General features: G+C 44.5%; 1 protein-coding gene across 2 annotated transcripts; it reads left to right on the top strand.

Moving 5' to 3' along the window:
* The first annotated feature begins 306198 nt into the window (after positions 1-306198).
* On the top strand, positions 306199-1119531 carry GRIN3A (glutamate ionotropic receptor NMDA type subunit 3A). 2 transcript variants are annotated; one of them, XM_075316157.1, is made up of 10 exons: positions 306199-306272; positions 307140-308462; positions 658944-659548; positions 674279-675326; positions 816361-816506; positions 877214-877329; positions 1026445-1026596; positions 1064019-1064183; positions 1069529-1069602; positions 1118636-1119531. In XM_075316157.1, exons 2-10 carry the CDS (start codon positions 307521-307523, stop codon positions 1118967-1118969), a joined length of 3582 nt encoding a protein of 1193 aa, XP_075172272.1. In that variant the 5' UTR covers positions 306199-306272; positions 307140-307520; the 3' UTR covers positions 1118970-1119531. The 2 variants fall into 2 exon arrangements, with proteins under 2 accessions (XP_075172272.1, XP_075172275.1); XM_075316160.1 differs by lacking the exon at positions 306199-306272 and adding an exon at positions 306487-306507.
* The last annotated feature ends 33902 nt before the right edge of the window (positions 1119532-1153433 follow it).

The following is a 1153433-nucleotide window of genomic DNA, read 5'->3' as shown; positions in this document are numbered from 1 at the left end:
TGCTTGTGCCTAGCAGGCACACATCTCAGCTGTGAACATCAGCTGAGATGTGTGCCGATCGCAGCAGGATTCTGCCGGCAGACCGCGGGCAGTAACGTTATGACCGCAGGGACGTAATTTTACGGCCCGCGGTCGTTAAGGGGTTAATGGATAAATATAATCTCCTAACACCTATATATCTGAAAGTATTCTCATTTTGTAGTATTTTTTTCCACAACTGCTTAAAACTTTTGCACAAAACCGAGGAGTGCAAATAAAGAATGGTGATTTTTTTTTAAAACCAAAAACCAGAGCCGCAGCAACAAATAACCACAGGGTATGTACATAAGCAGTGCAGACCTCAGAGAAAAAGAAACCCTGTTAAAAATTAACTTTTAACGATTAAGTTAAAAGGTAAAAAAAAAATAAATAAAGAGACAAAAAATTGGATTAAAATTTTAACCACTGGGCTGGGGAAAGAGCTCTCCTTTCCTTATGCCTATATGTGTCATTTTACTTGATGGTAAGAAGATTTTAACATTCGGCTGGGTGAAACGCGTAGGAAAGAGCTCCCCTGTCCTTATGCCTATAAGTGTCGTTTTACTTGATGGTAAGAAGATTTTAACATTCAATAAAGGAACCATTATTTTATCTCCTGGAGACGCTGAAAATTCTTTCTACTTTTGCCTTCTAAAATTTGAACCACGGTACCACAATAATTCAGGGGGCAGCAACAGTAAGATACTTTTACTTTGTTAATAATAAATAAGATAACACGCTAGGTAAGTTACAAAGAGATACACAAATAACACATATAATTCAATCATAACTATCAGGTTGAGGGGAATTAATTACCCCGTCCAAACACTAGGTATTTAAAGGGAAATAACCCTGATGAGTCCTAGATGCCCCTACCTAGCAATGGAAGGGGTGACACCGTAACTGTTTTGGGTGCCCCCATTCACCGTAGGGAAGCCCTAGACCAACCCTACAGTGACCCTGTCCAAATTGTAGCACCTATCACCAGAAGTAAAACAAGTCAAATTAACTTATCTGAGTCATTTTTCATTCCCATAGCGTCTTGACACGTTTCTCTCCAGTTTCCAATACACCAGGGATGGTCTAGGATTTTTTATTCCGCAAAAAATTAAACCAAAATCTTGGCACATTAAAACACATTTAATAAACATGCCTTTATATATTTGTTTTTAAGACACTTAGCTTTTTCTTCCCAAAACATACCCTTCTCTATGTTCAGATTTTCTCCGGCATATAATTATCTACAAAATTCAAGAAAAATATCTGAACAAATTGTGACAAAAAAAATGCTGTAAAAAAAAAAAGCCCGTAAAATTGATTTTATAAAATTGGTTTCAAAATACAAAAAAAGTTGGGTAAAAAATTATCTAAAATACATGACTCCCAGTGGTTGTAAAAATTCACTTACAAAGATATACCGTATTTTTCGCTTTATAAGACGCACCTGATTATAAGATGCACCCCCAAATTTGGTGAAGGAAAAGAGAATTTTTTTTTTTTAATGTTAAATGAGGTCCATCTTATAATGCCAGTGTCCCTCTAACAGATCATATAGGTTATATGTCCCTCATAGCCCCCCATCCTAAAATTAGCCCCCCTAATCTGGATATAGCCCCCTTATATTGAATATAGCCCCCTTGTGATGCCCCATGTTCCCCTGTGCTGCCCATGGCCCCTATAGATCGCACAAGTCCCCCTGTGTTAGATATCGCCCCCATAGTGCTGCCCATGGCCCCTATATAGATCGCACAAGTCCCCTTGTGTTAGATATCGCCCCCATAGTGCTGCCCATTGCCCATATATAGATCGCACAAGTCCCCCTGTGTTAGATATCGCCCCCATGGTGCTTCCCATGGCCCCTATATAGATCACACAAGTCCCCCTGTGTTAGATATCGCCCCCATGGTGCTGCCCATGGCCCCTATAGATCTCACAAGTCCCCCTGTGTTAGATATCGCCCCCAGGCTGCTGCCCATTGTAAAATAAAACACTCTTTCCTTACCTCCTGCAGCGCTGATCTCCCTTCTGTCTCCCTCCGTGCTTCTCTTCCTCCACTTCCTGGTTCTTGGTGCCGGTCATGTGATCGGCACAGCAGACTGAGATCTCTGCGTGCCTGATCACAGTGGAAGCAGGGACACCGGGGAGAAACGCTGGAGGGGGTAAGTAAAGCTTTTTTATTTTAGAATGAGTAGCAGCATGGGGGCCATATTTAACACAGGGGGGGGGCATGTGCCATCACAGGGGGTTCAGGGACATATAATATGCACCGCTCCCCCAGCCCGTCACTGTGGTGCGATTTCAGCACCACTGGAGATGGACAGCGGCTGTGCATATTATATGAGCGGGAGCAGGAGATCAAAGGCTGCAGCCCGCAGCGTTCACTTGCCCCCAGCAGCGCCCCCACCTCCCCTGGACCCTGCAGTGTATATATATATATATATATATATATAAATATATATATATATACCCCCCCGTATATTCGGCTTATAAGACGCACCCCCTACTTTCCCCCAAAATTTGGGGGAACAAAAGTGCGTCTTATAAAGCGAAAAATACGGTAATTATTTTTCTGTCAAGAAAGAACTTTCAATGAGACACCAAATATTTAGCTACATCTGAATACATTTATTTTGCATCCTGTCGAAAAGATCATTGATTTCTGTTTTCCCTCGTCACTTGATTCAACATTTTATGATTTATACGCACAATAGAACAATTTATATTTCATTCCAGCTTCACAAGTATTTTGTCTATTTACAACATTATCTATTAATTGAAAAATTAACTTGTCTTAGTCTTTAAAATTTCGAAATATTAAAATACTTCACTTTTCATTTGCAGGTTACTATAAACAAAGTGTGAAGGTTTAAGATAAAGCAAAGAGTAATCCAGAATTTCTATAGTGTCTATAATTTTTACCATATGATACAGTTAAAATATATCTTTGTACCATGTTAGTCAGTAGAGATAAAAAAGTTTGTTTAAAAGAAGTGAATCAGTGGTTGATACCTTTTAATGGCTAACTGAAAAGATGGTAATAATAGCAAGCTTACAAGACTACGCCCATCTCTTCATCAGGCTTAGTATAACACAAAATTTCATATATGTATATGTATCTGAAATATGTGACTCTTCAGATTTTGTGTTATACTAAGGCCTGTTTCATACGTCAGTGATTCTGGTACGTTTGTGCTTTTTTTTCTACGTACCAGAATCACTGACATACGCAGACCCATTATAATCAATGGGTCTGCGCACACATCAGTGATTTTTCACTGAATGTGTCTCTGTGTGGCATACCCGCGTGTCCGTGATTGCCGCACGGAGACATGTCTATTTTTTTCTGGCATCACTTATGTCCCATGGACCACGCAGTGGTGTGATCCGTGAAACACGTGCCAGAAAAAAACGTGCATATAAAATAAAAATCATTTTTACTCACCCGGCTTCAGCCGCGCTCTCTGCAGCCTGTTCTGCCTGCTGCTTCTGAGCCAGCTCATTATTGTCGTGCATATTCATGAATGCACGACACAGCCAACCTGGAAGCCGCTGCTGCGGGGGTCAGTGCTGGCCGGATGCTGCACCGCGGGAGCGTTCAGCACCATGGAGAGCGGGAGCGGGCACAGTTGAGTTAATCTCTATGTGCAATCACGGACCATGGAGAACGTAGCCCGGATTGCACATAGACAACCCACGTGTGCCGTGAATCACGGCACACGGAGGGACATGTACGTGTTTTACAGGTCAGTGAAGAACGTCTGTGTTTTTCACTGACGTGTGAAACGGACCTAAAGCTGATGAAGAGACTTGAGTAGTCTGGAAAGCTTGCTATTATTACCATCTTTTCAGTTAGCCATTAAAAGGTATCAACCACTGAGGACTCTCAGTTCTTTTAAACAAACTTTTTTTATCACAATATGATAGACTTTTACGGTGTCTTTTTTAACTTTTAGTTTTGTTTATTGCAATGTGAAAAAAAAATAATGTTAATATTAAAGCTGCTTTGTCATTTGAATTTTGAATTCAAAAACAGTTACTTTGTATCTCATTTTCTGTTTATATATACATTTAACTCATTTAATTTGTGCTCAATGTACTGATTAATACTTTCCTAAAAGAAAATGATTCTGTGTATTGTAGAAATAATGATGTTCATGTTTACAGTGTGTCGGTAAAGGTTTTCTTAAAACAAAATATTATTTAGAGCAATATCATTCTTTTTTATTTTTCTTTAGTAATGATCGAGCATGCTTGCCACTACTCGATACTGAATCTAGTATCATGGTGTTTGGTACGATCATTACTTGATTGAGCATCGCAGGTGCTCAAGTGTCATGCACGAGTTCCCGCCCCAGGTGCAGAAGGTTTACTAAAGAAAGGACAATAAGTAGCCCTGAAAAGGACTTTAGTTTTAATGGTGCAGCAGCCATATACAATTACTGCAATATCATTTCACTGCTTTTATGACTGCTCTAATGTCAGCTCATCCTCCTACAACAACACTCCTTGACCTGATTCCACAGGGTCCAGTGTAAGGATAGTAAGTTTAGGAGTAATATTTTAGGATTAGAGGCATGTAGGCAAGGTTAATTGTCTTACATTCTTAATATATTTACACTGCTGCAGCCTAAAAACGAAGTTTCCTTTTCAGGGCTTCCTACTTTCCTGTCGTTAGTAAAACAACTGCTACCTGCATTCAGTATAGGGATAGCTTTTGGAGGAGGGATAATTTAGGATTACAGGCATATAGGCAAGGTTTATTACTAGTGATGAGCGAGTATGCTTGTTACTTCTCGGTACTCGCACAAGTATCACTGTACTCGGGCTACTCGGCGGGGACCGAGTAATCTCACGATACTCGTGCTGTACTCGTGGTCTTCATCCCTGCATGTTGGCGCTCTTTTGAGAGCCAGCCCTCATGCAGGGATTGGCTGGCAGACCACTGCAATGCCACAGCCCTGTTAGTTGTTGAATTGCAGTGATTGGCCGGCCTGCACAGCATGACCGAGCCTTTATACCGGCGGGTGCGCTGTGCTTTGCACACAGCCATCTAGACAGTCAGTGCAGGGAGAGTGTTGCTGCTTCAGGGAAAGGTTTGCGGCCCTTTATAGTTATTTCCATAGCAGGGCTGCAAACAGTGTGACCAGAAGTCCTTCTCAGGACTATTATAGTTGTATACAGGCAGGCAGGGTATAGCCAGGTCGGAGTACAGTAGCAGAGTCCTTCTCAGGACTATTGTTGCTGAATACAGGCAGGGTATAGCCAGGTCAGAATACAGGCTAGTGACCAGAAGAGTCCTTGTCAGGACTATTGTAGCAGTATACAGGCAGGCAGGCAGGCAGGGTATATAGCCATTCCTAGTGGTGACCGTATACCAGCCTTCATCATATCTGGGGCTGGTGTACACAGTCTAAAACAGTCCAGATAGTGTCAGACTTCTCAGTAATTGTTGCTCCTGAAAACCTGTTAGGGTCTTAGTGCGTCCGTGCTTGCATTTAAAAACCGCACGTGTGTGCCTGTCGGTGGCAGCGTACAGGTGCACGTTTTGCACAAACTATTATATAATGCACAAGTCTAGTGTATAATACACGTCAGTCAGCAGTGTCTGATAGTGTCAGACTTCTCAGTAATTGTCGCTCCTAAAAACCTGTTAGGTTCTTAGTGCGTCCGTGCTTGCATTTAAAAACCGCACGTGTGTGCCTGTCGGTGGCAGCGTACAGGTGCACTTGTGTGCTTTTGCACAAACTTGGATATAACGCACAAGTCTAGTGAATACACGTCAGCACAGCATTGCAAAATGCGCAAGGGCGTTGGCAACGAACAAGGAAGTGGACGTGATGGTGGTGCAGGCAGAGGCCGAGGTCGTGGGCAAGCTCTAATTTCGCCACAACAAAGGGCCACATCTACTCGCTCGCACGTCCTGTCCCAAATTCTTGGGGACCGCAGCAGTACACCGCTCTTGAACCAAGACCAGTGTCAACAGGTTAGTAGTGGGATAGCGGATAATGCTTCCAGTCAGATTGGCACCACCACAAACACTCTGTCTTCCACACGGTCAAGTGTCAGTAGCCGTGATACTGCACCGCACATTTCAGAGCCTGATCCTCCTTCCTACCACAAGGCTGAGTACTTGTCCTTGGACATTACTGATCCCACACTTGGACACTTGGAAGAGCTGTTCATGTTTCCATTCGCACATTCTGGCCTCTCGCCAGCTCATGTTGAAGTGGGTCATGAGGAGATCGTATGTACAGATGCCCAAATATTTGAGCAGCCACATTCTCACGAAGTTGGCAACGTGTCTCAACAAGGGGTGGACGATGATGAGATACAATTGTCAGGAAGTCAGGAGGAGGAGCAGGGTGCGGAAGAGGAAGACGACGTGGTGGATGATCCAGGAACTAACCCAACCTGGCAGGAGGATATGCAGAGCGAGGACAGCAGTGCACAGGGGGAGGGAGGCGTAGCATTCCAACAGGCAGTAAGAAGCAGGGTGGTGGCTCCAGGCAGAAGTCAGGCAACCGGTCCCCGGAACAACAACATGACACAAGGTGCCTGTACAAATGTTAGGTCTTCCCGAGTCTGGCAGTTTTTTAAGTTGGCTCCAGATGATTCTAAAAAGGCCATTTGCAACACCTGCCGTGCCAGCATCAGCAGGGGTACCAAAACTAGCAGCCTGACCACCACCAGCATGATCAGGCACATGTCAGCCAAGCACCCGACTTTGTGGGAAGTACAACAGAGTCGAGGAGCAGTGCTTGCTGATGTCACTGCTACGTCTTCGCTTGTTGTGCATGCAAGCCAATCCCCTGTCCATGCTGCCTGCGAACAAGCCTCCTCCGGTCCTGCACCTGCAGTTGCCTACGCAGAAATAACACCATCATCAAGCACGTCCTTGTCCCAGCGCAGTGTTCAGTTATCCATTCAGCAAACCTTTGAACGCAGGCGCAAATACACTGCCAACGCCCCACATGCCACACATCTAAATGCTAACATTTCGCGACTGCTTGCGCTGGAAATGTTGCCTTTTAGGCTGGTGGAGACAGAAGCATTCCGCGACCTGATGGCGGCAGCTGTCCCACGTTACTCGGTCCCCAGCCGCCACTATTTCTCACGGTTTGCCGTCCCCGCATTGCATAACCACGTGTCACAAAACATCACACGTGCCCTGAACAACGCTGTTTCACCCAAAGTCCACCTAACCACAGACACGTGGACAAGTGCTTGTGGGCAAGGCCGCTACATCTCGTTGACGGCACACTGGGTTAATATTGTGGAAGCTGGGACCCAGTCTAAGTGAGGGACGGAACACGTCCTTCCCACACGAAGGTTTGCAGGCCCTACCTCAGTCAGGGTTTCACCCACACTCTACAGCTCTGGAATGTCATGCTCTTCAGCCTCCTCCTCCTCCTGCGCATCCTCATCCACTTTACCCTCCACACCAGTCCCAAGCTGGAAGCACTGCAGCACTGCCTCGGCGAAGCGGCAACAGGCTGTGCTGAAACTAATCTGCATAGGAGACAAACCCCACAATGCAGAAGAGGTGTGGACAGCTCTGAAAAATCAGGCAGATCACTGGCTCACACCTCTGAACCTAAAGCCAGGAAAGGTCGTGTGTGACAATGGCCGGAACCTGGTGGCGGCTTTGAGGCAAGGCCAGCTGACACATGTTCCTTGCGTGGCCCATGTGCTCAACCTCGTGGTTCAGCGGTTTCTAAAGTCATACCCAGAGCTGTCTGATCTGCTGGTAAAAGTTCGCCGCCTGTCTGCACATTTTCGAAAGTCACCTACTGCTTCAGCCGGCCTTGCCGGCTTTCAGCGCCGTTTGCATCTTCCGGCTCACAGACTAGTGTGTGATGTCCCCACGCGTTGGAATTCAACTCTGCACATGTTGGTTAGGATATGTGAGCAGAAGAGGGCAGTTGTTGAGTACCTGCATCACCTAAGCCGTCGGGAAATGGGTCAAACTCTACACATAACACCTGAGGAGTGGAGATGGATGTCCGACCTATGTACCATCCTCCAAAACTTTGAGGACTCCACCAAGATGGTGAGTGGTGATTATGTCATTATTAGCGTCACCATACCGCTTCTCTGCCTTCTAAAACGGTCTCTGCTCAAAAACAAACATGATGCATTGCACGCGGAACGCGATGAGTTGGAGCAAGAAACAGTAGTGGGTGTCGGTGATAACACACAGCCCAGCCTTGTCTCATCACAACGTGCAGTGGAGGACTATGACGAGGAGGAGGATGAAGACATGGAGCAACTCTCCGGCCAAATTGAGGATATGACATGCACACCAGTCATATCCTCGGTTCAGCGTGGCTGGCCAGAGGACAGGGTAGATGAGGAGGAGGAGGAGGAGGAGGACAGCATGTTCAGTCATCGTGTTGGTCAGGATACTGAAGTACTGTCTGTTAAGAGTCTGGCGCACATGGCTGACTTTATGGTAAGCTGCCTGTCTCGTGACCCTCGCGTTAAGAACATCTTGGCCGACAATCATTACTGGTTGGTAACACTTTTAGACCCACGCTACAAGGAGAACTTTATGTCTCTTATTCCCGAGGTGGAGAGGTCAGCCAAAATGCAGCAGTTCCGGAAGGCCATAGTCACGGGAGTAGGCAAAGCATTCCCCTCACAAAACGCTAGCGGCATAGGTCAGGAATCAGTGGACAACCAAGGCGTATAGCCGAGAGGGGCACAAGTCCAATCCGCCAGAGGTAGGGGAACAATCTTTAAGATGTGGGACAGTTTTCTCAGCCCCTCACGTACCACAGCCCCTGAGGTGTGGGGTAGTGCCACAAGAAATCCTAAGTTTGCCCAGATGCTCAAGGAGTACCTTGCAGATCGAACAACTGTACTCCGACATTCCTCTGTGCCTTACAATTATTGGGTATCCAAGGTGGACACGTGGCATGAATTGGCTCTCTACGCCTTGGAAGTCCTGGCCTGCCCTGCCGCTAGCGTTTTGTCAGAGCGTGTTTTTAGTGCCGCAGGTGGAATCATTACAGATAAACGCACCTGCCTGTCAACTGAAAATGCTGACAGGCTGACTCTGATCAAGATGAACAAGGGTTGGATTGAGCCAGACTTCACCACACCACCAGCAAATGAGAGTGGAATTTAAAGTTTGTAACGGGAATTTGCCATGTACCTTCACTCACCCCTGGGTACACACTTCTGGACTTTGGATAATCGCTGGACTGCTCCTCCTTCTCCTCATGCGCCACCATGATGACCGTTACAATAGTTAGGCCTTTGTTTCAGGTATACCCCCAGTGGTAAATTTTTTCGCCCATTCTTTCAGAATGGACATTACAATGACAGGAGACCCACTCCTTTGCAATGGGAACAATGTTTTGAGGCCCTCATGCACGTCTCTATCCAGGGACAATGTGGAGCCTCCCAATTTTTGGCTGCCCTGCCTAAGGGCTATACTACAATAGACCCACTTCCTGACAATGGACACTTCAGGTTTACAGGCCCTCATGCACGTCTCTATCCAGGGACAATGTGGAGCCTCCCAATTTTTGCCTGCCCTGCCTAAGGGCTATACTACAATAGACCCACTTCCTGACAATGGACACTTCAGGTTTACAGGCCCTCATGCACGTCTCTATCCAGGGACAATGTGGAGCCTCCCAATTTTTGGCTGCCCTGCCTAAGGGCTATACTACAATAGACCCACTTCCTGACAATGGACACTTCAGGTTTACAGGCCCTCATGCACGTCTCTATCCAGGGACAATGTGGAGCATCCCAAGTTTTGGCTGCCCTGCCTAAGGGCTATACTACAATAGACCCACTTCCTCAAAATGGGCACATTAAACTCAAGAGGCCTTCATGTACATCTCTTCTCAGGGACATCGAAGTGCCACACAATGTTTTCACGTAAAATCTTTCATGTAATCTCCAAAAGTAACATACACCAGCCCTATCTCACTATTGGGTATGTGCCCTTAACATTTCCGCCATGAAAATTCATTTTGGTGTCATTTTGTAAGGTTTTCTGGTGAGTTTGTAAAAATGGCGTAAAACGCGGACAAAATTGTTCACAGCTGTGACTTTTGAGTGATAAATGCTTCAAGGGGTCTTCCCCATGCTGTTGCCATGTCATTTGAGCACTCTTCTGAGACTTTTGTGACATTTTTAGGGTTTCTACATGCTGCCGGGGGTCATTTCATAAAAATACTCGGGTCTCCCATAGGATATCATTGGGCTCGGTGCTCGGGCCGAGTACACGAGTATCTTGGGATGCTCGGCCCGAGCCTCGAGCACCCGAGCTTTTTAGTACTCGCTCATCACTATTTATTACCTTAAAGTCCTTCTATACTTATACTGCTACTGCAACCTAAAAATAAAAAATATTTTCAGGGCTACATACTATCCCTTCTTTAGTAAAACCACTGCAACCTGTATTTAGTGTTGGGATAGCTTGTGGAGGAGAAATAGGTTAGAATTTGAGGCACTTAGGCAGAGTTTATTGCCTTACAGTCCTTCTACACTTAGGCGGGCTTTGCACACTACGACATCGCAGGCCGATGCTGCGATGCCGAGTGCGATAGTGCCCGCCCCCGTCGCAGCAGCGATATGTGGTGATAGCTGGCGTAGCGAAAGTTATCGCTACGCCAGCTTCACACACACACTCACCTGCCGTGCGACGTCCCTATGGCCGGCGACCCGCCTCCTTGTTAAGGGGGCGGGTCGTGCGGCGTCACTGCGACGTCACACGGCAGGCGGCCAATCAGAGCGGAGGGGCGGAGATGAGCAGGATGTAAACATCCCGCCCACCTCCTTCCTTCCACATATCCTACGGAAGCCGCAGTGAGGCCGGTAGGAGACGTTCCTCGCTCCTGCGACTTCACACACAGCGATGTGTGCTGCCGCAGGAGCGAGGAACAACATCGGACCATTGCGTCAGCGTAATTATGGATTACGCCGACGCTGTACCGATGATACGATTACGACGCTTTTGCGCTCGTTAATCGTATCATCCAGCCTTTACACACTGCGATGTCGCCTGCGATGCCGGAAGTGCGTCATTTTCAATTTGACCCCACCGACATCGCACCTGCGATGTCGCAGTGTGCAAAGTGCCCCTTACACTGCTGCTACAACCTAAAACTAAAGCTCTTTTTAGAACTAAATATTTTCTTTTCCCTATTAACACTAGAAGTCCCAGAGAGGGGTCATTTAACATTTCTACCTTTAGAACCCAGAGAGCTTGAAATTTCTGGAACTTCTAGTGTTAATAGCAGAATATTTGCAGACATATGTTTTAGCTACCTTATTAAAATGTATCTACTTAATTAAAATGTGTTTATGTGCTGCTGACAATACATGCAGAAGCTGAGGCCATGAGCTTAGTGATATTATGCCTGCTGCAGGAGCACAAACAACACACTCATCTACGAGACCTAGCTTCCTATACAACTTTGCAGGGGGCATGGAACACCACTGTTGAGGGAAGAACAGTGCAAACAATTGGTCAGTTGGATGGCAGATAATGATTCCAGTAAGTTCACTAGTACCACCCTTTCTTCCACATGATCCAGTCTCACAAGCCAAGATTCTTGACCACCTGTCATTGCACATTTGCAAGGACTGTCAGCAACCACTAACCATTTTTTGTTCCAGTGCAGCGTTCAGCTATCCCTACCCTGTACCTTGGAAATAAAACATGAATACACCGCCACCCACTCACAGTCCCAAACATTAAACAGGCAAATTTCCAGACTGCTTGCCTTGGAAATGTTGCTACTAAGGCTTGGTGAAACTTTTTGGCTTTCTGCAGCCTCATGGCAACAGCCATCCCTCAATACTACTTCCCTAGTCACCACTATTTTTCCCAGTGTGCCATCCCCACCTTACACCAGCACCTATACCCTGACCAATGCAGTTAGTAAGATGTTTCAATTAAAGACCGACATGTCAACAAGTGCTTTGTGGCAAGGGACACTAAATTCCTCTGATGGCACACTAGGTGAACCTAACAGAGTCCCAGACTGAGTCAAAACCTGGGACGGCACATGTGCTACTGACGCTGAGGATTACAGGACCTAGTTCCATTAGGGTTTCCTCTACCTTCTACGCTAGTTTTTGCACAACCTCCTCCAACTCATCCTCCATCTCCAAATTTTAAACTCAAAGCATGTCATCCATAGCAATCACAAGTTGGAAGAACTGCAGCATTACCTCAGTGAACCAGAAACAGGCTCTGCAAAACTTAATTTGTTTAGGTGACAAAGAGCATACCGAAGCAGAGTTGTTGAAATCTGGAATAGACGAGGCAGTTCTGTGGCTCTCGCCGGTGAACCTACAACCAATACAACCACGCATGGTCATGTGTGATAATGGCCATAACCTGGTGGCGTCTCTAAAGCTTGGCAAGCTCCCATATATAGCATTTCTGGCCAACATGCTCAACTTAAAGGTTCAGCAGTTTCTGAAAACCTACCTCATCTACTTGTGACGGTTTGCCGTATGTCTGCCAATTCTGCAAGTTAGTAACAGCTGCTGCCAGTGTGAAAGTACTGAGGCAGCGCGTGCAAGTGCCTGCTCAATGACTAGTGTGCCCGTGTGCTGAAATTCCACATTACACATGATGGCATACCAAAAGGAGGTGGAGGAGGAACAGGAGATTGTTGCTTGTGCTACAGAAAGTACTACTCAACCAAGCTTCATTCCATGTATTCAGCGTGGATAGGCAAAAGAGGAGGAGGAGGAGGAGGAGATGAAGAGTTGTTCTCTTGGGGAGGACAAAGAAGTCTTGTATGTTGGGAGTCTGGTACACATGATGGCTGACTTTATGTCCTGCTAACTTTCCCGTGAACCCCATGTTATATGAATTTTGGTCAACACTGATTATTGCTGGTTCACCCTTCTTGATCCATGCAATCAGAACTTTCTATCTCTCCTTCATGCGTAGAGAGGGTAGTAAAATGGTGGAAGACCAGAAGGCCCCAGTCAATCAATTATTACAAAAATTTGTATCTGACAATGCTGGTTGTAGAGGTCAAAGCTTCTTGGGCAACCAAGGAGAAGACACAAGGGAGACCCAGACGAACACTATTAAAGTCTGTGACAGTTTCATCACACCCTACCAGCGCCCAGGTCCTGATGCGCGGGGTAGTCTGAAAAGGAAGGCAAAGTGTTGGAAGATGGTGAAGGAGTACCTAGCTGACTGTAATAGTGTCCTCCATGATTATTTTTTGTGGTACAACTATTGGGTATTAAATTTGGACATGTGGCATGAATTGTCACTCTATGCCCTGAAGGTGCTAACCTGCCCTGCCTCTAGGGGTTTGCCATAGCAGAATTAAGGTGCCACCGGGGGCATAATATATGATATTCGCATTCGCCTGTTGTCATGTCCCCACCGAAGTCTGCTCCTGTGACTTCTGCTCCGATCACCAGGTGACGCCGTGTTCCCGCCATGGATAGTGCTGGTGATGGGAGAGGAGTCGGTGCCCGTGGCTCTGCTGGGCGCAGGCTCTGCTCATCCACTAGGCTGTGTTTCCCTGGAACCTGCAGTACCAGTGGCTAACTGTAGGTGGCGTGTGTCTTCCAGCTGAAGTTGCCATCATTCACTTGCAGCCAATTGGAAGACACCACACCCTTCTTATTCCCCCTCCTGTCAGCTGACCACTGCCAGAGATAGTTCTATTCCTGGCTCCTGTGTTATTTTTATAGTGATTCCTGTGTGCTGAACTCTGATTGTTTCCTGACTACCTCTCCTGCCTGCTGTTTATGTACCTCGCTGCCGAATACGGATTCGACCACTGCTTGTTTTCTGATTACGTGCTTGCCTGCCGATTCTGTCCTTGTTCTGCAATTCCTGGTTTGACCCTGCCTGATGACTACTCTCTCGGACTGCAGCCTTCCACAGGTAGTGATCTCCAGGGCCCTGTGTAATTTCAAATCCCTGTATAGGAGTTAAAGGGTTTCAGTGTTCTGGGGGTCCTGCTTGGTGAGTGGCTTCCCTCTAGCCTGTCCATTACAGCCTGTCTGAGTCTGTGGATCCAGGCAGGTGTTACATATGTTAACTGAAAATGCTGTCCGCATGACTGTTATCAAAATGAACAAGGCCTGGAATGCCCATTATTTTCAGCACCACCAGATGAGAGAAGCAGAACCTAAAATTAATTCAAATGATCTCTTTTTTTCAGGTGTATTCCCATGAACAGCATCACCCAAAAAAGTGTATATGGTTCATATTTTCTTATTTTTTTGTCCTCCTTCTTCACCATATTAACGGTTATCAGCTGGCCTTTGATCTTTTTTAAGGGAATCATCAGGTGACCTTTGCTTCAAAATTTTAGGAGGTCATCAAGTGGCCCTTACTCCAAATTTTAAGAGGGTAAACAGTTATTCCTCAGTCAAAATCTTTAGAGGTTCACAAGGTGGCCCTCTCCAAATCTTTTGAGGGTCATCAGTAGAGAAGAGCAATGTTCGAATCGAACCGTTCGCCAATTTCAAATTCGAGTGGTTTTGGGTGGTGTTCAAGTCGTTCGACGAACTCGAACGATTTGCTTCGTGTTCGACCGTTCGAGTTACCGATCACCAAAAGCGTGGATTTTCACAGTAAGGCTATGTGCACACGTTGTGTATTTGCATGTGTCCTGCTTCCCCAGCACAATTCCTCTCTCTTTCCTACTCACTGATCACCGGCGCTGCACAGCTGTCACAAAGCTCCGGCGGCTTTTCCTCTTTTGAAAATGGCTGCCGCTTATTATTCAATCTGGTATTCCCTGCTTTTCCCGCCCACCAGCACCCATGATTGGTTGCAGTCAGACACACCCCCACGTTGAGTGACAACTGTATCACTGCAACCAATCACAGCCGCCGGTGGGCGGGTCTATATCGTGCAGTAAAATAAATAAATAGTAAAAACAAAAACCTGCGGTCCCCCCCACTTTTAACATGAGCCAAGATAAAGCCACATGGCTGGAGGCTGGAATTGTCAGGATGGGGAGCTCCACGTTATTGGTAACCCACACCCTAACAATATCAGCCAGCAGCCACCCGGAATTGCCGCATCCATTAGATGCGACAGCCCCGGGACTCTACCTGGCTCATCCCAAATTGCACTGGTGCGGTGGCAATCGGGGTAATAATCTTAGGTTAATCATGACAGGCGTCTCCCCGAGATACCTTCCATGATTAACCTGTAAGTTAAAGAAAATAAACACACAACGAAAAATCCTTTATTTGGAATAAAAGACAAAAAAAACCCCCTTTTTTACCACTTTAATCCCCAAACAGTCATCCAGGTCCGAAGTAATCCACACGACGCTTTTAGCTCTGCTACATGATGCTGACAGGGAGCGCCATAGAACACGAGCGCTCTGTGTCCTCTCCACGCCGCAACTGAAGTGAGCCGCGCTGTCACCGGAGACTTCACTCAGGTAGTGCCTGCGTGTCTCTCTCTCTTCTCTCCCTCTTCTCTCTTCTCTCTCTTCTCTCTCTCTTCTCTATCTCCCCTCTCTCTCCCCCTCCTCTCTCTCTCCTCTCTCTTCTCTCTCTCTCCTCTCTCCTCTCTCTTCTCTCTCCCCTCTCTCTCCTCTCTCTTCTCTCTCTTCTCTCTCTCCTCTTTCTCTCCTCTCTCTCCTCTCTCTCTTCTCTCTCCTCTCTCTCCTCTCCCCTCTCCTGCCTCTCCTCTCTCTTCTCTCTCTACTCTCTCTTCTCTCTCTTCTCTCTCTCCTAACTCTCTCATCTCTCTCCTCTCTCTTCTCTCTCTTCTCTCTCTTCTCTCGCCCTTCTCTCCTCTCTCTCTTCTCGCTCTCAGACCTGGCGATGATCAGCTGACACTATAAGTCGAGCGGTGAGGCCGGCTTTTTACCGCCTGGCCAGCTAAACTATTAGCTGATGCTGTCGGACAGGAGTTTGCACAGAGGTGTGAATTTTTGGCACTGATGCATCAGCTGATTGTATTAACGGCTTTTATACGATCAGCTGCGGTGTCATGTGATTGGCCCTTGAACCTGACACATCATCTGATCGCTTTGCCTTCCAGCAAACCGATCAGATGATATTGGATCCGGATTGGACGGCTACGGGACCCTTGACCTAGGATTACTGCGAAGAGGGGTTATTTATTTCAATAAAGATGGAGTCACTAATTGTGTTGTGTTTTATTTCTATTAAAAATATTTTTCTGTGTGTTGTGTTTTTTATTATCTGTACTAGAAATTCATGATGGCCTTGTCTAATATTGGCATGACACCATGAATTTCGGGCTTAGGGCAAGTTGATAACATACAGCTAGCCCTAACCCCATTATTACCCAGCAAGCCACCCGGGCAGCTGGAAGAGTTGGATACAGCGCCAGAAGATGCCGTTTCTATGATGGTGCTATTTTTTGGGGCGGCTGTGGACTGCAATTCGCAGCAGGGGTGCCCAGAAAGCTTGGGCACCCTGCGCTGTGGATTACAATCCCCAGCTGCCTAGTTGTACCTGGCTGTACACAAAAATGTGATGAAGCCCAAGACATTTTTTTTAAATTATTTAATGAAATTCGTGAAATAATTCAAAAAAAGGGTTTCCCTATATTTTTGGTTCCCAGTCGGGTACAAATAGGCAGCTGGGGCTTTGGGGCAGCCCGTAGCTGCCTGCTGTACCTGGCTAGCATACAAAAATATGGCGAAGCCCACGTAATTTTTTTGGGGGGCAAAGAACTCCTGCATACAGTCCTGGATGGAGTATGCTGAGCCTTGTAGTTCTGAAACTGCAGTCTGCTGTCTGTCTGTATGGAGGAGAACAGACAGCACCTGTAGAACTACAAGGCTCAGCATCCTCCATCCAGGACTGTATGCTGGAGGGAGAGACAGGAGGAGCAGAACTGCAAGGCTCAGCATACTTCATCCACTAGTGTATGCAGGAGAGCAGACAGCAGCTGCATAACTACAAGGCTCAGCATGCTGCATCCAGGACGGTAGGCTGTAGGGAGAGACAGGGGGAGCAGAACTACAAGGCTCAGCATGCTCCATTCTTTAGTGTATGCAGGAGAGGAGACAGCAGCTGCAGAACTACAAGGTTCAGCATGCTGCATCCAGGACTGTATGCTGGAGGGAGAGACAGGGGGAGCAGAACTTAAAAGGCTCAGCATGCTCCATTCACTAGTGTATGCAGGAGAGCAGGCAGCAGCTGCAGAACTACAAGGCTCAGCATACTCCATCCAGGACTATATGCAGGAGTTTTTTGACCACCAAAAAAAATGACATGGGCTTCGCCATATTTTTGTATGCTAGCCAGGTACAGCAGGCAGGTATGGCTGCCCCCAACCCCCACCTGCCTTCTTGTACCCGGCTGGGAACTAAAAATATAGAGAAGACCTTTTTTTTACTTATTTCATGAATTTGATGAAATAATAAAAAAAAAACGACATGGGCTTCGCCCCATTTTTGTGTCCAGCCAGGTACACCTAGGCAGCTGGGGATTGGAATCCGCAGCACAGGTTGGCCCGAGCTTTCTGGGCCCCTCTGCTGAGAATTTGTTACGGGGGGCTGTCTGATAATAACCTAAAGGAGTATCAGACAGTCAGGGTCCACCGTGCAAAGACTCTGCTGCAGACTATGGCAGAGTGCAATACCTCTGTTAACTCACAGAAGGATATAATAAGTAAGTAAAGCAATTCCTCCCTTACTTGGAGGGTGTGTGAAATGATCTCTGTTAATAATCACAGAGACAAAGGCAATGTGTGTGAAATGGCACCTACCTAGGTCCGCTCTTCTAGTTGTGCAAAAGAGACGAACAGCAGCGTAAGCCGCACAAAGCTCCTACCTGCGTTCGCTCCACTAGTGTGCGAGGACACGAACCACTAGATATGGCACCTGCCTAGGTCCGCTCTTCTAGTGGTGCAAAAGAGACGAACAGCAGCGTAAGCCGCACAAAGCTCCTACCTCTGTTCGCTCCCCTAGTGTGCGAGGATACGAACAACTGCCAGACGCAGTATAAGGAACGTTACCCTAGCGGCAACGTCCACCTACGAGTCGAACCACAAGGCCCAGCCAGACCATGTGCCTCAGGCACCTGCCTATGTCCGCTCCCCTAAGAGGTAAGGATACGGACAGCAGCCGAAGCAGTAAGGTATAAGAACGCTACCCTGCCGGTAGCGCTCACCTAGCATAGACAGAGGAATGCCTAGAGAAACGCGCACAGAGCGTCTACTCTTATGCATGAAACAAGAGGACTAAGCGCCATGCGGCGTGTGTCAGGGTCTTATATAAACTCTGTGCCTCATCCAAGATGGAGGACACCAGAGCCAATCCGCTGCCAGAACGACAGGAGTGACGTCATGCTGGCCTATCACCGAGCAAGGCGTCACAAGCACATGACCAGCGACCAATCAGCATAGAAGGTGTCAGAGACATGTGACCTCGTGTCAGCGATGATGTCACCCGCACATGTGCAATGGCTCTAAGATAGGACTTAGTCTCCGGCGCTCGCACATGTGCAGTAGCAAGAAATCTGGACTTAGTCTCCAGCGCTCGCACATGTGCAGTAGCAAGAAATCTGGACATAGTCTCCAGTGCTCGCAGCAACCGTACAGTACCTCCCCCTCAAGGGCCCCCCTCCCGGCAACGCAGGTAATCGGCAACTAAGTCGGGAGCATGGACAGCCTCCTCAGGCTCCCAAGAGCGATGTTCCGGGCCGTAACCCTCCCAATCTATCAAGAAGAACCTGCACCCTCTAACCATCTTAGAACCAACTATGGCTCGTACCTCATAGCTAGAGCGAGAGGAATCAGAGGCAGGAGAGTGCACTTCACGAGCGTGAGGTAAAATAGCCAGCTTTAGCAGTGAGACATGGAATTTGTCATGAATCCTAAGATGGACGGGTAACTTCAATTGGTAGACTACAGGATTTACCTGTCGAAGAACCTCATAAGGACCCAGGAAGCGAGGAGCAAATTTGACAGAGCTCACTCTAAGTCTCACGTGTTTTGCAGAGAGCCACACAAAGTCCCCTGGAGAAAAGACAGGAGCCGGGCGACGAAACCGATCGGACACCGTCTTCATACGGTCCTGAGCTGCTTGGATCGACTCTTGAGTCCGATCCCAAGCCTCTCTGGCATTAGTTGCCCAGTCGGCCACAAGAGGAGGAGGTGCAGCAGCGGGAAACGGTACCGGTACCCTAGGGTGTTGCCCATTATTGAGTACAAACGGTGTCTGCCCAGTGGCCTCAGCCAGCGAATTGTTAAGGGCAAATTCTGCCCAGGGTAGGAGGGAGGACCAGTTATCGTGGTTCTCAGCAACAAAGTGTCGAAGGTATATAATCATAGATTGATTGGTACGCTCAACCAAACCATTGGTCTCCGGATGGTATGCCGAAGAGAGATTCAACTCAATTTGCAGAAGGCTACAAAGATCTTACCAGAAACTGGAAGAAAATTGCGGGCCTCTATCACAAATGATACGATCTGGCATCCCGTGAAGCCTAAAGACATGCTTGAGGAATAGTTTGGCTAGTACCCTGGAAGATGGGATTCTCGATAACGGTACGAGATGAACCATCTGGGAGAAATGGTCCGTAATGACCCACACAAATCTATGTCCCTGTGAACATGGAAGATCACCCACAAAGTCCATGCCTACCACCTCCCATGTTCTACCTGGCACTGGTAAAGGATGCAAGAGCCCAGCCGGTCTCTGCCGTAATGGACGGTTGCGAGCACACGAGTAGCAGGAACCGACATATCTCTTGACGTGGCTGGCTAAGTGTGGCCACCAATACCACCTCTCCAGTAACTCTCGTTTCCGCCTAATACCAAAATGCCCACCCACCTTTGAGGTGTGGGCCCATGACAGTATATCATTTTGTCGATCAGGCGGAACAAAGGTCTTGCCCGGTGGGATTTGGTCTAACGTCACAGGGGAGAGCGTACGAAAAACCCTGGAGGGAAGGATAAGACGAGGTTCGTCAATCTCTTCCTGGGTAGAAAGCATAGAGCGAGACAGGGCGTCTGCCTTGTTATTCTTACTCCCAGACAGATAGTTGATGGAGAAGTGAAAGCGGGAGAAAAACAAGGACCAGCGGGCTTGGCGAGGATTCAGACGCTGAGCGGTTTGTAAGTACATCAGATTCTTATGGTCTGTATAGACCTGGAAAGGATGTTTCGCTCCTTCCAGCAAGTGACGCCACTCCTCCAAGGCTAATCTCAAGGCGAGCAGTTCCCTATCCCCAATGGTATAGTTTCTCTCTGCCGGTGAAAAGGTTTTAGCAAAGAAGAAACACGGCCTTTTTCTACCTGCACCGTTCTTTTGATACAAGACCGCACCAGCACCCACTGAAGAGGCATCAACCTCTAAGAGGAAGGGCTTACTCTCATCGGGTCTTTGAAGAACGGGAGCAGTTGAAAAGTGTCTTTTTACTGCCTCAAAAGCCTGAGATGTTTCAGTAGACCAAGCTTTGGGATTAGCACCTTTCTTAGTCAAGGCCACCAAAGGGGCCACCAAAGTAGAAAAATGGGGTATGAACTGCCTGTAATAATTTATGAATCCTAAGAAGCGTTGCACCGCCTTCAAGGAATGAGGTTCGGACCATTGCAGGACAGCAGAGAGCTTCGCAGGATCCATAGCCAGGCCCTCTTGTGAGATAATGTAACCCAAAAAAGGCAATGAGGACTGCTCGAATACACATTTCTCGAGTTTAGCAAACAATGAGTGCTCCCTTAAACGGGAAAGGACACGAACGACATCCTGACGATGAGTCTCCAGATCAGGAGAAAAAATCAGAATGTCGTCCAGATACACCACTACTGAAGATAACAGTAAATCCCTGAACACATCGTTTACGAAGTCCTGAAATACTGCGGGTGCATTACATAACCCAAAAGGCATGACGAGGTATTCATAGTGACCGTCTCAGGTGTTAAAAGCAGTCTTCCATTCGTCACCCTTTCGAATTCGTACCAAGTTATACGCACCCCGCAGATCCAACTTCGTAAAAACTTGAGCTCCTCTCAGTCTGTCAAAGAGCTCCGAAATTAAAGGTAATGGGTATTTGTTCTTTATTGTGATTGCGTTGAGACCCCTGTAATCTATGTAGGGACGCAAATCACCCTCTTTCTTCCGAACAAAGAAAAACCCAGCTCCCGTGGGAGAGACAGACTTACGAATGAACCCCTTCTCTAAACTCTCTCTTATATAGGTCGACATGGTCTCTGACTCAGGTATCGACAGGGGGTAAACCCTGCCTTTAGGTGGAACCGAACCCGGGATAAGGTCTATGGCACAGTCATACGGCCAATGGGGTGGAAGAACCTCAGCACCCTGTTTGGAGAACACGTCAGCGAAATCCAGATAGGGTGTAGGTATGGGAGAGAGATCAGTAGATGCAACCGCAATGACCTTAGGTGGTAAGGGAAGACATCGGGACTGACATTTCGAACCCCAACTAATAATGCTGTCAGACTCCCAGTCAATGTGAGGAGCATGAGTACGAAGCCATGGGAGACCCAGAAGGACGTCGTCTATACCCTCAGGCAAAACAAGAAAAGAAATCTCCTCTATGTGATCCTGAGACAGGGAAAGGCGCAAGGGAACTGTCCTCAATGTAATGGAGTCAGACAACATAGTTCCATTAACAACACGGACAGGAATAGGTGCCTCTAACATGATAGAGGGAATATTGTGTCCCTTTACAAATCCTGAGGACACAAAAGTCCCGTCAGCTCCGGAATCCACAAAAGCCATAATAGGCCATGTATTCTCAGATAACGAGAGCTGACCTGGGATACAACACTTAGAGGGTGCAGAAGACGTCTCTAGTAACCCCCCTCTAATGGTTACTAGGCCAGGGAGTTTCCCTGACGACTACGACACTTGTTGGCATAGTGCCCAGCCTGACGACATACGTAACATATAGGAGGACCAGACTTGCGTAGTCTGGAAGACGTATGACCTAACTCCATAGGAGTGGGAGATGTTTCAGATGCTGAGGAAGATGGTAGTGGACCCTCAACAACTGGAATAGCCCGATGCTTAGGGCGTGAGGAAGAGACCTCGATTCTACGTTCCTTATGGCGTACATCGATCCTCGTTGCTACTGTGATCAAGTCCTCCAGAGAAGCAGGGACCTCACGAGTAGCAAGAGCATCCTTGACATAGCCTGCCAACCCTCTCCAGAAGATAGGAATCAACACCTTCTCTGGCCAATCTAGTTCTGCCAAAAGAGTTCGAAAAGCAATGGCATAAGAACTAGTGGATAACGAACCCTGAGATAGATCTAACAGTCTCAGAGCCGCATAATGGGTAACCTGCGGACCAATGAATACCGCCTTAAGAGCATCAAGAAAGTCTTGATGTCTCAGAGTAACCACATCAGAGCGCTCCCATAGGGGAGTCGCCCATTCTAAGGCTTTGTCCTGAAGTAAGGAGATGCTAAAGCCTACTCTGGACCTCTCCGTAGAGAAGCGAGAAGAGTTGACCTCTAGTTGTATCTGACATTGACTAATGAAACCACGACATGATCTGGCATCGCCAGAATATCTGTTTGGCAGAGCAAGTCGAGGATCATGTGCAGATGTCACCATGGTCTGAGGTTTATCCTCTATACTCTTGAGCCGTGACTCAAGTACTTGTATGTAACGGTGTAACTGCTGATATTCTGCCATAACTGCCAGACCCTTGGCTCAGTCCTAATGTTACAGGGGGCTGTCTGATAATAACCTAAAGGAGTATCAGACAGTCAGGGTCCACCGTGCAAAGACTCTGCTGCAGACTATGGCAGAGTGCAATACCTCTGTTAACTCACAGAAGGATATAATAAGTAAGTAAAGCAATTCCTCCCTTACTTGGAGGGTGTGTGGAATGATCTCTGTTAATAATCACAGAGACAAAGGCAATGTGTGTGAAATGGCACCTACCTAGGTCCGCTCTTCTAGTTGTGCAAAAGAGACGAACAGCAGCGTAAGCCGCACACAGCTCCTACCTCTGTTCGCTCCCCTAGTGTGCGAGGATACGAACAACTGCCAGACGCAGTATAAGGAACGTTACCCTAGCGGTAACGTCCACCTACGAGTCGAACCACAAGGCCCAGCCAGACCATGTGCCTCAGGCACCTGTCTATGTCCGCTCCCCTAAGAGGTAAGGATACGGACAGCAGCCGAAGCTGTAAGGTATAAGAACGCTACCCTGACGGTAGCGCTCACTTAGCATAGACAGAGGAATGCCTAGAGGAACGCGCACAGAGCGTCTACTCTTATGCATGAACCAAGAGGACTGAGCGCCATGCGGCGTGTGTCAGGGTCTTATATAGACTCTGTGCCTCATCCAAGATGGAGGACACCAGAGCCAATACGCTGTCAGAACGACAGGAGTGACGTCATGCTGGCCTATCACCGAGCAAGGCGTCACAAGCACATGACCAGCGACCAATCGGCATAGAAGGTGTCAGAGACATGTGACCTCGTGTCAGCGATGATGTCACCCGCACATGTGCAATGGCTCCAAGATAGGACTTAGTCTCCGGCGCTCGCACATGTGCAGTAGCAAGAAATCTGGACTTAGTCTCCAGCGCTCGCACATGTGCAGTAGCAAGAAATCTGGACTTAGTCTCCAGCGCTCGCACATGTGCAGTAGCAAGAAATCTGGACATAGTCTCCAGTGCTCGCAGCAACCGTAACAGGATTGCAGTCCACAGCCGCCCCAGAAAATGGCGCTTTCATAGAAGCGCCATCATCTGGCGCTGTATCCAACTCTACCAGCAGCCCTGAAGCCGGGTGGCTTGCTGGGTATTAAAGGAGTACTAGTAGCTTTGTTTTCTTAGCTAGCATTAAGCCAAGTCAGGCAAGTTTGACCTGGCCATTAAGAATCTGCAATAAAGGGTTAAAAAAAAGATACCACACAGAGAAAAAATACTTCAATAGAAATAAATACACAGACACACTTAGAGACTCCATGTTTATTACTCCCTCTCACCCCTCCCCGATCCTGGTCTTCTGTATTCTTTCTCATTCAACTCATGGAGCTCTGCTACATCAGACAGCACTGCATGGGAGAAAGACGCTGCTGCTCCCGTGCAGTCTAATCACTCAGTGAGTGAGCAGAGGCTGCGGGTTGTAAGCGGTGACGTCACCGCTGCCACCGTTGCAATAGTAATATGACAGGCGGGTTACTATAGCAACAGTGATCTCCGATCACCTGATTCCCGGTGCCGCTATTCACTGGCTGTGGTATCCAGTCCCTGCATGTGGGCTGACTCTGTAAAGAGCGCCGACATGCAGGAACGTAGAGCCAAACATGTGCCCAAACATCTCGTCGGTACACGGAGATGCTCAAATGAGCACCGCATACCGGAGAGATGCACTGACAGGACCTAGCATGACGTCTAGCCATGTGACCAGTCTGTAGCCAATGAGACAATAGACACGTGACACATGCTATGACGACATCACGGAAGGTCCTATCAACAGTGCTGGTTACCGGGAGGGCGCAGCGATGATCGGAAGGAAAAGTGGTGGGAGACAGAGTCTGCAAGACGCATCGTGGGGACCTGTAAGTATAATGGCAATGTTTATTAACTGTATGTGTACCTGTATAATGTGTTTGTATTAGTTTGTGTTTACCTGCCATTTTTTTCAATGGAGTTCGAAGTTGTTCGTCGAATGTTTATCGAACGTTCGCCGAACACACTCGCCGGTCGACGAACCGAACCGAACTCTAGCACTAGGGGGTGGCACATCTCTAATCATCAGACAGCACTCACTCAAAATTTTTAAAAGGGTCTTCAGTTGGCATATGCTCCAAATTTTAAGAGAGCCATCCATCAGGCGGCACTTGCGCCAAAATTTTAGTCATCAGGCAGTACTTTTTTTTCAAATTTTAATAAGGTAAACAGGTGGCCCTCGGTCAAAATCTTTAGATGGTCATCAGGTTTCCCGTGCTCCAAATATTTTGATAGTCATCAGGGTGCCTTCACTCACAATTTTTGGATGGTCATCAGGCAGTCACTGCTCCAAATTTATAGGGACATCAGGCGGTTTTTGCTCCAAATTATTTTGGGTTATCAGGCAGTCCTTTTTCCAAATATTCAGAGGGTCATCAGGTGGCCCTTGCTTTAAATTTTTAGAGGAACATCAGGCAGACCCTGCTCTAAATGTTTTGAAAAATGTCAGGTGGGCCTCTCTTCAAATTTTTAGAGGGTGCTCAGGCAGGAACTTGCAAATTTTATGAGGGTACACAGGTGACCCTCAGTCAAAATCTTTTGAGGGTCATCAGATGGCCCTCATTCACAATTTTAGAGGATCATCAGGTGGCCCTTGCTCCTAATTTTTAGTAGGTCATCAGCCGACACTTGTTCAAAATATTTAGAAGGTCATCAGGTGGCCTTTGCTCCAAATTGTTGAAGGGTCATAAGGTGGCCCTTGCTCCAAATTCTTAGAGGGTACACATGTGGCCCTCTGGCAAAATCTTTAGGGTCATCAGGCAGCCCTCACTCAAAATTGATAGAGCGTTATCAAGTGGCTAATGCTTCAAATTTTTGGAAGATCATTAGGCGGTGCTTGAGATAAATTTTTAGTGGATCAACAGGCAGCTTTTCTTCATATTTTAAGAGGGTAAACAGGCAGTCCTTTTCCCAAAATCTTTAGAGGGTCATCAGGCGACCCATGCTCCAAATCTTTTGAGGGTCAACAGGTAGCTCTCGCTCAAAACTTTTAGAAGGTTGTCACACGGGTCTATGCTTCAAATTTTAAGGACGTCATCTGGCAGTCCTTGCTCCAAAGTTTTGAGGGTCATCAGGTTGACTTTGCTCCAAGATTTTAGAGGGTTATCACGTGTACATCACTCCAAATTTAAAGAGGGTAATTAGGCGGCAGTTAATACAAATAATTTGAGGGTCATCAGATGGCCCTCACTCAGAGTTTTAGAGAGTCAACAGTTGACCTTTGCCCCAAATTTTTAGAGAATGATCAGGAGGCACTCAATCTAAATTTTAATAAACAGGATGCCCTTGGTCAAAATCTTTAGAGGGTCATCAGGCGAACATCTCACCAAATCTTTTGAGGATCATCAGACAGCTCCATCTCCAAATTTTTGGAGGGTCATCAGGTGGCCCTTGCTCCAAATTTTTAGTGAGTCTTCAGGGGGCCCTTGTTCTAAATATTTAGAAGGTCATCAGGTGGTCTTTGCTCCAAATTGTTGAAGGGTCATCAGGTGGCTCTTTCTCTAACTTCTTGAAGGGTAAGCAGGGAGCCCTCACTCCCCTTTTTTAGAGGCTAATCAGGCATATCTCACACCAAATATAAAGAGGGTAATCAGGTGGTAATCTAATATATAAAGATGAGTGTGTGTATGTATGTATGTGTGTATGTCTGCTAAAGGAATTCGCACTGTCGCATGTACAATCATGAAATGCACAGACACTCCATTTGACTCAGTGAATGTCATAGACTATGTTTCGAGGGAAAATTGTAACCCCACACTTTACAGTTATTCGCCAAAAAACCTGCCTCCATTAAAGTCAATGGAGCTGGGAGCCACAGTGCAGCCAGAACTTCAAAAGGATGTGCAGCCACGCCCTTAAATGGAATGTTGGTGTGTCACATTGCAGACAGGGAAAGAGACAGACAGAGACAGACAGAAACAGACAGGGAAAGAGACAGGGAAAGAGGCAGGGAAAGAGACAGGGAAAGAGAGAAAGAGACAGACAGAAAAAGAGGCAGACAGGGAAAGAGACAGATGACAGGAAAAGAGACAGACAGAGACAAACAGACAAAGAGACAGACACAGGCAAAGAGATAGACAGGGAAAGAGACAGAGACAGACAGGGAAAGAGACAGAGACAGACAGGGAAAGAGTTAGAGAGACAGGGAAAGAGATAGAGATACAGACAGGAAAAAAGACAGATAGACAGAGACAGACAGGGAAAGAGACAGACAGACAAGGAAAGAGACAGACAAAGAATGAGAGACAGACAGAAAAAGAGACAGAAGTGGACAGACAGGGAAAGGGACAGACATGGAAAGATACAGACAGACAGAGACAGGCAGAGACAGACAGACAAAGAAACAGACAGACACTGATAGACACAGACAAAAAGACACAGACAAAAAGACAGACAGGAGAAGACTGGGAAAGAGACAGACAGGGAAAGAGACAGACAGACAGACAGACAGAGAAAGAGACAGATAAAGAGACAGACAGTCTTAGACAGACAGACAAACAGGTAGAGAGAGATAGACAGGGAAGGAGACAGACAGACAAAGAGACAGAGAGAGAGACAGAGAGAGACAGACAGACACAGATAGATAGACAGAGAGACAGACAGACAGAAATGGAGACTGGGAGAAAAACAGAGAGACAGTTACTATCCCGGGCAATGCCGGGTGCTACAGCTAGTCAATACATATTTTTGAGGGTCATCAGGCATGCCTCACTTAAATTTTTTAGAGGGTCATAATGCGGCCATCGCTCTTATTTTTAGAGGGTGTGTATGATGTCCTCCTTCATAATTTTTTCAGGATGTGTATGAGGCCTACCTCTACTATTTTCTTATATGAAGATGTACACATCCCCACAATAAAGGGGGAAGATAAAAAGAATTAAATATATAAACATGCATGATCACCTTTAAATATAAGAATCAAAAAACAAAAAGGAAGAAGGGGGAGGGCAGTTACATAGGAAAAGACCAAGGAAAAGGGGGAAGAGATGAAAGAAAGGGTGAATAAAGTAGGCAATGGAGAGGGGGAAGGGTGCAAAGGAGAAAATAGAAGAGAAAAAAGCAAGGGAAAAACAAATGAAAAAAGAAAGGTAAAGAAAATTAAGGAAGGAAATAGAGGGTACATATAAAGGCAAGTTGTTGAGTGGAAATACAAAGATCATCTTATCTTGTAAGGCAATGGAAAGAACAGTTTCAAATACTATATAAAATAATAAAGAATTGTAAGGAATCCTGACTATAAGGAGAAAAAAAGGCATCATGTATGAAGGCTATTTCTGTTTGAGCAATATATTGTGTTCCAAAAGGACCATCAACAATACTCTGGATGTAGCTTGGCATTTCAATTTTAAAAATTAAGAGGGCATGAGTGACAGAATTAGGACTTTTGCTCCCATACCCTTGCCAGTATAGACAAGGCACAACTTGGAGACCTATAGCTGAGTCACAGTTTTTGTGACACAGTAGCGATCCCGTTAGTGATATTGTTATGTGTGACATGTGTGACACCTACCAGCGATCAAGCCCCTGTTGTGAGATCTCTAGTCATTGCAGAATAGTCCAGGCCATTTTCTTCAAAGGCGATGTCCTGCTGGGCAGGACACATTGCTGTGCTTGACACTGTGTGACAGGGTCACAGTGACTGCTGAGATCGTTATACAGGTCATTACTGCGACCTGTATTGTTCCTGCATCGCTGGTAAGATCTGACTGTGTGACATCTCACCTGCGACCTCCCAGCGACTTACCTGTGATCCCTATCAGGTCGCATCGTTTTCTGGATCGCTGTAGGTCGTTGTGTGTGACTGGGCCTTTAGATTTCCACTGTAAAGCATGTTTGTTGTGCATGAGTCATTGTTTATAACGTTGGCAGATAACGAAAGTGGGTCATCCTTTGTTGTTTTAAAAAGCCCAGGCTAAGCAACCCTTCCTGCAAATTGCAGACTCATGACCGCTGCTGGCCCCAGCCAGAATTGTGGCTGAGGATCCAGTGTTTCTCAAGGTTGTATCACTAGGTGTTTGCATTGGAATTGCCAATGTAACCTCCTAGTCTTCCTCCTTCTCCTTCTCATCTGCTGAGCTACTCAGCTGCATCCTTCTGTGTTCACAAGTGGCATACACAACTTTGTCACGGTCTATGTTTTCCGACTCCTCCTTTTTCTGACCTGACATCACAGAACAGTACACATGTGCCTCAGGTATCTGAGTCTCATCATCACCTCCACCCTCGTGGGTTAACGTCAATTGACGAGGTTCGGGATCCTGCTCAGACGCTACTTCATCCAGGCCAAACCCAACTGACAAAGATTTTGGGCATCGGCATAGATGCTTTCTTCCTTTTGAGTCTGTGTATCTTTAGTGCCATCCTCTGTTGCTCATGGTATAGAATGTGCGAACACCTTTGCAAACTCACCCATATGTGGTTCACCACAGTCAGTGGAGAGTCGTGACTAAGGTGGAAACAAGTACAATTAGGGTGCCCCTTCTGTGTAATGACCTGTGTGTGACGTCAAGGTGCCAGAAGAGGAGGAGAGGCCACTTGATGCAGCGCTTGCTATCTACTCTAGCACATGCTGTTTATCAGTCTCATTTCGAAGTTGAAACGATATGCGGCTATCAAATCTAGTGGAGTAGGCTGTCCAGTATCAGAAATTGTTCTAATTTCTCTTGGGATAGGATGAGCCGGTGTTTGCTCACTATAGCATTGACTAATATTAGAACATCCCATACGAACACCTGAAGCACCCCGCCCAGTCACCCTTCCAGTACAACCTCATTGTGATTTACCACTCATGGTTAATGTACATTTCCCCTTTCTAACACAACCCTACGCCCACACCTGTAAGACACCCGACACAAAAGATAAATTATTTATTTCTTGCTAGAGATGGCAATATTGGGAAGGCAATGAAAAGTACCCACAACTACAAATGTGGTTCAATGCATAATTTGAAGCAGACACTGAAAGGTGCCAATATCTATTTAGCTAGCTCATTAGCAAATTTTGAGCAGGCACGGATAACTAACAATAGCTAGAAATGTGTTGCACTGGCTAATTTGGAGCAGGCAGTAATAAGTAGTAATACCTATAAATTTAGGCAACTGTGTAATTTGGAGCAGGCAGTGAAAAGTGCTAAGACCTATTTTGTTAGTTCACTAGCAAATTTACAGCAGGAAGTACTAACTAACAATACCTAGAAATGTAAGAAAAAAACTTAAAAAATAGAAGCTTGGAACGAGGCGCTGCAGACTAATAAAACCAAGATTTAATTCTAAAAAAACTGGACAAGAAAAATTAGATAGACAGTGACTCAATTTGTAATTTGGAGCAGGCACTCAAAAGCGTCTATGATTTATTTTTGCTCATTGTATATTATGCAGTCACTGGGTATTTAATCATATTGTCAGGAGCTCTTTACATGCTAAGAATTTTTTTTCTAATTATTATCTACCTTTATCCTTATAGCTGGAAATGGAGTATCCTCTTTATACATATCTTGCACTGTCAATGCATATTTATTCATTGGGTGTACCCTGTTTGGATTAATTTGTGAAACACTTTGTGTCCTTACATGAATTTTTGGTTTATAAAGTATAATTTGCTGTTTTAGTATTTTAAAGAATTTTAAATAAAAGATAGTTTTAATTATCAACAAATTTGTTACTTCTATTCTCGGCCAGCATGCTGTAAAGGAATCAAATCTCACCTGCATTTACTAGAAGTACAGTAGATGGTGCCAGTCGTGGTAGTGCGATCAACTCCCATATTCCTGGCTGTGATGTTTAATATGTTTTTTTTTTCTCACCATTCCTTTCCATGTTATTGCTATTTTTTCTTTTACCAACACTATAATTAACTTTTGACAATCTATTCAGCCACAGTTATTCAAGCCTTGCCAAATATGAAGTAATAAGAAATATGCATATTCATGCAAGCAGAAAAATGGGTCAGGAGGCCTCAAAATAGTTGTGGCATATAGGTTCAAAAACAGACTTCGACAATGTTGAATATCTACATATTTATTTTTCATTTCTATTTTTTCAGTAACATTTAACCCCTTTTTCAAAAATGATAAATTAAGAAATGCTAGTTAGGTTTGTGACTAAAACATCAGCACCTGCAAATATGCAATGCATTGATGTGGCATGTACGAATGAACACTGAGTGCACAATTATTTGGCAATTTGTATTTTGATGATTCATTTTTTTATTTTTGAACAACTACCATGTTGTTGGTCAATCCAAAAGGCTAATAAACTTGACACCTGAATTTAAGAATGTAAAAGTGAATTTGTTGTCCTTCTTTAGAGAAGACCTATGTGTACAGTATTTGGCAACTATTACTGTGCATAATTGTTGTGCATGTAACTGAAAATGTACATTTTCCCATCTCAACTGTTTATTTTCATCTGTTAATTAAATCTTTTGAGGGTCATCAGTAGAGAAAAGCTATGTTCGAATCGAACAGTTCGCCAATTTCAAATTCGAGTGATTTTGGGCGGTGTTCGAGTCGTTCGACGAACTCGAACGATTTGCTTCAGGTTCGGCAGTTCGAGTTACCGTTCGATAACGGGTCGATCACCAAAAGCGCGGCTTTTCACAGTAAGGCTATGTGCGCATGTTGTGTATTTGCATGCGTCCTGTGTCCCCAGCACAATCCCTCTCTCTTTCCTACTCACCGATCATGGGCGCCTCGCTGCACGGCTGTTACAAATCTCCGGAGGCTTTTATTCTTTTGAAAATGGCTGCCGCTTCATTATTCAATCAGGTATTCCCTGCTTTCCCCGCCCACCGGCACCCATGATTGGTTCCAGTCAGACATGCCCCCATGATGAGTGACAGCTGTCTCACTGCAACCAATCACAGCCGCCGGCGGGTGGGTCTATATCGTACAGTAAAATAAATTAATTAATAATAATAAAAAAAAACAAACCTGCGGTTCCTCCCAATTTTGATACCAACCAAGATATAGCCACACGGCTGGAGGCTGGTATTGTCAGGATGGGGAGCGCCACGTTATGGGGAGCCCAGCACCCTAACTATATAAGCCAGCAGTTGCCCGGAATTGCCGCATCCATTAGATGCAGCAGTCCCGGGACTCTACCCAGCTCATCCAGAATTGCCCTGGTGCGGTAGCAATCGGGGTAATAAGGGGTTAATCATGGCAGGCGTCTCCCCGAGATACCTTCCATGATTAACCTGTAAGTGAAAGTAAATAAACACACACAATGAAAAATCCTTTATTAGGAATAAAAGACAAAAAAAAAAACCTCATTAACCTCTTTAGTAATCCCCAAACAGCAATCCAGGTCCGAAGTAACCCACACGACACTTTCAGCTCTGCTATATGAAGATGACAAGGAGCACCGTAGAACACAAGCGCTCTGTGTCCTCTCCACGCAGCACCTGAAGGGAGCTGCGCTGTCACCGGAGACTTCACTCTGCAATGCAGAGGTCAACACTACCAAATCTTCCTATGCTTCTAATTAGAGGCAATGGCTCAATTGATAGAGCTACTGCCTAAGGAGCATTAGTTCACGAGATCAAGTCCTGGCCGCCCCGGTAAAGAATTTAATTCATTTTTAAATTATAATTATAATTTAACTTAACTTAATTATGCACTAAGGGGAGGAGATGGACATCAGCTGTGAGCCGCGGGACACACCTCTAAAATCGGAGCAGTTCACGGAATGAGGCTGCATTGCTCTCTCCTCTCTTTCTCTCTCTTCTCTCTCTTTCTCTTTTTCTCTCTCTTTCTCTCTCTTTTTATCTCTTTATCTCATTTTCTCTCTGTCTCTTGTTCTCTCTTTCTCCCTCTCTCTTTTTCTCTCTTTCTCCCTCTCTCTCTCTCTTTTTCTCTTTCTCCCCCCTCTCTCTCTTTTTCTCTCTCTCTCTTTTTTTTTACTTTCTTTTTCTCTCTTTCTCCTTCTCTCTCTCTCTCTTTTTCTCTCTCTCTTTTTCCATCTCTCTCTCTCTCTCCTTTTTGTAGATGAATAATCCACTTCTGGATTCTCAAGTGCAAAACAGAGGTCAAGATTACCAAATCTGCCTATGCTTTTCATTAGAGGCAGTGGCTCAATGGTTAGAGCTACTGCCTAAGGAGAATTAGTTTACGAGTTTGTGTCCCGGCCGACCTGGTAAAATTTTAAATTATAATTATTATTTATTTATAATTATAATTTAATTTAATTATGCACTGAGGGGAGGAGCCACGGGACACACCTCTAAAACAGGAGCAGTTCACAGAATGAGGCTGCATTGCTCTCTCCTCTCTCTCTTCTCTCTCTCTTCTCCTCGTCTCTCTCTTCTCTCTCCCCCTCTCTCTCCACCTATCTCTCTCCCCCTCTCTCTCCCCCTCTCTCTTCTCTCTCTCCCCTCTCTCTTCTCTCTCTCTCCTCTCTCTCTTCTCTCTCCTCTCTCTCTTCTCTTTTCTCTCTCTTCTCTCTCTCAGACCTGGTGATGATCAGCTGATGCGGTCACCTAACGGAATCAGCTGACACTATAAGTCGAGAGGTGAGGCCGACTTTTTACCGCCCAGCCGGCTAAACTATCAACTGCTGCTGTCAGACAGGAGTCTGCACAGAAGTGTGTTTTTTTTTGCACTGATGCATCAGCTGATTGTATAAAAGCCGTTTATACAATCAGCTGCTGTGTCATATGATTCAGGCCCTTGGACCTGACATATCATCGGAACGCATTGCCTTCCAGCAAACCGATCAGATCATATTGGATCCGGATTGCATGGCACGGGACCCTTGACCCAGGATTACTGCGGAGGGGGATTCTTTATTTCAATAAAGATGGAGTCACTAATTGAGTTGTGTTTTATTTCTAATAAAAAAAACACAACACACCATTTTTTTTTATCTGTACTAGAAATTCATTGTGGCCATGTCTAATATTGGCGTGACACCATGAATTTCGGACTTAAGCTGGTGTCACACATAACGACGACGACAACGACGTCGCTGCTACGTCACCATTTTCTGTGACGTTGCAGCGACGTCCCGTCGCTGTCGCTGTGTGTGACATCCAGCAACGACCTGGCCCCTGCTGTGAGGTCGCCGGTCGTTGCTGAATGTCCAGCTTCATTTTTTGGTCGTCACTCTCCCGCTGTGACACACACATCGCTGTGTGTGACAGCGAGAGAGCGACGAAATGAAGCGATCAGGAGCCGGCACTGGCAGCTGCGGTAAGCTGTAACCAGCGTAAACATCGGGTAACCAAGGGAAGACCTTTCCCTGGTTACCCGATGTTTACGCTGGTTACCAGCCTTCGCTCTTGCTGCCAGTGCCGGCTCCTGCACTGTGACATGTGGCTGCAGTACGCATCGGGTAATTAACCCGATGTGTGCTGCAGGAGAGCAAGGAGCCAGCGCTAAGCGCGGCTCCCTGCTCTCTGAACTGTGACATGTAGCTGCAGCACACATCGGGTTAATTAACCCGATGTGTGCTGCAGGAGAGCAAGGAGCCAGCGCTAAGCGCGGCTCCCTGCTCTCTGAACATGTAGCACAGCGACCTTATGATCGCTGCTTCTGCTGTGTTTGACAGCTAAGCAGCGATCATAACAGCGACTTACAAGGTCGCTGTTACGTCACCGAAAATGGTGACGTAACAGCGACGTCGTTGTCGCTGTCGTTTAGTGTGACACCAGCTTTAGGGTCAGTTGATAATACAGTGCCTACAAGTAGTATTCAACCCCCTGCAGATTTAGCAGGTTTGATAAGATGCAAATAAGTTAGAGCCTGCAAACTTCAAACAAGAGCAGGATTTATTAACAGATGCGTAAATCTTACAAACCAACAAGTTATGTTGCTCAGTTAAATTTTAGGAAATTTTCAACATAAAAGTGTGGGTCAATTATTATTCAATCCCTAGGTTTAATATTTTGTGGAATAACCCTTGTTTGTGTTAGAGAAGCCATTTTGTATCTTTTTCGAAGTTCATTATATTCTTGCTCGTATGGGCATTTGATCAGTTATGCAATCAGTTATGCAATCAGTTATGCAATCTTGGAATGAGTAATTGATGTTCTATTTCACATCTGCTATTTGCTATGATTATCATTAAGGCCCTAGAATTGTTTATACGGTCATCTTGACATATGCAGCTTGTTTGACAAGGTTTGATTGATTACATCTCTTGAAACGCTTTTGATTACATATCTCTTTGGCCTTGAAATATTAATCCTTTCCTTATGTGATGATATCATGCTTATATCCCAAAATGACTATATTTGGTATAATCTAAAGTTGTATAATCATATCACATGTCTCATATTGCGTAATCAGCTTGAAAGGTATAAGAAACCTTCAGATTCAATAAAGGGGCAGAGCTATTTGATTCACTATAGACTTGTGTCTGTCTTGGTGTTTTTAGCTTGCTTTCACAACCGGCCGGTCCGTCCCTGCTACCTGAGAGGAAACAAAAGCCCGGCTTTAACATTTGCAATCTCCAGGTAGGCCGTGCTATCCATCTTCCCATGGATGCGGACCAGATGGCCAGGCCCCTTGGCTGAGAAACAGCCCCACAACATGATGCTGCCACCACCATGCTTGACTGTAGGGATGGTATTATTGGGGTCGTATGCAGTGCCATCCAGTCTCCAAATGTCACGTATGTGGTTGGCACCAAAGATCTCGATCTTGGTCTCATCAGACCAGAGAACCTTGAACCAGTCTGTCTCAGAGTCCTCCAAGTGATCATGAGCAAACTGTAGACGAGCCTTGACATGACGCTTTGAAAGTAAAGGTACCTTACGGGCTCGTCTAGAACGGAGACCATTGTGGTGGAGTACGTTACTTATGGTATTGACTGAAACCAATGTCCCCACTACCATCAGATCTTCCCGGAGCTCCTTCCTTGTTGTCCTTGGGTTAGCCTTGACTCTTCGGACAAGCCTGGCCTCGGCACAGGTGGAAACTTTCAAAGGCTGTCCAGGCCGTGGAAGGCTAACAGTAGTTCCATAAGCCTTCCACTTCCGGATGATGCTCCTAACAGTGGAGACAGGTAGGCCCAACTCTTTGGAAAGGGTTTTGTACCCCTTGCCAGCCTTGTGACCCTCCACGATCTTGTCTCTGATGGCCTTGGAATGCTCCTTTGTCTTTCCCATGTTGACCAAGTATGAGTGCTGTTCACAAGTTTGGGAAGGGTCTTAATTAGTCAGAAAAGGCTGGAAAAAGAGATAATTAATCCAAACATGTGAAGCGCATTGTTCTTTGTGCCTGAAATACTTCTTAATACTTTAGGGGAACCAAACCGAATTCTGGTGGTTTGAGGGGTTGAATAATAAATGACCCTCTGAATAAACTTTTCACAATTTAAAAAAAAAAGAAATAACATTCTTTTTTGCTGCAGTGCATTTCACACTTCCAGGCTGATCTACAGTCTAAATGACACAATGTCAAGTTAATTCCGAATGTGTAAACCTGCTAAATCTGCAGGGGGTTGAATACTACTTGTAGGCACTGTATACAGCTAGCCATAACCCCATTATTACCCAGTGAGTCACCCGTCACCAGGGCAGCTGGAAGAGTTGCATACAGCTCCAGAAGATGGCGCTTCTATGAGGGCGCCATTTTTTGGGGCGGCTGCGGACTGCAATTCGCAGCAGGGGTGCCCAGAAAGCTTGTGCACCCTGTGCTGCGTATTACAATCCTCAGCTGCCTAGTTGTACCTGGCTGGACACAAAACTTGTGCGAAACCCACGTCATTTTCTTTTTAATTATTTCATGAAATTCATGAAGAAATTAAAAAAAAAGGGCTTCCATATATTTTTGGTTCCCAGCCGGGTACAAATAGGCAGCTGGGGCTTGGGGGCAGCCCGTAGGTGCCTGCTGTACCTGGCTAGCATACAAAAACATGGTGAAGCCCACGTAATTTTTGGGGGGGGCAAAAAACTCCTGCATACAGTCTTGGATGGAGTATGCTGAGCCTTGTAGTTCTGCAGCTGCTATCTGCTGTCTGTCTGTATGGAGGAGAGCAGACAGCAGCTGCAGAACTACAAAGCTCAGCCTTCTTCATCCAGGACTGTATGCTGGAGGGAGAGACAGGGGGAGCAGAACTACAAGGGTCAGCATGCTCCATCCTCTAGATTGGAATACCAGCACAGGTTGGCCCGAGCTTTCTGGGCCCCTCTGCTGCAAATTGCAGTCTGCAGCCGCCCCATAAAATGGCGCTTTCATAGAAGCGGCATAATCTGGCGCTGTATTTAACTTTTCCAGCAGCCCTGAAGCCGGGTGGCTCGCTGGGTAATAATGGGTTTATACTAGCTTTGTTTTACTAGCTAGTATTAAGCCAGAGATTCTTAATGTCAGGCAAGTTTGACCCGGCCATTAAGAATCTCCAATAAAGGGTTTAAAAAAAAAAAAAGACACCACACAGAGAAAAAATACTTTAATAGAAATAAATGCACAGACACATTAGAGACTCCATGTTTATTACTCCCTCTCAACCCTCCACGATCCTGGTCTTCTGTCTTCTTTCTCTTTCAACTCATGCAGCTCTGCTACATCAGACAGCACTGCAAGGGAGGAAGACGCTGCTGCTCCCGTGCAGTCTAATCACTCAGTGAGTGAGCAGAGGCTGCGGGCTGTAAGCGGTGACGTCACTGCTGACAGGCAGGTTACTATAGCAATGGTGATCTCCGTTATTCACCGGCTGTGGCATCCAGTCCTTGAATGTGGGCTGATTGTAAAGCGCGCCGACATGCATGGACGGTGAGTCGACCATGTGCCAGAGCATCTCGCCGGTACACGGAGATGTTCAAACGAACACCGCGTACCGTAGAGATGCACTGACAGGACCTAGCATGACGCCTAGCCATGTGACCAGTCTGTAGCCAATGAGATAATAGACACGTGATTGGTCACATGCTATTTTGACTTCCAAAATGGATTACAGGAGAGTTTTTTTTCTTTACAATAAATTGGTGAAAGAGGGAATGTTTTGGGGAGTGTTTTTTCAAATATTTTTTTTTTGTGTTCTATTTTTTTTTCTACTTTTATTACTGACAGTTGGTGATGTCAATGGTATCTGATAGATGCCATGACATCACCTACTGCTGGGCTTGATGTTGTCACGCTTCCCAGCTCCCGTGCCATGCTCCCCGGCTCCCCTGCCATGCTCCTCGGCTCCCCTGCCACGCTCCCCGGCTCCCCTGCCATGCTTCCCCGCTCCCATGTCATGCTCCGCTGCTCCCGTGCCATGCTTCCTGGTCCCCCGCTCCACAGCCTCCATGCTCCCTCACCTGCGTCCTCCAGGCAACCCGGTCCCCGCTCCCGGCGCCCGTCGGCAACGCTGAGCCAGCCCGGCACTCCTGCCTCCTGTGCACCGCTTCCTGCTCTGGCTTCTGGCACCCGGGCCTCGCGCATGCGCATTAGGGCGCGCGCGCGGTCATTGACCCTCTCTTAAAGGGCCAGCGTCCTCCAACAGGATATTGAAGAATCAGGTACAGGGTATATAGGGGGTTCCTTTCCAAGTGGGCGGGGCCTGTTCTTCGTGTTTGCTAAGCGAGGAGTCAGGTCCCCCTGTGCCTTGGCCCGTACTCACCTATCTCTGTTGTAGAGCCGCTCCTGTCTCGTCAACCGGTCCTGACGGTTCCAGAACTCCGAACGGTGACTGTCCGCCATCTCATCAGTCCCTACCGTCTCCGATCCCTGGATATGTGTGGTGACCGACCTCCCCGCTCAGCTGGTTCCGGATTCTGCCTGACATCATCCTGGCCTCCAAACCTTAGCTCCGTCATCCGGACTACCTTCAGAGACTCCGTGGTCCCAGGGACTTCTACACTCCACTCCTCTGAACGGACTGTCCTGCTACCCGTAGTGCTCCGGCTCCCGGGCACCTTGCCCTCGGTGGGGTGCTCAGTCCAGTAGATCCACCTCCTGGGCCTACCCGTCATCCTGGTCCTAACAGTAAGAACAGGCCATGGATCCCGCCAAAGCACTAGCGTCCCAGCTGGCCGGATTGCCGCAGGAACTCGGACGACAACGCGAGACCCAATCCCGCATGCTAGCCTTCATGACCTCAGTGGACACCCATCTGAATACGCTGCAAGCAACAGCCATGTCCCTGGCATCACAGTCCATGTCCACAGCTCCCATGGCAGCTTCCCCGGAAGCCTCTAAACTCCGCTTGGCCTCTCCACCCCAGTATGCCAGAGATCCTAAGACCTGCAGAGGATTCTTGAACCAGTGCTCCCTCCACTTTAAGCTGCTTCCGCATCTGTTTGCCTCCGATCAAGCCAAGGTGGCGTTTGTGATGTCCAATCTAAAGGGTGAGTCACTGGCCTTGATGAACCCCTTGTGGGAGAAGGAGGACCCTGTAACTACCAACATCCAGGAGTTCCTGCAGGCGTTTAGAACCACCTTTGATGAACCCGGACGTGCCGCCGCGTCCGCCTCATCACTCCTCAGGCTACGTCAGGGGACCTTGACGGTTGGTCAATATGCCATCCGCTTACGCACCTTGGCCTCTGAATTAGGGTGGAACAATGAGGCCCTAACCGCCGCCTTCTGGGAAGGACTCTCCGGTCATATTAAGGACGAGCTGGCCGGCCGCGATGTTCCTTCCACCCTGGATGCTCTGATCGCACTAGCCACCCGCGTGGACCTCCGATTTCAGGAACGATCCAAAGAGGTGTCCCGCGAGAGACGTCCGATACGGGATTCCTCTCCTCCGCAGAAGCCCGCTGTACTTCAGTCGGCGTCGTCTGGTGTCTCTGTCCACGAGCCCATGCAGATTGACTGTTTGCGGCAGTCCGAACAACGCTGAGCAGAACGGCTCGCCAAGGGCCTCTGCTTCTACTGCGGAGAGGGCACACACCTGCTACGTAGAGAGGCCGGGAAACTCCAAAGCCTAGGGTTGGTAGGAGAGGCCACCCTAGGTACTGGGACTCTCTCAGACCCGGTTATGTGGACTGTTCAAGTGACAGCGGGAGAGACGCGGTTCACGGCGGAGGCGTACCTCGATTCCGGGGCAGCAGGCAATTTCATCCAGCAGGCCATGGTGGACAAGTACCAGGTGCCTGTTACTCCACTCGACAAACCCCTCGTGATTGCCTCTGTAGACGGGAGACCCCTCTCTGACACCATCTCTTGGATCACCAAGCCTGTAGTACTACATATTGGTGCCCTGCACACCGAGAAAATCACTCTCTACGTCCTCTCGCACATGTCTCATCAAATCCTGCTGGGACTCCCCTGGTTACGAACACACGAACCGTCGGTCAGCTGGCGTGCTGGCGAAATTACTCGATGGGGTCCCTCTTGCCACGAGAACTGCCTGAAGTCCATACAGCCCATCCGACAACCTCTGGTCCCGGAGTCCCTACCAGGACTGCCTTCGGCCTATTGGTCCTTCGCGGACGTCTTTGATAAAAAAGAGTCAGAGGTACTGCCGCCACATCGTCCTTACGACTGTGCCATCGACCTACTCCCGGGAACCACACCACCTTGAGGACAGATATATCCTTTGTCTTCTGCTGAAACAAGGGCCATGTCTGCCTACATCACTGAGAACCTGGCAAGGGGATTCATCCAGAGATCCTCCTCTCCTGCTGGAGCAGGCTTCTTCTTCGTTAAGAAGAAAGAGGGCGACCTGCACCCCTGCATTGACTACCGGGGATTGAATCAAATCACCGTAAAGAATAAATACCCCCTGCCGCTCATCCCCGAATTGTTTGATCGGCTTAGAGGAACTCGTTTGTTTACCAAGTTGGATCTTCATGGTGCCTACAACCTGGTCCGCATCCGCTCTGGGGACGAATGGAAGACCGCATTTAACACTCGCGATGGGCATTAAGAGTATTGTGTGATGCCCTTCGGCCTGTGTAACGCACCGGCAGTCTTTCAAGAACTAGTGAATGACTTGTTCCGGGACCTTCTCTATGTCTGTGTGGTGGTATATTTGGATGACATCCTGGTCTTCTCTCCGGACCTCCAGACCCACAGAGAGAACGTGCAGCTGGTACTACAAAGGCTTAGAGAGAATCGCCTGTATGCAAAGTACGAAAAGTGTGTCTTCGAGCAGTCTTCTCTTCCCTTCCTGGGTTACGTAATCTCCGATACCGACCTGCAGATGGACCCGGAGAAGGTCTCTTCCATTCTCAACTGGCCCCCTCCTTCCGGACTGAAGGCAATTCAACGTTTTCTTGGCTTTGCGAACTATTACCGTTAGTTCATCCCTCACTTCTCTGCCCTGACTGCGCCTCTCTCTGCCTTGACCAAGAAGGGGGCTAATCCGAAGGACTGGTCACCTGTGGCCGACGCCGCGTTTGGCTCCCTGAAGCGGGCATTTGCTTCCTCTCCTGTGCTCCACCGTCCTGAGTTAAACCGACAGTTCACCTTGGAGGTGGATGCCTCCTCCTCTGGGGCCGGGGCAGTGCTCATGCAGAAGTCCTCCACCGGGAAGATGGTCACTTGCGATTTCTTCTCCAAGAGCTTCTCAGCGCCTGATCGCAACTACACCATCGGTGACCGAGAGCTATTAGCAGTCAAACTGACTCTGGAGGAATGGCGCTACCTTCTGGAGGGAGCAGTGTATCCCGTGATCATTTACATGGACCACAAGAACCTGGAATACCTGCGGTCTGCTCAGCGACTGAACCCACGACAAGCCAGGTGGTCCTTGTTCTTTGCCAGGTTCGATTTTCAGCTCCATTTTCAGCCCGCGGATAAGAATGTGCGAGCAGATGCCTTGTCCAGGTCATTCGTGCCCATGGAACAGGAGGAGGATACATCCCAGCCCATCATCTGCCCAAGTAAAGTCATTCCGGTGGCTCCTGTCTCTCTGGCCCAGATACCACCCGGGAAGACCTATGTCTCTGAAACTGACAGACAAAAAGTCTTGCACTGGGGCCATGCCTTGAAAATAGCCGGCCATGCTGGTCAGAAGAGAACATGGAGTACAATTGTACATCGCTATTGGTGGCCATCCCTTCGCACATACGTCGCGTCTTTGTCTCAGCCTGCTCCTCTTGTGCCCGGAACAAGACGACCAAACACCTGCCATATGGTTGTCTTCTGCAGCTGCCAATTCCCTCCGTTCCGTGGCAACACATTGCAATGGACTTTATTACAGACTTGCCCTTGTCCTCCGGACACATGGCCATGTGGGTCGTGGTGGACCGTTTCTCCAAAATGGCTCATTTCGTCCCTATGGCTGGACTGCCCTCTGCCCAGGAGCTCGCTGACGCCTACATACAGCACATCTTCCGGTTGCATGGCTTTCCCTCACACATTGTGTCCGACAGAGGAACTCAGTTTACCTCGCGCTTCTGGAGGGCTCTCTGCAAACATCTGGGAGTGGCTCTGGACTTTTCTTCGGCCTACCATCCTCAGTCGAATGGCCAAGTGGAATGAGTCAATCAGATCCTGACCTCCTTCTTGCGTCACTATGTTAACACCCATCACGACGATTGGTCCACGCTCCTTCCTTGGGCTGAATTCTCCCATAACCATCACGTCAGTGAGTCCTCCTCCAGCTCTCCCTTCCATGTCGTTTACGGACTTCAGCCTTCTGTCCCATTACCTGTATCTTCTTCCTCGGATGTTCCTGCTGCTGATACCGTAGTCCGTGACTTTTCAACAATTTGGGACTCTGTCAAGACGTCCCTTGGACGCGCTTCCCTGCGGATGAAGAGACATGCGGACAAGAGGCGTCTGGATCCTCCGTGTTTCTCTCCAGGAGATCTGGTCTGGCTTGCTTCCAAATATTGTCCGATTGAAGCTACCATCGTACAAGCTGGGTCCTCGCTACATCGGGCCGTTTAAAGTCATCGGCAAGATCAATGAGGTCTCCTACAAGCTGCAGCTCCCGGCCACGATGAGGATACCCAACTCCTTCCACGTCTCCCTGCTCAAGCCGGTTGTCCTTGGTCCCTTCTCTGCTGATGCCAGTTCTGCTCCTCCTCCTATTGCTGACGATGACATCTATGCAGTAAGGGATATCGTGGCCATAAAGACCGTGCGGGGCGGCCGACAGTTCTTCCTGGTGGACAGGGCTGGGTATGGTCCTGGGAACCCCGGGAGAATGTGGGTACTCCCCTGATACGTGACTTCCTGTCCCGGTTGCGGGGAGGGGGCGTGGGGGAGGGGGTACTGTCACGCTCCCCAGCTCCCGTGCTATGCTCCCCGGCTCCCCTGCCATGCTCCCCGGCTCCCCTGCCATGCTCCCCAGCTTCCCTGCCATGCTTCCCCGCTCCCATGTCACGCGCCACCGCTCCCGTGCCATGCTTCCCGGTCCCCCGCTCCACAGACTCCATGCTCCCTCACCTGCATCCTCCAGGCAACCCGGTCCCCGCTCCCGGCGCCTGTCGGCAACGCTGAGCCAGCCCGGCACTCCTGCCTCCTGTGCACCGCTTCCTGCTCTGGCTTCTGTCACTTGGGCCTCGTGCATGCGCATTAGGGCGCGCGCGCGGTCCTTGACCCTCTCTAAAAGGGCCAGCGTTCTCCAACAGGATATTGAAGAATCAGGTACAGGGTATATAGGGGGTTCCTTTCCAAGTGGGCGGGGCCTCTTCTTCGTGTTTGCTAAGCTAGGAGTCAGGTCTCCCTGTGCCTTGTCCCGTACTCACCTATCTCTCTTGTAGAGCCGCTCCTGTCTCGCCAACCAGTCCTGACGGTTCCAGAACTCCGAACGGTGACTGTCCGCCATCTCATCAGTCCCTACCGTCTCCGATCCCTGGATCCGTGTGGTGACCGACCTCCCCGCTCAGCTGGTTCCGGATTCTGCCTGACATCATCCCGGCCTCCGAACCTGAGCTCCATCACCCGGAGTACCTTCAGAGACTCCGTGGTCCCAGGGACTTCTACACTCCACTCCTCTGAACGGACTGTCCTGCTACCCGTAGTGCTCCGGCTACCGGGCACCTTGCCCTCGGTGGGGTGCTCAGTCCAGTGGATCCACCTCCTGGGCCTAGCCGTCATCCTGGTCCTAACAGATGTCAGGTGACATTACACATCTGGTATCAACCCCATTTATTACCCCGTTTGCCACTGCATCAGGGCAACAGGATGAGCTGGGGTGAAGCGCCAGGATTGGTGCATCTAATGGATGCACCACTTCTGGGGCGGCTGCGGCCTGCTATTTTTAGGCTGGGAGGGCCAATAACTATGGACCTTCCCACCCTGAGAATACCAGACCAGAGCTGTCCGCTTTACCTTGGCTGGTGAACCAATTTGGAGGGAACCCCATTTTTATTTATTTATAAATAATTATAAAAAAGAGCCTGGGGCCCCTCCAAATTTGATCTCCAACAATGGTAAAGCTGCCAGCTATGGTCAACAGGCTGCAGCCATCTGCCTTACCCTAGCTGGTTATCAAAAATAAGGGGGATCCCAAAGCGCTTTTTTAAATTATTTTTTTTTTTGGCTAAATACATTTCTAGGCACCCAATAGTGCCACATGAAAGTCACTAAAGAGTGCCAGCTTAGAATATGCAGGGAGGTGGGACATTATATATGTGTTTGACATCGGTCTGCCTGTCTATCTATCTATCTATCCATCTATCCTTTTTTATCTATCTATCCATTATCTGTCTATCTATCTATCCATTATCTATCTGTCTATCTATCCCTCTATCTATCCATTATCTATCTATCCCTCTATCTATCCCTCTATCTATCCATTATCTATCTGTCTCTCTATCTATCTATCTATCTATCCATTATCTATCTCTCTCTATCTATATAACTAACTATCCCACTATCCATCTATTATCCATTAATCTATCTATGTATCCCTCTATCTATCCATCTATCTATCCGATAGATAGATAGATAGATAGATAGATAGATAGATAGATAATGGATAGATAGATAGATGGATAGAAAGATAGATAGATAATGGATAGATAGATAGCTGGATAGATGGATAGATAGATAGTGTTACGGGGGGCTGTCTGATAATAACCTAAAGGAGTATCAGACAGTCAGGGTCCACCGTGCAAAGACTTTGCTGCAGACTATGGCAGAGTGCAATACCTCTGTTAACTCACAGAAGGATATAATAAGTAAGTAAAGCAATTCCTCCCTTACTTGGAGGGTGTGTGGAATGATCTCTGTTAATAATCACAGAGACAAAGGCAATGTGTGCGAAATGGCACCTACCTAGGTCCGCTCTTCTAGTGGTGCAAAAGAGATGAACAGCAGCGTAAGCCGCACAAAGCTCCTACCTCTGTTCGCTCCCCTAGTGTGCGAGGACACGAACCACTAGATATGGCACCTGCCTAGGTACGCTCTTCTAGTGGTGCAAAAGAGACGAACAGCAGCGTAAGCCGCACAAAGCTCCTACCTCTTTTCGCTCCCCTAGTGTGCGAGGATACGAACAACTGCCAGACGCAGTATAAGGAACGTTACCCTAGCGGCAACATCCACCTGCGAGTCGAATCACAAGGCCCAGCCAGACCATGTGCCTCAGGCACCTGCCTATGTTTGCTCCCCTAAGAGGTAAGGATACGGACAGCAGCCGAAGCTGTAAGGTATAAGGAATAACGTTTGGAACTCCATTCTATGTCTGAACTGGGTGCAAAAAACCTAAAAAACATCACTATGGGGAGATTATCTCCCCATAGTAAGGTATAAGAACGCTACCCTGCCGGTAGCGCTCACCTAGCATAGACAAAGGAATGCCTAGAGGAACGCGCACAGAGCGTCTACTCTTATGCATGAACCAAGAGGACTGAGCGCCATGCGGCGTGTGTCAGGGTCTTATATAGACTCTGTGCCTCATCCAAGATGGAGGACACCAGAGCCAATCCGCTGCCAGAACGACAGGAGTGACGTCATGCTGGCCTATCACCGAGCAAGGCGTCACAAGCACATGACCAGCGACCAATCGGCATAGAAGGTGTCAGAGACATGTGACCTCGTGTCAGCGATGATGTCACCCGCACATGTGCAATGGCTCCAAGATAGGACTTAGTCTCCGGCGCTCGCACATGTGCAGTAGCAAGAAATCTTGACTTAGTCTCCAGCGCTCGCACATGTGCAGTAGCAAGAAATCTGGACTTAGTCTCCAGCGCTCGCACATGTGCAGTAGCAAGAAATCTGGACATAGTCTTCAGTGCTCGTAGCAACCGTAACAGATAGATAGATAGATAGATAGATAGATAGATAGATAGATAGATAGATAGATAGATAGATAGATATAGGGGCGTGTCTGACTGCAACCAAATCACAGACACCAGGATTGCTGGTGGGCAGGAAAGCAGTTAATTTGTGATGAGCAGCACAGGAAGTGAAGGAGAGTCGTAGAGTTGTCAGAGCAGTATGACATCTGCCCCGGTGATCAGTGTGTATGAAGGGCTTGCTCCTACCCCTTTGCACCATATTTGAAATGTATTTTTGGAAACACGGTGTTTGTGGGAAACCAAACCAAATGCCAAGTTTTAAGTGTAATGCTCGTGTTTGCCAAGCCCGAATGAACAAGCTCAGGCTCATATCGAACCTGAGTTTGGTGAGTCTTTATTGAACAGGTTTGCTCATCTCTAATCATAGGTAAGCCAGAAATATTATACTTTAGGTCACAACGGCCTTCTATGACTGATGTAATCATTGCATTGTGTAAAACGTGGTGGGTATGTTTTAGCAATTTATACTAATCAAATCACAAATTATTCCAATTTTCTGGGACCTGCAAACTTCAAAAAATTAAATCAAATTCCATTAATGTCAAATTTATTTGAATTGATTTGATCATCTCTTGACTGAATTCCAAATAACATCTGTTTAAAAACTTTTCTGAAAAAAGATTATCTCTAAAAATGAGAAAATTATATTCAGAAAGAAAATATAAATAACATGCAATCAAAGCTCTGCTTTCTATGCAATAGACTTAAGCCCCAATATACACATTGGACGACTGGTGGCCTAACGATTATTCAGCCAACAGCTATCTTTCCCAAATCCTTCATGTATAGGATCTCTCAGATTAGCTGATCACTCCTGTGTTCTCTATGATAGAGCCAGTGTCAGACTCTTGTAGTGGCTTAAAATAAAATGCATTGGCCATTGGAAGTCCAACATGTTAAATCTTTATATTTCCTAACATCATCTGTCTGGTACAAATCGAGAGGCATTGAACTGCTGGCCAATCCAATGTCACACAAAAGTTTTTACAAACATTGCCGACAGTCATTGTGGTGGCATGATCTGTTCAGACTACAAACTCTGACACTCCACTTAATAACTACACTGATGTCTGTGATCAGCACAGGCAGACTTGGAGGTCGACCAACAGATTGGTAGTTCATAGGCAGGCTAACAAGAATTAATCTCTGCTGGTATGCTTGTCAGTCTCCTTGGATCACATGTTGTGTGGAAGCCAGTCACATCTGCTCCCCTCCAATAAATGCTGGCTAGATCCTTCCTTCTATGCCAGCTATAGTTATTTTAGCTGGTCTCATGAGGTGTTGTGATGCAGACTAACTGGTGGTTGTAGTACTTGTTGCTGTGTGTGGTTGTGGAGTTAACCATTGTTGTCTTTGTGTTACAAGCTTCTTGCTCTTGCTTTTCTCTTGAGTCTTTCATTCTTTGTTCCTGTGAGTTTGCAGTGTGTCAGAGGGTTGTTTTTCCCTTACCTGTCTTTATCTGTGTTTCCATCGACTCCTACTCCTTACTTCAACAGTAGGAGCAAGGAATAAGATTAGTTCTGGGCAGGAGGATAGCCCGGCGCGTGATTCATGCATTTCCCTCATTAGTGGTTACCCTGAGGTTAGAGATAACCTAGGGACCCCTAGCATAAGGGACAGCATAGGAGCTCCATTCCCTCACTTTCCTGCAGTCGCATTGTGACATCCAATCAAAGTTTATGGGATTTACCAAACTATAGTCTGATGGGTATGGGGGTCTTTAATGCACGCTGTCTAAACAAAGCACTTTGTTCTTCACATAGAAATGATAAGACAATTTTTCTGAACAAACTTTATCTTAATCTCCAAAGCAGTTGCTGACATTTTACATATTTTCATTTTTTACTTCACTGTGTATAATAAGTGAATATCAATACATCGTGGAAACAAGCACGCTGTTTACATGTTATGTCTGTTTTTATTGTTATAAACACTATTCTGTTGTTAACCTCGATCACATGCTGTTTTTCACTTCCAAAGAAGAGCACAACACAAAGCGTCATTTCTACAAACACACTATATGAATGCAAATGAAGTTATCTAGAATATCTTACTGTGTACCATACGGATGCAGATGATAACTTGTAAGCTCAGCTGAAATTCTTCATGCCTTTATGTTTGTCTTCAGACATTTTTCATTTCTCATACTGCACTTGATGGATTGGGCAGCTGGTAGAAGCAGAACAGCACTTCAGGTAGTAAAATAGGTAAACCTCAACAATATCTGACAAGCTGAAAGAGCATAAAATATATGGCAAGTTTAAGCAGAAATTTGTTTTCAAATGTGTCACCTAAACATGGAAATAGAATGAAGGAAAACTAAATAATATCTATCTATATATATATATATATATATATATATATATATAGTTTCATAGTTTTTAAGGTTGAAGGGAGACTCTAAGTCCATCTAGTTCAACCCGTAGCCTGACATATATATAAATATATATATATATATATATATATATATATATATATATATATATATATACATATATATATATATATATATATATATATATATATATATATTTAGTGCCTACAAGTAAAATTCAACCCCCTGCAGATTTAGCAGGTTTGATAAGATGCAAATAAGCTAGAGCCTGCAAACTTCAAACAAGAGCAGGATTTATTAACAGATGCATAAATCTTACACACCAACAAGTTATGTTGCTCAGTTAAATTTTAATAAATTTTCAACATAAAAGTGTGGGTCAATTATTATTCAACCCCTAGGTTTAATATTTTGTGGAATAACCCTTGTTTGCAATAACAGCTAATAATCGTCTTTTATAAGACCTGATCAGGCCGGCACAGGTCTCTGGAGTTATCTTGGCCCACTCCTACATGCAGATCTTCTCCAAGTTATCTAAGTTCTTTGGGTGTCTCATGTGGACTTTAATCTTGAGCTCCTTCCACAAGTTTTCAATTGGGTTAAGGTCAGGAGACTGACTAGGCCACTGCAACACCTTGATTTTTTCCCTCTGGAACCAGGCCTTGGTTTTCTTGCCTGTGTGCTTTGGGTCGTTGTCTTGTTGGAAGATGAAATGACGACCCATCTTAAAATCCTTGATGGAGGAGCGGAGGTTCTTGGCCAAAATCTCCAGGTAGGCCGTGCTATCCATCTTCCCATGGATGCGGACCAGATGGCCAGGCCCCTTGGCTGAGAAACAGCCCCACAGCATGATGCTGCCACCACCATGCTTGACTGTAGCTATTCTTGGGGTCGTATGCAGTGCCATCCAGTCTCCAAACGTCACGTGTGTGGTTGGCACCAAAGATCTCGATCTTGGTCTCATCAGACCAGAGAACCTTGAACCAGTCTGTCTCAGAGTCCTCCAAGTGATCATGAGCAAATTGTAGACGATCCTTGACATGACGCTTTGAAAGTAAAGGTACCTTACGGGCTCGTCTGGAACGGAGACCAGTGCGGTGGAATACGTTACTTATGTTATTGACTGAAACCAATGTCCCCACTGCCATGAGATCTTCCCGGAGCTCCTTCCTTGTTGTCCTTGGGTTAGCCTTGACTCTTCGGACAAGCCTGGCCTTGGCACGGGTGGAAACTTTCAAAGGCTGTCCAGGCCGTGGAAGGCTAACAGTAGTTCTATAAGCCTTCCACTTCCGGATGATGCTCCCAACAGTGGAGACAGGTAGGCCCAACTCCTTGGAAAGGGTTTTGTACCCCTTGCCAGCCTTGTGACCCTCCACGATCTTGTCTCTTATGGCCTTGGAATGCTCCTTTGTCTTTCCCATGTTGACCAAGTATGAGTGCTGTTCACAAGTTTGGGGAGGGTCTTAATTAGTCAGAAAAGGCTGGAAAAAGAGATAATTAATCCAAGCATGTGAAGCTCATTGTTCTTTGTGCCTGAAATACTTCTTAATACTTTAGGGGAACCAAACAAAATTCTGGTGGTTTGAGGGGTTGAATAATAAATGACCCTCTGAATAAACGTTTCACAATTTAAAAAAAAATAAAAATAACATATATATATATATATATATATATCACATATATCACTGCAAAATAATATTTATTCACTTACAGTATTTAGCACCATTAATCTCACATTGCTTTACATACATCAGAAGCATTATCCCCATCAGTATGTCTTTGGAGTGTGGGAGGGAACCCATTCAAACATGTGGAAAACAAACAAGCTCCTTGCAGATGTTGTCCTTCGTGAGATTTGAACCCAGGACAGCAGTGTAGAAAGGGTGCAGTACTAACCACTGAGCCACCATGTTGCTTATGTTAGATTACTTACAAAAATAGGAGAGTCAATAATTTGTTTTATCAATTACCATAATGCATAGTGAATAAAAATAGAAAAGTCAAAATCAAAATAATATTCGCTGAGACGACTCTTTGTCTTCAAAGTAGCATAATTTAAATTCTTCGTGGTACAATTGAACTAAGCCGGGGACTTTGTAGGATTATAGTTAGTTGAATGAGTAATCAATTATACCAACAGATGATAATGATAATCTTTTTCATATGTAGAATGAAACACATTCATTAACTTAAACAGCCATGAAGGACACTTTAAACTGGGTAAGGAGCAGCCAAACTCTGCTACAAAGGTGAGGATGTAGAGGACAGGTTCATGGCAAAGGTCATACAGTAAGATTGAGCACAGCAACAAGACATAGGGTATTTAAACTATATCAGAAAGGTTTCTTCTAGGCAAATATTTCAATGCAGACTAAGGTTTCAAGCCTGCTTGTTGTAGCTGTTATGAAGTCAGTATTTTTTGTAATAGCAAGATATTATCACTTGAAGGCTAGTAAACCTGCTGCCATGTAGTCTTATTTGTTCATGTGTAGGGGGGTCAAGACTATGTCACCCCCTTGCAGAAGTAGCCGACACACAGAAAGGTTTCTCAGATGTATTAAATTGTAATGTGTGTTTTGTAGATGGCCAGCAGGTAGCAGTGTGGCTGATTGATGGCATCCTGGCACCTAGAGTATAGTGTATAAATAGGGCAGGATGCAGAAGGAAGCTAGGAGAGTCCCCAGTAGGAGAAAGCCATAACAAGCCGATATATTTTTTTGATTAACTATCCTAAGGGTCTGTGACATCGGACATGCGGGGTCCTGCTCTTGAGAGGAGTGTTGGAACTGCATCCCCAGAAGAGGAGTTGAGTCTGGTTGGTCGGGGTGGTGTCCGTTCTTTCCTGGATTGAAAACCCAACGAAATCCCCTGCGAGACCAAAGGTCAGGGGGCTCTTAAAGGAGAAGAGTAGGTCCTGGCCAAAAGCACAGACGGAGGAGTGCTTTTGCAATAGGCCTCTATGATAGCATCAGCAAAATCCCTGTGGGTGGGATGGAGTGGCTAAGGACTTTTTTTATCTGCTCGTGCAGTCAGGGCCGCCATCAGGGCATTACTACTGTGGCTGGTATAGGGGGCCCGGTGAAGAGATGGGGCCCGGCCAGGCCCGGGGTAAATACTTATATTTAGCCTCATGCAGGACGGGCCCCTTCTCTTCACCAGGCCCCAGTCACAGCAGCAGCAGCAGCAGCAGAGGGGCCCTACAGTGTCGCTTCACTACCAGATATGACTAATTTGCAGGTGAAGGGGCGGAGCATGCAAATTAGCCATGCTGTAGTGGAGGCAGGGTCAGTGTAGCAAAGCAGGGCACGTCATCGCTGGGCCATGCAGCAGGAGGTGAGGACATCACTCTGAGACCTTATTACACTCCTGCAACAGCGGCTGAGGTGGCAAGGATGCGGCAGCCAGCGGGACAGGTAAGCGCTGTGAGCTGAAGATTTGCTGATCTCTGCCTGGGGACCGCGCTGATCTCTGCCGGGGGAGATGCTGATCTCTGCCAGGGGCGGATGCTGATCTCTGCCCAGGGCCCGTGCTGATCTCTGCCAGGGGAGGGCGCTGATCTCTTCCCGAGGCAGGGCTGATCTCTGCCAGGGGGGACGCTGATCTCTGCCCGGGGCCCGTGCTGATCTCTGCGGGGGGGGGACCCAGATCCCTGCCCGGGGTCCACGCTGATCTCTGCCCGGGGCCCACGCTGAATTCTGCCCGGGGCCTGCGCTGATCTCTGCCTGGGGCCCGCGCTGATCTCTGCTGAAGGGGAGGGAGGCACTGATCTCTGCCCGCCAACCCCAGCCCCTGTCTTGCTTCAGCTAGATCAGGAGTGGGGAACCTCTGGCCTGTGGTCTCCTGGCCTCTCTGCTGTGAGCCTCCTGGCCTCTCTGCTGTGAGCCTCCCTCTGCTGTGAGCCTCCTGCCTCTCTGCTTTGAGCCTCCCGCCTCTCTGCTTTGAGCCTCCCGCCTCTCTGCTTTGAGCCTCCCGCCTCTCTGCTTTGAGCCTCCCGCCTCTCTGCTGTGAGCCTCCCGCCTCTCTTCTGTGAGCCTCCCACCTCTCTGCTGTGAGCCTCCTGGTCTTTCTGCTGTGAGCCTCCTGGTCTCTCTGCTGTGAGCCTCCTGGCCTCTCTGCTGTGAGCCTCCTGGCCTCTCTGCTGTGAGCCTCCTGCCTCCCGTTGCTGTGTACCACCCTTCCTCCAGTGCTGTCTGTGCTCCCTCAGTCCTGCTCATGTCTCCAGTCCTGTTTTTGCCCCTCTAGTGTTGTCCGTGCCACCGCCAGTACTGTTCGAGCCCCAGCCCCTCCTGTGATGTGTATATGCCCCCAGTCCCTCCTGTGATGTGTATATGCCCCCAGTCCCTCCTGTGATGTATATACAGTGCCTTGCAAAAGTATTTGCACCCCTTTAATTTTTCAACCTCTTTCCACATTTCAGGCTTCAAACACAAAGATAAAAAAATTACATTTTATGGTGAAGAATCAACAACAAGTGGGGCACAATTGTGAAGTTGAACGATATTTATTGCTTTTTTTAATTTTTTGTAAAAAATAATAAACTGAAAATTGGAGTGTGCAATATTATTCATCCTCTTTACTTTCAATGCAGCAAACTCACTCCAGAAGTTCATTGAGGATCTCTGAATAATCCAATGTTATCCTAAATGACTGATGCTGATAAATATAATCCAACTGTGTGTAATCAAGTCTCCGTATAAATGCACCTGCTCTGTGATAGTCTCAGGGTTCTGTTTAAAGCACAGAGAGCATCATGAAGACCAAGGAACACAACAGGCAGGTCCATGATACTGTTGTGGAGAGGTTTTCCACAACTTTAAACATCCCAAGGAGCACTGTGCAAGCGATCATATTGAAATGGAAGGAGTATCATACCACTGCAAATCTATCTCTAGCCAATGGGTTGTTTGATCAAACATCAAAGGGAAATTAGCAATTATGAAGTACTGAATTCTCCAATTAAAATTTAACCTTTATTATTAAATTCATTAAAAGGTCCTCAACCAATAAAACCAGACAAACAATACATATAAAGTTTGGCCCCTCCAAACAAGGAGACACGTGTAGGCCAATAATTCAGCTATTACCGCTATAGTGACTGAAAATTATCTCACCAGATGACTAGATGCTTATCAACATCAAGGTCCAAAAAAGGATTAATCTCACCAATTAATTCAAATTCTGATTGGTTCAGACCATCTCATGGCAGAACCTTATAAGTAAAGGATATACCTCCCGACGCGTTTCATTCTGAAAGAACTCTTCAGGGGAGCTTAAGAATGCATTCCGGGTCTCATAAAATCAAGAGCCCGTTATATCCAATAGGCATGCTGAAAAACATACAAAATTGCATACAGAACAGCAATAAGCGTCAGTATGTCAGCTAATTTACATAATCACATATAGAAAAACTCACCAGTGGACCCAGACTCATCACAGAGTCATATACACGGTGAATCCAAATCAGGTCCCATACAACATGGACCCAGCACCTGATCATGCTGAAACAAACATAATGATGGAAGTGAGTGCCAGCATGTCTGGAGGATTCTTTATAACGCATGTCTGCAGAAAGTTAACTCACCATGTGGCAGGAGCGGTCGTGCTTCTTGCTCTGTCAAAAGAGCCACCGCTGACTGCCAGACTTTTAAATGCTCCCACACTGCAGGAGCATCTGACGCTATTTCCGCCTACCCGGTCACATGATCGCAGCCGGGTATCAGCGTCATGATGGTAAGCTGCAGAATTGTATCCGCCCAGCCGGTCACAAGACCGCGGCCGGGTGATTCGCGTCATAATGTTTACATCGTTACTGGGGTGACGGACACTCTGTAGGAGCGTCTGATGCTATTTCCGCCTAACTGGTCACATGATCGCGGCCGGGTGTCAGCGTTATGATGGTAAGCTGCAATAGCATACAGAATTGTATCCGCCCAGCCGGTCATATGACCACGGCCGGGTGATTCACGTCATAATGTTTACATGGTTACTAGGGTGACGGACACCGTCCTCACTCCCATGCACCATGTGACACCATATCATACTGCCGGGGTCGGATACATCAAATATCACAGACACAGCACAGAACGCAACAGCGTTCTTTCTTTGCTATCGCTGCAAACAACATCATAAAATAATCCTCCTCCTTCAGGTGACTATTAGATAGCCTGCAAAAAGTATTGTTTGTGCCCAATTACAAACTTATAAAATATAACCTGTGTATGGAACACTATTACCCCTGAAGAGAGTGGGTTTAACCAATAGTTTCACAGGTTATTAGGTGACTGCATACTGTATATCCACAGATAATAGCCATATCACCACAACCACTAAGACACACTTGTGGAGAGCAATAGCCCCACATAAGAAGCATGTCACCCATATGTTATGGCAGTTTAATATCAATTCAAAACAACAATATCAATCTCAAGGGGTCAGTTTACAAAGAACTCAAAAGTATAAATCACTCATTAACAGTAGCTACTGATAAGGTGTCATGGGCACTGAAATGTCACCCCTCCAGGCATCGACCATATCAAATCCCCCTGCAGAATGGAACCCACGAGGGAGGATAAGAGAGAAAAAAGAGATCCACCACCAAAGGTGGGGGGGTTGGTGGGACTATATCCTTTCCCTAAACCTATTTACTACTCATGTCTGGCCCTACCTATCATGTGGGGGTCGGCGCCATAATAAAGGACGGTGTATAGGCGCCCCCGCTCGGCCGACGTCTTACCCTCCTAACTATAATTCAACTCCAACACCACTAGAGAAAGGGTGCAAAGGATAGTTCTTCATTCAAGCCCTTTGGATGGAGTGTCTTCAACCAATAAATCCATCTGGATTCCTGCTGTAATAGTCTCTTATCCCAGTCTCCTCCCCTTGGTGAAGGTTTGACATGATCGATGCCCTGAAAATGCCAAAACAGTATGATCTCCATTGTGTATGTTATTAATGTGCCTTGCTAGTTGTGTATCATTGCCTAGTCTGATATCCCTCAGATGTTCTCCAATTCGTCGTCTTAGCTCCCTACGAGTCTTACCTACATATTCAAGATGACATATACAGGTCGCCTTATAGATTACACCACGCGTTTTACAGTTTATGAAGGACCTAATATCATATTCCTTCCCGGTGACCTGACTGAGAAATTTATTTCCAACCATGATAGAGCCACAGGCAACACATCTACTACACCTGTAGCATCCCTTCAATGTTGGGACGGCCTCAAAATGTTTTTTTGGGGCCAGATAACTGTGGACCAGCCGGTCCTTCAGTGACTTTGCTCTCCTGTAGGTGATAGATGGTCCATCAGCAATCAAACCACCTATATCACCATCCATTTTTAGAATACGCCAGTATTTTACAAGGATATTTCCCACATCATCTGCCCCATTATCAAAGGTTGTTATAAATCTCATCACTTACTTGTCATCATCCCTCGTCGATCTTTTTTGAGGATATAAGAGGTCTGTTCTTTTAACCTTCTTAATATCGGCAGCCGCTTTTCTAATCACCTGTCTCGGATACCCTCTTTCTAAAAATCTTCTCTCAAGATCCTCAGACTGATTTTTGAAGTGCACCTCATCAGAGCAGTTTCTCCGAATTCTAGAGAACTGCCCTTTTGGAATGCCTTTCTTCAGACTCAGTGGATGATTGCTTTCCCATTTTAGCAGCGAATTCGTTGCAGTGGGCTTACGGAAAGTACTCGTTGTAAAAGTACCCTCTTAGTCTTTCTCAATCAGTAAGTCCAGAAAAGATAGTCTGGACCTATTCATCTCAAAAGTGAAGAAGAGGCCCAGGTTATTGTTGTTCAAATCGTCCATGAACCTCCTCAATTCAACTTCACTGCCCTTCCACACCATAAAGATATCATCAATGAATCTGTACCAGATTCCGATGTGTTCATTAACAGACTCACGGTCTTCTCTGAAGACCACCGTTTCCTCCCACCAGTCCAGGAGCAAGTTTGCGTACGACGGGGCACAGGGGCTCCCCATCGCTGTGCCCCTGAGCTGGTGGAAGGTGTGGCCATCAAAGGAAAAAATATTATGTGTCAGGCAGAATTTGAGGATATCCAGGACAAAGCGAGTATGTTCTTCACATTGTATTCCCCTGCCTTTGAGAAAATATTGAGCTGCCATCAATCCAAGGTCATGACGTATGGATGAATATAGAGATTCGACATCAATACGAACGAGGAATACTTCCTCCTCAAAGGTAAGTCCTTCCAATTTTCTCAATAGGTCAGTCGTATCTGACAAGTAGGAGTCCAATCCTAAGACAAATGGCTTTAAGATATCATCCAGATAAACCCCTAGGTTTTGTGTCAAATTGTTAACCCCAGATATTATGGGTCTACCTTTTAGGGGATCAACACCCTTATGGAGTTTCGGCAAACTATAAAATGTGGCCATCATTGGATGCTTTGGAAAGAGGAAATCAAACTCGGACTTACTTATCAAGTTTTTTTCAAAGGCTGTTTGAAGAATCAATTTCAACTCCTTTGAATACTGTTGTGATGGATTGGACCTCAATTTAGCATAACCGCTTTGGTCCCCTAGGATATTATAACACATCTCAGTGTATTTCTCTCGATCCATCACAACAGTATTCCCCCCCTTGTCAGATTGCTTGATAACAATATCCATTGCTTTTCCCAAAGTGTCAAGGCTCCTCATCTCCTCCTTAGTCAAATTAAACATTACTCTATGATTGGGTTTTAACTCTTACAACTCATGCGAGACCAGATTACAGAATACGTCAATTGCACTGAGGTCATTCTGAATCGGTGGCATCTTGGTACTCTTTAATTTGAGATCTGTAAAGGGACCATAGCCAGTCAAATCAGGCCCCATCACATCCAAACTAAATAAGAGCCTGACATCCTCAAGTATATCATCTTGAATTCCCAAATCAGCACAAGTCTTTTTATTGTCTTTAATGAAGTATTTCTTCCACTTCAATTTCCTAATGAAGAGATTTAGATCCTTGACACTTTCAAAGCCATTATAATCAGACGTTGGCACAAAAGAAAGACCCTTACCCAAAACACTCAATTCAGCAGTCGTTAGTACCCTACTTGAAAGGTTCACTATTTGTTGAGATCTGGAGGGTTTTGATACCCCCCTCGATTTGTTCGATTCCTGAGGAAATATTCCCTTGGTTTTAAAAAAATGGCTATTCTGATAGGGTTGATTAAATCTGCCCCTTCCAAAATTCTTCTTCCTTCTACCTCTTGTTCCCATGTTCCTACTTTCCGAGTCAGATATATCAGTGTCTGTTGTAGAACAATCTGTCTCACTAGGTTTTACAAAGCGTGGTGGGGCAAAATTATAAATCTTATTTTCCCACCACCATCTCTTTTTTCTCTCTTATCCTCCCTCGTGGGTTCCATTCTGCAGGGGGATTTGATATGGTTGATGCCTGGAGGGGTGACATTTCAGTGCCCTTGACACCTTATCAGTAGCTACTGTTAATGAGTGATTTATACTTTTGAGTTCTCCCTCCACATGGTGAGTTAACTTTCTGCAGACATGCGTTATAAAGAATCCTCCAGACATGCTGGCACTCACTTCCATCATTATGTTTGTTTCAGCATGATCAGGTGCTGGGTCCATGTTGTATGGGACCTGATTTGGATTCACCGTGTATATGACTCTGTGATGAGTCTGGGTCCACTGGTGAGATTTTCTATATGTGATTATGTAAATTAGCTGACATACTGACGCTTATTGCTGTTCTGTATGCAATTTTGTATGTTTTTCAGCATGCCTATTGGATATAACGGGCTCTTGATTTTATGAGACCCGGAATGGATTCTTAAGCTCCCCTGAAGAGTTCTTTCAGAATGAAACGCGTCGGGAGGTATATCCTTTACTTATAAGGTTCTGCCATGAGATGGTCTGAACCAATCAGAATTTGAATTAATTGGTGAGATTAATCCAATTATTTTTTGGACCTTGATGTTGATAAGCATCTAGTCATCTGGTGAGATAATTTTCAGTCACTATAGCGGTAATAGCTGAATTATTGGCCTACACGTGTCTCCTTGTTTGGAGGGGCCAAACTTTATATGTATTGTTTGTCTGGTTTTATTGGTTGAGGACCTTTTAATGAATTTAATAATAAAGGTTAAATTTTAATTGGAGAATTCGGTACTTCATAATTACCACTGCAAATCTACCAAAACCCAGCCGTCCATCCAAACTTTCATCTCAAACAAGGAGTAGACTGATCAGAGATGCAGCCAAGAAGCCCATGATCACTCTGGATGAACTGCAGCGATATTCAACTGAGGTGGGAGAGTCCGTCCATAGGACAACAATCAGTCGTACACTGCACAAATCTGGCCTTTATGGAAGAGTGGGAGGAAAAAAGCCATTTCCCAAAGATATCCATAAAAAGTGTTGTTTAAAGTTTGCCACAAGCCACCTGGGAGACACACCAAACATGTGGAAGAAGGTGCTCTTGTCAGATGAAGCCAAAATCAAACTATTTGGGCACAATGCCAAACGATATGTTTGGTGTAAAAGCAACACAGCTCATCACCCTGAGCACACCATCCCCACTGTCAAACATGGTGGCAGCATCATAGTTTGGGCCTGATTTTCTTCAGCGGGGACAGGGAAGATGGTTAATTGATGGGAAAATGGATGGAGCCAAATTCAGGATCATTCTTGAGTCTGGGACGGAGATTTGTCTTCCAACAAGACACTGATCCCAAACATAAAGCAAAATGTACAATAGAATGATTCCCAAATAAACGTATCCAGGTGTTAGAATGGCCAAGTCCCAGTCCAGACCTGAATCCAATAGAGAATCTGTGGGAAAAGCTGAAAACTGCTGTTCACAAACACTCTCTATCCAACCTCACTCAGCTCCAGCTGTTTACAAAGGAAGAATGGGCGAGAATTTCAGTCTCTCCATGTGCAAAACTGATAGACACATACCCCAAGCGACTGCAGCTGTAATCACAGCAAAAGGTGGCACAACAAAGTATTAATTTACAGGGGATGAATAATATTGCACTCCCCACTTTTCAGTTATTTATTTTTTATAAAAAGTTTAAAATAAACAATAAATTTTGTTCAACTTCACAATTGTGTCTACTTGTTGATTCTTCACCAGAGCATTAACATTTTTATCTTTATGTTTTAAGCCTCAAATGTGAGAAAAGGTTGAAAAAAAATCAAGGGGGCTGAATACTTTTGCAAGGCACTGTATATACTAGAATGTGCCCAGGAGGGGGATGTATATAGCAGGAGGGGCCCAGGATGAGACATATATACCTAAACGGGGACATATATTTCAGGAAGGATGGGGATATATATAAATATAAATATATATATATATATATATATATATATATATATATATATATATATATACTAGAAGGTGGATTGATTCTACGCATCGGGTATTCTAGAATTTATGAATTGTGTAGTTCATGTATGATTTTTGTTATATATATATATATAGATGTTGTTGTGTGTACTTACCAAGTGTTTGTGTAGGGCGCTGTACATGTTCTGAGTGTTGTCTGGGTGTGATGGGGGTTGAGAGCGGTGTTGTTTGTGTGTTGCGTTGTTTGTGGAGCGCTGTGTGTCTGTAGCGTTGTGTGTGTGTTGCACGGTTTGTGTGTGTGTGGTGTGTTTTGGGGGGAGGTATGTTTTGTGCAATGTGTGTGTTGTGCGGTATGTGCATATATTTGTGTGTGCAGTGTTGTCTGTGTGTGTGGGTGTCTGTGTAGGGCAGTTGTTTGTGGTTCCCAGTGTGTGTGTGTGGTGTGTTGTGCAGTGCGCGCGCGCGTGTGTGTGTTGGGGGGAGGTGTGCACTTCCCATCGTGCTCCATCCCCCATGCAGCGCACTCCCCATCGTGCTCCATCCCCCATGCAGCGCACTCCCCATCGTGCTCCATCCCCTATGCTGCGCACCCATCGTGCTCCATCTCCCATCCTTTGCACTCCCAAACGTTCTCCATCCGCCATGCAGCGCACTCCCCATCGTGCTCCATCCCCCATGCTGCGCACTCCCAAACATGCTCCATCCGCCATGCTGCGCACACCCCATCGTGCTCCATCTCCCATGCTGCGCACTCCCAAACGTGCTCCATCCGCCATGCTGCGCACTCCCAAACGTGCTCCATCCGCCATGCTGCGCACTCCCAAACGTGCTCCATCCGCCATACTCCGCACTCCCATCGTGCTCCATCCCCCATGCAGCGCACTGCCCATCGTGCTCCATCCCCTATGCTGCGCACCCCCCATCGTGCTCCATCTCCCATGCTGCGCACTCCCAAACGTGCTCCATCCGCCATGCTGCGCACTCCCAAACGTGGTCCATCCGCCATGCTGCGCACTCCCAAACGTGCTCCATCCGCCATACTCCGCACTCCCCATCGTGCTGCATCCCCCATGCTGCGCACTCCCAAACGTGCTTCATCCGCCATGCTGCGCACTCCCAAACATGCTCCATCCCCTATGCTGCGCACCCCCCATCGTGCTCCATCTCCCATCCTGCGCACTCCCAAACGTGCTCCATCCGCCATGCTGCGCACTCCCAAACGTGCTCCATCCGCCATGCTGCGCACTACCAAATGTGCTCCATCCGCCATGCTGCGCACTCCCAAACGTGCTTCATCCGCCATGCTGCGCACTCCCAAACGTGCTCCATCCGCCATGCTGCGCACTCCCAAACGTGCTCCATCCGCCATGCTGCGCACTCCCAAACGTGCTCCATCCGCCATGCTGCGCACTCCCAAACGTGCTCCATCCGCCATACTGCGCACTCCCAAACGTGCATCAGCCTCTCTACCCGCAGCATCAGCCTCTCTGCCCGCAGCATCAGCCTCTCTCCTCCCAGCATCAGCCTCTCTGCCCGCAGCATCAGCCTCTCTGTCCCCAGCATCAGCCTCTCTGTCCCCAGCATCAGCCTCTCTGTCCCCAGCATCAGCCTCTCTCCCCGCAGCATCAGCCTCTCTGTCCCCAGCATCAGCCTCTCTGTCCCCAGCATCAGCCTCTCTGTCCCCAGCATCAGCCTCTCTCCCCGCAGCATCAGCCTCTCTGTCCCCAGCATCAGCCTCTCTGTCTCCAGCATCAGCCTCTCTCCCCGCAGCATCAGCCTCTCTGTCCCCAGCATCAGCCTCTCTGTCCCCAGCATCAGCCTCTCTCCCCGCAGCATCAGCCTCTTTGTCCCCAGCATCAGCCTCTCTGTCCCCAGCATCAGCCTCTCTCCCCGCAGCATCAGCCTCTTTGTCCCCAGCATCAGCCTCTCTGTCCCCAGCATCAGCCTCTCTGTCCCCAGCATCAGCCTCTCTGTCCCCAGCATCAGCCTCTCTGTCCCCAGCATCAGCCTCTCTCATCCCAGCATCAGCCTCTCTGTCCCCAGCATCAGCCTCTCTGTCCCCAGCATCAGCCTCTCTGTCCCCAGCATCAGCCTCTCTGTCCCCAGCATCAGCCTCTCTCATCCCAGCATCAGCCTCTCTCATCCCAGCATCAGCCTGTCTGTCCCCAGCATCAGCCTCTCTGTCTCCAGCATCAGCCTCTCTCATCCCAGCATCAGCCTCTCTGTCCCCAGCATCAGCCTCCCCATCCCAGCCTTCCCCAGGATCAGCCTCCTCCAGCACGCCATGCTCCTCTGCCGACACTCACAGATCCGATCGCATACACTCACACACACCCGATCACATACACTCACACACACCAGATCGCATACACTTACACACACCCGATCGCATACACTCACACACACCCGATCGCAGACACTCACGCACACACACATTGACGATATTGCACATACGCGCTCATACTCACAACATCTGGAGATACCACATGCTTCTGGCCATGTGATCCTTCGGCAGGTCCTGGAAGGTCACAACAGCACAGTATTGAGGCCGAGAAGCAAGCGATATCGCCGGATGCTGTGAGTATGTGGATGCGATGTGATGTATGTGTGAGGTGTGTGTGAGAGTGAGTGTGAGCCGGTGTACACTGGTAACTATGATACACATCGGGTAACCAAGGGACCTTAGTTACCCGATGTGTATAATGGTTACCAGCGTTCACGGCCTCCGTCAAGATCCCAGCATCGCAAGGTTATGTCTGGCGCTGCTGGGATCCTGACGGAGCCGGTGTAGAAGCAAGCGATATCCCAGGATGTTGTGAGTGTGTGGATGTGATGTGTGAGGTGTGTGTGAGAGTGAGTGTGATCTGATGTGTGTGTGTGTACTCACCTGGGAATCGGAGCTCCGTGTCAGTTGGGCCAGAGCGAGCGTGCATTGCGTGAGGGGGGCGGGGCCTGCAGAGAGCCGGGGCGAGAGGCCAATCCGTGTGAGGGGCGGGGCCATGGCGAGCCCAGCGGCCAATCAGCTTTGTGTCACCGTAAGGACACAATTTTGGAGCATGACAGACAGACAGACAGACAGACAGAATAAGGCAATTATATATATAAATATATTACACGTTTTTCCAAGAGGGGCAGTGAAACTGTAGGAGGTTTGATGGGTGGAGGCGGAGCTGGGGTGGAGCCTGGGCGGAGTCCGAAGAGGGCCCTAAAATTTTGCCAGTATGGGGCCCTGAAATTCCTAGTGGCAGCCCTGCATGCAGTGTGACTTCAGACAGCGGAGTGAGGGGCTTAGCATTATCCGAAGGAGCTCAGGTGCCAGGAAAGCGGTCGGCTGGTAAATTCTATTATGGAACGAAGTCTGGAGGGAACCCCATCTGGGTCAGAGGAGGTGCCCGTGGTATGCGAGATGAAGGTTTCACTGTAAAGAATTCAAATAAAGTTCCGCTGTTTGAAGAAAGTCTGATTTGTTGTCTCAGTGGATGCATGGACTATGGCGAAAGCATCTGTGCAATGGAGTAGTGACCGGGAGGCAAGGGGTTACCAAACGGCTGCACTGCGGCCTGGCAACCCCTGCACACACGACTACTACTGCCTCATCCCCCCCACACATGAACTCTGTATGTCCCTGCCCCATCACTAATTAGCAGCTTACTGCCTATGCACAGAGTACACAGAAAGCTGTCAATGATTGCTGAGAGATTAGCATTGCAAGTACTGTTAGATCTGTATCCAATAAAACAGTCATTTTATTAATGCTACAACATTCTGTCTATGATGTCCACATTTGTACAATAAGGGTCCCAGCTCCCATTTTATGCTACTTTCAGATAGGATAGTAAAAAATCTAATGGCAGATTCCCTATAAATAAGGATATAGAAAAATATTAGGTTTTTTTAAAAAGTGAAACAAACTTTTTATGTAAAATGCTTTGATTTTTTTTCTTTTACTTGCTGATTTGATCCACTGGGTATGTGGGAGTTTTTTTATGTAAGTGAAATTATAACATCAAATTAACTTATCATAATAATTCAAAAATGAATGCTAATTAGAGGCCTTTTACCTATTATATATATGGATTTTTATAAGTGTATTGTTAAAATACAGTATAAATTGTTCTTGTAGTTTCTTAGCAAAGAGAAACTGATTTGCATCACCATGAGAAATATTTGAAACATGAAAAATAATGACTTACCTGGTAAAAGCTTTATTCAGACTAAAGTTTACACTATGTAAATCATGCAATATTTTATTCTAAGCTTTACAAATGAGCTTTGCTGTTAAGGATGGAAATAAACCTATACAAATTATACTAAACTTATATTCATGCGGTGTAGCGAAGACATTTGTGCATATTTGAATAGTGACAGAAAAGTACTAATTTTGCTTTGTACTGGAAATGGTATCATTACTTGCATTTTAATGGTATCAAAGCATAAATATATGCACATAAACTATATAACAGCTGTCAGAGTTCATCTGGACATTTTAACCTTGTGTGATCACTTTCCTTAAAATAAAATTTTTTGGGCCTGATTAACCAAGCTTTCCACTACATTTGTGGTGCAAAAGCTTTGAAAAAGTACAAAATTTAATGATTATTAGTATTTTCATGCCAATTTCTCATGTCCGATAAAATGGGTGGAGCTGGGTTGGGTGGGGTGCAGCAGAGGAGGAATTCCACAGCTTTTCTAATTCATGATGAGCTGTTGCATTTCATAAGCCAGAAATCTCCCACCAGTACCTGTTCTGCACCGGCAAAATAGACAGTTAGCAAGCTGCCTGTAGGTTCTTAAGCCCATAATAAACAAAAAAAATAGTCAAGGACATCCATTTACCATATTTTGTGGACTATAAGACAAAATATAGTGTCTTTATATAGTGTTTTTGTGGGGGGGGTGCATCTTATAGTCTGGAACTACAGTGGCAGAGGAACGTGGACACAGGAGGCAGGATCAGTCTGGAGCAACAGCTGGGTTTAATACCTGTGTCCACTGTTAAAGTTAATGAATAGTCATTGTTCTTCCTGCTGATAATCCCACCCACCTTTCTCCACTGCAGCCAATGCCAAGAGGGGGTTGGGATTATGGGCATGGGGAGCAGTAAATGTTCCTTTTCTTTAATATCAGGTGTTTATCCCAGTCAGCTGCTTCCTGTAGTAGCTGTTGCGATTCTGCGTCTGCTATTAAAGAAAATGAATATTCACTTCTCCCCATGCTCATAATCGTGGGTGTGGCGAGCAGTGAATATTAATTTTGGATCAGCCAGCAGCTGATAGCCACGTGACTGAGGTCGCATTGATGTCATGCATTGCCCTGCTTACAGGCTGAAAACAGTTGCCATCATCACAAGAGGACACCATTCACCGAGGGAGAAGAGGAAAGGTGAGCATAATAATTTCTTTTTTTGTGTGTTCAGCATAACAGAAGGCATATCTACCAGGATGGGATAATGATGGGGGACATATATATCAGGATGAGGAACAGAAGTAACATTATGGGGATGATATATACCAGGATGGCAGGATGGGCACATGATGTGGAACTTATATACCAGGAGGAAGGACATATGTACCAAGATGTGGATTATACATACCAGGATGGAGACATATGTACAAGGATTGGGATAATATATACAAGGATGGGGGACATATGTAACAGGATGAGGATCATATATAACAAGAGTGACATATATATCAGAAGTGGGGACTTACAGTATATAGCTAGATGGTACCTATGATGTGAAGCATTAGAATAGAATTAGAGGACATTACTGCCATATCAGTGTCAGAAAAAGATCCCCCATAACACTGCTTCATGACTACAATTCTTACTTACATTTTTTTTCCTGTTTTCTTCCTCTAAAACATAGGTGTGATGCACCCACCAGAGCCGTGGGGTGACTCGTTATCGGGCCACGGTTCTGGCTCTGGGACATCGCGGTGGCAAGGCCCTGTTCCGTGACCCCAGTGGTGTCATTTAAATATAAAGGGGATGATGATAGTTTATTCGTGATGCCACCTGTGGTATGCGGCAAGTTAGGTGCCGCCGCTGCGGGATGGGGGCCTCTGGTGCAGGTGGTGACGCAGCTTGATTGGTATAGCTCTCAAATTCCACTAGTTTAGGGATGTACATACAATAATCATAAACTCTATCTAAAACTTAACATTTATTCTTAATTTGATTCTAAAAGGTATGTTACCACAATTATGTGAATAGGTGATTATGTGCACGGAAGAGAGAGGGAAATAATCCCTACAATATCCACTCCCTACTGTGCTCTACCTAGCCATGGAGGTTTGCACCCTAAAGATACGTAATGGCGCCCACACTCCTCGACGACTGTCCCTGCTATGACCCTATGAGTCCCTAGCCAAAAAGATAAAGTGCAGTGCATATAACTAAAGTGCAGTGCAAACCATAAAGTGATATTGTGCCAGGATGAAGCTCACAATCAACCTCTAAAGATAAGAGGCCGCAAAACTTTCTCAATAAATTCTCAATTATAGCAGGGATGTAAAACTTAGCTTATGCTGCCTCAACGCGTTTCCCCATTTCATGGTTCATCAGGAGGCTGATATCCATCTATTGTGGTATGATAAGCCTGTGGCAGTCAGGATGCTGCCAGATACACATGATGCTAAGGGGGGGGGGGCACCAGGTGATTAATTTCCCTTATAACCCCTCAGGTGTCCTCCAACTCCAGGTGCTAGCCAATAAGCATTAAGGTTTCTAATTACCTTATTCGCTGTCCCCATGTATCCGGTTGCCGTTCCTCCATCAGTCCCACAATGGTGCATGCGTTCACTTCCGCGTTCCACACTGGAATGCACGCGAGCACCGCCACGGCCACGTCACTGTGCTCCAAGGGGATGATCCCAGGACGCACGCAGACATGGCATCCCCACTCCACCCCCAGGTTAGATGGGTCCCGCATTCACTTCTGCGTTCCTCATAGGAACGCACGCGCGTCCTGCCCCCATGACGTGGGGCCACGTCAGGCGTGCGTTCCAGGGGGCGGGTCCCAAGGTCAACCAGGCGCGACGTCACCTAGTCCACCCAAAGTCTGTGAGGATCCGAGATGCATGCTAAAGCGGCCGGTCAGTATGATAACCTTATACTTCCGCGTTCCACAGTGGAACGCATACCTCTGACACTTCTGTGTTGTTCATAACCGTGCATTGATTATTCAAACAGTCTACACACCTATAACCCAAACATGTCAAAGCGGCCGGGCAGTATAATAACCTTATTACTTCTGCGTTCCACAGTGGAACGCATATTTCTGACACCTCTGTGTTGTACATAACCGTGCATTGATTATTCTAACGGTCTACACACATATAACCATATAACCCACACATATAACGATATATAACAGTGTAAGCAGGAGGTGTCATTATGACTCGTCCCATAGAGTAGAGCTGGGCCCCAGGGCAGATGGGAGTAGTAGTAGTAGTCTATGATGGCAGGGCCTGCAAGGCAGGTGAATAACGGAGCGACACAGGGATGCAGTCTCAAGGTTTTTACTCATGGGCTCCAACCGATCCTGGGTAGTTCAGAGGTCAAGTCCAGTGCACCTTTCTCAAGTGTCCCTTCCCTGGTCCTCTTCCTGCGTTTGCTTCTACATCCTGTCTTGTACCCTTGCTCACTGAACCCTTTGCCAGTGCCTGTGGACCCTGTTGGGTGGCATGAAGCTCTATCTCTTGGTCCTTTAGGGTCACCTTCCAGTGATTTCATGTGTGGATGTGGCTTTGGTGCTTGCAGTTACCTCGGCCGCTGGTTTTACTAGTGGAGTACGTAGGTTCTTCTTCTCTAGCAGTCCCCGTGTTGCAACCAAGTCCTTCCACCCATAGAGTATATGTGGAACAAGGCCACGTGAGGATGTTGCACTTCATGTGGTCTCTAGAACCCCTTCCGTTTGTGCCCAGGCCAAGTTGTACCAGATCCAGGCCACGGGTCTTTGCTTCGACACTGCTCCTCTGCTCTTTCCTTCTCTCTCTACACTCCACTACTGTATGTTTCCACTCAACAAACTCCACCCCCGGTCTGGCTTCGGGTATAATCACGCCCTTACCATGACTGGTGAAGTGTTGATGAGTGAGAATGTTGTGCTTTTGTGTGAATCGGTGGTGACCTCCTTCATATGCAGGATGGAATACCATACTTCTGGATGAGGTTCAGTACCTCTGTGGTGACTGAAGCCTCAGGGGAGCCACAGGTGCATCTTATGGTCCGGTGGATTTTAGGCTATGTGTGCACATTGAGTATTTAAAACACATAGCAAAATGAGCACTGTACTTCTCAATTTTCATTGATAAATCTGCACCAAACCTGCATTAAATAAATGCATCAAAAGCACACTGTGGCTCACAGTCTTATAATCCAAAAATTATGGTAACTCAGACTGTTTACCTCACAAAATAGGCATGTTGCCTACAATTTTTGGGCACATCTGTGAAATTTCTGGTCATTATTTTTATTTCTAATTTTGTACCGTGCTATGCACCTGGTTCTGACCTGGTTACCTGATTACTCATGTAGGCCGCACCACTGGCCAACCACTAACCTAAAGCCTGCTTTACACCTTACAATTAGGTATGCGATCTCGTATGCGATGCGACACGCCCAGGTCGCATATGCAATCTAATGAGATTGCACATTGGTCGTTCATTTGCTGTCACACGAGCGTTAGTAGTATATGTTAAATTGATCAATTTTGTGTGCGATCCTTTAGATCATGTGTTCTGTGACGTATGCATTGGGCACCCTTTTTTTTTTTTTAATTTATTGACTTGCCAAGCGTGTGTAATGTGTAGGGGTGCGTTTTTACTATGTCATCTGCCGTTCAGCTCTGCTACATGGCCGCTGACAGCAGACACAGACAGCCATGTAGCAGCGGTGAATGGCAGATGACAGCAGACACAGACAGAGCCGCACTGTCAGAATGAACTCGGGTGAACCTCACCCGACTTCATGGTCATGCTGCGGCTCTGTCTGTGTCGCGTCCTGATTAGCGGTCACCAGTGAAGGACTCACCGGTGACCGCCAAACTCCTGAGTAAGTGAATTGAGCAGCCCTCTCTCATATACTCACCGATCCCCGATCCCCGGCGCTGCACGGCATTCACACTGCTCCGGCGGCTTTTACTGTTTTGAAAAAGCTGGCCGCCCATTAAACAATCTCCTATTCCCTGCTTTCCCCGCCCACCGGCGCCTATGATTGGTTACAGTGAGACACGCCCCCACGCTGAGTGACAGGTGTCACACTGCACCCAATCACAGCAGCCGGTGGGCGTGTCTATACTGTGTAGTGAAATAAATAATTAAATAATTAAAAAAAACGGCGTGCAGTCCCCCCCAATTTTAATACCAGCCAGATAAAGCCATACGGCTGAAGGCTGGTATTCTCAGGATGGGGAGCTCCACGTTATGGGGAGCCCCCCAGCCTAACAATATCAGCCAACAGCCGCCCAGAATTGCCGCATACATTATATGCGGCAGTTCTGGGACTGTACCCGGCTCTTCCCGATTTGCCCTGGTGCCGTTGGCAAATCGGGGTAATAAGGAGTTATTGGCAGCCCATAGCTGCCAATAAGTCCTAGATTAATCATGTCAGGCGTCTATGAGACACCCTCCATGATTAATCTATAAATTACAGTAAATAAACACACACGGCCGAAAAATTTTTTTATTGGAAATAAAAAACACACACACATTCCCTGGTTCACCACTTTAATCAGCCCCAAAAAGCCCTCCTTGTCCGGCGTAATCCAGGATGATGCAGCGTCGCATCCAGCGCTGCTGCATGGAGGTGACCGGAGCTGCAGCACACACAGCCGCTCCGGTCACCTCCACGCAGGTAATGAAGACAGCCGCGCGATCAGCTGAGCTGTCACTGAGGTTACCCGCTGTCACTGGATCCAGCGGTGGCCGCGGGTAACCTCAGTGACAGATCAGCTGATCGCGCTACTCACCGCTGCTCCGGTCAGCTCCAGTCAGCAACTGAGGTGAGTAGCGCGATCAGCTGATCTGTCACTGAGGTTACCCGCGGCCACCGCTGGATCCAGTGACAGCGGGTAACCTCAGTGACAGCTCAGCTGATCGCGCGCCAGTCTTCATTACCTGCGTGGAGGTGACCGGAGCGGCTGTGTGTGCTGCAGCTCCGGTTACCTCCATGCAGCAGCGCTGGATGCGACGCTGCATCATCCTGGATTACGCCGGACAAGGAGGGCTTTTTGGGGCTGATTAAAGTGGTGAACCAGGGAATGTGTGTGTGTTTTTTATTTCCAATAAAAAAAATTTTCGGCCGTGTGTGTTTATTTACTGTAACTTACAGATTAATCATGGAGGGTGTCTCATAGACGCCTGACATGATTAATCTAGGACTTATTGGCAGCTATGGGCTGCCAATAACTCCTTATTACCCCGATTTGCCAACGGCACCAGGGCAAATCGGGAAGAGCCGGGTACAGTCCCAGAACTGCCGCATATAATGTATGCGGCAATTCTGGGCGGCTGTTGGCTGATATTGTTAGGCTGGGGGGCTCCCCATAACGTGGAGCTCCCCATCCTGAGAATACCAGCCTTCAGCCGTATGGCTTTATCTGGCTGGTTTTAAAATTGGGGAGGACCGCATGCCGTTTTTTTTAATTATTTAATTATTTATTTCACTACACAGTATAGACACGCCCACCGGCTGCTGTGATTGGGTGCAGTGTGACACCTGTCACTCAGCGTGGGGGGCGTGTCTCACTGTAACCAATCATAGGTGCCGGTGGGCGGGGTAAGCAGGGAATAGGAGATTGTTTAATGGGCGGCCGGCTTTTTCAAAACAGTAAAAGCCGCCGGAGCAGTGTGAATGCCGTGCAGTGCCGGGGATCGGGGATCGGTGAGTATATGAGAGAGGGGGTAAGAGGGATAGACTGACATGGACAGAGAGTGAGGGACAGAGATAGTGACGGACTGACAGAGATTACTGAATGACAGACATTGTGAGGCGCTTCAGAACGCAGCTTTTCAGCTGCGCTCTGAAGCAGACCTTTTTTAATCTGCGGTGCAGAGCGCACACCTGCGCACATAGCATCAGACATCAAAATCGTATGAGGGATGTCACACGTTACAATTGACTAGTTTCGTACTACTAAACGTCCAATGTATGAGGAATAAACGACGTGTATGCGATCACCGTATTTTCGTTCAATATCGATCGCATGTAGGTTTCACACACAAATACATCACGAACGATGCCGGATGTGCGTCACTTACAACTTGACCCCGACGACGGATTGAAAGATTTATTGAAGTGTGTAAAGCAGGCTTAAGCCCCGGGGCCCATTTGTAAGTTTAGATCCTTGTAAAGGAGTTAAAGGTGAAGGCCTTGGCAATCCCTAGGACCTGATATAAGGGGAGCTTGCACTAAGTCTTTCAGTTGTAGGCATTTTTGGAATTGCCAGGTGACCCCTGATAGAGCCACATAACGATACTTATGCATCTTTTCTGTAAACTTGCTTTTGTGCTGGCTCTGCCTCTGGCATTTTTTTTGTGGTTTAAACCTTTAGTGAGCAGATTCCATGTGGCAGTGATGCGCCCACGGGGTCTGGGGTTACCCGTTACCGGGCCACGGTTCAGCTTCTGGGACGCCGTGGTGGCCTGGCTTGGTTCCGTGACCCCGGCGGTGTCAATAAAGATGGGGTCGGGGATGATGGGAGTAGTTGTTCATGATGCCACATGTGGTGTGCTGCCAGTTATCAGCTGCCGCTGCGGGAAGTCTCTCGCTTCTGGGGCAGGTGGTAATGCAGCTTGGGTTTGCAGCTCTCCAAAGGTAGAGTAGTCACCTATGGTGCAGGGGCGCTATGATGGAAACGCCGGCAATGATGGAACAACACAGAGGGTGCAGTTCAAGTTCTTTATTCACTGAAGTCACTGCCTTTGGACTGCCAGACTCTGCTGTGATGGGCTCCAGCCAATCCCAGATAGTTTGGAGGTCAAGGCCAGTGTTTCCTTCTGTGTGTCCTTTCTAATGGTCTTCCCTCCACCCAAGCTCCTGGGCTGTGGAATAGGTCATGGATGCCTGCAGCACTTCCCGCTGCCTGGTGCTGACTTATGTGTGAGATGGCTCCTAACTTCCCCTGCAGGTGCCTCGCCTCCAGGGTTGCTGAACTAGTGGGCAAGAGGTCCCATACCTCATGATGGCTACCACCGGCACCTACCCTAGCCCAGGTGTCAGTGACAGAGCTCCCGTGTTATGTGTTGTATGTATTGTGGTGGTTTACTGGTGATGACCTCCTTTGTATCCAAGATGAATACTGCACCTCGGGTGCGGTTCAGTACCCCGTGGCGCCTGAAGCTGCAGGGGTGCCACAGAAGCCTCTCAAAGAATGAGTGTTACTTCTTTAACCTTTTCCCGGCTTTTGAATCCTGAAGCATTTAAAAAAGTTACAAAAGATGGAACATTTGCATAGAAAGTCGTTTTTACATTGCTGTGCATGATGTCAACTCTTTGTAGCATTTTTTTCATGCTTTGCAGGTATGTTCCAGGGTTCCAGGTGGAATTCCCCTGCATAACCCACTGTGTGCACATACAATAGGTTGATAAGTTTTCTTATCATTACAACAGGATAACAATGAGAGGTACTGTGATCACACCACTCACACTAGATGATGGTTACAGCTCACCTACCTCCTTCTGCAGCACCTCACACTTCTTAATCCCAACACATTTAAGATTCATAGGTCACAAAAATGAATATGCATTTCATGGAATTTTATTGATATGCTATGTTCAGATGTATGTTCATTGCAGTGTGAGGAAGCAGAATCTATGAAAAAAAGGCATCAAGTGTATGGATCATTTATGCCAGCATAAAAATGAACACAACTGGCAGCACATTGTCCCATGTAAATAAGGCTAATGATAACACAATGCTGTGTGGGGACAGAATGACTGTATTAACGATGGTAACAATCCCATCAGTATTTGGCAGCCAGCATAAACAGTCCAGTAAATGAGCCTCGATTGACTTGTAAATGGATCATTTAGATGAATCTTTAATTTTCATCTCCAAGCAATTCTGATAATCCTTGCTGCATATTGCTCATCTAGCCCCACTGAGGATGTAGCTCTGTGTGTAACAATTGTTTACCTAGATAAAGAAGGTATTTGCAATACTTTCCACCTGGTCAACCCTACTATTTATTTGTCTCTTTTTAAGTAAAACATAAGCAAAATATTTGACGGGATTTTTTTTAATCTGAAAAATTACCCGGCAATTCAAATATCTTGTGCTGATTTTACATATTCACACATGGTGGCAATTTCTTGCCTGTTGATGGTGTTTGTTGGGCTGCTTTCACACATCCGGTTTTGGCAGTGCGGATCAATCCGGCTCAAAAACCTATGCAACGGATGCGGCGAAAAAAACGGATCCGTTGCATAAGTTTTTCCATGCAGCCCATCCATTTTTTGATGGATGCGGCTTGATACTGAGCATGTGCAGTGCAAAAAACAGCATCCGGATGCGGTTTTTGCCGCAGGACACCGCATCCGGCGTCCATAGGCTTGCATTGTTAATCTCGCTGGATCCATCGCGATGCGTTTTTTTTGCCGCACAAAAAAACGTGCCAGGCAACGTTCCATCCGGCCGCCGTATGGGCTAAATATGCCAGAAAAAACGGACGCAACGCAAGGCCATGCGGCGCAATACGGCGCTAATGCAAGTCTATGCAGAAAAAACGCAACCAGCGGAAAAAAAAACGGTTGCTTTTTTTCTGCAAAGCGCCTTATTGTGCCGCTCAGCAAAAACCGGATGTGTGAAAGCAGCCTTAGCATTTTTACTATAGGTGCACAAATGTTTATAGCTACAAGCATAGGTCCTAAGAAAATGGTAAAATGCCAATGTATAAGGTTAATGCCAAAAGTGCATAACATACTGTGGGTATTGGTGTGTTTTTTTGTTTTTTTTTTATAACATCGTTCACACTGTTTAAATCTGCGGTGTCGCTAAGGCTATATTTATCATCTAGTTTTCAGTGTAAGTATACGTATATTTTCCTGCCGATAATATAGAGAGAAGTCATGTCTGTTATATTTAGAACAACAATAGTAATTATTACCTTGCGTTTTTTTCTTCACTTTTATGTGTTTATATCTGTATAGGAATATGTTAGCATCGTAGATAGTTTTTGTTTTCCACCCATATGGTGCGGTTATCTAGAGTTATCTATCATCGTTTTATCTATATTTAGGAATCATGTGATCTAGCATATACAACCGAGCATAATTAGGTTATACATAGAGTGGTGGCGTTCTTTTTAGGCGCTCTTAGAGTTAAATGCACTATTTTGGATGGTTCTTCTCAGATGTTGCTCATCAATGTAATTGCATTTTTCCTTCTACCTGTTCCCTCCCCCTTTTTTTGTTATTTAAGTTCACTTTGATTTTATGTTTGTTATGGTTACGACTAAGGAAGACTCATCTGAAACGCGTCAACCGCGTCCCCATGTCTGTATGTGTAATGGATTTTAATTAGCACTAATAAATGGGATTTTAATGATGGATATTTTCCCTGAATGAAAACGTTTTTTGTTGCCGGATTCCACCCCCTTTTCTAAAAGTTCTCCAGCCTTTGTTTTCCGTGCACCATCTGGCTTCTTCCATGGATGGACATTTATACTGAGTGGTGAGCTGTATAATCTTGTTTATTGTGAGTACTGAAAGAATTCAGACCCCTTTAAATTTTTCACTGTTTGTTTCATTGCAGCCATTTAGTAAATTTAAAAAAGTTCATCTTCACAGAAAACAACAGAAGTGTAGAAATTTTTGCGAATTTATTAACAAGAAAAACTGAAATATCACATGGTCATAAGTATTCAGACCCGTTGCTCAGAAATGAGTACAATTACCCTTGAGCTAGTACAGGCATGAGTCTTCTTGGGAATAATTATTTCACACCTGGATTTGGTGGATCCTCTGCCATTCCTCCTTGCATATCTTCTGAACCAACAGTTCAGACTATCCTTCCTTCATGTTTAAGTACAGTGTGTGTGATATTTTGTTTACCCTTGTCTGTGCCTATTTGTTGGGTTTTAGTTACTGGGCTTCCGGGCCACTCCCAGGGTGGGGGGACTAGTATCAGGGCTTGGACAGGAGACAGGGTCGCGCTGGGGGCTTAAACCTGACTACCATTGAGCCTACATTCGAGATAAGGGACAGCATAGGGGCCCTAGTCTAAGGATCAGCCTACGAGTCCCTGTTTTATCTGTACATACCCTGTGACATTCTTCTTCCTCCACCTCTGCTAGGGCCTCCACCTGTGCCCTCAACTTCTTCCTTAATGTAACACGCACTCCAAGAGTGCAGAGAGAATCCCCCCACCTCTGTACAGCTTAGTTTAGGGCTCAATGCAATAAAGCAGTGCTGAAATTATTATGCATTGTAGAAGCAGAAGACTTGTGGGGCGCTATACAGGCTGAGTTTGATAAATGACTGTCTTCTCTGAATTTGTGCAATAATGCTGCAAACCTGAGCCACATCACACATAAGCCTTGCATGGCTCATGTCCTCAACCTTGTTGTCCAGAAATTTCTAGCCCACTATCCTGGCCTACCTGGCTGCGCTGATGCAGAAGGCATGCTTGCTGGGTGCTGATTTCTGTTGTTCGCACGATTTGGCTAATTGACTTTCAATTCTGCAAAGGTCTTTCAGCCTACCGGTTAATCAGTTGATATGCGATGTGCTTACATGGTGGAATTCCACTGTGCACATGTTACAGTCACTGTGGCAGCAGCAAGCCCTGGTGCACTATACCATGGGGCATAGCCTGGGAGTACAAAGTGCAGATGTGGTGCAAATTACTATTAAGGAGTGGGCACAGATGAAGGACCTCTGCACCCTCCTGCACAATTTCAAAATGGCTACAAAGTTGATTAGCACTGACAATGCCATCATCAGCTTCACTATTTCACTCATCTACATGCTGGAGCACACTTTGAATTGTCTGCAGGAGGAAGTGGTGGCACCAGAGGAAGAAGAGGAAGCAAAGTAGGATGAGGTAGGGATACTATTTTCTGTAAGGTCCACACAGTCGTTGCACAGGTGGGTGTCACAGGAGGTTAGAGTCCATCGTTCGAGGCGGACTCATGGTATTAGACAAACTGGTAGTGAAGGAGCAGGAGCCGAGGAACAAATAGAGGAGGAAGAGGTGATAGGCGCAGAAAACTCAGGAGATAAAGAAGATCTTGATCCCATCTCTTTTGTGCATGGTTGGTGGGAAGGAATGGAGGAGGCAAGCTTGAGCATTACTCCGCCAACAACACAACATGGACTTGGACCTCATAGAAGTGTCTGACACATGAGCACCTTCTTGTTGCCCTATTTGCACCATGATGTCCATATTGCTAGCATTAGAAATAGTGCTAACTATTTGGTTGCCACTCTGTTAGATCCACTGATGCAAGAGTAAATTTTAGCAAGATGCTTCCACCCTCGGAAAGGGATAATTGGATCCTGGAGTATCGAAACAAGCTTGTAGACCATCTTAACAGTAGTTTTCCACAAGACAGAAGTGAGGCACACAGTGTGCATTGCAGTTCTAGAATTGCAACTATGGGAACATCACGTCGTTGATGCAGAAGCATTAGTAGCAGCAGCAGCTCAAGTAGCTGAAGCAATTTCTATGAGGTTTGGCACATATTTTTTAGACTATTGCATACACCAGCAAAACAGAGTGGAAGTCTGACATATAGTGAATAACTGGAGAGGATGGTGCAGGAGTATCTAGAGCTCAATATTGATGCCATAAGGGGGATATGGACCCTTTTGCATTTTGGTCTTTAAAAAATGGAAGTGTGAGCTAACCAGTCATCCATTGAAAGTTGTGGCCTGTCTGGGAACCAGCGTTTTCTCAAAACGTGCTTTTAGCACTGCTGGTGCTGTATTTATGTATTAGCGCATTGCTGTCCCCTAAAAGTGTACACTGCCTAATTTTCATAAAGATGAAAATGTCGGGAATGTCCAATGACTTTGCCGGCCCAGTCCTTGACTGTGCAGACTAGACGATGGTATAGTGCCAGGGCTCTGGCAGCAAGAGGTCTACACCTGCTGGTCATCTTGCTCTCTCTGGTGAAGGTAGAAATGTTGGACAATTTGTAGTCTGTGCCAATTGTTGCCACTTATACTGTTACTTGACCTTAATTTTTGGGAATGGGAAGGCTCCAAGTAGAGTCTCCAAATTGTCTTTTTTCATAGAGCCAGGGTTCGGGTGCAAGAGGACTACACCTATCTATCATCTTGCTGTTTGGCAAAAGTAGTGTTTGTTCGGCAAAGCTCGGCAAACAGAACTTTGAAAGGTTCGCTCAGCTCTAATTGCAAATCTCTGGGCTTAATGCCAGCTGTCAATTCCCAGCTGTCAATCCCAAAAGTATTACCCCAATTTCCACTGCACCAGGGCAATCGGGAAGAGCCAGTCAATGCATCAGAATTTAAGCATGTAATGGAGCGCCAATTCTGGGGCTGCTGCGGGATTCTATTTTTAGCTGAGAAGGGCCTAATAGACATGAGCCTTCCCAGCCTGATTATACCATCACTCCTGCTTTACCGTTGCTTGTCATCACAAACAGAGAGGCCCCAATACTGTTTTTAATATTATTGAAATACATAATTTTTAATAATGGCATGGGATACCCTCCATTTTTGTTAACCAGTCAAGGTAAAGCAAAGAGCTGAGGGCTGCATCCTACAGCTGTCTGCTTTACTTGCGCTGGTTATCAAAAATAGGGGGGACCACACACTATTTTTTTATTTATTCCTTAACCACATTTGTTTGTACATCGATTGTCTTTCTTTTACTCCCAGATTACTTCTTTTTGCAGCCCTCTATGCCCTTACTATGACGATATAACAGCCATTTTTTAACCACCAAAGATCAGGTCAAATCCGGGTCCCAAACTTAACTTTTAACTAGAGTCCGGCCAAACCTGACGAACCCGAACATCCACGGGTCCACTCATCTCTAGTTAGTATGATTACAGTGATAACATAAATATAGATTTTTTTTATGTTTTGCCACTTTTACACAAAAGAAACAAATTTATAGAAAAAGTATTGTTTTTGCAATGCTGTATTCTGAGAGCCATAGCTTTTTTATTTTTTGCCACGTTTTATTTTATTTTTCGTGTGTTTACTGTAGGGGTTAAATAGTGTTACAGCTTTATAGACCATGTCACTCTGGATGTGGCGGTACAACATATGTGTACATTATGAGTTTATTTTTGTTTTTACATAAATATTCTTATTTACTGTTGTAATAACTTATGTTCTTCATTTTGTGGGGGGTTGTTTTTTTTTTTTAAATTTTGCAATTTGTTTCTTAACTTTTTCAAATTTTTAATTAGTCCCTTTTTGGGACTATAACTTTTATTTTTCTGATCACTGCTCTCATGCATTGTAATATACATGTATTGCAATTCATGAGACCTGCCAGATTACACTGACAGATTCACTGTTAGACCCTGCCTATGAGTGGGTCTAACAGGCCTTCATACCTTGCACACCAGGAGGTCATTGTTTGACCTTTGGGTGCCATGTAACCATCAGCTCCCCATGATTTCATTGATGCCGTGCCAGTGGGGGTGAGGGAGGGAGCCCTTTCCCTCCCACAATCTTCTAAATGCCGCAATCACTTTCAATCGAGAAATCTAAAGGGTTTATCAGCCAAGGATGGCATAAACTCCTGCCATAACTGTTTCTGCAGGAGCTCAAATCGCAGCTAAGCCGAGCTCCTGTGCTAATCATGTGGGGAAGTGTTGATATTTCTGCACCTCTGCCAAAATCATTTTGTGATCGGTCAGTCATAGCGATCGAAGAGTAGGGATCTCTGAAATGGGTCTCATTATCTTGCCATGATGGTCAGCTGTCAGTGACCAGTTTTGGCACAGAGCTATCACTGTGTGTTTTACACAGTGATAGTTCAATTACATGATGTCTAAACCAACGTAATGATATGGGAACCGACACATGCTCATAACGTGCTATAGATGTCATTTATCATTAAGGACTTAAACTGCCTCCATATTTTTATCAAATCTTGTATCATGCCCAAAGCAGAGGGTGTACACTATAGAGATTGATTCCAGCCACATTAATATTTCAATGACAAGCTAAGCGTCAATGCAGTTCAAAATGCAGTTCACTTTCTAAAGAAGGGCAGGTGATCATAAATGTTCCAATGGCAGACCACACATAGTCTAAATGGACTTGACAAATATAGTTTTAAGCTCCTTTTTATATGTATATGCTGAAGCAGTTGTGGGAAAAGCCTATATAATCCCGCAACAATCTAGATTATCTGTTTTTTCCTCTAGAGCTAACACAGGAAATCAATTTATCCCTGTAACACATCAATGCATGATCATATTTGATTTCCTAATCACCTAACCATCCTACAATTTTGGTCATGTGATGGTGTGATATTGTGGATTGTGTATCATTTTGTGTAGGTTCGTATTTTAGGAGCCTTGCTCCATTCATTCTGTGTATTCCTTGTCTTGTCTGCAGGTTAATGAGCTTAGGTCAGTTACCATTTGCTTGCCTTGTCTGTACATTGTCCTGTTTGGAGGTTAATCCCCTCCTGTCGAGTTTTTGTCCCTAAGGTCTTGAAATCCACCCAACCTCTCTGATTACCTGGGGGATTATTCAGTTTGGCTGGGAAGGACAAGAGACAAGCAGGAAGATTGATCCTCTGGGGGAGAAGCTGCAGCTACAGGCAGCACCCCGAAGAGAGCTTGAGAAACCCCGATTTCCCTGGAAAAGGATTGTGTCTCATCCCCGGGATATTTATTCCATTATTGGACTACTTTACTCTCTGTGTGGTGGATTATTTAATTATCTACAAAACAATGCACAGCAATAGGGAATGAAATGAAAGGAAATACAGCAGGTCCGAGTACAATCATTAGTATACAGACTGATAAAGCTGAAGATATAAAATTTAATAGTAGATATCAGGGTACACAAAACATCCGTTCACAAGAAAAAGGTAAATCAAAATTTAATAAGAAAAAATAGTATAATAATCACCCTTAGTGAAAAATTATGCCGAAAATGGCAACCAAATAATAATACGGTGATTAAAAATTAAAACAATGATGAGTGCATCCAGATAAGTAACTTAAACAATATAAATTGTCAATTGTTTTGTAGATAATTTTTCATGAATTTAATAATTTTAGTATTTTCCAATAAAGATTATATTTATGCATCAAGTTCTGAGTAGTTCTTATGTATTTTTACTTCATGACCTATAAGTGTGGTATGAGTCAAGTTATTGGGCTGACCACTTGCTATCATGTTGACCCTGATTGAAAACTACACATCAATTTAGACATTAAAACTATAAAGAAATGCTTGAAAAAGGTTAAAAAAAATGATGCCAATAATGATAGTTCAAAGAGTGAGACCTCTTGCCACTCTGTGTCACATAACTTACTCTGCCTGGGAGATAATGGTAAAGAAAGCTAATTGCTTTTTATGCTGCTAATTGGCTAATCTATATATGTTTGCTATTACGATTGGTAATTACTGTACTTGACTCTTATTGTGAAGAAGAGTACATTATCTGTTGTTTTTCCTGAATAAATTAGAGGATTTCTGTAACTTTGTTACAGAATTTGGGCCCCTAATAAATGAAGGTAAAGTGTCTTGCTGCAACCCAAATTTAGTTTCATAAAAGTTAAGCTGGCAATAAAAATACTGCTGGCTGCTGAAGCCTCTTCTTTTTCGTTTGTGTAACATCCTACAAGCATAGTTTTATAGGGTTATGGAGCTTTTTTAAGGATAGAAAGGATTTAAACAACAATAAAAAAACAGGTAACAAAAATGCATACTTTTTTAATACAGTATTTGAATTTGACAACTGTACACAAATATAATGTAGGCTGTTGAATAGGGTTGATCAAATCCATCAAAATCCAGAACCTGCGGATCCCTGTCGGATTAAACAAAAAATCTGGATCCACTCCGGATTCCGGTGCCCATATAAGTCTATGGGGACCAGAATCCGGAGATCAAAAACATTTGTGAAGGGGACAGGGGGGTAGGAGGGCACGCGGTGTACTCACCCGAGGCTGTGTCATGGCTTCACACTCCGTGGTGTACTCACCCAAGGCTTTGTCATGGCTGCACATTCCTTCTGGGTCATGCTTTTCCTTTCCGGAGCTGACAATTCAATAGTCAATGTTTTGCCCGCTCACCGGCGCGTGTAATTGGTTGCAACTAGATGTGCCCCCACCCTGAGTGGCAGCGTGTCAGCTGACTGCAACCAATCACAGGTGGCAGGACGGCCGGTGGGCATGAAAAGCAGCGCAAGGTCTGTGGATCAGTATAGTGAACGTGCATGTCTTTCAGAAACACATGCACGTTCCTGTCAGAAGTGTGCAGCTGTGCCAGTGATGCACTGTCAGACTCGTACAAGTCTGACATGACATCAGCCGGCATGGCCTGCCGTGCTCTGAGCATGAGCGTGCATGTACCTAGAAACACATGCACACTCCTGTCAGATGTGTGTTCAGCTGTGCCGGTGATGCACTGTCAGACTGATAAAAGTCTGACATGACATCAGCCGGCACAGCCTGCACTCTCTGAACATGCGCGTGCATGTACACAGAAATGCATGCATGTTCCTGTCAGAAGTGTGTGCTGCTGTGTCGGTGATGTGGTCCTTTTTTATTATTATTATTGAAATAAATAATTAAAAAAAACAACGTGCGGTCCCCCCTAATTTTGATACCCAGCCAAGATAATGCCGGCTGGATGCTAGTAGTCTCAGCCCGCAGCCGCGAGGATCCGGTCTTTTACCATTCGGATCCGCTCAGCCCTACTGTTGCAGTATTTTTATACCTTGTTACTATGTTCTGGTATTTCTTTTTATATGGTGATTTTTTTGGGTAGGGAGAATAATTTTGCTTAAACTAAAAATCTGAAAACAAATTATTATAATAAAGGCTCTTTTAAATGCCCATATAAATCAAACTGGTACTCTCCGATTTTTATCACATAGCACACTGAGCCATATTATTCAATGTGGCAGTGCAGATAACAATTTTTTTTAACTGACATACTCTGTCAAAGAAAAAAATCACAACATGCTGCATTTTGACCCTTAAAGCTGACAAGACTCACCCATTTAAGTCTATGGGTGCGAAAAAAAATTGCATGCTAAAGTATGGCATCCAAATTTTATGGATACATTACAATTCTGTAACATAGGAATCTGCAAATGGTCATGTAAATGAGTAATTGCTGCCACTGTAAAAAATGGTCACAGAAAAAAACTCACTAAAAAAAGGCCATTAGCCAACAGGTCAAACAGCAAGTGCACTCGCAGGATGCAGCTGGCCCCCTATGATAAAGGTGGGGGAAACACAGGTGCAGAATACCGATGAGACAACCACTCACAACCTATCATAATGTCCATACCATTAGATCAGGTGGGCTACCAGCACTATATAAGTGCCTCAACACACAGGAAATACACCCCAAAGGACCTAGCTGCATCCTGGTAAAAATTGTGCAATAAAAAAAAAATGATCAAACCAAAAAAGTCCCAGTGACCAAACACCAATAAACAAGGTAGTAGGGAGGACCACTGGTAAAGTGAAGACCAAAAACAAGTTCTTAATGGAATACAAAATAATTTTATTTAGAATATGTGTGACATAAGGACAGACAGTGATGGCGACCCAGATGGAAAAATTCGCCAGACACAGAATTGCACAAACACCACCCGCTGATGTTATAGGGCTGCTAGACACAAAAGGGTTAATGTAAAAAACCCATTAGCCAGAGAAAGGGTAGATAGGGTACTGTATAATGGACTAATTGTTGTCACCCAAGTGTTTCTCACCCTATGTAGGCAAAAAAACATGTCACAATTGAACATATTAAAGGAAATACCTTGAGACATGTTGAGGAAGTGCTAGCAGGCAAGGCAGGTGGCGGTGGGCGGGGCCTCAATGTGCGTTTCACCGAGCGTGGCTTTGTCAGGAGGCCTCGCCCACCGCCACCTGCCTTGCCTGCTAGCACTTCCTCAACATGTCTCAAGGTATTTCCTTTAATATGTTCAATTGGTGACATTTTTTTTGCCTACATAGGGAGAGAAAGACTTGGGTGACTACAATTAGTCCATTATACAATACATTATCGCCCCATTTTCTGACTAATGGGTTTTTTGCATTAACCCTTTTGTGTCTAGCAGCCCTATAACATCAGCGGGTGGTGTTTGTGCAATTCTGTGTCTGGCGATTTTTCCATCTGGGAAGTTGTAGGTTTCCAAAAAAAAATGATATTAAATAATAAAGTGAGGTATTGGTCCATATTTTGGCTGGGTTATGAGCTTACATATTTTGGCCAAAATATGGACCAATGACTCTTTCTATTATTTAATATAATTTTATATCATTTTTCTTTATTGCACAGTTATCTGCAGGATGCAGCAAGGCCCTTTGGGGTGTCTGTCCTGTGTGTTGAGGCACTTAAATAGTGCTGGGCAGTCTGCTTAACTAATAGTATGGGTGTCATCAATAGGCTGTAGCCAGACACATCCAGCCAGTGCATCACACATACCTGTGTGACTGGCGCCCAATGGAAATCCCATCTGTGTGCAGTTTTAATATCAGCAACCACCCCCTTCATGATATGGTAGGCTGTGAGTGGTTGCCTCATCGTTATTCTGCACCTGTGTTGCCCCCACTTTTATCATGAAGGCCGGCTGCATCCTGAGAGTGAGTTTGCTGTTTGACCTGTTGGCTAATGGCTGTTTTTGGTGAGTTTTTTTCTGTGACTTCTTTTGAATTTACAGTTAGGTCCAGAAATATTTGGACAGTGACACCAGTTTTGTTATTTTAGCTGTTTACAAAAACATGTTCAGAAATACAATTATATATATAATATAGGCTGAAAGTGCACACTCCCAGCTGCAATATGAGAGTTTTCACATCCAAATCGGAGAAAGGGTTTAGGAATCATAGCTCTGTAATGCATAGCCTCCTCTTTTTCAAGGGACCAAAAGTAATTGGACAAGGAACTCTAAGGGCTGCAATTAACTCTGAAGGCGTCTCCCTCGTTAACCTGTAATCAATGAAGTAGTTAAAAGGTCTGGGGTTGATTACAGGTGTGTGGTTTTGCATTTGGAAGCTGTTGCTGTGACCAGACAACATGCGGTCTAAGGAACTCTCAACTGAGGTGAAGCAGAACATCCTGAGGCTGAAAAAAAAGAAAAAATCCATCAGAGAGATAGCAGACATGCTTGGAGTAGCAAAATCAACAGTCGGGTACATTCTGAAAAAAAGGAATTGACTGGTGAGCTTGGGAACTCAAAAAGGCCTGGGCGTCCACGGATGACAACAGTGGTGGATGATCGCCGCATACTTTCTTTGGTGAAGAAGAACCCGTTCACAACATCAACTGAAGTCCAGAACACTCTCAGTGAAGTAGGTGTATCTGTCTCTAAGTCAACAGTAAAGAGAAGACTCCATGAAAGTAAATACAAAGGGTTCACATCTAGATGCAAACCATTCATCAATTCCAAAAATAGACAGGCCAGAGTTAAATTTGCTGAAAAACACCTCATGAAGCCAGCTCAGTTCTGGAAAAGTATTCTATGGACAGATGAGACAAAGATCAACCTGTACCAGAATGATGGGAAGAAAAAAGTTTGGAGAAGAAAGGGAACGGCACATGATCCAAGGCACACCACATCCTCTGTAAAACATGGTGGAGGCAACGTGATGGCATGGGCATGCATGGCTTTCAATGGCACTGGGTCACTTGTGTTTATTGATGAGATAACAGCAGACAAGAGTAGCCGGATGAATTCTGAAGTGTACCGGGATATACTTTCAGCCCAGATTCAGCCAAATGCCGCAAAGTTGATCGGACGGCGCTTCATAGTACAGATGGACAATGACCCCAAGCATACAGCCAAAGCTACCCAGGAGTTCATGAGTGCAAAAAAGTGGAACATTCTGCAATGGCCAAGTCAATCACCAGATCTTAACCCAATTGAGCATGCATTTCACTTGCTCAAATCCAGACTTAAGACGGAAAGACCCACAAACAAGCAAGACCTGAAGGTTGTGGCTGTAAAGGCCTGGCAAAGCATTAAGAAGGAGGAAACCCAGCGTTTGGTGATGTCCATGGGTTCCAGACTTAAGGCAGTGATTGCCTCCAAAGGATTCGCAACAAAATATTGAAAATAAACATTTTTTTTAGGGTTTGGTTTATTTGTCCAATTACTTTTGACCTCCTAAAATGTGGAGTGTTTGTAAAGAAATGTGTACAATTCCTACAATTTCTATCAGATATTTTTGTTCAAACCTTCAAATTAAACGTTACAATGTGCACTTGAATTCTGTTGTAGAGGTTTCATTTCAAATCCAATGTGGTGGCATGCAGAGCCCAACTCGCGAAAATTGTGTTACTGTCCAAATATTTCTGGACCTAACTGTATGTCTTTTTCTGTGAATCATCCTACTGTAAAAAATGGATTGAATACTGACAGCACACAGATTGCACACGGATGACAAGTGAGAAGAACATTTCCAGACTTTTCTGTCATGAGACTATACAACAAAGTCAAGACATTTAATTATGCTGTTTTGGCACTCATGACTAATTTAATTAGATACACATAAAAATACAAGCCACACCAATAATATAGGGTGGAGCCAATCCCCACCATTAATACGGGAAGGCTGTTAAACTTTTTAGCGGTTACGTAAACCCTGACTCCTATTTCTTGTAAATTCTATATTTTTCACGGATTTGCTAATATTAGTAAATGGTAGTTAAATTTTTTTCTAGAAACAAATAAAAGATCGCACTATTGTCCAAAACACACAGAAAACCTGCCAGTTAGCTAATTTACACAATAGGGGCAAAAATGCTGCATAAATTCTACAATATCAATAACTGACCAAAAGCTCAATGTGAGAATGTAGCCTTAGTGATGAAGCCAATTTTAAGATTTGTGATCAATCTTTATTTTTTAATTCGGGCATTTGGAACTTTATGTAGTAATAACTTTGCAATGCTTCCATACGTCCAGTTGATTAGTTAATTAAGAGACACATTGTACTCTATGTTAGTGGTAATTTTAGGTCAATGACTAGAGATGAGCGAACCTATTCAATAAAGGCTTCCCAAACTCAGGTTCGGTAAAAGCCTGAGCTTGTTTATTTGGGCTCGGCAAACACGAGCATTACACTTATAAGTTGGCGTTCGGCTCAGTTTTTCATGAACACCACATTTTCAAAAATACATTTGAAATCCAGCGCAAAGGGGCTTTATACTTACTCGGGGAGGCTGTCACACTGCTTCCACAGCCTCTCATTTTTCTTATTAGGCTCATACATATTCACTGCTTCCGCACTCACTGGCATCTGTGATTGGTTGCCATCAAATGCGTCCCCATGCTGAGTGACAGCTGTCTGACTGCAACCAATCACAAATGCCGGTGGGTGGGTCTATATTGTACAGCAAATTAAATGAATAAATAATTTTAAAAAAATGGCTCGTGTCCCTTTAATTTTGATACCCAGCCAAGATAAAGCCCCACAGCTGGGGGCTGGTATTTTCAGACTGGGAAAGCCTATGGCTATTAGGCTCTCCACAGCCTAAAAATATCACCCAGCAGCTGCCCGGAATTGTTGAATCCGTTAGATGTTCTGTTCTGGAACTTTATCCAGCTCTTTCCAATTGCCCTGGTGCGGTGGCAATTGGGGTAATAAGGAGTTAATGTCAGGCCCCAGCTGACACTAAGCTCTAGATTAATAATGGCAGGTGACTATGAGACATCTCCATCATTAATCTGTAAGTGAAAACAAATAAATAAAAACATCTGAAAAATCCTTTACGTGAAATAAAATCCAAAATAGGCCCCTCTTTCACAAGTTTATTTACCCCAAAAAGACCCCTCCAGGTCTGTCGTAATCAACATGAGGTCCAACAACGCTTCCAGCACTACTACATCTGATAATCACAGCGAGCAGCCATAGAACAAGACTACCCACTGTGAGGTTCAGGCCATGATTGAAGTGAGACACACAATCAGCGGTGACGTCACTCAGGTGATTTGCCATCACAGGTGGAGACACCAGCTGTGGCCGTGGCTAACCTGAGTGATGTTACCGCTGATTGCGTGGCTCACTTCAGTTGTAGCCTGAACCTCACAGCAGGCAGTCATGCTCTATGGCTGCTCACTAAGATTTTCTGATGTAACAGATGCATTGTGGTAAATTCCAGTAGCTGGAAGGACCTTTCATGTGATCGGCTTGGTTAGTGGGTGTGGTGATGTTTCCTCTCATCCACTTTAATTATGCAAGGGGAGCTTGGCCCCCCACACACCTCCATCTGGGGGATCTTACCCCCAGAACCCCGCTTCTATTATAATCAACTCCATGCCCATGTGGACTTGTAAAAATTATGTTGCTTCCTTGTATCAGCTATGTTGGCAGAGGTCCCACCCCTTCTGGTGACATGGGCATGACATCAACAAAGATTCTTCTAGCCACTGGGATTTATACGTTACCGTAGCAAATGTAGTAGTCGCGGACTCGGAAGCAACAGCATCGCCGTAAAACAGCATCGCCAGAGACATGTGAATATCCAGCAGTGTGTCCAGCAGTGTGTGTGTGCAGTGATATCATAAGGTCATCAGAGTATTTTTTAGCTGCAATTTTTTTCATTTTTACAGGGTGTAATGGGAAAAATAGTAGTCTAAAACGTATTCTGCAATTTCTCCTAAATCAGCAACATCCAATATCTCATAAATAACTGCTTATGGGTGCTCAGGTGGGAAAGAATGCTATATTGCATTTGGAGCTTGGCTCATTACAGTGATTGGCTAAGTCAAGGGTTCTGTCTTAATTGTGTGTTTTTTGAAAATAATACATGGTAGGCGTGATGCGAGCCCACTGCAGAGAACTCAGGATAAAGGTGAACTGAGCCTTATTTTAATTTTCGGGAAGCTGAATGAACAAATAAACTGCAGTGCAAAAAACGTTTTTATTTTTGTGCCTTTTTTCATGCTCTATAAGTGATGAAACAGATTTGTTTTCTGAGTCCGCACCGGAATAGAAGCTAAACAGATTACAAAATGACTCCATCTGCCTTCTTACAAAGAGTGCCTTAGTCAAGGGTTTTGTCTGAATCGTGTTTTTTGGGAACCTACAAGGAAGCCGTGATGCAAGCTCTCAGAGGAAAGCATAGGATAAAAGTGAACTGATCCTTTTTCCGATTTTTGGGGGAGGCAGAATAAATAAATAAACAGCAGTACAATTTTTGTGTGTGTCTGTGTGTGTGTGTGTGTTTCCATGCAGTATAAGTGACTAGTTGTGTATTCTTTGGGTCAGTACAATTACAATGATACCAGATTTGTATCCTTTTTTTTAAAGTTTTTACACTGAAAATGGTTTTTTTTATAAAAAATTTTTCATCATTTGTTGAGAGTTACAAGCTTTTTTTGGCAAACAGCTGTTTGAGGGCTTATTTTTTGCAGGATGACTTGAAGATTATTCTTGTACAATTTTGGGACACAACATTTTTTGATCGCTTTTAATACAGATTAGATGCAGAATGAAAAATAACAAGCATTTAAATTATTAATATTTTTATTTTTTTGGCACTGTTCATAGTCTTTTAAAAGTGATAAGATCAATTTGTTCTTTGGGTCAGTACAATTATAACAAAACCAACATTATAGTGTTGCTATTTTTGCATGCTAAAAACAATATTTTAGAAAGATTAATTTGTTCTTGAGTCACCATGTTCTGAGAGCTGTAAGTTTTTTTTATTTTTTTTCAAAATAGTTATATTAAGGCATATTTTTTTGCATGACAATTTTGTATTTTCATTTCTAACATTTACATATGACTTTTTGATCCTTTTTATTCAATTATTTATTTAATGCAATGAATCCTTATTCAAGTCAGTTTGATGAAAAAGTTTTACTTTTTGTGTTTTTTATAAACATTTTTTAAGATATTCACTCAGCAGTATAAATAACTTAACCCCTTCAATGCACTAGATATTGCAGACCCACTCATCCTACAAAAATCTAAGATTCTATGTGCCTTAAACTAAAAATTGTCTTTAACTTGAGGATTTGTGAAACACATTGGGTATCTTAAAAGCCAGATGAGGTTTCAGGCAAAAATTTGTAAGGTTAAGGACCTTAAATATTTAATAAGTACCAATAAATCTGGGATCCAGGTTGGCAGAAGGGATCTTCAGCATGTTATTTTTTTTACAACAAAACCTTGTCCCCAACTTCAAAGCTTGTGTAGTCAGAACATCTCTTAGGAGAAACTGAGATCTATTTTTTCCAGAACACTATTTAAGTGCACGATATGATTACCAAATATCTTACTTAAGGTTTGAGATTTAAGCAACTCAGACAGAGGCACAAAATGAATGTTTACTGAAGCTGAAAAACCACCACTCAGATAAGTCTTCCTTTAGGACGGTGGGAGATCAGTAATAAAGTACATAGAAAGGTGGCTCCATGGACACCTAGTTGCCTTTAGGGACTGTAGCAAACCAGCAAGATGAATTCGGGGCATCTTAGCATGGGAACAAGATTCACAAGGTATTCACAAGGGAGCATGTATTCCCTTCAGTCTTTAACTATGGTTGGCCACCAAAATATCTTGGTTACCAGTCGGATAATATTGTTAATACCAGGTTGACCTGCAAGCACATAATTATGAATAGAATTCTGAATAGATTGGGTAAACCACTGGATATGGCTTAAGCCAAATTCCCAGAGAAAGGCACATATCTGTCTTGACACTCAGGGTTCCAGCATACTATATCCCTCTAGTGCCAGTCAATGATGGATTATTCTACGTAAGCCAGGTATGCCCAAAGTCACAGCTGCGGAGAGGATTTCAAGAACAAAAAAAATGATGCAGATTCAGAGTATAAAGCTCCCAGAAACAGGGATACCTCCTTAGGGATATACAGTACTTCCCAGCACCCTAGGTGAGAGATGTATAATTGATATCAGTAACTTTCATGGGAATACATAATTTAAGTAAGGGTAAGCTCAGATCCTTTGCCACCTTGGAATCAACAAAATTTGCTGCAGAACAATAATAAATAAAAACCTCAAGTTTCCCAGATTTTCTAGATAAGACAAGGATAAACAGCAATAATTTTGCAGAATTATAGAGTAATACATGTGCAGCTAGGTGGACATCCCTGGATTCCCCTAGTTACTGATGTTTCTCTGGTGGCAGTTGTCTTGGGCAGGGATGCATGTGATGCCCAGTCTCTCCACAGTTGTTACCAATAACCAGCCTCTATTATTTTATCCCTTGTAGTTGATGGAAGAGAGTTAATGCAGTCTGCATGTGATCATCAGTAAGGGTAATAGGTACTCAAGGCTTAGCTGGAGGCGTAAAGTTAGACATTTGTTCCTGTCTGCATTTGCACAACCTCCAATCCAGAAGGATTACAAAGAACATGGCCTTATCAATAAAGTAGGGAAAAAGGAACTAAACTAACATGTCTTTGAATTGGTCATAGAGTCCAGAGCAAAACTGATGGCTTAGGGCCTTGTCCACCAAGCGCTAAAACATAGTCATGCTCAGCAAGACATTGCCTCTGACGGAGAACAGTTAATTTACTTTCAGCAAAAGCTACTTGGTCTAGGCTAGGTCATCATACAGAAGTCCTAATGCCTCAAAAAAACAGGTCTACAGTGTAGAGTTCTGGGTTGTCAAGGGTTAGGGAGAAGGCCAAAACCTGGGGGGGGGGAGTCACTCTACAGTAGTGATATGATGGTCCCACACACTGGCTCTCAAAATCAGACACATTTAGGCAGAGACTGAAGTACAGTTGACCACTTTCCTTAAACAAAAAAATACAGTCATCTTAAAATCAGACAGGCAGGTTTACTTTGGGCTCAAAATATGTAAGGGGAGGTTAAGGAGTGGATTGGGCCTGAGCAGTTTCTTGATGTTGAAAATCCTCCACAAGATTCTGGACATACTGGACCAGGTCTTGCATTTTATCCTAAATGTCTTGGAGGGGATATATAATTTGGTGGTCTATGTACAATGTAATGCCTGTCAGAAGTGGGGCCTAAATCAACTACCTCAGACAAATGTGGCACAAGTCACTCCATATAGCAAGTACCAAAAGAAACCCATCCTTTACCCTTCAACCCCTGCACACGAATTTGGTCTTATAATGGGGTTCACTGGATCACTTCTATGTAAGAGTGCAAGAGCAAACCAGGGCAAGAGAATGGTTTGGTAGCTAGGTCAAAACCAAAAGGGCAGAGAAGGTACAGTATTGACAGGAAAAATATTTTTTAAAAAAATGAGGTTAAAACACTATACAAGAGCAGATTACGCAGACCTTAACCAGAGGAGAAAAAAGGTATATTTGGAAGCTGCCAGAATACTGCTTTCGTAGGGTGTGGTGCTGAAGCAAGGGGATGATAATTCGAACTGGATGGCTCACACACTCATACTTTCAGACTGAACGGCACTGGAGGACTCAGCCAACCTTACGTAGTGGGTAGGCAGAATGTATGCCATCCAGGTTCTCACATATCTGTTATCACCAGTGCCACTAGCAGACTGAATACAGCGGGGAATGGGGTCAGAATCATAAACTGCAGAGGTACGTCCTGGTGGCAATGTGACACATGATGCCAACCACACATTTCCTGGCTGTATACTGCATTTAACAGTGCTATACTGCTGCTGCTGTGGCTTCCCTTGTCTGCCCCAATATATTTTTATAGCATGTGGCTTCTACTACTGCCATTAGATGCCCATTCTTACAGTGTCTGCTTCATTTGTCTAGTGTGTTGTATGGATCTATTGTGTTGCTGTTGTGACACATACTCTATTGAGTGTACAAAAACATGGAACTGCTCCCATAATAGGGCTAATTTTAAAAAAAAAACCCTTGTTGAAAAATCATTGCTTCTTTACATTGAAAACAGCTAGCCTGTTCGTGCTTTTAATCAAATTGATAATTTTTGGATGACTTCATAAAAAAACCTTTGTAATTGTGTAATTATTTTGACAAAAGCAAACCTGTTAAGAGTGGATTTTTTTAGTTCTTGTCACGACTTCTTCACTTTATAAACAGCTACCATTTCCTTTAGCTCTTGATTCTCCCCAACATGAATCATTTTTACTCCTACCCTTGTGAAAATTTGTCATCTAATTCTATTTGCACATACTGTTTATAAACATCAGCAAAGCTAGTATCTGCCCCCCAAAATGGAAAATTGTGGGACTGTTTTTAAAATTTAACTAGAGATGAGCGGACCCGTGGAAGTTTGGGTAGCTGAGTTACATAAGCTGTAGAGCCCTGCACATGAAGTAAGAGCATTGGCTATATCAGAAGAATTATACTACATTTCTAATTGGAGGCAATTGCTAATATGATTAATATTATTCTACCTATTACATATTGGGATAGTATCTTGGAGATGGGAATAACCCCTTTAGAAAGCCTAAAATGTCTGTACCATATGTATGTACCCTTTGCTTATTTATATGCATTATGCTTTTAATTGGTTACAGCAGAGTATATGTTTAAATTATTTTCATGTTTGGTGTTTTATGTCTTATGGCCAGTGTGAGCATGAGCTTACAAGCTGCATGTACATCAACTTGTACTACGGCTCACTTTTTTGTTTTATTGTAGTCTCTTGTACTCAGTGCAAACAGGGTGCGGCCCCCTTCTCAGTGACCTGGGTATTTCATCTAGTGCTTCCTATGCCTGTGTGCCAATAGTCTGGACCCAGCCACTCTCTGCCCTTATTCAGACTGATGTCTGTTGACACATGGTGGGGTTTAATATTAGAGAGTGTAGGTACTGTTCCGATAGGGTACACCTTGTCATGGTGGGATGGCTTTACACTTTTTTGATCCAAAACAGTGTTTACTAAGTCACTTATGTTCATTTATATGCATTATGCTTTTAATGAATTACAGCAGGGTATATGTTTATATTATTTTCATATTTCTTTTTTATCAGGAGAATTATACTTCATTTCTAATCTCAGGTTATTTCTAATATTATTAATATTATTACACCTATTACATATTGAGATAGGATCTTGGAGATGGGAACACCCCTTTAAGTAGCCTAAAATCTCTGATACTGCAGTGTGTTTTTAAATATGCTATTCATTATCATTGGTTACAATTCATTTTCACCCTAGCCAGATAGCTTGCGATCACATGGACACTAATTAAGCTGTGTCTTTGTTAAAGAGCCCAAAATGGGTTCCAGCCGGTAGTAGGAGACCTCGTGTACTGTATACACGTCTCTTCCAGGCAATTATAGGCTTTAAGGTGCAAATCAAATTGTTTGACAAAATTCAACGAAGCTGGCAACTTCAAATTTCAAAAGCTTTGCTCATCACTAAGGACAACTCAATTAAAATTTAGCTTTATTGCTTGTACTGTATTAATCCCCCAGAAATATTTTTTTCCAAACCAAAGAAAAAAAACAATTTTAGAAAACCCTATAAAAATGTCACAAATCTATAATTTGTGTTTTCTATTTAATCTAACTAGCTTTTACTAGCTTTTCAATTTTAATACATAATTTCAAGTATCAATTGCAAACTGAGTTCTTTTATCATTTTCTTTAAAAGTATTTTCCTTTCCTGACAGGAAACATGAATATGAACAAAAGATACTCTTTGCTTGTTCAATTTTAAATCCCTATGATTTATGAATAATTTGCAGCCATGAATAATGTATCTAAATATAAAGTATACAGGGTCAGTAAAGGACAAAGTAATCAGCCAGATTCTCCGGACCATCAAATGAACACCTAAAAACCATATCCTTTTCACTTGATGCATAAGTAGTGAGTAACAGATGCTCCAAAAAATTATCTATGGATTTCATGCAGTGCAGGCACTTAACTGAGAATCTGAAAAATAACATAATCATTTATACAGTTGTGTTACAGTATTTATTATTAATCAAAGACCATATGAAAGGCAATGCTGGAAATCTGCAATAATTGTGGCATCCTAGGCAAATGGAGCTGACAAATTGGTACTGAAATATACATTTTCACAAGAGTATTGCCTAATATGCTTTAGCTGTATCAGAGCTTTAATTACGGATGAATTAAAGTTAATAGTATAACTTTTGTATATACATTATATTTAAATGAAAAATATAAATGATTTATTTTGTTAAATTTTATGGGATGTTAATTACACAGCATAGTTGAAAATCTTAAAAAATATTTTTAAAAGTTAAAAAATATGTGAAAGGTTAAAAATGACATTCAAATTTGTTTGTGAATCACATTACTGTTATTGAAAGAAAAATCCATAATGGTCACAGAAGTAACTTGGATCTGACAAAAGTAATAATAAATGAAAAGGAACAAATGAAAGTCAAATATTGCTATTCAACCATGCTTCTACAGAACTTTTTAAAAAATAAAGCTCATGAAACAGCTCATGTAACAAAAGGGACATGTTAAATCAATGTGTATCAACTAATTAGCATCACAGGTGTCTAATAATCAGTCAGTGTATATAGGCTATAGATACTCACTCTGCTGTTTGGTAACATGGTGTGTACCACACTCAACATGGACCAGAGAAATTAAAGGAAAGAGTTGTTTTAGCAGATTAGAAAGAAAATTATAGACAAGCTTATTAAAGGTAAAGGTTATAAGACCAACGCTAAGCAGCTTGATCTTCCTGTGACTACAGTTGCACAAATTATTCAGAAATATAAGATCCATGGGACTGTAGCCAACCTCCCTGGACATGGCCACAGGAGGAAAATTCACAAATCAAAGAGATGGATAATACGAATGGTTAACAAAGGGGCCAGAAAAACTTGTAAAGAGATTAAAGGTCAACGTCAAGCTCAAGGAACATCAGTGTCAGATCACACCATCCATCATTGCTTCAGCCAAAGTGGACTTCATAGGAAATAACCAAGGAGGACACCATTGTTGAAAAAAGATCATAAAAAAGCCAGACTGGAATTTGCCAAACTACTTGTTCACAAGCCACAAAGCTGGGAGAATGTCCTATGGACAGATGAGACAAATATGGAAATTTTTGGCAAGGCACATCAGCTTTATGTTCACAGACAGAAAAATGAAGCATATCAAGAAAAGAACACTGTCCTTACTGTGAAACATGGAGGAGGCTCTGTTATGTTCTGGGGCTGCTTTGCTGCATCTGGCACAGGGTTTCTTGTATCTGTACAGGGTACAATGAAATCTCAAGACTATAAAGGGATTCTAGAGAGAAATATGCTGCCCAGTGACAGAAAGATTGGTCTCAGTCGCAGGTCATGGGTCTTGCAACAGAATAATGACCCAAAACACATGGCTAAAAACACCCAAGAATGATTAAGAGGAAAACATTGGACTATTCCAGCGGTCTCAAACACGCGGCCCGCGGGCCGCATGCAGCCCCTCAGGCTGCTTTGTGTGGCCCCCAGGCCCGTGCCCCTGTTCCCTATCGCGGCAGGTGCAGGGGCCACAGCCAGTGTCTGCACTTTATGTGAGATGAATGTTTTGCTGGCGCTGAGCTCTCGCGCCGGCAATACCATCATCTGACATAAATCACTGACAGTGGCTACGGCCTCTGCACCGTCCACGATAGTGAACAGGGGCACAGGCCTGGGGGCCGCACGAAGCAGAGGTGAGGCAGCCGAGGTAGCGCGGGACAGGTGAGAAGAATGGTGTATTTTTAATTGTGTGTGTGTGTATGAAGGATGGCACATTAACCGCTTAGTGACCTATGACGTACTGGGTATGTCATGGCTCCCTGGCACTTAAAGACCCATGACATACCCAGTACATCATGGCTTTGCAAATACCTTAGATTCGGGGAGGAGGGGACCTCTGCCTGACCTCAGGAGGGGTGGTGTCTCCTCCCCGGACCTACGGAGGCTGTGATTGGCTGATCGGCATTCGTCAGCCAATCACAGCCACTGAAATGTTTCAGCCATTGAAAATGGCTGAAACATTGAAATCCAGCCATGGTCAGTGCAGCTGTAGCATTGATTATTGGCTGGAGCTGGGTGACCTCAGTTTCACCCTCCCCCAGCTCTGATTGGAGAGACTGGCCTTGTGACCGATCTGTCCAATCACTGTGGATCTGCGGCCGGAGACCGCCCCCTCAGCTTCACTCCGGAGTCTGTGGAAGGTGAGGGGAGCAATCGGTAAGTTATAGTCACTGTCCCCCCATTACTACAGGATGGGGATAAGGTTGGGGACGTTACTATAGGATTGGGACATTACAAGGATTGGCACAATACTATTGGATGGGGACATTATTACTATAGAATGGGGACAAGATGAGCACATTACTATAGGATGGGGATAAGGTGAGCACATTACTATAGGATGGGGACTAGGATGGGCACAGTACTACAGGATAGGGACATTACTACAAGGGGACAAGGATGAGAAACCTTACTATAGAATAGGGATAATGCTGGGGACATTACTATAGGATGGGGACAAGGTTGGCACATTACTATAGGATGGGCACATTACTATAGAATGGGGACATTACTATATGATGGGACAGTACTATAGGATGGGGACATTGCAACAAGGGGACAAGGATGGGGAACATTACTATAAGATGGGGACAAGGATGGACACATTACTATAGATTGGGGACATTACTATAGGATGGGGACAAGGATGAACATATTAGTACAGAATGGGCACATTACTATAGGATGGGGACATTACTGTAGAATGGGAACATTATTATAGGATGGGACAGTACTATAGGATGGGGACATTGCTACAAGGGGACAAGGATGGGGAACATTACTATACTATACTATAGATTGGGGACATTACTATAGGATGGGGACAAAGATGAACACATTAGTACAGGATGGGCACATTACGATAAGATGGGGACAAGGCTGGGGACATTACTATAGGATGGGGATAAGGATGAGCACATTACTATAACATGGAAACAAGGATGAGGCACATTACTACAAGATGGGGACAAGGATGGGGAACCTTACTTTAGGATGGGGACAAGGATGAGCACATTACTGAAGGATGGGGACTAGGATGGGGCACAATACTACAAGGGGACAAGGATGGGCACTTTACAACAAGATGGGGAACATTACTAAAAGATGTTGGTCAAAATTTCTATATAGTGCTAATTGTAAGACTATTAGTTACAAGAAAGGAATAAAATGTAAAAAAAATTATATATATATTTTTTTATATTTAAACAAAGAATGTGCACGTTTGCTATAATAAACAAGTAAAAATGTTCAAAATCAGTGATCCAAAGTTGTGTAAAAAATAAATGATTATATATGGTACCAATAAAAATATCACTTTGTCCTGCAAAGAATGCGGCCCCCCAAATTATTTGTTTTCCTCTGTGCGGTCCATACACCCAGCCGAGTTTGAGACCCCTGGAGTATTCTGAAGTGGCCTTCTATGCACCCTGACCTAAATCCTATTGAGAACTTTGAAAAGAGCTGAAACATGCTGTCTGGAAAAGACAACCTTCAAACACGAGACAACCGGAGTGGGCAAAAATACTTGTTGAGAGGTGCAGATGTCTCATTGACAGTATAGAAATTGTTTGATTGCAATGATGGCCTGAAAAATTTGTGCAACAAAATATTAAGTTAGGGGTACCATTATTTCTGTCCAGGCCTATTTCATGAGTTTTATATTTTAAAAAATTGTATGGAAGCATGATTGAAAAGCAATGTCTGACTTTCATTTGTTCATTTTCATAGATGTTCTTATTTATCATTACTTTTCTCAGATTCAAGTTATTTCTGTGACCATTGTGGGTTTTTCTTTCATTAAACGAGGGGTACAACAATGACCGTGTGTGTATATATTACCTTTCATCCGTTGTCACCTGTCCGATGTCACAATTCCTTCTGGCTCTAATCACTTTTCAAGAGTGATTAGGAGCTTTCAAAGCTTCAGAAATTGCCATAAGTTTTCTCATTTGTACAATATTAATGAATTCCTGAAAACACAATCTGTTAGGTTATGTGCGCACAGTGCATTTTTGCGCGTTTTTTGGTTGCGTTTTTGGGCTCAAAACTGCATGACTTTGCTTCCCCAGCAAAGTCTATGAGTTTTCATTTTTGCTGTCCGCACAAAACTTTTTTTTTTTAAAGCTGCATCTTTGAGCTTAAAAAAAAATTGACATGTCAATTCTTTCCTGCGTTTTTCAGCGTTTTTCCCCCTTGCAATGCATTGGAAAAATGCAGAAAAATGCAGAGATCAAAAACGCAGCCAAAAGCGCCCCAAAACGCGGTAAAAACGCATGCGTTTTTACCGGTGCGTTTTTTTGTGCGTTTTTGCCGCTGGTGGGTTTTTGTGCGTTTCTAGCGGCCAAAAATGCACAAAAATGCAGCATCAAAAAAACGCAGCGTGCACACATAGCCTTAGAGGGATGTGAGGACTGGAATTAGGAAACACTACTTTGGAGTGATCTATGTGTATACTAAGGGTAAGTTCACACACTGCGTTTTCTTGACGCCGCACAAAAACGCTCCAGCGGCAAAAAAAAGCATCAGAAAACGCATGTGTTTTTTTTGCGTGTTGGTGCATTTTTTGCTGCGTTTTGCTGCATTTTTGCTCACTGCGTTTTTATGCGTTTTTTTGAGTGAACAATGCCATTAAAGATTGTTGAAAAAAAAATGTCTGGTGTCATTTCCTACTTCAATATGTTCTTCATTCTCCACTAGTGTATGTATGCAGGAGAGCAGACAGATGCACAACTACAAGGTTCAGCATGCTGCATCCAGGACTATTTGCTCGAGGGAGAGGCAAGGGGAGCAGAACTACAAGGCTCAGCATACTCCATCCACTAGTGTATACAGGAGAGCAGACAGCAGCTGCAGAACTACAAGGCTAAGCATGCTCCATCCAGGACTGTATGCTGGAGGGAGAGGCAGGGGGAGCAGAACTACAAGGCTCAGCATGCTCCATCCACTAGTGTATGCAGGAGAGCAGACAGCTGCAGCAGAACTACAAGGCACAGCATGCTCCATCCACTAGTGTATGCCGGAGAACAGACAGCAGCTGCAGAACTAGAAGGCTCAGCATACTCCATCCAGGACGGTTTGCAGGACATGGGCTTCACCATATTTTTGCATGCAAGCCAGGTACAGCAGGCAGGTACGGGCTGCCCCCAACCCCCAGCTGCCTATTTGTACCCGGCTGGGAATTAAAAATTTAGGGAATCACTTTTTTTTTAATTATTTCATGAATTTCATGAAATAATTAAAAAAAATGATGTGAGCTTCACCCAATTTTTTAGTCCAGCCAGGTACAATTAGGCAGCTGGGGATTGGAATCTGCAGTGCAGGGTGCCCAAGCTTTCTGGGCACCCCCGCTGCAAATTGCAGTCTGCAGCTGCCCCATAAAATGGCGCTTTCATAGAAGTGCCATCTTCTGGCGCTGTATCTAACTCTTCCAGCTGCCCAGATGCCGGGTGGCTCGCTGGGTAATAATGAGGTTAGGGCTAGCTGTATATTATCAACTGGCCCTAAGCCCGAAAATCATGGTGTCATGCCAATATTAGACATGGCCACCATGAATTTCTAGTAAAGTTAAAAAAAACACAACACACAGAAAAATATTTTTATTAGAAATAAAACACAACACAATTAGTGACTTCATATTTATTGAAATAAAGAACCCCCTCCTCCGCAGTAATCCTAGGTCAAGGGTCCCGCGCCATCCAATCTGGATCCAATGTCATCTGATCGGTTTGCTGGAAGGCAAAGCAATCAGATGATGTGTCAGGTTCAAGGATGTGAATCACATCACACATCAGCTGATTGTATAAACACCGTTTATACAATCAGCTGATGCATCAGTGCAAAAAAACCCAACTACTCATGTCTGTGCTGACTCCCGTCTGATGCAGGAGCCAGCTGTAATCAGCTGATGAAGTCTCCTGACGGCATCAGCTGATACTTTAAGCCGGTGGGGCGGTAAAAAGCTAGCATCACCTTTGCACTTATACGATCAGCTGATGTGTCAGGTGACCGCATCAGTTGATCACCGCCAGGTTCTGCCGCTCTTGGATGTGCCCGGGAGTCTGCACACAGCCGGAGCATGGGTGGCGATATCGGGAGAGGAGCTATGAGCGGATATGTCGGGAGTCTGCAGACAGGTGAGCATGACATTTTTTTTTCTACTGTTCACTTTTGATTTTGCAGCTGCTTCCACCTCCCGTCCGGACATTACGCAGGATTGGAGCGGACACGGAATGGGAGGTGGAAGCAGCAGTGGTGGTACCGGCAGGTTTCACGCTTCTGTGTTTACCAACACAAGGAATCCTCTTCCTGTACATGTCACTTTACTACCCACCCCTTGCATTTATGGCTGCGTTTTTAGTCATAGAAACGCACTAAAACGCAGCTATATTTGCAATTTGCGTTTTTCATTGCGTTTTTCAATATCTCATTGAACTGAATAGGTGGAAAACGCAGTGAAAAACACAAAAATAATTGACATGCTGCATTTTTGTGGGCACCACAAAAACGCAGTTAAAAAAAAACGCTGTGTGCAGACAGCAAAAATGAAAACTCATAGACTTTGCTGGGGAAGCAAAGTCATGCAGTTTTCTGAACAAAAACACACCCGAAAAAATCCCCAAAAACACCGCGAAAAATACACTGTGCACACTTAGCCTAAATGTCTATAAATAGCAAATTTGATTTGTATCAAATTATGAATCCATTTTACTTGCCAAAATTCAAGCAAATCTACTAAATTTGAATTTCATCAGATTCGCTCATCTCTAACAATTAATCAATTTAATTATATGCAACAAGGTGTTTTTTAATCAGTCAGTTTTTCCCCGACAACATCATATTTCACAAATAACATGCCACTGTATATTGTAGTAACAAAAATATACTTTTACCTATGACTCTTAAACTGTTTTTCTTGGCATAATGTGCTGTATGTTAGTGTTTAACCCTTTCACTTCCGGTCGATGTTTCTGTCTCTCGTTTTTTGGTGGTTTTTTTGCTCGCCTTCTTCCAAGAGCCATAGCTTTTTTAGTTTTCCATCAATCTCTCCTTATGAGAGCTTGTTTTTTTGCAGGATGAATTGTACTTTTTAAATGAAACCATAAGTTTTACCTTATAGCGTACTGGAAAGCGGCACAAAATTGCAAAAAACGTGCGATTGCATGATGGTTTCTAAGATATTGTATTCACTGTGTTAATTATATGGTAAAGCTAAGGTATTGTTGTGATACCTAACGATGGTACAAGTTCGTTGACACCAAACATGTTTAGGTTTACTTTTATCTAAGGGCTTTAAAAAATCAAAAATAAAAAAAAAAGGTGGTACACTTTTTGCCCCATTTTCTATGACTCATAGCTTTTTCATTTTTAGGGATCTATGGCTCAGTGATGGCTTATTTTTTGCATCTTGAGCTGACGTTTTTAACGATACCTGTTTTACGCAGATGCTACATTTTGATCACCTGTTATTGCATTTTGCGCAAAATTTGTGACAACTAAAAAATGTAATTTTGGCATTTGGATTTTTTTTGCTGCTACTCTGTTTACCAATCAGAATTAATTGGGCATTTGTAAACCAATATGATACTAAATATGTGTATATTTTTATTTTTTAACTCTTTCATTTTCAATGGGGCGAAAGTGGGGTGATTTTAAGTTTTAGGTTTTTCTATTTTTTTAATTTTTAAAACTTTTTTTTACTTTTTTTTGTTTTACTAGTCCCCCAGGAGACTAAACGGATCAGCAGTCTGATCGCTCATTTATTTCTGTTGATCACAGCTACACAGCTGTGATCACCAGAAGCACTCACTTCTTGTCACTGGCAGTAGCCGACTGGGTGAAACAGGAAGTCATGTGAGCTACAGTAGTCATCACATGACCCTGTGCTACCATGACAACCATCGGCTCACAGTGATCATTTTACTGTGACGCCGATGGAGCCGAGTGAGTAAAGATTTACCGCTGTGGGGATTTAAATTGCTCTGTCATATTTTGACAGCGCCATTTAAGGGGTTAACAGGCATGGGTGAGGCACACATGTCAGCTGTACAAATCAGCTGACATGTGCTCAGATCCCCGCCAGCTGCCGGCAGCAGCCGATGGGGATTACACTATGACCGCTTAGGACATAATTTTACTGCCTGCGGTCGTTAAGGTAAATATATAGGTTTTGTGTTTATTTCTGTTGTTTGCCAAAATTTAGAAAACATTTGGAAAAAATATCAATTTTGAAAATCTTTGTTATGTCATATGCTAAAATTAAAAGCAAAGCCACAGATATAAGAACTAAACTTCCCCCCAAAAATCAAAATTTAACATAGCATAAAAGAGCAGTAATATTTACTTACCCAGGTTACAACAACTAATTCACAAGCAGGATGTAGCAGACCCTTTGATAAAGGTGGAGGCAACAAAGGTGTAAAATATTGATGAAATAACCACTCTCAACCTACTAAATCATGGAGAGAGTGATTGCTTAGTAATTGAGTTGTGCATTTATAGGGTGTTGTTCACACAAAAGGGAGTGCAGTGTCTGGCTTACAGTTCATTCGTGACTCCCATACTATTAGATTATGTGGGCTGCCCAGCGCTTTATAAGTGCACCATACCAGTACAGACACCCTAGGTTAAAAGGTTCAAATAGCTTTTTTTCTCACTTTTTTTAAATTTAATTTGTGAATAAGATAATGCCACTCTTCTAAGGGACATATAAGGTAGTAATTAAGACCCTGATTCCAGCACGGATTCTCTTATATGGTGATGCAGATCTCATTAAATCATTTTCATTGCACTTTGAGCTAAGGCTGGAGTCCTCTCAAGGAAATGCACACTTTGCTTACATGAGTCCTTAATATTCATGAGCAGTGGGCTATCCTCGCTCCCCAGTCTCATATTGTCGGCTTACTCGTTATGCATATTATAGACTGAAAGCTGTTACACAGAAGTGAGAAGACTGGGTTAAGCTACACCTCATAAATATAGAGAATCCAGCCTTGGCCTCTACGTAGCAAAAAATCATCAATAATAGGAAAACTACTCGATGAGTGACAAAGGTCTATGCCACTCTTTTTTTTGCATAGTCATCAATGCTACAATTGACTAATTATTTGCAATGCATAATTTCTAATTTTTCAGGTTCATTCTCTTATTCTTCATCAATTATATAGTTTTATTATGACATAATGCCAAAAGTTAATAGTAAACTTCATCTTCCTGAGAGAGTAAAAATGAATAGAGTTTTAGACTCACTTATGTTTTTGCATCTGCCAAAATTCAATTAACTGTAAAAAATATGCATCTGTAAAACTGAACTGTTCCCTTTTATATCATTGTTAAAATCTTGAGAACTTATGCAAATGCATCTTTGCAGTAAAACTATAATGTCAATTCGGTCCAGTGCTTTCTCGATTTCTGTATCACTAAAATATCTTCTTTTTAAGAAATATACACTTTGAAGTCATACACAGAGCTTTCCAACACAGATGGATCTCTGACAAGACATGGTTGTTTATGTGACCTTAATGCTTGTCTGCAACACATCCAAATATAACATCTGTTCACTAAAGAACGGAGGATAACATTCACTAATAATCTGGTGCTTTTCGGGTTTCCAACAACACATCATACATCCATAAGGAAATGCTAGAATATTTTGGTTTATTTGACACAATAAAAAAACAAGTTATATTATGTCTTATATGCAAAATATATAACATTATTATGGCTTATAACTCAACTATCTATCTATTCATCTATCTATCTATCTATCTGTCTATCTATCTATCTATCCATTATCTATCTATTTTCCAAGAGCAAACAGAGATAGGAGATCCATAAATATATAGGGAAAGGTTAAAGCATACATTATATGTGTACATGACACTTACACTACTTAAAGGAAATCTATCAACAGGTTTTTGTTATGTAAGCTAAAGACAGCATGCTGCAAGGGTTTACACAGATAATTCAGGGATGCCTGTATTGTCAAGGTCCAATCTCTGGTTAATTTGCTATGTTGGTTTAAGCAGTACTTGGCTACAAAGTCAAGCCCCCGCCAGTCCAGCGCACCCCCTCCTCTGATTGACACCTAACTATCAATGTACAATCTTTATAGAGAGCCTGGTGTGGGCGAGACAGCTCAATCAGCTCTGCTAGATGGCTACATCTAAAAGTCTTATTGTATCCAAACAGCTGCACCTAGCAATCTAAGTGATACATCTTTGGACTCAGGGTCTCTTTGCCTACATCATGCTTCTTTCACATGAGGCAGCAAAAATCTCCTGGCAGATTCCCTTTAACATTGAAAATGTAACATTAAGAAGAAAAAGATAGGGAATTATAGAAATCAAAAGATCAATAAACATGTTAATAATGCATAAACTGTAAAAATATAGAAATACATTTTTCAAAATATCTCATCTCTAGCTATGATACATTTTTGTTGAAAGGGTGGTTCATTTTTTTAAAAACAGAAAAAAAATGCAAGAAAATTTTAAGGTTTTGCAAGTGTTTTACCAACCATATATAACAATCGTACATGTTACAACAAAACTGCTGGCCGTTAAAAATTACTCTTTATGTATGTACTTACTTAGCAACATAGTTTTGGGGGGGTTACATATTTTTGTGTTAAGCTGGGGAATTTAAAACATGTATATATTTAAAAATAGTTTTTTAAAAAGTTAACGTTTTGGCCAAACTATTGTACTAGTACAATTTTACAAGTGTTCCCAACACAAAAATGTTTCTCACTCTCCCCCATTTAAAAGTGAATCTCAATAAATTAGAATATCATCAAAAAGTGAACTTATTTCAGCAATTCAATACAAAAAGGGAAATGCATATCTAATATATAAAGCTCAGTGTATGTATGTATGTATGTATGTGTGTGTGTGTGTGTGTGTGTGTGTGTTTATGTTTGTATATCCGCTAAAGGAATCTGCACCGTCGCATTTACAATCACGAAATTTTGCAGAGACGCCTCATGTGACCCAGGCAACGTTGTAGACTATGTTTTGACAGGAAAATGTAACTCCGTTCTTTACAGTTACTCTCCAAAAAACATGCCTCCATTAAACTAAATGGAGCCTGGAACTACTGGTTTTAATAGCAGCTGTGATTGGTTGCTATAGAAAAAAAATACATTGTTAGTATAAGAAGCTTATGTGTGAGGTAATATGATGTCGGTGGGGAAACGGATAGAGAAAAAAAGAGACAGAGAGAGACAGAGACACAGACAGAGAGAGAGACAGACAGGGAAAGAGACAGAGAGATAGAGACAGACAGAGAGACAGATGGTGAAAGAGACAGACAGAGACAGATGGTAAAAGAGACAGACAGAGACAGACGGTAAAAGAGACAGACAGAGACAGATGGGGAAAGAGACAGACAGAGACAGATGGGGAAAGAGACAGACAGACGGTAAAAGAGACAGATGGGGAAAGAGACAGACAGGGACAGAGACAGATGGGGAAAGAGACAGACAAGGAAAGAGACAGATGGGAAAAGAGACAGACGGCGAAAGAGACAGACCTAGAAAGAGGCAGACCTGAAAAGAGACAGACCCGAAGACACACAGACCGGGAAAGAAACACATGGGGAAAGAGACAGACTGGGAAAGAGACAGACGGGGAAAGAGACAGACGGGGAAAAAGACAGATGGGGAAAGAGACAGATGGGGAGAGAGACAGACAAGGAAAGAGACAGACTGGGAAAGAGACAGACCAGAAAAGAAACAGACGGGGCAAGAGACAGACGGTGAAAAAGAGAGACAGACAGACACAGAGATAGAGAGAGACACAGAGATAGAGGGAGACAGACAGAAACAGAGAGATAGAGAGACAGACACAGAGACAGAGATAGAGACAGATAGACTGATACAAAAACAGAGAGATAGAAACAGACAAACAGAGACCTAGAAACAGACAAGGAAATAGACATAGACAGACAGCAACACAGAGACAGAGACTGGGAGAGAGATAGCGAAACAGTTACTATCCCGGGCGATGCCCGGGTACTACAGCTAGTATTATATAGAGTCATTACACACAGAGTGATCTATTTCAAGTGTTTATTTCTGTTGATGTTGATGATTATGGCTTACAGCCAATGAAGTATGTATTGTATTTACAGTAAATTGACTCAATATCCTCCCTTAGATAAATATGGTGAAATACGGTGAGAGTTGGCCCGGCTATTAAGGCTATAGTCACAAGTTGAATTTTTGCCTTGGTTTTTTTCAGTGTTTTTTCTTGAGTTTTTTGCAAATTAAAAGCTGATTTTTACAGTACTGGCAAAATCTAGATTTCATACAGCTAATGCAGATTGTTTGGTTTTCCTGACTGCAATGGAAAACTGCTACATTCAATTGCAGTCACAGCTAGTTGTTCCCATGTACCCTCTGTGTGAACTATCAACTGTGATCGCAGACGGACTGCTGGACTGCTCTGCCAATGTGCCATGCAATCTGGCAGTACGGCAATACAGCAGTTAGTTCATTTGAGGTCACAACTGGTGATTCCCACTGTACTCACTGTGTGAGTGGCCAATGTGTCAGCAGTTGAATTCGCTGCTGAACTGTCGCTCTGCTCTGCCACTCTGCCACACAATTCGACAGTCTAGCAGTTCAGCAGCGAGTTCAAGTGTGGTCACAGTTGGCAGCTCATACAAGTAGTACCATGGGAACCAAAAGCTGTGACCTCAGATGAACTCACTGCTGAATTGCAGGACTGTCGGATTGCGTAACACAACAGCAGAGCAGTGTGATACCTTGGGAGTCCCCAGATGTGAACTATAATTGCCTGACTGACATCACTGTTTCTCACAGCCAAAGGCTCCACTGCTGTCCCCAGTGTATACTTGAGGCTATGCACATGGAAGCCTCTGGATGTAGCAGAGCCAAGAATCATCATGGGACATCATTGTGGATTACATTGGTCCTGTGGGTGTGTTTTGGGGGTTAATAAATGGGTAAGGGAGGGTGTCTGCTTTTTATTTCAAATATAGGATTTTATTGTTTGTTTGCATTTATTACTTTTGACTGCCAAGATTTGTAATGGGGTGACTAATAAACACCTCCCCATTACTCACCTAGGGAATGATAGCAGCAGTGAATTTTGACAAATAACAGCTATAATCAACCACATATATTATCCTGATTGCCACCACACTAGGGCAATCGGGATGGGCTGAGTAAAGCACAAGATTGGTGCATCTAATATGATGAATAACTTATTAGGCGGCTGTGGGCTTGTATATTTAGGCTGGAAAGGGTCAAACACTATTCCAACCTGATAATACTGATGCACTTCACTGCAGACCTTCGCATGCTCATGTTCAAGTATATTATATAGTATTTTAGATGTGTGGTGCATGTCTTTTTCTCCAGCTATGTAGTTACTAGAGATGAGCGAACCGGTCGCGGTTCGTCTCGAGGTCGATTCGCCGAATGGAGGTCCCATTCGAGTTCGGTTTGTCGAACGTTCGACGAACCGAACTCGAACTGCATAGGAAACAATGGCAGGCAATCACAAACACATAAAAACACCTAGAAAACACCCTGAAAGGTGTCCAAAAGGTGACAATCAACTCACAACACAACACAAACACATGGGAAAGTGACAAGGACATATACTCATGCGAAAACAAAAGAGCTGGACAAGGAAAAAGAGGAGGAGACACAGATATATGAATATATGCAAGGAAAGATCGATGCCATTACTGTGCAACTTGAGCCCTGCTCATTTTAAGCTTCCAATCTGGATAAATTGCCTGAGCTTGCCACGTACGCCTTGGGGATCTCGTCGTGTCCTGCAGCCAGCGTTCTCTCGGAACCTGTCTTCAGTGCTGCTGGGGGTCTGCTGGCAGATAAGCACACGTGTCTGTCCACTGACAATGTGGACATGGCTCTCAGAGGACTTTTCTTCCCCTGGGTCAGCCAGGGGAGGCGAAAGGCACGCGTATTTTTAAGAGTGCTTCATGCAAAGCATCTTTTTCTTTTTCAAAAGGGGGGTCAACTGATGCCAGTCAAGTGGGGTGTGTGTGGCCCAATTAGTGGCAATGAGGGAAACTGTGGTTAGAGTCCCCTTGCTGTGTTTCTAAAAGAACCAAGATGAACAAGTCATGGCTCTCAGAGGACTTTTCTTCCCCTGGGTCATCCAGGGGATGGGAAAGGCACGCATATTTTTGAGAGTGCTTCATGCAAAGCATCTTTTTCTTTTTCAAAAGGGGGGTCAACTGATGCCAGTGAAGTGGGGTGTGTGTGGCCCAATTAGTGGCAACGAGGAAGACTGTGGTTGAAGTCCCCTCGCTGTGTTTCTAAAAGAACCAAGATGAACAAGTCATGGCTCTCAGAGGACTTTTCTTCCTCTGGGTCAGCCAGGGGAGGCGAAAGGCACGCGTATTTTTGAAAGTGCTTCATGCAAAGCATCTTTTTCTTTTTCAAAAGAGGGGTCAACTGATGCCAGTCAAGTGGGGTGTATGTGGCCCAATTAATGGCAACGAGGGAGACTGTGGTTGGAGTCCCCTCGCTGTGTTTTACATGATTTTCGAAGGGCGTGACATGCCTAAGAGGTTGAGTTTCATCATCTGCAACTTGTTGGCAACAGAAAGGCTGCCTTTACATCCTTTTGAGACCGAGGATTTTCAAGACCTTATGCCCATTGCAGTGCCTCAAGAGCCGATGGCCAGTCTTCACTCCTTCTCCAAGAAAGGCGTGCCCGCGCTACCACAGCAGGTCGCACACAACCTCACCGATTCCTTGAGAAACTCTGTGTGTGACAGGGTGCATTTCACCACAGATACATGGACCAGTAAGCATGGACAGGAGAGTTACATGTTGATGACTGGGCACTGGGTAACTATGGTGAGAGATGGAGAAGGGTTTGCTGTACAAGTCTTGCCGTCCACACAACTTGTGTGTCAATCCTTCATCTGTATGTACAAGTTCCTCCACTGCTTCTGCCTCCTTAACCTCGTGTGGGTCCTCCACCTCGGCCCAAACCCTGTGTGGTCAGGCCACCCGCGTTGTAACTGCGCCCAAGGAATCCCACACACCTCCTTACTATGCTGGCAGCAGAGCTCAAGGCCATCAGGCGGTCAAATGTTTACTTTGAAATGTAGGGGAAATGTGAGACACCGCTGAGGAATTGTGGACGGTTAGCTCTGGAGAGTGAGACCGAGTTTCATCAATGGTTGTCTCCACTCAACCAGCAGCCAGGGAAGGTCGGGTGCGACAATGATGCAAACCAGTCTGCGACCCTTCTTCAGGGCAATGTGGCACATGTGCCTTGTATGGCTAACGTGTTGAACCTGGTTGTCCAGCAATTTTTAAAACACTATCCCGGCCTACATGGCCTTCTGCAGAGGGCACGGTGTAACGCCTGCCTGGATCGACACACTCAGATGGGCTGTAAAGGAAAGGCTAGAGGCAAGCCACTCACCAAGCTGGACACCCAGAACCCTGAAACCCTTTAACCCTTATACAGTGATTTGGAATTACACCGGGCCCAAGTTGATCAATACCTGTGGAAGGCTGCAGTTCCAGAGAATAGTAGTCATGCAGGGTCAAAAACATTAATTGAGGAAGAGGAACAGAATGGGATGGCCAGGACTTAATCAGAAAACAAGCAGAGGTGAAATGCGGATCGGCCAACGAGGTACATAAACAGCAAGCAGGAAAAGTAGTTAGGTAACAAGCACACAAACTCATAAAACTGAACTGGGGGTAACAGTAACAAGAGGTTCATAGCTTTGTCTGGCAGTGGTCTGCAGACAGGAGGGGCCTAAAAAAGGGTGTGGTGTCTTCCCATTGGTTGTAGCTGAATGATGGTACTTCATCTGTGAGATACCCACCACTTACATTCAGCCTGTGGTTCTGTATCTGTCAAGGTAACGCAACCCAGTGGGTGACCATAACCTGCGTCCACCTGCACCGCAGGCATCGACTCCTTTCCCATCATCAGCACTATGCACGAAAGGAACACGTTGTCACCTGGCGACCGGAGTACAAATTGATTGAGTGGACTACGTTGGTGACTTAACAGCCGTGTGCGGCAATGATGCAAACCTGTCTGCGGCCCTTCGTCAGGGCAATGTGACACACGTGCCTTGTATGGCTCACGTGTTGAATCTGATTCTCCAGCAATTTTTAAAATACCATCCCGGCCTACATGGCCTTGTGCAGCGGGCACTCTGCTATGTGCTCACTTTCATCCTTCGCACCCAGCAGCTCAACAACTTTCATCGCTCCTGAAGTCTTAGGGTCTGGCAGTTAAACGCCGGAAATGCGATGTTCCGACACGCAGGAATTGGAATCTGCACATGTTGCAGTGTCTGTGGCAGCACCGCAGAGCCCTGCTGAAATACGGTATGACGTATACCCTGGGCTAACTTGATCCAGAGGTGGTGCAGATCACGCTGCTGGAGTGGTGTCAGATCAAGGACCTATGCACCCTTCTACACAGTTTACAAATGTCGACGAAGATGTTTAGCACTGGCGATGCCATTCTCAGCGTGACAATTCTGGTCATCTACAAGATGGAGCACACTGTAAGCATTATTCGGAGTCAGGTGTTGGTCCAAGAGGAAGGGGAGGAAGTACAGGAGGAGTCATATGCAGAAGGGATAATAAGATCTACAAGGTCCAGACGGTGAGCGGCACCTAGGCGGCAGTCAAGGGACGGTGGGGGAGAGGGATTAACAAGGGCGCATAGTATCTGCAAAAATTGTTGAGGAAGGTGCAGGAGCCCATGAAGAAATGGAGGACGAACTTGCGATGGGCATGGAAGACTCAGCAGATGAGTGAGAGCTTGCTCACATTTCGGTTGTGCGAGGTTGGGGGGAGAGGGCAGAGGAAGGAGGCACGATTCTCACCTCTCTTCCACCAACAAACCAAGGACTTGGTCCTCCTGGATGCACAAGACACATGAGCGCCTTCTTGCTGCACTACCTACAACATGACCCTCGGATTGTACGAATTCGAAGTAATGCTAACTACTGGGTTGCCACACTGTTAGATCCTCGGTACAAGACCAAATTTGGCTTAATAGGTCCAGCCATAGAAAGGGACGCACGTATACAGGAGTATCTGCAGAAGGTGGTACGGATTCTTAGATCTGCTTTTATCAGTAAACACCAGTGCTGCACAGAGTGACTCTCAACGCTTTGTCATGGATAGGAGGAAATGGTCTTTTACTTGTCCACATCTGAGGGACCGAGGGCTGGCTGCTGTGCTGAGACGGCATTGAGTACGGTGTCCCTGAAGAGTTGCACTTTTGGTCATATACCAAATGAGTTGAATAAGGACAGATGCTGGTGGAAAGGGGAACAGGTGTGTTGGAAAGGGGAAAAAAGTTTTTGTCCGTGGGTTTGTTGGTTAAGCAAAAGTAACATTTGATGAAGAAACACCATCTGTTACGGTGGGACTGGCAGATTTGGATAAGGTGGTATATACTATGTTTCCGCTATATAATGAAAATTAATAAGAAAAGAAAGAGAAAGGTATATATCCCCATCAGCAGTCAATGTCCACCGTGCTCCCAGATTGAAAAGGAGAGGTTGGCAACTGGAAGGTTAGGTGGAGGATACAAAGTTGTGTGGCTATGAAACTAATAGTTGCCTGAACCGAGTTAGACGCCACTCGGATCTTGAGAGTGGGAGCCCTGTTAGCGTCACAGGGTCCACATGCCCACCCAGCCCAGGAACTCCCTGTTAACATCACAGGGGCCATTCAGTACGCTGACCGTGTGCATTGGGGCCACACCTGTGGACAGCAGGCGCATCAGCAGCAGCAGGCCTGTTAATGCCACTGGGCTGCACAAGCAGGACTTGTAGGACAGGAGCTGGTCTTAACCGTTCTGCGTTACCAACTGTGGTGGCGGCCTGCATCGACGCCCTATCCCTGCCTACCTCTGGCCTAAAGCCGCAATGGGTTCAACACATGGAGGTGTGCTACTTCGGAGCATAATAGAAGACTGCGCAACTCCTTGTTGGCTCCAGCCCGTTTTATAACCTGGGTCCGCCCCAAACCAGGGTGGACCACAATGCACCTCCTGGAGACAAAAGCAGAGTGACACATCATGAGTGGCATAACTAGAGTCCTATTTGGAACCGCAACTTCAATAATGACCTCATGGCTGCCACGACACAAACACCTCACCAGTCATCGTCTGACCATCAATAATGAGGTGACAAGTCATAGGGGCGGGCCTCTGCAAGCCATTTGGGAGTGGCCTGCCCACATCGTCAGGACACCTGATGCCCTGTGGTCTATATGGGCCCCCCACATCAGGGGCAGGGCCAAAGAGTTCATTACCGGACCTAGTCTCTGATGCAGTAAGTGCCTGAGCATGGTCAGTTGCATGAAATACAGTCTCTGAAAAAAGACTATCAGCTTTAGCATGGTGTCTAGGCACAAGAGAGGACTTAGACCCGTCACGGAATGCAAGTACCTGTGCAAAGAGGCTTTTTGCACTAAGTGTGGGAGCATGCGCTGCATCCCGAAATGAAGACTTAGCCTCAGGAATGGCACAGTCAGGCTGAGCATACTCACTAGGCGAAACACTGTAGTTAGGCTGCAGCTGGGGTAAATAGGCACATGCATGCGCACTAGCTGCCTCTCCACACTTACACGTGGAGGAGAAATTGCTCTTCGGGTGTGGAGTTGTAGATGCTGTCTATGAACAGAAGGAAAAGCTAAAGGAAGCCTCACTTTCAATCCCTCCGAATTATCAAATGCAGCAATGAATTCCCTGAGTTTGCTATAACATTAGCGTAGCAAAATGTGCATGAGGGTGTCATGTACAGGTGCTACAAATAGCTTGGCACCAGTGGGACAATAATGAAATACAACAGCCAGTTCTATGATGCCACTAAATGGCAGTATATTTTGCTATCATTATAGCTTATTAAAAACAGAGCAGGAGGGTGTCCTGCACAGGTGCTACAAATAGCTTGGCACCAGTGGGGCAACACTGAAGTCCAACAGCCACGTTTAGGATGCCACTAGGTTCACTCAGTGTTTGCTAGTATAATGGCTTAGTAACAATGAGTTTGAGTGTGCAATGAAAGCAGACATGCTGCAAATATCTTTGCACTAGTGGGACTATACAGAAGTCCAATAGCCACGTTTAGGATGCCACTAAGTTCACTCAGTGTTTGCTAGTATAATGGCTTAGTTGTAATGAGTTTGAGTGTGCAATGCAGGCAGACGTGCTGCAAATATCTTTGCACTAGTGGGACAATACAGAAGTCCAACAGCCACGTTTAGGATGCCACTAAGTTCACTCAGTGTTTGCTAGTATAATGGCTTAGTAACAATGAGTTTGAGTGTGCAATGCAGAAAGACGTGCTTCAAATATCTTTGCACTAGTGGGACTATACAGAAGTCCAACAGCCACGTTTAGGATGCCACTAAGTTCACTCAGTGTTTGCTAGTATAATGGCTTAGTTATAATGAGTTTGAGTGTGCAATGCAGGCAGACGTGCTGCAAATATCTTTGCACTAGTGGGACTATACAGAAGTCCAATAGCCACGTTTAGGATGCCACTAAGTTCACTCAGTGTTTGCTAGTATAATGGCTTAGTTATAATGAGTTTGAGTGTGCAATGCAGGCAGACGTGCTGCAAATATCTTTGCACTAGTGGGACTATACAGAAGTCCAATAGCCACGTTTAGGATGCCACTAAGTTCACTCAGTGTTTGCTAGTATAATGGCTTAGTAACAATGAGTTGGAGTGTGCAAAGGGCAGGAGGGTACAGTGGCAGGGTTGTGGGTCTCTGGGTAGAGGAGAGGAAGCCTACCTTTCTATCCCTCCTAATGGGGAAATGCAGCGAGGAAATCCCTGACGTTAGCTACACAGACGCTGTCATCTTGTGTAGCTGTTAAACTCTGTTTTAAACTCTGTCACCTATGGCTCTGACCCTGCTGGTATGAGCCCTTAAAAGGACTGATAGAATGTGCTATCCCTAAGCTGTCCAGCGCTGTGTATGGCGCGTATACAGCAGTATCAGCAATAGGAGCTGCGCCAGTGATGTCTGACACCAAGGACGCAGAAGGCAGATAATGGCGTGCTGGAGGAAAATGTCAGGTTTTATAATGCAGGGACATGTGACATGGACATCCTATCACACATGCCGTTGCTTCTCTGGCTAAAAGTCCACTTAGCTGTGTGTGTGTCTGGGATTGGCTGACATGCTGGCCCGCCCCACTACACGCGCGCGCTTAGGGAAGGAAGACAAGGAAAAAAAAAAACAAAATGGCGATTGCCATTATCCATACAGCAGTGATCTGAATGCGCTGTTCCCGCACACTATACACTGAAATGTCATAATAGTGTGAGTCACAGAGTGACTTACACTATTACAGCGGAAAGCCAGCTAGTAATTAGCTGTTTTTTTTGCTGCTAGAACCGTTCTCGAACGTATCTAGAACTATCGAGCTTTAGCAAAAAAGCTCGAGTTCTAGTTTGATCTAGAACAGCCCCCAAAATCACTCGAGCCACGAACTGGAGAACCTCGAACCGCGAACCGCGCTCAACTCTAGTTGTTACCTTTGCACTATGCCAATAACTATATTGGCCATACCATCTGCCTTCTTGACTGTTGTTTGTCTTTTACACCATTTTGCCATTTTGCTACCACCGCTGCCAATGCCCCATCCTCTGTTGGGCATATATTCCCTGTTCATCATGTCATCTATGCTATAGTACTGCTACATTTCAGGCTTACTTTGCTGGCTCTAAACTGAGTGGTATTTCCCTGCCTTATTTGTCATATTTTAAACTGTAGATTCTATAGCTGCTAAGTTTTCTACTGCTATTCCATACTGTTAACAGGCCTGTCATTGCTGGCCCTCACAGCTAGGCATCACTGTGCTTGCCCTTGCAGTACTGAGATTCCTAGCAAATCGATTTAGTGTAAATAGAATTTGTTGCTATAATTTCTCGAACTTGGTGAGTTCAGGTTTCACATGGTTTTCTAATTTCTAAACAACAGAATTAAACATTGTGTTGCTTTCTCATTAGGTTCTATTTTAACTAACTTTGAAAATTGAACATGTACAATAACTCCATTAACATCTAATTAATTTAATTTTAAATTAAATTATCCTTGCCTGACATTGAATAAAAGAATAATCTGATATTTTACTGACTTCAATTATGATATATTAATGAAAAAATTGTGAACAAAACAGTGGGCTTGTATAATGGAAATAATGTAAACGGTTAGCAATTGTATTTTAAATATATTAAGATATACAGTATTTGAAGACAATAATATTTTGGTTATTTTGTTTAACCTCATAAGAACTGAGCATTTTTTTTTGTTTTTGCTCTTTCCTTTTTTTCCTGAGAGTTTTAACTTTTTTTATTCCACTGACAAAAAAAGTGAGAGCTTTCTTTTTGTGGGACTAGTTGTACTTTCCAATAACACCATCCATTTTTCCATACAGTTTAATTGAGAATGAAAAAGGAATTCCAATTTAAAATGAAGTGAAATAGTGAAACAATTTCAATTTCACTATTGTTTTGGGGTTTTTTCTTTTTTCAGCTTTCATTCTACAGTTAAAATGACCTGGAAATATGATTTACCAGGTCAGTATCACTTGGACTATGCCAAACTTACGTAACTTGTTTTTTTTTTGTTTAAGCGGAGAAACAAAGTTTAGAAATTTGTAAATAAAAAAAGCTTGATTTGACATTTTCTAAAACACATAATATTTTTATTTTTTTGTTGATGAAGCATGTGTCACGCTCCCCGGGTCCCCTGTCACGCTCCCCGGGTCCCCTGTCACGCTCCCCGGCTCCTCTTCTATGCTCCCCGGCTCCCCTGCCTTGCTTACCGGCTCCCCTGCCGCGCTCCGCCGCTCCCGTGCCAGGCTTCCTGGTCCCCTGCTCCACAGCCTTCCTGCCCCATCGCCTGCGGTCCCAGGCAGCCCGGTCCCCGCTCCCGGCGTCCGATGGCAACCCAGCCCCAGCCCGGCTCTCCTGCTTCCTCCTCACCGCTCCCTCCTCTGGCTTCTGGCACCCGGGCCGCGCGCATGCGCATTAGGGCGCGCGCGCGGTCATTGACCCTCTCTTAAAGGGCCAGCGTCCACTGACAGGAAATTGAACACACAGGTACAGGGTATAAAGGGGTTTAATGTCCAAGTGGGCGGGGCCTGTTCTTCGTGTTTCCTAAGCTAGGAGTCAGGTCTCCTTGTGTCTCTATGATATACTTACATATCTCTCTTCTAGAGCCGCTCCTGCCTCGCCATCTGGTCCTGCCGATCCCCGAACCCCGAACGCTGACTATCTGCCATCTCGTCAGTCCGTACCATCTCTGATCCCTGTGGTGACCCGTCCTCTCGCTCCATCGGTTCCGGACTCTGCCTGACAACATTTTGGCCTCCGAACCTGAGCTCCGTCACACGGACTACCATCAGTGACTCCGTGGTCCCAGGGACTTCTCCATTCCACGCTTTTGCACGGACTGTCCTGCTACCCGTAGTGCTCGGCTACCGGACTCCTTGCCTTCATTAAGGTGTTCGGCCCAGTGGATCCACCTCCTGGGTCTGCCCGTCCACCTGGCCCTAACAGTAAGAACAGGCCATGGATCCCGCCGAAGCACTAGCGGCCTTGCAGGAGGAACTCACACGCCAGCGTGAGACCCAGACCCGCATGCTGAACTTTATGTCTTCTGTGGACGCCCGCCTGAACACGCTGCAAGCGTCGGTCACATCTTCGGCATCTCGAGCTTCCACTATACAATCCACGGCCACGGCTCCCATGGCAGCCTCCTCGGATGCTTCCAGACTTCGTTTGGCCTCACCACCCCGGTACGCCGGAGATCCCAAGACCTGCAGAGGTTTCATCAAACAATGCTCTCTCCATTTCAAGCTGCTGCCGCACCTTTTTGCCTCTGACCAAGCCAAGGTCGCGTTCATGATGTCCCATCTAGAGGGTGAGGCGCTGGCCTGGATGAACCCCTTGTGGGAGAAGGAGGATCCGGTGACCACAACATCCAGGAGTTCCTGCAGGCATTTCGTGGCACCTTTGACGTGCCCGGACGCGCCTCTGCGTCTGCCTCATCTCTCCTCAGGCTACGTCAGGGCACCATGACGGTGGGGCAGTATGCCATCCGTTTTCGCACCTTGGCTTCGGAACTCGGGTGGAATAATGAGGCTCTAACCGCCGCCTTCTGGGAAGGTCTCTCGGGTCGTATCAAGGATGAGCTGGCTGGTCGTGACGTGCCGTCCACCTTGGATGCCCTGATTGCCCTAGCGACTCGGGTGGATCTTCGTTTTCAGGAACGATCCAAAGAGGTGTCCCGTGAGAGACGTTCGATAAGGCATTCCTCTCCTCCGCAGAAGCCCGCCGTACTTCAGTCAACGTCATCTGGTGTCTCCGTCCACGAGCCCATGCAGATCGACCGTTTGCGGCAGTCTGAACAACGCCGAGCAGAACGACTCGCCAAGGGTCTCTGCTTCTACTGCGGAGAGGGCACACACCTTCTACGCTCCTGTCCAGAGAGGCCGGGAAACTCCAAAGCCTAGGGTTGGTAGGAGAGGCCACCCTAGGTGCTGGGATTCTCTCAGACCCGGTTACGTGGACTGTTCAAGTGACAACGGGAGAGACGCGGTTCACGGCCGAGGCGTACCTCGATTCCGGGGCAGCAGGCAATTTCATCCAGCAGGCCACGGTGGACAAGTACCAGGTGCCTGTTACTCCACTCGACAAACCCCTCGTGATTGCCTCTGTGGATGGGAGACCCCTCTCTGACACCATCTCGTGGATCACCAAGCCGGTGGAACTACGTATCGGTGCCCTGCACACCGAGAACATCGCTCTCTATGTCCTCCCACACATGTCTCATCGAATCTTGCTGGGACTCCCCTGGTTGCGGACACACGAACCCTCAGTCAGCTGGGGTACTGGTGAAATCACCCGATGGGGCTCCTCTTGCCACGAGAACTGTCTGAAGACCATACAACCCATCCGACGACCTCCGGTTCCAGAGTCCCTACCGGGACTGCCCTCGGCCTATTGGTCCTTCGCGGACGTCTTTGACAAAAAGGAGTCAGAGGTACTGCCGCCACATCGTCCTTACGATTGTGCCATCGACCTGCTCCCGGGAACTACACCACCTCGAGGACGGATATATCCGCTGTCTCCTGCCGAAACCAGAGCCATGTCTACCTACATCACAGAGAACCTGGCAAGGGGATTCATTCGGAGATCCTCCTCTCCTGCTGGAGCAGGCTTCTTCTTCGTTAAGAATAAAGAGGGCGATCTACGCCCATGCATTGACTACCGGGGATTAAACCAAATCACCGTGAAAAACAAATACCCCCTGCCGCTCATCCCCGAATTGTTTGATCGGCTTAGAGGAGCTCGTGTGTTTACCAAGTTGGATCTTCGGGGTGCCTACAACCTGGTCCGCATCCGCTCTGGGGACGAATGGAAGACCACGTTCAATACTCGCGATGGGCACTATGAATACTGTGTGATGCCCTTCGGCCTGTGTAACGCACCAGCAGTCTTTCAGGAATTGGTGAACGACGTGTTCCGGGACCTTCTCTACAGCTGTGTGGTGGTGTATCTTGATGACATCCTGGTCTTTTCTCCGGACCTCCAGACCCACAGAGAGAACGTGCAGCTGGTTCTACAAAGACTGAGGGAAAATCGTCTGTACGCCAAGTACGAGAAGTGTGTCTTTGAGCAGTCTTCTCTTCCCTTCCTGGGTTACGTAATCTCCGATACCGGACTGCAGATGGATCCGGAGAAGGTCTCTTCCATTCTCAACTGGCCCCCTCCTTCTGGACTGAAGGCAATCCAACGCTTTCTGGGATTCGCAAACTATTACCGTCAGTTCATCCCTCACTTCTCTGCTCTGACTGCACCTCTCTCCGCCTTGACCAAGAAGGGGGCTAATCCAAAGGACTGGTCACTTGCGGCCGACGCCGCGTTTGGCTCCCTGAAACAGGCATTTGCTTCTTCCCCTGTGCTCCACCGTCCGGAGTTAAACCGACAGTTCACCTTGGAGGTGGCTGCCTCCTCCTCGGGAGCCGGAGCAGTGCTCATGCAGAAATCCTCCTCCGGGAAGATGGTGACTTGCGGTTTCTTCTCCAAGAGCTTCTCAGCGCCTGAACGCAACTACACCATTGGTGACCGAGAACTATTGGCAGTCAAATTGGCTCTGGAGGAATGGCACTACCTTCTGGAGGGAGCAGTGTACCCCGTGATCATCTACACGGACCACAAGAACCTGGAATACCTGCGGTCCGCTCAGCGACTGAACCCACGGCAAGCCAGGTGGTCCTTGTTCTTTGCCAGGTTCGATTTCCAGCTCCATTTCCGACCTGCGGACAAAAACGTACGTGCAGATGCCTTGTCCAAGTCATTCATGCCCTTGGAGAAGGAGGAGGAGACATCCCAGCCCATCATCTGCCCAAGTAAAATCATTCCGGTGGCTCCTGTCACCCTGGCCCAGATACCGCCTGGGAAGACCTATGTCTCTGAGACTGACAGGCAAAAAGTGTTGCACTGGGGCCACGCCTCGAAAACAGCCGGCCATGCTGGTCAGAAGAAAACATGGAGTACGATTGTACGTCATTACTGGTGGCCATCCCTTCGTACGGACGTCACTTCTTTTGTCTCAGCCTGCTCCTCTTGTGCCAGGAACAAGACGCCCAAACATCTGCCTTATGGCCGTCTTCTGCCTCTGCCTATACCCTCAGTTCCGTGGCAACACATAGCAATGGACTTCATTACGGACTTGCCTCTGTCCTCCGGACACACAGTCATATGGGTCGTGGTGGATCGGTTCTCCAAAATGGCTCATTTTGTCCCTATGGCCGGACTGCCCTCAGCCCAGGAACTTGCTGACGCCTACATACAACACATCTTCCGGTTGCATGGCTGTCCATCACACATTGTGTCCGACAGAGGGACTCAGTTCACCTCCCGCTTCTGGAGGGCTCTCTGCAAACATCTAGGAGTGACTCTGGACTTTTCTTCAGCCTACCATCCTCAGTCGAATGGCCAAGTGGAACGAGTCAATCAGATCTTGACCTCCTTCTTACGTCACTACGTCAACGCCCATCATGACGACTGGTCCACGCTTCTTCCTTGGGATGAATTCTCCCATAACCACCACGTCAGTGAGTCCTCCTCCAGCTCTCCCTTCCATGTTGTTTACGGACTTCAGCCTTCCGTCCCATTGCCTGTATCCTCTTCATCGGATGTCCCTGCTGCTGATGCTGTAGTCCGTGACTTTGCAACTATTTGGGACTCTGTCAAGGCGGCCCTTGGACGTGCTTCCCTGCGGATGAAGAGACACGCAGACAAGAGGCGTCTGGATCCTCCGTGTTTCTCTCCAGGAGATCTGGTCTGGCTTGCTTCCAAGTACGTCCGATTGAAGCTGCCATCCTACAAGCTGGGTCCTCGCTACATCGGGCCGTTTAAGGTCATCAGCAAGATAAATGAGGTCTCCTACAAGCTGCAGCTCCCGGCCACGATGAGGATACCCAACTCCTTCCACGTCTCCCTGCTCAAGCCGGTTGTCCTTGGTCCCTTCTCTGCTGCTGCCAGTTCTGCTCCTCCTCCTATTGCAGATGATGACATTTATGCGGTAAGGGATATTGTGGCCATTAAAACCGTATGGGGCCGACAGTTCTTCCTGGTGGACTGGGCAGGGTATGGTCCTGAGGATAGGTCCTGGGAACCCCGGGAGAATGTGGGTACTCCCCTGATACGTGCCTTCCTGTCCCGGTTGCGGGGAGGGGGGCGTGGGGGAGGGGGTACTGTCACGCTCCCCGGGTCCCCTGTCACGCTCCCCGGGTCCCCTGTCACGCTCCCCGGCTCCTCTTCCATGCTCCCCGGCTCCCCTGCCTTGCTTACCGGCTCCCCTGCCGCGCTCCGCCGCTCCCGTGCCAGGCTTCCTGGTCCCCTGCTCCACAGCCTTCCTACCCCATCGCCTGCGGTCCCCAGGCAGCCCGGTCCCCGCTCCCGGCGTCCGATGGCAACCCAGCCCCAGCCCGGCTCTCCTGCTTCCTCCTCACCGCTCCCTCCTCTGGCTTCTGGCACCCGGGCCGCGCGCATGCGCATTAGGGCGCGCGCGCGGTCATTGACCCTCTCTTAAAGGGCCAGCGTCCACTGACAGGAAATTGAACACGCAGGTACAGGGTATAAAGGGGTTTAATGTCCAAGTGGGCGGGGCCTGTTCTTCGTGTTTCCTAAGCTAGGAATCAGGTCTCCTTGTGTCTCTATGATATACTTACATATCTCTCTTCTAGAGCCGCTCCTGCCTCGCCATCTGGTCCTGCCGATCCCCGAACCCCGAACGCTGACTATCTGCCATCTCGTCAGTCCGTACCATCTCTGATCCCTGTGGTGACCCGTCCCCTCGCTCCATCGGTTCCGGACTCTGCCTGACAACATCTTGGCCTCCGAACCTGAGCTCCGTCACACGGACTACCATCAGTGACTCCGTGGTCCCAGGGACTTCTCCATTCCACGCTTTTGCACGGACTGTCCTGCTACCCGTAGTGCTCGGCTACCGGACTCCTTGCCTTCATTAAGGTGTTCGGCCCAGTGGATCCACCTCCTGGGTCTGCCCGTCCACCTGGCCCTAACAGCAGCAATCAAACACATAGTCATAAACAAGTAATGGGGTCAAGAGCCTGTAAGTAACAGAGGTGTCAGATGGGAGAGACAGAATTAGGTTGGACCAGAATTAGGGAACCTATAACCAGTTTTGAGCAATGAACAAATGCCGCCACCTTTAACTGTTCCTTTGCTGCATTCCAAAAATGTGTCTATCAGCTCCTAACTTCTCTTGTATAACCCCAATAAATATAATTTGATATGCTCCATTGCTGTATGTAATTGAAGATGGTCCAATCTGACGGGTATCATTGCTGTGGCATATGTCCCTAATCTCTGCTGCTAATCGCTTGCTTCTGCTTTATCATAGAAGAGCCATCCTGCATCATTCACATAGTGAACAGAGATACTTACACAAACTTGCGCAGTCACACTCTGCTATTCCCTACTGCAGGCTCACTATAGAACATCACTGCACAAGCGTGGAATGACGTAATCAGAATGACATCGCAATTACATAGGTCGATGCTTGCAGATTGACTTTCTACGCTTTACCCACAATAAGGTAAAGCACAATGTGCCTATGCAGGCCTACAAGGGTACTGCACAAGCGCCAGATCTCGTTTCACTACATGAATGAGGCAGGATGCATAATCTATGTCAATCAAAGCAAGAGGATGCCGCACCGAGGACGCCAATCAGACTGGATCACAGTAGTTTACATACAGTGAGGGAACATATCAAATGTTTTTTTATAAGGTTAAACAGAGAGAGTCAGGATCTGACACACATGTTTGTGAACTAAAGCAAAGGACAATTAAAGATGAAGGATTTTGTTCACAGGTTCAAAAACTGTTAATAGATTACCTTTAATTTCTTGCATGGTGACCTGATGTTTTTGTTAATTCTATTTTGGGTATAAACAACAGTTTAATTGCTTTTTAATGCATTTTATGTGCAGTTCTGGAAACCAAAAACCTGCAATTCTGTCATTTCAATTTTTTTTCTCTTCACAGATTGGGTCAATTAATTTTATTTTTTCATAGGCGACAGTTTAAACCAGAAGTTTCTAAAAAGACACATATGCCTGTTTTTCTCATTATCTGACATGAAATTAGAATAAATCTTTCCTGTTTTATTTCAATTAGGAACCAAAATTATTTATATTTGCCACATGCCAGAATAATAAGAGAAAGAAAGAATGTTTTAAGGCTTAATGTTTTATTACTTCCTGCAAAATCAAAAGTTTACATACATTTCAATAGTATTTGGTACCATTGTCCTTAAACTTCATGACTATGGTCAAATGTTTTTAATAGCCTTACACAAGCTTCTAAGCAAGGTTGATAGGAATTTGAGCACATTCCCCCTGACAGAACAGGTGTAACTGAGCCATGTTTTGTAGGTTGCCTATTCAGCTTTGCCTATAAATTTTCAAAAGATTTGAGATCAGGGTTTTCTAATGGCCACTCCAAAACATTAACTTTGTTATTCTTAAGCCTCTGGGGATCCAATGTGTTTTTGGGAGCTTGGGCATAGGACCTCTGACCTGTACCACAATACCGGAGTCCCCCGATGATTCCTACACGATGAAACGCGTCGGGACAAGGCTAGGAACGGTATAGAGGTATTAAGTGAGGGTTAGCTGTGGTCTGACCTTGTTAGGGCAGAAGCTTGTGGGTGCCAGATAAAGTGAGTTTCCCTAGGGACATGTAGGGTCAGTAATAGAGTTGAGCGCGGTTCGTGGTTTGAGGTTCTCCAGTTCGCGGCTCGAGTGATTTTGGGGGCTGTTCTAGATAGAACTGGAACTCGAGCTTTTTGCTAAAGCTCGATAGTTCTAGATACGTTCGAGAACGGTTCTAGCAGCAAAAAGACCAGCTAATTACTAGCTGGCTTTCCGCTGTAATAGTGTAAGTCACTCTGTGACTCACAATATTATGAAATTTCAGTGTATAGTGTGCAGGAACAGCGCATTCAGATCACTGCTGTATGGATAATGGCGATCGCCATTTTTTTTTTTTCCTTGTCTTCCTTCCCTAAGCGCGCGCGTGAAGTGGGGCGGGCCAGCATGTCAGCCAATCCCAGACACACACACAGCTAAGTGGACTTTTAGCCAGAGAAGCAATGGCATGTGTGATAGGATGTCCATGTCACATGTCCCTGCATTATAAAAACGGACATTTTCCTCCAGCACGTCATTATCTGCCTTCTGCATCCTTGGTGTCAGTCATCACTGGCGCAGCTCCTATCTCCGATACTGCAGTGTACGCTCCATACACAGAGCTGTACAGAATAGGGATAGCACTTTCTATCAGTCCTTTTAAGGGCTAATACCAGCAGGGTCAGAGCCATAGGTGACAGGTCCGTGAAAAGAGAGTTTAACAGCAAACACTGAGTGAACTTAGTGGCTTCCTAAACGTGGCTATTGGACTTCTGTATTGTCCCACAAGTGCAAAGATATTTGCAGCACGTCTGCCTGCATTGCACACTCAAACTCATTGTTACTAAGCCATTATACTAGCAAACACTGAGTGAACTTAGTGGCATCCTAAACGTGGCTGTTGGACTTCTGTATTGTCCCACAAGTGCAAAGATATTTGCAGCACCTCTGCCTGCATTGCACACTCAAACTCATTGTTACTAAGCCATTATACTAGCAAACACTGAGTGAACTTAGTGGCATCCTAAACGTGGCTGTTGGACTTCTGTATTGTTCCACAAGTGCAAAGATATTTGCAGCACGTCTGCCTGCATTGCACACTCAAACTCATTGTTACTAAGCCATTATACTAGCAAACACTGAGTGAACTTAGTGGCATCCTAAACGTGGCTGTTGGACTTCTGTATTGTCCCACAAGTGCAAAGATATTTGTAGCACGTCTGCCTGCATTGCACACTCAAACTCATTGTTACTAAGCCATTATACTAGCAAACACTGAGTGAACTTAGTGGCATCCTAAACGTGGCTGTTGGACTCCTGTATTGTCCCACAAGTGCAAAGATATTTGCAGCACGTCTGCCTGCATTGCACACTCAAACTCATTGTTACTAAGCCATTATAATAGCAAACACTGAGTGAACTTAGTGGCATCCTAAACGTGGCTGTTGGACTTCTGTATTGTTCCACAAGTGCAAAGATATTTGCAGCACGTCTGCCTGCATTGCACACTCAAACTCATTGTTACTAAGCCATTATACTAGCAAACACTGAGTGAACTTAGTGGCATCCTAAACGTGGCTGTTGGACTTCTGTATTGTCCCACAAGTGCAAAGATATTTGCAGCACGTCTGCCTGCATTGCACACTCAAACTCATTGTTACTAAGCCATTATACTAGCAAACACTGAGTGAACTTAGTGGCATCCTAAACGTGGCTGTTGGACTTCTGTATTGTCCCACAAGTGCAAAGATATTTGCAGCACGTCTGCCTGCATTGCACACTCAAACTCATTGTTACTAAGCCATTATACTAGCAAACACTGAGTGAACTTAGTGGCATCCTAAACGTGGCTGTTGGACTTCTGTATTGTCCCACAAGTGCAAAGATATTTGCAGCACGTCTGCCTGCATTGCACACTCAAACTCATTGTTACTAAGCCATTATACTAGCAAACACTGAGTGAACTTAGTGGCATCCTAAACGTGGCTGTTGGACTTCTGTATTGTCCAACAAGTGCAAAGATATTTGCAGCACGTCTGCCTGCATTGCACACTCAAACTCATTGTTACTAAGCCATTATACTAGCAAACACTGAGTGAACTTAGTGGCATCCTAAACGTGGCTGTTGGACTTCTGTATTGTCCCACAAGTGCAAAGATATTTGCAGCACGTCTGCCTGCATTGCACACTCAAACTCATTGTTACTAAGCCATTATACTAGCAAACACTGAGTGAACTTAGTGGCATCCTAAACGTGGCTGTTGGACTTCTGTATTGTCCCACAAGTGCAAAGATATTTGCAGCACGTCTGCCTGCATTGCACACTCAAACTCATTGTTACTAAGCCATTATACTAGCAAACACTGAGTGAACTTAGTGGCATCCTAAACGTGGCTGTTGGACTTCTGTATTGTCCCACAAGTGCAAAGATATTTGCAGCACGTCTGCCTGCATTGCACACTCAAACTCATTGTTACTAAGCCATTATACTAGCAAACACTGAGTGAACTTAGTGGCATCCTAAACGTGGCTGTTGGACTTCTGTATTGTCCAACAAGTGCAAAGATATTTGCAGCACGTCTGCCTGCATTGCACACTCAAACTCATTGTTACTAAGCCATTATACTAGCAAACACTGAGTGAACTTAGTGGCATCCTAAACGTGGCTGTTGGACTTCTGTATTGTCCCACAAGTGCAAAGATATTTGCAGCACGTCTGCCTGCATTGCACACTCAAACTCATTGTTACTAAGCCATTATACTAGCAAACACTGAGTGAACTTAGTGGCATCCTAAACGTGGCTGTTGGACTTCTGTATTGTCCCACAAGTGCAAAGATATTTGCAGCACGTCTGCCTGCATTGCACACTCAAACTCATTGTTACTAAGCCATTATACTAGCAAACACTGAGTGAACTTAGTGGCATCCTAAACGTGGCTGTTGGACTTCTGTATTGTCCCACAAGTGCAAAGATATTTGCAGCACATCTGCCTGCATTGCACACTCAAACTCATTGTTACTAAGCCATTATACTAGCAAACACTGAGTGAACTTAGTGGCATCCTAAACGTGGCTGTTGGACTTCTGTATTGTCCCACAAGTGCAAAGATATTTGCAACACGTCTGCCTGCATTGCACACTCAAACTCTTTGTTACTAAGCCATTATACTAGCAAACACTGCTGCCAGTTTAAGGGCCGTAGTTGCATTGTCAGTGATAATTATTGTTGTTTATTCTGCTGTTAATAAAGATAGACCACCGCTGCAATCTACACCACCTCTCAATTTTTACTACCACATTTTAAGTGCACAATCTTGTCGCAATCAAAATGAGTGGCAAAATGACAGATGCTGGTGGAAAGGGTAAGAGGCGTGTTGGAAAAGGAAAAAAAGGGTTTGTCCGTGGGGAAGGTGGCAAAGCTCCATTAACATCTGCTGAAGATAGACCATCTTCCAGCAAAAGAAAGATGTCTACTACTTACCGTGGACAATCCGATGTGCTCCCTTTTTTACGGACACGAACAACTGGAACAAAGGTAGATGATGGCCAAAAAAGGAAAATGCTTGAATGGATCTCAAGTGGTCCAACAAGTGCCCTCTCCGCCACCTCAACTACCGCATCCAAAAAACACCAGTCCTCTGAGTTGTCATCCCAATCAAACTTGCTTTCTCCCAGCTCTGAAGTCTCCATCCGCCCTGCACAGTATGGTGGTACTGAGATGGCTGAGTCTGCAGAGCTGTTCAGTCACACTATAGCCTGGAAATCAGAGGTCTGCTCCCAAGCTACAGTGAGTACAGACCAGGAAATGGTCTGCAGTGATGCCCAGAACCTTTGTGACTCTGATTCAGGCCGTGATGACCAAGTTTCTGAGCATAATGTTGACCCTTTGTCACAAACTGTAACACCTGTGGTTATAGACAATGAGGAACATACTGATGACGATGAGACGCAGATACCAGATTGGGATGACAACTTAAATATTCGGTCAGGGCAAGAAGAGGCTCGGTCTGAGGGTGAGGGGAGTGCAAACACAACAATTGATGAGGAAGTTCTAGATCCCACCTACTGTCAACCCACAGTCAGGCACTCGAGGAGGTCAACAGAGGTGGTGGAGGAGGATGCAACTGATGATGAAGTTACCTTGCGCCTTCCTGGACAGAGTCAGAGTACTGGTAGCACGTCTACAACTGCATCCTCAGCCACCACTCTGCCTCTGAGCACTAGTCGGGGTGGATCAACAGGTCGCATGCCCTCTAAGCCTTGCCTAGCCTGGTGCTTTTTTGACATAGCAAAAGATCGCCCAAATTATGTGATCTGTAAAATTTGTCATGATTCTGTTAGTAGAGGTCAAAACCTCAGCAGTTTGACAACTTCTTCCATGAATCGTCACATGAATAAATATCATATGTCCCTAGGGGAAGCTCACCGTGCTACAATGCGGCCTAGCGGAGCGAACCATCCACCGCCTGCCCCTTCTAGTGAATCCGCGCGCTCTTCATCTTCTTGGACTGTGGGGACAGCTGTCACACCTGGTTTTTCACGCACAACTTCCACCACTGTAACCGCATCAGGCAGTTTGCTTGGTAGGTCGTCAGTTGGTTTGGAAGGGGAAACAAGTGCGTGTGTACAGCTCTCTCAGACATCGATAGCACCAATTTTGGATGAAGGCAACATCATGTCTCCACCTGCACTTTCCTCACAAACCTGCATTTTTCCAGGGACACCCTACTCAACACCGTCAACACACAGCAGCCAGATCTCTGTCCCTCAGATGTGGACAAATAAAAGGCCATTTCCTGCGACCCATGACAAAGCTAAGAGGTTGACTTTATCCTTCTGTATGCTCTTGGCTACCGAAATGCTGCCTTTCCGCCTGGTGGACACACAGGATTTTAGAGACCTTATGTCTGTCGCTGTGCCCCAGTACCAGATGCCCAGTCGCCACTACTTCTCTAAGAAAGGTGTGCCTGCGCTACACCAGCATGTCGCAAACAACATCACCGCTTCCTTGAGAAACTCTGTGAGTGAACGGGTGCATTTCACCACCGACACTTGGACCAGTAAGCATGGACAGGGACGTTACATGTCGCTGACTGGGCACTGGGTAGCTATGGTGATAGATGGTGAAGGGTCTGCTGCACAAGTCTTGTTGTCCCCACGACTTGTGTGTCAATCCTCTGTCTGTCTAAGTTCCTCCACTGCTTCTGCCTCCTCCACCTCATAAGGGTCCTCCACCTCCACCCCAAGCCTGCCTGGTCAGGCCACCAGCGTTCGCACTGCGCAGAAGGAATCACGCACCCCTCATTACTATGCTGGCAGCAGAGCGCAACGGCATCAGGCGGTCTTTAGCTTGACATGTCTTGGGAATAAGAGTCACACAGCTGAGGAGTTGTGGTCAGCTCTGCGGTCCGAGTTTAATAAATGGTTGTCTCCACTCAACCTGCAGCCTGGTAAGGCCGTGTGCGACAATGCTGCAAACCTGGGTGCGGCCCTTCGCCTTGGCAAGGTGACACACGTGCCTTGTATGGCTCACGTGTTGAACCTTGTTGTCCAGCAATTTTTAAACACACTATCCCGGCCTAGATGGCCTTCTGACCAGGGCACGAAAACTTTCTACTCACTTCCGCCGTTCAACCGCCACAGCTGAGCGACTTGCATCGCTCCAGAAGTCTTTCGGCCTGCTGGTTCATCGCCTGAAATGCGATGTGGCGACACGCTGGAATTCGACTCTCTACATGTTACAGCGACTGTGGCAGTACCGCTGAGCCCTGGTGCAATACGTCATGACGTATAGCCTGGGCCAACGATATGCAGAGGTGGGGCAGATCACCCTGATGGAGTGGTCTCAGATCAAGGACCTATGCACCCTTCTGCACAGTTTCGACATGGCGACGAATATGTTTAGCGCTGACAATGCCATTATCAGCATGACAATTCCAGTCATTTACATGCTGGAGCACACGCTAAACACTATTCGGAGTCAGGGGGTGGGACAACAGGAAGGGGAGGAACTACAGGAGGATTCATATGCGCAAGGGACAACAACATCACCAAGGTCCAGACGTTCATCATCCCCAACGCGGCAGGCATGGGACCATGGGGGACAGGGATCAACAAGGGCGCATGGTAGCAGGTGAAATGTTGAGGAAGGTGCAGGAGAACATGAAGAAATGGATGACGAACTGTCCATGGACATGGAAGACTCAGCGGATGAGGGAGATCTTGGTCAAATTTTAGTTGAAAGAGGTTGGGGGGAGATGTCAGAGGAAGAAAGAATGGTTAGCACCTCTATGCCACAAACACAGCGTGGACTTGGTCCGCATGGCTGCGCAAGACACATGAGCGCCTTCTTGCTGCACTACCTCCAACATGACCCTCGTATTGTCAAAATTAGAAGTGATGATGACTACTGGCTTGCCACACTATTAGATCACCGGTACAAGTCCAAATTTTGTGACATAATTCCAGCCATAGAAAGGGACGCACGTATGCAGGAGTATCAGCAGAAGCTGTTACTCGATCTTAGCTTGGCTTTTCCACCAAACAACCGTGCAGGTGCAGGAAGTGAATCTCCCAGTTGTAACTTGACAAACATGGGACGGCCTCGTCATCTTCAACAGTCTACCCGTACCAGTAGCACCGTATCTGGTGCTGGTAACAGCAATTTTATGTAATCTTTTCATAATTTTTTTAGACCGTCCTTTGCAAGGCCACCAGAGACAACAAGTCTGACACATAGTCAGCGGCTGGAGAGGATGATCCAGGAGTATCTCCAAATGAACATTGATGCCATGACTTTGCAAATGGAGCCTTGCTCATTTTGGGCTTCAAATCTTGAAAAATGGCCAAAGCTCTCCAGTTACGCCTTGGAGATTTTGTCGTGTCCTGCTGCCAGCGTTGTCTCTGAACGTGTCTTCATTGCTGATGGGTGTGTGCTGACAGATAAGCGCACGCGTCTGTCCAGTGACAATGTGGACAGACTAACGTTCATCAAAATGAACAAGTCATGGATCCACAAGGAATTTACTACCCCTGTGTCATCCTGGGGAGAGTAAATGCTTGTGGATTTGGAATGTGCTTGATGCAAATCAAAACATCCTGTTTGCAACTAGGGCCCAAGTGCTGCCACTGATGGGGTGTCTGTGGGGCCCAATTTTTGGAAAAAAGGGAGACTCCGCTTGGAGTAACCCTTGCTTGCTGTGTTTTTTAAAAGGAGCCAAGATGAACAAGTCATGGTTCAGCAAAGACTTTGCTACCTACCCCGGTGTCATGCTGGGGACGGTTAAGAATGGCGTATTTTTTAATGTGCTTGATGCAAATCTAGCTGTGAAGTGTACAACTGGGGCACAAGTACTGCCACTGAAGGGGTTAGTGTCTGTGTGGCCCAATTTTTGGAAAAAAGGGAGACTCCGCTTGGAGTAACCCTTGCTTACAGTGTTTTTAAAAAAGGAGCCAAGATGAACAGGGCTGGGATCAGGAAAGACTTTGCTACCTACCCCGGTGTCATCCTGGGGACGGTTAAGAATGGCGTATTTTTGAATGTGCTTGATGCAAATCTAGCTGTGAAGTGTACAACTGGGGCACAAGTGCTGCCACTGAAGGGGTGGGTGTGTATGTGGGGCCCAATTTTTGGAAAAAAGGGAGACTCCGCTTGGAGTCACCTTGCGATGTTTTACATGATTTTAGAAGGGCGTGCCATGCCTATATCTGTGTCTCCTCCTCTTTTTCCTTGTCCAGCTCTTTGGTTTTCGCATGAGTTTATGTCCTTGTCACTTTCCCATGTGTTTGTGTTGTGTTGTGAGTTGTTTGTCACCTTTTGGACACCTTTGAGGGTGTTTTCTAGGTGTTTTTATGTGTTTGTGAATGCCTGCCATTGTTTCCTATGCGGTTCAAACTCGGTTCGTCGAACGTTCGACGAACCGAACTCGAACGGGACCTCCGTTCGACGAACCGAACTCGAGCCAAACCACGACCGGTTCGCTCATCTCTAGTCAGTAACGACATGAAAATTGGAGGACCCACACAGAGGAAACCCTGATGCACCCCAAGCTACTTTACATGGGTGAGATTGTTTCAATTTATTCTCATCTATACCACACAATACTATACTGTCAGTCTCTCCTTTGAGGACCTGTATAGCATATTCTTTATTTATATTGAGTTTCTTATGATTATTTTTTTGTACTCACTATATGGACCACTGTCCTTTTGAGTGAAGTAATCTACTCAATTATTATTTGTGTTTTTTGTATTTTTTTGTTTAGTTTGTTATCTTTAGGCTCCTTGGTCACCATATTCCTAGTGTATGGTACCATCTGAGTTGTCAGTGTACTAAGGAGTTTTTGGTTACTTGTTACCTAATAATGTTTTTAATATATTAGGATTAAAAGTTATATTTTAGCCTCTTGAATTGCTTTTTACACTATTATTGCCAAGTGGCTTCCCTCTAACGAGGACTGCTGTTTTCTACCTAAAATTTATTCGGCCATTTATGGATCAAACACTTGTTGTGAATTTTGTTATTAAGTTCCTTGTTCGAGAACTGCAAGTTGTGCAAAAAGTACTGAAACATTGAACAAATGGACATGTGCATTCGAACGTTTAGAGAAGGTTACATTAAGTTCACCTAAAAAGGTCAGAGTGCCTTTCTTTTTGTGAGTAGTGTAGTTAAAAGTATCTCATTTTTTAATTTTTCTTTTTTATATTTTTCTTTACTTCATTTTCAAAGCCCTACCTTGACTATTATATTGTTTAAAGTATTCAAAACATTTTTTTAAAGCAGTCACATGGACCATAATGCAAATGTGATACAAAAGTGTTCATTGACTTCTACGGAAAGGTTATTTAGGTATGTTCTTTGATACCACTGTAGAGGGTAGGGAAGATGCGAGCTGTGACATCACCTATTGAGAATTACAAATACTGTGATTACTTTAAAGGCAGTTGTCTTTTGTTTGTTTTTTCTATATTTTTTTCTTTATAATAAACATCATGATTTTCAAGTATTCATTTATTCAGTTATTTTATTTTCACAGTTTTTTTGTTGATTTATATTTGTAACATGAACATGTATTTTTCTAGTGTTTTTATTTTTATATCAAGTCTGCTAACGTTTCTCTTTCCTCACTACATGGTTCAAACATACAACCTTTTCTCAGAAGAATACTTTTATCAGTAACGATCTATGCTTGTACTTCTTTAATAGGAAAACCACCTGTCAAACTTAAACTTCCATTCTGATCTCCATAGTTAAATACATTTTTCAAAAAATGTTTACATGGCGGTTCACTTACTTATAAGATGTTCAATATATGTACTATACGTAACAGTATATGTGTGTTATGAGTATTATGTCTCTGAGAATAGATTGTCTATATTTTCAATGTTTGGGACCAGTGACATCCGATGATTAAATGATGCAATACATAATTTATTTTTCCTTTATTACAAAAAAAGGACAAAAAGATTGCCAAGCTAACCAATGAGAAAATCAGGGTGCATTTTTACCTTTCTTATTTCTAATAAATATGAAAACACATTAATAAGTCCCAGTAATTTCCCTGGAGCCTTTCCGGACTCATGTGGTATTATGATCTGTTTGTCTAGTATATTGCAATCTAAGCTCTCAACCTATATTATGGCAACACCATAAATTTAAGGTCATACTTATAAAATCCATTGAAAATGAAAAGATTAAATCTAGGGATGATCGAGTACCAAAATATCCGCTTCGACGAATATCCGACCAATAGGTCGTCACTATTCGACTATTCGCGAATATTCGATGTGCAATGTAAGTGTATGGAAAACTTGAATAATTTCACGTTGAACCTAACGGCGAGCTCTGGTGACTGAGGAAAAGGCTGAAATAGATAGGAAAAGGCAGAAACAGTGTGGGTAAAGCCTGTAGAAGGTGCCTGACTGCACGTGTCTGCAAATTGGGATTCTGATCTGGCATATATATCCTTGGTCATATGCAAAGGATTGTTAAAAATCCACATTTGACTTTTAGGATTGCTACTTCCAATAGGCGGCGCTGCGCTAGAGTTTGTCTCCTTTGCTGGAGAGACAATTTTAATATTCCCCAGAGGGGCGTGGCAGCTATAAGTCCCCTTACTTTACTGGCAGCCAGACTGGCTTGCAAAGTCTCCTTAAGGAGAATAGTGTTCCCCCGTGGTCCCCACAAAGCTTCTCATGAGCCAGATCAGACACTCCATACTTTGCACTGACGAGGGGCAAGCACCCCGAAACACCGTGTCTGCAAATTGGGATTCTGATCTGGCTTATATATCCTAGGTCATATGCAAAGGATTGTTAAAAATCCACATTTGACTTTTAGGATCACTACTTCCAATAGGTGGCGCTTCGCTAGAGCTTGTCTCCTTTGCTGGAGAGACTATTTGCATTTCTGGTGTCTTGGAATAACGTGCTCAGAGCAGCACATGGCGTTTACGTAGTCGCCAGAACAGCTCTCAAACCAAAGTAATCGCTTTTTTGACAAACAGAAGGCAGGTCTTTTGGTCTCTCTCTCTGTCTGTCGGTTTCTCCCTCTTCCCCCCTCTCTCGTACTCACCGATCAGGCTTGTCCTGCTTTTGAAAATGCTGGCCGCTCATTATTACATCTTGCATTCTCTGCTTCCCCTGCCCGCTGGCGCCTATGATTGGTTGCATTCAGACGCGCTTCCACACTGAGTGACAGCTGTTTCACTGCAACCAATCAGAGCCGCCAGTGGGCGGTTAAATGTAGTGCAGTATTATTCCCCTCCATCTCTGCTTGCTTTCAGAGAGTTGAAACATTCCCGATCAGCGTTTTGAATACATTTTTGACAGTACAGTCCCACTCGGCTCTGCTACATCCCCATACAACATGGCTGGCTGCGAGACAGAGCTGTGCGATCAGAATGAACTCGGATAAACTTCACCCGATTTCATTGTCATAGCGCAGCTCTGTGTGTGTGCCGCGGCCTGAGTTGCGATCACAGGTGAAGGACTCACAGGTGACCGCAAATCCCCTGAGTGACTGAAGTGACTTGCATGATCAGCGGTGCCATCAATCAGGTGACCCGCGGCCTGCTGCAGTCCTCCACCTGAGACCGGTAGCCGCTGGTCACCTGAGTGACGTCATGTTACGGGGGGCTGTCTGATAATAAAACCTAAAGGAATGTCAGACAGTCAGGGTCCACCGTGCAAAGACTCTGCTACAGACTATGGCAGAGGATAAGGGGTATATAAGTGTGCCACTGTAAAAAATAATAGCACAAGTGCAGAGTGCAATACCTCTGTTAAACTCACAGAGGAATATAATTAGAAAATAAAGCAATTCCTCCCTTACTTGGAGGGTGTGTAAAATGGTCTCTGTTAAAGATCACAGAGACAAAAGCAGTGAGTGTGAAATGGCACCTACCTAGGTCCGTTCCTCTAGTGGTGCCAGGAGACGGACATTAGCGTAAGCCGCACAAAGCTCCTACTTGCATTCGCTCCACTTGTGTGCGAGGACACGAACCACTAGATATGGCACCTGCCTAGGTCCGCTCTTCTAGTGGTGCAAAAGAGACGGACAGCAGCATAAGCCGCACAAAGCTCCTACCTCTGTTCGCTCCACTAGTGTGCGAGGATACGAACAACTGCCAGACGCAGTATAAGGAACGTTACGCTAGTGGCAACGTCCACCTACGAGTAAAATCACAAGGCCCAGCCGGACCATGTGCCTCAGGCACCTGCCTATGTCCGCTCCACTAAGAGCTAAGGATACGGAGTGCAGCCGAAGCTGTAAGGTATAAGAATGCTACCCTACCGGTAGCGCTCACCTAACATAGACAGAGAGATGCCTAGAGGGATGTGCACAGGGCGTCTACCCTCATGCATGAACCAAGAGGACTGAGTGCCGGGCGGCGTGCGTCAGGGTCTTATATAGACTCTGTGCCTCATCCAAGATGGAGGACACCAGAGCCAATCCGCTGCCAGAATGACAGCAATGACGTCACACTGGCCTATCACCGAGCAAAGCGTCACAAGCACATGACCAGCGACCAATCGGCATAGAAGGTGTCAGAGACATGTGACCACGTGTCACAAGCACATGACCAGTGGCCAATCAGCTCAGAAGGTGTCAGAGATATGTGACCTCGTGTCAGCGATGATGTCACCCGCAAATGTGCAATGGCTCCAAGATAGGACTTAGTCTCCAGTGCTTGCACATGTGCAGTAGCAAGAAATCCGGACATAGTCTCCAGAGCCACAGCAACCGTAACAGTACCTCCCCCTCAAGGGCCCCCCTCCCGGCGACGCAGGTAATCGGCAACTAAGTCGGGAGCATGGACAGCCTCCTCAGGCTCCCAAGAGCGATGTTCCAGGCCATAGCCCTCCCAATCTATCAAGAAGAACCTGCGCCCTCTAACCATCTTAGAACCAACTATGGCTCGTACCTCATAGCTAGAGCGAGAGGAATCAGAGGCAGGAGAGTACACTTCACGAGCGTGAGGTAAAATAGCCGGCTTCAGCAGTAAAATATGGAATTTGTCATGGATCCTAAGATGGACGGGTAACTTCAATTGGTAGACTACAGGATTTACCTGTCGAAGAACCTCATAAGGACCCAGGAAGCGAGGAGCAAATTTGACAGAGCTCACTCTAAGTTTCACGTGTTTTGCAGAGAGTCGACTCTTGAGTCCGATCCCAAACCTCTCTGGCATTAGTTGCCCAGTCGGCCACAAGAGGAGAAGGTGCAGCAGCGGGAAACGATACCGGTACCCTAGGGTGTTGCCCATTATTGAGTACGAATGGTGTCTGCCCAGTGACCTCAGCCAGCGAATTGTTAAGGGCAAATTCTGCCCAGGGTAGGAGGGAGGACCAGTTATCGTGGTTCTCAGCAACAAAGTGTCGAAGGTATATAATCATGGATTGATTGGTACGCTCAACCAAACCATTGGTCTCCGGATGGTATGCCGAAGAGAGATTCAACTCAATTTGCAGAAGGCTACAAAGATCTCGCCAGAAACGGGAAGCAAATTGCGGGCCTCTATCACAAATGATACGATCTGGCATCCCGTGAAGCCTAAAGACATGCTTGAGGAATAGTTTCGCTAGTACCCTGGAAGACGGAATTCTCGATAACGGTATGAGATGAACCATCCGGGAGAAATGGTCCGTAATGACCCACACAAATCTATGTCCCTGTGAACACGGAAGATCACCCACAAAGTCCATGCCTACCACCTCCCATGGTCTATCTAGCACTGGTAAAGGATGCAAGAGCCCAGCCGGTCTCTGCCGTAATGGATGGTTGCGAACACACGAGTAGCAGGAACCGACATATCTCTTGACGTGGCTGGCTAAGTGTGGCCACCAATACCACCTCTCGAGTAACTCTCGTGTCCGCCTAATACCAAAATGCCCACCCACCTTTGAGGTGTGGGCCCACGACAGTATATCATTCTGTCGATCAGGCGGCACAAAGGTCTTGCCCAGTGGGATTTGGTCTAACGTTACAGGGGAGAGCGTATGAAAAACCCTGGAGGGAAGGATAAGTCGAGGTTCGTCAATCTCTTCCTGGTTAGAAACCATAGAGCGAGACAGAGCGTCTGCCTTGTTATTCTTACTCCCAGACAGATAGTTGATGGAGAAGTGAAAGCGGGAGAAAAACAAGGACCAGCGGGCTTGGCGAGGATTCAGACGCTGAGCGGTTTGTAAGTACGTCAGATTCTTATGGTCTGTATAGACCTGGAAAGGATGTTTCGCTCCTTCCAGCAAGTGACGCCACTCCTCCAAGGCTAATCTCAGGGCAAGCAGTTCCCTATCTCCAATGGCATAGTTTCTCTCTGCCGGTGAAAAGGTTTTAGCAAAGAAGAAACACGGCCTTTTTCTACCTGCACCGTTCTTTTGATACAAGACCGCACCAGCAACCACTGAAGAGGCATCAACCTCCAAGAGGAAGGGCTTATTCTTATCGGGTCTTTGAAGAACGGGAGCAGTTGAAAAGTGTCTTTTTACTGCCTCAAAAGCCTGGGATGTCTCAGTAGACCAGACTTTTGGATTAGCACCTTTCTTAGTCAAGGCCACCAAAGGGGCCACCAAAGTAGAGAAATGGGGTATGAACTGCCTGTAATAATTTATGAATCCTAAGAAGCGTTGCACCGCCTTCAAGGAATGAGGTTCGGACCATTCCAGGACAGCAGAGAGCTTCGCAGGATCCATAGCCAGACCCTCTTGTGAGATAATGTAGCCCAAAAAAGGCAAGGATGACTGCTCGAATACACATTTTTCGAGTTTAGCAAACAAAGAGTGCTCCCTTAAACGGGAAAGGACACGAACGACATCCTGACGATGAGTCTCCAGATCAGGAGAAAAAATCAGGATGTCGTCCAGATACACCACGACGGAGGATAACAGTAAATCCCTGAACACATCGTTTACGAAGTCCTGAAATACTGCGGGTGCATTACATAAACCAAAAGGCATGACGAGGTATTCATAGTGACGGTCTCAGGTGTTAAAAGCGGTCTTCCATTCGTCACCCTCTCGAATTTGTACCAAGTTATACGCACCCCGCAGATCCAACTTCGTAAAAACCTGAGCTCCCTCAGTCTGTCAAAGAGCTCCGAAATTAAAGGTAACGGGTATTTGTTCTTTATTGTGATTGCGTTGAGACCCCTGTAATCTATGCAGGGACGCAAATCACCCTCTTTTTTCCGAACAAAGAAAAACCCAGCTCCCGCGGGAGAGACAGACTTACGAATGAACCCCTTCTCTAAACTCTCTCTTATATAGGTCGACATGGCCTCTGACACAGGTATCGACAGGGGGTAAACCCTGCCCTTAGGTGGAACCGAACCTGGGATAAGGTCTATGGCACAGTCATACGGCCTATGGGGTGGAAGAACCTCAGCACCCTGTTTGGAGAACACGTCAGCGAAATCCAAATAGGGTGTAGGTATGGGAGAGAGATCAGTTGATGCAACTGCAACGACCTTAGGTGGTAAGGGAAGACATCGGGACTGACATTTCGAACCCCAACTAACAATGCTGTCGGACTCCCAGTCAATGTGATGAGCATGAGCCCGAAGCCATGGGAGACCCAGAAGGACGTCGTCTATACCTTCAGGGAAAACAAGAAAAGAAATCTCCTCTATGTGACCCTGAGGCAGGGAAAGGCGCAAGGGAACTGTCCTCAATGTAATGGAGTCAGACAACATAGTCCCATTAACAACACGGACAGGAATAGGCGCCTCTAACATGATAGAGGGAATATTGTGTCTCTTTACAAATCCTGAGGACACAAAAGTCCCGTCAGCTCCGGAATCCACAAATGCCATAATAGGCCATGTATTCTCAGAGAATGAGAGCTGACCTGGGATACTACACTTAGAGGGTGCAGAAGACGTCTCTTGTAGAGTTGAGCGCGGTTCGTGGTTCTCCAGTTCGCGGCTCGAGTGATTTTGGGGGCTGTTCTAGATCGAACTAGAACTCGAGCTTTTTTGCAAAAGCTCGATAGTTCTAGATACTTTCGAGAACGGTTCTAGCAGCAAAAAAACCAGCTAATTCCTAGATGGCTTTCCGCTGTAATAGTGTAACTCACTCTGTGACTCACACTATTATGACATTTCAGTGTATAGTGTGCGGGAACAGCGCATTCAGATCACTGCTGTATGTATAATGGCCATTTTTTTTTTTTTTCCCTTGTCTTCCTTCCCTAAGCACGCGCGTGTAGTGGGGAGGGCCAGCATGTCAGCCAATCCCAGACACACACACAGCTAAGTGGACTTTTAGCCAGAGAAGCAACGGCATGTGTGATAGCATGTCCATGTCACAAGTCCCTGCATTATAAAAACGAGTATCTGCCCGTCCGGACGCCATTATCTCTTCTGCGTCCTTGGTGTCAGACATCACTGGCGCAGCTCCTATCACCGATACAGCTGTATTACGCTCCATACACAGCGCTGGACAGCTTAGGGATAGCACTTTCTATCAGTCCTTTTAAGGGCTCATACCGGCAGGGTCAGAGCCATAGGTGACAGGTCCTGAAAACAGAGTTTAACAGCTACACAAGATGACAGCGTCTGTGTAGCTAAGGTCAGGGATTTCCTCGCTGCATTTCCCAATTAGGAGAGATAGAAAGGCAGGCTACCTTTCCTCTACCGAGAGACCCACAACCATGCCACTGTACCCTCCTGCCCTTTGCACACTCCAACTCAATGTTACTAAGCCATTATACTAGCAAACACTGAGTGAACTTAGTGGCATCCTAAACGTGGCTATTGGACTTCTGTATAGTCCCAGTAGTGCACAGATGTTTGCAGCACGTCTGCCTGCATTGCACACTCAAACTCATTGTTACTAAGCCATTATACTAGCAAACACTGAGTGAACTTAGTGGCATCCTAAACGTGGCTATTGGACTTCTGTATAGTCCCAGTAGTGCAAAGACATTTGCAGCACATCTGCCTGCATTGCACACTCAAACTCGTTGTTACTAAGCCATTATACTAGCAAACACTGAGTGAACCTAGTGGCATCCTTAACGTGGCTATTGGACTTCTGTATAGTCCCACTGGTGCAAAGATATTTGCAGCACGTCTGCCTGCATTGCACACTCAAACTCATTGTTACTAAACCATTATACTAGCAAACACTGAGTGAACCTAATGGCATCCTAAACGTGGCTATTGGACTTCTGTATAGTCCCACTAGTGCAAAGATATTTGCAGCACGTCTGCCTGCATTGCACACTCAAACTCATTGTTACTAAGCCATTATACTAGCAAACACTGAGTGAACCTAGTGGCATCCTAAACGTGGCTATTGGACTTCTGTATAGTCCCAGTAGTGCAAAGATATTTGCAGCACGTCTGCCTGCATTGCACACTCAAACTCATTATAACTCAGCCATTATACTAGCAAACACTGAGTGAACTTAGTGGCATCCTAAACGTGGCTATTGGACTTCTGTATAGTCCCAGTAGTGCAAAGATATTTGCAGCACATCTGCCTGCATTGCACACTCAAACGCGTTGTTACTAAGCCATTATACTAGCAAACACTAAGTGAACCTAGTGGCATCCTTAACGTGGCTATTGGACTTCTGTATAGTCCCACTAGTGCAAAGATATTTGCAGCACGTCTGCCTGCATTGCACACTCAAACTCATTGTTACTAAGCCATTATACTAGCAAACACTGAGTGAACCTAGTGGCATCCTAAACGTGGCTATTGGACTTCTGTATAGTCCCAGTAGTGCAAAGATATTTGCAGCACGTCTGCCTGCATTGCACACTCAAACTCATTGTTACTAAACCATTATACTAGCAAACACTGAGTGAAGATAGTGGCATCCTAAACGTGGCTATTGGACTTCTGTATAGTCCCACTAGTGCAAAAATATTTGCAGCATGTCTGCCTGCATTGCACACTCAAACTCATTGTTACTAAGCCATTATACTAGCAAACACTGAGTGAACCTAGTGGCATCCTAAACGTGGCTATTGGACTTCTGTATAGTCCCAGTAGTGCAAAGATATTTGCAGCACGTCTGCCTGCATTGCACACTCAAACTCATTATAACTAAGCCATTATACTAGCAAACACTGAGTGAACCTAGTGGCATCCTAAACATGGCTATTGGACTTCTGTATAGTCCCAGTAGTGCAAAGATATTTGCAGCACGTCTGCCTGCATTGCACACTCAAACTCATTATAACTAAGCCATTATACTAGCTAACACTGAATTACCTTAGTGGCATCCTAAACGTGGCTATTGGACTTCTGTATAGTCCCAGTAGTGCAAAGATATTTGCAGCACGTCTGCCTGCATTGCACACTCAAACTCATTGTTATTAAGCCATTATACTAGCAAACACTGAGTGAACCTAGTGGCATCCTAAACGTGGCTATGGGACTTCTGTATAGTCCCAGTAGTGCAAAGATATTTGCAGCAGGTCTGCCTGCTGGACCGCATCCAAAAAACACCAGTCCTCTGAGTTGTCATCCCAATCAAACTTGCTTTCTCCCAGCTCTGAAGTCTCCATCAGCCCTGCACAGTATGGTGGAACTGAGATGGCTGAGTCTGCAGAGCTGTTCAGTCACACTATAGCCTGGGAATCAGAGGTCTGCTCCCAAGCTACATTGAGTACAGACCAGGAAATGGTCTGATGTGATGCCCAGAACCTTTGTGACTCTGATTCAGGCCGTGAGGACCAAGTTTCTGAGCATAATGTTGACCCTTTGTCACAAACTGTAACACCTGTGGTTATAGACAATGAGGAACATACTGATGACGATGAGATGCAGATACCAGATTGGGATGACAACTTAAATATTCGGTCAGGGCAAGAAGAGGCTCTGTCTGAGGGGGAGGGGAGTGCAAACACAACAATTGATGATGAAGTTCTAGATCCCACCTACTGTCAACCCCCAGTCAGGCACTCGAGGAGGTCAACAGAGGTGGTGGAGGAGGATGCAACCGACGACGAAGTTACCTTGCGCCTTCCTGGACAGAGTCGGAGCACTGGTAGCACGTCTACAACTGCATCATCAGCCACCACTCTGCCTCTGAGCACTAGTCGGAGGAGCTCAGCAGGTCGCATGCCCTCTAAGCCTTGCCTAGCCTGGTCTTTTTTTGACATAGAAAAAGATCGTCCAAATTATGTGCTGCAATGCGGCCTAGCGGAGCGAACCATCCACGGCCTGCCCCTTCCAGTGCATCCACGCACTCTTCATCTTCTAGGACTGTGGGGACAGCTGTCACACCTGGTTTTCCACGCACAACTTCCACTACTGTAACCGCAACAGGCAGTTTGCTTTTTAGGTACAGCTCTCTCAGACATTGATAGCACCAACGTTGGATGAAGGCAACATCATGTCTCCGCCTGCACTTTCCTCACAAACCTGCATTTTTCCAGGGACACCCTACTCAACACCGTCTACACACAGCAGCCAGATCTCTGTCCCTCAGATGTGGTCAAATAAAAGGCCATTTCCTGCGACCCATGACAAAGCTAAGAGGTTGACTCTATCCTTCCGTAAGCTCTTGGCTAACGAAATGCTGCCTTTCCGCCTAGTGGACACACAGGATTTTAGAGACCTTATGTCTGTCGCTGTGCTCCAGTACCAGATGCCTAGTCGCCACTACTTCTCTAAGAAAGGTGTGCCCGCGCTACACCAGCATGTCGCACACAACATCACCGCTTCCTTGAGAAACTCTGTGTATGAACGGGTGCATTTCCCCACCGATCCTTGGACCAGTAAGCATGGACAGGGACGTTACATGTCGCTGACTGGGCACTGGGTAACTATGGTGATAGAGGGTGAAGGGATTGCTGCACAAGTCTTGCCCACGACTTGTGTGTCAATCCTCTGTCTGTCCAAGTTCCGCCACTGCTTCTGCCTCCTCCACCTCATCTTTGTCCTCCACCTCTGCCCCAAGCCTGCCTGGTCAGGCCACCAGCGTTCTCACTGCGCAGAAGGATTCATGCACCCCTCATTACTATGCTGGCAGCAGAGCGCAACGGCATCAGGCGGTCTTTAGCTTGACATGTCTTGGGAATAGGAGTCACACAGCTGAGGAGTTGTGGTCAGCTCTGCGGTCAGAGTTTAATAAATGGTTGTCTCCACTCAACCTGCAGCCTGGTAAGGCCATGTGCGACAATGCTGCAAACCTGGGTGCGGCCCTTCGCCTGGGCAAGGTGACACACGTGCCTTGTATGGCTCATGTGTTGAACCTTGTTGTCCTGCAATTTTTAACACACTATCCCGGCCTAGATGGCCTTCTGACCAGGGCACGAAAACTGTCTGCTCACTTCCGCCGTTCAACCGCCGCAGCTGAGCGACTTGCATCTCTCCAGAAGTCTTTCGGCCTGCTTGTTCATCGCCTGAAATGCGATGTGGCGACACGCTGGAATTCGACTCTCCACATGTTACAGCGACTGTGGCAGCACCGCCGAGCCCTGGTGCAATACGTCATGACGTATAGCCTGGGCCAACGAGATGCAGAGGTGGGGCAGATCACCCTGATGGAGTGGTCTCAGATCAAGGACCTATGCACCCTTCTGCACAGTTTCGACATGGCGACGAATATGTTTAGCGCTGACAATGCCATTATCAGCATGACAATTCTAGTCATTTACATGCTGCAGCACACGCTAAACACTATTCGGAGTCAGGGGGTGGGACAACAGGAAGGGGAGGAACTACAGGAGGATTCATATGCGCAAGGGACAACAACATCACCAAGGTCCAGACGTTCATCATCACCAACGCAGCAGGCATGGGACCATGGTGGACAGGGATCAACAAGGGCGCATAGTAGCAGGCGAAATGTTGAGGAAGGTGCAGGAGAACATGAAGAAATGGAGGACGAACTGTCCATGGACATGGAATACTCAGCAGATGAGGGAGACCTTGGTTAAATTTCAGTTGAAAAAGGTTGGGGGGAGATGTCAGAGGAAGAAAGAATGGGTAGCACCTCTATGCCACAAACACAGCGTGGACTTGGTCCGCATGGCTGCGCAAGACACATGAGTGCCTTCTTGTTGCACTACCTCCAACATGACCCTCGTATTGTCGAAATTAGAAGTGATGATGACTACATGATTGCCACACTATTAGATCCCCGGTACAAGTCCAAATTTTGTGACATAATTCCAGCCATAGAAAGGGACGCACGTATGCAGGAGTATCAGCAGAAGCTGTTACCCGATCTTAGCTCGGCTTTTTCACCAAACAACCGTGCAGGTGCAAGGAGTGAATCTCCCAGTTGTAACTTGACAAACATGGGACGGTCTCGTCATCTTCAACAGTCTACCCGTACCAGTAGGACTGTATCTGGTGCTGGTAACAGCAATTTTATGGAATCTTTTCATAATTTTTTTAGACCCTCCTTTGCAAGGCCACCAAAGACAACAAGTCTGACACAGGATGGAGAGGATGATACAGGAGTATCTCCAAATGAACATCGATGCCATGACATTGCAAATGGAGCCTTGCTCATTTTGGGCTTCAAATCTAGAAAAATGGCCAGAGCTCTCCAGTTACGCCTTGGAGATTTTGTCGTGTCCAGCTGCCAGCATTGTTTCTGAACGTCTCTTCAGTGCTGCTGGGTGTGTGCTGACAGATAAGCGCAAGCGTCTGTCCAGTGCCAATGTGGACAGACTAACGTTCATCAAAATGAACAAGTCATGGATTCACCAGGAATTTACTACCCCTGTGTCATCCTGGGGAGAGTAAATGCTTGTGGATTTGGAATGTGCTTGATGCAAATTTAGCTGTGAAGTGTACAACTGGGGCACAACTGCTGCCACTGAATGGGTGGGTGTGTGTGGGGCCCAATTTTTGGAAAAAAGGGAGACTCCGCTTGGAGTAACCCTTGCTTACATTGTTTTTAAAAGAAGCCAAGATGAACAGAGCTGGGATCAGGAAAGACTTTGCTACCTACCCCTGTGTCATCCTGGGGACGGTTAAGTATGGCGTATTTTTGAATGTGCTTGATGCAAATCTAGCTGTGAAGTGTACAACTGGGACACAACTGCTGCCACTGAAGGGGTGGGTGTGTGTAGGGCCCAATTTTTGGAAAAAAGGGAGACTCCGCTTGGAGTAACCCTTGCTTACATTGTTTTTAAAAGAAGCCAAGATGAACAAGTCATGGTTTAGCAAAGACTTTGCTACCTACCCCGGTGTCATCCTGGGGACGGTTAAGTATGGCGTATTTTTGAATGTGCTTGATGCAAATCTAGCTGTGAAGTGTACAACTAGGGCACAAGTGCTGCCACTGAATGGGTGGGTGTGTGTGGGGCCCAATTTTTGGAAAAAAGGGAGACTCCGCTTGGAGTAACCCTTGCTTACATTGTTTTTAAAAGAAGCCAAGATGAACAGAGCTGGGATCAGGAAAGATTTTGCTACTTACCACGGTGTCATCCTGGGGACGGTTAAGTATGGCGTATTTTTGAATGTGCTTGATGCAAATCTAGCTGTGAAGTGTACAACTGGGGCACAAGTGCTGCCACTGAAGGGGTGTCTGTGTGGCCCAATTTTTGGAAAAAAGGGAGACTCCGCTTGGAGTCACCTTGCGGTGTTTTACATGATTTTAGAAGGGCATGCCATGCCTATATCTGTGTCTCGTCCTCTTTTTCCTCGTAACGCTGTTTTGTTTTCACATGAGAATTTGTCCTTTTCACTTTCCCATGTGTTTGTGTTGTGTTGTGAGTTGTTTGTCACCTTTTGGACACCTTTGAGGGTGTTTTCTAGGTGTTTTTATGTGTTTGTGATTGCCTGCCATTGTTTCCTATGCAGTTCGAGTTCGGTTCGTCAAACGTTCGACGAACCGAACTCGAATGGGACCTCCGTTTGGCGAACCGACCTCGAGCCGAACCGCGACCGGTTCGCTCATCTCTAGTCTCTAGTAATCCCCCTCTAATGGTTACTAGGCCTGGGAGTTTCCCTGATGACTAGAAAACTTGTTGGCATAGTGCCCAGCCTGACGACATACGTAACATATAGGAGGACCAGACTTGCGTAGTCTGGAGGACGTATGACCTAACTCCATAGGAGTGGGAGATGTTTCAGATACTGAGGAAGATGGTAGTGGACCCTCAACAACTGGAATAGCCCGATGCTTAGGGCGTGAGGAAGAGACCTCGAGTCTACGTTCCCTATGGCGTACGTCGATCCTCGTTTCTACTGTGATCAAGTCCTCCAGAGAAGCAGGGACCTCACGAGTAGCAAGGGCATCCTTGACATAGCCTGCCAACCCTCTCCAGAAGATAGGAATCAACACCTTCTCTGACCAATCTAGTTCTGCCACCAGAGTTCTAAAAGCAATGGCATAAGAACTAGTGGATAATGAACCCTGAGATAGATCTAAGAGTCTCAGGGCCGCATCATGGGTAACCTGCGGACCCATGAATACCGCTTTAAGAGCATCAAGAAAGTCTTGATGTCTCAGAGTAACCACATCAGAGCGCTCCCATAAAAGAGTCGCCCATTCTAAGGCTTTGTCCTGAAGTAAGGAGATGATAAAGCCTACTCTGGACCTCTCCGTAGAGAAGCGAGAAGAGTTGACCTATAGGTGTATCTGACACTGACTAATGAAACCACGACATGATCTGGCATCGCCAGAATATCTGTTTGGCAGAGCAAGTCGAGGATCATGTGCAGATGTCACCATGGTCTGAGGTTTAACCTCTATACTCTTGAGCCGCGACTCAAGTACTTGTATGTAATGGTATAACTGCTGATATTCTGCCATAACTGCCAGACCCTTGGCTCAGTCCTAATGTTACGGGGGGCTGTCTGATAATAAAACCTAAAGGAATGTCAGACAGTCAGGGTCCACCGTGAAAAGACTCTGCTGCAGACTATGGCAGAGGATAAGGAGTATATAAGTGTGCCACTGTAAAAAATAATAGCACAAGTGCAGAGTGCAATACCTCTGTTAAACTCACAGAGGAATATAATTAGAAAATAAAGCAATTCCTCCCTTACTTGGAGGGTGTGTGGAATGGTCTCTGTTAAAGATCACAGACACAAAAGCAGTGAGTGTGAAATGGCACCTACCTAGGTCCATTCCTCTAGTGGTGCCAGGAGACGGACAGCAGCGTAAGCCGCACAAAGCTCCCACCTGCGTTCGCTCCACTTGTGTGCGAGGACATGAACCACTAGATATGGCACCTGCCTGGGTCCACTCTTCTAGTGGTGCAAAAGAGACGGACAGCAGCGTAAGCCGCACAAAGCTCCTACTAGAGATGAGCGAACCGGTCGCGGTTCGGCTCGAGTTCGGTTCGCCGAACGGGGGTCCCGTTCGAGTTCGGTTCGTCGAACGTTCGACGAACCAAACTCGAACCTATAGGCTATAATGGGAGGCAATCACAAACACATAAAAATGCATTATAAATGTACACAAACAGTTAATAAACATTGCCATAACACTTACCGGTCCCCGCGATCCCTTCTGCACTCTGTCTCCTGCCGCTATTCCATCCGATGATCGCTGAATGCTCCCGGTGACCGGCACTGCAGCAGTGAAGCAGGACCTATCGTGACGTCAAAATAGCCATGTGATCAGTCACGTGGCTATTATCTCATTGGCTACAGACTGGTCACATGACTATGACGCGTCATGTAGGACCTGCGAGTGCATCTCTCCGGTACACGGTGCACATATGTGTATCGCCGTGTACCGGCGACATGCTCTAGCACACGGTCGACTCCCCATTCCGTTAGGGACCGGCTGACACAGCCGGTCATTAACGGAGGTTGCCATAGCAACGCAGTTAGCGGTGACGTCACCGCTAACCGAGGCTCCGAGAGCACCGTTGCTATGGTAACGCGTCTATCAGCGTTACCGCTGGCAGCACTGATCACTCACGGAGTGAAGGCTGCACGCTGCTTCCCGATTGTAGTGAGGATTGTAGTGAGGATGGAGGTTCCTCAGCCCCAAGTGATGAGCTGGGTAAACTCATCCTCACTACAATCGTCACTACTACTACACTAGTGAGGATTGTAGTGAGGATGGAGGTTCCCCAGCCCCAAGTGATGAGCTGGGTAAACTCATCCTCACTACAATCGTCACTACTACTACACTAGTGAGGATTGTAGTGAGGATGAGGTTCCTCAGCCCCAAGTGATGAGCTGGGTAAACTCATCCTCACTACAATCGTCACTACTACTACACTAGAAAGAAAGAAGACAGAAGAGCAGGATCGTGGAGGGCTGACAGGGGGTAATAAAGATGGAGTCTCTAATGTGTCAGTGTATTTATTTCTATTAAAGTATTTTTTCTCTGTGTGGTGTTTTTTTTTAACCCTTTATTGGAGATTCTTAATGGCCGGGTCAAACATGCCTGACATTAAGAATCTCTGGCTTAATACTGGCTAGTAAAACAAAGCCAGTATTAACTTATGATTACCCAACAAGCCACCCGGCTCCAGGGCTGTTGGAAGAGTTGGATACAGCGCCAGATGATGGCGCTTCTATGAGAGCACCATTTTCTGGGACGGCTGCGGACTGAAATTCGCAGCAGAGGCGCCCAGAAACCTCGGGCTAACCTGTGCTGCGGATTCCAATCCCCAGCTGCCTAGTTGTACCCGGCTGGACACAAAAATGGGGCGAAGACCACGTCATTTGTTTTTTAATTATTTCATGAAATAAGTGAAATAATTAAAAAAAATGGGCTTCCCTATATTTTTGGTTCCCAGCCGGGTACAAATAGGCAACTGGGGGTTGGAGGCAGCCCGTGGCTGCCTGCTGTACCTGGCTAGCATACAAAAATATGGCGAAGCCCACATTATTTTTTTGGTGGGCAAAAAAATTCTGCATACAGTCCTGGATGGAGTATGCTGAGCCTTGTAGTTCTGCAGCTGCTGTCTGCTCTTCTTCATACAGACAGACAGCAGCTGCAGAACTACAAGGCTCAGCATACTCAATCCAGGACTGTATGCAGAAGTTTTTTGCCCCCTGAAAAAATTATGTGGGCTTCGCCATATTTTTGTATGCTAGCCAGGTACAGCAGGCAGGTACGGCTGCCCCCAACCCCCAGTTGCCTATTTGTACCCGGCTGGGAACCAAAAATAAAAGGAAGCCCTTTTTTTATTATTTCATGAATTTCATGAAATAATTAGAAAACAAATGACGTAGGCTTCGCCCCCTTTTTGTGTCCAGCCAGGTACAACTAGGCAGCTGGGGATTGGAATCCGCAGCACAGGTTGGCCTGAGCTTTCTGGGCCCCACTGCTGCGAATTGCAGTCTGCAGCCGCCTCAGAAAATGGCATTTTCATAGAAGCGCCATCTTCTGGCGCTGTAGCCAACTCTTCCAGCACCTGCCTGCTATACCTGGCTAGCATACAAAAATATGGCGAAGCTCACGTCCTTTTTTTGTAGTTTTTTGGCAAAAAAAATAAAAAATGCTTCCCTGGATTTTCCATTGCCAGTGAAGGTAACACCAAGCAGTGGGGGTTAGCAGCCAGTAGCTGTTTGGATTACCCTTACCTAGCAATACAAAAAATGCAGCGGGAGGCCATATATATTTTTTTTAATTATTTATTTAAATAACTAAAAACAAAATGGGCTTCCCTGTATTTTGATTGCTGGACATCACAGTGCTGTAAAAATAAATCTTTAAAAAAATGACGTAGCGGTCTGCGGTATTTTTGATTCTCAGCACAGATAAAGCAGACAGCTATGGGTTGCCACCCCAGTCTGCCTGCCGTTACCTTGGTTGGCAATCAAAATACAGGGAAGCCCATTAATTTTTTCTATTTAAAAAATAGTTAAAAAAAAAATGACGTTGGGTCCCCCCATTTTTGATAGCCAGCTAGGGTAAAGCAGACGGCTGTAGCCTGAAAACCACAGCTGGCAGCTTTACCGTGGTTGGGGATCCAATGTGGAGGTCCCCTCAGGCTCTTTTTTATAATTATTTTATAAATATTAATAATTACACAATAAAAGTAGGGTCCCCCCCAAATTGGATCACCAGCCAAGGTAAAGCGGACAGCTATGGTCTGGTATTCTCAGGGTGGGAAGGTCCATAGTTATTGGGCCTTCACAGCCTAAAAATAGCAGGCCGCAGGCACCCCAGACGTGGCGCATCCACTAGATGCGCCAATCCTGGCGCTTCACCCCAGCTCATCCTGTGCCCTGGTGCAGTGGCAAACGGGGTAATAAATCGGGTTGATACTAGCTGTAAAGTCACCTAAGATCAAGCCCAGCAGTTTGTGATGTCATGGCGTCTATTAGATACCCAACATCATAAACTGTCAGTACTAACAAAAAAAAAAAATCGACAAAAGAAATTTATTTGAAAAAACAGTCCCCAAAACATTTCCTATTTCACCAATTTATTGTAAGAAAAAAAATAAAGGGGTCCCACGACGACACAGGACCGTCTAGAATATGGGGGGGAGACACTCAGGGAACGTATCCCCCATTTTCTAGGAGTGCGGACCCTTCATGTGAGGAGTGTGGGTGCAATGAATCTGCACTCACTCTCCCCGGGTCCACAGCAGCAGAGTCCATATCATAATGGTTGCTACCAAAGCTGCAATGCCCTGCTCATGAGGTAAGGGCATGCCTAATCAGGAGAACTACTGTAGAGGAAGCTCTGCTCACTAGTATATAGGTGCTCAGAGGTAATAATAGATAAAATTAGTGAGTAGCCTCGGCACTCTAAATCTCCCAGACTAAGTCAGTAAGTCACAACGGATAGTAATGCAAAATCACTCTTTATTGGTCCGTATTAAGAAAAATTTTTTTTTCATAAGCATATATGTTTTTGTCCAAAACAAGTTACAAATGACGTTTCGGCCTGAACCTTCGTCAGATTGGACTTATCTGCATGTAATCATGAAAAATGACAATAATCAGTATCACATAAGAGTGAGAGAACAATAACATAAACTCGAACAATGTAGAGGTACAATTGGGATGCAGCAAAAAAATTGCAACACAGCAAGAAATGAAACACATGATACAAATGTCATAATACAGTACAAGGACAATATAGTAATGACAAATATGGGGTCAGAGTAGGCTTAGACAGCTCTGGTACGAAAGAGATGTCAATCATAAAGTAACATGTGCAGTAGGTGTAGAGCTACACTATGCATGGCAGAGCTAATGGGTAGACCGACCATAGAAAAAGAACAGAGAAAAAGTGGAGAAAAAGTGGAGAAAAAATGGAGAAGAAGTGGAGAAAAAGTGAAGAAAAAGTGGAGAAAAAGTGGAGAAAAAGTGGAGAAAAAGTGGAGAAAAAGTGGAGAAAAAAATGGAGAAAAAGTGGAGAAAAAGTGGAGAAAAAGTGGAGAAGTGAAGAAGTGGAGAAAAAGTGGAGAAAAAGTGGAGCAGCCTTTGGTGCCTTTCATGTGGCACTAAGGGGTGCTTAGCTTTGTAGTTAGCCAAAAAAATGAAAAAAAAATGACGTAGGGTTCCCCCTAGTTTTGTAGCCAGCTAGGGTAAAGCAGACGGCTGCAGCCTGCAGACCACATCTGGCAACCTCAACTTGGCTGGTAATCCAAAACTGAGGGCACTCCACGCTGTTATTTTAAATTAAATAAATAATTTAAAAAAAAAACACGTACGGGTCCCCCAAAATTGGATTACCAGCCAAGGTAAAGCAGACAGCTGAGGCCTGATATTCTCAGACTAGGGAGGTCCATGGTTATTGGACTCTCCCCAGCCTAAAAATAGCAGGCCGCAGCCGCCCCAGAAGTGGCGCATCCATTAGATGCGCCAATCCTGGTGCTTCGCCCCAGCTCATCCCGCGCCCTGGTGCGGTGGCAAACGGGGTAATATATGGGGTTAATACCAGATGTGTAATGTCACCTGGCATTAAGCCCTGGGGTTGGTGAGGTCAGGCGTCTATCAGATACCCACTGATGACTGCAGGGGATGACAAGTGCTGCTGTCAGCGAGGTACATTACCTGCGCTGATCTCCAGCACACTGACAGCCCCTGTCACTGAGTTCAATGACCGCCGCCTTCACAGCCAAGAATCGCGAGAGGCCCGTGACGTCACCGCTAGTCAGTCTCGGGTCGGAAGCGAGAGAAGGTGATGTGACAAGCGGCGGCCATGGAGGACAGTGACAGCGCTGAGGTCGGGATGGCGGGACTTCATCACCGCAGGCAGGGCCGGCTCCAGGTTTTTGTGGGCCCCGGGCGGAAGAGTCCCAGTGGGCCCCATAAACACGCAGACACACACACATACACAGATACATACACGTACATATACATATTTAAAGACAAACTCACAAAAATACATATAAACAGACAAATCTATACAGTCATATACACTGACATACATAGATACACATCATACATGCATACATACAGAGACACACACTGCTATGCTGCATACATACATACATACATACAGACACACACATACTGCTCTGCATGCATACATACATATAGACAGACACACACATACTGCTCTGCTGCATACATACATACAGACACACACACACACACTGCTCTGCTGCATACATACATACAGACAGACACGCATACTGCTCTGCTGCATACATACATGCATACATGCATACAGACAGACACGCATACTGCTCTTCTGCATACATACATACATACAGACAGACACGCATACTGCTCTGCATGCATACATACAGACACGCATACTGCTCTGCTGCATACATACATGCATACATACAGACACGCATACTGCTCTGCTGCATACATACATGCATACATACAGACAGACACACATACTGCTCTGCTGCATATATACATACATACATACAGACACGCATACTGCTCTGCTGCATATATACATACATACATACAGACACATATACTGCTCTGCTGCATACATACATGCATACATACAGACACGCATACTGCTCTGCTGCATATATACATACATACAGACACGCATACTGCTCTGCTGCATATATACATACATACAGACACGCATACTGCTCTGCTACATATATACATACATACAGACACGCATACTGCTCTGCTGCATATATACATACATACAGACACGCATACTGCTCTGCTGCATATATACATACATACAGACACGCATACTGCTCTGCTGCATATATACATACATATAGACACGCATACTGCTCTGCTGCATACATACATGCATACATACAGACACGCATACTGCTCTGCTGCATATATACATACATACAGACACGCATACTGCTCTGCTGCATACATACATGCATACATACAGACACGCATACTACTCTGCTACATATATACATACATACAGACACGCATACTGCTCTGCTGCATATATACATACAGACACGCATACTGCTCTGCTGCATATATACATACATACAGACACGCATACTGCTCTGCTGCATATATACATACATATAGACACGCATACTGCTCTGCTGCATGCATACATACAAACACACACCTTGCTCTGCGGGGCCCACACACGCGGCTCCGGGGGCCACACACACGGCTCTGCGGGGCCCACACACGCACGGGGGGACAGGGAGGGGCGGGGAGGGAGTGATGTCCCACATACTGATCAGGTCACAGTGCAGATGGGGCCCACACAGCGCTGGAGGGAAGCGCTGTGCTGGGGGTCGCTGGCTGCTGGTACTGTGACTCCTTCATCTGTGCGACCGAGCAGGACGCCGGGCGGTAGCTCCGCCCACAGATGATGCTCAATGCAGGAGAACACAGTGAGCCTTAAAGGGCCGGCAGCCACAGTTTCCAGTGCCAAGGACTGCTGCCCCCGGGCCGACCGCAGGTAAGCCGAGCGGGACCATGTGTGTGTGTGTGTGTGTGTGTGTACATGCCGCGGGCAGGAGGGGGCGGAGTGAGCTGAGCAGGGAAGTGTGGGCTTCCTGCACGTAACTAGGATAAACATCGGGTTACTAACCAACGCGCTTTGGTTGGATACCCGATGTTTATCTTGGTTACCAGCTTCTGGCAGGCTGCCAGCGATGGCTCCTGCACACTGTAGCTGTAAAAAGCCCTGCTTTTTGCTGCTAGAACCGTTCTCGAACGTATCTAGAACTATCGAGCTTTTGCAAAAAGCTCGAGTTCTAGTTCGATCTCGAACAGCCCCCAAAATCACTCGAGCCTAGAACTGGAGAACCTCGAACCTCGAACCGCGCTCAACTCTAGCTCCTACCTCTGTTCGCTCCCTTAGTGTGCGAGGATACAAACAACTGCCAGACGCAGTATAAGGAACGTTACCCTAGTGGCAACGTCCACCTACGAGTAGAATCACAAGGCCCAGCCGGACCATGTGCTTCAGGCACCTGCCTATGTCCGCTCCACTAAGAGGCAAGGATACGGAGTGCAGCCGAAGCTGTAAGGTATAAGAACGCTACCCTGCCGGTAACACTCACCTAACATAGACAGAGAGATGCCTAGAGGGACGTGCACAGGGCGTCTACCCTCATGCATGAACCATGAAGACTGAGCGCCGGGCGGCGTGCGTCAGGGTCTTATATAGACTCTGTGCCTCATCCAAGATGGAGGACACCAGAGCCAATCCGCTGCCAGAATGACAGCAATGACGTCACGCTGGCCTATCACCGAGCAAAGCGTCACAAGCACATGACCAGCGACCAATCGGCATAGAAAGTGTCAGAGACATGTGACCACGTGTCACAAGCACATGACCAGTGGCCAATCAGCTTAAAAGGTGTCAGAGACATGTGACCTTGTGTCAGCGATGATGTCACCCGCACATGTGCAATGGCTCCAAGATAGGACTTAGGGGCACTTTGCACACTGCGACATCGCAGGCCGATGCTGCGATGCCGAGTGCGATAGTGCCCGCCCCCGTCGCAGCAGCGATATGTGGTGATAGCTGGCATAGCGAAAATTATCGCTACGCCAGCTTCACACACACACTCACCTGCCGTGCGACGTCCCTGTGGCCGGCGACCCGCCTCCTTGTTAAGGGGGCGGGTCGTGCGGCGTCACTGCGACGTCACACGGCAGGCGGCCAATCCGAGCGGAGGGGCGGAGATGAGCAGGATGTAAACATCCTGCCCATCTCCTTCCTTCCGCATATCCTACGGAAGCCGCAGTGACGCCGGTAGGAGATGTTCCTCGCTCCTGCGGCTTCACACACAGCGATGTGTGCTGCCGCAGGAGCGAGGAACAACATTGGACCATCGCGTCGGCGTAATTATGAATTACGCCAACGCTGTACCGATGATACGATTACGACGCTTTTGCGCTCGTTAATCGTATCATCTAGGCTTTACACACTGCGATGTCGCATGCGATGCCGGATGTGCGTCACTTTCAATTTGACCCCACCAACATCGCACCTGCGATGTCGCAGTGTGCAAAGCCCGCCTTAGTCTCCAGCGCTTGCACATGTGCAGTAGCAAGAAATCCGGACATAGTCTCCAGAGCCACAGCAACCGTAACACATCACCACTGATTGTGCGGCTCACTTCAGTTGCTGCGTGGAGCTCACAGGAGCGGCGGTGCTTTACGGCCGCTCCTGTAAGTTTCATGTAGCAGAGCTGGATGCGTTGTGGGACCTCATGAGAATTACGTCGGACCTGGAGGGGTATTTGGGGATTTTAATAAAGTGGTGAAAGAGGGTGGGTTTTTTTGTTTTTTATTCCAAATAAAGTATTTTTTCGGGTCTATGTGTATTTTTACTTTCACTTACAGGTTTATCATTGGGAGTTTCTCATAGATGCCTGCCATGACAAACCTAGGACTTAGTGGCAATTATGGGCTGCCATTAACTCCTTATTACCCCGATTGCCACCTTACCACCGCACCAGGGCAATTGGGGATGAGCCGGGTAGAGTCATGGGACTGTCACATCTAACGGATGCGACAGTTCCTGGAGGCTGCTGGCTGATATTTTTAGGCTGGGGGGCTCCGCATCCTGAGAATACCAGCCTTCAGCTGTGTCGCTTTATCTTGGCTGGTATCAAAATTTGGGGGGACCGCACACCGTTATTTTAAAATTATTTATTTATTTATTTTGCTGCATTACATAGACCCGCCCATTGGCGGCTTTGATTGGTTGCAGTGAGACAGCTGTCACTCAGCGTGGGGGCATGTCTGACTGAAACCAATCATAAGCGCCGGTGAGCGGGGGAAGCAGGGAATACAAGATGGAATGATGAGCGGCCGGCATTTTCAAAAGCTGGAGATGCCGCCAGAGCAGTGTGACAGCTGTGCAGTGCCTCGCTGGTGATCGGTCAGTGATCGGTGAGTATGAGAGAGGGGGGAGAAGGAGAGATAGACAGATAGAGAGAGATAGAGACTGAAAGACCTGCATTTTGTTTGTCAAAAAACCAATTTATGGAGCTGCTGGCAGCTACTGGACGCTGTGTTCAGTCCTTACAAGGACTATTTATTAGTTGGATCTACGAACGCTCTCCCCACACATACAGTCTATCTACACCGGCAACTCCCTATGGCTGTGTGTTTACAAAATGGTAATTGGCTTATATAGCCCCTATGACGCTGTGCAACCAAGCCAATCACAGTAACACCACAACAAAGATGGCTGTGGTGTTAAGGCTACTTTACACACTGCGATATCGGTCCCGATATCGCTAGTGTGGGTACCCGCCCCCATCTGTTGTGCGACACGGGCATATCGCTGCCCGTGCCGCACAACATTGCCCAGAGCCGTCACACATACTTACCTGTCCGGCGACGTCGCTGTGACGGGCGAACCGCCTCCTCTCTAAGGGGGCGGTCCATGCGGCGTCACAGCGACGTCACTGAAACGTCACTGAACCGCCGCCCAATCGCAGCGGAGGGGCGGAGATGAGCGGGACGTAACATCCCGCCCACCTCCTTCCTTCCGCATAGCGGCCGGGAGGCAGGTAGGGAGAGCTTCCTCGCTCCTGCGGCGTCACACGCAGCGATGTGTGCTGCCGCAGGAACGAGGAACAACCTCGTTACTGCTGAAGTAACGATAATTGGGAATGGACCCCCGTGTCACCGATTAGCGATTTTTCACTGTTTTGCAACGATGCAAAATCGCTAATCGATGTCACACGCAACGGCATCGCTAATGCGGCCGGATGTGCGTCACGAATTCCGTGACCCCAACGACTCCGCATTAGCGATGTCGTAGCGTGTAAAGCCCGCTTTACTGTGAGGGCAAGCAAGTCAGATGTGTTCATTGGCTGGAAAACAGGCGCCAGGGAGTCAGAAATTAAAATGAAAGTATCAGAGAAGATGTTGTTTTATACGTCAAATACCGAATGGTGCGAATAGCCTGTTATCCGTTGAATACCGAATAGTGGTGAATACATTCGCTCATCCCTAATTAAAACCATTGCAATTTAAAATTAGGGGTTTTTTTAGTGATCTAATATATTTCATTAGAACTTAATTATCACTGGATAACATCTTTTATAGATGTTAGTTTTTTATATTTCTTGAATTTTCCATTTTTTTTGGGAATTTTAATTTCTTTGTACAAATATGTATTGCATATAAATATAGGGTTTCACACTTGTAACTAATATTTATGGTAAACACATAGTAAACACTAAAATGTATACTGACAAGCAGATTCTTGTCATGTCACTGTGTTGTTATTGTTTTACTCCTGGTGGTGGAATTTTTTTTTCTTCCTGTATACTATAAATTACAACCTGTTCTTACATTCCTTAATAGTTCAGTGTGTTATTAGGTTGATTTACAAGTGAATGGTTACTGATTTGACTTGATGAGCAGTCTTAAAGAAGATTTCCCAAGAAAAGAGAAACAGCATCATCCAGCTCAACGATAGAGGTCTCTCGGCAAAGAAAATTGGCAAACTGCATCATTTGAGTGCCATGTCAATTGGAAGAATACTGAATGAAGACCATTGATCCATTCAAAATCCAAGTGGTGGACATTCAGACAAAATATTGGAGTCAACAAGTATACTCATCACAAACGCTATCAATTCTGGAGTGAAAAACATAGCAGTGAAGGGGGCTTTTATGCTTCTTAATAGTGAAGTCACAGACATCCTTGAAAGACCTGTGTGAAGGACACTACACAAATTTGGATTTGTGTCGAGAAAAAAGGTAAAGAAACCTCAACTTAACTATTACCATACGAATTGTCAGCTCGAGTATGCAAAAAAGTATAAAATCTGGACAATAAATGGGTAATTTGGAGCTTAAGACAAAAGTCTATGGACAAGGCTTTGATGGGTGCAATTGAGTCTTGAAGAAACGAGGGAAAAAGGAGATAGTAGATTGAGAAATTTTATGTACTGTCTAGTTCAGTGGAGGTAGCCTGTTGATATGTGGTTAATTCAAAGCCAAAATTTTTGAATACTTGGCCAGTATTGATTGTGGACTCAATGGTGAGCTATATGGGAGAGACGTATAAGATGAGTTACTTCATACACTTCGTTACTATGGTTATGAAAAAGATGACATAGTGTTTCAGCAGGATAATGACCCGATGCGTACATCGAGATTGGTGAAGTAATAGTTCAATGACAATTTAGTAGAAGTTGGTCATCACAGTCCCCAGACCTCAACTGAATCGGACACGTGGATAGAGTTGAAAACAAAAGCTGTATGCATACCCAAGTGAGTCGACCAGTATGCATCAACATTGGGAATGTGTAGAAGAGACCTCGAATCAGATTCCGGTCGAGAGAGCCTTGAATCTGATAGAAACCATGCCAAGAAGCATTCAGGCAATGTTGAAAGCCAAGGGTGGATTTACAAAAAAACAATTAAGATTCAGATGAAACAAAACTGTAACAATGCAGTAACATGACAAGAATCTACTTAATTAATCATATGCTAAATAGTTTACAAGTCAAATTTATGTATGAGATAGTCAATTAAATGAAGATAATCTCACATTTGAATCTGTAGTAGATGGTGAGATAAGGAGCCTGACAGTAAAAAATGCAAAACATTGGTACCTTATTGCTTGTCAGTGTACTTTAAAATTGTGTTTGCATCATTTAACAATAGTTTTGATATTTGACATCTCTGATATACATGAGATTGTTTGAATCATACACACTAACTGGATTATATACAGAAATGCTGAAATAACAGTCCAGCTAACACACCGCCAGGTTCATGAATCACATAGTTTATATGTAGGAAGATAATCGGAAAAACATATTGCGCCAATGATCCATAACATCAATAAGAACTATTTAAATAATCCAAAATATGTGATCAAGACACGTGTAGAAATTTAATACATTTTGGATCACTTATGATCCTATTTCATAGAATGCAAAGATGAATATTGAAACTTAAAAAAAATACATTTTTCTAAAGTTAAACAGTTTTCTTCTTTATAGTGGTAAATATATATGATTCTTTTACTGTTTTCCAGGGCTATTTATCTGGCAAATTTAAAGTAGTTTGGAAAGTAGATTTAAAGCTTTGTTCTTCCATTATGAGATCATGCTTATTTAAATTAATTAAATCAAGAAATTATTTAGTTAAAAAATTGTAATGGAAAATATTTACTTCAATAGAAGAAAATAATCCTAAATTGTGATAAGATATTTTAAAGTAAAGTCTGATAAAAGCAGTGAAACAGAAACACATTACTCTGATTGCTAATTAAGCTTCCATTTTCATCAAGTGAAAATGACACATAATATTGATATGAAGTAGAAAATCTTTTTAGATTAATGAATAATTGATTTGAGATTATAGCTCAATGATCTTTTTCATTGTTCTTTTAATACCTAGAAAACTGGTTAACAAAATACCTATTGTTCATAGCAACCAATCAGAGCTTAGATTTTATTATTTTAATCTTCTCTAGATAAATTAAATCCTTATTTCAATTGGATCTATAAATACATAGTAATTGTGCAGCAATTTATATGCCAGATACCTTAAATTAGATAAGTATAGATTTATTTGCAATCTTTTTATAGTTCATAATACTTAACCACTTTGTGGCACTTTAGTCCCCCCCTTACCCTTCTAAGAGGCATTCATTTTTATTTTTCCATTACTGTGGCCATATTCATATAAGGGCTAGAGTTGAGCGCGGTTCGCGGTTCGAGGTTCTCCAGTTCTAGGCTCGAGTGATTTTGGGGGCTGTTCGAGATCGAACTAGAACTCGAGCTTTTTGCAAAAGCTCGATAGTTCTAGATACGTTCGAGAACGGTTCTAGCAGCAAAAAGCAGGGCTTTTTACAGCTACAGTGTGCAGGAGCCATCGCTGGCAGCCTGCCAGAAGCTGGTAACCAAGATAAACATCGGGTATCCAACCAAAGTGCTTTGGTTAGTAACCCGATGTTTATCCTAGTTACGTGCAGGAAGCCCACACTTCCCCTCTCAGCTCGCTCCGTCCCCTCCTGCCCGCGGCATGTACACATACACACACACACACACACACACACACACACACACGGTCCTGCTCGGCTTACCTGCGGTGATGAAGTCCCGCCATCCTGACCTCAGCGCTGTCACTGTCCTCCATGGCCGCCGCTTGTCACATCACCTCTCGCTTCCCACCCGAGACTGACTAGCGGTGACGTCACGGGCCTCTCGCGATACTTGGTGTGAAGGCGCCGGTCATTGAACTCAGTGACAGGGGCTGTCAGTGTGCTGGAGATCAGCGCAGGTAATGTACCTCGCTGACAGCAGCACTTGTCATGCCCTGCAGTGACCTGGGCTGACCCATTGATGTTAGCTCAGGTCACTGCATTGCTCTCCCAGCCAATGGGGAACATCCTGCTCTTCATTGACTGGGACAGTGTGGATCGTCATGGCAACCCCTTGGATTACACCAGACCTGGATTTGTTTTTCATTCTAATAAATTGATTAAAGAGGGAATGTTTTGGGGAGTGTTTTTTCAAATAAAAATGTGTTTGTCGTCTATTTTTTTTTATTACTGACTGGGTTGGTGATGTCGGGTATCTGATAGACGCCTGACCTCACCAACCCCAGGGCTTGATGCCAGGTGACATTACACATCTGGTATTAACCCCATATATTACCCCGTTTGCCACCGCACCAGGGCGCGGGATGAGCTGGGGTGAAGCACCAGGATTGGCGCATCTAATGGGTGCGCCACTTCTGGGGCGGCTGCGTCCTGGTATTTTTAGGCTGGGGAGAGTCCAATAACCATGGACCTCCCTAGTCTGAGAATATCAGGCCCCAGCTGTCTGCTTTACCTTGGCTGGTGATCCAATTTTGGGGGACCCCTACGTGTTTTTTTTTTAATTATTTATTTAATTTAAAATAACAGCGTGGGGTGCCCTCAGTTTTGGATTACCAGCCAAGGTGAGGTTGCCAGCTGTGGTCTGCAGGCTGCAGCCGTCTGCTTTACCCTAGCTGGCTACAAAACTAGGGGGAACCCTACGTCATTTTTTTTTTTTTATTTTTTTTGGCTAAATACAAAGCTAAGCACCCCTTAGTGCCACATGAAAGGCACCAAAGGGTGCTCCACTTTTTCTCCATTTTTTCTCCACTTTTTCTCCACTTTTTCTCCACTTTTTCTCCACTTTCTCTCCACTTTTTCTCCACTTTTTCTCCACTTTTTCTCCACTTTTTCTCCACTTTCTCTCCACTTTCTCTCCACTTTCTCTCCACTTTCTCTCCACTTGTTCTCCACTTTTTCTACATTTTTTTCTCCACTTTTTCTCCACTTTTTCTCCACTTTTTCTACATTTTTTCTCCATTTTTTCTCCACTTTTTCTCCACTTTTTCTCCACTTTTTCTCCACTTTTTCTCCACTTTTTCTCCATTTTTTCTCCACTTTTTCTCCACTTTTTCTCCACTTTTTCTCCATTTTTTCTCCACTTATTCTCCACGTTTTCTCCGTTCTTTTTCTATGGTCAGTCTACCCATTAGCTCTGCCATGCATACTGTAGCTCTACACCTACTGCACATGTTACTTTATGATTGACATCTCTTTCGTACCAGAGCTGTCTAAGCCTACTCTGACCCCATATTTGTCATTACTATATTGTCCTTGTACTGTATTATGACATTTGTATCATGTGTTTCATTTCTTGCTGTGTTGCAATTTTTTTGCTGCATCCCAATTGTACCTCTACATTGTTCGAGTTTATGTTATTGTTCTCTCACTCTTATGTGATACTGATTATTGTCATTTTTCATGATTACAAGCAGATAAGTCCAATCTGACGAAGGCTGAGGCCGAAACGTCATTTGTAACTTGTTTTGGACAAAAACATATATGCTTATGAAAAAATTTTTTTCTTAATACGGACCAATAAAGAGTGATTTTGCATTACTATCCGTTGTGACTTACTGACTTATTCTGGGAGATTTAGAGTGCCGAGGTTACTCACTCATTTTATCTATTATTACCTCTGAGCACCTATATACCAGTGAGCAGAGCTTCCTCTACAGTAGTTCTCCTGATTAGGCATGCCCTTACCTCATGAGCAGGGCATTGCAGCTTTGGTAGCAACCATTACGACATGGACTCTGCTGCTGTGGACCCGGGGAGAGTGAGTGCAGATTCATTGCACCCACACTCCTCACATGAAGGGTCCGCACTCCTAGAAAATGGGGGATACGTTCCCTGAGTGTCTCCCCCCCATATTCTAGACGGTCCAGAGTCGTCGTGGGACCCCTTTATTTTTTTTCTTACAATAAATTGGTGAAAGAGGAAATGTTTTGGGGACTGTTTTTTCAAATAAATTTCTTTTGTCGATTTTTTTTTTTTTGTTAGTACTGACAGTTTATGATGTTGGGTATCTAATAGACGCCATGACATCACAAACTGCTGGGCTTGATCTCAGGTGACTTTACAGCTAGTATCAACCCGATTTATTACCCTGTTTGCCACTGCACCAGGGCACGGGATGAGCTGGGGTGAAGCGCCAGGATTGGTGCATCTAGTGGATGCGCCACGTCTGGGGTGCCTGCGGCCTGCTATTTTTAGGCTGTGAAGGCCCAATAACTATGGACCTTCCCACCCTGATAATACCAGACCACAGCTGTCCGCTTTACCTTGGCTGGTGATCCAATTTGGGGGGGACCCTACTTTTATTGTGTAATTATTAATATTTATGAAATAATTATAAAAAAGAGCCTGAGGGGACCTCCATATTGGATCCCCAACCACGGTAAAGCTGCCAGCTGTGGTTTTCAGGCTACAGCCGTCTGCTTTACCCTAGCTGGCTATCAAAAATGGGGGGACCCAACGTCATTTTTTTTTTTAACTATTTTTTAAATAGAAAAAATTAATGGGCTTCCCTGTATTTTGATTGCCAACCAAGGTAACGGCAGGCAGATGGGGGTGGCAACCCATAGCTGTCTGCTTTATCTGCTGAGAATCAAAAATACCGCGGAGCGCTACGTCATTTTTTTAAAGATTTATTTTTACAGCACTGTGATGTCCAGCAATCAAAATACAGGGAAGCCCATTTTATTTTTAGTTATTTAAATAAATAATTAAAAAAAATATATATGGGCTCCCGCTGCATTTTTTGTATTGCTAGCTAAGGGTAATCCAAGCAGCTACTGGCTGCTAACCCCCACTGCTTGGTGTTACCTTCACTGGCAATGGAAAATCCAGGGAAGCATTTTTTATTTTTTTTGCCAAAAAACTACAAAAAAAAGGACGTGAGCTTCGCCATATTTTTGTATGCTAGCCAGGTATAGCAGGCAGGTGCTGGAAGAGTTGGATACAGCGCCAGAAGATGGCGCTTTTATGAAAGTGCCATTTTCTGAGGCGGCTGCAGACTGCAATTCGCAGCAGTGGGTCCCAGAAAGCTCAGGCCAACCTGTGCTGCAGATTCCTATCCCCAGCTGCCTAGTTGTACCTGGCTGGACACAAAAATGGGGCGAAGCCTACGTCATTTGTTTTCTAATTATTTCATGAAATTCATGAAATAATAAAAAAAGGGCTTCCCTTTATTTTTGGTTCCCAGCCGGGTACAAATAGGCAACTGGGGGTTGGGGGCAGCCGTACCTGTCTGCTGTACCTGGCTAGCATACAAAAATATGGCGAAGCCCACATAATTTTTTCAGGGGGCAAAAAACTTCTGCATACAGTCCTGGATGGAGTATGCTGAGCCTTGTAGTTCTGCAGCTGCTGTCTGTCTGTATGGAGAAGAGCAGACAGCAGCTGCAGAACTACAAGGCTCAGCATACTCCATCCAGGACTGTATGCAGAAGTTTTTTGCCCACCAAAAAAATGACGTGGGCTTTGCCATATTTTTGTATGCCAGCCAGGTACAGCAGGCAGCCACGGGCTGCCTCCAACCCCCAGTTGCCTATTTGTACCCGGCTGGGAACCAAAAATATAGGGAAGCCCATTTTTTTTTAATTATTTCACTTATTTCATGAAATAATTAAAAAACAAATGACGTGGGCTTCGCCCCATTTTTGTGTCCAGCCGGGTACAACTAGGCAGCTGGGGATTGGAATCCGCAGCACAGGTTAGCCCGAGGTTTCTGGGCGCCTCTGCTGCGGATTTCAGTCCACAGCCGTCCCAGAAAATGGCGCTCTCGTAGAAGCGCCATCATCTGGCGCTGTATCCAACTCTTCCAACAGCCCTGGAGCCGGGTGGCTTGTTGGGTAATCATGAGTTAATACTGGCTTTGTTTTACTAGCCAGTATTAAACCAGAGATTCTTAATGTCAGGCACGTTTGACCCGGCCATTAAGAATCTCCATTAAAGGGTTAAAAAAAAGACACCACACAGAGAAAAAATACTTTAATAGAAATAAATACACAGACACATTAGAGACTCCATCTTTATTACCCCCTGTCAGCCCTCCACGATCCTGCTCTTCTGTCTTCTTTCTTTCTAGTGTAGTAGTAGTGACGATTGTAGTGAGGATGAGGTTCACCAGCTCATCACTTGGGGCTGGGGAACCTCATCCTCAGTACAATCCTCACTAGTGTAGTAGTAGTGACGATTGTAGTGAGGATAAGGTTCACCAGCTCATCACTTGGGGCTGGGGAACCTCATCCTCACTACAATCCTCACTACAATCGGGAAGCAGCGTGCAGCCTTCACTCCGTGAGTGATCATTGCTGGCTGTCAGCGGTAACAGCGGTAACGCTGACAGACGCGTTACCATAGCAACGGTGCTCTCGGAGCTGCGGTTAGCGGTGACGTCACCGCTAATTGCGTTGCTATGGCAACGGTGATCTCCGTTAATGACCGGCTGTGTCAGCCGGTCCCTAACGGAACGGGGAGTCGACCGTGTGCTAGAGCATATCGCCGGTACACGGCGATACACATATGTGCACCGTGTACCGGAGAGATGCACTCGCAGGTCCTACATGACGCGTCATAGTCATGTGACCAGTCTGTAGCCAATGAGATAATAGCCACGTGACTGGTCACATGGCTATTTTGACGTCACGATAGGTCCTGCTTCTCTGCTGGTAGTGCCGTCACCGGGAGGATTCAGCGATCATCGGATGGAATAGCGGCAGGAGACAGAGTGCAGAAGGGATCACGAGGACCGGTAAGTGTTATGGCAATGTTTATTAACTGTTTGTGTACATTTATAATGCATTTTTATGTGTTTGTGATTGCCTCCCATTATAGCCTATTGGCTTGAGTTCGGTTCGTCGAACGTTCGACGAACCGAACTCGAACGGGACCCCCGTTCGGCGAACCGACCTCGAGCCGAACCGCGACTGGTTCGCTCATCTCTAATAAGGGCTTGTTTTTAGTGACAAATGTTGTAGCTTTCAAGATTTTAATGATTCTTTACATTTTACTATATTATGTCCTAAATACTAGGAGAAAATTTCTAAATTAAATAAAATTGTTAAAAGAAATACACCCAATTTTATTATTGTTGTAACAGCATACCAAAATAGATGAAATTATTTAACCCCTTAGTGACGGAGCTAATTTTCACCTTAATGACCAGACCAAATTTTGCAATTCTGACCATTGTCACTTCATGAGGTTATAACTCTGGAACGCTTCAACGGATCCTGTTGATTCTGAGATTGTTTTTTGTGACATACTGGACTTCATGCTTGTACCAAATTTTGGACAATATTTTTGTGCTTATTTATGAAAAAAATTGAATTTTGGCAAAAAATTTGAAAATGTAGCAATTTTCATCTTTGGAATTTTTCTACCGTTAAACCAGAGAGTTCTGTGACAAAAAATAGTTAATAAATAACATTTCCCACATCTCTACTTTACATCAGTGCAATTTTGGAAACAATTTTTTTTTGTTAGGAATTTAGAAGAGTTCAAAGTTCATCAGCAATTTCTCATTTTTACATCAAAATTTACAAAACCATTTTTCTAGGGACCACATCCCATTTGAAGTGACTTTGAGAGGCCTAGGTGACAGAAAATACCCAAAAGTGACACCATTCTAAAAACTGCACCCCAAAAGTACTCCTAACCACATTCAAAAAGTTTATTAACCCTTCAGGTGCTCCACAGGAACTAAAGCAATGTGGAATGAAAAAAAGGAAAAAATAAAATTTTACCTTAAAATGTTGCTCTAACCCAAATTTATTCACTTTTAGAAGAAATAACACAACAAAATGGACCCCAAAACTTGATAGCCACTTTCTTATGAACGCGCCGATACCCCACATGTGGTCAGAAACCTCTGTTTGGACAAATGGGAGGGCTTGGAACAGAAGGAGCAATATTTGAATTTTGTGAAGCAAATTTGGCTGAAATAGATTGCGGGCACCATGTTGCATTTACAGGTCCACTAAGGTACCTAAGCAGCAGAAACCCCTCTCAAGTGGCACCATTTTGGAAACTAGACCTCTCAAGACTTCTATTTAGGGGTATAGTGAGCATTTTGGACCAAAGGTACTTCACAAATTTTGATAACGTTACGTTGTCATATTGAAAATTTTAATTTTTTTCTCAAAAATGTTGCTTTAGCATCAATTTTTTCACTTTTCCAAGAGGTAATTCCAAAAGTTTGACCCCAATGTTTGTTACCCACTTTCTTTTGAGAACGGTGATACCTTACATATGGTCGGAAACCTTTGCTTGGACAAATGGGAGGGCTTGGAACAGAAAGAGCAATATTTGAATTTTGGAAAGGAAATTTGGCTGAAAAAGATGGCAGGCACCATGTCGCATTTGGAGGGCCCCTAAGGTACGTAAACAGCAGAAACCCCCCACAAGTGACCCCATTTTGGAAACTAGGCCCCTCAAGGAATTTAACTAGATGTTTGGTGAGTACCGTGAACCCCCAGATGCTTCACAGAATTTTATAACGTTGAGCCATGAAAATAAACAAATAAAATTTTACCACAAAATTGTTACTTCAACCAGGTAGCTTTTTTTTTCAAAAGGTAAAAAAGGAAAATAATCACCATGAAATTTATTGTGCAATTTTTCCTGAGTTTGGCGATACCTTATATGTTTTGGAAATCAACTGTTTGGGCACACGGCATGGCTCGCAAGGAAAGGAGTGCCATTTGACTGCAAAATTGGCTGGAATCAATAGCGGACGCCATGTTGCATTTGGAGAGCCCCTGAGGTGCCTATACAGTGAAGCTCCCCAACATGTGGCCACATTTTGGAAAATAGACCCCTCAAGGAATTTATCTAGATGTTTGTTTAGCACCCTGAACCCCCAGGTGCTTCACAGAAGTTTATAATGTTGAACTGTGAAAATAAAAAAAATACATTTTTACCGCAAAATTGTTACTTCAACCAGATAGCTTTTTCTTACAAGAGTAAAAGGAAAAAATTCGGCATAAAATGTATTGTGCAATTTCTCCTGAGTATGCTGATACCTTATGTGTGGTGGAAATCAAGTGTTTGGGTGCACGGCAGGGCACTGAAGAGAAGGAGTGCCATTTGACTACAAAATTGGCTGGAATCATTAGCGGACGCTATGTTGCATTTGGAAAGTCCCTAAAGTGCCTAAACAGTGGAAGTCCCCCACAAGTGACCCCATTCTGGACACAAGACACCTCAAGGCTTTTATCTAGGTGTATAGTGAGCATTTTGAATCCACGAGTACTTCACAGAATTTGCTAAGCTTAGGTCGCCATATTGAAATTTTTCATTTTTTTCACAAAAATGTTACTTTAGCATCAAATTTCTCACTTTTTCAAGAGGCAACAAAAAAAAGTGGACCCCACAGGTTGTTAACGAGAAATGGGGGGGAGAGCCAGCACTGCTTATGAGTGGCATGCAGCAATGAAAAAGTAAAAAGTGTAATATTCACAAATTCATTCCTACTGTAACAATTCAATGAGATTTTTGGCAAATAATTGATCAATGATTTGAGCCCCCCTGCCCCGTCACGGCAAATCTCTATAAGGGGGGTCCCTACACTATAGTTATAATATACAAACGTACCATAAGGTCTCGTGTAATGCGCAGGACCATATAGGAACATCACCTACCTGAGAAGTGTCAGAACCGCTCCCATGCTGCAAGGGCTGACAACTGCGAGTAGAAGGGCAGTCCAGGTGCCAGCGTGTGCGGCAGAACCACACACACCAGCACAATGTCAGAACTAGCCCCCACAGTGTCAGACCAGCAGACATGGATGAAGGGCGGAACAGCCCCAGGCAGGTGGTGCTTAAGTAATAATGCGTACCATAAGGTCTCGTGTAATGCGCAGGACCATATGCGCAGTTGTCAGCCCTTGCAGCATGGGAGTGGTTCTGACACTTCTCAGGTAGGTGATGTTCCTATGTGGTCCTGCGCATTATACGAGACCTTATGGTACGTTTGTATATTATAACTGTAGTGTAGGGACCCCCCTTATAGAGATTTGCCATGACGGGGCAGGGGGGCTCAAATCATTGATCAATTATTTGCCAAAAATCTCATTGAATTGTTACAGTAGGAATGAATTTGTGAATATTACACTTTTTACTTTTTCATTGCTGCATGCCACTCATAAGCAGTGCTGGCTCTCCCCCCCATTTCTCGTTTACTGGTCAGGTGGTTGACTGCCACCGTGCCGTGCACGCCCAGTGTGGTTTGCAAATTCCTTCTGTTGCCATCAAAATTTATGTTGGTGCCTGTTCACATACAGCCACCGCCTCCTGTTCCATAGGCATTATTACTTAAGCACCACCTGCCTGGGGCTGTTCCGCCCTTCATCCATGTCTGCTGGTCTGACACTGTGGGGGCTAGTTCTGACATTGTGCTGGTGTGTGTGGTTCTGCCCATCTACTCGCAGTTGTCAGCCCTTGCAGCATGGGAGCGGTTCTGACACTTCTCAGGTAGGTGATGTTCCTATGTGGTCCTGCGCATTATATGAGACCTTATGGTACGTTTGTATATTATAACTGTAGTCTGGGGACCCCCCTTATAGAGATTTGCCGTGACGGGGCAGGGGGGCTCAAATCATTGATCAATTATTTGCCAAAAATCTCATTGAATTGTTACAGTAGGAATGAATTTGTGAATATTACACTTTTTACTTTTTCATTGCTGCATGCCACTCATAAGCAGTGCTGGCTCTCCCCCCCCATTTCTCGCCCACAGGTTGTTGTCCACTTTCTTATGAGCGCAGGAATAACCCACATGTGGCCAAAACCTCTGTTTGGATAAATGGGAGGGCTTGGAATAGAAGGAACACCATTTGAATTTTGGAAAAGTTGAAATAAATTGCGTGCACATGTCACATTTTCAGGGCCTCTTGGGTACCTATACAGCAGAAACCCCCCAGAAGTGACCCCATTTTGGAAGCTGGACTCTCAAGGATTTTATTCAGGAGTATAGTAAGCATTTTGAATCCACAAGTACTTCACAAAAATGTTGCAGTAGCAACAAATTTCTCACTTTTAGGCTATGTGGCCATGATCCAGCGACACTGCGTCTAGTACACAGTATCAGCCCTCCTGCAGAGATGTGAGTGTTGTCCACGGGAGAACACAACTGCTTATGCCCACGATTTGGGTTCAGGCTGCTGTGGACTTTAGTTCTATTCTACCTGCAGAGTGCACTCTCGTCACCACAGCATAAATTGACATGCTGAGGCTCGGGAAGCCATGCCATAGGTTTATGCTGCGGAGAAAAGAAGCACAGTGGGCATAGGATTTCTAAAAATCCTTCCACTGTGCTTCTACTGCACAACACAGCATTATGGAAGCAGGGAAAACACTCTGCGCCTAAAACGCTGCAAACCCTGACTGTGGGCACACAACCTAAAATGCTACAATGGATGAATGGATAGATGTCAAACATGTATACAACGTCTCACCCCCTGCATATTCTAAGCTGGCGCCCTTTAGTACCTTTCATGTGGCACTAAAGGGAGAATAGCCTTGTATTTAGCCCCCCCCCCAAAAAAAATAATTAAAATAAATGACGTGGTGTCCCCCCTATTTTTGATTGCCAGCTAGGGTAAAGCAGACAGCTGTAGCCTGCAAACCACAGCTGACAGCTTCACCTTGGCTGGTGATCAATTTGGAGGGCTCCCCAAGCTGTTTTTTTTTTAATTATTTATAAATAAATAATCTTAAAAACCCCACAAACAAACGTGGGGTCCCCCCCAAATTAGGTCACCAAATCCGGTATTTGGTTGAGCTCCCGCAAGTCCAGGCATGACCATAATATACCATTCTTTTTTTTTTTACCAAGAAGAATCCAGCCGCAACTGACGATGAATATGTCCTTATGTGCCCCTACGCTAAACTCTCTGTAATGTACTCTTTGAGAGCTGATCTGTCAGGACCAGCCAAATTATAAAGTTTACACTTGGGAAATTTTTCCCCAGGGTCAACCTTATAGTTTAGTCTTAAGGCCTATAGGTCGGCATCTCCTGACTTCCTTTCTCTTAGAACATTTCAGTAAAGGTAAAACATGGCTAGATGGAGGAGCTTTGGACCAGAGGTGTAGAAAAAATAGATAGGATTTATTAATAATATTTATATTAACATTAATTCATGTTAATGTTTTTATTATTAATAAATCCTACTAGCCTAGCCATTTTGTATCTCTTTGGAAATCTTCTGTCCCTCTGCAAGTTGTAGTGGGGTGGCTGTGAGTGCGGCAAGGAATCCATTGGATTTTTTTCCATCTACTACCGGACCTGTATCACATGCCGGTGGAGTGTGTGCATCCCCATTCATGTTGGGTGATCGCGATGAGTACACCTCTGCTGTCCTTTAGCAGTGTGTGATTCCCCCTGCTCCCAGACAGCCGCTGTGTGTGATCCTCCCAGCTCCCCTGGTAATGATTATGCCCGGACATCTTGTTACCTGATGGCAGCTGCATCTGGAGAGCAGCATGTGAATTCCTTCTGTATCCAGGCAGCCGCTGCACCTGAATCTTCTTGGCTGCTGCAACCATGCTGTACGTCTCCACTACCTGGTGGCAGCTGTATCCAGTCTGCAGGCTGACTATCACACACAATTACTCGAGCTGTGCAGGGGTGCACAACCTTTCAGATGAGCTGTAGCACACTATATGTGTATTCATTTCACGGCAGATTCAAACAGGAGCGCTTCTCTCCCTCTTCTTTTTATTGTATTTCTCTTAGAACATGTCACAGAAATCAGAGAGAGGACCAGGAAGGCTATTGGTGACCGTTGAAATACAGATGCCCAAACAGTGGTCTTTACAAAATGTACTCCATTTAATTATCTCCTGAGTTTGACAATCTATGGTGGGGTCATGTAAAGCGGGCTTTACACACAATGACATTGCTAACGAGATGTCGTTGGGGTCACGGAATTCGTGACGCACATCCGGCCTCGTTAGCAACGTCATTGCGTGTGAAACGCAGGAACGACCGTTAACGATCAAAATTACTTCGTTGATCATTGATCGTTGACAAGTCGTTCCTTTCCCGAACATCATTGCTGTTGCAGGACACAGGTTGTTTGTTGTTCCTGCGGCAGCACACATCGCTATGTGTGACACCGCAGGAACGAGGAACATCACCGTACCTGTGGCCGCCCGCAATGAGGAAGGAAGGAGGTGGGCGGGATGTTCGGCCCGCTCATCTTCATCCCTCCGCTTCTATTGGGCGGCTGCTCAGTAACGCCACTGTGACGCTGAATGAACCGCCCCCTTAGAAAGGAGGCGGTTTGCCGGCCACAGCGACGTCACTAGGCAGGTAAGTATGTGTGACGGGTCCTAGCGATGTTGTGCGCCACTGGCAGCGATTTGCCCGTGATGTACAACCGACGGGGACGGGTGCTTTCATCAGTGACATCGCTAGCGATGTCGCTGTGTGTAAAGTGCCCTTAAGGTTAACTAGGGAAACCACAAAACCATTTGTGCAGGATGACCCCTTAGAGCATAACACGAAATCCGCTCAGAATGCAGTACCCCTATAAGGTGTTTCCGCCCCTATACACACTCTAAAAAATCCTCAGTAAGTTGTGAAGAATTAATGGCAATTAACTGAACCAGATTTGATAACACATTTAAATACAACCCTGTGAAACGAGCAAACTGTTCATCCATCATGTTTGCCCCAGAACTACTGTCTAAAAAAACAGCAATAGAAATGTATTGGCCCTCAACCTTAAGCCTGGCAGGTATTTAACTTTGAGACACCATTGAAGCGGATATACATAGACCCAGGTTCAAATCCTCTAAAAATCCTCGGTCTAGAAGATTTGTGACAGCTGTCTTTCCCTAGGCAACGAGGGGCATGCACTGATAAAGTGTCCCTTTTTGCCATAGAAAAAACAGACTTTTCCCCTTTGTAGTGGAGTGGAGGTTTCCCCCCATGTGATGTCCCTCTGAGCTCTGTGGACTTGGGTGAGGCCTCTGGTAATACAGATAAATAAACCCCCTCACCAGATGACTTGCATTCATGGGTCCCCTATGAAAATCATTGATCAATACGTATTACTAAGGATATGGCATACTCTATTCAAGGAGGGATCTCATGCATAACCAACAACTCCTTTACCTTCTCAGACAACTGCTGGAAAGTTGGCTTTCCAGCGCAGAGTCCTTCTATTGTGTGTCCATGAACAAGTGTCGGAATTCAGTGCAATAGTGCTCTGTCTTTCTGTGTTGTAATAAACAGATTTTAAACTCAGCTAAAGATGTTCTATCTGAATCATCACAGATGAGCTCAAGGGCTGAGAAAAACCTGTTAACAGTAAAAAATACAGGAGAATCAGAGGGAAAGGAAAAGGCTCAAGCTTGTGGGACACCCCTTGAAAGACACAATACTTCCAACCCGCTGTTCCTCATCACCAGAGGAGTACGTACGTAAATGGGAATAAAACTTGCAGTCTCTCTGAAAGTAGCAAAATCGCTGATCTCGAAAAACTTTCAAGGAGAGGCATCTTAGGCTCTGATAATCCAAAGACTGATTACAATGGTGTGGTAGACAGAACCTCCTGCTGTACTGTCCTCCTTAATTGAGCCACCTGAAGAGACAAGGTCTGCAATTGTTTCGCCAGTACAGAAATCGGGTTCATGCTGAAATATAGTGAAAGTGAGGCCAGCTATAATGTCACAATGTGACTGCAAGATAGCAAGGGACAGGGGGCTCCTATTTCGGCTTTCACTGATGCTAGAGCTACCCCTAGCCTCAGAGTTCCTTATAATAGTGAAAACGCCTGTGTCCCATTCTTGCTATTCTCCTTTTCAAATCTAATCTAATACCCATAGCAGGAAAGGACAGGGCAGGAGTGTGATGGTAAGCCCCCGTCACATTTAACGACTTTCCAGCGATCTCGACAACGATACTGTTATGTCAGCACCGGAGTCTGCTCCATCGATTTCGGCTCCGATCGCCTGACGACGCCATGTTCCTGCCATGGATGGTGCTCGTGATGGGAGAGCAGTTGATGCCAGTGGCGCCGGTGGGCACAGGCCTCGTTCATCCACTGGTCTGGGTTTCCTGGGGATCTGCAGTGCCACTGGCTGACTGTAGGTGGCGGGTGTCTCCCAGCTAAGGTACCATCATTCGTCTACAGCCTATGAGAAGACACCACACCCTTTTTAATGCCCCTCCTGTCTGCTGACCTCTGCCAGAGATAGTTCTGATAATTTTTTCTCCTATTTTGTCCTGTGATTTCATGTGCTGATTACCGCTTGTTTCCTGACTACCCTCCTGCCTGATGTTTTTGTACCTCACTGTCCGATCCAGTTTTGACCTCTGCTTGATTCTGATTACATCCTTGCCTGCCGATTCTGTCCCTGTTCCGCAATTCCTGGTTTGACCCTGCCTGACTACTACTCTCTCGGACTGCAGCCTTCCAGAGGTAGTGATCACCTTGGGCCCTGTGTAATTCCAAATCCCTGTATAGGGGTTAAAGGGTTTCAGGGTTCTGGGGGTCCTGCTTGGTGAGTGGCTTCCCTCTAGCCTGTCCATTACAGCCTGTCTGAGTCTGTGGATCCAGGCAGGCGTTACATTATCTCTGGCCCATCTAACACACACACACAAAGAAGAAAAAAAAATAGATTCTCTCCATACTGTGATAAATCAGGTGCACACCCTCTCTGGCCTTGTTCAAGGACTTGCACAGCAAGTGCAAGAGCTCAAGTCTGGTCAGGTTCAAGCCCCTGCAGCACCTACCTCAGCATGTCCAGAGTCCCGTCAACTTCAAGGGAGCAGATCATGTTGTGGAGCCAATCGCGGAGAGCCTGGATCTCAGAGGCAATCGCTTCCAAAGGAGCAGCACCACCTGAGTGGGCCCCAGGATACTCACTCAGGTGCTCAGGTACTCCCTGCAGACCCTATGAGGTTAATGTTACCTGTCCAATTGTCTCACCAGGGAAAATCTTTACGGCTGCAGGCCTTTATTGATTGTGGCTCTGCAGCTAATTTCATAGACACTATTGTAGCAAAAGAGCTAGGTTTGCCTTTGCTAAGATTGAATGCTCCCATTAGAATATGTGCTATTGATAGTACACCTCTCACCCCCCTGTGTGGTTAATTTTGTAACTCCAGAGATCTCCAGGCTTGTTGGTGCTCTCCATGTAGAAACTGTGTCATATTTTGTTCTTGAGAATCTGATGTCATCAGTGGTATTGGGCATGCCATGGCTGTGCAAACATTACCCGGTCATAGACTAGCACCAGGGTGAGATTGTGCGCTGGAGCACTGAATGTCAGGAGACGTGTATGTCTTTATCTATTAACCTAACTAGAGCTGAACCTGTCTTCATACTTCATGCATTCAGGGATTTTGCTGATGTGTTTTCTGTTTCTGGCTCTGAAACATTACCTCCGCACAGAGATTATGACTGCCCCATAGATTTGGTCCCTAATTCCCGACTCCCCAAGGGTAAAATGTATAATCTTACGCATCCGGAGTGTCAGGCCATGAAAAATTATATAGCAGACAGGGGTTAATCAGACCATCCAGGTCACCAGTCAGCGCTGGATTCTTTTTCGTTGATAAAAAAAGACGGTGGCCTCAGACCTTGTATTGACTACCTTGAACTGAATGCTATTACTGTAAAGAATCAGTACCCTCTGCCACTCATCCCCGATCTCTTTAACCAGCTCATAGGAGCCCGGTAGCTCACCGAGCTGGATCTCAGGGGTGCATATAACCTAATCCGCATCAGAGAAGGAGATGAGTGATGTAAAACTGTATTTAACACTCCAGAGGGACACTATGAGTACCTGGTAATGCCTTTTTGGTTAAGTAATGCGCCGACTGTCTTTCAGAACTTTGTCAATGATATTTTCAGAGATATCTGTGGTCAGTATGTGGTGATCTATCTGGATGACATTCTAATTTATTCTCCCGATGCTACGTCACATGTCCAACATGTTCGTACTGTGCTCCAAAGACTCAGGGAGAACTCCCTATTTGCTAAATACGAGAAATGTGTTTTTTTTGAGGCAATGTGAAATGTGAAAATGTGAATCTGAGCTAATCAAATTACGGAGAACCAGAGAAAACATTCAACACAACTTGAATAAACATGAACAACTTGCACTGATCAAATTGAAAGAAAATAATATCATTATTAAGGGCTCGGATAAAGGCGGTTCAATTGTGCTTGATGTTGGACTTTATGAAGAGGAATTGAACAGAATGCTCAAATAAGATTCCATAAACAAAAAAATTCCATATAATCCTAATAAAGAAGTTAAAACCTCCCTGTCTAAAATTTGGGAGGATGGTATACACCTGGGCATTATCACAGAGAAACAGAGTGAATACTTGAATCCTTCTTGTCCATCTACTCCGTTATTTCATGCACTACCGAAGACGCATAAGAACCGCTTCCCCCCTGAGTTTAGACCAATAGTATCTGGTATTGGTTTATTGACAGAACGATTGTCTGAATGGCTAGATATGCGATTGCAAGCTCTGGCTCAGGTTTCACCAAGTCACGTCCGTGGCACCAAACAAGTTTTAATTGTTTTTTCCAAGTTCATGTGGGAAGAAAATTATAGTTGGGTCACATGTGATATCTCTAGTCTTTACACATTCATACCACATGAATTGGCTCTTTTGGCACTCAAACAGCAGATGTCTAAGTATAGCAGCTACTCAGTTGACCTCCAGAATTATATTTTGGATGTCACATATTTTCTATTAAAGAACAATTTTTTCATTTTCATGAGTAGCTACTATATTTAGACACAGGGCTGTGCTATGGGTGCAAAATTCTCCCCTCTCTGGCAAATATTTTTTTGTCATGGTGGGAGGAGGGATACATTTTTACCACAGATAACCCCTTTTCACACAATATTGCGATTTTTTTTTTTTTTTTTTAAGGTACATCGATGATGTTCTTATTGTGTGGAAAGGTGGGATAAAGAACATCCAGGACTTTCTCTTTTACGTGAACAATAACCCATGCAATGTGAAGTTCACACATGAACATCAAAAAGAACAAATTACTTTTTGGATGTCACTTTTTCCTCTGATTTGGAATCTAAGACTGTGGCTTGTAGCTTGTACAGAAAATCCACGGCAGGGAATTCATTGTTACACACTAGCAGCTGCCACCCTCACCATGTGGTAAATAACATCCCCACTGGCGAGTTTATTCGGGCTAGGAGATGCTGCTAAGCTGACAATTTATATGATCGAGAATGTAATACAATCAGAAACAGATTCCTATGCCGTGGATATTCTGACAAAATTATTTCAAAAGCCAGAAACCAAGCTGATTCTAAGAATCGGGACCAGTATTTGGAAAATAAAATACATCCGATTCTTTCTAATCAATTTCCTATTGTTTTTTCTACCAAGTTCAGTACTTATTATTACCCAATTGTTAATATTATAAAGAAGTTCCTTCCTATTCTATGTACAGACGATGTAACTAAAACTATTCTTGACAGTGGGTTGAGATTTGTGCCAAAACGCATTCGCACAATAGCATCCACCATTTCCCCGAGTGATCCTACTGATCCCACCGGAGTGGACTCTCACAATTGGCTTTCCGTTGTAGGCTCATACAAGTGTGGACAAAAAGCATGTGGCCTATGTAAATATATGCCCAATGTAAAAAAAGTAGCTTCCAGCGTCACAAAAAAATGTATATAACATTAATTATTTTATTAATTGCGGGACTGCCCATGTTATTTATGTCATAACATGTAATTTGTGTAGTGGTCAGTATGTGGGTAGTACATGCCGCAGTTTGAGACGCAGGATCTCCGAACACTTGTATGATGCTGGTAATAGGAGCAGCAGAAGTCCATCCGGTGCATCACAACACTTTACTTCTATTCACGGGGGCAATACGGACAGCTGTCGAGTTAGTGCTATAGAAAAAATTGTTCTGCCACATCGGGGTGGTGATATAGTGAAAATCATGCATAAAAAAGAGGCAAAATGGATTTTTTTGTTAGAAACTAGAGCGCCTTTAGGTATGAATCTGAGAGATGAACTCAAAAATATTTATTAAAATATACATAGAGATTTTCCTTTGCAGTATAAATTGTATAGTATATCACTTCTCAGACTCAACCCTATTTATTGTCCCTATTGTCCCCACTGTCTCCACTACTTGTATATGCATGTATTTCATGCATATATGTTTATACACTTTATATGTTTATTTTTTCTTTCTATTCTAATTTGTTTAAATATTATATACGAGAAATATACATACATGTGGCGTTCAGATATTTTCATATGAAATTAATCTTTACTTGCAGCAGTCTTTCCGTGCAGATGTTTTTGATAGTTTGCCTCTTTTTTCATGTTTTTCATGTGTTTTTCATTGTGCTTTCATTGTTTTTCATTGTTCAATATTGAAAACCGCTTGCTGACCATTTATCGGACCTTTTCACCTATGTGATGTTATATCCTTTTTACACACCTTTTTCCTTTTAAATCTCCACTCTGCTTTGTAATATTATGGATTGGGACTAAGAGCAGTGAATGCTCGAAACGTGTACCATCTACCATACCCCTCATCTCCATGGGGATTTTTATGTTCAGGATGTGATTTTTCCATCACCTTTTTAATGCATATATAATAAAGAATATCTTTTACATTAATTGGATGTGGATGCTGGAATCTCCTTTCTCTGTTTGGAATCTTCAGCCGGCCGGCTTACCTTCCGTGCACCTGTCCTCTATTCAAGTCTCCATCAAATTGGGTGAGCTGAATTTCTTTTTCTCTTCAGTTATCAAACACACCGATGTATCCTGCCCAGCAGGACCTCGACGATCAAAAAATGGTCCAGACCATTCCAACACAACCAGCGATCTCATAGCAGGGAATAAATCCTAAACCGGAAATAGAGATCGATATTATATCCATAAATACAAATCCACCAAACTAGACTTATTACCCTACATTAAACTTGCATCTTAGTACTTATCAATCTAGGAAACAGATTTTTTTTTTTCAAAAGAGACATTTTTATTAGCATAATACAAAAAAACAATATAATTAACGCATGATTGAGATGGGAGTTAAAACACATAGTCACCAAACTAGACTTATTAAACTACATTAAACTTGCATCTTAGTACTTATTAATCAAAGAAACAGAACATTTTTTTGGAGGTGCTGGGTAGTGGGGTTCCACAGGTAGTGGTCATTATTATTATCCTGCTTCTGTCTCCTGGTAGTCCGGTACCCTTGGTTTTCACCTCTCCCTTCAGCATGGTAAGACTTGGTGATTGGGGTTGAATTGTTTTAACCATGGGTATTGTAATACATGGGGATCTTTGTACAATACTGTGACATGTTTTGGTTTTACCTTGTTTGTGTTACGTCACCGCCGGAGTCTGCTCCAGCGACTTCTGCTCCGATCGCCAAGCGACGCCATGTTCCTGCCGTAGATGGTGCTGGTGATGGGAGAGAAGTCGATGCCAGCAGCACCAGTGGGCGCAGGCTCCAATCATCCACTGGGCTGGGTTAGCTTGGGATCTGCAGTACCGCTGGCTGACTGTGGGTGGCATGTGTCTTCCAGCTGAAGTTGCCAGCGTTCAGCTACAGCCAATGGGAAGATACCACACCCTTCTTATTTCCCCTCCTGTCACATGATTACTGCCAGATATAGTTCTGATTTTCCTGGCTCCTGTTACATCCTATTCTGTTGGTGATTCCTGTGTTGACTTCTGCGTGTTTTGACTACTCTTCTGCCTACTGTTTTTGTACCTTGCTGCCCGACCCGGATCTGACCTCTGCTACGTTTGCTGACTACGTCACTGCCTGCCGATTCTGTCCCTGTTCCGCTATTCCTGGTTTGACCCTGCCTGACTACTACTCTCATCGGACTGCAGCTTTCCACAGGTAGTGATCTCCAGTTCCCTGTGTAATTCCAAATCCCTGTATAGGGGTTAAAGGGTTTCAGGGTTCTGGGGGTCCTTCTTGTTGAGTGGCTTCCCTCTAGCCTCCCCGTTACAGCCCATCTGAGTCTGTGGATCCAGGCAGGCGTTACATTATATCTGGCCCTCTAACCAGGAGAGGAAAAAAAAAATGGATTCTCTCCATGCTGTGCTAAATCAGGTGCACACCCTTTCTGGGCTTGTACATGGACTGAAACAGCAAGTGCAGGATCTCAGGTCTGCTCAGGTCCAAGCCCCCGCTGCAGTACCTACCTCAGCATGTTCAGAGTCCCGTCGACTGCAAGGGAGCAGATCACGTGGTGGAGTGCCTGGATCAGAGAGGCAATAATTTCCAAGGCAGCAGCACCACCTGAGCGGACCCCAGGATACCCGCTCAGGTGCCCAGGTACTTCCTGCAGACCCTATGAGGTTAATGTTACCTGTCTCATTGTCTCACCAGGGAAAATCTGTATGGCTGCAGGCCTTTGTTGATTGTGGCTCTGCTGCTAATTTTATAGACACTATTGTAGCAAAAGAGCTGGGTTTGACTTTGCTCAGGTTAAATGCACCTATTAGAATCTCTGCTATTGACAGTACACCCCTCACACAGGGTGTGGTTACTTTTGTAACTCCAGAGATCTCCATGCTTGTTGGTGCTCTGCATGTAGAATCTGTGTAATTTTTTGTTCTTCAGAATCTGATGTCAGCGGTGGTTTTGGGCATGCCTTGGCTGCGTAAACATAACCCGGTCATAGACTGGCACCAGGGTGAGATTGTGCGCTGGAGCCCTGAGTGTCAGGAGACGTGCATGTCTTTATCTGTGAACCTGACTAGAGCTGAACCTATCTTCATACCTCATGCATTAAGGGAATTTGCTGATGTGTTTTCTGTATCTGAATCTGAAAAATTACCTCCGCACAGAGATTATGACTGTCCCATAGATTTGGTCCCCAATTCCCGACTCCCCAAGGGTAAAATGTATAATCTTTCTGGTCCGGAGCATCAGGCCATGAAAGATTATATAGCAGACAGTCTGCAGAGAGGGTTCATCAGACCATCCAGGTCACCAGTCGGCGCTGGATTCTTTTTTGTTGATAAGAAAGATGGTGGCCTCAGACCTTGTATTGACTACCGTGAACTGAATGCTATTACTGTAAAGAATCAGTACCCTCTGCCACTCATCCCCGATCTGTTTAACCAGCTCATAGGAGCCCGGTGGTTCACCAAGCTGGATCTCAGGGGTGCATATAACCTCATCCGTATCAGAGAAGGTGATGAGTGGAAAACTGCTTTTAATACTCCAGAGGGACAATATGAGTATCTGGTAATGCCTTTTGGATTGAGCAATGCGCCGGCTGTGTTCCAGAACTTTGTAAATGACATTTTCAGAGATATTTGTGGTCAATATGTGGTGGTCTATCTGGATGATATCCTGATTTATTCTCCTGATGCTAAGTCACATGTCCAACATGTATGCACTGTACTCCAGAGACTCAGGGAGAATTCTCTATTTGCTAAATATGAGAAATGTGTTTTTTTGAGGCAGAGGTTAATTTCCTGGGTTATATATTGTCTGCAGAAGGCTTCCGCATGGATCCCTCTAAGCTTCAACCGATTAAGGAGTGGGTGCAACCTAAGTCTCTGAAAGCCTTGCAGGGTTTCCTTGGATTCGCTAATTATTATCGCAAATTCATTAAAGATTTTTCCAAAATTGCCAAACACCTCACCGATTTGACTAAAAAGGGGGCTGATGTGGTTAATTGGAAGCCAGAGGCGATCCATGCCTTCTCAAACTTAAAAGAATGTTTCTCCTCAGACCCGATTCTGGTTCAGCCTGACCTTATGCGTCCGTTTATTGTGGAAGTCGATGCATCCGAGGTTGGAGTGGGAGCGGTACTATCACAAGGTACTCCGTCTCTCACTCAGCTTCGTCCTTGTGCCTTCTTTTCCCGCAAGTTTTCTCCCACAGAGAGAAATTATGATATTGGTAATCGTGAGCTGTTGGCAATTAAATGGGCCTTCGAGGAATGGCGCCACTTCCTCGAAGGCGCCAAACATAAGGTCACAGTAATCACAGATCATAAGAACCTCACTTATCTGGAATCTGCTAAGAGACTCAATCCTAGGCAAGCTAGGTGGGCATTGTTCTTCTCCAGATTTGATTTTGTGGTAACATTCCGGCCCGGTACCAAGAACACCAGAGCTGATGCACTTTCCCGTAGCTTCTGTCCCTCTCAGTCTGAAAACTCTGAACCAGTGTATATTTTAGCTAAAGGCATTATTATGTCATCGGTTTCCTTAGATTTGATAGAAGAGGTCCATAATACCCAAGACCAAGTTCCTGAAACCACCCCTGTCCATAAACTGTTTGTCGCCCCCTCACTGCGCCTACGGGTACTCCAGGAATCCCACAATTCTGTTCTGGCAGGTCACCCTGGTATCGGCAATACCCTCCGATTAGTAACCAGGAATTTTTGGTGGCCAACCGTAGCGAAAGATTGTAAGGAATATGTACTGGCTTGTGAAACTTGTGCTCGAGCCAAGACACCCCGTACCCGCCCTGCCGTATTTCTCCAGTCCCTACCTACTCCGGTAAGCCCTTGGACACATCTCTCCATGGACTTCATCACTGACCTTCCACCCTCAGAAGGGAAGACTTGTATCTGGGTAGTAGTGGATAGATTCAGCAAACAGTGTCATTTTGTTCCTCTGTCTGGATTACCCAATTCTGAAACTCTTAGAAAGTTGTTTATTAGGCATATTGTGCGGTTACACGGGGTTCCGGAAAATATTGTTTTTGACCAAGGAACACAGTTCGTCTCAAAATTCTGGAGGGCGTTTTGTAAAAAGATCAATATAGAGCTATCTTTTTCATCTGCCTACCACCCAGAGACCAATGGTCAGACCGAACGTTCCAATCAAACCCTTGAACAATATCTCCGGTGTTATGTGTCTGACCGTCAGTCTGACTGGGTGGAATATCTGTCGCTAGCTGAGTTCGCTATCAATAATCGGTATCAGGAATCCATCAAGACTACCCCCTTTTTCTGCAATTTAGGGTTGCATCCACGTTTTGGTTCTTTTTCTTCTGCTGTGGTGGATACTCCTGAGGCTGACTCAACTGTGGACAAATTAAAGGCTATCTGGTCTGAGGTGAAAGAGAACCTGAAGAAGGCAAAGGTTGGTCAAGCCTCCTCTGCTAATAAGAGACGTTCCAAGGGCCCTAGCCTTGGAGTTGGGGAGAAGGTATGGTTATCCACACAGAATATTAAACTCAAGGTCCCTTCTGCTAAGTTGGGTCCGAGATTTATTGGACCTTACGAGATAATCGAGGTAATTAATCCCACAGCTTTCCGCCTGCAACTCCCCCCATCCTTCAAGATATCGAATGTGTTCCATAAGTCCCTCCTGAAGTTATATCGTGTCCCCATTCTCCCAGTCAGTGACCCTCCTCCTCCTGTTTTGGTGGAAGGTAACTTGGAGTATGAGGTACAGAGGATACTTGATTCCCGTATTGTCAGAGGGGCGGTACAGTATTTGGTGCATTGGAGGGGTTACGGCCCCGAGGAGAGGTCATGGGTCCCTGCGAGCGATGTTCATGCTAGGGCTCTGGTTCGACGGTTTCACCTCCAATTTCCTGGGAAGCCGAGTTTTGAGGGTCCGGAGGCCCCTCGTGGAGGGGGGGTACTGTTACGTCACCGCCGGAGTCTGCTCCAGCGACTTCTGCTCCGATCGCCAGGCGACGCCGTGTTCCTGCCGTAGATGGTGCTGGTGATGGGAGAGAAGTCGATGCCAGCAGCACCAGTGGGCGCAGGCTCCGATCATCCACTGGGCTGGGTTAGCTTGGGATCTGCAGTACCGCTGGCTGACTGTGGGTGGCATGTGTCTTCCAGCTGAAGTTGCCAGCGTTCAGCTACAGCCAATGGGAAGACACCACACCCTTCTTATGTCCCCTCCTGTCACATGATTACTGCCAGATATAGTTCTGATTTTCCTGGCTCCTGTTACATCCTATTCTGTTGGTGATTCCTGTGTTGACTTCTGCGTGTTTTGACTACTCTTCTGCCTACTGTTTTTGTACCTTGCTGCCCGACCCGGATCTGACCTCTGCTACGTTTGCTTACTACGTCACTGCCTGCCGATTCTGTCCCTGTTCCGCTATTCCTGGTTTGACCCTGCCTGACTACTACTCTCATCGGACTGCAGCTTTCCACAGGTAGTGATCTCCAGTTCCCTGTGTAATTCCAAATCCCTGTATAGGGGTTAAAGGGTTTCAGGGTTCTGGGGGTCCTACTTGGTGAGTGGCTTCCCTCTAGCCTCCCCATTACAGCCCATCTGAGTCTGTGGATCCAGGCAGGCGTTACAGTTTGACTACGTATTAGGCTGCATTGATGCTCCTTTATATGATTTTTAAAGTATTTGAGCAATTCAATGTTACCTTTCATGGTATATGCACTTTAATGGCACTGTCACTTGAATTTGAAACCCCATTGTTCTCATAAAGGCTTTTTTTAAAGACTGTGAGTTTGCTTATTGTTTCTGAGAATTTTTGTATTATACTGTATATTTGATTGTAAAATTCTCTTTTTTTGACTACTCCTATGTAACATTCTATTAACCACACTCCTCCAGGTTTTTTTGTCTGTGTTTTTAAGGGGTAATTTTTAGACTGTGTTTTTACTCCTATCTCAATCATGTGTTAATTATATTGTTTTTTTGTATTATGATAATAAAAATGTATATTTTTGAAAAAAAAAATCTGTTTTTTTGATTAATAAGTACTAAGATGCAAGTTTAATGGAGGTTAATAGATCTCACAGCAGGGGCGTGGTCGCTGTTATGTTATGTCAAATGTAGCGAGATCGCCGGCGAGGTCGTTGTTCCGTCACAGAATCTGTGACTCAGCAGCGATCTCGCTATGTGTGAAGGTACCTTAACACAGACAAAGCAATTATTTCATCAAAGGTATCAATGTAATCAGCATTACAGTGCCATTACATCCATGTCTTTACTTTATATTACAAAATCGTGCTGCCTGCTTTTCTTGTACACAACAAAGACAATTACATTCCTCCTCAACTGGATACATTTCTGCATCCTGCTATATTATACATTTTAAAAAAGGCTCTATCTGTACATAGCTTTTGAAAGAAAGACGTTTATTTACTAAATACATATTTTACAAGCCCATTGACGTCAGTGGAGGTGTATGTGTTTCTTTGGTTGGTCTTTCAGATTCTAAACATAGTACACTTCAGGGCTGCTGCCAACAACTTTATATAAAATGTGGTTAGCTGCAATTGTACATGTCTGCCTGGTGGATGAATGTCAACAAGTTTTAATAATAGAATTATATCAATAATCAAGTAAAGAATCCCTAGAAGCCATAAACACATATTGTTAGATTATGCATACTCTATATATAGTGAAACTTGCATTCAAAAAGCTTTGACATTTTAAAGCATTTTCTATTTGTATCGGTCCTGTTTAATAAGGCCCAATGGGACTAAGAAGGAAAAAAAGGAACCTTCATGGGACTGAAAAGAATATAAGAAGCCCTTGAAAATAAAAGAAAAAGGAAAGGAGCCTTCTATAAATCGGGAAAGAAGATGAGTGGCCTTAAAGTGAATCTAACTTTTTTTTAACCTAAAGTATTATATATGTAAGAAGTCGCAATTCTGGCCATTATATGATTTTTCACTGTTTTTTATTTTTTTGTTCAGAAATCACAAAGTCAGAGTAAATTATCAGTTAGTGAAGATAGATAAGAAATGGGCAAAAAGTGAAGGTTTATTTACTTCTAATAAGATATTTTAACATTTGCAAATCTTATGCACAGTTTGTTGAAACCACAGTGTAAATTTGAGAAGGTTTTGACAAATGATGACATCTTGCTATTAATTATTATATTCTATGGGGAGCCTGGTGGCTGGCTTAACAGCACAATTGCTAAGGTGCACTGGGGTAATGGATTGAAATCCCACCAAGGACAATATCTGCACAGAGTTTGTATGATCTCATTGTATTTTTGTGTTTCCAGGGACCTGTGGCATCCCTAAAGGTGGTGTCACACACAGCGACGACGACAACGACGTCGCTGCTACGTTAACATTTTCTGTGATGTAGCAGTGACGTCCCGTCACTGTCGCTGTGTGTGACATCCAGCCACGACCTGGCCCCTGCTGTGAGGTCGCCGGTCGTTGCTGAATGTCCTGCTTCATTTTTTGCTCGTTGCTCTCCCGCTGTGAAGCACACATCGCTGTGTGTGACAGTGAGAGAGCAATGAACTGAAGCGAGCAGGGAGCAGGAGCCGGCTTCTGGCAGCCTGCAGTAAGCTGTAACAAAGGTAAACATCGGGTAACCAAGGGAAGACCTTTCCTTGGTTACCCGATATTTACCTTCGTTACCAGCATCCGCCGCTCTCACGCTGCCAGTGCCAGATCCCTGCTCCCTGCATACGTAGCTGCAATTCCCTGCACTCCTAGCCGGATTACACATCGGGTAATTAACCCGATGTGTACTCTGGCTGGGAGTGCAAGGAGCCAGCGCTAAATGGTGTGCTCTCACCCTGCCAGTGCCGGCTCCCTGCTCCCTGCACACGTAGCTGGAGTACACATCAGGTAATTAACCCGATGTGTACTCTGGCTAGGAGTGCAGGGAACAGGGAGCCGGCACTGGCAGCGTGAGAGCGGTGGACGCTAGTAACTAAGGTAAATATCGGGTAACCAAGAGAAGTGCTTTCCTTGGTAACCCGATATTTACCTTAGTTACCAAGCGCAGCATTGCTTCCACGCATCGCTGCTGGCTGGGGGCTCGTCACTGGTCACTGGTGAGATCTGCCTGTTTGACAGCTCACCAGTGACCATGCAACGATGCAGCAGCGATCCTGATAAGGTCTTGTCATCCGTCGTGATCGCTGCTGCGTCGCTATGTGTGACCCCAGCTAAAGACATACTTGATAGGGAATTCAGATTCTAAGATCCACTAGGGATATTGATGACAATGTCTATAAAGTGCAAACAAAACATATTGTTTCTATATAAGCAAGTATTATAATAACATATAATAGTATGCAATAATGAGAGGGTACTCATCAGTTAAAAAACTTTCCTGTAATCCTTTCCAATAAAAACAGTGGATTGCAGTATAGCAGAGGAGGGATCCGGAGTAGTAATGACTGAGCACGAGCATGCTTGGGTGCTGATACTCATAACGAGCAGTCAGACCCTCAGATGGGCTTGACTCCTCTATTGAGTATTATGTAAGTCAATGGGATACTTGAGCATTTTGCCAGAAGATCTTCCAGAAAAATGCTCACGTTCACCATTCACTTCTTTTCCTCAGTACATGAGTTGTGCCCATCCAAGCATCCAACTGCTTATTACGAGCATCTGAGCATGGTAGTGCTCCCTCATCACTGATCTGGAAGCTAGAAGCAATGGCCGTTTCGCTTTACATGGTCTCTGAAGCTTCTGGGCTATTTGAAGTTTATGTGAAGTGAAACTGCCTTTGTCTCATGTCTTTTAATCCCTCCAATGCTGGGCTTTCTACTGTTTTTATTGTCATGATTACAAGAAAGTTATTTTTAGCAGTGAGTGCCCCCTCATTCTTGAGTATTTGTTATATATTATTATTATTATTATTATTATTATTATTATTATTACTTATCTAGAGCCAACATATTTTGTTTTTTGTTTTAGAGATATCTTTCCTGTCCACACTGTTTAAGATTTTTATCTGGTGAGTGACCTCTCATTCTTGAGTACTTGCGATATATTATTATTATTATTATTATTATTATTATTATTAATATTATTATTATTATTATTATGTTTTACATAGATCCATATTTTGTTTGCATTTTACAAATATTTTCTTCCCTGTCCCCACTGTGAAAGACTTTTAGCGGGTGAGTGCCCTCTCCTTCTTGAGTGCTTGTTATACATAGGGATGAGCGAATGTATTCACCACTATTCGGTATCCGATGGATAATAGGGTATTCGAGGTATTCGCTATCCGATGGCTAATATGGTACTTGCTTTGATACTTTCATTTTCATTTCTGACTTCCTGGCGCCTGTTTTCCAGCCAATGAACACATCTGATGTTGCTTGCCCTCACAGTAACACCACAGCCATCTTTGTAGTGGTGTTACTGTGATTGGCTTGGCCGCACAGCATCATAAGGGCTCTATAAGCCAGCAGCCATTTGGTGAATGCAGTGATATGGAGCTGGCGGTGGAAATAGACTGTATTGTGTGTGGGAGAGCATTCTTAGATCCATCTAATAAATAGTCCTTGTAAGGCTGAACACAGTGCCCAGTAGTTGCTAGCAGCTCCATAAATCACTTTTTTTACAAACAGAACGCAGGTCTTTTGGTCTCTCTCTTTGTCTGTCGGTTTCTCCCTCTCACCCCTCTCTCATACTCACCGATCACTGACTGATCACCTGCATGGCGCTACACAGCTGTCACACTGCTCCGGTGGCTTCTCCAGCTTTTGAAAATGCCGGCTGCTCATTATTCCATCTCGTATTCCCTGCTTCCCCCACTCACCGGCACGTATGATTGGTTGCATTCAGATGCGCCCCCATACTGAGTGACAGCTGTCTCACTGCAACCAATCACAGCCGCCGGTGGGTAGGTCTATGTAGTGCAGTAAATTAAATAAATAAATAATTTAAAAAAATGGCATGCGGTACCACCCAATTTTGATACCAGCCAAGATAAAGCCACACAGCTGAAGGCTGGCTCAGGATGGGGAGCCCCCCAGCCTAAAAATATCAGCCAACAGCAGCCCAGAATTTCCGCACCCATTAGATGCGACAGTCCTGGGACTCTACCTGGCTCACCCCGAATTGCCCTGGTGCGGTGGCAATTGGGATAATAAGTAAGGAGTTAATGGCAGCCCATAGCTGCCACTACGTATGTCCTAGGTTAGTCATGGCAGGTATCTATGAGACACCCCCAATGATTAACCTGTAAGTGAAAGTAAATAAACACATACACCTGAAAAAATCCTTTATTTGGAATACTGTAAAAGACAAAAAAAAATTCACCACTTTATTAAAATCCCCAAATACCCCTTCAGGTCCGGCATAATCCTCACGAGGTCCCATGACGCATCCAACTCTGCTATATGAAGCTGACAGGAGCGGCTGGGGAACACCGCCGCTCCTGTGAGCTCTATGTAGCAACTGAAGTGAGCCATGCTACCAGCAGTTACGTCACTCGGGTTACCCTTGGCCACCGCTCCCAGGTGGAGGACTTCAGCTGGCCGTGGGTAACCTGAGTGACGGCACCGCTAATCGCGTGGCTCACTTCAGTCACTCAGGGGATTTGCGGTCACCGGTGAGTCCTTCACCTGTGAGCGCAAATCAGGGCACGGCACACACACAGAGATGCGTGATGACAATGAAATTGGGTGAAATTCATCCAAGTTCATTCTGATCGTGCGGCTCAGTCTCGCTGCCAGCCATGCTCTATGCTGTGCTTGCTGTCAATAAATAGAAATATTCTCCATCATCTCTGCTTGCTGTCATTGAATGGAAAAAATCCCCAACATGTCTGCTTGCTGTCATTGAATAGAAACATTCCCCAACACGTCTGCCTACAGTCAGTGAATGGAAACATTCACCAACATGTCAGCTTGCTGTCAGTAACTGGAAACATTCCCCATCATCTCTGCTTGCTGTGAGTGAGTGGAAACATTCCCCATCACCTCTGCTTGCTGTCAGTGAATGGAAACATTCCCCACTATCTCTGCTTGTTGTCAGTGAGTGGCAACATTCCCGATCAGCGTTTTGGATGCATTTTTGACAGTGCGGTCCCACTCAGCTCTGCTACATTCCCATTCAACATTACTGGCTGTGAGACAGTGCCGCGCGATCAGAATGAACTCGGATGAATTTTACCTGACTTCATTGTCATCGTGCGGCTCTGTCTGTGTGCCGCGGTCTGATTTGCGATCACAGGTGAAGGACTCACTGGTAACCGCAAATCCCCTGAGTGACTGTAGTGAGCCGCGCAATCAGCGGTGCCGTCACTGAGGTGACCCGCGGCCGTTGCAGTCCTCCACAAGAGAGCTGTTACTGAGAGTAACCTGAGTGATGTCACCGCTGATAGCACGGCTCACTTCAGTTGCTGCGTGGAGCTGACAGAGAGCGGCGGTGTTCCACGGCCGCTCCTGTCAGCTTCATGTAGCAGAGCTGGATGTGTCGTGGGACCTCGTGAAGATTACGCCAGACCTGTGGGGTATTAGGGGATTTTAATAAAGTGGTGAAGGATGGTGGGGGTTTTTTGCCTTTTATTCCAAATAAAGAATTTTATCGGGTGTATGTGGTTATTTACTTTCACTTACAGGTTAATCATTGGGGGTGTCTCATAGACACCTGCCATGATTAACCTAGGACTTAATGGCAGCTATGGGCTGCCATTAACTCCTTATTACCTCGATTGCCACCGCACCAGGGCAATTCAGGATGAGCCGGGTAGAGTCCCGAGACTGTCGCATCTAATGGATGTGGCAATTCTGGGCGGCTGCTGGCTGATATTTTTAGGCTGGGGGGCTCCCCATAACGTGGGCTCCCCATCCTGAAAATACCAGCCTTCAGCCATGTGGCTTTATCTTGGCTGGTATCAAAATTTGGGGGGATTGCGCGCCGTTTTTTTTTAATTATTTATTTATTTATTTTACTGCACTACATAGACCTGCCCACTGGCAGCTGTGATTGGTTGCAGTGAGACAGCTGTCCCTTAGTGTGGAGGCGCAGTTTGGTGGGGAAGCAGTGAATACGAGAGGGAATAATAAGCGGCCGGCATTTTCAAAAGCAGGAGAAGCCGCCGGAGCAGTGTGACAGCTGTGCAGCGCCGCACCGGTGATCGGTCAGTGATCAGTGAGTATGAGAGAGAGGGAGGAGAGACCGACAGACAGACAGACCAAAAGACCTGCGTTCTGTTTGTCAAAAAAGCGATTATTTTGGTTTGAGAGCTGTTCTGGTGACTAAGAAAACGCCGCGTGCTGCTCTGAGCACGTTATTCCAAGATACCAGAAATGCAGTCAGGCACTTTCTACATGCTGTGCCCATACTGTTTCTGCCTTTTCCCATCCATTTCAGCCTTTCCCTCAGTTTCAACAGGTTACCGATAGGTCCAACATGAAATTATTCGAGTTTCCCATAGACTTACATTGCGCATCGAATCTTTCTTTCTCTGACTGCCCTCTCATTCTTGAGTACTTGCTATATATTATTATTATTATTATTATTATTATTATTATTATTATTATGCTTGTTTAAATAAAGCCAACATATTTTGTTTTTCATTTTACAGATATCATCTTCCCTGTCCCAACTGTGAAAGATTTTTATCTGATGAGTAACCTCTCATATTGATGTACTTGTTATATACTACACTGTGTGCAAAATTAGTAGGCAAGTTGAATTTTAGAAGATGTTTTATTATTGATCAACAACTATGTTGTCAATCAACCCAAAAGACTCATAAATATCAAAGCTTGATATTTTTTGGAAGATGGAATGGTTTTTTTTTTAGATTTAGCTATCTTAGGAGGATATCTGTTTGTGCAGGTAACTATTACTGTGCACAATTATTAGGCAACTTAATAAAAACCAAATATATTCCCATCTCCCTTGTTTATTTTCACCAGGTAAACCAATATAACTGCACAACATTTAGAAATAAACATTTCTGGCATGCAAAAACAAAACCCAAAAAAGTTAGTGACCAATATAGCCACCTTTCTTTCTGATGACACTCAACAGCCTACCATCCATAGATTCTGTCAGTTGCTTGATCTGTTTACAATCAACATTGCGTGCAGCAGCCACCACAGCCTCCCAGACAATGTTCCGAGAGGTGTACTGTTTGTCCTCCCTGTAGATCTCACATTTTATGAGGGACCACAGGTTCTCTATGGGGTTCAGATCAGGTTAACAAGGGGACCATGTCATTATTTTTTCATCTTTTAGACCTTTACTGGCCAGCCACGCTGTGGAGTAGTTGGATGCATGTGATTGAGCATTCTCTGCATGAAAATCATGTTTTTCTTGAACGATACTGACTTCTTCCTGTACCACTACTTGAAGAAGTTGTCTTGCAGAAACTGGCAGTAGGTCTGGGAGTTGAACTTCATTCCATCCTCAACCGTAAAAGGTCCCACAAGTTCATCTTTGATGATACCAGCCCAAGCCAGTACCCCACTTCAACCTTGCTGGCATCTGAGTCGGAGTGGAGCTCTCTGCGCTTTACTGATCCAGCCACTGGCCCATTCATCTGGCCCATCAAGAGTCACTCTCATTTCATCAGTCAATAAAACCTTTGAAAATCAGTCTTAAGATATTTCTTGACCCAGTCTTGACGTTTTATCTTATGTTTCTTGTTCAAAGGTGGTCGTTTTTCAGCCTTCCTTACCTTGGCCATGTCCCTGAGTATGGCACACCTTGTGCTTTTTGATAATCCAGTAACGTTGCAGCTCTGAAATATGGCCAAACTGGTGGCAAATGGCATCTTGGCAGCTTCACGCTTGATTTTCCTCAATTCATAGGCAGTTATTTTGCACCTTTCTTGCCCAACACGCTTCTTGCGACCTTGTTGGCTATTTGCCATGAAACACTTGATTGTTTGGTGATAATACTTCAAAAATTTGGCAATTTCAAGACTGCTGTATCCCTCTGCAAGACATCTCACAATTTTGGACTTTTCAGAGCCCGTCAAATCTCTCTTCTGACCCATTTTGCAAAAGGAAAGGAAGTTGCCTAATAATTAAGCACACCTTATATAGGGTGTTGATGTCATTACACCACACCCCTCCTCATTACAGAGATGCACATCACCTGATTTCCTTAATTGGTAGTTGGCTCTTAAGCCTATACAGCTTGGAGTAGGACAACATGTATAAAAATTATCATGTAATCCAAATACTCATTTGCCTAAAAATTCTGCACACATTGTATATGTTTTTTTATGATAGTTTATGCACCACTGTGTCTTTCTTCAATTAATTTACTTCATCCAGAACCATAAGCTCCCTTTGGATGATCAGTGACCATATGCCTTGACCTTTTCATTAATAATAATAATAATAATAATAATAATAATAATCACTTTCTGATAGATGGGGTATAACTTCTGAAGCCATCAACAATCCTGCAAACAGGGGCATGATGGACCCAAAAAATTAAATGTGCCCATAACTTCATTACTTTGCATGGCAACACACCTCATCCATTGTGAAGTTTTACTACACCGGATATTATTTAGTTAATTTTTAATTACAGTTTATAGTGAGACAGTGTATAGGAATTGATAGCCCTTCTATAATAAATTATGTGTTCTTGTTAAAGCAAACAACCTACATTCCAGTAAAATGTATGACTAAACTTCCAGCATGTTACTGCATTTATTCTGAAAGACGGAACATGGTGAAACGATAGGTTTACTGTAAATTCACCTGGGGCTATGTTTCATACTTGCTGCTTGCATTAAACAAATGGATAATCTACTCTTTGTAAGCCCAGGGCAATTTTCTTTGTTCTACCAGAACCAAGGAGAAATGGTTTATTGTGCAGAAATCCAGGTCATGGATGAAGTGATCTCATAGAAATATAATCATATTATTGATCTGAGAGAGATTCCAGACTTGTCTGTTACAGCAAATTTTACATTTTTCATACTGTAAAGTATTTACCAATGCTATATATCTAATAATTTATTTTTCGTCGTGCAAAGAAAGCAAATAAAAAATAACGTTCCAAGTAGTTTTTCTTGCCATCAAATGTTACTGTGATTGTATACAGACACATAAATATAATTTGTTTTGACTGTGCTTAGCAAAGTGTTACAAATGTGGAAAAGTGTCTAGATGTAAAACGAAAAGGACTATGTTTATTACACCTACGAGGTATTGCTAAAGACATTGACATCGCACAACAGATGTTTAACAAGTGCTAGTTTTGGGGATCTGTATGTAACAATCTTACACAGGCATAAAACATACAACTAAGTTTGTTTTCTGGCATGTATTTATTGTCAGTATCCATTTTGTTTTCTGTTGGCTGAAATATTTTTTTCTACAGAAGGAATTTATCAAGGCTTTTTTTTGCCAATTTTCATGATGACTTTGCACAAAGATATGCAAATTATACATATATTATTATATAGTGCATTGGAATGTGGACATCATTACCTATGCAAACATGGCTAAAACGGGATATATGAATTGGGTAAAAGTTGTATTCTTTACTCAAGTAGGGGGATAGTGTAAAAAAGTGGAAAAATAATTTGTAGCTTGAAATGAAATATCTAAAAATGCTACAAATGTCTTAAACATTGAGAAACACTTCCAGAGTCAAGACAAGGGTAGGTAGAGTTTGGCTTTGGCCTACGACACTACATTTGCCTTGCTGAAGGGAGCGCAGTTTAATCAGCCTAATATTGCTGAATGCCTATGGCTGTCTGGCACCTTACTCCTGTTGCAGGCATTCGTTACACTGACGGCTGAGGCACAGGCACTAAGGTGAATAGTGTCAGTGAGTCAGTAATAGTGATGGGTCCCTCCAGACTGCAAAAGTCCAGATCTGCACGGTTTGAACTGTATCCAGGTGTTGGTCCCGAGCTTGAACTCCAGTTGATGATCACGGCTTGACAACTTGGTAAAGGAAAAAAAAAAAGGAAAAATAAGAATATAGCAAGCATGCTCTACTTGAGTCTCCAGCGAGGCTGTAACTTCTTCAATGCCACTCTCTCCTCTTCTGGGGCCACTTAGTATTGCTCATCCATATTCCCTGCTTCACCTGCCCAACGGCAGTCCTGGCATCTGCGATTGGTTGCAGTCAGGGAAAACACTGCACACTCGTTTTTGATGGAAAAGTGAAAAAAAAATTATATTTTTGTCTTTTATTTTTTCAATGCTTGAAGGGAAAATAGATAGTGGAGGTGGAAGCCAGAACCCAAACAGTAGGATATGCGACCAAACAAAATGTTTCAACCAAGATGGCTTTGTTCACAGAGTCACTGGGAAAAGAAAATATATACACATGAGGGACAACCCATAGAATTACACTATCTAATAGATAAAGCTGAATGTGTGTGTGTATATCCAGGATTGGCATCTGCACCGTCGCAGCTACAGCCACAAAATTTTGCACACTCACACGTCTGGACCCCGAGAGCGTCATAGGCTATGTTGTGAGGCGAAATTTTAACTCCATGCATTCCAATTTACCAATCAATTTTGCCCCTATCTACATAATGGGGAAAAAGTGAAACGAAAAGTGTATCCGCACCGTCGCATTTACAATCACAAAATTTTACACAGACCCCTCATGTGACCCAGGGAACGTCGTAGACTATGTTTTGACAGGAAAATGTAACCCTTTAATGCTTTACAGTTACTCTCCAAAAACATGCTGTCATTAAAGTAAATGGAGCCTGGAACTACAGGTTATTTGTAGGAGCTGTGAGTGCCGTGGTTGCTATAGGAACAAAAGACATTCATAGTAATAGAAGCTTATATGTGAGGTAATAAGATGTCGGTGGGGAGATGGATAGAGAGAGACAGAGAGAGAAAGAGAGAGACAGACAGAGAGACAGACAGAGACAGACAGGGAAAGAGACAGAGAGATAGAGACAGACAGAGAAAAAGACAGACAGAGACAGACGGGGAAAGAGACAGACAGAGACAGACCTGGAAAGAGACAGATGGGGAAAGAGACAGACAGACATGCAGACAGGGACAGAGACAGGCAGACAGGGAAGGAGGAGACAGCAAGAGAGACAGACAAAGATAGATGGGGAAAGACACAGACCTTGATAAAGTCAGACGAGGAAAGAGACAGAGAAATAGAGACAGACAAATACAGGCAGACAGGGAAAGAGACAGACAGGAAAAGACACAGACAAAGAGACGGGGAGACAGACGGGGAAAGAGACAGACCTGGAAAGAGACAGATGTGGAAAGAAAAAGAGAGATAGAGACAGACAAAGAAAGAGACAGACAGAGACAGGCAGATGAGGAAAGAGACAGATGGAGAAAGAGACAGACGGGGAAAGAGACAGACGGGGAAAGAAACAGATGGGGAAAAAGACAGATAGAGACAGACGGGGAAAGAGACAGACAGGGAAAGAGACAGACGGTGAAAGAGACAGACGGGGAAAGAGGCAGACGAGGAAAGAGGCAGATGAGGAAAGAGGCAGATGAGGAAAGAGGCAGACGAGGAAAGAGGCAGACGAGGAAAGAGGCAGACGAGGAAAGAGGCAAGCCTGGAAAGAGACAGACCTGGAAAGAGACAGACGGGGAAAGAGACAGACAGAGACAGACGGGGAAAGTGACAGATCTGGAAAGAGACAGACGGAGCACATTACTTGGCCAATTTAGTTGAATCTGTGTGGAATAATTGTGGTGTTGAAATATATGTTGTGAAATGCTTCTATTAGCTTAGTTTTGCCTTTTAATAATTACATTTCTATCTATTTGTTTTGTGGTTTTTGTGTGCAGAATACATTTTTGTTAATACATTCTATTTTGTTAACAGCAGTTATTAACCCAGGCTAAGCCGGGTAGTACAGCTAGTATATAATATATACAAATAATAGAAAACATGGTACACAGTAGTAAAACACTAATGTCAGCAAATGGGCAGGAGTCTGGAAGTGGGAGCAGAGCCAAAACAAAAAACACACAGCAGAAAACAATAGGAATAAGTCCATATAAAAACTGCAGGGTAGTAAGATCCCAGTATAATGTCCATGGCCCAATCCAATACAATGCGCTATCATCATAGAAACTTTCGTGCAAAAGAAGTGACAGCAATAATGACCAATCCAGTATAAACTGACACAGAGGTTCAAATGGGGTCAGTATCAGGCTGACCAATATCAGTACAGTATATTCATACAGGAAAGAGGAGGTGGGGATAAGGTATGAGGAATAGGGATGGTAACAGACATGAAACTAGGATAATGATAATGCTACCTCTAATTGGTGCTTAAGTGAAGTATGTAAATAAAGAATTCACCATTGTAGATCCCTGTTGGGATAAGTGAAAAGTTAGAATCTTAATTCTGTCATGAGGCAGGCACGTAGGTGGTACAGTGGGAAAAGAAGTTTTATCTTACGCAGACCGTATGCTGACACTCCCGTGTCCTGGCTCTGTGAGTGTGGGCAAAAAACATTAAAAATGAGTGTGCAATTTTTTCCCTGACTATTGTGTGGGTTTAGGTACCCGACCACTAGCACCTCAGTTACGACCAGTGTGCACGCCATTTTTTTCAGTTGTGATTGGTTGCAGTCAGACTTGCCCTCAGCCTGTGTTACAGCATCTGACTACTTGCAATCACAGACTCTGTCTGCAACTCTATCATGGTATAAATATAAATAAACAAATTTGCATATGGTTCCCCCGTATCATCTTACCCAGCACAGATAAAGCATACGGCTACAGGCTGCAGCCTCAAGCCAAGTGCTTATCTTTGCTGGGTATCAAGCTAAAAGGAACCACATGCGGCTTTTTTTTCTGATGTTTAAACTATGTTAAAAAATGGCATGCAGTGCCTCCCAATTTTGATACCCACCCAAAATAATGCCCAATAGCTGGGGCTGATATTTTCAGGCTGGGGAGACCCATTCTTATTGGGCACCCATGCCTAATAATAGCAGCCTGCAGCCACCAAGGTTTGTCGCATTCATTAAATGTGACAGTCCCAAAACTTTACCCAGGAATTCCCAATTGCCTTGTTGTGGTGGCAATAGGGGTAATAAGGGGTTAATGTTTGCTACTAAGCCCTAGATTAGTAATGGGGAGAATCTATCAGACCCCCGCCCCTTTACTAATCTGTAAGTGAAAAGAAACAAACACACAAAAATCCTTTATTTGAAATAAGAGACAACCCCCATCCTCTTTTAGCCCTTTATTAACCCCAAAAATTCAAATGAAGGTCTGATGTAACAGACAAGAGGTCCCACAACGATCCCGACTCTGATGCATCTGAAGTGACAACGGCGGTCATAGAATATGACCACCCTCTGTTACTTCAGGCAGAGACTGAGCCTCAACGATCAGCGGTAATGTCACTCAGGTTAGTTGTGGTCACAGCTGAAGATTCCCACCAGCTTCCACCTGTGACCACAGGTAGCTTGACCTCAGGTGACTTCATTAAACTCAATGACCTGAGGTGAGGTTAAGTGCAATCACAAGTGGAGAACCGTGGAAACTTTCAGCTGTGACCGCAATTAAAATAAGAGATTACTGTCAAGTGGTTATTGGGCAGTAATGAATTGATGAATACATTAGCTAAATATCTTTTTTTTTTTTCAATTAATCCTCAGTAGCCATGCAATGTCACATTTTTAAATTTTTTCAATTTTTCATATGGCTACGGTAATTGTGTTTTTCATTTCTTTATGTATTATAGAGCAGTTATGCTTATTCATATTTCTTTGAATTTGATGTTCAGCCTTCACTTTATATAGATTGTGTATTTTTTAGCTGCCATCCTGTTCATATTTACAATGGTATTCCAGCAGTCTTTTTGATTGTTATGCAGTTTTTTCTGTCTGAGAACCCAGTACCGCCCTTCATCAATGTTTATTCAATTTCCTATATAGCCAGGTCCTTGGCTTTCCATACACAAGCAGGTTTCAGCCGCACATAGAGGTAACATTTGGTTGGGGACTCATACACACAAGCAGGTTTTAACCGCATATAGAGGTAACATTTGGTTAGGGACCCGATAAATAAGAGATTACCGTGAAGTGGTTATCGGGCAGTAATGAATTGATTAATTCATTAGCTAAATATCTCTTTTTTCAAATAATCCTCAGCAGTCATGCAATATCACATTTTTCAATTTTTTCAATTTTTCATATGGCTACCGTAATTGTATTTTTCATTCTTTATGTATTATAAAGCAGTTATGCTTATTCATATTTATCTGAATTTGGTGTGCAGCTTTCACTTTATATAGATTGTGTATTTTTTAGCTAGAACCCTGTTTATATTTACAATGGTGTTCCAGCAGTCTTTTTGATTGTGATGTGGATTACATCGGACATGGGTGTTTTGGGGTTAAAAAATTGGAGAAAGAGGTTTTTTTAAACAAAGGATTTTTCTCTGTGTTTTGTGTTTATTTCTTTTTTACTTGCAAGATTAATAATGAGGGGGTCTGATAGATTCCTCCCCATTACTAATCTAGGGCTTAGTGGCAACTGTGAGCTGTCATTAACTCCTTTTATTACCCCAATTGCTACTGCACCAGGGCAATTGTGATCAGCCAGGTAAAGTGCCGGGATTGTCACATCTAATGGATGTGATAACTCTAGTTGGCTGTAGGCTGCAAGTTTTTTACTGAGGGGCTATAACCATGGTCCTCTCCAGACTGAAATTACCAGCACGCAGTTGTCAGCTTTATCATGGCTGGGTATCAACATTGGGATGACTGCACGCTTCTTTACTAATTATTTATTCAAATAATTTTCAAAAAGCTACATGGGGTCCCTCTTATTTTGATTCACTGCCAAGATAATGCGCACAGCTGGGAACTGCAGCTTGTAGCCACATGCTTTCTCTGCTGGGTGTCATAATATGGGGGACCCTGCATCATTATTTCTATTTATTTATTTTTACACTCCATTAGGGAACCCAGACAGCTACTGTGAGAGCAGTCAAATAGAGATGCCAGCATGCTGGCAGTCTGATTGCAGCCAATCACAGACATTGGCAGAGAGGGTGGGAGGGGGAGGCAGTGCATATGTATGAGATCTAATGAACAGACCAAGAAGTAGTGTGACAGCCTGTCATGTGTAGCACCCCTGAAGCCATCAGGAGCTACAAGGTACTGCATTCTGTCAAAGATGCAGGGCCTACCTCCAGGGATCCAGAAGACCAGTGCAGGTAACACCAAAATACATATATAATCCCTGTTTTTTACATCCCCAAGGACTGGTGGTAGACTAGGGTAGGACCCAATGGATGGCCACCAAGGGGTGGAGCCGATGCAGTCCACTAGACGACAGCCAGGGAAGAGGGGTCAGACAGTCAGTAAGTGGAAGTGTGAGGAGACGGGCATAACAGTACTGACGGGAGAGTGTAGCGGTGACTTGTGGGCTAAGGCATGTGCTTGCTGCTGGAGTACCGCGGAGTACGTACTTCCACACCCAGAACCATAGCACCGACTGGGTGCAGAGGCCCCTAGGTCAGGCAAAAGCTCCAAGCAGACCTGATAAAATCTGCAAAGTTAGGGGACCATAACTGACCATAAAGTCCAGGGGCACCAGCAGTGACGGGAGAACCAGGGACCAGAACAAAACACCGACCCTACAGGGTTCAAACTGCCCGCTGTACGGATTAGAGACTGAAATACTACCAGGAGGGGACTCCCAGATGCTCCAAGCCATGGGGACACACCAACCAAAGACAGGTGCAGGGGAAAGAAGCCACCAGCTTACCACACTGGCACTGGGACTAAGGGGACCAGTGGTGAGGACCAGCCTTCTTTGAGTTGCCAGCCATGACAACATTGTGAGTAAAGAAACCAGTTACACTGCAATCCCTTGTGTGGCCTACCTTCTCTCCATGCCTAACTCCATCACCTAACCCCCTGCGGTCTGGCCCTACTTGCTGAGGGCCCAACATCCAGGCTGCCATTAACACCAGTCCCAGAGAGACTATGCATCGGTGGCTCCATCTACTTAGCCGCGACCCGCAAGTGGCGTCACGACAAAACCTTATCATTATTCTCCTGTACATAATCCCTTTCAAGCGACCTTCAGGGTCACGGAACCGGGCAACGGCCACCCAGTGAACTGTCTCCGTAAATATACGGCCCGGGACCGAGTACCCCTTAGCCCTGGGGTTAGTCACATGCAACAAGCTTGGTGAGCGCATTCAGACCAAGCGAAATCTGGACACCTGAAAAAATACAAACAACTGTACAACAGGTAGGAGGGAACACAACAACAATGGTGGACTCTAGCTCTATTGAGTGGGGGAGATGGACACCTCCTGCTCTCACCTGCCACTGACCTTACGCTCCTAACCAGGCCCTATACAGTCTCCTCAACTGTCACCAAACAGGAAACAGAGACCCTAAGGAAAACTCGGTAGTGGCCCTGACTAGTGCATTGGCTGGTGGCAGACGCTAGCTACCCCACTGCACTAATACACACAGGGGAAAGAAAGAAAAACAGGGGGTAAACAACCAAAAATGGAGAGGATACAATGTCTGGAAAGATCCACAGCACTTCCTTCCACCAAGGTGGCTTTCATACAAATGGCTTTGTATAATCAGCAAGGCTTGCTGGGACACCTAGCTATTTAGACCCAAGAGGGCATGGCTACAGAGCAGGTTCAGCTGACCAAAAGTATAGTAGAGCTGCAAACAGAAAAACTGACAGTAACTACTTGAAAACCAAAGGAAAGGAAACCACATTTAAATGCAGAAACCCATATTGAGATGAGGTGTTCCAGTCAAAAAGCTGTCAATCTCCAAAAACATGAAGACGAGTATGACACAGTCGTGGGGAATCCCAGTGTTGTTTTCATGCTTTAAGCCACATAATACTCTAACAATATTATTCCCAGAAACCAAATGTGTTTTAGAAAATCATCCAGGCATCTTCCTCATGCTGTTCCCATTCAGTTTCATCCCTTTTGCATCCATTTCAGCATTTCTACAGCCCTCGCAGACCGTCTTCTATGGTCCTCCTGAACATTATTCGAGTTTCTCATTCACTTGCATTCATCTTGTTATTCGTGACAAATATACAGGTAATAAAAATTATTTAGCTTAAATAATTTGAACCTAAATATTTCACTATTGGTTGCATCTCTAGTAAGGCTGTGAGAAGTGTTAAATGTTTAGCAGCAATATTTTGTTTTTTAAAACATTTTACAAAACCTGTTTCTTTAGGAAACTATTTAGATATAAAAGGACTTTGAGGGGCATATATATTGGAAACGCCTCCAAAGTATTACCATTATAAATTCCACACCCTCTATTTACTTTAAAAGTGCTAGGTATTTTTTATATATATATATATATTTTTTAATCCTTCAGGTGCTACACAGGAATTAATGCAAAGTCGAATGAACATTTTTTAAAAAAAAAATGTACATCTAAAATGTTCCTTTAGCCACAATTTTTTCACTCTTACACGAAATAACATAAAAATTTTACTGGAAATTTTTTTACCTAGTTTTTTCAGAATGCGCTCATACCTCAAATGTGGTAAGAAACCTCTGTTTGGACAAATGGAAGAGTAGGAGCACCATTTGAATTTTTTAAAACAATCTTGGTTGAAATAGATTGTGCGGACCATGTTGCATTTGCAGGGTTCCTAAGGTACCTAAACAGCAGAAACCACACAAAAGTGACCAATTTTGTAAACTAAACCCATCAAGGATTTTATCCAGTGGAATAGTCAGGATTGGGAACCCACATGTAATTCACAGAATTTAATATCATTGGGTCGTCATATTGAAAATTTTCACTTTTTACACAAAAATGTTGCTTTAGCCCCAAATTGCTAATTTTTCCAAAAGGTAACACAAAGGTCCAATTTTGACCCAACAGTTTGTCACCCACTTTCTTATGAGTGCGGTGATACCCTATATGTAATCAAAAAGTTCTGTTAGGACATTTAGAATCTAAGTTTCACTGTAATAGATTTTGCAGTGCCCCTGAGGTACTAAAACAGCAGAAGCCCTCCACAAAAGACCCAATTTTGTAAACTAGACCCATCAAGGAATTCATCCAGGGGTGTATTGAGCATGTTGAACTCATATATGCTTCACAGAACTTTTTACAATGTGGATGGTAAAACGAAAATTAGGATTTTTTTAAAGTTAAAATGTTGGTTTTATTCTGAAATTTGTAATTTTCACAGTGGATAAAATTGTTAGTTACACAAGGATTAAAAGATGAAACTGGACACCACAATTTATTGCTCAATTTTTCCAAAATGCGGTGATAACCTATATGTTGTCAGAAGCTGCTGTTTGGCCACATGGCAGGGCTCATGAGGAAAAAGCACTATTTGGTTTTGAAGAAGAGATCTTGGTAGAACAGTTTGTGGAGAACATTGCAGAGCCCCTAAGGTGCCATAAAGGCAGATAAACTCCAAAAGTGATTGCATTGTAGTAATTGCACCTCTCAGCTAAAATGACTGTTTTGTAATATCCAAGCCAAGCTTTTTTTGAGACCATTGCAAATAATAGCAAACAAGTGGCTATTCGCTGCAGTTTAGAACTCCTCACTCTAATGAGGCAGAAGGAGACACTTTGGACTCTGTTTGGCATCTGTTATGGTGGTATCCTTCTTTATAGACATGCACCGAACTGTAGTTGTCCATACCAGTGCGTCACACAGACCTCTAAAAATATGTCTAAAATGATGGGATACCACCAGGCCAGAACAGAAACCACACCGAGTCTAAAAGACTCCATCTGCCTTATTATAGTGAGTGATTCCATCAAAAGGTTTGTCTGATTTGCAGATTTTTAGATTTACATGGAAACACCGACATATGAGCTTAGCGAAGAGCACAGGATAAATGTGACATAAGGTGTACTCAGATTTTTGGGAGGTGGAATGAAAAAATAGACAGCAGTACAAGAATAGTTCTTATTTTTATTTGGCACTGATTAGTTCCAAAACCGATGCCTGTGGATGTCAGCTGACATATATTGCTATCACCAGTGGGATTTTCACTCATGGAGTGGCACTGTTCACCTATTCATTAACAAGTCCCTTAACAACAGCATTTTTATAATGTATTGCTAGTCATTAAGGGGTTAAGTAACCTCAGGATTGACATACCGAAAATACCGAAAATACTTAAGCACAGCGATGCTCAAGCAAGTGGTTAGCTTGCTTGAGCATCGTGGTTTACTTTTTGGTAAAGTCTGTGTTCGGTATGAACACAAAGTTTACTTTTCAGGTTCGCTCATCTCTATTGATGTAAAAGGGAGAGCTTAGATTAGAAAAGAGTTTGTACACTTGCACTCTTCAGTGACTTTCATGTACGATGATACCCCATATCTGGTGAAAAACTACTGCTTATGCGCACGGCAGGGATTGAAATTGAAGGAGCACAATTTGACTTTTGGAAAGCAAACTTGGTTGGTATAAATAGTGGACGCCATGTTGTATTTGCTGAGCCCCATACGGGGTCAGACTGGGGTTTCTGGGGCCCACCAGAGCAATTGACTCCAGGGGCCCACCCTAAAGCGATATGAAAATACCTGTTAGCCATTATCCCCAATATAGTGGAGCATCGACTGTGAAGCACAGGCGGCTCCTGCTACTGTGCACACACAATTATTGATGTCTAATTACAATAGTTTGCAGTAAGGGAGATCTTTGGTGAAAACAAGTTATCACCGATCCACAGGTTAGGTAGGTGATACCTTATTGAATTTATCTGGGGATGAGTCGGACATCAGCTCCACTTTCAAGGGGATAAAAGTTTCACGATCGGTGCTGGTCCCAGCAATCGGTCCCCACAATGAATAAGTTATCACTTATCCTTAGGCCACGTTCACACGTTCAGTATTTGGTCAGTATCTTACATCAGTAAATCTAAGCCAAAACTATGAGTGGGTTAAAAATGCAGAGGTGTTTCTATTATACTTTTCCTCTGATTTAACCACTCCTGGTTTTGGCTACAAATACTGAGGTAAAATACTGACCAAATACTCAACATGTGCACATGGCCTTAGAATAGGTGATTACTTAGCATATTTGCTACAGTGTAATAATCACAGGACAGGGAGGGGTTAAACATTCAAGTATTTAATCTCTACTGGAAATAATCTTCCCTTTATTGATAGAAAGAAAAAATGACCTCCAGACACAACACAATCCACTATACCAAGACCAATAATGCCATATACAAGGGAGAAATACCGCCACACCGTGACCAATAACATATTACCATCACACAGTACGCGAATACAGTCACATACAAGAGAGAAATACTGTCACACCTTAAACAGATCACATAATGACCGAATATTACCACATACAAGGGAGAAATACCTCAACATTATGACCAGGTCACATAAATGTCCAAATAATACCACATACAACAGAGAAATACCATCATACGGTGACCAAACCACATATTACCACCAAACAGTGCCAAATAATACTACAATAATGATCATGAAAAAAACCCACAATGCTAATAACACAAATATTACCATCAGTGCCATTATACACAGCTGTGTATATAGTGTCAGTGTACAGGTAATACAGTGATCACTAGTAACATTAATTAGTGACATTATACACAGGAGCGCTATACACAGTGCACAGTGTATAGTGTGTGGTTGCACATGTAATACACTGACTTACCAGTGACGTCTCAAGCTGAAGTTATTCATCTTCGTTTTTTCGCTTCATCTGACATTGACCGCCATCATTTTTTCCTGACATGTCGCAACATGTAGCCGATTACTCCCAAAGCACATTCCTCACTTTTCCCCAATTTCTACACCATGTCAAACTTTTGTTCCCCCATGGAAGACAGTATCCTCAAAATTAAATTATATTACAGCAGTAATAATGTCCCCTAATATGCCCCTACAGTACTTATCTCTACTATTTGCTACCATAAACCCATAATGTATGTTCCTGGTTCTGGCCCCATATAGTAATAATATCTCCCATCCTGGCCCCCTTTATTTAATAATATTCCCATCCTTGCTGCCTTTATTTGATAAAGTCTCCCATCCTGGGTCCCTGTGTTCCCTCAAATGATAGTTCATTCCTAAGGTGGGGAGACAGAAGCTGGTAGTGATTGGACGTGGAGCTCCTGTGATGTTACAATGTAATGTGAGCCACAAATTGTGATTACTGACAGCGCTGAAAAGGTGCCAGAACTAGAGGTGAATACAGGCTCTTTTATTTTAGCTGGGGGAAAGAAGGGGAATAAGAAGGGGTTGTTAATTGCTTCCTACACAAAATATTCACCCACCAAAATAGCCCCACAAAGTGCCCTTTTCCATAATGCCCCCCAAAACTTGCCCTTTCTATAATATCTCCCACATCGTCTCTGCATAAAGTCCCCTACACTCCTCATTATCCTAATTATACTATGCCGCCTTTCACAATCTCCTTCCTAATTGCCCCATCTTGTCTGACATTGCCCCATCCTGTCCCACATTGCCTCATCATATCCCACATTGCCCTATTCTGTCCCACATTGCCCTATCATGTCCCACATTGCCCTATCCTGTCCCAAATTCCCCCACCCTGTCCCACATTACCCTACCCTGTCCCACATTGCCCTATCCTGTCTCACATTGCCCTATCGTGTCCCACATTGCCCTATCATGTCCCACATTGCCTTATCCTGTCCCCAATTTCCCTATCCTGTTCCCACTGCCCAATAATGTCACATGTAAAGTGATACCGATTCTCCCCCACCACGGCCCCTACATCTAAACTGATTCTCCATATCATGTTCGGCTCCTCAGGAGTGTTTACCCAGTGCTTGTGTGTCCTCTTCTTCCATGCAGCCCCGGTGATGACAGTATGTTGGTGTGGTGCTGAGTTGCTCCTCTCCCTCAGTCAAAGCACCACATTGTTCAAATGTATGCGTGCCTGATAGACACGCATACATTTGAATATGAGTAGAGATGAGCGATGTTCGAGGCTCGAGGTTTGCCAATTTCATGTTCGAGTGATTTTGGGGGGTGTTCGAGACGTTCGACGAACTTGAGCTTTTTGCTAAAAGCTCGACAGTTCGAGTTACGTTCGAGAACAGTTCGAGCGCCAAAAACGTGGCTTTTCACAGTAAGGCTATGTGCACACGTTGCTGTCTGCATGCGTCCTGTGTCCCCAGCACAATCCCTCTCTCTTTCCTACTCACCGATCATGGGCGTCTCTCTGAAAATGGCAGCCGCTTCATTATTCAAGTAGTTATTCCGTGCTTTCCCCGCCCACCGGTGCGCATGTTGTGTATTTGCATGCGTCCTGCGTCCCCAGCACAATCCCTCTCTCTTTCCTACTCACCGATCATGGGCGCCTCGCTGCACGGCTGTTACAAATCTCCGGAGGCTTTTATTCTTTTGAAAATGGCTGCCGCTTCATTATTCAATCTGGTATTCTCTGCTTTCCCCACCCACCGGCACCCATGATTGGTTCCAGTCAGACACGCCCCCACGATTAGTGACAGCTGTCTCACTGCAACCAATCACAGCCGCTGGCGGGCAGGTCTATATTGTGCAGTAAAATAAATAAATAATAATAATAATAAAAAAAATGCGGTTCACCCATATTTGATACCAGCCAGGATAAGGCCACACGGCTGGAGGCTGGTATTGTCAGGACGGAGGGCGCCACATTATGGGGAGCCCATCACCCTAACAATATCACCCAGCAGATGCCCGGAATTGCCGCATCCATTAGATGCAACAGTCCTGCGGGACGCCACCCAGCTCATCCCGAATTGCCCTGGTGCGGTGGCAATCAGGGTAATAATGAGTTAATCATGCAAGGCGTCTCCGCGAGATACCTTCCATGATTAAACTGTAAGTGAAAGTAAAAAAACACACACAACGAAAAATCCTTTATTTGGAATCAAAGACAAAAAACACCTCATTTACCTCTTTATTAATCCCAAAACAACAATCCAGGTCCAAAGTAATCCACACGACACTGTCAGCTCTGCTACATGAAGATGCAGGGAGCGATCTGTGCCCTCTCCACGTCGCACCTGAACTGAACCGCGCTGTAATCTTAGACTTCAGTCTGCAATGCAGAAATCAAGATTACCAAATCTGCCTATGTTTTTCAGCAGAGCCAGTAGCTCAATGGTTAGAGCACTAATCTCAGAAGCAGTACTTCACAAGTTCTAGTCCCGGTAAAAAATTTAATATATTATAATTTTAAATTAGAATTATTTATTTATAAATATAATTTAACTTAATTTAATTATGCACTGAGGGGAGGAGCCAGACATCAGCTGTGAGCCACACCTCTAAAATCGAAGCAGTTCACGGAATGAGGCTGCATTGCTCTCTCTCTCTCTCTTTGTCTCTCTCAGTCTCTCAGTCTCAGTCTCTCTTAGTCTCTCACTCTTTTTCTTTCTCTCTCTCTTTTTCTCTCTCTCTTCTTCTCAGTCTCTCTTTTTCTCTTTTTCCCTCTCTTTCTCTCCTCTCCCCTCTCTCTCTTCTCTCTCTTTCTTCTCTTTCTCTCCTCTCTCTCTTTTCTCTCTCTCCTCTCTCTCGCTGTCTCTCTGAATCTCTCAGTCTCTCTCTCTGTCTCTCTCTCTCAGTCTCTCTCTTTCTCTCTCTCTCTCTGTCTCTCTCAGTCTCAGTCTCTCTCTCTTTTTCTCTCTCTCTTTTTCTCAGTCTCTCTTTTTCACTCTCCATCCCCTCTCTCCTCTCTCTCTTCTCTCTCTCTCCTCTCTCCCTTTTCTCTCCCTCCTCTCTCTCAGTCTCTCTCAGTATCTCAGTCTCTCTGAGTTTCTCAGTCTCTCTCTTTCCCTCAGTCTCTCTCTCTTTCATTCTCTCTCTTTGTCTCGCTCAGTCTCAGTCTTTCTCTTTCTCTCTCTCTCTCTTTTTCTCTCTCTTTTTTCTCAGTCTCTCTTTTTCCCTCTCTCTCTCCTCTCTCCTCACTTTTTCTCTCTCTCTTCTCTCTCTCCTCTCTCTTTTCTCTCTCCCTCTCCTCTCTCTCTTCTCTTTCTCTCTCTCAGTCTCTCTCAGTCTCTTTCTCTCAGTCTCTCAGTCTCTCTCTCTCAGTCTCTCTCTCTCTTTCTCTCTCTCTCTCTCTCTTTGTATCTCTCAGTCTCTCAGTCTCTTTCTCTCTTTTTCTCAGTCTCTCTTTTTTCTTTTTCCCTCTCTCTCCACTCTCTCTTCTCTCTCTCTCCCCTCTCTTCTCTCTCCTCTCTTTCTTCTCTCTCCTCTCTCTCCCTCTTTCTCTCCTCTCTCTCTTATCTCTCTTCTCTCTCCCTCTCTCTCTCTTCTCTCTCCTCTGTCTCCCTCTCTCTCTCTCTATTTTCTCTCTCTTTTTTCTCTCTCTTTTCTCTCTTTTTTCTCTCTCTTCTTTCTCTCTCTCTCTCTCTCAGACCTGGCAATGATCAGCTGATGCGGTCACCTGACGGAATCAGCTGACACTATAAGTCGAGCGGTGAGGCTGTTTTTTTTACAGCCCGGCCGTCTAAACTATCAGCTGATGCTATCGGACAGGAGTCTGCACAGAAGTGTGTAGTTTGTTTGGTTTTTTTTGCACTGATGCATCAGCTGATTCTATAAAAGCCGTTTATACAATCAGCTGCTGTGTCATGTGATTCAAGCCCTTGAACCTGACACATCATCTGATCGCTTTGCCTTCCAGGAAAACAATCATATGATATTGGATCCGGATTGGATGGTGCGGGACCCTTGACCCAGGATTACTGCGGAGAGGGTGTTCTTTATTTCAATAAAGATGGAGTCACTAATTATGTTGTGTTTTATTTCTAATAAAAATATTTTTCTGTGTGTTGAGTTTTTTTTATCTGTACTAAGAATTCATGGTGGCCATGTCTAATATTGGCGTGACACCATAAATTTCGGGCTTAGGGCCAGTTGATAATATACAGCTAGCCCTAACCCCATTATTACCCAGCGAGCCACCCATCACCAGGGCTGCTGAAGAGTTGGATACAGCGCCAGAAGATGGTGCTTCTAGGAAAGCGCTCTTTTCTGGGGCAGCTGCAAACTGCAATTCGCAGCAGGGGTGCCCAGAAAGCTTAGGCACCCTGAGCTGCGGATTCCAATCCCCAGCTGCCTAGTTGTACCTGGCTGGACACAAAAATTGGGCGAAGCCCACGTCATTTTTTTAAAAAATTATGTTATGAAATTCATGAAATAATTAAAAAAAAAAGGGCTTCCCTATATTTTTGGTTCCCAGCTAGGTACAAATAGGCAGCTGGGGGTTGGTGGCAGCCCGTAGCTGCCTGCTCTACCTGGCTAGTATACAAAAACATGGCGAAGCCCACGTAATTTTTGGGGGTGGCAAAAAACTCCTGCATACAGTCCTGGATGGAGTATGCTGTCTGTCTGTATGGAGGAGAGCAGACAGCAGCTGCAGAACTACAAGGCTCAGCATGCTCCATCCAGGACTGTATGCAGGAGTTTTTTGCCCTCCAAAAAAATGACGTGGGCTTTGCCATATTTTTGTATGCTAGCCAGGTACAGCAGGCAGGTACGGCTGCCCCCAACCCCCAGCTGCCTATTTGCACCTGGCTGGGAACTAAAAAATTAGGGAAGCCCTTTTTTTTAATTATTTCATGAGTTTCATGAAATAATTAAAAAAAAAATCGACATGAGCTTCGCCCCATTTTTGTGTCAAGCCAGGTTCAAATAGGCAGCTGGGGATTGGAATCCGCAGCACAGGTTAGCCCGAGCTTTATGGGCCCCTCTGCTGAGAATTGCAGTCTGCAGCCGCCCCAGAAAATGGTGCTTTCATAGAAGCGCCATCATCTGGCGCTGTATCCAACTTTTCCAGCTGCCCTGAAGCCGGGTGGCTCGCTGGATAATAAAGAGTTAATACTAGCTTTGTTTTACTAGTTAGTATTAAGCCAGAGATTCTTAATGTCAGGCAAGTTTGACCCGGCTATTAAGAATCTCCAATAAAGGGTTAAAAAAAAGACACCACACAGAGAAAAAATACTTTAATAAAAATAAATACACAGACACACTTAGAGACTCCATGTTTTTTACTCCCTGTCAGCCCTCCATGATCCATGGTCTTCTGTCTTCTTTCTCCTTCAACCCATGCAGCTCTGCTAAATCAGACAGTGCTGCATGGGAGGACCACGCTGCTGCTCCCCGTGCAGTCTATTCACTCAGTGAGAGTGAGCAGAGGCTGCAGGCTGTAAGCGGTGACGTCACCGCTGACAAGCGGGTTACCATAGCAACGGTGCTCCGATCACGTGATTCCCGATGCCGCTGCGGGCTGTAAGCGGTGACGTCACCGCTTACAGCCGGGTTGCTATAGCAACGGTGATCTCCGTTATTGACCGGCTGTGGCAGCCGGTGAATAACAAAATGGGGAAGCCGACTGTGTGCCAGAGCATTTTGCTGGTATACGGAGATGCTGGAACGATCACCGCGTACCGGAGAGATGCAATGACAGGACCTAGCATGATGTCATAGCCATGTGACCAGTCTGTAGCTGAGATAATAGACACGTGACTCGTCACATGCTTTTTTTGACGTCACGGAAGGTCTAATCATCAGTGCTGGTTACCGGGAGGACGCAGCGATTATCGGAAGGGAAAGCGGCAGGAGATAGAGTGCAAGACGCGTCGCGGGGACCTGTAAGTGTAATGGCAATGTTTATTAACTGTATGTGTACATTTGTAATGTGTTTTTATGTGTTTGTGTTTGCCTCCCATTGTTTTCAATGGGGTTCAAGAGATTCGTCGAATGGTTCGTCGAACCGAACTCAAACGGGGCCTCCGTTCGACGAACCGAACCGAACTCGAGCCTTCAGAGGCTTGCTCATCTCTAAATATGAGAGGCAAAGTCTCCAGGTCCTGCACGTACCTCAGTTTTTTGCAGGCCTCAGGACTACTGCAGTGAAAGGACCTTTGGTGAGTCACATGACTGTGATGTCACCACAGGTCATTATGCAACTGCGGAAACTGCAGAGATTGCACAGAATTTGTACGATTACTGCAGGTTATGATGGAAAGGTTGGTCCCCCAGAGTGTGGAGGCCCAGTCTTCCCACTCTAATGCTGGCCCTGAAAAATACCCCTGTCCAGCCCGCAGTAACAAGCCCACAGTACCCGCACAATAAAAAGCATGGGGGTCCACTGGGGACACATGTGCCTAAACTTTAGAAACCCCCCATAAATGATCTTATTTTGGAAAATGGACCCCTTACAGAATTTAACTAGATGTATAGTAAGTACCTTGAAATTGCAGGGGCTTCACAAAATTTTATAACATTTGACACAAAAAATTAAAAGTTAGATTTTTCCCCTCAAAATGTTGTTTTAGCCCCAAATTGTTCATTTTCACAAGGGTAATGAGAAAATGGATTATACAATTTGAAGTGCAATTTCACCTGTGTACACTGTTACTCCATATGTGATAACAAACTATTGTTTGGATGCATGACAGAGCTCTGAAGAAAAAGAGCACCATTCGAATTTTGGTGTGTAAACTTGGATTGGAATAGATAGATGCCATGTTGCATTTGTAGAACCCCTGATGTGCTTAAAATGTGGAATCCTCCCACAAGTAGCCCTCTTTTGGAAACTACATGTGCTGTGGAAATTATTTAGAGGTGTGGTGATCATTTTCAACTCACAGGTGCTTCACAGAATTTTAAAACTTTGCCCACTGAAAATGAAAAAGTATGTCATGGAAAAAATTATAAAAACCATGAGGCATATCTGTGGATAAGGGACATACATATCTATCCATGCTCTCTCACACTTAACACTTAAAGTTTTAATTATAAGTAGGGAGAAAGAAACGTATTTGAAGCTAACACCTTTTGCCAAGCCAGGAAATTGGAACGTAACGTGAAAGTCGGTTCAGAGGTAAACATGAATTGTGGGTTATATATGCGCAGAGGTGGGCACATACATTTACTATGCCAAAGCATTCATAGATCAAAGCAGCCTCTCAGACACTTACGCACTAGTGGAAAATTTTAAATATTGGGGTTAGCATAGGTTCTATAGTTATGGCAGGTAGATATTTGGGCCCATGATTACCAGAGGAAGAACATGAACATTTTTATATAATTGTGTGATAAGAGCATCAAACCCAAAGTAATATCTGCCAACCAGATGATATTAGTAATGTCATTTTCCCTATCTGTAAACAGGTAAAATCCTGATTGGAAAGTTGACATTAATATCTTCCATCTGGATCCTCCATAAGTCACCAGAGGTGAGGTGACTGGTGTTAATAACAGCTACACACCACATTTTTTGATTTTTGCAACACTAGGAGGATACATCGCTGTGTAGGGTTGTTCCATGTTGTCTTAAGGAGTACCTCCTCCATATATCTGAGCCATTTCAGTGACTCAAAGAAGAGGGGAGCCAGCACTGCTCATGAATGGCATGCAACAATGAAAAAATAAAAAGTATAAAATTCAGAAATTCATTCCTACTGTAACAATTCAATGAGATTTTTTACAAATTATTGATCAATGATTTGAGCACCCCTGCCCCGTCACGGCAAATCTGCCGTGACGGGGCAGGGGGGCTCAAATCATTGATCAATTATTTGCCAAAAATCTCATTGAATTGTTACACTAGGAATGAATTTGTGAATATTACACTTTTTACTTTCTCATTGTTGCATGCCACTCATAAGCAGTGCTGGCTCCCCTCCTTTTTTATTTCAGTGACTCAGGTGTATTACTTTTCTTTTATGTATCCCTTTTATTTTATGTGAGTGTCCCTATTTTGTATTGTATTTTTCAGTTTTGTAAAATCTTGTATATTTTTTATAAATACTGCTTACTCTTTTGGATTAAATATATCAAACTTAATACTGTAGGTTCGTTCCTCTTGCTCTTTAACAGGACACCAAGAAATCAAAGGTTACCTGTAATGGGTGTCAAATCTACCTGCATAAGTGATTGGTGGTGTCGGTTAACTTTTCTTGGGTTATTGTGGCGCTTGGCAGTGACTGTACCAAGCTGTATATATATTTATTCCATGAGATGGAACCGGTCATATACACTGGAGATCAAAATTAGAGAAAAATGTTTGATCCCTTGCTTTTATCAGGAATAATGTAATCTACATTGATGAACATTTGATGTTTTTTTGTATGGGGTACACCATGACACTAGAACAGTGTTTTACAAAAGACTCAAAGTTTATCAAGCTTTATTTTGGCCAAAACGTGATGATCATAATTAGAGAACAGCAATGACTGTAGCACAGATAAAGATTATAACTAAATTTTCTGAAGGTAACAACAGTCACCAATTAGTAGGAAGTGTACGGGACTTTGCTTTGAATGACTTCAGCACATCTGCGGCCACTGGGCATCACTAGTCTCTCACTCTGCTTTGGTGTGATTTTGGTGCACTCTTCTTCCAGTCTCTCCCACAGTTCTTTGACTGTCTTGGGTTTCTTGGCCATAGCTTTGTCACTAAGGATTTTCAAGAGATTTTCTATTTGTTTAGATCAGGACTCTGGGCTGGTTATTTCATTGTTTCAATGTTTTCTGTTTCAAGGAACTGCTTTACCCATTTTTCTGTGCGAGAAAATTGCTGGCTGATTGAACGATGAACGCAAGTAAGGAAACACTTATTGTTGAAGAAAGTTCTAATACACACTTGCATCCACTCTGTAATGCAGCTGTATGAGAGGTCCAACTTCAGCAGCAGAAAACATTCCACAAACCATGATACTTCCTCCACCACCTTTACTGACTTCTTCCTCCCTCTCCTAACCTTCCGAAACCCAATATTACCATTTCTGCGTGTGGCTCTACCGATCTCTCCTTCACTCCCCACATTTGTTCACTTGCTCTTTCTTGTCAATTCCACCTCAACAACATCTCTAGAATTTCATTTTCCTCTGCAACCGCTTCACTGATGCCTCTGCTCTTTGCCAGTCATTGCACTGGTTGCCTATCCGCTACAGAATTCAACATAAACTTATCACTCTCACTCACAAAGCTCTCCACGGTTCCGCACCACCCTACATCTCCTTCCTGATCTCTGTCTATCACCCCACCCGTGCCCTCCACTCTGCTAATGACCTAAGACTGACATCCTCAACAATTCGAACCTCGCACTCCCGTCTTCAAGATTTCTCACGAGCTGCGAGTATGCTCTGGAACACACTACCAAGAGCAATCCAATTAATTCCCAACATCCACACCTTTAAGCGGGCCCTAAAAACACATTTCTTTAGACTAGCCTATCACCTCACTGCCCTGATCTAATCTAGTCCCCTTCTACCCTTCATACCAAAAAAATGTACTTCCAATTCTTGTCCCCTGTGCCTGTATAAATTCTGGCCAATGATGGGTCCATGAGGCTGGTTTTGAGTACCCTATTAAATCGGTGGCTGGATCTTATATAACAAGCTTTTCTCCCCCCCATTCACGTTTTGTGCCTCCCCTATTTCCTCATAGACTGTAAGCTTACGAGCAGGGTCCTCACTCCTCCTGGTATCTTAATTTTGTTTTTTTGTATTGTCTCAAATTATCGGTACATGTCCCCTCTGAATTGTAAAGCGCTGCAGAATATATTGGAGCTATAGAAATAAAACTTTATTATTAAAAAAACTTTATTATTAACCCCTTCACCCCCGGCCACTAAAACACCCTAATGACCGGGCAATTTTTTGCAATTCTGACCAGTGTCACTTTGACAGGTTATATCTCTGGAACGCTTCAACGGATCCTGGTGATTCGGAGATTGTTTTTTCGTGACATATTGTACTTCATGTCAGTGGTAAATTTAGGCCAATATTTTTTGCATTTATTTGTGAACATTTAGCGAAACTTTTTAAAATTTCGCAATTTTCAAACTTTGAAAATTTATGCCCATAAATCTGAGAGATATGTCACACAAAATAGTTACTAAATAACATTTCCCACTTGTCTACTTTACATCAGTGCAATTTTCGAAACAAATTTTTTTTTCGTTAGGAAGTTAGAACGGGTCAAAGGTCATCAGCAATTTCTCATTTTTCCAACAAAATTTACAAAATAATTTTTTTTAGGGACCACATCACATTTGAAGTGACTTTGAGAGACCTAGGTGACAGGAAATACCCAAAAGTGACCCCATTCTAAAAACTGCACCCCTCACACTGCTCAAAACCACATCCAATAAGTTTATTAACCCTTTAGGTGCTTCACAGGAACCAAAGCAATGTGGAAGGAAAAAATGAAAATTTTACTTTTTAACACAAAAATGTTACTTTAGCCATAAAATTTTCATTTTTACAAGGGAGAAAAGAGAAAGTGCACAATACAATTTATTGTGCATGTTCTCCTGAGTACGCTGATACCCCATATGTGGTAAAAATCAATTGTTTGGGCGCACACAGAGCTCGGAAGGGAAGGAGCGCATTTGAATTTTTGAACGCAAAATTAGCTGCACTCTTTAGTGGACGCCAAGTCGGGTTTGAAGACCTTCTGAGGTGCCTAAACAATGGAGCTCCCCCACAAGTGACCCCATTTTGGAAACTAGAGCCCTCAAATAATTTTTCTAGATGTTTGGTGAGCACTTTGAACACCTGGGGGCTTCACAGAAGTTTATAGCGTTGAGCCATGAAAAGAAAAAAATTTTTTTTTACCACAAACCGGTTGCTTCAACTAGGTAGCTTTTTTTTCACAAGGGTAACAGGAAAAAATGCACCATAAAATGTATTGTGCATTTTCTCCTGAGTACGCAGATACCTAATATGTGGTGGAAATCAAATATTTGGACACACGGCAGTGCTCGGAAGGCAAGGAGCGCCATTTGAATTTTTGAGTGCAAAATTAGCTGCACCTGTTAGCGGACGCCATTCGGGTTTGAAGACCCCCTGAGGTGCCTAAACAATAGAGCTCCCCCACAAGTGACCCCATTTTGGAAACTAGAGCCCTCAAATAATTTTTCTAGATGTTTGGTGAGCACTTTGAACACCTGGGGGCTTCACAGAAGTTTATAGCGTTGAGCCGTGAAAAGAAAAAATAGTTTTTTTACCATAAAACAGTTGCTTCAACTAGGTAGCTTTTTTTTCACAAGGCTATCAGGAAAAAATGCACCATAAAATGTATTGTGCATTTTCTCCTGAGTACGCAGATACCTCATATGTGGTGGAAAGTAATTGTTTGGGCGCATGGCGGGGCTCAGAAGAGAAGGAGCGCCATTTGACAGCAAAATTGGTTGGAATCATTAACGGACGCCATGTCACGTTTGGAGACCCCCTATGGTGCCTAAACAGTAGAGCTCCCCCACAAGTGATCGCATTTTGGAAACTAGAGCCCTCAAATAATTTTTCTAGATGTTTGTTGAGCATTTTGAACACCTGGGGGCTTCACAGAAGTTTATAACGTTGAGCTGTGAAAAGAAATTTTTTTTTTTTTACCACAAAACGGTTGCTTCAACTAGGTAACTTTTTTTTTCACAAGGCTATCAGGAAAAAATGCACCAAAAAACGTATTGTGCAATTTTTCCTGAGTACGTAGATACCTCACATGTGGTTAAAAGTTATTGTTTGGGCAAATGGCGGGGCTCAGAAGAGAAGGAACGCCATTTGACTTTTCAAACACACAGACGCAGTGCACTGATCGGCCGCTGCAGGACGTACGGTCGGATGCGATAGAAAAAGTGTCAGGGATACGTAAAAAAAAAGTCACGCCAAAAATTGACCATGGATGCAGATCCGTTATGTGCATCCCTGATTAGCGCTCATCGGGACGCATGGACGGATGGGATACAAAAAGCGTTGCGGATACGGAAAAAAGTCACGCCAAAAATTGAGCAGGGATGCCGATCCGTTATGTGCATCCCTGATTAGCGCTCGGCGGGACGCACGGACGGATGCGATACAAAAAGCGTCGGGGATACGGAAAAAAAAGTCCCACCAAAAATTGAGCAGGGATGCAGATACGTTATCTGCATCCCTGATCAGCGTTTGGCGGGACGCACGGACGGATGCCATACAAAAAGCGTCGGGGATACGGAAAAAAAAAAGTCACACCAAAAATTGAGCAGGGATGCAGATACGTTATCTGCATCCCTGATCAGCGCTCAGCGGGACGCACGGAAGGATGAGGTGTAAAAATGGACAGGGGATACAGAAAAAAAAAAAAAGTTATACTCACAGTACCCAGAGGATCACTGACCAGAAGAGTTGCAGGAGGAACAGATGGCAGAGAGATGGACAGCTTTACAGGAGCAGCAGGCAGATCAGCAGAATGCCCAGGAAAGACCCAGCGATGGAGGCAGATGTGATCGGGCCGGTGAAGACAGGTAAGAGGACGTCGGGGGAGAGCAGAGGGGGGGAGAGCAGAGGGGGAGAGGGGGGGGGGTGAGAGCAGAGGGGGGGAGAGCAGAGGGGGAGGGGGGAGATCGGAGAGGGAGCTGCAGAAGCAGAATAGAGATAATGGGGGAGGCAATCAGATCGCGGGGGGTGCAGATCGGGATGTCGGGGGGGGAGCAGATCAGGATGTCGGGGGGGCAGATCGCAGGGGGGCACGGGCAGGGGCTAACACGGGAGCGCACAGGGGCACCACGGGAGCGCGCACGGGCTGCAAGGTGAGCACAGTACTCACGTGCAGCAGGAGCGGTGACCTCAGCTACGGCGGCAGCGGCAGCAGCAGCGGTGGCGTGGTACCACAAGTACCAGCCACTGCACGCTGCAGACATGTTGGGGGAGGGCTCGCAGGCCAGCACAGGCCTGGGGAGGGCGGCCACCGGCAGATCAGACCGCCCCACTGCACACTGATTGGAGCGATTGCACGTCATAGCACGATCGCTCCAATCAGTGCTGCAGGGGCTGGGGGCGACATGTTTGAGGTCCACCTATGATATGCTGCAGGAGCTGCGGCATCTCATAGCTGGATCTCACAGGATCGCACTAATTCGGGCATTATTTTTGCCGAAATTAGTGCGAACGATGTGGTTGGCGGTTCAGATTTGAACAGCCAATCACATCGATCGTCGATAGGGGGTGGCGATGCCGCCCCCCTGGGGTCAAGCAAAGGTCCCCTGCTGTAAGAAACAGCAGGGGATATCATTTGAAAGCCGTTGCTATGGCCACAGCAATCAAATGAAGTTTAGGCAGTAAAATTACATCCCTGGTCGTTAAGTCACATTAAAATAGGACGTAATTTTACTGCCCGCTGTTGTGAAGGGGTTAACACACGTTGGGTTCAGTCTTTCCCACGTTTGTTGATGAACATAATTAGTGATGAGCGAGTACTAAAAAGCTCGGGTGCTCGAAGCTCGGGCCGAGCCTCCCAAGATACTCGTGTACTCGGGCCGAGCAACGAGCCCAATGTTATCCTATGGGAGACCCGAGTATTTTTGTGAAATGACCCCCCGGCAGCATGGAGAAACCCTAAAAATGGCACAAAAGTCTCAGAAGAGTGCTCAAATGACATGGCAACAGCATGGGGAAGACCCCTTGAAGCATTTATCACTCAAAAGTCACAGCTGTGAACAATTTTGTCCGCGTTTTACGCCATTTTTACGGACTCACCAGAAAACCTTCCAAAATGACCCCAAAATGATTTTTCATGGCGGAAATGTTAAGGGCACATACCCAATAGTGAGATAGAGCTGGTGTATGTTACTTTTTGAGATTAATACATGAAAGATTTTACGTGAAAATATTGTGTGGCACTCCGATGTCCCTGAGAAGAGACGTACATGAAGGCCTCTTGAGTCTAATGTGCCCATTTTGAGGAAGTGAGTCTTTGTAGTATTTTCCTTTGCCAGGGCAGTCCAAAATTGTGAGGTTCACCAATGCCCCTGCATACAGACGTGCATGATGGCCTGTAAACCTGAAGTGCCCATTGTAAGGAAGTGGGTCTATTTCAGTATAGCCCTTTGCCAGGGCAGCCAAAAATTGGGAGGCTCCACATTGTCCCTGGATAGAGACGTGCATGATGGCCTGTAAACCTGAAGTGCCCATTGTAAGGAAGTGGGTCTATTTCAGTATAGCCCTTTGCCAGGGCAGCCAAAAATTGGGAGGCTCCACATTGTCCCTGGATAGAGACGTGCATGATGGCCTGTAAACCTGAAGTGCCCATTGTAAGGAAGTGGGTCTATTTCAGTATAGCCCTTTGCCAGGGCAGCCAAAAATTGGGAGGCTCCACATTGTCCCTGGATAGAGACGTGCATGATGGCCTGTAAACCTGAAGTGCCCATTGTAAGGAAGTGGGTCTATTTCAGTATAGCCCTTTGCCAGGGCAGCCAAAAATTGGGAGGCTCCACATTGTCCCTGGATAGAGACGTGCATGATGGCCTGTAAACCTGAAGTGCCCATTGTAAGGAAGTGGGTCTATTTCAGTATAGCCCTTTGCCAGGGCAGCCAAAAATTGGGAGGCTCCACATTGTCCCTGGATAGAGACGTGCATGATGGCCTGTAAACCTGAAGTGCCCATTGTAAGGAAGTGGGTCTATTTCAGTATAGCCCTTTGCCAGGGCAGCCAAAAATTGGGAGGCTCCACATTGTCCCTGGATAGAGACGTGCATGAGGGCCTGTAAACCTGAAGTGCCCATTGTAAGGAAGTGGGTCTATTTCAGTATAGCCCTTTGCCAGGGCAGCCAAAAATTGGGAGGCTCCACATTGTCCCTGGATAGAGACGTGCATGATGGCCTGTAAACCTGAAGTGCCCATTGTAAGGAAGTGGGTCTATTTCAGTATAGCCCTTTGCCAGGGCAGCCAAAAATTGGGAGGCTCCACATTGTCCCTGGATAGAGACGTGCATGATGGCCTGTAAACCTGAAGTGCCCATTGTAAGGAAGTGGGTCTATTTCAGTATAGCCCTTTGCCAGGGCAGCCAAAAATTGGGAGGCTCCACATTGTCCCTGGATAGAGACGTGCATGATAGCCTGTAAACCTGAAGTGCCCATTGTAAGGAAGTGGGTCTATTTCAGTATAGCCCTTTGCCAGGGCAGCCAAAAATTGGGAGGCTCCACATTGTCCCTGGATAGAGACGTGCATGAGGGCCTGTAAACCTGAAGTGCCCATTGTAAGGAAGTGGGTCTATTTCAGTATAGCCCTTTGCCAGGGCAGCCAAAAATTGGGAGGCTCCACATTGTCCCTGGATAGAGACGTGCATGATGGCTGTAAACCTGAAGTGCCCATTGTAAGGAAGTGGGTCTATTTCAGTATAGCCCTTTGCCAGGGCAGCCAAAAATTGGGAGGCTCCACATTGTCCCTGGATAGAGACGTGCATGAGGGCCTGTAAACCTGAAGTGCCCATTGTAAGGAAGTGGGTCTATTTCAGTATAGCCCTTTGCCAGGGCAGCCAAAAATTGGGAGGCTCCACATTGTCCCTGGATAGAGACGTGCATGAGGGCCTGTAAACCTGAAGTGCCCATTGTAAGGAAGTGGGTCTATTTCAGTATAGCCCTTTGCCAGGGCAGCCAAAAATTGGGAGGCTCCACATTGTCCCTGGATAGAGACGTGCATGAGGGCCTGTAAACCTGAAGTGCCCATTGTAAGGAAGTGGGTCTATTTCAGTATAGCCCTTAGGCAGGGCAGCCAAAAATTGGGAGGCTCCACGTTGTCCCTGGGTAGAGACGTGCATGAGGGCCTCAAAACATTAAGTGTCCATTTTAAGGAAGTGGGTCTATTTCAGTATAGCCCTTAGGCAGGGCAGCCAAAAATTGGGAGGCTCCACGTTTTCCCTGGGTAGAGACGTGCATGAGGGCCTCAAAACATTAAGTGTCCATTTTAAGGAAGTGGGTGTATTATAGTATAGCCCTTAGGCAGGGCAGCCAAAAATTGGGAGGCTCCATGTTGTCCCTGGGTAGAGACGTGCATGAGGGCCTCAAAACATTGTTCCCATTGCAAAGGAGCGGGTCTCCTGTCGTAATGTCCATTCTGCAAAGAATGGGCGAAAAAATTTACCACTGGGGGTATACCTGAAACAAAGGCCTAAGTATTGCAATTTGTAACGGTCATCATCATGGTGGCGCATGAGGAGAAGGAGGAGCAGTCCAGCGATTATCCAAAGTCCAGAAGTGTGTACCCATGGGTGAGTGGAGGTACATGGCAAACTTTAAATTCCGCTCTCATTTGCTGGTGGTGTGGTGAAGTCTGGCCCAATCCAACCCTTGTTCATCTTGATCAGAGTCAGCCTGTCAGCATTTTCAGTTGACAGGCGGGTGCGTTTATCTGTAATGATTCCACCTGCGGCACTAAAAACACGCTCTGACAAAATGCTAGCAGCAGGGCAGGCCAGGACTTCCAAGGCGTAGAGAGCCAATTCATGCCACGTGTCCAGCTTGGATACCCAATAATTGTAAGGCACAGAGGAATGTCGGAGTACAGTTGTTCGATCTGCAAGGTACTCCTTCAGCATCTGGGCAAACTTAGGATTTCTTGTGGCACTACCCCGCACCTCAGGGGCTGTGGTACGTGAGGGGCTGAGAAAACTGTCCCACATCTTAAAGACTGTTCCCCTACCTCTGGCGGATTGGACTTGTGCCTCTCTCGGCTGTACGCCTCGGTTGTCCACTGATTCCTGACCTATGCCGCTAGCGTTTTGTGAGGGGAATGCTTTGCCTACTTCCGTGAGTATGGCCTTCCGGAACTGCTGCATTTTGGTTGACCTCTCCTCCACGGGAATAAGAGACAAAAAGTTCTCCTTGTAGCGTGGGTCTAACAGTGTTACCAACCAGTAATGATTGTCGGCCAAGATGTTCTTAACGCGAGGGTCACGAGACAGGCAGCTTACCATAAAGTCAGCCATGTGCGCCAGACTCTTAACAGCCAGGACTTCAGTAGCCTGACCAACAAGATGACTGAACATGCTGTCCTCCTCCTCCTCCTCATCTACCCTGTCCTCTGGCCAGCCACGCTGAACCGAGGATATGACTGGTGTGCATGTCATATCCTCAATTTGGCCGGAGAGTTGCTCCATGTCTTCATCCTCCTCCTCGTCATAGTCTTCCACTGCACGTTGTGATGAGACGAGGCTGGGCTGTGTGTTATCACCCACACCCACTACTGTTTCTTGCTGCAACTCATCGCGCTCCGCCTGCAATGCATCATGTTTGTTTTTCAGCAGAGACCGTTTTAGAAGGCAGAGTAGCGGTATGGTGACGCTAATAATGGCGTCATCACCACTCACCATCTTGGTGGAGTCCTCAAAGTTTTGGAGGATGGTACATAGGTCTGACATCCATCTCCACTCCTCAGGTGTTATGTGTGGAGTTTGACCCATTTCCCGATGGCTTAGGTGATGCAGGTACTCAACAACTGCCCTCTTCTGCTCACATATCCTGACCAACATGTGCAGAGTTGAATTCCAACGCGTGGGGACATCACACACCAGTCTGTGAGCCGGAAGATGCAAACGGCGCTGAAAGCCGGCAAGGCCGGCTGAAGCAGTAGGTGACTTTCGAAAATGTGCAGACAGGCGGCGAACTTTTACCAGCAGATCAGACAGCTCTGGGTATGACTTTATAAACCGCTGAACCACGAGGTTGAGCACATGGGCCACGCATGGAACATGTGTCAGCTGGCCTCGCCTCAAAGCCGCCACCAGGTTCCGGCCATTGTCACACACGACCTTTCCTGGCTTTAGGTTCAGAGGTGTGAGCCAGTGATCTGCCTGCTGTTTCAGAGCTGTCCACAGCTCTTCTGCATTGTGGGGTTTGTCACCTATGCAGATTAGCTTCAGCACAGCCTGTTGCCGCTTCGCCGAGGCAGTGCTGCAGTGCTTCCAGCTTGTGACTGGTGTGGAGGGCACAGTGGATGAGGATGCGCAGTAGGAGGAGGAGGCTGAAGAGCATGACATTCCGGAGCTGTAGAGTGTGGGTGAAACACTGACTGAGGTAGGGCCTGCAAACCTTGGTGTGGGAAGGACGTGTTCCGTCCCTCGCTCAGACTGGGTCCCAGCTTCCACAATATTAACCCAGTGTGCCGTCAACGAGATGTAGCGGCCTTGCCCACAAGCACTTGTCCACGTGTCTGTGGTTAGGTGGACCTTGGGTGAAACAGCGTTGTTCAGGGCACGTGTGATGTTTTGTGACACGTGGTTATGCAACGCGGGGACGGCACACCGGGAGAAATAGTGGCGGCTGGGGACCGAGTAACGTGGGACAGCTGCCGCCATCAGGTCACGGAATGCTTCTGTCTCCACCAGCCTAAAAGGCAACATTTCCAGCGCAAGCAGTCGCGAAATGTTAGCATTTAGAACTGTGGCATGTGGGGTGTTGGCAGTGTATTTGCGCCTGCGTTCAAAGGTTTGCTGAATGGATAACTGAACGCTGCGCTGGGACAAGGACGTGCTTGATGATGGTGTTCTTTCTGCGTAGGCAACTGCAGGTGCAGGAGTGGAGGAGGCTTATTCGCAGGCAGCATGGACAGAGGATTGGCTCGCATGCACAACCAGCGAAGACGTAGCAGTGACATCAGCAAGCACTGCTCCTCGACTCTGTTGTACTTCCCACAAAGTCGGGTGCTTGGCTGACATGTGCCTGATCATGCTGGTGGTGGTCAGGCTGCTAGTTTTGGTACCCCTGCTGATGCTGGCACGGCAGGTGTTGCAAATGGCCTTTTTTGAATCATCTGGATCCAACTTAAAAAACTGCCAGACTCGGGAAGACCTAACATTTGTACAGGCACCTTGTGTCGTCGTGTTGTTCCGGGGAACGGTTGCCTGACTTCTGCCTGGGGCCACCACCCTGCTTCTTACTGCCTGTTGTGATGCTACGCCTCCCTCCCCCTGTGCATTGCTGTCCTCGCTCTGCATATCCTCCTGCCAGGTTGGGTCAGTTACTGGATCATCCACCACGTCGTCTTCCTCTTCCGCACCCTGCTCCTCCTCCTGACTTCCTGACAATTGTGTCTCATCATCGTCCACCACTTGTTGGGACACGTTGCCAACTTCGTGAGAACGTGGCTGCTCAAATATTTGGCTATCTGTACAGACGATCTCCTCATGACCCACTTCAATATGAGCTGGCGAGAGGCCAGAATGTGTGAATGGAAACGTGAACAGCTCTTCCGAGTGTCCAAGTGTGGGATCATTAATGTCCGAGGAGGACGTGTACTCAGCCTGGTGGTAGGAAGGAGGATCAGGTTCAGAAATGTGCGGTGCAGTATCACGGCTACTGACACTTGACCGTGTGGAAGACAGAGTGTTTGTGGTTGTGCCAATCTGACTGGAAGCATTATCCGCTATCCAACTAACAACCTGTTGACACTGGTCTTGGTTCAAGAGCGGTGTACTGCTGCGGTCCCCAAGAATTTGGGACAGGACGTGCGAGCGACTAGATGTGGCCCTTTGTTGTGGCGAAATTAGAGCTTGCCCACGACCTCGGCCTCTGCCTGCACCACCATCACGTCCACTTCCTTGTTCCTTGCCAATGCCCTTGCGCATTTTGCAATGCTGTGCACTGCTGACGTGTATATTCACTACTTGTGCGTTATATCAAAGTGTGTGGAAATTGCACACAAGTGCACCTGTACGCTGCCACCAACAGGCACACACGTGCGGTTTTAAAAACCAAGCACGGATGCAATAATAACCTAACAGGTTTTTTTGGGGAGCGACAATTACAGACAAGTCAGACACTATCTGGACTGTTTTACACTGTGTACACCAGCCCCAGATATGATGAAGGCTGGTATACGGTCACCACTACCCTGCCTGCCTGCCTTCCTGTATACTGGTACAATAGTCCTGACAAGGACTCTTTTGGTCACTAGCCTGTATTCAGACCTGGCTATACCCTGCCTGTATATAGCAACAATAATCCTGAGAAGGACTCTGCTACTGTACTCCGACCTGGCTATACCCTGCCTGCCTGTATACAACTAGAATAGTCCTGAGAAGGACTTTTGGTCACACTGTTTGCAGCCCTGCAACTGAAAAAGCTATAAAGGGCCGCAAAGCTTTCCCTGAATCAGCGACACTCTCCCTACACTGACTGTCTGAATAGCTGTGAGCAGAGCACAGCGCGCCGGCCGATATAAAGGCTCGGTCACGCTGTGCAGGCCGGCCAATCACTGCAATTCCACAACTAACAGGGCTGTGGCATTGCAGTGGTCTGCCAGCCAATCCCTGCATGAGGGCTGGCTCTCAAAAGAGCGCCAACATGCAGGGATGAAGACCACGAGTACAGCACGAGTATCGCGAGATTACTCGGTCCCCGCCGAGCAGCCCGAGTACAGCGATACTCGTGCGAGTACCGAGTAGTGACAAGCATGCTCGCTCATCACTAAACATAATGTTTCCCATCAGACTCAAATCAATTAAACTTGCTTTCATCACTAATATGAACTGTGGAATACGTCTCCTCTATCCACAGAACATGTTCCTCACCAAATTTGAGTCTATCCTTTTGATTCTTTCTGCTAATGAGAGGTTTGGTCACTGCAGAGTAAGCTTTCAGTCAAAATGCTCTTAAACGTCATGACACTGTATGACGAGACAAATCCATACCATGTTCAGTGCTGAACTGGCAAGAAATTCCAGCTGCAGTGTTGCAATGATTACCCATAGAGATTCTCCACATGCTAGGACCAATTCTTTTAAATCTCTTGTGGATAGGATTGATAGTGAAGTGTCAGTCTTTGCTGATGATACTAAACTATGTTGGATATTAAAAACAGACCTCGATAGTACAATATTACAAAAAGATCTGGATAAGATGTCAGAATGGGCAGATACTTGGCAAATGAGATTTAATGTTGATAAATGTAAAGTAATGCACCTAGGACGGAGTAATCCTATAGCTGCATAGACATTAAATGGAAGTAAACTAGGGACTACAGAACAGGAGAAGGACTTGGGTATTCTCATTACAAATAAGCTGAGCAGCAGCACTCAATGTCAAGCAGCAGCTGCTAAAGCAAACAAGATTTTAGGGTGTATAAAAAGAGATATTAGATCCCGGGATCCCAACGTATTGTTACCCCTCTATGAATCACTTGTAAGGCCACATCCAGAATATGGGATCCAGTTTTGGGCTCCACACTTTAAGAAGGACATACAGAAGTTAGAATCAGTTCAAAGGGAGGTAACTAGACTACTACAAGTAATGGAGGCCGCCCATATGATGACAGGTTGAAAAAAGTTAGATTTGTTTAGCTGAGAAAAAATATATTTCAGAGGATATTTCATTTATTTGTATAAATACATGTGTGGACAATATAAAGGACTGGCACATGACTTATTCCTTCCAAAGACAATACTAAGGACCAGGGGGCACTCACTGCGAGTGGAAGAAAAGCGTTTCTGACAGCTAAATAGGAAAGGGTTCTTTACAGTTAGAGCAGTCAGACTGTGGAATGCCAACCACAAGAGGTAGTAATGGCAAATACTATAACAGCTTTTAAAAAGGGCTGGATGATTTCCTCAGTACACACAACATTGTTGATTATAAGTGACTAAATGACAAAATGTATAATTGGTGGAGGAAGGTTGAACTAGATGGACCTAGGTCATTTGTTTGACCTATCTAACTATGTAACTATGTAACCTGCTGCCAGAGGGCTTCTGTCAGTTTGGAATGGCACACCTTTTTTGCAAGTCAGTGTAAACTGGAAACTTAGGCTGCCAGTTAAATAGGGTTTGTCAGATAATTAAGGAAAATAGCACCAGGTAGAAGTTTAACACTAATAATTTGCAGGTATCTAGAAGTGTTTTCTAATTTTGATCAGTGTTATTATACATTTATCTCATTTACCTTTTTATTATGGGGTTTTGAAAAAAATCAATTTAAGAAATAAACTTTAAATACTGATACTTTACTCATGTTAGGATTAGAGTTGAGCGCAGTTCGTGGTTCTCCAGTTCGCGGTTCGAGTGATTTTGGGGGCTGTTCTAGATCGAACTAGAACTCGAGCTTTTTGCTAAAAGCTTGATAGTTCTAGTTACGTTCGAGAACGGTTCTAGCAGCAAAAAGCCAAGCTAATTACTAGCTGGCTTTCCGCTGTAATAGTGTAAGTCACTCTGTGACTCACACTATTATGAAATTTCAGCGTATAGTGTGCGGGAACAGCGCGTTCAGATCACTGCTGCTGGGATAATGGCGATCGCCATTTTTTTTTCTATTCTTCCTTCCCTCCCTAAGTGCGCGTGTAGTGGGGCAGGCCAGCATGTCAGCCAATCCCAGACACACACACACAGCTAAGTGGACTTTTAGCCAGAGAAGCAACGGCATGTGTGATAGGATGTCCATGTCACATGCCCCTGCATTATAAAACCAGACATTTTCCTCCAGCACGCCATTATCTGCCTTCTGCGTCTGGGTGTCAGTCACCTCTCACGCAGCTCCTGTCGCCGATACTGCTGTGTACGCTCTACACACAGCGCTATACAGAATAGGGATAGAAGTTTCTTTCAGCCCTTCTAAGGGCTAAATACAGCAGGCTCAGAGCCATAGGTGACAGTCAGGTCCGTGGAAACCGTTGTTTAACAGCTACAGATAAGAGCGTCTGTGTAGCTAAGGTCACGGAGTTACTTGCTGCATTTCACCATTAGGAGGGATAGAAAGTGAGGCTTCCTTTCCTCTACACTGACCCAAAACCCGGCCACTGTACCCTCCTACCCTTTGCACACTCAAGCTCATTGTTACTTATCCATTATACTAGCAAACACTGAGGAAACTTAGTGGCATCCTAAAAGTGGCTGTTGGACTTCATTAGTGTCCCACTAGTGCAAAGATATTTGCAGCACCTCTGCATTGCACACTCAAGCTCATTGTTAATAAGCCATTATACTAGCAAACACTGAGGAAACAGTGGCATCCTAAAAAAGGCTGTTGGACTTCATTAGTGTCCCACTGGTGCAAACATATTTGCAGCACCTCTGCATTGCACACTCAAGCTCATTGTTACAAAGCCATTATAATACCAAACACTGAGGAAACGTAGTGGCGTCCTAAAAGTGGCTGTTGGACTTCATTAGTGTCCCACTAGTGCAAAGATATTTGCAGCACCTCTGCATTGCACAGTCAAGCTCATTGTTACAAAGCCATTATACTAGCAAACACTGAGGAAACTTAGTGGCATCCTAAAAGTGGCTGTTGGAATTTATTAGTGTCCCACTAGTGCAAAGATATTTGCAGCACCTCTGCATTGCACACTCGAGCTCATTGTTACAAAGCCATTATAATAGCAAACACTGAGGAAACTTAGTGGCATACAAAAAGTGGCTGTTGGACTTCATTAGTGTCCCACTGGTGCAAAGATATTTGCAGCACCTCTGCATTGCACACTCAAGCTCATTGTTACAAAGCCATTATAATACCAAACACTGAGGAAACTTAGTGGCATCCTAAAAGTGGCTGTTGGACTTCATTAGTGTCCCACTAGTGCAAAGATATTTGCAGAACCTCTGCATTGCACACTCAAGCTCATTTTTACTAAGCTATTATACTAGCAAACTGTGCTGCCATTTTAAGGGCCATAGTTTCATTGTCCGGGAAAGTTAATGTTGTTTATTCTGCTGTCAATAAAGGTAGACCACTGCTGCAATCTACATCACCTCTCAATTTTTACTACCACATTTAAAGTGGACAATCTTGTCGCTAGCAAAATGAGTGGCAAAATGACAGATGATGGTGGAAAGGGGAACAGGCGTGTTGGAAAAGGAAAATAAGTTTGTGTCCGTGGGGAAGGTGGCAAAGCTCCATTACCATCTGCTGAAGATAGACCATCTTCCAGCAAAAGTAAGATGTCTACTACTTTCCGTGGACAATTGGATGTGCTCCCTTTTTTAACGAACACGAACAACTGGAACAAAGGTAGATGTTGCCCAGAAAAAGAAAATCCTTGAATGGATCTCAAGTGGTCCAACAAGTGCCCTCTCCTTCACCTCAACTACTACATTCAAAAAACACCAGTCCTCTGAGTTGTCATCCCAATCACACTTGCTTTCTCCCAGCTCTCAAGTCTCTATCCGCCCTGCACAGTATGGTGGAACAGAGATGGCTGAGTCTGCAGAGCTGTTCAGTCACACTATAGCCTGGGAATCAGAGGTCTGCTCCCAAGCTACAGTGAGTACAGACCAGGAAATGGTCTGCAGTGATGCCCAGAACCTTTGTGACTCAGATTCAGGCCGTGATGACCAAGTTTCTGAGCATAATGTTGACCCTTATTCACAAAATGAAACACCTGTTGTAATAGACAATGAGGAACATACTGATGACGATGAGACGTAGATACCAGATTGGGATGACAACTTAAATATTCGTTCAGGGCAGGAAGAGGCTCGGTCTGAGTGGGAGGGGAGTGCAAACACAACCCTTGATGAGGAACTTCTAGATCCCACCTACTGTCAACCCACAGTCAGGCACTCGAGGAGGTCAACAGAGGCGGTGGAGGAGAATGCTACTGACGACGAAGTTACCTTGCGCCTTCCTTGACAGAGGAGGAGTACTGGTAGCACATCTACAACTGCATCCTCAGCCACCACTCTGCCTCTGAGCACTAGTCGGGGGGACTCAGCAGGTCGCATGCCCTCTAAGCCTTGCCTAGCCTGGTCCTTTTTTGACATAGCAAAAGATCGCACAAATCATGTGATATGTAAAGTTTGTCGTGATTCTGTTAGTAGTGGGCAAACTCTCAGCAGTTTGACAACTTCTTCCATGAATCGTCACATGAATAAATATCATATGTCCCAGTGGGATGCTCACCGTGCTGCAATGCGGCCTAGCGGAGCGGACCATCCACCACCTGCCCCTTCCAGTGCATCCGCGCGTTCTTCATCTTCTAGGACTGTGGGGACAGCTGTCACACCTGGTTTTCCACGCACAACTTCCACCACTGTAACGGCAACAGGCAGTTTGCTTGGTAGGTAGTCAGTTGGTTTGGAAGGGGAAACAAGTGCGTGTGTACAGCTCTCTCAGACATCGATAGCACCAACGTTGGATGAAGGCAACATCATGTCTACACCTGCACTTTCCTCACAAACCTGCATTTTTCCAGGGACACCCTACTCACCACCGTCTACACACATTCCTGTCCCTGAGATGTGGACAAATAAAGAAGGGAATTTTGTTACTTACCGTAAATTCCTTTTCTTCTAGCTCTTATTGGGAGACCCAGACGATTGGGGTATAGCTACTGCCCTCCGGAGGCCACACAAAGCACTACACTAAAAAGTGCAAGGCCCCTCCCCTTCTGGCTATACCCCCCCGTGGTATCACGGGTACTCCAGTTTTAGTGCCAAAGCAAGAAGGAGGAAGCCAATAACTGGTTTAAACAAATTAACTCCGAGAAACATCGGAGAACCGAAAAAACCGTTCAACATGAACAACATGTGTACCCGCAAACAACAAAAAAATCCCGAAGGACAACAGGGCGGGTGCTGGGTCTCCCAATAAGAGCTAGAAGAAAAGGAATTTATGGTAAGTAACAAAATTCCCTTCTTCTTCAGCGCTCTATTGGGAGACCCAGACGATTGGGACGTCCAAAAGCTGTCCCTGGGTGGGTAAAGAAATACCTCATGTTAGAGCTGCAAAAAAACAGCCCTCCCCTACGGGGATGTCACTGCCGCCTGCAGGACTCTTCTACCTAAGCTGGCATCCGCCGAAGCATAGGTATGCACCTGATAATGCTTGGTGAAAGTGTGCAGACTGGACCAGGTTGCTGCCTGGCACACCTGTTGAGCCGAAGCCTGGTGTCGTAATGCCCAGGACGCACCCACGGCTCTGGTTGAGTGGGCTTTTAGCCCTGAAGGAACCGGAAGCCCCGCAGAGCGGTAGGCCTCTAGAATTGGTTCTTTGATCCATCGAGCCAGGGTGGCTTTAGAAGCCTGCAATCCCTTGCGCGGACCAGCGACAAGGACAAAAAGAGCATCGGAACGGCGCATGGGCGCCGTTCGGGAAATGTAGATTCTGAGTGCTCTCACCAGATCTAGCAAACGTAAGTCCTTTTCATACCGGTGAACCGGATGAGGGTAAAAGGAAGGCAAGGATATATCCTGATTAAGATGAAACGAGGATACGACCTTAGGTAGAAACTCCGGAATGGGGCGCAGCACTACCTTGTCCTGGTGGAACACCAGGAAAGGAGCCTTGGATGACAAAGCTGCCAGCTCAGACACTCGCCGAAGCGATGTGATCGCGACAAGAAACGCCACTTTCTGTGACAGGCGAGAAAAGGAAACGTCCTTTAGAGGCTCGAAGGGCGGCTTTTGCAGAGCAACAAGTACTCTGTTCAGATCCCATGGATCTAACGGCCGCTTGTACGGGGGCACAATATGACAGACCCCCTGTAGGAACGTGCGCACCTTAGGAAGACGTGCTAGACGCTTCTGAAAAAACACCGACAGTGCCGAGACTTGCCCTTTAAGGGAGCTGAGCGACAAGCCCTTTTCCAACCCCGATTGCAGGAAGGAAAGAAAGGTGGGCAATGCAAATGGCCAAGGGGATACTCTCTGTGCAGAGCACCAAGATAAGAAAATCTTCCACGTTCTGTGGTAGATCTTAGCAGACGTTGACTTCCTAGCTTGTCTCATTGTGGCTACGACTCCTTGAGATAATCCTGCAGACGCTAGGATCCAGGACTCAATGGCCACACAGTCAGGTTCAGGGCCGCAGAATTCTGATGGAAAAACGGCCCTTGGGACAGTAAGTCTGGTCGGTCTGGCAGTGACCACGGTCGACCGACCGTGAGATGCCACAGATCCGGATACCACGATCTCCTCGGCCAGTCTGGGGCGACGAGTATGACGCGGCTGCAATCGGATCTGATCTTGCGTAACACTCTGGGCAAGAGTGCCAGAGGTGGAAAGACGTATGGGAGCCGGAACTGCGACCAATCTTGAACCAATGCGTCTGCCGCCAGAGCTCTTTGATCGCGCGACCTCGCCATGAATGCCGGGACCCTGTTGTTGTGCCGGGACGCCATTAGGTCGACGTCCGGCACTCCCCATCGGCGACAGATTTCCTGAAACACGTCCGGGTGAAGGGACCATTCCCCTGCGTCCATGCCCTGGCGACTGAGGAAGTCTGCTTCCCAGTTTTCTACGCCGGGGATGTGAACTGCGGATATGGTGGAGGCCGTGGCTTCCACCCACATCAGAATCCGCCGGACTTCCTGGAAGGCTTGCCGACTGCGTGTCCCCCCTTGGTGGTTGATGTATGCCACCGCTGTGGAGTTGTCCGACTGGATTCGGATCTGCTTTCCTTCCAGCCACTGCTGGAAGGCTAGTAGGGCAAGATACACTGCTCTGATTTCCAGAACATTGATCTGAAGGGTGGACTCCTGCGGAGTCCACGTCCCCTGAGCCCTGTGGTGGAGAAACACTGCTCCCCACCCTGACAGACTCGCATCTGTCGTGACCACTGCCCAGGATGGGGGCAGGAAGGATCTTCCCTGAGACAATGAGGTGGGAAGGAGCCACCATTGTAGAGAGTCCTTGGCCGTCTGGGAAAGAGAGACTTTCCTGTCCAGGGACGTTGACTTCCCGTCCCATTGGCGGAGAATGTCCCATTGAAGTGGACGCAGATGAAACTGCGCAAAGGGAACTGCTTCCATGGCTGCCACCATCTTCCCGAGGAAGTGCATGAGGCGCCGTAAGGGGTGCGACTGGCCCTGAAGGAGGGATTGCACCCCTGTCTGTAGTGACCGCTGCTTGTTCAGCGGAAGCTTCACTCTCGCTGCTCGAGTATGGAACTCCATGCCAAGATACGTTAGTGACTGTGTCGGAGACAGATTCGACTTTGGAAAGTTGATGATCCATCCGAACGTCTGTAGAGTCTCCAGTGTAGCATGTAGACTGAGTTGGCATGCCTCTTGAGAGGGTGCCTTGACAAGTAGATCGTCTAGGTAAGGGATCACCGAGTGTCCCTGAGAGTGCAAGACCGCTACCACTGCCGCCATGACCTTGGTGAAAACCCGTGGGGCTGTCGCCAGACCGAATGGCAGAGCTACGAACTGAAGATGTTCGTTTCCTATCACAAAACGTAGAAAACGTTGATGTTCTGTAGCAATTGGCACGTGGAGATAAGCATCTTTGATGTCTATTGAGGCAAGGAAGTCTCCTTGAGACATTGAGGCCACGACAGAGCGGAGGGTTTCCATCCGGAACCGCCTGGCGTGCACATGTTTGTTGAGCAGCTTTAGATCCAGAACAGGACGGAACGAGCCGTCCTTTTTTGGAACCACAAAGAGATTGGAATAAAACCCTCTCCCTTGTTCCTGAGGCGGTACAGGAACCACTACTCCTTCCGCTCTTAGGGAGATCTCCAAAGCCCCCTAGTCCAGGTCTCCCAGAGCCTTGCGTCCTTCCTCCAGCCAGACATGCATGTAATGGCTGCCGGCGTCCTGAGAGAGGAGGGGGGGCGGGCCCTGGGCGTTCCTGACTAAGAGCGGGAAGCCTGCTTCCCTCTGTGCCTAGTGAGAGGGCTGGAGCATGTAAATCAGGCTCCAGCCCTCGTCGCTGCCGTGAAACAGCGTCTCTCCCCTACCCTGATTGACAGGGTGGGGGCGGGAACGAATCGGAGCTGCCAGCGTCCTAGGCCGCAAAAGCCGGGGACTAGATTTATAAACGCCACCGCCGTAAAAGCGCGGTCGGCGTGTCCCCGGCGAACTAAAAGTCACAGCAGCGCCGCCGGTCCAGCGGGGGTCGGCGCTGCGTTCCCACAACACAGAAAAAAAGTCCCCCAGTTAAACTGTAGGAACACTAGCTCTAGCGTTACGGTCCCCGGCGCACTACAACACCCAGCCAGCCCGGAGTGTGTCTGTGCCTGCCGGGGACACAGAGTACCTGTATGATGCAGGGCCTTGTCCCTGATGGTACTCCTGCTCGGCATCCACCAGGTGCTATGGGTCTGTGGATGGAGCCCGGCGTCAGAGCTTTGAGGCCGGCAGGATCCCACTTCCACAGAGCCCTACAAGGGGATGTGGAAGGAAAACAGCATGTGGGGCTCCAGCCCCTGTACCAGCAATAGGTACCTCAACCTTACAACACCATCTACGGGTGAGAAGGGAGCATGCTGGGAACCCTATATGGGCCCTCTTTTCTTCCATCCGAAATAGTCAGCAGCTACTGCTGACTAAAATCTGTGGAGCTATGCATGGAATGTCTGACCTCCTTCGCACAAAGATTGAAAACTGGAGTACCCGTGATACCACGGGGGGGTATAGCCAGAAGGGGAGGGGCCTTGCACTTTTTAGTGTAGTGCTTTGTGTGGCCTCCGGAGGGCAGTAGCTATACCCCAATCGTCTGGGTCTCCCAATAGAGCGCTGAAGAAAGGCCATTTCCTGTGACCCATGACAAAGCTAAGAGGTTGACTTTATCCCTCTGTAAGCTCTTGGCTACCAAAATGCAGCCTTTCCGCCTGGTGGACACACAGGATTTTAGAGACCTTATGTCTGTCGCTGTGCCCCAGTACCAGATGCCCAGTCGCCACTACTTCTCTAAGAAAGGTGTATCTGCGCTACACCAGCATATCGCACACAACATCACCGCTTACTTGAAAAACTCTGTGTTTGAACGGGTGCTTTTCACCACCGATACTTGGACCAGTAAGCATGGACAGGGACATTACATGTTGCTGACTGGGCACTGGGAACCTATGGTGATAGATGGTGAAGGGTCTGCTGCACAAGTCTTGCCGTCCCCAAGACTTGTGTGTCAATCCTCTGTCTGTCCAAGTTCCCCCACTGCTTCTGCCTCCTCAACCTCATCTGGGTCCTCCACCTCCGCCCTAAGCCTGCCTGGTCAGGCCACCAGCGTTGTAACTGCGCAGAAGGAATCACGCACCCCTCATTACTATGCTGGCAGCAGAGCGCAACGGCATCAGGCGGTCTTTAGCTTTAAATGTCTTGGAAACAAGAATCACCCAGCGGCTGAGTTGTGGGCAGCTCTGGAGACTGAGTTTGGTAAATGGTTGTCTCCACTCAACCTGCAGCCTGGTAAGGCTGTGTGCGACAATGCTGCAAACCTGGATGCGGCCCTTCGCCTGGGCAAGGTGACACACGTGCCTTGTATGGCTCACATGTTGAACCTTGTTGTCCAGTAATTTTTAACACACTATCTTGGCCTAGATGGCCTTCTGAACAGGGCATGAAAACTGTCTGCTCACTTCCGCCGTTCAACCGCCGCAGCTGAGCGACTTGCATCGCTCCAGAAGTCTTTCGGCCTGCCGGTTCATCGCCTGAAATGCGATGTGCCGACACGCTGGAATTCGACTCTCCATATGTTACAGCGACTGTGGCAGCACCGCTGAACCCTGGTGCAATGCGTCATGATGTATAGCCTGGGCCAACGAGATGCAGAGGTGGGGCAGATCACCCTGATGGAGTGGTCTCAGATCAAGGACCTATGCATCCTTCTGCACAGTTTCGACATGGCGACGAATATGTTTAGCACTGACAATGCCATTATCAGCATAACAATTCCAGTCATTTACATGCTGGAGCACACGCTAAACACTATTCGGACTCAGGGGGTGGGACAACAGGAAGGGAAGGAACTACAGGAGGATTCATATGCGCAAGAGACAACAACATCACCAAGGTCTAGACGTTCATCATCACCAAGGCGGCAGGCATGGGACCATGGGGGACAGGGATCAACAAGGGCGCATGGTAGCAGGCGAAATGTTGAGGAAGGTGCAGGAGAACATGAAGAAATGGAGGACGAACTGTCCATGGACATGGAAAACTCAGCGGATGAGGGAGACCTTGGTCAAATTTCAGTTGAAAGAGGTTGGGGGGAGATGTCAGAGGAAGAAGGAACGGTTAGCACCTCTATGCCACAAACACAGCGTGGACTTGGTCCGCATGGCTGCGCCATAAACATGAGCGCCTTCTTGCTGCACTACCTCCAACATGACCCTCGTATTGTCAAAATTAGAAGTGATGATGAGTACTGGCTTGCCACACTATTAGATCCCCGGTACAAGTCCAAATTTTGTGACATAATTCCAGCCATAGAAAGGGACGCACGTATGCAGGAGTATCAGCAAAAGCTGTTACTCGGTCTTAACTTGGCTTTTCCTCCAAACACCTGTGGTGCACGGAGTGAATCTCCCAGTTGTAACTCGACAAACATGGGACAGTCTCGTCATCTTCAACAGTCTAACCGTACCAGCAGGACCGTATCTGGTGCTGGTAACAGCAATTTTATTGAATCTTTTCATAATTTTTTTAGACCACACTTTGCAAGGCCACCAGAGACAACAAGTCTGACACATAGTCAACGGCTGGAGAGGATGATACAGGAGTATCTCCAAATGAACATTGATGCCCTGACTTTGCAACTGGAGCCTTGCTCATTTTGGGCTTCAAATCTTGAAAAATGGCCAGAGCTCTCTATTTACACCTTGGAGATCTTGTCGTGTCCAGCTGCCAGCGTTGTCTCTGAACGTGTCTTCAGTGCTGCTGGGTGTGTGCTGACAGATAAGCGCACGCGTCTGTCCAGTGACAATGTGGACAGACTAACGTTCATCAAAATGAACAAGTCATGGATCCAGAAGGAATTTACTACCCCTTTGTCATCCTGGGGAGAGTAAATGCTTGTGGATTTGGAATGTGCTTGATGCAAATCTACCTGTGAAGTGTACAACTGGGGCACAAGTGCTGACACTGAAGGGGTGGGTGTCTGTGTGGCCCAATTTTTGGAAAAAAGGGAGACTCTGCTTGGAGTAACCCTTGCTTGCTGTGTTTTTAAAAAGGAGCCAAGATGAAGAAGTCATGTTTCAGCAAAGACCTTGCTACCTACCCCGGTGCCATCCTGGGGACAGTTAAGGATGGCGTATTTTTGAATGTGCTTGATGCAAATCTACCTGTAAAGTGTACAACTGGGGCACAAGTGCTGCCACTGAAGGGGTGGGTGTCTGTGTGGCCCAATTTTTGGAAAAAAGGGAGACTCCGCTTGGAGTAACCCTTGCTTGCTGTGTTTCTAAAAATGATCCAAGATGAACAGATCTGGGATCAGTAAAGACTTTGCTACCTACCCCAGTGTGATCCTGGGGACAGTTAAGGATGGCGTATTTTTGATTGTGCTTGATGCAAATCTACCCGTGAAGTGTACAACTGCGGCGCAAGTGCTGCCACTGAAGGAGTGGGTGTGTGGCCCAATTTTTGGAAAAAAGGGTGACTCCGCTTGGAGTAACCCTTGCTTACATTGTTTTTAAAAATGATCCAAGATGAACAGAGTTGGGATCAGGAAAGACTTAGCTACCTACCCCGATTTCATCCTGGGGACGGTTAAGTATGGCGTATTTTTGAATGTGCTTGATGCAAATCTAGCTGTGAAGTGTACAACTGGGGCACAAGTGCTGCCACTGAAGGGGTGGGTGTGTGTGTGTGGCCCAATTTTTGGAAAAAAGGGAGACTCCACTTAAAGTAACCCTTGCTTGCTGTGTTTTTTAAAAGGAGCCAAGATGAACAAGTTATGGTTCAGCAAAGACTTTGCTACCTACCTGTCACGCTCTCCGGGTCCCCTGCTCTGCTCCCCGGCTCACCTGCCACGCTCCCCGGCTTCCCTGCTTCGCTCCCCGGCTCCTCTGTCAGGCGTCCCCCGCTCCACGGTCTCCAGCCTCCATCGCCTGCGGCCCCAGGCGGCCCGGTCCCCGCTCCCGGCGCCCGTCGGCTAATCAGCCCCAGCCCGGCTCTCCTGCTTCCTGCTCTCCGCTCCCTGCCCTGGCTTCTGGCACCCGGGCCTCACGCATGCGCATTAGGGCGCGCGCGCGGTCATTGACCTTCTCTTAAAGGGCCAGCGTCCACTGACAGGAAATTGAACACACAGGTACAGGGTATAAAGGGGTTTAATGTCCAAGTGGGCGGGGCCTGTTCTTCGTTTTTCCTAAGCTAGGAGTCAGGTCTCCTTGTGTCTCTGCGATATACTTACCTATCTCTCTTCTAGAGCCGCTCCTGCCTCGCCATCCGGTCCTGCCGATTCCCGAACCCCGAACGCTGACCATCTGCCATCCCGTCAGTCCGTACCATCTCTGATCCCTGTGGTGATCCGTCCTCTCGCTCCATCGGTTCCGGACTCTTCCTGACAACATCTCGGCCTCCGAACCTGAGCTCCGTCACCTGGACTACCATCAGTGACTCCGTGGCCCCAGGGACTTCTCCATTCCACTCTTTTGCACGGACTGTCCTGCTACCCGTAGTGCTCCGGCTACCGGACCCCTTGCTTTCATTAAGGTGTTCGGCCCAGTGGATCCACCTCCTGGGTCTGCCCGTCCACCTGGCCCTAACACTACCCCGGTGTCATCCTGGGGACGGTTAAGTATGACGTATTTTTGAATGTGCTTGATGCAAATCTAGCTGTGAAGTGTACGACTAGGGCACAAGTGCTGCCACTGAAGGGGTGGGTGTCTGTGTGGCCCAATTTTTGTAAAAAAGGGAGACTCCGCTTTGAGTCACCGTGCGGTATTTTACATCATTTTAGAAGGGCATGCCAAGCCTATATCTGTGTCTCCTCCTCTTTTCATTGTCCAGATCTTTTGTTTTCGCATGAGTATATGTCCTTGTCACTTTCCCATGTGTTTGTGTTGTGTTGTGAGTTGTTTGTCACCTTTTGGACACCTTTGAGGGTGTTTTCTAGGTGTTTTTATGTGTTTGTGATTGCCTCCCATTGTTTCCTATGCGGTTCGAGTGGTTCGCCGAACCGAACGCGAACCAGACCCCGGTTCGGCGAACCGAACTCGAGCCGAACCACCACGACCGGTTCGCTCATCTCTAGTTAGGATATAATTACAGTGAACTAAATAATGACCTTAACATTTAGGAAATTGTGTCTTGCTCTCTAATTTTAATCTCCAGTATATATATATATATATATATATATATATATATATATATTTAATATATATAGATAGATAGATGGATAGATAATACTCTCACTATGAGCTTCCCACTAATCAGCTTAGTAGTACAAACAGCCGTGACCTTATATTTAATCATCAGTATATTGTGTAATTGTCCGGATGATAGGGGGTAGCAGATGCCTGTTCCTGACATTATGTTATTTTCCCAAAAAATGTTGTTTTACCCCCAAATCATTCAGGAGCGCTGTTTGAATTTTGGAGCACAAAAATGTCTGGAATATATTGCAGATGCTTTGTTGCATTGGAGAGCCGCAGAGGTCCTAAAACAGCAGAAAGCCCCTAAAAGTGAATTTTGGTCAGCATTAGTGCTTCACAGAATTTCATAATATTGGGCCATAAAACTGAAATATTATGGTTTTTTTCTACAAAGATGTTTCATTTTCGCAAGGGTAACAGGACAAAATGCACAGCAATGCTCCATGTGTGGTTAGAAACTAGTTTTCAGGCAGAGTGAAAAGCTCAGAAAGGGAGTAGCGCCATATTGGAGTGCCAATTTGACTGGAGTGGTTTGCAGGTGCCATGTCATATTGGCAGAGCCTCCGAGGTGTCAGAACAACAGAAGTGATCCCATTTTGCAAACTATCCAGAATGAAATTATCAGTGCAGTGAGCATATTGACACAACATATGCTTCACAAAATGTTTTATCATTGTGTTGTGAAGAAATATTAACCCCTCCAGCACATGGGCAATTTTCTGCTTTTCATTTTTGTTTTTTCCTCCCCTTCTTCTGAGAACCATAACTTTTTTATTTTTCAATATTGCCATATGAGGGCTTTTTTTTTTGTAGGACAAGTTTTTCTTTGATTGAAACCATTTGTTTTACTACAGATCGTGTACTGGAAAGTGGGAAAAAAAATTCCAAGTGCGCTGAAATTGCATAAAAGTGCAATTGTACAATTGTTTTGGGGATCTTTTATTTACCACGTTCAATATATGGTAAAACTGATGTCTCCATCTCATGCCTCACTAGTTCATAGATACCAAATGTGTACTTTAACTTTTATCTAAGTAAAAAAAAAATAGCACTTTTGTCACCATTTTCTGAGACGCGTAGTGTTTTCCTTTTCCGGGATCTGGGGATTGTAACAGCCTATTTTTGTGACTAGAGCTGGAGTTTTTAATTATACCATTTTTGTATAGATGCGCTGTTTTAATCGCCTGATTGTCATGATATTAGTTTTGCTCAGTCACCGCTGAGCCATGGCAGGTTCCTATCTACTAGGTACAGGTCCTGGGAGCGGTTAATTCCATTCTGCCTTGTTCCGGAGGGCAGGCCGCTATATCCTAGTGCTGCACCTCTGGAACATTGCCAGTAATAGTTTCTGCTTGGCAACGTGCATGTCTGGCTCTTGTGAGTGTACCTTGATCCGTCCTGTTTCCCTGCTACCTTGTCGTGACCTGAGTCCTTTTTGTTTCGTTTGTCTGTCCCTGTTCCCTGACTTCCCAATCCTGTCCGCAGCTGTCAGGGCCAGGTGGACGGGCAGACCCAGGAGGTGGATCCACTGGGCCGAACTCCTAGATGGTGGTAAGGGGTCCGGTAGCTGGAGCACTATAGGCAGCAGAACAGTCCGTGCACAGGAGTATAACGGAGAAGTCCCTGGGACTACGGAGTCACTGGTGGTAGTCCGGGTGACGCAGCTCAGGTTCGGAAGCCGAGAAGATGTCAGGCGGGGTCCGGAACCTTTGGAGCGAGATGACGGGTCACCGCAGGGATCCGAGATGGTACGGACTGTCAGGATGGCAGATGGACTGTGTTCGGGGTTCGGGATTCGGTCTGGACCGGATGGCGAGGCAGGCACGGCTCTACAAGAGAGATAGGTGAGTATATACACATATACACCAGGAGACCTGACTCCTAGCTTAAGAAACACGAAGATCAGGCCCCGCCCCCTTGGACATAAACCCCCTTTATACCCTGTACCTGTTTTGCATCATTTCCTGTTAATGGACGCTGGCCCTTTAAGAAAGGGTCAATGACCGCGCGCGCGCCCTAATGCGCATGCGCGCTGCCCGAGTGCCAGAAGCCAGAGCAGGAAGCTGCGAGGAGGAAGCAGCAGGGCCAGGATGGGGCTGTGAAGCCGACGGATGCCGGGTGCGGGGACCAGGACGCTGGGGACGCGCTGGCAAGGGGTGCTGGAGAGCGGGGAGCGTGACAGGTGAGCCGGGGGGCAGCACAGGGGACCCGGGGAGCGTGACAGTACCCCCCCCCCATGCCCCCCTCCCCGCAACCGGGACAGGAAGGCACGGATCAGCGGAGTACCCACATTCTCCCGGGGCTCCCAGGACCTATCCTCAGGACCATACCCTGCCCAGTCCACCAGGAAGAACTGTCGACCCCGTACGGTCTTCATGGCCACGATATCCCTTACCGCATAGATGTCGTCATCGGCAATAGGTGGAGGAGCCGAACTGGCAGCAGCGGAGAAGGGACCCAGGACAACCGGCTTGAGCAGGGAGACGTGGAATGAGTTGGGTATCCTCATCGTGGCCGGGAGCTGTAGCTTGTAGGAGACCTCATTGATCTTGTTGAGGACTTTAAACGGCCCGATGTAGCGAGGACCCAGCTTGTAGGATGGTATCTTCAATCGGACGTACTTGGATGCAAGCCAGACTAGATCACCAGGAGAGAAACACGGAGGGTCCAGACGTCTCTTGTCTGCGTGTCTTTTCATCCGCAGGGAAGCACGCCCAAGGGACGCCTTGACAGAGTCCCAAATGGTTGCAAAGTCACGGGCTACAGTATCAGCAGCAGGGACATCCGAAGAAGGGGATACAGGCAATGGGACGGAGGGCTGAAGTCCGTAAACGACATGGAAGGGAGAGCTGGAGTACGACTCACTGATGTGGTGGTTATGGGAGAATTCAGCCCAAGGAAGAAGCGTGGACCAGTCGTCGTGATGGGCGTTGACATAGTGACGTAATAAAGAGGTCAATATTTGGTTGACCCTCTCCACTTGGCCATTAGACTGAGGATGGTATGCAGATGAAAAGTCCAGAGTCACTCCCAGATGGTTGCAGAGAGCCCTCCAGAAGCGGGAGGTGAACTGAGTTCCTCTATCGGATACGATGTGAGATGGAAAGCCATGCAAGCGGAAGATGTGATGTATGTAGGCGTCCGCGAGTTCCTGAGCAGAGGGCAATCCAGCCATAGGGACGAAATGGGCCATTTTAGAGAATCGATCCACCACGACCCATATGACTGTGTGTCCGGAGGACAATGGCAAGTCTGTAATAAAGTCCATCGCTATGTGTTGCCACGGAACTGAAGGTATCGGCAGAGGCAGAAGACGGCCATATGGAAGGTGTTTGGGCGTCTTGTTCCTGGCACAAGAGGAGCAGGCAGAGACAAAAGCAGCGACGTCCGTGCGAAGGGATGGCCACCAGTAATGGCGTACAATCGCACCCCATGTTCTCTTCTGACCAGCATGACCGGCTGTTTTCGAGGCATGACCCCAGTGTAACACTTTTTGCCTGTCTGTCTCAGAAACATAGGTCTTCCCGGGCGGTATCTGGGCCAGGGTGACAGGGGCCACCGGAATGATTTTGCTAGGACAGATGATGGGTTGGGTAGTCTCCTCCTCCTGCTCTATGGGCATGAAAAACCTGGACAAGGCATCAGCGCGTACATTCTTGTCCGCGGGTCGGAAATGGAGCTGGAAATCAAACCTGGCAAAGAATAAGGACCACCTGGCTTGCCGTGGGTTCAGTCGCTGAGCAGACCGCAGGTATTCCAGGTTCTTGTGGTCCGTGTAAATGATAACGGGGTACACTGCTCCTTCCAGAAGGTAGCGCCATTCCTCCAGAGCCAGTTTGACTGCCAAGAGCTCTCGGTCACCGATGGTGTAGTTGCGTTCAGGCGCTGAGAAGCTCTTGGAGAAGAATCCGCAAGTCACCATCTTCCCGGAGGAGGATTTCTGCATGAGCACTGCTCCGGCTCCTGAGGAGGAGGCATCCACCTCCAAGGTGAACTGGCGGTTTAACTCCGGACGGTGAAGTACAGGAGAGGAGGCAAATGCCCGCTTCAGCGAGCCAAACGCGGCGTCGGCCGCAGGTGACCAGTCCTTTGGATTAGCCTCTTTCTTGGTCAAAGCGGAGAGAGGAGCAGTCAGAGCCGAGAAGTGAGGGATGAACTGGCGGTAGTAGTTGGCGAATCCCAGGAAACGTTGGATTGCCTTCAGTCCAGAAGGAGGAGGCCAGTTGAGAATGGAGGAGACCTTCTTTGGATCCATCTGCAGTCCGGTATCAGAGATGATGTACCCCAGGAAGGGGAGAGAAGACTGCTCAAAGACACACTTCTCATACTTCGCGTACAGACGATTCTCTCTCAGTCTTTGTAGAACCAGCTGCACGTTCTCTCTGTGGGTCTGGAGGTCCGGAGAGAAGACAAGGATGTCATCCAGATATACTACCACACAGACGTAAAGAAGGTCCCGGAAGACGTCGTTCACCAGTTCTTGAAAGACGGCTGGGGCGTTACACAGGCCGAAGGGCATCACGCAGTATTCATAGTGCCCATCGCGAGTGTTGAACGCGGTCTTCCATTCGTCCCCAGAGCGGATGCGGACCAGATTGTAAGCACCCCGAAGATCCAGCTTGGTGAAAACACGAGCTCCTCTAAGCCGGTCAAACAATTCAGGGATGAGCGGCAGAGGGTACTTGTTTTTTACGGTGATTTGATTCAAACCCCGGTAGTCTATGCATGGGCGTAAGTCGCCCTCTTTCTTCTTGACAAAGAAGAAACCTGCTCCAGCAGGAGAGGAGGATCTCCGGATGAATCCCCTTGCCAGGCTCTCTGTGATGTAAGTAGACATGGCCCTTGTTTCGGCTGGAGACAATGGATATATCCGTCCTCGAGGTGGTGTAGTTCCAGGGAGCAGGTCGATGGCACAATCGTAGGGACGATGTGGCGGAAGTACCTCGGATTCCTTTTTATCAAAGACGTCTGCAAAGGACCAATAGGCCGAGGGCAGCCCCGGTAGGTTCTCTGGAACCGGAGGTCGTCGGATGGGTTGTATGGTCTTCAGGCACTTCTCATGGCACGAAGAGCCCCATCGGGTGATTTCGCCAGTGCCCCAGCTGACTGATGGTTCGTGTGTCCGCAACCAGGGAAGTCCCAGCAGGATTTGATGGGACATGTGTGGGAGGACGTAGAGAGCGATGTTCTCGGTGTGCAGGGCACCGATACGCAGTTCCACCGGCTTGGTGATCCAGGAGATGGTGTCAGAGAGGGGTCTCCCATCCACAGAGGCAATCATGAGGGGCTTGTCAAGTGGAGTAACAGGCACCTGGTACTTGTCCACCGTGGCCTGCTGGATGAAATTGCCTGCTGCCCCGGAATCGAGGTATGCCTCAGCCGTGAACCGCGTCTCTCCCGTTGTCACTTGCACAGTCCATGTAACCGGGTCTGAGAGAGTCCCAGCACCTAGGGTGGCCTCTCCTACCAACCCTAGGCTTTGGAGTTTCCCGGCCTCTCAGGACAGGAGCGTAGCAGGTGTGTGTCCTCTCCGCAGTAAAAGCAGAGGCCCTTGGCGAGCCGCTCAGCTCTACGTTGTTCAGACTGCCGCACTCTGTCAATCTGCATGGGCTCGTGGACGGGGACCCCAGCTGTTGATGACTGAAGTACGGAGGGCTTCTGCGGAGGAGAGGAATGCCGTACCGGACGTCTCTCACGGGACACTTCCTTGGATCGCTCCTGAAAGCGGATGTCCACTCGAGTCGCTAGGGTAATCAGGGCATCCAGGGTGGTCGGTACGTCACGACCCGCCAGCTCATCTTTAATTCGCCCCGAGAGTCCTTCCCAGAAGGCGGCGGTTAAGGCCTCGTTGTTCCACCCGAGTTCCGAAGCCAAGGTGCGAAACCGGATTGCGTATTGGCCCACCGTCAGAGTCCCCTGACGCAACCGGAGAAGAGACGAAGCAGACGCGGAGGCGCGTCCGGGCTCATCAAAGGTGCCACGGAATGCCTGCAGGAAGTCCTGGATGTTCGTGGTCACAGGATTCCCCTTCTCCCACAAGGGGTTCATCCACGCCAGTGCCTCACCCTCTAGATGGGACATGATGAAGGCGACCTTGGCTTGATCAGAGGCAAACAAATGCGGCAGCTGCGTGAAATGGAGGGAGCATTGGTTTAAGAATCCCCTGCAGGTCTTGGGGTCTTCGGCGTACCGGGGTGGTGAGGCCAAACGAAGTCCGGAAGTATCTGACGAAGTCGCCACGGGAGCTGGAGCCATGGCTTGACTAGTGGAGGCCCGGGATGCTGAAGTCGTGACTGCCGCTTGTAGCGTGTTCAGGCGGGCGTCCACAGAAAACATAAATTGCAGCATGTGGGTCTGAGTCTCTCGCTGGCGTTGGAGTTCCTCCTGTACGGCTGCTAGTGCTGCAGCGGGATCCATGGCCTGATCTTACTGTCAGGGCCAGGTGGACGGGCAGACCCAGGAGGTGGATCCACTGGGCCGAACTCCTAGATGGTGGTAAGGGGTCCGGTAGCTGGAGCACTATAGGCAGCAGAACAGTCCGTGCACAGGAGTATAACGGAGAAGTCCCTGGGACTACGGAGTCACTGGTGGTAGTCCGGGTGACGCAGCTCAGGTTCGGAAGCCGAGAAGATGTCAGGCGGGGTCCGGAACCTTTGGAGCGAGATGACGGGTCACCGCAGGGATCCGAGATGGTACGGACTGTCAGGATGGCAGATGGACTGTGTTCGGGGTTCGGGATTCGGTCTGGACCGGATGGCGAGGCAGGCACGGCTCTACAAGAGAGATAGGTGAGTATATACACATATACACCAGGAGACCTGACTCCTAGCTTAAGAAACACGAAGATCAGGCCCCGCCCCCTTGGACATAAACCCCCTTTATACCCTGTACCTGTTTTGCATCATTTCCTGTTAACGGACGCTGGCCCTTTAAGAAAGGGTCAATGACCGCGCGCGCGCCCTAATGCGCATGCGCGCTGCCCGAGTGCCAGAAGCCAGAGCAGGAAGCTGCGAGGAGGAAGCAGCAGGGCCAGGATGGGGCTGTGAAGCCGACGGACGCCGGGTGCGGGGACCAGGACGCTGGGGACGCGCTGGCAAGGGGTGCTGGAGAGCGGGGAGCGTGACAGGTGAGCCGGGGGGCAGCACAGGGGACCCGGGGAGCGTGACAGCAGCCTTCCCCGTCCTTTCTGTCTTACCCCGGTTCCGACCTGTGGCTCTTCCTTCCTGTATTTACTCTGATCTCCCAGCTCTTACCTGTATTTTGACTCTTGACCTCGGCTCCAGTTCTCCCTCTTGTAGTCTATGTGACCTCTCGGTTCTGACCTCTTGGCTTACACCTGACTTCAATTTGCTATCTCATTTACTGTCGACGAGACCTCCTGTTGCAAACCCGGCTTGTTGACTACGCCTTCATACTCTAGTGGGCTTGTCTCCTAACTGGACACTGAAGCTGATTCTCCAGCTAGCTTCAGTGCTCCCATAGCATAACGTGACACTGATATTGCATTTTAAAGAAGTTTTGCGGTGCCCAAACAAATGTAAATTTTGGCGTTTGGAATTTTTTTCTTTCCACGCAGTCTACTGATATGATTATTGATTTTATATTTTGATAAATTGGGCATTTCTGAAAGCAACGATACCAAATCTGTGTATTTTTTTGACTTTTATTTTCAATGGGACGAAAGGGGACAGCAGGACTTACAGGGACACTCTTCTAATTCCTAAGGTTTTAAATCTCTCCATATCATGAGGCGATTCCTCTTGCTTTGAGACTCATTATATTCCACCCTTTTAGAGTCCTGCTACAACTTATTTATTCCTAGTATACTGCATACTTTTCCTACATCCAGGACCCATTCCTTACTAATTGATCCATCCATCTTAATACTACAGGGGTTTTCCCTTATATGTTAGGTAATTGTCCTTATTACAGATTTCCTGCGATTAATTTCAAGGACTCACCTCTGCCACCCACAAGATACTTATATTGTCCCTGTAATTCCTAACCTCATCAAAGATTTCCCACATTAGTGACATTTAGCAAGAATCCTTTGCATATATCCTCTGGCTTTATTGTTCTCTCCCACACCTCACCCCAGGCATTTACTTCTGGGTGTATAGTTATATTCCTTTGAATTATTGCAGTAGAATTTGCTGTGTTAATCCATCTGATGCTCCAGTTTGATAAAGGCCATCAAGGCCGAAATGTCACTTGAAGCAGACTATATGTTGTTTAGCACCCCTTTTTTGCATCAATAAAAAAAAAATAGAAAAAAGAAAAAACAACATTCTTGTGTTTCTTCATTTTTTTGGGGAATTATTTTGTGCCGGAGTTACTTTTTGTATACAGTTCTGTTTGTCTCCTGAGCACCTACTTGTTGATGCTGGGTCTCAACTAGTTTGGTCTTTTATGCTGATCAGACCAGCATCGCTTTGATCAGCAGAAATGATCATCTCTTTTGAGTGCAAGCACTCTGTCGGCTCTCATAAGAAGTGAGTCATGACAGCGTCAGGAGTTATCAGCTGACCCCGTGCTACCATAACAACATATTGGCGCCCTGTGGTCAAGTCATAGGGCTGCCAATGACTGCAGGGAATAGCGAGAATCCCTGCCGCGGCCTTTTAAATCATGCTGTCAGTGTTTGACAGTACGATCTAAAGGGTTAACAGGCGCAGGTGGATCTCCGATCCACTTGCACTTGTTAGCCACACATGTCTGCTGATCATATCAGCAGACATGTGTGGGGAATATTGCAGGCTTGCCGCTGGAGCCCACAGTAAATGGAGAGAAGCAACCAAGGATCTGCCTGTACGTTCTTGGTCGTAAAGGGCTTATTCATATTTTTTACCTCTAAAATGTTCTTTTAGCCTCACATTTTACATTTTCATGAAAAAAAAGGTAAAATTGACCACATAATTGTTGCACAATTTCTTGTGAATGTGATCCCGTATGTGAATCCCATATGTGACTATACAGTAGTTTTACCACATGGCAAGACACAGGCCAGAAGGTATGCTATTAGAGTCCCTAAGTGTCAGAAGAGCAGAAAACTCCCTCAAGTTTACTACATGGATGTTCTCTAATGAGGCAGCTGAGATACTGAAGACTCAGTAATTTCTGTACAGCGGTATCTGGCTCTTAAGATGGATGCTTAAAATATTTTACACCATAAAAATAATTTGATAGAAAAAGGAATGTTTTTGCATCGCTGTATTCAGAGAGCTATAGATTTATTTTTTTTGCTGATGGAGCTGTGTGGTGGCTTGTTTGTTGTGGGACAAGATGATGTTTTCAGCTATACCATTTTATTTACATTCATCTTATTGATCGCATTGCGTTCCCTTTATATTATGTTACCCAGCACGGAGACAGCATATGGCTACAGGCTGCAGCCGTGTGCTTTTCTTGGCTGTTTATCAAAATAAGAGAGACCGCATGCGGCTTTCTAAAAAGATTATTTAAATAAATAATTTAAAAGAAACTGAGTGCCGTTTCCCCAATGCAGACATATCAGCACCTAATCTGCACTTCCTGGCAGAAAACCATGCTAAGAGATGCAGATTTGGTGTTGAAAGTTTTAAACCATATTTTTCACCCAGTCTACACCTCTTGGCAAAAAATGTCATCATCATTGCATCAAAACCGCATGTTGGTTTGGTGCGTTTTTTGTTTTTTTTTTGCCAGGTGGTATATATTGGGCGCAGGAATGTGGTGCAGAGGGGAGGTCACTCACTTCAATGAGGTTACCTGGGGCTGTGACCACATATATCACAAAACCAAATTCAATACTTGCCAAGGTGAAAACTACAGAATAAAACTAATCAAAACAACACCTTATAAAAAATACTTTTATTAACAACTTAAAATGCAGTCATACAGTATATGAATACAATTCGATTACAAAAATTGTCCCGTGCATATGAAAAAATATCCAATCTAGTGAGAAACAGAGGTAATCAGGTTAATTAGTTTGATTTTAGATAATAACAATGGAGGGGACAGTGTGTCATCTAGATGTATCCTAAATTATCCCTTCCTAACAGCGGAGGACATCATAAATTGTTGGATATCCCCCGCTCCATGATGACTTGCCCTATTTAACCCTAGACTGCACTAGCTGGAACCATCACCATAATATTCCATGTGCTATAAAGAAATGACAGACAGGACAAACATATAGACACTAGACAAGTGCAGAATTGCGTTGGGATAAGCGAATTGAGGAGTGTACAGTAAAGACACCCTCTCTCGGTGACCTATCTAAAACAGATAGCAAGTTATTATGTATAATCCTATGGTTTATATAACAAATAGTAAATAGTAGGTTAAAAACTTGCAAAATATCTTTTGTACTGTTTATCTGTATCACAGTTCTGCACTTGTCTAGTGTCTATATGTTTGTCCTGTCTGTCACTTCTTTATAGCATATGGAATATTATGGTGATGGTTCCAGCTATATTATCTAAAAGTAAACTAAATAACCTGATTACCTCTGTACCCCACTAGATTGGATATTTTTTCATATGCACATGGCAATTTTTGTAATTGAATTTTAGTCATATACTGTATGACTGCATTTTAAGTAGTTAATAAAAGTATTTTTTACAAGGTGTTGTTTTGATCAGGTTTATTCTGTGACCACATGTAACCTGAGTGACGTCCCTGCTCAGTTTCTGCCTGAAGTTCCCAATGGGTGGTCATGTTCTATGCTCGTAATAAAGGTTAGGACCCTGCTTCAACTTATAGGTGCTCTGGAGAAAAAAATATAATCAAGAGAAGGAGAGAACTTAGGCGCAATACCCCAAATAATGTAAAGACGCAAAAAATTCATTTCAATCAAAATTCTTTTCTTTCACATTTAGAAGCAAAAGTGTCGCGGGCGGGGAGGACACCGTCGCTGCTGCGCTCTCGCTAACGCTCGGGTCCGGCGCTGTTGCGGCTGCTGCTGCTGCTCGGTGGCTCGACCAGTGGGCCGGATCCGGGGACTCGAGCGGCGCTCCTCGCCTGTGAGTGAAAGGGGTGGTTGGTTTGGGGGACTTAGTACGTGATGCCACCCACGGGTCGTGGTGAAGATAGGCACCACCGCTGCTGATGACGGGGATCCCGGGAGCGATGGAAGGAGCAGCTGGGATGTTGTTTTCCCCCTCCGTGGGTAAGGGTCGGTGGTATAGGGGCCCGGTGATGTTGTGACGGGGAGGCAGGGTTGGCGAGGTGCAGGGTTGCAGGGACAGCGCGGCGCGGTGCCGGATGGCACGGGTGTACTCACTCAGCAAGAAAGGTACAAAGTCCTCGGTAAACCAAACGGCTGGATGGATGGGTCCTGCAGCCGGCTGCAGTGTTTCTCCCCGGACAGGTGATGGCGGCTGTCTTTCCCTGCACCTTGATATTCTCCTTCTGACTACTATGGATTCCCAACGGTAGTTCGCTCCCCGATGTATGGGTACCGGAGGAGCCCGTTTGCCCGCAGGCGCTGGCCCTTGGGTCTCTAGCCTTAGGCGGTAGCTGTATACCCTCACGGTGTAGGCGGTTGCCTTCAATCAGGACTTTTGCTGTTGTGAAACCCCTGGGGTTCCAGTCACATTCAGATCTGACTATTGTGGGCGGCTCCAAGCCTGGTCGGGGTCCGATGGCCATGCCTGTGTGTGCTGGCTTCACTTCGCTCCCCGGTCGGTACCGGCGGGCCAACGCCTGACCCCGGTCCTACGGTTCCGTGTTGCTCCACCACTCCTGCAGACGGCCACCACCGCCTGCCAACCTTGCTGTCAGTGCCTGGGCCACAAACCCAGACACCCAAGTGCTTGCTCCTCTCACTTCAAACTCCAACACTAAACTCCTAACTGACACTTTTCCCGCCTCCAGGCCTGTGAACTCCTCGGTGGGTGGGGCAAACCGCTTGGCTCCTCCCACCTGGTGTGGACATCAGACACTGGAGGGAGGCAACAAGGATTTTTGTTTGGCTGGTGTCCCTGTCTAATGTGGGTGGGGGTGTTTGTATGTTATCTGTGACGACCTGGCTAGGCCAGGGCGCCACATTCCCCCTTGGTGAAATGCAGACCGTCCGCGGGCTGCCCGTCCATCACAGGTTTTATTTTTCTTTTAAAAAAACTGTAAAATATAAATAACATGTAAATATTTTCAAACATAAGCATTTTTGTTAGGACACTTGAACGTTGCACATATATAAAACAAAACCATTTTTAATAATAACGGACGGACGGACGGATGTCTTCCGCTCTCCCACCCAAGCAACCTAGCCCTGATGCTGCCCCTAAGAAGTGGGCAGCACCCCTTGACCCCAGGCCAGGTTCAGGCTGCCCGAGCAGGAACGGGTATAGTTACTCACACCCGGCTGTCATTTCAGGGGACCCCACGTCCTTGGGGGACCCCTGACCCCCGGAGGATGGCCACTGGTCCTGGTGGTGGCCGAGCCCCAGGCTGCTCTGCTGCAGGCCCTTCCTCCAATCTGCCTCTCCAGAGGTGGCACCAACGGAAAATCACCCCTCAACTTATTTACAAGCCCACAAGTTCGTGGGTGGCCTGCCAGTTCTCGGCCATGTCCATAAGTAGTCTCTCATGCAGGTGGTAAAACTCAGAAAGTCCCTCCCGGGAATACTTGCCGGCAATGGCCGTAATAATCACATGAACAATCAGATTAAGGTCACGGTTCATTAAAGTCATTCAATCAAACTGCTGAGGGTCCCAACGGGGTACAACTGCTTGCAACGGCGAACCGCTGCCATTACTGCTCACTTCCGTACTCCTCACCTGGCTCCAGGTGCAGAAGCACGGGTTCCAGCCCCTCCAGCGCACGGCAGGCGCGACGAGGAAGAGCTGCCCGGTATCCATTATTTCCGCTCCGAGGGATGTAAGTGGCCTCCATGTCATACAGGCCGAAGACTCCCTCCTCCTCCGAGACAGGCTCCGTGTCAGCCCCCAAGCCACTGTCATCTGACTCCAGGGAACTACTGGTGGGACTTGGCAGGCCGGTAACGGTTTTCAGCTGAGCCCAGACTTGTGGCTCCTCAGTGGCAACGCCCGACCCCGGTCCTACGGTTCTGCGTTGCTCCACCACTCCTGCAGACGGCCACCACCGTCTGCCAACCTTGCTGTCAGTGCCTGGGCCACAAACCCAGACACCCAAGTGCTTGCTCCTTTCACTTCAAACTCCAACACTAAACTCCTAACTGACACTTTTCCCGCTTCCAGGCCTGTGAACTCCTCGGTGGGTGGGGGTAACAGCTTGGCTCCGCCCCACCTGGTGTGGACATCAGACACTGGAGGGAGGCAACAAGGATTTTTGTTTGGCTGGTGTCCCTGTCTAATGTGGGTGGGGGTGTTTGTATGTTATCTGTGACGACCTGGCTAGGCCAGGGCGCCACAAAAGCATAATCAAAAGTCCACATGAGACGTTTCGACCAACTCGGTCTTTCTCAATCGGGACTTATCTGAACATAAGTAAGAGAACAAAAATCAGTACCATACATAATGAAACAATATATGTCATACAAGAAATAGGCATATTGTTTTGAGGAGAAAAACAAAACAAAAATTGAAAATACTAGTCTCCTAATTGTCGGAGGGGGCAGTGATATCTATCACTCATAGTGTTGCAATTACAGGTCAATGTATGGACACCGCATGTAACCAGTATTAATGAATTACCTTAATACGCAAGGCGGTGGTGAGTATGGAGTCAGAGATGCACCACAGTGAATTTCAAGAGAGGGTCCATTCTGAATAAATCAAACTACTATTTTACCTACCAACCAGAGGAATATATAGAAGTAATTAATTAATTATGGCTATACTGAGTGCGTAATGTGCATAGAAATTCTATTAGAAAGCACATGTCAAGTCCATAAGAAGTAATATGTTACTCAGAGGAGAAAAAGGGAAATACAACTTACTAATGTAAAAAAGAGGGGCCATCAATTACGTGTTAAAGTTAGGTGAAGGTCACGTTACGTGATCCGAATAGAATAAAATATGACCAAATACAGATGTCCTAATAGAGATAAATAAAGTCATTACCAAGTGTCAAAATCAGGGATTATACTTAATGTGGTCAAATGACATACCTGTAGGACAAGGAAAGAAGCCAAAGGACTATTAGAATAGAGGCCTAATGTCACCAAAATGGACAAGTATCATTAATAATGATGGTAGGGTAGGTAGTCTAATAAGGGAAAGGGAAAAATATGATAATTACCAATATGAAAGGTAACTAGTAACAGAGGTAGTTCAAATAACATACCAGTATTGATATATTCAGAACAGACCCTCTCTTGAAATTCACTGTGCTGCATCTCTGACTCCATACTCACCACTGCCTTGCGTATTAAGGTAATTCATTAATACTGTTTACATGGGATGTCCATACATTGACCTGTAATTGAAATACTATGAGTGATAATAATAATAATAATCTTTATTTCTATAGCGCCAACATATTCCGCAGCGCTTTACAATTCAGGAGGATCATATACAAACAAGTAACAGTTATAGAAATACAATATTTAGAGGGAAAAAAAAAAAGAAAAAAACACAACCCTGCTCGTGAGAGCTTACAATCTACAATGAGATGGGGGGAGGGGCAAGGTACAAGTGCTTATTTACAATGACAATCCAGCCATCTCACGGAAATGGGGGCTAGATAGTGGTTTCCTCGACTAGTGGGCCCGAGCCTTGAGATGCCTTTGGTTGCCATGGAGTTTGATGTGGAGTTATGTTGTGAGAAGTTGTAGAGGGACTATGTGAATTGAATCTGATTAGGGAGTGTGATAGGCCGCCCTATAAAGATGCGTCTTTAGGGTGCATCTGAAGCTGAGTAAGTTGTGATTTATCCCAACTTCTTGGGGTAGAGCGTTCCAGAGGGTTGGTGCTGCTCGGAAGAAGTCTTGGATCCGGGAGTGGAAGGTTCGAATTAGTGTGGATGTTAGTCGAAAGTCGCTTGCAGAGCATAGAGAACGGGTGGGGTGATAGACAGAGAGGAGGGTGGAGATGTAGGGGGGTGCCACACTGTGGAGAGCTTTGTGGGTGAGAACAAGCAGTTTGAATTGGATCCTGTGATATATGGGCAGCCAGTGCAATGACTAACAGAGAGCAGAGGCATCCGAGTAGCGGTTAGCCAGATAGGTGACCCTGGCTGCTGCATTAAGGATGGATTGTAGAGGAGAGAGTCTAGTTAGGGGGAGACCAATTAATAGAGAGTTACAGTAGTCAAGACGAGAGTGGATCAGGGCCACGGTGAGGATTTTTGGCGTTTCCATATTGAGAAAGGGGCGGATTCTAGATATGTTCTTGAGGTGCAAGTGGCAGGAGCGGGCAAGAGATTGTATGTGGGAGGTGAAGGAGAGATCTGTGTCAAGTATAACACCCAGACAGTGGGCCTGCTGCCTAGGACTTATCGTTGTGCCACACACAGAGAGGGAGCTGTCAGGTTTAGGAAGGTTGGAAGACTGAGTAAAAAGAAGAAGTTCAGTTTTGGAAAGGTTAAGTTTCAGATAGAGAGCAGACATGACATTGCAAACTGCAGTCAGGCAGTCACTGGTGTTCTGTAGTACAGCGGGGGTGAGCTCAGGGGATGAGGTGTATAGCTGTGTGTCATCAGCATAAAGATGGTACTGAAAGCCAAAACTGCTGATGGTCTGTCCAATTGGGGCAGTGTAGAGGGAGAAAAGAAGAGGGCCAAGGACTGAACCTTGAGGGACCCCAACAGTGAGAGGGAGAGGAGAAGATATGGAGCCGGCAAATGATACACTGAATGAACGGCCAGAAAGATAGGAAGAGAACCAGAAGAGCACAGTGTCCTTTAGGCCGATAGAATGGAGCTTAGAGAGAAGGAGACTGTGGTCAACAGTGTCGAAGGCAGCAGAAAGGTCAAGAAGAATAAGCAGAGAGTCGTCACTGTTATGTTTTGCTGTCAATAGGTCATTGATAGAGTGATAGATATCCCTGCCCCATCCGGCAATTAGGGGACTAGCAATTTTTGTTTTGTTTTCTCCTCAAAACAATATGCCTATTTCTTGTATGACATATATGGTTTAATTATGTATGTTACTAATTTTTGTTCTCTTACTTATGTTCAGATAAGTCCCGATTGAGGAAGACCGAGTTGGTCGAAACGTCTCATGTGGACTTTCGATTACGCTTTTGCTTCTAAATGTGAAATAAAAGAACAATTTTGATTGAAAATAATTTTTTGCGTCTTTACATTAGTAGTAGTAGTGTGCCGGAGTTCTCTCCTTCTCATGTTCTATGCTCGGGCGGAATACCTTCAGTAATGTAGTAGTGCCAGAACCGTCATGGGATCTCGTGTGGATTACGTTGGACCTAGGTGTTTTTGAGGTTAATAAAGGGGTGAAAGAGGGTGGTTTATTTTGCATTTTATTTCAAATAAAGGATTTTTTTGTTCGTGTTTATTTCTTTTCACTTACAGATTAGTAATGTGAGGTCTAATAGATGCCTCCCATTACTAATCTAGGGCTTAGTGGCAGCTGTGAGCTATCATTAACCCCTTATTATCCTGATTGCCACTGCACCAGGTCAATAAGGATGAGCTGGGTAAAGTTCCATTATTGTCGAATTTAATAGATGCAACAATCCTGGGCGGCTGCAGGATGCTATTTTTAAGCTAGTTGGCCCAATAAGGAAGGGTCTCCTCAGCCTGAGAATACCAGCCCCAGCTGTCGGACTTTATCATGGCTGGATATCAAAATGAAAAAAAAGCCAAATGTGGTCCCTCTTATTTTTATACACAGCTAAGATAAGTGCACGAATGGGGGTTGCAACCTGTAGCCATATGCTTTATCTGTGCTGGGTATCATAATATGGGGGGTCCCTACATCAATTTTGTTTATTAATTTAATTATTTTTACAGCAATATAGACATACACAGACAACATCTCTGATTGAAAGCAGACAGACACACTGTCTGACTGCAACCAATAAAATGTGGGGACTGCCTGTGGGCGGGGGAAGCAGTGCATGTGCATGAGTTTAATGAGTGGCCCCGGAAGTAGTGTCATAGCCGTGTGGCAACTGGTAAGTATGAAGTGCCTGCTCTAAATACTCTATACCTTCTACCACCATTTTTAAGCTCCTGATTTGGGTCTCCATAGACTTATATGGGAACCAGTGTCTGACTAGATATCTGATATCAATTCCAGGCCTGAACAGGGTATTATTTTAAATCCTGGGTATCTATGAGTCTGTCCATCACTATTGAAAAATTATTTATTTTTAAGGGCATAGACGGTTTATATAGAAAAAGCCAAGCAGTGGTCCAGGTATTTGCAACAAGTTTGTTATTTGTTAGATGAAAAACTAACTTTCTAATAAGCCTACAAAAAAAAAATCCATATTTTTGTGGGCAGCAACAGACTTTCTGTTTGGAAGGCAATGGATTTTTTTAATGAGCTGTCAAAAAATTATCCCTATTTTAGGACCTGCAACTGGTTTTAATTTGGAGAAATGAGAAAGCAATGGCTTTTTAACACATCATCTGAAAATGATCCTTTTTTATGGGAGCACCAACATGTTTCTTATTTTTAAGCTAAAGAAGCAATGGTTTCTTAAAAAGCTGTACTCTTCAACGGTAGGATCTGTTGGCCGAATATTGAGTCATAACTTAGGGGTACTTTGCACGTTACGACATCGCTACTGCGATATCGTCGGGGTCAAATTGAAAGTGACACACATCCGGCGCCGGTAATGACGTTGAAACGTGTAAAGCCTAGATGCACCGATAAACGATCGCAAAAGCGTCGAAAATCAGTGATCTGTGTAGCGTCGGTCATTTTCATAATGTCGCACCAATAGGAGATACAATGTTGTACCTCATTCCTGTGGCAGCACACATCGCTGTGTGTGAAGCCGCAGGAGCGAGGAACATCTCCTTACCTGCCTCCATTGGCTATGGGGAAGGAAGGAGGTGGGCAGGATGTTTACGTGCCGCCTGCCGCGTGACGTCGCTGTGACGCCGCATGACCCGCTCCCTTAGGAAGGAGGCGGGTTGCCAGCCAGAGCGACGTCGCAGGGCAGATAAGTGTGTGTGAAGCTGCCGTAGTGATAATGTTCGCTAAGCCATTAATTACAAGATATCGCATGTGCGACAGGGGCGGGTACTATCGCGCTCGGCATCGCTAGCCGATGCTAGCGATGTCGCAGCGTGCAAAGTACCCCTTAGACTCACTTAGAAGGGATATGGCCTTCTATGCAACACTTTGGAACAAAACAGTGCTACAATTTTGGTTCAAGTATCTGGCAAAAATTAAGATAATTAATGGGTAATGTGGAATTAGACAAGGAACTCTGACAATTAGACAGTTGTATGAAACATTGTGACCCACTACGCTGTTGTTTTTAAAGCCTGTCTAGTCTTTATTGGCCCAGCCTAGCAGTTACCATTACAAAATTCATTTAGAAACAATACCTGCCATAGTACCCATATTACAGGGAATGAAGTAGAATTAATATATGATTGTCCTAATCGTATACTGTATATATTATGTATGTGTGTATATATGTTTATATATATAATGTATATATGTGTAAACACCTGTGGAGAGATCTTAAAATTGCTGTTGGGAGAAGACAAATGTTACTGCCTATTTTTCGAATTTTGTGTGAAAATATGTCCAATTTGCCTTTTTTTCCTCTTTTTTTGTGTTGTTCCAATACACATAAAGGAAACAATAAATATTCTTCCAATAATGTTCTGAAGTAAATACTTAATTTTCTGGAACAATTTTAATAGGGTCAACACTCTAAGCCATGACTGTATAATTGCCGGACTGATACTCCATAAGTTCACCCGACAGCTCTCCCCTCATTTCTAGCCACAGTCTCCTGTAATTGCCAGTCACATTTGTCCTATTATTACCAGATACAGTCCTCCCATAATTACAAGCTACAGTTTCTTCATAATTGTCAGACACAGCCCTCCTGTATCTACCAGGCGTAGTTTTGCCATAATTGCCAGCCAGTCTTTCTGCAGTTTCTAGCCACAATTTCCCTACAATTGCCAACCAGTGCCTCCCATAATTGCTGACCAGTCTCCAACTTTCCTGCAAATGCCATGCAATGTCTCCATTACCACACCCCTAGAGCCCTTCTGTAATTTGTTGACTGAAACTGCCAGCCACATTCTCCTCATCATTGCAAGCTATAGGCTTCTATTAATTGACAACCATAGCCCCTCCATAATTGACAGCTACAGCCCACAATTCTCTACGTCCACCCCCATAAACATCTGTCCTGTAATTAATACCTTTCTGAAGTAAAACACAATGTTATATTTAGAAAATGAAGAAATGAAAAGATTAAATGCTAAAAAAAGCATAATTTTCTAACACAAATATCACAGACCATTCTTAGGCCTTGTGCCCACAGGGCGTTTTTCTAGCGGTTTTCATTGCTTTTTTTATCAATAAAAGCAAGGAAAAAGCATCCAAGCAAAGTCTATGAGAGTCGGGACTTGCTGTGCCCACGTTGCCTCTTTTTCAGTTGCTTTTTTTCTTGCTGAAAAAAGAAGCAACATGTCAATTGTTTTAGCGTTTTTTTCCTGCTTTTTTCCCCAATTGACTTCAATGGAGTAGGGAAAAAAGCAGGAAAAAACGCACGTGTAATGCCCATGTTGCTTTATATTTTATGCGTTTGGGCGTCCTTTGAGTCAGCAGCTATTTCCTTATCTCCCATTGTTTACCGCGACACCTCTGCAGGGACCCCCCGCTGACATCACAAGGTAAAGAGTTCATCCCAGCGGGTGATCTCCAGGAAATCCAACAGTAATCCTCCTGTATGAATTATATTCTCCTTGTGACATCCCCGAAATTGTACAGCAAGATGTCCCGGTAAACAATGCAGGGACCCCCGCTGAAGTCACAAGGTAAAAAGTTCATCCCAGCGGGGATCTCCAGGAATGCAGGAGGCATTCCTTGGTATTCCCCCTGCATGAATTGTATTCACCTTGTGACATCCCCGAACTTCTCTGCAGCGACATGTCGCGGTAAACAATGAAGGGACCCCCGTTGATGTCACAAGGTAAATAGTTCATCCCAGCAGGGGATCTCCAGGAAACCCCTGGGTATTCCTCCTTAATTAATTGTATTCACCTCCTGACATCCCCGGACGTCCCTGCAGAGAGATGTCGTGGTAAAACACTGCAAGAATACTGAATGCCTGGTGCACAGCCTATGCAACATAAATGCAGGGAACCCCCTCTGACGTCAAGGTGAACCCCGAAAAACCCCAGTGATTCTCCTGCATGAGCTGTGTTAACCTTGTGCCGTGCACCAGGCATTCAGTATTCTTGCGGTGTTTTATGACACCACTCTACAGGGAGGTCCGGGGATGTCAAAAGTTGAATACAGTTCATGTAGGAGGATCACCGGGGTTTCCTGGACATCCGCCGCTGGGATGAACTCTGCACCTTACTCATCTCTCTGCAGACTCCTGGATCTTGTCCGATTCGCTACAGGACCCGCCGGTAAGCAGCTGATTGTTTACGTCCAGCGGTGAAAAGCCTGCCGGCGTTTTAACAATCAGATGATGGATCAGCTGATCTTGCTGGATGTAAACGATCAGATGATGCTATCAGGTGACAGCATCAGCTGCTTACCAGAGGGTCCTGGAGCCCATGGGACTTTTAGACAATCAGCTGAAGTGTAATCTGATTCAGGTTCTTGAACCTGTGTCAGGTTCAAAGACCTGAATCCAATATCATCTAATCGGAAGGCAAACCAATCAGATCTGATCAGTTTGCCTTCTGATCAGATGATATTGGATCCAGATTGGACATCGCGGGACCCTCGAGCCAGGACTATGGCGGAGGGGGGTTCTTTAGTTCAATAAAGATGGAGTCACTAATTGTGTTGTGTTTTATTTCTAATAAAAAATACTTTTCTCTGTGTTGTGTTTTTTTTATCTTTACTACAAATTCATGGTGGCTATGTTTAATATTGGCGTGATACCATGAATTTCAGGCTTAGGGCCAGCTGAAAATACAAAGCTGGCCCTAACCCCATTATTACCCAGCGAGCCACCCAATACCAGGGCCACTGGAAGAGTTGAATACAGCGCCAGAAGATGGCGCTTCCTATGAACGCGCCATTTTCTGGGGCGGCTGCGGACTGCAATTTGCAGTGGGGGGGCCCAGAAAGCTTGGGCCACCCTGTGCTGTGGATTCCAGTCCCCAGCTGCCTAGTTGTACCTGGCTGGACACATACATTTGGCGAAGCCCATGTCGGTCTTTTTTTTTAATTATTTTATGAAATTCATGAAATAATTAAAGAAAGGGCTCCCCTATATTTTTGGTTCCCAGCTGGGTACAAATAGGCAGCTGGAGGTTGGGGGCAGCCCGTACCTGCCTGCTGTACCTGGCTGGCATACAAAAATATGGCGAAGCCCATGTCGATTTATTTTTTTTTAAATTCACTAAAAAAAAACTAAAACAAACACATAATCCAAAAGGGTTAGGGGTAAAAAAAATAAATGCGTAGGCTCCCGCTGCATTTTCTATTGCTAGCTAAGGGTAACCCAAATAGCTACTGGCTGCTAACCCCTACTGCTTGGTGTTACCTTCACTGGCAATGGAAAATCCAGGGAAGCAATATTTTCTTTAGGGTTTTTTTGCCAAAAAACTAAAAAAAATTACGTGGACTTCGCCCAATTTTTGTGTCCAGCCAGGTACAACCAGACAGCTAAGGACTGGAATGTGCAATGCAGAGTGTCCCAAGCTTTCTGGGCCCCCTGCTGCATACTGCAGTCTGCAGCTGCCCCAGAAAATGGAAAATGAATTGTATTCACCGAACTTCCCTGCAGAGACATGTGAGGGTAAACAATGCAGGGACCCCCGCTGACGTCACAAGGTGAATAGTTCATCCCAGCGGGGGATCTCCAGGAAAGCCCCCGGTAATTCACCATGCCCCCGCCACCATGCCGTGCACGCCCAGTGTGGTTTGCAAATTCCTTCTGTCGCCATCAAAATTCAGTTTGGTGCTTGTTCACACACAGCCACCGCCTCCTGCTCCAAGGCATCATTATTTAAACACCACCTGCCTGAACCTTGTTCCGCCCTCATCCATGTTTGCTGGTCTGGCACTGTGAGGGCCAGTCCTGACATTGTGCTGGTGTGTGTGGTTCTGCCACACACACTGGCACCTGGGCTGCCTTTATTCACGGTTGTCAGTCCTGGCAGCATGGGAGCGGTTCAGACATGTCTCGGGTAAGTGGTGTTTTCATATGGTCCTGCTCATTATATGAGACCTTATGGTACAATATTAATTTATAATATAGCATTAGGGACCCCCCTATAGAGATTTGCCGTGACGGGGCAGGGGGGCTCAAATCATTGATCAAACATTTGCAAAAAATCTCATTGAATTGTTACAGTAGGAATGAATTTGTGAATATTACACTTTTTATTTCTTCATTGTTGCATGCCATTCATAGGCAGTGCTGGCTCCCCTCCTTTTTTCGTTTACTAATTGTGTTGTGTTTTATTTCTAATAAAAAATATTTTTCTGTGTGTTGTGTTTTTTATTATCTTTACTAGAAATTCATGGTGGCTATGTCTAATATTGGCGTGACACCATGAATTTCAGGCTTAGGGCCTGCTGTTAATACAAAGCGTATTACGTTTTGGTTTTTTTTACTTATTTTATGAAATTCATGAAATAATTAAAAAGAAGGGCTTCCCTATATTTTTGGTTCCCAGCTAGGGTACAAATAGGCAGCTGGGGGTTGGGAGCAGCCCGTACCTGCCTGCTGTACCTGGCTGGCATACAAAAATATGGCGAAACCCATGTTGATTTTTTGGTTTTATTTTCTTTTTAAATTTATTTAAAAAAAATAAAAAAACAAACACATAACCCAAAAGGGTTAGGGGTAAAGAAAAAAATGCATAGGCTCCCGCTGCATTTTCAATTGCTAGCTAAGAGTAACACAAACAGCTACTAGCTGATAACCCTTACTGCTTGGTGTTACCTTCACTGGCAATGGAAAATCCAGGGAAGCCCTTTTTCCTTGAGTTTTTTTGCCAAAAATCTAAAAAAAATGACGTGGGCTTCGCCCAATTTTTGTGTACAGCCAGGTACAACCAGACAGCTAGGGATCTGGAATCTGCAGCTCAGAGTGGCCCAAGCTTTCTGGGCCCCCTGCTGAGTATTGCAGTCTGCAGCTGCCTCAGAAAATGGTGCTTTCATAGAAGTGCCATCTTTTGGCGCTATGTCCAACTCTCCCAGCGGACCTGGTGTCGGGTCGCACGCTGGGTAATAAGGGGTTAATACCAGCTTTGTTTTACCAGCTGGTATTAAGTCTGAGATTCTTAATGTCAGGCCAAGTTTGACCCAGCCATTTAGAATCTCCAATGAAGGGTTACACCACACAGAAAAAATACTTTATTAGAAATAAATACACAGACACAGTTAGGGACTCCATCTTTATTACTCCCTCTCACCCCTCCTCGATCCTGGTCTTCTGTCACCGATCTAGCTCTGCTATATCAGAAAGCATGGGGGAGGAAGAACGCTTCTGCTCCTCGTGCTGTCTAATCACTCAATGAGTGAGCAGAGACTGCGGGTTGGTAAGTAGTGACATCACCGCTGCCACCGTTGCCATAGTAACCTAATGAGCGAGTTACTATAGCAACAGTTATCTCTGAGTACCTGATTCCCGGCGCCGCTATTCACCTGCATGAGCTGGTGAATACCGGCGCCGGTAAACGATCTAATGGATCATCATTTTCCTGTCACTTTTATTCCAAAATGGAGATTGAAGAAAATGGGTTGAAGAAGGAAATGATATCAAAACACCTTTTTTTTCATACCCAACTTTAATGAGCTGAAACAAGCATTCAATAGTAACAAAAAAAGCATGAAAAGAAGCATGAAAAAAAGCAGGAAAAAAGCATGAAAGCATGAAAAAAAGCAGGAAAAAAAAGCATGAAAAGAAGCAAGAAAAAAAGCATTAAAGCATGAAAAGAAGCATGAAAAAAAGCATGAAAGCATGAAAAGAAGCACATAAAAAAGCAGCTTTTTCTGTCCTGAAAAAAAGCACCGTGGGCACATAGCCTAACAACTAATCACAAGCATTGCGTAGTACTGGAGTGCTGGGGTTAGTGTATAAAGCCGCTCCTTTCAATGATCTGAGCCACAACATTGATCAGGGACTCTTCGCTCAGCTGGACTCTTCTTAGAGCTGAAGAATTCCTGGGTGCTTTGTAAGTCTCAGTCTCTGGCTGGAGTCACATTAGCGAATGGTATCTGATGTGAGAGCATGTTAATGACCCTCAGCTCCCACTCTACAGCGAGCCTGAGCCAAGTGTCATTATACAGTGATCCAATCTTGTGATCGGATCACAGCTACAGAGAAGAGGGAGGGACTAATCTCTCCATCTCCTCCATTGCCTGTCTCTGTGTAAATCGCACTGTATGATGTCATCATTGCAGACCAATGACTCACATACACCCATAGATTTGTATGGATGCAAGTGACATGACTCTCGCAGACAATTACAGCATGCTGCAACTCGCAGATGTAAGCTGCTGTATTGTCTTAAATGGGGCCAAGAGCAATAAGAGATTTTTTCGCATTGCACTTGTGCGAGTTATAATCCAGTGTGATCCAACTCTTCATCCCCCTCTCTCTTTCTTATCACCAGGAGGATCTGGCTGAACAGCAGTATAGGCACCATGAGGATCAAGCTGAACTAATAGTCACCAAGAGAATCAGGCTGAAGAGAAGTATAGGCACCAGGATCAGGCTGAATAGAAGCATATGCACAAGAATGATTGGGCTCAACAGAAGTATAGGCACCAGGAAGAACAGGCTGAACAGAAGTACAGAAGTATAGGCTCCAGAAGGATCAGAATGATCAGGCTGAACAGAAATATAGACACTAGGAGGATCAGGCTAAACAGAAGTATAGGCACCATGAGGATCAGGCTAAACATATGTATAGGCTCCAAGAAGATCAGAAAGACCAGGCTGAACAGAAATATAGGCACCAAGATGATCAGGCTGAAGGGAAGTATAAGCACCAGGAGGATCAGGCTGAACAGATGTATAGGCTCCAGGAGAATCATAATAATCAGACTGATCAGAAATATAGCCACCAAGAGGATAAGGCTGAACAGAAGTATAGGCACCAGGGGGCCAGTAGGATCAGGCTGAACAGAAGAATAGGCACCAGGATGATCAGGCTGAAAATAATTTCAATGATCAGCTCACCAGGGATGTCCCCTGTGGAGTGCAGGAACTCCTTGTTCAGCTGGAAACGTTTAGAGCTGAAGAACTCCTAGGTGCCATCTGAACCTCAGTCTCTTTCTACTCTCTCTCTCATTTGGAGTTTCCGAAAAACTGCTCGGCTTCTCCAATTGTGCTCATTATTTGAGTCAAGCCCATCCGAGTATTCGACATGCTGGATTCGAGTAAAGAGCCCCCGAGCAATTCAGTGATTGCTCATCACTAATAATAAACTATAAACTAGTAGCAGCTAACTATCAATTATATACATCTCACATTCAGAACCAAGATGAAGCCTTATATATTTCATGCTAAAGACCTAATACATTTCATATAACTTCCTTAAAAGCAGATCATTAAAAAGCAAAAAAATACAACTAGGTGAGATTACAGTAAATTGTAAGAAATCAAATGACAACTGGTAGCGACATAGAACAAGAGAATTGTTTCATGTGCCACCTTGTGGTGAAATAGTGATATTACAGGCTGTGAGCTCTACAATAAAGATAGGAACACATTATGATATCTGGGAAAGAATGATATTTTCCAAATCTGTTTAATGATTGTTAGCTTTGTAGCTGAGCACACATTACTATATAGCTATGCTATACAGTCAGCACCTACCTCTAATAGCAATAATCAGAGTTAGCTCTATTCACTGCTGTTTAACCAAATGTCGCTTGTTGCTGTCAATCTGTCAGTAGCAATTAAATATTGAAATTGAGCGAGCACATTAAACATGGTGAGCTTCATAGGAGAAAATGTCACTTTATACTGCAAAATGTAAGTATTGCAGTGTAAAGTACAAATGGTCATATTATTGTAGGTTCAAATTCCCTAGGAGGACTAAAAATAAATGAATAAATAAATAAAAATATAGTTGGAATCACCCCCTTTCTAAAAACCAAAACAAAGAAAATAAACAAAACAATATATCTGGTATAACCATGTTAAAAAAAACCCTCATCAGTTATATGTAAATTTATTATTAAAATCAATACGGTAAATACTATAAAAGTAAAAAAAAAGAAAAAAAAACACAAGAAATTATACTTCTATTTCACTTCTGTCTTTATGATTCCAAGGAACCGCCGCCTATGGACTACAGTCTAATTCCTCCAGATGAGTCAGTATTTTGAATGGGAAAATGCATCAAGGTTGCAGGATTGTTGATAGCAATGTGGGGGTCTCTTTCATCATTGAAGGGACTGTTTGTTCTTTGATCAATGAGTTTTCTATATCATTGATAGCTATGAGGGGTCTCTCCCATTGAAGGGACCATATGTTGCTTTTTTATCTGAGCTCATTTACTCTAATAGCCTGCGCACATATGTCGTGTAGTCATCCGTTAGAGTAGATTCTGAAGGGTAGCCTCAAATCTAAAGATTACCATGGATTTCTGATCACAATGTGGTGCCCAGTGCCAGAAAGCTGATTTTGCATCCAGATCATGGGTCTTCAGGCAGGACAATGGGAACAAAGCACTGGAGAGTTCTGAAGTCTCAGCAATGAGTCCAGATATAAACCCCATTGAACATCTGTGGAGAGATCTTAGGGGCACTTTGCACACTACGACATCGCAGCTGCGATGTCGGTGGGCTCAAATCGAAAGTGATGCACATCCGGCGTCGCAGTCGATATCGTAGTGTGTAAATCCTTTATGATACGATTAAGGAGCGCAAAAACGTCCAAATCGTACCATCGGTGTAGCGTCGGTCATTTCCATAATTTCGGAAGGACCGATGTAACGATGTTGTTCCTCGCTCCTGCGGCAGCACACATCGCTGTGTGTGAAGCCACAGGAGCGAGGAATATCACTTTACCTGTGTCCTGCGGCTCACGCCGGCTATGCGGAAGGACGGAGGTGGGCGAAATGTTTACGTCCCGCTCATCTCCGCCCCTCTCCGCCCCTCCGCTTCTATTCGCCGCCTGCCATGTGACATCGCTATGATGCCGCACGACCCGCCCCCTTAATAAGGAGGCGGTTCGCCGGCCAGAGCGACGTCGCAGGGCAGGTGAGCGCATGTGAAGCTGCCGTAGCGATAATGTTCGCTACGGCAGCTATCACCATGATATCGCAGTTGCGACGGGGGCGGGGTCTATTGCGCTCGGCATCGCAAGCATAGGCTTGCGATGTCGTAGTGTGCAAAGTGCCCCTTACAATTGCTGTTGGAGAATGAACCCTTCAAATATGAGAGTCCTGGAGTAGTTTGCAAAAGAAGAGTGGCCCGAAATGCCAGTTGAGAGGTGTAAGAAGCTTGTTACTGATTATAGGAAGCGATTGATGGCAGTTATTTATTCCAAAGGGTTTGCAACCAAATATTAAATTGGGGGTGTCAACATTTGTCAGGCCTATTTTGGGGTTTTGTGTGAAATTATGTCCAATTTGCCTATTTTTTCCTCTTTTTTTTTGTGTTGTTCCAATACACAAAATGAAAATAAACAAGTGTATAGCAAAATATGTGATTACAATAATTTTCCGGGAGAAGTACTTTATTTTCTGGAACAATTTCAAGGACGCCAACACTTTCGACCATGACTGTGTGATATGTGATGTTTCAGCTTTCAAATATGAGCCTGGCTCAAGCAATGATAGACATGTTTAAATAAATAGTACAAGAGCCTGGAAAAGGCTCAAACACATTTGGATTAGATCTATATCTATTCTATTTTACCTATCTAACAAGCTAGACTACTCAACATTGAAATTACATCACCAAGAAGAAAAAGTAGAATTATGGAAATCACAGGATCAATAGACATGCTTATGATATGCAAATGATGAAAAAAATGGAAACAAAATTTTTAGAACATCTTCATTTATAAAGTCTTAAGTATGAGCATCACGCACAGTGATATTGAAGGTTTAATATCTCTCATCATGGCAGATGTTTGTGAACTTACAGGGCCTGTCGATAGGAAATTACTACCACGCGGACACCAAGCCAAGCTGTAGTGAAGTGCTGCCTTCAGAGAAGCTGGTGAAATATTTCCCTTAAACTACGAAAGAAATTTCTCTTTATCTGAACATGGTCTTAAAGATTTGCTTTTGAACCGCCCCGGGGCTCGGCCAGCCGCCGAGCCGCTCAGATCCGTGCTCGTCGGTGGGTGGCTCGAGCTCCTCACGGACCCGGGGGTCACGTCGCTCTGAAAGGGAGCTGCTGGCGCTACGTGAGGGGTGGTGTTCGGTGGAGAGGTCCACAGCCAGGGCCGTGGTTGTTTGGGGATTAAGTTCATGACGCCACCCACGAGTTGTGGTGAATAGATGGACACCACCACTGCCGTTGACTAGGCTCCCGGGGACGGTGTTGCGCAGCTTGGTGTTGACCCCTCCATGGGTAAGGAGAATGATGATCCCGGGGGCCCGAGGGAGGTGCTGAGGCGGGGGAATGGATGATGCGTGCTGGCATGTCGGTGCGGTGTGTGGCCCAAAGGCACTGTTGTACTCACTATTACAAACACACTGGAGTCTCTGGTAAACCAAACAAGATGGTGGATGGTGCCCGCAGCCAGCTGCGCTTTCCCCCTTTTAAGGTTGATGGTGTCCGTCTTTCCCCTGCACCTCACTTTTGTAGAAAATGATGACTCCTATGCCTGAGCAATGGTAGTCCGCTCCCCAGCCTGATGTATGCCAGTAGAGCCCGTGTGCCTGCAGACGCTGGCCCGTGGGATCTCGATGCCTGGGCGGTGGCTTTCTACCCCTATCGTTGGGCTGTTGTCTTCAGTCGGGTCCTAGGTGGGAAAGGGCCTAAAGTCCAGTCCTTTATCAGTTGATTCGACTCAGTCCAGTTGTTTCTGGGCCTCGTACTGGGTTTGAGTACCCCTCCTGGTGCTCCGGTTTCCAATCGGTTCCCCGGTTCGCTACCGGTGGGCCACCACCTGTCCCCGGTCCTTACGGTTCCACCGGCTGTAGTCCCAGCTCCTGCAGGCGGCCACCACCATCTGCCTCCTTGCCACCATAACAGGGCTACGACCCCGACACCGGTCAGTGTTAACGCTGCAAGCCTGACACCTAAGGTCTGCTGCACTTGAACTTGACTCTCCACTTCAACTCCCTCCTTAACTGACACTCCTGTTTGTTTCCTGTCTCAGGCTCTCTGGACTCCTAGGTGGGCATGGCCAACCACCTGCCTCCGCCCCCTGGTGTGACCATTGAACACTGATCGAGGTGACAAGGGTTTTGTAGGTTGGCTGCTGTCACCTTATTAAGGGGGAGGAAAGGTGTTTGTGTAAGGGCCTACCTGTGACAACCTGGCTAGTCCAGGGCGTCACATTCCCCCTTGGTTTAATGCAGACCATCTGCGGGCTGCCCGTCCACCACCGGTTTATTTTTCTGAACTGGAAAAACAAAAATAACATATTACAAGTATAATAACATATTTACAATCACAAAGGTTTCTGTTTCTTCCCTTGACGGGAGGCATATTCTTAAACATTGCAAACTTAAAACATTTTTTTTTATTTAATGGGGACAGGACCGGGTCCTTCTGTTACCCACCCAAACAAACCTAGCCTTGATGCTGCACCTAAGAAACGGGCAGCACCCCTTTTCCCCAGTCTAGGAACAGGCCCAGGTGTTGTTGAGAGAGGTGACAAGGGTTTTGTAGGTTGGCTCCTGTCACCGTATTAAGGGGAGGAGGAAAGGTGTTTGTGTAAGGGCCTACCTGTGACAACCTGGCTAGTCCAGGGCGTCACACATTGATGTCTCAAAAAAAAAAATCTCTTATTTGAGATCTGTAGGAAAGTGACCTGTTACCTGCAACCCCCTTGGAAAGTTCATTGCTTTTATGAGAGTGTATACTGTGTATTTATATGCATAGTGACAATAAGATTTGTAAGATCCCCATTTGTGTAGCTATTAGTGCAGTACTACCAGCCCCCATTAGATGTCACCGCTCCTGAGTTCCTGAATTGGAAGTGGAAGTTAGGTCACAGGTATAGTGACAAAGCTGAAGGAGTAAACTAAAGCAGCCATCCCACAGTGAAGGGGATAGAGTATAATGTATTTATTGATTTTAGAAAGTTCAGTTAGAGAGAAGAGTTAGGCGGGCTTTGCACACTACGACATCGCAGGTGCGATGTCGGTGGGGTCAAATTGAAAGTGACGCACATCCGGCATCGCATGCGACATCGCAGTGTGTAAATCCTAGATGATACGATTACCAAGCGCAAAAGCGTCGTAATCGCATCATCGGTGCAGCGTCGGCGTAATCCATAATTACGCTGATGCGATGGTCCGATGTTGTTCCTCGTTCCTGCGGCAGCACACATCGCTGTGTATGAAGCCGCAGGAGCGAGGAACATCTCCTACCGGCGTCACCGCGGCTTCCGTAGGTTATGCGGAAGGAAGGAGGTGGGCGGGATGTTTACATCCTGCTGATCTCCGCCCCTCCGCTCCTATTGGCCGCCTGCTGTGTGACGTCGCAGTGATGCCGCACGACCCGCCCCCTTAATAAAGAGGCGGGTCGCCGGCCAGAGCGACGGTCGCAGGGCAGGTGAGTGCATGTGAAGCCGGCGTAGCGATAATTTTCGCTGAGCCTGCTTTCACAAGATATTGTACCTGCGACGGGGGCAGGGACTATCGCGTGCGACATCGCAGCATCAGCCTGCGATGTCGCAGCGTGCAAAGTGCCCCTTAGAGTTCAGTGAGTAGTATGATGTGGATAACACCAAAATCAATAAAACCTCTAAAAACAATACAAAATCCCAGGCAAAACCCAAAGTGGTGTGCAAATTCTACATAAGGATACGTTTTGGAAGTTGAGCAGTAGGGGTGACGGTAGGTGATAGTCCATATGCGTCAGAGCATGATTAATCCACCAATCTTAGGGAGGCATACGTCTTAGGGAGGCATACGTCTTACCATCCTCTGACGCATTCATTACAGCGGCAGTGGAGAGACAATACCCCTCATGCTCCACATGGATCCGAAGTACCGATATCCCAGGCATGTTAGTGAGCGGAAGAGGGTCTAGACAGGAGGTCTAGAACCTGGGGATCCTCTTGGCCTGGCAGTTTGGCTCCATGAACCTCAAGGAGCTACTAACCAACGCTAAGTATCCCCTAACAAGGAGCAAATGTTTCCTACCTTTTTGACATCATTTGTATCAGGTTCCTGGACCTATGATGTGACGGGATGTTGTTATGTCTACACAGTTATGTCTACAAAGTTATGTCTACACTGTTATTTCTACAGTGCCTTGCGAAAGTATTCGGCCCCCTTGAAATTTTAAACCTTTTGCCACATTTCAGGCTTCAAACATAAAGATAAAAAAAAATTAAATTTTATGGTGAAGAATCAACAACAAGAGGGACACAATTGTGAAGTTGAACTAAATGTATTGCTTATTTTACACTTTTGTAAATAACAATAAACTGAAAAATGGGGCGTGCAATATTATTTGTCCCCTTTACTTTCAGTGCAGCAAACTCACTCCAGAAGTTCATTGAGAATCTCTGAAAGATCCAATGTTGTCCTAAATGACTGATGATGATAAATATAAGCCACCTGTGTGTTCTCTAGTCTCCATATAAATCCACCTGCTCTGTGATAAGTGTCAGTATTCTGTTTAAAGTGCAGGTAGCTTCATGAAGACCAAGGAACACAACAGGCATGTCCGTGATACTGTTGTGGAGAAGTTTAAAGCCGGATTTGGTTACAAAAAGATTTATACAGCTTTAAACATCCCAAGAATCACTGTGCAAGCGATCATATTGAAAAGGAAGGAGTATAATACCACTGCAAATCTACCAAGACTCGGCCATGCATCCAAACTTTAATTTCAAACAAGGAGAAGACTGATCAGAGATACAGCCGAGGCCCATGAACACTCATCCAGAACTGCAGAGATCTACAGCTGAGGTGGGAGAGTCTGTCCATAGGACAACAATCAGTCATACATTGCACAAATCTGGCCTTTATGGAAGAGTGGCAAGAAGAAAGCCATTTCTCAAAGATATCCATAAAGAGTGTTGTTTAAAGTTTGCCACAAGCCACCTGGGAGACACACAAAAAATGTGGAAGAAGGTGCCCTGGTCAGATGAAACCAAAATCGAACTATTTGGGCACAATGCCAAACGATATGTTTGGCATAAAAGCAACACAGCTCATCACCCTAAACACAACATCCCCACTGTCAAATATAGTAGTGACAGCATCATGGTTTGGGTCTGCTTTTCTTCAGCAGGGACAGGGAAGATGGTTAAAATTGATCGGAAGATGGAGGGAGCCAAATACAGGAACATTCTTGAAGAAAACCTGCAAAAGACCTGAGACTGGGACAGAAATTTGTCTTTCAACAAGACAATGATCCCAAACATAAAGCAAAATCTACAATGAAATGGTTCACAAATAAACATATCCAGGTGTTAGAATGGCCAAGTCAATGTCCAGACCTGAATCCAATCGAGAATCTGTGGACAGAGCTGAAAACTGCTGTTCACAAACGCTCTCCATCCAACCTCACTCAGCTTGAGCTGTTTGCAAAGGAAGAATGGGCAAGAATTTCAGTCTCTCGATGTGAAAAACTGATAGAGACATACCCCAAGCGACTTGCAGCTGTAATCACAGCAAAAGGTGGCGCTACAAAGTATTAACTTAAAGGGGCCGAATAATATTGCACGCCCAATTTTCAGTTTATTATTTTTTAAAAAAGTTTAAAATAAGCAATACATTTTGTTCAACTTCACAATTGTGTCCCACTTGTTGTTGATTCTTCACCATAAAATTATTTTTTTTTTTATCTTTATGTTTGAAGCCTGAAATGTGGGAAAAGGTTGAAAAATTCAAGGGGGCCAAAAACGTTCGCAAGGCACTGTATCTATATGCGTTACTGATTTTAGAGATTACATTTGCCTGATAGTGTGACTCTCTGGACTCTATGGGAGCCTGTAATTAATGCTAAATAACCCCTTGCAATAGCAATTGTTTCTACCTATAAACATCTGATAATATATAGGGTCCTTGGACCTGTGATAGTTTGGGACATTGTAATGTATACACATATCTAAGTTGATTGACTTATTTCCGACTGGTGAATGTGTTACATGAATGTATTTGCACCTCCACTTTATTGAGCTTTTGGTGGAGGGTATATATTTAGTGGCCGAGTAGGAAGTAACAGGGACAGCCGCCGAGGAATGGGGGCGCCAGAAAAATTAGAGTGACATTATCTCCATTGTCAGGCAGGAAAGAAGTGTAGGGTAAGGCCCATGCCTCCCTAAGATTGGTGGATTATCCATGCTCTGACTTATATGGACTATCACCTACTGTCACCCCTACTGCTTAATGTCCAAAACTTATCCTTGTGTAGAATTTGCACACCACTTTTGGTTTTGCCTGGGATGTTTTCTTGGGTTTTTATCTATATAATAAAGATGTATTGTTTTTAGAGGGTTTTTTTTGTTTTGGTGTTATGAACAAATACCTCTAGTCCTTTATCCATTATTGGTTTAAAGTATTGTGTGGAGAAGACGAAAAGACATAAGTAACAGGCAGAGAGAAGCAAGGGTGACCGTGACCGAATTGTAGCTTAAAGTTCCTTGGAGGAAAGTTGAGGGAGCAGAGAGTGCCCCCCTCATCAAAGAAGACTACTGCGAACAGTGTGGACAGTGGCAGGTTCAGCGTTGACTGCTGGTTACTGACACTGGGGTAATCGACTCGAGGAGTGATCCTGAAATAGTAGCATCACCGTGTAGGTTAGTCTAGCCACAGCGAGTCACATGGACCAGTGTAGTTGGATATCCAGGGGACAGCAAAGCACCAAACCCCCATCCTCCTTGGTAGCTGGTGTGAACTTGTCTACAACCATAATGGAAGAGTCAGTCTGTACTACAATGTTAAAGCCTTATGAGAAACCGAAATGTGAAACCTGTCGCAAGCAAAGTGAAATAGTGTTTGAAAAGTTTTACACGTATACTCGCAGTTTTTAACCGTTATGGACTCATCTTTATTAACGCTGGAAGCGGAGCCACCCAGTGTGAACAAAAAGATGAGAAACTAGCTGTGACCAAGAAGTACTGCTGCAACCAGGTAACACCTCCACACCCACTCAAACCCTCCTGTCTGTAGCAAACCAGGGCAAGGGAAGAAATGAAGCCCACGCCCATGACTACTGCTCCTGATCATGTTACAGATCAACACTAAGAAATCCTACTCTCCTGATTAGGTCTCACTTGGTGATCCCATAATTTAACTCTACAACTGCAGAAATACATACACATTCATCCCTGACATGTTTGAAGAGTCATTTTTCAACACAACACCAGAATTAATGTTGCCCATGCTACTGTCATCATCCTGCATAGCCTACACATGCTACCATGACTTGCAGCACCTCCAGACTGACTTGCCTGCCATCGAGCACATCTTCGACATAATTGGTCGACAATTACAAAAAGAACTGCCAGCAGCAAATCTTTATGATATGTGTGCTGAAGTGCATTTATATGGCAGACCATTCCTCAGACAACCATTAACACTAGAATAGTGATGAGCGAGCATGCTTGTCACTACTCGGTACTCGCACGAGTATCACTGTACTCGGGCTGCTCGGCGGGGACCGAGTAATCTCGCGATACTCGTGCTTTACTCGTGGTCTTCATTTCTGCATGTTGGCGCTCTTTTGAGAGCCAGCCCTCATGCAGGGATTGGCTGGCAGACCACTGCAATGCCACAGCCCTGTTAGTTGTGGAATTGCAGTGATTGGCCGGCCTGCACAGCGTCACCGAGCCTTTATATCGGCCGGCGCGCTGTGCTCTGCTCACAGCTATTCTGACAGTGAGTGTAGGGAGAGTGTCGCTGATTCAGGGAAAGCTTTGCGGCCCTTTATAGCTTTTTCAGTTGCAGGGCTGCAAACAGTGTGACCAAAAGTCCTTCTCAGGACTATTCTAGTTGTATACAGGCAGGCAGGGTATAGCCAGGTCGGAGTACAGTAGCAGAGTCCTTCTCAGGACTATTGTTGCTATATACAGGCAGGGTATAGCCAGGTCTGAATACAGGCTAGTGACCAAAAGAGTCCTTGTCAGGACTATTGTAGCAGTATACAGGCAGGCAGGCAGGCAGGGTAGTGGTGACCGTATACCAGCCTTCATATCTGGGGCTGGTGTACACAGTGTAAAACAGTCCAGATAGTGTCTGACTTGTCTGTACTGTAATTGTCGCTCCCCAAAAAAACCTGTTAGTAGGTTATTATTGCGTCCGTGCTTGGTTTTTAAAACCGCACGTGTGTGCCTGTTGGTGGCAGCGTACAGGTGCACTGGTGTGCGTTTACCAAACTATTATATAACGCACAAGTGTAGTGTATAATACACGTCAGTCAGCAGTGGCTGATAGTGTCAGAGTTCTTAATTTTTGCTCCTAAAACCTGTGTTAGGTTATTATTGCGTCCGTGCTTGGTTTTTAAAACCGCACGTGTGTGCCTGTTGGTGGCAGCGTACAGGTGCACTGGTGTGCGTTTACCAAACTATTATATAACGCACAAGTGTAGTGTATAATACACGTCAGTCAGCAGTGGCTGATAGTGTCAGAGTTCTTAATTTTTGCTGCTAAAACCTGTGTTAGGTTATTATTGCGTCCGTGCTTGGTTTTTAAAACCGCACGTGTGTGCCTGTTGGTGGCAGCGTACAGGTGCACTGGTGTGCGTTTACCAAACTATTATATAACGCACAAGTGTAGTGTATAATACACGTCAGTCAGCAGTGGCTGATAGTGTCAGAGTTCTTAATTTTTGCTCCTAAAACCTGTGTTAGGTTATTATTGCGTCCGTGCTTGGTTTTTAAAACCGCACGTGTGTGCCTGTTGGTGGCAGCGTACAGGTGCACTGGTGTGCGTTTACCAAACTATTATATAACGCACAAGTGTAGTGTATAATACACGTCAGTCAGCAGTGGCTGATAGTGTCAGAGTTCTTAATTTTTGCTCCTAAAACCTGTGTTAGGTTATTATTGCGTCCGTGCTTGGTTTTTAAAACCGCACGTGTGTGCCTGTTGGTGGCAGCGTACAGGTGCACTGGTGTGCGTTTACCAAACTATTATATAACGCACAAGTGTAGTGTATAATACACGTCAGTCAGCAGTGGCTGATAGTGTCAGAGTTCTTAATTTTTGCTCCTAAAACCTGTGTTAGGTTATTATTGCGTCCGTGCTTGGTTTTTAAAACCGCACGTGTGTGCCTGTTGGTGGCAGCGTACAGGTGCACTGGTGTGCGTTTACCAAACTATTATATAACGCACAAGTGTAGTGTATAATACACGTCAGTCAGCAGTGGCTGATAGTGTCAGAGTTCTTAATTTTTGCTCCTAAAACCTGTGTTAGGTTATTATTGCGTCCGTGCTTGGTTTTTAAAACCGCACGTGTGTGCCTGTTGGTGGCAGCGTACAGGTGCACTGGTGTGCGTTTACCAAACTATTATATAACGCACAAGTGTAGTGTATAATACACGTCAGTCAGCAGTGGCTGATAGTGTCAGAGTTCTTAATTTTTGCTCCTAAAACCTGTGTTAGGTTATTATTGCGTCCGTGCTTGGTTTTTAAAACCGCACGTGTGTGCCTGTTGGTGGCAGCGTACAGGTGCACTGGTGTGCAATTTCCAGAAACTTTGATATAACGCACAAGTAGTGAATATACACGTCAGCAGTGCACAGCATTGCAAAATGCGCAAGGGCATTGGCAAGGAACAAGGAAGTGGACGTGATGGTGGTGCAGGCAGAGGCCGAGGTCGTGGGCAAGCTCTAATTTCGCCACAACAAAGGGCCACATCTAGTCGCTCGCACGTCCTGTCCCAAATTCTTGGGGACCGCAGCAGTACACCGCTCTTGAACCAAGACCAGTGTCAACAGGTTGTTAGTTGGATAGCGGATAATGCTTCCAGTCAGATTGGCACCACCACAAACACTCTGTCTTCCACACGGTCAAGTGTCAGTAGCCGTGATACTGCACCGCACATTTCTGAACCTGATCCTCCTTCCTACCACCAGGCTGAGTACACGTCCTCCTCGGACATTAATGATCCCACACTTGGACACTCGGAAGAGCTGTTCACGTTTCCATTCACACATTCTGGCCTCTCGCCAGCTCATATTGAAGTGGGTCATGAGGAGATCGTCTGTACAGATAGCCAAATATTTGAGCAGCCACGTTCTCACGAAGTTGGCAACGTGTCTCAACAAGTGGTGGACGATGATGAGACACAATTGTCAGCAAGTCAGGAGGAGGAGCAGGGTGCGGAAGAGGAAGACGACGTGGTGGATGATCCAGTAACTGACCCAACCTGGCAGGAGGATATGCAGAGCGAGGACAGCAGTGCACAGGGGGAGGGAGGCGTAGCATCACAACAGGCAGTAAGAAGCAGGGTGGTGGTCCCAGGCAGAAGTCAGGCAACCGTTCCCCGTAACAACACGACGACACAAGGTGCCTGTACAAATGTTAGGTCTTCACGAGTCTGGCAGTTTTTTAAGTTGGATCCAGATGATTCAAAAAAGGCCATTTGCAACACCTGCCGTGCCAGCATCAGCAGGGGTACCAAAACTAGCAGCCTGACCACCACCAGCATGATCAGGCACATGTCAGCCAAGCACCCGACTTTGTGGGAAGTACAACAGAGTCGAGGAGCAGTGCTTGCTGATGTCACTGCTACGTCTTCGCTGGTTGTGCATGCGAGCCAATCCTCTGTCCATGCTGCCTGCGAACAAGCCTCCTCCACTCCTGCACCTGCAGTTGCCTACGCAGAAAGAACACCATCATCAAGCACGTCCTTGTCCCAGCGCAGCGTTCAGTTATCCATTCAGCAAACCTTTGAACGCAGGCGCAAATACACTGCCAACACCCCACATGCCACAGTTCTAAATGCTAACATTTCGCGACTGCTTGCGCTGGAAATGTTGCCTTTTAGGCTGGTGGAGACAGAAGCATTCCGTGACCTGATGGCGGCAGCTGTCCCACGTTACTCGGTCCCCAGCCGCCACTATTTCTCCCGGTGTGCCGTCCCCGCGTTGCATAACCACGTGTCACAAAACATCACACGTGCCCTGAACAACGCTGTTTCACCCAAAGTCCACCTAACCACAGACACGTGGACAAGTGCTTGTGGGCAAGGCCGCTACATCTCGTTGACGGCACACTGGGTTAATATTGTGGAAGCTGGGACCCAGTCTGAGCGAGGGACGGAACACGTCCTTCCCACACCAAGGTTTGCAGGCCCTACCTCAGTCAGTGTTTCACCCACACTCTACAGCTCCGGAATGTCATGCTCTTCAGCCTCCTCCTCCTCCTGCGCATCCTCATCCACTGTGCCCTCCACACCAGTCACAAGCTGGAAGCACTGCAGCACTGCCTCGGCGAAGCGGCAACAGGCTGTGCTGAAGCTAATCTGCATAGGTGACAAACCCCACAATGCAGAAGAGCTGTGGACAGCTCTGAAACAGCAGGCAGATCACTGGCTCACACCTCTGAACCTAAAGCCAGGAAAGGTCGTTTGTGACAATGGCCGGAACCTGGTGGCGGCTTTGAGGCGAGGCCAGCTGACACATGTTCCATGCGTGGCCCATGTGCTCAACCTCGTGGTTCAGCGGTTTATAAAGTCATACCCAGAGCTGTCTGATCTGCTGGTAAAAGTTCGCCGCCTGTCTGCACATTTTCGAAAGTCACCTACTGCTTCAGCCGGCCTTGCCGGCTTTCAGCGCCGTTTGCATCTTCCGGCTCACAGACTGGTGTGTGATGTCCCCACGCGTTGGAATTCAACTCTGCACATGTTGGTCAGGATATGTGAGCAGAAGAGGGCAGTTGTTGAGTACCTGCATCACCTAAGCCGTCGGGAAATGGGTCAAACTCCACACATAACACCTGAGGAGTGGAGATGGATGTCAGACCTATGTACCATCCTCCAAAACTTTGAGGACTCCACCAAGATGGTGAGTGGTGATGACGCCATTATTAGCGTCACCATACCGCTACTCTGCCTTCTAAAACGGTCCCTTTTGAAAAACAAACATGATGCATTGCAGGCGGAGCGCGATGAGTTGCAGCAAGAAACAGTAGTGGGTGTGGGTGATAACACACAGCCCAGCCTCGTCTCATCACAACGTGCAGTGGAGGACTATGACGAGGAGGAGGATGAAGACATGGAGCAACTCTCCGGCCAAATTGAGGATATGACATGCACACCAGTCATATCCTCGATTCAGCGTGGCTGGCCAGAGGACAGGGTAGATGAGGAGGAGGAGGAGGAGGAGGAGGAGGAGGACAGCATGTTCAGTCATCTTGTTGGTCAGGCTACTGAAGTCCTGGCTGTTAAGAGTCTGGCGCACATGGCTGACTTTATGGTAAGCTGCCTGTCTCGTGACCCTCGCGTTAAGAACATCTTGGCCGACAATCATTACTGGTTGGTAACACTGTTAGACCCACGCTACAAGGAGAACTTTTTGTCTCTTATTCCCGTGGATGAGAGGTCAACCAAAATGCAGCAGTTTCGGAAGGCCATACTCACGGAAGTAGGCAAAGCATTCCCCTCACAAAACGCTAGCGGCATAGGTCAGGAATCAGTGGACAACCGAGGCGTACAGCCGAGAGAGGCACAAGTCCAATCCGCCAGAGGTAGGGGAACAGTCTTTAAGATGTGGGACAGTTTTCTCAGCCCCTCACGTACCACAGCCCCTGAGGTGCGGGGTAGTGCCACAAGAAATCCTAAGTTTGCCCAGATGCTGAAGGAGTACCTTGCAGATCGAACAACTGTACTCCGACATTCCTCTGTGCCTTACAATTATTGGGTATCCAAGCTGGACACGTGGCATGAATTGGCTCTCTACGCCTTGGAAGTCCTGGCCTGCCCTGCTGCTAGCGTTTTGTCAGAGCGTGTTTTTAGTGCCGCAGGTGGAATCATTACAGATAAACGCACCCGCCTGTCAACTGAAAATGCTGACAGGCTGACTCTGATAAAGATGAACAAGGGTTGGATTGGGCCAGACTTCACCACACCACCAGCAAATGAGAGCGGAATTTAAAGTTTGCCATGTACCTCCACTCACCCATGGGTACACTTCTCGACTTTGGATAATCGCTGGACTGCTCCTCCTTCTCCTCATGCGCCATCATGATGACCGTTACAATAGTTAGGTCTTTGTTTCAGGTATACCCCCAGTGGTAAATTTTTTCGCCCATTCTTTGCAGAATGGACATTACAACGACAGGAGACCCGCTCCTTTGCAATGGGAACAATGTTTTGAGGCCCTCATGCACGTCTCTACCCAGGGACAACGTGTAGCCTCCCAATTTTTGGCTGCCCTGCCTAAGGGCTATACTGAAATACACCCACTTCCTTAAAATGGACACTTAATGTTTTGAGGCCCTCATGCACGTCTCTACCCAGGGACAATGTGGAGCCTCCCAATTTTTGGCTGCCCTGGCAAAGGGCTATACTGAAATAGACCCACTTCCTTACAATGGGCACTTCAGGTTTAAAGGCCATCATGCACGTCTCTACCCAGGGACAATGTGGAGCCTCCCAATTTTTGGCTGCCCTGCCTAAGGGCTATACTATAATACACCCACTTCCTGACAATGGACACTTAATGTTTTGAGGCCCTCATGCACGTCTCTACCCAGGGACAATGTGGAGCCTCCCAATTTTTGGCTGCCCTGGCAAAGGGCTATACTGAAATAGACCCACTTCCTTACAATGGGCACTTCAGGTTTAAAGGCCATCATGCACGTCTCTACCCAGGGACAATGTGGAGCCTCCCAATTTTTGGCTGCCCTGCCTAAGGGCTATACTGAAATACACCCACTTCCTTAAAATGGACACTTAATGTTTTGAGGCCCTCATGCACGTCTCTACCCAGGGACAATGTGGAGCCTCCCAATTTTTGGCTGCCCTGGCAAAGGGCTATACTGAAATAGACCCACTTCCTTACAATGGGCACTTCAGGTTTAAAGGCCATCATGCACGTCTCTATCCAGGGACAATGTGGAGCCTCCCAATTTTTGGCTGCCCTGCCTAAGGGCTATACTGAAATACACCCACTTCCTTAAAATGGACACTTAATGTTTTGAGGCCCTCATGCACGTCTCTACCCAGGGACAATGTGGAGCCTCCCAATTTTTGGCTGCCCTGGCAAAGGGCTATACTGAAATAGACCCACTTCCTTACAATGGGCACTTCAGGTTTAAAGGCCATCATGCACGTCTCTATCCAGGGACAATGTGGAGCCTCCCAATTTTTGGCTGCCCTGCCTAAGGGCTATACTGAAATACACCCACTTCCTTAAAATGGACACTTAATGTTTTGAGGCCCTCATGCACGTCTCTACCCAGGGACAATGTGGAGCCTCCCAATTTTTGGCTGCCCTGGCAAAGGGCTATACTGAAATAGACCCACTTCCTTACAATGGGCACTTCAGGTTTAAAGGCCATCATGCACGTCTCTACCCAGGGACAATGTGGAGCCTCCCAATTTTTGGCTGCCCTGCCTAAGGGCTATACTATAATACACCCACTTCCTGACAATGGACACTTAATGTTTTGAGGCCCTCATGCACGTCTGTATGCAGGGGCATTGGTGAACCTCACAATTTAGGACTGCCCTGGCAAAGGAAAATACTACAAAGACTCACTTCCTCAAAATGGGCACATTAGACTCAAGAGGCCTTCATGTACGTCTCTTCTCAGGGACATCGGAGTGCCACACAATGTTTTCACGTAAAATCTTTCATGTATTGATCTCAAAAAGTAACATACACCAGATCTATCTCACTATTGGGTATGTGCCCTTAACATTTCCGCCATGAAAAATCATTTTGGGGTCATTTTGGAAGGTTTTCTGGTGAGTCCGTAAAAATGGCGTAAAACGCGGACAAAATTGTTCACAGCTGTGACTTTTGAGTGATAAATGCTTCAAGGGGTCTTCCCCATGCTGTTGCCATGTCATTTGAGCACTCTTCTGAGACTTTTGTGACATTTTTAGGGTTTCTCCATGCTGCCGGGAGGTCATTTCACAAAAATACTCGGGTCTCCCATAGGATAACATTGGGCTCGTTGCTCGGGCCGAGTACACGAGTATCTTGGGAGGCTCGGCCCGAGCTTCGAGCACCCGAGCTTTTTAGTACTCGCTCATCACTACACTAGAACTATCACATGTTTCATGATACCTATAACTACCACTAGGGGTGATCTTGACCCTTATTCAAAAGTACTGACTCTGGAGTAAAAAATAACTATTTTTGCAAATAAATTAAAGAACATTAATTTTTGCTTATCAGGAACAGTGTTGAGATCAAGTACAGCAGTTTAAATGGATTTTGCTTTTACATGCTTGTGCTATCCGGTATCCAACAGTTAACACAAACAGCACTTTTTTCCACTTTCCCAATTAATATTTTCACTAAAGGTGAAAATTGGTGCTTATTTCCATGTCAAAGAGTACAACATTTTGGCTTGGTTTCTGAGTCAAGCTTTTCCCACTTGAGAAAGGCTCAGAATCACAGCCAAAACATTTTACACTTTGGCATGGAAAAAACACCAAGTTTCAACTTTAGTTACTGACAGTGCTGCTAACTTTGGGATTTTATACTTTGGAGTTAGTGGCGCAACCAGAGTTTGATGGTCCCTGGTGCAAAGTTTGGACCTGCTCCCCCCCCCCCCATAACCGAACATCGACACTCAGGGTACAGGATAATGACGCCGACACTCAGGGTAAGGGATAATTATGCTGACACTCAGGATATGGGATGGTGTCGCTGACACTTAGCTCATTCCCTCAGCACCCATGTTTCCCATGATCTGAAATCCCTCTATCAGCACCCAGCTTTCTTCTGTTCTGATATTCATCTTGTCCTTGGCATGCACCATCCTGATGCTCTGATATACAACTTTCCCTCAGAACCCAGCTTTCCCATGATATCAGAGCATGGGAAAGTTGGGTGCTGAGGGAAAGATGTACAGCAGAGCATGGGAAAGCTGGTTGCTGAGGAAAAGAGCCTCTTTCCTTCAGCAAAAAACTTTCCCATCCCATGCTTTTATCTTTGACCCTCATTTATAGCTCTCCAAATAATATAACGGCCCCCATAAAGCCTTTCATATAGTATAATGGATCCCACATAACCATTCATGTATTGTAATGCACCTCCCATAGTCATCGATGTATAAGATAGCCCTCCAGTTGTTATAATGCACCTCCCATAGTCCTCCATGTATTATAATTCACGCCATAGTCTTCCATATATTATCAGAATAAGGAGCCAGCACAAATTCTAAACTGTACTTATTAATAAATGGACATTTTTGGCAAAATATTGCAAAACTTTGAGCTACCCCGCCACTCCACGGCAAATCTCAAGGGGCAGTCCTACACTAATATTTTATTTATCTGAAGGGTGCCATGCGGCCTCACACATTAAAAGCAGGACTATTTAAAACAGCACCTACCTGATGCTTTGCAATCCCGTACCTGTGACTGACATCACAGCTGTGGGCGGGACAGGCCCAGGCAAGTGCTGCCTGAATTAAATAGCCTGTGGACAGGGCTGATGGCTGTGTGTGAACAGTCACCACTTGCCAAAAACCAGACAGCTAGAATGACCAAAAAAGGGTGCACGGCTTGGTGGGGGCTAACCACTTGCCAATGAAAAAATCAGAATAAGGAGCCAGCACAAATTCTAAACTGTACTTATTAATAAATGGAGATTTTTGGCAAAATATTGCAATACTTGCCTGGGCCTGTCCCGCCCACAGCTGTGATGTCAGTCACAGGTACGGGATTGCAAAGCATCAGGTAGGTGCTGTTTTAAATAGTCCTGCTTTTAATGTGTGAGGCCGCATGGCACCCTTTAGATAAATAAAATATTAGTGTAGGACTGCCCCTTGAGATTTGCCGTGGAGTGGCGGGGTAGCTCAAAGTATTGCAATATTTTGCCAAAAATCTCCATTTATTAATAAGTACAGTTTAGAATTTGTGCTGGCTCCTTATTCTGATTTTTTCATTGACAGGTGGTTAGCCCCCACCAAGCCGTGCACCCTTTTTTGGTCATTCTAGCTGTCTTATTTTTGGCAAGTGGTGACTGTTCACACACAGCCATCAGCACTGTCCACAGGCTATTTAATTCAAGCAGCACTTGCCTGGGCCTGTCCCGCCCACAGCTGTGATGTCAGTCACAGGTACGGGATTGCAAAGCATCAGGTAGGTGCTGTTTTAAATAGTCCTGCTTTTAATGTGTGAGGTCGCATGGCACCCTTCAGATAAATAAAATATTAGTGTTGGACTGCCCCTTGAGAATTGCCGTGAAGTGGCGGGGTAGCTCAAAGTATTGCAATATTTTGCCAAAAGTCTCCATTTATTAATAAGTACAGTTTAGAATTTGTGCTGGCTCCTTATTCTGATTCTTCCATATATTATACTGCACCCCATAGTTCTCTGTATATTATACTGCACCCCCATAGTCCTCCATATATTATTGTGCACCCCCCTAATCATTCATATATTATAATGCATCCCATAGTCCTCCATGTATTATAATGCACCCCCATATTCCATGTGTAAGGTGTCCTTCATGTTGTATTATTAGCCCACACACTGTTTAATGCACACTCATAGGCCTCCATATAGTATAATGCAGCCCCATAGTCCTCATATATTATAATGCAGCCCAATAGTCCTCCGTGTATTATAATGCATCCCCATAATCCTCCATGTTTTATAATGTAGCCCCATAGTCCATGTCCATGTATAAGGTGTCCTTCATATTGTATTATGCAGTCCCCATATTGTTTAATGCACCCCCATAGACCTCTTTCCACCGTGTACTCACTGATTTAAAAAATAAATAAACAAGTCCTCACCTCTCCTCATTTCCCTGCTGCTACGGTCAGATCGGCTTCCCTCCTGCGTTCTGCATGTCTCAGCACAACAGTCTGCTGCACTGAGACGTCAAGAACAGGCACAAGGGGAGAATGATTAAGGACGGAGTGGAGTGCTCCGCTCTATCCTTCATCATTACTTTATGCAATGATGGGCGAGGGCCCGTGAGTGAGGTGGGCCCCGTGCTGCTGATGGTACCAGGCCCCCCCTGACTCACGGGCCCCATAGCGGCCGCGTTGTCTGCCACTGAACAGCGCAGCTTCTCTCTCACAGAGAGGAGCCAGCTGCATCTCTGCAGGGAGGGAACCAGGCTCCTAATCCTGCCAGGCCCGGTCACAGTCGCAATCTCTGCGACCGTGGTTGTTATGCCCCTGTTTCGGGTGCAGGGATCTATGGACCAGAAAGATTGCAGCCATACTTGATTTAGGGTTAGTGCTTTTTCATTTGATTATTTCTAAGATGCTCTCCTCAACAGTGAAATTGCAACACAAAGAAGGAAAAGTTGTGGAAACATGGAAATTTGTATTTTATTGTTCCTGGTGCCTTTCAGGCATGGGGACTGAAATGCTTGTTCCCAGAGTTTATTTAAGATTAGTGCTGTTTCATTCACCGAGAGGCAACTTTTGGATTTTCTTATCTATTTTCTATCTATCTACAAATAGGAGAAAAAGATCAGCAGAATGAAAGAGTGGATGGAAACCCCAGGGGCCAAGATTATAGTATGTGCCCTTCAAATAATAAAAACCTAAAGATAGATAGATAGATAGATAGATAGATAATATATAAAAAGAAGAAGCACTCCATACATTGCTGAAAAATAGACATTTACTGGCCCATGTGATGTGATTGTGTGACGCCCTGGCCTATCAGGTCGTCACAGAGTATTGCGTAATCTGCCCTTCTGTACAATATCCACCTCCTCCTTGGTTACAGGTCCCTTACCTTTGGTGTTGCCAAGAACAAGCTAATCAAAATCCTAGGAACACTCTGCACCACACCCACCAGACACACCAGTGGATGGCCTGAGTGGAATAGGGTCACCCACTTGGGAGGTTGGTTAAGGGGAGGTCAGGAGTGTCAGGAGCAAGGCAGTGTAGTGTTGGAGGTGAAAGTGAGAGAGGTCAGGATCACGGGGGATCCTGACAAGGGGCACAGACTGTTGAGGAGGACAGCTGGCGGCCTTGTGCCATCACCGGGCAGGGGTCAGGGCACAACGGGGTACGTGAACCCTAGGTCAGTAATAAGATTCAGGCGTCCTGACAATTTACCCGACGAGGACGGAGTGTTCAAGATCCGTTCTCCACCCGCTCCAAAATCGGGGTACTAGCGCAACGAAAGGGATAGGAGTTTCCCACTATACGGTTCAGAAAATCCCAAGCGTGAACCCTGAGAGCAAGCTCACCCAGTTAGCCATATACTGGGGAGCGGGACCCGACCAGTTTTATACTCAAGGGACCAACCACAGTAACTAGGTGCCAAGGTAAAGGTCACAGACTAACAGGCAACACCAACGGGCACGGGATCCAGGCTTGCTCCCTCCCAGCGGCAGCAGCGTCAAGAACTTTGGTTTACCCCAGTTATCGGTCTCAGCATTATTGGACTGTGTGAGTACACAAGCGAACCTTACCATCCCAACGGCACCTCCCCGTCACCTTCATCGAGTCCCAGGGCATCCCCCCTACCCGTGGAGGGGTTAAACACCTGGCTGCCCACACCATCACCACCGGGTACTCCCAACTACTGCAGCGGTGGTACTCCACCTTACCACACACCACGGGTGGCGTCACAAACTTCAAACATAGCACCCTGTTTAACTATACCCCCTTTATTCCGAGTGGCCGCGCGACCCCGACCCCCAGGTCCAAAGATCCCTAGAGCCACCTCGGATCCGGATCCGAGCAGTCCGGCTGCTGACGCAGGGCGGCACAATGCAATGTTTTGGTTACAAGAACCTTTCTCAAGATTCCACTCCAAAGCCCGTGCTACTGAAAAAGAACATTACATGTCTTGGGCATGTGCAGTTTGTGCTTTGAAGGGGTCCACACCATTTTATTAGAGTATATAGCGCTGTCTGACTTCCAGACAGGCGCACTAAATTTTCTGAGTCCGCAGACAACATATACTCAAAGGTTACTTGCCCTTATACTTCTTAAAAAATATAAATAGAGATACAACAAGTGGATAAGCTGGTTCCATTACTCCATTGTTTATTCAAAATATAGTGGACCAAACCAGATAAGATCCAGTCCTCTTCCCTATACTGACAAGGAAAAAATCTGGGATTTCACTAAATTCATAAGTATTACTTGGATTCGGGAGAAGAAAGATGATAATCCTATACGCATTTTATACTTATCCCAATCAATTTGCACATAATATCAATATCATTGCCTGATTGTTGCCATTGAGTGTTGTATACATATATGCTATGAGAAAGTACTCTATATAATTAAATTGACATAGTATTAACACATATAGGTTGATGAATGAGTCAAATTCTTCTGTATTTTGTCTAGTAGTGCAAAAAGTAGTGATGTTAGACCATGATGAAGGCGTGCAGACAACGCCGAAATGCGTAGTCTTATCACTGTATACTTCAGCTTCTTGCACTGCCACCCATACAATAGAATGGAATTTTTAATTTTTGATCCATGATATCAAATTATATCTATAACATTATCTATCTATCTATCTATCTATCTATCTATCTATCTATCTATCTATCTATCTATCTATCATCCATCATCTATCTATATATGTATTTATCTGTGTATGTATGTATGTATATATGTATGTATGTGCCATATGTACAGTTAGGTCCAGAAATATTTGGACAGTGACACAATTTTCGCGAGTTGGGCTCTGCATGCCCCCACATTGGATTTGAAATGAAACCTCTAATACAGAATTCAAGTGCAGATTGTAACGTTTAATTTGAAGGTTTGAACAAAAATATCTGATAGAAATTGTAGGAATTGTACACATTTCTTTACAAACACTCCACATTTTAGGAGGTCAAAAGTAATTGGACAAATAAACCAAACCCAAAAAAAATATTTTTATTTTCAATATTTTGTTGCGAATCCTTTGGAGGCAATCACTGCCTTAAGTCTGGAAACCATGGACATCACCAAACGCTGGGTTTCCTCCTTCTTAATGCTTTGCCAGGCCTTTACAGCCGCAGCCTTCGGGTCTTGCTTGTTTGTGGGTCTTTCCGTCTTAAGTCTGGATTTGAGCAAGTGAAATGCATGCTCAATTGGGTTAAGATCTGGTGATTGACTTGGCCATTGCAGAATGTTCCACTTTTTTTGCACTCATGAACTCATGGGTAGCTTTGGCTGTATGCTTGGGGTCATTGTCCATCTGTACTATGAAGCGCTGTCCGATCAACTTTGCGGCATTTGGCTGAATCTGGGCTGAAAGTATATCCCGGTACACTTCAGAATTCATCCGGCTACTCTTGTCTGCTGTTATGTCATCAATAAACACAAGTGACCCAGTGCCATTGAAAGTCATGCATGCCCATGCCATCACGTTGCCTCCACCATGTTTTACAGAGGATGTGGTGTGCCTTGGATCATGTGCCATTCCCTTTCTTCTCCAAACTTTTTTCTTCCCATCATTCTGGTACAGGTTGATCTTTGTCTCATCTGTCCATAGAATACTTTTCCAGAACTGAGCTGGCTTCATGAGGTGTTTTTCAGCAAATTTAACTCTGGCCTGTCTATTTTTGGAATTGATGAATGGTTTGCATCTAGATGTGAACCCTTTGTATATACTTTCATGGAGTCTTCTCTTTACTGTTGACTTAGAGACAGATACACCTACTTCACTGAGAGTGTTCTGGACTTCAGTTGATGTTGTGAACGGGTTCTTCTTCACCAAAGAAAGTATGCGGCGATCATCCACCACTGTTGTCATCCGTGGACGCCCAGGCCTTTTTGAGTTCCCAAGCTCACCAGTCAATTCCTTTTTTCTCAGAATGTACCCGACTGTTGATTTTGCTACTCCAAGCATGTCTGCTATCTCTCTGATGGATTTTTTCTTTTTTTTCAGCCTCAGGATGTTCTGCTTCACCTCAATTGAGAGTTCCTTAGACCGCATGTTGTCTGGTCACAGCAACAGCTTCCAAATGCAAAACCACACACCTGTAATCAACCCTAGACCTTTTAACTACTTCATTGATTACAGGTTAACGAGGGAGATGCCTTCAGAGTTAATTGCAGCCCTTAGAGTCCCTTGTCCAATTACTTTTGTTCCTTTGAAAAAGAGGAGGCTATGCATTACAGAGCTATGATTCCTAAACCCTTTCTCCTATTTGGATGTGAAAACTCTCATATTGCAGCTGGGAGTGTGCACTTTCAGCCCATATTATATATATAATTGTATTTCTGAACATGTTTTTGTAAACAGCTAAAATAACAAAACTTGTGTCACTGTCCAAATATTTCTGGACCTAACTGTATGTATGTATGTGTCACGGGGTCCTTCTCCAGAGTCACACAATTAATAGAGCAAGAGATAAGTGAATCAAGAACCTTCATTCCAAGCAAACCAGAAGGTTCGAAAAGCAATCCACCACAAAGAGGCTAAAATAGTCCAGAAACACAGATATAGTCCAGTATCGAGATAAATGCCTGAAAAATGAGAGTCACAATCCTCCAGCTGTCTTTTCCTGGGTAAAAAGGGTTTCTCCATGTCTCTCTGGGGTTCTGGCCTTAGCATATCACAGATCATCCATGTGTTGTTTCTGCTTTGTCCTTCTTAGGCACAATCCTTATGTCCAGGAGTAGGCAGACAGGTTTGGAGTTTTCAGCCACACTCCCGCCACCCCCCAAGACCCATGGATAAAGGCACCACGGGGGGGGGGGGGGGGGGGGGTTGGGGGTGTGATTTCAGCATTTGGAGAGCAAGGGAGTAATGAATAGGCAGTCAGGAAATGTCTGTAGGGGTTTATCAAATGGCATGCAAATGGTAACTGAGCTAAGTTGATTAGGACATATCTCACCTTCACAGTATCTATCTATCTATCTATCTGTCTATCTATCTATCTATTAATTTATTATCTATGTATCCATTATTGATCTATCTACCTATCTATTACATAAATATCTAGCTGGTTATCTATCTCTCTAGTGCTCTATCTACAGTATATGTCTATCTATCTATAACCTATCTATTATGTATATATTTATGTACCTATCTATCTATTTGTCTATTTATCTATCAGTTACATATCTATCTATCTATCTACCTATTTATCTAGCTATCTATTTATCTATCTATCTACTGTTTTCCAAAGAGTATGGTTATATTTTAGCAACCCGCCAGTTATGGAAGAAAACATTTTGAAAACAGCAGGGCTTGGTTTTATCATGACAACAAATGTATAAATATTAAGACATGGCAGTATGTGCCCTGCATTGATGCTCAGACACTGACTCAGTGCAGCGTCCCTTATCTATGTGAGCACTCAGCTCATTACTGCAGCATGGTACAGAGGGTGCAGAGTATAATGTGGGAAAAGTATTTCATTCTACGCTAGTGAACTTTGCATGTACAGTATGGTATGTACGGTCAACATATTCCAGAAATCTGTGCTCTGTACATAGCGTGGAGCTATGAAGTGTTCCGGTGTGAGTGCAGCATCGGATGGTGACGCTCAGCAGTAGGATGTGTGACGCCCCTTGACTATCAGGTCGTCACAGGGTACTGCACAAATTGCCCTTCCGTGCAGGATTCCCCCTCCCTCTTGGTTCTGGGTCCCTATCTTAACAGTGTTGCCTCCAACAGCAAATCAAATCCTAGATACACCCTGCACCACACCCACCAGGCACACCAGTGGACGGCTTGAGTGGAATAGGGTCGCCCACCTGGGGGGTCAAGGAGGGGAGGTGAGGTGTGTCGTCAGTTGAGAGTTGAGAGGGTGAGAGAGAGGAAGTCAGGAACGGTGGCTCCTGGAAAAGCTATCTAGGTTGCAGAAGGTGGTATGGGCCTAGAGGAGTTGGGGGGATTGTGGCAAGGTGTCTGGACTTGTCGAGGAGGACAGCCAGCAGCCAAGCATTATCACCCGTCCGGGACCAAAGGCACGACGGGGTACACAGACCCTAGGTCGGGGAGTAGCTTCAGGCAACCCAACAATTCACCTGAGGAGAACGGAGCCTTTATGATCCGTTCCCACCCGCACCAGAATTGGGGCATTAGCGCAACGAGGGGGATAGGACTTTCCAATCCAAAACGGTCCAGAAAATCCCAAGCGTGAGCCCAGAGAGCAAGTTCCCATAATTAGCCATAGTGGGGAGCGGGGCCCGGCAAGTTCCATACTACTGGGCCACCACATTGAAGTTAAACTTAGTGCCAGGAGGCAGGTCACGGATCACCTAGCAACACTATAGGGGACGGGAACCAGACGAGCTCCCCTCAGCGTCATCATGAGAATTGGTTTACCCAGTTGTCAGCATCTGCTTATGAACTGAATGAGTACGAGAGTGACCCTTGCATCCCACGGCACTCCACACTGAGTCCCGGGGCATTCCCCTACCCGTGGAGGGCTACGACACCTTGCTGCCCCACTTCATCACCCCGGGTACTCCCAAGGGCAGCGGCGGTACTCTCAAATTACCGTACACCAAGGGTGGCATCACAAACTATACATTAACTCCCCTGTAAACATCCCCCTTTCATTTGAGTGGCCGCATGACCCTGGGCGCGGAGACCCTCGAGCCACAGCTCGGCTGCTCCCACGGGGTCGGCACAGATGGATATCCCAACAATCATATAGGAAAGACTACAGCACTACATAGTTATAGTGAAGAAAATACATTACATTTATTGATGCATCACCGTATCATGTTCAGGATTACCACACGCTTCAAGATGGCTTAGGTTTCCATTCAGCTGTACCTTGGTTACGGCCTTAAATAAAAATAGATCTAGGATAGTTTGTAGTATGAGAAGACGTTGGCAAGAACAAGTTGTTATTACAGATCATACTCTATTAGTACAAATAAGAAAGAAATTAAGTGTGCAATAAAGTAAGTAGTTCAAAATAATGCATACAGTGACATTTTGAATGTTCATCTCCAAGATGAAAGATTATAGAGGCAAAAATGTATAAAAACTTAAAGCACAAAGATATTTCCTCACAAGGCAAATTGTATAATCCTTAAACCAAATTTATATTGTGATTTACTTTGTGTGAATTCAGCAACTTGGCAGCAAGTCATTGTACTGATCTGTAGAGGGTCGGGAAGAGAAGAAAAAAAAGAAAAGAAAAAAAAAATCTAAACTCGTGCTATCCTGTCCTGTCACTACAGCCCCCTCCCCTTCCACCCTCGCAGCTCTCTGACCTCTTTTTTTATTCACCATAGGTTAGTGACACAAAGAAAATATTCCAACAGACTAAAATAGAAGAATGCAGTGTCATCTGTCAGTAACTAATGGGTAATTACCTAAAAGGTGCAGTGTAGTGGACGCAATGCTTTCAAGCTCTACATTATCTAAAGCTAAATGGACTGATCTCAAAATTAAAACTGAGGAACTATTGGAAAAGTACCGAAAAACTACACAAAGTAACAATTTTCTATAGGACTCTGAGGATTGAAAGGGTCTATAAACTGTAAAACTTACAGCACTTATGGTCATTTTCCTTTAGAATGTCTCAAGATCCGGGCCCTATGAACTATGACAGCATCCACTCCACCACAACAAAACAGCTTCATCTTTCTTTCTCAGAAACAGACAACAACGAGGAGCAAGAAGAAACCAAAATAATGGATGGCACTCACCAGAGATTCAACCAAAGGATATTCAAATATGATCTACAGTTAAACTCAATATCTAGTTTTCAATGTTTCTTCCAAAAAACAATCACCAGGTCAGCATGAACTACTAAAAATAGAGCTAATTTTTGTCTTAGAGGACCATTGAAGTCCTTTGCTCTTGAACTTGAACTCCAGCAGTTGTTTCATTAGTAATAGTATAGAGTTAAATGCGGGGCTCCATGCCAGGTCCCATAGACATGAGTGACCTGGGACTTTTATCAAAAAGTTTCTCTAAATCCCACAGAAAATAACATGGGGCAGAGTCCTACAGAGATTTGGTCTCTTGAGATGTTCAGATATTAAAATCACTTAAACTTGAATAAATATACTTTTACACCTATCTGGTTTTGAGGGCATATACATATTTTCCCTTTAAGCCAGAGATAGGTGAGTCATTAGTGATAATGGATACCGCCATTATATTTCTATAAAAGGACAGCAGTTAGCTAACACATCAAACTATCAATCCTTTACATACAGCCACATTACAAAATTTGCCTTAAAAAATAACAGTGTCCTCGAAAACTATCTTGGCATCAAAATCATCAATAAAAAGACCCACTTCGTCTTTCAAAAACAAGACCTAGCATGTTTTTCTAATGTTCATAAAAATCTTTAGACCTTCACCCAAACAGGACTATTGTAGTCTACTGATTGCTGTCTACTTCCTGACACCTTTGATTAATAAAAATAAATTGTGGTCCCCACATAGCTTTCTCATGAGCCAGATCAGACACCCCCATACTTTGCACTGACGAGGGGCAAGCACCCCGAAACACCGTGTCTGCAAATTGGGATTCTGATCTGGCTTATATATCCTGAGTCATATTGCAAAGGATTGTTGAAAATCCACTTGTGACTTTTAGGATCGCTACTTCCAATAGGTGGCGCTGTGCTAGAGTTTGTCTCCTTTACTGGAGAGACAATTTGAATATTTCCCAGAGGGGCATTGCAGCTATAAGTCCCCTTACCTGGCAGCCAGACTGGCTTGCAAAGTCTCCTTAAGGAGAATAGTGTTCCCCCGTGGTCCCCACATAGCTTTCTCATGAGCAAGATCAGACACCCCCATACTTTGCACTGACGAGGGGCAAGCACCCCGAAACACCGTGTCTGCAAATTGGGATTCTGATCTGGCTTATATATCCTGAGTCATATTGCAAAGGATTGTTGAAAATCCACTTGTGACTTTTAGGATCGCTACTTCCAATAGGTGGCGCTGTGCTAGAGTTTGTCTCCTTTACTGGAGAGACAATTTGAATATTTCCCAGAGGGGCATTGCAGCTATAAGTCCCCTTACCTGGCAGCCAGACTGGCTTGCAAAGTCTCCTTAAGGAGAATAGTGTTCCCCCGTGGTCCCCACATAGCTTTCTCATGAGCCAGATCAGACACCCCCATACTTTGCACTGACGAGGGGCAAGCACCCCGAAACACCGTATCTGCAAATTGGGATTCTGATCTGGCTTATATATCCTGAGTCATATTGCAAAGGATTGTTGAAAATCCACTTGTGACTTTTAGGATCGCTACTTCCAATAGGTGGCGCTGTGCTAGAGTTTGTCTCCTTTACTGGAGAGACAATTTGAATATTTCCCAGAGGGGCATTGCAGCTATAAGTCCCCTTACCTGGCAGCCAGACTGGCTTGCAAAGTCTCCTTAAGGAGAATAGTGTTCCCCCGTGGTCCCCACATAGCTTTCTCATGAGCCAGATCAGACACCCCCATACTTTGCACTGACGAGGGGCAAGCACCCCGAAACACCGTGTCTGCAAATTGGGATTCTGATCTGGCTTATATATCCTGAGTCATATTGCAAAGGATTGTTGAAAATCCACTTGTGACTTTTAGGATCGCTACTTCCAATAGGTGGCGCTGTGCTAGAGTTTGTCTCCTTTACTGGAGAGACAATTTGAATATTTCCCAGAGGGGCATTGCAGCTATAAGTCCCCTTACCTGGCAGCCAGACTGGCTTGCAAAGTCTCCTTAAGGAGAATAGTGTTCCCCCGTGGTCCCCACATAGCTTTCTCATGAGCCAGATCAGACACCCCCATACTTTGCACTGACGAGGGGCAAGCACCCCGAAACACCGTGTCTGCAAATTGGGATTCTGATCTGGCTTATATATCCTGAGTCATATTGCAAAGGATTGTTGAAAATCCACTTGTGACTTTTAGGATCGCTACTTCCAATAGGTGGCGCTGTGCTAGAGTTTGTCTCCTTTACTGGAGAGACAATTTGAATATTTCCCAGAGGGGCATTGCAGCTATAAGTCCCCTTACCTGGCAGCCAGACTGGCTTGCAAAGTCTCCTTAAGGAGAATAGTGTTCCCCCGTGGTCCCCACATAGCTTTCTCATGAGCCAGATCAGACACCCCCATACTTTGCACTGACGAGGGGCAAGCACCCCGAAACACCGTGTCTGCAAATTGGGATTCTGATCTGGCTTATATATCCTGAGTCATATTGCAAAGGATTGTTGAAAATCCACTTGTGACTTTTAGGATCGCTACTTCCAATAGGTGGCGCTGTGCTAGAGTTTGTCTCCTTTACTGGAGAGACAATTTGAATATTTCCCAGAGGGGCATTGCAGCTATAAGTCCCCTTACCTGGCAGCCAGACTGGCTTGCAAAGTCTCCTTAAGGAGAATAGTGTTCCCCCGTGGTCCCCACATAGCTTTCTCATGAGCCAGATCAGACACCCCCATACTTTGCACTGACGAGGGGCAAGCACCCCGAAACACCGTGTCTGCAAATTGGGATTCTGATCTGGCTTATATATCCTGAGTCATATTGCAAAGGATTGTTGAAAATCCACTTGTGACTTTTAGGATCGCTACTTCCAATAGGTGGCGCTGTGCTAGAGTTTGTCTCCTTTACTGGAGAGACAATTTGAATATTTCCCAGAGGGGCATTGCAGCTATAAGTCCCCTTACCTGGCAGCCAGACTGGCTTGCAAAGTCTCCTTAAGGAGAATAGTGTTCCCCCGTGGTCCCCACATAGCTTTCTCATGAGCCAGATCAGACACCCCCATACTTTGCACTGACGAGGGGCAAGCACCCCGAAACACCGTGTCTGCAAATTGGGATTCTGATCTGGCTTATATATCCTGAGTCATATTGCAAAGGATTGTTGAAAATCCACTTGTGACTTTTAGGATCGCTACTTCCAATAGGTGGCGCTGTGCTAGAGTTTGTCTCCTTTACTGGAGAGACAATTTGAATATTTCCCAGAGGGGCATTGCAGCTATAAGTCCCCTTACCTGGCAGCCAGACTGGCTTGCAAAGTCTCCTTAAGGAGAATAGTGTTCCCCCGTGGTCCCCACATAGCTTTCTCATGAGCCAGATCAGACACCCCCATACTTTGCACTGACGAGGGGCAAGCACCCCGAAACACCGTGTCTGCAAATTGGGATTCTGATCTGGCTTATATATCCTGAGTCATATTGCAAAGGATTGTTGAAAATCCACTTGTGACTTTTAGGATCGCTACTTCCAATAGGTGGCGCTGTGCTAGAGTTTGTCTCCTTTACTGGAGAGACAATTTGAATATTTCCCAGAGGGGCATTGCAGCTATAAGTCCCCTTACCTGGCAGCCAGACTGGCTTGCAAAGTCTCCTTAAGGAGAATAGTGTTCCCCCGTGGTCCCCACATAGCTTTCTCATGAGCCAGATCAGACACCCCCATACTTTGCACTGACGAGGGGCAAGCACCCCGAAACACCGTGTCTGCAAATTGGGATTCTGATCTGGCTTATATATCCTGAGTCATATTGCAAAGGATTGTTGAAAATCCACTTGTGACTTTTAGGTTCGCTACTTCCAATAGGTGGCGCTGTGCTAGAGTTTGTCTCCTTTACTGGAGAGACAATTTGAATATTTCCCAGAGGGGCATTGCAGCTATAAGTCCCCTTACCTGGCAGCCAGACTGGCTTGCAAAGTCTCCTTAAGGAGAATAGTGTTCCCCCGTGGTCCCCACATAGCTTTCTCATGAGCCAGATCAGACACCCCCATACTTTGCACTGACGAGGGGCAAGCACCCCGAAACACCGTGTCTGCAAATTGGGATTCTGATCTGGCTTATATATCCTGAGTCATATTGCAAAGGATTGTTGAAAATCCACTTGTGACTTTTAGGATCGCTACTTCCAATAGGTGGCGCTGTGCTAGAGTTTGTCTCCTTTACTGGAGAGACAATTTGAATATTTCCCAGAGGGGCATTGCAGCTATAAGTCCCCTTACCTGGCAGCCAGACTGGCTTGCAAAGTCTCCTTAAGGAGAATAGTGTTCCCCCGTGGTCCCCACATAGCTTTCTCATGAGCCAGATCAGACACCCCCATACTTTGCACTGACGAGGGGCAAGCACCCCGAAACACCGTGTCTGCAAATTGGGATTCTGATCTGGCTTATATATCCTGAGTCATATTGCAAAGGATTGTTGAAAATCCACTTGTGACTTTTAGGATCGCTACTTCCAATAGGTGGCGCTGTGCTAGAGTTTGTCTCCTTTACTGGAGAGACAATTTGAATATTTCCCAGAGGGGCATTGCAGCTATAAGTCCCCTTACCTGGCAGCCAGACTGGCTTGCAAAGTCTCCTTAAGGAGAATAGTGTTCCCCCGTGGTCCCCACATAGCTTTCTCATGAGCCAGATCAGACACCCCCATACTTTGCACTGACGAGGGGCAAGCACCCCGAAACACCGTGTCTGCAAATTGGGATTCTGATCTGGCTTATATATCCTGAGTCATATTGCAAAGGATTGTTGAAAATCCACTTGTGACTTTTAGGATCGCTACTTCCAATAGGTGGCGCTGTGCTAGAGTTTGTCTCCTTTACTGGAGAGACAATTTGAATATTTCCCAGAGGGGCATTGCAGCTATAAGTCCCCTTACCTGGCAGCCAGACTGGCTTGCAAAGTCTCCTTAAGGAGAATAGTGTTCCCCCGTGGTCCCCACATAGCTTTCTCATGAGCCAGATCAGACACCCCCATACTTTGCACTGACGAGGGGCAAGCACCCCGAAACACCGTGTCTGCAAATTGGGATTCTGATCTGGCTTATATATCCTGAGTCATATTGCAAAGGATTGTTGAAAATCCACTTGTGACTTTTAGGATCGCTACTTCCAATAGGTGGCGCTGTGCTAGAGTTTGTCTCCTTTACTGGAGAGACAATTTGAATATTTCCCAGAGGGGCATTGCAGCTATAAGTCCCCTTACCTGGCAGCCAGACTGGCTTGCAAAGTCTCCTTAAGGAGAATAGTGTTCCCCCGTGGTCCCCACATAGCTTTCTCATGAGCCAGATCAGACACCCCCATACTTTGCACTGACGAGGGGCAAGCACCCCGAAACACCGTGTCTGCAAATTGGGATTCTGATCTGGCTTATATATCCTGAGTCATATTGCAAAGGATTGTTGAAAATCCACTTGTGACTTTTAGGATCGCTACTTCCAATAGGTGGCGCTGTGCTAGAGTTTGTCTCCTTTACTGGAGAGACAATTTGAATATTTCCCAGAGGGGCATTGCAGCTATAAGTCCCCTTACCTGGCAGCCAGACTGGCTTGCAAAGTCTCCTTAAGGAGAATAGTGTTCCCCCGTGGTCCCCACATAGCTTTCTCATGAGCCAGATCAGACACCCCCATACTTTGCACTGACGAGGGGCAAGCACCCCAAAACACCGTGTCTGCAAATTGGGATTCTGATCTGGCTTATATATCCTGAGTCATATTGCAAAGGATTGTTGAAAATCCACTTGTGACTTTTAGGATCGCTACTTCCAATAGGTGGCGCTGTGCTAGAGTTTGTCTCCTTTACTGGAGAGACAATTTAAAAATAAATTGTTCTTCCTCGAAATGTTTGAGTTCTTGAAACTCATCTCCACTCTTAAAACTGTGGGCCCAAAATGTTTTCTCATTATGTTCGATGTTAATCGTTTATACACCTCAATTAAACCTGAGAAAGGGAATTAGCTGTATGTCGCTTAGTCTCTTCGCTGCATCTTTCCCGCATACAGCAGTCATTTTGCCTCAACCTACTTGTATTAGTTTTACATGAAAACTATTTTTTATTTGCTGATAGTTTCTGTATCCATAAGTGGGTTAAAAAGTATGGAATTTTATATAGACTCTATCATGCCTATTGTTTTATGGATCTTTTTGAAAATGATTCCGTGTACACAAATAATCTTTTTGTTATACATGCTATTGTTAGATATCATTATATTTATGAAATGTTTGCATTTGGTGGGGCAATATATATTACCTTGACCTGCAATTTACGAGTAGAAATTACATGTATTGGTTTCTTAGACCAGTTAAGTACACAAGGACCCAGTACGAAAAATGACCACTGACCTATATATTTTACCCACAGGCACAAATTAATTATTGTAGTAGTCACGTTAAAGGTACAAAAGACTCCCTACGATGCACACTAATCTCAAAGACTCAATAAGATTTCATAGAGAGTGTTAGGTGCAGCTCAATGGGGGGAGGGTCAAAACATCTGCGTGAGCACCTAATCAGGTAACCGTGTGTACAACTACTGTGGCACAGCCTAATTCTAGGGATAGGAGAACCTCAGCAGATGACTATGCTGGTACTGAAAATAAATCTCTATACAACAACTATCACTGTTATAGTAACTTTATAGTGGTAGTTAAAAGTGCTGCCGTACACATAATAGGTTACAGTACAGTCATAGATGGGGACTTACAGCTGACGTTCTTTATGATGGAGTCATTCACTTTTCTCATCTTTTCAGTCTGGTCCAGGCTGATATAAGGACTTTTCCAGCAATGACTGGTCTGCATTAGGGATGAGCAGACCCATGGAAGATTAGATTTTTTGGTTTTGGACAGATTTTACTTAAAAGTTCAGTCCAGGACCTGGAGTTGACCCCTGAACTCCATATAAGTCAATGGGGGCCCGAACGTCTGTGCTATAAAATAGCTGTGTTAGTAATAGTAAGGGCTAGGGGGCTGCAAGAGAAAGCCAAATGGAGCAATTGCACTGCAAACTAATGCGAATAAGGAATAAATGTAAGAAAAATAAGGAAATTGGGTCCCCTCTATTTTTTGATAACCAGCGCAGGTAAAGCAGACAGCTGCAGACCTCAGCAGTCTGCTTTACCTTGGTAGGTTATCCAAAATAGAGGGGACCCCTACAACATTTTTTTATTTATTTATGTAAATATTAAAAAAAAAAATTGGCATTGGATCCTCTTAGTTTTGATAACCAACCAAGGTAAAGTAAACACATGGGAGCTAGTATTATCAGGCTGGGAAGTCCAATGGTTATTTGGCCCTTCTCAACCTAAAATAAGCAGCCCATAACCGCCCAAGAATTGGCACATTCATTAGATGCATCAATTTTGGCGTTTTCCCCGGTTCTTCCCAAATACTCTTGGTGGGGGGCAATTGATGTAATACTTTTGGGGTTTATGTCAGCTGTGAATTGACAGCTGACATACAGCCCAGGGGTTAGCAATGGATAAGCATCTATCAGACACACCCATTAATTATGCCACAGGTGTAGAGTTCAAAAACACACACAGGAAAAAAATAGCTTACTTAAATAAACACTCCCCTATACTCCCTCATTCACCAATTTAGTAATTAAAAAAATCCTCAAAGTTACGACGTAATCCAATTGGAAAATAAAGACTCTTCACACTCCCTCATTTGCCAATTTATTAATTTAAAAAAATCCTTGAAATTTCAACATAAGCTATGGTGGAATGTCCCACAATGCCCATCAATTCCTATGGAGCTTTGTTCTGAGAACGTTCTAAGAATGAGGCCACATAAGTCACTGCCGCTTAGCAACAGATTGAGAATTTCTCTGGAGATTGTGTTATGTAACTCTACACTTGTCATCTTCATAATGGGGGTGTTTGATAGAAATTCTCAGAACGAGGCTCCATAGATTACTGCCGTTCAGCCGTTGGCCCGGAATTTCTCACGAGTGTGTGATTTTTAATTTTACACTTGTCGGGTTAATAATGGGGGTGTCTCTTAGATGCCTAGCAATTATGAACCCCTGAGCTTGATGCCAGCTGACCTTACACAGCAGATATCAACCAGAAAAGTATTATCCCGATTACCACCACACCAGGGCAATTGGAAAAAGCTGGTAAAAGCGCCAGAATTGGCGCATCTAATAGAGCACTGCAACCCGCAGTTGTATGCTTCACCTACGCTGGTTATCAAAAATAGGCGGCAGCCAACGTAATTTTTCTTTTCTATATTGTTTACAACAGCGTACAGGCATCTTCCGTAGACAATAAAGCTTTTTGATTGGCTGTGCTGAAGTCTTTTTAACAAACTTTATTAGCATTTGCATGGCAACCAAAAAATACAGTGTGGGATCCCTTCTATTTTTGATCAGCTGCCAAGGCAAAGCTGACAGATGACTTTTTTAAAAGTCTGTTTCCGAGTTTGAGACCCAGACACCCGGTGTCTGGAATGAACCTTGAACTTTACTATTAGGGTTAACTCATCCTTACTCCTTACTGTCTCTATTACTCTCTCTAATTACTACCTTACATAATAATCCACACTACAGTGCCTCTTACAAAATAAAATGCCTCCTTTGTGCCCAGTAGATGGTAATATTGCGGCTAACAAAATAATATTGTACTGTAATAGTGTTTCAAGACCCCATGTAAATAGTTCCCCTTTACATAGCATGATGCCATTACAGCTCCAACATACAAAGCATGATGGATCCACAGAATCCTATACACAACATTATTGGCCCCATAGTAGCCCACTTCTATTGTATGATGGCCCCCAGTAGTCCCCACAATTTGCATGATGGCCCCCAGTAGCCTCTCACTCTATGATGGCCCTCAGTAGCCCCCCCCACCACTGTATGATTGTCCTAGTAGTTCCAGTAATCCCCCATACTGTATGATAGCCCTCAATTTTCCCCCAACCCTATAAGATGGTCCACAATATTCCCCCTACACTGTATGAGTGGCCCCCAATATTTCCCCCACACTGCATTATAAATCCCCCCACAGTATATGATGGCCTCCAGTATTCCCTCACACTGTATAGATTGCCCCAAGTAGTCCAATAACCCCCCACAATGTATGATGGCCTCCTGTAGACCCCCAACTTTGTGATGGCCCACAGTAGCCCCCTACTATATGATGGCCCACAGTAGCCTTCCCCCATTGTTTGATGGCCCTCATTAGCTCTCCCACTGTATGATGGCCACCAGTTGTCCCCACATTGTTTTATGGCCTTCAATATACACTATATAAGGGCCTCCAGAATCCCCAACACACTTTATGGTGGCCCGCAGTATTCCACCTACACTGTATGTTGGCCCACATTAGTCCCAACATGTTGTATGATGTCCCACAGTAGCCCCCCTACTGCATGATGGCCCTCAGTAGCCCCCTATAATATATGACGGTCCTAGTACTTTAAGTAATCCCCCCACACTATAAAATGGCCCACAGTGTTCACCCCCATACTGTATGAAAGCCCCCATGATTTACCTTGCACTGTATGGTGGTGCCCAATATTCCCCTTACACTGCATGATGGCCCTCAGTATTCCCCAAATACTGTATGGATGGCCCCAAGTAGACCCCATACACTGTATCAAAACCCCCAGTATTCCTTCCACACTATAGGAATGGCCCCCAGTATTCTCCCCACATTAGATGACCCCCAGTAGTCCCTTTACACTGTATGATGGCCCTCAGTTTTCCTTTCACACTGTATGGGGGTCATCCACACAGTCTGGCCACCAGTACGCCCCTCCACCCTTCATGATCACCCCTAGTATGCCCCCCACACTCTATGATGGCCACCAATATTCCCCCACACTGTATAGATGGTAGTAGTATGTATCCACTGTAGGGATGGATGGTAGTAGTCTCCCTACACTGTATGATGGCCCCCAGTATTCCTCTCACGCAGTATGAGTGGCCAAAAGTATTCCTTTCACATTTTATGGATGGCCACATTAGTCACCCAACATTGTATGGTGGACTACAGTATTCCCCCACACTGAATAAATGGACCCTCGTATTCCACCCACACTGTAAGCTGGCCCCTAATATTCCCCACAATATATATGGATACTCCCCAGTATTTCCCTTTCACTGTATGATGGCCCCCATTACTCTCTCCAAAACTGAAAACTGTCGCCACACTTTATGGATGATCTCCAGTACTCCAATATTCCCCCCACACTGTATGATGGCCCACAGTAGCCCCCCACTATATGATGGCCTTCATTAGCTCCTCCACTGCATGATGGTCCCTAGTTGTCCCCCCACATTGTTTGAAGGCTCTCAGTATTCCCCTACACTATATAATGACTCTCAGAATCCCCCACATACTTTATGATGGCCTGCAGAATTCCACCTACACTGTATGATCGCCCACAGAAGTCCCAACATGTTGTATGATTTCCCACAGTACCCGCCCACTAAATGATAGCCCTCAGTAGCCCCCCATACTGTATGATGGTCCCAGTACTTTAAGTAATTCCCCCACACTATATGATGGCCCACGGTGTTCCCCACACAGTGTATGAAAGCCACCAGTATTTACCCTGCACTGTATGGTGGTGCCCAATATTCCCCCCACACTGCATGATGACCCTCAGAATTCCCCAAATACTGTATGGATAGCCCCAGTAGACCCCATACACTGTATCATGGTCCCCAGTATTCCCTCCACACTATAGGAACGGCCCTCAGTATTCCCCCCACATTGGATGGCCCCCAGTAGTCCTTCACACTGTATGGGGATCATCCACACAGTGTGGCCATCAGTACGCCATTCCCCATTGCATGACCACCCTTAGTATTCCCCCACACTCTATGATGGCCCCCAATATTCACCCCAACACTGTATGGATAGCCCCTAGTATTCTTCTCACACAGTATGAGTGGCCACAAGTATTCCTCTAACAATTAATGGATGGTCCTATTAGTCACCCCACATTGTATGATGGACTCCAGTATTCCCCCACACTGAATGGATGACCACCCGTTTTTCACACACACTGTAAGCTGGCCCCCAGTATTCCCCACAATATATATGGATGGCCCCCAGTATTCCCCTTTCACTGTATGATGGCCCCCATTAATCCCCCCAAAACTGAAAGCTGGCACCACACTGTATGGATGACCTCCAGCAGTCCAATATTCCCCCCACACTGTATGATGACCCACAGTAGTCACCCACTATATGAAGGCTCATAGTAGTTCACTCACTTTATGATGGCCCTCATTAGCCCCTCTACTTTATGATGGCCAACAGTTGTCCCCACACTTTGTTTGAAGGCCTCTAGTATCTGCTGACACTGTAAGATGGCACTCATTATGACCCCAACACTGTATAAATGGCCTCAGTATTCCCCCCACATTGTATGGACAGCCCTCAGTAGTCCTGCTACACTATATAGATGGACCCCGGTAGTATCCCTACACTGTGTGATTGCCCTCAGTATTCCTCAAACACTATGGATGGTCCTAAGTGTTCCCACCACACTGTATGATGGCACCCAGTAGTCCCTCCAAACTCTATGTATGGCCCCCCCATATTTCCCCACACTATATTGTTGCCCCCAGTAATCCTCCCACACTGTATGGATGGCCCACTGAAGTCCCCCGAAATGGTATGGATGGCCCCCAGTAGTCCCCCCACATTGTATGGATTATGCCTAGTAGTCCAGTGTTCCCTCCACACTGAATGGATGGTTTCCAGTGTTTCCCCTCACTCTATATGGATGGCCCACAGTATTCCTGACACACTGTATAGATGGCCACCAGTAGTCCAATAGTCACCCCATACTGCGTGGATAGCCCTCAGTAGTCAGTATTCCCTCCACACTGAATGGATGGTTCCCATTGTCTCTACACCCTGTAAGGATGGACCTCAGTATTCTTCCCACACTGCATGGATGGCCCCCCATAGTCACCTCCCACTGAATGGATGTTCCCCAGTGTTTCCCCCACACTGTGTGGTTGGCCCCCAGTATTCCTCCCACACACTATGGATGGCCCCCAGTAGTCCAGTAGTCCTCACACATGTGCATGGCCCACAGTATTACCTCTACACTATATGGATGGCTCCCAATACTCTAGTAGTCATCACACTGAATGGATGGTCCACAGTGTTTCTCCCACACTGTGTGGATGACTCCCAGTATTCCTCCCAGAATGTACGGAAGCACCCATTAGTCCAGTAGTCACCCCTCACTATATAGGTGGTGCCTAACAGTTCAGTATTCCTTCCACGCTGAATGGATGACCGCTAGTATTTTCCCCACACTGTGTGGATGGCCCCCAGCATTCCTTCCACACTGTATGGATGGCCTAAAGTAGTCCAGTAGTCACCCCGCACTGTGTTTATTGCCCCAGAATTCCCTCCACACTATATGGATAACCACCAGTAGTCACCCCTCACTGAATGGATGTGTTGCCTCCACACTGTGTGGATGACCATTAGTATTCCTCCCAGACTGTATGGATACCCCCATTAGTTCAGTATTCGATCCCCACTGAATGGATGGCCACCAGTGTTTCCCCTGCAATGTGTGGATGGCCCCAGTATTCCTCCCACACTGTATGGATGGCCCCCAGTAGTTCATTACTCACCCAACACTGTGTGGATGGCCCCCAGCATTCCATCCCCACTGTATGAATGGTCCCCAGTAGTCACCCCACACTGAATGGATGTGTACCGCCCCGCTCTCAGCAGCCGAGCTGCTCGGATCCGGCCCTTCTGTGGGTGGCTCGAGGGTCTCCGGACCCGGGGGCCTCACGGTCACTTCAAATGAAAGAGGGTAGTGATGGGATGGTGGATGTGGGACCTATATGTATGGGGTGAGCCGTGCGGAGTTCGTGACTCCACCCACGGTGTTTGGTGATATTCAACACCACCGCTGCAGTTACGGGGCACCCAGGGGAGATGTTGCGCAGCCAGTTGTTAACCCCTCCATTGGTAGGGATGGTGGCCCCGGGACCCAGTAGGGGTTTGGCGATGCAGGGAGATGGGCGACCACAGGGTGCTGGTGTACTAACTATCAGAAAACACACGAGTCTCTGGTAAACCAAGGTGATGTTGGTCGGTGCCCGCAGCCGGCTGCGTTCGGGTTCCCCCACCCGGCTGGTGGTCTCTGTCTTTCTCCTGCACCTGTTTAGAATGGTGGACTGCCTGCACTTGCAACTTCAGGAGTCCGCTCCCGGCTTGTTGTCGCCTGAGGAGCCCTTTGCCCGCAGATGTTGGCCCGTGGGATCTCTGAGCTGTGGCGGTGGCCTATTTATCCCCCTTGGTGGGCTGTTGCCATCAATAGGGACTTTGGGTAGGAAAGGACCTCTAGTCCTGGCCACAATCAGTTAATTAACTAAGTCCAGTTGCTTTTGGGCCTAGCTTCAGGGTCTAAGTACCCCCTTTGTGCTCCGGTTTCCGAGTTGGCTCCCCGGGTCGGTACCGGCGGGCCACTACCCTGTCCCGGTCCACCTCGGTTCCGCCGAGCCGTCTTCCCGGATCCTGCAGAAGGAGAACGCCGTCTGCCTCCTAGTCAAAGGCACCAGGGCTCCTACCCTGGTACCTGTTCAATTTGGGTCTTCGCCTCTGCTGGAGCTGCACACAGCTCCAGCCCACACTTCTCTCCAACTTGAACTCTAAACCTTCTCCGGCTGCTTTCCCGCCCCGGGCTATCTAAAACTCCTAGATGGGCATCTTCCAACCGCCTGGTTCCGCCCCCTGGTGTGTCTATCAAGCTCTTAGGGGGGTGACTAGGGTTTTAAGGTTGGCTATGTGGTACCTGTGAGGGAAAGGTGTAATGCGGGGCCCTATCTGTGACTACCTGGCCCGGCCAGGGCATCACAGATGCTCCCCAATGTTTTCCCCACACTTGATGAAAGGCTCCCAGTCTTCCTCCCACACTGCATGGATGGCCTCCAGTAGTCTCCCTACACTGTATCAATGGTCCCCATTAGCCCCCCCACGAGCACTATTAAAAGAGAATAGAAAAAAAATGTTATCTTCACCTAACTATAGGTCCTGCTGAGTTTGCTGGCAAAAAGAATAAGGCGTGGGCGAACCAACATGGTGATGTCATTGTGTCGGACCACACAGAGTTCTTCTGTGATGATGTCATTAAGCTGCCCCACCCAACTCGTTTGTGCATCTCCCATCTACTCTTTGTAGACTGCAGTGCTAAAAATGTACCACCAGTCAACTCACCTGTCTTCTACCTTTTTAAAAGCTAGCCTAATCCTAATTTCACTAAGCATCCTCTTGATGTGCATCATGCCCCATCTGATGACTTTGGACCTAGTAAATGAAAGACCTGGTTGTACCATGAATAAAGATAAAAGTGAGTGGATTAAACTTAGCATAAAAATAAGAATTAAGATAGAAGAGTTGATCAAAGGGCTTGTGGAAGCGGATCCAGGAATGGAGAGAGGTATGGTTAAAATATTTTTTAACCCCATCCTGGGCGATTCAATTTGCATTAAATTATTTTGATACAGATCAAATTCCCCCCTGTATTGAGCGAATCTGTTCATATCGAAATTCTAGAGAGTCGCTGGATTCTAGTGACAACAATCGATTCGCTCAATGTATGTGACAGCTATTTTTTTCATATTCTGCATTCATTGAATCCTATAAGAATTCATTGTGAGTTTGACATTTGAAAACAATGTACTATTCCTATACTGCATCTGTTTCTTTTACAGACGTGCTTATATAGAGGTATCATTCATGAGATTACTTGTTCTGTGTAATCTTCCTACAACTCTCCTCTAATCGGCTCCTGCTTAGAGTGAGACTCTAGACCTACACGCTAGGTTCTTAAAGCCAAGCTCTTCTATTCTACATGATTCCGTGTTTTCTTCAGCTTTCTTCCTCTCCAGTGAGTAACCTAAGAGTTAATCAGCTCTGCACAGTGCATGTGACCCTTGTGGATGACGCCTCTTTCTTGTCTGCGCTGCCTCCACCTCACTGACAGCAGCAGTGTGCTGCCAGCCTCTGTCCAGAGCATCCGCCACTCTCCTCCGAACAGGTAATACCAACAACTTACTGATGACTGTGCGTTCTCCAATCCTGGTGTGCTGGGGCTCTCTAGTGTACAGAAGGGTGACTAACACTAACTCTGCTCCTAACAGTCTGCTCTAACCAGTGGGATCTCTCTGCTGTACTAACCCTGCTTATTACGCTGTTTTCTGCCTACAAACATTTCTCATATATGAGCTCGGATATTCTAGGAGTCACGATGCAGCATCCTTATGCAGAAAAGTGTAACTCTACAAGTTCAATGGCTTTCGTAGCATTGTGTTAACCTTTTGCATAGTGCTATCTTTCTTGTGTGTTAGTTTAGGAAGCTACATGCTGCTTCCCTCTCCTTTTTCTTCCCCTCTTCTGCTACTTTTGTGTTTTATGTTTTTATACCTTTTTAGATTTCATTCAATGTCACTATATATTAAATACCTCTCCCTTTTCTCCCCTCTTCTGCTACTTTTGTGTTTTATGTTTTTATACCTTTTTAGATTTCATTCAATGTCACTATATATTAAATACCTCTCCCTTTTCTCCCCCTCTTCTGATACTTTTGTGTTTTATGTTTTTATATCTTTTTAGATTTCATTCAATGTCACTCTATATATTAAATACCTCTCCCTTTTCTCCCCCTCTTCTGATACTTTTGTGTTTTATGTTTTTATACCTTTTTATCTTTCATTCAATGTCGCTATATATTAAATACCTCTCCCTCTTCTCCCCCTCTTCTGACACTTTTGTGTTTTATGTTTTGATACCTCTTTATGTTTCATTCAATGTCACTGTATATATTAAATTGCAGCACTTATGATCATAGAGTTGTTCTTACCTATGTATTCAACTTACGGTTCTTCTGTGTTTGCTTTGATTTAAGGTCGTGACCCAGGTCTGGACAAACCGAAACATTGGCTGACAATCTTGGCAATTGTGGTGCCCCTGAACACGACATGCTGACACATATAAATTTCTTCACAGCATAGCTCCAGAATTTCGAGGCATCATGTAAGTTTTTCCTGTGTATAAGAAGAATAGCTGTATACATCTAATCCAAGAAAATTAAGGTTTTGCTGGAAAAAACAACAACAAATTGTTGTGAAAATGCCTTTTATGAATCAGGATTGCTGTTCAGGTTGCACTTGGGATCCTTCTATATGTCTTCTGCTGCGATTCTTCTCGTGGTGATCTAATCCGTGTGATGTGATGAACTCTGAAGTGCTGTCCTTATTTCCTATAGACACTGGGATTTGCTTTGCTCATGTTTGTTGCAGCCACAGAAGCGTCCAGTGAGAGAGCAGCTCAGAACTTTTATGTAGAGAATGAGGCTACAACTGGAATCCTGTGCGCTCTGCAGCTGCTGATCACACATCTTAAGGCACACATCTCCTCCGTCTCACAGGACTTGGGTGGTGACTGTACTGCTGCAGCTGCTAATTCTCCCCTTTCTTGGCATCATCTGCCAGTTATGTGGAGCTTGAGTTGGTGGTGCCTAGTGCTGAGCAGGGTCTGCCTGCTAATCCCCTGTGCTCTGGTCCTAGCCAGAGTACCAGGATCTTCCTCGCATCCTCAGCCCTGCCAAATCCTCAAGAGAATTGGGCACACAGTACGGATTGGGGCTGTCCAGCTTCAGCCCTGGAGAACAAGGGGGATTACAGTGCCATACACACGCACTTGGCCTGAGAATGACACTGGGCTCCAGAAAATAGTTCCAGGTCGTGAACAAGATGCTGATGAGACTGATGGCATGGAGCGGCAGAGCAGGTTGAGGGAAGCAGGCAAACATGAACTGGGTGCCACCACTTTGGAAAGAAAGTCCAGTCATGGTCCAAGGAGTTCTATTGGCTTCAGAGGTGGAGATGAGCTGCTGTTTCCCAGGGATGCACTACTTTTGGCAGTGGATAACCTTAATAGGGTGCCAGGCCTTTTACCATATAATCTATCCTTGGAAGTGGTGATGGCTATAGAAGCTGGGCTGGGAGACCTACCTATATTACCAATTTCATCCTCCAGTTCTTCTTGGAGTAGTGATCCAGTGTCCTTTCTTCAGAGTGTATGCCACACAGTCGTGGTTCAGGGAGTCACTGCTATTATTGCATTTCCCCAGAATAAAGGCGAGATTTTGGAATTGGAGTTTATCTCTTCAATACTTCAGATTCCAGTCGTTAGTATTGTGAAAAGTGAATTTACACGAAAAACGGAGGTAAGGAAACAAGTTTTATGTGCTGTAAGATAAAGTTTACTAATTGGTATATAACTAGTCATGGCACAACAGTGTTCTAGGTAAATGCAATTGTTGATTGTACTTTACAAACTGGAGCTCACTAGCACCACAAATACCTCCCTGGAATGTGACAGATGGGTGTCAGCACCAGGATTGTCCTCAGTCAACAGGGCTGTGATGTGTCTGCAGTCAGCACCAGAGATAGCTCACAGTAATGTGACAGATGGGTGTCAGCCTCAGGATTGCTCCCAGTAACCAGGGCTGTGGTGTGTCGGCAGTCAGTACCATAGATAGCTCCCTGTAATGTGACAGATGGGTGTCAGCCCTAGGATTGCTCCCAGTTACCAGGGCTGTGGTGTGTCTGCAGTCAGTACCATAGATAACTCTCAGGGCTTGGGCTGTTATGTATCAGTACTAGGCTAGATCTCTGTAACTGTGCTGTTGTGGGTCAGCATCACAGAGAGCTTCCAGAACCTAGGGTGTTATGTGTCCACCATGAGTACTTCCCAATAAGCAGGCAGTGTGGCAACTCCCTGTAACAAAGCTGGTATGTATTAGCTCCACATGTAGTGTCTGGTCATGGGATGTTGTGGGTCAGCATCACAGAGAGCCTCAGCACCTGGGGTGTTATGTGTCCGCCATGAGTACTTCCCATAAGGTGACAGCATGGTAACTCCCTGTAACTAAGCTGGCATGTATCACGTCCACATGTAGTGCCTGGTCATGGAATGTTGTGGTTCAGTAACACAGGGAGCCCCCAGCACCTGGCTTGTTATGTGTCCACTCTCAGTACTTCTCAATAAGGGGGCAGAGTGGCAACTCCCTGTAACATAGCTGGCATCTATCAGCTCCACATGTAGTGTCCAATCATGGGATGTTGTGGGTCAGCAACACCATTCTTAAAGAGGCACTACCCAGGTTATAGGGGGTAGTCCATGAAACATTTAGTAATGTGATGACACAAACCTATGTAAATATTTCTAGATGCTCTGATGACCGAAGAGAGCTTTAATCAAAGGGTCCAAATATTTCTTGGCTTAATATTAGACACACCTACTAAATAAATGTAATAAAGTGCATCCTTCCCGAGCCTAAAAGGACAACTTTACTTGACTTCTGTTATTTGAGCTTACAATATGTATTCTTCTGTGCAAATTTAGGCAAAGTGTTAATTTCAAATTAATCTTCTTATTCCCATAAATCTATATCACTATTTTTACAAACCACAACTTGTGTTGCATTTACTGAGCTAGGTAATAGTCAATGCATTACTGAACTCATGGCACTTAAAGGTGTGTGTGTGTGTGTGTGCATGTACATCTGTGCGTGTATGCGTGTACATGTGTGTGTTGTGTCTGCCTGTGTGCGTGCATGTGTGTATGTGGTTTGTGTGTGCATGCATGTGTGGTGTCTGTGTATGCATGTATGTATGTGCTTGTGTGAGGTGTGGTGTGTATGTGTGTGTATTTGTGTGTGATTTGTGTACATGTATGTGTTTTTGTGTGAGTTGTGTGTATATGTATGCGTGCCTGTGTGTGTGTGGCATGTGTACATGTATGTGTCTGTTGTAGTGTCTGTGCATGCCTGTATGTTTGTGTGAAGTGTGATGTGTACATACTTTACACCTATCTGGGCTATGTGCAAGTGCTACATTGAACACTATGGATAGATCTATGTATTATCTGACAGTTATGTGGAGATTTAGTTAGTGGTGTCTAGTGCTAACCAGGCTCTGTCTTGTCAGGTGGATAGACGATAGTGTGATGATCTATGTTTTTTACAGTGCCTTCTGTCACATTGTATTTGTGTCCAGATATATGATTTACATTTCAAAGTTTCCTTTTATTCCAATTGTTTAATTTTAAATGCTAAGTGTAACACTTGTATTACCATGATTCAGAAGTGTGCAAGTGTTACCTGTATGTGTGTACACACACACACATACACACACACACCAAACAAGCACAACACACCACACACAAACACACACACACACCACACACACACACACACACCACACACACACAGCACACACACACACACACACACACATACACACACACACACCACACACACACACACACACACACACACACACCACACACATGACACACACACACACACACACCACACACACAACACACAACACACACACACATACACACCACACACACACACCACACACCACACACCACACACACCACACACACACACACATACACACACACTCACTCCACACACACACACACACACATACTGTATACATATAGATATATACAGTATATAAGGATACATTTTGCATTATCAGATTGATCTCATGAATTAAATTAGTCTAGTTATTAAATTGTTAAATATCCAAAAACCTGTCCTGGCATTTACTTGCTTTGTGATGTAATATAGAAGAAAGTTTATGAAGAGTCCCTGATAAATCAGGCTTTTTCCCAGCACTTGTCCAGAAGGGTTTTATACGATGCTAGAGGAATTGATTTCATCTGGCTGGTGATGGCTAATTAAGTTTTATCTACAGCGTGTGCTTTCATTCTTCTCAACAAACCAGATGCATGATGCTTAAGGAAAGTGGTTAGAAAACAGGTGCCAATAGTGTAAAATAGGAAATGCATTGTGCTTCCCATCATTCCAATGTAATGGGCTCTCATAAAACATACAAGTGTATACAACCATACAACCCCCTGTCATAGGAATTATGATACCATATTATTTAATTCTCATTAATGAGAGCAGATGTATTAATTTTACTGAGCACCAAAGAATCATTAGCCGTTTCTATGATGGTTATTATGGCTTCCCTCATATTTATGTAGTATGAGGGTCATTTATAGCAGATATCTTTCTCCCTAGGATATTAATGAGATGTTGTAATACAGGTCATCTAGTGAGTGTTTTGGGACCCAATAAAAAGATTAAAGAGTAACCATCCTTTTATTTATTTATTCTTCATACATCAATAGCAAACAGGAACATTTGGAACCTTCTTCTTTCTCCTCCTGGACTGGCCATTCATTCTTAAAATGTTCAATTCACAGATAAAATTTGTCTTCAGTGAAAACATTTTTTCACTACTGAGATGACAGTTGGTGCTCAAACTGTTCTATGTAACTTGCAGTAGAATGTCCGTCTGCTTCTTGCTTCTTCCTCATCCTTCTCCCCAAAGCATTTTATGAGCACCAAATGTCATCTCCTATCTCAGTAATGGGAAAATGTGTCTTCACCGAATACCGATTTTACTCTGAATTAAGAGTGAAAGATCAAGCCAGGAGGAGAAGGAAACTGATTTCTCTGATAAGATATATTTCAAGTTAAAAATTTTCTTTTGTACTATTGAATCATGGAAAAATGACAATAATGATTACTCTTAAAGGATTAATCAGAAGAATCGGCAAAAAATAGTACATCAACTATTTCACTGCAGCCTTTCAGCCATTCAGAAGTAGTGTGAGAAATGGTTTAACGAGTTAATGGTTGCAGGGATTTTGACCGGGCCAGGGTTTGGGAGGGCGTCAGACTTCAGCTCCTGTTTCAGCTGGATGTGCATGAAATGCATTGCAGCACAGAAAACCGTTGGGGACCCAGGATCACACTTTGCATCGGGGCCCATCAGACGCTAGTTCCGCCACTGAGTGTGTGAAACTTAGATATGTGTCTGATTCCATTTACCATTACAACTTTGAAATACAGCCCATGACACAGAAATTAAACACTGCCAGCAATCATTATTGCTAACAGTCCTCAATTTATGTATCATAGGCTGCAACCAACTGGGTTGGATTAGATTATTTTCCAAAGTTCAAAACATGTGAAGCAGGAAACATGCAAAATAGACTTTTTTTCCAATTAATTCTACAGTATATCAACGACATTTATAGGCACAACATATTGACCCAAGACAGCTGGAGCCAAAAAGTCACATGAACTAGTAAGTAAGTGAAAAGAGGTTATTTACAAAGATGATTTCACTATGTGTCATGTTCCTGATTTTAGAGTCAAGGTCAGACTGGTGTAAAGCAACAACATGTTTTAACGTTTTTGCAACTTTCAAACAACAACTACATTAGTACCTATTGTTCACACATGTTAATCGCCTTAATTTTTCTCAACCATAGAGGCCATAAAAAATATATAAAAAATATACTGATACTCACCTCATTCCCCACATGTCTGGCACCTCCGTTACCAATTCACCAATGTCATGAGGTGCAACATGGACATGCAATGCACAGTGGTCTCTGAGATCTTCTCACAACAGGAAATCCTGGCCTAGAGTGAAAAAGTTCAAGATGCGACAGCTGAAAGAGTAGTACCAGAAGGTGATCAATGTTCCTCATTACCCACTGACCGGTCCTTAGTTTTCCTCTTATTGTCATCATGTCTCTATCCTGTTTACTTGTACTTCTGGCCATGAACGGCCTCAGATGTCATTGCGCATTGCAAGTCCACGATGTATTGACATGCAACAGTCCGTGACTTCCAAGACTTGGAAGTCACAGTCTAGAGTGAACAGGTCAGGAGATGTGGCTTGTGACTTAGTAAACAAGAGGCGCTTCTGTGGACCGGACAGTGAGCAACAAGCAGAGGAGGGGCCAGACAACACAGTAGTGAGGTGAATATGTATTTTTTGTTTGTTTTTTACATTTTACATTTATTATGCTTTGCAGTAAAGAGACCTCATAGTATAATAGAAGACATTAATTTATCTGGGAATAAATTTGCTGTGAATCAAGCTGCATGGGAAAATCTGGGCAGTTTGGTGAAGTCAAATTAAATTCAGATGTGTTCATTTTTAGTCTGTGTATGTGTCTGCCCTAAAAAATTTCTTCATCCCCAATGATTCATGTATTATTTAAAATGAATTACCAACCAGTATCATCATAATACAATTGGTTAGACTTGTTTGTAATAGTAAGCTGAACTTGTACTACCGTGTTTCCCCGACAACAAAACCTACCCCAAAAATATACCCTAGCATGCTTTTACAGGATTTTGGACTATAATATAACCCTACTCCAAAAATAAGCTCTTGTTACACTCAGGGCCAGCATTATAGGGAATAAAACTTCGCAATTTCTCAGGGCCCCCACTCTCTTAGGGACCCCAGCAGTTGTATTCCAAGGTTACGATTGTTTATGGACCTTTGATGACTTCACAGTCATGTGACATGATGCAATCCAAGGTCTGTTAATTACAAAAGCCTAAAATAGCTGAACATGAGACAGGCCGGTATGTAGGACTGGCATTAGGAGGAAAGCAAAGCAAACTGAGCAATATCACAGGCTCCCATTCTTCTAGGGCCCCCAGCATTTATATCCTGATGATAACACTGCTTTAGGACCTTTGGGACATCATATTATGTGACTAGGTTGTCACCAAAAGGTCTCTTAATTGCAGGAATCTAAAGATGAAGAGGAGACAGGCAGGTATGTTTGTGCCGTATGTGAATAGCTAGATATATAGATAGATAGATAGATAGATAGATAGATAGATAGATAGATAGATAGATAGATAGATAGATAGACACATATTACACACAGGGTTTGGAGAGTTATGTTGATGTTCCAGAATGCAATATCATTATATTTGAATAAATGTTGATTTTTTTAATCAAGAATAAATGTTGATTGTTGTTCATTGAAAAAAATAAGACATTCCCTGAAAATAAGCCCTAGCTCATTTTTTGGAGGAAAAAGCAACATATGACCCTGTTTTATTTTTGGGGAAACACAGAGTATTACCCTGCTCTCTGTGCTGGTTTTATTTGTCATGATAAAACTATGGTTTTTGTAACAATCACACTCAATCTTCAGCATGTACATTTGTGGAAACACTTGATTGACCCAAAGGCTGCTTAATCCTGAAGAAAGGTTAAGAAAGAGGAAGAACCTGGACTGCCATTGTCTTCAAGGAATCAGTCACAAAGAGCCGTATATATTTATTACAAAAAAGACTAATGATAGGAAATACAGCAAATTGGTAACTTGAATGCTCTTACAAAGGATTGTGCAGAAAGGATAAAATGTTTGGTCATTGGTGACTCCAGAGCTGGGACATCTAGCAATCACTACAGGAGGGATACAGAGCTCTCTCTTCCTCCTGGATGGTTCATCAAGACCGAAAGACACTCTTCCTCTTCAATTATTCAACAAGCCATAAAGACATTGATTGGAGCAGCAGGTTGCATAAATGGCCTCCATTGCATACACACACACACACACACACACACACACACACACACACACACACACACACACACACACACACACAATCACTTCATCTAACTGAGATCATGCAGTGTAGATAAATAGATGTTTTGCAACCCAATTTCAAGGGATCTGCCCCAGTGGTCAGATATTATTAAGTTATCCTGTAAATAGGTGATAAATGTCCTAATCATGCTTAGATTTTAAGTGAATCCACTTTTGAGAGCGTCATGCCGTGTTTCTGAGGACTGTTGGTATAAAATGTCACATACCGTGTTGTTCGCTTTATAAGATGCACCGGATTATAAGACGCACCCCAAATTTAGAAATAAAAAAAAGGTAAAAAAATAAAAAAGGGGTCCGTTTTATACTCCGGTGTTGTCTTACCGGAGGGGGGCAGCAGTGGTGGTGAAGCAGGCTCACAGGAGGCAGAGGTTGCACTGGCAGGCATGGTGGGTCAGTGGCAGCAGGCGCGGTGGGTCAGTGGCGGCAGGTGCAGTGGTGTCCATGGCGGCAGGTGCGGCGGGTCCATGGCGGCAGGTGCGGCGGGTCAGTGGTGGCAGCAGTAGCAGCAGCGGGTGAGTGGTGCAGCAGGCCGGTGCAGTGAGTGTCCCAGTGTCTGCGGTCCTGGTTCAAATGATGGCTCCTGGAGCGGTGTATGCGTAGATGGAGCTCTCATCCAAGAGCTCCATCTGCGCACGCGCTGACTCCCGGCGCCATCATTTGAAACTGGGACCGCAGACACACTAGAAATCCTGCCGTACAGCCGCCCGCATGCACAGAGTGGAGCCAGCAGGCCGCCCACCCACCTGCACAGAGAGGCAGCCGGCACCATCAGGCACCCGGCTGCCGCCCACATGCAGCCACAGGCATCTGGCTGCCGCCCGCGCACAGGCACCCGGATTCCGCCGGTACGCAGTCACAGGCGCCCGGTCGCCTGAACGCACCCGATCGCCGCACAGACAGGCACCCCAGGTAAAGCTACTGTATATTCGGATTTTAAGATGCACCCCTCATTTTCCTCCCAAATTTTTGGGATGAAAAGTGTGTCTTATTATAATCCGAAACATACAGTAATTATTGACAATAGTAATCTTTAATTTTTATAGACTGGCATGAAAAGAGTTTTGATAAACAGAAATATATAAAGATACAGATGATAAAGAATATATAAAACAGACACATAAGAGACAATATTAGATTTTAACACAAAAGCGGTCTCTTTATGAGAGGACACTCCCATTTCATAACAGTATCAAAGTCTGAAAAAATGTATTTATGGCATTTCTTCAAAAAGGAGCACAAATGTCCCAAGTGATAAATAATCTTTATTCAATAAATTTAAAACTCAACACACAATAAAAGGGATGTATACAGCAACAAAACACGAAATAGCAGCAAATAGTATATTGCACATAAATATCACAATTGGTTAAAGTGACTAGTGCTGTGCACACACTCTACAATACCACCTCCTCATTGATTATATATATATAAATAGGGCTATTCAATCAATTTTATTCTGCTCCATATAGCAAATATCCTAATGCCCATTAGAACACTCAATAAATCATCAAACTGGAGGAATGATGGTATTAGTCAATGGACTAATTATATGGTAAATAGCAAATACTGATCTATCGGCCGCCGCTGACAAGCTCCCACCGGTAGGAGACACAATAGTGTCAGTCAGGCGCCGAGTAGATCAAATGTCCAACCAATACCACCCATCACACACAGTATGTTACCTGGATCATTTAAACAAAAATCATGCTGCTAAGCCGCTTACCCCGATGTACGTTTCGCCAGATCGCTTCAACGGGAGGCATGTTAAGTGTAAAGAGTGGGCAGAATATTACATCTGTTTATCAGCATAGGTTGAGGTTGACAACATTGACGTCAGTCATATTGCGGTAACATGCTCCTGATCAGAGTGCAAAGCAGTATAACATGGAGGCCAGCATGTAGTGCAGCATCAGGGAATATCCAGTGTTACAGGCTTTTCATTTCTTATCTCTAGACTTAGCAAAATATTCAAAGGATGTTTGACTGTAATACGTCATCTGTGTTTTTCTGTCAAATTTTAGGAAATAATTATAAATATTACATAAAAGACAGTTTGCGCTAAAATGAACAAAAATAAAATAAATAAAGGGGTTGTCCACTATGATACTATGTTTTACAAATAGGTCCATTGTGGTAGAAGCCAGAAGAGAAAGCTAGATGCCTACCTCATCTAGACTGGATAGAACATCACTGCTGTAGCCATTCATTAACTGTTGATTGACTGCAGCAGTTATGTGATGCCCCCACTGGAAGAAGAAGCAATGATGGAAGTCATGAGCAGTGGGACAGATCTCCTGTTACAACTGCATAACGACCTGGGTCTTGATGTGCCCAGGATATCGCTGGCATGATCTTGTCAATCTCTGTGATTGTCGCCTGATGAATCTCTAGATTTAAAGGCAAAACTCACTGGGAGGAGCTTCAGATGAGTACTCTTCATATTGGTGTACTATTTTTGTCTCTGTTTAGGTTTTTTCTTTTTAACAGTATTATCTATTTTCAGATTATCTATGTTACATATAGGTACACTTGAACGATGATCAGGGGATACATGTTGCAATTTTAGGGTGCCAGCCTTCATGGCAGGACAAGGCTGGGACAGGGTTCAATAGGGCTAGCAAGTATAATACTCTTTTGATCAGTTTTCTCCCCACGCCTTTTCATTTTTCCCTCACCCTTATCTTGTACCATAAATCTCTACACACCGTAAGCCTATCATTTCTTAGCCCCAGTATGTATTTATTGCAAATGACAAGTTCAATTTTTGTAACTTTAATGCATATTGAATAAAGATTTATATTTTAGTTGGATTTGTTGTCGTTATTGGTCCCTTACCATGGTGCTCAAGGAAGATTCCAGCTATAACATTCGAGGTATGGAACTACGGGCAAAATAAACAGATTACATATTTGTACTGAGGAGAGGATCTAAAAATAGTTTTGAAAACTAAATCTCTCAGTTTGTTGAAAATTTGAACAGGGCTTCTATTAGCTTAAGTAGGAACCATTGCTTTAATTTAAATTCATAAATCAACAGTACACCTGAAAAATAGCAACAATGTAATATATCTTATCATTTTGCTCCTCCGTGACTCATTAGTCATTTTCAAAATTCTCATCAATTCCTGTCTCAACTCAAATTTTTATTTCGAGAAAACAGATTTCTACATTACTGAGATATAAGATGACAGTTGCTATTGATAAGATTTCATATAGACAAAAGGGGGAAAAAGAGGGGGAGATCTGACTTAAGCCTATTCCTTCTCTTCCCCCTCCCCTATACATAAAATCTTATCTGTAGCAACTGTTACCTCCTATGTGAATGAATACAGATTTTATCCGTGAATTGAGAATTTTGAGACTGAGTGATCAGTCCTGGAGGAGAAAGAAGCTGATTTCTCTGATAAAAGACATTATAAGTTGCTTGTTTTCATGTGTACTATTGATTTATGGAACATTTTAGTCCTTGAACCTTCTTTAATCATCATGATCTCAAGGTACAATACAACGTTTTTAACAAATACAATTCAACTAAAAATTCACTGCTAACAATACCCTCCGGCAAGAGACAATCATCACCCAGTCCCATTAAAGAGAGAATCTCCAAAAGACAGCACCCGATAGTGTAGAAACTGAAGCACAATGTCACTTTATGATCTCAAGATTTCATAGAAAGAATTAGAGAAAGGTAATGAAGGGTTCTCAAGGATACTCTAAATAAGAACTGTCTCTTTCTTTTGACCGCTACATAAATGGAGTCAACAGAGAACAAACCTATATGTATTATTGCTACATCAGGAAGTAAGTGTATTGTAAAGATGGTTGAGGACATCAAGGATGTGATCCCTCTCAGAACATGTTCAGAAGAGGAATGTCACAAAAGACAGCTTGTTACATAGCCACTTCTCCTCTACCCCCCATAGAGGATCATGTCTTGTGAACAGGGGGATGGGCTATTACAGATGTTGTGACTGTTGGCCTGTACGTATATACAGAAAGTGGTCAAAATATTTGAGGTGTATTCATTAAAGTTTGAGATCAACAGTTCCTTATGTTTAGGAACAAAGGCATTATTTACCAGGCTATCTGTCCATGCAGCCAAAAATACTATCAGTGAGATTTGTCAACATATTGGAGACCATATTGAGAATATAACACTTCACATCTACATATTGGTAGACACATGATTTCCCACTAAATGAATATGGGGAATAACATACGATTTATGGGTACAGATGTGAGTAGACTCTCGGGATATGTTCATAACTAGGACAGATATTAAAAAGAAAATCAAGGTAGATTTTCTCCTTTGAACTATGGCTTCCTTCAGCCTGAGTGGGCAGCTCAGTTATGACTGCTTCAACCAAAGTTTGCTCTGAAGTGATGGACGTAGTAATCTGCACAACTGATAGAAAACTACAATGATAATAAACTTGATTCTAGGCATGTAGACGGCAGTGCAATGGGGTACCCTGCACTAATAAATAAGGTGCACACACAGAATGAGAATATACCAGCACTGCAGAAATGAATGCCCCCTAGAAAGGTGACCCCTCACTAATCCCCTTTTTTTGCACATTATACCTAAAATGTATAAATGTATGCACAAACGGTACCTCTATTCGATTGGAGCATACTTAACAGACTTTAGTGTCAGCTTGCATAAAATCATTTTTGGTTTGGTAGATTGTTAAAATAGATAAGACGACAAGTATAAGTAATAGTATATGTAGCATATGTGTAATGTACATTAGACACATGTCCTTTGTTTTAAAATATATAATGTCTGTTGTAATCCTTCTAGTTTGCAACATATATTTCCACTCTTGGACCCAGACAAGCCTATAAATCAATATAAGACTGCACAAATGGAGTACAATAATGAGATATTCCTATGAATCTATGTTTCCAAGGAATATATGATTTCAGAGCCACAAACACGAACAGCTTGCGATGGGTGCTGATGAAAATCCAGGACAATATGTTGCAATATATGTGTATTAAACACTTTTTATTTTACTGAGATTCTTCACAAGGTACATGAAACATATAACTGTGCACCTGATGGAATAGTGTTTAATACTACTTGTATAATGGAGTATTTACTATTGTACAAGTCCTAGGGTTTTATCAGCCCACGTTCTCAGTAAGGGTCCATTTACACTGCAAGATAATCATGACTAAGCGATCCTAGGAATGTTCATTATCAATATTCTGGCAGCCTAAACAGCTTGCTCACCACCAAATTAATGAGTAAAATACTCATTGGTCATGGAATAATTGATCTTTTGTGCTGTATGAAATTCAGCGTTCTTCACAGTGCATAATCCTGTGTAAAAAGAACAGCTGATGTGCACAGAATGGTCTTACAGATTGTGGCTGATCGGTAGTTGTTTAGTGCCACCAGTCCATTGATGTAAATTTACCTTAAGTCCTCTTTGTGCCACTGAAGATGCAAATCCTTTGAATATACCCTTCTTGCAAGCGATGATGATCATGGACCCATAAATGGAGCAATGAAAAGCCAGGCATTCCATCTCTGTGCCTACTGGTGCTACGTCAATGGAGCTTGTGAACAGGGTTACGATGTACTTCCGATGTTATGAATGTTGGCCTGCAAGTACATAGAGGCAATGGGTAAAACATTTTCAAAAGTTGACATGGAAAAACAGTTTGAGACATAGCACTTGCAGGACTAAAGGTGTTATTTACCAGGCCGTCTATCACTTCAATAATCAATACTTGGAGAAAGTATCAGGGAATTTTTCCAACATATTGGAGACAACATTGGGGATAAAACCTAAAACAGGGGACCTCTTAAGGTGAACACAGTCATATAGAGTGCCCAATCTATAACATACTGTATTGTCACTCTGATACCCCACTTGGCTGCATATTTTTGTTTATTGCTGATATTCGTATAGAGGGAGTTGCTTGAGTCATTGTACAAAAAAATAAATTGTGTTCACTTTCTTCATACTTTGCCACAAACAAAATCCACAAAGCACCTACCTGAGCTCTATGCAATTTTTGTGCTTAGAGTGATTATGTAAGCCTTTTTTATAATCCAAAAATAATAAGTACAAAGTGCCCAAATTTCTTGCTCAATGTTTATTAGGAATAGAAGCCTATTATTTTTTTCTAAAATGAATAACAAAAAAATCCCCTTGTTAATCGCCATGACACAATCCATACTTGGGATGTGCGTTAGGAAGGAGTTAATCTGATGAAGAAGTCTGAATGCTTTTGCTTACAACCATCTCCTTGGAGACACTAGTGCTCCTATGCTCCTTCTACCCCAGCAAATCAATCAGTAGGCTGCTAATTCACATAATTACATCAGACATAGAAGTAGGGGGGGAGGAGGAACTGGCCAGAGTCTCCAAAAAGTTCAGTGTGCATACAGCTTCGTGCCTCCTTACAGCCAGAGGATGGCTAAGCAGTTCCACAAGCGCCCAAGCAATTTAGTCCCCACACCACAGTGGAAGCTCTAGCTCTGTGTCCCTTTAAATGCATTTAGTGAGCATCAAACTGTTAGAGTATCGATAGCAACTCCCAGTACTACAAAGTTAGTCTCATCTTCCAGTAACCCCCTTAGAAGGTCATGATAAGGCGAAATGCATCGTAAAGAAAACATGGACAAAATAGGGCAATTTATGTACATAAATTGCCCTATTTTGTCCATGTTTTCTTTACGATATATTATAGTGGATGAGTTTAGTTCTGCCCTTGTCAGGCCAGGAGTTAATGTAGTGCTTTTGATTACCAGTACAGACGATAAAGTGATAAAATAAAATCTTGATTTGCTGCATCAACTAGCTACGATAAAGACTACCCATGAATGATATGCTCTTAATTGTAGTCCACAATTTGGGTGAGATGGAACCAATTCTTATCCGTACACCGGTGGTGTTATCTACACTTTTGGATACACATCTGTAGACCCTTTACATGGACTGTTCTCCCACTGTGATTGACAAGTAATAAAGATTAATAACGATAAATTGACAAATAATAATAAATCTGTGATTTTGTTATTACGGTAACTGGTACCGGATATATAAATACCATCCTCTTCCATTCCTATTATAGCATTTGGGTATGTATGGCACAGATAGATATTGGCATCACTTGTTTACTTTGGTCTACCTTTAAAAACAGGTCCTGAAATGACCGCTAATCAGAAAAACTTTACTAATTGGCAATCATATTGTTCCTTCTGTTGCGCTATGTAAATTGACCCTCACTTTTATTGACAAGATCACAGTAAGCTAAGGTCAAATCTTTCAATATTATAATGGTTCTCCTAGATAATGATTAGAGTTGAGCGCGGTTCGCGGTTCGTGGTTCTCCAGTTCTAGGCTCGAGTGATTTTTGGGCTGTTCGAGATCGAACTAGAACTCGAGCTTTTTGCTAAAAGCTCGATAGTTCTAGATACGTTCGAGAACGGTTCTAGCAGTAAAAAGCAGGGCTTTTTACAGCTACAGTGTGCAGGAGCCATCGCTGGCAGCCTGCCACAAGCTGGTAACCAAGATAAACATCGGGTATCCAAGCAAAGCGCTTTGGTTAGTAACCCGATGTTTATCTTAGTTACGTGCAGGAAGCCCACACTTTCCCGCTCAGCTCGCTCCGCCCCCTCCTGCCCGCGGCATGTACACATACATACACACACACACACACACTCTCACCCCTCCCCCCCCCCCCCGCTCGGCTTACCTGCGGTGATGAAGTCCCGCCATCCCGACCTCAGCGCTGTCACTGTCCTCCATGGCCGCCGCTTGTCACATCACCTCTCGCTTCCGACCCGAGACTGACTAGCGGTGACGTCACGGACCTCTCGCGAGACTTGCTGTGAAGGCGCCGGTCATTGACCTCAGTGACAGGGGCTGTCAGTGTGCTGGAGATCAGCGCAGGTAATGTACCTCACTGACAGCAGCACTTGTCACCCCCCTGCAGTGACCTGGGCTGACCCATTGATGTTAGCTCAGGTCACTGCACTGCTCTCCCAGCCAATGGGGAACATCCTGCTCTTCATTGACTGGGACAGTGTGGATCGTCATGGCAACCCCTTGGATTACACCAGACCTGGATTTGTAATAAATTGGTTAAAGAGGGAATGTTTTGGGGAGTGTTTTTTCAAATAAAAACGTGTTTGTCGTCTATTTTTTTTTTATTACTGACTGGGTTGGTGATGTCGGGTATCTGATAGACGCCTGACCTCACCAACCCCAGGGCTTGATGCCAGGTGACATTACACATCTGGTATTAACCCCATATATTACCCCGTTTGCCACCGCACCAGGGCGCGGGATGAGCTGGGGCGAAGCACCAGGATTGGCGCATCTAATGGATGCGCCACTTCTGGGGCGGCTGCGGCCTGCTATTTTTAGGCTGGGGAGATTCCAATAACCATGGACCTCCCTAGTCTGAGAATATCAGGCCCCAGCTGTCTGCTTTACCTTGGCTGGTGATCCAATTTTGGGGGACCCCTACGTGTTTTTTTTTTAAATTATTTATTTAATTTAAAATAACAGCGTGGGGTGCCCTCAGTTTTGGATTACCAGCCAAGGTGAGGTTGCCAGCTGTGGTCTGCAGGCTGCAGCCGTCTGCTTTACCCTAGCTGGCTACAAAACTAGGGGGAACCCTACGTCATTTTTTTTTCATTTTTTTGGCTAAATACAAAGCTAAGCACCCTTAGTGCCACATGAAAGGTACCAAAGGGTGTTCCACTTTTTCTCCATTTTTTTCTCCACTTTTTCTCCACTTTTTCTCCACTTTTTCTCCATTTTTTTCTCCACTTATTCTCCACTTTTTCTCCTCTTATGCTCCACTTTTTCTCCACTTTTTCTCCACTTTTTTCTCCACTTTTTCTCCTCTTATGCTCCACTTTTTCTCCACTTTTTCTCCACTTTTTCTCCTCTTATGCTCCACTTTTTCTCCACTTTTTCTCCTCTTATGCTCCACTTTTTCTCCACTTTTTCTCCACTTTTTCTCCTCTTATGCTCCACTTTTTCTCCACTTTTTCTCCTCTTATGCTCCACTTTTTCTCCACTTTTTCTCCTCTTATGCTCCACTTTTTCTCCACTTTTTCTCCACTTTTTCTCCTCTTAATCTCCACTTTTTCTCCACTTTTTCTCCATTTTTTCTCCACTTTTTCTCCACTTTTTCTCCACTTTTTCTCCTCTTATGCTCCACTTTTTCTCCACTTTTTCTCCTCTTAATCTCCACTTTTTCTCCTCTTATGCTCCACTTTTTCTCCACTTTTTCTCCACTTTTTTCTCCACTTTTTCTCCTCTTATGCTCCACTTTTTCTCCACTTTTTTCTCCACTTTTTCTCCTCTTATGCTCCACTTTTTCTCCACTTTTTCTCCACTTTTTCTCCACTTTTTCTCCTCTTATGCTCCACTTTTTCTCCACTTTTTCTCCTCTTATGCTCCACTTTTTCTCCACTTTTTCTCCATTTTTTCTCCACTTTTTCTCCTCTTATGTTCCACTTTTTCTCCACTTTTTCTCCTCTTATGCTCCACTTTTTCTCCACTTTTTTCTCCACTTTTTTCTCCACTTTTTTCTCCACTTTTTTCTCCACTTTTTTCTCCACTTTTTTCTCCACTTTTTCTCCTCTTATGCTCCACTTTTTCTCCACTTTTTCTCCACTTTTTCTCCTCTTATGCTCCACTTTTTCTCCACTTTTTCTCCTCTTATGCTCCACTTTTTCTCCACTTTTTTCTCCACTTTTTCTCCACTTTTTCTCCGTTCTTTTTCTATGGTCAGTCTACCCATTAGCTCTGCCATGCATACTGTAGCTCTACACCTACTGCACATGTTACTTTATGATTGACATCTCTTTCGTACCAGAGCTGTCTAAGCCTACTCTGACCCCATATTTGTCATTACTATATTGTCCTTGTACTGTATTATGACATTTGTATCATGTGTTTCATTTCTTGCTGTGTTGCAATTTTTTTGCTGCATCCCAATTGTACCTCTACATTGTTCGAGTTTATGTTATTGTTCTCTCACTCTTATGTGATACTGATTATTGTCATTTTTCATGATTACATGCAGATAAGTCCAATCTGACGAAGGCTCAGGCCGAAACGTCATTTGTAACTTGTTTTGGACAAAAACATATATGCTTATGAAAAAATTTTTTTCTTAATACGGACCAATAAAGAGTGATTTTGCATTACTATCCATTGTGACTTACTGACTTAGTCTGGGAGATATAGAGTGCCGAGGTTACTCACTAATTTTATCTATTATTACCTCTGAGCACCTATATACCAGTGAGCAGAGCTTCCTCTACAGTAGTTCTCCTGATTAGGCATGCCCTTACCTCATGAGCAGGGCATTGCAGCTTTGGTAGCAACCATTACGACATGGACTCTGCTGCTGTGGACCCGGGGAGAGTGAGTGCAGATTCATTGCACCCACACTCCTCACATGAAGGGTCCGCACTCCTAGAAAATGGGGGATACGTTCCCTGAGTGTCTCCCCCCATATTCTAGACGGTCCAGAGTCGTCGTGGGACCCCTTTATTTTTTTTCTTACAATAAATTGGTGAAAGAGGAAATGTTTTGGGGACTGTTTTTTCAAATAAATTTCTTTTGTCGATTTTTTGTTTTTGTTAGTACTGACAGTTTATGATGTTGGGTATCTAATAGACGCCATGACATCACAAACTGCTGGGCTTGATCTCAGGTGACTTTACAGCTAGTATCAACCCGATTTATTACCCCGTTTGCCACTGCACCAGGGCACGGGATGAGCTGGGGTGAAGCGCCAGGATTGGCGCATCTAGTGGATGCGCCACGTCTGGGGTGCCTGCGGCCTGCTATTTTTAGGCTGTGAAGGCCCAATAACTATGGACCTTCCCACCCTGAGAATACCAGACCACAGCTGTCCGCTTTACCTTGGCTGGTGATCCAATTTGGGGGGGACCCTACTTTTATTGTGTAATTATTAATATTTATAAAATAATTATAAAAAAGAGCCTGAGGGGACCTCCACATTGGATCCCCAACCACGGTAAAGCTGCCAGCTGTGGTTTTCAGGCTACAGCCGTCTGCTTTACCCTAGCTGGCTATCAAAAATGGGGGGACCCAACGTCATTTTTTTTTTTTTAACTATTTTTTAAATAGAAAAAATTAATGGGCTTCCCTGTATTTTGATTGCCAACCAAGGTAACGGCAGGCAGATGGGGGTGGCAACCCATAGCTGTCTGCTTTATCTGCGCTGAGAATCAAAAATACCGCGGAGCGCTACGTCATTTTTTTAAAGATTTATTTTTACAGCACTGTGATGTCCAGCAATCAAAATACAGGGAAGCCCATTTTATTTTTAGTTATTTAAATAAATAATTAAAAAAAATATATATGGGCTCCCGCTGCATTTTTTGTATTGCTAGCTAAGGGTAATCCAAGCAGCTACTGGCTGCTAACCCCCACTGCTTGGTGTTACCTTCACTGGCAATGGAAAATCCAGGGAAGCATTTTTTATTTTTTTTGCCAAAAAACTACAAAAAAAGGACGTGAGCTTCGCCATATTTTTGTATGCTAGCCAGGTATAGCAGGCAGGTGCTGGAAGAGTTGGATACAGCGCCAGAAGATAGCGCTTCTATGAAAATGCCATTTTCTGAGGTGGCTGCAGACTGCAATTCGCAGCAGTGGGGCCCAGAAAGCTCAGGCCAACCGGTGGTGCGGATTCCAATCCCCAGCTGCCTAGTTGTACCTGGCTGGACACAAAAATGGGGCAAAGCCTACGTCATTTGTTTTCTAATTATTTCATGAAATTCATGAAATAATAAAAAAAAGGGCTTCCCTTTATTTTTGGTTCCCAGCCGGGTACAAATAGGCAACTGGGGGTTGGGGGCAGCCGTACCTGCCTGCTGTACCTGGCTAGCATACAAAAATATGGCGAAGCCCACATAATTTTTTCAGGGGGCAAAAAACTTCTGCATACAGTCCTGGATGGAGTATGCTGAGCCTTGTAGTTCTGCAGCTGCTGTCTGTCTGTATGGAGAAGAGCAGACAGCAGCTGCAGAACTACAAGGCTCAGCATACTCCATCCAGGACTGTATGCAGAAGTTTTTTGCCCACCAAAAAAATGACGTGGGCTTCGCCATATTTTTGTATGCTAGTGTCACGGCCAGGTGTACGGGCAGGCCCAGGAGGTGGATCCACTGGACCGAACTCCTAGATGGTAGCAAAGAGTCCGGCAGCTGGAGCACTAGAAACAGCAGAGCAGTCCTTGCACACAGGTATAGCGGAGAAGTCCCTGGGACTACGGAGTTACGGGTGGTAGTCCGGGTGACGCAGCTCAGGTTCGGAAGCCGAGATGATGTCAGGCGGGGTCCGGAACCTTGGGAGCAAGAAGACGGGTCACCGCAGGGATCCGAGGTGGTGCGGACTGTCAGGATGGCAGATGGACAGCGTTCGGGTTTCAGGATACGGCAGACTGGATGGCGAAGCAGGCACGGCTCTACAAAGAGAGATAGGTGAGTACGAGCACAGTAACACCAGGAGACCTGACTCCTAGCTCAGGGAACACGAAGATCAGGCCCCGCCCCCTTGGACAATGACCCCTTATATACCCTGTACCTGTGCAACCTCATTTCCTGTTAATGGACGCTGGCCCTTTAAGAAAGGGTCAGTGACCGCGCGCGCGCCCTAATGCGCATGCGCGCCGCCCGGGTGCCAGAAGCCAGGGAAGGAGGCTGCGAGGAGGACGCAGGGGAGCCGGCCAGGTCCAGGGAAGCTGTCGGGCGCCGGGATCGGGGGCCCGGAGCCCTGGGACGGACGGAATCCGGTGACTGGGGAGCGGAGAGCGTGGCAGGTGAGCCGGGGAACGGGGGTGAGGACCCGGGGAGCGTGACAGTACCCCCCCCCCCACGCCCCCCTCCCCGCAACCGGGACATGAAGGCACGGATAAGAGGAGTGCCCACGTTCTCCCTGGGCTCCCAAGACCTATCCTCAGGACCATACCCTTCCCAGTCCACCAGGAAGAACTGCCGACCTCGTACGGTCTTCATGGCCACGATATCCCTTACCGCATAGATGTCATCATCGGCAATAGGAGGAGGGGCCGGACTGGCAGCAGCGGAGAAGGGACCAAGGACAACCGGCTTGAGCAGAGAGACGTGGAAGGAGTTGGGTATCCTCATCGTGGCCGGGAGCTGTAGCTTGTAGGATACCTCATTGATCTTGCTGAGGACCTTAAACGGCCCGATGTAGCGAGGACCCAGCTTGTAGGAAGGTATCTTCAATCGGATGTACTGGGAAGCAAGCCAGACCAGGTCACCAGGAGAGAAACACGGAGGATCCAGACGTCTCTTGTCAGCGTGTTTCTTCATCCGCTGGGAAGCGCGCCCAAGGGACGCTTTGACAGAGTCCCAAATGGTAGCAAAGTCACGAACTGCAGTATCAGCAGCCGGAACATCCGATGAAGGGGATATAGGCAACGGGACGGAGGGTTGAAGTCCGTAAACTACATGGAAGGGAGATTTGGAGGACGACTCACTGATGTGGTGGTTATGTGAGAATTCAGCCCAAGGTAGAAGCGTGGACCAGTCGTCGTGATGGGCGTTGACGTAGTGACGTAAGAAGGAGGTCAAGATTTGATTGACCCTCTCCACTTGGCCATTAGACTGAGGATGGTAAGCAGAAGAAAAGTCCAGAGTCACACCCAGATGTTTGCAGAGCGCCCTCCAGAAGCGGGAGGTAAACTGAGTTCCTCGGTCGGACACGATGTGGGATGGGAAACCATGCAAGCGGAAGATGTGATGTATATAGGCTTCCGCGAGTTCCTGAGCAGAGGGCAGTCCAGCCATAGGGACGAAGTGAGCCATTTTGGAGAACCGGTCCACCACGACCCATATGACTGTGTGTCCAGAGGATAATGGCAAGTCCGTAATAAAATCCATCGCTATGTGTTGCCACGGAATTGTGGGTATCGGCAGAGGCAGAAGACGGCCATAGGGCAGGTGTTTGGGCGTCTTGTTCCTGGCACAAGAGGAGCAGGCAGAGACAAAAGCAGCGACGTCCGTGCGAAGGGATGGCCACCAATAATGGCGTACAATCGCACCCCATGTTCTCTTCTGGCCTGCATGACCGGCTGTTTTCGAGGCATGACCCCAGTGTAACACCTTTTGCCTGTCAGTCTCAGAGACATAGGTCTTTCCGGGCGGTATCTGGGCCAGGGTGACAGGGGCCACCGGAATAATCTTGCTAGGAGGGATGATAGGCTGGGTAGTCTCTTCCTCCTGCTCCATGGGCATGAAAGACCTAGACAAGGCATCCGCACGTACATTCTTGTCTGCGGGTCGGAAATGGAGCTGGAAGTCGAACCTGGCAAAGAATAAGGACCACCTGGCTTGCCGTGGGTTCAGTCGCTGAGCGGACCGTAGGTATTCCAGGTTCTTGTGGTCCGTGTAGATAATCACGGGGTACACTGCTCCTTCCAGGAGGTAGCGCCATTCCTCCAGAGCCAGTTTGACCGCCAATAGTTCTCGGTCACCGATGGTGTAATTACGTTCAGGTGCAGAGAAGCTCTTGGAGAAGAAACCGCATGTAACCATCTTCCCGGAGGAGGACTTTTGCATGAGCACTGCTCCGGCTCCCGAGGAGGAGGCATCCACCTCCAAGGTGAACTGGCGGTTTAACTCCGGACGGTGGAGTACAGGAGCGGAGGCAAATGCTCGCTTCAGTGAGCAAAACGCGGCGTCGGCCGCAGGTGACCAGTTCTTTGGATTAGCCTCCTTTTTGGTCAAAGCGGAGAGAGGAGCAGTCAGGGCAGAGAAGTGAGGGATGAACTGGCGGTAGTAGTTGGCAAATCCCAGGAACCGTTGGATTGCCTTTAGTCCAGAAGGGGGAGGCCAGTTGAGTATGGAGGACACCTTCTTAGGATCCATTTGCAGTCCAGTACCCGAGATGATGTATCCCAGGAAAGGGAGAGAAGACTGCTCAAAGACACACTTCTCATATTTGGCGTATAGACGATTCTCTCTCAGTCGTTGTAGGACCAGCTGGACGTTCTCTCTGTGGGTCTGGAGGTCCGGAGAGTAGATAAGGATGTCATCCAGATACACTACTACACAGACGTAGAGGAGGTCCCGGAAGATGTCGTTCACCAATTCTTGGAAGACTGCTGGTGCATTACATAGGCCGAAGGGCATCACGCAGTATTCATAGTGCCCATCGCGAGTATTAAACGCGGTCTTCCATTCGTCCCCAGAGCGGATACGAACTAGGTTGTAAGCACCCCGAAGATCCAGTTTGGTGAACACACGGGCTCCTCTGAGCCGGTCGAACAATTCGGGGATGAGCGGCAGAGGGTACTTGTTCTTTACGGTGATCTGATTCAGACCCCGGTAGTCGATGCAGGGGCGTAGGTCACCCTCTTTCTTCTTAACGAAGAAGAAGCCCGCTCCCGCAGGAGAGGAGGATCTCCGGATGAATCCCTTAGCCAGGCTCTCTGTGATGTAGGTAGACATGGCCCTGGTTTCGGCTGGGGACAACGGATATATCCGTCCTCGAGGTGGTGTTGTTCCTGGGAGCAGGTCGATGGCACAATCGTAGGGACGGTGTGGCGGAAGTACCTCAGACTCCTTCTTGTCGAAAACGTCTGCGAAGGACCAATAGGCCGAGGGCAGTTCCGGTAGGTTCTCTGGAACCGGAGGTCGTCGGATGTGTGGTATGGACTTCAGACACTTCTCATGACAAGAAGGACCCCATCGGGTGATTTCGCCAGTACCCCAGCTGACTGAGGGTTCGTGTGTCCGCAACCAGGGAAGTCCCAGCAGGATTTGATGGGACATGTGTGGAAGGACGTAGAGAGAGATGTTCTCGGTGTGCAGGGCACCGATACGTAGTTCGACCGGTCTGGTGACCCAGGAGATGGTATCAGAGAGGGGTCTCCCATCCACAGAGGCTATCACGAGGGGTTTGTCAAGTGGAGTAACAGGCAGCTGGTACTTGTCCACCGTGGCCTGCTGAATGAAATTGCCTGCTGCCCCGGAATCGAGGTATGCCTCAGCCGTGAACCGTGTCTCTCCCGTTGACACTTGCACAGTCCACATAACCGGGTCTGAGAGAGTCCCAGCACCTAGGGTGGCCTCTCCTACCAACCCTAGGCTTTGGAGTTTCCCGGCCTCTCTGGACAGGCGCGTAGCAGGTGTGTGCCCTCTCCGCAGTAAAAGCAGAGGCCCTTGGCGAGCCGCTCTGCTCGACGCTGTTCAGACTGTCGTACTCGGTCAATCTGCATGGGCTCGTGGACGGGAATCCCAGCTGTTGATGACTGAGGTGCGGAGGACTTCTGGGGAGGTGAGGAATGCCGTACCGGTCGTCTCTCACGAGACAGCTCTTTAGAGCGCTCCTGAAAACGAATGTCCACTCGAGTAGCCAGGGCAATCAGGGCATCTAGGGTGGAGGGCAAGTCACGACCCGCCAACTCATCTTTGATGCGACTCGAGAGTCCCTCCCAGAAGGCGGCTGTCAGGGCCTCATTATTCCACCCGAGTTCAGAAGCCAAAGTGCGGAAACGGATGGCGTATTGGCCCACCGTCAGTGTTCCTTGACGTAGGCGGAGAAGTGATGAGGCAGACGCAGAGGCGCGTCCCGGCTCGTCAAAGGTACTGCGAAAGGCCTGCAGGAACTCTCGAAGGTTCTTGGTCACGGGGTCCTCCTTCTCCCACAAGGGGTTCATCCACGCCAGTGCCTCGCCCTCTAGGTGGGACATTATAAAGGCGACCTTGGCTTGGTCGGAGGCGAATAGATGTGGCAGCTGCGTGAAATGAAGGGAACATTGGTTGATGAAGCCCCTGCAGGTCTTGGGATCTCCAGAATAACGAGGTGGTGAAGCCAACCGGAGTTGGGAAGCACCCGACGAGGCTGCCACTGGTGCGGGAGCCGTGGATTGTCCGTTGGAGGACCTGGGTGCCGCAGGCGTCATGGATGCTTGTAACGTGTACAGGCGGGTGTCCACGGAGGTCATAAATTGCAGCATGCGGGTCTGGACTTCACGCTGGCGTTGGAGTTCCTCTTGCAGGGCCAATAGTGCTGCAGCGGGATCCATGGCCTGATCTTACTGTCACGGCCAGGTGTACGGGCAGGCCCAGGAGGTGGATCCACTGGACCGAACTCCTAGATGGTAGCAAAGAGTCCGGCAGCTGGAGCACTAGAAACAGCAGAGCAGTCCTTGCACACAGGTATAGCGGAGAAGTCCCTGGGACTACGGAGTTACGGGTGGTAGTCCGGGTGACGCAGCTCAGGTTCGGAAGCCGAGATGATGTCAGGCGGGGTCCGGAACCTTGGGAGCAAGAAGACGGGTCACCGCAGGGATCCGAGGTGGTGCGGACTGTCAGGATGGCAGATGGACAGCGTTCGGGTTTCAGGATACGGCAGACTGGATGGCGAAGCAGGCACGGCTCTACAAAGAGAGATAGGTGAGTACGAGCACAGTAACACCAGGAGACCTGACTCCTAGCTCAGGGAACACGAAGATCAGGCCCCGCCCCCTTGGACAATGACCCCTTATATACCCTGTACCTGTGCAACCTCATTTCCTGTTAATGGACGCTGGCCCTTTAAGAAAGGGTCAGTGACCGCGCGCGCGCCCTAATGCGCATGCGCGCCGCCCGGGTGCCAGAAGCCAGGGAAGGAGGCTGCGAGGAGGACGCAGGGGAGCCGGCCAGGTCCAGGGAAGCTGTCGGGCGCCGGGATCGGGGGCCCGGAGCCCTGGGACGGACGGAATCCGGTGACTGGGGAGCGGAGAGCGTGGCAGGTGAGCCGGGGAACGGGGGTGAGGACCCGGGGAGCGTGACAGCTAGCCAGGTACAGCTGGCAGCCACGGGCTGCCTCCAACCCCCAGTTGCCTATTTGTACCCGGCTGGGAACCAAAAATATAGGGAAGCCCGTTTTTTTTAATTATTTCACTTATTTCATGAAATAATTAAAAAACAAATGACGTGGGCTTCGCCCTATTTTTGTGTCCAGCCGGGTACAACTAGGCAGCTGGGGATTGGAATCCGCAGCACAGGTTAGCCCGAGGTTTGTGGGCGCCTCTGCTGCGGATTTCAGTCCGCAGCCGTCCCAGAAAATGGCGCTCTCATAGAAGCGCCATCATCTGGCGCTGTATCCAACTCTTCCAACAGCCCTGGAGCCGGGTGGCTTGTTGGGTAATCATGAGTTAATACTGGCTTTGTTTTACCAGCCAGTATTAAGCCAGAGATTCTTAATGTCAGGCACGTTTGACCCGGCCATTAAGAATCTCCAATAAAGGGTTAAAAAAAAGACACCACACAGAGAAAAAATACTTTAATAGAAATAAATACACAGACACATTAGAGACTCCATCTTTATTACCCCTGTCAGCCCTCCACGATCCTGCTCTTCTGTCTTCTTTCTTTCTAGTGTAGTAGTAGTGACGATTGTAGTGAGGAAGGATGAGGTTCACCAGCTCATCACTTGGGGCTGGGGAACCTCCATCCTAACTACAATGCTCACTACAATCGGGAAGCAGCGTGCAGCCTTCACTCTGTGAGTGATCAGTGCTGGCTGCTAGCGGTAACGCTGACAGACGCGTTACCATAGCAACGGTGCTCTCGGAGCCGCGGTTAGCGGTGACGTCACCGCTAACTGCGTTGCTATGGCAACGGTGATCTCCGTTAATGACCGGCTGTGTCAGCCGGTCCCTAACGGAACGGGGAGTCGACCGTGTGCTACAGCATGTCGCCGGTACACGGCGATACACATATGTGCACCGTGTACCGGAGAGATGCACTCGCAGGTCCTACATGACGTGTCATAGTCATGTGACCAGTCTGTAGCCAATGAGATAATAGCCACGTGACTGGTCACATGGCTATTTTGACGTCACGATAGGTCCTGCTTCTCTGCTGGCAGTGCAGGTCACCGGGAGGATTCAGCGATCATCGGATGGAATAGCGGCAGGAGACAGAGTGCAGAAGGGATCGCGAGGACCGGTAAGTGTTATGGCAATGTTTAGTAACTGTTTGTGTACATTTATCATGCATTTTTATGTGTTTGTGATTGCCTCCCATTATAGCCTATACGTTCGAGTTTGGTTCGTCGAACGTTCGACGAACCGAACTCGAACGGGACCCCCGTTCGTCGAGCCGACCTCGAGCCGAACCGGGACCGGTTCGCTCATCTCTAATAATGATACTGCTTGTTCACATGCTACATTTTTTCTGCATGTTTGTCAAGGGTAAAAACACTGCACTTTACAGTACGGGGAAAGTGAATGAGATTTCTAAATTCTCATGCACATACTACTTTTTTTTCTGTGGATTTAAAGCATCAAAGCATCAAAATAGGCCATTTTGTACATACTGTACATTCTAAGAATGGAATAGACGTTACATTTTCATCTGTGGCAATACCTCCGGCTGTTTCTCCGGTAGCTGGAATATTGGTGTACCTTCTCTGGCATTCACTGTTGCACGGTCACGCTCAATAGCTTCCTTCATCTGCCTCTCCCCTCCTGAAACATTGAGGAGACTGATATAATGCAGTAGCAGAAAGAGAGATGAGACAAGTGCAGCAGCTGCAGTGCCTCATACATAGGGAAAGGATAAAGGGACCAGAACTGCAACCGCAGAGTGGAGCTGTGTGCATACAGTGCGTTTTGCAGTCTTTTCTGCTGCATTTTCTTTGATGCAATTTAAAAGCTGCTTTTTACAGTACCAGCAAAAACTAGGAGATTTCAGAAATCCTCCTGATTGCATTATACTGACTAAATTAAAAAAGTGCTGCCTTTTTTAAAACTGCCATCTGTCAATTCTTTCAGTATTTTTGCAGTATTTTTTCACCACAAAAGCAATCAGGTAGTGCAAAAACACAACTATGCATTTTTGATTAATTAAACTAATATTTAGTGATGAGCAAATTGTTTGATGCTTGGTGCTCTTAACAAGCATTTTGATGCTCAGGTGCTCGATACTTGTTTACAGAGTATAATGGAAGTCAATGGTGAACTCAAGCATTTTACCAGAAGCTTTTCCAGAAAAATACTCAAGTTTTCCATTGACTTCCATTATACTCAGTAATCGAGTACCAACCACTCATCAAAATGCTTGTTAAGAGCACACAAGCATCGAACAATTTGCTCATCACTCCTAACTTTATTAAGTATGTTAAGTAGACATATGACACATGAATTCAGAAACAAAACAGTAACAAAAACTAACCAGAAAAGCAGCAAAAAAGGCAGCATTTCCTTATTTTTGTAAGTAGCATCTACTGCCAAGAGCAGGTTTTACCTGCAAAAAGCAAGTTGCAATAAAGCAAAGCAGCCTAAAGCATCTAAAAGACCTGAAAAATATTCTTGAGACTGGTCTAATGCACTAATCCAGAGATTTTTCTTTTTTTTGGAGGAATTTTTTCACTGGGTGTGAGGGAATAACAGGGGAAAGTAGCATTCAGGCTAAGAGGCCCTAGCTGTCCCTGATCCCAGAGATACTTCTAATGGGGAAGATGTCTGGGCCACATTTTTTGCCATGCTCCTGGAAAGCCCTGATCTAATACCCCCTCTCACTAACCCGAGGGAAAGACTGGTACAGGAGTGGTAGGACAAAATATATGAACAATTGGGAAAACCAAAACTATCACACAGCAAGCACACACAAAGCTGTATAAGACAATATATGATAAGAAGGAAATAACCAGACAGCAAGAGGATTTCCACGGCATACCAAGCAGCAGGCAATAAATCATCAGCAACTGGAACCCAACAGCACATGGACTGGATACGCAAAAGCTATAGTCAACATTGGAAGACAGAGTCCTCAATCTTAAAAATGTGGGGAGTAATTGTGATAGGTCTCCCACAACATGTGATCCTAAAGGTAACCAGCAGGCAGAGATTAACTCCTGATAGTACAATCACTAAAGGAACACAGCTTGTTGATGCCAGAGCCAGAGTATAGTGTAGAGTGTCAGACTCTGAAGTGTGAACAGTGTCTGATGCTGCCATGATACTCAGTGAGCCTAGAACCAAACACTGTGTGGCAAATTTGTAGGATAACCCCTTTAAAAGTCAACTTTTGCTTAAAAATATTGTTATTTCTATAAGGGAGTATTTCAAATAAATGGGAGATATTTTAGGACTTGTTACTTTATTACATTGAGCATAATCATACTTATACAAGACAAGTGATAATAGATCTATTCATATGTGCCGCCCCTGCAGCAGTTGAACAGCTTGGATCTGGGGGTGATGATTACTCATGGCTCGAGGGTCTTCGGACCCGGGGGCTAGGGGCCACACTCAAATAAAGAAGGGGGTATATACAGGGGATTTGCTATAGTTCGTGATGCCACCCGTGGTGTATGATATTTGGGAGTACCACCGCTGCTGTTGGGAGTAACCGGGGTGATGGAGTGGGGCAGCAAGATGACTTTACCCTCCACAGGTAGGGGTAGGCCCCAGGACTCTGGATGGTGATGCGGGGGGTGCAGCGCAGGGGTCAGTTGGGTACTCACTCAGCAATGTAGCAGATGCTGACAACAGGGTAAACCAAGTCTCTGACTGCCGTTGCCTCTCGAGGGGAGCTCATCCGGGTCCCGTCCCCTGCAGCACTGCACTGTCCCGTCCCCACATACACATGACCAACACTTTTTGCCCTAGCTGCCAAGAAGAAAGTCATAGCCAAGATGGAATGTAACTATCTTTATTGTTCATGTTGAAGGGCACAGAGGTTGAAGGCAGGGGATAAGGGATATGTTCCTTTTACTTCAACAAAATGAACAAAATTTCAAATTATTTCACTCTTATTTCTCGATTTATATTTTTTTCCTACTTACATAAGATTTTTTTTTTACAAAACAATATACGTTGAAAGAACACAAGGTTTAATTTGTAGCAGATGTGCCTATTTATGTTGAATCGGAATCCTGTATTCTCCACTGATGAACAGAAAATGGAAAAAAAAATGTAAAAATAGAAAATGTACTTAAAGATGATGAAAATGGTAAGCTTAGAGAATAGATATTGGAGAATGAATAGCTCCAATGTATCCTTTTATCCAGACTGGTGCTGAATTGGAAAAATAAGGGCTGAAAAAAAATAAAGGAAATGCATATCATAGTTTAAAAAAGAAAAATAATACATAAAAAGTTTGAAAACAGGTTAGGATTTATGTCATAGTAGGGAAAAAAGAAGAAGAACATGATTTATGCATCTGCTTTCATTTCATTTTTTCCCATAACCATTCAGTAAACCTTATGCACAGTGTGTTCTCTGGATCTGAACAATATGACCGGGGAATGCCATTATGTTGTACATATAGTGCTCTACCAGAAAGCTAATCCTGTCTTGCCTAAACTTTTCAACAAAAGCCCTCACTGCAGTAGAGGAACTAAGTTTTTCTATGTTAATTAATTCCTGTCAATGAACTAACAGTTCACTTTTTGTCAAATCACTTACCATTTACTTTTTAAAATTTTGGGTATAAAACAATATATTTTAGCTCGGAGACTCAATATAATTAATGTAGCATAAACATATATTTTAAACAGCATGGATAACGATTAGCTAATTCCTAATATATACTTTTTACTTGAATTACTTATTTAAAGCACAAAAGGAAGGCTGTGCTCTAGTAATAATCAAGCAAGGACTAAAGAAAGTGAAATTCTCCTTGACTTTTCTCCATGCCTGTGCGAGAACATGGACTGTTTCAGACACACAGCAAAGTCTCTATGGGTTTATATTATGATGTCTACCATGACATAGTTTCTTAAGCTTCTAGTATAAGTTTTCTTATCTCAGAAATTTTAAAGAGTCTGGTATAAAGCTAAAGCTACACATAGGTCCAGAATAGGCCAATAGGTATCTAGTATGGAACATTACAACACAGAAATGTAACTTGCTCATTCCCATGGAACCCTTGTAGAAAGCCAATGCTTGCTACCTTTTAGGAGTTAATTGAATTTCATGTACTTAATCTTTGGTAATATTGGAATGCCTTGTAAAGGTAGCCAAGATGTCTAACATTATATAGATCCTCACAGTGTAAGCAAAACTGCTCTGAACCATTAAGGCAGACACCTCAAGGACTCTGAAAATGTCCTGTGGTATTAGAGCAGCAAGATATTAGCACTTGATCCTTTACATTCTTTAAGATGTAAGGTTGGAGCACCATGGTTAGGTCTTATATTTGCATACTATTCCTTTCCTCCATCTAATTAAGTCCTGGACAATTTGATGGACAAGTCAACAACTTAATTATATTCCTTAATTCCTGAACAATTTGTACACTGTAGGAAGGTGCATTATCTTGCTGTTGTTGCCAGACACCATGAAGGAAGACTGCTAGGAAAATTGTATGTGTCATAAGCAAAGCAACTATATAAGTGTCAGCTCATGACTCTAAGTGACACAAAGCTTCTCATTTGAAAATGGCTCCACATCAATAAGCAACCACCAGATTGTAATTTTGCCTCAGTGCATTCTTGTACCATCTCTTTCCCAGGTAAACAAAACACACACAAGGCCATCAACTTGATATTAACCCCTTAATGATTGAGGATGTACCGATATGTCCTAAATCATCAGGGAGTTATCACCTTCAGCTGCTGCGTACAGCCTGCAGTGATTCCTGCACATGTCTGCTGATTTGAACAGCTGACATGTGTGCCACGCAGGCGCAAGTGGATCCCTTAGCCTCTTAAATCATGCTGACAAAATGTGACAGCACGATTTAAATACCCGCATCAGTAAACGCACACTTATCCTACTTCATCGGCGGCACAGTGACGTGATCACTGTGAGCCAATGGTTACCATGGTAATGAAGGAAATCTAATTGGTCATATGGAGTGCTAGTTATTAGACTTTATTTAATCAAGTCAAAAGTTCCTTTATCAACATCTTTTGTTGTGGTAATTGTCACAATATAGGATTCCTGGGTGAGATCTTTTGTTTTCCTATAAGCATCCTGTAGTAATTTCATGGGGTACCCTTTCTGTGAAAAACATTTTTTGAGTATTTTGGATTCTTGAAAACAATCCGAATCCACTGTGCAATTTTTCGTACCCTCCAATAATGGCCATATGGAATTTTTTTTTGATGATCCATTTGGGGAGGTGTCCACTGTCAAATCTTAGATAGCTGCTAACATCAACCAGTTTAAAAAAGGTTGACGTGAACACCCTACCCCTCTCATCAATTTGAATCAACAGGTCCAGATATTGGAGGACAGTGGGTGAGATTGTTGCAGTGAAGCTTAAACCCCAGGGGTTGGTATTAAGGTATTTAACAAAGTGAAGGACTTCCTCTTAAGTGCCCTTCCATAAGAAAAAAATATCATTGATATATCGATGGTAAAATAAGACATGCCCTTCTGCCAATGTCAACTGCGCAATGAAGACGGATTCACTGTTTATTTTTATAATGGTTGCCATGGTAGCACAGGGTCATGACTCTTGTAGTTATCATGACTCACTTCCTGTAACAGCCGGCAGAGCAGTCACTGTTACAAGAGATGAGCATTTCTCCTCTTCTGAGCTGTGTAGCTGTGATCAACAGAAATTAATGAGCAATTAGACTGCTGATCCTTATTGCCCCCTAGGGGGACTGGTAAAATAATAAAAAAAAGTTTAAAGTGTTAAAAATTAAAAAAAAAATTAAAAAAAATAACAGTTCAAATCATCCCCCTTTTACCCCATTGAAATGTAAAGGGTTAAAAAAATGAAAAATATACACACATTTGGTATCGCTGCGTTCAGAAATGCTTCATCTATCAAAACATAAAATCAAATAATCTGTTTGGTAAATGGTGTAGCAGCAAAAAAAAATTCCAAACGCCAAAATTACGATTTTTAGTTGCTGCAAATTTTGCACAAAATGGAATGAAAGGCGATCAAAATGTAGCATCTGCGTAAAAATGGTACCAGTAAAAACATCAGCTCGAGATGCAAAAAGTAAGCCAAGTCTAAGCCATAGATCCCGAAAAATGAGAACGCTAGATAACAGCTTAGATAAAAGTAAACCTATACATGTTTGCTGTCTGCGAACTTGTACCGACCTGAGGCATCACACTGACACATCAGTTTTACAATATAGTGAACACGGTGAATAAAATATCCCAAAAACAATCCTATAATCACGCTTTTTTTTTTGCAGTTTTTCCGCACTTGGAATTTTTTTGCTGTTTTCTGGTAAACTATATGGAAAAACGTATGGTTTCTTTTAAAATACAACTTGTCCTGCAAAAAAAGCTTTCATATGGCAAGATTGACAGAAAAATAAAAAAGTTACGGCTCTTGGAAGAAGGGGAGCAAAAAAAAAAAAACTATAAAAAAAATTGGCTGTGGGTTAAGGGGTTAAAGAACACATTTTTCATCAGATGAGGCTGTCTTCTTTCTTTGTTCTATTCCAGTTTTGACACCCATGTGCCAATTGTAGTGTTTTTGTCGATGAGCAAGGGTCAGCATATGGACTTTGTCAAATCTGTTCTGCAAAGTCCCCCACATACCAAGCTCTGGGTAATATGACATCTTTCTATCATAGCTATATCATAGTAACTTGTCATGTACACACTTCTCACAAAGTGACATAGTGTGCACCAGCATGGGTTAACTTATCTCCTCACACTCAATTCGGCACTCAATTCTTTTAAAGGCTGTAAAGTGAGAATAGGTCAAACCCCAACACAGTCCATACACTCCAGCTACACAAAAAGCTGCCACCACTTACCAAACACATTGGGTGATGAGTCCACAAAATATACTAGTGTGTGACCATCAAAAAGGTCACGCTCTCTCTGAAATAGTTTGGATTCTTTAGAACATACAAGGCCAAAACTTAAGACGTCTTTTAGCTTTAAAATAAAAAATACTGTACTGTGCTTACAAGAAATAGGTTTATACCATGTTTCTTGAACTTTCCCTGCAGTTTAAATATCTTTAGTCTCCAACCACCCAATCCACTTAGTAACATGGCAACATACAGCCTGGCTACATTGACCATCTCTGCACTCTTTGGAGCTTAATGGAATGCTGTGAATAAAGAAGTACAATAGGGTCTTACCCAAATATTGAGCAGGTGCAGAAAAAAACTATTTGCTCACCTTGTCAGTTTGTGTGATTCACAACCAGTGTTAAACGCATGAACAGCTGCTGCACAGTCCACAAATCTGGTGGCATTTCCTGAGGAAAAAGTGGGGTTTCACTTCGAAACGTGTAAAATTTAACCACCTTATCAGTAATCTATTACTTGGATCCTTTTGTCTACAGCAGCGCAGGCATCACGGTCTATGGACACTGTCATCACTCTTCTAGGAAACCCCCTGAGTTCTTGCAATAAGAGTAAGCAGAAGAAGAGACAGTCATGCTTAACTAATGTTACTTTACAGATGTTATTAATTCCCTAACAAATATAAGGCTAAAGCTACACACATGTCCAGAATAGGCCCATAGGTTTCTAGTTTGGAACAGTACAACACAGAATTGTAACTTGCTCATTCCATTAAGCATTTGTGGGCAACGAATGCCTGCTACTTTATAGTCAATATTTTACAAGGGTCTGCTGATAAGTCTTTGGCTTTACCCAGAAAGAAACGAGATAGGTTGATGAAACTTTACCTTTATTCCACATACTCTCCACTGATGTCAACACACTTCTTACATCAGTAATCCAAGTTCTGTAAGCCTAACAAAAAAAAGGCATCTGTAGTAGCCATAACATTAGAAATGGTGTGAAATTTGGTACCCTTGAGGTGTTTCTTCAGGTTTGGAAACAGATGATAGTTGGAGGGAGCTAGATCTAGTGAACAAGGTGGGTGGTCAACCAGCTGGAAGCCTAGCTCTGCCAATTTTGCCATGGTCACTTGTGCACTGTGAGCAGAGGCTTTGTCTTGCAGAACAAGATTCCATTTGGACAGCTTTCTGCATTTTTTGTCCTTCAGAGCTGCCTTCAATTGGTCCAAAAGTTCAATGTAATACCTTGCATTGATAGTTGAACCCTTTTGAAGGTAGTCCACTAGCAACACACCCTCCTTATCCCAGAACACAGACACCATCACATTAATGGCTGATTTTGGCACTCTGAACTTCATTGGATGAGGAGAACCACTGAGTCTCTACTTTTTTAACTGCTCCTTATTTTCAGGGTCATACGAATAAATCCAGGTCTCATTCATAGTGACCAGTCGGTTCAGGAAGTTCTTATCAGTCCGGAAATGCTGACAAATGGACCGGGAATTTTACACTCGCATGCTTCTCTGATTTGTTGTCAAACATTTGGGGACCCACTTTGCAGATAGCTTCCTCATGTCCAAATGTTCATGGATAATGACACAAACTTGTTCATGGGAAATCCCCATGTTGTCTGCAATTGCTTGAACTGAAATTTGTTGATTCTCCAGTATGAGGTTGTGCATAGCATTGACAATCTCTGGAACAACAACCACTCTTGGTCATCCAGGACGTTCCTCATCATTGGTGCTGAAGTGGCTCGTTTTAAATTTGGCAACCTAGTTCTTAACTGTGGAATATGAAGGGCATTGATCTCCCAATGTCTGCGACATATCACCATGAATATCCTTTGTGGACGTTTCTTGCAGAAACAAGAATTTGTCACTCCTCTGCTCTCAGGTGCTGTGAATATTGCATTAGACTTTCCCATTTTGTTTTCCCGCACATGTAGAACACTGTTGCCATAAGCAACAAACACAAAATTTTGAAAACGTATATTAGACACATAAGGCATTCATGTGATGTAATATTCATTACCATAGAAACAAAAAAAGATAACAAAGCCAAAGACTTAGCAGCCCCTTGTAGTAGTACAGTAAAAAAACTAAGTTAATTAAATTCAATGTACTCAATCTTCTGTAATATAGAAAGGTGCATTGCATTATCTTGCTGTTTGGTTGCCAGACACTATGAAGGAGGTACTTATTATATAACAATGTTTCGGTAAATTGTATGTGTCAACCACAAAAAACATCTACAGGAGTGGTGATCTAAAGCTTCTAAGTTGAATATGGTCCCAATCATCAATGAGTATTCTGCAGATTGCACTTTACTACAGTGCATTCTATCTGGTCCCCAAGTAAACAATACACACACAAGGCTATCAAATTGATATAACAGAACACATCATCAGACCTGGCTATCTTCTGTCATTCTTTCAATCCAGTTCTGATCCTTATGTACCCATTTTTGTATTTTTGCTTATTAGCAGAGGTCAGCATAAGCACTCTATCAAAGCTGTTCTGCATAATCCCACACATAACAAGCAGTTATACTCTGGGTGTTATGAAATCTTTCCATTTTAGATAAAGCATAGTAACTTTTTCAGCAAATTTATCGGCAGTAGCTCTTTTGTTGGATCAGATGAGACAAGCTAGCCTCTGCTCCTTATTCTCATAAACGAGCCTTGGGCACCCATTACCCTGTTCTTGGTTAACCAATAGTTCTTTCTTGGACTATTTTTGGATTTTTTCCATGTTATAGCAGATTGTTCTGTATTTCAGTATTGGATTTGAATCATTTTAATGTTCAACAATTTCAAATCTTGAAAGTTTTCATTAATTCCATCAAGAACTCAACAAAACAAAAATTCCAAGCTACAAATAGATGAATATTGCTCATGCTCCTTGTGCGATCATATGATTATCCACCTACAGAAATGATTTAGTATACATTTTTTTTTATATCCGAACATTATTATTAGTTTACAGTAATAACATATAAGGTATGTTTAGCTTTTTAGCTTTTAAAGAGCTTAGGCTCAGTTCACATTGCATATATTGTCATTTTTGCTGGAATAAATTGTGCAGCATGCTTTGTTCCAGCAAAATGGCGCTCACCATGCATTCATTATCGCCAGTGGGGTTCATCGGGCGCTGCTTACATCTGCCATGCAGGGCGCCCAGCAATACCATTATTTTTGTATCATTGTTCCTTTAATGAAACAGAAATTCAGAAATAACTAGCACGGGTGAACAAAGCCTTACTTGTTGAGAGTAGAACGCATAATTATGTTTGTGAAAAAGAGAAGGCTGAACTCAAAATACTGTCTTGTAGTGATTTGTCTTTTAAAAGTGTTACTGCACTTTCAGGTTACTTTTCAGAGCAAGGTGTGACAAATATATATATGAGGAATAACATTATTACTGGCCATAGCATGACTTTAATTCTGCATTTTTATCAAAGCTTACCTTTGCTTTACAAACCTTGCTAGTTTCTCATTATCTCTACTGACATTTTCTCCTTCTAGCTCCTTCCCCTGTTCCTTTCTATAGAGTTTTATATGGAAATATCCTCTTCAGAAAGAAATAGGACTGGAACTCCTGTGTCACCGAATGGGGATAACAATACTAAAGGTGAATAATGACTCTTAAATTATCCTTGCAAAATGACTTAGGATAAAAAGGTCGAACTAGGAACTCTTTTCAACACATGTTTCTTGGTGTTAGATCCTCATCAGTGCAAAGCAGTAGGTGTGAGGCCTCTGACTGGGGCTTTACAGGGAAATGTTTCTCCTTGTAGAGATTGCTAGACTGGTGTAACAAGATATATATTCCATGCAATATTCTGCTTGGTAATTTAAATATGCAAATATCCTCTTCATAGAGAAAGAGGACTGGAATTCTAGTGCCATTAAATGGAGATAACAATACTAAAAGTCAATAATGACTCTTAAATGATCCTAGCCACATGAGTTAGGATAACAAACCACAGACTCCATTTGCCGACACATGTTTCTGAGTGTTAGACCCTCATAAGTGCAAAACAGTAGGTTTGATTTGGCTAAGGGAGAGGCCTTTGACTGGGGCTTTAAAGAGGAAGGCTTTCCTTGTAGAGAGTGCTAGGCTGATGTAACGAGACATATATTTAATTCAACACTCAGCTAGGAATTTAAATATGCAAATTTTCTCTTCAGAGAGAAAAAGCATTGGAATTTTAGTGCCACCTGTTGGGGATAGCAATGCTAAAAGTCAATATTGACTCTTTAATGAGCCTTGTCATATGATTTAGGATTAAAATGCAAACCAGAAACTCCATTAACAGACATATGTTTCTGGGTGTTAGAGCCTCATCAGTGCAAATCAGTAGGTTTACTTTGCCTAAGTGAGAGACCTCTGACTGGTGCTTTAGAGGGGGATGTTTCTCCTTGTAGAGAGTGCTAGGCTGGTGCAATGAGACATATATTCCATGTAATACTCCACTGGGAATCTAAATATGCTAATATCCTTTTTCAAAGAGGAGGAGGAGGACTGGACCTCTAGTGCCACCTGCTTGGGGTAGCAATGCTAAAAGTCAATATTGACCCTTTTATGAGGCTTGTCATATGATTTAGAATTAAAAGCCAAACCAGAGACTCCATTTGCAGACACGTGTTTCTGGGTGTTGGAGCTTCATCAGTGCAAAGCAGTAGGTCTCATTTGGCTAAGTGAGAAGCTTCTGACTGGTGTGTTTCTCCTTTTAAAGAGTGCTAGGCCTGTGTAATTAGAGATATATTCCATGCAGTACTTCACTGGTAATTTTAATATACAAAAATGCTCTTCAGAGAGGAAGAAGACTAGAACTTGAGTACCACCTATTGGGGTAGCAATCCTAAAAGTCAATATTGACCCTTTAAGTAGTCTTGCCACATGACTTAGGATAAACAGAGTATTAAGGTACTATCACACTAAGCGACGCTCCAGCGATTCCACCAGCGATCTGACCTGCAGGGATCACTGGAGCGTCGCTACATGGTCGCTGGTGAGCTGTCAAACAGGCAGATCTCCACAGCAATCAGAGATCAGCCTCCAGCCACCAGCGACCCGTGTAACGATGCTGTGCTTTGTAACCATAGTACACATCGGGTTACTAAGCAAAGCGCTTTGCTTATAGTTACCCAATGTGTATCTTGGCTACGTGTGCAGGGAGCAGGGAGCCGGCTTCTAGAAGCTGCGGACGCTGGTAACCAAGGTAAATATCGGGTAACCAAGCAGAGCGCTTTGCTTGGTTACCTGATATTTACCTTGGTTACCAGCGTCCGCAGCTTCCAGATGCTGGCTCCCTGCACATTCAGTTGTTGCTCTCTCGCTGTCTCACACAGCGATGTGTGCTTCACAGCAGGAGAGCAACAACCAAAAATTGGTCCAGGACATTCAGCAATGACCAGCGACCTCAAAGCAGGGGCCAGGTCGTTGCTGTATGTCACACACAGTGACATCGCTAGCAAGATCGCTGTTGCGTCACAAAAAACATGACTCAGCAGCGATGTCGCTAGCGATGTCGCTTAGTGAGACTTGGCCTTTAGGTTGTAGACAGATTGAGGTTGTTGTTGAAAGTAGTTTGTGTGGAAAGGAGAACTTTTCTTTACTTGTACTAAAAAAATAAAAATGTACTTACATTTTAAGGGTTGTCATGTTAACTAAGTAATTAGTGTATTACAATTACTTTAGGTACTGCCTATGACAGTCTATAGGTTGAGCTGGATTGCAAAGCAGATCTTCTCTTTTACATTTGTCATTCCCAGCTCTGTAGCGTAACTTTGTACTATTCTTTTATCCATGTGTATTATGCAGAATGACCAAAGGATTATTGATTCATGACATGGCGCCTCTTTTTAAGACACTTTAAAGAAAATGACAATAAGAATGCTTCAAACAATATTGCGTGAACAAACGAATGTTGCGTACTGCAAACATCTGGTTGGGAGATAAAAGTGGACGTCCGCTTCTGATTTCAGTGCTCGTAGGTTTGGAAATCGAAAATGAATAAATTTGTTGCTTGCTTTTTTGTTTAGTTTTTTTTTTGTCTATTGGTTTTTTTTGCTACATTTGTACTTAATGTAAAAAATAGCTATTTGTCTATTTGTCTGAGGGCACATTCAATTTTTACCTCATCATTTCAGATAAAAGTGGTGTTGGGCTGTGATTTTTCCGATAGTTATTTGTAAGCTATCATTTGTATAATTGGTAGCAGGTTGAGGGATGCGCTATGATTGCTAAACGTAAGAGACATCAATGCACATCAGTGTAGTAATGAATAGGTCACAGTCTCTCTGCTTCAAGGTGAGGGAGGGAGTCGATATGAAATAATGTTTCAAGCTCAAAAAGATTATATGTAATGAAATTTTAATCAAACGCATTGACTGATCATAGTGGAATGTTTATATTCCAACTAATCATTGTATTGGCATTTTACCTGGTAGCAGTATTTACCAATGTCAACTTCAGGAGTTTTTACTTATAATGGGTTGTCTCGGATTTTAATAATAAAATAATAATTTTTGTGAGGTAAAGAATTTCCCTGCGCATTTGCAAAAATATTTAACCTCAAAAAATTATTTGCGATCCCATGATGTAATATCTGTATACTTTTTAACTTCCTTTCCAGCCCAGGAGATGTGGTGTGATCAGACCATGTCAATGTACGGTCAGATACATCCATTACACAGTACAGAACAGGGGCACATATATAGAATTATCTCAGCACAGGAGCATCTTTGAAACACATCCAATTGTGGAAATTTTTTGTATTCCTACATCTATACATTAAAATGTACTTTGTTTATGGAAAAACACTTTCAAGCAGTCAAGACCTGACATCATCACTTTAACACTAATGGTGACCATTGTAGTGGCAGCAATAGAAAAATCAGGGATTAGATAGGTAAGAAATGGGTATTTAATAGAGTTGATTTAAAGATTTGCAGGACCCTGGTTCAATAGTCCGTAGCTGCCTGACTAGAGTTACTAAAATCTCCCCTACCTGCTGGCATCCCAGGTACCTCTTCAGATTAATATGGGGATACAACATCATTGTTGTAGTACATGCATGACTTTGCAAAGACTTACTAATCAGAAGGGTTCACAGGGATGTGATTCAATGGCAATGGACTACCACATTGGCCCCTAGACCATGGTCCTTCTAATCTTTTTGCTCAATTCTAAAATGTACTTTTTTTAGCACAATTCATGCACTCAGATAATTTTTAAGAGAATATGAACAACACCCTTAATAGAAATGGCAATACAAATGAGTAGTTTTTATATACTAATCAGAAGAGGAACTTGGGATTGCCAGCAGCTATGATCCAATGATCATGGAATACCACTATTGCCACTGGACCAGAGTCCTTCAAATCTTCTTGCTCAACTCTAATTTTTTTTAAGCACAATTCATGCCTTCAGATCCTTTTTGAGAAACTATGAACAACCCTCATAATAGAAATGGCAATCCAAATTACTAGTACTTATATACTAATCAGAAGAGGAACTTGGGATTGCCAGCAGATAGAAGGAGATTCACAGAGCTCTGTTCCAATGGCCATGAACTACCAGTGTAGCCACTGGACCAGAGTCCTTCAAATCTTCCTGCTCAACTCTAATATTTTTTTTTAGCACAGTTCATGCCCTCAGATCTATTTTGAGAGAATATGAACAACCCAAGTAATAAAAATGGCCATCCAAATTACAAGTTCGTTCCCTAAACTTTCTATTGGTGAGCATTGCAGAAAAAAAGTCTCTATATTTACAGCATACTGCAATCCATGATCCTGCTCAAGACTCAAAACACTTGCAAAGTAGCTGGGATCATAATAGAGTGTATTGTTATTGCTGATAAATCTGAAATCTACCTTTCAGAGGTCAAAGTCAAGAATGTCCACTGGTAATACAAGCGTCTTAGAAGCTACCTAAGTTAACTGGCAGTGGACAACAAGATTTTAGGAGCTTAAAAAGCTTGCAGTCTTACCCTGGATATACAGCAGGCATTAATCACTGACAAAAGTGAAATCTCAAACTCTCAGCCTGACCGGAACTAGGATTTTCACCTTGTGTTGCCTGCAATATGACAGCAGTACGACCCGGTCAGAAAAAGGAAGCGCAGGCACCTATAGAGATGTCAAAACCACGCACTGGACTAAAATCTCAGACAAAGCTGAGATTTACAAGATTAAAGGGTTATACTGACCCTTTCTCACAAAACTATGTATCAATTTACTTAACATCCCCTGCTATATAATGTTTTGCTTTGCTCTACAATGTGATGCCTGCAAATTGGACTGCCTTTTTATGGTGACAAGAACTTTTTAAAACTCAAATATAAAGTACAATAACTTAAAAAGCAAGTCATTATAATTCTCATAGCTATGATCTGACTAATTTCCATACATTTAAAAATGTAGGATTCAGTTTTAAAATAAAATGCATATAATTAAAGCAAATTATGTGCAAAATCACTTTCAGTTGTAAAACCAGACATACAATTAAGTCATTTAGAACTAAGCTCAGATTATTTTTACACATATAACCATTACCGATGAGTAAACTGGAACTATAAAGTTCTGGGTTTGTACCAAACACCGGGTGTCCAGGTCTCGGACCTGAATACGGTCTGTTAACTGTATCTCCGTCTTCCTGTTTGGGTTTGTCATCCTAATAAAGCTTGTAAAAGGCTACAGCGCAGCCAATCACCAAGCTATTAGGCTGTGGGCATATCTGGAGCCCATGCAGCCCTGTCAAGTTTGTATAAAAGCTGAATCATGGGCTTCACAGCCATATTGCAGTTTATAGCACAGTGAACCCGAACACGGACTTCTCAGGGAAGCCTGTATTGCGGTTTGGGTTCAGGAACCCAGATACAAAAATATTAAATGTTAAATGAAGCAAAATAGAGATTAAAATAGGACAGATAAACTTACTGAGCCTCCCACGAGGCTGTCAAACTGCTTCTAGGTGTGATCATTACCTCATGCATATTCACTTTTTCCCCCACCCACCCTATGTGACAGCGTCTCTGCTTGGTTGCAGTCAGACTGCTAGTACCCCCTGTATATTGATAGTCAGCACAGATAAAGTAGATGGCTACAGGCTGCAGCCCCTAGCTGTGCACGTTATCTTGGTTGTGCATCAAAATATGAAGGACCCTGTGCAGCTTTTTTTAATTATTTAAATAAATAATTTTATAAAACTGCATGCGGTCCCTCACAATTTTGAGTTAAGATATATCCGTCAACTCGGGGCTGGTATTCTGGTAATTGCAGCCCACAGCTGTCACGGAATTGTCAAATGCATTAGATACCACAATTCTGGCGAGTTACACAGCTCATCCTGATTGCCCTGTAGTGGTATCCATTGGGGTAATATAAGGGGTTAATGACAGGTGGGATTTGTAAAAAAATCACAGCTGTAATCAAGCTTGAGGTTAGTAATGGGGAAGTGTCTATGATGCTCCCATTTCTAACCCTGTAAGTAGAAAAAAATAAACACAAAAACGAAAAAATCCATTTTTAAAAAAACAAACAAAAAACCCTCTTTCTCCAATTTATTAACCACCAAAATACCCCTTCAGGTCTGACGTAATCCATACGAGGTCCCACAAAGATCTCATCACTGCTACATTTGAGGTCGCAGTGCACAGTCACATTACAAATCATGACCACTCACTGCTAGCTGCCAAACACACTAACTGAGCCACAGGTGTGCATGCTGACATCACTGAGTTCACCTGAAGTCACTGCTGGATTCTCTAAAGGTACCCCAGGTATGACCTCAGGTGAACTGACCTGAGGTGAATTCATTGAGCTCAGTGACCTCACCTCAGGTAAAGTAATTGGACTCAATGCTGGATTACTGGATTGTGCACAGTGAGTATTTGGGTGCAGACATTTCTGCTCCAAATCTGCATCTCCTGGCAAAAAAAGAACAAAACAAATAAAACCGCATAAAAATGCATGCGGTTTTGGTGCTTTTCCTTCCCAAAGATGCAGATTTGCTGCAGTACTATCTGTACCCGAACTCGGTATATACACATTGCCTAATCTGGTAATCCAGCATGTAGTTGAATGACTTCATGTAGTTGACAAATCCCAGCTGTCATTGATCTCTTATATTACCCCAATTTCCATCACTCCAGGGCAATCTGGATGAGGCGGGTAAAGTGCCGTAATTGTTGCATCTAAAGAATGCAACAATTCCATGGTGGGCTGCTATTTTTAGGCCGAGGGGGGCAATAACTAGGGGTCAATAACCTGTAGTCATCTGCTTTATCTGCACTGACTATCAATATATGGGGGACCCTGCACATTTTTATTCCAATTATTTATTTATTTTTACCCTACTCAGCCAATCACAGATGCCGTCATGCTAGCAGTCTGACTGCAACCAATCACAGATACTGTCACAGAAGGTAAGTGGGGGAGGCATTGAATATGCATGAGGGTTAATGACCAGACCCAGAAGCAGTGTGACAGCAGCGCAGGAATCTTTGTAAGCATAACTGTCCTGCTTTGCAGCACTTTCTGCCACCATTTTACAGCACAATGTTTGGGTCCCCATAGAATTATATGGGGTTTGGTATCATCACAGACTTTCGGGTTGAAGTCTGGTCCTGAAAAGGGCTGCTTTTTTAAAACTGGATGGACCCTCCTAACCTCAACATCTGCAAGGTAGAAAATCTATAAAAGACAGTGTTAGGTTCCAGTGCGGTGTATTGTTAAAAAAGGCTCTGTTTGGGACTGTGCACCAGTTTTTGTGGGCTCAAACTGTGAAAAAGCTTGTAGTCCACTGCAGTAAGTCGTGTGTGGGAAAATCTATAAAAAGCTCTAATTGGCCACTGTGCAACAGCTTTTGTGAGTTTAATCTCTAAGAAAGCTGTGTGACCACTGTGAACCAGTTTTGTCGGCTTAATCTCTTAAAAGCTTTTAGTACACTGCAGCAGGCCCTGTGCAACAAATCTATAACTTGCTCTATTTGGCTAGTGTGCACCAGATTCTGTGGGCTTAATCTCCAAAAAAGGCTTTATATGGAGACTTTGCACCAGCTTTTGTGCACTCAATATCTGAAAAAGATTGTTGTGCACTGGAGCAAGTCCTATGTGGCAAATTTTTAACAAGCTCTATTTGGCCACTGTGCACCAGTTTCTGTGGGCTGAATCTCCAAAAAAGCTCTGTTACTTCCGTGCACCAGTGTGGGTACTCAGATAAAAAAGGGTCTGTGTAGGTACTCAGAAAAAAGGATCTGTGGGGGCACTCAACATACAGGCAGTAATAATCTGCTGTGCAGTTTTTCTCTCTATGCAGGCCACTTAATAAAGTACACTTTTTTGGTGGCCAAAGAATGAAGAGAACATCAAATAGGGGACATGCCCATGTTTGTGATTCTGGTGCTGGAGCTGCTTCAGAATGAGGAAGATCTGTGCATGTTGGGTGACAAAATGAAATATCATTCTTTGGTATATGCAGGTCACAAGTCTATTGTCATCATTTTGAAGGCCCAAACATTGCTGCATAAATGTCAAGGCCAGAGGCATTGAGGCAGTTTTATATTTTATAGCTAACAGTGCCTCCAGTGCCTCCAGTTCCAGTTGCCTGGGGTCAAGTTTTGGTCAAGTCCGGTTTCCGAACAAACATTTTTTTCCAAGTAATGGCCAAACCCATTGAACCTGAACATCCACTAGTCCGCTCATCTCTAGTAACCATAAGTACCTAACTCATGCTTTAGATATTTGTTTAGTCTTGGTTTATCTGTGAAACTCTACGTTTCTACATTATTAGATTTGTATAGTTATATTATGGCTAGGCCATATATCTATTAATTAGATTGATGGACACAGGCGTATTTATTCACAATACATTCATTTAGTTTCAAAACTTGGCAAGTAATTACTTTCATCTTTGTCGTCTGATATTGGTAGAGATAATTAGTAAATATTCATTTTCCCGTTTCTACTTTTATAAGAATTGGCATGCAACCAGCCCACGATTGTCTGTTTCAGTGTTTAAGGAATTTACATTTCCTTGGACTACAAATGTTGTTAATTTAGTCAATGTTTTATTTAGGGTTTTATTGACTTTGAAATAAGGAGACACTTAAGGGAATACAGAAAGACAACTATACATACAAACTATTAGTGGAGGCTTAAAATAAGAATTGCCTGCACTATGTGATTTAAAAGAGTATAAAAGTGGCAAAATAAAAATGCTGGAAATGGCAGTGAGCTTGAATAAAAAGCAGAAACAAAGAAATAAAGTGTGACAAGTATTTAAATGATATATGAACAAAAAAACAAATAGTTGGAATAGTGCGTCTTAGAAAATAAAATTAAATGTTGGAAAAATACAGTTTTATTAATGCTCATAAACATCTTCTATAATTTCCACTAGTTACAACCTGTACTTAAATCCCATCAGTGTGTTTATTCACATGCCAGATTTATCAAGTGTTGTTATAATTTATTTATTAGTAAAGCTTTAGAAGTAGCCCAAACTATTAGGTTGCTGTTTATAGTTAGAAATAAAGACTCAAACTGCCTGAATTCAATTGTCATCTTTCTGGCTTCGCATTTTAAATTGTCTGTTAGTCAATATTAGTTTTAGTTAACCTCTTCACGACAAATGAAGTACTGAGTACATCATGGATCGTATGAGGTTAATCCCCACAGGCTGCCATGTGTGCCTGCTAGGCAATAGTGGAATGGCATTCCACCCGTGCCTATTAACACCTTACATCTCGCTGCCAAAATCTGACAGCGAGATGTATATGCCCGCAGCCATAAGGATAACTTACCCACCCCTATCAGAAGTCACGAGACGTGATCACGTGACTTCCACTGGTTGCCATGGTAGCACAAGGTCAAGCTCCTGTAGCTATCATGAGTCACTTTCTCTCTTTGCCGGCAGAGGGCAATGTGTGAGATTTAAGCAGCTTTTCTCCAGATCTCAGCTTTGTTGCTGTGATCTGGAGAAATAGAAGACTGATCAGACTGTTGATCATTATAGTCCACTAAGGGACCTAGTAAAAAAAAGTTAAAAAAGAAGTTTTAAGAAATTAAAAAAAAAATAAAAAACCTAAAAGTTCAAATCACTCCCCATTTGCCCCATTGAAAATTAAAGGGTTGAAAAACCAAAAAATATACACATATTTTGTATCGCCGCATTCAGAAACGCCCAAACTATCAAACTATAAACTAATTTAATCTGATTGATAAACAGCGTAGCATCAAAAAAATTCCAAATGCCAAAATTACGTTTTTTGGTCGCCACAAACTTTGCACAAAATGCAATAACAGGCGATCAAAACGTAGCATCTGCGCAAAAATGGAACCGTTAAAAACATCAGCTCAAGACGCAAAAAAACAAGCCATCATCATAGATCCCGAAAAATGAAAAACGCTACAGGTTTTGGAAAACGGCATAAAAAGTGCGGCACTTTTTTTGACAAACTTGTGATTTTTTTTAACCCCTTAGATTAAAAAAAACCTATTCATGTTTTGTGTCTACAAACTCATACTAACCTGAGGCATCACACCGACACATCAGTATTACCGTATAGTAAACATGGTGAATAAAATATCTCAAAAACTATTTTTTGCAGTTTTTCCAAACTTGAAATTTTTTCTCTTGTTTTCCAGTACATTATATGGTAAAACTTATAATTTCATTTAAAAGTACAGTTCGTTCCATAAAAAACAAGCCCTCATATGTCAAGGTTGAAGGAAAAATAAAAAATTTACGGCTCTCGGAAAAAGGAGAGGAAAAAAAAGAAACGGAAAAATGCCTGGGGGTGAAGAAGTTAAAAGGGCGGTTTCAAAAACAAAGTACATATTAATTAAACAAGCAATTTCATCAACGTTTTTATCCTATATTGCAGTCATCATATTATATGGCACTGTGTACTTACAGTTGCTCATTTTGCCTTTCTACCAAGTTAATTCAATTCTTCTCTTTTCTATGCTTTTTGTAGAAACTGGAAATCATTTTTCCCTGCATTAGTCACACCCCTATTCAACTCCTAACCCAGTTGCCATTGACTTTCACAGTGATAGATCATGCAGGGAAAAGATACTTCCTGTTTTTAGGACTCAGCAAGCTTGTTTTTAATCATGTGATGTCATAGACCATGGGTCCCCAATTCCAGTCCTCAAGGGCCGCCAACAGTGCATGTTTTCAGGATTTCCTTAGTATTGCACGTGTGATAATTTAATCACCTGCACAGTTGATGATTCCAACACCCATGCTATGCTAAGCAAATTCTGAAAACATGCACTGTTGGTGGCCCTCGAGGACTGGTGTTGGGGAACCCTGTTATAGACCTTTTGAAAAAGAGAAGAATTGACTGAATTTATTGGTAAAATTAGCAATTGTAAGTACTGTAGTATTTTTTTTATAGAACTTGGAATATTAATAAGTTCCACAAATGGAAGTGTTAAAAAAAATGTTCCTTTGCTGAGATAATCTTATAAATGTGCCCCTGCTACATACTATGGTATTGCTGTGACCGACGATGCAGGAAAATGGTTGGCACATACCATATCTCCTGGGCAAACGAATATGTGATTATATAGACAACAATAGCAGGGGCTCACATCTGCTGCTTTCTGACGTAACACATGAGTGAGTGTTTCTGAGGAGTCTTCACCAGTCTCCTGAACTCATCATAAATGAAGTCAGTGATGTAGGAACTTAGGCTGCTGCTGAGTTCTTATAGCATTGATTTGATTTATGATAATCTCAAACTGGTGGCGACCCGGCAGAAACACTCATGCCTGTGATAAAAAATGTAGGGAAATATTTACCTTACAGAGAGAATCAGCTATGATCTCATTCTGTCAATAACAATGGTGTTTTTTTTTAAATTTTTGTTGATATGATTTGCATTTAGGCTTTGTGCTCACAGAACATTTTTTTTAGCATTTTTCCTTGTTTTTTAATCAATAAAAGCAAGGAAAAATCATCCAAGCAAAGTCTATAAGAATCGTGAATTGCTGTGTCCACGTTGCTTCTTTTTCTGTTGCTTTATTTGATGCTGAAAAAAAGCAATGTGTCATTTGTTTCAGCAATTTTTCCTGCTTTTTTTCCCCAATTGACTTCAATGGAGTCAGTGAAAAATGCAGGAAAAAACACATGTGTAATTGCCTTTTTTTGTGCTTTTTTAATGTGCATTTTGATGTCACTGGGGTTCCTTGCAATAGAGATGAGCAATCCTGATCGGCAAAAATCTGAAAAAATCATACGATCTGTGGCCAGATCGGGATTGGGCATCCGAATATTTACCGCAAAAGATCTTGCCAAAGATTGGTAAATGATCAGATGGCAAAAACTATCCTCTCTGCCCATCACACACATGTCAAGCATTGGCATGGCTGTGTTTGGCTACTGTAAAAAAAAAAAGAAGCAAAAGGGTTAAAGCTGTATAGCATCCCGGCGGCTGCAGCATTACTTCCAGGCCCAACAATTATCTCCAATGAATATTCCATATATATATATATAAATATATGATTGGCTGTAGTCAGACCACACCCCCAGACAACGTCTGTTGATTGGTTGGAATCACAGGCGCTGGCTCAGGGTCTATATCATGGTATAACATAAATAAATACAGAAATAAATAAATAAAACAATTGGCGTAGGATTCCCTCTTCTCCCCGTATTAATACCAGCACAGATAAAGCCAGCTATAGGCTGTAGCCCCCAGCCGTGCGCCAATCCTGAGTGTGGATCAAATATTTAAAAAAAAAACAGTGTGCAGACCACCTAATTGTGATATCCAGCCATGATAAAGCCTGATAGCTGGGGACTGGTATTTCAAGCCTGGGGAGTCCTATTGTTATTTGGTCAGCCCCCAGGCTAAGAATAGCAACCTGCAGCCACCCAGGACAATCGCATCCATTAGATATGACAAGCCTGGTGCTTAATCCAGCTCTTCTGATATCCCTGGTGTGGTGGCAATTGGGGTAAAACAAAAGGTTAATAACAGCTACAGCTGTCACTAAGCTCTAGATTAGTGATAGCAGGCGTGTATGACACCCCACATCACTGATCTTTTTGTGAAAGTAAATAAATATAAACACCAGAAAAATCCCTTATTTGAAATAAAAGAAAAAGAAACACTGTCTTTCACCACTTTATTAACCCCAAAACATCCCTAAAGGTCCAACGTAATCCACACGAGGCTGTAGATTGGGAGAGAAAGGCGCAATAGGGTCTTACCCGATTTAAGGGTGAGAAAGAAAAGGAGGATAATACACTCACCTGATCAGGTTGTGCCAGTCACAACCCCTTTGTAGACATTAGTGAGTGCCTGGGTGGTTCAGCAGCAGCCCCGTTGAGGATATGGTATCATAAAAGACAGAGGGAAAAAAACAGGTTTCATGCCGCGCTAAAAACCACAAGATGGTATGTTAAAAATTGATATTCTTTTATTGAGCAATTCGTATATAAATAAATTCCTCAATAAAAGAATATCAATTTTTAACATACTATCTCGTGGTTTTTAGCGCGGCATGAAACCCGTTTTTTTTCCCTCTGTCTTTTGTAATCCACACGAGGACTTACAACGATTCCAGCACTGCTGCATCTGAAATTACAGCGTGCGATCATGGAACATGACCGAACACTGTAACTGCAGGCAGGGAGTGGTCCACGATTAGCGGTGACATCACTCAGGTTAGGGATGGTCACAGCTGTACATTCACGTGTGACCACAGGTTAACTTAGTGACTAGAGATGAGCGAACCGGTCCCGGTTCGGCTCGAGGCCGGTTCGCCGAACGGGGGTCCCGTTCGAGTTCGGTTCGTCGAACGTTCGACGAACCGAACTCGAACGTATAGGCTATAATGGGAGGCAATCACAAACACATAAAAATGCATTATAAATGTACACAAACAGTTAATAAACATTGCCATAACACTTACCGGTCCTCGCGATCCCTTCTGCACTCTGTCTCCTGCCGCTATTCCATCCGATGATCGCTGAATCCTCCCGGTGACCTGCACTGCCAGCAAAGATGCAGGACCTATCATGATGTCAAAATAGCCATGTGACCAGTCATGTGGCTATTATCTCATTGGCTACAGACTGGTCACATGACTTTGACACGTCATGTAGGACCTGCGAGTGCATCTCTCCGGTACACGGTGCACATATGTGTATCGCCGTGTACCGGCGACATGCTCTAGCACACGGTCGACTCCCTGTTCTGTTAGGGACCGGCTGACACAGCCGATCATCAACGGAGATTACCGTTGCCATAGCAACGCAGTTAGCGGTGACGTCACCGCTAACCGCGGCTCCGAGAGCACCGTTGCTATGGTAACGCGTCTGTCAGCGTTACCGCTGTTACCGCTGACAGCCAGCACTGATCACTCACGGAGTGAAGGCTGCACGCTGCTTCCCGATTGTAGTGATGATTGTAGTGAGGATGAGGTTCCCCAGCCCCAAGTGATGAGCTGGTGAATCTCATCCTCACTACAATCGTCACTACTACTACACTAGAAAGAAAGAAGACAGAAGAGCAGGATCGTGTAGGGCTGACTGGGGGTAATAAAGATGGAGTCTCTAATGTGTCTGTGTATTTATTTCTATTAAAGTATTTTTTCTCTGTGTGGTGTCTTTTTTTTAACCCTTTATTGGAGATTCTTAATGGCCGGGTCAAACGTGCCTGACATTAAGAATCTCTGGCTTAATACTGGCTGGTAAAACAAAGCCAGTATTAACTCATGATTACCCAACAAGCCACCCGGCTCCAGGGCTGTTGGAAGAGTTGGATACAGCGCCAGATGATGGCGCTTCTATGAGAGCGCAATTTTCTGGGACGGCTGCGGACTGAAATCCGCAGTAGAGGCGCCCAGAAACCTCGGGCTAACCTGTGCTGCGGATTCCAATCCCCAGCTGCCTAGTTGTACCCGGCTGGACACAAAAATGGGGCAAAGCCCACGTCATTTGTTTTTTAATTATTTCATGAAATAAGTGAAATAATTAAAAAAAAACGGGCTTCCCTATATTTTTGGTTCCCAGCCGGGTACAAATAGGCAACTGGGGGTTGGAGGCAGCCCGTGGCTGCCAGCTGTACCTGGCTAGCATACAAAAATATGGCGAAGCCCACGTCATTTTTTTAGTGGGCAAAAAACTTCTGCATACAGTCCTGGATGGAGTATGCTGAGCCTTGTAGTTCTGCAGCTGCTGTCTGCTCTTCTCCATACAGACAGACAGCAGCTGCAGAACTACAAGGCTCAGCATACTCCATCCAGGACTGTATGCAGAAGTTTTTTGCCCCCTGAAAAAATTATGTGGGCTTCGCCATATTTTTGTATGCTAGCCAGGTACAGCAGGCAGGTACGGCTGCCCCCAACCCCCAGTTGCCTATTTGTACCCGGCTGGGAACCAAAAATAAAGGGAAGCCCTTTTTTTATTATTTCATGAATTTCATGAAATAATTAGAAAACAAATGACGTAGGCTTCGCCCCATTTTTGTGTCCAGCCAGGTACAACTAGGCAGCTGGGGATTGGAATCCGCACCACAGGTTGGCCTGAGCTTTCTGGGCCCCACTGCTGCGAATTGCAGTCTGCAGCCGCCTCAGAAAATGGCATTTTCATAGAAGTGCCATCTTCTGGCGCTGTATCCAACTCTTCCAGCACCTGCCTGCTATACCTGGCTAGCATACAAAAATATGGCGAAGCTCACGTCCTTTTTTTGTAGTTTTTTGGCAAAAAAATAAAAAATGCTTCCCTGGATTTTCCATTGCCAGTGAAGGTAACACCAAGCAGTGGGGGTTAGCAGCCAGTAGCTGCTTGGATTACCCTTAGCTAGCAATACAAAAAATGCAGCGGGAGCCCATATATATTTTTTTTAATTATTTTTTTAAATAACTAAAAATAAAATGGGCTTCCCTGTATTTTGATTGCTGGACATCACAGTGCTGTAAAAATAAATCTTTAAAAAAATGACGTAGCGCTCCGCGGTATTTTTGATTCTCAGCGCAGATAAAGCAGACAGCGATGGGTTGCCACCCCCATCTGCCTGCCGTTACCTTGGTTGGCAATCAAAATACAGGGAAGCCCATTAATTTTTTCTATTTAAAAAATAGTTAAAAAAAAAAAATGACGTTAAGTCCCCCCATTTTTGATAGCCAGCTAGGGTAAAGCAGACGGCTGTAGCCTGAAAACCACAGCTGGCAGCTTTACCGTGGTTGGGGATCCAATGTGGAGGTCCCCTCAGGCTCTTTTTTATAATTATTTTATAAATATTAATAATTACACAATAAAAGTAGGGTCCCCCCCAAATTGGATCACCAGCCAAGGTAAAGCGGACAGCTGTGGTCTGGTATTCTCAGGGTGGGAAGGTCCATAGTTATTGGGCCTTCACAGCCTAAAAATAGCAGGCCGCAGGCACCCCAGACGTGGCGCATCCACTAGATGCGCCAATCCTGGCGCTTCACCCCAGCTCATCCCGTGCCCTGGTGCAGTGGCAAACGGGGTAATAAATCGGGTTGATACTAGCTGTAAAGTCACCTGAGATCAAGCCCAGCAGTTTGTGATGCCATGGCGTCTATTAGATACCCAACATCATAAACTGTCAGTACTAACAAAAACAAAAAATCGACAAAAGAAATTTATTTGAAAAAACAGTCCCCAAAACATTTCCTCTTTCACCAATTTATTGTAAGAAAAAAAATAAAGGGGTCCCACGACGACTCTGGACCGTCTAGAATATGGGGGGGGGACACTCAGGGAACGTATCCCCCATTTTCTAGGAGTGCGGACCCTTCATGTGAGGAGTGTGGGTGCAATGAATCTGCACTCACTATCCCCGGGTCCACAGCAGCAGAGTCCATGTCGTAATGGTTGCTACCAAAGCTGCAATGCCCTGCTCATGAGGTAAGGGCATGCCTAATCAGGAGAACTACTGTAGAGGAAGCTCTGCTCACTGGTATATAGGTGCTCAGAGGTAATAATAGATAAAATTAGTGAGTAACCTCGGCACTCTATATCTCCCAGACTAAGTCAGTAAGTCACAATGGATAGTAATGCAAAATCACTCTTTATTGGTCCGTATTAAGAAAATTTTTTTTCATAAGCATATATGTTTTTGTCCAAAACAAGTTACAAATGACGTTTCGGCCTGAGCCTTCGTCAGATTGGACTTATCTGCATGTAATCATGAAAAATGACAATAATCAGTATCACATAAGAGTGAGAGAACAATAACATAAACTCGAACAATGTAGAGGTACAATTGGGATGCAGCAAAAAAATTGCAACACAGCAAGAAATGAAACACATGATACAAATGTCATAATACAGTACAAGGACAATATAGTAATGACAAATATGGGGTCAGAGTAGGTTTAGACAGCTCTGGTACGAAAGAGATGTCAATCATAAAGTAACATGTGCAGTAGGTGTAGAGCTACAGTATGCATGGCAGAGCTAATGGGTAGACCGACCATAGAAAAAAAAAAGGAGAAAAAGTGGAGAAAAAGTGGAGAAAAAGTGGAGAAAAAGTGGAGAAAAAGTGGAGAAAAAAATGGAGAAAAAGTGGAGAAAAAGTGGAGAAAAAGTGGAGAAAAAGTGGAGAAAAAAATGGAGAAAAAGTGTAGAAAAGGTGGAGAAAAAGTGGAGAAAAAGTGGAGAAAAAGTGGAGAAAAAAATGGAGAAAAAGTGGAGAAAAAGTAGAGAATAAATGGAGAAAAAGTGAAGAAAAAAATGGAGAAAAAGTGGAGAAAAAGTGGAGAAAAAAATGGAGAAAAAGTGGAGAAAAAGTGGAGAAAAAATGGAGAAAAAGTGGAGAAAAGGTGGAGAAAAAGTGGAGAAAAAGTGGAGAATAAGTGGAGAAAAAGTGGAGAAAAAGTGGAGAAAAAAATGGAGAAAAAGTGGAGAAAAAGTGGAGAAAAAAATGGAGAAAAAGTGGAGAAAAAGTGGAGAATAAGTGGAGAAGAAGTGGAGAAAAAGTGGAGAAAAAGTTGAGAAAAAGTGGAGAAAAAAAATGGAGAAAAAGTGGAGAAAAAGTGGAGAAAAAGTGGAGAAAAAAATGGAGAAAAAGTGGAGAAAAAGTGGAGAAAAAGTGGAGAAAAAAATGTAGAAAAAGTGGAGAAAAAATGGAGAAAAAGTGGAGAAAAAAATGGAGAAAAAGTGGAGAAAATGTGGAGAATAAGTGGAGAAAAAGTGGAGAAAAAGTGGAGAAAAAAAATGGAGAAAAAGTGGAGAAAAAGTGGAGAAAAAGTGGAGAAAAAAATGGAGAAAAAGTGGAGCACCCTTTGGTGCCTTTCATGTGGCACTAAGGGGTGCTTAGCTTTGTATTTAGCCAAAAAAATGAAAAAAAAAATGACGTAGGGTTCCCCCTAGTTTTGTAGCCAGCTAGGGTAAAGCAGACGGCTGCAGCCTGCAGACCACAGCTGGCAACCTCACCTTGGCTGGTAATCCAAAACTAAGGGCACCCCACGCTGTTATTTTAAATTAAATAAATAATTAAAAAAAAAACCACGTAGGGGTCCCCCAAAATTGGATTACCAGCCAAGGTAAAGCAGACAGCTGGGGCCTGATATTCTCAGACTAGGGAGGTCCATGGTTATTGGCCTCTCCCCAGCCTAAAAATAGCAGGCCGCAGCCGCCCCAGAAGTGGCGCATCCATTAGATGCGCCAATCCTGGTGCTTCGCCCCAGCTCATCCCACGCCCTGGTGCGGTGGCAAACGGGGTAATATATGTGGTTAATACCAGATGTGTAATGTCACCTGGCATCAAGCCCTGGGGTTGGTGAGGTCAGGCGTCTATCAGATACCCGACATCACCAACCCAGTCAGTAATAAAAAAAAAATAGACGACAACCACATTTTTATTTGAAAAAACACTCCCCAAAACATTTCCTCTTTAACCAATTTATTAGAATGAAAAACAAATCCAGGTCTGGTGTAATCCAAGGGGTTGCCATGACGATCCACACTGTCCCAGTCAATGAAGAGCAGGATATTCCCCATTGACTGGGAGAGCAGTGCAGTGACCTGAGCTAACATCAATGGGTCAGCCCAGGTCACTGCAGGGCATAACAAGTGCTGCTGTCAGCGAGGTAAATTACCTGCGCTGATCTCCTGCACTGCTGACAGCCCCTGTCACTGAGTTCAATGACCGGCGCCTTCACAGCCAAATATCGCGAGAGGCCCATGACGTCACCGCTAGTCAGTCTCAGGTCGGAAGCGAGAGGTGATGTGACAAGCGGCGGCCATGGAGGACAGTGACAGCGCTGAGGTCGGGATGGCGGGACTTCATCACCGCAGGTAAGCCGAGCGGGACCGTGTGTGTGTGTGTGTGTGTGTGTGTGTGTATGTATACATGCCGCGGGCAGGAGGGGGCGGAGTGAGCTGAGCGGGAAGTGTGGGCTTCCTGCACGTAACTAAGATAAACATCGGGTTACTAACCAAAGCGCTTTGCTTGGATACCCGATGTTTATCTTGGTTACCAGCTTCTGGCAGGCTGCCAGCGATGGCTCCTGCACACTGTAGCTGTAAAAAGCCCTGCTTTTTGCTGCTAGAACCGTTATCGAACGTATCTAGAACTATCGAGCTTTTGCAAAAAGCTCGAGTTCTAGTTCGATCTCGAACAGCCCCCAAAATCACTCGAGCTTAGAACTGGAGAACCTCGAACCACGAACCGCGCTCAACTCTATTAGTGACATCACAAGGTGATTCCAGTTCATGCCGGCGGATCACAATTTGTGTAGGGTTTCCTACATATCCACCGGCATGTACGTCACTGTGATTCCCTGCACCCATGCCTTGCGGGCTTTACTACGGGACTTTGCTGGAGGGAAGTCCGGTTTTCAGGGACCTGATCACCAGGAAGAGAAAAAAGATCCCTCTCCCTGCCTTCTTACTGTGGTTATCGCACTAATTGCAGCCTCCAGGTGGTTAAATTTCTCCTGGCAGTGAAAGCTGAATCCCGGCTTTAACATCAGCAATTAGTTGTCAGAGTCTGTGATCATTTGTTAGAGTCAGTTGTCAGAGTCAGTGCTCAGTCGTCAGAGTCAGTGCTCAGTCGTCAGAGTCAGTGCTCAGTCGTCAGAGTCAGTGCTCAGTCGTCAGAGTCAGTGCTCAGTTGGGTAGACGCAGGTCACAGTGTGCTCCAAGTTTCTTCCCCTCCAGGTATGTTAGTATCCAATATACGCAGATAGTTGTGGCTTAATTGTATGGCCTGTATACTCTGTATCTGCTTCTATGGGTGTCTGATCGTTATTTTCTGTACACTCTGTTCGGGTTATCATACACCTCTTTGACACCTGATTAACATGCATTTTCTCCTGGTCGGTGAATTGTGTCGCTCCATTTGCTATTTGAAATAATGGGACGGTACTATGTTTATTTATATGCATACATGCTCAATCATTCAACTTGATTGACACTTAATTACTATACTTCAGTATCTTGGACTACCTGCTACCTGCAGTCTCACTTGTAATTGTGCCGCCACTCACCCTCCCTGGTTTCAATAAAGATATCACTTTAACTAATGGGCATTGTGGTCACGTTTTTTCTCCTTCCTGTGTATACTATTTGGCGACCTGTCTGGGTCGTATACCTCACCATGTATTTTAACTATTTAGCTTATTACATACCAACTTGTTAATCATGGTGTGGCTGTGGTTTTTATTTATTTTTTTTATTTGGAGGAACAGTGCAAAGGTCAGAATTGAAGGAGCACCATCTTGGAGTGCAAATTTTGTTGGAATGGTTTGAGAGTGTCATGTCACATTGGCAAACTACCTCTACATGCCAGAAAAGCAGACTGCCCATAAGTGATCCCTCTTCCAAACTACACCCCTCAATGAATTCATCTAGGGGTGTAGCGATCATATTGACAGCACAGGTGTGTCAAAGAATTTTATACCATTAGACGGTGAAGAAAAAAGAATAACATTTTTAGCATAAAAAAAATATTTTAGCTCTGATTTTACATTTTCTCATAGGATGAGTTGACATTTGTATTTGTTCCATTTTCAGGCACATAACATTTTTTGATTGCTCTCTACTCCAATTTTTGGGAGGCAGAATGAACAAAAACCAGCAATTCAGAAATTATTATTTTTTTTTGTTCCTTTGTGCCATGTGTTAACATTAGTGATGAGCGAGCATGCTTGTCACTACTCGGTACTCGCACGAGTATCGCTGTACTCGGGCTGCTCGGCGGGGACCGAGTAATCTCGCGATACTCGTGCTTTACTCGTGGTCTTCATTTCTGCATGTTGGCGCTCTTTTGAGAGCCAGCCCTCATGCAGGGATTGGCTGGCAGACCACTGCAATGCCACAGCCCTGTTAGTTGTGGAATTGCAGTGATTGGCCGGCCTGCACAGCGTCACCGAGCCTTTATATAGGCCGGCGCGCTGTGCTCTGCTCACAGCTATTCTGACAGTGAGTGTAGGGAGAGTGTCGCTGATTCAGGGAAAGCTTTGCGGCCCTTTATAGCTTTTTCAGTTGCAGGGCTGCAAACAGTGTGACCAAAAGTCCTTCTCAGGACTATTCTAGTTGTATACAGGCAGGCAGGGTATAGCCAGGTCGGCGTACAGTAGCAGAGTCCTTCTCAGGACTATTGTTGCTATATACAGGCAGGGTATAGCCAGGTCTGAATACAGGCTAGTGACCAAAAGAGTCCTTGTCAGGACTATTGTAGCAGTATACAGGCAGGCAGGCAGGCAGGGTAGTGGTGACCGTATACCAGCCTTCATATCTGGGGCTGGTGTACACAGTGTAAAACAGTCCAGATAGTGTCTGACTTGTCTGTACTGTAATTGTCGCTCCCCAAAAAAACCTGTTAGGTTATTATTGCGTCCGTGCTTGGTTTTTAAAACCGCACGTGTGTGCCTGTTGGTGGCAGCGTACAGGTGCACTGGTGTGCGTTTACCAAACTATTATATAACGCACAAGTGTAGTGTATAATACACGTCAGTCAGCAGTGGCTGATAGTGTCAGAGTTCTTAATTTTTGCTCCTAAAACCTGTGTTAGGTTATTATTGCGTCCGTGCTTGGTTTTTAAAACCGCACGTGTGTGCCTGTTGGTGGCAGCGTACAGGTGCACTGGTGTGCGTTTTTACCAAACTATTATATAACGCACAAGTGTAGTGTATAATACACGTCAGTCAGCAGTGGCTGATAGTGTCAGAGTTCTTAATTTTTGCTCCTAAAACCTGTGTTAGGTTATTATTGCGTCCGTGCTTGGTTTTTAAAACCGCACGTGTGTGCCTGTTGGTGGCAGCGTACAGGTGCACTGGTGTGCGTTTTTACCAAACTATTATATAACGCACAAGTGTAGTGTATAATACACGTCAGTCAGCAGTGGCTGATAGTGTCAGAGTTCTTAATTTTTGCTCCTAAAACCTGTGTTAGGTTATTATTGCGTCCGTGCTTGGTTTTTAAAACCGCACGTGTGTGCCTGTTGGTGGCAGCGTACAGGTGCACTGGTGTGCGTTTTTACCAAACTATTATATAACGCACAAGTGTAGTGTATAATACACGTCAGTCAGCAGTGGCTGATAGTGTCAGAGTTCTTAATTTTTGCTCCTAAAACCTGTGTTAGGTTATTATTGCGTCCGTGCTTGGTTTTTAAAACCGCACGTGTGTGCCTGTTGGTGGCAGCGTACAGGTGCACTGGTGTGCGTTTTTACCAAACTATTATATAACGCACAAGTGTAGTGTATAATACACGTCAGTCAGCAGTGGCTGATAGTGTCAGAGTTCTTAATTTTTGCTCCTAAAACCTGTGTTAGGTTATTATTGCGTCCGTGCTTGGTTTTTAAAACCGCACGTGTGTGCCTGTTGGTGGCAGCGTACAGGTGCACTGGTGTGCGTTTTTACCAAACTATTATATAACGCACAAGTGTAGTGTATAATACACGTCAGTCAGCAGTGGCTGATAGTGTCAGAGTTCTTAATTTTTGCTCCTAAAACCTGTGTTAGGTTATTATTGCGTCCGTGCTTGGTTTTTAAAACCGCACGTGTGTGCCTGTCGGTGGCAGCGTACAGGTGCACTTGTGTGCAATTTCCAGAAACTTTGATATAACGCACAAGTAGTGAATATACACGTCAGCAGTGCACAGCATTGCAAAATGCGCAAGGGCATTGGCAAGGAACAAGGAAGTGGACGTGATGGTGGTGCAGGCAGAGGCCGAGGTCGTGGGCAAGCTCTAATTTCGCCACAACAAAGGGCCACATCTAGTCGCTCGCACGTCCTGTCCCAAATTCTTGGGGACCGCAGCAGTACACCGCTCTTGAACCAAGACCAGTGTCAACAGGTTGTTAGTTGGATAGCGGATAATGCTTCCAGTCAGATTGGCACCACCACAAACACTCTGTCTTCCACACGGTCAAGTGTCAGTAGCCGTGATACTGCACCGCACATTTCTGAACCTGATCCTCCTTCCTACCACCAGGCTGAGTACACGTCCTCCTCGGACATTAATGATCCCACACTTGGACACTCGGAAGAGCTGTTCACGTTTCCATTCACACATTCTGGCCTCTCGCCAGCTCATATTCAAGTGGGTCATGAGGAGATCGTCTGTACAGATGGCCAAATATTTGAGCAGCCACGTTCTCACGAAGTTGGCAACGTGTCTCAACAAGTGGTGGACGATGATGAGACACAATTGTCAGCAAGTCAGGAGGAGGAGCAGGGTGCGGAAGAGGAAGACGACGTGGTGGATGATCCAGTAACTGACCCAACCTGGCAGGAGGATATGCAGAGCGAGGACAGCAGTGCACAGGGGGAGGGAGGCGTAGCATCACAACAGGCAGTAAGAAGCAGGGTGGTGGCCCCAGGCAGAAGTCAGGCAACCGTTCCCCGGAACAACACGACGACACAAGGTGCCTGTACAAATGTTAGGTCTTCACGAGTCTGGCAGTTTTTTAAGTTGGATCCAGATGATTCAAAAAAGGCCATTTGCAACACCTGCCGTGCCAGCATCAGCAGGGGTACCAAAACTAGCAGCCTGACCACCACCAGCATGATCAGGCACATGTCAGCCAAGCACCCGACTTTGTGGGAAGTACAACAGAGTCGAGGAGCAGTGCTTGCTGATGTCACTGCTACGTCTTCGCTGGTTGTGCATGCGAGCCAATCCTCTGTCCATGCTGCCTGCGAACAAGCCTCCTCCACTCCTGCACCTGCAGTTGCCTACGCAGAAAGAACACCATCATCAAGCTTGTCCTTGTCCCAGCGCAGCGTTCAGTTATCCATTCAGCAAACCTTTGAACGCAGGCGCAAATACACTGCCAACACCCCACATGCCACAGTTCTAAATGCTAACATTTCGCGACTGCTTGCGCTGGAAATGTTGCCTTTTAGGCTGGTGGAGACAGAAGCATTCCGTGACCTGATGGCGGCAGCTGTCCCACGTTACTCGGTCCCCAGCCGCCACTATTTCTCCCGGTGTGCCGTCCCCGCGTTGCATAACCACGTGTCACAAAACATCACACGTGCCCTGAACAACGCTGTTTCACCCAAGGTCCACCTAACCACAGACACGTGGACAAGTGCTTGTGGGCAAGGCCGCTACATCTCGTTGACGGCACACTGGGTTAATATTGTGGAAGCTGGGACCCAGTCTGAGCGAGGGACGGAACACGTCCTTCCCACACCAAGGTTTGCAGGCCCTACCTCAGTCAGTGTTTCACCCACACTCTACAGCTCCGGAATGTCATGCTCTTCAGCCTCCTCCTCCTCCTGCGCATCCTCATCCACTGTGCCCTCCACACCAGTCACAAGCTGGAAGCACTGCAGCACTGCCTCGGCGAAGCGGCAACAGGCTGTGCTGAAGCTAATCTGCATAGGTGACAAACCCCACAATGCAGAAGAGCTGTGGACAGCTCTGAAACAGCAGGCAGATCACTGGCTCACACCTCTGAACCTAAAGCCAGGAAAGGTCGTTTGTGACAATGGCCGGAACCTGGTGGCGGCTTTGAGGCGAGGCCAGCTGACACATGTTCCATGCGTGGCCCATGTGCTCAACCTCGTGGTTCAGCGGTTTATAAAGTCATACCCAGAGCTGTCTGATCTGCTGGTAAAAGTTCGCCGCCTGTCTGCACATTTTCGAAAGTCACCTACTGCTTCAGCCGGCCTTGCCGGCTTTCAGCGCCGTTTGCATCTTCCGGCTCACAGACTGGTGTGTGATGTCCCCACGCGTTGGAATTCAACTCTGCACATGTTGGTCAGGATATGTGAGCAGAAGAGGGCAGTTGTTGAGTACCTGCATCACCTAAGCCGTCGGGAAATGGGTCAAACTCCACACATAACACCTGAGGAGTGGAGATGGATGTCAGACCTATGTACCATCCTCCAAAACTTTGAGGACTCCACCAAGATGGTGAGTGGTGATGACGCCATTATTAGCGTCACCATACCGCTACTCTGCCTTCTAAAACGGTCCCTGCTGAAAAACAACCATGATGCATTGCAGGCGGAGCGCGATGAGTTGCAGCAAGAAACAGTAGTGGGTGTGGGTGATAACACACAGCCCAGCCTCGTCTCATCACAACGTGCAGTGGAGGACTATGACGAGGAGGAGGATGAAGACATGGAGCAACTCTCCGGCCAAATTGAGGATATGACATGCACACCAGTCATATCCTCGATTCAGCGTGGCTGGCCAGAGGACAGGGTAGATGAGGAGGAGGAGGAGGAGGAGGAGGAGGAGGACAGCATGTTCAGTCATCTTGTTGGTCAGGCTACTGAAGTCCTGGCTGTTAAGAGTCTGGCGCACATGGCTGACTTTATGGTAAGCTGCCTGTCTCGTGACCCTCGCGTTAAGAACATCTTGGCCGACAATCATTACTGGTTGGTAACACTGTTAGACCCACGCTACAAGGAGAACTTTTTGTCTCTTATTCCCGTGGAGGAGAGGTCAACCAAAATGCAGCAGTTTCGGAAGGCCATACTCACGGAAGTAGGCAAAGCATTCCCCTCACAAAACGCTAGCGGCATAGGTCAGGAATCAGTGGACAACCGAGGCGTACAGCCGAGAGAGGCACAAGTCCAATCCGCCAGAGGTAGGGGAACAGTCTTTAAGATGTGGGACAGTTTTCTCAGCCCCTCACGTACCACAGCCCCTGAGGTGCGGGGTAGTGCCACAAGAAATCCTAAGTTTGCCCAGATGCTGAAGGAGTACCTTGCAGATCGAACAACTGTACTCCGACATTCCTCTGTGCCTTACAATTATTGGGTATCCAAGCTGGACACGTGGCATGAATTGGCTCTCTACGCCTTGGAAGTCCTGGCCTGCCCTGCTGCTAGCGTTTTGTCAGAGCGTGTTTTTAGTGCCGCAGGTGGAATCATTACAGATAAACGCACCCGCCTGTCAACTGAAAATGCTGACAGGCTGACTCTGATAAAGATGAACAAGGGTTGGATTGGGCCAGACTTCACCACACCACCAGCAAATGAGAGCGGAATTTAAAGTTTGCCATGTACCTCCACTCACCCATGGGTACACTTCTCGACTTTGGATAATCGCTGGACTGCTCCTCCTTCTCCTCATGCGCCATCATGATGACCGTTACAATAGTTAGGTCTTTGTTTCAGGTATACCCCCAGTGGTAAATTTTTTCGCCCATTCTTTGCAGAATGGACATTACAACGACAGGAGACCCGCTCCTTTGCAATGGGAACAATGTTTTGAGGCCCTCATGCACGTCTCTACCCAGGGACAACGTGGAGCCTCCCAATTTTTGGCTGCCCTGCCTAAGGGCTATACTGAAATACACCCACTTCCTTAAAATGGACACTTAATGTTTTGAGGCCCTCATGCACGTCTCTACCCAGGGACAATGTGGAGCCTCCCAATTTTTGGCTGCCCTGCCTAAGGGCTATACTGAAATAGACCCACTTCCTTAAAATGGACACTTAATGTTTTGAGGCCCTCATGCACGTCTCTACCCAGGGACAATGTGGAGCCTCCCAATTTTTGGCTGCCCTGCCTAAGGGCTATACTGAAATACACCCACTTCCTTAAAATGGACACTTAATGTTTTGAGGCCATCATGCACGTCTCTACCCAGGGACAATGTGGAGCCTCCCAATTTTTGGCTGCCCTGGCAAAGGGCTATACTGAAATACACCCACTTCCTTAAAATGGACACTTAATGTTTTGAGGCCCTCATGCACGTCTCTACCCAGGGACAATGTGGAGCCTCCCAATTTTTGGCTGCCCTGCCTAAGGGCTATACTGAAATAGACCCACTTCCTTAAAATGGACACTTAATGTTTTGAGGCCCTCATGCACGTCTCTACCCAGGGACAATGTGGAGCCTCCCAATTTTTGGCTGCCCTGGCAAAGGGCTATACTGAAATAGACCCACTTCCTTACAATGGGCACTTCAGGTTTACAGGCCATCATGCACGTCTCTATCCAGGGACAATGTGGAGCCTCCCAATTTTTGGCTGCCCTGGCAAAGGGCTATACTAAAATAGACCCACTTCCTTACAATGGGCACTTCAGGTTTACAGGCCATCATGCACGTCTCTATCCAGGGACAATGTGGAGCCTCCCAATTTTTGGCTGCCCTGGCAAAGGGCTATACTGAAATAGACCCACTTCCTTACAATGGGCACTTCAGGTTTACAGGCCATCATGCACGTCTCTATCCAGGGACAATGTGGAGCCTCCCAATTTTTGGCTGCCCTGGCAAAGGGCTATACTGAAATAGACCCACTTCCTTACAATGGGCACTTCAGGTTTACAGGCCATCATGCACGTCTCTATCCAGGGACAATGTGGAGCCTCCCAATTTTTGGCTGCCCTGGCAAAGGGCTATACTAAAATAGACCCACTTCCTTACAATGGGCACTTCAGGTTTACAGGCCATCATGCACGTCTCTATCCAGGGACAATGTGGAGCCTCCCAATTTTTGGCTGCCCTGGCAAAGGGCTATACTGAAATAGACCCACTTCCTTACAATGGGCACTTCAGGTTTACAGGCCATCATGCACGTCTCTATCCAGGGACAATGTGGAGCCTCCCAATTTTTGGCTGCCCTGCCTAAGGGCTATACTACAATAGACCCACTTCCTTACAATGGGCACTTCAGGTTTACAGGCCATCATGCACGTCTCTATCCAGGGACAATGTGGAGCCTCCCAATTTTTGGCTGCCCTGGCAAAGGGCTATACTAAAATAGACCCACTTCCTTACAATGGGCACTTCAGGTTTACAGGCCATCATGCACGTCTCTATCCAGGGACAATGTGGAGCCTCCCAATTTTTGGCTGCCCTGGCAAAGGGCTATACTGAAATAGACCCACTTCCTTACAATGGGCACTTCAGGTTTACAGGCCATCATGCACGTCTCTATCCAGGGACAATGTGGAGCCTCCCAATTTTTGGCTGCCCTGCCTAAGGGCTATACTACAATAGACCCACTTCCTTACAATGGGCACTTCAGGTTTACAGGCCATCATGCACGTCTCTATCCAGGGACATTGGTGAACCTCACAATTTTGGACTGCCCTGGCAAAGGAAAATACTACAAAGACTCACTTCCTCAAAATGGGCACATTAGACTCAAGAGGCCTTCATGTACGTCTCTTCTCAGGGACATCGGAGTGCCACACAATGTTTTCACGTAAAATCTTTCATGTATTAATCTCAAAAAGTAACATACACCAGCTCTATCTCACTATTGGGTATGTGCCCTTAACATTTCTGCCATGAAAAATCATTTTGGGGTCATTTTGGAAGGTTTTCTGGTGAGTCCGTAAAAATGGCGTAAAACGCGGACAAAATTGTTCACAGCTGTGACTTTTGAGTGATAAATGCTTCAAGGGGTCTTCCCCATGCTGTTGCCATGTCATTTGAGCACTCTTCTGAGACTTTTGTGCCATTTTTAGGGTTTCTCCATGCTGCCGGGAGGTCATTTCACAAAAATACTCGGGTCTCCCATAGGATAACATTGGGCTCGTTGCTCGGGCCGAGTACACGAGTATCTTGGGAGGCTCGGCCCGAGCTTCGAGCACCCGAGCTTTTTAGTACTCGCTCATCACTAGTTAACATTAATATTTTAAGAGGTATAGGTATTTTGTTTGTTTGCTGACTGAACTGTGTGGTTGCTTGTTCTTTGCGGGACAAGGGGACATTTTCATTAATACCTTTTTTTTATATACAACTTTTTGATCATAATTCATTCTACTTTTTTTCTGCAGTATGAATGAAAAAGCATTTTTTCCCCATTTTTTAATGGTCTTCCCTGATGAGGTTATCTAATAAGACAGTTTAATAAATAGGGACATACTTTTTAATTTTTTATTTTTACAATTTTCTTAAATTCTTTAAACTTTTTTACTTAGTCCCTTTATTAGTCTGATAACTGATCTAAAGCTTTGTAATGCACATGTATTGACATGTGTGACACTGACAGAATGCTTTTTAGACCATGCTCCTGGCATGGTCTAACAGACCACCATAGCTGGCAAACTCATAGGTCATTATTTGATTTTGGGTTGATCTGCAGAACACGACTATGTCACGGGAGTGCCGATTGGGTAGGAGAGGTTACCCCCTCCCCTTCTAGCCTATTAAATGCTGTGATTGTTATTAATTAGGGCATTTAGAGGGTTTAACAGCCAATGGCAGTTCAGACACAGTACCTGGCTGTGACACCTGTAGTTCAGCTATCACTTAAGCTGGATTCCTGGTAGCAGTTGTCCAAACACACCTTTTGTGTCTGCATGATCGCCATGATCAACCTGTAGGTGATTGGACAACAAACACTTCCCAACCATGACCCATAGGTGCGACAAGGGTCGTTAAAGGGTTATGAGTACTGTGAGGTAGCACGGTCGGCTGCGCAGCAGAAGACACGGGATCCAGGCATTAAGGTTCACAGCACACGGTTTTAATGTCCAAACAAAAGTCCATAACACAATACATGTGCCTCTCCAGCAGAAAACTCAGGGAGTTCTGTTCACTCCCTCACACCCGGCACACCTGCCCTTGTTCCTGATTCTATTTAACCCTTCCTTCAGCCTGTAGGGAAACAGCATTAATTCTATAGTGGATTTACTTTCTATCATGGAGTGAGCACAACCGGGGCGAGACATACCGGCCGTCATAGATAACCCCGGTCACAGTCTCACATACCCCCCCCCTCAGTTCAAACGTGCGGGGTTGAACTCCAGCCATCAAACACGGGCCGCGGGACAAGGCATCGGCGTTGCCCTGCAACCTATCGGCCCGGTGTTCAACCGTAAACCGGAAGTTCTGCAGAGAAAGGAACCACCGGGTAACCCGGGCATTCCGTTCCTTGGCGGACCTCATCCAGACCAGTGGAGAGTGATCCGTCACCAAGCGAAACTGCCGTCCCAGCAGGTAATAGCGTAGGGACTCCAAGGCCCACTTGATCGCCAGGCACTCCTTCTCCACTACGCTATAATTCCGCTCGGGAGGGGTGAGCTTCCTACTCAAGAAGGTGACGGGGTGTTCCTCCCCCTGAACCACCTGAGACAGCACTGCCCCCAGGCCGACCTCCGAGGCGTCAGTCTGTACAATGAACTCCTTCCGGAAATCAGCGTTGACCAGAACGGGCTGTCCGCACAGGACCTCCTTCAGGGCCCGGAAGGAGTCCTCGGCCTGCGGAGTCCAGCGCACCATGACGGACTTCTTGCCTTTGAGAAGGTCCGTCAAGGGGGCTGATAGTCCCGCAAAATCCTTTACAAACCTCCTGTAGTACCCCACGATACCCAGGAAGGCCCTAACCTGCTTCGTGGTCAGGGGTCTAGGCCACTTCTGGATCACCTCAACGTTGTTAATTTGGGGCTTAATCACTCCTTGGCCTATCACGTAGCCCAAGTAGCGGGCTTCCGTGAGTCCCAATGCACATTTCTTGGGATTGGCTGTCAATCCGGCTGTTCGAAGCGCGTCCACCACCGCTTGTACCTGTTCCAAGTGGGTCTGCCAATCGGAGCTGTAAATAATGATGTCATCCAGGTACGCTGATGCATACGCCTGATGGGGTTCCAGCACTAAGTCCATCAACCTCTGGAACGTGGCCGGAGCGCCATGTAACCCAAAAGGCAAGACAACATAGTGGAAGAGACCCTCCGGCGTAACAAAAGCGTTTTTCTCCTTGGCGGACTCCGCTAGTGGCACCTGCCAGTACCCCTTGGTCAGGTCGAGCGTGGTAAAATATCGCGCCTGTCCCAGCCTATCAATCAGCTCATCCACCCGGGGCATGGGGTAGAGATCGAACTTGGATATTTCGTTCAATCTCCTAAAGTCATTGCAGAACCTTAAGGAGCCATCGGGTTTTGGTATTAGGACAATCAGACTAGCCCATTCACTCCGGGATTTTTCGATGACCCCCAGGCGTAACATTGTCTTTACTTCCTCCGATATGGCTTGTCGTCGAGCCTCCGGTACCCGGTATGACTTCAGGCGTACCTTCAGGTGGGGCTCGGTGACAATATCGTGTCGTATCAGACTGGTCCTACCGGGCAGCTCGGAGAAGACATCGGGGTTCTGCTGAACCAACCATCTGCCCTCTCGCCTCTGTTGCTTGGTGAGGGCTTCTCCAATCCTTACTTCCGGTTCGTCCTCTCCGGAGGTCGCTGGAGCCGGATGTGAACGACCCAAAGAGGAGGGAGGTGGGGAAAAAACAGCCATCAGGCTTTCCCGTTCCTGCCAAGGTTTTAATAGGTTGACATGGTATATTTGTTCAGGTTTCCGCCTACCGGGCTGCAATACTTTATAGTTAACCACCCCGACTCTTTCCTTTATCTCGTAGGGGCCTTGCCACTGAGCCAGGAATTTACTCTCCGCCGTGGGGATTAATACCAGCACCCGATCCCCGGGTTTAAAGGTCCGCATGGTGGCTTGTCTATTGTAGCGGCCGCTTTGCGCGGCCTGAGCCTCCTGTAAATGCTCCTTCACAATTGGCATGACCGCGCTTATGCGGTTCTGCATACCCAAAATGTGTTCAATCACACTTTTATGGGGGGTGGGCTCTTGCTCCCATGTTTCCTTTGCCAGGTCCAACAATCCCCGGGGATGTCGCCCGTATAACAATTCAAAAGGCGAAAACCCCGTGGATGCCTGTGGCACCTCTCGTATGGCAAACATCAAATAGGGAAGCATCATATCCCAGTCTTTCCCGTCTTTGGAGATCACCCTTTTTAGCATGGTTTTCAGGGTTTTATTGAAACGCTCGACTAAACCGTCCGTTTGAGGATGATACACAGACGTACGCAACTGCTTGATCTGGAGTAGCCGGCATAGCTCTTTGGTCACTTTAGACATGAATGGGGTCCCCTGATCCGTAAGGATCTCCTTGGGCAACCCCACCCGGCAGAACACCGCAAACAACTCCCGAGCTATAAGCTTTGCTGCAGTATGTCTGAGAGGTATCGCCTCGGGATACCGGGTGGCATAGTCAACGATCACTAGGATGTGTTGGTGCCCTCGAGCGGACTTTACGAGGGGCCCCACTAGATCCATCCCTATCCGTTCAAAAGGGACTTCTATAATGGGTAAAGGTACCAACGGACTGCGAAAATGGGTTAGGGGTGCGGTAAGCTGACACTCCGGGCAGGTTTCGCAGAACCGTTTTACCTCCCCAAAGACCCCGGGCCAATAGAACCTTTGCAATATTCGCTCCTGCGTTTTCTTGACCCCTAGGTGGCCACTCATCAGGTGTTTATGAGCCAAGTCGAGGACCCGCCGGCAATGCGGCTGGGGCACCACCAACTGTTCTACCCCCACGCCCCGTATTTCATCTACCCGGTAGAGTAAATCCTGCTTAAGAGCGAAATGGGGGTACCTTACCTGGGCACCGGGCAGCTGTGCCACCCCGTCAACTACTGTCACCCGACTCCGGGCGTGTATTAACGTAGGGTCCTGGAGTTGGGCTGTCCCAAACGTATCCGGGGACGCCTCCAACTCCGGGATGGGCTCGACCATCTCAGCCTCTCCTGCCAATACCTCTAGGGGTGACCTATTGGGTTCACACTCTGTCCCTATCATGGTGACCCCTACGGCAGGCGCCCCGGATTCAGGATTGTAGGGCTCAGGTCCCGGACTGACCAATATCTGAGGAGACTTAGGGGGTCCCTTCCATAAAGTCCAAAAATAGGGCAGATCCCTTCCTAGGATCACGTCATAAGGAAGAGTGTTAAGAAGTCCCACCTCATGTTGCACCTGACCGCAAGGTGCTGTGATGGTGACAATCCCCGTGGGATAGTCGCGGCGGTCCCCATGTATGCAAACCACCCCCACGGTACGTCCTGTGGCCTTTACTTTAGCCCTCAAGGTGGATCGCACAAGGGTCACTAAGCTTCCGGAATCCAACAATCCTGTAACCGGACATCCATTCACCTGTATTTGGCACAAGTGGGGCTCCGTCTCTGGGGAGACCAGGTCAGCGGTACACACCACCTGAGCATACATTGAACCCCGCCGGGTAACCCCACAATCCATGGGCTCCGTGGTGAGTGGACACTGGGCTTCAATATGTCCCACCCGCTGGCACCGCCAACATCTAATGGAGACGGAAACCCCCTTGACGGGTTGTCGTATAGGGTACAGAACCTTCCGGACCTCAGGAACGGCGGCCGCGGCCTCAGACGGGACGGTAGGGGACTCCTGCACCGTTGTCAGCGGTGGGTCCTTGGCCCTAGGCTTGGAGGGGCCGGACCGACGGGCGGTACGCAAAGTCTCAGTGTCCCGTATCAAGTCCTGCGTAGCCACATGCCGCTCTACCAAGGACACTAATTGGTCCAGGGTACTCGGGTCGCCCTGTCCTACCCACCGTTGAACGGTGACGGGTAAAGTGCACACAAAACGATCCACTACTACCCTTTCCCCCATTTGCGCCGGGCTCAGAGTGTCAGGCTGCAACCACTTTTTTACAAGATGCAACAAGTCATAGGCCTGGGAGCGTACGGGTTTGGCTTCCTCATAGAACCACTGATTTACCCGCTGAGCCCGTACATAGGTATTCACCCCCAACCGAGCCAGTATTTCGGCTTTCAGGGTCACATAGTCAATGGCGTCCTCGGTACAGAGGTCCAGGTACGCTTTTTGGGGTTCCCCCGACAGATAGGGCGACAATACCTCAGCCCACTGGGGGGTCGGCAGCTTTTCCCGCTCGGCCACCCGCTCAAACACCGCCAGGAACGCTTCCACATCATCACCCGGGGTCATCTTTTGCAACGCTTGTCTCACCGCTTTCCGGACGCTGCCGTCGTCACCCGGTCCCGGGGTTGTTGCTGCCGGTCCAGCACGGATCGACTTGGCCAGGAGAACCATCTGTTCTTGGTGCCTTTTTTCCTGCAATTGCAAGGCTTGCTGCTGACATGCATTGGCCTGATCCATCTGTTCTTGGAGTTTTTTTTCCTGCACTTGCAAGGATTGGAGCAGGTGTGCATTGGTCTGTTGCTGCTGTGCATTAGCCTGAGCCAAATGCTTTAGTATGTCCTCCATGGCGTCGCCGGGTTTGGGCTGTAGTATAGCCGCTCGAATCCAGGACATGCGCAGCTGGGTCACCAGGGATGGATGCTACACCTCACCGGCTGTCATGCCCGCCAATTCTCCACCATATGTGAGGTAGCACGGTCGGCTGCGCAGCAGAAGACACGGGATCCAGGCATTAAGGTTCACAGCACACGGTTTTAATGTCCAAACAAAAGTCCATTACACAATACATGTGCCTCTCCAGCAGAAAACTCAGGGAGTTCTGTTCACTCCCTCACACCCGGCACACCTGCCCTTGTTCCTGATTCTATTTAACCCTTCCTTCAGCCTGTAGGGAAACAGCATTAACCCTATAGTGGATTTACTTTCTATCATGGAGTGAGCACAACCGGGGCGAGACATACCGGCCGTCATAGATAACCCCGGTCACAGTCTCACAGTACCTAAAAGCAAACGTCAGGCACTACATCTCTTCATGTAAGCAGGCATCTGTAGTCAATTATATTGAAAAGAAGAAGAAAGGAAGAAAGGGAAACAAGCTCTCAAGTGAAGACAGTTATAAAAAACAAATGATTATTGTAAATATAAATATGTGAATTGCACATGTTAACGACTTGCTAACGTCATCAATTGATGTTTATGTTTCCAATCATCATCTTCCCAAGTAAGTGGAGGCTCACTCAATAAATTTTCATCAAAGGTGGAGAAATGCTTCATTTTCTCAGTTCTGGTAACAGGCCATTATTCATGAATGAAACTCATTGTAGAATGAAAAAAGAAAGGATCAAAAGCTTCAATCTATTTTCCCATTATTTTTAAATCTCTAATGCCATAAATGGAAGAGATCAGAAGAAAAATTTCAGCTGTGTTCTCTGCAAGGTTTCAAAAAGACTATTTTTAGACTAATAAATTGTGTGGTCAATACACCCATGCACAGATATTGCTGATAAATCTTTGTTAAGTTGCCCCCAGTATTCTTTTTATTAACTTATAAGAGCATCCACATATACTATTTACTGCCATAGCACTTAATCATATTTGCCAACCAGCATTATAAGAGATATTGCTCCACAACTTATGTTCCAGAGGTTCTAGGTAGTGGGGCTGACTTTACAGGGTGTTCATTACCACAAACAATGGACACATTGGGGGATGTATTTAGACTGCCATTTCATAAACCAGCCTACTATTGATGTGTTTTGGAACAAGATACTTAGGGTGGTGTCACACACAGCGACGACGACAACGACGTCGCTGCTACGTCACCATTTTCTGTGATGTTGCAGCGTTGTCCCGTCGCTGTCGCTGTGTGGGACATTCAGCAATGACCTGGCCCCTGCTGTGAGGTCGCCGGTCGTTGCTGAATGTCCAGCTTCATTTTTTGGTCGTCGCTCTCTCGCTGTGACGCACACATCGCTGTGTGTGACAGCGAGAGAGCGACGAAATGAAGCGAGCAGGGAGCAGGAGCCGACGTCTGGCAGCTGCGGTAAGCTGTAACAAGGGTAAACATCGGGTAACCAAGGGAAGACCTTTCCCTGGTTACCAGATATTACCTTCGTTACCAGCATCCGCCACTCTCGCTACCAGTGCCAGCTCCCTGCTCTCTACACATGTAGCTGCAGTACACATCGGGTAATTAACCCGGTGTGTACTGTAGCTAGGAGTGCAGGGAGCCAGCACTAAGCAGTGTGCGTGGCTCCCTGCTTTCTGCACATGTAGCTGCAGTACACATCGGGTAATTAACCCGGTGTGTACTGTAGCTAGGAGTGCAGGGAGCCAGCACTAAGCAGTGTGCGTGGCTCCCTGCTTTCTGCACATGTAGCTGCAGTACACATCGGGTAATTAACCCGATGTGTACTGTAGCTAGGAGTGCAGGGAGCCAGCGCTAAGCAGTGTGCGCGGCTCCCTGCTCTCTGCTCATGTAGCACAGCGACGCGTGTCATTATGATCACTGCTGCGTCTGCTGTGTTTGACAGCTAAGCAGTGATCATAACAGTGACTTACAAGGTCGCTGCTGCGTCACAGAAAATGGTGACGTAACAGCAACATCGTTGTCGCTGTCGCTATGTGTGAACCCAGCTTAACTGTGGTGTATCTTTGGCTAATCATGAGTAATTTCAAAGACAACAGTTAAAACATTGTTTCTCTTTTGCTCGTCAACGTGAAACCGTCTATTGGAGATGGAAACCGAAACATAGAAGACTATGTCTGAATGTCTTCCTCCAGTAGCCATGTATACCTCAAAATCATACACAACAAAGCACAGGGTGACTCCAGCATTATGTCCAATGTCCCCATTGGCACATACATACAAATCATGTTTTGTTGGGAATTCAGAGCAAATGAATTGTGTAAGGGGCCTTCGGCTGCAGTCATCACTAAATCTATCATTTTGTGTTGTGTTTGGAGAAACCACTTGTTATAATACATGTGGATGAGCTATTTAAATTGTTCTTGTTTGACTAATTTATTGCAAACATCAGGAGGTGTATAAATTTTGTTATGAAACTTACTGTAGTTTGCAATGGAGATTGATTTTGACTGCTTTTATTCTAGAACAAAGTTTAAATCTTAAAAATAATAAAATCATAGTAATTAAAAAGTAGGAAAAAACAGTGCATGATTTTGTTCAGATTTCTTTAGATGCTGCATGCAAATAATCTGAAAGATTAAGAGTGAAGACATTGTGGTTTGATGATATGAATAAAGAAAAGTAAAATCATATTTTATCAGTTCTCTTGAATGTAACAATTACCCCTTTAAAAATATAGATATTTTAGGACCTGCAGATTTCAACATTTTTTTTCATCACTGCCTTTCGATGACATTACCTATGAGGATGAATATATGAATTGCACTTTATTAGATCATAAAATGTATTTAATATCCTTTGTTACTGGAAATAAAACAGAAAATCTGATATTGTTTTTTGGTGTTTTGTAGGTGAGAAAAAAAGAGCTCGGGTGCCCATTACTCGAACTGTTGGACAGTAGGAAATGCTTAAATCGAGTACCAAGCACAATAGGAGTCAATGGGTGACTCTATCATATTTTTTCCCAAAACCCTGTACTATTACCTACCCTGACATAGTCTTCGACAACCACAGTCCCCATCATATGCATTCATTATACAGCAGACATCACCCGGCAACTTCAATTCTATCTTCCTAGCCACCACAGTCCCTATCACCTGCAAGCAGCTGGCATTGCCTGGCAATTTCCCCTCTGTTTGTGCCGTCTAAATGTTCCCACACAGCTAAAGTAACTTTGGTGGTTGGGAAGACAGAATGGACATTGTTGTGAGATGCTAGCTGCCTGCAGCACAAGGGTGATGAGGACTGTGATGGTCAGGGGCTGTGTCAGGGCAGATAACAGAACAAGGACTCAAGCATTTAGCTCAAGCACTCATGTTACTTGATTGAGCACTGAGCTTGCCTGAGCACCCCGATGCACGAGCAAGTACTGAGCAGTCCCAAGGACGCTCCATCATCACTAGTGTTATGTTTACCAGTGTTCCCTATGTGGTATAAATAAATGTTAAATTTATACTGGTCATACTAAAAAAAACAAACACATCATAAATAGTGATTAGCGAACTCGAACAGTAACATTCAATGTTCATACTACACATCGGGTGACATTGGATCAAATTTGAACGTAGACTTTTAAAAAAGTCTGAGTTCAAGTTCGGAGTTCGGGTGCTCTTTGTATGTTGATAAACTTTGTTAAAAGGCTGCAGCGCAGCTCATCAACAATCTCTATTGCAAGCTGAAGATGCCTGTATGCTTTTGTGAACAATAACTTAAAAAAATGATGTATGCTTTCAGCTATTTTTGATAAACAGCGCAGGTAAAGCACACAGCTGTGGGCTGCAACTCTCAGCTGTTTCTGTTTACTTTACTTTGGCTGGTAATCAATAATAGATGGGATTGCATGCCTATTTTAAAAATTATTTAAATTAATAATTTACAAAAATGCCATTGGCTTTGCTCTATTTTTGATAACTAACCAAGGTAAAGCAGACAAATAGGGGCTGGTATTTTCAAGCTGGGAAGGCCCATGGTCGTTTTGAGCTTTCAAACCAAAAATAAGCAGCCTGCTGCCACCCCAGGAGTGGCACAGCCATTAAATTTGTCAACTTTAGTGCTTTGCTTGGCTTTTTCCTATTGCACTTGTGTGGTGGGAATCGTCCTGACACTTTTGGAGTTGATGTCAGTGGTGAATTGACATCTGACATCAAGCCCAGGGGTTAGTAATGGATAGGTATCTATCAGACACCTCTATTACTAACCCGGAAAGTATAAAAAACACACAAAGGAAAAAAATTGTTTATTTGAATAAAATCTCCCCCACACTCACTCATTCACCAATTTATTATTTTTTAAAATCCTCAAAGTTACACCATAATCCAGCTGGGGAATAAAAACACCCCCAACACTCTTGTTCACCAATTTATAAAATACATAAAATTCAGCTACTATCAGCCCCAAAGGTATTACCCCAAATGCCCCAGCACCAAACCAAATAGCAGGGTAAAGCACAAGAATTGGCACATCCAATGGATGCACCATTTCTGGTGGGATGGTTGCAGGCTGCTATTTTTAGGCTGGGAAGTGCCAAATAACCATGGGCCTTTCCAGTTTTGATGAAATAATAGTAAATAAATAAAGACTTGGGGTTCTCTCTATTTTTGATAAACAGCATAGGTAAAGAAGACAACTATGGGCTGCAACTCCAGATATCTGATTTACCTGGTTATCAAAAATAGAGGGGATCCCAATAATTTTTCTTAATTATTAAAATAAATAATTTAAAAATTGGCTTGGACTGTGCCCTATTTTTGATAACCAGCCAAGGTGAAACAGATAACTGGGGCTAGTAGTATTAGTGTGTGAAGAGTCATGGTTATTTGGCAGTGCACACCCACCTCAGAAATTGTGCATCCATTGGATGTGCCAATTCTGGCAATCTTGCTGATTACCTTTATTTAAATAAATAATGAAAAAAACTGCTTGAAATCCCATCTATTTTTGATAAACAGTGAACATAAATCAGATAGCTGAAGGCTGCAGCCCACAGCTGTTTGCTGTACCTGTGATGGTTATCAAAAACAGGGGGAGCCCCACATAATCTTTTTAATTTATTTCCTTTTCACATGTTGTCAGGGCAATTTTCCATCTCTTACCCCCATTTTAGTTTTGCAGCCCACAAACCCTTACTGCAACCATTTTACAGCCATTTTAGAGCACCAAAGTTCAGGTGCTTATTGACTTATATGGAGTTTAGGATCAGGGATCAAGTTTCGGTCAAGTCTGGGTTCTGAACAAAACTTTTAATGCATGTCTGGCCGAACTCGGTGAACCCAAACTTTCATGGGTCTAGTAGTCCCTAATCATGAAAAAAGAGAGCATTGCACATCCAAGAAACATGCAACATATGATAATCTTTGTTAAATGCAGACAAAACGTATATATTTTCAATATGTATTATTTTTGACATATATAGTTTCAGTCAATTATTTGAACACACCTGTTCATTTATTCTTCTTGAACCTATTGGAATGTGTTCATTGTTCACTCAGATTGAAAGCAGTAAAATCACAGAAAAGAAAATACTTTCTTACTTCCTATTAGAATGTGTTCATTGTGCACTCAAATTGAGGGCAGCAAAAGACAAAAAACACATGTGACAATAAGTCGTAAGTAAGCTCATGTGAAAGAAACCAAAATAGTTTTAAACATATTTTAAACCTTAGATTCTTCAAAACACCCCCTTGATACACCATTGGCATTCTCTCAATGAGCTTCAAACCAGGTAGTCAGCTTAAATGGCTTTCCAATAGTTTTGAAGAGTACCCATAAGTATTGAAAAATTATTGGCTGTTTTGCCTTCACACTGAGGTCCTATTAATCCAAAACAAGCTCAATTGGGTTGAGGTTGGTTGAGGCTTTGTCATCTTATGCAGCATTCTATACTTGTGACTGTCTTGGTCACATAGCCCTTTCATTAGCTAGAGGTTTCTTTTGTTTCATTATCCTTTTGCAACATAAATGATGGTTCTACTAAGTACAAACCAAATGGGATGGCATATCATTTCAGACTTCTGAGTACCATAAATCTCAATTTTTTACTCTTCAAACCACAGTACAGATTTCTACTTATCTAATGTTCAGTTATTTTGTTGCTTGGCCCAAAAACATTCTCTTCTTCCTTACATTTTTTAGTATTGGCTTCTTTGCAGCAATTCAACCATAAGGCCATCTTCTGGCAGTTTTCTCTAGACATTTAATGTTGATGTGTCTGCTACTTGATATCTGTGCATCACTAATGAGGGTTTTTATTTGAAGTGCCGTCAATTTGGAGATTGTGAGGCTGGTGATTCTGATGAACTTTTCCTCTGTAGCAGAGGTAATTCTTTATCTTCATTTCCTAGGGCAGTACTCATGAAAGACAGTTTAATCATAGCAATTTAATGTTGTCATGGCAGTACTTACTTGCAACCTTCAAGGTTTTAGAAATTTTCCACATCAACTGGCCTTAATTTTTTAAAGTGATAATAAATTGTTGTGTGTTTTAATTGAGTGTTTTTTGCTATATTCTGGCTTAAAAAGTTGGGGAATAAAAATCAATGGTATTTGGAATTGTGTGCCAACACTGTGTCAGCAAAACACACCTGATGCCCTCAAATAATTTTTGAAAGCAAATAATTTCACAAATGAGTTCTTTATGAAGCTTACATTTTCTTTGGAAGCCATTATGGATTACTACCTGAGAACCTGCTTTAGAGATTACTATGTGTGTGTAAAGCTATGGTAAGACTATAAGATGCATACTTTTAGGAATTTGAGGTTTATCACAGATTCCATCTTGTTTCACATAGGATTCTTAACTATTTTTAATATATATATATATATATATATATATATATATATATATATATATATATATATATATATATATATGTGTATATATATATATATATATATATATATATATATATATATATATATATATATAAAACTTATCTTTTATATTTTTATTTTGTATACTTTCCAAGTAATTTATAAAAATCACACAATCTAAAATATAAGGTAATAACACATTCCACATAAAGTGTATGGTCCTTGTCTGTATTCTGCTGTTTAAGTGTTCAAGTTCATTTTGAAGGTTATATGGATGACATAAGTCTATCCCTAGAGATTAGGGGAGGAAGAAAATTTTCACCTTCACTGTTTTTTCAAACTATTTAATTATGCATTTTAATGCAGCAAGTTCAATCTGAAACATGCGGCAAAATGTACTTTCTTACTAAACTATATATAAATTGTAAAAGAATATTTAGTAAATCCATGCTAGCAAAATTAATATTGATTGAAAATTGATTTGAATAGAATATGCACTTCAGCTTTTGAAGTAGTACCTTAGTGTAATTATGCTACAAGATTACTTGTTCTTTGGAAATTATAGCAATCTATGTATACACAATTCAAACTTGTGAAGGATCTCCATTTGTTATCTTTAATTGGAATTTCATATTATCTAATTCTACTGGTGCGTTCATAGATATTGTTCAATAATATGTGTGAAATGCAATTTTATTTCTTAAGAGCTGGAACATATGACTTTGCAATTATTACCAAGTGGTAGGCATTTTATAAACTTTAATTAACTTTGTTACATCAACTAAGAAAATGCTGAGAACCATAACATGTCTTAGTGCAGCAAATTTTATATTATATAAAATGTTATATAAAAATAATACAATTTCTATCTATTCATAATATTCTTAAAGAATACCCTTGATTTCTTTCCTGTATGTTTTAAATGTTAAAATGTGCTGCTGATTGATCGTTTAGAACACTGCTCTGTTGTGCTTACTCCTGTAAGTACTTGCACTCAAGTCTTGCATGAGTGAGTGAACAGAGTGCTGCCTGGTCTATATATTCCAGCCAAATGGAAATGTTGATTGTGACAGTATTCACCCCCTTGGCTTTTTAACTATTTTGTTACAGTACAACTAGTGATGGGCGATCCCAAACTGAAAAGTACGGGGATCGTACCAATCACATAGTGATCATGTACATGATCCCGATAACGAGCTTTCTTGGAAAGATCATGATACAGATTGGGTCCAGTTCAGGTCCAGGGGCTGTAACAAAAAGCATATTATTAAAAAACATTATGATCATACTTACAGGTCCCGCGACGAGTCCTGCAGACTCTGTCTCCTGGCCGCTTCTGCTTCCGCATCCGATCATTGCTGTGCCGCCCAGTAACCACCACTGACTTACAAGACCTTCAATGATGTCATAGCCATATGACCATTGTGGTGTGAATGTTGTACATACATTGGCTTACAGACTGGTCACATGACTATGACATCATCGAAGGTCTTGTCAACTGAACTTTGATTGTCACTGTGCGAGTGTTGCATTGGCATCACCAGTATATACATACCTTTTCTGAAAGGCCACTGAGGCTGCAAATCCATTAAGCAAGAGGTACCACTAGCCAAACAACACCATGAAAATCAAGGAGATTTCCAAGTAAGTCAAAGACAAAGTTGATGAGAAGTACATGGCACGGTTGGGTTCTAAAAAAATATCCCAATCTCTAATGATCCCCCAGGGCACCATCAAATCCATTGTCATCAAATGAAAAGAACATGGCACCACAACAAACCTGGCAAGAGAGGGCTGCCCACCAAAATGCTCTTCCTGGGCAAGGAAAGGATTAATCAGAACAGCAGCACAGAGACCAAAAGTAATCTTGAAGGAGCTGCAGAGTTTCCAAGCAGAGACACGAGTATATATTCATATCACCACAATAAGCCGTATACTCTACAGAGCTGGCTTTTATGGAGGAGTGGCCAGAAAAATGTTATTACTTACAGACAAAATGTGAAAAACTGGTTTGAGTTTGAAATGTGGGAGACTCCACAAATGTTTAGATGATGGTGCTGTGGTCAGATGAGTCAAAAATGTAACATTTTAGCTACCAAGGTAAACACTTTGACTGGCGCAAAACCAACAGAGTTCATCACACCAAAAACAGCATCCTTACAATGAAATATAGTGGTGGAATTATCATGCTGTGAGGATGTTTTTCAGGAGCAGGCACAGGGAAAATGGAGTCAAGAGGAATATGGATGGGACAAAATACAGGGATATTCTTAAGAAAAACCTGTTTTAGTTTGTCAATGGTATGAGACTGTAATGGAGGTCCACCTTCTAACAAAACAATGATCCAAATTATATTGCTAAAGCATCACTTGAGTGGTTTAAGGAGAAATATGTAAATGATTTGGAGTAACCTAGTCAATGCCCACACCTTAAGGCCGCTTTACACACAGCGACATCGCTGACGCAATGTCGTTGGGGTCATGGAATTCGTGACGCACATCCGGCCTTGTTAGTGACGTCGTTGCGTGTGAAACGTACGAGCGACCGCTAACGAGCAAAAATACTCACCTTTTTGTTACTCGTTGAAGCGGTGCTCTATTCCCAATTATCGTTGCTGTTGCAGGACGCAGGTTGTTCCTCGTTCCTGCGGCAGCACAAATCGCTATGTGTGACACCGCAGGAACGAGGAAGCTCACCTTACCTGCGGATGCCCGTAATGAGGAAGGAAGGAGGTGGGCGGGATGTTCGTCCCGCTCATCTCCGCCCCTCCGCTTCTATTGGGCGGCCGCTTAGTGACGTCGCTGTGATGCCGAACAAACCGTCCCCTTAGAAAGGAGGCGGTTTGCCGGTCACAGCGACGTCGCTAGGCAGGTAAGTAGTGTGATGGGTCCGAGCACTGTTGTGCGCCATGGGTAGCGATTTGCCCATGACGAACAATCGACTGGGGTGGGGACGCACATTAATGATCTCGATAGCGAGATCGCAGCGTGTAAAGCGGCCTTTAGTCAAATTGGGAATCTGTGGTTAGACTTCAAGATGGCTGTTCACCAGATGAAACCATCTATCTTGATGGAGTTTAAGTAGTTTTGCCTTGAGGAATGTGCAACAATTCCAGTGGCAAGATGTGGAAAACACAGAGACTTATCTAAAGCAACTTGCAGCTGTAATTGCTGCAACAGGCGGCTCTACAAATTACTGACTTTCGGAGGGGTGAATAGTTATGCACACTGATATTTTCGGTTATTTTGTTCTGTTTGTTCTCTGCTTCACAATAGAATGAAAAATAAATGTTCACAGTTGTAGGTATGTTCTTTACATGAACTCAAGCAAACCCTCAAAAAAAAAACAGTGAAATTCAAATTCCAGGTGGTGACTGGTGTGGTAGCAAAACAAGAAGAATTTCAAGGGGGTAGAATACTTTATCAGGGCACTGTTTTATGCCTTCCTTGCTGAGACTTAAAAAACTGCATATATATATATATATATATATATATATATATATATATATATATATATATATATATATATATATATATACACTATATGCAGTTTTTTTAAGCTTCAGCCTGGGGGGCATCAAACAGGAATTCTTGTATACTTCTTTTTCTTTTAAATCTACTGCTGACTTTGGCTGTATATCTTCTTAGCGTGCCGCTCTTAAATTTCTCCTAATCATGGACACTAACTAGTTGATCACTCAATCTTTACATGACAAGGTATTTTTATTATTCCCGTAACTGTGAGCAATTTCTTTAAGCATTTCTGGCAATTAACTAAATGTTGAGGATGACTTGATTAATTATAGTGCTAAATATTGACTGTGTAATTGTGACCAACGCACAGTCTAAATCTTTCCTACAATAGGATGGTTAACCTGCAAACACATAAGACAGCTTTCATGTTAAACAAATTAGTGTCAGCAGTAGCTAGATCTCATTATTTTTTTATCTTATCATAATTTTTATATTTTATTTACTTATTATAGTTCAAACTGAAATGTCTTCTAGTTTTATTTTTTTTAATTATTGCCTATTCATCTGGTTTACCTGTCATATAGTAATTTAGCTAAGCGATTATTTCATTTTTAAAATGAAGGAATCAGAAATGTAGTTTAAAAAGATAAGCACAGATCTTTTTTAGATTTACGATATATTCAAATTTCTCAAAATGCAAGCTCCTGTCTATTGAGGTGTACTTTCAATATATATTCATTAAAAATAATGTGTTGTTTTGTATGTACATTCTTGTCTGTGGGATCTCCCTGCTGTGTCTTTGGTGGGTAACAAGTTTGGTAAAGATGATCAAATTGATTAGTTGCAAATTGAATTTGAGTTGAATTTTATGAAATTTGCAACTTCCCGCGAATAGTCAAAAACATCGATTTTTACAAATTGCAAAAAACTGCATTGCTCATAGAAGTCAGACATGATCTTAGGCAGAACCATATGGGCATTCCTAATAATGCCTTCCAGCTGTCACATTGCATGGAATTGCACAGTCATTTAGGAGGGACTAACATAGCTTGTATGAAAGTCAAGATAAGGAATTTAGCAAGCATTTCAGGGGATAAGAGAAAAGGCCCCTTTGCACACTGAAACATCGCTAGCGATATCGCTGTAATGTCACCGGTTTTGTGACGTAATAGTGAGCTCCCCAGCGACATTGCACTGTGTGACACGCATAAGATACCTGGCCCTCGCTTTGAGGTCGCTGATCGCTACAAGCCGTTCAGGACAATTCTTTGGTCCTTTGTTTCCCGCTGCACAGCATGTGTTTGACCCCGTTACAAAGACATTGTTAGCGACCCAGCCCATAGGCGTGCTAGCGTTCCCTTTCCAGCTAGGTCGTTCTGCAGATCCCTATTGCTGCTGCATCATTGGCCATATCTGCCTGTTTGACAGCCCACCAGCCAGGTCGAGATTGCTGGTGGGATCGCCAGAAAGTCTCAGTGTGTAAAGTGGCCTAGAGTCCAAGAATATTGCTCAAATATTTCAGATAGTAACGTGTTGCATTGAAGAAGATAAGATTAGTAGTCATCAAATAATACAGATGTTACATTTATCAGGGGAGAGAGAGAGATTTCAGATGATAGCTGATGTGAGAGACTAAGGGGTACTGTGCATGTTGCGACATCGCTAGCATCGGCGACAGACCACAACCTGTGGTGTTGTAGTAGAATAAAGATAAGTTAATGATACCAAGAGACACGGACAAACCCGTGTCATTTTTTATAATATGGGGAAAGCCATATACAGAAATGGAGATAAAAAGAAAAGAAAAATCTGTACAACAGCTTGATTACAAAAGGTACAAATAGTTTTATTAGATTTTATAAAGGCATTATAGCAAATACAAAAAATGCAAGGAAATGTAAAAGCAGTGAAATTAAATGGTAAACACCAGCAGATGGCGCCCTCACACCACATAGGCATGTAAGTCCGCTCTAAAATAAGCGGACACTAATGACAGCCCAGCTGACAGCTGCCCGTGAAAGGCCGAAGTGTTCCAAAGATAGAAGTGTGCTGATAAACACACAATGTCCCACCATGACCATAAAATGAATTCAATAAGCCATGTGGCAGTATACAAAAGATTTGCAAGGTTATAGTAGTAAGCAGAAAAACATACCTAAGTGTGGGATGAGGGGTGAAGCCCGACCTATAGGTTTCGTATTGATCCTTCTTCCGGGGGTGGTTTCACAATAAGAAGGTGCATGCTTATAAATAATAGCCTTCCAATCAGATCCATGCCGATCTGAACCAATCAAGCCTTGCAATACACAGTGCCCCTTCATAATGGAGTGTGATGTCCATTGTCATTGGTCTATGCTGATAGTGTAAATAATCTACATTCCTTATTGCGTAACGCAATGCCGGAAGTCCAGTGACGTCGGCCCTGCATCACTACCATGAGTGCAAGGAGGAGGTGTGACAGGTCCTGCCCTATACCCACATGTTCCATACGTCATGCATCAATAATCAGTTCATTCAAAAACAAGTAACACATAGCCGACGGAGGTACAAGAGAGTGGAAGCAGAGCAGCACGTCCCACATATCACATGATCACATTGGTATGCAGCCTCTAAAGGTTGCTGCAATACAAGTGTTTACGTAGCAACAGGATAGTTCCTGCTGTGCGTCCATGTGTCTCTTATGTCACACCCCCCTCCATACCCAACCCACTCAGCTTAATACAATCTAGTGGGGGGTAGCTGGAGAAACAGGACCTATACAGCAGAGCGTCTAGCATGTCCCCAAAGGGAACCAACACACTGTTTCAGGTAATCATTCTAGTGTATATTAGAATGAGCATTATAACAGCGGTCAAATGGAGATATAATTACTATCAGAAATGACAATAGCATATCAACAGCATCACAAGAGGACTTTAACATATAGTCTCTGGCAAGCGCTACGGCGCCCAAGTGAACGCCCGGGGAGCGCCACATCACCTGCAGATGCGTCCAGCCATAACCATGAGGACCAGGTTCCCACAGAAGTGGCCAAGAAGGACGCGTCCGCGGCGACACGGGGCAGCCAGGGCGAACACACGGGCGCATCAGTACCAAGAGAGATATGTAAAATAGCAATGGAAACGAGAGGAAGCATATCCATATATCTAGATATATATATATATATTCTCAAAGGAACATCCGCAATCTTAGTTGTACACGAGCGTTCTGTCACGCAAGGATCATATACCCATGAGATTACACATACAGCAATATTATTATTATAGACGTGAAGGGCGCATCCGTATATCGTGCGGTAGTTCCATGTGCTTCCAAAAATAGTCCATTAGATAGGAAGCTTCTTCAGGTCCATATACAGATGATATAATAGGTCAGATATACGACATGGATATGAGGGGAAGGCTATAAGAACAAAAGAAATTAAAAACAGTTAAAAACAGAACCAATTTGGTGGAGGGCACAGAGGACGCATACTTGAGACATATTAAAAAATATACATATATATATATATACATATACAATCACCCCATGAACGGAGGGCAGGATGGCCGCTAGATAAAAGCTACTACAAGAAGGATACGAAACTTAGACATTCATTCAGCCCCTGGGGCTGTAGAGTCTTTAGAGTCCATATCCACTCTGTTTCACGTTGTGCGAGGAGGCGACTAATGTTGCCACCCCGAACCCCTGTGACAATCTGATCTATCCCGCGTACCCTCAATAAAGTATGGTCACAGCTGTGGTATTTTTTGAAGTGCCTAGGAATCGTTTTCAGGCCTTCAATGTCTTCCTCATCCCTGGCGGCCTGGATGTCACGAACATGTTCTCTCACACGGACCTTCAAGGCCCGTGTAGTGAGGCCGACATAGATGAAGGGACATGAGCAGATGGCATAATATACCACAGCTTTAGACAGGCAGTTGATCTTTCTCCTGATGGGAAACACCCTCCCATCGGAGGAGGAAAAATCAGTTGCCGTATCAATATTGGGGCACGCGACACACGATCCGCAGGGTGAGCAGCCAAATCTTGACCTCAATGGGAGAGAGGAAGAGGACACAAATGGAAGAATAATTTTATCTTTTTTGCCATAATGGCTAGATGTCAACATATCCTTTAGATTTCTAGCTTTACGAGCTGCAACCGATGGTCTGTCAGGTAAATAGTTCCAAAGAATGGGATCAATTGTAAGAATCGACCAATGCCTGGACATAACGTCCATCATCCGACCCCAATGTGAGGCTGCATACCAATGTGATCATGTGATATGTGGGACGTGCTGCTCTGCTTCCACTCTCTTGTACCTCCGTCGGCTATGTGTTACTTGTTTTTGAATGAACTGATTATTGATGCATGACGTATGGAACATGTGGGTATAGGGCACGACCTGTCACACCTCCTCCTTGCACTCATGGTAGTGATGCAGGGCCGACGTCACTGGACTTCCGGCATTGCGTTACGCAATAAGGAATGTAGATTATTTACACTATCAGCATAGACCAATGACAATGGACATCACACTCCATTATGAAGGGGCACTGTGTATTGCAAGGCTTGATTGGTTCAGATCGGCATGGATCTGATTGGAAGGCTATTATTTATAAGCATGCACCTTCTTATTGTGAAACCACCCCCGGAAGAAGGATCAATACGAAACCTATAGGTCGGGCTTCACCCCTCATCCCACACTTAGGTATGTTTTTCTGCTTAGTACTATAACCTTGCAAATCTTTTGTATACTGCCACATGGCTTATTGAATTCATTTTATGGTCATGGTGGGACATTGTGTGTTTATCAGCACACTTCTATCTTTGGAACACTTCGGCCTTTCACGGGCAGCTGTCAGCTGGGCTGTCAATAGTGTCGGCTTATTTTAGAGCGGACTTACATGCCTATGTGGTGTGAGGGCACAATCTGCTGGTGTTTACCATTTAATTTCACTGCATTTACATTTCCTTGCATTTTTTGTATTTGCTATAATGCCTTTATAAAATCTAATAAAACTGTTTGTACCTTTTGTAATCAAGCTGTTGTACAGATTTTTCTTTTCTTTTTAGTAGAATAAAGAGTAGATCGGAAGGAATGCAAATTCAAGCGAAAGTATACTACACCAGTACTAGGAAAAGAAAACTCAATTCAATCCACCTGTCTATGTGTGAAGAAATGTACACTTAACCAGCGCACGAGGTATACAGGGAGTATCGCACGCTTAAACAGCGCACGCTATATACATGGACGCTGTTACGGGGGAACTGGTGGATTAGGACCAGGGGGATCCCAATCACTAGTCAGGGCCCACCGTGCTCCAGATAGTAATGGAGCTGCTAGCACCCTGTGGGTTAGGCGGAGACTATAGAGCTGGACGGCTCTGAGATAATCCAGGGAACCGGTCACGTGTGTAGTGACACGTCAGACCGGACGACAACCCAGTTAGCGTTTCGGTGGAATTGGCGCAATCCCGACCACGTGTGCAGGGAACACGTCATGCCTGATGGTGACCAGGTAGCGTTGACCGAGAAGATCGCTGCAACAGTGCCCTGTCGGCCACGTGTGTCAGACACGACAGGCCGAGTGGTCCTTCGATTAGCGTTTCTGGTCACTACACGAATGGCCACGTGTGTAGAGGACACGTCAGGCCAAGGGATCACACCAGTAGCGTTGACTGGGAAGCCAAGGAGGATAATAGGTTCACACACCAAATCCTGGAACACCCTGTTAACTCCACAGGGGTCCTGGGGTATGCTGTCCGTGTGTGTAGGAGGCACAACTGGACAGGTGACGCAGCAGCCGCAGCCCAGTTAGCGCCACTGGACTTCTCTAGCACAACAGGAACAGTAGCAAGGAAGCACGGTGCCTGACCCTCATGTGCTGAGCCACGAATCTTGGCGTGACAAGCACAGTTCGCCTAGCCCTACCTACCACTTCCAACAAGGCTTATGCCACCATAAATTCTAAGTGAAGGCAGCGCACCTCCATGTTGTCTCCAGACCCTTTTATAACCTGGGTCCGCCCCAAACCCAGGGTGAAACCACCAAGGTCCAATAGCAGAGTGCCATGTAAACAGTGAAGTCACCAGCGACCTATCCGGAACTGCCACGTCATTGATGACCTCATGGCAGCCACGCCCCAAACACTTCACCAGTCATCGTCTGACGACCAATGGTGAGGTGCCAGATCATACGGGCGAGCATCTGCGAGTCAGTCCAGAGTGGCCATGTCATCAGGACACCTGACATCCTCTGCCCTATCGTGGCCTGCCACCTCACCTGCCACCTCACGGACATGCTCAGTGCGGTCCTTACCGGACCTAGCCTCTGATGCACTAAGTGCCTGAGCATTCTCAGTAGCCTGAACAACAGACTCAGAAATCAGACTATCTGCCTGAGCATGCTCAGTAGGCACATCCCAGAACTTAGACACAGCACGAAGTCCAAGTACCTGTGCAAAGAGGCTGTTAGAATTAATTGTGGGAGCATGCTCAGTAGCCTGAACTGAGAACTTAGGCTAAGAAATGACACAATCAGGCTGAGCATGCTCACTAGGCAAAACACCGGGCTTAGACTCTGGCTGGGGTAAATCGGCGCACGCATGCGCACTAGCCACCTCTCCCCGCTTAGACGTGGTGGAAGGAGCAGCCAACTGGACGACCCGAGGCACGGCCAAGAACGGCAGCCGGCGCAACAGGAACTGCAGCAGGCTGCTTGCGGCTATGGCGGCGCCGGTTCATAACAGTACCCCCCCTCTAGCTGCCCTCCCACTCGAATGGTCTATAGTCGCCAAAGATACCACTGAGCGACGGGCGTAAGATGGAGACATGCAGTGGGAGCTACAAGACTCACTCCACCGTGTAATTACCCCAGACGACCAGTTGATATGTGGGGAATGATGCTTCAACCAAGGAATACCCAGCAGAATATCATCTGCACGCTTAGGGAGAACCAGAAATGAAATGGTCTCCCTATGCCCCGATGACATGGCAAGGGTAATGGGCACTGTCCGCTAGTGAATTACCTTGGGCAACAAGGACCCATCCATCACACGGACTCTCACTGGCCTTGGCATTTGCACCAGCGGGATGGCATGCCGCCGGGCAAAAGAGGAGGAGATTAAACTATCCCTATCACCTGTGTCCACACTTGCCCTTGTGGACCATGTTGACCCCTTAAAGGAAATGGACACAGGAAACGTCACCCTAATGGATGACGCAGAGTCCAGTCTACCTCCAGCTATGGTCACCAATCGCGGTCGCTTTCCCTGATGCTTTGGGCAACGGTTGGCATAATGACCATACTGCCCACAAGCGAAACATGAAAATGCCCTTGCGACTCGATGACCTAGCAGCACCAACCCTAGCGATGTCCATAGGGACAGAGACATCCTCTAAGGGAGGTGCAGTAGGAGAGGTCACTACAGTGGCTGAACGACCCTCTGACCTGCGCTCCAGCTGACGTTTGGAGGTCCGCAGGTCAATGCGCCAGAGTCATGAGGCCCTCAAGAGTAGTTGGTAGCTAACACGTCCTTCACGTGCGAGGCTAATCCCTTCCAAAACAGTGGAATGAGAGTCCTCTCTGGCCACCCTAGTTCTGCAGTAAGTGTCCTGAAACTCACAGCATATTGACTCGAGGAGGTACGCCCCTGCTCCAAAGTCAGTAGCTGTAGGGCCGAGTTATGAGTGACCTGAGGCCCCAGGAACACTTGCCTCAATGACTCCAAAAACTCCTCAGAGTCCTGAACTACGGGGTCATTCCTCTCCCACAATGGTGTAGCCCACTCCAGTGCTCTATCAGAGAGCAAGGAGATGATAAACCCCACCTTTGACCTCTATGTAGGAAACCGTGCGGCCAACAGCTCTAGATGGACTGAGCACTGGTTCATGAATCCCCTACATGCCTTGCTGTTCCCCATAAACTTGTTGGGCAGCGAGAGGTGAGGGAGGGTTGGAGTAGGCGTGGTGGCCGACACCATTGCAGCTGCTTGAGCCACCACATCATCCATATCAGCAGCAAGAGCAGACAGCTCCAGAGACCTCACTTTGGCCTCAAGCTACAGTATGAACTGACGTAGCTGCTCCATCTCCGCCATGCCAGCCAGACCCTGGCGCAGTCTTACTGTTACGGGGGGACCGGCAGATTAGGACCAGGGGGATCCCAATCACCAGTCGGGGCCCACCGTGCTCCAGATGGTAATGGAGCTGCTAGCACCCTGTGGGTTAGGTGGAGACTATAGAGTTGGATGGCTCTGAGATAATCCAGGGAACCGGTCACGTGTGTAGTGACACATCAGACCGGACGACAACCCAGTTAGCATTTCGGTGGAATTGGCGCAACCCCGACCATGTGTGCAGGGCACACATCAGGCTGGACGGTGACCAGGTAGCGTTGACAGAGAAGACCGCTGCGACAGTGCTCTGTCGGCCACGTCTATCAGACACGACAGGCTGAGCGGTCCTTCGATTAGTGTTTCTGGTCACTACACGAATGGCCACATGTGTAGAGGACACGACAGGCCAAGGGATCACACCAGTAGCGTTGACTGGGAAGCCAAAGAGGATAATAGGTTCACACACCAAATCCTGGAACACCCTGTTAACTCCACAGGGGTCCTGGGGTATGCTGTCCGTGCGCGTAGGAGGCACAACCGGACAGGTGGCGCAACAGGTGTGTTGTCCGTGTGCGTAGAGGCCACTCTCTGACAGGTGACGCAGCAGGTATGCTGTCCGTGTGTGTAGGAGGCACAACTGGACAGGTGACGCAGCAGCCGCAGCCCAGTTAACGCCACTGGACTGCTCTAGCACAACAGGAACGGTAGCAAGGAAGCACGGCGCCTGACCCTCATGTGCTGAGCCACGAATCTTGGCGTGACAAGCACCATTCGCCTAGCCCTACCTACCGCTTCCAACAAGGCTTATGCTACCATGAATTCTAAGTGAAGACTGCACACCTCCATGTTGTCTCCAGCCCCTTTTATAACCTGGGTCCGCCCCAAACCCAGGGTGGAACCACAAAGGTCCAATAGCAGAGTGCAATGTAAACAGTGACGTCACCAGCGACCTATCCGGAACCGCCACGTCATTGTTGACCCCATGGCAGCCACGCCCCAAACACTTCACCAGTCATCGTCTGACGACCAATGGTGAGGTGCCAGATCATAGGGGCAGGCATCTGCGAGTCAGTCCGGAGTGGCCACGTCATCAGGACACCTGACATCCTCTGCCCTATCAGGGCCTGCCACCTCACGGACATGCTCAGTGTGGTCCTTACCGGACCTAGCCACTGATGCACTAAGTGCCTGAGCATTCTCAGTAGCCTGAACAACAGACTCAGAAATCAGACTATCTGCCTGAGCATGCTCAGTAGGCACATCCCAGAACTTAGACACAGCACGAAGTCCAAGTACCTGTGCAAAGAGGCTGTTAGGATTAATTGTGGGAGCATGCTCAGTAGCCTGAACTGAGGACTTAGTCTCAGAAATGACACAATCAGGCTGAGCATGCTCACTAGGCAAAACACCGGGCTTAGACTCTGGCTGGGGTAAATCGGCGCACGCATGCGCACTAGCCGCCTCTCCACACTTAGACGTGGTGGAAGGAGCAGCCAACTGGACGACCCGAGGCACGGCCAAGAATGGCAGCCGGTGCCTGGGTGCAACAGGAACTGCAGCAGGCTGCTTGCAGCTATGGCGGCGCCGGTTCGTAACAGACGCAATTCAAGCGAGGTGGTATGTGATGATTCGCACAATTAATCAGTGTACGCAGCAGTACTTGGACGCAATTGAAGCGATATGTCAGTATATGGTGTATCGTACCCTTCACCAGCGTATTACCACTATGCTATACGCAATTCTAGTGACCCTGCCTAACAGGCTTATTGACAACTGAGAGCCGTCCAGCGTCGGCAGTGTCCTTAGATAACCTAAGCACTGCCCCAAACAGGATCACGTCAAGTCAGTGTGGGTGTCATCCATTGGCTAATCCAGGCCTGCAGCATCGTCAGGACAGCTGACATCCAACAGCCAATCCTGGGATGCTGTGTCATCAGAACAGCTGATGTTCAATGGCCATCAGAAGATGCCACGTCACATGCATGCTTTATGGCCCGTTTTCTGGACTTAAGGGTGCTTTACACGCTGCGACATCGCTAACGATATATTGTCGGGGTCACGGTGACGCACATCCGGCATCGTTAGCGATGTTAGTGACACCTATGAGCGCCCTTAAACAATCGCAAAAGAGTTAAAAATCGTTGGTCTGTGACACCTCGTTTATTTACCAAAAATCGTTGTCTGGTCAGTAGCGAGGTTGTTTGTCGTTCCTGCGGCACCACACATCGCTGCGTGTGACACCACAGGAACGACGAACATCTCCTTACCTGCCGTCCACCGGCAATAAGGAAGGAAGTAGGTGGGCGGGATATTCCGGCCGCTCATCTCCTTCCCTCCTCTGCTATTGGGCGGCCGCTTAATGACGCCGCAGTGACGTCGCTATGACGCCAAATGTACCTCCCCCTTGAAGGAGGGATTGTTCGGCGGTCACAGCGACGTCACTGAAAAAGTATGTGTGTGTGACGCTGCCATAGCGGTAATGTTCGCTACGGCAGCGATCACCAAATGTCGCACGAACGACGGGGGAAGGTGCTATCGCGCACGACATCGCTAGCTATCGCTAGCGATGTTGCAGCGTGTAAAGCACCCTTTAGTCTCAGACAGGGTAGATTCAGTCCGAGCATGCTCAGTGGCTCGTTTTCTGGACTTAGCCTCTGGCAGAGCAAAAACAAGCTGAGCATGCTCAGTTGCCCAATTTCAGAAGTTAGTCTGTGTCTGAGTGCCTTCAGCCCGTTCATGCGCAGTGGTCCAATTATTGCACTTAGAATCTGGCAGAGTCGCTTATGATTAAGGACTGTTGGTTTTAATTTTAAGTCCGAAACACGTTAAGAACTCCTATGCGTTAATGTATGCCTCTATTTTTCGGTCTTCACATGATTTTAAAGCATCAATAAAGGAAGATAAAAACTTTTTATTTTAAAGATGGAATTTGTGCTGGATCCCTCCTTTCCTTTTCTGCTAATTTACAGAAAGCCCATGCCCACTGTGATTCTTTTCTATGCAAATACCAACCTAGATAAATACCAACCGTATATGTCACTATATGAAAATGCAGTATTTGAAAACTATATACTGTACGTATAAAAATAGTGTATGGGTTGTAGACATATATTGGACCTCCTACAGAACAGAATGAGACACCAAATTTTGAACAAGAGTACTTGAACAAAAAAAAACACTGATAAGATCATGAGCATAACTTTTAATGATGAAAATTAGTGACTGCCAAAGCACAATAAATAGACACAAGGGGAATCATACTGTATGTGTAAAAAGATAATAAAAAACATTGTGAAGTACACAGGTTCAGGAATAGACACATATTTTGTCATAGGTCCAAATGAGAAAAAATGTATCACAGTTACTGAAATTGGTAAGACTAGTATAGAAAATATTCAGCATTAATGTTTACCTGGTGGTTAGAAATCATAACATTATACTAATGTGAATAAGCAGAATATATGTCGAATATAGCCATAATATATACTGTCACACAGGTTCAGTAAAAAGATTGGATAGGACAGGGGATACACACATTTTACCCTAATAGATTATAACATAAGTCTGATAGTGTCCTAATAAAACAGCATATATATAAAGTGCGGTGTTGCAGAAGGGTAAATAGATCTGGAGAAAAGGAGTCTTCTGTAACCCTGGAAGATAGTTATACAGTAATTCGATAAAGGAAAGTACCATCAGTGAGGTATAAGTGTTACCAGGACGAAGATGGAGCCTGTGACTACAAGTGACGCCCACCCTGACGCGCGTTTCAGCATCTCCTTTGTTGACTGCTTTGGCAGTGACTAATTTTACTCAATAAAAGTTATGCTCATGACCTTATCAGTGCTTTTTTGTTCAAGTACTCTTGTTCAAATTTGGGTGCTTCTTTTCTACACAGCATAAACTGACATGCAGTGCAGCTTCCCGAGCCGCATTATGTAAATTATTCTTGTGGTGATGTGAGTGTTTTATGCAGGAGAATACAACAAATATCTGCTTTGCCCAGAATCCTGATCATGGGTACGGATGCTGCATTCCCCCTGCAGAGAACTCCTCAAGAGGAATGATACTGTGTTTAGTATGCAACGTCACCTGATTGTGTGGACATATCCTGATGCTTTCTTTATGATAGGTCATTTAGATTGTGTGTTCTTGTGAAGAGGAAGCGCTCTCAATCATCAGTAATGATGAAGACTATATTAATTAACCATTGGAAGAGATGCATTGTACACGTTTGCTAGCAAGGGAAAGACTTGCCATTATGTGTTTTGGTTTAATCCAGTGCGTTGTATACCTTTTTTTAATTAATGTCTTCCTTATTCTGGAAAGTATGTACTTTAACTGTTAATGAAGAAAAATAAGAAAATATGCTTTATTTCATCTACACTTTAGTGAAATTATTCAATTGTATGATCAGAAAATAAACCAAAACATTAGATGTAGAAATTATCCTGAACCAATTCTCTTCTTCCAATTAATCACAGAATCTGGCTCATTAAACCAACCTATGCCAAGTAATAAATCAAATGTAGCTGTAATCATTCCATGCAATTGTAAGAGTGCAGTTTTATTAATATTACGCACATTATCAAGAGCACAAAAAGGTTAAAAGTTATTTTATCTACTTTTTCAGTATTGTGTAACTAAATGTTTAATTGCAAGTGTTGTTTAGTTGTGACATGAAGGGTATATGTGGAAACTTCGACTCAAGAATATCACAAGAAAGCACAATACTATAGGCTTAGTACATGTATAGTGGCCACAGAACTCTCATATGACCCTTGACATTCTATTAAATTTGTCATTTGGTGCATTACTCCTTATAATACACACATCAGCTACTGGAAAAGCTTCCTGAAAATCTGTGTCCACCATTGATCATAGGAAATAAAATAAGGTCTGAAATACTGAAAATGTATAATTACATGTGGTAAACAATAGTTTAACAGAACACATATGGTGCGCTATATTATTAGCGTAGCTTGCTTAATTGTTTTGCGTTGCTCGGCCGCCCACCCACTTTAAAGTGGGACTAATTTGTGCCTGAGCATAAATAGGCCTAAGGACCTGACAACAGAGGTGGCCACCAGGTTACCATAGTAACTAAATGTGCACAAGAGCTGTGGGAGCTGGCCTATAGTGCAGAGAGCCCAATGTAGTAGCCTGGAGTGGGGAATATCAGTCTATAGAAGTGAAGTCCAGCGGATCACAGGCAAAATAGATTAAAACCTTTTCTTTATTTTCATCTCGTTAAAAATGGACAGACAGCAACCACAAGGTACAGTTATCCAACGCGTTTCGACATAACGCAGTGTCATTAGTTCTTATTCATGGATATATAACAATCAGTACAATACCCCTATATATAATACAAACAGTCTTCCCTTTTGCCTAGGGTCCAACCCACAATCAATTAGTTAAGTAATTACACTACATCTGTTGGATACCTGTTTTCGATTTGTTTAGGGCTATAGAGAAAGTGAATAAATCATACAGAGGGGGAGATTTCCAGCGGAAATTTCCCAATCGTGAATCCTTCTGGATGTTCAAATTAAATACTAGGATTCCTTCAGGGGTCAATATACGCCAAGATATGATCATACAATATAATTGATCAGAAAAAAATAATTATTCATGTTTACATGTTTTTAATATGTTTTTTTCACTTTTTGTACACATTTTATGTTTTTCTCTATTCCCTGAGCACAGGTATCCAACAGATGTAGAGTAATTAATTAACTAATTGATTGTGGGTTGGACCCTAGGCAAAAGGGAAGACTGTTTGTATTATATATAGGGGTATTGTACTGATTGTTATATATCCATGAATAAGAACTAACAACACTGCGTTATGTCGAAACGCGTTGGTAACTGTACCTTGTGGATGCTGTCTGTCCATTTTTAACGAGATGAAAATAAAGAAAAGGTTTTAATCTATTTTGCCTTTGATCCTCTGGACTTCACTTCTCCTGAATTTGTACCTTTCCCTGTGCCTGGGAATTCCGTGCAGGATCAGGTGGTCCACTCCTCAGACCTGCACATCACAGTGGTGAGCTGGAATACGTTTCTTTTTGAATATCATTCTATACAACTGACTGATTTCCAGATTACAATAATATCACTTCATATGCTATCTCAATGGAAATCCCAATTCTTTGTAAATCTATGGCCTTGGAGTATCATTGGGATGTAATTATGTCTTAGAAGACTTGCAACTCTGCATAAGAATTGAGGCTGATCTAATATTGGTCCTCCTCAATACAAGTAGATAGGTCACTAAGGATTAAGCATATGTTAAATTCATTTAGAAATCCCATTAATTTACTCAGTACTTTACTGTGGATGCCATCTCTAAAATTATTAACACGGCCTTCTTAAGAAAGGACAGGGAAATTCATTTTGTACTTTAGAAAGAGAATATCACAAGTTGGAGTTAAAGGAGAAAATAATGACATTTAACTATAATTAAAGGTTTGATATTACAGGGAGACTGTCACCCCAAATTTACACTTCAAGCGAACCATGTAGCTTTATAGGAGGTGGAGGTGTTATAAAAATTCTTCGTTTTGTTTTAGAACTTTTCCTATATTTCCTTTATTTTCTGAACATAAACTTCCATTATGTTTGCATTGTCCCTGTACAGGAGAGAATACGCTATTTACACCCTCCTCAATTTTGATATTGCTGGTCTCTTTCTTCTGCTATCATTTCAGGGCATTTGAAAGCACACACATCACTCTCTCCTTGCGTCTGACGTTGCTCATCTATTCCGCTTCTGCTATTATTCCAGTGCATTAGAAAGCACACACATCACTCTCTCCTTGCTTCTGACATTGCTCGTCTCTCTCTTCTGCTATCATTCCAGTGCATTAGAAAGCATACAAATCACTCTTTCCTTGCTTCTGACATTGCTCGTCTCTCTCTTCTGCTATCATTCCAGTGCATTAGAAAGCATACAAATCACTCTCTCCTTGCTTCTGACATTGCTCGTCTCTCTCTTCTGCTATCATTCCAATGCATTAGAAAGCATACAAATCACTCTCTCCTTGCTTCTGACATTGCTCGTCTCTCTCTTCTGCTATCATTCCAATGCATTAGAAAGCATACAAATCACTCTCTCCTTGCTTCTGACATTGCTCGTCTCTCTCTTCTGCTATCATTCCAATGCATTATAAAGCACACACATCACTCTCTCCTTGCTTCTGACATTGCTCATCTCTCTCTTCTGCTATCATTCCAGTGCATTAGAAAGCATACAAATCACTCTCTCCTTGCTTCTGACATTGCTCATCTCTCTCTTCTGCTATCATTCCAATGCATTATAAAGCACACACATCACTCTCTCCTTGCTTCTGACATTGCTCATCTCTCTCTTCTGCTATCATTCCAGTGCATTAGAAAGCATACAAATCACTCTCTCCTTGCTTCTGACATTGCTCATCTCTCTCTTCTGCTATCATTCCAGTGCATTAGAAAGCACACACATCACTCTCTCCTCGCTTCTGACATTGCTCATCTCTCTCTTCTGTAATAATTTCAGTTCATTGGAAAGCACACAAATCACTCTCTCCTTGGTTTTGACATTGCTCGGCACTCGCTTTTGCTATCATTTCAGTGCAATAGAAAGCACACAAATCACTCTCTCCTTACTTCTGACATTGCTCGTCTCTCTCTTCTGCTATCATTCCAGTGCATTAGAAAGCATACAAATCACTCTCTCCTTGCTTCTGACATTGCTCGTCTCTCTCTTCTGCTATCATTCCAATGCATTAGAAAGCATACAAATCACTCTCTCCTTGCTTCTGACATTGCTCGTCTCTCTCTTCTGCTATCATTCCAATGCATTAGAAAGCATACAAATCACTCTCTCCTTGCTTCTGACATTGCTCGTCTCTCTCTTCTGCTATCATTCCAATGCATTATAAAGCACACACATCACTCTCTCCTTGCTTCTGACATTGCTCATCTCTCTCTTCTGCTATCATTCCAGTGCATTAGAAAGCATACAAATCACTCTCTCCTTGCTTCTGACATTGCTCATCTCTCTCTTCTGCTATCATTCCAATGCATTATAAAGCACACACATCACTCTCTCCTTGCTTCTGACATTGCTCATCTCTCTCTTCTGCTATCATTCCAGTGCATTAGAAAGCATACAAATCACTCTCTCCTTGCTTCTGACATTGCTCATCTCTCTCTTCTGCTATCATTCCAGTGCATTAGAAAGCACACACATCACTCTCTCCTCGCTTCTGACATTGCTCATCTCTCTCTTCTGTAATAATTTCAGTTCATTGGAAAGCACACAAATCACTCTCTCCTTGGTTTTGACATTGCTCGGCACTCGCTTTTGCTATCATTTCAGTGCAATAGAAAGCACACAAATCACTCTCTCCTCGCTTCTGATGTTGCCTGTCTCTCTCTTCTGTTATAATTTCAGTTCATTAGAAAGCGCACAAATCACTCCTCGCTTCTGACATTGGTTGTCTCTCTCTTGTGCTATTATTTCAGTGCATTTAAAAGCACACAAATCACTATCTCCTCACTTTTGATGTTGCCTGTCTCTCTTCTGCTATCATTTCAGTGCATTTGAAAGCACACAAATCCCTCTCTCCTCACGTCTGATGTTGCTCGTCTCTCTCTTCTGCTTGCAATTCAGTGCATTAAAAAACACAGAAATCATTTTCTCCTTGATTCTGACGTTGCTTGTCTCTCTCTTCTACTATCATTTTAGTGCATTGGAAAGCACACAAATCACTCTCTCCTCGCTTCTGACATTGACCACCTCCCTCTTCTGCTATAATGTCAGTGCATTGGAGAGCACACAAATCATTTTCTCCTTGCTTCTGATATTATTGATTTCCTCTGCTATCACTTCCTTGCAGGATAGGACACCAAATCACTCTCCTTGCTGCTGATATTGCTCATCTCCTTTGCTATCTCTTCAGTGCAGGAGAGAGCACATAAATCTTTCTCTCCTTTCAGTTGACATCACTGCACAGCTATATCAGAGCAATGTCATCAGTGAGGAGAGAGTGATTTGTGTGCTTTCTCCTTCACAGAGGCAGTGTGCACATAGCTGAGGTTTATCTTCAGACAGTGCTAACTCTGGTAAAGTCATCTCTTCAAATCAACATAGAAGGAGTGGTAACCTAATTACTGCAAGTGCATGGAACAATGCACTGAGGCATTTAACGTTTAGCCACACCAAAAATGCACTTACACCCTCATTTGCATACAACATTTATTTTGGGGAAAAGAGAGGCAAAAAATTAAAATAAAAATATTTTTTATTGTTCCTACAACTCCTTTTAATATTGAAATAGATAGCACTCCTGAGGAGATAGGCACAGGTGCTCAATAAAGGTTCCAGCCTGTATATACAGAAGGATAAAGATACTTGACATTCCCTTTAACAATCGTTTGATACTTTTTTAACCTAATTATATAAAGAAGTAATATTTGTTTAGAGTAAGTTGATGATTTACAATACTATCCCCCTCATAATGCAGGGATCTGCAGAGTTATTCCCACTTTAAAAGTTTCTTACTTCTATCAGTGAGTTCCGAATACCTATGTGTAGTCTGTAATTTGGTATGGCACTATCATTCAACCTTCATACCTTTTTTTTTAGCTTATTTGACCCTTGTTGAATTATCTTTAAACCTGTGTTCACACCAATATAATGGCTTCCTTTGGTAACACAGCATATCACTAGTCTCACACATGCTACTGAATTTGATAGGTTTCATTGGGATTATGACATTTTTTAAAGTAAGAATAACGCTAAGACTGTGCTTTCTCTGTCAGTAAGAGTACTGAAAAGCATGTTGGAAATCACTACAAACTCTATTAAGAGACTATTGCCATATTTTATTCTCATCTCTGACAAGGGAATAAATGTGCTACATTGTTTGTGCAATTCTATAGAAATTAAAGGGAATCTGTCAGCAGGATTTTGCAACTTCATCTGAGAGCAGTGTGAGGTAGGAAAATAAACCCTGAATCCTATGATATATCACTTAGTTTACTTGGTGAAGCAGTTCTGACACAATCAGTTTTTAGATTTAGCCATGCAGCGGTGCTGAAAAAGTTGTATCTGCAAATACCAGGCTTTCAATGTACAATGTCTATAGACAGTGAGGTGCTAAGCACAAGAGGGGGCAGAGTCAAACAAGACAGGAGCCATGGGAAAGGGAAAGTGTGCAGAGATAAACAGTGGGGAAATGCACATGTACAAGGGGAAAAAAGGAGTATAATCAGTGAAGGCAAGAAAAACCTCCCACCAACCAACTGAGGAGAGAGGAAATATGTCCGGAAGGTAAATAAGAAAACAAAGAGAAGTAATTGAAGTGGTCTCTGCCTTGCAGGCAAAATCCTGTTATTGCAGAACTGGATCTCTTTAGTAAACATCCATCAAGAACTATAGCCAGCAAAGAAGTCTGGTGCAAAGTGAGTATAAAAAAAACCCACCCAAGGTGTGATAGGACAGAGACATGATAGGAGAGTGATAAACACCTGACTGCAAAGCAAGGGAAGAAAAGCAGAGATAAGAGAACCATCAGCAATTGGACAAAGAAAGATCAGGCTGTGACTCAGCATGAAGGGAAACAGACCACACAGCAAACTGTTAATGGATCAAGTTCCAAAACTAAGACATGACATGGAGAATTTTTTCTAACCAATGTATATCATAGTCATCGGTATAGCAGAGTAGTTCTCATCCTAGGGCTGGGGTCAAACAAGTGTATGTTCCCTAAAACAAAAGAATTGACTCATTTATGTTCATGACATGCAGTTCAAACTCTGATCAGAAATTGAGGTGTCACATACTGTTATTCAATTCTCTCACATGTGAGAATTGGAGCACAGGTGAGGAGAAGTTGGAGTGGAATCAGTATTTTCCATGCACCCATAGACTTGATTGGGTACATGCCATCTGATATAAACTGTCAATCACAGCATGCTGGGATTTTTTTTTATGACAAATTGGCATGAGAAACATATCTCTGGTCAGCACTGTCCTATAGTATAACATTGCTCCAAAGGCTATCTGATAAATCTTCGGTTAGCCTTTTTTTTAATACTCATATTCACGAGCCACAAGACAGGTTCTCATTGTTTGGCTGCATTCACACATTCATTGTATATTTTCATGTGCTTTTATTTTTTTCCTCAAACTACATATAAACTTTTAATAACGTATCAGTGTGTCTAATTTATGAGACGTATAGAATTCCCCATTCTCATTTGCAGAGAAGACGTACCCATTAAAGTCTATGAGGATCCATCTAAAGAAAGAAATGCAAAAGACAAACTTTTTGTTTCATCTGTTTTCAATTATTCCATATTAATTGATAAAAAAAGTTCTTTCTACCTTCTTCAGTTTAAAAAAAAGATGAGTGACTATAGCCTTGCCCTAATTTTTTCTAAGTAATCAGAGCCACTTCTGCCTCACATTATGGCTCTTGAAAATTTTCTTTAGCTATCGAGATTAGAAAAATAATATTTTGAACAATTGTAATTAAAAAAATAACCTGGAGATGATTTACAAAGCAGACTATGGAAAAAACGGAAGATGTGTGTTAATATATTTAGTATATTCACCTTAACGGTTTTGAAACGTATCATGAGAAATGGATGTGAAATATTTGTCATTTTAGCGTATATTGGTGTAAATATGTGCTCTTCCATTTTTATGGGAGTAAAATAAAATAGGAAACATGTAACATTCCTAGCAAATTATACCAATTTTATCACGCCTTCCCTTTGGCTATTAGTATTAACAAGACTCTTTCAGCACAGAATTGTTGTGCAAACCAAGTACAGGCGCTTGGTGCATCATGGTGTGGCAAAACATTTCAGGGCACTTTTTCCTCCTACATTTCCTTCTATCTCCAACCCCTCATCTTTGTTGATTGTCAGGTTTGGTTTCATACAGCTAGAGAAGGGCAGATAAAGTTAAAAACAAGCATGTGAGAAGTTGCACTGAACTAATTAGCCATGCCATGATGCACCGAGCACCGTTGCTTGATTTGAACAGTCATTCAGTGCTGGCAGAGTCCTTTTAGAGGGGAGCTGTCATGTTCAATAATGCTTGAAGACTGCAGATATAGTTTTAATCTGTAGGTTAATAGCATTATGAAGATACTCGGCCACAGTAAATGAAGTACGGCACCTGGGAAATAATGAAATATATTCTTTCTTGGAGCCGCTGACTTTCAGTTATGCAGGCATTCCAGAAATTATTAGTCATGGCTAGAGATGAGCGAACCGGTCCCGGTTCGGCTCGAGGCCGGTTCGCCGAACGGGGGTCCCGTTCGAGTTCGGCTCGTCGAACGTTCGACGAACCGAACTCGAACGTATAGGCTATAATGGGAGGCAATCACAAACACATAAAAATGCATTATAAATGTACACAAACAGTTAATAAACATTGCCATAACACTTACCGGTCCTCGCGATCCCTTCTGCACTCTGTCTCCTGCCACTATTCCATCCGATGATCGCTGAATCCTCCCGGTGACCTGCACTGCCAGCAGAGATGCAGGACCTATCGTGACGTCAAAATAGCCATGTGACCAGTCACGTGGCTATTATCTCATTGGCTACAGACTGGTCACATGACTATGACACGTCATGTAGGACCTGCGAGTGCATCTCTCCGGTACACGGTGCACATACGTGTATCGCCGTGTACCGGCGACATGATCTAGCACACGGTCGACTCCCCGTTCCGTTAGGGACCGGTTGACACAGCCGGTCATTAACGGAGATCACCGTTGCCATAGCAACGCAGTTAGCGGTGACGTCACCGCTAACCGCGGCTCCGAGAGCACCGTTGCTATGGTAACGCGTCTGTCAGCGTTACCGCTGTTACCGCTGACAGCCAGCACTGATCACTCACGGAGTGAAGGCTGCACGCTGCTTCCCGATTGTAGTGATGATTGTAGTGAGGATGGAGGTTCCCCAGCCCCAAGTGATGAGCTGGTGAATCTCATCCTTCCTCACTACAATCGTCACTACTACTACACTAGTGAGGATTGTAGTGAGGATGGAGGTTCCCCAGCCCCAAGTGATGAGCTGGTGAATCTCATCCTTCCTCACTACAATCGTCACTACTACTACACTAGTGAGGATTGTAGTGAGGATGGAGGTTCCCCAGCCCCAAGTGATGGGCTGGTGAATCTCATCCTCACTACAATCGTCACTACTACTACACTAGAAAGAAAGAAGACAGAAGAGCAGGATCGTGGAGGGCTGACAGGGGGTAACAAAGATGGAGTCTCTAATGTGTCTGTGTATTTATTTCTATTAAAGTATTTTTTCTCTGTGTGGTGTTTTTTTTAACCCTTTATTGGAGATTCTTAATGGCCGGGTCAAACGTGCCTGACATTAAGAATCTCTGGCTTAATACTGGCTAGTAAATCAAAGCCAGTATTAACTCATGATTACCCAACAAGCCACCCGGCTCCAGGGCTGTTGGAAGAGTTGGATACAGCGCCAGATGATGGCGCTTCTATGAGAGCGCCATTTTCTGGGACGGCTGCGGACTGAAATCCGCAGCAGAGGCACCCAGAAACCTCGGGCTAACCTGTGCTGCGGATTCCAATCCCCAGCTGCCTAGTTGTACCCGGCTGGACACAAAAATAGGGCGAAGCCCAAGTCATTTATTTTTTAATTATTTCATGAAATAAGTGAAATAATTAAAAAAAAACGGGCTTCCCTATATTTTTGGTTCCCAGCCGGGTACAAATAGGCAACTGGGGGTTGGAGGCAGCCCGTGGCTGCCTGCTGTACCTGGCTAGCATACAAAAATATGGCGAAGCTCACGTCCTTTTTTTTCTAGTTTTTTGGCAAACAAAATAAAAAATGCTTCCCTGGATTTTCCATTGCCAGTGAAGGTAACACCAAGCAGTGGGGGTTAGCAGCCAGTAGCTGCTTGGATTACCCTTAGCTAGCAATACAAAAAATGCAGCGGGAGCCCATATATATTTTTTTTAATTATTTATTTAAATAACTAAAAATAAAATGGGCTTCCCTGTATTTTGATTGCTGGACATCACAGTGCTGTAAAAATAAATCTTTAAAAAAATGACGTAGCATTCCGCGGTATTTTTGATTCTCAGCGCAGATAAAGCAGACAGCTATGGATTGCCACCCCCATCTGCCTGCCGTTACCTTGGTTGGCAATCAAAATACAGGGAAGCCCATTAATTTTTTCTATTTAAAAAATAGTTAAAAAAAAAAATGACGTTGGGTCCCCCCATTTTTGATAGCCAGCTAGGGTAAAGCAGACGGCTGTAGCCTGAAAACCACAGCTGGCAGCTTTACCGTGGTTGGGGATCCAATGTGGAGGTCCCCTCAGGCTCTTTTTTATAATTATTTTATAAATATTAATAATTACACAATAAAAGTAGGTTCCCCCCCAAATTGGATTACCAGCCAAGGTAAAGCGGACAGCTGTGGTCTGGTATTCTCAGGGTGGAAAGGTCCATAGTTATTGGGCCTTCACAGCCTAAAAATAGCAGGCCGCAGGCACCCCAGACGTGGCGCATCCACTAGATGCGCCAATCCTGGCGCTTCACCCCAGCTCATCCCGTGCCCTGGTGCAGTGGCAAACGGGGTAATAATCGGGTTGATATTAGCTGTAAAGTCACCTGAGATCAAGCCCAGCAGTTTGTGATGTCATGGCGTCTATTAGATACCCAACATCATAAACTGTCAGTACTAACAAAAACAAAAGATCGACAAAAGAAATTTATTTGAAAAAACAGTCCCCAAAACATTTCCTCTTTCACCAATTTATTGTAAGAAAAAAAATAAAGGGGTCCCACGACGACTCTGGACCGTCTAGAATATGGGGGGGAGACACTCAGGGAACGTATCCCCCATTTTCTAGGAGTGCAGACCCTTCATGTGAGGAGTGTGGGTGCAATGAATCTGCACTCACTCTCCCCGGGTCCACAGCAGCAGAGTCCATGTCGTAATGGTTGCTACCAAAGCTGCAATGCCCTGCTCATGAGGTAAGGGCATGCCTAATCAGGAGAACTACTGTAGAGGAAGCTCTGCTCACTGGTATATAGGTGCTAAGAGGTAATAATAGATAAAATTAGTGAGTAACCTCGGCACTCTAAATCTCCCAGACTAAGTCAGTAAGTCACAACGGATAGTAATGCAAAATCACTCTTTATTGGTCCGTATTAAGAAAATTTTTTTTTTCATAAGCATATATGTTTTTGTCCAAAACAAGTTACAAATGACGTTTCGGCCTGAGCCTTCGTCAGATTGGACTTATCTGCATGTAATCATGAAAAATGACAATAATCAGTATCACATAAGAGTGAGAGAACAATAACATAAACTAGAACAATGTACAGGTACAATTGGGATGCAGCAAAAAAATTGCAACACAGCAAGAAATGAAACACATGATACAAATGTCATAATACAGTACAAGGACAATATAGTAATGACAAATATGGGGTCAGAGTAGACTTAGACAGCTCTGGTACGAAAGAGATGTCAATCATAAAGTAACATGTGCAGTAGGTGTAGAGCTACAGTATGCATGGCAGAGCTAATGGGTAGACCGACCATAGAAAAAGAACAGAGAAAAAGTGGAGAAAAAGTGGAGAAAAAGTGGAGAAAAAGTGGAGAAAAAGTGGAGAAAAAAGTGGAGAAAAAGTGGAGAAAAAGTGGAGAAAAAAATGAAGAAAAAGTGGAGAAAAAATGAAGAAAAAGTGGAGCAAAAGTAGAGAAAAAGTGGAGAAAAAAATGGAAAAAAAGTGGAGAAAAAGTGGAGAAAAAGTGGAGAAAAAAATGGAGAAAAAGTGGAGAAAAAGTGGAGAAAAAGTGGAGAAAAAGTGGAGAAAAAAATGGAGAAAAAAATGGAGAAAAAGTGGAGAAAAAGTGGAGAAAAAGTGGAGAAAAAATGGAGAAAAAGTGGAGAAAAAGTGGAGAAAAATTAAAGAAAAAAAAGGAGAAAAAGTGGAGAAAAAGTGGAGAAAAAGTGGAGAAAAAGTGGAGAAAAAAATGGAGAAAAAGTGGAGAAAAAGTGGAGAAAAAGTGGAGAAAAAAATGGAGAAAAAGTGGAGAAAAAGTGGAGAAAAAGTGGAGAAAAAGTGGAGAAAAATTGGAGAAAAAAAAATGGAGAAAAAGTGGAGAAAAAGTGGAGAAAAAGTGGAGAAAAAAGTGGAGAAAAAAGTGGAGAAAAAGTGGAGAAAAAAATGGAAAAAAGTGGAGAAAAAGTGGAGAAAAAAATGGAAAAAAAGTGGAGAAAAAGTGGAGAAAAAGTGGAGAAAAAAATGGAGAAAAAGTGGAGAAAAAGTGGAGAAAAGTGGAGAAAAAAATGGAAAAAAAGTGGAGAAAAAGTGGAGAAAAAGTGGAGAAAAAAATGGAAAAAAAGTGGAGAAAAAGTGAAGAAAAAGTGGAGAAAAAGTTGAGAAAAAGTGGAGAAAAAAATGGAGAAAAAGTGGAGAAAAAGTGGAGAAAAAGTGGAGAAAAAGTGGAGAAAAAAATGGAGAAAAAGTGGAGAAAAAGTGGAGAAAAAATGGAAAAAAAGTGGAGAAAAAGTGGAGAAAAAGTGGAGAAAAAATGGAGAAAAAGTGGAGCAAAAGTGGAGAAAAAAATGGAAAAAAAGTGGCGAAAAAGTGGAGAAAAAGTGGAGAAAAAATGGAGAAAAAGTGGAGAAAAAGTGGAGAAAAAGTGGAGAAAAAATGGAAAAAAAGTGGAGAAAAAGTGGAGAAAAAGTGGAGAAAAAATGGAGAAAAAGTGGAGCAAAAGTGGAGAAAAAAATGGAAAAAAAGTGGAGAAAAAGTGGAGAAAAAGTGGAGAAAAAATGGAGAAAAAGTGGAGAAAAAGTGGAGCAAAAGTGGAGAAAAAAATGGAAAAAAAGTGGAGAAAAAGTGGAGAAAAAGTGGAGAAAAAATGGAGAAAAAGTGGAGCAAAAGTGGAGAAAAAGTGGAGAAAAAGTGGAGAAAAAATGGAGAAAAAGTGGAGAAAAAATGGAAAAAAAGTGGAGAAAAAGTGGAGAAAAAGTGGAGAAAAAAATGGAAAAAAAGTGGAGAAAAAGTGGAGAAAAAGTGGAGAAAAAGTGGAGAAAAAAAATGGAAAAAAAGTGGAGAAAAAGTGGAGAAAAAGTGGAGAAAAAGTGGAGAAAAAAATGGAGAAAAAGTGGAGAAAAAGTGGAGAAAAAGTGGAGAAAAAGTGGAGAAAAAATGGAAAAAAAGTGGAGAAAAAATGGAGAAAAAATGGAGAAAAAGTGGAGCAAAAGTGGAGAAAAATATGGAAAAAAAGTGGAGAAAAAGTGGAGAAAAAGTGGAGAAAAAGTGGAGAAAAAGTTGAGAAAAAGTGGAGAAAAAAATGGAGAAAAAGTGAAGAAAAAGTGGAGAAAAAGTTGGAAAAAATGGAGAAAAAAATGTAGAAAAAGTGGAGAAAAAGTGGAGAAAAAGTGGAGAAAAAGTGGAGAAAAAGTGGAGAAAAAGTGGAGCACCCTTTGGTGCCTTTCATGTGGTACTAAGGGGTGCTTAGCTTTGTATTTAGCCAAAAAAATGAAAAAAAAAAAATGACGTAGGGTTCCCCCTAGTTTTGTAGCCAGCTAGGGTAAAGCAGACGGCTGCAGCCTGCAGACCACAGCTGGCAACCTCACCTTGGCTGGTAATCCAAAACTGAGGGCACCCCACGCTGTTATTTTAAATTAAATAAATAATTTAAAAAAAAAAACACGTAGGGGTCCCCCAAAACTGGATCACCAGCCAAGGTAAAGCAGACAGCTGGGGCCTGATATTCTCAGACTAGGGAGGTCCATGGTTATTGGACTCTCCCCAGCCTAAAAATAGCAGGCCGCAGCCGCCCCAGAAGTGGCGCATCCATTAGATGCGCCAATCCTGGTGCTTCGCCCCAGCTCATCCCGCGCCCTGGTGCGGTGGCAATCGGGGTAATATATGGGGTTAATACCAGATGTGTAATGTCACCTGGCATCAAGCCCTGGGGTTGGTGAGGTCAGGCGTCTATCAGATACCCGACATCACCAACCCAGTCAGTAATAAAAAAAAATAGACGACAAACACATTTTTATTTGAAAAAACACTCCCCAAAACATTCCCTCTTTAACCAATTTATTAGATTGAAAAACAAATCCAGGTCTGCTGTAATCCAAGGGGTTGCCATGATGATCCACACTGTCCCAGTCAATGAAGAGCAGGATGTTCCCCATTGGCTGGGAGAGCAGTGCAGTGACCTGAGCTAACATCAATGGGTCAGCCCAGGTCACTGCAGGGGGTGACAAGTGCTGCTGTCAGCGAGGTACATTACCTGCGCTGATCTCCAGCACTGCCGACAGCCCCTGTCACTGAGTTCAATGACCGGCGCCTTCCCCTCAAGTATCGCGAGAGGTCCGTGACGTCACCGCCGCTAGTCAGTCTCGGGTCGGAAGCGAGAGAAGGTGATGTGACAAGCGGGCGGCGGCCATGGACCATGGAGGAAAGTGACAGCGCTGAGGTCGGGATGGCGGGACTTCATCACCGCAGGTAAGCCGAGCGGGGGGGGGGGGTGTTTGTGTGTGTGTGTGTGTGTGTATGTATGTGTACATGCCGCGGGCAGAAGGGGGCGGGGCGAGCTGAGCGGGAAAGTGTGGGCTTCCTGCACGTAACTAAGATAAACATCGGGTTACTAACCAAAGCGTTTTTTTTGCTTGGATACCCGATGTTTATCTTGGTTACCAGCTTGTGGCAGGCTGCCAGCGATGGCTCCTGCTCACTGTAGCTGTAAAAAGCCCTGCTTTTTGCTGCTAGAACCGTTCTCGAACGTATCTAGAACTATCGAGCTTTTTCAAAAAGCTCGAGTTCTAGTTCGATCTCGAACAGCCCCAAAAATCACTCGAGCTTAGAACTGGAGAACCTCGAACCGCGAACCGCGCTCAACTCTAGTCATGGCTTATAGCACTAAGAGATGTGGCTGCAGCTCTTAAGGGGGCTTTACATGCTGCGACATCGCTAATGCGGAGTCGTTGGGGTCACGGAATTTGTGACGCACATCCGGCCGCATTAGCGATGTTGCTGCGTGTGACACCGATGAGCGATTTTGCATCGTTGCAAAAATGTGCAAAATCGCTCATTGGTGACATGGGGGTCCATTCTCGATTATCATTACTGCAGCAGTAACGATGTAGTTCGTCGCTCCTGCGGCAGCACACATCGCTATGTGTGACGCCGCAGGAACGAGGAACCTCTCCTTACTTGCCTCCCGGCTGCTATGAGGAAGGAAGGAGGTGGGCGGGATGTTCCGGCCACTCATCTCCGCCCCTCCGCTGCTATTAGGTGGCCACTCAGTGACGTCGCTGTGACGCTGCACGGACCGCGACCCTTAGAAAGGAGGCGGTTCGCCGGTCACAGCGACGTCGCCGGGCAGGTAAGTATGTGACGGGTCTGCGCGATGTTGTGCGGCACGGGCAGCGATTTGCCCGTGTCGCACAACAGATGGGGGCGGGTACCCACACTAGCGATATCGGGACCGATATCGCAGCGTGTAAAGTAGCCTTTACTCTGATTGACAGCTGGCTCTAAAGTGCATCAGTGCAGTGTTGGCTGTTAATCAGTGCCAGAGTGTGCTAACGATTACACCTTTTGGTGCTGTAAACGTTGACCATAATTCCTCGCCTGCATAACTGAAAGCCAGCGGCTCTCAGGAAAAATACATTTTATTTTCCCCTGGGTGATGCACATTTATTACTATGACTGGGCACCTTCATAAATGTTTTAACCTGCAGAGTAACCCTATATCTGCAGGTTAATAGCATTAATAGCATTATTGGACCTGACAGGTTTATATTAAATAAGAATTCAGACTCTGCCATGGAACTAACTAGCATTTATTTTTTAAGGAGATTCAAATCAGAAGTGAGAATTACTGAAATAGATGTCTTTCAAAACGTAAAATCCACTCGTAGAATTAGGCCAGGCATTATTTTATGTCACATGGAAATCTTTTCATTCCTAAATTACATTTTCTTAGCAGACATACTAAGAGAATTCCTCATTTCGTATTTCAACTAAAATTGCAGCCCTTTATCTTTTTTGATGTGATAAATGTAGCTCAGAAAGAATTTTTCTACTGTAGATCTTGTTAAAATAAGTCATTTCACGTATGACTAATATAATGTCTTTCCATGGACACAGTCAGTTATTTACTTACCCTGTTTCTGACCGCCCTGCATAAATTTAAGTTAATGGTAGACGTCTGTCTGTGAAATTGGGCTGATAATGGAGGCCAAGCCCTGTAGCGCATGGCCCCTGCTAGCAACCCAGCTGTCCGTTATAGCTTTATGTTACGGCATATATATTTACTTCACAACTTAGCAAAGATTAATCTGTTACTACAAAAATGAGATAATATTGTAGATTAAAATGTTATATTAGCATCGGAACATAGCAGAATGCTTAACTGTATCCTCTAGTGATAAGCACAGGGGAAAGTAATAAAAATATATATATATTTTATTAAAAGATATCATCTTCTAAATTACTAAAGGTTTCCAGAAGAACAAACGGGATTTACATAGCTTTCAGATAACTTTGGCACCACCAAGAACTTTAGCTTCAGAAACTCACAACATCTCAATTTAAAGGGGATTTATATCCTATCACAGTTTGATTTGTTGTGCTAGACTCCTGAGTGGTCTGTTGAGCTATTTTAGTCTTTAGTAGGTCCAGATGGTGTAGCCGTGGTGTTGCGCGGAATGGAGAAAACTCCACCCACAAAACGCCAATGGCTACATGATTGTGAGGTATTGGCAAATATCCAGTGCGTTGGGGAGCGGTTCAACCTTGAATAACCAGCAGCACCATCTGGCCCTACCCTTAGAAGCAGAGGCCGTCGAAGATTATATGCTTCATCAATGTTATTTTCATCTAGGTGTTTAAGACATATCAGTAGAATATTCTAGCTGAACTTTCAATGTTAACAAATTTTAAAGATTTTGTAATAAAAAGTAACAAAAAACAGATGCTATAATGCACAAACCATACTTCAGAAAATATATGGGGAAGAATGATTTTAGAATGTATAGATACGAGGCTTAAAAATGTAAGAGATGTTATTCTTTCACTATTGGGACCTTTCACTAGAGATGAGCGGATCAATGTATAGAGGATCAAGTTCAAGTCAAATTTTCTGAAATTCCAGGTTCCACACACTGAGATTTGATTCACAATACTTCTGCTTATCCAATATTCAGTTTCATCTCTTCAACCCCAACCTCTGCACTGTGATTGACAACCAAGACATTCCTAAAGTCCAGGCAAATCCACCATCTTCTACCATAGATATAATTTACACATATGCAGAATTACACTCGGTGAACATGGGTCGTACAGCAAATGGGGTTAGAAGCATTTAATACAAACTAAAAGAGCTGCCTAATATGTGCTTCTTCATACGATAGTGTAATGCAGACAGCAGCTTCTACTGGGCAATGCAAAGATTTCAGCAACAAGAGGTATTAATAAGGCAGTGAAAAGAGCTTCTTACTCAAGCTAGGTAAGTTGGGATAGAGTTTCCAACCTTAATACACTTGGGCTCATAAAATATGGCAGTGCATAAAATGTTGAGTGTTCAGAAGGGATTAAATAGCCAATCTGGGATAGACATACTGTATAAAGTAGGAACATCAGGGCTAGATGATTGTGATGTATACAGATTATGTTGTTAGGTCTGGTGAAAGAGATACTTTTTAACCCCTTAACAACATACTGGTATGTCATATGCTGACTATGTGCCTTTGATTCAGGCTCGCGCACCAAGCCTATTTCTTTCCTTGGACTTGATGGCTGATTTAATCAGCCCGATGAGACCATAGCTGTTAACTTGGTAAATCCCGTATCCCGGTTTCAATCTCTTATAGTGAGATTTAAAACATGCCAGCAAGGAAGCACATCATTCCTCCTGTCCATTCAGGCACCCATTACATAATTGCAGGGCACCGATGGGTTGTGTTGTCATGACACCATGGTTCTGATGATGATCCCATGCCTGTAATTAATATCCTCCTGTGAATACCAGCCCATGGTTTGCCGTTAGAGGAGATTGTGAATTCTGCTATACAGAGTGGTGCTGATGCGCTGCTCTAAATAGCACAAGTGATTGGATGATTGCAGCTTCAAGTCACCTAAGGGGACTAATAAATCCAATGAAGAGCGGAAAAAATATATTTTAAAAATATGAAAAAATTAAAAATCACACAAATTTAAATCACCCTCTTTTTGCTGCACTGAAAATAAAAGAATAAAAAAATACACATATATGATATATGATATCATTGTATTCAGAAATTTCCAATCTATGAAAATATAAACTAATTTTATCAACTGGTAAACAGTGTAACAAAAAAAAATTAAATCGCAAAAAATTCCATTTTTTGTCTGCCACAATATTACAATAAAATGATGCAAAAGGTGATCAAAACATCATATCTACCCCAAAATGATATCAGTAAAACATCAGCTAACTAGGCAAAATATAAGCTTTGATATAACCCCATATAACAAAAAAAGAAAGTGTTACGGTTGGCAACAAAAGGAAAAAAAGTCTTAATAATTTCCCCATTTTCATTCAACACTTTATAAAAAAAATACACGCTTGGCATATGCATAATTGTACTAACCTGGAGAATCATTATACCACGTCAGTTTTGCAATATAGTGAAAACGGTAAATATAAAAAAACAAAAAAACATAAATGTGAAACTGCACTTTTTTGCACTTAGAATTTATTTCCCATTTTGCAGCATACTGTATGGTAAAAAGAATGCTGTAATTCAAAATTACAACTGTCTTTCAAAAAATCAAACCCTTTATACAGGTGTGTTGACAGAATAATAAAAACGTTTTGGCTCTTGGAAGATTGGTAAAAGGGAAGGGAAAAACAAAAATCGCCTGGGGGTGAAGGGGTCTGACGTCCTAGAACTGTAAAGATGACCCTTAAAGGAGTCGATGAAAAAAATAAAAGTTCCCCAGGGGCTTGTGTTGGAGAAATTATTTCTTGAGGCATGGATTCATTTAAAGCAAACATTTTTTTATTCTTGTAGCATAGAGAGACAAGAGGCCAAAACTACTGTATGTCCTACAATACATCACAAGGCATTTTATACCCTTATGATTATAGCACAATAGACGTTAATGTATACCTGTCCATTTCTTATGGATTCAAATCTATATGTCAATGCAACTTTTTCAGAGTTTACAAATTGGAATAAGGCATATAAAAATTGGAGTAAGGAATTTAATAATTGGACCTGGTGCTTCAGCATATTTTTGCTTATCTGTTATCTAAGTAACAGGTATAGAGATGACAATAATAAGTAAGTGTACAAACTCAAGAACACAATTTAAATTCTTGGTTATCCCTCTCCCATGTCCTAGGTATACACATTAAAAATATATTTTGTTTTTACTTTTACCTCTTGATTTTCCTAATAGCTTATATCTTTAAAACATAATAAATAGGAATGATCGAATACCTCAAATATTCGGCTTCGCACATATTCAACGGATAGATCATCACTATGCGAATATTCGATGCGCAATGTAAGTCTATGGGAAGCCCGAATAGTTCCGAATAGTTGTTATTCGGGTTTCCCATAGACTTAAGGCCACTTTACACACACAGATAAATCTTTGGCAGATCTGTGGTTGCAGTGAACTCATGGACATATTGTTCAATTCGTACACAGCCACAAACCTGGCACTGATTGTCCACAATTTCACTGCAACCACAGATCTGCCAAAGATTTATCTCTGTGTGTAAAGTGGCCTTTACAGTACAGACCAAAAGTTTGGACACACCTTCTTATTCAACGAGTTTTCTTTATTTTCATGGCTCTGAAAATTGTAGATTCACATTGAAGGCATCAAAGCTATGAATTAACACATGTGGAATGAAATACTTAACAAAAAAGTGTGAAACAACTGAAAATATGTCTTATATTATAGGTTCTTCGAAGTAGCCACCTTTTTCTTTGATTTCTGTTTTGCACACTCTTGGCATTCTCTTGATGAGCTTCAAGAGGTAGTCACCGGAAATGGTCTTCCAAAAGTCTTGAATGAGTTCCCAGAGATGCTTAGCACTTGTTGGCCCTTTTGCCTTCACTCTGTGGTCCAGTTCGCCCCAAACCATCTCAATTTGGGTTCAGGTCTGGTGACTGTGGAGGCCAGGTCATCTGGCGTAGCACCCCATCACTCTCCTTCTTAGTCAAATAGCCTTTACACAGCCTGGGGGTGTGTTTGTGGTCATTGTCCTGTTGAAAAATAAATAATGATCCAACTAAACGCAAACCGAATGGAATAGCATGTCGCTGCAAGATGCTGTGGTAGCCATGCTGGTTTAGTATGCCTTCAATTTTGAATAAATCCCTAACAGTGTCACCAGCAAAGCACCCCCACACCATCACACCTCTTCCTCCATGCTTCACGGTGGGACCAGGCATGTAGAGTCCATCCGTTTACCTTTTCTGCGTCGCACAAAGACACGGTTGGATCCAAAGATCTCAAATTTGGACTCATCAGACCAAAGCACAGATTTCCACTGGTCTAATGTTTATTTCTTGTGTTCTTTATTTCAAACAAGTCTCTTTTGCTTGTTGCCTGTCCTTAGCAGTGGTTTCCTAGCAGCTATTTTACCATGAAGGCCTGCTGCACAAAGTCTCCTCTTAACAGTTGTTCTAGAGATGTGTCTGCTGCTAGAACTCTGTGTGGCATTGACCTGGTCTCTAAACTGAGCTGCTGTTAACCTGCGATTTCTGAGGCTAGTGACTCGGATAAACTTATCCCCCCTTGTAGAGGTGACTCTTTGTCTTCCTTTCCTGGGGTGGTCCTCATGTGAGACAGTTTCTTTGTAGCGTTTGATAGTTTTTGCCACTGCATTTGGGGACACTTTCAAAGTTTTCCCAATTTTTCGGACTGACTGTCCTTCATTTCTTAAAGTAATGATGGCCAGTTGTTTTTCTTTATTTAGCTGTTTTTTTCTTGCCATAATACAAATTCTAACAGACTATTCAGTAGGACTATCAGCTGTGTATCCACCAGACTTATGCACAATACAACTGATGGTCCAAACCCAATTTATAAGGCAAGAAATCCCATTTATTAAACCTGACAGGGCACAGCTGTGAAGTGAAAACCATTTCCGGTGACTACCTCTTGAAGCTCATTAAGAGAATGCCAAGAGTATGCAAAGCAGTTATCAAAGCAAAAGTTGGCTACTTTGAAGAGTGTAGAATATAAGACATATTTTCAGTTTTTTCACACTTTTTTGTTAAGTATTTCATTCCACATGTTTTAATTCATAGTTTTGATGCCTTACATGTGAATCTACAATTGTCAAAGTCATGAAAATAAATTAAACTCTTTGAATGAGAAGGTGTGTCCAAACTTTTGGTCTGTACTGTACATTGCGCATCGAATATTTGCAAATAGTCGAATAGCATGACCTATTTGGTATTTGAGGTATTCATTCCTCCCTAATAATAAACTAAGAGATAGTCACCTACCGGTACCTACCTGGATCCAGCACAGGCCACTCTTAGGCCCCCTTCACACGTCCGTGAAACACGTGCGTGTTTGGTCCGTTTCCATATGTACCGGAGACACGGCCAAACGTGCACCAATGTTATGCTATGTTTGAGGGCACAGGTGCGTTATTTCATAATGTCCGTGTGTCCATGTCCGTGATCCGTATGTGTTTCCGTTTTGCACGGAAGCATGTCCGTTTTCTGCACGGAACACGCACACGCGGACACCATGAAAGTCAATGGTTATATGCGCACAATACGTGACACGGACGGATGCATCTCTGTTTGCTCCATGTACGTTTTGTGCTTTTTTCTAGCGATGTCGGTCAATCTTTCTTTTCCTGTCTATGTCAGTCAATCTCCCTCAGTCCGTCGGTCGGTCTCTCTGTCTGTCTGTTGATCTCTCTCTGTCTTGTCTGTCCCCCTCTCGCTGTCTGTCGGTCAGTCTCCCCCCTCTCTCATACTTACCGATCCCCGATCTGCGGCGCGGCGCTGCACGGCTGTTCTCTAAACTCCAGCGGCTTTTCCTCTTTTGAAAAAGCCGGCCGCTGATTAAACAATCTCGTACTCCCTGCTTTCCCCACCCACCGACGCCTATGATTGGTTGCAGTTAGACACGCCCCCACGCTGATTGACAGCTGTCTCACTGCAACCAATCACAGCCGCCGGGGGGCGGGACTATACTGTGCATGTAATAAAATAAATAATTTAAAAAAAATGACGTGCGGCCCCCCCATTTTGATACCAGCCAGGGTAAAGTCACACCGCTGAAGGCTGGTGTTCTCACGATAGGGAGCTCCACATTATGGGGAGCCCCCCAGCCTAACAATATCAGCCAGCAGCCGCCCAGAATGGCCGCATCCATTAGATGCAACTGTTCTGGGACTCTACCCAGCTCTTCCCGATTGGCCCTGGTGCGTTCAGGTGAGTAGCGCGATCAGCTGAGCTGTCACTGAGGTTACCCGCGGCCACCGCTGGATCCAGCTGATCGCGCTACTCACCTCATTTGCTGCGTGGAGCTGACAGGAGCAGCGGTGTCTTCTACAGCTCCTGTCACCTTCATGCAGCAGAGCTGGATGCGATGCTGGAGGTCCGTGGATTACGCCGGACATGGAGGGCTTTTTTGGGGTTAATAAATTGGTGACAAGGGAATTTGTTAGTGTTTTTTATTTGTAATAAAGGATTTTTCGGGTGTGTCTGTTTTTTAACTGTAACCTACAGATTAATCATGGAAGGTATCTCGGGGAGGCGCCTGACATGATTAATCTAGGATTTAGTGGCAGCTATGGACTGCCATTAACTCCTTATTACCCCGATTGCCAATGCACCAGGGGCAATTGGGAAGAGCCGGGAAGAGTCCCAGAACAGTCGCATCTAATGGATGCGACCATTCTGGGCGGCTGCTGGCTGATATTGTTAGGCTGGGTGGGCTCCCCATAATGTGGAGCTCCCCATCCTGAGAATACCAGCCTTCAGCCGTGTGAATTTACCCTGGCTGGTATCAAAATGGGGGGGGACCGTATGTCGTTTTTTTTTAATTATTTATTTATTTTTTTAACTGCACAGTATAGTCCCGCCCCCCGGCGACTGTGATTGGTTGCAGTGAGACAGCTGTCAATCAGCATGGGGGCGTGTCTAACTGCAAACAATCATAGGCGCCAGTGGGCGGGAAAAGCAGGGAATACGAGATTGTTTAATGAGCGGCTGGCTTTTTCAAAAAAGGAAAAGCCGCCGGAGTTTAGAGAACAGTCGTGCAGCGCTGCGCCGCTGACCGGGGTACGGTGAGTATGTGAGAGGGGTACTCCAATCAGTCACTCTGGTGATTAGCGGTCACCGGTGAGTCCTTCACGGGTAGAGATGAGCAAACCGGTCCCGGTTCGGCTCGAGGTCGGTTCGCCAAACGGAGGTCCCGTTCAAGTTCGGCTCGTCGAACGTTCGACGAACCGAACTCGAACTGCATAGGAAACAATGGCAGGCAATCACAAACACAGAAAAACACCTAGAAAACACCCTCAAAGGTGTCCAAAAGGTGACAAACAACTCACAACACAACACAAACACATGGGAAAGTGACAAGGACATATACTCATGCGAAAACAAAAGAGCAGGACAAGGAAAAAGTGGAGGACACACAGATATAGGCATGGCACGCCCTTCTAAAATCATGTAAAGCACCGCAAGGTTACTCCAAGCGGAGTCTCCCTTTTTTCCAAAAATTGGGCCCCACACACACCCACCCCTTCAGTGGCAGCAGTTGTGCCCCACTTGTACACTTCACAGCTAGATTTGCATCAAGCACATTCAAAAATACGCCATTCTTATCTGTCCCCAGGATGACACCGGGGTAGGTAGCAAAGTCTTTCCTGATCCCAGCTCTGTTCATCTTGGCTTCTTTTAAAAACACATCAAGCAAGGGTTACTCCAAGCGGAGCCTCCCTTTTTTCCAAAAATTGTGCCCCACACACCCACCCCTTCAGTGGCAGCAGTTGTGCCCCAGTTGTACAATTCACAGCTAGATTTGCATCAAGCACATTCAAAAATATGCCATTCTTATCCGTCCCCAGGATGACACCGGGGTAGGTAGCAAAGTCTTTCCTGATCCCAGCTCTGTTCATCTTGGCTTCTTTTAAAAACACATCAAGCAAGGGTTACTCCAAGCGATGCCTCCCTTTTTTCCAAAAATTGGGCCCCACACACACCCACCCATTCAGTGGCAGCACTTGTGCCCTAGTTGTACACTTCACAGCTAGATTTGCATCAAGCACATTCAAAAATACGCTATTCTTAACCGTCCCCAGGATGACACCGGGGTAGGTAGCAAAGTCTTTCCTGATCCTAGCTCTGTTCATCTTGGCTTCTTTTAAAAACACAGCAAGCAAGGGTTACTCCAAGCGGAGTCTCCCTTTTTTACAAAAATTGGGCCCCACACACACCCCCGCCTTCAGTGCCAGCAGTTGTGCCCCAGTTGTACAATTCACAGCTAGATTTGCATCAAGCACATTCAAAAATACCCCATTCTTATCCGTCCCCAGGATGACACCGGGGTAGGTAGCAAAGTCTTTGCTGAACCATGACTTGTTCATCTTGGCTTCTTTTAAAAACAATGTAAGCAAGGGTTACTCCAAGCGAAGTCTCCCTTTTTTCCAAAAATTGTGCCCCACACACCCACCCCTTCAGTGGCAGCAGTTGTGCCACAGTTGTACAATTCACAGCTAGATTTGCATCAAGCACATTCAAAAATACGCCATTCTTATCCGTCCCCAGGATGACACCGGGGTAGGTAGCAAAGGCTTTCCTAATCCCAGCTCTGTTCATCTTGGCTTCTTTTAAAAACACAGCAAGCAAGGGTTACTCCAAGCGGAGTCTCCCTTTTTTCCAAAAATTGGGCCCCACACACCCCATCAGTGGCAGCACTTGTGCCCTAGTTGCAAACAGGATGTTTTGATTTGCATTAAGCACATTCAAAAATACGCCATTCTTATCCGTCCCCAGGATGACACCGGGGTAGGTAGCAAAGTCTTTGCTGAACCATGACTTGTTCATCGTGGCTTCTTTTAAAAACAATGTAAGCAAGGGTTACTCCAAGCGAAGTCTCCCTTTTTTCCAAAAATTGTGCCCCACACACACCCACCCCTTCAGTGGCAGCAGTTGTGCCCCAGTTGTACAATTCACAGCTAGATTTGCATCAAGCACATTCAAAAATACGCCATTCTTATCCGTCCCCAGGATGACACCGGGGTAGGTAGCAAAGTCTTTCCTGATCCCAGCTCTGTTCATCTTGGCTTCTTTTAAAAACACAGCAAGGAAGGGTTACTCCAAGCGGAGTCTCCCTTTTTTACAAAAATTGGGCCCCACACACACCCACCCCTTCAGTGGCAGCAGTTGTGCCCCAGTTATACAATTCAAAGCTAGATTTGCATCAAGCACATTCAAAAATACGCCATTCTTATCCGTCCCCAGGATGACACCGGGGTAGGTAGCAAAGTCTTTGCTGAACCATGACTTGTTCATCTTGCCTTCTATTAAAAACAATGTAAGCAAGGGTTACTCCAAGCGAAGTCTCCCTTTTTTCCAAAAATTGTGCCCCACACACCCACCCCTTCAGTGGCAGCAGTTGTGCACCAGTTGTACAATTCACAGCTAGATTTGCATCAAGCACATTCAAAAATACGCCATTCTTATCCGTCCCCAGGATGACACCGGGGTAGGTAGCAAAGTCTTTCCTGATCCCAACTCTGTTCATCTTGGCTTCTTTTAAAAACACATCAAGCAAGGGTTACTCCAAGCGGAGCCTCCCTTTTTTCCAAAAATTGGGCCCCACACACACCCACCCCTTCAGTGGCAGCAGTTGTGCCCCAGTTGTACAATTCACAGCTAGATTTGCATCAAGCACATTCAAAAATACGCCATTCTTATCCGTCCCCAGGATGACACCGGGGTAGGTAGCAAAGTCTTTGCTGAACCATGACTTGTTCATCTTGGCTTCTTTTAAAAACAATGTAAGCAAGGGTTACTCCAAGCGAAGTCTCCCTTTTTTCCAAAAATTGTGCCCGACACACCCACCCCTTCAGTGGCAGCAGTTGTGCCCCAGTTGTACAATTCACAGCTAGATTTGCATCAAGCACATTCAAAAATACGCCATTCTTATCCGTCCCCAGGATGACACCGGGGTAGGTAGCAAAGTCTTTCCTGATCCCAGCTCTGTTCATCTTGGCTTCTTTTAAAAACACATCAAGCAAGGGTTACTCCAAGCGAAGTCTCCCTTTTTTCCAAAAATTGTGCCCCACACACACCCACCCATTCAGTGGCAGCACTTGTGCCCTAGTTGTACACTTCACAGCTAGATTTGCATCAAGCACATTCCAAATCCACAAGCATTTACTCTCCCCAGGATGACACAGGGGTAGTAAATTCTTTCTGGATCCATGACTTGTTCATTTTGATGAACGTCAGTCTGTCCACATTGTCACTGGACAGACGCGTGCGCTTATCTGTCAGCACACACCCAGCAGCACTGAAGACACGTTCAGAGACAACGCTGGCAGCTGGACACGACAAAATCTCCAAGGCGTAACTGGATAGCTCTGGCCATTTTTCTAGATTTGAAGCCCAAAAGGAGCAAGGCTCCATTTGCAAAGTCATGGCATCGATGTTCATTTGTAGATACTCCTGTATCATCCTCTCCAGCCGTTGACTATGTGTCAGACTTGTTGTCTCTGGTGGCCTTGCAAAGGAAGGTCTAAAAAAATTATGAAAAGATTCCATAAAATTGCTCTTACCAGCACCAGATACGGTCCTACTGGTACGTGTAGACTGTTGAAGATGACGAGACCGTCCCATGTTTGTCAAGTTACAACTGGGAGATTCACTCCCTGCACCTGCACGGTTGTTTGGTGGAAAAGCGGATCTGAGATCGAGTAACAGCTTCTGCTGATACTCCTGCATACGTGCGTCCCTTTCTATGGCTGGAATTATTTCACAAAATTTGGACTTGTACCGGGGATCTAATAGTGTGGCAATCCAGTAGTCATCATCACTTCTAATTTTGACAATACGAGGGTCATGTTGGAGGTGGTGCAACAAGAAGGCACTCATGTGTCTTGCGCAGCCATGCGGACCAAGTCCACGCTGTGTTTGTGGCATAGAGGTGCTAACCGTTCTTTCTTCCTCTGACATCTCCCCCCAACCTCTTTCAACTGAAATTTGACCAAGGTCTCCCTCATCTGCTGAGTCTTCCATGTCCATGGACAGTTCGTCCTCCATTTCTTCATGTCCTCCTGCACCTTCCTCAACATCTCGCCTGCTACCATGCGCCCTTGTTGATCCCTGTCCCCCATGCTCCCATGCCTGCCTCGTTGGTGATGATGAACGTCTGGACCTTGGTGATGTTGTTGTGTCTTGCGCATATGAATCCTCCTGTAGTTCCTCCCCTTCCTGTTGTCCCACCCCCTGACTCCGAATAGTGTTTAGCGTGTGCTCCAGCATGTAAATGACTGGAATCGTCATGCTGATAATGGCATTGTCAGCGGTAAACATATTCGTCGCCATGTCGAAACTGTGCAGAAGGGTGCATAGGTCCTTGATCTGAGACCACTCCATCAGGGTGATCTGCCCCACCTCTGCATCTCGTTAGCCCAGGCTATACGTCATGACGTATTGCACCAGGGCACGGCGGTGCTGCCACAGTCGCTGTAACATGTGGAGAGTTGAATTCCAGCGTGTCGCCACATCGCATTTCAGGCGATGAACCGGCAGGCCGAAAGACTTCTGGAGCGATGCAAGTCGCTCAGCTGCGGCGCTTGAACGGCGGAAGTGAGCAGACAGTTTTCGTGCACTGTTCAGAAGGCCATCTAGGCCGGGATAGTGTGTTAAAAATTGCTGCACGACAAGGTTCAACACGTGAGCCATACAAGGTACGTGTGTCACCTTGCCCAGGCGAAGGGCCGCACCCAGGTTTGCAGCATTGTCGCACACGGCCTTACCAGGCTGCAGGTTGAGTGGAGACAACCATTTATTAAACTCGGACCGCAGAGCTGACCACAACTCCTCAGCTATGTGACTCTTATTCCCAAGACATGTCAAGCTAAAGACCGCCTGATGCCGTTGCGCTCTACTGCCAGCATAGTAATGAGGGGTGCGTGATTCCTTCTGCGCAGTGAGAACGCTGGTGGCCTGACCAGGCAGGCTTGGGGCGGAGGTGGAGGACCCAGATGAGGTGGAGGATGCAGAAGCAGTGGCGGAACTTGGACAGACAGAGGATTGACACACAAGTCGTGAAGACGGCAAGACTTGTGCAGCAGACCCTTCACCATCTATCACCATAGTTACCCAGTGCCCAGTGAGCGACATGTAACGTCCCTGTCCATGCTTACTGGTCCAAGTATCGGTGGTGAAATGCACCCGTTCACACACAGAGTTTCTCAAGGAAGCGGTGATGTTGTGTGCGACATGCTGGTGTAGCGCGGGCACACCTTTCTTAGAGAAGTAGTGGCGACTAGGCATCTGGTACTGGGGCACAGCGACAGACATAAGGTCTCTAAAATCCTGTATGTCCACTAGGCGGAAAGACAGCATTTCTGTAGCCAAAAGCTTACAGAGGGATAGAGTCAACCTCTTAGCTTTGTCATGGGTCGCAGGAAATGGCCTTTTATTTGTCCACATCTGAGGGACAGAGATCTGGCTGCTGTGTGTAGACGGTGTTGAGTAGGGTGTCCCTGGAAAAATGCAGGTTTGTGAGGAAAGTGCAGGCGGAGACATGATGTTGCCTTCATCCAACGTTGGTGCTATCGATGTCTGAGAGAGCTGTACACACTCACTTGTTTCCCCTTCCAAACCAACTGACGACCTACCAAGCAAACTGCCTGTTGCGGTTACAGTGGTGGAAGTTGTGGGTGGAAAAACAGGTGTGACAGCTGTCCCCACAGTCCTAGAAGATGACGAGCGCGCGGATGCACTGGAAGGGGCAGGCGGTGGATGGTTCGCTCCGCTAGGCCGCATTGCAGCACGGTGAGCTTCCCACCGGGCCATATGATATTTATTCATGTGACGATTCATGGAAGAAGTTGTCAAACTGCTGAGGTTTTGACCTCTACTAAGAGAACCATGACAAATTTTACAGATCACATAATTTGGGCGATCTTTTTCTATGTCATAAAAGGACCAGGCTAGGCAAGGCTTAGAGGCCATGCGACCTGTTGATCCACCCCGAATAATGCTCAGAGGCAGAGTGGTGGCTGAGGATTCAGTTGTAGACGTGCTACCAGTTCTCCGACTTTGTCCAGGAAGGTGCAAGGTAACTTCGTCATCAGTTGCATCCTCCTCCACCACCTCTGTTGACCTCCTCGAGTGCCTGACTGTGGGTTGACAGTAGGTGGGATTTAGAACTTCATCATCAATTGTTGTGTTTGCACTCCCCTCCCCCTCAGACCGAGCCTCTTCTTGCCCTGACCGAATATTTAAGTTGTCATCCCAATCGGGTATCTGAGTCTCATCTTCATCAGTATGTTCCTCATTGCCTATAACCACAGGTGTTACAGTTTGTGACAAAGGGTCAACATTATGCTCAGAAACTTGGTCCTCACGGCCTGAATCAGAGTCACAAAGGTTCTGGGCATCACTGCAGACCATTTCCTGTTCTGTACTCACTGTAGCTTGGGAGCAGACCTCTGATTCCCAGGCTATAATGTGACTGAACAGCTCTGCAGACTCAGCCATCTCAGTTCCACCATACTGTGCAGGTCTGATGGAGACTTCAGAGCTGGGAGAAATCAAGTTTGATTGGGATGACAACTCAGAGGACTGGTGTTTTTTGGATGCGGTACTTGAAGTGGCTGAGAGGGCACTTGTTGGACCACTTGAGATCCATTCAAGCATTTTCCTTTTTTGGCCATCATCTACCTTTGTTCCTGTTGTTCGTGTCCGTAAAAAAGGGAGCACATCGGATTGTCCACGGTAAGTAGTAGACATCTTACTTTTGCTGGTAGATGGTCTATCTTCAGCAGATGATAATGGAGCTTTGCCACCTTCCCCACGGACAAAACCTTTTTTGCCTTTTCCACCACGCCTCTTCCCCTTTCCACCAGCATCTGTCATTTTGCCACTCATGTTGATTGCGACAAGATTGTGGACTGAAAATGTGGTAGTAAAAATTTAGAGGTGGTGTAGATTGCAGTGGTGGTCTAGCTTTATTAACAGCAGAATAATAAAGAATAAATATCCCTGACAATGCAACTACGGCCCTTAAACTGGCAGCAAAAATTGCTAGTATAATGGCTTAGTTATAATGAGTTGGAGTGTGCAATGCAGGCAGAGGTGCTGCAAATGTCTTTGCACTAGTGGGACTATAGCAAAGTCCAATAGCCACGTTTAGGATGCCACTAGGTACACTGAGTGTTTGCTAGTATAATGGCTTAGTTATAATGAGTTGGAGTGTGCAATGCAGGCAGAGGTGCTGCAAATGTCTTTGCACTAGTGGGACTATAGCAAAGTCCAATAGCCACGTTTAGGATGCCACTAGGTACACTGAGTGTTTGCTAGTATAATGGCTTAGTTATAATGAGTTGGAGTGTGCAATGCATGCAGAGGTGCTGCAAATGTCTTTGCACTAGTGGGACTAAAGCAAAGTCCAATAGCCACGTTTAGGATGCCACTAGATACACTGAGTGTTTGCTAGTATAATGGCTTAGTTATAATGAGTTGGAGTGTGCAATGCAGGCAGAAGTGCTGCAAATGTCTTTGCACTAGTGTAACTAGACAAATGTCCAATAGCCACGTTTAGGATGCCACTAGGTACACTGAGTGTTTGCCAGTATAATGGCTTAGTTATAATGAGTTGGAGTGTGCAATGCAGGCAGAGGTGCTGCAAATGTCTTTGCACTAGTGTGACTAGACAAATGTCCAATAGCCACGTTTAGGATGCCACTAGGTACACTGAGTGTTTGCTAGTATAATGGCTTAGTTATCATGAGTTGGAGTGTGCAATGCAGGCAGAGGTGCTGCAAATATCTTTGCACTACTGGGACTATAGCAAAGTCCAATAGCCACGTTTAGGATGCCACTAGCTACACTGAGTGTTTGCTAGTATAATGGCTTAGTTACCATGAGTTGGAGTGTGCAATGCAGGCAGAGGTGCTGCAAATGTCTTTGCACTAGTGGGACTATAGCAAAGTCCAATAGCCACATTTAGGATGCCACTAGGTACACTGAGTGTTTGCTAGTATAATGGCTTAGTTATAATGAGTTGGAGTGTGCAATGCAGGCAGAGGTGCTGCAAATGTCTTTGCACTAGTGGGACTAAAGCAAAGTCCAATAGCCACGTTTAGGATGCCACTAGATACACTGAGTGTTTGCTAGTATAATGGCTTAGTTATAATGAGTTGGAGTGTGCAATGCAGGCAGAAGTGCTGCAAATGTCTTTGCACTAGTGTGACTAGACAAATGTCCAATAGCCACGTTTAGGATGCCACTAGGTACACTGAGTGTTTGCTAGTATAATGGCTTAGTTATAATGAGTTGGAGTGTGCAATGCAGGCAGAGGTGCTGCAAATGTCTTTGCACTAGTGGGACTATAGCAAAGATCAATAGCCACGTTTAGGATGCCACTAGGTACACTGAGTGTTTGCTAGTATAATGGCTTAGTTATAATGAGTTGGAGTGTGCAATGCAGGCAGAGGTGCTGCAAATGTCTTTGCACTAGTTGGACTATAGCAAAGTCCAATAGCCACGTTTAGAATGCCACTAGGTACACTGAGTGTTTGCTAGTATAATGGCTTAGTTATCATGAGTTGGAGTGTGCAATGCAGGCAGAGGTGCTGCAAATGTCTTTGCACTAGTGTGACTAGACAAATGTCCAATAGCCACGTTTAGGATGCCACTAGGTACACTGAGTGTTTGCTAGTATAATGGCTTAGTTATCATGAGTTGGAGTGTGCAATGCAGGCAGAGGTGCTGCAAATATCTTTGCACTAGTGGGACTATAGCAAAGTCCAATAACCACGTTTAGGATGCCACTAGGTACACTGAGTGTTTGCTAGTATAATGGCTTAGTTATCATGAGTTGGAGTGTGCAATGCAGGCAGAGGTGCTGCAAATGTCTTTGCACTAGTGTGACTAGACAAATGTCCAATAGCCACGTTTAGGATGCCACTAGGTACACTGAGTGTTTGCTAGTATAATGGCTTAGTTATAATGAGTTGGAGTGTGCAATGCAGGCAGAGGTGCTGCAAATGTCTTTGCACTAGTGGGACTATAGCAAAGTCCAATAGCCACGTTTAGGATGCCACTAGGTACACTGAGTGTTTGCTAGTATAATGGCTTAGTTATCATGAGTTGGAGTGTGCAATGCAGGCAGAGGTGCTGCAAATGTCTTTGCACTAGTGGGACTATAGCATAGTCCAATAGCCACGTTTAGGATGCCACTAGGTACACTGAGTGTTTGCTAGTATAATGGCTTAGTTATCATGAGTTTGAGTGTGCAATGCAGGCAGAGGTGCTGCAAATGTCTTTGCACTAGTGGGACTATAGCAAAGTCCAATAGCCACGTTTAGGATGCCACTAGGTACACTGAGTGTTTGCTAGTATAATGGCTTAGTTATAATGAGTTGGAGTGTGCAATGCAGGGAGAGGTGCTGCAAATGTCTTTGCACTAGTGGGACTATAGCAAAGTCCAATAGCAACGTTTAGGATGCCACTAGGTAGACTGAGTGTTTGCTAGTATAATGGCTTAGTTATAATGAGTTGGAGTGTGCAATGCAGGCAGAGGTGCTGCAAATGTCTTTGCACTAGTGTGACTAGACAAATGTCCAATAGCCACGTTTAGGATGCCACTAGGTACACTGAGTGTTTGCTAGTATAATGGCTTAGTTATAATGAGTTGGAGTGTGCAATGCAGGCAGAGGTGCTGCAAATGTCTTTGCACTAGTGGGACTATAGCAAAGTCCAATAGCCACGTTTAGGATGCCACTAGGTACACTGAGTGTTTGCTAGTATAATGGCTTAGTTATAATGAGTTGGAGTGTGCAATGCAGGCAGAGGTGCTGCAAATGTCTTTGCACTAGTGGGACTATAGCAAAGTCCAATAGCCACGTTTAGGATGCCACTAGGTACACTGAGTGTTTGCTAGTATAATGGCTTAGTTATAATGAGTTGGAGTGTGCAATGCAGGCAGAGGTGCTGCAAATGTCTTTGCACTAGTGGGACTATAGCAAAGTCCAATAGCCACATTTAGAATGCCACTAGGTACACTGAGTGTTTGCTAGTATAATGGCTTAGTTATCATGAGTTGGAGTGTGCAATGCAGGCAGAGGTGCTGCAAATGTCTTTGCACTAGTGTGACTAGACAAATGTCCAATAGCCACGTTTAGGATGCCACTAGGTACACTGAGTGTTTGCTAGTATAATGGCTTAGTTATCATGAGTTGGAGTGTGCAATGCAGGCAGAGGTGCTGCAAATATCTTTGCACTAGTGGGACTATAGCAAAGTCCAATAGCCACGTTTAGGATGCCACTAGCTACACTGAGTGTTTGCTAGTATAATGGCTTAGTTATCATGAGTTGGAGTGTGCAATGCAGGCAGAGGTGCTGCAAATGTCTTTGCACTAGTGGGACTATAGCAAAGTCCAATAGCCACATTTAGGATGCCACTAGGTACACTGAGTGTTTGCTAGTATAATGGCTTAGTTATAATGAGTTGGAGTGTGCAATGCAGGCAGAAGTGCTGCAAATGTCTTTGCACTAGTGTGACTAGACAAATGTCCAATAGCCACGTTTAGGATGCCACTAGGTACACTGAGTGTTTGCTAGTATAATGGCTTAGTTATAATGAGTTGGAGTGTGCAATGCAGGCAGAGGTGCTGCAAATGTCTTTGCACTAGTGTGACTAGACAAATGTCCAATTGCCACGTTTAGGATGCCACTAGGTACACTGAGTGTTTGCTAGTATAATGGCTTAGTTATAATGAGTTGGAGTGTGCAATGCAGGCAGAGGTGCTGCAAATGTCTTTGCACTAGTGGGACTAAAGCAAAGTCCAATAGCCACGTTTAGGATGCCACTAGATACACTGAGTGTTTGCTAGTATAATGGCTTAGTTATAATGAGTTGGAGTGTGCAATGCAGGCAGAAGTGCTGCAAATGTCTTTGCACTAGTGTGACTAGACAAATGTCCAATAGCCACGTTAAGGATGCCACTAGGTACACTGAGTGTTTGCTAGTATAATGGCTTAGTTATAATGAGTTGGAGTGTGCAATGCAGGCAGAGGTGCTGCAAATGTCTTTGCACTAGTGTGACTAGACAAATGTCCAATTGCCACGTTTAGGATGCCACTAGGTACACTGAGTGTTTGCTAGTATAATGGCTTAGTTATAATGAGTTGGAGTGTGCAATGCAGGCAGAGGTGCTGCAAATGTCTTTGCACTAGTGGGACTATAGCAAAGTCCAATAGCCACGTTTAGGATGCCACTAGGTACACTGAGTGTTTGCTAGTATAATGGCTTAGTTATAATGAGTTGGAGTGTGCAATGCAGGCAGAGGTGCTGCAAATGTCTTTGCACTAGTGTGACTAGACAACAGTCCAATAGCCACGTTTAGGATGCCACTAGGTACACTGGGTGTTTGCTAGTATAATGGCTTAGTTATAATGAGTTGGAGTGTGCAATGCAGGCAGAGGTGCTGCAAATGTCTTTGCACTAGTGGGACTATAGCAAAGTCCAATAGCCACGTTTAGGATGCCACTAGGTACACTGAGTGTTTGCTAGTATAATGGCTTAGTTATAATGAGTTGGAGTGTGCAATGCAGGCAGAGGTGCTGCAAATGTCTTTGCACTAGTGTGACTAGACAACAGTCCAATAGCCACGTTTAGGATGCCACTAGGTACACTGAGTGTTTGCTAGTATAATGGCTTAGTTATAATGAGTTGGAGTGTGCAATGCAGGCAGAGGTGCTGCAAATGTCTTTGCACTAGTGGGACTATAGCAAAGTCCAATAGCCACGTTTAGGATGCCACTAGGTACACTGAGTGTTTGCTAGTATAATGGCTTAGTTATAATGAGTTGGAGTGTGCAATGCAGGCAGAGGTGCTGCAAATGTCTTTGCACTAGTGGGACTATAGCAATGTCCAATAGCCACGTTTAGGATGCCACTAGGTACACTGAGTGTTTGCTAGTATAATGGCTTAGTTATAATGAGTTGGAGTGTGCAATGCAGGCAGAGGTGCTGCAAATGTCTTTGCACTAGTGGGACTATAGCAAAGTCCAATAGCCACGTTTAGGATGCCACTAGGTACACTGAGTGTTTGCTAGTATAATGGCTTAGTTATAATGAGTTGGAGTGTGCAATGCAGGCAGAGGTGCTGCAAATGTCTTTGCACTAGTGGGACTATAGCAAAGTCCAATAGCCACGTTTAGGATGCCACTAGGTACACTGAGTGTTTGCTAGTATAATGGCTTAGTTATCATGAGTTGGAGTGTGCAATGCAGGCAGAGGTGCTGCAAATGTCTTTGCACTAGTGGGACTATAGTAAAGTCCAATAGCCACGTTTAGGATGCCACTAGGTACACTGAGTGTTTGCTAGTATAATGGCTTAGTTATCATGAGTTTGAGTGTGCAATGCAGGCAGAGGTGCTGCAAATGTCTTTGCACTAGTGGGACTATAGCAAAGTCCAATAGCCACGTTTAGAATGCCACTAGGTACACTGAGTGTTTGCTAGTATAATGGCTTAGTTATAATGAGTTGGAGTGTGCAATGCAGGGAGAGGTGCTGCAAATGTCTTTGCACTAGTGGGACTATAGCAAAGTCCAATAGCCACGTTTAGCATGCCACTAGGTACACTGAGTGTTTGCTAGTATAATGGCTTAGTTATAATGAGTTGGAGTGTGCAATGCAGGCAGAGGTGCTGCAAATGTCTTTGCACTAGTGGGACTATAGCAAAGTCCAATAGCCACGTTAAGGATGCCACTAGGTACACTGAGTGTTTGCTAGTATAATGGCTTAGTTATAATGAGTTGGAGTGTGCAATGCAGGCAGAGGTGCTGCAAATGTCTTTGCACTAGTGTGACTAGACAAATGTCCAATAGCCACGTTTAGGATGCCACTAGGTACACTGAGTGTTTGCTAGTATAATGGCTTAGTTATAATGAGTTGGAGTGTGCAATGCAGGCAGAGGTGCTGCAAATGTCTTTGCACTAGTGTGACTAGACAAATGTCCAATAGCCACGTTTAGGATGCCACTAGGTACACTGAGTGTTTGCTAGTATAATGGCTTAGTTATCCTGAGTTGGAGTGTGCAATGCAGGCAGAGGTGCTGCAAATATCTTTGCACTAGTGGGACTATAGCAAAGTCCAATAGCCACGTTTAGGATGCCACTAGGTACACTGAGTGTTTACTAGTATAATGGCTTAGTTATCATGAGTTGGAGTGTGCAATGCAGGCAGAGGTGCTGCAAATGTCTTTGCACTAGTGGGACTATAGCAAAGTCCAATAGCCACGTTAAGGATGCCACTAGGTACACTGAGTGTTTGCTAGTATAATGGCTTAGTTATAATGAGTTGGAGTGTGCAATGCAGGCAGAGGTGCTGCAAATGTCTTTGCACTAGTGTGACTAGACAAATGTCCAATAGCCACGTTTAGGATGCCACTAGGTACACTGAGTGTTTGCTAGTATAATGGCTTAGTTAGAATGAGTTGGAGTGTGCAGAGGACAGGAGGGTACAGTGCCAGGATTGTGGGGCTCTGGTAGAGGAATGGAAGCCTGCCTTTCTATTCCCTCCTAATAGGGAAATGCAGGGAGGAAATCCCTGACCTTTGCTACACAGACGCTGTCGCTGTTTTCAGGACCTGTCACCTATGGCTCTGACCGTGCCGGTTTGAGCCCTTAAAAGGACTGATAGAAAGTGCTATCCCTATGCTGTCCAGCGCTGTGGATGGAGCGCATACAGCTGTATCGGCGATAGGAGAAAGGACGGAGCTGCGACAGTGATGTCTGACACCAAAGACGCAGAAGAGATAATGGCGTCCTGGAAGAAAATGTCCGGTTTTATAATGCAGGGACATGTGACATGGACATCCTATCACACATGCCGTTGCTTCTCTGGCTAAAAGTCCACTTAGCTGTGTGTGTGTCTGGGATTGGCTGACATGCTGGCCCGCCCCACAAGACGCGCGCGCTTAAGGAAGGAAGACAAGGAAAAAAAAAAAAAATGGCGATCGCCATTATAGAAACAGCAGTGATCTGAAGGCGCTGTTCCCACACACTATACACTGAAATGTCATAAAAGTGTGATTCACAGAGTGACTTACACTATTACAGCGGAAACCAAGCTAGGAATTAGCTGTTTTTTTGCTGCTAGAACCGTTCTCGAACGTTTCTAGAACTATCGAGCTTTTGCAAAAAGCTCGAGTTCTAGTTCGATCTAGAACAGGCCCCAAAATCACTCGAGCCTAGAACTGGAGAACCTCGAACCGCGAACCGCGCTCAACTCTATTCACAGGTGACCCCTAATCAGGACGCGACACAGACAGAGCCACGGTATGACAGTGAAGTCGGGTGAAGTTCACCCCAGTTCATTCTCTACGCGCGACTCTGTCTGCTGTCAGTGGGTATGTATCTACGACATTGTGCATCACAAACACGCATAAATTCACACGGACAACACTTACACATGTCAGTTATTTCTCTCACGCATAAACGGGCAACCAACACGCACACACGGCTAGTATACGGCATTCACATAGATGGCACACGGACACAAAAAAAGGACACAAAAATGGAAAACGGACCCGAAAAATGGACGTAACACACGTGCGTGCTTTTTAAGGGACGTGTGAAGGGGGCCTTACACAGCAAGATAAGACTGGCTGCATCAGTGAGATGGCTTGTAATCAGATGTTTTTTCCAGTGATATTCTGCTCAAGGCACTTGATAGATGAAGCCAATTACAGGTTGCAGGCAAAATGGTTGCGTCTCCTCTTCCTCCTCTTCCTGTATCAGCACGACCATGAAGCAGATTGTGTCGGATTTGAATGGTTGAGTCATTGAGTATAGCTAAGTTTATTACTTTTTTCAGTTACAAGCCCTTGGGTAACTTTACGTTTTGCATTGACAAACCTTTAAAAGAAAGACAGTATTATAGTTCTATAAATTACTTTGTTGCTGATTATTACTGTAATTGAGTAATCCTATTTTGATCTGACTAAGATGCAATTTTGACATTTATTGATCTAGGAGGAAACTTTTTACAGAGATTTCAGATCCCTTTAATGCACAAAGCGTTTTCTCTTGTAGAAATGACAGAGGTGACAATGTGTGTTAATCCTGATTAGTAGTTTATGCCTGATCTTGCAAGGACTTGCTAAAATTGGCAGACCACCAGGAAATCTGTTTTCCCTAATATATGCTCTTCAGAGTTGTTCATTTTAACTTTACATTTTGGAAATTTACAATGAGTTTCAGAAAATTAGGGAGTTAGAATTGCATTGTAGAATTGTGTCATAAGTAATTTACAGTTTATTTACTGATATTAATGTCCTTGATTATATTTTATTCATGTTAATCCCATGGCATCAAAGCCGATTTTGACCTTTATAATGTACCACTTTTTTCTGCCTAAAGTATAGATTATTCACTGTGCTTTACAAATAAAGTGTCATCTTCATTCTCCAGGGCAGTACTAATCAGATGCGCCCACTTCATACACTTGTATTGAGTGAGGCCGTGCCCACTAGTTGGGTTTTGGCTGAGGACATGCATATCACACAGTGGCGGTCATGTGACCACCACTCACCACACACGGCTCAGAAAAAAGTGAATCCTTGCAGTGCAGGGAGAATTCATAAGTTTGCAGTCACATTGAGTGGCTTTAGACTTTTCATTGTAGACTAGACAACCCCTTTAAGATATATATATATATATATATATATATATATATATATATATATATATATATATATATATATATATATATATATATATAAATATATACATGCAGTTAGGTCCAGAAATATTTGGACAGTGACACAATTTTCGCGGGTTGGGCTCTGCATGCCACCACATTGGATTTGAAATGAAACCTCTACAACAGAATTCAAGTGCAGATTGTAACGTTTAATTTGAAGGTGTGAACAAAAATATCTGATAGAAATTGTAGGAATTGTACACATTTCTTTACAAACACTCCACATTTTAGGAGGTCAAAAGTAATTGGACAAATAAACCAAACCCAAACAAAATATTTTTATTTTCAATATTTTGTTGCGAATCCTTTGGAGGCAATCACTGCCTTAAGTCTGGAACCCATGGACATCACCAAACGCTGGGTTTCCTCCTTCTTAATGCTTTGCCAGGCCTTTACAGCCGCAGCCTTCAGGTCTTGCTTGTTTGTGGGTCTTTCCGTCTTAAGTCTGGATTTGAGCAAGTGAAATGCATGCTCAATTGGGTTAAGATCTGGTGATTGACTTGGCCATTGCAGAATGTTCCACTTTTTTGCACTCATGAACTCCTGGGTAGCTTTGGCTGTATGCTTGGGGTCATTGTCCATCTGTACTATGAAGCGCCGTCCGATCAACTTTGCGGCATTTGGCTGAATCTGGGCTGAAAGTATATCCCTGTACACTTCAGAATTCAACCGGCTACTCTTGTCTGCTGTTATGTTATCAATAAACACAAGTGACCCAGTGCCATTGAAAGCCATGCATGCCCATGCCATCACGTTGCCTCCACCATGTTTTACAGAGGATGTGGTGTGCCTTGGATCATGTGCCATTCCCTTTCTTCTCCAAACTTTTTTCTTCCCATCATTCTGGTACAGGTTGATCTTTGTCTCATCTGTCCATAGAATACTTTTCCAGAACTGAGCTGGCTTCATGAGGTGTTTTTCAGCAAATTTAACTCTGGCCTGTCTATTTTTGGAATTGATGAATGGTTTGCATCTAGATGTGAACCCTTTGTATTTACTTTCATGGAGTCTTCTCTTTACTGTTGACTTAGAGACAGATACACCTACTTCACTGAGAGTGTTCTGGACTTCAGTTGATGTTGTGAACGGGTTCTTCTTCACCAAAGAAAGTATGCGGCGATCATCCACCACTGTTGTCATCCGTGGACGCCCACGTCTGCTATCGCTCTGATAGATTTTTTCTTTTTTTTTTCAGCCTCAGGATTTTCTGCTTCACCTCAATTGAGAGTTCCTTAGACCGCATGTTGTCTGGTCACAGCAACAGCTTCCAAATGCAAAACCACACACCTGTAATCAACCCCAGACCTTTTAACTACTTCATTGATTACAGGTTAACGAGGGAGACGCCTTCAGAGTTAATTGCAGCCCTTAGAGTCCCTTGTCCAATTACTTTTGGTCCCTTGAAAAAAGAGGAGGCTATGCATTACAGAGCTATGATTCCTAAACCCTTTCTCCGATTTGGATGTGAAAACTCTCATATTGCAGCTGGGAGTGTGCACTTTCAGCCCACATTATATATATATAATTGTATTTCTGAACATGTTTTTGTAAACAGCTAAAATAACAAAACTTGTGTCACTGTCCAAATATTTCTGGCCCTGACTGTATATATATATATTTATATATATATATATATATATATATATATATATATATATATATATATTTCATGCAAAAACAGACTTGCGGCTTACCTACAGAGGATGATAGCGAAACAATACAGTTATTTGCACCATTCACCAATGGTGTCCATATACCTTAGATAACTCATAGATTTGCTTGTTTGGCTGACAACTGTCTCCCCAAATCCCAGTATTCATATGCATGCTTTTATTCTGCTTAGTGGTATTTGTTGTCAATAAGGGGTTCTAAATTAGCAGCTGCCAGACTTCTCATACATTGTCTTATTTCACATAATGACAAAAGGATAGGGTGTGGAAATTCGAGAAAACAGATCCATCTCATCCCCTAACATAATCTATTGACAGGTTATGTTAGGGGGTGACATGGATCTGGTTTGTCAAATTTCCACACCCTATCCTTTTGTCATTATGTGAAATAAGCCAATGGATGAGAAGTCTATGTGTGAGAATTAGATACAGAATCATTAAACAGTTGGCTTGTCCCACCAGAATGGGCCAACCTTTTGTGTGTAGGCATCTTGTGTGGCTGGGCTTTCTTCGCTCTTCACCCTATTATATTTTGAACTACTACAGTGTTTCACTTTTTCTGTATTTTCTTTGTGTTTGAACATTGAAATACTTTTTCTTTAAAAGGATTTTTTTTATAAAGGCAAACTTGCCCCTGCCCTAAAAAATAAAAACTTGTAGACCTAAAAAATATTAAAATACTACAATAAAAAGAATTAAAATAAAGAAAATGTTAGTGTTCATGAGGCCAAATTGTCCTCTAAATCTCTAAAGTAGGTAAATCTTGTTCAATGTATTTGGTTCCCCAGCTCCTGTAACATGTTGTATAAGCACAAAAAGGATGGAGTTTCCTTCTAATGACTGTTTAGGAACAAGAGACAGGGAGAAACAATAAAACAGTGCTGAACAATAGGTGAGCAATCTTCTCTAGAGATATCAATGGGGAAACGTTTAGGGGAGATGCAGAAGGCCTTTTGAACTCAGAATCTGGCACAGATTTGGCCAACCACAGCTTGTCAGATTCACCATCATTTGCATCAGAAAAAAGACAATGCCTGTCTTTTTAAATGCATCATAATTGCTACATTTCTAATCCTGATGTGAGGATGTCAGGCAAATACACAGGCTCCATTTATACTATAGATCTTCTAATCTTTTCAAATTTTAATTCACCAGCTTAGTCAAATTTTTCTAGGGCATTGCATTCAGATTGAAAATATTCTAATGCCCATAAACAATCAGCAAAAACATTGTCTTCAGTGTTTTATGATTTTCTCCTCTTACTGTATCTCTATGGCCAAGCTATGAGTGTTAAGATCCTTTTTCACATCAAAATGGCCGCTAAGTTTCTTGCTTCTGCTTTTAATCAGGCTATGATAATTCCTCCTGATTGGCTGTGATATAACATGTGATGTGATTGTAAGGAGTTATAGGGAATTCCATGTTTTGCCCAAGGTCATGTGGTCCTTCTGAGACTGATGCAATTCTGCAATTAGTAAGTCGGAAGCAGCAATTTTACTGCAAATTGTTCTTATTCAGTAATTTAGCAAATTCCTAAAAATATCACATAAATTAGATTCCCATTGAAATTATTCACTCCATTCTATTATAAACACATATCTCATGCCAATATAATTTCCTGTTGCACCTTGCATCAACTTACGAGAAGTGTCATCATCCACAGAAGTAACAAGAACTAACACTGACATTTTAATAGCATTTTTCTACATATTTCTTATGAGAAAAGGCCATAATGGTTGTCATTTTTATTATGCTAGAACCGGCTCACTAGCATTCTGTATTGTGCTCCATTTGTGGTTGCTTAGATCATGTGCATGCCGATTGTGGACTGAGCGAAGCTCGCCATTGCAGGCTACCTGACTTATAGAGCAAGATACAGGCATACGATGAGAAAAAAAGATTGATTTGCTGTTAGGAATCTATTGTAATTGCCTCCTGTAATGTTTTCTAGATAAATATTCATGATAATTTGGGGCACCAAATTCTAGTCCTCTTCATGCTCCATAAATCTGAATAGCAATGCTATTCATAAGAATTCACCCCTGATACACAGCCATTATCAATTTTCTTGGCATAATGCATACCGATATATACAGAGTGACTATATAGCATATTAAACAAGATAATTCATTACCGGCTTTATACAAAATCCGTGTACAATTAACCTGATTATCATCATGTCCCATATCAGTCAGATTTCCAGAATTAAATATGCTTTCTTACATTCTTTATGTGATGTCATTTGATGCACCTGGATTATATTAGTAGAATTACCTATGAATGTGTTCACAGGTTAGTTTTTTTAATTTCATGTAATCGCAGCTAAAATGCATAAAAAATAAATATTTAAATAATAATAATAAAAAATAGCAGCAAAAATGTTTGCCTCTGATTTTAGATTGAAATCAACCTTAGACCTCATTCAGATGTTTCTTCACCTATGAGAAAAATGGACCAAGTTTCATTAGCGATTTTCAGATCTTTGGTTTAATCAGTTATTTCACTGATGAGAAAAAATGGTTTCTCCACCTTCTAGTTATCATTCAGTGAAAAACAACACATGAATGGCATCTGAGTGCTATCTTACATTGCCGAGTTTGATATGACACTCGAATCGCTATCGGACAAGTCTCTGTGATTAAAGTGTTACCTGGACTTCATCACAGTTATTCTCTTTATAGCAAAATATTCACTCAGCAAACCTGCTATAGGACCATTAATGTAATAGCAGTTGCAGAGTGGAATCATTTTTTTTTATTTCACCTCTCTTTTGTGGAGATAACAAGGCTGTGTGCACACAGTGCATTTTTATTGTGTTTTTGATGCGTTTCTTAATACAGCTTTGTCATAAAACTGACAGCAAAGTCAATGAGAAACCCAAAATGTAGTGCACATATTGAGCTTTTTTCCTTGCAGATTTGGTGGAGAAAATATTCTGAAGCATGTGAATTCTTTCAGCCTTTTTGAGTGTGTTTTTCACCATTGAAATCAATGAAAAAATGCATGCATAAAATGCCTAAAAACATGGCAAAAACACATCAAACTTCATCTGGTGGTACATCTATCTTTTTCCTCAAATCCAATGAGCTGACTGAATGCGTAAATCAAAGAATGGAGACTGACCTAAGGTGTTTTGTATCTGATAACCAGGAAAATTGGTTATCTCACCTACACTTAGATGGGTTTTCATTAAATAACAATCACAATTAATTCCACTGTCAAATGACCCTTTTTTGGTGCCTACGAGTTCCACCCTCAATTTGGTGCATTCAGTAGTGAGTCTTTGAAGGTTTCTGGGGAGGAACGATTTTACTCATTGTTCTCTCCTATGTGGTGTGGAGTACTGAACAACCTTAGGGTTATGCAGGACAGGTACAAATGCATTGATGACAAAAGACTTTCATCAGGTTGGACCTGTGTGTGAATGATAACTTGTGGTTGTCCACTGGAAATATTCAGTTGAAAGTTCTTTCTTTCAAACTAGGTTCTAGGTTCAATGGTCTGGATAAAGTGTTCACTGTAATTTCAGCTTGAGCTATTCCAGCACTTAAAATACACAATGTTTTTCACAGGTCATTCATTACTCAAGAAGAATGTTGCATCTGTAAAGCTGTCACCTTTACCGCCATCTCCAGTTATTTTTCATTATTGTTCATAGGAACATAGAGTTTCAGTTGGAAAGAATCGTGGATTCTCACCTTGTTCACAGTTCACTCCAGTACTTGGTATCCTGGAGGGGTTATGGCCTCGAAGAAAGAACATATGCTCAAGTATCAGAAGTGAACACCAGTTGATTCATTCAGACAAGCTTGGTCCTAAGGGTCCAGAGGCCCCTCATAGAAGGGAAGGCAGTGTCATGGGTTCACCCCATTCTGGGGGGATCTCTGGTCAGCCTGGGACCAGAAGGTCACAAAGCCTGATTGTGCACAGGTCGACATCTTATGTTTAAATGTATTTGCTTTCCCTTGGTGCTGTAGAAGTTAAGGACTCTTTCTTATCTTGCAAGCCTTTAGAGGCTTAATCTCAGATACAGCTCTTTGTGACTACTCCCCTTCGCTATAAATACTCACATGTCTTAACATCTGATGTCGGTTATAGATTCTTATATCCAAGCTGTCCACTTTGAAAGGAGCTAATCTCTGGAATAAGCTGAAATTTTGTGACAATTGCAGCTGTGGTTTTAGCTGTATTGAAGATCCCTGGAGTGTTTTCTTTTGTGTCCATTTCCCCCTGTCTGTCTTCCTACCCTTGTGTTGTATTATTGCAGTGGGTAGAATAGTGCTCTTGCTGACCTTAATACTAACCAGTGTGAGTTCATGGCAAGTAAGGGCGTAGGCACGTGATCAACGATGAGGTGAAAGAACCCATATAGGGACGATAGGGAGTACAGAGAACAGCCTCAGGTGAGTGCAGGAGGTAACCTCACTTTGCTCTCCCTAGTGCCAGGGACCACCGTTGTATGTTGCTACTAGTGTATCCTGTTTGTTGTGGTGCTTTTCCCTTTTAACTGCCAGAACCGCGGTAGTCACAGGATGAAAACTGGATACATCACCGTTTTCAGTCTCTATGCAATGCAAATTATCACACAGTATCTAACGGGGATCAACAATTTTACCTGCTAGGCTGTAAATCCCAGATTGGTGAATTACTCAGTACACTTGTCATGCTGGCCACCTTCATTCCATGAAGCACAGCCCCAGTCCTAACTTAGTACTGCATGTCTACACTGGAAGTAATGGCCCACATGAACGTCCTGCAGCCTAGTCATCTTTTTCTCAGGTCTGAATCCACTAACTTGTCCCAGGTCTCCTGGATCTGGTACCTCTTGAATATTCTCTTGCATCTGGTCTCTCGCGTGTCTTCTCTCATAATGGATGCTATAAGCTGACTCCACTGTTCAGACAACCATCCTACTACAGGTCCAGGTGCCGAATCCCCCTTTCAGATCTCCCAGGCCTTATATAATTATAAACTGCACAACCGGTGTCTCCTCCAGTCTCTTCTCCTGAGAGAACATGCATTTTACCCTTTGAGTTCCTACTAATGCAATTCTTTTTTTTTCTTCCACTCTGTTGTCTGTGACTACTACCAAATGGCATTGTTTGCTCACAGTCACTCTGTTAGGCTATGTGCATAAAGTGCGTTTTTCGCGGCGTTTTTCGGGTGCGTTTTTGGCCTCAAAACTGCATGACTTTTCTTCCCCAGCAAAGTCTATGAGTTTTAATTTTTGCTGTCCGCACACAACGTTTTCTTTAAGCTGCATTTTTTAGCTTAAAAAAAATGGACATGTCAATTATTTCCTGCGTGTTTCTGCGTTTTTCCCCATGCAATGCTTTGAAAAAACGCAGAAAAACGCAGAGATCAAAAACACAGCAAAACACAGCCAAACGCATGCGTTTTTTGCTGCGTTTTTTTTGCTGTGAGTGCGTTTTTGTGCGTTTTTAGCAGCCAAAAATGCACAAATACGCAGCATCATAAAAACGCAGCATGTGCACATAGCCTTAGGCATTAACTGCATGCATCTTCTCACTTGTCTGTCCCCTTACAGATACTGTAAAAAGATAGATAGATAGATAGATAGATAGATAGATAGATAGATAGATAGATAAATAGGTAATATATATAGATTGACAGACAGACAGAGATGGTGTTCAGCATATACGATGAGTTATAGCTGCAGTTAAAACTACCTTACCTAGTTTATGACAGCATAGTAAATATTATGAAGCCAGATTTTCTCTTACGTGCTGAAATCATTGCTGCTTCATGTTGTTAACTCCAAGGGAATTCATGATAATCATTTTCTTGGAAGAAAAGCTTCTTGGTTAAATGCCAGCATAAAAATGAAATTTGTCCTGAAAACAGAGGTTGTAATAATAACGACAGGTGATCTATTTCTTTATTTATACATACAGAGTACCAGTGAATTATAAAGGTTTTCTAACAATATTAACTATAGTATTTTAATATTAAAACGAGAAACAAATAGATTTCCATAAATCAGGATGAGATAGAGAGAATAATTTTACATTTTTATTTCCTCGGTGTGTTTCCTATAATTAATTGTTGAAAATTTTTAGCTCATAATATGTATACTCTACCATGTAGCGGAAGAAAAATTCTATTTATTACCTTATATATGCATACCTTATCAACTAAGGCGATGTTCATATCTGTGACAGGAAGACTAGTGCTGCATGCTGCACCATTTTTCCTGTCAAAACAACAGAGACTCGGGCAGAACCCAACAGAAGTTATTATAAGTGATGCGAACAGAATCTATTGTGAACATTGCTGCCATCTACCAATATAGTTTATGCTGAGCCTGAAAATTATAGACCTTATTTTAAGTTATTGTATTTAAATTTAACCTCTATAATGTTTGAAGTTTATTCTAAGGATGAAAAAATAATCATAGAAAGTCAGCATTGGTTTCTAAGGAGACAATCTTATCAAGCTAATGTAATAATTTTCTTGATACAACTTATACATGTTGTCTAATCCACAGCTGTATGATTTCATCCATGAATGGTTAACTCTGAAACGCTTCGGCCATAGACTTTAGACATCCGGTTGCTCTGCATTTGTAGGAGTGTGTATAGTTGGGGGATGAGGGCCAGCTATCAGACCCGCAACACATATCCGTTTTTTTTTGTACGGTACGTATTTGCACGTACCGGAGACACGTACACACGGAGACCCATGTTATTCAATGATAGATGGCACACACACGTAAAATCACACGGAACGTGTGTCCGTGTGGTAAGTACGTGTGTGCGCTTTTCTACACGGACAACATGTCCGTTTTTGGCCGGCAGCACGCAGGCACGGACCCGCTTTAGTCTATGGGTCTGTGCCTGCACGGACCGCACACGGTGTATGTCGGTGTTCCGCACGTATCGTCCGTGTCTGTTTTTCATCACAAAATCTGAAACACTTGTTTCCAATCTATCAGGTCAATTGAAAGCAAACAACAACACCAGGATCTCATGATGAATGATTAAAATCGTTAATTGGGTAAGAATGCGGGTCTTTAAAAACGGACAGCACACGGACAGCACACGGACAGCACATTTACGTATTTTATGTCAATACGGGCATTCCACATGCACACACAGCTCGCATACGCCATCACACGGATGCCATACGTACCGGAGAAACGCCCCTAGAAAACGGAACACGGACCCGAAAATCGGACCGTGAGACACGTACGTTTTTTTTGCGGAAGTGTGTTTTAGGCCTCAGATACGGAGGCTACATGCGTAGGGGAGGAGGTATTTGTCTCTACATATAGGTATAAACTATGTGTGTGTGAGAAATGGTGGCTTGACTCCATATGTACTATATGTGTTGTGGAGGGAGATATTCATTTTATATATACCTTATTTTTTGTTTTATAAGAAAAACCAGATTATAAGATGCATTGCAAATTTAGAGAAAAAAAGGTAAAAAAAATGGGGTCCATCTCCTAATTCGGTGGAGTCTTACTGGGGGGCGGCAATGGTGGTGAAGCAAGAGTCACAGGAAGCAGAGGCGGTTGTGGAGCAGGGCGATGCTGGGGGTGACGAGGCGGGTGTGCCAGATGCTCAGAGGCGCTGTGAGGCAGAGAAAGAATGGTGGAGAATGGTGACTGGAGGCAGGAGCGATGCTGCGGGTGCTGCAGGCTGTGTGCTGCTCTGTGCTGTGAGCACTGCAGGCTGGGAGCTGCTCTGTGCTGTGGGCACTGTGGGCTGGCTGCTGTGGGCAGTGAGGCAGGGAACATCCTAAAGATGTCAGCAGTGCTGGCTTCAAAGAAATGGCGCCCAGAGTCGGTGTGTGCACAGACTGACTTATCGGCTCACTGACAAGCTGAGATCTCATCTGCGCTCTTGCCACCTCCAGGCACGAATTTCCTTAAGCCTGCTGTTGGGACATCAATGGACCGGAGGTGGCGCGTGTGCAGCTGAGATCTTGAACCGAAATCTTCATCTGTGCACATGTCGACTCCCAGGCATTATTATTTGAAGACTACACCGCCGACATCTTCACAGGATGTTCCCTGCCTCACCGCTCACAGCACCCAGACCGCAGCACCCAGCTTGAAGCAGCACAGATCGGTGCACAGCCCAGAGCAGCACTCAACCCGCAGCATCGCTCCTCCTGCCTCCTGTCACAATTCTCCATCATTCTTACTCCCGGTAAGCTACATTCCTGGATATTTTCTCTGCCTCACAGTGCCGCAGTGCCCGCAGCAGTGCCCCTGCCTCCTTTCAACATTCTCTACTATCCCCCGGTAAGCTACATTCGGATTCTAAGACACACCACTCATTTTCCTCCCAAATTATTGGGAGGAAAAGTACAACTTATAATCCAAAAAATATGGTGCATTATATATGTGGGAGAGGGGGGATTTTCTCTATATGAGCTATATGTGAAGGGGCTGTTATGTTGCTTCAGGACGTGGAAGACTGATGTGGTTAATTTAAATCATGAATTTTTGTGTCTACCAAAAAATCCTAAAAGAGAATATCCGGCCATCTGTTTGTGACTTCAATCTTAAGCACACTTGGGTTATGCAGCATGACAATGATCCAAAACAAACCAGCAAGTCCACTTCTGAATGCATTAAGAAAAACAAAATTAAAACTCTGAAGTGGCTTTATCAAAGTCCTGACCTTAGTCCAATTGAGAAACTGTAGCATGACCTTAAAAAGACAGTTAATACTTGGAAACCCTCCAATGTGGCTCAATTACATCAATTCTGCAAACATGAGTTGGCCAAAATTCCTCAAGAGCGTTGGAAAAGACTCATTGCCAATTATCGCAAACTATTGGTTGCAGTTGTTGCTGCTAAGGGTGGCACAACCAGTTATTAGGTTTAGGGCACAAATTAATTTTTCACATAAGACCCTGCCGGTTTGGATCTCTTTTTCCCTTAAAAATCAAGACCTTTATCTATAAACTGCATGTTGTGTTTACTTGTGTTAACTTTTTCTAATATATACATTTGTTTGATGATCTGAAACCAGTTTATATACACAATTGAGACCGGAAGTTTACATATACTACCTAAGTAAACACATATGCATGTTTTTCCTCACTATCTGACATACAATCTGAATAAATCTTTTCCATTTTAGGGAAAGTAGGATTACCAAAATTATTTATATTTGCCAAATGCCAGAATAATGAGAGAGTGAATGTTTTAAGACATTTTTATTACTTTCTGAAAAGTTAAAAGTTTACATACATTTCATTAGTATTTGGTACCATTGCCCTTAAACTGTATGACTTGGGTCAAACATTTTGGATATCCTTCCACAAGCTTCTCACAATAGTTGGTAGGAATTTGGGCCTATTCCTCCTGACAGAACTGGTGAAACTGAGCCATGTTTGTAGGTTGCCTTGTTCGCACCGGCCTTTTAAGCTTTGCCCATAAATTTTTAATAGGATTGAGATCAAGATTTTATGATGGCCACTCCAAAGCATTGACTTTGTTATCCTGAAGCCACTTTGATACCAGTTTGGCAGTATGTTTCTGTTCATTGTCCACTTGGAAGACCCATTTTCGCCCAAGCTTTAAGTTCAAGGCTGATATCTTGAGATGTTGCTTCAGTATTGCCACATAATCTTCTTTCCTTATGATGCCAATTATTTTGAAAAGTTTACCAGTCCCTCCTACAGCAAAACAATTCCACAACATGATGCTTCCACCCCGTGTTTTACAGTTGGTATGATGTTCTTAGGCTTCAAAGCTTCTCTATTTTTCCCCCAAACGTAACGATGGTCATTATGGCCAAACAGTTATATTTTAGTTTCGTCAGACCACAGAACATGTCTCCAAAAATTAAGATCTTTGTTCCTGTATGCATTTGCAGACATTAATCTGGCTTTTTTATGTTTCTTTGGGAGAAATGGCTTTTTCCTGACAGACTGGCCTGTTAGTCCATGTTGATACAGTACTTGTCTCACTGTGGATAATGACACAATCTCACCAGCTTCTGCCAGCATCTTCACAAGATCTTTTGCTTTTGCTATTGGGTTGATATACATATGTCTGACTAAAGCACATAAAAAAGGAGGGGAGCCAGCACTGCCTATGAATGGCATGCAACAATGAAGAAATAAAAAGTGTAATATTCACAAATTCATTCCTACTGTAACAATTCAATGAGATTTTTTGCAAATGATTGATCAATGATTTGAGCCCCCCTGCCCCGTCACGGCAAATCTCTATAGGGGGGTCCCTAATGCTATATTATAAATTATTATGTACCATAAGATCTCATAATGAGCAGGACCATATGAAAACACCACTTACCCGAGACATGTCTGAACCGCTCCCATGCTGCCAGGACTGACAACCGCAAATAAAGGCAGCCCAGGTGCCAATGTATGTGGCAGAACTGTTATAGTAGGAATGAATTTGTGAATATTACACTTTTTATTTCTTCATTGTTGCATGCCATTCATAAGCAGTGCTGGCTCCCTTCCTCTTTGCGTTTAACTGGTCGGTGGTTGACCGCCACCATGCCGTGCACGCCCAGTGTGGTTTGCAAATTCCTTCTGTCGCCATCAAAATTCAGTTTGGTGCTTGTTCACACACAGCCACCGCCTCCTGCTCCAAGGCATCATTATTTAAACACCACCTGCCTGAACCTTGTTCCACCCTCATCCATGTTTGCTGGTCTGGCACTGTGAGGGCCAGTCCTGACATTGTGCTGGTGTGTGTGGGTCTGCCACACACACTGGCACCTGGGCTGCCTTTATTCGCGGTTGTCAGTCCTGGCAGCATGGGAGCAGTTCAGACATGTCTCGGGTAAGTCGTGTTTTCATATGGTCCTGCTCATTATATGAGACCTTATGGTACATAATAATTTATAATATAGCATTAGGGACCCCCCTATAGAGATTTGCCGTGACGGGGCAGGGGGGCTCAAATCATTGATCAATCATTTGCAAAAAATCTCATTGAACTGTTACAGTAGGAATGAATTTGTGAATATTACACTTTTTATTTCTTCGTTGTTGCATGCCACTAATAAGCAGTGGTGGCTCCCCTCCTTTTTTTTGACTAAAGCACATGTCTGACTAAAACACATTAATCTCTGGTACACGAAACCCATCTCCTTCCTGAGTTGTATGAAGTCTGGACATTGCCATCTTGTTTGTACATGCATATAATTGTTTGTAAAGATTAATGATGCACCTTCAGGTATCTGTAATTTGTACCCAAGGATGAACCAGACTTCTGCAACTCCACAATTCTCTTCCTGAGATCTTGGCAGATTACTTTTGACTTTCCCATGATGCTACACAAAGAAGCAGTGTGTTTCATGTGTGCATTAAAACACATCCACAGGGGTGTCTCTGATTAACTGAGAAGTTGTTAATAAACCTATCAAAAGCTTCTAAAGACATGACATCATCATATGGACTGTTGCATATTGTATAAAGACATAGTACTCTTAGTGTATGTAAACTGTAAACTTTGCAGAAAGTAATAAAAATGCCTTAAAACATTCTCTGTATCAGTATTTTTTTATTTGCTAGTTAGTGAAGAAAACATCAAAATTTAGAGTGAAAAAAAGACAAAAATTATTTGACTACCTTATCAAAAATTTTAGAGACACAGTTTTTTATAAGAAAATAAATCTTGCTAAAATGTTCCCACTTCTTACAGTTCACAGTAAGTAGGGGCGGCACAATGCCAGACCTTTCTGATCGTTTCTTCAGTGATTTGACAAAACACTCAGATTATATTGTCAGATCAATGAGAGAACTACACAATGACAGTGCAGAAACGGAGAGAAAGTGTATTGTTCAGCTTCCATACAGAGTTTACTGCACATCTGCCAAGATCACATTTCCACTGTTCCTGCATTGTGCTCATAAATATGTAGCCTGTGCCCATCTGACCTCCTTTATCCTCTCCTCCTACTCCCATGTTATTGAAGCTCTGATGTCAATGGAGGTGAAAGGGAAAGGGTAGAGTAACTGTGGGGTCTACTGCATAGACAGAGACAATATTACATATGAAAGCTATGATGAGGCCAAATGGCTGTTCTCAGTTTGGATACTTAATGACACACTCAGATATGCTACATCTGTTTCTAGAAACTGATCCTGATTCAGCTGTTACCGTGCATTATTTCTGAAGCCACAATAAATGCAGTAATTATGCATCAGTGAAAGACATGGATCTAAACCTTTATGCAAAGATGTTACCTAATCACATAGACATTAGCATAGAGGTGTTCATAAGACCCGAGGAAATGATTCTGCAGTTACATTAACCTCTATACTTCTGGAGTCCACTAGAATGTTTTATCATTAAATATCCTACACTTTCCTATTTTGTGCTGTCTAACCCTGGGTGTGTACATTATATTATTGCAAACGTTTAAGGCCCCTTTCACACGTCAGTGATTCTGGTACGTTTGTGCTTTTTTTTAAACGTACCAGAATCACTGACATACGCAGACCCATTATAATGAATGGGTCTGCTCACACGTCAGTGATTTTTCACTGCACGTGTCTCCGTGCAGCGTACCCGCGTGTGCGTGATTGCTGCACGGAGACATGTCCATTTTTTTCTGGCATCACTGATGTTCCACGGACCACGCAGTGGTGTGGTCCGTGAAACACGTGCCAGAAAAAAACGTGCATTTAAAATAATAAACATTTTAACTCACCCGGCGTCCAACGAAGTCCTGTGCAGCCCGTCCTCCCTGCTGCTTCTAAGCCGGCTGACTACTGTCGCGCATATTCATTATGCCCGACACAGCCGACCCGGAAGCAGCTGCTGCAGGGGTCACCGCCGGCCGGATGCTGCATCGCGGGAGCGATCAGCACCATGGACAGCGGGAGCGGGCACAGGTGAGTTGATTTCTAAGTGCAATCACGGGCCACGGAGAACGGAGCCCGGATTGCACTTAGACAACCCACGTGTGCCGTGATTCACGGCACACGCAGGGACATGTGCGTGTTTTACACGCCAGTGAAAAACGTCTGTGTTTTTCACTGACGTGTGAATAGGGCCTTAGTCTGGTGTGTAGAAAATGCTGCAAAGTACCAAACACTTTTTAATAGAAGCGTTAATAGTTAATTTTATCAATTAACAAAATGTAAAGTTAATGGACAAAAGAGAAATCTAAATGACATTAAGAGTTGTTGTGACTACCCTTTACCTTCAAAATAGGATCAATTCTTTTAGGCACGCTTGTACACAAAGATTTTGTAGGATTAAGTCATGTGTGTAAGCTATTACACCAAACAGGTGATAATGATCGATATATTCATATATAAGTTGAAACACAATCATTAACTAAAACAGAAATAGCTTTGTAGGAGGCTTAAAACTGGATGAGAAACAATCAACTCTGCTACAAAGGTGAGGTTGTGGAAGTGAGGTCATTCACCATAAATAGTACAGTCAAAATATGAAAAAAAACCCCTCTACCCTGAACAAATTCCAAGAAAGCGTTTTATTGTTTTTTTTGGTAGTATTACATGTAGGGAAAAACATACTAAAAGTTTACCAAGATAGGGTTACCACAAAGGGTCCAAATGTCCAAATGTGACGTCAAAGAATATGGCCGCCAAAGCTGTAAAATGTTAAAGGCGACTCGTCTTTCAGTGTCTATCACATTTCTTTTACAATTACTACTATTATTATATTTATGCCATCAGTTTTCTCTAGATTTATGAATGGCTTGCATGTTGTAAGGCGTACTGATCAGTACTGGGCAGGCCTGGGTTGCGACCTAGTCATCGAGCAAGCTCTGATGCGCTCCCTAAAAACTGCAGGAGGACTCACCAGAGGAAGGGGAATGTCCGAACATCAAAGGGCCTTGTGGACTCTGTCTGTGCCAGTGTCCTCTTCCTACAGTGGTGCAATGCAGCATTTCACTCGCCAGAGCTTTGTCACCAGTGAACAACACAAGGAGGCAAGAATGTCAAGGACGAGAAGAGATCGTGAAGACCTGGAGAAAATTGCAGATAAACTGGAGACCTTTTCACCTTTCTCTGATGAAGTATCTCAACATTATCATTGGTGTCAATGCAAACAAGGATGTGAATGTCCATAACCTGTTCACCATTGGCAGAGAAATAGTGGCAACAATGGCGGGTCAATCACTGTTTTCAGTTAAGTACAAGTGGTCAATGAAAACCAAGACCCTGCCATCCAGTGAGGCAATTGACGTTGCTAAGGACAAAACAATAGACCACACTCTTTTGTTCCAAAGGTTTCTTGTGGTGTCTCAAACTGCTGATCTTTCCCTTGATGAGGTGATCGCCTATGAACTTTCACCATACCCACCATCCCTCTTTGAGGCAAAACATCTCTTACGCAAACCAAACAAAGCACAACTGATGGCTGCTATAAAAGAACAGAGTTCAGATGACGCAGTACTCAAGGATGTACCATAAGTGGAGCATTATGTTCTTGATGGAGGTTCTCTTCTCCATCGACTGAAGTGGTCAGAAGGAAAGACATATTGTTCAGTCACTGAAAACTATGCATCTTTCACAGTAAAGCACTATGATAAGGCTACGATAGTATTTGATGGTTACATTGGAGGACCAAACACTAAGGACATTACTCATCAGCGACGGCGCAAACATCGAACAAGTAACAAAGTGAACATTGCTGAAGGTACGAAATTTGTTGGGAAAAAGGAGGACTTCCTTTTGAATGCGGAGAACAAACAGTCTCATATCAATCTCGTTTCACAGCGCATGAATGACAGAGGTTGCCACGTAATACAATCAGAGGGGGATGCAGATGTTGAGATTGTTAAGGCAGCAGTGTCAATGTCATCCAACAAAAGTACTAGTCTCATTGGCAAAGATACAGATCTCTTGGTAGACTCTGTCTTAAATAGCTGTGCTAAAATGTTTTTCACACCTAACAAAAACAACATAGATGAGATTGAAGACGCTGGGTGTAAAGCGATGGTGGCATTGTTCGGGGGCAAACCTGGAGACAATCTGTCTGCAATGAGGTATTCTACTCTCTGCAAAAAAGTTTGGTTCAGCCAAAATCTTTGTTGCACCTGAACGACTGCCACCGACCTCCTCTGCAACGAAGTATCATGCCCTTCGGAGTTACCTCCAACCAGGCCCGGACTGACCATAGGGCAATTCTGGCAAATGCAGGATGGGCCGGTCCCTGTAGTGGGCCGGTGACTGTAGTGGGCCACAGCATCTGCAGTCTCCGCTGCGCTCCTCTGCAGTGTGTGTGTGGCGCCCTGGACAAGCCAGGGGCCACAGAGAACAACACCCACACACCCCACACTCCCAGCAGGCACACCGAAGTCAAACACAAAACCCTTGTTGCCTTCCTCCAGGGGCTGATGTCCACACCAGGGGGTGGGCCAGGCGGTTGGTCCCGCCCACCGAGGAGTTCACAGTCTAGGAGGCGGGAAAAATAAACAGTTTAGTTTTGGAGAGGAGTGAGGACAGTTGCAGAAGTGAAAGTGGAAGGAGGAAAGTAGTAAAGGAGCAGACAGAAGTTGGTCCGGGTGTGCGTGAATTTGCCGAATTCGTTAGTGAAGGGTACCTCCTGGGTTTCCCAACAGCCAAGTCCCGACAGAAGGCAACAGTCCAACCAAAGTGAGGGAGACACCGCCACCGCCAAGGCAACCGTTTCTCAGGGCCAGCGCCTGCGGGCAAAAGGGGCTCCTCCGGCCTATATCCAAGCCGGGAAGCGGGTTACCAGTGGGAACCCATTGGAACCATCTACCGTATCTAGGTGCAGGGAAAGGCAGTCACCATCAACCTGCCGGGAGAAAACAACACCGCAGCCGTCTGTGGGACCCGTCCATCCAGCCGTGTGTTTTACCGAGAACTGTGTCCTCATCATTGGCTGAGTGAGTACCACCGTGCCGTGTGGCACAGCGCTGCCTCCCCGTAACCTGCCTGCCATTCATCCCTACCCCATCACCGGGGCCCCAGGACAACCAACCCCCTACCCACGGAGGGGAGAAATAACAACAAAGCTGCTCCCTGTCACCGCTCCCGGGATCCCCGTCTAGAGCAGCGGTGGTGTCACCAATATCACCACAACCGTGGGTGGCGTCACGGACAATAATCAAAACCCCCACAATCAAAATCCCCTTTTTCACTCACGGGCGAGGAGCGCCGCTCGAGTCCCCGGGATCCGGCCCACCGCTCGAGCCACCAACCGAGCAGCAGCAGCAGCGGCCGGACCCGAGCAATGGGAGAGCGCAGCGTCCCCTCCTCCGCCCGCGACATGTGCATGCCGGGCACACTGGCTGCAGCAATAGCAGGAGGCAGCACTGTGCTGTGCTGTCCCTGTTGTGTGCTGCTGTGTCGGCCCGGCATGCACACACTGCTGAGGAGCGTGGCAGTGCTGGTGCAGGTGACCGCAGCTTCCTCCTTCCTGTTGAAATGTATTTGCGTTTTTCAGACATAAATACATTTGAACAGCGCGCCAAGACTTGGCCCCGCCCCCGACGTGCAGCAACGTGATGAGATCAGCACCTTGCTGACGTCATCACAGTGCTGCGGGCACCGGCACACAGGAGACATCTGGAAGCAGTAAGCGGTCCACGGAGGAGCTGAAGAGACAGATTTAATTAATAGGGATGAGTGGGGAGGGGATGAGTAGGGAGGGGCTGAGAACACATAACGGGGAACATTGCCGTGACAGGCAGGGGTGGTTACTATATTCCAAGGGAGGGGGGAGGCAGGAGTGTGTAGTGATGGGGTAATGTAATTTGTGTATGTAAGGGGTTATGGGGGGTGCATTGTATTATGTCTGGAGAGGGGGTAATGGAGGGTGTATTGTATTGTGTGTGGGCCGTGGGGAGGAGTAATGGGGGGTATATTGTGTGTGTGTGTGTGTGTGTAGTGGGGATGCATTGTATTGTGTGTGTGTGTGTGTGTGGGTGGGTGGAGGGGTAATGGGGGTGCATTGTAGTGTGTATGTGTGTGTGTGTATGTGTGGGGAGGGGTAATGGGGGTGCATTGTAGTGTGTGTGTGTGTGTGTGTGTGTGTGTATGTGTGGGGAGGGGTAATGGGGGTGCATTGTAGTGTGTGTGTGTGTGTGGGGAGGGGTAATGGGGGTGCATTGTAGTGTGTGTGAGTGTGTGTGTGTGTAATGGGGATGCATTGTATTGTATGTGTGTGTGTGTGTGGGGAGGGGTAATGGGGATGCATTGTATTGTGTGTGTGTGTGTGTGAGGAGGGCTAATGGGAGTGCATTGTATTGTGTGTGTGTGTGTGTGTGTGTGTATGTGTGTGTGTGTGTGTGTGTGTGTGTGCAATGGGGGTGCATTGTATGTGTGTGTGTCTGGGGAGGGGTAATGGGGGTACATTGTATTGTGTGTGTGTGGGAGGAGGGGTAATGGGGTGCATTGTATTCTATGTGCGTGTGAGGGGTAATGGGGGTGCATTGTATGTGTGTGTGTGTGGGGAGGGGTAATGGGGGTGCATTGTATTGTATGTGTGTGTGGGGAGGGGCAATGGGGGTGCATTGTATTGTGTGTGTGTGTGTGTGTGTGTGTGTGTGTGGGTAGGTAATGGGGGTGCATTGTATTGTGTGTGTGTGTGTGTGTGTGTGTCTGTGGGGAGGGATAATGGGGGTGCATTGTATTGTGTGTATGTGTGGAGGGGTACGGAGTCATTAATAATTAGTGTGATATCATTGATATTAGTCCTGGATCTGTCCGCACAGGTACAATCCCCTGTAGTAACTGCAGCGCTTGTAGAGTGATTAGGACACAGGTATGTGGCTGAACAATCCACAAATCAGGGAAGCAAAGAGCAGAAAATACATCAAGGTCTGCTACACACTGCAAAAATGTGTCACATAGTGCCATACAGTACTCACATAATGCCATATAGTACTCACATAGTGCCATACAGTGTCACATAGTGCCATACAGTGTCACATAGTGCCATACAGTGCCACATAGCGCCATACAGTGTGACAGAGTGATACAGTGTCACATAGTGCCATAAAATGTTACATAGTGCCATATAGTGTGACATAGAGGGATACAGTGTCACATAGTGCCATACAGTGTCACATAGCGCCATACAGTGTCACATATACAAGTGCAGAAATATATTACACATTCACCACGCGAAAAGTGGGCCTGTGTACCCCAAATGCCAGGGCTGAATTTTAGTCCCAGTCCGGCCCTGCCTCCAAGTGATGCTTTGGATGGACAATGGTGAGGCCATGGACACTACTGAATGGGGATGGGAATTGCAGAACAACAGTCCAGTTCCAGTGATTATAGATACTTCACCCGCGCCAGAAACACTTCTGAAAATAATTCACTGCAATTGTTCTCATGGGTGTAGTACACTTCGGTGCACTTCCAAAAGACACGGACTTACCTGTTCACGGGTATGCGGACCATGTCAAGAAGGGCATTGGGACAATATGAGTGAGGAAGCAGTGTCTGATGATGAAAATAGTGACTATTGACCTGACACAGTTATTCAGTGAGGAAGTAGGTCTTATAATGCACTGTGTATTAATTCTATAAATTCTAGAAATGTACATGTATGTCATGATGTCATTGAAGACGAAGAGATATGAAGAGATATGAGTTCTTAATTTCTCATAGTAAGAAATACCATCACTTAACACATCAACACAATACAAAGAGAATTCAAAAGGGTGTTCTACTACTTTGAAAAGCTTTATAGATTTTCATTGTTTCTGTGCGTTATTGGAAGGAAAAAGGTCCATCCATCTCATAACATATGTATTGCTCCAGACGACTGCAAAACCCCTGTGAGGCAGATGATAATCACCTCATAATATGAAAAAATGTGACTTCTCAACTCCAGATATGTGAATAAGACTAGTTTTCTGGATCAATGTTCCATCATATAATGTAGTACTCATGACTAGTGATGAGCGAGCATGCTTGTAACTACTCGGTACTCGCACGAGTATCGCTGTACTCGGGCTGCTCGGCGGGGACCGAGTAATCTCGCGATACTCGTGCTGTACTCGTGGTCTTCATTTCTGCATGTTGGCGCTCTTTTGAGAGCCAGCCCTCATGCAGGGATTGGCTGGCAGACCACTGCAATGCCACAGCCCTGTTAGTTGTGGAATTGCAGTGATTGGCTGGCCTGCACAGCGTGACCGAGCCTTTATACCGGCCGGCGCGCTGTGCTCTGCTCACAGCTATCCAGACAGTCAGTGCAGGGAGAGTGTCGCTGATTCAGGGAAAGCTTTGCGGCCCTTTATAGCTTTTTCAGTTGCAGGGCTGCAAACAGTGTGACCAAAAGTCCTTCTCAGGACTATTCTAGTTGTATACAGGCAGGCAGGGTATAGCCAGGTCGGAGTACAGTAGCAGAGTCCTTCTCAGGACTATTGTTGCTATATACAGGCAGGGTATAGCCAGGTTGGAATACAGGCTAGTGACCAGAAGAGTCCTTGTCAGGACTATTGTAGCAGTATACAGGCAGGCAGGCAGGCAGGCAGGGTATATAGCCATTCCTAGTGGTGACCGTATACCAGCCTTCATCATATCTGGGGCTGGTGTACACAGTGTAAAACAGTCCAGATAGTGTCAGACTTCTCAGTAATTGTCGCTCCTAAAAACCAGTTAGGTTCTTATTGCGTCCGTGCTTGCATTTAAAAACAGCACGTGTGTGTCTGTCGGTGGCAGCGTACAGGTGCGCGTTTTGCACAAACAATTATATAACGCACAAGTCTAGTGTATAATACACGTCAGTCAGCAGTGTCTGATAGTGTCAGACTTCTCAGTAATTGTCGCTCCTAAAAACCAGTTAGGTTCTTATTGCGTCCATGCTTGCATTTAAAAACAGCACGTGTGTGTCTGTCGGTGGCAGCGTACAGGTGCGCGTTTTGCACAAACTATTATATAACGCACAAGTCTAGTGTATAATACACGTCAGTCAGCAGTGTCTGATAGTGTCAGACTTCTCAGTAATTGTCTCTCCTAAAAACCAGTTAGGTTCTTATTGCGTCCGTGCTTGCATTTAAAAACAGCACGTGTGTGTCTGTCGGTGGCAGCATACAGGTGCGCGTTTTGCACAAACTATTATATAACGCACAAGTCTAGTGTATAATACACGTCAGTCAGCAGTGTCTGATAGTGTCAGACTTCTCAGTAATTGTCGCTCCTAAAAACCAGTTAGGTTCTTATTGCGTCCGTGCTTGCATTTAAAAACAGCACGTGTGTGTCTGTCGGTGGCAGCGTACAGGTGCGCGTTTTGCACAAACTATTATATAACGCACAAGTCTAGTGTATAATACACGGCAGTCAGCAGTGTCTGATAGTGTCAGACTTCTCAGTAATTGTCGCTCCTAAAAACCAGTTAGGTTCTTATTGCGTCCGTGCTTGCATTTAAAAACAGCACGTGTGTGTCTGTCGGTGGCAGCGTACAGGTGCGCGTTTTGCACAAACAATTATATAACGCACAAGTCTAGTGTATAATACACGTCAGTCAGCAGTGTCTGATAGTGTCAGACTTCTCAGTAATTGTCGCTCCTAAAAACCAGTTAGGTTCTTATTGCGTCCGTGCTTGCATTTAAAAACAGCACGTGTGTGTCTGTCGGTGGCAGCGTACAGGTGCGCGTTTTGCACAAACTATTATATAACGCACAAGTCTAGTGTATAATACACGTCAGTCAGCAGTGTCTGATAGTGTCAGACTTCTCAGTAATTGTCGCTCCTAAAAACCAGTTAGGTTCTTATTGCGTCCGTGCTTGCATTTAAAAACAGCACGTGTGTGTCTGTCGGTGGCAGCGTACAGGTGCGCGTTTTGCACAAACTATTATATAACGCACAAGTCTAGTGTATAATACACGTCAGTCAGCAGTGTCTGATAGTGTCAGACTTCTCAGTAATTGTCGCTCCTAAAAACCAGTTAGGTTCTTATTGCGTCCGTGCTTGCATTTAAAAACAGCACGTGTGTGGCAGTCGGTGGCAGCGTCAGGCTCCATATTGTCCCTGGATAGAGACGTGCATGATGGCCTGTAAACATGAAGTGCCCATTGTAAGGAAGTGGGTCTATTGTAGTATAGCTCTTAGGCAGGGCAGCCAAAAATTGGGAGGCTCCACATTGTCCCTGGATAGAGATGTGCATGAGGGCCTCAAAACATTGTTCCCATTGCAAAGGAGCGGGTCTCCTGTCGTTGTAATGCCCATTCAGAAAGAATGGGCGAAAAAATTTACCACTGGGGGTATACCTGAAACAACGGCTTAACTATTGTAACGGTCACCATGATGGCGCATGAGGAGAAGGAGGAGCAGTCCAGCGATTAGCCAAAGTCCAGAAGTGTGTTACCATGGGTGAGTGGAGGTACATGGCAAATTCCCGTTACAAACTTTAAATTCCGCTGTAATTTGCTGTTGGTGTGTGTGGTGAAGTCTGGCCAAATCCAACCCTTGTTCATCTTGATCAGAGTCAGCCTGTCAGCATTTACAGTTGACAGGCGGGTGCGTTTATCTGTAATGATTCCACCTGCGGCACTAAAAACACGCTCTGACAAAACGCTAGCGGCAGGGCAGGCCAGGACTTCCAAGGCGTAGAGAGCCAATTCATGCCACGTGTCCAGCTTGGATACACATTAATTGTAAGGCACAGAGGAATGTCGGAGTACAGTTGTTTGATCTGCAAGGTACTCCTTGAGTATCTGGCCAAACTTAGGATTTCTTGTGTCACTACCCCTCACCTCAGGGGCTGTGGTATGTGAGGGGCTGAGAAAACTGTCCCACATCTTAAAGACTGTTCCCCTACCTCTGGCGGATTGGACTTGTGCCCCTCTCGGCTGTACGCCTTGGTTGTCCAGTGATTCCTGACCTATGCCACTAGCGTTTTGTGAGGGGAATGTTTGCCTACTTCCGTGACTATGGCCTTCTGGAACTGCTGCATTTTGCCTGACCTCTCCGCCTCGGGAATAAGAGACATAAAGTTGTCCTTTTAGCGTGGGTCTAACAGTGTTACCAACCAGTAATGATTGTCGGCCAAGATGTTCTTAACGCGAGGGTCACGAGACAGGCAGCTTACCATAAAGTCAGCCATGTGTGCCAGACTCTTAACAGCCATCACTTCAGTATCCTGACCAACACGATGACTGAACATGCTGTCCTCCTCCTCCTCCTCCTCATCATCTACCCTGTCCTCTGGCCAGCCACGCTGAACCGAGGATATGACTGCATGTCATATCCTCAATTTGGCCAGAGAGTTGCTCCATGTCTTCATCCTGCTCCTCGTCATAGTCCTCCACTGCACGTTGTGATGAGACGAGGCTGGGCTGTGTGTTATCATCACCCACACCCACTACTGTTTCTTGCTCAAACTCATCGCGCTCCGCCTGCAATGCATCATGGTTGTTTTTTGAGCAGAGACCATTTTAGAAGGCAGAGAAGCGTTATGGTGACGCTAATAATGTCGTCATCGCCGCTCACCATCTTGGTAGAGTCCTCAAAGTTTTGGCGGATGGTGCATAGGTCGGACATCCATCTCCACTCCTCAGGTGTTATGTGTGGAGTTTGACCCATTTCCCGACGGCTTAGGTGATGCAGGTACTCAACAACTGCCCTCTTCTGCTCACATATCCTGACCAACTTGTGCAGAGTTGAATTCCAACGCGTGGGGACATCACACACCAGTCTGTGTGCCGGAAGATGCAAACGGCGTCTTAAGCCGGCAAGGCCGGCTGAAGCAGTAGGTGACTTTCGAAAATGTGCAGACAGGCGGCGAACTTTTACCAGCAGATCAGACAGCTCTGAGTATGACTTTAGAAACCGCTGAACCACGAGGTTGAGCACATGGGCCACGCATGGAACATGTGTCAGCTGGCCTCGCCTCAAAGCCGCCACCAGGTTCCGGCCATTGTCACACACGACCTTTCCTGGCTTTAGGTTCAGAGTTGTGAGCCAGTGATCTGCCTGCTGTTTCAGAGCTGTCCACACCTCTTTTGCATTGTGGGGTTTGTCACCTATGCAGATTAGCTTCAGCACTGCCTGTTGCCGCTTCGCCGAGGCAGTGCTGCAGTGCTTCTGTGTCGCCCTGGACAAGCCAGGGGCCACAGAGCACAACACTTAAACACCCCACACTCCCTGCAGGCATATCATAGTCAAAACACAAAATCCTTGTTGCCTTCCCCAGGGGCTGTTGTCCACACCAGGGTGTGGAGCCAGGCGGTTGGTCTCCACCCACCGAGGAGGAGGGAAAACACAGGCAGTGAGAGTTAAGCTAAGGAAGTGGAAGGAGGAAAGTAGTAGAGAGGAGAAAAGTGACAGCAAAGAGCCTGAAGTTGGTCCGGGTGTGTGGCCCGGACAGGACAGCAAGGTTGGCAGGATGTGGTGACCGTCTGCAGTGGAGGCCGATTGGAGTCTGCCGTAAGGACCGTGGACGGGTGGTGACCCGGCCGTACCGGACCGGTATACAAAGAGAAGCCAGCACCATTGGCAGAGGACTTTCGGATCCCGGCAAGGCTTGGTGTCGCCGTGAATTTGCCAAATCCGTTAGTGAAGGGAACCTCAGGGTTTCCAAACAGCCAAGTCCAGATAGAAGGCAACCGTACAACCGTGAAGGGGAGACACCGCCACCGCTAAGGGCAACCGTCTCCCAGGGCCAGCGCCTGTGGGCAAAAGGGGCTCCTCCGGCCCATATCCAGGTCGGGGAGCGGGTTATCGTTGGGAAACCATCACTACCAACACTTAACTTAGGTGCAGGGAGAGACAGTCATCACTAACCTGCAGGGAGGAACAACCGCAGCCGTCCGAGTGACCCGTCCATCCAGCCACTTGTTTTACCGTGAACTGTGTCATCATCATTGGGCTGAGTGAGTACCTCCGTGCCGTGCGGCACAGCGCTGCCCCTGCGACCCTGCACCTCATCAGGCCCCGCAACCCGCCTGTCATCCATCTCTACCCCATCACCAGGCCCCGGGACAACCAACCCCCCTACCCATGGAGGGGAGAAATAACAACAAAGCTGCTCCCTGTCACAGGCTCCCGGGATCCCCGTCCAGAGCAGCGGTGGTGTCCACACAATCACCACAACCGTGGGTGGCGTCACGGACAATATCCCCAAAACCCAAACCACCCCTTTTCACTCACGGGCGAGTAGCGCCGCTCGAGTCCCCGGGATCCGGCCATCGCTCGAGCCAACGAGCAGCAGCAGCCGTAGAGCAGCGTCAGCCGGACCCGAGCAGTGGGAGAGCGCACCGTCCCCTCCTCCGCCCGCGACACTTCCAGCTTGGGACTGGTGTGGAGGGTAAAGTGGATCAGGATGCGCAGGAGGAGGAGGAGGCTGAGGAGCATGACATTCCGGAGCTGTAGAGTGTGTGTGAAACCCTGACTGAGGTAGGGCCTGCAAAACTTGGTGTGTGAAGGACGTGTTCCGTCCCTCGCTCAGACTGGGTCCCAGCTTGCACAATATTAACCCAGTGTGACGTCAACGAGATGTAGCGGCCTTGCCCACATGCACTTGTCCACGTGTCTGTGGTTAGGTGGACTTTGGCTGAAACAGCGTTGTTCAGGGCACGTGTGATGTTTTGTGACACGTGGTTATGCAATGCGGGGACGGCACACCGGGAGAAATAGTGGCGGCTGTGGACCGAGTAACGTGGGACAGCTGCCACCATCATGTCGCGGAATGCTTCTGTCTCAACCAGCCTAAAAGGCAACATTTCCAGCGCAAGCAGTCGCGAAATGTTAGCATTTAGAACTGTGGCATGTGGGGTGTTGGCAGTGTATTTGCGCCTGCGTTCAAAGGTTTGCTGAATGGATAACTGAACGCTGCGCTGGGACAAGGACGTGCTTGATGATGGTGTTCTTTCTGCGTAGGCAACTGCAGGTGCAGGAGTGGAGGAGGCTTGTTCGCAGGCAGCATGGACAGGGGATTGGCTCGCATGCACAACCAGCGAAGACGTAGCAGTGACATCAGCAAGCACTGCTCCTCGACTCTGTTGTACTTCCCACAAAGTCGGGTGCTTGGCTGACATGTGCCTGATCATGCTGGTGGTGGTCAGGCTGCTAGTTTTGGTACCCCTGCTGATGCTGGCATGGCAGGTGTTGCAAATGGCCTTTTTAGAATCATCTGGAGCCAACTTAAAAAACTGCCAGTGTCAGAGTTCCGGGTTTTCCAGTTTTCTTTTGAAAGAGCTTGCCCTTTGTTAACATGGAGTTTTCTGTTCTGTTGCCCTACTTCCTGTCCATCTGTTTAAAAGCCGCCCCTAAAGCTTAGTCCAGTGCCTGAGTATACTGCTTCCTGTGTGCTCCTGCCCTGCTGCTTTTGGTTCCTGATTGTTATTCGGATCCTCTTGGAAAACAACCGACACCGACTCTGGACTTCATCTGGTATCATCTAGCTGTGCCCGGACTCCGTTTGCCGTCTTTGGTCGGCACTTCTGCCCGGTTCCTTCCGTTTAATACCACTCTGGACTCACATCACGTACGGACATTTTTGGACTTACCTATTGCCCTTTTGTGTCCCGGCTGCTGCGCATTTAGGGCTTCTGGGGTGATTGCCAGACAGTCCCTGTATAGGGGTTCGCTCTTGGTGGTCTCCCTGGGGGAGTCCGGTGCGCGGTCCCGGGAATTACCTTTCGCTCCGTCCCTGGAAGGTATTTCCTGTATTTATGTTCTACTGTGTTTTTGTTCCGTTTATGTACATATTTGCTGGTTGCATATTATAAACGTCTTGCACCAAGAACTCGTCTCTGGTTGTCATTGCCCTAACGCAATCGAAATCCTCAATACATACAATAGTATTACAGCCAGACTCGGGAAGACCTAACATTTGTACAGGCACCTTGTGTCGTGTTGTTCCGGGGAACAGTTGCCTGACGTCTGCCTGGGGCCACCACTCTGCTTCTTACTGCCTGTTGGGATGCTACGCCTCCCTCCCCCTGTGCACTGCTGTCCTCGCTCTGCATATCCTCCTGCCAGGTTGGGTCAGTTACTGGATCATCCACCACGTCGTCTTCCTCTTCCGCACCCTGCTCCTCCTCCTGACTTCCTGACACTTGTGTCTCATCATCGTCCACCCCTTGTTGAGACACGTTGCCAACTTCGTGAGAACGTGGCTGCTCAAATATTTGGGCATCTGTACATACAATCTCGTCATGGCCCACTTCAACAGGAGCTGGCGAGAGGCCAGAATTTGTGAATGGAAACGTGAACGAACAGCTCTTCCGAGTGTCCAAGTGTGGGATCAGTAATGTCCGTGGACGTGTACTCGGCCTGGTGGTAGGAAGGAGGATCAGGTTCTGAAATGTGCGGTGCAGTATCACGGCTACTGACACTTGACCGTGTGGAAGACAGAGTGTTTGTGGTGGTGCCAATCTGACTGGAAGCATTATCCGCTATCCAACTAACAACCTGTTGACACTGGTCTTGGTTCAAGAGCGGTGTACTGCTGCGGTCCCCAAGAATTTGGGACAGGACGTGCGAGCGACTAGATGTGGCCCTTTGTTTTGGCGAAATTAGAGCTTGCACACAACCTCGGTCTCTGCCTGCACCACCATCACGTCCACTTCCTTGTTCGTTGACAACGCCCTTGCGCATTTTGGAATGCTGTGCTGATGTGTATTCAGTAGACTTGTGCGTTATATCCAAGTTTTTGCAAAACTCACACAAATGCAGCGGAAAGCTGCCACCAACAGGCACACACGTACGGTTTTTAAATGCAAGCACGGAGGCACTAAGAACCTAACAGGTCTCTATCCAGGGACAACGTGGAGCCTCCCAATTTTTGGCTGCCCTGCCTAAGGGCTATACTACAATAGACCCACTTCCTTACAATGGGCACTTCAGGTTTACAGGCCCTCATGCACGTCTCTATCCAGGGACAACGTGGAGCCTCCCAATTTTTGGCTGCCCTGCCTAAGGGCTATACTACAATAGACCCACTTCCTTCCAATGGGCACTTCAGGTTTACAGGCCATCATGCACGTCTCTATCCAGGGACAACGTGGAGCCTCCCAATTTTTGGCTGCCCTGCCTAAGGGCTATACTACAATAGACCCACTTCCTTACAATGGGCACTTCAGGTTTACAGGCCATCATGCACGTCTCTATCCAGGGACAACGTGGAGCCTCCCAATTTTTGGCTGCCCTGCCTAAGGGCTATACTACAATAGACCCGCTTCCTTCCAATGGGCACTTCAGGTTTACAGGCCATCATGCACGTCTCTATCCAGGGACAATGTGGAGCCTCCCAATTTTTGGCTGCCCTGCCTAAGGGCTATACTACAATAGACCCACTTCCTTACAATGGGCACTTCAGGTTTACAGGCCATCATGCACGTCTGTATGCAGGGGCATTGGTGAACCTCACAATTTTGGACTGCCCTGGCAAAGGAAAATACTACAAAGACTCACTTCCTCAAAATGGGCACATTAGACTCAAGAGGCCTTCATGTACGTCTCTTCTCAGGGACATCGGAGTGCCACACAATGTTTTCACGTAAAATCTTTCATGTATTAATCTCAAAAAGTAACATACACCAGCTCTATCTCACTATTGGGTATGTGCCCTTAACATTTCCGCCATGAAAAATCATTTTGGGGTCATTTTGGAAGGTTTTCTGGTGAGTCCGTAAAAATGGCGTAAAACGCGGACAAAATTGTTCACAGCTGTGACTTTTCAGTGATAAATGCTTCAAGGGGTCTTCCCCATGCTGTTGCCATGTCATTTGAGCACTCTTCTGAGACTTTTGTGACATTTTTAGGGTTTCTCCATGCTGCCGGGGGGTCATTTCACAAAAATACTCGGGTCTCCCATAGGATAACATTGGGCTCGTTGCTCGGGCCGAGTACACGAGTATCTTGGGAGGCTCGGCCCGAGCTTCGAGCACCCGAGCTTTTTAGTACTCGCTCATCACTACTCATGACTAGAGATGAGTGGATCATGTTAAATTCAAATGTACCCAATTTTCCTTGGTAACTATATTAGACTTGATTAGAGTTGAGTGGATATCAATACTGAAAGCTTGTAATTTCTCAGAAAATACAAGTGAGGAGAGGAAAAGGAGAGAACCCCGTTGACCATAACAGTTTACACATTACAGGGAAAAGAGAGACAGAGAGAGGACCCTGCTTACATTACGATTAACCTAGAGGAGATACACACTCATTGACTTAGGGGATGTATAAAGACTATGTCTTACAAACTGTTGCCTACTGGGAAACGTTTGGTGATGGCCCATGTACTGACCACCACTGTACAAGGTATAATAGTCATAACCTTGTCATAGATATTAAGCATTATGGGGAGTCCCATGTGGCCACATAAAATGACGTTAGCCTGTCAATGCTTCAGTAGTGTCAGAAATGGTGTCAGCCTTGTTTTTTTTCTGACAAGAGCAAATCAAATCTCGAAGTGTTCACATTCATGTGACTATGGAGATTTCAATCCTCCCTCAATTGATCCGCATTATTTACGTTGCCACATAACATTAGGATTTTCAATAAAGGAATCATGGCTCTTCTTGAACATTTTTTTGAATAGCCCAATTCAACATTATGTGGCAGAGAGTTCCTGCTCTTACAGTAAAGAATCTGCATGATTAAGATTCAAACTTCTTTCCTCTAGACATAGTGGATGTCTCTGTTATACTTGTGTACCGCCCTGAGAGGGGCCCGGCCGCTTCCTCCGCTTGCTCGGGCCAAGCCGCTCGTGGTCCGGGCTCGGGTTCTCGGTGGCACGAGCACCTCCGGACCGAGGGCCACGTCGCTCTTGTTAAGGGAAGGCGGTGGGGGTGGTGGTTGTGGTGTAACGGGTCGTGGTGACAGGGGATGCACCACCGCTGCGGCTGGAGTGATGGCGGGCTCGTCCGGGATCGGTGTTGAGGCCGCAGCTGAGATGTTAGCCCCTCCGTGGGTAGGGGTGGTGTGTCCCGGGGCCCCGGTGGGGGACTGGAAGGGGTGATGTTGTTGTCAGGGTGCAGGGCGCCGTGCTGCGGTGTAGCATCATGCCCGGATGGAACTGGTGTACTCACGATTGATTCACACTCAAAGTCACTGGTAAACCAAAGTTCGGTAGTGGTCGGTCCCCGCGGCCGGCTGCTGATGTCTCCCGTGGGGTTGATGGTGGCCCCTTTTCCCGTGCACGTCTGTATGTTTGTGTTTCGGCCCCCCCTGCCTAAACAGTGGTGGCCCGCTCCCTGGCGTTGAGCTGCCAGAGGAGCCCTCAGTTGCCCGCATGCGCTGGCCCGTCAGGTGTTTGGCCCTTGGCGGTGGCGCTCACCCAGTCTCGGTGGGCTTTTGCCTTCTTTCAGGACTTTGGGTGTGAATGAACCCATGAGGTCCCATCAGCAATCAGTCAATTTGCCTATACTCAGTGGCTTCCAAGCTAGGATGGGGTCTGAGTACCCTCCTGATGGTGCTCCGGTACACGGTTGACTCCCCGGTTCGGGACCGGCAGGCTCCAACCCAGGCCCGGTCCGTACGGTTCCGCCGGTTGCTGTACCGGTACTCCTGCAGACGGCCACCACCGCCTGCCTGCCTGACGTACTCTTAGGGGCCCAGGCTCCTACTCGGGTCCCTGACAGCTTCTCCTCTACCACTCACTGTCAACTCCAAAACTGTTCTTCATCTGTTTGAACTTCCTGCCTCAGGACAGTAGTCTCCTCGGTGGGCGTGCCTTTCAGCCTGACTCCGCCCACCTGGTGTGCTCTACTTGCCCTTAGGGAGGCATCAGGTCTCCCTTTCAGGTGACATGTATGTGACCTCACAGGGGATGGGGGTGTGTGTGTATGTGGTGATGTTATTACCTGTGACCCCTGGGGTCCAAGGCGTCACACTTGCAGGGTGTAAAAAGATCATTAAATGTACTATCCATCCATATATGTGTACATTATAATATTGGTTTCCACACTGAGTTGCCCCAAGGCAGGGTATAAGACTTGGGTAGTTGCAGTCCACCCATTCTCTTAATAGCCTTGGTTAATCTCCTCTGCATGCACTCTAGTTAATCTATGGCATTCTTATACACCTGAGACCAACATTGTACATTGTACTTGTCCCTATTATGTACACCCCTTTCACATGTAAAGCACCATGGAATTGATGGCACTATAATAATAAGTAATAATAAATAATTATAATACTCTAAATATTGCTGCTCTAGTGACGTGTATAGAGGCAAAACTATGTTCTAGCCCTGAGTAACTATGCTTCTTGTAATGCATCATTTTCAGCTGTGCTGTGTGTAGGTAACCTCTACAGCCAATCAGGCTACCACTAATCTGCTATAAACTTTATATCCCATCCAAGATGGAAAAACTGTCTCTTCCAGCTTGAAAAGTTGGTAAATTCAGCCTCACCATTTTCCTGTGTTAAAGGAAATCTATAGCAAGTTGTTACTACCTCATCTAAAGGCTACTTTACACACTGCGATATCGGTCCCGATATCGCTAGTGTGGGTACCCGCCCCCATCTGTTGCGCGACACGGGCAAATCGCTGCCCGTGTCGCACAACAGCCGTCACACATACATACCTGTCCAGCGACGTCGCTATGACGGGCGAACCGCCTCCTTTCTAAGGGGGCGGTCCGTGCGGCATCACAGCGACGTCACTGAACCGCCGCCCAATAGCAGCGGAGGGGTGGAGCTGAGCGGGACGTAACATCCCGCCCACCTCCTTCCTTCCTCATAGCGGCCGGGAGGCAGGTAAGGGGAGCATCCTCGTTCCTGCGGTGTCACACGCAGCGATGTGTGCTGCCGCAGGAACGAGGAACAACCTCTTTACTGCTGCAGTAACGAGATTTGAGAATGGACCCCCATGTCGCCGATTAGCGATTTTGCACGTTTTTGCAACGATGCAAAATCGCTTATCGGTGTCACACGCAATGGCATCGCTAATGCGGCCGGATGTGCGTCACGAATTCCGTGACCCCAACGACTCCGCATTAGCGATGTCGCAGCGTGTAAAGCCCGCTTAAGAACAGCATGATGTAGGCAAGGAGACCCAGAATCCAACAAGGCATCACTTTGTTTTCCGGGTGCGCCAGTTCTGACACAAAGGTTTTACATTTAGTATTCAGCAGGGTTGAGAAATCTTCCATACCACAGCTCTCTATGTACTTTGTCTATAGACATTGATCTACTTATCAGAGGTTGGGTCGTGTTGGACTTCCAAGGACATGCTGCTGTAGTCTGAGCAATAATAATCTCCTGGTTCTAAAACAATTATAATATAAAAGACGACACTAAACTTAATTTTCTTTATCCTATTAATCAATTCATATTTCATAAAAATGTATCTAGTAACTTTGCAATTTGTTACATCATGTTGACCACTGTTAAGGAAGATATTAAGACTGGGATATAATGAGGGCCTCAACAAGCTTCCATGTTGTAGTCAGACTTTTAGTGTTGGCGATCCATATGCACACAAAGGCTGCAATAGATTAAATAGGGAGGCAGAGGCACGTCACTGACGATGAGGGACCACACCTGCAGCAATATTTTGGGGGACCTACCCTTTTTCTCAACAGCCATTTAGTAGTCTGAGGCATCTATAATTAAGAAAGCCATTTGTATTGATTTATGGGCAAGTAAACTACAATAGACAGCCTGATAAGAGAGGCATCACTTAAATCTATGTTTTAACCCCTGAATAGTTTTTACTCTTATTTCTGCTCCCATATTAGTAAATCTACAATGATTCCAGAGATATGTATTTTTTATGTTTATTTTTAAGGCTTTTAAGTGACTGTAGCTCACAGGCTTCTGTGGAGGCTTGCATTTAGGCTGATTTGCATTATTACCCTGTGAGCTATGTCCCCTTGTAGAGATCATTAAAAGTAGCATTAAATTAATAGGTCTATATTTCTAAAAAGGGAGGGCAAATTTAAAAAACAAAAAAAAATACTTAGGGTGCAGCGGAACTAAAATAGGAGTAACAACAGGTCCTCTTTAAATTCTTGTCTTTGTAATTGATCCAGGGATTTATTGTGACTGGTTTATTCCTCCTCAAATAAGGATAATTGGTGACTACCTCTTTGGCCTCCAACGCACATCCGTGCCGCCGGTACGTGTTTGGCAGTTTTTTCACGTACCGGCAGCACGGAGACACGAGGACCTATGTTTTCACTATTGTATGGACACACGTAAGTATTTTGGAACGGACCGTGTGTCCGTTCCGTACTTATGTGCATCCGTGATTTTTTTCACGCTGATATGTCCACGTATTCCCTGGCAGCACGGGTATCACAAGGCCCGCACCTGTACCATACGGATGCAGTATGGATGCGGTCCCGTGTGACACGTGCCGGAGAACACGTGTCATTAATTTTAAAATAAAAAAACACAAACTCACCTCCACCAGCCCTGCAGATTCTTCCGCTGCAAACTATTCCTGCCGGCCGCCGCTCGTTATGAGAGTGTAAAGGAGGTGGGCGTGCTGTCCCGGGCGCTAATCTCTGCCCCTCCGCTCGGCCTGAAGCAGCGTCAGCGTGGAGTGGGCTGGGCTGGAGCCGAAAATCAGAACCCTGGACAGCAGCGTGGACCACGTGAGTATGCAAATTACCGGTTCTCCATGTGCTATCGCGGATAGCACACAGAGAACACACGTGGACCGCACGTACTCGAGACACGTACTTACCACATGCAACACGCGGGGAAAATACGTGTCTCACCGCACGTGCGTGTTTATAACGGATGTGTGTTTCAGGCCTCTGGGTTAGTTTTTTGTCTCCGTCTGGATCTACAGTGAGATATAATAGATGATTTTTTTTATCTCATTGTGTAAAGATAATATGACAATGTATGTATCATTAATGCAAAGACTGCTAGGACGTTAAAAGCTACAGGGACAATTCTTATTCTCCCACATCATGTAAGTTTGCATGAAATCAAATAACAAGACACAAATGAATACTGCTTCCCGATGCATTATTTATTTATTAAAGGCAAAAAGGGTTAAGTCATTTCCTGAAAGCTGCAGATACTTTGAAATTAGAGTAGTGGGATTACAGATTGGCCTCCACATAAACGCAAAGGTCTGCAGAATTGAATCAAAAACCATAAATGAATGCCAGTGTTCACCTAGCATCTCTCTGTGTGTCCCAGAGCTTGTGATTTCATCAAGAACTGATAAGATATAAAAGAAGATAGGCAAGCTGCTACATCTACAGAATGATAGATGTACCACTTTGCGGGACAAATATACACAGGTTGTTTTTTCTGGAATTAGATTGTTTATAGTGAGTAGAAAATCGTTTGAACCGTATACTGCCTTATATCGTATGCTTAAAATACACTTGAATTTGGTCACTACAGTAGAAACGAGTTATGCTTAGCAATTATATATTATTATTATTATTTATTATTATAGCACCATTTATTCCATGGCGCTTTACAAGTGAAAGAGGGTATACATATAACAATCATTAACAGTACAAAACAGACTGGTATAGGAGGAGAGAGGACCCTGCCCGCGAGGGCTCACAGTCTACAGGGAATGGGTGATGGTACAATAGGTGAGGACAGAGCTGGTTGCGCAGTGGTCTACTGGACTGAGGGCTATTGTAGGTTGTAGGCTTGTTGGAAGAGATGTATATATGCAACAATCAGAACATTAAATGGGTTGTCTGATTCCTAAAATGACTTTTAAAAATACCGATTATTAACCCCTACTATGGTAATTTTCTGTGCTATAAATTACCCTTACTTTTTTCTCTATACAGATAAGCCCTAATGTGCTTTTTTAACTTTACCCCTGTAACGTTTCATTTGAGAAGAGTCTCAAGTAAAATGTTATCAAGCTTGCCCTTGCACTCACTTCTCAGTAATAAAACCTTACCTGGTAACGGACAGCATCAAGGCGTGACACTGTGGTCACTTACCCAAGCCACTTTTATTGCTGCCCTCTAATGATATCCAGAATTAATATCGCTGATAGAAGCTGTGGTAGAGGTGTTAGTAGCAGCGCTGGCATAATTCTTGTGTCACCACAGGCCTGAAGCACCAGCGCTGCCTTTGATGAAGTGAATCATCATGAGGGGTGGCACCAGTGTAACTCACATTGCTTTACCCACCACACCCTGATGACATCCTGTTTTAGAGAAATAAGCTGTGGGCTTGTGATGACAGAAAGAGTTTGCCGGGGCTGCAGTCACCTCTATCATAGCATCTATCAGCGCTATGGATGCCATCAGAGGGTGGTAATGAAAACAGCTATAGTAAGAGGCTGCACCACCACTCTCTGATGATGTCCTGTTACAGATGGGGTGATAAAAGGGACAGTTAGTGCAGGGCAGTCCTACAAGTTGCCATCTCATTTGAGACTTCCCTCAATTGAAACATCACATAAGTAAAGGAAAAAAGCACATATATGGATTAGCTGTATACGGAGAAGAGTGGAGTATTAAAATAGAGCAAATTAAAAAAGTGCTTAGTGGTTAAAAATTGATCTCAATAAAGGACATTTTAAGTATCAGACAACAGCCTTTAAAGAGTCAGTGCAAAAAGACTTATGCAAATATAGTGGAAACATTCTGGAATTTAATGCAGGTTTCAGCCATTCCACCAATTATAGCAAAACTTTCACCACATTTCACAATAGAAACTGAATACAATTTATTAAATAAATAATGGAATCTTTGCAATATATTACTAGAGAATTCTGCTTCTTGATCCACTAATGAGTAGAGTTGAGCGCGGTTCGTGGTTCGTGGTTCTCCAGTTCTAGGCTTGAGTGATTTTGGGGCATGTTCTAGATCGAACTAGAACTCGAGCTTTTTGCAAAAGCTCGATAGTTCTAGAAACGTTCGAGAACGGTTCTAGCAGCAAAAAACCAGCTAAATCCTAGCTTGGTTTCTGCTGTAATAGTGTAAGTCACTCTGTGAATCACACTATTATGACATTTCAGTGTATAGTGTGCGTGAACAGCGCCTTCAGATCACTGCTGTTTCTATAATGGCGATCGCCATTTTTTTTTTTTTTTTCTTGTCTTCCTTCCCTAAGCGCGCGCGTGTAGTGGGGCGGGCCAGCATGTCAGCCAATCCCAGACACACACACAGCTAAGTGGACTTTGAGCCAGAGAAGCAACGGCATGTGTGATAGGATGTCCATGTCACATGTCCCTGCATTATAAAAACAGACATTTTCTTCCAGGACGCCATTATCTGCCTTCTGCGTCTTTGGTGTCAGACATCACTGTCGCAGCTCCGTCCTCCTGAGTCCTATCGCCGATACAGCTGTATGCGCTGCATACACAGCGTTAGACAGCTTAGGGAGAGCACTTTATAGCAGTCCTTTTAAGTGCTCAAACCGGCAGGGTCAGAGAGCCATAGGTGACAGGTCCTGAAAACAGCCACAGCGTCTGTGTAGCCAAGGTCAGGGATTTCCTCCCTGCATTTCACCATTAGGAGGGAATAGAAAGGCAGGCTTCCATTCCTCTACCCAGAGCACCACAATCCTGCCACTGTACCCTCTTGTCCTCTGCACACTCCAACTCATTATAACTAAGCCATTATACTAGCAAACACTCAGTGTACCTAGTGGCATCCTAAACGTGGCTATTGGACTTTCCTATAGTCCCACTAGTGCAAAGACATTTGCAGAGCACGTCTGCCTGCATTGCACACTCCAACTTTTTTAAACTAAGCAATTTTACTAGCAAACACTCAGTGTACCTAGTGGCATCCTACACGTGGCTATTGGACTTTGCTATAGTCCCACTAGTGCAAAGACATTTGCAGAGCACGTCTGCCTGCATTGCACACTCCAACTTTTTAAACTAAGCCATTATACTAGCAAACAGTCAGTGTACCTAGTGGCATCCTAAACGTGGCTATTGGACTTTGCTATAGTCCCACTAGTGCAAAGACATTTGCAGAGCACGTCTGCCTGCATTGCAGACTCCAACTCTTTTTAACTAAGCCATTATACTAGCAAACACTCAGTGTACCTAGTGGCATCCTAAACGTGGCTATTGGACTTTGCTATAGTCCCACTAGTGCAAAGACATTTGCAGAGCACGTCTGCCTGCATTACACACTCCAACTTTTTTAAACTAAGCAATTTTACTAGCAAACACTCAGTGTACCTAGTGGCATCCTAAACGTGGCTATTGGACTTTGCTATAGTCCCACTAGTGCAAAGACATTTGCAGAGCACGTCTGCCTGCATTGCACACTCCAACTTTTTTAAACTAAGCCATTATACTAGCAAACAGTCAGTGTACCTAGTGGCATCCTAAACGTGGCTATTGGACTTTGCTATAGTCCCACTAGTGCAAAGACATTTGCAGAGCACGTCTGCCTGCATTGCACACTCCAACTTTTTTAAACTAAGCCATTTTACTAGCAAACACTCAGTGTACCTAGTGGCATCCTAAACGTGGCTATTGGACTTTGCTATAGTCCCACTAGTGCAAAGACATTTGCAGAGCACGTCTGCCTGCATTGCACACTCCAACTTTTTTAAACTAAGCCATTATACTAGCAAACACTCAGTGTACCTAGTGGCATCCTAAACGTGGCTTTTGGACTTTGCTATAGTCCCAATAGTGCAAAGACATTTGCAGAGCACGTCTGCCTGCATTGCAGACTCCAACTCTTTTTAACTAAGCCATTATACTAGCAAACAGTCAGTGTACCTAGTGGCATCCTAAACGTGGCTATTGGACTTTGCTATAGTCCCACTAGTGCAAAGACATTTGCAGAGCACGTCTGCCTGCATTGCACACTCCAACTTTTTAAACTAAGCCATTATACTAGCAAACAGTCAGTGTACCTAGTGGCATCCTAAACGTGGCTATTGGACTTTGCTATAGTCCCACTAGTGCAAAGACATTTGCAGAGCACGTCTGCCTGCATTGCACACTCCAACTTTTTTAAACTAAGCCATTTTACTAGCAAACACTCAGTGTACCTAGTGGCATCCTAAACGTGGCTATTGGACTTTGCTATAGTCCCACTAGTTCAAAGACATTTGCAGAGCACGTTTGCCTGCATTGCACACTCCAACTTTTTTAAACTAAGCCATTATACTACCAAACACTCAGTGTACCTAGTGGCATCCTAAACGTGGCTATTGGACTTTGCTATAGTCCCACTAGTGCAAAGACATTTGCAGAGCACGTCTGCCTGCATTGCACACTCCAACTCTTTTTAACTAAGCCATTATACTAGCAAACAGTCAGTGTACCTAGTGGCATCCTAAACGTGGCTATTGGACTTTGCTATAGTCCCACTAGTGCAAAGACATTTGCAGAGCACGTCTGCCTGCATTGCACACTCCAACTTTTTTAAACTAAGCCATTATACTAGCAAACACTCAGTGTACCTAGTGGCATCCTAAACGTGGCTATTGTACTTTTGTCTATTCACACTATTGTAACGATATTTGCAGCACGTCTGCCTGCATTGCACACTCCACCTTTTTGAACTAAGCCATTATACTAGCAAACACTCAGTGTACCTAGTGGCATCCTAAACGTGGCTATTGTACTTTTGTCTATTCACACTATTGTAACGATATTTGCAGCACGTCTGCCTGCATTGCACACTCCAACTTTTTTAAACTAAGCCATTATACTAGCAAACACTCAGTGTACCTATTGGCATCCTAAACGTGGCTATTGTACTTTTGTCTATTCACACTATTGTAACGATATTTGCAGCACGTCTGCCTGCATTGCACACTCCAACTTTTTAAACTAAGCCATTATACTAGCAAACACTCAGTGTACCTAGTGGCATCCTAAACGTGGCTATTGTACTTTTGTCTATTCACACTATTGTAAACATATTTGCAGCACGTCTGCCTGCATTGCACACTCAAACTTTTTAAACTAAGCCATTATACTAGCAAACACTCAGTGTACCTAGTGGCATCCTAAACGTGGCTATTGTACTTTTGTCTATTCACACTATTGTAACGATATTTGCAGCACGTCTGCCTGCATTGCACACTCCAACTTTTTTAAACTAAGCCATTATACTAGCAAACACTCAGTGTACCTAGTGGCATCCTAAACGTGGCTATTGTACTTTTGTCTATTCACACTACTGCAAATCTATGTGCAGCACCTCTGCATGACAACCTCCTGCTCTGTTTTTAATAAGCTATAATGATAGCACAAAATACTGCCATTTAGTGGCATCATAGAACTGGCTGTTGTATTCCATTAGTGCCCCACTGGTGACAAGCTATTTCTAGCACCTCTACATCACACCCTCATGCACATTTTGCTACGCTAATGTTATAGCAAACTCATGGAATTCATTGCTGCATTTCATAATTCGGAGGGATAGAAAGTCAGGCTTCCTTTAGCTTTTCCTTCTGTTCATAGACAGCATCTCCAAGAGCAATTTCCCCTCCACGTCTAAGTGTGGAGAGGCAGCTAGTGCGCATGCGTGTGCCAATGTACCCCAGCTGCAGCATAATTACAGTGTTTCGCCGGGTATAAGTCCTGTTTTGTGCCTAGACACCATGCTAAAGCTGATAGTCTTTTTTCAGAGACTGTATTTCATGCTACTGAGCATGCTCAGGCACTTGCTGCATCAGAGACTAGGTCCGGTAATGAACTCTTTGGCCCTGGCCCTGATGTGGGGGTCCCATATAGACCACAGGGCATCAGGTGTCCTCCCAAATGGCTTGCAGAGGCCCACACCTATGACTTGTCACCGCATTATTGATGGTCAAACGATGACTGGTGAGGTGTTTGGGTCATGGCAGCCATGAGGTCATCATTGAAGTTGCGTTTCCAAATAGGACGCTAGTTAAGCCACTCATGACGTGTCACTCTACTTTTGTCTCCAGGAGGTGCATTGTGGTTCACCCTGGTTTGGGGCGGACCCAGGTTATAAAAGGGGCTGGAGCAAACAAGGAGGTGCGCAGTCTTCTATTATGCTCCGAAAGAGCACACCTCCATGTGTTGAACCCATTGCGGCTTTAGGCCAGAGGTAGACAGGGATAGGGTGTCGATGCAGGCCACCACCACAGTTGGTAACGCAGAACGGTTAAGACCAGCTCCTGTCCTACCAGTCCTGCTTGTGCAGCCCAGTGGCATTAACAGGCCTCCTGCTGCTGCTGATGCGCCTGCTGTCCACAGGTGTGCCCCTACGCACACGGTCAGCGTACTCAATGGCCCCTGTGTTGTTAACAGGGAGTTCCTGGGCTGGGTGGGCATGTGGACCCTGTGACGCTAACAGGGCTCACAGTCTCCAGATCCGAATGGCGTCTAACTCGGTTCAGGCTACTATTAGTTTCATAGCCACACAGCTCTGTATCCTCCACCAAACCTTCCAGTTGCCAACCTCTCCTTTTCCAACTGGGAGCACGGTGGACACTGACTGCTGATGGGGATATATACCTTTCTCTTTCTTTTCTTATTAATTTTCGTTATATAGCGGTCACAGATTATATACCACTTTATCCAAATCTGCCAGTCCCACTGTAACAGATGGTGTTTCTTCAGCAAATGTTACAGTTGCTTAACCACCAAATCCACGGACCAAAACTTTTTTCCCCTTTCCAACACACCTGTTCCCCTTTCCACCAGCATCTGTCCTTTTTCAACTCATTTTGGGATATGACCAAAAGTGCAACTGTGCAGGGACACCGTACTCAACGCCATCTCAGCACAGCAGCCATCCCTCGGTCCCTCCGATGTGGACAAGGAAAAGACCATTTCCTCCTATCCATGACAAAGCGTTGAGATTCACTCTGTGCAGCACTGGTGTTTAGTGGAAAAGTAGATCTAAGATTGCGTACCACATTCTGCAGATACTCCTGTATACGTGCGTCCATTTCTATGGCAGGAATTAGTTTGCCAAATTTTGTCTTGTACCGGGGATCTAACAGTGTGGCAACCCAGTATTCAGGATTACTTCAAATTCATACAATCCGAGGGTCATGTAGGTAGTGCAGCAAGAAGGTGCTCATGTGTCTTGTGCATCCAGGAGGACCAAGTCCTTGGTGTGTTGGTGGCAGAGAGGTGAGAATCGTGCATCCTTCCTCTGCCCTCTCCCCACAACCTCGCACAACCGAAATGTGAGCAAGCTCTCACTCATCTGCTGAGTCTTCCATGCCCATCGCCAGTTCGTCCTCCATTTCTTCATGGGCTCCTGCACTTTCATCAACACTTTTTGCTGATACTATGCGCCCTTGTTAATCCCTCTCCCTCACCATGACTGCCGCATAGGTGACGCTGACCATCTGGACCTCGTAGATCTTGTTATCCCTTCCGCATATGACTCCTCCTGTACTTCCTCCCCTTCCTCTTGTCCCAACACCTGACTCCGAATAATAATTACAGTGTGCTCCATCATGTAGATGACCAGAATTGTCACGCTGAGAATGACATTGCCAGTGCTAAACATCTTCGTCGACATTTGTGAACTGTGTAGCAGGGTGCATAGGTCCTTGATCTGACACCACTCCAGCAGCGTGATCTGCACCACCTCTTGATCAAGTTATCCCAGGATATATGTCATACCGTATTTCAGCAGGGCTCTGCGGTGCTGCCACACACGCTGCAATATGTGCAGATTCCAATTCCTGCGTGTCGGAACATCGCATTTCCAGCGTTTAACTGCCAGACCCTAAGACTTCCGGAGTGATGAAAGTTGTTGAGCTGCTGTGTGCGCACGATGGAAGTGAGCACATAGCGAGCGTGCCCGCTGCACAAGGCCATGTAGGCCGTGATAGTGTTTTAAAAATTGCTGGAGAATTAGGTTCAACACGTGAGCCATACAAGGCACGTGTGTCACATTGCCCTGAGGATGGCCCGCAGCCAGGTTTGCATCATTGCCGCACACTGCTGTTAAGTCACCAACGGAGTCCGCTCCGTCAATTTGTACTCCGGTCGCCAGGTGACAACGTGTTCCTTTCATGAATAGTGCTGATGATGGGAGAGTAGTCGATGCCAGCGGCGCAGGTGGACGCAGGTTATGCTCACCCACTGGGCTGCATTACCTTGACAGATGCAGAATCTCTGGCTGAATGTAGCTGGTGGGTATCTCACAGATGAAATACCATCATTCAGCTACAACCAATGGGAAGACACCACACCCTTTTTTATGCCCATCCTGTCTGCAGACCACTGCCAGAAATAGCTATGAACCTCTGGTTAATTTTACCCCCAGTTCAGTTTTATGATTTTGTGTGCTTGTTACCTGACTACTTTTCCTGCTTGCTGTTTATGTACCTTGTTGGCCGATCCGCATTTCACCTCTGCTTGTTTTCTGATTAAGTCCTGGCCGTCCCATTCTGTTCCTGTTCCTCAATTAATGTTTTGACCATGCCTGACTACTATTCTCTGGAATAGCGGTGTGACTCACATTTCCCATACATTTCAAAGTAAAACTTTGACCGCCTGATGGCATTGAGCTCTGCTGCCAGCATAGTAAGGAAGTGTGTGGTACTCCTTGTGCGCAGTTGCAAGGAAGGGTGGCCTGACCACACAGGGTTTGCGCCAAGGTGGAGGACCCACACGAGGTTGAAGAGGCAGAAGCAGTGTATTAACTTCTACATACAGAAGAAGGATTGAAACAACTCGTGGGGATGGCAAGACTTGTACAGCAGACCCTTCTCCATCTCTCACCATAGTTTGCCAGTGCCCAGTCAGTGACATGTAATGACCCTGTCTATGCTTACTGGTCCAAGTATCTGTGTTGAAATGCACCCTGTCGCACACAGATTTTCTCAAGGAAGTGGTGATGTTGTGTGCGACATGCTGGTGTAGCGCGGGCATGCTTTTCTTGGAGAAGCAGTGGTGATTGGGCATCTGGTACTGGGGCACAGCGACAGACATAAGGTCTGTAAAATCCTGTGTGTCCACTAGGCGTAAAGGCTGCATTTCGGTAGCCAACAGCTTACAGAGGGATAGAGTCAACCACTTAGCTTTGTCATGGGTCGCAGTAAGTGGCCTTTTATTTGACCACATCTGAGGGACAGAGATCTGGCTGCTGTCTGTAGACGGTGTTGAGTAGGGTGTCCCTGGAAAAATGCAGGTTTGTGAGGAAAGTGCAGGCGGAGACATGATGTTGCCTTCATCTTGCCTTCAGATCTGTTCATCTTGTATCATTTTTAAAAAACACAGCAAGCAAGGGTTACTCCAAGCGGAGTCTACCTTTTTTCCAAAAATTGGGCACACAGACACCCCATCAGTGGCAGCACTTGTGCCCTAGTTGCAAACAGGATGTTTTGATTTGCATCAAGCACATTCAAAAATACGCCATAATTAACCGTCCCCAGCATGACACCGGGGTAGGTAGATAAAGTCTTTGCTGAACCATGACTTGGTCATCTTGGCTCCTTTTAAAAACAATGCAAGCAAGGGTTACTCCAAGCGGAGCCTCCCTTTTTTCCAAAAATTGTGCCCCACACACACCCACCCATTCAGTGGCAGCAGTTGTGCCATAGTTGTACACTTCACAGCTAGATTTGCATCAAGCACATTCCAAATCCACAAGCATTTACTCTCCCCAGGATGACACAGGGGTTGTAAATTCCTTCTGGATCCATGACTTGTTAATTTTGATGAACGTCAGTCTGTCCACATTGTCACTGGACAGACGCGTGCGCTTATCTGTCAGCACACACCCAGCAGCACTGAAGACACGTTCAGAGACAACGCTGGCAGCTGTACACGACAAAATCTCCAAGGCGTAACTGGATAGCTCTGGCCATTTTTCTAGATTTGAAGCCCAAAATGAGCAAGGCTCTATTTGCAAAGTCATGGCATCGATGTTCATTTGTAGATACTCCTGTATCATCCTCTCCAGCCGTTGACTATGTGTCAGACTTGTTGTCTCTGGTGGCCTTGCAAAGGAGGGTCTAAAAAAATTATGAAAAGATTCCATTAAATTGCTGTTACCAGCACCAGATACGGTCCTACTGGTACGTGTAGACTGTTGAAGATGACGAGACCGTCCCATGTTTGTCAAGTTACAACTGGGAGATTCCCTCCCTGCACCTGCACGGTTGTTTGGTGGAAAAGCGGATCTAAGATCGAGTAACAGCTTCTGCTGATACTCCTGCATAAGTGCGTCCCTTTCTATGGCTGGAATTATGTCACAAAATTTGGACTTGTACCGGGGATCTAATAGTGTGGCAAGCCAGTAGTCAGCATCACTTCTAATTTTGACAATACGAGGGTCATGTTGGAGGTAGTGCAACAAGAAGGCACTCATGTGTCTTGCGCAGCCATGCGGACCAAGTCCACGCTGTGTTTGTGGCATAGAGGTGCTAACCGTTCTTTCTTCCTCTGACATCTCCCCCCAACCTCTTTCAACTGAAATTTGACCAAGGTCCCCCTCATCTGCTGAGTCTTCCATGTCTATGGACAGTTCGTCCTCCATATCTTCATGTCCTCCTGCACCTTCCTCAACATCTCGCCTGCTACCATGCGCCCTTGTTGATCCCTGTCCCCCATGGTCCCATGCCTGCCGCGTTGGTGATGATGAACGTCTGGACCTTGGTGATGTTGTTGTGTCTTGCGCATATGAATCCTCCTGTAGTTCCTCCCCTTCCTGTTGTCCCAACCCCTGACTCCGAATAGTGTTTAGCGTGTGCTCCAGCATGTAAATGACTGGAATCGTCATGCTGATAATGGCATTGTCAGCGCTAAACATATTCGTCGCCATGTCGAAACTGTGCAGAAGGGTGCATAGGTCCTTGATCTGAGACCACTCTAGCAGTGTAATCTGCCCCACCTCTGCATCTCATTGGCCTAGGCTATACGTCATGACGTAATGCACCAGGGCTCGGTGGTGCTGTCTCTGTATCATGTGGAGAGTCGAATTCCAGCGTGTCGATACATCGCATTTCAGGTGATGAACCGGCAGGCTGAAAGACTTCTGGAGCAATGCAAGTCAAGTCAGCTGCGGCGTTTAAACGGCAGAAGTGAGCAGAGAGTGACCATGCCCTGTGCAGAAGCCCATCTAGGCCGTGATAGTGGGTTAAAATTGCTGGACAACAAGGTTAAACACGTGAGCCATACAAGGCACGTGTGCCAGCTTGCCCAGGCGAAGGGCCGCACCCAGGTTTGCAGCATTGTCGCACACGGCCTTACCAGGCTGCAGGTTAAGTGGAGACAACCATTTATTAAACTCGGACCGCAGAGCTGACCACAACTCCTCAGCTGTGTGACTCTTATTCCCAAGACATGTCAAGCTAAAGACCGCCTGATGCCGTTGCACTCTGCTGCCAGCATAGTAATGAGGGGTGCGTGATTCCTTCTGCGCAGTGAGAACGCTGGTGGCCTGACCAGGCAGGCTTGGGGCAGAGGTGGAGGACCCAGATGAGGTGGAGGATGCAGAAGCAGTGGCGGAACTTGGACAGACAGAGGATTGACACACAAGTCGTGGGGACGGCAAGACTTGTGCAGCAGACCCTTCACCATCTATCACCATAGTTACCCAGTGGCCAGTCAGCGACATGTAACGTCCCTGTCCATGCTTACTGGTCCAAGTATCGGTGGTGAAATGCACCCGTTCACACACAGAGTTTCTCAAGGAAGCGGTGATGTTGTGTGTGACATGCTGTTGTAGCGCGGGCACACCTTTCTTAGAGAAGTAGTGGCGACTAGGCATCTGGTACTGGGGCACAGCGACAGACATAAGGTCTCTAAAATCCTGTGTGTCCACTAGGCGGAAAGGCAGCATTTCGGTAGCCAACAGCTTACAGAGGGATAGAGTCAACCTCTTAGCTTTGTCATGGGTCGCAGGAAGTGGCCTTTTATTTGACCACATCTGAGGGACAGAGATCTGGCTGCTGTGTGTAGACGGTGTTTAGTAGGGTGTCCCTGGAAAAATGCAGGTTTGTGAGGAAAGTGCAGGCGGAGACATGATGTTGCCTTCATCCAATGTTGGTGCTATCGATGTTTGAGAGAGCTGTACACAATCACTTGTTTCCCCTTTCAAACCAACTGACGACCTACCAAGCAAACTGCCTGTTGCGGTTGCAGTGGTGGAAGTTGTGGGTGGAAAAACAGGTGTGACAGCTGTCCCCACAGTCCTAGAAGATGACGAGCGCGCGGATGCACTGGAAGGGGCACGCGGTGGATGGTTGGCTCCGCTAGGCCGCATTGCAGCACGGTGAGCTTCCCACCAGGCCATATGATATTTATTCATGTGACGATTCATGGAAGAAGTTGTCAAACTGCTGAGGTTTTGACCTCTACTAAGATAACCATGCCAAATGTTACAGATCACATAATTTGGGCGATCTTTTTTTATGTCAAAAAAGGACCAGGCTAGGCAAGGCTTAGAGGCCATGCGACCTGTTGATCCACCCCGAATAATGCTCAGAGGCAGAGTGGTGGCTGAGGATGCAGTTGTAGACGTGCTACCAGTGCTCCGACTGTGTCCAGGAAGGCGCAAGGTTACTTCGAGGTCGGTTGCATCCTCCTCCACCGCCTCTGTTGACCTCCTCGAGTGTCTGACTGTGGGTTGACAGTAGGTGGGATCTAGAACTTCATCATCAATTGTTGTGTTTGCACTCCCCTCCCCCTCAGACCGAGCCTCTTCTTGCCCTGACCGAATATTTAAGTTGTCATCCCAATCGGGTATCTGCGTCTCATCTTCATCAGTATGTTCCTCATTGTCTATAACCACAGTTGTTGGAAAGGCAGCATTTTGGTAGCCAACAGTTTGCAGATGATGAAAGTCAACCTCCAAGCCATGTCATGCCCTTCTAAAAGCATGTAAAACACAGCGAGGGGACTCCAACCACAGTCTCCCTCGTTTCCACTAACTGGGCCACACACACCCCACTTGACTGGCATCGGTTGAGCCCCCTTTTGAAAAAGAAAAAGATGCTTTGCATGAAGCACTCTCAAAAATACGCGTGCCTTTCCCGTCCCCTGGCTGACCCAGGGGAAGAAAAGTCCTCTGAGAGCCATGACTTGTTCATCTTGGTTCTTTTAGAGACACAGCGAGGGGACTCCAACCACAGTCTCCCTCGTTTCCACTAACTGGGCCACACACACCCCTCTTGACTGACATCAGTTGATGCCCCTTTTCAAAATGAAAAAGATGCTTTGCATGAAGCACTCTCAAAAATATGCGTGCCTTTCCCGTCCCCTGGCTGACCCAGGGGAAGAAAAGTCCTCTGAGAGCCATGACTTGTTCATCTTGGTTCTTTTAGAGACACAGCGAGGGGACTCCAACCACAGTCTCCCTCGTTTCCACTAACTGGGCCACACACACCCCACTTGACTGGCATCGGTTGAGCCCCCTTTTGAAAAAGAAAAAGATGCTTTGCATGAAGCACTCTCAAAAATACGCGTGCCTTTCCCGTCCCCTGGCTGACCCAGGGGAAGAAAAGTCCTCTGAGAGCCATGACTTGTTCATCTTGGTTCTTTTAGAGACACAGCGAGGGGACTCCAACCACAGTCTCCCTCATTTCCACTAACTGGGCCACACACACCCCTCTTGACTGACATCAGTTGATGCCCCTTTTCAAAATGAAAAAGATGCTTTGCATGAAGCACTCTCAAAAATACGCGTGCCTTTCCCGTCCCCTGGCTGACCCAGGGGAAGAAAAGTCCTCTGAGAGCCATGACTTGTTCATCTTGGTTCTTTTAGAGACACAGCGAGGGGACTCCAACCACAGTCTCCCTCGTTTCCACTAACTGGGCCACACACACCCCACTTGACTGGCATCGGTTGAGCCCCCTTTTGAAAAAGAAAAAGATGCTTTGCATGAAGCACTCTCAAAAATACGCGTGCCTTTCCCGTCCCCTGGCTGACCCAGGGGAAGAAAAGTCCTCTGAGAGCCATGACTTGTTCATCTTGGTTCTTTTAGAGACACAGCGAGGGGACTCCAACCACAGTCTCCCTCGTTTCCACTAACTGGGCCACACACACCCCTCTTGACTGACATCAGTTGATGCCCCTTTTCAAAATGAAAAAGATGCTTTGCATGAAGCACTCTCAAAAATACGCGTGCCTTTCCCGTCCCCTGGCTGACACAGGGGAAGAAAAGTCCTCTGAGAGCCATGACTTGTTCATCTTGGTTCTTTTAGAGAGACAGCGAGGGGACTCCAACCACAGTCTCCCTCGTTTCCACTAACTGGGCCACACACACCCCTCTTGACTGACATCAGTTGATGCCCCTTTTCAAAATGAAAAAGATGCTTTGCATGAAGCACTCTCAAAAATACGCATGCCTTTCCCGTCCCCTGGCTGACCCAGGGGAAGAAAAGTCCTCTGAGAGCCATGACTTGTTCATCTTGGTTCTTTTAGAGACACAGCGAGGGGACTCCAACCACAGTCTCCCTCGTTTCCACTAACTGGGCCACACACACCCAACTTGACTGGCATCGGTTGAGCCCCCTTTTGAAAAAGAAAAAGATGCTTTGCATGAAGCACTCTCAAAAATACGCGTGCCTTTCCCGTCCCCTGGCTGACCCAGGGGAAGAAAAGTCCTCTGAGAGCCATGACTTGTTCATCTTGGTTCTTTTAGAGACACAGCGAGGGGACTCCAACCACAGTCTCCCTCGTTTCCACTAACTGGGCCACACACACCCCTCTTGACTGACATCAGTTGATGCCCCTTTTCAAAATGAAAAAGATGCTTTGCATGAAGCACTCTCAAAAATATGCGTGCCTTTCCCGTCCCCTGGCTGACCCAGGGGAAGAAAAGTCCTCTGAGAGCCATGACTTGTTCATCTTGGTTCTTTTAGAGACACAGCGAGGGGACTCCAACCACAGTCTCCCTCGTGTCCACTAACTGGGCCACACACACCCCACTTGACTGGCATCGGTTGAGCCCCCTTTTGAAAAAGAAAAAGATGCTTTGCATGAAGCACTCCCAAAAATACGCGTGCCTTTCACCTCCCCTGGCTGACCCAGGGGAAGAAAAGTCCTCTGAGAGCCATGTCCACATTGTCAGTGGACAGACACGTGTGCTTATCTGCCAGCAGACCCCCAGCAGCACTGAAGACCGGTTCCGAGAGAACGCTGGCTGCAGGACACGACAAGATCCCCAAGGCGTACGTGTCGAGCTCAGGCAATTTATCCAGATTGGAAGCCTAAAATGAGCAGGGCTCAAGTTGCACATTAATGGAATCGATGTTTCCTTGCATATACTCATATATCTGTGTGTCCTCCTCTTTTTCCTTGTCCAGCTCTTTTGTTTTCGCATGAGTATATGTCCTTGTCACTTTCTCTTGTGTTGTGAGTTGTTTGTCACCTTTTGGACACCTTTGAGGGTGTTTTCTAGGTGTTTTTCTGTGTTTGTGATTGCCTGCCATTGTTTCCTATGCAGTTCGAGTTCGGTTCGTCGAACGTTCGACGAGCCGAACTCGAACGGGACCTCCGTTCGGCGAACCGACCTCGAGCCGAACCGGGACCGGTTCGCTCATCTGTACTAATGAGCCATTTCATATCCTCAACCCTTCCTTATGAAATCACCATCCACTCTGAAAAGAGCTGAAATTCATCTTGGTCAAAGTAAAACAAGCTGCTATCACAGCGTCAGGTTACACATCATATTGAAGTCCACGATGAGTGAGGGGGAAGGAAGAGTTAGGGGCAGGGAGCGGTCAGGTCACTGCCAGAGAAACTGATCCTTGTTGACACTTCTCCTTTTACTTATTTCTGACTCTGTATTTAGTCTCCACAAACTAGCTCAGAGTGAACTATAAATTCTAGCTAGAGATAATACATCACTTTGTCTTGATACAGATTTATTTTTTTCAGAATCCATTGCAAAATAGCTGTATTATCCTATAGACCTAGCTGATCTCAAGAAATGACTTATTTTGCTATCAGGCTTAAAAAAATGTCCAAGGTTATCCCCTGAAAGCACTTCACATTAACAATGAAGTATAACTATTTACACTGGAGATCAAAATTAAAGAGCAATGTCTGATCACTTGATTTTTTTCAGAAATAAGGTAGTCTACAGTGATCAAGACTTGAAGTTTTATTATGGGTACAACATGCTACTAGAGCAGTGTTTTACAAAAGATTCAGAGAGGTCTAGTGAGTGTGATTGGAAGTACTGAGAATTCGGATCAGCGGTGACAGCAGACACAGGTACACGCGTCAGCGCTAGTGATGCTGAATTGAATAGTATGTTAGCACGCTTCTGTGGGGGGCGGAATGGGTGCAAGAACTAACGCTCTTGTGACTTCTCCCTGCGCTCATTAGCATATCATAAAAAATCTTTAGAAATACATTTTCTAAATATCTCTTTATCTATGCTAGTGTATACAGGGACGGTTAGGCAGGGATTAGCAATATGCACCCAGAACTGCTCGTGGTTCTGGGAGCATATTGCACCTGATAGGTTCCCTTTAAGGGTGGAAAAAATATGTAATGGTCCATACTTAATGATGAGCGAGTTTCAAAATACTCGGATTCGCGATACTCGTAACGAGTACTGTCTAATAGTCGCATATGCATTCCGAATAGTATGTGCAGTTGAAGTCAATTGGGAATACTCGCAGTGTAATGAGTAACCTGAATGCCACACTATTCGTGCGAGTAGCGAATAGTACGGCATTCGGGTTACTCGTTACACTGCGAGACGAGTTTTTCCCCATTGACGTGCTTTGTACATACTAATTGGAATTCATATGCGACTGTTAGACAGTACTCGTAACGAGTATCGCGAATCCGAGAATTTCAAAACTCACTCATCATTATCCATACTACTTAAAGAAAAGCTGTCACCAGGTTTTTCCCAATATAAACTAAGGTGGTAACTTTTACAATAGATTATAAACTAGTATACACTGTGTGCATAATTATTAGGGAAATGAGTATTTTGATCACATGATACTTTTTATACATGTTGTCCTACTCCAAGCTGTATAGGCTTGAGAGCCAACTACCAATTAAGTAAATCAAGTGATGTGCATCTCTGTAATGAGGAGGGGTGTGGTGTAATGACATCAACACCCTATATAAGGTGTGCTTAATTATTAGGCAACTTCCTTTCTTTTGGCAAAATAGGTCACAAGAGAGATTTGATGGGCTCTGAAAAGTCCAAAATTGTGAGATATCTTGCAGAGGGATGAAGCAGCCTTGAAAATGCCAAACATTTGAAGCGTGATCACCAAACAATAAAGCGTTTCAAGGCAAATAACCAACAAGGTTGCAAGCAGTGTGTTGGGTAAAAAATGCGCAAAATAACTGCCTATGTATTGAGGAAAATCAAGCGTAAAGCTGCCATCAGTTTGGCCCTATTTCAGAGCTGCAATGTTACTGGAGTATCAAAAAGCACAAGGTGTGCCATATTCAGGGACTTGGCCAAGGTAAGGAAGGCTGAAAAATGACCACCTTTAAACAAGAAACATAAGATAAAACGTCAAGACTGGGCCAAGAAATATCTAATGACTGATTTTTCAAAGGTTTTATAGACTGATAAAATGAAAGTGACTCTTGATGGGCAAGATGGATGGGCCAGAGGCTGGATCAGTAAAGGGCAGAGAGCTCCACTCTGACTCAGATGCCAGCAAGGTGGAGGTGGGGTAGTGGTATGGGCTAGTATCATCAAAGATGAATTTATGGGACCTTTAAGAGTTAAGGATGGAGTGAAGCTCAACTCCCAGACATTCTGCCAGTTTCTGGAAGACAACTTCTTCAAGCAGTGGTACAGGAATTAGTCGGTATCGTTCAAGAAACACATGATTTTCATGCAGGACAATGCTGCATCACTGCATCAACTACTCCACAGCGTGGCTGGCCACTAAAGGTCTACAAGCTGAAAAAATAATGACATGGCCCCCTTGTTCACCTGATCTGAACCCATAGAGAAGATCTAAAGGGAGGGAAAAGAGTACACCTCTCGGAACAGTGTCTGGGAGGCAATGTTGATCGGAAACAGATCAAAGAACTGACAGAATCTATGGATGGTAGGCTGTTGAGTGTCATCATAAAGAAAGGTGGCTATATTGGTCACTAATTTTTTGGGGTTTTGCTTTTGCATGTCAGAAATGTTTTTTTCTAAATTTGTGCAGTTATATTGGTTTACCTGGTGAAAATAAACAAGTGAGATAGGAATATATTTGTTTTTTATTAAGTTGCCTAATAATTCTGCACCATAATAGTTACCTGCACAAGCAGATATCCTCCTAAGATAGCCAAAAAAAACCCACTCCAACTTCCAAAAATATTAAGCTTTGATATTTACGAGTCCTTGGGGTTGATTGAGAACATAGTTGTTGATCAATAAGGCCGGTTTCACACTTGCGTTGTTCTGATGCAAGCGAAATCCGTCACTAATGTAGTACATTTCATTTATTTACAGTGTAAGCGCGACACCATGTGGACACATGCGGGTAGTGCATGAAGCATGCTGTCGTGCTTCCAATGTAAATAAATGAACTGTGCTACATTAGTGACGGATTCCGTTTGCGTTAAAACATTGCAAGTGTGAAACCGGCCTAATAAAAAAAATCCTCTAAAATACAACTTGCCTAATAATTCTGCACAATGTGTATAACTCCTCAACTCCCGTTGCATATAACAAAAAACAACTTAAAAAATTCCCTCATATAGTGCTGTGGGATCCAGTGGATGTTGTTGGTCTTGCTTGGTGCCTTCTTTCTCCCCGCTATCGTTATCCTTTTGCCCTGATATAGTTTACATTGGCAAAACCTGGTGACAGGTTTCGTTTAAGAGAACATAATATTTAATTTCCTATGAAAAACATTCCAATATTTCCATTCTTCTTATTTTATTTCATGTATATAGCTTATTTATCCTAATATTTGTTTTCATCACTATTAATGCAAAATGGGTAATGTAAAGATTAATGGCTACATACTGGTGTGCTTTATCTTTCTATTCATTCTTTGACAGAGGTAGAAAAAGAATATTAATTAATTAGGTCACTGGAAGGAAAGCTCTAATCATAATAAATAGAGTGTTTGGGTATCTTACCTATATAATGTTGAAGTTTAAGTTGCTTATATTATATTGAAATATGATTCTTATTGTCACCATGATATTTTCCATGTGTTTCCCTTTGCATATAAAACATTTGCGAGCAAGTAAACAGATTAAGTATAATCTTAGCTTCACCCCATTAGGAAATATTTAAAAAATGGTAATTAACAATGATAGAGCCGAGCATCTCATTGAATATGATTTTATTGATTGATTTATTTATTTATTCATTTGTCAATACAAGTCATATGAACCTTACCATCTTCAAATGATGAGATCACTTTAATACTATAGGTTCATCAGTAATTATCTTTAAGAAAAAAAGTGCACATTTTTAGAGAGTATACTATAAAATTGGGAGATATACAAATATCCATAAATCAAAAAAGTAGGGAAGGGGGCAATCCCACCCTACATATCACACTCTGAGAATCAGAAGAAAAACAAAGAGGACAAAAACAACGTGTAACGTGCAAAAGTAATTTTAATTTTTTTGGTTATTAAGACTGGCACAAAAAGGTGCATGGGCATATGTAAAGTGAAATGTAGAAAAAAAACACCATATTAGAGTTCAGTACAAACAATTATTATAGTAAGGTACAATCAAATTCCAAATCAGGCCAGAGCAAACAAAGCAAGTGCTCCAAAATATATAGAATATACGTCATTAACATGAAAAAATATAATCATGGTCGTATAGACAAAGTATATGGTAGCACATTCCTATAAATAAAGAGTGCAATGTGAAGACACAGGGTTAAAACTACAGATGTATAAATCACATATATTGCACAATACCCTAGCAGCTTTTGCAAAAAAGGTGCAAGAGTCAGAAGTAAAGGTAAAAAAACCCTGCAGGTATATATAGCACTCACATATTGCACATAGCCCTTATAACATCAGGAGATGGAGTATATCAACATCACTGCATTGCAAGGTAAAACATACCCATAATCAGATTATACCACACAGCCCAGAAGGATAGCAGCAAGAAAGTCTCCTAATACCGGGACCCCGATGTACGTTTCACGATCTATTTACAATATGATCATTTCATCAGGGGGGAAATTTTTGTGCCAGTCTTAATAACCAAAAATTAAAATTACTTTTGCACTTTACTCTGTTTTTGTCCTCCTTGTTTTCCTATAATATTGGGTGAGTTTACTACAAAATCCTCCGCCCTTTCTCGAACCTCCTTTTGTTTCTATTACAAGTAACTGATTATTCAGTGGCCTGCCTCCTTCTAGAAACTTTGTGCCACTGCCACCATCCTTGTGGTGGGTGGTGCTTGCTCAATTTGATTCTGCAACCTGTCTGAAGGTGTTCAATAAAATTTTGCCTTATTCTACACATGCACAGACTGAGATTTCAACTAATTGAGCTCTTCATTAAGCTAAAATCTTAATCTGCCCTTGTGCCTCCTCCGGTGCCATGTTTGTCTTAGCCAAACTTCCAAAGTCTTCAAAGAAAAGAGAGGAGAAAGCCACTGCCAAATGGCTTTGCCAGCAGCTTGTCCCCTAAACAATAAAAGTGTAAGGGATTAAAATTCAAATTACTAGACCTGTATTGTTCTTGATATCTAGTGAAAGACTTAAGGTACCGTCACACTAAACGACGCTCCAGCAATCCCACCAGCAACCTGACCTGGCAGGGATCGCTGGAGCGTCACTACACGGGTTGCTGGTGGGCTGTCACACAGGCAGATCTCACCAGCAACCAGTGACCAGGCCCCATCAGCAGCGATGTGTGGAAGCGATGGTGCGCTTGGTAACTAAGGTAAATATGGGGTAACCAACCCGATCTTTACCTTGGTTACCAGCGCACACCGCTTAGCGCTGGCTCCCTGCACACCTAGCCACAGTACAGATCGGGTTAATTACCCGATGTGTACTCTGGTACGTGTGCAGAGAGCAGGGAGCCGGCACTGGCAGTGTGAGAGCGGCGGACGCTGGTAACGAAGGTAAATATCGGGTAACCAAGGGAAGGGCTTCTTGGTTACCCAATGTTTACCGTGGTTACCAGCATCCGCAGAAGCCGGCTCCCTGCTGCCTGCACATTCAGTTGTTGCTCTCTCACTGTCACACACAGCGATGTGTGCTTCACAGCGGGAGAGCAACAACTAAAAAATGAATCAGGACATTCAGCAACAACCAGCGACCTCACAGCAGGGTCCAGGTTGTTGCTGGATGTCACACACAGCAACATCGCTAGCAACATCGCTGCTATGTCACAAAAGTCGTGCCTCAGCAGCAATGTTGCTAGCGATGTTGCTTAGTGAGACGTGGCCTTAACCATTGGTGCAGCTGCACAAGGGCCCAATAGATAAGAAGGCCCACTATCAACTCCAAAGAATCAAGCAGTTTCTATCACAGACAAATAAAGGGAGCTTTACGATAAAGTATATGACTGAAAAGGGCATATATATGGTTCTTTCACAAGGGTCGGCTTTAGTCTGTGTTCACACATGCTTACTTCATATTAGTGGGATCATCCAGCTTTATGCTAATACATATGGGTACCTTAAAGGTTAAATGTAGCCACATTTGACCTATCTAACCTATTAATAAGGGTGTACAGGTTTTATAATACTGAAAAAAGCCCTACTTGTCTGCCTCATATCAGATGCCTTGTTGTTGAACTATCATCTTTTATCCCATTAAGCAAATTAACTGTTCCAGGCTATGGGGCAGATGTTGCAAAATAATAATAATGTAAACATCAGCTTTGGGCACAACAAACAAGCCCTCACACAGCTCTATATCCCAAAAATTGAAAACATTAACGTTATCGGAAAGATGCAACACAAGCAAAATGGGTTTTATTTCAACATTTCTGAATTTTTTTCATCACTTAAAGAAAACAAAAAGTTGACATATTTAGAACCTACATAATCGTACTGACCTGGAGAACCATACAGCCTGGTCAGTTTTATAGTAAAATAAACTCTGTAAATTAAAAACTGAAAATACAATTGCAGAATTTCACTCGTTTTGTTATTTCGCTACATTTGGATTTTTGTCCTGCTTACCATTACATCACATGATAAAATGGATGGTGTCATTCAAAAGTACAACTCATATCACAACATGTATCGACGGAAAAATAAGTTATCGCTCTTTGAATAAGGGAAGAAAAAAAATGACAGCGCAAAATGAAAAACATCTGGTCCTTAAGGAGTTAACAAAAATTCTAACGCATTTTTCTTCTTTTTTTATTAGTGACAAATTAGATTTTAGATTATTGTTTCTGTTTGTTAGATAATATGTATGACAGACATCCTAATATCACTATCATTAAAAGTGACAATTCGCTAACATAAAGCAGATATTATTTCTATTATAATACATCTGAACATTGACATCAAATAATTACTGACAAAATGTTTAAAGGCGGCGTTACACACTATAATTTATCTGACGATATGTCGTCAGGGGTAATGGATACCGTGACGCACACTTCCGTCATCGTTAGCAACGTCGTTGCGTGTCACACCTACGTGCGACTCCGAACGATCACAAATAGGTTGAAATTTGTTGACCGTTGACACGTCGTTCACTTTCAAAATATTGTTCATCGTTTGGAACACAGCAGACATATTGGTACGTTTGACACCCTGCCAACGATGAACAACATCCACACGACCGCCTTGGGCACACAATATAACGATTTTGCGTCGCTTGTGAGATCGTTACGTGTGACCGCTAATAAACGACCTATGAGTGATCTCGGCAAATTGTAACTGGGCATGTCAGATCGCTAATGAGATCGTCAGATAAATCGTAGCGTGTAACGGGGCCTTAAGATTGTCATCTATAATGAAATATCATGTCATGTATAGAAATTCAACATTTATGTTATTTCCTATCATTTCACCAGTAGTTCATAGCCACTATTAGAATTACAAAATTTCTCAATATTTTGAATTTTATCATTGTAGGAGGGAATTTTACTGAAAAAATCTACATCCATCTGCAGATCCTCAATAAAATGGCAGCAGAGGCAGCACAAGTGCTTTTCATGTTTTCAGCTCTTCTTCAAGATGAAATCTCAATCTACGCCTGTGCAGTTTCCAGCACCAGTTTATTGAAGACAGTGTAGAATCACACTGTACACTGTTTTCAAGACAAACATTCATGTATAGTATGTGGTGGAGGTGGAAAAGATAGCTAATGGCAAAAAATGCATTGAACTAATGGGTTTAAAAGGGTTATCATGCATTAATTTACAATTCTGCAGTCACTCTATGTGACTGAAAACTTGTGGATCCTCACACCACACGCACTGACCTGGTGGTCATGTGACTGCAAGTATGTGATATGCCTACTTCCAGCCACATTCCAACTAAACTGCATCTGGCCTTGCTCAATACACTTGAATTGAGAGAGGATGCATTTAATCACATGCCTGCCACTATTGGCACCAGTAGTGGAGAAACCTCACAGTGTACTGTGAGCACAATTTTGACACTCACAAGAGCCAGCAGACTTGTAGACTCAAGCTGGATAACCCTTTAAAGCAGTCTTCCCCAATGACTGTCCTCAAGACCCACCAACACTTAACCCTCAGTCACATACAATATCGGTTCTAACGAGTTCACATACAATGTGACTGTCAGGCGCAGGCTAGAAAAATACCTATAATATCTAATGTTTTCAATTTCAGTGCTCTAAAAGTGATCAGTGACCTTCATAGGGATGTAATAAAAGAGACTACACATAATCAGGTGCAAAAAAATCCCATTTACTTAACATAAAACTAATAACTCTGAAATACAAACATTTCTAAACTCCCGCCAAATAGTCCCCAGTTCAACTCTGTCAAAAAACTCTACAAAGAAAATTTATGGAAACAAACTTACTTTTAAGGTACCTTAAGTACTATTAAACACATATTCAATCAGAATTAGATCCTGAAGTTTCACCAGAAAAATTACACTTGCAGAGCATGTGATGAATAAAAACATAAAATACCAACCTTATTGAGTGTGACGTGTTCACATACAATGAGCCTGAGAGATTAGCGCAGGTATATCTGTCCTCCTGAAGTTCTGCAATCCAACTGTGGTATGAGGTTTCACAGAACTGCTAGAGACAGGAGACTACCTGGAGGGAGGGGATTTCCTCACAATCTGGTGAGGAAGGAGAAAAGAAAGTAAAAGAGATGTGCCTTTCAGGCCTATTGTATGTGACGGAGGGTTAATGTTTTCAGGATTTTCTTAGTATTGCATAGGTAAAAATGTAATCACCTGCACAGATGATGATTCCAACACTTGTGCAATGCTAAGGAAGTACTGAAAACATGAGCTGTTGGTGGGACTTGAGGACAAGCGTTGGAGAAGGCTGCTTTAAAAGGCCTGTTACACAAACTACTTATACAGACCACAGCTGCCTGAGTACCCACTAATAATGGCTACAGCTTATGCAAATGTATCTTATAAATTAGCATTTACAGATATAGGTTAAGGGTGAACTAAAACATATAATATGTAGATGGCATATGACAAGGGACAGCTACAGTTAGGTCCAGAAATATTTGGACAGTGACACAATTTTCGCGAGTTGGGCTCTGCATGCCACCACATTGGATTTGAAATGAAACCTCTACAACAGAATTCAAGTGCAGATTGTAACGTTTAATTTGAAGGTTTGAACAAAAATATCTGATAGAAATTGTAGGAATTGTACACATTTCTTTACAAACACTCCACATTTTAGAAGGTCAAACGTAATTGGACAAATAAACCAAACCCAAACAAAATATTTTTATTTTCAATATTTTGTTGCGAATCCTTTGGAGGCAATCACTGCCTTAAGTCTGGAACCCATGGACATCACCAAATGCTGGGTTTCCTCCTTCTTAATGCTTTGTCAGGCCTTTACAGCCGCAGCCTTCAGGTCTTGCTTGTTTGTGCGTCTTTCCGTCTTAAGTCTGGATTTGAGCAAGTGAAATGCATGCTCAATTGGGTTAAGATCTGGTGATTGACTTGGCCATTGCAGAATGTTCCACTTTTTTGCACTCATGAACTCCTGGGTAGCTTTGGCTGTATGCTTGGGGTCATTGTCCATCTGTACTATGAAGCGCCGTCCGATCAACTTTGCGGCATTTGGCTGAATCTGGGCTGAAAGTATATCCCGGTACACTTCAGAATTCATCCGGCTACTCTTGTCTGCTGTTATGTCATCAATAAACACAAGTGACCCAGTGCCATTGAAAGCCATGCATGCCCATGCCATCACGTTGCCTCCACCATGTTTTACAGAGGATGTGGTGGGCCTTGGATCATGTGCCATTCCCTTTCTTCTCCAAACTTTTTTCTTCCCATCATTCTGGTACAGGTTGATCTTTGTCTCATCTGTCCATAGAATACTTTTCCAGAACTGAGCTGGCTTCATGAGGTGTTTTTCAGCAAATTTAACTCTGGCCTGTCTATTTTTGGAATTGATGAATGGTTTGCATCTAGATGTGAACCCTTTGTATTTACTTTCATGGAGTCTTCTCTTTACTGTTGACTTAGAGACAGATACACCTACTTCACTGAGAGTGTTCTGGACTTCAGTTGATGTTGTGAACAGGTTCTTCTTCACCAAAGAAAGTATGCGGCGATAATCCACCACTGTAGTCATCCGTGGACGCCCAGGCCTTTTTGAGTTCCCAAGCTCACCAGTCAATTCCTTTTTTCTCAGAATGTACCCGACTGTTGATTTTGCTACTCCAAGCATGTCTGCTATCTCTCTGATGGATTTTTTCTTTTTTTTCAGCCTCAGGATGTTTTGCTTCACCTCAATTGAGAGTTCCTTAGACCGCATGTTGTCTGGTCACAGCAACAGCTTCCAAATGCAAAACCACACACCTGTAATCAACCCCAGACCTTTTAACTACTTAATTGATTACAGGTTAACGAGGGAGATGCCTTCAGAGTTAATTGCAGCTCTTAGAGTCCCTTGTCCAATTACTTTTGGTCCCTTGAAAAAGAGGAGGCTATGCATTACAGAGCTATGATTCCTAAACCCTTTCTCCGATTTGGATGTGAAAACTCTCATATTGCAGCTGGGAGTGTGCACTTTCAGCCCATATTATATATATAATTGTATTTCTGAACATGTTTTTGTAAACAGCTAAAATAACAAAACTTGTGTCACTGTCCAAATATTTCTGGACCTAACTGTATATAAAAGTAGAGAATAAGAACTACTGTAAATGCCCTGCCCTCAGCTAGACTCATGAGTACAGAACTCTTAGAAGATTACGTGCCCTTGCAGTAATATATTTTCAGTTAGAATTTCTATGTACTAACTGATTAACTGAACAAATGGTGAACACTTAAGTAATTCCCAAATATTTAGTAAGAAATTATATTTACAACATAAATTGATTCATTTTATTACCGTTTATTCCTCTATATAGGAGCTGTGCAATGACTCGGTGCGGTTTGGGCTTAAACCGACACAATACAACATCTTTATGGTGTGTGTATGCTCTTTGCATGTTTCGATGGCTTTCTTCAAGTGAATTTCTTCCCACGTTGTAAAGGCATACTGAGGGAATTTAGATTATGGGCCCCACTGGGGACAGTAAGCTATGACCATGTCTGTAAACCACTGAGGAATGTGTTGCCACAATATATGTGCAGCATAAATACATATATGAGTAGCCATAGCTATGCTGCTCACAAAAATACCTTTTGAATGTTCATTAATATGGATAGATATGAAGCACATAAATATTTCAAATATGTCCCATTGGACCAGTAATGTTATTCTATGGAGAGATTTTGAGCACATAAATATAAAAAATTTACTTATTTGGAAGATTAAAGGCAACCTATTGGCAGCATGAAGTCAGGACAGGTTTCATTGTTACAGAAAGGCATGTTGCTTCTTTTATTTATTTTTTTTATAAAAAAGCATGGTTTAAAAAACAAGCGAGATATGTGGGAGAAGTAGCCGCTATTTGCGTTTAGTGGAACCCCTGTCTATCAAGCCAATTGGAAGAGGAGAAGCCAGGGGTAGCCCCTACAGGGCTGTTTTAACTGTGTTTGAACTCATCTCACGCTTTTTTTAGGCCCCCTTAACATGTCGGTGATTCTAGTACGTATGTTGCAGTTTTTATACGTACCAGAATCATGGACATACACAGACCCATTAAAATCAATGGGTCTGGCACGTAAAAGTGATTTCTCACTGACCTGTTTCCATGCGCCGTACATGCGTGTCTGTGTGTTCCATGCGGAGACAAGTCTGATGTTTTCTGGCATCACTGATGTCCAATGGACCACACAAAGGTGTGATCTGTGAAACACGTACCAGAAAAATCTCATACATTTAAAATAAAAAGCTTTTTAAACTCACCCATCTCCAGCAATGCTGTTTTCAGCCGCTGCTCTCTCCTGCTTCCAAGTCAGCTAATTATGCTCATACATATGCACTGCACAGCCGATGCAGAAGTAGCTGCAGAGTGGAGACAGCGGAGGCCAGACACAGCATTGTGGGAGACTTCAGCACCACGGAGAGCAGCAGCGTGGACAGGTAAGTATGAGTACCTGATCTCCATGTATTATCACGGATAGCACACAGAGATCACACATGTGCCAAAATAAGGGGACATACGTACCTTAACATGTCAGTGAAAAACGTGTGTGTTTTTCACTGACGTGTGAAAGAAGATTTAAGCTGTGATTACTCTGAGAAGCTTAAGTATTTCAGCATAAAACATGGCTCTCTGTAATGAAGGAGCCTTTCTGAAGCTTGGACAGCATGAAACGGCTGACAAGCTCCCTTTAATGTTTCCATTAAAATTATAAACCAAGGTTACTCAGTTTTATATTTTTGATCTTTGCACCTTGAAAATGAACACGTCCTATATTTCACGCTACAGTTTAATGAATTTTTGATCCGATCTTGCTTAGACATATTCTAAGTTAAATTAATATGTTTGCGTCCACTGTTAGAAAAACGAAATTTGCAATCATGTTATTAATGAAATGACACATCCCCCAATTTATTCATATTCTATACAGATAGAATTCCCTGATGAGGTTTTAAAACTCAAAAATTAATTAATTAGTGGCTGGAAAGTGTGTGTTTTTTTTTGCATGCACTCTACCTCCTAAATTATTGAAGAAAGATTTGAAGCAGTAGGTAGTGCCAAGCTCTGAAAACATTCTAAAATAAAAGATGGTTCTTTTCATTTAAATCAAACACCTTACTTTTGGAAGCAATCAGAGAGAGCTGGCAGTATGTGAGCTAGGAGAACCTTAGAAGATAGGAAAGCTTTGCTATGCTTTCAATTGCACTGAGAGATTTATGCAGAGAAACCAGCAGTTTTACTGAACGGAATATTCAGTGTCAGCATTTAATTAATTGTTCTCCATCAATTGCAATGAGCAATGCCAGTAAAAATAGTCTGATGTTTTAGAGCTTTAGAATAAATCAATTCAGTAGAGAGTCCTTCAGCCCACATCTAACTGTCTGGTTAGTTGAATATGTTTTTTATTTCATCATCTGTACACTTTTTCCTTCTGATATCATTGTTGCTTTATGAAGTCTTTATGAAGATCTCTAACATCATGTATTTCGAGTTCCACTGAACAAGTTGGTTGAAATGAAAAGGAAAGAGCAATTTTCAGCTTTGCATAACATAGGAAAAATTGATCTGAGAACTTAACTTTCCTGAGGAAGTCATAAAAACAGCAGCACTTATGCCAATGATCCTTTAAAACAAGAGTTTAGCGAGTCTTCCGATATTCGATTCTGGAAGGTTCGCACAAATCACTAGTGAAATTCAATTGGCATCATTACAATTTGGTGTAAATTAAATTTGCAGGGATAGGCTAAAAAAAAACATATGCCCACCTCTCATTGTCACTCCCTGTTCCTGTCCCACTGATCTTCTTCTTTCTAAAACTAGGCTCATGGTTCTTCTTTTTCTGTGGTCTGGTATTTCTTTAGATCCAGTCCTTGAGAAAGTGCTGCTTACTACATCATACATGGTCTAGTGGGAGGAACACACAGACATCATTGACGTGCAATAAGTGCCATACGCCATGTGCTACATTGTCATGTAGGATGCAATGCATATTATTGAAGTTTGTTGAACCCAACATAACCTTGTTGAGCCTAATCGGCCATGGCCCCTGCAAAAAAAAGTGGTAGGAAGACTGGTCTGAAGAAGGATTGGAAGCTTATTAGAGGAAGAAAGATGAGTGACAGCAACAGGAATTCTATGAGGATTGCTTAAGAGAATTGAATATAAGAGTTTAGTAACTCTCAGTCAACAGCATCCATCAAAATGATACTTAGCTGGGTGTCATTTTTTCTGCATTCAAGCAAATTGCTATCAAATTTAAAATAAAATACATTGATAGCCAATCCTTAGGTTGCAAGATCAGAGGGCATTTATACCCCCACTCATGTCCTGGGGTTCAGCTTAATTACCTATTGTGAGCCATGGTTAGGAACAACATATAGGCTTAGCCCAGTAGAGAGTGCCATCATCCTTTGTTGCTCATCTATGGTAGAAATTGAATATTATGTGTTGGGGTCATCAACAAATATATATGCTCAGGTGCTTTTCCACAACTTTTAGAATGTCTATCAGATGTATACAGTATATCACAAATATTTCCTAATGCTACCAACAAACAAGATAATATTCCCTTACTGTGGCATCCATCACCCATTTCCATGTCAGAAAAAAGTACACTGCGGTAATCATTTTTTTACAGAATACCTTTTTTCTAGAGTGTGAAAGCTATGTCGTGATTAGTTGCCAGGGAAACATACAGATTTTTCTTTAAGAAACCTATGATAAATAAGGCACAGTGGGCTACATTAATATAAAAATGATTGTCACAGTTAAAAGGACAATTTATTAAAATGCAACAATTTTATTAAGAGGTATAAGCCTGTGCTTGTGGCAGAAAATCTAATTTATGCCAGCTATGACCAGCAGTTGGTTCAATTTCTTACATAAGGTACTGTAGTAAACTATGGTAAATGTGTCAAACCCTTTTCCTTAAAATCATTTATAATCCCTATATATATTCTAGGGTTTAATGACCAAAGCAAATTTAGCAATTTTGCTATGCTTTTTTAATGAGTTACAAGAAAATGTAGGTATTGCAATGAGTCTCTAACATTGCAATGGCTCAGACGTCAGATGTTAAGACACATGACTATTCACAGTGAAAGGGAGTCTGTACAAAGAGCTGCACCTGGGATTAAGGCTCCAAAGGAAAGCCAGATAAAAAATAGTACATAACCCCCACAGCACCAAAGAAAAGCAAATACATTTAAACATAAGATGGAGACCTGCATACAATAAGGCTACTTTCACACTTCAATCATTTCAAATCCGCCAGGTCCGTCGTTGCGACTTAATGATGGATACATATTTTTAGCTGTCAACGGACACAACAGATCAGTTATTTCACAGGATTCCGTTCACTGAAATGCTGTGAATAAACTAATCTGTCATGTCTGTTACATATGTTGTATGTCCGTTTAATGACGGATCCGTCGTGATCCGTTTGTTTTTTAGGACAGCCAATGGGAGGTCCAGACATGCTAGGCATGCTCAGTAGAACACGATGGAATCCAGCACTAGATTCAGCCGTGTGACGGATTATGGCGGAATCCTGCAACAAAGGCAACCATTATACCTCTTGATTGCGATGGATTCCTGCACATTGCGTTTTTTTTGACGCTGCAAAAAACATTAGTGTCAGTTTCTTCTGCCCAACTGTCAGTCATTCCACAACTGATCCGTCACGCGGCAGATGCAACATAAGGCCATCAGTCATAATCCTCCGTTAATAAAAGTCTATTTGGAAAAAACTGAATCCTACAAAATATTTTGCAGGATACCGTATTTTGTCAAGGCCAATGGATTCTGACTGGTGGAAAAAGACTGAAGTGTGAAAGTAGCCTTAGGCGCTGTGACCTTCTGGTACTAGACTAGCCAGAGATCCCCCCAGACTGGGGGCACATGCAAGCCACATACATGTAGTTAGTATTTGGTAGCATTGCCTTTAAATTGCATAACTTGGGTCAAAATTTTCAAGCTTATCTTCTAGAAGCTTCTCATAAATTGCTAGAATTTTGACCGATTCCCACTGACAAGCTAATGTTACTCATTCAGGTTTGAGGACCAGTTCTTACCTTAAATTTTGTATGGCATTGAGGATGGGGCTTTGTGATGGTCACACCATTATCTTCACTGTCTTGTCCTTAATCAATTTTGTGACATTTTTGGAAGTAAATTTTCCAGAAATATTGTCCATTTGGAAGACCCATTTGTACTGAAGCTTTAACTAGTGATGGTCGGATCTGCTGATTCCTGAGATCGGCGGGTCCAACTGGGTTTAAAAAAAAACACAAAACAGTACCAGCCTGGAATTGATCTTGGATATCTGCCCAGATGCCAGTCCCCATATAAGTTTATGAGGACCAGAATCCAGCACTTTAAAATGGTGGTAGAAGAGATAGGGGGATTACAGCAAGCACGTTATATATTCCAGTCTCCTGCATGGCTGCAACAATACTTCTGGGGCTGCTCAGTATTATTCAAGCATATGTACTACTAAGTATTATTCAAGCATATAAGTCCTGCCATCTGTGATTGGTTGCAGTCACACGCTACCCCACCCTGTCAGAAAGCGTGTGGGACTGTTTTCAATTATATATGTTATATGCGTGTTTATAGAGTAAAATAAATAAATAAATTGGCATAGGGTCCCCCCATATTATGATACCCAGCATAAATAAAGTATATGGCTGCAGCCCCCAGCCATGGACTTATCTTCATTGTGCATCAAAATAAGAATAAATAACTGAGGAAGAAGTACATTTGTATAAGGTTAATGAGTGGCCCCGTAAGTAGTGTTAAAGCTTTGTGGGAGACTCAGTAAGTATGACAAACCTGATTTCCCCATTTTTCTCTAATTTTTACTTTCTTTTTTTTAATTACCTGAGTTTCTGGATCCAGATCGTTACCCCGAGTTCCCTGAGAACATTAGGCCCGGGATCGGTGCTCAGGTACTTTCTAACCTGCTCAGATTTGGACTTTTACAGTCTGGGTCCACCCATCACTAACTTTAACCTCCTGGCTGATGTTGATTCAATATCCCAATATTATGTTTTTTTTCCTCACTACAATAATATTCCTCCACAACATTACGCTAAAGGCCGCTTTACACGCTGCAACATTGCTCAAGCGAACTCGTTGGGGTCACGGAATTTGTGGCGCACATCCGGTTGCTTTAGCGATGCCGTTGTGTGTGACACCTTTGAGCGATTTTGCATCATTGCAAAAACGTGCAAAATCGCTCATCGGTGACATGGAGGTCCATTCTCTAATATCGTTGCTGCAGCAGTAACGAACTTGTTCCTCGTTCCTGCGGCAGCACACATCGGTGCGTGTGACACCGCAGGAACAAGGAACCTCTCCTTACCTGCCTCCCGCCCGCAATGCGGAAGGAAGAAGGTAGGCGGGATGTTACGTCCCACTCATCTCCGCCCCTCCGCTTCTATTGGGCGGCGGATCAGTGACACAGCTGTGACGTCGCTGTGACGCTGAACGAACCGCCCCCTTAGAAAGGAGGCGGTTCGCCGGTAACAGCGACGTCGCAGGGCAGGTAAGTAGTGTGACGGGTCTGGGCGATGTTGTGCGCCACGGGCAGCAATTTGCCCATGTCGCACAACCGATGAGGGCGGGTACCCACGCTAGCGATATTGGTCACGATATCGCAGCGTGTAAAGCGGCCTTAAGACCCCATTCTTCATAGTGAATGGTGTTGTTTGGCTTGCATGCCTTCCCCTTTTACCTCCTTACATAATACTGGCCAAATGGCCTATCAGCTTTATTTTTATTTGGCTTTTTTATGGTGTTTTAGGAACAGTGACTTCTTCATTGTTAAAAGGTCTTTTTGGGCATGATGACAAATGACACATTTTACTGTTGATGTTAATACTTTCATTCCTGTTTTTCTCCAGCATTTTCACAAGGTCTTTTGCTGTTATACTTGGATCAATTAGTATTTCTTTAACCAGAGTACATTCATCTCTAGGCAACTGTATGATGACAATGCAATCCCGTAGCGATTAAACTTCCAGGATTATAGTTTGAACATATGATACCTTCAGGCATTTTGAAATTGCTCCCACGGATGCACCAGACTTATGGAGGTCCACAATTGTTTTTCTTATGTTTTGACTGATTTGTTTTGATTTCCCCATGATATCAAGGAATGAGGCAAATAGTCCTTGAAGCTTGAAGATAGATCTTAAAACACATCTGCAGCTCCAATTAACTCAAAATATCTTAGTTAGTAAAAAGCGGCTAGAGCCATGTCATAATTGTCTGGAATTTTCCAAGCTATTTAAAGGCTCAATTAACTTGGTCATGTAAACTTCTGGCCCACGGAAATTTTGATGTAGTGAATTATAAGTGAAATTATTTGTTTGTTAACATTTATTGGTAAAATTGCTTTTGACATTTACAAAGTAGATTGTCTAGTCAATTTGCTTAAGCTAGAGTTGTTTCTATCTAGAGTCTATGGTTTGGGAGAAATATGAGTTTTAATTACTTCAACCTAAGTGTATGTAAACTTATGACTAACTGTATATTATAGGTATTATTCTCCGTTTTGTTCTTTTTTTTTATAAATCTTACAAAAAGTAGAAAAAGTAGTGTAGAGTTCTTTAAATTCATGTGTAGTATTTGTTTAAAAAATGTTTCGCTTTTTGTCTGCCCCTAAATGTTCCTTTTTAAACATTTGTTCTGATTACATTCATACTATATATGCTGGCGTATCCTTTTTTTTCCTAGTAAATGATCTAAAATGCCATGATATGTTTTCAATTTAAAAAGATTAATGTATTTCTAAATTTATGAAGAAAAATTGAATATAATCTGGTATTGCTGAGTAGGCCATAGCATACGAGTATATGTGGAAGTATATGACTTTCTAAAGCAAAATATTTGCAGTAATGCACACTTATGTAGAAGCATCTAAGTATAGTTTTCCCTTTGGCCCTAAAGTTTTTTCTCAAACTTTATTGTCTGAAATCCGAGATAAAACTTTACAGCAAGATATATAAGTTCCACAAAGCACTGCTGATATTTTTTTAACCTCTTCACCCCTGGCTGATTTTCTGTTTTTCTTTTTGTTTTATTTTATCCCTTTCTTCTGAGAGCTGTAACTTTTTTTTATTTTTCTATCTTGCCACATGAGGGCTTGTTTTTTACGGAACAAGTTGTACACTTGAATGAAACCATATGTTTTACCATATAATGTATTGGAAAACTGCCAAAAAATTCCAAGTGCATACAAGTGCGATTGCATGATTGTTTTTGGGATATTTTATTCATTGTGTTCACTATATGGTAAAACTGATGTATCACTATCACGATTCCTTAGATTGGTATAAGTTCGTAGATACCAAACATTTATATGTTTACTTTTATCTAAGGGGTTAACAAAATTTCTGAAGTTTGTCCAAAAAAAGTGGTGCACTTTTTGCACCATTTTTCACGACCCATAGCGTTCTCATATTTCAGGATCTATGGCTCAGTGACAGCTTATTTTTTGCGTCTTGAGCTGACATTTTTAATGGTACCATTTTTGTGCAGATGTACGTTTTTATCGCCTGTTATTGCATTTTACGCATAATTTGCGGCGACAAAAAGACATTATTTAGGCGTTTGTAATTTTTTTGCCGCTACGCCCTTTACCAATCACATTAATAGATTTTATATTTTTATAGATCAGGAATTTCTGAAAGCGGCAATACCAAATGTATGTATATTTTTTCTGTTTTAACCCTTTAATTTTCAATAAGGTGACTGTGGGGTGATATGAACTTTTAGGGTTTTTTCTTATTTTTTTAATTTTTAAAACTTTTTTTTATTTTACTAATCCCCCTAGGGGGCTATAAGGATCAGCTGTCTGATTGTGCATTCATTTCTGTTGATCACAAGTACACAGCTGTGATCACCAGAAATACTCACCTCTTTTTACTGGCAGCATTTGGCCAGGTGAAACAGGAAGTGAGTCATGATAGCTACGGGAGTCATCACATGACCCTGTGTTGCCATGCCAACCATCGGCTAACAGTGATCACGTCACAGCGCTGCCGTTGCGGCCGGGTAAGTGAAGATTTACCACAGTTGGGATTTAAATTATGATGTCACATTTTGACAATGCAATTTAAGGGGTTAATAGGTGTGGATGGATTGCAGGTCCACTCGTGGCTGTGAGGCACACATGTCAGCTGTTCAAATCAGCTGACATGTGCACGGATCACAGGCAGCTGCCCAGGTGATTACAACTATATAGGTTAGGACATACCATTAGGGCCCATGGTCATTAAGGGGTTAACGACATCAGAAACTATTTTCCTATCTGTCTTGTGTATGATGACACTAAACATGTATTTTTGTTATGGGGTACTTGGCATGGCCAAGAACAAAAGGTGCCTATTTGCCTTACTTATGATTGAATTTCAAAAACTGCCTTCAGAAAATAACTGCAGCAGATAGAACGTCATCTTTCCAGCTTGACCAAGCAATCATATTGCTTACTACACAAGCCAAGTCATACTTTCTTCTCATTTTAAGGGTTCGCTCATATATGCATATACTAATTTGGTCCGTTTTCCAAAAAAGTTGAACGGGGGAAATCCATTTAGCATTCCATATGTTATGCAAGTGCTATGCGAGTGTGCGATTTTGTTGTTGCCTTACATCCATATGCAATGCATTTTTTTTTCTTAGCAGCAATTATCAACAATCATTTACAGGACCATTTACAATGTTGTATGTAACAGAATAGTAAAAGAATCGGACAGCATACAGATGGTCTGTGTGCAGTCTGTTTTTTTTCTTGCACCCATAGACTTGCATTAACGAGTCTTGGTCGATAAATGCAACCATACGCTGCATGCTGTGATTTTTCCTTAGCCACATTCCAACTGAGAAAAACTCACAGATGAACACTACCTCATTGATTAACATTGGTGTGAGTGTAAATGTGATTGTTCTCAATTTGTCTAAATCTGTGTCAGTAAGCACTTCTCCTTTGCAGAGATATAAATGGGATTAGACAATCCAATTATTGCACATGAGTGCCTTAGGCTAGCCACTATAAAATGTGCAGTTTCACAATTATTGCACTGTCCAAGGGTCTGAAAACCAGTCAGTATCTGTTGTGAGTGACCACCATTTGCCAAATGCATTGCAACACATTAGAGTTGATCAGGTTGTTGATTGTGGCCTGTCGAGTGTTGGCCCACTCCTCTTCAATTGATGTGCAAAGTAGCTGGATATTGTCAGAACTTGACCACACTGTTGTATAACATGCCAAACATGCTCAATGGGTGAGTATGCCGGCCATGCAAGAATTGGGATGTTTTCATCTTCCAGGAATTGTGTACAGATCTTTGCAGCATGGGACCTGTGCATTATCAGGCTGCAACGTGAGGTGATGGTCGTGGATGAATGGCAAAGCAATGGCCTCAGGATCTCGCCATGGTATCTCTGTGCATTCAAAATAGCATCAATAAAATGCCCTCATTTTTTGTCATAACATATCAGTCCATTCCATTACCCAACCGCCACCATGGGCAACTCTATTCATAATAAGGACGTTGACAAACCACTCACACACAATGCCATACATGCAGTCTGCCAGCTGCCGTGTAAAGTGGAAACTGAGCCTCATCATTTGATCCCATCATATGTGGGCATTTACTCTCTCAGGTCAGTTCCAATGATGAATTGCAGTGAGGTGGAGACCCCTAGGAGTCCGAAGAGCATGCAAATGAGGTTCTATGACAGTGATGGCGAACCTGTGGCACTCCAGCTGTTGCAATACTACAATTCCCATCATGTCTTCACAGCCAAAGCTTTTACTTTGAATGGCCAGGCATGATGGGAATTGTAGTTTTGCAACAGCTGGAGTGCCACAGATTCACCATCACTGTTCTATGAGATGTTTTCTGTCAGCTTTTGCACATTTTGGGTTTTGCAAATCAAAGATGATCTCAGATGATCCTGAAGGTGATGATGCTCGATGTGGAAATCCTGGGCTAGTGTGGTTATATCTGATCCGCGGTTGTGAGGTCGGTTGCATGTACTGCCAAAATCCTGAAATGCTTAGAAATGGCTTATGGTAGAGCAATGACATTCAATTCATAGGCAATAGCTCTGGTGGACATTCCTGCAGTCAGCATGCAATAGACGCTCCTTTAAAACTTCCCAGAATCTGTGGCATTGTGCTGTGTTATAAACCTGCACATTTTAGAGCGGCCTTATATTGTGGCCAGCCTAAGGACACACCTGTGCAATAATCATGCTGCCTACTTAGCATCTTGATATGCCACACCTGTGAGGTGGATGGATTATCTTAGCAAAAAGAGAAATGCTCACTGACACAGATTTAGACAACTTGTGAACAATGTTTTAGAGAATAAGGCCTTTTGTATACATAGCAAACGTCTTAGATCATAGAGTTCAGCTCATTAAAAATGGGAGCAATCACAAAAATGTAACACATATTTTTGCTCAGTGTAGAAGGGTGGGGAAAGCTACGGAACTAGGAAACTGTTTAGGTTCAAGGAGAAATGTGAACTATAGTCCATGACTTAAATGGAATTTTTTTAGCAGTATTTTGCTATGGAAGCTGAGGACAGCATGCTGTAAGGGTTAAAAAAGAAAAAAAAAAACAAAAGCAAAAAGCAGCTATGCCCTCTCTTATCTTGGTGGGTGCAATGTTTTACTTAATAAATAATAGCTTTATTACTCTGTGATTAACATGTTTAGGTCTCGCTGGCTGGGGTATGGGAGTCTGAAATGCCCTCTGCTGTGACTGCCACCTCCCAGTCTTATGTACAATCTCTATAGAGAGCCTGGTGTGGGCAGGATAACTCTCTCCCAGCTCTGCTACATGCTTAAAACTCAATTCTTTATGTGGGAATGGCTGCACCCAGTAATCTATGTAACACACTGTTGGATTCAGAATCTCCTTGCTTACATTATGTTGCTGTCAGATGAGGTAGCAAAAACTTGCTGACAGATTCCCTTTAACTACTAAATGAGTTTGCAATATGGATAGAGAAAGTGAATACTCGGCAGTCTTTTACAATTCCTTAAATGGAATTTTAGATTTCCTCCTGGAAATGTAAAACTATGCTGCTTACTCATTGGTCATAAATAAGCAGAAAAACAATTTTATCTTCTAATCAAGAATCAGTTTGCTGAAAAAACAAACAAACAAATATTTGCTTTGCTCACCTTCTTCAGATCCAATGCCAAGTTTTCACCGTAGTGCCAATCTTTACTGCCTACCTACAGTGCTAATGTCACCTTGAAAACACTGCAGCCAATCACGAGTTCAGTGGCTCTGCTGATAGCACAGGCTACTGAACTCAGTGATTGACTGCAGCGCTATGGACTCGATGACAGTGCTGCAGACAGTCTAAGGGGTACTTTGCATGTTGCGACATCGCTACTGCAATCTCATCGGGGTCAAATCGAAAGTGACGCACATCAGGCGCGGTAACGATGTCGCAACGTGTAAAGCCTAGAAGCACCGCAAAAGCGTCGAAAATCGGTGATCTGTGTAGTGTCGGTCATTTCCATAATTTTGCTGCAGCGACAGGTACCGATGTTGTTCCTTGTTCCTGCGGCAGCACACATCGCTGTGAATGAAGCCGCAGGAGCGAGGAACATCTCCTTACCTGCATCCCGCCTGCAATGAGGAAGAAAGGAGGTGGGGCCGGGATGTTTACGTATCGCTCATCTCCGCCCCTCCGCTTCTATTGGCCATCTGCCGTGTGACCTTGCTGTGATGTCGCACAACCCGCCCCCTTAGGAAGGAGGCGGGTCACTGGCCAGAATGACGTCGCAGGGCAGGTGAGTGCATGTGAAGCTGCCGTAGCGATAATGTTCATAACGGCAGCCTAGCACAAGATATCGCTGCTGCGACGGGGGTGGGGACTATCGCGCTCGCATCGATATCATCGGCTAGCGATGTAGCAGCGTACAAAGTACCCCTAAGGCTGTGTTGGACCCAGGGAGATAGCGCAAAGCACAGGGGGGTTTTTTTTACATTAAAACTGAGAAAACTATAAAACCCCTTTAACCCCTTCACCCCCGGCCACTAAAACACCCTAATGACCGGGCCATTTTTTGCAATTCTGACCAGTGTCACTTTGACAGGTTATAACTCTGGAACGCTTCAACGGATCCTGGCGATTCTGACATTGTTTTTTCGTGACATATTGTACTTCATGTCCGTGGTAAATTTAGGCCGATATTTTTTGCGTTTATTTGTGAAAATTTAGGAAATTTGGCGAAAATTTTGAAAATTTCGCAAATTTCAAACTTTGAAAATTTATGCCCATAAATCTGAGAGATATGTCACACAAAATAGTTACTAAATAACATTTCCCACATGTCTACTTTACATCAGCGCAATTTTCGAAACAAATTTTTTTTCCGTTAGGAAGTTAGAAGGGGTCAAAGGTCATCAGCAAATCTCATTTTTCCAACAAAATTTACAAAATAATTTTTTTAGGGACCACATCACATTTGAAGTGACTTTGAGAGGCCGAGGTGACAGAAAATACCCAAAAGTGACCCCATTCTAAAAACTACACCCCTCACACTGCTCAAAACCACATCCAATAAGATTATTAACCCTTTAGGTGCTTCACAGGAACCAAAGCAATGTGGAAGGAAAAAATGAAAATTTTACTTTTTAACACAAAAATGTTACTTTAGCCATAAAATTTTCATTTTTACAAGAGAGAAAAGAGAAAGTACACAATACAATTTATTGTGCATGTTCTCCTGAGTACGCTGATACCCCATATGTGGTAAAAATCAATTGTTTGGGTGCACGGCAGAGGTCGAAAGGCAAGGAGCGCCATTTGAATTTTTGAACGCAAAATTAGCTGCACTCATTAGCGGACGCCATGTCGGGTTTGAAGACCCCCTGAGGTGCCTAAACAATGGAGCTCCCCCATAAGTGACCCCATTTTGGAAACTAGAGGCCTCAAATAATTTTTCTAGATGTTTGGTGAGCACTTTGAACCCCTGGGGGCTTCACAAAAGTTTATAGCGTTGAGCCGTGAAAAGAAAAAAAAAATTTTTTACCACAAAACGGTTGCTTCAACTAGGTAGCTTTTTTTTTCACAAGGGTAACAGGAAAAAATGCACCATAAAATGTATTGTGCATTTTCTCCTGAGTACGCAGATACCTCATATGTGGTGGAAATCAAATGTTTGGACACACAGCAGTGCTCGGAAGGCAAGGAGCGCCATTTGAATTTTTGAGTGCAAAATTAGCTGCACCTGTTAGCGGACGCCATGTCGGGTTTGAAGACCCCCTGAGGTGCCTAAACAATGGAGCTCCCCCACAAGTGACCCCATTTTGGAAACTAGAGGCCTCAAATAATTTTTCTAGATGTTTGGTGAGCACTTTGAACCCCTGGGGGCTTCACAAAAGTTTATAGCGTTGAGCCGTGAAAAGAAAAAAAATTTTTTTTTACCACAAAACGGTTGCTTCAACTAGGTAGCTTTTTTTTTCACAAGGGTAACAGGAAAAAATGCACCATAAAATGTATTGTGCATTTTCTCCTGAGTACGCAGATACCTCATATGTGGTGGAAATCAAATGTTTGGACACACAGCAGTGCTCGGAAGGCAAGGAGCGCCATTTGAATTTTTGAGTGCAAAATTAGCTGCACCTGTTAGCGGACGCCATGTCGGGTTTGAAGACCCCCTGAGGTGCCTAAACAATGGAGCTCCCCCACAAGTGACCCCATTTTGGAAACTAGAGGCCTCAAATAATTTTTCTAGATGTTTGGTGAGCACTTTGAACCCCTGGGGGCTTCACAAAAGTTTATAGCGTTGAGCCGTGAAAAGAAAAAAAATTTTTTTTACCACAAAACGGTTGCTTCAACTAGGTAGCTTTTTTTTTCACAAGGGTAACAGGAAAAAATGCACCATAAAATGTATTGTGCATTTTCTCCTGAGTACGCAGATACCTCATATGTGGTGGAAAGTAATTGTTTGGGCGCATGGCGGGGCTCAGAAGAGAAGGAGCGCCATTTGACAGCAAAATTGGTTGGAATCATTAGCGGACACCATGTCACGTTTGGAGACCCCCTATGGTGCCTAAACAGTGGAGCTCCCCCACAAGTGACACCATTTTGGAAACTAGAGCCCTCAAATAATTTTTCTAGATGTTTGGTGAGCACTTTGAACACCTGGGGGCTTCACAGAAGTTTATAGCGTTGAGCCGTGAAAAGAAAAAAAAAATTTTTTACCACAAAACGGTTGCTTCAACTAGGTAGCTTTTTTTTTCACAAGGCTATCAGGAAAAAATGCACCATAAAATGTATTGTGCATTTTCTCCTGAGTACGCAGATACCTCATATGTGGTGGAAAGTAATTGTTTGGGCGCATGGCGGGGCTCAGAAGAGAAGGAGCGCCATTTGACAGCAAAATTGGTTGGAATCATTAGCGGACGCCATGTCACGTTTGGAGACCCCCTATGGTGCCTAAACAGTGGAGCTCCCCCACAAGTGACACCATTTTGGAAACTAGAGCCCTCAAATATTTTTTCTAGATGTTTGGTGAGCACTTTGAACACCTGGGGGCTTCACAGAAGTTTATAGCGTTGAGCCGTGAAAAGAATTTTTTTTTTTTTTTACCACAAAATGGTTGCTTCAACTAGGTAGCTTTTTTTTTCACAAGGGTAACAGGAAAAAATGCACCATAAAATGTATTGTGCATTTTCTCCTGAGTACGCAGATACCTCATATGTGGTGGAAAGTAATTGTTTGAGCGCATGGCGGGGCTCAGAAGAGAAGGAGCGCCATTTGACTTTTCAAACGCAGTGCACTGATCGGCCGCTGCAGGACGCACGGTCGGATGCGATAAAAAAAAGCGTCGGGGATACGTAAAAAAAAAAAGTCACGCCAAAAATTGACCATGGATGCAGATACGTTATGTGCATCCCTGATCAGCGCTTGGCGGGACGCACGGACGGATGCGATACAAAAAGCGTCGCAAATACGGAAAAAAGTCACGCCAAAAATTGAGCAGGGATGCCGATCCGTTATCTGCATCCCTAATCAGCGCTCGGCGGGACGCACGGACGGATGCGATGCAAAAAGCGTCGGGGATACGGAAAAAAAAGTCACGCCAAAAATTGAGCAGGGATGCCGATCCGTTATCTGCATCCCTGATCTGCGCTCGGCGGGACGCACGGACGGATGCGATACAAAAAGCGTCGCGAATACGGAAAAAAGTCACGCCAAAAATTGAGCAGGGATGCCGATCCGTTATCTGCATCCCTGATCAGCGCTCGGCGGGACGCACGGACGGACGCGATACAAAAAGCGTCGGGGATACGGAAAAAAGTCACGCCAAAAATTGAGCAGGGATGCCGATCCGTTATCTGCATCCCTAATCAGCGCTCGGCGGGACGCACGGACGGATGCGATACAAAAAGCGTCGGGGATACGGAAAAAAAAGTCACGCCAAAAATTGAGCAGGGATGCCGATCCGTTATCTGCATCCCTAATCAGCGCTCGGCGGGACGCACGGACGGATGCGATACAAAAAGCGTCGCGAATACGGAAAAAAGTCACGCCAAAAATTGAGCAGGGATGCCGATCCGTTATCTGCATCCCTGATCAGCGCTCGGCGGGACGCACGGACGGATGCGATACAAAAAGCGTCGTGAATACGGAAAAAAAAGTCACGCCAAAAATTGACCATGGATGCCGATCCGTTATCTGCATCCCTGATCAGCGCTTGGCGGGACGCACGGACGGATGCGATACAAAAAGCGTCGGGGATACGGAAAAAAAAGTCACGCCAAAAATTGAGCAGGGATGCCGATCCGTTATCTGCATCCCTGATCAGCGCTTGGCGGGACGCACGGACGGATGAGGTGTAAAAATGGACAGGGGATACGGAAAAAAAAAAAAAAGTTATACTCACAGTACCCAGAGGACTAGCAGGAGGATCACTGACCAGAAGAGCTGCAGAGGAACAGATGGCAGAGAGATGGACAGCTTTACAGGAGCAGCAGGCAGATCAGCAGAATGCCCAGGAAGGACCCAGCGATGGACGCAGATGTGATCAGGCCGGTGAAGACAGGTAAGAGGACGTCGGGGGAGAGCAGAGGGGGAGAGGGGGGGGGTGAGAGCAGAGGGGGGGGGGGTGAGAGCAGAGGGGGGGGGGTGAGAGCAGAGGGGGGGGGTGAGAGCAGAGGGGGAGGGGGGAGAGCAGAGGGGGAGAGCAGAGGGGGAGGGGGGGAGAGCAGAGGGGGAGGGGGGGAGAGCAGAGGGGGAGGGGGGGAGAGCAGAGGGGGAGACCGGAGAGGGAGCTGCAGAAGCAGAATAGAAATAATGGGGGAGGCAGTCAGATCGCAGGGGGAGCGGATCGGGATGTCGGGGGAGGGGGGGTGGTTGGGGGGAGCAGATCGCGGGGGGGGCACGGCAGGGGCTATCACGGCAGCGCGCAGGGGCACCACGGGAGCGCGCACGGGCTGCAAAGTGAGCACAGTACTCACTTTGCAGCAGCAGCGGTGGTAGCAGATCGGGATGCCGGGGGGGGGCAGATCGGGGCGTAGGGGGGCAGATCGGGGCGTAGGGGGGCAGATCGGGGGGGGGGGCACGGGCAGGGGCCTTCACGGGAGCGCGCAGGGGCCTTCACGGGAGCGCGCAGGGGCCATCGCCGGAGCGCAATACTTACCTTTGGAGCTGGCGCGGTGACAGCAGAGGCGGCGTCTGCGGCGGCAGCAGCGGTGGCGTGGTACCAAAAGTACCAGCCACTCCACGCTGCAGCCATGTTGGGGGAGGGTCCCCAGAGCAGCACAGGCCTGGGGAGGGCGGCCACCGGCAGATCAGACCGCCCCACTGCACACTGATTGGAGCGATTGCGCGTCATAGCACGATCGCTCCAATCAGTGCTGCAGGGGCTGGGGGCGGCATGTTTGAGGTCCACCTATGATATGCTGCAGCAGCTGCGGCATCTCATAGCTGGATCTCACAGGATCGCACTAATTCGGGCATTATTTTTGCCGAAATTAGTGCGATCGATGTGGTTGGCGGTTCAGATTTGAACAGCCAATCACATCGATCGTCGATAGGGGGTGGCGATGCCACCCCCCCTGGGGTCAAGCAAAGGTCCCCTGCTGTAAGAAACAGCAGGGGACATCATTTGAAAGCCGTTGCTATGGCCACGGCAATCAAATGAAGTTTAGGCCGTAAAATTACGTCCCTGGTCGTTAAGTCACGTTAAAATAGGACGTAATTTTACGGCCCGCGGTCGTGAAGGGGTTAAGGCTATGTGCGCACTTACCGGATTTTGCCGCGGATTTTTCGCGGATTTGCTGCATGTTTCGCTGCAGAAAATGTTCATAACATCTCTGCAGTGAATCACCAGCAAATCCTATGGAGAAAAAAAATCCTGTGCGCACTGGGCGGAATTTGACAGCTGCGTGTTTTGCTGCGGAAATCCCGCAGCAAAAACAAGTGCATGTCACTTCTTTTCCGCACATCGCTGCGGGATTTCACTCCATTGACTCAATGTTAATCATGAAATCCCGCAGGGAATAACGCAGGCAGCAAATTCTGTGCGGTTCACTGCGTTTTGCTGCGTTATTCCCTGCGGTATTTCGCGGTTTACCTCCGGTAATGTACATCACTTGCTTGCGGTTTTGCAGGGAAGTGATGTCATTACAGGAACAGGAAGTCGTGCACAGAGTAAACACACACACATCAGACACACACACATCACAGACATAGAACACATAGACACAGACACATAGAACACACATAGAAAGAAAACGGAAATATAGGAAAAAAAGAACGTGGGCTCCGCTGCATATTTACCTTCCAGCCGAGGTAAGCACACAGCGGCGGCCCGGTATTCTCAGGCTGGGGAGGGAGAGGGGCAGGGGTAATGTCCCCCGCCTCACTCCCCCTCCGGCAGCCGAGAATATCAGCCGCAGCTGCCCCGGCACTGTCGCATGCAATATGCGACAATACCGGCGTGTCCTCGGCTCTTCTTGCCACCGTGTAGCAGTGGTGACAAGGTAATACAAGGGGTTAATGATGGTGGGGGACCACCGCCATTAACCCCAGGCTTGATCATGGCAGCGTCTATGTGACAGCTGACATGATCAACCCGTAAGTAAAGTGAAGAAAACACAGACACCAAAAATTCTTTATTTTAAATAAAACAAACAAGCCTCGTTCACCAGTTTATTAACCCCTCCCGCACCAAAGCTCCGGCGTAATCCACACAGCTCCGACTCCGGCGTCCTGCACTGCTGACATCCAGCCGCGATGTGTCACAGACACAGGCTGAATGCAGCAGACAGGAGAGGTAATTATCGGTCATTTCCCACGGCCGGTAATGTGAACTCACTGCCGACCGTGGGAAATGCAGCGATCTATCTATCTATCTATCTATCTATCCCTCTATCTGTCAGTTTATCTATCCCTCTATCTATTCTTCTGTCTATCTATCTACTCAGAATTAAATGACTTTTTTTTTTTTTTTTCAATGTGCTTTATTGCAGTGAATGCAATAAAGCACATCCCAACCCGCACGCGGCAAAACCGCGGCAATACCGCGAACAATACCGCGGTAAAACCGCGGCAAACCGCGGCAAACCGCATGCGGTTTTCGGGTGCGGTTTCCCGCGGTTTTTTACCGCGAGTGCGGTAATCTTTGAGAGGATGCGGAATTTTCTCAAGAAAATTCCATTTCCCAGTGCGCACAGAGCCTTATATTGAAAACTGAAATATTCAAAACACCTTCACAGCATAAGAAGCTTAGACAAACATGTTTCAAGCTCATCTCTCTCAGCTTCTTGGACGCCTAATTGGATGACTTTTACATGCGGGCTTGTGGAATTAACTATACACTTGAAACTTACATTTTTTATTGGAGTCTTCCTATTATGACTATCTGTTCAAATGGTCTGTCTTTTCAGCAAATATAGCATAAAGAATTAATGCAAGGAAACTTTGTGATATATCTAATATATCTAATCAGTGAAATACGCTTCTTAAGAGCCATTTCTTTATTTCCAAATCATATTATGGCCTTAAATAGTGCTACTCTTCATGTATACATACAGTGGTCAGCTTAAATGAGTACACCCCAACATATTTGTCAGAAAACCGTTAGTTTTCTTTGAGAATCAACATTTTCGTAGATTAACATAATACAAAATACTCCCACAAATGTGGCCTATTGATTGAAAACAAGATTTATTTTGAAAAGTTAAAAGCAATTTTCCCAAAAAAGTGATTCAAGACCATGTTGACAAAATGAGTACACCTTAATGAAATTTTTAGGAACAAAGCTAAAATGTAGACTACTAAATTCTAATTTCAACCACAGGGAAGTCTAATTCTTCATTAAACAGATGTCCAGCAGGGAGATTACTATAAAAGGGCCTTACTTAACAAATGACACTACATGGAAAAGAAGTGTCACAAGACCTGAAAAAGAAAATAATTTCTTAGCACAAAAAAGATGAAGCCTTCCAGAAAACCAGCACAGCTTTACTTATTACATAGAATACTGTAGAAAAAGTGGTACAAAAATTTAACAATTTAACAAAGATACAATTGTGACTTTCTCACAGAGACGTCCAGGCTACCACAGACATTAACACCTAAACAGGAACATCTTCTACTGAGAAAGGATGAAGAAAATTGACATGCAAGTTCATTGTAGTTATCTAAAAAAGTAGAACGCCAAACCAGGTTGAGTATTTCCCGTGACCCAATACTGCGGGAATTGCAGAGAAATGGCATGCATTAGTTTCATACACTTAAGAAGCCACTCCTAGGCGCATGCACACCAAAGCCCATCTACAATTTGCCAGGGCACATGCTGAAAAATATGAAGATTACTGGGACACCGCCAGGGCTCGGTCAGAAGAATGATGGAAGCAGAATATTTGAGCTGTTCACGGTTCTCCCCGTGTGTTCCCACCATGTCAGCCTCCCTGGAGGTCTGGCTAAATGACTTGATTCATAAGATTCAGATTCCTCTTTCAGAGATTTCCCTCAAGTCGTTGGAATCTCAAATCCCCTTTTTGAATCTGGCCAGGTGGGAGGGATCGGGCATTACAGTGCTGGCGGATCTATACTCTGATTTGGGTGTTAACCCCTTTAATGAAATAGTACGGGAACACCCCTCTTTAAAGGGCTGTTTCTATCAACACATCCAAATTAGTCATTTTCTGGCCTCTAAATTTCCTCCAAAGTCAAATCCTCTGTTACCTACAACAAAAGCTTTGGTATTTAAAAAGATAATTAAATCCAAAGGTATCTCCTCGACATACAAATGGCTCAATAACCCCCCCGAAGAGCAAAAATCTCCTTATATGAATAAATGGGACGTGGAGTTGAGTGTCTCTACCTCACCTTCAAACTGGCACTCGGCATCAGCAAATATCCAAAAATATTCCAAGTGTATAAATCATCTAGAGCAACTGAAAAGAGTACACCTGCGATGGTATCGGTCCCCAGCCAACTTAGCACAGTTCCTCCCAAATTATTCGCCACATTGTTGGAAGGGCTGCCTCCAAAGGGGTACTCTTGGTCACTGCTGGTGGGCTTGTCCCAAGGTTTTCTCGTTCTGGTTGGAGGTGTTTGGCCTGATGGGTGAGCTGACAGGCAATCGTATTAATCCGAATCCGGCTCTGGCAGTGCTAAACGTGGGTATAGAGGAGTTCTCTTGGGAATCCAGGGGTTTATTAGTTCACATACTAGTAGCTGCCAGATATTGCATAAGTTTGCACTGGAAATCCCCAAAGACGCCTACATTAGTTGAACTATATAACCGAATTAATCTCCAATGCCAATACGAGTTCTGTCTGGCTCACTCCATCCGCGCCAAAAACAAAATACTTCACATTTGGGACACGTGGCTAAACTCTGTATATGCATCCCCTGTCAGGCATCTGTTTCCAGGGCAAACTGTTGATAATTAAAAACGGGTCAAATAGGGTCAAAGTGTGTGTTACGCAGGGAGTTCACCCATACCACATGTCAATAGTCAAGGTGTTTAAATCTCTGTTGTTGTTACTGCTCGGGCTACCCCGAAACGCCATCCAATTCCCTCCCTCCCCCCTCCCCCTCCCTGGTTGCTTCCTTGCAACCATCCATGGTTCTCCCCATCTCCCCCACCTCTCTCTCCCCTCCCTTTTCTTATCTTCCTTTCTTACTCTCTGGTTCTGGTTGTTTGGATCCCTCATTTTGAGGATTAAAGAGTAAATTGGTAGGTTGACTCTATACGTATTGGGTATTGATTAACCTAAAAAAGTTGCAACTTGCATCAGACATGATTGGTGGTGGTGTGACAGGAAATGTGAATCATAATCAAAGGTGTTACTACCACATGTTACAGCGTTGTTTTCTTTGTGTATTATTGCCAATGATACCTGAATTTCTCCTTTTTTGTAATGTAACTTCCTACAATAAAAATTGATTGGATTAAAAAAAAAAAAGATTACTGGGACACTATACTTTGGAGTAATATGACCAAGATGAATGTTTTTGGGACTGATGGTTTAAAAAACTGTATGTCTTCACAAATTTGAGGCGTATAAAGAAAAATGCGTAGTGCCTACAGTGAAACATGATGGTGGCAGTGTCTGTATGTAGGGCTGAAATGGAATTCTGAAGTTGTCATCAAGTTCCATCTATCATCCAGGCTGTAAAAGATGTTGTTCCTGAAGAATGGAAAAATATAGATGTTGCAGTATATTTCCCACTTGCTCATTCCATGCTTAGAAGACTTGGTGCTGTCCTTCAAAATGTTGGAGGGCATACAAAATACTAGATGTAGAAGTTTTGATGTAGAGTTTATTTATTTTTACATTAACTAATTTGAGTAAAATTGCAAATTTTGGAATGAAAGTTATATTAATAACCTTCCTTTCATTTTTATTTATTTAAAAAATGATCTATAAAACTCAGTCTTGTCAATTTTTGTTAACTAATTGATCTTGTATTCAGTGAGATATTGATTAAAATATTTATTTTTAAAAGGGGTGTACTCATTCATGCTGTACCATACACAACAGCTTATTTTGAAAACCTTTACAAAAGAGAAGAATAGCACCACCAATAGATAAAAACAGTGCTGCCGCATTAAGGTATGATGCTAAATATACACCAAAAAACACAGACCTACATTAATTATACAGATCCCACCCACAAAGTATACAGCAAAATTGTTTTATCAAACATAATACTGCAAGAAAAATTTCACAAGGTAAAACTACTTAAAGCCATAAATCAGCACACATCTATATAAAGTAAATAAGTGATGGCAACCTGCAGACAACTGGTGGTGGTGACTGCAGGTTTCTGTCACTTATTTAAGTAGATGGCATGTTGATTTATGGTTTTCAGTAGATTAATGGTGTATTTTTTCTTATCCTTTTATATTTAATAAGATACGTTTGCTATATACATTTTGAGTATGTGCTGCTCTAATTAAAGAGGTTGTCCACTACTTTAGCATTGATGGCCTAGGCTTACGATAGGTCATCAATGTCTGAGTGGCCAGACTCCACACCTCCGTTGATCAGATGTTCCTGGTCCTAGCGGCAATAGTCAGAAATGCTCAATTGCAGAGCTGCCTCATTAACTTATAATGGCAGCAGCCGGGTGTTGCACATCTGCCTCCCATTCAAATAAATAGGAGGCCTCAACCGCTATCAGAAGATGGGGCAGTTCCATATCTGAGCATTTCTGACTGCAGCCGTCAGGACAAAAATAGCCGATTGGTGGGAGTGAGAGGTGTTGGTCCTCAGCCGATCAGACATTGATGACTTTTCCCAAGGATAGGCCATCATTGTAAAAGTAGTGGACAACCTCTTTAATGTAGGTTGGTTGAGTTTAAAGCTTAAGGCCCCTTTACACACTGCAACATCGCTAACGACATCGCTGTAACGTCACTGGTTTTGTGACGTAATAGCAACCTCCCCAGCGACATTGCAGTGTGTGAAACACATCAGCGACCTGGCCCCTGCTGTGAGGTCGCTGATCGCTACAAATCTTTCAGGACCACTTTTTGGTCCTTTGTTTCCCGCTGTGCAGCATGCATCGGTGTGTTTGACACCGTTACAATGACTTCATTAGCGACTTCCCTTTCAAATAGCTGCGTCCCCAATGACCAGCGAGGTCGTTCTGCAGGTCCGTATCGCTGCTGCATCATTGGCAGGTATGCCTGTTTGACAGCTTACCAGCGACTCACTTTGTAGCGATCCCGACCAGGTTGGGATCGCTGGTGGGATCGCTAGAAAGTCTCAGTGTGTAAAGGGGCCTTTATTCTTAAGTCATAGATATACATTTATAACAATGCCAAGATAACAAACCATGCTGTGAGATGAGTAAAACGTCTCTCCTGATCTCATACTGCAGACTTCAATGCTATCACTGGCTCTGAAGTTACAGCTCGTGAACAATAGATTAGATTATCCTTAGATTAATGCCATTGCATATTTATTCACGTTCAGAAATACCACCTTACATTCATTAAAATTACAATGCCTGTAATAGTCAATATAGCACATTTGTATTCCAGAAAAGCAAAGACATGTAAGACACAAGAATTCATTAGCTGGACAAAGTACCATTTACTACAATGTACTGGATAATCCTTTGTCTCAAGAAATACAATTGAATGTATCAACCAGATAAAGAAAACAACTTTTCTACACTCTTTAGAATATCTGTCTTCCACTGGGGAACAATAGACATCAAACCATAATGTGGTAGTTGATCTCCCTGGACGAAAGGCATACCTAATCACATCCTTAATCTAGCCCCTTTATAATTCCGAGTTTTGCATCCTTGGAATCCCAAGCTTATCATTTACCAAGGATTCTGTTCATCTGGCTAACAAAAGGTAATTGAATAATTTCATATTCTTTCAGGAGCAGGGAGGATTTTGTGACCATATGCATTTTTAAACATTTATAATCTCTATCTAATGTGATAATCAAACTACAGAGACAGCTTTTATATTGCAAACTTTTCTCATTTTTTTATGCTCAATAGTTCTAAATGGAAACCTTTGTGAAAAAAGAACACTAGAATGATGTGTAATACAAATATGGATGAAGTCTGCCTGGAATAGTCAAAGTATGCCACCTATTGACCACATTTTGCATGGCAGCCAATGAGCTGTTCAATGTTTCGCAAAGGAAAAACATACATTTCTAAATGTGGTAAATTACATCATATAGAGAAGAATGTAATTTATTTTAAATTTAGAGATATCCAAACACAGTACATATACAGAAAATATAGAAATTATTCAAGAGTCAAAAAATCTGATGTTTTTATTCTCAACAACTTTAAGGTGCAGTTGCCATTCTACTACAACAACAAAGAATCTATAAATTTTTGGTCCTAACATTTTCTAGGTAGCAGTCCAAAAATTGTGCTTATAACATAGGTTATTGCCTTTTTCTAATGCCCTTTGGGTATGTCACTCAAATTCAATTCGTTACCAGCATGCGAGACCGTAAGAAATCCACTACTCATCACAGTGAAGAATATCTCAGTAGTCGTAGAATTCCAGGTGGTGGTCAAGCAAGGTGCTAAATGTCTTCTTGATGAAGTGTACTAAAGAGAGATTGCATTTTAAAATATATCTTTATTTTATATAAGAATAGTCTACAAATCAAGACCAACAGTGGTAAAAAGCCCATTTATTACATTTTCATAAAGGTTCATGAAGTCCACATCAGTACATTTATTATGTCCCTAGAGAAGTGTTACTTCTAGAGAAGATTGATGTCCAGGTTCGGCAATGTTTTTCTCAAAAAATTGTTGCAAATGGCAAGCACTCTCTTTGCTCTGGAAAGACTTGCGTACCAATATGAGGGCTCTGGGACTGAATCCTTTCAATCTCTTTAAGGCCGAAAACACACTTCCGCATAAAAAACGTATGTGTGACACGGTCTGTTTTTCAGATCCGTGTTCCGGTTTTTTGGGCGTTTCTCCGGTACGTATGACATCCGTGTGATGGCGTATGCTATCCGTGTGTGCGTATAAAATGTTTGTGTATGTGTACGTGGAATGTCCGTGTGCAATGTCCGTGTGTGTGATGTAAAATGTCGTTGATACATGTCGGCTGACAGCAGACAGTTGCGCGATGAGAATAAACTCGGGTGAACTTCACCTGACTTCATTGTCATACCGCGGCTCTGTCTGTGTCACATACTGATTAGCGGTCACCCATGAAGGACTCACCAGTGACCACTAATCCCCTGAGTGACTGAATTGAGCAGCGCGATTAGTGCTGCTGTCACTCAGGTTACCCACAACTAGCTGGATCCTCCCCCTGAGACCGCAACTCATCTGTAACTTCATCGCTGTCACTCAGGCAACTTGCTGTCACAGGTGGAAGATCCAGTGGTGGCCGCGAGTAACCTGAGTGACAGCTCAGCTGATCGCACTATTCACCTCAGTTGCTGCGTGGTGGTGACAGGAGCGGTGGTGTTCTTCTGCAGCTCCTGTCACCTTTATGTAGCTGAGCTGGAAGCGACGCGGGACCTCCGTGGATTACGCCGGACATGGATGGGTATTTGGGGCATAATAAATTGGTGAACGAGGGTATTTGATATTGTTTATTTTTTCAAATAAAGGATTTTTTCACTGTGTGTGTTTATTAACTTTAACTTGCCAGTTAATCGTTGGGGGTGTCTCATAGACGCCTGCAATGATTAATCTTGGACTTATTGGCAGCTATGGGCTGCCATTAACTCCTTATTACCCCGATTGTCAACGCACCAGGGCAAATCGGGAAGAGCTGGGTAGAGTCCCAGAACTGTCGCCTCTATTGTATTGCAATTCTGGGTGGCTGCTGGCTGATATAGTTAGGCTGGGGGGCTCCCCATAACGTGGGGCTCCCCATCCTGAGAATACCAGCCTTCAGCCGTTTGGCTTTATCTTGGCTGGAATAAAAATTGGGGGGGACCGCATGCCATTTTTTTTAATTAATTACTTATTTATTTCACTGCACAGTATAGACCCGCCCACCGGCTGCTGTGATTGGATGCAGTGAGACAGCTGTCACTCAGCGTGTGGGCGTGTCTCACTGCAACCAATCATAGGCGCCGATGGGCGGGGGAAGCAGCGAATACTAGATTGATTAATGAGCGGCTGGCATTTTCAAATGAATTGAAGCCGCGTATTTTCGGCACAGCTGTTCCTCGCCGCGCTGGTGATCGGGGATTGGTAAGTATGAGCCAGGGGAAGAAAAAGACTTGGTGAATTATATATAAACACAGGTAGTTTCTCATCATTTTATTAACAAACCGCCAAGTTTATAATATAGAGGTGTAGGTAGGATGACATAAAATAACACTAGTAGAACACATACAGCAAATTTCTCCATCTTTGATCCCTTCTCAACACCATAGCAGGAGCCTCATCCCCATCAATCATCTTCCAGCTTCTGCTGTGTGTGTTCTATTGTTATCAGCATAGAGATTTATAGGAGCGCACTAACATTCTAGAGTGAATAAGGGATAATAACAAAGGGGTGCTATCTGGTGCGGTGGAGTGGGTAAACGCAACAAGGGAGAGAAAGCAACCGCACATGGATCAGATGCACACCAAAAGTATAAGATAAAATAGCCTTTATTGTATACCAATCTTAAAAACATTTAAAAAGGTGCAAAACATACAAGCAACCAGAGGTGGGGGCAGGAGTGCCCTGGGCAAAAAAATCACAACAGCATCACATAACGGTGATAATTACATACATGAGTAAATTAGTCAAAGCAGAAATATTTCTGCTTTATTTCAGTGCCTGTCCTTCATTGCCATCATTGGTCATTTGGGGTATTTCATCCTTAAACCAGGTTTTTGTGCAGCTCCTTGTCAGCATTTGGCATTTACATGGGTTATACACATTGCACTTTATCATACAGGTTTAGGGAGTGTATTTAGGTTACTTGTTATGGTACTCCTATTCTGAGATCTCCTACTCAGATTCACTTCTTGCGTACTTATGATTCATGCTTTGTATTATTGTATTTCATTATTTGCGCAACTTGTGTACCTGTGACCCTCCCTCTGCATTACTACAATTACTATCCCTCTCTTGGAACATTGCATATATCTGGCTGATTTATGTTACTTCTATTGCTCCTGGTTGTCCAGACCTAACATTGTTGGGCATTCAGCATTATATACTGGTACTTCTTTTTACAGCATTTTTGACTAATTTACTCATGTATGTAATTATCACCGTTATGTGATGCTGTTGTGATTTTTTTGCCCAGGGCACTCCTGCCCCCACCTCTGGCTGCTTGTATGTTTTGCACCTTTTTAAATGTTTTTAAGATTGGTATACAATAAAGGCATTTTTATCTTATACTCTTGGTGTGCATCTGATCCATGTGCGGTTGCTTTCTCTCCCTTGTTGTGTTCTATTGTTATGTGAACATCCCCTTATAACTAGGGATGATCGAATACCAAAATATTCGAATTTGCGAATATCCGACGAATTTGTCGCCGCTATTCGACTATTCACGAATATTTGATGCTCAATGTAAGTCTATGGGAAACCCGAATAATTTCACGTTAATTTCAGCTGTGGTGACTGAGGAGAAGGCTGAAATCGATGAGAAAAGGCAGAAACAGCATGGGCACAGTATGCAGAAGGTGCCTAACTGCATTTCTGGTGTCTTGGAATAACATGCTCAGAGCAGCACGCGACGTTTACGTAGTCGCCAGAACAGCTCTCAAACCAAAGTAAAAGAGGAAAAAGTGCTAAGAAACAGTTTCTAGTGCCTAATCACTGTAATAAAACGTCAAATCAAGCCCCAACCTCAAAAAAACTACTTTAGCATATGTTCACATGTTTCGTTTTTTACATTTTTCTCCCTTTTCAATTAGAAAGGGCTCTAACTTATACATTATATTGGAGTCTGTCTCGCACCTCCTTTTTTGCGACATATTTGAGAACACTTTAAGGGTATGTGCGCATGTTGCGTTCTGGCATGACAAATAAAAAGCAGCGTTTTGTCACTGCAGGTGCATTTCAAAAAGCATCCAAAACGCAGCATTTTGGATGCATTTTGAATGCATTTTGGATTCATTTTTGACAGTGTGATCCCACTCGGCTCTGCTACATCCCCATAGAGCATGACTGGTTCCGAGACAGAGCAGCGCGATCAGAATGAACTTGGATGAACTTCCCCCGACTTCATTGTCATCGCATGGCTCTGTCTGTGTGCCACGGCCTGATTTGTGATCACAGGTGATGGACTCACCGGTGACCGCATATTCCCTGAGTGAATGAAGTGAGCCATGTCATTAGCGGTGCTATCACTCAGGTTAACCACAGCCAGCTGGAGTCCTCCACCTGAGAGCTGTGGCCGCGGGTAACCTGAGTGACATCATTGCTGATAGCGCAACTCACTTCAGTTGCTGTGTGGAGCTCACAGAGAGCAGTCATGGCCTGTGGCCGCTCCTGTCAGCTTCATGTAGTAGAGCTGAAATCATCGTGGGACCTCGTGTGGATTATGCCGCACCTGTAGGGTTATTTGGGGATTTTAATAAAGTGGTGAAAGAGGGTGGGTTTTTTTTGTCTGTTATTTCAATTAAAGGATTTTTTCGGGTGTATGTGTTTATTTACTTTGACTTACAGGTTAATCATGGGGGGTGCTCATAGACACCTACCATGATTAACCTAGGACTTATTAAGATATTTTTAGGCTGGGGGGCTCCCCATAACGTGGGGCTCCCCATCCTGAGAATACCAGCCTTCAGCCGTGTGGTTTCACCTTGGCTGGTATCAAAATTGGGGGGGACCGCACGCCTTTTTTATTGATTATTTATTTTTTCTACTGCACTACATAGACCCGCCCACCAGTTGCAGGGAGACAGCTGTCACTCGGTGTGGGTGCTCGTATGAATGCAACTAATCACAGCCGCTGGTGGCACACAGGAAACAATTGCTTCACTCATGGGAGATTTGTTTACCTATACCCTGGTCTTGATACTTACTTAATTGATATTTTTGTTTTAGTTTACTATTTCTTATTCTATTTTGAATCTTGACATGTGGACAAGATGCTGCATTATTATTTGATATTAACTGTGATCCAATTAAAATCTTGTACTAATGAGTATATTCTTGTTTAGGGAGGTTGCACAGATTTGTATTTACTGGATATTTTTGATTTCTGTATGCACTTATCATATAGTGGATAGTGGGTTCCACCTTTTATTTTATCAGGTTGGAACTATCCTATTATTGTGGCATTTCAGTTTTTGTTTTAATTATTTATGCTTAATTATTTGGCATTATTTATGCATATTTTCAGGGATTTTCAATATATATTTTTATATATATATATATATATATATATATATAACTAAATGAAAAAGCACGCTAGGCACAAAAGTGCATCCCAGTTTAAAAAAAATATATATATATAAATATATATATATATATATATATATATATATATATATATATATATATATATATATATATATATATATATATATATATATATATATATATTTATATATTTTTTTTTAAACTGGGATGCACTTTTGTGCCCAGCTTGCTTTTTCATTTAGTCGTTGTTTCTTGACTATGCAGTGTGCACCCTTTACTATTGTTGTAATTCCTGCTTGTTTATGATATTTAGATCAGAAAGCAAAATGTGAGTACAAAAACACATGTACAATTATATAGTATGTCTACATTTTTGTATCCTTTTTTTCAGCAAAAGGTCAAACCCTTCACAAAAAAAATAAAAAATAAAAAATGCAAGGAATGTACAAGACTGTAAATCCAGCACCGGAACTGGACACTGTATTGGTGTGGTGTGTATTGATGTAAAGCTTTGATTAGTAAAACAGATATACAGTGAAATATAAAAAATAGTGTAACACTTTATAAGGCCGACATTCACAGTTACATGTCTGGATTTTTGAGAATTTTCTTATGTACTTTTTTAAAAAAAAAAAAAATATTCCCTCTCATTGCTAAAAAAAAAAAATATCCATGCAACAGAAAAGCCTGATTTAAACATTTTGTCATTTTTCAAATTATAGTTTGCCTTTTACAGTTAGCAACTAACATATTTGTACTTCTTTTCATCCATTTTTGCCCAGAAACTGATATTCTGCATAATTAGGCTGAAAGCAAAATTCATATGTTTCTGAAAACAGTAAGTGTCCATTTCATCCCAGCTTGACTTCCAGGAGATGTGGGAAGAGGTAAATCTTTACACTGTCTGATTCTCGCTGTAAAATGTTACGCTTGCCGATCAGTGGTCATTTAATAGTCTGTTTAGATAGGTCGATGCCCACTGAATGATCAAAAAATTGTTTAAAAGAACAGAGAGTCCTCAGTGGTTGATACGCGCACAACTAGAGGACCCTCTCTGTTCTTTTAAACAATTTTTTTTATCTCTACTGGCTAACACGGTACAAAGATATATTTTACTTGCACTGAATGATCAGCAGTAAATTGTTCTGTGCACATAGGCTTTCATTCAGGACCTGTACTGCTTAGAACAATCATTTTTAACCAAGCTAATAAATAATTTCACCATCTAAAAAGTATTTTGCTCATTCCTCAGGTGATTTGCATCTGGTTTGCAAGGCAAAAATGATTTGGGAAATACAGTTAGGTCCAGAAATATTTGGACAGTGACACAATTTTCGCGAGTTGGGCTCTGCATGCCACCACATTGGATTTGAAATGAAACCTCTACAACAGAATTCAAGTGCAGATTGTAACGTTTAATTTGAAGGTTTGAACAAAAATACCTGATAGAAATTGTAGGAATTGTACACATTTCTTTACAAACACTCCACATTTTAGGAGGTCAAAGTAATTGGACAAATAAACCAAACCCAAACAAAATATTTTTATTTTCAATATTTTGTTGCGAATCCTTTGGAGGCAATCACTGCCTTAAGTCTGGAACCCATGGACATCACCAAACGCTGGGTTTCCTCCTTCTTAATGCTTTGCCAGGCCTTTACAGCCGCAGCCTTCAGGTCTTGCTTGTTTGTGGGTCTTTCCGTCTTAAGTCTGGATTTGAGCAAGTGAAATGCATGCTCAATTGGGTTAAGATCTGGTGATTGACTTGGCCATTGCAGAATGTTCCACTTTTTTGCACTCATGAACTCCTGGGTAGCTTTGGCTGTATGCTTGGGGTCATTGTCCATCTGTACTATGAAGCGCCGTCCGATCAACTTTGCGGCATTTGGCTGAATCTGGGCTGAAAGTATATCCCGGTACACTTCAGAATTCATCCGGCTACTCTTGTCTGCTGTTATGTCATCAATAAACACAAGTGACCCAGTGCCATTGAAAGCCATGCATGCTCATGCCATCACGTTGCCTCCACCATGTTTTACAGAGGATGTGGTGTGCCTTGGATCATGTGCCGTTCCCTTTCTTCTCCAAACTTTTTTCTTCCCATCATTCTGGTACAGGTTGATCTTTGTCTCATCTGTCCATAGAATACTTTTCCAGAACTGAGCTGGCTTCATGAGGTGTTTTTCAGCAAATTTAACTCTGGCCTGTCTATTTTTGGAATTGATGAATGGTTTGCATCTAGATGTGAACCCTTTGTATTTACTTTCATGGAGTCTTCTCTTTACTGTTGACTTAGAGACAGATACACCTACTTCACTGAGAGTGTTCTGGACTTCATTTGATGTTGTGAATAAGTTCTTCTTCACCAAAGAAAGTATGCGGCGATCATCCACCACTGTTGTCATCCGTGGACGCCCAGGCCTTTTTGTGTTCCCAAGCTCACCAGTCAATTCCTTTTTTCTCAGAATGTACCCGACTGTTGATTTTGCTACTCCAAGCATGTCTGCTATCTCTCTGATGGATTTTTTTTTTTTTTCAGCCTCAGGATGTTCTGCTTCACCTCAATTGAGAGTTCCTTAGACCGCATGTTGTCTGGTCACAGCAACAGCTTCCAAATGCAAAACCACACACCTGTAATCAACCCCAGACCTTTTAACTACTTCATTGATTACAGGTTAACGAGGGAGACGCCTTCAGAGTTAATTGCAGCCCTTAGAGTCCCTTGTCCAATTACTTTTGGTTTCTTGAAAAAGAGGAGGCTATGCATTACAGAGTTATGATTCCTAAACCCTTTCTCCGATTTGGATGTGAAAACTCTCATATTGAAGCTGGGAGTGTGCACTTTCAGCCCATATTATATATATAATTGTATTTCTGAACATGTTTTTGTAAACAGCTAAAATAACAAAACTTGTGTCACTGTCCAAATATTTCTGGCCCTGACTGTATGCTTTTTAGGAAGTATTGTTCATGATAATCATGCAGGGTAAAATCACCTTAAAGGGCTTGTCCAACAAAAGAGAAACAGGTCTGCAAAGCTGCACAACATAAAGAATTGGATAACAGAGTTAATTTCACGGACATGTTCCTTAAAGGATAACTATTGTAACAATTGTTGAAATAAGGTATAGCTATAGAATACTGCCAATAGTAATATTATGGAAATGCCAGGCTTAAAGGGTTTTCTGACACTGAAATTATCAGTTAAACAACAAACAGATGCAGACTTAGCTATCAGCACTCTAGTAGATCCAGCTCAGATGGTCTGTGGCAGGTCGGGAGCGCTCTAGTAGATCCAGCACAGACCGGTCTGTGGCAGGCCTGGAGCACTCTATTAGATCCAGCACAGACTGGTCTCTGGCAGGTCTGGAGCACTTTAGTAGATCCAGCACAGACCGGTCTGGGACAAGTCTGGAGCACTCTAGTAGATCCAGCACAGATGGTCTGTGACAAGTCTGGAGCACTCTGGTAGATCCAGCATAGACCGGTCTGTGACAAGTCTGGATCACTCTGGTAGATCCAGCACAGACCAGTCTATGGCATGTCTAGAGCACTCTAGTAGATCCAGCACAGTCCGGACTATGGCAGGTCTGGAGCACTATAGTAGATCCAGCACAGACTGGTCTGTGGCAGGTCTGGAACACTCTAGTAGATCCAGCAAAGACAGGTCTGTGGCAGGTCTGGAAGTGATTCCTATGCAATTTGGAAGTCATCACAAAAACTGCAGCCTTTGATTGGCTGCAGCGGTCAGGTGACTGAAAAAGGCTTCTGGAACAGCCAGTCTTGATCTATGGAATTGTTGAAAGTGAATATGTCTCCATCTATTGTATTAAAACTATTCATGTCTACAAAAACAATTGTCAGACAAACCCTTGAATGGAATGAATCCAGCATGGCAATTAGCAGACAACCATGGTTCCTGCTTTACTATTTTATTATTATTATTATTGTTATTATTATGTATTTATAGAGCACCATTGATTCCATGCTTCTCTACATGAGAAGGGGGTTACATACAGAATACATATACAAGTTACAGTAGACAGACTAGTACAGAGGGAAGAGGGCCCTGCCCTTGTGGGCTTACATTCTATAGGATTTTGGGGAGGAGACAGTAGGTGGGGTGTAGGTTGGGCAGCAGCTCCACACGGTGGTGGGGTGGGAGCTCCGCACGGTGGTGGGCTCATTGAAGATTATAGGCCTCCAAAACAGATGAGTTTTCAGGTTCCGTTTGAAGTTTGCAAGTGTAGTAAATAGTCTGATGTGTTGAGGCAGCGAGTTCCAGAAGACTGGGGATGCTCGGGAGAAGTCTTGGAGGCGGTCGCATGAGGATCATATGAGAGAGGAGGAGAGAAAGAGATCTTGGGTCTTGGGAGGACCGGAGATTAAGTTTTGGAATGTAGCAAGAGATTAGTTCAGAGATATACAGTTTATGGATGGCTTTGTAGGTCAGTGTTAGTAGTTTCAATTGGATACAATGGAAGATTGGGAGCCAATGGAGGGATTTGCAGAGAGGAGAAGCAGGGTGGTATTGAAGAGAGAGGTGGATCATTCGGGCAGCAGAATTAAGGATGGACTGGAGAGGGGCGAGCGTGTTAGCAGGGAGACCACAGAGGAGGATGTTGCAGTAGTCGAGGCGGGAGATTATGAGAGCATGCACTAGCATTTTTGTAGCTTGAGAACTGAGGAAGGGACGAATTCTGGAAATATTTTTGAGTTGAAGACGACAGGAGGTGGTGAGGGATTGAATGTGTGGTATGAAGGACAAGGCAGAGTCAAAGGTCACTCCGAAGCACCGAACGTTTGGTGCTGGGGAGAGCGTGATTTTTTTTATTGTAATAGATAGATCAGGTAGAGAGTGTAGGGAAGATGGAGGAAAGATGATCAGTTCCGTTTTGGCCACATTGAGCTTTAGGAAGCGAGAGGAGAAGAAGGAAGATATAGCCGATAGGCACTCTGGGATTCTGGACAGCAGAGAAGTGACATCTGGACCAGAGAGGTAGATCTTAGTGTCATCGGCATATAGGTGGTACTGGAAGCCATGGGACTTTTTGAGTTGTCCCAGACCAAATGTATAGATGAAAAAGAGTAAGGGTCCCAGGACAGAGCCTTGAGGGACGCCAAGAGAGGGATGGCGGAATGAAGAGGTTGTGGTGGGAGTGGGAGACACTAAAATTGTGGGTGGAGAGGTATGAAGAGATCCAAGAGAGGGCTAGGTCTCTGACACCAAGGGAGGAGAGAATCTGTAGTAGGAGGGAATGGTCGACAGTGTCAAAGGCTGAGGATAGGTCTAAAAGTAGGAGTATAGAGAAGTGGTTATTAGCTTTGGCAGTAAGTAAGTCATTTGTTATTTTAGTCAGGGCAGTTTCAGTGGAATGATGTGGACATAAGCTGGACTGTAGGTTGTCAAAGTGGGAGTTAAGCGGGCTTTACATGCTATGATATCGTTAATGTTTTATCGTCTGAGTCACATTGTTTGTGACGCACATCAGGCGTCATTAACGATATCGTAGTGTGTAACAGTTATGTGCGACTTAAAACAATCTTTGCCGCGGAGAGGTCGTCCTAAAACAAAAAATCGTTTACCTCTCATTAGCGATGTTGTTCGTCGTTCCTGCGATGAGGAACATCTCCTTACCTGCCTCCACCGGCTATGCGGAAGGAAGGAGGTGAGCGTGATGTTTACGTCCCGCTCATCTTCGCCCCTCCGCTTCTATTGGCCGTCTGCCGTGTGATGATACTGTGACACCGCACGACCCGCCCCCTTAGGAAGGAGGCAGGTCGCCGGCCAGAGTGACATCGCAGGGCAGGTAAGTGCGTGTGACAGAGGTAAGCGAGGTTGTGCGACACGGGCAGCGAAATGCCCGTGTCACTCAACCGACGGGGGCGGGTACCATCGCTTGTAAGCATGTAAAACCCGCTTTAGAGGAGAGGTGGGAGGAAAGTTCAGGATGAACGTGCTGTTCCAGAAGTTTTGAGGCGAATGGGAGTAGTGATATAGGGCGATAGCTGGTAGTAGAGGTTGGGTCGAGGGAAGGTTTCTTTAGATGCGTGTGACTGTTGCATGTTTAAAGGCAGAAGGGAAGGTACCAGTTGATAAAGATAGGTTGAAGAGGTGGGTTAAGGCTGGAATAAGGATAGTTTTGAGTTTGGGGAGGAGGTGGGATGGGGTCAAGTGCGCAGGTGGTGAGGTGCGCTTTTAAGAGAAGATGTGCAAGCTCTCCTTCGGTGATGGTGGGGAGGAAGTTTACGGGGGAGGGGCAGTGGTCTGTTATATGAAGGGGTTGTGGTGGTTGAGCAGAAAATACTTGTCTGGTTTGGTTGATCTTTTCTTTGAAATATGTGGCAAATTCTTCTGCAGAAATGAGGGAGGTTGGAGGGGGCAGTGGTGGGCGAAGGAGGGAGGTAAAAGTATTAAATAGCTGTTTGGGGTTGTGTGTTAAAGAGGATATGAGAGTTCTGAAGTAATCCTGTTTAGTAGAGGTAAGGGTAAAACAAAATGTGTGAATTGCATTTTTGAATGTAGTGAAATCTTCCTGGGAGTGCGTTTTCTTCCAGCTCCGCTCTGCAGCCCTAGACACTTGCCGAAGCTTTTTAGTGAGGCTGTTGTGCCAGGGCTGTCTATTGACTCTGCCGTGCTCAAGAGGAGCAACTGAATCAATAGCTGATGTGAGAGTGGTGTTGTAGAAAGTGGTGGCACTGTTTGTGTCATGGACTGAAGATATGGAGGACAGTGGTAGGATATAGTCAGAAAGGGTGTGTATGTTGACATGTGCAAGGTTTCTGCGGGGGTGTGCTAGGTGCTGGACAGGGGGGCAGGTGAGGAGCCCAGGGCTGAAAAGGTCAGTAGATGGTGGTCAGATAAGGGGAGAGGGGAGGTTGTGAGGTTAGATGATGAAGAAGAGGTCTAATGTGTGTCCATCTTTATGGGTGGCAGAGGCGGACCACTGAGTAAGACTAAAAGAGGAAGTGAGGGAGAGGAGTTTAGAGGCAGCTGAATGGCGGGTGTCAGTGGGGATGTTGAAGTCACCCATGATGATAGTGGGAATTTCAGCAGAGAGAAAGTGTAGAACTCAGGCAGAGAACTGGTTGATAAAGGTAGTGGTAGGGCCCGGGGGTCTGTATAGGACGGCCACTTGGAGGGAGAATAGATGCAAACAGAGTGTACCTCAAAAGAAGGGAGGACAAGGGAGGGTAGAGGTGGGATTGGATTAAAGCTGCAGTTGTTAGAAAGAAGGAGGCCCACTCCTCCACCTTGTCTATTGCCAGGGCGAGGAGTGTGGTTGAAGTGGAGGCCGCTGTAGCACAGTGCAGCAGGGGAGGCAGTGTTGGAGGGTGCCAGCCATGTTTCGGTGAGACCCAGAAAGGATAGATTGCTAGAGGTAAAGAGGTCATGAATGATGTGCAGTTTGTTAGAGACCGAACGGGCATTCCAGAGCGCTCCAGGGAGAGGGGGCAGCGGAGTGGATGAGAGGGGAATGGATTTTATATTGGAGAGGTTGCGGTAGTTACTAGTAGGTGGGGAGAGATAGGGAGGTGATAAAGACGAGTGTCACATCTGTGGGGGTCCAGGATTGGGAGATATGTCACCATCAGTGAGGAGAAGTAGAGAAAGGGAGAGCAGGTGGAAGAAGGAGAGTGGACGGCATGGTCTGCGTGTTATTAAGAGAGATCTGAGATTTAGGAGCAGGTCAGCAGATGAGGACATTTGGGGAGGTAAGAGGGAAGGGGAGATGAATATTTGTTTGGAGAGTGCTGGTGTTTGGGGATAGCGAAGGAGAGTGAGGAGGAGTGAAGCAAAGACTGTGAGGGCATAGGTGAACATGGTGAATTTAAGGTTTACATATGGGAATATGAAAAAGTGTAGGGAAAAAATGCAAGCGACAGATACAAAGCGAGGCTATGTGCGCACGTTGCGTAAATACATGCAGTTACGCTGCGCTTTGTAGCGCAGCGTAACTGCATGCGTCCTGCGTCCCCTGCACAGTCTATGGAGATTGTGCAGGGGCAGTGCGCACGTGGCGTCTTAGAGCACAGCGCTTCGGCTGCTGCCCGAAGTGCTGCGTTCTAAGAAGTGACATGTCACTTCCGTGCGCTTTGCCGGCAGCTCCTGCTCTGTCTATGGGAGGAGCTGCAGGCAGAGCGCATGGAATCGGCTTTTTTTTCTACGGACATTTTCTGCAGCGTTTTGACGCACCCCACTTAATAAATCCCACTGATGAAATCACACCAGACCAGGGTCCTATGAGACCTGCACCATCAAATTTATACATCTCTGAAGGCCTACAGAATGACTCAGGTGTGGGCAGAAGCGAGGGGTCGTAATAAGGCAGAGCACAGAAACACACCAGGGGTCAATTAGCAGAAAGAAACTAAAGGTGGCTTTACACACTGCAACATCGCAAACGACATCGCTGTAACGTCACCGTTTTTGTGACGTAATAGCGACCTCCCCAGCGACATTGCAGTGTGTGAAACACATCAGCGACCTGGCCCCTGCTGGGAAGTTGCTGATCACTACAAATCATTCAGGACCATTTTTTGGTTCTTTGTTTCCCGCTGTGCAGCATGATCGCTAGAAAGTCTCAGTGTGAAAAGGGGACTTAAATGTGCAGGCAGCAGGAGCCGGCTTCTGCAGACACTGGTAACCACGGTAAACATCAGGTAACCAAGAAGCCCTGTCCTTGGTTACCCGATATTTACCTTCGTTACCAGCCTCCGCCGCTCTCACTGTCAGTGGCGGCTCCTGCTCCTTGCACATGTAGCTACAGCACACATCGGGTAATTAACCCGATGTGTGCTGTAACTAGGAGAGCAGGTAGCCAGTGCTAAGTGGTGTGCGCGGCTCCCTGCTTTCTGCACGTGTAGCTACAGCACACATCGGGTAATTAACCCGATGTGTACTGTAGCTAGGAGAGCAGGGACCCAGCGCTAAGCAGTGCTCTCTGCACGTGTAGCTGCGTGCGCTGGTAACCAAAGTAAATATCGGGTTGGTTACCCGATATTTACCTTAGTTACCAAGCGCAGCATCGCTTCAGTGCATCGCTGCTGGCTGGGGACTGGTCACTGGTTGCTGGTGGGATCGCTGTAGCGTCTGACTGTGTGACCTCTCACCAGCAACCTCCTAGCAACTTACCAGCGATCCCTATCAGGTTGGGATCGCTGGTGGGATCGCTGAAAGTCTCAGTGTGTAAAGGGGCCTTTAAAGAAGCATTTGAACTACTTCACAGCAAGATGGCTATACACTTAAGATGGAGGAGATATAGACAGGTGTGAACTTGGATCAAAGAGTTAAAAAAAAAAAAATATCTAATTAAAAGGGAAGGCAGTTGTTGGAGGCATATGACATACCAGTAGAAATATAGATGCAGGACAGAATATGGCAATTAGGGTTTTTTTTATTGTTCCAACAACCAAAGGTTTATTTTTGCCTAGACCTACTCCAGTCATGTCTCTCCATGTCACCAGGTTCCATTGCATTTACTGCATTAGTAATGAAGACTTTACCAGCATTCATTAGTGTACTTGGAGACTATGAAACCCAGAGCAAAATTCAGACTTGCCCATATCTCACTGCAGCCTGTCAGAGAAATCATACTTTGATATTGGAGCGAGAGACTGATCATTGAGGCCGCCACCATCTTGTAACTGACTGATTCTCCTAGACTGCCAAGTCTTTCCTTTTATATATATACTAGAAGGTGGCCCGATTCTACGCATCGGGTATTCTAGAATTTACGTATTGTGTAGTTCATGTATGATTTTTGTTATATATATATATATATATATATATATATATATAGATGTTGTTGTGTGTAGTTACCAAGTGTTTGTGTAGGGGCTGTACATGTCCTGGGTGTTGTCTGGGTGTGACGGGGGGTGAGAGCGGTGTTGTATGTGTGTTGCGTGTGTTGCGTTGTTTGTGGAGCGCTGTGTGTCTGTAGCGTTGTGTGTGTGTTGCGCGGTTTGTGTGTGTGTGGTGTGTTTTGGGGGAGGTATGTTTTGTGCAATGTGTGTGTTGTGCGGTATGTGCGTATATTTGTGTGTGCCGCGGTGTTTGTGTGTTGGGTGCTGTGTGTGCGCAGCATTGTCTGTGTGTGTGGGTGTCTGTGTAGGGCAGTTGTTTGTGGTTCCCAGTGTGTGTGTGTGTGTGTGTGTGTGGTGTGTGGTGTGTGGTGTGTTGTGCAGTGCGCGTGTGTGTGTGTGTGTGTTTTGGGGGGAGGTGCGCACTCCCAAACGTGCTCCATCCCCCATGCAGCGCACTCCCCATCGTGCTCCATCCCCCATGCAGCACACTCCCCATCGTGCTCCATCCCCTATGCTGCGCACCCCCATCGTGCTCCATCTCCCATGCTGCGCACTCCCAAACGTGCTCCATCCGCCATGCTGCGCACTCCCAAACGTGCTCCATCCGCCATGCTGCGCACTCCCAAACGTGCTCCATCCGCCATACTCCGCACTCCCCATCATGCTCCATCCCCCATGCAGCGCACTCCCCATCGTGCTCCATCCCCTATGCTGCGCACCCCCCATCGTGCTCCATCTCCCATGCTGCGCACTCCCAAACGTGCTCCACCCGCCATGCTGCGCACTCCCAAACGTGCTCCATCCCCCATGCTGTGAACTCCCCATCGTGCTCCATCCCCGATGCTGCGCACCCCCCCATCATGCTCCATCCCCGATGCTGCGCACCCCCCCATCGTGCTCCATCCCCCATGCTGCACCAGCATCAGCCTCTCTGCCCCCAGCATCAGCTTCTCTGCCCCCAGCATCAGCCTCTATCCTCCCAGCATCAGCCTCTCTCCTCCCAGCATAAGCCTCTCTCATCCTAGCATCAGCCTCTCTCCTCCTAGCATCAGCCTCTCCTCTCTGTCCCTAGCATCAGCCTCTCTCCTCCCAGCCTTCCCCAGCATCAGCCTCTCTCCTCCCAGCCTCCCTCCTCCCACCCTCTCCCAGCATCAGCCTCCCTCTCCCAGCTTCCCCCAGCATCAGCCTCCCCCAGCATCAGCCTCTCTTCTCTCAGCCTACCTCTCCCAGCCTCCCTCCTCCCAGCCTCCCTCAGCATCAGCCTCCCTCTCCCAGCCTCCCCAAGCATCAGCCTCCACCAGCATCACACTCTCTCCTTCCAGCCTCCCCTAGCATCAGCCTCCGCCAGCATCAGCCTCTCTCCTTCCAGCCTCCTCCAGCATCAGCCTCCCTCTCCCAGCCTTCCCCAGGATCAGCCTCTCTCCTCCCAGCCTCCGTCCTCCCAGCCTTCCCCAGCATCAGCTTTCCCCTCCCAGTCTCCCCCAGCATCAGCCTCCCTCTCCCAGCCTTCCCCATGATCAGCCTCTCTGCTCCCAGCCTCCTCCAGCACGCCGTGCTCCTCTGCCGACACTCACACACCCGATCGCATCCACTCACACACACCCGATCGCATACACTCACACACACCCGATCGCATCCACTCACACACACCCGATCGCATACACTCACACACACCCGATCGCATACACTCACACACACCCGACCGATCGCATACACTCACACACAACCGACCGATCGCATACACTCACACACAACCGATCGCATACACTCACACACTGACGATATCGCACATACGCGCTCACAGTCACAACATCCAGAGATACCACATGCTTCTGGCCATGTGATCCTCCGGCAGGTCCTGGAAGCTCACAGCACAGTATCGAGGCCGAGAAGCAAGCGATATCGCCGGATGCTGTGAGTGTGTGGATGCGATGTGTGTGTGAGGTGTGTGTGAGGTGTGTGTGAGGTGTTTGTGAGAGTGAGTGAGATCTGATGTGTGTGTGTATGCGTGTGTGTGTGCTGTTATGTTTGTGCGTGTGGAAGTCCCGCCGCTGCAGGACCTTGATTTACTGGTAACTATGCAAGCATGGTTACCAGCGCAACACGTCCCCCGCTCGCACGGGAGCCAACACCAGCATACGGCGGCGGCGTACGCTGATGTGGGCTCCTGTTGGTGAGGGGGGAAAGGGGGGGGAGTACAGTACTCACCTGGGATTCATGGCTCCGTGACCGTGTCAGTTCGGGCAATGCGGGGGGGGGGGGCGAGAGCTAACGTCTATTGCGTGAGGGGGGCGGGGCGTGGCGTGGGCGAGTTGCCAATGCCTGCAGGGTGCCGGGGCGAGAGGCCAATCTGTGGGGGGGGGCAGAGCCTGGGCGAGCGGCTGGCCAATCCGTGTGGGGGCGCAGCCGGGGCGAGAGGCCAATCCGTGTGGGAGGGCGGGGCCATGGCGAACCCAGCGGCCAATCAGCTTTGTATCACCGTAAGGACATGTCACGGTGACACAATGTCACCGTGACACAATTTTGGAGCATGACAGACAGACAGACAGAATAAGGCAATTATATATATAGATATATATATTGACTCTGATTTATTAAACAGTTTTTCTCAGAATTCTAATGCAAAACTGATTCTAATGTTGAAAAAAATGTTTGCTTTGCCATTTTTACTCCATTCTCAGACAGCTCTGCCAACTTTTTACAGAGGGAGAAGATTCATGAGAAGGAGGTACAGGCAAATGTGGCCAAAAGATACAACATAATTTACTCCACAATATTGGTTTAATGATAACAGAAATGTAAGCCAGAACCTGACTGTAGTATCTTTATTTCTTTATATCGTTCTCCACATCCTTTCCTAAGGCACTTTAGAATCCTTTTTTTCTTGAGTGCACTGTCTTTAATATTTTTTCAAGAAAGTCATCCAGACTCTCCTTGAACGTGTTTAGTGAATTTGACATTTCAACATATTGTGGTAGAGAGAACCACAGTCTCACTGATCATAAAGTAAAAAGAACTGCATCTGTGTTGGTGATTAATCCTTCTATCCTCCAGACATTGTTGTAGATCTAAGTGTAAAATCCCATTAGAATGATCTCTATTCTGTCCATTCGTATATCTGTACACTGCAATAAAGTCACCCCTAAGCCTTTACAAACTGAATAATCCTAGGTTACCTAAATTCTCTTGATACCACAGTTCACCCATTCCCTTAAATCTGTCAGGTGCAATATATACCTAGAACAATGAGCATTTCTGGGTGAATTTTTGTAATCCCTGCCTAACTGTCTCTGTATGTAGTAGCATAGATAAAGAGATCTTTAGGAAAAGTATTTCTAAAGATCCTTCAATACATGTTAAAAAGGCCAGCAATTAGTTGCAAGGGCATTAGTTCCTTTGGGTAGTCGGCCCCCTTAGCATGTAAATACATCCCTGTGGGAGTGCTAACATGCTACTGAATGTGCAGAGACAGAGGTATGGTCGCGCCAACCTCTACTGCTATTGCGTCTAATGCTTGGTTTCGGCCCAGTGCGCCTGATCCCCAGACTTCTGGCCATGCGCACTATGTCGATGGGTGTACACTTCCCGGCTTCAAACTGGTGTAGTGCACATCACCCGAAGTGTCGGGGACTTCTGATCATGCACACTGACTTTATGCCCAGCGTTCTGAGGCGGTGAAACTGACACAGGTACGCATGTCACTGTCGATGATGATCCTGGGCATTGGGTATTGAATAGCATTTTAGCAGGTCTCTGTGGGCGTGCTACCATGCTGAGAGGGCGGAATGAGCCCAGGAACTAACACCCTTGCAACTAGTCTCTGGCCTCATTAGCCTAATATAGAAGATCTTTAGAAATACTTCTTCTAAAGATCTCTGTATCTATGCTAGTGTATACAGGGTCGGTTAGGCAGGTTTTAGCAATATACACCCTGAACTGCTCATGGTTCTGTGTGCATATTACACCTGACAGGTTCCCTTTAATCATCGTCACTCTTCTTTAAACCCGCACTTGTTCAGCTGTGTCCTTCTTATACACTGAGCCCAAAATTGTATTCAGTTTCTAAGTATTACCAGAACAGTGGATTGTATAGGGGCAAAACTATGTTTTTGTCAAAGCGATAATAAAATTTTCTAAAATTTGCATTTGCCAAATAACAGGAATATTTGATATATATCAAAGTTTATTGTTGTGAATTAAATGTTCCTCATTTTGTTCTGGGCTTTCCCATCCTCACAGTTCTCCACATGTCTTCTTTTTACCTTCACCAATCACACACATCATCTTTTTCCTATCTTACTTTATGCTATTTCTTTTAGAGCCAACAAGAAGCATTTTTTTAAAAAATTAGATAACTTTTTTATTGATCATTTACATAAAGAAGGTACAATTGCACAATAAAGATAGGCCACCCTACCCCCCCCAATGTCTATAAACTGCTATATTAAAAAAAATGTTGAGGATAATATAAGTAATCTCATCTGCATTATAACAACATAAAAGCTTACAGTTGTTAGTGTATACAGTAACATACGATACGATTGCTTTGTGACTCATGTAATGGGCATCCAATCATGCTTCATTGTCAACACATTCTAAAGAGTAATCTTGACCATGTTAACGTCAAAGGGGCTAAATCTGATCTGTCAGCAGGGCACCCAACTATCTTCAAATTCTTGGCATATCCCACTATTGTGGTACCCATATTTCTTGAAGCATATAGTGTTGCTTAACCCTACTATTACTTCCCTAACGATGGAGGGATTCAAATTCTTCCAATATGAAGCTTTCATTCCATGACCTTGATATAATATACATGCAATAGCCTATCGGTGACTCTGAAACACAGGGATTGCAGCTGTAAAGCAAAGTACATAAGTTAAAGGTTCTGGAGCGATCTGACAATCGTATACTGAGTTTATAAGCTCTATCACATCCTTTCAGCACCTCCAGAGATGTGGACAGTTCCATATTAAATAATTTCAATCTGCATTTGGCATGCTACATTTCCAGCATCTTGAATCTAGATTCAAACCCACTATAAATAAGAAAAGAGGAGTCCTATATACTATCTGAACTAATAGATGAGAGAGTGTATGTGACTCGCTAACATAAACCGTAGAAAGGTCTTCCTCTATATCCTCCTATATCCCAATGTATAAGGTGCCAACATCCTTCTGTTATCTCTCTTTGAAGGTACAAGAACCCTTTCTATGCTTGGATTCTAATAGATAATTAGACATTTGTAGTGCTGCCAATTAAAAGCCTAATGTCACATGGTGCCGTCATGGTGGACATTGTGATGTCATGATGTATCTGCTAAAACTTAGCATGCAGTCATCTCAAATGCATCAACCTTAGTGACAGAAGACCAGGCATAGAGTAAAACAATGAAGAAAAACAAAAAGCCAGCACTAAATGTGCACTTCAGCACTAAAAATTCCAAACTGTACTTATTATAAAAAATTTTGAGATTTTTGGCAAAAAATTGCAATTTCTTGAGCTGCCTCGCCATGTCACGGCAAATCTCATTTGGGGCAGTCCTACACTAAAATATTTTTATAAAATGTGCCATACGGCCTCATATACGAATAGTAGAACTGCTCTTAGCAGCACTCACCTGGTCTATTTCAATCCCGTACCCATGACTGAGTCATGGCTGTGGGCGGGACAGGTCCAAGCAAATGCTGCATGAAGTAAATAGCCTGTGGACAAGGCCTGATGACTGAATGTGAACAGTCACCAACCGCCAAAATCTAGACAGATGGAATACATCCCAAATTGGGGTGCATAGCAAAGTGGGGGTCAGCCACCGACCAATTCAATGAAGAAAAACAAAAAGCCAGCACTAAATGTGCACTTCAGCACTAAAAATTCCAAACTGTACTTATTATAAAAATTTTTGAGATTTTTGGCAAAAATTTGCAATTTCTTGAGCTGCCTCGCCACGTCACGGCAAATCTCATCTGAGGCAGTCCTACACTAAAATATTTTTTATAAAATGTGCCATACGGCCTCACATATGAATAGTAGAACTGCTCTTAGCAGCACTCACCTGGTCTATTTCAATCCCGTACCCATGACTGAGTCATGGCTGTGGGCGGGACAGGTCCAAGCAAATGCTGCATGAAGTAAATAGCCTGTGGACAAGGCCTGATGACAATGTGAACAGTCACCAACCGCCAAAATCTAGACAGATAGAATACATCCCAAATTGGGGTGCATAGCAAAGTGGGGGTCAGCCACCGACCAATTCAATGAAGAAAAACAAAAAGCCAGCACTAAATGTGCACTTCAGCACTAAAAATTCCAAACTGTACTTATTATAAAAATTTTTGAGATTTTTGGCAAAAATTTGCAATTTCTTGAGCTGCCTCGCCACGTCACGGCAAATCTCATCTGAGGCAGTCCTACACTAAAATATTTTTTATAAAATGTGCCATACGGCCTCACATATGAATAGTAGAACTGCTCTTAGCAGCACTCACCTGGTCTATTTCAATCCCGTACCCATGACTGAGTCATGGCTGTGGGCGGGACAGGTCCAAGCAAATGCTGCATGAAGTAAATAGCCTGTGGACAAGGCCTGATGACAATGTGAACAGTCACCAACCGCCAAAATCTAGACAGATAGAATACATCCCAAATTGGGGTGCATAGCAAAGTGGGGGTCAGCCACCGACCAATTCAATGAAGAAAAACAAAAAGCCAGCACTAAATGTGCACTTCAGCACTAAAAATTCCAAACTGTACTTATTGTAAAAATTTTTGAGATTTTTGGCAAAGAGTAAAACAAGCAGTAGAGGATGCACATGAACAAGGGAGGTGAAAAGTAGTACAGAGGAGAGGTCGGAGGGCTTCTGGGGCAGCAGAACAGGTGAGCGGTGAATCAGTGTGAGCAGTGTAATCATGTCACGTGACTTCCGGTATTGGCCGGTGAGTAACGCGATCACTATTATAGCTATACAGATTTTCCCCTTTTTTTATTCGTCTTTTTTATGTAACGACCTTCTATGTGACACTTTTGGAGGTTTTTGAAAACTGCTGAGAGAAAAAATATTTGCTTTTCCTTGATAAAGGGATTTTGCCACAAAAAGTTAATTTTTCAGCTGATTTCCATCAATTGATCTTGGAATAATAATAGTTTTCACAGTTGGATGTGTTTAAAAAAATATTCCTTTGCTGAGATAATCTTATATACGAGTTATACTGTATGTGCCCCTGCTATGTACTGTGTAATGGCCGTTTCTGACCACACAGGGACATGGGGTGATGATGCCACACCTACTGTTCAGGGGAGGAAATAAAAGTATACAAACAGCACAGCATGAGTTAAAGAAAAGACGAAAACCACCTCACCCACCTGGAGATCCAATAATGGCCAAAATGGCGCACGGAGATATTCAGCAGAGCCCCTATGTGACCATGGTAGATAGAAAAAAATCCAGCATCCAGTTCCGGCAATATTCATAAAACAAATTCTTTATTTTCCAAAGATTAAAAAGGTAGACATCCTTATAAAAATAGTCATGTTGCGAATATAAAAAATGAATTTTCAATGACATTCTACAGCCCATTTCTTTGTAGTTTTGCAGTAACTCATTGACTATGGAAACATAATCATCATCTTTATTGTTACCCAAGAAGCCATCAACAATTGCTTTTTAGGAGGACCAAGCAGAAGACTCATGCTTCATGAGTTTTGACTCGAACATTTCATCTTTTAGCAATTTTCTGATTTGAGGTCCAATGAATAAACCTTCTTTTAACTTAGCTGCACTCAATTTTGGAAACATAGCAACCAAATGATTGAAAGCCTGACCCTCTTTATCAAGAGCTTTTAAAAAGTTCTTGATCAACCCCAACTTTCAATATAGAGGTGGCAGAATTATTTTGCTTTGATCAACCAGTGGGATATATTTGATATTTTCTTTTCCAGGAATGTACAATTTTCTCACAGGCCATTCTTTAACCGTGTAGTGGTTTTTGGTGTCTCGGCTGCCCCACAGACACAAAAAGCAGCAGAACTTAGTAAAACCACCTTGTAAACTTAAAAGCAGAGCAACAGCTTTTAAATCTGCCATTCATGATCTTTATATTTCAATTCCGTCTAGCAGCTGAGACATGTTGTCAAACGTCTCCTTCATGTCTACTGCATGAGCCAAAGGAACTGATGGAAATTTATTGCCATTATGCAGTAGTACTGCTTTCAAACTAATTTTAGACCCATCAATGAAGATTCGCCACTTGTTCAGACTATGTATAACACGCAGTTGCATCATTAGACCATTGACATTAGTGCACACACACAATGACTCTTTCATTTCATAATATGAAGCTAAGTTCAGATTTCATGTTCTGAAACAATAAATTCTTGCCCCTTTGCCAATAGGTTCCATTGTTGTAGCCTGGAACTCAGAAGTTCTGCTTGTTGCTTAGAAAGTCTCAGGTCACAAACCAAATCATTCAATTCCTTCTGTTCTATGAGGTGAAGTGATCTTTCGTGACATTCTCTAGGCACTTCGAAATCTGGTAATTCTTCTAATTCACTTTCCTCTGATGATTCTGAATCACTGGTTATCATGGGGTGATCTGGAACTGGTAAACCTTCTCCATGAGGAATAGGCTTAAGTGCTGAAGCCACATCAGGATGGTTGATGTTATACTTGGTGTTACTTGAATATCCAGAAATATTAGACAAAAATAACAATCAGTTATGTAATCTTTCGGCTCATGCCAGACCATTGGAACACTATATGGCATGCCTCTGCAGTTTCCTATCTGCGATTTCCCATCTGCGGTTTTCCCATCCATTCTGTTAGTGTAGTTGTACAGGTTATAAAAGAAAAGTGAGGCACCCATGATTTATCCTGATCACCAAGAGCACAGTCGAAATATAATTTATAAGCCTTCTTAAGTAATTCAGTTATTGGTTTCCTTTGTGCTTTTGTTGGAAATTTTAAACACACAAAGCAGAAGTTATCAGGATGGTTTACGCAACAACAACGACGTTGAGCACTTGCCATTTTGCTATTTCACTGTAATTAAATAAGACAAGAATTTTAAAAGGGTCTCACCAATGCTAAGAAATACACCAGAACTCTATGATTGCACATTTATTTACCGTTCAAACATTTCACTCATTCCCAAGCTTTACATATCATTGCACAATACCATTTCATTGAGCAATACCATGGAAGCCCGCAAAATCACATTACGCAATATTAATCATATAGGATGCCTGCCCTCTTCAATCATTTCAAACAAAAAAACAAAGAGGGATTGCAGTGACAAAGCCATACACAAAATACATTTGAAAAATCTGCAATATCTAAAATATCTTACATGATACAAAATTTCTGAGGGCATATTTGGAATCTGGAGGCAAAAATACATATGATTTAGTATACTACAAACCAAATGCAATTTTGTTGTTGACCAGTGAAGTTGGGCTAATTTCACTGAAGTTTATTGTTTTTGTAGCTCTTTTTCTAAATATTTTATTAAGGTATGGAAACAATAATTTATTTTGTTTTATATCATTATCTACACCATTACATAATGACGTCATCATTACCTACACCAGTTGTCTCAAACTCGGCTGTGTGTATGGGCGGCACATACAGTATAAAAATAAATTGGGGGGCCACATTGATTGCAGGATAAAGTGACATGTTTATTGGTACCATATATTTTTTCTCTACACATTTGGATCACTGTTTTTGAACATTTTTTGCTCATTTATTAAAGCAAACATGCACTTTGTTTGCTTAAATTATATATATATATTTATATATATATATATATATATATACACATATATATATATATATATATATATATATACATACTGTGTGTATATATATATATATATATATATATATATATATATATATATATACTGTACATATATTTTTATATATATATATATATAATATAACCATTCGTGATGGTAAAAAATTTTCATGCTTCGTTTTTTTTTTGTTCAATTTTATCCCTTTCTTGTAAGTAATATATAGTTACATAGTTACATAGTTACTTAGGTTGAAAAAAGACCTAGGTCCATCTAGTTCAACCTTCCTCCACCAGTTCTACATTTAGTCACTAAGTCATTTATAACCAACAATGTTGTGTGTACTGAGAAAATCATCCAGCCCTTTTTTAAAAGCTGTTATAGTATCTGCCATTACTACCTCTTGTGGTAGTGTATTCCACAGTCTGACCGCTCTAACTGTAAAGAATCCTTTCCTATTTAGGTGTCGGAATCGCTTTTCTTCCACTCGCAGTGAGTGCCCCCTGGTCCTTAGTACTGTCTTTGGAAGAAATAAGTCATGTGCCAGTCCTTTATATTGACCACACATGTATTTATACATATAAATGAGATCTCCTCTGAGACGTCTTTTTTCTAAGCTAAACATATCTAACTTTTTCAACCTGTCATCATATGGGAGGCCTTCCATTCCTTGTAATAGTCTAGTTGCCCGCCTTTGAACTGACTCTAACTTCTGAATGTCCTTTTTAAAATGTGGAGCCCAAAACTGGATCCCGTATTCCAGATGTGGCCTTACAAGTGATTTATAGAGGGGTAACAATACGTTGGGATCACGGGATCTAATCTCTCTTTTATACACCCTAAAATCTTGTTTGCTTTAGCAGCTGCTGCCTGACATTGAGTGCTGCTGCTCAGCTCATTTGTAATGAGAATACCCAAGTCCTTCTCCTGTTCTGTAGTCCCGAGTTTACTTCCATTTAATGTATACGCAGCTATAGGATTACTCCGTCCTAGGTGCATTACTTTACATTTATCAACATTAAATAACATTTGCCAAGTATCTGCCCATTCTGACATCTTATCCAGATCTTTTTGTAATATTGTACTATCCAGGTCAGTTTTTAATATCCTACATAGTTTGGTGTCATCGGCAAAGACTGACACTGTACTATCAATCCCATCCACAAGGTCATTAATAAAGAGAGTAAAAAGAATCGGTCCAAGCACAGATCCCTGCGGCACCCCACTGCTGACTATAGCCCATTTAGAGAACGTACCATTTATGACTACTCTTTGTTTCCTATCTTTTAGCCAATTCCTTACCCAGTTGCATATTGTGTCCCCTAGTCCTTGCTTCTGGAGCTTTAGTATAAGGCTATTATGTGGTACAGTATCAAATGCCTTTGCAAAGTCCAAATAAATCACATCAGCTGCATTACCAATATCCAGGTTTGAACTTACCCCCTCATAAAACCCCAACAGGTTGGTTAGACACAACTTATCTTTCATGAATCCATGCTGTTTGTCAGTTATCATATTATTTTCTGCAATATATTTTTGCATGTCATCCCTTAAAATGCCCTCAAAAACTTTGCATACTACTGATGTCAGGCTTACTGGACGGTAGTTGCCTGGATCTACCCTCTTACCTTTCTTAAATATCGGTACCACATCAGCAATCCTCCAATCCTGAGGCACCAACCCTGTTACAAGTGAGTCTAAAAAGATGAGATACAGCAGTCTGTCGATTACGGAGCTCAATTCCCTCAATATTCGTGGATGAATGCCATCTGGCCTTGGGGATTTGTCAATGTTTAATTTACTCAGACGTAGGCGTACTTCATCTTGTGTTAAATTAATTATATCGGGTGGTGGACTTTGATTTTTCACTTGTTGAATGATCCCTGGTACAGTCAGTTCCTTGGTGAATACAGATGAGAAATGCCTATTTAATATCTCAGTCTTTTGTTTGTCCTCTATAACTAACTTGTTATTATATTTTAAGGGGCCTGGATCTACCCTCTTACCTTTCTTAAATATCGGTACCACATCAGCAATCCTCCAATCCTGAGGCACCAACCCTGTTACAAGTGAGTCTAAAAAGATGAGATACAGCGGTCTGTCGATTACGGAGCTCAATTCCCTCAATATTCGTGGATGAATGCTATCTGGCCCTGGGGATTTGTCAATGTTTAATTTACTCAGACGTAGGCGTACTTCATCTTGTGTTAAATTAATTATATCGGGTGGTGGACTTTGATTTTTCACTTGTTGAATGATCCCTGGTACAGTCAGTTCCTTGGTGAATACAGATGAGAAATGCCTATTTAATATCTCAGCCTTTTGTTTGTCCTCTATAACTAACTTGTTATTATATTTTAAGGGGCCGATACTATCCTTTGTTTTCCTTTTGGCATTAATGTATTTATAAAAGATTTTGGGATTTATTTTAATGTCATTGGCGATTTTTGTTTCAGTAGCTAATTTTGCTTGTTTGATTTCTTTTTTACATTTCCTATTGATATCTTTATACTCCTGCAATGCTATTTCTGTATTTTCAGCCTTTAAGATTTTAAATGCCCTTTGTTTTTGTTTTATTATACTTTGTACAGTCTTATTTATCCATAGTGGTTTCTTTTTATTCCTGGACATTTTATTACCAGAGGGTATACGTTTTTTACAGGACTCTAGTAGTATATCCTTAAACTTACCCCATTTATGTTCGGTATCCCCAGTTACCATGACTTTGTCCCAATCTACACATTTAAGCTCTTCCCTTAATTTGTTGAAATCAGCTTTCCTAAAATTCCAGGTTTTAGCATTCCCCCTTTGAAATGTTCTATTGAATATTATGTTGAAGCTTACCATATTATGATCGCTGGTGCCCAAGTGCTCCCGGACCTGTAGATCTGAAATTGTATCCGGTTTATTTGACAGGACCAGATCTAGCAAATTATCTCCCCTGGTCGGTTCACCTACCATCTGAGAGAGGAAATGGTCTTGAATGGTAGATAAGAACTTACAGCTTTTAGCAGAACCAGAAGATTCTATGTTCCACTGAATGTCTGGATAGTTGAAATCCCCCATAATAAGAACCCGATTATTATTATTAGCTGCCTTTTCAATTTGTTCCAGCATTTCACCCTCTATTTGTTCAGGTATGTTAGGAGGCTTATAGCAAACTCCAATTAGCATTTTTCCATTATTCCCCTCCCCATGTACATTTACCCATACTGACTCTACATTGTTGCTGTTCCCCTCAATGTCATCATACAACACAGGTTTTAGGTTAGATTTAATAAATATACACACCCCACCACCTTTTTGGCCTTTCCTGTCCTTCCTAAATGTACTATAACCCTGTATGTTTGTCACCCAGTCATGGCTTTCATCCAGCCAGGTTTCCGTAATGCCCACCACATCATAATCCATGGTTGACATAAGAGTCTCCAATTCATTAATTTTGTTTGCAAGACTTCTTGCATTTGCCAGTAGACATTTAATCCTATTAACACCTTTATTACTCCTAGCCTCCCTACCTTCCTTGTATGTCCCATCCCCCCCTAATCCTTCATTGACCCCTACCATCTCCCTGTCTCTATCTGCTCTATCTATCCCCTTATTTGCTCCACTACCCTCCCTCCCCCCCGATCCTAGTTTAAAAGCTCCTCCATCCGTCTGACCATTTTCTCCCCCAGCACAGCTGCACCTTCCCCATTGAGGTGCAGCCCGTCCCTACCGTAGAGCCTGTAGCCGACTGAGAAGTCGGCCCAGTTCTCCATGAACCTGAACCCTTCCTTCCTGCACCAATTTCTAAGCCACATATTTATCTTCCTAAGCTCCCGCTGTCATTCTAGTGACGCTCGTGGCACGGGTAGTATTTCTGAAAACACCACCTTGGAGGTCCTGGACTTCAGCTTCTCTCCTAGTTCCCTGTAATCATTTTTAAGGACCTTCCACCTGCCTATAACTTTGTCATTAGTACCAATGTGCACCATGACCGCTGGGTTTTCCCCAGCCCCACCCAGCAATCTGTCTATCCGATCCACAATATGCCGAACCCGAGCACCCGGCAGACAACACACTGTTCGGCATTCACGGTCTCGGCGACAGATGACCCTGTCTGTCCGCCTAATTATAGAGTCCCCTACCACCAACATCTGTCTGGGCTTTGCTGCACTCCTATTTCCTTCCTTCCTACAGCAGTTGTATATATATACAATATAGTTTTCCAATTAGCATTATATAGTGATTTTGGCCAAATTGTTTTAGTAATATCCCCCATCGTGTTCCCCTTCTTGAGTTAATTTTCCCATCCTTGTCCCCATCCTGTAGTAATGTGTCCATCCTGTAGTAATATGCCCATGCCCAGCCTTGTCCCTTTTACAAATGTGCCCCATGCTTTGCCCCATCCTGTAATAATGTGCCCTTCCTTGTAATCTTCTTCTAATGTGCCCATGCAGATGCTCTTTTTGTAGTAATGTCCACACACACGCACACACACACACTAGCAATGTCCCATCCTTGTCCCCTATTTTGACATTCTACACACAGACACACACGAACACACACTAGCAATGTCCCATCCTGGTCCCCTATTGTGCCATTAAAAAAGCACAAATAAACACACACACTAGCAAAGTCTCATCCTGTTCCCTATTGTGCCATTAAACACATACACAAACACACACACAAACACACAAAAGAGTAATGTTCCATCCTGGTCCCCTATTGTGCCATTAAACACACACACATTCTTCTCACACATTCTTCTCATCTGTCCTCTGTTCCCTCAGTGTTCTCTTCCCTGCTTCTTGCGGCCTGCACTCATGAGCCCCCATTGAAGATCGTGACCGCTGTGAGCACTTTATCTAAAATTCAGATGAATGTTTTGCTGCCACGATGGAAAGTCAAGCTCTCTCTGCACTATTCCAATGGCAGCCCCCGGCCAATAAGAGGCAAGCAGGTTACATCATACGCATCAGCTGCTTGCATCTGATTGGCCAGCAGCTGCCATTGGACTAGTGCAGAGAGAGCTTGACTCTTCGCAACACCAATAAAACTTTCATCTGAAATAAAACAGTGCACAGGGATGGCTGTGTCCCCTGCAGCGGCCGTGATTGTCAAGGGGGCACGTGCCTGCAGGCCGCAAGAAGCAACCTGAGTGGCCACATACGGCCTGCTGGCAGCGTGTTTGAGACTTCTCATGTACACTATCTTCTCCTATACAGCAATTTTCCACCCCCCCTGTTCCTAGTTTAAATACTCCTCCAACCTATTGGTCATTTTATCCACCAGCACAACTTTATTCTCTTCATTCAGGTGTTCAGGGCGACAACCTGAAGCCAACAGAGAAGTCAATCCAAGAACCCAAAGTTGTCCTTCCACACCAGTTTCTGAGTAACTTATTCACCTACCTAATCTCCAGCTGTCTTTGAGGTTCAAAATACCTGAGATTATTTTTAAGGACTTTTGTCTACTTTAACATTGTCATTCTTGCCAAGATGCACCACAACTGCTTGATTACTATGTTTGTTCTTTGTTTTATTCATTTTTTTGGAAATCTGGCAAAATACACAAACAATCCATAAATGGTTATTCTTCACTTTCAAAGAAGTAAATCTTACTGTAAGCAGAATTATTGTTCACTCCATACAATTCCACTCAATATCAATACCTAATGATCATAAACTATTCATTTGTATTCACTCCATGACACTGAATATTATGTATAAAGCTCCTCTGATTAGTGATTTGTTGCAATCAGAAGCCTTTTATTATTTATGAAACACAATTATATAGACTAAATAGATAAGTGTCTCTCTTAATCTTTGATGTCAGCAACATATCACTTTGATTTAAAAGCCATTACTTATCATAGCTAAACAGGGGAAAAATATGATTGCTTTACTGTAAAGCAGGCATTTCTGATAACTTAATATGCTGTATACCGGGTAAAGACAGAAATATACCAAACAATGCAATGTCAAGTATCATTTCCCTGTATAGGAGATTGTATTACAGCTCAGAAAAAAAGAAAAGATTATGCAATGTAAAAATCAGCTGGTTAAAGGGCCATATTTAACCTATAATTAGTTGCTTGCGCGTCCATTGGGCCCCAAGCGGGTTTGTTTTTGTCATATTCCCGCCATTATTGAAAGTACATAACTGTCCATTTTGGTATCTTCCTAGCTTGTGCGCACATCCATCCTCAGTGCATCACGAGACGTGGTGTTGACTACACGTGGCATAGTGACCCGACGCGACTAATAGCGCATTTTGGCGCAACTAACTGAAGGTTAACAACTATGCTATACTATATTCATTTTATACCATAGGCTTCTGTTGGGCTCATTAATTAGACTTCAAGTGGTTCCCCACATGGTTAGCATGTCACAATATCTATGAGCCAATTCATAAACTAACTCAATGAAGCAAGTCAAATTCTGTAGAATCAGGGAATGTAACATTATCATTACATTGATTATTAGCTAGGATGTGAAAAACAGTACAAACTCATGACAGTAAAAAACTAGGAAATGTACAGGGATTGGTATCTGAACAGTGTGAGATCATCTTGGAAGGTGAGGTTTAATCAAAGTTTTGATTGGGGATTAGAAAAAAAATTCCATGTTCTTCAATCATTTAGCATAGACTAACATGGATACACGAGAATAACAAGGTACCCAAAATCTCTCAGCTCCATCCATTACAATGGACCAAAAACTATAAACAAATCCAGACCTAATCAATTCTGCAATTAGGATTACTGTCTTCTAAAAGAGTGAAGCTTAACTTATTGCTTCTATACTATTCTATGGTTGTTCACTCCAGATCCTAGTTTTGCTAAGGATCCTAATTATTCATACAATGGCAATATTGTTGTTTTTTTTTTTTACAAAGGACGGTTTCTGCATAATGTTTGTCAATATTAAGTTAAGCTCAGCATAAAGTGTCTTTCTTGTATCTTTTTGTAATTTTTGATCTTCTTCTGACCCTCTGTTCATCTAGTTTTACAGATCTGGAAAATACATTTCCAAGTACTGCACTATTTGCTACCATAGATAGATTGATAGATAGATAGATAGATAGATAGATAGATAGATAGAGCTCAACATTGGCAATTTTTGATTTTATGGATGAAGTGACCATTCATAGTTTTGAATGTGTACACATTACTTAACCAATAATTCTACCAGTTTATTTAAATATTGACTATAATCATTATCACTTACAAACTCCACATTTCATTGGTGATTCATGGGGATTTTAGAGCAGGATCATGTCCGCCATTACATGCATTGCAGAGCTAAGCATAGCTTAACTGAGGTGTGCCTCAACAAGTCTAAGAGTAGGGATGAATGAAACTAACTGTTAGTGCGGCTTTGCACACTACGACATTGCAGGTGCGATGTCGGTGGGGTCAAATCAAAAGTGACGCACATCCGGCGTCACTTGCGATGTCGTAGTGTGTAAATCCTAGATGATACGATGAACGAGCGCAAAAGCATCGTTATCGTATCATCGGTGCAGGCTCCGACATTTCCATAATGCCGGTGCCGCGACAGGTACGATGTGGTTCCTCGTTCCTGCGGCAGCACACATCGCTGTGTGTGAAGCCGCAGGAACGAGGAACATCTCCTTACCTGCTGCCAGCGGCTATACGGAAGGAAGGAGGTGGGCGGGATGTTTACATCCTGCTCATCTCCGCCGCCATTGGCCACCTGCCGTGTGACGTCGCTGTGACGCCGCACGACCCGCCCACTTAGGAAGGAGGCGGGTCGCCGGCCAGAGCGACGGTCGCAGGGCAGGTGAGTGCATGTGAAGCTGGCGTAGCGATAATTATCGCTACGCCAGCTATCACAAGATATCGTATCTGCGTCAGGGGCGGGGACTATCGAGTGCGACATTGCGACATCGCAACGTGCAAAGCCCGCCTAAGGCTATGTGCGCACTAGAAAAGTGATTTTTCTCGAGAAAATTTCTTGAGAAACTTCTGGGAGTTGAAGATTACCGCACCTGCTGTAAAAAAATGCACCAAAACTGCGGGAAAAACGCATGCGTTTTTGACGCGATTTTGCCGTGGTTTTGCCGCGGTTTTTCCGCAGGTTGGTCCCTGCGGTTTTTTTATGCTGAACTGCAATAAATAATATAGATAATAGATAATCGATAGATAGACAGATAATGGATACAGGGAAAGATGGATAGATGAATAGAAAGATAGATAGATGGATAGATGAGAAAGACCTATATAATGTTCCACCCCCCTGCATTTTCTAAGCCGGCACCCTTTAGGGACTTTCATGTGACACTAAAGGGTGCCTAGCCTTGTATTTAGCCAAAAAATAAATAAATAATTAAAAAAAATTTACGTGAGGTTCCCCATCTTTTATAGCCAACTAGGGTAAAGCAGACAGCTTCAGCCTGCAGAACACAGCTGGCAGCTTCACCTTGGCTGGTAATTCAAAACAGAGGGCACCCCAAGCTGTTATTTTACATTAACTAAATAATTTAAAACAAAAAACGTGGGGTCTCCCTCTTATTGGATCACCAGCCAAGGTAAAGTGGACAGCTGGGGTCTGATATTCTCAGACTAGGGAGATCCACTGTTATTGGACATTTCCCAGCCTAAAAATAGCAGGCCGCAGCCGCCCCAGAAGTGGCGCATCCATTAGATGTGCCAATCCTGGCTCTTCGCCCCAACTCATCCCGTTGCCCTGGTGCGGTGGCAAACGGGGTAATATATGGGGTTGATGCCAGAAGATGTGTAATGTCACCTGGCATCAGGCCCTCGGATTAGTGATGTCAGGCGTCTATCAGATACCCGACATCACCAACCCAGTCAGTAAGAAATAAAAAATAGACAACAAAAAAAGTTTTATTTGAAAAAACACTCCCCACATTCCCTCTTTCACCAATTTATTGACAAAAACAATCAAATCCGGGTCTGGCGTAATTCAATAAGGGGGGGTCCCACGACGATCCATACCATAGTCACTGTCCCAGTAAGTGAAGAACAGAATGTTCCCCATTGGCTGGGAGAGTAGTGCAGTGACCTGAGCTAACATCAATAGGTCAGCCCAGGTCACTGCAGGGGATGACAATCGCTGCTGTCAGGAGGATAGATGAGATCATTACACGGTATGATGATCTCCTGCAGTCCTGCCATCAGCGCTGTCACTGCCTTCTATGCCTGCCACATTGTCAGCAGTATCGCGAGAGCCCGTGACGTCACCGCTAGTGACACTCTCGGGCCACGGGCATAGGCGGCAGTGACAGCGGTGATGTCAGGAGGCAGGAAATTGTCACAGCAGGTAATAATCTCATCTCACCTCCTGACAGCAGCGCTCGGCATCCTCGCGGCTGCACGCACAGATGTGTGTCAGTGTCTGCCTGCGCTGCAGCGGGACAAGCTGCCGATACTGCGGGAAGACACTGACACACTGCAGGGCAGGCAGCGGCGGGGCCGGAGCGGGACACAGACTGCACGGGCACCTGGAGGTCACACGGAAGTGCTTCTGTGCGGCGTCCAGGGAGTGTGACGTCTGTGTTTACTCTGCTCCGCTTCCTCTTCTGTCATAATGACATCACTTCCTGCAAAACCGCAGGCAGCGATGTACATTACCGCAGGTAAATTGCGGCTATACCGGGGGTACACCGCACATCATTTGCTACCTTCGGTATACCCCCGGAATTTCGTGATTACATTACAGTGAATGGAGTGAAATATCGGGGGTATTCCGCAGGTACTTGCGGAAAAGAAGTGACATGCACATTTTCTCAAGAAATTTTCTCAAGAAAATCTTCACAAAGAATTTTCTTGAGAAAAAAATGCAGTGTGCGCGCAGCTATTTTTTTTCGCCATAGGTTTTGCTGGGAAATGTCTGCTGAAAGATTTCAAACATTTCTCAAGAAATTTCCGCAGCAAAACCGCGGGTAAATCCGCGGGTAAAACGGCTTAGTGCGCACATAGCCTAAAGTCTGATGTCCATACCAAACATAAGGTGTTCATTGCTGAATACCAAGCAAAGACTTTTGACTCTCCATCTGGTTCCTGTTTCGGGTTGTCACTCGAATAAAGCTTGTTGAAAGATTGCAAGCAGAGCAGCCAATCAGCAAGTTTTTAGGCAGTGAGCACTTCCGGAGCCATCACAGCCATGTCAAGTATTGGCATGGCTGTGATTGGCCAGGGAAATAACTTTAAAAAAAGAAACAAAATGTCACGCTGCACTACTGTGTGTTCTGAGGGAGTGCAATACAAACTCAAATAGATGGCACCAAAGTGGAGAAAGAGCAGCATAAACCTGCCTAGAAATAGTACAGTGAAGTCACCACAAGTGGCAATAGGATAGTCCGACAAGCCGGGATGGAAACTACAGGTCAAACAAAGTGCAGAGGAGCAATCAAACACATAGTCAGAAATGAGGAATGGGGTCAAGAGTCTGTCAGGAAACGGAGGTGTATGAGGGGTGATACAGAATCAGGTCGGGCCATAGCATGTCATCCCGGGAAGTCAATGTACACAAGACAAGGAGATAAGATAGGATGGAGGTAAACAGACACAGATAGGGGATCAGAGGAATGCGGTAGGACAGATCAGGAATCCACCAGAGCAAGCTACACACACCGAAGGCATAGAATATAACTGGTAAGGCACAAAGGGAGCAGTGGCCAGATATAGCATCCTCGGAATAGAAACGAGGCAGAGGGAAGTTAACCCTTGACATGATCAGGCCAAGGCTGGAACTCTGTCAAAGCAGATACCGACCTGGATCATGACACAAAATGGTTAAAGCATGACATACTTACCAGTCTCCACAGCATGGCTGTAAAACTCATTACATCTCATACACATTCACTGCTTGTCCTGTCCGCCGTCTGTGACAGCGTCATTAATTGGCTACAGTCAGACTACTGGTTTGCCTGCAACTCTGATTGGTTGCCCTCACAGAGGCTGTATGTCTGCCCAAGTAAAGTGTAAAAATAAATAAAAAAAATAAATAGGGTAACCCGTATATAGATACCCAGCTGTGTGCGATATCTTGGCTGTGTATCAAAATAAAAGGGCTTTTTTATTTTTTTTTTTAATTAAATAAATTATTTTAGAAAACAATGTGCGCTGCCCCCAATTTTGATATCCAGCTGAGATAAAGTGAACACCTGGAGCTGGTATTCTCAGTCTGAGGAGATCTATGTTTATTGGGCCGTACCAGCCTAAAATAAGCAAGGTGCATCTGCCCAGAATTGTCACATCCATTAAATGCGACAATGCAGGGGCTTTACCCGGCTCATCCCAATTTTCCTGGCATGGTGACGATTAGGGTAATCTAAGGGGTTAATGACAGCTGTAATTTTTCAAAAACCAGAGCTATCATCAAGCCCTAGATAAGTAATGGGGAAGCGTCTATGAGACACTAAATTTGTGCACCAATTCTGCATCTTCTGCCAAAAAACTGCATTAAAACGCAATGTGCTTTTGATACATTTTTTTCGTAGGAGATGCAGATTTGGTGCAGGAATGTGGTGTATAAATTTCAGCACCAAATCTGCATCTCTTGGCAAAAAAACACGGTTTTCTGGTAGGAGATGACCCACAATCCAACAGTCTGTCAGTGGCAGAAAACATACAATATTGACCACTACTAAAATAAACTGGATTTAACAACAATAGAACAGCCAGGTAGTTGCTTAGTGGAAAATGTAATACCTATAACACTACCCTGGAATAAATCAAACCAAATTTGGAACATAATTCATCTTTATTGCAAAAAATAAAATAAATAAAAAATACACAGCAGTATAAAATGTAGAAATAAATATGCGGCACATAAAAATATCTAATGGTAACAAGGTGTACATCTGTCAATATACATAGGACCACAACAAATGTCTACAATTAACATGAAAATTGACAGTGTACAATAATAAATATATTCTTAATCACAAAGTAGTGAGAATAATCAAATTTACTGGATACTAAATGTGCCACACACTGATATATGGTAGAAATGACATTCATGGTAAGATGACAAAGGCATAATATAGTAGCAATGTGGAGTAGATGAAAAATAAGATGCAAATGAAAAATAGTAATAAATGTATCAGGAAAATGGTATATTAACCCGATAATGAAATTAAACTAACAAGGGGCAATAAATAAATTATGCCACATTGATACATATTAACAAAACCTTACCAATGAGACACCATCTTCTGGCAAAAAACTGCATCAAAACGAAATGTGCTTTAGATACATTTTTTCCTAGGAGATACAGATTTGGTGCAGGAATGTGGTGTATAAATTTCAGCACCAAATCTGCATCTCCTGAGAAAAAAATACAGTTTTCTGGCACGAGATGACCCACAATCCAACAGTCTGTCAGCGGCTTTAAAATGAAAATAAAAGTGTTGCTGGATTGTTGGACTGTGGGACACGGCTGTGACCTGTAATTCAACAATCCACCAGTGGCTTGAAAGTAAAAGTGCTGCCAAATTGTCAGATCAGCAGCACTTTCACTTTCACTTTGAAGCCAGTGCTGGACTGTCGGATTGTGGGTCACAGCCGTGTGTCACAGTCCGACAGTCCGGCAGTCAGTTCACTGAAGACATACCATGGGAACCCGGCTGTGACCTCCGGGGAACTGAGTGACATCACTGGCTTTAGTGCTTTCCTGAGCCTACAGAGAGTAGACAAGTTTCTGCTCTCTCCAGGCTCCAGATGTAGTAGTATCAAGATCATCGTGGGACTTTGTTTAGATTACAATCGATGCAACATTTCTGGACAGCTGCGGGCTGGTATTTTTAGGCTCGGGGGCTAATATCCATGGTGCCTCTCATCCTGATAATCTTGATATCAAAATTGGGAAGAACCGTATGTGTTTTTCCCCCTCTATTTTGATTTCTAGCCACAGTAAAGATTACAGGTACAGGCTGCAGCCTGGCGCTGTTGTTTTACTCTCCCTGGCTATCAAAATATAGTAAGAACCTGCGTAATTTTTAAAAAATTATTTATTTATTTCTTTTTACACTACTATACAGCAAACTGACTGCAACCAATCACAGATGCCGACACAGGGTGGGGAGTGTGTATAGCAGTCTGCAACCAATCACAGACACTGGTACAGAGGGTGGGTGGGGGAAGCAGTGAACATTCATGAACCTTAATTAGCAGACCCAGAAGAGAGTCTGACTGCAGCATGATCATCCGTGAAACAACGAGATACACAGTATGTAAAACAATGCTGTACTTACTACCACTTCGACCACAGCCCCCTAGAACTTAATACAGCCATTTTGTAGCTATTTTATAGCCCCAAATGTCTTATCCCCACTTACTTGTAACGGGTTCATTGTTTGATCAAGTTTGGCATAATGTTAGCTTGCCAAACCTGTTTTTTTCTTCCTGTGCTGGTTTTGTGAACCCAAATATCCATGGGTTCATTCATCACTAGCTAAAAGGGAAATTAAATGCAATGAGCGTGTCTATGGCACTTTATTACAGATTTGGTCAAGGTTACATTGCATTCATATGGCCAAAGACATCATGTGTATTACTCTTATTTTTTTTTCCCAATACGCGAGATAATTCTTTTTAGATGGAGCAAGCTGATTGAGTGGCATACTTTATTACTGTTATAATTTACTATATGTAGTCTGTACAAAAAATCTATTAGCAAATTGAAATAGATCTCAAACTACATGTTGTTCGATGTTAACAGAGCGTGAGGAGGTGTTGAAAAAAATCTGTAATTTAGGATATTGACCATACACAAAATATAATTGGGATGGTTCTATTGGAAAGATATGATGATGTTACTAAAGTCAACTTTCAGCAGTAAATTTCATGTTAGACTTATATTTAGATTGACTCACTGGCAAAAAAGTTGCATTTGCTTTAGATACTTCTAGAAGAGGTGACACTGGCATGTTTTCTTTCTTTCTTTGGAAAAGTAAACAAATTGGTTCTAAACTAATTCATTTAGTTTTGAATTTGCCAAAGTTAGTAGATTTATTCCAGCATATACATAGTTTAATATATTCACTTCTTAAATATCCATTAACATTTTGCTGGATTATAAAGTGCCAGGAAGCGGTATTATACTCAGACTTCCCTGGCTTTCATCTGTCCACCTGAATCACCGTTCGACTCTCTGGTCTGTTCTTCATGCTTCCTGTTCCACCACATACTGGCCACTTCAGCCCCTCATGATATGATGTCATGATGTTTTGTGGCATGAAATAGTCAAAGATCTTGAGGCGCTAATGGAGAATAAACCTGCAGGTCTTCACCGTAGTTTAGTGGGGGCAGCATATCCTGACAGCTGTGAGCCAGGGAAAGATAAGTAGAATTTTTAATTTTCTTTTCAACTTATTTATTACTGTGTTGGTTCTGGAAAGACATTATAGCATAATAAGGCTCATTCAATTTGCAGAAAATCTAATTTCCTGGATAAATTTAAGTGTATTTGCAAAATTAAATTTTATCAGATTCATTCATCACGACTCAATTACATACTCTTCTTCCATGGAGGATAGCCAATAAGGCTCCATAGTCAGCTGGTCTTCTTAGGGAAATCCAGTCATTCCCTTAATGTATTTCCAATTTACCTGACAAATACTGGAACACAAATAAATGCTTATTAGTCCATATCAGATTCTATTAGCTAACAAGATCCTGATCCACATTGACAGCTGACTCTTGGCAAGTCAATCGCTTATGTTTTGGTTTTAAACAAGTCTTTATACGAGCTATTATAGAATTGGACATGAGTTAGCTAGTTATGGCTGCTATGTATTTTGTCATCTATGATCTTCCTGACATTTTTACCAGCATAAAAAGAATGCTAATTAAAAACCCAAATAATTAATAAAATGAGATATGAATGAAGGAGAAGGAAAAAGAAGTGCTATATTCTGTTAACAATAGATCTTAAAAATTATGGGTAGGGAAAATTAGAGATAAAAGACATTCTTATCTTCACTTTCACTTACATCTTTGTTATATTGGCAGGTCAGTGTAAAATAATTGACAGATTGTGATTTTATCCTTCAGAGCTAATATTAGGACCAAGACGCTTGATATAATAGATGGCGGTTACTCAAATAGCTTTTTACTTTCCATAAAATAACTCAGTTACAAGGTTTCCATTGATATCTTTAGATAATTTCATGTCTTAAATATTGTTCTTCATATTTTACACTTTATTCCAAACAAAGTCACCATGTTAATGTTAAGAAGAACATAGGCGCTTTACTGCCATCTCATTGTGTCGGCAGACAATTTTTTATATCTGGGATTTTATTAAGCAGCTTTTCCTAATTCAGTGTAGACTAAGGCTTTGTAAAGCAAATAGCATCTACATAAACACAATACATCTTTTTACAGAAAAGTTAATCCCTGTTGAGGTATTTGCATTTAATTAGAATTGCATAGTGTGAAAATTAAAATATGCTATCAAACATAATGAGAAAAAATAAAGCATCTTTAGTATTTTTTGCCATATGGTGTAAAGATGATACATGCATTCCTGAAACATAAGATTATTAAATTGCTTACGTGGACTTCTTTGAGCTTAAACTTCAATATGGTTTCTTTTTTTTTCATTTTCCGCTTATCTGCTATGTGTATTTTTTTTAAATTTGGCTGTTAGATATTACACTCATACTTAAGTATGAGTGTAATATCTAACAGCCAAATTTAAAAAAAACCTCTATAAAAAGCAAAATTTTAAAATGAACTTGCTTTAATTTCATAATAAAAGATCTATTATGCCATATTCCTATCTAAAACACATTAAAAATAAATAAATCTCATTCATTTCTTTTATAATTGATTTGGAAATGTCAGAAAAGGGTCAGTACACATCTTTAATTTAATTGTTTCTTACTATCACATCATAAATAAAATTTATATTTGTTGTGTTTAGAGTTTTAGGTCTTTAACATTGTTTTTATTTATTTATTGTACAGTAATTACATTATAATTTTCTGTAACTGTGTATGTTCTATAATTCCCACACATCTTCAATAAAGGAATGGGAAAAAAATGTTTCTTCTGCAATGCTGTTGAACACTTCAGGATGGAAGAGTTCAGGAGACATTAACTGTGCTTATTCTAGGTATTTCGATTCTCTAAAGCTTCTTCCTCAGGATCCTGAAGAAGCAGGATAGCTTTGTAAATCAAAGAATAAACTGTATTTGATCTATTAATGTTCTCTGATCTCTTTAATGTGAAGTCTGCAACAACAGCATAGCGGAAACACGTTTTTTTCCATTCCTCTATTGCCTCTATTGCCTACACCGCCTTCACTCACATAATGTTGTGTGTCACACAACTACAGAAGGTGAGCGCAATCTCTCTTTATCTGTACCACCTTAATCTAATAAGACGCTATTGGTGCTTTTATTGCCCAGTGTTTTCTCCATATGCTTTCACACATCTTCAAAAGTTGGCAAAGACAGGCATCCTTTTTGACCATCATACACACTAAATTCAGTTGGGTCTGCATGTTTTCTTAATGAGTTGAGGGCAATAAATTATAATCAGACATGTCTGGTGGTGGCTTATCTCCCTTATGAACACAGGATCAGGTAGGTTAAAAATCAATATGTCTAATCTTTTTTATTGTTGCTAATTTGTTGTTGCTATTTGCCAAGAAAATGTTCTTAAAGCCAACCAGTAGTATTTTTCTATATAAAGAAGGCCCTGACATACTGGCGCTAGGATGGTGAATCAAATCATACCTTTAGTTTAGAGATTGGATGTTTAATTGCAGAAAAAACTTTATCAAAGGCCCAGAAATTAGTGCATTCGTTGAGTGACCTGTTCCTTTGAGTGGGACAATGTGGGTTGGATGTTGCATTAATATTCCTCAACTCTGTGCTTTACTTTCCCCCATCGACGCCATTATACTCATGGGCAGTAGAATCTAGAAGTATTTCATGACCTCTTCAATAAAATGGTGTAGAAGTAAGTGCCTGCAGATACCACTATCTTCTGTGTCAACTTATTGAAGACACTGTCCTCCTGCTTCTGACTTGTCCAATGCTGGTGCCGAGTGTGGCGTATGCGCTATCCCATCCTCTGCCCACGTCAACACCGCAGTCACAATAGAGTAGGAGACCACCCCCAACAGCAGCTCACCGCACCCAAATTAAGACCCTTATTTGTGTTATATTTGTGTTGTATTGGCTCGTTTTGAGGGATTGTCCACCCTTTGTGAAGAGATAAGGTATTAACACTAGAACTACTGGACTCGTGACACCTATATAGAAATACATAGTGCAAAGTAGTCAAAATGAACTACCTCAGTAGTTCTAGTGTTAAGCTAGTCTAGATAAATATTGCCTTTGGGTATTGTGGCATAAATTCATAATGTTCTTTCTGAGTTTGCTTAGTTAAACATATGCCAAAAATGAAGCCTCACTATACTTTTTATTTAACTGCACAGAAGGGCATAACCATACTTCACAATACAACTGTACAAAAAAATATGACTTTTAGAAGACAATGGCTGAGGCAATTTTCTTCCTAAAAGTGTCATTAAAGTACTGTTCTATAGCCAGGGCAAGAATGTTAAAAGTATCATTTAGAGGAAAACTTTAGAGAAAACAAATTATTTACAGTACATCGTCTTTAAATGGCAGAAAAGGACATACAGAGAAAAATAATGGAACTGTGGAAATAGATTAAACAAGCTCTCATTTATAATAAAAAAAACTGTCGCATGCTTTCTATTTACATTATATTTTAAAATCAGTATAAAAATTTAAAAATATATATAGAACACTTACTATTAGATTTATATTTTTAAAGAAAATTAGTATTTGTATGTAATAAAACTTTTCATACAACACTAACATTTTAATTACTTATTTTTGCTTATACAAAACCAACATATTCCAAAGTGAAATATAAATACTTATGGAATATATAAACTATGTTTCTAATCAGTACCCACCTTGGCTGTACTTATTCCCTGTTATGGGCTGTGAAATCCACTCTGTATAATTCACTCGATTTGTATACATTAGATTGATCCTGATGTAACCGATTGTAGTTCAAGGAGTAACCCAAGGGAGGCATACCCCCGTCAGGTGTGTTGAATTGGTAGACGATGAGAGATATATTGCGCCCCAGCCGGAGGCACAAGTATAACTGGAACTACTTCAGATTTGAACTTCCCTCCTGAATGCAGTTCTGAGTGATATCACAAACAATGGAAAATTGCACAGACCAATTGATCCTATATGTTATAGAAAAATGTCTTCTTTCATCGTTTTGTAGATAAAATGGCAACATTCACATCAGTCCCTTAGAGATAAACACAGCAATCAAAATGTGAGTTCACCTGTTTCTGCTGATTTTTCCAGGAAATTCTATTGGCACAGAATTTATTTTGTAAAAATTGAATGTTCTTTATTATGCTCTGGGTTCTTCCAAGACCTCAGTGCACAGAAACAAACGAAATATATTAAATAAAAAAGTCATCTTACCATTGACCTTTCCAATCCCTCTGCTCCTTACTGTCACCAGTCCAATATTCAAAGCATCTTCGTATCACCACTCTGAGTGCTAGTCTCTAGGTCTCATTGGAGCCTAAAGAAGCCAAAGGACTCAGCACTGGTCAGTGCAGATAAAATGTGTCTATAAGTATTTTTGTTTATTTTTAAACTTTTTTCTTGGCCATTTTCGGTTCAGCAAAAAGGCAGCCAGTGGCCATCATTTCACTAAAGCAATCTTCAAAACATCTGCATTTTCTAACATCTGCGTGGAACAATAGTCTCAGGATGGCTGTCATGGACAGGCTAGAGGCAAGCCGCTCACTAAGCAGGATCCCAAGAACACCGAAACCCTTTAACCCATATACAGGGATTTGGAATTATTACAGGGCCCTGGTGATTCTTACCTGATGAAGGCTGCAATTCCAAAAAGAGTAGGTGTCAGGCAGGGTCAAACCAGGAGATACAGAAAATTGACCAAATTAGCAGACAAGAGTGTAGTTAGGAATCAGGCTAGGGTCAAAACTAGAGATGGCAGAAAACTAGAGATGGCAGAGAAGTACAAAAATGTCAGGTAGGAGAGTAGTCAGAGAGCAGGCAGAGGTCAAAACACAGGAATCAATATACAGAGCAGGGTGAGAACCAGAGAGAAGCAGTACTATAAAACTGTATCTGGCAGCAATCAGCAAACAGGAGGGGGGAATAAGAAGGATGTGGTGTCTTTTCATTAGCTGTAGCCAAAATGTGGTAACTGGAAGACACACACCACCACAGTCAGTCAGTGGTACTGCAGGCCCCAGGGAAACCCAGCTAAGTGGATGAGTGGAGCCTGCACCCACCAAAGCCATTGGCACCGACTCCTCCCCTATCGCCAACATCTCCCATGGAGGAAGTAAGGCGGCGCCTGTTGATGGGGGCAGAAGTCGCAGAAGCAGACTCCGGTGGGCACGTGACACATTGTTACTAATGCAGACTTTTGTAATATTCAAGTAGAATGTGATTAAAATAAATGTATACATCTCTAGCCCCAGTCATCATAGCTGTAGATAAGGGGCAAGTACATATGTAGAACAAACCTGGCAAGATTATTTAGAATGGATGAGAAATCTAAGCAAATATAGGTGTAACAAATACCCCACATATGCTTTTGCTAGATTGAAATTATGATCCCAATACAACAATGTTAACCCCTAAACTGTCATTTTATTTTAAGGCAGATAGTGGGCAAATTTTCAGGAATATTTTTTACCAACATTCCCATATTCCTACAAAATCTTATGAAACTGGATGTTTGTAAATGTATTAATTATTAATATTTAATAGTATTTATTTATAGAGCACCATTAATTCCATGGTGCTGTACATGAGAAGGGGGTTACATACGGAATACATATACAAGTTACACTAGACAGACTAGTAGAGAGGGAAGGGGGCACTGCCTTGCGGGCTTACATTCTATAAGAGGAGGAGACAGGGTGGAGACAGTAGGTGGGGTGTAGTTTGGGCGGCAGCTCCGCATGGTGGTGGGGCGGCAGCTCCGCGCGATGGTGAGGCGCAGCTCTGCGCGGTGGTGAGACAGCAGCTCCAAACGGTGGTGAGGCGGCAGCTCCGTACGGTGGTGAGGTGGCAGCTTCGCACGGTGGTGAGGCGCAGCTCTGCACAGTGGTGAGGAGCAGCTCTGCGCGGTAGTGAGGTGCAGCTCTGCGCGGTGGTGAGGCGCAGCTCCGCACGGTGGTGAGGTGCAGCTCCGCGCGGTGGTGAGGCGCAGCTCTGCACGGTGGTGAGGCGCAGCTCCGCATGGTGGTGAGGTGGCAGCTGTGGTGGTGTTGAAGCAGTGGGGTCATTGAAGATTATAGGCATTTCTGAAGAGATGAGTTTTCAAGTTCCTTAAATGGGATAACAGAAATCCTATATACTCACATTATACTTCTGGCGGCTCCAATAAAATATTGCAGAAGAATAAAATTCGACTAAATCTAGCTGTGTAAAATCAAGTTTAGGGATAAATAAGGAGCTAGCAATGACTATTTATTACAAGACAGGTCCCATAAATCCACTCTGTACTAATATTCGTCTTTCAGTGAGAGGGATTTGCATGAGATGTGGCTGTCAATGATTGCTATCATGTTACCAGTTCAGTTATAAATTTGTGTATGTGTATATTGTAACAAATTGTTATTGTTACTACAAAGGAAATAATTGCTGATGTGAGATTAAAGAGAATTAAATCTCTTCCTCTGTACTATGCAAGTTATAGAATGCACAAATAGCCAGAAAAGCAATCCCAACTTTAGTTGTTTTCTATTGTGCTCCCTTCTGAAGCAATTTTTACTTCAATTTCCTACTTGTGATATGAAGCTGAAAATGAAATAATGCTTTAGTGGTTAGAAATAAACTCGCCAGCTGCTTAGGTCTTTACGGTGACATTTTTTCAGCTCGCGCGGTATAAGTTCTCTTTGACATGTGCAGAATGTAATGGAGGATAAGATGATGGCGTGCCAGTGTTCTGTGTCCAAAACAATTAAAGAAATAATTACAAATATTCACTCCTCAGCTTCATTTGAGAAAAAAATGATCTGCTCTCAGAATGCCAGGCGTAGTAAAATCAGACTGAAAGCTTTGCATTAAAGGAGAATATTTCCTACTGCAATACCATGCTCATCATATCCTGGTGTGCACAATCATCCCTTTGTGCAAATAGGTTTGAATAAATTCTGCAAATGTGGAGACTGATAGCTTTGTGCTCTGTGTATGGAGAAGCAATAAGGAACCCATGCCAGGTTACAGATAACTGATCTGGTTTGGCCAGGTTTCATATTGTCAGTTTATATGGTGCTAACAACTTTCTCTCTCATGAATACCAAATGATGAATTACTGTGGAAGAGGAAATATAATCAATTTGTAGATATATCAGGCTTCTTTGTTGATTTACATTTTAAAAAAATAAAATAAAACAAAAAGAGAAAAGAGTTAGAACTTATGAAACTTTCATGAATTGATTCACCCCTTGGGAGTTATAATTATTCTAGCAATTATCGTAGTTTTCGGATTATAAAACGCACTTTTCCTCCCAAAAATTTGGGAGGAAAATGAGGGGTGTGTCTTAAAATACAAACATAGCTTACCGGAGGGGGCTGTCTGTGCAGCCCTGTGTGTGGCTGCCTCTCTGTCCCGGCTGCCTCTGTGTGAAGATCGGCGGCCTGCTGGCTGCTACTTTGTGCATGCGGGCGGGTGGCTATGCGGACTGCATTGGCTGTGCAACGAGTGTCCCAGTCTGTCTGCGGTCTCGGTTTCAATTGATGGTGCCGGGAGTCAGCGCGTGCGCAGATTAGGCTCTTGAATGAAAGCTCCGTCTGCGCATGTGCCGCTCAAGGCACCAGCATTTGAACCGGGACTGTGGACAGACTGAGACTCTCACCACACCAGCCTGCTCCACCACTGAGCCGCCACTGCCGCTGTCACTGACCCTCCACTGCCGCTGTCACTGACCCTCTACTGCCGCTGTCACTGACCCGCCACTGCTGCTGTCACTGACACGCCTCTGCTGCAGTCACTGACCGCCACTGCTACACTCACTGACCTGCCGCTTCCGCTGTCACTGGCCTGCCGCTGCCACTGTCACTGACCTGCTGCTGCAGCTGTCACTGACCCGCCGCTGTCACTGACCTGCCGCTGCCATTGTAACTGACCCACCGCTGACACCACTGACCCACCGGTGACACCACTGACCCGCTGCTGCTGCTAGCACAGCCTCCTTAATGGGGTTCTTCCACAAACAAAATACATTTTAATCAATTGATCTTGAAATAATAATAAGTTCTATAATGGAATTTGTTAAAAAAAAATGTTCCTGTGCTGAGATAATCTTATATACTGTATGTGTCTGATATGTGCTATGTAACGGCCATGTTTGAACTTACAGGGACATGGTCTGATCACACCACATCTTATGGGCAAAGGAAGACGCAAAAGTGTATACAGACATTACACCATTGGATCGCATCTAATTCTTTCTATGAGATAGAACATGTATTTAAACAAACAGTGAAATGTTTTACCCCACAGAAAGAATAGGCTACAATCCCATCCTGTCCTGTCTGTATACTCTCTTTTGCTTCCTCCCCTGACCAGGAGCTGTGGTATGTTCAGACTATATTTTTGCAGTGAGTGATAAATGATTAAGCAAATGCAAATCAAAAAAGCATTTCCTTTTCTTTACCAAGCACAAGCATTTTAATTGTTCTCAAAGTAAAGTAGCATTGGCATGTCAACAAACAGAATAAAATAGCCTCATTTTGGGAAATATGTATCTGGTGTGACTGTGTAATGGCAGAACCAGAAGCCTCATGTTACAGTGTAGGATCAGCAACGCCAATCCATATTAGAGCAGTCCATTCTAGCACTATAACACACAGTGTGCAGACAGACGTGTGGATAGCATACCTCTGAAGTGGCAGCAATAAAAGCTATGTTATAAAAATATAGGACAGGGAATGTTAAGAGATGTTTGGCAGTGAAGGGCCAGTATTAGTAGCCCCAGCAGCAGCTTTATTTTTTTCTTTCTTTGAAACTCTATTTCCTTTGGCTGTGTGTTTGGGATCATTATCTTGCTGAAATGTCCATCCTTGTTTCATCATCATATCCCTGGTAGATGGCAAGAGATTATTATCTAGAATGTCTCGGTACATTTGTCCATTCATCCTTCCTTCAATTATATGAAGATTGCCAGTCCTGTGTGCTTAAAAACAGCCCCACACCATGATGTTCCCACCTCCAAACTTCACTGTTAGTATGGTGCTTTTAGGGTGGAAGTTTTATTTTTCAATAAGTGACAGATTTATTTCTACTTACTGATAGGTTTCGCTGGTGTCATTACTTTATATGGCTGTTTGCACCTCTCTTTCTGCATTTGTTCAATACCTTATCTCTGTGTCATCCTCATTAGCAATACTGTGGAGGAAACAGTGCAATAAGTTGTTACCAAATAAAAGAAAAATGAAAGCGAGAGCAAGCCACTCACCTTGTTGGGTTGTGTGGCACACAACCAGTATAGAAGAAAAAAAATATACTACAAGGTTAACGAGGCCTAAAGGGTGCTTTACACGAGACGATCTATCATGCGATAGATCGTCGGGGTCACGTTTTTGTGACGCACATCCGGCATCGCTTGCAACGTCGGCCTGTGTGACACCTCCTAGCGACGCAGTATTGCTCACAAATCGTGAATCATGTACTCGTCGATAAGTTTCAGAAAATCATTTATGAAACATGGCGCCGGTTGTTCATCGTTTCCGTGGCATCACACGTTGCTCCGTGTGACACCACGGGAACGATGAACATCGCTTACCTGCATCCCGTGGCTCCCGCTGGCTATGTGGAAGGAAGGAGGTGGGCGGGATGTTTATATCCCGCTAATCTCCGCCCCTCCGCTTCTATTGGCCGGGTGCTGCGTGACGTCGCTGTGATGCCGAACATCCCTCCCACTTCAGGAAGTGGATGTTCGCCGCCCTCAGCGACGTCGCACGGGAGGTAAGTACATGGGACGTTGGGTTAACGATTTTGTGCGCCACGGGCAATCAATTGCCCGTGATGTACAAACAACGGGGGCGGGTACGATCGATCGTGAAATCGCACAATCGGTCATCCCGTGTAAAGGAGGCTTAAGGCTGGAGGTAACAGATAGAAACTTGGAGAATTGTGGAACTTTTGTGGATAAACAGAAGGTCCAGGCCATGTAATAGATAAAAGATGCTTTATGAATGTGCTTCAGAGTGAAACCCCTCTCCTTCTCCAGAATAAGCACTGAATAACTGCAAATAGACAGTGACATGGTGTAAATAGACCAGATATACAGCGCATGTCGTTCAACACTTCTCCAAGTTTCATCTGATTACGTCTCATTATAAACAAATCCCGTTAAAATTACTCTTTATTTCATAAATATTAAAAATTCCCAAGTGATTCACCCATACACATAATTATCATGGGAAATTTATAAATATATATACAACCAAGATAGAATAGCCGTATTTTAGAAAGATGTATAAATTCAATTGGTGGCAGAGGTCAGGATATAGGATTTTACATTAAAGATACTCATACCCTATTATACACACTATAGCTGACCCCTACCTACCAACGGAGGGTATGACACCTTAGCTTAACTGGGCGCCCCCGTTCCTCGACGGCTATCCCTTAATTCCCCTGATAATTTGCCCTACCATATAAGGACAGAATATTACTCTAAACTATGCGGTATATCAAATTATTTATGGTTGGACAGGTGGACCTTTAATTTTTATCTGAGAAAGCTATGTTCTGATTCAATATGCCAAAAGCTTTCCTCCTATGTTAATCAGTAATGTTCCATATTATCATAAATTCTTATAAAGGCCCATAATAACCAAATGCATACAATCACCCACATAGGATAGATACAAATCCTGGAGCAATGCCAGTATATCAACCACATGTATCCTGGAACAATGCCAGTATATTAACCACATATAAACAACCTGATATCATTATTTACACAAGATTATTCACTTCCCTTTGTGTAGTCCATCCGCACTGCCTCAACGCGTTTCTCCGCCCTTTAGTCCGGTTCATCAGGAGGCCAGGGAGAAAGGGAGTTGCAGTCATTCAGTGGTGATAAAGAGACCCTCTCTGGTCTGCTCCAGGACATATGTGGTTGATATACTGGCATTGTTCCAGGATATATGTGGTTGATATACTGGCATTGCTCCAGGATTTGTATCTATCCTATGTGGGTGATTGAATGCATTTGGTTATTATGGGCCTTTATAAGGTGTAAGAATTATGATTATATGGAACATTACTGATTAACATAGGAGGAAAGCTTTTGGCATATTGAATCAGAACATAGCTTTCTCAGATAAAAATTAAAGGTCCACCTGTCCAACCATAAATAATTTGACATACCGCATAGTTTAGAGTAATATTCTGTCCTTATATGGTAGGGCAAATTATCAGGGGAATTAAGGGATAGCCGTCGAGGAACGGGGGCGCCCAGTTAAGCTAAGGCGTCATACCCTCCGTTGGTAGGTAGGGGTCAGCTATAGTGTGTATAATAGGGTAAGAGAATCTTTAATGTAAGATCCTAGATCATGACCTCTGATACCAATAGAATTTATATATCTTTCTAAAATACAGCTATTCTATCTTGGTTGTAAATATACTGTATTTATAAATTCCCCATGATAATTATGTGTATGGGTGAATCACTTGGGAATTTTTAATATTTATGAAATAAAGAGTAATTTTAAAGGGATTTGTTTGGTTTACACTTTGAATAATTTTGACTATCCCGGAACAATTTAAACAGTTAGCTGTTACTTCTCATTATACATAACTTAATTTATGGACATCATTGGTTTTATTTCCTTGCCTCTGTGAGTTACTAGGGATGATCGAATACCTCAAATATTCAGCTACGCCCATATTCGACAAATAGGTCGCCGCTATTCGACTATTTGCAAATATTCGATGCGCAATGTAAGTCTAAGGGAAACCCGAATAGTTGCCGAATAGCAAATATTCGGGCTTCCCATAGATTTACATTGCACATCGAATATTCGCATAGTGGCGAAGCCGAATACTGCCAAATATTTGTGATATTCAATCGTTTTTTGAGATTCGATTACCGAAATCTGGCAACAGAATGTGAAAAGCACATTAGAAGTATATTTAATTAGAAAAGTATGTGCTCAATACTCAAACTCAACAGTTTACCTGCTGTATATAAATATATATATATATATATATATATATATATATATATATATATATATATATATATATATGTGTGTGTGTGTGTACACACACATATACAGTGAGGAAAAACAGTATTTGACACACTGCTGAATTTGCATTATTTCCCACCTACGAAGGATGGAGAGATCTGTAATTTTTATCGTAGGTACACTTCAACTGTGACAAACAGAATCCCAAAAAAATCCATAAAATCACATTGCATGATTTTTAAACATTTCATCTGCATTTTCTTGCATAAAATACTGTAAGTATTTGATCACTTACTAACCAGCTCTCAAAGACCTGTTGTTTTTCTGTAAGCCCCCCTAGTTTGTGTATATATATATACATATGCTGCTCGGATCCGGGCCTTCTGGGATGGTGGCTCGTGGGTCTCTGGACCCGGGGGTCTCGCGGACACGCCGAATAAAAAGGGGGACGTAGATGTACGGGCTAGGCCGTAGTAAGTTTGTGAGTTGTGACGCCACCTACGGTGTTTGGTGAGGTGGGACACCACCGCTTCTCTTGTGGGGCACCCAGGGGAGATGTTGTGGTAGCTAGTTGTTAACCCCTCCGTGGGTAGGGATGGTTGCCCTGGAGCCCAGGGTCTCTGTGCAGGGTATAGCGACCGCAGGGAGTGTTTGTTTACTCACAGTTAATAAACCTGTTTGTTTACTCACAGTTAATAAACCACACAAGTCTCTGGTAAACCAAGGTGCTGGTGGCCGGTGCCGTGGCCGGTTGCATTCGGGTCCCCCACCCGGCTGGTGGTCTCTATCCTTTTCCTCTGCACTGTTTTGTGTAAGGTGGACTTCCTAGTCTGAAACTCAGGAGTCCGCTCCCGGCTGGATGTGGCCTAAGGAGCCGTGCCCACAGATGCTGGCCCATGGGATCTATGGGCCCTGGCGGTGACACCCACCTCCCCTGATGAAGCTATTATAGTGACACGCGTTGGGTCAGGTTCTCCTCTTCCATTTATTAGATAGGGAATCACCATGATAGGAACCTTTTATATATGAAGCATTGAATTTGTTGTTTTGACGATTTGGTCACTAGGTTGTTTGGGAAATAGAATGATTGTTTCAACCTGCGCTTCTATAGAATAGCTATACTTCTGGTTCTCTATATCATTTGCTATAATCCTTTAGCTTCTTATGGTGATTCTGGTACAATATTCATTATCTTTGGGAAGGTTTATCCTAGATTGGGTCTCATTACTACTGTCTTTTGGTGTTTTTTTAACGTGTCTGCACTGTGTTGTACCTTGTATGTGTGTTTTTTAACGCTTTTGATATATAAATAAAATTTGAATTATACAATTTTAATCTTGGAGTGAGTGCCTTTTGGTCAAGCGCTTTTTCTCTTGTACTACATGGTTGGCTTTGCTTGACAAGTGCACCCCAACTTCTTGAAAATTTGTTATATAATCTGTGGCTGTGCACTCCAAATTGCTTCTTACTAGGGTTTCTAGGTTGGCTGTGTGTTTCCTAGTGAGGGAAGGTGTTGTGCAGGGGCCTATCTGTGACTACCTGGTTTTGCCAGGGCGTCACATTCCCCCTTGGTTTAATACAGACCGTCCGCGGGCTGTCCGACCACCAACATTTATTGAACTGGAAAAGATAAAAAGGGTAAAACAGTTTACAAGTATACTAACATATTTACAGTAAGCATATTTGGTTTCTTTCCTTTCGGGAGGCACTTTTCTTAAACGTTGCACATATAATACCGGGACGGGATGGACCGGGTCATTCTCAACTCGCCTACCCAAAACAACCTGCCCCCTGGTGCCACTGCTAAGCACTAGTGCGCACCCCTTGCCCAAGTCCAGGACAGGTCCGGGTGTTGCCCATACGGGCCGGGTAAAAAGTTCCTTACCCGGCAGTCTTTTTTCAAAGGCCCCACGTCAAGGGGACCCCTGTCCCGGAGGTTAGTCACTGGTTTTGCTGGTGACAGGGCCTCGGCCGACTCTACTGCAGGTCCATCTTCCAATCAGCCTCACCAGAGACTGTGGCAGGTGAGAAGGTTGGTCGGGGGCTATTTACAAAACCCAAAAGTTTATGGGTTTGCCTGCAAGTTCACGGCCATTGTCTTTTTAATTGCAAACGGGAACTGTAACGGGATCAACAGACGGTCCAGCGGCGACTTTGCAGGAGAAGTAGCCAGGAATCGCTACCTAAACATCATCATCTTCGGGACTGGAGAGTGGTGGAGAGGGGCGGAGGTAGCGCTTTTCTCCTTCACTCACCCAACGCTTCACATCCCAGGCAAACCACCCCCTCTCCCTGCAATGCCGGGTGTATGTCACCAACTCTCCAGGCTCCAGGTTCCGGTCTGGGTGACTGACAGGCAGATGCGGGGCCACGTCCCTCCGGGACACAAAGATTTTGGCCTCCAAGCCCGGCTCGTATATGAAACCCCACCCCTTTTGGGGGTTAAAGTGCCGGACCTGGCCTTGGTACGTCGGGCCCCGCACCCGGAAAGTAGCGTTCCTCAAATGGTCCTTCTCTGTGTAGATCCGGGACAGGACCTCTGCCTTCCGTTTCTCCTGGGTGGCAATCTCTTTACCCAGCTGGCACCGCTGCCACTCCCAGTACAGAGCATCTGCTGCCTGCTCCATCTCTACTTGCGCGGGGGCTGGGTCCAGCCGGAGTCCCTCTGTGCCGGCTACGACCGGCACCTTCGGCAATGGAGGGCCCCACTGTGACGTGGCCCGCTCTGCTGCCCTGCAGCTACATCCCCGCTGTGCCTCAGCCAAGGCCGGTAGTTTGGGAGCGGCCAGCTTTGCTTGCGGTGCTGGCTTCCGGTCGGGTACTGTCTCCGCTGCGGCCGGGCGGATGGCCAGGGCCGTTATCATCACGGACGCTGCCTCTCCGGGACCCGGATCGATGCAGGGTTCAGGACCGGATGGGGCACCTTCCGGGCGCTGGTCTGGCGGGGAAGCAGTATGGATGCCGGTGCTGTGACGGGCTCGCTGCTGGCGGCTTCCGCTGGCGGGTCCTCGTTGGCCGATGGAACGGGTACCGCTGCCAGTGTGGGTGGCAGCGGACCAAGCGGGGTATCAGCAATAGGTGCGGGCGGCGAGGGAGGCAGGGGTAGACCAGGCCCCTCAGCCTGGTCGGCCAGTCACTGAGGGACATAGGGGCATGGGTCGCTTACCCGCTCCTCGGAGGCTGCCTCCACTTCACGGGCCCGAACGGCTGCAGCTAATGCCGCCATCTCAGCCGTCCATCTTTTGAGCAGAAAGCTCACCTGTGCCTGGATCCGGCGGCACATACTCTCCGTCTGGGCTTCTACCCAGTCGGCTGTTCCGGGCACGGGCTCCTTCACTGCGGGCTTGCCAGATGGGTCAGCCATGCTGCACGGTTGGTGGTATCCAGGTTCAAGAAGGGTGGCAGGGTCCTTGAGTTTCTGCCCTTTATCTGCTCGGGCACATGTTGCAGAATCTTCACCCGCCCCCCCTTGGTCTTTTGCCGGCACTTCTTTTTTTCGGCTTCTTAGTTTCGTTTTACGACTTCGGGGTTCACCTTCCGGCTGTGTTTTCCCAGGGGGAGGGGCTTTGGCTTCGCACCCTCTTCTCGGGGAAGAAGACACTGGGCTGCAGTTTTCGCACCTAAAATTGGTGGCAAAAATGGCAATTTCTGAAAAGTTTTCAACGGATCACCACTGACTGTCCGATTCAAGGCGCACTTCCATCTGGTAAGTGGATGGGTAAGAATCCTGTTCGTGACGCCAAGTTTCGAGGTATGCCGCCCCTGTGAAAGCAGCCGGCGCTGCTCGGATCCGGGCCTTCTGGGGTGCTGGCTCGAGGGTCTCCGGACCCGGGGTCTCGCGGGCACGCCGAATAAAAAGGGGGACGTAGATGTATGGGCTAGGCCGTAGTAAGTTCGTGACGCCACCCATGGTGTGTGGTGAGGTGGGACACCACCGCTGCTGTTGTGGGGCACCCGAGGGAGATATTGTGGCAGCTAGTTGTTAACCCCTCCGTGGGTATGGATGGTTGCCCCAGGGCCCGGTGTCTCTGTGCAGGGTATAGCAACCGCAGGGAGTGTTTGTTTACTCACAGTTAATAAACCACACAATTCTCTGGTAAACCAAGGTACTGGTGGCCGGTGTCGCGGCCGGTTGCATTCGGGTCCCCCACCCGGCTGGTGGTCTCTATCCTTTTCCTTTGCACTGTTTGTGTAAGGTGGACTTCCTAGTCTGAAACTCAGGATTCCGCTCCCGGCTGGATGTGGCCTAAGGAGCTGTGCCCGCAGATGCTAGCCCGTGGGATCCATGGGCCCTGGCGGTGGCCTCCTCCTGGGTTGTTGTATTCTATGAGGGACTTTGAGTGGGACAGGACCTCTAGTCCTGGCCTCAATTGGTGAATTAACCAGTCTGCTTGTTTCCGGTTCTGACTTCAGGGTCCGAGTACCCCACTTTGTGCTATGATTTCCGGGTCGGTTCCCCGTGTTGGTACCAGCGGGCTACAAGCTTTTTCCGGTCCACCTCGGTTCTGCTGAGCCGTCTTCCCGTGTCCTGCTGACGGAGACCACCATCTGCCTCCTAGCCAGAGGCACCAGGGCTCCTACCCTACTACTATTTTTCCCGCCCTGGGCTGTCTAGACCCCTGGGTGGGCGTGGTTAATCACCTGGTCATGCCCACTGGTGTGTCTGTCTTTCTCTAAGGGGGGTGACTAGGGTTTCTAGGTTGGCTGTGTGTTTCCTAGCGAGGGAAGGTGTTGTGCAGGGGCCTATCTATGACTACTTGGTTTTGCCAGGGCGTCACATATATATATATATTAGCTGTAGTACCCGGGCATTGCCTGGGATAGTAACTGTCACTCTGTCTCTCTCCCAGTCTCTGTCTGTGTGTGTGTCTCTGTTTGTCTTTCTGTCTGTATCTTTCTTTGTCTGTCTGTGTCTATGTCTGTCTCTTTCCCCATCTTTCTCTTTCCAAGTCTGTCTCTTTCCAAGTCTGTCTCTTTCCAGGTCTGTTTCTTTCCAGAGCCTTTTCTTTGCCCATCTGTCTCTTTCCCCATCGGTATCTTTGCCCGTCTGTCTCTTTCCAGGGCTGTCTCTTTCCAAATCTGTCTCTTTCCAGGGCTGTCTCTTTCCAGGGCTGTCTCTTTCCCCATCTGTCTCTTCCCAGGGCTGTCTCTTTCCAGGGTTGTCTCTTTCCCCATCTGTCTCTTTCCAGGGCTTTTTTCTTTCCCCATCTGTCTCTTTCCAGGGCTGTTTCTTTCCAGGGTTGTCTCTTTCCCCATCTGTCTCTTTCCAGGGCTGTCTCTTTCCAGAGCTGTCTCTTTGCCCATCTATCTCTTTGCCCATCTGTCTCTTTCCAGGGCTGTCTCTTTGCCCATCTGTCTCTTTCCCTGTCTGTCTCTTTACCCGTCTGTCTCTTTCCAGGGCTGTCTCTTTCCAGGACTGTCTCTTTCCAGGGCTGTCTCTCTGCAGGGCTGTCTCTTTGCCCAGTAGTCTCTTTGCCTGTCTGTCTCTTTCCCTATCTGTCTCTTTACTCATCTGTCTATTTCCAGGGCTGTTTCTTTCCAGGGCTGTCTCTTTCCAGAGCTGTCTCTTTTCAGAGCTGTCTCTTTGCCTGTCTGTCTGTTTCTCCGTCGGTCTCTTTGTCCGTCTGTCTCTTTCCAGGGCTGTCTCTTTCCAGATCTGTCTCTTTCCAGGGCTGTCTCTTTCCCCATTTGTCTCTTTCCATGGCTGTCTCTTTCCAGGGTTGTCTCTTTCCCCATCTGTCTCTTTCCAGGGCTGTCTCTTTCCCCGTCTGTCTCTTTGCCCATCTGTCTCTTTCCAGGGCTGTCTCTTTGCCTGTCTGTCTCTTTCCCTGTCTGTCTCTTTCCAGGGCTGTCTCTTTCCAGTACTGTCTCTTTCCAGGGCTGTCTCTCTCCAGGGCTGTCTCTTTGCTCGGCAGTCTCTTTGCCCGGCTGTCTCTTTCCATGTCTGTCTCTTTTCCTGTCTGTCTCTTTTCCCGTCGGTCTCTTTCCCCGTCTGTCTCTTTCCCCATCTGTCTCTTTCCAGGTCTGTCTCTTTGCCCATGTGTCTCTTTGCCCGTCTGTCTCTTTCCAGGGCTGTCTCTTTCCAGAGCTGTCTCTTTGCCCATCTATCTCTTTGCCCATCTGTCTCTTTCCAGGGCTGTTTCTTTGCCCATCTGTCTCTTTCCCTGTCTGTCTCTTTACCCGTCTGTCTCTTTTCAGGGCTGTCTCTTTCCAGGACTGTCTCTTTCCAGGGCTGTCTCTCTGCAGGGCTGTCTCTTTGCCCGGTGGTCTCTTTGCCCGGCTGTCTCTTTCCATGTCTGTCTCTTTCCCCATCTGTCTCTTTGCTCATCTGTCTCTTTCCAGGGCTGCCTCTTTCCAGGGCTGTCTCTTTCCAGAGCTGTCTCTTTCCAGAGCTGTCTCTTTGCCTGTCTGTCTGTTTCTCCGTCGGTCTCTTTGTCCGTCTGTCTCTTTCCAGGGCTGTCTCTTTCCAGATCTGTCTCTTTCCAGGGCTGTCTCTTTCCCCATCTGTCTCTTTCCAGGGCTGTCTCTTTCCAGGGTTGTCTCTTTCCCTGTCTGTCTCTTTCCAGGGCTGTCTCTTTGCCCGTCTGTCTCTTTGCCCGTCTGTCTCTTTCCAGGGATGTCTCTTTCCAGTACTGTCTCTTTCCAGGCCTGTCTCTCCAGGGCTGTCTCTCAGCGTCTTTGCCCGGCTGTCTCTTTCCATGTCTGTCTCTTTTCCCATCTGTCTCTTTTCCCGTCTGTCTCTTTCCCCGTCTGTCTCTTTCCCCGTCTGTCTCTTTGCCCGTCTGTCTCTTTGCCCGTCTGTCTCTTTCCAGGGCTGTCTCTTTCCAGATCTGTCTCTTTCTAGGTCTGTCTCTTTCCCCATCTGTCTCTTTCCAGGGCTGTCTCTTTCCCCATCTGTCTTTTTCCAGGTCTCATAAACAAATCCAAAAGGGAAAGTACACAAAAACAGTTCTCTGTAGGATGTATTGACACGCCCCACACAATAGGAATAAGAGCTTAAGAAAAAAGGGACTAAAGGTCCAGTCACACTAAACAACTTACCAGCGATCCCAACAACGATAGGGATCGCTGGTAAGTTGATGTTGCTGGTGAGATGTCACACTGCGACGCTCCAGCGATCCCACTAGCAACCTGACCTGGCTGGGATCGCTGGAGCGTCGCTACACGAGTTGCTGGTGAGCTCACCAGCAACCAGTGACCAGCCCCCAGCGCCGCGTGGAAGATGCTGCATTTGGTAACTAAGGTAAATATCGGGTAACCAACCCGATATTTACCTTGGTTACCAGCGCACGGAGCTACACGTGCAGAGAGCAGGGAGCAGCGCACACTGAGCGCTGGCTCCCTGCTCTCCTAGTTACAGCACACATCGGGTTAATTGCCCGATGTGTGCTGCAGCTAAATGTGCACAGAGCAGGGAGCAGCGCACAATGCTTAGCGCTGGCTCCCTGCTCTCCTAGCTACAGCACACATCGGGTTAATTAACCCGATGTGTCCTGCAGCTACATGTGCACAGAGCAGGAGCCGGCACTGACAGTGAGAGCGGCGGAGGCTGGTAACAAAGGTAAATATCGGGTAACCAAGGACAGGGCTTCTGGATTCTTGGTTACCCGATGTTTACTGTGGTTACCAGCCTCCGCAGAAGCCGGCTCCTGCTGTCTGCACATTTAGTTGTTGCTGTCTCGCTGTCACATACAGCGATCTGTGCTTCACAGCGGGACAGCAACAACTAAAAAATGGCCCAGGACATTCAGCAACAACCAACGACCTCACAGCAGGGGCCAGGTTGTTGCTGGATGTCACACACAGCAACATCGCTAGCAACATCACTGCTACGTCACAAAAGTTGTTCGTTAGCAGCGATGTTGCTAGCGATGTTGCTAGCGATGTTGCTTAGTGTGACGGGGCCTTTAGAGTGCCAAATAACGTAATAAATAGAGCCCAAATCATATTTCATGCATATAAAATAGTTTTATTAGGAACAAGAAACACACAGGGGTCACAAGGTGATATATAAAAATATCTGTAAATATCATGGGATCAGAGAAAAAGGTAATGAGGAGAAGAAAAGACACAAAAATTCCCTTTCAAGTTGGTAAAAAAATAGTACTGATGTAATAAAACCTTAGTGAGTTCACCTATAAAGGTGTGGAAGTGCATCCCATGGGGCAAAAGTCATTTGTTATATATATATATATATATATATATATATATATATATATATATATATAAAAGTGCACAAGTGCCTAGATAAATAGGGATAGAAAAAACTCCAACAGATTGGAGTGCACTAAACCCACACAAAGTGATACTCACCCATCAAGTACTTGTTGGAAATAAATAAACACTCCCCTACACGTCTCGGTAGGGCTTCATAAGGGGGAAGAGAAGATAAGTTCTGGAACCGGTGCCAGAACTTATCTTCTCTTCGCCCTTATGAAGCCCTAGCGAGACGTGTAGGGGAGTGTTTATTTACTGCCATATATATAATGACTTTTGTCCCATGGGATGCACTTCCACACCTTTATAGGTGAACTCACTCAGGTTTTATTACATCAGTACTATTTTTTTACCAACTTGAAAGGGAATTTTTTTTGCCTTTTCTTCTCCTCATTACCTTTTTCTCTGATCCCATGGTATTTACAGATATTTTTATATATGACCTTGTGACCCCTGTGTATTTCTTGTATCTAATAAAAGTATTATATATGCATGAAATATGATTTGGGCTCTATTTATTACGTTATTTGGCACTCTAAGTCCCTTTTTTCTTAAGCTCTTATTTCTTTTTCCAGGTCTGTCTCTTTCCAGGGCTGTCTCTTTCCCCGTCTGTCTCTGTCTGTGTCTCTGTCTGTCTCTTTCTGTCTCTCTCTATCCGTCCCACCACTGACATCATATTACCTTACACATAAGCTTTTTATACTAACCGTTTTTTTTGTTCCTATAGCAACAACTGGCAGTTGCTATTTATAGCCTGCAGCTCCCAGCTTTAGTTTAATGGCTGCAGGATTTTTGTAGAGTAACTGGAAAGTGGGGGTTAAATTTTCCCGCCTAAACATAGTCTATGACGTTCCCTGAGTCACATGGGGCGTCTGTGCAAAATTTCGTGATTGTAAATGCGACGGTGCAAATTCCTTTAGCGGACATACATACATATATACACACACACATACACTGAGGTTTATATATTATATATATATATATATATATATATATATATATATATACATATACAGTATATATATATACCTCGATTTGTAATCACTTTTTACTCTTCGATGCCTTAGAATGAAGGTATATTTGCCTTAATGTCACGGTATATATTCTCTGAATGGTTGAATTCACACATTTTATGCATTTTTTTCCTTATTCTGTAGCCTTAGTTACCATTCCTTCATCTCCTTCTGCAGCATTGGGACTTTCTGCCTATATATGTTTCTAGGCACAATCTTGAATGGAGATGAGAAGAGCCGAGTCTGAGCTGGCACAAGTTGAAAGCTGCTGTTGTCAGTCAAACACGTGTTTCCTCCCTGACAGACAATTAAGGCTTCACGCTATAGTCTTCTTTCAGGCTTGTGAGCTAGGCTATTGGAGTGTCAGTATTACAAAAGCTGCACACGGAGATTTTGACACACAGAATCAAACTATTGTTATGTTGTTTTATCAACATGGCAATATCTTGCCTTTGTTTTCTGTCATCTAGAACTTCATTCTTGTTGTCACGCATGAATCTATAAGAAATGTGCATTATTACATCAATCTCTTTGAAAATTGTATTTTGCAATAAATTAATGTTATAAATGGACCACAGCAAATTAATATTTTCAAACACATTTCTTTTATCCCCTTACCACTGAAGTCTGTTTTCACCCTCCTGACCAGACCAATTTTCCCAATTCTGACCAGTCTTACTTTATGCGGTAATAACTATGGAATGCTTCTACAGGTCCCAATGATTTTGAGACTATTTTTTCGTGACATATTGTCCTTCATGTTAGTAATAAATTTATATAGATTTATTTTTTACATGTATTTGTGAAATTACTGGAATTTTGTTAAAAAATGTAAAAATTTGCAAATTTAGCTCAGTTTTAAACTTTTAATTTTTATGCCCATAAATCAGAAATGTGTCACACAAATAGTTAATAAATATAATTTACCACATTTCTATTTTACATCAGCATCGCTTTGACACATTTTTTTGTTAGCAAGTCAGAGGAATTAAAAGATCAACAACAATTCATTTTTCTAACAAAATTTACGAAACCAATTTTTTAGACACCACATCACATTTGAAGGAACTTTGAGGACATTATATGACAGGAAATTCCCAAAAGTGACACCATTTTAAAAACTGCACCCTTCAAAGTGCTAAAAACCATATTAAAGAATTTTTAACCCTTCAGATACTTCACAGGAATTAAAGCAATGTAGAAGTAAAAAAGAAAAATTTTACCTTTTATCACAAAGAATATTTATTTAGCCCCAACTTTTTCATATTTGAAAGTGTAACAGGAGAAAATGCACAATGAAACTTGATGTCCAATTTCTTCTTAGAATACAGATATCCCATATGTGGTGGAAAACTACTGTTCGGGAAAAAGACAGGACACAGAAGAGAAGGAGCCCCATTTGACTTTTGGAACTCAAAATTGTATTGAACGCCATGATGCTTTTGGAGAGCGCCTGATTTGCCTAAACAGTGGAAACCCCCAACAAGTGATGCCCCTTTGCAGCGTATAATGTACAATGCCGACATCAGTAAAAACAATTACTGAGCAGCCGCAACTGACTTACACTATCTTGAATTATAAATGTTAGAAAAAAATACTGTAGTATAAGCTTATTACTATAGTAAGTAGTAAGAGGTTTACTACACTTTTATATAGGGCATGTAACATTACAAAATTATATATACAGACAACGTACCTATATGGAAGATAATGATTGTAAACAAATACTGTAGTATAAGCTACTTACTAAAGTATGTTTTACTTGATTCTGCTGTCGCCCTGTCTACCTAACCTTATGAGCTAACTATTATTTTTTTTCATTTAAAAAGACATGAAAATTGAGCACAGATACAGATCAGTGATGAATGTCACTAATCCGTGTTTAGCTCATGATACGCACACTTCAAAATGGTACAAGAGTAAAAAGTAACAGAACACAAATGATTCTATCCAAAAAATGAGTATGGGTCCAAATTAGTGACGTACATCTCTGATCAGCACTCAGAAGTGGTGCAAGAGTGAAAAGCAACAGGACAAAAATGGTTCTGTCCAAAAAATGAGCAAGGGTTCTGATCAATGATGTACGGCCCTCATCAGCGCTCATGTCACAAAATGCACACACCTAAGTTGTACAAAAAACACTACTCTGTCCCTAAAAAAGGGAGTGAAGTGGGTGCAATTTAGGAGATTCTAAACAGCAGAAAGCACAGCAGCATAGCAAGCTCCAGCAAGCAAACATCAGCACAGCGGTAATCCAAATGTTTTGCACATCAATCCTGACTTGAAAGGAGACGTGCAGAGCAGTAACAATATTTTGAATTTCAAAATTTGGCTGCGATTGTTTGATCTGTGTACCACAGCTGTGTCACTGGGAGTCACTGGGGTCCTCATAGGGCTGTTACAGACAGAATCAGTCACCAATGTTAGGATGATAAAATTGCTGTGATTGGCCATTCACACTTGATCTGCTAATCACAGCAATCACAGCAAGTGGGACCTCCCCATCACTGGGGTCCTCATAGTGATTGGGGCTGTCAAAGGTACCATTGTAAAATGTATTTTCATTTGTGTGAAGTGCGTTATTGCTGCAATTGGCTGGTCGCATTTGACCAGCCAATTGTAGTGATAGTGATTGCTGAGGAAACCCACTTGAACATTAAGGGGTACTTTGCACACTACGACATCGCAGGTGCGATGTTGGTGGGGTCAAATCGAAAGTAATGCACATCCGGCGTCGCTGTCGACATCACAGTATGTGAATCCTTTTACATACGATTAAGGAGTGTAAAAGCGTCGTTATCGTATGATCGGTGTAGGGTCCGACATTTCCATAATTTCGCAGCAGCGATGGTAAGATGTTGTTCGTCGTTCCAGCAGCCAGCACACATCGCTGTGTGTGAAGCCGTAGGAGCGAGGAACATCACCTTACCTGCCTCCACCGGCTATGCGGAAGGAAGGAGGTGGGCGGGATGTTTACGTCCCGCTCATCTCCGCCCCTCCGCTCCTATTGGCCGCCTGCTGTGTGACGTCGCTGTGACGCTGCACGACCCGCCCCCTTAGGAAGGAGGCGGTTCGCCGGCCAGAGCAACGTCACAGGGCAGGTAAGTGCGTGGGAAGCTGCCGTAGCGAACATTATCAATCACAATCACAAAATATCGCTGCTGCGACGGGGGCGGGGACTATTGCGCTCTGCATTGCAGCAACGGCATGCGATGTCGTAGTGTGCAAAGTACCCCTTGGGCAATCACCGTGTATTTTGACATGGCGATCGCACTCTCATAGGATGTACTGGTAAGTCCATTTCCAGGAAGTCAGTATGTCCATTGTCGGTAAAAAGTTTAAGTGTAACCTTAACTATGTGTATTATATTGTTTTTAGATCCAAAATAATGTTCTGCTAAAAATTATAGTCCTTATGTTGGTCATAGTGCCAACATAAGGAGTATCTTTTTTCTGTTACAGAGTTCCAAATACCCTGCTAAATGTTAAAAATTCAAGGGCTTAGAAACTTATCACAAATGGATTTATTAATAAATATGCATACAAAACACTGACCTGTTGGTGGTTGCAGACAGCTAGGCTTCTTTTAACTCATTGTTTGTGTATAATTTCAACCTTTCTATTGGCTCTGGGTTATTGAAAAAGAAAGGGAAAAATTCTTCCCAAAATTAATTATTAAATTAATGAGTTCCCCCATGAATGTGTAATAGGAGCATTGGTTGTGGTCACTTTACTGTAAAGAAGGTTATCTCAAACAGGCTTTGTGCTAGCTATTCTGTTTCCCAGATACCAGGGATTACCCTGGTCTTCACCCTTTACCCCTGTATAGGAATCTGAACTCAAGAGAACCCCATAAACAAGGAGGCACAGAATTAGCTGATATTCTATGGGCCAAGCTGGCAAGAGGAATGGGCTGGTAGCCAAATTAGAACCAGGAGATCAGTACAGCAAAAAAAAACCCCACAAGGCAGAGGGATTGTCAAAAAATTAGCGGAGGTTAAAATGAGGAATGTCTACAAAGAGTCAAAGCAAGTTGCTGAAAAGTTTCTTGGAGTGAGTCAAATTATAATTGGTAGCGGGCAGCAGGCTTTCAGAGCTTAGTCACCTGCAGAGGTGCCCAGGCTACAAAGGAAAAAGGAAACATTGAAAAGTTAACTTCTGATCTGCCAGTATGGACAGAACTACAATTACCAGAGGAATTATTTTTAAGTGGGGATGAAAGTTAGTGTACGTAACGCCACCTGCTGGTTGCGGTTAAGGGTGGAGAACTGCTGCTGCTGAATGTGGGTACTCCGAAGGCTGGTGGTGGTTGCAGCAATGATGTTGTCACGTTGTCTCACACGCAACAGAAGCATGGTTCCTCAGGATGATGAAGGGCAGACACTAACACAGGTGTCGCAGAAGGATTCTGGTGACATTTGCCTAAATGTGTTTTTTTTTTTTTCTGTATTTAGACCAAACTACTGCATTTTAAGCTTGTTTCTCAACACAAGGAAAAATGCGGCCAAGAATGGTAAATTGCATTATATAATAAACTACACTTTAGTCACCAAATACGGTTAGGGCCAGAAATATTTGGATAGTAACAGAATCTTCATAATTTGAGCTCTGCAGGTCACTATTTTTTATTTAAAATAATGCAACTGAAATGCAACTGAAGTGTACACTTTCGGGTTTAATTGAAGGAGTTGATCAAACATATCCTGTGAAATGTTTAGGAATTGGATACATTTTTCTACAAAGCCTCATCATTTCATGGTGCAAAAAGTAATTGGACAAAGTAACTTTACCATTGAAAAAATGTTCATTTTTAAAACATTTTTGTGTTGCCCAGGGAAGGGGGTACTCGGTCCCAGGAGGTTCCAAATGGGAATGTCACTCTGGTGGCCGTTGCCCAGTCTCGTGCCCTGGGGCTTCTCTTGTAAAAGGGGAATTATTTTTAAGTGGGGATGAAAGTTAGTGTACGTAACGCCACCTGCTGGTTGCGGTTAAGGGTGGAGAACTGCTGCTGATGAATGTGGGTACTCCGAGGGCTGGTGGTGGTTGCAGCAATGATGTTGGGCCCTCCGCAGGTAGGGCCATGCCTGGGAGCTGTGAAGGGCAATAACGGAGACGACACAAGGTTGTAATCAACAGTCTCTACCTACTCCAACCCGTGGATGACTGGTTCAGGTCCCATAGGGTATCAGTGCCAATGTGGTGACCCAGGGTACTCTGTCCCCAGCACTCTCTGTTGATTAGTTCCCCATAGCATAAAGCATTTGTTGCTCGACTGTCCCTTTTGTGGTATCAGGTTTCTTCTCCGTACGGGGAGGTAAGTGTCCGAACCCCGATCCTAGTTTACTGCTTATGCCCCCTGAATTTTTGGTTCGGTGAAGTCCATGAAGGTGTAGAACTGGTTTATGATTTAGGGCCCTGTGCCCCATGCGTGCTCCGGTCCCAGTGGTACTTGTCCGTACTCACCCTGGCAACCTCTCTCCTGTGCCCCAGGGTCACCATTGCATGGACCCAGCTCGAGCACGACCACACATCTCCTTGTGTGCCACTGTTCTCCCTGTTTCAGTGTGTCTGTGTATCCCCTCCCACCAGGCTGACTAATCCCAGGACTCATTCCTAACTCTAGGCGACCATCCCCTTACTTGATTAACCCTTTAATCCTGGTGTGGAGTGGAGAACTAGGATTTTGGTTGTGCTTTGGTGGTATCGGCACTGGTACTCCAGGTCCCAGGGGGTAGATCCTGCATCCCCAAGAGGATTTTATAGAATTCTTTGCAGGTAATGACTGTCTGAAGTCTGGAAGTTATGGACTTCACCAAATGCTGGGCTTCCTCTATTGTTATGCTTTGTCAGGCCTCTACCACAGCTGACTTTAGCTGTTGCTTGTTTGTGGGTCTTTCTGTTTTAAGTATTGCCTTAAAGGGAGCCTTTCATGTGAAAAAAAAAATATTAACTGGCAAATATGGGGTTAATCTGTGAGCTAACAGCATTTGGAACCCGCCCAGCGCTTACAATTTGAAACTTGATGCTTGTATAAGAAGAGCTAAAATCCTTCTGGTTTCATTTAATTAGGTGGCGTCAGCATGGCTTCAGTCACCACTTTGTGTATTGAGAGCAGTAGCTATAGCTGCCCCACCACACTGACTGATTGCTGATTCTGATGCTGAGCAAGCTGTCAGTCAGTCGAGGGGGGGCACGTTTATAGCCACTGCTTTCTATAGACAGAGCTGTGACTCAAACCACGGCAATGCTACCCCCATGATTGAAAACTGAATACTGCCAAGAGGATTACATCGATGGGGTTGAGATTTGGAATTTCACTCAGCCAATACTGGATATTTAACTCATTTCCCTCAAAAATCTCCTGGGTTGCTTACACATTATGCTATGGGTCATTGTCCATCTGAACCGCAAAGCACCATACAATCAAACGTGCTACACTTGGCCTCAAAAGTTATGGACATTTCTGAGCAGAAAGTAAAACCATGTATACTTCAGAATTCATCCAGCCGCAACTGACTTCAGTCACATCATTAATAAACATCACTACCCAGTGCCATTGGAAGCCATGCATGACCATTTCATCACACTGCCTCCATCATGTATTACAGAGAATGTGGTGTGCTTTGGATTATGAGCTGTTCCAAACCTTCTCCATACTTTCTTTTTCCCAGCATTTTGATAAAGGTTGATTTGAGTTTCATCTGCCCAAAGAATGCATTTTCAGAACTGGGCTGGCTACTTTAGATTTTTTTTTTTGCAAAGTCTAATCTGACCTTTCTAATTTTTAAGGCTAATTAATGGTTTGCACATTGTGGTATTGCTGTCATGAAGTCTTCTCTTTATTGTAGACTTAGGTATGAAAACACCTACTTCCTAGAGAGTGTTTGTCACTTGGGTGGATGTTGTAAAGGAGCTTGTCTTTACCATAGAAAGTATTCTGCAATCATCCAACACTCTTGCCTTCTGCAGATTTCCAGGCATTTTTTTGCCTCATCAGTTTGCTCTTTTTTTTTCAAAATGTATTTATTTATTTTACTCACTTTTATAGTGCTATAACTCCCACTGTGCTTTACATATGTGATCATCACTGTCCCTATAGGGGCTAACAATCTAAATTCCCTATCAGTATGTCTTTGGAGTTTGGGAGGAAACCAGAGTACTCGGAGGAAACCCATGCAAAAACGGGGAGAAGATACAAACGCTTTGTGTGGGATGTACTAAACTGTTAATTAGGCCACTCCTAATAGTTTTGATATCTCTCTTACAGATTTATTCTATTTTATTTCAGCCTAGTGATGGCCTGTTTCTCTTCAATTCAAAGCTTCTTTGGCTGCACATTGTGGTTCACAACAATAGCTTCCAAATGCAAATGCCATACCTGTAATCAGCTCCAGTCCTTTTACCCATCAATGGATGGATTAACTGGAGAGAAGTCAATTAAAGAGCTTTTAGATAATTGCTTAGTTAATTTTGGTCCCTTGAAAAAGAGGACATGTATACCATGTAAATTTAAAGGAGCATAGACAAAAATCTAAAAAGGTGCTAAATCAGCAAGCAATATGAAATAGAACACAAAAAAAGAGAAAAAAACCTCAACAATAATGATAAGCACATCTATGGATAAATGTAACATTTCTTTTTAGATATAAAGTGCCATATTAAAAATAGTTAAAACCAAAAAAGGTTCAATAGATATGGACAACTTGTAAGTGGCCCAAGAACTGGACAGGGTTTGTCTTTATTTCTATTCTGAAGAAAGGAATTGCTAAAAACTGTAGAAACTATCGAACTATTGCATTATTAAAAGCATAACATATGCATTGATTTTTGGCAGAACTTGCACACAGTGCAAAGGCTTTACTAATCTAGGAGTCCCACTCCTTAACCCCTTCACGACCCATGACGGAAATATCTGTCATGGATTGTGTGAGGTTAATCCCCGCCCCCTGCCGTGGGCAGGCCGCGGCGATCTGTGCACATATCAGCTGATTTCAACAGCTGACATGTGTGCCTGCAAGTTACGAGTGGAATCGCATTGCACTTGCAACTTTTAACCCCAAAATCTGGCAGCGAGATGTATATGCGCGCAGCCATTACTTTTAGTTACCGCCACCCCCACTGGAAGTCACGTGCATGATCACGTGACTTCCGGTGGTTGCTATGGTAGCATGATGCCTGTAGCTAACATGAGTAACTTTTTCTCAATGCCAGTGCCAGCACTGAGAGTAAAGCAGCATATCTGGAGATCTGGGCTCTGTAGCTGATATCTGAAGATATGGAAGAGCGATTGGATTGTTGATCCATATAGCCCCCTAGGGGGGTTAGTAAAATAAAAAAGAGTAAAAAAAAGATTAAAAAAACCCCTAAAAGTTCAAATAACCCCATTTTGCCCCATTGAAAATGAAAGGGTTAAAAAAATAAAAAATATACACATATTTGATATCGACGCGTTCAGAAACGCCCGATCTATCAAAATATAAAATCAATGACTCTGATCGTTAAACGGTGTAGCAGCAAAAAAATTCCAAACGACAAAATTACATTTTTTGGTCACCGCAAGTTTTGCGTAAAATGCAATAACAGGCGATCAAAACGTAGCATCTGCACAAAAATGGTACATTAAAAACATCAGCTCGAGACACAAAAAATCAGCCATCACTGAGCCATAGATCCCGAAAAATGAGAACGCTACGTGTTTCGGAAAATGGCGCAAATGTGCACCACTTTTTTTGGACAAAATTGTGAATTTTTTTTAGCCTCTTAGATACAAGTAAACCTATACCTGTTTGGTGTCTACAAACTCGCACTGACCTCAGGCATTACAATGACACATCAGTTTAATCATATAGTGAACATGGTGAATAAAATATCCCAAAAACTATTGTGCGATCACACTTTTTTTGCAGTTTTTCCACACTTGGAATTTTTTTGCTGTTTTTCCAGTACAATATATCGAAAAATGTATGATTTCATTAAAAAGTACAACTCATCCTGCAAAAAACAAGCCCTGGCAAGATTGACAGAAAAGAAAAATAAAAAAGTTACGGCTCTTGGAAGAAGGGGAGCAAAAAAAAAAAAACGGAAAAACGGAAAACGCCCTGGGGCTGAAGGGATTAATAATGGGAAAACAATTATTTTTATACACTCCTCTACTTACATTCTAGGGTGCATTGGAGTCCCTCCTTCTAATTTTTGGCAGTCCTTGCAAAGGCTTTACTAGTCTAGAAGTCCCATTCCTTAATAATAGAAAAAAAATGTCATTCTGAGGCCCTCCTCTACATGTCTTCCAGTGTGTACTGCAGTCCCTCTTTCTAATTTTTTGCAGGCCTTACACACAGTGTATAGGTCTTACTATTCTAGAAGTCTCATTCCTTAATAATGGAAAAAATGCTAGTCTGAGGCCCTCCTTTAAGTGTCTTCCAGAATGTATTGCAGTCCCTCCTTCTAAATTTTCGCAGTCCTTACACACAGTGCAAAGGTTTTAATAGACTAGAAGTCCAATTTCTTAATAATGGAAAAAATGTTATTCTGAGTCCCTCCTCTTCGTGTCTTCCAGGGTGTATTGTAGTCCCTGTTTCTAAATTTTTGCAGGCCTTAAACACAGTGCATAGGCTTTACTAGTCTAGAAGTCCCTCTTAGGGAGAAAATTCTATTATGAGGCCCTCCTCTACATATCTTCCAGGGTGTATTGGAGTCTCTCCTTATTCTTTTTGAGAGCCCTTGCACACAGTGCATAGACTTTTATAGCTTAGGAGTCCCACACCTTAATGGTAAAAAAATGTATTTTGAAGCCATCCTCTACGTGCCTTCCCGGGGTATTGGTGACCCTCCTAATTTTTGGCAGTCCGTGCACATAGTGCATAGACTTTACAAGTCTACGAGCTCACTTATTAATAATGGAAACAAATAGTATTCTGAGGCCCTCCTCTACGTGTCTTCCACGATGTACTGGACTCCGTTTTTCTAACTTTTTGCAGCTCTTGCATACAGCGCATATGATTTACTAATATAGGAGTACCACTTCCTAATAATGGGAAAAATTGTAATTGGATTTCCTCCTTTTTGGGTTTTCCAGGGTGCATTGCAGTCCCTCCTTCTAATTTTTGTCAGCCCTTGCACATAGTGCATAGGCTTTAGGCATCTAGGAATCCCACTACCTAACAATTTTAATAGAGTGTGTATGAGGCCCTCTTTATTTGAAATACAGAGTGTATTAGAGTCCCTCTTCCTTCTCAGTTTTGGCAGTTCTTGCATTGTCCGCATAGGCTTTGTGAGTTTCAGAGTCCCTCCTTCATAAATTAAACAGGATGTGTCTGACCATGTCACACATACCACATGGCCAGATAAGGTGATAAAATGTTAAAACTATATTGACTGGTGACTACCGGCAGGTGTATTTTTATTCCCCCCTCTACTATGCCATCTGCTGTAGTTCTAGGCGATGGGAGAATATGGTGAGAGATGGCCCAGATATTGCATTTTTCTGTATATTGTTGTAATGTTTTTTCAGGAGTTTTATGTAAATTAAATGCTGATTTATACAGTACCAGCAAAAGACAGTTCATAAATCTAATGCACAGGTTAAGTTTTTTTATCATGATTGAAACGTTGTGTTTTTAAAAGAAACAGTATGTCAACACTTTCAGCATTTTTGCAGCTTTTTTGCAGCGTTTTATCAACATTGAAAGCAATAAGACTGCAAAAAGGCAGAAAAAATGCTGCGTGTGAATGAATAATGAGTGGAGGAGGCATGTATTTTTTTTCTCTTATTTTATCTTGCATGATGTACAAGCCATTATACAGGAGAGAATGTTTCTTAACATTTTTTCATGTTAAATCCATTTTATCTTCGGTTTTATGTTTTACTGTCAGTCCATAAAAGTGGAGTAATATTCTGACAACATTGTTCCTAGCAGCTACCTGGAATTAAAAATGCATGCATATGTCTTCTCCATGTTGTTCCCATTCCATTTGATTGCACCTTCCATTAATTTTAACAATTTTCTTGCCCCCAGATCTCCTAGGGAAGAAAAAAGCATGAGTTTGCCTTTATCTTCCATTATACTCATTTCCCGAATTGAGCCTTTACTAGCGTCCGACCTGCTTGATTTGAGTATCATTTTAGTCATCGCTCATCACTAATGGATAGAAAAGGTCAAAGAATATAACAAGGAGCTCTATTTTTTCTTCACTGACTACATCAAAGCCTTTGACTGTGTTGATCAGATCACCAGAAACTTTGGAATATCATGAAGGAGATAGATGTGCCAACTCATCTGATCAGTCTCATTACGAACCTTATAATCCACCAAGAAGCAACAGTCTGAATAGAATATTATGACACGGCATAGGTCAAAGTAGAGTGATGCATCAGACAAGGCTGCATTCTTTCACCGGTTGTCTTCAACTTATATGCAGAAGCAATGTTTATGAAGGGTGAAGTTAACGAATTAGAATAAGGAAGCAAAATTGCTGGACAAATTATCAACAATCTTAAATACACAGACAATAAAATATTGATAGCACCAAGTGTAAATAAAATGAAGGACTTATTATGGAATGTCAAGATGGACAGCTTGAACATGAGACTCCTACCTAATACAAAAAACAAAAAAATAGTGACTATTGCCAGATACGACCAAGGCACATTTGACATGGATAGCATTGAGCTGGAAACTGTAAAGAACTTTGAGTTACTCAGATTAGTGATCACACAAGATTCAGCAATGACACCAGAAGTCAATAGGAGAATAGCTATGGGCAAATCAACAATGAAGTCATTGGACTAGGTCTTCAAATTTAGGAACATTTCACTGGTGACAGACACAGCTTGTTCATATTAACACCTTTGAAATGTGATGCTGGAGAAGAATGTTATCAATACCATATACAGTTAGGTCCAGAAATATTTGGACAGTGACACAATTTTCGCGAGTTGGGCTCTGCATGCCACCACATTGGATTTGAAATGAAACCTCTACAACAGAATTCAAGTGCAGATTGTAACGTTTAATTTGAAGGTTTGAACAAAAATATCTGATAGAAATTGTAGGAATTGTACACATTTTTTTACAAACACTCCACATTTTAGGAGGTCAAAAGTAATTGGACAAATAAACCAAACCCAAACAAAATATTTTTATTTTCAATATTTTGTTGCAAATCCTTTGGAGGCAATCACTGCCTTAAGTCTGGAACCCATGGACATCACCAAACCTTGGGTTTCCTCCTTCTTAATGCTTTGCCAGGCCTTTACAGCCGCAGCCTTCAGGTCTTGCTTGTTTGTGGGTCTTTCCGTCTTAAGTCTGGATTTGAGCAAGTGAAATGCATGCTCAATTGGGTTAAGATCTGGTGATTGACTTGGCCATTGCAGAATGTTCCACTTTTTTGCACTCATGAACTCCTGGGTAGCTTTGGCTGTATGCTTGGGGTCATTGTCCATCTGTACTGTGAAGCGCCGTCCGATCAACTTTGCGGCATTTGGCTGAATGTGGGCTGAAAGTATATCCCGGTACACTTCAGAATTCATCCGGCTACTCTTGTCTGCTGTTATGTCATCAATAAACACAAGTGACCCAGTGCCATTGAAAGCCATGCATGCTCATGCCATCACGTTGCCTCCACCATGTTTTACAGAGGATGTGGTGTGCCTTGGATCATGTGCCGTTCCCTTTCTTCTCCAAACTTTTTTCTTCCCATCATTCTGGTACAGGTTGATCTTTGTCTCATCTGTCCATAGAATACTTTTCCAGAACTGAGCTGGCTTCATGAGGTGTTTTTCAGCAAATTTAACTCTGGCCTGTCCATTTTTGGAATTGATGAATGGTTTGCATCTAGATGTGAACCCTTTGTATTTACTTTCATGGAGTCTTCTCTTTACTGTTGACTTAGAGACAGATGCACCTACTTCACTGAGAGTGTTCTGGACTTCAGTTGATGTTGTGAACGGGTTCTTCTTCACCAAAGAAAGTATGCGGCGATCATCCACCACTGTTGTCATCCGTGGACGCCCAAGCCTTTTTGAGTTCCCAAGCTCACCAGTCAATTCCTTTTTCCTCAGAATGTACCCGACTGTTGAATTGAGAGTTCCTTAGACCGCATGTTGTCTGGTCACAGCAACAGCTTCCAAATGCAAAACCACACACCTGTAATCAACCCCAGACCTTTTAACTACTTCATTGATTACAGGTTAACAAGGGAGACGCCTTCAGAGTTAATTGCAGCCCTTAGAGTCTCTTGTTCAATTACTTTTGGTCCCTTGAAAAAGAGGAGGCTATGCATTACAGAGCTATGATTCCTAAACCCTTTCTCCGATTTGGATGTGAAAACTCTCATATTGCAGCTGGGAGTGTGCACTTTCAGCCCATATTATATATATAATTGTATTTCTGAACATGTTTTTGTAAACAGCTAAAATAACAAAACTTGTGTCACTGTCCAAATTTTTCTGGCCCTGACTGTACCTCAAGAAGAACACAGAAATCAAATTTATCCCTGATCCCTAATTTCATCTGTAACTTTAGTATGACAATACAGGGTTTGAGCTATTTGTGCCTACCTTTATGCAGAGTCATCAGTACAAACAAATAAATATCGTAGGAATCAGAATTGGACTGGCTACCGGAGGAACCGCCAGTAATACCAGGCCTGGTTGCGGTTACCTACATTGAACTCCAGAGCTCTCACCTGAGCTCCGGGGTGCAGCCTGGACTGAACTCGGATTTGCAGGACTGAACCGTGAGCGCCAACTAATTCCCCAGCATTTGCAGTTCGGTTCATGTCACAGCTGCGGACAGGCCATGGTAAACTCCGGAGCTCAGGTGAGAGCTTCGGAGTTCAGCCTGGCCTGTCCACAGCTGTCATGAACTGAACTGCAATCACCGGGGAAGAAGTCGGCAGTTGCGGTTCAATCCTGCAGTTCAGTCCAGGCTGCACTCTGGAGGTCAGGTGAGAGTTCCGGAGTTCAATGCAGGTAACCGCAGCCAGGCCTGGTATTACTGGCGGTTCCTCTGGTAGCCAGTCCGACGCTGGTAGGAATCCTCCTTACTGTAATGTTGCAAAATGAATTGTAGCAACTTAAGTGGCATTAAGTGTTCCAGGCGTTCATCGTATAGACTTGTAAATTTCAATGGCGCACATACAGTAGTTCTCTCTGTGCATAAAAAGCACAATTTGAATACTCTTTTACTATAATCAATTAGTAGAGAAGGATTCCCCTGTGGAGAGAGACAACAGGAGAAGAAAACACCACGGTGCTAATCAAGCATAGTAAAATAGGGTATAAGGAAAGTGTATATGGGAAACGCAAAAGGCCTAGATAGATAACTAATGCCAACTTTTGACTTGGTAGTCCCAGTCAGGTATGCTGCTTGTATGAGAGACTGTGGAAAGATTCCTTGCTTGAAATTCTACAGGTGAGTATAATAGCAGTATAAAGTATCTCATGTAGCACTTCCAATGACCAGATACAATGTCCAGAAAATTTTTTGTAGATATAAATTACTTTATTAATAAATTGTGCTAATACAATGCATTTCGGCTACTCTGAGCTTGCAACAGAAAAAATCTTAGTGGGATAAATTTTGAAAAAAACGCAATTGCATGTTTTTTTTGGGGGTTTTTGATTTTATGTTCTATCAAATAGTAGAAATGATCTGGTAACATTTTTCTCCAGGTCAGTACAACTATGTCAATAGCAAAACTACATAGAGTAAGAGGTGACACTTTTGCAAAAGAAAAAACTCTTGGCTGTGAAGCCACTTTCCGAAATTGGTTATGTTGCCATTTTTACATCAGTAAAGCTATGTGAGGACTTGTTTATTGTTTCGTGAGCTGGTGATTTTACCAATACTATTTTGAGTTATTTACAACATTTTGAAAGCTTTTTATTGCATCATTTTATTTAGTTTTCCTCTTTACGGCACTTACTTAATTATTTATATATTGCTAATTCAGTCCTTTATGGACACATCAATAAACAATGTCTATTTTTTAAAATTTATTTTTTTAACGTGGGAAAGATGGGGGGTGCTACATTTTTATACCATTTGTTCCCGTTTGTCCTTTCTATAGCTCATTAGATCACTCAGCGCATATGGAGCTCATTGTAGTCAATCTGTTAGTGAGAGCCGTCAGACTCTGTTAGTATGTGTCTAAGACTGCTGAACAGAAAAAAATCATCAACAAAAGTAATATGTCTGTTTTATGAAGTTTGATGTGCTGATTCCAAAAATATGCTTAGTTTTTCTCTATCACATAACATTTCTGAGATAGAAGTATTTTTGTTATTACGTTATTTCTGCATTTTCAATGTATACTAGGCCCCTCATGTGATATGCTCACGTTCTTCAAATGGTCTTCGTGACTGACTGGTTAAATAGGAGGAAAGTGGCTATGCCATTTGCTGTTCCTATTATTTGAAGAGAACCCAAAAATCATAGTGATGACTGCTACTTTTATTTTGTCATACTGAAGGGTTTTTCTAAGAAGAACAAACATAAGATTAATTACCCTGAACTTGAATCTGTAATTAGGCCAGTTCTATATGATGGTACCTTGCCAGTTCCTGTACCACAGTTGTCTGGATTGGATGAAAATGAAGTAGCATATCAAGACTATGGAGATGAAGCTACTGGTGAAGACATGGAGATCTCAAGTCAAGATGAGTATGTAACTGATGGAGCAGCCAGAACACTTTACTAAACATGAATTAAATGATCTCATCAGAGACCTTTCATTGTCAAAAGATAAAGCTGAACTTCTTGCATCTAAGTTGAAACAGAAGAATCTTCTTCATGATGATGTCAAAGTGTATTATTACCGAAACAGAAGTAACACTTTAACACAATTTTTCACAGTTGATGGACCAATGATGTACTGTAACAATGTGAATGCCCTCTTTGAAGAACTGAATTAAGAGTATGTTGTTGCAGATTGGCGATTGTTTATTGACTCATCTCGGAGAAGTTTGAAAGCAGTGTTGCTTCACAATGGAAATATGAAACCATCAATCCCTACATTGTTTGCAGAATTATTAGACAAAGGAGTATTTTGATCACATGATAATTGTTATACATGTTGTCCTACTCTAAGCTGTATAGGCTTAAGAGCCAACTACCAATTAAGTAAAACAGGTCATGTGCATCTCTGTAATGAGGAGGGGTGTGGTGTAATGACATCAACAGCCTATATAAGGTGTGCTTAATTATTAGGCAACTTCCTTTCCTTTGGCAAAATGGGTCAGAAGAGAGATTTGACGGGCTCTGAAAAGTAAAGTCCAAAATTGTGAGATGTCTTGCAAAGGGATACAGCAGTCTTGAAATTGCCAAACTTTTGAAGCGTGATCACCAAACAGTCAAGCGTTTCACGGCAAATAGCCAACAGGGTCGCAAGAAGCGTATTGGGTAAAAAGGTGCAAACTAACTGCCCATGAATTAAGGAAAATCAAGCATGAAGTTGCCAAGATGCTATTTGCCACCAGTTTGGCCATATTTCAGAGCTGCAATATTACTGGAGTATCAAAAAGCACAAGATGTGCCATACTCAGGGACATGGCCAAGGTAAGGAAAGCTTAAAAACGACCACCCTTGAACAAGAAACATAAGAAAAAACGTCAAGACTGGGCCAAGAAATATCTTAAGACTGATTTTTCAAAGGTTTTATGGACTGATGAAATGAAAGTGACTCTTGATGGGCCAAATGGATGGGCCGGAGGCTGGATCAGTAAAGGGCAAAGAGCTCCACTCCGACTCAGATGCCAGCAAGGTGGAGGTGGGGTATTGGTATGGGCTGGTATCATCAAAGATGAACTTGTGGGACCTTTTTGGGTTGAGGAGGGAATGAAGCTCAACTCCCAGACCTACTGCCAGTTTCTGGAAGACAACTTCTTCAAGCAGTGGTACAAGAAGAAGTCGGTATCATTCAAGAAAAACATAATTTTCATCCAGGACAATGCTCCATCACATGCATCCAACTACTCCACAGTGTGGCTGGCCAGGAAAAGTCTAAAAGATGAAAAAATAATGACATGGCCCCCTTGTTCACCTGATCTGAACCCCATAGAGAACCTGTGGTCCCTCATAAAATGTAAGTTCTACAGGGAGGGAAAACAGTACACCTCTTGGAACAGTGTCTGGGAGGCTGTGGTGGCTGCTGCATGCAATGTTGATCGTAAACAGATCAAGCAACTGACAGAATCTATGGATGGTAGGCCGTTGACTGTCATCATAAAGAAAGGTGGCTATATTGGTCACTAATCTTTGGGGGTTTTTTTTCATGTCAGAAATGTTTATTTCTAAATTTTGTGCAGTTATATTAGTTTACCTGGTGAAAATAAACAAGTGAGATGGGAATATATTTGGTTTTAATTAAGTTGCCTTATAATTCTGTACAGTAATAGTTACCTGCACAAACAGATATTCTGCTAAAATACTCAAATCTAAAAAAAACCACTCCATCTTCCAAAAATATTAAGCTTTGATATTTATGAGTCTTTTAGGTTGATTGAGAACATAGTTGGTGATCAATAATAAAAAATATCCTCTAAAATACAACTTGCCTAATAATTCTGCACACAGTATACTGCTCACTCATGTCATCTAAAGGAAAGTTATGAATTTCTGTCAGTTGTTTTGGATATTATATAATATAACCTTCATCAATGGAATATCTGTGGAGATTTGAAAGTGATTGGTCTGCTAATAGGAATGCAAGGAAGTTTCACAAAAATATTGTTTCTTCTCGTATTCATGGGACAGTAGAAATACAGTAGAGCATTATGCTTGTCATGCTTGGGGACAGACAAACATCTATGCTCCAGGTAGAGGCAATGTTCAGCATTATCCTTTGGTTGCTCCAACAAAAATCTTTCTTCCTCCACTACATATAAATTTGGTATTGATTAAAAGCTTTTTGAAAGCCATGGCAAAGACACATTCACAAGGGTTCCAGCACATTTCACAGAAATTCTCCAACATTTCACCAGAAAAACTGAAGGAATGAGATATTTGTTGGTCCTCAGATCAGAGAGCTTATGAGAGATGATGTGTTTGAAGGAACGCTAAATGATAAAGAATTGAGATCTTGGAAAAGCTTCAAGTGGATCTGTGAAAACTTCTTAGGAAAAAATAAATCTCCAGAATATGTTGAAGGTGTTGAGGAACTTCTCAATACCATACCATACCAGTGTCGCATGTCTCTGAAAATGCACATTTTGCATTCATATTTAGATTTTTTTCCCTCAAAACCTTGGGGATGTATGCGATGAACAAGGCGAGCGGTTTCACCAGGACATTAAAGTAATGGAACAGCGCTACCAGGGTTTTGGAATGACTCAATGATGGCAGATTACTGTTGGATGTTATATAAGGACAACCTTGAAAAATCATAACCACGAGAGTCTAATGTCAGCACTTTTAATTTCTGCTCATATTTAGGTTTCTATTTTGCTTGTGAAATTATTTTGGTTTAATAAAAACTGTTTTGTAAGGTGAAGCATTTTTTTCTTCTATGTAGATTACGGTTTTCTTATGTCGCCAGTATATTTCCTACCTTATAATAATGGTGCTGCGCCATGGAAACTATATGTGCTACAGAAAAACTATATACATTTTTGAAATCCGGACAAAAAGATGATTCAGAAAAGTACAAAATTACCTACAATGATGACAAAAAATATTTTTTGTAGACCTGTGTAATAATAATACATCCCCAACTCGATTTCCATTTCTCTCTTCCTATGCAAAAACAACAGAAGAGTTTAGTTAATCAGTAGTGTGAATAAAGCCTTAAAGAGGTTGTTCATCACTTTATAGCATTTTTTTTTGTAGGAAGGGTATAATGAAATGGTTGTTGAAGGCATGGTAATGGAGTGGTATAAAATTTTGATGGTCCTTATAATCTGTCTCTGTTTATCTACTTTGAATGTCAAGAAGTATAAAGGAAGCATGGAAGAAAATCGAGGAACTGCCTTGTTACAATGGTGGTTTCTTATTCCGGTAACACTAGACTTCGTTGAGCACTTTAGAACGATCCAATTTTTCTCAGATGTTAGTAAAGGCAAACTGAATGGTTAGGAGCTTATTTTTATACAACTATAGCAATGGGACTGAATGAAATCATGAATTTAATGGTTAAGTGGTGTGTCCATGTAGTGTACATTGGGATAGCAAAGTTATTTCACGTGACAGACTCAACTATGTGGTAGGTTCAGTTAATACTTCTGTGTTTGAGCCAATACTTTAAACATTTTATGTTATGATCCATAAGGCTTTGTGTTTATTGACAGTAGTAAAAAAATATGTAAAAAAAGGAAAAAGCATAAATCTGTTCTAAATTGAAATGTCAGCAAAAATGTAAAATACTGTACCTAAGATACTATAATGATTTTCTAATTTGACCAATGGGGTTCATTTATCAAAGTAATATGAATGCTTGTGAAGGAATATAATATATTATCACTAAGTCCATTAAAGGGTATTAGCAGAGCAAATTAGGGAAAGGAATGGAGCAGCTCTGGTATTTTATCATCTCATATGGCAGCATATGTGAAATGTCAGTTCAGAATAAGGAAATTGATTAATTAAATGCCACTGCAGTAACCCTGCTTAAAGAGATTTGTGCGGCATGTATGTATATATTATATTGATCAGCCCGCTTCAATATCTTTTTAATACTGTTATGTCACTGTTTTTCTGTAATAATAAAAAATCAGTTCAATATAAAAAATAAATCATGTTAACCTGGTAATATTTTTATACAAAATATACAAATATAGTTATGGAAATGGAAAATGTACATACAATCTACAATGTGTAAGACAATATTGTATAACCACAGCACCAAGTTAAAGGCCATTTAGTTATTTAAAATACCTAATTGTCAGCACAATGGTAATATATACCAAGCACTGAGATCCCCACTGATCATAACAATGAAAAGGATGCTGCTTTAAATATTACATATATATTATATTATTATATTGTATTAATTTTACTCTTAAGGGGGCTTTACACGCTACGATATCGTTAATGTTTGATCGTCGGGGTCACATTGTTAGTGATGCACATCCGGCGTCATTAACAATATCGCAGCGTGTGATACTTACCAGCGACCTTAAGCGACCTCAAAAATGATGAAAATCGTTCACCATGGAGAGGTCGTCCCAAACTCAAAAATCGGTAAGGGTTGTTTAGCGTTGTGATTCATCGCTCATGCGGCAGCACACATCGCTATGTGTGATACCGCATGAGCGAGGAATGTCTCCTTACCTGCCGCCGGCCCCAATGCGGAAGGAAGAGGTGGGCGGGATGTTTACATCATGCTCAACTCCGCCCCTCCGCTTTGATTGGCCGGCCGCTTAGTGATGTTGCGGTGACGTCGCTGTGATGCCGAACGTCCCTCCCCCTTGAAGGAGGGATTGTTCGGCAGTCACAGCGCCGCCGCCGACGAGGTAAGTATGTGTGACGCTGCCGTAGCGATAATGTTCGCTACGGAAGCAATCACAAACAATCGCATGCGTGATGGGGGCGGGTACTTACATGCTCGCTATCGCTACAAATTGCTAGCGATATCGCTACCGTGTAAAGCCCCCTTTAGGGTATGTGCATGCAACTTGCTCACTCAGTAACCTAAGAATATATGAATAACTAGGTCCATATTTAGACACTTTAACTATGAAGAGTCACCAACAAGCCAACATATTCCTACAAAAGACCTCCATATATTTTTCCGTACTGTCATTAACCATAATATCACACTATATCAATTTTTTAATAAAATATATGCTTTATTTCATACATAATTTTTAACATGATATTACAAGGATACAAAAATGGGCAGAGTAAGGTACAAAGACGTGCACATATAAAAACTGCAAAACTGCAGGGGGGGTGTCTGAAAAATCAGCGTCTGAGGGAAACAGCAATATATCCATAATAGTCATCACAACCCTCCATGAATGGAATATAAATCATCATGTCAACATATAAGCATATCAGTCATATGAGAGATCAAATGTAGATATAACACATCAATAGTCAAACAAAAATGATATACATGTCATCAAGTGTAGAATACACCTGCATTAGTAGTGAATATCACAATTCAGATGACTGATGAAAACCATATTAACTAGTTAGGTAACTTACTGACAGACCGCCAAAGTGCCAATGCCTGTCACGCATGAAGGAGTGCGACACCACCCAGGACCAAATACAGGTATAATAACCTACCCAGGTGTCACCTCAGACCCCGTACAAACACACCACACTCCGTAACCTGCCTGAAAAAAGCATTCAAACAATAAAAAGAATGAATATATACTGTATACTTGCATTGCAATTTAAAAACAATTTTCTGTTAAGTCTCTTGATCGTCTTTTAACCACTTCACGTTTGGAAAGACATAGTGGCTAAAGAAGGTCTTTTCTTTGGCCGGCTTCTACTCAGAAGTCACCCAGTGAAATGGCTCAGCGGAAACCTAAAGATTAAACTGCCACCATTCATAAACCAATGGTATATCTTATTCATTTGCCGCACTTCATGAAATGGGAAAAAAATATTTCATGTCTGTCACTTTAAAAGGACTTTCCATGAATACATAATTAAATGTATTAGAAATTAATAATCATTATAGAAATAGTTACTTTCAAAGTTTTTAGAAACTGAATACCAAATCTTCAGCCAGTCCTATCAAAATTAACTAAGGGACAATAGAAGTGACTGAGACTCAAAAGTAAAATGTATATCTTTTATTAATTACTAGGGATGATTGAATACCTCAAATATTCGGCTACGCCCATATTTGACGAATAGGTCACCGCTATTCGACTATTTGCGAATATTTGATGTGCAATGTAAGTTTATGGGAAACCCAAATAGCAACTATTCGGGCTTCCCATAGACTTACATTGCGCATTGAATATTTGTATAGCGGCGACCTATTTGTCAAATATTCGCAAAGCGGAATATTGCCGAATATTTGTGATATTCGATCATTCCTATTAATTATCAAATAAAAACAGGTAAAATTAGTTGCCTCACAGAAGCGGGGACCCAGGCTTATTAAACAATACACTTAATAAGATACATGTAAAATCTGTGCATGATTCTGCTTTGGCTACTAGGTGGTGCCAGTCTGTTGTACCTGATGTTTCTTGATAGCCTTAATGCCGCTTTACACGCTGCGACATCGCTAGCCGATGCTAGCGATGTTGAGCGTGATAGCACCCACCCCCATCATACGGCTGATATGTGGTAAACGCTGCCGTAGCGAACATTATCACAACGGCAGCATCACATGCACATACCTGCCAGCGACGTCGCTGTGACTGGCAAACCACCTCCTTTCTAAGGGGGCGGTTCGTTCAGCGTCACAGCAACGTCACTAAGTGGCCGCCCAATCAAAGCGGAGGAGCGGAAATGAGCGGGACAAAAATCCCGCCCACCTCCTTCATTCCTCATTGCTGGTGGGACACAGGTAACGAGAGGTTCCTCGTTCCTGCGGTATCACACGTACCAATGTGTGCTGCCGCAGAAACGAGGAACAACATTGTTACTGCAGCAGCAACGATATTTGGGAAGAATGGGGCATGTCACCGATTAGCAATTTTGAACGTTTTTGCAATGATTCAAAATTGCTAATAGATCTCACATGCAACCACATCGCTAAAGCGGCCGGAAGTGCGTCACAAAATCCGTGACCCCAACGGGATCGCTTTAGCGATCTCTTTGCGTGTAAAGCCACCTTTAGTCCTATTTTATTCCTGGTGCATGTGGCTCTGTCCAGTCTAGAAGCTATGGGGTTACTCTGTAATTTTGGGACTTTTCTGCTGTCAGCACTGGGTGGGGCTGTTCGATTTCAACCCCAGACAGCCAGCTCCCACTGCCAATAAATTGATCTTCTAATCTGGTTTATGCCATTGCCCTGTGTGCCTGCATTTTAAATTTAGATTCCCAATGTTTGTCTTGCATTTGACTACCTGCTGTTTGTTTGATTCTGTTCTTGACATGATCTCCTGGATAGTACCTGGCTTCCTGACTATCCATCTTGCTATCTTGTATATCCAAACAGCAGCTGACTCTGTGGCTCTTACCCAGGGACCTCTGATTAAGTTCAGATCCTTGTACCTGGGTTAAACGGAGAAGGTTAGGGCAACCCCCAGGTTCTGGGAAGCAAAGTAGCTAGTGCCAAGCCTTTGTGGTAGCCATTTTGGAGCTACTTGCTGACTACTAATTGTAAGTGTGTGACAGTACACTCTAGTGTTATCATCAAGGAGAAGCATAAAAGTCAGTGCTCTGCTGATCTAAAGCGGGCTTTACACGCTACGAGATCGCTACAGCGATCTCGTTGGGTTCACAGATTTTGTGACGAACATCCGGCCGCTGTAGTGATCTCGTTGTGTGTGACTCCTAGGAGCGATTTTGGATCGTTGCAAAAATGTCCAAAATCACTTCTCGTTGACATGGAGGTCCATTCTCAAATATCGCTGCTGTCGCGTGGGCGAAGTTGATCCTCATCCCTGCGGCAGCACACATCGCTACGTGTGACGCCACAGGAGCAAGGAACCTCTCCTTACCTGCCACACGTCAGCAATGAGGAAGGAAGGAGGTGGGCGGGATGTTCGTCCCGCTCATCTCCACCCCTCCGCTTTGAATGGCTGGCAGCTTAGTGACGTCGCGGTGACGTCGCTGTGATGCCGAACGTCCCTCCCCCTTGAGGGAGGGATTGTTCGGCAGTCACAGCGACGCCGCCGACCAGGTAAGTGCGTGTGACGCTGCCATAGCGATAATGTTCGCTGCGGCAGCGATCACCAAATATCGGCATAACGATAGGGGCGGGTGCTATCACGCTCGCCATCGCTAGCATCGGCTAGCAATGTCGCAGCGTGTAAAGCCCGCTTAAGATGAGTGTACGCCAGAGGATATATATATATATATATCCTCTGGATATACGACCAGAGGATATATTCAAATCACAGTCAGAAAGATATAAATCAATTATATAAATAAGACTTACCTTATAGTATAAATATTTAACACTGTAATTAATCACCAGGTGCCACATTCCTACACCTTGATGTGTTTTTTGCCCTGTTTCTTTAGCGGGGACAAAAGAAGCAGGGAGAAACGCACTTTGGGGAGTAGGGAAATGGCACCTGGTAATTAAATGCATCTTTATTATTTATACTATAAGGTAAATCTTGTATATACTATGTATGTATATATATACAGTTAGGTCCAGAAATATTTGGACAGTGACACAATTTTCGCGAGTTGGGCTCTGCATGCCACCACATTGGATTTGAAATGAAACCTCTACAACAGAATTCAAGTGCAGATTGTAAAGTTTCATTTGAAGGTTTGAACAAAAATATCTGATAGAAATTGTAGCAATTGTACACATTTCTTTACAAACACTTCACATTTTAGGAGGTCAAAAGTAATTGGACAAATAAACCAAACCCAAACAAAATATTTGTATTTTCAATATTTTGTTGCGAATCCTTTGGAGGCAATCACTGCCTTAAGTCTGGAACCCATGGACATCACCAAACGCTGGGTTTCCTCCTTCTTAATGCTTTGCCAGGCCTTTACAGCCGCAGCCTTCAGGTCTTGCTTGTTTGTGGGTCTTTCCGTCTTAAGTCTGGATTTAAGCAAGTGAAATGCATGCTCAATTGGGTTAAGATCTGGTGATTGACTTGGCCATTGCAGAATGTTCCACTTCTTTGCATGAACTCCTGGGTAGCTTTGGCTGTATGCTTGGGGTCATTGTCCATCTGTACTATGAAGTGCCGTCCGATCAACTTTGCGGCATTTGGCTGAATCTGGGCTGAAAGTATATCCCGGTACACTTCAGAATTCATCCGGCTACTCTTGTCTGCTGTTATGTCATCAATAAACACAAGTGACCCAGTGCCATTGAAAGCCATGCATGCCCATGCCATCACGTTGCCTCCACCATGTTTTACAGAGGATGTGGTGTGCCTTGGATCATGTGCCGTTCCCTTTCTTCTCCAAACTTTTTTCTTCCCATCATTCTGGTACAGGTTGATCTTTGTCTCATCTGTCCATAGAATACTTTTCCAGAACTGAGCTGGCTTCATGAGGTGTTTTTCAGCAAATTGAACTCTGGCCTGTCTATTTTTGGAATTGATGAATGGTTTGCATCTAGATGTGAACCCTTTGTATTTACTTTCATGGAGTCTTCTCTTTACAGTTGACATAGAGACAGATACACCTACTTCACTGAGAGTGTTCTGGACTTCAGTTGATGTTGTGAACGGGTTCTTCTTCACCAAAGAAAGTATGCGGCGATCATCCACCACTGTTGTCATCCGTGGACTCCCAGGCCTTTTTGAGTTCCCAAGCTCACCAGTCAATTCCTTTTTCTCAGAATGTACCCGACTGTTGATTTTGCTACTCCAAGCATGTCTGCTATCTCTCTGATGGATTTTTTCTTTTTTTTCAACCTCAGGATGTTCTGCTTCACCTCAATTGAGAGTTCCTTACACCGCATGTTGTCTGGTCACAGCAACAGCTTCCAAATGCAAAACCACACACCTGTAATAAACCCCAGACCTTTTAACCACTTCATTGATTACAGGTTAACGAGGGAGACACCTTCAGAGTTAATTGCAGCCCTTAGAGTCCCTTGTCCAATTTCTTTTGGTCCCTTGAAAAAGAGGAGGCTATGCATTACAGAGCTATGATTCCTAAACCCTTTCTCCGATTTGGATGTGAAAACTCTCATATTGCAGCTGGGAGTGTGCACTTTCAGCCCATATTATATATATAATTGTATTTCTGAACATGTTTTTGTAAACAGCTAAAATAACAAAACTTGTGTCACTGTCCAAATATTTCTGGACCTAACTGTATATATATATATATATATATATATATATATATATATATACTTAATTTATATCTTTCTGACTGTCATTTGGATATGTGAACTGGTAAGGTCATACACCCATCATGGATCAGCAGAGCATTGACTTTTTATGCTTCTCCTTGATAATGCTATGGTGCACCTCACTAAGTGTATTGTTTATCAGGCCCAGCTCGCCATTTCTGTGAGACACCTTATGCTACTTTTACATGTTTTATTTGGTGATTAATAAAATTTATGCAATTTACTTTTGAGTCTCAATCACTTCTTTCATCCCTTTAATTTTGATAGGACTAGTTGAAGGATTTGGTGCTTTGTGTTTACAAACTTCAAAAGCAAATAATTATATAATGATTATTAAGTTTGAATATATTTTAGCTATTTAGTTATCTATATATTCATGGAAATTCCTTATGAAAGGGACAGACACCAAAGGTCTTTTCCTATCTCATAAAGTGGTGCAAGTGAATAGGATACACTAGATCCCGAGAAGAAGACATTGAGTACAATGAGGCAAAGGTCAAAGTCTGCAATTTTTTATGCCAAAATTGTGGTGCAAATTAGTTCATTTTATGCAATGACTATTTTCAACTATCCCACACCCCCTTTTGAAAAAGCCCTGACCCCTTTTGAGCTTGAGGCAAATAGTGTTATAAAAATATAATAAATAAAATTAAATAACACACTTTGCATCGTAATAGTTCACAATATGATGCATTTTATAAAGACAATGTACTCGTACAAAACTAAATCTTTCCCATTTCAGTTATTTGGATGGAAACTGTTCAGTGAATAAGTAAAAATGGCCCTCACCATCCAAATGAAAAATAAAAACTATAACATTTTAAATTAAATTGAGCTAACGCACCACTCATCCATTCACACAATCATCAATCATCCTGTGTCACAAATACATTTTACATGAATTTCCAAGATCTCAAGAGGTAATACATCTTCATCAGCTAGAATATATGCAGGGACAAATCTAAAAAATGTTTTTCTTATCTTCAGTATTGTCTGCTTTGCTGAATTCTTGCCTACACAAAACTGTGTATCCATGAGCACGTATAATGTATGAGATAAAGGTATAAGACATGAAGGATCCTTTTGTGGCAAAACACTGGAGTTACTGAATAATGTCGACTTTTTTTAATGTATTATGATGAAATATATATATGTATATATATTAGTAGTTAGTAGCACAGATGTTTTACAGCACTGGGAACTCCACAAAGGCGACATCTGCAAGGCGTTTGTTCTTCCTCTGTTTGCATGGGTTTCCTCCATTTCTCATACTCTCCAATGACATACTAGTAGTGAATTTAGGGTGGAAGTCCCAATGGTGTTAATATCTGTACCACTATGGAACTCGGTGATGCTATATAACTAAAATAAAAATATCTAATAGTCAAGCTGTAGAATTACATATATAGCTAATCTTTTATTGTTGACATTGGTATACACACACTGTTTGCACAATTATTAGGCAATGTGAGCTTGTGATGATTAATTTTAGTATTGAACAACTGCAGTAAATCCAAAAAGGTTAATAAACTTGAAACTTGAAGTTTGAAGAAAGTAAAAGTGAGGTTTTGTCTTTCTAAGGATAATATCTATGTGGGCAGATTTATTGGGCAACTTTTAGTGTGTAGACTTTTTTCTGGAGCACTGCTTGATGAAAGTATCTTCTAAAAATGACAGTAAAATGAGGTGGAGTTGATTTTGAGTCCATCTTCAATCTGAAAAAAAAGGTAATTTGGCTCAACTTTAATTATACCAGCTGATTCTGTACTCCCGTATCCACCTTGCTGGTATCTGAGTCGAAGTACAGTATATGTCTGTGTCTGTTAATGATACAGCCCCATGCCCATCCATCCGGTCCATCAAGAGACACTCTTATCTCAGCAGTCCATAAAAATGTGGAAAATCTGTTTTCAGATATTTCTTGGCTCAATCGTCACGTTTCAACTTCTGTGTCTTGTTCAGTAGTGATCGAGTTTCAGTCTCTGAACACCTTTTTTTTCTGGGCCTCTAGGGAGGTTGCAGTTCTTGAATATTATAACACTGGAGGGTAATGGATTCCTGTTGGTTTCATGTATGGTTCTTCTCAAATTTTTGGCAGTTATTGTGCATCTTTTTTTCTCAATACATTTTTTTGCGACACAGTTGACTATTCACAACCAAGACTTTTGATCGCTCTGTGATCACACCCCAATATCTTACCAATTTTTTAGACTCCTGCATCCCTCTGGGAAACATAACAAAATTTCACTTTTCAAAGTCAGTTAAATCTCTTTTTTAATTCTACACACCTTGATAAAGTGTTTTGATATCCGTAGGCCACATCCTCCATCTTTACACAAATACATATAATCTGCTTCGTCAAATAAGCATTCAATTTTATACAGCTTAGAGTTGGAAAAAATGTATAAAAATTATATCGTCAATATACTCCGTGCCTAATTATTGTGCACACCGTGTATATTCTATGTCAAGTTTTAAATATATTGGTTTGGTTTCCAAACTATCTTCATCTGTCCACCTTCTCAAAAAATAAAATTGTAATTGGACAGACCAAGACATTAAAATGATAGAATAAATCATTATCTGCAAAGAGACCAGATGCGCAAATAGGGTCTTATCAGTATTAAAAATTTGTGTACATATATGAACTAGGCTCATCTGTGATAGTTGTGTAAAGCCACAACTAAGCTATAAGGGCATCATTTAGAACAGCTGCTGTAGCACCCCTGGGCAGATATAGAAGTCAAAAAGGAATAGAGGAATGGGGATTGTGCCGCGCTGCCACGTGGAGAGATCAACCAGATTGATTTCCAAGTGATTTATTAGTCGACACATTTCAGTGAGAACTCTTGCCTTCTTCAGGACAAAAGCACAATTACACAGACAAGAGAAAGGGGATATATATATATATATATATATATATATATGTCCAGTAGAAGGTGGTTGTTCTCGCTGAGATATGTCGACTAATAAATCACTTGGAGATCAATCTGGTTGGTCTCTCCAGATGGCAGCAAGTCATAATCACCATTCCTCTTCAACTTCTATTAAAATGATAGGGGCATGATCAAGTTTTTTAATTCTAGTATTTAAATATTGTATCACATAATTAATATATTTATGATAGCATATAATGTGAAAACTAATAGTTAATATAGTGGATTTATAGCACCACGTTTCTCTAAGAAATATAAATATAAAGCTTCCTATACCTAATACACCTTATTACACTTCTTGTACTAAATCTCAATAAACCACAGACAGCAATAAAACAATAAAATCCTTGGAATCTACTTTGTGCCATACAAACAATCAAAACTACTGCTCCTTTTTATAATAAAGGAATACATGTTTAGATAGACGTAAGAAAGACACTTCAGATGTATAGATAAATATGGGATGGATGGATGAACAGATAGCTTATAGATGAATAAATAGATAAAGTATACTATAATGTGTGAAATATCCATAAAAAATAAATATAAATGTAAGCTCTCATTCCTCATGGTAAAAAGATCTTCCAATATAGAAGATATCTCAAAGAATAGGCTCACTTTTCCTTTGTCGCCAATTCAATACAAATCCAATTATCTTGGTGTGTATAAAATGTGAGGAATATATTATCACAAATAGACTTCTTGCTCTTTCAATAAGCCCATCTGTTAGAGAATACAGAATACCGGTAACATTTTTTAGTGTAGTCAAGCCAGATCATGTCAGCTGCCTCTGACAAAGAAGAGATATTTGCCTCTAGATGGTTCTTCCACGCAAGCTGAGCTTTAAGATTCTGTATGTACAGTACACTAGCTGTGAGCAACATGAAATATATTTAAGAACAATGGGAAAAACACACAGCAGCCCTTCAATGCCATCTATTGTGGGATTTTTATTCGATTGATCAAAACTAGCAGGGAACTAGACCAGTTTTTTATGAATATATGGAAAGATTAGGTACAAAATAAGACTTTATTGAACAGTTGTTGATCTGTCAGGTTAATATTAGTTATTACCCATTTTTTAGACTTTTGAAATGAAATATACTACTAATTTTCTACAAGTTTTCAAATCCTTTTATAGTTTGACAAAGGGTGAGAAATGCATAATTCACCTAAACTGCTGCTCGGTTTTCCCTGAAGGTAACAGCCAAGCCATGTTTAAAATATCCTGCTTCTTTGTCCAGCAGTAGACCGTAAAACAAGCTTGTCACCATATTGCAATAGTATAATTATTATGGTGTTCCAGTATACAAAATTATTACGTATTGAATCGATAGGTGATAGCTATCAAATGAATTTGGGTCCACCACAAGGATCCCCATTATTTCTCAGAATCAAACTTTTTATAATAATAGCCAAGTGCATGACTACCTTTGCCAGAACTATAGGCATTAAATACACACAGAAATGATGCATGGCTGGCTGCACTAGTAAGCTTCCATCAGCCATGATTCTTGGTAGGTAAGACTCAGGGTAGATTAAAGAACATACGGTTAAGTCCAGAAATATTTGGACAGTCATACAAGTTTTGGCATTTTAGCTTTCGCAAAACATAATCAAGATAGTTATATAATCAATATGGGCTTAAAGTCCAGAATCTCAGCTATAATTTGAAGGTATTGTCATTCTAACTGGAGGAAGGGTTTAGGAATTACAGCTTTTAATATGTAGCTGCTTCTTATCAAGACCAAAGGAATTTGAACAGTTGTCTTTTTAATTGGTTGCATGGGCTTTTCTCTAGTTATTCTATCATTAATTAAAGGGGTTGTGCCGCATTAATCAATAGATCTCGGAATAAAAATAAGTTTCAGAATTGAATGTGTTAAAAAAAAGTTTTCCGATGCTGATATAATTAGATACATGTGCCCTTGCTTTGTACTGTTGAATGGCTGTCTATGACCTTGCAGGAACAGTATGTGAATATACCACTTCTACTGGCAAGGGGTGAAAGAAAAAGGCTATACAGACAGTAGCGCTTAGGGTCACTGATGCTGGTTTCTGCAAAGAAAAACATTTCCCTGCTTTTTAAAACTTGTTTTAACTCACATAAAGAATCAGCTGCAATCACATTTTATAATATCTGTATAATCTTGCCTTCTCCCCTACCTAGAAGCTGGGATATATCTGACCGTTTTCCTGCATAGTCAGACACATCCATCACTCATGGGCACTTCTATAAGAATATTTTGGGAGAGGAATATTTTTTTTTAACACATCTAATTATGGAACTTGATTTTATTCTAACATCTATTAAATAAAAATAACTTTGTTTGTTAGCAGGTAAAATGTCTGGAGCTGATTCCAGGTGTGAAATTGGCCTTTGCGAGCTGTTGCTGTAAACCCACAACATGGAGTCAAAGGAACTCACAATGGAAGTAAAACAGACCATCATTAGATTAGGGAAAAAAGAAGAAATCCATCAGAGAGAAAACAATAATATTAGGAGTGACCAAATCGGGAAATTGGGAACTCAGAAAGCCCTGGACCTCCACAGAAAACAACAATGGTGGATGATCACACAATCTTCTCCATAATGAAGAAAAACCCCTTCACAACATCCACACAAGTGAAGAACACTCTCCAGGAAAACATTCAGCATCTAAGTCTAACATAAAGAGAATACTTCATAGGGAAATATAGAAGGTTCCCTACAATGGCAAACCATTAATCAATTTGAAATAGAAAGACCAGATCAGTTTTTGCAAAAAAAAAAACATCTAAAGAAGCCAGCCAAGTTCATGAAAATGATTCTTTGTAAAACCTTCACAAAACCAATATTGCCATTTTTGTGTGTGGTTCTACCATTATTACCCAGCAGTAGGCCTGTTGTCTTTGGGTTAAATTTGACTCAGATCTCTTCTTCCCTCTCTACAACCGATCATTCATATGCTCATCTCCCCTACATCTCACAAACCTTTCTAGAATTTTACCATTGATTCTGCAAAAACTATTACTTTTGCTTTTATTCATTCTTGTCTGGACTATTGCAACTCTCTACTTCTCTGTTTCCCATCTCCAATCTATCCTGAAAGCAATTGCCAGGATCATATTGCTCTCCAACCGCCACACTGATGCTTCTATTGTGTCAGTCATTGCACTGATTGCCCATTCGCTATAGAGTAAAATATAAACTTTTCACTGTCATCCTTAAAGCCCTCCACCGTTGTGCACCTCAATAACATCTAATCCATCCTCTTTGACTATCACTCTACCTGTTCCTTCTGTTTCACTAATGACCTAAGACGGACATCCTCTATAATCTGAATTTACTACTCCTGTCTCCAAGACTTCTTATGAGCTGTCCCAATTTTCGGAAATGAACTATACAGAACAATTTGATTAATTCACAATACCCATTGTTTTAAGTGTGCTCTAAAAATGCATTTCTTTGGCATGGCCTATCACCTCACTTATCTAGCTATTCCCATTCTGCCCTTACAATATTTTCCTCCAAATCTGGTCCCTTGCGTTATTTATTTGATTGCACACCCTTCCTGCACTTAATAGCGCTCTGTATTTGAACATATACTACACTGGCTGGTAACCAGTTCATACATCATTATTTGAATACCCTATTTATTGTATTGACAGCTGGAGAATACAATAAAAGCACCTTTTAGAATTTAACTTTTGCACCTCCCCTATTTCCTCATTGTAAGCTTACAAGCAAAGGCGTTCACTCCTCTTAATATCTTTTGAATTGTAATACTCAAGAAAGTCTCATATTATCTTTACATGTCTCCTCTGAATTGTAAAGTACTGTGGAATATATTGACATAACAGTGAGGAAAATAGGTATTTGATTTTGCAAGTTTTCCTACATACAAAGAATGGACAAGTCTGTAATTTTTATCATACGTACACTTCAACTGTGACAGACGGAATAAAAACAAAATCCAGAAAAACAAATTGTATGATTTTTCAATAATTAATTTGCATTTTATTACATGATATAAGTATTTGATACAATAGAAAAACAGAACTTAATATTTGGTACAGAAACCATTGTTTTCAATTACAGAGGTTAGACGTTTCCTGTAGTTCTTTACCAAGTTTGCACACACTACAGCAGGGATTTTGGCCCACTCCTCTATACAGATCTTCTCCAGATCTTTCAGGTTCTGAGTCTGTTGCTGGGTAACATTGAGTTTCAGCTCCCTCCAAAGTTTTTTATATTGGGTTCAGGTCTGGAGACTGGTCGTGAAATACTTCTTATGGATCCACTCCTTAGTTGCCCTGACTGTGTGTTTTGAGTCATTGTCATGCTGGAAAACCCAGTCTTGACCCATCTTCAATGCTCTTACTCAGAGAAGTAGATTGTTGGAAAAATATTGCTATACATGACCCCATCCATCCTCCTTTTTAATATGATGCAGTCGTCCAGTCACCTTTGCAGAAAAGCATCCACATAGTATGATGATTCCACCCCCATGCTTCATGGGTGGGATGGTGTTATTGGGGTTGTAGACATCTTTCTTCTTCCTTCAAACACAGTGAGGGGAGTTGATACCAAAAAGTTATATTTTGGTCTCATCTGACCCCACAAACTTCTCTAAAGCCTCCTTTGGATCCTCTACATGGTCATTGGTGAACTTCAAACGGGCGTGGACATGTGCTGGCATGAGCGGAGGACCTTGAGTGTCCTACAGGATTTTATTCCATGACCGCGTAGTGTGTTACTAAAGGCATTCTTTTTTCCAGCAGTTGCCCTTTCACCAAGCTGTTTGCCTATTATCCTGTAGCCCATGCTAGCATTATGCATGTTACGCAGCTCACACAGTGGAGGGAGCTACTAGTCAATATGGGATGTAGTATAAAGTTTTGCAACTGGATGGCGCAGTGAGCATGAGCGTGTTGCGAGAACAGAGGGGAAGTCAGACAGACTGAGGTCAATACCGAGAGAATGCGACAAAACACTGGGAGTAGACAGGAACTAGGTCGGGATTGAGGCGAGTACGGACGTCAGGTGACCAAGACTGTATATACAGGACACAAGGGGCATGTAATGAAGTAGTCAAGGGGAGGTCAGAGGTCAGAAGCCGGACAGTAACAAGAAGGTCAGGGGTCAGGCAGAGCAAAGTCAGAAGACAGTCCAGAGTTGAGTATCCAAGATCAAGTCACAAGACAAACCAGGAGTTAGGCACTTACTGCAACAGACCAGATAATATAATTGACACCGATCTGGCCAAGAACGCTCACTGATAAAGTAGAACAATTACCTGGAATGCAGAGCATGTTGACAAGATCCTCCCATCACCAGTGAAAGACCCAGTAAAGTGAAACATCTCACCAAAGAAATACAGAACGGCACCGAGACCCTGGCAGGATGTTCCGTGTGGCACACAGGCAGATCTTGGCTCCACAGGAAAGCGCAACAGAAGTAACAGCACAGAAGACACAATGCAAATCAGGACCATGACAGTGCAGGTCTACAATTTTGTCCCTGTTGTCCTTAGACAGCTATTTGGTCTTTGCCATGATGGAGAGGTTGGAGTGTGATTGAGTGTATGGACAGATGTCTTTTCCACACGCAGCAAGTTCAAACAGGTACAATTAATGTGTGCACTGTGTGATGGCTTCTTAAAGAAAAAAAAACTGGTCTGTTAGAGCCAGAATTCTAGCTGGTTGGTGGGTGATCAAATACTTATTTCATGCAATAAAATGCAAATTAATTATTTAAAAATCATACAATGTGATTTTCTGGATTATTTTTTTTTATTTTGTGTGTCACAAATGAAGTGTTTCTTCAGCGCTCTATTGGGAGACCCAGACGATTGGGGTATAGCTACTGCCCTCTGGAGGCCACACAAAGCACTACACTAAAAGTGCAAGGCCCCTCCCTCTCTGGCTATACCCCCCCGTGGTATCACGGGTACTCCAGTTTTAGCTTTGTGTGCGAAGGAGGTCAGACATTCCATGCATAGCTCCACAGATTTTAGTCAGCAGTAGCTGCTGACTAGTTCGGATGGAAGAAAAGAGGACACATATAGTGTTCCCAGCATGCTCCCTTCTCACCCCTGGATGGTGTTGTAAGGTTGAGGTACCTATTGCTGGTACAGGGCTGGAGCCTGACATGCTGTTTTCCTTCCACATCCCCTTGGGGGTTCTGTGGAAGTGGGATCCTGCCGGCCTCAAAGCTCTGTCGCCGGGCTCCATCCACAGACCCATCAGAACCTGATGGATACGGAGCAGGAGTACCATCAGGGACCGGGCCCTGCATCATACAGGTACTCTGTGTCCCCGGCAGGCACAGACACACTCCGGGCTGGCTGGGTGTTGTAGTGCGCCGGGGACCGTACACTGAGCTGGTGTTCCTACAGTCATCTGGGGGACTTTGTGTTCTGGGAACGCAGCGCCGACCCTCACTGGACCGGGCGGCGCTGCTGTGACTTGTGGTGCGCCGGGGATACGCCGACCGCGCTTTTACGGCGGCGGCGTTTATAACTCTAGTCCCCGGCTTTTGGGCCTAGGACGCCGGCAGCTCCGATCGTTCCCGCCCCCACCCTGTCAATCAGGGTAGGGGAGAGACGCTGTTTCACGGCAGCGAGGAGGGCTGGAGCCTGATTTACATGCTCCAGCCCTCACACTAGGCACAGAGGGAGCAGGCTTCCCGCTCTTGGTCAGGAACGCCCAGGGCCCGCCCCCCTTCTTCCCTCAGAACGCCGGCAGCCATTACATGCATGGCTGGCTGGAAGAAGGACGCAAGGCTCTGGGAGACCTAGACTGAGGGGCTTTGGAAGACCACACACCCGCTCTTTAGCGGGCGGTAAGCGGCTTTTCAGCTGGCCCCTCTAGTGCCTCAGTGTATGTTAGTGTATTGTGTCACTGGACATAGAGATTTATTGATTTCTTGCACTGGGAGGTCGCTTCCTGGCTGAATACCCCAGATCGCTCTGAGGAAGCAGCAGCATGTCATCCACAAGACGCAAGGCTGCCAAGGCTAGGGCTGTGTGCACTGTGTGTGCTGCTTGTGGGACTGCTCTACCAGCAGGTTCCAAAGACCCCCATTGTGTGCAATGCTCAGATCCGGTGCTGCTTCGCCAGCCGGAGTCAGGAGAGATAGTGACCCAGGCTGAGACGCCTGTAAGTCCTGCCCCGGTGTCAGGGTCAGACTTTGCAGTTTTTGCGGTTAATATGTCGGTGACTATGGCAAAAATCCTGGAAACTTTGCAATCCATGCCTGGGGCTCAGTCTATGGACACGGCGAGGTCTATGTCCTCTAACCCTCCGCAGTTGGATTTAATCCAGACTGCAAGGGGGTCCCCGGCCTCTCAGGATGAGTATGATGACTCAGATGATTGCCCCAGCCACCCCAAGCGGGCTCGCTGGGAAAGACCCTCAACGTCATCACACTGCTCAGGGTCTCAGCGCAATCAGTCTCCCTGTGATGTGTCTGAAGAGAGTGATCAGGAGTCTAATCCTGGAACCCCTCTCAATCTGGATACCCCGGATGGGGACGCCATGGTAAACGATCTTATCTCAGCCATCAATAGGCTGTTAGATATTTCTCCCCCAGCCCCTTCAGCAGAAGAGGCAGCGGCAGAGCAGGAGAAATTTCGTTTCCTCTATCCCAAGCGTAAATTAAGTGCTCTGTTGGATCACTCTGACTTCAGAGAATCAATCCAGAAACACGATGCTCATCCAGAAAAGCGTTTCTCTAAACGTTCTAAGGATACACGTTATCCTTTCCCCCCTGAGGTGGTCAAGCGCTGGACCCAGTGTCCAAAGGTGGATCCCCCGATTTCCAAACTTGCAGCTAGATCCATAGTTGCAGTGGAAGATGGCGCTTCACTTAAAGATGCCAATGACAGACAGATGGACCTTTGGTTAAAATCTGTCTATGAAGCTATCGGCGCGTCGTTTGCTCCAGCATTCGCAGCCGTATGGGCGCTACAAGCTATTTCAGCTGGTTTAGCGAAAGTGGATGCTATCTTACATCCAGCGGTGCCGCAAGTGGCGTCCCTTACCTCGCAGATGTCCGCGTTTGCGTCTTACGCTATCAATGCGGTCCTAGAATCTACCAGCCGCACCTCAATGGCGTCTGCCAATTCGGTAGTTTTGCGCAGGGCATTGTGGTTAAAGGACTGGAAAGCAGATGCTGGTTCCAAAAAATGTTTAACCAGCTTGCCTTTGTCTAGAGAAAGACTGTTTGGCGAGCCATTGGCTGACATCATTAAACAGTCCAAGGGTAAAGACTCCTCTTTACCCCAGCCCAGATCAAGCAAACCTCAGCAGAGAAAGTGGAAGCAGAAGTTTCAGTCCTTTCGAGGTTCGGGCAAAACACAATTCTCCTCGTCCAAAGGGACTCAGAGGACGCAAAGAAACTCAGATTCCTGGAGGGCTCATTCACGCCCCAAGAAAGCAAATGGAGGAACCGCTTCCAAAGCGGCTACCTCATGACTTCCAGTCCCCTCCCTCCGCATCTCCGGTCGGGGGCAGGCTCTCCCGCTTTTACGACACTTGGATGTCACAGGTCAAAGACCGGTGGGTGACGGACATTTTGTCGCGCGGGTACAGAATCGAGTTCAGTTCTCGTCCTCCAGCTCGGTTCTTCAGAACCTCCCCACACCCAGACCGTGTAGATGTCCTGCGGCAGGCGGTGGACTCCCTAAGAGCGGAGGGAGTAGTGGTTCCTGTACCGTTTCAGGAACAAGGGAGAGGGTTTTACTCCAATCTCTTTGTGGTGCCAAAAAAGGACGGCTCATTCCGTCCTGTTCTGGACCTAAAACTGCTCAACAAACATGTACACGCCAGACGGTTCCGGATGGAAACCCTCCGTTCTGTCATTGCCTCAATGTCTCAAGGAGACTTCCTTGCCTCAATAGACATCAAGGATGCTTATCTCCACGTGCCAATTGCTACAGAACATCAACGTTTTCTACGTTTTGTGATAGGAGACGACCATTTTCAGTTCGTGGCTCTGCCATTTGGTCTGGCGACAGCCCCACGGGTCTTCACCAAGGTCATGGCGGCGGTGGTAGCAGTCTTGCACTCTCAGGGACACTCGGTGATCCCTTACCTAGACGATCTACTTGTCAAGGCACCCTCTCAAGAGGCATGCCAACTCAGTCTACAGGCTACGCTGGAGACTCTCCAGACTTTTGGATGGATCATCAACTTTCCAAAGTCAAATCTGTCACCGACACAGTCACTAACGTATCTTGGCATGGAGTTTCATACTCGAGCAGCGAGAGTGAAGCTTCCGCTAAACAAGCAGCGGTCCCTACAGACAGGGGTGCAATCGCTCCTTCAGGGCCAGTCGCACCCCTTACGGCGCCTCATGCACTTCCTAGGGAAGATGGTGGCAGCCATGGAAGCAGTTCCCTTTGCGCAGTTTCATCTGCGTCCACTTCAATGGGACATTCTCCGCCAATGGGACGGGAAGACGACTTCCCTAGACAGGAAAGTCTCTCTTTCCCAGACGGCCAAGGACTCTCTGCAATGGTGGCTCCTTCCCACCTCATTGTCTCAGGGAAGATCCTTCCTGCCCCCATCCTGGGCAGTAGTCACGACAGATGCGAGTCTGTCGGGGTGGGGAGCAGTGTTTCTACACCACAGGGCTCAGGGGACGTGGACTCAGCAGGAGTCCACCCTTCAGATCAATGTTCTGGAAATCAGGGCAGTGTATCTTGCCCTACTGGCCTTCCAACAGTGGCTGGAAGGAAAGCAGATCCGAATCCAATCGGACAACTCCACAGCGGTGGCATACATCAACCACCAAGGAGGGACGCGCAGCCGGCAAGCCTTTCAGGAAGTCCGGCGCATTCTGAATTGGGTGGAGGACACAGCATCCACCATATCCGCGGTTCACATCCCGGGCGTAGAAAACTGGGAAGCAGACTTCCTCAGTCGCCAGGGCATGGACGCAGGGGAATGGTCCCTTCACCCGGACGTGTTTCAGGAAATCTGTCGCCGATGGGGAGTGCCGGACGTCGACCTAATGGCGTCTCGGCACAACAACAAGGTCCCGGCATTCATGGCGCGGTCGCGAGATCAAAGAGCGCTGGCGGCAGACGCCTTGGTGCAAGATTGGTCGCACTTCCGCCTCCCATATGTATTCCCGCCTCTGGCACTCTTGCCCAGAGTACTACGCAAGATCAGATCCGATTGCAGCCGCATCATACTCGTCGCCCCAGACTGGCCGAGGAGATCGTGGTATCCGGATCTGTGGCATCTCACGGTCGGCCGACCGTGGTCGCTTCCAGACCGTCCAGACCTGCTGTCTCAAGGGCCGTTTTTCCATCAGAATTCTGCGGCCCTGAACCTGACTGTGTGGCCATTGAGTCCTGGATCCTATCGTCAACAGGATTATCCCAGGGAGTGGTAGCCACAATGAGACAAGCTAGGAAGTCAACTTCTGCTAAGATCTACCACAGAACGTGGAAGATTTTCTTAACCTGGTGCTCTGCTCAGGGAGTGTCTCCCTGGCCATTTGCATTGCCCACTTTTCTATCTTTCCTGCAATCAGGGTTGGAAAAGGGCTTGTCGCTCGGCTCCCTTAAAGGGCAAGTCTCGGCACTATCCGTGTTTTTTCAGAAGCGTCTAGCACGTCTTCCTAAGGTGCGCACGTTCCTGCAGGGGGTCTGTCATATTGTGCCCCCGTACAAGCGGCCGTTGGATCCATGGGATCTGAACAGGGTACTAGTGGCTCTCCAGAAGCCGCCCTTCGAGCCTCTCAAAGAAGTTTCTTTTTCTCGCCTGTCACAGAAAGTGGCGTTTCTTGTTGCGATCACATCGCTTCGGCGAGTGTCTGAGCTGGCTGCTCTGTCATCCAAGGCTCCCTTCTTGGTGTTCCACCAGGACAAGGTTGTGCTGCGCCCCATTCCGGAGTTTCTCCCTAAGGTCGTATCCTCGTTTCATATTAATCAGGATATATCATTGCCTTCCTTTTATCCTCATCCGGTTCACCGGTATGAAAGGGACTTGCGTTTGCTAGATCTGGTGAGAGCACTCAGGATCTACATTTCCCGCACGGCGCCCATGCGCCGTTCCGATGCACTTTTTGTCCTTGTCGCCGGTCCGCGCAAGGGGTTGCAGGCTTCTAAAGCCACCTTGGCTCGATGGATCAAAGAACCAATTATAGAGGCCTACCGTTCTGCTGGGCTTCCGGTTCCTTCAGGGCTAAAAGCCCACTCAACCAGAGCCGTAGGTGCGTCCTGGGCATTACGGCACCAGGCTTCGGCTCAACAGGTGTGTCAGGCGGCTACCTGGTCGAGTCTGCACACGTTCACCAAGCATTATCAGGTGCATACCTATGCTTCGGCGGATGCCAGCTTAGGTAGAAGAGTCCTGCAGGCGGCAGTGACATCCCCGTAGGGGGGGGCTGTTTTGCAGCTCTAACATGAGGTATTTCTTTACCCACCCAGGGACAGCTTTTGGACGTCCCAATCGTCTGGGTCTCCCAATAGAGCGCTGAAGAAGAAGGGAATTTTGTTACTTACCGTAAATTCCTTTTCTTCTAGCTCTTATTGGGAGACCCAGCACCCGCCCTGTTGTCCTTCGGGATTGTTTTTTGCTGTTTGCGGGTACACATGTTGTTCATGTTGAACGGTTTTTCAGTTCTCCGATGTTACTCGGAGTTAATTTGTTTAAACCAGTTGTTGGCTTCCTCCTTCTTGCTTTGGCACTAAAACTGGAGTACCCGTGATACCACGGGGGGGTATAGCCAGAGAGGGAGGGGCCTTGCACTTTTAGTGTAGTGCTTTGTGTGGCCTCCAGAGGGCAGTAGCTATACCCCAATCGTCTGGGTCTCCCAATAAGAGCTAGAAGAAAAGGAATTTACGGTAAGTAACAAAATTCCCTTCATTTATGATAAAAATTACAGACCTCTAAATTCTTTGTGGGTAACCACACTTACAAAATTGTCAGTGTTTCAAATATTTATTTTCCCCACTGTATATAAGTAAAAATACTGTAATAATAATAATGATTATTATTATTATTTGGACAGATAAAATTAAGATAAACCTGTACCAGAATGATAGAAAGAAGAAAGTATAGAGAAGGCTTGGAATGTCTAGTGATCCAAATCACACCACATCCACTGTAAAACGTAGTGTAGGCAGTGTGATGGCATGGTCTTGCATGGTTTCCAAAGGCACTGGGTCACATGTTTATTGATTATATGACTAAAACAGAATCAGCTGTATTAATTCTGATGTGTAGACTATACTTTTGGTTTAGATTCAACCAAATGCAGCAATTGATTGGACAACACAGCACAGCACAGATGGACAATGATCCCAAAATAAATTGTGAAAGCAACCCAGGAGTTTTTGAAAGCAGAAAAGTGTAATATTCTGCAATGACAGCAGAAATCACCACATCTCAAAACCATTGAACATGCATTTCATATGCTTAAGACAATACTTAAGGCAGAAAGGCTTGGCAAGGCATCATAAATGTGGAAACCCAGCATTTGGTGACCTCTACGGCTTCCAAACCTCAGGCAGTCATTGTCTGCAAATTATTCTCTAGAAAGTACTAAAATTTGAACATTTTATTTATGGTAAATTTCTCCAACTACATTTGAGCCCCTGAAATGAGGAGTAGAGACCTGTGAAAGTTCAGATTCGCTGGCTGCGACCAGACTTCAGTTAAAAGTCTGCTTCGGGGAAATATTTTTCCAGTGTTTGTGTTTATTTACTTTCACCTACAGTTTAGTAATAGGGGTCTCATAAACCCTCCCCATCAATAATTTAGGACTTACTGGCAGCTGTGAGCTATCATACCCCAATTGCCATCTCACCAGGGCAATCAGGAAGAACCAGGTAAAGTGCTAGCACTGTCACATCCAATGGATGCAGCAATTCCAGGCAGTTGCAGGCTGCTACTTTTAGTCTGGGGGGCAATAAGCATTACTGTCCCCACCCTAAATATGCCATTCCCTAGCTGTCGTTCTTTATCCTAGCTAGGTATCAAAATTGGTGGGAAACCACAAGCCATTTTTTAAAATAATTTATTTAAAAAATTGGCGGAAAAAAAGCTGCAAGCGATTCCTGTTTTTTTATACACAGCCAAGGTTAAGCGCATGGCTGCAGCTTGTAGATGTACACTTTATCTGTGCTGGATATCGTTATATAAGGGGACTGTGCACCAATTTTTTTTATTTCTTTTTACTGCACAATAGAACCACAGACAGGGCCTGTGATTGGAAGCATCAAACACTCTGCGTGGGGGCGGCGTCTGACTTCAACCAATCACAGATGCTGGTGTGGGGGGAAATTAGTATGTACAGCGCACTTGGTTCATTCTTATTTTCTTAATTTTTTCTTTATTTTTTCTTTAATTCCTAAGTTGCCAGATCTGGATCAATTCCTGAATTCCCTTAGAATTCTAAGCTCGGAAAAAAACACGTGGATCCGGACATTTAAAGTCTGGGTTCGCCAATCACTAGTAACAATTCCTAAACGCATCACAGGATGGTTTTGTTTAGTTCATTTAATTGAACTTCATTTCAATTGTATTTCAGTTATTTCATTTTAAATCCAAAATCATGTCATGCACGACCCAAATGACAAAGATTCGGCCAAAATATTTCTGGACCTAATTGTAAGTCCTCTGTTCTGGCAGTTGATGGAATTCCCAATGACCACCTATCTAATGGATAAGTAATAATGTATTTGAACACTCTTGAGGTGTAAGATATTGTTTGGACATAATTGCCTAGCCGACACTGCAAAAAATGATATAATGCCATTTCGCTAATAGGACCTAACATGGAAAAAAGATTTCCTATCATTGTGAGGGTGTTCACACATATGTAACAACGTTATTTTAGTTACAAGTGAAAAGGTTTTGGTACCGTGTTAGCCAGTTGAAAAATTATTGAATGTTCTCAGTGAGAAACAAAATTATAATCTTGTGATATCTTTTTATTTTATTTTAGTTCGCCATTAAAAGGTATCACAAGATTATAAATTTTGTTCCTCTCACTGAGAACATACAATAATGTTATTTTAGTTTTGTTATTTTAATTTCACCTCTTCATCACTTGTCCTCCAAGAGCCAGAACTCTATATTTTTCAATCAACAAAGACATATGAGATCTTATTTGTTGTGGGACGAGTTGTACTTTTGAATTAAACCATGACTTTTAACATATAGTGTACTAGAAAATAGTAAAAACATTCCAAGTGCTGTGAAATTGCAAGAAATTTCTCAATTTGCTTTTAGATTTTTATTTACTATGTTTGCTGTATGGTAAAACTGACTTGGTAGTATGTGTATTCTAGGTAAGTATGAGTTCATAGATACCAAACAAATATAGTTTTTCTTTCAATTAATTGGTAAAAAAAAATCTGAAATTTGTAAATAAAAAAAATTGCTTTTAGCGCCAATTTTTGAGCCTCATAACATTTTCATTTTTGGGATATGGGGTTGTTTGATGGCTTATTTTTTGCGCTCTAAGGTGATGTTTTTACTGATACTATTTTTTTGTAGATGCAATGTTTTTAACACCTCTTATTGCATTTCATTGTAATGTTGCGACTACCCAAAATATTTAATTCTGGAGTTTTTCCATTTTTTTCCATTACACTGTTTACTGATTGGATTATTTTATTATATATTTTGATAGATTGCACATCTCTGAAGGTAGCCATACCAAATATGTGTTTGTTTTTTATTGGTTTATTTTCAATGGGGCTGTTGCTTGTTTATTTTTATTCTTTTAGATTTTTAAAAACGTTTTCAATTTTTTTATTTTATGTACTAGTCCTAGCTAACTGTAGGAGATTAGAACAGGAATTCCAAATACCAAGTTAACAAAAACAAAAAACTCCTGAAAACACAAATATTCAATATTCTTAAAAACCATTAAGGGACATAAATACACAAACAAAGCCCCTTAAAATGGTACCCCACAGTGGGATCAGGGCTAACAGAGGGGGTACATGACAGTACTGCAGGTCTGGATCAATAGTAGGCCTCATATGCCCTGCCACTGTCCTTAATAAACAACCCTACCTGGCTGTGGAGGTCGGCATCCCATATAACGTAAATGGTGCCAAAAGAAATCACCTGACCATCAAAAATGCCCCTGACCCCGCTGTAACAGTGTTATTGTCGCGGGCGGAGGAGGGGACGCTGCGCTCTCCCACTGCTCGGGTCCGGCTGCTGCGGCTGCTGCTGCTCGGTGGTGGCTCGAGCGGTGGGCCGGATCCCGGGAACTCGAGCGGCGTCCCTCGCCCGTGAGTGAAAAGGGGATTTGATTGTGGGGATTTATTGTCCGTGACGCAACCCACGGTTGTAGTGATAATGGTGATACCACCGCTGCTCTGGACGGGGATCCCGGGAGCGGTGACAGGGAGCAGCTTGGTTGTTATTTATCCCCTCCGTGGGTAGGGGGTTGGTTGTCCCGGGGCCCGGTGATGGGGTAAGGATTGATGGCAGGCAGGTTACGGGGCCTGGCGGGGTGCAGGGTCGCAGGGGCAGTGCTGTGCCGCACGGCACGGTGGTACTCACTCAGCCCAATGATGCACACAGAGTCTCTGCTGAAACAAATGGCTGGATGGACGGGTCCCACAGGCAGCTGCGGTGTTTTTCCCCTGACCCCAGGTTGGTAATGTAAGTCCTTTCCTGCACCTTCCGTACGCTCCTCCTGCGCTCCGGTTTCCAGCTGGCTCCCCGATTCAGTACCAGTGGGCCACCGCCCAGCCCCAGCTACCTACGGTTCCACCAACTGTCTGCCCGGCTCCCTGCAGACGGCCACTACCGTCTGCCTCACTCTCTGCACGAGGGCCCTAGGCTCCAACCTAGGCCCCAGTCTGCATCTGCCTCTCTGCAGACTTCCTCTCTCTTCCTCTCCTAGACTTGTCTGGACCTGCTTCCTGCCTCAGGCCAGCTAGACTCTTCGGTGGGCGTGCCTATCTGCTTGACTCCGCCCACCTAGTGTGTCTGTCTGAACCCGAGGGAAGGAATCAGGTTTCACTGGGGATGAATGTTGTGAACTGCTGGGGGGGTGTTGTTACCTGTGGCCCCTGGCTTGTCCAGGGAAACACATTATTATGCAAATGAATGTTTTACACAGAGCCAGAGACTCCACGAGTAACCACCAATAATGTTAAAGTACTTGGTACATTACACTCTCTATACTATATCTAAGATTCAAATTCATGTATAACATATGATAATGTCAGAGTGTTCAAATGTTCAAAAATAGCTACTTCAAACAGTTAAAACGCGTCAAGGCCAAGAGATGATATCAGATTTCTAAAGGGAAGTCTGATGTGGCTAAGTGGTGGCCAGGAGATTTCTTTTGACACCATACTGAGTATGGTTTGTGTACAGTCATATGAAAAAGTTTGGGCACCCCTATTAATGTTATCCTTTTTTCTTTATAACAATTTGGGTTTTTGCAACAGCTATTTCAGTTTCATATATCTAATAACTGATGGACTGAGTAATATTTCTGTATTAAAATGAGGTTTATTGTACTAACAGAAAATGTGCAATCCGCATTTAAATAAAATTATGATCACAGTAGGATCATAATGACAGGCACAAGGTTCGTCAGCTGACCGCTGGATGTCATGACAACCTATCATTGCCCTGCAATCACTGGGCTGCCAATTTGAACGAGGAATGGTGTGCTCCCCACTAGCACATGTTAAATCCTGCTGTATGAGATTGACAGTGGGATTTAAGCGATTAACAGCTGTGAGCGGATCTACGATCAACCTGTGGCTGTTAGAGTAATATGTCATCTGATCAGATGACATTTGCAGGGAATGATGTGAACTCGTTGTTTGAGCCACAATCAAAGGCCGGAACACCACCTTGGTTATGAAGGGTTGTAAAGTAGTTAAAATAGTTTATTTGCTTCTCAATTTGTACAGGCTTTGAAATTATTCTTTTTATTATTTTTTTTTCCCATGACATAAACCTGGCATTTTAAAAGTGGTTTGTAACATTTTTATATCCAGTTTACATGTACACATGCTGATACACAATGACGTTCAGTGATAGGTAAGCTGCTTTCACACATCCAGTTTTAGCAGTGCAGCTAAATCCGGCTCTAAAACTTATGCAACGGATGCGGTGAAAAAACCGTATCATTTGCGTAAGTTTTTACATGCGGCCCGTCCGTTTTTTTCCAGTTGCGGCACGCTACTGAGAATGCGCAGTGCAAAAAAAGGCATGCGGCAGCCGGTTTTTTGCCGTATCCGGCATTCATAGGCATGCATTGGAAAAATCGTTTTTTTTGCCGGACAAAAAAACATGCCGAGCAACGTTCCATCCGGCCGCCGCATCGGCTAAATATGCCGCATCCGGCAAAAAACGGACCGAACGCAAGGCCATGCGGCACAATCCGGCACTAATTAAAGTCTATGCGGAAAAAATGCAACTGGCGGCAAGAAAAAACGGTTGCATTTTTTCTGCAAAGAGCCAGACTGTGCCGCACAGCAAAAACCGGATGTGTGAAAGCAGCCTAAGGGGACGAATAGAAAATAAGGGGAAGCAAAGGTAACTCTTTTTTCATCAGTCCACTATATTATTTGTTACAGTCAAATAAAAGGGAAACAAACCCGCTCACCGTGTGGATAATATGGAGAAACACCCAAATCAAGACAATGACTGCAATCCAGAAGAGCCGCTAGCCATTGGTATTGGTAGGCAGGAAAAAGAAGTGCATAAAAAATTATTTTATTAGTTCCATAGAATTAAAAAAAGATTAAAATCCATCATAGGAGATTAAATATTCTGACGTGTATCTGGCATTGCTGCCCCTACTCATACAAACACCTCAGAATATTTAATCTCCTTCTATAATGATTTTAATCTTTTTTAATTCTATGGAATAAATAAAATACAGTAATTTTTTATACACATCTTTCCAATCCAAACATCTTTTTCTTATATTATTTGTTAGCTGTTATCAGCTAAATTGCAAAATATGTTTGTTCTTTTTGTTTAACCACTTTTGGCTGATAATGCATCCAACCCATCCTAATCATCCTACAGTTGACCTTGACAGATTTCCTTTTACTTTCCCATGATACTACACAAAGAAGCAGTGTGTTTCAGGTGTGCATTAAAATACGTCCACAGTGTGTCTCTAATTAACTCAGATGTTTCCAATAAACCTATGAGAAGCCTACAAAGACATGACATCATCATCTGGGCTGTTCCATATTGTTTAAAGGCATAGTACTCTTAGTGTATGTAAACTTTTGACTTGTCTTAAAAGATTTTTTCTCTTATTATTTTGGCATTTGGCAAATATAAATAATTTTAGTAATCCTAATTGACCTAAAACGGGAAAGGTTTATTCTGATTTCATGCCAGATAGTGAGAAAAGCATGTATATGTGTATTTTTATATTGTGTATGTAAACTTCTGGATTCAACTGTATGTAACTACATCTGTCACCAGATATCACAATACAGGTTGCATACTTATTAAATAAAAAGTTTAGACTGTATGAGGTAGATGTACCTATATTGAAAATCCATGCAAGAAAAGTTGTACAATCCCTTTTAAAATATTCCCTGCTTAATAATAAAGTAAGCATTATAGGAATCTCTTTGCGGCTCTACTCATAATATTTAGCAATGCCCATTTTTATTTCAAGTTAATAAATTTATTTTGCAATTGGTCTTTAAAGTAAGTACATCAGCCTCATCAAGTGTTATTTTTTTAATATTGTTTGCTGCTTGTAATGTGAAATTTGGTGATGAATCTGCTCTAAATAGAAAAGCATAATCTTTATCGCACAGGTCCACATCAGTCGCATTAGGAAGAATATATAGTAGAAAATGGGAAGAGAGATAACAGATTAATAATGAGGCAGTACCGGATATTAAATTTAGGGGTTCCAATCTTATTAATATGAGGAGTATACCTAAAGCCACCTTTAATAGTTTCCCCAAAATAAGCCTGACCACAAGCAAGACATTTTCAGTTTTCTGGACTTGCTTGTATTATGTGACACTTAGTTTTTATTGTATGAACCCTGAGGTTTGTAAACTAACAATAAACTCAATATTCATTTTAAACTGCAGGTTTTGTTGTATGTTTCAAGTCTTATTATTAACACAGTAGTACATTTCTTTATAAGCTCAAAAGAAAAGAGACCATTTATTAATAAACTACTGTACAAACTACACTAATCTCTTTCCCACACAATGTCCACAATAATATATACATACTATAGTACTAATTAACTTAGTAAAGGGAACTTATCATTACAGAGTTGCCTATTAAAGCTTTCGAAATGCCTCCCCTTCCCACCCCAGTACAGTTCGTATATGTATGTGTGTATATATATATATATAACAAACAAAATTGTTCATTAACTACGCTCACAAGGTCCAGCGTTTAGGGTCAGCCACTTCTCCTGGTGTCTGATATTGTCCTAAGTTGATGGCATGAGCAGCTCAGAGTGGCTGAACTCAGTTATTGGCAGCAGTAACATAAAAGCTGCCGACAAAAAAAGACACCAGGAGCAGCAGTGCAGACTCAGCACTCAACCAATGGAGGGTGAGTAAAGCACAGTTTATTTTCCTAGAGGAACAATTAGTGCCATTGTAGCACCCCAGGGGATTAGGGGAAAATACTCGTCATCGGGCCGGTGAGGATCAGGGGATGTCACGGGTGGCCCTGCCCGGCTTCGTGACCCAGAGGTATACATGGAGGGAAAGGGGAAATAAGGATTATGGTGTAGGTTTGTTTCGTGAAGCCACCTGCGGTATGCGGTCAAGGGAATTACCTGCCGCTGCTGTCGCTGTCCTCCGAGGCGGATGGTAGTAGCAGCTAAGATGTTTCTGCTCCCCACAGGTGGAGCGGGCCCTAAAGAAGATGATGAGGGGAGCGGTAATAGCGGGCGCCGAAGCGTGGGGCGACGGCAACGGCAAGAAAAGGCGGACACAGTCTCTGTAGGTTCCAGGTGTTTTACTCACAGTTCTTTAGGTAACCCGTTTGCCGCTTTAGAAGTACTGACCACCACTGTGCTGGGCCCCAGCCGATCCAGAGCAATACAAGGTCACCAATGGTTTATCCACTGTGAGTACTTTTTGGTCAGGGTCCCTCTTATCCCGGTGTAGGTGGAATATGAAACGGGTCTCGGGTGTGTCCTGCACTCGCCGCAGACCCTGCAATCATGTGTAGCTATAGACAACCCAGGCTGAGCTGGATGCTCCAAGCTACAGGCCCTATGACGCTCCCAGAAGTGTGGGTAGAAGAGAGTGGACCGAGGTCCCAGTGTGCGTTTCACCCCAAGCTGTGCCCTGGGCTAACTAACTATGTGTGAAGATGCTCCTTCCCTTTTCCCCAAGTGGTGCCCGACCCCAGGTGGCTAGCTCAGTGATCGGGAAAGTCCAATGCTTCCTGATGGCCACCCTCCATGTACCCCAGGCCATCTCCCCACCTAACTGTTTATGGTGTGAATGTGAGAATCATCAGCGAGTAATATCTCCTTACCCAGATGAATACTGCATCTTAAAAGAGATGACATACCCTGTGGTGACTGAAGCCCCAGGGGTGCCACAGCATGACATACAGTGATATTAAAGTTATCCTTGTGGAAATCAGCAGTTTCATTGGAAGCCAGAAAGTAAACTTTAATCACTACTATGCTCGGCTCTGTCCTGGTCATCTGGGCAGAGCTGCAGCTCTGAACAGTACCGATTGTAACAAGTACATTTACTTTCATCTTGCACACTGTTCTTGATTGACTTCCCTCATCACATTCAAAAATTCAAACATTTGTAAATTATTAATATTCTTTGAAGCTACCATGTCGGAGGAATGCTAAAGTTATGGATTTGATGGAAGCTCACGCTCCTACCCCTTAATTTACAGTGAACTAAGATGCTTATGGATCACTCTAAAAGCTGATTGCTATAGAAAGCTGTGATTTCATTAGAATATTGAAATGTTGCAATATTTCTCTTGTCAATGAGTGGCAGCCAGTATCTAAGTTAGACATGATTAAGATGATTGCATTGTGACTTAAAGGGTATTACACTACAACGATTGATGATCTATCATTAGTATCAGATTGTGGTGGTCTGGCACTTGACACCCTCATCGATCACAGTAAGTAGTGAACAGAGTGGAACTTCACAGCCCCATCACGCTGGTTAGTGGCTAATACAGGGTACTGCAGATAAACTCCAATTTCCAATTATTTGAGTCGGAGCTAATCTGCAGTACCTGACGGATCTGTGATGTCCTGCTCCTTTTACTGTTCAGCTATTAACAGTTGATCAATGTTGGTGTCAGATATTAAGCCGTCAACAATCTTGTACTGATTAATATCATAGGGCTGGAAATCCTTTTTATATGCCAGAAATTGTTGAGATAAGTTTGTTTGTTAAGTTTGTTGTAGTTGTCTAGTCCAAAGAATTTATCTTTAATAGGCTTAAAGCAAAATTTGGAAGGAAAATTTTAACACCAGTAAAATATCATTACATTAAGTCCACCAGGCACATGGTTAACACTGCACAAAGGGTCTTAACATATATGAACCCTTAATACTAGACACTAGAGATGAGCGAACCGGTCGCGGTTCGGCTCGAGGTTGGTTCGCCGAACGGACCTCCCGTTCGAGTTCGGTTCGTCGAACGTTCGACGAACCGAACTCGAACTGCATAGGAAACAATGGCAGGCAATCACAAACACAGAAAAACACCTAGAAAACACCCTCAAAGGTGTCCTAAAGGTGACAAACAACTCAAACACATTGGAAAGTGACAAGGACATATACTCATGCGAAAACAAAACAGCTGGACAAGGAAAAAGAGGAGGACACACAGATATAGGCATGGCACGCCCTTCTAAAATCATGTAAAACACCGCAAGGTGACTCCAAGCGGAGTCTCCATTTTTTCCAAAAATTGGGCCACACACACACCCACCCCTTCAGTGGCAGCAGTTGTGCCCCAGTTGTACACTTCACAGCTACATTTGCATCAAGCACATTCAAAAATACGCCATTCTTATCCATCCCCAGGATGACACCGGGGTAGGTAGCAAAGTCTTTGCTGACCCATGACTTGTTCATCTTGGCTTCTTTTAAAAACAATGTAAGCAAGGGTTACTCCAAGCGGAGTCTCCCTTTTTTCCAAAAATTGGGCCACACAGACACCCACCCCATCAGTGGCAGCACTTGGGCCCTAGTTGCAAACAGGATGTTTTGATTTGCATCAAGCACATTCAAAAATACGCCATTCTTATCCGTCCCCAGGATGACACCGGGGTAGGTAGCAAAGTCTTTCCTGATCCCAGCTCTGTTCATCTTGGCTTCTTTTAAAAACACATCAAGCAAGGGTTACTCCAAGCGGAGTCTCCCTTTTTTTCCAAAAATTGGGCCACACAGACACCCACCCCATCAGTGGCAGCACTTGGGCCCTAGTTGCAAACAGGATGTTTTGATTTGCATCAAGCACATTCAAAAATACGCCATTCTTATCCGTCCCCAGGATGACACCGGGGTAGGTAGCAAAGTCTTTCCTGATCCCAGCTCTGTTCATCTTGGCTTCTTTTAAAAACACATCAAGCAAGGGTTACTCCAAGCGGAGTCTCCCTTTTTTTCCAAAAATTGGGCCACACAGACACCCACCCCATCAGTGGCAGCACTTGGGCCCTAGTTGCAAACAGGATGTTTTGATTTGCATCAAGCACATTCAAAAATACGCCATTCTTATCCGTCCCCAGGATGACACCGGGGTAGGTAGCAAAGTCTTTGCTGATCCCAGCTCTGTTCATCTTGGCTTCTTTTAAAAACACATCAAGCAAGGGTTACTCCAAGCGGAGTCTCCCTTTTTTTCCAAAAATTGGGCCACACAGACACCCACCCCATCAGTGGCAGCACTTGGGCCCTAGTTGCAAACAGGATGTTTTGATTTGCATCAAGCACATTCAAAAATACGCCATTCTTATCCATCCCCAGGATGACACCGGGGTAGGTAGCAAAGTCTTTCCTGATCCCAGCTCTGTTCATCTTGGCTTCTTTTAAAAACACATCAAGCAAGGGTTACTCCAAGCGGAGTCTCCCTTTTTTTCCAAAAATTGGGCCACACAGACACCCACCCCATCAGTGGCAGCACTTGGGCCCTAGTTGCAAACAGGATGTTTTGATTTGCATCAAGCACATTCAAAAATACGCCATTCTTATCCGTCCCCAGGATGACACCGGGGTAGGTAGCAAAGTCTTTGCTGATCCCAGCTCTGTTCATCTTGGCTTCTTTTAAAAACACATCAAGCAAGGGTTACTCCAAGCGGAGTCTCCCTTTTTTTCCAAAAATTGGGCCACACAGACACCCACCCCATCAGTGGCAGCACTTGGGCCCTAGTTGCAAACAGGATGTTTTGATTTGCATCAAGCACATTCAAAAATACGCCATTCTTATCCGTCCCCAGGATGACACCGGGGTAGGTAGCAAAGTCTTTCCTGATCCCAGCTCTGTTCATCTTGGCTTCTTTTAAAAACACATCAAGCAAGGGTTACTCCAAGCGGAGTCTCCCTTTTTTTCCAAAAATTGGGCCACACAGACACCCACCCCATCAGTGGCAGCACTTGGGCCCTAGTTGCAAACAGGATGTTTTGATTTGCATCAAGCACATTCAAAAATACGCCATTCTTATCCGTCACCAGGATGACACTGGGGTAGGTAGCAAAGTCTTTGCTGATCCCAGCTCTGTTCATCTTGGCTTCTTTTAAAAACACATCAAGCAAGGGTTACTCCAAGCGGAGTCTCCCTTTTTTTCCAAAAATTGGGCCACACAGACACCCACCCCATCAGTGGCAGCACTTGGGCCCTAGTTGCAAACAGGATGTTTTGATTTGCATCAAGCACATTCAAAAATACGCCATTCTTATCCGTCCCCAGGATGACACCGGGGTAGGTAGCAAAGTCTTTCCTGATCCCAGCTCTGTTCATCTTGGCTTCTTTTAAAAACACATCAAGCAAGGGTTACTCCAAGCGGAGTCTCCCTTTTTTTCCAAAAATTGGGCCACACAGACACCCACCCCATCAGTGGCAGCACTTGGGCCCTAGTTGCAAACAGGATGTTTTGATTTGCATCAATCACATTCAAAAATACCCCATAATTAACCGTCCCCAGGATGACACCGGGGTAGGTAGCAAAGTCTTTGCTGACCCATGACTTGTTCATCTTGGCTTCTTTTAAAAACAATGTAAGCAAGGGTTACTCCAAGCGGAGTCTCCCTTTTTTCCAAAAATTGGGCCACACAGACACCCACCCCATCAGTGGCAGCACTTGGGCCCTAGTTGCAAACAGGATGTTTTGATTTGCATCAAGCACATTCAAAAATACGCCATTCTTATCCGTCCCCAGGATGACACCGGGGTAGGTAGCAAAGTCTTTGCTGATCCCAGCTCTGTTCATCTTGGCTTCTTTTAAAAACACATCAAGCAAGGGTTACTCCAAGCGGAGTCTCCCTTTTTTCCAAAAATTGGGCCACACAGACACCCACCCCATCAGTGGCAGCACTTGGGCCCTAGTTGCAAACAGGATGTTTTGATTTGCATCAAGCACATTCAAAAATACGCCATTCTTATCCGTCCCCAGGATGACACCGGGGTAGGTAGCAAAGTCTTTCCTGATCCCAGCTCTGTTCATCTTGGCTTCTTTTAAAAACACATCAAGCAAGGGTTACTCCAAGCGGAGTCTCCCTTTTTTTCCAAAAATTGGGCCACACAGACACCCACCCCATCAGTGGCAGCACTTGGGCCCTAGTTGCAAACAGGATGTTTTGATTTGCATCAAGCACATTCAAAAATACGCCATTCTTATCCGTCCCCAGGATGACACCGGGGTAGGTAGCAAAGTCTTTGCTGATCCCAGCTCTGTTCATCTTGGCTTCTTTTAAAAACACATCAAGCAAGGGTTACTCCAAGCGGAGTCTCCCTTTTTTTCCAAAAATTGGGCCACACAGACACCCACCCCATCAGTGGCAGCACTTGGGCCCTAGTTGCAAACAGGATGTTTTGATTTGCATCAATCACATTCAAAAATACCCCATAATTAACCGTCCCCAGGATGACACCGGGGTAGGTAGCAAAGTCTTTGCTGACCCATGACTTGTTCATCTTGGCTTCTTTTAAAAACAATGTAAGCAAGGGTTACTCCAAGCGGAGTCTCCCTTTTTTCCAAAAATTGGGCCACACAGACACCCACCCCATCAGTGGCAGCACTTGGGCCCTAGTTGCAAACAGGATGTTTTGATTTGCATCAAGCACATTCAAAAATACGCCATTCTTATCCGTCCCCAGGATGACACCGGGGTAGGTAGCAAAGTCTTTGCTGATCCCAGCTCTGTTCATCTTGGCTTCTTTTAAAAACACATCAAGCAAGGGTTACTCCAAGCGGAGTCTCCCTTTTTTTCCAAAAATTGGGCCACACAGACACCCACCCCATCAGTGGCAGCACTTGGGCCCTAGTTGCAAACAGGATGTTTTGATTTGCATCAAGCACATTCAAAAATACGCCATTCTTATCCGTCCCCAGGATGACACCGGGGTAGGTAGCAAAGTCTTTGCTGATCCCAGCTCTGTTCATCTTGGCTTCTTTTAAAAACACATCAAGCAAGGGTTACTCCAAGCGGAGTCTCCCTTTTTTTCCAAAAATTGGGCCACACAGACACCCACCCCATCAGTGGCAGCACTTGGGCCCTAGTTGCAAACAGGATGTTTTGATTTGCATCAAGCACATTCAAAAATACGCCATTGTTATCCGTCCCCAGGATGACACCGGGGTAGGTAGCAAAGTCTTTCCTGATCCCAGCTCTGTTCATCTTGGCTTCTTTTAAAAACACATCAAGCAAGGGTTACTCCAAGCGGAGTCTCCCTTTTTTCCAAAAATTGGGCCACACAGACACCCACCCCATCAGTGGCAGCACTTGGGCCCTAGTTGCAAACAGGATGTTTTGATTTGCATCAAGCACATTCAAAAATACGCCATTCTTATCCGTCCCCAGGATGACACCGGGGTAGGTAGCAAAGTCTTTCCTGATCCCAGCTCTGTTCATCTTGGCTTCTTTTAAAAACACATCAAGCAAGGGTTACTCCAAGCGGAGTCTCCCTTTTTTTCCAAAAATTGGGCCACACAGACACCCACCCCATCAGTGGCAGCACTTGGGCCCTAGTTGCAAACAGGATGTTTTGATTTGCATCAAGCACATTCAAAAATACGCCATTCTTATCCGTCACCAGGATGACACTGGGGTAGGTAGCAAAGTCTTTGCTGATCCCAGCTCTGTTCATCTTGGCTTCTTTTAAAAACACATCAAGCAAGGGTTACTCCAAGCGGAGTCTCCCTTTTTTTCCAAAAATTGGGCCACACAGACACCCACCCCATCAGTGGCAGCACTTGGGCCCTAGTTGCAAACAGGATGTTTTGATTTGCATCAAGCACATTCAAAAATACGCCATTCTTATCCGTCCCCAGGATGACACCGGGGTAGGTAGCAAAGTCTTTCCTGATCCCAGCTCTGTTCATCTTGGCTTCTTTTAAAAACACATCAAGCAAGGGTTACTCCAAGCGGAGTCTCCCTTTTTTTCCAAAAATTGGGCCACACAGACACCCACCCCATCAGTGGCAGCACTTGGGCCCTAGTTGCAAACAGGATGTTTTGATTTGCATCAATCACATTCAAAAATACCCCATAATTAACCGTCCCCAGGATGACACCGGGGTAGGTAGCAAAGTCTTTGCTGACCCATGACTTGTTCATCTTGGCTTCTTTTAAAAACAATGTAAGCAAGGGTTACTCCAAGCGGAGTCTCCCTTTTTTCCAAAAATTGGGCCACACAGACACCCACCCCATCAGTGGCAGCACTTGGGCCCTAGTTGCAAACAGGATGTTTTGATTTGCATCAAGCACATTCAAAAATACGCCATTCTTATCCGTCCCCAGGATGACACCGGGGTAGGTAGCAAAGTCTTTGCTGATCCCAGCTCTGTTCATCTTGGCTTCTTTTAAAAACACATCAAGCAAGGGTTACTCCAAGCGGAGTCTCCCTTTTTTCCAAAAATTGGGCCACACAGACACCCACCCCATCAGTGGCAGCACTTGGGCCCTAGTTGCAAACAGGATGTTTTGATTTGCATCAAGCACATTCAAAAATACGCCATTCTTATCCGTCCCCAGGATGACACCGGGGTAGGTAGCAAAGTCTTTCCTGATCCCAGCTCTGTTCATCTTGGCTTCTTTTAAAAACACATCAAGCAAGGGTTACTCCAAGCGGAGTCTCCCTTTTTTTCCAAAAATTGGGCCACACAGACACCCACCCCATCAGTGGCAGCACTTGGGCCCTAGTTGCAAACAGGATGTTTTGATTTGCATCAAGCACATTCAAAAATACGCCATTCTTATCCGTCCCCAGGATGACACCGGGGTAGGTAGCAAAGTCTTTGCTGATCCCAGCTCTGTTCATCTTGGCTTCTTTTAAAAACACATCAAGCAAGGGTTACTCCAAGCGGAGTCTCCCTTTTTTTCCAAAAATTGGGCCACACAGACACCCACCCCATCAGTGGCAGCACTTGGGCCCTAGTTGCAAACAGGATGTTTTGATTTGCATCAATCACATTCAAAAATACCCCATAATTAACCGTCCCCAGGATGACACCGGGGTAGGTAGCAAAGTCTTTGCTGACCCATGACTTGTTCATCTTGGCTTCTTTTAAAAACAATGTAAGCAAGGGTTACTCCAAGCGGAGTCTCCCTTTTTTCCAAAAATTGGGCCACACAGACACCCACCCCATCAGTGGCAGCACTTGGGCCCTAGTTGCAAACAGGATGTTTTGATTTGCATCAAGCACATTCAAAAATACGCCATTCTTATCCGTCCCCAGGATGACACCGGGGTAGGTAGCAAAGTCTTTGCTGATCCCAGCTCTGTTCATCTTGGCTTCTTTTAAAAACACATCAAGCAAGGGTTACTCCAAGCGGAGTCTCCCTTTTTTTCCAAAAATTGGGCCACACAGACACCCACCCCATCAGTGGCAGCACTTGGGCCCTAGTTGCAAACAGGATGTTTTGATTTGCATCAAGCACATTCAAAAATACGCCATTCTTATCCGTCCCCAGGATGACACCGGGGTAGGTAGCAAAGTCTTTGCTGATCCCAGCTCTGTTCATCTTGGCTTCTTTTAAAAACACATCAAGCAAGGGTTACTCCAAGCGGAGTCTCCCTTTTTTTCCAAAAATTGGGCCACACAGACACCCACCCCATCAGTGGCAGCACTTGGGCCCTAGTTGCAAACAGGATGTTTTGATTTGCATCAAGCACATTCAAAAATACGCCATTGTTATCCGTCCCCAGGATGACACCGGGGTAGGTAGCAAAGTCTTTCCTGATCCCAGCTCTGTTCATCTTGGCTTCTTTTAAAAACACATCAAGCAAGGGTTACTCCAAGCGGAGTCTCCCTTTTTTCCAAAAATTGGGCCACACAGACACCCACCCCATCAGTGGCAGCACTTGGGCCCTAGTTGCAAACAGGATGTTTTGATTTGCATCAAGCACATTCAAAAATACGCCATTCTTATCCGTCCCCAGGATGACACCGGGGTAGGTAGCAAAGTCTTTGCTGATCCCAGCTCTGTTCATCTTGGCTTCTTTTAAAAACACATCAAGCAAGGGTTACTCCAAGCGGAGTCTCCCTTTTTTTCCAAAAATTGGGCCACACAGACATCCACCCCATCAGTGGCAGCACTTGGGCCCTAGTTGCAAACAGGATGTTTTGATTTGCATCAAGAACATTCAAAAATACGCCATTCTTATCCGTCCCCAGGATGACACCGGGGTAGGTAGCAAAGTCTTTGCTGATCCCAGCTCTGTTCATCTTGGCTTCTTTTAAAAACACATCAAGCAAGGGTTACTCCAAGCGGAGTCTCCCTTTTTTTCCAAAAATTGGGCCACACAGACACCCACCCCATCAGTGGCAGCACTTGGGCCCTAGTTGCAAACAGGATGTTTTGATTTGCATCAAGCACATTCAAAAATACGCCATTCTTATCCGTCCCCAGGATGACACCGGGGTAGGTAGCAAAGTCTTTCCTGATCCCAGCTCTGTTCATCTTGGCTTCTTTTAAAAACACATCAAGCAAGGGTTACTCCAAGCGGAGTCTCCCTTTTTTTCCAAAAATTGGGCCACACAGACACCCACCCCATCAGTGGCAGCACTTGGGCCCTAGTTGCAAACAGGATGTTTTGATTTGCATCAATCACATTCAAAAATACCCCATAATTAACCGTCCCCAGGATGACACCGGGGTAGGTAGCAAAGTCTTTGCTGACCCATGACTTGTTCATCTTGGCTTCTTTTAAAAACAATGTAAGCAAGGGTTACTCCAAGCGGAGTCTCCCTTTTTTCCAAAAATTGGGCCACACAGACACCCACCCCATCAGTGGCAGCACTTGGGCCCTAGTTGCAAACAGGATGTTTTGATTTGCATCAAGCACATTCCAAATCCACAAGCATTTACTCTCCCCAGGATGACACAGGGGTAGTAAATTCCTTCTGGATCCATGACTTGTTCATTTTGATGAACGTCAGTCTGTCCACATTGTCACTGGACAGACGCGTGCGCTTATCTGTCAGCACACACCCAGCAGCACTGAAGACACGTTCAGAGACAACGCTGGCAGCTGGACACGACAAAATCTCCAAGGCGTAACTGGAGAGCTCTGGCCATTTTTCTATGTTTGAAGCCCAAAAGGAGCAAGGCTCCAGTTGCACAGTCATGGCATCGATGTTCATTTGGAGATACTCCTGTATCATCCTCTCCAGCCGTTGAGTATGTGTCAGACTTGTTGTCTCTGGTGGCCTTGCAAAAGAGGGTCTAAAAAAATTATGAAAAGATTCCATAAAATTGCTGTTACCGGCACCAGATACGGTCCTACTGGTACGGGTAGACTGGTGAAGATGACGAGACCATCCCATGTTTGTCAAGTTACAACTGGGAGATTCCCTCCCTGCACCTGCACGGTTGTTTGGTGGAAAAGCCGAGCTAAGATCGAGTAACAGCTTCTGCTGATACTCCTGCATACGTGCGTCCCTTTCTATGGCTGGAATTATGTCACAAAATTTGGACTTGTACCGGGGATCTAATAGTGTGGCAATCCAGTAGTCATCATCACTTCTAATTTTGACAATACGACTGTCATGTTGGAGGTAGTGCAACAAAAAGGCACTCATGTGTCTTGCGCAGCCATGCGGACCAAGTCCACGCGGTGTTTGTGGCATAGAGGTGCTACCCGTTCTTTCTTCCTCTGACATCTCCCCCCAACCTCTTTCAACTGAAATTTGACCAAGGTCTCCCTCATCCGCTGAGTCTTCCATGTCCATGGACAGTTCGTCCTCCATTTCTTCATGTTCTCCTGCACCTTGCTCAACATTTCGCCTGCTACTATGCGCCCTTGTCGATCCCTGTTCCCCATGGTCCCATGCCTGCTGCGTTGGTGATGATGAACGTCTGGACCTTGGTGATGTTGTTGTCCCTTGCACATATGAATCCTCCTGTAGTTCCTCCCCTTCGTGTTGTCCCACCCCCTGACTCCGAATAGTGTTTAGCGTGTGCTCCAGCATGTAAATGACTGGAATCGTCATGCTGATAATGGCATTGTCAGAGCTAAACATATTCGTCGCCATGTCGAAACTGTGCAGAAGGGTGCATAGGTCCTTGATCTGAGACCACTCCATCAGGGTGATCTGCCCCACCTCTGCATCTCGTTGGCCCAGGCTATACGTCATGACGTATTGCACCAGGGCTCTGCGGTGCTGCCACAGTCGCTGTAACATGTGGAGAGTTGAATTCCAGCGTGTCGCCACATCGCATTTCAGGCGATGAACCGGCAGGCCGAAAGACTTCTGTAGCGATGCAAGTCGCTCAGCTGCGGCGCTTGAACGCCGGAAGTGAGCAGACAGTTTTCGTGCCCTGTTCAGAAGGCCATCTAGGCCGGGATAGTGTGTTAAAAATTGCTGCACGACAAGGTTCAACACGTGAGCCATACAAGGTACGTGTGTCACCTTGCCCAGGCGAAGGGCCGCACCCAGGTTTGCAGCATTGTCGCACACGGCCTTACCAGGCTGCAGGTTGAGTGGAGACAACCATTTATTAAACTCGGACCGCAGAGCTGACCACAACTCCTCAGCTGTGTGACTCTTATTACCAAGACATGTCAAGCTAAAGACCGCCTGATGCCGTTGCGCTCGGCTGCCAGCATAGTAATGAGGCGTGCGTGATTCCTTCTGCGCAGTGAGAACGCTGGTGGCCTGACCAGGCAGGCTTGGGGCGGAGGTGGAGGACCCAGATGAGGTGGAGGATGCAGAAGCTGTGGCGGAACTTGGACAGACAGAGGATTGACACACAAGTCGTGGGGACGGCAAGACTTGTGCAGCAGACCCTTCACCATCTATCACCATAGTTACCCAGTGCCCAGTCAGCGACATGTAACGTCCCTGTCCATGCTTACTGGTCCAAGTATCGGTGGTGAAATGCACCCGTTCACACACAGAGTTTCTCAAGGAAGCGGTGATGTTGTGTGCGACATGCTGGTGTAGCGCGGGCACACCTTTCTTAGAGAAGTAGTGGCGACTAGGCATCTGGTACTGGGGCACAGCGACAGACATAAGGTCTCTAAAATCCTGTGTGTCCACTAGGCGGAAAGGCAGCATTTCGGTAGCCAACAGCTTACAGAGGGATAGAGTCAACCTCTTAGCTTTGTCATGGGTCGGAGGAAGTGGCCTTTTATTTGACCACATCTGAGGGACAGAGATCTGGCTGCTGTGTGTAGACGGTGTTGAGTAGGGTGTCCCTGGAAAAATGCAGGTTTGTGAGGAAAGTGTAGGCGGAGACATGATGTTGCCTTCATCCAACGTTGGTGCTATCGATGTCTGAGAGAGCTGTACACACTCACTTGTTTCCCCTTCCAAACCAACTGACGACCTTACAAGCAAACTGCCTGTTGCGGTTACAGTGGTGGAAGTTTTGCGTGGAAAAACAGTTGTGACAGCTGTCCCCACAGTTCTAGAAGATGAAGAGCGCGCGGATGCACTGGAAGGGGCGGGCGGTGGATGGTTCGCTCCGCTAGCCGGCATTGCAGCACGGTGAGCTTCCCACCGGGACTTATGATATTTATTCATGTGACGATTCATGGAAGAAGTTGTCAAACTGCTGAGGTTTTGACCTCTACTAACAGAATCATGACAAATGTTACATATCACATGAGTTGGGCGATCTTTTTCGATGTGAAAAAAGGCCCAGGCTAGGCAAGGCTTAGAGGCCATGCGACCTGTTGATCCACCCCGAATAATGCTCATAGGCAGAGTGGTGGCTGAGGATGCAGTTGTAGACATGCTACCAGTGCTCCGACTCTGTCCAGGAAGGCGCAAGGTAACTTCGTCGTCGGTTGCATCCTCCTCCACCGCCTCTGTTGACCTCCTCGAGTGCCTGACTGGGGGTTGACAGTAGGTGGGATCTAGAACGTCATCATCAATTGTTGTGTTCGCACTCCCCTCCCCCTCAGACCGAGCCTCTTCTTGCCCTGACCGAATATTTAAGTTGTCATCCCAATCGGGTATCTGCGTCTCATCTTCATCAGTATGTTCCTCATTGTCTATAACCACAGGTGTTACAGTTTGTGACAAAGGGTCAACATTATGCTCAGAAACTTGGTCCTCACGGCCTGAATCTGAGTCACAAAGGTTCTGGGCATCACTGCAGACCATTTCCTGTTCTGTACTCACTGTAGCTTGGGAGCAGACCTCTGATTCCCAGGCTATAGTGTGACTGAACAGCTCTGCAGACTCAGCCATCTCAGTTCCACCATACTGTGCAGGGCTGATGGAGACTTCAGAGCTGGGAGAAATCAAGTGTGATTGGGATGACAACTCAGAGGAATGGTGTTTTTTGGATGCGGTACTTGAAGTGGCTGAGAGGGCACTTGTTGGACCACTTGAGATCCATTCAAGCATTTTCCTTTTTTGCCCATCATCTACCTTTGTTCCTCTTGTTCGTGTCCGTAAAAAAGGGAGCACATCGGATTGTCCACAATAAGTAGTAGACATCTTACTTTTGCTAGTAGATGGTCTATCTTCAGCAGATGATAATGGAGCTTTGGCACCTTCCCCACTGACAAAACCTTTTTTGCCTTTTCCACCACGCCTCTTCCCCTTTCCACCAGCATCTGTCATTTTGCCACTCATGTTGATTGCGACAAGATTGTGGACTGAAAATGTGGTAGTAAAAATTGAGAGGTGGTGAAGATTGCAGTGGTGGTCTAGCTTTATTAACAGCAGAATAATAAAGAATAAATATCCCTGACAATGTAACTTAGTTATAATTCGTTGGAGTGTGCAACGCAGGCAGACGTGCTGCAAATGTCTTGGCACTAGTGGGACTATAGCAAAGTCCAATAGCCACGTATAGGATGCCACTAGGTACACTGAGTGTGTGCTAGTATAATGGCTTAGTTATAATTAGTTGGAGTGTGCAACGCAGGCAGATGCGCTCTGCAAATGTCTTGGCACTAGTAGGACTATAGCAAAGTCCAATAGCCACGTATAGGATGCCACTAGGTACACTGAGTGTGTGCTAGTATAATGGCTTAGTTATAATTAGTTGGAGTGTGCAACGCAGGCAGACGTGCTGCAAATGTCTTGGCACTAGTGGGACTATAGCAAAGTCCAATAGCCACGTATAGGATGCCACTAGGTACACTGAGTGTGTGCTAGTATAATGGCTTAGTTATAATTAGTTGGAGTGTGCAACGCAGGCAGACGTGCTGCAAATGTCTTGGCACTAGTGGGACTATAGCAAAGTCCAATAGCCACGTATAGGATGCCACTAGGTACACTGAGTGTGTGCTAGTATAATGGCTTAGTTATAATTAGTTGGAGTGTGCAACGCAGGCAGATGCGCTCTGCAAATGTCTTGGCACTAGTAGGACTATAGCAAAGTCCAATAGCCACGTATAGGATGCCACTAGGTACACTGAGTGTGTGCTAGTATAATGGCTTAGTTATAATTAGTTGGAGTGTGCAACGCAGGCAGACGTGCTGCAAATGTCTTGGCACTAGTGGGACTATAGCAAAGTCCAATAGCCACGTATAGGATGCCACTAGGTACACTGAGTGTGTGCTAGTATAATGGCTTAGTTATAATTAGTTGGAGTGTGCAACGCAGGCAGACGTGCTGCAAATGTCTTGGCACTAGTGGGACTATAGCAAAGTCCAATATCCACGTATAGGATGCCACTAGGTTCACTGAGTGTGTGCTAGTATAATGGCATAGTTATAATTAGTTGGAGTGTGCAACGCAGGCAGATGCGCTCTGCAAATGTCTTGGCACTAGTAGGACTATAGCAAAGTCCAATAGCCACGTATAGGATGCCACTAGGTACACTGAGTGTGTGCTAGTATAATGGCTTAGTTATAATTAGTTGGAGTGTGCAACGCAGGCAGACGTGCTGCAAATGTCTTGGCACTAGTGGGACTATAGCAAAGTCCAATAGCCACGTATAGGATGCCACTAGGTACACTGAGTGTGTGCTAGTATAATGGCTTAGTTATAATTAGTTGGAGTGTGCAACGCAGGCAGACGTGCTGCAAATGTCTTGGCACTAGTGGGACTATAGCAAAGTCCAATAGCCACGTATAGGATGCCACTAGGTACACTGAGTGTGTGCTAGTATAATGGCTTAGTTATAATTAGTTGGAGTGTGCAACGCAGGCAGACGTGCTGCAAATGTCTTGGCACTAGTGGGACTATAGCAAAGTCCAATAGCCACGTATAGGATGCCACTAGGTACACTGAGTGTGTGCTAGTATAATGGCTTAGTTATAATTAGTTGGAGTGTGCAACGCAGGCAGACGTGCTGCAAATGTCTTGGCACTAGTGGGACTATAGCAAAGTCCAATAGCCACGTATAGGATGCCACTAAGTACACTGAGTGTGTGCTAGTATAATGGCTTAGTTATAATTAGTTGGAGTGTGCAACGCAGGCAGACGTGCTGCAAATGTCTTGGCACTAGTGGGACTATAGCAAAGTCCAATATCCACGTATAGGATGCCACTAGGTTCACTGAGTGTGTGCTAGTATAATGGCTTAGTTATAATTAGTTGGAGTGTGCAACGCAGGCAGATGCGCTCTGCAAATGTCTTGGCACTAGTAGGACTATAGCAAAGTCCAATAGCCACGTATAGGATGCCACTAGGTACACTGAGTGTGTGCTAGTATAATGGCTTAGTTATAATTAGTTGGAGAGTGCAACGCAGGCAGACGTGCTGCAAATGTCTTGGCACTAGTGGGACTATAGCAAAGTCCAATAGCCACGTATAGGATGCCACTAGGTACACTGAGTGTGTGCTAGTATAATGGCTTAGTTATAATTAGTTGGAGTGTGCAACGCAGGCAGACGTGCTGCAAATGTCTTGGCACTAGTGGGACTATAGCAAAGTCCAATAGCCACGTATAGGATGCCACTAGGTACTCTGAGTGTGTGCTAGTATAATGGCTTAGTTATAATTAGTTGGAGTGTGCAACGCAGGCAGACGTGCTGCAAATGTCTTGGCACTAGTGGGACTATAGCAAAGTCCAATAGCCACGTATAGGATGCCACTAGGTACACTGAGTGTGTGCTAGTATAATGGCTTAGTTATAATTAGTTGGAGTGTGCAACGCAGGCAGACGTGCTGCAAATGTCTTGGCACTAGTGGGACTATAGCAAAGTCCAATAGCCACGTATAGGATGCCACTAGGTACACTGAGTGTGTGCTAGTATAATGGCTTAGTTATAATTAGTTGGAGTGTGCAACGCAGGCAGACGTGCTGCAAATGTCTTGGCACTAGTGGGACTATAGCAAAGTCCAATATCCACGTATAGGATGCCACTAGGTTCACTGAGTGTGTGCTAGTATAATGGCTTAGTTATAATTAGTTGGAGTGTGCAACGCAGGCAGATGCGCTCTGCAAATGTCTTGGCACTAGTAGGACTATAGCAAAGTCCAATAGCCACGTATAGGATGCCACTAGGTACACTGAGTGTGTGCTAGTATAATGGCTTAGTTATAATTAGTTGGAGTGTGCAACGCAGGCAGACGTGCTGCAAATGTCTTGGCACTAGTGGGACTATAGCAAAGTCCAATAGCCACGTATAGGATGCCACTAGGTACACTGAGTGTGTGCTAGTATAATGGCTTAGTTATAATTAGTTGGAGTGTGCAACGCAGGCAGACGTGCTGCAAATGTCTTGGCACTAGTGGGACTATAGCAAAGTCCAATAGCCACGTATAGGATGCCACTAGGTACACTGAGTGTGTGCTAGTATAATGGCTTAGTTATAATTAGTTGGAGTGTGCAACGCAGGCAGACGTGCTGCAAATGTCTTGGCACTAGTGGGACTATAGCAAAGTCCAATAGCCACGTATAGGATGCCACTAGGTACACTGAGTGTGTGCTAGTATAATGGCTTAGTTATAATTAGTTGGAGTGTGCAACGCAGGCAGACGTGCTGCAAATGTCTTGGCACTAGTGGGACTATAGCAAAGTCCAATAGCCACGTATAGGATGCCACTAGGTACACTGAGTGTGTGCTAGTATAATGGCTTAGTTATAATTAGTTGGGGTGTGCAACGCAGGCAGACGTGCTGCAAATGTCTTGGCACTAGTGGGACTATAGCAAAGTCCAATAGCCACGTATAGGATGCCACTAGGTACACTGAGTGTGTGCTAGTATAATGGCTTAGTTATAATTAGTTGGAGTGTGCAACGCAGGCAGACGTGCTGCAAATGTCTTGGCACTAGTGGGACTATAGCAAAGTCCAATAGCCACGTATAGGATGCCACTAGGTACACTGAGTGTGTGCTAGTATAATGGCTTAGTTATAATTAGTTGGAGTGTGCAACGCAGGCAGACGTGCTGCAAATGTCTTGGCACTAGTGGGACTATAGCAAAGTCCAATAGCCACGTATAGGATGCCACTAGGTACACTGAGTGTGTGCTAGTATAATGGCTTAGTTATAATTAGTTGGAGTGTGCAACGCAGGCAGACGTGCTGCAAATGTCTTGACACTAGTGGGACTATAGCAAAGTCCAATAGCCACGTATAGGATGCCACTAGGTACACTGAGTGTGTGCTAGTATAATGGCTTAGTTATAATTAGTTGGAGTGTGCAACGCAGGCAGACGTGCTGCAAATGTCTTGGCACTAGTGGGACTATAGCAAAGTCCAATAGCCACGTATAGGATGCCACTAGGTACACTGAGTGTGTGCTAGTATAATGGCTTAGTTATAATTAGTTGGAGTGTGCAACGCAGGCAGACGTGCTGCAAATGTCTTGGCACTAGTGGGACTATAGCAAAGTCCAATAGCCACGTATAGGATGCCACTAGGTACACTGAGTGTGTGCTAGTATAATGGCTTAGTTATAATTAGTTGGAGTGTGCAACGCAGGCAGACGTGCTGCAAATGTCTTGGCACTAGTGGGACTATAGCAAAGTCCAATAGCCACGTATAGGATGCCACTAGGTACACTGAGTGTGTGCTAGTATAATGGCTTAGTTATAATTAGTTGGAGTGTGCAACGCAGGCAGACGTGCTGCAAATGTCTTGGCACTAGTGGGACTATAGCAAAGTCCAATATCCACGTATAGGATGCCACTAGGTTCACTGAGTGTGTGCTAGTATAATGGCTTAGTTATAATTAGTTGGAGTGTGCAACGCAGGCAGATGCGCTCTGCAAATGTCTTGGCACTAGTAGGACTATAGCAAAGTCCAATAGCCACGTATAGGATGCCACTAGGTACACTGAGTGTGTGCTAGTATAATGGCTTAGTTATAATTAGTTGGAGTGTGCAACGCAGGCAGACGTGCTGCAAATGTCTTGGCACTAGTGGGACTATAGCAAAGTCCAATAGCCACGTATAGGATGCCACTAGGTACACTGAGTGTGTGCTAGTATAATGGCTTAGTTATAATTAGTTGGAGTGTGCAACGCAGGCAGACGTGCTGCAAATGTCTTGGCACTAGTGGGACTATAGCAAAGTCCAATAGCCACGTATAGGATGCCACTAGGTACACTGAGTGTGTGCTAGTATAATGGCTTAGTTATAATTAGTTGGAGTGTGCAACGCAGGCAGACGTGCTGCAAATGTCTTGGCACTAGTGGGACTATAGCAAAGTCCAATAGCCACGTATAGGATGCCACTAGGTACACTGAGTGTGTGCTAGTATAATGGCTTAGTTATAATTAGTTGGAGTGTGCAACGCAGGCAGACGTGCTGCAAATGTCTTGGCACTAGTGGGACTATAGCAAAGTCCAATAGCCACGTATAGGATGCCACTAGGTACACTGAGTGTGTGCTAGTATAATGGCTTAGTTATAATTAGTTGGAGTGTGCAACGCAGGCAGACGTGCTGCAAATGTCTTGGCACTAGTGGGACTATAGCAAAGTCCAATAGCCACGTATAGGATGCCACTAGGTACACTGAGTGTGTGCTAGTATAATGGCTTAGTTATAATTAGTTGGAGTGTGCAACGCAGGCAGACGTGCTGCAAATGTCTTGGCACTAGTGGGACTATAGCAAAGTCCAATAGCCACGTATAGGATGCCACTAGGTACACTGAGTGTGTGCTAGTATAATGGCTTAGTTATAATTAGTTGGAGTGTGCAACGCAGGCAGACGTGCTGCAAATGTCTTGGCACTAGTGGGACTATAGCAAAGTCCAATAGCCACGTATAGGATGCCACTAGGTACACTGAGTGTGTGCTAGTATAATGGCTTAGTTATAATTAGTTGGAGTGTGCAACGCAGGCAGACGTGCTGCAAATGTCTTGGCACTAGTGGGACTATAGCAAAGTCCAATAGCCACGTATAGGATGCCACTAGGTACACTGAGTGTGTGCTAGTATAATGGCTTAGTTATAATTAGTTGGAGTGTGCAACGCAGGCAGACGTGCTGCAAATGTCTTGGCACTAGTGGGACTATAGCAAAGTCCAATAGCCACGTATAGGATGCCACTAGGTACACTGAGTGTGTGCTAGTATAATGGCTTAGTTATAATTAGTTGGAGTGTGCAACGCAGGCAGACGTGCTGCAAATGTCTTGGCACTAGTGGGACTATAGCAAAGTCCAATAGCCACGTATAGGATGCCACTAGGTACACTGAGTGTTTGCTAGTAAAATTGCTTAGTTTAAAAAAGTTGTAGTGTGCAATGCAGGCAGACGTGCTCTGCAAATGTCTTTGCACTAGTGGGACTATAGCAAAGTCCAATAGCCACGTATAGGATGCCACTAGGTACACTGAATGTTTGCTAGTATAATGGCTTACTTAGAATGAGTTGGAGTGTGCAGAGGACAAGAGGGTACAGTGGCAGGATTGTGGTGCTCTGGGTAGAGGAATGGAAGCCTGCCTTTCTATTCCCTCCTAATGGTGAAATGCAGGGAGGAAATCCCTGACCTGGGCTACACAGACGCTGTTGCTGTTTGCAGGACCTGTCACTTATGGCTCTCTGACCCTGCCGCTTTGAGCCCTTAAAAGGAATGCTAGAATGTGCTCTCCCTAAGCTGTCTAACGCTGTGTATGCAGCGCATACAGCTGTATCGGCTATAGGACTCAGGAGGACGGAGCTGCGACACTGATGTCTGACACCAAAGACGCAGAAGGCAGATAATGGCGTTCGTGAAGAAAATGTCCGGTTTTATAATGCAGGGACATGTGACATGCAGATCCTATCACACATGCCGTTGCTTCTCTGGCTCAAAGTCCACTTAGGTGTGTGTGTGTCTGTGATTGGCTGACATGCTGGCCCGCCCCACAAGACGCGCGCGCTTAGGGAAGGAAGACAAGAAAAAAAAAAAAAAAAATGGCGATCGCCATTATAGAAACAGCAGTGATCTGAAGGCGCTGTTCACGCACACTATACACTGAAATGTGATAATAGTTTGATTCACAGAGTGACTTACACTATTACAGCAGAAACCAAGCTAGGATTTAGCTGTTTTTTGGCTGCTAGAACCGTTCTCGAACGTTTCTAGAACTATCGAGCTTTTGCAAAAAGCTCGAGTTCTAGTTCGATCTAGAACATGCCCCAAAATCACTCGAGCCGCGAACTGGAGAACCACGAACCACGAACCGCGCTCAACTCTACTAGACACATCACTAGGCTAACAGGAGCTCAGAACCCAGGGGGTATCACAGAATATACCTCTTGCTGGTGAGCCTGAGCTGCAAATCTTGGGAAGATGGTCCTGTGTGGTCAGTGTCATGATCCAGGCCAGCTTTTCCCTGCTGCTGGTTACACCCAGCTCTGGCCTGGTCATGTCATGGGTTAACTTCCCTTGCCTCGTTCTGGATCCCAGGAAGGTATATATTGCCTCTCTACCTATGGCCCAGTGCCAGTGATGTTTCTGCCTTACAGCATGTATACTGGCTCTGGTGAGTGTTCCTGATCTGTTCTGCCTCCCTGCTACTGTGTCCTGACTTTAACCCTTCCCCGTTTGTCCCAGCCCCTGATTTTCTTCTCCTGTCTGTTGTTTGTGTTTCCCTTTGCATACCTGATCTCCCGGCTTCTGACTCGTTTCTACTTTCTGACTTTGATATTGATCCTCCATTTGCAGTGACTCAACTTCCCTAGCTAGACCCTGACTGTTTGACTACTTTATTGCCCCTGGTGATTCGCCTGTTAATATTGCTTAAGTTACTCTGCTGTAATTCAGCTGCCTTTCTGTTACAGTGTTTCTTTGTCTCTCCTTCACTACTCTGCTGCCACCTAGTGGGGATTACGCTGTACTGCATCTTACTAGCCTTTGTACAGCATGAGTGTCAGGCTGTAATTCTCCTATATACGGGGGGGGGGTGAAAAACAAGTTATTTAATATTCAATATGCTCACCTCCTTACTAGCCCATTGACCAGTTACAGACCTGTGATTTCTATTTTACAGTGTAGACTGTCCTGGAAACTTGAGCCCAGGACCAAGCATATATGAAAGATGGGCTAAACAATGGGTGGGTCAGCCTGAGCTTAATTTGATCAATTAAACAATTCTCCTACCCTCAAGTAAGAACAACATTAGATGGAAACTTTTAGATATTTCTGTTGTTTCTCTTTTTTATTTTATTACTGTTTTGCTTATTTGTGGGTTACTTTATTTTCAATTTATACCTTTTTTGCAACCACAATTTTTCTGACATTAGAAAGTAAAACTTTAATAAGTTTAGCCCTTGTAGCTGTAAAGAATCCACAGCCTTTCAGAGAGTGTGTGGCCTTTTAACTGTTAGACATTAGTGTGCATTTCAGGAACTCATTAAATCGTGTGTTGATAAATGGGGATATTGTGTTTTGTATCGAGGTGTATAAACTGTGTTGGGTGGGATTTATGCTCACTTTGAAGACTATAACAGAGGTTGAATGCAATATTGAGTATTGAGAGAAAAGATAAATTAACCCTTGCAGTTGCACCTCCCATAAGGTGCTGACAAAGGTGCATGTGACAAGTTATGTAAGGTTTACTGATCATCAAATATTTGCGTGGGCCCCATGTCTCTGCTGATTCATTTCTTGCTTGTGCTCTGTAGTTTGGAGAATTTCCTGTGTGGGAACCCCATTGCTGCCCTTTGTACAGTGGACTGACTGGTTATTTTAGTACCTAAGCCAGTATTCTTCTTTATCATGGACAAGCAGAACTATTAAAATAAGTACTGTATTTTTCAGAATATAAGCTGCACCTCACTATAAGACACATCCAAGATCGGACAACATAAAACAGAAAAAAATATTAATTATAAAACTACTCTGGTGATATAAAGATGTGGAGGAGATGGTACAACGATCGTTGGTGGTCTACTGTTGTGCTCGTTTTTTGGTGCTCCAAGGTAGAAAAGGGGTAATAATTTATTGTAAAGTGGTAAAAGTATATTAGGAAGGTTGTACCAAAAAATAAAAGGCATTATATACTGTTCCCAACAGTGACATAGTAAGATCCCAAGACAGTTTACTTTGGTTGTCTTGTACCAAACTTCATAAAGAGCACAAGTCCATTTATTGTGGATTCAGGTACAATCCTGGTGATTTACATGTGTTTTGTCTTTCATTTATGCCATGTAAACTCCTTATACACAATTTAGCCTGTAGTATGTTATTCTAATATCACCATTATAAAGCAAGCCTATTGCAGATTTTATATCAAGCAGTGCCGTACTACAGTGATTTTCTGTGCTCTTCATGACCACACATAGATGTGAGCAAACAAAGATGGCATCACATATGTATCCTATATGTTGGAAATGGAGGAGATCAGCTTTTCTTTCTGGGCGACCAACACTTTTCTCCTAAGTATAAATCAACTTGCTATCTACATGAGATAGGTTTGTTTTCCTTCCACCAGTGCACCAAAGATCCATTCTATTAACCCTCATATGTACCAAAGCTTCACTTAACCTGATAGCAAGCTCAGCTCAGTCTCTCCTGCTCAGCATTAATTACACAGATCAAAAGAGAACTAAAGCTGGGTTCACACATAGTGACAGCGACAACGACGTCGCTGTTACGTCACCATTTTATGTGACGCAACAGCGACCTTGTAAGTCGCTGTTATGATCGCTGCTTAGCTGTCAAATGCAGCAGAAGCAGCAGCGATCATAACGACACGCGTCGCTGTGCTACAGAGAGCCACGCACACTGCTTAGCGCTGGCTCCCTGCACTCCTAACTACAGTACACATCGGGTTAATTACCCAATGTGTAGTGCAGCTACATGTGCAGAGAGCAGGAGCCAGCACTGGCAGCGAGATCGGCGGACGCTGGTAACGAAGGTAAATATCGGGTAACCAGGGAAAGGTCTTCCCTTGATTACCCGATGTTTACCCTGGTTACAGCTTACCGCAGCTGCCAGTCGCCGGCTCCTGCTCCCTGCTCACTTCATTTCGTTGCTCTCTCACTGTCACACACAGCAATGTGTGTGTCACAGCGGGAGAGCGACGACCAAAAAATGAAGCTGGACATTCAGCAACAACCGGTGACCTCACAGAGGGGCCAGGTCGTTGCTGGATGTCACACACAGCGACAGCGAAGGGACGTCGCTGCAACGTCACAGAAAATGGTGACGTAGCAGCGACGTCGTTGTCGTCGTCGCTGTGTGTGACACCACCCTAAGGAGCCGCTCACTTATTTTAGGCATGGTAGCACAGCACTTATGAATACTCTACCCTGTGATTTAAGGAAGCAGTCAGAGAGGTCCTGAACTTTAACCTTACTAAGTGCAGATATATAAGACAAAGATACATTTTAGCAAGACCCTATCTTGATAAAAAAGTCAGTTGTATAGTCAGAAAAATACGGCAGTTAGCCAATCCCTTCCATATATATCTCTGATTATGTACCAAAACAGAAGACTGTCACCCATGTTGAGCACAAACTTAATTATTCATCTAATTATGGATAAAAAAAAGTATATTACTAAGCTATAAAGCTTACTGATTGTAGCATTTATGGCAATATTTTTTAACTGTAAAAACCTTTTAAACTATTAATAAAATTATTCATATGCAAATTATGGTTCACCCACCAATATGTGTAATATAGAAGTATTTTTCTTAGTCCTTATTTATTCATGTAATAATCTGCTTGTATAATTTATATATGATTGGAAAATATAAAGGAACATGCGTCAAGAACATCAAGCAATTATTGGCTTTTACAACCGCATATGATGCATTAAAGGAGCTGTCTGTTTTAGAAAAGCCATTTTTAAATACAGAGATGCTGATTGAACTTGTATTAGCAAAAGTGTTGAATGGCTACAAATATCTCCTGAGAACCCAAACATCCATGCATTACATACATTGCATAGACAGGCAATTACTTTAATGGGTTCCATGTAATACTTTGTTTCTCCTGTGGTGACACTGAAAAAGAAATGAACATTTGCTGCCAGATTCCTCTGCAAATTACGTTTCATTGCTGGTGGTCCCAGCAGGAGGACCCCCTATATTCAGCTAATTTAGAGAGATAAGATCTCAAAAAGTGGAGAAATATTTTAATTACTAATTAATAATAGATGATAGATGATAAATTTGACAAAATTTTCTAAGCCGGTAATCTTTAATTAAAATTTTAGGTTAATGTCCCAAATATGTATTTATTAGCAAACTATATTCGAAAACATATTTTAATATTTTTACTGATTTTACAATTGTGGTTTCCAAAAAATGACCGTGAAATGTAAGATAAAATACAATATATTTGGACTTTGGCTAATGATGTGGAAACATTGGTATAAATGAGATGTTATATAAAATCTAAAACTAGAATTGAAGTGCAATTTATGCTGTAGTCAGTTTTTAGCCTTTGAATCCTGGCCAGAGCCTTGACTGATGCTTAAAAGCAAAGAATGGATACTTTGATAGATAGACTCCTCAGTGCTTAGCACTCTTTCGTTTGATGTAGTGTAAAAGTGGCTTCCGACAATTTAATGACAACAAAACTGCGCTCTGATCTTAGGAAAGTTGACTCATAGCAGCAAACTGTGCCATGTATTTTAATGAAGAGTTCCTTACAGCTTTAAATGTAGCAATGTAATAATAACTCATTTCATTTCCGAAATAAAAACCTTAACATTTGCTTTTCCTTTTAATGCAGAATCCTCTTCACCTGCAGCTTAGCATTGAAAATTCCCTAACGTCAAATGCCGATGTCACGCTATCCATTCTTACGATGAACAACTGGTACAACTATAGCATACTCCTATGCCAAGAAGACTGGAATATTACAGATTTCCTCACCCTGACACAAAATAATTCTAGGTTTCATCTCGGATTAATTTTAAATATTACTGTAAATCTCACACTGACAAATGATATTATAAGCTACCTACAATATAACCTAGAAAGTGTAAAGGACATCACATCCACTATTGTTATGTTTGGTTGCGATATGGAAGACACAAGACGAATTTTTGAAACAACTACACAATATGGAATTATATTACCTGAATTTTTTTGGATTTTTGGAGACTCGCAGAATGTTGATGAACTTAGGACTGAAGGATTACCATTAGGTTTGATTGCTCACGGGACAACTGCCGCTTCCTACTTTGAACACTATGTGCAGGATGCAATGGAACTAATAGCCAGAGCTGTTGCCACTGCTACAATGGATCAACCAGAGTTGGCTCTTATTCCCAGCACAATGAACTGCATGAACAGAGACAGCCTGAATCTTACATCTGGGCAATACTTATCCAGGTATGGCTATATAGTGTGCTACATTATTATCCTACATTACTAGAAAGTCATCAGCAGATATAAGGATTGCTCAGCTAGAAAATATTGAAGGATATTACTATCCTGCATTCATTGCTAAGACTTGGGGGCACTTTGCACTCTACGACATCGCAGGTGCAATGTCGGTGGGGTCAAATCGAAAGTGACGCACTTCCGGCATCACTCTCAACATCGTAGTGTGTAAAGCATTTTTGATACGTTTGACGAGCACAAAAGCGTCGTAATCGTATCATCGGTGTAACGTCGGTCATTTCCATGAATGGGGAAAGACTGATGTTACGATGTTGTTCCTCGTTCTTGCGGCAGCACACATCGCTGTGTGTGAAGCCGCAGGAGCGAGGAACGTCTCCAACCTGCCTCCCGGCCGGCTATGTGGAAGCCAGGAGGTGGGCGGGATGTTTACGTCCCGCTCATCTTTGCCCCTCCGCTTCTATTGGCCGTCTGTCGTGTGACGTCGCTATGATGCTGCACGACCCACCCCCTTAGGAAGGAGGCAGTTCGCCGGCCAGAGCGACGTCGCAGGGCAGGTGAGTGCATGTGAAGCTGCCGTAGCGATAATGTTCGCTACGGCAGCTATCACCATGATATCGCAGCTGCGAAGGGGGAGGGAACTATCGCGCTCGGCGTCACAGCATCGGCTTGCGATGTCGTAGTGTGCAAGTGCCCCTTATGGTTAGTAAAATAAAACCAAACCATTTTCGATCTGAATTTATGAATAATTTATGTGTCGTTTCAGAATATACCTATTAACTGTTAATAAAATTTACATTTTATTAATATACATTAAAAATAATAATTTATGTGCATGTTTTACTATTCCTATAGCCTTTTGAGTTTACTTTTGATCTTCTTAAACTCAAAATCATTATCCAGAGATGAGTAAATCCATCAGTGAAGCCGAATTTCTTAAAATTCACTTGTTCACATATTTTTTTGGGGGATCATTCTTGTGAATCGAATAGGGTTCATATTTGTGAGGATCGGACAAAAAAAAATAAAAAATATGTGCGACCATTTCTCACACCATGGAAGAATAAGAGAGGGGACTAATGGTGTCAGGCGCAGTCACACGGACTTCCCCATAATTAATACCCACCAATGATAACATACACGGTCTTATCCAGCCACTCAGTGGGGCTATGAAAGCAAGTATAAGAGATATAGGCCAAACAAGCAGCATCATTTTAGGCTTTCTAAGTACGGGGATAACAACTCAGAGCACACAGTTCCTTTGACCTAGGGATAGAAAAAGGCCTAATCTGATTGTAATGGACTACATTTAGTGTTCAAGCAGTCTGAATAATAAAGCAAAGATATAAGTGATATAGTGAGGTGCTGGACCAGTAAAGTCACTCAGTGTTAGAGGGAATTGATTTATGTCAACCAGGACCAAGTGCTGCAAAGCAGCAGTGCTAACCACTAAGCCACTCCATGCTAATTTTGCTGTTAAAATAAAATTCTGATCCAAGGCTTGTGTGTCATAGAAAGTTTGCTTCCTGCATTGTATCCTGCATGGTCAAGCTTTTCAATCATTCAAAAGAGATCTCTCAAAATTCTAGTGTTATAAATGTATTTTTCAAGCAATTAGAGAATTTGTAGCTTTCTTATTTGGGGCCAAATTATTAGCTGTAAAACAAATATCGGGGGAAAAATTCAGCAAATCCAGTGAATTTGATTTTAAAAAGATCTGCTCATCTCTAATTATAATTTAAAGTTTAAGTACAGTTTTAATTAATACTGCATGTAGCCAAAGTGCAATTTTAGGTGCTTGGTGTCAAGGGGCAGCATAAAGCCACTATGCCATTGCTCCAAGTGACAGAAACCCTAGCTTCCCATATACTAGTCTTAATCTAATTATTCCCCTTAATTATATCAACTTTAGTATGTCCAAGGGAATCAATGCATTCTTTCAGTAAATTCATTTGAAAAACGTACAGGTAAAACTGTGAAAGAAGGTTTAAGGGTTTTGCGTGTGCAATCACGTCCAATATATAAAGTAACCTTTCTATATAAATGTCATATTTCTTAACTGTAAAAGAAACAGTACATATTCATAAGATGTCTTCAGAAATTATGAGCTCTCGATATGAAACATGCATTGTTAGGAATCAAATAAATTACTTCTGTTCATTAATGCATTCTCCAGTCATGATATATATGTAAAGTGTCTCCTTGCCTATGAAGAAAGGCATATAAAGGCAATTACCTGTACCAGACATGACAGGAGCATATGACATTTATATTTAGAAAGTACCTGACAGCTTGATTAATATACAATATTTTGCAGTTTATCCTGTGCTCACTGTACTATGCTGCCTTTAACATGTTCAACCCCTTAAGGGCTATTGATTTAATACAGCTTAACACTTTCTATAAGTGTTATTGTTATTAGTAAGCAAATTCCACAAAATGATCCCATTCTAATTGTACAATTAATTGTGTAACCTCTTAATTAAACAGAAAATCCTCATGTTTTTTCTGTTTTTTTCTGTTATCTTAGAGTGGTATTCTTAATATAGGGACAGAGAAACTGATTCCTGTAATGTACCACTTAATGGGTTGCTTGCTGTTGTATCTAAAACAAAAATCACTGTTTTCTCAGCTGTAGATATTTAAGTTATATGAATGCTGATCTCTCTATAACCTCACACACCACTGATTGGCAATGGCAGAAAGCTGCCGATCAGTAGTGGTGTTGTGGTTATACAGAAAAGCAGGACTCCTTGGTATGAGACTACTAGTCCTCTAGTAAAAATTTCTTGTTGATAAAACGCTGATTTTATTGAAACTGCAATAAGAAATCTAGTAAATGACACATTGCTGGAATCATAAAAAAAACCTGCTGCCAATTCTGACACCACCCCATTTCTTCCCGATTGTCCTGGTGGCAATTAGGGTAATATATTTTGGGTTTGAAGTCAGCTGTAAATTGCCAGCTGGCATCAAGCTCAGACACCAAGGCCTTGATGCCAGATGATATTACATAGCTGACTTCAAGCCGCCAAAATATTATCTTGATTGCCACCGCACCCGAGCAATTAGGAAGAGCATCTAATAGATGTGCCAACTCTGGAGTAGCTGTGAGATGATAGTTTCAGACTGAGAAATGGTCAATAATATTGGGCCTTCCCAGCCTGGTAATATCAGCCTACAGCTGTCTGTTTTGCCTTTGTCGGTTATCAAAAATAGGGGGTATCCCAAGCCTTTTTTCAATATCTATTTATTAAGTTAAACAAGGCTGAAAAAAACCTTTAATGCCAGATGAAAGGCACTAAAGGGTGCAAGTGCACAACACTTCGTATGAGCAGCTATATCTAAGCTCTCCCTCATACATCAACACTCCCTGAACTGCTTCCAGAGGGCAGTGTGCCAAGCTTCGCATACCCAGGTTTCATGTAAGAGCCAATGATGCAATGCAGTGCAGCCAGCCAATCACAATAATGCCAGTAGCCAATATGGCTATGCCATTACCGTTAATGCCCGAGCACCCACAATACAAGATCGAGAAACGACCATGCCTGAGCCCCCTATGCTAAATCAAGTATTCAATCCCAAACAAATTCACTGCACTCGATATATGTGATGCAAAATGTGCCAAATTTTATTAAATAAGGAATTGCGACTATGCAATCAGATGTTTCGACCCGCCTGGGTCGTAGTCAGGAGTCGCTGTATAGTGGGTGTTTGGAGAATGAAAGATGAGGTGCACTGTAGCACTAATGCATAGAAGAGGGTACCTTGAGGATTGTACACAGGGTTTGCAGGCACAGCAGCGCTGTTGCTATTGATAGAGTGTATCCTAGTATTGAGAAGTGGCTAACACGGTGGATCATGACTATTTATTATCTTAACAGAATTTTTAAAAAAGAAGATAGTTTGAAAAAGAAAAAAAAAGAATTGGCACTACATTCTGTCTCCACACATACAGTGCCTACAAGTAGTATTCAACCCCCTGCAGATTTAGCAGGTTTGATAAGATGCAAATAAGTTAGAGCCTGCAAACTTCAAACAAGAGCAGGATTTATTAACAGATGCATAAATCTTACAAACCAACAAGTTATGTTGCTCAGTTAAATTTGAATACATTTTCAACATAAAAGTGTGGGTCAATTATTATTCAACCCCTAGGTTTAATATTTTGTGGAATAAGCATTGTTTGCAATTACAGCTAATAATCGTCTTTTATAAGACCTGATCAGGCCGGCACAGGTCTCTGGAGTTATCTTGGCCCACTCCTCAATGCAGATCTTCTCCAAGTTATCTAGGTTCTTTGGGTGTCTCATGTGGACTTTAATCTTGAGCTCCTTCCACAAGTTTTCAATTGGGTTAAGGTCAGGAGACTGACTCGGCCACTGCAACACCTTGATTTTTTTCCCTCTTGAAACAGGCCTTGCTTTTCTTGGCTGTGTGCTTTGGGTCGTTGTCTTGTTGGAAGATGAAATGACGACCCATCTTAAGATCCTTGATGGAGGAGCGGAGGTTCTTGGCCAAAATCTCCAGGTAGGCCGTGCTATCCATCTTCCCATGGATGCGGACCAGATGGCCAGGCCCCTTGGCTGAGAAACAGCCCCACAGCATGATGCTGCCACCACCATGCTTGACTGTAGGGATGGTATTCTTGGGGTCATATGCAGTGCCATCCAGTCTCCAAACGTCACGTGTTTGGTTGGCACCAAAGATCTCGATCTTGGTCTCATCAGACCAGAGAACCTTGAACCAGTCTGTCTCAGAGTCCTCCAAGTGATCATGAGCCTTGACATGACGCTTTGAAAGTAAAGGTACCTTACGGGCTCGTCTGGAAGGGAGACCATTGCGGTGGAGTACGTTTTTTATGGTATTGACTGAAACCAATGTCCCCACTGCCATGAGATCTTCCCGTAGCTCCTTCCTTGTTGTCCTTGGGTTAGCCTTGACTCTTCGGACAAGCCTGGCCTCGGCACGGGTGGAAACTTTCAAAGGCTGTCCAGGCCGTGGAAGGCTAACAGTAGTTCCATAAGCCTTCCACTTCCGGATGATGCTCCCAACAGTGGAGACAGGTAGGCCCAACTCCTTGGAAAGGGTTTTGTACCCCTTGCCAGCCTTGTGACCCTCCACGATCTTGTATCTGATGGCCTTGGAATGCTCCTTTGTCTTTCCCATGTTGACCAAGTATGAGTGCTGTTGACAAGTTTGGGGAGGGTCTTAATTAGTCAGAAAAGGCTGGAAAAAGAGATAATTAATCCAAACATGTGAAGCTCATTGTTCTTTGTGCCTGAAATACTTTGTTACGGTTGCTGTGGCTCTGGAGACTATGTCCGGATTTCTTGCTACTGCACATGTGCAAGCGCTGGAGACTAAGTTCTATCTTGGAGCCATTGCACATGTGCGGGTGACATCATCGCTGACACGAGGTCACATGTCTCTGACACCTTCTAAGCTGATTGGCCGCTGGTCATGTGCTTATGACACGTGGTCACATGTCTCTGACACCTTCTATGCCGATTGGTCGCTGGTCATGTGCTTGTGACGCTTTGCTCGGTGATAGGCCAGCGTGACGTCATTCCTGTCATTCTGGCAGCGGATTGGCTCTGGTGTCCTCCATCTTGGATGAGGCACAAAGTCTATATAAGAACCTGACGCACGCCGCCCGGCGCTCAGTCCTCTTGGTTCATGCATGAGGGTAGACGCCCTGTGCACATCCTCTAGGCATCTCTCTGTCTATGTTAGGTGAGCGCTACCAGCAGGGTAGCGTTCTTATACCTTACAGCTTCGGCTGCAGTCCGTATCCTTACCTTTTAGTGGAGCGGACATAGGCAGGTGCCTGAGGCACATGGTCCGGCTGAACCTTGTGATTCTACTCATAGGTGGACGTTGCCGCTAGGGTAACGTTCCTTATACTGCGTCTGGCAGTTGTTCGTATCCTCGCACACTAGGGGAGCGAACAGAGGTAGCAGCTTTGTGCGGCTTATGCTGCTGACCGTCTCTTTTGCACCACTAGAAGAGTGGAACTAGGCAGGTGCCATATCTAGTGGTTCGTGTCCTCGCACACTAGTGGAGCGAACGCAGGTAGGAGCTTTGTGTGGCTTACGCTGCTGTACGTCTCTTTTGCACCACTAGAAGAGCGGACCTAGGCAGGTGCCATATCTAGTGGTTCGTGTCCTCGCACACTAGTGGAGCGAACGCAGGTAGGAGCTTTGTGCGGCTTACGCTGCTGTCCGTCTCCTGGCACCACTAGAGGAATGGACCTAGGTAGGTGCCATTTCACACTCACTGCGTTTGTCTCTGTGATCTTTAACAGAGACCATTCCACGCACCCTCCAAGTATGGGAGGAATTGCTTTATTTCCTAATTATATTCCTCTGTGAGTTTAACAGAGGTATTGCACTCTGCACTTGTGCTATTATTATTTACAGTGGCACACTTATATACCCCTTATCCTCTGCCGTAGTCTGCAGCAGAGTCTCTGCATGGTGGACCCTGACTGTCTGATATTCCTTTAGATTTTATTATCAGACAGCCCCCCGTAACATTAGGACTGAGCCAAGGGTCTGGCAGTTATGGCAGAATATCAGCAGTTACACCGTTACATACAAGTACTTGAGTCGCGGCTCAAGAGTATAGAGGATAAACCTCAGACTATGGTGACATCTGCACATGATCCTCGAGTTGCTCTGCCAAACAGATATTCTGGCAATGCCAGATCATGTCGTGGTTTCATTAGTCAGTGTCAGATACACATAGAGGTCAACTTTTCTCGCTTCTCTACGGAGAGGTCCAGAGTAGGCTTTATCATCTCCTTACTTCAGGACAAAGCCTTAGAATGGGCGACTCCCTTATGGGAGCGCTCTGATGTGGTTACTCTGAGACATCAAGACTTTCTTGATGCTCTGAAAGCGGTATTCATGGGTCCGCAGGTTACCCATGATGCGGCCCTGAGACTCTTAGATCTATCTCAGGGTTCGTTATCCACTAGTTCTTATGCCATTGCTTTTAGAACTCTGGTGGCAGAACTAGATTGGCCAGAGAAGGTGTTGATTCCTATCTTCTGGGAATGCTCCTTTGTCTTTCCCATGTTGACCAAGTATGAGTGCTGTTGACAAGTTTGGGGAGGGTCTTAATTAGTCAGAAAAGGCTGGAAAAAGAGATAATTAATCCAAACATTTGAAGCTCATTGTTCTTTGTGCCTGAAATACTTTGTTACTGTTGCTGTGGCTCTGGAGACTATGTCCGGATTTCTTGCTACTGCACATGTGCAAGCGCTGGAGACTAAGTTCTATCTTGGAGCCATTGCACATGTGCGGGTGACATCATCGCTGACACGAGGTCACATGTCTCTGACACCTTCTAAGCTAATTGGCCACTGGTCATGTGCTTATGACACGTGGTCACATGTCTCTGACACCTTCTATGCCGATTGGTCGCTGGTCATGTGCTTGTGACGCTTTGCTCGGTGATAGGCCAGAGTGACGTCATTCCTGTCGTTCTGGCAGCGGATTGACTCTGGTGTCCTCCATCTTGGATGAGGCACAGAGTCTATATAAGACCCTGACGCACGCCGCCCGGCGCTCAGTCCTCTTGGTTCATGCATGAGGGTAGACGTCCTGTGCACGTCCCTCTAGGCATCTCTCTGTCTATGTTAGGTGAGCACTACCGGCAGGGTAGCGTTCTTATACCTTACAGCTTCGGCTGCAGTCCGTATCCTTACCTTTTAGTGGAGCGGACATAGGCAGGTGCCTGAGGCACATGGTCCGGCTGGGCCTTGTGATTCTACTCGTAGGTGGATGTTGCCGCTAGGGTAATGTTCCTTATACTGCGTCTGGCAGTTGTTCGTATCCTCGCACACTAGGGGAGTGAACAGAGGTAGGAGCTTTGTGCGGCTTATGCTGCTGTCCGTCTCTTTTGCACCACTAGAAGAGCGGACCTAGGCAGATGCCATATCTAGTGGTTCGTGTCCTCGCACACTAGTGGAGCGAATGCAGGTAGGAGCTTTGTGCGGCTTACGCTGCTGTCCGTCTCTTTTGCACCACTAGAAGAGCGGACCTAGGCAGGTGCCATATCTAGTGCTTCGTGTCCTCGCACACTAGTGGAGCGAACGCAGGTAGGAGCTTTGTGCGGCTTACGCTGCTGTCCGTCTCCTGGCACCACTAGAGGAATGGACCTAGGTAGGTGCCATTTCACACTCACTGCGTTTGTCTCTGTGATCTTTAACAGAGACCATTCCACGCACCCTCCAAGAACTGGAGGAATTGCTTTATTTCCTAATTATATTCCTCTGTGAGTTTAACAGAGGTATTGCACTCTGCACTTGTGCTATTATTATTTACAGTGGCACACTTATATACCCCTTATCCTCTGCCGTAGTCTGCAGCAGAGTCTCTGCACAGTGGACCCTGACTGTCTGATATTCCTTTAGATTTTATTATCAGACAGCCCCCCGTAACATACTTCTTAATACTTTAGGGGAACCAAACAGAATTCTTGTGGTTTGAGGGGTTGAATAATAAATGACCCTCTGAATAAACTTTTCACAATTTAAAAAAAAAAAAAAAAGAAATAACATTCTTTTTTGCTGCAGTGCATTTCACACTTCCAGACTGATCTACAGTCCAAATATCACAATGCCAAGTTAATTCCGATTGTGTAAACCTGCTAAATCTGCAGGGGGTTGAATACTACTTGTAGGCACTGTATATTAAATTGAAAGAATGATATAATTCAACACAATGGTACTCAACAGGAAAATGCACAGTCCAGCAAATAATATCCACAGAATTAGAAATAAGCATGGGACTCATTGAAAATAAAATCTAAACTTTATTCTATAGATAAATTCATAGACAGTCATGGACAAGAACAGTACTCTAACTGCAGCATGGTGGCCATTTTGCACACTACGTGACATTATTCCAGGTAGTGTATGTATTTATCTAAATTTTAAAGATTGGATTTTTTACGATGAGTTCCATGCCTATTTCTTCTGTGTATATTTTGTCACCAGAACAGATCAATTTGTTAAGCCTTCAATGTGTAGTCCTACAAAGTACATTTTAATCAATAGATTGTGGTATAATAATAAGTTCCACAAATAGATGTATTAAAAAAATAATACTCTACTGAGATTATCTTATTATTCTGCCCATGTTATGTTAACTGCTTGTGACTTTTAAAAATGTTGCAAAGTTTTGGGCATTGCTATTACAATACTAGTGGAGTAAAAGTTCTGAGATGCTCCGGTTCTTGCTCAGCTCATACCACAGCTCCTGGCCAGCGGTAGAAGCAGGGGCATAACTACCGCAGTTGCAGTGGTCGCGATTGCGACCGGGCCCGGGAGGTTAGGGGCCCGCGGCTGTCCGGCAGATTAGCAGCCAGCTTCTTTCTGTGAGAAAAGCTGCGCTGTTCTGCCGCAGACCGTGCGGCGGCCGCTATATGACCCGGTCGCCGCCGCTGACACTGGGCCCCCCTGCCTGGTGTCAGCGGTGCCATCACCACGCTCCCGTCACTCACCGCCCTCCCGTGATCAAGCTCCCATCACCGCACTCCCGTCACTCACCGCGCTCCCGTCACTCACCGCGCTCCCGTCAATCACCGCGCTCCCGTCACTCACTGTGCTCCCGTCACCGCGCTCCCATCACTCTCCACACTCTCGTCACTCACCGAGCTCCCGTCACCATGCTCTTATTTGATATTGCATAGAGTGGCCGGCGCCGTTCTATGCATCATCAGTCTTCCCCCGTGCCTGCGCGGTGACGTCACACCTGTGCGCCTGCTGTGTGTGGTGAGAGCACAGGAGGACGCTGACCAGAGTCACGGGGGAACGAGGACAGAAGTGAGGATGGGCAAGTAGAGGTGAGGACAGAACTGCGGTGGAAGGAGTAGTGAGGTGTTTGTTTGTTTTTTTTATAAATCAGTGAGTACACAGGGAGGCTGGCTGCAGGACACATGGAGTCCTTGGGGGGCCCTGGCTACAGGACACATGGAGTCATTGGGGGGGCCTGGCTGCAGGACACATGGAGTCCTTGGAGGGGGCCTGGCTGCAGGACACATGGAGTCCTTGGATGGGGCCTGGCTGCAGGACACATGGAGTCCTTGGAGGGGGCCTGGCTGCAGGACACATGGAGGCCCTGGGGGGGCTGGCTGCAGGACACATGGAGTCCTTGGAGGGGGCCCTAGCTGCAGGACATATGGAGGCCCTGGGGGGGCTTGCTGCAGGACACATGGAGTCCTTGGGGGGCCCTGGCTGCAGGACACATGGAGGCCCTGGGGGGCTGGCTGCAGGACACATGGAGCCCTTGGGGGGCCTGGCTGCAGGACACATGGAGTCCTCGGGAGGGCCCTGGCTGCAGGACACATGGAGTCCTTGGGGAGGCCCTGGCTGCAGGACACATGGAGGCCCTGGGGGGGGCTTGCTGCAGGACACATGGAGTCCTTACGGGGGCCCTGCAGGAGTCCTTTGGGGGGCCTGGCTGCAGGACACATGGAGTCCTTGGGGGGGCTGGCTGCAGGACACATGGAGGCCCTGGGTGGCGCTTGCCACCTGCAGCCAGGCACCCCCCAGGACAAATGGAGGCCCTGGGGGGCCTGGCTGCAGGTTACATGGAGTCCTTAGGGGGGGCCTGGCTGCAGGACACATGGAGGCCCTGGGTGGCGCTGGTTGCAGTACACATGGAGGCCCTGGGTGGGGCTGGCTGAAGGACACATGGAGGCCCTGGGGGGGTGGCTGCAGGACACATGGAGTCCTTGGGGGGGGCCTGGCTGCAGGACACATGGAGGCCCTAGGTGGGGCTGGCTGAAGGACACATGGAGGCCCTGGGGGGGTGGCTACATGAAACATGGAGGACTATGGGGTTGCATTATACATGGAGGTCTATGGGGCTGCATAATAAACATGAAGGACACCTTATGCATGGACTATATGGGTGCATTATACATGGAGGAGTATGGGGCTGCATAATACAATATGAAGGTTTATGGGGCTGTATTGTAATACATATAGGACTGTGGGGGCTACATAATAATATATGGAGGACTATGGAGGCTACTTTATACATGGAGGACTATGGGGGTGCGTTATAAAACATGGAGGACTGTGGTGCAGTATAATATATGGAGATCTATGGGTGAATTATAATACATAGAGGACTATGGGAAATACATTATAATACATGGAGAACTATGGGAAATGCATTATAATACATGGAGGACTATGGAAGTGTATTCTAATATATGAAGGGTTATGTGGGACCCTTTATACTATATGGAAGGCTATGTGGGGGCCATTATAGTATTTGGAGAACTATATATGAGGGGGGACAAAGATACAAGAATGGGATGGGAATGTTTTATGCTGAAGCAAAAAGGCTCTTTCCCTCAGCACCCAGCTTTCCCATGCTCTGCTGTACATCTCTCAGCACCCAGCTTTCCCATGCTCTGAAATGGGAAAGCTGGGTGCCGAGGGAATGATGTATAGCAGAGCATGGGAAAGCTGGGTGCCGAGGACAAGATTGATATCAGAACATGGGAAAGCTGGGTGCTGAGGGTAAGAGCCAAGTGTCAGCATCATTATCCTGTACCCCGAGTGTCAGCGTCATTATCCTGTACCGTAAGTGTCGGTGTACGTGGAGGGGGGGCCCCAGTCCAAATTTTGCACCAGGGCCCATCAAACTCTAGTTACGCCACTGGGTGGAAGCATAAGTAATATCTGATAAGTGAGTATACAGATAAAACAGCAGTGGTCTACAGCTTCTACTTTTTCGAGTAATACATTTTCTTTCCTGTTTTCAGTCAAAGGAATGAGTGTTTCTGCAGCCTTCGAAATCATCATACACTAAGTCAGTGATGTAGAAGCTCCAGTGACCACCTTGCATCAGCAAAGAAAATAGCACAGCTTTTGGTGTTATAACACTGTAGTCTCCACCCCTCTAGTGAACTAGTGACAATAAGGACTACTAATAGCATTATACAAAGTATCCCTAAATTTGCCCACTGCTATTTTTTGCTGTTTTTCAATACAAAGTTGGTATTCTGTCTGTCATCGGACATTAATCTTTATTATTGGCTAGCAGAGATGAATGAATCCATCTAGATTTGAAGCTTCCTGGGAAATTCAACTTGCAGATAATTTATTTTCCATGAATTGAATATCCCTTCAGAGACCACAGAGCCTGAGAAACGTAAGATGTAGGATAAAAAACAAAGAAACAACCAACACTCACTTCATTTGCTCACTGTCTCTTTTATAGTCCTCGGCTCATCTTCTTACTGCCACCACACAATGAAACCCTGTACAGTATATCTTAAGGCTAAACAGGAACTTCCACACAACCAGACAAAAGACAGGAAATCTAGGCCTAATGGCGGCCAAAATCCCAGTCTAGAGTGCTTATGGTAAAGTCATAGCGCATGTCCTGAAATTCAGGCCTGACTTGTAGAGGCCCTTGGTTTCTACATGTGGTGGGGGTAAGGCCTTCTTCACACATCAGTTTTTTAAATCCATTTTGTAACTGATGTGACGGATTTGTCACAGATTGTGGTAAAACGGATGCGACAGATCCGTGTAAAAAACTGATCCGTTGTTACACCTTTTTCATGTTAAAGGTTATCTGGTATTGAAAACCGATATAACATGATCCCGGATGAGAGAGAAAGTGAGAGAGAGAGTGAGAGAGAGAGAGATACTGCGCCCATAGGCTTCCATTATAACAAACGACGGACGCCGACTAATCCATCGCTATCCGTTTTTTCGACGCAAACAAAAAATGTTACTGTGGGCGTTGTCTCTGTCTGATGGACACACATTTCTTGACGGATATGTCTTACAACGGATGTAACGTGAGGCCAGCCATCGCAATTCGTAGCTAATACAAGTCAATGAGAAAAAAACGGATCTAGCACTGGATCCGTTTTTTTACATTTGACGGATTGCGACTGATGGAAAAAAACTGATATGTGAAAGAGGCCTAAGAAGAGGTGGTGAGAATCTTATGGGAAGCACATGCTGAGGAGGTGGCTAGTAAGTGAGTGGTATTTGTTTTCTTCTTTTTTTTTTTTTTTACTTTTTTTGGTCCGTTATGATTCAGCAAAATGGCACCCTTTTGTGTACTATTTTGCTAAATGCACATAGAGTAAATTACAAAACATGTATACATATTTTTTTAACATTTGAGAAGAATTTAATTCCCCTTGAAGGGATACACCTAACTCTATAGGCCAGTTTTAAAAAGTCTAAATATGCTTTGAATGCATATGGACACTGCTGGCAGATAATTGTCATTAGGGTACTGTATACACAAAGTAGTAAATTGCTTTACAGTACAATTTTGTTGAGAGAAATTAAATTACCATGTCATCAATAAAAACTGCTGCCAAAAGAAAATACAGTCATGGAAGGCATTAAAAGAGGCATGGATGCTCATGGTAGGAATATAGTTATACCCCAATACAAGTCACTAGTGTGGCTGCTAGAATACGTAAAATACAATTGTGGGCTCCAGTGTATAAAAAAGACAGCTGAACAAGAGTGGGTGCAGAGAAGAGTGACCAGGGTTATTCACTAACTGCAGTTCCAAGACAGTGCTAATCTTGGGGTTATATCATTTGGAAAAAACAAAGGCTTAGGGGAAATCATATCACAATGCACAAATGTATGAAGGGACAGTACAGAGCTCTCGCTGATGATCTTTTTACACTAAAGCATGTGACATTGTCAAGGCGGCATCCACTACGTCTACAGGAAAGAAGGTTTAATCATCTCACATAGCAATTCTTTACTGTAAGAGCAGTGAGAATATGGCACTCTTTTTCTTACCTTTTTGGAATGCAGGAATCACTAAACAAATTAAAAGAAGGCCTTAATGCCTTTCTTGATAATTAAAATATAACAGTATATGTATATTTGCTTCTGTGATGGAATACTGATCACTGGAACTAGAGAAAGAAGTGGTTTTCCAACATCCAAGTCCGTAAATTAAAATATCAATTTATTGGGTATACATTAAAAGGATATCATTGCAGGTTCCGCATTATAAAAAACATAAATGGACATTAGTCAGATGGTACGCGTTTCGGACACGTTAGGACTAAGGACACAAGATGTCCGAAACGTGTACCATCTGACTATCGTCCATTTATGATTTTTATAATGCGTAACTTGCAATGATATCCTTTTAATGTATACCCAATAACTTGATATTTTAATTTACGGACTTGGATGCTGGAAAACCACTTCTTTCTCTGGATCCCGTAGCCAGGCCGGCTACATTATCCGTGCACCGTCCCTCTCCTCTCCTGGTCTATATTCAAGTCTACAAGGGTGAGCTGGAGTTTTCTATATTTTTTCCATTTGATCACTGGAACCAGTCTGATAGAAATACATGGAGTTATGTATGCCTTTTTTTCCCCTAAAATAAGGCAATTAGCTTTTGCTCACTTGGTTTTTGCCTTTTTTTGGATCAATATGTTAGGTGATAGCTTGACCTCAATGGACCTCTGTCTTTTTGAACCTTAAAACTATGAAACTATGAAATGTTTCTCTGGAGTATGAGTTAATTTTACATAGTAATTGGGAAGGTAAAATCAAACATTAGGATAAAGTTAGCAAAAAATGAATTAATTCTCCATAACATATGACACCTGTTTTTTCATTCTTATAATAAGCTTTAGCTTGGAAATTATTAATGCTATGTGATATTCATCTGCTTTATTTCATTTTCACAGATTTCTGACAAACACCTCTTTCAGTGGTGTTAGTGGTCATATCAAAGTTAAAGACTCTTCAATTATCAACTCAGAAAATCATTATTTTATCTGGAACTTACAACATGATCCAGTGGGAAATCCTATGTGGACTCGACTTGGAAGCTGGAAGGATGAAAAAATTATCATGGATTATGGACTGTGGCCAGATCAGGCTCAGAGGCACAAAAATTATTACCAACAGCCAACAAGATTACACCTTAGAGTTGTGACTTTGGTCGAACCTCCATTTGTCTTCACAAGAAATGTAGATGGTGATGGCCAGTGCCCGGCAGGACAGCTTTGCTTAGATCCTATGACTAATGACTCAGGAGTGTTAGACAGTCTTTTTGAAAGCTTGCAAAGTGGTAATGATTCTGTGCCAATTGAATACAAAAAGTGTTGTTATGGTTATTGCATTGATCTGTTGGAAAAATTGGCAGAAGATTTAAACTTTGACTTTGATTTATATATTGTTGGTGATGGAAAATACGGGGCATGGAAGAGTGGTCATTGGACAGGACTTGTAGGAGATCTTCTCAGTGGTACTGCTCACATGGCGGTGACCTCATTTAGCATTAATACAGCGAGAAGTCAAGTCATTGATTTTACAAGTCCCTTCTTTTCGACAAGTCTAGGTATCTTGGTAAGGACTAAAGACACAGCAGCACCAATTGGAGCTTTTATGTGGCCACTTCATTGGACAATGTGGTTGGGGATTTTTGTATCTCTTCATATTACTGCAGTTTTTCTAACACTTTATGAATGGAAAAGCCCTTTCGGTATGACCCCAAATGGCCGAAATCGTAGTAAAGTTTTTTCCTTCTCATCTGCACTAAATGTGTGTTATGCCATATTATTTGGCAGGACAGCTGCTATCAAAACTCCTAAATGTTGGACTGGAAGATTTCTTATGAATTTATGGGCTATATTTTGTTTGTTTTGTCTGTCAACATATACTGCAAATTTGGCAGCCGTCATGGTGGGGGAAAAAATTTATGAGGAGCTTTCTGGAATACACGACCCTAAGGTAGGTCAAACTTAATATAGGTTTATCGTTTATGGCTGACGTGATTCTATGCAGGCTTTATAAGATTTTTGTGTAATTAAATTCTCAAGATCATACTGTAGTGGAACAGTTGTCAGTTAGTATGATCTATCATTGAAAAAGTAGGGACGTAATGCATTTTTAATAAGTGCTCCACTGCTTAACACTCTAATTATGCAAATATTAAATGTTGTCACTGGCAGTTACATGGAAAGACATATGCATTTTTGATAGCCAGTTCTTCAGTAACTATGATTGAATTTTCCACTTTCTCATGAAAAATGCAATTTCTACTTTTATCTTGTCATGTCTTGATTACTGTAACCTTTTCGGAATTGCCAGCTCTCTGAAAGGGAAAGAAATAAGTGTATGAAAGCATTCAAAAGGGAAAGTATGGAAAATAGACACATTGTGGGGCAGCTTGTTTGATTTTGTCATTTAATACGCTGATCACAGTCCAGAGTACTCTGGAGTAAAGATCCAGAAACTTATTAAGATGCAAAAATGTCAATAAATTTGTGACATCTTTGTATATAAACTTCAAAGCAAATCTATACTCATGCTATAATTGGAATGTGTTTTTAACTTAAATTTGATCCAATCTGCCCTCTCATGCTAGGACCGACCTGCATTTTTTTGGGGGGTGAGGAATGTCAAACGTGAAGTCAGCACCTAAATTTTAGCCCAAAACACGCATGTGTCAAATTATGGATCCTTTTATAACTTTATGATATATATTAGATAATAGACTCAACTCACAATATTCACAGATGTATTGTTTCTAAAAATTACAAAGATATCAGCAAGCTAAATGATGCAGAAAGGAGTAACTGGAAATTTAATTATACAAATTCAATGGCTGATGTGCTGAAGAGGACCTATTAGTCAAAAATAAAAAATGTAATTATGTGATCTTTATTTATCATATATATATATATATATATATATATATATATATATATATATATATATATATATATATATATATATATATATATATATATATATATATGTACCATACTGATGTTCAAAGCAGTCAGTATCTACTGAAAAAATGTTGATTTATGTACTATTTTTTAATGGAAGAGTGTCATCATCACGTGGATGGTACAGCTTCTCATTCATGACTCTACATCACGCTTGCTTTAATACACATGCGCGAGTAGACAGAGCAGGAAGTGCACTGCAGCATTAGCCATAACTATAACATTGGTCTTGCTCTAATGAGTGTGCTCAGATATCAGTCAGGGCAGTATAACAGTCATGGATGCTTGAAGGACAACAGGGAAAACTGATAAAGTGCTTACTGTTCATAAGTCTACTGAAGTGATGTCCCCAGCAGCTGTTCATAAAATATTAGTCCCTCTACAGTCTTTCTACATTAAGCAGTGAGATCTTGCAAAATATTGTGAGATCTAGTAACTTATTGGGGAAAGACCATAGGGAAACTGCTATTATACATGCATCTACCTGGAACATTGCCTCATGAGACGGAGTCAGAATTAACTTTTCATTGCAGCACTTCAAGTGTCCATGATGGTTATGATCCTCTGTTCTCTAATCAGTGTAAGAACATACTGATCAAAGCTAAGACAAGTGTTATAGTTACAGACAATGAACACTCTGTGCCCAGCAGCATCTTTACACCACAACCCTGAATATGATCTTGCTGATATTAATGGCACTTCTTGGTTGGGAGGTGACATAAGAAAGATGAAAATGGTGGCAACTTTCACCACTTTTCATCATCATATTTGTATACCATGAGTGTTCATCACTAAAGATGAGCCACCCCCCTTGAGTTCGAGTTTGGTTCGGTTCGACAAATGGAGGACAAGTTCATTGAACGTGTGACGAACGTTCGATGAACCAATTCGAACCCCATTAAAAACAATGGCAGGCAAACACAATCACATAAAAACACATTATACATGTACACATACAGTTAATAAACATTGCCATTACACTTACAGGTCCCCGTGACGCGTCCTGCACTCTGTCTCCCGACGCTTTTCCTAATCGCTGCGTCCTCCCGGTAACCAGCACTGATGATAGGTCCTTCCGTGATGTCAAAATAGCATGTGACCAGTCACGTGTCTATTATCTCATTGGCTACAGACTGGTGATATGGCTTGACGTCATGCTAGGTCCTGTCAGTTCATCTCTCCGGTACGCGTTGCTCATTCCAGCATCTCCGTGTACCGGCGAGATGCTCTGGCACATGGTCGGCTTCCTCGTTCCTGCATGTGGGTGCTCTTTAGAGAGTCATCCCACATGCAGGGACTGGCTGTGATAGCCGGTAAATAGCGGCACCGGGAATCACGTGATTGGAGATTGCCGTCGCTAAAGTAATGGTGGCAGCAGTGACGTCCCCGCTTACAGCCCGCAGCCTCTGCTCACAGAGTGATTAGACTGCACAGGGAGCAGCAGTGTCTTCCTCCCATGCAGTGCTGTCTGATGTAGCAGAGCTGCATGGGTTGAAGGAGAAAGAAGACAGAAGACCAGGATCGTGGAGGGTTGAGAGGGAGTAATAAACATGGAGTCTCAAATGTGTCTGTGTATTTATTTCTATTAAAGTATTTTTTCTCTGTATGGTGTCTTTTTTTTAACCCTTTATTGGAGATTCATTAAGGGCCGGGTCAAACTTGCCTGACATTAAGAATCTCTGGCTTAATACTAGCTAGTAAAACAAAGCTAGTATTAACCCATTATTACACAGCAAGCAACTTGGCTTCAGGGCTGCTGGAAGAGTTGGATACAGCGCCAGATGATAGCGCTTCTTTGAAAGCGCCATTTTCTGGGGTGGCTGCGGACTGCGATTTGCAGCAAAGGAGGCCAGAAAGCTTGGACCAACCTGGGCTGCGGATTCCAATTCCCAGCTGCCTAGTTGTACCTGGGTGGACACAAAAATTGGGCAAAGCCCACGTCATTTTTTTTTAAATATTTCTTCAAATTCGTGAAATAATTAAAAAAAAAGGGCTTTCCTAAATTTTTGGTTCCCAGCCAGGTACAAATAGGCAGCTGGGGGTTGGGGGAAGTCGTACCTGCCTGCTGTACCTGGCTAGCATACAAAAGTATGGCAAAGCCCATGTCATTTTTTGGGGGGGGCAAAAAACTCCTCCATACAGTCCTGGATGGAGGATGCTGAGCCTTGTAGTTCTGCAGCTGCTGTCTGATGTCTGTCTGTATGCAGGTGTACATACAGATTCCATCAGGTGACCGCATCAGCTGATCATCGCCAGGTCTGAGAGAAGAGAGAGAGAGAGAGAAGAGAGAGAGAAGAGAGAGAGAGAAAAGAGAGACAGAGAAGAGAGAGAGAGAAGAGAGAGAGAGGGGAGAGAGAGAGAGGAGAGAGAGAGGGGAGAGAGAGAGAAGATAGAGAGAAGAGAGAGAGAAGAGAGAGAGAGAAGAGAAAGAGAAGAGAGAGAGAGAAGAGAGAGAGAAGAGAGAGAGAGAAAAGAGAGAGAAGAGAGAGAGAAGAGAGAAAAGAAAGAGAAGAGAAGAGAGAGAGAAGAGAGAGAGAGAGAAGAGAGAGAGAAAAGAAAGAGAGAGAGAAGAGAGAGAGAGAGAAAAGGAGAGAAGAGAGAGAGAGAGAGAGGAGAGAGGGAGAGAGAAAAAGAGAGAGAGAAAGAAAGAAAAAGAGAGAAACAGAGAACAAGAGAGAGAAAAAGAGAGAAAGAGAGAGAGAAAGAGACAGAGAGAGAGATGAGAGAGAGAAGAGAGAGAGGAGAGAGCAATGCAGCCTCATTCAGTGAACTGCTCCGATTTTAGAGGTGTGGCCCGCAGCTCACAGCTGATGTCCAGCTCCTCCCCTCAGTGCATATTTAAATTAAATTAAATTATAATTATAAATAAATAATAATTATAATTTAAAATTAAAAATAAATTAAATTCTTTACCGGGACGGCCGGGACTTAAACTCGTGAAGTAATGCTCCCTAGGCAGTAGCTCTAACCATTGAGCCACTGTCTCTATGAGAAACATAGGAAGATTTGGTTATTTTGACCTCTGCATTGCAGAGTGAAGTCTCCTGTGACAGCGTGGCTCACTTCAGGTGCTACGTGGAGAGGACACAAAGCACTCGTGTTCTATGGTGCTTCCTGTCATCTTCATGTAGCAGAGCTGACAGCGTCGTGTGGATTACTTCGGACCTGGATTGTTGTTTGGGGATTAATAAAGAGGTAAATGAGGTGTTTTTTTGTCTTTTATTCCAAATAAAGGATTTTTCGTTGTGTGTGTTTCTTTACTTTTACTTACAGGTTAATCATGGAAGGTGTCTCGGGGAGACGCTTGTCATGATTAACCCCGTTATTACCCCGATTGCCACCGCACCAGGGCAATTCGGGATGAGTTGGGTAGAGTCCCGGGACTGCCGCATCTAATGGATGCAGCAATTCCGGGCGGCTGCCTGCTGATATTGTTAGAATGGTGGGCTCCCCACAACGTGGTGCTCTCCATCCTGACAATACCAGCCTCAAGCCATGTGGCTTTATCCTGGCTGGTATCAAAATTAGGGGGAACCGCATTTTTTTTTTTATTATTATTATTTATTTATTTATTTATTTTACTGCACGATATAGACCCGCCCACCAGCGGCTGTGATTGGTTGCAGTGAGACAGCTGTCACTCATCGTGGGGGCGCGTCTGACTACAATTAATCATGGGCGCCGGTGGGCAGGGTAGGCACGGAATACCTGATTGAATAATGAAGCGGCAGCCATTTTCAAAAGAGGAAAAGCCGCTAGAGATTTGTGACAGTTGTGCAGCGAGGCGCCCATGATCGGTGAGTAGGAAAGAGAGAGGGGTTGTGCTGAGAAAGCAGGATGCATGCAGAAACGCAACATGCACACATACTTACTGTGAAAATCCACGCTTTTGTGATCGAACCGCCGAACTTTAAGCAAATCGTTCGAGTTCGTCAAACGACTCGAACACCCCCCCAAAATCACTCGAACATGAAATTGGCGAACCGTTCGACTCGAACATCGCTCAACTTTATTCATCACATAGTATACAAATTACTTTACCTAGCAATTTTTAATCATTATTTTTCACATTGTTTTACATGTTTTAAATCTAATATAGTAACATAACTAAAAGCAGGGATGACTTTTCGGAATAAGCTCTCTTCAAGTGTTTATTTTCTGACTGATGACTTTCTTGTGTTCATTTCAGAAAGGCTACATTCGTATGTGCATGTATCAAGGATTTTTTAAAATAATCAATCAAAAATTAGTACAGGGTCTAAAAACTATCTTGAACTTAGCACAAACTGAATTTGTTTTAGTGGAAATCTATTGTTTCCCTCTAGGGTTAAATTACAACTCCTACGGCTATGTTCACACTATTAGGATCAGTTTTATGCTGCAGAATTTTTGCATCAACTTCGCACTTTAGTTTACTTGCATTTTTTTTCTACGTTTTTGATGCTGCATTTAGAGTTTTTCTTTGGAGTGTAATCCTTTAAATAAAGCTGTTTTTTATTTGAAACGTCCTGTTATTGACATCATCTGGTGTGGATTACATGTGTTTTTAGTGTGTTTCCACTGCGTAAGTGCACAAAAAACACGTGCTTTTTACTTGTGGATTTTCCGCATCTAATATAAGTCTATGGAAAATTCTGCACACAAGACTCAGCATACCCGCAACAGAAATTGTCATGTAAATCTCTTTTATCACTGGTCTGTGTGGACAAATAGCATGCATGCTGACAAATGACTCATGATTTGGAATGCAGACAGGTTTAAGACTCGGATGCATAACTTGGATTGCATAACCCTAAATTATGTCCCCCTTATCACTGTGGCTTGGAAAAACGCCCCGCAGGTCAGTTTATGCAGCATAAAAAAGAACAGTGGATATAAGATTTATATGAATCCCTTCCACTTGCTTGTACTGTAAAGCACTGCATTTCAGACTCAACAAAAATATACTGCATCCAGAACGCAAGTAACACTGATCGTGAGAACGTATCCTTATTAGGGATGATCGAATACCTCAAATATTCGGTTTTGCGATTATTTGCTGAATAGGTCTCCGCTATTCGACTATTCGTGGATATACGATGCATAATTTAAAGGGGGCTTTACACGCTGCGACATCGCTAATGCGGAGTCGTTGGGGTCACGGAATTTGTGACGCACATCCGGCCGCATTAGCGATGCCGCTGCGTGTGACACCTATGAGCAATTTTGCATAGTTGCAAAAACGTGCAAAATCGCTCATTGGTGACATGGGGGTCCATTCTCGATTATCGTTACTGCAGCAGTAACGATGTAGTTCATCGCTCCTGTGGCAGCACACATCGCTATGTGTGACGCCGCAGGAACGAGGAAGCTCTCCTTACCTGCCTCCCGGCCGCTATGAGGAAGGAAGGAGGTGGGCGGGATGTTACGTCCCGCTCATCTCCGACCCTCCGCTGCTATTGGGCGGCCGCTCAGTGACGTCGCTGTGACGCCGCACGGACCGCCCACTTAGAAAGGAGGCGGTTTGCCGGTCACAGCGACGTCGCCACGCAGGTAAGTAGTGTAACGGGTCTGGGCGATGTTGTGCGGCACGGGCAGCGATTTGCCCGTGTCGCGCAACAGATGGGGCGGGTACCCACACTAGCGATATCGGGACCGATATCGCAGTGTGTAAAGTAGCCTTAAGTCTATGGGAAACCCGAATAACAACTATTCAGAACTATTCGGGCTTCCCATAGAATTACATTGCGCATCGAATATTCGCATAGCAACGATATATTCGTCAGATATTCGCGAAGCCGAATATTTGAGGTATTCGATCCTCCCTAATCCTTATGTATTTCTGTGTATCACAAAGTTTGGGGGTCTCAAGAGTGACTATTATTTAGCGCCCTATTACAGTATATAGTCATTATACCCATGGTGATCTCCTTATGACCATAAAGTTGCCAATTTACCGGATTCTGCAACACTTACCCCCTGGACTATAGAACTATTTAGATATTTAAGTTCAAAGTCCCATATTTGTCTATGTAAATACGCTTGCAACAGCAAAACTTTTTGAACAGAATATCACGGGGATAATGTACTCAAAATAGTAAAACGCTATCCTGTACAATTTAGCTAGGATATAGATTGTATATTTTCCTTCTGTTATACTATATGATATTAACGTATAATATGAAGAACTGGATAATAAAGAAAAAAACAACATTCTCATCCTGACACCAAACTATCACTGACGACCTTCCTAGACGCTGGCGGTATTGTACAATGTACAAAAGGCCTCAAGTTCACAAACTGGAACATGTTCGCTTAGAACAATATATTTCTTCTCCATAGGTCGTGTAGTGCCAACATTAATTTCAAAGTGGTGGTATTAAAAATTAACTATAGTGCATTTGTACGTGAGTATCCAAGACTAAATATGATGAATTGAAGTACAACCTATTGTACTAGATAGCGATACAGTACCAGAAGCTTCTGTGTTGAGCTTTTATGCAGTTGTTTTGTACTTTTCAATAGCTCAGCTCTCTTCCTTTTGTGTCATACTCTTATGATCTGAGAACAGCGTCTGAGATTGATTTGTATTATTGTTGCCCACACTGTTCATTGTGTACATGATGGGTATAATAGTCTCCACTACTGTCATTACAGTAGTAATGAGATTATCAGGAAAACTAAATAAAAGCCTATAATTTAACTTGAGTTGACTGATGGCTTTTTAGAGATTTTTCATGCGTAGAAATATACAACAGCAATAAGTAACTGCAATTTAGAAATTGAAAGAGTTGCATTCACATTCCTTGGAGAAAATAATTTAGAGGAGGACATATTTTGTACTCAATCTTCTACTTAACTATATGTTTGCATGTTGGTGGGTATGACTTCCTCCTTATCGTGATTACTGTGGAGTTCATATTATTAGATACTTTCCTCCCAATTTCTGAGAGAAGAGAAACAACAAAGTAGCACAACTCTCTGCCACCATCTAACATGTTCTGCCCCATTTGGTATCCTATACTTATATATGCACAGACATGGGAGTGATTGTAAATGGATAATCTATTTCCATTTAATCTTTCACTCACCTTAAACTTAGGTATTTTATTTTTATGTATGTGTGACGCTCTGGCAAACCCAGGTAGTCACAAAAGTTGTCCACCCTCCTTGTTACCACCAAAAACACACACCCAGGTACAACACACAGCCATTAAAGCCTAGCCACCACCTCATGATAATAAGGACACACCAGTGGGTGGGATCAGGCAGATGAGAATGCCCGCCTAGGGGTCGTGAGGTGTCAGGGGCAGGAACACGACAGACAAGTGCTGATTGTAGTCAAGTGCAGTTTGGAGTGTGGAGTTCTGGTCTGACAGCGGAGTCAGGGGTAGGGGCCCCTGGGCTACCTGGCTAGGTGGCAGACAGTGAACAGGGCCACAGGCGACGGAGATCCAGTAGCGGGAAACCTTAAGTGGACTGGGGCACGGTCGTAGCCCGCCGGTGCCAAGAGCGGGAATCCGGTCCGGAGGCCATGCACAGACGGGGTGCCTGGACACTAGGACGAGGAAGGTTGCATGCCCCTTGTTAATTAACCAGCAGAGGACGAGGTTTCAGGCCTTGTTCTCCTGAAGCCCAGAGAGCAAAACAGGAGATACGATGTCTGTCAGAACTCACAGAGATCCCAAGGGTCAGATTTCGAGGGCCACAGCTCCCAAGTACACACAGAACTGGGAGTGCACTTCTCCATTTTTATGCAAAGTCGTCCAACAGGAGAGCCGGATACACCCTCGGGTGTGGGAGCCGGATACACCCTCCAACGGCTGCCGGTCACTGGCAACTTGGTTTACCACTGGACTTGTGTGAAATTACTGAACTGTGAGTACACCATTGACCCCCGGTCCAACCCGGCGCGCCACCTCCAGCAGCCATCACTCCCGTGTTCAGACCGCGGGCCCCGGGACTACACCTCCCCTACCCGTGGAGGGGATTCCATCTTGCTGCCCCGCTCCATCAGCCCCAGGCGCCCCATCAACCGGCAGCGGCGGTGTCACCATCCCCCACCGCAACCCATGGGTGGCGTCACCGACACAACAAATCCCCTGTAAATATCCCCCTTTACGATGGTTGTGAGGACTGACGGCCATGCGAGCCCGGGTCCGGTCACCATTCGAGCCGTAGCAGCGAACTCCGGATCCGAACGGGCCCAGAGAAGCTGCAGCAGCTCCCACCCGCATCGTATACAGTTTACTCACTTATATAGAAATATCATGTTCTGCAGCACTTTACAGGCATTATCACCACTGTCCCCTTTGAGTTCACTTTTGAAATCCTCTCTCCATATCTCTTTGGCGTGTGGTGAAGCCATGGAAAGTAACAGTGTTAACCACTGAGAGGCTACTGGAATATTTCAGAATTTAGCATAAATGACTCATTAACACAATCCCCACATCCCAAGAAGCACAACTTGTTGCCACCATCTACCATACTCTGCTACACTACAGTAACACACTGCTCTCCAGTAGCATACTAGAGTCAGGAATAACTGTTTATTCACTGTCCTATTATTCACCTCACAAAATGTCCTTAGTCTTGGTTGAGGTGATCTCCATTTGCCTTGCTTTAGAGATGCCAGAGGCCAGGCTTAAGTTTTAAATTTCACACAGCTTGTTATGCAAATGACTACCCCTCTCATTATTAAACATCTATGGTTTGATTTCTTTGCCTCTATGGATTGGATGGGTTGCTACTGACAGCTGGTGAGAAACAGCACCTTTAGAAACATATTTACTTCTAAAATTGGTGACGTGTTCAATACTCATTTCACCCGCTGTACACGAAGCTAGAGGTTACCCAGGGAGTGCCACATGTTGCCCATATGTGACGCCCTGGACTAGTCAGGTCATCACAGGGTACTGCATGTTCTCTCTCTCCATTGCAGGATTCAAACACCCATGGTTCTGGGAACCTAACCTGCAGTACTGCCTCCACTAGCATTCACAAATCCTAGTTACACCTTGCACCACACCTGTTAGGCCCACCAGTGGGCTGCTTAAGCTTGAATAGGGCTGCCCACACAGGGGTCAGGCAGGGAGGTGGGAGGGGGGAAGTCAGTGAGGGAGGAAGTGCCGAGCAGAGCTGACAGGCAGAACAGTGAGAGCTCCCAGTGAGTGAGGAGCTGGGAGTAGCAGGTCACCAGAGTTCAGTGGTAGTCTTCGAGCTGTGAGGAGCTCTGAGGAAGCTGGGAGTTGTAGCTCTCAGGGGAGAAGCAGACTAGGTTGCAGATGGTGGTCTGTACCTAGAGGAGTCGGACTCCCGGTCACAGGGGATTGAGGCTAGGTGTCTGGGAGTGTCTTGGAGGACGGTCAGTAGCCTGGGCCTAATCACTGGTCTGGGACCGAAGGCAAAATGGGGTACACGAACCCTAGGTCGGGGAGAAGCTTCAGGCAACCCAGCAATTAACCTGCGGAGGACAGGACCTCTAAGGACTGTTACAACAAAGCTCAAAAATCGGGGGCACTAGCGCAACGAGGGGGATAGGGCTTTCCAAACAAGCAGCCCACTGAAATCCAAAGCGTGAGCTCCTGAGAGCAAGCTCTTCTACTTAGCCACAGTGGGGAGCGGGACCTGGAAAGCTCCAAGCTGACGGGCCACAAAGGACAGTCTAAATTACTGAGCCAGGAGGCAGGTCATGGACCACCAGGAAGTGCTGCAGGAGATGGGAACAAGACGAGCTCCCCCAAGAGGGCAGCGGCACCCAGAGACTTGGTTTACCCTGTTGTCAGCATCTGTTTTATTGCTGAGTGAGTACCTAATTAACCCCTGCAACCAGCGAGCTTGTGCTCCCCCTGCACTGTCCCAACCATCCAGAGTCCCGCGACCTTCCCCTACCCGTGGAGGGTGACGAAATCTGGCTGCCGCACTCCATCACCCCGGGTACTCCCAACGGCAGCGGCGGTACTCCCAATTACCATACACCATGGGTGGCGTCACAAACTATATCTCTTCTGTAAATACCGCCTCTTCATTTGAGTGTGGCCCCTAGCCCCCAGGTCCGGAGACCCTCGAGCCACGAACAATCACCCCCGGATCCGAGCAGTTCAACCACTGTATGGTGGCACACATGTACTGTAATTCCAAACATTGCCTACTTAGAGTTATATTGTACACTCATAGTTAATCAGTGCCCAGAGTGAGCCATATACTGCTAAACAGTATTCTGAGAATATTAAGTAGTACCTAGAATCATCAGAGTGGGGCTGCTGGATGTTAGTCTTGTAACGATCTGATGTTAATTACCTATCCTACAGATAAGTCAACTATATCAAAATTCTGGACAATGTTTTTAATCCATGGCTTAAAAATAAGGCAAAAGCATTGATCCTCAGAAGACTGATGTCATACAGTCCAATATAATAAAAAAGAGTATCCTTGAGCAATCAACTGCTGGACTATTGCTATAATACACAGCTATGTTCATGCTACAACTGTCTCGATAAGAGATAACTCAGAGACAGTAACTTTCAATTCTAATATGCCAGGGTTAAGTGTAAGAAAGAAGGAGGCTCCATTTTTTCAAGACATTGGGTACCTACATTGCCATAGCAGGGCATTGGTGTGCAGTATTAACCAAAGCTGTAATAAAATGTCCCAAGCTAGTTTGTGTCTGTTGCCTAATAGGTAACCTGTCAGTGTGACGCCTTGGACCCCAGGGGTCACAGGTAACAACACCACCAACATTACACACACACCCCCATCCCTTGTGAGGACACAACCGTCACCCGAAAGGGAGACCTGATGCCTCGCTCAGGGCAAGTAGGGCATACCAGGTGGGCGGAGTCAGGCGGAAAGACACGCCCACCGAGGAGACTACTGTCCTGAGGCAGGAAATACAGTTTGAGTTTGTGGTTAGGTGAAGTGAAGGAGTAAAGCTGTCAGGGACCCGGGTTGGAGCCTGGGATCCCCGCAATGTGAGGCAGGAAGACGGTGGTGGCCACCTGCAGGAATACCTATATAGCGACCGGCGGAACCGTATCGATCGGGTCAGGGTTGGAGCCCGCCGGACCTGAACCGGGGAGTCAACTGTTTACCGGAGCACCAGTAACCAGGTACTCAGACCCCGTCCTAGCTTAGAAGCCACTGAGTTTAGGCAAATTAACTGATTGCAGTCTGGACCTCACGGGTTCATCCTCACCCAAAGTCCCGAAAGAAGGCAACAGCCCACCAATACCGGGTGAGAGCCACTGCCAAGGGCCAAACATCTGACGGGCCAATGCCTGCGGGCAACCAAGGGCTCTTCCGACAGCCAAACGTAGGGGAGCGGGATACCACTGTTCAGGCAGGGGAGCCAAAAGTCACAACAAGAGATGCAAGGGAAAGGGGCCACCATCAACCTCACAAGGGACACAAGCAGCCAGCTGCGGAACCCAACCATACCCGAACTTTGGTTTACCAGTGACTCTGAGTGGGAATTAATCGTCAGTACACCAGTGCCATCTGGGCACGACACTGCACCGCAGCACGGCACCTTGCACCCCGAGATCATCGTCGCCTGTCCCACCGGGCCCCGGGACACACCGCCCCTACCCACGGAGGGACTAACATCTAGGCTGCAGCCACAACACCGCTCCCGGGAGTCCCCTTCACTCCAGCCGCAGCGGTGGTGCATCCCGTCACCACAACCCGTGGGTGGCGTCAGACTCATCCAGCAACAACGCGGCCTCCCGGCTGCGAACCCCGTCCCACACCGCCAGCCCCCACGGCCTCCCCTTAACAGAGCGTCATGGCCCCCGGTCCGAAGGCGCTCGAGCCACCGACAACCCGAGCCCGGACCTCGAGCGGCTTGGCCCCGAGGCAAGCGGAGTGGCCGAGCCCTCTCAGGGCAGTACATCAGCGTAACTCTGATGCAGTATAATGCTTTACAATGTAATAAACTCCAAAGCATTACACAAGAAATTGAAGAATTACTGATGATCGAGGTCCCTTATAAAGAAAAATAAAAATAATTAGGAGAACACAAAAAAGAAATCAAAATGATGGTCAATACAGCTTAGTAACTTAGTAATCTCCCCCATAACCCATCAAAAACACTTTTCTTTTTCATTTACACATTTTATATATATATATATATATATATATATATATATACATACATATAATACTAATAGGTACTAAGTTCTCATTCCCACACAATAGAAATAGCAAAAACCTTTTTGAAGTCCCCCTAGCAAGAGAGCAGTAGGTAGCAAGTGGGGTCAAACAAAGGATACAAAACTCCTAAAACATAACATTTATTATATATGCAAATAAAAGGTGGACTGCCACCATAAAAGAATAAAAAGTGTTCGTCAAGGGCTGCAAAAGTAAAGTAAAAGCCTCAGACCAGAACACTCAAGGCACACACTGCAGGAGGTATGAAGACAAGTCACACACAAACCTGCATTAATAATCACAGCTAAATTGGTTACTTAGTCAGAATCACACACCAACCGCAACCATGTAAGCAAAGAAAAAACGGCCTTACCGTGTTTTCAAGGGCATGAAACGATATGGCTCAAAACCAGGTGACCTTATACAAGTCCTACACAAATACCTTTAGTTGGCTCGAACCATACCAGTGTACCTCCCGACGCGTTTCAAGAAATAATCATCAGGGGAGTCTGCGGCACCTGCAGCTTGGCGTTCTTCCTTGCTGGACGTATATGGGTCCGTCCATGGGGCAATTTTACTGTCTATCAGTCCTGTCACCACTACTGATATGATGATTAGTACCCTAAGAAGACTCCCCTGATGATTATTTCTTGAAACGCGTCGGGATGGTATGGTTCGAGCCAACTAAAGGTATTTGTGTAGGACTTGTATAAGGTCACCTGGTTTTGAGCCATATCGTTTCATGCCCTTGAAAACACGGTAAGGCCGTTTTTCTTTGCTTACATGGTTGCGGTCGGTGTGTGATTCTGACTAAGTAACCAATTTAGCTGTGATTATTAATGCAGGTTTGTGTGTGACTTGTCTTCATACCTCCTGCAGTGTGTGCCTTGAGTGTTCTGGTCTGAGGCTGTTACTTTACTTTTGCAGCCCTTGACGAACACTTTTTATTCTTTTATGGTGGCAGTCCACCTTTTATTTGCATATATAATAAATGTTATGTTTTAGGAGTTTTGTATCCTTTGTTTGACCCCACTCATTCCCACACAATGTCCACAATAATATATACATACTATAGTACGAATTATCTTAGTAAAGGGAACCTATCATTACAGAATTGCCCATTAAAGCTTTTGAAATGCTTCCCCCTTCCCACCCCAGTACACTTTGTATATGTATTTTTTTTATATATATATATATATATATATATATATATATATATATATATACCACCAATTCACACAAAAAAGAATCAGAAAACAAGACACCCCATTGTACACCCCATCCTGTTCTTTTAATAATTTCTCAATAAAGATTAATACTTTTATGTCTTGTTTTCTGATTCTTTTTTTGTGTGAATTGGTGGTATATTACTATGTGAATCAGTATATTATCCATTCTATTGCGACTAAAGGGTGGTGGCATTATCTCTCACTTTGAGTAACTGTTACGGTTCCCGTTTCTGGGGATTTGCCTGTCTCCTTATTCTTTGCTGTGGTCTGGCTATGTTATTCTCTTGGTCCCAGGTCTGTGTGGCGCAGGAGACTATGTTCTGATTCCATGCTACTGAGCATGTGCGAGCGCTGGAGACTAAAGGCTACTTTACACGCTGCAATATCGGTCCCGATATCGCTAGCGTGGGTACCCTCCCCCATCTGTTGTGCGACACGGGCAAATCGCTGCCCGTGCCGCACAACATCGCGCAGACCCGTCACACATACTTACCTGCCCAGCGACGTCGCTGTGACCGGCGAACCACCTCCTTTCTAAGGGGGCGGTCCGTGTGGCGTCACAGCGACGTCTCTGAGCGGCCGCCCAATAGAAGCGGAGGGGCGGAGATGAGTGGCCGGAACATCCCGCCCACCTCCTTCCTTCCTCATAGCGGCCGGGAGGCAGGTAAGGAGAGATTCCTCATTCCTGCGGCGTCACACATAGCGATGTGTGCTGCCGCAGGAGCGACGAACTACATCGTTACTGCTGCAGTAACGATAATCGAGAATGGACCCCCATGTCACCGATGAGCGATTTTGCACGTTTTTGCAACGATGCAAAATCGCTCATCGGTGTCACACGCAGCAACATCGCTAATGCGGCCGGATGTGCGTCACAAATTCCGTGACCCCAACGACTCCGCATTAGCGATGACACAGCGTGTAAAGCCCCCATAAGTCCTATCTTGGAGCCACTGCACATGTGCGGGTGACATCATCGCTGACACGTGGTCACATGTCTCTGACACCTCCTAAGCCGATTGGCCGCTGATCATGTGCTTATGACGCTTTGTTCTGTGATAGGCCAGCGTGACGTCATTGCTGACATTCTCGCAGTGGATTGGCTGGTGTCCTCCATCTTGGATGAGGCCTAGAGTCTATATAAGACCCTGACGCACATGGCTCGGTGCTCAGTCCTCTTGGTTCCTGCATAGGAGTAGACGCTCTGTGCATATCCCTTGCGGCACCTATTCTATCTACGTGAGCGTTATCGGTAGGGTAACGCTCTTGTACCTTGCAGCTTATGCTGTGGTCCGTATCCTCGCACCTTTGTGGAGCGGACATAGGCAGGTGCTTGCTGCACATGGTCTGACTGGGCCTTGTGGTTCTACTCTGAGGTGAGCGCTATCGGTAGGGTAGCGCTCCTGTACCTTTCAGCCATACTGTTATCCGTGTCCTCGCACCTTAGTGCAGCAGACAGAGGTAGGTTAGATGGTCGTTGCCTTCTACGGTAACGCTCCACTATGCTGCCTCCTGCAGCAGTCCGTATACTCGCACACTAGGGGAGCGGTCATAGGCAGGAGTTTCAAGCTAGCAGCATTGCTGCTGTCCGTATCCTTGCACCACAAGTGGAGCGGACATAGGTAGGTGCCATATTGCACACACTACACCTAGTCTCTGTGACTGTTAACTGAGACAGGTGCTTTTGTCTCGGGCGGAGGAGGGGACGCTGCGCTCTCCCACTGCTCGGGTCCGGCTGCTGCTGCTGCTGCTCGGTGGTGGCTCGAGCGGTGGGCCGGATCCCGGGGACTCGAGCGGCGCTCCTCGCCCGTGAGTGAAAAGGGGATTTGATTGGACGGTAGGGATTTGGTTATTTTCCGTGACGCCACCCACGGTTGTGGTGAAGTTAGTGACACCATCGCTGCTCTGGACGGGGATCCCGGGAGCGGTGACAGGGAGCAGCTTTGATGTTAGTTCTCCCCTCCGTGGGTAGGAGGTTGGTTGTCCCGGGGCCCAGTGATGGGGTAGGGAAGGATGGCAAGCGGGTTACGGGGCCTGGTGAGGTGCAGGGTCGCGGGGGCAGCGCTGTGCCACACTCCACGGTGGTACTCACTCAGCCAATGATGAGGATACAGTTCTCGGTAAAACACACGGCTGGATGGATGGGTCCCACAGCGGCTGCGGTGTTGTTGCTCCCGGCAGGTTGATGGTGACTGCCTTTCCCTGCACGTGTGTACTGTAAATGGTTCCAATGGGTTCCCACCGGTAACCCACTCCCCAGCTTAGATATGGGCCGGAGGAGCCCCTTTTGCCCGCAGGCTCTGGCCCTGGGAACGGTAGCCTTGGCGGTGGCTGTGTTTCCCTCTCACGGTTGGACTGTTGCCTTCTGTCGGGACTTGGGTGCTGGGAAACCCAGGAGGTTCCCTTCGCTGACGGATTTGGCAAATTCACGGCGACTCCTAGCCTTGCCGGGGTCCGTAAGCCCCTGCCAGATGGTGCTGACCTCTCCTTGTGTACCGGTCCGGTACCGCCGGGCCCCCGCCCGTCCACGGTCCTTACGGTAGACTCCGATAGGCCACTCCTGCAGACGGTCACCACTGTCTGCCAACCTTGCTGATCCGTCCGGGCCACACACCCGGACCAGTCTGCTCCTTTACCACTTTCCTCCTACCACTTTCACTTCCAACTCTAATCTGTCTGCTTTTCCCGCCTCCAGGACTGTGAACTCCTCGGTGGGTGGGGCCAACCACCTGGCCCACCCCCTGGTGTGGACATCAGCCCCTGGATGAAGGCAACAAGGGTTTGTGTCTGACTTCGGTGTGCCTGACCGGGAGTGTGGGGTGTGTTGGTGTTGTTCTCTGTGGCCCCTGGCTTGTCCAGGGCGCCACACTTTCACGCTCACAGAGTGTGAGACTTCTTTGCACTTTTATGTTTAATTCCTCACTCTTTTGCATTTCCACTCCTATGTCATGCTAATAAAGTAGTCGCTGTGACTTAAACAGTATACGCCGCTATTGGCCTTGGTGACACTGTGACGCAACAGTGTCAGTACCGCTTTGGTGGTACAGGTTCCCCCTATCCTCTGCCATACTCTGCAGCAGAGCTCTGCACGGTGGACCCTGACTGTCGGATAGCCTTCCATTCCCTTATTAGCCAACAGCCCCCGTAACAGTGACCACTGACTACTTAGATTACCTTTCTTGGTCCGTTATATTTCTGGCTGAAAATTTGATTGATATATATATATGTTTATTTATACACACACACACATATATATTGGGATATATATATATATATATATATATATATATATATATATTATACAGTGCCTACAAGTAGTATTCAACCCCCTGCAGATTTAGCAGGTTTGATAAGATGCAAATAAGTTAGAGCCTGCAAACTTCATACAAGAGCAGGATTTATTAACAGATGCATAAATCTTACAAACCAACAAGTTATGTTGCTCAGTTAAATTTTAATACATTTTCAACATAAAAGTGTGGGTCAATTATTATTCAACCCCTAGGTTTAATATTTTGTGGAATAACCCTTGTTTGCAATTACAGCTAATAATCGTCTTTTATAAGACCTGATCAGGCCGGCACAGGTCTCTGGAGTCATCTTGGCCCACTCCTCCATGCAGATCTTCTCCAAGTTATCTAGGTTCTTTGGGTGTCTCATGTGGACTTTAATCTTGAGCTCCTTCCACAAGTTTTCAATTGGGTTAAGGTCAGGAGACTGACTAGGCCACTGCAACACCTTGATTTTTTCCCTCTTGAACCAGGCATTGGTTTTCTTGGCTGTGTGCTTTGGGTCGTTGTCTTGTTGGAAGATGAAATGACGACCCATCTTAAGATCCTTGATGGAGGAGCGGAGGTTCTTGGCCAAAATCTGCAGGTAGGCCGTGTTATCCATCTTCCCATGGATGCGGACCAGATGGCCAGGCCCCTTGGCTGAGAAACAGCCCCACAGCATGATGCTGCCACCACCATGCTTGACTGTAGGGATGGTATTCTTGGGGTCGTATGCAGTGCCATCCAGTCTCCAAATGTCACGTGCGTGGTTGGCACCAAAGATCTCGATCTTGGTCTCATCAGACCAGAGAACCTTGAACCAGTCTGTCTCATAGTCCTCCAAGTGATCATGAGCAAACTGTAGACGAGCCTTGACATGACCCTTTGAAAGTAAAGGTACCTTACGGGCTCGTCTGGAACGGAGACCATTGCGGTGGAGTACGTTACTTATGGTATTGACTGAAACCAATGTCCCCACTGCCATGAGATCTTCCCGGAGCTCCTTCCTTGTTGTCCTTGGGTTAGCCTTGACTCTTCGGACAAGCCTGGCCTCGGCACAGGTGGAAACTTTCAAAGGCTGTCCAGGCCGTGGAAGGCTAACAATAGTTACATAAGCCTTCCACTTCCGGATGATGCTCCCAACAGTGGAGACAGGTAGGCCCAACTCCTTGGAAAGGGTTTTGTACCCCTTGCCAGCCTTGTGACCCTCCACGATCTTGTCTCTGATGGCCTTTGAATGCTCCTTTGTCTTTCCCATGTTGACCAAGTATGAGTGCTGTTCACAAGTTTGGGGAGGGTCTTAATTAGTCAGAAAAGGCTGGAAAAAGAGATAATTAATCCAAACATGTGAAGCTCATTGTTCTTTGTGCCTGAAATACTTCTTAATACTTTAGGGGAACCAAACAGAATTCTGGTGGATTGAGGGGTTGAATAATAATTGACCCTCTGAATAAACTTTTCACAATTTAAAAAAAAAAAAAAAAAAGAATTAACATTCTTTTTTGCTGCAGTGCATTTCACACTTCCAGGCTGATCTACAGTCCAAATGTCAAAATGCCAAGTTAATTCCGAATGTGTAAACCTGCTAAATCTGCAGGGGGTAGAATACTACTTGTAGGCACTGTATATACATATATTCATTCATACAGGACATTACAAAGGTGAGTACACCCTTAACATTTTTGTAAATATTCTTCTATGTCTTTTCATTTCATTTATTTCAGTTAGCCATTAAAAGGTATCACAACTACAACATTTTAATTTTGTTTCTCTCACTGAGAGTAATCAATCATTTTTCATTGGACAACATGCTGAAGATATGACGCTTTGTTACAGTGTAAAGTATTCAGTACTCAGCTCACTCAGTGGGTTTTGAGGTAGGCACGGGGGAGGCGACTTTAAACAAAACATCAAGGCTGCTTCAATAAAACTCTATAAAGCAAACCATATACAAGAAAAATAAATGGCCATCCATGCCAGGTAAAAAGAATGCAAAGTCCTAACAATAGCACTTCCGTATTAGGCCAGCATACAAGTCCAAGCATGGAGCCTTCACACATAGAGGACTAATGATCACACCTGGACTTTCTTATGTTCATCATACAACGCCCTGGGATGTGGATATGTAAGCAGCCAGACCCACCAATCTCTCTGACTGCTTGTAAACCTGACTCTTGCCATGCCCTATTAACACTCTCATTATTACATATATCCCATCCACAATGTGTTTGGCAGCCATCTTACTATACATATTGTGATATTGCACAAACTGTATAATGGGATTACTCACTCGCTTGCTGGTCTTCAAGGTAGCGATAGGAACACCGTTCATTTAAAAGTTCAGTCAGTTTATTAAGACTGACATAAAAGGCTCTATAGTAGCACATAGTACAGCCTCTGCTGGCTTACAGGCTCGCACATATTTTTCAAGTCGATTCACCTCTGCTATGCCCGCTCAGGTTCCACTGACCCCAGTTAATAGTCACACATGGCTTTCACATCCGTTACCGGCCCACACAAGTTTGGATACAGTCTTTCATTATCCAAGTAGAGCTATGTCTGGCGCCACTCACTGACACTGACCAGTAAAAATGAACCCTCTTTTCTGCCAGGGATCCCTCCAGAGAGGCTTTAATATGCTTTTTAGCAGCCTTTTCACACTGATTAATGTCAGATTAGAGCACCTCTCACACAGGCTGCTTCTCACACATTGGACTCTCCATACAGGATGCAGTCTCTCCACAAACACATACTCCATTAAATATATCATAAGAGACACACCCATGGGCAGGGTTGTGTAGATAACTGGAGATATGGGTGGGTGTGGCTATCTCTAAATGTGGCGCTTTGAGTTCCTTAACAAAGTTTGTGGCACTACAGTTACCAGCATAGACATTAGAGGTTTGCATTCAGAAGAAAACCACCTCTGGGATACATGCTGGCCATTTACAATCACCCAGCCATTTCACAACCCCCATGCTCTGTCTAAAGCCAGGGGGCTTGGCACCATTCCTTTCTTGACCATAGAGTCTTCTCTAGTGACTTTTGGCTTCAGCCTTTGAGACACAGTCTGTCAACGACACTAGACCCTTTGTAGTATACCCATCTATTAGATCAGCCTCTTTGTCAGACCTCTCTCTCCATAACTGTTAAAAGTTAACATGGTAGTGAGACTCACATTAAGTCGAATCTACTGTCTGGTCTAGCTCTGAGTTATCTACACCGCGTGCAGAATTATTAGGCAAGTTGCATTTTAGAGGATTTTTTTTTATTATTATTTATCAACAACTATGTTCTCTTTCAACCCAAAAGACTCAGAAATATCAAAGCTTAATATTTTTGGAAGTTGGAGTGTTTTTTTTTAGATTTGGCTATCTTAGGAGGAAAGCTGTTTTTGCAGGTAACTATTACTGTGCAGAATTATTAGGCAATTTAATAAAAACCAAATATATTCCGATCTCACTTGTTTATTTTCACCAGGTAAACCAATAAAACTGCACAAAATTTAGAAATAAACATTTCTGACATGCAAAAACAAAACCCCCAAGAATTAGTGACCAATATAGCCACCTTTCTTTATGATGACACTCAGCAGCCTACCATCCATAGATTCTGTCAGTTGCTTGATCTGTTTACAATCAACATTGCGTGCAGCAGCCACCACAGCCTCCCAGACACTGTTCCGAGAGGTGTACTGTTTTTCCTCCCTGTAGATCTTGCATTTTATGAGGGACCACAGGTTCTCTATCGGGTTCATATCAGGTGAACAAGGGGGCCATGTCATTATTTTTTCATCTTTTAGACCTCTACTGGCCAGCCACACTGTGGATTAGTTGGATGCATGTGATGGAGCATTGTCTGCATGAAAATCATGTATTTCTTGAATGATACCGACTTATTCCTGTACCACTGCTTGAAGAAGTTGTCTTACAGAAACTGGCAGTAGGTCTGGGAGTTGAGCTTCACTCCATCCTCAACCTGAAAAGGTACCGCAAGTTCATCTTTGATGACACCAGCCCATACTAGTACCCCACCTTCACCTTGCTGGCGTCTAAGTTGGAGTGGAGCTCTCTGCCCTTTACTAATCCAGCCTCTGGCCCATCCATCTGGCCCATCAAGAGTCACTCTCATTTCATCAGTCGATAAAACCTTTGAAAAATCAGTCTTAAGATATTTCTTGGCCCAGTCTTGACATTTTATCTTATGTTTCTTGTTCAAAGGTGGTCGTGTTTCAGCCTTCCTTACCTTTGCCATGTCCCTGAGTATGGCACACCTTGTGCTTTTTAATACTCCAGTAACGTTGCAGCTCTGAAATATGGCCAAACTGGCAGCAAATGGCATTGTGGCAGCTTCACGCTTGATATTCCTCAATTTATGGGCAGTTATTTTGCGCCTTTTATGCCCAACACGCTTCTTGCGACCCTGTTGGCTATTTGCCATGAAACGCCAAATTGTTAGGTGATCCTGCTTCAAAAGTTTGGCAATTTCAAGGCTGCTGCATCCCTCTGCAAGACATCTCACAGTTTTGGATATTTCAGAGCCCATCAAATCTCTTTTCTGACCCATTTTGCCCAAGGAAAGGAAGTTGCCTAATAAATAAGCACATCTTATATAGGGTGTTGATGTCATTACACCACACCCCTCCTCATTACAGAGATGCACATGATTTACTTAATTGGTAGTTGGCTCTGAAGCCTATACAGCTTGGAGTAGGACAAAATGTATAAAAACTATCATGTGATCAAAATACTCATTTGCCTAATAATTCTGCACACAGTGTAGTATACTACAGAGGCTACTGTTTGGGAACATCAGCATTGATCTGACAGAAGATTTGCCATATCTAGGTCCTCTGCATTCTATTTTTGCTGATCTATTTCGGCCTCTTCATACATGGCATCTTTGGCTGTCTCTCCGTCTGCATATTTTCCTATCACAGTTCTCTCCTAGAGACCCATAACTCACTCCATCCTTTCTTTCTGATTTCTTTTCAGGGGGCTGGCTCCTTCTACCAGATAGCCTGCTTCCCCTGACATATGAGGCAACAATTTTACGAGATAAACCAAACCTTTTATTCTCTGGGCCTTCACCCGAAAGCGGTCACCACCTCATACCAACTTGACGAAGGTGTTCCACAATCCTCCGTCTTTCCAGATTCAACTGCCTCAGTTCTTCAAGGTATCCAAGACTATATTCTAGGAGAACTCGTACATTTTCAATGCATTCTTTTGTTACCACAAAGACAATTGGCACCATACCAACTTTACAGAGTATCTTGGCTTCATGACATTAATCAGTTCTCACTCTCGTTACTGGATTTATCCACAATCTACTGAATGATTTTTCCATTTTTTCCAATAAATTATCCAACAACATCTTTGGATATCTCTGCACTTCTGCAGCTTCAGCGGTTTCTTGCATCATTATCACATAACCTTCAACTTCCAATTGGGTCTCTGCAGTGTCATTTTGAATTTCCTCTGGATTCTCTGCATCTTCAGAGTTTTTCTTGCACTCCATCCCTTCACCCTCAGGATCTCTGAAGTATTCAACAGTTTTGGCGCTGTATTCACTCAGAGCCACCCCAGATGTGGGTGTATCACTGGTTTACTTACCGTTACCTTCGTGGATTTTTCCTCTGCTAACACTCATTTCCTATAGTGCTCTCAAGAATTACTTCTCCTACAGCACTTTTGTTGATTTCTTTTATAGTACTCTCCTGGACTTTATCTCCTATAGCTCTCTCTAGGACTTCATTTCCTATCGCACTCTCCAGGATTTAATCTCCTTTAGCGCTCATGCCCAACAGATCATAAGCCATGAGGGTACTTTACATGGTGCGATATCGGAATCGATATTGCTAGCGAGCATACCCGCCCTTGTCGGTTGTGCATCACGGGCAAATCGCTGCCCGTGGTGCACAACATTGCTAACACCCGTCACACGAACTTACCTTCCCTGCGACGTCGCTCTGGCCGGCGATTCGCCTCCTTTCTAAGGGGGTGGTTCGTGCAGCGTCACAGCGACGTCACACGGCAGCCGTCCAATAGCAGAGGAGGGGCGGAGATGAGCGGCCGGAACATGCCGCCCACCTCCTTCCTTCCTCATTGCCGGTGGACGCAGGAAAGGAGATGTTCGTCGTTCCTGCGGTGTCACACATAGCGATGTGTTCTGCCGCAGGAACGACGAACAACATCGTACCTGCAACCGCAACGATATTTGGAAAAGGAGCAACGTGTCAACGAGCAACGATTTTTCATGTTTTTGTGCTCATTGATGTCGATCCTTTGTGTCACACGCTGCGATGTAGCTAACGGCGCCAGATGTATGTCACTAACGACGTGACCCCGATGATATATCGTTAGTGATGTCGCAGCGTGTAAAGCACCCTTTACACTCAGAAATCATCGAAGGCTGATTACTTACTTGATCTGCTATTTTTCTGTGCTTGCCTCCTGCTAATTTCTGTCGTCACAATGTATTTTCTCCCATTTCTCGTGCAGCAAATCATTCTCTGCATCTAACCCAGTGGTTGTGACTGGCAAAGTGCCTTCCGCAGCAAGGTAGTCAACCTTCTCTGCACACTCTAATTCTGGAAGGGAATCCACATTTTAAACAGAAGCACACAACGCTCTCTTTTTTGATAATATTTTCAGAATTTGCAGCTTGTTCCACACATTTGCGCCTTTTGCATATCTAGCGATGAGAGGAAGTGTTGCTCATGTTTTCTCAACTCTTCTTTACTGTACTTTCCTTCTACTTTATTAGAGACACTGCCCCTGGTATCCTTGACAAACAAGCCCCCACTTAACCAGGTATCGGCCCCCTTTTCCGAAGCTACTTAACTTTTAATGGTCACATTATCCTTTTAATGTCATGTCACTAAGTTGGGCACATCCACCATTTTATTGGTCACCCCTAACTTAGCACTGTCAACCTCAAAAGGCACTATCTCTATCTTATTACATACAAATGGACCACAAAGATCATCTTTAGCTTCCGGCTGCCATGGGACTTCCTTAGTACTGCTCTTACTTTTAAACAAGCTCGCAAACACTTACCCCAGCTCCCACGAGTCCCAAAATACTCCACAGTCTTGGCCTGTTATAATTGGATGCGATAAGTCTGGAACTACACCCATGTCATAATACACCATACCTTTGGCTGTCTTAAGGAACACGCCAGCCATCAGATATTTCTTATTGTCCCCATGACTCTGACTTTAAGTGTCTTTCCAGGAATAACATCGACCTCGAGCATGGCCCTTTCCAGGGTCACCAAGCTCAGTGAGTCTAATAGCCCAGCCATACATTCTTCCTTCACCTCCATGGTATACTCTTGTGGTTCCTGTCTCTAATGCAATTACAGAATTTGTGTTAAAGGGGTTGTACCACAAACAAAGTATATTTTAATCAATAGATCTCTGAATAAAAATAAGCTTATGAAAAGTATTTATTCACTGAGATAATCTTATAAGTGTGCCTCTACTGTGTTCTGTGTAATGGCTGTGTCTGACCATTTAGGAATATGGTCAGAACATACCACATCTTCTGGGCAGAGGAGAAAGCAAATAAGAATACAGACAGGACAGTATGGGGTTACAGCTGCTGCTTTCTCTGAGATAAAACATGTTTAAAAACAGGCATGCAAATGTTTAACCTCACAGAAAGAATCATCTGCAATCCCATTCTGTAATGTCTTTATATTCTTCCTCTCTGCTCAGGAGCTTTGAAACAGAAACAGAAACAGTCAATATACAGTACATAGTGGAGACACATACAGTATGTAAGATTATCTCAGCACAGGAGAATTTTTTTAACACTTCCAATTGTAGAACTCTTGTTTATTCCAAGATTTATTGATTAAAATAGGAAAAACCTTTAAGTAAAACTTTGTTAAACATTACTTGTTAGTTGTTATTGTCTTGCTTATTATTAATGGCCAAATGTTTTTGCAGAAACCACAGCAATTAAAAGTAAACAAGTGATTAGCAAATAATGTCTCATGATGCCGTGGACAGCCACTCTGACAATTAGGAAGTGGTTTCTTATCAGACACACCTCAAATGTGTACTACAGGTGCACTATGTGCCCTGTAGTTCTCATACCTCAAGGAGAAAAGTATATTGACACAGATTAGTATTATGGGTAAGTCAGTTATTATGAAGGTGACAGATTTTTGTGACTGTCTCATATGGGTAAAGCTGATTATGTAGTACAGCTGAGAAGTTTAACAATGGGAAATAGAGTTAATGGAAAGTGACGTTGACGACTTTTCCCCATATGAGATTCTTGACGTCAACAATGTTATGCTTTTCCAAATATTAGCCCTCGTCTCCGTTTCTTGATTTTAATATCTATTATGTATAAACCTACTAACACAGCTTTGGTCTTGGTTTATTTTGTTCAGAGAATTGCATTACTTTTATCATTATTCCCAATTTAAAAAATCTCTACAAGATCAAAACAAACACAAGAAGAAACCAGAAGAAAACATCCCTAATGCTATAATTTATCTCCAGAGCACGTAAATCTCCTTTGTCTTGGATTCTCTGTTGCTAGAATAAATTAACATAATGAACAGTGAATTAAGAAATCAAATGCTTACATTTATGTTAATGAATTAGCGTTTTCATCAGTCTGGGTTGGGTCCTTAATGGGTCTTTAATCTCCAGTTTCGTCACCCTCTTCTCAACACGCATTAATATGATATTGAGTTCTGTGAAAGTGGAAATCAAAATCAATTAAATTGTGTATATTGGCTTAGCACTTTATCATTTCTTCAGGGATATGGTGAAGTTTTGGAAATTGTAAACAGAAAAGAATAAATAAACTTTTATGTGATGAAATTGATTTAGTGAAATTGGGTTTCAAAGGTATAGTCACTGCGGAGAGGATATGCTATTAGGTCTGGAATGCAACTTCAGCCTTTTGTCTAGAAACATTTTTGATAAATGCCAATAAAACCCTAAGGCAGGGTTTATTTTCTTTATTTTAGGAAAGAAATATGCAGGCTTCAGGCTTGGAATATAGCCCGCAAAAGCCCAAAAGCTGAAGAATAAAAGGAAATCATAATTAAGAACAAGTTGAAATAAAATTATTTTAAATTAAACATTACGAAACACATTTAGAAAAAGAAACAGTTATATGATTGTCATTTATAGTTTTGGAGCCCATAAATTGCAAGCTAAAACATATTTTCATGATTATATGTGCATTTTAGCTTTTTGCCCTTTTCCTTTTCTATTGCAGCCCATATTTTAAAAGCAGAATGGAACATTTTGCCAACCTATACTTTTCTTCATCTTCTGACTACTATATTATTTTAAATTGTCTTTGCTGCCATGCCCATTCTTGTAATTTTATGGAGAAAATGATTTCTATGTGCATGTGGGTACATGCTATGAGTTCTGATTATTTTAGACTGTTCTCTATCGTAGGAAAGACTCTTAATTGACATTGCTATACATACTCTATAAAGCATAAAGTGGCATTTGTTCTAAATTATATTATGTATATAGGTAATTCTTCTAAAGCGCTAAGTCCAAAGCTATGTATAAACACAACTAGGACAAGTTTTTCATGACGTCATCTGTGCCTACTAGTATTGGCCACCATGACACCGGAACCTTCAGAAGCATTTTCTGCAATGCTATTTTAAAGGGAACCTGTCATCAGAAATTTCGCCCAAAAGCTAAAAGCTTCCCCCTCTGCAGCTCCTGGGCTGCATTCTAGGAAGGTCCCTGTTATTATTGTGCCCCATGTGAGACCAAAATAAAGCCTTTATAAAGTTCTACCTTTTTGTATGCAGCTTCTGTAAATCCGTCACGGGGGCGGGCTCTCTGCCATCCGTTATTCTGCCTCCTGGTCCTGTATGCCGCCCCCATCGCTCCTTTCCATATCTGATGCACCGCCCACTGCTCCAGCCATCCCCGCGCATGCCCAGTGCCAGTCTCACAGGACTGAGCAGTGTGACCGCTGGTGACGTGTGCGCAGGCAAGTGATTATGGACGGGACTGTGACTGTTATCAGCAAGTACCCGGCCATAATCTCTTGAGCGCGCAAACCTCTCCAGCATTCACACTGAGCTCAGTGTAGATGCTAGACTGTATGGGCTGCTTCCAGGGATGACGTCCCTTTGTCATGTGATAGTATTTCGAACACGCCCCTATCACATGACAAAGGGACGTCATCCCTGGAAGCAGCCCATACAGTCTAGCATCTACACTGAGCACAGTGTGACCGCTGGTGAGGTTTGCGCGCTCAAGAGATTATGGCCGGGTACTTGCTGATAACAGTCACAGTCCCGTCCATAATCACTTGCCTGCGCACATGTCACCAGCGGTCACACTGCTCAGTCCTGTGAGACTGGCACTGGGCATGCGCGGGGATGGCTGGAGCAGTGGGCGGTGCATCAGATATGGAAAGGAGCGATGGGGGCGGCATACAGGACCAGGAGGCAGAATAACGGACGGCAGAGAGCCCGCCCCCGTGACGGATTTACAGAAGCTGCATACAAAAAGGTAGAACTTTATAAAGGCTTTATTTTGGTCTCACATGGGGCACAATAATAACAGGGACCTTCCTAGAATGCAGCCCAGGAGCTGCAGAGGGGGAAGCTTTTAGCTTTTGGGCGAAATTTCTGATGACAGGTTCCCTTTAATGTGATATCACATTAGATAAGTCGTAAAATAAATAATTCTGTAGTTGTAAATGCTAAAGAGGTTGTACCAGGTGAATACATATGTAGACATTGATTGTATTGATGTGACACACAAACGTAAGTATTAACGTTTATAGCCACATCTTTTGGGACCATGTGTTGGAGCTGTTAATTTGTGTTTTTGCTGTTACAAATACTAGCATAATATACCGTACTTTTTTAGGATCTGAAATAAAAAAAATAACTTTAAAATATCTAAATGCAGTAAGTTCTTTTTAAATTGAAGTTTTTCTTCTAAGAAACCCAGGATCCCACCTCCTAGATAAATATAAGTAACAACGAGTGAGTGAGATGCCTTATATTAGTGTCATATTAGACCATACTATTGCTTAACGTAAGACACAAAGGCTATAGTCGCACTATTATTAATATATAATTTTGATTTGTAAGTTAAAGTTAAAGTTTTGACAGTTTTTCAACTGTAAACTTAAAAAAAAATTTCAGACGACCTTTATCTGGAGATTTTAGTAGCAGTGAAAATGTTATTATAATCAAGAAAAAATGATTTATTAGAAATTCTGACATAGACTTTCAATGTATGTGTGCCGCCCCTGCATCAGCAGCCGGGCTGCTCGGATCCGGATCCGCGGTGGTTCGAGGGGTCTCCGGACCCGAGGATCGGGGTCATGCGGCCACTCAAACAAAAGGGGGAGTATTTACATGTGGCTGTTTTGTTTAAGTTTGTGACGCCACCCGTGGTGTGTGGTAAGCGTGAAGTACCACCACTGCAGCTGGGAGTACCCAGTGGTGATGGTGTGGGCAGCTAGGTGTTTAACCCCTCCATGGGTAGGGTGAATGCCCCAGGACTCAGTGATTGTGTCGGGGAGATGCTATCCGGCCAGTAAGGGTTAATTGTATACTCACTCAGTCAAATAACGCTGACAACCGTGGTAAACCAAAGTTCTTGATGCCAATACAGAAGGGAGGGAGCACGCCTGGATCCCATGCCCATTGGTGTTGCTTGTTAGCCTGTGATCTTAACCTTGGCAGCTCTTTTCTGTAGTTGGTCCCTTTTAGCATAGTAATGTATATAGTGTCGTATGCTCCACCAATATAAGTAAAACAGCCGAGCAAAGTATAAATAAAAGTGGTAACCATTTAAAATGTAACCTTTAATATACCAATTAAAAGAGTAACAAACCACACAACATAAATGGTTGTAAAACCAACCAATTATAAAAGGAGCAAATTTTTTGCAGGCTCCTGATATTACCTATTCAGGACAAAACTCCACATATAAGCGGGAAGGACCAATTGATTTCCTCCCTCTGTGGTATGACAAGTAGAGACAACACTCAAAAAAGCTGTCAATCACAATTAGCAGTGTTAAGCAAGGTCATGTAAACAACACTTGCTAAATCTTAATATAAAGATAGGAAAGGTGGTCCAATGTACAAGAGGGGGGAGGCAATTTTTTGTCTCACATTACCCCACAATTGGCCACCATCTGACCTTAAATGCTCCAGGCCCTCCCAACGCATTTCATAATTCGTTTACTCCTCAGGGGATAGTGGTCATAAGGGAGCTTCACTGAAAAGGACCTCCAGCATGTTGTGTCTGGGCCTGGCATAGAGCTCTATGCTCTATGCCAGGCAGGCCCAGACACAACATTAAAACAACTTTGAATAAATCAGTAGTGCAAGTGAACAGAGATAAGAGGACTTGTGGAAGTTTGGGTCTGCCAGGTTCGGCCAATCTTTAAATAAAAGTTTGGTTTGTGACGTGGATTTTACCCCAACTCGACGCCGAACTCCATATTGTGTGCTGTAAATAGCAGTAATGGTTGTAGTAAGAGCTAGGGGGCTGCAAAACTGAGGAAATTGCCCTGCAAACAAATGTGGATAGGGAATAAATTAAAAAAAATGATGTATGGTCCAACTTATATTTGATAACCAGTGCGGGTAATGCAGCAGCTGTGGACTGCAACTCTCAGCTGTCTGCTTTACCTTGGCTGGTTATCAAAAAAAGAGAGCATATATGCTGTTTTTTTTTTAATTATTTAAAGAAATATATTTTAAAAACAGCATGGTATGTTACCTGGTTTTGATAACCAGCCAAGATAAAGCAGACAGCTGGGAGTTGTTATTATCAGGGTGGAAAGGGCCATTATTATTTGGCCACTTCCAATCTGAAAATAGCAGCACGCAGCTGCCCCAGAAATGATGCATCTTTTACTTGCGCCAATTCTAGCGCTTTGCGCAGTTTTTTGTGATTGCCTTGGTGGGTTGGCTAATGAGGTAATAGTTTTGGGGTTCAAGTCAGCTGTGAAAAGGGCAATGGATCAGCTCTCTTTTTGATAACCAGTCAAGGTAAAGTTGACAGCTTCAGATGGTTGCAATGTTTATCAAAAACAGGTGGGAACCCACATGATTTTAAAAAATTATTTATTTATTCCCTATCCATTTTTTTTTGCAAAGCTGTTACCTCCCTTTTGGTTCCCTTTGCAGCCTATATTAGGGGGCTGCAAAAAGAAGCAAAATGGGGCTAAGAACAGGACAAATGAAAACAAATATTGAAAGGGAAATTACCTAAAATAACAGAGTAAAAATATAAAAAATAAAATAATAATAATCTAGAACCAGAAGGTGGAGGCATAAGTGGAGTAGGATGTGAATATGGCAGTGTAGGTAGAAAAGGCAAGGGAGGAGCTGGAGTAGGAGGTAGCCAACATTTTTTGTGTGTGTTTTTTTTTTCTATTTTTTTAAATTTTTTTATTTAGCATTTCTCCAAAAGATTAGCAATTACAAGAAGAATGAACATGTAGTGCCGACATCTTTGCAGATACGCCGACTTACTCATCATCCTGGCCGGGTCGCATCATCCTCCTCATCGACACGGTCATCCATGTGCTCTGATGCCTCTTTCCCATCCCGGGCCTTGTACATGACACACAGTTCCCGGGAGTGCTCCTAAGATGCATGTGCACACACCGGCCCTCCTCTTAAAGTGCTGTAGTGCTATTTCCAAGAAGTGCCTCTTGGCCTATGGTTGAGACACACTGTGTATTTAAGGCTGTATTCTATTGTGGTAGGTGCCTATGCAATGCCCCTAGTTAGTCAGTCAGTCTCCAGTCTGCTACCTAGTTAGATGTCAGGTCTTGAGCTCCTGTCCTGTTAACCCTTTGCCTGCCTCCAGTACTTGCCTTCCTATAGCTGTGTACCCTTGCCAAGCCCATTATTCCTGCTCATACCTGCATGTCCAGCTTGCCTCAGTTACACCAGCTGTACCTGTCTATTCCTGAGTCCATCACCTGTCCTGGGGTTCAGCTTGCCATAGTTTCCTAACAGAGAGCACAAGAGAGAGGTGTTCGATGCCGCGCCAATGGATCACTCCAGATGATGTTCAGATTAGTGTCACTTTATTGTTATTCAGGTCTACGCGTTTCTGGGGCATCTGCCCCCTTCATCAGGACCACCAGAGAAAGAAAAAACATCCAATCTCAATCTGTTTCTTTCTCTGGTGGTCCTGATGAAGGGGGCAGATGCCCCAGAAACGCGTAGACCTGAATAACAATAAAGTGACACTAATCTGAACATCATCTGGAGTGATCCATTGGCGCGGCATCGAACACCTCTCTCTTGTGCTCTCTGTTATCTACCGTATTGATGGCTGCAGCCTTGGATTGTGTGATACATGCGAATATAGTGGTTGTGGCTTCTCACAACCACATTTGGTGAGTAGGTTTACTCCCCCATCCCCACCCCTCACATATTGGGGTAAGACCCTATGCGCTTGTTTTTCCACAGCTATTTTCCTTGTTGCCATAGTTTCCTGGGAGTGGTACCTGGTGTCCACCTTGCAGTGGGTGCTTAGTCAAACTCCTCCCACTAAGGAATAAGCGTAGGATCCCCCTGTGTCCCAGTGGGTCCACTAATCCCGCTTGCTGACTCGGAGCATTACAGATAAACCCTTCATGACCGGCCGATTTTTCACTTTCTGTTTTATTCTTCTTCCGCGAGATGTAATTTTTTTTAATTTTCAGTCAATATTGTCATGTGAGGGTTCATTTTTTGCAGAACAAGCTGTACTTTTAAATTAAAGGAAGAGGTTTCCAGCGCCAAGGATGAAGTATAAAATCTTTTTAATTAAATAACAAAAAGTAAAAATCCAGCAGATACCATATGCATGTCAGAAAACTTTCAGAACAACGCGTTTCGACGCTTCAGGTCTTAGTCATGTTCTGACTTTAAGTGTGACCAGCTCCCTTTTATCGGATCCCTCCTCCACTAGTTATAATCACATGTGTAGGTTTACTCAAGGCAACTCCTCACATAGTAATTGCAAGAGATCCAGCAAAGTAGGAGTATACAATGGTAAATTCGTATGGATGAAACATATATAAAATCACATAGAACAACATAGAACAAAAATATATATAATCACATACATGTTAAAAAGTGTGGACAAAATCCCCTTAATGGATAATATAGAATCAATATATGATAATCCAACAAATCACTCTATATATCAACATATATGTAGGTTACAAACCCTAGAGAGAAAAAGATTTTATTGAAAATCGAATTTATATTAAGAATCGAGTTTTATATTTAATGCATCCTATCAGATTAATGTCCCATATAAATTACATGCAAATAATGCAGTGTATTGAAAGGTGCATACTATGCATTAATCCAAAACTCAGTAATTATTTCAAAAGATTGAATTCCAAATTTTATACATATAAACATGTAAGTGAAAAAACGCATAGTGTGAATTAGGGTGTAAACCATGTAAATCTCACTGAACACAATCCTGATATAAAAAGAAGACAGGATCTAGTTATATTTAATAGTGTAATATCAGATCCTGGCGGCTATTCAAACCCTCTATATTTATCTATATATATTTTTGTTCTATATTGTTCTATGTGATTTTATATATGTTTCATCCATACGAATTTACCATTGTATACTCCTACTTTGCTGGATCTCTTGCAATTACTATGTGAGGAGTTGCCTTGAGTAAACCTACACATGTGATTATAACTAGTGGAGGAGGGATCCGATAAAAGGGAGCTGGTCACACTTAAAGTCAGAACATGACTAAGACCTGAAGCGTCGAAACGCGTTGTTCTGCAAGCTTTCTGACATGCATATGGTATCTGCTGGATTTTTACTTTTTGTTATTTAATTAAAAAGGATTTTATACTTCATCCTTGGCGCTGGAAACCTCTTCCTTTATTTTTTACTCTGGATGGTTGCCGAGCCATACTTCGTGCGCAGGATCCTAAATATTACCAGCAGGTCAGTCTTTGGTGAGCTGGACTTCCTTTCCTCCTTGGTACTTTTAAATTAAACCATAAGTTCTACCATATATTGTACTGGAAAAGGCCAAAAAAATTCCAAATGCGGAAAAATTGCAAAAAAGTGTTATAGCACTATTGTTTTTGAGACATTTTATTCACTGTGTACAATATATGGTAAAACTGATGTGTGAGTGTGATGCCTTAGGTCAGTGCAAGTTCGTCGACACCCAACATGTATAGGTTTAGTTTTATATGAGGGGTTAAAAAATATCTGAATTTTGCCGAAAAAATTGGCGCATGTTTTACATCATATTCCGTGACCCGTAGCGTTTTTATTTTTTGGGATCTATGGCTCAGTGATGGCTTATTTTTTGTGTCTCAGGCTGCTGTTTTTAACTGTACCATTTTTGTGCAGATGCTACGTTTTGATCGCCTGTTATTGCATTTTGCGCAAAATTTGTGGCAACCAAAACACATAATTTTGGTGTTTGGAATTTTTTTGCTGCTACGCCATTTACTTATCAGATTAATTGATTTTATATTTTGATACATCGGGCATTTCTGAACGCGGCAATACCAAATGTGTGTATATTGTTTATTTTTTAACCCTTTAATTTTCAATGGGGCAAAAGGGGGGTGATTTGAATTTCTGTTTTTTTTTTTTAATTTTTTAAAACTTTTTTTAACTTTTTTTATTATTTTACTAGTCCCCCTAGGGGGCTATATGGATCAACAATCCGATCGCTCTGCCATATCTGCTGATCACAGCTATACAACTGTAAACAGCAGATATGCTAATTTTCTGCCTCACTCAGCTCCGGACCGAGTGAAACCAAAAGTAATTCATGTGAGCTAAAGGAGTCATCACATGACCCTGTGCTACCATGACAACCACCGGACGTCACGTGACTGGCAGCAGACCGCAGGCAGTAACACTGACCGCTAGGACGTAATATTACTGCCCGCGGTCATTAAGGGGTTAAAGTATGGTGTATAAGAATGGCCAAGTGTGGCTGGTCTAGTTCTCTAGTCAGCCGAAGGTACTGACAAATCCTGTTTGATTTATGCCTGGTTTTGTTATAATGATTGTAAGCTTGCCCATGTTGGCTGTGGACAAGCAGATGCACCTTTCTGTCATCACACCCCCTGCCGTGTCAAACACACATTTTAACAGTACATTAGCTGCAGGTCAGGCCAGCACCTGTAAGGCGTAAAGTACAAGCTCAGGCCACATGTCCAGTTCAATGACCCAGAAGTTTAATGGGACAGACCCATCACTCAGTACATGGAGACATGTGAACAGATAATCTTCAACAATGTTATTGAATATTCCATATTTCAGCCATGCTAACCCTCCCTCCCAAGGTGGTGCCATTGCGCAGCTGCATTGGCCACTTCTTCCTCTTCTGCTTTGTTCTTCCACTGAGCCCACTCTGTCAGGTGGGAATGCAAATGGTAGTACATCTGCCAGGAACTACCTACATGCCCTGCTGTCAGCCCCTCACCCCTGACTCCGAGTGGTCATGTGATCATTCCTGCTGTGATTTTGCTGCTTCCTGTGACGTCACGTCGACAGGGGCAGGAAATTTTTGACGGGCCACTTCATGTTGCCGCCCTGCTGGGCGGGTACCGTGCGTGGAGTCCCCACCCACCTACCCCTGCACCCTCTCACACATTCCGTAGTGCAGTGATCTAAAATGCTGCCGTTATGCTGCATGTAGCCCCTGATCCTTCTTGCAGCACGCAGGAAGTGGCCCCCTTGCTGATCACTGCCTGTGCTGAGGGCCGCTGACAGCGCTTTATAACAGAGAACAGATTCCTCAGCTCTGTGCAGATGGGAGCTCTGTGTACAGCTACTGCAATGATCAGCCGCTGGCCAATCAGAGGCAGCAGCTGATCACTGGAGAAGCTGCATAGAGAGCTCCTATCTGCACAGTGACGGGGAATCTGTTATCTGATATAAAGCGCTGTCAGCTGTGGCTCCTGATCCTTCTTGCAGCACATAGGCAGTGGTCCACTTGCTGACCTCTGCCTGTGCAGGGGGCAATGCAGTCAGCATTTTATATGAGAGGAGAGATTCCCCGGCATTGCTCAGATGGGAGCTCTGTATACAGCTATGATCAGAGGCCAGCGGCTGATCACTGGAGAAACTGCATGCAGAGGTCCACCCTGCGTAGTGCCCGGGAATCTGTCCTCTGATATAAAGCGCTGTCAGAGGCAGGACAGGTGAGAAGGATTTGGATTTGTGTTTGCTTTTTTCCATGTGTGAAGTATGGCAGAATAGGGGGACACTACTACATGATGGAAGAGGACCAGGAAAGGGCCATTACTATAGGATGAGGACAAGGATGGGGCAAAGTACTATAGGATGGGCAAAAGGATGGGGCACATTACAGGTTGGGGCATTACTATATGATGAGCACAAGGATAGGCACATCACTACATTATATGTGCCCATATTGTCCTCTCCTAGAGGTTTGTGCTGGGCAGAATACTGACAGCCAATGAGTGTGCAGAGGGCAGGCAGAAGGCAGTGCTGGACAGTGAGGCAGGGCTGTGCCAGTTCTGACTGTGAGGTTTGGCAACCAAGGAAACAAAAAAGTCATGTTTGGTTGAGCTGCAGGTAAATGAAGTGTTTGCAGAGAATAGAGTGATAATTCAAGAGGAACAAAAGTTAGAAAAAAAAAATAATGTAGGGATGTTTTATGTGACAGTACAGTACAGATTAGCTTAAAACTAGAGATGAGCGAACCGGTCGCGGTTCGGCTCGAGGTTGGTTCGCCGAACGGATCTCCCGTTCGAGTTCGGTTCGTCGAACGTTCGACGAACCGAACTCGAACTGCATAGGAAACAATGGCAGGCAATCACAAACACAGAAAAACACCTAGAAAACACCCTCAAAGGTGTCCTAAAGGTGACAAACAACTCAAACACATTGGAAAGTGACAAGGACATATACTCATGCGAAAACAAAACAGCTGGACAAGGAAAAAGAGGAGGACACACAGATATAGGCATGGCACGCCCTTCTAAAATCATGTAAAACACCGCAAGGTGACTCCAAGCGGAGTCTCCCTTTTTTCCAAAAATTGGGCCACACACACACCCACCCCTTCAGTGGCAGCACTTGTGCCCCAGTTGTACACTTCACAGCTACATTTGCATCAAGCACATTCAAAAATACGCCATTCTTATCCGTCCCCAGGATGACACCGGGGTAGGTAGCAAAGTCTTTCCTGATCCCAGCTCTGTTCATCTTGGCTTCTTTTAAAAACACAGCAAGCAAGGGTTACTCCAAGCGGAGTCTCCCTTTTTTCCAAAAATTGGGCCACACAGACACCCACCCCATCAGTGGCAGCACTTGGGCCCTAGTTGCAAACAGGATGTTTTGATTTGCATCAAGCACATTCAAAAATACGCCATTCTTATCCGTCCCCAGGATGACACCGGGGTACGTAGATAAAGTCTTTGCTGATCCATGACTTGTTCATCTTGGCTTCTTTTAAAAACAATGTAAGCAAGGGTTACTCCAAGCGGAGTCTCCCTTTTTTTCCAAAAATTGGGCCACACAGACACCCACCCCATCAGTGGCAGCACTTGGGCCCTAGTTGCAAACAGGATGTTTTGATTTGCATCAAGCACATTCAAAAATACGCCATTCTTATCCGTCCCCAGGATGACACCGGGGTAGGTAGCAAAGTCTTTCCTGATCCCAGCTCTGTTCATCTTGGCTTCTTTTAAAAACACAGCAAGCAAGGGTTACTCCAAGCGGAGTCTCCCTTTTTTCCAAAAATTGGGCCACACAGACACCCACCCCATCAGTGGCAGCACTTGGGCCCTAGTTGCAAACAGGATGTTTTGATTTGCATCAAGCACATTCAAAAATACGCCATTCTTATCCGTCCCCAAGATGACACCGGGGTACGTAGATAAAGTCTTTGCTGATCCATGACTTGTTCATCTTGGCTTCTTTTAAAAACAATGTAAGCAAGGGTTACTCCAAGCGGAGTCTCCCTTTTTTTCCAAAAATTGGGCCACACAGACACCCACCCCATCAGTGGCAGCACTTGGGCCCTAGTTGCAAACAGGATGTTTTGATTTGCATCAAGCACATTCAAAAATACGCCATTCTTATCCGTCCCCAGGATGACACCGGGGTAGGTAGCAAAGTCTTTCCTGATACCAGCTCTGTTCATCTTGGCTTCTTTTAAAAACACAGCAAGCAAGGGTTACTCCAAGCGGAGTCTCCCTTTTTTCCAAAAATTGGGCCCACACACACCCACCCCTTCAGTGGCAGCAGTTGTGCCCCAGTTGTACACTTCACAGCTAGATTTGCATCAAGCACATTCAAAAATACGCCATTCTTATCCGTCCCCAGGATGACACCGGGGTAGGTAGCAAAGTCTTTCCTGATCCCAGCTCTGTTCATCTTGGCTTCTTTTAAAAACACAGCAAGCAAGGGTTACTCCAAGCGGAGTCTCCCTTTTTTCCAAAAATTGGGCCACACAGACACCCACCCCATCAGTGGCAGCACTTGGGCCCTAGTTGCAAACAGGATGTTTTGATTTGCATCAAGCACATTCAAAAATACGCCATTCTTATCCGTCCCCAGGATGACACCGGGGTACGTAGATAAAGTCTTTGCTGATCCATGACTTGTTCATCTTGGCTTCTTTTAAAAACAATGTAAGCAAGGGTTACTCCAAGCGGAGTCTCCCTTTTTTTCCAAAAATTGGGCCACACAGACACCCACCCCATCAGTGGCAGCACTTGGGCCCTAGTTGCAAACAGGATGTTTTGATTTGCATCAAGCACATTCAAAAATACGCCATTCTTATCCGTCCCCAGGATGACACCGGGGTAGGTAGCAAAGTCTTTCCTGATCCCAGCTCTGTTCATCTTGGCTTCTTTTAAAAACACAGCAAGCAAGGGTTACTCCAAGCGGAGTCTCCCTTTTTTCCAAAAATTGGGCCCACACACACCCACCCCTTCAGTGGCAGCAGTTGTGCCCCAGTTGTACACTTCACAGCTAGATTTGCATCAAGCACATTCAAAAATACGCCATTCTTATCCGTCCCCAGGATGACACCGGGGTAGGTAGCAAAGTCTTTCCTGATCCCAGCTCTGTTCATCTTGGCTTCTTTTAAAAACACAGCAAGCAAGGGTTACTCCAAGCGGAGTCTCCCTTTTTTCCAAAAATTGGGCCACACAGACACCCACCCCATCAGTGGCAGCACTTGGGCCCTAGTTGCAAACAGGATGTTTTGATTTGCATCAAGCACATTCAAAAATACGCCATTCTTATCCGTCCCCAGGATGACACCGGGGTACGTAGATAAAGTCTTTGCTGATCCATGACTTGTTCATCTTGGCTTCTTTTAAAAACAATGTAAGCAAGGGTTACTCCAAGCGGAGTCTCCCTTTTTTTCCAAAAATTGGGCCACACAGACACCCACCCCATCAGTGGCAGCACTTGGGCCCTAGTTGCAAACAGGATGTTTTGATTTGCATCAAGCACATTCAAAAATACGCCATTCTTATCCGTCCCCAGGATGACACCGGGGTAGGTAGCAAAGTCTTTCCTGATCCCAGCTCTGTTCATCTTGGCTTCTTTTAAAAACACAGCAAGCAAGGGTTACTCCAAGCGGAGTCTCCCTTTTTTCCAAAAATTGGGCCACACAGACACCCACCCCATCAGTGGCAGCACTTGGGCCCTAGTTGCAAACAGGATGTTTTGATTTGCATCAAGCACATTCAAAAATACGCCATTCTTATCCGTCCCCAGGATGACACCGGGGTAGGTAGCAAAGTCTTTCCTGATCCCAGCTCTGTTCATCTTGGCTTCTTTTAAAAACACAGCAAGCAAGGGTTACTCCAAGCGGAGTCTCCCTTTTTTCCAAAAATTGGGCCCACACACACCCACCCCTTCAGTGGCAGCAGTTGTGCCCCAGTTGTACACTTCACAGCTAGATTTGCATCAAGCACATTCAAAAATACGCCATTCTTATCCGTCCCCAGGATGACACCGGGGTAGGTAGCAAAGTCTTTCCTGATCCCAGCTCTGTTCATCTTGGCTTCTTTTAAAAACACAGCAAGCAAGGGTTACTCCAAGCGGAGTCTCCCTTTTTTCCAAAAATTGGGCCACACAGACACCCACCCCATCAGTGGCAGCACTTGGGCCCTAGTTGCAAACAGGATGTTTTGATTTGCATCAAGCACATTCAAAAATACGCCATTCTTATCCGTCCCCAGGATGACACCGGGGTACGTAGATAAAGTCTTTGCTGATCCATGACTTGTTCATCTTGGCTTCTTTTAAAAACAATGTAAGCAAGGGTTACTCCAAGCGGAGTCTCCCTTTTTTTCCAAAAATTGGGCCACACAGACACCCACCCCATCAGTGGCAGCACTTGGGCCCTAGTTGCAAACAGGATGTTTTGATTTGCATCAAGCACATTCAAAAATACGCCATTCTTATCCGTCCCCAGGATGACACCGGGGTAGGTAGCAAAGTCTTTCCTGATCCCAGCTCTGTTCATCTTGGCTTCTTTTAAAAACACAGCAAGCAAGGGTTACTCCAAGCGGAGTCTCCCTTTTTTCCAAAAATTGGGCCACACAGACACCCACCCCATCAGTGGCAGCACTTGGGCCCTAGTTGCAAACCGGATGTTTTGATTTGCATCAAGCACATTCAAAAATACGCCATTCTTATCCGTCCCCAGGATGACACCGGGGTAGGTAGCAAAGTCTTTCCTGATCCCAGCTCTGTTCATCTTGGCTTCTTTTAAAAACACAGCAAGCAAGGGTTACTCCAAGCGGAGTCTCCCTTTTTTCCAAAAATTGGGCCCACACACACCCACCCCTTCAGTGGCAGCAGTTGTGCCCCAGTTGTACACTTCACAGCTAGATTTGCATCAAGCACATTCAAAAATACTTCATTCTTATCCGTCCCCAGGATGACACCGGGGTAGGTAGCAAAGTCTTTCCTGATCCCAGCTCTGTTCATCTTGGCTTCTTTTAAAAACACAGCAAGCAAGGGTTACTCCAAGCGGAGTCTCCCTTTTTTCCAAAAATTGGGCCACACAGACACCCACCCCATCAGTGGCAGCACTTGGGCCCTAGTTGCAAACAGGATGTTTTGATTTGCATCAAGCACATTCAAAAATACGCCATTCTTATCCGTCCCCAGGATGACACCGGGGTACGTAGATAAAGTCTTTGCTGATCCATGACTTGTTCATCTTGGCTTCTTTTAAAAACAATGTAAGCAAGGGTTACTCCAAGCGGAGTCTCCCTTTTTTTCCAAAAATTGGGCCACACAGACACCCACCCCATCAGTGGCAGCACTTGGGCCCTAGTGGCAAACAGGATGTTTTGATTTGCATCAAGCACATTCAAAAATACGCCATTCTTATCCGTCCCCAGGATGACACCGGGGTAGGTAGCAAAGTCTTTCCTGATCCCAGCTCTGTTCATCTTGGCTTCTTTTAAAAACACAGCAAGCAAGGGTTACTCCAAGCGGAGTCTCCCTTTTTTCCAAAAATTGGGCCACACAGACACCCACCCCATCAGTGGCAGCACTTGGGCCCTAGTTGCAAACAGGATGTTTTGATTTGCATCAAGCACATTCAAAAATACGCCATTCTTATCCGTCCCCAGGATGACACCGGGGTAGGTAGCAAAGTCTTTCCTGATCCCAGCTCTGTTCATCTTGGCTTCTTTTAAAAACACAGCAAGCAAGGGTTACTCCAAGCGGAGTCTCCCTTTTTTCCAAAAATTGGGCCCACACACACCCACCCCTTCAGTGGCAGCAGTTGTGCCCCAGTTGTACACTTCACAGCTAGATTTGCATCAAGCACATTCAAAAATACGCCATTCTTATCCGTCCCCAGGATGACACCGGGGTAGGTAGCAAAGTCTTTCCTGATCCCAGCTCTGTTCATCTTGGCTTCTTTTAAAAACACAGCAAGCAAGGGTTACTCCAAGCGGAGTCTCCCTTTTTTCCAAAAATTGGGCCACACAGACACCCACCCCATCAGTGGCAGCACTTGGGCCCTAGTTGCAAACAGGATGTTTTGATTTGCATCAAGCACATTCAAAAATACGCCATTCTTATCCGTCCCCAGGATGACACCGGGGTACGTAGATAAAGTCTTTGCTGATCCATGACTTGTTCATCTTGGCTTCTTTTAAAAACAATGTAAGCAAGGGTTACTCCAAGCGGAGTCTCCCTTTTTTCCAAAAATTGGGCCCACACACACCCACCCCTTCAGTGGCAGCAGTTGTGCCCCAGTTGTACACTTCACAGCTAGATTTGCATCAAGCACATTCAAAAATACGCCATTCTTATCCGTCCCCAGGATGACACCGGGGTAGGTAGCAAAGTCTTTCCTGATCACAGCTCTGTTCATCTTGGCTTCTTTTAAAAACACAGCAAGCAAGGGTTACTCCAAGCGGAGTCTCCCTTTTTTCCAAAAATTGGGCCACACAGACACCCACCCCATCAGTGGCAGCACTTGGGCCCTAGTTGCAAACAGGATGTTTTGATTTGCATCAAGCACATTCCAAATCCACAAGCATTTACTCTCCCCAGGATGACACAGGGGTAGTAAATTCCTTCTGGATCCATGACTTGTTCATTTTGATGAACGTCAGTCTGTCCACATTGTCACTGGACAGACGCGTGCGCTTATCTGTCAGCACACACCCAGCAGCACTGAATACACGTTCAGAGACAACGCTGGCAGCTGGACACGACAAAATCTCCAAGGCGTAACTGGAGAGCTCTGGCCATTTTTCTATGTTTGAAGCCCAAAAGGAGCAAGGCTCCAGTTGCACAGTCATGGCATCGATGTTCATTTGGAGATACTCCTGTATCATCCTCTCCAGCCGTTGAGTATGTGTCAGACTTGTTGTCTCTGGTGGCCTTGCAAAAGAGGGTCTAAAAAAATTATGAAAAGATTCCATAAAATTGCTGTTACTGGCACCAGATACGGTCCTACTGGTACGGGTAGACTGGTGAAGATGACGAGACCGTCCCATGTTTGTCAAGTTACAACTGGGAGATTCCCTCCCTGCACCTGCACGGTTGTTTGGTGGAAAAGCCGAGCTAAGATCGAGTAACAGCTTCTGCTGATACTCCTGCATACGTGCGTCCCTTTCTATGGCTGGAATTATGTCACAAAATTTGGACTTGTACCGGGGATCTAATAGTGTGGCAATCCAGTAGTCATCATCACTTCTAATTTTGACAATACGACTGTCATGTTGGAGGTAGTGCAACAAGAAGGCACTCATGTGTCTTGCGCAGCCATGCGGACCAAGTCCACGCTGTGTTTGTGGCATAGAGGTGCTAACCGTTCTTTCTTCCTCTGACATCTCCCCCCAACCTCTTTCAACTGAAATTTGACCAAGGTCTCCCTCATCCGCTGAGTCTTCCATGTCCATGGACAGTTCGTCCTCCATTTCTTCATGTTCTCCTGCACCTTGCTCAACATTTCGCCTGCTACTATGCGCCCTTGTCGATCCCTGTTCCCCATGGTCCCATGCCTGCTGCGTTGGTGATGATGAACGTCTGGATCTTGGTGATGTTGTTGTCCCTTGCACATATGAATCCTCCTGTAGTTCCTCCCCTTCATGTTGTCCCACCCCCTGACTCCGAATAGTGTTTAGCGTGTGCTCCAACATGTAAATGACTGGAATCGTCATGCTGATAATGGCATTGTCAGAGCTAAACATATTCGTCGCCATGTCGAAACTGTGCAGAAGGGTGCATAGGTCCTTGATCTGAGACCACTCCATCAGGGTGATCTGCCCCACCTCTGCATCTCGTTGGCCCAGGCTATACGTCATGACGTATTGCACCAGGGCTCTGCGGTGCTGCCACAGTCGCTGTAACATGTGTAGAGTTGAATTCCAGCGTGTCGCCACATCGCATTTCAGGCGATGAACCGGCAGGCCGAAAGACTTCTGGAGCGATGCAAGTCGCTCAGCTGCGGCGCTTGAACGCTGGAAGTGAGCAGACAGTTTTCGTGCCCTGTTCAGAAGGCCATCTAGGCCGGGATAGTGTGTTAAAAATTGCTGCACGACAAGGTTCAACACGTGAGCCATACAAGGTACGTGTGTCACCTTGCCCAGGCGAAGGGCCGCACCCAGGTTTGCAGCATTGTCGCACACGGCCTTACCAGGCTGCAGGTTGAGTGGAGACAACCATTTATTAAACTCGGACCGCAGAGCTGACCACAACTCCTCAGCTGTGTGACTCTTATTACCAAGACATGTCAAGCTAAAGACCGCCTGATGCCGTTGCGCTCGGCTGCCAGCATAGTAATGAGGCGTGCGTGATTCCTTCTGCGCAGTGAGAACGCTGGTGGCCTGACCAGGCAGGCTTGGGGCGGAGGTGGAGGACCCAGATGAGGTGGAGGATGCAGAAGCTGTGGCGGAACTTGGACAGACAGAGGATTGACACACAAGTCGTGGGGACGGCAAGACTTGTGCAGCAGACCCTTCACCATCTATCACCATAGTTACCCAGTGCCCAGTCAGCGACATGTAACGTCCCTGTCCATGCTTACTGGTCCAAGTATCGGTGGTGAAATGCACCCGTTCACACACAGAGTTTCTCAAGGAAGCGGTGATGTTGTGTGCGACATGCTGGTGTAGCGCGGGCACACCTTTCTTAGAGAAGTAGTGGCGACTAGGCATCTGGTACTGGGGCACAGCGACAGACATAAGGTCTCTAAAATCCTGTGTGTCCACTAGGCGGAAAGGCAGCATTTCGGTAGCCAACAGCTTACAGAGGGATAGAGTCAACCTCTTAGCTTTGTCATGGGTCGGAGGAAGTGGCCTTTTATTTGACCACATCTGAGGGACAGAGATCTGGCTGCTGTGTGTAGACGGTGTTGAGTAGGGTGTCCCTGGAAAAATGCAGGTTTGTGAGGAAAGTGCAGGCGGAGACATGATGTTGCCTTCATCCAACGTTGGTGCTATCGATGTCTGAGAGAGCTGTACACACTCACTTGTTTCCCCTTCCAAACCAACTGACGACCTTACAAGCAAACTGCCTGTTGCGGTTACAGTGGTGGAAGTTTTGCATGGAAAAACAGGTGTGACAGCTGTCCCCACAGTCCTAGAAGATGAAGAGCGCGCGGATGCACTGGAAGGGGCGGGCGGTGGATGGTTCGCTCCGCTAGCCGGCATTGCAGCACGGTGAGCTTCCCACCGGGACTTATGATATTTATTCATGTGACGATTCATGGAAGAAGTTGTCAAACTGCTGAGGTTTTGACCTCTACTAACAGAATCATGACAAATGTTACATATCACATGAGTTGGGCGATCTTTTTCGATGTGAAAAAAGGCCCAGGCTAGGCAAGGCTTAGAGGCCATGCGACCTGTTGATCCACCCCGAATAATGCTCATAGGCAGAGTGGTGGCTGAGGATGCAGTTGTAGACGTGCTACCAGTGCTCCGACTCTGTCCAGGAAGGCGCAAGGTAACTTCGTCGTCGGTTGCATCCTCCTCCACCGCCTCTGTTGACCTCCTCGAGTGCCTGACTGGGGGTTGACAGTAGGTGGGATCTAGAATGTCATCATCAATTGTTGTGTTTGCACTCCCCTCCCCCTCAGACCGAGCCTCTTCTTGCCCTGACCGAATATTTAAGTTGTCATCCCAATCGGGTATCTGCGTCTCATCTTCATCAGTATGTTCCTCATTGTCTATAACCACAGGTGTTACAGTTTGTGACAAAGGGTCAACATTATGCTCAGAAACTTGGTCCTCACGGCCTGAATCTGAGTCACAAAGGTTCTGGGCATCACTGCAGACCATTTCCTGTTCTGTACTCACTGTAGCTTGGGAGCAGACCTCTGATTCCCAGGCTATAGTGTGACTGAACAGCTCTGCAGACTCAGCCATCTCAGTTCCACCATACTGTGCAGGGCTGATGGAGACTTCAGAGCTGGGAGAAATCAAGTGTGATTGGGATGACAACTCAGAGGAATGGTGTTTTTTGGATGCGGTACTTGAAGTGGCTGAGAGGGCACTTGTTGGACCACTTGAGATCCATTCAAGCATTTTCCTTTTTTGCCCATCATCTACCTTTGTTCCTCTTGTTCGTGTCCGTAAAAAAGGGAGCACATCGGATTGTCCACAATAAGTAGTAGACATCTTACTTTTGCTAGTAGATGGTCTATCTTCAGCAGATGATAATGGAGCTTTGCCACCTTCCCCACTGACAAAACATTTTTTGCCTTTTCCACCACGCCTCTTCCCCTTTCCACCAGCATCTGTCATTTTGCCACTCATGTTGATTGCGACAAGATTGTGGACTGAAAATGTGGTAGTAAAAATTGAGAGGTGGTGAAGATTGCAGTGGTGGTCTAGCTTTATTAACAGCAGAATAATAAAGAATAAATATCCCTGACAATGTAACTTAGTTATAATTCGTTGGAGTGTGCAACGCAGGCAGACGTGCTGCAAATGTCTTGGCACTAGTGGGACTATAGCAAAGTCCAATAGCCACGTATAGGATGCCACTAGGTACACTGAGTGTTTGCTAGTATAATGGCTTCGTTATAATTTGTTGTAGTGTGCAACGCAGGCAGATGCGCTCTGCAAATGTCTTGGCACTAGTGGGACTATAGCAAAGTCCAATAGCCACGTATAGGATGCCACTAGGTACACTGAGTGTGTGCTAGTATAATGGCTTCGTTATAATTAGTTGGAGTGTGCAACGCAGGCAGATGCGCTCTGCAAATGTCTTGGCACTAGTGGGACTATAGCAAAGTCCAATAGCCACGTATAGGATGCCACTAGGTACACTGAGTGTTTGCTAGTATAATGGCTTCGTTATAATTTGTTGTAGTGTGCAACGCAGGCAGATGCGCTCTGCAAATGTCTTGGCACTAGTGGGACTATAGCAAAGTCCAATAGCCACGTATAGGATGCCACTAGGTACACTGAGTGTGTGCTAGTATAATGGCTTCGTTATAATTAGTTGGAGTGTGCAACGCAGGCAGATGCGCTCTGCAAATGTCTTGGCACTAGTGGGACTATAGCAAAGTCCAATAGCCACGTATAGGATGCCACTAGGTACACTGAGTGTTTGCTAGTATAATGGCTTCGTTATAATTAGTTGGAGTGTGCAACGCAGGCAGATGCGCTCTGCAAATGTCTTGGCACTAGTGGGACTATAGCAAAGTCCAATAGCCACGTATAGGATGCCACTAGGTACACTGAGTGTTTGCTAGTATAATGGCTTCGTTATAATTTGTTGTAGTGTGCAACGCAGGCAGATGCGCTCTGCAAATGTCTTGGCACTAGTGGGACTATAGCAAAGTCCAATAGCCACGTATAGGATGCCACTAGGTACACTGAGTGTTTGCTAGTATAATGGCTTCGTTATAATTAGTTGGAGTGTGCAACGCAGGCAGATGCGCTCTGCAAATGTCTTGGCACTAGTGGGACTATAGCAAAGTCCAATAGCCACGTATAGGATGCCACTAGGTACACTGAGTGTTTGCTAGTATAATGGCTTCGTTATAATTAGTTGGAGTGTGCAACGCAGGCAGATGCGCTCTGCAAATGTCTTGGCACTAGTGGGACTATAGCAAAGTCCAATAGCCACGTATAGGATGCCACTAGGTACACTGAGTGTGTGCTAGTATAATGGCTTCGTTATAATTAGTTGGAGTGTGCAACGCAGGCAGATGCGCTCTGCAAATGTCTTGGCACTAGTGGGACTATAGCAAAGTCCAATAGCCACGTATAGGATGCCACTAGGTACACTGAGTGTTTGCTAGTATAATGGCTTCGTTATAATTAGTTGGAGTGTGCAACGCAGGCAGATGCGCTCTGCAAATGTCTTGGCACTAGTGGGACTATAGCAAAGTCCAATAGCCACGTATAGGATGCCACTAGGTACACTGAGTGTTTGCTAGTATAATGGCTTCGTTATAATTAGTTGGAGTGTGCAACGCAGGCAGATGTGCTCTGCAAATGTCTTGGCACTAGTGGGACTATAGCAAAGTCCAATAGCCACGTATAGGATGCCACTAGGTACACTGAGTGTGTGCTAGTATAATGGCTTCGTTATAATTAGTTGGAGTGTGCAACGCAGGCAGATGCGCTCTGCAAATGTCTTGGCACTAGTGGGACTATAGCAAAGTCCAATAGCCACGTATAGGATGCCACTAGGTACACTGAGTGTTTGCTAGTATAATGGCTTCGTTATAATTAGTTGGAGTGTGCAACGCAGGCAGATGCGCTCTGCAAATGTCTTGGAACTAGTGGGACTATAGCAAAGTCCAATAGCCACGTATAGGATGCCAATAGGTACACTGTGTGTTTGCTAGTATAATGGCTGAGTTTAAAAAACTTGGAGTGTGCAATGCAGGCAGATGTGCTCTGCTAATGTCTTTGCACTAGTGGGACTATAGCAAAGTCCAATAGCCACGTATAGGATGCCACTAGGTACACTGAGTGTTTGCTAGTAAAATTGCTTAGTTTAAAAAACTTGGAGTGTGCAATGCAGGCAGATGTGCTCTGCAAATGTCTTGGCACTAGTGGGACTATAGCAAAGTCCAATAGCCACGTATAGGATGCCACTAGGTACACTGAGTGTTTGCTAGTATAATGGCTTCGTTATAATTAGTTGGAGTGTGCAACGCAGGCAGATGCGCTCTGCAAATGTCTTGGCCCTAGTGGGACTATAGCAAAGTCCAATAGCCACGTATAGGATGCCAATAGGTACACTGTGTGTTTGCTAGTATAATGGCTGAGTTTAAAAAACTTGGAGTGTGCAATGCAGGCAGATGTGCTCTGCTAATGTCTTTGCACTAGTGGGACTATAGCAAAGTCCAATAGCCACGTATAGGATGCCACTAGGTACACTGAGTGTTTGCTAGTAAAAATTGCTTAGTTTAAAAAACTTGGAGTGTGCAATGCAGGCAGATGTGCTCTGCAAATGTCTTGGCACTAGCGGGACTATAGCAAAGTCCAATAGCCACGTATAGGATGCCACTAGGTACACTGAGTGTTTGCTAGTATAATGGCTTCGTTATAATTTGTTGGAGTGTGCAACGCAGGCAGATGCGCTCTGCAAATGTCTTGGCCCTAGTGGGACTATAGCAAAGTCCAATAGCCACGTATAGGATGCCACTAGGTACAGAGTGTTTGCTAGTATAATGGCTGAGTTTAAAAAACTTGGAGTGTGCAATGCAGGCAGATGTGCTCTGCTAATGTCTTTGCACTAGTGGGACTATAGCAAAGTCCAATAGCCACGTATAGGATGCCACTAGGTACACTGAGTGTTTGCTAGTAAAATGGCTTAGTTTAAAAAACTTGGAGTGTGCAATGCAGGCAGATGTGCTCTGCAAATGTCTTTGCACTAGTGGGACTATAGCAAAGTCCAATAGCCACAGATAGGATGCCACTAGGTACACTGAGTGTTTGCTAGTATAATGGCTTAGTTAGAATGAGTTGGAGTGTGCAGAGGACAAGAGGGTACAGTGGCAGGATTGTGGTGCTCTGGGTAGAGGAATGGAAGCCTGCCTTTCTATTCCCTCCTAATGGTGAAATGCAGGGAGGAAATCCCTGACCTGGGCTACACAGACGCTGTTGCTGTTTGCAGGACCTGTCACCTATGGCTCTCGGACCCTGCCGGTACGAGCCCTTAAAAGGACTGCTAGAATGTGCTCTCCCTAAGCTGTCTAACGCTGTGTATGCAGCGCATACAGCTGTATCGGCGATAGGACAAAGGACGGAACTGCGACAGTGATGTCTGACACCAAAGACGCAGAAGGCAGATAATGGCGATCGTGAAGAAAATGTCCGGTTTTATAATGCAGGGACATGTGACATGCAGATCCTATCACACATGCCGTTGCTTCTCTGCCTCAAAGTCCACTTAGGTGTGTGTGTGTCTGTGATTGGCTGACATGCTGGCCAGCCCCACAAGACGCGCGCGCTTAGGGAAGGAAGACAAGAAAAAAAAAAAAAAAAATGGCGATCGCCATTATAGAAACAGCAGTGATCTGAAGGCGCTGTTCACGCACACTATACACTGAAATGTGATAATAGTTTGATTCACAGAGTGACTTACACTATTACAGCAGAAACCAAGCTAAGATTTAGCTGTTTTTTGGCTGCTAGAACCGTTCTCGAACGTTTCTAGAACTATCGAGCTTTTGCAAAAAGCTCGAGTTCTAGTTCGATCTAGAACATGCCCCAAAATCACTCGAGCCTAGAACTGGAGAACCACGAACCACGAACCACGCTCAACTCTACTTAAAACATTTTTTAGCATTTATGTCGGACAACTCCTTTAAGGTCAGCAGGGTCCTCTATCTCTCCTGTAGAGTGTAAAGGGGGCTTTCCACGCTGCAATATCATTAGTGAATTATCGTCGCGGTCACGGTGTTTGTGACGCACATCTGGCTTCATTAACGAGATTGCAGTGTGTGATACCTACGAGCGACCTTACACGATCGCAAAATAGGTCAAAATCGTTTGCCGTGGAGAGGTCGTCCTGAAACCAAAAATCATTGTTTGCTTATTAGCGATGTTTTTCCTCGTTCCTGCGGCACCACACATCGCTGTGTGTGACACCGCAGGAGCGACGAACATCTCCTTACCTGCGTCCTACCGGCAATGCGGAATGAAGGAGGTGGGTGGGATGTTACGTCCCGCTCATCTCCGCCCCACCGCTTCTATTGGACGCCTGCCATGTGATGTTGCTGTGACGCTGCACGAACCGCCCCTTTAGAAAGGAGGCGATTCGCCAGCCAGAGCGACGTCGCAGGGCAGGTAAGTCCGTGTGACGGGGATTTACGAGGTTGTGTGCCACGGGCAGCAATTTGCCCGTGTCACAGAACCGACGGGGGCGGGTACGATCGCTTGCCATCTCGCTAGCGAGATCGCAGCATGTAAAGTACCCTTAAGTGCTTATGGTCAAGAGGGTTCTCTCTCTTCTCTAAAGTGTAAGCTCTCATGGTTAACAGAGTTCTTTCTTTTTCTTTCCCTCCTATAGAGTATAAGCTATTATGGTCAGTGTGGTCATCTCTCTCTTTCCCCTGTAGTGTGTAAGTTCTTATGATCAGCAGTGTCCTCTAACTCTCTTTTTTTCTTTCCCTCCTGTAAAGTGTCTGGTCTTCTGGTCAGCATGGCCTTCTGTCGCTCTACTTTAGTGTGTAACCTCTTATGATCATAGAGGCCCTTTATCCCTCAGTTGTAAAATGTAAGCTTTTTTGGTCAGCAAGGTTCTCTGATTAACTTTCTCATCTCTCACACAAGCAATTTCCAGGCAATTACAAGCTTTCTGGTATTGAGATTCTTGCACATTTATTTGTCACAAATTAAATTTATCTGCTGTTCTACTGTCACTCAAATAGCAGTGCATTGCTGGAACTTTACTTGCACATATTTGTGAAATAAAACATCTAGTCTCAGAACAAAAAGTATGCTTACATTCAGCATCCTACACCAGTATAGCACTGGTTTTACTTTATATATATAAAATCCTGATGGTTAATTCTTCTAAACCCCTCATATTACTCCCTCATCTTATGGATGCCACAATTCTAGGGAGGCTGTGGTCTGGTATTGTTAGGCTTAGGAGGGACAATAACCATAGGCCTCCTGAGCTTGAAAACATCTGTCCCTCGGTGTCCATTATATTTTGGTGAGGTACCATCAAAATTGAGCAGGGATACATGCGATTTTTTTAAATTACTTATTTAAATAATTTTGAAACTCATCCAAGATAACACGCACGGCTGGGAACTGCAGCCTGTAGCTGTCTGCTTTATCTGTGCGGGGTATCAATATACAGGGGACCGTATGCAATTTTTTCTAATTATTTATTTTTTTTTACACTCCACATCCTGCCCAAAACAGCTACTGTGATGATAACTAATCACAGACGCCAGCACACTGGCTGTCTGACTGCAGTGAATCACAGACACGGTCACATAGGGTAGGTGGGGGAAACAGTGAATATTCATTAGATCTAATGAGCGGACCCACAAACAGTGAATCTCAGTAAGTGTAATATTCCTGCTTTAATCCACATAATACTCTGACAACTTATTCCCAGATAATAAATGTGAGTCAGAAATGCATCCAGGCATCTTCCCCATGCTGTTTCCATTCAGTTTTAGCACTTTCAGTCCATCGTAGCACTTTTACAGCCCTCCCAGACCTACTTCCAAGGTTCTCCAGAAATTAATCGACTTTCCCATGTAGGCTATGTGCGCACGTGTGCGCTCTGCACTGCACGGATAAGGTCCGCTTCAGAGCGCAACTGAACAGCTGCGTTCTGAAGCGCATGGTGCCGGCAGATTCGTGCGCTCTGCATGCTGCCTCTCCCTATAGACATCATGCAAACTGCACAAAAGAAGTGACATGTCACTTCTTAGAACGCACCGATTCGGGCAGCAGCCGAATCGCTGCGTTCTAATATGCCACATGGGCACGGCTCCTGCACAATCTCCATAGATTGTGCAGGGGACGCAGGACGCATGCAGAACGCAGCGTAACTGCATGCAATACGCACACGTATTACTTACTTACTTAGATTGGGTTTGTTATTCCGTATGAATAAAGGAATAATATAAATTATTGATCTTCAATAATCCAAACCTGAATATTTGACTATTCGCTCATCTCTATTAAGCAAGTCATTTTCTATAGGCTAATGGAGTAAAGACATTTTTTCGTCAGTGAAATTAAATGTATTACTTTACGATGGTACCTTATCCAGCCAGCTTGACTTCACCTTGGTATAAAGCAAAGTGTTGACAGAATGGTGGGATTTGTAAAGAAGTTAAAGGGGTTGTCTGAGACTAAACAACAGATGACCTAGGCACTCAAAATGATGAGATAAAATGTATTCTGCAGTAGACATATATAAGCAACTAATAGGATAGAATACAGAAGTCCTGTACTTTGTTTAGTGGTTGCTGCCTTGTATTTCCAATTCAATTGAAGTGGTGGAAACTATGTAAACTTGGACTAACAGCATGACCAATTTTGATACACATTCTGCAATCTAAAGGCCGCTTTACACGCTGCGACATCACTAGCGATGCCGCTAGCGATCGCACCTGCCCCCGTCGTGCTTGTGTCACAGTTAAATCGCTGCCCGTGGTGAACAATATCACAGGAACGCGTCACACAAACTTACCTTCCTAACGACGTCGCTGTGGCCGGCGAACAACCTCTTTTTTAAGGGTGCGGTTCGTGCGCATCACAGCGATGTTACACAGCAGGCCACCAAAAGAAGCGGAGGGGCGGAGAGCAGCCGCATGAACATCACTCCCACCTCATTGCCGGAGGACGCAGGAACGCTATTGTTAGTCTTTTCCAGGGTGTCACACGTAGCGATGTGTGCTGCCTCAGGAACGACGAACAACCTGCATCCAGAATGAGCAACGATATTTGGAAAATGAACGACGTGTCAACAATCAACGATTGTGTGAGTATTTGGGATGATTAGCGGTCACTCGTAAGTGTAACACGCAACAACGTCTCTAACAAGGCCGGGTGTGCGTCACAAATTCCGTGACCCCAGTGATATCTCGTTAGCGATGGCGTTGCGTGTAACGGGGCCTTAAGACTGTCTAGTCTAAGTATGCACTACCCATAAGTTAGAAAGGATAACTAAATATACCGCAATGTATTTAAGAAAAATCATAACGTCGTAAACTGCCCAATGCAAATAGTAGTGTCTAATGTGCCCTTTTACAACTTCTTACTTAAATAATTCCTGGTGTGCCTACTGGGATATGTAATCCCTCCTGTTGTTTTAGACTTTAGCTTGCCTGTTTATTATGTAGTTTTATGCATACTGTATTTTCAGCATAGCACTGACTAGATTACCACAAATTATACACTTAAGTGCTTTGGAGATTATAACAGAAAATGGCAGAGGCGTAGATCAGGTGCTGGGGGACTGATTTTTTTTCTTGAAAATCAAGAAACCATCATGAAACATGTTAGGATTGGTTTGTATCTAATGGATAACCAGAATGGATTTATGATTACTGTCAGTCCGTGTTAACTCACCGCACTAGCAATTTGGAAAGGAATTTACAGTTTGTTTGATGTACATATGCTTCATACAGAGACAAGCACATGAATCTTCTATTTATTAGACCGAGCTACGCATATATCTCGGTGCCCAAGTGTCTATTGAGGTAATGTATGGAATGCTGAGCACACGGCCACCCTCCTTCCCATATCCATAATCGCCTTCTATTTACAGCTTTGTCTATCATGACCCAGATAGGTGATCAGAATCTAACAGTATCTCATCTGAAATAGATTGAGTGGCAGTGAGTGAAACTTTTGGAATGGTACACGGAAAATGTTGTCTCGGTATTTTACATTTTCAGCAAGGCAACAAGAAAGGATAGAATCGAAGCTCAGAGCTGTGACCTTACAGACATCCTTGAAAGTAACAAAAATTCTGTTTCTGTACTTTGATTTGAAATTCAAAAAGAGACTAAATTAAAAATACAGATCAGTTAAAAGAAAAATAGCACAGGATTCTAAACAATCATCGTCTTTCATTTAAGACAGTTTGGCACCAATTAATCAGATTCATCGTTTGCATTGTTCAAAACGGTTCCCAATTTTTTTTGTAATATAAACAAAATCATCATTATTTTAGCCTAACATTTTTTCAAACTTTTAACATATTACAACATTTAAATACTTTTCAAAATAGTGAAAAAATTGTACAAAAATGTATGACTTACATATAATTACTCGAGCAGAACTAGAGTGCATTTGCTACAAATTATGCAACTTTTTGATAAGTCAAAAATGATGAATCAGGCAAAAACAACTAGAAAGCCTAAATTCCCTAAAAAAATACAAGTAAACACTTAAAATAGACTTTAAAAAAATATGCAAATTAAAGATAATTCAGGGCACAAATGAAAAACTGAGAAAAATAATCAAAATCTGGATGAAAAATCTCATAAATGCAATCATGAATCAGACCTTAAAAGTTGATCTAAACTGCCCCCTAGTGTTATATCAATTGAACACAAAGAAATAAATAAAAAAAATAAAATCTGTTTTTCTTGTTTGATAAAATACATTTTAAAATTACTAAATTCTTCATATTGAGAAATATTTTAAACTGCCGAATCCAAAGGTTGGAAATAGGAATGTCCTATTGTCATCACAAATAATTAACCCGATGTATCCCAATGTCAATTGGATCAAATATAGTGTACATTTGTATAGTGATGGCATTTACACAGGTTAAATACAGTCATAAGAAATTCTTAGTACATTCTGTTTGCATTAAATAGTTGTATGTATGAGACATAAAAAAAAAAAATCTAGCCCTTGCACATAGAGATTAGAGATGAGTGAACCTTTGGAAGTTTGGTTCACAAAGCACTGTCGAACCTTAGATAAGGTTCGGTTTGTGACCCTGACTTAATCTGAACCTCAATGGAAGTCAGCAATTGGGCAGTTCATATCTCCATCTAAATGCTGCCAGCCGTAAACAGAAAATTTGGATGGATGGGGTTTTCAATTTTTTTTATGTCTGTACATTACATCTGATGACGCTAATTTTACCCCCAGTGTGAAGCATTCAAACACTACATGCAGCTTGCACAGAGCTGGGCATCACTCATGCCCAAGCACAGAGCTGCTCGCTTGCTTGGTTTGCAGTCGGAACTTACTCGAACTTTGAACGCTCTACTTACAGGGCTACAACACTTTCCTGACATATGACATACTGGTACATCATTTGTTGCATAACCTTGCATTGATACAGGCTCGAATGCTGAGCCCACATCTTTCCCTGCACACCTCTGCTGATTTGATCAGCCATCATGCGCCGCTATCATCTGCGGGTGGATCGGAGTTCCACCCACGGCTCCTAACCAGATAACTCCCACTGTCAATCTCTGACAGCATGATTTAATATGATCTATTTCCTGCTCCCATTGGCTTGCCCATGACGTAATTGCGGGGTGCTGATGGGTCATGACAGCCAGTAGTCAGTTGATCACCTGTCATTACGATCCTCCTGTGAATGCTGGTGTGACGCCCCAGGGCTGTGGGGTACTCGGTCCCAGGCACGTGGTGCGCAGTGTGGGGGACAGACAAGGTTGCGGCCAATTCCCGGTTCTGTGACCCTGAGGGTCGGTCCAAATAAAAAAGAAGTAAAAATAAAAGAAAAGGGAGAAATAAAAATAAAGAGTTTTTCAACTACGCCACTTGCGGTATGCAGCCAGGTTATTGAACCCACCGCTGCAGGGTCTTGTTGGGGCTGATGGAGTACTGCCGCTTAGGTGTTTTGGGCCCTCCACAAGCAGGGCTGGACCCCAGCAGTGAATGTTGGGGGTTGTAGTGGAGAACAGACAGTGTATGTGTACAGAGGCAATAAGGAAACAGTCCACACCAATATTGCAGTTTTAACTGGCCTAGTTTTTACTTCAGTGTTTGGACCCGCTCGTGTCGGTTCCAGGTGTTCCAGCTCCCCTTGTTCTCCATGCCAGCTGTGACCTGGGTTGGCTGTCCGCTATGCATACTTGTTGATGGGATCACATGGCCTAGAGCTACTTGGGAACCCCTCTGTTTCTGTCTTGGTCCTATTGCAGGCAGCATTGACTATTTAGGAGGGTCAATCCCCGTTCCCCTCTTTGCTGCTGATGCTTCAGACTCTTTGGTTGGCGATGGACCCTGGAGATCTTCTTGCCTGGCAGATTTAACAGTTGACCATAAAGTGTCCCGCTGTCCCAGGGTCTGCACCTGTGCCTTGTACTGAGTCTTGTGAGCCTAGGTTCCAGACTTCCACAGGCACCCAGCGGTCCCTGGAGTTTTCCACTTCCACAGATAACCCACGGTCCTTGGAGTCCTGGTTCCTTACTCCACAGTCCGTCACTCCTGTTACAGCAGTCCGTTGTTACTTCAGGTCGTTACTTTCTTTCTGTACTTTCACTCTTTAACTACTCTCAACTCTTAAGGGGGCTTTACAAGCTGCGATATCGCTAACGATTTATCGTCGGGGTCACAGTGTTTGTGACGCACATCCGGCGTCGTTAGTGACATCGCAGCGTGTGACACGTACGAGCGACCTTCTACGATCGCAAAAGAGGTAAAAATCATTGGTGTTGGAGAGGTTGTCCAAAAGCCAAATACAGTCATATGAAAAAGTTTGGGCACCCCTATTAATGTTAACCTTTTTTCGTTATAACAATTTTGGTTTTTGCAACAGCTATTTCAGTTTCATATATCTAATAACTGATGGACTCAGTAATATTTCTGGATTGAAATGAGGTTTATTGTACTAACAGAAAATGTGCAATTTGCATTTAATCGAAATTTGACAGGTGCAAACTTATGGGCACCCTTATCAATTTCTGGATTTGAATACTCCTAACTACTTTTTACTGACTTACTGAAGCACTAAATTGGTTTTCTAACCTCACTGAGCATTGAACTTCATAGGCAGGTGTATCCAATCATGAGAAAAGGTATTTAAGGTGGCCACTTGAAAGTTGTTATCCTATTTGAATCTCCTATGAAGAGTGGCATCATGGGCTCCTCAAAACAACTTTCAAATGATCTGAAAACAAAGGTTATTCAACATAGTGGTTCAGGGGAAGGATACAAAAAGTTGTCTCAGAGATTTAAACTGTCAGTTTCCACTGTGAGGAACATAGTAAGGAAATGGAAGAACACAGGTACAGTTCTTGTTAAACCCAGAAGTGGCAGGCCAAGAAAAATATCGGAAAGGCAGAGAAGAAGAATGGTGAGAACAGTCAAGGACAATCCACAGACCACCTCCAAAGACCTGCAGCATAATCTTGCTGCAGATGGTGTCAATGTGCATCGGTCAACAATACAGCGCACGTTGCACAAGGAGAAGCTGTATGGGAGAGTGATGCGAAAGAAGCCGTTTCTGCAATCACGCCACAAAGAGAGTCGCCTGAGGTATGCAAAAGCACATTTGGACAAACCAGTTACATTTTGGAAGAAGGTCCTGTGGACTGATGAAAGAAAGATTGAGTTGTTTGGTCATACAAAAAGGCGTTATGCATGGAGGCAAAAAACACGGCATTCCAAGAAAAGCACTTGCTACCGACAGTAAAATTTGGTGGAGGTTCCATCCTGCTTTGGGGCTGTGTGGCCAATGCCGGTACCAGGAATCTTGTTAAAGTTGAGGGTCGCATGAATTCAACTCAGTATCAGCAGATTCTTGACAATAATGTGCAAGAATCACTGACGAAGCTGAAGTTACGCAGGGGATGGATATTTCAGCAAGACAATGATCCAAAACACCGCTCCAAATCTACTCAGGCATTCATGCAGAGGAACAATTACAATGTTCTGGAATGGCCATCCCAGTCCCCAGACCTGAATATCATTGAACATCTGTGGGATGATTTGAAGCGTGCTGTTCATGCTCGGCGACCATCAAACTTAACTGAACTGTAATTGTTTTGTAAACAGGAATGGTCAAATATACCTTCATCCAGGATCTAGGAACTCATTAAAAGCTACAGGAAGCAACTAGAGGTTGTTATTTTTGCAAAAGGAGGATCTACAAAATGTTAATGTCACTTTTATGTTGAGGTGCCCAAACTTTGGATCTGTCAAATTTTGTTTAAATGCAGATTGCACATTTTCTGTTAGTTCAATAAACCTCATTTCAATCCAGAAATATTACTGAGTCCATCAGTTATTAGATATATGAAACTGAAATAGCTGTTGTAAAAAACAAAATTGTTATAAAGAAAAAAGTTTAAAATTAATAGGGGTGCCCAAACTTTTTCATATGACTGTATCGTTGTCTGGTGAGTAGCGATGTTGTTCATCGCTATGTGTGACACTGCAGGAATGACGAACATCTGCTTACCAGCATCCACCGGAAAAGAAGGAAGGAAGGAGGTGGGCAGGATGTTACGTCCTGCTCATCTCTGCCCCTCCGCTTCTATTGGCTGGCCGCTTAGTGATGCTGCAGTGATGTCGCTATGTCGCCGAAGGCACCTCCCCCTTGAGGGAGGGATTCTTCGGCGGTCACAGAGACGTCGCTGACAAGGTATGTGCGTGTGACGCTGCCATAGCGATAATGTTCGCTACGGCAGCGATCACAAACTGTCTCACCAACGACGGGTGCGAGTGATGTCGCAGCGTGTAAAGCACCCATTACTCCTCTCTCCTTCCTTCTCTCACTCCTCTCTTCACTCCTCTTCATTTTCCTGACTGACTAAATACTTCCTCCCACCAACTTCCCAACTGACCACTGGCCCTTTCCCTTGCTGGATCTCTCCCTACAGATTGGGTGGTGACTATCCAGTCAGTGCCCATCCCTTTTACCTGTTGTTAGGCAGTCTCCCAGTTTGGTGTTGAGGTTGTGTGTGTGGCCTGAAGGTGCTGATGTGTTAAGTGGCATGGTTATTCAAGGATTTGGCTTTCCACTGTTACATTTGTGGCACCTGGTACCGCAGGGGTGCTACATTGGAACTTGATTTTTGCTGAAGTATCGCTCTGTACAGCACAAGTGATTGGATAACCACAGCTTCTAGTCCCCTAAGGGAACTAGTAAATGCAATGAAAAGTGAAAACAAAACGTAAAAAAATATGAAAAAAACCAGAAAAGTTCATATTGCCCCCTTTTGCCCCTTTGAAAATAAAACAATTAAAAAAATAAAAAATATACATCATTTGTATTGCTGCATTTAGAAATCCCTGATCTATCAACATAAAATAAATTATTCCGATCGTTAAACAGTATAACATAAAAAAATAAAAAGGACAGAATTACATTTGTTTGGCCTTCACAACATTATAATAAAATGCAATCAGAGGCGATCAAAATATCACATCTACCAAAAATAGTATCAGTAAAAACGTCAGCTCAGGACACAAAATATAAGCACTCACACAGCCCCAGATCCCGAAAAATGAAAACATTGCAGCTACTGGAAAATGTTGACAAAAGCAAACTTTTTTTCTTATAAACGACTTAAAAAAAAAAAATATATACCTGTTTGGTATCTTCATACTGTGAGGGACCTAGGGAATCATACTGACAGGTGAAAAAAACAATTGTAGGATTGCACGTTTTTGCAATTTCACCAACTTAGGATTTTTTTCCAAAATTCCTATATATTTAGGACCCTTTACCCCTTGGTAAAATTAATGGATTCATTCAAAAGTACAACTCATCCCATAAAAGCAAGCCCTCATATGGCTATGCTGACATAAAAATAAAAACTTATGGCTCTTGGAAGAGGGGGAAGGAAAAACTGCAAACAAAAAAAATAGAAAATGGCTATGGCATGAAGGCGTTTTCTAAAACCAAAATTTAATTTAATCTAAATATCTATTTATCAATCAACCTAATCACTATTTTCATGCAGTATACAAAAATTTCCTACTGTTTCTCTCTATCTCATTCAATAAAAATTGAATCAACAGATTCATCATCTATGCTATAATATATAAGTACCTACTAAGGTCCCCATTTAGAACAATAACCTATATTTGACCTATAGCATTTCATAGTTACTCATCCAATGAAGTCCAAAAATGGACAAAAATTGCATTATTTCTATACATTTTATTTGTGAAGCCAAAACACACACCTACAGAATGTGTTACTCATTAAAAACATCAACACAGAAATCACAGGGCAGTGTAGTCAATTAATTATATGATCAGTTGTACAAAATGGGGAATTTATGGCTGGAAATATATAGGATTCCTCATACAACACAATATCAGAATCTTCATATAAAGTCCTCATTTATAGTGCATTCAACCCTCAATATATGAATAAATATATAATAGTATTATGCCCATCACAATAATCAGTACAATAAACATATATAGATAACATGCTTCCATATAGTGCATAAATAATTAGGTTCCTGATAGATAACAACCTGGATATTACTTTGCATAGATTGTGTGTGTATATATATATATATATATATATATATATATATATATATATATATATATAACTAAAATAATCTCTACAGCACTTTTTGAAAGAGGTATATACATAGTGTATATTAGCACATTTATGTCATTGAGGGATATAATTGTTTTAAAAAGTTATGCAAGCACTCATATGTGGTGATGGGCGAACCCGAACTGTAAAGTTTGGGGTCCGTACCGAACACATAGTGTTCATGCACATGATCCCGAACTCGAGCTTTCCTGGGAAGCTCGTGTTACATTTCGGGTCCAGTTTGGGTCCAGGGACTGTAAAAAAAAAGCACATTATTAAAAAACTTTATGATTGTACTTACAGGTCCCGCAACATGTCCTGCAGACTCTGTCTCCCGGCCACTTCTGTTTCTGAGTCCGATCATTGCTGTTCCCCCAGGTAACCACCACTGACTAAAGCACCTAACATGACGTCATAGCCATGTGACCAGTCTGGTGTGAATGTTGTACAGACATTGGCTTACAGACTGGTCAACATGATGTCATAGCCATGTGACCAGTCTGGTGTGAATTTTGTACAGACATTGGCTTACAGACTGGTCACATGGCTATGATGCTATGGAAGGTCCTGTTAATTTCCGGGGGTATCCATTGCACTGCTCGTCACTCAGCAGTCTTCATCTGTTTTCAGCTGTGTTCACGGTGACGTTCGGGTTCACCTGAGTCTATGGCTCATGGACTCGACTGAATTTTGACTGTCACTATGCAAGTCTCGCATCGCATCACCCAGTACGGAGCACAATCTCCCAACAGGAGTGGGTAGGATGCATGTACAGTATTTCCATGCAGCTGAGGAGTTCCTGTCAGGAGAGTGTCAGGTCATGAGGGGTGATGCAATGCAAGACTCGCACGAGCCATACGCAAGTGGAATCATACCCTCAGTGTCAGCCTGCTTCTCTGTCTTTAGAGACACTTGTCTATACAGAGCAATGAAGCAAAGCTGACATAACTCTCCCTGTGGACTACGTCAGACTAAGGATATTTTTATAATAAAGATGGAGTCTCTAAATGTTTTTTTTGTTTTATTTCTAATAAAAAAAAATTCTGTGTTGTGTTTTTTTTAACTGTTTATTAAAAATGCATGGTGGCCATGTCTAATTTGGCGTGACACCATGAATTTCAGGCTTAGTACCAGCTGAGAATACAAAGCTGGTATTAACCCCTTTATTACCCAGCATGCCACCGCCATCAGGGCCACTGGACGAGTCAGGTAAAGCACATGGAAATGGTGCTAAGAAACAATGTGCCATTTCCAGGGGCGCCTGTGGACTGCAGAACACTTGGGCCTCACCACTATGAGAATCCCAGTCTCCAGCTGCCTGGCTTTACCTGACTGGCAGGTAAAATACAGCAGAGGCCCACGCATTTTTTTTAATTATTTTTTTAAATAATTAAAAAAATAATGGGCTTCCTGTATTTTGATTGTCAGTCAAGGTAAAGCCACGCATGTGGGGGTGGCAGCCCATAGCTGTCCACTTTATCTGCTCTGAGAATCAAAAATAGTGCAGAGCGCTACGTCATTTTTTAATTTTTTCATACTACTATATGTGTGAGGGACCCAACAGCCAATCTCAGACGATGTCACGCAGAATGGGCGTCTGTGATTGACTGTTGGAGTAACCAGGAATCTACCCATACATACTAGATGCTAGAATGTATGGGCTCGTTTCAGGTTACTCCAGCATCCAATCACAGGCGCCCACTCTGTGACAGCATCTGGGATTGTCCGCTATTTTAACAGTAAAATAAAACAACAACACAGAAAAAAATATATTATTAGAAATAAAACAGAAGACATTTAGGACTCCATCTTTATTATTATTTTATTATTTATTATTATAGCCATGTGACCAGTCTGTAAGCCAATGTCTGTACAACATTCATACCAGACTGGGCACATGGATATGATGTCATGGAAGGTCCTTTAGTCAGTGGTGGTTAGTTACCAGTGACTAAAGGACCAGCAAGGATTGGACGCGGAAGCAGAAGCAGCTGGAAGACAGAGTCTGCAGGAACATGTCGCGGGACCTGTAAGTACAATAATAATATTTATTATTATCTATATCCTTTATTTTACAGCCCCCCCTCCTTCGCCCAATCCCACAACTGTAAAATCCAAGTTCGGTGTTCAAACGCAAGTTTGCGTTATCTCAGAACCTGAACTAGAACTTTATAAAACGTTCTGGTGAGTCTCCCGAACACGAACATCGGGGAGTTCGCCCATCACTACTCATATGTGCAGTATGTATACCAGTCATTGAATTATAAATCCATAAGTGGTGCAAAAATAATAAACATTGGGTTAATGGCCAACAAAAACAGTCTTATACACAACCAGATAAGTGATATATATATATATATATATATATATATATATATATATATATATAGTGACAGCACACAATTGTGCCTGATGTAATAATGTTTAGGGATGTAGTCCAGGCATACTCCAGTTGGAGAGTGTATTGCATAGCCAAAGAATACAGATCCGCATTAGCCATTGTAGTAAAGACCACACTGCCCTGCACCTCGACGCGTTTCGCTGGAGCTTTGTCTGGACAAATTTTACAGATTTTTTTTTCACTCACAATTTGATGATGATACATTTTAGATTCCTCTCTGCACGCTGGATTATTCAGTGACTGATTGTATACATATATATATATATGTATGTGTATGTGTGTGTGTGTATATGTATATATGTTCGATTATTATAATACATATACATTTGGGAATATGTTACTTCTGTTTTGGATCACCCTTCTAAACAGATACAGCCTTAAATATTTTAAAAAAACAAGGCATATGTCTATTTTTCACATTTTTAGGTTTGTATATAACCAAAATGGATCACTGAAAAATGTTTAAATTGTGTTCTATTTCCTGTAGAGTTTATTGTAATATATTGGACATATTATTATGTTGTGTAAAAAGGGAAGGTCTAGAAACAGCAATTCGGACTAACAGTGTCATTTTTTTTGTTTTGATTTATTTTTTTATCATGGTTTTTTATTTTAATTTTTCATTTATTTTGCACACTGAGCCTTCCAAATGGTCTTAAAGGATCTTTGGAGGGCATTTCTACACATTAATAGAATTATTTACTAGCTGATTCCCCCTTCTCTGAACAGCAGTATTGTCTGAGTTTCCTAAAACCCAACACCTCCTGTTGTTCAGCGCTGTGTAGAGAGCAATCAAGAAGGTAGTCATGATAATAAATCATGTCTACCTTCACTGCAGGTAGTCTAGCTGTGTCTAACAGCCGTCCCCCTTCCTGCTCTATTATACAGTGACCTTTTAGAGCATCACTACAATATAGAACAGGGATTGTGTGGATGTTTATAGGTCTTTCTTACATGGAATCTAACCACTGAGACATACTGCCTGATCTATTGACAGCATGTATTAGAAAGTATCTGTATGGTTTCAGTATGGTATTTAAGAGGAAAAAAACATTTTAAAGGGAACCTGTCACCAGTTTTGTACTTTATAATCTTCGTCCACCACCACTGTTCTTTTATATACAGCATTCTAACATGCTGTATAGAAGAGAACAGACCACTGTGTAGAACATAAAAAACACTTTATAATACTTACCTAAACCAGTTGCTGCGGTGGATGTGGCTCAGATGGGCATCTTTGTCCTCAGGTACCGGCGCCGCCTCTTTTGGCCATCTTCATCCTCCTTCTGAAGCCTGTGTGCATGACATGTCCTATGTCATACACACTCACCAGTCCCGTGCATGCACACTACAATACTTTGATCTGCCCTGCTCAGGGCAGATCAAAGTGTGCCTGCCGAGGACCTGAATGCCGGCGAGTGTGTATGACGTTAAACACATCATGCACCACGGCTTCAGAAGGACAATAGAAGCGGTGGCAAAGATGGCCAAAAGAGGCGGCATCGGCAGCGGAGGATGAAGATGGCCATCTGAGCCACATTCACTGCAGTGACCGGTTTAGTGAGTATTATAAAGTGTTTTTTATGTTGTACACAGTGGCCTGGGCTCTTATATAGAGTTTTTTGCTGTATAGAAGAGACCACTTGTAGTTGCCGCAGCTTATAGGCCCCAAATCTGGTGACAGCTTCCCTTTAAAAGCAGGCTGGGGGACCAAGCTATATGCAGATTTTTTGGACAAGCGGGTCCTTTGAGTTAAAGGTCTCTCCCTGTCTGTGTGTATACAGAGAGAACTGTCAGTTACTGGCATCGGGTGGAGCGAAGCCTCGGTTTACCCACCTGTCCGACTATTCTTCAGTGCTGCTCAATCCCTGGCTGAGTCCCGCATAAATTGCTGAATTCATTCATCCAGTGTCTAATACTGATACATGCTGCCTGTGGATTGGATAGCATGTATCAGATGTCAGGCTCCCAGTAATACCATCTTCTAATGGGGTTTTCTGATATTTTAGAAAAGTCAGCCTAGACTTGGGAAAGTTATAAAATAAAGAAATAAAAATGACTTGCCTTCTGCCAGTTCTGCAGTAATGACATTCTGTCCAATATTTCTTCGATTGCTGCAGCCAATCACTGTGCTAAGGGGTCATGTGCTGGGCCAAATCATTTGCTTCAGGGTCACATAATTAAAGATGGAACAACATTGCTGCAAGATCATTAAAGGACTAGTGAAATAGAAGCATGGAGTATTGGGGATGCAATAGTTAAAAGAAATCTGTCAGTTATTTTTGATACCTCATCTGAGAGCAGCATGATGTACACAAGGAGATTCTGAATCCAACAGTGGGTCACTTAAATTACTGGCTGTGTGAAGCCCCGCAAGTATTGTGTCGGTGCATTACCTTCAGGGACTCCACGCAGCTGGATCCTGTCACAGGTAGGAAATCTTCTATCTAGGATTGTCGTGACGCCACTCTCAGAATTGCGGTCAGTGGGGACCGCCACTGCAGATTAAGGGACGCCTGGGGCTGATGGTGGGTGCAGTCAGTTGTAATAGCCTCCTGAGAGTGAGGCAAGCCCCAGGGCCCTGTGTAAGTGTGTGGAACTACAAGTCGCAGAATGACTCACACGCACAAGCAGGATGTCTTTCAGGGGTTTTACTCACTGATGGTGGCAGGGTGAGTAACCCGGGCGTAGCTGGGATGAACCAGGCTGGAACCAGGTGTCCTTTAGGCTGACTGATGAGGGTGGCTACCGACTCGCCTTCCTTAGCCCTTTCCGTTTTGGGGTAACCCCTGCTTGAAGCCCTGCTGGGGTCGCCCAGGGAAGTTGCTGGTGCCTCTCTCCCCTTCTTTTGGCCCGTTTGCTTGTAGCCTGGACCAGGTCACTCCGGCTGCTTGCCTCCTGTGAGCTATGGGCCCTAACTTTGGCTACGTGGCTGCGGACTCTGTGGTGTTGTCTTGGGGGTGTAAAGTGCCCCCTCATGCAGGTTTGGCAAAGGAAAGGTGAATCTATCCCTGCACTGGGACCTGCTACCCGTTTGGGCCTGGTTCTCCCTGACAGTCTCCTTACTTTCCACTCCGTTGCTCTCTCTTTAGCTGTGTGTGGATTTCGGGCAGCACTCCCAGGTGACCGTTCTCCCCCGTCGGTAGTCACTGCGCGGACGCTGTTAGACTGCCACAGCTCCAGGGTCTGCTCCTCACGTCTGCTTTCCCTGAGCTGCACACTAAACCGGCTCACTCGTGGGACCTGCACTGCTGCTCCTGTCTGAGCTCCACTTCCATGCTCCTCACTCCTCCACACTCTGCTTCAGACTGCTCCTCTCCTCCTCCTTCCTTTTTTTCCTTTTGTGCCTGCCTACGCCACCTAGCAACCAGGCTCTCTACCACACCCCTCGAGTGGAGATGGAGGCTTCGCCCCCTCCACCCCTCGGGTGGAGGTGGAGGCTTCGCCCCCTCCTGGGATCCCCAGGGGTCCTCTCAAAGGTAAATGTGTGAGACCTGATCACTATGCGCCTGTGTAGTCACACCTCGGTCAGCCTTCTGGATTACCTGTTTTGTACTGTCACCAGCATGGGTGCAGTACTCAGTGGTGCCTGACCAGGTCAGGGGCGCCACAGCTGCAGCTGTTCTGATATAATCTGACTTTTTAGTTTGTCATGTAATTGAGACCAGGGAGCTGTCCCGCCTCCAGCAGGCTCGCAATATAAATTGTACATTGACTGAGAGGTGTCAATCACAGGAGGACTCCCAGTGCAAAGCCATTAGTTTAAGTAAACAACAGCATTTAACCTGATAAGTTGATTTTTGTTATTTTAAGCCATTTAGCACGCTGGCTTCAGCTTAGATGGGAAAAAAAACCTGCTGCCCAATTCCCTTTCAGTATTGGTCATATCTTATTTTATAACATCTACTATTTTTAGCCTATTTTTCTTAAATCCAGGAAAAACACATTACTAGTTATCATTGATTTTACTATTACATATAAAGTGGCCAATGTATTAAATTTCTTTCCTATTAATGTCACTGTTATCCTTATAATAATTCAGCAGGTTTTCATGCAGTTCTATGTAAAATTACAGGTTATTCTTTAAACCTTACCAAACAGTTTGGAAAATTGTTTATTAAGATCCATTAAATACAAAACTTGATAAATTCGGTTCAGATTGTTCAAGACTCATCAAGGGATATCTTGTCTTTCATTAGAACAGTATTAAATTTCCTCTATTGTGCTGAATGACAAAACAAACATTGATATATCTGTATATTATTTACAAAGCACAAAAAATATAATACTGCAAGAAATGACTGTATTTGTACAGTATCTTTATGTGTAAAAGCCGAAATTCAGTACATTGTACATTCATACTATTAGTGTTCTTTCTAGCTATCAAGCCAGTAAAAATTGTATACCATATTGAATATACTTTTATCAAATTGAGGACTAGACACTATTTATATTAATAAGCAATATGGACCTTACTATTTTAATTCATTCTCTCCTGTTGGATCCTACTATTTTTTGTTTTTATACCAAAAATCAATTTTCTGAAAGCATCATGACTGGCTGCTCCGAGAGATTTTTAACAACAGGGAATTGTTTTGCTATACTGTAAAACAATTTCAACTTTATTATTTCAATACGATCCATCAGTTGCTTGGTGCCTAGGGAACTTAGGCTGTATATTGTTTTTGATAAGATGCCATCAGCCGTCGCTTACCTATCTAGCGTTCTGCAATAACATAGCTACTGCTTAAACCCCAAAAATTTTCTATGGCACCACATGTCACAATGCAAACTACATACATTATTAACTAGATCTCCAACACCTTATGAGACTGGTGTACTTACTTTAAAAATGCATGGCAGTATGGTTATTCAATCTTCAAGCTGCAATAGAGATAGAGGAATTTATTGTTATAATGCAGTGAAACGTAAAAAAAATGAATATACAGCTATTCTGGATTTTATGAGTAAGTATACCATTAAGGGGCCCTTTGCACACTACGACATCACAAGCCGATGCTGCGATGCCGAGCGCGATAGTCCCCGCCCCCGTCGCAGCTGCGATATCTTGTGATTGCTGCTGTAGCGAACATTATCTCTACGGCAGCTTCACACGCACTTACCTGCCCTGCGACGTCGCTCTGGTCGGCGACCCACCTCCTTCCTAAGGGGGTGGGTCGTGCAGCGTCACAGCGACGTCACACGGCAGGCGGCCAATAGAAGCGGAGGGGTGGAGATGAGCGGGACGTAAACATCCCGCCCACCTCCTTCCTTTCGCATAGCCGGTGGACGCAGGTAAGGAGAAGTTCCTCGCTCCTACAGCTTCACACACAGTGATGTGTGCTGCCTGCTGGAACGAGGAACAACATCATACCGTCGCTGCTGCGAAATTATGGAAATGTCGGACCCTACACCGATCATATGATAACGATGCTTCTGCGCTCGTTAATCGTATGTAAAAGGATTCACATACTGCGATGTCGACAGCGATGCCGGATGTGCATCACTTTCGATTTGACCCCACTGACATCGCACCTGCGATGTCGTAGTGTGCAAAGTACCCTAAGTCTAAGAGATCTATTTTGTATTGTGAAATCTGGTGACAGATCCACTTTCAGTTTAAACAGGTTGCCACACAAAGTGCATTTTATTTAATAGATCTTGAAATAAGTCCCAAAATTGTATGTGTAAAAAAATGGCATGTGCTAAGGTAATATTATAAATGTGCCCCTGTTATGTACTGTGTAATGGCCATTTCTAACCATCCTGGAACATGGTCTGATCAAACGACATATCCTGGAAAGGGGAGGAAGTAAAAAAGTATATAGACATTACAGCAAAGGATCATAGCTGATTCTTTCTGGGAGGTAAAACATGATTTTAAACAGGTAGGAAAATGTTTTCCCTCACAGAAAGCAGCAGGTATCATAATGTGCTATAATGTCTATATACTCTTTTGTTTCCTTCTTTACCCAGGAGAAGTGGCATGTTGGGATCATATTGCTGCAAAGTCAGACAAAGTCATTACGCAGTACAAAGCACAGGCACATTTTCATTGATGGGCAAAAGGGTAACAATGTTTTGAACTTTTTACTTTTAGACTCCATGTCTCAGCATCCACTTCAGCTTCAAATGTAAGTCAACCTTCATTTTATAGACAATCATCTTAGCTATCTCATACATACATTTGACTTGTAACCATTTAGCATATGATTAGTTGTGCAGATTCTTGTAATGCCACTTCATTGTTACTGTTTTGCTCCTAGTGGTGGAAAAATCTTTTTCTTTATGTATACAACAAAATACAACCTGTTGTCAGATTCACTGATAGTTCAGTGCGTTATTAGGTTGAGTCATAAGTGAAATATCACTGGTTTAAATCGAGGATCACTCATAAAGAACATTTTCCAAGAAAAAAGAAACTGCATCATACAGCTTATCGATAGTGGTTTCTCGGCAAAGAAAATTGTTAAACGGCATTATATGAGTGCCATGACAGCTGGAAGACTATGAGTTGAAGTCTGTCCATCTACTCAAAAGTCAAGAGGTGGACATCCAGTCAAAACATTGGAGTCATCAAGTCAGCTCATCACAACTTCTATCAGTTCTGGTACAACAAACATGTCAGTGGAGGTGGCTCGTGCGCTTCGTAATACTAAGATCACAGACCTCCATGCAAGCACCATGCAACACATGTTACACAAGTATGTAATGGTGTCCCAAAAAAAGGCAAAAAAGCATTGGCTCAAGTTTGCAAAAAAGTACAAAAGTGGATAGTAGAAGATTGGAAACAGGTGACTTGGAGGGTTGAGATGAAAGTCAATAGACTAAGCCCTGATGTGTGTAAATGGGTACAGAAGAAAAAAGGGAAAAAGGGCTAACAGATTGAGAAAAGTAAGGCACTATAAAGTTTGGTGGAGGAAGCCTAATGACATGGGGTTGTTTCACAGCCAAAGGCGTTGGATAATTGACCAGGATAGATGGTGCTCTCAGTGATGAGATATATATGAGTATCCTATAAGAGGAGTTACTTCAAACACTTGAGTACCATGGGTTTGAAAAGGATGGCATAGTGTTCCAGCAGGACGACAAAACACATATGATGAGATTGATAAAGAAATGGTTCAATAACAATGGAGCAGAGGTGCTGGATTGGCCTGCACAGTCCCTGATCTCAGCCCAATCTAACACTTCTGAGTAGAGTTGAAGAAAAAGCTGTATACATACCCAAGTGAGTCGACCAGTAAGCACCAACATTATGACCGTGTAGAAGAATATGCTTGAATGGGATCGAGAGCATGCCCAGAAGGATTGAGACAGTGTTGAAAGCCAAAGGTGGATTTACAAAATACTAGCAAAAAAAAAATAAAAAATTAGATTTTTGGGAAAGCAATAACAATGCAGTGACAAGACAATAATCTGCAGAACTAATCATATGCTAAATATATCCCTACAAACACTTCAAAAGACCATTTCATAGTACAAAATATTCCATCTTTATTAACATGATTAAAAAACATGTACACAAGGACACAAGGACATGATAAAAAATATATAAACAAAAAGGTGTAGAGAGAGGAATCTATCAAAAAGGCAGAATTTTTAACAATTTCATTTGTGTTACCATCAATATGTTGGAACCATCATCTATCATCCCCTACATACTGGGGTGAGTTTATGCAAACATATAAAGGGTCCACATACAACTATCCTTGCATATAATCTCTAGATAATAGTAATGAAACCTTTTACTGAAAAAAGCAAGAGAGATGACCCTCATATGGTGAATGAAAAAATCTGCATGCAGTTATAATTAAAAATACTTTGGTTTATAAGCAAAATGCATTTGTCCCATTAGATATAGGTCTGTCATTTATATTTTGCACAAGGGCCCCATATAATGGACAACAATAATGAAGTATATTGCAAAAGGTCTCAGATCTCACACTGAAGGAGGTCTGATAGCGTTTCACAAGTCATTACAAAAGTCCAATTGGACTAAACATGCAGAAAGATGGTATAGTTACCTGATGGATAGAGCCTCCCTCACACCACTCCAACGATCGTTTCACGTATCTTCGTCAGGGAGTGATGTGAGGGAATGCTGGGCAACCTTAAATAGCCCCCAAACAGCTGATCGCTATCAAGAATAAGCACTATGTTTACCGGACGCTGCTGGTGCGGACGCAAACACTCCCCCCCGGGCGGCCACGAGGCACGGGTACGTCACCAGACGCGACCGAGGTCGCATGTGATGACGCAACCACGCCACGAGGCCGCAGGGACGGGAGTGCGCATGCGCATCGCAGCGTCAGTGCTTATGATGCTGTGCACAGGGGGAAACAGCTCCATTTTGTTGTATACCAGAAATCGGTTTTCTCCACATGGATAATAAGTATATAGGACAAAAAATAAATAACGAAAAACCCCATATATTCTATTCATAGATTCCAAAGGGCACAATTCTAGTACTCGATCTTAAATTCATAGAAATTGCATTAATTTTCATGGTGTACCATTCATATATCTATATATTTATAACGAACAAGGGGTATTTAAGTAAAGCAATAATCAGCAATATCCCACATTCCTTACATCTATTATCTATTTATTTGCTGCATATAAGGTGTCCATATTTTTCCCTCGATTAGAATAATTAAAACACATATCTAAAATGATGGCGTTGCGGACAAACACACTCAGAGAATATCACAGTTAGCAGTTTGAACTTTATGGTCATAAAAGACCCTACTAAAGCGACAATACGGAGAGGGGTGACACAAAGGTGTCACCACTCTCCAAGTATGGCCTAGTAATTAGAAAGTATATATCCACGCATTTAATGAAAATCGTGTTAGATATGTCCACTATAATGTGGAGGTTGTACAAAAAGGTGTAGAGTAGGGTATCAGCGACGATGTGCCAGAGAGGGTGTCGCATATTGGTAACCTACTATGCATAATATCAAAAAGGTAGGGAGATAAGCACTGACGCTGCGATGCGCATGCGCACTCCCGTCCCTGCGGCCTCGTGGCGTGGTTGCGTCATCACATGCGACCTCGGTCGCGTCTGGTGACGTACCCGTGCCTCGTGGCCGCCCGGGGGGGAGTGTTTGCGTCCGCACCAGCAGCGTCCGGTAAACATAGTGCTTATTCTTGATAGCGATCAGCTGTTTGGGGGCTATTTAAGGTTGCCCAGCATTCCCTCACATCACTCCCTGACGAAGATACGTGAAACGATCGTTGGAGTGGTGTGAGGGAGGCTCTATCCATCAGGTAACTATACCATCTTTCTGCATGTTTAGTCCAATTGGACTTTTGTAATGACTTGTGAAACGCTATCAGACCTCCTTCAGTGTGAGATCTGAGACCTTTTGCAATATACTTCATTATTGTTGTCCATTATATGGGGCCCTTGTGCAAAATATAAATGACAGACCTATATCTAATGGGACAAATGCATTTTGCTTATAAACCAAAGTATTTTTAATTATAACTGCATGCAGATTTTTTCATTCACCATATGAGGGTCATCTCTCTTGCTTTTTTCAGTAAAAGGTTTCATTACTATTATCTAGAGATTATATGCAAGGATAGTTGTATGTGGACCCTTTATATGTTTGCATAAACTCACCCCAGTATGTAGGGGATGATAGATGATGGTTCCAACATATTGATGGTAACACAAATGAAATTGTTAAAAATTCTGCCTTTTTGATAGATTCCTCTCTCTACACCTTTTTGTTTATATATTTTTTATCATGTCCTTGTGTCCTTGTGTACATGTTTTTTAATCATGTTAATAAAGATGGAATATTTTGTACTATGAAATGGTCTTTTGAAGTGTTTGTAGGGATATATGTAGTGACGCTCTAAAGACCACTATGAATAAGCCTTTTTGAGTATTGATAACTTCCTTGTGAGTAATCATATGCTAAATAGTTAAAAGTCAATTTATGCATGAGATATCTAAGATGATTGTCTATAAAATTATGGTAGTCTCACGTTCGAAAACTGTAGTGGGTGGTTCAAAAGTTCAAAATATTGTTAACCTTTGGCTAATCAGTTTGTAGTGTAAACCTCAACAATGGGATTCAGAATATTTTCCTCTGGTTGGCATACTTTACATCAATTTCAAACTGATTATTATCCATGAAATTGGTCCATGGTGGCATTTTTTACACTGTAGTTATATCCAATGAAAACCGGAGGTTAGAAGCAGGGAGACTCTGTCTTGGGGCTGGTTACAGATCCCTGAGGAAGAAACAAGCAGTTTCAATACAGGTAGGATTGGCCCCTGGAGGCCGCCGTACTCAGTGGTGACGTCACCCATTCTGCTCCTGTGCAATCTGTATCCAGTGCATTGCTGTGTTTGGGAGGCCGACGGCTGAGGCGTCCAGCAGCAGCATCACACTTAGCAGACTGGGAAGACCGCTCTGCTGTGCTGGGATAGACCCTCACAGTACAATGCACCAAGAAATGGTTTACAAGGTTGGCGCAACATAAAGTGGACCTACTAATCTCCAAGCACTGCATAACTGGAGGTTACTCAGACTCAGTTCCGGAGTTACATTTTTTCAAGCAAACTCTCGGTAACCAACCCCAAAACAGAATCTCCCTGCTTCTAACCTCCGGTTTGGCTGGATATAACTATAGGTTACGTATGGTCACAGTGAGTGCCCTCCTTGGTTGAAGTATACATGTTACCTTGGCACTTTTCCTGTAGTGCTTAATTGTTTTACTTTACCTGTGTTTTGACCCCAGTGGCAGAGCTATTTGCGCAGCAGCATTATACTTAGACTGATTCCTTTATTTGACACCTTTGCAGGAGTTATTGAAACTGCTGGCAGCAGTCACGTGCTCTCCATGTGTTGTTCATTAAGGGCGCAGATCCTCACTTTTTATCCTTTGCATTTTGTACACCACCTCTTACAATGTGTTAAACTATAATGCATTAATTGATATTTCAAAGTCCATTGAAAAGATGTGAAAATATCTACTTGTAAATATTTTGACACTTTAAACAAGAATTCATTTAAATAATGATATCAATATGTTTTTATTAACACTGCTTCCATTCTTGTACATGATTTTCTTTGCATATTTATTAGCAGCAATACAGCACTTTAGTAAAAAGGACAGAAGACAGTGATTTTTATTTTAGTATTCAGAAATGCTACAGAAGAAAATGCAATAATTTTTCATGTTTAGGTGATACTGTCAACGAAAATTTAATTAAATCTTCATAAATGTTATTTGATATTCTGCATTTTTACTAGTCAACTATCATTGTTACATTTGTACTAGTTTTCATGGTAGCCACTTCTATACTCCTAATTAGTGTAAGTTCGGCTAAATAGATTAAGAGGCAGGTGGTGGGTGGCAATGTCAAACAGTACACAACTAATCACACAATGCACAAATAGCAATGATATTCAAGGTACAAATAACAATAGTTGTCATGCCCATAATGTTGATTCATTCAAAGGGCCCATGTAAATAACCCAGACACCCCATTAATGTAATTGCCCACATAGCAAAGTAATGGTATATCCAAAATATTCCACTCTAAAGGGGTATTTTACCAAAATTGGGTAAACAGGATTGCCTATGGTAGCTTATGTGACCTGAGCGTCCTAGGCATTTAAATGTTTGGCAGTCATATTGTGCCATCGGTAGGTCCATGTAAGCGGACCTTAAGTTGCCTTATGCTCTTAGGCGGGCTTTGCACACTATGACATCGCAGGTGCGATGTCGGTGGAGTCATGTCGAAAGTGACGCACTTCCTGCGTCGCTCTTGACATCGTAGTGTTTAAATCCTAGATGATACGATTAACAAGCGCATAATAGTTGTAATCGTATCATCGGTGTAGCGTCGGTGAATTCCATAATTACGCTGACACGACGGTCCGATGTTGTTCCTCGTTCCCCTGCGGCAGCACACATCGCTGTGTATGAAGTCGCAGGAACAAGGAACATCTCTTTACCTGCGTCACCGTGGCTCCCGTCGGCTATGCGGAAGGAAGAAGGTGGGCGGGTCATCTCCGCCCCTCCGTTCCTATTGGCCGCCTGCCGTGTGACGTCGCAGTGACGCCGCACGACCCGCCCCCTTAATAAGGAGGCGGGTCGTCGGCCAGAGCGACGTCACAGAGCAGGTGAGTGCATGTGAAGCTGCCGTAGCGATAATATTCGCTACGGCAGCAATCACAATGATATCGCAGCTGCGACGGGGGCGGGCACTATCACGCTCGGCATCGGCTTGCGATGTTGCAGCGTGCAAAGTGCCCCTTACCCTCTTACCTTCTCTGACAAAAATGGAAAGTCTCCTCATCATGTGGCAAGCTATTGCAATCTCTCTAATCGGCACAGCCAAAATTCATGTTTAGTTGCCCAAAAGCTTTAAATAGCCACAGTGGGTTGTATGATTTACTTTTGATACCACCATAAAGCATAAATATCTGTGCAGTCCGAAAATGTATCCCACTCAGAATCTGAATGTTCAACACAGTAATATGCCACTTATACCATATGAAAGAGGTTGTTAAAAGGATCCTGTCAATTGATATATGCTACCCAAACCATGGACGGCATGAATCATGGTATGATTCCAGTAATTCAGAAAAAATATAGTTAGATGGTCCTGCCAGAGACTATAGCTGAAGACAAGACTAGTCCACACTGTCCCAGGAAAGCTTTTACCAGGTGAATGACAGGTCTCCTCTTGTAGCAAATGACCTGTCATTCAACTGGAGTCCACAGGAAAGTTGGGATGGGGGCGGTATCAGATTAAACTCCACCCAGACTATCTTACTATTTATTCTCAAAAATTACGAAGTTTTTACTAAAATAATATCCCTGACTACAATTGTGCAGCCAGTCTCTGATTCATGATGTCCATGGTTTGGGCATCATTAATCAGCTAACAGTTTCCCATTTACATAGGTTCTAAAATGGCTATTAAACATGTATCATCTGATATTATGGGACATTGTGAACAAGGCTACTCCCCAATTATTGGGAAAATTACCGTTATATAAAAGAACATTATACTATTATAAAGCAAAGTATTGTAAAATACATATATATTTCTAATACCCCCGCTGCTCCCTTTCATACAAAATGCAGTCTATTAATATTTGCAGCTTTAGCAGTCATAATATTTCAGCACCATGGGAGAAATTCATTATGTGTTGAAAAACCATTTTATGTTATTTAAATTTAAGTAGTAGATCTCAGCAGAATAAAATAGGAAGCGGAGAGGCTCTATACTTTCCTCCGCAAATTATATTGGCATATGGTTTCTCTTTGTGCTAAATTATTACTTTTAAAGAATGTGTTAGTGTGATATGTTTATTAGGAAAAAATGTGAAATGGCCAATAACTGCCTAAAATATGAAACAGAAAAAAAGTGCGAATAAAACTATTTATCAACATTAGAAGTCTTCATCCTGAAAACCCCTATCTCTTTCAGCATATTAGTACCTACAATACAATGCGACTACATGGAATAAATTATACATATTATGTACTCATGCAGGAAATCTTATGAGAAAAATCACTGACAATAACGTGTCACATCAATATCTCAAAAGCTTAATGTGGCTCAGTTACTGTGTGTCGAAAAAAATTGAAAAATATTTTGTTTGGATCATCTCTACAATATGCAATATAGTTAAGTGACTCTAAAACATGGCTGGTTATCCAATTTAATGACATGTCAATCAGACGTGTCATAGATGTAATATGACCCATCTCCAGGGAAATAAGCCTCACTTATGGTAAAATCTCTGATTATAATGGAAGTTGGTCAACACGTACACAGCCATTTAACCATTTAAGTCCTTGTAAAGTATGTATGTAGCCATCTGTTCATAATCGTTGATGAAGCTCATGGATATGTTTTTAACATCAGTGAAATCTTATCTCCCAAGCCGCCTTCTCCCATGAGACATTTGGAAGAGTCAGATTGACACATCATTAAATATTATCATAGGAAACCCTACAATCTGCTTCCATACAAAAAATGTATCAACACAGTATACATTTTTGGTCTAGTATGTCGAAATAAAAGAATTCAATATATCAAAAGTGAGTTTCAAGTACGTAAACAACATCATAAATAGAGATAAGCGGACTTGGGGAAGTTCGGTTCAGCGGTTGCTGTCAGCCTTTTGGAAAAGTTCAGTTTGGGACCAGAAATTGACTTGAACCCCAATGGAAGTCACTAATTGGGCATTTCAGGTCTCCACCGACATACAGCAAGACATAAACAGATAATTTCTATGCTCCAAAAGCAACAAAAGTGATTACACTGACGAGTATAAGTTAAGGCTATATGCACATAGAGAAGGAAGCCAGCACAATTTCTAAACTGTACTTATTAATAAATGGAGATTTTTGACAAAAAATTGCAATCTTTTGAGCTACCCTGCCACATCACGGCAAATTTCATGGGGCAGTCCTACTCTAAAATAATTTATTTTATTTAATGGGTGCCATGCGGCCTCACACATTTAACACCTTAAGGATGAAGCCAGTTTTGTACTTTATGCCCAGGCCATTTTTTGCAATTCTGACCAGTGTCCCTTTATGAGGTTATAACTCTGGAACGCGTCAACAGAACCCAGTGATTCTGACACTGTTTTTTCATGACATATTGTACTTCATGATAGTTATAAATTTAGAACGATATTTTTTTGCTTTTATTTGTGAAAAAATCAGAAATTTAATGAAAATTTTAAAAATTTTGCAATTTTCAAACTTTTAATTTTTATGCCCTTAACCCAGAAAGTTCTGTCATACAAATAGTTAATAAATAATTTTTCCCACATGTCTACTTTACATGAGCGCAATTTGTGAAACAAAATTTTTTGGGGTTACAAAGTTAGATGGGTTCAAAGTTCATCAGCAATTTCCCATTTTTTCAACAAAAATCACAAAACCATTTTTTTAGGGACCACATCACATTTGAAAGGACTTTGAGAGGCCTAGGTGAAAGAAAATACTCAAAAGAGACACCATTCTAAAAACTGCACCCCACAAAGTACCCAAAACCTCATCCAAAAAGTTTATTAACCCTTCAGGTGCTTCACAGGAACTAAAGCAATGTGGAATGAAAAAAAGCAAAAAATAAAATTTTACCTAAAATGTTGCTCTACCCCAAATTTATTCACTTTTAGAAGAAATAACACAACAAAATGGACCCCAAAACTTATTACTCCCTTTCTTGTAAACTCGCCAATACCCCACATGTGGTCAGAAACCTTTGTTTGGACAAATGGGAGAGCTCGGAACAGAAGGAGCAATATTTGAATTTTGGAAAGCAAATTTGGCTGAAATAGATTGCGGGCACCATGTTGCATTTACAGGTCCGCCAAGGTACCTAAACAGCAGAAACGCCACACAAGTGATGCATTTTGGAAACTAGACCTCTAAGGCTTCTATCTAGGGGTATAGTGAGCATTTTGGACCCACAGGTACTTCACAGATTTTGATAACGTTACGTTGCCATATTGAAAATTTTCATTTTTTTCTCAAATATGTTGCTTTAGCATCAATTTTATCACTTTTTCAGAGGTAATTCCAAAAATTTGACCCCAATGTTTGGTACCCACTTTTGTATGAGTGTGGTGATATCTCACATGTGGTCTGAAACCTTTGTTTGGAGAAATGGGAGGGCTTGGAACGGAAGGAGCAATATTTGAATTTTGGAAAGGAAATTTGGCTGAAAAAGATTGCGGGCACCATGTTGCATTTGGAGGCCCCTAAGGTACATAAACAGCAAAAAAAAAAAAAACACAAGTGACCCCATATTGGAAACTAGCCCCCTCAAGGAATTTATGTAGATGTTTTGTGAGTACCCTGAACCCCCAGGTGCTTCACAGAAGTTTATAATGTTGAGCCATGAAAATAAAAAAAAAAAAATTTACCACAAAATTGTTACTTCAATCAGGTAGCTTTTTTTTCACAAGGGTAACAGGAAAAAAAATCACCATGAAATCTAATGTGCAATTTCTCCTTAGTTGGGTGATATCTTGTATGTGGTGGAAATCAACTGTTTGGGCACACGGCAGGGCCTCTAAGAGGAGTGCCATTTGACTGCAAAATTGTCTGGAATCAATAGCGGATGCCATGTTGCATTAGGAGAGCCCCTGAGGTGCCTAAACAGTGGAGGTCCGCCACAAGTGACCCCATTCTAGAAAATAGACCTCACAAGGAATTTATCTAGATGTTTGGTGAGTACACTGAACCCCCAGGGGCTTCACAGAAGTTTATAATGTTGAGCTGTGCAAATAAAAAAAATACATTTTTACCACAAAATTGTTACTTCAACCAGACAGCTTTTTTTATCAAGAGTAAAAGGAAAAAAGTCAGCATAAAATTTATTGTGCAATTTTTCCTGAGTAAGCTGATACCTTATGTGTGGTGGAAATCAACTGTTTGGGTGCACGGCAGGGCTCGGAAGGGAAGGAGCGCCATTTGACTGTACAATTGGCTTTAATCATTAGTGGACGCTATGTCGCATTTGGAAAGCCCCTAAGGTGCCTAAACAGTGGAGGTCCCCAATAACTGATCACATTCTGGAAACAAGACACCTTAAGGCTTTTATCTAGGTGTATAGTGAGCATTTTGAATCCACGAATACTTCACAGAATTTGATAAGCTTAGGTCGCCATATTGAAAATTTTCATTTTTTTCACAAAAATGTTGATTTACATCAAATTTCTCACTTTTTCAAGAGGCAACAACAAAACGTGGACGAAACAGATTGTTATCTAATTTCTTGTGAGCGCAGGGATACCTCACATGTGGCCAAAAACCTCTGTTTGGATAAATGTGAGGGCTTGGAATGGAAGGAGCACCATTTGAATTTTGGAAAAGTTGAAATAAATTGCGCGCACCATGTCAAATTAGCAGGGCCCCTTGGGTACCTATACATCAGAAACCCCCCACAAGTGACCCCATTTTGGAAACTGGACCCCTCAAGGATTTTATTCAGAAGTACAGTAAGCATTTTGATTCCACAGGTACTTCACAAAAATGTTGCTGTAGCAACAAATTTCTCACTGTTAGGCTATGTGGCTATGATCCAGCGACATGGTGTCTAGTACCCAGTGCCAGCCTTCCTGCAGAGATGTGAGTGTTGTCCACGGGAGAACGCAGCTGCCCATGCCCATGATTTGGGTTCAGGCTGCTGTGGACTTTAGCTCTATTCTACCTGCAGAGAACACTCTTGTCTCCGCAGCATAAATTGACATGCTGAGGCTCAGGAAGCTGCACCACAGGTCGGTTTATGCTGCGGAGAAAAGAAGCACAGTGGGCATGAGATTTTTAACAATGCAGCGTTATGGATCCAGAGAAAGCACTCTGCCCCCAAAACTCTGCAAACCCTGATTGTGGGCACACAGCCTAAAATGCTACAATGGATAAATGGATAGATGTCAAACATATATAACGTCCCACCCCCTGCATATTCTAAGCTGGTGCCCATTAGTGACTTTTATGTGGCACTAAAAGGTGCCAAGCTTTGTATTTAGCCCAAAAAAAATAAATAAAATAAATGACGTGGGGTCCCCCCTATTCTAAAATAGCCAGCTAGGGTAAAGCAGACAGCTGTAGCCTGCAAACCACAGCTAACAGCTTTCTCTTGGCTGGTGATCAATTTGGAGGGCTCCCCAAGCTGTTTTTTTTTTATTTTTTTATAAATAAATAATTAAAAAACAAACAAACGTGGGGTCCCCCCAAATTAGATCACCAGCCAAGGTGAAGCTGACAGCTGGAATTCTCAGGGTGGGAAGAGCCATGGTTATTGGACTCTTCTTCCCAGCCTAAATATAGCAGGCCGCAGCCGCCTCAGAAGTAGCGCATCCATTAGATGCGCCAATCCTGGCACTTCGCCCCAACTCATCCCGTTGCTCTGGTGCATTGGAAAACGGGGTAATAAATGGTGTTGATACCAGATGTGTAATGTCACCTGGCATCAAGCCCAGAAGTTAGTGATGTCATGGCGTCTGTCTGATACCAGACATAACTAATTGACAGAAATAAAAATATAATTGACAACAAAAAAATAAAATTTATTTGAAAAAACACGCCCCAAAACATTCCCTCTTTCACCAATTTATTGAAAAGAAAAAAAAAATCGAGTCCCCTGTAATCCATTTTGGAAGTCCCACGACGATTCTGGACCTTCTAGAATATGGAACAGAACAATGGAAAAGATCCAGCTGGACTCCAAGGGGATGAATAAAAATGCTTCTTTATTTGTAACTTGGTTAAAAATAAATATCCATATTGCAAATGAAAACACCGGCTTGTGCACACTGATGAATGGCAGATGTATACCACAACGCGTTTCGGCGGAACGCCTTCCTCAGGTCTAGAATATGGGGGCACATTCAGGGAACATATCCCCCATTTTCTAGGAGTGCAGACCCTCCATTTGAGGAGAGTAAGGGCAAATAATCTGCACCTACTCTCCCTGGGTCACAGCAGCAGAGTGCGAGTAGCCAGCGCAGCTCCACAGCTCTCACTGAATACAGGAAGCTGGCTGTCTGCTGCTCTGCACATGTGACCAGCGTCCACTGTGGAGGAGATATTGTGGTGGATGAAGGCTGTAAAAGGTACGGGGGACACCGGGGAACACCGGGGGGGATAGGGGGTGACCTAGCAGAGCCTGGGGAGCAGTTTTCTGTTGCATGTGTCATGGCACATGCGACAGAAATCAGAGGAAAAGGGTAAATGCGGCCGGCGCGCTGCTGTGCGCGTGGCCATTTTGGATTTTCGGGAGGGGGTTGGGGGTCGGGGGGCCACTTTGGCGACACTGGGGGACCGGAGGGGCCCGGGGAGGAGATTTATCTCTGACATGTTTGATCATGCCAGGTGGAAGATAAATCATTTTTTACCGGCGCTGTCATTTACTGTAACGTGATCATCGGTATACGGTGTATACCGGTGATCACGTGAGCAGGGACCGGAAAAAGCGGCCTGAATCATGATCCCAGGGTATCAGCTAACCCCGGTAGCTGAAACCCCGGAGATTTTCTGATGCTGGGGGGTGCTATTCACTTATTTCTGCCTGCCGTTTATAAACGGCAGATTGAAATAAGTACCTAATTCTCCCACCGTTTATCTCCGTAAGGCTGTCATAATGGGGTTAAAAGCAGAACTGCTTATCTGTTACAAACAGCACCTACCTCATGCTTTTCTATGCCGTACCCATGACTGAGTCATGGCTGTGGGCGTGACAGGCCCAGGCAAGTGCTGTTTGAATTAAATAGCCTGTGGACAGCTAGAATGACCAAGAGAGGGTGCACGGCTTGGTGGAGGCTAATCATCTACTAAAAATTAGAAAAGGAAGCCAGTACAATTTCTAAACTGTACTTATTAATAAATGGAGAATTTTGGCAAAAAATTGCAATCTTTTGAGCTACCCCGCCATGTCACGGCAAATCTCAAGGGGCAGTCCTACACTAATATTTTATTTTATTTAATGGGTGCCATGTGGCGTCACACATTTAAAACCAGAACTGTTTATCTGTTAGAAACAGCCCTTACACCCTATCGTGCACCCTATCTTGGTCGTTCTATCTCTCTGTCTAATTTTTGGCAAGTGGTGACTGTTCACACTCAGCCATCAGTCCTGTCCACAGGCTATTTAATCCAAACAGCACTTGCCTTGGCCTCTCACGCCCAAAGCCATGACTCAGTCATGGGTATGGGAAAGAAAAGCATAAGGTAGGTGCTGTTTCGAACAGATAAACAGTTCTGCTTTTAAATGTGTGAGGCTGCATAGCACCCATTAAATAAAATAAAATAAATTATTTCAGAGTAGGACTGCCCCATAAGATTTGCCGTGACGTGGCGGGGTAGCTCAAAAAGATTGGAATTTTTTGCCAAAAATCTCCATTTATTAATAAGTACAGTTTAGAAATTGTGCTGGCTTCTTTTGCTATATGTACATGCTGTGATTTTTGTCGTGTTTTTGTTGCATTTTTTGGTGCAGTTTTGTTGTCAGAAAGTTCTGACTTTTGACTTCCCAGCAAAGTCTATGAGAATTCAGATTTGCTGTGCGCACGTTGCAGTTTTTATGTCTGCAGTTTTTTGTCACAAACTGCTGACAAAAAAATGCAGCATGTTCATTCTTCTTGTGTTTGGCCCTGCGTTTCTCACTAGTGATGGGAGTATTCTTGGATAAATCCACCGCCGCCTCGAGGTATCCCCGTATGTGGCCGGCCAGATGCCGGTTCCCAGAATCTGCCTCAAAGGGTGTAGGAGCAAGTGCTTCATACTTACTGATCACTGGCGTGGCTGTCACTGTGCACCTGCATCCGCTCATTCTTCTTTCGGGGTGGCTCATTAGGCTCATACATATTCACTGCTTCCCCCGTCCACCGGCATCTGTGATTGGTTGCAGTCAGACAGCGCCCTCAGCCTGTGTGAAAGCCTGTCTGACGCTTCCAATCAGAGACCAATCTGCAGGCATACCGTAAAAATAAATAAATAATGAATAAAAAAATCAGCATGTGATTCCCCCGAATTTTGATAACCAGCCAAGATAAAGTCAGACAGTTAGGGGTTGGTATTCTTAGGCTGAGGAGATCCATGGTTATTGGGAGCCCCACAGCCTAAAAGTAGCCACCCAGGATTAGATGTGACAACCCTGAAACTTTACCAACCGCTTCCCGATTGCCTTGGTGCGGTGGCAATCGAGGTAATAGGGTATTAATCTCAGCTCACAGCTGACACTAAGCCCTAAATTAGAGATGGCAGGCGGATATTTGACCCCTCCATCACTAATCTATAAGTAAAAAGAAATAAACACAAACACCAAAAAAATCCTTTATTTGAAATAAAATACAAAGAAAGACCCTCTTTCACTCCTTTATTAAGCCCCAAAACTTCAATGCAGGTCCGACATAATCCACACGAGTACTCTGTAGAAGAGACCTGGCTCAACCACCTAAGTTAGGTGCTCTGGAGAAAAATGACAGATCCTATATAAATGTACTCTGGCACAATAGTGAAAACATGAAAAATAGTCCAGTATGGTGCTCAAAAAAATTATTTTATTTTTTGTGTGTTCATATACTGTCCAACGTTTCAACCCTGTGGGGGTTTTCTTCAAGGACTATGTACAACAAGAATGACTTTCAAATTAGCACAGAAAGTGGATCAGGTAAGTACAGTAATTCTAGTGTCCACATATCACTGTGGCGGTATTTGATCTAATGTCAAATGTTCGGTATCACACCTTATCAATTGTGAAATGTGGTGGAGATGAGGTCCAAGACCATCTTAAATGGCAAAATTGGAAGGACTACAAGGTCTAGATGTGTCACATGTTATTCATCTAGACCTTGTAGTCCTTCCAATTTTGCCATTTAAGATGGTCTTGGACCTCATCTCCACCACATTTCACAATTGATAAGGTGTGATACCGAACATTTGACATTAGATCAAATACCGCCACAGTGATATGTGGACGCTAGAATTACTTTACTTACCTGATCCGCTTTGGGTGCTAATTTGACATTCATTCTTGTTGTACATAGTCCTTGAAGAAAACCCCCACAGGGTTGAAACGTTGGACAGTATATGAACACACAAAAAATAAAATAATTTTTTTGAGCACCATACTGGACTCTTTTTCATGTTTTCACTAGTGTGCCGGAGTATATTTATATAGGATAATACACAGGATCCACAACGATTCAGGTCTTCTTCATCAGAGCCTGGAGAAACTGAAAACATATCCAGGCTCTGGGAAACACTGACAAGTGGGACCCGGCTGTCAGCATTTTGCCTTTCAGGCTCCATATCTCACCATTCACCACAGCTTTGAGCATAAGACTACCTTCATTTAATAGACAACCATATTGGCTATCTCATGCATAAATTTTATTTGCAACTATTTAGCATATGATTAGTTATGCAGATTCTTGTCATGTCAATGCATTGTTACTGTTTTGCTCCTTGTGGTGGACATATCTTTTCTTCTTGTATACTAAAAATTACAACCTGTTCTCACATTCCCTTATAGTTGTGTGTCTTATTAGATTGATTCCCATGTGAAAGGTCATTAGTTCAACACAAGCTACTGCTATGAAGATTTCCCAACAAAAGAGAAACTGCATCATCCAGCTCATTGATAGTTGTATTTTCGCCAAGAAAATTGCCAAACTGCATCATGTGAGGGCCATGACATTATGAAATGAAGTCTGTCCATCCATCCAAAGCCTGAGGGGTGGACGTTCAGGCAAAATATTAGAGTCCACTACATTTACATTGATGGCCTACCTTAGGATAGGTCATCTGGCCGTCCGGGGTCCGACACTTGGGATATCTGCTGATCAGCTGTTCTCGGTGCCGTTGGTAGCAGCATGTGACCAGAAATGCTCAGTTCCAGAGGTGCCTCATCTACTGATAGTTGCCTGATACTGCACATCCACCTCCCATTCAAATCAATTGGAGGCAGATGTGCAGTGCCCGGCCACGGCCACTATCAAAAGACGAGGCAGCTCTGGAGTTAAGCATTTCCAGCTGCTTGCTGCTGTTACAGTCACCGATAACAGCTGATTGGCAGGAGTACCAGGAGTCAGACCCTTGCCGATCAGACATTGATGACCTATCCTAAGGATAGACAATGAACGTAAAAGTAGTGGACACCTCTTTATGCCTTTATCGTTCCTCTTACTGTTAAAGCATATGCTAAACTGCATATAGTGAAATATATCTGTTAGGGAAGAAGAAAAAAGATATATTGTCATAGCTGTGTGCAGTTCTTTATCAGTACAGTACTGCTGTATTGTTTGTGCTTATGACACTGCTAATATAAATGTATATATATGTAGGTATTACGGGAGCAGCAGTTAAGAGGCAACGCTGGACTTGGAGAGGGGAGAAACCTACAACTTGAAAACCTGTTTGTTTTTTAAATTATAGTTACCTCCTGTACCTGGGCTGTTTAGCCCTATGTTCTCATAAGACATTCTAAAATAATAAGACATCATTATAATGGCAGTGCCGAATAGTAGGCAAAAGCAGCGCTCAGCTATCTCTGGGGCTCTCATAAAAATGAATGGATGGGCACTGAGCAAAATCGACTATTGCTCCATTCACACTGACTCTCCAGAGATCCAGTTGTCAGAATCGAACTCTCAGCAATTGGTAAGTTATCCCCTATGCCATGGGTACGGAATACCATCTAAACTTGATAAAACCCCTTTAACCCCTTCAGACCCTTGGACAGACTGGTATGTCCAAGATCATGTCCTTGCCATTGATATGGGTTCGTACACCAATCCCAAATCTTTCCCTGCACATGTTGGCTGATCTGATTAGATAGCATATGCCTCTAAGGGGCACTTTGCACACTACGACATCGCAAGCCGATGCTGTGATGCCGAGCGCGATAGTGCCCGCCCCCGTCGCAACTGCGATATCCTTGTGATAGCTGCCCTAGCGAACATTATCGCTACGGCAGCTTCACATGGACTCACCTGTCCTGCGACCGTCGCTCTGGCCGGCGACCCGCCTCCTTATTAAGGGGGCGGGTTGTATGGCGTCACTGCGACGTCACACGGCAGGCGGCCAATAGGAGCGGAGGGGCGGAGATGAGCGGGATTTAAACATCCCACCCACCTCCTTCCTTCCGCATATCCTACGGAAGCCGCATTGACGCCGGTAGGAGATGTTCCTCACTCCTGCGGCTTCACACACAGCGATGTGTGCTGCCGCAGGAACGAGGAACAACATCGGACCGTCGCGTCAGCATGATCATGGATTACGCCGACGCTGCACCAATGATACGATTACGACGCTTTTGCGCTCATTAATCGTATCATCGAGCCTTTACACACTACGATGTCGCATGCGATGCCGGAAGTACGTCATTTTCAATTTGACCCCACCGACATTGCACCTGCGATGTCGTAGTGTGCAAAGCCCGCCTTACAGCCGTGATCAGATCAGCGATCTTCTGAATTTTTTTCACCAATTAAATAAAAACTATATACTGTATGTTTGATCTCTAGCTGCCAAAAATGACCTAGAGAATCATACTACCTGGTCAGTTTTACCACATAGTGAACACGGTAAGTATCATGATCATCCACCTGTTTTTGGAGGCTAGTGACAGTTTTAGGACAGGAGCATCTCCTCTCAATTTGGTTCTGACACAGTTAATGTCAGTTTTGCTGCTAGCAGCTTTCCAGCAGTTCAGCTGCTTTGTAGCCACATCCCTTTGTGTTTAAATAGCTGGATTTCCCAGCAATCTTTGCTGATTATATAAAACCATTTCTATTGTGGCCACCTGGGTGGAAGGAGCTGCTGTAGATTTGTCTTGATAATATATGTTCTTTATTTTGGTTGTTTATCCTGCTTTTATCCTCTACTATCTTGTCTTATTAGTGCAGCGGTGGGTCTAGTGATCCTCACCGGCCTTTCACTAGTCAGGGCATCTATATGGTTTCCCAGGATCTCAGGGTGCTGCTCGGAAACAGTTGAGGAGATTGTATAGGATTGGCTAGGAGAGTAGGGACAACTACAAGTGAGGATAGGAGGTGTCCTATTTACCCTCTCACTAGCGCCAGGGCCCACCATTGTAATTGTATTCTTGGTGTCCCCACTTATTTATGGTGTTGTTGTGTGTTCATTCATTGGACGTCAAACATTAGTTGGTCTGAACTCGCTTGCCATGCTTGTATCGCAACAGAAAATAAAAAAAATTAAAAAAAACAATTGAGGAAGTGTGCCTTTTTGCAATTTTCCAGCACTTGGAACTTTTTCACATTTTTTAATACATACAAAAAAAAAATCTTCATTATAATAATATTAATATTTATTCATTTGTATAGCGCTATTAATTTCATAGCGCTTTACATACATTGGCATTCATTCAAAAGTACAACTCTTTCCACAAAGAAACAAGCCCTCATATGGATATGTTGATGGAAAAATAAAAACGTTATGGCTCTTGCAAGAAGGGGAGGAAAAAAGAAACATTAAATCATTAGGTGGTGGAAGGGTTAAGATTGCAGAGCTGTATAGCTATGTGTTTCTGTTATTTCTAGAACAGCAGTATTCATATGTAACAGAGCTTATATTATAAAATGTCAGCTGTAGAAAAGATGACTTTCCATATGTAGCAGAGCTGAGCTGATCTATGCAGTAGAGCTGAGGTTGTTATTGCAGAAGTGGTGAGTTTGACAAATTCAACTGCTGCAACTTTATTGTCTATGGTGCTGGTTTTGTTGGTGATGTCAGTGGCAACACAACAGGTAGATCCTACAAACACTATTTCCATAGTTCTTCAGGAGTTGATTTTCTCCTTCTCTTATACTCCTCTATTTCTTCTTCTGCAAGTAGCTGCAGAAGATCTCGGGGTAGTAAACATGGTAGAGGGGCAATGAGTCAAAGCAGATACTGGAGCTACCGGAGGGCAGTGTGTGATAAAAGGGACGTGCAGTTCACCCCAAGTGACAGCACCCAGAGTAAATCCTGCCTGCCTCACTCCCATTATCCTCCATGGTCAGCGAGTGCTTCACTCAGATGACAGTGCTCATAGGATGATGAGCACTTCCATAAGTGAGAGGAGGGAGACGCTCACTGAAGATTAGAGTTGAGCGCGGTTCTAGGTTCGTGGTTCTCCAGTTCGCGGCTCGAGTGATTTTTGGGGCTGTTCTAGCTCGAACTAGAACTCGAGCTTTTTTGCAAAAGCTCGATAGTTCTAGATACGTTCGAGAACGGTTCTAGCAGCAAAAAAAAACAGCTAATTCCTAGCTGGCTTTCCGCTGTAATAGTGTAAGTCACTCTGTGACTCACACTATTATGAAATTTCAGTGTATACTGTGCGGGAACAGCGCATTCAGATCACTGCTGTATGGATAATGGCGATCGCCATTTTTTTTTTTCCTTGTCTTCCTTCCCTAAGCGCGCGCATGTAGTGGGGAGGGCCAGCATGTCAGCCAATCCCAGACACACACACAGCTAAGTGGACTTTTAGCCAGAGAAGCAACGGCATGTGTGATAGGATGTCCATGTCACATGTCCCTGCATTATAAAAACGAGTATCTGCACGTCCGAACGCCATTATCTCTTCTGCGTCCTTGGTGTCAGACATCACTGGCGCAGCTCCGTCCTGAGTCCTATCGCCGATACAGCTGTATGCGCTCCATACACAGCGCTGGACAGCTTAGGGAGAGCACTTTCTATCAGTCCTTTTAAGGGCTCGTACCGGCAGGGTCAGAGCCATAGGTGACAGGCCCTGAAAACAGAGACAGCGTCTGTGTAGCTAAGGTCAGGGATTTCCTCGCTGCATTTCCCCATTAGGAGGGAATAGAAAGGCAGGCTTCCATTCCTCTACCCAGAGCCCCACAACCCTGGCACTGTACCCTCCTGTCCTCTGCACACTCCAACTCATTATAACTAAGCCATTATACTAGCAAACACTGAGTGTACCTAGTGTCATCCTAAACGTGGCTATTGGACTTCTGTATTGTCCCACTAGTGCAAAGATATTTCAAGCACGTCAGCCTGCATTGCACACTCAAACTCATTGTTACTAAGCCATTATACTAGCAAACACTAAGTGTACCTAGTGGCATCCTAAACGTAGCTGTTGGACTTCTGTATAGTCCCACTAGTGCACAGATATTTGCAGCACGTCTGCCTGCATTGCACACTCCAACTCATTATAACTAAGCCATTATACTAGCAAACACTGAGTGTACCTAGTGTCATCCTAAACGTGGCTATTGGACTTCTGTATAGTCCCAGTGGTGCACAGATATTTGCAGCACCTCTGCCTGCATTGCACACTCCAACTCATTATAACTAAGCCATTATACTAGCAAACACTGAGTGTACCTAGTGTCATCCTAAACGTGGCTATTGGACTTCTGTATTGTCCCACTAGTGCAAAGATATTTGCAGCACGTCTGCCTGTGTGGCGCCCCTGACCTGGTCAGGCACCACTGAGTACTGCACCCATGCTGGGGACAGTACAATACAGGTAATCCAGAAGGCTGACCGAGGTGTGACTACACAGGCGCATAGTGATCAGGTCTCACACATGTACCTTTGAGAGGACCCCTGGGGACCCCAGGAGGGGGCAAAGCCTTCACCTCCACTGGAATAGTGGAGGGGGGCCAAAAGCCTCCATCTCCAATCAAGGGGTGTGGTAAGAGAGCCTGGTTGCTAGGTGGCGTAGGCAAGAACAGGAGAGGAGGAGCAGTGAGCCGGCTCAGTGCAGAGTCCAGGGAGCTCAGAGAGGAGCAGACCCCGGGGGCTGTTGCAGTCTGACAGCGTCCGCGCAGTGGCTACCGACGGGGGAGAACGGTCACCTAGGAGTGCTACCCGAAACCCATCTTCAGCTAAAGAGAGAGCACGGAGTGGGAAGTAAGGAGACTGCTAGGGAGTACCAGGCCCAAACGGGCGGCAGATCCCGGAGCGGGGATAGATCCACCTTTCCTTGCTAAACCTGCCGGTGTGGGGCCCTCAAAGCCCACACCACAACACCCAAAAGCCGCAGCCACGTAGCCACAGTTAGGGCCCATAGTTCACAGGAGGCAAGCAGCTGGAGTGATCTGGCCCAGGCAACAAGCAAACGGCAACCGCAGGGGAGAGAGGCTTCAGCAACTTCCCTGGGTGACCCCCATAGGGACTAAAAGTCGGGGTTACCCCAAACCACCAAGGGCTAAGGAAGGCGAGTCGGTAGTCACCATCAACAGTCAGCCTGAAGGATACCTGGTTCCAGCCTGGTTCATCCCAGCTACGCCCGGGTTACTCACCCTGCCATCTGAAGTGAGTAAAACCCCTGAAAGACATTCTGCTTGTGTGGAGTTATTCTGCGCCTTGTGGTTCTACACACCTACACAGGGCCCTGGGGCTTGCCTCACTCTCAGGAGGCTAATCCAACTGACTGCACTCACCATCAGCCCCAGGCATCCCTTAACCTGCAGTGGCGGTCCCCACTGACCGCAATACTGAGAGTGGCGTCACGACAAATAGAAGACTTCCTACCGGTGACAAGATCCAGCCGAGTGGAGTCCCTGAAGGTAATGCACCGACACAACACCTGTGGGGCTTCACATCTGGCGTCACGAACAGGATAAGGACTAGACCTGTTCAGACAGGTGACCATGTGCCTGGGCGGTCCGCTTGAAAAATTGGAAGCGCCGCCATATTGCCACCATGAAAAGCGCGCTGAAAAACAACAGCAGCCCGCGCTGGGAGAAGTTACCGCCCACGAAGAGGTGTGGCTACCCAGAGATCCCCTGCAGAGTTCTGACCTCGCTTGTGAAGAGAGCGGAAGCGTTCAGAGACGTCGGAACGGAAAAGGGGCCAGCAGCTTGTTGTTAGAGGAAATGGCGTCTGAACACAGAGACCCAGAGCCAGGCTCCGCTGCCTGGTGGTGTCGGGAGCTTGCCGAGTTCTGCGATCAACTGGAAGCCAGGGTCGGAAGGCAGATCAGAGAGGGACGTGCGGAGTTCCTGGGAATGACCGCGGCGGTTCAGGCCTATGAAGAGAGAGCCGCGCGCCGAGTGCCAGACCGGGCGGTGACGACTCAGACCCCGATGCTGCCAACGATGGGTGAGTCCAGTGTTGCCCCTGCCAGCCCGGATGCCCCGACCCCTGCTGCCACGCCCGCGGTCCCTGAAGAGGCGCCCGGCACGGCGACGCTGAGCCAGGCCGCAGCCACTCCAGGTGCGGCCCGCCAAGCCCAGGCCGCCGCAGCGATGCCCTGCTCGGCCCGCAAAGAACCGGCTGCCACCGCGACCCTCATCCATGCCGCGGGTGTGACGCTGACCCAGGCCGCCGCCTTGCTAGGCACGGCCCGCCAAGACCAGGCCGCCGCCATGTCAGGCGCGGCCCGCCAAGATAAGATTGTATCACCGTTTACCCCGGCCTGCAAGGCCAGAGCAGACACCGCTCCCCAGTCCAAGCAAGTCCCTGCTAGGAAGTCCCTGATAGGAGAGGACCCCGCATACTGGGAGCTGAAGGCTAACCTAGAGTCCCAGTTCCCACAGGAGATGGTGGACCGGTATCTGCTCCCTCCACATACCCCCAGGAGGATTCCGGCAACTCTTGCAGCAACCACGCCAAAGAGTCCCCCGCCTGGGCCTGCTGATGAAAGTCCATCCCCAGCACTGCCACGACAGGAGTGTTCAGAAGAACTAAGGGGGAGGGGAGGCCAGGAAGCTGAGGAGCTGACTCAGGAGCCACCAGCAGTGGACCCATGCCCAGAGCCAGAGATGTTGCCATATTCCCGCTGGGATGAAGAAGACCTGACACCCTCTGCTGAGGAAGATGTATCCAGGATCCAGCCTGCAAGCCGCGAAGTAGCGACCCAGCAGAGCCCGGCCCGCAGGACACGGCGCCGTAGCAGAACCAAGTTTTCCCCTGCACCGCAGTCTCCAGAGCAGAGAGATGAAATAACGACCAGAGACCTACAGGAGAAACGGTTCCTGAGAAGAGCCAAAGCCCAGGTCAGAGGACCCCTTTGTAGAGGAGTAGTGGAAGATTTCAGCCTAAAATCAGGATACGGCTTCATAGTTGCACCTGGTATGAAAGAAGGCATTTTTGTCAACAGAAGAGACGTTAGAGCTCATTTGCCCAGAGGACATCCTGGAAGGAACCTAAGGATGGGAGACACAGTGCAATTTACAATGCATCAAGGAGAAAGAGGCTGGTATGCACTCGATGTTACACCATGTCCTAAAGAAAAAGAAACAGACACGGAAGAAGAAAGGAAAGACAGAGATAGAGAAAGAACAGACAAAGAACCCACTGATGAGACTACCACAGACGAAGAAAGAGGTCAAGGAAGCAACAGGTGCCGCAACCCTACAGGCCCAAGCCCTGGTAAGGAGGAGTCTGCATAAAGTAAAGTACACCAAGTTACTGTTTTGACCAGTTTGAAGTTTTGCAACGTTTTCAAGTTTAAGCGATGTGCCCACATAAACTAATGTGAGAAATGAACCTTAAGGCTATGAACTGGCTATAGCCACAAACTCTCGCAGTGTAAATAGTTACACCAGAGGCACCACCACCAGAGCCAGCCTGTTTAGGGGCTTGGCTCGTCTGCAACCAGGGAGCACGTCCGTATATAGGGCCTTGGCTCACCTGCAACCAGAGAGCATGCCTGTTTATGGGGCCTGGCTCTCCACCACAAAGAGGGTACCTGGTCAGCACCAACTGTGGAGGCCGCCTCTGCATCCTGCCAGAAGAGGCTGAAGGCGCGGCTCCACCAGGCCAGGTATGCCCTGAAGACCACCAGCCCATGAAAGCCGCCTCTATATCCTGCCAGAAGTGGCTGAAGGCGCGGCCAACGGGAGAGGAAGATTGGAGGAAAGGTCTGGGGAAGTAGATGGCCCAGATCTGGTTACCAAAAGGACCGGTGACCTGCCTCCTGAAAGGGTTTGGGTGGGTTAACGGACTTGTGGGTGGAGGGTGGTGATGTATGGTACCTGGTGGTTTTAAAAATGTTTTACATGTTTTAATGTTTTATGCATTTTAAAATGTTGTCTTGCAGCCCGAGGACGTGCTGGTGATAACTAAGGGGGAATGTGGCGCCCCTGACCTGGTCAGGCACCACTGAGTACTGCACCCATGCTGGGGACAGTACAATACAGGTAATCCAGAAGGCTGACCGAGGTGTGACTACACAGGCGCATAGTGATCAGGTCTCACACATGTACCTTTGAGAGGACCCCTGGGGACCCCAGGAGGGGGCAAAGCCTTCACCTCCACTGGAATAGTGGAGGGGGCCAAAAGCCTCCATCTCCAATCAAGGGGTGTGGTAAGAGAGCCTGGTTGCTAGGTGGCGTAGGCAAGAACAGGAGAGGAGGAGCAGTGAGCCGGCTCAGTGCAGAGTCCAGGGAGCTCAGAGAGGAGCAGACCCCGGGGGCTGTTGCAGTCTGACAGCGTCCGCGCAGTGGCTACCGACGGGGGAGAACGGTCACCTAGGAGTGCTATCCGAAACCCATCTTCAGCTAAAGAGAGAGCACGGAGTGGGAAGTAAGGAGACTGCTAGGGAGTACCAGGCCCAAACGGGCGGCAGATCCCGGAGCGGGGATAGATCCACCTTTCCTTGCTAAACCTGCCGGTGTGGGGCCCTCAAAGCCCACACCACAACACCCAAAAGCCGCAGCCACGTAGCCACAGTTAGGGCCCATAGTTCCCAGGAGGCAAGCAGCTGGAGTGATCTGGCCCAGGCAACAAGCAAACGGCAACCGCAGGGGAGAGAGGCTTCAGCAACTTCCCTGGGTGACCCCCATAGGGACTAAAAGTCGGGGTTACCCCAAACCACCAAGGGCTAAGGAAGGCAAGTCGGTAGTCACCATCAACAGTCAGCCTGAAGGATACCTGGTTCCAGCCTGGTTCATCCCAGCTACGCCCGGGTTACTCACCCTGCCATCTGAAGTGAGTAAAACCCCTGAAAGACATTCTGCTTGTGTGGAGTTATTCTGCGCCTTGTGGTTCTACACACCTACACAGGGCCCTGGGGCTTGCCTCACTCTCAGGAGGCTAATCCAACTGACTGCACTCACCATCAGCCCCAGGCATCCCTTAACCTGCAGTGGCGGTCCCCACTGACCGCAATACTGAGAGTGGCGTCACGACAAATAGAAGACTTCCTACCGGTGACAAGATCCAGCCGAGTGGAGTCCCTGAAGGTAATGCACCGACACAACACCTGTGGGGCTTCACACCTGCATTGCACACTCAAACTCATTGTTACTAAGCCATTATACTAGCAAACACTGAGTGTACCTAGTGTCATCCTAAACATGGCTGTTGGACTTCTGTATAGCCCCACTAGTGCAAAGATATTTGCAGCACGTCTGCCTGCATTGCACAATCCAACTCATTATAACTAAGCCATTATACTAGCAAACACTGAGTGTACCTAGTGGCATCCTAAACGTGGCTGTTGGACTTCTGTATAGTCCCACTAGTGCAAAGATATTTGCAGCACGTCTGCCTGCATTGCATACTCCAACTCATTATAACTAAGCCATTATACTAGCAAACACTGAGTGAACCTAGTGGCATCCTAAACGTGGCTGTTGGACTTCTGTATAGTCCCAGTAGTGCACAGATATTTGCAGCACGTCTGCCTGCATTGCACAGTCCAACTCATTATAACTAAGCCATTATACTAGCAAACACTGAGTGAGCCTAGTGGCATCCTAAACGTAGCTGTTGGACTTCTGTATAGTCCCACTAGTGCACAGATATTTGCAGCACGTCTGCCTGCATTGCACACTCCAACTCATTATAACTAAGCCATTATACTAGCAAACACTGAGTGTAGCTAGTGGCATCCTAAACGTGGCTGTTGGACTTCTGTATAGTCCCAGTAGTGCACAGATATTTGCAGCACGTCTGCCTGCATTGCACACTCAAACTGATAGTTACTAAGCCATTATACTAGCAAACACTCAGTGAACCTAGTGGCTTCCTAAACGTGGCTATTGGACTTCTGTATAGTCCCACTAGTGCAAAGATATTTGCAGCACGTCTGCCTGCATTGCACACTCCAACTCATTATAACTAAGCCATTATACTAGCAAACACTGAGTGTACCTAGTGGCATCCTAATCGTGGCTGTTGGACTTCTGTATAGTCCCACTAGTGCAAAGATATTTGCAGCACGTCTGCCTGCATTGCACACTCAAACTTACTTATTGTTACTAAGCCATTATACTAGCAAACACTGAGTGTACCTAGTGGCATCCTAAACGTGGCTATTGGACTTCTGTATAGTCCCAGTAGTGCATAGATATTTGCAGCACCTCTGCCTGCATTGCACACTCCAACTCATTATAACTAAGCCATTATACTAGCAAACACTGAGTGTACCTAGTGTCATCCTAAACGTGGCTGTTGGACTTCTGTATAGCCCCACTAGTGCACAGATATTTGCAGCACGTCTGCCTGCATTGCACACTCAAACTTACTTATTGTTACTAAGCCATTATACTAGCAAACACTGAGTGTACCTAGTGGCATCCTAAACGTGGCTGTTGGACTTCTGTATAGTCCCAGTAGTGCACAGATATTTGCAGCACGTCTGCCTGCATTGCACACTCCAACTCATTGTTACTAAGCCATTATACTAGCAAACACAGAGTGAACTTAGTGGCATCCTAAACGTGGCTGTTGGACTTCTGTATAGTCCCACTGGTGCACAGATATTTGCAGCACGTCTGCCTGCATTGCACACTCCAACTCATTATAACTAAGCCATTATACTAGCAAACACTGAGTGTAGCTAGTGGCATCCTAAACGTGGATGTTGGACTTCTGTATAGTCCCAGTAGTGCACAGATATTTACAGCACGTCTGCCTGCATTGCACACTCCAACTCATTATAACTAAGCCATTATACTAGCAAACACTGAGTGTAGCTAGTGGCATCCTAAACAAGGCTGTTGGACTTCTGTATAGTCCCAGTAGTGCACAGATATTTGCAGCACGTCTGCCTGCATTACACACTCAAACTGATAGTTACTAAGCCATTATACTAGCAAACACTCAGTGAACCTAGTGGCATCCTAAACGTGGCTATTGGACTTCTGTATAGTCCCACTAGTGCAAAGATATTTTCAGCACGTCTGCCTGCATTGCACACTCCAACTCATTATAACTAAGCCATTATACTAGCAAACACTGAGTGTACCTAGTGGCATCCTAATCGTGGCTGTTGGACTTCTGTATAGTCCCACTAGTGCAAAGATATTTGCAGCACGTCTGCCTGCATTGCACACTCAAACTCATTGTTACTAAGCCATTATACTAGCAAACACTGAGTGAACTTAGTGGCATCCTAAACGTGGCTGTTGGACTTCTGTATAGTCCCACTAGTGCACAGATATTTTCAGCACGTCTGCCTGCATTGCACACTCCAACTCATTATAACTAAGCCATTATACTAGCAAACACTGAGTGTACCTAGTGGCATCCTAAACGTGGCTATTGGACTTCTGTATAGTCACAGTAGTGCACAGATATTTTCAGCACGTCTGCCTGCATTGCACACTCCAACTCATTATAACTAAGCCATTATACTAGCAAACACTGAGTGTAGCTAGTGGCATCCTAAACGTGGCTGTTGGACTTCTGTATAGTCCCAGTAGTGCACAGATATTTGCAGCACGTCTGCCTGCATTGCACACTCCAACTCATTATAAATAAGCCATTATACTAGCAATTTATGCTGCCAGTTTAAGGGCCGTAGTTGCATTGTCAGGGATATTTATTCTTTATTATTCTGCTGTTAATAAAGCTAGACCACCGCTGCAATCTACACCACCTCTCAATTTTTACTACCACATTTTCAGTGCACAATCTTGTCGCAATCAACATCAGTGGCAAAATGACAGATGCTGGTAGAAAGGGGAAGAGGCGTGCTGGAAAAGGAAAAAAAGGGTTTGTCCGTGGGGAAGGTGGCAAAGCTCCATTATCATCTGCTGAAGATAGACCATCTACCAGCAAAAGTAAGATGTCTACAACTTACCGTGGACAATCCGATGTGCTCCCTTTTTAATGGACTTGAACAACAGGAACAAAGGTAGATGATGGCCAAAAAAGGAAAATGCTTGAATGGATCTCAAGTGGTCCAACAAGTGCCCTCTCAGCAACTTCAAGTACCGCATCCAAAAACACCAGTCCTCTGAGTTGTCATCCCAATCAAACTTGCTTTCTCCCAGCTCTGAAGTCTCCATCAGCCCTGCACAGTATGGTGGAACTGAGATGGCTGAGTCTGCAGAGCTGTTCAGTCACACTATAGCCTGGGAATCAGAGGTCTGCTCCCAAGCTACAGTGAGTACAGACCAGGAAATGGTCTGCAGTGATGCCCAGAACCTTTTTGACTCTGATTCAGGCCGTGAGGACCAAGTTTCTGAGCATAATGTTGACCCTTTGTCACAAACTGTAACACCTGTGGTTATAGACAATGAGGAACATACTGATGAAGATGAGACGCAGATACCCGATTGGGATGACAACTTAAATATTCGGTCAGGGCAAGAAGAGGCTCGGTCTGAGGGGGAGGGGAGTGCAAACACAACAATTGATGATGAAGTTCTAGATCCCACCTACGGTCAACCCCCAGTCAGGCACTCGAGGAGGTCAACAGAGGCGGTGCAACCATGCAACCGACGACGAAGTTACCTTGTGCCTTCCTGGACAGAGTCGGAGCACTGGTAGCACGTCTACAACTGCATCATCAGCCACCACTCTGCCTCTGAGCACTAGTCGGGGGGGCTCAGCAGGTCGCATGCCCTCTAAGCCTTGCCTAGCCTGGTCCTTTTTTGACATAGAAAAAGATCGCCCAAATTATGTGATGTGTAAAATTTGTCGTGATTCTGTTAGTAGAGGTCAAAACCTCAGCAGTTTGACAACTTCTTCCATGAATCGACACATGAATAAATATCATAGGTCCCGGTGGGAAGCTCACTGTGCTGCAATGCAGCCTAGCCGAGCGAACCATCCACGGCCTGCACCTTCCAGTGCATATGCGCGCTCTTCATCTTCTAGGACTGTGGGGACAGCTGTCACACCTGATGTTCCACGCTCAACTTCCACCACTGTAACCGCAGCAGGCACTTTGCTTGGTAGGTCGTCAGTTGGTTTGGAAGGGGAAACAAGTGAGTGTGTACAGCTCTCTCAGACATCGATAGCACCAACGTTGGATGAAGGCAACATCATGTCTCCGCCTGCACTTTCCTCACAAACCTGCATTTTTACAGGGACACCCTACTCAACACAGTCTACACACAGCAGCGAGATCTCTGTCCCTCAGATGTGGTCAAATAAAAGGCCATTTCCTGCGACCCATGACAAAGCTAAGAGGTTGACTCTATCCATCTGTAAGCTCTTGGCTACCGAAATGCTGCCTTTCCGCCTAGTGGACACACAGGATTTTAGAGACCTTATGTCTGTCGCTGTGCCCCAGTACCAGATGCCTAATCGCCACTACTTCTCTAAGAAAGGTGTGCCCGCGCTACACCAGCATGTCGCACACAACATAACCGCTTCCTTGAGAAACTCTGTTTGTGAACGGGTGCATTTCACCACCGATACTTGGACCAGTAAGCATGGACAGGGACGTTACATGTCGCTGACTGGGCACTGGGTAACTATGGTGATAGATGGTGAAGGGTCTGCTGCACAAGTATTGCCGTCCCCACGACTTGTGTGTCAATCCTCTGTCTGTCCAAGTTCCGCCACTGCTTCTGCCTCCTCCACCTCCGCCCCAAGCCTGCCTGGTCAGGCCACAATTCCAGTCATTTACATGCTGGAGCACACGCTAAACACTATTCGGAGTCAGGGGGTGGGACAACAGGAAGGGGAGGAACTAAAGGAGGATTCATATGCGCAAGGGTCAACAACATCACCAAGGTCCAGACGTTCATCATCACCAACACAGCAGGCATGGGACCATGGGGGACAGGGATCAACAAGGGCGCATAGTAGCAGGCGAAATGTTGAGGAAGGTGCAGGAGAACATGAAGAAATGTAGGATGAACTGTCCATGGACATGGAAGACTCAGCAGATGAGGGAGACCTTGGTCAAATTTCAGTTGAAAGAGGTTGGGGGGAGATGTCAGAGGAAGAAAGAACGGGTAGCACCTCTATGCCACAAACACAGCGTGGACTTGGTCCGCATGGCTGTGCAAGACACATGAGTGCCTTCTTGTTGCACTACCTCCAACATGACCCTCGTATTGTCAAAATTAGAAGTGATGATGACTACTGGATTGCCACACTATTAGATCCCCGGTACAAGTCCAAATTTTGTGACATAATTCCAGCCATAGAAAGGGACGCACGTATGCAGGAGTATCAGCAGAAGCTGTTACTCGATCTTAGCTCGGCTTTTCCACCAAACAACCGTGCAGGTGCAGGGAGTGATTCTCCCAGTTGTAACTTGACAAACATGGGACGGTCTCGTCATCTTCAACAGTCTATCCGTACCAGTAGGACTGTATCTGGTGCTGGTAACAGCAATTTTATGGAATCTTTTCATAATTTTTTTAGACCCTCCTTTGCAAGGCCACCAGAGACAACAAGTCTGACACATAGTCAACGGCTGGAGAGGATAATACAGGAGTATCTCCAAATGAACATCGATGCCATAACTTTGCAAATGGAGCCTTGCTCATTTTGGGCTTCAAATCTAGAAAAATGGCCAGAGCTCTCCAGTTACGCCTTGGAGATTTTGTCGTGTCCAGCTGCCAGCGTTGTCTCTGAACGTGTCTTCAGTGCTGCTGGGTGTGTGCTGACAGATAAGCGCACGCGTCTGTCCAGTGACAATGTGGACAGACTAACGTTCATCAAAATGAACAAGTCATGGATCCACCAGGAATTTACTACCCCTGTGTCATCCTGGGGAGAGTAAATGCTTGTGGATTTGGAATGTGCTTGATGCAAATCAAAACATCCTGTTTGCAACTAGGGCACAAGTGCTACCACTGATAAGGTGTCTGTGTGGCCCAATTTTTTCAAAAAAGGCAGACTCCGCTTGGAGTAACCCTTGCTTGCTGTGTTTTTTAAAAATGATCCAAGATGAACAGAGCTGGGATCAGAAAAGACTTTGCTACCTACCCCGGTGTCATCCTGGGGACGGTTAAGAATAGCGTATTTTTGAATGTGCTTGATGCAAATCAAAACATCCTGTTTGCAACTAGGGCACAAGTGCTGCCACTGATGGGGTGTCTGTGTGGCCCAATTTTTTGAAAAAAGGGAGACTCCGCTTGCAGTAACCCTTGCTTGCTGTGTTTTTTAAAAATGATCCAAGATGAACAGAGCTGGGATAAGGAAAGACTTTGCTACCTACCCCGGTGTCATCCTGGGGACGGTTAAGTATGGCGTATTTTTGAATGTGCTTGATGCAAATCTAGCTGTCAAGTGTACAATTAGGGCACAAGTGCTGCCACTGAATGGGTGGGTGTGTGTGGGGCACAATGTTTGGAAAAAAAGGGAGACTCCGCTTGGAGTAACCCTTGCTTGCTGTGTTTTTTAAAAATGATCCAAGATGAACAGAGCTGGGATCAGGAAAAACTTTGCTACCTACCCCGGTGTCATCCTGGGGACGGTTAAGAATAGCGTATTTTTGAATATGCTTGATGCAAATCAAAACATCCTGTTTGCAACTATGGCACAAGTGCTGCCACTGATGGGGTGTCTGTGTGGCCCAATTTTGTGAAAAAAGGGAGACTCAGCTTGGAGTAACCGTTGCTTGCTGTGTTTTTTAAAATGAGCCAAGACGAACAGAGCTGGGATCAGGAAAGACTTTGCTACCTACCCCGGTGTCATCCTGGGGACGGTTAAGAATGGCGTATTTTTGAATGTGCTTGATGCAAATCAAAACATCCTGTTTGCAACTAGGGCACAAGTGCTTCCACTGATGGGGTGTCTGTGTGGCCCAATTTTGTGAAAAAAGGGAGACTCCGCTTGGAGTAACCCTTGCTTGCTGTGTTTTTTAAAATGAGCCAAGATGAACAGAGCTGGGATCAGGAAAGACTTTGCTACCTACCCCGGTGTCATCCTGGGGACAGTTAAGAATGGCGTATTTTTGAATGTGCTTGATGCAAATCAAAACATCCTGTTTGCAACTAGGGCACAAGTGCTGCCACTGATGGGGTGTCTGTGTGGCCCAATTTTGTGAAAAAAGGGAGACTTTCTTGGAGTAACCCTTACTTACATTGTTTTTTAAAAGGAGCCAAGATGAACAAGTCATGGTTCAGCAAAGACTTTGCTACCTACCCCAGTGTCATCCTTGGGACGGTTAAGAATGGCGTGTTTTTGAATGTGCTTGATGCAAATCTAGCTGTGAAGTGTACAACTAGGGCACAACTGCTGCCACTGAAGGGGTGGGTGTGTGTGGGGCCCAGTTTTTGGAAAAAAGGGAGACTCCGCTTGGAGTAACCCTTGCTTGCTGTGTTTTTTAAAAATGATCCAAGATGAACAGAGCTGGGATAAGGAAAGACTTTGCTACCTACCCCGGTGTCATCCTGGGGACGGTTAAGTATGGCGTATTTTTGAATGTGCTTGATGCAAATCTAGCTGTGAAGTGTACAACTAGGGCACAAGTGCTGCCACTGATTGAGTGGGTGTGTGTGGGGCACAATTTTTGGAAAAAAAGGGAGACTCCGCTTGGAGTAACCCTTGCTTGCTGTGTTTTTTAAAAGGAGCCAAGATGAACAAGTCATGGTTCAGCAAAGACTTTGCTACCTACCCCGGTGTCATCCTGGGGACGGTTAAGAATGGCGTATTTTTGAATGTGCTTGATGCAAATCTAGCTGTGAAGTGTACAACTGGGGCACAAGTGCTGCCACTGAAGGGGTGGGTGTGTGTGGGGCCCAATTTTTGGAAAAAAGGGAGACTCCGCTTGGAGTCACCTTGCGGTGTTTTACATGATTTTAGAAGTGCATGCCATGCCTATATCTGTGTCTCGTCCTCTTTTTCCTCGTAACGCTGTTTTGTTTTCACATGAGAATTTGTCCTTGTCACTTTCCCATGTGTTTGTGTTGTGAGTTGTTTGTCACCTTTTGGACACCTTTGACGGTGTTTTCTAGGTGTTTTATGTGTTTGTGATTGCCTGCCATTGTTTCCTATGCAGTTCGAATTCGGTTCGTCGAACGTTCGACGAACCGAACTCGAACGGGAGCTCCGTTCGGCGAACCGACCTCGAGCCGAACCGCGACCGGTTCGCTCATCTCTACTGAAGATGTCCCCAGCAATGCTCCCAGACTTTGGGTGGCAGTGCTGCAACACCACCCATGATATAATCTATCAAATTTACATGACAAAAGTCAGAGGGATTCTGGGTAACATCACTTCAACATCCAGTGGCTGCAACAAAGCTGCTGTCGACGTGACGTCACAGGAAGGCAGATTATGTCAGCTTCAGCATCAGCTGACCGGGAACACTAGTGTAGCGCCTCTGAACCCATCAGAGCACTACAAGGTACTGCATCCTGTCAAAGATGCAGGGCCTACCCCCAGGGACCTTGAAGACCAGTGCCTGTAACATCAAAACCCATAAACATCCCAAGTTTCCCTCTTCCAATCCTTAGTGACTGACTAGTTTGGGACCCAATGGATGGTCACCCAGGGGGTGAGCCGATCCAGTCTACTAGACGACAACCAGGGGGGGGGAGTCAGACAGACTGTGATGAAAGGGACCAGAGGTTGAAACCAGCCCTCCTCAGTGAACCAGCATTACCACCGATGTGCGTAAACACCAGTTGCACTGCATCCCCATCATGTGGTTTCCCTTCTCCTGGGGATCAGCCCTACTTGCGGAGGGCCTAACATCCAGACTGCCATAACCATCATCCCCAGAGGCAAAAGACAGCAGCGGTCCGCAAGTGGCATCACAACATAAACTTTCTAATCTCCCCTGTATATAACCCCTTTTCAAGTGACCCCCAGGGTCACAGAACCGGGCATCGGCCATTACACACCCGTGACACAGCATTCCCATACATATACGGCCAAGGACTGAGTACCCCATAACCCTGGGTGGCCCACTAGCGCTACTCCGAGGGTGTTTTACTAATTAAAGGTAATTATAACAGTTCTCATCTCGGGCAGATAAATAGCATGGAAGCACAGCTAAATTAGTGTAAAACCCCTTTAAATCCTCTTGATGTTGATGTGCTAAGGTTAAGGGTTTTTTTCTTAATATTTGAAATGTCCTTCTGTCAGCATTGAAATCATAAAAGGTTTTCAACATGCAAGTTCATATGCTGCCATCAATCTCTTCTTTATTTCTGTAACAGAAAATAACATTGACTGTTTGACAGTTCACAACCTAATACTTTTATGCAGGTTTAAATCATAGAAATTTTATGGGCAGCAACAGAAATTGCCTGGAGGATAATGTAGATGGGAAGACATGCATCAAATACCAAGAAATGTTACACGTGCTATTTCCATTACCATTATTATTGACCTGATTACGGTGCTTCTTTTCATTCTGGTATTACTGATCTCACAAGGTACAATAAATGACAACATTTTGGGACAACTACACATTACATCTACAGGAGCTTTAAAACATCCCATTAGAAATGCACAGGAATTCAAAAGCTTCTAGACGATTTTGGAGTGTGTCTCTGGGATTTTTTTTCCTTCAAAAGAACATTTGGGAGGTCAAACACTGATGTTAGATGAGTAGAGCTGATTTACAAGATCCAGGTGGAAACATAAAATCATCTGAAATGTCTGCTGAAGTACTATGGTATGATTTCACTTAAACTAAGGGGCATAGACTAACCCCTGAAAAATAATGTCTTAGCATAGTCTCTTCTCCACACTTAACAAAACACATTTCCATTGCTCCAGAGTCCAGTTGTGATGTGCTTTACTCCTCTACATCCAATATGTGGTATAAAGGGGGCATTACACGCAATGACATCGGTAACGAGATGTCGTTGGGGTCACGGAATTCGTGATGCACATCCGACCTCGTTAGCGACGTCGTTGCGAGTGACAAATGCGAGCGACCGCCAACGATCAAAAATACTCACCTTATCGTTTTCACGTCGTTCAAATCCCAAATGTTGTTGCTGCTTTTGGACGCAGGTTGTTCGTCATTCCTGAGGCAGCACACATCGCTACGCGTGACACCTCAGGAACGACGAACAGCACCGCACCTGCGTCCTCCGGCAATGAGGTGGGCGTGTCTTTCATGCGGCTGCTCTCCGCGCCTCTACTTCTATTGGACGCCTGCCGTGTGATGTCGCTGTGACGCCGCATGACCCGTCCCTTTGAAAAGAGGCTGTTTGCCGGCCACAGCGACGTCGCTGGGAAGGTAAGTCCGTGTGACGGGTACTAGTGATATTGTGCGCCACGGGCAGCTATTTGCCTGTGACGCACAAACGACGGAGGCGGGTGCGATCGGCAGTGACATCGCTAGCAATGTCGCTGGCTGCGTGTAAAGTGGCGTTTAGCCTTACCAGAGCAGCAATTGTCTACATCTGCCTAAAAGTTTTGTAAAGTTTGAATTATTTTAAAAATAAGTGTTATCAGTTTATTTTTATAAATTTACAAGGTACAAAGTGAAGGAACAAAATAGAAATCTAAATCAAATCAATGTTTGGTGTGACCACTCTATGTCTTCAAAACAGCGTCAAAACATCAATTCTTTCAGGTTTTTGTAGGAACGAGGTGAGGAGATTGTCCCAAACATTTTAGAGAACTAACCATAAATCCCCTGATAATGTAGCCTGTATGCAGGAGTTTTTCACCCCCAAAAAAATGTCATGGGCTTTGCCATGTTTTTGTGTTCTAGCCAGGTACAGTAGGCAGCTACGGGCTGCCCCCAGCCCCCAGCTGTCTATTTGTACCCGGCTTGGAGCCAAAAATATAGGGAAGCCTTTTTTTTTATTATTTAATGAATTTCATGAAATAATTTAAAAAAAAAAACCACATGGGCTTCGCCCCATTTTTGTGTCTAGCCAGGTACCACTAGGCAGCTGGGGATAGGAATCCACCGCACAGGTTGGCCCGAGCTTTCTGGGCCCCTCTGCTGCAAATTGCAGTCCGCAGCCACCCCAGAAAATGGCCCTTTCATAGAAGCGCCATCTTCTGGCGCTGTATCCAACTCCTGCAGCTGCCCTGGTGACGGGTGGCTCGCTGGGTAATAATGGGTTAATACTAGCTTTGTTTTACTAGCTAGTATTAAGCCAGAAATTCTTAATGTCAGGCAAGTTTGACCCGGCCATTAAGAATCTCCAATAAAGGGTTAAAAAAAGACACCACACAGAGAAAAAATACTTTAATAGAAATAAATACACAGACACACTTAGAGACTCCATGTTTATTACTCCTTCTGACCCCTCCACAATTGTGGTCTTCTGTCTTTTTTCTCCTTTAACCCATGCAGCTCTGCTACATCAGACAGCAGTGCATGGGAGGAAGAACGTTGTTGCTCCCGTGCAGTCTAATCACTCAGTGAGTGAGCGGAGGCTGCGGGTTGTAAGCGGTGACGTCACCGCTGTCACCGTTGAAATTGTAATCTGACTTGCGGGTTACTATAGCAAAGGTGATCTCCGATCACCTGATTCCCGGTGCCGCTATTCAGCGGCTGTGGCATCCAGTCCTTGCATGTGGGCTGACTCTGTAAAAAGCGCCGACATGCAGGAACGGGGAACCAAGCATGTGCCCAAGCATCTCACCGATGCACGGAGAGGGTCAAACGAGCACCGCGTACCGGAGAGATGCACTGACAGGACCTAGCATGACGTCTAGCCATGTGACCAGTCTGTAGCCAATGAGATAATACACACATGACTGGTCACATGCTATGACGACGTCACGGAAGGTCCTATCATCAGTGCTGGTTACCAGGAGGGCGCAGCGATGATCAGAAGGAAAAGCGTCGGGAGACAGAGTTCAGGACGCATCGTGGGGACCTGTAAGTATAATGGTAATGTTTATTAACTGTATGTGTACATGTATAATGTGTTTGTATGTGTTTGTGTTTGCATACCATTGTTTTCAATTGGGTTTGAAGGTGTTCGTCGAATGTTCGTCGAACGTTCGCCGAACACACCCGCCGTTCGATGAACCGAACCGAACTCGAACACTAGGGGGGTGGCTCAACATTACTCAGCACAGTGTTGGTAGCTTTTATGCACCAAGAGCCTAAGCACTCAGCAACCCTGCTCTGTAATATTATGCATGGTTTGCCATTTTGTGACTGAGTTGTTTTTCCTAAGTGTCTTTCGATAATACCACTTACCGTGAGAGTGTTATTATTAGGGATGAAATTTCCTGAAATTACTTGTTGGAATGATACCATCCTATTACTGTACCAAGCTCGAAGTCAGTGAGCCCTTTAGAACAATCTATTCTTACAGAAATGTTTGTAAGACAGTATGTGTAGGTGGTTGATTGAATATATTATACTAGAAGGTGGCCCGATTCTACGCATCGGGTATTCTAGAATTTACGTATTGTGTAGTTAATGTATGATTTTTGTTATATATATATATATATATATATATATATATATAGATGTTGTTGTCTGTAGTTACCAAGTGTTTGTGTAGGGGCTGTACGTGTTCTGGGTGTTGTCTGGGTGTGGCGGAAGGTGAGAGCGGTGTTTGTGTGTTGCGCTGTGTGTCGTTATTTGTGGAGCGCGGTGTGTCTGTATCATTGTGTATGTGTGTTGCGCGGTTTGTGTGGGTGTGGGGTGTGTGTTTTGGGGAAAGGTATGTTTTGTGCAATGTGTGTGTTGTGCGGTATGTGCGTATATTTGTGTGTGCCGCGGTGTTTGTGTGTTGGGTGTTGTGTGTGTGCGGCGTTGTCTGTGTGTGTGGGTGTCTGTGTAGGGCAGTGTTTGTGTTTCCCAGTGTGTGTGTGGTGTGTTGTGCAGTGCGTGTGTGGCTGTGTGTGTGTGTGTTTTGGGGGGAGGTGTGCACCCCCCATCATGCTCCATCCCCACTCCCCATTGTGCTCCATCCCCCATGCTGCGCACCCCCCATTGTGCTCCATCCCCACTCCCCATTGTGCTCCATCCCCCATGCTGCGTACTCCCCATCGTGCTCCATCCCCCATGCTGCGCACTCCCAAACGTGCTCCATCCCCCATGCTGCGCACTCCCCATCGTGCTCCATCCCCCATGCTGCGCACTCCCCATCGTGCTCTATCCCCCAAGCTGCACACTCCCAAACGTGCTCCATCCCCCATGCTGCGCACCCCCCATCGTGCTCCATCCCCCATGCTGCGCACCCCCCATCGTGCTTCATCCCCCATGCTGCGCACTCCCCATTGAGCTCCATCCCCCATGCTGCGCATTCCCCATCGTGCTCCATCCCCCATGCTGCGCACTCCTCATCGTGCTCTATCCCCCATGCTGCGCACTCCCAAACGTGCTCTCTCACCCATGCTGCGCACTCCCCATCGTGCTCCATCCCCCATGCTGCGCACCCCCCATCTTGCTCCATCCCCCATGCTGCGCACCCCTCATCGTGCTCCATCCCCCATGATGCACACTCCCAATCGTGTTCCATCCCCCATGCTGCGCACCCCCCATCATGCTCCATCCCCCATGCTGCGCACTCCCCATCGTGCTCCATCCCTCATGCTGCGCACCCCCCATCGTGCTCCATCCCCCATGCTGTGCACCCCCCATCGTGCTCCACAGTCACACATCAGACAGTAAACATGCACACATCTGATCGCATACACTCTCACACACACCCCACTTCTCCCTGTGCCCACCGGTGTGCGGTCCCAGCAGCTATGCTGCACACCATGCTCCTCTGCCGACACTCACAGATCCGATCGCATACACTCACACACACACACTCACACATCAGAACACACTCACGCACATCCGATCGCATACACTCACACACACACACTCACACATCAGAACACACTCACGCACATCCGATCGCATACACTCACACACACACACACACACACACTGACGATATCGCATATACGCGCTGAAACAATCACAACATCCGGAGATACCACATGCTTCTGGCCATGTGATCCTCCGGCAGGTCCTGGAAGATCACTGCACGCACAGGATCGCCGCCGAGAAGCAAGCGATATCACGGGATGTTGTGAGTATGTGGATGCGATCTGATGTGTGTGTGAGGTGTGTGTGAGAGTGAGTGTGATCTGATGTGTGTGTGTGTCTGTTCTTATGTGTGTGTGTGTGTGTGTTCCGCCGCTGCAGAACGTGGATGCGATCTGATGTGTGTGTGAGGTGTGTGTGAGAGTGAGTGTGATCTGATGTGTGTGTGTGTGTGTCCGCCGCTGCAGGACCTTGATGCGCTCACCCTGGGGGCGAGAGGCCATTCCGTGTGGGGGGCAGAGCGTGGGCGAGCGGCCAATCCGTGCGGGGAGAGGAGCCGAGGCGAGCGTCCAATCCGTGCGGGGGGGCGGGGCCATGGCGAATCCGTGAAGCCGAGCGGCCAATCCGTGCGGGGGGGCAGGGCCATGGCGAGGCCAGCGGCCAATCCGCTGTTTGTCACCGTAAGGACATGGTCAATCTGTGCTGGGGGGGGCGGACCTGAGGCGAGGCGAGCGGCCAATCCGTGTGGGGGGGAGGAGCCGAGGCGAGTGGCCAATCCGTGCGGGGGGCGGGGCCATGGCGAGGCCAGCGGCCAATCCGCTGTTTGTCACCGTAAGGACATGTCACGGTAAGGACACAATTTTGGAGCAAGACAGACAGACAGACAGACAGAATAAGGCAATTATATATATAGATATACTTGTGGAAAAGGAACTGAATAAAAAGCCAGAATTCAACCCTTAAGACTTGTGTCCTAATACTTTTGTTTATGTAGTTCAACAAGTGAAAATTAAAATTATGCCCCTTTATGTTTTACAACTAGATGACAGTGTACAAAAAATTTTAACAGATGATTCAGATTTATGCCTAGATGAAATCTCTGACTTGTGTCTTAAATGCTACATTTTTTCTTTAGTGTCAAACAAAAAGGCATAAATTATATTTTGTATATTGTATGGCTTTTTATGCTTAAGACAAAGCTATCATCAGAAAATGACCTATTGATTAAATGAAGTTGGTTATATTATTATTTTATTTATTGAAAACTGGCTTGGTTTTTTTTTTTCAATACATTATTTGTGTTTGATATAGCATGATGCAATGCTATACAATGTGTTTTATTTTGATTTTGCTATAGCTGTTTTATTTACAAAATTTGAAAACCTAATAAAAATTATTGAATCATAAAAATAAAAAAATAGAAATTTTGCAATATTCACACAGGTAACTGGGGCTTTTTTTAGACCATAACTTTATTGTGTTACAGGAAACAACATATGTACATAGTTACAAAGGTCAGAGCCTAAAGCTGGGTTCACACTAAGCGACAGCGACAACGACGTCGCTGTTACGTCACCATTTTCGGTGACGTAACAGCGACCTTGTAAGTCGCTGTTATGATCGCTGCTTAGCTGTCAAACACAGCAGAAGCAGCGATCATAACGTCGCTGTGCTACATGTGCAGAGAGCAGGGAGCCACGCTTAGCGCTGGCTCCTTGCTCTCCTAGGTACAGTACACATCGGGTTAATTAACCCGATGTGTGCTGCAGCTACATGTCACAGTGCAGAGAGCAGGGAGCCGCGCACACTGCTTAGCGCTGGCTCCTTGCTCTCCTTGCTACAGTATACATCGGGTTAATTACCCGATGTGTACTGCAGCCACATGTGCACAGAGCAGGGGCCGGCACTGGCAGCAAGAGTGGAGGCTGGTAACGAAGGTAAATATCGGGTAACCAGGGAAAGGTCTTCCCTTGGTTACCCGATGTTTACGCTGGTTACAGCTTACCGCAGCTGCCAGACGCCGGCTCCTGCTCGCTTCATTTCGTCGCTCTCTCGCTGTCACACACAGCGATGTGTGTGTCACAGCGGGAGAGTGACGACCAAAAAATGAAGCTGGACATTCAGCAACGACCGGCGACCTCACAGCAGGGGCCAGGTCGTTGCTGGATGTCACACACAGCGACAGCGACGGGACGTCGCTGCAACATCACAGAAAATGGTGACGTAGCAGCGACGTCGTTGTCGCTGTGTGTGACACCAGCTATACCCTATCTTTTGTATTGAAGTGTCCAATGAGCCTGAGCAAAGGTCATTGTGAATGGAGAGTGAGCAAGGTCTGCTGTGACATTACATTGGGATTGATGATCCTGTGTTATTAGCTGTGTATAGAGTTGTTACCTACCATTGTAATTCTTCCTATTTTGATAAGAAAACTTTAGTAAATTCTTCCAAAAAAGACAAGAAGTATCCGAATAAAAACAGCTCCTGTGGCCAGTGTGAAAATTGCAGCATTACAATTTTTTTTTGTTTTTTTACACCTTCTCGTGATGGATATTTTTAATTTTTGCGCTTATGTTTTTTACTCCCCTTCTTCTAACTCCCCTTCTTTTTCTTCTTCTTCTTATAATTTTTTTATTTTTCCATTAACATTGACATATGAGGGCTTGTTTTTTGCAGAATGAGTTTTAAGGGTGCTTTACACGAGACGAGCTATCGTGCGATGCATCGTCGGGGTCACGGTTTTTGTGACGCACATCCAACATCGTACACAATGTCGTCTCGTGTGACACCTCCTAGCGACGCAGTATTGCTCACAAATCGTGAGTCGTGTACTCGTCACTAGGTTTTATAAAATAAAATTGTTTAATTAAAATGGCGCCGGTTGTTCATCGTTTCTGTGGAATCACACGTTGCTCCGTGTGACACCACGGGAACAATGAACACAGCTTACCTGCATCCCGCGGCACCCACCGGCTATATGGAAGGAAGGAGGTAGGCAGGATGTTTACATCCCGCTCATCTCCGCCCCTCCGCTTCTATTAGCCGGCTGCCGTGTGACCTCGCTGTGACGCCCAACGTCCCTCCCACTTCAGGAAGTGGACGTTCGTCGCCCACAGCGAGGTCGTCCGGAAGGTAAGTGCGTGTGATGGGGGTTTGTGTGCCACGGGCACTAATTTGCCCGTGACGCAAAAACGATGGGGGCGGGTACGATCGCTCGTGCTATCGCACGATATGTCGACTCGTGTACAGCAGGAATTACTTCTGAATGACTCCCATTCATTTTACCGTGTATTGGTCTAGAAAACTTGAAAACAAATTCAAAGTGAGATGAAGTGACAAAAAAAGCGCCATATGGCCTTCTGAGTTTAAATATATATATATTTATATATATATATATATAGTGAAAAAAAATGAAGTATGTAAAAAAAATAAATCTAGTTTTGCTTTTGGCACCATTTTATGAGAACCGTAACGTTTTTAGTTAATGGGATCTTGGGCTAGGAAGGCTTATGTTTTTAAAGATATACTTTTTGGCTAGATATGATGTTTTGATCGCCTCTTATTTATTTTTAATGCAATGTTACAGTGGCCAAAAAACATAATTCTAGTATTTTCAATTTATTATATTAAATTGCTTACTGATTGGATTTTTTTTTATTTTGATTGATTAGACATTTCTGAATGAAGTGATTCCAAAGATGTGTTTTTCTTTTTAATTGTGTTTTTTTCAAAAGGGAAAAAGTAGGGTGATTTAAACTTTAGGGATTTTTTATTCATATTTTTAAAAACCTTTTTTTACTGGTCCAATGAGAGGACTTGAAGCTGTGATTGTCTGATTGCTTCTGCTATACATAGAAATGCATCAGCACTGTTAAATACAGCAGAAATCACAGTCTCCTATGAACCTCAGCTCGCGGCGTGTGCTCACAGAAGGAACATAATGACAGACACATGGGTGATCAGCTGACTCTTGGCTGTCATGGTAAGCTCTTGGTGCCCAGCGATCATATCATGTGGGTGCCAATCTTAGCGAGGAATAATGCACCTCTCTGTCAGCACATATTAAATTCCACTGTCAGTAGATTGACAGCAGGACTTAACTGGTTAACAGGAGCGAACAGATCCACCCTTGACTGTAAAGCCTGCTTTACACGTTACGATTAAGCATACAATATTGTATGCAATCGTAACCGCCCCCATCGTATGTGTGGCACGTTCAATTTGTTGAACGTGTCGCACAAGCGATTATTTGCCATCACACATACTTACCCTTCCATACGACCTCGATGTGGGCGGCGAACGTCCACTTCCTGGAGTGGGAGGGACGTTCAGCGTCACATCGACGTCATGCGGCAGCCGGCCAATAGAAGCGGGAGGCGGAGGTGAGCGGGACGTAAACATCCCGCCCACCTCCTTCCTTCCGCATTGCCGGCGGGAGCCGCAGTACGCAGATAAGATCTGTTCATCGTTCCCGGGGTGTCACACACTGCGATGTGTGCTCCCTCGGGAACATTGAACAACCTCACATTCAATTTTTAGCAATTGAACGATGTGCATGCCATGAACGTTTTAACGTTCAATCGCAATCGCACGTAGCTGTCACACGTTACAATATAACTTACGATTCTGGATGTGCGTCACTTACGACATGACCCCGCCGACACATCGTAAGATATATTGTAGCATGTAAAGCCCGCTTTAGAGGCACATGATGATTAAATAAATCAACCGTCAGGGAAAGGTGCGAGCTTTTTATGAGAGTCTGCATCAAAGGCAGGGACACAACAGATAACGTATATGTCTTATAAAAAAGTAACACAAAAATCTGATTTAAATATTAGGTCATTTACAGATAATAACTTCTCTTTAAAAGGTTTGTCATGAGTATCTATATGAAAAAAATAAACATTTTCTCAAGAACAAAACAATTTTTAATTATATCATTTAGTGTTTGTTGCATTAGTTTAGCGCTCGCAAGCACTGCTCTGAAGCTCAACTCAGACCACGATGCAGCCATCATGCAAACAGGCATTCATCAGAAGCATATCACCCCCAGTAACTAGACAGCTTGGTGGCAGTAGATGGTGTTTTTCTTAACCTAGAAGATTAGAATCTATCACCAAAAATAAAAATGTTCATTAAATATATTTAATCACGAAAAACAAAATATCCTGCCTAATTTAGTGTTAATATATATGGCCTTTTAAGTAACAGAGACCAACGTTGGCAGAAGTTAGGGCTTTCTGCTGTCTCACTATCTTGACAGCTGTGTGAGACTTCTCAATTCTAAGCTGGGAGATCCCCGGTGTCAGACTGAGGTGTACATCATGGAAAAACTTGAAAGATCGGTGCTATGATCATACTTAATGCTGGATGTACTTATGGAAGAAGAAATATAAGTTGGTGTTAGAGTGGTCCTAACTCGATGTTTACATTTTATAAGATTCAGCCGCTGTTAGAACAAAGTAATACAGATGGTATAATTCTAAAACTGTCCAAAGGAATCTAAAACGTTTGTTAAATCTATAAGCTTTAACAAAATATATGTTCCAGGTAAGTTTATGTGTTTCTAAGATGATTGCAAATACCAGAATGCATAGATGTATGAAAACACTCCCTGTATCTACCTACCTTAGTCCTACTCTTCAGTAAGTCTTTGTTTTACTGTGTTCTTCTGATGATTATCATATCTTCTGAGATTTACCACGTATAGATATATATACACTTCCTTACTCTATTTCCCCTCTTTTTCTTCATGCATTTCACATAACTCTTGTCCCTTCTTTACAAAGGAAGTTGGTTAACCCTCTCTTTGTTCACACAGTAACGGTTTAAGTTGTTTACTACATTGAGTAGATCATTCAGGGTGGGATTAACCAGCCATCCCTTTTCTTATCCTAACTATGGACTGGTCAACATTACGGAGATGTGTTTGATCGCAGTTCTGTCATTTGTTGGTCACATCTAGCTGAGATGCAGCGGGAGCATTGGTCTGCTGGTTATGATACCTTAGAAGAACAGGAGTGTTTCCATTCTTTGCTAGGACAGAAAGTGCATAATTGTATTTCTTAAAAAAAATCCAATTAGTGTAACATCGAGACCTGTACCTTTCCCCTCTATTTCCACTTTGGTGGCTGGGTAATGTTGCACGTTTGTTGCGTGAGACAGGGGGTAGCGAAAAGGCAGTCATGATTAATTCTTGAAACTTTTGTTGTATCTCATGAAGAGAGCTATGAGGTTAGTTCCTGTCGCACCATTCTGTGAGCCCTAGGTGAGACTGTCTATTTAACCCTCAACTGGTGAGGTGAGGTTTGCAACATCCGAGGGAAATTTTGTTCAGCTGGCATTCATTGGAAAATGCTGGTATGAATCATCAATGTATTACATTTTCCGATACTTGTGGGTGTCAAAAATTTGGTATACCCATGTGTAATCAATTGCCAATAAGAAAATGATTAAAACAAACGTGATCTTTGCATTTTCTGTAATAATTAGAGGTTTCTAAAGACTGGGGTATAGGAAGCCCCACATCACCAGTTGCGTGACAAAAATCCCACCTCACCAGTTGAAGGTTAAACTTCTGAACTTCTGTCTCTTTCTGCCAGTATAAAGTTTATCTACTATGGTTTAGCCTTGTGCTGTCATCTCATTCTTAGCTTGTTTACATTCCTGTTGTCTGACAGGGGCCAGTTACCTTACCACTCTTGCCAGCCGGCACCATCATCCAGCAGCTGACAGATCCTTGTACAATCTCTAAAGAGTGAAGGACAGTTCAATCCCTGGGATTGGATAAACAAAGTGGCTTGTGCTTAGTCTGTCTGTGATAGCCATTTTTAATGCTGCCAGGCGATCACTGGCAGAACCTCTTAACAGTTAGCCTTTTTGCACAAACCTTTAAACAGATGGTTATTATGCACATGAAAACATTTAATACAATTGAATCTTGTAATAAGCACTTGTACTGCCAGCTGTAATACTCTTGAATACAAACCACCTAGACCCTCAAATCAGTTAGTTGGATTTAGCTGGGATAGTTTTTAACCTACTCCCCTGGTATTGGGAGTTCTGCTATCGTATTTCTGAAACTACCCCCCAAAATTCAGTTCTGAAATGTTGCAACAGTCAGGAACAACCATTCCTCTTCCATAAAAGAGATAGCTAGTTAAAGCATTGACTTGATTGGTATAGGAGAATGAATACAACTGTAGCCTGATGGTGTTTTATGACTGTATTATATAAGTCGTCTTGGTGATAATTGTGTACAGGCTCAATTGTGTTCATATCTGATACAAAAACACACATGCATAGTGAGGCCTGAATCTTACTTGACATTATTGAAACCTTTTTACAATGAGAGACGAATAGCAACTGATTTTTCCTTCCAGTTTAACAGATATCATGGTGGATAATTGGATTTTGAATGGCCCTTAATTTTATTTTTGCCTACTTCTTTGTTATAGTAATCCAACATTAGAGCCATACACTGCATCTACAAGGGCTTGTTGCAGGTGCTTTATTTTGGGCACAAAAAGAACAAGCTTTTTCTGACCCTTTATTTTTGGGATGAATTTTTTATATCCTGTAACAGACACTTTCAATTGTTAAATACCTGTCTTAATTGATCAATTTGTAAAGTATGCCCCCCACAGCCATGCTGTATGCCAAAGTTCATGAAACACACAATTTACTTTTTAAATACCTGTCCATCTATATAAATTTACCAACTATATACCAAACAACTATTAAATGGGCTGATACTTCATTTTGAGGCTGTTCCTATCTCCTGGCATGGGGTGTTGTTGCTAAGTTTTTTCATTTGGGTAGATGGAAGTAATTTGCTTTAAGAAAAGCTTTCAGAACAAATTATTAGAGTAAATTGAGGCATTTAAATGTGCTTTTTAGCACACCTGTTTAAGTTCACAAATTGGAAACATATACGCCATGCACCAATATTGCAGACAGTCTAGTTTTGCATTAGTCTTTTTGGCCATCACGTGAACTCAAGCTTGCATTTGGGGTTGATTCCATTCATTTCCAGTGTTGGTTACATGTTACGGTAATAAATTAAATATTATAATTATGTCTCAAATGTATTTTTAACTAAAGTGTGACCTTGCAACACATGTGGTACCGTGAGAGAAATAACTTCTCATACTATGACAAAAAAATCTTGGAGCCGCCAACAACAGCTCCGCTTGCACTTCTGGTATCAACTCTCTCCTCAGTAATAGTATGAAATGCAAGTCACAATTTACCTACTTTGCCTCTGCCAAGCGTATCAATGGGGACGAAGTGGAGGATTTTATGCGATGTATGTCACATCGCCTATATCAGTCACTGCAGTATGATGTAGCTTCTAAGAGTAACTTCAACTGAATTCAGTGTTCTGCACAGTCAAACTCTTCCGCTGTTATAACACTTGTATAAAGCGGAATTTCCATTCCATCAATGACACCTTTATCAGTTCTACCCTTAATACCCTAACATGGGAGCTAAGTTAAATACTACACTAGAACAAATATTTCCTGATGATTTATTGGGAAAAAAATGTTATCCTTTTCACTCGTAAGACATGGGACAAGGAGAGATGGAGGACCCAATTTTATAGCTAAGCTGTGACTCTGGCTATTTGAACCATGGTGTTAAGTACACTAGTAATGAAAGTAGCTCTGTGAGCACCTAAATATGAGCAAGAAACTTATGACATTTCCCACACAAAGGCAACGGTCTGTCACATTTAGAATAAGGATGATGATGGGAATTCTGACAAGACCTGGGAACCAGATAGGGGTGTACAAAAGGCAATGTCTTCAGTGGATCAGGGTGTTGGTTTTGATGATGCGAAGGAGAGGCAATCTGCAGCTAAAAGATTCTCTGTTGCAAATTCTGGGGTCATCTCTGGAGCATGTGATGCAGCATGTGTTACAGTTGAAGAAGGCTCAATAGCACTTGAAAGGACTGTTGGTGGTTGCTATCAGTCAAATGTGTGGGCATCTTGTATGTGGAAGTTCTTTTGTACGATACTACCAAATGATTCTTTGGTAGTCTTCAGGCTCTGCAAGAGGAAAATAAGCCATTGACATCCTTATTTGCATGGATTAGGAACTCCATCAGCACATGACGTTACATCAACTGCTCATTTAAGGAAAGAAAACCAATCAGAACAAACCTAAACTGGACCTCTTTTTTGCTAAGCTCATGTTTCTCTCACCCTCTTGTAGTACCTGGTAATTGTGATCATCACCATTATCATTGTGATCCATCACTACTGCATGTCATTCTCAGAGTATAGCTCCTCCTCTTTCTCCATCTCTGCTTCAGATATCCGTTACTGATTATTATTAGTGATGAGCGAGTATGCTTGTTACTACTCGGTACTCGCATGAGTATCACTGTACTCGGGCTACTCGGCGGGGACCGAGTAATCTCGCGATACTCGTGCTGTACTCGTGGTCTTCATCCCTGCATGTTGGCGCTCTTTTGAGAGCCAGCCCTCATGCAGGGATTGGCTGGCAGACCACTGCAATGCCACAGCCCTGTTAGTTGTGGAATTTCAGTGATTGGCCGGCCTGCACAGCGTGACCGAGCCTTTATACCGGCGGGCGCGCTGTGCTCTGCACACAACCATCTCATATTCCATGCTTTCCACACCCACAGGCGCCTATGATTGGTTGCAGTGAGACACGCCCCCACGCTGAGTGACAGGTGTCTCACTGCACCCAATCACAGCAGCCGGTGGGCGTGTGTATACTGTGCAGTAAAAAAAATAAATAAATAATTAAAAAAACCGGCGTGTGATCCCCCCCAATTTTAATACCAGCCGGATAAAGCCATACAGCTGAAGGCTGGTATTCTCAGGATGGGGAGCTCCACGTTATGGGGAGCCCCCCACCCTAACAATATCAGTCAGCAGCTGCCCAGAATTGCCACATACATTAGATGCGACAGTTCTGGGACTGTACCCGGCTCTTCCCGATTTACCCTAGTGTGTTGGCAAATCGGGGTAATAAGGAATTAATGGCAGCCCATAGCTGCCACTAAATCCTAGATTAATCATGTCAGGCGTCTCCCCGAGATTCCTTCCATGATTATTCTGTAAATTACAGTTAAAAAACACACACGCCCGAAAAAATCATTTATTAGAAATAAAAAACACTAACAAAGTCCCTCATCACCAATTTATTAAACCCCGACAAACCCTCCATTTCCGGCGTACTCCACAGTCCTCCAGCGTCGCATCCAGCTCTGCTACATTCAGGTGACAGGAGCTGCAGAATACACCGCCGCTCCGGTCAGCTTCACACAGCAACTGAGGTGAGTAGCGCAATCAGCTGCTGTCAGTCAGGTAACTCACGGCCACCGCTGGATCCAGCGGTGCCGCGATTAACCTCAGTGACAGCAGCTGATCGCGCTACTCACCTCAATTGCTGCATGGAGCTGACCGGAGCGGCGGTGAGTAGCACGATCAGCTGAGCTGTCACTGAGGTTACCCGCGGCCACCGCTGCATCCACCGCTGGATCCAGGTAACCTCAGTGACAGCTCAGCTGATCGCGCTATTCCCTTCATTAGCTGTGTGAAGCTGACCGGAGCGGCGGTGTATTCTGCAGCTCCTGTCACCTTCATGCAGCACAGCTGGACGCGACGCTGGAGGTCCGTGGATTACGCCGGACATGGAGGGTTTGTCGGGGTTAATAAATTGGTGATGAGGGACTTTGTTAGTGTTTTTTATTTCTAATAAAGGATTTTTTGGGTGTGTGTTTTTTAACTGTAATTTACAGATTAATCATGGAAGGTGTCTCATAGACGCCTGACATGATTAATCTAGGACTTATTGGCAGCTATGGGCTGCCAATAACTCCTTATTACCCCGATTTGCCAACGCACCAGGGCAAATCGGGAAGAGCCGGGTACAGTCCCAGAACTGTCGCATCTAATGTATGCGGCAATTCTGGGCGGCTGCTGACTGATTTTGTTAGGCTGGGGGGCTCCCCATAACGTGGAGCTCCCCATCCTGAGAATACCAGCCTTCAGCCGTATGGCTATATCTGGCTGGTATTAAAATTGGGGGGACCGCACGCCGTTTTTTTTAATTATTTAATTATTTATTTCACTGCACAGTATACACACACACACACCGGCTGCTGTGTTTGGGTGCAGTGAGACACCTGTCACTCAGCGTGGGGGCGTGTCTCACTGCAACCAATCATAGGCGCCGAAAAGCAGGAAAGTAGGGAATACGAGATTGTTTAATCTCCGGCTTTTTCCAAAGAGGAAAAGCCACCGGAGTTTAGTGAACAGTCGTGCAGCGCCGCGGCAGTGATCGGGGAACGGTAAGTAAGAGAGAGGGGGGAGAATGACCGACAGACTGTGAGAGGGGGACAGACAAGACAGAGAGAGACCGACAGAGCGAGACCGACCGACGGGAGATAGAATGAAAAAAAAAATGACCGACATCGCTAGTAAAAAGCACAAAACGTGCGTTTTGGACATCGGAGTGCCACACAATGTTTTACGTAAAATCTTTCATGTATTAATCTCAAAAAGTAACATACACCAGCTCTATCTCACTATTGGGTATGTGCCCTTAACATTTCCGCCATGAAAATTCATTTTGGTGTCATTTTGGAAGGTTTTCTGGTGAGTCCGTAAAAATGGTGTAAAACGCGGACAAAATTGTTCACAGCTGTGACTTTTGAGTGATAAATGCTTCAAGGGGTCTTCCCCATGCTGTTGCCATGTCATTTGAGCACTCTTCTGAGACTTTTGTGACATTTTTAGGGTTTCTACATGCTGCCGGGGGTCATTTCAGAAAAATACTCGGGTCTCCCATAGGATAACATTGGGCTCGGTGCTCGGGCCGAGTACACGAGTATCTTGGGATGCTCGGCCCGAGCCTCGAGCACCCGAGCTTTTTAGTACTCGCTCATCACTAATTATTATGTGTTATGGAAATAGATTTATGCTTCATATCATCCACTGGGTTGCCAACCATACTCAACTTGTCTTTAACCTCCAAAGTGCACTGTACTGTAGTCACTTGGAGTAGCTACAATGATCAAAGACAATACATGAGATTCATGGCCCACTGGGTAAATATTTCTAGTTGCATTGATGCACCACCACAAATGGAAGAGTTGCTGAGATGTCTGCGACTGGGGCTATGTTTATTTATAATGCCGTGTGGTGATTACCAGTAACCTCCGGCACCCTCTCTGATTTCTATGAAATACACATTAGCTTAACAGCCATAGGGTACAGCAATAGTTTTACACATTGACCTCACTCATTTTGCTCATGAAAGATATAGTACTGATAAGCAATCTTTCAGCTTGGAGGCTTGGGGGGAAAAGTCATAAGGCCAAACAGCAAGAGAGTTGCTGCTGTGCATCAAAATGCAATTCTCATGCAGACTGGTTTCCTTGAACTTCAGCTGGGAATTCCTGCAAATTCACAAATATTCCCTCTTGAGGAGGGTGGTGGTTATAGCTATGAAAGAGTCAGCTCATTTCACGTAAACATACACAGCAAAGAACACCCAAAAATAATATGGTCTGCAAGAATGCCACCTGATGTGCAATTTCGCAACTTGCTGGAATCCGATGCTTCATTTGTTGGAGCATTTGTATGAGCAGTGTAAAGCAGTGATGGATTATTTTATACAGTAACCAAACTAAAGTGTGGGTTTCTTACTTTGGGATCTGCCATTGGCAGCTGATAAGGGACACATGTGGAATACTGAAGCCCTACAAGAGGCGACCAAATATGTCAGTAGGGACAAGTGAAGAATCATCAATTTCATCCTCTTCACATTTATTTCAGAAAAGACATTCACCTGAGTATAAGAAGTAATGGAGGAAGAACAGTAACTTAAACATGTTCATTGTCACCCTGTGTCTGTTGAGAACCCTCAAAGTCTCTGCTACATGCAGCAAGATTTTTGTGGATGAGTAGGAAAAAGATGAGCAGGTAGCAGCAAAAGATAGATTTGGAGGGGGACATTGATTTGGCATAAACAGGGAAGGAGGCTGAAAAAGAGTGAAACTCTGTCCATGACAATCAAGTCATCACAGAGGTACGATACAATACATTTTATTGATCCCAAGATAAACTATAGTATAACAGCAGCAAATCATAGACATGAAAATCTTAGTTACAAGACAGTAGAATTAACAGAGTAAATTCATACATTACTATTATCCATGACAGGTTATATGTGGCGCCCCTGACCTGGTCAGGCACCACTGAGTACTGCACCCATGCTGGGGACAGTACAATACAGGTAATCCAGAAGGCTGACCGAGGTGTGACTACACAGGCGCATAGTGATCAGGTCTCACACATGTACCTTTGAGAGGACCCCTGGGGATCCCAGGAGGGGGCAAAGCCTTCACCTCCACTGGAAGAGTGGAGGGGGCGAAGCCTCCATCTCCACTCAAGGGGTGTGGTGGAGAGCCTGGTTGCTAGGTGACATAGGCAAGAACAGGAGAGGAGGGAACAGTGAGTCAGTTTAGTGCAGAGTCCAGGAAAAGCAGACGTGAGGAGCAGACCCTGGAGCTGTTGCAGTCTAACAGTGTCCGCGCAGTGACTACCGACGGGGGAGAACGGTCACCTGGTAGTGCTGCCCGAACCCCACACACAGCTGGAGAGAGAGCCGCGTAGTGGAAAGTACGGAGACTGTCAGGGAGTACCAGGCCCAAACGGGCGGCAGATCCCGGTGCGGGGATAGATCCACCTTTCCTTGCTAAACCTGCCGGTGTGGGGCCCTCAAAGCCCACGCCACAACACCCCAAAGGCCGCAGCCACGTAGCCACAGTTAGGGCCCATAGTTCACAGGAGGCAAGCAGCTGGACTGATCTGGTCCAGGCGACAAGCAAACGGCAAACAAACGAGGGGAGCAGTTACTTCCCTGGGTGACCCCCATAGGGACTAAAAGTCGGGGTTACCACAAACCACAGAAGGGCTAAGGAAGGCGAGTCGGTAGTCACCCTCATCAGTCAGCCTGAAGGATACCTGGTTCCAGCCTGGTTCATCCCAGCTACGCCCGGGTTACTCACCCTGCCATCATCAGTGAGTAAAACCCCTGAAAGACATTCTGCTTGTGTGGAGTTATTCTGCGCCTTGTGGTTCTACACACCTACACAGGGCCCTGGGGCTTGCCTTACTCTCAGGAGGCTATTACAACTGACTGCATCCACCATCAGCCCCAGGCGTCCCTCAACCTGCAGTGGCGGTCCCCACTGGCCGCAATTCTGAGAGTGGCGTCACGACAATCCTAGAAGAAGGTTCCCTACCTGTGACCAGACTTATCCAGTGGAGTCCCTGAAGGTAATGCACCGATACGACACTTGTGGGGCTTCACATCTGGCGTCACGAACAGGATAAGGACTAGACCTGTTCAGACAGGTGACCATGTGCCTGGGCGGTCCGCTTGGAAAATTGGAAGCGCCGCCATATTGCCACCATGAAAAGCGCGCTGAAAAACAACAGCAGCCCGCGCTGGGAGAAGTTACCGCCCACAAAGAGGTGTGGCTACCCAGAGATCCCCTGCAGAGTCCTGACCTCGCAAGTGAAGAGAGCGGAGGCGTTCAGAGACGTCGGGACAGAAAGGGAGCCAGAAGCCTGCTGCTGGAAGAGGCAGAGCAGAAACTGAAGAGCCTGCTACTGGAGGCAGCGACGAGTCCGCTGCTGGGAAATCGTGCAGAAGAAGGCGCAGAGGAAATGGCGTCTGAACGCAGAGACCCAGAGCCAGGCTCCGCTGCCTGGTGGTATCGGGAACTTGCCCAGTTCTGCGACCGACTGGAGACCCGGGTCGTAGAGCAGATCAGAGAGGAACGCATGGAGCTGCTGGAGATGGCTGCAGCAGTTCAGGCCTACGAGGGGAGAGCCACGCGACGAGTGCCAGACCGAGCGGCGACGACTCAGACCCCGATGGTGCCACCGATGGGTGAGTCCAGTGTTGCCCCTGCCAGCGCGAGTGCCCCGACCCCTGCTGCCACGCCCGCGGTCCCTGAAGAGGCGCCCGGCACGGCGACGCTGGACCAGGCCGCAGCAGCGATGCCCTGCCCGGCCCGCCAAGCCCAGGCCGCCGCAGCGATGCCTTGCCCGGCCCGCAAAGATCCGGCTGCCACCGCGACCCTCATCCATGCCGCAGGTGTGACGCTGACCCAGGCCGCCGCCTTGCTAGGCCCGGCCCGCCAAGACCCCACCGCAGCAGCGACGCTCATCCACGCCGCAGGCGAGGTGCTGAACCAGGCCGCAGCCACGCCAGGTGCGGCCCGCCAAGCTCCGATTGCTGCAGCGACGCCCAGCCCAGCCTGCACAGATTCCATCGCAGCTGCGACGCCAATCCAGGCCGCCGCAGCGATGCCCTGCCCGGCCCGCCAAGAACCGGCCACAGTAGCGATGCCCGCTAAGACTCCAGCTGCGACAGCGACGCTGATTCAGGCCGCCGCCATGTCGGGCGCGGCCCGCCAAGACCAGGCCGCCGCCATGTCGGGCGCGGCCCGCCAAGACCAGGCCGCCGCCATGTCAGGCGCGGCCCGCCAAGACAAGAATGTACCTCTGTTTACCCCGGCCCGCAAGGCCAGAGCAGACACCGCTCCCCAGTCTAAGGAAGTCCCTGCTAGGAAGTCCCTGATAGGAGAGGACCCCGCATACTGGAAGCTGAAGGCTGATCTAGAGGCCCAGTTCCCACAGGAGATGGTGGACCGGTATCTGCTCCCTCCGCACACCCCCAAGGCGACTTCTGCAGTAACCACGCCAAAGAGTCCCCCGCCCGGGCCTGCTGATGACCACCCATCCCCGGCGCTGCCACAACAGGAGTGCCCAGAAGAACTAAGGGGGAGAGGAGGCCAGGAAGCTGAGAAGCTGACCCCGGAGCCATCAGCAGTGGATCCATGCCCCGAGCCAGAGATGCTGCCGTATTCCCGCTGGGATGAAGAGGAAGAGTTGCCCAGAAACCTCACCTGGGGGCCTGCAGGCAGTGAAGTAACAGCCCAGCAGAATCCAGCCCGTAGGACACGGCGCCGGAGCAGAACCAAGCTTTCCCCTGCACCGCAGTCTCCAGAGCAGAAAAACGAAGTCATGGCCAGAGACTTGGAAGAGAAACGGTTCCTGAGAAGGGCCAAATCCCAGGTCAGAGGCCCACTTTGTCGGGGAGTTGTGGAAGATTTCAGCTTGAAGAGTGGATATGGCTTCATAGTAGCTCCTGGTATGAAAGAAGGCATATTCGTGAATAGAAGGGATGTTAGAGCCCATTTGCCCAGAGGACATCCGGGAAGGAACTTACAGATGGGAGATACAGTGGAATTCACAATGCATCAGGGAGAAAGAGGATGGTATGCACTTGACGTTACGCCATGTACCAGAGATTCCTATAGAAACCCAGCTGTCTCCATACCACAAGAAAAAGAAACAGATACAGAAGAAGAAAGGAAAGATAAAGAACCCACTGATGAGACTACCTCCGATGATGAGAGAAATGAAGGAAGCAACAGGTGCCGCAGCCCTACAGGCCCAAGCCCTGGTGAGGAGGAATCTGTTTGAAGTAGAGTAAAGTAAAGTACAGCAAGTTACAGTTTTGACCAGTTTGCAACGTTTTACAAGTTTAAGCATGTGCCCACATGAACTAATGTGAGAAACCCATAAACCTTAAGGCTATGAACTGGCTATAGCCACAAACTCTCGCAGTGTAAATAGTTACCCCAGAGGTACCACCACCAGAGCCAGCCTGTTTAGGGGCTTGGCTCGCCTGCAACCAGGGAGCACGTCCGTTTATGGGGCCTTGGCTCGCCTGCAACCAGGGAGCATGCCTGTTTATGGGGCCTGGCTCTCCACCACAAACAGGGTACCTGGTCAGCACCAACTGTGGAGGCCGCCTTTACATCCTGCCAGAAGAGGCTGAAGGCGCGGCTCCACCAGGCCAGGTATACCCTGAAACCACCAGACCATGAAAGCCGCCTCTACATCCTGCCAGAAGTGGCTGAAGGCGCGGCCAACGGGAGAGGCAGATTGGAGGAAAGGTCTGGGGAAGCGGATGGCCCAGACCTGGTTACCAAAAGAAACCGGTGACCTGCCTCCTGAAAGGGTTTAGGGTGGGTTAACGGACTTGTGGGTGGAGGGTGGTGATGTATGGTACCTGGTGGTTTTAAAATGTTTTACCATGTTTTACTGTTTTATGCATTTTAAAATGTTGTCTTGCAGCCCGAGGACGTGCTGGTGATAACTAAGGGGGAATGTGGCGCCCCTGACCTGGTCAGGCACCACTGAGTACTGCACCCATGCTGGGGACAGTACAATACAGGTAATCCAGAAGGCTGACCGAGGTGTGACTACACAGGCGCATAGTGATCAGGTCTCACACATGTACCTTTGAGAGGACCCCTGGGGATCCCAGGAGGGGGCAAAGCCTTCACCTCCACTGGAAGAGTGGAGGGGGCGAAGCCTCCATCTCCACTCAAGGGGTGTGGTGGAGAGCCTGGTTGCTAGGTGACGTAGGCAAGAACAGGAGAGGAGGGAACAGTGAGTCAGTTTAGTGCAGAGTCCAGGAAAAGCAGACGTGAGGAGCAGACCCTGGAGCTGTTGCAGTCTAACAGTGTCCGCGCAGTGACTACCGACGGGGGAGAACGGTCACCTGGTAGTGCTGCCCGAACCCCACACACAGCTGGAGAGAGAGCCGCGTAGTGGAAAGTACGGAGACTGTCAGGGAGTACCAGGCCCAAACGGGCGGCAGATCCTGGTGCGGGGATAGATCCACCTTTCCTTGCTAAACCTGCCGGTGTGGGGCCCTCAAAGCCCACGCCACAACACCCCAAAGGCCGCAGCCACGTAGCCACAGTTAGGGCCCATAGTTCACAGGAGGCAAGCAGCTGGAGTGATCTGGTCCAGGCGACAAGCAAACGGCAAACAAACGAGGGGAGCAGTTACTTCCCTGGGTGACCCCCATAGGGACTAAAAGTCGGGGTTACCACAAACCACAGAAGGGCTAAGGAAGGCGAGTCGGTAGTCACCCTCATCAGTCAGCCTGAAGGATACCTGGTTCCAGCCTGGTTCATCCCAGCTACGCCCGGGTTACTCACCCTGCCATCATCAGTGAGTAAAACCCCTGAAAGACATTCTGCTTGTGTGGAGTTATTCTGCGCCTTGTGGTTCTACACACCTACACAGGGCCCTGGGGCTTGCCTCACTCTCAGGAGGCTATTACAACTGACTGCATCCACCATCAGCCCCAGGCGTCCCTCAACCTGCAGTGGCGGTCCCCACTGGCCGCAATTCTGAGAGTGGCGTCACGACAATCCTAGAAGAAGGTTCCCTACTTGTGACCAGACTGATCCAGTGGAGTCCCTGAAGGTAATGCACCGATACGACACTTGTGGGGCTTCACATCTGGCGTCACGAACAGGATAAGGACTAGACCTGTTCAGACAGGTGACCATGTGCCTGGGCGGTCCGCTTGGAAAATTGGAAGCGCCGCCATATTGCCACCATGAAAAGCGCGCTGAAAAACAACAGCAGCCCGCGCTGGGAGAAGTTACCGCCCACGAAGAGGTGTGGCTACCCAGAGATCCCCTTTAGAGTCCTGACCTCGCAAGTGAAGAGAGCGGAGGCGTTCAGAGACGTCGGGACAGAAAGGGAGCCAGAAGCCTGCTGCTGGAAGAGGCAGAGCAGAAACTGAAGAGCCTGCTACTGGAGGCAGCGACGAGTCCGCTGCTGGGAAATCGTGCAGAAGAAGGCGCAGAGGAAATGGCGTCTGAACGCAGAGACCCAGAGCCAGGCTACGCTGCCTGGTGGTATCGGGAACTTGCCCAGTTCTGCGACCGACTGGAGACCCGGGTCGTAGAGCAGATCAGAGAGGAACGCATGGAGCTGCTGGAGATGGCTGCAGCGGTTCAGGCCTACGAGGGGAGAGCCACGCGACGAGTGCCAGACCGAGCGGCGACGACTCAGACCCCGATGGTGCCACCGATGGGTGAGTCCAGTGTTGCCCCTGCCAGCGCGAGTGCCCCGACCCCTGCTGCCACGCCCGCGGTCCCTGAAGAGGCGCCCGGCGCGGCGACGCTGGACCAGGCCGCAGCAGCGATGCCCTGCCCGGCCCGCCAAGCCCAGGCCGCCGCAGCGATGCCTTGCCCGGCCCGCAAAGATCCGGCTGCCACCGCGACCCTCATCCATGCCGCAGGTGTGACGCTGACCCAGGCCGCCGCCTTGCTAGGCCCGGCCCGCCAAGACCCCACCGCAGCAGCGACGCTCATCCACGCCGCAGGCGAGGTGCTGAACCAGGCCGCAGCCACGCCAGGTGCGGCCCGCCAAGCTCCGATTGCTGCAGCGACGCCCAGCCCAGCCTGCACAGATTCCATCGCAGCTGCGACGCCAATCCAGGCCGCCGCAGCGATGCCCTGCCCGGCCCGCCAAGAACCGGCCACAGTAGCGATGCCCGCTAAGACTCCAGCTGCGACAGCGACGCTGATTCAGGCCGCCGCCATGTCGGGCGCGGCCCGCCAAGACCAGGCCGCCGCCATGTCGGGCGCGGCCCGCCAAGACCAGGCCGCCGCCATGTCAGGCGCGGCCCGCCAAGACAAGAATGTACCTCTGTTTACCCCGGCCCGCAAGGCCAGAGCAGACACCGCTCCCCAGTCTAAGGAAGTCCCTGCTAGGAAGTCCCTGATAGGAGAGGACCCCGCATACTGGAAGCTGAAGGCTGATCTAGAGGCCCAGTTCCCACAGGAGATGGTGGACCGGTATCTGCTCCCTCCGCACACCCCCAAGGCGACTTCTGCAGTAACCACGCCAAAGAGTCCCCCGCCCGGGCCTGCTGATGACCACCCATCCCCGGCGCTGCCACAACAGGAGTGCCCAGAAGAACTAAGGGGGAGAGGAGGCCAGGAAGCTGAGAAGCTGACCCCGGAGCCATCAGCAGTGGATCCATGCCCCGAGCCAGAGATGCTGCCGTATTCCCGCTGGGATGAAGAGGAAGAGTTGCCCAGAAACCTCACCTGGGGGCCTGCAGGCAGTGAAGTAACAGCCCAGCAGAATCCAGCCCGTAGGACACGGCGCCGGAGCAGAACCAAGCTTTCCCCTGCACCGCAGTCTCCAGAGCAGAAAAACGAAGTCATGGCCAGAGACTTGGAAGAGAAACGGTTCCTGAGAAGGGCCAAATCCCAGGTCAGAGGCCCACTTTGTCGGGGAGTTGTGGAAGATTTCAGCTTGAAGAGTGGATATGGCTTCATAGTAGCTCCTGGTATGAAAGAAGGCATATTCGTGAATAGAAGGGATGTTAGAGCCCATTTGCCCAGAGGACATCCGGGAAGGAACTTACAGATGGGAGATACAGTGGAATTCACAATGCATCAGGGAGAAAGAGGATGGTATGCACTTGACGTTACGCCATGTACCAGAGATTCCTATAGAAACCCAGCTGTCTCCATACCACAAGAAAAAGAAACAGATACAGAAGAAGAAAGGAAAGATAAAGAACCCACTGATGAGACTACCTCCGATGATGAGAGAAATGAAGGAAGCAACAGGTGCCGCAGCCCTACAGGCCCAAGCCCTGGTGAGGAGGAATCTGTTTGAAGTAGAGTAAAGTAAAGTACAGCAAGTTACAGTTTTGACCAGTTTGCAACGTTTTACAAGTTTAAGCATGTGCCCACATGAACTAATGTGAGAAACCCATAAACCTTAAGGCTATGAACTGGCTATAGCCACAAACTCTCGCAGTGTAAATAGTTACCCCAGAGGTACCACCACCAGAGCCAGCCTGTTTAGGGGCTTGGCTCGCCTGCAACCAGGGAGCACGTCCGCTTATGGGGCCTTGGCTCGCCTGCAACCAGGGAGCATGCCTGTTTATGGGGCCTGGCTCTCCACCACAAACAGGGTACCTGGTCAGCACCAACTGTGGAGGCCGCCTTTACATCCTGCCAGAAGAGGCTGAAGGCGCGGCTCCACCAGGCCAGGTATACCCTGAAACCACCAGACCATGAAAGCCGCCTCTACATCCTGCCAGAAGTGGCTGAAGGCGCGGCCAACGGGAGAGGCAGATTGGAGGAAAGGTCTGGGGAAGCAGATGGCCCAGACCTGGTTACCAAAAGAAACCGGTGACCTGCCTCCTGAAAGGGTTTAGGGTGGGTTAACGGACTTGTGGGTGGAGGGTGGTGATGTATGGTACCTGGTGGTTTTAAAATGTTTTACCATGTTTTACTGTTTTATGCATTTTAAAATGTTGTCTTGCAGCCCGAGGACGTGCTGGTGATAACTAAGGGGGAATGTGGCGCCCCTGACCTGGTCAGGCACCACTGAGTACTGCACCCATGCTGGGGACAGTACAATACAGGTAATCCAGAAGGCTGACCGAGGTGTGACTACACAGGCGCATAGTGATCAGGTCTCACACATGTACCTTTGAGAGGACCCCTGGGGATCCCAGGAGGGGGCAAAGCCTTCACCTCCACTGGAAGAGTGGAGGGGGCGAAGCCTCCATCTCCACTCAAGGGGTGTGGTGGAGAGCCTGGTTGCTAGGTGACGTAGGCAAGAACAGGAGAGGAGGGAACAGTGAGTCAGTTTAGTGCAGAGTCCAGGAAAAGCAGACGTGAGGAGCAGACCCTGGAGCTGTTGCAGTCTAACAGCGTCCGCGCAGTGACTACCGACGGGGGAGAATGGTCACCTGGTAGTGCTGCCCGAACCCCACACACAGCTGGAGAGAGAGCCGCGTAGTGGAAAGTACGGAGACTGTCAGGGAGTACCAGGCCCAAACGGGCGGCAGATCCCGGTGCGGGGATAGATCCACCTTTCCTTGCTAAACCTGCCGGTGTGGGGCCCTCAAAGCCCACGCCACAACACCCCAAAGGCCGCAGCCACGTAGCCACAGTTAGGGCCCATAGTTCACAGGAGGCAAGCAGCTGGACTGATCTGGTCCAGGCGACAAGCAAACGGCAAACAAACGAGGGGAGCAGTTACTTCCCTGGGTGACCCCCATAGGGACTAAAAGTCGGGGTTACCACAAACCACAGAAGGGCTAAGGAAGGCGAGTCGGTAGTCACCCTCATCAGTCAGCCTGAAGGATACCTGGTTCCAGCCTGGTTCATCCCAGCTACGCCCGGGTTACTCACCCTGCCATCATCAGTGAGTAAAACCCCTGAAAGACATTCTGCTTGTGTGGAGTTATTCTGCGCCTTGTGGTTCTACACACCTACACAGGGCCCTGGGGCTTGCCTCACTCTCAGGAGGCTATTACAACTGACTGCATCCACCATCAGCCCCAGGCGTCCCTCAACCTGCAGTGGCGGTCCCCACTGGCCGCAATTCTGAGAGTGGCGTCACGACAATCCTAGAAGAAGGTTCCCTACCTGTGACCAGACTGATCCAGTGGAGTCCCTGAAGGTAATGCACCGATACGACACTTGTGGGGCTTCACATATACACAGGTTATACACTAACTGAATCATCAAATAAACATAAATTAATTACTTAGAGGATTTAACACTAAGGTAATTATTATGCATTCCCATACCAGTTGACACAAACGATTTCCTGTATCTTTACATCCTACTCCTTAATAGGATTAGACAGTTACTGAAGGTACTCCTCCATCTCTCAAAAAGCTGATATAATGGGTATGCATTATTGTTCTTTATGCCATACATTTTACGAACTTCTTTTCTCCCCTACCTCCTCAAAAGTAGCCAACAGCTGAGCTTTTCCTCTTGATTATTGAGCTTACTAGCATTAAACACCTGCACATTACTTCCCTAGCATAGGATTATGAAAAGGATGGCACTTGCCACTATGAACTTGTAGAACATTTCTATCACACCAGCACGGTGTGTTGAAAATTAACCAACTGGGCTTCTTTCTAGCTTGACAAAGGGTTGCTTAATTGGCTTATTACTAGTAAAAGCTATGTTACCTGCTTTGTAAAGCTTTTGACAAGTAGACACCTGTTGTCTGCATCACTGACCAGGAGAATCCTTTGTGTCAATGCAGACCCAGTGCTCACCAGCCTGTTCAAATGGAGGGCTTAAAGCAAATAACTGAGGCAGTAACAGCTGCCACATGTGTTGTGTATAGCACGAGCAATCCAATGACCACAAGTTCAAGTCCCCTAGCGGGGGCTAAGCAAGTGGAAAAAAAGTTATAAGAAAAAAACACAAAAGTTCAAATCACCATCTTTTTCTCCCACTAAATGTAAAAATAATTGAAAAAACACATATGCCGTATCGAAGCATACACAAAAGTCCGATATATCAAAATATAAAAATTGTGATTTTATTTTTTTTTTTAGTCACCGCAATCCTAACGTTTTTGTTAGACATTAGCAAAATATCATATCAATTTCATCTGGCAAATAAAAATTAAGCTGTCACACAACTCCATTGACTTAAAAATGAAAATGTTTACATGTGAAGCAGCCCCGAGACAGCCTCCTGCCCAGTCACAATCAGGCGCACCATCTATGCAGACCTCCTGTTCACTCCCACACAGCTGGCCATGATTACCAAGTATGTCAGCTATTTCACGATGTATTTACCTACAACCAACTCATAGTTATATACCGTATATAAAAGCACAAAATAATCTCCAAGTTAATTCATTATATCAATTATTTTATTAGTAGAAAAAATATTTTTATAGATAACACACAGTGCAGAAAGTGTTTTTATAAAACCAAAAAATACATTAAGGTAAACATTCACAGGGCAGCGTGACCTAGGACACAGACTATCTTCATATCTATTACAGAGCAAGTTGGATGAGACAATTGCATTATTTCATACACACAATAGGACCAATCATTATCAGATAAATTGTATATGTGCAAGAGAACAAACTGTTTTATGTATGCAATAATATATTAACAAATAAAGTGCTTAGTTATAGTGTTCCTTTGCTTATTAATAATATATCATTATATAGCACCTCTACTATATTGCACACATCCCAAATATTTTATAAAGATTATCATGTAAAATTTATATTTATGATTAGAACACGTTCACATATTGCATATAAATTATTATTATTATTATTATTTTTATTATTATTTATTATTATAGCACCATTTATTCCATGGCGCTTTACAAGTGATAGAGGGTATACATACAACAATCATTAACAGTACAAAACAGACTGGTATAGGAGGAGACAGGACCTTATTGCATACTTAGTTGCTCATCATTTGACAATATATATAAATACAGTATATGAATCTGAAGGTTATAATATATTAAACAACATAACCTGCTCTTTGTAATGACAGATTGAATTGTCAAAACCGGATGCAATGCATGTAGATTCGCCCCAAAGTAGTTCAACCACTATTTAACATACATTATATTTTGTAGTATCATATTACCATACCAAACAGCTATAATCCCTATGACTATCCCCTACCCTTGCAAACTTCAAATGGAACTTGAAAACCCACCTGATCAGAAATGCCTACAATCTACAATGAACTCACTGCCGCCCGACCACCATGCGGAGCTGCCGCCCGACCACCGTACGGAACTGCCGCCCGACCACCCCACCTACTGTCTCCTCCCCATAATCCTATACAATGTAAGCCCGCAAGGGTAGGGCCCTCTTCCCTCTGTACTAGTCTGTCTACTGTAACTTGTATATGTATTTTGTATGTAACCCCCTTCTCATGTACAGCAGCATGGAATCAATGGTGCTCTATAAAGAAATAATAATAATAATAATAATCAGCCACATATATTAAATTATTTATATTCAGCTAGTACTATAATGGTAGAGGCCTTTGATTGTTTCCCACATGCTTGTTAGCCTACTTTTTAAAAGTATGGGGAATCTCACCCCTAAAGATAACCACCTGATGCTGTCATGCACGGTCCCTGGTCACTTTGCCCTGCATAGTTGGTTGTAGGTAAATTCTAGTGTTAGGGACCATAGTAAAAATGACATAATAATAATAATAATAATAATAATAATAATAATAATATGTATCTGGTGGTTCTATTTTTTGGATTCTATTTCACGATGTATGCCTGCTCTCTCACACAGCTCCAGTCCTCTAGTGGTGACACAATGTTCTTAAAAAAACGCAGGTCCTCATTTTTTTCACTTTTGTCCATTAGTAATCTGGTGAGACACTGTATAGTGTGTTATTCTAACATAGTATAATTCTCGAACTTAAAATAGGGCTACAAGCAGGTCACTGCTGTGACCAGTGATTGTCTGAAAAGGCTCAGTGCGACAAGGACCTGCACAGAAGAGGTAATGAATAGTGACATTTTTGTCCAATCAGCCTGAATTATTTTCATATTAATTTATATGACAGGACAGATATTGAGAATTACATATGAAAAAGCTTTAATGCTGAACTAGAAATTAATAAAAGCACATAAAGAGCATTAACCACAGTTTATGAAGTTTTGATGTGCGTTTTTATGTGCTCACCTGGTAGAGCTGGGAGCACTTGTAGGGATTATCGACAATATTTCAGTTGCTGCGGCTCCGCTGGTTTGAAAAAAAACCCAACTTAGATATAATTTAAAAGAGGAATTCAAGTATACTGTGCTGCTGGTAAAGAAACTCCGGGAAGCAATTGTTCGATAATCAATTGTACTTTATTCTTAACGCGTTTCCAGGTTGAACTGACCTCTTCCTCAGGAGATCCATAATTATAAAAACAATGAGTGTTGCTACTACCTAGCATGCATGTAGCTAGGGTGTATACAACACAAAAGTATTATTGTACTGCTTCTAATTTTATTTTTTTTGAAGAATACATATAAAACAGTAAATAAATGAAGAATATTATAAGCATTTACATTAGAAAGAAATTATTAAATGCAGCAAAGATTTGTCAGAAATCAAATATGGCTTAGACCTCAGGTGATAAATCCATGAGTGTAACACACTATAAATATTCTGTATTACCATGCTGCCTGAATCATGAGCAGCATGCATTAAAGACCTACTTCTTTTTACAGTCCTTATATTTTACAAAAACATTGGGGCATTTTAGGAAAAACATACTTAGAAACAGGTGCCAGGAATTATGCAACTAGGAAGACTAGTCGAAGAGACAGGCCTACGGTGGTTTTTCCTTCTCCCTCTCCATTTGGCTGACAGGCGTCTCTCTACACGTACAAAGGAAAATATAAAGTCTCATGTTTTATGGCTGTGGTTCATGGTTTTTACTGAAACATGGCAGTGTTTCAGAGTTAAAGATACATGGCTTCAGTAACAGGGCAGGTCTCTGATTCCAGCTGCCTGTGGTTTGGGTAATAGGAACCAACTGACAGGTTCCTTTGTATTTCATTAGGATTTGTATGTTTATTTTATATTTCATTAAACAGGTGATTTGAAGGCTGCACACTGTCAATGTATAATTTGCACAGTGACAGTGTGCTTTGTGTTGACGGCTCATATCAGTAGAGGTGACAACCACTGACAGTCATAGACAGAAAATAGCCCCTGTGCAAGAACAATATAGGGGCCCTTTGCAGCCAAATAGCTTTAGAAAATGCAGAATTTCACCTGCTTTGGAGACAGACATGGGCCACCTAACCGTCCCTGGTGACAACACAAAGCAGCACTCACTATCAGTGCACAGTGTCAGAATACCCAGCGGCATTCAGAGACCAGCCCCCCCCTCCTGAAGTGACGCCCCTTACGGAGGCAAAGCTGGACTCTGCATGCCACCATGTACTGTGACACAGCACATTTACAATGCATGCTGCTCTGTGTTCCTTGTTCTGCTGATCTAAGCCGACAACACAGAGTGTACTGTAAATGAGCAAATTACACAATGGCAGCTCACAGGGAAAGATCAGCACCTTAAACAAGCGTCACTAATAATGATTGTCAGTGACTGCAGCTTCTGCCCCCTGATGACACTTTGTTTGAGTATCCCAACATGCACTGAGATTTTCAAACAAAGCGTTGACAGTAAGTAGGGGAAAAAATCAATAGTAGTTTGATAGAGTAGTCAGGGAAGGGTAGGAAATTTTTAATGCAGCCATGTTAGAAATTAGTTTATATTGAGGAAATAAATAGGGATTTACACTGATATTTCTTCAGCCTTTGGACTACCCGTTAATTGTTGAGACAATTTTTTAATACAATTCAATGCATAGTTAGGTAGATTGAAAAAAGACCCTAGTACATCAAGTCCAACCTTTCTTCATCTATTATACATTTCATACTAAATTATTTATAACCCACAATTTTATGTGTACTGAAGAAATAAATCCTATGCAGATCCAAAGTAGTACATCGAATCCGATGGTGTCCACAAATGGGAACATGAAAAAAAGACACTTTCCTTGGTTCACCAATTTAATAAATAGCAAATTCATAGCAGGCATGACGTAGTACATGAAATCCAAAGTCAGATTTGTGGACCTATGGCAGACGTGAGGTTTGTTTTCATTTATGATAAATGAGTGAAGTAGGGAAAGTGTCAGAGTGTTTATTTAAATAAAGTAGTTTTTGTGTCTTTTTTTACTGTTTTAGTAAAGAAGGTGTCTGATAGATACCTCTCAATTGCTAACAGCAAGGTTAGCTGTGTTTTTGGATATTACATAGCTCACATCTACCCCAAAAACCATTACCTCAAATGCTGCCACACCAGGGTATTGGGAATAGCCTAGGCAAAGAACCAGAATTGGAGCATCTCGTGATGCTTCACTTCTGGAGTGGCTGTGGGCTGGTATTTTTAAGTTGGGAATAGAGCATTAACCATAGTCATATACTTACATAGGTTAAAAAAGACCTAGGTTCATGTTCAACCTTCTCTACCAATTATACTGTACTTTTTTTTGTTACAAAATTATCTATAACCTACAGTGTAATTTGTATTTAGGGAATTTTCCAGCCCTTTTTTAAAAGCTGTTATAATGTCTGCTTTTACTACTTCTTGCAGTAGGGCATTCCACAGTCTTCCTGCTCTATCTGTAAATAAACCTTTCCTAATGAGTGCCCCTGGTCTTCAGTATTGTCTTTGGAAAAACAAGTCATGTGTTAGTCCTTTGTATTGACCACACATGTATTTACACATATAAATGAGATTTCCTTTCAACTGTCTTTTTCAAAGCTAAACATTCCTAACTTTTCCAACCTCTCATCTTATGGGAGAGATTTGTCAATGCTTAATTTGCTCAGATGCAGGCGTACTTCTCCTTGTGTTAAATTAGTAATATCAAGTGGCTATCTTTGATTTTAGTCTTTTTGTATGATCCCTGAAACAGTCAGTTAATTGGTGAACACAGATGAAAAGTGCCTGTTTAATATCTCAGCCTTTTCTTTGTCTATAATCTTGTTATTATATTTTAAGGGACCGATAACATAACATTTTTTCTTTGCCATTGGTCTATTTATCAAATTTATTGGGATTTATTTTAATATTGATGGCAATTTGTTTTTCAGTAACTAAGTTTGTTAAAGTGATTTCTTTTTTACATTTCTTATCGAGATCTTTATTCTCTTGAAATGATATTTCTGTATTTTCAGCCTTCAAGATTTTAAATACTCTTTGTTTTTGTCTTTTACTTTGCAGTGTCTTATTTATCCATAGTGATTTCTTTTTTTTCTTGACATCTTATTAGCAGATGCTATACGCTTTCTACAAGATTCTAAAAATATATCTTTAAAAATTCCCCATTTATGTTCTTTATACCCAGTTATTATGATATGGTCCCAGTCTACACAATTAAGCTCTTCCCTTAATTTGTTGAACTCAGCTTTCCTTACATTTCATAAATGTTTTATTGAATATTTCATGGAAGCTTACCCTATTATGGATGTTCCTGCCAAAATGCTCCTAAACCTGTAAATCTGAAATTGTATCTGATCTCTTTGACAAGACCAGATCCAGCAAATATTTTCCCTGTTGGGTTCTTCTATAGTGATGGGCAGACCAAGACTGTAAAAGCTTAGATTCATGCGGTGTCAAAAGTACCTGAACGCCGGGCCCGGGTAATGAACTGGGTCCAGCAACTCTAGTAATAAAAAGTAAATAAAGGAAAAATAAACAAACCGAGAATAAAGTAGGCACACTATACTTACCAAATTTCCAGTGCGGCTGTATACTGCTTTTAGGGTCATTCATTCTATTTCCGGGGCTACTCATTAGCTTTCTACATATTCACCGGTAATTCTCGCTTCTCTGATTTAAAATTTTTTAAAATCTATTTAAAAAGCAAGGGTCCAATTACAAGGAAACTTCACAACCAGAATAGATTGATATAATAAATTACAATCATATATAATTTATATTGTATATAATAATGCCATGCATAAAAAGGGGGTTAGGATAATAATCACCCATTACAGATATAAATCACAAAAGTTATTAAGTATGGAGCCATATGTTGGGGGCAATTATATAATATATCAATGCCTGTGCTGAAATTCAATATATACGATCTAAACCAACAAGGCCAACCTAAATTAAAGGAATACTACACTATGCCAAATATCTTTCTGCTGTTAAAAAGGTCACTAGTATAACCTAATATAATCCCATTATGCTAGATAGGAAGGAAAGTAAGGTACCAACCTACAATCACTGCAGTGTGAGGCCTTCTACATCCCAACGCACGTTTCACCTCTTCATCAGGGAAAGTATGTAGGACAAGATAATTAAGGGGCCTTAAATACCCTATTAATAGGAAGTGTAACCATGTGTGACGTTTGTGAGCGTTAGCATTGATGCCACCAGAAACCGGAACAGCAACTTCTATTAGTTCCTGTCAGGGTAACGCTGCATGCAGTTCACTTCTATCATGTAAGAATCATCATAGAGACAGATAAACTGTTTGCCTTTCCAGCGCAGGATCTGCCAGGGATCCGGAACAACTGCCCCTTCCCTGTTCTGGCCAGTGGAATGCACAGTGCGGCTCACGCACACAGCAGAGTTGCCTTGGTGACGAGCTACACATATGTGGCCACACTGACCATAATGAAGGAAAAAGTGTCCTATATTCCCAGAGGTCCTGCGCACCACAAACAGATACTGTAATTATGCATTAATGAAATACTGATCCTAAGGGGTATTTTGCACGTTGCGACATCGCAAGCCGATGCTGCGATGTCGCACGCGATAGTCCCCACCCCCGTCGCAGCTGCGATATCCTTGTGATAGCTGCCGTAGCAAACATTATCGCTACAGCAGCTTCACATGGACTCACCTGCCCTGCGACCGTCGCTCTGGCCGGCGACCCGCCTCCTTATTAAGGGGGCGGGTCGTGCGGCATCACTGTGACGTCACACGGCAGGCGGCCAATAGGAGCGGAGGGGCGGAGATGAGCAGGATGTAAGCATCCCGCCCACCTCCTTCTTTCCGCATATTCTACGGAAGCCGCGGTGACGCCGGTAGGAGATGTTCCTCGCTCCTGCGACTTTACACACAGCGATGTGTGCTGCCGCAGGAGCGAGGAACAACATCGGACCGTCGCGTCAGCGTAATTATGGATTACGCCGATGCTGCACCGATGATACAATTATGACGCTTTTGCGCTCGTTAATCGTATCATCAAACCTTTACACACTACGACGTCGCATGCGATGCCGGAAGTACGTCATTTTCAATTTGACCCCACCGACATCGCACCTGCGATGTCGTAGTGTGCAAAGCCCGCCTAAGTCTAATGGGCTATACCCTAATCATTCTGATGAGTTAAGATTCTGACCAAAGAATCTAATAACATTTTCAAGCAGGTCTCTGCTGGGAAGACTTTACAATGCACGTGAACCATTAGAGTGACGTAACATCTCTCTGTCTTGTAAATCCATAATCAAATCACTGCAGATCTGTGCTGCTCCAGACCTATTTGAAATTGTGGCCACATAACAAAATCACTGGCCATTTTATCACATGAATAAGAGATATTAAATGCAATAGTCAGCGCCTCATCCCTGTTAACATTTTCTACTGTAGCTGCAGAAATCTACAAGTGATTTATGTGATACTTTTTACTGGCTGAATAAACTGAAGATACAAACTGTGAATAACAATTGTCTTCATTAGACAATGATTGGTACATATCTAATATCTCAGAACACTTAAGCAAGCATTGTTGACCTTAGGGAGATCAACATATCCACTGCGGAGACACCATCACGTGTTTCTCAACGCAGTGATTCTAGAGCAATGCTTGCTTAAGTAGTCTTATACTAGGCATTGCCCCCACTAGCCAGATTCCTACTCTACACTGATGAGGGGCAAATACCCCGAAACGGCTGTCTGTGGATGGATACCATGTTTGGTATAGGTGGTCTCCTTGACTGGAGACTGCCCTTCCCGTGGTTGTTCCTTCCCGGTGAAAGACCTGGTTAGTTTCCTGCCAGCGTTGAGAAACACGTGATGGTGTCTCCGCGGCTTTCTTATTTGCATACTTCCCAGGGGGCAATGCTCTAGAATCACTGCGTTGAGAAACACGTGATGGTGTCTCCGCAGTGGATATGTTGATCTCCCTAAGGTCAACAATGCTTGCTTAAGTAGTCTTATACTAGGCATTGCCCCCACTAGCCAGATTCCTACTCCACACTGATGAGGGGCAAATACCCCTAAACGGCTGTCTGTGGATGGATACCATGTTTGGTATAGGTGGTCTCCTTGACTGGAGACTGCCCTTCCCGTGGTTGTTCCTTCCCGGTGAAAGACCTGGCTAGTTTCCTGCCAGCGTTGAGAAACACGTGATGGTGTCTCCGCGGCTTTCTTATTTGCATAATATCTCAGAACGTCATAAGTGTAAAGTATATTTACGACGAAAATCAAAAGTTGTTATCATCTAGACACATCTAGATGTCATCTAGACACACAGGGACTTCCATTTAAAAAAGAGGAGAGTAAAAACAATCCAGATACTCTTCTATACAAAACACAAATAAAAGAATACTCTCCAAACAAGACTTATAGGCACAATAATATTGGCAAATATTACAGTAACTTAAAATTCATTGACCCTGATGCTTAATATGACCCCTAACAGGTCACAAAGTTTCAAGCACCAAGGTCAATAAATATTCTTCTAGTAAATAGGTTTACATACAGATGCGTAATACCAGTGAAATAGGTCCATCGTTAACCCATAGTAAACTCTTTCAACTGGCTTCAAATGTTTCCTAAATGTCAAATGTTCTTACCAAATTTGAAATTCACATCTCCTCTAAAGTGTAAATAAGGGTTGGAAACCATATCTGATTGATTAACCCTAGAATGCTCAACCATAGAAATCAACCATAGAAAACAAGTAAGCTAGCAGGCCTGCGAGGCCCCAGGTATGCGTTCTAGGGTTTAGTATCAAGCAGTGACGAGCACGCTCGTCCATCACTAATTATTACACCAGATGGAATACCGAGCTCTGCTATATGCAAAGTGTCAAAAATGAGATGATGACTTTTTAAAATATTTAATAGCATCAAAATTGACACTAATGTATACATTGTCACAACATTGCTTTTAGGTAATATCGCAGTTGGTAAATAGCAAATTACTGTTTTACGCTGTTACAGAGTAACATTGAAACAAATGATTTGCAGTCTACAATATGCAATACAATGGTGTTAGCAATGTGTTTTCATACTGGTTCTAGGCTTTGATTTGAATGTATCCCCTCTACGCATCTGTAGTCTTTACAATGTCATTTCATCTTCAATTGTCATTTATGTAACAAAAAGAAAATGCCATCTCTGATTATTCTATAATAAGGCAATAACAATATAATCCATGTTTTATAGCTTCATCATCCCTCCCAAGGGTTCCGGTTTGGAACAGTTAAAGAGAGCAGTGCTGAAGACTATGTTAAGAAGAGCTTTCCAGAGATGCATGAATACATGAGAAGATATAACACCCCATCTACCTCTGATGGAGTCGCATTTCTAAAGTAATTGACATCCATTTAACTTTATTACTTGTTCTTCTACATTAGTTTGTTTTGCATTTCTTCTTAAACTGTCATTTGAAGCGTTGTGATACTTTACACTTGCTTAGAACAAACTACAAAATATCAGAGCTCTGCAGTAAAATGATTTTTTTAAAAAATGGTAACACAATGTCCTTACTATGATTGGATGGTGGATTGTTAGGCAGTCAACATGTGGAATTACATGCCGGGCCTATAAATCCCATCCACCGTGCTTGTACTGTACAACACAGCATTTTGGACTCAGTAAAAATACACTTGCTCCTAAACACTACTAATCCTAATCATGGGCACATACCCTAATGTAGCGGGTGGAGGAGGGGACGCCGCGCTCTCCCACTGCTCGGGTCCGGCTGCCGCTGCGGCTGCTGCGGCCTGCCGCTGCTCGGTGGCTCGAGCGATGGGCCGGATCCCGGGGACTCAAGCGACGCTCCTTGCCCGTGAGTGAAAAGGGGAATTGGTGTTTTGGGATAGTTTATTGTCCGTGACGCCACCCAAGGTTGTGGTGATTGAATGTACACCACCGCTGCTTTGGCTGGGGGATCCCGGGAGTGATGGTGTGGAGCAGCCAGTTGTTGTGTTGCCCCTCCGTGGGTAGGGGTTGGTGATCCCGGGGCCCAGTGATGGGGTTGGGATGGTGGACAGGTGGGTATGGGGCCTGTGGAGGTGCAGGGGCAGCGCTGTGCCGCACGGCACGGAGGTACTCACTCAGCCAGTAAACACGACACAGTTCTCGGTAAACAAACGGCTGGTTGGACGGGTCCTTCGGACGGTTACGGTGCTGACTTCCCCCGCAGTTGACGGTGACAGTCTCTTCCCTGCACCTATGTGTTGTTGTTTGGTAGCGATGGGTTCCCACCGGTAACCCGCTCCCCAGCTTGGGTATGAGCCGGAGGAGCTCCACTCTTGCCTGCAGGCGCTGGCCCTGGGAAACTGGTGCCTTGGCGGTGGCGGTGTCTCCCCTTAACGGTTGGACTGTTGCCTTCAACGGGACTTGGTTGTTGGGAGACAGTCGTCCCCTTCACTGATGGATTTGGCAAATTCGGCGACTCCTAGCCTTGCCGGGATCCGAAAGGCCCCTGCCCTGGTGCTGACTAATCTTCGTATACCGCTCCGGTACCGCCGGGTCACCACCCGTCCACGGTCCTTTCGGCAACCTCCAATCAGTCTCGCCTGCAGACAGTCACCGCCGTCTGCCAACCTTGCTGTCTCAGTCCGGGGCACACACCCGGACCAACTTCAGGCTTCTTTCTGTCACTTTCTCTGTTGCTCTTACTTTAGCTCCTCTACCACTTCTAACTCTTTCCACCTCCTCCTCAAAACTCTATCTTTACTCCTTCACTTCCCTAGCTCAACTCTACTCTAGCCCTCAGCTAGACTTCAACTCTACTCTAGCCCTCAGCTAGACTTCAACTGCCTGGTTCTCCCACCTCCAGGGCTGTGAACTCCTTAGTGGGTGGAGCCAACCGCCTGGCCCACCCCCTGGTGTGGAGACCAGCCCCTGGAGGAAGGCAACAAGGATTTTAGTTTTGACCTTGTGTGTACCTGCAGGGAATGTGGGGTGCGTGTGATGTTGTGACCTTTGACCCCTGGCTTGCCCAGGGCGTCACACTAACATTTCAGGTCAACAACTTATAGAGGATACAGGCTGCTGACTGCATATACAGTGTAACTATAAAATGCATACAGCTGCACACTGAAAAAGCCAAAATTGTACAAGGGAAAATATGGCTCTGCATTACTGCAAAAGAGAGATATTTAGTTTATGTATTGGCCAATACATGTAAGCGTGGAAACAAACGGCAAGGTATATCTCTGTAATCCGGAAACCTAACTTAAATGCCACTATCTAGGTTAACAACATCCGTGTCTGGGCAAAATGCCTCTATTTGGACTATAAACCTCCATGTATGGGCAGCTAGGCTCCTGCTACAATGGTTATGAACACAGCCAGGTCTTAGGGTGGAGTGCTCAGTCAGAAAAAGACTCACTAGAAATATCATAAAACTGACCCGCACATCCAACAAATGTGAACAGGTGCTAACTGAAAAAACATAGTAACTATAAAATGCATACAGTTGTACACTGAAAAAGCCAAAATTGTACAAGGGAAAATATGGCACTGCATTACTGCAAAAGAGAGATATTTAGTTTATGTATTGGACAATGCATGTAAGCCAAGAAACCAACGGCAAGGTATATCTCTATAAACTCTGTAAATAGTGGCATTTTGCCCAGATACAGATGTTTTTAACCTAGATAGTGGCATTTAAGTTAGGTTCCCGGATTAAAGAGATATAACATGGAGACCTTCCTACAAGTCATTGGGTATGGTGGCTGCATGGAGTGGCCTCCACACTCACCTGACCTGACCCCATTGGACTTCTTTCTGTGAGGTCACATCAAACAGCAGGTGTATGCGACCCCCTCCACCAACATTGCAGGACCAACGACGACGTATCACAGATGCTTGTGCAAACGTGTCACCTACCATATTGCACAATGTGCAGCAAGATACAGTATGCTGTCTAGAGTGCAGATGTGCATTGCAGCTGACGATGGCCACTTTGTGCATCACAGTTAAATGAGCGCCATATGCGTGACCAGCATTAAATGCATTAAATGTTTTTTTTTTTGGGGGGGTCATGGGTTTCATATCATAGCATTTCTGTATGCAAGGTGTCAATTCATACTGAATTGATGATGCCCTACAACTTTGTAATTCACTTTTTTTCTCTATCTTGTTCTGTTTTCGAGATAAGAATGCTAACTCCGCTGTTTTCCACCAGGTGGCGCTATAAGTGGTTTCATTGCGTAGCGCATGGCTACTTTACTATACCTAGACACCAATTATATTCCTATAGCTGCCGCCATTCTCAAGTTAATGGCGGTGGACAGGATATGGGTGGACACTAGAGATGAGCGAACCGGTCCCGGTTCGGCTCGAGGCCGGTTCGCCGAACGGGGCTCCCGTTCGAGTTCGGTTCGTCGAACGTTCGACGAACCGAACTCGAACCAATAGGCTATAATGGGAGGCAATCACAAACACATAAAAATGCATTATAAATGTACACAAACAGTTAATAAACATTGCCATAACACTTACCGGTCCTCGCGATCCCTTCTGCACTCTGTCTCCTGCCGCTATTCCATCCGATGATCGCTGAATCCTCCCGGTGACCTGCACTGCCAGCAGAGATGCAGGACCTATCGTGACGTCAAAATAGCCATGTGACCAGTCACGTGGCTATTATCTCATTGGCTACAGACTGGTCACATGACTATGACACGTCATGTAGGACCTGCGAGTGCATCTCTCCAGTACACGGTGCACATATGTGTATCGCCGTGTACCGGCGACATGCTCTAGCACACGGTCGACTCCCCGTTCCGTTAGGGACCGGCTGACACGGCCGGTCATTAACGGAGATCACCGTTGCCATAGCAACGCAGTTAGCGGTGACGTCACCGCTAACCGCGGCTCCGAGAGCACCGTTGCTATGGTAACGCGTCTGTCAGCGTTACCGCTGTTACCGCTAGCAGCCAGCACTGATCACTCACGGAGTGAAGGCTGCACGCTGCTTCCCGATTGTAGTGATGATTGTAGTGAGGATGAGGTTCCCCAGCCCATGATGGGCTGGTGAATCTCATCCTCACTACAGTCGTCACTACTACTACACTAGAAAGAAAGAAGACAGAAGAGCAGGATCGTGGAGGGCTGACAAGGGGTAATAAAGATGGAGTCTCTAATGTGTCTGTGTATTTATTTCTATTAAAGTATTTTTTCTCTGTGTGGTGTCTTTTTTTTAACCCTTTATTGGAGATTCTTAACAAACGTGCCTGACATTAAGAATCTCTGGCTTAATACTGGCTAGTAAAACAAAGCCAGTATTAACTCATGATTACCCAACAAGCCACCCGGCTCCAGGGCTGTTGGAAGAGTTGGATACAGCGCCAGATGATGGCGCTTCTATGAGAGCGCCATTTTCTGGGACGGCTGCGGACTGAAATCCGCAGTAGAGGCGCCCAGAAACCTCGGGCTAACCTGTGCTGCGGATTCCAATCCCCAGCTGCCTAGTTGTACCGGGTGGACACAAAAATGGGACGAAGCCCACGTCATTTGTTTTTTAATTATTTCATGAAATAAGTGAAATAATTAAAAAAAAACGGGCTTCCCTATATTTTTGGTTCCCAGCCAGGTACAAATAGGCAACTGGGGGTTGGAGGCAGCCCGTGGCTGCCAGCTGTACCTGGCTAGCATACAAAAATATGGCGAAGCCCACATCATTTTTTTGGTGGGCAAAAAAATTCTGCATACAGTCCTGGATGGAGTATACTGAGCCTTGTAGTTCTGCAGCTGATGTCTGCTCTTCTCCATACAGACAGACAGCAGCTGCAGAACTACAAGGCTCCTGAAAAAATTATGTGGGCTTCGCCATATTTTTGTATGCTAGCCAGGTACAGCAGGCAGGTACGGCTGCCCCCAACCCCCAGTTGCCTATTTGCACCCGGCTGGGAACCAAAAATAAAGGGAAGCCCTTTTTTTATTATTTCATGAATTTCATGAAATAATTAGAAAACAAATGACGTAGGCTTCGCCCCATTTTTGTGTCCAGCCAGGTACAACTAGGCAGCTGGGGATTGGAATCCGCAGCACAGGTTGGCCTGAGCTTTCTTGGCCTCACTGCTGCGAATTGCAGTCTGCAGCCGCCTCAGAAAATGGCATTTTCATAGAAGCGCCATCTTCTGGCGCTGTATCCAACTCTACCAGCACCTGCCTGCTATACCTGGCTAGCATACAAAAATATGGCGAAGCTCACGTCCTTTTTTTGTAGTTTTTTGGCAAAAAAAATAAAAAATGCTTCCCTGGATTTTCCATTGCCAGTGAAGGTAACACCAAGCAGTGGGGGTTAGCAGCCAGTAGCTGCTTGGATTACCCTTAGCTAGCAATACAAAAAATGCAGCGGGAGCCCATATATATTTTTTTTAATTATTTATTTAAATAACTAAAAACAAAATGGGCTTCCCTGTATTTTGATTGCTGGACATCACAGTGCTGTAAAAATAAATCTTTAAAAAAAATGACGTAGCGCTCCGCGGTATTTTTGATTCTCAGCGCAGATAAAGCAGACAGCTATGGGTTGCCACCCCCATCTGCCTGCCGTTACCTTGGTTGGCAATCAAAATACAGGGAAGCCCATTAATTTTTTCTATTTAAAAAATAGTTAAAAAAAAAAAATGACGTTGGGTCCCCCCATTTTTGATAGCCAGCTAGGGTAAAGCAGACGGCTGTAGCCTGAAAACCACAGCTGGCAGCTTTACCGTGGTTGGGGATCCAATGTGGAGGTCCCCTCAGGCTCTTTTTTATAATTATTGTATAAATATTAATAATTACACAATAAAAGTAGGGTCCCCCCCAAATTGGATCACCAGCCAAGGTAAAGCGGACAGCTGTGGTCTGGTATTCTCAGGGTGGGAAGGTCCATAGTTATTGGGCCTTCACAGCCTAAAAATAGCAGGCCACAGGCACCCCAGACGTGGCGCATCCACTAGATGCGCCAATCCTGGCGCTTCACCCCAGCTCATCCCGTGCCCTGGTGCAGTGGCAAACGGGGTAATAAATCGGGTTGATACTAGCTGTAAAGTCACCTTAGATCAAGCCCAGCAGTTTGTGATGTCATGGCGTCTATTAGATACCCAACATCTTAAACTGTCAGTACTAACAAAAACAAAAAATCGACAAAAGAAATTTATTTGAAAAAACAGTCCCCAAAACATTTCCTCTTTCACCAATTTATTGTAAGAAAAAAAATAAAGGGGTCCCACGACGACTCTGGACCGTCTAGAATATGGGGGGGAGACACTCAGGGAACGTATTCCCCATTTTCTAGGAGTGCGGACCCTTCATGTGAGGAGTGTGGGTGCAATGAATCTGCACTCACTCTCCCCGGGTCCACAGCAGCAGAGTCCATGTCGTAATGGTTGCTACGAAAGCTGCAATGCCCTGCTCATGAGGTAAGGGCATGCCTAATCAGGAGAACTACTGTAGAGGAAGCTCTGCTCACTGGTATATAGGTGCTCAGAGGTAATAATAGATAAAATTAGTGAGTAACCTCGGCACTCTATATCTCCCAGACTAAGTCAGTAAGTCACAATGGATAGTAATGCAAAATCACTCTTTATTGGTCCGTATTAAGAAAAATTTTTTTTTCATAAGCATATATGTTTTTGTCCAAAACAAGTTACAAATGACGTTTCGGCCTGAGCCTTCGTCAGATTGGACTTATCTGCATGTAATCATGAAAAATGCCAATAATCAGTATCACATAAGAGTGAGAGAACAATAACATAAACTCGAACAATGTAGAGGTACAATTGGGATGCAGCAAAAAAATTGCAACACAGCAAGAAATGAAACACATGATACAAATGTCATAATACAGTACAAGGACAATATAGTAATGACAAATATGGGGTCAGAGTAGACTTAGACAGCTCTGGTACGAAAGAGATGTCAATCATAAAGTAACATGTGCAGTAGGTGTAGAGCTACAGTATGCATGGCAGAGCTAATGGGTAGACCGACCATAGAAAAAGAACGGAGAAAAAGTGGAGAGAAAGTGGAGAAAAAATGGAGAAAAAGTGGAGAAAAAGTGGAGAAAAAGTGGAGAAAAAAATGGAGAAAAAGTGGAGAAAAAGTGGAGAATAAATGGAGAAAAAGTGGAGAAAAAAATGGAGAAAAAGTGGAGAAAAAGTGGAGAAAAAGTGGAGAAAAAGTGGAGAATAAGAGGAGAAAAAGTGGAGAAAAAGTGGAGAATAAGTGGAGAAAAAAATGGAGAAAAAGTGGAGAAAAAGGGGAGAAAAAAATGGAGAAAAAGTGGAGAAAAAGTGGAGAAAAAGTGGAGAAAAAGTGGAGAAAAAAATGTAGAAAAAGTGGAGAAAAAATGGAGAAAAAGTGGAGAAAAAAATGGAGAAAAAGTGGAGAAAAAAATGTAGAAAAAGTGGAGAAAAAGTGGAGAAAAAATGGAGAAAAAGTGGAGCACCCTTTGGTGCCTTTCATATGGCACTAAGGGGTGCTTAGCTTTGTATTTAGCCAACAAAATGAAAAAAAAAATGACGTAGGTTTCCCCCTAGTTTTGTAGCCAGCTAGGGTAAAGCAGACGGCTGCAGCCTGCAGACCACAGCTGGCAACCTCACCTTGGCTGGTAATCCAAAACTGAGGGCACCCCACGCTGTTATTTTAAATTAAATAAATAATTAAAAAAAAACACGTAGGGGTCCCCCAAAATTGGATTACCAGCCAAGGTAAAGCAGACAGCTGGGGCCTGATATTCTCAGACTAGGGAGGTCCATGGTTATTGGACTCTCCCCAGCCTAAAAATAGCAGGCCGCAGCCGCCCCAGAAGTGGCGCATCCATTAGATGCGCCAATCCTGGTTCTTCACCCAAGCTCATCCCGCGCCCTGGTGCGGTGGCAAACGGGGTAATATATGGGGTTAATACCAGATGTGTAATGTCACCTGGCATCAAGCCCTGGGGTTGGTGAGGTCAGGCGTCTATCAGATACCCGACATCACCAACCCAGTCAGTAATAAAAAAAAATAGACCACAACCATATTTTTATTTGAAAAAACACTCCCCAAAACATTCCCTCTTTAACCAATTTATTAGAATGAAAAACAAATCCAGGTCTGCTGTAATCCAAGGGGTTGCCATGACGATCCACACTGTCCCAGTCAATGAAGAGCAGGATGTTCCCCATTGGCTGGGAGAGCAATGCAGTGACCTGAGCTAACATCAATGGGTCAGCCCAGGTCACTGCAGGGCATGACAAGTGCTGCTGTCAGCGAGGTACATTACCTGCGCTGATCTCCAGCACTGCTGACAGCCCCTGTCACTGAGTTCAATGACCGGCGCCTTCACAGCCAAATATCGCGAGAGGCCCGTGACGTCACCGCTAGTCAGTCTCGGGTCGGAAGCGAGAGGTGATGTGACAAGCGGCGGCCATGGAGGACAGTGACAGCGCTGAGGTCGGGATGGCGGGACTTCATCACCGCAGGTAAGCCGAGCGGGACCATGTGTGTGTGTGTGTGTGTGTGTGTGTGTGTGTATGTATGTGTACATGCCGCGGGCAGGAGGGGGCGGAGCGAGCTGAGCGGGGAAGTGTGGGCTTCCTGCACGTAACTAAGATAAACATCGGGTTACTAACCAAAGCGCTTTGCTTGGATACCCGATGTTTATCTTGGTTACCAGCTTATGGCAGGCTGCCAGCGATGGCTCCTGCACACTGTAGCTGTAAAAAGCCCTGCTTTTTGCTGCTAGAACCGTTCTCGAACGTATCTAGAACTATCGAGCTTTTGCAAAAAGCTCGAGTTCTAGTTCGATCTCGAACAGCCCCCAAAATCACTCGAGCTTAGAACTGGAGAACCGCGAACTGCGAACCGCGCTCAACTCTAGTGGACACACTGTGTATAGTATAGAGGACACAGGCTAAATCTATTGTTAATGCATTTCTGCCATGTATGTATTATACACACACAGCTCTGCTATATGCCCATAGACATACACGGCTCTGCTACATGCCAATAGACATACGCAGCCCTGCTATGCTACATGCACATAGACATATACAGCTCTGCAGAATGCCCATAGACATTTATGACTTTGCCTTTATACATAAAAGGCTCTGCTACTTACCCATAGACATAAACGGCTCTGCAACATGCTCATAGACATATAGAGCTCTGCTACATGCCTTTAGACATACCTGGCTCTGCTACATGCCAATGGACATACACGATTGTGTTACATGCGCATAGACATACACGGCTCTGCTACATTCCCATAGACAAACATTGCTCTGCTACATTTCCATAGACATACATGGCACTGCTACTCATAGCTTCTGACACATGGCCATATAAATATGCACATATAGACAAACACAACTTTGCTACATGTACACTAAATGCACATATAGACACACACAGCTCTGCCTCCCGCACACTAAATGCACATGTAGACACACACATACACATATAGACAACCACATATATGCTACATGCACATATTGACACACTCAGCTCTGCTACATGCACATTACATTCACATATGTTACAGTTCAAAAGTTTAGAGTCACTTAGATATTTACTTATTTTTGAAAAAACAAATTTTCTTGCAATGAAGCTAACATTGAATTAAACAGACATACACTCCATACATTGTTAATGTGGTAAATGACTATTATAGCTTCAAACGTCTGGTTTTTAATGCAATATCTACATAGGTCTATAGAGGCCCATTTCCAACAACCACCACTCCAGTGTTCTAATGGTTCATTGTGTTTGCTAACTGTGTTGGAAGGCTAATGGATGTTTAGAAATCCCTTGAAAACCCTTGTGCAAGTATGTTAGCACAGCTGAAAACAGTTTTGCTGAATAGAGAAGCTATAAAATTGACCTTCCTTTGAGCTAGTTGAGAATCTGAAGCATTACATTTGTTTGTTCCATTAAACTCTCAAAAAAGCCAAAAAAAGAGAATTTTCTTGTGAAACTCGACAGTCTATTCTTGTTCTTAGAAATGATGGATATTCCACTTGAGAAATTGCCAAGAAACTGAAGAATACTCCCTTCAAAGGAGAGCACAAACAGGCTCTAACCAGAGTAGAAAGAGAAGGGGGAGGCCTCACTGCACAACTGAGCAACAAGATAAGCACATTACACTCTCTAGTTTGAGTAATCGATGCCTCTCAGGTCCTCAACTGGCAGCTTCATTAAATAGTACCCACAAAACGCCAGTGTTAACGTCTATCATGAAGAAACAACTCTGGGATGCTAACCTTCAGGGCAGAGTGGCAAAGAAAAAGCCATATCTGAGACTGGCTAATAAAAGGAAAAGATTAATATGGGCAAAAGAACACAGACATTGGAAAGAGAAAGATTGGAAAAAAGTGTTATGGACAGACAAATTGAAGCTTGAGGTGTTTGGATCACACAGAAGAACATTTGTGAGATGCAGAACAACTGAAAAGATGCTGGGCTGGAAGATTTCCTGACACCATCTGTCAAGCATGGTGGAGGTAATGAGATAGTCTGGGGTTGCTTTGGTGCTGGCAAAGTGGGAGATTTGTACAAGGTAAAAGGGATTTTGAATAAGGAAGGCTATCACTCCATTTTGCAACTCCATGCCATACCCTGTGGACAGCGCTTCATTGGAGCCAATTTCAATCTACAAGAGGACAATGACCCAAAGCACACCTCCAAATTATGCATGAACTATTTAGGGAAGAAGCAGGCAGCTGGTATTCTATCTGTAATGGAGTGGCCAGCCCAGTCACCAGATCTCAACCCTATTGAGCTATTGTGGGAGCCGCTTGACCGTATGGTACGCAAAAAGTGCCCATCAAGCCAATCCAACTTGTGGGAGGGTCTTCTGTAAGCATGGGGTGAAATATTTCCAGATTACCTCAGCAAATCAACAGCTACAAGCCAAAGGTCTGCAAAGCTGGAATTGCTGCAAAGGAGCATTCTGTGACGAAAGCAAAGACTGAAGGAGAAAATTATTATTTCAAGTAAAATCATTATTTCTAACCTCGTCAATGTCTGGACTATATTTACATTCATTATGCAACTCATTTGACAAATAAAAGTATGATTTTTCATGTAAAACACAAAATTATCTGGGTGACCCCAAACTTTTGAACTGTAGTGTATTGATACACAATTGCACATATAGACAAACGTAGCTCACCTGTAAATAGAAATATAGAGGGCTCTTCCCTTTTACTGGCAGCACAAATGCTCTGGAAAAGAACTATTACTCCCCCATCCCACGAAAATAAGAAATCAAGCAAAAATGATGCTCCCACAACCAGATACCCCTTTCTTTTCTGAGCTCCACAGTGTGCCTAAACTACATATAGTGTCCACATGTTTGCCAATTTTGTAGTAAAGAATCCTGTTTAATTTATGGGGTGTGTGTCTCCAGAAGCATGAGCTGGGCACAATATATGGGAACTGCAATGTACTGGCACTAAATTGTATTTGGGCTCTACAATGGCAGATATACAATTTTCATTCGGCAACATCCATCGCTGTTTGTTTGTGGAAAACACCAATGGAGTCAACCTTGTTTTTACACCTGTAGGTAAATCCCTGGAGGAGTCTAATTTCAAAAATGGGGTCACTTTAGGGGTGATTCTGCTTTTCCAACACTTAGGGGCCCGGTATATGAAGTCTACACATTATGGTATGAAAATTTGTACTCCAAGACTTAAATAACACTCCTTCTCTTCTAAATCTTGCATGGTGGCTACAAAGTACTGTACTGCCAGATATGGGGTATTGCCACATTCAGAAGAAATTGTGTGACAAATTTTGGTGCATTTTTATCCATTTCCCTCTGTGAAAATATAAAATTTGGGGCTAAAACAAAATTTTTGTGGTAAAAATATAATTTTTTTTCTTTACAACCCAATGGTGTAAAATTCTGTGATACACCTGTGGTATCAATATGATCACTCCACCCCTGGATTCATTAATTCAGGGGTGTGGTTTCTAAAATTGGGTCAGTTATGTGGGGTTCTGTTGTTTTAGTACTCAAGGGCTTTTCCAATGGGACATTGCACTATCATACCTTTTGAGCAAAATCTGAAGTCCAGTTTAGTTTAATAGTTTCATAGTTTTTAAGGTTGAAAGTAGATTTAAGCCCATCGAGTTCAACATATTGCCTAACATGTTGATCCAGAGGAAAGCAAACAGTAAGCTCCATATTAGGGAAAAAATGTATTTCCCACATATGGCAATCGGATGAGCTCCCTGAATCAACACCCAGTCACAGAATCTAGTGCACATAACCAATAATATTAGATTTTTCAGGAAAAGCATCCAGGCCTCTCTTAAATGTTAGTAATGAATCAACCATTACAACATTATGTGGCAAAGAGTTCAATAGCCTTACTGCTCTTACAGTAAAGAATCTTCCTGTGTGATTATGATTAAATATTCTTTCCTCTAGATGTAATAGTTGCCCCCTTGTCACCCTCACAGGCCAAGGTGTAAAAATATCATTATTATGGTCTCTGTACTGTCCCCTCATATATTTGTTTATACTAATAATATCACTCCTAAGCCTTCATTTTTCCTAACTGAATAACTCCAAGTTTATTAACCTTTCTTGGTATTGCAGTCCAGCTATTTAATAACCTTGATCGTTTTTCTCTGCACTTGCTCTAGTTGAGCCGTGTCCTTCTTATACACCAGAGACCAAAATTGTACACAGTATTCTATGTATGGTCACAGTAGTAACTTGTATATGGCATTCCTTCCTTTTTGAGCTTAGTACTGTGCCTCAGAAGTTTTGTTGACCACATATGAGGTAATATTGTACTTGGGAGAAATTACATAACAAATTTTATCGTTTGTTTTCTCCCATTACACTTTTTGAAAATTAAAAACATGAGGCCAAAGTAACATTTAGTCAAAAAAATGGTAATTTTCATTTACTAGGCCCAAGGTTATAAAATTCTGTGAATTTCCTGAGGGTTAAAAATGCTCACTATTCCCTCTAAATTAATCACTTAAGAGGTGCATTTTCCACAATAAGGTCACTTGTGGTGGTTTCTACTGTTTTGGCATGTCAGGGACTCTTCAAATATGGTGTTCGCAATCTATTTCAGCCAAAGTGGTGCTCCTTTTCTTTCAACCCTTGCCATGCACCCAAACAGTAGTTTTCTACTACATATAGAACATCAGCATACTCAAGAGAAATTGAACAACAAACTGTATGGTGCACTTTTCCTGCAACCCTTGTGAAAATAAAAAATTGTGGGCTAAATCAACATTTTTGTGTTAAAAATGTTATTTATTTATTTTTACGGTTTGTTACATAATTCTGTTAAAGGGAAGCATCTTGGGGTTCCAGGTGCTTATTATACATCAAGATATATTCCTTGAGAGGTCTACTTTCCAAAATGGGGTCACTTGTGGTGAGTTCCCATTGTTTCGATAGATCAGGGACTCTACAAATTCAACATGGTGTCCGCTATCAATTCCAGCGAATTTTGCAGTCCATAAGGCCAGAGTCACACTTGCGCATGACTCGGCGAGTCTCGCATCGGGATTACCCGGGACGGCCGCACACTCTCGTACAGCGGGTTTACTGCATAGAAATACATGCAACTGAGAAGCTCCTGTCTGAGAGTGTGCGGCCGCCCTGGGTAATCCCGATGCGAGACTCGCAAAGTCATATGCAAGTGTGACTCTGGCCTAAGTCAAATGGTGTCCCTTCATTTCCTAGCCTTTCCTTGAGCCTAAACAGTTGTTTTGCACCGCAAATGGGTTATCTGCCTACTTAAGAGAAATTTTCCACCAAATGTATGGTGAATTTTCTCCTATTACCCTTGTGGAAATAAAAAAATTGGAGCTTAAGGCTATGTGCGCAAGCTGCGGATTTACCGTGGATTTTATCGCAGATTTGCAGCGGATTTGCTGCAGAAAATGTGTCTAATATTTCTGCAGTCAATCCCCAGCAAAACCTATGGGTATGAAAAAATGCAGTGTAGACACTGCGTTTTTTTATACCTGCGACTTTACCTGCAGAATTTCTGCTGCAGAATTAATGTGCATGTCACTTCTTTTCCGCAGGTACCTGCGTTTTTTGCCAAACATAATGGTAAAAATCCGTAGGGACCAACCTGTGGAAAAACTGCAGCAAATCCGCGGCAAATCTGCACCAAACCACGACGAAACTGCATGCGGATTTCCTTGCGGTTTTGGTGCGTTTTTTTTACTGCAGGTGCAGGATTCTTTAAGAGAGTCCGGATTTTCCTTGAGAAAAAGTCACTTTCTTCCTAAATTGCTTTAATTCCTATGAAGCATCTAAAGGGTTAATAAACTTCTTTAGGCTATGTGCGCACTAGAAAGTGCCATTTTCTTAAGAATCCCACACTCGCGGTAAAAAAAACCACAACAAAACCGCGGTTTGCCACGGTTTGCCGCGGATTTACCACGGATTTTCCGCAGGTTGGTCCCTGCGGAATTTTACCATTATCTATGGGAAAAACCGCATGGACCTGCGGAAAAGAAGTGACATGCTCATTAATTCTTCAGCGGAAAATCCTCAGATAAATCCGCGGGTATAAAAAAACGCAATGTGCGCACAGCATTTGTTAAGACCCATAGGATTTGCTGGGGAATGACTGCAGCAATCTTAGACAAATTTTCTGCAACAATTCCACGGCAAATCTGCGTCAAAATCCGCCGTAAATCAGCAGCGTGCGCATAGGGCATTAATGTAGTCTTGAACACTTTAAGGGGTGCAATTTCTAAAATGGTGTCACTTTTGGGTACTTTCTGTCACAGAAGCCCCCCAGTCACTTCAAATATGATGCGGTCCATAAAATTGAATACTAACAAAAAAATAATGTTTAAAAAAATATGCTGATGTAAAGCAGACATGTTGTAAATGTTATTTATTAACCATTTTTTGTTAAATAAATTTCTGGTATAAAGGCATAAAAATAAAAAATTTAACAATTGCAAAATTTCAATTTTTTTCTCCAAATTTCACGCATGCAAAAAATATCACCCTACATTTACCACTAACATGAAGTACAATATGTCCCAAAGAAATGATCTCAACCACTGTGATCTATTGAAGCTTTCCAGAGTTACCGTTAGATCCATATATATTTGGACACCAACAAATTTTGCTTGTTTTTACTTTTTTACTGAAACATATTCAAGTTATAGTTTTATTATGGCCATGGACTTAATGTCCTGACTTTTAGCTTTCATTTGTGGGTATCTGCAGTAAATTTGATGAATGGTTTAGGAGCTTCAGCCTCTTTACATGTGCCACCCTGGTTTTAGAGGGCCCAAAAGTAATTGGACAATTGACTCTCAGGCTGTTACATAGGCAGGAGTGGGCATTTTCTTTGTTATTTCATTATCAGTCAAACACATAAAAGGCCATGATATTGATTTGAGGTGTGGTGCTTACATTTTGAAGTTTTTGCTGAGAAGAAAATATGCGGTTAAAGGCGCTCTCCCTGCAGGTGAAACAAGCCATCCTTCTTTTGCGAAAAAAGAAAAAAAATCAGAGAAATTGCTGCAATATTAGGAGTGGCTAAGTCTACAGTTTGGTACATCTTGAGAAAGAAAGAAAGCACTGGTGACCTCAGGATTACAAAAACATCTGGACGCCAATGGAAAACAACAGTGGTGGATGATCTCAGAATAATTACCATTGTGAAGAGCAACCCCTTCAGAACATCCAACCAAGTGAAGAACCCTATCCAGGATGTAGCCGTATCAATATCCAAATCTACCATAAAGAGAAGACTGTGTGAAAGAAAATACAGTGGGTTCACTGCACGGGGCAAACCACTCATAAGCCTCAACAATTAGAAGACTAGATTGGACTTTGCTAAAAAAAATCTTAATATATCAGCACAGTTCTTGAAAAACATTCTTTGTACTGATAAAAACTAACCTCTACCAAAATGATGGAAAGAAAAAAATTATGGCAAAGGCATGGTACCGCTTATAATCCAAAGCTTACCACATTCCCTGTAAATCCTGGTGGAGGCAGTGTGATGGCCAGGCAATTATGGCTTCCAGTAGCACTGGGTCTCTAGTGTTTATTGATGATGTGACACAGGACAGAAGTAGCCGGATTAATTCTGGGGTTTTCAGAGAAATACTGTGTGCTCAAATCCAGCCAAACTAATTGGTCGGTGTTTCATTATACAGATGGACAATGAGCCAAAACATAAAGTCAAAGCGATCCAAGAGTTTATTAAAGGGGTGGTTCACCCATTTTTTTTTATTTTCTGTAGGAGTTTTACTTACCTTTCTAGGCGTTTTCTCCTTTGGCTTCTGTTTCCAGTTCTGGCACTGAGCGGCGCTATCCTGCACGCTCAGTGCCTGTCACATGACCCCCTGGAGCTGTGGCCGCCAGCATCCTCTGACGTCCCGGCATTTCCGGGCTCTCAAACAAGACGGGTACGTCACAGGATGCTGGCACCACTCAGATTGAGTGACAGGGCTGTGGGCGGTAACTACCACACATCACAGCCCAGCATCGAGGGGAGGAGCCGGAGGACGTCACTGTGGAGCTGGCGTCCTGCAGATGATGAGGCACGGGGCGCCAGTGTGCAGTACAGGGGGGGGTGGTTCTTCAGCTGAATCCCCCCCTGCACGTAAGTATGTGCTCACACTGTCCACCTGCCCGCTCTGCTGCGATGTCAGGAGAGCGGCCGGTGTCCGGCAGAGTGATCATCTGCTCCTCCCAGCAGCAAGACACTGACAGGCATGTCACCGCTCTGCTCTGCCATCTGTCCTGCTGCATGGGACCAACTGTCTGCACTCTGTCACCTGCACCACAAGTCACAGAGTGGAGACAGTTGGTGACATGTAGCATCCGGTCACCTGCACAACAAGTCCCAGAGTGGAGACAGTGACATGCTCTGCTCTGACACATAGTGTGCTATATGTCACTAACTGTTTCCACTCTGGGACTTGTTGTGCAGGAGACCGGATGCTACATGTCACTAACTGTCTCCACTCTGGGACTTGTTGTGCAGGTGACCGGATGATACATGTCACTAACTGCCCCACTCTGTGACTTCTGCTGCATAGTACCAACTGTATACACTCTCACCTGCACAACAAGTCCCAGAGTGGAGACAGTTAGTGACATGTAGCATCCGGTCACCTGCACAACAAGTCCCAGAGTGGACACAGTGACATGTAGCATCCAATCACCTGCACAACAAGTCCCAGAGTGGAGACAGTGACATGCTCTGCTCTGACACATAGTGTGCTGCATGTCACTATCTTTCTCCACTCTGGGACTTGTTGTGCAGGTGACCGGAAGATACATGTCACTAACTGCCCCGCTCTGTGACTTCTGCTGCATAGTACCAACTGTATACACTCTCACCTGCACAACAAGTCCCAGAGTGGAGACAGTTAGTGACATGTAGCATCCGGTCACCTGCACAACAAGTCCCAGAGTGGAGACAGTTAGTGACATGTAGCATCCGGTCACCTGCACAACAAGTCCCAGATTGGAGACAGTGACATGTAGCATCCGGTCACCTGCACAACAAGTCCCAGAGTGGAGACAGTGACATGCTCTGCTCTGACACATAGTGTGCTGCATGTCACTATCTTTCTCCACTCTGGGACTTGTTGTGCAGGTGACCGGATGCTACATGTCACTAACTGTCTCCACTCTGGGACTTGTTGTGCAGGTGACCGGATAATACATGTCACTAACTGCCCCACTCTGTGACTTCTGCTGCATAGTACCAACTGTATACACTCTCACCTGCACAACAAGTCCCAGAGTGGAGGCAGTTTGTGACATGTAGCATCCGGTCACCTGCACAACAAGTCCCAGAGTGGAGACAGTTAGTGACATGTAGCATCCGGTCACCTGCACAACAAGTCCCAGAGTGGACACAGTGACATGTAGCATCCAATCACCTGCACAACAAGTCCCAGAGTGGAGACAGTGACATGCTCTGCTCTGACACATAGTGTGCTGCATGTCACTATCTTTCTCCACTCTGGGACTTGTTGTGCAGGTGACCGGAAGATACATGTCACTAACTGCCCCGCTCTGTGACTTCTGCTGCATAGTACCAACTGTATACACTCTCACCTGCACAACAAGTCCCAGAGTGGAGACAGTTAGTGACATGTAGCATCCGGTCACCTGCACAACAAGTCCCAGAGTGGAGACAGTTAGTGACATGTAGCATCCGGTCACCTGCACAACAAGTCCCAGATTGGAGACAGTGACATGTAGCATCCGGTCACCTGCACAACAAGTCCCAGAGTGGAGACAGTGACATGCTCTGCTCTGACACATAGTGTGCTGCATGTCACTATCTTTCTCCACTCTGGGACTTGTTGTGCAGGTGACCGGATGCTACATGTCACTAACTGTCTCCACTCTGGGACTTGTTGTGCAGGTGACCGGATAATACATGTCACTAACTGCCCCACTCTGTGACTTCTGCTGCATAGTACCAACTGTATACACTCTCACCTGCACAACAAGTCCCAGAGTGGAGGCAGTTTGTGACATGTAGCATCCGGTCACCTGCACAACAAGTCCCAGAGTGGAGACAGTTAGTGACATGTAGCATCCGGTCACCTGCACAACAAGTCCCAGAGTGGAGACAGTGACATGCTCTGCTCTGACACATAGTGTGCTGCATGTCACTATCTTTCTCCACTCTGGGACTTGTTGTGCAGGTGACCAGATGCTACATGTCACTAACTGTCTCCACTATGGGACTTGTTGTGCAGGTGAAAGTGCATACAGTTGGTACTATGCAGCACAAATCACAGAGTGGGGCAGTTAGTGACATGTAGCATCCGGTCACCTGCACAACAAGTCCCAGAGTGGAGACAGTGACATGCTCTGCTCTAACACATAGTGTGCTGCATGTCACTATCTGTCTCCACTCTGGGACTTGTTGTGCAGGTGACCGGATGATACATGTCAATAACTGCCCCACTCTGAGACTTGTTCAGGTGAGAGTGTATACAGTTGGTACAATGCAGCATAAGTCACAGAGTGGAGCAAGTTAGTGACATCTATCATCCGGTCACCTGCACAACAAGTCCCAGAGTGGATACAGTGACATGCAGCACACTATGTGTCAGAGCAGAGCATGTCACCAACTTGCTCTGCTCTGTCATCTGTGGTGCTGCATGTCACGTTTTTGCCGCGATTTGGTGCGTTTTTTGCTGCGTTTTTGCTCACTGCGTTTTTAATCAGTGCACAATGCCATTAAAGATTGTTGATGAAAAAAAAAAAAAAAGGTCTGATGTCATTTCCTTATTCAAAATGTTCATTGTATGCAGGAGAGCAGACAGCAGCTGCAGAACTACAAGGCTCAGCATCCTCCATTCACTAGTGTATGCAGGAGAGCAGACAGCAGCTGCAGAACTACAAGGCTCAGCATCCTCCATTCACTAGTGTATGCAGGAGAGCAGACAGCAGCTGCAGAACTACTTGACTCAGCATCCTCCATTCACTAGTGTATGCAGGAGAGCAGACAGCAGCTGCAGGACTACAAGGCTCAGCATCCTCCATTCACTAGTGTATGCAGGAGAGCAGACAGAAGCTGCAGAACTACAAGGCTCAGCATCCTCCATCCAGGACTGTATGCAGTTTTTTACCCAAAAAGAAAAAAAAATGACATGGGCTTCGCCATATTTTTGTATGCTAGCCGGGTACAGCAGGCAGGTACGGGCTGCCCCCAACCCCCAGCTGCCTATTTGTACCCGGCTGGGAACCAAAAATATAAAGAAGCCCTTTTTTTTTTAATTATTTCATGAATTTCATGAAATAATTTTAAAAAAAAATGACGTGAGCTTCGCCTTATTTTGGTGTCCAGCCGGGTACAACTAGGCAGCTGGGGATTGGAATCCACAGTGAAGGGTGCCCAAGCTTTCTGGGCACCCCCACTGCGAATTGCAGTCCGCAGCCACCCCAGAAAATGGCGCTTTCATAGAAGCGCCATCTTCTGGCGCTGTATCCAACTCTTCCAGCTGCCCTGATGCCGGGTGGCTAGCTGGGTAATAATGGAGTTAGGGCTAGCTGTATATTATCAGCTAGCCCTAAGCCCGAAATTCATGGTGTCACGCCAATATTAGACATGGCCACCATGAATTTCTAGTAATGATAAAAAAAAAAACACAACACACAGAAAAATAGTTTTATTAGAAATAAAACACAACACAATTAGTGACTCCATCTTTATTGAAATAAACCCCCCTCCGCAGTAATCCTGGGTTAGGGTCCCGCGCCGTCCAATCCGGATCCAATATCATCTGATCGGTTTGCTGGAAGGCAAAGCAATCATATGATGTGTCAGGTTAAACTACGTGAATCACATCACACATCAGCTGATTGTATAAAAGCCGATTATACAATCAGCTGATGCATCAGTAGAAAAAAAAATACATACTCACTTATGTGCTGATTACCGGCAGCTCCTGCAGCGGAGTCTGATCCTGGCCCATCACTGCAGGAGCTGCCGGTAATCAGCTGATGAAGTCCCCTGACGGCAGGATCAGCTGATAGCCGGCCGCCGGCACCGCGAGAATCGATCAGCTGATGCGTCAGGTGACTGCATCAGGTGATCCACCGCCAGGTCCTGCAAGCTTCATACGTGCCCCGGGGAGACTGCACACAGTCGAAGCGGCGGTGCCGAGACAGGGGCTGGAAGCAGGCATGGCACCGGGACCCTGCAGACAGGTGAGTATGACATACACACACATACACACTCACACACACACTGTATATACGCACACACACTGTATATACGCACACACACTGTATATACACACACACACACACACTGTATATACGCGCACACACACTTTCTTCCCCTGGCTGTGTAGAGCTGCTGCTGTCTCTGTGTGATTGCTCTCAGTGCACATCCACTGGGAAGAGGCAGGGAGGAGGGTTTGGGTGGGAGCAGAGTGGGTGTATTAGACACAATGGGTGTGTTAGATAAGCTAGACACCGCCCTAGAGCCACAAAGAATTCTGGGACTTGTAGGAACTAAACACAGGAAGTCAGAGGAGAGATTAACCCCATCAGAGCTGGAGCCAGCAATGAGCATATGCTGCTAGTGCACAATAAAAGGTAATTTTGCTGAAAAACATAATAGATGTGTTGAGGGGCACATATTAGCAAGATTTATCATTATGCAATCATTTTGTACAACCCACTCAATTAAAGTTGAAAGTCCCAACTTCAACTGCATCTGAAATGCTTTGTCCAAAATGCATTGTGGTAATGTACATAACAAACATTTGAAAAATGTTGTCTCTGTCCAAATATATATGGACATAACTGTATTACCACATAAAGTGACACTAGTCAGAATTGGAAAAGTTGATCTGTTCAGGAAGGTGAAAACATGCTTCAGGGCGAAAGGGTTAAATAACAATCACAATCCTCAAAATCTTAAAAAAAGCAGAGAACAAAGAAAAAAACAAAAACAAAAAGCAGAAAACCAAAAATTGACTCAGACGGGAAAGGATTAATTGCTATGCTGTCTTCAATATATTTTTTGGAGAGAGCTCAAAACATGTCTTTTTAGATCCTACTATTGCCCTTAATGGATAGAAACTCTTTTTAATATTTTGAGATATAGCCTTGTTCTAAAAAAACAAGTACCCCATGCTTGAATTCGAAAGCACCTTAGAGAAGGGTGACAGCATATGTGAAAATCTCTTATCCTCAGCATTTATTTTCCTTCTAAACAAGAACTGATCTTTAAGTCTTTAATATGTGAGTAATCCTATTGCAAGTACAGGCTCAAGTTCTTTAGATGTTTCTGCACTTCATATTTTTGTCTATCGGGTTCCTTGTCTGACTGTAGAAATGCAAAAGAAATAACGATGTAATTTCAGTTACATTTTCACAACTTGCTGCCATGTATGAACATGATAAATAACAGTACTTATGGCTATTATTGGCTATTATGTAGCTTATATTTTCACCTGTCTTCACCTGGGTTGAGATACCTTACTAGCTACATAGGAGTTTTAGCATAGATCTGTTTCTCTGCTTCTCATTGCCCCTCACTCATTCTTACTCTCCCCTTTCCATAGACTTAAGTAGGCTCTATAACATGACACCTCATGGAGTTGGCAGTCCATTTTGCTTTGATCAAGATGGATTTTAACTCTTTTTCAGAGTGGAATATGAGTACAGGAGACAAGAGGGAAAGAAGAGCCTCATAAGTGGAGAAAGAACCATACTTATCTGTTAAGATATATAACAAAGTTTCTTATATTCACTTAATTTGCTAATTTAGGCAAAGTTTGATGAAACAACATGTGTTGTTTTTGTAATTGTTTCTTTTTTCAACTTCTTTATGTGTGGTCAGCCATTTCTTAGAGGGATTGTCCACTACTTTGACATTGACGGCCTATCCTTAGAATTGGTCATCAATGTCTGATCGTCTGGGGTCAGATACGCCGCAACACCACCAATCAGCTGATCTCAGTCCCGGCAACAGCAGCAGATAGCCGGAAATGCTTAGTTCCAATGCTGAGCGGGATACTGAACATCCGTCTCCCATTCTAATCAATAGAAGGCAGATGTGCAGTACCCGGCTGCGGCCGTTATCGGAAAATGGATCAGTGCCGGAACTGAGCATTTGCAGCCACCTGCTGCCACTGCCAGGACCAAGATCACCTGAACAGTGGGGCTGCGGTGTGTTGGACCCCAGCCGATCAGACATTGACGACCTATCCTAGGCCAACAATGTCAAAGTAGTGGACAACCCCCTTATTTGTCTTCATAGGCAGTCAGTATAGCAGAGTATATATATATGTATATATATATATATATATATATATATATATATATATATATATATATATATATGTGTTTTATGACACATTTTGAATGAAAAAAATTACATTTTCAGCATAGCTATTAATAAAGCACCACCCCAAGAGACCAGGGAGTAACTGTTATACCTCAGATTTGGGACTCAGTACAGTGGCCTTTTGCTGCATAGTCAATCCTGCCCTGCTGATCCACAGCCCAGTAAGTCTCTGTACAACTGCTGATGGTTCTTTTATCTTTGCTTCTTCCTTTGAATTGCAGTTAGTCAGGTGTTCTCACTTGCTTATTTTGTTTTTTTGCCATTTCACATCCCGATGGACCTATTTATACTCTCTTTTTGCCAGCCTTCTTTGCTGGCTCTTTTCCAAGATAGATGGATATTTGGAGTCTCAGCTCTTCAGTTAAGGATATTCTTTCTGATTTATGTTTATTACTTTTCCATGAGGTTTGTTTGTGAATTTCTTTTCTCATAATTATTTCCATTCTGTTACATTTTGGTTTTGGGGGTTTTACACTAGTGATGAGTGAGCATTACCATGCTCTGGTGCTCGGTACTTGTAACGAGCAGTAGGACACTTGCATGGGCTCGACTCATGTGTCTAGGGTAATGGAAGATAATGGGGAACTCGAGTGTTTTTCTAGAAAATCTTTTCCTTCAAATGGCATTCTGCTCTAGGGGATACTGAACGAAGAAAAAAACACTATATGAAAGAGGCCTTAGACATATATACATATATATCACTAGAAGTAAGGACATAAGGAGATAGTGCTTTTGACGGAGTAAATACAATACTTCCATTATAGGACACTATACAAGGGACAAAGAGCAAATACTTGGCACTCAAATAGTTGAATAAACTAGTATCTTATTGAGTAAGCTTAACCAGATACAGCACAGATGTTTCGGTGTAACATAGACCTTCATCAGTGTGCAGTGTAGACAGGCTGCTCAGCTTGTGAGTGAAAGTAGCGCTGGTGTACATCAAAGTGTCCACCCTGTGTGGCAGTTGTGCTGGTATCTGGTCACACTTACCAGTTTATTGAACTATTTGGGTGCCAAGTATTTGCTTATTGCTACGTACGGGACTGGAGCACCTACCACAACACAACTATACAAGGGGCAATGAGGGTCCGTTAAACTTGTTGCAGGAAGCGGTACTGATAACCTTAAAACTCAGAACAGGAGACAAGTGCTCACCCTTTCACTGCCAGCATCAATTTTACAAATTAAGACAAGCAAATAGATTGAGGAAACCAGTGGGAATGTGTTTTTATTACAGCAATAAAGACAATATAGTGATTTGCAAAGTTTTATAACTTTCCATTTTTGTATTAGTTTATTCTAGCATAGAAAGTTCAGTTAGTTTTTTTTTAATAAAACTAACTACTAATTTGTAATATCATTATTTATTGTAGATACATTACCATTAAATCCATTAGTCCTGTATTGTGTCTGTATTTGGTAAAATGGAGAATAAAAGAATGCGAGCATTAGGTGTGAACAGGGTTTATGTAGGCTGACAGGTCACTTAGTCACAAATAACAGCTGATTACAATAGTAACAGTGTGTTCTATATATAAAGCATGGCAGCCTGGATGACATGTAGTAGAAAACCATGGTTATTTCTTGCTGTGTAGCAGCGTAACGTCAGTGGACGTATGTGCACCACTGAGTACAAGGACCACTGAGGACTATACAAAGTCTGCATGGTCTGATGAATCCTGCTTCTTTCTATATCGAAACATCATTTCATCTGAGCAGCGTGAGTTTATGAACACACCCAGAGTGGTGTCAATATCTCAGGCTAGTACTAGAGCTGTGAAATGCTGCAGGGAGCCCTCTGATACCAATTAGACCATCTCTGAACATTACATATAGTCTCCACATTTTGCTGACCAAGGTCATCCCTTATCCTGATTGATGCTGAAATCTCAGTGTATCATGTCTCAAGGGTCATTTCATTATGGAATGGATCAAACAACATGGTTTTCCTTGCTTCATTGGCCTTTTCAACATCTCAGAACTTCCCTTAAAGGAACTAGGAAGGCTTTTGCGTGGTAAACCTGTACTATCTAATGTGCTGCAAATGCACAATTGTAAAGCTCCTAAGTGTGCACTATTGACAACGTTAACATTGCTTAAAAAGCCATGCTATGGTGAACCAAATGATATACTTGTTTGCTATAATTGTTTAGATATGTTTCAAATATTAATGCATAGATCTTATAATATTGTGTTCTGATCTCTAGATATCAGGGTCAGTCCCTGCTTGTGCTCAGCAAGACATTGCATACCTCTAATCAATTAATTATACCCATTACTTATGACATGCTGACACAGGGAAATCTCTCCTGTTCTAAACACAAGCTCTATTATCTATCTATCTACCTATCTACCTATCTATCACTATCATCTATCCATCCATTATCTCTCTATCTATCCATCCCTCTGTCTATCTATCTATCTATCATTTAGCTATCTATCATTTATCTATCTATCTATCTACCTATCTATCTATCACTATCATCTATCCATCCATTATCTCTCTATCCCTCTATCTATCTATCTATCTATAATGTATCTATCTATCTATCTATCTATGTATCCCTATATCTATCTATATATCTATCTATCTATCCATTATCTATCTATCTATATATCTATCTATCTATCTATCTCTCTCTATCTATCTATCTATCTACCTACCTATCTATCTATCTATCCCTATATCTATCTATATATCTATCTATCTATCCCTCTATCTATCTATCATCTATCTATCTATCTATCTATCTATCTATCTATCTATCTATCTATCTCTTTATCCCTATATCTATCTATCTATCTATCTATCCCTCTATCTATCTATCTGTCTTTCTATCTATCTATCCCTCTATCTATCTATCTATCTATCTATCTATCTATCTATCTATCTCTCTATCCCTATATCTATCTATCTACCTATCTATCTATCTATCTATCTATCTATCTATCTATCTATCATCTATCTATCTATCTATCCCTCTATCTATCTATCTATCTATCTATCCCTCTATCTATCTATCTATCTATCTATCTATCTATCTATCTCTCTATCCCTATATCTATCTATCTATCTATCTATCTATCTATCTATCTATCTATCTATCCCTCTATCTATCTATCTATCTATCTATCTATCTATCTATCTATCTATCTATCTATCTATCTATCTATCTATCTATCTCTCTATCCCTATATCTATCTATCTACCTATCTATCTATCTATCTATCTATCTATCTATCTATCTATATATCCCTCTATCTATCTACCTATCTATCTATCTATCTATCTCTCTATCCCTATATCAAATCAAATCAAATCAAATCAAATAAGCTTTATTGGCAGGACCAAATACAAATTAGTTTTGCCAAAGCAAGTGTACATTAGGGACTGGGGCTGTGGGGATGGTGGGTGGGGACTGTAGGAAGGATGGATGGGGCACATCCAGGGTGGGGACTGTGGGGGCACTTCTAGGATGGGGGCTATGGAAGTCCATGGCTTATGATGGGGCATATCCAGGGTGGGGACTGTAGTAACGGTGGTTGGGGCATATCCAGGGTGGGGATTGGGGGGGCCACATCTGGGATGGGGGGCTATGGAAGTCCATGACTTATCATAGTTCTCTTTCTCGAAGTCTATGACATTCGCTCACATACTGCGCTGCTATCTCCACTGCGCTCTCTTCTTCCCCCAGCAGGATATATATTTTCTCTTCCTCCTTCATGGAGCTGAAATCCGGGAAGAGATGGGAGAGTCTCCTGAAGTGAGTGTCCCTCACTGCTGAGTACTTGGTGCAGTGTAGCAGGAAGTGGGTTTCATCCTCCAGGGCCTCCAGGTCACAGTGTTGGCACAGTCTGTCCCCCTGGGCTTGTAGCTCTGCTTGTGTCGACCGGATTCGATGGCTAGACTGTGGGCACTGAGTCTATATCGGCTCAGGGTCCTGCGGTCTCTGGGGTCCGGGAGTTTTTCCAGATATGGGGCCAGTCTGTAGTCTCTCTGTAGTCTCTGGTACGTGGTCAGTTTCTGTGAGGTGTTGATGTCGGTCCTCCAGTCACTGACATACCTCTCCTGGCCCTCGTCTACCATCTTCCTGATTCTGGTTCTTGTCAGGCTGGTGTGATTGGTTATTTTGTCCAGTTGGGTTTGGGAGAGCTGTGCCAGGGGTCCTGGTTCATCTGGCCCACGTATATATATCAGAGCTTTGTGGTGATGGGAGCTTGGATTGCTACTCTGTAGGTGAGCCTGAAATGATAGTGACCTCTTCAGAGCTGCTAGGTGTAGAGGGAATCTGCCCAGCTCAGCTCGACAGGCGCTGTTGGAGGTGCTTCGATGGACCTGGAGAAGGTGCTTACAGAATTCCAGGTGAAATATTTCTGTTGGGCTGGAATCCCACCTTGACCAATCTGGGTAAGTGTGAGGGCCCCAGACTTCGCTGCCATACAGGAGGATTGGGACGATGATGGAATCGAAGATTTTTAGCCAGACCCTCACTGGTGGCTTCAGATGATACAATTTCCTTCGGATGGCATAAAAGGTTTTGCAGGCCTTGTTTTTCAGGGTCTCTATGGCTTGTTTGAAGCTCCCTGACTGGTGAATTTCCAGGCCCAAGTAGGTGTATTTGTCTGTTCCTGTTAGAGTGCAGCCGTTTAGGACAAATGAAGGATGCTGGTCAAATCTTCTTTTTCTCTTCTGGAACACCATGATGTTGGTTTTCTTTAGATTGATCGGTAGTGCCCATGTGGAGCTGAATTTCTCCAAGATTTGTAGGTTGTCTTGGAGACCTTTCTCGGTTGGTGACACCAGCAGTAGGTCATCTGCATAGAGCAAGAATTTCACCTGGGCGTCATGGAGTGTGAGACCTGGAGCAGTTGAAGATTCTAGAGCAGTAGCCAGCTCATTGATGTAAATATTGAAGAGCGTTGGACTTAGGCTGCAACCCTGTCTGACTCCTCGGCTCTGCTGGAAATAAGCCGTTCTTCTACCGTTCACGCTCACGCTGCAGAGGTTCTCGGTGTAGGAGCTTTTGATTACATCGTAGGTCTTTCCTCCTATTCCGCTTTCCAGCAGTTTCAAGAACAAGCCCGGGTGCCACACTGAGTCAAAGGCCTTTTTAAAGTCTACAAAGCAGGCGTATATCTTCCCATGCTTTCTATTGTGGACGTGGCTCTGAATGAGACTGTGCAGGGTGTAGATGTGGTCCGTGGTGCGGTGGTTTGGCACGAACCCTGCTTGGCTTTTGCTCAGGACATTGTGCTCGGTAAGGAAACTGATGATCCTTTTGTTTAGGATGCTGTTGAACAGTTTTCCCCAGTTACTGCTGACACATATGCCTCTGTAGTTGGCAGGGTCATACCTGTCCCCACTCTTGTGGATCGGTGTAATGAGTCCTTGGTTCCAGGTACGAGGGAAGTAACCAGCACTCAGCACAATGTTGAACAGTTTAACCATTGCAGCTTGAATTTCTGGTGGGCTGTACTTCAGCATCTCTGGGGGGATTCCATCCAGACCACTAGATTTTTTACACTAGATTTTTTATATCTATCTATCTATCTATCTATCTATCTATCCCTATATCTATCTATCTATCTATCTATCTAGCAGTCTATTTATCTGTCTATTTATCTATCTATCTATCTATCTATTCATCTATCAATCTTATCTATTGTATCTATTTATCAGGTGCACAGCCTGTCTAAAGGACATCACTCCACATTATATACAAAAGATATAAAAAACCCAGTCAGAGGCAGTAGGATAGAGTAGAACCCAGTATAATGAGGTTGGCATGATGTGGCTACTGCGCAGGTATGAAAATGGCAATTTTGATATGCAAAATATCTCAAATATGTTAGATCTTTTTTAGCAGTTTAAAGCTTTGGCATGTCAGTGTGTGGCTGTTCTCTTTTTTGTTATTTTCTAATTATCTATATCTTTATAACTATCCATCGTTATCTATCTATCTATCATCTATTTATATATGTAGATCTATATATATATAATCTATTCATGTATCTATCTTATCTATTTTACATATGTCTATCTATCTGTCTATATATCTGTCTATCGATTTGTCTATCTAACTATCTATCTATCTATCAACTATCTCTATCTCTTTATATCTATCTTTGAAAGAGCAGGGAAAGACACCAGAGGAGAGAGAAAGAGATTGAATATTTTAGTTAGGTGAGTCATGACAGCTGGGGTGACAGATTTAAGGAGATATGAGGGAATAAGATCATTGTTGCAGGTAGTAGGGCGAGAATATGCGAGAAACCTAATAGCTTCTTCTGTGACTGGATCAAAGAGTGACAGTGAGCTAGATGAAGTGTAGGAGGGCAGACAATGTGTGGTGTTATGAAGCTGTGAGGAAATCTCCTGGCATATATGGTCAACTTTTTCTTTAAAATAATTGGCCAGGTCGTCGGTGCTGAGATTAGTGGCTGGGGCCAGAACTCTTGGTCCGAGGAGGAAGTGGAAAGTATCAAAGAGTCGTTTAGGATTGTTGGCTAGAGAGGTGATGAGGGTGTTAAAGTACGCTTGTTGGAGAGTTGAAGGCCAGTATTTTATGTTTTGAGCATGAACTTATAATAGATGAAGTCTTTTGCTAGATTAGATTTTCTCCATAGACGTTCAGCGCATCTGGAGCATCACTGGAGAAAACGTGTTTGCAACGTGTGCCAGGGCTGCTGCCGCCTGCGCCGAGTTGCTCTGCATGTAGCAGGAGCAGATTCATCTAGGTAACTCTGCAGGGTTTCATTATAATGTTTTACAGCAGAGTCAGGACATGAGAGGGAGAATATTGGGGCCAATGATGACGTCAACGTCTTCAGAAGTTTCTGGGTTTTAAGGGTGTGTATGTTGCAATATGGGAGATAAGTGGAGGTGTCCTGAGTGGGTTGACAACTCTTGACCAAAAATGAAGATTATGGTCAGAGAGTGGGAGGGGGGAGTTACTAAAATCATTCACTGTGCAGAGGCAGGAGAAGACAAGGTCTAGCGTATTCCCACCTTCATGTGTAGGAGAGTTAGTTGTGTAGGGCCAAGAGAGGAGGTTAGAGGTAAAAGATGAGTGGCAGCTGGGGAGAGGGGATCATCAATAGGGATGTTAAAGTCTACCATGACAAGAGTGGGGAAGTCAAAAGCTAGGAAATGTAGAAGCCAGGTGGCGAAATGATCCAAGAACTGACAGGTTGGGCCTGGAGGGCGATAGACTACTTCTATTTGTAGGGAGAAGGGTCTGTAAAGCCTGACAGTGTGGACCTCAAAAAAAGGGAAGATAAGTGAGGGGACAGGAGGGATGACCTCAAAAGTGCAGTTTGGGGAAAGCAGATCCACACCTCCACCTGATCTGTTGTCAAGTCTAGAGGTGTGAGAGAATTGTAGCTCACCATATGAGAGAGCAGCAGCAGCAGTGGTGTCTGACTGCTGGATCCAGGTCTCAGTAAGAGCCAGACGGTTAAGAGAATTTGAAAGGAAGAAGTCATGGATGAAGGAGAGTTTGTTACATACTGAGCGTGGGTTCCAAAGGGCACAGCTAAAGAAGACAGAAGGCTTGCAAGGAATATTAATGAGATATAGGGGTTTTCTGAGTATGCCAGGGAAGGAATTGAACTGACTATTATAAGAAGGGCCTGGATTGGGTGCAATATTTTCTGCTACAAGGAGAAGGAGAATAGAGAGTGAGCATGTGGTTAAGAGATTTATGAACATGTCTGTTATGTTGCATGGTGGGTGGGAATGGATCTGGATGATTTATAATTTTGAAAAGAGCATGAGAGCAATACACAGGAGAGGGGAGAAGAGAAGGACTGATATGGATGGAGTGCATTGGGTGTGTGAAAGAGCGGTAGAACTGAGGGATTGAAGCAGCTAGCATATAAATGATAGAATTGCATAGAGTAGAAACAGTTTGTAAAACACAAACATTTGGAGCAAGTTTGTTTGATTGTCTTGCATGCCTTACTTGTCCCTTGCCCTTTAAAACTGCCATGAATAACTTCTGTGCACTTATTAAAATCAGCACTTGTTTAAAATTTTCACAAATGATCCCTGCTCAAATGCTTCACCTTAGGCCTCTTTCACACGTACGATACGTGTTTGGTCCGTTTCCTCACGTGCTGGAGAAACGGGCACACGTAGACCCAATAAAATCATGCCTGTGTGCTAAACACATAGACATGTCCGTTTTCTCCGGCATCACAGATGTCACATGGACTGCACACGGACCGCACAGATGTGATCCATGTGACACGCACCAGAGAAAACACATGTGTCTGTGAATTAAAAGGAATTTCTACACTCACCTTTTCCAGCACTGCTGTCTCTGCTGTTGCTGTCATTTGCTTCCAACCCCCGCTCGTTATGCCCATCGCATATTCACTTCACTGTGAGCTTGAAGCAGTAGCAGCAGGGAGTCGGTAGAACAACGTATAGCAACACCAGGGACAGGTGAGCAGAAAGTTCCTGTTCTCCGTATGTTATCATGTATAGCACACGGAGAACACATGTGTGCCATAAACACGGCACACAGAGGGCCATACGCATCGTTAACACATCCATGAAAAACGTGCGTGATTTTCACGGATGTGTGAAAGAGGCCTTAGCTAGGTTTACTTATATAGGAAGATTTGTGCTTAGATGTGGGTCAGTTTAACTGGTTAATCAATCTATCAGCTAACTTTAGACAAAAAGAGGCAATAAGTTGTAATTACAACAAACAGGCTTGCATGCTAGCAGGATCATAAACCTCATGAACAAGTGAGTTAAGATTTCAGCATCCAAGAACAAACTCAGTTAAATTTAATGATATATACCATTGGATTTCTATAACCAGAAGGTGGAGTTAGAATTCAGCAGACGAGAGGAGATGAGATGATTACCGTATTTTTCGGACTATAAGACGCACCGGACTATAAGACGCACCGTGGTTTTAGAGGATGAAAATAGGAAAATAAAACTTTAAGCAAAAAAATGTGGTCATGACACACTGTTATGGGGCGAGGATCTGCTGCTGACACTGTTATGGGGGTAATGTCCCCAAATTCTCTACTAAGGTACCCCATCCTGGTAATGATCCTCCTGCCTTGTATATGATCCTGCTATAAACCCCCATCCTGCTTATATACCAGCATCCTGCTCATATTCCCCCATCCTATTCATATACCCCATCCTGTTCATATACCCCCATCCTGTTCATATAGCCCCCATCCATCCTGTTTATATAGCCCCCATCCTGTTCATATACCCCCATCCTGTTCATATACCCCCCATCCTGTTCATATACCCCCCATCCGGTTCATATACCCCCCATCCTGTTCATATACCCCCCATCCTGTTCATATACCCCCCATCCGTCCTGCTCATATACTCCCATCCTGTTCATATACCCCCATCCTGTTCATATACCCCCATCCTGTTCATATACCCCCCATCCATTCTGTTCATATACTTCCATCCTGTTCATATACCCCCCATCCATCCTGTTCATATACTTCCATCCTGTTCATATACCCCCCATCCATCCTGTTCATATACCCCCATCCTGTTCATATACTTCCATCCTGTTCATATACCCCCCATCCCTCCTGCTCATATACTCCCATCCTGCTATATGCCCCCATCGTGCTCATATACCATCCTGGTATATGGCCTGTATCCTATAGCACAGAGAAAAAAAAACAAACGTTTATACTCACCTTTTCCTCACTCCCTCCAGCACCGATCATCTTCCTCTTTGCGCCGCTGACCTGCGTGTGTGGAGCCGTTCCCCTGCAGCACGCGATGTCTTCCTGTCTGTGCCGATCAGCTGATCAGCACAGATCAGCTGACCGGCACAGACAGGAAGACATCGCGTGCTGCGGGGGAACGGCTCCACACACGGGGACGGGTGAGTGTACTGTTTCACTGCACCCCGCGCTGATAATGATGTGCGGGGGGCAGTGAATACAGCCGCACATGATCACTCCAGGCTGTAATTGCCAGGGGTGATCATGTGGACCGGCTCTTTACTATGCGCGCGTCCCCGTTCGTCCTCCCGCCCACCTGTCAGCGCCGGCTTCTGTGCTGAGAAATGGGCGGGAGGATGGGCGTGCATATGTATTGAGCGGGCACACGTGGTCACGGCAGGCTGCTATAGTAGCCTGCTCGTGCCCCCAATGACCCGCTCCACCGCAGCACCCTCATTCCCCGCAGCCACAGTCAGACCATAAGACGCACCTCCAACTTTCCCCCAACATTTGGGGGGAAAAAAGTGCGTCTTATGGTCCGAAAAATACGGTATATACCGTTGGATTGCTATAAGAAGAAAAAATATCTATCTATTTAACTATGATCTATCATTTATCTACGTATCTTATCTATTTTATATATCTGTCTATCTGTCTGTCTGTCTGTCTATCTATCTTACTTATTTTATCTATCTATCTATCTATATATATATATATATATATATATCTTTATATATATCTATTACTATCTATCTATCTTTTTATATCTACTCTGAAAAAACTCTTAGGGGTACTTTGAACACTATCTATCTATCTATCTCTCTCTATCTATCTATCTATCTATCTACCTACCTATCTATCTATCTATCCCTATATCTATCTATATATCTATCTATCTATCCCTCTATCTATCTATCATCTATCTATCTATCTATCTATCTATCTATCTATCTCTTTATCCCTATATCTATCTATCTATCCCTCTATCTATCTATCTGTCTTTCTATCTATCTATCCCTCTATCTATCTATCTATCTATCTCTCTATCCCTATATCTATCTATCTACCTATCTATCTATCTATCTATCTATCATCTATCTATCTATCTATCTATCCCTCTATCTATCTATCTATCTATCCCTCTATCTATCTATCTATCTATCTCTCTATCCCTATATCTATCTATCTATCTATCTATCTATCTATCTATCTATCTATCTATCTATCTATCTATCTATCTATCTATCTATCTATCTATCCCTCTATCTATCTATCTATCTATCTATCTATCTATCTATCTATCTATCTATCTATCTATATATCTCTCTATCCCTATATCTATCTATCTACCTATCTATCTATCTATCTATCTATATATCCCTCTATCTATCTACCTATCTATCTATCTATCTATCTATCTCTCTATCCCTATATCAAATCAAATCAAATCAAATCAAATAAGCTTTATTGGCAGGACCAAATACAAATTAGTTTTGCCAAAGCAAGTGTACATTAGGGACTGGGGCTGTGGGGATGGTGGGTGGGGACTGTAGGAAGGATGGATGGGGCACATCCAGGGTGGGGACTGTGGGGGCACTTCTAGGATGGGGGCTATGGAAGTCCATGGCTTATGATGGGGCATATCCAGGGTGGGGACTGTAGTAACGGTGGTTGGGGCATATCCAGGGTGGGGATTGGGGGGGCCACATCTGGGATGGGGGGCTATGGAAGTCCATGACTTATCATAGTTCTCTTTCTCGAAGTCTATGACATTCGCTCACATACTGCGCTGCTATCTCCACTGCGCTCTCTTCTTCCCCCAGCAGGATATATATTTTCTCTTCCTCCTTCATGGAGCTGAAATCCGGGAAGAGATGGGAGAGTCTCCTGAAGTGAGTGTCCCTCACTGCTGAGTACTTGGTGCAGTGTAGCAGGAAGTGGGTTTCATCCTCCAGGGCCTCCAGGTCACAGTGTTGGCACAGTCTGTCCCCCTGGGCTTGTAGCTCTGCTTGTGTCGACCGGATTCGATGGCTAGACTGTGGGCACTGAGTCTATATCGGCTCAGGGTCCTGCGGTCTCTGGGGTCCGGGAGTTTTTCCAGATATGGGGCCAGTCTGTAGTCTCTCTGTAGTCTCTGGTACGTGGTCAGTTTCTGTGAGGTGTTGATGTCGGTCCTCCAGTCACTGACATACCTCTCCTGGCCCTCGTCTACCATCTTCCTGATTCTGGTTCTTGTCAGGCTGGTGTGATTGGTTATTTTGTCCAGTTGGGTTTGGGAGAGCTGTGCCAGGGGTCCTGGTTCATCTGGCCCACGTATATATATCAGAGCTTTGTGGTGATGGGAGCTTGGATTGCTACTCTGTAGGTGAGCCTGAAATGATAGTGACCTCTTCAGAGCTGCTAGGTGTAGAGGGAATCTGCCCAGCTCAGCTCGACAGGCGCTGTTGGAGGTGCTTCGATGGACCTGGAGAAGGTGCTTACAGAATTCCAGGTGAAATATTTCTGTTGGGCTGGAATCCCACCTTGACCAATCTGGTCAATCGATTTGTCTATCTAACTATCTATCTATCTATCAACTATCTCTATCTCTTTATATCTATCTTTGAAAGAGCAGGGAAAGACACCAGAGGAGAGAGAAAGAGATTGAATATTTTAGTTAGGTGAGTCATGACAGCTGGGGTGACAGATTTAAGGAGATATGAGGGAATAAGATCATTGTTGCAGGTAGTAGGGCGAGAATATGCGAGAAACCTAATAGCTTCTTCTGTGACTGGATCAAAGAGTGACAGTGAGCTAGATGAAGTGTAGGAGGGCAGACAATGTGTGGTGTTATGAAGCTGTGAGGAAATCTCCTGGCATATATGGTCAACTTTTTCTTTAAAATAATTGGCCAGGTCGTCGGTGCTGAGATTAGTGGCTGGGGCCAGAACTCTTGGTCCGAGGAGGAAGTGGAAAGTATCAAAGAGTCGTTTAGGATTGTTGGCTAGAGAGGTGATGAGGGTGTTAAAGTACGCTTGTTGGAGAGTTGAAGGCCAGTATTTTATGTTTTGAGCATGAACTTATAATAGATGAAGTCTTTTGCTAGATTAGATTTTCTCCATAGACGTTCAGCGCATCTGGAGCATCACTGGAGAAAACGTGTTTGCAACGTGTGCCAGGGCTGCTGCCGCCTGCGCCGAGTTGCTCTGCATGTAGCAGGAGCAGATTCATCTAGGTAACTCTGCAGGGTTTCATTATAATGTTTTACAGCAGAGTCAGGACATGAGAGGGAGAATATTGGGGCCAATGATGACGTCAACGTCTTCAGAAGTTTCTGGGTTTTAAGGGTGTGTATGTTGCAATATGGGAGATAAGTGGAGGTGTCCTGAGTGGGTTGACAATAGAGTTGAGCGCGGTTCGTGGTTCGTGGTTCTCCAGTTCGCGGCTCGAGTGATTTTGGGGCATGTTCTAGATCGAACTAGAACTCGAGCTTTTTGCAAAAGCTCGGTAGTTCTAGAAACGTTCGAGAACGGTTCTAGCAGCCAAAAAACAGCTAAATCATAGCTTGGTTTCTGCTGTAATAGTGTAAGTCACTCTGTGAATCAAACTATTATCACATTTCAGTGTATAGTGTGCGTGAACAGCGCCTTCAGATCACTGCTGTTTCTATAATGGCGATCGCCATTTTTTTTTTTTTTTTTTCTTGTCTTCCTTCCCTAAGCGCGCGCGTCTTGTGGGGCGGGCCAGCATGTCAGCCAATCCCAGACACACACACAGCTAAGTGGACTTTGAGCCAGAGAAGCAACGGCATGTGTGATAGGATCTGCATGTCACATGTCCCTGCATTATAAAACCGGACATTTTCTTCACGGACGCCATTATCTGCCTTCTGCGTCTTTGGTGTCAGACATCACTGTCGCAGCTCCGTCTTCCTGAGTCCTATAGCCGATACAGCTGTATGCGCTGCATACACAGCGTTAGACAGCTTAGGGAGAGCACTTTATAGCAGTCCTTTTAAGGGCTCCAACCGGCAGGGTCAGAGAGCCATAGGTGACAGGTCCTGCAAACAGCAACAGCGTCTGTGTAGCCCAGGTCAGGGATTTCCTACCTGCATTTCACCATTAGGAGGGAATAGAAAGGCAGTCTTCCATTCCTCTACCCAGAGCACCACAATCCTGCCATGTACCCTCTTGTCCTCTGCACACTCCAACTGATAACTAAGCCATTATACTAGCAAACACTCAGTGTACCTAGTGGCATCCTATACGTGGCTATTGGACTTTGCTATAGTCCCACTAGTGCAAAGACATTTGCAGAGCGCGTCTGCCTGCATTGCACACTACAACTCATTCTAACCAAGCCATTATACTAGCAAACACTCAGTGTACCTAGTGGCATCCTATACGTGGCTATTGGACTTTGCTATAGTCCCACTAGTGCAAAGACATTTGCAGAGCGCGTCTGCCTGCGTTGCACACTACAACTCATTCTAACCAAGCCATTATACTAGCAAACACTCAGTGTACCTAGTGGCATCCTATACGTGGCTATTGGACTTTGCTATAGTCCCACTAGTGCAAAGACATTTGCAGAGCGCGTCTGCCTGCGTTGCACACTACAACTCATTCTAACCAAGCCATTATACTAGCAAACACTCAGTGTACCTAGTGGCATCCTATACGTGGCTATTGGACTTTGCTATAGTCCCACTAGTGCAAAGACATTTGCAGAGCGCGTCTGCCTGCATTGCACACTACAACTCATTCTAACCAAGCCATTATACTAGCAAACACTCAGTGTACCTAGTGGCATCCTATACGTGGCTATTGGACTTTGCTATAGTCCCACTAGTGCAAAGACATTTGCAGAGCGTGTCTGCCTGCATTGCACACTACAACTCATTCTAACCAAGCCATTATACTAGCAAACACTCAGTGTACCTAGTGGCATCCTATACGTGGCTATTGGACTTTGCTATAGTCCCACTAGTGCAAAGACATTTGCAGAGCGCGTCTGCCTGCATTGCACACTCCAACTCATTAAAACCAAGCCATTATACTAGCAAACACTCAGTGTACCTAGTGGCATCCTATACGTGGCTATTGGACTTTGCTATAGTCCCACTAGTGCAAAGACATTTGCATAGCGCGTCTGCCGGCATTGCACACTCAAACTCATTTTAACTAAGCCATTATACTAGCAAACACTCAGTGTACCTAGTGGCATCCTATACGTGGCTATTGGACTTTGCTATAGTCCCACTAGTGCAAAGACATTAGCAGAGCACATCTGCCTGCATTGCACACTACAACTCATTCTAACCAAGCCATTATACTAGCAAACACTCAGTGTACCTAGTGGCATCCTATACGTGGCTATTGGACTTTGCTATAGTCCCACTAGTGCAAAGACATTTGCAGAGCGCGTCTGCCTGCATTGCACACTACAACTCATTCTAACCAAGCCATTATACTAGCAAACACTCAGTGTACCTAGTGGCATCCTATACGTGGCTATTGGACTTTGCTATAGTCCCACTAGTGCAAAGACATTTGCAGAGCGCGTCTGCCTGCATTGCACACTCCAACTCATTAAAACCAAGCCATTATACTAGCAAACACTCAGTGTACCTAGTGGCATCCTATACGTGGCTATTGGACTTTGCTATAGTCCCACTAGTGCAAAGACATTTGCATAGCGCGTCTGCCGGCATTGCACACTCAAACTCATTTTAACTAAGCCATTATACTAGCAAACACTCAGTGTACCTAGTGGCATCCTATACGTGGCTATTGGACTTTGCTATAGTCCCACTAGTGCAAAGACATTAGCAGAGCACATCTGCCTGCATTGCACACTACAACTCATTCTAACCAAGCCATTATACTAGCAAACACTCAGTGTACCTAGTGGCATCCTATACGTGGCTATTGGACTTTGCTATAGTCCCACTAGTGCAAAGACATTTGCATAGCGCGTCTGCCTGCATTGCACACTCAAACTCATTTTAACTAAGCCATTATACTAGCAAACACTCAGTGTACCTAGTGGCATCCTATACGTGGCTATTGGACTTTGCTATAGTCCCACTAGTGCAAAGACATTAGCAGAGCACATCTGCCTGCATTGCAGACTACAACTCATTCTAACCAAGCCATTATACTAGCAAACACTCAGTGTACCTAGTGGCATCCTATACGTGGCTATTGGACTTTGCTATAGTCCCACTAGTGCAAAGACATTTGCAGAGCGCGTCTGCCTGCATTGCACACTCCAACTCATTAAAACCAAGCCATTATACTAGCAAACACTCAGTGTACCTAGTGGCATCCTATACGTGGCTATTGGACTTTGCTATAGTCCCACTAGTGCAAAGACATTTGCATAGCGCGTCTGCCTGCATTGCACACTCAAACTCATTTTAACTAAGCCATTATACTAGCAAACACTCAGTGTACCTAGTGGCATCCTATACGTGGCTATTGGACTTTGCTATAGTCCCACTAGTGCAAAGATATTAGCAGAGCACATCTGCCTGCATTGCACACTCCAACTTTTTTAAACTAAGCAATTTTACTAGCAAACACTCAGTGTACCTAGTGGCATCCTAAACGTGGCTATTGGACTTTGCTATAGTCCCACTAGTGCAAAGACATTTGCAGAGCACGTCTGCCTGCATTGCACACTACAACTCATTGTTACTAAGCCATTATACTAGCAAACACTCAGTGTACCTAGTTGTATCCTAAACGTGGCTATTGTACTTTTGTCTATTCACAGTATTGGAACGATATTTGCAGCACGTCTGCCTGCATTGCACACTCTAACTTTTTTAAACTCAGCCATTTATAGTAGCAAACACTCAGTGTACCTAGTTGTATCCTAAACGTGGCTATTGTACTTTTGTCAATTCACAGTATTGGAACGTTATTTGCAGCACGTCTGCCTGCATTGCACACTCAAACTTTTTTAAACTCAGCCATTTATAGTAGCAAACACTCAGTGTACCTAGTTGTATCCTAAACGTGGCTATTGTACTTTTGTCTATTCACAGTATTGGAACGATATTTGCAGCACGTCTGCCTGCATTGCACACTCTAACTTTTTTAAACTCAGCCATTATACTAGCAAACACTCAGTGTACCTAGTGGCATCCTATACGTGGCTATTGGACTTTGCTATAGTCCCACTAGTGCAAAGACATTAGCAGAGCACATCTGCCTGCATTGCACACTACAACTCATTCTAACCAAGCCATTATACTAGCAAACACTCAGTGTACCTAGTGGCATCCTATACGTGGCTATTGGACTTTGCTATAGTCCCACTAGTGCAAAGACATTTGCAGAGCGCGTCTGCCTGCATTGCACACTCCAACTCATTAAAACCAAGCCATTATACTAGCAAACACTCAGTGTACCTAGTTGTATCCTAAACGTGGCTATTGTACTTTTGTCTATTCACAGTATTGGAACGATATTTGCAGCACGTCTGCCTGCATTGCACACTCTAACTTTTTTAAACTCAGCCATTTATAGTAGCAAACACTCAGTGTACCTAGTTGTATCCTAAACGTGGCTATTGTACTTTTGTCAATTCACAGTATTGGAACGTTATTTGCAGCACGTCTGCCTGCATTGCACACTCAAACTTTTTTAAACTCAGCCATTTATAGTAGCAAACACTCAGTGTACCTAGTTGTATCCTAAACGTGGCTATTGTACTTTTGTCTATTCACAGTATTGGAACGATATTTGCAGCACGTCTGCCTGCATTGCACACTCTAACTTTTTTAAACTCAGCCATTATACTAGCAAACACTCAGTGTACCTAGTTGTATCCTAAACGTGGCTATTTTACTTTTGTCTATTCACAGTATTGGAACGATATTTGCAGCACGTCTGCCTGCATTGCACACTCTAACTTTTTTAAACTCAGCCATTATACTAGCAAACACTCACTGTACCTAGTTGTATCCTAAACGTGGCTATTGTACTTTTGTCAATTCACAGTATTGGAACGTTATTTGCAGCACGTCTGCCTGCATTGCACACTCAAACTTTTTTAAACTCAGCCATTTATAGTAGCAAACACTCAGTGTACCTAGTTGTATCCTAAACGTGGCTATTGTACTTTTGTCTATTCACAGTATTGGAACGTTATTTGCAGCACGTCTGCCTGCATTGCACACTCTAACTTTTTTAAACTCAGCCATTATACTAGCAAACACTCAGTGTACCTAGTTGTATCCTAAACGTGGCTATTGTACTTTTGTCAATTCACAGTATTGGAACGTTATTTGCAGCACGTCTGCCTGCATTGCACACTCAAACTTTTTTAAACTCAGCCATTTATAGTAGCAAACACTCAGTGTACCTAGTTGTATCCTAAACGTGGCTATTGTACTTTTGTCTATTCACAGTATTGGAACGATATTTGCAGCACGTCTGCCTGCATTGCACACTCTAACTTTTTTAAACTCAGCCATTATACTAGCAAACACTCAGTGTACCTAGTTGTATCCTAAACGTGGCTATTGTACTTTTGTCAATTCACAGTATTGGAACGTTATTTGCAGCACGTCTGCCTGCATTGCACACTCAAACTTTTTTAAACTCAGCCATTTATAGTAGCAAACACTCAGTGTACCTAGTTGTATCCTAAACGTGGCTATTGTACTTTTGTCAATTCACAGTATTGGAACGTTATTTGCAGCACGTCTGCCTGCATTGCACACTCAAACTTTTTTAAACTCAGCCATTTATAGTAGCAAACACTCAGTGTACCTAGTTGTATCCTAAACGTGGCTATTGTACTTTTGTCAATTCACAGTATTGGAACGTTATTTGCAGCACGTCTGCCTGCATTGCACACTCAAACTTTTTTAAACTCAGCCATTTATAGTAGCAAACACTCAGTGTACCTAGTTGTATCCTAAACGTGGCTATTGTACTTTTGTCTATTCACAGTATTGGAACGTTATTTGCAGCACGTCTGCCTGCATTGCACACTCTAACTTTTTTAAACTCAGCCATTATACTAGCAAACACTCAGTGTACCTAGTTGTATCCTAAACGTGGCTATTTTACTTTTGTCTATTCACAGTATTGGAACGATATTTGCAGCACGTCTGCCTGCATTGCACACTCTAACTTTTTTAAACTCAGCCATTATACTAGCAAACACTCACTGTACCTAGTTGTATCCTAAACGTGGCTATTGTACTTTTGTCAATTCACAGTATTGGAACGTTATTTGCAGCACGTCTGCCTGCATTGCACACTCAAACTTTTTTAAACTCAGCCATTTATAGTAGCAAACACTCAGTGTACCTAGTTGTATCCTAAACGTGGCTATTGTACTTTTGTCTATTCACAGTATTGGAACGTTATTTGCAGCACGTCTGCCTGCATTGCACACTCTAACTTTTTTAAACTCAGCCATTATACTAGCAAACACTCAGTGTACCTAGTTGTATCCTAAACGTGGCTATTGTACTTTTGTCAATTCACAGTATTGGAACGTTATTTGCAGCACGTCTGCCTGCATTGCACACTCAAACTTTTTTAAACTCAGCCATTTATAGTAGCAAACACTCAGTGTACCTAGTTGTATCCTAAACGTGGCTATTGTACTTTTGTCTATTCACAGTATTGGAACGATATTTGCAGCACGTCTGCCTGCATTGCACACTCTAACTTTTTTAAACTCAGCCATTATACTAGCAAACACTCAGTGTACCTAGTTGTATCCTAAACGTGGCTATTGTACTTTTGTCAATTCACAGTATTGGAACGTTATTTGCAGCACGTCTGCCTGCATTGCACACTCAAACTTTTTTAAACTCAGCCATTTATAGTAGCAAACACTCAGTGTACCTAGTTGTATCCTAAACGTGGCTATTGTACTTTTGTCAATTCACAGTATTGGAACGTTATTTGCAGCACGTCTGCCTGCATTGCACACTCAAACTTTTTTAAACTCAGCCATTTATAGTAGCAAACACTCAGTGTACCTAGTTGTATCCTAAACGTGGCTATTGTACTTTTGTCTATTCACAGTATTGGAACGATATTTGCAGCACGTCTGCCTGCATTGCACACTCTAACTTTTTTAAACTCAGCCATTTATAGTAGCAAACACTCAGTGTACCTAGTTGTATCCTAAACGTGGCTATTGTACTTTTGTCTATTCACAGTATTGGAACGATATTTGCAGCACGTCTGCCTGCATTGCACACTCTAACTTTTTTAAACTCAGCCATTATACTAGCAAACACTCAGTGTACCTAGTTGTATCCTAAACGTGGCTATTGTACTTTTGTCAATTCACAGTATTTGAACGTTATTTGCAGCACGTCTGCCTGCATTGCACACTCAAACTTTTTTAAACTCAGCCATTTATAGTAGCAAACACTCAGTGTACCTAGTTGTATCCTAAACGTGGCTATTGTACTTTTGTCAATTCACAGTATTGGAACGTTATTTGCAGCACGTCTGCCTGCATTGCACACTCAAACTTTTTTAAACTCAGCCATTATACTAGCAAACACTCACTGTACCTAGTTGTATCCTAAACGTGGCTATTGTACTTTTGTCAATTCACAGTATTGGAACGTTATTTGCAGCACGTCTGCCTGCATTGCACACTCAAACTTTTTTAAACTCAGCCATTATACTAGCAAACACTCACTGTACCTAGTTGTATCCTAAACGTGGCTATTGTACTTTTGTCTATTCACACTACTGCAAATCTATGTGCAGCACCTCTGCATGACAACCTCGTGCTCTGTTTTTAATAAGCTATAATGATAGCACAAAATACTGCCATTTTGTGGCATCATAGAACTGGCTGTTGGATTCCATTAGTGCCCCACTGGTGACAAGCTATTTCTAGCACCTCTACATCACACCCTCATGCACATTTAGCTACGCTAATGTTATAGCAAACTCATGGAATTCATTGCTGCATTTCATAATTCGGAGGGATAGAAAGTCAGGCTTCCTTTAGCTTTTCCTTCTGTTCATAGACAGCATCTCCAAGACAAATTTCCCCTCCACGTCTAAGTGTGGAGAGGCAGCTAGTGCGCATGCGTGTGCCGATGTACCCCAGCTGCAGCATAATTACAGTGTTTCGCCTAGTGAGTATGCTCAGCCTGACTGTGCCATTCCTGACGCTAAGTCTTCATTTCGGGATACAGCGCATGCTCCCACACTAAGTGTGAAAAGCCTCTTTGCACAGGTGCTTGCATTCTGTGCCGGGTCTAAGTCCTGTTTTGTGCCTAGACACCATGCTAAAGCTGATAGTCTTTTTTCAGAGACTGTATTTCATGCTACTGAGCATGCTCAGGCACTTCCTGCATCAGAGACTAGGTCCGGTAATGAACTCTTTGGCCCTGGCCCTGATGTGGGGGTCCCATATAGACCACAGGGCATCAGGTGTCCTCCCAAATGGCTTGCAGAGGCCCACACCTATGACTTGTCACCGCATTATTGATGGTCAGACGATGACTGGTGAGGTGTTTGGGTCATGGCAGCCATGAGGTCATCATTGAAGTTGCGTTTCCAAATAGGACGCTAGTTATGCCACTCATGACGTGTCACTCTGCTTTTGTCTCCAGGAGGTGCATTGTGGTTCACCCTGGTTTGGGGCGGACCCAGGTTATAAAAGGGGCTGGAGCCAACAAGGAGGTGCGCAGTCTTCTATTATGCTCCGAAAGAGCACACCTCCATGTGTTGAACCCATTGCGGCTTTAGGCCAGAGGTAGGCAGGGATAGGGTGGTGGATGCAGGCCACCACCACAGTTGGTAACGCAGAACGGTTAAGACCAGCTCCTGTCCTAACAGTCCTGCTTGTGCAGCCCAGTGGCATTAACAGGCCTGCTGCTGCTGATGCGCCTGCTGTCCACAGGTGTGGCCCCTACGCACACGGTCAGCGTACTCAATGGCCCCTGTGTTGTTAACAGGGAGTTCCTGGGCTGGGTGGGCATGTGGACCCTGTGACGCTAACAGGGCTCACAGTCTCCAGATCCGAATGGCGTCTAACTCGGTTCAGGCTACTATTAGTTTCATAGCCACACAGCTCTGTATCCTCCACCAAACCTTCAAGTTGCCAACCTCTCCTTTTCCAACTGGGAGCACGGTGGACACTGACTGCTGAAGGTGATATATACCTTTCTCTTTCTTTTCTTATTAATTTTTGTTATATAGCGGTCACAGATTATATACCACTTTATCCAAATCTGCCAGTCCCACTGTAACAGATGTTGTTTCTTCAGCAAATGTTACAGTTGTTTAACCACCAAATCCACGGACCAAAATTTTTTTCCCCTTTCCAACACACCTGTTCCCCTTTCCAACAGCATCTGTCCTTTTTCAACTCATTTTGGGATATGACCAAAAGTGCAACTGTGCAGGGACACCGTACTCAACGCCATCTCAGCACAGCAGCCATCCCTCGGTCCCTCCGATGTGGACAAGTAAAAGACCATTTCCTCCTATCCATGACAAAGTGTTGAGATTCACTCTGTGCAGCACTGGTGTTTAGTGGAAAAGTAGATCTAAGATTGCGTACCACATTCTGCAGATACTCCTGTATACGTGCGTCTATTTCTATGGCAGGAATTAGTTCGCCAAATTTTGTCTTGTACCGGGGATCTAACAGTGTGGCAACCCAGTATTCAGGATTACTTCAAATTCATACAATCCGAGGGTCATGTAGGTAGTGCAGCAAGAAGGCGCTCATGTGTCTTGTGCATCCAGGAGGACCAAGTCCTTGGTGTGTTGGTGGCAGAGAGGTGAGAATCGTGCATCCTTCCTCTGCCCTCTACCCACAACCTCGCACAACCGAAATGTGAGCAAGCTCTCACTCATCTGCTGAGTCTTCCATGCCCATCGCCAGTTCGTCCTCCATTTCTTCATGGGCTCCTGCACTTTCATCAACACTTTTTGCTGATACTATGCGCCCTTGTTAATCCCTCTCCCTCACCATGACTGCCGCATAGGTGCCGCTGACCATCTGGACCTCGTAGATCTTGTTATCCCTTCCGCATATGACTCCTCCTGTACTTCCTCCCCTTCCTCTTGTCCCAACACCTGACTCCGAATAATAATTACAGTGTGCTCCATCATGTAGATGACCAGAATTGTCACGCTGAGAATGACATTGCCAGTGCTAAACATCTTCGTCGACATTTCAAAACTGTGTAGCAGGGTGCATAGGTCCTTGATCTGACACCACTCCAGCAGCGTGATCTGCACCACCTCTGGATCAACTTATCCCAGGCTATATGTCTTACCGTATTTCAGCAGGGCTCTGCGGTGCTGCCACACACGCTGCAACATGTGCAGATTCCAATTCCTGCGTGTCGGAACATCGCATTTCCGGCGTTTAACTGCCAGACCCTAAGACTTCCGGAGTGATGAAAGTTGTTGAGCTGCTGTGTGCGCACGATGGAAGTGAGCACATAGCGAGCGTGCCCGCTGCACAAGGCCATGTAGGCCGTGATGGTGTTTTAAAAATTGCTGGAGAATTCGGATCAACACGTGAGCCATAAAAGGCACGTGTGTCACATTGCCCTGAGGATGGCCCGCAGCCAGGTTTGCATCATTGCCGCACACGGCTGTTAAGTCACCAACGGAGTCCGCTCCGTCAATTTGTACTCCGGTCGCCAGGTGACAACGTGTTCCTTTCATGAATAGTGCTGATGATGGGAGAGTAGTCGATGCCAGCGGCGCAGGTGGACGCAGGTTATGCTCACCCACTGGGCTGCATTACCTTGACAGATGCAGAATCTCTGGCTGAATGTAGCTGGTGGGTATCTCACAGATGAAATACCATCATTCAGCTACAACCAATGGGAAGACACCACACCCTTTTTTATGCCCATCCTGTCTGCAGACCACTGCCAGACATAGCTATGAACCTCTGGTTAATTTTACCCCCAGTTCAGTTTTATGATTTTGTGTGCTTGTTACCTGACTACTTTTCCTGCTTGCTGTTTATGTACCTTGTTGGCCGATACGCATTTCACCTCTGCTTGTTTTCTGATTAAGTCCTGGCCGTCCCATTCTGTTCCTGTTCCTCAATTAATGTTTTGACCCTGCCTGACTACTATTCTCTGTAATAGCGGTGTGACTCACATTTCCCATACATTTCAAAGTAAAACTTTGACCGCCTGATGGCATTGAGCTCTGCTGCCAGCATAGTAAGGAGGTGTGTGGTAGTCCTTGTGCGCAGTTGCAAGGAAGGGTGGCCTGACCACACAGGGTTTGCGCAAAGGTAGAGGACCCACACGAGGTTGAAGAGGCAGAAGCAGTGTATTAACTTCTACATACAGAACAAGGATTGAAACAACTCGTGGGGACGGCAAGACTTGTACAGCAGACCCTTCTCCATCTCTCACCATAGTTTGCCAGTGCCCAGTCAGTGACATGTAATGACCCTGTCTATGCTTACTGGTCCAAGTATCTGTGTTGAAATGCACCCTGTCGCACACAGATTTTCTCAAGGAAGTGGTGATGTTGTGTGCGACATGCCGGTGTAGCGCGGGCATGCTTTTCTTGGAGAAGCAGTGGTGATTGGGCATCTGGTACTGGGGCACAGCGACAGACATAAGGTCTGTAAAATCCTGTGTGTCCACTACGCGTAAAGGCAGCATTTCGGTAGCCAACAGCTTACAGAGGGATAGAGTCAACCACTTAGCTTTGTCATGGCTCGCAGTAAGTGGCCTTTTATTTGACCACATCTGAGGGACAGAGATCTGGCTGCTGTCTGTAGACGGTGTTGAGTAGGGTGTCCCTGGAAAAATGCAGGTTTGTGAGAAAAGTGCAGGCGGAGACATGATGTTGGCTTCATCTTGCCTTCAGATCTGTTCATCTTGTATCATTTTTAAAAAACACAGCAAGCAAGGGTTACTCCAAGCGGAGTCTCCCTTTTTTTCCAAAAATTGGGCCCCACACAGACACCTTATCAGTGGCAGCACTTGTGCCCTAGTTGCAAACAGGATGTTTTGATTTGCATCAAGCACATTCCAAATCCACAAGCATTTACTCTCCCCAGGATGACACAGGGGTAGTAAATTCCTTCTGGATCCATGACTTGTTCATTTTGATGAACGTCAGTCTGTCCACATTGTCACTGGACAGACGCGTGCGCTTATCTGTCAGCACACACCCAGCAGCACTGAAGACACGTTCAGAGACAACGCTGGCAGCTGGACACGACAAAATCTTCGAGGCGTAACTGGAGAGCTCTTGACATTTTTCTAGATTTGAAGCACAAAAGGAGCAAGGCTCCATTTGCAAAGTCATTGCATCGATGTTCATTTGGAGATACTCCTGTATCATCCTCTCCATCCGTTGACTATGTGTCAGACTTGTTGTCTCTGGTGGCCTTGCAAAGGAGGGTCTAAAAAAATTATGAAAAGATTCCATAAAATTGCTGTTACCAGCACCAGATACGGTCCTACTGGTACGGGTAGACTGTTGAAGATGACGAGGCCGTCCCATGTTTGTCAAGTTACAACTGGGAGAATCACTCCCTTCATCTGCACGGTTGTTTGGTGGAAAAGCCGAGCTAAGATCGAGTAACAGCTTCTGCTGATACTCCTGCATACGTGCGTCCCTTTCTATGGGTGGAATTATGTCACAAAATTTGGACTTGTCCCGGGGATCTAATAGTGTGGCAAGCCAGTAGTCATCATCACTTCTAATTTTGACAATACGAGGGTCATGTTGGAGGTAGTGCAACAAGAAGGCACTCATGTGTCTTGCGCAGCCATGCGCACCAAGTCCACGCTGTGTTTGTGGCATAGAGGTGCTAACCGTTCTTTCTTCCTCTGTCATCTCCCCCCAACCTCTTTCAACTGAAATTTGACCAAGGTCCCCCTCATCTGCTGAGTCTTCCATGTCCATGGACAGTTCGTCCTCCATATCTTCATGTCCTCCTGCACCTTCCTCAACATCTCACCTGCTACCATGCGCCCTTGTTGATCCCTGTCCCCCATGGTCCCATGCCTGCCGCGTTGGTGATGATGAACGTCTGGACCTTGGTGATGTTGTTGTGTCTTGCGCATATGAATCCTCCTGTAGTTCCTCCCCTTCCTGTTGTCCCACCCCCTGACTACGAATAGTGTTTAGCGTGTGCTCCAGCATGTAAATGACTGTAATCGTCATGCTGATAATGGCATTGTCAGCGCTAAACATATTCGTCGCCATGTCGAAACTGTGCAGAAGGGTGCATAGGTCCTTGATCTGAGATCACTCCATCAGGGTGATCTGCCCCACTTCTGCATCTCGTTGGCCCAGGCTATACATCATGACGTATTGCACCAGGGCTCGCCGGTGCTGCCACAGTCGCTGTAACATGTGGAGAGTTGAATTCCAGCGTGTCGCCACATCGCATTTCAGGCGATGAACCGGCAGGCCGAAAGACTTCTGGAGCGATGCAAGTCGCTCAGGTGCGGCGGTTGAACGGCGGAAGTGAGCACTGCAGACAGTTTCCGTGCCCTGGTCAGAAGGCCATCTAGGCCGGGATAGTGTGTTAAAAATTGCTGGACAACAAGGTTAAACACGTGAGCCATACAAGGCACGTGTGTCACCTTGCCCAGGCGAAGGGCCGCACCCAGGTTTGCAGCATTGTCGCACACGGCCTTACCAGGCTGCAGGTTGAGTGGAGACAACCATTTATCAAAATCAGTCTCCAGAGCTGCCCACAACTCAGTCGCTGTGTGACTCCTATTTCAAAGACATGTCAAGCTAAAGACCGCCTGATGCCGTTGCGCTCTGCTACCAGCATAGTAATGAGGGGTGCGTGATTCCTTCTGCGCAGTGAGAACGCTGGTGGCCTGACCAGGCAGGCTTGGGGCGGAGGTGGAGGACCCAGATGAGGTGGAGGATGCAGAAGCAGTGGCGGAACTTGGACAGACAGAGGATTGACACACAAGTCGTGGGGACGGCAAGACTTGTGCAGCAGACCCTTCACCATCTATCACCATAGTTACCCAGTGGCCAGTCAGCGACATGTAACGTCCCTGTCCATGCTTACTGGTCCAAGTATCGGTGGTGAAATGCACCCGTTCACACACAGAGTTTCTCAAGGAAGCGGTGATGTTGTGTGCGACATGCTGGTGTAGCGCGGGCACACCTTTCTTAGAGAAGTAGTGGCGACTAGGCATCTGGTACTGGGGCACAGCGACAGACATAAGGTCTCTAAAATCCTGTGTGTCCACTAGGCGGAAAGGCAGCATTTCTGTAGTCAACAGCTTACAGAGGGATAGAGTCAACCTCTTCGCTTTGTCATGGGTCGCAGGAAGTGGCCTTTTATTTGACCACATCTGAGGGACAGAGATCTGGCTGCTGTGTGTAGACGGTGTTGAGTCGGGTGTCCCTGGAAAAATGCAGCTTTGTGAGGAAAGTGCAGGCGGAGACATGATGTTGCCTTCATCCAAAGTTGGTGCTATCGATGTCTGAGAGAGCTGTACACACTCACTTGTTTCCCCTTCCAAACCAACTGACGACCTACCAAGCAAACTGCCTGTTGCGGTTACAGTGGTGGAAGTTGTGGGTGGAAAAACAGGTGTGACAGCTGTCCCCACAGTCCTAGAAGATGACGAGCGCGCGGATGCACTGGAAGGGGCAGGCGGTGGATGGTTCGCTCCGCTAGGCCGCATTGCAGCACGGTGAGCTTCCCATCGGGCCATATGATATTTATTCATGTGACGATTCATGGAAGAAGTTGTCAAACTGCTGAGGTTTTGACCTCTACTAAGAGAACCATGACAAATTTTACAGATCACATAATTTGGGCGATCTTTTTCTATGTCAAAAAAGGACCTGGCTAGGCAAGGCTTAGAGGCCATGCGACCTGTTGATCCACCCCGAATAATGCTCAGAGGCAGAGTGGTGGCTGAGGATGCAGTTGTAGACGTGCTACCAGTGCTCCGACTGTGTCCAGGAAGGCGCCAGGTTACTTCGACGTCGGTTGCATCCTCCTCCACCGCCTCTGTTGACCTCCTCGAGTGTCTGACTGTGGGTTGACAGTAGGTGTGATCTAGAACTTAATCATCAATTGTTGTGTTTGCACTCCCCTACCCCTCAGACCGAGTTTCTTCTTGCCCTGACCGAATATTTAAGTTGTCATCCCAATCGGGTATCTGCGTCTCATCTTCATCAGTATGTTCCTCATTGCCTATAACCACAGTTGTTGGAAAGGCAGCATTTTGGTAGCCAACAGTTTGCATATGATGAAAGTCAACCTCCAAGCCATTTCATGCCCTTCTAAAAGCATGTAAAACACAGCGAGGGGACTCCAACCACAGTCTCCCTCGTTGCCACTAACTGGGCCACACACACCCCACTTGACTGGCATCGGTTGAGCCCCCTTTTGAAAAAGAAAAAGATGCTTTGCATGAAGCACTCTCAAAAATACGCGTGCCTTTCCCGTCCCCTGGCTGACCCAGGGGAAGAAAAGTCCTCTGAGAGCCATGACTTGTTCATCTTGGTTCTTTTAGAGACACAGCGAGGGGACTCCAACCACAGTCTCCCTCGTTGCCACTAACTGGGCCACACACACCCCACTTGACTGGCATCGGTTGAGCCCCCTTTTGAAAAAGAAAAAGATGCTTTGCATGAAGCACTCTCAAAAATACGCGTGCCTTTCCCGTCCCCTGGCTGACCCAGGGGAAGAAAAGTCCTCTGAGAGCCATGACTTGTTCATCTTGGTTCTTTTAGAGACACAGCGAGGGGACTCCAACCACAGTCTCCCTCGTTGCCACTAACTGGGCCACACACACCCCACTTGACTGGCATCGGTTGAGCCCCCTTTTGAAAAAGAAAAAGATGCTTTGCATGAAGCACTCTCAAAAATACGCGTGCCTTTCCCGTCCCCTGGCTGACCCAGGGGAAGAAAAGTCCTCTGAGAGCCATGACTTGTTCATCTTGGTTCTTTTAGAGACACAGCGAGGGGACTCCAACCACAGTCTCCCTCGTTGCCACTAACTGGGCCACACACACCCCACTTGACTGGCATCGGTTGAGCCCCCTTTTGAAAAAGAAAAAGATGCTTTGCATGAAGCACTCTCAAAAATACGCGTGCCTTTCCCGTCCCCTGGCTGACCCAGGGGAAGAAAAGTCCTCTGAGAGCCATGACTTGTTCATCTTGGTTCTTTTAGAGACACAGCGAGGGGACTCCAACCACAGTCTCCCTCGTTGCCACTAACTGGGCCACACACACCCCACTTGACTGGCATCGGTTGAGCCCCCTTTTGAAAAAGAAAAAGATGCTTTGCATGAAGCACTCTCAAAAATACGCGTGCCTTTCCCGTCCCCTGGCTGACCCAGGGGAAGAAAAGTCCTCTGAGAGCCATGACTTGTTCATCTTGGTTCTTTTAGAGACACAGCGAGGGGACTCCAACCACAGTCTCCCTCGTTGCCACTAACTGGGCCACACACACCCCACTTGACTGGCATCGGTTGAGCCCCCTTTTGAAAAAGAAAAAGATGCTTTGCATGAAGCACTCTCAAAAATACGCGTGCCTTTCCCATCCCCTGGCTGACCCAGGGGAAGAAAAGTCCTCTGAGAGCCATGACTTGTTCATCTTGGTTCTTTTAGAGACACAGCGAGGGGACTCCAACCACAGTCTCCCTCGTTGCCACTAACTGGGCCACACACACCCCACTTGACTGGCATCGGTTGACCCCCCCTTTTGACAAAGAAAAAGATGCTTTGCATGAAGCACTCTCAAAAATACGCGTGCCTTTCCCGTCCCCTGGCTGACCCAGGGGAAGAAAAGTCCTCTGAGAGCCATGACTTGTTCATCTTGGTTCTTTTAGAGACACAGCGAGGGGACTCCAACCACAGTCTCCCTCGTTGCCACTAACTGGGCCACACACACCCCACTTGACTGGCATCGGTTGACCCCCCCTTTTGACAAAGAAAAAGATGCTTTGCATGAAGCACTCTCAAAAATACGCGTGCCTTTCCCGTCCCCTGGCTGACCCAGGGGAAGAAAAGTCCTCTGAGAGCCATGACTTGTTCATCTTGGTTCTTTTAGAGACACAGCGAGGGGACTCCAACCACAGTCTCCCTCGTTGCCACTAACTGGGCCACACACACCCCACTTGACTGGCATCGGTTGAGCCCCCTTTTGAAAAAGAAAAAGATGCTTTGCATGAAGCACTCTCAAAAATACGCGTGCCTTTCCCGTCCCCTGGCTGACCCAGGGGAAGAAAAGTCCTCTGAGAGCCATGACTTGTTCATCTTGGTTCTTTTAGAGACACAGCGAGGGGACTCCAACCACAGTCTCCCTCGTTGCCACTAACTGGGCCACACACACCCCACTTGACTGGCATCGGTTGAGCCCCCTTTTGAAAAAGAAAAAGATGCTTTGCATGAAGCACTCTCAAAAATACGCGTGCCTTTCCCGTCCCCTGGCTGACCCAGGGGAAGAAAAGTCCTCTGAGAGCCATGACTTGTTCATCTTGGTTCTTTTAGAGACACAGCGAGGGGACTCCAACCACAGTCTCCCTCGTTGCCACTAACTGGGCCACACACACCCCACTTGACTGGCATCGGTTGAGCCCCCCTTTTGACAAAGAAAAAGATGCTTTGCATGAAGCACTCTCAAAAATACGCGTGCCTTTCGCCTCCCCTGGCTGACCCAGGGGAAGAAAAGTCCTCTGAGAGCCAGGTCCACATTGTCAGTGGACAGACACGTGTGCTTATCTGCCAGCAGACCCCCAGCAGCACTGAAGACAGGTTCCGAGAGAACGCTGGCTGCAGGACACGACAAGATCCTCAAGGCGTACGTGGCGAGCTCAGGCAATTTATCCAGATTGGAAGCCTAAAATGAGCAGGGCTCAAGTTGCACAATAATGGAATCGATGTTTCTTTGCATATACTCATATATCTGTGTGTCTCCCTCTTTTTCCTTGTCCAGCTGTTTTGTTTTCACATGAGTATATGTCCTTGTCACTTTCCCATGTGTTTGTGTTATGTTGTGAGTTGTTTGTCACCTTTTGGACACCTTTCAGGGTGTTTTCTAGGTGTTTTACTGTGTTTGTGATTGCCTGCCATTGTTTCCTATGGGCTCGAGTTCGGTTCGTCGAACGTTCGACGAGCCGAACTCGAGCCAGACCCCCCGTTCGGCGAACCGCCTCGAGCCGAACCGGGACCGGTTCGCTCATCTCTAGTTGACAACTCTTGACCAAAAATGAAGATTATGGTCAGAGAGTGGGAGGGGGGAGTTACTAAAATCATTCACTGTGCAGAGGCAGGAGAAGACAAGGTCTAGCGTATTCCCACCTTCATGTGTAGGAGAGTTAGTTGTGTAGGGCCAAGAGAGGAGGTTAGAGGTAAAAGATGAGTGGCAGCTGGGGAGAGGGGATCATCAATAGGGATGTTAAAGTCTACCATGACAAGAGTGGGGAAGTCAAAAGCTAGGAAATGTAGAAGCCAGGTGGCGAAATGATCCAAGAACTGACAGGTTGGGCCTGGAGGGCGATAGACTACTTCTATTTGTAGGGAGAAGGGTCTGTAAAGCCTGACAGTGTGGACCTCAAAAAAAGGGAAGATAAGTGAGGGGACAGGAGGGATGACCTCAAAAGTGCAGTTTGGGGAAAGCAGATCCACACCTCCACCTGATCTGTTGTCAAGTCTAGAGGTGTGAGAGAATTGTAGCTCACCATATGAGAGAGCAGCAGCAGCAGTGGTGTCTGACTGCTGGATCCAGGTCTCAGTAAGAGCCAGACGGTTAAGAGAATTTGAAAGGAAGAAGTCATGGATGAAGGAGAGTTTGTTACATACTGAGCGTGGGTTCCAAAGGGCACAGCTAAAGAAGACAGAAGGCTTGCAAGGAATATTAATGAGATATAGGGGTTTTCTGAGTATGCCAGGGAAGGAATTGAACTGACTATTATAAGAAGGGCCTGGATTGGGTGCAATATTTTCTGCTACAAGGAGAAGGAGAATAGAGAGTGAGCATGTGGTTAAGAGATTTATGAACATGTCTGTTATGTTGCATGGTGGGTGGGAATGGATCTGGATGATTTATAATTTTGAAAAGAGCATGAGAGCAATACACAGGAGAGGGGAGAAGAGAAGGACTGATATGGATGGAGTGCATTGGGTGTGTGAAAGAGCGGTAGAACTGAGGGATTGAAGCAGCTAGCATATAAATGATAGAATTGCATAGAGTAGAAACAGTTTGTAAAACACAAACATTTGGAGCAAGTTTGTTTGATTGTCTTGCATGCCTTACTTGTCCCTTGCCCTTTAAAACTGCCATGAATAACTTCTGTGCACTTATTAAAATCAGCACTTGTTTAAAATTTTCACAAATGATCCCTGCTCAAATGCTTCACCTTAGGCCTCTTTCACACGTACGATACGTGTTTGGTCCGTTTCCTCACGTGCTGGAGAAACGGGCACACGTAGACCCAATAAAATCATGCCTGTGTGCTAAACACATAGACATGTCCGTTTTCTCCGGCATCACAGATGTCACATGGACTGCACACGGACCGCACAGATGTGATCCATGTGACACGCACCAGAGAAAACACATGTGTCTGTGAATTAAAAGGAATTTCTACACTCACCTTTTCCAGCACTGCTGTCTCTGCTGTTGCTGTCATTTGCTTCCAACCCCCGCTCGTTATGCCCATCGCATATTCACTTCACTGTGAGCTTGAAGCAGTAGCAGCAGGGAGTCGGTAGAACAACGTATAGCAACACCAGGGACAGGTGAGCAGAAAGTTCCTGTTCTCCGTATGTTATCATGTATAGCACACGGAGAACACATGTGTGCCATAAACACGGCACACAGAGGGCCATACGCATCGTTAACACATCCATGAAAAACGTGCGTGATTTTCACGGATGTGTGAAAGAGGCCTTAGCTAGGTTTACTTATATAGGAAGATTTGTGCTTAGATGTGGGTCAGTTTAACTGGTTAATCAATCTATCAGCTAACTTTAGACAAAAAGAGGCAATAAGTTGTAATTACAACAAACAGGCTTGCATGCTAGCAGGATCATAAACCTCATGAACAAGTGAGTTAAGATTTCAGCATCCAAGAACAAACTCAGTTAAATTTAATGATATATACCATTGGATTTCTATAACCAGAAGGTGGAGTTAGAATTCAGCAGACGAGAGGAGATGAGATGATTACCGTATTTTTCGGACTATAAGACGCACCGGACTATAAGACGCACCGTGGTTTTAGAGGATGAAAATAGGAAAATAAAACTTTAAGCAAAAAAATGTGGTCATGACACACTGTTATGGGGCGAGGATCTGCTGCTGACACTGTTATGGGGGTAATGTCCCCAAATTCTCTACTAAGGTACCCCATCCTGGTAATGATCCTCCTGCCTTGTATATGATCCTGCTATAAACCCCCATCCTGCTTATATACCAGCATCCTGCTCATATTCCCCCATCCTATTCATATACCCCATCCTGTTCATATACCCCCATCCTGTTCATATAGCCCCCATCCATCCTGTTTATATAGCCCCCATCCTGTTCATATACCCCCATCCTGTTCATATACCCCCCATCCTGTTCATATACCCCCCATCCGGTTCATATACCCCCCATCCTGTTCATATACCCCCCATCCTGTTCATATACCCCCCATCCGTCCTGCTCATATACTCCCATCCTGTTCATATACCCCCATCCTGTTCATATACCCCCATCCTGTTCATATACCCCCCATCCATCCTGTTCATATACTTCCATCCTGTTCATATACCCCCCATCCATCCTGTTCATATACTTCCATCCTGTTCATATACCCCCCATCCATCCTGTTCATATACTCCCATCCTGTTCATATACTTCCATCCTGTTCATATACCCCCCATCCCTCCTGCTCATATACTCCCATCCTGCTATATGCCCCCATCGTGCTCATATACCATCCTGGTATATGGCCTGTATCCTATAGCACAGAGAAAAAAAAACAAACGTTTATACTCACCTTTTCCTCACTCCCTCCAGCACCGATCATCTTCCTCTTTGCGCCGCTGACCTGCGTGTGTGGAGCCGTTCCCCTGCAGCACGCGATGTCTTCCTGTCTCTGCCGATCAGCTGATCAGCACAGATCAGCTGACCGGCACAGACAGGAAGACATCGCGTGCTGCGGGGGAACGGCTCCACACACGGGGACGGGTGAGTGTACTGTTTCACTGCACCCCGCGCTGATAATGATGTGCGGGGGGCAGTGAATACAGCCGCACATGATCACTCCAGGCTGTAATTGCCAGGGGTGATCATGTGGACCGGCTCTTTACTATGCGCGCGTCCCCGCTCGTCCTCCCGCCCACCTGTCAGCGCCGGCTTCTGTGCTGAGAAATGGGCGGGAGGATGGGCGTGCATATGTATTGAGCGGGCACACGTGGTCACGGCAGGCTGCTATAGTAGCCTGCTCGTGCCCCCAATGACCCGCTCCACCGCAGCACCCTCATTCCCCGCAGCCACAGTCAGACCATAAGACGCACCCCCAACTTTCCCCCAACATTTGGGGGGAAAAAAGTGCGTCTTATGGTCCGAAAAATACGGTATATACCGTTGGATTGCTATAAGAAGAAAAAATATCTATCTATTTAACTATGATCTATCATTTATCTACGTATCTTATCTATTTTATATATCTGTCTATCTGTCTGTCTGTCTGTCTATCTATCTTACTTATTTTATCTATCTATCTATATATATATATATATATATATATATATATCTTTATATATATCTATTACTATCTATCTATCTTTTTATATCTACTCTGAAAAAACTCTTAGGGGTACTTTGAACACTGCAACATCGCTAGCCGATGATAGCCATGCCGAGTGCGATAGTACCCGCCCCCGTCGCACATGCGATATCTTGTGATAGCTGCCGAAGCAAACATTATCGCTACGGCAGCTTCACACGCACTTACCTGCCCTGCAACGTTGCTCTGGCCGGCGACCCGCCTCCTTCCTAAGGGGGCGGGTCTTGCAGCGTCACAGAGACGTCACACGGCAAGTGGCCAATAGAATCGGAGGGGCGGAGATGAGCGGGATGTAAACATCCCGCCCACCTCCATCCTTCTGCATAGCCGGTGGAGGCAGCAAAGGAGAAGTTCCTCGCTCCTGCGGCTTCATACACAGCGATGTGTGCTGCCGCAGGAACGAGGAACAACATCGTACCTGTCGCTTCAGCGAAATTATGAAAATGACCGACACTACACAGATCACCGATTTACGACGCTTTTGCGATCGTTTATCGGTGCATCTAGGCGTTACACGTTGCAACGTCGTTACTGGCGCCGGATGTGCGTCACTTTTGATTTGACCCCGACGACATCGCAGTAGAGATGTCGCAAAGTGCAAAGTACCCCTTACTGTCGCTCTTATTCATTCTCGCCTGGATTATTGTAATTCTTTACTAATTGGTCTCCCTGTTACTAAACTCTCCCCTCTCCAATCCATCCTGAATGCTGCAGCCAGGATCATTTTTCTCTTCAATCACTTCACTGATGCCTCTGCTCTTTGCCATTCATTGCACTGGTTGCCCATCCGCTATATAGTCCAATATAAAATTCTCACTCTTACCTACAAAGCTCTCCACGGTTCTGCACCACCCTATATTTCCTCCCTCATCTCTGTCTATCACCCCACCCGTACCCTCTGTTTTGCTAATTACCTAAGACTGACATCCTCAACAATTTGAACCTCCCACTCCCGTCTTCAAGATTTCTCATGAGCTGCGCCAATGCTCTGGAACACACCACCAAGAAAAATCCGATTAATACCCAACATCCACACCTTTTGATGGGCCCTAAAAACACATTTCTGTATACTGACCTATCACCTCACCTCCCTCATCTAATCTAGTCACTATCTGCCCTTCATAAAATTTTCTTCCAATTCTTGCCCCTTGTATCTTCTGATTGCATTCATCTTCATGTACTTTTTTAAACTCTGTACTTGTATAAATTTTGGCTGGCGACGGGTTCATGCAGCTGGTTTTGAATCCCCTATTAATTTGATGGCTGGACCATATATGACCAGCTTTTCTCCCCCCCCCATTCTCCTTTTGTGCCTCCCCTATCCCCTCATAGACTGTAAGCTTACAAGCAGGGCCCTCCTTCCTCTTGGTATCTGAATTTTGTTATTTTGAAATGTTTCATATTATCTGTACATGTCCCTCTGAATTGTAAAGCGCTGCGGAATATGTTGGCACTATATAAATAAAAATTATTATTATCTATCTATCTACTGTATCTGACTATCTATCTATCGATCTATCTATCTATCTATCTATCTATCTATCTATCTATCTATCTATCTGTCTGTCTGTCTGTCTGTCTGTCTGTCTCTATCTACCTACATCTCTGTTTAATATGCCAATCAGGGAAGGCAGCACTCCATACAAGTATAGTGTAAAATGGAATTTGATTGACCCATGTGATAATATTTTGCAATAAATTGAACCTTTTTCTAAAAACAATAAAATACATGATTATAGATTCCTTACATCATTAATGTGCATGCTTTATAAGATACAATAACAAACCATTTCTGTAATAATATACAGGTGTAAACATTGGATACAATCAGAGTTAATAAAGAGATAATCTCTCAGATGCTATACAATGCATTATAAGGGGCAGAGTGCACTAATTAGCCATAATCACATACAAGTGGTTACAATACTAAACTGATGACTTGGTTAAGATTGAACCATGACTCAGTCTCAGCATAAGGCTACAATGTGCTGAACCGGCGCTCCTACCAGTCCACTGCACAAGTGTGAGCAGAGTATAACAGCAGCGAGGATAGAGAGGACTGTGGTAGACCAGAATCTATGCACATCAATGCTTGTGCTCTGGATATTAGAAATCATGGACACCATGTTAGTAGTGTACATACCTTATAGAAGGACAGAGCACTATCAAAATTGGTGCATGCCATATTTCTAAGGAGCTATCAACATTCTGACAATGAGTTAACTCTTTTTCTAATGCGTATGTGGCAAATGAAAGCATTATGTGACAAATTACTTGGGGGAATAATAACTTAGTAACTACTTATATTAGCAAATATATAACAATAAGAAGAAACCATTAGAAATATATAGGTCACCCACTTAATGTATTCAGCCTGTTTAAAAGTGAATTTATTATAGCATAATGTCATGTAGGCTGGCTTACTTACGTGACTCATCATTACAATTCTATATCAAATAATATGTGATAACAAGTATTAGTGGTCAAAGTAATTACACTCTCCCCATTTAGTGCATATGCTAGCTCAAGCTGTGTGCCTTGGTGTTGCCCCCAAAGTTACTGTGAACAAATATATCCAGACACCCAGGATAGCTGTGAGAATCACATCTAACTATGAACAGTGTTCTTCCCTTAATTGTTAACGGCAGATCAATCTATGCTGGATAACACATAATAATAATAATAATATTTATTCACTTATATAGCGCTATTAATTTCACAGCACTTTATATACATTGGCAACACTGTCCCCATTGAAGCTCACAATCTAGAGTCTGTAGGTCTTTGCAGTATGGGAGGAAACTCAGACAAACACAAGGAGACCATACAAACTCCTTGCAGATAGTGTCCTTGGTGGGATTTAAACCCAGGACCCCAGCGCTGCAAGACTAGTGCTATTCACTGAGCCACCGTGCCGCCCAACAAAACTCACTAAACCTATTTTGGCAAAATAACTGATGACAACCAGTCAAATACGATAATAAAACACCAGCAAAAACACAAAAATATAATGTGGGCTTTACACGCTACGATATATCATATGATATGTCGTCGGGGTCACGTCGTAAGTGACGCACATCTGCCATCATTTAACATATTGTAGCATGTGACAGCTACGAACGAGTGTGAGTGAGCAAAAATACTCACCTTATCGTTGCTCGTTGACACGTCGCTCATTTTCAAAATATCGAACGTCCTTCTGTGCTCCAGTTGTTCATTGTTCCTGAGGCAGCACACATCGCTCCGTGTGACACCCCAGGAATGATGAACTGCAGCTTACCTGCGTCCCGTCGGCAATGCTAAAGGAAGGAGGTGGGCGGGATGTTTACGTCCCGCTCATCTCCGCTTCGATTGGCCGGCCGCTGTGTGATATCGCTGTGACGCCAAACATCCCTCCCCCTTCAGGAAGTGGATGTTCGCCGCCCACAGCGAGGTCATTTGGAAGGTAAGTAAGTGTGACGGGGGGTTACAACATTTTGCGACACGGGCAAAAATTGCCCGTGCCGCACAAACGATGGGGGCGGGTGCGATCGCAAATGCGATCGCACGATAAATTGCAGCATGTAAAGCAGGCTTTAGTTACAGTTCCAAGAGAATATTAACCGGGAATCACCCTCCTCTCCAGACTTATCAATATATATTTTCCAAAACTGCAGTCTGTTAGAAGGAACAACACATACTTCTAGAAGTTTCATCATTCACAGCAACTAAATTAAATATATTGTTGTCTTGTGACGTATACAGGAATGACCCGGAAACATTAGATGCTTTCATCATGGACAAAGCACTCCTGGACTACGAAGTCTCTATTGATGCCGAATGCAAGTTGTTGACGGTTGGCAAGCCATTTGCAATTGAAGGTACAGATAACATTTATTTTTTATTTCCAGTTTATTTGGAAAAGGAGGAGGGGGCAGAAAGGTTACAATGCTGCTCTAGCATGAAGGGGGAGGCCATGTTGCTTATTTCCCAATGCTTTGTGGTAGAGGTAGAAAGATTTAATGGTTCTGATATTGGCAATGAGACAAACGCCAACCAGTTTTTAACTCTTTAACCTCTATAAAGTTATTGAACATTTCCTTCATGGATCGTCAACTGAAGGACCATGACAAAATCGGATCCCAATACATTGTCAGTAGAAGATGTGTCAGAGTCCAGAGGAGAAGTAATAGAAAAAAAGGTGGCACAAAGTAAATTAGTCAAACCAGGTATTATCAAGGAATAAAAACAAAATTGGTCAGATCTAAACAGACATTGAGGCCAAAAGGTCCACCAGGGTAATCCAGAACTGTTGCCACAGGGAATGGCACTTTAAAATGGTGTTGGTTGATAACAGAGAGTAGACGGAGAAGGGTAGTAAATCCACGCCAAGGTTTCAATGGATTCAGAAGGAGATTAATGCTTCTTTTAATACGATGCACAGGTCAACGCGTTTAAGGAGTCACAGCTCCCTTCATCAGGACAGCAGGTAAGGAACATCAAATCTCTTTTGATGTTCCTTGCCTGCTGTCCTGATGAAGGGAGCTGTGACTCCTGAAACGCATTGACCTGTGCATGTTATTAAAAGAAGCTCCTTCCAGATGTTGTCCTTGGTGGGATTTATACCCGGGACCTAAGCACTGTAAGACTGCGATGCTAACCACTGAGCCAGAAGAAACTTTTACAAACTGAGAAGGCAACAGAGTAAAAAATAAGGCATGAAAAGTAATATATTTACTCACATTAATTAGATAATTTGAGTAATTTATTTTGTCCGACAACATTTTCTGCTGTGCATAACACAGACAATGCAATATTTCATTTAATACATTTTTCATATGCAATAATTTATCATCACCTATTCATGAACTACGAAATGGTTTAGAAGCTTGCAATTGAGGATGATAAAAAAGACAAGTCATTAGACAATTTGCATGGTAAATGATCACTTTTTATAAAAATGTCTCATACTAATTTGGAGAATTTGCTAGAATAATTTGCAGATTAAATTATGGAAGCTAATTTATTACCACCAATTAGGCTTTCATTTATTTTCTCAACAGCAATACATTTTAAATGTATTTTTCTGAATGTTATTTTGTCTTTTAAGCTAAGTTTAGTTATCCAATTATATAAGTAGTTATAAATCACAAAATATTGAGGCATAAAACTGTTCTTTAATCAACAATATTTGTTTGTGCAACACTTCTACAAAATATTTTCAGTTTTTAGATCTCTTTTTGGGCTTTTTCATAGTTTTATAGTTTTTTAACCCCTTAACGACCCATGATGTACTGGGTACGTCATGGATCGTGTGCCGGTAAGCCCCGCCCCCTGCCGCCGGCACGCGGCGGCGATCCGCGCACATATCAGCTGTTATCAACAGCTGACATGTGTGCCTGCTAGCCGCGGGTGGAATCGCTTCCACCCGCGGCCATTAACCCCTTACATTTCACTGCCAAAATCTTGGCAGCGATGTGTATATGGGCGCCGCCATGACAGTCACTTACCCCGCCCCCACCGGAAGTCACGTGACATAATCACGTGACTTTCGGCGGTTGCCATGGTAGCACAGGGTCATCTGATGATGCCTGTAGCTAACATGACTCACTTCCTCTCAATGCCGGAATACAGCCGGCTTTGAAAGTGAAGCAGCAAATCTGAAGTTCTCAGCTCTGTAGCTGAGATCTGCAGATAGTGCAGAGCGATCGGATTGCTGATCGCTATAGCCCCCTAGGGGGACTAGTAAAATAAAAAAAAATTAAAAAAAAAAGTTTTAAAAAATTAAAAAAAATAAAAAAACCTAAAAGTTCAAATCACCCCCCTTTCACCCCATTGAAAATTAAAGGGTTAAAAAAATAAAAAATACACACACATTTGGTATCGCCACGTTCAGAAATGCCCGATCCATCAAAATATAAAATCAATGAATCTGATCAGTAAACGGTGTAGCGGCAAAAAAATTCCAAATGACAAAATTACGTTTTTTGGTCACCGCAAATTTTGCGCAAAATGCAATAACAGGCGATCAAAATCTAGCATCTGTGCAAAAATGGTACCGTTAAAAACGTCAGGTCGAGACGCAAAAAATAAGCAATCACTGAGCCTCAGATCCTGAAAAATGAGAACGCTACGGGTTTTGGAAAATGGCACAAAACGTGCGCCATGTTTTTTGGACAAGTTGTGAATTTTTTTTAACCCCTTAGATACAAGTAAACCTATACATGTTTGGTGTCTACAAACTTGCACTGTCCTGAGGCATCACAAAGATACCTCAGTTTTACCATATAGTGAACACAGTGAATAAAATATCCCAAAAACTATTGTACGATCACACTTTTTTTGCAATTTTTCCGCACTTGGAATTTTTTTTGCTGTTTTCCAGTACACTATATGGTAAAACTTATGGTTTCATTTAAAAGTACAACTCGTCCTGCAAAAAACAAGCCCTCATATGGTAAGATTGATGGAAAAATAAAAAAGTTACGCCTCTCGGAAGAAGGGGAGCAAAAAACAAAAACGCAAAAACGGAAAGTGCCCGGGGGCTGAAGGGGTTAAGGTTGAAAATTAACACAAGTCCATTGAGTACAACCTACAGCCTAACATGTTGATCCAGGGGAAGGCAAAAACCCAATGAGGCAAATGCTAATTGCCACATATTAGAGGAAAATTTCTCCCAACTCCACATCTGCCATTCAGACTAGTTCCCTAGATCTACATCTTGTCACAATTTTGTACCCAGAATCTGGAATGTAATATTTTTCAATAAAGGCATCCACATCCTCCTTGAAGTTTCTTAGTGAATCAACTATTGCATTATCATGTGGCAGAGAGTTCAACAATATCACTGCTCTTACAGTAAAGAATCATGATCTGTGATGATGAATATGATTAATCATCAGCTAGACGTAGAAGATACTACATTGACATCATTGCAGATGGAGGTGCAAAAGATAATTAGAATGATATCTGTATTGTCCATACATGTATTTGTATATTCTAATCAGGTTACCTGTAAATTTTCATTTTTCCATACTGATTAACTCCAAATTTTATAATCTGTCTTGGGACTGCATGTAACTTTTTCCCTTAAAGGGAATCTATCAACTTTTTTCCTACAGCATGTGAAAGGTACATCATGTTGGGGGAAAGACCATGATGCCTGTGATGTATCACTTACTGGGCTGCTTGGTACAGTTTTGATATAATCACTGTTTTCTCTGCTGGCGGTCAAACTGCTGAGCTGTGTATAACACACCCCTAATTGACAGCTTGCTGTGTACACTGTACATTGAGAGAAAGCCAATCAGTGGTGGGGGGGGTTACACAGATTATCTGAACAGCCTGACATGGAACTCATAGCGACATGCTGCTCTCAGATTAAAGAGCAAAAACCTGCTGACAGATTTACTTTAATAATTAATTCAACTACACCATTTTTAATTATTTTTAAACTTTTTGACAAACCTGTTATATAAATGATATTTTATGCAAGAGATTTTATTTACAGTCCTGTTGGCATTGGGAGTATGGATTTATCATTAGAAGGTCTGCCAACTCCCCCTTGATATTTGGAGAGTAAGTTGTTTAATCTCAGAAGAAGAATGTGGACAAAAGAAGGTGGAAGCAAGAAGCCTAGACAGCAAGTTAGCAAGTAAAAGGGTGCAGATCTAGCAAAAAAAAAACCCAAACTTCAAAACTTACTTTTATTTGTCACTCATAAAAACACACTTATCAATGAACATGTCAACAATATCTATGTCAGTGACAGATGTTGTCATCTAATAAATGCAGAAGCCATCTACAATTTCTCAAATATAATACATTGGGAGCTAGATAGGAATATTCGAGGGTAACAATTAATGAGAGACAGATGGATACTTATTGAGACAAGACCTTTATTTATTTAATCGTATGAACGTATATCTTACCATCATATAAAAATAAACACCAGGCAATAGACAGTGATTGAAAAATATCAAAAGGATAAAAATCAAATTCGAATATCAAGATTTTTTATGTATGCAATAACATTATCATTTACAATATAGAAATCCTTCTTGTCACCATGGTAGGATCTAAGAGGGCACTCCTCAATAATGTGCTCGATAGTTTGACGATCTGCTCCACAGTCACAGATCGGAGAGTCAAATTTTCCCCACTTATTCATGAAATCTGCACAGACACCAAAGTTTGTTCTGATACGATTTAGAGTAAGCCATGTTTTCCTTGGTAGATTGAAGCCTGGTGGAGGGTTTTGTAAGTTAGGGAATGTTTGGAGCTCACCGTCTACTACACTGACCAAACGTTTTCGCCATTTCGATTCTAAATTGAAGTCATGTTCATGCAAGGTGATTGCAGTTCGGATGGGTGGAGGTCTTGATTTCAATCGTTGTATTATAACAGCTCTGATATTTTGATGTATTGGAAGTTTTTCATTATTCACTACCTTAGTGTATTCTTTAACTAGGAGCTTTTGTCTTAGGTTTGCGGGTGCGATATCACTCAGCACAGGTAACCAGTGAACAGGTGTAGGTCTAATATCACCAGATATTATATGCATATAGTTGTTCAGCTGAGTGTCAATTAGGTTTACATGACAGCTATTTAACCATACTGAAACACAGTATTCTGCAGCAGAATACACCAGGGCAAGAGTAGATGTTCTCAAAACAGATGTTGCCGAGCCCCAGGAGGATCCACAAAGTTTCTGAATAATATTATTACATGCTTTCAGTTTCTGCACCAATTTATCCAAATGGGATTTAAAAGTTAGACTTCTATCAAGGGTTACACCTACGTACTTAGGATTGAAATTGTGTTTAACAGATTGGCCTTCAAATTGTACTTTAAGTTCAGTCTTAGCACTTGCATTGTGTAAATGAAAGCAACAAACTTTCATTTACATTCATTCAAGACAAGACATAATGGTGTGAATAGTGATTAGTCACTACATTAGGGCCATTTAAAAATTGAGGTCCTGCTAGTAAATGCTGTTCCAAGGTCTCCCAATATAGGATTTTCATGAGGTCATACCTACTGTATTTTTCAGACTATAAAGGCACCGTTACACGCAACGACATCGCTAACGAGATGTCGTTAAGGGTCACAGAATTCGTGACGCACATCCGGCCTCGTTAGAGACGTCGTTGCGTGTGACATGTACGAGCATCCGCTAATGATCAAAAATACTCACCTTATCGTTGATCGTTGACACGTCGTTCATTTCCATAAAATCATTGCTGGTTCAGGACCCAGGTTGTTCGTTGTTCCTGGGGCAGCACACATTGCTAAGTGTGACACGCCGGGAACGACGAACAGCAATGTACCTGCGTACAGCCAGCAGCGAGGTGGGCGTGATTTTCATGCGGCTGCTCTCCGCCCCTCCGCTTCTAATGGATGCCTGCCGTGTGACGTCACTATGACGCCGCACGAACCACCCCCTTAGAAAGGAGGCTGTTTGCCGCCACAGCGACGTCGCTAGGAAGGTAAGTAGTGTGACGGCTACTAGCAATATTGTGCGCCACGGGTAACTATTTGCCCGTGACGTACAAACGACGGGGACGGGTTCTTTCGCTAGCGTCGCTGCGTGTAAAGCAGCCTTTAGACTCACTTTTTTCCCCAAAATTGGGAGAAAAATAGAGGGTGCATCTGTAGTCCAGATGTTCCTGACTCATTGTGGAAGGTGTGAAAAATTGTTTATTTTTTATGTGTGCAGCATAATGGGAGGCAAATATACCAGAATGTGCCCATGACAGGGGACATATATACCAGAATGGGCCCATGATGGGGGACATATGTACAAGGAAGGGCCCAGGATGAAAAACATATATACCAGGAAGGGGAACATATACACCAGTATGATGAGGAACACATAAATCAGCATGCAAAACATATACAGGAGGACGGAGGACATGTATACCAGGATGAGGGATATATATATATATATTTTTATATATATATATATATACCAAGATGGGAACATATATACCATAATGGGGAACATACAGTTGTGCTCAAAAGTTTACATATGCTGGCAGATTTTTTGCTTTATAGGCCTTCTTCAGAGAATATGAATGATAACACTAAAACCTTTTTCCACTCATGGTTAGTGGTTGTGTGAAGCCATTTATTGTTAAACTACTGTGTTTTCTCTTTTTAAATCATAAGGAGAACCAAGAACATCCAAATGACCCTGATCAAAAGTTCACATACCCTGGTGATTTTAGCCAGATAAAATGCACAGAAGTTAATACAAATGGGTTTTAATGGCTAATAAAGGTAACATCCTCACCTGTTTGCTTGTAATCAGTGTGTTTGCATAAAAGCTGAGCGAGTTTCTGAGATCCAAACAGACTCTTGCATATTTCATACAACTACTGACATTTCTGAATTGTGGGAGTCATGGGGAAAGCAAAATTTTCAACGGATCTATGGGAAAATATAGTTGAACTGTATAAAAAAGGAAAGGGATACAATAAGATATCCAAGGAATTCAAACTGTGATTAACAAATGGAAAATCAGGGGCCTTGTACAAAACAAACCACGAGCAGGTAGACCAACAAACATTTGAGCCACAACTGCCAGGAAAATTGTTCAGGATGCAAATAAAAATCCATAAATAACATCAGCTGAAATACAGGACTCACTGAGAACTAGCGGTTTCAAGATGTACAATAAAGAGGCATTTAAAGAAAAATGGGTTGCATGGTTGAGTCATAGTTACATAGTTATATAGTTACTAAGGTTGAAAAAAGACCTAGGTCCATCTAGTTCAACCTTCCTCCACCAGTTCTACATTTGGTCACTAAGTCATTTATAACCAACAATGTTGTGTGTACTGAGGAAATCATCCAGCCCTTTTTTGAAAGCTGTTATAGTATCTGCCATTACTACCTCTTGTGGTAGAGCATTCCACAGTCTGACTGCTCTAACTGTAAAGAACCCTTTCCTATTTAGCTGTCGGAATCGCTTTTCTTCCACTCACAGTGAGTGCCCCCTGGTCCTCAGTATTGTTTTCGGAAGAAATAAGTCATGTGCCAGTCCTTTATATTGACCACACATATATTTATATATATAAATGAGATCTCCTCCCAGACGTCTTTTTTCTAAGCTAAACATATCTAACTTTTTCAACCTGTCATCATATGGGAGGCCTTCCATTCCTTGTAGTAGTCTAGTTGCCTGCCTTTGAACTGACTCTAACTTCTGAATGTCCTTTTTAAAATGTGGAGTCCAAAACTGGATCCCATATTCCAGATGTGGCCTTACAAGTGATTTATAGAGGGGTAATAATACGTTGGGATCGCGGGATCTAATCTCTCTTTTTATACACCCTAGAATCTTGTTTGCTTTTGCAGCTGCTGCTTGACATTGAGTGCTGCTGCTCAGCTTATTTGTAATGAGAATACCCAAGTCCTTCTCCTGTTCTGTAGTCCCGAGTTTACTTCCATTTAATGTAAACGCAGTTATAGGATTACTCCGTCCTAGGTGCATTACTTTACATTTATCAACATTAAATCTCATTTGCCAAGTATCTGCCCATTCTGACATATTATCCAGATCTTTTTGTAATATTATACTATCAAGGTCAGTTTTTAATATCCTACATAGTTTGGTGTCATCAGCAAAGACTGACACTTTACTATCAATCCCATCCACAAGGTCATTAATAAAGAGATTAAAAAGAATTGGTCCTAGCACAGATCCCTGCGGCACCCCACTGCTGACTATGGCCCATTTAGAGATTGTTCCATTTATGACTACTCTTTGTTTCCTATCTTTTAGCCAATTCCTTACCCAGTTGCATATAGTTTCCCCCAGTCCTTGCTTCTGGAGCTTTAGTATAAGCCTATTATGTGGTACAGTATCAAATGCCTTTGCAAAGTCCAAATAAATCACATCAGCTGCATTACCAATATCCAGGTTTGCACTTACCCCCTCATAGAACCCCAACAGGTTGGTTAGACACAACTTATCTTTCATAAATCCATGCTGTCTGTCAGTTATTATATTATTTTCTGCAACATATTTTTGCATGTCATCCCTTAAAATGCCCTCAAAAACTTTGCATACTACTGATGTCAGGCTTACTGGACGGTTGTTGCCTGGATCTACCCTCTTACCTTTCTTAAATATCGGTACCACATCAGCAATCCTCCAATCCTGAGGCACCAACCCTGTTACAAGCGAGTCTAAAAAGATGAGATACAGCGGTCTGTTAATTACGGAGCTCAATTCCCTCAATATTCGTGGATGAATGCCATCTGGCCCTGGGGATTTGTCAATGTTTAATTTACTCAGACGTAGGCGTACTTCTTCTTGTGTTAAATTGATTATATCTGGTGGGGAACTTTGATTTTTCACTTGTTGAATGATGCCTGGTACAGTCAGTTCCTTGGTGAACACTGATGAGAAATGCCTATTTAATATCTCAGTCTTTTGTTTGTCCTCTATAACTAACTTGTTATTATATTTTAAGGGGCCAATACTATCCTTTGTTTTCCTTTTGGCATTAATGTATTTATAAAAGATTTTGGGATTTATTTTAATGTCATTGGCGATTTTTGTTTCAGTAGCTAGTTTTGCTTGTTTGATTTCTTTTTTGCATTGCCTATTGATATCTTTATACTCCTGCAATGCTATTTCTGTATTCTCAGCCTTCAAGATTTTAAACGCCCTTTGTTTTTGTTTTATTATACTTTGTACAGTCTTATTTATCCATAGTGGTTTCTTTTTATTCCGGTACGTTTTATTACCAGAGGGTATAAGTTTTTTTACAGGACTCTAGCAATATATCCTTAAACTTTCCCCATTTATGTTCAGTATCCCCAGTTACCATGACTTTGTCCCAATCTACACATTTAGGCTCTTCCCTTAATTTGTTGAAATCAGCTTTCCTAAAATTCCAGGTTTTAGCATTTCCCCTTTGAAATGTTATATTGAATATTACGTTGAAGCTTACCATATTATGATCGCTGATGCCCAAGTGCTCCCGGACCTGTAGATCTGAAATTGTATCCGGTCTATTTGACAGGACCAAATCTAGCAAATTTTCTCCTCTGGTCGGTTCATCTACCATCTGTGAGAGGAAATGGTCTTGAATGGTAGATAAGAATTTACAGCTTTTAGCACAACCAGAAGATTCTATGTCCCACTGTCGCCAGAAGAAAGCCATTACTGCACAAATGCCACAAAGTAGGTCACCTACAATAGGCCAAACAGCAGAGAGACAAGCCTCCAAACTTCTGGAACAAGGTAATTTGGAGTGATGAGACCAAAATCGAACTTTTTGGCCACAATAAATGTTACATTTGGAGAGGTGTCAACAAGGCTATGATGAAACATAGGAACACCATTCCTACTGTAAGGCACAGAGGTTGATCGCTGATGATGTAGAGATGTGTGAGCTACCAAGAAAAGGCTTGTTTAAAAAGCCAATTTTGACTTTTAGGATTGCTACTTCCAATAGGTGGCACTAGAGTTTGTCTCCTTCTTCACTGGAGGGACAATTTGAGCTACAAAGGCACAGGAAACTTGGTCTAAGTTGAAGGAAAGATGAATGCAGCATGTTGTCAGCAAATACTGGAGGCAAATTTGCACTCATTTGCCCGGAAGCTGCTCATAGGACGTACTTGGACGTTCCAACATGACAACGTTCCAAAACACAAGGACAAGTTGACCTGTCACTGGCTACAGCAGAGTGAAGGTTCTGGAGTGGCCACCTCAGTCTCCTGACCTCAATATCATTGAGCCACTCTGGGGAGAACTTAAGCAAGAAAGCCAAGGAATTTACGGGAACTGGAGGCTTTTAGCCAAGAAGAATGGGCAGCTTTATCATCTGAAAGAACCTCATCCACAACTACCACAAAAGACTTCAAGCTGTCATTGATGTTAGAGGGAGCAATACATAGTATTAAGAACTGGGGTATGTGAACTTTTGATCAGGGTTATTAAGCTGATTTTTGTTGTCATTATGTTTTAAAAAGAGAAAACATAGTATTTTCACAATAAATGGCTTCACCCAACCACTAACCATGAGTGGAGAAAAAGTATTTGCGTTATCATTGATATTTTCTGAAGAAAGGTTAAGAAGCAAAAAATATGCCGGGGTATGTACATTTTTGAGCACAACTGTATGTACCAGGATTGGGGACATATACACCAGGATGAACAGCATATATACCAGGCTGAGGGACATATATACCAGGATGGGGAAAATATATACCAGGATGGGGCATACATACCAGGATTAAGGACATATAGAGTGTGTCCACCCATATCCTGTCCACCGCCATTACCTTGAGAACGGCGGCAGCTATAGGCATAGAAGTAGTGTCTAGGTATAGTAAAGTAAGAATGTGCTATGCAATGAAACCACCTATAGCGCCACCTGGTGGAAAACAACGGAGTTAGCATTTTTATCTCGAAAACGGAACGAGATAGAGAAAAATGTGAATTAGATACTAGTGATACTAGTGATGGGCAATCCTGGGTTAAAAGGTACCCAAGTGCCGGGCCAGGGCACTTGGGTACCTTTGAATTCTCAAGGAGTTCCGGGTATTGATCCGGATACGGCACTCAAGTAATAATTTACAGCTGCTCCTGGAAATCTTGTCCATGCGCTCGGCTCATTTCAACAGTGTTAGTGTGCCTCTCAAGCTAGGTGTATGCTTTCCGGAATCACAGAGGTGCACTATGCATGATCAGTACTTCAGAAGCAGGAGCTGCAATGATGCAGGCTCATGGAAATCATGTCATCACACATACAGGGGGTGATAACATGAAAAAAGGGCTGAGTATTCTAGGAAAACAATGCCCCTTCAACTTGTTAATTCCCTAATATGCATATGAAAATTCGAAGTGATAAGTGCTTTTTTACTCATTGATTTTAGAGAATGATGTTATACTGGGATGGTTAGGAAGGGAATTTTAACGTCCAAATGTGAATGCTGCTGGCTTGGAGGTCATAAGGGTCCTGACAGGTTCCCTTTAACTGAGTGAGAAGGCTGCAAGTGTGTATGTTGACAAAAAAACACTTATAGTGGGTACCAGTGCAAAGAAAAATGACCGTGAAACGGGGCCGTAAGCAGCATTGTGGATGGACTCTGTGCTAGACTGTGAAAGAGTCAATGAGATTGTGACTATCTAAAGGAAATTATGCTGAAGCGTTTCAGAGTTATAAAGTACCTATCAAAGTATATTTTCTCTAAAATCTCATAGCAGCATTTAGGAGAAAATATGCATTACTGCAATGTTTAGACAGCATGAATCAGCTGACAGGTTCCCTTTAACTTGCTGTAAATCAGCATTCCACCTCTGTTCAGTCCTGCTATATCTGTTCATATTCTGGTTTAGAAAGGTTGAAGGATAGGGCTGAGTACTGTATGGAACTGTCCACCAACATTGCCGCTGCAGAACAAAACTAATGGTTGGAAACGCTTTCTGAAAGTCAGTGAATTCACGAATGTACACTTACTGTGGAATATATTTATTCAATGGAAACTATTCAAGTTTAACAAGCTGCTTGAGAGAATGTCAACGATTTGTCACACTGTAATCAGAGAAAAAGGGTATTTTGGGTGTTCTAAGATTTAACACATATTCTGGTTTGTTTCACATTCTCCTTTACTTGGTTTTGCTGCCTTCAGTCTGAATCTACAATGTGCACCTTCCAATAGGAAAATCCAATTGCATCAATGTAGGTGTCCACTAGTTGTCTGCTCCTGACCTAATTGATATGGATCAAGTGCATGCATGAAAGAATAACACCAGACAGAGTTAGATGTAACCTCTCCTTGATAAAAGAATGGCACAGTTTCAACTGCCTTTATTTAACAAAGCACCAGCTTATTTAAATAAGGAAAAGGGGGCATGGTTAGCTCTACAGTGAACATGCTCAGATGTGTCCATTGGTGGTGGGTTGGTCCTTGGGTGGGTCAGTGGGTTGGTCCATAAGTTGGTCAATGGATTGGTCTTCTTCTTCCATCTGGACATTCCTTGCATACTAGGGCAGGGTGTAGGGAGCATGAAGCGGCAGCCATTTTAGATCTGTGTCACATAAATATATCTGAACAGGTTTATGTAAGGTGAAATAATACACTTCATTAGTCATCTCCCACAATTCTCCATGTTTCAAGGTTAATTATTTGATCAGGATTATCTATAGCCCTCCTTAACATGAATAACTTGTGTCCAATCTTTAGATATACTATATATACTGAAAAGATAGCCATTAGACAAATTCAGCAGTATAAAAGGAGTATAAAGAATATGCTTCTGAGAATTTCACCAACATTACAGGGAAGAAGGGCACAAATGATCTTTGTGCTCCTTTCTGATTTCTTTGCTTGGTTCTTTTCAGAGCTGTAAGCAAAGAGGTTTATGCATCCATAGAAAATACATTAGTATGTCTACCGCTCTGTTTGTGTCTTCAAGGAACAAAGATGATCACAGGACTCAGGACAAGTAACCTAGTTCATTGTTACTAGTTTGTTTCAAAGATTATAACAAGAAAAAGAAAAGCATTTTATGTGCAGGACTTTTTAACACAGAAGTATTACTCATACAGTGGAAAAAAGTGCACTAACCTCCATCAGTTTTGCTCCAGGCACGAGACGTATACCAGCGTGTAAATACGTTCCTTTTACTGCTGTGGATCCACCCTGTTTTTTAGAACTTTAAGACAGGTGATTTTATGTGGCTCAAGGAGGAAAGAAATGTCTGGATCCTTTTTCGTGTTAAAATGAGAAAACCAATAAACCATAGCTTTTTTCGAAATTTTATTTTGTGGAGTGAGAAATGTTTTCAAATCCATACAAGAACACAAGTTAAATCACAATCAGAATTTTTAACCCCTTTTGCAACATTGCTCATTACAGTGCATAAATCAAAAAAAGTAAAAGTAAAAGCATCAATAGCTATAGCATAAATAACACTGTTTAGTAAGGTTTTTGCTTCCTGCATGAAATTGGGTGAATCTTATCAGAATTTTTATGCTGAGATACATAGTTCCATATATTGGAAAAAAGTAGATGAGAAACTGTGGAAAGAAAAGCGCAATAGGGTCTTACCCCAAAAAGAGAGGAAGATATGTAATAAAAACACACTCACCTATAATGGTTGTGCCAGTCACAACCACTATACAGGCATATATAAGATCCAGGTCCAGGCAGCAGTCCCAAAGTTGGCTGATAACAGAGAGTGATGGAAGAAGGGTCTTAATTCCGCGCCAAGGACTCAATGGATCCAGGAAGAGATTAATGCTTCTTTAATAACATGCACAAGTCTACGCGTTTCTGGAGACACAGCTCCCTTCATCAGGACATTGGCAAGAGAACATCAAATCTGGTTTCAAGTGAGATGGTGAAGTATAAAAGCATGCAATGATGTCATAGGAAACACCCATCCTGAAAAAAAACTTTGAAAGCGGGCGGGATCCTGATCATTCTAGAAATCTGTATGTTCAAACAGTTCCTTGAATATTGAATTATGATCAAAAAAAGTTATATACACTTCTACTAACATACAGTAAATATGTACAATAATCTTGACAAAAGAAAAAACAAAATAAATATATAATATATAATAGATACTGAACGACATACACGGGGTTAGAACCTGGTGTAAAAGAAAGAAAAACAGCACGATTTCATGGAGGAGCAGAGAGATCAACCACAGGACTACCGCCCCGAGTCGTAATTTATCATAGTCCTAAGGTAGTTTCCTATTAGGCAGGCAGCCTAAGGGTATAATGATGGAGCTCAAATTGCTGTCAAGGAATTGCTAGAAGAGAGCGGATGGCCGAGGGCTATGTATGGAGTATATTGTGGAACCTTCAATGAAATGCAGTACGGAGCTAGTGTCAGAGAGGTGAACAAAGTTCAGAGGCGTGGGGGAAAAAAACACAACCAACGTACGCCTGTGCAGACTGGTGCTCAGAAAAAACAGGCAAAAATCAGAGAGACACAGTGTCTAACATATAGAAACTCGGGGGATATATATTCACTGGGGGAAAAACTTTAAATTGGATGGACCACGGTCAAAAAACAGTTCATCTATAATGAAAAATGGAGCAAGTTTTTTTATATATATATATTTTTATATTTATTCAGAAGTGTGTGTCCGATGTAATAGTATATAGGAATACATCACAAATATAGCTCTTATTACTATTTAAATTATGTGGTTAGGGGGGGTGAAAAACGACAAGGGGCAAACTAAGTTTGAACCTCATTCAAACTATAATAAGTTCAATTACTAGAGGAGGGGGATGATCATAATGTAAAAAACTGGATAAGGGAGGGGAAAAAAAAAAAAAAATCCTCATAGTGTAAGAAGGAAAAGTGGTTAAAAAAATATATATATATTAATTTTTATTACGACAATTAAAAACTAGGAAGCATCTCTGTATTTAAAAGCAATTCACCCTAAAAAATTATTTGAAAAAAATATATATAAATATATAAAAAAAATATATAAAAAAATATAAAAAAAACTGGTTTAAGACATGTATAAAAAAATGTTGGTAAAACTAATGTGTTGTGATGCCTCAGGTCGTTACTAGTTTGTAGACGCAAACTTGTATGGGTTTATTTTTATCTAAACACCATTCCTACTGTAAGGCACAGAGGTTGATCGCTGATGATGTAGAGATGTGTGAGCTACCAAGAAAAGCCTTGTTTAAAAAGCCAATTTTGACTTTTAGGATTGCTACTTCCAATAGGTGGCGCTAGAGTTTGTCTCCTTCTTCACTGGAGGGACAATTTGAGCTACAAAGGCACAGGAAACTTGGTCTAAGTTGAAGGAAAGATGAATGCAGCATGTTGTCAGCAAATACTGGAGGCAAATTTGTACTCATTTGCCCGGAAGCTGCTCATGGGACGTACTTGGACGTTCCAACATGACAACATTCCAAAACACAAGGACAAGTTGACCTGTCACTGGCTACAGCAGAGTGAAGGTTCTGGAGTGGCCACCTCAGTCTCCTGACCTCAATATCATTGAGCCACTCTGGGGAGAACTTAAGTGTGCAGTTCATGCAAGAAAGCCAAGGAATTTACAGGAACTGGAGGCTTTTAGCCAAGAAGGATGGGCAGCTTTATCATCTGAAAGAACCTCATCCACAACTACCACAAAAGACTTCAAGCTGTCATTGATGTTAGAGGGAGCAATACATAGTATTAAGAACTGGGGTATGTGAACTTTTGATCAGGGTTATTAAGCTGATTTTTGTTGTCATTATGTTTTAAAAAGAGAAAACACAGTATTTTGACAATAAATGGCTTCACCCAACCACTAACCATGAGTGGAGAAAAAGTATTTGCGTTATCATTGATATTTTCTGAAGAAAGGTTAAGAAGCAAAAAATCTGCCGGTGTATGTACATTTTTGAGCACAACTGTATGTACCAGGATTGGGGACATATACACCAGGATGAACAGCATATATACCAGGCTGAGGGACATATACCAGGATGGGGAAAATATATACCAGGATGGGGCATACATACCAGGATTAGGGACATATAGAGTGTGTCCACCCATATCCTGTCCACCGCCATTAACTTGAGAACGGCGGCAGCTATAGGCATAGAAGTGGTGTCTAGGTATAGTAAAGTAACCATGTGCTATGCAATGAAACCACATATAGCGCCACCTGGTGGAAAACAACGGAGTTAGCATTTTTATCTCGAAAACGGAACGAGATAGAGAAAAAAGTGAATTAGATACTAGTGATACTAGTGATGGGCAATCCTGGGTTAAAAGGTACCCAAGTGCCGGGCCAGGGCACTTGGGTACCTTTGAATTCTCAAGGAGTTCCAGGTATTGATCCGGATACGGCACTCAAGTAATAATTTACAGCTGCTCCTGGAAATCTTGTCCATGCGCTCGGCTCATTTCAACAGTGTTAGTGTGCCTCTCAAGCTAGGTGTATGCTTTCCGGAATCACAGAGGTGCACTATGCATGATCAGTACTGCAGAAGCAGGAGCTGCAATGATGCAGGCTCATGGAAATCATGTCATCACACATACAGGGGGTGATAACATGAAAAAAGGGCTGAGTATTCTAGGAAAACAATGCCCCTTCAACTTGTTAATTCCCTAATATGCATATGAAAATTCGAAGTGATAAATGCTTTTTTACTCATTGATTTTAGAGAATGATGTTATACTGGGATGGTTAGGAAGGGAATTTTAACGTCCAAATGTGAATGCTGCTGGCTTGGAGGTCATAAGGGTCCTGACAGGTTCCCTTTAACTGAGTGAGAAGGCTGCAAGTGTGTATGTTGACAAAAAAACACTTATAGTGGGTACCAGTGCAAAGAAAAATGACCGTGAAACGGGGCCGTAAGCAGCATTGTGGATGGACTCTGTGCTAGACTGTGAAAGAGTCAATGAGATTGTGACTATCTAAAGGAAATTATGCTGAAGCGTTTCAGAGTTATAAAGTAAGTATCAAAGTATATTTTCTCTAAAATCTCATAGCACCAGTTAGGAGAAAATATGCATTACTGCAATGTTTAGACAGCATGATTCAGCTGACAGGTTCCCTTTAACTTGCTGTAAATCAGCATTCCACCTCTGTTCAGTCCTGCTATATCTGTTCATATTCTGGTTTAGAAAGGTTGAAGGATAGGGCTGAGTACTGTATGGAACTGTCCACCAACATTGCCGCTGCAGAACAAAACTAATGGTTGCAAACGCTTTCTGAAAGTCAGTGAATTCACGAATGTACACTTACTGTGGAATATATTTATTCAATGGAAACTATTCAAGTTTAACAAGCTGCTTGAGAGAATGCCAACGATTTGTCACACTGTAATCAGAGAAAAAGGGTATTTTGGGTGTTCTAAGATTTAACACATATTCTGCTTTGTTTCACATTCTCCTTTACTTGGTTTTGCTGCCTTCAGTCTGAATCTACAATGTGCACCTTCCAATAGGAAAATCCAATTGCATGAATGTAGGTGTCCACGAGTTGTCTGCTCCTGACCTAATTGATATGGATCAAGTGCATGCATGAAAGAATAACACCAGACAGAGTTAGATGTAACCTCTCCTTGATAAAAGAATGTCACAGTTTCAACTGCCTTTATTTAACAAAGCACCAGCTTATATAAATAAGGAAAAGGGGGCATGGTTAGCTCTACAGTGAACATGCTCAGATGTGTCCATTGGTGGTGGGTTGGTCCTTGGGTGGGTCAGTGGGTTGGTCCATAAGTTGGTCAATGGATTGGTCTTCTTCTTCCATCTGGACATTCCTTGCATACTAGGGCAGGGTGTAGGGAGCATGAAGCGGCAGCCATTTTAGATCTGTGTCACATAAATATATCTGAACAGGTTTATGTAAGGTGAAATAATACACTTCATTAGTCATCTCCCACAATTCTCTATGTTTCAAGGTTAATTATTTGATCAGGATTATCTATAGCCCTCCTTGACATGAATAACTTGTGTCCAATCTTTAGATATACTATATACAGTTAGGTCCAGAAATATTTGGACAGTGACACAATTTTCGCGAGTTGGGCTCTGCATGCCACCACATTGGATTTGAAATGAAACCTCTACAACAGAATTCAAGTGCAGATTGTAACGTTTAATTTGAAGGTTTGAACAAAAATATCTGATAGAAATTGTAGGAATTGTACACATTTCTTTACAAACACTCCACATTTTAGGAGGTCAAAAGTAATTGGACAAATAAACCAACCCCAAAAAAAAAATTTTATTTTCAATATTTTGTTGCGAATCCTTTGGAGGCAATCACTGCCTTAAGTCTGGAACCCATGGACATCCCCAAACGCTGGGTTTCCTCCTTCTTAATGCTTTGCCAGGCATTTATAGCCGCAGCCTTCAGGTCTTGCTTGTTTGTGGGTCTTTCCGTCTTAAGTCTGGATTTGAGCAAGTGAAATGCATGCTCAATTGGGTTAAGATCTGGTGATTGACTTGGCCATTGCAGAATGTTCCACTTTTTTGCACTCATGAACTCCTGGGTAGCTTTGGCTGTATGCTTGGGGTCATTGTCCATCTGTACTATGAAGCGCCGTCCGATCAACTTTGCAGCATTTGGCTGAATCTGGGCTGAAAGTATATCCCTGTACACTTCAGAATTCATCCGGCTACTCTTGTCTGCTGTTATGTCATCAATAAACACAAGTGACCCAGTGCCATTGAAAGCCATGCATGCCCATGCCATCACGTTGCCTCCACCATGATTTACAGAGGATGTGGTGTGCCTTGGATCATGTGCCGTTCCCTTTCTTCTCCAAACTTTTTTCTTCCCATCATTCTGGTACAGGTTGATCTTGGTCTCATCTGTCCATAGAATACTTTTCCAGAACTGAGCTGGCTTCATGAGGTGTTTTTCAGCAAATTTAACTCTGGCCTGTCTATTTTTGGAATTGATGAATGGTTTGCATCTAGATGAGAACCCTTTGTATTTACTTTCATGGAGTCTTCTCTTTACTGTTGACTTAGAGACAGATACACCTACTTCACTGAGAGTGTTCTGGACTTCAGTTGATGTTGTGAACGGGTTCTTCTTCACCAAAGAAAGTATTAAGTGCAGACAAGTGGAGGGGGTCAGAAACCAGTGTACATCACTGCAGCTAACAATTGCAATTAATATGCTGAACAATACAAGATGTCAAAGTATATATATATATATATATATATGTATATATACACAGTCAGGCATTGCAATATGCACTCAAAAAGGAGAATTTTAAATTTAAATTACTGGCATACTCACAGAGAAGACATATAAATCCCTTAATATAAGGTATATCTCAGATTGTTGCTAGTAGGTAAATAAACAGAGAGCAACTAAGGCATCTGATAAAGACAGCTTAGATACTTTCAGTGCACATATAGGGATTAGAAAGCTGTATATAGTGCAACAATATAACTGCCACATATAACGCGCAGACACTGGTCAAGAAACACATTGTGAATCATAGACTTAGTAAAAACGAGCGTCTATTAGTCTATCCTAAGGTGCACTGAAAGTAAACATAGGAGATATACGGAATGTCTACAAACCGGAGAGCCAGATGAATATGGGCAATAATTGCAAGGCAAGACAGGACTTACATATTACCTAGAGATATAGATAACTGCAGTGAATTGCGCCCTTAATATTAATAAAAATATATTTGGACCTATCTTGATCGCCTCTTTGTGTGGTTTTGGTAGTTTAATTCGCGATTTGGTCCTTATATTGTAGTCCTTATTCTGCGTATTATATTATTGTTGTACTATTACTATATCATCGTTATGCAGAATTTTCTTATGCCAATACTTATTTACCAAAGAAAGTATGCGGCGATCATCCACCACTGTTGTAATCCTTGGATGCCCAGGCCTTTTTGAGTTCCCAAGCTCACCAGTCAATTCCTTTTTTCTCAGAATGTACCGACTGTTGATTTTGCTACTCCAAGCATATCTGCTATCTCTCTGATGGATTTTTTCTTTTTTTTCAGCCTCAGGATGTTCTGCTTCACCTAAATTGAGAGTTCCTTAGACCGCATGTTGTCTGGTCACAGCAACAGCTTCCAAATGCAAAACCACACACCTGTAATCAACCCCAGACCTTTTAACTACTTCATTGATTACAGGTTAACGAGGGAGACGCCTTCAGAGTTAATTGCAGCCCTTAGAGTCCCTTGTCCAATTACTTTTGGTCCCTTGAAAAAGAGGAGGCTATGCATTACAGAGCTATGATTCCTAAACCCTTTCTCCAATTTGAATGTGAAAACTCTCATATTGCAGCTGGGAGTGTGCACTTTCAGCCCATATTATATATATAATTGTATTTCTAAACATGTTTTTGTAAACAGCTAAAATAACAAAACTTGTGTCACTGTCCAAATATTTCTGGACCTAACTGTATACCTAAAAGATAGCCATTAGTAGAGATGAGCGAACCGATCCGGTTCGGCTCGAGGTCGGTTCGCCGAACGGAGGTCCCGTTCGAGTTCGGCTCGTCGAACGTTCGACGAACCGAACTCGAACTGCATAGGAAACAATGGCAGGCAATCACAAACACAGTAAAACACCTAGAAAACACCCTCAAAGGTGTCCAAAAGGTGACAAACAAGTCAAACACATGGGAAAGTGACAAGGACATATACTCATGCGAAAACAAAACAGCTGGACAAGGAAAAAGAGGAGGACACACAGATATAGGCATGGCACGCCATTCTAAAATCATGTAAAACACCGCAAGGTGACTCCAAGCGTAGTCTCCCTTTTTTTCCAAAAATTGGGCCCCACACACACCCACCCATTCAGTGGCAGCAGTTGGGCCCCAGTTGTACACTTCACAGCTAGATTTGCATCAAGCACATTCAAAAATACGCCATTCTTATCCGTCCCCAGGATGACACCGGGGTAGGTAGATAAAGTCTTTGCTGACCCATGACTTGTTCATCTTGGCTTCTTTTAAAAACAATGTAAGCAAGGGTTACTCCAAGCGGAGTCTCCCTTTTTTTCCAAAAATTGGGCCACACAGACACCCACCCCATCAGTGGCAGCACTTGGGCCCTAGTTGCAAACAGGATGTTTTGATTTGCATCAAGCACATTCAAAAATACGCCATTCTTATCCGTCCCCAGGATGACACCGGGGTAGGTAGATAAAGTCTTTGCTGACCCATGACTTGTTCATCTTGGCTTCTTTTAAAAACAATGTAAGCAAGGGTTACTCCAAGCGGAGTCTCCCTTTTTTCCAAAAATTGGGCAACACAGACACCCACCCCATCAGTGGCAGCACTTGGGCCCTAGTTGCAAACAGGATGTTTTGATTTGCATCAAGCACATTCAAAATCAACAAGCATTTACTCTCCCCAGGATGACACAGGGGTAGTAAATTCCTTCTGGATCCATGACTTGTTCATTTTGATGAACGTCAGTCTGTCCACATTGTCACTGGACAGACGCGTGCGCTTATCTGTCAGCACACACCCAGCAGCACTGAATACACGTTCAGAGACAACGCTGGCAGCTGGACACGACAAAATCTCCAAGGCGTAAGTTGCGAGCTCTGGCCATTTTTCTAGGTTTAAAGCCCAAAAGGAGCAAGGCTCCAGTTGCACAGTCATGGCATCGATGTTCATTTGGAGATACTCCTGTATCATCCTCTCCAGCCGTTGAGTATGTGTCAGACTTGATGTCTCTGGTGGCCTTGCAAAAGAGGGTCTAAAAAAATTATGAAAAGATTCCATAAAATTGCTGTTACCAGCACCAGATACGGTCCTACTGGTACGGGTAGACTGTTGAAGATGACGAGACCGTCCCATGTTTATCAAGTTACAACTGGGAGATTCCCTCCCTGCACCTGCACGGTTGTTTGGTGGAAAAGCCGAGCTAAGATCGAGTAACAGCTTCTGCTGATACTCCTGCATACGTGCGTCCCTTTCTATGGCTGGAATTATGTCACAAAATTTGGACTTGTACCGGGGATCTAATAGTGTGGCAATCCAGTAGTCATCATCACTTCTAATTTTGACAATACGACTGTCATGTTGGAGGTAGTGCAACAAAAAGGCACTCATGTGTCTTGCGCAGCCATGCGGACCAAGTCCACGCTGTGTTTGTGGCATAGAGGTGCTACCCGTTCTTTCTTCCTCTGACATCTCCCCCCAACCTCTTTCAACTGAAATTTGACCAAGGTCTCCCTCATCCGCTGAGTCTTCCATGTCCATGGACAGTTCGTCCTCCATTTCTTCATGTTCTCCTGCACCTTGCTCAACATTTCGCCTGCTACTATGCGCCCTTGTCGATCCCTGTTCCCCATGGTCCCATGCCTGCTGCGTTGGTGATGATGAACGTCTGGACCTTGGTGATGTTGTTGTCCCTTGCATATGAATCCTCCTGTAGTTCCTCCCCTTCATGTTGTCCCACCCCCTGACTCCGAATAGTGTTTAGCGTGTGCTCCAGCATGTAAATGACTGGAATCGTCATGCTGATAATGGCATTGTCAGCGCTAAACATATTTGTCGCCATGTCGAAACTGTGCAGAAGGGTGCATAGGTCCTTGATCTGAGACCACTCCATCAGGGTGATCTGCCCCACCTCTGCATCTCGTTGGCCCAGGCTATACGTCATGACGTATTGCACCAGGGCTCTGCGGTGCTGCCACAGTCGCTGTAACATGTGGAGAGTTGAATTCCAGCGTGTCGCCACATCGTATTTCAGGCGATGAACCGGCAGGCCGAAAGACTTCTGGAGCGATGCAAGTCGCTCTGCTGCGGCGCTTGAACTGCGGAAGTGAGCAGACAGTTTTCGTGCCCTGTTCAGAAGGCCATCTAGGCCGGGATAGTGTGTTAAAAATTGCTGGACGACAAGGTTCAACACGTGAGCCATACAAGGTACGTGTGTCACCTTGCCCAGGCGAAGGGCCGCACCCAGGTTTGCAGCATTGTCGCACACGGCCTTACCAGGCTGCAGGTTGAGTGGAGACAACCATTTATTAAACTCGGACCGCAGAGCTGACCACAACTCCTCAGCTGTGTGACTCTTATTCCCAAGACATGTCAAGCTAAAGACCGCCTGATGCCGTTGCGCTCTGCTGCCAGAATAGTAATGAGGCGTGCGTGATTCCTTCTGCGCAGTGAGAACGCTGATGGCCTGACCAGGCAGGCTTGGGGCGGAGGTGGAGGACCCAGATGAGGTGGAGGATGCAGAAGCTGTGGCGGAACTTGGACAGACAGAGGATTGACACACAAGTCGTGGGGACGGCAAGACTTGTGCAGCAGACCCTTCACCATCTATCACCATAGTTACCCAGTGCCCAGTCAGCGACATGTAACGTCCCTGTCCATGCTTACTGGTCCAAGTATCGGTGGTGAAATGCACCCGATCACACACAGAGTTTCTCAAGGAAGCGGTGATGTTGTGTGCGACATGCTGGTGTAGCGCGGGCACACCTTTCTTAGAGAAGTAGTGGCGACTAGGCATCTGGTACTGGGGCACAGCGACAGACATAAGGTCTCTAAAATCCTGTGTGTCCACTAGGCGGAAAGGCAGCATTTCTGTAGCCAACAGCTTACAGAGGGATAGAGTCAACCTCTTAGCTTTGTCATGGGTCGGAGGAAGTGGCCTTTTATTTGACCACATCTGAGGGACAGAGATCTGGCTGCTGTGTGTAGACGGTGTTGAGTAGGGTGTCTCTGGAAAAATGCAGGTTTGTGAGGAAAGTGCAGGCGGAGACATGATGTTGCCTTCATCCAACGTTGGTGCTATCGATGTCTGAGAGAGCTGTACACACTCACTTGTTTCCCCTTCCAAACCAACTGACGACCTACCAAGCAAACTGCCTGTTGCGGTTACGGTAGTGGAAGTTGTGGGTGGAAAACCAGGTGTGACAGCTGTCCCCACAGTCCTAGAAGATGAAGATCGCGCGGATGCACTGGAAGGGGCGGGCGGTGGATGGTTCGCTCCGCTAGGCCGCATTGCAGAACAGTGAGCTTCCCACCGGGACCTATGATATTTATTCATGTGACGATTCATGGAAGAAGTTGTCAAACTGCTGAGGTTTTGACCTCTACTAAGAGAATCATGACAAATTTTACATATCACATGATTTGGGCGATCTTTTTCTATGTCAAAAAAGGACCAGGCTAGGCAAGGCTTAGAGGCCATGCGACCTGTTGATCCACCCCGAATAATGCTCATAGGCAGAAAGGTGGCTGAGGATGCAGTTGTAGACGTGCTACCAGTGCTCCGACTCTGTCCAGGAAGGCGCAAGTTAACTTCGTCGTCGGTTGCATCCTCCTCCACCGCCTCTGTTGACCTCCTCGAGTGCCTGACTGGGGGTTGACAGTAGGTGGTATCTAGAACTTCATCATCAATTGTTGTGTTTGCACTCCCCTCCCCCTCAGACCGAGCCTCTTCTTGCCCTGACCGAATATTTAGGTTGTCATCCCAATCGGGTATCTGCGTCTCATCTTCATCAGTATGTTCCTCATTGTCTATAACCACAGGTGTTACAGTTTGTGACAAAGGGTCAACATTATGCTCAGAAACTTGGTCCTCATGGCCTGAATCCGAGTCACAAAGGTTCTGGGCATCACTGCAGACCATTTCCTGTTCTGTACTCACTGTAGCTTGGGAGCAGACCTCTGATTCCCAGGCTATAGTGTGACTGAACAGCTCTGCAGACTCAGCCATCTCAGTTCCACCATACTGTGCAGGGCTGATGGAGACTTCAGAGCTGGGAGAAATCAAGTGTGATTGGGATGACAACTCAGAGGACTGGTGTTTTTTGGATGCGGTACTTGAAGTGGCTGAGAGGGCACTTGTTGGACCACTTGAGATCCATTCAAGCATTTTCCTTTTTTGCCCATCATCTACCTTTCTTCCTGTTGTTCGTGTCCGTAAAAAAGGGAGCACATCGGATTGTCCACGGTAAGTAGTAGACATCTTACTTTTGCTGGTAGATGGTCTATCTTCAGCAGATGATAATGGAGCTTTGCCACCTTCCCCACAGACAAAACCTTTTTTGCCTTTTCCACCACGCCTCTTCCCCTTTCCACCAGCATCTGTCATTTTGCCACTCATGTTGATTGCGACAAGATTGTGGACTGAAAATGTGGTAGTAAAAATTGAGAGGTGGTGAAGATTGCAGTGGTGGTCTAGCTTTATTAACAGCAGAATAATAAAGAATAAATATCCCTGACAATGCAACTACGGCCCTTAAACTGGCAGCAAAAAATGCTACTATAATGGCTTAGTTATGAGTTGGAGTGGGCAACGCAGGCAGATGCGCTCTGCAAATGTCTTGGCACTAGTGGGACTATAGCAAAGTCCAATAGCCACGTATAGGATGCCACTAGGTACACTGAGTGTTTGCTAGTATAATGGCTTAGTTATGAGTTGGAGTGTGCAACGCAGGCAGATGCGCTCTGCAAATGTCTTGGCACTAGTGGGACTATAGCAAAGTCCAATAGCCACGTATAGGATGCCACTAGGTACACTGAGTGTTTGCTAGTATAATGGCTTAGTTATGAGTTGGAGTGTGCAACGCAGGCAGATGCGCTCTGCAAATGTCTTGGCAATAGTGGGACTATAGCAAAGTCCAATAGCCACGTATAGGATGCCACTAGGTACACTGAGTGTTTGCTAGTATAATGGCTTAGTTATGAGTTGGAGTGTGCAACGCAGGCAGATGCGCTCTGCAAATGTCTTTGCACTAGTGGGACTATAGCAAAGTCCAATAGCCACGTATAGGATGCCACTAGGTACACTGAGTGTTTGCTAGTATAATGGCTTAGTTATGAGTTGGAGTGTGCAACGCAGGCAGATGCGCTCTGCAAATGTCTTGGCACTAGTGGGACTATAGCAAAGTCCAATAGCCACGTATAGGATGCCACTAGGTACACTGAGTGTTTGCTAGTATAATGGCTTAGTTATGAGTTGGAGTGTGCAACGCAGGCAGATGCGCTCTGCAAATGTCTTGGCACTAGTGGGACTATAGCAAAGTCCAATAGCCACGTATAGGATGCCACTAGGTACACTGAGTGTTTGCTAGTATAATGGCTTAGTTATGAGTTGGAGTGTGCAACGCAGGCAGATGCGCTCTGCAAATGTCTTTGCACTAGTGGGACTATAGCAAAGTCCAATAGCCACGTATAGGATGCCACTAGGTACACTGAGTGTTTGCTAGTATAATGGCTTAGTTATGAGTTGGAGTGTGCAACGCAGGCAGATGCGCTCTGCAAATGTCTTGGCACTAGTGGGACTATAGCAAAGTCCAATAGCCACGTATAAGATGCCACTAGGTACACTGAGTGTTTGCTAGTATAATGGCTTAGTTATGAGTTGGAGTGTGCAACGCAGGCAGATGCGCTCTGCAAATGTCTTTGCACTAGTGGGACTATAGCAAAGTCCAATAGCCACGTATAAGATGCCACTAGGTACACTGAGTGTTTGCTAGTATAATGGCTTAGTTATGAGTTGGAGTGTGCAACGCAGGCAGATGCGCTCTGCAAATGTCTTGGCACTAGTGGGACTATAGCAAAGTCCAATAGCCACGTATAGGATGCCACTAGGTACACTGAGTGTTTGCTAGTATAATGGCTTAGTTATGAGTTGGAGTTTGCAACGCAGGCAGATGCGCTCTGCAAATGTCTTGGCACTAGTGGGACTATAGCAAAGTCCAATAGCCACGTATAGGATGCCACTAGGTACACTGAGTGTTTGCTAGTATAATGGCTTAGTTATGAGTTGGAGTGTGCAACGCAGGCAGATGCGCTCTGCAAATGTCTTTGCACTAGTGGGACTATAGCAAAGTCCAATAGCCACGTATAGGATGCCACTAGGTACACTGAGTGTTTGCTAGTATAATGGCTTAGTTATGAGTTGGAGTGTGCAACGCAGGCAGATGCGCTCTGCAAATGTCTTGGCACTAGTGGGACTATAGCAAAGTCCAATAGCCACGTATAGGATGCCACTAGGTACACTGAGTGTTTGCTAGTATAATGGCTTAGTTATGAGTTGGAGTGTGCAACGCAGGCAGATGCGCTCTGCAAATGTCTTGGCACTAGTGGGACTATAGCAAAGTCCAATAGCCACGTATAGGATGCCACTAGGTACACTGAGTGTTTGCTAGTAAAATTGCTTAGTTTAAAAAAGTTGGAGTGTGCAATGCAGGCAGACGTGCTCTGCAAATGTCTTTGCACTAGTGGGACTATAGCAAAGTCCAATAGCCACGTTTAGGATGCCACTAGGTACACTGAGTGTTTGCTAGTATAATGGCTTAGTTATAATGAGTTGGAGTGTGCAGAGGACAAGAGGGTACAGTGGCAGGATTGTGGTGCTCTGGGTAGAGGAATGGAAGCCTGCCTTTCTATTCCCTCCTTATGGTGAAATGCAGGGAGGAAATCCCTGACCTTGGCTACACAGACGCTGGCGCTGTTTTCAGGACCTGTCACCTTAACTCTGACCCTGCCGGTTTGAGCCCTTAAAAGGACTGCTATAAAGTGCTCTCCCTATGCTGTCTAACGCTGTGTATGCAGCGCATACAGCTGTATCGGCTATAGGACTCAGGAGGACGGAGCTGCGACAGTGATGTCTGACACCAAAGACGCAGAAGGCAGATAATGGCGTCCTGGAAGAAAATGTCCGGTTTTATAATGCAGGGACATGTGACATGGACATCCTATCACTCATGCCGTTGCTTCTCTGGCTCAAAGTCCACGTAGCTGTGTGTGTGTCTGGGATTGGCTGACATGCTGGCCCGCCCCACAAGACGCGCGCGCTTAGGGAAGGAAGACAAGAAAAAAAAAAAAAAATGGCGATCGCCATTATACAAACAGAAGTGATCTGAAGGCGCTGTTCACGCACACTATACACTGAAATGTCATAATAGTGTGATTCACAGAGTGACTTACACTATTACAGCAGAAACCAAGCTAGGATTTAGCTGTTTTTTTGCTGCTAGAACCGTTCTCGAACGTTTCTAGAACTATCGAGCTTTTGCAAAAAGCTCGAGTTCTAGTTCGATCTAGAACATGCCCCAAAATCACTCGAGCCTAGAACTGGAGAACCACGAACCACGAACCGCGCTCAACTCTAGCCATTAGACAAATTCAGCAGTATAAAAGAAGTATAAAGAATATGCTTCTGAGAATTTCACCAACATTACAGGGAAGAAAGACACAAATGATCTTTGTGCGCCTTTCTGATTTCTTTGCTTAGTTCTTTTCAGAGCTGTAAGCAAAGAGGTTTATGCATCCATAGAAAATACATTAGTATGTCTACCGCTCTGTTTGTGTCTTCAAGGAACAAAGATGATCACAGGGCTCAGGACACATAACCTAGTTCATTGTTACTAGTTTGTTTCAAAGATTATAACAAGAAAAAGAAAAGAAGCATTTTATGTGCAGGACTTTTTAACACAGAAGTATTACTCATACAGTGGAAAAAAGTGCACTAACCTCCATCAGTTTTGCTCCAGGCACGAGACGTATAGCAGCGTGTAAATATGTTCCTTTTACTGCTGTGGATCCACCCTGTTTTTTAGAACTTTAAGACAGGTGATTTTATGTGGCTCAAGGAGGAAAGAAATGTCTGGATCCTTTTTCGTGTTAAAATGAGAAAATCAATAAACCATAGCTTTTTTCGAAATTTTATTTTGTGGAGTGAGAAATGTTTTCAAATCCATACAAGAACACAAGTTAAATCACAATCAGAATTTTTAACCCCTTTTGCAACATTGCTCATTACAGTGCATAAATCAAAAAAAGTAAAAGTAAAAGCATCAATAGCTATAGCATAAATAACACTGTTCAGTAAGGTTTTTGCTTCCAATTCTTATGCTGAGATACATAGTTCCATATATTGGAAAAAGACCTAGGTGCATCTAGTTCAACCTTCCTCCACCAATTATACATGTTGCCATTAAATCATTTATAACCAACAATGTTGTGTGCATTGAGGAAATCATCCAGCCCTGAATTCAGAAATAACTTCCAAATTGCTCTATCATGTAAGATGTTTGAGAAAAATGCAATTATACACATGCATTGAACACTGTCAAATTTGTAGTGGCATGTAATATTCCGAATACAAAAGTCTGCAACAGCGATCAAGTTTAGAAATGTTTTGCCCTTTATTTTCATATATAATCACTGTCCGATGATTCACGGACAAAATTCCAACAAAAGTCACCCAGCATCAAGGGGCTCCACCTTCCCTGGTACCATTTCTCTATCTGGGAAATCTCTTGATGAAACCTTTCACCATTTCCCCATGTTCATCACTTACAGCACTGAGGTTTGGTGGGAAAAAAAAGTCCAAATGTGAATGAAGGAAATATATTTCAAGTGACATGTTGCACTTCATTGACTTATAAGCCTGAAGAAGACTTTCAACCTGCTCAGCACAGTCTGGCGCCTTGCAGTTGAAAATGACATTTTTGAAGGCTGATCATGCAACATGTTCGGCACCATGCAGAAGACCATCAATGTTTCTATCATTCACTAGCTCTCAGGTTTGTGGGCCAATAAAAACACCCTCTTTTATCTTGGCATCACTGATGCATGGAAACCTCTGTCACAAGTAAGGAAAGCCCATGCTCTGTCTTGGTCGCCAATTTTGCATCTAAAATATAACTCCTACGTCTTCTTAACAACTGCAGTTACACTCCTTTTCTGGGCTATAAGGTATAATCTCCACATATATGACAAAACAGGTCACTACTATTGTGACATTGCCGTGGCATTCTACAACTCCCTGCTTATTAAATAGTTTTGCTTCATTATGAAATTTTCTGCAAAACAGAAGAAACACATGAAAACTGCAGCATCATTACTGCTGCTATAATGCTATTTGGAAATAGCCCAAAGTCTGACAGTGTCTGGGCATCCCTGAGACAGCACAACTAATGCAATGCATGATTAGGTGGTGTATATTATAATAAAAAAAGTCCTTGTTATGCATTTTTTTGGTTATTTTTACCAAAAATGCGCTTCTGAAATAAAAAGATTAAATATGTGCCAATTTAATATGTACAGTCCTCATTATATCCGTAAACTGAAAATATCTCGGAAATGGTACATGCTACAGAAATTGTGATTACATTTCTGAAATCTGCACCTCAAAACACATGTAGACAACATAGTTTAAAACAGGAAACAGAAAAAAGTTAAAATTTGTTGAACAGTGTAATAAATCTCTATTCTTAAAAACATTTTTATATTGTATACATGTTCATGATACACGTAAAATAAATTAAAAATGGATCTGGGTTGAGCTTTTATTATTTATGTGGTAAATATTGAAATATGCATGTATTATGTTCTTTGATATAACCAGTAATGTAATTGTATAAGATTAAAAAGCTTGTACTCTGACACCGTTTCTGGGCTTGTCAACATCTTTTAAATCAAACATCTTCATATCGGTTAACATTCCTATTTGTATTTTATCTGAAGAAGGATATTGTAGGGATCCTAAAATGCATTATTCATTTTGTACAAAACGAGACTCCAGAGAGTTGCAAGTTACATTGCAGTTAAGGAAAATAAAGTATCTTTAAGGTCTCTTTCAAACGTCCACGTAAAACACACAAGTGTTTCATGGTCCGTGGTGTAGGTGCGTATGTGTGTGCATGTATCCTTGTGTCCGTTCTATGTGTGTTGTCCATGTGCTATCTATGTGCCACCAGGATGGTTCACCGACTGCATTAGTTGGTATACTTACCTATTTCTGGCGCTGCTGTCTCCCACACTGCTGTTACTTCTGGGTCCACGCTGAGTGTAGTGAATATGCAATGAGTATAATGAGCGGGCCCGGAAGTAACAGCAGAGGCAGAGACAGGTAAGTATAAAAATTCTTTATTTTTATGTCACCTGTGTTTTCTCTGGTAAGTGTCACACTGATGTCACAATGATTACATCAGTGTGTGGTCCGTGGGAAATCAGTGCTGACGGAGAAAAACGGACATGTCGTGGTGTGGATCACACGGACATACGTGTGCTCTACACAGACACACTATCCATGGGGAAATATGGATATGTACGCAGACCCATTGATTTTAATGGGTCTACATGTGTTCGTGTCTCTAGTTTGTGTGGTAATGGACATCACACGTACTGGAAACATGGTTGTGTTAAACATGTCTAATTCTAGGGTCAGATGACTAATTTTTTTCTCTTCCTAGAAAATCAGTTAAATTTTGCTAATCACACTCTGAACAGCAGCAGGCCTGGAATTTCTCATGCTAGTGAAAAATTTACTTCCTGGGAATTTCTAACTGGGAGTGTCATATAAAGCTCGTTCTCAGAAAGCAGCTCCAGAGGATTCAATGGATGTCTTGGATTACATTGAAACTTCGAGGATGTTTTTAAAAATTAATAAATTGCTTAATGAGGGAATGTGGGGGAGTCTCAAAATACACTGAATGAGAAGAGCCAAATAACAATGGACCTTCTAAGCCTAATAATAGCCCCCAGTTGTCTACTTTAATGTGGCTGATAATCAAAAATAGGGGGGACCCAACACCATTTTTAAATGATTTATTTATAAATAAATAATTAAAAAAATGGTGTGAGATCCCCTCTATTTTTGATATTCAGCCAAAGTAAAACAGACAGCTTAGGGCTGCAGGCCACAGTTGTCTGCATTACCGGTGTTGCTTATCAAATAAATGGGGTACCCCACATAATTATTTTTGTTTGTAGCAGCTTTTAGGCATCTTCTTCATGTGGAAAGCTTGTTAATTGTTAAAAAAAGTAATAAACTGGTGAACAAGGGAGTGTGGTGGAGTCTTTATCCAAATAAACATTTTTTTTCATGTACATGTGTATATTTTTTTTACTTTACACTTACCAGTATAGTAATGGGGGTGTCTGATAGATGCCTCTCAATTACTAATCAATGGGCTTGATGAAAGCTGGCAATTCACAGCTGACATCAAACCCACAAGTATTACGCTGGTTACCACTGCACCAGGGCAATCAGAAGAGCAGAGTAAAGTGCTAGAATTGATGCATTTAATGGATGCGCCACTTCTGGGGCAGCTGCGGGCTGCTATATTTAGGCTGGAAAGGGCCAAATAACCATGAGACTTTCCAGCTTGATATCAGCCCACAGCTATCTGCTTTACCTTAGATTGTTATTAATAATGGGGAGACCTGATGTTATTTGTTAAAAAAATGTTTATTCCACATCCCTATTTCTTTGCAGGGCAATTGTCCTGCTCTTACCCCCATTTTACATCCATTTTACTGCACCAAAGTTCTCGTCCCCATGGTGGTCGTGGTGCCGGATCAAGTTCAGGTACAGAACTCAACCTGAACATCCATGGGTCTGCTCATCCCTACTATGGACCCATTGAATCCGATCCGATTTCAGAAGGCAAATCTATAATTTTTTCCACAGACATAGTCCAAGGAAAAAAAAATAGACTTGTGCATTGCACCATAGATTAATATTGGATTGAGAGTAACCCAATGATTTGTCAGATCACTCTCAGACCAAAAATATAGTCATCTAATCTGAGCCTAAAAGTGTGAATGCTTTGTCTAAAGTGTGGTTTATGTCAAGAGGTCATTCAGATGTCTCTGCAAATCATAATGCCCAAACTGCAAATGAGGCGATGACGCTTGGGTAGAAAGAGCCCCGCGTTCAGTCTGTGCATTGTGGCCCAACATTGTACCAATTTGTGCGGATGTTTGCATGAGCCTTAAATGCTTGGCTCGAGAAGCAATGACTTTGAATTTGTTTTAACACGTTAGTAACTGAGGCAATTTTGCCCTTCATGACCAAGCCTCGTTTTTCAAATCTGACACGTTATGTGGTAATAACTTTGCAATGCTGCAACATATTTAATTGACTCTGAGATTCATGACTTTGTGCTAATGGTAAATTTAGTTTGATATAATTTGTGTTTTTTACTAAAATATCAGAAATTTTAGTTTTGAAAATTAGTAATTTTCAAACTTTCAGTATTTACACATTTAAACCAGGTAGTTAACAAACAGCATTTTGTATAAATCTTCTTTGTGATAGCATCATTTTTTAAATGCCCTTTTATTGTGTTAGGATGTAAGGAGGGTTAACATTTAGCTCCAATGTTTTTCAAATTCCAGTTTTTATGCACATATTCAATTTTGAAGTGACTTTGAGGGGCCTTTATTGGAAAACCTACATAATTGATACCATTTTAAAAACTACACCTCCCATGGTATTCAAAAGGTAACATAACTTAGTATCTCATTAGGTACTTCCCAGGAATTAATACCAAGTGAAATGAAAAAAATTACATTTCTTCCACTAAAATATTGATTTAGCCCCAAATTTGCATTTCAGAAGGAGTTATAGGAGAAAATTGGCTCTACAGTTTAAGAAATGTATCTCAAACATTAACCCTTTCATAACCAAGGACATAACGGTTCATCCTAAATTATGAAGGGGTGATCACCACTGGCTGCTGCTGTGAGCCGGTAATGATCCCCACACATGTCTGTTGATTTGTACAGCCTTGCAGGTGCAGATGGATTCGCAATCCACCTGTACCTTTTAACCCCTTAAATGGCGCTGTCAAAATCAGCGCAATTTAAATGGCCACAGCGGGGAACGTGCCTTTCGCTGCTGCCATCGGAGGCCCCATGATTGTCATGGTAGCATAGGGTCATGTGATGACTACTGTCACTATCATGAAGTAGTTCCTGTTACAGCCAGCAGAGAATTGGGTGTAACAAGAATGGAGCATTAGGGTGCAGCAGTCTGATTGCTCATTCATTTCTCCTGATCAAAGCAGAACAGCTCTGATAAGGAGAAATGAATGAGCAATCAGACTGCTGATCCCTATAGTCTTATAGGGGACTAGTAAAATAAAAAAAAGTTTTAAAACATTTAAAAAAATAAAAAAAAATAAAAGTTCAAATCACCCCCCATTCAGCCCATTGAAAATTAAACGTTTAAAAAAATAAAAAATATACACACATTTGGTATCTCCGCTTTCAGAAATGCCCGATCTGTCAAAATATAAAATCAATTAATCTGATCGGTAAACAACGTAGCGTCAAAAATATGCCAAATGCCAAAATTAAGTTTTTTGGTTGTTGCAAATTTTGGGCAAAATTAAGTAACAGACAATCAAAATGTAACATCTGTGCACAAATAGCACCATTAAGAATGTCAGCTCGAGATGCAAAAAATAAGCGACCACTGAGCCCCATATCTCAAAAAATGAGAATGCAGAAAATAGTTAAAAAAGTGTGCCACTTTTTTTTGACAAAATTCAGAATTATTTTAACCCCTTTAGATAAAAATAAACCCATACAAGTTTGCGTCTACAAACTAGTAACGACCTGAGGCATCACAACAACACATTAGTTTTACCATATAGTGAACAGGGTGAATAACATATCCTAAAAACAATCATGCAATAGCACTTTTTTCTGCACTTTGCCGTTTTCCAGTACACTATATGGTAAAATTTATGGTTTCATTTAAAAGTACTCATCTTGCAAAAAACAAGCCCTCATATGGCAAGATTGACAGACGAATAAAAAAGTTATGGCTCTCGGAAGAAGGAGAGCAAAAAACAAAGACGAAAAATGGAAAATCGCCCAGTGAAGAAGGGGTTAATATATACCATAAGTGGTCGGAAATTACTGGTCGAGCATATAGCAGAACTTCAAAGGGAATGAGCACTATCAGGCGGCAGATGCCAAGTGATTTTGCAAAGGCCCTGAGGTGCCAAATTAGCTGAAACCTCCACATGTGACCTCGTTTTGGAAATTACACTGGTGAAGAAATTCATAGCATAGTAAGTATTTTGAATTCATAGGTGCTTCATAGAACTTTAGAACATTGGGACATGAACACGAAAAATTACATTTCTTCAAATAAAATGTTGTTTTAGACTCAAATTTGTCAATTTCACAATGATTAATTAGAAAATGGACCCATATATTTTTTATGAAACTTATTCCTACCATAGCCATATTCTGAATATGGTTGAAAATAAATAATAAATGTCTGGCTACATTGAAGGGCTTGAAAATAAAAGAACGCTATTTGATTTTTAAAGAGCTGGAACATATTGTTGTTGCCATGTTGCATCTGCAGCCCTACTTATGTACCTAAAAAAAATAAAATAAAAAACAAAAAACAAAACTCATTTGTCATTTTCATAAGAGATAGTAAAAAAATGGAACCCACAATTTATAAGGCAATATTTTTTTAAATGCAATCATACCCCATATATCAGGAAAATGTAATGTTTAGAAGTAAGGTAAGGTTAGTAAAGAAAAGAGCACTAATTTCTTTTTGGAACACAAATTTGGCTAGAATAGATGGTGCATACCATTTTGCATTTGTAGAGCTCATCATGTGCTAAAGCAGGAGAACCCTTCACAAGTGACCCCATTTTTGAAAATTAAACCCTTCCCCTTCAAAAAATTAATCTGAGGGTGAAGTGATCATCTCACTCACATTTTATCTCATAAGGTGCTTCTCAGAAGTTTATAGAATTGAACCATAAAAGCAAAAGAAGTTAGAATTCTATAAATTGATTATATACAGCTGACACCCTGTGCATTTTCACCTATTAGAGGTAATATTTATGTAATCCTCACTGTCAATGAAAAACGTCGCTTATGAATAAGGCCCCTAATGACCACCATAAAAAAGCATATGCGCTGTCTTTAAATGGTTAATTGTGGTGGGTTTTTAGTTCATTGTTTATTTTCCTATTTTGTGGAATCCTTATAAGTGAAATGTATTCCATTATTGACAATGGCATCCAGGGTACATCTTCTCGCATTGAGGGTGTTTACCGCTGTTAGAGAGGTGTTCATATGAAACATTTGGAAGCCCATATACTGGATTTTAGTTATTGTCTTGCAATACTGTCAATTATTTACAATAAGGAAAGGAGTTTGTTGCTCACTGTGCAGGTGCTCACTGAGATATGTGGGAGGATCGAAGCTTGGACCTGATGAACAATGAGGCAGCTAGTTGGGCCACACTTAGGAGGAAAGGTAAAAGGAAGAGTGGGAAGGAGGTTAGTCCTGATCTGGAACACCCAAACAGGTTTGCTAAGTTGGAAGATCAGGAAGGTGCCCGTACAGGGGTAGCACTGCTGCAGCAAAACATGTCCTTTGGAAACTGTGGGAGTGTTTTTCCCAGTAAATGGGGAGCCAGAAGCACAGAGCAGGCCAGACAGGTGCTGGTAGTGGTGGATTCAATTTTTAGGGCAACAGACAGGGCCAATGTTGGAGTGCAGTGGCAAGGGTCTGAATCTGGGGGCCCACAGTTAAGCAATATGAAAATATTACTTTAGTCTCTTTCCCAAATTTGCTCATGGTTCTATATAAAATAAATTTGGTAGTTTGTTGAATGAATTAATGAATGATGAGATGCTGCTTTTGTCTTTACATACAGTATTTAATCAAATGTATTGCGACAACTGCTGCTCATGTGATGCCCTGGACAAGCCAGGGGCCACAGAGAACAACACCCACACACCCCACACTCCCGGTCAGGCACACTGAAGTCAGACAAAAACCCTTGTTGCCTTCCTCCAGGGGCTGATGTCCACACCAGGGGGTGGGCAAGACGGTTGGCCCCGCCCACCGAGGAGTTCACAGTCCTGGAGGCGGGAAAAGTAGAGATAGAGTTTGGAAGAGAAAGTGAGAGGAAGGAAAGTGGTCCGGGTGTGTGGCCCGGATGGAGCAGCAAGGTTGGCAGACGGTGGTGACCGTCTGCAGGAGTGACCGATTGGAGCAGACCGTAAGGACCATGGACGGGCGGTGGCCTGGCGGTACCGGACCGGTACGCAAAGAGAAGCCAGCACCACCCGGCAGGGGTTTACGGACCCTGACAAGGCTAGGAGTCGCCATGAATTTGTCGAATCCGTTAGCGAAGGGAACCTCCTGGGTTTCCCAGCAGCCAAGTGCCGACAGAAGGCAACCGTCCAACCAAGAGAGGGAAAAACAGCCACCGCCAAGGCTACCGTTCCCAGGGCCAGAGCCTGCGGGCAAAAGGGGCTCCTCCAGCCCATATCCAAGCTGGGGAGCGGGTTACCGGTGGGAACCCATTGGAACCAAACCCTACACAGGTGCAGGGAAAGGCAGTCACCATCAACCTACCGGGAGCAGAAACCACCGGAGCCGTCTGTGGGACCCGTCCATCCAGCCGTGTGTTTTACCGAGAACTGTGTCTTCATCATTGGCTGAGTGAGTACCACCGTGCCGTGCGGCACAGCGCTGCCCCTGTGACCCTGCACCTCACCAGGCCCCGTAACCTGCCTGCCATCCATCCCTACCCCATCACCGGGCCCCGGGACAACCAACCCCCTACCCACGGAGGGGAGAACTAACATCCAGGCTGCTCCCTGTCATCGCTCCCGGGATCACCTTCCAGAGCAGCGGTGGTGTCACCAATATCACCACAACCATGGGTGGTGTCACGGGCAATATCCAATCCCCACAATCAATCCCCACCCTTTTCACTCACGGGCGAGGAACGCCGCTCGAGTCCCCGAGATCCGGCCCACCGCTCGAGCCACTACCGAGCAGCAGCAGCCGCAGCAGCAGCGGCCGGACCCGAGCAGTGGGAGAGCGCAGCGTCCCCTCCTCCGCCCGCGACAACTTGGCATCACGAACAGGATCCTACCACTCTGCCGTCTGGTAGAGGTGCGCCTTGTTACCGCCGGAGGTGTCCGGCCGGAAAATTTGAGAAGCCGCCATCTTGGGCGCGAAAAGTTCCCGCTCGAGCGTCTCCTCGAGTAGTGGAGGCGCGAAGGCCAAAACCCCGCCCCTGTAGAGGAGGTACCGGAAAGAAACTAAGGGGGACTGATGGCGTCTGGCTGCATGTAGCCCGCGGCTATAAAAGCAGGGACGCCAGGACTCTGCAGCGATACTGGGTTCCTGGAAGATCTCATTGTTAAAATGCACAGTCCGACTACCAACGATGAAGCCCCCGCACCCGGCACGGCGACGTGGCTGAGAGACCAGACCATCCCGCTGAGTAACCGTCTGCAAGCCTACATGAAACTCCTCCTGGAGGAGTGGGAGACCGACATGGCGGACGTCGTGGCTGCTATGCGGAGACACGAGGTGGAGGAGGATTTGGAGGAACGGGTAAGAGACCCACGCCCCTGTGTTCCGGAAGGATCGGCCATCGCGGCTGAGGGGCCCAGCCTGCATCCGCTCACCCTGACTCTTCCCCCGCCACCCATATTAGCTGCTGCCTCCCCGCCACTAGGCCCGCTACCCGTCCAACCGGTAGCGATACCCTGTCAAGCCGCCCCGGCGGACCGACTGGCTGCAGACGCGCGGGGCCGTCCTGAATCGCCCCTGGGGGAACCGCCAAGATCGCGGCCCCTTAATGAAGATGCATCGGAGGCCCCGGCCGGGATGGCACCAGGTGTTGAGCCCGAGACCGGGACCGTGGCGTGGATGAAGGCCAGAGTGGTCGAGTTCAACCAGCGCCAGCAACATCAGATATATCTCATGATGGAGCCATGAGGTGGAAATGCTGGTTGCGGCTGCCCCAATGTATGGGATGGGAGCAGATGTGACGGAGCCGACGAGTAACCCACGTCCCCATGTCCTACCAGGACCGGCCACTGCGGCTGGGGGGCCCGGTCCCATCTCGGCCCTCGCGTCATCCCTGCCGTTACTCATGAGGCACCTCAGTGTTGACCAACCCGACCTGCTACCCCGTGCTGCTATGGAAGGATCTGATGTACTGGATACTGGAAGTCTGGAGGCTGCGGCAGCTGGTGGCAACCCGCCTGACGCAGAGACAAGTGATAGTGACTCCAACTTCGGTGCTCGGCCCACCCCTGAAAGTGAGGCAAGTGAGTGTCTCCGCTACGTGGGAGAACCGGTGGTTTATTACACTCCGCGCAATGGTGGAAACGGATACCGGGCACCCCTTTCACAGCAGGCCTGTCACTGCATGTTCGATATGCTGGTGGCGGAGGATGAGGCCGACGCCGAGGAATCCCAGTGATGGCAGTGGAGCCCGCTGCAGTAGTCCCCGTTGGGACCACCAGAAACCGTTTAAAGTTTTTGAAAGTTCCGAATGAAAAAGAATGATAACCGAGATGTCATCTGATTGAAGCCTGATTTGTACCGGTCGTTGCCGGCAACTGGTCCCCGTTGGGACCCCTTAACAATGCGTAGAAACTGCTACGGACAAGCCCGAGAACTGGCAGGGCAACCACAAACTGAGTGGCATGTAAATAAAAATGTTTTTCTTTGGCTTTACCGTAACCGCCTCCGGAGAGGCCGATTTGGAGGATGGGCTTGGAGGGAAGTGATGGCCCAGGCCTGCCACTACCGCAACCGGTGGCAATCCTCTGGGGGTTTCAGGGGTTCCCCATGGACGTGGGTCCCCTGAAAAGGACAGAACCCGCTCGAGTAACTTGTGCTTGACTGGGGTCAAGGGGTGCTGCCTGTTTGCTTAGGGGCAGCATCAGGGCCAGGTTACTTGGGTGGGAGAGAGCGAAAGCTGTTACCGTTTGCAACGTTTTAAGTAAGAGTACCTTCCATGGGAAGATGTTATTATAATTGTAAGCTGTTTTACCGTTTTATCTTTTCTAGTTTGTGAAAATAAAACCGGTGATGGACGGGCAGCCCGCGGATGGTCTGCATTTAACTAAGGGGGAATGTGGCACCCTGGATAAGCCAGGGGCCACAGAGAACAACACCCACACACCCCACACTCCCGGTCAGGCACACTGAAGTCAGACAAAAACCCTTGTTGCCTTCCTCCAGGGGCTGATGTCCACACCAGGGGGTGGGCCAGGTGGTTGGCCCCGCCCACCGAGGAGTTCACAGTCCTGGAGGTGGGAAAAGTAGAGATAGAGTTTGGAAGTGAAAGTGAGAGGAAGGAAAGTGGTCCGGGTGTCTGGCCCGGACGGAGCAGCAAGGTTGTCAGACGGTGGTGACCGTCTGCAGGAGTGGCCGATTGGAGCAGACCGTAAGGACCGTGGACAGGCGGTGGCCCGGCGGTACAGGACCGGTATGAAAAGAGAAGCCAGCACCACCCGGCAGGGGTTTACAAACCCTGACAAGGCTAGGAGTCGCCGTGAATTTGTCGAATCCGTTAGCGAAGGGAACCTCCTGGGTTTCCTAGCAGCCAAGTGCCGACAGAAGGCAACCGTCCAACCAAGAGAGGAAAACACAGCCACCGCCAAGGCTACCGTTCCCAGGGCCAGAGCCTGCGGGCAAAAGGGGCTCCTCGAGCCCATATCCAAGCTGGGGAGCGGGTTACCGGTGGGAACCCATTGGAACCAAACCCTACACAGGTGCAGGGAAAGGCAGTCACCATCAACCTGCCGGGAGCAGAAACCACCGCAGCCGCCTGTGGGACCCGTCCATCCAGCCGTGTGTTTTACCGAGAACTGTGTCTTCATCATTGGCTGAGTGAGTACCACCGTGCCGTGCGGCACAGCGCTGCCCCTGCGACCCTGCACCTCACCAGGCCCCGACACCCGCCTGCCATCCATCCCTACCCCATCACCGGGCCCCGGGACAACCAACCCCCTACCCATGGAGGGGAGAACTAACATCCAGGCTGCTCCCTGTCATCGCTCCCGGGATCCCCGTCCAGAGCAGCGGTGGTGTCACCAATATCACCACAACCGTGGGTGGCATCACGGACAATATCCAATCCCCACAATCAATCCCCACCCTTTTCACTCACGGGCGAGGAACGCCGCTCGAGTCCCCGGGATCCGGCCCACCGCTCGAGCCACCACCGAGCAGCAGCAGCCACAGCAACAGTGGCCGGACCCGAGCAGTGGGAGAGCGCAGCGTCCCCTCCTCCGCCCGCGACACTCATGTTAAGGAGTATAGGGTTACTCCTGTACTGGAGCCCAGTGGGACCAGAATTATCAAGCAATATGTTGTCTTCCTGGTGCTCAAATTTGACAGATGACAGATCAGGGTGATCATTTACTGGGAGGTGTTGTGAGGACTCAGCAATCATGCAGGACAGCGACACCAATGACAAAGTAAGAGGTAGGCGGAAGTTTCTTAAAAGTGCTTTAAGGGATTTAAGACATAAGTTTATGGCAAGGACCTCAATAATATTATTCTCTGAAATCATAGCTGTCCACATGCCACACCAGACAGACAGAGAGAAAATAGGGAGATAAATAAGTGGTTAAGGAATTCGTATAGGAAGCGTTTTGGGTTCCTGGAGATTTTCTCTGTTGGCAACATGTGGTATTGTATAGCTATGCTGATGATTGAATAACACTGCCATCATCTGCCAGAAAAGATGCGGGCTCATCTACCGATCCCGGAGGCTGCATCAAAGCACACTTACCCTGTATAGCAAACACAGCATTCTGTAATGACATCCTATCCCATGTGGTTTACTCTTAGTCGTACCATCATTTGCAACAGGACAATGACTCCAAACAAACCTCGAGACTATGTAAGGGCTATGAAGCAAAAAAAAAAAAGGAATATGGAGTGCAATGTAGTATGAAATGTGCTCCACAATTACTTGACCTCAATGCTATTCAGATGATTTGGTATCCATAATTTAGGCTAAACATCCAAGCTCAGCAAATCTTGGAACGCCTTTAGGACTGCTAGAAAGCCAGTCCAAATGACTATGTGGCGCCCCTGACCTGGTCAGGCACCACTGAGTACTGCACCCATGCTGGGGACAGTACAATACAGGTAATCCAGAAGGCTGACTGGGGTGTGGAACACAGGCGCATAGTGACCAGGTCTCACACATGTACCCATGAGAGGACCCCTGGGGATCCCAGGAGGGGGCAAGCCTTCACCTTCACTGGAATAGTGGAGGGGGTAGAGCCTCCATCTCCTCTCAAGGGGTGTGGTGGAGAGTCTGGTTGCTAGGTGGCGTAGGCAAGAACAGGAGAGGAGGAGCAGTGAGCCAGTTCAGTGTAGAGTCCAGGGAGCTCAAGTGAGGAGCAGATCCCTGGAGCTGTGCAATCTGACAGCGTCCGCGCAGTGGCTACTGACGGGGGAGAACGGTCAACTAGGAGTGCTGCCTGAAAGCCAGCTTCAGCTAGGGAGTGCAACGGAGTGGGAAGTAAGGAGACTGCTAGAGAGTACCAGGCCCAACCGGGCGGCAGATCCCGAAGCGGGGATAGATTCAACTTTCTTCTGCTAAACCTGCCGGTGTGGGGCTCTTAAAGCCCACACCACAACACTACAAAAGCCGCAGCCACGTAACCACAAGTTAGGGCCCATAGGTCATAGGAGGCAAGAGGCTGGAGTGGCCTGGTCCGGGGAACAAGCACACGGCGAAACAAGAAGGGGAGAGAGGCTTGGAGCATCTTCCCTGGGTGACCCCCATAGGGACTCAAAGTCGGGGTTATCCCAAACCACCAAGGGCTAAGGAAGGCGAGTCAGTAGTCACCCTCATAAAGTCAGCCTGAAGGATACCTGGTTCCACCTGGTTCGTCCCAGCTACGCCCGGGTTACTCACCCTGCCATCAAATGTGAGTAAAAACCCTGAAAGACACTCTGCCTGTGTGGTCATTCTGCGACTTGTAGTACTACAAACCTACACCGGGCCCTGGGGCTTGCCTCACTCTCAGGAGGCTACTACATCCGACTGCACCCACCATCAGCCCCAGGCGTCCCCTAACCTGCAGTGGCGGTCCCCACTGACCGCAATACTGAGAGTGGCGTCACGATCAAACAAGAAGATTTCCTACCAGTGACGGAGATCCAGCAACGTGGAGTCCCTGAAGGTAATGCACCGACACCGACACAGCACCTGCGGGGCTTCACATCTGGCGTCACGAACAGGATAAGGACTAGACCTGTTCAGACAGGTGACCATGTGCCTAGGCGGTCCGCTTGAAAAATTGGAAGCGCCGCCATATTGCCACCATGAAAAGCGCGCTGAAAAACAACAGCAGCCCGCGCTGGAAGAAGTTACCGCCCACTAAGAGGTGTGGCTACCCAGAGATCCCCTGCAGAGTTCTGACCTTGCCGGCTATGAGAGCGGAAGCGTCCAGAAACGGCGGGAGAGAAGGGAAGCCACAAACCTGCTGCTGCGGAGAGCAGAAATGGAATCCAGACGCGGATACCCAGAACCAGGCTCTGCTGCCTGGTGGTGCCGGGAGCTTGCCCTCTTCTGTGATCAGCTGGAGGCCAGGATTATGCGACGGCTCTATGAGGAACGCAAGGAGCTCCTGGAGATGGCTGCAGCGGTCCGGACCTATGAGGAGAGAGCCGCGCGGAGCCTGCCGGATCGAGCGGCAACGACGATTCAGACCCCGATGGGTGAGTCCGGTGTTGCCCCGGCTAGAACAAGAGCCCCGACCCTAGCTGCTACGACCGCGGTCCCAGAGGAGGCGCCCGGTGCGGCGACGCTGAGTGAGGCCGCAGCCACGCTAGGTGCGGCCCGCCAAGCCCAGGCCGCTGCAGCGATGCCCCGCCTGTCCCGCAGGGCTCCGACCACCACGGCAGTGCTCATCCGTGCTGCAGGTGTGACGCTGACCCAGGCTGCCACCCTGCTAAACCCGGTCCGCCAAGACCCCAACGCAGCAGCGACGCTCGTCCGCGCCGCAAGTGATATGCTGAACCAGGCCGCAGCCCCGCCGGGTGCGGCCCGCCAAGCTCCGATCACTGCAGCGACGCCCGGCTCAGCCTGCACGGACCCCATCGAGGCTGCGACGCCAAGTGAGACCGCGGCTGCAGTGTCCAGTCCGGCCCGCCAGGAACCGGCCGCGACAGAAACGCCAATCCAGGCCGCCGCCATACAGGGCGCGGCCCGCCAAGACCAGGCCGCCGCCATGCCAGGCGCGGCCCGCCAAGACCAGGCCGCCGCCATACAGGGCGCGGCCCGCCAAGAAGAGATTACCTCGCCATTTACCCCGGCCTGCAAGGCCAGAGCAGACACCGCTCCCCAGTCCACAGAGGTCCCTGCTAGGAAGACCCTGATAGGAGAGGACCCCGAATACTGGAAGCTGAAGGCTGACCTAGAGGCCCAGTTCCCACAAGAGATGGTGGATCGGTACCTGCTCCCTCCGTATACCCCCAAGGAGATTCAGGCAACCCCTGCAGCTGCGCCGGAGAGTCCACCGCCTGGGCCAGCTGAAGAACACTCATCCCCAACGCTGCCACAACCAGGGTGCAGCGAAGAACTAAGGGGGAGGGGAGGCCAGGAAGCTGAGGGGCTGACTCCGACTCCAGTGCCACCAGCAGTGGACCCATACCCAGAGCCAGAGATGCTGCCCTATTCTCGCTGGGATGAGGAAGACTTGACACCGTCAGCAGATGAAGATCAACCCAAAGACCTCACCTGGGAGCCCACAGGCATGAATCCAGCCCGCAAGACACGGCGCAGCAGAACACAGGTTGCTCCAGCACCACAATCCCCAGAGCAGAGAGAAGTCACGGTCAGAGACCTGGAGGAGAAAAGGTGCCTAAGAAGGTCCAAAGCCCAGGCCAGAGGACCCCTGTGTTATGGCGTAGTGGAAGATTTCAACTTGAAAAGTGGTTATGGATTCATTGTAGCCCCTGGCATCAAGGAGGGGATATTTGTTAACAGGAGAGATGTAAGCGCTCATCTGCCTAGAGGACACCCTGGCAGAAATCTAAAGATGGGAGACTCAGTTCAGTTCACCATGCATCAAGGCGAAAGGGGATTGTATGCCCTGGACGTAGCGTTATGTCCCAGCAAACCTTACAGCCATCCCATGCTACAAGAAAGACAAGAAAGACAAGAAAGACAAGAAAGACAAGAAAGACAAGAAAGACAAGAAAGAAAAGACAGAGATAAAGATCCTACAGATGAAACAACCATAGACAAAGATCCTACAGATGAAACAACCACGGACGACGACGGAGAGCAAAAAAGTCACAGGTGCCGGTGCCCTACATGCCCACGCCCTGGTGAAATGGAGGAGTAGAGTAGAGAGAAGTCAAGAAATACAGCAAGTCACCAGTTGAAGTTTTGACAAGTTGAAAAGTTTGCAACGTTATTGTTTAAGAATGTGCCCACAAAAACTATTGTGAGAAATAAACTTTAAGGCTATGAACTTGCTATAGCCACAAACTCTCGCAGTGTAAATAGTTACACCAGTGGCACCACCACCAGGGCCAGCCTGTTTAGGGGCTTGGCTCGTCTGCAACCAGGGGGGCCCGTCCGTAGAAAAGGGCCTTGGCTCACCTGCGACCAGAGAGCACGCCTGTTTATGGGGCCTTGGCTCACCACCACAAAGAGGGTACCTGGTCAGCACCAACTGTGGAGGCCGCCTCTGCATCCTGCCAGAAGGGGCTGAGGGCGCGGATCCACCAGGCCAGGTAGACCCTGAAACCACCAGCCCATGAAAGCCGCCTCTACATCCTGCCAGAAGTGGCTGAAGTCGCGGCCAACGGGAGAGGAAGATTGGAGGAAAGGTCTGAGGAAACGGATGGCCCAGACCTGGTTACCAACAGGACCGGTGACCTGCCTCCTGAGAGGGTTTTGGGTGGGTTAACGGACTTGTGGGTGGAGGGTGGTGATGTCTGATACCTGGTGCTTTTAAATGTTTTACATGTTTTAATGTTTTATGCATTCTAAAATGTTGTCTTGCAGCCCGAGGACGTGCTGGTGATAACTAAGGGGGAATGTGGCGCCCCTGACCTGGTCAGGCACCACTGAGTACTGCACCCATGCTGGGGACAGTACAATACAGGTAATCCAGAAGGCTGACTGGGGTGTGGAACACAGGCGCATAGTGACCAGGTCTCACACATGTACCCATGAGAGGACCCCTGGGGATCCCAGGAGGGGGCAAGCCTTCACCTTCACTGGAATAGTGGAGGGGGTAGAGCCTCCATCTCCTCTCAAGGGGTGTGGTGGAGAGTCTGGTTGCTAGGTGGCGTAGGCAAGAACAGGAGAGGAGGAGCAGTGAGCCAGTTCAGTGTAGAGTCCAGGGAGCTCAAGTGAGGAGCAGATCCCTGGAGCTGTGCAATCTGACAGCGTCCGCGCAGTGGCTACTGACGGGGGAGAACGGTCAACTAGGAGTGCTGCCTGAAAGCCAGCTTCAGCTAGGGAGTGCAACGGAGTGGGAAGTAAGGAGACTGCTAGAGAGTACCAGGCCCAACCGGGCGGCAGATCCTGAAGCGGGGATAGATTCAACTTTCTTCTGCTAAACCTGCCGGTGTGGGGCTCTTAAAGCCCACACCACAACACTACAAAAGCCGCAGCCACGTAACCACAAGTTAGGGCCCATAGGTCATAGGAGGCAAGAGGCTGGAGTGGCCTGGTCCGGGGAACAAGCACACGGCGAAACAAGAAGGGGAGAGAGGCTTGGAGCATCTTCCCTGGGTGACTCCCATAGGGACTCAAAGTCGGGGTTATCCCAAACCACCAAGGGCTAAGGAAGGCGAGTCAGTAGTCACCCTCATAAAGTCAGCCTGAAGGATACCTGGTTCCACCTGGTTCGTCCCAGCTACGCCCGGGTTACTCACCCTGCCATCAAATGTGAGTAAAAACCCTGAAAGACACTCTGCCTGTGTGGTCATTCTGCGACTTGTAGTACTACAAACCTACACCGGGCCCTGGGGCTTGCCTCACTCTCAGGAGGCTACTACATCCGACTGCACCCACCATCAGCCCCAGGCGTCCCCTAACCTGCAGTGGCGGTCCCCACTGACCGCAATACTGAGAGTGGCGTCACGATCAAACAAGAAGATTTCCTACCAGTGACGGAGATCCAGCAACGTGGAGTCCCTGAAGGTAATGCACCGACACCGACACAGCACCTGCGGGGCTTCACAACTAACTGATGAAGCATCTTGAAAGAATGCCAGGTGTGTGTAAAGCTGTTAAAGGTGGAAGTTTTGAGGAATCTATGGTTTCACACATATTCTGGCTTGTTTTACCCATTTCTTTACTCTGTGCTTCCATATTGTCCCTTCATGGTTTTGCTAACCTTCAGTCTCAATCTGCAATGTGCAGTTAAAATAAGAACACGGAATACCATCACATTAACAGATGTGACCAAACTATTGACCGGTATGTTACAGTCTCCATAAAAGTCTACTGGTCAGATAAATGCCATAGAGTGTTTTTTTGGTTCTCATATGTAAATATAGCTTTAAGAAAGTAAATAAGGATTTAATAGCTAAGTAGATTGATCTAAGTCATTCTGTGGAGTTTTTGTCAAATAACATCTGCCACACAGTATGTGTTTTACCATGGGAACCCATGGGGGGGTAGAAAGATACAACTGTATGACATCTGTCATAGGTATCTATTAAACATATTCATGATGAGCTTTATAATATCTTTTCATCTATGTATCTGTTGAACAGATGCTAATATGACCTATGGAGACTGATGGCTCTGATGGAAGTCTAAAGGAGGCTGCTATGCCTAACAGTGGCATTCACCCAACAGATATGATAATATCTATTTAATAAATATATCATGAAAAGCTTTTGAAAAGCTCATCATGAATTTGTAAAAAACATCAATATAGTCTATGGGTAACAGTTGCCGCTTTTAAGATCAGAGTCCATACAGTTAGGGGCACTTTGCACACTACGACATCGCAGGTGCGATGTCGGTGGGGTCAAATTGAAAGTGACGCACATCCGGCGTCGTAGGTGATATCGTAGTGTGTAAAGCCTTTTTGATACGATTAACGAGCGCAAAATCATCGTAATCGTATCATCAGTGTAGCGTCGGTCATTTCCATAATTTGGAAATGACCGAGGTTACGATGTTGTTCCTTGTTCCAGCGGCATCACACATCGCTGTGTGTGAAGCCGCAGGAGCGAGGAACATCTCCTACCTGCGTCCTGCGGATCATGCCAGCTATGCGGAAGGAAGGAGGTGGGCGGGATGTTTACGCCCCGCTCATCTCTGCCCCTCCGCTTCTATTAACCGCCTGCTGTGTGACGTCACTGTGACGCCGCATGACCCGCCCCTTTAATAAGGAGGTGGGTTGCCGGCCAGAGCGACGTCGGAGGGCAGGTGAGTGCATGTGAAGCTGGCGTAGCGATATTGTTCGCTACTCCAGCTATCACCATGATATCGCATCTTGGACAGGGGTGGGGACTATCGTGCTCAGCATCGCAAGCATTGGCTTGCAATGTCGTAGTGTGCAAAGTGCCCCTTAGATCCAGAAACATTTGGACACTTACAGGTATTGTCATTTTATCTATTTACCAAAACATATTCAAGATACAGTGTTATAATCAATATGAGCTTGGAGTGCAGACTTTCCGTTTTGATTTGAGGGTATTCTTTAATATATAGCTGCCTCTTTTTCAAGAGATTGTGATATAGCTTGGTAATAATTAATAATAATTTTATTCATTTATATAGCGCTATTAATTCCACAGCGCTTTACATACATTTGCAACACTGTCCCCATTGGGGCTCACAATCTAGAGTCCCTATCTGTATGTCTTTGGAGTGTGGGAGGAAACCGGAGTACCCGGAGGAAACCCACGCAAACATGGGGAGAACATACAAACTCCTTGCAGATGGTGTCCTTGGTAGGATTTGAACCCAGGACACCAGCGCTGCAAGGCTAATGATAAAATATAACTTTTAATAGTATATTAAAATTATTTGGGGAAGCAAACAAACATAAATAACACAATAGCTCCCCCTTGGAGATCCAGCTGTCACCAGGACATCCATTTCGGATTATGATGAGATACCGGTCAGATTGTTCCTATTTCTACGCCACAGTGCTAAGGGTGTTAGTTATTTTTGGCACTCTTTGCTCTTTTTATAGAGGTTATCCACTAATTGGTGTTAATTACTCTCAATAGTTGGCCTTTTTTTATACTGATATAGGTTATCAAACCTTTAGGCCTATATCAACTGCCTTACTATATCGGTGTGTTTTGTTTATTTATGTTTGTTCGTTTCCCCAAATAATTAAGAATTTGAGTGTTTTATTAAAAGTTATATTTTATCATTTCCCAGCTATTATCATAATTCTGAACTATTTGGGGTAAATTGCCCGTGCTATTACTCTTTTTCAAGGGACCAAAAGTAATTAGACAATTATCTCAGAAGCTTTTTAATGGGCTACGTGCACTAGTCTCCCATTAATCTATCAACAATTAGGCAGGTAAAAGGTCTGTCGCTGATGCCAGGTGTGACATTTACATTTGGAAGCTGTTGCTGTAAACCCAAAATATACGGCCAAATGAGCTGTCAATAGAGAAAGAGACCATTATTAGGCTGCATAAGATCATTGGTGGGCTTGGGAACTCAAAAAGGCCTGGGCGTCTATTAAAAACAACAGTGGTAGATTATTGCAGAATCCTTTGCATGGTGAAGAAAACCCATTTCAGAACATCCACCAAAGAAAAGATCACTCTCCAGGAAGTATGTATTTCAGTATCTAAGTCTACCATAAAGAGAAGACTTCATGAAAGCAAATACAGAGGGTTCACCACAAGGTGCAAACCATTAAAATTTGCCTTAAAAATAGAAACACCAGATTAGACTTTGTCAAAAACATGTAAGCAGCTCTGGAAAAGTATTCTTTGGACAGACAAATCTAAGATCAACCTGTACCAGAATGATGAGAAGAAAAAAGTATGGAGAAGGTTTGGAACGGCTCATGATCCAAAGCACAGCACATCCTCTGCAAAACATGGTGGAGGCACTATGATGGCATAGCCATTTATGGTTTCCAATGGCACTTGGTCACTAGTATTTATTGAGGATGCTTAAGACAAAACTTAAGGCAAAAAGACTTACAAACAAGTAACAACTAAATTCATCTGCAGCTTGGTCACGTCCATTGCTTCCAGACTTCAGGTGGTAAGTGCATGCAAAGGAACCTCTACAAAGTATTAAAAATGAACATGTTCTTTTTTATTACTTTTGAGCCTCCCAAAATGAGGAGGCTTTGTAGAGAAATAGTTGCAATTTCTAAACGTTACACAGACTATTTTATTCAACTCTTTTAAACCTTAAAGTCTACAGTTCTATTGCATCTCATTTGTTTAATTTTATATTAAAAATAGTGGCATTTAGTGGAAGTGATTCAGTAACTGTCCATATATTTCAGGACCTTACTGTCAATTGAAAATGTTTTGATGTATTCACCTAACAGAGGTTGAAACACAATTGGACTTTGCCTTACAAATGTAACTAATTTTGGTGGGAATTTTTTGGTTATTTGGATGTTTACTACACCTATACTCAGAAGCTGTGAAATTTGACTGTATCAGAAATATATTTAAAGGGAACTTGTCATATCCCTAAATACCATTTCTCTGCAGGTACAAGCTGCCAGTCATAGCCCAAAGCAGCTTCAGTCACCAATCAGTATGTAGTGAGCTGGACACTGGGTCCTGAACTTGGATTAAGGGTTCAGTTCCACTAGCATTTTGCATGGATAGGTGCAATCCAAGAAAACATCGAACTGCACTCGCACCAGTGCAAAACTATGGGGGCAGGGTCCATCTGCTATTGATTTCTCTTGCCATATTGGCCTGAGAAATGAATAACAGTATGCTGCATTTGGCAGAGAATCTCGGCTCATGAATCTTCATACAAGTCTATGGGAGCGTGTGAAATATCGCACTGCACTCACATGTCATCCAACTGCAGTGTGATGTAAACAGAGGCAGGCAGTGGAGGAGATGGGGAGAAAGTGCTCCCTCCTTCTTCTTCGCAGCTGTGACCCGATCACAAGATCGCATCACAGTCGCATGACCCTCGTCTGACGCTCGCAGTAGAGGCTCATTAGCATATTGCTTCCAATGCTCTGGCATCGAAAGCTATGCACAAGTGCAACCGTACCCTAACAAGTCAATCTGCACAAAGTGCCTATGCACCGAACTGTGGTAGCAAATTGACATCCAACTGCAGCAACTCCAAGTATGCCTATAGTGGCCAAACAACATAAAGCTTTTAACCTGCAAATTAATCCTACATCTTCAGGTTAATAATGTTCGAGGACATTGCAGGTTCCGGATAAATAAAAAATAATGAAGACATTTAAGACAATTCCCGAAAGGCTTTGAAGCTGGGCCCAGTTATTCCGTATCCAAATTTACATATACACTTAAGTTAACAAAAGAAGGCCAACAGAGAGATGGGATGTCCATAACACATGCACTGCTATTACTGTGGTTACTCTGATTATTGCAATTTAGATAATCCATGGTCGCTTTATGAATTCCTTTTAAACAGATGGGTTAATTTTTGAAACCTTTGAAAAGTTTTTGCTGTTCTTCTTCCGTACCTGTAGACAGCTTGCTCAGTATTGCAGGTGCAGGTGATTTGCTTTGGTCCACTTCATTCCTTCAAATCCAACAAGACACAACAAAAAACAGCTTGAATTCAGTCACCATTACTTCCATTGATTGCAGGTGTGTTCTGGGAAAGTCTCTTGTGGAATAGATTTTAGACAGGATAATCCATCACGTAAATGAGTATACAAATCCCATGTAAGGTAAAACCAGCATCAACAGTACTTTCCTCAACTTGAACTTCTTTCTCAGTATGTACAGTATGTGAGGAAATGTATTCAGCTTTATAAAATAAGAATAACAATATAAGGCCTTTATTGTTCATTTTAAAACATTAATTTTGCCATAGTAACAACAGTAAAAACCTTGAAGTGTATAAACATAAAAAATGAATGCAGCACATAGGCCACTGGGGTGTCAATGGCATGCTAGCCGAAGTGTTAAACCCTTGCTTCAATTTCAACACAAGTCAAGAAAATAAAATATAATGCATTCAAAACTATTCAAACACATTCCTATATATCTAACAGAATTATTTTGCTATGTGAATGTATTTTCTTTGATATTTTTTTTTGTATGCATTCAATGATTGGCACTTTACAATGACATTGGCAAATTCTGTATCATCAGTTTTCCATCAAAGTTTGCTCAGAGTTTTACCATTTTTTTCACTGATTAAAAAAAAAAAGTATTTCACCATTCTCCTATCTGTGGGTGAAAAATGGACAGCAAAAAGATGGCATCCGAGTGCTGTCCAATTTTTTTCCCACACCCATACATTTACATTGCCAAGTTTGATCCGACACTTGAAAATATCTCCACAATTTTTCACAGACGAATCGGTCAGTGGGGAAAATTAGATTTGTGAAATACCATAGACTGTCATAGACAGTCCATAGACAGACCATAGGCTAGCACTTGTACTTGAAAAACTGATGTTGAAAATGTTACATAGTTACATAGATAGTTACTTAGGTTGAAAAAAGACCTAGGTCCATCTAGTTCAACCTTCCTCCACCAGTTCTACATTTGGTCACTAAGTCATTTATAACCAACATGTTAAAATGCTCTCAATGTTAAAATGCTGATGGATTTGTCAATTGAAGAAAACTTACTTTTGAGGATATGATCCTACCTTATACACCACATGCAATATACATTTATACTACTCACCTATGACTTCATGCACTTTCCCATTCTGATGCATCAATTTCCATCTGTTCGTGTTGATGTAGGTGAATATCAACAATAATATTGACATGGGTAGCACAATTTAAATTTTTTTAGTGAAAAAACTGTAAGAACAAAAAGCATAGCCAATGCAACCAGCTCCAGCTCTCAATATGGTGGGGGTCACAGTGGTCAGATCTGCAGTGATTGGAAAATTACTCACTATTCAGAAGATCAGGAATAACTTCCAAACTTGTGATAACTGATTAAACCAATAAACCAATAATGACCCTTCCAAAATCCAATGCCACTTCTCCAACAACAGGACAGGAGAAGGTGTGGACAGGAGAAGTGGTATTGTGAGTGTATATTTACAGAACCAGGTTGGGGTCCCACTAGCATATAGCATCCATGCGAGAGCTCTAGTTCTTCTGCGAGTGTAAGCTGAGTGTCATTATACTGCACTACAATTCTTATGCGAGAATGTATCAGTTCAGCTTGAGCTTATTTAATTCCATCCAATGCTAAAAGGGTAATAATTCCATTCTATCCTCCTGCTGTGATTAAACAGATAGTTGTAATCTCAGCTGCAGCCATTCCCTTCTGATACAATATCCACTCATCACTTCCCCCATATGCCGGCTATAGTTCATTCAAAATTGAACTGAGAAGGAGCTGTCTTTGAAGAAATCACTGGTGATCTTTCTAGCAAGGAATCGCTCTCTGGGGAAAAATTTAAGTTCTATGTATAATCTGTTTCCTTTTCTTGTTCCCCTTCCTTGTGTTGCCTTTATAATAGATGCAAATCTAGTCTCTTGACAGCCCATGCACTAGGCACTAGAATTGAGCGCGGTTCGCGGTTCGAGGTTCTCCAGTTCGGGGCTCGAGTGATTTTGGGGGCTGTTCTAGATCGAACTAGAACTCGAGCTTTTTCCAAAAGCTCGATAGTTCTAGAAACGTTCGAGAACGGTTCTAGCAGCACAAAACCAGCTAAATCCTAGCTTGGTTTCCGCTGTAATAGTGTAAGTCACTCTGTGACTCACACTATTATGAAATTTCAGTGTATAGTGTGCGTGAACAGCGCCTTCAGATCACTGCTGTTTCTATAATGGCGATCGCCATTTTTTTTTTTTTCCTTGTCTTCCTTCCCTAAGCGCGCGCGTGTAGTGGGGCGGGCCAGCATGTCAGCCAATCCCAGACACACACACAGCTAAGTGGACTTTTAGCCAGAGAAGCAACGGCATGTGTGATAGGATGTCCATGTCACATGTCCCTGCATTATAAAACCGGACATTTTCCTCCAGGACGCCATTATCTCTTCTGCGTCTTTGGTGTCAGACATCACTGTCGCAGCCCCGTCCTCCTGAGTCCTATCGCCGATACAGCTGTATGCGCTCCATACACAGCGTTAGACAGCTTAGGGAGAGCACTTTCTATCAGTCCTTTTAAGGGCTCAAACCGGCAGGGTCAGAGAGCCATAGGTGACAGGTCCTGAAAACAGAGACAGCGTCTGTGTAGCCAAGGTCAGGGATTTCGTCGCTGCATTTCACCATTAGGAGGGAATAGAAAGGCTGGCTTCCATTCCTCTACCCAGAGCCCCACAATCCTGGCACTGTACCCTCCTGTCCTCTGCACACTCCAACTCATTATAACTAAGCCATTATGCTAGCAAACAGTCAGTGTACCTAGTGGCATCCTAAACGTGGCTATTGGACTTTTGTCTATTCACACTATTGTAAAGATATTTGCAGCAAGTCTGCCTGCATTGCACACTCCAACTTTTTTTAACTAAGCCATTATACTAGCAAACAGTCAGTGTACCTAGTGGCATCCTAAACGTGGCTATTGTACTTTTGTCTACTCAAACTAGTGGAAAGATATTTGCAGCATGTCTGCCTGCATTGCACACTCCAACTTTTTTTAACTAAGCCATTATACTAGCAAACAGTCAGTGTACCTAGTGGCATCCTAAACGTGGCTATTGTACTTTTGTGTAGTCACACTAGTGGAAAGATATTTGCAGCATGTCTGCCTGCATTGCACACTCCAACTTTTTTTAACTAAGCCATTATACTAGCAAACAGTCAGTGTACCTAGTGGCATCCTAAACGTGGCTATTGTACTTTTGTGTAGTCACACTAGTGGAAAGATATTTGCAGCATGTCTGCCTGCATTGCACACTCCAACTTTTTTTAACTAAGCCATTATACTAGCAAACAGTCAGTGTACCTAGTGGCATCCTAAACGTGGCTATTGGACTTTTGTGTAGTCACACTAGTGGAAAAATATTTGCAGCATGTCTGCCTGCATTGCACACTCCAACTTTTTTTAACTAAGCCATTATACTAGCAAACAGTCAGTGTACCTAGTGGCATCCTAAACGTGGCTATTGGACTTTTGTCTATTCACACTATTGTAAAGATATTTGCAGCATGTCTGCCTGCATTGCACACTCCAACTTTTTTAAACTAAGCCATTATACTAGCAAACAGTCAGAGTACCTAGTGGCATCCTAAACGTGGCTATTGGACTTTTGTCTACTCAAACTAGTGGAAAGATATTTGCAGCACGTCTGCCTGCATTGCACACTCCAACTTTTTTTAACTAAGCCATTATACTAGCAAACAGTCAGTGTACCTAGTGGCATCCTAAACGTGGCTATTGGACTTTTGTCTACTCAAACTAGTGGAAAGATATTTGCAGCATGTCTGCCTGCATTGCACACTCCAACTTTTTTAAACTAAGCCATTATACTAGCAAACAGTCAGTGTACCTAGTGGCATCCTAAACGTGGCTATTGGACTTTTGTCTATTCACACTATTGTAAAGATATTTGCAGCAAGTCTGCCTGCATTGCACACTCCAACTTTTTTTAACTAAGCCATTATACTAGCAAACAGTCAGTGTACCTAGTGGCATCCTAAACGTGGCTATTGTACTTCTGTCTACTCAAACTAGTGGAAAGATATTTGCAGCATGTCTGCCTGCATTGCACACTCCAACTTTTTTTAACTAAGCCATTATACTAGCAAACAGTCAGTGTACCTAGTGGCATCCTAAACGTGGCTATTGGACTTTTGTCTACTCAAACTAGTGGAAAGATATTTGCAGCATGTCTGCCTGCATTGCACACTCCAACTTTTTTTAACTAAGCCATTATACTAGCAAACAGTCAGTGTACCTAGTGGCATCCTAAACGTGGCTATTGGACTTTTGTCTACTCAAACTAGTGGAAAGATATTTGCAGCATGTCTGCCTGCATTGCACACTCCAACTTTTTTAAACTAAGCCATTATACTAGCAAACAGTCAGTGTACCTAGTGGCATCCTAAACGTGGCTATTGTACTTTTGTGTAGTCACACTAGTGGAAAGATATTTGCAGCATGTCTGCCTGCATTGCACACTCCAACTTTTTTTAACTAAGCCATTATACTAGCAAACAGTCAGTGTACCTAGTGGCATCCTAAACGTGGCTATTGTACTTTTGTGTAGTCACACTAGTGGAAAGATATTTGCAGCATGTCTGCCTGCATTGCACACTCCAACTTTTTTTTAACTAAGCCATTATACTAGCAAACAGTCAGTGTACCTAGTGGCATCCTAAACGTGGCTATTGTACTTTTGTCTACTCAAACTAGTGGAAAGATATTTGCAGCACGTCGGCCTGCATTGCACACTCCAACTTTTTTTAACTAAGCCATTATACTAGCAAACAGTCAGTGTACCTAGTGGCATCCTAAACGTGGCTATTGGACTTTTGTCTATTCACACTATTGTAAAGATATTTGCAGCACGTCTGCCTGCATTGCACACTCCAACTTTTTTTAACTAAGCCATTATACTAACAAACAGTCAGTGTACCTAGTGGCATCCTACACGTGGCTATTGGACTTTTGTCTATTCACACTATTGTAAAGATATTTGCAGCAAGTCTGCCTGCATTGCACACTCCAACTTTTTTTAACTAAGCCATTATACTAGCAAACAGTCAGTGTACCTAGTGGCATCCTAAACTTGGCTATTGGACTTTTGTCTACTCAAACTAGTGGAAAGATATTTGCAGCACGTCTGCCTGCATTGCACACTCCAACTTTTTTTAACTAAGCCATTATACTAGCAAACAGTCAGTGTACCTAGTGGCATCCTAAACGTGGCTATTGTACTTTTGTCTACTCAAACTAGTGGAAAGATATTTGCAGCATGTCTGCCTGCATTGCACACTCCAACTTTTTTTAACTAAGCCATTATACTAGCAAACAGTCAGTGTACCTAGTGGCATCCTAAACGTGGCTATTGTACTTTTGTCTACTCAAACTAGTGGAAAGATATTTGCAGCATGTCTGCCTGCATTGCACACTCCAACTGTTTTTAACTAAGCCATTATACTAGCAAACAGTCAGTGTACCTAGTGGCATCCTAAACGTGGCTATTGTACTTTTGTCTACTCAAACTAGTGGAAAGATATTTGCAGCATGTCTGCCTGCATTGCACACTCCAACTTTTTTTAACTAAGCCATTATACTAGCAAACAGTCAGTGTACCTAGTGGCATCCTAAACGTGGCTATTGGACTTTTGTCTATTCACACTATTGTAAAGATATTTGCAGCACGTCTGCCTGCATTGCACACTCCAACTTTTTTTATCTAAGCCATTATACTAGCAAACACTCAGTGTACCTAGTGGCATCCTAAACGTGGCTATTGGACTTTTGTCTAGTCACACTACTGCAAATCTATGTGCAGCACCTCTGCATGACACCCTCCTGCTCTGTTTTTAATAAGCTATAATGATAGCAAAAAATACTGCCATTTAGTGGCATCATAGAACTGGCTGTTGTATTCCATTAGTGCCCCACTGGTGACAAGCTATTTATAGCACCTCTACATGACACCCTCCTGCTCTGTTTTTAATAAGCTATAATGATAGCAAAAAATACTGCCATTTAGTGGCATCATAGAACTGGCTGTTGTATTCCATTAGTGCCCCACTGGTGACAAGCTATTTATAGCACCTCTACATGACACCCTCCTGCTCTGTTTTTAATAAGCTATAATGATAGCAAAAAATACTGCCATTTAGTGGCATCATAGAACTGGATGTTGTATTCCATTAGTGCCCCACTGGTGACAAGCTATTTATAGCACCTCTACATGACACCCTCCTGCTCTGTTTTTAATAAGCTATAATGATAGCAAAAAATACTGCCATTTAGTGGCATCATAGAACTGGCTGTTGTATTCCATTAGTGTCCCACTGGTGACAAGCTATTTCTAGCACCTCTACATCACACCCTCATGCACATTTTGCTACGCTAATGTTATAGCAAACTTATGGAATTCATTGCTGCATTTCATAATTCGGAGGGATAGAAAGTCAGGCTTCCTTTAGCTTTCCCTTCTGTTCATAGACAGCATCTCCAAGAGCAATTTCCCCCCCACGTCTAAGTGTGGAGAGGCAGCTAGTGCGCATGCGTGTGCCGATTTACCCCAGCTGCAGCCTAATTACAGTGTTTCGCCTAGTGAGTATGCTCAGCCTGACTGTGTTATTCCTGACGCTAAGTCTTCATTTCGGGATACAGTGCATGCTCCCACACTAAGTGTGAAAAGCCTCTTTGCACAGGTGCTTGCATTCCGTGCCGGGTCTAAGTCCTGTTTTGTGCCTAGACACCATGCTAAAGCTGATAGTCTTTTTTCAGAGACTGTATTTCATGCTACTGAGCATGCTCAGGCACTTACTGCATCAGAGACTAGGTCCGGTAATGAACTCTTTGGCCCTGCCCCTGATGTGGGGGTCCCATATAGACCACAGGGCATCAGGTGTCCTCCCAAATGGCTTGCAGAGGCCCACCCCTATGACTTGTCACCGCATTATTGATGGTCAGATGATGACTGGTGAGGTGTTTGGGTCATGGCAGCCATGAGGTCATCATTGAAGTTGCGGTTCCAAATAGGACGCTAGTTATGCCACTCATGACGTGTCACTCTACTTTTGTCTCCAGGAGGTGCATTGTGGTTCACCCTGGTTTGGGGCGGACCCAGGTTATAAAAGGGGCTGGAGCCAACAAGGAGGTGCGCAGTCTTCTATTATGCTACGAAAGAGCACACCTCCATGTGTTGAACCCATTGCGGCTTTAGGCCAGAGGTAGGCAGGGATAGGGTGTCGATGCAGGCCACCACCACAGTTGGTAACGCAGAACGGTTAAGACCAGCTCCTGTCCTACCAGTCCTGCTTGTGCAGCCCAGTGGCATTAACAGGCCTGCTGCTGCTGATGCGCCTGCTGTCCACAGGTGTGCCCCTACGCACAAGGTCAGCGTACTCAATGGCCCCTGTGTTGTTAACAGGGAGTTCCTGGGCTGGGTGGGCATGTGGACCCTGTGACGCTAACAGGGCTCACAGTCTCCAGATCCGAATGGCGTCTAACTCGGTTCAGGCTACTATTAGTTTCATAGCCACACAGCTCTGTATCCTCCACCAAACCTTCCAGTTGCCAACCTCTCCTTTTCCAACTGGGAGCACGGTGGACACTGACTGCTGATGGGGATATATACCTTTCTCTTTCTTTTCTTATTAATTTTCGTTATATAGCAGTTACATAGTATATACCACTTTATCCAAATCTGCCAGTCCCACTGTAACAGATGGTGTTTCTTCAGCAAATGATACTGTTGCTTAACCACCAAATCCACGGACCAAAACTTTTTTCCCCTTTCCAACACACCTGTTCCCCTTTCCACCAGCATCTGTCCTTTTTCAACTCATTTTGGTATATGACCAAAAGTGCAACTCTGCAGGGACACCGTACACAACGCCATCTCAGCACAGCAGCCATCCCTCGGTCCCTCCGATGTGGACAAGTAAAAGACCATTTCCTCCTATCCATGACAAAGCGTTGAGATTCACTCTGTGCAGCACTGGTGTTTAGTGGAAAAGTAGATCTAAGATTGCGTACCACATTCTGCAGATACTCCTGTATACGTGCGTCCATTTCTATGGCAGGAATTATTTTGCCAAATTTTGTCTTGTACCGGGGATGTAACAGTGTGGCAACCCAGTATTCTGGATTACTTTGAATTCGTACAATCCGAGGGTCATGTTGTAGGTAGTGCAGCAAGAAGCCGCTGATGTGTCTTGTGCATCCAGGAGGACCAAGTCCTTGGTGTGTTGGTGGCAGAGAGGTGAGAATCGTGCCTCCTTCCTCTGCCCTCTCACCACAACCTCGCACAACCGAAATGTGAGCAAGCTCTCACTCATCTGCTGAGTCTTCCATGCCCATCGCCAGTTCGTCCTCCATTTCTTCATGGGCTCCTGCACCTTCCTCAACACTTTTTGCTGATACTATGCGCCCTTGTTAATCCCTCTCCCTCACCATGACTGCCGCATAGGTGCCGCTGACCATCTGGACCTCGTAGATCTTGTTATCCTTTCCACATATGACTCCTCCTGTACTTCCTCCCCTTCCTCTTGTCCCAACACCTGACTCCGAATAATAATTACAGTGCGCTCCATCATGTAGATGACCAGAATTGTCACGCTGAGAATGACATTGCCAGTGCTAAACATCTTCGTCGACATTTGTAAACTGTGTAGCAGGGTGCATAGGTCCTTGATCTGACACCACTCCAGCAGCGTGATCTGCACCACCTCTGGATCAAGTTATCCCAGGCTATATGTCATAACGTATTGCAGCAGGGTTCGGCGGTGCTGCCACAAACGCTGCAACATGTGCAGATTCAAATTCCTGCGTGTGGGCACATCGCATTTCAGGCGTTTAACCACCAGACCTAAAGACTTCTGTAGCGACGAAAGTTGTTGAGCTGCTGTGTGCGCACGATGGAAGTGAGCACATAGCGAGCGTGCACGCTGCACAAGGCCATGTAGGTCGTGATGGTGTTTTAAAAATTGCTGGAGAATTAGGTTCAACACGTGAGCCATACAAGGCACGTGTGTCACATTGCCCTGACGATGGGCCGCAGCCAGGTTTGCATCATTGCCGCACACGGCTGTTAAGTCACCAACGGAGTCCGCTCCGTCAATTTGTACTCCGGTCGCCAGGTGACAACGTGTTCCTTTCATGAATAGTGCTGATGATTGGAGAGGAGTCGATGCCAGCGGCGCAGGTGGACGCAGGTTATGCTCACCCACTGGGCTGCATTACCTTGACAGATGCAGAATCTCTGGCTGAATGTAGGTGGTGGGTATCTCACAGATGAAGTACCATCATTCAGCTACAACCAATGGGAAGACACCACACCCTTTTTTATGCCCATCTTGTCTGCAGACCACTGCCAGACATAGCTATGAACCTCTGGTTACTTTTACCCCCAGTTCAGTTTTATGATTTTGTGTGCTTGTTACCTGACTACTTTTCCTGCTTGCTGTTTATGTACCTTGTTGGCCGATCCGCATTTCACCTCTGCTTGTTTTCTGATTAAGTCCTGGCCGTCCCATTCTGTTCCTGTTCCTCAATTAATGTTTTGACCCTGCCTGACTACTATTCTCTGGAACTGCAGCCTTCCACAGGTATTAATCACCTTGGGCCCTGTGCAATTCCTAATCCCTGTATAGGGGTTAAAGGGTTTCAGGGTTCTAGGGGTCCTGCTTGGTGAGTGGCTTCCCTCTAGCCTATCATTAACAGCCCATCTGAGTGTGTGGATCAAGGAAGGCGTTACACCGTGCTCTCTGCAGAAGGCCATGTGGTCCAGGATAGTGCTTTAAAAATTGCTGGACAACCAGGTTCAACACGTGAACCACACAAGCCATGTGTGTCACATTGTCACAGCGAAGGGCCGCACCCATGTTTGCATCATTGTCGCACCCGGCCTTCCCTGGCTGCTGGTTGAGTGGAGACAACCATTGATGAAACTCGGTATCCAGAGCTAACCGTCCACAACTTCTCAGCGGTGTGACTCACATTTCCCATACATTTCAAAGTAAAACTTTGACCGCCTGATCGCATTGAGCTCTGCTGCCAGCATAGTAAGGAGGTGTGTGGTAGTCCTTGTGCGCAGTTACAAGGAAGGGTGGCCTGACCACACAGGGTTTGCGCCAAGGTGGAGGACCCACACGAGGTTGAAGAGGCAGAAGCAGTGTATTAACTTCTACATACAGAAGAAGGATTGAAACAACTCGTGGGGACGGCAAGACTTGGACAGCAGACCCTTCTCCATCTCTCACCATAGTTTGCCAGTGCCCAGTCAGTGACATGTAATGACCCTGTCTATGCTTACTGGTCCAAGTATCTGTGTTGAAATGCACCCTGTCGCACACAGAGTTTCTCAAGGAAGTGGTGATGTTGTGTGCGACATGCTGGTGTAGCGCGGGCATGCTTTTCTTGGAGAAGCAGTGGTGATTGGGCATCTTGTACTGGATCACAGCGACAGACATAAGGTCTCTAAAATCCTGTGTGTCCACTAGGCGGAAAGGCAGCATTTTGGTAGCCAACAGCTTACAGAGGGATAGAGTCAACCTCTTCGCTTTGTCATGGGTCGCAGGAAGTGGCCTTTTATTTGACCACATCTGAGGGACAGAGATCTGGCTGCTGTGTGTAGACGGTGTTGAGTAGGGTGTCCCTGGAAAAATGCAGGTTTGTGAGGAAAGTGCAGGCGGAGACATGATGTTGCCTTCATCCAACGTTGGTGCTATCAATGTCTGAGAGAGCTGTACACACTCACTTGTTTCCCCTTCCAAACCAACTGACGACCTACCAAGCAAACTGCCTGTTGCGGTTACAGTGGTGGAAGTTGTGGGTGGAAAAACAGGTGTGACAGCTGTCCCCACAGTCCTAGAAGATGACGAGCGCGCGGATGCACTGGAAGGGGCAGGCGGTGGATGGTTCGCTCCGCTAGGCCGCAATGCAGCACGGTGAGCTTCCCACCGGGCCATATGATATTTATTCATGTGACGATTCATGGAAGAAGTTGTCAAACTGCTGAGGTTTTGACCTCTACTAAGAGAACCATGACAAATTTTACAGATCACATAATTTGGGCGATCTTTTTCTATGTCAAAAAAGGACCAGGCTAGGCAAGGCTTAGAGGCCATGCGACCTGTTGATCCACCCCGAATAATGCTCAGAGGCAGAGTGGTGGCTGAGGATGCAGTTGTAGACGTGCTACCAGTGCTCTGACTCTGTCCAGGAAGGCGCAAGGTAACTTCGTCGTCGGTTGCATCCTCCTCCACCGCCTCTGTTGACCTCCTCGAGTGTCTGACTGTGGGTTGACAGTAGGTGGGATCTAGAACTTCATCATCAATTGTTGTGTTTGCACTCCCCTCCCCCTCAGAACGAGCCTCTTCTTGCCCTGACCGAATATTTAAGTTGTCATCCCAATCGGGTATCTGCGTCTCATCTTCATCAGTATGTTCCTCATTGTCTATAACCACAGGTGTTGGAAAGGCAGCATTTTGGTAGCCAACAGTTTGCAGATGCTGAAAGTCAACCTCCAAGCCATGTCATGCCCTTCTAAAAGCATGTAAAACACAGCGAGGGGACTCCAACCACAGTCTCCCTCGTTGCCACTAATTGGGTCACACACACCCCACTTGACTGACATCGGTTGATGCCCCTTTTCAAAATGAAAAAGATGCTTTGCATGAAGCACTCTCAAAAATACGCGTGCCTTTCCCGTCCCCTGGCTGACCCAGGGGAAGAAAAGTCCTCTGAGAGCCATGACTTGTTCATCTTGGTTCTTTTAGAAACACAGCGAGGGGACTCCAACCACAGTCTCCCTCGTTGCCACTAATTGGGCCACACACACCCCACTTGACTGACATCGGTTGATGCCCCTTTTCAAAATGAAAAAGATGCTTTGCATGAAGCACTCTCAAAAATACGCGTGCTTTTCCCGTCCCCTGGCTGACCCAGGGGAAGAAAAGTCCTCTGAGAGCCATGACTTGTTCATCTTGGTTCTTTTAGAAACACAGCGAGGGGACTCCAACCACAGTCTCCCTCGTTGCCACTAATTGGGCCACACACACCCCACTTGACTGACATCGGTTGATGCCCCTTTTCAAAATGAAAAAGATGCTTTGCATGAAGCACTCTCAAAAATACGCGTGCCTTTCCCGTCCCCTGGCTGACCCAGGGGAAGAAAAGTCCTCTGAGAGCCATGTCCACATTGTCAGTGGACAGACGCGTGTGCTTATCTGCCAGCAGACCCCCAGCAGCACTGACGACAGGTTCCGAGAGAACGCTGGCTGCAGGACATGACAAGATCCCCAAGGCGTACGTGGCGAGCTCAGGCAATTTATCCAGATTGGAAGCCTAAAATGAGCAGGGCTCAAGTTGCACAATAATGGAATCGATGTTTCCTTGCATATACTCATATATCTGTGTGTCCTCCTCTTTTTCCTTGTCCAGCTGTTTTGTTTTGGCATGAGTATATGTCCTTGTCACTTTCCCATGTGTTTGTGTTGTGTTGTGAGTTGTTTGTCACCTTTTGGACACCTTTGAGGGTGTTTTCTAGGTGTTTTTCTGTGTTTGTGATTGCCTGCCATTGTTTCCTATGCAGTTCGAGTTCGGTTCGTCGAACGTTCGATGAGCCGAACTCGAACGGGACCTCCGTTCGGCGAACCGACCTCGAGCCGAAAGAGTACCGGTTTGCTCATCTCTACTAGGCACGTGATCATGCATGGGGGAAGGATGAGTCTAGGGATGATAGAGAGCTCAGGGATCAGCCAAAGGTGAGTTCAAGTGGAAACCCCTCTCTCTGTTCCCCATTTGGCAGGGCCTTCCTTTACCATCTTCCCTGGTATTCCCCTCCTCTTGTGCTGCATACTGAGTGGTTTTCACTCTGACGTAACAGTATCTCACCCTCCACTACAGCTTTGCAAGTGAGCCTACATTCATTTTATATACAATCATCTTGGCTATCTCATACATAAATTTGACTTGCAACTATTTAGCATATGATTAGCTGTGCAGATGCTTGTCATGTCACTGAATTGTTGCTGTTTTGCTCCTGAAAATCTGAGTTTAAATTTTCATTATTTTTTTACTGTTTTGTAAATCAACCTTTTGCTGTCAATGCTTCCTGAATCTTTCTGGGCATGTGCTCGATCAGATTCAAGCATGTCTCAACCAAAATATGATCCTACCTTCCCAATGTTGATGCATACTGGTCATCTAACTTGGTTATGTGTACAGCTTTTGTCAACTCATGTGTTCATTCAGGTTGAGGTCTTGGAACTGTGGGTGTAATCCAGTACCTCTATTTGATTGTAATTAAACCATTTCTTCACCAATCTCGTCGTATGCTTCAGGTCATAGTCCGGCTGGACAACAGTGTCGTCCTTTTCATAGTATTCGAGAGTGCAAAGTAACTTGTCCTTCAGAATACTTACATATAGCTCTTATCACTATCAATCCTGGTCAATTATCTAATGCCTTTGACTGTGAAACATCAGATTGTCTCTCCAGGGAGGAAGGAGACAAACTCTAGCACCATCTATTGGAAGTAGCAATCCTAGAAGTCAAAAGTGGCTTTTTAACAAGCCTTGTCATATAACGTAGGATTTATGCCAGATCAGAACCCAAATTTGCAGACAAAGTGTTTCGGGGTGATTTCCCCTTGTCAGTGCAAAGTATAGATATCTGATCTGGCTTATAAGAAAATATGGTTGGGACCACAAAATCATATGTTGATATCCCCCTCTCCATTTTGGATAGGGCAAAATGTAACAGTCTCATCTCGCAGAATGAATATGATTTCCTAATGCCCCACTCACCTGTTGTTCCATTTTTTTATGTTCTTCCAAAGGTCCATAAGGGCCTTCACCCACTCAAAAGAAGGCCTATCATTGCGGGTATCGATTCCCTGTCGCAAAATGTGGGTATTTATATAGATAGGGTTTTACGCCCTTTTGTTACCTCTTTACCCTCATACGTTCGTGATACACCCCATCTTCTCCAACTTCTTGAGGATATGAGTGTAGGACCCAATACCATATTAGCATCTGTAGATGTAGAGGCACTCTACAGTTCCATTCCCCATCATCTGAGTATTATGGCAGTTATTCATTTCCTCAGATCTAGGGCTGTCGAATGTGGCAGACACAGTATCTTTATAGAGGAATTGTAATATTTTACACTAACCCACAATTATTTTCTTTTTAACACCAAGTACTTCCACCAGCTTAGGGGTACAGTAATGGGAAGCCCATGTGCCCCCAGCTTTGCTAATCAATTTCTAGGCTGGTGAGAGGAAACAGTGTTTTTCGGGGGAGAGGATGGGGACTCTCATCAATGTATCGGACTTTGGGTCCGATACATTGATGACATCCTCATCCTCTGAACGGGTTCTGTTACTGAATTTAAGTTATTTGTGGAGTCTCTAAATAAAAACAATCTTGGTTTGCAATTTACATCAGTCTGTCATCCGCACGTTATTAATTTTCTGGATTTGACCATTTGTAAAGATGACAATGGTAAACTGCGTACCACAACATATCGCAAACCTACGGCTACAAATTCCCTCCTAAGATGAGATAGTCATCATCCCTATCCACTTAGGAGAGGGATCCCCAAGGGACAGTTCCTGCGTATACGCAGGAACTGTTCCAGGGACAAAGATTTCAGGGCTCAATTCACCGACCTCTTCGGAAGATTCTTGGATCGGGGCTATCCAAAACAAATCCTGGATCAATCACTAGGATTTGTTAAGAACATAAATAGACATTCCCTTATGATCCCAAAGTCCTCGCAGATGGATCCAGAGACAGTACGCATTATTGGAACTTATGATGTACAGTCTGAGCGTGTTTTTGGAATAGTCACAAAATATTGGAATATCCTAAGGGCAGACCCCGGCCTGACCAAATTCATTTAAAAAAATCCTGGTATCATTTACAGATGTGGACGTAATATAGGTGACAGTCTAGTCCACAGTATGTATCAAGGTCCACGTCCAGAGGGTACGTGGCTTGATAGACGCATTTGTGGATTTTTTCATTGTGGAAACTGCAGTATTTGCAATTACATTGACCAATGTAAATCCTTTTCAAGTTCAGCAAATGGCAGGAGATTTTTTTCTGAGGGATTTCGGGAACTGTAGGACTTCTGAGGTCATTTATAGAGCCACATGTACATACCCCTTAGACTATGTGGGGAAGACGTTTCGAGAAATGAGAAAACGAATTAAGGGAGCATTTATCTGATATTAGCAATGGGAGGAATACTCCGATTGTGAGGCATATGAACACTGTGCATGGAGGTAATTTGGGGCATATTCATTTTGCGATGATGGAACTGGTCAAACCGAATGTGAGAGGAGGTAATTTTGACAGGGTACTCTTACAAAAAGAGGCAGCCTGGATCTTCAGGATGGGGTCAATGACCCCAAAGGGATTGAATGAACAACTGTTATTTACGTGCTTTCTCCCCTCATAGCCGGTTGATTGTCTGTGTTTGATTTTGTAATCCTGATGATCCATACTCAACTGAGCAAAAATTTCCTATATGGGGATTATCTGCATTGTCAGATTTCATCTATTTTCTGATCTTAATAAACATCCCTTAATTCCATAGGAATCTTTATGTATTGCTTTAACCCATTACTTGCCAAATTGGCATTTTTTTTTTAAATGACAGATTTGGGTCCTAATGAATCAGAAAAAAAATTTGCCAAATTTTGAAAAAACCTCGAAAAATAGGTGTTTTGAAAGCTCTCTCAGTGGAAAAATATTCAATTAAAAATGACAGTGACATGATTTCCTGTTGTGCAAACATTCTTTTTACAAAAATAACACAAACAATTGGACCTAATTATAAAATCTTAGTTGCTAGAAGCAAAAGATTAGGCATCCCAAAAAAAGGACATTGGTAGATAATAGGTTAAGTCAACGTATGTAGGTGTTTGATAGCCACTTGAGTTGGCATTAGGTATATTACACACCTGAAATGTATATGGTTTGTTGGTATGAAAATGCATATACCCACTCTTACTTTGTTCCCCACTGTCCACTGGAACATATGGAACGCAAGCATAAAGGTCATATGACCTTAGACACGAGCAGTGATGTGGTTACTTATCTGCTGTACACATTCCTTGGTCATATGACCTAAGAGGTAAGCGTGGGGTCATATGACCTAAAGCGGGAGGCGTCATAGTTATTGGCTGCGCGCATGTGCGGGATCCGGCGATAAACGGTTTACAAATGTTTTGGTCACTTTCATGGTCCGTAGCTGGTCAGCGCATGCGCGATATATACGAACATGGCGCCGTACATCGCTATGTAATTACTATTAATGTTTTGGTTGCTGTGACGTAGCTGGTCCACGCATGCGCGGTACATACAAACATGGCGCCATATATCTCTACGTAATTGCTATTGATTTTTGGAATCGATACAGGTGGCACTGGGTGATGGTATTTAAACCCCTCTCAGACATGCACTTCCATGTTGCCTCCCTGACTGCTGAAGGTGGAATCTCTACAGCATTGACTGTGCCAAATGCAGGATTATCCAGGACCGTTACACCATGGAATTGCATCTCTGATGTAGATTATCTTTTACTCATCTTCTGTCCAGGGCAAGTATTTTCAAATGATATATCTGTTGTTGCTATTTTTTCACATTGTGTGTACTGTGTTTTAATAATGGAGGGATCTCTGAGAGACCATGTTTGTATTCTTAGCCTCCTGAAGAACCATTGTATATGGGGAAACGTGTCAGGAGGCAAAATCACCAGGCTTACCATCTATATACTATGGTGTATACAACATACTGAGGACTATTATATCTTTGCCAACAGCATCTTCATCTATCCACGGAAGTGGAATTTGTGTCTGCAAAGGACCACCATTCTTTAGCTAAACACTGCTGAGTATTGGCTATTTTGGAGTTCTGTGTATATATTTGTTTGTATCAAACCGTAACCTGTGTGAACTAATATTGTTATAGATCTGACTTAGGGCTATCCACTCTGCCCCAGGTATTCAGGAGCAGATGGTGGGATTATACTATATGCGTAAGATCTATTGAGATCACCTCTATGGATGAAATTTGTTGGGTTCAGCACTTCTTCGCTATTTATTAATACAAAATGTTCACTTTGGGAATATTCTTATTAATTATTTAGTATACAAATTTTCCCCTGACTATACGTCATATCCTATATTGAGCTTAAGGTACAGCCTCAGGTGAATGCAGGAGGAGTCCCTACTCATATCTCCCTAGTGTTTAGGGCTCACCATTGTAATTGTGTCCCCTGTGTTCTTTGTGTTTTTCATTGTACTTAGGACATCTGTTGGTCGGTGCACAGCTGTCACACCGGGTGTTTGTATGTCCCTTAGTTTGAGCGTGACAGTTTATTAGTTTGTCGTGTTACAAATGATAGACCTTGTGATTAGCCAACTTGTTGACTCTGATATTTTGCCTGGACATCCATCTCTTGACTTTTGAATGGATGGATGAACTTCATTTTGTATTCTTCCAACTGTCATGACACTCACATTATGCAATACTAAAGGAATAATCTCACTTCCTCTGCCTTATTTTGTGGGTGTTCAGAAAAAAAGGAATAATATAATATATAGAATAATCTGGCACTCCAAAATAAAGAATGATCATGAAAAAGTTATTTCTTCCAAAAGAATTCTCTTTATTGTGTGATCACCATAGACATAACCATAGACAAATCCTGACATTTTGGTTTATGACAAGCCTTTCTCAAGGTAAGTCTACATATAAACACATGATAAACATAACATAATTATAATCAACATACCATCAGTTGTAAATACTACTGACAAAAAAAGTGTGTCCACACAATATCTCCAAAGTAATATTTCATACTACATTATGAAATAACAACAGTCCAACATGAAACATAATGTATACAGAAAAAATGTATGAAGCACATGTATATATAGAAAAAGACAAGGCCATAATATCTAATGCTAAAATTCACATAGGTGAATGTAGCACTTTTAATTAAATGTTCAATAAAATTCCAATACTGTTGAAAAAGGGAAGAGGGTGAGCATGGAAACAAGGAAAGCGTTATTGTAAAGTTATGGAAAATACCTTTATTGTATCATTATTGTAAAGTTTTGTAACTGTGTAGATTTACGATCTCAGAGGCAAATGCATAAGCTAAAGTTTTAACATTAGGAAGAGTGAGTAAGGCAAGGAAGTGTGCCGTTTTCCTAAACCTAGCAACCACCACTAAAACTGCAGTCTTTCCAGCAGATGTAAGAAGGTCAGTAATAAACTCCATGGATAAATGAGTCCATGGTCTATCAGATATAGCCAATGGTAGAAGAGACCTGGACAGGTGAGTATGTGGGGTCTTACAGTGCACACAAACACTAAAGGCCACTTTACATGCAACAACATTGCTAACAAGATGTCATTGGGGTCAAAGGAATTCGTGACGCACATCCGGCCTCGTTAGCGACGTCGTTGCGTGTGAAACGTAAGAACGACCGCTAACGATCAAAAATACTCACCATATCGTTGATCGTTGACACGTCATTCTAATCTCAAATATCATTGCTGTTGCAGGACTCAGGTTGTTCGTCGTTCTTGCGGCAGCATACATCGCTATGTGTGACACCGCAGGAACGAGGAACAACATCGTACCTGCGGCTGCCGGCAATGAGCAAGGAAGGAGGTGGGTGGGATATTCCGGACGCTCATCTCCGCCCCTCTGCTTCTATTGGTTGGCCGCTTAGTGACGCCGCTGTGACGCCGAACGAACCTCCCCCTTAGAAAGGAGGTGGTTCGCCGGCCACAGCGACGTCGCTAGGTGGGTAAGTACGTGTGAAGGGTCCTAGCGATGTTGTTCACTACGGGCAGCGATTTGCCCATGACGCACAACCGATGGGGGCAGGTTCTTTCATCAGTGACATTGTCGCTGTGTGTAAAGTGGCCTTAAAGGTAGACACAAAATAAGCCACATCTTGATGTTATCTTGGACACCAAAAACGAAAAGAAAGGAGATCTAGGGTTGCTTTACTATTTGGATGACCCACAAGCACAGAGTTAAGATGATCCCTGAAATTACACAAATGTAAAAGCAGAAATATTTTCCCTGAGGCACAGGTAGCAGGGGCATTCCACTGAGTCTTCAATACCTTACACTCAAGCTCAGAGCACACAGAAGAAACGACCACCTCTTCCAGTAAAATAGGAACAGAATTTTCAATATTAGTTCCCCCAGGGAAACACAGAGACAAATCATCAGCTTTAATGTACTTATCCCCAGGACAATGACAACAAAGTTAAACCTGGTAAAAATCAAAGACCACCTGGCTTTATTACGATTAAGACGTTTAGCAGATTCGAGGAATAGCAGATTTTTATGATCAGTAATTATGACAGGGTTAACTGCCCCTCCAAAAAATGATGCCATTCCTCAAAAGCCAGCTTAATGGCCAAAAGTTCTCTGTTGCTAATAGCATAGTTTTCTTTGGACGGCGATAATTTTTTAGGAAAAAAGGAGCATGGATGACACTTACCAGGGGTTGATCCCTGAGACAACACAGCCTCCACCCCTACTTCAGTAAGAACAGGAGCCATGGAAAATCATTTGTTCAAAGAAGAAAATGCCCAGCAATTGGACCGCACTGGGTGGTCCAACCTAGAACACCTCGGAAAAGTCTGTGCCCTTTTTTGTGATATCAGTTAGATGTTTGACAATTGATGAGAAGTTCCAGATACATTTTCTATAGTATTTGTCAAACCCCAGAAAGTGTTGCAATGCTTGAAGATTTTCTGGAGGATCCCACTCCAGAGCTGCACAGACTTTATCAGGATCCATCCAGAAACCCACAGATGATACCAGGAAACCCAGAAATTGAATCTCCCGAATGGTGATAACACATTTATCTAGTTTGGCATACAGTTTATTATCCTTTAATATCTGAAATACCTGCCCGATGTGTATCTGATGGGGCGTATGATCAGATAAGTAGATCACAATATCATTGAGGTACACCACTACAAACCTACCCAACAGGTGACAAAAATGTAGTTGTCAAAAAGCTGAAAAACAACGAAGCCATTGATCAGACCAAATGGCATGACAAGAATTTTATAATGACATTCAGGATATTAAAAGTCATTTTCCACTCATTTCCCTCTTTGATTCTTGTCAGAATATAGGCACCCCTGAGATCCAACTTAGAGAACCACTTAGCTCCATCAATCTGATTAAATAAGTCCAAAATGAGGAGTAGAGGGTAAGGGTTATGTAAAGTAATATGATTTAAGTCACAAAAATCCAAAAAGGGACGCAGATCTTTAAGAGTCAACAGGAGAAGAGGAGGGTCTAATGTGTCCCTTAGCAAGACTCTGAGATATAATCTTTCATAGCTTGCCTTTAAAGGGTAGAAAGATATTAAAATCTGGTCTTGGGAAGTTTGCTCCAGGTAGCAAGTTAACTGGACAATCATATGCACAATGTGGAGGCAGTTCTGGCAGCCCATTTCTGAAAATATATCCATGAAATTGGACAGAAAAAAGGGTATGCTTTTTGTGGAGATAGTAGAGATAATTGTACTGAATCAATTAAGCTTGCAGAAATCACTCCACTTAACTTATGGGCTGCCAGTCAATAACTGGATTGTGTAAAATCTACCAGGGAAGGTTCAATGCAATGGGAGTAGGGAAACCATCCAAGACGTAGCAGGAAAGTAGCTCCTTATGAAAAGCCCTTATGCAAATGTTTAAATGATGCATACTTTGCATAAAACTTTTCTGACCGAGAGGAGCAGAGACAATAGCAAATACTGGGATGGAACTCGCCAACTCACTACAGGAGATACTATGGGTCACAGCAAACCGAGAATCCACCATATTGATTCCCGCCCCACTAGCCAAAAGGACAGAAATGGCCTTAGTTTTTGTACCAAAAACAATTTCAGTGAGTAACATAAACTGAGAAGTATATGCAGAGGAAATATGTATGCCCAGGTTGTAACCCTCCCCACAACCTGGAGTCAGAAGTTTTCAGATGGGCTTTTTTGTTTAGGTATAGGTAAAGACAGACTCCAATAAAATGACCCCTATGATCACAGAAAAGCACCACCCCCCCATCTTATGGAGAATGGCAAAAGATCCAAACTGAGGCGAGGTCCCCGTAACTTTATGTGTTCATCAGTGCTTACAGGAGGAACTTCAGCCCTTGGGAGAACTACTGGAGGTATAGTCATTACAAGTCTATCTCTGTGGCATCTAATGTTCCTTCTGGCTAGGGTGTTAGCTGCCTCTGATGACTCAGGAGATTCATATACTACCAATGTGTCTTTTAGCCTTTCTGGCAGGCCCTGACAAAAAAAGCTTCTAATGCTGGGGTCATTCACCTTATGTGAGTGGCCCATCTATGGAATGTTGAGCAAAATTCCTCCAGAGGCCGGTCTCCCTGCTGGAATTTACACAGAGTTTAAATTAATGTGGATCATCATCATCATCATTAATGAGGCCTAAAGCCACAAAAATCCATCAACTTTCCGGAGTCACTGTGAGTCGGAGGGATGTGAAAAAGCCCAAGATTGAGGGAGATAACAATCTTAACCTGTTGTTCCTCACTCCTGGATGAGCGAGGATGAAGCTTTAAGTACAGCTTGTAAGCTTCACAAAAACACATTTGTAAGGTTCCCCAGAATACCAGTCCAGGAGCGCTATAAAAGGCTCAGGTTCTTCATAGCTGGCTGTCAGACATGAGTGCTGCTTGCACAGATGTAAAAAATCCGACCGCATATCTGTCAGACTTAAAGACAGAGTCTGCAAATGATCTGCCGGGGCTGTGATAAAATCCATGAAAAAATCCTTTAAAAAATGTGGGCCGGATATAATGCCACACTATTGACGGTTTGGTAACAGGGATAGCGTGCACCTGATCTGTCGCTCAAGCCGAGGGTCACTAGGTTATTACATATCCTCAGGATTATTCCTGAAGATGGAGATGCCTCAGTCTTGTACCTAGGTATACTCCTTGATACAACTCATCTAAATGTCTTCCCTCTCCCCTTCCCAGGGAAATAGAGGGGCAGGAGTGCACGGAATTAGACAAGCAATACAGATAAGGCAATAGGCATAACAGGGCTCCAATATTTTCTCTAGTTGAAAGCTGCACTGCTGCAAAGAAAACGTACACTTTAGCTCTCCGAAATGAGTTCCTCCACAGTAGTCAGAATAAAGATAGTAATTGTATATCTGTCATGGAGTGGATCCAGGTGCAGGTAGATATAGAGGAAAGGAGGGGGTAGTCACAATCTTCAGCTGAACTTGAGGCTAAGAGAATTCTCAGCAGGCAGGGAAAAGGTCTTATCCCATTCAGCATGTAAGGCCAGAGTCACACTTGTGAATGACTTGGCGAGCCTCGCATTGACATCACCCGGCATGGCCACATACTCTCCTGACAGGAGCGGGTCAGCTGCATGTATTCTATTTCGCCGAGTCACTCGCAAGTGTAACTCCGGCCTAAAGGCTGCTTTAAACGCAACGACATCGCTAACGAGATATCGCTGGGGCCACGGAATTCGTGACGCACATCTGGCCTTGCTAGCAACGTCGTTGCATGTGACATCTACAAGCGACCGCTAACGATCAAAAATACTCACCTAATCGTTGATCCCTGACACGTCGTTCATTTCCCAAATATTGTTGCTGGTGCTGGACGTAGGTTGTTCGTCGTTCCTGAGGCAGCACACATCGCTACCTGTGACACCCCGGGAACGGCGAACAACAACCTGCGTCTTCCGGTAATGAGGTGGGCGTGTCGTTAATGTAGCTAGTCTCCGCTCCAACGCTCTTATTGGCGAGCCGCTGTGTGACGTCGCTGTGACGGCGCACGAACCTCCCCCTTGCAAAAGAGGTTGTTCGCCGCCCACAGCGACGTCGCTAGGAAGGTAAGTATGTGTGACGCGTACCGGCGATATTGTTCACCACGGGCAGCGATTTGTCCGTGACGCACAAACGACTGGGGCGGGTGCCTTCACAAGCAAAATCGCTAGCGATGTCGCAGCGTGTAAAGTGCCCTGAAGGAATAGAAAATATGAAACCTTCAATCGATTAAACGTTGAGACCTCCTGACCACAAGCCCCCAGAGAAGACTTCAGAACGTGATACTCTCATGACATAGGGCCGCTGTGGCATGTGGCAGCTGCATCATTGAGAGCCAGCGTCAAAAAAAAGACCCATATGCATAGGCACTGGATTCAAAATCTGAATCAATAAGATCCAAACATCAATTGTTTCACCAACATAGTCAATTGTTACGAACTGCATTAATTAAGCGCTTATGGACTTACCATAAAATGACGAAGATGTACACCGCTTGAATATCATGCATTAAGTCTTACTTAGAATAAGTGATCCGTGTTTACCATATAATAGCTGCTTTACAATATCTTCTATAAATAGCAAATGGTTTTTCTAATTTGCATAACAAGTTAAGCAAATCTTCTGAATTTTAAAAGCCAATCGTTAAAGGTCACTTTTGCACGAAGAATTGCTAAATTGATGTGTCAAATTAACAGGCTGTTTTCTAATTACTTTCATATATTACCAGAATGACTTACATATTTTTATTGCTAAGTAACCTCACATGGTAGTCAGAGGTTATATACTGAATAACCCTAATAAGTTTTATAACAAAAATGCACTACACATCTTGGCATCTTTGTACATTACTACAACCCAGAGACACAAAGATTCAATTCTTGTCTGTACCAGACATCCTGATATTTTCATGGTCAATTCTAACCCTGTTAGCTTTAGGTTTCTTTACTCCAATCCAAATGGAACCTGTTTCCCTCTACATGTGGATGAGGTGTTGAAAACTCCATGTATATGTTTGATCTTGGAATGCATTATTAGCAATCCTGTCGGTATGCATAGCATGCCCTATGATGTGAGGTGTACTGGTCTAGACCCCATCTGCACACAGCTCAATAATCTGGATGCCACCTTGCCTTTCTTTGCTCATTTACATACAGCAATCTATGCAACCATTTTTTTTTAACATGGCCTGAAGTATTCCAAAATGTGTTACACACTTTCCAGCTTAAAGGGGTGGTTCACCCATTTATTTTCTCTATGAGTGTAACTTACCATTTTAGGTGTTTTCTTCATTGGCCTCTATTAGAGATGAGCCACCCCCCTGGAGTTCGAGTTTGGTTCGTCGAACAGTGCCTCGTTCAACGAGCCGTTCGATGAGTCGTTCGACGAACCTCTCGAACCCCATTAAAAACAATGGGAGGCAATCACAAACACATAAAAACACATTATAAATGTACACATGCAGTTAATAAACATTGCCATAACACTTACCTGTCCCCGCGATACGTCCTGCACTGTCTCCTGCCGCTTTTCCATCGGTAATTGCTGCATCCTACCGGTAACCAGCAGTGATGCAGGACCTATCGTGACGTCAAAATAGCCATGTGACCAGTCCCGTGTCTATTATCTCATTGGCTACAGACTGGTCATATGGCTTTGACGTCATGCTAGGTCCTGTCATTGCACTCTCCGTTACACGCTGCATGCTTTTGTATCGCCGTGTACCGGCGACATGCTCTGGCACACGGTCGACTCCTTGTTCTGTTTCCCATTCCATTATTGACCAGCTGACACAGCCGGTAAATAACAGAGATCACCGTTGCCATAGCAATGCGACTGTTAGTGGTGAAATCGCCGCTAGGAGCCGCAGCGGCACCGGGAATCACGTGATCAGAGCACCGTTGCTATGGCAACACGTCTGTCAGCGGTGACGTTACCGCTAACAACCAGCAGCACTAATCACTCCCGTAGTGAAAAGGCTGCACAGGAAGCAGCGTCCTTCCTCACATGCAGCGCTGCTGATGGAGCAGAGCTGCATGTGTTGAAGGAGAAAGAAGACAGAAGACCATGGATCGTGGAGGGATAAGAGGGAGTAAACATGGAGTCTCTAAGGGTATGTGCGCACGTGTGCGTATTACATGCAGTTACGCTGCGTTCTGCACCGCAGCGTAACTGCATGCGTCCTGCGTCCCCTGCACAATCTATGGAGATTGTGCAGGGGCCGTGCGCACGTGGCATGTTAGAACGCAGCGATTCAGCTGCTTGCCGAATCGCTGCGTTCTAAGAAGTGACATGTCACTTCTTTCGTGCGTTCTGCATGCTGTCTATAGGGAGAGGCAGCATGCAGAGCGCACGAATCTGCCGGCACCATGCGCTTTTCGGTGCGGTGCAGAGCACACACGTGCGCACATAGCCTTAGTGTGTCTGTGTACTCATTTCTATTAAAATATTTTTTCTCTGTGTGGTGTCTTTTTTTTAATCCTTTATTGGAGATTCTTAATGGCCGGGTCAAACTTGCCTGACATTAAGAATCTCTGACTTAATGCTAGGTAGCAAAAAGCTAATATTAATTCATTATTACTCAGCAAGCCACCCGGCTCCAGGGCTTCTGGAAGAGTTGGATACAGCGCCAGATGATGGCGCTTCTATGAGAGCGCCATTTTCTCAGGCGGCTTCGGACTGCAATTCGCAGCAGAGGGGCCAGAAACCTCGGGCTAACCTGTGCTGCGGATCCAATCCCAGTTGCCTACTTGTGCCCGGCTGGACACAAAAATGGGGCGAAGCCCACATGGGGTTTTTTTTTAATCATTTCATGAAATTCATGAAATAATTAAAAAAAGGGCTTCCCTATATTTTTAGTTCCGAGCCGGGTACAAATAGGCAGCTGGGGGTTGGGGGCAGCCATTCCTGCCTGCTGTAGCTGGCTAGCATACAAAAATATGGCGAAGCACACATCATTTTGTTTGTAGTTTTTTAGCAAAAAAAATAAAAACCGCTTCCCTGGATTTTCCATTGCCAGTGAAGGTATTACCAAGCAGTGGGGGTTGGCAGCCAGTAGCTGCTTGGATTACCCTTAGCTAGCAATACAAAAAATGCAGCGGGAGCCCATATATATTTTTTTAAAATATTTATTTAAATAACTAAGAAAAAAAAGGGCTTCCCTGTATTTTGTTTGCTGGACATTACAGTGCTGTATAAATAAAAAAAAAGACTTAGCGCTCCGCGGTATTTTTGATTCTCAGCGCAGATAAAGCAGACAGCTACGGGTTGCCACCCCCATCTGCCTGGCATTACCTTGGCTGGCAATCAAAATACAGGGAACCCCATTAATTTTTATATTTAAAAAAATAGTTAAAAAAAAATCACGTTGGGTCCCCCCATTTTTGATAGCCAGCTAGGGTAAAGCAGATGGCTGTAGCCTGAAAACCACAGCTGGCAGCTTTACCATGGTTGGGGATCCAATGTGGAGGTCACCCCAGGCTCTTTTTTTATAATTATTTTATAAATATTAATAATTACAAAAAAAAAGTAGGGTCCCCCCAAATTGGATCACCAGCCAAGGTAAAGCGGACAGTCGTGGTCTGGTATTCTCAGGGTGGGAAGGTCCATAGCTATTGGCCCATCACAGCCTAAAAATAGCAGGCCGCAGGTGCCCCAGAAGTGGCGCATCCACTAGATGCGCCAATCCTGGCGCTTCACCCCAGCTCATCCCGTGCCCTGGTGCAGTGGCAAACGGGGTAATAAATGTGCTTGTTACTTGCTGTAAGGTCACCTGACATCAAGCCCAGCAGTTTGTGATGTCATGGCGTCTATCACATACCCGACATCACAAACTGTCAGTACTAACAAATCAAATAGACAAAAAAAATGTATTTGAAAAAACACTCCCCAAAACATTCCCTCTTTCACCAATTTAGTTTAAGGAAAAAAATAAGGGGGTCCCATGATGACTCTGCACCATCTAGAATATTGGGGGACACGCTCAGGGAACGTATCCCCCATTTTCTAGGAGTGCAGACCCTCCATGTGAGGAGTGTGGGTGCAATGAATCTGCACCTACTCTCCCTGGGTCCACAGCAGCAGAGTCCATGTCGTAAGTGTTGCTACCAAAGCTGCAATGCCCTGCTCATGAGGTAAGGGCATGCCTAATAAGGAGAACTATTCTGCATTTCCAAATATTGGTATTTGCTGATATTATTGCTATTCCACCTATTATATATTGGGGATAGGATCTTGGAGATGGAATACCCCTTTAAGTCCAGTTATCCAGCTGAATGAATACTAAACAACAGAGCTCGCTATTTAGACATGTTTTCTTGTGGCGTATAACGGACTCTCATGTTTGGTAGTTGTTCAGCAGGGCAACTATAAAATCAAGTACCTCCATTTGGAAATGTAGTATAGCTCTCCTGATCAACTATGTTCCTTACCTCATCGGCATGGGCACTGCAGTAGCTTACAGATGCATGGTTACCACCACTCACTGTCTCTGAACACAGGAACTTGAGCTGACATCCGCTCTGTGCATGCGGCAGCGTCTATTGTGAAGGAGGGGGCCGCGGGGGATCAACGCTGCACAGGTACCGTGGGACACTGGGGAACACCGGTGGGCTTATAGGGGGTAACCTGGCAGGACCTGGGGAGGGATTTTCTGTTGCATGTGTCATGGAACATGCGACAGAAATCAGAGGAGTAGAGTGAATGCGGCCAGTGCGCTGCTGTGCCCGTGGCCATCTTGGATTTCCGGGAGTGAGTCAGGGGGGGCACTTTGGCGACACCAGGGGACCGGAGGGGACCGGGGAGGAGATTTATCTCCCATCTGACATGTTTGTTCATGCCAGATGGGAGATAAATAATTTATTACCGGCGCTGTCATTTACTGTAACGTGATCATCAGTATACGGTGTATACCGGTGATCACGTGAGCGGGGACCGGAAAAACCGGCCTGAATCATGATCTCCAGGGTCTCAGCTGCCCCCTCAAACCCCGGAGATTTTCTGACGCTGGGGGCTGCTATTTACTTTTTTCTGCCTGCTGTTTTTAAACGGCAGATGAGAATAAGGCTTCATTCACACGACCGATCCGTTTTTGCGGTTCATAAAAAACGGTCCGTTTTTTTCATGGGTGCATCCGTGTGGCATCAGTTTCCGTTCCGTACACGGTCCGTATGTCATCTGTTTGTCATCCGTGTGCCTTCCGTTTTTTTTTGCGTACTGCAAAAAAACAGGAGGGAAAATACATAAATTTACCCAGGATCCATAGCTTCAACCTACATGAGGCGGTCACATGTGCACTCCAGTGCCATTTTCTACTGCTTTTCACAGCGTAGAGTGCTCTGGTGATTTTCCTGTGCTTGTACACTTCATATCAGTCTTTTCTGTCATTATAATGGCAGAAAGACACATAATGTCCCATTTTGTAATTTTGCTCCCTTTGACGCCTTTCATGTGGCACTAAGGGGTGCTTAGTAGTGATGAGCGAGTACTAAAAAGCTCGGGTGCTCGAGGCTCGGGCCGAGCATCCCAAGATATTCGTGTACTCGGCCCGAGCACCGAGCCCAATGTTATCCTATGGGAGACCCGAGTATTTTTGTGAAATGACCCCCGGCAGCATGTAGAAACCCTAAAAATGGCACAAAAGTCTCAGAAGAGTGCTCAAATGACATGGCAACAGCATGGGGAAGACCCCTTGAAGCATTTATCACTCAAAAGTCACAGCTGTGAACAATTTTGTCCGCGTTTTACACCATTTTAACGGACTCACCAGAAAACCTTCCAAAATGACACCAAAATGAATTTTCATGGCGGAAATGTTAAGGGCACATACCCAATAGTGAGATAGAGCTAATGTATGTTACTTTTTGAGATTAATACATGAAAGATTTTACGTAAAACATTGTGTGGCACTCCGATGTCCCTGAGAAGAGACGTACATAAAGGCCTCTGAGTCTAATGTGCCCATTTTGAGGAAGTGAGTCTTTGTAGTAATTTCCTTTGCCAGGGCAGTCCAAAATTGTGAGGTTCACCAATGCCCCTGCATACAGACGTGCATGAGGGCCTGTAAACCTGAAGCGCCCATTGTAAGGAAGTGTGTGTATTGTAGTATAGCCCTTTGGCAGGGCAGCCAAAAATTGGGAGGCTCCACGTTGTCCCTTGATAGAGACGTGCATGAGGGCCTGTAAACCTGAAGTGCCTTTTGTAAGGAAGTGGGTCTATTGTAGTATAGCCCTTTGGCAGGGCAGCCAAAAATTGGGAGGCTCCACGTTGTCCCTGGATAGAGACGTGCATGAGGGCCTGTAAACCTGAAGTGCCTATTGTAAGGAAGTGGGTCTATTGTAGTATAGCCCTTTGGCAGGGCAGCCAAAAATTGGGAGGCTCCACGTTGTCCCTGGATAGAGACGTGCATGAGGGCCTGTAAACCTGAAGTGCCTATTGTAAGGAAGTGGGTCTATTGTAGTATAGCCCTTTGGCAGGGCAGCCAAAAATTGGGAGGCTCCACGTTGTCCCTGGATAGAGACCTGTTAGGTTCTTAGTGCCTCCGTGCTTGCATTTAAAAACCGCATGTGTGTGCCTGTTGGTGGCAGCTTTCCGCTGCACTTGTGTGCGTTTTGCAAAAACTTGGATATAACGCACAAGTCTAGTGAATACACATCAGCACAGCATTGCAAAATGCGCAAGGGCGTTGTCAACGAACAAGGAAGTGGACGTGATGGTGGTACAGGCAGAGACCGAGGTCGTGTGCAAGCTCTAATTTCGCCACAACAAAGGGCCACATCTACTCGCTCGCACGTCCTGTCCCAAATTCTTGGGGACCGCAGCAGTACACCGCTCTTGAACCAAGACCAGTGTCAACAGGTTGTTAGTTGGATAGCGGATAATGCATCCAGTCAGATTGGCACCACCACAAACACTCTGTCTTCCACACGGTCAAGTGTCAGTAGCCGTGATACTGCACCGCACATTTCAGAACCTGATCCTCCTTCCTACCACCAGGCCGAGTACACGTCCACGGACATTACTGATCCCACACTTGGACACTCGGAAGAACTGTTCGTTCACGTTTCCATTCACACATTCTAGCCTCTCGCCAGCTCCTGTTGAAGTGGGCCATGACGAGATTGTATGTACAGATGCCCAAATATTTGAGCAGCCACGTTCTCACGAAGTTGGCAACGTGTCTCAACAAGGGGTGGACGATGATGAGACACAATTGTCAGGAAGTCAGGAGGAGCAGGGTGCGGAAGAGGAAGACGATGTGGTGGATGATCCAGTAACTGACCCAACCTGGCAGGAGGATATGCAGAGCGAGGACAGCAGTGCACAGGGGGAGGGAGGCGTAGCATCCCAACAGGCAGTAAGAAGCAGGGTGGTGGCCCCAGGCAGAAGTCAGGCAACCGTTCCCCGGAACAACACGACACAAGGTGCCTGTACAAATGTTAGGTCTTCCCGAGTCTGGCAGTTTTTTAAGTTGGCTCCAGATGATTCTAAAAAGGCCATTTGCAACACCTGCTGTGCCAGCATCAGCAGGGGTACCAAAACTAGCAGCCTGACCACCACCAGCATGATCAGGCACATGTCAGCCAAGCACCCGACTTTGTGGGATGTACAACAGAGTCGAGGAGCAGTGCTTGCTGATGTCACTGCTACGTCTTCGCTTGTTGTGCATGCGAGCCAATCCCCTGTCCATGCTGCCCGCGAACAAGCCTCCTCCGGCCCTGCACCTGCAGTTGCCCACGCAGAAATAACACCATCATCAAGCACGTCCTTGTCCCAGCGCAGCGTTCAGTTATCCATTCAGCAAACCTTTGAACGCAGGCGCAAATACACTGCCAACGCCCCACATGCCACACTTCTAAATGCTAACATTTCGCGACTGCTTGCGCTGGAAATGTTGCCTTTTAGGCTGGTTGAGACAGAAGCATTCCGCGACCTGATGGTGGCAGCTGTCCCACGTTACTCGGTCCCCAGCCGCCACTATTTCTCCCGGTGTGCCGTCCCCGCATTGCATAACCACATGTCACAAAACATCACACGTGCCCTGAACAACGCTGTTTCAGCCAAAGTCCACCTAACCACAGACACGTGGACAAGTGCATGTGGGCAAGGCCGCTACATCTCGTTGACGTCACACTGGGTTAATATTGTGGAAGCTGGGACCCAGTCTGAGCGAGGGACGGAACACGTCCTTCACACACCAAGTTTTGCAGGCCCTACCTCAGTCAGGGTTTCACCCACACTCTACAGCTCCGGAATGTCATGCTCCTCAGCCTCCTCCTCCTCCTGCGCATCCTCATCCACTTTACCCTCCACACCAGTCCCAAGCTGGAAGTGTCGCGGGCGGAGGAGGGGATGCTGCGCTCTCCCACTGCTCGGGTCCGGCTGCCGCTGCTCTACGGCTGCTGCTGCTCGGTGGCTCGAGCGATGGCCGGATCCCGGGGACTCGAGCGGCGCTCATCGCCCGTGAGTGAAAAGGGGTCGTTTGGGTTTTGGGGATATTGTCCGTGACGCCACCCACGGTTGTGGTGATTGTGTGGACACCACCGCTGCTCTGGAAGGGGATCCCGGGAGCCTGTGACAGGGAGCAGCTTTGTTGTTATTTCTCCCCTCCGTGGGTAGGGGGGTTGGTTGTCCCGGGGCCCGGTGATGGGGTAGAGATGGATGACAGGCGGGTTGCGGGGCCTGATGAGGTGCAGGGTCGCAGGGGCAGCGCTGTGCCGCACGGCACGGAGGTACTCACTCAGCCCAATGATGATGACACAGTTCACGGTAAAACAAGTGGCTGGATGGACGGGTCCCTTGGACGGCTGCGGTTGTTCCTCCCTGCAGGTTAGTGATGACTGTCTCTCCCTGCACCTGAGTTCAGTGTTGGTAGTGATGGTTTCCCACCGGTAACCCGCTCCTTGACCTGGATATGGGCCGGAGGAGCCCCTTTTGCCCACAGGCGCTGGCCCTGGGAGACGGTTGCCCTTGGCGGTGGCGGTGTCTCCCCTTCACGGTTGGACGGTTGCCTTCTATCGGGACTTGGCTGTTTGGAAACCCTGAGGTCCCCTTCACTAACGGATTTGGCAAATTCACGGCGACACCAAGCATTGCCGGGATCCGAAAGGCCCCTGCCAATGGTGCTGGCTTCTCTTTGTATACCGGTCCGGTACGGCCGGGTCACCACCCGTCCACGGTCCTTACGGCAGACTCCAATCGGCCTCCACTGCAGACGGTCACCACATCCTGCCAACCTTGCTGTCCTGTCCGGGCCACACACCCGGACCAACTTCAGGCTCTTTGCTGTCACTTTTCTCCTCTCTACTACTTTCCTCCTTCCACTTCCTTAGCTTAACTCTCACTGCCTGTGTTTTCCCTCCTCCTTGGTGGGTGGAGACCAACCGCCTGGCTCAACCCCCTGGTGTGGACAACAGCCCCTGGTGAAGGCAACAAGGATTTTGTGTTTTGACTATGATATGCCTGCAGGGAGTGTGGGGTGTGTAAGTGTTGTGCTCTGTGGCCCCTGGCTTGTCCAGGGTGACACAGAAGCACTGCAGCACTGCCTCGGCGAAGCGGCAACAGGCTGTGCTGAAGCTAATCTGCATAGGTGACGAACCCCACAATGCAGAAGAGGTGTGGACAGCCCTGAAACAGCAGGCAGATCACTGGCTCACAACTCTGAACCTAAAGCCAGGAAAGGTTGTGTGTGACAATGGCCGGAACCTGGTGGCGGCTTTGAGGCGAGGCCAGCTGACACATGTTCCATGCGTGGCCCATGTGCTCAACCTCGTGGTTCAGTGGTTTCTAAAGTCATACCCAGAGCTGTCTGATCTGCTGGTAAACGTTCGCCGCCTGTCTGCACATTTTCGAAAGTCACCTACTGCTTCAGCCGGCCTTGCCGGCTTTCAGCGCCATTTGCATCTTCCGGCTCCCAGACTGGTGTGTGATGTCCCCACGCGTTGGAATTCAACTCTGCACATGTTGGTCAGGATATGTGAGCAGAAGAGGGCAGTTGTTGAGTACCTGCATCACCTAAGCCGTCGGGAAATGGGTCAAACTCCACACATAACACCTGAGGAGTGGAGATGGATGTCCGACCTATGTACCATCTGCCAAAACTTTGAGGACTCCACCAAGATGGTGAGCGGCGATGACGACATTATTATCATCACCATACCGCTTCTCTGCCTTCTAAAATGGTCTCTGCTCAAAAAACAACCATGATGCATTGCAGGTGGAGCGCGATGAGTTTGAGCAAGAAACAGTAGTGGGTGTGGGTGATAACACACAGCCCAGCCTCGTCTCATCACAACGTGCAGTGGAGGACTATGACGAGGAGGAGGATGAAGACATGGAGCAACTCTCTGGCCAAATTGAGGATATGACATGCAGTCATATCCTCGGTTCAGCGTGGCTGGCCAGAGGACAGGGTAGATGAGGAGGAGGAGGAGGAGGAGGAGGAGGACAGCATGTTCAGTCATCGTGTTGGTCAGGATACTGAAGTGATGGCTGTTAAGAGTCTGGCACACATGGCTGACTTTATGGTAAGCTGCCTGTCTCGTGACCCTCGCGTTAAGAACATCTTGGCCGACAATCATTACTGGTTGGTAACACTGTTAGACCCACGCTAAAAGGAGAACTTTATGTCTCTTATTCCCGAGGCGGAGAGGTCAGGCAAAATGCAGCAGTTCCAGAAGGCCATAGTCACGGAAGTAGGCAAAGCATTCCCCTCACAAAACGCTAGCGGCATAGGTCAGGAATCAGTGGACAACCGAGGCGTACAGCCGAGAGAGGCACAAGTCCAATCCGCCAGAGGTAGGGGAACAGTCTTTAAGATGTGGGACAGTTTTCTCAGCCCTTCACGTACCACAGCCCCTGAGGTGCGGGGTAGTGCCACAAGAAATCCTAAGTTTGCCCAGATGCTCAAGGAGTACCTTGCAGATCAAACAACTGTACTCCGACATTCCTCTGTGCCTTACAATTAATGGGTATCCAAGCTGGACACGTGGCATGAATTGGCTCTCTACGCCTTGGAAGTCCTGGCCTGCCCTGCCGCTAGCGTTTTGTCAGAGCGTGTTTTTAGTGCCGCAGGTGGAATCATTACAGATAAACGCACCCGCCTGTCAACTGTAAATGCTGACAGGCTGACTCCGATCAAGATGAACAAGGGTTGGATTGGGCCAGACTTCACCACACCACCAGCAAATGACAGCGGAATTTAAAGTTTGTAACGGGAATTTGCCATGTACCTCCACTCACCCATGGTAACACACTTCTGGACTTTGGCTAATCGCAGGACTGCTCCTCCTTCTCCTCATGCGCCATCATGATGACCGTTACAATAGTTAAGCCGTTGTTTCAGGTATACCCCCAGTGGTAAATTTTTTCGCCCATTCTTTCAGAATGGGCATTACAACGACAGGAGACCCGCTCCTTTGCAATGGGAACAATATTTTGAGGCCCTCATGCACATCTCTATCCAGGGGCAATATGGAGCCTGACGCTGCCACCGACAGGCACACATGTGCGGTTTTTAAATGCAAGCACGGACGCAATAAGAACCTAACAGGTTTTTAGGAGCGACAATTACTGAGAAGTCTGACACTATCAGCCACTGCTGACTGACGTGTATTATTCACTAGACTTGTGCGTTATATAATAGTTTGTGAAAAACGCACACAAGTGCACCTGTACGCTGCCACCGACAGGCACACACGTGCGGTTTTTAAATGCAAGCACGGACACAATAAGAACCTAACAGGTTTTTAGGATCGACAATTACTGAGAAGTCTGACACTATCAGGCACTGCTGACTGACGTGTATTATACACTAGACTTGTGCGTTATATAATAGTTTGTGCAAAATGTGCACCTGTACGCTGCCACCGACAGGCACACACGTGCGGTTTTTAAATGCAAGCACGGACGCAATAAGAACCTAACAGGTTTTTAGGAGCGACAATTACTGAGAAGTCTGACACTATCAGCCACTGCTGACTGACGTGTATTATTCGCTAGACTTGTGCGTTATATAATAGTTTGTGAAAAACGCACACAAGTGCACCTGTACGCTGCCACCGACAGGCACACACGTGCGGTTTTTAAATGCAAGCACGGACGCAATAAGAACCTAACAGGTTTTTAGGAGCGACAATTACTGAGAAGTCTGACACTATCAGCCACTGCTGACTGACGTGTATTATTCACTAGACTTATGCGTTATGTAATAGTTTGTGAAAAACGTGCACCTGTACGCTGCCACCGACAGGCACACACGTGCGGTTTTTAAATGCAAGCACGGACGCAATAAGAACCTAACAGGTTTTTAGGAGCGACAATTACTGAGAAGTCTGACACTATCAGCCACTGCTGACTGACGTGTATTATTCACTAGACTTGTGCGTTATATAATAGTTTGTGAAAAACGCACACAAGTGCACCTGTACGCTGCCACCGACAGGCACACACGTGCGGTTTTTAAATGCAAGCACGGACGCAATAAGAACCTAACAGGTTTTTAGGAGCGACAATTACTGAGAAGTCTGACACTATCAGCCACTGCTGACTGACGTGTATTATTCACTAGACTTGTGCGTTATATAATAGTTTGTGAAAAACGCACACAAGTGCACCTGTACGCTGCCACCGACAGGCACACACGTGCGGTTTTTAAATGCAAGCACGGACGCAATAAGAACCTAACAGGTTTTTAGGAGCGACAATTACTGAGAAGTCTGACACTATCAGCCACTGCTGACTGACATGTATTATTCACTAGACTTGTGCGTTATATAATAGTTTGTGAAAAACGTGCACCTGTACGCTGCCACCGACAGGCACACATGTGCGGTTTTTAAATGCAAGCACGGACGCAATAAGAACCTAACAGGTTTTTAGGAGCGACAGTTACTGAGAAGTTTGACACTATCAGACACTGCTGACTGACGTGTATTATTCACTAGACTTGTGCGTTATATAGTAGTTTGTGAAAAACGCACACAAGTGCACCTGTACGCTGCCACCGACAGGCACACACGTGCGGTTTTTAAATGCAAGCACGGACGCAATAAGAACCTAACAGGTTTTTAGGAGCGACAATTACTGAGAAGACTGACACTATCTGGACTGTTTTAGACTTTGTACACCAGCCCCAGATATGATGAAGGCTGGTATACGGTCACCACTAGGAATGGCTATATACCCTGCCTGCCTGCCTGTATACTGCTACAATAGTCCTGACAAGGACTCTTCTGGTCACTAGCCTGTATTCCGACCTGGCTATACCCTGCCTGTATATAGCAACAATAGTCCTGAGAAGGACTCTGCTACTGTACTCCGACCTGGCTATACCCTGCCTGCCTGTATACAACTTATTGTATGTCCTGAGAAGGACTTCTGGTCACACTGTTTGCAGCCCTGCTCCGGAAATAACTATAAAGGGCTGCAAACCTTTCCCTGAAGCAGCAACACTCTCCCTGCACTGACTGTCTGGATGGCTGTGAGCAGAGCACAGCGCGCCCGCCGGTATAAAGGCTCGGTCACGCTGTGCGGGCCGGCCAATCACTGCAATTCCACAACTAACAGGGCTGTGGCATTGCAGTGGTCTGCCAGCCAATCCCTGCATGAGGGCTGGGTCTCAAAAGAGCGCCAACATGCAGGGATGAAGACCACGAATACAGCACGAGTATCGCAAGATTACTCGGTCCCCGCCGAGTAGCCCGAGTACAGTGATACTCGTGCGAGTACCGAGTAGTAACAAGCATGCTCGCTCATCACTAGTGCTTAGCCTTGTATTTAGCAAAAAAAAAAAATTAAAAAAAAATGACGTAGGGTTCACCCTATTTTTGATAGCCAGCTAGGGTAAAGCAGACGGCTGCAGCCTGCAGACCACAGCTGTCAGCTTCACCTTGGCTGGTAATCCAAAACTGAGGGCACCCCACGCTGTTATTTTAAATTAAATGAATAATTAAAAAAAAAAAAACACGTGGAGTTCCCCCCAAAATTGGATCACCAGCCAAGGTAAAGCGGACAGCTGGGGTCTGATATTTTCATACTAGGGAGGTCCATGGTTATTGGACTCTCCCCAGCCTAAAAATAGCAGGCCGCAGCCGCCCCAGAAGTGGCGCATCCATTAGATGCGCCAATCCTGGTGCTTTGCCTCAGCTCATCCCGTGCCCTGGTGCGGTGGCAAACGGGGTATTATATGCGGTTAATACCCAATGTGTAATGTCACATGGCATCAAGCCCTGGGGTTCATGATGTCAGGCGTCTATCAGATACCCGACATCACCAACCCAGTCAGTAATAAAAAAAAATAGACGACAAACACATTTTTATTTGAAAAAACACTCCCCAAACCATTCCCTCTTTCACCAATTTATTAGAAAGAAAAACAAATCCAGGTCTGCTGTAATCCATAAGGGTTCCCATGACGATCCATACCATAGTCACTGTCCCAGTCAATGAAGAACAGAATGTTTCCCATTGGCTGGGAGAGCAATGCAGTGACCTGAGCTAACATCAATAGGTTAGCCCAGGTCACTGCAGGGCATGACAAGTGCTGCTGTCAGTAGCGAGGTACATTACCTGCGGTGACGATCTCCTGCACTGCTGATATGTGCCATGTGTGTGGAGTGCAAGGTGGGTGGAGCCTAGTGGGGTACATTGTGCGGAGTGCAAGGTGGGTGGAGCCTAGCGGGGTAATGTGTGCGGAGTTCAAGGTGGGTGGAGCTAAGCGGGGTAATATGTGCGGAGTACAAGGTGGGTGGAGCCAAGCGGGGCCATGTGTGCGGAGTGCGAGGTGGGTGGAGCCTAGCGGGGCCATGTGTGCGGGCGGTGGAGTGCGAAGTGGGTGGAGCCTAGCGGGGCCATGTGTGCGGGCAGCGGAGTGCGAAGTGGGTTGAGCCTAGCGGGGCCATGTGGTGCTGAGGATGTCAGTGTCGGGGACTGCATGGCTGGGGACAGGTGAGTGTGGGTGTGTACATGCCGCATGCAGGAGGGGGCGGAGCCCAGCGGGGAAGTGTCTGCTCCCTGCAAACGTAACCAGGGTAAATATCGGGTTTCCAAGCAAAGCGCTTTGCTTGGATACCCGATATTTAAGTAAGTTTTCTGATGCTGGGGGCCGCTATTTACTTATTTCTGCCTGCTGTTTATAAACGGCAGATGAGAATAAGGCTTCATTCACACGACCGATCCGTTTTTGTGGTCCATAAAAAGCGGTCCATTTTTTCTTGGGTGCATCCGTGTGGCATCCTTTTTCGTTCCGCATACGGTCCGTATGTCATCTGTTTGTCATCCGAGTGCCTTCCGTTTTTTTTGCGTACTGCAAAAAAACAGGAGGGAAAATACATAAATTTACCCAGGATCCATAGCTTCAACATACATGAGGCGGTCACATGTGCACTCCAGTGCCATTTTCTACTGCTTTTCACAGCGTAGAGTGCTCTGGTGATTTTCCTGTGCTTGTACACTTCATATCAGTCTTTTCTGTCATTATAATGGCAGAAAGACACATAATGTCCCATTTTGTAATTTTGCACCCTTTGACGCCTTTCATGTGGCACTAAGGGGTGCTTAGCCTTGTATTTACCAAAAAAAAAAATTAAAAAAAAAAATGACGTGGGGTTCCCCCTATTTTTGATAGCCAGCTAGGGTAAAGAAGATGGCTGCAGCCTGCAGACCACAGCTGGCAGCTTCACCTTGGCTGGTAATCCAAAACTGAGGGCACCCCACGCTGTTATTTTAAATTAAATGAATAATTAAAAAAAAAACACGTTGAGTTCCCCCCAAAATTGGATCACCAGCCAAGGTAAAGCGGACAGCTGGGGTCTGATATTTTCAGACTAGGGAGGTCCATGGTTATTGGACTCTCCCCAGCCTAAAAATAGCAGGCCGCAGCCGCCCCAGAAGTGGCGCATCCATTAGATGCACCAATCCTGGTGCTTTGCCTCAGCTCATCCCGTGCCCTGGTGCGGTGGCAAACAGGGTATTATATGCGGTTAATACCCGATGTGTAATGTCACCTGAGTGTGCGGGCTGTGAGGTCACCTGAGTTCAGTCCAGCACTGGAGTCAGCTGATCTGAACTCAGCTGAACTCCAGCCCGCGCATGCTGCGATGGATGTAGGGGGACACAGAACAAGTAAGGCCCAAGCCACACGGCGAGAAAAACGGTGTGAGTGGAGTGCGATCAATATATGCACATAAGCAATTATTTTCTCAGCCCTATTCGGACCTAGAAAACAATTGCAGCATGCTGCAATTGTAATGCAAGACACTTTCTCTTTTACCCACTCAAGTGTATGGGGTGAGAGAAAAATCCCACTGCACTTACGGGTACATCAGTTTACCGCGAGTGCAGAGCGAGAATCTAAATAGCCGACTACGGAGGAGAGAGGGAGAGAAATTCCTCCCACCCCTCCCTAGTGTCTGCCCGCCCGCCCCTACGCAGCACCAACCCGCCCCTCCTGAGAGCCGGACCGCCCCCCGCAGCTGAGCTCCGCTCGCACAGTCGGATCTCAGTTGCAGGGACACACGCATGACACTCAGCTCTGCTGTACTGCCAGCGTGAGCCGAGTGTCATGCGAGGGGATCACAGTAATCCCCGTGTGGCCCCAGCCTAATCGGCCGACACTGGAGTCTGCTGATCTGAACTCAGCTGAACTCCTGACCACACAGCCCGCACACGGTCACATGTGATCGGCAGCAGGCAGTGACTGCTGTTAACCCGCAGCCTTTGCAGCGTGTGCGGGCTGTGAGATCAGGAGTCAGCTGACTCCAGTGCTGGCCTATAAATTCTGTGTCCCGCTGCAGAAGGATCTGGTAAAATAACGGTTGCATGCGCTGTACATTTAATTCACAGGATCTGGTCATATGTGGTTTGCGGATTTTTGCCTACAAGCAAAAAAACGCTGATGTGAAAGTAGCCTGCAAAATGCATGCCACACGGATGATACGGACGACACACAGAATAGACAAGAGGGGAAAAAGCAATCTCATGACTCCTTCATTTTTTTTTCCCCAATTATTTTTTTTCACATGTTGTGCCGGCTAATAATCATAATTTCTGTACACACACACACACACACACACAATAAACTATATGAGAACAAGCAGAAGATAGCCGCTTTCTTCCCCTGGTTGTGCAGAGCTGGGAGCTTCGGCTTTCTCTGCTGTGATCGCTCTCAGTGCATCCACAGTGGGAAGAGGCAGGGAAGAGTCTTTGGGTGGAGAGGAGAGCTGAGTGGGTGTGTTAGATACAGTGGGTGTGTTAGATACAGCCCTAGAGCCACAAAGAATTATGGGAGTTGTAGGAACTGAACCCAGGAAGTCAGAAGAGAGATTAACCCCATCAGAGCTGGAGCCAGTAATGAGGATGTGCTGCTAGAGCACGATAAAAGGTAATATTTCTGAAAAAAAATAATAGATGTGTGGAGATGCACATATTAGCAAGATTTATCAGAAAAAAAAAAATCAGTTTTGGTAACTGGACAACTTCTTTAAAGAAAGTATAACAATATTAATATTCAGCAATGCTGAAATGTAAGCTCTTATAGACAGCAGGGTCCACTCTCTCCTGTAAAGTGTAAGCTCTTATGGTAAATGGGGTCTGCTTTCCTATAGAGTGTAAGCAGTTATGGTCCATGGGTTCTCTCTCTCTCTCTCTCCTGTAGAGTATAAACTCATGATCAGTGGGTCCTCTCCTTCTTTCCTGTAGAGTGTAATTTCTCATGGTCAATGAGGTCTGCTATCTCCTGTAGAGTGTAAGCTGTAATGGTCAGTGGGTCCTCTCTCTCTCCTCTCCTGAAGAGTGTAAACTGTTACGATCAGTGGGTCCACTTTCTCTCTCTCTCCTGTAGAGTGTAAGCACTTATGATCACTAAATCTGCTCTCTCCTGTAGATTGTAAGCTCTTACAGTAAGAGATGTGCTCTCTCGTCTGCAAAGAGTAAGCTCTTATATTCACCTCAGTCCTCTGTCTCTCTTGTCTGTAGAGACTAAGTTCTTAAAGGGAAGGTGAGGCGTTTTTAATTTTTGTATTATTAATTCTGATTATGAAATCAATTATTTTTAATACAAAATTAAATTCATTGCTTATTTAGCTTTTATTTAATTCTATTTTTACTCAAACACTGATGGCTGCCATCTTGGGTTTGCAGCCTGTAACAACAGTTACACAACGCAAATACGGCAGACCGTGTGCAAAAGAGCTGATAGTTGGCATCTGACCCTAACTTTTACACTGTGACTATTCCCTGCTGTGACCTGGATACGCACCCTGGGCTGTCCAGATCGCAGCTCTGGGAGGAGACAGTGTTTGATGCACTTTCTCCCTGTAACCCACTCTGTGCTCAGCACTAGTTGACTGGTGACACTGTGCTGACGGGAGTGGAGGTCCGGGAATGCAGCCAGGTGATTATTGCATATGACTTTAGCTGCAATCACCGGCAATTCCTCCTTTCACTGTACTCAGCGCGAGTACACCAGGTTCACAAGAAGAGGTGCCGTAAGTGGAGGTGGGGTGAGTCTATATATATAGACTATATATATACACGTGGTCAAAATTGTTGGTACCCCTAGTTTAATAAAAAAAAAAAACTACAATGGTCATAGAAATTACTTAAATCTTGCAAAAGTAATGATAAATAAACAAATCTATGAAAATAAACAAATGAAAGTCAGACATTGTTTTTCAACCATGCTTCCACAGAATTTAAAGAAAAAATAAAACTCATGAAATAGGCCTGGACAGAAATGATGGTACACTTAAGATTTTGTTGCACAACCTTTTGAGACAATCACTGCAAACAGATGATTCCTGTAACTGTCAATGAGACTTCTGCACCTCTCAACAGGTATTTTGGTCCATTCCTCAAGAGCAAACTGCTCCAGTTGTCTCGTGTTTGAAGGTTGCCTTTTCCTGACGGCATGTTTCAGCTCTTTCCAAAGATGCACAATAGCATTTAGGTCAGGGCTCATAGAAGGCCACTTCAGAATAGTCAAATGTTTTCCTCTTAGCAATTCTTGGGTGTTTTTAGCTGTGTGTTTTGGGTCTTTATCCTGTTGGCAGACCCATGACCTGCGACTGAGACCAAGCTTTCTGTCACTGGGCAGCATATTTCTCTTTAGAATCCCTTGATAGTCTTGAGATTTTATTGTACCTTGCACAGATTCAAGACACCCTGTTCCAGATTCAGCAAAGCAGCCCCAGAACATAACAGAGCCTCCTCCCTGTTTCACAGTAGGGACAGTGTTCTTTTCTTGATATGCTTTATTTTTCCGTTTGTGAACATAGAGCTTATGTGCCTTGAAAGATGTTCAATTTTTGTGTCATCTGTCCATAGGACATTCTCCCAGAAACTTTGTGGCTTGTCAACATGTAGTTTGGCAAATTCCAGTCTGGCTTTCATATGATATTTTTTCAACAATGGTGTCCTCCTTGGTCGTCTCGCACGAAGTCCACTTTGGCTCAAACAACAATGGATGGTGCGATCTGACACTGATGTTCCTTGAGCATGATGTTCACCTTGTCATCAATTTTCCTCAAGTGTCCACGTCCAGGGAGGTTGGCTACAGTCCCATGGATCTTAAATGTCTCAATAATATGTGCAACTGTAGTCACAGGAACATCAAGCTGCTTGGAGATGGTCTTATAACCTTTACCTTTAACATGCTTGTCTATCATTTTCTTTCTAATCCTCTGAGACAACTCTTTTCTTTGCTTCCTCTGCTCCATGTTGTGTGTGGTATACACCATGTCACCAAACAGCACAGTGAATATCTGTAGCCCTCTATACAGGTCCACTGACTGATTAAATATTGTAGCCACCTGTGATGCTAGTTAGCGGACACACCTTGATTTCACATGTTCCTTTTGCCACATTATTTTCAGGGATACCATAATTTCTGTCCAGGACTGTTTTATGAGTTTTATTTCTTTACATTATGTGGAAGCATGGTTGAAAAGCAATGTCTGACTTTCATTTGGTCATCTTCAAATATTTTTTATTACTTTTGTCAGATTCATTGTCAGTTATTTCTGTGACTAATGTGGGTTTCTCTTTCATTAAAAGAGAGCTATCCACAATTTTGACCACGTATGTAAATATTTGTGTATGTATATGTGTATTCATGTATATTTATTCTTTTATATATATATATATATATGTATGTGTGTACTGTCTATACATATATGTATATATATATATTGTGACGTATCAACCGGCTGTATTACAAAAGGCTGGTATGTTTTGCAGAAGCGTGGGTGCTCTGCAATGTAAAGTTGGCTGGGACCTGTGGTTCCACAGGATTGCATTACATGCAGAGCCATGGAAGGGTGTGTGATGCTGATTACACACTCCTTACCACCTGTGGGTGTGGCTCCAGGGGTTAAAGCAATCCTGTCTCTGAACCTAGGTGGAGTGTGTCTAGGGCAGTCTAGATAGAGACTAGCTCCAGATGTCCAGTGTGTGGACTGGAAACAAGTGAGAGCAGGGAGCTCTGAGTGTGTCTAGGGCAGTCTAGATAGAGACTAGCTCCAGACGTCCAGTGTGTGGACTGGAAACAAGTGAGAGCAGAGCCAGGAGCTCTGGGTGTATCAGTCTGTGTGGAGGCTGAACACAAGGCTCTGATATTGAGTCTGAGGTGAGTGCGGCCAAGCCAGGGCTGTAGGACCAAATCTCTCCTGGAGGAGAGACAGACAGGGGTCTGCAGAGGGCCCTGGGTGCTGGAAGGAACCTTGGCTAGAGTTGTACGCTGGCAGGAGCCAGAGAGTGGGGAAGTTGCTAAAACTTCCATTATGGACTTATTGTTTATGTTTGAGGGCAGTTTATGCTGAGTGTTTTTGAATAAACTGCCGGAATTTCTATGAAGAGACTGTGTACGTGTGTTGCTGAAGCTACCTCACACCGCTGCAAGCGAGTGGAACCCCCATGTTGCAGGGCGCAACGTTACATATGGTGGAGGTGGCAACAGTCTAGGACGAATTCCTCTGGATACAAGTGGTTTGTGGTGGATCGGCGGGTCCACGAAAATTTTGTCTGCGCACTCAAGCAGCTGGCGGTGGATCGGCGGGTCCACGAACAGTGACAGCGCTCTCAAGCACCTGGCGGTGAATCAGCAGGTCGGCGGGGACCCGTGCTGCAGGGGCGAGAGTCCAGCGACTGGAGGTTCCAGGCCAGCCCGGAATTGCGGGGCCCTGTTTGGTGAGCAGTGATACACCACAGGCTGGAGATCCTGGTTGTATGGGCGGTACAACCCGGAAAGGTTAGTGGTTCTCTAACCACCCCCCCCTGTCTTTGACCACCGGGTATTACCCATTGGAGTGCCCCTCCTGTTCCTCTTCTCGTTGCAGCATGGAGGAGCTCCTGAACCAGCTGCTACAGAGTCAGCAGCACCAAAAGCATGTGCCAGGAAGTCCAGCGACAGTAGTGGGGGCTGAAAGCCAAAAAGAGGGAATGGTCCCTGCGGACATTGTGGGGGAGCTGTACCAGTTCCTGGTGCGGGGACAGCAGGAGCTGTCAATGTGCATGGACACTAGGTGCCCAGGGAAATAAGGGCGAACGGTGTGAACTGGGGGCTAAGGACATTGCATGGAAACCCCAAAAGGGGGCAGAGTCCCAAAAAGGGGCGGTGGCCCAAAAGGGGTGGAATTCCAAAAAGGGGTGGTTTCCCAGAAGTGGGCGGAGGCCCGGAACGGGGTAGTTACCCAACAAGGGGCGGAGCCTCAAAAAGCGGTGGTGACCCACCAGGGGGTGGAGCATTCACAAGCCGAACAGGTGGACTATAGCAAGGGGCAATGGGATTCGCCTTACCTATGTCCTACCTGCGGTATAGGCTATCCATCCGATGTGAGGCCACAGAAGTGCTCAGTGGACTTGAATGGGCTAAGTGTGTCTGGTCTGTTAGACCCGGGTAGCCAGTTGACCTTAGTGAGACCCATGTCCGATCTCCATTTTATGGTGGGTAGGACAATAGAAGGACGTTGTGTGCATGGGACCACTAAAGAATATCCTCTGGCCAGGGTGCTGATTAGGACGGCCAGAGGTGTGGGGCGCCCTGATGTGGGTGTAGCTCCAGATCTGCTTTATCCGGTTGTCATAGGACAGGACTGTGAGTTCTTTCGGGACTTATGGAAGACAGAGGCCGGGACCGATTGCACAGGAATCAGTCGGCTCCTGTCTATGGAAGCCTCTTTTCCGCAAGAGGTTATACAGGTTCCCGGTGGGACATTGAGGAACACTGAGGAGGAGGTACCTCCACGTAAGGACAGTCCTAAGTTAGGGGTGACCAAAGATAATGGAGGACATGCCCAACTTAGTGACATGACCGTTAAAGTAACAAATGGTAGTGTGACCGTTGAAAACGGGAGAGCTCCAGACAAGGGGTCCGACACCTGGTTAAGTGGGGACGTGGTAGTCCAGAACACCTGGGGGAGTGACGATGACTCCAGAATAGACACTGACATTACTAAAGTGACAAATGAGTACAGTGACAGACTGATGAGCAAAGGGGGGAAATCCTCCTCCAGTCGCCGAAGGCGCAATAGGCGCAGAGGGGCGAAGCAAGCTACAACCTCAGAAAATATGGACCAGGTAGAGACAGTGTTGTGTATGTCTGCCCACCGTGCGTATTCCCTTCTAGAATCTGAGTGTGCAGAGAAGGTTGAGAAAGGCACATTGCCGATAGCAACCGCTAATGTAGAGTCGGACAGCAAAATCATGCAAAAGAAAGTTGTGTCTGTGCTGGAACTGACACATTGTAATGACAGACTTCAGCAGGGTGAAATTGCAGGGAAAGAGCCGACCAAAGAAGTAATGGCGGTGTCTTCTATAATTTCCAAGCATGAAGCTGGTGGTCTGTCAGATGAAAGCGCTGTAGGAGATGACATCCTACAGAGTAATATAGGAAAAGTAAACCTAGACAGTGTTGGTGGAGTACTAATCCACAAAGGTCCTGGCGAGCGGACCGGTAAGCTACCCAGTGTTGAGGTGCTGAATGTGGAAAATGGTGCCAAGGTTCTAAAAAGAACAGAGTACCGTGCTGAAGGGCATGACACCCTGGTAGAAGGTGATGTTGTAAAGGCCAAAGAGAAGGCAAAGGGTGACACTGCAGAGACCCAAGAGGAAGTTGAAGGGAATGCAGTGAAGTCCCAAGACACGGCTGGTGCTGTAAAAATGGAAAGAGCCTCTGAGGAAGAGGTGAAGATCGGACCAGAGGTCTCATCCAGAACTGAGAGCCTGCCTGACCTGCTTGGTATAGAGAAGGTCGTGGGTAAGAAGAGTAAGAAACCCAAAGGTTCTGAAGCTGAGACCCAAGAGAGGGGTGACTATGACAAAGTTGCACCCCATGGAAAGGCCGGAGGTGTAGAGGTGGAAGAAGCCTTGGAAATAGTGTGTCATAGACCAGAGAGGTCTGCAAGTGAAGACTCAGTCAAGAAGATGAGCCAAGTCCATCTGCAAAAAGAGATACTGCTTAGGCAGGCTACTGCGAGTCGAGTAAGGGAGTTGGAGAAAGAAGTGGCTGAGCTCCGAAGTCACTTGGCAGAGTACCAGTCCAGGTCCCAGGTAGCCTTGGAACAGATGGAGCAGTGAGTGTCGATCCTGACCAAACTTGTTAAAGCAGGGGAGGCCCAAAGAGAGCTGAATCTGGAAGCTAAACTGGACAAGCATGTGGCAGGGATGAATGAGACTTCTGTAGTCAAGTGCATGGTGGATATACCTGAGGACTTAAGAGAAGCGTGTGCTACCGAGTGCATGCATGACGAATTTAAGAGAGCTGTGGAAGCGTGTGAGGTCTACTGTTCCCCAGAGGCTGAACAGTTAGTGATATTGTCCACCAGTGAAATTACTGGGCAGCGGGTGGCTATTCTAAAGGACATGCACTTCAGATGTGTTCGAATGAAGTGGCAGGTCCAACTGCAAAATGAGGAAGCCACTAGACAGCTAGAGTATAAAAGGAAAGTGCAGAGTCTGGCAGAAGATATCGTCCAAGTACCCCGGGCTCTGGTGGGGAGAGTCATTGGAAAAAACGGACGAGTCATGCAAGACCTGGTGAATAAGTCAGGATTGGTGAGAATAAGAATCCCTGCTGCTAATGAGAGCAGGATACCCAGGGAAGCTGGTATGGTTCCGTTCGTCTGTGTCGGGACTGCGGAGAGTCTTGGAAACATTCAAAGCCTTCTTGGATATCGGGTAAACCATGTACGTGACATGGAGTGGTTGAGGCAAGAAAACCTGAAAATTGAGGAGCAGCTTCGCCAACTGTGTGGGGGACAGCAGCCGTCTTCTCCCCGTTGTTCAGAGGAAAGAAGTGGAAGATGGCGTGTCGGTCCAGTAGTTAAGACACACGATAACAGGAATCGCCAACAGAGAAGTACCCTGCGATGTACTGTAGATAGTGGCCGCTATGAGCTTAGAGTTCCCGACAGTAGCCCTGGGGGTACACGAGTAAGCCTAGGTTCGGACGAAACTGTAGGTTTGACTGAGAACGTGTCTCTCAACTACTGTGACCCTGGGAGGGGGTCAGGGAGAGAACGGTCCGGAAGGGGAAGGCCTTTAACCCTAGGTTGACACGACAGGGTTTGGTGACAGTGTCGGGCGATGTCTCAGGGACTTATGCTCTTGGGCACCTTGGACGGCCCTCTCGACTGGTGGGGCATGGCGGCGGGGATTCCCTGTCTCGGGGTCCCAGGTCGTTGGCAAGTGTTCTCCCCTATGGGTTTGAACAGAGGGGGAGGGTATGTGACGTATTAACCGGCTGTATTACAAAAGGCCGGTATGTTTTGCAGAAGTGTGGGTGCTCTGCAATGTAAAGTTGGCTGGGACCTGTGGTTCCACAGGATTGCATTACATGCAGAGCCATGGAAGGGTGTGTGATGCTGATTACACACGCCTTACCACCTGTGGGTGTGGCTCCAGGGGTTAAAGCAATCCTGTCTCTGAACCTAGGTGGAGTGTGTCTAGGAGAGACTAGCTCCAGACGTACAGTGTGTGGACTGGAAACAAGTGAGAGCCAGGAGCTCTGGGTGTATCAGTCTGTGTGGAGGCTGAAGACAAGGCTCTGATATTGAGTCTGAGGTGAGTGCGGCCAAGCCAGGGCTGTAGGACCGAATCTCTCCTGGAGGAGAGACAGACAGGGGTCTGCAGAGGGCCCTGGGTGCTGGAAGGAACCTTGGCTAGAGTTGTACGCTGCAAGCGAGTGGAACCCCCACGTTGCAGGGCGCAACGTTACAATATATATATTGTATAAATATATATATATTATATATATATATATATATATATATATACAAATATATATATATTATATATATATATATATATATATATATATATATATATATACATATATACAGTCATATGAAAATATGAAAAAGTTTGGGCACCCCCCTATTAATGTTAACCTTTTTTCTTTATAACAATTTGGGTTTTTGCAACAGCTATTTCAGTTTCACATATCTAATAACTGATGGACTCAGTGATATTTCTGGATTGAAATGAGGTTTATTATACTAACAGAAAATGTGCAATCCGCATATAAACAAAATTTGACCGGTGGAAAAGTATGGGCACCTCAACATAAAAGTGACATTAATATTCATATATATTGTACTGTGCAAGCACCACTATAGGGCTTTCCATCCCATCCCTATATCAGGGTCAGGGAGAGGGAGAGCCGACGTGGAACGGGGGCGCCCGGTAACTTATGGTGTCATACCCTCCGTTGTTAGGTAGGGATACACTACCTTTATAGGGCTATATTAGTTTCCTTTCCCTTTCCTAAAGTGAGTGTGAATATAAAACTCCTTGGTTATTTACAAGGATATCGTGATCCAGTCTCATTTATATGTTTGTGTGTCTGTTTGTGGGGACATTTTAATGAATATTAATAAAAATTGCAATTTTACAATAGGGTTGAGATTACATGTTAGTACCATTCCTGTTTACAAAACAAATCCAGTTCAGTTAAGTTTGATGGTCGCCGAGCATGGACAGCATGCTTCAAATCATCCCACAGATGTTCAATGATATTCAGGTCTGGAGACTAGGATGGCCATTCCAGAACATTGTAATTGTTCCTTTGCATGAATGCCTGAGTAGATTTGGAGCGGTGTTTTGGATCATTGTCTTGCCGAAATATCCATCCCCTGCGTAACTTCAACTTCGTCACTGATTCTTACACACTATTGTCAAGAATCTGCTGATACTGAGTTGAATCCATGCGACCCTCAACTTTAACAAGATTCCCGTTGCTGGCATTGGCCACACAGCCCCAAAGCATGATGGAACTTCCACCAAATTTTACTGTGGGTAGCAAGTGCTTTGTTGGAATGCCGTGTTTTTTTGCCTCCATGCATGACGCCTTTTTGTATGACCAAACAACTCAATCTTTGTTTCATCAGTCCACATGACCTTCTTCCAAAATGTAACTGGCTTGTTTAAATGTGCTTTTGGTTAACATTAATAGGGGTGCCCAAACATTTTCATATGACTGTATATATATATATATATATATATATATATATATATATATATAATGTATGTATGTACAGTATGTTTTATATATATTATATATATATATACATACATACAGTATATATATATATATATATATATATATATATATATGATTATATGTATACATAAACATACTGTCACATGCTGAGCCCTATCTGACGCTCTACAAGAAACCAGCACTGTTCCAGTATTCTAGCCCCTCCCACTATGGGTGTGTCCCAACACTTCACTGTCTCTTACCCTACTTTCTAGCAGAGCATATTCAACAGTTATCACAAAAACATAAGACACAATGCACATAATACATTATACAACCATAACGTTATTGGCATCTTCAAAAAGGAATGGAGCAGTATGTCTATCTTTTTACATTTCCCCTTTCTTTAAGGATGGTCATCCATGACTATTTTAGAGTGTATAACAGTCCCCATCTTCCATATAATATGAACCTTCCCTGCATCATTTAGTTCTTTTAGCTGAGCTGGAAGGCAAGATCCTGCCAATTAAACCAAGTGTAATGTGTCATTGTAGTTATGGGCGAGGTGTAGTTCTCTTATGCCCCAGCATGCTACATGAAAGTCCTAGCAGAGTATGTGAATTTGTTTGGTGGGGGCAGTATGCCCATACAGGCTACACGCTGTTGTTGACCTCAGCTGCCCAGGGCCAGATATTAACCAATTCAGAAAAGGAGGCCACCAGTTCTTTAAAAATGTGTCTTTACTTAACGGCCATTTGATGACAATGATAGACAGGATATCTCCATAAACTGTCTCTCTAATTCCTTCAATCTCAGTTTTTCCTGTCTTCACTACTCCTGCTTGTTTCACCGCTACACAGCTCAACATCACAGTACAGTCCATGAAAGATATTCTTTCCTTTCTGGCATTCTGCATCGTCTTGTAAAGGAGCTGTATTGTAAATATGGCCATACATTAGCTTGAAGCTTACAGATATCTATGTAACTTCCACTGAGGGCATCCACTTTGTCCTATGTTCTATTGTGTTCCAGGTTTGTTACCTTTAATAGTTGAAAACTGCTTAGGGAAATGCTGCTAGGTGTCCTGTCTCAGGACTTGTCTCCACGGATCAGTCCTCTGACTCGTCTCCAACTTTGCAACTCGGTCACCTTTCGGTACTCTAAATCTCACTATCTCTAGCTCCAGTCTCCTCTACTTAGAGAAGCCCACATCATTCGTCCTTATTGACTAACCAGACCTTAGGTTGACTCTGTCACAAACTGAGCCCTATTTACACTTTACAGGAAACCATCACTGTCCCTATATTCTAGCCCCTACAACTGTGTGCTGGTTTCAACACTTAGCTCTCTCTTGCTCTACTGTCTTGCAAGACATATTCAACAGTTATCACATTAACGCAGGACACAACACACCTTATACATTATACAACCTTAACCCAATTGGTGTCTTCAAGGTAGAATGGGGCAGAATGTCCATGTCCTTACACATCAGCAAAAGTTTCTTTATGTAACTTGAATTATATAAAAAAATGGACGTTAGATATACAAGCAATTAAAAAACTATACCATAAATGCTGGTAAAAAAATAAATGCTATGAGAAGGGTAGAATTTGATGTAGCAGTTTTTATAACATATCTATGACTACTGAACAAAATATTCTGTGAATTTTAAATATGACTTTTGTTTTTATTCTCCAAAACCTTTGTTCACATGATGCTTATTTTGGATGCCAATTTTCTTAGGCTCTGACCAAGCTAGAAGAACTTTAATGCGGATCCTATTCATATTAAACTCTAAATAACATAAATAATAGAGGCAAAAAGAAAAAGAATAAGAATAAAGCTGTATATTTATTATTTACATTTTCCAAGATAAAACATTGTTTGTCTATTCTTTGTTGCTGAGATCATCTTCATGAAAAGGAAGAAAAAAAATATTGCATGCAAGGAGCAGTATGCAACCTGTAAAAAAAACATGTGTAGTCTTAAACTTACTCTGATTATTGTACATGCAAATTACATTTACAAAAATTACAAAGATAGCAAGATATTAGATAGATAGATGTGCTGTGAAAAATATTTTATTCATGTCCATATAGACACTTGAATATGTGCCAAAACTTCAGAGGCTCAGGATATAGCAATTATTTATAATATTAATGTTACGACTGAGCCCTTCCACTCACACGGGAATGAACAAACAAGGGGAGATTTTAACCACAGGCGCAATGACATCCCCAATCAACATCATCTGACCCTAAGTGTCCTTAATAGAGAAAAGCCACCCCCCTTGTGTTTGAGTTCGGTTCGTCGAACGGCGGGTGTGTTTGTCGTGTTCCTGGCTACCGGACACGACAAGATCTCCAAGGCGTAAGTGGCGAGTTCAGGCCATTTTTCCAGATTGGAAGCCCAAAAATGAGCAAGGCTCCAGTTGCACAGTCTTGGCATCTATGTTCACTTGGAGATACTCCTGTATCATCCTCTCCAGGCGTTGACTATGTGTCAGACTTTTTGTGTCTTGTGGCCTTGCAAAGGATGGTCTAAAAAATATTCATGAAACGATTCCATAAAATTGCTGTTATCACCAGATACGGTGTTGCTGGTATGGTTTGAGTGATGATGACTCGACAGTCCCATGGTTGCAAGTTAGAACTGTGAGATTCACTCTGTGCATCACTGGTGTTTAGTGGAAAAGCCGATCTGATATTGTGTAACAGCTTCTGCTGATACTCCTGCATACGTGCGTCCCTTTCTATGGTAGGAATTATTTCACCAAATTTTGACTTGTACCGGGCATCTAAGAGTGTGGCAACCCAGTAGTCAGCATTACTTCGAATTCTGACAATCCGAGGGCCATGTTGTAGGTAGTGCAGCAAGAAGGCACTCATGTGTCTTGCGCATCCAGGAGGAGCAAGTCCTTTCTGTGTTGGTGGCGGCGAGGTGAGAATCATGCTTCCTTCCTCTGCCCTCTCCCCCCAACCTCGCACAACAGAAATGTGAGCAAGGTCTCCCTCATCTGCTGAGTCTTCCATGCCCTTCGACAGTTCGTCCTCCATTTCATCCTAAGCTCCTGCACCTTCCTCAATAGTTTGGCTGCTACCATGCGCCCTTGTTAATCCTTCTCCCCCACCGTCCCATGCCTGCCGCCTTGGTGCTGCTGACTGTCTAGACCTTGTAGATCTTGGTATCCCTTCCACATATGAATCCTCCTTTACTTCCTCCCCTTCCTCTTGTTCCACCACCTGACTCTGAATACTGTTTAAAGTGTGTTCCAGCATGTAAATGACTGGGATTGACATGCTGATAATGGCATCATCAGCGCTAAACATCTTCATCGCCATGTCGAAACTGGGCAGAAGGGTGCATAGGACCTTGATCTGAGACCATTCCAGCAGCGTGATCTTCCCCACCTCTGGATCTCATTGTCCCAGGCTATGCATCATAACATATTGCACCAGGACTCGGCAGTGCTGCTACAGTCGCTGCAACATGTGCAGAGTCAAATTCTAACATGTCGGCACATCCTATTTCAGGTGGTGAAGTGGCAGGCTGAAGGACTTCTGGAGCGATGCAAGTCGTTCAGCGGCGGGGTGTAAACGGCGGAAGTGAGCACATAGTGACTGTGCCCTCTGCAGAAGCCCATGTAGGCCGGGATAGTGGGTTAAAAATTTCTGGACAACAAGGTTCAACACGTGAGCCATACAAGGCACGTGTGTCACATTGCCCCGGTGAAGGGCCGCACCCAGGTTTGCAGCATTGTCACACGCGGCCTTCCCTGGCTTCAGGTTGAGTGGAGACAACCATTGCTGAATCTCCGTCTCCAGAGCTGACCACAACTCCTCAGCAGTGTGACTCACATTTCCCATACATTTCAAAGTAAAGAACGCCTGATGCTGTTGAGCTCTGCTGCCAGCATAGTAAGGAGGTGTGTGGGATTCCTTGTGCACAGTTACAACACAGGTGGCCTGAAAAGACAGGCTTTGGGCAGAGGTGGAGGACCTAGATGAGGTGTAAGAGGCAGAAGCAGTTGGAGAACTTCTACATACAGAGGATTGATGCACAACTCGTGGGGATGGCAAGACTTGTACAGCAGACCCTTCTCCATCTCTCACCAAAGTTACCCAGTGCTTAGTCAGCGACATGTAACACCCCTGTCCATGCTTACTGGTCCAAGTATCTGTGGTGAAATGCACCCTGTCACACACAGAGTTTCTCAAGGAAGCGGTGATGTGTACGACATGCTGGTGTAGCACAGGCACACCTTTCTTGCAGAAGTAGTAGCGACTGGGCATCTGGTACTGGGGCACTGCGACGGACATAAGGTATCGAAAATCCTGTGTGTCCACCAGGCGGAAACGCAGCATTTCTGTAGCCAACAGCTTGCAGATGCTGAAAGTCAACCTCTTAGCTTTGTCATGGCTAGGAGGAAATGGTCTTTTACTTGTCCACATCTGAGAGACCGAGGGCTGGCTGCTGTGCTGAGATGGGGTTGAGTAGGGTGTCCCTGGCAAACTGCTGGTCTGTGAGGAAAGTGCAGGCGGAGACATAATGTTGCCTTCATCCAAAGGTGGTGCTCTCGATGTCTGAGAGAGCTAAACACCAGCAGCTGTTTCCACTTCCAAAACAACTGACGACCTGCCAATCACACTGCCTGTTGCGGGTAAAGAGGTGGAAGGTCTGCGTCCAAAAACATATGTGACTGCTGTCCCCACAGTCACAGAGGATGAAGAGCACATGGATGCACTTGAAGGGGCAGATGGTGGTTGGCCAGCTCTGCTAGGCCGGATTGTAGCACAGTGAGCTTCCCACTGTGACTTATGCTTCATATCCATGTGACGGTTCATGGACGAAGTACTCAAACTTGTGAGTTTTTAGCCTCTACTTAGAGATTGGTAACAAATCTTACAGATGACATGAGTTGGGAGATCCTTTGCAATGTCAAAAAAGGACCAGGCTAGGCAAGGCTTACAGTCCATGCAACCTGCAGAGCCACCACGACTTCTGCTCAGAGACAGAGTTGTGGCTGAGGATGGAGTTGTTGACGTGTTTCCAGTAGTCCGTCTCTGTCCAGGAAGGCGCAACCTAACCTCATCGTCAGTAGTATCCTCCTCCCCCACCAGTAAGTGGGATCTACAACCTCATCATCACCCTGTGTGTTTGCACTCCCCTCGTCCTCAGAGCCAACCTCTACCTGCCCTGACCGAATATTTAAGTTGTCATTCCAATCGGGTCTCTGTGTCTCATCATCATCAGCATGTTCCTCATTGTCTCCACCAAGAGGAGTTACAGTTTGGGAATGAGGGTCTACATTATGCTTAGAACCTTCTTCATCTGGGCCTGAATCTGACTCACAAAGCTTCTGGGCATCAGTGCAAATCATTTCCTTGTCTGGACTCACTGCAGCTTTGGAGCAGACCTCTGATTCCCAGGCTATAGTGTGACTGAACAACTCTGCAGACTCAACCATCTCTGTTACCTCATACTCTGCAGGGCGGGTGGAGACTTGAGAGCTGGTAGAAAGCAAGTGCGATTTGGAGTGACAACTCAGAGGACTGGAGTCTTTGGAATTTTGAAGTTGAGGTGGAGGAGAGGCCACTTGATGGAGCACTTGAGATCCATTCAAGCATCTGCTGTTTTTGTTCCTCATCTACCTTTGGTAGCAATGGTCATTTCCGTAACAAAGGGATCATATCAGATTGTCCACTGAAAGTAGTAGACATCTTACTTTGGCTGGAAGATGGTCTTTCTTCAGCACATGTTACTGTTGCTTTACCACCTACCCCACGGACACAAACTTTTTTTTTCCTTCCAACACGCCTGTTCCCCGTTCCACCAGCATCTGGCTTTTTGCCACTCATTTTGTTCGTGAACAAATTGGACACTGTTTGTTGCAGTTTAAAATTGCATAGAAGAAATGGGGAGCTGGGGTAGCTTTCTTGACAGCAGTGGTAGGTCACTGACTATCACAGACACTGATACTATGCTCCAAAGAATTGCCTGGACTACCTGCAGTGAAAAACTGTCTAGCAGAAATGGAGAGGTGGTGCAGCTTTCTTCACAGCAGTGGTAGGTTACTGACTATCACATACACTGATACTATACCCCAAAAAATCGCCTGGACTTCCTGCATTTAAAAATTGTCTCGCAGAAATGGAGAGGTGGTGTAGCTTTCTTGACAGCAGTGGTAGGTCACTGACTATCACAGACACTGATACTATGCCCCAAAGAATTACCTGAGATGATTTAGACAGACGCTGTACAAAACTCTTGCACAGCGCTGGCAGAGACCTGCCTAGCAAAAATGGCTATTAACTGCTCTAATCTAGCCCTGAAAAGGGCTGAAATTACAAGTAGTCCCTAATCCCTAAACCGATGTGTAGATTGCACTGTATAAGTGTATAGCGCCCACAGCAGCAGCAGCAGCGGGAGCGGTGACTGACTCCCACCCGCAGCACTGAGATAATGGCGGCGATGGGGAAAATGGCCGGGTCTTATAAGGCAAGGACATGTGATATGCACAGCCAATGAAACATGCCCTTGTATGTGTTACGAGGGGGACCCGGGGAAGTGTGCCAAGATGGGAAATGGACTGCTTCCGCCGGTCAAGGTCCACTGTGCGGTGTAAGGGACCGCCGCTATGGTGGGTGAAGAGTGAGCGGGTTGCTGCTAGCGATTGTCTGGAATGTCACAGACGATCTATGTACACCGATCTGCCCTAACCCGTGAGGGTTGTATGGCACAGATCTCACGGCTCGGTGTACCTGTTGCACGGGGAAGCACAGAGGTGCCCACGCACGTGTGCCACTGGAAGTCACGAGAATATGGCACGAGGGTAGCACAGAGGTGCCCACGCACGTGTGCTTTCAATAACCAGGTGAGTCCAATGGAGACTTGAGGAGCTCACCTGGGACAGGAACACGGCCTGTTGACGGGGGTACTGCCGGAGCAGCAAGGCAGGAACACGGCCTGCAAACGAGGTACTGCCGGAGCAGCAAGGGCCAAGCCCACAAGAGACAGTAATGCCTGAGAAGTGGCGTGGCAGCACGCTGCCAGACATCCAAACATAGAAGGACGGTCGCGCGCCGCCATGATGGCAGGGGGAGCTTTTAAGGAGGTGCAGCTCCACCCGAGGGCGGGCGCGAGGTGGAGATGACGGACGTGACCCAATCAGGGTCCACGACGTCCCAGCCTGGCCAGTCAGGATTCCCCACGTCACCAGCCTTGTCATCAAGCCGTGTGACGTCAGTGAGCGAATCAGGACCCACCACGCATTGCACATGCTCACCCTCCTGCCTCTGGGAAATAGAGGCGGGATCCTTGGTCTCACAATGTGCAGAGATAACGGGAATCTCACTGCTTCCCTGAGCAGTAAACCTCTGCACATTGCGCAGCCTCGTAGACCTTCGGGGCCGCTGAGCAGGAGAGTCTGCGGCAGGCCAGGAATGGGAGACCGCTTCACTCCTTGTAACAGGAGAACCACTAGGTGTCACCCTTCTGCTGCCTCTCTGAGAAGGTATCTCCTGCACACTGCGCAGTCTGGCAGACCTTCGGCGCTGCTGAGCAGGAGTGCTCGTGGCAGGCAAGGAATGGGAGACTGCCTCAGTCCTTGCCTCAGGAGAACCACGAGATGTAACATTACCCCCCCGTCTAGGCCCCCCCCCTGTCCGTGCTCGAAGGCCGCTATCAAACCCGGGGCGCGGATATGATCCTCCAACTCCCAGGATCTATGCTCCGGACCACGGCCGGCCCACTCCACGAGGTAGTACCTCTTGCCCTGTATGACTTTTGTCTCCACAAGTTTTGCCACCTCAGGGTCGTCGGACGGGGAGTCGGTTTGAGCCGGCAGGGACCCCGAGAATTTATTAAGTCGTACGGGTTTCAGGAGGGACACGTGAAAGGTGTTGGCTATAGCCCAGCGCGGAGGGAGCTGGAGTCGATATGCCACTGGGTTTACCTGCTGTAGTACTTTAAACGGACCCAGATACCTAGGGGCGAATTTGGCCGCCTGTACCCGTAGGTTAACATTCTTAGAGGACAGCCATACTAGGTCACCAGGGGCGAAGGATGGTGCAGGGCGGCGGCGAACATCAGCCGTTGTCTTTAGCCCTTTTAAGAGCCTCTTGGGTGTCATCCCAGATCTCCCGGGCCTTGGTCGCCCAATCCTCCACTCTAGTATCGGGTGACGTAATGGGCATCGGAACCGGGATTCTGGGATGTTGTCCGTTATTGAGTAGGAACGGAGTCTGGCCAGAGGATTCATGGACCGAATTGTTAATGGCAAATTCGGCCCAAGGAAGGAGGTTAGCCCAGTTGTCGTGGTGCGCGGATATAAAATGGCGGAGGTAAGTTACCAAGGTCTGATTAGTCCTCTCCACTAGTCCATTGGTCTCGGGATGGTATGCGGAGGAGATGTTCAGCTCTATCTGCAGGAGCTTACAGAGCTCTCTCCAGAAGCGAGACGCGAACTGGGGACCCCGGTCGCTCACCACCTTGTCAGGCATGCCATGCAACCTAAATACATGCCGAATGAACAAGGTGGCGAGAGCACGTGACGTCGGGAGTCGTGGGAGAGGCACCAAGTGGACCATTTTAGAGAAGTGGTCCGTGATGACCCATACGACCCTGTGCCCTGCTGACTTGGGCAGATCTCCCAGGAAGTCCATCCCCACCACTTCCCAGGGACGATCCGGCACTGGCAGTGGGTGAAGAAGACCTGCCGGTCTCTGCCGGGACGGCTTATTCCGAGCACACGACATACAGGCTCCCACATATTCCTGTATGTCCTGGGGTAGTCTCGGCCACCAATAATGCCTGGTCACCAGGTCTCTGGTCCTTTTGACCCCGAAGTGACCCCCGACCTTGGAGGCATGGGCCCACGATAGCACCTCGTTCCGTAGTTCAGGGGGAACGAGGGTTTTGCCAGGTGGCACCTGGTCCAAAGAAGTGGGAGTGACCATCCTCAAGCTGTCCGGGGGTAGTATAAGACGAGGCTCCTCCTCGTCCTCCTCCAACACAACCATACAACGTGACAAGGCATCGGCCCGTACGTTCTTCTCACCGGCCAGGTGGCGGATAATAAAGCGGAACCGGGAGAAGAATAAAGACCAACGGGCCTGCCTTGGGTTCAGGCGTTGTGCTGTCTGGAGGTATGTGAGGTTTTTGTGGTCAGAGAAAACCTCAAATGGATGCTTCGCACCCTCCAGGAGATGCCGCCATTCCTGGAATGCTAGTTTCATCGCCAGTAACTCCCTATCCCCTATGGAGTAGTTCCTCTCGGCCGGAGAAAAGGTCTTGGAGAAAAAGAAACATGGATGTTTCCTTCCTCTTTCGTTTTTCTGGTACAGGACTGCACCTGCACCGACCGAAGAGGCGTCTACCTCCAGTAGGAAGGGTTTGGAGATGTCTGGACGATGAAGGATGGGAGCTCTGGAGAAGTGAGTTTTGAGAGTGTGAAATGCCTCTACCGTTTCCCGTGTCCATGCTTTGGGATTAGCGCCCTTGCGGGTAAGGGCAATGATGGGTGCTGCCACCGTCGAGAAGTTGGGAATGAACTGGCGATAATAATTGATAAACCCCAAGAATCGCTGGATCGCCTTCAGCGAGCGGGGCTCAGGCCAGTTCATCACTGTCTCCAACTTCCCCGGATCCATTGCTAACCCCTGACTGGACACTATGTACCCCAGGAACGGCAAGGATTCCTGTTCAAAAACGCACTTTTCCAGCTTAGCATATAACGAATGGGTGCGAAGCCTCTTAAGTACTCGGATGACATCCCTCCGATGGGTGGTAAGATCGGGGGAGAAGATAAGAATGTCATCCAGGTATGCAACCACGGAAAGATACAAATCCCGGAAAATGTCATTCACAAAGTCTTGAAATACGGCGGGGGCATTGCAGAGTCCGAAGGGCATTACTAGATACTCGTAGTGACCGTCCCTGGTGTTAAAGGCGGTCTTCCACTCATCGCCCTTTCGGACTCGCACTAGATTATACGCCCCGCGTAGATCCAGCTTTGTGAAGACCTTTGCCCCGCGGAATCGATCAAATAGCTCAGTAATGAGGGGCAAAGGGTATTTGTTCTTGATTGTGATTGCATTTAATCCCCTGTAATCGATACAGGGGCGCAGATCCCCTTCCTTCTTCTGCACAAAAAAGAACCCTGCACCAGCCGGTGAAATAGACTTGCGAATGAACCCCTTCGCCAGGCTGTCCTGAATATATTTGGACATAGCCTCCGTCTCTGGAGCAGAGAGTGGATACACTCTGCCCCTAGGGGGCTCGGAGCCTGGCTTCAGGTCTATTCGGCAATCATATGGCCGGTGGGGAGGAAGAGTATCTGCGGCCCTTTTGGAAAAGACATCCCTGTAGGCCTCATAAGGTGTCGGTAAACCCGGCCCCTCAGTATTCCCTGAGGACCCAACCGACCTAATGGTAGCGGGTGGTTCGGTAGTCACGAGGTGCTCTCTACAGGATCCTGCCCAGGATGAGATCTCCCCTGTTGCCCAGTTGAGTATAGGAGCATGCTGTCTCAACGAGGGAAGGCCCAGTAGGATCTCATCCGTCCCCCCTGGAAGCACCAGGAAGGACACCTGCTCATGGTGTCCCGGTGGTACATCCATCCTGAGAGGGATGGTGATCTGGGTGATAGGATCGAGTAGTATGGACCCGTCGACTACCCGGACCCTGAGTGGCTTGGGCAACAGAACCAGGGGAACTGAGTATCGGGTTGCCAGGGAGGTCGAGATGAAATTGCCTTCAGCGCCTGAGTCCAAGCAAGCCAGGGCAGAGAAGAGAGTAGTGCCGAACTGCAACTGGGCGCTGATAGTCAACCTAGAGGGAGAAGTAGCGTCTAGAGTCCCCCCTCTGATAGAAACTAGACGCTGTCTTTTCCCGACGGTTTGGGACATAGGGTAGCTATGTGTCCCCTCTGCCCACAGGAAAAGCAGATGACACAAGACCGAGAACCTGGGGCAGAGGAGACCACCTTGGACACCTCCATTGACTCCACGGAGTCGCCTACAGGACTGGCTGGGGGACCTGTCTGATGGAAGACGGGAGTCAGACGCTTTTTAGGCCGAGAAGACGGGGGTGCTGAAGAGACCTCGAGCCTTCGCTCCGCCTGGCGGATGTCTATGCGAGAGGCAACCTGAATCAAGGACTCTAAAGTGGCAGGCACCTCACGTGTGGCCAGTGCGTCTTTGACAAACCCTGCCAGACCCTCCCAAAAGACAGGGACAAGGACCTTATCCAGCCAGTCCAGCTCTGCGGCCAGTGTCCTAAAGTGTACAGCAAAGTCCCCGACTGAAGCAGACCCTTGCCGAAGTCGTAGGAGGCGCAGCGCGGAATCGTGGGTGACTTGAGGCCCGAGGAACACCATTCTCATGGCCCCAAGATAAGCTGCTAAGTTATTCACCACACGATCTCCGCGCTCCCACAACGGCGTGGACCACTTCAGCGCTCTCCCTGTGAGCAGGGACTGGACGAAGGCTACCTTCGCCTTCTCGGTAGCGTAAAGAGTCGCGGACAGCTCTAAGTAGGTGGTAACCTGGTTTATAAAACCACGGCACTCAGAGCTGTTGCCGCTAAAGCGCTCTGGAAGCGCAAGGCGAGGAGACCTTCCGCCCAATAGCACAGCCTGGGTAGCCGCCTGGGTGGCGACTGTCGTCAGAGTAGTCTTATCGGAGGAAGACTGCTCCACTGCTGCCAATCGTGACTCCAACTGCTGCACATAACGCAGCAACTGCTGCTGCTCTTCAGCCATAGCCAGACCTTTGGCGCGACCGTAATGTTACGAGGGGGACCCGGGGAAGTGTGCCAAGATGGGAAATCGACTGCTTCCGCCGGTCAAGGTCCACTGTGCGGTGTAAGGGACCGCCGCTATGGTGGGTGAAGAGTGAGCGGGTTGCTGCTAGCGATCGTCTGGAATGTCACAGACGATCTATGTACACCGATCTGCCCTAACCCATGAGGGTTGTATGGCACGGATCTCACGGCTCGGTGTACCTGTCAAAGACGCACTGGCCACGCGTGAGGTGCCTGCCACTTTAGAGTCTTTGATTCAGGTTGCCTCTCGCATAGGCATCCGCCAGGCGGAGCGAAGGCTCGAGGTCTCTTCAGCACCCACGTCTTCTCGGCCTAAAAGGCGTCTGCCTCCCGTCTTCCATCAGACAGGTCTCCCAGCCAGTCCTGTAGGCGACTCCGTGGAGTCAATGGAGGTGTCCAAGGTGGTCTCCTCTGCCCCAGGTTCTCGGTCTTGTGTCATCTGCTTTTCCTGTGGGCAGAGGGGACACATAGCTACCCGATGTCCCAAAACCGTCGAGAAAAGACAGCGTCTAGTTTCTATCAGAGGGGGGACTCTAGACGCTACCTCTCCCTCTAGGTTGACTATCAGCGCCCAGTTGCAGTTCGGCACTACTCTCTTCTCTGCCCTGGCTTGCTTGGACTCAGGCGCTGAAGGCAATTTCATCTCGACCTCCCTGACAACCCGATACTCAGTTCCCCTGGTTCTGTTGCCCAAGCCACTCAGGGTCCGGGTAGTCGACGGGTCCATACTACTCGATCCTATCACCCAGATCACCATCCCTCTCAGGATGGATGTACCACAGGGACGCCATGAGCAGGTGTCCTTCCTGGTGCTTCCAGGGGGGACGGATGAGATCCTACTGGGCTTTCCCTGGTTGAGACAGCTCTTCCTCCCCACCGGCCATATGATTGCCGAATAGACCTGAAGCCAGGCTCCAAGCCCCCTAGGGGCAGAGTGTATCCACTCTCTGCGCCAGAGACGGAGGCTATGTCCAAATATATTCAGGACAGCCTGGCGAAGGGGTTCATTCGCAAGTCTATTTCACCGGCTGGTGCAGGGTTCTTTTTTGTGCAGAAGAAGGAAGGGGATCTGCGCCCCTGTATCGATTACAGGGGATTAAATGCAATCACGATCAAGAACAAATACCCTTTGCCCCTCATTACTGATCTATTTGATCGATTCCGCGGGGCAAAGGTCTTCACAAAGCTGGATCTACGTGGGGCGTATAATCTAGTGCGAGTCCGAAAGGGCGATGAGTGGAAGACCGCCTTTAACACCAGGGACGGTCACTACGAGTATCTAGTAATGCCCTTCGGACTCTGCAATGCCCCCGCCGTATTTCAAGACTTTGTGAATGACATTTTCCGGGATTTGTATCTTTCCGTGGTTGCATACCTGGATGACATTCTTATCTTCTCCCCCGATCTTACCACCCATCGGAGGGATGTCATCCGAGTACTTAAAAGGCTCCGTACCCATTCGCTATATGCTAAGCTGGAAAAGTGCGTTTTTGAACGGGAATCCTTGCCGTTCCTGGGGTACATCGTGTCCAGTCAGGGGTTAGCAATGGATCCGGGGAAGTTGGAGACAGTGATGAACTGGCCTGAGCCCCGCTCGCTGAAGGCGATCCAGCGATTCTTGGGGTTTATCAATTATTATCGCCAGTTCATTCCCAACTTCTCGACGGTGGCAGCACCCATCATTGCCCTTACCCGCAAGGGCGCTAATCCCAAAGCATGGACACGAGAAACGGTAGAGGCATTTCACACTCTCAAAACTCACTTCTCCAGAGCTCCCATCCTTCATCGTCCAGACATCTCCAAACCCTTCCTACTGGAGGTAGACGCCTCTTCGGTCGGTGCAGGTGCAGTCCTGTACCAGAAAAATGAACGAGGAAGGAAGCATCCTTGTTTCTTTTTCTCCAAGACCTTTTCTCCGGCCGAGAGGAACTACTCCATAGGGGATAGGGAGTTACTGGCGATGAAACTAGCATTCCAGGAATGGCGGCATCTCCTGGAGGGTGCGAAGCATCCATTTGAGGTATTTTCTGACCACAAAAACCTCACATACCTCCAGACAGCACAACGCCTGAACCCAAGGCAGGCCCGTTGGTCTTTATTCTTCTCCCGGTTCCGCTTTATTATCCGCCACCTGGCCGGTGAGAAGAACGTACGGGCCGATGCCTTGTCACGTTGTATGGTTGTGTTGGAGGAGGACGAGGAGGAGCCTCGTCTTATACTACCCCCGGACAGCTTGAGGATGGTCACTCCCACTTCTTTGGACCAGGTGCCACCTGGCAAGACCCTCGTTCCCCCTGAACTACGGAATGAGGTGCTATCGTGGGCCCATGCCTCCAAGGTTGGGGGTCACTTCGGGGTCAAAAGGACCAGAGACCTGGTGACCAGGCATTATTGGTGGCCGAAACTACCCCAGGACATACAGGAGTATGTGGGAGCCTGTATGTCGTGTGCTCGGAATAAGCCGTCCCGGCAGAGACCGGCAGGTCTTCTTCACCCACTGCCAGTGCCGGATCGTCCCTGGGAAGTGGTAGGGATGGACTTCCTGGGAGATCTGCCCAAGTCAGCAGGGCACAGGGTCGTATGGGTCATCACGGACCACTTCTCTAAAATGGTCCACTTGGTGCCTCTCCCACGACTCCCGACGTCACGTGCTCTCGCCACCTTGTTCATTCGGCATGTATTTAGGTTGCATGGCATGCCTGACAAGGTGGTGAGCGACCGGGGTCCCCAGTTCGCGTCTCGCTTCTGGAGAGAGCTCTGTAAGCTCCTGCAGATAGAGCTGAACATCTCCTCCGCATACCATCCCGAGACCAATGGACTAGTGGAGAGGACTAATCAGACCTTGGTAACTTACCTCCGCCATTTTATATCCGCGCACCACGACAACTGGGCTAACCTCCTTCCTTGGGCCGAATTTGCCATTAACAATTCGGTCCATGAATCCTCTGGCCAGACTCCGTTCCTACTCAATAACGGACAACATCCCAGAATCCCGGTTCCAATGCCCATTACGTCACCCGATACTAGTGTGGAGGATTGGGCGACCAAGGCCCGGGAGATCTGGGATGACACCCAAGAGGCTCTTAAAAGGGCTAAAGACCGGATGGTGACAACGGCTGATGTTCGCCGCCGCCCTGCACCATCCTTCGCCCCTGGTGACCTAGTATGGCTGTCCTCTAAGAATGTTAACCTACGGGTACAGGCAGCCAAATTCGCCCCTAGGTATCTGGGTCCGTTTAAAGTACTACAGCAGGTAAACCCAGTGGCATATCGACTCCAGCTCCCTCCACGCTGGGCTATAGCCAACACCTTTTACGTGTCCCTCCTGAAACCCGTACGACTTAATAAATTCTCGGGGTCCCTGCCGGCTCAAACCGACTCCCCGTCCGACGACCCTGAGGTGGCAAAACTTGTGGAGACAAAAGTCATACAGGGCAAGAGGTACTACCTCGTGGAGTGGGCCGGCCGTGGTCCGGAGCATAGATCCTGGGAGTTGGAGGATCATATCCGCGCCCCGGGTTTGATAGCAGCCTTCGAGCACGGACAGGAAGGGGGGCCTAGACGGGGGGGTAATGTTACATCTCGTGGCTCTCCTGAGGCAAGGACTGAGGCAGTCTCCCATTCCTTGCCTGCCACGAGCACTCCTGCTCAGCAGCGCCGAAGGTCTGCCAGACTGCGCAGTGTGCAGGAGACACCTTCTCAGAGAGGCAGCAAAAGGGTGACACCTAGTGGTTCTCCTGTTACAAGGAGTGAAGCGGTCTCCCATTCCTGGCCTGCCGCAGACTCTCCTGCTCAGTGGCCTCGAAGGTCTGCGAGGCTGCGCAATGTGCAGAGGTTTACTGCTCAGGGAAGCAGTGAGATTCCCGTTATCTCTGCACATTGTGAGACCGAGGATCCCGCCTCTATTTCCCAGAGGCAGGAGGGTGAGCATGTGCAATGCGTGGTGGGTCCTGATTCGCTCACTGACGTCACACGGCTTGATGACAAGGCTGGTGACGTGGTGAATCCTGACTGGCCAGGCTGGGACGTCGTGGACCCTGATTGGGTCAAGTCCATCATCTCATCTCCGCCTCGCGCCCGCCCTCGGGTGGAGCTGCACCTCCTTAAAAGCTCCCCCTGCCATCATGGCGGCGCGCGACCGTCCTTCTATGTTTGGATGTCTGGCAGCGTGCTGCCACGCCACTGCTCAGGCATTACTGTCTCTTGTGGGCTTGGCCCTTGCTGCTCCGGCAGTACCTCGTTTGCAGGCCGTGTTCCTGCCTTGCTGCTCCGGCAGTATCCCCTTCAACAGGCCGTGTTCCTGTCCCAGGTGAGCTCCTCGAGTCTCCACCGGACTCACCTGGTTATTGAAAGCACACGTGTGTGGGCACCTCTGTGCTACCCTCGTGCCATATTCTCGTGACTTCCACTGGCACACGTGCGTGGGCACCTCTGTGCTTCCCCGTGCAACAGGTACACCGAGCCGTGAGATCCGTGCCATACAACCCTCATGGGTTAGGGCAGATCGGTGTACATAGATCGTCTGTGACATTCCAGACGATCGCTAGCAGCAACCCGCTCACTCTTCACCCACCATAGCGGCGGTCCCTTACACCGCACAGTGGACCTTGACCGGCGGAAGCTGTCCATTTCCCATCTTGGCACGCTTCCCCGGGTCCCCCTCGTAACAATCGCCATTCTTTCAGCACTCAGCAGCAATGATCTAAACCCCATCCCCCCCGCACACTATACACTGAATTTTGATAATATCATTAGGCGCTCTCCCACTGTGACACACAGATCACTGTGTGTGACAGCGAGAGAGCGACAAATGAAGCGAGCAGGGAGCAGGAGCCGGCGTCTGACAGCTGAGGTAAGCTGTAACCAAGATAAACATCGGGTAACCAAGGTGGTTACCCGATATTTACCTTAGTTACCAGCCTCCGCAGCTCTCACGCTGCCTGTGCTGCCGGCTCCGGCTCTCTGCACATGTAGCTGCTTTACACATCGGGTTAATTAACCCGATGTGTACTGTAGCTAGGAAAGCAAGGAGCCAGCGCTAAGCAGTGTGCGCGGCTCCCTGCTCTCTTCACATGTAGCTGCATTACACATCGGGTTAATTAACCCGATGTGTACTGTAGCTAGGAGAGCAAAGCTAAGCGGTGTGCGCTGGTAACTAATGTAAACATCGGGTAACCATACCCGATGTTTACCTTAGTTACCAGTGTCCGCAGCTTCCAGACGCCGGCTCCGTGCAAGCGCAGCGTCGCTTGCACGTCGCTGCTGGCTGGGGGCTGGTCACTGGTCGCTGGTGAGATCTGCCTGTTTGACAGCTCACCAGCGACCATGTAGCGATGCAGCAGCGATTCTGACCAGGTCAGATCGCTGGTCGGATCGCTGCTGCATCGCTAAAGTGTGAAGGCACCCTTACTCTTTACAGCAGGGAGCCTGATTACTCTCAGGAACTCTTCCTGAGTCGTGATTAACTTTAGTCACCCTGGCATTTGGTGACCAGATCTGGGGATTCCGCCTTGCTGCAAGGCAGGGGGTGTAGAAATGAAGAGTAACTGTTGACCGACATGAGTGATTGTCATATTCCCCACGATATTCTTTACAGTCATTTAGTACTGCCTGCTGTAAATTTGCTAGTGAACCTTTTTAGGTTTTGGCACCTTACAGTGTCTGCTCTAAATTACGCAGTGAACCACATTTCCAGTTATTGGTACTTTTTAATGCCTTCACAATATTGAAAACTCAGCCAGGAAATAAATAATTTATCTTTTGTGTCAGGAGTCTGAGAGGTGTGGGCGTAGGGTTGCGAAACATCTGTTTGAAAAGGGGCGGGTACATTAACCATGAGTGGTAAATCATGATGAGGTTGTGGTGAAATAATGCATAGTCAGGGTGTTGAAGGTGTACGTGTGGGAAGTTCTGGTGGTCAAACCTCAAGTGAGCAAACACCGGATTATCCTTTTCCAAGATAAATAAGAACAATGTCCATTACTGGACAGATAAACCACTAAATTTCTTTGGCAGCCACACATCGTTTCAACTTCGAAATGAGGCGGTTAAACAGCATGTGCTAGAGTGAATGAAAAGCACTACATCAAATAGCCTTTCCTCCTATTCCTGCACGTCAACATCACGTACAGTTCATTCCTCAGAGGTGCCATCCCAATTACTCTTGTTTACACCTGCGTCACAAATCTCCAACCAGCAAACTGACTGTGGGGAACCACACATAGGTGAGTATACAAAACTGTTCACACATTCTTTCCCATGGGCATCACAGGTTTGCTCCAAAGATTCCCAGACTTAAGAGGAGGAAAGCATCTGCACCAATGTCCAAAATCTTTGTGAATTGGATCCTGGCCTGGATGAAGTAGGGTCCCTGCGGGATCCTGACCCTCATCAACTCATAGAAGTAGAGGTGATGATTATGAGACTCAGATACCTGAGGCACACACATACTGTACTGTGATGTCAGGTCAGGAAGATGAAGAAGGGGCCAACATAAAGCATGGCTGTGAATCCAGAGGCATGCAGCTGAGTAGCTTAGCATATGTGGAGGAGCACGAAGGCAAGGATGTAAAAATGGCGATTCCCACACAAACATGTAATGATGCAACCATGTCAAGCACTGCATCCTCAGCCACAACTCTGGCTTTGGCCAGCAGCAGTTGCAGTTGCTCAAACATTCCCAGACTCAAAAGGAGGAAAACATCTGCACCGATGCACAAAATCTTTGTCAGTTGGATCTTGGCCCAGATAAAATAAGGTCCAAGCAGAATCTCCACCCTTGCCAACTGATGGTAACTGATGGAGGTGATGATGATGAGACTCAGATACCTGAGATACATGCATACTGTTATGTGATGTCAGGTCAGGAAGAGGAGGAGTGGAACAACCTAGAGCATGACAATAAAATTGTAAATCCCACTTGGTGTGATTCCAGAGGCACGCAACTGTTTTTTTCAGCATATAAGGGGGATGGGGAGGAGAAAGAGGAGGAGGCTACATTGGCGATTCCACACAAACACCTAGTGATACAACCATTAGAAGCACTGCATCCTCAGTGACAACTCTAACTAGGGCCATCAGCGGTGGCAGGTCTGCAATTCTCAGGAAGGGATGCATAGCCTGGTTCATTTTTCAGACCGCAAAGGATGACCCAACTTTTGTTTTCTGCCAGCGTTGTAAACAACTACTCAGTAGAGGCAAAAATTCAAATAATTTGACAACTGCATGTATGAACCAGCACATGCGCAACAAGCATGCATCTCTGGAAATCTTACCATGCTAATATGCAGAATACCTGGCCTACCCAACCACAGCCAACAACCAAGTGAACCATATCTGCTGCTTCTTCCGTCTCTTGTGTCATCGTTGAAATTGTTCTCACACAGGTCTCTGACCGCAGAATATCCACTTGTTTACCCACTACAGTCGGGGTGAGTGAGAGCCCGTCAGCTGTTATGAAAGTGACCATGCCTGGTGTTTTTTGACCCATGTGCGACACTGAAGCCACATACTGTGTGTTGCATGGACTATACCTCTCTGCTGTGCAAACACCCTCTGGAAAAATGGGAGGTCAATAAATGTCACTGTCATGCTGTCTGCCTGAAAGGTTTTAAATCTCAAGTTTCCAAGATGGGTCTCCACATTGTGTCTTGTCTGTAGTGCCAGGGCTCTGGGAGCAAGAGGTCTATACCGGTCAATCATGCATCTTTATTTTTAAAATTAAAATGGCAGCTCACTTCCTGTGTGTTGCATGGACCATATTTTCCTGCTGTGCAAACACACTATGGGGAAATAGGGAGGGTGGGGGTGCAATTGATGCCACTGTATTGTTGTCTGCCTGAAAGGTTTTTAAATCTCAAGACTCCAAGATGGGTCTCCAAGTTATGTTTTGTCTGTAGTGCTGGGGTTCTAGGAGCTAGAGGCTTACGCCTGTCACTCATGCATGTCTTTATTTTTAAAATTAAAATGTCAGCCAACATCCTGTGTGTAGAATGCACCATATTTCCCTGCTGTGCAAACACAATATGTAGAAATAGGGGAGGGGGCTGTTGATGTCACTGTCCTGCTGTCTGCCTGAATGGTTTTTAAATCTCAAGACTACAAGATGGGTCTCCACGTTGTGTCTTGTCTGTAGTTCCAGGGTTATTGAAGCAAGATGCCTATGCCTGTCCCTCATGCATCAGAGAACTCATGTATTAGAGAAGATTAATTGCAGCATGACTGCAACCATTCACAGATGCCAGGATTGACGGTAGGGGTGGAAGCAGTTAATATGTATGGGAGCTAGTGATCGAACCCAGAAGCACTTTTAAAACTATGGGGAAGGTCAGTAAGTATAACTGTTTTGTTCCTTTTTTTTTTTCTTTTGCAGCCCCCATAGCCTTTACTAACCAATTTATAACACAAAAGATTGAGACCCTTATGCAGGCGTCACACGAGACGATCTATCATGCGATGCATCGTCGGGGTCATGGTTTTCGTGACGCACATCCGGCATCGTTCACGACGTCATCTCGTGTGACACCTACGTGCGATCGCAAATTGGTAAAAAAATGTCGAACGTGTACTCGTCGCTTATTTTTAAAAAATCGTTTATTCTTAATGGCGCCGGTTGTTCATCGTACCCGGGGCAGCAAACATCGCTCCATGTGACACCCCGGGAACGATGAACACAGCTTACCTGCGTCTCGTGGCTCCCGCCGGCTATGCGGAAGGAGGGAGGTGGGTGAGATGTGTATGTCCCGCTCATCTCCGCCCCTCCGCTTCTATTCACCGGCAGCTGTGTGACGTCGCTGTGACGCGAACGACCGTCCCTCTCCAGGAAGAGGATGTTCGCCGCCCACAGCGAGGTCGCTCAGCAGGTAAGTGCGTGTGACGGCGGTTTAACGACTTTGTGCGACATGGGCAGCGATTTGCCCGAGACGCACAAACGATTTGGGCAGGTACGATTGTTTGTGCAATCGCACGATAGATCGTACCGTGTGAAGCCCGCATTAGACTATTCTGGGATTGGGTGTCTGGGGTCAAGTTTGAAGTCAAGTCAGGTTGCCGAACCCAATTTTTTTTTTTGTCCTTGCTGGTTCAGCGAACCCAAATAGCCACGGGTTCGTTCATCACTGCACATTTCCTTTGTATTTTAGGCAAAAAAAATAATCATACTTTCTTTTGGAAAATGGGCTGATGCAAAACTTGTTTACCACTGGAGATGTGTGTGCTGCTCAGATAACTTAAACCAAGGTCTCTGACCTTTATTAGCCTGTTAGGGTTGTGGCCTGTTCTCTATCATCATTAGGAAAGGCAGGTGATTCAAATGTCACAGCTTTATAAAATCACAGCCTTCTCTAACCTAGTTCCAAAAAACAGCAGCTATTGGTTCTTCTAAGCAGCTGCTAGTACTCTGAAAGTAAAAATGGTAGAGTCCTACAAAGCAGCAGAAGGCTATAAGAAGATAGCAATGCATTTTGACGTTGACCTTTCCTCAGTTCAAAATTTAATTAAATGAATTAAGCAATGGCAGTTAACAGGAACAGTGGAGGTGAAAATTCTGTGAAAGTTGCTCATAGGATTGCTAAAGAAGCAAATCAGAACCCTCACTTGATTGAAAAAGACCTCCACGAAAATTTAAGAGACTCTGGAGTTGTGACACAATATTCTACTCTTCAGAGACACCTGCACAGATATGACCTTCATGGAAGAGTTATCAGGAGAAAACCTCTCCTGCATTGTTACCATAAAATATGAACATATGAAGTATATAGAAAAACACCTAAACAAGCTAATGTATTTTGGAAACAAGTCCTGTGGACAATGTGGTTAAAATCAAACTCTTTTGCCTCCATGATCTAAGGTATTTGTGGAGAAAAAGACAGCACAGAATTTCCAAAAAAGAACATATAGCAAAGCATTAAGCATAGGGGTAGACCAATCATGCTTTGAGGTTGTGTTGCAGCCAATGACACAGGGAATATTTCACAGGTAGAGTGAAGAATGGATTCAATTAAATATCAACAAATTCTTGATGCAAACATAACTCCATTTATAAAAAAACCCCTCTTATATAACATTGTCAACAGAAATATTAAAAAGCTATGTCTCATAGAAGAAGAAATCCAATATGCAAATTAAAACATGCAGTTAACTATTCATTATTGAATGAGCAGACCTTCTGAGGCTTAAAAATATATAAATACATTGAGAATACAATTCTTGTGCTATTCCAAAACATCAGGCATCATGTCTCGGATTGATTTACCCTAGTCAATATTTTTTGTTCAGAAGAGCAGATGATTGTCTTTGAAGTTAATGGTTTCTTCAGACTACTTACTTTTTTAATATTATGTACATAAAACTCTCCTCTATAAAATATAAATATAAAATATAAAAATAACATTTCTAGAAACTAAAGCGGGCTTTACACGCTACAATAAATCTTACGATGTGTCGGCGGCGTCACGTCGTAAGTGACGCACATCCAGCATCGTAAGTAAAATTGTAGCGTGTAAAACCTACGTGCGATTGCGATTGAACGAAAAACTATTCATCGCATGCACGCCGTTCAAAACCTAAAAATTGTACGTCGGGTTGTTCAATGTTCCTAAGGTAGCACACATCGCAGTGTGTGACACCCTGGGAACGATGAACTCAGCTTACCTGCGTCCCGCGGCTCCCGCTGGCAATGCGAAAGAAAGGAGGTGGGCGGGATGTTTAAGTCCCGCTCATCTCCGCCCCTCCGCTTCTATTGGCCGGCTGCCGCGTGACGTTGCTGTCACGCCAAACGTCCCTCCCACTCCAGGAAGTGGATGTTCGCCGCCCACAGCAAGGTCGTATGGAAGGGTAAGTACGTGTGACGGGAAATAATCGTTTGTGCGACACGGTCAACAAATTGAACGTGCCGCACATACGATGGGGCGGGTACAATCGCATACAATATCGCTTAACAGTGATATTCTTAGCAATTTCAAAGCTTACTTTAAAATAAATGAAGGGTCATCCTACCTTTTAGTCCTTTAAGATATATAAATTTTAGTGAACAAATGTTTAATCCTGTACCCCATGGGCAAATATTTGTGTTTCATTTTTTTTTTCCCTTTCTTCCAAGAGCCATAACGTTTTTTACTTTTCCATCAATATATTCGTATAAGAACTTGTTTTTGTTTGCATGAAACCATTTGTTTTACCACATAGTATACTAGAAAATGGGAAAAAAGATTCCAAGTGCAATGAGCATCGATCTGATCAGCAGAAATACACTGTTCCTGTGAGTGTCGGTGATCTGTCAGCTCTCACAGGAAGAAAGTCATGGTAGCATAAGGGGTCATCAGCTGACCCTACGCTACTATGGCAACATCATAATGCCCTCAGATTGTGTCATGGGGCTGCCGATGGCAGCAGGGAATGGCTTGATCACTGCCGTGGCCATTTAAATCATGCTGTCACATTTTGACAGCGCGATCTAAGTTGTTAGCAAGCACAGCTGGATCTCTAATGCATCTGAGCCTGGTAGCCGCACATGTCTGCTGATCGGATCAGCAGACATATGCAGAGATTACCATGGGTTCGCCGTCAAAACCCGAAGTAATCGGGTGGACACGACCTTGGGCATATATGTACGTTCAAGAGGTCGTGAAAAAGTTAACCATTCAGATATTATTAAAAGATTTTGTAAAGCAGAATCATATAATATTATACATGTAATCAACACCTACAGGGTGAATATATTTGTTACCTACGTGTCCTGGCACAAGCGCTGAGCCTGGATCCAATCTCTTATGCACTCCTCCAAGGTGACCTTGTATGATATTATCATTCTATGACTTTAAAGGCTGTCAGAGGTCAGGTGCTTGAGTGCTAATTAACATTGTCCACTGCTGTGTCAAGTTGGTCAAGAAATCTCTTCTACTTCTCTAAATATATATAGAAAAGGGAAAACGGGTTTTAGCCGCTCTAAAAAACCACCTGTGCAGGATTAATAAAGAAGTTTCTTTTTTATTTCAGCATTTCCAACGCGTTTCAGAGACAAGGACCGTCTCCTTCCTCAGGGAAAAAAAGAAATCATGCGACTGTCTACAGTCTAGTGTTTAAAGGAGGATAAAGACTGCCACGTTGACAGCCATGACGTCATCCACCCACTCTGTTGCAGGGCAATGACTCATAGACACGTGGAGAACATACAAAGAAAAAAAGATCACATTTAAATACATCAAATATTGTAAAAACACGAATAACGGCATGAGATACAAATAAAAATTATTAAAAGTTGTTAAAAAAATCTTTTTGTGGTCCATTTTCGACATATAAAATTTTAGATTTGCAGACATAATCTGGATAAAAAAGTAAAAAGAGATTGGAAAGGTGCGAACCTGTGAGCAATTACTAGTATGCAGAGAGATTAACCACCATACCATTACTCCAAATACATCTAGTGAACTTGGTAGAAATGGGGATGGGATGTTATATAGTGACTCAGAAGGATCAGTTTTTAAGAGCAAATGTCCTCAAAAAAACATGAATATTTAATAAATATCTATATATATATGAAATGTAGATCTGCGTGGGCGCATTGACGTGATAGGTGCTAGTGTAAAAATATTAAATCCATTATGCGTATTAAGCTTTTCTGCTTAAAAGAATAAAATTTCGAAAATGAAAAACAAAGTGAACACTTTAAATGAATCAAAAAGGGGCTAGTGTAGAGGAGTCAAACATAAGATGAAAAGGAATCGCATATATGAAAGAAAGAAGCAAGTGCCAGTGGTCACGGGGTGAAATGAGTTCAGACCGTGGGAAAAAGAAAGACTGCGCAAGCGCACAGAGAAAGTATAACCCTGCTGGGGTAACGAAAGGTCAGACCGCAGGGAAATGTGTTCAGTAAAACAGAGTAGTGGGTAAATATACATATAAAGGTGCACTGTGCGGAGATAAGGGGTGTTCGGAACTAGTGATTATACTAATAAAAATATATATCAGGATGATTATTGGATATCTAAAAAAACAACAAGGGGAAAAACAACTTATCGTGGATTTAAAACCACTCTGAAAGGGGCTATTAAACCAAGAAATATTACAATATAAAAAAGGTGCGCTGTGCGGAGATGAGGAGTGTACGGAACTAGCGATTATACCAACAACATATCTAAAGGGGAGGAGAAAAAAAGGGACCAAATTGTTTGTAAATTTAAAACCACTATAAAAGGGGTTATTAAACAAAGATGTATTCAATATAAAAACTTAAATAGTAATAAAATATGATATGATATATATATATAATAAGAAAAGGATATCGATTAATACTTATTATTATTGCTATTATCATTATTATTCTTGGGAAGGGAAAAAATGTTTATTATTAATTAATACCATTAAATTAGGGTGGAAACACGCTGGATAAAGGTGAAACTAATAAATCATATAAAATCATATAAAAAACCGTGCCAATGACACTTGAGAAGGTTTTCTACCATTTATCATAAGAAAGAATATTTTTCTCTTTTTATATAAATTGCTTCCTGACCATTGAAAAAAACCTACACCATAAAAACCTACATCATAAAAATCCTACCCATAAAAAATGCGTCGCAAAAACCTTAGGATAGCATACATTGCCAGGGCTGTGAAGGGGTTAAAATGAAACATAAAACACTGATTTTTAAATTAGACTAAAAAGACATTGAAGCCGGACATAAGCATAATAAGACAATAAGTTAGCATAGAAATAGGTTAATAAAATAAATCAGAGACTTCATTAAGGCCGAAGGGTTTAAGGGTATTCAATTTATATATCCAGAAAGTCTCTTTCCTGCTGAGGGTTTCAGCCCTATTGTGTACAATAGGGTCAATCTGTTCAATCGGTGTGATTTTAAAATCAGGATTTTTATTATGCTGTAGAACACAGTGTTTAGAGAGGCCATGTAGAAGGAAGCCCGTTTTTATATTATAGCGATGCGAATTCAATCTGTTATGTAGTGCTTGGCTCGTTCTGCCTACATACTGCTTGCCACATATACAATCAACCAGATATATGAGAAAGTTTGATTGGCATGTCAAACGATTTTTTATCTTGAAGTATTCATTCCCATTGGATGCGCAGAATGTAGTTCTACCATGATAAATGATTTTACAGCACAAACAGTTTCTGGAACCGCATCTGAAAACACCCACTGGAGCTGGAAGAAAGTTTTTTGGGGTGGGCTTTGTGCTCAATTTACTAGGGGCTAATATGTTTTTGATAGTGGGTGCCCGCCTGAATGTTACACCCGGGGTGGGAGGAAGGATAGGACTCAGGATGGGGTCATTTTGTAGGATCTCCCAATGTTTGGCCAGGATATTTTTAATCGACATATTGTCGCTACTGAAGGTGGTAATGAGATTCAGGCTGAAATACTTCTTGGCCCTTTTTCTTACACATTCATTTTGATTTTCATTAGTAAGAGGGCCTTTATCCTTTCCTTGTCCAATGGGGGGTATACTCAACCGGGTTTTGATAAGGTCTATTTGTTTTAAATTAGAGGATTCCTGATAAGCCCTCCGAATGAGAGGTTTGGGATATCCTTTTTCTTCAAAACGTTGCTTCAATATAACCACCTGCTCATTAAAATCAATATCCTGAGTACAGTTCCTCCTGACCCTTTTATACTGATTTAGAGGGATATTCTGCAGCCATTTATTGTAGTGTTCACTATTGTAGTTAATGTAGCTATTGGCATCAACCTTTTTAAACTAGGTTTTAGTCAAAATCTTGTGATCCTGATGGAAAATGACTAAATCTAAAAAATGTATGCTATCATGACATACTGATGATGTGAAATTCAGACCCCAATTGTTACTATTTAGGTCATCAAGGAGAATTTTTATGTCAGAGAAGCTGCTATCCCAAATAATGAACAGGTCGTCTATAAACCTTTTATAGAGGACAATACCCTCTTTATGCCGGCCATTCGTAATGTAAATCATCTCAAAAATCATCCTGAGTCCTATCCTTCCTCAGACCCCGGGTGTAACATTCAGGCGGGCACCCACTATCAAAAACATATTAGCCCCTAGTAAATTGAGGACAAAGCCCACCCCAAAAAACTTTCTTCCAGCTCCAGTGGGTGTTTTCAGATGCGGTTCCAGAAACTGTTTGTGCTGTAAAATCATTTATCATGGTAGAACTACATTCTGCGCATCCAATGGGAATGAATACTTCAAGATAAAAAATCGTTTGACATGCCAATCAAACTTTGTCATATATCTGGTTGATTGTATATGTGGCAAGCAGTATGTAGGCAGAACGAGCCAAGCACTACATAACAGATTGAATTTGCATCGCTATAATATAAAAACGGGCTTCCTTCTACATGGCCTCTCTAAACACTGTGTTCTACAGCATAATAAAAATCCTGATTTTAAAATCACACCGATTGAACAGATTGACCCTATTGTACACAATAGGGCTGAAACCCTCAGCAGGAAAGAGACTTTCTGGATATATAAATTGAATACCCTTAAACCCTTCGGCCTTAATGAAGTCTCTGATTTATTTTATTAACCTATTTCTATGCTAACTTATTGTCTTATTATGCTTATGTCCGGCTTCAATGTCTTTTTAGTCTAATTTAAAAATCAGTGTTTTATGTTTCATTTTAACCCCTTCACAGCCCTGGCAATGTATGCTATCCTAAGGTTTTTGCGACGCATTTTTTATGGGTAGGATTTTTATGATGTAGGTTTTTATGGTGTAGGTTTTTTTCAATGGTCAGGAAGCAATTTATATAAAAAGAGAAAAATATTCTTTCTTATGATAAATGGTAGAAAACCTTCTCAAGTGTCATTGGCACGGTTTTTTATATGATTTTATATGATTTATTAGTTTCACCTTTATCCAGCGTGTTTCCACCCTAATTTAATGGTATTAATTAATAATAAACATCTTTTCCCTTCCCAAGAATAATAATGATAATAGCAATAATAATAAGTATTAATCGATATCCTTTTCTTATTATATATATATATCATATCATATTTTATTACTATTTAAGTTTTTATATTGAATACATCTTTGTTTAATAACCCCTTTTATAGTGGTTTTAAATTTACAAACAATTTGGTCCCTTTTTTTCTCCTCCCCTTTAGATATGTTGTTGGTATAATCGCTAGTTCCGTACACTCCTCATCTCCGCACAGCGCACCTTTTTTATATTGTAATATTTCTTGGTTTAATAGCCCCTTTCAGAGTGGTTTTAAATCCACGATAAGTTGTTTTTCCCCTTGTTGTTTTTTTAGATATCCAATAATCATCCTGATATATATTTTTATTAGTATAATCACTAGTTCCGAACACCCCTTATCTCCGCACAGTGCACCTTTATATGTATATTTACCCACTACTCTGTTTTACTGAACACATTTCCCTGCGGTCTGACCTTTCGTTACCCCAGCAGGGTTATACTTTCTCTGTGCGCTTGCGCAGTCTTTCTTTTTCCCACGGTCTGAACTCATTTCACCCCGTGACCACTGGCACTTGCTTCTTTCTTTCATATATGCGATTCCTTTTCATCTTATGTTTGACTCCTCTACACTAGCCCCTTTTTGATTCATTTAAAGTGTTCACTTTGTTTTTCATTTTCGAAATTTTATTCTTTTAAGCAGAAAAGCTTAATACGCATAATGGATTTAATATTTTTACACTAGCACCTATCACGTCAATGCGCCCACGCAGATCTACATTTCATATATATATAGATATTTATTAAATATTCATGTCTTTTTGAGGACATTTGCTCTTAAAAACTGATCCTTCTGAGTCACTATATAACATCCCATCCCCATTTCTACCAAGTTCACTAGATGTATTTGGAGTAATGGTATGGTGGTTAATCTCTCTGCATACTAGTAATTGCTCACAGGTTCGCACCTTTCCAATCTCTTTTTACTTTTTTATCCAGATTATGTCTGCAAATCTAAAATTTTATATGTCGAAAATGGACCACAAAAAGATTTTTTTAACAACTTTTAATAATTTTTATTTGTATCTCATGCCGTTATTCGTGTTTTTACAATATTTGATGTATTTAAATGTGATCTTTTTTTCTTTGTATGTTCTCCACGTGTCTATGAGTCATTGCCCTGCAATAGAGTGGGTGGATGACGTCATGGCTGTCAACGTGGCAGTCTTTATCCTCCTTTAAACACTAGACTGTAGACAGTCGCATGATTTCTTTTTTTCCCTGAGGAAGGAGACGGTCCTTGTCTCTGAAACGCGTTGGAAATGCTGAAATAAAAAAGAAACTTCTTTATTAATCCTGCACAAGTGGTTTTTTAGCGCGGCTAAAACCCGTTTTCCCTTTTCTATATATATTTATATTTGCTATTCACGGGGCCGCTGCTTTAAACCAAGCTGACACTCACATGCGATTTCAGGAGTTGTGACTGGCACAACCATATCAGGTGAGTGTATTTTTAACTTTCATCATTCAAAGTTATATCGGGTAAGACCCTATTTGCGCCTTCTGTCTCCCCATCTCTAGCACCTATAAGTCTTCTACTTCTCTAGGCTGAGCTCCATCACACAGTGTCTGTCTAGTGGTTCCTCTGTTACTCCTGACTTCTGTTCTACTACCAGTGTTTTTTCCAAGCTCAGTCCAATTTAGTAGGTATTGTTCACAACAACATCTCACTAAGCAAGTTACCACTTCCTTGCAACTGTTCTTTGTTCTGTTCACACCTATTCTCTGCCATCAAAGTAATGCATAACTTCAAGCATATCTTAAGTTTGCATTTTGTTCACTTTTATATTGCTGCAACTAAAACTTGCCCTGCTGTAAAAGATCAGACTTCACTTATTTTGCTGTTACATTACTGCTGTTGACCATTGCCCTCCTAGAAGAAACCAGACTACATCTACTTCTTATACATTGATGCTGCTAAAATTGCCTTGCTGGAAGTTACCAAACTGAATTCACTTCTCTGTTATATCACTTCTAATGACCCTAATGCTGCTGGAAAATACTGAACTGCATTCACTTCTCAGTTGCTCTTGTGTTTAAGCATTACCCTGCTGAAAGATTTCAATCTGCATTCCTTTTAAAAACTATTACCCTGTCGGCAGATACCAGATTAATATACAATTCCTGTTCTCAATATAGCCACACACCGGCTTCCCTCTCATGTGTGCAACCTGCTCCACTTGTTTGTCTACCCTCTTGCATACCCTGCTGTACCAGTCCTTACTGGTCCATGTGATTTCTGTCAACACCCACGTGCTGCACCATTGCCTTCATCTGTGCTGTTCACCGAGACTTTTGTCTTGAAGAATCCACCTAACCAGATGTGCCTACAACAATTTTAAGTAGCGAAAAATAGGTACATTTGTGGCACTGAACCTGTGACTAAAACAATCTTTTAATAACTACTGAACAAAAGTTATAAAAGGAAAAAGAGTCGTCCATTTCACACTGCCCTTTGTAGCCTGGATAATATGGCTATAGAGTGAATTGGCGATCACTTTTTTCTTCTCTACAGTGGGTATGGAAAGTATTCAGACCTCTTTACATTTTTCACTCTTTGTTTCATTGTAGCCATTTGGTAAATTCAAAAAAGTTATTTTTTTTCTCATTAATGTACACTCCTGCATCCCATCTTGACAGAGAAAAAACAGAAATGTAGAAATTTTGCAAAGTTATTAAACAAGAAAAACTAAAATATCACATGGTCATAAGTATTCAGACCCTTTGCTCAGACACTCATATTTAAGTCACATGCTGTCTATGTGATCCTCCTTGAGATGGTTCTACTCCTTCATTGGAGTCCAGCTGTATTTAATTAAACTGATAGGACTTGATTTGAAAAGGCACACACTTGTCTATATAAGACCTCACAGGTCCCAGTGCATCTCAGACCAAATGAGAATCATGAGGTCAAAGGAACTGCCCAAGGAGCTCAGAGAATTGTGTTAAGGCACAGATCTGGAAAAAGTTACAAAAGAATTTCTGTAGTACTCAAGGTTCCTAAGAGCACAATGGTCTCCATAATCCTTAAATGGAAGAAGTTTGGGACCACCAGAACTTTTCCTAGAGCTGGCCATCCAGCCAAACTGAGTAATTGTGGGAGAAAAGCCTTTGTGAGAGCGTTAAAGATGAACCCCAAGATCACTGTGTTTGAGCTCCAGAGATGCAGTAGGGAGATGGGAGAAAGTTCCTCAAAGTCAACTATCACTGCAGACTTCCACCAGTTGGGCCTTTATGGCAGAGTGGCCTGACGGAAGCCTCTCCTCAGTGCAAAAGACATATGAAGGCTCATATAGAGTTTACAAAAAACACATGAAGGACTCACATAACTATGAGAAATAAGATTCTCAGGTCTGATGAGACAAAGATAGAACTTTTTCATGATAATTCTAAGTGGTATGTGTGGAGAAAACCAGGCACTACTCATCACCTGCCCAATACAATCCCAACAGTGAAACATGGTGGTGGAAGCGTCATGCTATGGGGGTGTTTTTCAACTGCAAGGACAGAAGGACTGGTTGCAATTGAAGGAAAGATGAATGTGTCTAACTACAGAGATATCCTGGAAGAAAACCTCTTCCAGAGTGCTCTGGACCTCAGACTTGGCTGAAGATTCACCTTCCAACAAATTGCAAATGGCTGCAATGAAACAAAGAGTGAAAAATGTAAAGGGGTCTGAATACTTTCCATACCCTCTGTAACTTCTGTACTGTAATTAATAAAGTACTGTTTTAGGTGCAGGGTGAGTTCCATAGTTTTTTTCATATTTGGATATTTGATTTTAATTCTGAATTGTTGATGTCTACATGGGTCTCTGATAGAACTGGCTCAAAATTTAAACAGCTGAAGGCATCTGCACATGTAATTTCTTTGTTCTCTAAGCTTGCTTCATTTAGTAGTATCATCATAGTATCATAGTATCATAGTTTTTAAGGTTGAAGGGAGACTCTAAGTCCATCTAGTTCAACCCGTAGCCTAACATGTTGATGTTGCAAACAAGTTCCAATGGGGAAAAAATTTCCTTCCTGACTCCACATCCGGCAATCAGACTAGTTCCCTGGATCAATACCCTGTCATAAAATCTAATATACATAACTGGTAATGTTAAATTTTTCAAGAAAGGCATCCAGGCTCTGCTTAAATGTTAGTAGTGAATCACTCATTACAACATCATGCGGCAGAGAGTTCCATAGTCTCACTGCTCGTACAGTAAAGAATCCTCGTCTGTGATTATGATTAAACCTTCTTTCCTCAAGACGTAGCGGATGCCCCCGTGTTCAAGTCACAGGCCTAGGTGTAAAAAGATCTTTGGAAAGGTCTCTGTACTGTCCCCTCATATATTTATACATTGTGATTAGATCCCCCCTAAGCCTTCGTTTTTCCAAACTAAATAACCCCAAGTTTAATAACCGGTCTTCGTATTGCAGCCCACCCATTCCTCTAATAATCTTGGTGGCTCTTCTCTGCACCCTCTCCAGTTCAGCTATGTCCTTCTTATATATCGGTGACCAGAATTGTACACAGTATTCTAAGTGCGGTCGCACTAGTGACTTGTACAGAGGTAGAACTATATTTTTTTCATGAACACTTATACCTCTTTTAATACATCCCATTATTTTATTAGCCCTGGCAGCAGCTGCCTGACACTGTCCACTAAAGTGAAGTTTACCATCCACCCATACACCCAAGTCTTTTTCTGTGTCTGTTTTACCCAGTGTTCTACAATTAAGTACATAATCATAAATGTTATTTCCTCTACCCAAGTGCATGACCTTACATTTATCTACATTAAACTTCAATTGCCACTTCTCAGCCCAATCCTCCAATTTACATAAATCTCCCTGTAATATAAAATTATCCTCCTCTGTATTGATTACCCTGCAGAGTTTAGTATCATCTGCAAATATTGAAATTCTACTCCGCATGCCCCCAACAAGGTCATTTATAAATATGTTGAAAAGAAGCGGGCCCAATACTGACCCCTGTGGTACCCCACTATGAACTGAGACCCAGTCCGAGTACGTACCATTAATAACCACCCTTTGTTTCCTATCACTTAGCCAGTTTTTAACCCAGTTACACATATTTTCCCCTATCCCCATTATTCTCATTTTATGCTGAACCATTTCTCTTACTTTCAATTCTATAACAATTTTAAAATTCCAATATGGAATAATGAGCATATATAGGTAAAATCTCAGTCATTGTATAAAGATATGATGAATAAGAAGGCACAATAAGTTATGAATCAGTTATATTTATAACAACGCCATCCTCAGCAGTGATTGAAGGCTTTCCATATACACAGCAGACCAACAATCAATGTTGGGATAGAGGGAAGAGACAAGGAAGCACTCTGTAATGTACACATCAAATATTTATTAGGCCATTATGGCTAATACAAGAGTGTAACATGGCTCGGGGCAGTAGCCATCAGTGAGTTACTCTCTTTCCACGTCCCGGCACGCTACCGAACCATATTATTCCTTGGTGTTTGTGTGGTGGTAATTCTGTAGAAGATACCTCTATCTTCAGTTCAGCCACTCTATGCACGCCGCCGGCTCACTTGGACCTTAGAGTGAGGAAACCACATCAGCTTCTGAAAACAAAGTTCTTTTTCTCAGAACCACACTTACATAAAAGGAATAACAGGAGAGGAACTTGACATTCTCTTCAACACAGAACAAAAGCATGTTTCCAACAGTGATGAAAAGTGAAACAGCATTTGACAGGAAAATAATAGTTTGATGAGAAAGACGTAAGACACAATTCACATTACATTAATACAATTGGTATCTTTAGTGTAATGTGACAGCCTGTCCATCTCCTTACAAGAACAGACCTGTCCTCATATTATCTTGCCCTTATTTTGGTCACCATAGTTTGACGACAGATCTGCTTTGAAGTAATTAATGTTTAAAAATGGGTAAATTCAGTAATCTACTAATATATACAACTAATAATTAAGGCTATTCTACTAGAACTGCAGCTAGCCGGGTAATGTTATATAAAAACAGCCTTTGAAAGCTCAAGTACACTATAACATTAATTATTTAAGATATCATTTTGATCCCTAGGATATCAATAGAGCACTGCAATATGCTGGATACTCCTCAGCTTCTGGTCCTGACAGCTGCCTTTTCAACTATACCAACTGTATCAAGAAGTCTTGCTGGCTTAAATGCTGGAGATCCTTAATTATTCCTTTTTAATAGGCACCCTTCATAGTTCTAATTACTGTTATCCTCATAATGAGTGTATCAACTATGTTGCTTTTTAATAATTAAAAGCAGATACAAACATTATTATTTTCTATGCTGTTCCTTACTTTCTGATTGTAGCTTTATATGATATGTTTTGTACATGATTTTGGGGGCAGCAATCTTGTATTCAGAGATGGGCATTGTTATTAATAGTATTATTATTTATTTTTAAAGCACCAATGATTACTTGGTGCTGTAGATGTAAAGAAGGTTTGCATACAAAATATGTGTATAAATTAGAATTAACAAACAGTAACACTGGTACAGAGGAGAGAGGATTCTGCCATCATGGGATTACAATGTACAGGGTGGTGGGGGAAAAAGCCCCAGTGGTAGTGAGGTGGCTGTGTGGCTATTGCAGGCTCTTGGCTTTCCAGTAGAGATTAGTGATACATGAGGCCCTAAAATGCTGAAGTTCTCTTTACTCAAATTGAGCAGAATGGACCGACTTGCTTCAAGTAATGAGTATAATGGAAATCAATGGAGAACTTGAGCATTTTCCTGAATACCCTAAAAGGAAGACGGAAAGGGGGCTGTAAAATCATTGAAATGGAAATTCATTGAAATGGAAACAACATTCTATTGGAATGGAAACAGCATGGGGAAGACGCTTGGATTCCCCGGTCATTGCTGGGAACTAAATAAATCAATTATTTTAAAAAAATGACATGTGGTCCCCCCACTTTTGATAACCAGCCAATGTAAAGCAGACAGCTGTAGGAAGGTATTATCAGGCTAGTAACATCCATGGAGATTAGCCCCTTCCCAGCCTAAAAATACCAGCCTGCAGCTGCCCCATAAATGGCACCCCACATTAGATGTACCAATTTTATGCTTTGCCCAGCTCTTCCCAATTGCTCTTGTGCAGTGGCAATCTAGGTAATATTTTTGGGGATTGATGTCAGCTGAGTAATGTCATCTGGCATAAAGCCTTAAGCCTGCTTTACACACTTCAATAGATCTTTCAATCCGTCGTCGGGGTCAAGTTGTAAGTGACGCACATCCGGCATCGTTCGTGACGTATTTGCGTGTGAAACCTACATGCGATCAAGATTGAACGAAAATACGGTGATCGCATACACGTCGTTTATTCCTCATACATTGGACGTTTTGTTGTACGAAACTAGTGAATTGTAACGTGTGACATCCCTCATACGATTTTGGTGTCTGATGCTATGTGCGCAGGTGTGCGCTCTGCACCGCAGCTTAAAAAAGGTCTGCTTCAGAGCGCAGCTGAAAAGCTGCGTTCTGAAGCGCCTCACAATGTCTGTCATTAACTAATCTCTGTCAGTCCGTCACTATCTCTGTCCCTCTCTCTCTCTGTCCATGTCAGTCTATCCCCCTCTCTCATATACTCACCGATCCCCGATCCCCGGCGCTGCACGGCATTCACACTGCTCTGGCGGCTTTTACTGTTTTGAAAAAGCCGGCCGCCCATTAAACAATCTCGTATTCCCTGCTTACCCCGCCCACCGGCGCCTATGATTGGTTACAGTGAGACACGCCCCCCACGCTGAGTGACAGGTGTCACACTGCACCCAATCACAGCAGCCGGTGGGCGTGTCTATACTGTGCATTGAAATAAATAATTAAATAATTAAAAAAAACGGCGTGCGGTCCCCCCCAATTTTAATACCAGCCGGATAAAGCCATACGGCTGAAGGCTGGTATTCTCAGGATGGGGAGCTCCACGTTATGGGGAGCCCCCCAGCCTAACAATATCAGCCAACAGCCGCCCAGAATTGCCGCATACATTATATGCGACAGTTCTGGGGCTGTACCCGGCTCTTCCCGATTTGCCCTGGTGCGTTGGCAAATCGAGGTAATAAGGAGTTATTGGCAGCCCATAGCTGCCAATAAGTCCTAGATTAATCATGTCAGGCGTCTATGAGACACCTTCCATGATTAATCTGTAAGTTACAGTAAATAAACACACACACCCGAAAAATCCTTTATTAGAAATGAAAACACACACATATACCCTGGTTATCCACTTTAATCAGCCCCAAAAAGCCCTCCTTGTCCGGCGTAATCCAGGATGATCCAGCGTCGCTTCCACCGCAGCTGCATGGAGGTGACCGGAGCTGCAGCAGACACAGCCGCTCTGGTCACCTCCATGCAGGTAATGAAGACAGCCACGCGATCAGCTGACCTGTCACTGAGGTTACCCGCTGTCACCGCTGGATCCAGTGACAGCGGGTAACCTCAGTGACAGGTCAGCTGATCGCGCGGCTGTCTTCATTACCTGCGTGGAGGTGACCGGAGCGGCTGTGTCTGCTGCAGCTCCGGTCACCTCCATGCAGCTGCGGTGGAAGCGACGCTGGATCATCCTGGATTACGCCGGACAAGGAGGGCTTTTTGGGGCTGATTAAAGTGGATAACCAGGGTATATGTGTGTGTTTTCATTTCTAATAAAGGATTTTTCGGGTGTGTGTGTTTATTTACTGTAACTTACAGATTAATCATGGAAGGTGTCTCATAGACGCCTGACATGATTAATCTAGGACTTATTGGCAGCTATGGGCTGCCAATAACTCCTTATTACCTCGATTTGCCAACGCACCAGGGCAAATCGGGAAGAGCCGGGTACAGCCCCAGAACTGTCGCATATAATGTATGCGGCAATTCTGGGCGGCTGTTGGCTGATATTGTTAGGCTGGGGGGCTCCCCATAACGTGGAGCTCCCCATCCTGAGAATACCAGCCTTCAGCCGTATGGCTTTATCTGGCTGGTATTAAAATTGGGGGGGACCGCACGCCGTTTTTTTTAATTATTTAATTATTTATTTCAATGCACAGTATAGACACGCCCACCGGCTGCTGTGATTGGGTGCAGTGTGACACCTGTCACTCAGCGTGGGGGGCGTGTCTCACTGTAACCAATCATAGGCGCCGGTGGGCGGGGTAAGCAGGGAATACGAGATTGTTTAATGAGCGGCCGGCTTTTTCAAAACAGTAAAAGCCGCCAGAGCAGTGTGAATGCCGTGCAGCGCCGGGGATCGGGGATCGGTGAGTATATGAGAGAGGGCTGCTCAATTCAGTTACTCAGGGGATTAGCGGTCACCGGTGAATCCTTCACGGGTGATCGCTAATCAGGACGCGACACAGACAGAGCCGCAGCATGACAATGAAGTCGGGTGAGGTTCACCCGAGTTCATTCTGACAGTGTGGCTCTGTCTGTGTCTGCTGTCAGCGGCCATTCACCGCTGCTACATGGCTGTCTGTGGCTGCTGTCAGCGGCCATGTAGCAGAGCTGAATGGCAGATGACATAGTAAAAACGCATCCCTACACATTACACACGCTTGGCAAGTCAATAAATAAAAAAAAAAAAAGGTGCCCAATGCATACGTCACAGAACACATGATCCAAAGGATCGCACACAAAATTGATCAATTTAACATAGACTACTAACGCACGTGTGACAGCAAATGAACGACCTACATGCAATCTCATTAGATCGCATATGCGACCTGGGCGTGTCACATCGCATACGAGATCGCATACCTAATTGTAAGGTGTAAAGCAGGCTTTAGGTTAGTAATGGAGAGTCAGCTATCAGACACCCTTCATTACTAATCCAGTAAGTGAAAGGAAAAAAAGGCAAACAAAAATAGTTTACCTATAATAATAATAATATATATTTATTTTTATAGCGCCAACATATTCCGCAGATCTTTACAATCAAGTAACTCCCCCACACTTTCCCTGGTTCACCAATATATTATCAAAATGTTCCCTCTAAGTTCCGTTGTAATATACAATCCACGAATGCAGTTCCAGCGAATGTAAACAGCAGTAAATTGCAGCTACTCACAGGCGCTGGGTAGTGAGACACCCCTCCTCAGAGTTGCCGAGTCTCGCTGTGCTCCTCACTAGTAGAGATTTATTTTTAGTTAACCTCTGAAGGTTCCAAATGTGGAAGACAATACAATGTGTTGAGACACTGAATTCGAGAGGAAAGGGAATGCTCAGTGAAAATATTGGAGGCGACTGGATGAGGAGAGTTTCAGAGGAGAGATGTTCTAGAAGAGAGGAGAACTGGTGCTTGTACAGAAAGATGTCAGAAGAGTACTTGGGAGATTCTTTATTCTTTACAGCAGTCACATGGAAGTTAGAAATCAGTAGTCTGGAGATGTTCACTGACTTTTATGTGCTTCATGCTTTCAGGTGTAAATCATAGCTCACCTCCTCACTATGCTACAAAATGAATATAGCATACAACTGTTATAAATAGTGTGATCCTATGTTATCTATAACCCTATTTCTACAGAATATGAAGTTGATGCTTTACTTTTAACCACTTGCTGCAAATAGACATACCTGCATTTCCATATTAGAATCCAGTTATGTGGAGGGGGCTCAGGAGCTGAGCACATCTAATATATAAAGCTGAGTGTATGTATGTGTGTGTGTGTGTGTGTGTGGTGTGTGTGTGTGTGTGTGTGTGTGTGTGTGTTTGTGTGTGTGTGTGTGTGTTTTTATGTGTGCATATCCGCTAAAGGAATTCGCACTGTCGCATTTAGAATCACAACATTTTGCACAGATGCCTCCTTTAACTCAGGGCATGTCATAGACTATGTTTTGAGAGGAAAATTTATCCCCACGCTTTACAGTTATTCTCCAAAAAACCTTCCTACATTAAAGTCAATGGACCTGGGAGCTACAGGTCATTAATAAGAGCTCTGATTGGTTACTATAGGCAACAAATGACATTCTTAGTATAAGACAGCTTATGTGTCAGCTAATATGATGTTGATGGAGAGACAAACACACACACACACAGACAGAGACAGAAACACAGAGACAGACACACACAGATAGACACATAGACACAGACATAGAGACACACATAGACATACACACAGAGACAAAGACACACAGACATAGACAGAGACAGACACACAGAGCGAAACACAGACACAGAGACACACACAGAGACACACAGAGGCTGATACAGAGACATAGACACAGAGAGAGACAGAAACACACAGAAACACACAGAGACACACAGACTGATACAAAGACACACAGAAACAGAGACACACAGAGACACACAGACACACACAGATACACAGACACATTGAGACAGACACACAGAGACAGACATACACAGAGACACATAGATACAGAGACACAAAGACAGACACAGACACACAGACAAACACACACACACAAATACACAGACATACAAAGACACAGACACACAGAGACAGACACACACGGACAAAGACACACAGAGACATAGACACACAGACAAAGACACACACAGACACACACAGAGACACACAGAGACAGAGACACAGAAAAAGAGAGACACAGAGACAGATACACAGAAACAGAGACACATAGAGACAGAAGCCACAAACACACACACACACACAGAATCACAGACATCCAGAGTTACAGACACACAGAGTCAAAGACAGACAGAGACAGGCAGAGACAGAGAAAGACACACAGAGACACAGACACAGAGACAAATAGACAGAGACACATAGAGACAAAGAAACAGAGACACACAGAGGGACACACACACAGAGTCACACACAGAGACACACAGAGACACAGACACAGAGACACACTCAGAGACAGAGACACACAGACAGAGACACCCACAGACAGGAACACAGAAACAAAGACAGGGACACACAGAGAAAGAGACACACAGAAACAGAGACACAGAGAGACAGAAAGACACAGAGACACCTAGAGACATATAGAGAAACAGAAACAGCCAGAGAAACCCAGAAACATGCAGAGACACAGACACCCAGAGACATACAGTTACAGAGACATAGACACAGACACACACTCAGAGACACAGACACACACAGAGACACAAAGAGAGAGAGGCAGAGAGAGATAGACAGACAGAGAGGGAGACAGACAGAGACAGACAGAGAGTGAGACAGACAGAGAGGAAGACAGTGAAAGAGAGTGGGAGTGAGGGAGAGTCAGAGAGTGGGAGAAAGACACTTAGGTACTATAACTGGCAATGCCGGGTACTACAGCTAGTTCCGCATATAACAGATGGCAGCTGTGTCACATAACCAGCATTTATCTATAGCAGCAGTGACCGGAGCTGGCTTTGATCACTGCCGTGTAATTGTTTATATATCAATCACTTACAGAGGCATATAAATTAATTGATTAAATGCATACGCTGGCTCCCATTGGTCCCCCATGATATGAGCAAGAGGCTGCTGAAAACTACCATTATTGTGTCATTGTAAAATCCAGGCATAGGCTGGGTTTCAAGAAGACCATCATTTACATTGTAAATAGAGATGAGCAGACCTGTGGAAGTTTGGTTCTGCTGGTCCATTTGGACTTTAGATGAAGTTTGGTTTAGGACCTGGACTTGACCTGAACCCAAATGAGTCACTAGTTGGACATTTCAGGGCTCTGCCCACATGCAGCCAGCCATAAACAGCTCTTCCGTCTGAGGGTGGGCAGGTTTTTTTCCATCTTTTGTTATGCACACTACATCCGATAACTCTGCTGTTACCCCTAGTGTGAGCCGTTCAAACACTGCAAGTGACTGGCACAGGGCTGAGCACCGAATGTACCTGAGCACAGCGATTCTCACTTGAGTGGTCAGCATACGTAAAGCTACCAAACACCAAACTTGAACTCTGATATTTTGTAAAGTCTGCGTGTGTGTGTGTGTGCGTGTGTGTGTGTTTGTGTGTGTGTATGTGTGTTTGCGTGTATGTCCGCTAAAGGAATCTGTCGCATTTACAATCACAAAATCTTGCACAGCCACCTCATTTGACTCAGGGAACATCATAGACTATGTTTTGAGGGGAAATTTAACCCCACGCTTTACAGTTATTTTCCAAAAAAACTACTTACTTTAAAGTCAATGGAGGTGGGAGCTGCAAGACATTAATAGGAGCTCTAATTGGTTGCAATAGGCAACGAAGGTCATTCTTACTATAAGTCAGCCTATGTGTCAGCTAATATGATTTCAGGGGAGATATGGATAGAGATTGAGGCAGAAATAGAGATAGAGAGACAGACAGAGAGAGGCAGACAGGGAGAAAAGCAGAGAGACAGACAGAGAGAGAAACACAGAGAGATACAGAGAGATGGATAGAGAGAGTCAGAGAGAGACAGACAGAGACAGACAGAGACAGACAGACAAAAACAGGAAGACAGACAGGCAGAGAGATAGAAAGATAGAAAGACAGACAGAGACAGACAGACAAGGAGAGACAGAGAGTTAGACAGCAAGAGATGGATAGAGAAAAAAAAGAGAGCAGACAGAGAGAAACAGAGAGACAGAGAAGGAGAAACAGACAGACAGAGACATAGAGAGAGAGGCAGACAGGGAGAGAGACAGAGACAGTGAGAGAGACAGAGAGAGACAGGCAGATAGACAAAGAGAGAGACAGACAGAGAGAGAGACAAACAGAGAGACAGACAATGACATAGAGAGACACAGAGTGAGAAACAGAGAGAGACAGAGAGATGGATAGAGAGAGACAGAGAGAGAAGTGGTTAAGTGCCAGTTTTGCTATTGCAGCTTTTCCAAATGAGTTCCTTGCTGAGTGATCATCTGCACACACTTAGTAGTCACACTCTTCAGCTTTAAATAGTGGTGTATCCCAGCATTCCCTGCTGAAGATACAAAGTTATTTGGTCTCTAGCCACCTTTGAGGAAGGTTCTGCCAGTCAGGTTCCTGTTTCAGGGTATATCCTTTTCTTTGTTAATTTTCCACATGTTTGTATTTTCTTCCCTGGTGTGTTGTTAGTGCAGTGGTGAGGTCTAGTGAACCCCACCTGTCCCTCACTAGTCAGGGTTACTGTAGGATCTTCCAAGGGTTCCATATTCCTGTTCGGCAAAAGTTGCGTAGACTGTATAGGGACTGGAGAGGAGAGAAGGGACAGTTGCAGGTGAGGTTAGGAGGTACCCACCCACCCCTTTCAGAAGTTTAAGGGCCTCCTATTGTTTTTGTATCCCCGGTGCCCCTTTCATGTCTTTATTGTTGAGCATAAGACGCATAGATGTCTGCATGCTCCCCTCCATGCTTTCTACACCCTGTGAGTGTGACAGAGACATTTAGACACAGAGGGAGTGTGAGAGATACAAACATATTTGATATTACTGCATCCGTATAAGTCCAATCTAGCAATTTATTTGAGTAATTAACCAATAGAAGAAAAAATAAATAAATGCCCAAGTGATGTTTTATTGATCACAGCATCTTTTTTTAAAGATATAATAAAAAACAATCAAATGCTATATGTACCCAAAAATAACATCAATAAAAAAACTATCTGAATTGAAAATAAACAAGGTTTCACAGCTCTATTGCCCAAAAATGTAAATAAAAGGGTACATGCTTCATCCCATCATTTCTCTTCTTGCACTTATGTACTGTCATATAACATCCCAGCCCTAAATCTTTTTTTCTGTATATGTGACGCATACCTTAATACTTTAATAGAGTTTTTTTTTCTTCCTGTTATTTATGAAAGTTAAATGCTACTTCAATAGCAAATTTTGCAATTAAATGTGAAAATGATCCAAACGTCAAGTTGCATTGTCCTGTTTAACTTTAATTAAGACATATTTAGTGTATGGAAAGGAGATGCTTCAGTGCACCTATCATTTAGATCATTTCCCTTGCTTGCTTGTCACAGCTCTGAGCTTATCAGAGCTGTGCTATGATAGAATAGAGATCTGACTATATCAGTGTTCTTTTGGCTTGCATCTGAATTATGTAGGATATATATATCTGCTGCATATTTGGAAAATTAGGAAAGAGATGATAGGGACATAATTCTTACTATTCTATTTAATGAGAACTTCAATTCTTGTATATATGAGAAGTGGGAACCTTCATCCTCCTCAAAATGAAGGCTCACTAATGGTAGTGCATTTTTTGGATTTTTTTTTTATTTTTTATCTTTTTTTTAACTAGATTTTGGTGACTCAGCCCTATTCAACTGCTTGCACTTAATTGTTTATATTGACACCTGGTTAACATTTGTCCAGGGCTTGTGAAATAATTTAGAAAATTACTCTATGGTATTTTAATCATTTTTTACTATAGGTTTTTTGTGTATCCATCTTATTCATCACAACGACCACATTCACATGGGTTTCAATATTAACATTATGTCTCAGACATATATGAGATTGTCAAGCTTGTGTCATGAGACCTGCAGACATTCTGTGCATCATGATCCTTGATTTAAAGTGGATTTCCACCCAAACTTTAAAGCCATTTTAAAGCCTAACTTTGAAATGAATTTGCATCTTCCAGGGTTCCAAATCCTCTGCATAATCATAGAGTAAAATAATTAACTCCAGACTTCTTGTGTATGTCCCTAGAGAGTGCTTGGGACTTAACTGTGTACTACTTATACATCTCAGTAATAAAACAATATGTAATAGACTTATTTAGAGATCTGAATGTATTTTCAGCAAAACCAGGCACCAATAAATAATCAACACAAAATTTTGTTTAAATCAGGTTTTTATGTTAAAGTTTATATTGTTGTTTTTCTTTATTTGTCATAGTGGTATATTAAAAAACAATTTTCACACTCATCACCTAGTTCAATGTTATTCTACTTTCCTGTTCTTTTTAGCGGCCAGGAAACATGAATGTGTTTTCATGGAAATATCTGAAAGTGAACCTAAATTTGGATTAAGGTCATTCTAGAGGGAGGGGTGAGGCTGAGCTGTGATATAAAAGGGAATCTGTCAGCAGATTTTTGCTACCTCATTTGAGAACAGCATGATGTAGACAAAGAGATACTGAATCCAACAATGTATCAGTTAGATTACTGTGAGCAGCCATCCTGACACAATCACAATTTTTAGATTTAGTCATGTAGCAGAGCTGAGAGAGCTGTCCCCGCCCACATCAGGCTCTCAATAGAGAGTGTACATTGACAGTGAGGTGTCAATCACTGGAGGAGGTGTGCCGGACTGCCCTGCACAAAATAATATAGTCCAAGTAATGAGAAGTCCTGCTGTGTCCTGCTGTTTAAATAAACAACAGATATAATCTTGAGGAGACAGGCATCCCTGATATGTCTGTTAACCCTTGCAGCATGGTGTCTTTAGCTTACATAGCAAATACCAGCTGACAGATTCCCTTTAACAGTTTTGAAAGGTGAATTTTGTCTAATCTACTGTGTGTAGAGGTATTAGCTGACATTTTAATCCTGTCTGTGATGATAATGAGACTGCTGAAATCCCATTGAAACTCATCAGTTAAAACAATAGATAAAAATAAATTTAACATAAAAGATTTATTAAAACAAAAGGTTATATTCTAATTACCCATTTACTTTAAAACATTCTACTGGGAATTTAAAAAAAAAAAAAAGACGTTATTACATAGCATTGCTATTCAGAATTCAGGATACCTGAGCCCTGATGCCGTGAGGATGGGGGTTTAAAGGTTCCTCTCCCACACAAGAGGATACCAGTATTATAAATGACACATGGTACAGTAGGGGGAGACTATCATTTTGCTTCTGCTATCTAAGAAAGTGAAGTGAGAAATTGGGTCACCAAGATAATTGTTTTGTCAGACTACATTGTAACAGTGTATTAAAGAAGCATTCAGAAAGCCCTCCGAAGCATTCTGCTGCTGATGGTGAGTGGGTTTAAATGACACCTACTGAAATGTATTTGAGAACAAAAGCAATTTTCATGAATAATAGTTTGGGTGAAAACTCTGCTACAATTTCTTTACAATTTGTACAGAAGGTGAAAATAACTATAATTTTCTTTAAAATGTGCTAAATTTCTATTCATTCTTTAACTTCTTAGGACCTTTTATGTGATTCAGAAATACAGCTTAACATGTATTACAGAGCATTTACTGTAAACATTTAGCATAATATTAACCAGGTTTTAAGCATTGATGTGCAATAGAAGTGAGCATGCAATGTGAATGCACTAAAATTTTGTTAAAATGTAGGACATGCTCATATTCAAAGACCAAAATGATAGTGTACATGAGGCAAAACTGTCTTTATCTAAATTTTTGGCTGATATAAGAATTACAGGACAAATAACTGTGCTGTATATAATGAAGAATGCACTAAAAAGAGGTCAATAAATAACCAAAGTTTGTTGGGGATATGATTTTAACTTAATATTCAAATTTATAATGATAGACAACATCTTTTGGTACCAATTGGGTGTTTTACAATACAATACCTAGAATTTGTCATATGTCTTTGCTTTGGTAGACCATATCTGTGGTGTCCCTAAGATCTACAAGCTGCAGATATTAGACCTGAAAAAGCTTAACCTACTACATTGTTTATTAATTTAGGTTAGATGGACGAGTATTATAATTATATATGTCCAAACATTGTTGGAAAAGATAGTCAAATTTAATATAGCTAGATGTAGTAATCTACTGTTGCTTATCTTTAATCCTGATCTTGGACTTGAGTTGCCATACCAGCAAATTGTAGTAACAAGAGTCCAAAGGGCCCTAGAGCAAAATCTTGACCTTCATGTTGGTGAGATGTATGGACCATGAAGCATTCTAAATTCTATAAAGATATATGTGTTTGCCCCCTATGTAATAATGCCCCCATCCAGACCTTTTTCTGTAATATTTTTCCTTATCCTGGCCCCTTCTCCCAATAATACTACCCATCGTGGACACCTTCCAGTTGTATTTTCCCCATCCTGGGCACCTTCCTGTAGTAATGTTTCTATTCTGGGCCTCTTCCTGTAATAATGTGTCCTTCCTGGGCACCTTCCTGTAATAATGTTCCCATCCTGTTCCCTTCCTATAATAATGTCCCCAACCTGGTTCCTATGGTCTAATAATGTCCTCCATCTTGGCTCCTATCCTGTAAGAATACCTCTCATACCGACCCCTAACATGTCTTAAATTCCCCCCTCCTTGCATCTTCCTGTAATAACGTCCCCAACTTTTGCTTTTCATATAATATTGTTCCCCATCTCAGCCCCTTCCTGTAAAAATGTCCCTCGTCCTGGAACCCATCCTACAATAATTCCCCCTGTCATGGCCCCATTCCAAGATTAATAACCCATATCCTTGACCGCTTGCAGGTATAATAAACCCCATCCTGGACCCCTTCCTGACATATTCTCTCCCATCCAGGGCCCCTTCCTTGCATAATAGCATAACAGTCCCTATCCTTGGCCCCTTGCAGTAATAATGTCTCCTCTCCTGGGCTCCATCCTATAATCCATATAATGTCTTTCATTCTGCCTCTCTTCTCCAACACATTTTTTTTTAAAGATTATTCTTACCTTCCACCAATCTCAAGATGTGCGGTGTTCTCTTCCATAACCAGTGCACAGGCCAACAGCTGACTTTTGTGTGCCCACCATTGTGGTCCACAGTTACTACAAGCCTCTAATTGATCAGTTGCTGGCCTCTGATTCTTCAGTGGCATCTGTTAAAGTGCAGGGAGCCAGCAGGTCTCATTGATGCAATACATTTAATTTAATTGTGTGTCCTCATGCAGCACACATCCATCTAAAATAGGCAGCCTGGTGTTGGCTGGCACTCTTTCAGCGTGGTCCTGCTTGTGGTCGGACCCTCTGCAACAGTGATCATTATTCCACAGATAACACTATTTCTGGCCAGATATTAACTACAGTCCAGCAAAATGTATTAGTGTTGCTCAGGATTGTAGTACATCCAAGTAGCTCCATGCGTGTCTCCATTGACTAGCTTATTTTGGTGGGTCGGAATGTGTTGCTATATTTTTATGCTGTAGCCAATAGGACAACCACACATCTTATTTGAACTTTTATTAGTCTGGTGGGAGTTGCTACTAATTATTTTGTTTAACCTTGTATTTATGGGGATTTATTCTTAAAATTTTATTCTGATCCTGACCCAACTAGTGACTTCATCATTTTCTCACCCTAATGCCTCTAAACTTAACAAAACCCTATTTGACTATATTTTTACTGACTCAACTGTACCTGACCTCGGCCATTCCTCTGATTTGTGACTTTCAAAACATATTCTGATTTTTTCTCTGTTCTTGACACTCCAGTTATTGACCAGGCCAGAAGCTACTTCGTGAATGCCACCTAACCTAAGGGACTCTATTGTAAGTCTAGATTCTTATTACCGTATTTTTCAGACTATAAGACGCACCGGACTATAAGACGCACCCTTGTTTTAGAGGAGGAAAAAATAGAAAAAAAAATTAAAGTAAAAAAATGTGGTCATGACACACTGTTATTTTACTGCTGACAGTGTTATGGAGGTAATATCCCCAAATTCTGTACTCATATCCCCCATTTTGGGTACCTTCCAGGTATATATGGCCTACATCGTGGAATATGTATGTTCCCCATCATTATATGTGTGATCCTCCAATCTGGTGTGTGTGTGTGTGTGTGTATAGAGTTATATACTGTGTGTGTGTGTGTGTGTGTGTGTGTGTGTAAAAATATATATATATATGATCCAACCCCATCCAGGTGTACAGTAATGCCTTTATATACTGTATTATTTATTGCCTTACTTTTACAGATGTGATGCTCACCATGCTTCAGTTTGGTCCTGGCACTAGAAACAAAGTCTCCCATATCTCGAGGACCCACAGTGATGTAATGAAGAGGCGGGGCACTGTGCTGTTCTGGCCCACCCCTCTGCATTACATCACTGCAGGTCCTGCTTTTACGGGAGACTTTGTTTCTAGTGCAGAGGCAGGATCAAAATGAAAGCAATGTGAGCACTCAGCACAGAGACTGCGGGCTGTGCTGTGATGGTATGCCGTGCTCTGGCCCGGACACTGCAGTGATGTGCACTTCCTCCAGGCCAGACATGACTGCAGTGGCACCCTGCTCCTGCCTCCTAAACAGCGAACACACAGTCTCCTCAGCAGCTTCATGAAGCTGGCGGCTGAAAAACCACGTGTGTCCGCTGTTTACATTAAACAAGTATTGATTTGCTGCTGCTCAAACCCGCTTCTAGTCACTGACTGCAGAGAGAGGTGGGCGGGGAGCAGCTAATGAATATTTTTTACTTTAAGCAGCGGGCACACGTGGTTTCTCCAGCTACCGTTGCAGCGACCCTCCCTGTCTCCTGTGATCCCACTGAATAGCGCTGACCCCCACAGCTCCCTACCCCGCAGGTACCCCGCTTTGACATTCGGACTATAAAACGCACCCCACACTTTCCTCCCAAATTTGGAGGAAAAAAAGTGCGTCTTGTAGTCCGAAAAATACGGTAGGTTTTAAGCTGTGAAGGCCCAGTTCACTCGGAGATCTGCTAAACTGAGTGGCTTATACAAAGTCTGTCCAAGGTAGCCTGATGGCCTCAGATATATCTTTGCACTCACTTCCAGTTTTGCTACACTTGTTTATCTCTTATACTCAGGTTTAGACAATAAAATTGTACTTTATTATTTATCATATTATATTTATATTTAAACATGTCTCTTTTTTTGCAACAGTAAACATTTTCTACAGAGAAGTGCCTTAGGTTTTATTAAAAGTGCTTGACTCCCTGACTCCACTTCATGACTGTGATTTTTTTTTTTTTTTAAACTTATTGTCTAGTAAAAATGCTTTTTACCATATTATTTCAAAATGTTTTCAGTGGTGTTAACCCTGCAGTTCATATTGCATATTTATAGAAGTGCTTCAAATGCACATTATAATTGTAGTGATTGTTATCGGTATAGAATGAATCAATATCAATGAAGAAGAACTGTAACTAACCTTACGTTTTGCATGAAAACAATAGATATGTTGCTGTACTGTGATAAATTATTTGAGAGGATACTATTATACAACCAGTGTATTCAATGCATATATGTTTTTTGTAGGTTATGGAATTGGTCTTCCCCCCAATTCTCCTTTGACGTCAAACATATCTGAGCTGGTCAGCCAGTATAAATCAAGTGGATACATGGACATGCTTCATGATAAGTGGTATAAAGTTGTACCTTGTGGGAAAAGAAGCTTTGCAGTCACAGAGGTAATTTATTTAAAAAAAATATATATGTTTATATGAATTTAAATGTATTTTTTATTTGTATATTAAATGCTTATCTCATGATCATAACCTTTTTCCTGATGTTCTTTTAAAAATATGAAACTCAAGAAGAGGGTGTACCCTCCGTTAGGCCTCTTTCACACATCCGTGAAAAACGAACGTGTAAAAGATGTGTATGGCCCTTCGTGTGCCATGATTTTGGCACATGAGTGTTCTTCGTGTGCTATTTGTGATAACACACAGAGAACAGTAACTTTATGCTCAATTGTCCCTGGCGCTGCTGTCCTTGGTGCTGATGTCTTCCGCTCTTCGGTCTCCAGCCCTGCTGACTCCCCTCTGCTGGTGCTTCCGGTCCTCGTGCAGTAAATATGCGTTGAGCATAATAAGCGGGGGTAAAGCGAGTGACAGCAGTGGCAGAGACAGCAGTGCTGTAGAAATTAATTTTAGTTCACAGAAATTTGGTTTTCTCTGTTACAGGTCACACTGATGTCACACAAAGCACATTCGTGCAATCTGTGTGACACCTGTGCTGCCGGAGAAAAATGGACATGTCTATGCGGGGCGCAGATGGACACACGCATGCAGCGTCAGACTGGCTACCGGAGGAATCTCCAATAATGCCAGGCCTGGATCCAGTTGCCTGCACTGAACTCCGAAGCTCTCACCTGAACTCCTGAGATCAGTACGGCCTGTCCGCAGCTGTCATGAACTGAACCGCAATTGCTGGGGAATCAATCACTCGGCGCTCGTGGAGCAGTCCTACAAATTCTGAGATCAGTCCAGGCTGCAGGTGAGAGCTCTAGAGTGCATGTAGGTAACTGAATCCAGGCCTGACATTACTGAAGATTCCTTCAGTAGCCAGTCCGACGCTGCACGTATGCACCTCACGGACACATGGTCCATGTGAAAACATGCATGTGAGCGCAGATCCATTGATTTTAATGGGTCTACTTGTGGCCATATCTCCAGTATGTGCGAAAATTGACGTCACACTTACCAGAGACACGAATGTGGGATGGGGGCCTTAGGAAAGTGGTCTCTGACAGAGCCTGATCACGCAATATATGGTTGTCCTTTCATATGCATTATTTTTTCTTATTGCATTTTTTTTTCTCTATACAGTGTTTACGAATTGGTTAAATTTAATTAACCTTATATTATTAGATTAGACTTTTCTGGACATAGCAATACCATATATGTTTTTTTTTTTTTAATTTTTGTTTATAAAGGTGAAAAAGTGGGTAAATACAAACTTTTATGTTATTTTTATTTTCATTCTTTTTTTACTGTATTTCCTAGCATCCTATTTTGTTGACTGGTCAGTTGCAGGTTCAACGTATTGCTTTATATAGCAAAAAATGATGGTCTCCTAGGAAATGTAGCCACAGGCTGGTTTTTAATAAGAGTACCATCATTCATGACAGGCACAAGGGTCCAATTGTGGAACTTATATTTATTGCAAGATCTATTGATTAAATTGAACTTTGTTGATGAGAAAACCCCTTTAAGAACTGTTATACAAAACTATTGCTTTACTACTAAGTTTCTGCTATAACGGGGTTATTGCTGCCAATGAAAATGAGATTCCTTTCCCTAACAAGAATAAAATAGTGTATAGGGATTACTTTGCTCTGCTAATTAGGCATAGAATAGTCTCATTCCACTGGGGCGTTTACCAGGTTGCCATTTTTTCATCCTTAGTTCCACATTCCCTATAGTGTTGTATTTTAAACTCTTGATAGCAGAATGATAAATTCTCGAAGAATCATTGTCCTACTTTATAGATAAACTTTTGTTGTTGCATCCATGCGTATATTTAGGTGTACGCTCTGAAAATATGTACATTTCACTTTAAAATGAATAGATTAATTAACCTTAAAATTGTATTATGCACCTCAATATTTAGGACTCAATCATTATAAACACATTCTTACATGTCTTGAGGTCTTAGGAAAATTAGCAAATGTTTATAGAATTACAAGTCGCTGTAGAAGTATGTAGCAATCTGAAACGGGCTTAACTCCCATTTGTAGTAAACTAGGTAAACTTTGCTTTTAAGCTGATTGAGTTGATGTAACATTTAAAATGAATGTCCACGTTCCTCTGGTGGGTCTTGAAAGCAACACAATGGCAAATATGACAACCCACCAGTCCCCACGATTGTGCGGGGTTGGGAGGATTAATGGGGAAAACAGAGGAGCCAGGCCTTGTCTACTTGCTTAGAGGCTGCAGTTGCCATGGACTCCATCATGTTAGGCCACGTGCACACACTCAGTATTTGGTGAGTTTTTACCTCAGTATTTGTAAGTCAATACTAGAGTGGGTAAATATACACAAGTGGTGCCCGTGTTTCTCTTATACGTTTCCTCTGATTCTTCAACTGGATTTGGGTTACAGATACTGAACTCATCAAATACTCAATGTGTGCACGTGACCTTACAAATACTGCAGTAAAAGCTTACCAAATACTCAATGTGTGCACGTGGTCTTACATATACTGAGGTAAATACTCACTGAATACTGAGTGTGTGAATGTGGCCTTACAGATACTAATGTAAAAACTCACCAAATACTCAATGTGTGCACGTGGCCTTACATATACTGAGGTAAAAACTCACTGAATACTGAGTGTGTGACGGTGGCCTTACAGATACTGAGGTAAAAACTCATCAAATACTCAATGTGTGCACGTGGCCTTACATATACTGGGGTAAAGACTAACTGAATACTGAGTGTGTGAAGGTGGCCTTACAGATACTGAGGTAAAAACTCACCAAATACTGATGTGTGCATGTGGCCTTACAAATACTGAGATAAAAACTCACCAAATACTCAATGTATGAACATGGCCTTACAAATACTGAGGTAAAGAACTCAACAAATACTTAAGGCCGCTTTACACACTGCGATATCGGTACCGATATCGCCATCGTGCGTACCTGCCCCCATCGGTTGTGCGACACGGGCAAATCTCTGCCCGTGTCGCACAAGATCGCCCAGACCCTTCACACTACTTACCTTCCCTGCGATGTCGCTGTGACCGGCGAACCGCCTCCTTTCTAAGGGGGCGGTTCGTTCAGCATCACATCAACGTCACAGCAGCGTCACTGAACCGCCGCCCAATAGAAGCGGAGGGGTCGGAGATGAGCGGGACAAACATCCCGCCCACCTACTTCCTTCCGCATTGTGGCTGGGACGCAGGTAAAGAGGGGTTCCTCGTTCCTGCGGTGTCACACGGAGCGATGTGTGCTGCCGCAGGAATGAGGACCAACTTCATTACTGCTGCAGTAACGATATTTGAGAATGGACCCCCATGTCGCCGATGAGCGATTTTGCACGTTTTTGCGATGATGCAAAATCGCTCATAGGTGTCACACGCAACGGCATCGCTACAGCGGCCGGATGTGCGTCACAAAATCCGTGACCCCAACGAGATTGCTGTAGCGATCTCGTAGCGTGTAAAGCCTGCTTTATTGTGTGTATGTGGCCTTACAAATACTGAGGTAAAAACTCACGAAATACCCAATATGTCCACGTGACCTTACAAATGCTGACGTAAAAACCACACAAAATACTCAGTGTATGCACTTGGCCTTACAAATACTGAGGTAGAAACTCACTAAATACTCAATGTGTGCACGTGGCCTTACATATACCGAGGTAAAATCCCTCAACAAATACTCAGTGTATGCACGTGGCCTTACAAATACTGACATAAAAACTCACCCAATACCCAATGTGTATATGTGGCCTTACAAATACTGAGATAAAAACTCACCCAATACCCAATGTGTATATGTGGCCTTACAGAAACTGAGGTAAAAACTCACCAAATACTCAATGTGTGCACGTGGCCTAGGTGAATTAAACTTCTGCAATCATAGTCATCTTCCCTCTCTATATGCATTCTGTTTCAACATATCATTAAAAATCTACTTCGATTTTGACTCTATATACCCTATGCAAATATATGTGTCTTCCTTGGCATGGTTACAGCCAGGCTCCATATAAGCTCTGTAAATCTGATCATGCAGTCATACACTTTTCCATCCACACTTTGCTAAATGCTAATGTACATGCAATTTGTGGGAAATGCAAACAATATGCACATACAATATATTAAATCCTCTGTCAGCAGATTTTTGCTATGTAACCTGAGAGCAGCATGATGTATGGCAGAAAGCCCGATTCCAGAGATGTATCACCTACTGAACTGCTTGCTGTCATATTGATACAGTCACTGTTTTATCTGCTGCAGATGCAACAAAGCTTAATTAATGAGCTGTGGTTAACCCCTCCCACACCAATAATTGACAGCTTTATTTGTAGACTGGAAATTGAGAAAAATCTGCTAATTAGCCGTGGAGGTGGGGTTACATAGAACAGTTGACTAGGAGGCATGAGACAGCTAGTCCTGTAGTCATACTCAGCTGTTGATAAAAAACTGATTTGATTGAAACATCCACACAGAGCTTATTAAATGGCATCACTGGAATTAGCATCTCTGCCCCACCTACATCATGCTGCTCTCAGATTACATAGCAATTACCTACTCACAGATTCCCTTTAATACTATTTGTAAAGTTGCCTCATGTTTTATTTTAGATGCACTGGAACAATAAAGATGGTTACAAAAATGGACAGTCTTTATAGTGAAACTCCTGTTATGAGCTAAGTATCTATATTTGATGCTTACCTGCTCAGATTCATTCGGGTAGACATGCAGTCTATCTCTGATTGCAGTGTAGCTTTACTGTTTACAGTGAGTCACAAGGCCTCCATGCTAATTTAGTGAAAGTAAACTGAACCCGCCAATCTCTGCAGATGGGCCAAGCCGAGCGTTTAAGTGTATGGGGAGCCGAGAGATATACAGCTTTGAGATAAACAAAAGCTGACGTGTGTGGCCAGCTGTAGGGAGTCTAAGGTGCCTCCTGTCTCATGATTGCTACAAGCTGCCACTCGCTTCTTGCCGCTCCACTCGCTTCTTGCTGCTCTATTCGCTTCTTGCCACTCTGGCCCTCAGGTTGGCTGCTGAGTATAAATATAAGGCTCATAAAGATTTCAGTACATAGAGAGTTGGTTTTAAGTACAGCAAGTGCAAAATATGTGGGAAAAAGAACAATTTTTGCCATACACAACCTCAAGATAATGAGCTTTTTAAATGTTTGTGTGCTATCTGTATGTACAGCTGATAGCATCCAGACAATTTAAGGAACAATGCAAGTCAATGTGGTAGTTCACACAAACACCGGTAGTTCACACAAACACCGGTAGTTCACACAAACACCCGTAGTTCACACAAACACCGGTAGTTTACATAAACACCCATAATTCACATAAACACCAGTAGCTCACATAAACACTAGTAGTTCACACAAACACTGGTAGCTCCCACAAACACCTTAAAACATAGACCAATGTTTGGCATGTAAGATATTGCACCATGTGCTACTTTGATCTGTATTGTGGGTTAGACTTGACCATTATTAGAAAATGCGTGCTCCCAAAAATGGATCAAATACGAGTTACAGTACATGCTATTTATCTTTAATCACTTACTATTATTAAGATAGGAAACTGTATTTCAGATTTGAACAATGGACATATGGAACACAGTATGGATGAAAAACTATATTCTGGATGAAAGAGTGATGATTTTGCATACACTCATGTGACCCTGGACTTAGGCGTCATTAGGACGAGCGTATTATATGGATGTGTGCTATCCAAGTAAAAATCAGACAGCACACTGACCAATGTAATACGATCCTAGAATTCTGTTAAGACTTTGAAAAAAATTGCAGAACTAATTAGGGATGATCGAATACCTCAAATATTCAGCTTCGCGAATATTTTCCGAATAGGTCGCCGCTATGCGAATATTCGATGCGCAATGTAAGTCTATGGGAAGCACGAATAGTTCTGAATAGTTGTTATTTAGGTTTCTCATAGTCTTACATTGCGCATCGAATATTCGCGACTAGTCGAATAGCGGCGACCTATTCGGAAAATATTCGCGAAGCCGAATATTTGAGGTATTCGATCATCCCTAGTACTAATCTCTTTTGTATCTCGGATGAGTCTCACCTGTTCAGATGCATTACTATTATTAAACTAAGAAACTTTATGTGACCTTGAACATTTTAAACTGCTGATGAATAAAAGTGCCACACAAATGTATGAGACACACGGATGGCACTCGGATGTGATATAGATGACAATACAGATGAAAATCGGCAGAGTTTTTTGGCAGAAAATAGGGTGACTTTTCATATCCTCATCTGACCCCGGCCATCTCAGTAAATGTTACCATCTAGGAGAAATGGAATGAATTTTTCTCAGATGTCATCATTGTTGTATCCTAGTTGCATCCTCTTTTTTCTCATGCATTTTTTTTTCACCTAACAATATATCAGTATAAAATGGATATCCTCAACGTGTCAACTGTCTTAGGCCCACTTCACATGTCAGTGAAAACACACACGTTTTTCACTGACATGATAAATGTGCATATGTCCCTCTGTGTGCCGTGATTTTAGCAAACATGTGATCTTGGTGTGCTATTCGTGATAATACATGGAGATCAGGCACTCATACTCAACTGTCTACACTCCTGCTGTCCGTGGTGCTGAAGTCTCCTGCAATGCTGTTTCTGGCTTCTGCTGTCTTACAGCTGCTGTTACTTCCAGGTGAATACGCATGACCATAATTAGCCTACCTGGAAGGAGAGACAGCAGCGGCTAAAGACAGCACCGCTGATGACAGGTGAGTTTAAAAAGCTTTTTATTTTGAATGTGTTTTTAAAGGTATTTTTTCTGGTACGTGTTTCACGGATCACACCACTGTGTGGTCTGTGAGACATCAGTGATGCCAGAAACAAATGGACTTGTCTCTGTGCAGAACACACGGACACACGTGTACGCCTCACGGAAACATATTGATTTTAATGGGTCCATGTATGTCCGTGATTCTGCTACGCATAGAAACTGCAACATACAGTGCCTTGCCAGTGCCAGTGCCCCCTTGATTTTTTTCAACCTTTTCCCACATTTCAGGCTTTAAACATAAAGATACACTCCACTTTTCAGTTATTTATTTTTTAAAAAAGTTTAAAATAAGCAATACAAGTCATTCAACTTCACAATTATGTCCCACTTGTTGTTGATTCTTCACCATAAAATTTAAATTTTTATCTTTATGTTTGAAGCCTGAAATGTGGTAAAAGGTTGAAAAAAATCAAGGGGGCCGAATACTTATGCAAGGCACTGTACATACCAGAATCACTGACGTGTGAAGGGGGCCTTACACAGATCCCCATGGACCTTAATGGCTGAGTCTGTTTGGCAAAACTGATGAGAATAGGACATGCTCTGAATCTTAAAGGGGTATTCCCATCTTCAAGATCCTATCACAATATATAGTAGTTGTAATATTAGCAAATACCTCCAAGTAGAAATGTAGTATATAGTTACATAGATATGACAGGCCCCACGGGGTCTTGGGAATACTCGTCACCGGGCCAGTGTGGGTCAGGCATGTCACGGGTGGCCCTGCCGGGTTTTGTGAGTCCGTCAGTGTTAATAAAAGGGATGGATGGTGAGATGATGAGGATGAAGGGGTTTAGGATGTTTGGAGTAGTTGTCTAGTGACACAACCTGTGGTGTGCGGCAAGGGATTAGCCGCTGCTGGAGGTGCTGTCCTCCGGATGGTGTCGCAGATCAGATGGTTTGACTGCCCACAGGTAGAGCCAGGTCCCAGGGGAGGATGATGATAGTGGTAGTGGCCGTTGGCGCCGAAGAGTGAGGAGATAGCGCCTGCAAGGACGGGTTAACACAGTGGTTGCGATTCAAGCTCTTTACTCACTGTATAATAGCCACCCACGGAGTGCCGGTTTCTGCCGTGATGAGCCTCAGCCGATCCCCGCCAAAGGTCCCCACCGGTGTCAGAGTGTGTCGTTTCTTCAAGGGTTGCCCCCTCAATGAAGTGAAGAACCCGGGCTGAGCTTCCTGCTCCATGCCTCAGGTTCTGAGAAGAAGAAGTTGAACAAAGTGGTGTCGTGTTGCCAGAACTGTAGTTCCGACTTGACTGAAGATTGTGTCAAGGTTGCTCTTACTTCTACCCCAAGTGGTCCCCGCCCCCCAGGTGGTTGTCCTAGTGACCAGGAAAGTCCCATGCCTCATGATGGCCACCCATAGCCTACCCTAGTCCAGTCCCCAGTGGGAAGGTACCTAAGCCGTATGTAAAGTGAAATGTGGAAACACCAGTGATTAATTTTGCCTCACCCAAGACGAATACTGTACCTTAAATGAGATGCAGTACCCTGTGGCGACTGAAGCCTCAGGGACGCCACAGATACATAGGTTGAAAAAAGACCTACGTCCATCTAGTTCAACTTTCCTTCACCAATTATATATTTTGTAATTAAATCATTTATAACCAACAATGTTGTGTATACTGAGAAAATCATTCAGCCCTATTTTAAATGTTAATAGAGTGTTAGCCATTACTACCTCTAGTGGTAGAGCATTCCACAATCTGACTACTCTAACTGTAAAAAACCCTTTCCTATTTATCTGCTGGAATCACCTTTCTCCCCCTGGTCCTTAGTATTGTCTTTGGAAGGAATAAGTCATGTGCCAGTCCTTTGTATTGACCATGCATGTATTTATACATATAAATGAGATCTCCTCTGAAATGTGTTTTTTTCTAAGCTAAACAAATCCAACTTTTTCAACCTCTGATCATATGGGAGGCCTTCCATTCCTTTCAGCAGTCTTGGTACCCGCCTTTGAACTGACTCTACTGTATCTTCTTAATATCCTTTTTAAAATTTGAAGCCCAAAGCTGGATCCTATATTCTAGATGTGGCCTTACAAGTGATTTATGGAGGGGTAACAATACATTGGGATCACTGGATCTAATCTCTATTTTTATACACCCTAAAATCTTGTTTGCTTTTGCAGCTGCTGCTTTACATTGAGTACTGCTGCTCAGCTTACTCATTACCAGAATCCCCAAGTCCTTCTCCTGTTCTGTAGTCCCAAGTGTAGTTACATTTAATGTATATGCAGCAATAGGATTACTCCATCCTAGGTGCATTACTTTACATGAATCAACATTAAATCTCTGCCAAGCATCTGTCCATTCTGACATCTTATACAGATCATTTTGTAATATTATACTATCAAGGTTCGTTTTTAATATTCTACAGTTTGGTGTTGTCAGCAAAGACTGACACTTTACTATCAATCTCATCCACAAGGTCATTAATACAGAGATTAAAAAGAATTGGTCCCAGCACAGATCCCTGCGGCACCCCACTGCTGACTATAGCCTAATTGGGAAAAGTGCTATTTATGACGACTCTGTTTCCAAGCTTTTAGTTAATTCCTTACCCATCTGCTTATAGTTTTCCCTAGTCCTTGCTTCTGGATGATCAGTACAAGATTGTTATGAGGCACGGTATCAAATTCCTTTGCAAAGTCCAAATAAATCGCATCAGCTGAATTACGAATATCCAGATTTGCACTTACTTCCTCATAGAAACCCAACATTTTGGTTAACCATGAGTTATATTTCATGAATCATGCTGGTTATCAGTTATTATATCATTCTTTCTAATATATTGTTGCATGTTGTCTCTTAAAATGCCCTCAGAAACCTTACACACCACTGATGGCAGACTTACCAGACGGTAGTTACCTGGATCCACTCTGTTACCTTTCTTAAATATCGGAACCACATCAGCTATTCTCCAATACTGAAGTACCAACCCTGTTACAAGAGAGTCTAAGAAGATTAAATACAGCAGTCTGTCAATTACTGAGCTCAATTTCCTCAATATCCATGGATGAATGCTTTCTGACCTGGGGATCTGTCAATGTTTAATTTACTCAGATGCAGGTGTACTTCTTCTTGTGTTAAGTTAGTTATATCAAGGCGACTTTGATTTTTGACTTGTTGAATGACCCCGGGAACAGTCAGTTCCGTGGTGAACACCGATGATGAAAAGAGCCTGTGTAATATCTCAGCCTTTTCTATATTCTCTATAATTATTTTGTTATAATCTTTTATGGAACCGATACCATCCCTTTTTTCCTTTTGGCATTGATGTATTTATAAAAAAATGGAAATTTATTTTAATGTCTTTGGCAATTTTTGTTTCAATACATTTCCTATTGAGATCTTTATACTCCTGAAATGCTATTTCTGTATTCTCAGACTTCAAGATTTTGAACTCCCTTTTTTTCTGTTTTATTATACTTTGTAATATCTTATTTATCCATAGTGGCTTCTTTTTATTCCTGGACATTTTATCACCAGAGGGTATCAGGTTTTTTCAGGACTCTAGTAGTATATCCTTAAACTTACCCCATTTATGTTCGGCATCCCCAGTTACCATGACACTGTCCCAATCTACACAATTAAGCTCCTCCTTTAATTTGTTGAAATCAGCTTTCCAAAAATTCCAGGCTTTAGCATTCCCCCTTTCAAATGTTCTATTGAATAATACTTTGAAGCTTACCATATTGTGATCACTGGTGCCCAAGTGTTCCCAGACCTGTAGATCAGAAATCGCATCTGGTCTGTTTGAAAGGACCAAATCCAGCAAATTATCTTCCCTGGTCTGTTAATCTACAAACTGAGAAATGTAATTGTCTTGAATTGTAGATAAGAACTTGTAGCTTTTAGCACAACCTAAAAGTCTGTGTCTCACTGAATGTCTGGATATTTGAAATCCCACATAATAAGGACCCGATTATTATTATGACTTTTTAATTTGTTGCAGTATTTCATTCTTTTCCTGTTCATCTATGTTAGGAGGCTTATAGCAAACTCCAATTAGCAGCTTTCCATTATTCCCCTCCCCATGTACATTTACCCATACTGACTCTACATTGTTGCAGCTCCACCCATGTCATCATTGAGCACAGATTTTTAAGTTATATTTGATAAATATACACACCCCACCACCTTTTTTTAACTTTCCTGTGCTTTTTGAATATGGAGTAACCCTCTACGTTTGTCACCCAGTCATGGCTCTCCTCTTGCCAGGTCTCCGTAATGCCCACCACATTGTAATCTGTGATTGACATAAGAGTATCCAACTCATTAATTTTGCTTAAAGACTTTTTGCATTTGCCAGCAGGCATTTAATATTATTATTAACACCTTTCTTAACACTCATCTCACTCCTTTCCTTGCATGTCCCTGCCCAGTTGAACCTGCCTTGACCCCTACTGTCTCACTCTCTCTACTACTCTATCTATGCTCTTTTTTGTACAACTACCCTCCCCTCAGATCCCAGTTTAAAAGCTCCTCCATTTGTCTTAACATTTTCTCCCCCAGCACAGCTGCATCCTCCCCATTGAGGTGCAGCCCATCCCTACCGTAGAGCCTATTTGTCAGTGGAGAAGTTAGCATAGTTGTCTATGAACCCAAACCCCTCATTCCTGAACCAATTTATAAGCCACGTATTTATCTCCATATGCTCCCACTGTCTTTCTAGTGACGCTCGTGGCACTGGTAGTATTTCTAAAAACACCATCTTGGAGGTCCTGGACTTCAGCTTTTCTCCTAGTACCCTGTAATCATTTTTAAGGATCTTGTACCTGCCTTTAACTTTGTCACTAGTATCAATTTGCACCATAATTGCTGGGTTTTCCCCAGCCTTCTCCAGTAATCTAAAACAAGAATGCCGCGGAGACACCATCACATGTTTCTCAACGCTGGCAGGAAACTAGCCAGGTCTTTCACCGGAAAGGAACAACCACGGGAAGGGCAGTCTCCAGTCAAGGAGACCACCTATGCCAAACATGGTATCCATCCACAGACAGCTGTTTTGGGGTATTTGCCCCTCATCAGTGTGGAGTAGGAAACTGGCTAGTGGGAGCAATGCCTAGTAGAAGACTACATAGGTAAGGATGGTTGACCTCGGGGAGATCAACATCCAACACCGCAGAGACACCATCATGTGTTTCTCAATGCAGTGACATTAGAACAAGGCCCCTTTGGAAAATATGCAAAATAAGAATGCCGTGGAGACTCCATCACATGTTTCTCAACGCTGGTAGGAAACTAGCCAGGTATTTCACCAGGAATGAACAACCACGGGAAGGGCAGTCTCCAGTCAAGGAGACCCCCTATGCCAAACATAGTATCCATCCACAGACAGCTGTTTAAGGGTATTTGCCCCTCATCACTGTAGAGAAGGAATCTGTCAATCCGATCAGCAATATGCCGAACCCGAGCACCCGGCAGACAACACACTGTTTGGCATTCACAGTCTCAGCGACAAATGACTCTGTCTGTCTGCCTAATTTTAGTCCCCTACTGCCAACATCTGTCTGGCCTTTGCTGCAGTCCTATTTCCCTTCTTCCTACAGCAGTTGTTTTCCTGGTTGCTAGGAGCAACGTCCTGCTGTAGTGACCCTTGTCCTGGCCCTTCATTCCTAATATCAACCAAACAAGCATATTTACTAGGTTGTCCCAGATCAGGACTAGGCTCCCTGACACTTTTCCCTTTGCCATTTCTTCTGTTACCCAGCTACCTACCTCTGGGTCCTGACTTTCCCCATCTCCACCCTCCTGAATATCACTGGCCCCAGCCAGAGAAAGCTCAAAGAGCTCTAAACTCCTCTACAGGTTTGAAATCCTCCTGAGTGTTGCAAGCTGCATATTTAGATCAGTTGCCTGGGCTTCCAAATATTTAACATGCTGACATCAAGCGCAGATATATTCACCCTCAAACGGCTGTTCAATGCATGCATACATCTCACAAGATGCACACCTGGTTGCATTGTCCATGGAGCACATACTAAATGGGGATAAACAGTACAGATAAAAACAATGGAAAACTAGAAGCGTACGACTATGCTTTTGTGTCAAACTATGATATTGTGTTCAACTATGGTACAAACTTACCTTGCAGCCACACTTGACTTCCAGCCTTGCCCGCTCAGAAGCCTTGCAGTGTGTGACTTGAATTTATAAACCACTACTACTAAGCTAGCAAGTAAACACAATGAATCACCTGTCACAATCACAAGTATAGTTGTCCTGATATAGCCATGTCTTTTACAATTTGTTCAGGGCATTGCAGGATCTTAGGTATCCATGGTTATGACCACGAGCAACTAACTGACTAACTTAAGGTCCCATTACACACAACGAGATCGCTAACAAGATCGTTGCTGGGTCACCGTTTTTGTGACGCAGTAATGATCTTGCCAGCGATCCTGTTATGTGTGACACCTACCAGCGATCAGGCCCCTGCTGTGAGATCGCTAGTCATTGCCGAAGGGTCCGGACCATTTTTTTCAAAGGTGATGTCCTGCTGGGCAGGACATATTGTTGTGTTTGACACCTAACAATGACCTACTATACAGGTCACTCATCGTTATACAGGTCGCTCATCATTATTGCATCGCTGGTAAGGTCTGACTGAGTGACATCTCACCAGCAACCTCCCAGCGACCTACCAGCAATCCTTATCAGGTCGCATCGTTTTCGGGATCGCTGGTAAGTCGTTAAATGTGACGGGGGCTTCACTGTCACAATATGCGTGGTTGTAAGCACGGATATCTAAGTTCCTGCAATGCCCTGAACATGAGGTAAGTGACATAGTGAATCAGAAGAACTATACTACATTTCTAATTGGAGGTATTTTCTAATATTAATATGTTCTAATATTTTTATTTTACCCACTATATATTGGGATAGGATTTTGGAGATAAGAATAACCCTATAAGGACTGAAGGCACTGACCGTTTTTCAATACTGATGTGCATGGAACAATGAAACTATGAGCCAATGTGCTGTCTGAGAAAAGAAATCACATGGATGAGTGAATGTAGGGGATTCTTAAATTCAATGTCTATGTCTATGTCTGTGTATTAGAAAAAAAACTATTTCTGTCTATGATTAAAGGGTTATTCCCATCCTATCCCAATATGTAATAAAATTAGAAAATACCTCTAATTAGAAATGTAGTATAGTTCTCCTAATTAGCTATGTCAGTTTCCTCATGTGCAGGTCTTTGCAGCTTTGATATCCATGGTGACCACGAGCAACTAAAGCCTGCTTTACACCTTATGATCCAGCATACGATATCTTATGCGATCGTAACCGCCCCCATCGTATGTGCGGCACGTTCAATTTGTTGAATGTGCTGCACAAACGATTAACCCCTGTCACACATACTTACCCGTCCATACAACCTCGCTGTGGGCGGAGAACATCCACTTCCTAGAGTGGGAGGGACGTTCGGCGTCACAGCGACGTCACGCGACAGTCAGCCAATAGAAGCGGAGGGGCGGAGCTGAGTGGGACGTAAACATCCCATCCACCTCCTTCCTTCCTCATTGCTGGCCGGGAGCCGCAGGACGCAGGTAAGATCTGTTCATCACTCCCGGGGTGTCACACACTGTGATGTGTGCTACGATGAACAATCTGACGTTCAATTCTAGAGAAATGAACGATGTGCGTGTGATGAACGTTTTACCATTCAATCGCAATCGCACGTACCCGACACACACTGCAACGTACCTTACGATGCCGGATGTGCGTCACTTACGACGTGACCCCGCCGACACATTGTAAGATACATTGCAGCGTGTAAAGCAGGCTTAACTGACCAACTGTAACTATATGTGTGACTATAACCATGCATACCTAAGCTGCAATGCCCTGCACATGAGGTAAGAGATATGGCTATATCAGGAGAACTATGCTACATTTCTAATCTGATGTTAAATAATATGTTTCAATAAATTGGATTTTATGCTATCTTGGAGAATTGCAATTTTTTCTTGCAATATTGGACCAACAGCCAGACCGTGGATCAAATCTTCAAATGATGTGGATAACAGGTTTTTCTAATCAATTATAACGGTGAGCCTCAAACCTCTTCTTTTTCTATTAAACTACATTTCTAATTGGAGGTATTTGCTAATATTATTATTACACCTACAACATATTGGAATGGGATCTTGGAGAGTGGAATATCCCTTTAAGACTTCACATTCTAAAGGCTGCTTTACACGCAGCGACATCGCTTGCGATCGCACCCGCCCCCGTCGTTTGTGCATCACGGACAAATCGCTGCCCGTGGCGAACAATATCGCCGGTACGTGTCACACCAACTTACCTTCCTAACAACGACGCTGTTGCCGGCGAACAACCTCTTTTTTAAGGGGGTGGTTCGTGTGGCATCACAGCGACGTCACAAAGCAGGCCAACAATAGAAGCGGAGGGGCAGAGAGCAGCCGCATGAACGTCACTCCCACCTCGTTGCCGAAAGATGCAGGAACGCTGTTGTTCGTCGTTCCCGGGGTGTCACACGTAGCGATGTGTGCTACCTCAGGAATGGTGAACAACCTGCGTCCCAAACGAGCAATGATATTTTGAAAATGAACGACGTGTCAACAATCAATGATTTGGTGAGTATTTTTGATCGTTAGCGGCCGCTCATATGTGTCACACGCAACGATGTCGCTAACGAGGCCGTATGTGCGTCACGAATTCCGTGACTCCAGCGACATCTCGTTAGCAATGTCATTGCATGTAACGGGGCCTTTAGACCTATACAATGTAGTAATAACAGAATGACGATCAAAGGGAAAAATGCACTTGGATTTCTTTCTCCTATCCAAAACGTACATTCAGGATACAATAAAGTCTCTTAGATGTCCCATACATAGAGTTTAATCTGAAGGTCCAATATGAAGCAATGCTATCTTTTCTAGCCCTGAAGGAAAGCTGGATACCATTTCCCATAATTAGGTCTAAGTAAAATAGAATAGATAAAATTACCAATGCTGTAAATCCATAGAGGTATGCTTGTCATATTTCATCTTGTTCCCCAAAGTCATTTTTTATCCACAGTTGATGGTAGGCAGGGAGATCTAAGTGGATGTGCTATTTTAAAAACCGAAAATTGGGGACATTATTTTCTTTTACAATGAAAAGTAATATCCCACGAGAACCTGACAGACAAATGAAGTCTGTCTTCCAACTCGGTGTGCAAGGATTATTCATGCAGTAACAAAGATGGATTAAATCTCATGAAGTTGTTCTAAAAGTATATTCCATCAGTTCAGCCAACCTGTTTAATTTCATATTTTGAAACTATGTATCCCGATAACAAGTTTAAGAACAGTAACAGATTGGTTTTATCAGTCCAGACATTATATGCATGTTACATAATGATGAAATACTTTAATATCCCTGGCTTTAAAATCTCCTTTACAAAGATAAATGTAGAAATCAGCTAAGAAAACTATTACTACCTTGAAGGAATATGAAAATAAAAAAGGATTGCCAGGTAGTAGTGACAGTTTATTTTATTAATAGACGTCTTAAGGATGCATTGTAAACTACTCATGCTACAAACCTGAGGCACGTGATGGCGATAATGCTTGTAGACTATGTGAATATACAAACGTATTCATCTTCTCTTTCAAGGATTAGTGGGATTTGTTGAGTAGAAATGTATTACAATTTCAGCATGTTTTAATCCATCAAAAACACATCACCATGGGATGGAGGTTTATATGGATTCTATTCTAACTATCTTTATCTTTATCTTTATTTTTTTTATCTTTTTTGTTTATGACTTTCTTTTTACAATTTCCCTACATAACATTTTTCAGAAAACCTGATTAATAACACACAATCTGATGAGAAGAATAAGATAATGTCACTTATCTGAAGTTTTTCTTATGTCAGTACAGAAGTTACATAGTTATAGACAGTAGGTTGGAAAAAGACTTGGGTCCATCAAGGTCAACTTTTCTCCACCAGTAATACATTCTCTATCACTGGATTATTTATATCCTACAATGCCATTTGTTATGAGAAAATTGTAAAAGCTTTTCTAGCATCTGCCATTACTACCTCTTGTGGTAGGGCATTCCACAGTCTGACCGCTCTAACTGTAAAGAACCCTTTCCTATTCAGCTGCTGGAATTGTGTTTCCTCCTCTCATAATGAATGTATCCTGGTCCTTTGTAAGGTCTTGGGAAGGAATAAGTCATGTGCCAGTCCTATTTACTGACAACACATGCATGTATACATCTAATTGAGATAGTTTCTTTTTTTTCTACGCAAACAAGCCCCACTTTTTCAACCTGTCATCATATGGGAGGCCTTCCATCCCTTGTAATAATCTAGTTGCCCGCCTTTGAACTGCCTCTAACTTCTGAATGTACTTTTTAAAATGTGGATCTCAAAACTGGATCCCATATTCTAGATGTGGCCTTACCATTGATTTGTAGAGGAGTAACAATACGTTGGGGTCACATGATGTAATTTCTCTTCTTTTACTCTTTGCTTTAGCAGCTACTGGTAATCCAGCTTAATCCTGAGCCTAGTTGCTATGTGAATTCAGGCCTGAGTTACACGTGATTTATTGTGCTAGTGATTTATATTAACTATTAAGTGACAGCTTCAGTCCACCCTATCACGTACTCTTCAATTTATTGCTTTAGACTGCAGCAGTAGCTAAAAAGTTCAGATCAATTAATAGTGCTGCAAAAAATTGCAGTATAGCTCAGACCTGAATGTATACATATAGTTTTATATGAAGTTGTCAGGAAACACACCTGAGTAATCAGTGTGCTCTACAAATTTTCAGTCAGGGGTAGACCCAGACTTTGTAATAGGACAAAGGCCCTTTTCAGTCCAATAGTTCATCATACTCCATCCCTTTATGTACCTGTGGCAGAAGCTGCTTGCTGCTTTAGAGGTGGATGGGGGCCCCCTTACTTCTTGGACCCAATAGTATGTCCACCCTTGTGTTCAGCTTAGAACCAGGCTACTATTACTAAGAGGACAAAGGTGCCTTTTATCTTGCCCTATCTACAACAGCAAATGTGCAGAAATATTGCAGAAAAATCCAATGTGCATTGGCAACTGTGGTTTCTGATGCAATTGCTGCAGATAATTTCTGCCCTGTGTAAACATACCCTGGAATATTACCATTTTATGAAGTACCATATTTTTTGGATTATATAACAACTTTTCCTCCCAAAAATTTGTGAGGAAAATGAGGGGTGCATCTTAAAATCCGAATGTAGCTTACCGGGAGGTGGAGAATAGGCAATATGCTGGCTGCGGTGGGGGCTGTGCTGGCTGCGGTGGGGGCTGTGCTGGCTGCGGTGGGGGCTGTGCTGGCTGCAGTGCTAGCTGCGGTGGGGGCTGTGCTGGTGGTTGTGTGTTGGCTACTGGGCTGGCTGCAGTGTGGGGGCTGTACTAGCTGCTGTGCTGGCTGCGGTGGGGGCTGTGCTGGTGGCTGTGCTTGCTACGGTGAGGGCAGCTGTGTGGGCTACTATTCAGGCAGGGCATTGCGGCTAGTGTCCAAGATGCTCTGTTGGTGGTGCGAGCTTCAAATAATGGCACCCGAGTCAGCGTGTGCGCCGATGGTGCATTCGGCTCAATATTTCATCTGCACACGCGCTGCCTCTATCCCATTGATCTCCCAGCAGCAGACCTAAGAAAAATGGCGCCCGGAGGTAGTGCATGCACAGATGAGATCTCAGCTTGTCATTGAGATGAGAGCTCAATCTGCTCACGCGCCATCTCCGGACGCTATTTCTTTGAAGCACGCACTTCCTAGAGAGCATCTGGGACACACGCCACACCAACTTGCTCCCCACAGCCAGCACAGCCTCCACAGCCAGCACAGCACCCACCCCTGCCAGTACAACCTCCACTACAGTGCCTGCAGCATCGCTCTACTCCAGCACCGCCCCTGACTCCTGTGACCCCACTCCGCCACCTCTGCTGCCCCCACTCCATTAAGACACCACCAGAGTATAAGTTAGACCCCAATTTTTTATTTGTTACCTTTTTATCTCTAAATTTTGGGTGCATCTTATAATCTGGGGTGTCTTGTAAACCAAAAAAGATGGTAGTAGCAAATTTTGGTAGGAATTGGAATCTTAACTCAAAGGTCACTCCAATTACCAAATCTAATCAAATGTGTAAAATTGATTATGTAAGCTGATTAGCAGGAGCATAACTGTTGTAGGTGCAGGGGATACAATCAGAAGTTGGAGCCTAAGGCGGGCTTTGCACATTGTGACATCGCAAGCCGATGCTGCGATGTCGCACACGATAGTCCCCGCCCCCGTCGCAGGTACGATATCTTGTGATAGCTGGCATAGCGAAAATTATCGCTACGCCAGCTTCACATGCACTCACCTGCCCTGCGACCGTCGCTCTGGCCGGCGACCCGCCTCCTTCCTAAGGGGGCGGGTCGTGCAGCATCATAGCGATGTCACACGGAAGGCGGCCAATAGCAGCGGAGGGGCGGAGATGAGCAGGATGTAAAGATCCCGCCCACCTCCTTCCTTCCGCATAGCCGGCGGCGGCAGGTAAGCTGATGTTCCTCGCTCCTGCGGCGTTATACACAGCGATGTGTGCTGCCGCAGGAACGAGGAACAGCATCGTACCTGTCGCTGCACAATAATTATGAAAAAGTCAGAGCCTGCAACGATGATACGATAATGACGCTTTTGCGCTCGTTAATCATATTATCTAGCATTTACACACTACGATCTCGAAAGTGATGCCGGAAGTGCGTCACTTTCGATTTGACCCCACCGACATCGCATGTGCGGTGTTGCAACATGCAAAGCCGCCCTAAGAGGGCCAAAAGGTCCCTTTTGACATATATGAAAAGATTATTATAGTTGGGGCCGTGTTGGAGATTTTTCATTGGGGCCCATGGACTTCAAGTTCCGCCACTGGTGATTAATTATGTGAGGTCATGTAATCATTCAAAGAACTGTTATATTTTGTATTCTCAGGGTAAAATTATACTCAGCAAACTTGGTGCAGAACTTACTGTAACTGTCTCAATTATCTTCATAGAGGTTGCAGATATACAAGTGCTTGTCAGCAGATGAATAGTACTAAATTTTAACCACAGTAATTTCTTCAACATACAGTGCTGCTCACAATTATTGGCAACCCTTAATTTTTTTCATCGACTGTATAATATCTTCAGAGATAAAGGAACCAACGTTACCGGTATATCCTTTAGATTTTTTAAATAATGGTCCAAAGTAATACAACAATAAAACATTGTCAACTTACGTGTTGCAATTTCAAAGAAGAAACAGAATAAACTGCATATGCAGCAATAAAGGCACCCCTAATTAATACTTGGTTGCACACCCTTTGGCATTTATGAACAGCCTCCAAATGTTTCTTCTAGCCATCTATAAACTTCTTGTACTTCCCAGCTGGTATTTTTCTTTCCACTCTTCCATTGCAGTTTGTTCAAACTCTTGAATGTTTGCAGGGTTCTTTTTCCCAATGGCAGATTTCAGCTCACCCCAAAGATTTTCAATGGGACTGAGGTCAGGAATAGTGATGGGTGGACCCCCATGCTTCATACTAACCGAGGCAGCGGAGCAGCCATACACTGCTCTCACAGCTGCCCATTCACTTCCATATGCACTGCTTTCCCACCCACCGGCATCTATTATTGGCTGCAGTCAGACTTGCCGCCAACCTGTGTGACAGCATCTGCCTGCAGCCAATCACAGGCACTGTCTGCAGTTCTATATCATACAGTAAAAATAAATAAATAAAATATTTGGTATAGGGCCCCCCATATTATGATACCCTGCTATGATAAAGCATACAGCTACAGGCTGCAGCCTCCAGGCATGCGCTTATCTTGGCTGTGTATCAAAATAGGAGGAACTGCAAGCAACTTTTTAAAAATTATTTAAATAAATAATTTAAAAAACAGACTGCAGTCCCCCCAATTTTGAAAACAAGCCATGATAAAGTCCAACAGCTGGGGCTGGTATTCTCATACTGGGGATACCCATGCTTATTGGGCTACCCCCAAGCCTAAAAATAGCAGCCTATAGCTGCCCGGATTTGTTGCATAGATTAGATGCGACAGTTCCAGAACTTTACCCGGCTCTTCCCAATTGCCCTGGTGTGGTTGCAATCGGGGTAATAAGGGGTTAATAACAGCCCACAGCTACCACTAAGTCTTAGATTAGTAATGGGGAGGGTCTATGAGACCCCACCCATTACTAATCTGTAAGTGAAAGTAAGTAAACACAAACACCGAAAAATTAATTTATTTGACCACTCCCAAAACACACCTGCTGGTCTGACGTAATCTACATGAGGTCCCACGACATTTCCAGCTCTGCTACATATCTGAAGTCATAGAGCGTGATCATGAAACATGACTACCTGCTGAGGAATTCCAGAAGAGGCTGAACTGTGTGATCAGAGGTGACGTCACTCAGGATATTTGTGGTCACAGCTGGAGGTTACCACAGTTCTCTACCTGTGACCGCAGGTAACCTGACATTAGGTGACTTCAGTAAAGTCGTCAACCTCACCTCAATGAGACCTACATTTCCTGACAGTAAGCTGCGTTTTTTTGCCAAGAGATGTAGATTTGGTGCTGAAATTTTTACACCATATTTCTGCACCCAATCTCATGGCACCTCATGGCAAAAAACTGCATCACTACCGCATATTACCACAAGTGGATTTGATTGGGGTTTTTTTACCAGGAGGTGTAGATTGGGTGCATGAATATGGTGTAAAAATTTCAACACCAGATCTACATTCTTGGCCCAAAAAGGCAAAAAAATAGTTTTGATGCCATTTTGATTTAGGTTTAACCCCTTCACGACCGCGGGCCGTAAAATTACGTCCTATTTTAACGTGACTTAACGACCAGGGACGTAATTTTACGGCCTAAACTTCAATTGATTGCCGTGGCCATAGCAACGGCTTTCAAATGATGTCCCCTGCTGTTTCTTACAGCAGGGGACCTTTGCTTGACCCCAGGGGGGGTGGCATCGCCACCCCCTATCGACGATCGATGTGATTGGCTGTTCAAATCTGAACCGCCAACCACATCGATCGCACTAATTTCGGCAAAAATAATGCCCGAATTAGTGCGATCCTGTGAGATCCAGCTATGAGATGCCGCAGCTGCAGCAGCATATCATAGGTGGACCTCAAACATGCCGCCCCCAGCCCCTGCAGCACTGATTGGAGCGATCGTGCTATGACGCGCAATCGCTCCAATCAGTGTGCAGTGGGGCGGTCTGATCTGCCGGTGGCCGCCCTCCCCAGGCCTGTGCTGGTCTGGGGACCCTTCCCCAACATGTCTGCAGTGTGGAGTGGCTGGTACTTTTGGTACCACGCCACCGCTGCTGCTGCCGCCGCCGCCTCTGATGTCTCCGCCACTGGTAATTATTCCGCTCCCTGCGCGCTCCCGTGAAGGCCCCTGCGCGCTCCCGTGAAGGCCCCTGCCCGTGTCCCCCCCGATCTGCCCCCCTACGCCCCAATCTGCCCCCCTACGCCCCGATCTGCCCCCCGGCATCCCGATCTGCTACCACCGCTGCTGCTGAGGTCACCGCTGCTGCTGCAAAGTGAGTACTGTGCTCACTTTGCAGCCCGTGCGCGCTCCCGTGGTGCCCCTGCGCGCTGCCGTGATAGCCCCTGCCGTGCCCCCCCCGCGATCTGCTCCCCCCAACCACCCCCCCCCCCCGACATCCCGATCCGCTCCCCCCGCGATCTGACTGCCTCCCCCATTATTTCTATTCTGCTTCTGCAGCTCCCTCTCCGGTCTCCCCCTCTGCTCTCCCCTCCTCCCCCTCTGCTCTCAACCCCCCCTCTGCTCTCAACCCCCCCTCTGCTCTCACCCCCCCCCTCTGCTCTCAACCCCCCCTCTCCCCCTCTGCTCTCCCCCGACGTCCTCTTACCTGTCTTCACCGGCCTGATCACATCTGCGTCCATCGCTGGGTCCTTCCTGGGCATTCTGCTGATCTGCCTGCTGCTCCTGTAAAGCTGTCCATCTCTCTGCCATCTGTTCCTCTGCAGCTCTTCTGGTCAGTGATCCTCCTGCTAGTCCTATGGGTACTGTGAGTATAACTTTTTTTTTTTTTTCCGTATCCCCTGTCCATTTTTACACCTCATCCGTCCGTGCGTCCCGCCAAGCGCTGATCAGGGATGCAGATAACGGATCGGCATCCCTGCTCAATTTTTGGCGTGACTTTTTTTTCCGTATCCCCGACGCTTTTTGTATCGCATCCGTCCGTGCGTCCCGCCAAGCGCTGATCAGGGATGCAGATAACGGATCGGCATCCCTGCTCAATTTTTGGCGTGACTTTTTTTTCCGTATTCACGACGCTTTTTGTATTGCATCCGTCCGTGCATCCCGCCAAGCGCTGATCAGGGATGCAGATAACGGATCGGCATCCCTGCTCAATTTTTGGCGTGACTTTTTTTTCCGTATCCCCGACGCTTTTTGTATCGCATCCGTCCGTGCGTCCCGCCAAGCGCTGATCAGGAATGCAGATAACGGATCGGCATCCCTGCTCAATTTTTGGCGTGACTTTTTTTTCCGTATTCACGACGCTTTTTGTATCGGATCCGTCCGTGCGTCCCGCCAAGTGCTGATCAGAGATGCACATAACGAATCTGCATCCATGGTCAATTTTTGGCGTGACTTTTTTCCGTATTTGCGACGCTTTTTGTATCGCATCCGTCCGTGCGTCCCGCCAAGCGCTGATCAGGGATGCAGATAACGGATCGGCATCCCTGCTCAATTTTTGGCGTGACTTTTTTTTTTACGTATCCCCGACGCTTTTTTTTATCGCATCCGACCGTGCGTCCTGCAGCGGCCGATCAGTGCACTGCGTTTGAAAAGTCAAATGGCGCTCCTTCTCTTCTGAGCCCTGCCATGCGCTCAAACAATTACTTTCCACCACATGTGAGGTATCTGCGTACTCAGGAGAAATTGCACAATACGTTTTATGGTGCATTTTTTCCTGTTACCCTTGTGAAAAAAAAAGCTACCTAGTTGAAGCAACCGTTTTGTGGTAAAAAAAATTTTTTTTCTTTTCACGGCTCAACGCTATAAACTTCTGTGAAGCCCCCAGGTGTTCAAAGTGCTCACCAAACATCTAGAACAATTATTTGAGGGCTCTAGTTTCCAAAATGGTGTCACTTGTGGGGGAGCTCCACTGTTTAGGCACCATAGGGGGTCTCCAAACGTGACATAGCGTCCGCTAATGATTCCAACCAATTTTGCTGTCAAATGGCGCTCCTTCTCTTCTGAGCCCCGCCATGCGCCCAAACAATTACTTTCCACCACATATGAGGTATCTGCGTACTCAGGAGAAAATGCACAATACATTTTATGGTGCATTTTTTCCTGATAGCCTTGTGAAAAAAAAAGCTACCTAGTTGAAGCAACCGTTTTGTGGTAAAAAAAAATTTTTTTCTTTTCACGGCTCAACGCTATAAACTTCTGTGAAGCCCCCAGGTGTTCAAAGTGCTCACCAAACATCTAGAAAAATTATTTGAGGGCTCTAGTTTCCAAAATGGTATCACTTGTGGGGGAGCTCCACTGTTTAGGCACCATAGGGGGTCTCCAAACGTGACATGGCGTCCGCTAATGATTCCAACCAATTTTGCTGTCAAATGGCGCTCCTTCTCTTCTGAGCCCCGCCATGCGCCCAAACAATTACTTTCCACCACATATGAGGTATCTGCGTACTCAGGAGAAAATGCACAATACATTTTATGGTGCATTTTTTCCTGATAGCCTTGTGAAAAAAAAAGCTACCTAGTTGAAGCAACCGTTTTGTGGTAAAAAAATTTTTTTTTCTTTTCACGGCTCAACGCTATAAACTTCTGTGAAGCCCCCAGGTGTTCAAAGTGCTCACCAAACATCTAGAACAATTATTTGAGGGCTCTAGTTTCCAAAATGGGGTCACTTGTGGGGGAGCTCCATTGTTTAGGCACCTCAGGGGGTCTTCAAACCCGACATGGCGTCCGCTAACAGGTGCAGCTAATTTTGCACTCAAAAATTCAAATGGCGCTCCTTGCCTTCTGAGCACTGCTGTGTGTCCAAACATTTGATTTCCACCACATATGAGGTATCTGCGTACTCAGGAGAAAATGCACAATACATTTTATGGTGCATTTTTTCCTGTTACCCTTGTGAAAAAAAAGCTACCTAGTTGAAGCAACCGTTTTGTGGTAAAAAAAATTTTTTTTTCTTTTCACGGCTCAACGCTATAAACTTTTGTGAAGCCCCCAGGGGTTCAAAGTGCTCACCAAACATCTAGAAAAATTATTTGAGGCCTCTAGTTTCCAAAATGGGGTCACTTGTGGGGGAGCTCCATTGTTTAGGCACCTCAGGGGGTCTTCAAACCCGACATGGCGTCCGCTAATGAGTGCAGCTAATTTTGCGTTCAAAAATTCAAATGGCGCTCCTTCCCTTCCGAGCTCTGCCGTGCGCCCAAACAATTGATTTTTACCACATATGGGGTATCAGCGTACTCAGGAGAACATGCACAATAAATTGTATTGTGTACTTTCTCTTTTCTCCCTTGTAAAAATGAAAATTTTATGGCTAAAGTAACATTTTTGTGTTAAAAAGTAAAATTTTCATTTTTTCCTTCCACATTGCTTTGGTTCCTGTGAAGCACCTAAAGGGTTAATAAACTACTTGGATGTGGTTTTGAGCAGTGTGAGGGGTGTAGTTTTTAGAATGGGGTCACTTTTGGGTATTTTCTGTCACCTAGGCCTCTCAAAGTCACCTCAAATGTAATGTGGTCCCTAAAAAAATTATTTTGTAAATTTTGTTGGAAAAATGAGAATTTGCTGATGACCTTTGACCCCTTCTAACTTCCTAATGGAAAAAAAATTTGTTTCGAAAATTGCGCTGATGTAAAGTAGACAAGTGGGAAATGTTATTTAGTAACTATTTTGTGTGACATATCTCTCAGATTTATGGGCATAAATTTTCAAAGTTTGAAATTTGCGAAATTTTCAAAATTTTCGCCAAATTTCCTAAATTTTCACAAATAAACGCAAAACATATCGGCCTAAATTTACCACTGACATGAAGTACAATATGTCACGAAAAAACAATCTCAGAATCGCCAGGATCCGTTGAAGCGTTCCAGAGTTATAACCTGCCAAAGTGACACTGGTCAGAATTGCAAAAAATGGCCCGGTCATTAGGGTGTTTTAGTGGCCGGGGGTGAAGGGGTTAAGCCAAGAAGTGCAAATTTGGTGATGTACCAGATTTCAGCATCAAATTTTCACCTCCAGGCAGAAAAACCTTTTTTTTATTTTTGCATTTTTGAGCCAAAAAATTTAAATTTGGTGATTACATTTTTACACAATATTCATGCACCCAATTTACACCTCCTGGAAAAAAAAGCATCGAAACCACATGGAGTATGATGCTGTAGTGTTGTGACTTTTTTTCATGAAGTATAGAATGGGTGCAGGAATATGGTGTAAAAATTTCAGCACCAAACCTGCATATCTTGACAAAAAAATATGGTTTTCTGCCAGGAGATATAGGTAAGTTCACTGAGTTTACTGAGGTCATCTGAGGTAAGGTTACCTGTGGTCACAGGTGGAGGACCATGGGAACCTCCACTTGTGACCGCAAATAGTATGAGTGACGTCACTACTGATTGTGGCTCAGTCTGTGAATGCAGTTACAGTGTGTGGAAATGTCCCATGATCATGCACTGTAATTTTAGCTGTAGCAGAGCTGAATTGCTGTAGGACCTTATGTGGCTTACATTGGACCTGAAGGGGTATTTTGGGGTTAATACAGTGGTGAAAGAAGGTGTTTTTTTATCTTTCATTTCAAATAAAGGATTTTTTTCTGTTTGAGCTAATTTACTTTCACTTACAGATTAGTAATGGGTGTGGTCTCATGGACCCTCCCCATTATTAATCTAGGGCTTAGTGGCAGTTGTGGGCTGTTATTAATCATTTATTACCCCATTTGCCTCCACACCAGGGCAATCTGGAAGAGATGGTTAATGTGCTGGGATTGTTGCATCTAATGGAAGCAAACATTCTGGGCAGCTGCAGGCTGCTATTTTTAGGCTGGGGGCGGCCCAATAAGCATGGGTCCCCCAAGCCTGAGAATATCAGCCCCCAGCTGTCGGGCTTTATCATGGCTGGGTATCATATTTGGGGAGACGGTACAACTATACACAGTAAAGGCTGATTTACACACAACGCTATTGCTAGCGATCTCGTTAGCGATGTGACACGCCCAGATTGCTGCTACGATTTGCCGAGATCCCTCATAAGTCATTTTGTAGTGGTCACACGTACCCATCTCACAAACGACGCTACATCCTTCAGCGATATATTGTTTGACCAAGGCGGTCGTGTGGGCACCGTCACACAGCATTCCTCCCAACGATTTCGGCAATGACAGAGGCGTATAATTGTCCATAGCATACACCCTGGTGTGACACCAATCAGAGCAGAGGAGGCCCGTGTCGCTGTTGGCGGACGCACTAACGATGTTGTTCGTCGTTGGCAGGGTGTCAAACGTAGCAATATGTCGGCTGCGTTTGAAACAACGAACAATATTTTGAAAATGAACAACGTGTCACCGATCAACGATGTTCACAATTTTTATGATCGTCCGGAGTCGCTCATAAGTGTCATACGTAACGACATCGCTAACGACGATGGAAGTGTGTCACGAAAACCGTGACACCAATGACATATCGTCAGATAAATCGTAGCGTGTAACGGGGCCTTAAAGCAACTACACAGCATTATGGATCCTCCACCATTCTTAACTGTTAGTAGAGGGGAGGGTTATTTTCCTTATAAGCTTAATTTTACAGTTTGTAAACAAACTGTTGCTTTGCATTGCCAAAAAGGTCAATTTTGGTCTCATCTGTCCACAGAACATTTTCCCAGAAGGATTGTGATTTGTCAAGGTACTCTTTGGCAAAGATCAGTGTCACGATGTGTCAGACAGTCATGTGGTTTCTGGCCATAGAAGGTCACAGCGTTTAGCTGTGCAGAATGCTCCCTGATTTTCCATTGTTCCTGCTGCCAGTATTCATTGGTATAGGCAGCTTTCATTCTTCTTCATTCTGGATTCTTTTAGTACTTAAATACCCCTTCCTTCCTTGAACTAGTGCTGGTGATATTTTTCAGTCCATTCAAGTCTTGGTTGCAAGCAGATGGCTTGTACTCCTCTGTGGTATCATTGCTGAAAACCTTGCTGAACTTCTCCCAATGTCATCAGTAGATAAGTAGTTCATGCATTTTTCCCCTGTGTGTCTTCCTTGTGTCTTCTATAGTTTTTAGTGGAGTTGGCAAAGAGCTCATCCCATCGGTTCCTTATTTAGGGCCCAGCACTAGGGATATCTAGGGTCAGGTATCCGGCTTGGTCCATAGGTGAGCAACCTATCTAGCGTGGTGAGGGACCCCAGAGACCAGTAGTAGTTTGCTCAGTGGATCTCTTGTTCCTATTTATGTTTTCTCTTTAGCAATGGTTTCTTCCTTTGCATTGAACCCATAAAGCTCTGATTTAGTGTGTGGCGTATGGTACTTGTTGAAGCTAAGTCTCCAGACTTTTCCAGGTTAGCCTACAGGTCTTTGAATGTTTGACGTGGTGTTTTTATCACCATTCGCACAAACCTTCGAAGACATCTCTTGTCAAGTTTCCTCTTTTCCCCATGCCCAGAAAGGTTCTTAATGGTTACCATGCTTGGCAAACCTCTTAATAACATTGTAGACTGTTGAAACTGGGATAACAAGGTCTTTGGAGATGGCCCTATACCCTTTGGAAGTCTTGTATTTGCTAATAATAGCAGTCCTGATGTCCTCAGACAGCTCCTTTGTCTTCACCATTGTGACAAAGGAACAGGCTCTACCGTGTGGCTTTTAAAAACACTGAAGTAATCATTCATTGCCTAATTAATGCTACATAAGTACCGCCTATTTATCACAGGTTATTCTCATTTGTGATTTCCATATTAATTTAATGTAAAGGGGCCAATACCAGTGTCACAGCAAGCTTTAGGTTTTTTCTATTTTCCCCTCTCATTGTTTTTTGTATAAAATTGTTGTTTATCATTTGCTCTTTTGTAAATAACAGAAGTGCTCTATACAAAAAAGCTGTTTCACTTGATTCATCTTTTTTCAGGAGATATTACACATTATCTACTTACACATCATGGGTGCTAATAACGATGAGCAGGACTGTATATTCTGAATGTAAATATACCCTAGGAGGGCTGAATAATGGTGGAGAACACCTAATGAAAATTCAGAAGAGCTCTGTCACAGTCATGTAGAGCAGAATATGTGATTCTAAAATGATTGATCAAAATATAGAGAAAAGCAGCATTTTGGTAAAAGACCGTTCTTAAGTTGTCATAACCCTACATCATTTTAAAAAGTAGGACTTTATGGGTCAGGCATAGAGATGAGCAGATCTATTCACTGATGATCCACTTCAAGTTCAACTTCCTGAAATTTGCGATTTCACGGGAATTTGAACATTTTGAGATTCTATTCGATTCACACACACACAGAAAATATCTTATCCTATCCTGTACCATTTCCCACTATTCTGAAGCATCAGAGTGGGCTAATGTCATTTTGCATTGCTTCCCCATAATGCCCTGCAGCTGACATCTGACAAAATCATCCTACCTTATACAATGGTTGGTCAGTACCTGGACCATTACAGCTCAAAGGATCACAGTGGAGCACAATTTGTACAGCAGAGTCATTTTCCATCTCACTCCTGTGAACGTATACTTTTAAGATCAGTGGGGTCCTATCTCTGCCGAACAGTGTAAGATTTTATGGTCAGATGGTTCTTCACTCTCTTTTGTAGAGTTTAAGCTGTTATGATCGTTAAGGTCAACTCTTGTCAAAAGAGTGTAAGCTCTTGTGAACTGTGGGGTCTTTTCTCTCCTGTATATTGTAAGCTCTTATTGAGGAACAGAGTCCTCTCTCCTGTAGAGTGTAAGCTCTTATTGATCAAAGACATTTTCTCCCCCTGTAGAGTTTAAGCTATTATTGACCAGCAGGATCCACTCTCCAGTAGAGTGTAAGCTCTTATTGATCACCGGGGTCTTTTCTCTCCTGTAGAGTGTAAAGTCTTATTGTCAGCAGAGTCCTCTCTCTCACTTTAGTAGACTATAAGCTTTTATGGTCAGCAGGATTATCTCTTTCTAGCCTGTAAAGCATATTTTACAAATAATTCTAAGTTTTTCAGTATTAAAATTTTATTACAAACAAATTTTGGGGGAAAAGTTGTTGAGTTCAAATTTCAGAAGAATCGCTTACCTCTAGTCAGGCAATATTATTTTGCACAAATTGTGTGCCTTCTATGTGTAGAGATTTTATATACATATATATATATATATATATATATATATACATATATATATACGTATATGTATATGTATATGTATATATATATATATATATATATATATATATATGTATATATATATATATATATATATATATATATACAGTCATGAAAAAGTTTGGGCACCCCTATTAATGTTAACCTTTTTTCTTTATAACAATTTGGGTTTTTGCAACAGCTATTTCAGTTTCATATATCTAATAACTGATGGACTGAGTTATATTTCTGGATTGAAATGAGGTTTATTGTACTAACAGAAAATGTGCAATCTGCATTTAACCCCTTCATGACCGGCCGATATTTCGCTTTCCGTTTTTTTTTTCGCCATTCTTTTTCTGAGAGACGTAACTATTTTATTTTTCAGTCAATATGGTCATGTGAGGGCTCATTTTTTGTGGAACGAGCTGTACTTTTAAATGAAACCATCACTTTTACCATATAGTGTACTGGAAAATGGCAAAAAAATTCCAAATGCAGAAAAATTGCAAAAAAAGTGCTATAGCACTATTGTTTTTGAGATATTTTATTCACTGTGTTCAATATATGGTAAAACTGATGTGTGGGTGTGATGCCTCAGGTCAGTGCGAGTTCGTAGACACCAACCATGTATAGGTTTACTTTTATATAAAAAAATATATTAAATTAAAAAAAAATCGGAAGTTTGTCCGAAAAAAGTGGTGCACGTTTTACGCCATATTCCATGACCCATAGCGTTTGCATTTTTCGGGATCTTTGGCTCAGTGACGGCTTATTTTTTGCGTCTCGAGCTGACGTTTTTAACTGTACCATTTTTGCGCAGATGTTACGTTTTGATCGCCTCTTATTGCATTTTGCGCAAAAGTTGTGGCGACAAAAAAAGTCGTTTTGGCATTTGGAATTTTTTCGCCGCTACGCCGTATACTGATCAGATTAATTGATTTTATATTTTGATAGATCGGGCGTTTCTGAATGCGGCAATACCAAATGTGTGCATATTTTTTTAACCCTTTAATTTTCAATGGTGCAGAATGGGGAGTGATTTGAACTTTTAGGTTTTTTTGTTTTTTTTTTAAATTTTTTAAAACTTTTTTTTTAACTTTTTTTTATTTTACTAGTCCCCATAGGGGGCTATTGCGCTCAGCAATCCGATCGCTCTGCACTATCTGCTGATCACAGCTATACAGCTGTAAACAGTAGATACGCTCACTTTCTTTTTCACTGTGCCGTGGGCACAGCGAAAGTGAAAGCAATTCATGTGTAGTACAGGAGTCATCACATGACCCTATGCTACAATGACAACTACCGGAAGTCACGTGATCGTGTCACGTGACTTCCAGTATCGGGCGGTAAGTAAAAGTTTACCGTGATCGCGCTTATAATGGCGCTGTCACATATTGACAGCAACATTTAAGGGTTAAAAGGCACGAGCAGATAACGATTCTGCTCGTGCCTAGCAGGCACACATCTCAGCTGTGAAAATCAGCTGAGATGTGCGCCGATCGCAGCATGCTGCCGCCGGCAGACCGCGGGCAGCAACGCTATGACCGCTAGGACGTAATTTTGCGGCCCATGGTCGTTAAGGGGTTAAACCAAATTTGACCGGTGCAAAAGTATGGGCACCTCAACATAAAAGTGACATTAATATTTTGTAGATCCTCCTTTTGCAAAAATAACAGCCTCTAGTCGCTTCCTGCAGCTTTTAATGAGTTCCTGGATCCTGGATGAAGGTATATTTGACCATTCCTGTTTACAAAACAATTCCAGTTCAGTTAAGTTTGATGGTTGCCAAGGATGGACAGCATGCTTCAAATCATCCCACAGATGTTCAATGATATTCAGGTCTGGGAACTGGGATGGCCATTCCAGAACATTGTAATTGTTCCTCTGCATGAATGCCTGAGTAGATTTGGAGCGGTGTTTTGGATCATTGTCTTGCTGAAATATCCATCCCCTGCGTAACTTCAACATCGTCACTGATTCTTGCACATTATTGTCAAGAATCTGCTGATACTGAGTTGAATCTATGCGACCCTCAACTTTAACAAGATTCCCAGTGCCGGCATTGGCCACACAGCCCCAAAGCAAGATGGAACCTCCACCAAATTTTACTGTGGGTAGCAAGTGCTTTTCTTGGAATGCCGTGGTTTTTTGCCTCCATGCATAATGCCTTTTTGTATGACCAAACAACTCAATCTTTGTTTCATCAGTCCACAGGATCTTCTTCCAAAGTGTAACTGGCTTGTCCAAATGTGCTTTTGCATACCTTAGTCAACACTGTTTGTGGTGTGCTTGCAGAAATGACTTCTTTCGCATCACTCTCCCATACAGCTTCTTCTTGTGCAAAGTGCGCTGTATTGTTGACCGATGCACATTGACACCATCTGCAGCAAGATGAAGCTGCAGGTCTTTGGAGGTGGTCTGTGGATTGTCCTTGACTGTTCTCACCATTTTTCTTCTCTGCCTTTCTGATATTTTTTTTAGCCTGCCACTTCTGGGCTTAACAAGAACTGTACATGACAGATAAAATGACAGTTTAAATCTCTGAGGCAACTTTTTGTATCCTTCCTCTGAACAACTATGTTGAATAATCTTTGTTTTCAGATCATTTGAGAGTTGTTTTGAGGAGCCCATGATGCCACTCTTCATAGGAGGTTCAAATAGGAGAACAACTTGCAAGTGGCCACCTTAAATACCTTTTCTCATGATTGGATACACCTGCCTATGAAGTTCAAAGCTCAATGAGGTTACAAAACCAATTTAGTGCTTTAGTAAGTCAGTAAAAAGTAGTTAGAAGTATTCAAATCAAGAAATTGATAAGGGTGCCCATACTTTTGCACCGGTCAAATTTTGTTTAAATGCAGATTGCACATTTTCTTTTAGTACAATAAACCTCATTTCAATCCAGAAATATTACTCAGTCCATCAGTTATTAGATATATGAAGCTGAAATAGCTGTTGCAAAAACCCAAATTGTTATAAAGAAAAAAGGTTAACATTAATAGGGGTGCCCAAACTTTTTCATATGACTATACAGTGCCTACAAGTAGTATTCAACCCCCTGCAGATTTAGCAGGTTTACACATTCGGAATTACCTTGGCATTGTGACATTTGGACTGTAGATCAACCTGGAAGTGTGAAATGCACTGCAGCAAAAAAGAATGTTATTTCTTTTTTTTTTAAATTGTGAAAAGTTTATTCAGAGGGTCATTTATTATTCAACCCCTCAAACCACCAGAAAACTGTTTGGTTCCCCTAAAGTATTAAGAAGTATTTCAGGCACAAAGAACAATGAGCTTCCCATGTTTGTATTAATTATCTCTTTTTCCAGCCTTTTCTGACTAATTAAGACCCTCCCCAAACTTGTGAACAGCACTCATACATGGTCAACATGGGAAAGATAAAGGAGCATTCCAAGGCCTTCAGAGACAAGATTGTGGAGGGTCACAAGGCTGGCAAGGGGTACAAAACCAAAGAGTTGGGCCTACCTGTCTCCACTGTTGGGAGCATCATCCGGAAGTGGAAGGCTTATGGAACTACTGTTAGCCTTCCACGGCCTGGACAGCCTTTTTAAGTTTCCTCCCGTGCCGAGGCCAGGCTTGTCCGAAGAGTCAAGGCTAACCCAAGGACAATAAGGAAGGAGCTCCGGGAAGATCTCATGGCAGTGGGGACATTGGTTTCAGTCAATACCATAAATAACGTACTCCACCGCAATGGTCTCCGTTCCAGACGAGCCCGTAAGGTACCTTTACTTTCAAAGCGTCATGTCAAGGCTCGTGTACAGTTTGCTCATGTTCACTTGGAGGACTCTGAGACAGATTGGTTCAAGGTTCTCTGGTCTGATGAGACCAAGATCGAGATCTTTGGTGCCAACCACACACTTGACGTTTGAAGACTGGATGGCACTGCATACGACCCCAAGAATACCATCCCTACAGTCAAGCATGTTGGTGGCAGCATCATGCTGTGGGGCTGTTTCTCAGCCAAGAAGCCTGGCAATCTGGTCCGCATCCATGGGAAGATGGATAGCACGGCCTACCTGGAGATTTTGGCCAAGAACCTCTGCTCCTCCATCAAGGATCTTAAGATGGGTCGTCATTTCATCTTCCAACAAGACAACGACCCAAAGCACACAGCCAAGAAAACCAAGGCCTGGTTCAAGAGGGAAAAAATCAAGGTGTTGCAGTGGCCTAGTCAGTCTCCTGACCTTAACCCAATTGAAAACTTGTGGAAGGAGCTCAAGATTAAAGTCCACATGAGACACCCAAAGAACCTAGATAACTTGGAAAAGATCTGCATGGAGGAGTAGGCCAAGATAACTCCAGAGACCTGTGCCGGCCTGATCAGGTCTTATAAAAGACGATTATTAGCTGTAATTGCAAACAAGGGTTAATCCACAAAATATTAAACCTAGGGGTTGAATAATAATTGACCCACACTTTTATGTTGAAAATTTATTAAAATTTAACTGAGCACCATAACTTGTTGGTTTGCAAGATTTATGCACATGTTAATAAATCCTGCTCTTGTTTGAAGTTTGCAGGCTCTAACTTATTTGCATCTTATCAAACCTGCTAAATCTGCAGGGGGTTGAATACTACTTGTAGGCACTGTATATATATATATATATATATATATATATATATATATATACAGTTAGGTCCAGAAATATTTGGACAGTGACACAAGTTTTGTTATTTTAGCTGTTTACAAAAACATGTTCAGAAATACAATTATATATATAATATGGGCTGAAAGTGCACACTCCCAGCTGCAATATGAGAGTTTTCACATCCAAATCGGAGAAAGGGTTTAGGAATCATAGCTCTGTAATGCATAGCCTCCTCTTTTTAAAGGGACCAAAAGTAATTGGACAAGGGACTCTAAGGGCTGCAATTAACTCTGAAGGCGTCTCCCTCGTTAACCTGTAATCAATGAAGTAGTTAAAAGGTCTGGGGTTGATTACAGGTGTGTGGTTTTGCATTTGGAAGCTGTTGCTGTGACCAGACAACATGCGGTCTAAGGAACTCTCAATTGAGGTGAAGCAGAACATCCTGAGGCTGAAAAAAAAGAAAAAATCCATCAGAGAGATAGCAGACATGCTTGGAGTAGCAAAATCAACAGTCGGGTACATTCTGAGAAAAAAGGAATTGACTGGTGAGCTTGGGAACTCAAAAAAGCCTGGGCGTCCACGGATGACAAAAGTGGTGGATGATCGCCGCATACTTTCTTTGGTGAAGAAGAACCCATTCACAACATCAACTGAAGTCCAGAACACTCTCAGTGAATTAGGTGTATCTGTCTCTAAGTCAACAGTAAAGAGAAGACTCCATGAAAGTAAATACAAAGGGTTCACATCTAGATGCAAACCATTCATCAATTCCAAAAATAGACAGGCCAGAATTAAATTTGCTGAAAAACACCTCATGAAGCCAGCTCAGTTCTAGAAAAGTATTCTATGGACAGTAGAGACAAAGATCAACCTGTACCAGAATGATGGGAAGAAAAAAGTTTGGAGAAGAAAGGGAACGGCACATGATCCAAGGCACACCACATCCTCTGTAAAACATGGTGGAGGCAACGTGATGGCATGGGCATGCATGGCTTTCAATGGCACTGGGTCACTTGTGTTTATTGATGACATAACAGCAGACAAGAGTAGCCGGATGAATTCTGAAGTGTACTGGGATATACTTTCAGCCCAGATTCAGCCAAATGCCGCAAAGTTGATCGGACGGCGCTTCATAGTACAGATGGACAATGACCCCAAGCATACAGCCAAAGCTACCCAGGAGTTCATGAGTGCAAAAAAGTGGAACATTCTGCAATGGCCAAGTCAATCACCAGATCTTAACCCAATTGAGCATGCATTTCACTTGCTCAAATCCAGACTTAAGACGGAAAGACCCACAAACAAGCAAGACCTGAAGGCTGCGGCTGTAAAGGCCTGGCAAAGCATTAAGAAGGAGGAAACCCAGCGTTTGGTGATGTCCATGGGTTCCAGACTTAAGGCAGTGATTGCCGCCAAAGGATTCGCAACAAAATATTGAAAATAAAAATATTTTGTTTGGGTTTGGTTTATTTGTCCAATTACTTTTGACCTCCTAAAATGTGGAGTGTTTGTAAAGAAATGTGTACAATTCTTACAATTTCTATCAGATATTTTTGTTCAAACCTTCAAATTAAACGTTACAATCTGCACTTGAATTCTGTTGTAGAGGTTTCATTTCAAATCCAATGTGGTGGCATGCAGAGCCCAACTCGCGAAAATTGTGTCACTGTCCAAATATTTCTGGACCTAACTGTATATCTTACATTCATAATAGGCATATTTGTTTTAGTTTATCTTTAAACAGAACCCATCATGTAAATAAAACGCTATTAACCTGCAGACATGGGGCTAACCTGTACGTTAGTAGTGTGCAGCTGCTGTACTAAAAGGCCCCTACCAGGAGAGAATTAACTTTATTCGACACAGCAGTCTCAGGCTTTCAGTCGTTGTTCAGTGCACAGTGAGCAGTGGCTATAACCACTCCTCGGCACTGGTTGACACTCGGCTCTGAACTGATGTGATGCTGAGCCAGATATCGGTTAGTGCCAGGGGGGGATTAGAGCCATTGCTTTCTATGCACTGAGTGATAATTAAAACAGCCCCAGCCACACCCTAAAAACTGAAAGCCCAAGGCTGCTGGGAGGCATAAAGTTAATTTCCTTCAGGCAACGAAGTTCTTAGTGTGATGGCCACACAGCGTCCTAACTCTATTAACCTGAAGATTAATCCCATATCTGCAGATTAATAATATTTTTTACATTATAGGTTCCCTTTAATATATTTTCTAGGATTCTGTAAGTTCATTAACTATATGTTTGGTTGGTTGCTTGAATTAATTTACAATTAAGTCAGAGTTAACTTTTTTCTATAGAATTAGGAAAGTTTTATTTTAGTTGATCTTGCAGTATATGAATATAAAGCTGATTTCTACAGAATAGTTTATGTATAGATTTAATATTTCCACACAGTGATTTATCTTGGGAAATATAAGTCTTTTTGATATTTCATCTACTGTACTTTGAAAGCCTTTGGCTTCAGCATTTTAATTTTCAAGCAAGATAAATTTTGTCCAGCTGCTCAAAATAATGCAGCACTATAATTATTATGTTAATTGATTTTTCATGCTTTTTATTTTCCTAGACTCTGCAAATGGGCATCAAACACTTCTCTGGGCTATTTGTCATGCTCTGTATAGGAATTGGAGTGTCTATTCTTACCACTATTGGAGAACATATTGTTTTTAGATTGGTCTTGCCAAGAATTAAAAAGAAATCAAAATTAAAATATTGGCTCCACACTAGTCAGGTATGTATAGTTATATCAAGTAATGTTCAGTTGTATATTGCGTTTCTATACTACAAAGTACAACAACTAGAATTCATCTGTTATTTATAAAATATACCTGGTGAATGTTCCTAACTGCTGCTTTTCCAAATATGTGTCACACTAGGTACGGGGGAGTGCCAAGCAAGTAGCAAAAAGGAATGGAAACCCTGACCCTTGACCAAACCTACCGTTGGCCCCTGGGGTCCCTCACCACCCTAGATAGGTTCCACACCTATTCACTGAGCCGAATACCTGACCCTAGGATGACCCTAAAGCTGGAACTTAGATAAGCAATAGGTGGATGAGCTCTTCATCAACCCCACTATACACTAAAGAAGACACAGGGAGATCACACATGGGGAAGGCACATGAATAACCTATCTCCAGATGCCTCAGGAAGAAGTTCAGCAAAGAGCAGCAGCAATCCTACAGATTAGTTGCATCTAGAGCTTGTAAATATCACCAGCAAAAGTCCAGCAAAAATAAGAGTATTTAAACCTAAGGGGAAATACAGATGATTAGCAGCTGAAGGGAAGAGGAACTCTGCATGTCATAAAGGGAAAAGGATAAAAACCCAGCAAAAGAGATACCTAGTGCATTGCATACTAACAACAGGAATAATAGAAAGTCAGGGAGCATTTTGGGCAGCCAAAAGCTGTGACCTTCTATTGCTGGACACCACAGGACTCTCTGTCACCAATGACACACCCATCACAATAGGATTCGCAGAATAGAACATAAATTCAAAAGAAGTTTAAAAAACTCACCAAAAACAGCCATTAGCCAACAAGGATCAATCAGTAAATGCACTAGCAGGATGCAGCCGGCCCCCTATGATAGAGGTGGGGGTAACACAGGTGCAGAACACCAATAAGACAACCACACTCAGCCTACCATTTAATGGCATTTAATGGAGGGGGTAGTTGATGGTATTAAACATGCACACAGATGAGGTTTGCATAGGGCGCCAGTCACAAAGGTACATGTGATGCACAGTGTCTGGCTTACAGCCTATTGATGATGCCCATACTATTAGATCAGGTGGGCTACTCAGCACTATATAAGTGCATCCCACAGGACAGACATGACAAAGGGGCCTGGCTGCATCCTGCAGAAAATTGTTCCAAAAAAATATATAAAATATTTAATAAAGTGAGGTATTGGTCCATATTTTGGCCAAAATATGTAAGCTTGTAACCTGACGTCAAGGGTCCCCATGCTTATGAGTCCCCACTATATTCAAAATAATTCACAGCATAGGACATAAATTCAAAAGAAGTACAAAAACTCGCCAAAAACAGCTATTAGCCAATAAGGGTCAAACAGCAAATGCACTAGCAGGATGCAGCCGGCCCTCTATGATAAAGGCAGGGGCAACATAGGTGCAGAATACCAATGAGACAACCACTCACAGCCTACCATATCATGGAGGGGATGGCTACTGGTATTAAACATGCAAGCAGATGAGGTTTGCTACTGCATTTGCTGTTTGGCCCTTTTTGGCTGATGGCTGTTTTTGGTGAGTTTTTTTAACCCGTGACAATGTGCTAGCAATAAGGAATAGTAATTTCTGTTGCCTTTATATTGGATTATTGGTTGGTTAGGTGATAATATCAGGGTTTAGTAATGGTTAAAAGTTATATTGCCAAGTTTTGTACATGGTTTACATTTCATCCTGAAAACTGAAAAAAAGGACAGGAGTTGTTAACCAGTACAACTCCATCCTCAGAGAGAGTTATCACAGTTTCCTATAACTCTATAGGTGCTTGCTTAGTTGAATAAGCCTTAACCCCTTCAGCCCCCGGGCACTTTCCGTTTTTGCATTTTTGTTTTTTGCTGCCCTTCTTGTGAGAGCCATAATATTTTTATTTTTCAGTCAATCATGCCATATGAGTGCTTGTTTTTTGTGAGACAAGTTGTACTTTGAAATGAAAGCATAAGTTTTACCATAGGGTGTACTGGAAAACAGCAAAAGAATTCCAAGTGTGGAAAAACTGCAAAAAAAGTGTGATGGCAGAATAGTTTTTGGAATGTTTTTTTCACCTTGCTCATTATATGGTAAAACTGATTTATGGGTATGATGCCTGAGGTCGCTGCGAGTTTGTAGACACCAAACATGTATAGGTTTACTTGTATATAAGGGGTTAAAAAACCCACAAACTTGTCGAATAAAAGTGGAGTACGTTTTGCGCCATTTTCCAAAACCCATAGCGTTCTCATTTTTTGGGATCTATGGCTCAGTGATGGCTTATTTTTTGTGTCTCAAGCTGACATTTTTAATGGTATCATTTTTGCGCAGATGCTACGTTTTGATCTCCTGTTATTGCATTTTGCGTAAAACTTGCAGCGACCAAAAAACGTAATTTTGGCGTTTTTTTGCAACTACGCCGTTTACAAATCAGATTAATTGATTTTATAGTTTGATAGATTGGGCATTTCTGAATTCATCGATACCAAATATGTGTATATATTTTTTTTTAACCCTTTAATTTTCAATAGGGTGAAAGGGGGGTGATTTGAACTTTTAGGAGTTTTTTTGTTTTTTTTTAAAAAACTTTTTTTTTAACTTTTTTTATTTTATTTTACTAGTCCCCCTAGGGGGCTATAGCGATCAGCTATCCAATCGATCTGCCCTATCTGCTGATCAGAGCTATACAGCTGTAAACAGCAGATTTGATCACTTCCTGATTAATTCGGCTCCGGGCCGAGTGAAAACAAAAGTGACTCGTCATAGCTATAGGCGTCATCACATGACCCTGTGCCACCATGGCAACCACTGAAAGTCACGTGATCACTCACGTGACTTCCGGTGGGGGCGGCGGTAAGTGAAAATCATGGCCGCACATATATACATCTCACTGCCAGACTTTGGCAGCGAGATGTTTGAGAGTAATATGGGTGGAATGCGATTCCACTCGTCACATGCAGGCACACATGTCAGCTGTTGAAAACAGCTGATATGTGCACGGATTGCCGCATCCTGCCCGCGGCAGGGGGCGGGGCTTAACGTCACATGCTCCATGACAGATAAATCCATCAAAGGTCGTGAAGGGGTTAAAAGGAATGTATTACAGTAATTTTTTTTTTAGGCATGAACTGATTAAAAACAAACAAAAAATAATGGCATACTCACCTTCTAGAGCCTGCACATATCCTGCGCAGAGTGCTCAGGAGTTCTCCACCAGCTTTGGGAGATGTGTCTGCCCTGTTCGGAATGCCCAACACTGCTGCACCCTACAATTAGCTGCTGTAATTTGGTGACAAGAAGAACATGTCATCACTGTTTTCACAATCAAGTGCTCCTCTAGTCACCAAATTGCTGCTGTTTTAAAGATTATAATGCTGGGATTGCCGAACAGGGCTGACACCACTTCCAGAACTGGTGGAGACCTTCAGAGTGACCTTAGCTGCCTCTTTGGTGCCACTGGAAGGTGAATATGCAATTTTTTATTATTTCTAATTAATTTATAGCTTTTTGGAGGGGTAGTAACAAAGGTAACCTTTTTTTACACCGAATCAAGCTGGCAATCAGCTGAAAGCTACAGAGTTATGTGTTTAATACAGATGTGTTGACATCTATAGAAGAAGCTCTGAATTTCTTTTCGTACCCATCAGGGAAACAAATGGTGATCAACATGTATACACTGGGATCAGTACAACAGAAGCCACTGTAAGCAGCTTTTGACTTATAGTTGGTGATTACCATAATGTATATGATAAAGCGTTGTCTTCATAAGACAATCACTTAAAATGTAGAATCCTTTTAAACAGAGTCTGTCACCCCAATACTCAGATTAAAACATTTATATGTTCACCTAAGTACTTATACATCATATTTGTGGTACAGGTTTTAATTATTTTCTTTTATGTAAAAACAGAAAACAAACTTTTCAAGATGGGTAGTGACCATGGTGGCCATTTTGAAGTCGGCCATTTTGCATCCACCTTTATTTTTTCCATTAGGAAGAAGGTCATGCAACACATCAAACGTATTTAGAATTTCACAAGAAAAACAATGGTGCTCTTGGTTTTAACGTAACTTTATTCATTCATTAGTTATTTACAATTTTATGACCACTTATAAAATGTGTTCAAAGTGCTGCCCATTGTGTTGGATTGTCAATGCAACCATCTTCTCCCACTTTTGACACTCTGTTAGCAACACCACAGAAGAAATGCTAGCACAAGCATCCAATATCCATTGTTTCAGATGCTGGATATCTTGTATCTTCACAGCATAGACAATTGCCTTCAGATGACCACAAAGATAAAAGTCTAAGGGGGTCAGATCGGGAGACCATGGTGGCCATTCAACTGACCCAGGATGACCAATCCACTTTCCAGGACACTGTTCATGTAGGAATGCTCGGACCTGACACCCATAATATGCTTACATTGACAATCCAACACAATGGGCAGCACTTTGAACACATTTTATAAGTGGTCATAAAATTGTAAATAACTAATGAACGAGTAACGTGATTTCAAAAACCAAGAAAACTATTGTTTTTCTTGGGAAATTCTCCATAAGTTTGATATGTTACATGATCCTCTTTCCATTGGAAAAAATAAAGGTGGATGCAAAATGCCGACTTCAAAATGGCCACCATGGTCACCACCCATCTTGAAAAGTTTACCCACTTCCATATACTAATGAGCCACAAACAGAAAGTTGATATCACCAACCATTCCCATTTTATTTAGGTGCTTACATATAAATGGCCCACCCTGTAAACAAAATAAATAATATCTGTACCACAGACATATTTTTAAAGAGTTCAAGTCCCCAATATGAATTCAGAAAGCCTTAAATAGAGTATTCCCTTTCAAGCTGGTCATGGACAGCTGACTAAAAACTTAGACAGTGGGGGTTTTATTATCAATGTTGTGAGAATTATTTTCTGAGACAATGACAATTGTGCAAAATGGACACCATTTATGAAAGGTTTTCTTAATTCGATAATCACGAAAATAAAGATTTGCATGGCTCTACATAAACCTCATTGAGCACACAAGCCACACTAGGGCTATAAACAAAGACATTCAAATACATCCTTGCAATATAGTTACATAGGAAATACATTACAATTTTTAAGAGTCTTTTGAACACTTAAGTGTAATTTTCAACCTGGCCATCATTTCCATGGAAAAGTCAATTTCTCGTTATTTCAAGCTTGATATTTGGAATATTATAAAATGCTAGAAATTGTAGACATCCACAGAGAAATCCAATGCCAAATAATTATTTGTTATTGTGCATATACAGATTTATTGCTTCTTTTTTTGTCTTTCTCTCGTTTTTTTTTTTTTTGTCAAAAAAACAGCGTCTCCATCGAGCTTTAAACACATCATTCAATGAAGAGAAATTTCAGCAAAAACTGAAACGACTAGAGAAAAGGTACAGTACTTTTAATGTGTCTGTCATGGTATCTGTGCCATGATGTATTGAATCTTCCATTAATACTGCAAACTGAGAAAAAGGCGAATCCTGATGCACACTTAATAAGCAATATTACTTCCCACAACTTCTGTATTGTGAATATTAGCAGCTGGCGTAAAACTGATCTTATCCAATCTGTCAACCAATATCTTATCTTGAAAGCTAAAACATGTCTAGGAATTTTATTATGTGGCAGAAAATGTGTGTCCCAGAAAGAATATGCTGTATTTACCCTCATTAGAATGGTAACAAGTGATAAAGCAATACTAGATTTATTGGTCTGACATCTAGCTATGCCTTACCTAGAGTAGACCATCTACCATATTCTATCTCTTAGGATTTTTATAATGTGTTACACATTTAACAAGTTAAAAACAACGCAATATACGGGCTTATTGAGACGTCAGTTCTTCACATTCAAATTCTGTATTTTTCATGGGTGGCACTCAAACCTATAATCTATTGGGTGGATTACATGTCCATTTCTTTTCTTTTACCAAATGGTCCATGGACAAATATGGAGACTGTCTGATATTGGTCTGATTATCAGATATGGATCTGTGAAAAAATTGGAACATTTTTCATGGACCGTTAGGCTAGTTTCACACATCCGGCTTTTCGCCGGTTTACCGGATTCAGCACAAGCCAGTACAGTGTATACAGTACAATGGCAGCACGACAAGCGCCGGTCACATGCTGTCATGTGACCGGAGCATGTGACCCAGAAGTTGCGGCGCTACCATTGTACTGTATACACTGTACTGGCATGCGCCGAATCTGGCAAACCAGCGAAAAGCCGGATTTGTGAAACCGGCCTTAGATAGGAGAAGCTGAAGATAACACTTTTATTTGCCATCTAAGAGAAAACTGATGAAACTCAGACCAAATTCTGATGAAGCTCATGAAAATCTGATGAAACTCTGCTCAAAAAACAGGGATGAAACTCTGACTTTCTTCTTGTACAAGAAATACACTGACATCTTAAGGAGCCTTATGGTTAACCAAAGGAATAATACAAACAGAAATGTTTACAAAAGGAAAGTATGCATGACTAGCAAAGGCTACCTACATAGCCAATCTACTTATGCAGAAGAGGTAACCTTAAAATTTCAGTGAAAAAACTGCATCATAGAAACCTGTACATAATATAGCCAAAGGTTATAGCAGAGGCAATGAGCCTAAATTTTATCCGAAAGTAAGCATATTCTGCACAATCCAGCCTTGTGCTTTTAAGCATTAGACTACATTCTTTTCCAAATTTTATAGGAAGCAAGGTAAATTATATCTCATAAGAATTGTAGCCCACTGCAAAATATACGGTATATAATTGTTGCCAAATGGAAAATGGAGAATGGAATGGCTATAAGGGCTCGTGAGCACGTTGCGTACTGACATGCATTTACGCTGCGTATTGCACTGCAGCATAAATGCATGCGTTCTGCCTCCCCTGCACAATCTAAGAAGATTGTGCATGATCCATGTGCACGATGCTTTTTTGAACGCAGCGATTTGGATGCTAAAATTTTGACCCAAATCCGTGCGTTCATAAAAGCAGCATTTCAATTATTTCTGCATTCTGGATGCAGCTCCCACTCTGTCTATGGTGGGGGCAGCAGCCAGAGCGCATGAAATCGGCTTTTTTTTTTATTTAAAAAAATGCTGCATTCATTCTGCAGTGTTTCTGCAGCGATTTGACGCACATATGCTGTCAAATCGCTGCAGAAGAATCATTCAAATTGTCTCTCCAGGAAAGGAGACAAACTCTAGCGCCACCTATTGTAAGTAGCAATCCTAAAAGTCACAAGTGGTCTTTTTAACAAGTCTTTTCATATGACCTAGGATATATGCCAGATCCAAATCCCAATTTGCAGACACCGTGTTTTGGGGTGATTGCCCCTCGTCAGTGCAAAGTATGGGTAACTGATCTGGCTTATGAGAAGCTTTGTAGGGATCACGGGGGAAGACTAGTCTCCTTACGGAGACCTGACAAACCAGTCTGGCTGTCAGTGGTGAGGGGACTTATAGCTGCAATGCCCCTCTGGGAATTATTCAAATTGTCTCTCCAGGAAAGGAGACAAACTCTAGCGCCACCTATTGTAAGTAGCAATCCTAAAAGTCACAAGTGGTCTTTTTAACAAGTCTTTTCATATGACCTAGGATATATGCCAGATCCAAATCCCAATTTGCAGACACCGTGTTTTGGGGTGATTGCCCCTCGTCAGTGCAAAGTATGGGTAACTGATCTGGCTTATGAGAAGCTTTGTAGGGATCACGGGGGAAGACTAGTCTCCTTACGGAGACCTGACAAACCAGTCTGGCTGTCAGTGGTGAGGGGACTTATAGCTGCAATGCCCCTCTGGGAATTATTCAAATTGTCTCTCCAGGAAAGGAGACAAACTCTAGCACCACCTATTGGAAGTAGCAATCCATCAGCAGTTACGTGCGCATGAGCCCTAAGACTGCACACTGTGGAAACATTTCTACCCTGAATGTATATCTTAGATCTGATAGGACCAGTACACTTAATTTAAAATTCCATGTCAGAATGGCGGCTTTCCCTGCCTGCATTCCAATATTAAAATAAGCATGTTAAATAGTCCACCACTAGCCACAAAAGCTGATTTTAATGTGTAAATTATACAGTCATTCTGACATGGATTTTCAAAGTAGGTTTGCAAGCCCTGCCAAGTCATGGAGATCTTTCTAAAGCGGGCTTTACACAAGTGACGCACATCTAGCGCCGTTTGACATATCGTAGCGTGTGACACCTACGAACGTCTGTTAACGAGCAAAAATACTCACCTTATCGTTGCTCGTTGACACATTGCTCATTTTCTAAAAATCGCACGTCCTTCTGCGCGCCGGTTGTTCATCGTTCCTGAGGCAGCACACATCGCTCCGTGTGACACCCCGGGAATGATGAACTACAGCTTACCTGCAGCCGCCGGCAATGCAGAAGCAAGGAGGTGGGCGGGATGTTACGTCCCTATCATCTCCGCCCCTCCGCTACTATTGGCCGGTCCCTATGTGACATCGCTGAGACGCCGAACGTCCCTCCCCCTTCAGGAAGTGGATGTTCGCCGCCCACAGCGGGGTCATTTGGAAGGTAAGTACGTGTGATGGGGTTTACGACTTTGTGCGACACGGGCAACAAATTGCCCGTGCTGCACAAACGATGGGGGCGGGTGCAATCGCTAATGCGATCGCATGAGAAATTGATACGTGTAAAGCAGGATTCAGGCTATGTGTGAACACTGCTTTTTTCTCCTGAAATTTTGCGCTTTTTTTGGGTGCAGTTTTGGTCTCAAAACTGCATGCATTTCCTTCCCCAGCAAAGTCTATGAGATTTAATTTTTGCTGTCTGCACGTTGCAGGGGATTTTTTTGCTGTGTTTTTGTAGTGACCACAAAGAAGCAGCATGTCAATTTTTTTTGCGTTTTTCCCTGCAATTTTTATCTATGGAGTGTAATAAAGAAAAACGCAGCAAAAAACGCATCAAAAAATGCATCAAAATGCATAAAAAAGCGCATCAAAATTAACAGAAACGCATACTTTTTTATGCATTTTTGCCACAGATGTGTTTTCGTGTGGTTTTTTTTGGGCCCAAAAACGCTGCATCTTTGTGGTCAGAAAAAAACGCAGCGTACGCACATAGCCTAATAATGCTAACAGTTTGTATTGTTAAATTTGGTGATAATTTCCATTAAATGAAAAAATAAAATGGCATATTTTACTTTTTGAGGACACAAAAAAAATGTATAATATTGCATCATTTGCACAATCACTACATTACTAACCTATGCTTCAATATAAAGATATCACCGACTTTGAGTGAACTGATTGTATCAAAGGGCAATGAATAAAAAATTATTACAGATTGTATTTTGCAAGGATAGCTCTAAAGGGCGCTTTAAACGCTGCAAAATCGCTAGCAATGTTGCTAGCGATTGCACCCGCCCCCGTCGTTTGTGCGTCACGGGCATATCGCTGCCCGTGGCGGACAAAATCGGAGGTACGCGTCACACATACTTACCTACCAAACGAAGTCGCTGTGGCCGGCGAACAACCTCTTTTCTAAGGGGGTGGTTTGTGCGGCGTCACAGCGACGTCACACAGCAGGCAACCAATAGAAGCAGAGAGGCGGAGAGCAGCCGCATGAACGTCACTCCCACCTCGTTGCTGGAGGACGCAGGTAAGCTGTTGTTCGTCGTTCCCGGGGTGTCGTACGTAGTGATGTGTGCTGCCTCAGGAACGACAAACAACCTGCATCCCAGAAGATCAACGATATTTTGAAAATGAACGATGTGTCAACGATCAACGATGTGGTGAATATTTTGGATCGTTAGCGGTCGATCGTACGTGTGACACGCAACGACGTTGCTAACAAGGCCAGATGTGCGTCACGAATTCCGTGACCCCAGCGACATCTCGTTAGCGATGTCGTTGCGTATAAAGCGGACTTATGGCTGGGGCCGCAGGATCTTATGGCATCCAGTGCAAGAGCATAGGATGCAATATGCTTAGGACCCTTGGCTCCTGCTCTGCTGTGAGTGTTAGGCCGGAGTCACACTTGCGAGAGACTCGCGCAAGTCTCATATCACATCACCCGGCATGGCCGCACACTCTCCGGACAGGAGTGTCTCAGCTGGATATAAATACATACAGCCAATCCGCTCCTGTCAGGAGAGTGCGTGGAGATGCCGGGTGATGCGATACGAGACTCGTGGGAATCTCTCGCAAGTGTGACTCCGGCCTTACTGAGTGTCATGCAACTTTGATTCAATCTTGCAATCGGATTACAGGTGTAGAGAAAAGGGAGGGATTAATCTCTCCATCTCTTCAATTACATGTCTTGCATATATCGCACTGCACTTGGATGACATCAGTGCAGTCAAATGTGTCACTTGAACCCATAAACTTCCATGGGTGCTAGTGATACAATGCTGAGATTTTTTTCCTCAGTCTCAGTCTAAAAACAAAATTAAAGATCGGAATTGCCCAATACAATAACATTAGAATGTTATAAATGGAAGAGAATCCAGCTAAGGGAATGGAGCCACTAACAATGAAATTAAAACCTTGACTTTAATGTATCCATAATAAATGAATAATCACTATGTAAAAAAATAGTTTAAAAGAACTGAAAGTTTTCAGTAGTTGTCACCTTTTAATGGCTAACTGAAAAGATGGTAATAATATCAAGCTTTCCAGACAACTTAGGTCTACATCAGGCTCAGTATAACACAAAATCTGAAGAGTCACATATTTATACACAACAGGACATAGAATGGAGCAGTAAATAAGACAAGTTATGTGAAGCAGAACAATCAGTATGGGAAGGGGACAAATAGTTGTGGCATTACATATTGCAGCAGTTCATAGATAAGCAGTGTGAAAGTTTTATTGTTCTATGATTGGGGTCTGGTCCGGGCTGTGATGCCCCCAGATGGTCTGAGGAGCCCCTTTCTTAATTGATGTAAAAAGACATAAATCCATGTGACACATTCATTCCTGCTCTGAATGTGTCAAAGGTCATGATAAGTTTGTACTCCCAAACTCTTCTGTCTCTCTGGGACTTGAAATTTCCTTTCAATACCAGCAATTTCATGTCCATGATGCTGTGGTCTGGGTTACAAAAGTGTTTGGCCACAGGTAGATCTATCCTTTTTTCTGTAATTGTGTGGTGATGAGAATTCATCCTTGTCCTTAGCTGTTGTCCTGTCTCCCCTACATACAGACCCCCAGTTGGACATTTGGTACATATAATTAAGTACACCACATTAGTTGTGGTGCAGCTGAAGGTACCTGGGATCTTGTAGTCCTGATGTGAACTGGGAATCTTTATTTTGTCTGTTGTCAATATAAATGGATACATTAAAGTCAAGCTTTTAATGTCATTGTAACCGGCTCTATTCCATGTGCTGGATTCTCTTCCATTTATTGCATTCTGATGTGCAGCTGGGACCAAGACCTTTCCATGCTAAAGAGGAACTGACTACTGCAAAAGTGCATGGTGAGCTGACAATTCTTTGTGAGTTGTTTCATACAATAAAAATCGTCCGAGAAATGTGATTTTTTTTTTTATCGCATTCCACTCTTCCGATTTTTAAGTTCCTGTGCATGAGCCCAAATAATGATAAACTATAGGTTTAGCCAATAATTATAGAAGTGATAATAGGTAATAGTGGATCTCTCATATAGTCTGACTGAACTTTATCTAAAGTTACAACAATTTATTTAGAAAAAAAAGTGGTTTTGCCAACAATGTTATCATTTGGGAATAGAGAAGTTTTATCTTCCTCTAAGGCCAGGGTTACACAAACGTAGACTCTCTCATTTAAAAGAATTGGGATAGATTTTGCTAAAAACATTCTGATCAAATTCTGACCAGAGTTTGATCCAAGTGTCAACATTGTATGGTCCAATTCCCTTGAATGAGAGAATCGGAGAACATTGGAGAGAAGATGCAGAACAACATTTTTCCATCTTTTTCATTGTGAGTCCGTGAAATACGGATGTCATCCGAGTGTAGTACAATGTTTTCCATGCACCTTTAGCCCTTCAAGGGTAAGTCTCGGACTATCAGCATGAGACAAAAAATGGTGATCAGCATTGCTCCATAGCTTAACTTTGGTCCAATTGCTATCTGAAAAAATATATGATAGCACTTGGACTAATAATGGGGTGCAGCAACGTGGAGGTTGATGCACTAAGCCCGCTGGTAAGGTTAAACACAGGGGTGCTGGCACAGCAGCCCTGTGGGTAATACTGAACACAAATGTTAAGAAACAGAATAACAGTTTAATAAAGTTCAGCAAATAATAAACAGGTAACCCATAGGAACATATAATGGACAAGAATAGAATCACAGAACAAAATGAACAGAAACCTGATACAAAGAGGCAGGGAAACAGGAAACTGAAAGACAGATGAGTTGCAGATGGGCGAAGTCAAGTAACAGATGGCAAATGACTACTGGCAGACAGGTGGCAAGCCGAGTCAACACCATATGCTAAAGTAGACACAATATGACTGATGACTGCAGACTTGTAGGCAGAAAAAATACTAATGGACGGACACAGAATGGCTATAGACCGTTGGCAGGTAATTGACAGAAAACTCACTGGAGTGATACAGAAGTTTGACAACCATGGAACAGAAGGTGCTAGACCCGGGAAGGTTGCAAACAGTACTCCAGTGCTCAATGGAAGCCATAAAGCAGAGCAGCAAAGTCCAGCTCAGTCCCACAGCACGTAGACAGGTTAGACTACATAAGTCAATCAAAGTCAATACCAGAGCACAGGTGAGAATCCAGAAGGCTCTTAAATAGGCCCAAGCAGATCATGCAATAGCAGCGTGACAGGCTGCTTGCAAACCCTGACGTGGAGTAGACCAAAAATAGGGGCAGGAATAAAAGATGTGAGCGAGCCCTTAGTTGTTGCCTATACCCTCTAAAGGCCCCGTCACACTAAGCAACATCGCTAGCAACATCGCTGCTAACGAACAACTTTTGTGACGTTACTAGCGATGTTGCTGTGTGTGACATCCAGCAACAACCTGGCCCCTGCTGTGAGGTCGTTGGTTGTTGCTGAATGTCCTTGGCCATTTTTTAGTTGTTGCTGTCCCGCTGTGAAGCACAGATCGCTGTGTGTGACAGCGAGACAGCAACAACTAAATGTGCAGGCAGCAGGAGCCGGCTTCTGCGGAGGCTGGTAACCACAGTAAACATCGAGTAACCAAGAAGCCCTGTCCTTGGTTACCCGATATTTACCTTTGTTACCAGCCTCCGCCGCTCTCACTGTCAGTGCCGGCTCCTGCTCTGTGCACATGTAGCTGCAGGACACATCGGGTTAATTAACCCGATGTGTGCTGTAGCTAGGAGAGCAGGGAGCCAGCGCTAAGCATTGTGCGCTGCTCCCTGCTCTGTGCACATTTAGCTGCAGCACACATCGGGTAATTAACCCGATGTGTGCTGTAACTAGGAGAGCAGGGAGCCAGCGCTCAGTGTGCGCTGCTCCCTGCTCTCTGCACGTGTAGCTCCGTGCGCTGGTAACCAAGGTAAATATCGGGTTGGTTACCTGATATTTACCTTAGTTACCAAGCGCAGCATCTTCCACGCGGCGCTGGGGGCTGGTCACTGGTTGCTGGTGAGCTCACCAGCAACTCGTGTAGCCACGCTCCAGCGATCCCTGCCAGGTCAGGTTGCTGGTGGGATCGCTGGAGCGTCGCAGTGTGACATCTCACCAGCAACCTCCTAGCAACTTACCAGCGATCCCTATCGTTGTTGGGATCGCTGGTAAGTTGCTTAGTGTGACTGGACCTTAACAGATATAGAGACGGTCTACCAATATAGCAACCTTAGTTGCTCTTGATAAAGACTTGAACTTCTCATGACGAAATTGGAAAAAATATATTTTCATGTGTAGAATAAAGGTTATATTTTATTTGGTTATTCCACTCGAGTCAGTGACATTTGTTTTATAACTGATGGACTTCTTAGTATCATAGGTCCTTGTGTGGTGTTGGTGATATCATTCAATGGCAAGCTCTTTTGTTTCTGCTATATCTGAAGATCCAAAAATAAAGGTAATTAAGTGGTCCTGCTGTTGTGATTTACCTTTATCACCTTTTAGCACCTTTGAGCGGTATGATGGCTGGACGTTCCCATTTTGTTTGTACTTGGGTATAATTGTTTGTACAGATGACCTTCAGGTATCTGATAATTGCACCCAAAGGTAAACAAGACTTAGGCAAGTCCACAATTCTCTTTCTGAGATCTTGACTGATTTCTTTTGACTTTCCCATGATGTTACACAAAGAAGTGTGTTTCAGGTGTGCATTAAAATACATCCACAGGTGTGTCTCTAATTAACTCAGATGTTCCCAATAAACCGCTTCCAGAAGCTTCCAAAGACATGTCATCATCATATGGGCTTTCCCATATTGTTTAAAGGCATAGTACTCTTAGGAGTTCTTTGTACACTACGACATCGCAGGTGCGATGTCGGTGGGGTCAAATCGAAAGTGACGCACATCCGGTGTCGCTGTCGATATCGGAGTGTGTAAATCGTTTTTGACACGATTAACGAGCGCAAAAGCGTCAAAATCGTATCATCGATGTAGCTTCGGTCATTTCCATAATTTCGGAAGGACCGATGTTACGATGTTGTTCCTCGTTCCTGCGGCAGCACACATCACTGTGTGTGAAGCCGCAGGAGCGAGGAACATCTCCTACTTGCATCATGCGGCTCATGCCGGCTATGCGGAAGTAAGGAGGTGGCCGGGATGTTTACGTCCCGCTCATCTCTACCCCTCCGCTTCTATTGGCCGCCTGCCGTGTGACATCGCTGTGATGCCGTACGACCCGCCCCCTTAAGAAGGAGGCGGGTCGCCGGCCAGAGTGACGTCGCAAGGCAAGTAAGTCCATGTGAAGCTGCCGTAGCGATGATGTTTGCTACAGCAGCTATCACAAGAGATCGCAGCTGAGACAGGGGCGGGGTCTATCGCGCTCAGTATCGCAGCAATCGGCCTGTGATGTCATAGTGTGCAAAGTACCCCCTAGTGTATGTAAACTTTTGACTTTGCAGAAAGTAACAAAATGCCTTAAAAGTCTTTCTCTCTCTCAATATTCTGGTATTTGGCAAATATAAATAATTTTGGTTTCTAATTGACCTAAAACGGGAAAGGTTGATTATGATTTCATGTCAGATAATGAAAAAAAATGCATATGTGTCTTTTTAGATAATGTATATACACTTTTGGTTTCAACTATAAATTGAAGAGAAATGGTGGCAGGATGCAGCCATATCTGATGCCTTATCCTACTTTGAACCATGCTGTGTCACCATGTTCCTTCCAGATTGTTGCTTTTTGTTCGATGTAAAGGTTCCTGATGAGGCTGATCAGATGGTTTGGCACACCCATGTTCTTCATGGTATTTCAAAGTTTCTGGTGATTAATACATTCCTTATCTTTCCTGTATTTGGTAAAGTAAAAATTGAGCTCCTTATTACATTCTTTGGTCTTTTTCATTATCCATCTAATGTTAGAAATTACATCTCCTGTTCTTCTGCCTTTGGCAGGTCTTTGTAAAAGTAAGGCTGTAACCATCACAACCACGACTTTGTTTTTTAAAATGTTCGGTTTGCTATCATTTCCAGTCTCTATTTCTTCCCTTATCGCTGAGTTGTTCTTGTAGAGGGGCTTTGTATATTCTTTCCAACTTTCCTTGATCTGTTCTGGCTCAGTTAGTTTGTTCCCGTTAGCATCTTTTAAGATTCCCACTCTTAGTTGAAACGTTCGTAGTATCTCTTTGATGTTTTGGTATGCTTTTCTGGTCTTGCCCTTCAGATCTTCGTTTTCTATCTCTGTACATATCTTTTAATAATAAAGTTCTTTGTTTGCTCAAATCGCACTCTTTAGCCTTTTATTACTGTTGTCTCTATCCTGCTTGTTACCTTTCGTCTTTCTTCGATAATCTTTAGGCTCTCCTCTGTTAACCATGACTGCGGGGGTCTGTTTTGCATCTTGTTTATTGTCTTCCTAGTTTTTTAAGTTATAATATATGTGTCCAAATTCCTAAGGCTTTGTTTAATCCATGTCCAGAGAAATAAATTGGTTGCACAGACCATTCCAAAACAATTCAGGTATGTTTGTCAAATCAGATTTGTAAATTAACTCTTGTCTAGTCTTTTTGTGCAGCTTGACTCTAAAGGTGGCTTTACACACTGCAACATCGCAAACGACATCGCTGTAACGTCACCGGTTTTGTGACGTAATAGCGACCTCCCCAGCAACATTGCAGTGTGTGAAACACATCAGCGACCTGGCCCCTGCTGTGAAGTTGTGATCGCTACAAATCGTTCAGGACCATTCTTTGGTCCTTTGTTTCCCGCTGTGCAGCAAAGTTTTATTGTGTAAAGGGGACTTTACAGCGACTTCGTTAGCGACTTCCCTTTCAAAAAGCTGCTTTACAACGTCCCCAATGACTAGCGAGGTCATTCTGCAGGTCCGGATTGCTGTTGCGTCGTTGGCCAGGCTTGCCTGTTTGACAGCTCACCAGAGACTCACCAGAGACTTTGTAGCGATCCCGGCCAGGTTGGGATCGCTGGTGGGATCGCTAGAAAGTTTCAGTGTGTAAAGGGGCCTTAACCTTTCTGCTCACAAGTTCATGATCACTTCCACAGTCAGCTCCTGGCTTTGATTTGGCAGTAATGATCGATGAGCTCCACCTTTGTAAAACACAATCTGATTTTTATAGGCCCCATTTGGTGATGACCATATGTTACATAGTTACATAGTTACATAGGTTGAAAAAAGACCAAGGTCCATCTAGTTCAACCTTCAACATGTAAAGTCCCCATTTGTGGTCTTTTTAAGAAGATCTTGATGGACAGTTGATTTGTCCTACAAAAGAAGTTCAAAGTTTCCAACAATTCTATGTTTTCCATGCACACTTGGGCATTCAACTCTCCAATGATAATGAGTAAGTGGTACTTTGCACGCTGCGACATCAGTAACAATGTGTTACCGACGCTGCAGCGATAGTCCCCGCCCCCGTCACAGGTACGATATCTTGTGATTGCTGCCGTAGTGAACATTATTGCTACGGCAGCTTCACATGCACTCACCTGCCTGCGACGTCGCTCTGGCTGGTGAACTGCCTCCTTCCTAAGGGGGCAGGTCGTGCAGCGTCACAACGACGTCACACGGCAGGCGGCCAATAGAAGCGGAGGGGTGGAGATGAGTGGGACGTAAACATCCCGCCCCCCTCCTTCCCTCCGCAGAGCCAGCGTGAGACGCTGTGACGCAGGTAAGGAGATGTTCTTCGCTCCTGCGGCTTCTCACACAGCGATGTGTGATGCCACAGGAACAAGGAACAACATCATACCTGTCGCTGCTGCCAAATAATGGAAATGTCGGACCCTACACCGATGATACGATAACGACGCTTTTGCGCTCGTTAATCGTATCAAAAAGGATTTACACACTACGATATCGACTGCGACACCGGATGCGCGTCACTTTCGATTTGACCCCACTGATATCGTACCTGCGATGTCGTAGTGTGCAAAGCCCGCCTAAGTCTTATTTTGGTGTCTTGTCGATTTCTTCTTGAACTTGATCATAGAATAGTTTAACATCTGTTGGTGTGTAAACCTGTAAAACTGTGACATGGATTGCCACTCCAAGTAGTTGTATCGAGATGACTCTATCAATGACTGCATTGTATTTCTGGATTGTGCCTGTCAATTTTCAGTTGAGAATAAAAGTGACACTATTTCTTCTTCAATTATCATTGCCAGAATACTACACCTAATGTTTGATGGACTAGAAAAATTCCGAATGAGTCCATCTAAGTTCCCTAAATCCAATCCTGTTCTGTCCATTTCAGCTTTGATGATGAAAAGTTTGCCTTGGTTCATGGTTCGTACATTTGAAGTTGCAAACTTGATATCTTTGCAGCTTTTAAGCTTTCCTTTCATCCATAAAAGAGGGAAAATTCTTGATTATGTAATAGGTGTTCACAAACAGAAGGAAAACACGATGGTGGCACTCACCTTAGTTTAAAATCCTCCTTATTTTCCTCAGAATATTAATCTCATAACGACGGCCGTACAACTTAAAGCGGCGGCAAAACAGGGTACTTATTCTGTTCCACCGCTTTAAAGCGTCGGGCCGAAAAAAGCCTGTAGCGCCCCCCAGCGACCGAAAATCTCGGGGGTTTCAGCTACTGGGGGTAGCTGAGACCCCCCAGATTATGAATCGGGGTATTTTTTTGGACCCCGATAATGTGATCGCCAGTATACACCGTATACTGACGATCACATAAAAAAAAAGAAATGGCCGGTAAAACTGATTTCTTTTTCATCTGACGTGATCAAACATGTCAGATGAAAAAGAAATATAAACACCCAGTGCCCCCAAAACCCCTGGTACCGGAGAGACCCCCCCCCCCCACTCCTACCTCCCCTCCGGAATAGTCAAAATGGCGCCGAAGCGCACAGAAAACTGCCGCCGGCTCTGCATTCATTTCCCTCCGATCTGAAATGATCAAACATTTCAGATTGCAGGGAAATGTCCTCCCCCTCAGCCCTCCTCCAGTACACTGGAGCCTTCTGGTCCCCCGGAGCCCCTTCCGGTTCTCCAGAGCCGCCCCCTTCTCCCCTCCGGAGCATGCAAGATGGCGGCGCGCAGCGCACAGTAGCGCGCGGCCGCATTCATCCTGCTCTTTCTGCTGTATGTGACACTCACATGCGACAGAAAAGTTGTCCCCAGGTCCCGCCAGGTCTTTCCCCGTCAGCCCCCGGTCTTCCCCGTTACCTGGCTTCTGCTCCGTCCCCGCGATCACTCCACTTCCTTCTAGAAAGCTGGTGGCGCATGTGCAGACAGCGGCTGTCAACTGGATCCTTGCAAGCAGGGACGCTGACCTTGCTGCTGCACTGTGGACCGGGGGAGAGTGAGTGCAGTAATCTGCAGCCACACTCCTCACATGGAGAGCCTGCTGTTCTACAAAATGGGGGGTACGTTCTGTGAGCATGCCTCTCATATTCTGGAATGAGGTTAGTGCAGGTCACTCTGCCCTAGGTTGGACCGGGGCAGTGTGAGTGCAGTATTCTCAGATTACTGCACCCACACTTCTCATGGAGAGCTTGCTCTTCCAGAAAATGGGGGATACGTTCCCTGAACGTGCCCCCCATTTTCTAGAAGGTCCAGAGTCGTCGAGGGACCTCCAAAATGGATTACAGCGACCGGAATTTGTTTATTTTCAATAAATTGGTGAAAGAGGGAATGTTTCGGGGAGGTTTTTTTTTCAAATTAATTGTCTTTATTTTTTTCTATTTCTATTCTATTACTGGGGTTAGTGATGTCGGGTATCTGTTTAGATGCCGTGACATCACTAACCCCAGGGCTTGATGCCAGGTGACATTACAGATGGTATCAACCCCGTATATTACCCCGTTTGCCACCGCACCAGGGCGCGGGATGAGCTGGGGCAAAGCGCCAGGATTGGCGCATCTAATGGATTCTGGGGCGGCTGCGGCCTGCTATTTTTAGGCTGGGAAGAGTCCAATAACCATGGCTCTTCCCACCCTGAGAATACCAGACCCCAGCTGTCCGCTTCACCTTGGCTGGTGATCTAATTTGGGGGGACCCCACGTTTATTTGTTTGTTTGTTTTTTAAAAAAACAATGCCTGGGGAGCCCTCCAAATTGATCACCAGCCAAGGTGAAGCTGTCAGCTGTGGTTTGCAGGCTACAGCTGTCTGCTTTACCCTAGCTGGCTATCAAAAATAGGGGGGACCCCACGTCCTTTATTTTAATTATTAATTTTTTGGGGTGCTAAATACAAGGCTGGGCACCCTTTAGTGCCACATGAAAGGCACTAAAGGGCGCCAGCTTAGAATATGCAGGGGGTGAAACGTTATATTTGTTTGACATCTATCCATTCATCCATTGTAGCATTTTAGGCTGTGTGCCCACAATTAGGGTTTGCAGCATTTTGGGCGCAGTGTATTCCCTGCGTCCATAACGCTGCGTTGTGCAGTAGAAGCACAGTAGAAGGAATTTTAGAATTCCAGTGCCCACTGTGCTTCTCTTCTCCGCGAGCCTCAGCATGTCAATTTATGCTGCGGAGGCAAGAGTGTTCTCTGCAGGTAGCATATAGCGCCACAGCTGCCTGAACCCAAATCGTGGGCGTGGGCAGCTGCGTTCTCCCGTGGACAACACTCACATCTCTGCAGGAAGGCTGACGCTGTGTACTAGACGCCGTGTCGCTTGATCATGGCCACATAACCTAAAAGTGAGAAATTTGTTGCTACAACAACATTTTTGTGAAGTACCTGTGGATTCAAAATGCTTACTATACTTCTGAATAAAATCCAGTTTCCAAAATGGGGTTACTTGTGGGGGGTTTCTGCTGTATAGGTACCCAAGGGGCCCTGCAAATGTGACATGGTGCCCGCAATTTATTTCAACTTTTCCAGAATTCAAATGGTGCTCCTTCCATTCCAAGCCCTCCCATTTATCCAAACAGAGGTTTTTGGCCACATGTGGGGTATCCCTGTGCTCATAAGACATTGGATAACAACTTGTTGTGTCCACGGTTTGTTGTTGCCTCTTGAAAAAGTAAGAAATATGATGCTAAAGCAACATTTTTGTGAAAAAAATGAAAATTTTCAATATGGCAACCTAAGCTTATCAAATTCTGTGAAGTACTCTTGGATTCAAACTGCTCACTATACACCTAGATAAAAGCCTTGAGGGGTCTAGTTTCCAAAATGGCATTACTTGTGAGGGGTTTATTCTGTTTAGGTACCTTAGCGGACCTGTAAATGCAACATGGTGCCCGCAATCTATTTCAGCCAAATTTGCTTTCCAAAATTCAAATATTGCTCCTTCTGTTCCGAGCCCTCCCATTTGTCCAAACAGAGGTTTCTGACCACATGTGGGGTATCGGCGCGCTCATAAGAAAATGGGGAACAAGTTCTGGGGTCCATTTTGTTGTGTTATTTCTTCTAAAAGTGAATAAATTTGGGTTAGAGCAACATTTTTAGGTAAAATTTAATTTTTGCTTTTTTTCATTCCACATTGCTTTTGTTCATGTGAATCACCTGAAGGGTTAATAAACTTCTTGAATGTGGTTTTGAGTACTTTGGAGGGTGCAGTTTTTAGAATGGTGTCACTTTTGGGTATGTTCTGTCATTTAGGCCTATCGAAGTCACTTCAAATGTGATGTGGTCCCTAAAAAAACGGTTTTGTAAATTTTGATGTATAAATGAGAAATCGCTGATAAACTTTGAACTCTTCTAACTTCCTAACGAAAAAAAAAATGTTGTTTCCAAAATTGTGCTGATGTAAAGTAGACATGTGGGAAATGTTATTTATTAACTATTTTGTGTCACAGAAATCTCTGGTTTAACGGTATAAAAATTCAAAAGTTGAAAATCGCTAAATTTTCAAAATTTTTGCCAAAATTCAATTTTTTTCATAAATAAACGCAAAAATATTGTCCTAGATTTGGTACTAACATGAAGTCCAATATGTGATGAAAAAAACAATCTCAGAATCACCAGGATCCGTTGAAGCGTTCCAGAGTTATAACCTCATGAAGTGACACTGGTCAGAAGTGCAAAATTTGGTCTGGTCATTAAGGTGAAAATTAGCTCCGTCACTAAGGGGTTTAAGCTGGGCAGGTGAAAGGGAGGATTCGGGAGCATGTCTGGACTGAATTCTGGGCTTTGGTGGCCATAATTTCCATATCCTCTCTGTGACTACATTCACAGAAAAATGTGCCCTCATCCTCCCTACCTGCTAAAACACCAGACGAGGAAGGTGTAACCTGACCATTTTGTTCTGTGACATTCAAATGTCTTTTGGCCCTGTCTATGAGTCCTTTAACAAGAATACATATGGATTCTAAAGTAAGTTCATCACAGGAAACAAGAAGAATAAATAGTCATCTATTCCTTTATAAACAGATACTATATATCTATTTATAGTGGTAAAATAAGTATGCACAACAATATACACAGCAGGAGCAATAGTCATGCATAGTTTTATGTAAATCTTAGTATGGAGAAATATAATTTTTTACATTTTATTGAGTTTTTCTATTTACTTAAACTTACACAATCTTCAAAATTATTTCAATTTGCATATATTATACCAGGTAACCATGGTTTTTATTATCAAAGTTGTTTTCTTAGAATTTGATGGCTGTAACTTATCGAGAACATAAAAACAGACAGGTATTTTCTTCAAGTAAACTTATAACAAGTAAAGTGATTTATATTGTTTAACCATATTATAAACAATTTATGCCGGCAAAGCATCTCAAGGCTTCTTCAGTTTTTCCACCGCTTCACTATCTTCATTTCTGCTGTTTATAAGAGTTTATCAAGATATGCTAATTGCCATCTTCATGCAGAGTTTTTGCTTTCTGACAATGTAACTGACTGCCAGAAAGATGTAATTATTTTCCTTTCACATTTTATGTAGGTAAGTGTTTTATTTGATAATGATGGATAATTATGTCTTCAGCTAATTTCTTTTCTTCGTCTTTGTTTAGTTACATTTTATTTTTCTTGAATCAATGCTCCCTCCACTTTAAGCTGCTTCCGCACCTGTTTGCCTCCGACCAAGCCAAGGTGGTGTTTGTGATGTCCCATCTAGAGGGTGAGGCACTGGCCTGGATGAACCCCTTGTGGAAGAGGGAGGACCCTGTAACTACTAACATCCAGGAATTCCTGCAGGCGTTTAGAACCACCTTTGACGAACCCGGACGTGCCGCCGCGTCCGCCTCATCACTCCTCAGGCTATGTCAGGGGACCTTGACGGTGGGCCAATATGCCATCCACTTTCGCACCTTGGCCTCAGAATTGGGGTGGAACAATGAGGCCCTCACCGCCGCCTTCTGGGAAGTACTCTCCAGTCGTATTAAGGACGAGCTGGCAGGCCGCGATGTTCCTTCCACCCTGGATGCCCTGATCGCACTAGCCACCCGCATGGACCTCAGATTCCAGGAACGATCCAAAGAGGTGTCCCGTGAGAGACGTCCGATACGGCATTCCTCTCCTCCGCAGAAGCCCGCCGTACTTCAGTCAGCGTCGTCTGGTGTCTCTGTCCACGAGCCCATGCAGATTGACCGTTTGCGGCAGTCCGAACAACGCCGAGCAGAACAGCTCGCAAAGGGCCTCTGCTTCTACTGCGGAGAGGGCACACACCTGCTACATTCCTGTCCAGAGAGGCTGGGAAACTCCAAAGCCTAGGGTTGGTAGGAGAGGCCACCCTAGGTGCTGGGACTCTCTCAGACCCGATTATGTGGACTGTTCAAGTGACAGCGGGAGAGACGCGGTTCACGGCAGAGGCGTACCTCGATTCCGGGGCAGCAAGCAATTTCATCCAGCAGGCCACGGTGGACAAGTACCAGGTACCGGTTACTCCACTCGACAAACCCCTCATGATTGCCTCTGTAGATGGGAGACCCCTCTCTGACACCATCTCTTGGATCACCAAGCCTGTTGTACTACACATCGGTGCCCTGCACACTGAGAAAATCGCCTTCTACGTCCTCCCGCATATGTCTCATCAAATCCTGCTGGGACTCCCCTGGTTACGGACACACGAACCGTCGGTCAGCTGGCGCGCTGGCGAAATTACCCGATGGGGCCCCTCTTGCCACGAGAACTGCTTGAGGTCCATACAGCCCATCCGACGACCTCCGGTCCCGGAGTCCCTACCAGGACTGCCTTCGGCCTATTGGTCCTTCGCGGACGTCTTTGATAAAAAGGAGTCAGAGGTACTGCCGCCACATCGTCCTTACGACTGTGCCATCGACCTACTCCCGGGAACAAAACCACCTCGAGGACGGATATATCCTTTGTCCCCTGCTGAAACAAGGGCCATGTCTGCCTACATCACTGAGAACCTGGCAAGGGGATTCATCCGGAGATCCTCCTCTCCTGCTGGAGCAGGCTTCTTCTTCGTTAAGAAGAAAGAGGGCGACCTGCGCCCCTGCATTGACTAGCGGGGATTGAATCAAATCACCGTAAAGAATAAATACCCCCTGCCGCTCATCCCCGAATTGTTTGATCGGCTTAGAGGAGCTCGTTTGTTTACCAAGTTGGATCTTCATGGTGCCTACAACCTGGTCCGCATCCGCTCTGGGGACGAATGGAAGACCGCATTCAACACTCGCGATGGGCACTACAAGTATTGTGTGATGCCCTTCGGCCTGTGTAACGCACCGGCAGTCTTTCAGGAACTAGTGAACGACGTGTTCCAGGACCTTCTCTACGTCTGTGTGGTGGTATATTTGGATGACATCCTGGTCTTCTCTCCGGACCTCCAGACCCACAGAGAGAACGTGCAGCTGGTACTACAAAGACTGAGAGAGAATCGTCTGTACGCCAAGTACGAGAACTGTGTCTTTGAGCAGTCTTCTCTTCCCTTCCTGGGTTACGTAATCTCCGATACCGGCCTGCAGATGGACCCAGAGAAGGTCTCTTCCATTCTCAACTGGCCCCCTCCTTCCGGACTGAAGGCAATTCAACGTTTTCTCGGCTTTGCGAACTATTACCGTCAGTTCATCCCTCGCTTCTCTGCCCTGACTGCGCCTCTCTCTGCCTTGACCAAGAAGGGGGCTAATTCGAAGGACTGGTCACCTGCGGCCGACGCCGCGTTTGGCTCCCTGAAGCGGGCATTTGCTTCCTCTCCTGTGCTCCACCCTCCTGAGTTAAACCGACAGTTCACCTTGGAGGTGGATGCCTCCTCCTCTGGGGCCGGGGCAGTGCTCATGCAGAAGTCCTCCACCGGGAAGATAGTCACTTGCGGTTTCTTCTCCAAGAGCTTCTCAGTGTCTGAACGCAACTATACCATAGGTGACCGAGAGCTATTAGCAGTCAAACTGGCTCTGGAGGAATGGCGCTACCTTCTGGAGTGAGCAGTGTACCCCGTGATCATTTACACGGACCACAAGAACCTGGAATACCTGCGGTCTGCTCAGCGACTGAACCCACGACAAGCCAGGTGGTCCTTGTTCTTTGCCAGGTTCGATTTTCAGCTCCATTTTCGGCCCGCGGATAAGAATGTGTGAGCAGATGCCTTGTCCAGGTCATTCGTGCCCATGGAACAGGAGGAGGAGACATCTCAGCCCATCATCTGCCCAAGTAAAATCATTCCGGTGGCTCCTGTCACTCTGGCCCAGATACCGCCCAGGAAGACCTATGTCTCTGAAACTGACAGGCAAAAAGTGTTGCACTGGGGCCATGCCTCGAAAATAGCCGGCCATGCTGGTCAGAAGAGAACATGGAGTACAATTGTACGTCACTATTGGTGGCCATCCCTTCGCACGGATGTCGCGTCCTTTGTCTCAGCCTGCTCCTCTTGTGCCCGGAACAAGACGCCCAAACACCTGCCATATGGTCGTCTTCTGCCGCTGCCAATTCCCTCCGTTCCATTGCAACACATTGCAATGGACTTTATTACAGACTTGCCTCTGTCCTCCGGACACACAGTCATATGGGTCGTGGTGGACCGTTTCTCCAAAATGGCTCATTTCGTCCCTATAGCTGGACTCCCCTCTGCCCAGGAACTCGCTGACGCCTACATACAGCACATCTTCCGGTTGCATGGCTTTCCATCACACATTGTGTCCGACAGAGGAACTCAATTTACCTCCCGCTTCTGGAGGGCTCTCTGCAAACATCTGGGAGTGACTCTGGACTTTTCTTCAGCCTACCATCCTCAGTCGAATGGCAGAGTGGAACGAGTCAATCAGATCCTGACCTCCTTCTTACGTCACTACGTTAACGCCCATCACGACGACTGGTCCACGCTTCTTCCTTGGGCTGAATTCTCCAATAACCATCACGTCAGTGAGTCCTCCTCCAGCTCTCCCTTCCATGTCGTTTACGGACTTCAGCCCTCCGTCCCATTACCTGTATCTTCTTCCTCGGATGTCCCTGCTGCTGATACCATAGTCCGTGACTTTTCAATGATTTGGGACTCTGTCAAGACGTCCCTTGGACGTGCTTCCCTGCGGATGAAAAGACACGCAGACAAGAGGCGTCTGGATCCTCCGTGTTTCTCTCCAGGATATCTGGTCTGGCTTGCTTCCAAATATGTCCGATTGAAGCTACCGTCATACAAGCTGGGTCCTCGCTACATCGGGCCGTTTAAAGTCATCGGCAAAATAAATGAGGTCTCCTACAAGCTGCAGCTCCCAGCCACGATGAGAATACCCAACTCCTTCCACGTCTCCCTGCTCAAGCCGGTTGTCCTTGGTCCCTTCTCCGCTGCTGCCAGTTCTGCTCCTTCTCCTATTGCTGATGATGACATCTACGCGGTAAGGGATATCGTGGCCATGAAGACCGTACGGGGCCGACAGTTCTTCCTGGTGGACTGGGCTGGGTATGGTCCTGAGGATAGGTCCTGGGAACCCCGGGAGAATGTGGGTACTCCTCTGATATGTGCCTTCCTGTCCCGGTTGCGGGGAAGGGGGCGTGGGGGAGGGGGTACTGTCATGCTCCCCGGTGCCCGTTCCATGCTCCCTCACCTGCGTCCTCCAGGCAACCCGGTCCCCGGTCCCGGCGTCCGTCTGCTGTCCTGAGCCGGCCCGGCACTCCTGCCTCCTGTACACCGCATCCTGCTCTGGCTTCTGGCACCCGGGCCTCGTGCATGCGCATTAGGGCGCGCGCGGTCATTGACCTTTTCTTAAAGGGCCAGCGTCCTCCAACAGGATATTGAAGAGGCAGGTACAGGGTATATAGGGGGTTCTTTTCCAAGTGGGCGGGGCCTGTTCTTCGTGTTTGCTAAGCTAGGAGTCAGGTCTCCTTGTGCCATTGTCTCGTACTCACCTATCTCTCTTGTAGAGCCGCTCCTGTCCCGCCTACCGGTCCTGACGGTTCCAGAACCCCGAACGGACTGTCCGCCATCTTCTCAGTCCCTACTGTCTCCGATTCCTGGATCTGTGTGGTGACCGACCCCCCCGTTCGGCTGGTTCCGGACCCTGCCTGACATCATCTCGGCCTCCAAACCTGCGCTCCGTCACCCGGACTACCTTCAGAGACTCCGTGATCCCAGGGACTTCTACACCCTCTCCTCTGAACGGACTGTCCTGCTACCCGTAGTGCTTCGGCTACCGGGCACCTTGCCCTCGGTGAGGTGTTCAGCCCAGTGGATCCACCTCCTGGGCCTACCCGTCCTCCTGGTCCTAACACTTGGTGATTCTGAGATTCTTTCTTGACATATTATACTTTATGACAGATATGTTTTTGTTTTATTTGTGAAAAAAATCAGAAATTTGACAAAAATTTAGAAATTGTTATATTCTTAAACCAGAGAGTTATGTCACACAAAATAGTTAATAAATAACATTTCCCACATGTCTACTTTACATCAGCGCAATTTTTGAACCATCATTTTTTTTTTTGTTAGGAATTTAGAAGGGTTTAAACTTGATCAGCAATTTCTAATTTTTCCAATAAAATTTAAAAAACATTTTTTTAAGGGCCACGTCACATTTGAAGGGACTTTGAGAGGCCTAGGTGACAGAAAATATCCAAAAGTGACACCATTCAAAAACTGAACCCCTCAAAGTGCTCAAAATCACATCCAAAATGTTCATTAACCCTTCAGGTGTTTCACATGAATGAATGCAAAGTGGAATAAAATAAAAATTACATTTTACCTAAAAATGTTGCTGTAGCCTTAATTTATTTACTTTTACATGAAATAGTACAACAAAATGGACACCAAAATTTTTTACATACTTTCTAATGAGCATGCTGATATCCCACATGTGGTTAGAAACCTCTGTTTGGACAAACATTAGGGCTCTGAACAATGGAGTACTATTTGAAATTTGAACACAATTTTGGCTGAAATAGATTGTGGGCACCATGTTGAATTTGCACGGTGTCAAAGCTACCTAAATACCAGAAACTCCCACATATAACCCAATTATGGAAACTAGACCCCTCAAGGATTTTATCTAGGGGCATAGTGAGCATTTTGGACCCACAGGTACTTCACAGAATTTGATAACATTAGGTCGTCATATTGGAAATTTTCATTTTTTTCACAAACATGTTGTTTCATCTACAAATGTTGCACTTTTACAAAAGTTAACAGTAAAAAGTGGATTCCAAAGGTTGTTACCTACTTGATTATGAGTGCAGCAATACCCTACATGTAGTCAAAAAGTTCTGTTTGGACAAATTGGAGGGATCAGAATTCAGAACGGAAAAAGCAATATTGGAATTTTGGAAAGCAAATTTGGCTGAAATAGATTGCAGGCACCATGTTGCATTTGCAGGGCTCCTGAGTTACCAAAACATCAGAAATCCCCCACAAATGACCCCATTTGGAAACTAGAACCATTAAGGGATTTATTAAGGGGTATAGTGAGCATTTGGAATCCACAGCTACCTCACAGAATTTGATAACATTAAGTCATCATATTGGAAATTTTCATTTTTTTTTTTCAAATATGTTGTTTATTACTGAATTATTTTGCACTTTTACAAGAGGTAGGACCAAAATGTGGATACCAAATGTCATTACCCACTTTTGATTGAATGCAGAAATACCCTACATGTAGTCAAAAAGTTATGTTTGTACAAATCGGAGAGATCGAAATAGAAGGAGTAATATTGGAATTTTGGAAAGCAAATTTGGCTGAAATAGATTTGCAGGGCCCCTGAGGTACCAAAACATAAGAAACCCCCACAAATGACCCCATTTGGAAACTAGACCCATCAAGGAATTTATTTAGGGGTGTCTTGAGCATTGGAACCCATAGGTGCTTCATAGATTTTTTTAAAATGTGGATATGAAATTGATGGTTAAGTTTTTTTTCCACTAAAATGTTATTTTAGCCCAAGATTTGTAATTTTGACAATAAATAATAGGAGGAAATGGACCACATAATTTGTTATGCAATTTATCCTGAACACAGTGATAACGGTCAAAACCTAAAGGGCAAAACTTTTGCACACATGGCAGGGCTCGGAAAGTGAACAGCTAGCAACGTCATCCTTTTGAAAATGAGCAAAGCAGTGTGAACTTCAATAAGTCAGGCACCTGTAACTTCTGGTTTTTGAATACTCAGTTGGATGGGGTCCTGTGACCCATCTCTGTTTTAATTGGGTGCTGTGTGATGGAGCTCGAGCTATGAGAGCTGTGAGGGCAAATCGAGTAAGCAGGGGTCTTTTTAATCATTGGGTGCTGGGTGGTGAATCTCAGGCAATAACCTGTTAGAGAATCTGTTGAGTGGCATTTTTAAAAATTCGGTGGTCTGTGCTGGATCTCTGTCAATCTTGGCTCTGTGAGGAACAAGGAATGCAGGCTACATATGGCAAATTTGTTAAACTTTTTGCTCTGTGGAGTAAGTCTGGGAATCTTGGCTGTGTGTTGTAATTGCTTACAGAGGCTTACAGAGGCTTTGTTGAGGCCTAAATTTTAAACTTTAGCAAGTTTGGATGTGTGGGGGCCACTGTTTAAAGAATCTCTGTTGTGGCCTTAATTTGAAATTTACACTCTTTGGTTAAACTGGCAATCTTTACTGTGTAGGTGAATTAGGAATACAGGCTATATAGGGGAAATTGATTAAAATGATTGCTCTATGGGGAAGTCTGCCAGTCTTGACTGTGTGGATGAACTGGGAATACAGGCTCTGTAAGGGCCCTTTTTAAATTGTTGGTCTGTGGAGAATCTGTGAAATCCATCTCTGTGAGGTAACTGAAGCCTTTGCGTTTCTTGATTTACTTGCTATGTAACCATAATTACTATGGTAACAGAAGCCCTTTAAGTGATTTACCTATCCACATTTGTTTGTACGGTGAGTGGCATGCTCTTACCCCCATTCGGGTTCATTTTTGGAGGCTCCTAGCCCTTAGTACAACCATTTTAGAGTCCAAACCTTGGGCTCCCCAATTAATTGTATGTGTTCTTTGTTCGGGGTTAAGTTCAGTGTCAAGTTCGCTCACCGATCAAAATTTTTTTCTCATGCTGGTTCAGCAAACCTGGGTTTGCTCATCAGTAAACACCAGTGACTTATTTTCAATGACAATCATACATTCCCATGCCCTTATACTGCTTGACAGACAGTGTATGCTTCAAGTGATGAACCCTTGCTTTGCTTTAAACTATTTTCTCCTCATCACTCTGTTGCAAGTTCAGTTTAGTTTCATCTGTCCATACAATTTTGTAACCGAATTCGGCAGCCTTTACTAGATATTTTTTTTTCAAAATCTAATCGTGGCATTCGGTTAAGTGTTACCAGTAGCATTGTTTTACATCAGAAGATAAATCCTTTGGCTTTAAATTCATGAAATGTATTTTTTCTAGAAAATGATAACGGTCTATATTCCTAAGAGTATTTTTGACCTTTGCAAAATGTGATCCTGGACTTCCTGTCATGCACACTACTTCAGTTTGAAGCAATGCTTACACCCGACTTCATAGTGCGCATGACCGAAACTCCGGGGTCATGTGCACTGACCCGAAATCCAGCAACAGGTACGATGGCAGCGGAGAGGAGTGAGATCATCCTCTAAGGCTGTGCATTCATTAGCATGTTAGCACATCCACAGGGGCGTACTAACATGCTAATGGGACTGACTAGCAAGGGAAGCAACGCACAGGGGACTAGTCCCATCACTCATTAGCATAAGATAAAAGATCTTTAGAAAAACTTTTTCTGCTGAGGCAGCAAAGGCAGGTTGCCACAACTAGTACAATAAACAATGAAAATGCAAATAGCAATTCAACCTTATACACAAGCTACGCTATCCACTACCTGACTGGCCTCCACTACGAAGGCCTATCCTGATTCCCTCACCGTCGTATCTGGGTACTCACACACAGATCCGTCTGCAGGACCTGTCTGCTCAGAGAATACTCAGTCTGGAGGTGCTCTCTCCACTGTAGAAGGGTGCTGAACAGCTCTCCTCTCAGGCACGGAGTTCTAGCAGACTGGATTCTGTCTCTCCTGTCTCTGTCTTATCTTAGCACGAACTGGGAAATTTCCCCTAGTCATTTCCTGTTTCTTCCATCCCAGAGCCTGATTACTCCAAGTTAGCTCAGGCAGCAGGGGGGAAAAGGCCAAACCATTATTCCCTTCTTATGAGTCATCCGTTAAAGCTGTATTGCAGCACATACAGGAGGCAGCATATAGTGTAAAACGTCACAGAACCCAGTGAAGCAACATCCTCAGTAGGGGCTGCATTCCTCTACACTATCTATCTATCCATCTATCTATCTATTTACACACCCAATCGATCAAAATTGCAATGGAGCAGCAATAGGGTGTCTTATTTTAGATTCCATGCCTCCCTTGACATATAGCTGAGTTATCTATAGTAAACAAAAGAAGGCCGCTATATAATTGTTAGGCCAATAAAGAGTTCACATTTTGCACATGTGGTAGTTTAATTTCCATAACAGAACTTTTCTCAAGCAATTTAACTGAATTGAAACAGAAACTTTCTGCTATGGAACTGAAACATTGCTACATGAGCCAATAAAGATTTTACCTTTTTGCATAGCTTTTTTTTTTTAGAGAGCTGCCTTTTCTTTATCTATCCATTTATCTATCAGGGAGTTGGACAGCAGAAAACATACTGAAGTGACATCTCACATTGCATCCAGGAGAACTTTGCTATCTGTTGTTCAGAGGAGATCGAAGTAACTAAACAGTGGGATGTGTGTTTCCCTGATGGAGGAGTTTAGAAGAAACACAGGTCAGGTGACAGTTGTGCAACAGTTACAAAATACAAAAAGCCTGGTCAGGCCGAGAAGTGGAGGAGTTGACGCTAGATCCTTCACCAGTAAGGTCGTGTAGCACTGTAGTGTACTGATAGCCCCACGGTCACAAAAGGGTCCAAGAGCAGTTGGATTCCGGAAAGGGCCTAAGATGTCCCAGAATTGAGTGTAAGTTTGTGACCACTTTCTTCAGAGAAACCCAAAGACTGAACACTGGATACTGTTTCTAGAGGAACCCGAATACTGTCTCCAGTTAAACCCAAAGAACAAATACCGAATTTGTCTTCAGAGAAACCTGAAAACCGAATACCAAATACCAGATGTCGACAGTCAAGCACCGGAGATCGAATACTGACTACAGATGCCAATGGTCGAGCACTGACTACAGAACATACGTCCCGGTGCAGAATCGGAGTTAGCCGGGCCATTGCTTCCTGTTGTGATGTGCGTTATTAAGTTTATTAAGAAAGATAAGCCATTTGCTAAGTTGGACTTGTGGAATAGTAGATTGGGTTGCGGTCTATCTATCTTTCTATCTGTCTTTCATCTATCTATCTCTCTCTCTATTTATCTACCTATCTATCTATCCCTCTATCTATCTATCATCTATCCCTCTAGCTATCTATCTATCTATCATCTATCTCTCTATTTATCTATCTATCTATCTGGCTATCTATCTATCCCTCTATCTATCTATCATCTATCTCTCTATTTATCTATCTATCTATCTGGCTATCTATCTAGCTATCTATCTGTCTTGATATCAACAGTATAGCACTGAATAGCTATGTCATTTAAATGCTCACCTTTTATTCAGCAATCATTTGATATATTCCAAGGAATTCTATTTTGATACTATTCGTAAATACTAAATGCTTCCTTGACATAATTGAAGACAGCCATATACAATCTTCCCGTTTATTCTTTTGGAATCATAGACATGTTTGTGATGCCATGATGTGTATGGTGCCATTGTAGTTTAATAAAAGCAACACAGCTGTACAAAGCAGAGCAAGCAGATGATTTATTGGTATGCACTGGGCTACTTCAATCTATCATACTATTATGAGACATGATGAACAGTTCTACCTGTGCTTCTCGTACTCCAAGGAATAAGCAAGATACTTAATTTAATTGATGTCAGAGGAGAAAATACAGCATTAGTCAAAATTTAAATGGAGTTTTGACAAACATTTAGACTAGTTAATTGATGTTCATGCATTTCAACCACTCTAGCATATAAATAGACCACTGAAATTGTGTGTGTGTGATACTGCATTAAATATTACTGTATTTTTAATTAAAATATAGTGAAGCGCTCTGGGTATATTTTATCGAGAAGTGATAATGTCAGATACAGCTTCCACGTATCATATTAGTATAGATTAGGTGAGAGAAGGGGAATGTAACTGTTTGTACACCATGGATTATAGTAGCCAAGGTGAGACAAGCCCCTTGGAAATGTGCAGGGATATTTGCTGACAGACATGCTTTATATGGTAATTATATTCTTCACAATAAGACACATACTGCATACAACATGCACATATGCTTATCAATTAACAAACAGGAACGCTTCATTATTGACTACTCAAATAGAATTATATGGGCATTCACCCTGCCTTAAAGGGAAGGTATTGTCAAAAAAAAAAACATTCAATAACTGAAAAAATGTAAAGTAATAATGTTTTAATGTTTTGTTTAAATATTATTTGTTTTTAATTGAGCAAAATATAAAAAAAAATTAAAAAGTTTGATATTTTCCACTGTTAAACACTAGGGGGAGCAGCTGCTGAAATCCTACAGAAATTCCACTGTATAAAAAGCTCATATTACAGCCTGCAGTAAAAGTGAGCAGAGTCTGCTCTCCTGTGTGTGATGGCATGCCTCCCCCTCCCAATATGAGTGTTTACAACAGATAACAGAGAATGACATGTAGGGACACAATGCACAGCCATTTTGTTGATGACCACAAATGTCCAAAGTGTCACCAAGGACAGCAGGAGTATCACACAGGACAGGATTAGATACACAGCTGTGCAGACAGTATCACACAGGATAGGATTAGATACACAGCTCAGCAGACAGTATCACACAGGATAGGATTAGATACACAGCCCTGCAGACAGTATCACACAGGAGAGGATTAAATACACAGCTCAGCAGACAGTATCACACAGGATAGGATTAGATACACAGCCCTGCAGATAGTATCACACAGGAGAGGATTAGATACACAGCTCAGCAGACAGTATCACACAGGATAGGATTAGATACACAGCCCTGCAGACAGTATCACACAGGAGAGGATTAGATACACAGCTGTGCAGACAGTATCACACAGGATAGGATTAGATACACAGCTCAGCAGACAGTATCACACAGGATAGGATTAGATACACAGCCCTGCAGACAGTATCACACAGGATAGGATTAGATACACAGCTCAGCAGACAGTATCACACAGGATAGAATTAGATACACAGCCCTGCAGACAGTATCACACAGGAGAGGATTAGATGCACAGCTGTGCAGACAGTATCACACAGGATAGGATTAGATACACGGCTCAGCAGACAGTATCACACAGGATAGGATTAGATACACGGCTCAGCAGACAGTATCACACAGGATAGGATTAGATACACAGCTCAGCAGACAGTATCACACAGGAGAGGATTAGATACACAGCTCAGCAGACAGTATCACACAGGAGAGGATTAGATACACGGCTCAGCAGACAATATCACACAGGAGAGGATTAGATACACAGCTCAGCAGACAATATCACACAGGAGAGGATTAGATACACGGCTCAGCAGACAGTATCACACAGGATAGGATTAGATACACGGCTCAGCAGACAGTATCACACAGGAGAGGATTAGATACACAACTCAGCAGACAGTATCACACAGAAGATTAGATACACAGCTCAGCAGACAGTATCACACAGGAGAGGATTAGATACACAGCTCAGCAGACCGTATTACACAGGAGAGAATTAGATACAAGGCTCAGCAGACAGTATCACACAGGAGAAAAATAGATACACGGCTTAGCAGACAGTATCACACAGATTAGATACACGGCTCAGCAGACCATATCACACAGGAGAGAATTAGATACACAGCTCAGCAGACAGTATCACACAGGAGAGGATTAGATACACAGCTCAGCAGTCAATATCACAGGAGAGGATTAGATACATGGCTCAGCAGACAATATCACGCAGGAGAGTATTAGATACACGGCTCAGCAGACAATATCACACAGGAGAGGATTAGATACACAGCTCAGCAGACAATATCACACAGGAGAGGATTAGATATATGGCTCAGCAGACAGTATCACACAGGATAGGATTAGATACACGGCTCAGCAGACAGTATCACACAGGAGAGGATTAGATACATGGCTCAGCAGACAATATCACACAGATTAGATACAGAGCTCAGCAGACGGTATCACACAGGAGAGGATTAGATACACAACCCTGCAGACAGTATCACCGGTACACACACAGGTACTCACATGCAGTGGCGTGCACACACACACACACACACACACACACCACCCCTGATGGGGACCTTGTGCCACACACACACACACACACACACACACACTGCAGCGGGCAGAGCTGCGGGAGCTGCGGCGGCGGGCAGAGCTGGGGGAGCTGCGGAGGCGGACAGAGCTGCGGCGTCGGGCAGAGATGGCGGAGCTGCGGCGGGGGGCTTGGGAGAACAGAGGGAGGGGTCGTCATTGGAGACGGTAATGGCGGGGGGGAGGGGCGGCTTCTGTAACGGGGGCAGAGCAGGGGCTGGGGAGAATGGAGGGATGGGATGTCACCGGAGACTGTAACAAGGGAGGTGAGGTGGCCCGTACTCACACATCCCGGCGGTTAACAGGGGTATAGTGGAGCAAACAGCACACGCTGTAAGCTCCACAATAAAGGCGCTGGTCTCCTCCCTCTGCTGTGAACTGGACAGCCCAGGGGGCGCGTCCAGGTCAAAGCAGACGCCCACTGTAACGTACGACATGGGGTCGAAGCCTGACTATCAGAGTCTATGCACAGGGGCTGCCATAAAGGAAGGAGTTACTGTCGTTACACACGGCAAATCCAGCATGGCAGCCTCCAGTAAAATAAGAATTAAATAAAAACTAAATAAGCTGTGATTTTCATTTTGTATTAGAAATACTTGATTTCATAATCACTATTTTTAATACAAAAATAAAAAACGCTATACCTTCCCTTTAATAAGAAGGCTAGCAGTGTTTCCTGGTTACATTGGAGTTTTGGGCAATTTCTACTTGGGAGTTTTCACATTCACTGCATGTGTATTTTTTTGTTAGTTCTAAAGTGAGGTTTTCTGGCACAATGGTGCCAAGAGTAGAGATAAAAAAAAATTTCTCCCCACCATTACCATCATTAGCAAACTGCATCAATGCGGCATGGCATGGAGGCAATCAGCCTGTGGCACAGCTGAGGTGTTATGGAAGCCCAGGTTGCTTTGATAGCAGCCTTCAGCTTGTCTGCATTGTTGGGCTTCATGTCTCTCATCTTCCTCTTGACAATACCCCTTAGATTCTCTATGGGGATTAGGTCAGGCTAGTTTTCTGGCCAATCAGACAGAGTTATACTGTGGTTATTAAACCAGGTATTGGTACTTTTGGCAGTGTGGACAGGTGCCAAATCCTGCTGCAAAATGAAATTTCCATCTCCAAAAAGCTTGTCGGCAGAAAGAAGCATGAAGTGCTCTAAAATTTCCTGGTAGAGGGCTGCGCTTACTTTGGTCTTGAAAAAACACAGTAGTCCTGCACTAGTAGATGACAGACGACATGGCTCCCCAAACCATCACTGATTGTGGAAACTTCACACTACACCTCAGACCCGCAACACACATCCATTTAATTTGTACGTGTGCGGTACGTATTTGCATGTACCGGAGACACGTACACACGGAGACCCATGTTATTCAATGGTAGATGGCCACACACACGTAAAATCACACGGAACGTGTGACCGTGTGGTAAGTACGTGTGTGCACTTTTCTACAAGGACGACATGTCCGTTTTTTGCCGGCAGCACGCAGGCACGGACCTGCTTTAGTCTATGGGTCCATTCCTACACGTACCGCACACGGAGTATGTCCGTGTTCAGCACGTTTCGTGCATGTGCGTTTTTACACTAGCGATCTTATTTTTTGTTTTTTTTAAATTAAATTCAGTATACTTACCTTTTTTCCTGCTGTTCTCAGTCGAACTTAAATTGGCGTTCGGTTTTTTTCTTCCCCCGGCTCATACCGCTCCCCGATCACCAGCGCGGTGAGGAACAGCTGTGCAGAGAATACGCGGCAACAATTACTTTGAATATGCCGGCCGCTCATTAATCAATCTCGTATTCCCTGCTTTTCCCACCCACAGACGCCTGTGATTGGTTGCAGTGAGACATGCCCCCCACGCTGAGTGACAGCTGTCTCACTGCACCCAATCACAGCAGCCGGTGGGCGTGTCTATACTGTGCAGTAAAACAAATAGATAAATAATTAAAAAAAAAACGGCGTGCGGTCCCCCCCAATTTTAATACCAGCCAGATAAAGCCATACGGCTGAAGGCTGGTATTCTAAGGATGGGGAGCCAAAACCGGAAGACCTCACTCATCAATAAAATTATTAAACTTTATTATTTCATCAATATTTGGAAAAACACACCCAGTGATTGTGGACACACACAGGGGCATAAAGGAGGATTTTGGGAGCAACCTAGGACTTAACCCTAAAGAGGTACAGCTCCTATATAACCTATGGGGTAATATGCACAAAAGTGTACACACAAGCGCCACACCTTTCTCTGGGCACCCCCGTTCAGTTTCAATAGTCCTAAATGCACCCTCAATAAAAAGTATTTACCACTAGCAGGGCCAGGAATTGGAGGAGGGGGGAGAAAACATTCTCTATGGGATCCCTATCTCACCCTATAGATCTCACTCCTACCTACCAACGGAGGGTGTGACGCCGTAACTGTTTTGGGCGCCCCCGTTCCACGTCGGCTGACCCTTGATACGCCCTGACTCCAAGTGGATAATACTAAAAATGGCACAACATTCGTACGTGATTCCAGGTGATAAAGTAATGAACCCACAACCTGTGATTTGATAGCATAAATATCCTTTCTCACCAAATTTGAAATTGAAAGTCAATATGCTATCACTTAAATCCGTACTTTCTTGTAACCATTAAAACATGGATACACACAGAACTTCCAATTATGCAGGTATGTCAAACAAGCACTTAGATAATAGATTCCTCAATTGTGCATTTATATTTAAGCAAATTCCTGCATATTATGAAGCCTCGACGCGTTTCCCCTTCAAATTTGGTGAGAAAGGATATTTATGCTATCAAATCACAGGTTGTGGGTTCATTACTTTATCACCTGGAATCACGTACGAATGTTGTGCCATTTTTAGTATTATCCACTTGGAGTCAGGGCGTATCAAGGGTCAGCCGACGTGGAACGGGGGCGCCCAAAACAGTTACGGCGTCACACCCTCCGTTGGTAGGTAGGAGTGAGATCTATAGGGTGAGATAGGGATCCCATAGAGAATGTTTTCTCCCCCCTCCTCCAATTCCTGGCCCTGCTAGTGGTAAATACTTTTTATTGAGGGTGCATTTTGGACTATTGAAACTGAACGGGGGTGCCCAGAGAAAGGTGTGGCGCTTGTGTGTACACTTTTGTGCATATTACCCCATAGGTTATATAGGAGCTGTACCTCTTTAGGGTTAAGTCCTAGGTTGCTCCCAAAATCCTCCTTTATGCCCCTGTGTGTGTCCACAATCACTGGGTGTGTTTTTCCAAATATTGATGAAATAATAAAGTTTAATAATTTTATTGATGAGTGAGGTCTTCCGGTTTTGGTTCTAAAAACTCAACTCAAATTAATTGTTTTTGATAATAACCTAAGGATGGGGAGCCCCACGTTATGGGGAGCCCCCCAGCCTAACAATATCAATCAGCAGCCGCCCAGAATTGCCGCATACATTATATGCGACAGTTCTGGGACTGTACCCGGCTCTTCCCGATTTGCCCTGGTGCGTTGGCAAATCGGGGTAATAAGGAGTTATTGGCAGCCCATAGCTGCCAATAAGTCCTAGATTAATCATGTCAGGCATCTCCCCGAGATTCCTTCCATGATTAATCTGTAAATTACAGTATATAAACACACACACCCGAACAATCCTTTATTAGAAAAAAAACACTAACAAATTGCCTTGTTCACCAATTTAATAAGCCCGAAAAAGCCCTCCATGTCCGGCGTACTCCAGGATGGTCCAGTGTCGCTTCCAGCTCTGCTGCATGGAGGTGACCGGAGCTGCAGAAGACACCGCTGCTCCTGTCAGCTCCACATAAGGACAGTTGTAGCCCATGTCCTGGTTACGTCTGTGTGTGGTGGCTCTTGAAGCACTAACTCCAGCAGCAGTCCACTCCTTGTGAATCTTCCCCAAATTTTTGAAAACCTTTTCTTAACAATTCTATCAAGGCTGCGGTTATCCCAGTTGCTTGTGGACCTTTTTGTACCATACTTTTTCCTTCCACTCAACTAACCATTAATATGCTTGGATACAGAATTCTGTGAACAGCCAGCTTGTTTAGCAATGACTGTTTGTGGCTTACCCTTCTTGTGGAATATGTCAATGACTACCTTTTGGACATCTGTCAAGTCAGCAGTCTTCTTCATGACTGTGTAGCCTACTGAACCAGAATAAGGGACCATTTTAAACACTTAGGAAGCCTTTGCAGGTGTTTTGTGGTAATTATACTAATTTTCTGATATAATGACTTTTGGGTTTTCATTGGCTTTAAGCCATAATCATTAACATTAACAGAAATAAACACTTGAAATTGATCAGTCTGTTTGTAGTGACTCTATAAAATATATTTGTTTCGCTTTTTTTGTGTTGAATTACTGAAATAAATTGCTGAAATTGATGAAATTTTAATTTATTGAGATGCACTTGTAACTGTCACTATATGAGTGGACGTAACCATTCATACCTATGGTGCAATGCCCTGCACAAGAGGTAAAAGACTTGGCTATATCAGGATTAGTCATGGGCGAACTCGAACTGTAAAGTTCAGAGTCTGTGCTCAGACCTCAAACATGGACTTCTCAGGGACGTCCGTGTTACTGTTAAGCGGGCTTTACACTCTACGATATCGTTAATGAATTATCGTCGGGGTCACGTTGTTTGTGACGCACATCCGGCATCATTAACGATATCGCAACATGTGACACTTATGTGCGACCTAAAACGATCACAAAAACGGCAAAAATCGTTTGCCGCGAAGAGGTCGTCCTAAAACACAAAATTGTTTTCTTCTAATTAGCGATGTTGTTTCTCGTTCCTGCGGCAGCACACATCACTATGTGTGACACCGCAGGAGCGACGAACATCTCCTTACTTGCCTCCACGGCTATGCAGAAGGAAGAAGGGGGGTGGGATGTTTACGTCCCGCTGATCTCCGCCCCTCTGCTTCTATTGGACAGCTGCCGTGTAACGTTGCTGACGCCACACGACCCGCCCCCTTAGAAAGGAGGCGTTCGCCGGCCAGAGCGACATCGCAGGGCAGGTAAGTCCGAATGACGGGGGTAAGGGAGGTTGTGCACGACGGGCAGTGATTTGCCCGTGTCGCACAACCAACGGGGGCGGGTACGAGATCGCAGCGTGTAAAGCCCGCTTTACTGTTCGACCACCTGGACAAAAATAAAAAAATACTTAAAAGGAAGTAAAATAGAGATTAAAACAGGAGAATTATACTTACAAGTCACCCGTGAGGCTACACTGCATCCGGGTCTGCTCATTAAACTTCATTCATATTCACTTTTTCCCCTGCCCACCCTCTATGACAGTATCTGTGATAGGTTGCAGTCAGGCTGCCACGTGCCAGCAGCTGTGATGGTTGTGGAGTGGAAAAATAAATAAATATTTGCAAAAATATTATGTAGGGCCCCCATATATTGATACCCAGTACAGAGAAAGTAGATGGCTACAAGCTGCAGCCCCCAGCTATTTGAGTTTTCTTGGCTGTGTATCAAAATAGGAGGGACCCCATGTGTTTTTTTAAAAAATGATTTAAATAAATATTTTAAAAAATGGCTTGCGCCCTCCCCTCCATTTTCATACCCAGCCTAGATAAAGTGAACAGCTAGAGGCTGGTATTCTCAGGCTTGGAGACCCATGGGTGTTGGTCCCCTAAGCCTAAAATTAGCAACCCCCAGCCACCCCAGAATTGTCATATCCATTAGATGCACCAGTACTGGTACTATACCAGGCTCATTCTGATTGCCCTGGAGCAATGGCAATCGGGGTAATGTAAGATGTTAATGACAGCAGTGATTTTTTGGCTAAAAGCCTGAGGTTAGTAATGGGCAGGGATCTAACCCTGTAAGAAAAAAATAAATAAACACAAAGCACACAGAAAAATTGTTTCTTTAAAAAAACAAACACCCTCTTTCTCCAATTTATTAGCCCCCAAAACTTCCTGCAGGTCCGACGTTAGCCACAGACACAACTTCCCATGAAGATCCCAGCTCTGCTACATCCGACGTTGCAGTGCAAAGTCAGATGGATGCAAAAATTCTGGTGCAGTTGCTGACTGCATTTTTTAGACTGTGGAGGGCTCAATTCCCATGGGCCACCCCAGCCTAAGAATACCAGCTCCCAGCTGTCTGCTTTATCTTGGCTGGGTATCAAAATTGAGGGGGACTGCATACCATTTTTTTTAATTATTTATTTAAATAATTTAAAAAAAGCCACATGAGATCCCACGTATTTTGATACACCGATAAGATAACGCACACAGTTGGAGGTTGAAGCCTGTAGCTGTCTGTTTTAGCTGGACAGGGTATCAAAATACAAGGGACCCCGGGCTATTTTTTTAAAATTATTTATTTATTTTTACACTCCATAACCAGTCACAGATGCCATCACATCAGCAGACTGACTGCAACTAATCATAGATGCTGTCACAGAGGATGGGCAGGGGAAGTAGTGAGTATGCATGAGAGCTAAGGAGAGGGCCCAGAAATATTGTAACAGCCATGCGGGAGACTTGGTAAGTTAAATTCTCCTGCTTTGCAGCCCTTAGCCATTACTAACAACATTTTTCAGCACACATTTTCGAGTTGCCATAGACTTATGTGGGGTTCTACGCCCAGGCTCATGTTCAGGTTCAAGTCCACTCCCAAACCAGACTTTTTTTTTAAGTCCGGCCGGACGAACCAAACCCAGACATCAGAGAGTTCGCCCATCTCTAATCGTTAGAACTATACTATATTCCTAAATGAAGGTATTTGCTAATATTATTATTATAGTTACACCTAATACAAATTCGGATAGGATCTTAAAGACGGGAATAAACCTATAACTTTGGTGATTCAAGGTGGTAAAGAGGTACACTACAGTTCAAAACGTTTGGGTCACCCAGACAATTTTGTTTTTTTCCATGAAAAATCATACTTTTATTTCTCGAATGAGTTGCAAAATGAATAGAAAATATAGTCCAGACATTGAGTAGGTTAGAAATAATGATTTTTACTTGAAATAATAATTTTCTCCTTCAAACTTTACTTTCATCAAAAATGCACCTTTGCAGCAACTCCAGCTTTGCAGACCTTTGGCTTGTAGCTGTTAATTTTCTGAGGTAATCTGGAGATATTTCACCCCATGCTTCCAGAAGCCCCTCCCACAAGTTGGATTGGCTTGATGATATTCAAAAAAACTTCGGCACTCAGAAATCAGATTTGTCTTAAATTTTTTTTTAATGTATTTTATTTCAAGGTTGTCGGTCCATATAACAAACAAAACGTTTTCAGCAAAAGCCTTCTTCAATGACTGTTATTGAATACAGAAACATAATATAGTATACAATTAGTACCATTGTATGAAATATTATGAGGGCGGCATCACACGGGATGATCTATCGTGCGATCGCACGAGCGATCGTACCCACCCCCATCGTTTGTGCAACTAATTGCCCGTGGCGCACAAAGTCGTTAACCCCATCACACGTACTTACCTCCTGGACGACGTCGCTGTGGACGGCGAACATCCTCTTCCTGAAGGGGGGGGGGGACGTTCGGCGTCACAGCTACGTCAGACAGCGGCCGGCCAATAGAAGCGGAGGGGCGGAGATGAGCGGGATGTAACATCCCGCCCACCTCCTTCCTTCCTCATTGCTGACGGGACGCAGGTAAGCTGTGTTCGACGTTCCTGGAGTGTCACATGGAGCGACGTGTGCTGCCTCGGGAACGATGAACAGCCGGAACACAGAAGGAGGATCGACATTTTGAAAATGAACGACGTGTCAACGAGCAACGATAAGGTAAGTATTTTTGCTCGTTCACAGTCATTCGTAGCTGTCACACGCTACGATATGTCTAACGATGGCGGATGTGCGTCACGGAATTCGTAACCCCGATGAAATATTGCCTGATATATCGCAGCGTGTGACGCTGGCCTAAGGGGTACTTTGCACACTACGACATCGCAGGTACGATGTCGGTGGGGTCAAATCAAAAGTGACGCACATCCGGCGTCGCTGTCGACATCGCAGTATGTGAATCCTTTTACATACGAATAACAAGCGCAAAAGCGTCGTTACCGTATGATCAGTGTAGGGTCCGACATTTCCATAATTTTGCAGCAGCGATGGTACGATGTTGTTCCTCGTTCCAGCAGGCAGCACACATCGCTGTGTGTGAAGCCGTAAGAGCGAGGAACATCACCTTACCTGCGTCCCGGCTGCCATGCGGAAGAAAGAAGGTGGGCGGGATGTTTACGTCCTGTTCATCTCTGCCCCTCCACTCCTATTGGCCGGCTGCCGTGTGACGTGTGACGTCGATGTGACGCCGCACAACCCGCCCCATTAGGAAGGAGGCAGTTCGCCGGCCAGAGCGACGTCGCAGGGCAGGTAAGTGCATGTGAAGCTGCCGTAGAGATAATGTTCGCTACGGTAGCAATCACAAGATATCACTGCTGTGATGGGGGCGGGGACTATCGCACTCAGCACAACAGCATCGGCTTGCGATGTCGTAGTGTGCAAAGTACCCCTAAGGCTTATGCCGAAAATGTTTTGTTTGTTATATGGACTGTCAACCTTGAAATAAAATACATAAAAAAATGTTTTTGAGACAAATCTAATTTCTGAGTGCCAAAGTTTTTTTGAATATTGCTATATATTTTCTTCTGAGCACCTACCGTCTTTTTTGGACCATAAGACACACCGTACCCTCGTTTAAAAGCAGGAAAATAGGAAAATAATTTTTTTAGCTAAAAATGTGGTCATGACACACTGTTATGGGGCGAGGATCTGCTGCTGACACTGTTATGGGGGTAATGTCCCCAAATTCTCTACTAAGGTACCTCATCCTGGTAATGATCCTCCAGCCTTGTATGTATATATATGTCCCTCATCCTGGTATAGCCCCCATCCTGCTATATACTGCCATCCTGGTATGTGCTCTCATCCTGCTATATGCCCCTTCCGGGCATATGGCCACATCATGCTATATACCCCATCCTGGCATATGGACGCATCCTGCTATATACCCCATCCTGGCATATGGTCTCATCCTGCTATATACCCCCATTCTGGTATGTGCTCCCATCCTGCTATATACCCCCATCCTGCTATATACCCCCATCCTGGTATATGCCATCATCCTGCTATATACCCCCATCCTGCTATATACCCCCATCCTGCTATATACACCCATCCTGCTATATACCCCATCCTGCTATATAACCCCATCCTGCTATATGGCCGCATCCTGTGGCACACAAAAAAAATAAACGTTGATACTCCCCTTTCCTCGCTCCCTGCAGCATCGCTCGTGCTCCTCCGTCTGTGTAAGCAGCAGTGCCGCTGGAGTGTGGAACTGGCCACGATCCCTGCAGCACCGCGATGTCCTTCTGTCTACACTGGCCACGGCTGTGTGGACACATGCGCACAGCGATGACGTCATTGCTGTGAGCACCGCTAGTCTCCACACAGCCGCGGCCGGTAGCAAGGAGGACATTGCAGTGCTGCAGGGATTGTTGTCGGTGAGTGTACTGATTCACTTCCCCCCACGCTGATGATGATGCACGGGGGGCAGTGAATACAGCCGCACATGATCACTCCAGGCTGTAGTTGCCATGGGTGATCATGGCTGGCTGTTAATTATGCGCTCATCCCTCGCCCATCATCCCGCCCACCTGTCAGCGCCGACTTCAGCGCTGAGAGATGGGTGGGAAGATGGGCATGCATATTAAATGAGCGGGCCCACGTGGTCACGGTAGGCACTGCTGCAGCTTGCTCCTGCCACCGATGACCTGCTCCACCCTCCACCCTCATCCTCCTACACCCTCCACCCTCATCCCCCGCAGCCACATTCAAATTATAAGACACACCCCCACTTTCCCCCAACATTTAGGGGGAAAAAAGTGCGTCTTATAGTCCGAAAAATACGATACCATACAGTGAGCAGAGTCATATTCTTGGATTGGCTTGATGGGCACTTTTTGCGTACCATACGGTCAAGCTGCTCCCACAACAGCTCAATAGGGTTGAGATCTTGTGACTTCGCTGGCCACTCCATTACAGATAGAATACCAGCTGCCTGCTTCTTCTTTAAATATTCATGCATAATTTGGAGGTGTGCTTTGGGTCATTGTCCTGTTGTAGGATGAAATTGGCTCAAATCAAGCGCTGTCGACAGGGTGTGGCATGGTGTTGCAAAATGGAGTGATAGCCTTACTTATTCAAAATCCCTTTTACATTGTACAAATCGCCGACTTTTCCAGCACCAAAGCAAGCCCAGACCATCACATTACCTCCACTATGTTTGACAGAAGGCGTCAGGCACTCTTACAGCATCTTTTCAGTAGTTCTGCATCTCACAAATGTTCTTCTGTGTGATCCAAACACCTCAAACTTCGATTCGTCTGTCCATAACACTTTTTTCCAATCTTCCTCTATCCAATGTCTGTGTTCTTTTGCCCATATTAATATTTTCCTTTTATTAGCCAGTCTCAGATATGGCTTTTTCTTTGCCACTCTGCCCTGAAGGCCAGCATCTCGGAGTCACCTCTTCACTGTAGACGTTGACACTGGCATTTTGCGGGAACTATTTAAAGAATCTGCCAGTTGAGCATCTTTGAGGCGTCAATTTCTCAAACTAGAGACTCTAATGTACTTGTCTTGTTGCTCAGTTGTGCAGCAGGACCTCCCACTTCTCTTTCTACTCTGTTTAGAGACTGTTTGCGCTCTCCTCTGAAGGGAGTAGTACACACGATTGTAGTAAATCTTCAGTTTGTTGGCAACTTCTTGCATAGAATATCCTTCATTTCTAAGAATAAGATTAGACTGACGAGTTTCACATGGAAGTTCTCTTATTCTGGCCATTTTGAGAGTTTAATGGAACCAACAAATGCTCCAGATTCTCAACTAGCTCAAAGGGAGGTCAATTTTATAGCTTCTCTAATCAGCAAAACTGATTTTAGCTGTGCTAACATACTTGCACAAGAGTTTTCAAGGGATTTCTATATATACATTAGCCTTCTAACACAGTTAGCAAACACAATGTACTATTAGAACACTGGAGTGGTGGTTGTTGGAAATGGGCCTCTCTACACCTATGTAGATACTGCATTCAAAACCAGATGTTTCAAGCTAGAATAGTCATTTACCACATTAGTAATGTATAGAGTGTATTTCTGCTTAATTTAATGTTAGCTTCATTGAAAAAAATTAGCCTTTCTTTAAAAAATAAAGAAATATCTAAGTGACCCTAAACTTTTGAACAGTAATGTAAGTAGTAGTCATTTAGGATAGGAAAGTGTTACTGTAATTAATTGTCTATTCCCTTTACATAACTTTTTCCTTTTTTCATCCCTATTGACATGGTAAGCTGGACATTTTCTCTCGTGCACTAAACTGGTCAACTCATTTAGGTATACGACTTTTCCTTCAACTTTACCCACAAGTGTTTGCTTGGATTGAGTTCTGGAAACTGTGGGAGCCAATCCAGCACCTCCCCTTAATTGTCATTGAACCACTTCTTAATCAATCTTGACAAATATTTTGGGTCGCTGTCCTGCTGGAACATTATGTCATCCTTTTCATATACATACACTTCAAGAGTACAAGGTAACTTGTCTTGCACAGTACTCACATATAGTTCAACATTGAGATCACCATCGATCCTGGTCAAGTATCCAACGCCTTTGGCTGTGAAACAACCACATTTCATTAGGCTTCCTCCACTGAACATCACAGTTCCTTCAATTTCTCGATCTGTTAGCTCTTTTTTACCTTGTTTCTTCCAGACAAATTTGCACCAATCAGAGCTTATTCTATGACCATTGTCTCATCACTCCAAATCACCCATTTCCAATCTTCTACTGTCCACTTTTTGTACTTTTCTCCAAACTCAATCTGACACGTCTTATGACTATATACTGTATGTATTGAGGCTTATTCACCTTTTTTTGTGGCCGCCATTCCAGACTTGTGTGATTTGCATCGCATAGTGCTTGAATGAAAATCTGTTATATCACTATTACGAAGCCTAAGGCGGGCTTTGCACACTACGACATCGCAGGTGCGATGTCGGTGGGGTCAAATTGAAAATGACGTACTTCCGGCATCGCATGCGACATCGTAGTGTGTAAAGATTCGATGATACGATTAATGAGCGCAAAAGCGTCGTAATCGTATCATCGGTGCAACGTCGGCGTAATCCATAATTACGCTGACGCGACGGTCCGATGTTGTTCCTGGCTACTGCGGCAGCACACATCGCTGTGTGTGAAGTCGCAGGAGCGAGGAACATCTCCTAAAGGCGTCACCGCGGCTTCCGTAAGATATGCGGAAGGAAGGAGGTGGGCGGGATGCTTACATCCCGCTCATATCCGCCCCTCCGCTCCTATTGGCTGCCTGCCGTGTGACGATGCTGTGACGCCGCACGACCCTCCCCCTTAATAAGGAGGCAGGTCGCCGGCCAGAGCGACGTCCCAGGACAGGCGAGTCCATGTGAAGCTGCCGTAGCGATAATGTTCGCTACGGCAGCTATCACAAGGATATCATACCTGCGACAGGGGCGGGGACTATCGCGTGCGACATCACAGCATTGGCTTGCGATGTCGCAACGTGCAAAGCCTGCCTAAGAGTCTTCTCCACTGCCTTGTTTGTTGCTCCAGAACTGACCTTGTGATGAGTCTACTTGATGACTCCGATATTTTGCCTGGATGTCTACCTTTTGGCTTTTAAATCAATGGAAAAGCTTAATTTCAAATTCTTTCAACTGTTATGGCAGTCACATGATGCAGTTTGGCAATTTTCTTGACTGAGAGACTTTTTCCACCACCTAGAGCAAAACAGTAACAATGCAGTTACGTGATAATAATCTACAGAACTTATTATATGCTAAATAGTTGCAAGTAAAATGTATGTATGAGATAACCAGGATGATTGTCTATAAAATAATGGTAGTCTTACGTTCAAAGCTGTAGTGAATGGTAAGATTTGGAGCCTGAAAGTCAAAAGTTCAAAACATTGTTAACCTTTTGCTCATCAGTGTAACTCTCAGCACAATTTCTGCAATAACACATTGCATAACATCTCTCTTGGAATGTAACTACAGAACATAGTCTCACATACATCCAGGCTCTGGGAAGGCCCTAGTGGCTGAACTCCATAGAGACCAGTAGTAAACTATGACAAATAAAAGCTCTCATTACAGCACAATGACACATGATACAAAAAGAAAATCCAACTATCCAACTAACTAAATCAACTAACTAAAGCAATTTAATAACTTGAGAATACCCTTTTGATAACAAATATTTTACTTTGCGATTAGGTAACACTCTAATAATGATAACATATAACAGTTAAAGGTATTTAAGAGTGTTCTCATGAAGTTTATGTGAATGCCCATGTTGTGTGCATCAGGTGCTGTGACGACTCCCCAATGCTGGTGGTGAGACTACCCAATCATGTAACCACACGTATGCAGTCTGCTTGCCCCTGGCCACATTCTGACTAGTCATGAGCAGCCTTGCTCAATTCACTTATACTGAGCGAGGATGTGCATGCCTAGTCGGAATGTGGAAGGGAGTGTGCAGACCACACGCTTGCACTCACATTTCTGCTCAGTGTCACTGCCGGCACCGGAGAATCCTCACAGCGTACACTGCTCGCAATGTGGGCATTCCCAAGTCTGACTTTTGTAATATCTGAAAAGTTTATGACCTGGCTCACCGTTTGTGGACTAACTGGAGTCGTACACAGGAGTACAAATTAGTATACCAAAAATTAAATAAATAAGACTCCGGCACCTTGTAAAAAAGGAAAAGCAACCATGTAATTTAGAATTCAGAAAAATGTTATTTCTTTATTTCCTTAATCATCATTGACTATCAAATTAAAAGAAGAAAATAAAATTAGAATCTATACATCAAGAAATCCATACATGAAAAGCATATGATGTAAGCTGTAATACATGTCACAAGTAGTGCAATTCAAAAGGAGGAACACTGATGAAGGCAGCATAAGCCGAAACGTTTCTTTGTATCTGACTAAAATCCCTTGACTGTTAAAAAACTTTTCTAAGAAAACATTAAGGAAATAAAGAAATAACAAATAAAAAAAATTGACTTCTAAATCATATGGTTGCTTTTCTTTTTTTTTTACAAAGTGCCGGTGACTTTTGTAATAAGCCTGGACAATCCTTGTAGGCATAACATATGAGGATAACCTTTGGTTCTTGTGTATATAGGGCCTCATTTTTTTCTGGAAACATAAAGGTTGTAAATGGAGTACTGATTTGAGATCAAATGAACATTCTTCTTAAAATATCTGCTTCAAACTAGGACAATTCACTTTTAACATTGATTCTGAGCCTAAATCTTTCACATTCCTTACTTTTCCCTGTGAGTGTTTTTTGTCCTGCCTTCTCTTGCTTTGTCTTGATATTTCAGCTGCTCATATAGCTCAAGTTTTGAGCTTATTGAGGTTTTTATGAGAATTATCGTCAAAGAATATTTTATTTCTGAACATATGTAAGTGTTCAGTAAATACATAGTTATAAAACTTAAATATAACTTAACAGTTCTTATAGACACAAACTGTACAAGGACCCAGTGTACAGTACATCCCCATACAGTGCTCAGTCAGGTGACCTAGGTTGGATTTTTCGACTCTCATGTCCAAAAATTGTTTGCATGAAACCATAAGTTACAGTAAGTCCACTATAGATGTCCTGTTACAGCCATTAGTCCTTATGACCTTGAATAGACCATAAATTAAATTTGGTCCCAACTTGCTTGTATTGTTGCATGCTGTTGTTATGACGCTGACTTTCTTCTGTTCTTCGTAATATTGCCTCCTTCAGGGTCATTTACATTTCTTCTGTCTTTTTTTGCTGATGTGTACTTAACTACTTATTCTTTTTTTTCTTAACTAAGATGAACTGAATCACATTACAGAAGCCACCGGGCACTTTTAAAACCTCATAATTTTCACAGAACTTGGAAAGCTAAAATTTTATACTTCCATTTCTGTAAAAGTTTTAAACGACCATTAATTTTTGTGGCTTTGATAAATGGGCTTCATTTTTGCTCGTTGCACCCTGGGATCATGATCATTTTGTATACAGAAGGAACGTTCACGTTCGCTGTTATCTAATGTCTTTTCTTCTCCTGCATTAACCTCTTTGCCATCTTAATAGAATGAGACAATAGTAGATTGTTATAAGCAATCTTCGTTTCTGACTTCTCCATTGCCTAATTTGGCTTCAATTGCTATCTTTAACACAAAATATAGGTTAATTACAAAGCTGACAACACTTTCGAAGCGAACAGTCATATGTAACGCATGATTACTTTTCAATTAAATGCATCATTTACGCTATATACTTTGTATCCCTATTTACAGATTGCGTATAGAATAAGTAACAGCCACTAAGTGAACAGAAAAAATACCGGCTCACAGTGGTATCGTCAACACTGCATAAATGTATTCTAATGTATAAACATATGCGTAATTAAAAAAATCTGACCTAGCGCTGTGTCTGCTTTTGATGCTGCATATATGAGTGCACTTTAAATTAGTGTCAATGTCTTTTATTAGAAAACATTTTACTTAATGGAGAAAATAGTTAAATGCTATGGACGCTTTAGGAGGCATTTGGGTAAATGGAGAAAATAGTTAAATGCTATGGACGCTTTAGGAGGCATTTGGGTAAATGCTTGCATTAAATGCTAAAAATTGTTTTTGTAATTGGGTTAAAATGAAAAAAATTGCACTGTTTGGCTTTTCAAGTTGTTGAGTTACCCAAGATCCAAGAGTGAACTCATACTATAGGGAGTTTGTAACTTTTATCTGTCTTTTACTAAGCTCGCAGTCGATTATTGGCCCCAGACTACATCAAAGTGGAATTGACAGTTAATGTATTCATAAATCAACTAAAAGAAGCTCAATAAAAGATAGGTGCAAGTTACAATCTAACTGACATATTCTTAGATAGCTCATTCTGCAGCCAGCAATAGAAAGTGCAAATAAGTGGATATAGAAGAGAACTGTGCAAAAAATTCAATGAATCCATATTGCAAAAAAAAGAGTTTAGATCAAAACATTGGTTTTAGTTAAAATATGCCCTCAAAGGTGTCCCTATCTTGCTATTCTGCAAAGTACTACTAATGCTTCCATGAAGTGCTAGACTAAAGGCCCTTTCCCACACAGAGATAAATCTGTGGCAGATCTGTGGCAGATCTGTGGCAGATCTGTGGCAGATCTGTGGCAGATCTGTGGCAGATCTGTGGCAGATCTGTGGCAGATCTGTGGCAGATCTGTGGTTGCAGTGAAATTGTGGACAATCAGTGCCAGGTTTGAGGCTGTGTACAAATGGAACAATATGTCCATGATTTCACTGCAACCACAGATCTGCCAAACATTTATCTCTGTGTGTGACGGGGCCTTTAGTGGAATAAATCTCAGCAGATGCAAATTGAACAATGACTGCACATGTAGAATACAGGCTACCTTGGATGGTAGTCTGCATATTAAGGCAAGGCTGGGAAATTCATTTCTTCTGCTGGCTTGAGCTATTTCTGCTGATAAAGGGATTAATATATGATTATATATGTTAAGAAAGTCCATCTGGATTTTACATCCAAAATTAGGGTATTTTTGACAAAAACAATAACAGAGGTGCAGCCTATGAGGTGTGCAAACTATATGTTTGAAGTGAATCTGTCGGCAGGTTTTTGCTATGCTACCTGAGCGCAACCTAATGTAGAAACAGAGAATCTAACTACAGTGACTTGAAATTTATTGAACTGTGTTTTGCAAATTCAATATGAGTTTTATCAGCAGGAGATTATCCTGGTCAAATCAGAGTCCCAAGCACGGATTAGCAGCTCTCTGTTACTATACAATTGTAAAGTGGCACGGGGTGGTAATTGTGGGAGAGTGTTTGACTCCGAACACCATGGCACACTACACAAAATACCTGGTCTTGGCTGAGTATGTGGTCTTTGGCTGTGCGGGCTACAAACCCATGTAGGTCGCATACTGCCGTTAGTGCCAGCTGACCAGGACTGGATCATGACATACAAGCACAAGGAAGCCAACAGTTCATTTTAAACCACAACTCCTTACTGGAAGGTTCATTCTCATTTACAACTTTATGTTACAGATAGCAAGTACATATCTTCCAGTACATTACAGTTGTGTACAGTATTAGACACAGTTCAACTTCCCTCTGGGTTGCACTTGAGCTAACTGAGTCCCAGTGCAAACCAGTCCAGCATTACAGTGCACACAGTGACACTCACTTCCTTTCCTGCAGTCTGACGTCCAGTCACTTTAGAGGACCCATAATGAACAGATTAAAGCTTTGCACACCTGGACGTCTAACGGGACACTGCTCGGTTGGTTGACTGTTATACGCCAGTTGAGTTTAAAGCGGTAGCTTGATGGTTAAGGGGCCTGTCCACTAGAATCCTTCACCAGTAGACGTCACTTGGTACCTTGATGACTTAAGGAGCCTGGTTGCTAGAGTTTCATTTTTAGGCTCCTATCATCTGGGTCACTCTGTTGGCTGATCAGTCAATAGTTATAATGCTGTACAGACCCTGTGTGTCTAGCCACTCTTGAGGTTCATACTATCTTGCCTTTTATCTCCTTTGTATCATTGCCACAAACCACTCACTGTATTTGAAATTCACAAATGATCGATTATACATCTGTCATGTTAGCTCACTAGACCTTCAATATCTCCTTCCAGAATGAACTGTCACTTTTCATGACAACTGACTCCTACCAGGGTGGGCTAGTCTCAACACAACTATTTCTGTTCCTGTGGTCTATTGCTGGGCATACTTAACCTTTCACTCAATTCTATGTAAACATTATAATACCTTACCAACACTGCTATACATTACATGTTACCTTATCCTAATACATGTTTGCTACATTATCAACACTGCCACATCTAACACATTGCTATACTTAACACCATCAAATCCTACATTATACACTATGCATTAAAGTATATTATACTTTACATTACACAGGAACATCCCAATGCAATACAGTTCACCTAACACATTGATATAGAATATTTACAAAGACGTAAGACACCGTTCACATTACACTAAATGAAAAAAAAAATTGTTTAAAAGAACTGAGAGTCCTCAGTGGTTGATACCTTTTAATGGCTAACTGAAAAGATGGTAATAATTGCAAGCTTTCGAGACTACTCAGGTCTCTTCATCAGGCATGGTATTACCATGCCTGATGAAGAGACCTGAGTAGTCTCGAAAGCTTGCAATTATTACCATCTTTTCAGTTAGCCATTAAAAGGTATCAACCACTGAGGACTCTCAGTTCTTTTAAACAATTTTTTTTATCTCTACTGGCTAACACGGTACAAAGATATATTTTACTTGTAACTAAATGAAAACACATTGTTGTGATTTGTGTCTTCAGGGGCAAAAGCGTGATAGCCATTGTCCACCACTCGTACACAATGTACACATAAAACTGCTAATAGGTTATCCAGGGCTCAACATCTGCAGCAGAGAAAACTGTGACTCTATGGGTATGGTTCCACTTGCGTTTTGCATGGACGAGTGCAATCCGATAAAAAACTAGTGCAAAACTATGGGGCAGTGTCCATCTGTGATTGATTTCTCATGCCATAGCAGCATGCAGATTGAATCGCAGCGTTTGCGTTTGACAGCGAATCTCAGCTCATGCACTCCCATACAAGTCTAGGGTAGCGTGTGAAACATCGCACTGCACTCGCATGTAATCCGAGTGCAGTGTGATGTACGCAGAGATAGCAGGGGAAGAGATGGAGACAAAGTGTTCCTTCCCTCTTCTCCGCAGCTGTGATGCGATCGCAAGATCGCATCATAGTCGAATGACCCTCGGCTGACGCTTACAGCAAAGCGTCATTAGCAAATCACTTCTGATGCTCTCGCATCGGAAGTTGTGCGCAAGTGGAACTGCACCCTATCACAACTTCTGCACCCAGTAAACTATGTGACACATCGTTGCAATCAGGGTCTCACTCCCTAACTCATGCTGCTAACAGATTAAATAGCAAAAACCTGCTGACATATTGCCTTTAATTGCTTCCATTTAGTAACCTTTTATGTTATTACTTCCAGGTGCAATGCAGGAAACAGTCAGCCACGTGTATGGAACACTGCCAACCAAAGTAGCTGTAACAGGAGAAAGTTTATTCTCAAAGAAGCACATAATGAATTAAGTTTCAGACATCAGCAGGATTTGCCTTTGCCTCAGTTGAGGAGAGAGACTCCAAAATTGCTTACCACAAATGGTAAGGCTGAATCCTTAAACTTATCTAGAAATTCGGTGGTGCAGGAACTGACAGAACTGGAAAAACAGATCCAGGTTATTAAGCAAGAATTGCAAACTGCCATGAACCGAAAAAATGAACTAGAAGAGTTCCAGAGGAAAAACAGGACTGCTGAATCTTAAAAGCAGCTTCCACGTCTTAAAATGGAACATGGATTGATAGCAAAAGTCTTGACTGTGTAGTCACTGGACATGTGGAAATCGACTGTACATGATACGAAGATTTCTTTACTTCTGATGGGATTCATTTGTCTTTTTTGTAAGATTCAACTTGTATTTCTCTAGTCCGTGTGAACTGTTATCAATATGAAAATGTGCCCTTGGAGTCTTTTAAAACTCAGAAATACACTTGCTCTTATATCCCCTCCATGGTATTAAATGAAGGTTTTCACTTCTGAGCCCCCTCAGTGTGCAGTAATAAAACTAAAATGGTTTTGAATTATCTCCACTATGTCCTTTGCTAGTATTTTTAACTTTTATGAAGGAAATTTGCATTTAATGTGTATCTGTGAAATTGAAATTTCAGCAGTTTGAGGCTAGTGGAGAATGAGGGTGAAAAATTAATTGCTCATCCACACTGTAATGGACTTCATAAGGAAGCAAAGCATCATGTTTGATGAATCCGAAAACTGATTACCTTTTTGAAGAGGTCAGTGAAAGACAATAAAAAAAAAGATTTTATGTTTATTGGACTTTGTGGGTATTTTTGAAGAGTTCTCGGAAAGAAACTTGATGATTGATGACTGTATTTTAGTACGTGAGCAAAGTTAGGAAAGTGCACAGGAAAGTTGATAGGCACAAAGTGTGAAGAAAAAGATTAATTTAATTTCAAAATCGCTTTATATTTTACATGCAGACACTCATTCAATCTTGACAAATGAATACCTAATGGCATCGCATTGCGGGATGGTTAGAGCTTGATCCCTTTCACAAATGAAACATGTATTGATTTTCATATTTGTAGTCATCTCAAACATGCAGGACCAAATTAAACAGGAGACAGCACATGAGATTTAGATATTCCTGCTATTCAGTAGAATAAAAAAAGATTCTAATTTAATACAAAGATAAAAAAGGGATAAAAACCTTTGATCCAAATATAATTTGGCTCCTCTATAAATCCCTTCTAAAGTCTGATCTTGGCATGTAAATGTGTTAGCTTAGTAATGGAAAAATAGAAAAGCTAGATATGGATAACAATACTTAGAAAACTTTAAAAAATATTTATACAAAAATGCCCTCAGTAGAAGTGCCTGAGTGTTTTTCACCAAGCTGCAAAAGCTGACTTATTACAGACACAGAGTGAGCCCCTTCCTCGAAGACTCCCCCATCTTCGGCACTACACCACATTAAGTGAATCCATGTCTTTTTACATCAATTAAGAAATATGCTCCTCAGAGCATCTGGGGGCATCACAGCCCTGGACCAGACCCCAATCAAAGGACAATAAAACGTTCACACTCCTTATCTGTGTATCAAGGAAAAAACTGGAGAAACACAGGTTTTTTGCCGCGCTGAAAACCACGAACATCAATGTCATAAAACAATGTTCTTTTTATTGAAGTAATTCCAACGCGTTTCAGAGACTCATCTGTCTCCTTTCCCTGTTGGAGTTACTTCAATAAAAAGAATATTGTTTTATGACATTGATGTTCATGATTTTCAGTGCGGCAAAAAACCTGTTTTTCTCCAGTTTTTTCCTTGATACACCGCTCTGCAACAGGGCCACTGCTGGATCGCTAAGGCACTCATTTACGTCTATGAAGGGGTTGTGACTGGCACAACCCGATCAAGTGAGTGCACTACTCCTTTACTCTTCTACCCAGTAAATCGGGTAAGACCCTATTGCACCTTTTTCTCTCCCATATTACAACACTCCTTATCTATGAACTGCTGCAATATTTATGGCCACAACAGTTTGTCTCCTTCATATACTGATAATTCTGCTTCACATAACTTATTTTATTTACTGCACTATTCGAAGTCCTGTTGTGTATAAATATGTGACTCTTCAGATTTTGTGTTATACCATGCCTGATAAAGAGACCTGCGTAGTCTGGAAAGCTTGCTACTATTACCATCTTTTCAGTTAGCCATTAAAAGGTATCAACCACTGAGGACTCTCAGTTCTTTTAAACAATTTTTTTTGCACAAATCCACAAAGGCAGAAGGAAATGATGAAGCTCACAAGAAGTACACATAATACAAAGCATACTATAAGCCAAATATTATACAAATAGTTAAAAGACAGCTTGAGATCAACAAAATTACAGCCAGACAAGAACTAAAGAAGTAAGTCAAAAGACATTATGGCAAAGTCAAAAACAACATTTAGTCAAAATTCATAGTAAGCAAGGACCATCCCTGGTTAAAATCAACAGATAGTAGTTTTATTCAAAGGCAAATCTAATTTTTCCAAAACCAGTGACAAAAAACTCTGCTTTGTTTCTCCTCCTACACACAGCTAGAGATGAGCGAACCGGTCCCGGTTCGGCTCGAGGCCGGTTCGCCGAACGGGGGTCCCGTTCGAGTTCGGTTCGTCGAACGTTCGACGAACCGAACTCGAACGTATAGGCTATAATGGGAGGCAATCACAAACACATAAAAATGCATTATAAATGTACACAAACAGTTAATAAACATTGCCATAACACTTACCGGTCCTCGCGATCCCTTCTGCACTCTGTCTCCTGCCGCTATTCCATCCGATGATCGCTGAATCCTCCCGGTGACCTGCACTGCCAGCAGAGAAGCAGGACCTATCGTGACGTCAAAATAGCCATGTGACCAGTCACGTGGCTATTTTCTCATTGGCTACAGACTGGTCACATGACTATGACACGTCATGTAGGACCTGCGAGTGCATCTCTCCGGTACACGGTGCACATATGTGTATCGCCGTGTACCGGCGACATGCTCTAGCACACGGTCGACTCCCCGTTCCGTTAGGGACCGGCTGACACAGCCGGTCATTAACGGAGATCACCGTTGCCATAGCAACGCAGTTAGCGGTGACGTCACCGCTAACCGCAGCTCCGGGAGCACCGTTGCTATGGTAACGCGTCTGTCAGCGTTACCGCTAGCAGCCAGCAGTGATCACTCACGGAGTGAAGGCTGCACGCTGCTTCCCGATTATAGTGAGCATTGTAGTTAGGATGGAGGTTCCCCAGCCCCAAGTGATGCCCCTCACTACAATCGTCACTACTACTACACTAGAAAGAAAGCAGACAGAAGAGCAGGATCGTGGAGGGCTGACAGGGGTAATAAAGATGGAGTCTCTAATGTGTCTGTGTATTTATTTCTATTAAAGTATTTTTTCTCTGTGTGGTGTCTTTTTTTAACCCTTTATTGGAGATTCTTAATGGCCGGGTCAAACGTGCCTGATAGAGATGAGCGAACCGGTCCCGGTTCGGCTCGAGGCGGTTCGCCGAACGGGGGGTCTGGCTCGAGTTCGGCTCGTCGAACGTTCGACGAACCGAACTCGAGCCCATAGGAAACAATGGCAGGCAATCACAAACACAGTAAAACACCTAGAAAACACCCTGAAAGGTGTCCAAAAGGTGACAAACAACTCACAACATAACACAAACACATGGGAAAGTGACAAGGACATATACTCATGTGAAAACAAAACAGCTGGACAAGGAAAAAGAGGGAGACACACAGATATATGAGTATATGCAAAGAAACATCGATTCCATTATTGTGCAACTTGAGCCCTGCTCATTTTAGGCTTCCAATCTGGATAAATTGCCTGAGCTCGCCACGTACGCCTTGAGGATCTTGTCGTGTCCTGCAGCCAGCGTTCTCTCGGAACCTGTCTTCAGTGCTGCTGGGGGTCTGCTGGCAGATAAGCACACGTGTCTGTCCACTGACAATGTGGACCTGGCTCTCAGAGGACTTTTCTTCCCCTGGGTCAGCCAGGGGAGGCGAAAGGCACGCGTATTTTTGAGAGTGCTTCATGCAAAGCATCTTTTTCTTTGTCAAAAGGGGGGCTCAACCGATGCCAGTCAAGTGGGGTGTGTGTGGCCCAGTTAGTGGCAACGAGGGAGACTGTGGTTGGAGTCCCCTCGCTGTGTCTCTAAAAGAACCAAGATGAACAAGTCATGGCTCTCAGAGGACTTTTCTTCCCCTGGGTCAGCCAGGGGATGGGAAAGGCACGCGTATTTTTGAGAGTGCTTCATGCAAAGCATCTTTTTCTTTTTCAAAAGGGGGCTCAACCGATGCCAGTCAAGTGGGGTGTGTGTGGCCCAGTTAGTGGCAACGAGGGAGACTGTGGTTGGAGTCCCCTCGCTGTGTCTCTAAAAGAACCAAGATGAACAAGTCATGGCTCTCAGAGGACTTTTCTTCCCCTGGGTCAGCCAGGGGACGGGAAAGGCACGCGTATTTTTGAGAGTGCTTCATGCAAAGCATCTTTTTCTTTGTCAAAAGGGGGGGTCAACCGATGCCAGTCAAGTGGGGTGTGTGTGGCCCAGTTAGTGGCAACGAGGGAGACTGTGGTTGGAGTCCCCTCGCTGTGTCTCTAAAAGAACCAAGATGAACAAGTCATGGCTCTCAGAGGACTTTTCTTCCCCTGGGTCAGCCAGGGGACGGGAAAGGCACGCGTATTTTTGAGAGTGCTTCATGCAAAGCATCTTTTTCTTTGTCAAAAGGGGGGGTCAACCGATGCCAGTCAAGTGGGGTGTGTGTGGCCCAGTTAGTGGCAACGAGGGAGACTGTGGTTGGAGTCCCCTCGCTGTGTCTCTAAAAGAACCAAGATGAACAAGTCATGGCTCTCAGAGGACTTTTCTTCCCCTGGGTCAGCCAGGGGACGGGAAAGGCACGCGTATTTTTGAGAGTGCTTCATGCAAAGCATCTTTTTCTTTTTCAAAAGGGGGCTCAACCGATGCCAGTCAAGTGGGGTGTGTGTGGCCCAGTTAGTGGCAACGAGGGAGACTGTGGTTGGAGTCCCCTCGCTGTGTCTCTAAAAGAACCAAGATGAACAAGTCATGGCTCTCAGAGGACTTTTCTTCCCCTGGGTCAGCCAGGGGACGGGAAAGGCACGCGTATTTTTGAGAGTGCTTCATGAAAAGCATCTTTTTCTTTGTCAAAAGGGGGGGTCAACCGATGCCAGTCAAGTGGGGTGTGTGTGGCCCAGTTAGTGGCAACGAGGGAGACTGTGGTTGGAGTCCCCTCGCTGTGTCTCTAAAAGAACCAAGATGAACAAGTCATGGCTCTCAGAGGACTTTTCTTCCCCTGGGTCAGCCAGGGGACGGGAAAGGCACGCGTATTTTTGAGAGTGCTTCATGCAAAGCATCTTTTTCTTTGTCAAAAGGGGGGCTCAACCGATGCCAGTCAAGTGGGGTGTGTGTGGCCCAGTTAGTGGCAACGAGGGAGACTGTGGTTGGAGTCCCCTCGCTGTGTCTCTAAAAGAACCAAGATGAACAAGTCATGGCTCTCAGAGGACTTTTCTTCCCCTGGGTCAGCCAGGGGACGGGAAAGGCACGCGTATTTTTGAGAGTGCTTCATGCAAAGCATCTTTTTCTTTTTCAAAAGGGGGCTCAACCGATGCCAGTCAAGTGGGGTGTGTGTGGCCCAGTTAGTGGCAACGAGGGAGACTGTGGTTGGAGTCCCCTCGCTGTGTCTCTAAAAGAACCAAGATGAACAAGTCATGGCTCTCAGAGGACTTTTCTTCCCCTGGGTCAGCCAGGGGACGGGAAAGGCACGCGTATTTTTGAGAGTGCTTCATGCAAAGCATCTTTTTCTTTGTCAAAAGGGGGGGTCAACCGATGCCAGTCAAGTGGGGTGTGTGTGGCCCAGTTAGTGGCAACGAGGGAGACTGTGGTTGGAGTCCCCTCGCTGTGTCTCTAAAAGAACCAAGATGAACAAGTCATGGCTCTCAGAGGACTTTTCTTCCCCTGGGTCAGCCAGGGGACGGGAAAGGCACGCGTATTTTTGAGAGTGCTTCATGCAAAGCATCTTTTTCTTTGTCAAAAGGGGGGCTCAACCGATGCCAGTCAAGTGGGGTGTGTGTGGCCCAGTTAGTGGCAACGAGGGAGACTGTGGTTGGAGTCCCCTCGCTGTGTCTCTAAAAGAACCAAGATGAACAAGTCATGGCTCTCAGAGGACTTTTCTTCCCCTGGGTCAGCCAGGGGACGGGAAAGGCACGCGTATTTTTGAGAGTGCTTCATGCAAAGCATCTTTTTCTTTTTCAAAAGGGGGCTCAACCGATGCCAGTCAAGTGGGGTGTGTGTGGCCCAGTTAGTGGCAACGAGGGAGACTGTGGTTGGAGTCCCCTCGCTGTGTCTCTAAAAGAACCAAGATGAACAAGTCATGGCTCTCAGAGGACTTTTCTTCCCCTGGGTCAGCCAGGGGACGGGAAAGGCACGCGTATTTTTGAGAGTGCTTCATGCAAAGCATCTTTTTCTTTGTCAAAAGGGGGGCTCAACCGATGCCAGTCAAGTGGGGTGTGTGTGGCCCAGTTAGTGGCAACGAGGGAGACTGTGGTTGGAGTCCCCTCGCTGTGTCTCTAAAAGAACCAAGATGAACAAGTCATGGCTCTCAGAGGACTTTTCTTCCCCTGGGTCAGCCAGGGGACGGGAAAGGCACGCGTATTTTTGAGAGTGCTTCATGCAAAGCATCTTTTTCTTTTTCAAAAGGGGGCTCAACCGATGCCAGTCAAGTGGGGTGTGTGTGGCCCAGTTAGTGGCAACGAGGGAGACTGTGGTTGGAGTCCCCTCGCTGTGTCTCTAAAAGAACCAAGATGAACAAGTCATGGCTCTCAGAGGACTTTTCTTCCCCTGGGTCAGCCAGGGGACGGGAAAGGCACGCGTATTTTTGAGAGTGCTTCATGCAAAGCATCTTTTTCTTTGTCAAAAGGGGGGGTCAACCGATGCCAGTCAAGTGGGGTGTGTGTGGCCCAGTTAGTGGCAACGAGGGAGACTGTGGTTGGAGTCCCCTCGCTGTGTCTCTAAAAGAACCAAGATGAACAAGTCATGGCTCTCAGAGGACTTTTCTTCCCCTGGGTCAGCCAGGGGACGGGAAAGGCACGCGTATTTTTGAGAGTGCTTCATGCAAAGCATCTTTTTCTTTGTCAAAAGGGGGGGTCAACCGATGCCAGTCAAGTGGGGTGTGTGTGGCCCAGTTAGTGGCAACGAGGGAGACTGTGGTTGGAGTCCCCTCGCTGTGTCTCTAAAAGAACCAAGATGAACAAGTCATGGCTCTCAGAGGACTTTTCTTCCCCTGGGTCAGCCAGGGGACGGGAAAGGCACGCGTATTTTTGAGAGTGCTTCATGCAAAGCATCTTTTTCTTTTTCAAAAGGGGGCTCAACCGATGCCAGTCAAGTGGGGTGTGTGTGGCCCAGTTAGTGGCAACGAGGGAGACTGTGGTTGGAGTCCCCTCGCTGTGTTTTACATGCTTTTAGAAGGGCATGAAATGGCTTGGAGGTTGACTTTCATCATATGCAAACTGTTGGCTACCAAAATGCTGCCTTTCCAACAACTGTGGTTATAGGCAATGAGGAACATACTGATGAAGATGAGACGCAGATACCCGATTGGGATGACAACTTAAATATTCGGTCAGGGCAAGAAGAAACTCGGTCTGAGGGGTAGGGGAGTGCAAACACAACAATTGATGATTAAGTTCTAGATCACACCTACTGTCAACCCACAGTCAGACACTCGAGGAGGTCAACAGAGGCGGTGGAGGAGGATGCAACCGACGTCGAAGTAACCTGGCGCCTTCCTGGACACAGTCGGAGCACTGGTAGCACGTCTACAACTGCATCCTCAGCCACCACTCTGCCTCTGAGCATTATTCGGGGTGGATCAACAGGTCGCATGGCCTCTAAGCCTTGCCTAGCCAGGTCCTTTTTTGACATAGAAAAAGATCGCCCAAATTATGTGATCTGTAAAATTTGTCATGGTTCTCTTAGTAGAGGTCAAAACCTCAGCAGTTTGACAACTTCTTCCATGAATCGTCACATGAATAAATATCATATGGCCCGATGGGAAGCTCACCGTGCTGCAATGCGGCCTAGCGGAGCGAACCATCCACCGCCTGCCCCTTCCAGTGCATCCGCGTGCTCGTCATCTTCTAGGACTGTGGGGACAGCTGTCACACCTGTTTTTCCACCCACAACTTCCACCACTGTAACCGCAACAGGCAGTTTGCTTGGTAGGTCGTCAGTTGGTTTGGAAGGGGAAACAAGTGAGTGTGTACAGCTCTCTCAGACATCGATAGCACCAACTTTGGATGAAGGCAACATCATGTCTCCGCCTGCACTTTCCTCACAAAGCTGCATTTTTCCAGGGACACCCGACTCAACACCGTCTACACACAGCAGCCAGATCTCTGTCCCTCAGATGTGGTCAAATAAAAGGCCACTTCCTGCGACCCATGACAAAGCGAAGAGGTTGACTCTATCCCTCTGTAAGCTGTTGACTACAGAAATGCTGCCTTTCCGCCTAGTGGACACACAGGATTTTAGAGACCTTATGTCTGTCGCTGTGCCCCAGTACCAGATGCCTAGTCGCCACTACTTCTCTAAGAAAGGTGTGCCCGCGCTACACCAGCATGTCGCACACAACATCACCGCTTCCTTGAGAAACTCTGTGTGTGAACGGGTGCATTTCACCACCGATACTTGGACCAGTAAGCATGGACAGGGACGTTACATGTCGCTGACTGGCCACTGGGTAACTATGGTGATAGATGGTGAAGGGTCTGCTGCACAAGTCTTGCCGTCCCCACGACTTGTGTGTCAATCCTCTGTCTGTCCAAGTTCCGCCACTGCTTCTGCATCCTCCACCTCATCTGGGTCCTCCACCTCCGCCCCAAGCCTGCCTGGTCAGGCCACCAGCGTTCTCACTGCGCAGAAGGAATCACGCACCCCTCATTACTATGCTGGTAGCAGAGCGCAACGGCATCAGGCGGTCTTTAGCTTGACATGTCTTTGAAATAGGAGTCACACAGCGACTGAGTTGTGGGCAGCTCTGGAGACTGATTTTGATAAATGGTTGTCTCCACTCAACCTGCAGCCTGGTAAGGCCGTGTGCGACAATGCTGCAAACCTGGGTGCGGCCCTTCGCCTGGGCAAGGTGACACACGTGCCTTGTATGGCTCACGTGTTTAACCTTGTTGTCCAGCAATTTTTAACACACTATCCCGGCCTAGATGGCCTTCTGACCAGGGCACGGAAACTGTCTGCAGTGCTCACTTCCGCCGTTCAACCGCCGCACCTGAGCGACTTGCATCGCTCCAGAAGTCTTTCGGCCTGCCGGTTCATCGCCTGAAATGCGATGTGGCGACACGCTGGAATTCAACTCTCCACATGTTACAGCGACTGTGGCAGCACCGGCGAGCCCTGGTGCAATACGTCATGATGTATAGCCTGGGCCAACGAGATGCAGAAGTGGGGCAGATCACCCTAATGGAGTGATCTCAGATCAAGGACCTATGCACCCTTCTGCACAGTTTCGACATGGCGACGAATATGTTTAGCGCTGACAATGCCATTATCAGCATGACGATTACAGTCATTTACATGCTGGAGCACACGCTAAACACTATTCGTAGTCAGGGGGTGGGACAACAGGAAGGGGAGGAACTACAGGAGGATTCATATGCGCAAGACACAACAACATCACCAAGGTCCAGACGTTCATCATCACCAACGCGGCAGGCATGGGACCATGGGGGACAGGGATCAACAAGGGCGCATGGTAGCAGGTGAGATGTTGAGGAAGGTGCAGGAGGACATGAAGATATGGAGGACGAACTGTCCATGGACATGGAAGACTCAGCAGATGAGGGGGACCTTGGTCAAATTTCAGTTGAAAGAGGTTGGGGGGAGATGACAGAGGAAGAAAGAACGGTTAGCACCTCTATGCCACAAACACAGCGTGGACTTGGTGCGCATGGCTGCGCAAGACACATGAGTGCCTTCTTGTTGCACTACCTCCAACATGACCCTCGTATTGTCAAAATTAGAAGTGATGATGACTACTGGCTTGCCACACTATTAGATCCCCGGGACAAGTCCAAATTTTGTGACATAATTCCACCCATAGAAAGGGACGCACGTATGCAGGAGTATCAGCAGAAGCTGTTACTCGATCTTAGCTCGGCTTTTCCACCAAACAACCGTGCAGGTGAAGGGAGTGATTCTCCCAGTTGTAACTTGACAAACATGGGACGGCCTCGTCATCTTCAACAGTCTACCCGTACCAGTAGGACCGTATCTGGTGCTGGTAACAGCAATTTTATGGAATCTTTTCATAATTTTTTTAGACCCTCCTTTGCAAGGCCACCAGAGACAACAAGTCTGACACATAGTCAACGGATGGAGAGGATGATACAGGAGTATCTCCAAATGAACATCGATGCAATGACTTTGCAAATGGAGCCTTGCTCCTTTTGTGCTTCAAATCTAGAAAAATGTCAAGAGCTCTCCAGTTACGCCTCGAAGATTTTGTCGTGTCCAGCTGCCAGCGTTGTCTCTGAACGTGTCTTCAGTGCTGCTGGGTGTGTGCTGACAGATAAGCGCACGCGTCTGTCCAGTGACAATGTGGACAGACTGACGTTCATCAAAATGAACAAGTCATGGATCCAGAAGGAATTTACTACCCCTGTGTCATCCTGGGGAGAGTAAATGCTTGTGGATTTGGAATGTGCTTGATGCAAATCAAAACATCCTGTTTGCAACTAGGGCACAAGTGCTGCCACTGATAAGGTGTCTGTGTGGGGCCCAATTTTTGGAAAAAAAGGGAGACTCCGCTTGGAGTAACCCTTGCTTGCTGTGTTTTTTAAAAATGATACAAGATGAACAGATCTGAAGGCAAGATGAAGCCAACATCATGTCTCCGCCTGCACTTTTCTCACAAACCTGCATTTTTCCAGGGACACCCTACTCAACACCGTCTACAGACAGCAGCCAGATCTCTGTCCCTCAGATGTGGTCAAATAAAAGGCCACTTACTGCGACCCATGACAAAGCTAAGTGGTTGACTCTATCCCTCTGTAAGCTGTTGGCTACCGAAATGCTGCCTTTACGCGTAGTGGACACACAGGATTTTACAGACCTTATGTCTGTCGCTGTGCCCCAGTACCAGATGCCCAATCACCACTGCTTCTCCAAGAAAAGCATGCCCGCGCTACACCGGCATGTCGCACACAACATCACCACTTCCTTGAGAAAATCTGTGTGCGACAGGGTGCATTTCAACACAGATACTTGGACCAGTAAGCATAGACAGGGTCATTACATGTCACTGACTGGGCACTGGCAAACTATGGTGAGAGATGGAGAAGGGTCTGCTGTACAAGTCTTGCCGTCCCCACGAGTTGTTTCAATCCTTGTTCTGTATGTAGAAGTTAATACACTGCTTCTGCCTCTTCAACCTCGTGTGGGTCCTCTACCTTTGCGCAAACCCTGTGTGGTCAGGCCACCCTTCCTTGCAACTGCGCACAAGGACTACCACACACCTCCTTACTATGCTGGCAGCAGAGCTCAATGCCATCAGGCGGTCAAAGTTTTACTTTGAAATGTATGGGAAATGTGAGTCACACCGCTATTACAGAGAATAGTAGTCAGGCAGGGTCAAAACATTAATTGAGGAACAGGAACAGAATGGGACGGCCAGGACTTAATCAGAAAACAAGCAGAGGTGAAATGCGTATCGGCCAACAAGGTACATAAACAGCAAGCAGGAAAAGTAGTCAGGTAACAAGCACACAAAATCATAAAACTGAACTGGGGGTAAAATTAACCAGAGGTTCATAGCTATGTCTGGCAGTGGTCTGCAGACAGGATGGGCATAAAAAAGGGTGTGGTGTCTTCCCATTGGTTGTAGCTGAATGATGGTATTTCATCTGTGAGATACCCACCAGCTACATTCAGCCAGAGATTCTGCATCTGTCAAGGTAATGCAGCCCAGTGGGTGAGCATAACCTGCGTCCACCTGCGCCGCTGGCATCGACTACTCTCCCATCATCAGCACTATTCATGAAAGGAACACGTTGTCACCTGGCGACCGGAGTACAAATTGACGGAGCGGACTCCGTTGGTGACTTAACAGCCGTGTGCGGCAATGATGCAAACCTGGCTGCGGGCCATCCTCAGGGCAATGTGACACACGTGCCTTTTATGGCTCACGTGTTGATCCGAATTCTCCAGCAATTTTTAAAACACCATCACGGCCTACATGGCCTTGTGCAGCGGGCACGCTCGCTATGTGCTCACTTCCATCGTGCGCACACAGCAGCTCAACAACTTTCATCACTCCGGAAGTCTTAGGGTCTGGCAGTTAAACGCCGGAAATGCGATGTTCCGACACGCAGGAATTGGAATCTGCACATGTTGCAGCGTGTGTGGCAGCACCGCAGAGCCCTGCTGAAATACGGTAAGACATATAGCCTGGGATAAGTTGATCCAGAGGTGGTGCAGATCACGCTGCTGGAGTGGTGTCAGATCAAGGACCTATGCACCCTGCTACACAGTTTTGAAATGTCGACGAAGATGTTTAGCACTGGCAATGTCATTCTCAGCGTGACAATTCTGGTCATCTACATGATGGAGCACACTGTAATTATTATTCGGAGTCAGGTGTTGGGACAAGAGGAAGGGGAGGAAGTACAGGAGGAGTCATATGCGGAAGGGATAACAAGATCTACGAGGTCCAGATGGTCAGCGGCACCTATGCGGCAGTCATGGTGAGGGAGAGGGATTAACAAGGGCGCATAGTATCAGCAAAAAGTGTTGATGAAAGTGCAGGAGCCCATGAAGAAATGGAGGACGAACTGGCGATGGGCATGGAAGACTCAGCAGATGAGTGAGAGCTTGCTCACATTTCGGTTGTGCGAGGTTGTGGGTAGAGGGCAGAGGAAGGATGCACGATTCTCACCTCTCTGCCACCAACACACCAAGGACTTGGTCCTCCTGGATGCACAAGACACATGAGCGCCTTCTTGCTGCACTACCTACATGACCCTCGGATTGTATGAATTTGAAGTAATCCTGAATACTGGGTTGCCACACTGTTAGATCCCCGGTACAAGACAAAATTTGGCGAACTAATTCCTGCCATAGAAATAGACGCACGTATACAGGAGTATCTGCAGAATGTGGTAGGCAATCTTAGATCTACTTTTCCACTAAACACCAGTGCTGCACAGAGTGAATCTCAACACTTTGTCATGGATAGGAGGAAATGGTCTTTTACTTGTCCACATCGGAGGGACCGAGGGATGGCTGCTGTGCTGAGATGGCGTTGAGTACGGTGTCCCTGCACAGTTGCACTTTTGGTCATATCCCAAAATGAGTTGAAAAAGGACAGATGCTGTTGGAAAGGGGAACAGGTGTGTTGGAAAGGGGAAAAAAATTTTGGTCCGTGGATTTGGTGGTTAAACAACTGTAACATTTGCTGAAGAAACAACATCTGTTACAGTGGGACTGGCAGATTTGGATAAAGTGGTATATAATCTGTGACCGCTATATAACAAAAATTAATAAGAAAAGAAAGAGAAAGGTATATATCACCTTCAGCAGTCAGTGTCCACCGTGCTCCCAGTTGGAAAAGGAGAGGTTGGCAACTTGAAGGTTTGGTGGAGGATACAGAGCTGTGTGGCTATGAAACTAATAGTAGCCTGAACCGAGTTAGACGCCATTCGGATCTGGAGACTGTGAGCCCTGTTAGCGTCACAGGGTCCACATGCCCACCCAGCCCAGGAACTCCCTGTTAACAACACAGGGGCCATTGAGTACGCTGACCGTGTGCGTAGGGGCCACACCTGTGGACAGCAGGCGCATCAGCAGCAGCAGGCCTGTTAATGCCACTGGGCTGCACAAGCAGGACTGTTAGGACAGGAGCTGGTCTTAACCGTTCTGCGTTACCAACTGTGGTGGTGGCCTGCATCCACCACCCTATCCCTGCCTACCTCTGGCCTAAAGCCGCAATGGGTTCAACACATGGAGGTGTGCTCTTTCGGAGCATAATAGAAGACTGCGCACCTCCTTGTTGGCTCCAGCCCCTTTTATAACCTGGGTCCGCCCCAAACCAGGGTGAACCACAATGCACCTCCTGGAGACAAAAGCAGAGTGACACGTCATGAGTGGCATAACTAGCGTCCTATTTGGAAACGCAACTTTAATGATGACCTCATGGCTGCCATGACCCAAACACCTCACCAGTCATCGTCTGACCATCAATAATGCGGTGACAAGTCATAGGTGTGGGCCTCTGCAAGCCATTTGGGAGGACACCTGATGCCCTGTGGTCTATATGGGACCCCCACATCAGGGCCAGGGCCAAAGAGTTCATTACCGGACCTAGTCTCTGATGCAGGAAGTGCCTGAGCATGCTCAGTAGCATGAAATACAGTCTCTGAAAAAAGACTATCAGCTTTAGCATGGTGTCTAGGCACAAAACAGGACTTAGACCCGGCACAGAATGCAAGCACCTGTGCAAAGAGGCTTTTCACACTTAGTGTGGGAGCATGCGCTGTATCCCGAAATGAAGACTTAGCGTCAGGAATGGCACAGTCAGGCTGAGCATACTCACTAGGCGAAACACTGTAATTATGCTGCAGCTGGGGTACATCGGCACACGCATGCGCACTAGCTGCCTCTCCACACTTAGACGTGGAGGGGAAATTTGTCTTGGAGATGCTGTCTATGAACAGAAGGAAAAGCTAAAGGAAGCCTGACTTTCTATCCCTCCGAATTATGAAATGCAGCAATGAATTCCATGAGTTTGCTATAACATTAGCGTAGCTAAATGTGCATGAGGGTGTGATGTAGAGGTGCTAGAAATAGCTTGTCACCAGTGGGGCACTAATGGAATACAACAGCCAGTTCTATGATGCCACAAAATGGCAGTATTTTGTGCTATCATTATAGCTTATTAAAAACAGAGCACGAGGTTGTCATGCAGAGGTGCTGCACATAGATTTGCAGTAGTGTGAATAGACAAAAGTACAATAGCCACGTTTAGGATACAACTAGGTACAGTGAGTGTTTGCTAGTATAATGGCTGAGTTTAAAAAAGTTTGAGTGTGCAATGCAGGCAGATGTCCTGCAAATATCGTTCCAATACTGTGAATTGACAAAAGTACAATAGCCACGTTTAGGATACAACTAGGTACAGTGAGTGTTTGCTAGTATAATGGCTGAGTTTAAAAAAGTTTGAGTGTGCAATGCAGGCAGACGTGCTGCAAATAACGTTCCAATACTGTGAATAGACAAAAGTACAATAGCCACGTTTAGGATACAACTAGGTACACTGAGTGTTTGCTACTATAAATGGCTGAGTTTAAAAAAGTTTGAGTGTGCAATGCAGGCAGACGTGCTGCAAATAACGTTCCAATACTGTGAATTGACAAAAGTACAATAGCCACGTTTAGGATACAACTAGGTACAGTGAGTGTTTGCTAGTATAATGGCTGAGTTTAAAAAAGTTTGAGTGTGCAATGCAGGCAGACGTGCTGCAAATAACGTTCCAATACTGTGAATTGACAAAAGTACAATAGCCACGTTTAGGATACAACTAGGTACAGTGAGTGTTTGCTAGTATAATGGCTGAGTTTAAAAAAGTTTGAGTGTGCAATGCAGGCAGACGTGCTGCAAATAACGTTCCAATACTGTGAATTGACAAAAGTACAATAGCCACGTTTAGGATACAACTAGGTACAGTGAGTGTTTGCTAGTATAATGGCTGAGTTTAAAAAAGTTAGAGTGTGCAATGCAGGCAGACGTGCTGCAAATAACGTTCCAATACTGTGAATAGACAAAAGTACAATAGCCACGTTTAGGATACAACTAGGTACACTGAGTGTTTGCTACTATAAATGGCTGAGTTTAAAAAAGTTTGAGTGTGCAATGCAGGCAGACGTGCTGCAAATAACGTTCCAATACTGTGAATTGACAAAAGTACAATAGCCACGTTTAGGATACAACTAGGTACACTGAGTGTTTGCTACTATAAATGGCTGAGTTTAAAAAAGTTTGAGTGTGCAATGCAGGCAGACGTGCTGCAAATAACGTTCCAATACTGTGAATTGACAAAAGTACAATAGCCACGTTTAGGATACAACTAGGTACAGTGAGTGTTTGCTAGTATAATGGCTGAGTTTAAAAAAGTTAGAGTGTGCAATGCAGGCAGACGTGCTGCAAATATCGTTCCAATACTGTGAATAGACAAAAGTAAAATAGCCACGTTTAGGATACAACTAGGTACACTGAGTGTTTGCTAGTATAATGGCTGAGTTTAAAAAAGTTAGAGTGTGCAATGCAGGCAGACGTGCTGCAAATAACGTTCCAATACTGTGAATAGACAAAAGTACAATAGCCACGTTTAGGATACAACTAGGTACACTGAGTGTTTGCTACTATAAATGGCTGAGTTTAAAAAAGTTTGAGTGTGCAATGCAGGCAGACGTGCTGCAAATAACGTTCCAATACTGTGAATAGACAAAAGTACAATAGCCACGTTTAGGATACAACTAGGTACACTGAGTGTTTGCTACTATAAATGGCTGAGTTTAAAAAAGTTTGAGTGTGCAATGCAGGCAGACGTGCTGCAAATAACGTTCCAATACTGTGAATTGACAAAAGTACAATAGCCACGTTTAGGATACAACTAGGTACAGTGAGTGTTTGCTAGTATAATGGCTGAGTTTAAAAAAGTTTGAGTGTGCAATGCAGGCAGACGTGCTGCAAATAACGTTCCAATACTGTGAATTGACAAAAGTACAATAGCCACGTTTAGGATACAACTAGGTACACTGAGTGTTTGCTACTATAAATGGCTGAGTTTAAAAAAGTTTGAGTGTGCAATGCAGGCAGACGTGCTGCAAATAACGTTCCAATACTGTGAATTGACAAAAGTACAATAGCCACGTTTAGGATACAACTAGGTACAGTGAGTGTTTGCTAGTATAATGGCTGAGTTTAAAAAAGTTAGAGTGTGCAATGCAGGCAGACGTGCTGCAAATATCGTTCCAATACTGTGAATAGACAAAAGTAAAATAGCCACGTTTAGGATACAACTAGGTACACTGAGTGTTTGCTAGTATAATGGCTGAGTTTAAAAAAGTTAGAGTGTGCAATGCAGGCAGACGTGCTGCAAATAACGTTCCAATACTGTGAATAGACAAAAGTACAATAGCCACGTTTAGGATACAACTAGGTACACTGAGTGTTTGCTACTATAAATGGCTGAGTTTAAAAAAGTTTGAGTGTGCAATGCAGGCAGACGTGCTGCAAATAACGTTCCAATACTGTGAATTGACAAAAGTACAATAGCCACGTTTAGGATACAACTAGGTACACTGAGTGTTTGCTACTATAAATGGCTGAGTTTAAAAAAGTTTGAGTGTGCAATGCAGGCAGACGTGCTGCAAATAACGTTCCAATACTGTGAATTGACAAAAGTACAATAGCCACGTTTAGGATACAACTAGGTACACTGAGTGTTTGCTAGTATAATGGCTGAGTTTAAAAAAGTTAGAGTGTGCAATGCAGGCAGACGTGCTGCAAATATCGTTCCAATACTGTGAATAGACAAAAGTACAATAGCCACGTTTAGGATACAACTAGGTACACTGAGTGTTTGCTACTATAAATGGCTGAGTTTAAAAAAGTTAGAGTGTGCAATGCAGGCAGACGTGCTGCAAATATCGTTCCAATACTGTGAATAGACAAAAGTACAATAGCCACGTTTAGGATACAACTAGGTACACTGAGTGTTTGCTAGTATAATGGCTTAGTAACAATGAGTTGTAGTGTGCAATGCAGGCAGACGTGCTCTGCAAATGTCTTTGCACTAGTGGGACTATAGCAAAGTCCAATAGCCACGTTTAGGATGCCACTAGGTACACTGAGTGTTTGCTAGTAAAATTGCTTAGTTTAAAAAAGTTGGAGTGTGCAATGCAGGCAGATGTGCTCTGCTAATATCTTTGCACTAGTGGGACTATAGCAAAGTCCAATAGCCACGTATAGGATGCCACTAGGTACACTGAGTGTTTGCTAGTATAATGGCTTAGTTAAAATGAGTTTGAGTGTGCAATGCAGGCAGACGCGCTATGCAAATGTCTTTGCACTAGTGGGACTATAGCAAAGTCCAATAGCCACGTATAGGATGCCACTAGGTACACTGAGTGTTTGCTAGTATAATGGCTTAGTTAAAATGAGTTTGAGTGTGCAATGCAGGCAGACGCGCTATGCAAATGTCTTTGCACTAGTGGGACTATAGCAAAGTCCAATAGCCACGTATAGGATGCCACTAGGTACACTGAGTGTTTGCTAGTATAATGGCTTGGTTTTAATGAGTTGGAGTGTGCAATGCAGGCAGACGCGCTCTGCAAATGTCTTTGCACTAGTGGGACTATAGCAAAGTCCAATAGCCACGTATAGGATGCCACTAGGTACACTGAGTGTTTGCTAGTATAATGGCTTGGTTAGAATGAGTTGTAGTGTGCAATGCAGGCAGATGTGCTCTGCTAATGTCTTTGCACTAGTGGGACTATAGCAAAGTCCAATAGCCACGTATAGGATGCCACTAGGTACACTGAGTGTTTGCTAGTATAATGGCTTAGTTAAAATGAGTTTGAGTGTGCAATGCAGGCAGACGCGCTATGCAAATGTCTTTGCACTAGTGGGACTATAGCAAAGTCCAATAGCCACGTATAGGATGCCACTAGGTACACTGAGTGTTTGCTAGTATAATGGCTTGGTTAGAATGAGTTGTAGTGTGCAATGCAGGCAGATGTGCTCTGCTAATGTCTTTGCACTAGTGGGACTATAGCAAAGTCCAATAGCCACGTATAGGATGCCACTAGGTACACTGAGTGTTTGCTAGTATAATGGCTTAGTTAAAATGAGTTTGAGTGTGCAATGCCGGCAGACGCGCTATGCAAATGTCTTTGCACTAGTGGGACTATAGCAAAGTCCAATAGCCACGTATAGGATGCCACTAGGTACACTGAGTGTTTGCTAGTATAATGGCTTGGTTTTAATGAGTTGGAGTGTGCAATGCAGGCAGACGCGCTCTGCAAATGTCTTTGCACTAGTGGGACTATAGCAAAGTCCAATAGCCACGTATAGGATGCCACTAGGTACACTGAGTGTTTGCTAGTATAATGGCTTGGTTAGAATGAGTTGTAGTGTGCAATGCAGGCAGACGCGCTCTGCAAATGTCTTTGCACTAGTGGGACTATAGCAAAGTCCAATAGCCACGTATAGGATGCCACTAGGTACACTGAGTGTTTGCTAGTATAATGGCTTGGTTAGAATGAGTTGTAGTGTGCAATGCAGGCAGACGCGCTCTGCAAATGTCTTTGCACTAGTGGGACTATAGCAAAGTCCAATAGCCACGTATAGGATGCCACTAGGTACACTGAGTGTTTGCTAGTATAATGGCTTAGTTATCAGTTGGAGTGTGCAGAGGACAAGAGGGTACAGTGGCAGGATTGTGGTGCTCTGGGTAGAGGAATGGAAGCCTGCCTTTCTATTCCCTCCTAATGGTGAAATGCAGGTAGGAAATCCCTGACCTGGGCTACACAGACGCTGTTGCTGTTTGCAGGACCTGTCACCTATGGCTCTCTGACCCTGCCGGTTGGAGCCCTTAAAAGGACTGCTATAAAGTGCTCTCCCTAAGCTGTCTAACGCTGTGTATGCAGCGCATACAGCTGTATCGGCTATAGGACTCAGGAAGACGGAGCTGCGACAGTGATGTCTGACACCAAAGACGCAGAAGGCAGATAATGGCGTCCGTGAAGAAAATGTCCGGTTTTATAATGCAGGGACATGTGACATGCAGATCCTATCACACATGCCGTTGCTTCTCTGGCTCAAAGTCCACTTAGCTGTGTGTGTTTCTGGGATTGGCTGACATGCTGGCCCGCCCCACAAGACGCGCGCGCTTAGGGAAGGAAGACAAGAAAAAAAAAAAAAAAAAATGGCGATCGCCATTATAGAAACAGCAGTGATCTGAAGGCGCTGTTCACGCACACTATACACTGAAATGTGATAATAGTTTGATTCACAGAGTGACTTACACTATTACAGCAGAAACCAAGCTATGATTTAGCTGTTTTTTGGCTGCTAGAACCGTTCTCGAACGTTTCTAGAACTACCGAGCTTTTGCAAAAAGCTCGAGTTCTAGTTCGATCTAGAACATGCCCCAAAATCACTCGAGCCGCGAACTGGAGAACCACGAACCACGAACCGCGCTCAACTCTAGTGCCTGACATTAAGAATCTCTGGCTTAATACTGGCTGGTAAAACAAAGCCAGTATTAACTCATGATTACCCAACAAGCCACCCGGCTCCAGGGCTGTTGGAAGAGTTGGATACAGCGCCAGATGATGGCGCTTCTATGAGAGCGCCATTTTCTGGGACGGCTGCGGACTGAAATCCGCAGCAGAGGCGCCCACAAACCTCGGGCTAACCTGTGCTGCGGATTCCAATCCCCAGCTGCCTAGTTGTACCCGGCTGGACACAAAAATAGGGCGAAGCCCACGTCATTTGTTTTTTATTTATTTCATGAAATAAGTGAAATAATTAAAAAAAACGGGCTTCCCTATATTTTTGGTTCCCAGCCGGGTACAAATAGGCAACTGGGGGTTGGAGGCAGCCCGTGGCTGCCAGCTGTACCTGGCTAGCATACAAAAATATGGCGAAGCCCACGTCATTTTTTTGGTGGGCAAAAAACTTCTGCATACAGTCCTGGATGGAGTATGCTGAGCCTTGTAGTTCTGCAGCTGCTGTCTGCTCTTCTCCATACAGACAGACAGCAGCTGCAGAACTACAAGGCTCAGCATACTCCATCCAGGACTGTATGCAGAAGTTTTTTGCCCCCTGAAAAAATTATGTGGCTTCGCCATATTTTTGTAAGCTAGCCAGGTACAGCAGGCAGGTACGGCTGCCCCCAACCCCCAGTTGCCTATTTGTACCCGGCTGGGAACCAAAAATAAAGGGAAGCCCTTTTTTTATTATTTCATGAATTTCATGAAATAATTAGAAAACAAATGACGTAGGCTTTTCCCCATTTTTGTGTCCAGCCAGGTACAACTAGGCAGCTGGGATTGGAATCCGCACCACCGGTTGGCCTGAGCTTTCTGGGCCCCACTGCTGCGAATTGCAGTCTGCAGCCACCTCAGAAAATGGCATTTTAATAGAAGCGCCATCTTCTGGCGCTGTATCCAACTCTTCCAGCACCTGCCTGCTATACCTGGCTAGCATACAAAAATATGGCGAAGCTCACGTCCTTTTTTTGTAGCTTTTTGGCAAAAAAAAAAAAAAATGCTTCCCTGGATTTTCCATTGCCAGTGAAGGTAACACCAAGCAGTGGGGGTTAGCAGCCAGTAGCTGCTTGGATTACCCTTAGCTAGCAATACAAAAAATGCAGTGGGAGCTAACATATATTTTTTTTAATTATTTATTTAAATAACTAAAAATAAAATGGGCTTCCCTGTATTTTGATTGCTGGACATCACAGTGCTGTAAAAATAAATCTTTAAAAAAATGACGTAGCGCTCCGCGGTATTTTTGATTCTCAGCGCAGATAAAGCAGACAGCTATGGGTTGCCACCCCCATCTGCCTGCCGTTACCTTGGTTGGCAATCAAAATACAGGGAAGCCCATTAATTTTTTCTATTTAAAAAATAGTTAAAAAAAAAAAATTACGTTGGGTCCCCCCATTTTTGATAGCCAGCTAGGGTAAAGCAGACGGCTGTAGCCTGAAAACCACAGCTGGCAGCTTTACCGTGGTTGGGGATCCAATGTGGAGGTCCCCTCAGGCTCTTTTTTATAATTATTTTATAAATATTAATAATTACACAATAAAAGTAGGGGACCCCCCAAATTGGATCACCAGCCAAGGTAAAGCGGACAGCTGTGGTCTGGTATTCTCAGGGTGGGAAGGTCCATAGTTATTGGGCCTTCACAGCCTAAAAATAGCAGGCCGCAGGCACCCCAGACGTGGCGCATCCACTAGATGCGCCAATCCTGGCGCTTCACCCCAGCTCATCCCGTGCCCTGGTGCAGTGGCAAACGGGGTAATAAATCGGGTTGATACTAGCTGTAAAGTCACCTGAGATCAAGCCCAGCAGTTTGTGATGTCATGGCGTCTATTAGATACCCAACATCATAAACTGTCAGTACTAACAAAAACAAAAAATCGACAAAAGAAATTTATTTGAAAAAACAGTCCCCAAAACATTTCCTCTTTCACCAATTTATTGTAAGAAAAAAAATAAAGGGGTCCCACGACGACTCTGGACCGTCTAGAATATGGGGGGGAGACACTCAGGGAACGTATCCCCCATTTTCTAGGAGTGCGGACCCTTCATGTGAGGAGTGTGGGTGCAATGAATCTGCACTCACTCTCCCCGGGTCCACAGCAGCAGAGTCCATGTCGTAATGGTTGCTACCAAAGCTGCAATGCCCTGCTCATGAGGTAAGGGCATGCCTAATCAGGAGAACTACTGTAGAGGAAGCTCTGCTCACTGGTATATAGGTGCTCAGAGGTAATAATAGATAAAATTAGTGAGTAACCTCGGCACTCTATATCTCCCAGACTAAGTCAGTAAGTCACAACGGATAGTAATGCAAAATCACTCTTTATTGGTCCGTATTAAGAAAATTTTTTTTTCATAAGCATATATGTTTTTGTCCAAAACAAGTTACAAATGACGTTTCGGCCTGAGCCTTCGTCAGATTGGACTTATCTGCATGTAATCATGAAAAATGACAATAATCAGTATCACATAAGAGTGAGAGAACAATAACATAAACTCGAACAATGTAGAGGTACAATTGGGATGCAGCAAAAAAATTGCAACACAGCAAGAAATGAAACACATGATACAAATGTCATAATACAGTACAAGGACAATATAGTAATGACAAATATGGGGTCAGAGTAGACTTAGACAGCTCTGGTACGAAAGAGATGTCAATCATAAAGTAACATGTGCAGTAGGTGTAGAGCTACACTATGCATGGCAGAGCTAATGGGTAGACCGACCATAGAAAAAGTAGAGAAAAAGTGGAGAAAAAGTGGAGAATAAGTGGAACATAAGAGGAGAAAAAGTGGAGAAAAAGTGGAGAAAAAAGTGGAGAAAAAGTGGAGAAAAAGTGGAGAAAAAGTGGAGAAAAAGTGGAGATTAAGAGGAGAAAAAGTGGAGAAAAAAGTGGAGAAAAAGTGGAGAAAAAGTGGAGCATAAGTGGAGAAAAAGTGGAGAAAAAGTGGAGCAGAAGAGGAGAAAAAGTGGAGAAAAAAGTGGAGAAAAAGTGGAGAAAAAGTGGAGCATAAGAGGAGAAAAAGTGGAGAAAAAGTGGAGAAAAAGTGGAGCATAAGAGGAGAAAAAGTGGAGAAAAAGTGGAGAAAAAGTGGAGCATAAGAGGAGAAAAAGTGGAGATTAAGAGGAGAAAAAGTGGAGAAAAAGTGGAGCATAAGAGGAGAAAAAGTGGAGAAAAAGTGGAGAAAAAGTGGAGAAAAAGTGGAGCATAAGAGGAGAAAAAGTGGAGATTAAGAGGAGAAAAAGTGGAGAAAAAGTGGAGAAAAAGTGGAGAAAAAGTGGAGAAAAAGTGGAGCATAAGAGGAGAAAAAGTGGAGAAAAAAGTGGAGAAAAAGTGGAGAAAAAGTGGAGAAAAAGTGGAGATTAAGAGGAGAAAAAGTGGAGCATAAGAAGAGAAAAAGTGGAGAAAAAAGTGGAGAAAAAGTGGAGAAAGTGGAGAAAAAAATGGAGAAAAAGTGGAGAAAAAGTGGAGAAAAAGTGGAGAATAAGAGGAGAAAAAGTGGAGAAAAAGTGGAGAAAAAGTGGAGAATAAGAGGAGAAAAAGTGGAGAATAAGTGGAGAAAAAAATGGAGAAAAAGTGGAGAAAAAGTGGAGAAAAAGTGGAGCATAAGAGGAGAAAAAGTGGAGAAAAAGTGGAGAAAAAGTGGAGAAAAAGTGGAGAAAAAGTGGAGATTAAGAGGAGAAAAAGTGGAGAAAAAGTGGAGAAAAAGTGGAGCATAAGAGGAGAAAAAGTGGAGAAAAAAGTGGAGAAAACGTGGAGAAAACGTGGAGAAAAAGTGGAGAAAAAGTGGAGAAAAAGTGGAGAAAAAGTGGAGCATAAGAGGAGAAAAAGTGGAGAAAAAAGTGGAGAAAACGTGGAGAAAAAGTGGAGAAAAAGTGGAGAAAAAGTGGAGCATAAGAGGAGAAAAAGTGGAGATTAAGAGGAGAACAAGTGGAGAAAAAGTGGAGAAAAAGTGGAGAAAAAGTGGAGAAAAAGTGGAGCATAAGAGGAGAAAAAGTGGAGAAAAAAGTGGAGAAAAAGTGGAGAAAAAGTGGAGAAAAAGTGGAGATTAAGAGGAGAAAAAGTGGAGCATAAGAGGAGAAAAAGTGGAGAAAAAAGTGGAGAAAAAGTGGAGAAAGTGGAGAAAAAAATGGAGAAAAAGTGGAGAAAAAGTGGAGAAAAAGTGGAGAATAAGAGGAGAAAAAGTGGAGAAAAAGTGGAGAAAAAGTGGAGAATAAGAGGAGAAAAAGTGGAGAATAAGTGGAGAAAAAAATGGAGAAAAAGTGGAGAAAAAGTGGAGCATAAGAGGAGAAAAAGTGGAGAAAAAGTGGAGCATAAGAGGAGAAAAAGTGGAGAAAAAGTGGAGAAAAAGTGGAGCATAAGAGGAGAAAAAGTGGAGAAAAAAGTGGAGAAAAAGTGGAGAAAAAGTGGAGCATAAGAGGAGAAAAAGTGGAGAAAAAGTGGAGAAAAAGTGGAGCATAAGAGGAGAAAAAGTGGAGAAAAAGTGGAGAAAAAGTGGAGAAAAAGTGGAGCATAAGAGGAGAAAAAGTGGAGAAAAAAGTGGAGAAAAAAGTGGAGAAAAAGTGGAGAAAAAGTGGAGAAAAAGTGGAGAAAAAGTGGAGAAAAAGTGGAGATTAAGAGGAGAAAAAGTGGAGAAAAAGTGGAGAAAAAGTGGAGCATAAGAGGAGAAAAAGTGGAGAAAAAAGTGGAGAAAACGTGGAGAAAACGTGGAGAAAAAGTGGAGAAAAAGTGGAGAAAAAGTGGAGAAAAAGTGGAGCATAAGAGGAGAAAAAGTGGAGAAAAAAGTGGAGAAAAAGTGGAGAAAAAGTGGAGAAAAAGTGGAGCATAAGAGGAGAAAAAGTGGAGATTAAGAGGAGAAAAAGTGGAGAAAAAGTGGAGAAAAAGTGGAGAAAAAGTGGAGAAAAAGTGGAGCATAAGAGGAGAAAAAGTGGAGAAAAAAGTGGAGAAAAAGTGGAGAAAAAGTGGAGATTAAGAGGAGAAAAAGTGGAGCATAAGAGGAGAAAAAGTGGAGAAAAAAGTGGAGAAAAAGTGGAGAAAGTGGAGAAAAAAATGGAGAAAAAGTGGAGAAAAAGTGGAGAAAAAGTGGAGAATAAGAGGAGAAAAAGTGGAGAAAAAGTGGAGAAAAAGTGGAGAATAAGAGGAGAAAAAGTGGAGAATAAGTGGAGAAAAAAATGGAGAAAAAGTGGAGAGAAAGTGGAGAAAAAAATGGAGAAAAAGTGTAACACCCTTTGGTATCTTTCATGTGGCACTAAGGGGTGCTTAGCTTTGTATTTAGCCAAAAAAATGAAAAAAAAATGACATAGGGTTCCCCCTAGTTTTGTAGCCAGCTAGGGTAAAGCAGACGGCTGCAGCCTGCAGACCACAGCTGGCAACCTCACCTTGGCTGGTAATCCAAAACTGAGGGCACCCCACGCTGTTATTTTAAATTAAATAAATAATTAAAAAAAAAAACACGTAGGGGTCCCCCAAAATTGGATCACCAGCCAAGGTAAAGCAGACAGCTGGGGCCTGATATTCTCAGACTAGGGAGGTCCATGGTTATTGGAATCTCCCCAGCCTAAAAATAGCAGGCCGCAGCCGCCCCAGAAGTGGCGCATCCATTAGATGCGCCAATCCTGGTGCTTCGCCCCAGCTCATCCCGCGCCCTGGTGCGGTGGCAAACGGGGTAATATTTGGGGTTAATACCAGATGTGTAATGTCACCTGGCATCAAGCCCTGGGGTTGGTGAGGTCAGGCGTCTATCAGATACCCGACATCACCAACCCAGTCAGTGAAAAAAAAAATAGACGACAAACACATTTTTATTTGAAAAAACACTCCCCAAAACATTCCCTCTTTAACCAATTTATTAGATTGAAAAACAAATCCAGGTCTGGTGTAATCCAAGGGGTTGCCATGACGATGCACACTGTCCCAGTCAATGAAGAGCAGGATGTTCCCCATTGGCTGGGAGAGCAGTGCAGTGACCTGAGCTAACATCAATGGGTCAGCCCAGGTCACTGCAGGGGGGTGACAAGTGCTGCTGTCAGCGAGGTACATTACCTGCGCTGATCTCCAGCACACTGACAGCCCCTGTCACTGAGGTCAATGACCGGCGCCTTCACATCAAGTATCGCGAGAGGTCCGTGACGTCACCGCCAGTGTCAGTCTCGGGTCGGAAGCGATAGGTGATGTGACAAGCGGCGGCAATGGAGGACAGTGACAGCGCTGAGGTCGGGATGGCGGGACTTCATCACCGCAGGTAAGCCGAGCGAGCGAGCGAGCGGGCGGGCGGGCGGGGGGGGGGGGGGGTGGATGTGTGTGTGTGTGTGTGTGTGTGTGTTTGTGTATGTGTATGTATGTGTACATGCCGCGGGCAGGAGGGGGTGGAGCGAGCTGAGCGGGAAAGTGTGGGCTTCCTGCACGTAACTAAGATAAACATCGGGTTACTAACCAAAGCGCTTTGCTTGGATACCCGATGTTTATCTTGGTTACCAGCTTGTGGCAGGCTGCCAGCGATGGCTCCTGCTCACTGTAGCTGTAAAAAGCCCTGCTTTTTGCTGCTAGAACCGTTCTCGAACGTATCTAGAACTATCGAGCTTTTAGCAAAAAGCTCTAGTTCTAGTTCGATCTCGAACAGCCCAAAAATCACTCGAGCCTAGAACTGGAGAACCACGAACCACGAACCGCGCTCAACTCTACACACAGCATAAGCGGGTTAAGTAGTTGTCACATGACTGCCCAGTTGCAATTTGTATACTTACAATCATGTGCCAACAAGCTGCTGTTATTGATTCTTTTAATGTTCAGTGACAAACTACAGCCTTTGATTCATTAAGATAAGCAGTAGTGATGGCCGGACTGTAAAAATCCAGATTCGCGCAGTTTCAAACGTACCCGAGTTTGGGACCCGGGCCTAGAATTATGAGGGAATTAAAGCTAATAATCCATGTCAGAAACATGGGAAAAAAAAAATAATGGAAAAATAAAGAAATTAAGAATGAAGCAAGCGCTTCATACTTACCGAGTCTCCAGCGCGGCTGTAACTGTTTCCGAGGCCGCTCATTTTTGGTAACTATGAAGGGCTTGCTCCTATTCCCCTATCGCTTCAACTACCATTTTTAAGCTCTGGATTCTGGTCATCATAGACTTATATGGGGACTTGCATCCGGACAGATATCCGGTATCAATTACGAGCCGGAACCGGATTTTTTAAAAAATACGGTTAGGTCCGCTGGTACCAGTTATCTGCACTAATCATTAGAGTTGAGCACGGTTCGTGGTTCACGGTTCTCCAGTTCGCGGTTCGAGTGATTTTGGGGGCTGTTCTACATCGAACTAGAACTCAAGCTTTTTGCTAAAAGCTCGACAGTTCGAGTTACGTTCGAGAATGGTTCTATCAGCAAAAGTGTGGCTTTTTACAGCTACAGTGTGCAGGAGCCATCGCTGGCAGCCTGCAGTAAGCTGGTAACCAAGATAAACATCGGGTATCCAAGCAAAGCGCTTTGGTTAGTAACCCGATATTTACCCTGGTTACGTGTGCAGGGAGCCGACACTTCCCCTCTCAGCCCGCCCCCTCCTGCACGCGGCATGTACACACACACACACACTCACACTCACCTGTCCTCAGCCATGCAGTCCCCGGCACTGATGTCCTAAGCGCCACATGGCCCCGCTAGGCTCCACCCACTTTGCACTCCGCCGCCCGCACACAAGGCCCTACTAGTCTCCGCCCACCTGGCACTCTGCACACATGGCCCTGCTAGGCTCCGCCGACTTGGCACTCTGCACACATGGCCCCACTAGGCTCCGCCCACCTGGCACTCTGCACACATGGCCCTGCTAGGCTCCACCCACCTGACACTCTGTACATATGGCCTTGCTAGGCTCCGCCCACCTGGTACTCTGCACACATTACCCAGCTAGGCTCCGCCCACCTGACACTCTGCACACATGGCCCTGCTAGGCTTCGCCCACTTGGCACTCTGCACACATGGCCCTGCTAGGCTCCGCCCACCTGACACTCTGCACACATGGGCCCGCTAGGCTCCGCCCACCTGGCACTCTGCACACACTACCCTGCTAGGCTCCGCCCACCTGACACTCTGCACACATTACCCCGCTAGGCTCCGCCCACCTGGCACTCTGCACACATGTCCCCGCTAGGCTCCGCCCACTTGGCACTCTGCACACATGGCCCCGCAAGGCTCTGCCCACCTGGCAATCTGCACACATGGCCCCGCTAGGCTCCGCCCACCTGGCACTCTGCACACATGGCCCCGCTAGGCTCAGCTTACCTGGCACTCTGCACACATGGCCCCGCTAGGCTCCGCCCACCTGGCACTCTGCACACATTACCCCACTAGGCTCCGCCCACCTCACACTCTGCACGCATTACTACGCTCGGCTTACCTGCGGTGATGAAGTCCTGCCCTCCCGACCTCAGCGCTGACACTGTCTTCCATGGCTGCCGCTTCACATCTCTCACTGCGGTCCGAGACTGTCACTAGCGGTGACGTCACAGGCTCTCGCGATACTTGGCTGTGAAGGTCATTGAACTCAGTGACAGGTCTACTGTTAGCAGTGCAGGAGATCATCACAGCAAGTAATGTACCTCGCTCCTGACAGCAGCACTTGTCATGCCCTGCAGTGACCTGGGCAGACCTATTGATGTTAGCTCAGGTCACTGCATTGCTCTCCCAGCCAATGGGGGACATTCTGTTCTTCATTGGTTGGGACAGTGACTATGGTATGGATCGTCATGGTAACCGCTTGGATTACAGCAGACCTGGATTTGTTTTTCTTTCTAATAAATTGATGAAAGAGGGAATGTATTGGGCAGTGTTTTTTTCAAATAAAAATGTGTTTGTCGTCTATTTTTTTTTTTTTATTACTGACTGGGTTGGTGATGTCGGGTATCTGATAGACGCCTGACCTCACCAACCCCAGGGCTTGATGCCAGGTGACATTAAACATCTGGTATTAATCCCATATATTACCCCGTTTGCCACTGCACCAGTGCACGGGATCAGCTGAGGCGAAGCACCAGGAGTGGCACATCTAATGGATGCGCCACTTCTGGGACGGCTGCGGCCTGCTATTTTTAGGCTGGGGAGAGTCCAATAACCATGGACCAACCTAGTCTGAGAATATCAGACCCCAGCGGTCTGCTTTACCTTGGCTGGTGGTCCAGTTTTGGGGGAACCCCTACGTGTTTTTTTTTTTTTTCATTATTTATTTCATTTAAAATAGCAGCGTGGGGTGCCCTCAGTTTTGGATTACCAGCCAAGGTGAAGCTGCCAGCTGTGGTCTACAAGCTGCAGCCGTCTGCTTTACCCTAGCTGGCTACAAAAATAGGGGGAACCCCACGGCATTTTTTTTTTTAAATTTATTTATTTATTTTGGTAAATACAAGGCTAAGCACCCCTTAGTGCCACATGAAAGGCACCAAAGGGTGCAAAATTTCAAAATGCAGGAGAGTGGGACATTATGTGTCTTTCTGCCATTATAATGACAGAAAAGACTGATATGAAGTGTACAAGCACAAGAAAATCACCAGAGCGCTCTACGCTGTGAAAAGCAGTAGAAAATGGCACTGGAGTGAACATGTGACCGCCTCATGTAGGTTGAAGCTATGGATCCTGGGTAAATTTATGTATTTTCCCTCCTTTAGTTTTTTGGCAGTACGCCAAAAAAACGGAAGGCACACGGATGAAAAACGGATGACATATGGACCGTATACGTGTCATGCTCCCAGTGTCTCGGCACTGCTCCTTACCCACTGATCCGGTTGCACCTGCACGGCGACGCTCCTTACCTACTGATCCGGTCCACGTGTCCACCGGTCACGGCTCCCGCTCTTCCTCGTGCTCTCCTGTGTCCTGTCCCCAGTCTCATGTGTCTGACTCATGCTTCTGTGTAGGGTCGGGCTGCGCCCACTCACCTGGTCTTAAGGGCCCAGCACTGCTGCAGCAGGATATGACATGAGGCTGTGCTGGGTATATAAGACTGGCCTTGCCATGTGAGCGGGGCCTAATCAACGTGTCTTGTAAGCCTTGTCTTGAAAGCTAGGTGCTCAGATCCCCCTTGTGCCGTGTTCTGTGATCAATACCATTGCCTGACATTGCTACCCGGCCTCCGGTGGGGTGCACGGCCCAGTGGATCCACCACCCGAACCTAACAATACAGAACGGAAACGGATGCCACACGGATGCACCCGTGAGAAAAACAGACCGTTTTTTGCGGACCGCAAAAACGGATTGGTCGTGTGAATGTAGCCTTATTCTAATCTGCCGTTTATAAACAGCAGGCAGAAATAAGTGAATAGCGTCGCCCAGCGTCAGAAAATCCCCGGGGTTTTAGGGGTAGCTGAGACCCTGGAGATCATGATTCAGGTCGGTTTTTCTGGTCCCCGCTCACTTAATCACCAGTATACACCGTATACCAGTGATCATGTTACAGTAAATGACAGCGCCGGTAAAAAATTATTTATCTCCCATCTGGCATGAACAAACATGTCAGATGGGAGATAAATCACCTCCCCAGTCTCCTCCGGTTCCCCGGTGTTGCCAAAGTGCCCCCCCGATCCCCTCCCGAAAGATGGCCACGCACACTGCAGCGCGCCGGCCGCATTCACCCTACTCCTCTGATTTCTGTCGCATGTGCCATGACACATGCGAAAGAAAACTCCTCCCCAGGCCCTGCCAGGTCACCCCCTATAACTCCACCGGTGTTCCCCCGTGTCCCACGGCACCTGTGCAGCGTTGATCCCCCGCGGCCACCTCCTTCACAATAGACGCTGACGCATGCACAGAGCGGCTGTCAGCTCAGTTTCCTGTGTTCAGACACAGGGAGTGGCGGTAACCATGCCTCTGTAAGCTACTGCAATGCCCTGCTCATGAGGTAAGGAACATAGTTGATTAGGAGAGCTATACTACATTTACAAATAAAGGAATTTGCTATTTCTGTTGCCCTGCTGAACGACTACCAAACATGAGAATCCATTATACACCACAAGAAAACATGTCTAAATAACGAGCTCTGTTTAGTATTCATTCAGCTGGATAGCTGGACTTAAAGGGGTATTCCATCTCCATGATCCTATCCCCAATATATAGTAGGTGGAATAGCAATAATATCAGCAAATAACAATATTTGGAAATGTAGAATAGTTCTCCTGATTAGGCATGCCCTTACCTCATGAGCAGGACATTGCAGCTTTGGTAGCAACAGTTACGACATGGACTCTGCTGCTGTGGACCCAGGGAGAGTGGGTGCAGATTCATTGCACCCACACTCCTCACATGGAGGGTCTGCACTCCTAGAAAATGGGGGATACGTTCCCTGAGCGTATCCCCCCATATTCTAGATGGTCCAGAGTCATCGTGGGACCCCCTTATTTTTTTTCCTTACAATAAATTGGTGAAAGAGGGAATGTTTTGGGGAGTGTTTTTTTCAAATACATTTTTTTTCGTCTATTTGTTTTGTTAGCGCTGACAGTTTGTGATGTCGGGTATCTGATAGATGCCATGACATCACAAGCTACCAGCTGTGGTTTTCAGGCTACAGCCGTCTGCTTTACCCTAGCTGGCTATCAAAAATGGGGGGACCCAACATCATTTTTTTTTAAGTATTTTTTTAAATAAAAAAAATTAATGGGGTTCCCTGTATTTTGATTGCCAGCCAAGGTAACGCCAGGCAGATGGGGGTGGCAACCAATAGCTGTCTGCTTTATCTGCGCTGAGAATCAAAAATACCGCGGAGCGCTACGTCATTTTTTTTAAAGAATTATTTTTACAGTTCTGTGATGTCCAGCAATCAAAATACAGGGAAGCCCTTTTTGTTTTTAGTTATTTAAATAAATAATTAAAGAAAAATATATATGGGTTCCCACTACATTTTTTGTATTGCTAGCTAAGGGTAATCCAAGCAGCTACTGGCTGCAAACCCCCTCTGCTTGGTGTTACCTTCACTGGCAATGGAAAATCCAGGGAAGCATTTTTTATTTTTTTTGCCAAAAAACTACAAAAAAATGACGTGCGCTTCGCCATATTTTTGTATGCTAGCCAGGTGCAGCACGCAGGTACGGGCTGCCCCCAACCCCCAGCTGCCTATTTGTACCCGGCTGGGAACTACAAATATAGGGAAGCCCTTTTTTATACTTCATTCATGAATTTTATGAAATAATTAAAAAAAACAAAACGGCGTGAGCTTTGACCCATTTTTGTGTCCAGCCGGTTACAACTAGGCAGCTGGGGATTGGATCCGCAGCACAGGTTAGCCTGAGGTTTCTGGGCCCCTCTGCTGCAGTCCGCAGCCACCCCAGAAAATGGCGCTCTTATAGAAGCACCATCATCTGGCGCTGTATCCAACTCTTCCAGCAGCCCTGAAGCCGGGTGGCTTGCTGAGTAATAATGAGTTAATACCAGCTATGTTTTACTAGCTAGTATTAAGTCAGATATTCTTAATGTCAGGCACGTTTGACCCGGCCATTAAGAATCTCCAATAAAGGGTTAAAAAAAACACCACACACAGAAAAAATACTTTAATAGAAATAAATACACAGACACATTAGAGACTCTATCTTTATTCCCCCCTCTCACCCCTCCACGATCCATGCTCTTCTGTCTTCTTTCTCCTTCAACACATGCAGCTCTGTCTGCTCCATCAGACAGCACAGCTGCATGTGAGAAAGGACGCTGTGCTCCATGCAGAAATCACTCTGTGAGAGTGACCACAGGCTCCCGGCTTTAAGCGGTGGCACGGGTTGCCATAGCAACGCTGCTCCGATCACGTGATTCCGGTGCCGCTGCGTTCTGGTAGCAGGACATCACCGCTACCAAGTGAGTTGCTATGGCAACGGTGATCTCCGTTATTGACCAGCAGTATCAGGCGGTCAGGAGCCGGCTTTTGCGGACGCTGGTAATTACGGTAAACATTGGGTAACCAAGAAGCCCTTTCATTGGTTACCCGATATTTACCTTCGTTACCAGCGTCCGCCCCTCTCACGCTGCCAGTGCCGGCTCCCTGCTCCCTGCACACATAGCCAGACTACACATCGCGTAATTAACCCGATGTGTACTCTGGCTAGGAGTGCAGGGAGCCAGCACTAAGCGGTGTGCGCTGGTAACGAAGGTAAATATCGGGTTGGTTAGCCGATATTTACCTTAGTTACCTGGCGCAGCATCGCTTCCACGTGTGCTGCTGGCTGGGGGCTGGTCACTGGTTGCTGGTGAGATCTGCCTGTGTGATAGGTCACCAGCAACCCATGTAGCGACGCTCCAGCGATCTCTGCCAGGTCAGGTTGCTGGTGGGATCGCTGGAGCGTCGCTTAGTGTGACGGTACCTTAAGGGAAGGGGGAAGCAGAGCGGGGAGTTGACCGTGTGCTAGAGCATGTCGCCGGTACACGGCAATACACAAATGCGCACTGTGTAACAGAGAGATGCAATGACAGGTCCTACATAGTCATGTGACCAGTCTGTAGCCAATGAGATAATAGACACGTGACTGGTCACATGGCTATTTTGACGTCACGATAGGTCCTGCCTCACTGCTGGTGTTCCTGGAGGACGCAGCGATTACTGATGGAAAAGCTGCGGGAGACAGAGTGCAGGACGCATCCCGGGGACATATAAGTGTTATGGCAATGTTTATTAACTTTATGTGTACATTTATAATGCGTTTTTATGTGTTTGTGATTGCCTCCCATTGTTTCCTATGGGGTTCGAGTGGTTCGCCGAACCGAACTCGAACCAGACTTTGGTTCGGAGAACCGAGCTCAAGCCGAACCGCGACCGGTTCGCTCATCTCTACTAATCATTAATAAGCAAGAAGAGAAGCCAGTTGAAGCATGGTCTGAGTATGAAAGTGTGGACATGTGATGATCATTGGAACCGGCAAGCAGAACCAAACCTTGACATTGTGCATTGCACACAGTTAGTAAATGTTATGTTACACTGCTTTATTTTGTAATTAATGCTCCTAACATAAATACACATATAGTAATTATTAACTTATCAGGTGGCACAATATTTTATTAATATAGCTATGTATCATGTTATTTGACAAGTTATGAATTGCTACATGTGTACAGGATCAGAACAAATAAAAGGAGATGAATGCATTATCAGAAACACTATCAGTAAAGAAATCACAACCACTATTGGTACATGAATAGATCAACAGAAGAACTTTAAGAACAGAAACACAATTCAACAACCATCAGTACCAAAATACATCACCAAAACCATCATTAGTACATGAATACTTCATCAGAAAGCCATAAATGCATGAATACCACACCAGGACCACAAAAGTACAGAAATA

The sequence above is a fragment of the Anomaloglossus baeobatrachus genome, chromosome 1 (assembly GCF_048569485.1).
Source record: "Anomaloglossus baeobatrachus isolate aAnoBae1 chromosome 1, aAnoBae1.hap1, whole genome shotgun sequence".
Taxonomy (NCBI): domain Eukaryota; kingdom Metazoa; phylum Chordata; class Amphibia; order Anura; family Aromobatidae; genus Anomaloglossus; species Anomaloglossus baeobatrachus.
Note: the sequence above shows the minus strand (reverse complement) of the source record. Positions and strands in the feature narration are given on the sequence as shown.

Bases quoted from the DNA above. Each gene is read 5' to 3' on its own strand.
- GRIN3A (XM_075316157.1), top strand. From the start codon at position 307,521: ATGTTTGTTGCAGCCACAGAAGCGTCCAGTGAGAGAGCAGCTCAGAAC. The intron at 308,463-658,943 runs GTAAGGAAACAA...CTTTTAATGCAG, and splicing joins AATTTACACGAAAAACGGAG to AATCCTCTTCACCTGCAGCT. The intron at 1,069,603-1,118,635 runs GTACAGTACTTT...TATTACTTCCAG, and splicing joins CTGAAACGACTAGAGAAAAG to GTGCAATGCAGGAAACAGTC.